Here is a 1115235-nt window from a genome sequence, read left to right as displayed (position 1 = left end):
AAGAACTATAGCAGCACGTTATTTTTGCAGCAGTAAAATTGATGGAAATTGATGATGCCTGAAAAACACACAATTATAGTGTCTTGATTAAAAATGGAGCACATTTCAATGAACTTTTTCCCTTCTTCGCATGATTATGATACACAAGTACTAACATTAATGGTATTTTTTTATATAATGAACCATAAAATTACAGTTGGCAGTCAAGAGCACTCTAGCAGATAAGTAAGGCAATTTTCCTCATCATTTTTCCCTTTGTTGTCAATCTTGTTGCATAGCCCATTGCCTTTTCAATGAGCTGTAATGTGAATATTCAAGATCTTGCTTTTCCCCGGTGTATATATTCCAGTTGAAATAATTCAGTTTCATGCCACCAATTTTAATAGGTTTTATTAAGTAAAGTTAATATTTTTAGGTTTTCCACTAGTACTAGAATTTGCTTGCACACTGACAAAAAGAATAATGGCATTTGAATTGTACAGGTTTCGTGCAGATCAGCAGAAGTGCTTATTGAGCTAGCTGTGCAAACATGCTTAAAAGTTTGTTTTTGATTTTCCTCTAATACTGTCTTTCTTTCTGTACAGGAGGTTTTTTGAGGTTTAGACATGTTTGAATACTTACCCACGTAAGTATGACAATCCAATTAACTATCAGTTTAGACTGAACTAAGTTACAAGAAACATACATTACAGCTATTAGCTCTCATATGAAAGCATTTTAGGAGGCATTTGCTTCGTTATATCTCCAATTGCCTGTACATTTACAGCTCTTGACACAAATGACAGTTACTGTAGTGTAAGACATAAGTAAAACACCCCATGGCCTTGTCTGTGTCTTACATGGAATAAAATGGCAATAAAGATCAATACATTATGTAGTTTAGAGTAGGAGAAACAAAGAGAGAGATTATGTGCTCTTGAGGGGAATTATCATTCTCACTTCCAACCACAAGTAAACAAGTGGCCATCGCATAACCACAGCTTTCTCCTGCGCCAGCAGTAAAATCAGGTCTGTGCAGCGCTGAAGATGAAAAGGTCATAAGCGTGGCCTCTTCCATGGCTTGCAGAGCTGGGGGAGAAGGATCTTTCTGAAAACAGTTTGGAAAATGTTACATTTCTGTCCCCTTAGCTGAAGGATTTGTTCAGAGAGCTTAGCAGTCAGGGAAGGAGATTATGTAGATAGCTCAGGCTTGATAAAGATCGACACTTCATCGTCACAGTAAGTGCAGAGTCATGAGAAACTCATCTTCTGGAAATGCCCAGAGCTTGTGCTATCTGAAAGTCAGCCTGATTTTAGGCTGTCATAAACTGCCAATTGTTTCCTGATTCCCACTGAAATCTTTCCCAACCATCTTACTGACCTTCCTTTATCATTCGCCAGTCGCCAAGGACAAATGTTCCTCCTTCTTTATCTGCACAAGACATCAAGACGTCGATGGGTTTTTATGTGGCATCTGGTGATCCCTAAAAAGAGCAAACAGACAAGAAAATGTGAAAACTCGCTTTGTAAATAAGAACCATGATTGCAAAAGCTGGCCCTAAAAGCAAGCGGCAGTCACTGCTTGTCACAGTCCATGGCTCAGCCCCTCTGCCAAGCACAAGGTCCTGGCTCCGTTCTGAGGGTTATTTCTGTCTTCACACATACTCACACCAATTCCAACAAAATGTTATGATCTTTTTCCCCACTGACTATGAAGCAAGTAATAATAGTCACTGCCACTCAAGAAAAGCAGAATTGACGACTGTAACTTGGATGTTGGGTAACACCACTGAAATCCCCACATTTGCAGAATAATTGTGGCTTATTTCATGGCATTTGCTTGCAGAAGCCTAGGAATTTGAAGACTCTGCAGGCTGAGTGTGTTGTTAAAAAAGTTTAAAAAATTCAAGTGTTTCATTAAAGGCAGATCGTTTTATTTTTGTAACTTTTAGTGAGGAAGAGTTATCATTTATGTCTTATTATTATATTTTGTCAGGTCAGCCCACACTAAAAGATGAAGTACCGTAAGGGTAAATAATCTATGAGACAGTATTCCAGGTTAAAGGTGACCCTTGTTTTCATTTTGGATGTCTATCACTATATAAAACAAAATGCTTATCCTAGGGGAACAAAACCCTGCCTCCTAAGACCTCCTACATGGCTGATTTAAGTTTCTTGCAATCCACAATTAAATTTAGGGCTACATTCTGTGGTATTTAAACATACTACATTCTCCTTGACTTCAATGGGAGTGTTATTCAGTTAAAGACTGCATTACTTGAACTATTTTATTGAGCTTTCCTTGACTAATCACACATACGACCACTAGCTCACAAAGGTCTCTACAAACACAGGGCAAAAAAAGAAAGGACCAACTTAAAACATTCTAAAGAACTGAAAAGAGGAATAATCTGTAAACTGAAAAGACGACATCAGGTCTTAACATCATAGATTTGAGTCTTATGTACTGCAATTTCAGCGATGCAGCTGTGACTTACCCATTAAAACCGGAGCATCTGGCAGCCAAGCAGCTGCACATGGGTTCAGTGATGAGCAAAGGGTGGCGCAGACCTCCCTCTCCTCCAAGAGCTCCTCTTCATCCAGGAGCTGAGCCCACAACGCTGATAAACCTCCCTGATGGGATGAGCTTCGCCTCCTTTCTCTCACCACTTGCAATCAGCACCTTTGTTTTCCTGCTCCCTCAGCAGCTGATTCCCAAATGCTTTGGGTTTGCACAAGCTACCTGAGCCCTTCTTTTCCAGCAGTGGCATTTTTAAAGATTTTTGAGCTTACATTAGGTGATGCAAACGAATTGGTCTGGGAGAGCACTCTCCCTGCCTGTGAGTGCTGTCGTCGTGGATTTTGTTTGCTAGCCCTGCAATGGTGGGTTTTCCCCATGGGCGCCTCCCTGCAAGGACACTGGAGAGGCAGCTTTTGGTGAGTCACACCACGCTCCTTGGAAAGGGACAACTGCTGTGAGCATTCCCCAGTGGTGTTAATTCCCATCAGGACCAAAGATGAGGTCCAACATCTGAACATGCAAAGTTTGCAACAAATTGTCATAAAGAAGTGAGGCCAGCTTGCTGGTGAAAAGAAGGTGATGAGACCACACTGGTTGCCTCTCCAGGTGGCTTTGAAACGGTGGTTAGTTTTATCCAATTTAAAGTGAACATAGGATCACCTTCCAGCACTCATAGAAGTACTTACACGCTTGAATTAGCTGCAGACTTGCAAGACTGGTTCCTCAGATTTCAGCTGCAACAACTGCAATCCTTTCTTAAAATGAAGCTTAAATATAAAGTTGACCAAAGCCAATTTTTAGAAGAAACCACCAGTATATCCAACACAGATACTTCTGATCACTAAGTAGCAAGAACTCACTGCTCATTTCAATGGCCTATATTTCAAGCATGGGCTGGTCTGTTGTGTAAAAGCTTTTATTAAGCCAGACCAAGTCTATAAAAATAAACCAGAATTAAGATGAAGAGCAATTAAATTTGGTTACGAGCTATGGATGATGAGATACGTGTTTCTGGTATAGAATACACATTGGTGAATAGGGATCCAACGTGAAAAAGAAAACACCGCACGATGGCCTTTGATATGTGTCCATGTAACTTTCACATAAACAGTGGTAGGTAATCTTGGCTCAGAGAGCTCGGAAAAAAAAATATATAGCTGAGAAATGAAGAGTGTCAGGTTTGCAACGAGCTAATGTGGCAGAAGGTCAAGGTTGACAAATCAGCACCAACCTAATGCCTCGAATACATCCGCTGCAGCATTAGTCTACAAAAGATAAATGAAGAAACTGTCAGCAAGCTCTAGTCTAAACAATGGAACAATTTAAAGTGGAGGGAATCATAATCTGAAGCAATTTGTTCCATACTGTACAATCATGATAAGGAAAATCTCAATTTTTCTCTATCAAATTGGGGTGTAAATAGAAGTTTCAACCAAAATTCTTTCATCAGAATTAAAGTCACGTTTCAAGGTATCCTTAAGGATAAGAGCCAAGTTTTAACCTCTGTGGTAGAGCAGACAGGAGCAAATCATTTTGGCTTGGTTGTGTAGCAGTAAATGAGATGCTGCCAGTTGTACTGTCCATTTGGAGGGAGACAAGAATGGGTAGTTGAAATAGGATTTCATGGGAAGCAGTGCTTACCTGCAAGTCAGAAGAGCTTTCTGAAAAACAAATTAATGCACTTCCTTTGATGAGGGTAAATTGCATTTGTGATTTCTAGAAGGAGGACATGGCCATTTAGCTCATAAGGGATTCCTCCAAATCAGAGTACTCTCCTCTTTTGGACACCAAGGTAATGTATTGGAAGGAGCATGCAAGAATAGTCATTTCTCACGGGTTTACTGACGTTGGGTCTTCTGTCAAAGACGTCACAGGGATCTTCAACACAAGTTACACAAGTAGAATGGCAGAAGGAAGATGCTGCAAAAAGAAATTGAAATAAAGAGGTTGTAACATCTATGTTCCACTTCATAAAAACGGTGAAGTAACAGTTAGTACGTGATAAACCCACAAAATGAAAGAAATTGGAACTTAAAATTCTCACTGATCCACTCTGTAACTTCACACTCCAGTTACAGATTTTTATATCTGCTCTTTCATGAGTCTCTGATCTTATGATTTTCTCTCCCATTTTCCAGATTTTAATGAGTCTATCAAGACATTTGTATAGCACTGAAGAGAAGGTTATGCAAAGTCTGAAGCAAATTCAAATTGACTTTGAGCGCAAGGCACTTTAACTACCTCTCCCTCTACTCAGAACGGCTTGTTACTGCCGCCTCACGCTTCCACTCTCACATCGGTTATATTTAAATAAAACAGGTTCCTATTATCCGGTGTGGTTAATAATTCAAGACCCAATCCTGTTCCCATTAAAGTCAGTGGGAGCTATTTGCTATTGACTCCAAAGGGAAGAGGTGTGAATGTGAAACATGTGTCACCAGATTCCCTCCATTAGATGGCTGTAGCATTCTGAGAGGCCAAAGTTTTCAGAGACCCATTAGTTTGTGGAGAACTTACTATCTGGGAAGTCCAAGAATAAACCATAGAGTTGTAATTTCGTGGATGTAGTTTTGTCAACCAGAGTTATTCCTCATATGATACTTAGTCCTGGTGCTGCTGAAAAGACAATCTGTTGGGTACACCAGAGACACAAACAGCTCTGCAGTGGCAGCGCTCACCTGCCACGTGCCTGATGCTTCCACTGGAGACCCAGCTCAGGGCTTTGCCTTCTGCTACCTCTAACACTAGTCCCGAGTGTACAGGTTGCTGTCAGAGGCATTCCCGAGTACAGCAGCCACACTCCGACAGGTACCAGTGGTACAGCCATTGAGGTCATCCCAGTCTTTTACATCCAGCCACATTTTGCCAGGATCACTTTCCTTGGAGAAAGGGCTGTCCTGGAGTTGCCTCTGGAGCTTCCCTGCCATTGCTTCACTGGCCAAAACGGCACCTCGAAGACAGGGTGAGTGCAGGGGCAGATGCTGAGGCACTTGCATCCTCCACTGACTTTTCATACTTCCATAAGCTATTACTGCCTCTTATTCTAACAGGGACCTTGCAGTTAGATTTTAATCCCCCAGCTCACATACTTTGAGTAACTTTGTTAACTCCTTACACACAAGATTCTTATTTCTAAATGAAAAAGTTTACTACTTATTTTTAAAAATAAGAATCCAAGCTTTCCATAATAGCCTCCTGGGTGTTATAATCTAAAACATAGTTACAATACCTTCAATAATAACACAATCTTAAGGATATTTTTTAATAAATGTTTGGGGTTTTACCTCTCAGGTACTCAAAGTTCCGGAGAGCATATCAGCAATGTCAGTAAGAGTATAGATTTGTACGATAACAAAATCTGAAGCAACAAATTTTTATATATTTTTAGCATCAGCTTCAACAGCAGATTGGAGAATGGCAAAAATCGTCCTCGAAATACCTGTAGATGATAATCAAAGTTTATGGTAAAGTAGTATTTAGTAGTACTAATGAAATCTATGCAATTACCTACATGCTTAATGAGATGCCTATAGTTATACTGTTTCTTGGACTGGGGGAGCCCAGGTATGATGGAGGGAAGTACCACAGGCGGTTTTAAAACACTTGAGATCCTAAAACTAAAGGAACTTCCTATCCCCATCTCACAAAGCCCATTCATCCTTAGGCTCTGCCTCTTATAGCTTAACTGACATGTTTTCAGGTGCAATATCCATGCAAATTTTATAATTAATTGTATTTTCCAATACTGTTTCAGGGGAGTTGCACAAAGGGAAAAACATCACTAGCAAATCAGTATGACCTGAAGGAAGAACAACAACAACAAAAAAGCAAAACAAAAAGAGGAAGACAAAGGAGACTACTCTAAAATTAGTCTGTGTTTTTAAGATGTGTCTCACAAAACGATTTTTTAGGCTGCGGTGGTGTAAACCAACCAATGCTATTGACAGAACGATGACAGGCTATTGACTTAGGTGGGGAAGGATCCAGCCCACATACATCACACCTCTCTCACTGGAATTTGAGCCCTCTAAGGTTACAGAGAATGGATTCTATAAAACAAAAACTAAAAAGTGTATTATTTCTCAGAGGACACAATTGTAACAAGCTTTTCCTGATGGCAAAAATCCAATTATTGTAGTAAAGGTTGTGCTCAGTTATTTCTCACTACATGTCAAAGCAAATTGTAAAATGAGGTGCATGGGAACTCTGCTGCTCTACCTTTACTGATACATAAGCTCACACTCTATCTTTTTTGGTTTTGTTAGTAGGACAACAGAGGGAAAAACTGAAGGCTAATGTCATCAAGTACTGCCCAAGAGTGTGATATATAGATTTTTTTTTGGTATTTCTCAAGAACTGCAAAGAAAAGTTTAGCATAGATTGGATCAAGTATATATTTTTCTTTGGTGACAGAAACAGTTATCTTCATCTCTATTGAATTTTTCTTCTTCTAAGATAGTAGTGTATGTTAAAGTAGTACAAGTGCTTTTTATATTTGCTTGGCGGAGGAAAAGAAAAAACTCCACTCAGAACTAAAGGCTAAAGCAATTATTCCTAACTGTATCTTTGCTTTCTGCAAAATGGCAGTACGGTGTGCTAGGAAGGCTAACATTATTTTAAGAAAACCAAGCACAGTAAGAACAAAGACCTTGATGCATTTTCTTCACTGGCCCCTGCAGACAATTGATGCCATACTCCTCCCCTTGAACTCATAGCAATTTTAAAATCAGAGTAAGGACCTCTTTGAATATCTCCTCCAAACATCTGCGACTTAGAGTTATTAGTACAATAGCTGTAATAGTATTTTTTTTTTCTTTCTTTCCATTTTTTTTTTTTTAAATATTTTAGCTTTTGTTTCAGATGTTACTAGCATATGGAAGAAGGGCACTTCAAACAATGCTCGCCTGGGCATGCTCTCCCTCCCATCTGGTCTGTCCACAGCAGAAACACCCAGTTCTTCTCTCCTCTTTGGATCATGGGTAAAGTTACGCATTTCATTTGCTGTAGCGATGAGACTCAGACATACAGAACTTTTTCACTTTCCACAGTAGCTGATATATCTGTTAAATATCACCCACACACCTCTCTCCTGCAGGATTATACGTGCAGCTGTAGGTACATTCATTTTTCTGCTCAAGCCTTATAAAGATGGACTTACTGCTTCTCTCATGTTAATATAACATGTAAATATGAGATGACTCACATACACTTTTGGCAAGTTCAGCATGGATTAGATCGTGCAGTAGGACCTCAACTGGGCAGAGATTTGTGGACAGAACCGGAGCCCAACAGCTGCTGTATACAGCAGAAAATCTGGGCTGCATCCCTTTGCCACAAATAAGCCAAAAGACAGCTTAAATCAGGGATTTTTCTGGCCAGCCCACTTTGCCTGACCTCACTTGAGGTGACCTAGTTCAGTTTATGAAATTCTTTTTAGGCATTTGCTAAACAAGACTAAATCAAGCAAACAAAACAGAAAGCCGCCACAGATGAAGTCTGACCTGTTGCATCCCAGCTTGACGTGAGGCCAGATCCTGCTTAACATTCACAGTTATGAGCAAGCTTTCTCTGTCAAATGGGTGCTGTTAAGTCACATGCAACACAATGAAGCACAAAATCCAGCCTTCCTCATATTGATGGGATAAAGCAGCCCCCAGCGAGGAAAAGCACAGTAGAGTTGTACCCAAAAAAGTTTAAATAGGTTTACATTAAAAAGATATTTGAAAGAATGACGATGCATTATGAACATTGTATTTTAGACAAGTGTTAGTGCTCACAAAAGTGCACTACCCATCAGTGAGGAAAATGCTACATCCATGTTTGAAAATAATGTTTATTGGACAGATCAGTTTGAACATATTAATTGGGCATCTGTATCAGTTGAGATAACACTAAAGTGATATTGTTCTGTTGAAGCTGACTCCAAAGTTAGATGAGCCCTTAATTGACAACTATTTGCTAACTCCTAAGAGTATGATCTGTATTTAGACAGGAATTCCCCAAAACAAATGCTAAAAATGCTGCTTTTAGCATGTACTGGGGGGATAAGCCCTTTTTGACTATTCAAGAGATTTATCTATTTTAATTGTTATATGGCAGTGATGAGGAAAGCACGAGAAATGCTGTCATTAGTGGTCCCACTTAAGTGTCTTCATTTGGGTTTGATTTTGGGGTTTAATCCCAAATAGCTAAGACTGAGATCCCTTTTCTGCTTTGAGCCACAATGTTCAATAAGCTTCCAAATTGCACCTTCAGTAATAAGGTTTTTTTCATTCAAAACTCCTCCAAAAACAATGAATGAGCCAAATCTCAGAAAATTCTTCAGGACACAGTTACATTTGCTGTAATGCTCTTAGTAAGACTAATACATAAAAGGCAGTAGAAACACCATTTGTAGGAGACCAGCACTTCTGAGACTAACTTTACAAAACTGCCCTTTGCTCAACCTGAAAGGCTTTTAATAATGCCGTGTCACTCACGACACGCTTCCACCAAACTGATATTTATTTATTGATCCCAATCTTGGGACACAGGTCAGGGCTACAAAGGGTTATTTGCCAGACACAAGACAGGGACTTGCCCACCAGCTACTGTCAGAGTCCTTAAGTCTATTTTCATTTACCTTAGCAAAAATCTTGCTCAAGTAAAAGCTGCAGGGCTTGACTCTCAAAGTTTACAACAGGTTCATTTCTCAAATTAAAATTTTATAGGGCCCTGGCTGTCAGAGCAATTTCCAGACATGCCAGCCTCCATCACTTCTGCTCACACCGATTGCCTACAACCCTATCTGCAGCCACCGTGATGCCTTGCCATTGCTCGGGAGGTTTGCTCTGCCCTGGCATCTGGGGAAACACCACCAGTAGCTTATGCCCCTGTTTGCCTTCTCCTTCATCCCAGCGCAAGCGTGCTGGCCTTTTGCTTTCAATCTCACTCAGTTTACAAGGGGTGCTTTCTGCGGCCAGGTTTATGACTGCCATTTCTGCCAAGTCTCCGTCATGCCTGCATTTATCAGCCCAGCTGACAACAGGTATAAAGCATTTCTTAAATACAGTTGTGAATGCATAGTTTAAAACCCCACTATAATCCTGAGAAGAATGCATCTTTTGGAGGGAAATAAAACCAAAGAAAGTGGACAAGTTTATTTGAAAGTAAACTATGATAAATAAAACTATTGCTGTGGAATACTCCAATAATCTGGTTTTAATATTTAGGCTGCTTTAAATAGCATGGAGATTAGACTTGATCTAGGTGAAATTGCAGCCTCTATTTATTTGTATTCATGCATACAGAAGCAACATAAAAACCTCTCCAGTTTGCGGAGGAGTCTGTAGCGAATTTGCAAATAACCGTGTCTACAGCAGCAGCGTATAATGTACCAGTATAACATACCGGAGAAAGTTGTCACTTGTTTGGCAATTAACGCTGATATAGGAGGGAAAAGGAATGAGAGGATATTAACAGATTAATCTTGGATCCTTTCAGACTGTGCTGAAGCCGAGTGACAGCCCAGCCTGCTCCGACTGCTGTTAGCTCAGTGCCCTCTGCCGCTCGCCGCCTGCACCAGCCCAGCCGCGGCGCGCCCGCAGCCAGCGCAGGGCTCTGCGTGGACGGCAGGAACATACAGGAATTTAACCGCCAACACCACTTTTTTAAGCAAAGTGACAGACAACAGGGAAATTTAGCAACAGCAACCTGTGCTGACAATATTGCCTAAAAAGAAAAGCGTCTTTACGTATCTTAAGCCCTGCTGTTCAGCCCAGAAACAAAAGCTCTGCCTGTTGCACTGCTGCTAAACTCTGTTTTTCCCCCCTTTCTGATCAAATGAAATGGCTTTAATGTGTTGTGGGGAAAAAAGTGGTTGACAGTTTTATATTGCAGCTGTATGTTAAGATAAAAGTGTCTCACTGCAAACAGCCCATGCCACAACACTTGGCTACTCGAAGAGTAAAGAAATTCTTAAATGAGTAAAACTGGTACAGCCGAACCCATGGATGCATAAGTAAATAATCCCAAACTTGCTTGCAGCCCTTCTTATGCTGAACGAAATAAAACAGAAAACACCAAGCACCTTCCTTCATATCTAGAACTTGTTACGCACATATTACCAGCTTGATATCCTTGTGGAGTTAATAAGGAAAGTGCTAACGTGGGGCAAACCCAGAGATTTGCCAACTGTCACTGCACCCAGCAGATCCAGGTGGAAGGGAAATCCCGTCTCAGCTAGAAATGGCATTACACTTGGGGATGCTCACGCTATAAGGGTCTTGCTTGCAGTTGAATGAAAGTCAAAAATGCATTAAGCCACAGAAAAGTATAAAGACTCTATTAGTTTAAAAACCTAAAAGATAACTACAAGAAAGCAGAAGAGGTACAAAAAGAGAAAAAAATCCAATAGTGAGCTGGAAAACTTGACAGCAGCCTGTTTAAACACTGCCTGGAGGAAGGAACACATTGCTCCATGAAGAACAGAAAGAAATGAACATAGCAATTTTTGGAATCTGTTGATAATCTTTTACATTTAATTCCTCGTCTTTTTTTTTTGACTGAACTTCCAGCTTATATGCAGCAGTAGGATTCAGCCAAATTTGAAAAAAGCACTAATAACCTTTTTCTTCTGGGAGTCCATTTCCCAGAGAAGTGTTGCAGGTTGCTCTACCAATCTATAACCTTAGTTCTAGCATTCACTATTCATATTTTTCACATAAATTAGAATAGAAAAATTATTTTGGTTATGGTTCTGCATCCACATATTCCCTGTATGAGTACCTGCCTCTGCATGTGTGCAATGTCTTCAACAATCGGTGAATTCGGAAGATGATTTTGTGTTTGAGATGAGCGTATCTTTCCCTCCGACATGATACATCACTTCAGCAGTTTTGCAGAGCACAGAGCTACACAGCACCCTGCTCCCCAGTATCAGTAACATGTTACAATGGCCAAAGCCAAGTCCATTATATCCTGGCTGCTGAATGTCCCTGGCTATCCCCCGAGGTATTTCATCTCAGAACATCGCTAGAAGATAGAGAGGGTCAGCGTTCATGTCATTCACGAGCATTGCTGCCCCCCAGCTCATCACCCCTGAGCAGCGAGTTTAGCAGTTAGCCACTGTTTTTCTTTCTGTGCCATGAAAAAGTGTTGCCCATGTCACAACAGGGAGATTACATTGCTCAGGAAGCAATCAGAAAAAAAAAAAAAACCCAAAACAAAACAGTAACCATTAGTGAGAAGTGGAAATGAATAGTTGACAACCTCTTCATCTATTGGTACCCATTTTAAATAGAGTGAAAAACACGTGGAAAGGATGCTGGAGGCAAGGACTTCATCTCCGTGCGCTATCGTGCACCACTTGGCACAGCCCCGACCCACCTGGAGCATCTGACCACGTCATCAGCGCTATAATGACAGCTCGCAAAAATGCAGCTGAATGGACAAAAGGAACACGAGGAGATTTTGTACATCTGGTAGGAACTAGGACACCCACGCTGGGGCTCTGCGTGTCCTGGTTTGTCACCAGCAGGTAGGGACTTCAGTGCAGGACCGCAGCCTGGAACCAAGCCACAGGTTCCCAAATAACATATCCAGAACAGATGTTGGGAAATCTCAGGAAAACACAGGAAATAACCTCTTACCATGCTCTTTTGTAGGACACTAATTTTTTTTCTGCACTTCCATGCTAATTAAGCTCCTGGAGATGCTGCTTCCTCACAAATCCTTCCCTAAGTGAAATGTCAGTATTAGTGCTGATTCAGTGGCACTAATGTCTGCAAGCATTGCTTTCGGGAGCTAACATTTAAGCACAACGGTATTGCTGGCAAGGTAGCACTTGGCAGAAAGAAAGCGAAAAGTTTGGCAACTATGGGCCAGCATGGGTAGCAGCTGTTTTTAATGCCAGCTTCTCTCTAATTGTAAAGCAGCGGTAACAGCACAGCATGAAAGGAGAATACCATAAATCTCCAATGTAGGGACTAGTCCACGAGCACATAAATTCTGCCACTTGTTAACAGAATTTGCTGACAATCTCTATGCTCTATTTAAAATTGCTTGGTGTGCAGTCCCATTTGGCTTCCTAATAATAGGCACAGCGAGCTCAGGCTGGGCTCTCAGACACAGGTTGCCATGATACAGTTCCCTGAGCCACAAAAAAAAAAAAAAAAAAAAAAAAAAAAAAATCACAGGGGCCAATTTGGAGTACATAGATGAATCTTGTGTACAGTGAAACCTTGGTGTCAGGCATCTTTACTCAACAGTGGAGGATTAGCACGTATAATGAAAGCGTTTCTGGTTTTGAGGATGCAGCAGCAGTAAGAGACTTTCCCCTCACCTGTAGGTAAAGCACCGAGCGCTTCAACAAGCTGCGAGGATGGAGTATTTGGAAAAGTGTTCACCCAATAAATGTAATTTTTGTTTTGTGCTCTGACTTCCTCAATGTAGGCATCCACCATCCACTTTTCCTCTATCACACTGTAAAAATACACGCTTTCTTGTGCAGAGGGAGGTGGACAGGACCCCTCTGAGGGCTGGGCTGGCTCCCGGAGGAACAGCCACAGCTGTGTCAGCAGTTGTTACTGGCTGCTGCTGCCCCAGAGTGCTAAACCTGCTATGATGTACTCTCGTGGGGTTTGGAAAATATTTGCTCAGATTTCTTTACAAAGAAAACCCATCTGATATTATTCCTTATCCTCGAGGCTGGGGTATCAGGCAAGCACAGTTTTTTCCTGGCTGGAGGCATTAGCGATGTGACTACTCCCAGCAGCAGGGATGTCCAGGAACATGCCCGTGCTCCTTGTCCAATCTCACCATGCTACTTTTGCTAAATGGTAAGGGTTAAACCACAAACATAAAATCACGGTTTGGAGCTGACCTGGAAAGCAAAGTTTATGAAACATTTATTCACTGTTCTGACATCTGGAGGGAGATACTTCATTTAGGTCATGAATTTTTCTGTTTGGATCCAAGCTGATCGCTCATGCTGCCATACCCCACCCTCTGTTCCCCGGCACCTTCTTAGCCTACAGCTGATTTTCAAAACAGAGGAGGCTGACCCGTTAGGAGGCTTGGGAAGTAGACCATTGCTTTTTCTTTTATAAGCAGTAGGAAACAAGGCCATTCACAAGAAAAAAAAATGTAAGAAAGAAATGTTTGAAAAGAGAGGAGATAATATGAAGGAAAGAAAAGCTCGTGTATTTATAAGTAAAATAAGAATGTGTCCTCTTGAATCTTGCAGTCAGAGGAATCTGAACTTAATTAACCAATTACCAGACTACTGGGGGGAGGGGGGGGGGGGGGGGGGGAGGGCAGGGGACATGGGACGCGACATTTGTCAGCAAGCAGCTTGCGAAAGATGCAGATGGGAGCTAGACATACCAGTACGCTTTCTTTAAACAATTAAGGACACAGCTAATTTAAATCCGCATAGCAACCTCCTAATCAATACAGCTAAGCTGAGTTTCTCAGGTTAAAGATATTGTTTGTTCAACTTTTATTATCCTTAGTGGTAAAATCAGAGAATATGGACTCGACATGCTGTGGTCAATGTCATTCCAAGAAGTTTGCTCTATCATCTTCAGTAAGAGATGCACTTCTCAGCCCCCATAAATGTTATCAGAAAACTGGAAGGGTATTTGCAAGCGAAAGGGTGAAAACTGCCAAAGAAGTCAAAACCCATAGACTTCTCCCTATTATAGTACTTCCCAAGACAGAATACCCTGAAGGAAGAGACTGTGTGAAAATGGGAGCTGTTTCTCTCTCTGACAGAGAGCGGATTGACAGATTCTGTATTTATTTTTTACAAAAATGCCTAACTAAGCATCATTAGTCACCCATCATCCATATTTCTCTCCGTAAATGAGAGTGCATGAAACTATAGAGTCTCCAGAGAAAGCAATTACAATATTAATTTCAACTAAATGACAACTAGGAAAAAAAATAATAATCAGCAAGCTGAAGGAGTTCAGTTCTCTTAGATTCTGATTATGAAAACTTCTTCACCAACACTGAAAACCACCAATCACCAATATCATCTTTAAATGAGCTCCCTGGAAGGCACTACAGAGAGCAATATCTGTGTAGGAATACATTTCAGCAGTAATGAACGCGCAAGTCCTGGAACCTGGCAAACTCGCGGCTTGACCATGAAGCAGGCTGGATGCTGGAGGTGGGGGAAGGAGACACGCGTGCCCAGGCAGGCTGTTGATCCAGCAGCTTTTCTGGCATCTTTGCACTGGGATTCGAGGAGCGACACTCCGTGACCCCACTCCATGGGCCACGATCTGTCCCACACACCTGGGTGTTGTCCGATGCCTCACTGAAGCCCTAAGTGACTCTTGCCTTGCAGATTTCATAGGCTCATAAAAGTCTTGGTTGGAGGGGACCATGAGAGAACCTAATTTCCCCGCTCAATGTGGAGCTCTTCATGCTGGATCAAGTCAGTTAAGGCTTTTTTTTCCTAGTTCAGTCTTGAAAATCTCCAAGAAGAGAGGTTGTGCAGCTCCCTGGGTAGCCGGCTCCAGGGCTGCTGGGGGAAAATTTGGAGAAAGGGCTCCCCACTCTTGAACTGGAAAGCTGAAAAATCTTGTAACTCACTCCAGCTTTGAAATAGCGTAGAGGGCAAAGTCACAGCATGAAAGTCAGCATGCCCCAAAGTGCTCTGGCTGTCTCCTCATCTTTACTCACTGCTGACAAGGTCAGACCCATAATCTTGACACTCGGCTCGAGTGTGCTGCGCCACCACTAACACCAGTGAGAGTCTCTGCCCTGATTTAGATCTGAGGCCAAATTCTTCTGATGAAATGCCTTGAAATGACAACATTATAACGCTTGCCTAGTTAATTCACTTAATGAGAACCAATTACATACCAAAGACATTCCTCTTGTGAATTATTTTCCTTCTCAACAGACATGGAAACACAATGGTCTCCCATCCTCAGAGCAACCCTAAATACTTTATCCCAATTGTATAGCTGCCAAATACACTCTGAAAGGTGCTCCTGCAACCACTGATGAGCTTGATGTGGCGTTGTATTCTAACTACACCAGCCGACTCTTGATTTGGTTTTTGCTTTTATTTTTTTCTGGTAAAATATTGCTGGTTAAAAACTGTAATAATGTTAAAATAGCATAAACAAAATGAAAAAGTGGATGGGGTTCTTTTGAAAAGTTTCAAGGAACTTCCCATTTCAAATCAGCCTCTTACATCACCAAAGCCCAATTAAAAGTATTCTACGAAAGGAAAAACATACAAAGCAAAAATACCCTCCATTCTAATAGGCTTCATTAACTTCTAAATACCCGTAATTTGTCACGGAACTCACTCTTCAGAGGACTACAAGCACCTCAGTGCCTCTACCTGATGGGCTAAATGACACCTTGTTGAACAAAACGTCCGGGACACCGTGCAGCTGGGAACCTTTCAGAGTGACAGCATTTTGCAGGAGCCGTGTGATATTTCCTGTTGGTTTGGAAAAATAAGCAGAAGGGCTGCCTGGTTCTCCGGTTTTGTTGTATAGCATCACCCCAATGAAGATATAAATATAAGGAGCCAAAAAGGAGTCGTATCCTATTTCTTGAACTTTTGCCTATGTCTTCAGATCTGACAGATTCAAGTTTCTGACCCCAATTAAGCAGCTTCATCTCCATACTTCAGCCTAGGAAACAAATAGGTAGAAGCCACTACCATATGTTTTGGTTTTCAGTTCATTAAATCGTTGATTGTGCAAAACCTTTTAAGAGCTACTACGCCACAAAATTCATACAAAGCTATATTTTGTGTTGTTTGGAAGAATCTTATTAAACGCTTTCTCCAAAGAAATATTCCAGCCTTTTGAGAATCAGCATGACACTTAAATGAATTATTCATGCAAGGCTCTGCAAGATGGGCAAGTTTCCTGCCAAGTCTTGCACAGTGAGGGGTGTTATAAAACTGAAATTGGAATGTGGAGAGAACTGATGGAAAAGATTTCAAAGATCATCTCTTGAAAAAGAAAAAAAAACAACCAACAAAACCCACAACAAAACAAAACCACAACTTCAGACCCTTAAACTTGCCTCTTCACAGGAGAGAGCCTTCTAAATGTCCCGCTTCACATCCAGCTCCCAACTTCTTCAATTTTAAAACATGCTCACAAACAAATATGTGCTTTTAAATGAAGCCTGTGTGACATAGGTGCAATTTGTGAGAACACTGACACACAATTCATTTCAGTGATCCTTAAACGAGGCTTCATCTCAGGAAACTCTGGTAAGTTCTCCCTTGCCCCCTCTCCCTGGAAGGGCTACCCGCTGACAGCACCGGCTCTTCCTACATCACCCAGCGCAGGACAACCCAAAAGCTGCCCCATACATACAGAAGACCACCCTGAAAAAGCAATCAGGCCTGAGAACAAGATTTAGGAAAACTTGTTGAGTCTAACTCAAAAGGTGACATCTGGCAACAACCAAATGGAAACTGAGTCGGAAAATTAAAGCGCTTCACACCCACCCACACACACACACCCCCCGGCCCCTTATTCATATTTGCAAGTTTAGATGCTGATGAAAATGACTAAGGTTTACTCTGTCCCACACAAATGCACTGCACTGAATAACTAACAAAAGCCACATTTTAAATAATACAACAGACACAAGAAGGGAATGCTATCATTAATGCAAAGCAACTCAGTATCACCTAACATTGTTTTGTTGGCATTTACGCGAGGGAAAAAAACCTCCTGGAAGCATAGAGGGTTGACATGAGTGATTGCTGAGCACATTTTAATAATTAATTCCACAAATAAGTGAAGTCTATTTTAATTTCACCTTAGACAGCATTGCTCTCTCAGTGAAGTAAATTGCAGGCTCTCTTCTGTTACTGTACCCATCACTGACACTTCGGAAACATTACAAAAGCAGCAGGAATGTAATGAAAAATATATACAGTGCTGAGACTTCTGAGCTATCCAAAGCGCTCTTTAAGATCCTGCAGATTATCTTAAGGAAATAATCCAAACAGCTCTGTTGTATGAAGTTACATTAAATGACTGTACATTACACTGATTGAAAAGTCATACCCAAAAATGCTGATCAGTTTGATTGGACGTGGATTCAGTTCCAGCTCTCTAAAAAGCCTGTAAAGAACAGCTTAGTAAAGAAAAATAACTAAAACCACCAAAGTGATCATGTTTGCATGTTTCAAAACCAGAAATGTAACAGAATTATTTATCTGCGAAGGAACTGCTAAGAGGATCAGGGGGAAAAAAGTGTTTGGAAACCTCTGGTTTTCTTGAGCTAAGACAAAAAGTTTTTTATCCTGTATTTTGATTCCTCAAAAGTTTTGATAAAGCCCTTTTACATCAGCATCCCCATGGATAATACCACAACACCACTTTGCAAAGCCCTAACACTTCTCCAGACTTTGGCCAAGAAGAATTTCATACACAGAGAGTGGATGAGGTGGATACTTCTTCCGACAAAGCAATGTTTTTATGTTTCCCCAGCTGCACTCACTAATTCCAAATACAGGCATTTGTAGGCGGTATCTCTTCCCACCCCCCCACCCCCCACCCCCCTTCCTTCCAAAGGGAGTGGTTTTCTTTGCAAACATTCCAAGGAGCAGCTTCTTTACCTTAACGCTTTACCAGAGGAGGTCCTGCTTCCAGAGTAGAAGAAATGCACTCTTGGAAGGAAGTAAAGACTTCTCATCAGTATTAAGTCTCTAATGTATTTCTCTGGTACCTAAAAATTCATGGCCTTATTCCAATTTCAAAAGAAGAGTCCCCGTGGATGCAGCATCCATGATATATGTATATTTTCTCTTATAAGAAAAGCTACATTTCCTTACAATGTCTTTGCATTTTGAGCACAAAGGACTTGGAAACAACACAGCCTAAGAGACTGACTTATTATATTTCACCAGGTACGCATTTTGTCCCTGCCATCTGAAGCATTGCCATTTAAAGTTATACACAGTTTGTACCGGGGACCCGCATACTTTTTCTGAGATAAAACCTTTGGGATTTTTTTTGAGATCAAGTCATGTAAGAAGAAGAGATTATAAACACATGTTACAGAGTTGCCCCAGCCTAAAATATATTCTGCAAATATATCTTAAGGTTCTGTAAATAAGGTTACTACACATAATCCCGCAGGTACCAGTATTATATGTACATAATAAAGCTTAAGATCTTATTCAATTTTCAGGTATTTTATGAGGAAAGATACTGCCAGATTCTCAAGGGCCAAATATTTCATTCAAAGGCAAGGAGATATTATCATACTCTGAACAGATATAGTAGTTCGTTTGTACAGCATCTCATAAAAGTGTAATTTGCAGACTCCAGGAGAAAAAGAAATGCTTTAAGGAACACAGGGAATATTTATGTAGCTACACAAATTACTTGGTTGAGTGGGGTTGCCTTTTCAAAATGATTTTAGAAACCAAAATTACTCCTTACAGTATAACTTTTGCCATTATTATTATCTCTTGCACTTATAGATATTAAATCCTTGCCTTGAAATTTGGCTCATGAACATGCAATTATGATTAAAGCACTTCATTTTCTTGGCCTATTAATTCATCACAGTAACTAGCCAAATTGCACTGCACACAAAGTCTAGAATAAATGAAGCTGGCCCCGGCAACCTCCGTGCAACACAGCAAAGACAAGCATAGGGCGAGCCCATCCTTGTTCTCTTGCAGTGACAATGTCACCCCTGTTTCAGTGTGCATTTTTGGATCTCGAGCAATACACAGCAAACAGCAGATGGATCAGGTTATACGGAAAGCGAAGCAATGCTCACATTTTCAAACCAATTGTGAAAATAATAATGGATTACAAATGGGAAAGAAACAGGTTTTTCTCATGCTTAGTCAAAGTTGCTTGGGCAGGTAGCTTCATTCTTTTTCTGCTCCAGGTTTCCCTGAATGAGCTGTCTCTCAGAAGAGCATGAAACATGTTATACTGAAGATTATATTGTCGGAAAACTTGAGTTAGGTATCAGTAAGTGGTAAGATTCAAATTCTGATCACACAGGTATGCAGAAGGGCTCTAGGACTTCAGTATTAATATGCTCACTTTAATAATAAAGTTAATGAAAGCCATTGCTCCAGACAAGAAGATATGCCTATCACAGGTGTATCTTATCTGTCTTTAAAACATTTAGTCAATATACAATGATGCTGAACATATCTGAGCAGACAATTTTTTACCCTGAAAGCTAATCAATAATATTTCTGTTAGCATACTTCAGCTTAACTGTTGGAAACAAGTAGCTGGAAACACATGACTGGTATTTCCTCCTTGTCCTGTATTCGTGGGCACTAAATCCACATTAAGATGACTGCTGAGCCTTGTAACGGCACCTCTATGCCATGAAAAAAACCCCAAGAGTTATTTTGAAAGTGATATTGCTGTGAAGAGATTTTCTCTGCACTAGGTATGTTAGAAGACTGAGGATAACCAACCCAAAAAGTTTTGGATCAGCTTCAAGCATCTCATGACCCAGTAGACAAGACCACAGGGTCAGTCCAACCACACACATGTGTGGGCAGCAAAGACCCACGAGCACCTCAGCCTCCCTGCTCGGGCAGCACCAGGTTCTCCACAAAATATCCGTCCTTTTCACAGGAGCATGGATTGAACACCTGATCCCACGCGTCCTGTGCTGTAACGTCTCTCATCACACACGGGTGGAACATGGCCACACACACCCCAAAAAAATCAGGATGGCCATTATTTTATCTCTGCAACAGTAGTGACAAAATGCTGGAGAATGACTGAGCTAAGTCAGAGGACAGTAAACTAAAAAACTGAACGCATGTCTGCACACGATACCTCTCACGGCAGTAGCATCGGCCACAGACAAGTACTGCACAACAGAGCCATCCCAGCTGGAAATCTGCTGTAGCATTCAAAGCTACAGAGCATGAAATGATCACATCAATTGATAATGACTGAAGCATGAATATAAAATAATTACCACCTTCAAGGGAAAATAGGAACGATAAAAATAATAACTAGTAGAGAATAAAATATAAGGAATATATTAATATATAAAGGAGAGACAGGGCTACAGCCTTTGAACCTGAGCTGCACCCCCTCTGCGCGTGCTTTGATCAGCAGCCCAGCGCTCGCCAGGAGCCAGCGCCTGCACAAGGAGAGAGATGAACGCGGCAGCGACCCGGCACAGCTCGGCCGGATCTGGGAGGGATCCCAGGGCTGGAACCCTGCTCTTTGCTCTTTCTATTCTTAATGATGGGCCTTTTTCCCAGCTGCTTCTTCACTGAAGGAGACCATGAGTGCCATCATTTTCTCATGACAGAGACCCTCCAGTTCACCCTAGTAAGCAGCATAGGACCCCATGGTGGTACATGCTGGTGGTGCCAAGTAACAGACAACCCCTCCCCTCCACTCAGATTCTCCTGATCTTCCATTTATAGCTCCAAAACATCCCAGTTTCACAGGCCACAACTCCAGGATGCTGCAGGGGTTCTCTGTGACTGACACTCCTTGGAAAATCGTTTCCTGGTGGTCAGTATACTCTGGGATGTAATCTCCATTTTAGTTGTTTCCCTTGCCTATAGCTGCCCAGAACATTAAAAAACCCCAACCAGACAAACAACAAGACCCAAATGAAACAAAATTTCATATTAAGTTTCTGATAATTCACTCCCAAGTGATTCAAGTAGGAACCAGAACTCTGAACTAAATTACAACTCCATGTAATCCACAGTCATTTGCCAATTAATGTATTTTAGCATTAACACCAATTAAAAACAGCCTAACAACACTCAAAATATGTACATATTACAATAATGAAGACTTCATTAGGAACCCTATAAAAAGCGACTTCCATATGTTTCACCGAAATTGGATGTTAGCTGCTCATTGATTCTGGTTTTGCTCAATTCTGGAAAGCAAATTTGTAAACATTAAAATACTTAAAGAGTATATTTAATCTTTTCTAGGACTTGGAAGCTGAGGATAATATGTCAGCTGACCAGAGAACAAATTTTGTCCACAATAATTCGAATTGACTGTTATTTGACAAAGATTCATCCACCAATAATAGTCTGGATATTGTTGGTCTCATTGGACAATGCTGCCGTTGCAAAGATCCTACCTTCCGCCAGTAGTTTCTTTAGTGATTAGAAACAAGCAAGCACTCATTAAAAAAATCAAACCAACAAATCAACCACTGGTAGAGAATTAAAAGAATGCTTATTTTTAACACTAAAGAGATACAGAGCACAAAGAAAACCATTACCTTCTGTGGAATGGTGAGTACTCAAGAGGAAAAAAAAAGTATTTGTTAATTGTTTAGGGTTGAAAGTGATGTTATCCTACCAGTTATATTTCACTGAGCTGGATTTTGTTGATTAAAAGTTAACTTATACATCTGAGATGGTTCCACCCAAATCAATAGAATTTCATTTCCTTGCCAGAGGAACATTGATAATCAGGTTCATCAGCTTTAAATGAGCAGAAATTGATTTACCAGTCACGAGGATGAGCCAAATCAGACTCCCAAATACATGCTAATTCTAGTAGCCCTCCTCATAGACTTGTTGAAGATGAAAGTATCCAGTAAATATTTTAATAATCTTACAAATAGGATGAATAGACAGAGAAAGCTTCAAAGGCTTAATTCCCTAAAGAAAGAGGAGAACTGGAAATTTGAGGAAAGAGAAAGAGAAAGTCAAAGGAGAGTCTGTGAAAGTGAATTTCTGGAAACAGATATTCTAGAGGCTGCAGGAATATGTAACCTCAGCACAGCAGGCACAAGACGAATGGGTTGTCAAAGGCATTCGGAGCCCCCCATACTTCCAGAGCAGCCTTGTACCAATATCATTGTCTGTTGCACCGAGGGACTTCAGCATCCTCAAGTGTTTTTCACTAGGAGCTAGGTCTAGGAAACAAATATTGGCCTACTTTGTGAGAAATATCAATATGAAGTTTTACCTACCTAGAAATTAAATGAAAGGTAAGAAATTTAACCTGGGGGAGAATGGTTAAATCGAGAGCGGAAGTGTACTACAAAAGTCGAAACCTGGAATTTTCCCTAGTGAATGATGTACCTTGTTTAGGTTTAATCTTCCAAAATACGTAGTATCGACTTGAATTCCAAACCTAAATGTCATTCAAATTCTGAAAGGCAACACTTCACTTAAAGTTCAAACAATACTTTTTTATTTTTATATATATATATAACACACACAGATTTATAAAATATAAATTAATCAGGAAATTTCTCAAAAGCTTGTTTATCCCTACACCATCTTATTTCCACATCTCCTTAACTCCCAGTGGAAAATCAGGGTAGGAGAAACCAAGACAAGCTAACTGCTGTGCAGCCTCCAAAAGCCCTTCCCTACTAAATTCCTCCAGGACTCCAGGACCCAGCCCCAAAGGCAGAGACAGTTTCTTTTTATAATACAAACAACTTACAAACCCAACATAAATGTGCAAATTGTGTGGGTAATGCACAATCCAAGTTCCAAAAACACAATAGTATTTTCATACAGAAGATCCAACTACTCATTAAACGGGAAAACCAGGGCAGATAACTGACAAAATTAGCAACAGTAAGAGATGAAAGGGAGTTAGAAAAGCACCACCAGATTTCAATGTCTGCTTTAAAATCAGAAAGATCATGAATTTCTGAAGAGAATTAAAAAAATCCACTATAACTGGAAAATATTTTTAGATTTTGCAGAGTCCATAGAGACCTGTACACATCCTGACCTCCAGGAGAGGTGCTAAAAATAGGCTTCAATTTAGGTTTACACTGCACCTTCAAAAAATAGCATTGTAGCCTGTGTGGTGATTTAGCCAGCTATAAATAATAAAATAAGAGCTTATGCAGGAATCACCTCTGAGTTCAGTGGTCAAACACATTTTGGCCACCTGAAGGGTGGATTATCAATTTTACATTTTATTGCAGACCTCCATTTCTCATTCCTCTGGGGTGGCTGCTCCAACTCCAGAGGTCCTGCCGAAAGCTGTGCCGGTGCAGATATACCGCCCCCCCCCCCGGCTCTGCACATCCTCAGCTGTGGCCGACAGCAGCACCCTGACCCGCACCAGCTGCAGCCCTGCATGCCAGCAAAGCCTGCCTGGTAGGAAGAGCAGCCAGGGTCCCTTCCCATTTAGAGGCCAACAACGGTTGGGCAAATCAAGATTATTGCGAAGAACTCCAGCAGTGGAAATTTGCCACAATCCTAATTCACCTGGACAGTAATTAACGAGCACTACACATGTTGTTCGTAGCCTGAGTTTTCTGGATTCAAGCTGCAGCCGCTCTATTTTCTGCCAGTATTGTCCCAGCATGGATCATTAAAGACCGATTGGGGAAGTCCTTCGCTTTTCCTCTGCGGCTCCGACAGACTCCAGTTTTCTATGGCTGGATTGCAAAATCTTTAATCATTCTGGTGAATTTTCCCTGAACTCCCTCTGAATTTCCAAGCGGCTGCATGAATCACAGACACCCAAGCAGGACAGCCGAGTTGCCGCCTGGAGCTCCCCTGTGACAGAGAGTTTCTCCCTAGACCTGCTCGGTATTCTTCTCCCATACACCGCTTCATGGGATAAAATCTCCTATCCTGCAAGTATCAGCTACATTCATTATTCTTAGATATATGACCTTACATTTGGTGGTATGAAACACATATTGATTGAACGCTCATCTGACAGGCTTGTAATTACCAGGTCATCCCATTTACCCTTTTTAAATAATGGCAGAACACGAGCTTTCTTCCAGCCTACTGAAGCTTCCCTCACGATCCAGGACTTATTAAAAATAAACATTAATGATCCAAAGAGTAGCTCAGACGGCTCTTAAAAATTTTAGGTGCCAGTTACCCAGACTTACTGATTTAACAGAGCCTGATGATAGTAGCTGCTGTTTAACTGCCTCTTAATCACTAGTGGGATCAAAACTGTTCCCCCCTGCGAGGCAGCATTGCCCTCCTCCCTCCCCGCCAGCGAGAGGAGAGGCATCCTGACAGCCCCTTGGCCATCTGCAAATGGACTGGCACAACTGTTAAACTTCTTTTTCACTCCTGTCATATTTAAAGGGCATTATGAAATAGGGTTAAACTTGCTGGCCACACATTTCCTCATGCTTTTTTGCTTGTCAATCTTACCATGTTCAATTCGTCATTTATATTCCCTGCTGTACGCTCCTCATCACCCCATTCACCATTTGTTATTCTACCAAGAGCAGGGAGGAGAGGGGAGGAATTAGGGGAGTTTTATTGTTTTTATCTTTGTGAAACTGGATCTTTTGGACAACAGTAAATAAGCCACAGAGACTCCCCCCCCCCCCCCCCCCCCCCCCATTAGTACCTACTAGACACAATCAAACCATGCTTCCCTGCACCAAGCAACCACTAGTTTTTTATTCAGTGATCAATCACTCTCTTGCCGTGGAGGTGGGATCCACTACAGAGCTCTCTTCAGTTGGTTGCAATGCATCTTGAGTTAGGGAAAGGTCAGCTACTGTTCTTAAGAAACACCAAGGGCAGTCTCATAGCAGCTGCCTGAGAACTTCCGCATCAGTTTCTCAGAGGAAAGGACCCCGGCGATGTCGTTTCTCCTCCCGCTCCACCCCTAAGCCCACCTCCTCCTACCCTGCAAACACACATTGCAAAACAGACAGTGGAAAAGATCCTGCGGGATTTGTTTTCCTAGCAGACATGACCAAGTGCCCCGTGTTGTATTTTAGCTATTAGAAAACTGAACTCCAACACTGATGGCTCATTTGTATTAATTGTGTGTGACTGACAGGGGTAATGCACTCCTTTCTAAGTGTCATTTCCCTGTGCCTTCTGCCTACTTGCTTCTTCCAAAAAAGCTACTAATTATTATATTTAATACTCTCTATTTCCTGCAAGCAATACCAATTCAATTAAATTTACATGGTTATAACTGACCAGCTACAACTCCTCTCCTCTGTTTATACAGGTCACTAGATTTGATACATGTCCATTTCGTTACCGACATCTTCATTTTAAGTGCTCCCTCGGTCCCCCACTGGGTTTTTTTGTTTGTTTGGTTGGTTTTTTAAGCTGTTTTCTACCCTTCCTGCTCAGCTACTCAAGCTGAGCTGGTGGGGGGTGGTTGAAATAGAGGTCCTCCCAGAGGTGGCAAGACAGCAACCCATAAACCCCAAACCCCATCACATGCTGTGACTGCCAGGATGTTTCCCTTCATGCTTAGAGTGCAAAGGGTCTTAGAGAAGAAAATTTGGGCATTTCTTATCTTTCAGCCGTTTAAATCCTTAGAGCCATTCACAGGTGAAACCAGAGGCTACAATACTATTACCCTCAACAGCGACCATCATCACCACCACCGTGGTGGGTATCTGAACCCTGCTGAGACAGGCACAGCAAAGGCACTGCAACCAGCTCCAAGGCATTAAAAAATAGCAAACCATCCTGCTACTTTAAGACCAAAACCAGAGAGGGTTGACCCGCGAGTGGCTGCTCCTCCCTGTGCCACCCAGAGCCCCCCAGCTCTGTGCCTCCGGCACCGCGGTTACAGCTCAGCCCATTCCCCTGTGCTTTCCCAGGGCAGCCAGGGCCACGTTTCCATCGCAATTCAGAAACATGAAAAAACTGAATAAAGCAGCCTAAACCCCCTCCCCCATGCTCCTCTTCTGCAGCGTCTCAGTAGCTCAGTCAGGTTAGCTCAGCGCTCTGCCCAAGCACTTTGTCCCTATCCCAGCTCCCATTCCCTCCTGAACCTGTCTCTGGGTCAGGCAGGAGAGCTCCCACAGCACCCACACCCCCCAGTTAGTGCCGCCAGCATGGGTACGCTGATGCAGGCAAGGTCACTGCTTCCAGCTGCAATTGCTTCAAAGTGATGGAGGTTGCCTTTGAAGGGTTGGAAGGAATAAAAATGAACCCTATTTTCAACGGCATGAGAATGAAGGAGGAAAGAAGGAACAAGCCACCAGGGTCGAGCATCACAGGTCCATCCTCAGAGCTCATGCTCAGAAACCAGTCAGCGCTTGCCATGCCCCTGGCTGGCTCCGGAACAGGCACGGGGCAGGAAGACAGCGGCTTGGCCGCCTCAGAAGAGCGGAGAGTTGCCTCGGAGTTCCCACGCACCAAGATGCTCCTTCCTGTCTCACCACGTGCTACCTTTGCTGTGCAATGCTCCCTGGGGAGGAGAGCAGCCACCACCTGGGACTTAAACAGCTGGTTCTCTTGCAATTAATGGGAACAAAATTTCCTTGGGTTGTTTTGACATATTTTTCATAATACTATGTTCTAATTTCTTTTCTGGAATGAGGGAAAAAAACTAATAGCAGCAGCAGTTCTTATAAATCACTTTTATCTGTAGGTTTCAAAGCAGTTAGCAAAGGCAAAGACTGCAAAAAAAACAGGTTTTATGTACAAGTGAAGTAGGCAGTAACTGCAAAGCACCACTGGCTACGGATCTCAACTCCAGCAACCCTACCAGCAGCAGCTCTACCTGCAGGCAGCAGAGGGGCACGCTGGGGATAAGGCGACATGCAGAAAGCAAGCTGGATTTCCCAGCTCATCTGCCCTTCTCCCCTAGTAAGAGCTCAACACCAGGAAATTCACTTTGTCAGGGAAACATGTGCAATGTCATCCACGCAAAACTTCTGCTTGATGTATCGTGGCAAATTTCCGAGTATGACAGTCAAGAAAGAAATGTAAACACTAGAATTTGTACATGTATTGGAGTATGAATGCAGTCTGACTGGACTTCTATCTCTAGGGAGGAGATGGGGAGAGAAAATCCTTTCTGAAGAAACAATAGTAAACTTACTGAAAAAAAAAAAAAAAAAATAAATCCATGCTCCCAAGTTAAGAGATACACAAGCTGACAATGAACGTGCAGCTCAAATTAAGAATATTGCAGGCACCGCTTTAGAGTTTGTGCCATGTCTAATTCACCTTAGAACTGAAGTAATACTTCTCATTAAAAGTAAAAAATGATAAGAAAAATAAAAGAAGTTTTGCTCCCTAGGAAAATAGGGCAAATTTTAGCACAAGGGTAAATTATTTCTAATTCATTGCAAGGGAGTCATAAAATAAATTACATGGAGCTGTCAAGTAAAATTCATCTAAATAGCTCTAAAATCTCACAGGGAAACTTCCTTCTGCAAAATATGGTTACAAGGAAGTGGGTCAACTGTATAAATCTAAATGTAAATTCCTCAGTACAGCATGACAAAATGAAACCACCAGGAAATCTCAGTTTAAAAATCTGAATTGATTTGCCATTAATGCAGACAGTATACTTGCAAGATTTGCACTAGAAGCAAACAGCTTCCATGTAAGAACTTCTCCACAGCAAGTGAGGGCCTGATTCCAGACTGCCACAGAAATCCGACATGCTTGCATCTACGTTGACCACAACTTCAGGCCAGCAGCAGATCCAGGCTCTTTGACTCTCTCCAAATGTGACAGATTCCCGGTGCTCAGTCCTGCACCCTTACCTGCTGCAGGTATGGCTGCAACACACAAAACCCAGATGGAGGAAGCTATATACATTTTATTTTTATTTTTAAATCTCCTCCTTTTAACTGCCTTGGTCTTGTTGCAGCTCTGTGCCTGCCTGACCCCTGTTAGAGCATCCCCCAGGCTATTCTCGCTGGTACCTGCTGCAGCTGCCGCGGGAGGACTGCAAAGGTAAAGCACTGCGGGGGCTCTGGCCACTTTCTTCTCATCAGACAGTACCTGTAGTGGGAAGATTGTCTTCAGAGCCCTCCATTAGCTGTGAAGATTCATTTGATATGGAGCCGAAGCTGAGCAGACCAATTATACCACTGTGGCAGTGTGTGTTAGAGTCAGAGACAGCTCAAAGCAGCCAAAAGGCAAATCTGGCCCAGTTTCTCCTCTTTCCCTCTGGGGAGAATTCAATCAAGAATTGATTAATGCTTGAATTCTCATCAAGAATTAATAAGTTCCTGATGTGGTGAAAATGAATAGTCTCAGAGAAGCAGCTAAGCTTGTTGTTTTGTACGAGGGGTAAAGAGAAAAAAAAAAGATATATATTTGGCAAGTCTGATGCGACAGCTAAGTTAGAGAGAGGAGGAATTCTGAACTCCCTACCTGTTTATGCTTTTTTAATAAAGTAATGAATGAGTTGACTGAAGGCCTGTTCTCAGAGATGACTTGGACTGCTTCCACCACTGTTTTCTCAAGCTTAGGTACAGTACTTGGACTCCTCACAAATGCATTGGGAGAGATCCGGGCACATCCCTCCACAGCCTCAGTAGGAGCCAAGTCCCAGCAAACAAGGAATTCTGAAGCTCAAGGTGCCTTTCAATTGTATTAATTTTTGTACCTTTTTGGCGCTTTTGCATGTTACCGCTAGAGAAGAGTGGCAGCTAATGCTGAAATAAGACTAAAAGATGTTGCTTTGCTGTGGGATGTACATATTTCTTTAAGCAACCCACCTTCACTGGCAGGAGCATCCAATTGGAAAGGCATGCTCCAGCCTCAGGTGGGTCAGGTCTCCCTGTCACAGGGTCCCTGCTCCCAGAATCCCAGTCCCACCAGTACAGGTATGCTGGAGGAGAATTATAGACCAACATCCATCTCCCTTGCTATCTGGTTAGGTCTGCTCTGCTCGTACCTGCAGAAGCAAAGCCAGGATGAGGCAGGCAAACCTCCACTGGAAATCTTTTCCTCAGCTCATGCACAAGGTGCTTTGCATCGTTACGAGAGAGCTTTGGAGTGCACTCACTCAGCGAGAGGGTAAAAGTTTAGTGTTAAAGTATAGCTGTATCTACACACCAACTGATGTCCAGCACTTGCAGGTTAGGCAGCAGCTAAGCACTGGACTCAGGTGCTTTACGTATTCTGAAGTTCTTAAATCCACAAGCAGGAAAAGTTCCAAAAAGAAAAAACAGATACTGAAATATAGTTAAAGCTCACAAACTGGAGGCGAGAGAGGGCAGACATTATTGAGGTGCAAGGAAGGCTGTCATTCAGTCTGGGAGGGAGAAGACACGGGGAAATAATAATCTCAGGTGATTTCTTACAATCACTATGTCCTCAAATCCTTCCAGAGGACACAGCCAAGGCGGTTATAAAAGTTATTATCTGAAGAGACACAGGAACAAGCAATATCCCTGGCACAATCGCTACTCATAATTATCTTGAAGCATTTCCTGGAAGAGTCATCATGCATGTTGCAGCATCTGCCTATTTCTCCAGTGTAACCACAGCAACACTTGCTTCTCTGCTCAGACTGGCAAAGAACAGAAGGGATTTGGGATAATAGCAGGGAGCTGAAACGCCAGGTGAATACTGCAGAACATGAAAATCCTGACTGCATTTGTTTATATTTAGCAGTCATTTTCTCTTATGAAAAGAGTTATCAAATGGTGATCATCTGGAATTAAAAAGCCAAGCGTGACTTTTGTTTGCATCACCAGCAGATGTTTTGGTCTACAGAAGACGGCTGCATGAAAGATAGCTGTGCTACACTGCTCTCATTACCAGCCTGCAGGGATGTGGATTGTGAAATGTAACTTCGGGATGCCTCACAATGATGATTAAAATTAAGGTAGAACTGAATAAAATATCATTGTAAAGAAATAATTAAAAAGCCTAGATCACATATCTGCTACATACAGGAGAAGGATTTATGTTTTATTTTACTGCTTATCTTAGGGCGGAAACCAGAGAACATGTTTCTATTTCATTCATTTTCTTCCACTGCTGCATGAACATTCATTTGTGTACATGCAACAACAACAGAAAAGTATATTCCCCAAAAACCTTATGGAATATGCTGAATTTCCCATGGGGAAAACATGTAGGGGAAGAAAAAAAAACACACCTGCGCAAACCTGGGGAAAATAAGCTTGAGGAAGGGAGGGAAGGACAGGTTTAAGACCACTGAAGTGGGTTTTCTTTCTGCCCCCATGACAAGGTCAGGTGCAATACTGACTGAATTCCACCTGAAACCTCTTCGTCCTTTCAGCTGCTTATCAGGCATGGCTTTGTCTAAAATCCACCTTTACACATACAACTTAAAGCAAAGGCAGTGATTAGTTTGGCTGGAGAATCTAATCTGGGCTTGCACAGTGTTTGCATAGACACTTCACCTGGACCAGAGTTTTATTCTCCATATTCTTCTCCCTCCTCATTTCCCAGCTACAAAATCAGCACACTTGCTGGTTCAGGGAATCCATAAAGGACTTCAATTCCTTTTTATAAAGGAAAAAAAGGCACCTAAATAATTACTAAATTACAAGAGAGAAAAAACCCCAAACTTATTTTTGGCCCTATGCTGTTGATGTACATTTTCTTTCATTTAGATGAGTAAAACCAGACCAGAAACTGCTGCTTAAATCCACAGCATTATTTGTTTTACACAAAGCAAGGCACAAGTCAAGCTACACATGTTTCTCCATCTCCACGTGTGGTGGACATCAAGAACACAGTATTTCTTTCCTTCCATTCTCCCAAACCAAGCCCTGTCACTTTGCATGGTAAGCCTCTCTTATAGTAACAGTCCTTGAAAATATGTATTCTTCTCTCTGCCTTCCTCATATTTGAAAGCACGCATACAGCAGAACCTATGGTAGTTATATCTGACTTTTTTGGTTGTTTTCCCCCTCTCCCCACCGGAAGGAATGCAGAAGCTTGTTGGGAGCAGTGCCCCAGCCCCGATGGGAACCGCTCTGGGGATGCCGCAGCCCAACCCACCACCAGAGAACAGCAGCGAAACCCATTCCCTCACCTAAGAGAGGTGTCACTAAAGGTTGAAACTAAGTAAAAGTACAAAGTCAGTCAATACTTTCTCATCAAAAACCTCATCAACGTATCTATACATACCGGCTAAAATGGAACAGAACAAATACCGACAGCAAGTGATAAAGATAAGAAATATTTAGTGACATTCTTGGTACCTTCTTTAACTGGCTGGAAGACTAAAATACCTGGGGAAAAAAAAAAAGAAAAAAAAAAAAGAGAAGAGGCATGATGCTTTAAGACTAATTGAACCAATAATCAAAGGCTGTCTCTAATTCCTGGACTGGGAGGTCAATTACTGAAATAAATTTGACAGCAGATAGATGGTAACAGTGTGCAATTACCATTTAAAGACTTGATAATTATGGCAAGAATTAGTTTGCATTTTCAACTGCAGCAAAATCCATCAATTTTTAGTAGTTATTATCTTGATTATAAGGAGAAACGGATTCAGCTATGTCTTGTCAAACTGACAGAAACCTGAAAATACAATGGGCCCTGATAACAGGCTGATGAAACCAGCCAGAGTTTAAAGTTTCCTTTCCTTAACTGGAAACTTAAATTGCAGATGTGAGAAAATTTTAATGTTCAGAACATTTGGTAAGGAGAGATGTAGACAAATTTATACTCCTAAATAATAGGACTGAGAAATGCATATTTTTATGAGGTTTGCCAAAATTAGTCAAAATATGGGCTTCTCAGACATTTAAGCTCTTGATTTTTAAAGTCAGAGTCAGCTACAGAGACACATTCCTGCATATTTAAAGAATTAGCATGCTCTTCTTCCATCCCCCATGGCTTTATGAAACTTAGGGTTCATGGGTTCAGTCTTTCAAAGCTCCACAGCATTGGTGAAGGGGGTTTTATTGTAACCATTTCATTTAAAAAAAATACATCTGAAATGTAAAAATTCTCAGTAAATCACAGACTGAGCTTGTTGACCTTTCTTCCTTGAGGTAGACTTTAATTTCCCACCACACTCCCCCCACCACCCTTTCTCCTTATTTGAAACCATCTGCAAACAGAACTGTTACGGTGTCCCTGTCTGGGACATCCAGAAAAGTCAGACCCAGGTAGAGCTGCTGAAACCCTGGTGCCCTGGGAGGACAAACCCCCGCGCAGGGGAGCAGCAGCCCTACCAAGCACAGCACAGCGCAGCGCTAACACATGCAGAAAAAGTCAGAAAAAAAAATATGTATAAAACATGACAGCTAAGAGGCTCTGTAAGAGCAACCATCACACCTCTAAGAACTAGATAATCTACATACTTGAAGTTGTTAAAAAATGCAGTCAAAAAAACCTAACAGTTTTTGGTTGGATTTTGTGGGTTGGTTTGGTGTTGGGGTTTTTTTGTCTTTTATTCTTTTTTTTGTGAAAATTTTTCAAGAAGAAATAAAATCTTCAACAACTGATGGATATGGAAAATGAAACAAAGCAAATATTTTTCAGCAAATAATCTCCTCCCAAGAAAAGATTTGTGACAAAAATCACTCGCATTACTCCTGACAAAGAAACAATGAAAACAAGTGGCTTTAACGGCTACCATGATGATTTCCTCCCCATCTCGAAATGCTCAAGACCTGTGTTCCAGAGCTATTCCCCTAGTGCTCGTTGCCACTTTCAGGTCCCTTTGCAACAATTATTTTTCCTCAAGAACTTTTTTTTTTAAAAAAAGTTTTTTTGCATTAGGCAAATTAATGTGTCAAATGATCTGATTTCATTGTACTTTCTGTGAATCTTTTTACTTAGTGGCCTCTCAGCTCCATGCTGAGTTTGGAAAAGTGTACTTTTAAAAAAAGTTATAAATTACAAACTCCTGCTTTGTTTGAAGTTGCTACTCCACTATCAGTCTAAATAACAGTTATTTTTAATTATTATTATTATTATTATTGTTAACATCTCTTCTAAATTGCACTTAGAAGAAAATAAATGCTCAGAACAATGACTGCCTGAAGTCGTAAAGGATAACACCCCTCTTACATGGTAACCTGTTCTTCTATTAGAAGCTGTGTTTGGGCTTTTAATTATTTAATAAATAATCATAAAAAGAAAACATCAGCAATCTCCACCACCATGTGCGCAGCCACCACAGAAGCAAGCACACAGCAGAGAGCCACACGAGTCATTCCCAGCTTGAATCCTGCACTGGGACTGGGCTCAGGAAGGTCCCCACACCAGTAACACACTGGTGAGTACCTCAGTGCCTGCTTAGATCTTCCTTACATCACCCCGAGGAGCAAGCAGGAACCATATTGGACAAACTGCTGTATCTCCAGCCAGACACTGAGCACCAGCCCAGCGCTTTCCCACGAGAAGCCTGTTTCCCTGGGGTGCCTGGCCAAGCGCGCCCTGGGCTCACGTGCCCTGCGTGATGGAACTGGGGGATGTGGCCCAGGTCATGCTCTCCTCACCCAAAAAACAAGCATTTATTACACAGAGTCTTAAAACCTGAAGATTCATCTCTCTCTCTCTTTTTTTTTAACTTAAAAAAGTTTTACGTTTAAAATAACCCATGAAACAAAAAACCAGAAATGTTCTAGACATCTTGACCCACAGCAGTTTAAAACTCCCAGGTATATCTGTAAGCAGTACACGTATTCATCCCTGAAGAGATGAGGGACATTACAGGCAGCGAGGAAAATGCATGGTGAGGAGGACACGCTGATGCAGCACCAACACGAACAGGCTGGAAGTTTTCCATGTGCAGGGACCAGGAAGATGAGGGATCGATACAGAGAGATCCCGACAGGGAGTTGGGAGGAAGAAGAAAAAAGAAGTTTGTGCAGGAGAGGCAGCCCTGCTGGATGAAGGATAACAGCAAACCTATCTCAGAATAAACAGAGAAGAGCAGCCACATTGCCCAGAGGGGGAGAGGGGAAAAGCCCCCAGCGCACACCACAAACCAGTGCGAGCACAGCAAAGCTCTCCGATAGGGATCACAGCCCCATCAACCTCCCCAGCAAAGTCTCCCAACCTTCCCACATCGCTTTTACCTCTTTGCACAGGTAAAAGCACTAACAAAGCCATGCTCCCAGCGCTGGTATGCTCTCACCCAGGTGTCTAGGTCACCTTCCCACGGACACAGGGCTTCCTGCAGCTCCAGCTCTGTCCCCAGTCTGGCAAACATAGGAGACCGCCTCACCTCCCAGCCCTGCTCGCAGGCAGGGAGCTGTGACACCCCCGCAGTGCCTCCCCATCCATCAAGGGGTGATGGAAACACTTTGCAGTCATAAAGATAACTGCATCCCAGATGAGGAGGAAAGGCTACTGATTTGTTACTGGGATAATTAGTAAAGAAGTACCACCTGTATGTCGTTTCCTTCAGGAACAGCAGTTGAAAATGAGCCAGTTCTTACTCTGGCTAAATGCTGCTGTCTGCAGGAGTGTGCACGGCACGTAACCCCAGCAGGTGCTGAGCAGAGGCAGCAGCTCCCTGCTCACCCTGTGCCAGCTGCGGCTGCCTGCTGCTTTGCACCCTCCCACTCCTCTTCACACCAGCCACTTCTCACCTCTACCCCAGATGAAGAGCAGCTGTTAACGCCACCAGCTTTTAAAGGCTTCTGTCAAGGAGTACCGCAAGCATGCTGAAAAAGCATAGTGATACAAAGTCATAGAGCTCTAAAACAAGACCAGGGTGTCAAAGCAAAAAAAAAAAAAAAAAACAAAACAAAAAAAAAAAAATTAACAATGACCAAAATGTATGGCTGCATGTATTCTGTTCCGAAATATTCCTGCTCTGATGTCGCAAGCAAATGGGAAGGACTGTGCTGCAAATATTAGGCAGGACTGCATCTGTAGCACAGGAGTACAAACTCTGCAGGCAATTCTGTTTTATTTTTTTTAAAATCAAAGAGCCCTGCAGTCAGGTAGGAAGGTCTCCTGTGCCTGCACAGATGCTCTGCAAAAGGAAGAAGCCAGCAGGCGTTGCCAGCTGGGTGCTGTGTGGCCAGGCAGTGGGACAGGGTGTTTTTTTACAGAAATACCCTTACCTCCAGGCAGTGACACCTCTTCTGGGCAGGTTCAGCTAGATCAAATGGGGATGTGGTTCTTGCTGAGATTGAGGCCATCAAGGCCTCCAGCATGGCAAAAACACCATACAGGTCTTGTTAAATAAGGTTTATAACTCTACAGAGCCTACACATTTCCAAGGAGTGATGCTGCTGGTATTTCCCACTAGGTGACTGGCTCACTTCTCTGCATTTCAGGCTTATTAACATATGGCATAAGTCCAAAAGCGATGACAATTCACTGGAATACTGAAGAACGGAATGAAATGTTTGAACATTAGAAACAATGCTTTGCCCCCAGAACCATGCCAATAATGCCAACTTGGTATTAAAAGCAAAATATTAAACAAATATATTGGTCCCATACTTCCTCCTCAAACTTTCGCCGGGGGATTTGTGGGCTGGGTGTCAGCAGAGGTGGTGGGATGCGGTGAGCTGGGATCTGCAGCCTGTGCTCCCGATGGCGGCAGCAGCATCTTTATTCTCACTCCAGTGAAGCACGTGATTGTAAGACTTTTCCCTCTCCATTATGTTATTGAGAAAAGAGCCAATCTCATTATTCCAGAATATGAATAATGATCAAAAAAACCCCTTGGGATGCCCTTGGTGCCACCCTGAAAGGTGGATACTAGTTAGCACAGTCCTACTTTCTGCATTTGCACCAAATGTATTAAATTCAATTTGTGGTGAAGAATGCATTACGAAGTTCTGAAACCTTCCTGCTAACATGAAGTAGCTAAAAACATGAGGAAGAAGAAAATGTACAAGAGCATTTCTTTCACCGAGTGAAATACTCTTACAATAGTACAGGAACCACGTGGGTGTTGGAAGGCACGGATTATTCTCTCTGTGAGCAATTTGTACCACACTTGAGCACTGCCTCTATCTTTCAAATTTCTGTTAAATACCTTTAAAAAAAATAAATAATGGATTTGGCAGCAATATCAGCTGCCACGGATTCATCCACTGGCTTTTAATGAGTCCTCAGCAGCGGCAGTATTGCTGTTCCAGGCGCCAGCCGGGTGTCCCACCTGGCTGGCCTCTCTCCCTGGGCAGGCAGCGCAGAATTGAAGAAAGCATCTAACACTGAATATTACAGGTGTGGAAGAGGGGAAGACAAGATGACCATTTCAATACTCAGTAACAAAAGAACTAAGGTATTTTGCTCTTTTCCTGTTTTCCTTGGCAAATAAAGAACATCTGTTGTATTTCTGTATAATGAATACATATAGATTTCAGACTTTTAGCATAAAGTGGAATTTTCCCTAACTAAGGGATAAGAAAAGAATGAGCATTACTGGTTTTCTAGGTGCCTGGTTACTTATAAAATAAAATCACCATTATTCTGGTGATCTTCCATGAAGAGCAGAAATTCACCCTGCTAATCTTTATAGCTATATTCTACCACGTGTAACTGGATCAGTTCCTTTCACCTCTGTCCATGCCTGATATGTTGAGCTTTTGTCTTCCATTTCATGGCTAAGTGTATTTTAATACTAGATAATGTTATTTTTGCAGGTATTTCAAATGCCACTTAGCTTAAAGCTCCGTGTGCTTGGGAGGTTATGCGATGTTAAACCGACAGAGAGTACATAAAGCATGTTATAGAAGCGAACATTATATAGGATGGTAGTTTGATCCAGGAGATGATCATACCGTGGAATAAATGAGGCGTTTGAATTCAGGGTGTTTGCAGTTGAGGTTCGTCCCTGCTTTGGCGTAGATCACAGCGAGATGGCTGGTGGTCTGCGCGGCCCGACAGCCCCAGCCCGGGCAAACCCACCGCGGACCCCCAGCAGGAGGGGGCTACAGGCGACACTTAAACCCCAGCCCCAGCAAAGAGGTGGTAGCAGGAGAAAAAAACCCAAAGCAAAATGAAAGAGAAATTTGCTGATTACAAGTAAAGCTTTTGAAGATTACATCAAGTCAAACTTTTATTAGCAAAGTTGTATTTCATGTAAAATGGAAATCTCTTTTAAAACCATACGTGCACATATGCATGATACAAACAGCCACTACAGTACAACACGTTTCTCTAAACTTTAATAAATGCACACTAACGTTTTGCTCAAAAAAGCAACATTGTAACGGTGACACCACATTTGCTTTGATCTTTTCTCATGAAGTTACAAAGTATCTCGTTTAAAGTAACAATAATACAAACGAAACAGACAGAGTGCTTTGGCTCAAACCCACCCGCTGGTGCCTGCCTGGAACCCAACACATCAGTCGGACCACTCAAGACTTTTACATGAAAGATCCAGAGCTGCAATGTAAACATGTACTGGTACTCCGACATGGTTTATACGCCTTATTTTGAAATACTAAATGTTAACAGAGATGCAGCTGAGGGCTTGATCCATTGTCAAACAAAGGAAATGCTCTTGCCATGAAGAATTTCCTTTCTTTATATCCGTGCTTACAGCTACGTAATCTAGATTTACCACTCATCTGCAAAATAATGACTATAAAAACTTATGATATTTCCTTTCAGAAGCATGCAAGGATCAGTGAATCTTATTCTAACTTCAGTTTACAAAACTGCATGTGGAATTACTGTTACAAATCCCCACCCCTTTTACATAGAAAGATTGTGCTACTATTTGTTTTCATCTCAAAAATAATCTCGGCCTGAACACTTTCATTAAAACCTCTCAGTGCATTGGCTCTGACCCATTCAGTCAATGGAAGCAGTTATCAGGAAAAGAGCTACTCGTTAAAATTGGTGTAAGAAGAACAGAACACAACAAGTATCACAAATCATTACATGATATGCTAATTAGATACATTTAAAACTTGAGTTGCAAAGGTTTTAAAATTTATTATACATACACACATATTTTTATCCAGAGGGGAAATTCATCTTCTGATTTGGTTCCTAATTCTGCCCTTCCTAAAGATCCAGCCCCAGGAGGGCTCTGATACCCAGCCCTGTGCTGTTACGTTATATATATATATAAAAAAAATGTAATTGCACAATCAAGAACTTGTAGGAATGGCCCCAGATTCATTTTCTGGCAAAATCTGGGGACCTGGTCTCAAGAACCCCCCAGATTTCGCCAGAAAATGAATCTGGGGCCACTCCTACAAGTCTTGATTGTGCAATTACATTTTATATATACATATATATATTTAAAAACACTTAGGTCTGAGATTGCAGTCCATACCAAACCAATGGTATGCTGCTCTGTGAACACAAATGGCTCACTTGCACAGGACCTATCACGTAGGGTTTTTTTTTTCCCATTAGTTAGAAGATTTAATTTTATTTGTTTCATTTTTTGCACAGATAAAACTGCACAACTTTTTGAGAAACATCCACCCCTCTCTTGTTCCAGAGGAGGCTGCTTAAATCTGCAAGCCAGGATTTCTGGAGCCAGGGGAACGCCTCCTCCTTGGTGGATGAAATTGCATCCTGGGCTGACTAAGATACCAAATCTGCAAGTGTCATTTCCCCTCTCACACTTGTAACTGCCAGCAAAACGTAATGGCACAGCGTAACCAAATGTAACCAAGCTAACAGCCATGGCATCGGTAATTAATAATTCCCTGCCCAGCACGCCTGCAGGCTCACACGGCTGGCCACCCCTGACTCCCTCCTCCCAGCAGGCAGCCTGCAATTCCCTGCTAGGCATTCATTAATGAAACCAGCACAGATTTCCAGCAACTAATTTCAATAAACACTTCTGGCCAGAGTGGGGAGAAAAAAAATAAGTTACTTGACATAACATACTATTTCAGAACTGTGGTACAGTTGGTGATACTTTTTATTCAGCCTACATGGCCATGCTCCCTCTCACCTGTAACAGACTGCCCTAGAAAAAATGCAGCCCATCTCCTGGCAATGACAGAAAACTGCTCAGGAAAACCTAAGCTTGCTCAGTTAGTTTACTTTTGAAAGCAAACCTCTAGAAAACCATTAGTGTCCTGCACTTTCCAAAGTACACTGTATGAGTGGTACCCTTACAATAGAAAATAAAACCCCAGCAGAGGGGGGGGGGGGGGGGGGGAGGGGAAAGCGAAATAAATTATTGGGAAAGAGAAAAAAGCTCAGCTGAGTGAGATTCCCCAGGAGTTTTAGCCGTTTGCTTAATATTCATTGGGCATATTCCTCAAAAGTCAGCGCATGCTGTAGAAATTCCACTGCACATCTTTTTGTCACTGCATGATTTTTAGGCCCTAAGGCATCATGAAACACCAACATTAAGATTTAAGGATCTGAATTAAAATTTTAATAGAAAAAGCACTCATACCGGCACAGATGAGTAGCACATCACAGGAATGTCATAAACATCTCTTAGCAGCAACAGAGCAAGTGATAGCACAGGGGATTTATATTCATTATTCGATAATTTGACACTCAATAATATGATTTGAAATTTGTGTCTGTTAGCATAGGCATTTTCTGGGACAAGGAGTCTAGTTGATCTGCAGTGACCCGAAGGAAAAGCAATCGGCTGACTGGGACTGCGGATGGGTTGCATCCTGCCCCCTCCGGGTGCCTGCCTACAGCTCTGCCCGTGCCGGTTCCCCGCGGCCGGTGCGCTCTGCTGGCACAGCCACCACCAGGAGAGCCCTCCCCGGCCCTCCGCACCGCCCACGAGCTGGGATCCAGGGAATCCCACCCCAGTTTGGCTCCCTAACGTCATTCCTATTTTCAAAGACCCTTGCCTATGCGCTAGTGCGAATGATTCCTGAAGGAATTACACCACAAACAGCCCCAAGCTTGCAGCAAAGGCTGTCACCGCTGTAATCAGTCCCAAGGATTTACCTGGTCTGGGCTGCAGCAGGCAAGAGCCAGCAGGGAAAGATCCTGGTGTGAAATGTCTCTGTTGGCCAGATGCCAGTTCTCACATTTCTCCAATTATACACTCCCCTCTTTTTAAAATGAGGATTTTTTTCAAAAATGAAAATTACTTTGGACTTTTCCAGCATTTGGATTGAGTGAATGACAGAAAAAAACCCTTTATAAGTAATAAAAAAAGTGAATGATTTGTGTCACCGGCATGGAGTGGGGCGATTTGTGACTCAGGGCAGATTTCCACTCATCCTTTTATACTCATACACACGGCATCACTGGCGGTTTTGGGCTGGCTGTTTGGGGTTTGCTTTTCCCAACTGAAGGCTATATGAAAGGCCCTTAGAAGCTAAAATAAAATAAAATAAATATTTTTTTTTTAAAAAAAGAGGAACAGATAAGCAGAAGCATCGAGCTTCTCAAGGCCACTGCTTTGGGAAGGCACTGGGCACTGGGGAGGAGCCCAAGCCCCAGGGGTCTGTGTGCGAACCACAGCGTTTCTGCTGGGAACAACCCCCACCTCTGCGGGCAAATAACCAGTCTGAAGTGTAGCTGTTCCTGGAAACTCGTCACCATGTCAGTAATTCCTGCTTTCTCTCTTTCTTCCATTGAAGTAATGGAGGCCATGAAGGAGCCATTGGGGATAGTTGCCTAATTACTCTCCCGATGCAAAATGGCTTTTAGGATCTATTCCTCCTGCAGTAACTATTTTAAAAAAACGTTACAACTGAAGCGCCAGCCATTTGTAAGTGCAAGAAGTGAAGCCATATCGATGCTCTACTCAAATAAGCGTATTCAAAGATACAAATGCTTTTAAAGAAATTCAGGAGATTCCAATACAAAAAGACCAAAAAAATGTGCCGTACAGCTTTGCTGGGTTAGTGTTGGAGAGGCAAAGAAAAGAATGAGATTTAAACCAGCATTCAGTAAACAAAATATAAAAGAAACTATACCATAATATTTTCTCTTTGCTTTTGCTTCTGTTTATTTAACAATGAGTAGCTTGAAAATAAATGATCTCTTGAAAGTCAGGTAGGTCTATTTGATGTGACACTAGAAAGAGGTGAGATTTCTATGACTTGTATACACACAACTCCTTCTGAAAACTAGTTTTGTTGGTCCAAACTCATAACGAGAAGCAATTCTACTCATTCCTACACAGCTATACAGACTCATGCTAGCAACGTGTCTCATTTCAAAATAATAGAAGGTTGATTTTTACTTGTGTCAATATTAATATCATATGTACAACGTCTCCATGAAATGTATGCTAGCGCACAAATATACAGATATGAGACAGACAACAAGCGTTTTGCTTAGAAATGCAGCTTGCAGAGACTCGGGAAAACAAATTAAAATACTTTCTAATGATGGTGGATGGGAACCCTGTTTTGCCTTGCCACAGGAAAGATACTGCAGCTTAACTTATTTAAGGAAATAGTGCCAGCTACTGGACAGAAGATTCATCCACAAGGCCAGAGTTTTGTCTTTTAAGAGCAATTTTTCTGTGGATAAAGTTGCATCTCTAAGTATTGGTAATTGCAGTCAGCTGAAACCACTAAAGTAATTCTAGAGTACCACAAGCAGTTTATTTCTTTATGAAACATTATACAATATATAGAATATATTTCTCCAGTATTTTAAATTATTGTTTTTCTCAGTAGGATGCATTGTGTCACTTTGCAGAGTTACTTGGTTTTGTTTGATTTTCTTGTTGTGTTATAACCTCTACAATGCTGAGGCCACAGTACAAGAGAGAATACTACATATACATGTATGTACAAAGTGACCACAGGCATACAGGAAAAAAAAATAAAATACTATACAGAGAAACATATTCCAAACCTTAGAAATACACGGAGTAGCAGTTAAGTATACAGATGTAACACTGAGAAATTCTGTTTTGGTAAGATTAAGACATTTTGTATAGTAAAGAATTATTTGTTTTGTTTTAATTAGAAGTAAACACCTAGAAATTAGGATGGAAAATCATCTTTTAGTGGCAGTGACTTGTTTTTGTATTACCTGGATGACAGGTTCCTGACTGGCTCAATTGGCAACCTGCTTCCAATCACATGGGGTAACTGCGGAGTACTAATCAAGATAAATATCACAATTAAACACGAATCATTCTTGCTAATATTTTAGGCGTGGAGAGGAAAAGTTGCTGTTGAACTCCCAGTGCTTTCCACTGATCCTTTTTCCTTAGATCCAGAATAAGCTCCAATAAATGAACCATCTTCATTGAACATCCCATGCTCCCCTTCGCCATAATCTACCAGACTATCAGCACTTTCAGTGGCTTTAATGTCCCCGTTAATTGACTGGAGGCTGCCTTTCAGCGGCTTTTCATCGCTGTCACTACAAAACAAAGAAATGCCTTTCCAAAAATCTAGCTTTTAATTGCAAGCGCGGAAACTGCTCTTTTTATTGTGAAAGCAAGCAGCAGGAGGGAAGAGCGAGGGAAACAGCTCTGGGTGGTACCTGGGGAGTGATGTGACCCCTCGAGTCCTGCTGCGTCTGGGGCACCTCTGCCAGGTCACACACCCCTGAGTGCCCCACGTACCTGATTCTGTCATTATTACCACAATGGATTCGGTTAAAAAGGCAAACATAAATTTGGGTTTTTTTTCCCCCTTTTTGCCTCGGGCAGAGAGCAGAACAGGCAAAAAGCAAAGGGGAAAGAAAAGGGAATGCTGGAAAGGATCTGAGGGATCCACTGCAGTGCCAGTGCTGATATCAAGCTTCGGCACCTTACAGAAAGAGATGTTTTCACTTTACAAAACAGCAGGCAATATTCAGGGCCTATTTATTTCATTTTTCTTTCAAGGTGTGTGAGTGAACCCATACAAAGTTGTGGCATGGGGCATCAGGTGTAGGTCGTATCTCACTGCTTTGTGAGCAGCTGTTTGATTTGAGATGAACGAAAAAGGGTATTTTTTCCCCTTTTTTAATTTGTCCTGTTGTTATCTGACTGTAACTGATGGAGTTTCTCTCTGCTAAAGGGGAAACACAAGGAAAAAGGAAAGCAGAATCAGAGTGTCTGTATCTGCTCATATGCACTCAGTGTTCAATGGCAATTTCATGGACAAGCCCAGACGCACCAAAATTCAGGGAAAAAGGAAACTCCACTGGCCACTCCTGCCTGAACACAACGTTTGGGGTGATTTGGAACACAGATTAAAAGACTACAAAAAAAAAACCCAAATCAGGCCTCTGAACTAAGTACATAATTACTCAATTATGGCCCTTGCTGATGCCAACTAAGTGTCAGAGCTTTGGTAATGTTATCTAAGGAAGGCCAGAGAAATACACCTGAACTTTACCTCTTCAGCATCTACTTAATAATGTGTTTAATCAATACACTAAAAATATTTGCTACCTTTATTCACATGGCACTTCTATTGATAAAAAAGACAAGTTTGGAGTTTGAGGGAAAAGGAGGGGGTCAAAGTTATTAACCTCAGGACTTTCTTACCTTTCTAAATATTTGTCCCATTAGAAAGCATTAAAAATTAAATAAAGATGAAATTATGCAGAAAAAAACCCCTATTTCAGTACAAATAATGTAGGATATATAAGTGGGATTTGAATAGAAATTTTACGTCCTTAAGGCCAGTGACACCAGTTTTCCACCACAGTTCTTATAATGATGTACTTTTTTTCACACCACAGTTAGGTAACATTGTAAGCTTTAGTTATTTTAAAGCAGCCAAAGTGATTATTTTCAGTTCTCCTACAGAAACTTCTGTAGTTAGGTTTGTTTGGGTTTTTGCCATCTCTTACTGTATTTTAAACTTTTTAAAATTCTCTTCCACTAAATGAACATTCCCCATATTACACGATTTAGGCCTGACTGGGTGTCAGATACCCACTGAAGACATAAAAGTCTTCCTATTGACTTCAGTGGACATTACAGTAGGAACCCAAATTATCATATATATGTACATTATTCATAAATGCTAATTAAAAAAAAAAAAGGCAAGTGAAAACCACTGATACATCAACATTTACTTATATCCCGACTTGGATGGATTTAAGTATACTGCATATACCCTTATATTCCTACTATTACCCACGCCTATGAGGTTTGCTTTGAAAATGAAAAATAGCATTAATTGCATGCTATAAAAATGTCCTAAATAACGATGACATCTGGAAACAAACAAATCCCCAACAAATAAAAATGCTTGTTAAAGCAGGTCCTATTTACCTATATTCCCCAAAGATTTCATCTTTTATTGATTGAGCTTCGGGATCTGGATGCAGATCTTCTTTCTCTTTCACTGTACAAATAAAATAAAGCACAGATCTGTATGCCATGTTCTCCATGGACTTTTCTTTCCGTAGGTGCAATGGGCAAGCTGCCTGTTGCCTAATGCAGGGGGCAGTGGCTTGCACTGCATCTGTGGCTGGGCACAACAGCATGCTGCCGTCTAGGGTCTGCAGCCATTCCCTGCTTTGTAAGAAAGCTTGCAAGTGTCTATGGAATCAGAATGGTTTGGATTGGAAGGGACCTTTAACGGTCATCTAGTCCACCACCCTGCCGCGGGCAGGGACACCTTCCACCAGACCAGGCTGCTCCAAGCCCCGTCCAGCCTGGCCTTGGACACCTCCAGGGATGGGGCATCTGCCATCACTCCAGGCAACCAGATTTATACTTAAATAGTTAGGCTTGAATCCTTACTCACTGCTTTGAAAATTAAAGAATGACTTTTAGCAAAATTTTCTATTGTTAAGCAGTTTGGCTACCCATGAAAGTGATGTTGGCATGCCAAGCAGCAGCTGCCAGGTGGGAAGCGAGCCGGCAGCCCCCGTGCGGCTCAGGGTGCAGCTGGTGAAGGACCTTGACTCTACGGCTGGATTAAATGCTGGAAGATTCAAGGAGGCCTCTGCAAGATCTCTGACCAGCACACAGCAGTATCTTGCCCAGAGAGCACAGTTTCACTTCTGTTCATTAGATTCCATTTTGTGGATATTTATCAAAAGCTACAAATCCTAATTGGATGTTTCTGCTTGCGGCTTTGCAGCCTCCAGAGATAAAAGTCTGAAGGATGCTCTTTATTAACATGTGAACATAGCGAAAGGACAATAAATCCATTTACCTGAGTATTTTCCTCCTTTATTTCTTCTGACAAAGCAAACAGTTAGCAGCAGCAGGGTGAGCAAAGCGATGGCACACATCAGTCCAATAAACCACCCCTGGGTGGAAATTCCATCGTAAATGCCAGCATAGGCTTTGCAAAACAGAAGAGGAGTAAAAAAGATGAAAATTAATCAGAGGAAAAGGGCATCATCCTCCTATAACATGAAAACAGAACATGATCTTCGCTGGATCCTAATTAAATCAGTCTATCACTACTTTTTGTGTTCAACTTAAAGAACAGCAAGACAGAAATATGTCCGGAGAGTGACATTTTTAGATTTATGGGGAACGTGCAGCATACAAGGCACAATACAGACATTTTGGAAAGGTAATTCTGAGAGAGCCGTCGACTCAAAGGATTAATGCCAAATAGGAAAGCTGAGCAGAGAATTGTTAAGCCTCTCATGCAAAAGCAGTTTTGCGAAAGAAATAGAATTAAAAGTGCACCCGCTACATGCAAACCGCTGGAGTGGCACACTTAAAATGGATTGTACCACAGTACTACACTTTCCAAATCACATAGGAGGGAAAACTGGTTTGTAAAGGTTTGTAATTGTTCCAGGCTATCGTGCATCAAGTACAAGCACAGGGCTCTGCCGGGAACCACTGATGCATTTATGCTCCCGTGGGATTCAGCCGCAAAGGTCAACTTAAAAATCACCGAACAAAATTAAGATTTTGGTACACTTTCACTGCACAATGGAAGATGAAACCTCAGCATTTATTTACATTCAAAATAAATCTTTATCACCTTGAAGGGTTTCGTGTCTCACCTCTCCCCCTTGTCTCAATAACATCTTCAAAAATGCTATTGTTATCAACCCAATTCTTAGTCACTAGACGAACTGTATATTCAGTTCCAGGCTCAAGTGCCTCAATGGGGTGAAACTTTTGGGTGGGTTTTACTGCTTCTGAAATCTTGCCGATCCCTTTACCTATGGAATGTACATATTTAAGTCATATCGATTAATGGTATTCATTGAACAAAAAGCCTGTGAAATGCAGTTACAAATAACGTAAATAACACGCAAAAACGACACACAAGGATTTTTAACATTTGTCATCAGGTAAGCTGATTTTCCAAAGCAGGCAGTAAAGTAAAAAACATTCCCCTTATTTGATTTTTAATATTCTATCAGATAAAATAAACAGCAGACTGAAGTAATCCTGATGTTTATGAAGGGGTTTGTACATTTCCCAGGATGGAAGTTAATATTGATGGGGGATTACGGATCTGCTTTAACTAATGCGTGCTTAAAAAATTACAACTTGAAAGTGGGCTTGCTTTGTATAGATAATCTGGGGTTTGACGCTTCTCCCATTGAACTGAACTCAGCAGGGAAGCACGGACAGCTTGTTATCTGGAAATAGATTCTTATGCGTCTCACAGAAAAAAAAATTAACATTGGGATTTGTACTCATTTCTCTGCTGACACTGATTTTCCATGTCCTTTTAAATTCCACAATGCCTGCACAAAGCGCTGTTTTCGATATAGCTGAAGTTTCCTTTTAAATTGGCGTTTAGGCATTTACACGTTGCAGATGAGTTTAATATTTGGTTAGGAGGTAGAAGGGAAATTCCAGTAGCCCTACTTTTAGAGCCTTTTTACTTGCAAAATGCCTATTGTGATTTCTGTCTGCATTAAGATGGCAGGGTATTAAATAAGCTTTGTTAAAACAGCATTTGCGGATAACAGAAAAAAGGACATCTACAGAGGTTAAGCAACCACCGCCTGAACATGAAAAGCCTGTTCATCCAAGCCAACTCAGAACTGCATGTCGACACGGGAGACCTCTGCAGTCAACCCATGGGTCCAACATGGGGGTGCGCCTGCCCTCCACGGCAGGAGAGAATTGGGAGGGGCTGCACTTAATAAACATCAATTTTTAATTGTGTTCAGTTGCCTAATTTGCCTGCTTTACCCAAAGTTGTCTGAGCTAAGGGTTGAGCACACAGTATAATTTGAAAACTACTTGACCGATTAGCACTGACAGTAAAACAACGCTTGATAATACTTAAACTAGTAAACAAGCAAAGCAAGAAGCTTTCAGAGATTAAGGCTTAGTTGACAGCTGAAGGGGAAAAAACCAAAAAGATTAAGATGAATCCAAGCACAATCAAAGCAGCAGTTCAAGATAAGTTTTCCAAGGCAACTATACATGTATTACAATAAGCAGTTAAATTAGTAGACCATTGGGACTCAGAGAGAACACAAACGGCTGAAATACTGCTGATACTGAAGCACAGCTTATTAGCATAAATTAATCCATCTATCGGTAATTTTTGCTAAATGAAGCATAATGAGCCATAATTTTTAATCAAACTGCAAATTAAACAACAGGATACCACAGGTATATTTTAATTACATGTTCTAAAATCAAGACATCAGAAAACCATATTTAAATGGAAACACTATCCATAAAGTAACAAGAGTGAATGTGAACCTTCAACCCACTGCACATTAAACACCGTACAACACTCAGGCATGACACATCAACCGCAGGGTCCGCGCTGCACCCGACACACGTCTCCTTAGGAAGCATTTCTCCTGAATTCCTGGTAAGCAAAATGCTTAACCCTGAGCTCAGCGGCAGCCCACGGCGGGGGGTCATCGTGCGCTTACTTAAACCAACTTAACCAGTCTGTATCCTTCACCTATTTATTTCCAGCTTGGGCCAGCCTCTTCTTTTTGAACAGTCAGCTCTTTACAGAAGCAAAACGGGGGAACTGATACGGCTGAAAAAGAACCCTTTTCTGGCAGGTTATTGCTCAGCTGTATCAGCCCCTCCGGCCATGCTGCTGCCCTGGCACACCGAGCAGCGCTGGGCTGAGATGCTCCTATGGGAATGAGGGTTTGAGCCCAGCCTGGCCCAGGACCGGGGATCTACCATTGCCTCTCCAGGCTGGTTTAACGTCACCTAGCCCAAAACACTAAACAAAATATTTTATTTTTTTTTAAAAAAACTCGGTACAGGTGTACACTGCTGGGTGATTATGAAGTTTCTTTCCATGCAATTTCTTTCTGGTATGTGTTACACACCCAATATAGTACCTACAGAGGAGAAAGCATTGCTAATTGGGGCAAGTTTGATGGCTGGAATAGAAAAAGCAGTGTAGCATCCTGAAAAATAAAAGCAAAGATATACAGATAAGGAAAAGCCCAACATACTGAAAGGTCAGTGAGCTGCAGAAATTAGCTTCAGAAAATTGAAAGCAGTTGGGTTAGGTTTTTAATCTACAATAAGGGAGAAGCAGCATTAGTAATAAAGGCATATCACCAGCACTTCTCATCTTCCCCCACTATTTATCAGCCATACCATGGGACTCGCATGAACATTAAACACTGAACTGCAATTTTACAATATTCCTACCGGGCCTCAAGATTTATGAGAGCAACAGAACACACATTTTTTATAGAAGCTTACGGTATAAAGGGAAAAACAATATAAACTGCCCCCAAAGACTTACAAGAGCGCTAGTTCTCAAAAAGTTAGCACATCTGTTATAAAACACACTTACATAAAAAAAAAAAAAAACAACCTGGCAGTCTAATAGCTAAATACTAATTGTGGGCAACATCTTAATTTATAACCATACCTGTCTAAATACATCTGCTGCAATAAATGGAAAGTTGAACTTTCATTAATTTTCCCCTACTGCCTGGCTATTAAAAGCGTATAAATATGCATCGCAAGTATCCTTAAGCTTCTGGGCTTTTTTAGTGCTGGAGGTAACTCGTGCTAAATTGGGAATCTTTTAAGCTATAGAGATTAGTAAACCTGTTGTACGTGAAGTCTATTGAGAAGAATTTATAGGTGAGTTAGTGGTCATCTATTGGTACTGATTGCCATTTGTAGGAGAAATCTGAGCTCGGACAAGACAACAGCTTATAGCTTGTTCATCTCTTCCTGCTTCTCTTTACCCCTCTGTGTTGGCTGCACTGGGGCAGACTGATACAAGAGGACAAAGTGCGTGTGTGTAAAAGACAAAGACAAACAGTTAATCACAAATTTGCTTCAAGTACTCCAAGACCGATATATTTTGCACATTATATTTAACATGCCTATTTTTCTTGCTCAAAACGATAGGAGTTTGAAACAGCGATGCACCACAGATCCCATTGCCCAGCCCAGCCGGTGGGCAGCAGCCAGGCTGGCAGGCTGGTTTGTTGCCTGCAATTAGCAACAGTGTTTGATATTTGATGGGCTACAGTTCCCCCAGCCAAAGAGGAAGCAGAGTGGAGTGTCATAAATGACAGAAAAAGAAACTTTTCCCCAAGATTTCACCAGGTTCTCCCGATTCCCAGCACATAGGGTCTGCTCTGGGGGTTTGCTGGGAATAATACCAGTGGTTACATATGGCTAAGGCAGTTGTATTTTTCCTTTTTCACTCTGCCTGACAGAAGAGAACTAAACCCATACAAAGTTTTGTTACAAATGGTTACTCTCCTCATCTTATGGTGTGTCACAAAGGTTAGTACCCTCCGGCTAGGATTTTCAAGGAGCCTCTGGGATTTACGTGCCAATTGCCACTGAAATATAATGAAACTGGTGAACTTCTATTCTCTGGCCTCTCTGGAAAATAAAACTACAGCTGTACGGCTTCCTCTGGATGAACTTTTCATTAAGGCTTGAATTTCTGGTCACACAGTAATAATTCTCAACATGTAATACGCGTTTAGTAATCCTCAAGAAATGCTGGTAACCAGATGAAAAGAAGCTTTATGTTGAAGAAGGGCTGCTATATTTAATTATTTTCACTTATGTCAAAACATTATTATGTGTTACGGTTCTGAGGGCTAATGATCATTGGGAAATCAACATTTTCAAGGGGAAAATTAATTAGTTTGTAGGTCATTTAAGAAATACTGCCCAAAAATGAAAAAGTTAGAGATAAAACTCATTTTCTAAAGGCAGCATACCTTCATCTATGGAATGAAACCAAGGCAAAGCCACAAAATTTAAACTAGGATTTGTTTTGCAATGCAAATATCCTTTTGCACAGGTTCTTCATGATTGTCCACAGTATTTTATCAACAAATGATACAACTCTTTGGTTGTCTATCAGTGTTTCACATCTGAGTCATTACGGCTCTGTTTATGATCTTTCATAAGACAGACACCTTTTATTTCATTGCCTTCGTATTAGCCGACAATGCTGGTCGTGTCGGGTCATGCAACAAGGATGCTATCAATGAAAGCTTTTGTATTGCCTACTCCTATTTCTCACTAATTCCAGTGGGCCTGCATTTAATCCTAGAGACAAACACCAAAGTGTAGTTTTCCTCAGTGAAGTAATTACACAGAAACAGCCCCTTCTGAGAGAGGCAGTGCTGCCGAGCAAAGGGCTTGCTCCCCACTGCCGTCAGGCAGGCACAGAGCGTGGCACTGCTCTGCTGGACAAGGAAGAAATAGAAATGTGAGCATGAGATGGTCTTTTCCCATCAGTATCCACTCACTGACCTTTTGGTAAAGTGTTGCTGATGTGAAGCAATGTGTTACTCCTTACAAAATCTGAATTTGAATGGTTCATTCTCAGAGGAAGATGCTGCAGCTGTAGAGGAAGGGTATGATCTACCCATTTATCTATACTGGGAGTTATATTTATTTAATTGAGAGATATATTTTTTTTACTAAATTCAGTCATTCATGCCATTTCAAACTCATCAGGAAATGGGTTGCACATAAATTACAGGCTGGTAAAATTATCATTTAGAGCACAACAATTTTCCCTAAACAGACTTGATTTTAGTGGTGATACATGCATACTCGCATATCCCAACCTATAGTGGCAGGGGTAACTGCAAGTAAGTGAAAGCGACAGCGGTGATGCAGATCATGTACATCGATGATAAAATGTGAATGAATCTGTAGCTTCCACCTCAACATCCCCACTTTCCTGGCAGAACCCATTGTGAAATGCTGAAATACACACGGCACAGCCTGCAAAGCTGTATTACAGCAGTGGAAGCTACTCAAAGTCTTACAATGAACAATGAGAACTTCAGGGTTTTATTACTAAAACCAGAACACAGTGGATATAGAATCACTGAATCAAAACCCAAAGAAACTTGGAGTGCTCTGTCATGGAGTTTCATTTCAGAAGGCACCACATTTTATATTTGTCATTTATGTGGGTCATTTTTAATGATAAACTTTGACTTTTGAAATCAATTCCTTTCTTCAGAAAGAGAGATTGTTTTAATTTTGAGCAATCGCTTTGCTTCCCACACCACAGCTTAAACCCCAAGAAGGTCACTGAAAAAAAGTGATTTTTTTTTTCAGCTTATCATGTTTAGTTGAAAAAATATTCAAGAAATTTAGCCAGCAAATAACGACACAAAACTCTAATGGCATCTCAGTGACAGATGCAGTGTCCTAATTCAGAGTGGCTTGAGTACCAGCATCTCATTGCAGAACTGGACCCCTGCGGCTTTTATTAACTATACTGCTCTATTCTACAAGCATTTCACAAGAAACAGTTACTTCTACTGCTGCAACGAAGTCTTAGGAAAGAAGGGAATGAGAAACAAATGGTGACATTACCATCCTTTTAAGCATATCAGGCAAGGATGCATTTTACAAAACCTGACAAGGATATTCAAAGTTACTGACTTTTAAGTGACCAGAAAACATCATTCCAGCTGCCCAATGAAGGCCAGAAAAATTAACTAATGAAACTGTATATTTTTAGCTTGAAAAAACCCCTGCATCTTTTACTTTCTTTAATGAAGATCAATTTTAAATCACGCTGATGGATTAATAGTTACTAGCATGTGAGTACCTGTATACTACAGCGAGACTGGAGGCTACAAGACAGTTGAGGAGTTTTGCTACTTGAAAAAACAGATGATAGTTCATGATTGGAGCCTGAAATGGGACGTGATGAGTTTAAAGTAATTTTTACTTCTTTTAACAGTAACTGAAGAGATTCTGTGACTTACAAGTCCAACAGGATGTTGTGCAACATGAAACATTGTTCTATTTTATATTAACATTGTTCCAGACTGTTATCATTGCTAAAAATGATGAAGCCAGGATTCTTTTGCTTATCACAGTCTCTTTCTCCTTCCCTGTGGTAAGCGCACAGCAATGGTTTCTGATTAATAGCAAGGACTTGTTCCTCGGTATTGTAGAGTTTTCAGACTTGCTGAGCACAGTGCGTTTTATTTCATTTCAGCTAAATATGAAAGATGAGCTACCATACAGTGCTTGAAATTTTCCTTTAAATCACTGAACATCAGTAGTTTAGGATAGGGTCTAAGTGGCACACAAACGACACTTCCAGTCTCTGATAAAATAATAGTAATATAACGGGTCAAATGCACTGCAGTCAACTTTATTCCACGTCACATACCTGCCCCCAATGTTGCTGGAAGTCCCCCATCTCCATGCAAGGGAGGAATTTATTTTTATAATATTCCTGAGATTAGATTATCTAGATCTTCAATTTTCTGTTCACGACCAAATGCAATTCACTTATTCTAGTATGGCTTAAAAGTGTTGGTCATTGGGAACAGAAACACAGCCCTGTACAGCAAAATGAAACAGATAAGCTCTACTTTTCTGAAGAGCTGCATGGCTACATTAAAAAGTTCATTGATTGTTCTCATGGAAAGGAAAACAAATTTATTTCATCTAATTACAAAGGAAATGTCAAGCCTGGAATATTCTCAATAGATTTTCCCATTATTGTTAGAGCTTCTCCACATAAAAACATATTGCCTATTAACTTACTCCCTTGAGCCATCGTTAGTCCTTCTTCTGTGACCGGCTTCCCACAGCCTTTCACTGTACAAGCCTTTACATAGAATTTGTACTTGGTACTGGAGCTGAGACCTGAAAGCCTCCAGCTGAGCGTGGAGCGGTTTGCCACGCTGATGTCGTTCAGAGGTCCGATTTCGTGTGTTTCGTTTACTGAAAGGGAAAAGGCAGGCAAGTCAGATCCAGCAGCTAACGGCTACGGACATGAAACAGGCACGGATGCTCCTGCAGGGGAGGCACTCGGCAGTAAGTGGGAGGATGAAGCCTGAATAAGCATACCTCACCTGCCTGCCAAGCACTTCAATGGGGTTTATCTCATTTGGTGAGCTATTACCGTTCTTAGAAAGCTCTCCGATTCTAGATATGCACAGACTGAGTGGGAGGTAAAAATTACTGTCTCCTAGACCATGAAATATATATGAATCGCTTCCTGCTTGGCTTCCTGCTTGGCTTCCAAACATCTGCAAACTTTTACAAGCAAGTTAACAGATGGCTGTTTGCTTTGCTCGGCTCTGCCTTGGCACAGTTGGCAGCCAAAGGAGGGGTTGCCGCTCCCAACCCGCCTACATAGATGGATCCACTCTCTGCTTATAGTCATCAAAACAACAGGAAGATCCAGCCTCTAGCCACTGCTTGCCAAGGCAACTGGGCAGTTCTGCTATCAGCAGAGGTAAGTGAAAAGTACATTTTTTAATTTTTATTTTTTTGTAAATAGGGGACAGTCTAACCCTGGTCCATCCTCAAAAAACCTATAAAACACCCTGAACTGTCACCACACCTCACAGCTGGTGGTGTGGCAGTGTGGGACCAACACTGGACCTTGCCTGCGGTTGTCTATTCAGTCTCTTCCCAGATACTCAGGTCTTTCGCAGGCAAGAAAGAAAGAAATACCCCTGGTATTTAGTCGTTTCTCAATGTGATGACTCAACAACATGACTCAGGTGGTACCTGTCTGCGGTTCTGCTGAGGCATTTTACAGGGAGGAGGTGCACACTGATATAATGTGAAGATCTGAATAAACATGGCTAAAGTGCTCTGGTTACAAATTATTTTGCGCTGAATGAGTTTCACTTCAGTAAAATGCACCTACAGTTTATGGGTCTTCTTAACTACTATGTTAGGTACAATTTACAAATATGAAATAATTGAATTAGTCTATAAACATGGAATGGGGCATAGCAGCAATGTGACCTTGTATCAGGAAAGTGCATGGAAAACTTTTTGCTCTGGAAGATGACTCCAGCCTGCCCTCTAGCAGGCTGTGTGCACATCGCAGTCCAAAACGTGCTGTTCTGATCAGGGATCTTTCTGATCAGGAATCTCAGAAAGCGCCCTTCTCATCAGCCTCTGTTTTAAATAACTGTGTGCATATAACACCCCCCACAACCCCCACACCCCCCCGACCCGTCCCCCTCTTTTTTTTGTTGTTTATTTTTCTTTTTTATTTTAACTAACAATGCTTAAATTCTAAAATCAAAGTAAAACACATACTTATCTGGTACTGCAAAATGTAGCCAGTAAGGTGACCATTTGCTCTCTTGGGAAGTCCCCATGACAGTGTGACAGAGTCCTTGTCAAAGTTCAGGATCCTTAGAAACCGTGGCTGCTCAGGGACTGGAAGACAGAGGGAGCAGCATTCAGAGGGGCAGCCTGAACAGCGCCGTCCCTACACACACTTGCTTAGTGAGGCTATAGTTTAGCTCAACACCTGCAGTTCCCCTTCCTAGTGAAGAGTTTTATGAATACTGGAGATTTTACTAACCCTTTAAATAGGAAATCAACTTGCCTTGTTACAAGGGCAACTTCTGCTCATGTCCCTCCGCCCCATATTCTCATTTTGCCTTACCTCCTTCTGGAGTTTCAAACACAACGGGGGAGCTCTCCGGGCCATCTCCTTTGGCGTTGTAAGCCAGAACAGTTAAGCGGAATTCACTGAAGGGCTCTAGACCAGGAATCATCCCATAGTTTCTGTCTCCTACAAATGTTAGGAAGTGTTTCTCTGGGTGATGCCTTTTTCCATCCAGCATGCTTTTCGTTTTCCACCAACTGACCTGCATTGAGATCGGTATTTCTATAAGAAATTATGTTGGATGGGGCTGAACAGGATATTGAATTCACTCATCTTCCCAGTAATGAGAGATCACAATCTACCCTTGATCTGGGATTGATTTAATAGCTTATTCAACTACAGCAAAATAATTAAAGATAAATTTGTAACCTTATAGCCTCTTAAATGTCCACGAACTCTGTCCCTTGGTATTCCGAACCAGAAGACTTTGACCAACGTACTGTTCACAACATCCACCGACACACCGGAAGGAGCGGCATCTGGAACTGTAAAAACAAAATGCTGCCTGTTAAAGACACTTACAAGAGCTCATCTCACACTGTTCACAGCCACGGGGCTTGGCTTTCCAGCTCAAGCTGTGGCAGTTCAAGCAGTCTTACCGCAGGCAAGAAAAAAGCCATTCCACCTGCATCCAGTGGGTAAAACGGGCCAATAAACATTATTTTGCTGTATCGGGGCTTTCTGCTGCGGGCTGGAATACAGGTGCACTGGGACATATGAATTTCTACACCAGTATTTATGATTTCCTGTTTCAAGTAATGCTTACAGCAGTGAGAATAAAAAAAAAAACAACTATTAACACAGCACTCAAGAAGGCAATCATAAAGTTTTTTTATAATCAATTTCATTTTACAACTAACTCATTAAACAGTAGGATTTTAATCACTCTGCAACACAGAGTGCTATTATAGCATCTGAAAAAAGAGGCCTTGATCCATTGACAACTGAATCACAGTGAAGATTTTCCACTGATAGATATAAAATTATATCCATCACAGACACACAAAGAAAATAAACATGCTGTGGGGTTTCTTCCTCTCCGCTGTCACTATTCACCACCTCTTCTGCCATACACTCTATGGGGGAGAGAAGATGCACCCCCAGACCTCCGTGTTGCCCCACTCTGGGTGTGCAGTGGGGACTCTCCTGTCTGCACAGCACCGAAACCTTATGCTGGTGAAACACCAGGAAGCACTCGGCAGGTTGTAAACATCAAACTGGTCCACGCAGGGCTGACATGGCAGACACCGGAGCGCTCGCTCAAAGGGAGGAGCTCTACAGAGAGCCTGCCCTGGGGTTTCTTTCCCTCTGTAAAGCTGGTAACACTTTTTACATCTGTGGCTACCACGGTGACTTTACTGACAGTTTCCTATCAACCTGTTGTGGACCACGATGCTCCACAGTGGCTCCTGTGAGAAGCTGCAGTGAGCGGAGAGGTGGGAACAGCAGCACCCACCACCCACCTACTGCTGCTGGGCAGCAACCGCGGCGGGACACGGGGGGTTACACCGAGGACGTGGCTGTCTCGTCATTTCAATAAGCAGCAAAACACACGCCACATGCTCGCCTTAGCTGGCTACGCCACCGCAGACTTTTCAAAGGCCAGTCAAACCATCAGTTTTTTCATTCTTACAAAAACAACTTGAAGACTTCAGATTCCCCATGGAATGAGCACTGTCTAACGAATAAAACTATTCTGCAGATCTGAAACACAAACCCTTTGCTGCCCACCCTTGCCCCTCTCTGCCAGCCCCCCAGCCCCTCCTGCCGACCACCTGCAAAGGCGACAAGCATTTGTATATCTGGGATGAGGGAAGCCTGGCACCCCACGCCAGCTGGTCACCATGCTGTTTATTCCCTTGCTGATTTAATTCTTTAATTCCTACAAAAAATATTCTTTTTTTTTCTGGTGGTGTTAGTGCTTAACCGAGTTGCTTCCTAAAGGGCAGCTTGGCATTGCCTTACTGCAGCTGGGTAGGTTTTCTAGTCCTCCAAATATCTCCTCTAGACACCAGAGGGGACAGGCTGCTGTTCAGAGGTGTCGGGGTGGCCTCAGCAGTGACTTTATCCAGTTTCCCACAGGTGTAGCAAGGCTGTTGCATCCCGAGTGACACCAGCATTAATCCTATTAGCAGGGCAATCCTCCCGCATGTCCACTTCTCCTACTGCACATGACTATTAAAGCCCACCATGAAGCTGCAGCTCAAAGAGCATGTGCAAAGGGTGGGTATCACAAGACGTTGCTGTGATTTCAGAGCAGCCCTGGGCATCTGTTTTGTGAGAATGGGTGGCAAGAAGAGAAAGCCTCTTTGTTTTATCTGGCCTGGGTGAGGCACTGCAGGCATAGTCCAAAAGCAGAGGTGGCCAGGTGCTGAGAAGACTCGGGGAGGAGGCTTGGAGCAGCAGTAGATCCAAAGCAAAGCCTTACAGCGGAGGCAGACTTCTGCAGAGAGGCGCCTGAGAGGGGGCTGTGCCGCCCAGGAGCCACGGAAAGCTGCTGGACAGAAACCCAGCCGGAGAAGGGGACCTGTTCCTCAAGTCCTCAGCGGACAAGGTAACAGCCAGCCTACATGGGAACACGGCATCATCTATACATCCACTTACAATGCCCAGCGCCTGAGTGTTTCTGCTTAATTGCCAGAGTACTTAACTTCTGACAGTGTTAAACTGTTGAATCAGGCCCCAGACAACTAAAGAATTTTTTCCCATCAAGTAAAACACAATGACTGCTACACTTCATAGGCTTCTTATGGACTGTGGCCTTCAAACAAGTACTCAGATTAAGCCAGCAACTGAGATTAATGAAAGCACAAGTGACCTTTCCGAAAAACCCCTCAAACTCCAGCAAGTTAGCAACCATGGCACTCAGCATCAGTCTTATCTGCATCTCATGTAGCCCATCACGCTGAGCACTGGCATTCAAGCAGTTCTGGCCACGGGCTACACCTAATCCATCACTCTATATCCAATCGTTCTGCATCGCAAGCATCCCCCACGCAGTGTATTTTTACATGAAAGTTTCCGCTACTTACCATCCTCTCCTGAATACCCGATGGTAACGTTTGGTTCAGGACCGGATCCTAAATTATTTACTGCTTGGACTTTGATCTCATAAGGCACGAAGGTGGGAGTGTTTCGCAGGGTCAGAGAATGCTTCTTCACCATCTCCTCGTTCCAGTCCGCCTCGACTCCCCGCTGCCGCCAGCTGACTTTGTACTCCAGCCCCGGCCCGTTCCTCTCCGCAGGCTTCAACGGCTGCGGAAGAAGTTAAAAGAGATCTTGTCTGCCTTTGTTGCAGTAATCATGAAACAGCAGCTGAGGGGAGGGGGGAATAATTTTGGAGAGCACGTTACAACAGTGGGAGAGAAAAGTAGCGGGGGGGAAAGAAAGATTTAAGTTTTCGCTGTTGTGTTAATTTCAAGACGACTGGAAGAAAAATGTCATGACTTCAAGAGAAAGGCGGGTGAAAGGCAGAGAAACTGTTCAATTAAAACCAAATTAATTGATAGTAGATACATTTCTGCATACTACATGCAGCAGTTTTTGTTTTGCCACAGGTTTTCTTTGCTTTCTTGCGTGCTGCAAAACTACACGCCTTTTAGCACAACGAAAATGCATATTTTGGTATAAGGCTGTGTGTGCCTTTTAGTACAGCTAAAATCTGCGTTTTATTTTAGAATTTTATGTAGCACAGCAAGTTGGGTCATTAAAATTCAGATTTGTTCTAAATGCACACCAAATGCTTGAAACTACGCCTGGACATTTAATGTGCAACTGCTGCGCTACTCTTTTTTACCCATCAGCAGAAGAATTCATCACAGCATGGTTCCCATCTAATTAACATTAATTTATAAAATATTAGAAGACGTATAACAGTGGCTTGTCATAAGACATCCTCCAGTTGAGTTTATTTCTCTGAAAATGTACTACTTTAATTAATTAAAGTTAACAGGTCACCTGCACTACTAAAAATAAAAATGAGGAGGGTTATTTCAGTCCACTGAAACAGCTGTGGGTATTTCCCACCATATAGCCTAATTTAAGTAATATTTAATTACATATTGTACATATTAAATATATAATAACTGATATGTTCCCAAGCTGTACACAGAGGTCTGAAATGAAACGCCATCGGCTTGTAAGCACCAGCAGAAAGCGATGCCCCATTGATGCTCCTTGCACAGGGGGACCTAGGTCTGGGGGATCTGCAAAAATTCCCACTTATCTGCTCTGAGGGTACGAGACCTTTGGGATGACTGCGGCGAAGGAGTGAGCAGGCTGGGCAGCCTTCTATCAGGCAATGCTGGGAGAATCACCTCCATGGCAAAGATCCTGGAGAATGGGATTTGCAAGAGAAGCTGAAGAAATAACAAATTCCTACTAAAAAATAACTTCTCATTTAGAGTTAAATTGCAGCACTGTTTGACTCTTATTTTGATCTCCCTGAAGGCTGCAAATCCTTGGCTGAAAAACTAGTTGCTAATGCTCATCTGGTCTCTTAATCCAAAATAGGCAGATTAACATCATTTTCCAGCCTTTGTCTGCCAGGAATAGCGTGCTCAGTGCCTAGCATTTTCTCTGAAAAGCATACAGGAAACACCATAAATAAATGACTATGCTGTTTACGACATTTAAACGATTCAATAGGATTTATCAAAGCCTGTCCATCCCATTCTCTCCCTTCGGTCTCAGTTTCCATTTCTACTTTTGCCCTGCCTCAGCAGCAGATTACAGGCTTCCCAGCAGGCAGCCGCTCGTTCTCTGCTCAACAGAGCGGTGGGCACAGCCCCATCTCCCAGCCACGCTGGCTATTGCCACTCTGCATTTCTTCGGAGAGGCAGGAATATATCCCTGACCCTGGGCTACACTGGAAAGCAAAAATCCCCGTTCACATCCGAGCCCATCGATCTAGAGGGCCATCTCCTTCTGGCGTACTTATAGCCTGGACCACCAGTTCACAATGGGGAAACATTTATTGTTCTTTGCTCTGAGTGGCAGATTGAGAAGTAAATCTCATGTAAATTGTGTTTAATTCCAGCCACAGAAAAATATGCTTCCTTCCACAGTTGTTGAAATTTGTCTTAAATGAAGCAATACACAGCTCTCTAAACTGTTGGCACAGAAGCTGTAAGCTTACAAGCCAGGGAATTTGAAGACTTGAAACCATCCTCAAGAACTCTACGCAATTCCTTTGACACACATGCTCAGGAGCTTTATCTACATTCCTTCAGTCCTTGATGTAAAAATTCAAGCTCACATTCTCTCGGTGAAGCGATCTGCATCATTTTGAAGCCTCCAGGCTGGAAGGGCAGAGCGATGCACAGAGCACCCCTCCCCGGCCCGGCTGCTCCTCCTGCGAGCACGGTAAAGCCGCAGTCATTTTAAGCACTTCCCTGTATGCAAGATGCACACAAGAAGAGCACACTGGGGAATTCTCACTGTGCTTCCACAGTTCTTAATAACCCGCAAAGTTAGATGTAAAAAATTGTCTTTTGAAGCAAAAATGATACTAGGGGGAAACCCAGTACACACATTAAAGTCAATAACACCTTTACCTTTGACTCAGGAGCATCGAGGGTCCTACCTATGGAATTTGCTAATTCCCAAAACACAGAGGTAGGGGAAGGGGAGATAACGTCAAGGGATCTGTTATTTCTTTTTTTAAATGTAATTACATTAAAACAACATCCTGATAAATTCCATGCTGCTTTAGAAACTGCTGCTTGAAGGGAGAACCTGTTTCCCATATTGTAGCATTGAGGGATGTGTTCGCCTTACCTCCCATTTCATCACCATTTCATTTGGTTCAGAAGCTTCAACTCGGATGTTTTCTGGGTTCTTGTCTGGAGCTGGAACCACACAGGTGATAAGGTTAGTTTGCATAGCCTGCATTTTAATTGCATTTATATCTCAAATGCAAACAAACAAAAAAAGATGTAAAAAACCTTATTTTTGTCTTACTGAGAGTGAAAGACACCTTAACAAAAGTTCATGGGATTAATTACTTGGATCAGCAAAGCTGCTGTGACCAAAACACATTGTTTATGCTGTTTTGATTCCTAAGTGCCCTTGTTGGTTGGAGCTACCAGCTAACATGAAACTGTGACTTTTGAATTCCAAAGCACCAGATGTAGGGAGATTATGAGGAAGAGATTTTTCTCCCTATGGGGATAGTAAACAGAAGGTATGTCATTAGTGGGATGCACACAGCTGAAAGGACCTGAAATTGAAGTAAAGGGGAAAAAAATAAATTAAAAAAAAAAATGCCAAGGAATGCAAATGCTGAACAGTTGGCCTCTAAAATGACTTTCAGAGACACATTTTCTGTCACGATGCAAAATGCCCTGTGAATGGAGATTTTTGGCAATTCTGTGCTGCTGCAAGGCTTCCCATAAACCCTGATCTTCGGCTTGTCCATCCCGGGCCACAACGGGCTTTAACGGTGTGAAATCAGCAGAGCTCAGGAAAGCAGTAGAGGGACCCAGGTAGGAAACACCCCGCTAACCACAGCAGCGTATTCCTCACCGCAGCATCCCTGGGCTGCCACTGAGCAGCGAAAGCAGCACAAGCCACCCTGACTTCTTGGCACCCCTCTAAGGCACAGGAGGACACCTTTATTCCCAGCAAAACACTAAAAATATTAACGTTCAGAAAACTAGATGGCAGTGTTTACCAGCTGGAGGTGTTGCGTAGCGCAGCGATGGTTTGCTAGGCTGGCTTCTTCCCACAGCGTTCACCGACGTGACACGGAACTGATAATTCATATACGGGGCCAGTGACAAAAGGGCTGTGGTGTCATTCCCCGGGGCTCGCGTGAGCTCCTGCCACCTCCCCGGCTCCCACCGGTTCTCCTCAAACTCTATAATCGACTCTGGGGAGGAAAAAAACCCCACACCAAAACAAAACAAAAGAAAAAAAGGCAGAGCCTGTATAAATGGCTTATACATAGCAAGAATGGGAACAAATTTACACCAAATTAACTGTCATAGTAAAACTGATTAAGTATGGCTGTGAGCACGGTTTGTTTCTCTTAACAGTCGTGACATGCCACAATGTTGAACAGCACAAGGTGATGCTACTGAAATCCTTCATACCATTAACAGGGCTGTTATGGCTGGCCCCAGCTTTCCAGGACAGTCGAACACTCCGGTTCTGATTTTCAGAGAGCTGAAGGTCTTCTGGTGGATCAGGAACATCTGAGAAACAATGAAGAAGCATCAGGAGCACAGCAAGCTCTTGCCGTTTGTGTTGGCATTTCCCAAGGGATGAGAACAGCAAGTTTAGTGACGCTGGTGGTAAAACATCTTTTCATTTCCAACGGAAAAGATTAGGAAAGTGTTTTAAAAAAGCTTTTAAAGATCCTTTTTATTAGAGAACACCTGACTGTATCTCCTGGTCCTGCTTTCTCCCTTCTAAATGCAATATCCCTTCTGAAGCTCATTTCCACCTACTGTCATTACTGTGCTTGCAGCAACTGGTTTTTCCTTTCAAATCAACACTAAGATCTATTTAATCATTAATAGACATTGATGTTGCTCTTAGCAGAAAGTTGTATTAGCATCACTTGGATTTACCCTGGTGCAAACCAGAGCAGTAGAAGGTGTCTCGGCTCCAACCATTACCGAACTTGGCCCTTTAGAGTATGAGTGAAGGGGTAACATTCATTATCCCAGCCATCAGCACCTATGTTTAAAGGAAACCAGAAAATTCTTTGCCTGCCAACTCAATTCACACTGTCCAGAGGATCCAGAGCCAGAGGTGTTGGCGGTTGGTATGATAACTGCCCTGCACCTCGCGGGGACAAGCAAGCCCCGAGCACAGGACCACCCTGGTGCCACCAGAGCTCCCTTTCCAGGGACGTGGTCTGAACAGGGCTGAGGTTACCAGCACCACCAAAACAGGCTGCTCCCCCTCACAGTCCTGCGACACACACACCTGCACCACCACCTTGTTCCTCTATGGCAGCAGGGGGGCTCTGTGCATCGGGTCGTCTGCCAAATCGCCGGTATTTGCACTTGCGAACTCAGCGGTTTCAGACCGACAGCTGTACAGCCTCCTTACGGCTGGCATTCACCACCGGCAGTCTGGCTGGGTTAGCTCGGTAACTGAAACGGGGAAGTTTTACATTTTATGGTTTTGTGTCAGGGCCTGATGTAAAAGGGTAACTTCTCGCTGAGGGGGCTGATGGCAACCCCACATCCTTCCAAAGTCACACACGCTCCCTCCCTCTCCTCAGCCACAGGGCTGAGGTTTCAAGACCTAAGAAACGTACAGACCAAGGCAACCAGACTGCACAACTTCAGGTCTTTGATCTCCTCCTGCTCCAATGTCCCAAGCACATTTTTCGCTGGCAATGTCATTCATTATAAGAAAAGCAGCCACCTTCACCACCGAGCTGTCTCTGTCATTGTGAGAAAAATTAATTGTGTTTGTACTGATTTTTTTTTCAAATAACAATATTGAGTTTTCTTGTTTTATCTCAGGGTACATCAGAAAGTTAAAAAGGTTATATTTTGGTTGGACTCCTTGTTTCAGTTTTCTTTGCATTCCACCCGCCTATTTCTATTGTACCTGGGAAAAATCATGAAAGCACCATTTAATCTACAGGCATTTTGCTGTTCTATTCTTGTTAAATATATTGAGTTAAAACTCAGCATATTTTAAAGATGACAATAGTGCATCTTAAAGATACCCACTCCTCTATCTGTTCATGTATCATAGAACAAATACTTAGCACCACTCTAACTGAATATTTCTTTTGCTCTTAGTTGTCCATACTCTGATGTCTCCATCTGCACCATAATTAGTTCTTTAGCCATTTCACAAACCTTTCATTGCAAAAGAAGCCTGATTTTTTCATTTTGAAAATAACAGGTATTGTTAAACCACCAAGACCTTCCTTACATACGACAAACAAGGGGGAAAGAGCAGAAGACTGGTTTTCCTCTTCCGCAAATCACCTTTCTAAGAGGGAATAAAATGCTTCATGAAATTTTCATAAGTAATGTAACGAATAGTCTACAAACATTTTGAATTATACAGCACTAAAGAACACAGTACCATAAATAATGTGTATAGCATCTTCTTAATTTACTGAAAAATACCATTCATTTAAAGCGTGAAACATCTTGAAAGACAGATTGTCTTAGTTCTTGTTGCTGTCACAGCCAGAAATAAATTAAAATGTAAAATGAAGCAAAATTTAATGAAATTTAAATGATGCAAAACTGTCCACCAAACAAAATTTTAGCTATTGGCTGATGCCCTTAGGTACATGTGGAGAGGACTGCATATCACTCCGAAGTTCACCCCTGTAATTCCAAGTGGTTCTTCAGAAAGGGAGGCAGGTTGTAAGGTCAAGCTTCAGACTGTGCAGGTCAAGGCTTTTCTCTGCTGTGGAGTTGCTCTTTGCCACCGGACAATAATTTATGCTCAGGTTCACTAAGACAATTAATCCTTTTAGGTGCTTAACTTCCACTGATCTTCAGAGGACTTAGACATCTAAATACTGGCCTTGCGTCTTTCTTCAAAAAAAATAGTCCAAGCAGTAATTAGTGTGCAAATGGCTAGTGAAGTGGGGTGAAGGACTGACCAAGGACTTCAAAGTAGAAGCAGAGCTATTCTCAATATGCTATTGCACCTTCCAGCCTGGACAAACTCTTACAGCCACTGTGGGTGACTCCTGAACCAAGAAGAAAAGCTGCCTCCTCCTAGGTCCCCCAAAGATTGAATACAGATGGAAAGCGTGCATTGGTGGCCCTGTTCCAGGTGGCACAAGGACAGCACAACTGAGGTTAACAAGCGAGAGGTACCTCACACCTCTGTGAAACTGGGTGATTGAGGCTCTGTAACTGAACTGGGCAAAAGAAGCAAGGAAGGGGCAGCAGGGCGATGGCTTTCTGTACCGCACGGAGCTGCCTGCACAGCAGGGAAACATTATCTTACCAAGAACTACCAGCTGCGATGTGGCGGTGACGCTGTCCAGAGATGTGCTAGCCACACACGTGTAAACACCTTGATCCTCCAGCGTCACGCTTGATATGAACAGTGTATCCCTGTCCAGAATTACCCTGTGGGGTACAAAACCAAAAAAAAAGGTACGTACAAATAAGGTAGAGAAAAATCTGTAAGATAAGCATACGACAGACAGACACTGCTGTTCTCCAAAAAACGGTGCATAAAAAAACTTGGTAACTGGACGTTTTGAATAACATAATTGCACATCAGGCCTATTGCTTTAAAATGTAATTGTAGTTGTATTATACCGTGCTGTAAACTATTATTTGTATTTTGTAGCAATTCAGCCTCCGTGGCTGGAAGCTGGCAAGCCTCTCTGGGGCTCAAAAGAGCCACATTGATACGCATCGGCTGAGTGTCTGGGACATAGGATTTTGGCACATCATTAAGGAGGCAAATACATGGGCTTTATGTCCAAATTTTTCAAAGGGTTGAGTAAAACTGAGCATTCCCGATCCACTTGTGTGATGTCCAATGCACCAGGGGAAGCTGGCATTAACCCACACACAAGGGCTCTGTTGCAGACATGGCATTTGCTTGGCACTATCTCCCCACACTACGTGGCCTCAGCAGGATCTTCAGCCTCTCCAGCACTGCGGTATTTAGGAAACCATCTCTCTTCTGTGGTAATTAATAAAGATGTCTGATTGCCCACTGTGGGACACTTCATATGGAATAAAGGCTGAGCTCCATCCCCTTGAGGTCAATGGAAACACAAGAGTAGGGCAAAATTCAGCCCGGACCTGTAAGTCCTAAACTCATACATAGGAAAAACTAATTGTTTTTAATGTGTACGATCTTAAGGCAGAATTCCAGAAACCTGTTTTTCATTCACTTAAATATCACAAGGACTTCATTTTGTCCAAACAGGTGTAAACCACAGGAAAATACTAGTTCCACTGAAGTGGAGAAACAAAACCCAATGGACTGCACTGGGGCTAGGGCTGTATCTTTGGTCTGAATCAACATTTATGCAATGTTGATGATGCTGTGATGGTGAGGGAGTGAATAAAAACCAGTATCATTTGCCAGCCATGGCTCAAAACTCACAGAGATGCATTTATATTTATACATATATAAAATGCAGATCTATTCACACATTGCATGAAGAATTCTTGCAGACATAAATTTGCATTTCAGGCTATTAAGTCTCATGTTTATTGAAACTCATATTCCAGCACCATATAGCATTAATTCAGCTTAGAAGAAGAAAACTCTTGCTTCTTCCCTGCTTACCTGCCATACTCCGTGCTGTTGAATGGCAGCTCATCTCCATCTTTCCTCCAGGATAATTTAAAACTGTGTTTCAAGTGTGAATCATACTCAGACTGACATTTCAATAAAATTGAATGTGATTTCAACACTCGGGGGTTCTTTGGAGTAACAACAAGTTTTGTAGCATCTGATTGATCACAGAAAAAATACTTTGATTAGGAAGAGAGACTATTACATCAAATTTTCACCAAGCACTTCATATATAAAACACAATCTTAGGAGCAACAATCATGTCTTTTTTGTTACATATACAAACATTTCAAGTGAAGGATGGCTGTTTTCGAAACAGATATTTGCCAGGATTTAATTTTCTATCCTGAAAAATTGTTTTTTAGTTCACTCTAAATGGAAGAGCTCCAGGGGAAAAAAAAAACCAACTCAAAAAACCTACAAAAAAAGTCACAGGTGAAAATCCTTGTTAGCAGACTGTCATGAAATGGATGATAAAAAAAAGGCTTGAATATGACTTTTATGTCCAATTGCCATTTGAGATAGGCTTTGGCAATGATCCAAGAAAAATTACAAGCTTATTAAAGTCAAGTGAGAAAAAATTATTGCAATCAAGTTTGTTCTTTTAATTGACTCTAATCTGAATGCAGAAACAGATGAATAAGTAAGAAGAAAGCACTTGGCTGAATTTATTTTTACAGTGAAATGTTGCTCTGTAAGAGTTTCATTGTACATTTTCATGTTTATTATCACTGTAAAATTTACAAAGCAAAGGGTGGGTGGAAATTGAACACAAAAAGAGTGGGCTTTGTTTCTCATGTTTGTCATAGCAAATCTGCATTAGAGAGTTCTTCTGAGGACTTTGCTAATAGAGTATTTAAGTCTGGGGTGTTTTTTTTGGCAAGTCCTAAATCCTCAGTGAATTTAGATACAGCCCATTAAATTTAAACCTGTGTACTCAACTGTCCACTGCCATCACACCCTTCAGTGGAAAACCCCTCCTGCCCAACCACGTACATAAATCCCTTAAAGCAGAATTGGAACACAAGGGATGTATCTGAAATTTAGAAGTAAACACATTTCAGTAATTATTTTCCCTATTTACAAATATTTGCAAAGTTGATAATAAGGCAAAAGCCTAATGCGAATCCCTTACACCAACATCACCACCTAACTCATCTTGCTGCAAGGTTCTTGGGGTTCACTGTAGAAGGTGATTCAGTTTGGGATGTAACTGCTGATCAACAGGAGGGATGGCAGCTATAGGAGGATGCCCAGGGCTGTGGGAGCTTCAGGGACCCTGTCCGGCTCAGCAAGGACCCCCCCAAGCCCACAAGCACAGGGAGGGCTGTGGGCTGCTGAGGATCTGCCAAGAACCTGCTCTGAACGTAACAGAGCTGGTGGTGTGAAGGAGGGGAAATCCTTTTAAGATAATAAAGTTAACAGATCTTTGAAGTAAACTGCAAGTTTTCGGTGGCTTACGCAGCTTCTGCAAGTGTGAAGAAAGTAAATGTCATGTGCGAGCATGGAGAAATCACACAGAAAAATGGAGACAAATACTAATTGCTGCATATACATGAGACCTGTGGCAATTTCAGGTCAACATACAGAGAATTTATAGCCTCACAGAATAAATCTGTACCTTGGAGTGAATATTTACTAATCACTTATTCACTGAAAATTTGTAAATATACAGCCTCAGCAGATGTCAAAAGTCTTTCTGTGCACAACTGATCCATTACCTCTTATATCCAGATTAGCAGTAATTGCTCTTTTTCCAACAGAGTTTGCAGCCCAGCAAGCATACGAGCCCGAGTCTTCTTTCTTTGTTTCTTTGATCTCTAGGGTGCCGTTCTTATTTAACTCATAGCGCAACGCTGAAAGTGGCTCTATGCTGTCATCCTTTGTCCTAAAGATGATAACAAGAGTTACGGTTTGTTTCTAGGGCTGCAGGAACTGTTATTTCATGGTTAGCAGCTATCGCAGGGAACACAGGAATTTGGGGAGCTGGCCTCAGCTCTGCCACCAAGCAACCAAGCCACGATTAGCAAGTCACTTTACACACGTGCAGCACATCAAAGGGACATAAGCTTCCTGCAAACCAAAACCATGCTGACAGCGTCTAGCAAGGTCTTTGAACTAGTCTGGCTGAGTCTTTAATCTATAGCTGTCATCTGCAATTTTATTGCACCTGCCAAGCGCTGTGACAATGCTGTGATTTCCAACGTATGGAACCATTTCCAGGTCAATACAGTCTGTAAGTCATGCCGTTCCCACCTCAATAATGTGTCCAAACTCAAAAAGTTGCCAAGATTTAACTAAGGCCGATGAGGCTATAGCAGGGTTTGGGTCCATACAGCATGGGTTTAATGAATGTCCCAGCGCTTGTCTCATATAGGTGTCGAGGACTTTCACCAGCCTCCCTTTAAAAACCAGTTCTTCAAGGTTCTTGAAAGTGCATTTAAACACAGAATATTTACATTGTATACAGTTTTGTAAAACATTTCTAATTTTAACTGCACAGAAACAATAACTAGCACATTTCTCAGTGTTTGGGGAGCCCGTATGAGCTTGCTTCACATGAAAACATCAGTTCTCAGCGGCTTACCATCTAATATCTGCTGCAGGCGAGGCAAAAATCTCACAGTGCAGGAAGGCACTGTAACCCACAACTGTGGCATAGTTTTCACCATCTGAGGTCAGTATTAAGGGAGCAATATCTGCAGAAGAGAATGCAAAATGAGCAGCACTGCATTTCAGACCTGGAAATATAAATACTGTCCCCACATCATCCCCTTTTCCAACAAAGATCAAAGGCTTAGCCACTTAATGGGAATTTCACTGCCTTTTGGAACTAGTTGCACTGAGCAAATGAGGTCTCATAAGCTTCACTGACACAGATAACAGCAACTGACTGCTGGACATGTCAGAACAAGAAACATCAGTGTGCTCCAGGAGAGAAACCAGACCTGGTTCTGCTTCCTCTAGAGACCTCTTTTATTAAATACATTCCCATCACTCCCTTTCTTTGAAGAACAGGCTGAGCACCACAACTGAAATTAAAGATTAACAATACACTTAATAATTCAATAACAGAGTTGTGGTCACAACTCAGCCCCCAGTGGTTTTAGTACATTTGATTTCAAAAGGTTTTGAGCCCAACCACAACCATGTTTTTTAAAATAAAGAATATATCAAAGCTCATGAGCACTTATACTAAGCATATAATATTACCCTTGACAAGGCTTGTTGCATTCGTTTAGACAACACATTTCTTAAACTCTGGAGCCAATGCAAAGGGACAAAGACGTGGTTACAAACCCCAAGCTGTTCCAGTGATTCAGTCAGCAGAATGGGAGGTAGCCAGATGTTTCTCATGCACAGGGAAGGGTGGGAGGGTACTCACTGAGGACGTTCACATTGGCGCTAGCAAGGATGGTGCCGTGCTTGTTGCTGGCCTCACACTGGTACACAGCACTGTCGTGGAGCTGAAGGTTGGTAAGGCTGATCTCTCTGGCAGAGATTCTCCCTCGGAAGGTCCTACCTGGAAAGACCCAGACTGTCAGGAGCTGGAGGGAACACCATGACTGTGGAGTTCACAGTCTCTCCTCATTCCTTGAAAGTCAAAACATGAAGCACATCTTCAAGATCAACACAGGACCTTGCTCGAGAGCTGGAGATCAAGTTGCAGAGCACTACCTTTGTCAGCGCTCCTGTGGCCTTAAGAAAATGCTTCAGAGCACCAATTTCCAGTAAAATCCCCAAGCAGGCTTTTTTTAAATGGTAGTAATAATACTGCTGCAGCAGGGAGAGGGCCTGTGCTCCCCAGCCACACAGTCACTTGTGCTTACTCAGAAGCACAAAGACCAGGAGCCCTCAACGAACATAAGCTACCCCAGGTCCCCGAAAGACGGGCATGTTACGGGGCAAGGCAGATGCAGCAACTCCTGGGTACCACCCCACACACCCTGCGGCTTCCATCCCTACTCCCTTCCAGATCACATCTGAACGTGAGCTTTACTAGTCAATAAATATACATTCATGTCACATGAGACCTCATTCAGTGCACTGGGATTCATGTGTTCCCTCTAACTGGGCGCAGAAGGGGGACGTCCCACCCTACAGCAGAACTTACTGTCGATGGGCATCCCGTTCAGTTTCCACTGAATGGTCGGCTCGGGGTTGCCAATAGCTTCACACAGCAGCACAAGATTTGTTCCTACGCTGTAAACACCACCTTCGGGCTCCTTTATCCACCGGGGAGGCTCTGCAAAGAGGGGACATGGCAGGTATCAGGGCCCCAGCCAGCCGCGCCCGTCCCTGCTGTCGCTGTGGTCCTCCAGGAGATGGCAAGCGCTGCCCACCGCTCCCAGCCAGCTCCTGGCAGCCTACTGGGTTTTTGCAAACCGATGTTACAAAAGGTAAAACAAGCATCAGCACACATCAGGTTCTGTCCTTCAGACTCTGTGAAATGTGTCAGGGAGAGGGTGTAGGAAATGGGCAGCGTTAATCCAAGTGGAAAACAAATGCAAATGGGAGGTGAGAGGCTAGGGAAGGAGGCAAACCTGAACAGGTCAGCATTTTCACAAGGACCCTCAGACACAAGACTGTGGTCTGTGAAATGAGGTGAGGCTATTTCGGCAGCTCAAACAAGATGCAAATATCCACCCAGCTCAAATCCCCATCACTAGACAAGAGCAAGTGGCTCCCACCCCCTCGCCCAGGAGCAGACGGAGTGCAGCGTGCTGCGCCGCAGCGATGCTCCACGACAGGACACAGCACCTCCATCTGCTCATCGGCATGTGCTGACGAAATGCATTGTGATTTTTCAATATTCTGGTTTTCCGTCATGTATTCATGATGGAAACGTATTTAGGAATGCTGACACATTCTCTTACCACGGGGGGATGACAGAACCTCTATCCTGAGCAGCAGCGCAGAAAGGCTGCCCACAGGGTGGTGGTAGAGGAGCAGCAGTGTGGCAGAGGAGCTGCAGTGTGCTGCTGCATTCCCTGGGCTCGCCTCTTCCCCAGCACCGCCAGCTAAACTGAGGGAGCTCTGGAGAAACCTTCTCTGCAGAGCAGCCCCCGAGCACCAGGTACCCACACCTCATCGGAAAAACACAACCGTAAGGGAGGGAAGGGAACACAGAGGGGAGAAAAAGCATTAATCTGATGAGTGCTTTGCTCTCTACAGACCGAACGCAGGTCCCTGAGCCTGCCTACTTTTCAGTGGGCAGGCTCCATCCAAAACACAGCCCTGAACTCCTCATTATCTCTCCCCAAGAAGCAACAAACTTCCACATTTTAATTCCAGACCCAACGCTACCTCTTCTGCATGTGCTGGGCAGATCCCTGGGCCTCTTTCCCTATTAGAAAATGATGACCTAATGTATGGAAAACATGAGGATTCATTAGTTAATGCTTATAAAACGCTTTGAAGATTAACAGAGCTGTTGCCTGGTAATACATCTCCAGATGTTATCAGTGTGATATGCTAAAACAAAGCATCATTGCTCACGTTCACACAGACATATTGAAAAACCACCTCTGAAGTGTGACACACGAGAGATTCTACACACGCTCCACCGTTTCCACAGTAAAGCACCCACGGAGACATCGTTAAACAACATCTAAAGGCTGAAGTAAAATCCAACACACTGAAGCTTATCTAAAATTATAACATCTTTGCATTTCCTTCACACAGTACAGATTTCTCCTGCTGCCTTCCTCACACTGCTGGTCGCCCTCTCGCAGCACAGCGTGTGACGTGACCATGCTGGCTATGCTTCCTCGTATTTGGCTCCAGGAAAAAACTCTGCAAGCAGCAGAACATTTTGATTTTGCAGATCTTTTGCCTCTTCTCTCTCTTCTATACATTATGCTTTCATCAGGAAAAGTCAGGTCAAAGGCATGGAGGTGAACAGGTTTGTATCAGTGCTGATTATTTTGTTTGGTTTTGTTTTGTTTTTTCCCCTCTAGGTCTGCCACAAACACAGTACTTGAGACAGGATATTTCCTTGTTTTGGAGGAGGTGAGACACCAAACATAGACTGAATACAAACTACCCAATGGATCCCTTCCTATTTCCATCTGTGCATACACTGAAGTGAGCTGCAGATACATTATGCCACTGCTTTCCTTCCTCAGCATGGAAATTGCTGGGGTTGCCCCAAGAAAATGATGCAGCTGAGAAACCATAGGCAACAAGATTTTGCCAAGTATGAAATGTAATTTCACAGAAAGGCTGAAGAACCTCTTTTCTGCATGGCAGATACGCTGCACTCCTAATAAGTATATAAAATATGAGAATAACAAGATACACGTATTTTTTAGCAACTGCAGAAACAAGTGGCTAGATAGTCCACTAGTCTGTGAGCAAAGCGGCGTGGCAAGCAGTTCATTGCATATTGTATTATTCTTGGTAAGAGCTATAAATGGGGGTCCAGGTTAAGAGATTTATGTCTTTATGGGAGTATAATTACAGGTCCAAAAATGGAAGAGATCGAAAATGGGCACCTGGCCCACCCTTCTGCAACACAGCAGGATCATCTACTCCTAAAATGCCCCTGGTGGATAGAAACCTTCACCTCAGCCTCCCATGATGTCTATGGCAGCACTACGCTTTCCCCCCCGACTAGAACAAGCTTTTAAGGTCTAACCACCTTCTGCCTTGCTGCAGTTTCAGTCTATGGTAACGGATGCTATGCCTAGGGAACTCTGTGAAGAAACCTCAGTTCATCTGAAGGCTCTTATGCCTTCCCCAGATCCATTCCTTCCTAAATTAAGTAGATTTATCATTTTTTTTTTTCTTAAATGCCATGTTCTTGAGCTTTGTGATTGCCCTTGCTGCTTTCTCCTTTCTCCTGAACTGTCTTGAGGTAACCCCAGCCCTGATGAAGTGCACGGCATAAAACTGGTCACGTCACATGCAGCCTTACCAGCTCTCAGTAGCCTCTCTTACAACACTTTCCTTTACACTTTCCAGGACAATTTTTGCTTTTTCTGTAAGATTACTATTTCCAAGTTCTGTTCAGCTTGTATCCAGCATAACCTCCAGACTAGTCTAAGCAGACATCTTCCATCCTCTGCTTATGAAGCCAGTTAGCGCTGCCTGATCAGGACTGGTTTGCACTTGTGGTTACTGAAGCCCATCCTTTTTATTCCAGACCATTTTTCCAATTTGTCAAGAACATTTCAAATTCTCACATCTTCCCAAAGGTTGGCAATCCATCCCACTTCAGGGGCATCATCGGCAGCTTCCGTTGCAGCTACACCTTGGTGTCTCTGGCCCTACCGAAGCACTTTCCCAGTGAAGCCCAGAACTACAGTTCGAGCCTGATTAAACCAACCAGCCATGGTTCTGCCTCACATTACTTTCATCTATTTTATTTTTCTCTAGCTGAGTAATGAAAGTATTATGAGACATTACTGCAAAGGCCCTTAGTTATTATATCATTACTATATTTAATCATTATATTGTAATAATTATTTCTATTAAAAACAGTCTGGGAGCCTCAGTCAAGATCAAGGTACTATCAGATCAGGCACTGTGATAGGGACAAGATTTTGAGGTTGTATGTTTATTTTATATTGGGCTTGACAGATTATATACAATAACCAAATACACAAACATGTAAAGTCAAGACAATTTGTAGGCTTGCTTTTCTGCTGCTTGCTTTTTTTTTTTTTTTTTGTTATAATTATCTCTCGTTCTAATAACAACAATGGGGCTTTTGTGCCTGCACCAATGTTCCAGGCCACATCTCTCCTTGCAAAGAGAGATTAAAATGCTCAAACAGTCAAGCAATTTGCTAGCTGAATATTTTTATATGCTTGGTAATAATTGCCTGAATCTTTGCCCTCAGACTCCTGTAGGATTAGTAAGTGGGCTGCATGCAAATATCATTGATTAAGTCTGTTATTTAGAAAGCTGGGGTATTGGTCTGAGATCCTCAAATAGCAGAGAGAGGAACAGAAAATTTGACAGAGTGCAGAAATGATAGCAAAATCCTGATTTACACACCCGCACTATGTTGGCGGTTAATAACTGAGATAATTTTTCTTCCATGTTTAATTTTCTCCTCCCTGCATACATCCTTAGAGAAGAGCCTGTCAGGTGCAAGGAAGCCCTACGTCAGCACAACCTCCCTGAAGCCCACCGAAATTAATGCTCACTTCCACCAACTCAAGATCTGCCCTTGAATGCGCACAGAGGAGTTGCTGCAAGAATGATGAACGTGCCCATCTCTGATTAATGATAGTGACATTTGCTAGTTAGAAAATCTAAAAGACAGTGTTTGGGCTCAATTTTACCTTGATACCCTGCATGTGAGGTGGCTCCTAACAGGAAGAATTCCTGTTGGTGACAGTAGCCATCATTAGCTACACACATGGAAAATGAATGTAATAGCAAAAATAGCAAAAGCATTTTTTTACATTGCAGTGGCTACAGTGGGATTATTTCTTTTTTTTTTTTTTTTTTTTTTTTTTTTTTAAGTACTTGTTTGTTAATGAGCAGGAACAACAACTTGCCAGAAAGCCTTCTTCCCTTTGGAGACTGGGGGAGAAAGGGGTCAGTATTCTGAACTGCTTAATTAATGTTATTTCTCTGGTATTTTAGTTTTTGCAGCTCCTGCAATTTCTTTGAAGGATTCAATTTTTACAGCCCAGAAAATCATAGCCAGATTGTTAAAATATTCAGCTACAGCAGAGATGCTCCAAACCATCTGGAATGATTTCTAGGAGTCAGCACTTCCCCTCCATCGCAGCTGAAAACTTGCCATGCCCTGGTATCCCCCTCTGCCACGCTTCCAGGAAGGGAAAGAAGACTGCAAGACACAAGGTTGTGTCAAGTGAGTGGGGATGATTCATCACCTACTGGGAGAAAAGGCCTTTTCTCAGCTGATGAGTAAACACAGAGCAGGTAGCTGGAAGTGCCCTTCCTCCCATCAGGAATCCTTGTGACCAAGAGGGAGAAGAAGAACAGATTAAAATGAAGCGGTTGGCAGCCTCTGACAGTTTAATACTGCCTGGGATTTTTTTCTTTTACTTTGCAGAGCAGAGGTTGGAGCGTTTTTCATCAGTAAAGAGAAAATGTTTTCAGCAAGTTCTTCAGCTGTGCTTCAGGAGTCTCATTTTGAGGCTATTTATGGGCAGCATTGCTGAAAGAGTTGCAGTGGCACTGATAGTTCTGCAGGGCTCGCTTGTCTCATTTATTTATTTTGCTCCTGGAAAAGAGCATGTGCACCTGCCTCATGTGAAGGGCTCACACCTTCAGGGTTTGGGGAGAAGGGAGAAAAGAGGATGGAGGAAGAGCAGGCGCTGTGCACTTGTACCTGCATGCTGCAAGATGCTGGTTATGAAGGTATCTCAGCTGGCTTCATTAATCTACCTTCTTCTAGCAACAAAATAAATAAATGGTGACCAAATGGATGCACAGACACACCAGGTTCTTTGTTTTGCTAGCCCAGCACGAGCAGCCAGCACTGACCCTGTTCAGCCACCTGCACGCAGGCATGCCCGTGCACAGGGATGTACCACCCTACGCACAAGTGTGTAACACACACAGGTGTAACCCCAAGGCTATTTATGGATGCTGCTAATACAGCACCTTTCCCAGCACACAGACAAGGGTGGGAACGGGCCTTGGATTACTTAGAGGGGTGACAAAAAGGGTCACGTGGGTCAAATTTCAATTTTTTTAAATGGTTAAAAATTGGTTAAAAGTTTGGGGTTTTTTAACTTTGTTTCATATGTTTTTATGATACTTTTCAGGGGTTATAGAAACCAATCCTAGCTCAGGTTGTCCCATACAAAACTGACAGCAAGGGAGCACACGAAGGAGGGAAAGACAGAGAGTGGTGGTACCCTGTTTGCTAACTGTGTTGTTACAATCCTCCCTAGGCATTCAGTTTTGGTGGAAGTCAAAGGGAGGACTGGGCTCAATGTACCTCTGATCTGGCCCAGCATGGCCATTTCCACGTTCTTTATGAACAAGTAGGATAATTAGATCTTTTGGTCTGACATTCAGATTAATACAAGGCATTTATTTCATCAATATCTCTGCTTGACTAACTCACGTGTTTACAGCACTGAATCTGTTCACATATTTGTACTCCCGTTCACCACTGCATAGAGCCTTCATGGTTCAGGAAAAAAAAAGGTATTCTTTTGGGTTTTTTTTCTAAGAAAGGTGCTACTTTCTGCAATCTTCCCAAAACTATAAGGCGGGTCCTTAGCTCACATAAATCGATAGAGTTGGTTGAATTATGCCAAGTGATATTAGCAAAGGTCCTTGTCCACTTCCCTTTGACCACCTCCCTATTCAAAATCAATAAGCTTAGTAAAGTGTACTCAGACCTTCCACGTGAACGTGGAACTCATGCTTCGCCCTCCCCATGGGGTTGCTGGCCGTGCACTGGTATGTTCCTTCATCGGCTGCAGTCACTTGGTCTATCTTCAGTATCTTCCCAAAATTTTCTGTTTCTGGTTCGTCCTTGGGCAGGTTTCCAGTGACCTTGACCCAGCTTAGATGAGGAGTTGGGCTAATAGCAAAGAGAAAAAAAAAAAAAAAAAAAAGAAGATATTTTTGAGTTAAATACTGGGCTGCTGTAATGCTTAACATCAGCAGAGCTGCTGGACTTCATGCACGTGGTCTTCAGAGTCTTTCTGGCCCTTGTAGAACACTGGGGCTATACTAAGGGACTAGAGACCACAACCCATCTACACTGCTTTTTGATTTGAAGGGCTCCTATGAGTAAGTTCTTCACAGCCAACACCAGGCCACGGCATGGGGCTGCATTCCTGGTACACGTGTTGGCACAGACTGCGGGAGAGGGACTCGGCTCATTTCGTCCAAGTCCAAAAGGGCACTTGAGGACAGACAAGGAGGTAAAGACTTTATTACAGTGACTTCACTCAGTGCCCTGCCTGGTTAGAAAGGTGGCCAACTGTCGGAGATGGCTGAAAATGCTCCTTACGTCTTTAGAAAGCAAATGGCAGGGACACAGAAAGGCAGGACAGGCTGTTGTCTGCACATTCCCAGCTGGGCTTCACGACCCTGACACCGTACACGACGCACATACACAGTGTCATATCTGCTTACTCTTTTGTCCATCTGTTATTGTGGCACAATGCCCAGACACAAGCTACTCCAAGCCTCGGGTACCAAGAAAGTAGGGTTTGCCACGAGCAGCGAGCACAACCGTGCAAATATCCTATTATTTCCTGCAAGAGTCCCTGCCCTGCTCTTGCACCACGGTCAGGCTCTGTGTTGCCTTGGTGTTACACTGAGGCAAAGCCCTCCTGATGCTGTCATTTACTCAGAATATCAGTCTTCAAAAATGACAGATTGGAAATGTACTTAATTCCTTATTTTGCAGTTGGCTGCCCCTGATCTTAGTTACTTGAAATCTGGTTCAGTCTATCCGCTTCCGTGGTTTGTGGACATTTGGTGGGATGGATTGGCAGAGATATAGGCAAAGCTGATCATTTTTCTGCTGAAAATGGGAATTTTAGCAAATAAAAATAGCATTATGTTTTGATCTAAACGTTGCAATTTTGAAGGGTTTCAAGGAAAAAATATTTGCTTGGTGATCAAACAAAGAAGTACTTTGTCTTCCTTCAAAAGTGATTGTTTAAAAAAAACTTTCTGTTTGAAAAGTACTTTTTAAAAAAAGTTTCCTGGGAAATTTTGAGTGAAAGAAAATTTTTTATTATTATTTTTTTAAACTTTTTTTCCAAATAAACAGAAAGCCTTTTCTGGCTTTCTCTTCTTATACATGATATTAATTCTCCCACATGAAAATTCATATTTGTGTATTTCCAAGGTGATTTGCCTAGTAAGTACCTTGAAAACACTATAAACTCATAACTGTGGACTTGTGGAGGTTTGTGGGCCTGCAAATTAGCGTGATGGGTAGTGAAGTAGACAAGGAAGTGTTGCAACAGATACTTGGAGTGAATCCCATAGAGACAAGGAATTCACCTTCTCTCAGGAATGACAACCAACTGCAGAGGCATCATCTTGCCAGCTTAAATGAGCAATGCCCTTTCAAGCCCACATGGCAAAACAAAATACCCTAAACATGTTTGTTCAGGCAGATGACTACCCTGATTCTGGAATTTTATAGAGGGGATATAATTGCACAGCCTTTAATACGAATTATTTACCGGCTGCCCACCTGCCTTCACAGCCCCGCAGCTCTGCCGTACAGCACGAGGAGATGATGATTTAAGTTGCCTTTCCACAAACAACTCTACCACGGATAAACCAGAAGTGACTGTGCTTTCATTGTGGGTTTAGTGGTTGGAGAGGTGCTCGCTTTACCTATTTCTCTGGTGGCAACTCTTCTGGGGTGGACTAGGGCACCTACAAGCACACAGTAAAAACTGGAGAACTGGACTTTAGGGAAAAGCGGAGCTCACGGCTGCCCGAGCTACAGCAGCAGGAGCAAGGGCTGAGAGGGGCATTCAGAGCTTCGTCGTGAGGACCGCACTTAACATCTATTCAGCCATTCCCTTTCCTTCCTTACTTTTATTTCATCCTGTGTTATTTACAACAAGGACCAAAATTGTCCTGATTCCCCATCACCCGCCATCTACTTTAACCCTTCCCTATATTCTTACAGCAACCATCTCATCAAGGAGATACTCTGCCGTACTTAGTGCAGCCAGATCCACAACTAGAGCTTGAGTAGTGCTGTAACTAACATAAATGCTGACAGCAATAACCAGCTCGAGCTACCCTGTGCAGCACAAAGCACCGGGGAGGTGCACAGGAATAAGCCCAAGCAAGAAACACTGGAACTAAACCTGAAATTAGCTCATTACCGTTTGTTTTAGGGGTCAAGCCAACACAGCTGACTCCAGTTCACTACTTTTACATAGCTGTGGGCTTTGATCTGTGACATATTGTCATCTGTGGGAACATCATGGAAGGAACATCCTTTCCATGGAAATTCTGGGTGCGGGCAACCGGACCGCAGGAAGCGGCCAGGTTCACATGCGCTCCTGAGCCAGCATCTCCCACCGCAGCTGGGCTAGATGGATCACCGATTTCCCTCCACGGGACTCTTCTTTAATGGATGTCTTATATTACATCACTCAAGAGCTTTGCTTTTAAAAACCCGAGATCTGACACCAAGTAAAGTTCTAAATGATTCTTGAGCATTGAACCAAAACTGAATTGGCAAAACTAGAAAAGAAATATTACAGGTTGTTAGCCAAACCACAAAACCTGAGTTCTGTTGTTATTTAGCTTCTCAACATCTCAAAAGCAGTACTAGTGAAAAAAGTTTGATAACAGGCTTTTTTTAATGTAACAGCAAATATATATATATAAAAAATCAATACTTACCATGCTATGATTTTAGTTACTTGTTTATAGGCTATAGCAGTAACAAATACATAAACTCTGCGTGCCAGCTCTGTACTGCTTTACAAGGAGTCTGCCTGCCTCAAAAAAACTTGGCAGTGAGGATCAACTTCAAACTGCATAAGGCAGTATATTATTATATATATTATAGGTATATTCTTTTGTAGTTGTATAATTGTTAACATAGCTTTTTCTTTGTTCAGTTCTATTTCAAAAGGTGATTAAGTTTGTGCAGTATTGTGCATTACTCACAGCCCTTCGGCAATACATTCCAGGAGCAGGACACCTCCCTTGATGACAGTGACTGATGAGCTACTGCCAGCAGATTCAGGAGGGATCAGCAGTTTGGGTTTTCTTTCCTTGATAAAGTTTGCTAAAAAATAAAATAAAATGAAAGGTAAGAGCCTTTGCTTATTCTTCAATAACGCCACAAACATTACTTCTGTCAGAAGGTTTTTGGATATTGATTTTTAAATTTTCTTTTTTATTTATAAAGTTTGAGACTAATCCAGGACTCTCCTATTTCTCCTGGTAACAGTCAGACCATGGCTACAGCGATAACAACAGGCAGCAGCACTGGTGAAGCCTTTTTTCCTATGGTTTCATGTCCTGCTTTATCAGCACTGGTTCTTTCCATCGCACACCTCAGCCACCCCTGGTACACCAGTCTTCTCAGCTGCTGACCTGCTCCCACACCACCTTTCTTAGCACCGTTCTTCTGCATTGCCTCCATCACCTTTCAGATATCAGATGAAAGCCCATCTTTCCTGACTTGACCATCCTACAGAAATGTCCTTCTTGCTATAATTATTAAATCTACAGTAATGGAGATACAATTTGTAAGGAAGACTGTTAAAATAATAAAACAAGATTGACCTGCATTTGATTTCAACGGACCATTTGTTCCAGCCTGCCAAACAATGGTTTCATGATGAAATACGCATGGAGTTAAATGGCTATCCAGTTATCACTATAATAACAATTAGCACAGTAATGAATAAGTCCCCAAATGGTACTAGTTCTTCAAAAACAGTCAGTTATGGATGATTTGGTAAAAGACTACATGTATCTCTCTGAACCATTTTATAAATTTTTTCTTCTGTCCCCTTGCTTTGTATATCTACAAATCTGTGTCACGAGTGCTCAGAGCTGCAGCAAAACACTTTGGTGCCTCTGGATACGCTCGCACGTGTCCCATCTGCCCTCCGCCTCCCACCGCCAAAGGCAGGCCGTCCCCTTTCCCAACTGGCAACAGGAGTTCAGAACATCTCTTCGAGGGAAAAACTGTTCTGTTGAGTGTCCGTCACTCTGCACAAGCCCTGCTTGTTCTGCTCGCAAGGCTCAGCCTCCTGGGGCTGCAGGGCTGATCCACCCCGACAGACGCCAGGAGAACCCCCTTCCCCAAACCCCCAGCACCTCTCCAGCAAAATGGGGCTGCTCAGGAGATTCAAACCGGGTGTTTCAAAAAATAGAGACTCTCAAAAGCAACTTAACCACATAAATCAGAGTCAAGAGCTAAATACATAACCCAAGACTCCTATTTTCACTTATTTTAAACAAAATTAAATGGATGGAGAGTTGCAGAAAGAGCCGCTAGCTGCCTTCTGGCTTACCCACGCTGCCTGCCTAAACCTCAGCAGAGTGTTTTCAGGACATTGCTCCCCAAAAGGGGCACAGAGCGAGGGCAGATGTGAAGCCCCAGGATGAGCAGTGTCAGACAGGGCGATGCCCAGCCAAGCAGCGCCAGCTCCCACCCACTGCCGGTACAGGGTCCGTGGGGACGGCTAACACACAGTGCCTAAAGCTCTGCAAATCCACACTTCAAGCTCCCCCCGGAGCAGCCCCAGGGTGACCCTTCGGACATGAATTTGCGGTTTCAAACAGTGGGTACCTAATGCCAGCATCTTCATAACCACCAGAGGAAGGTTTGGAGCATCCAGCTCTGGCTCCTGCTCTGAACTGGTAACACCAGAAACCCAGGACGTCAGCCTCCTTACTTACATCACATAATGAAATGTGAATGCTCTTTTCTCAAGTAAGAAAACTAGCTCTTTGTTAAAAAACCTTCAGATTTCTGTCAGAAAGTACAAGATGAGCAAATTGCACTCCATGGACCACTTAAATCCATCCCATCACAATAAAATGGCTTTTGTGATTTTTTCTTTTTCTTTTTCCTGAGCAGCAGCTCACATTTTGTCCCAGCTGGGAGATTCCCAGTTTAAAGGCTAAATAACAGACGCATTCAACTCACCCTTAGTAACTGCAGCGTTAGGTGAGCCTGAGTCATTAGCATGCTTAACTGAAATAAATAAAAGTGACAACCAAACACAAACATGCATAATTGATATAGAATCAAAAGAAATAATAAATCAACCAAAACAAAAACATGCCCCCCCCCTCCCCAATATCTGGCATAAAAGAAAGAAACGAGGAAAAAATATAAAGCAAAGCAATAGATGACCAACACATTTCTGAAAATACAAAGAAAACTCTTCAAAGATACATATTGTTCAGTAAAATACTTCATGAGTAATACAACCATCATTTCATCCTAGATAGCTGGTACAATAACAAAATCACTTGGGCCTAAGCATCCACTGTGCAGAGATTTGATGAAATAATATATCCAGCCTCCTTTTCCTTATTGCTCAACTTTTTTTTTTTTTTTTTTTTTTTTATATATATATGTATTTTATACAGTACCTGTACTAAAGGCACTGCTTTGCCTGCACTCAGACTGGTGGCTGCGATGGGAAGGTGCAGGTGCTGAAGTGTGGTGCTGGGCCACCGCCAGGGCTATCAGAAGCCCCACAGCCCATCCCCACCTCACTCCTGCAGTCCCTGTGTGACTGCCTGTGGGGCTGGACCCATCGGGAAAGCCACAAGGCAGCAACATTCCACTTTGGTATTTTTCTAACCATTGTTATCGCAAGATACAGTTTAAGCAAGTATCAAGATATTGAAAGCCATCATTAAACCTTTATCCTTTTACACCAACAAGAAGACTCTCACAATCATGTATTAAATATCAGGCTTTCGTTCACAAAGAAAAATCTCCTTGGCTTTCTGGGCTGCAGAACCCCAAAAGGTCAGAAGTGTTAGTGACACAAAAGAGTGATATGAAGGGAGCAGGCAGTCTCAGCGAGGGGCACAAGTCACACCAGAAACTATTACAGCCCGAAGAGATTCAGGCAAAGCAGGATGGATCTCCAGCTGGTACCAGCTGCATTCATTCCACTGGCTTCTGCTGGGCTTTGCAGGTTTCATGCAGCTGAGTGTGCCCTAAAAGGATGGTTTTTTGTGTTGGTTTTTTTCCCCTGGGTATTTTTATTCTTTTCCTCCATTTCTAAGACTGATAGTTGTACATCCCATATATTTAGTGGCTTCATGCAGCTTGAATTAGCAGTTTGATACCACAGACGGTGCCCTGGACAAACGACAACAGGACAGCAAACCCCACAGCCCCGGTGAGACTTAGGGGCAGGGAAAGTACCTGCAACCATCTTTTGTATAAGATCCTTGGAGACTACAGGAACATAGCAATGTTAAATTAAATAAGTAAATAAAACCTGATGTTCCCTACACAACATTTCATTAAGGAAATGGAAAATGCCTCATGTCGCTACTGATGCTCCAGGCATCCTGCAGAGACCTGGAAAGCCCCGTATTTCCCAACCATGTTCTGCACCTCGATCAAACCAGGGCTGTGCCCAGGGAGGTGGTGGCCATCCAGGTCCTCCAGACCCGGTGAAGCCCCATTTATCAGTAACCTGCAAGAGAAGCGGATCTCCCCAGTGCATTGTTGGCTTTCACTGGGGGGAGAACAGCAGGAAGACCAGGGAACTTCTGGGACCTGACAGCTGCAAACAGCTTTTATCAGTTGAATTCAGCTCTTAGAGTAAGGTTAATAACGCAGGCATAAGCACAGTAACATGCATTTTCTTCAGAGAGAATCGCATCAGAGACACAGGACCACACATCTGCATTCGCTGATGCCTGGGGAGTTAAAAAGGAAAAAAACAACAGAAATCAAGCAACTGCTCAGCCACAGACTTACAGCGGGAAACCTTCAGCGTCATTGGCATTTTCTGTACAATTGTCCTCAGTCTTGGAAATGCTGCAAAGCAGCAATAATCACTCCGACTGTCATTTTCTTCCACATTTGCGAAGTAGAGATCTCCCTTAAGGCTCATGGAGACCCTTTCATCTTGCGGAATGTGCTGCAAATCTAGCAAGAAAAAATAATTATGATATGGTAATGATACTGAGCTGGCTCACCAATGCGACTACTAATGCTCTCCTGCCATACACTCGTTTCCAGATACAGGATGTAACTTTGAGGCGAGAGAGGGAGAAGACTCAGCACAACCCATGGGTTATTTACCAATATTCAACATACAAATCATAACGGAATTATTTTTCTATAACAATATATATATTTACATATAAAATATGTGGAAAATAATGGTTAATGAAAAACTGATGATAAAAAAAATGCTCAGTACAAAGTTCCTGCTCAGGTGAAATGACATTTCCAGCACCTCTCTCCGATACAAAGGCCTGTAATGGTGACACGCGGTCCCCATTTAGAGATGCCCCCCCACAGCTGGGCTGCCAAGCGCTTTGCTCTTCTGTAACTACAGATTTACAGCAGAGCAGTGTTAGTACGAACTCAGGCTGCTGCACTGTCTCATTGTTGATCCAGCCAAATGCAGGTCTGTGCTAAATACGTATGTCAGGAGTAGAGAGGCTGCCGTGTGAGATCAGAGGTGTAGTCTGGCACCCTGTCTCTGCAAGTACTCGGTCAGCAACAGCAACAAACCCCGTGTGGCACGGAGGCAATCTGAGTTACTCTGCTTCACAAGAGCCAGACATTCCTGCAGAACACCAATGCTGAAGAATAACACAACAGAAACCCACAAGGAACTCATTATCCATACCTGACAGATATTTTTTTCTTAGCATCGTAAATCAACTATTAATTTATGAAGAAAGGAAAACAGAAATGATAGAAATAATATATCGACATATTTTATCCTCCCTCCTGTAAATGCAGTAGTTCTCATTACTGGTAGACTCACTTACCAATACATAAGCTTTCTAATATCTCATATTTAATAATATATTGTGTCAATGCACTCTACAATTTATGCTATGTAAAAACATACCTGCAGCCTCAATTTTTCAATTTTGTTTTTCAATACCCAGATCTTTTTCCTAAGCACTTGCACAATTACCATTCCCATCAATTATGAATCCATAATGAAACTGCTCTGGAAGACAAATGTTTTGAGTCTCCGCATATGAATTGTGTAAGAATTGTTTACTTACCGATATTCATCCAATAGATATGCAAAGGCGGGATGCCTTTTGGGGGGTTACAGTGCAAAATCACAGAATCACCATGCTCCACATCAAGAGGCTCGATTTTTTCTTTGGGGAATTTTGGTACACCTAAAAAAGCAAAGAAGTTCCTCTTTTATCGTTACCTTTTAAAATTTTGCCCTTTGCTTCCCCCTTAATATACTTATTAATAAATACTGACCTTAACATCAGCCTTTGCATTCTCTGCCTCCAGTTACTACCATTATTTACAAAGTGATACAAAGTAATGATGCATTTTACTAAGTGTAAGAAACCTCTGCTGCATTCCTTATTCATACAGCACACAGACTGTAGTATTGAAACCCAGTACTGAACCGGATGGTGATGTTTAACCCTTGTCTGTGATGTCTGTGAGCTTCACTTAGGCTTTATTTTAATACATTTATTTTCAAATGCTTTCTATAGCTCCGTTGTGTGTATGGTGTGGAAGGGACGTCTCAAAGGCACACGGAACCGCAGCCTGAGGACAAGACTGGTGTAAAGGACTGTGCGCTGATGGGTCGCAGGCTGTTCCCAGGAGATCAGAGACCAGTCTGGGAGCGCAGGATGTGCTGGGAAATCTTAGCTAAAAAGCGATTCCCAAGAAGCCACTGCAAGTCAATGCAGGTGGGGACAGACATCAGGCAGCTATTCTGCCCTGTGCCTGGAGTCGTCCCAATTCTTATCCACCTCTAGAATCAGATGAAGCAGAAGTGTGGCTTGGAGACCATATTGCCTCCTCAGCCCCTCAGGTGTAAAACCTGCTGCGCAGACCCACAGAACTCCTCAGCAAGCTGGTCCTCCGGGATGCAGAGACAGGCTTTGCACAGAAGAACACGCAGGGGTGCACAAGGGCTGCACTATTTGGGCATAAATATAGGTTAAATAATTAATGGATCAAGGACTTGTTTAATCACCCAGAGCAGCAGCACTGATGCCAGCAGACTGTCCAAAGCCTGAACCACACTTGGCAAACCTCAGCAACCTGGCCAGTCTCGGCAGCCCAAAATGCAACCAGAGCATATCCAAGAAAGGGGAAGCGGTGCTAGGCTAGAGCCCACGCCAAAGCAAGCACTGGGAGCCTGCAGCTCAGAGATTATTGCAAAGAATTGAGTCTGCAAAACATAACCACTCCTTAAACGACTTTAGCTAAGAGAGTTTCAGGGTTGATGTCACCTGCTTTCGTTTCAGGCAAGTTCAAGCTAGCAAAAGTTTCAGTTCAGGCAACAGCACATTTAACAGCAATTAAACGCAAATAAGTGAAAGCGTCCTGGCTGTGCAGTCAAACTGGCACAGCAAATATTGCCATCCTGGTGTTCAAGTCATGACAGGGAACTCTGATAGTAAACTGAAACATCAGTGGTCCAGCAGCTCCGCAGAGTATCTGCAGCATCACACTGCAGGAGTCGGGCCAAAGGAGGAGGTGAGAAACACAGGGCCAGGACTCCGAGCAGACTTCACACATTGTAGGGTTAGTAAACATAAAAAGAAACAATCACTATAATGCTGATTGCCTGAATGCAGACTGTGCATAGATTTTATCTCCAGGAGGATTATTAATACATTATGAATTCTTAGGAGAGGCAAAATGGAGCTAATAAGAATCGCTCACTCGGTAGGTGACATTTCAGATAACAAAGGCAACTACATATTCAAACCCAGTATGTTCAATAACCTGTAGTCTCCAAGCCCTGGAAAATATATCTGCTGACTTCTAGAGAGATGGAACATTTCCTAGCAGGAAAAAGCCAATTCCTTGATCTTAAGCTTACTTATTCCCAAAAGCACATCACTCGCCCCAAAACTTTAAGAGAGCTGGATCAGGCGAGGGATAAGGGATTTCTGACTAAACCAGAGAAACCAGCAAACAGACTAATATTCAGATCATTCCTCTAGGACATTGGAAACTCTTGTTCAAACCAATTTTTTGCCTCATTTGGCACAACTATATCTGGGTCTCCCATATCCCAGGCGGGTGCCATAACCACTGGTCTTCTCAATCAATTTCTGTAGCGAATAATTACAGAACTGTACAGAAATATAGCAAGTCCCACCAGGAGACAGTGAAAAATCATGGTCTCAGTGCCATCAGCTGCAGCACAGACACTCGTCCCAGCATGGGCCCAGATGTCCCCTTGGGGTCTCACTGGGGGAAGTAGTGACCTGAACCCAACCGTTCCCCCCCTCCAACAAGCACTTGAACCCCCCGGGTGCTCCCACGCTGCTTTGTTTTGCTTAGTTCATTGTGAAAAACATTGGGAAACGTTGATTTTCCCCTTCAGTGCATGACTTTGAGCGTTTTGAACCCTTGAAGTTTTGCAAGAAAGGAAAACTCAACTTTTGTGATAAATTCCTGAGCCCAACCTTCCAACAAGCATATCTTCTTGCTGGGGTCCCATCAGTCTCAAAGGCTAGAAAAAGAACTGCACTGAATTCTGCGTGAGGAGATTTATTAGAACCAAGAAACTACTCCTACATTAGGCTTTGGCTCTTGCGCATTAGTCTTCAGTATGTATATGTAGCCAGAATTTCTATTTGTTTTCCCAGTGTTCCTCTGTTTTAATTAGTGGATATTCCAGAATCAATCACTACTGATTTGTGGCTGATCACAGAAACTATCACAGTTGAATTAAGCTCGAAAGTATCATACAAGATTAATTGTGCCATGAAAGTGTTTAATACTGTATGGAGTTATCAATGCAGCACATGGACACTGTAAAATTTACAGCCAATTGATCTCTTTGCAGCGATACCATTAAAACTGTCATGTCAATCTTTCATGCAATTCCCCACACACGGATATAATGAGAGAGGACAGAGGATCCAGTATAGCTCCAAGTGCTACCTCTCACATATCCATAACACAGGGGAGAACAACATTATTTAATGACTCCGACAAAGGCTCGCTGAACTGCCAGCAGGATGGCTCTCATGACACAAGCAATCAAGTGGCATGGATGAAACTGCCATAGGGAAGATGAAAAACTGCACACCTGACTTCTGTTACGGAGACATCTTCTAAAAGCCCACTGTGACACGTAAAGCTCTCAAAACACTTTTGGGAAGGGCTTCGCTACCCAAGTATTACTTCCTGACACGGCTGCACCGTAAGGCTGTACCACACTCCAGCCCCAGAATTTCAGTGCTTTACCAGCGTGTAAACCCTGGAAATGGAAGATTATCAGTGTCCAGAGTCATTTGTGCATGGAACCAGGCTCTGTTTAATCCCTGGGGTGACTCAAAGTTCAGTGACTGAACTGTGCTTCGGATTAGGCTGAAATACCACTGGCAAATTAGGTTGGCCAAGAGAAATTTCAGGAAGGAGCCTGGGGCACCCCCTCCTCCTTCTGAGCTGTTCAGAAAATGCAGCGTCTCAACAAAAAGCAAACAGGAGGGGGATCAGTACATCGCAATATCAAATCTAAATTTGAGTTGAGCAGTACGGATTCAGAAACACGGCAACAAGTTGGGGTGCTGCGGTCCCCAGCAGGGCTGACAGGTACCGACCAGCACACTTCGTCCTGCAGCTCAGTTTTTGCCCTGCTGCTGGCTACGGTGACTCCACGCAACTGTGGCTGTATCCAGTGTGGCAAATTATACCAGTTTCTATAAGAATGGAGCCCATCCAAACGGCTATTTCACACGTTTCTGGGTGAAGCGTTGAGAAATTTAACTGCAGGAAAAGGGTTTCTCCAGGTAACTGCAGAAGTCCTTGAGAACCCTGTGTCTGGTTTCTACCGGTATCTGGTGTAAAATGGGAGCCAACTCATGGCAAATCAGCAAGTAGGAAATATTTTGGGAAACTCTTGTTGGAAAACATACACCAGGTCTGTTTTTATAACCTTCTCTGCGGATTCTGCTGGAGATGTGTCCTGGGCTAGATGGACATTTAGCCTGACCCACCATGGATATTTTTTACATTCTTCTATGCAAATAAATCCTTAAAGGATGTTAGAGCGAGGGTAAGTGGAAATAGTCAATAAATGTCCATATCCTAGAAATTCCCAGCTCCTCAGACACCCTAATTACTAGCTGACTGATTTGTAATACACGTCTATATCTTGTGTATTCAACACATCATATCAAAGAATCTTAAACGTGACTTGCAGCCACTGACCACATAAGTTGTACTGAATGCAGTTGTGGCAGCTTCCAGTACTCATCTCAGTGCATCAATTGATATTCTGATCCATGTAGCATAAGCAGTAGTTAAATCTGTAATTTTCATTGCAGCCTTTGAACTGTTTATGAGATATGATCCTTCTTATTTATGGATTTTTTTTAATTGCTGCATTACATTGAAAAAGTTAGGAAAGTCTGGCTGTCAGGAAGACTGTGGCTGTCAGTCCACTCGCTCTCGAAGAAGCTTTTATGATGGATGGATGGATGGAATGGATGGGTGGATGGAATAAAGTGATGGTCTTATTTTCTGTATAGATCTCTGTATCGCCTTTTCCAAAACAATGGTTGCTGGCAACAATCAGAGTGATCCCAACAATGCAGATGGCCAGAAAAGCTTTCAAAGGTTTGGGACACTGGTTTAGGAGGCAAGAGGTTTAAACGTAATTCCCATTGTCTGCAAAGTCTCCCTGAGTTCCTCTCTTGTGTTTCCTCTTCCATAAAGGGAAGACTGAACACGTTCACAAAGCGTGTTACTGAGACTTACTATTTTAGTATTAGCACAATGTCTCTTAACGATTTCAATGATTTCACAATATTCAGATCTGTTGGGGGTTTTTTGGCTTTTTTTTTTTTTTAATATTAACACAGGTTTTGCTTTCTTTGGGAATTCTAGAACTAACATCATTGGCATAGCACTGGACAGTTTTATGTTTAGGCTATGTTCCATCCTCAAATCTTCAGTCTTTTGGAGCAGCAGCTTTGGAAATACAAGCATAAATCTTAATGCAGTCTTTTACACTACAGTTAATTAAAGAAGTTTAAACTGTACTACTTCTCTCCTTCCTCTGGCATTGGTCCTACTCAGTAATTCAAGCAACAGATTCCCTAAATACAGGAGGAGGGTAGCTGAAGTCTGTGTTCTCACCATTTAAATTCATTTTCATGCTGCATGTATCTTGTAACAATCTGGACTTTGTAAACCATGGAAACATATAGAGATCCACGGACCCCATTCTTCCCCACTCTCCTTAATGTCATCATATATAGGGGAGGTGTGGCATTTTCATTATGTATGTGAGATTTAATGATCATTTCTGCTGACATTTCTATTGCTTTCCTGGAACGACTACTGTGAGTAAACAATCTTTTGTTCTCCTTTTCAGCAGCAACCTTACAGACCCAGTATTCTACTACTCAGTGTAAATGTAATTTATGAAAAAAACTGGCCTAGTCTGACTTGCTAGGTTTTTCTTCACTTCATTGGCATAGTGACTTGCCAAGTAGCTTACATTTTACTTGAATACAGCTGGCAAAGCACTGCCACCTCTGCATCATTATCATGAATGCATGTAGTGATCTCACATGTACCAGTCTCTGCTTCAAAACCTGTGGGTGAATAGAGGTAATTCATCCCAAACGCTTCTGTGTCAGTGACTGCCTAATTTACATCGGGTCTGTGCACCAGCAGCTCTCTTTCACTTGACCACAGTTGTAGACTATCCAGCACTTTAGAAAACCAAAGGTGTCTCTCTGAATCCTGATTGAATTTGCAGAATCTACATTGCCCCATTAAGTGAAAAACTTGATGGCAGAAGAGTGTGAATAAAAGTAAATGTGCTTTAAAAAGTTGTGGGAGTTGGGTAAATCCCTCTAATGTATTATCTGTACCATTTACTTATTTTCTGGATTTAGGACTTTGCGTGTATTAGCACTGAAATTTCTCATATCTGATATCAACCATGTTTGCAACTTCTCTATTAATTTGTTGCTAACTACCCCTAGTATATTTAATATCTAGTCAAGCTAGTATAGACTATTTTTCTTTAAAAGCAAAAAATATCTGCTCTGAGTACAGATTCAATAATCCCAGACACAGACATCAACTCATCCTGGTTTTACATTTTTAAGCAACTTCTTTAGTTCAGTAGCAATGGAGTATCAGAACATTCTGCTGCTGGAGGTGACATACTTTCACTGAAACATCACACTGAGGTCTTGACTCCTCTGAAAATTAATGAGTCTGAGCCATTTTGCTTAAGAGAAATCGTATTAACCCCCACTGCCCTGGCCAGAATCCAAAATGAATAATTATGTCCTGTCTAAAGCTCTGAGTAACAGCGTCACTCTCCTGTTCCCGCCTGAAACTCCCGTTGACATCAGCAGCACTGTCCTACCTGTGGAGCCAACTTACATCATTAGTTCAATAAACTTCAACTCACTGTCCTAAAACTTTGTGCAGTTCTCCTCTGCTCAGGAATGCTATTCTCCTAAAGCAACTGCAAGTTAGTAGAGACTAAACCATACAGCAATAGCTGTAATCTTGTTAATTCCTCATCAAACGCGAAGCTTCTGCATTAGAGAATACTATGTAATACAGTGCAACATTAAATGAATTTCCCAAGGGGGGAAAGAAAACCCCAACATAAAACTGTCTGGAAGAAAAATAAATCATGTCTTTCATGAGGAGCACTCCTAAAAATACATTCAGATGGCATCCTTAGGAGCCCTCTCCCAGCCCCTGCAATGTGTCTTGTTTTCAACGTGACCACAGCACCACGACTCTCCCACCCCCTGCTATGTCCACAATGCTCCTCAGGATTATTTCCTATGGAGAACACATGACAAAAATGATTATGCATGTTTCTCACAGCCCATTTCATCCGTGTTGACTTGTTAGAAGTAGGTGTTGTAGGTAGCCATCTCCTGTCACTGCAAAGGCTGAGAAGACTGTGGAGACACCCTGTCATGTGGATGTACCAATTCCACATGGGCAAGTGCTTTCAGATCTCCTAACACCAAAATATTGTAGGAACCTGGGAATGCAGGATCTAGTCTGAAAAATAATTCCACTGCACTGCTGATTCTCTGCTTCTTCTATGCCACCCAACTACACCACACAGTCTGCTTCACCTTCTCATCCTGCTCCGTGGTGGAGCCAGGGAAGTTCCTCGTCCTTCCTACTCATGCTAGGAAGGTTCTGTTTCAAGTTTTTCTCTTCTAATTTCATACATTTTGATCCTGAATTTAAGACCAATTGTGTGTTCGCCTTCCCATGTTACTTCCAAACTACAAGTGCCTAAGTGCATTAGTACAAAGCCAGTTGTATCAATGCTGTCCTAATCAAGACCTTGAACTGAGTACCAGTAAGTTTCATCCCACTCCTATAAACCTGGTCCTTGAAATCACCCATTTCCCCCTCTGCCCTCCCTCTGTGCTAAGGATGGAAGAGCAAGTTTCTAGGATCAGTCACTGTCACTACTATGTTTTTGAGCTCGTTTCTCATTCCATTCTACGCCTTTAATATTCTCCCCATAAGTATTTATACCAAACCCTGAATGCTACTGATATCAGCCTAACGAACGCGCAGTTGACTGGATCACTTCCCCTTCAGCTTTCAACCATCTGCATCGGTTTCTATTTTGCAGTAATAAACTGCTATTTCTTCTGTCCTTCCCCACAGCTTCTGATTTCATGTTCCTTGCTCTGAGATGGAGACCAGATTGTCCTCCCAATTTCTGGGCACTCAGTCACGGCTGCCAAGCTGAAATATTACAGTCTTATGATACTTAACAGCATTTGCTTTCCAATAAATGTTTGGAAAGCGAAAGCATCACATTATTCCTAATCCTTTATCAAATAGACTTCTCCAATATTAGACAGATCACTCTAAATTTAACTCCGGAGACCCCCCAAACTCACAAGTGTCTTTTACATCACTTCCCCAAAGTGACCTGACTCAAACCAATTTTGCTTTCTTCCTATTCCTTTATTACCCACTACATTTTTAATATATTTCTAACATTATTTCACGATCTATGCCATCATTGCTACCTTTCATGAACAGCTAATACCTTTCAATAACTGTACTGCTGTTAAGACAGCTACTCTGCCATTTTTTCTGCTATTTGTTTTCTCTCTTCAAATATTTTAATTTCTGTATTGTCAAGATGTGCTGGCATCAGCTCACAAACAAATTGTCTCTGCTCAGATTAAGTAAAGAATTTACCAGACTGCAACTCTCATCAATATTTATGCTTTCTCCTTTATAGAAAGAGAAAAGAATTAGAAGTGGAAGCATCACAAGAGCAAATAGTGTCTCTAAACAAATATGAATCAGAAAAGAATTCTTATGGGTTTTAGGGCAAAGGCAAAGCAAGTGCTTTATAAAGGCATTTAAATAGTAAATCAAAGCAAATAATAATTTTCTGTCATTGAACATTCAGCTCTCCTGAGATGGCTATTAAAAAACTTATACTAATTTACCCACTAACCCACCCTCTTGAGGCAAAGTGGGATAGACGATTCTCAGCAAGGAAAAGTAAATAAATGTTTTCCAAACTAATGTATCTGGGAAAACATATACATAATCTACCCAATTGACTTGTATTAATTAGACTTGGTAAAGGAGTGTCAGTATCAGCGCTTGGAAACCTGTAAGGCATTGATAATCCAGTGGTTCTGTCTGAAATCCTGCATTCAGATTTGGTTTCTGCCCTCAAAACCAGGAACAAAATAACATAATGCCAGGGAGCATACAGACTGTTTCCTTCCAATAGCCACTGAATAACAAACTGTGTGTGTTTTACCATACACCAGCCCAGAAACTAGTTCTTTCCCATTTAATTTGAGGAAACACAGATTTTGTATTAAAAAATCCAAACCAACCAAAGCAAAGTAAAAGCCCTTACTTGGAACAATTAGCTCAATTTCTTCTGACATGGCAGTTCCCAGTACATTGGATGCAAAGCAACGGTATTTCCCTTGAAAACTGGTGATGATTCCACGGTTTTGAATCACAAATGTTCCAGAGTTGTTAGATGCAACTATCCTCGGGTCAGATAATAAATCGAACGGTTTTCCATCCTTTGTCCAGTTAAAGCTGAAAAATAATACAGGTGTTACAAAGGACAGGTCACAGAACAGAGCGCACTGTGGTACAAAACTAGTGGTAAATTGGGTCCAATAGTGTACCACTAAAATGAAAGGGAAAAAATGATGTCAAAGGAGAGAGTTGAGTGATAAAATGACCACTGTGCTCCTATAACTTGTGTAGCTACTGGGCATGTCTCTCCTATCAGACACTTTACATTTGGATAACTGACTGTGACACGAGATCAGAATACAAAGCTTAAGGCAAGGGCAATAAACGAGAGAGACTGTCTGTGAAAGCAAGAGCCACACAGTGAAAGGAACTAAAGGTTTGCAAAAAAAAGCTCCTTCTGTAGGAGAGTTGGTACTTCTGACCGGCAAGAACTGACAGGAGCTCTTCCCACCATCTACAGCAGACACCACGGCTGAACCCGGTGCAAACTGAAATGACTCCAGAGTTTCTCCTGGTCTTGACATAGAATCACTTGTAGCTTTGATGCTACCGGGGTGTGATTCTGATGAATGCTGAAGTACTGGTCATAGTTTATCGATCTGGAAGTCTCAGATGGACTGAGATTGGGCTAAACTGATCCAAAACCCAAGACTGTTGGAAATTACAGTATAACATGCATTTAGTGGAAGACGTACCTTTTTCAACATTTTGCAGTGTTTTAAGAGAATACATTAATGTCAACAGAAACTTATTTTTTAGCACCTCACTAGTATTGGCAAAACTGCCTTGCTACAGTATGGAGGGGAACACGGGTTCCCACCGCCTAACCAGCACTACCACATTTAAATATACCAGAAAACTTCTCATTGATCCGCTGAGAAACAGTGAAACAAAGGAGTTTGTTCCTATGCTACACATCTCTGTTCAGAGCTCAATTAAAATGATAAAATCATCTTGATATAAAGTAACAACTGCCTTTTTAAAGCAAGTTTAAATTATGTCACAGAGAAAGAAGGGAAGGATTAAAGTGTAAAAATGACATGCAAACTAGCTATTAATTTAGCCCATACATCAGCCAGTGCCAAAGTCTCACGAGGATCTTTTACTATGTTATTATTACATTTTTGTTAATCACATTTTCATTACAAATCTTTTTCCTTTTTACAGTGGTGTAAAACACATAAAGCTTTGGCTATTTATTTGAGTAACTCCTTATGTGTATATTTGAAACCACCACAGACATGATGATGTTAGGTACAGACAAGGCATCTGATAAAATGCAAATGTGATCTCTGAATACAGGGTTTCGCTGGGTTGGTGGTTTTAGGGTTGCTGCGGAAAAGGCAGAAGGGCAGCTGGGACCCTTTGACTACCCTTACACACCTCCTATCTTTTGCAGCACAGCCCAGGCAAGCCTTTTTAAATCACGGGGTGAACGTAGCACATGGTAGAGAAACAAAACATCTCCTGACAAGAAAAAGGCATGCTGCTGTCAATTCCCAGAGCAAGCGGAAGAGAAGGAGCAACAAAAGCTGAATGACCTCAATGGAAACTCAAACCTTATTGTCGCCTCACGATGATGAGCAGGTCACTGCACCTCAGCTCTTCCTCCCCTCTTCAGAACCAGAACAATGTTTGGCAAAGGTTAAAATCGAAATTAATTGCTGCTTGGTTCCACAGGTGAAAGCAGTACTCACGTGGGCTGTGGGTTTCCTCTAGCTTCACATTTAATTGTGAAGTCCTCATCAAAAGGGTAGGCAACCTGGGTGTGAGACTGCTCCGTGATTATTGGAAGCTGTGCAACTGAACACAAAGAGGTACCGGGTTACAGCACCATCCCAGCCAAACCGCGCTCTGCTCAGGCCCTTTCTTGGAAAGGGACAATGTCAGGATTGCCAAACTCCTGCAAACGGCTGCTCAAACAGAAACCCCAGAGGACGACAATCATCATCTTCCTGGCATCGGCACTGCTCTCTGCTCCCCCAAGTGACCAATGTCATGGCCTCAGCAGGCAGGGGACAGCTTGGCAACATGCACCGTGCTCTGCCAGCCGCCCACAGGCATCGCCTGCATGCGAGTCCATGCATGGCCAACCCACCCAGGGCACGGGAGGGCTGCAGCCATGCTAAAGCTAAAGCCAAAGCCAACGTGTGGGTGTGTGGGCCGGGGAATCTATTCAGTGGTGGTCAATAACCAGCTTTTTAATCCAGGCACAGCTATACACACATGAAGAAGCAATCTTCTTTCTCCATCCTCGATAAAATTGCCAGGAAATCCATCGACTGCAAAGATGGCTGAAGTCCCCCTCCGGGGTGCAGCGGGGGAAGAGCTGTTTCCAGTCACATGGCCACACAATGATATTTCACTATTTTTTCAAAGGGCATTACAGTGTTGTGAATATCTGTGTAACAGAGCCACACAAGGGTAAATGCCTCCTGCGGTGGAGCTGGCGATAACAGGATCACCACATCAGTATAAACAGCCAGGAAGAAAATTCATCTTTGGTTTCTCTTTCAAGACCAGGAAACTCAAAGCTGGAGCAAAACGTGGTGTCTTGCCATACCATGTGGTCTCAAAGCTGAACACTTCGAAGCCCACCAGCTTCACTGATCAGACATAATTCCTTTTTATTAAAATATAAAATGCTTCATTAAAGCAAATTAAGGGCTAGGTGGCTCCCCTGTGTAGGTATATAAAAGCAGTGGATGCCCAGACACTTTGCCCCACGCTTCACAGTCACAGCTCCACTTTTGCTTTATTTAAACACAAGGAGCCACTGCGGTACCTTCCTCCAGAAAAACCTTCTACTTCCAAATGCTGTTAAACAAGTTTGGATAGCTTTAGAAAAATACCCTAGAAACCTGCTTGGTTGCCTTCTCCTTTGCAGCCAGGGCAGACCCCCAGAGTGCTAACAGCTCATGGCAGGTCCACTTGATGCCCTGAAACTGGCCCGTGTCCTACTCTGAGGCTACAGCACCCAAAGCCCTGCAAAGAACCTACATTTCTTTTTCCTGAGGGTTATTTATTTGTTTTCCCCCACTGTCATTCTTAAAACCCAATATTGCTGCATTTTGCTTTGTTGTGGTTTCCTGCCCCCCAAAAAGCAACCTGTAGTTTGCAGCCCTCCTGATCCATTTACATTGGAAAAAAACCCAAAGCCTGGGAGGTCTGGGCTGTACTCCAGACAGTGGGGTCCACTGGCTTTCATTGCATTGTCCCCCTCGAGCTTCATCCCGTATTTTACGCGTGTCCTGAAACCACACCAACCATGTAAAACAGGCAGTTTGAATGCATCGCAGAGGGATAAAGGAGGCGCTCCCTGGGGCGGTATACAAGGCGTAGGAAATACTTCTCTGGGGACTAATGTACGCCCTGAGACATACACCTGCTCCTTTTTCAGACCGAAATGGTAGGTTGCAAGACAAGTAAGTAAGGGTATCTGTACATCAAACAATCTTCCGGGAGATTCAGAGGCAAAAAGGCAAAATGAGGAATTTATGTGAAGGACAAAACCAAATCCTCAGAGCTAAGCAGTACGTTGGATCACAAACACCAGGTATATGTTATTAGACAAGTTTACTGCTATGCTTAAACAAGTCCATACACAGTAGCTTACATTTTTATCACATCTGAATTTCCCAAAGGCCATGTTCTGGCAGAATTAAATTCAAAATGGAACAATTGTAAAGCAGGATTTAATTTTTTTCTTTGGGGAAAGGTAAAAAAAAAAAAAAATAATAAAAGAAGATACCAAAAGAAAACGGCAAAGTGTTCAGTAAATAGCTACAACTCACCTGATAATGGTATTTCAATAGCTGCTGCCAAACTCAATACAAAGAAAAACAGGCATATGGTGATCCCTTTTGTGCTTAATAGCATCTCCATCACTCTTCTGTAAACAAGGAGTCCAAACAGAATGAGAGATACCTTATGCTTCCTCTCACCGTCACTTCAAATCAGACGTAAGGATGTGAAATGGAAAGTCTAGCAAGGAGAAGAAACAGCCGTATCAGCTTACAATATTAACTTAGTTTTAACAATGTTACTGAATTAAAGCAATACTTCAGGATTCACAGCTAAACTGCAATTTGCAGTAAGTGGTAGAATTTCCTCTCCTCTCTTCCCACCCCCTGGATTCAGGAAGGTCCTCTATTAAATTTTTGATAAAAAATACACGCACAACAGTACAAATCCATTATAGCACACAAGTATAATTATTTTTTGTTTTGCAATTAAAAGTAGGGACAGTTTAAAATATGGTATATTTGTAATCATTCCAGTTCATATATTTTTCTAATGAGAGTTGTGTAAGTTGGAAAGTAATGTAACATCCTAATGAGAGAAATGTGGTAGACTAATGACCTTGTTCGTAAATCCCATACGTCTTTTATCTTTTGTTTATGCTTAAAAAAGGACACAGTCTAGTTCAGTTCATTAATAAGGACCAAAGCACGAAACCTTTGCCTTTCCTCTATAATCTCAAAACTACTATAAGTAGGTTTTAGACAATCCATTATACATCCTTAGGTTCTGCATTACAAGGCAAAAACGTCAGATGGGTGCCAAGAGGAGAGACATACTCAGCTCTAACAAGCACTTAAGTGTAACACGCAGAGGAGTAAAGGAGAGAGAGTTCTACAAATGTGGGTGTACGGAGGATTTCAGTTGTCAGCATCATTCACAGTACCTCAGTGAAATATTAACCAGTGTAAGATGCTCTCTACCTGTGCACCTAACACGTAGCACTTAAGGGACCTCAGTCTCAAGAGATTTTAGGCCTCAGTTGTCAAGATAATTTTGCAAGAGCAAATTTTCAAGACAAGGCTACTGTGCTGGAGGCAAAGACAAACCCGCCAGCAGCCCAGCCCTGCACGGCACCGCGAGCTCCAATTCAAGCGCCCAGCTCGCAGGCAGAGCCGTACGAGCACGGCAATGGATTTCCAGACTAAGCCCGGTTTGCACACAGCTCTTGTATCTTTGCACATCCCACCCAGTTAATCCACGGATCAGAAAAGCAATCCCGGGATCACCGAGAGCAGTTGGCCTGTGGGGGCAGGCAGGAGGTGGGACCTGGGCAGCACGCCGGGGATGCTCGCCCTTCCCCAGCACAGCTGCCTGCAGCTGGAGCAGAGACAGCGCCGAGCCACACAGCCCACATGCTCCAGTCCATGGGTTTTTCTCCTGATGGTTGGTTTGCTGGACCGCTACAAAACACAGGCATAAAGCAGAGATCTCCCGTTTACCCTGCACGCTCCCTCTTGCATCAGCTCTCGGAGACGAGCGACAGGTTGTGCTGTGTCCCCTTCTTCAGAGTCTTTAGCAGGATAATTTCTGTCCATGTGGTCTCCAGTTCACGTGGTCACTAATTCACAAAAACTTTCTTGAAGTCAAGGTCTTTGAGACCAAAATTACTGGGTGAAGATTGAAATTGGCCGACAAGAGGACGTGAGACAGATGCAATAATCGCATAAGCTTCATTTGTTTAGAAATGAGGCTAAAAAACAGATGTCTTGTAAGTATCTCGGGCACCGAGGGCTCGCTGATGGAAGAAGCTGACTAATCTGCTTAGTGCCTTGCTCCGCATACGGGGCTGGCACAGAAGGGCACCAGCAGGGACGAGAGACCTGCTGGCTGAGCTGCCACCCCCAGCCTGTGTCTGGGTTCAAATCAGGCAGAATTGGGCAACATCAGTAAGCGCTGGTTTGTGGCAGTCGATACTTCCCTCATTTTGATTTCTCCTAGCTCTAACTTGCAAGCAAGAGACCTTTCCAAACCCCAGACCAATAAAACCTGGAGGGCATCATAGCACAGGGGGGTGCCCACGACCCACAGCCACCCCAGCTACCTGAGTGCTGCACTTTTGTAACCGCAGCACTGGGCTCTCCTACCCTGCCTTACCTGGTCTTGGCAGATGCTTAGCTCCAGATCTGTGTCATCCATGGTAACACAGCTGCTCTGACAGAAAACCCTCTAGCCACACAGCTGCAATTTAGGCTCATCAAAATCTGACCAGTGCTGCTGCTTGCAGATGGTGCATCAGTGGTGGTGAAGCCCTCTTCTCCCCCCATCTGCTGACAGCTCTGGGGACTGGAGCAGCCCGTGTCAGGATGCCAACCAGAGAAAGGGGAGCTAAGACAAGAGGAGGTGTGCAGCTTGCTAAGGTTGCAGACTGAGGAGTAGGAAGTTTCTTTTTATATGACTGATATAAAGCATTGTATAGATCCAGATTAAAATCAAGAAAAAACACCAAAACAGCTTGATTCCTTAACCAAACCCATTAGCTCAGACTTTTTTTTTTTTTTTTTTAATAAAGCAACAGAGAGCAAAGAAGAAATGTACTAAATGAAAAGGATATCCTTTATCACGTGGTACGACTTGCCTCTGCAGGCTGCTGTAATTAGTTGTTCTGTCTAGCGCCTCACTCTTTTTCCCTGTGTTGAATACTAATGCAGGGACCGACAGCACCAGCATTTGGAAGCAGCGAGCACTTGGGGACTGATGGCGCTGGACTTGTGCACGGCAGTCGGATACTTCCAAAGGCCACTTGGAAATCTCCCTGCAGCTGCATTTAACCTCTGCCACTTTATTCTGTGGCAGTTTCCATGAGGTACAGTCCTGGGGTGATGTGAATTAAGCAGTAGTATCTCTGCAGAAGTATTTACCTAGTGATAACTATCCAGCAAGACAAGCCTCCCATTCACGCGTTATATAAATATTACCCTTAATAGAGTGGCGGAGGCGTTATCCTGGCTGTGCCGGTTGTGACAGCAGTTGTTGGGGAAGGCTAACACTTAATGCACATCTCCATCGGTTGTTCCTCTGTGCCCTGTTCTGGGCAGCGATGGTCCTCAGCAGACGGACAGCTGAGACATACGTCCTCCCTGCAAGGAGACCTGCGTCAAGCGATTAACCTTATTTAAGGTGATGTATAGACAGGGCTGCCAAGCGTCAGGCGTTTAGTATGGCTGTCACGTGTTTAGCTGTCCTACCAAGCCTCAGGCCCACAGCTCAGCTGAAACTGCAGAGTCCCTGATTAAATCACTGACATTTCCTCCCACCCCCAGCACCCAAACAACCTCCAGCCCCTTCCTAAACGAGCAATATCAGACATGCCCCAAACCCTCACCCATCCCGGCACTGAACACAGCCGCCTACCCAAACTTCAGGCAGCGCGATCTTTCACTCTTACGATGATTAAAGTCCAAACCAAAATTTCTCATCTTGTGCCAGTTCCTAGAAAATGAGCAATTTAACTGCTTAAGTAATTTGGAGAAATAAATGAGGGAGCTGCGCAAGCACTTGGCAGCTACGGGCAGGTTTCGGTCTCGCCGGTGCCAAAGCACGGCACTGTCCTGGGGTCCTGTGAGCACCAGCAAGCAACTTGCAAAACCCTGGACCTTGGTAAAAACACCAGCCCTGCTCTCCGAGGCAGTGTGCTGGACCAGGCCCAAAGCTTGCTGTGGACCCCTGTTTTCTCCCAGGAATTCCACATCCTCCTTTGTTCTCACCGGGAGATGGCTGCAGCACCCCTTGCACCAGGGAGGGGGGCAGAAGATTCCTGATGAGAACCTTTCCTCGGCACAACGGATGAGCATGTATCGCTACAGCAAATTTTACAATAAGATCCCTTCTCTCCCTTTTTCTTTTCCCCCTCCTCCCTCCTTTCCTATCTTTATGTTAGCTTTTCTCCGCCTCAGGCTTAAGTCAAGTAATTTGAATTCACTGCAAATACTTATCTGTAGTTCCTTACCTGCAATTCATTATTTACTGTGCTGTTCAGTTAATAGTAAATACTGATTGCTCTAAGGACAGCTCATTTGTTTATTTAATGAGCTGCCTTTAACTTACAGTGAGCAAATCTTTCAAAATATCAGTATTTCTAAGGAGTGATGCAGTTCCAAGATTCTTTTATTGTATACCATTGCTTCCAGAAGCGTGTAATACAAACATTGGACTACTAAACAAGAAAAAAAATTCCATTTATCTCATCAACCTAGTGAACAATTTTCCCTACATGTAATTACTACATTAAAATTGCTCATAAATAGTAGCAGGATGACAGCCAAAATTCCCAGATTACTAGTCTACTGCTTCCAAGAGAAATTGTACTGCACTACTAAATATGGCACCAATCTCAGCTACTCAGTTCCCCCTTAAAATATACAAGATTTGGACCTTGTGTAAGTCCTGTACAGCACAAATATTCATGAAAGTACTGGATTCCCACAGCTTAATACTGGTACATTTCTGGGCTGACCTTTTCATTAGCTAGAATCAGATTTGTCAGTAACATACATGTTTACAGAATTGTTAAATAAAAGCCAGCAGTAATTAGAAATTATAACCTTCAGTATGGCCTGAATTACAGAATAACAGAACAAAACTCTGGAAAAAAACAATTGTTCCCTGGTATAAGAAATAAAAATCTGGTTGTTTAATTATACTGTATGTTACAAGTTAAGTGACTCTATAGAACAGGAGCTTAATTAAATACTCTCACTCTTTCTCAGTTACAATCACAGAAGAAGAAAAAAAAAATCCCAGACACAGTCACAATGGTCCCCCATCCCCAAAGAAAATCAGTCCCTGCCCAGAAGTGATGCCTTTGCCTCCATCCCTGCACCATGCACAGCTCCAGCTCAGCCTGGACCTGGCAGCTGGGGGGGCTCCCACCCATGCCCCCATCCGAAGGCAAGTCTCCTGAAGCCCTGCCACCTCTGAGGGCCTCTTTGATGAGGCTGGTGGTATGAAACCCAGAGCAGATGAGACTTGATCAAAGATCTCAGCGAGCAACCTCATGTGCTGAGGTATTTGAGAGTGGGGGGCAGCAGGGATGCTCCACCTGCCTGCTCCACCATTGCTGCTCCAAGCTGCACAACCCTGCTCAGGGGACACTGCAGGTGACACCTATAATGACAAGGACTTCAACTCAGAAAGTGTTCATCTCCACCCCAGTGATCCATTACGCCCCTTTCTCCCCTCTGCTGCAGAGCCTTCCAGCAAACGGCTGACAAACAACTCAGGAGGAATGAAAATGTGTCCAGCGTGGGACATGCAGTCCCACAGCAGCTCCCAAAGAGGGGCCATGGTCCCCTGGGATACAGGCAGAGCCCCAGGAACATGAAGAATTGATCATCTCTCTGTTTTTCCATGCCACAAGTGGGAATACCTCCCTACTTCTCTAATTAGCTAAGAAAGGTTGAGATTTATGCTAGTGAAACCTTGACCATAATGCTACAGCAACAATATCTATGCAGCTACAGTTCTTCCCCCCTGCCCCCCAACCCTGACATCACCCCACCAACCTCCCAGGCAGAGTTTAGAAAAGATGAGAAGCAATATTCATAAGGATCCTTCGTTTTACTTCAGGTGTCAATGTTAGACACAGTTTTTCCCCTAAAAGCTTTCGGACGCCCCTGTGTTAGTAACAGGGAGAAGATAACCTTCACTTGACTCTATCCCAATCACCTATTTTTGGTTGTTGTCAGTTCCCAGAAAAGCAGCCCATGATGCATATGCTGGAGGTGATTAAAATAATCATCCGAATCAGAAAGATATTCTTCCTTCCGTGGTAAAATACTTCCAAATAGACTGTAGCACATAGGCAGGAAGATTCTTTTTTTAGATGCAGTTCTACTCTCAGGAGGTTTGGCGGTAGAAGTCTATGTATTATTTATCTTGCCAAGGACTTTATAAATATTATTGGACAGCACATGTGAAATAAAAGTTCTCAGTGCAGTTAAACAACTTTGACATTATTTCACAAAATTTATGTGTTTCAAATACGATTGTAACTATTATGCCTTCACAGTTTTGTAATACATCAGTCTTTCAGCTTCTCAAACCACAAAAAATCTCTTAAAAATGTAAGAGAATGAATATAAATAATCAAGAAATATGTACACAAAACTGTGAAATATTTTCCTGTAGCACAAGCAGCAGTAAAACTTTCAATTCAATTCTGATACTTACATTGTTTATTAAGTTCCCTGGGATGAGGTTTTAAGAAATGAATAGGGATTCTGGGAGCCCGGCTTGTCGGATCCTGGTTTTCTGGAAGAGGAGCCAGACACGGGCCAGGCAGAGTTTCTCCCCGGCCGGGCAGGCACAGCAGGGTGACGGCTGGTGCCTGTCCCCGCGCTGGGGGTCTGCTGTCACCTGCCTGTGACCAACATCTCTGACGTTTGTGCTGATTGTCTGGAAACTCAATTTATGCTGTTTCTGCCTGAGATCTACCCTGAGCTGAGTGAAAGCTGAAAAGGTGTACGAGCATCTTCCCTTCCGAGTGCCTGACCCCCGGAAAGGCAGCTGGCACCAGCTATCCATTTTTGCAAATACTCCTCATCTGCTCCCAGCTGTTCCCAACAAAATCCTAACGTGCAGTGCCCCTTGGGTCTCAGCAGATCGCACCTTATGCTCTCAAACCGTTTAAAAGCTAGCTCTAAATGGTTAATGATTTCTTTGACCATCATTCTGCCCATATAATGGCACAGCACCTGACAGATTTGATTTAATTTGTTTCATACATCTAATAGCTGCAGCACTGTACTACTAAATCAGAGAGGAGGACCACATTTCTTAATGCCTTGCGTGTCTTTTACACATGGACAATGACTGAAAACTAAAGAAATGTGCTTTCTAATCAGTACAAATGATCTGCTTGTCGGTAGCTTTCTGCTGACATTTGCCAAAGTGAACCTTCTTCCTAAGATCTAGAGTCATTTGCTGCCAAAGAATGTGTGGTCTTCAGGTTTTCCTGAAAAAATTAATAAATGGATTCCCTATTGTCATTTCACCAATATGATTCATACTAACTAGATTATCCAAATACTACTATTTTTTTTTTCTTTTCTTACACCTTCCAACACACTCCATTGGATGGCTCCTCTCAAGTCAGCAAGAGTTTGGTTTTTAAAAACTGTGGAACTGAGCAACATTTCTGGGAACACATGATATTGAAACAAAAAGTAATTTGTCGTTACTCATTTTACTGTATCTGCTTAACCTACGTAATGTTACCTGGACACGATTTAGCCCAGCAAAGGACAATCTGTAAACTTTAAGTCAAGCAATCTCAAATAAAACTCCCCTCTTTTGTATTTGTTTCCTGTGAAAATTCATGTGAGCAAGCTTAAGACCTGGAACGTTGGACAAACCTATCAACTTAATACAAATTACACAACTGCTGAAAACAAAGTTTGCTTTTGCAGCTGTAGATATTCATAACAGGAACCTACTCAAGAAAGCAGCAGCCCTGCAAGGATGCTCCAGGTGTGCCAGCCCTCAGACCAGCTCTGCCGTATGCTCAGAATGCCTCCCAGCAGCACTTGGAATAAAGACTCAAAAGAAAACCCAGCGTGGAAATCAATACCTGGCTTAGCTTTTTCATAACCAAAGAAATAAATGTTAACAGTGAACAGTACGTTGTTATGATGACTACATCATTAAACGTTGGTCATAGCAATATTGACATGGCACTTACAAGTAAATTGAGATAACCATCGATGTGGTTATTCCTACCATTAGAAGCACATAAACCTGAATACCCTGCAGCCAAATTCCACCGTTACGGATGTTCTTAAATATGTGAATACATACAAGCATGTCTGTTGATTTAAAGAGAACAACAGTGCTCAAGAACAAGCGGGATGCCAGGTCACCCTGAAGCTGCTCCCGTGGAGCCCTCCTGACGAGGCAGGCGGAGGTAAGCAGCAGCAGGAGTGCACGAGAACCCTCTCCTGGTACATGCACCCTCCCCAACTCCTGCAGCTGCTTGGGGACCTTCTGGGACAGATGCTGCATCTAACCTTTTGTCCATAACAGCCACCAATGGGCCCTTCTTCCACAAATTTAAGTACCTTTTTCTTTTTTCTTAATTGATGACACACTTTGACCTCTATCACCTGAGATAATGAGTCCCTCAGTACATACAGTGCCAAACCTGTTGCTGAATTATCTCACTGGCTCCCCCCAGCTCTCTGTGGGTCCGCTTCCCTGCATCATCGAGGTTGTGCAATTCCCTGTATCCCCCTTCACAATCCCGTTGCCAAACTGAACCCTCCCAGAGCACCAGCTCAGACAGCAGTGCATGCGGTGGGGTAACCCAGCTCTCAGCTTGGGTTCCGCTCCTGCTTCTCTGGCTTTCCTCACCTGCATGTACAATTTTTCTTTCCCCAGTTCACTTTTGGACTGGGTCAACTGGGCAGCAACTTTGAGAAGTGAGAGTGCTGGGCCACCACACCAGCTCCTGTACCAGATGAGTTTAGGTCTGCAGAGACAAACTCAAGTCTTTCCTTGAGCAGGAACCAATCCATATCTTTACAGTCATCGTCTAGACTGCTTTCAGTCCTACTGGGGCACTAACCTCTCTTTCAGGGGAAAAACTGGATTTAAGAAAGTGTACTAGAGACGTACGTACCACATCCTGCAGCATAAATCCCTTGTGTAATTGTTTTGCAGACTTCTCAGAAATCTACGATTTGCTAAGGTATTTAAAGCTGAATTAAAAATACCATGATGAAATTTCAGTTTCTATTTCTTCACCACACTATAAAGTGTACTTTGCATAACATTTGTACAAGTCACCACAAAATAAGGTTCCTGGCTTTGTATATACACACACTTATAGATGTAAGAGCAGTCTAATCCCCCGACGTGTATCTGTTGTAACCTCCCTTACTTAAAGGTATGGCCATACATTCACTCGGTTCTTAACCAATGAAATCAGAGGCACTATTCTGGCACAAGGAGGTAATGCTGTAGAGTAGAGGAATGCTGTGAGCATGGCTTTTTCACAGACCTACAAACACACAATGATGATCACTCCCCCTTGCTAGTAACAAAACAGCACAGACTTGAGCTTTGCAGATACATCTGAAAGCACACCAGCTGGTTAAAAATTAAACTATTGTCTGAGGCTTTTCCTATTATACATTTTCTTGAGACACTACAACTCCTAAATGAGCTTACCACATTTCTGGCTGAAACTAGTTTTGTATTAATTGAAATTTTCATCAGCGATTAGCATTTCAGCTCATAGGTCAAGCATGAAGCATAAAACAAAGTACAGTAGCAACTGGGCTGGATGACTGGGAATGACGGCGTGTCAGCCACGCACAAAAGAAATAAAAGCAGGTTGCAGTTTGTTTTCAGATGAGACTGCTAATGACAGCCCCCTCCAATGGAGGCAATGGAAATTCTCCTGAATTTCAAAATGAATTTGCGGCAAAGGCGCTTTCTTCTTTTGTATGCTCATTCTCCCTCTTTCAAAGCACAAAATAATAGCAAAGCCATGAGACTTCTCACGTTAATAAAAAAAACCATGCATTATAGTAAAGCAACACCTCCTCGGAGAAATCCTGCCTCACCTTGCAACCCCTTTCTGAAACCCAGCTCATGCCACAGTTAGTTTTAGCCATTGCAGCTCCTGCTCGGCGACACATCGACACATCACTCAGCAGACACAAAGCCAGGCAGAGCCCTATTGAATTGGAAATGTGGGCAGGGGATCTGCCAGGCAGAGCTCCTTCCAGGCCTGGAGTCTAATGAGATTGCTCATTCAGCATAAAGCTCAGCGAACACAGCATACCCCCCTCCCAAATGCATCCACACCGGCTCCTCGAAAGCCTGCCATGGGAGAAACTCTGCACTTTATCAGGTACTAAAGAGGGGGAAAATTCACAGCACCCAGCACCTAATGGGCTCCATTCGAGAGCATGGTGTGCTCGTGGTATGGGAACAATCCCCGTGCCAGGAAAATCATCTGACAACCGAAACCACTGCAGAGCAATGAGGGTTCCACTTGGTGTTAGTGATTTTCACAGCATGGGCTTGTGTTTACTTGAGAGCTCTCTGTGCAAGCAGCAAGGTGACAATATGAACAGGAGGGGGGAAAAAAAAAAGGGGGTATTTAATTGCAAATGAATTACCTCTATAAACAGCAGAAAACAGCTGGTATTTCCACTTGACCCACTAGGGATCATCTTTTCCTGATGCATCCCAGACAGGTGAACTCATTCACTATGTGCACCACCAGCGAATACTGTCAAATATCAACAATCCCAAATCTGAGCCCACTGCTTCATTCGTGCCATGCAAAATGCACACTCACAGCCCTTCTCTGCCTCACGGACTCAGGGGAGGCTCAGCATGTTCCCAAGATCCCGAGAGGAAAATCCTGGCAGGCTTCACACACGAAATCTTAAAACCAAAAAAACCCTAACGTCAAACCTGAAGCAAATCTCCTTCGAGATCAATTTTATTCTTGTATCTCAGCACAATAGCACTACAAGATAGTGAAAGCCATTGGAACACTGTGTGTTTCTAATTTAAATTGCAGTCAGTGACTCATGACAAGGAAGAGTTTCACGGCAAGCAATCTCCTGTACATTCTGCCTTCCTCTGGTTTTCCCTCCTTCTGTGTAATAAGAGAGATTAGCTCTTCCAGCTTCGTGGAGGATCTCACAACGTTTGCTTTTCCTGATAAGTCAAGGCCATTAAGCTTCCAACATTTTCCACATTACTAGAGATACAAGGGATTACTTAAAAAAAAAAAAAATATTAAGTGAAATGTAATGATTTAACTACAGACACTGCCATGAAAAAGCATTTAAGGATGGAAGTTAAACACCAGCCATGTCTCTGCAGGACAAATTCCCAAATCCTGGCATGCCCTGCCTGGGGAGGGAGCACCTCCTCGCAGCCTGACATTGCGCTTTGCTTTTACGGGGGATCCACATTTACCAGTGGGATATGCAGCCTCCCAAGGAAGAAGTACCAGAGGAATTCACTTAGGGCAGTAACAGCAGTGTTTGGCCCCATTTATGCGTTAGGAAGTCTAAGCACTAGAGCAAACACGAGAACATAAGACAGGAATGGATATTTCATCCTTATCCTGCATTTCCTATTTTCCTAGTGTTTACCTTAGATGCTGGAGTCTACAGTAATTTCCTTTTTCCATTAACAACTTTACAGCTAAAACAACACCAATAAGCTTAAAGGGAAACACACATGCAGAAACCCACATCCATGAGATGCTCTTGTTCCACCTGCATTCTTAAGAGCCATTATGATCCCAGCAGAGGCATGAGAAATAGATGGGACAAGTTTTTGGCTGGTATCTCCAGGGAGGAAAGAGTTTATAATCTTAATAGAAATTCCGGACACGTTCTTCTAAGTAGCATAATGCTACAATTTATCTGGTCATCATTTTGTTTCAATAGCTTCTGTTAATGGAAACATTTTGTACTTTCAGGGGAACCAAGCTGTTGATAAGGTGAAGATGATTTCTGAGCACAAGCAGCAGTTTTCTGCACATGCTCATGTAGTTTTACATGAGTAAGAGAAAGGCATCATTCAGAACACATCACAATGATTTTTCAGCTGCAACATTTGCTTCTCTCCATTAATGCCTTTTTTTCAGGGTACTGAATCAAAACTTCAGTCAACTGCACTGAAGACAGTTGACTGACAATATATTGAATGTATCTTCTGTAGCTGTGAAAGAAAGGGGAAAGACTTTGGAACTGTTCTTCTCTGTCCTGGTTCCACCCTCACCATCCCTTTCACTACCAGCAAGATGCAGAAAAGCAGTCAGTGACTGCAGGATTTCCAGGTGATCACACAGAAGATCTTTCATTATACAGATCACATAAACATGATATATTTTAAGGCACAGTTGATGTTTAGAGATACAATTTTACTTGAGCTAGTTGCCTAAGCAGAGAATAACAAGAAAGCAAACATGCAGCAAAATACACTATCCAAACAGTCTAAAAGTCTCAAAACCCATAAGATAACTCACCTATTTATTAAGTACCTGGAGCAAAATGTATTGAAGGACACTGGGCAAAACTAAGCCCATTCCCTCAGCTAGCCAGTGAGAATTTGGGAAAGTGTCTCCTGAGACCAGACAAGTAGGGTTAGAGACAACCTGGAGGTAGTGCCCACCAACTACATGGATGTAATTACATCATTACTTTTCCTTTCTCTTTACTTCTGGTGTTTTGCTTTCGCCCACTACAGTACAACACGTGCACCCAAACCACACCACTAAATAGGCAGTCCTGTTCCAAAAGCTGGAGCTGCTCCCAGCTCCCCATGATGGGACTCATGAATGCTGAGCACAAACACACCGTATTTTCCCCCATCCCAGTTTTGGAAAAACCTGAACTCCACCTTGCTAGAAATCGAAGTAAATAAAATTAAATTATAAGTAAAATAAACATACAGCAGGAGGGAAAAATCTGCTTGAATGACTAAAATCTGTTGAAGTTATGCAAAACGTTAAGGAGAATCTTAATGCTGAATGTCAAACACACAGAACCATGGTCTGGTCTGCATTACCCATTCCGTCTGTAACACAATGTTCTTCAGAACAAGTGTGACTTTTGCTCACCAGCCCGTCTGCAGATGTATCATACTAATCAATTACATGCACACTTGGAAAAAGCGCTCTTCATGTCATACACAAGAAAACTGTATTACACACTTCATACAGTGCTTCTATAGCATCACACATGTTCTATCTTTTTCTTAAAAAAAAAAAAAAAAGAACAAATGTAGAAATCATAAATGCTGTTGGTCATATTATTTTCTACTTCATTTGTATTGCATTATGTGAACAGAATCACTTTATTGCCCTCTAACTGTTCTCTTACACCACTGATTATGCACCTTCAAAAGGCTAACCAGAAAAATGGCTAAGAAAATCATGGAGAGGAGTCAGTTATGAAAAAGACAAGAACTGCACAATAGCTTTCATTCACTTCACTCCCAAATACCTCTGACTTCTGCTTCTTCATGCTTCTCCGCAGCCAGCTGTCAGCGTACAAAGGTCCCCAGAGCACAGGAAAGACTAGTTGCATGGCTTCACTCCTTACAGATCTGAGCATTTCAAACAGCTCTCCCCAGCACACACAAACGCAGGGACACCTCACGCTCTTCGGGCTTGTCCAACCCAATTGCCACGTCCATTAGGTTCATCCCCTTGGGGCAAACAACATCATTTATTATACAGCTGAACTGCTTCTGGAAGCCTGATGGATTACCCAGAAAATGTGCCTATATTATTATAAACATTTCTCGTTAAATGAATAGCATGAACCCTTCAGAGGTCCGGGGCACAGCGTCACAGATCAAGAAGGGGCAAAAGGAACTCACAGAGAGTCTGATACTAAATGCAGAGACCTGCCCACAGCCAGGGCAGCTCCCTGGCACGAGGGCACAAGGCTGAACCTGCTGCACTGAGGAGCCACGGGATTACGTAGAATTTAGGCACTGAATGCTAGAATAGAACTGATCCTGTACCTACCAAATACTGGTTTAGTCTACATGGCAGAAAAACCAATGGGAGTTTGTACATCATTAGACCTTGTACATCCAAAATAGAGGTAACAGGAGCTGGCAGGTGATGCGCTGACTCTCTTGACACTCTCCTCTCAACTTCTTGGCAACTGTGTAAAACTCCCCAAGCCTGAAGCATCCTGATTTTCCACAGTGGCAGAGAAGAAGCTAACAGCTACTGAAGACGTTGCAATGTAAAAATGAAAACCACTTCTGCAATTACAGTACATGCCCTCTGAGCTTCTCCCTCCACTCTCCTTTTTCTCCCTTTATTTAGCTGAAGTTATTTAAAGGACAGAGCTCTGTTTAAGCAGCTGCTGCCACAAGTAGCTGGCCCAAGCAGCTCTTCTAATTAAATATTTGCTGCTGTGCAAGTTTTATCTCCCCTTCTTGCTATCCTTGCGGACAACATTTTTTCTTGCAAAGATAACAGGTCTGCTGAGCAGCCTCTGCCTGCAAGCCCTCCTGCGCCCCAAGCCCCTACAACGAGGCAAAGGCTCCACAAAAATTAATTCTATGATATGCACCGTGACATTTGCTATCATGGGCATTATCAACAATAAGAAAAAGCAACAAAACTTATTGGGATAATTAATAATAATTATTAAATTATGTCATTTACATAATCAGACTTTAGTAATAACTACGGCATATCTCTCACAGCACGGTAAATTGGCAGGACACTTTATAAAGGGATATTTTTTTTCACCATCTCTCCCACCAATGACACAAAAGTAGATCAGGTGAACGATACCACAACACATACCAAGCAGGTTTGCAGAGGGGATAGAAATAGAGATGAGTATCACAATAGGAATAAGAGAATTCTTGAGAAATATGGATTTTAATCAGGTTCCTTTCTCTTAAAATTTCTTCCTAGCCAGCAGCCAGGCACAGCAATGCCTCGTGATGCTTCATGGTATTTCCCAGCCCCTGGGATCAGCGAGGCACTGGGTTTACCCTACCATATGTGTTAACAGAATTGTTCCCTCTGTTCCTCCCAGCAGGTGACCCTGGGAATGGCATTAAAGGCAAATGGGTTGAACAAATACCAGTAAAGGGCTGACGTGCTTGGGGAGAATTTGCTTTCCTTCTGCCAGCTCACAAAGCAGATGCGCGTCTCAGTGTCTTGGCTCTTCCTTACCTGGTTTAAGCAAAACTCAAAGATTCTCACCCATTTCCATACTGGAAACGACAGAGCCAACTCAGTGTGGAAAAAAAAAACCACTATCCATTAGACCCAGTTTGACACTGGAGGTAGAAAAGGTAAATGGAAGAAAAAAAAATTAAATGCTTTTTGAGCCAAGATGTTTCAGCGTTGGGCACTGACACCCATGGTACTGCGCCATGCAGAAATGAGAGCAGCAAGGGATGAGGCTGAAGGGGCAAGGTGCTGTGAAGCCACACAGAGGAGCACAGGACTTGGAGTGCGAGAAGGAGATGGAGAGAGAAAGTCTTCAGGAAAACAAGAGTCAGCAAGAGGAGTACATGAAGAAATTAGACCAGACACCAACAAGCCTGGAACAGCTATGTGGGGCCTCAAAACAGCTGCCGTTAGATGTAGATGAGTGAGTGAGCAGATCCTGGGAGAGGGCTGATTCTGTCAAAATAGCAGGGAATGTAGACGAGCAAGGGATCGGTGCTGTGCGGAGACAGGCAGGGCAGGGGCTTGGGAGATTTTGTGAGTCTGGAGCAGTAACTCACTGGGGAAGAAATGAAAGAGAGACTGGGTCTCAAAGCACTGAGCAGGGAACTGCAGATCCCCCGACGGCGATGGCACTCACTGGGGATGGGAGAGAAGCAGCTCACCGCGGCACAGCACAGCAATGAATCCTTCATCCAACAGAGTATTTCAAACCTGCCTGAACACTCCAAGCTGTGAAACACAGTGGGCATTTATTTCAAAAAGAAAGACTAATAGCACCAAGCACATCTTCCTTTTTTATATATAAATGAGATATATTAAGACAGACAAGATCATATGAGTTATTCAGTTGCATCAGTACACCGGCACAAGAGGACTCAGCACTCACTCTGATCTACACCAGACCGTATCCTTTGAAGTTGGAATAGATGCTCCTGACTGACGTCGCCTTCGCTGGCAAAAAACACCCTGATCTTCTGTTTCTATGGGAAACCTATCAGATTCCATTCATGTGCCAGATCTCTTCCCTGTCTTTCCAGCTCACAGAAGCAACTAGCAAAGCAAAGCAAAGCAGGGCTGGGGGCACTCGCTGTTATCCATCTCAGGAAAACCCTTCTTGGGGGGATTAATTCATGTGATTTATATGGTTCATAAACATCACCAGGTAACTGCAATTCAGTGTTTCCTGAGAGGAACAGGAAAGGGCAGTATCCCAATAGTTCTGCTTTCCTCACATCCACTCGTCAGGCAAGGCAAGTTCGTTAGCATCCTCCTGGGCACCAGGCGGGTAAGTGCACACTGGCTCATTCCTCAAATCAGTGCAGAAATCAGGGAGTCTGAGAGCCACTATAAAACACCCTTTACATTTGGGAGTAGCCAGGGAAAAGAAAAGAAAAGGAAAAAAAACCAAAACCAAAAAAAAGAGTGGAGTGATATCTCCAGGGAGACTCCCACCTCTAACAGACTTCACCAAAATCTGAGTGCTATCAGGCTGGAAGCACCCAAGTAAAGACAAGTTTCCTCGTTCAGAGGTAACGCCTTTGGCAGCTGTTGATTCAGGTATATGTTAAGTTTCTGTTCCCTAATTTTGTCTCCTTTTCTTTTGTAGCCGTGTTTCTAATTTTGCAATTTTTGCTTTATGAGAGTGAAAGCTGTTTTCATTCCCAACTCGTCTAATGTTTCAACCGGCTCACACGCACTCGCTGGGTGTCAGGAATGCTGCTTTCACACTCAAAGGAATCACTGTTTTCAACAAATACTTTAAACCTCTATAATCCAGGACAAGTTTGGGCATCCCGAGCGTTCGGGAGTGGCTCTCACTGCAACGTCAGCTACCAGCAAGCTGCAGGTGCGGAGAAACCCTCCCAGGAGCTGGTGGTTCTCCGCAGCACCACTTCTCCCTCTCAGAAGGGACAATCCAAAAAACACCCAGGCTGCAGCACAGCGTGGCTCACCCACCTTCGCACCTCATGGACTGCTGTGTAGATGGGACCAGCGTGGCAGACCGTGTCCAGGTGTGAAGCAGGCTGAGCCTAACCTGACACCTGTCTGACGTGACAGGTCAGCAGCCTGTGGAAGAGCCGAGGGGGAGGCATACCACCCTGGAGGACTCAGCCCAGACACAGCCTCTGCTCCGGGGCTAACCGCCACTGCTGCAAAGCCTCTCGGCAGCGATTCAGCAATGCACAGTCAGGAGGGAGGCTTCACCTCTCACCAGCAAGCTGGCACTACCTGTGCCCCAGACTTCGCCGAGACCAAGGGCCAAACGTGACCTGCCGGGAGGAACGAACCGCCCTGATCCCCAAGTCATTTCCCTACAGGTGACGGAGCCTCCCGTGGGTGCCAGGCTCCCAGCGTGGCCGCCAGCCCACGCATTACCCACTCCAGCAGGTCTGCCTATAAATGTTTCACTAATCCTGAACCACAGAAAGGCTTAAAATACCTGTCAGTCACCCTGCCTCCCTGCTGGCCTCCCCGCCGCCCTCGCAGCCTTGCTGGGAGGATTGCTATTGAGATTGCAGTGCTGCCAGTGTGCTGCAGAAAATTAAACCCCAGCCGTGGAAACAATAGCTATTACAAAGTGTGTAATCAGCAGGAGATGGGATGAATGTTCGTAATTCCAGGCCGCAGAAAGTGTTTTTAAAATGCCTTTAGTCTCATCCATACTTCTTTAATATTTTTCTGCCTAATAGCTGCATTTTACAGCTAGGCCATAATTTTATCGAGGTACAAACTTTTACAATACAATGTCAAGCTAAGTACAAATTTCTGCAGTATAATGTCAAGCTATGTGGTAAAGTCAAGTAAACATTTGTAGTAATTATATGCCCAGGAGATTTCATAACATCATAGAATTAAGCAGCAGCTCAGTAAATTATATATCACTTGATCTGCAATTGCCACATCTCCAGCACAGAACCTGGCTTCATCTACACCAACCCTGACACGGCACATCAGCACGCCGTGCAAACCTGTCAGGCCCTTATTGTGCACTAATATTAGTTACCACCTTATATTGTAATGTTTCTTTTCAAAGAATTAAAGTGCAGGTTTATTGTGCTTTCTTTTAAAGAGCAAACACAACCCCAGCTAGTAAAAAGAGGCAGTTTTCTTGCACCGTGGGATTTGCACTAGAAATTGTTTCCACATTTCCTTCCCTACAAAGCAACTGTTCGAAGGGCCTGGCACGATGCAAAGGTGATGGTAAGTCCTAATTCCAACAGGGTGTCTGCAAACATGCAAATGCTGCAAGGAGGTGCAGCCTCACGGCGTGCCCGGCCAGCGGCGGCAAGGCTCTTGCTGCAGACATACATTGCTAAAGCAGTTGGTCTGGCACAAAGCTCATTAAGTGCCCTGACAATCATTTTCATAAAGCATAAGCCAAAAGCTAGTGCCTTTCCTGTTGAAAACTTAAGGAATGAGAATGGTTCAAAAGATTTCCAATAAAGAAAATGCTGATTTATTTTTTTTAAAAAATATCTCTTTATAGACTACTTCAGCGATGCCAAGGTTACCAGTCAAAGTGATTACAAACAATTGACTCTATTAGGTATTTGAGCACAGCGATAAATTGCCAAAGCAGCTGCTGTATTTCGGCTCAGAGATGAGTGCCCTTTAGTGTTTGCTAAAGTGATTTCCTACAAAATCCATGTCATTTGTCAGGCCACTCCCTGCAAAGTGTAACATACTTGAAATCGTCGCAGATGCAACACCAGCTAATTCTGTTTTCTGAACAGAACCAAAAAAAGAGACGATGCTCAGACATGAACTCCTTTCCTATTTTACACCAGTTTTAAGGCAGACTATTTGCTGCCTCATGCATGCCCAAGTTGAGCAGCCCTTGGTGCCCAAACGGCACTGCCATGGGGCTCCTTGCTGCAGATGTGACTCCAGCCCTTCCAGGGGCGAGCTGAGCCGCAGCCTCGGCTTTGTACCATCTGACCTCTAAAAGGACGGGAGCAAAGAGATGGAGACACAGCCGGGGATGTGGACAAGCTGTAACAACAGTAAGCTCTGGTCTGACATGGGAATTTATCTATCAATTTATTAAATTTTGCTAGTAAATTTGATCCTGCTTCTAATCCTTTTGGTCGCAGAAGCGATGCACTGGAACCACATCTCTGAACAGAATTGACCTTAACACTCATGTACTGTTTTCTTTTACTAAATGACTAATTTATACTGTGCAGACTCCAATGCCACAGCCATCTGCCAAAAGGTGTACAAACCGTCTATATTGTAAGAGAGTCTATTAATATGTATTAAAAGTCATTAGAGTTGACATAAGCCATTTCTGTACATGAATATGAAAAATATTACTATTATATTTAAAACTTTCAACTAATCATGCATCACGGATTTTCTCACTCTGAGTTTATAATTTAAACCTTTAAATGTTTCATAGCAGCTTCATCAAACCAAGATTTCTTTTGCATGTAGAGCCGAGACAGCCCATTACAGTAACAAGAAAAAGAAAAAAGAAAACAATTAGGAACCTGTTCTTGGGAGAGGAAGGAAAAAAATAAAAAAGAAAGAGTAAAACTGGAATTATTTTTACATCAAAATAAAATAAATAAAAAAAGAAATAGCGTGCACCTGCTTCCTTCATTGTTTCATATTGGTCATAGTGCAAGCATAATGTATAACAACTTAACAACTATCCGAAAGGGCACTGATGCCCAGCAGACAGAGCAGCTCTGACAGATGACGAGCACCGAAAAGACAGACCAGAGGTGACGGCTACGTCCATAACAGGGCCAGTCCCGGTAAAAGCTGTCTAGGTATCAGATCCAATCCAGTTCACTAGTACAGCTTTGCTTCCTGCAGAGTGCAGGAAACATTCCCTAATTCTTATTGCACTCACAGTTTTAGGATTTTTACTCAGCACAGCTTATTTAAAACCTTGGGACTCAACAGCCTGAAGCCTCGGAGCCGCTGAAGCCCAGAGCAGGAGCACAAAGTCCCAGCTCTCTGCAGCAATGGTCCCCTCCAGGCTACCCACTCCTCCCAGCATTTGACATGATTGAGACCAATATTTCAAGGGATTTGGATACTCTGTTCACATTAACATAAGCAACCCGAGTGCCCAATCTCCAAGGGTAATTTGAAAACCCTGGAGTGGGCTTTTGGTTTTCTCTTTCTGTTTTGTGTATTTTCCCCAAGCACTGAGGAACCAGATCCGCTTATGAAAGCATTTATTAGGCTTGCTGAGCTGTCTTTTTCCCATCCCTGAGTTACCTTGTGTGAATGTTAATCACAGTCATTATACAGTTTATCGTCTATTAAATGCTTACTTTCATTCCCACACACACCCCCTGAAAAAAAACAGAACTAAAAAATTAAGGTCAGAAGAGAAAATGAAGAACATGAAGCCCCAAAACTGGAAGCCATTTCATAAGGAATCATTTCCAGAAATTCAGCTCCCTGCCCCACTTGGCGACATTCCTCATTTCCAAACTATTCCAACCACCTCTTCATATAATTGTCTTCAAAAGCAGCGCTAAGAGAGTGCGGTGATCTTCCCCATCAGGCAGATGGAAAGCTGAAAGACAGGGCAGATATTTTTGCGAGCAAATGCACAGCTTGGTAAGGGCAGGAGGGTTTCAGGTAGGTGTAATATCTGAAGTTGTTCTGTGTTCTTCCTAAGGGCGTGTGCAGGCTCCTGGAGCTCTCCACTGCATTGGACACGCATGCGTGGGAATATATGGATGAATGGATGTGGGTATGTATGCATGCACGTGAGAGAGAGACTGAGGTGGGCAGCAACAAAATCCTTCACTTTCACTTGTCCTGACCAGGCAGATTTGATTTCAGCTGTCAGAAGCAGGGAGGCAGGAGCACTGCCGTTCTCGCTGCCCAGCCGCCTCCCTCTCACACTCAGCCGCTCTAGGTAAGGTGACAACACCTAAACCACAGGAAGTCCGTATATTCAAGCTGGAGCAGCTGCCACAAGCATCTCTCCTGACACACACAGCATGCCCCAACGGGAGTGGGGCTCTTGCAGCAATCACGCCTTTCCCTGCAGCATCCCTCTCTAAAGGAAGATTTCCCAGAAAAGCAATGTGCAGGAGAGTTTCTGCTTTGCCTGAGTTTCCCTTCTTGCCTCTTCCAAGCCCTTCCCTGCTTAGCAATGCCCTCTGCAGCGCAAGCACAGACCTTCTGAACTGCTTGTCCCGCTAAAAGAATATTCCACTGATCTCATCTCAACAGATCAACAGGATGCCAGGGATTTTGGTAAAACTAGAACGAATCAAGTGTATATAACATATACATACAAGTGTATATAACTTGAAGTGTTTTGCCACCCTGGGTGCTAGCAGAGCCCAGGGCTGGGGCTCCCCCGTGCCCCCCCATCAGAGCCAGCACATGCTGGAATACAGATCTGAGCCAGTCTCATCCAAAATCCACTAATAAAAAGGCTTCCACATTTGCATTTTGCAGCATGCACAAAACCAGCCCTTGGGGGCCTCAAACTGCTCTCCATTCAAGTAGCAGGATCATCTCAGAGCAGGAGAGAAGCACCTCGACCTCAACAGGAACATGCTTTGTTTCTCTCCTTTTTGTAACACGGACTGTGATAAATCTGTCTCCTGTTTTAATTATTTCAACAAGATCTTTGAGGAGGACCTGCTTCCCAGTCTAGAGGTGCTTCTAAATCTAAGGTAGATGATTAACTAAACGATATAATTAATTAAAAGGTTCTATTAATCTCATTGCCATTTAAATCTTATTCTTCATATTATATATCCAATTCTTGGTATACCACTAAACTAATATTTCTAGCATGTAAGCCCTTGACAAATTAAAGATATGAAAAAAAACACCAAAACTCTTACCTTTGTCTGATGGTGACATATTTGCAAGCCTGTAATTTTTTAATAAATCAGCTCGAACAACAGCCACTTACACTGCTGCATCAGGAGAAATCTGCCACCCATAGGGTTTACTCCTCTCAAGACCTGAACCTTCTTCTAACACTGACTTGATGTGAGGATGACCTTAACTCCAGATGATGGAGCTTTAGAGGTCAAAGCATTTAAAGAGAGAGTGACCTTGCATTTTACAAACAATATACAGTTGGGATGTGAGTTGCAGCAAACAACGAACCTGTCACAGAAGCAAAACCTCAGATGACATAAAACACAGAGTCTGGTGCCTCAAAGCAGAAGAATTTGAATGAACGCAAAAACCTGTGAGGAACTGTGAGGATCCCTGGGATTCTTTCACGAGTCCAGATTTTTACCCTGGCCTTTCTTCCAGAGTCAGTGAATAACGCACGAACTATTGGGCTCTAAAATGCTGCTCATAAATTATTACATTTAAAGTTGCAAGGTGAACTGAGAGAGGGGACAGGGACAACAGAAACAAGTTTTTCTAAGGATCCGAAGAACTGCCATGTTTCAAGACTGAAATATATTCGTTGCTATGAATTGATGAGGTGAAAAATACTGCAAAATTAATGCATGCGTAAGAGCCCAGGCTATAAAATAAAGATGCTTCCTTCTTTGTTCTTTATTCCAAAATAATCTGGCGTAGTTTGTGCCCTGCTTCTTTTGGTGACCTGGTACCTACTCAATTTTCCAAAGTGGCTCATTGCCCTTAGCAAAAAAAATGCAGTTGAGTAAGGAATTCAAACATCCTATTACTGCATTCAGGATTTATGAATAAAGTACATGACAAAATTGTAATCATCCAGCTTTTTGCAGTGTTAGTTAAAGCAATTTACAGGACTGAAATACTGCAAGAAAACTAATTTAAAATGGACATGTGCTGAAGGACCTTTGGAGAAATACCTGGAGTAACCAAGAGACATCATTTTATAAATTCAGCATGGTAGCAAAATATTTGATCGTACAGAAAGCAAAATGTGCAGTTTCTTTCAGGGGCAATCGTGTATTGGATAAAGAATTATTTTTAACCTGGATGTGAGGAACTTATTACATGAAAACGCCCAGATGCAATACAGCATAAAACCATAACATCACCCTGTATGTGTCATTGTAGCTTCAGTGCAGTGAACTGCATTTAGATTATTAAATAGTTATTTTCCTCAGGATCTCGTGATCATTACATTCAGAAATCCAAAGGGGATGAACAAAAAAGGGCAATAAGAAAATTCATGGTATTAAGGACAGTGATGGCAGGCCTGCTCGCTCAGCACCGAGGACTGCGCTGATCCAGGAAGACCAGGACCCATACACAGGACCTGCACTGAGCCCTCACAGGTATCTCTAGTTTAGGAGGACAGCAAAGGTGTCACTGTGCTCTAGACTGCACATTCAGTCCCCAGATCCACAGGATGCAACTCGTACAACAAGACTGAACTACAGGCCCACTTATCCCATTATTCATAATTACTGGTTATTCATAATAAATTAAATCAAATTTTTTCCATCTGAAACCCCCCTGTCTCCAATATCCATTTCCCTATTACTTCTTATCTTCATCGGCAGAAATAAGACCAAACTTACAGGGACATACAATGACTTACACAACTAATGGTTATGGTACTTTGGTGTTAACTAGCAGGGTTTGGTTATGACTAGGTTCTGAGTAAAACCAAGACACAAAGAAGGTTTCATATATATGTATGAAGATTCTGCTCCTATTCTGTGGAAACAGGCCACAAAAATGCATACAGCATTCAAATGCAATTTTTATGTAAAATACTTGGTATTAAAGGACAATGGACAGTCAATGTTTTCAGCACACCCGCTCAGAAATAAATATGAACACATCTACCAAACAGAATAAAATCTGTAGGGGAGGAATTATGATAGAAAGTTGCATGGAAACTGGCTGGGAAGGATAAAGGAATAAGACAACTATCCAGACACAAAAAGGGGCTGTAAAGGTGGAAGAGAGGACACAAAGGGCTCTAAGAAAGAAATTGCAAAGCTGGTCCCTCCCACCTCAGCTACTGTTGTTGTATTATGACACACATATATATTATATATGTGAAACATATTTAAAAATGCATACATTCACCATATATAAATGCATATATTCACTATATATTCTGAACAACAAGCATCCCTCCTTAGCTCCCCACACGGCAAACCCCTCTGGCACACCAAGTGCACACAGATGGCCCAGGGCTTCTAACGCAGCCGTTCTTCTATACATCACACGTTTGAAACGTACTGAAAAAGCAGTTACCGAGGATTGGCCCAGCTTTAGGAAGAAGTTAGCCCAAAGCCAAAGCACCCACCAGAAGCCCGGTAACATTCTTGGTGCATAGGAGCAGCCACCCGCCAGGACAGGGGATGACAGGTCCCACCGCCGGGAGCTGCTGAGGGACAAACGGGCCAGGAGCAGCGCTGCTTGAGCAACCCGTACGCTCGTAAATTAAAGTGGTACAAGTAGAGAGCAGAGAGAAGACTTTTTGAGTTACAGCATATTAAAGGCTTACTGACATTGAAGTAATAAGAAATAATGAATATTTAACTTCCAGTTCATATTAAAAAACCTATTAATGTTTTATTTTATCATCCATAATGAAACAAGAAATTAGGCTCATGATTCCTAATGATATATATAGGGTGCACCAGCAAAATTGCTGGACCTAAACAAAGTGAGGACAGGCAGAAGCGGGCAGCTGAGCTCCGTGTCAGTCTGTGTTTCGACTCTGCCAGCGCTTCTCCTGCACTCGATGAAACGTTTGTGAGGGCAGAAGGTGAGCTCAGGAAAGAAGGAGGTGGATTACAAACCTCACGTCTGACCTTGTCACTGCAGTCCTTTGCTTTCCCAAACCATTGCAGTGATTTTAATTAAGGAGATGATCTTGGACAGGAGGCAGAAATTCAGATCCCAACCCTGACAGACTTTACAGGTCATCTTACTGAATCTTTTCATGGCCAGCCATGATGTAGCGTCTTCTTCCACCTTTTGGACACCTTCTCCATTCATATCATGAGTTCCTCAGGATGGAACCTGTGTGAAACGAGTACGCACCCTGAACTTGCCAGGGGATAGACAGGTCTGGTCTAATAACAATACATTTAATCATGGCTGGAAAGTACTATTTAAGCCTTATTTTGAACTGCACTTGTTAAAAATTTGCCAGAGGATCCAGGCTTTTAATTACAAAAGGCTGCTTGAATCAGCCCTGTACCAGTTCCTAAATGTTACATGAAGGTTTAACAGAAGAACGTCTGTGATCCTAGAAAAACAATGAATTAAAGTGCACAAAACCCAAGTAATATGAGTAAGTACCCAGGATACCCAGCAAGGTGAAATTACTGGAGTTCAGCGCCCTAAGAGGTGAGCGGGGCACACGCCTGCTGTGGCACAGCGCTGTGGGCACGCAGCTCCCGAGCCCCGTGGGCTACCCAGCACAGATGAAATGACACCAGAAAGCAGGAGGCAAGTGCAAGTGACTGCCACTCAGGTTCCTGACACTCCCTGCTGCTATAAAACCAGGGAGCTGGAGTGACTTGGGACATACAGAGGAGCTCCAGTCACGGCTCTAGTCTGGAGGCAATCAGCAGGAGCTGCAAGGGACGTACAGTAAAACACAACTGAGAGAAAAACTAGGATTTTCCTTTCTGGAGAAACCGGTGATAATAAGAAAAAAGCACTTCTCCAGCGTTTCCTTCCTCTTACTTCCCCACATGGTCTAACAGACGTGATAAGGTCACATCAATAGCATCGAAGCCCGACGCAGTGCAGCGTCCCAGCACAACGCACGCCTCCACCTCCTCGCTGAGTTCCCCCTGCCACAAGGAGCAAAACGGTTGTTATTTCTTACTCTGGTGCTTTTCCCTCTTTGAGTCCCATCAGGACCCCCAAGCAGCAAAACTGACACGTCACTGAAGAATGATCCTGACCTGCTGAAAATCCGGGGCAGTGCAGATAAACCAGCCTGGGGGACATGTCTGAATTCCAGATTATTGCAATGTTACTAACTGGGGTTCGGCTAATAGGGGTTTTACTGCAGTGCACTTCCCTGCTATACTTCAATCATTCAGCACATGACAGGGCCTACGAGTGCAGATCTACTTTGCATATACTATTACTTATCAAGAGCATTTAGTAATAAGACCCTCTGGAGAGCACATTATGAAAGATTATGGACTAATTTGACCCAAGATGTCTCTGGAGAATACTAGTGCTTCAGTGCAGAAGGCACGCATGACTGCTGCTACGTCTGAAGCCGAATCAATGACAGCTACTGAAAGGGTTAAAGCTTTCTGCTGTGGATCCTCTACAGACTAAACCAGTCGCTAATCCTTAATAATGTAATTTCTTTGCATTAATGTACAAGCGAGTCAATATTTGCTTTAGCCTATTGCACAAAATAGTTTGACGTGTTTCTTCTAAATCTGGTTGCATTTCATTTCTTAATGCTGAAACATCTTTACTTCATAATATACTAGTAGCCTAATTAATAGTTCATGCTTATTACTCAGGCTCAGTCTCACAATAACCAATTCCAAAAAACAACTTCCACAGGACTCTGGTTAGGGTGCTTGATCTTCCCTTTTGATACATGTAGTGCACCTCTGGTTTGCAACAGATTTACATCAAGCTGATTTGTTTCTATTATCATACATGGACCTTTATTGTAAATTTAAAAAGAAAAACAAGTGTATCATTGTCTCTACAAATGGGGTGTTTGAGTTCCCCTCCGACATCTCATGTTTTCCCTCTGACTTTATGCCTACAAGGCACAAAGGACAGAGCAATTTCCAAACAGAAAGTTTCTGAATTCAATCTAAATTAAGCCCCACATCCAATCTGATAAGAAATCATTGGAATGTAAGTATTCACATCTGGTAAATACTGCATGATTGTAATTACATGCCTAAAAATCATAATGTGATAGAGTTAACTTATGCTTCATAACAGATTTTTCTACCATTTTATACACAGAATACATCCGATACGTCTACACATGATTGCTCGGTTTGGCCTTAGGCTAGAAATTAAAGGCTAATCTTTTAACCTATTTCTTCCTGTTATAAATGTTTCTACTGGGAAAATTGAACACTTTCTCATTTGAAGATTTTTGAATTCAGGCCACAGTGCTAATAAATATGTCTTGAATTCACTTATTTTCTGGAAATACCAACTTGGGTTTGTCCTGCAACACACATCACCCCTGAATGGCTTGTAACTTCGGGAAGCTACTAAACTTCAAAGGAATCTTCTATAGCAGGAATCATCAAACAGCCCATTTTTTTCCTAGTCTTTTTCCATAGTCTTTCCAGCTGCAATTGAGGAAGAGAACAATGGCTGGAAATGTGCCATTCATATTCCTAAGCACTCTGATAGAGCTGGATAAACCAAAAAAATATATTCAGATTTATTTCCAAGTCTAAGACAGAACAAAACCACCTTTCTGGAGTCCAGCAGCGTCCTTCAAACCTTCCCTTCTGGGAAAGAGTTGGCCATCACCATGTTCTCTGTTTACAGGAAGAAATAATGAAAATTAAGCTAAGCTCTCCATACTGCCCGAGCAAATCTGGGACATCTTTCCCACTAGGACACACTCCCAGGGCCTGTGGAAGCCAAGGGAAACCGTGCATGCCCACAGAGAGCCTGCAGCCTGCCGGGAGCATGCGGCAAGGGGCACGTCGGCCGCTCCGCCGGCAGCGCTCTGGTGAGGGGCTGGGGAGCCCTGCACTGCCGGCACCAACCACCCAGCTCTGCTCGGCAGCCGGAGCATCCCTGCTGACTCTACTACCAAAGGATGCAGTATTTTTAATATTAATCAGCCACGGGGGGGAGCAGAGAAATGAGGAAGGGGAGGAGGAAAAAAAAATAATAAAAGAACTGTTAAATTCATAAGTTTTTGTGCTTGTGAGGGATCAGCCTCACTCTAAAAATATCCCAGTTTGGACACATTAAGGACAGAGCTCTCATAACTCAGGCCTCAGCTCAGACAGCCAAGCCGAATACACAAAAATTCCTCACCCAATACACATAACTGCCGTTTCCCTAGCAAGGCAGCCAGCAGCTCTGCTGGCCTACTGTGGAAAAAAGATCCCACCTAACCATAGCTTTTTCTGCACAGCTACATATTCAATTGACTCTGCGCACAGTTTACAGTGAGGGGGTGAGCAGCCTGTGGTTTCAGTCACTGCTTGCATCAAATATGCTTTTTTGCAAATGCAAAAGCCTGTACAAGGAGGCTTAAAGCTTGCTTTCTGAGAGCAGTAGTGCAAAAAATCCTAATAGCACCAACGCTCATGGAAAATAAGATGAATTCTTTCAGAAAAATCAAATTCACAGTCACTCAAATCCCCCCCTCACCTTGTTCTGTCATTTGCTTAGCAATAGGCCTGAGCTGGCCTCCCACAAATACATGGAAAAAAGTCACTGATCTAATGGCACAAAAATATCTCCATTAACATGAAAATCTAAATATGCCAGTGTGGGGCATTTTCAAGATAGTTTCAGCCTACTACATGTTGTTAGCCAAATGGGGAAACGTCAGCAGTGTATTAAGCAGACAGGAAAGCTGGAAAGAGACTCATTAAGCCACATTTAAACTATGAGAACATGCAAAATTGAGTATTTTCCATGATTGTTAAAATAAAACTTAATTGCAGAATTCAGGTTTATCTGTGTCATCCAATGTCACAATACTTCAAGACAGATGATGAGGGTAAAAGGCAAAAAATCCCCAACAACTGCATTCAGCACCACAGCAGTATCTGCATTATTCATCATCAGTTGTGTGATGACAGATCCAAAATAATTAGTATTACTCACATTGAGTTATGCAATTCCCCCACCTAAAAGAGAAGCTGTAAAGAAATGCAAACTAACTCTGAGGCAGTCGTATGCCCTGCTGCTGCGGCACAGCCAGCTCAGCCGCCAGTGCCATCCTCTGCCTGCGCCCACTGGAAAGCTACAGCAGACCAAGGCTCCAGCTTTGAGTAAAGACGATCAAACCTCATTAGTACCATACAGTGACAAAAAACAGCTATCAAAACAGTAAAGGAATTAAGAATTCAGGTGTCCACCTTACAGCTTCATCAAACATCTGACCTTACATTTAACAATAAATAAATAAATAAATTAGAATGTCTGTCTTCTTTTAACAGTCAGACCTCACAAATACAGCGTCTATGTTACAATGAGACAATTCATCACCATAAATGTCCTTTTTCTTTCTAAAGATAACCAGTTCGCACCCATTCCCACTGCTTAATGTATATATCCAACAGCAGAACAACACTGTTCAGCAACGCGAGCAGCACTGGATGCATGGGACTCCTGCATCGCTCCAGGGAAAACCCAGGGCAGGCAAAACCCTCCACTAAACCCGCAGATCACCCCCATTTAGCACAGCCAGCCTCAGAGCCCAGAGCAAGGGGGACAGCCTTGCCATCACCCTGCCGTTTCACAAAGGAGGAGAGGAGAGGAAGAAATCCAGTATGGGTTTGGGTGGTTTATCCAGCAGGCAGACAGGGAAAGGCTCCACACGGGTCCATGATTGCTGCGTAGTACAGGAGGCAGAAATTCGTATCGAGCTAAAACAGTATATATGTGTGTGTATATATATATATATACACATATACATATTCTGACGTTTGGTTGCTTTCCCTCTGCCTTACAGAGTGTAATTTTTTGTTCCTGCTAATTTTCCTTCAGGTGTCATATGCATGAAAATTTACTCACATCTTACAAGCAAGATGGGTATCTGTTTCATCTTGAGATAGAAGTCCTAAAGCATTACTGAATGGGTTTTCCCAGAGAAAGAATTTACCTGAGGCAAAATTGCTCTGCTTGTACATTGTAAAGGAAAATACTGGTTTGCCACTGCAAAACACACCTGTGGAGCATACACAGGCATGCTCCCCATAAAGACCTAGATTTCAGGGTGGAGATAGACAAGAACACTTTAACAGAGAGAAATAAATTAATACCTAAAATTAAAATGGATTCTGTAATTGGTAAACAGAATATTCCTCCTCTTCTCTAAACTCAGGGCAAATAAATGAATTGTACAAACTGTAAAAATAGATCACAGATTTTCTTCCATTCAACCACACCTAAGAGCAGACAGAAAGAAACCTGTTTTCCATACAGTTTCAAACATGAGTAGTATGTATTGATGCTCACGGCAATACATATAATATTCCCTGACATACATGTCCATTTTCCCCAGCACATTTTTCACTTCAAAAGTGTGCTGGGATGTACTCAAAGATTTTGTCCCTCAGCCTCAGATAAGATGCTGACTCTGTTTGCACTGGCTGCCATAGAACATGCTAGAGAAGAAGAGAGTTCATCCAAATTTGTTGGTATTTAGATGATGGCATGTCAACCTGAATTCCAATTCTGATGTTTTTGAGAGAAGAACTGCTCCTTTTTTCAAGTGCATTTTTCTGCCCTCCCCAGTTTCAACCAGCATTAGGCAATGAATTACTTTCCACCCTCATCCTTCCTTCCTCCTCCTCCCTACCTGCTGTCCCACAGAAACTCCTTAACATGAGATTTTTTTCCAGTAATATGAATAAAATATGCATATTTCATTTAAGTTCTTTTATTCTGAGCTTTCATGAAAACCTAGGACAGAGCCCCATTAGGTGTGGTATCTCTACAGGCACCTCTGTTTGAAAAGGTAACTGGCATCTACTACTACTTACTGTCCAAGGTAACATGGAAGCTGGCAAGAGATTCACTTTGACTTCAGCAGAGTTTGGATCCCTCCTCCATAAGGATCGCAAGAGACTACAGCACGGTTTTGATGAATCTTCAAAATCTGGAAACACAAACAACTGGATTCTCCCTGATTTATTTTTCTCTTGGCGTTCAAAGAAGAAAAATAAATAATTGAACACAGGAAGCAAAAATGTATCGGTGCACCCAGCTGAACAGAAAAATTCAGTAAAGGTTCCCCAGATATGGATCAGAAACTGTGAGAAAGAGCCACGAAAGGCACTGCCTCCACATGCAGCTCTCTCCGTTTATTGAAAAGACAGAAAGAAGCTGCTTCCACTCAGGACGAGGCAAAAAAAGGCTGTCAGCCAAAACCTGGCACGTACCACAACAGCGAAACGTGGAGCTCATTAGGTGTGAGCACCTGCACATTCCTGGTGGCTTCACCTCCTCGTGCCAGCTGAGGCTGCTCGAGGTTGCAAACGGTTGTGGTAGGATACTCCCAACATCTGGTGAACGCTTAGGAGGATCTGCTTTCCAGCAGATTAAGTTAGTGTCAGGCTCCTGCAGAGCACCTGAATTTAGCTTCTTCAAAACTGAAGCGCTCCATGTCAGAAATATATTTTGTAAAGAAATCTGCTATATTAGGTCAGCAAACTGGCAAAAATCAAATTCCTGTATGCCCCAAAGGACAGACCTATTAAAAGGAGTTGTTCCAGTAAAGGTTATTTTAGATGTGTTTTAACAAGGAAGGAGCACCGGTCACTTGTGAATAAACTCCGATGTCTCAGCTTTGCAGTAGCTCAGCGTTTGTCACTCCAACTCTGCCCCATCGGCATGTTGAGCTACGAAGGGACGTCAGGCACAGCTGTGCCCCAGGAGCTCACTGCTGGCAGAGAAACAGCAGCAAGACATTGAGGAAGCACGTTTTCTTGAGAAAGAAGAAACAAACAAACAACCCCAATAACCCCAACCCACAACCCAAACCCACACAAAATATCTGGGCTAAGATAGGAAACCAGAAACACTGACTTAACAGAAAAAAAAAAAAATGCTGATCATTTACCAAGATGTGCAGTAAATAAGGTTCTGGGCTACAAACCAGCAGAGAGACCTAAGGAAGATGAAGAGGCAGACACAGGTATGAAATACCAACTACAGTCCGTGCGTCAACAGGTCACAAACATCTCACCAGGTGCTCTGCTCTGTCACCGCGATGCCCAAGCCCTGCCTTGCACACCCCAAGCAGCACACTGGGACCAGGCGACAATATTTCACATATGCTCCTTTCTGGTGACCCCAGCTGTTAACCAGCCATTTGAGCCCCAAAACTTGCTTTAGATCAGCTTTTAGTCAACTCAGAAATGTCAAACCTTCTTAAGGGTAGCCTCAGTGCTGCTCCTCCTCCTCCTCACTGCTCAGGATGGCTGTAGGTGCCTCTCTTGGCATCCCTGTCCTTCTTCCAGGTTGATGCCGCCTCCCTCCTGCCTCACCAGGACCGCAGCAGCGGGCTGCAGCTGCAGCACTGGCTCTGCAACACACAGGAGCTTCTACAAGAAATCATGACTATTTCAGAGAATTTAACCTGAAATGCTCTGCCGAAGCAATGAATGGCCATTTAAGTAGTGAGTCATCTTTTCTCAGATCCTTTTAAGGAACTTAGCTGGCACATTTTCAAGGCATATTTCTTAATACTTAGTTTTGCAATTTGCAGGGTGATGCATCCTGGAGCTGAAAATATGGATCATATGGTAGTAGAACCCCATTTGTCAAGTGGAAAGCGTTTAGCACCGTATTTTCCTACATGTGGTATTTGCAAAGCCTGATCTTAAAATATCTGGGTTTGCCCTTCTGCCCTTTATTCGATTAACTCCTCTATTAAAAGAAGCCAGCTGAATGTGGCCAAGAAAGATTTTAAATTCAACCTTCTGTTACAGCTGAGCAAATTATATTTTAAATATTTTAAAAATGAATTCCCAAACTCAGCTTATTTCTGCCTTTGACTGCCATTGCAATCTCAAGCTTGACCAGCACTTTTTTGTTTGTCTAAGTTACCAGCATCCCATCACCTACATCTTCACTCACTTTCTAGGAGGGTTTCAGTTAAGATCAGCTTCAAACTGGGACAGCTGGTCTATCGACAAATTTTATACAGTGAAACTACTCAAAGTACCACGATGCTCCACATAGCATGTAAGTAACTAAAACTACTCAAGTATGATCACTTCCAACGAGTCCGTACCAGGCTGACTGGCCTCTGACAGGTTTCTCTTAGATCAACATGAAAGGACATTCTACACCGAACGGATCCAGGCTGCAAATCGGTATTACAGAGACCACAAGGTTCCTTTCAGAGAAATCTCAGGATTCACCAGAAGACCCTCTACCAATTTATGAGATACGGCACCTTTAATTAAATTGTCAGTTGGAAAATTACTTTTTATTATTCCAAACTATCTGGTGGATGTCTGTGTGCCCCTGCCTTTGACACACCAGCAGACTGCTGTGTCTCTGCAACTGACTGTGGAGATAGCGCCTGTGAGTATTTTTAACCTTCCTTTCAAACAGGCAGCGGGTTGCAGATGGGGGAAAGTGTCAGGCTTCAAGACAAAAAACCCGGCTGAGCCAGAGAAATCTGACCATTCATCTAAACCCAAGAATTTTATGACTGGAAATAAGAAGAAAAGAGATTTGGTCTCACATCTTGCTCTAAAACAAGTAAGTGATGTTATCTAATGCAGATCCATATCACTAATTTGTGCAACTCAGCAGGGAACTGAAAAACCAACTCTACACAGAAACAGTTAAAAATAACAATTCATAATCATTTATTAAGCTCTACCCTTGTGTTACAATTACTTGTCAATGAAATGAGGTATGATGACTAGTCCTGGAAGTCTGAAGAGATTAATAACAAAATAATATTCCTATCTACACACACAGCAACGGTGCGAGGATTAACACCTCCTGAGTCCATAATGAGCAGGGTGCTAACCTGTGCTTCGGATGTCAGAGCTCACTACCTCGTAATATAGAATAAAATACTTTTTCTTTTTATATATAGATATACATGTATGACCTGCAAAGGACATTTAATTCACATCAAAAAGATGAAACAATGGCATTGGTTAGATATGTTATGACTGAAAATCTCTATTCTTTACAGGTCTACAGTAAAACACACTGTTACCCTTTCACACATACACAGAAAAAATCCCAAATAAATCCAATTCCTTTAGCCTTTCATCTAAAATCTTATTCTCTGCTTCTTACTATTTTCACAGAAACATGTTTTTATATATATATATATATATATATATATTTCTCATCAAGTGACGGCACAACATTCATTTGCCGCCTTGTGGCACACTCATCCTCCCATCACCAGCACCTGGACGATGGCTATTAACTTCTATGGGATCCAGTGCGGCACTTTTCCATCAGGCACAACGCTAAATGACAGGTCACTTGTTTTGCAAGTGTGAGAATGACTTTGAACAGAAAATGGAGTGAAGAGAAACTGAAGCTCTAGTTAATCCTAATACCAGGCAACCTTTTCTTAATGATTTTCAATACTTGCTACAAGAAGGAAAAATAAAATTTCAGGTCTGGACATTGCCAGCAAACCACAGGGAGTCCAAAGGCTTCAGCTCACGATGGGAACTTCAAAAAATATGTCAAAAGCATTAGCAGTTCAGAGGGAGACAAATGACTACGTTTGTATTCAAGCCCATTTGCTAAAGAAAGCATTTAATAATGAGTGGCATCAAGAGCTGGCCTCAGCTCTTCTGTGCTTCTACTAGTGCCTTCACAACACTAAACCACCAAATTCTTTCATAAAGCCGCCACCTCCCAAAATGCTCTTTTAAAAAGGAAAACCACCTTGATTATCATCTTGAGAACATCAGGGTGAAACTATCATTTATTCAGTGGATGCCAGGCTGGGCTTTCAGAGTTCTACTGAAAAATGCTCAAGTACCCAAACTCCCCCCGCAGTAGCCCCCAGCTCTCCTTCAGCTCCCCCCAAGGCAGGTGCATTGCCCCCCATCAGTGGGGGCTGACTCCACCCTCGCCCACCAGCCCTGGGGACAGCACAAGAGCACCCCAGGGATGTCGGGGGACACTGCATACACGCCCCTTCCAGCAATTCACCCACCGTACCTGCATATAAAACCTCAAGCATAAACCCTTCATAGAGAAATGAAAAACCTGTGTAACGAGCTGGGTTTTTGCAAAAACTGTGCATCTTTATTCCAGGAATAAAGGTTATAATGTTGAAATAGATTGGTTTGATGAGAACTTCTTTTTTTTTTCTTGGCAAAGGAAAAAAATGCTATTTTCTGGGACAGCTTGTTGAGAAATCAGGCTTTTTACACTTGTGCAGCCTCCCCCATCTACCCAAACCCCTCAGTCACTGGTGAACAGGGGAGTTTCAAAGGAAAGAAACACAAACTAGCGCCTCCACTAAGAAAAAGTACATTGTAAATTCTGTTTGAGAGCAGCTGACCAGCAAATCTCAATATATTTACTGGCAAGCCAGTCAGCCTGTACATAACGTAGGCTGTGAGTAACCTAGTATTATCTCCTGCCTGCTGGGGAAGACAGAAAATGCACAAGCACTGCCCCGTGCAGACCGATTGGAAATGCAAGTCCGTAGGAAACCAAGGCAGGCTTTTAGCTTCACAGGTTAAAGAATACCTCATTTTGTAAGAAAGGCTCAATTTTTAATTACTTGGAGAGAATTACCTTCCCCGTTATTTTGTGCTGTATGGGAATTATTAACTTTTTACAGAAATCTCAATTGTAGAAATATAAGCCAAAAGTTGGTTAACGAAAACAACCACCCTGTAAGGACACAGCAGTTCAACCGACGATCAAAAAGACCTTTTGCATCATTAATCTGCAAGATTTCACAATACTGCCTTTGAAAGAACTAAAAAAATGAGTATTTCTCAAATGTAAGCATAAAGCATCCTTCAAAAGGTCTATCTATCCCTCCTCCAAAACTAGTTTACTCAGTACCACTGCACAGCAACAAAGACTTACTCAAATTTGAAACTAAATCATTAACCAGAAAGCACTCAGTGGGAAAGCACTTCTTGCCCAATATAAGAGGTTTCATAGCCATCACGTCTGTAGCCTGCCATTTGTTCATTAATTTTCAGATGAGGGATTACGAACATGGACAGTGCCCCTTTGTCTCTCAGCGTGGGCACACTGAGGATATAATGCCGAGTCCCTTATTAGTGGGTGTCCTCCTCACCCCTCACTCAGAGACAGAACTTCTCCTATGACGACAGAAACCACGCAGTGACCTCCAGCCAACGCAAGCTGTCGGGTAACGGGCTAACAAAAAATGTTTATTTCACAGCAGCCTCTTCCCAGTGCTCAGCACACACAAAATCTGCTGCGGTAGCATCCCTGCACCCTCACACCTCGGGCCCTTCCAACAGCCATTCTCCTACATTTATCAAAGCCCCAGCCCTCATCAGATGCAGAAATCTACTGAGCATCTGTCAGGTGTCTGCATGCTATGCAGCAGATTATAGGAAAGCAACCCTTTGGAAAAAGCATGCCTATTAAACCTGGAAGAGCGATAACAGCATCCAAATTCCTGAATTTAATGAGGCAACATCACCTAGGATTGACTCTTACTAAATGTATATACGGAAATAATTCCCTTGTAATGAACTCATGCGGCAACCGGCTCTGCTCTTTCTGCATGCCAACGATAATAAATTCTGTCCAAATTATTTCAGGCACTGAATAGCTGGTACGCCGTGCTCACCATTAGACCTGTACGCAAGGGCAAAACAGTAACTGCACTGAAGGGAAAAAGATGCATTTATATATTTATATATATATATATTTATATATATATATATATAAAGCACTTACCACCATATTGATAAACATTCTTTGGAACCACTCTTGACGCACTTAGGCATAACTCTTTTCCCTCTTTTGCCATATTCAGACACGATCAGCGAATTTTTTGGCAGGATATAAAATGCTAAGCTTGGCAGGGAAGTGCTTAGAAGCAAATGACTTTTTTCAAAGGTAGTAGAGAGGAAATATGCAAAGTGAGATATCTGCAAGAGATACCTGCCCACTTGGTAATCCCACTACTACACAGCCAAGCAAGATGGTGCAGCCAAACAAACAGATTACTAACCACGAGTTGTAAGTGCAACTGAACAACAATCTGCCTTATTGCTACACAGGAATAACTCCTACTGCAACACTTTTTGATCTAGCATGACAGGATGGGTTTTGGGGAAATATGTCAACAGTGCAGCAGAATCTAAAGAAAATCCCTAAGTAATGTGTCACATCTCTGTCAAACCAGATTGAGGCATGCAAGTCATTCTGTGATGAGACATCAGCTTTTAGAAACTGGAGTTGCAATGACTTTCAGAGCCTAAGTTTCTAACGGGCAGTCGATTTGGTGAGCCAAGGTATAATTTTGTAAGTCTACTCCGTGCGCACGGGTGGCACGGAAAACAGGAACGCATACAGGCACAGACCGTGCATCCATACCGCATGGTAAAATGACGGAGCAGAAAGCAGCGGTCCTTTCAGGCAAACATTAACTTCTGCAAACATTTTCCCCGTTACCACCCTAAGCACTTGTCATACATGGGAGACATGAGCACTTTGCAAAGCATATGTGGTTTGGGAAGAGAAACGGAGGGCTGATACTAATGAGAGCTGGCATGGCGCCATGGCTCGGGCTGACGAGGAGGGAATTTGTGAACACTGCCTCTGTCAAGTCGTCACCGGATGGATGCCGTGTGTTTTGTTTGTTCTTTTCTGGAAAAATGTCGGTTCAGTTAATCCAATCCAGGATGGATCAGGGTGTAAGAATCAGTTTTCAGGCTGTCAGAAAATAAAGCAATTTCCATCACTTAAAGACAAAGCTACTGTTGCCTTAAGATAAAATATTGGTAATATTAATAATTTGGTTCACAAATCATACCTCTTTATGCAATCTCTTTTCTTTCCAAAATCTTCCTAGTTACCACAAACTACATTTAGAGAAAATTTTAATTCCAATTCCTAATCTGATCATTACAGTTTTTATTAATTTAGTATTCTACCTGCTAACAAAAAAAAATACAGATTTTTTTTCCCCTATTCTTCTTCTTCAACTGACTCTTTTGGATTTGCCCCATTGACTTCGTTAGGGCCCTTGCACATCAGGAGCATTATTTATGTGAACTGACCTCAGGACTTTTCCAAAATAAATGCCAGTGGTAAATTAATTCTTTAATCCTCTTTATGCCATAGGATTCAAATCTGTACACATAACATTTGCTTATTTAATTTTTGCTATTAATTCTTACATTTTTAATCATTTTCCACTCTCTAGCATCTCCTTATGCTAGTCTCTCAAAGAATGACTTCAGAAAAGGAATTCAATAGCCCAATCACTTTCAGAAAATTAATTTATCTTTTCATTTCATGGAGGCTACTGTGTTAGGTTTGGATGGTTTGGGATTTTTGGTTTTGTTTTTTCTTTTTAAAGAATTTCTTTTGTTCCAAAGTACAGAACTGTAGGCACCCTGTTATCAAACCTGCCTCTTAAATAGTAACTGGGAAGTGGCATTGCAGAAAAGGTGAGTATTCTTCACAGCAAAATGAAATACATTCATGTTCAAATCTATGGGGACAGGACTTGGAAAGAGAATAAACTACTGAAACATACTAAAAAATAGGCTGTACTTTTTCAAGAGGGTGTTATAATTCATGGTTTACCACACCTTTTAAATGCATTTATTATATTTAACATCTGTTTATTATTCCAATACTCTTTACTATCCTGTGTTACAGTGGACATCAGAGAAGAGCACTATGCTACACACTGTCCAAATCTATAACCAATATTGCAAGCAATGCGTTAATTTATTGCATCCATATTTACATATAATGTTGTGGTAAGGCCTCAAGATTGTACACATTTTTTCCCACGTGTAAAAAAAACCTCACAAAACAAACCATGCACTTTAAGAGCTCGTTTTAGTAACAACTTTCCCTTTCAGAAGTTGGCCCAAATCTAATTTTTATTACTTCATCAAGCCAGAGTGCTGGAAAGGACTTCAAGAAGCCAGCTTGTCTGCTGGCAGGCTCAGCCACAGCTGGATGTCCCTGCCGTGGGACTGCTCCCTCCAGCAGCTGGAGCCTTGGCAGCGCGTGCTGGCTCCGTCACCACGTTGTGTCTCTCCAACGTCCATCCTCACTCATTCAAACCACAGTTCTGGCCTTCCTCCCTATCCACAATTAACATTTACATTTCTACACCTGAGGACTTGCTCCTCCCCCACCAAACACCTCTCTTTTTTAGTATTTATTTTCTTTAAAGAGTGAACGGTCTCTCAAAGTTTTGTTTTTTACGGCAGATTTTTTCGACTAATTTAAACTAAAATAGTTCTGGATTTTCCCCAGGGTGAAGACTAGCAAAAATACACTGGTTTCTTGTGCACGTATTACAAATCCTTAAGCTGTTTCCCTGGAAGTGCTCCATCTCCCCTGCCCTCCAAAGTCAGCCCAGGATGCCCCTGCCCTTTGCCTTCACCATGAAAAGCCATCGCAGCGTTACCAAGCTATAAGCCTCTACAAATCCCAGTGTACACCAACTTGGGAGACATTTCCCAGCTTAACCCTCCCCACTTCTCAAACCCCACATGTCGGATGCTCAGGCAAAAGAGCAAGGCCTCCCTGTCCCTCTCCGCCCCACAGCTGTCAGACCTGAGATGCTCCAGCTCTGACCCCCATGTCCTAAGCAAGGTTGCTGGAGCGGGACATCCCTGCAGTGCTCCGGCCAGAACAAGGATCAGACACCAGGGCTGCAAAAAAGATCCTGAAAACATAGCTGGGAGGGGAATACAACAGGAGAACACAACCACAGCTGTGGTGCACTTACAGGAGCAGCATTAATGCTGTACAGTTCGCATGGGCTTGGCAAGCCACGCCAAAATACTAATCTTCAAGTCTTCTGGTTCAACTAATGAAGACTAATCTAGCAAGAAGAAATACTCCATATAAATATTAATGAGTTTTTCTAACCCTTCAGTAGTTGAATTAACTGTAATTAATAAAAAAAAAAATTTTAAAAGGTCATTTGCTAAAGAACCTTTCACTTTTGACGAGAAGACCTCCTATTCCAAACTTGCCTGCAAAGGAGATTTAAAAGATAAAGGGAAATATTAGTCCATTACCTGATAGGGAAAGAATAGCAAATCATGCTTCACATAGGAAAGGCTGGCATATTCAATGACTTTTTTTCCTTACGTCTTCACAAAAAGATGTTTTACAGTGACTAGTCTCAATATAATTAATTTTAACTAGGAGCCTGGAACACAAGCTGAGCAGAGCACTGAAGACTGTGTTAGGTACAGCTGGGTAAGTCATTAAGGGTTAAATTTATTTTGAAATACTTCAGGTATCAGCTGAAGTTCCCTTTAAACTATTAATAATTACTTTTTAGTACTCTCAGGGAACGGCTGAGGTCCCAGCAGGTAAGCGATGGGCAAACATTGCAGCTATTTTTAGAAATGGGAAAAAGGAAGCCTACAGTGTCTGGATTTTCAATATGCTGGAAGACCCAAGACAAATGACTAAACAATGAAATAACAAACACCCAGAGGAATATAAAGTGAGAAGAAACTGCCAAAATGTATTTGTAAAGAACTAATCATGTCAACCCTGTCTTTTTTTTTTTTTTTTAATCAGGATAATTACCTTACCATAAGAAGGAATTAGATATAATGTATTTTGAATACACACATATTCCTCTATCACAGCAAGGTAGATTTACCAACCTTTTCATTTAGACTAACAATAAACACATTCAAAGAGCAGTTTTCAACTGTCTGCTTCCAGACCGAGGGAACACACCAGTGTTTGCGCTCACCCTCTGCAGGTGTCTGCACTTGGTCCCGTATTTCCATGAGTGACTCAGGTCACACGGAACGCGGAGGATCTGCAAGCCCTCTGGAGGACAGCACTAGCACACCAAATTATCCCAACATGTTGGAAAAAAACCCATTTGAAATCATGAAGGTGATTTAATAAAGAGATATGCAGAGTCTTACCTATTTTGGAAATAATCAAGTGCGAACTTTAAAACTTGTTTATCTGGCAGGCAGCGATACAGAGAGAACACAGTGGTTAGAAAGGATAAAAACTAAACGTGAGTCAGCAACACAAGTCTGCTGCCAGAGACAAGTGGTGTTTTGGGAAACATTAACAGATGTTAACCACAGGACACAGGAGGTAATTATTCATATGAGATTTAGAAATCATGACCTAGAAAGAAGGGTATTTGTTTGCTCCATAAAGACAGAGGACTAAAGAGTAGACATAGCAATATTCCAATACATAGCAGGTTTTAAATGAGAATACTACAATTGGTTGTACTTTGTGAGCATGAGTAGTGACTGCTTTAATTCACAGAAAAGAAAATTAAGGACAGATACTAGGACAAGCTTTCTAAGCTATAGAAAGACTCGATCATTTTGATATGTTATCTCCAAGAAGGCTGCTGGGACCCATCACTGGAAGCTTCTAACAAGACCTTGACAGAACCGTCTCTCCTGGAGGCAGGCTATGTAGTGTGGGCCAGCAGGCTGAGCTGCATGACCCCTGCAGATAGTGTGCCAGATTTGCGTTCTAACACTTCTAGTGTCAAAAGCCAAGAAATAACATCTTATGGAAATGTCATCTCCTCTGGAATAAAATAAGGGCAAAAAAAAATTTCATTTGGCACAAGTGACTACTGCTGCCCAGTACAGCACCAGCTTCTCTTATCATTCTTTAAAAAGTCATATTACACGCTTGCAAGTCAGACAAATATGTACAATTAGCTATCCATACTTGAGAGTCTGCAAAGAACCTGTTCACAAACGTGCCTCTATCCCAGTGCTGCCGGTTTTGTCTTTTCCTGAGAAACACAATCACGTAAAACTGAAATAGCCAAAAGTGACCTTGTTACACTTCTGTTTAACCCTCCTGTATACACTAGTTTCTTAACATGGTCTACTCTATTATATTTAGGGAAAAGCCATTCAGGAGGAAAAGGCTGGTGTGCAATATACTTCCTTCACTGTTATGGCTTGTATTACATATTCTTACTCATTTTTCCTAATTTACTATGCATTTGGTAGTCACATACAGTATTTTGCAGGAAAGATTATTTCAGCATCAAAACAGAATTTTATATTTCAATTTACTCAAGCAATACAGGAGCTTTGCTGAGGTTGAATTTATTTTAACTTTGTATTTTTATGTGATTTTCTTAACTCATTTATATAAGCCTAGATTATAGTCTATTACCAATCTATTTCCTCTGTGTCTACAAGTATGTAGTAATAGAGCAGATATATTTGAAATAATAGGAATAACAAAAAGTAGTATTATGTACAATTATAGCTAGTAGCACTCAAAATCAGACATTGTTAATAATAAATGACAATTTTATATAAAAGAAATACCATCTGAAAACTGATTTTACACGGCATATTAAAGACTTGATGGCTCAGCAGATGGATAATAGAATAAAAAGCCTTTCATCTCAAGGTCATCAATTCAAATACAATTCAGACTGATAGTAACTGAAAGCCATTTGATGAGAGCTCTAATGAACCTAGTCTCGTTACTAAAAATTTAAGAATAGCCATAGTATTTAGCCCTTTCTCCTGCCTCACAGCAGTCAATACAGAAATCGCTGAGAGTACGGGGCAGCAGATCCAATTTGGCAGGTCGAGCTGTATTCCCCCTGTTACATGCTGCCAGCCCCAGGCTCTCGCTATTTTAGCTGCTTCCTAGCAGGTACCTGTTTGTTCTGTTCCAAAATTCAGCATCCTCAGCACTGTTGTGTCTTTTATTGCTTGGAGGGCTGAAAAACAGAATTGAGCTTTCAGCTCCCTGAGCGACCACTTCTGGTGATGCACCGGCACCACTCTGGTTGTTGGTCTCAGCCCTAACCATTAGGTCCCTAAATGCACTACCTTTATTTGATACCTTACTGTTTTTCTGGTATCTATCAAATAATGTACCAAAGTCAACCAATGCACTGGGAAAGAGAAGAAACCCTGTGCAGATCAAGGCAACTGCTCAGCTAGCCTCACATTAGCCAGCAAATAAAGCAAACCACATACTGCATGGCTTGACAAGCAAACTCAAAATCTTCTCAAACAAAACCCCTGGTAGAGCTTCCTTTGTTCCAGTATAATGCCTACCTAATTTACTGTTGGCTGTAGTATAAATGTGATGCAAAGCACTGATAAGAAACCCACTGATATTGTCCTTTTGCTTGCCTTTTCATGCTGAATCAGATTTTTATTATAAAAAAAATACCAAAAAACCCCCACAAAAAAAAACAAACCACCCCCAAAGATGATTCAATGGTACCCAAAAACAAGCACCCCACAATGAATTTTGCTTTCTTATCCTTCATAGGCAAAGCTCAGTGTTTGCACATGCAAACTAACACCTACAAATACCTCTTTGCAGGTATAAACAGGGACACACACAAGCATCAGTGTGACATACAGTAAAGGGACAAGCATTCTATAATCCCATTTGGAACCCAAAGATTCCATTTCGAACTGAGGCACCCAGACAACCTCTCCAGGTCCCTTCCAGCCTCAATTATTTTAAAGTTCTAAAAATTAACCACCTCACGACTCACATAAATGGCATTTTCAGCAGTACCTGCGTTTAGGGGAGCCATTTTAGTTTTCAGAAGCTACTAATGGATTCACTTTAAGTACCTAGGTTCATTCATTTAGGTACCTAGGTGCCTAAAGATGCAGTTTACAAGCAGCAGGAGCTTACAGCGTCTGGATAATCAATTTCCTTAATGCAGTTTTTCCTCAGTGTAGCACAGGTGCCTAATAATAATTATAAACCTGGCCCTTACCCAGGGGAGACGGCAGAAATCCCAATACTCACTTTTCCGCTGTGTCTAGAGAGATGCCTCAATACCTACACTTCCACTACTCAGCCCTGTTGATGCCTGTATCTCAGCGCTGAACTTGATCACTTATTCCTAAATCCTGACAATAGCATATTCATAACCCAACACTCCAGGGGCTTTTCAGCTACGCTGCTATTTCAGGGGATCTCCCATCGAGTACCTGCGCAGGCACTTGTGGAGCACGGCTGCCTTCCCAGCTCAGCCCTTCAGAGGCAGGCGGGAGGATGCCAGACGGAGCTCCCCTTGGACCTCATCGCTCCCTGTGGAGCGAGGGAACAGCCCCATCGTACCACACCCTCCGGCAGCAGCTCATCTGTGGCTTTGGGAGGGAGAATCGGCTGGTGATCCACCCAAACATGAGCTCCCCCCAAAAGCTTGGGCTGCATGGAAGCTCTTTACACGATGGAGGCTGCACATGCTTCTGAGCCCCCATGACCCCGCGGCGTGCGTGCCTCTGGCATGGCTGTGCAGCCTGCAGCACCGCGCTGCTCACCTGACCTTCGCTTGCAAGCCATCAGGATTTAACCCGCTCTGGTTACCTGAGGTTAAAACTAGAGATTGCTTATTTTTGGCAAAGAGCTACTCCCTGGCTTGCAACACCGAACGGTCCTAATTGCTTCATGTCTGTCCAGAAGACTATCTGTCAAAAGTACAGAAATAGGGATTTAAGTCGATTTTGGAGTGCGGAAAAATCCCAAATCCATCAGTTAAGGTCATTAGCTCATGTGACACACCTCACTGAAGTCAATTTTCAAGGATAAGCGTGTGACAATCTGACTGGAGGAACTCTCCTGTAATGCATTATTAATTAATTTATTATTACAGTTATTATAATCTTTACGCAGGGCACTGCATCTCAATTTGTTCTCTATCAACTTTTTAATGAGCTCTTTCTTCTTCTTGGGATGGGAGCTACCTCAACCAGTTACCTAGCTTTTAAGCAAGTAGAAAATGACATGATGGTGCATCCTCTTATAAATACAGCTTCACATATCAAGCCCTGAATTTTAAATGAAAACAATTAAGTACTAACTTTTGCATTGCCAAATATCTTTTAAAGGGTAATAGACTCACAAACTCTAAATACAGGAACTTTATCACACAATTAAATGCAATGAAATCTTAATCACAATTCTTCTATCTGACAAAGAGGAGAAAGACATTTAAATACGAAGATCCTGTGCAAATGCAGTTATTCGTGGGGGAGCCGGTGGAGCACACATTAGCTGAAGTCTGAAGCCCCATCTGAATGGCTCTGGGTTCATTCTCTGGTCACGCAGGGCAAAGAGGTCGCAAGGCTGATCCCTGCACTGAGAAACCGGATCAGTTGGAGAGGAAACAGCGTATTAACTAGAAAAGTGCGTGTATGTAAAGTTGTGAACCAAAGGGAAGAAAACAGCACATTTCCAAACGCACTGAGAGCCAAGCATCCAGCTGGTTGCAAAGGCTGCATCACTTGGCAACCTTTCTTGCTAAGGGAGAAGGTCAGGGCATTTAAAAGACACACAGAGGTGGCCTTTAGGGACATGGTGGGCTTGGCAGCGTCAGTTTTACAGTTACACTTGATGATCCAAAGGGTCTTTTCCAACCTAAATGATTCTATGGCTCTATATAGAAATCTGTTCAAATCTGCACTCAGAACGTTACGCCTACGTTTCCAGGATTCCTCCCTTGAAATGGAATAGCTCAGCCCATGGGATACTTTCACAGAGAATGCAGGAGAAGGTTGGTTTTGGATTTTTGGGGGGTTTGGGGGTTGTTTTGTGTTTTTTTTTTTTGGGGGGGTGTTGTTGTTTGTTTTTTGTTGGTTTGTTGTTTTTTTTTTGGGGGGGGGGGGGGAACACAACCACAAAACAAACAAACGAAAGAGAATAGTTTATGCATGTTTTGGTGGTGTGTAAGAAGAAACAAGACAGATTGTCCCTCAAGAAAAGCAGAGTCAATCTTTATTCTCTTTGCTCATGCATACCCAAAAACCAGCCAGTCTTCACATGGTGACCTTTCCAGATGGCTTGTCTTGAAAGAGGGAAAGTTTATAAGCTAACTTACAAACTCACAAGAAAGTAAGCTTTTCAGTTCAGAGCGGCTTCTATGAAGAGATTAATCAAAATATAACAAGATTTTATGGAGATCTAGTTTCCCACAGCATCTGAATTCCAGTGTCTGATTAGTTGGGGTACATCAGAAATTATTAAGTTATTTTCTACTTGAAACAATCACTGGCTTTAAGGAAAAAAAAAATCTGTCTGTGGATATGATACAAGATTTTTTTTTAATTACTAGAAAAAATTAAAGCAACGTCCAGACAGATTAAATTTTATCAATAGCTTGTCATTCTGAATTTTACAGACAAAAATATGCAATATGAAATTCAGCAGCAGATAGATAAGAGCAATGTTCTCAGCCCCACTCTCTGCAGTAGCCAAAGCCAGTAAAGCAGAATACACAAAATCCTAATAAATGGTATGTCTAGAGAAAGTTATGGTGCAAATAATTCCCATTATACACAAAGCTTTAGCCTTAGAGCTCCTATTAAAAAAAGCTAATAGGAAATGCATATTTAAATGTCACATATCGGTTGCACAGCCTCCCTTTTCTTCAGCCACAAATGAGAAACAGAATACAAAATTATAGGAAGGGTTTTTGATGAATAGGATTTAAAAAAAAAAAAAAAAAAAAAAAAAAAAAAAGAAAATAAAATAGATAGAAATCCCTTGCCAGTGTGATTATTTCCTCCAAGCACATCTCACTAGAGGAAGGGTCCACAGGCACTAAAACTCCCTGGTAACCAGCTACCTTAGAGAAGCCCAAGACATAAATAACTGCACAGCTCCAAAACCTTTATTCACTGATGAACAGTTGTTTGCAATACTACCACTAAGGCCCTGCTCTTCCACTATTTCTCTTTAGCATGCCCCAGGGGTACTTTAAAGAAAGGCCAGGTCCATCCACCGCTTTGGAACCAGCCCCTCCAGTGCCGGGGGTAAGTCACTATCCCAATGGCCACCATCACCCGCTGTTGGAAAGCAGAATGGGAGACTTCCTTTGAAATAATCAGAATAGAATAATTACAGCATCTTCTCCTACAGGCTGAAGGACCAAACAGATTTGAGGTCAATTTTTTTGTACATGTTCAATCACAAGCTCCTTCCCAATTAGATGCTCCAACAGGATAAATTCTAGCTGAGGGCTCTGTTACACATATAATAATGAGTAACTGTTTGCTTAACTTGTAAAAAGAGAAGACAAACAAGTTCCATCTGCCATTAGAGAGCTTTCAGACTTCGAAAGCATGTCTGCATACTTCAAGTAATTAAAATCGTATGGAATTATTCCAGAACACACATACATGCACAAACAAATACACACATTTATGCTTTTATAGAAAGCATATTTAAGATGGAAATGGTATCAAATGGGTCTAAAATGGTTACAATGACTAACTGCTATGATTCAGAAATAAAGGTGAATAAAATTTACATCGAAAACACAAATACTTAATAAAATAAAATAAAAAAAAAGGCATTTCTAACCAGCACATGCAGCTGTTTCTTCATCAATGCATGGTCAATTTGCAGTTTTACAGCTGAATTTTTCTCCCCACTTTACCACATCTAGAGAGAAAGACAAATTTGTGATTTGAGTAATGGTATGTCATATGTTGAATTTGTCTAAAAGGAGCATCGTTATCAGTATAATTCCTTTGTTTTCTTTTAATTCCTCCCCCCGCCCTGCCCCCCGCCCCATATCACTGGGTTTATGTCTGATCTCATTCTCTTTGCCCTCCATTTGACTTGAAAAGGACAGGTTTTTCCGCATTTGAATAACAGAAGCAACATACCCCCACGGAATAGAAAAATGGGCTGAAGTGAGAAGATCTGATTCTTGTTCTAAATCTGGTTTGTGACCTTGAAAGGAATCATTTCACTGCACCTCTATTTCCCCTCTCTTTCTTTGCCTTTCTTGTCTACTTGGATTACAAGCTTTCTAAAGCCTGTGAAGTGTTTATATAATACCAAACAGGTAAGGTTTGGCTTTCATAGGAATCACTAGATAATACAAAACCAGAAACAATAAATCTTATTGATCACCACTTACATTATTGCTCTCCTATAGTCCACCAATGTGAAACACAATTTCAAAATTATTTTCAATAGTTACTTTCATTTAAAATAAAAAAGGACCATGAAAGAAGTGTATTCAAGAGGAAAGAGGTCCCTTAGCTCTTTTTCTCCAATAAAATTCCCCTCCAGTTTAAACACATGGAACAAGCGTTGCATTTCTGTACCAATCCTCACACCCACGGACACGACACGCCTCTGCGATTGAACCAACCCCGCGATATTCACTCCTGGCTGAGCCAGGTCACACCACAGGCTTCGCTCGCTGCTCAGCATCCTGCTCCGTACCTATGGGATGCTCTGCTATGTGCTGGGAGCTGCAAAGGCAACGGGAAATGCTTTGGTGCTTTAAGACCCCTATTCTTGCCCTCCCAGAAGAGAGTAGACACACATAGTGTAAATGCCAGGCCATGTTCCTATGCCACCAAGGAGCAAAAGAAGCACACAATCACTGTTATTTCTTTCTTTTTTTTTTTCCTTTGTGGGTCACCTTTAAAAGCCATTTTCTTTCCAGACTCTCTGTATGAATGACAAGATATTCACTGAGATGTCTTAAGGGAAAAGAAGTGATAAAGAGAAATTCAGCTAACCTATTTTCTTTCTTGTCACTACTTGATAATCTCTTTATACGGTCTTATTTCACCAGTTGCAGACAGACTTATTTCCCCATGGAAAGACCCAATCCTTCTCCCAAAGTGCACATGTGCACAAGCACCATCTTACCCACAGCATTTCAAACTCACATTGTAATGTCTGTCTGCTGTGTTGGTGTTTGTATAGCCAAATTCTGCATATGTGTACATCTATAAGGTGTACACACTTACTGCTACACACATCTCTATTCTTTCACATAAGTTTCTGTGGGTTTGGGCACACCCAACATTTATACAAACCTCCTCATCAAAAGAAGTATGGAATTTCACTGAAACACAATTCACTAGCACATGTATTTTTAAGTTAAACCCCTCTGTCAATAAATTATGGTTTCCAATGTGAACAGAAAACATTTTTTAAAGTTCTGCAGTGATGGAGGAACCTCAATTCTACTTTCAGCTGCACCTTAATCCTTCTTGACTTCTATTCAGGCATTAGCTTAGAAATGCTTACTTTCCTGCTGGCAACACACTCAGCCTTTTATAGCGTCTTTACCTTCACAAAGTAATGTAACTACAATTCCTAATGCCAAATGCAAATTGCCTGATCTACAGCTCGTGCCAGCTGGGTACAACCCAACAAAGCTGTGGCACCCTGGTCCAAGGCTTGCAAGACATGCCTCAGCGAGAAAGCACAGCAAACCCAGACCCAGTCCCACACATGATCACCAGGGCTTGCAAAGCAATGCCATGAACAAGTGTAAAACAGAGGCCGTTTTCAGGATTTCAGGACTGGATTTAGGGGAGTGCAAGACCAGAGATGCTGCTATTACATCAGGTCCAGACTTCCTGCCATTGCACTTCCTCCAGCCATCTCTATATTAAGCCAATTCACTTGTAATTGATTAGGACATCTACTCCAAAGAAAAACACCCCACTTTTTATTTAGAAACATGAAAAAAGAGGAAATTCACACTATTCTAATCAGAGACTCTGAGGGAGGAGGGAGTTATGATTTGTATGTCCCCCTCCCCCTATTTTTTAATCTAAATAAAAAAAAAAATCACAGCAGAGAATAGTAACTCAAATGCTTTATAGCTGCATTCTTTTCAATCAGCTGTTTCCTATCTTTACCAGCTGTTTGTCTGCTTCTCCCATTTATGCTGTGCATCTTGGTCTTATCGATCTAGTAAGCTTTAAATTACAGCTATCCATGAAGAAACAACAAAAAAAAAAGAAAAAGCAGAGGCAAACCATAACGGGAAAGAACAGACCTGATAAAGGATTTCTGAAGGGCTACCCACTTTTGCTAAAAGCAAATCTTAATAGAATTTCCTGGAGGGAAGGTCTGTAGGACTGAAGTTATCAGTGTACTGTACGGACAGAGGAAGGGTAAACAGAGCTCACAGATTGAAGGAAAAGATTTATATCAAAAACAGTTCCTGTGAGAAGTATAGGAAAGCTTGGCAAAAACCCCACAAGACACAGTATTAGTAACCTAGTCTGTATCACTGGGTGTTTTTATTGGGTTTATTAGACGCAGCCAATTTATAGCAGTTCTTGTTGTTTCAGGTGGAGTATAAACCTTCAGTAAGAATCCACCACTCTCCAAAACCACTAGAAATGTTTAACATTAAAGAGGCAGAGCAGGAGCAGAGCTGATTTCGGTGCTCAGGTATGCCTACTGCAGCTTCAGCTCAGAGAGGGCCAAAAGGTACAGCTTTAGGCTCCCACCAGTGAGCCACCGGGACTGTCCTACTGAAGGAGCTAAGCTGACCATTAATCTCCACAATCCTCCTCCACCCCAAACCCAATATTCCATGCGGTGATACCGCAGTTCCCCAGGGAAGGTGATCTGAGCTCCTGGCAATGTGCATCCCCTGGTGAAGGTTATCTATCACTTTTGCCCAAGTCCCTTCGGTAACATGAAGGAAGTACTATGCCTCGGTGGTCTGTGTCCCAGGTGTTCCCCATCACCTGGGGTGATGCTGGCACCAGGAAAGCACCATCATTCCTCCTGCGTAACAGCTACGCAACAGACACAGACGGCTCTTGCTCCCCTTGCTCAGGTGAAGGGCTCTCCGTTCGAACCAAGCTACTAAACTTTAGAAATGAACCATGAGGCTTATTTGACAGAGGGGTAAGGAGATGATCTGCGGCACTCTGGGCTGTGTGCCATTACTGCTGCCGTTATCCACTTGGCCATTTCCAGGCTGCAGAAAATTTGCACCTGCAAAAAAATCTCTAGAAAGATTGCATCTAGCACTGCACTGGAAGAAGAAGAATTACTGGAACAGTGTATGTCTTGCCAAGAAAGCCTGTCTCCCAGTTAACATGGAAAACTTAACCTGCTGTTTGGTTCTTCATGCCTTGCATACTGCAAGGGAAAAAATGTGCAGCCTTACAAATTGGGATTTATGACTACTATCCCAGAGACCTCACAGGCAGAATCAAATTGGTCAGGTGCCCTGGTCTCATGAATCTGTTGGGATTTGTAAAGATGAAAAATAAAAACAGAATCTTTTCCCTCTGTGGGTATGGGCAAAGTGTCTGCATGCCTGGATTCCTAGAAGACGACAATGTTTTATCATTACAAGTGCAAGTACAGTCACTTGGTCTTTCAATTTTCCAAAAGGTTAGAGGGAGCTGACAGATTTCTAAGTGAGGGAATGCAGTTCACACTTTTATTCACTCAGCTCGTCGTTCATCGGATTTGATGCTGTATTTGAGCAGTTAGGCGCGGTGCAGAGAAGGGGAGAAGCAGCAGGGCACAAAGATGGCTTTAAGACACATCTCTGATCCCCATGCCAAGCTACCCGGGAGCTGCCTGGTCTCTGAACAGAACCTGGAGCAAATGCCGCAGCCAGGATTAGGGCTGGCATCGCCCGCTGCCTCTGGCAATGCCACAGATGGCCCGGGTGGCTTCCCAGGCTTCTCCATCCACTGACTGCGGAGGAAGAGCAGACTGGAGCAGGGACGAGTGGTCCCTGCTGCAATGTGACCTTCACGTCTATCCAACCATCTCTCTCTGAAAGCTACGTGAACTGATAAGCACAAGCCTCCAAGTCAGGCTTAGGTAACGTTCTGAAAATGAGAAACTAAATATTTAAACATTACTTGAACTGTGCCTGCTGCAGATCCCCACAACGCTAAGGGAAAAAATGAACAGATCTGGCCCAGAGGGCTTGACAAAGCAGAAGGGGGTCGGAGGAGGGGAGTGCTGCCCGGGACGAAGCTGTGATGCTGCTTTGGCCACTGTCCCACAGCAGAGCCAGGCGGCTCCTGCAGCACTGTGCTCTGCACATCCAGGCTTCTGAGACCCAGCTCTGCCTTGCAGCACGGACCATGACAGTTTATCCTATTGCACAGAGCATCGTGTGACACGTGGGTGGCAAAGGGATGAAAGAACCCCAAATCCCAGCACGCCGGCCTGGGCAGTGTTCCCATCAGCTCCAGCACCATTGCGAATTAAGGATAAGCTTCACTTGTCTTCACTTGTGCGTATTAATAGCAGAAGGTTATTCTAGGAGGAAGTTTTCTCAAACAATAAAAAGATGCATTAATCAGCTTAGAAAATAGCACAGGGTGAAATGGATAAACTGTAGCCACAGCAGAAAGGTTGCTTATGGATCCCACCTAAGTGCAAATGTGCTAAGGGGAGTATTTGCAATGACATCCTCAAACTAATACCAAGTAATATTAATAGGAGTTGGGGGGGGGGGGGGGGGGGGGAGAGATAAAAGCAGTTCTTAGTTATTAAAAAAATAAACATTTTTAGACGTCATTTTACCCCTGTGCATTATGAATACAACCCAACAAAGATGCAGTGCTGTTGAGAAAAGTCAGTACAACAGTTTTTCTACTTCTTAAACAATACGATTATTTTCATTTTAGATGGAGTAGGAAAGTACTAATTTAACAGGCATAAAATTAGGACATCCAGTTTAGCAGACATGCTTTGCCACTACTTCAGTTTTACCATCAGGCTGTTGGGGGTGGGGGGGAAGTGTTTTGGATCCGTCTCACATTTAGAAGAAGATGGCTCATCATTACTGCAAGCATGATGTTGCAAATTGCTCAAATATCTGTTTATCTTTTACTAAAAGGACTATCAGAACATAAAGAGAGCCTTGAAATACTAATCACAGCTGCCTAAGACCATCACTTGATGTCAGCCAACAATTCCTGTGATTTACTGTACCAAAAAAAGAAGAGGCGCCATGAACAAGTTTTTGTAAATCAAGTATATGGGGCCAGATTCTGGTCCACGATTACTCAGGTATAAGGAATGCTGTAGTACTCTGCTGGTACATAATTCAAGCCTGCAGTGAACTTTGCAATATGGATGTATGGCATTAAAAGCTGTTACACCAGTTATCAGAAGAAAATCACCTTGGCTTTAACATATATACAAAGGCTAATGCAAATACATGCACTCAGGCTCGCTCCCTAAGGTTTGTCACCATCCAGGCACAGCACAGAGATTTTTCCCTAAGGAAAACGTTGAGGTCTGTGCAAAAGCACTCAGGTCTCACGGACAGCATGGGCATACGATCATGGAAGGTAAATGTTCAGCGGTTAAACCCCATGCCATGACACACATGCACACATTGAGTTTAAATTTACAGTGAACACCAGGTGTTATTGTCCCTTAAGGGAAACTGTGACTGGTAGAGAATCACGTCTGTCAATATTTCCCTCCTGGGTCAATAAATCCTGATAGTCAATAAAAGTCAGCGAACAAAACCGACACCACCACAGGAGCCCACGCGTACCTTGGGGTAAAATTTGGCACACTTAGTAGCTGCTGATTAGTTAGAATGATTCTGCATTTAAGGTCCCCACGGCATAGAGCACACTTGCACTTGATTTTAATAACCTAACGTGCAGCGCAGCTCTGCATTACAACCTTTCCCCAAGCTCTTCCACATGGAGCATGTGCAAACTGAATGGCACGTGGGCTGAGAAAAGGGTTTCTCCTGCACTGGAAAGGCAGCAGCATCAGTATCTACAAGGCAGCTGAAAAATATCCACCAGTCTTCACGAGACCCATGCAACCCTACCTCAGTACTGCGGTTTCAGGAAAGAACACCGCCAGAAAAGTTGGTGCTGGGCTCACCAGATACAAATTAGATTTCAACTATTCACACCCTCGTGGCAAAACACACAGCCATTCTCAGATATTCTGGAGCAAATCTTCAAGCAGAGTGAATCAGCGTGGGTTTTTTGAAGTTATTTTTATTTACACCACCTGACAAACTACTTCCCTGATGTTTCCTTGTTACAAATTTTATGCAGACAGTATATGAGTTTAACTGAGGATGCTTTTTTCTACTCTACGACACAAAAGTCAATCATACACAAACTGCAATGATACATGAACTCTGAAAGATCTGAAGGAGCTAACCCATGACACCAAGTGCAAATAACGTAGAAAGGTTTTTCACACTATTTTTAAAACAATCAATTTTGCTGCTGCCCTGTTTGCAACAGATTTAAGTACAGCTTTAACAAAGAAATACTTTTTTTTCTGTTCTGAAGATTAAACTGTAATTTTCTGAGTTTATTTTCCTGGAAATGCCTTTTAAATGCACTTGAAAAATGTCAAACACTGAAATTGGAAACTTACCCTTACAATATGCCATTCTATGTGCAGATTGCTAATGATCATGCAAACTAACATGTAACTTCTTTGCCTTCTAAAATTATAAAACAAGCAAACATAAAAGATTTCTAAACCCAACTGGCAAATGATTTACAGACTAAAAATTTTTCTAGAGATTGATTTATAAAAGTTAATGACTTTCAAACAGCAGGGGAAAAAAATCAACTCAATAGACTGAAATTGTTCATTATAACTCATTTGTTCAATTCTAATCTTGATTTTGCCATCAGCTCTCTGCTTGCTTATAAGATGGTCAAGCCATGCAAACAAAGTGATATTTGTTCACATAACAATATGTAACCCTTATATAGCACTTTTCATCATCAAATCTCAAAGCATCCTGCAAAGAAGGAGAGCTTTGTTATCCTCAATTCAGATAGGGAAATTGCAGCAGTGGGATAATTGCAGAACCAGAAATAACACTTCCGAGTCCCAGACTAATGGCCTAAGTAACAGCACAGGGCATTTTATTAACGCAGAAGACGACTAAGGTCAAGACGGGCGATTTCAGTATCGCAACTTTTGAACTGCTGAAAGTGCAACGACAAAAATGCAATTGAACAAATACATTAATTCAGTGAGTGCTTCACATTGGCACTTAAGACCTGAAGCATGCTATTATCTCCTGTCCCCAGATATGCATAAAGACTTTATACCAACAATCCCACATCAAGAAAAGTTATGAAGCATATGCTGAAGTTATTACAGTACCCCAAATGTTTTGAGTCCAATAGGTTTTCAGGACTCCTTTTTTTGTCTATCAGAAAAACAAAACAAAACATGTTTCTGCTGGAAAAGAAACTATAGGATTAAAAGCTGTTAAAACGTATGCTCAAAAAATCAGAATTTTCCTCAGAAGAGACTAATGAGTCAAAATTATTTCTCAAGGCTTTTCGCATGGAGCTGCGCTGTAAACAGTTGGGTCAGACTCAAAGAGGCCATCAAGGAGGACCCTGCGGTGGGTGTTTGCTGCCCACCACCCAGACAAGAACTGGAAGCAGATAAAGCTTTATTCAGCCCTCATAACCAAAGGCCCTGGTCATCCTGGTACCCCCTTAGCACCCTGATGTCCACTAAGATGGCAACTGGTGGTGCACAAGCAACCGAGATTTCATGAGAGCATCAAAGACAATATTGATGCTGAACTCCAGGGGAGCAGTTTGGCTTGCTCAGGGAACTAATAGATGCAATGCCACGGATGACTGCCCTGGGGTGCAGAAGGGAACAGGGGAGCTCCTTGATCTTCAAGAAGAACCTCCTCAAAGCATGAGAGCAATCCACCCTGATGAGTGGGAAGTGGAGCAGACGTGGCAGAAGGTGGATTTGGCTGAATGTGGAAACTCTGACTGAGCTCAAACACAAAAAGAAAGCGAACAGAAGGTGGAAGTGGAGACGGGCTACCCAGGAGGACTATACAAACCTTGCCCAGACTGCAGGGACAAAGTTAGGAAAGCCAAAGCCCAGGTGGAGTTGCAACTGGCAAGGGATGGTATGGCCAATGAGAAAGGCTTCACCCATAGGTACGCCTGCAGCAAAAGACCAAGGGAAACGTGAGTTTCTCCTGAATATGTCAACAAAACTACTGAGAAAGGGTAAAAAGGAGGAGGCATTCAGTGACTTTTTCTGGCTCAGTCTTTACTGGCAAGGCCTACTCTCAGCCTGCCCAGGTCCATGTTCCTAATGCCTTTGTCTGGCGGAGGGAAGTCCTATCTACAGCAGAGGAAGATTTTGTTAGGGACCACTTAATCAAACCGGACCCACACAGGTCTATGAATGCCCAGGAAGCAGGCTGACATCATTTTGAGGCTGCTCTTTGTGCTTTTGAAATATTGTGGCAACTGGGGAATCCTTCTGATGGCTGGAAAAGGCAACTGTCATGGCCACCCTCCAGAAGGGTAAGGAGGAACAAATCTTCCTGAAGGCAACCAGTTTAACCATTTAATGTCTTGTTAACAAACAAAAACAGTGAAAGGGAATGCAGTCACGGGAGGTTTCCAGATGACACCGGAGCTGGGGAGCAGCCGATGTGCTAGAGGGGGACTGCCATGCCACAGCACCCCAGCAGGCTGGGGAAGGGAGCTTGCGACGTTCAGCCAACGCAGGCATGAAGTTCTGGGAATGGAAACCCACCATGCGGAAAGCAGCTCGGGGGAAGGCAGCCCGGGGGTTGAACAGGGATCGGCAGCGACAGTGATGAACGCCAGCCACACGCTGGGTTGCATTCGCAGGAGCACAGCCAGCATGTCAAGGAAAGCAATTATTACTCTCTATTCAGCACTTGTGAGGCTGCCTCTGGAACAGAGCGTCCAGTTTTGGTTTCCCTGTTCCAAAACAGACACTGAAAAACTGGCAGAAATTCAGCAGAGAGGACCAAGATGATGAAGGGGCTGCAGCATGTAACTTGGGAGAAGAAGCTGGGAGAACTGTTTGCCTAGCCTGAAGAAGAGAAGGCCAATTACCGTTTTCAACTGGACAAAGCCCTGAGCAACCTCATCTAACATCAAAGTCATGTCTACATTCAGCAGGAGGTTGGACCAGATGACCTCTGAAGGTCCCTTCCAGCTTAAATTATTCTACGATTTTAATGGTGCCTCCTTCACTTGTATTTATCATAGGGCATTCACTTGAAAAGTATCATTTGGAAATAATTATTCTGACTTTGTGCAACATTTTTAAATGCAATAAAAAATTCCATACATATTTGAGAAGTATCCAACTGCAGGTGAAGAATATCATGGGCTAAAAGCCAGTCAGCTGGAGCCAATTAAAGCACAATCAGCCTCCCATGACACCAAAATGCCTAATTGAACTTCCACCCTCTGCACAAGATGGAGATTTTCACCTCCTCCACAGAAGCCCAAAATGAGGAGTTCACTGCTCTGTGTCTCAGTAAACCAAGATCATCAACAAAACGTAACGATGAAAACAGGAGATGCCTGCATTGATTAAAATAATGGTATTCCATCCCCTAAGAAGAAAGAATGCTTCCCTTGTAAAAAAGATGACCTCAGATGTTTTGTCACAGACACACGTTTTTACCCTCCTGGCAAATGGAGAATGTGAGCAGGAGCAAGTGACACACATGCATATTTAGAATCAAACTTCAAAAGCAAGCGGTTCATTAGTATAACTTGAGAAAAACTAAGGCATGTTTGCATGAACAGCTACGGTCTAATAAAACCTGAGCTTGGTTTTAAAACGAAAAGAAAAATGAAAATGTGTGTCAACTGAAATGTATAAACTTACAATGAAAATCAATTGGCATGTATAGATACTGAATAATGCACTCATTACTATTCATTCTCATTACTGTTCATTTTGCAACTGTCACAAAAAATATGGTGACTGACTGACAGCTTTTAAAATATTTTTATGCCTGGAGAACCAAAATAGCTGAAAGATCTCGAATTTTGATTTCAAAAAAACTGGACAAACTGCCAACAGTATAGTAATCTAATCTTCTTTTAATCCCTTCCCCCCTTTAAAAAAAACCCAAACGTTCAAATCTCCCAGTGTTTTGAGTTCATTTGAGTAATCCTTTTGCTCTTTTTTTTTTTTTTTTTTTTTTTTGGGGGGGGAGGGGAGGGGAGCGGATTGGAGGGTGCATGGTAGAAATCATGTTTCACTTCTATTTGGCTTTCCTAAGCTGTGAAAATACCTGTATCTCACAATCAGTACAAGCAACATTTTCCCCTAATTAGTCCATAAAAATGCTAATTTTTCTAATGAATCAGATTGAAATATCACAGGAGTAGGTAATAGCGCAAATACAGAGTTTGCTTATGGGGTAGGCTTTTGGATTCATTCTGCTAATCACTACCACAGCACTGGGCAACTTACAAAGCCAATATTATAAAGAGGTTAGAGAGGCGAAACATGCTCATCTTAATTTTTGTGCAAAAGACAATTACACGCATATACGTTCACAGCATTCATTTCTATATGTGAAGAAAACCAGACCCCCAGTATTTACAGCCCAGCTCCTCAGCTGCAGCGAGCCCTTCCATCCCCATTACAAGCAGAGGTCCTCTGCCTGTTTACTCAAGCTGAGGATGTGACCATAAATCTTTATTCTGCCCAATTTCACTGTTAATATAATCCATTTCTGAAACCGATAAAATAAGACTTTCTTTTTTCATGGACCAGCAGCTAATAACGTCGCCGGTTTGAATTGTACAAGCGAGAGACTGAAATCATTGTCCGTCTGCCCCACAGCATCTTTCTCTATTTTTTCCCTGCACTTACGCTTTTGCTCCTGCCTTCTATGCAGGCACATACTAAGGCACTTGTATCCCAGCCGCAGATCTAGGAAGGAGCGGTCTTTTTTCAAGTCAAAAATCTAGTAGAATCAATGAGCTCTTAGAGGAAATCTCTTAGGGCTTGACCTTCAGGGTGGCCTTTTACTCTTTAAACCCCATGTAAAACAGTGATTCTGCCAGTCAATCCCTAGTAAAAGATTTAAAGAAAGGGACTGTTGCCTATTGGTGGCCCCAGAAATCTAAGCAGGAATTAAGCAGCTTGAAGAAGCCTTTAAATTCAACTTCTTATTCTCCCAGAGCTCTCCATATATTCTTTATGGCCCTGTGTTCCCTTACCCCTTTGATCATTTTATATTGAAGTAGTCTCTTGTTTAATACGTAGCAAAGACGACTGCACGATAACATCAAAACAGAAGAGAACATAAAGAACATGAAAGAATATGAAGTCAATAGCTTCGCCAACGACAATACATAAACAGGCCTAGTTAAAAGCCACGGCATCACAGTGCCGTCTTTATGCTCCCACAAAGCTGCACGCAGCGTTAAGACCAACTACAAACTGAAACTAATGATTAAAACTACATTGGCCTTGCCTTCCTCTGCTTTAATTGCCATCCGCTTTGCTCAAAGGGTACAGATCCGCGAAGGCAGTGCCCACCTCCGCGCCTCGCCCCCGATGCCCACCGCACCAGCTGGTCTGACCATCCTTGTCAGAAATCAGGGTTTCCAAGCCAGGGTCTTCTCAACATGTGGAAGCTGCACATGTCCATAAAACATGGTTCTTCACCCTTGTAACATCATCCTTACAGCAGAGCTCCAACCATGCTCCAACCAGTTCCAGAGGTATTTTTGACAAGACGTAAAAATGGAGAAGAGGTTTCATCAAAATCTCTCTCATGTTCTTTTAAGAGCATCAACCCAACCCAATAAAAAAAGAAACAAAACCTAGTAACACAAGATTTTGTCTTCCCGATCCCAAACATCTTCCTGGTTTAGCGTTTACACACAACTACATGTTAACTTGTGGAGGCCAGACAGACGGAAAAGTTGATGTCTGTCTAGAACTCCTCACACTTGGTGTTCATACCGTACTTCTTGGCTGCCTACACTTATGCTAATCTGTTAAAATCACTTTACCCGCTTGGAAGACAATGTATCACTTGTACTCAGTTCTATTATTCATCAGACAACCAAACGGCAGCTCCATGACTGACTGCTAATTATCCTTTCCCACTGGATGTCAGAGACAGTTGCATTTCCAGCAGCAATTTATTCTTCTTCCCATGGAGCCACGAGGTGGATGCTAAGGCCTATTGAAGTCAGTGACAAAAGCCCCATTGACTTCAATTGTGTCGGGAATTCATCTTTTAATGGAAAGAGACCCGCTTAAGTGTTATTTAGTGTATGATGTCAACACTGAGATAACAACTGAGACGAGCACAACATATACATCACCAGTGGTGCCAGGATCGGACGCAGCACTCAAAGGCTCTGTGTGCCATCTAACCCCCGTCACAGGACCAGGCAGGATGGTGGCACATTCACATTCCAGGTGCCTCACGGCTGGTCAAGCCCCCTGCACATGACATGGTCTGTAATACCTGGGGACAGCAGGACTTGGCCAGTGTGGTGGAGACATCTCATTTGCTTGGTGGGCTGGATCCATACCGCAGCCTGCGGGCTAGCTTCTTCATACCTAGTGTCTAACAGGGAGATACGAACGCTATCTAGAAACAGCTCTAGAACACCACTTTGGAAATATTTTGAAATAGCTCTAGAACAGTTTGGAATGCTATGACATTATAAATTCACTGCATACACCACATCTTAACTTCTTTAATAGAAGCAAGAGCTAAAAAGACATCAAACAAGAAGGCAAAGGAATCACACATTTCACTGACCTCCCTTCTATTTCCCCTCCCAGACATGGTGGCAAGAAGGATGGCAGCATTGTCCAAAACATTCCCTTCTTACAGGGAAAGTCATAGCTTCTCCCTGGAGAACGTTTCACGTATGTAAATGAGAAACGAATGACAAAATTTGACGAGACAATCCTTGACAAACACACTTTCTGAGGTTTTAACGAAGGTTTTGCTGCTTTGGTCCGTCCTGTCCCCATTCTCTTCCCCACACTCCACCCCCCAAATAAGCTTTTTCCTGACTCATCCCTTACCCTCCCCCACTGACATTAACCAAAGCGCTTCACTTTTGCATACTTTCACTTTCATCTGAAGGACCCCCTTTGCCTGAACTCCCAACCGGAACAATGGGGATCTGCTCCTCCACCCTCCACCCCTCCTCAGCCCTCTCTCCCTCCTCCACCCAGCTCTTCAACCTACAGAAAAGCAGATGCTCCAAGAACCCATCAGCACACCGAGACAACAGGTACCCCAGCACGCACCAGCCACAGTCTCAGGGCAGGTCATTCTGTTCCTTCATTTCTGTACAACCTCTTGGAACCCTCAGACTGCCTGTCTCTGGAATCCCGTGTTTCTTCCAGATGACACCCAGCCTGTGCTCACTCCCTGCCTCCTATATTGCTTCCAGACCATGCAGAAAGCTCTTTCATCTGCTCATATAACTCCTGTGGTTTACAGTAGCTGAGGACACAGTCACCAGTTCCTCCAACCAACATGTTGATCGCAAGCCAATCTTCAGCAGAGGTGTTTGCATTTTGCGATGGTCTTCGTAGAGCAAAGCCATTCCTTGAGATAAAAGTTTCAGGAGTCTGCAGGAACACAGCCAGGTCCAGGGGCAAGGAATCTGAAGTCCATCACCTTTTCCCTACCTGCACGAGCCTGAGCAGGTAAGGGAAGGATGGTCATCTCCCCAGCGCAGCAGCGATGCCGAGTCAAGCTGGAAGGCAGCTTTCAGCAGTTGGTTGAGACCAGCAGTTGTTGCAGCAGCCATCCTGCCCAAACCAAGCCGGAGAATACTCTGCGTAACATCCCTCTCATGCAGCTAAACAACAGGTAGTAAAACAGCCCTTGGTGTGCAAATTGTCTCAAGAGCTTCAATTGAAAAAGGAATCCTCCAAATACATTTAAAATCCTGCTCAAGCCCAACTCTCAGCACAGCCTGCGAGATTTTATCCAAATATATTTTTCCACTGACTGCAACTTGCTGGCCCTTTGTTCTGTGTCAGGCTCACCACTGCTGCGGCTGTACCACCCAAACCAGCAAGGCACCTCTGAGGACACGGGAAACCTGCTCTCCACATTGGCCTCTGGAGCATCTAAACCACAGAAGCCTTCTAAAGTCTGAATTTGCTTGTCTGATGCATTCTTTTATTCCTGTTGTTTAAAAACATTTTTGCATAAGCAAAAATGTATTGCTTGAATTAACAGTAATTCTTACATATGGAAGGAGAGACAGAAAAATTATAAAACCAAGTCATGATTCCTATGTAGTAAGTGCTGTGATGAAGTGGCATTAAGATGGATTGTAAAAACTATCTTAAAATATGACGCAGAATCCACAAGAGCAACACATCGGACTAAAAATAAATAAATAAATAACAATGTGCACTGTACTGGTTGCTTGCAAAATTAGACAATTAATTCTGTGTAAACTAACCTATCAGGAAACCACACTGTGGGGATTCTGATAGCTGTTATTGCAGCACACTATATTAAGAAAAGAATGCTTTAATGAGATCCCTGGAGAGCCTCCATGGACTTGGATCTTCCTCTTGAAAAGACCGTTTTTACCCCGTTTAACTGCCAGTATGTTGCATCTCTGATACACGTATGAACCAAAAAAAAAACCCCAAAACAAAAAAACAACCAATCAAAAAAAAGCTATTAACACAATTATCAGTACCAATAAGCACTGTGCTTTTCAGGATCAAAAAAGACATTATGCCATTTCTGAAAGTGTAAGAACCATCAGAAATAACATCTGTATATTAAAACCCACTGCACTTAAAACCACTTACAGCCAGAACAGCAGCAGCACAAAGAAAGCTTTTACACAGAGGGGTGTAAAAAACCGTAATAATATAAAAAAAATAAAAATCACAGTGCTTACTATAGCAATCTGCAACCTGGCTTTTATTAATATTTTATTTTTCTGTAAGTAAAGATCTAGAGTAGAGCTTGCCAAATACAATAAATGCCCCAGTTTAACGTTTGATTTTTGAAATAAGTACTAGATAAAACCACCTTCAGCACCAAACTCAAAATGGCTGTATTTCAGATTGATTGCTTACTGTAAAATAACAGCTGTAAAATAGCAAGGAAGAATATTTTGATCACAAGCTTAGTAGTAGGGTTAGAAGCTGTTCTTCTATTTACAAGCTCTCCATAAAAACATGTATAACAACATTTGTGTTGTAAATATGAGGGGGAAAAAAAAAATCAATATTCTCAGGTTTCACAAGGCTTTTCCAGTGATGCCTGTGGATTTTTCTCATTGTCTTACCTATTTAACAGAAGTGGCTCTGCCAAGCAATACCTTAGAGGGGAAAACACCTGAAAAATTATTATTTAACATAAAGTGTAAATAAACAAACAAGCCAACAAAGAAACTCTTATAAATGTTTAATCCATCCTGCAAATGTAGATGAATTACTGTATTTCTTCTCCAACTGCCTATTATACCTTGTGTAAGTACCAGCTCTCTGCATCACTTGTATGATGGCTGGGCTTTACCAATAAACGGACCAGACTGCAACACTAATGTTGAATAGTTTCATACCCCAGCAAGTTAGTACGTAAAGATTTAAGGAGTTAATAGGAATACTCAAGAGCTTTAGCAGTTAACAAATGCAAGACAACATGCTAGTATGTGCTGAATTATTGTGCTGCTGCCGTTTTACCTGGGCCAGCTCATACGACATCCCTCTGCCATCATGGAAATTGGGCTCCTACCTGGAGCATCTGAAAGCCACCAAAAGCAACGCTGGAGGCAGCCAAGCTGCAGGAGACCACCTATGGACAGCCACCGCGGAGGCAAGCCCTCCACAGGGAAGTAGTTTCTAGCATGTTTTAAGCACCTCTAATTGTTTTTACAATGTTAGAAAACCACAAAAGAGTTCAAATACAATCTTTGAGTCCTAATATTTACATGGGCAAACATTTGTTTGTCTGTCAGCTGGGTAATCTCAGGGCCTCTGTAGAGCCTGGGACAGCCTCTTAAGTAGTTTTCTCCAGTTTTGATTAGCTGGCTCCATCGCCAGCCCTATAAATATTCCTAACATTTGCACCCAATGGACCAAGTATTTTGTTGAGCAGACTAATTGGTTCACAACCCCTGCTAAGTATCAGCCGTATCATCCCTGACTGCCACAGGCAACTATCATCATTAGCCAAGCGACAATCTCCTAGAGAATTTTGGCTCTTTAATCTCCATTCTCCCTGAGGAACATCAGGCTTATTACAGGTTAAGGCTATCAGAGTTCGCTCTCACGCCTTTCCTACGCTGCGTTCTCCGCACAGAAGGGAAAACCTTGCGAACACAGCAACATAAAGGGTGCCCAGGTCCACGTCTCCCTAAAGGGACCGTCCATCGGATGCTACAGACCTTGGGGCAGCACAGCCAAGGCAGAGGGACAGACCCTGCCTGCACACAAATCTCCACAATTCCATCGACTTCCAAGAGAAGTGTAGATTACCAGATCCCACCTGAAGTCAGACACTGCTGAAAGCAGCCCTTGATCAGCATCGTTCCTTCTACTGACACCACACTAACACCAGAATGCCGTGGTTGAGGTTGTCCCCGTGTGCCAAGGATGCCTGCCCTGAGACGCAGCAGTGGTGGGGTGAGGAAAACTGAGGAGGGGGAGGCACAGAGAAAGATTAAACACAGGTCAAAAACTGGAACAAAAGGTGGAAAAGTGAATAAAGGTGGGAAGAATGAAAGATACGAGAAGATACAACAGCCTCAGAAAGCCAGAACCCATGCAGAGTACCAGCCTCAAACAAGGCAAATCTGACCTTTGTTACGGCTGTGCCATAAATTTGAGAGATATAGGTGGGTTCTCTTTGCTTTGTTTCATCAGGAACAAAGAGTTCTCCTCATAAACTCAGGAAAAAACTTTAAAACTTTGGCAATCTGGGGTATTAAGCTCCCTTACTACAAATGACATACAGATCACAGGCCCCAGCAGTAGCTCATGGGATGATATTCAGAACTACAGATGTTCCCTCCATCTTTTTTCCTGAAATAATTAAAAAAAACCAAAACAACAAAACAACAGAAAACACCACAATTAAGAAGAAATTCCTCTCCTCGCTGCACCTCTCCCCATTCAGAAGGGAAAAGCAGTCACCCTGGCACAGAGACCTTCATGGTCCTCTGGCAGTCTTCAGCAGGAAGCATCCTCTGGATTGCCTGCTTCCAATATCTTCTGCTCACTGATGCTAGAGATCCACCTGACCAGTTAAACCAAGTAGGGGAAATTAGATTTTATACCACTAGTCACCATCCCAGCCTACCTGAAGGCAGCAGGGAAAAAGCAGCTCTGCCGTGCGAGCCTTTGTGTAGTTTTCAGAGGAAAATGGTTCTTAAAGGAACAAAGTCAAAGCAGCTCACTCACGGACACAGCCTCTCCTGTGTCCAAATTTCTTACAGGGCAATAAACTATGGGTTTCAGTACCAGAGCTACGCCACAGCAGTTCCCTCCCGCCACAGCAAGCGATCAGCATGCACAACACTTTTTTTTCTTTGAGTCATGCTGAGAAATCTCTGCAATTTGTAGCTTTGGAAAGCCTGCACATTTAATTTGAAATGATATCCTCCCTGTCAAAACATGCCTGGGGGCAAGACACTTATGAAAAAAAAAAAAAAAAAAAGGGGGAAAAAAATAAAATCTGAACCTTCTTGTCTGCTCTGAGTCATAACATCTGCCACAGCGAATGTATGCAGCCAAATATAGGAAGATGTTTTTCTGTAGTGAGGAGCACCCAGAGGAAGACAACACCTCAAACCAGAAGGAACCTGAATCATTTCTCCATAGCTGTAGTAAGATCTAACTGTTAAATATCAGGAACCAATAAACATTAGCATACAACCTTTCCAGCACTTCTCATGTGCCTGCACAAGTCAAAGATCTGAATTACATACATATATATTTATAAACAGAAGGTGTATGTGCACTTGTATGTGTATACACATGCAAGCACACATTATAGGTGTGTCATTTTAAAGTTTTGAAATTCAGGTCTCTGGAATAAATCTGAACGTTGGATATGTTCCATACTGAGCTGCTTCACTTTTGTTTGTTTCCCTTTCACTCACATCAGATGTTGCTGGTACTCTGGTTCAAGGAAGACAAAGTAGTATCAGATTCAAAAGCCAAAGGTAAAAGCTAATGGCCCTTGCACAGAATGATTTAGGGAAAAAAAAAATTATATCTATGTATATACACACACACATACCAAATTATCTTTTTTTTTTTTTTTTTTAAAAAAAAAGAATGCCATGATGGTTAAACAAATCTATACAAAAATGTATCTATATAGTAAGCAATTGTGTGTGTATATATATATCTCTCACAGCGTATCATCTTAACACTTTCTCCACTCAAAGTACTATCTCTTAAGAAATGGCCAGGACACTCAGTTCAAAGGAAACTGTGAAAAACCTTGCAGGAGGCAGTTACAGAATCATCTATCCAGGGAGATATTAGTTTCCGATCCCTATATTTAGAAACAGCCTATGATCTAAAACATGAGACTTTCTCAGAGGGTCATAATAGATCTGTTTCATTTTATTTAACTGAAGCTAAATTCCCCAAATAGCCCCTGGCCTTTGGAAGGCTGAAGGAGAACAGTGTTTCTATTGGATTGTTTTCTTTCTACAAAAAAAAAGAAAAATTACTTCAATAGAAAGCATCTGCTCTGCAGGCCAAGGTGGTCAAGATGCAACCGAGACGGGAGGTTCTGTGCAGAATACATTAGAAAGGACTAAAAATAATTATGGTGAGAGATTAGCAATTTAGATGTGCTGCTAATATAGTCTTACCTTTGGCACTAAGCATAACTCCATTCAAAGGGCTTTCAAAAATTATAGAAACAGAAAGGATTAAACAAGTCAAAAATAAGGAAAATATTAAAAGTCCCTTTAAGAAAGGAATGAAAAGAATTATCAGTATTTCACATACAGATGAAGTGTTTCAAGGAATGAACATGACAGACACAAGTATTTATGAAAACAGGTGAAACAAGGTCAAACAGTCACTCTAATGATCACATTGCAATTAAGAGACAGCAAATTTAAAACGGGAAAGAAAAATCACAATCATTAACGTTATGAACTGACAAAAAATGTTATTGATACAAAGGGCATAATGATTAGGAGAATGATTAGATGTTTAAAGTGCTAATAGTAATACTTGCCCAAGCCAGCATAAGAATTTATAAGGGCTATTGATCTCATGTTCCAGGATGGAAGCCAAGCAGTAAGTGCTTGGTAAGAAGAAGTGGGGAAAAACAAAAGAAAAAAAGTAGTAAGTCTTTCAGGGACACTTTATTCCTTAATTGTGATAATGAGAGTTCAGGGGAGGAGGGAGGAAGATTTGGGGCTGGTTTTCCAGGTGGCTTTTGGGGTTTTTTCCCAGGGTGTTGAGTCATCTAGTATTAGTTACTAACAGAGATAGGATTCCAAGTTAATTGGATCTTTAATCGGATTGAATAGGCTAATTCCTACCTCTCTGCGTTCCTAATGGATGTCACAATGTCATGAGTTAAATGCTGAAGTGCTGCTCTAATTTGAGAGCAGCTTCTAGGGAATCCTTAGGCAAAGACAATTATTCAGATGTCTATTGAGAAAGAAAACGATCATCAAGGTCAATATACTTTCAACAGTATTTTGGAATAATTACTGTCCAGTTAGTCAATTATTACAGGTAGTACAGACATTCTCACGTAGTTTTTTTTCTCCGCAAGAAAATAGATTATTAGAATTTATCAGTCTTCCTCGTTCCAAGGAGGATGTCACCCTAAGGAGCCCAGGTTCTGGTGCAGCCCTGGAAAAGCCGCACTCTGGCCCAGAAGTCAGAAACCTGCTATTCGGTACTGCTGGCAACGTAAAATGTTTATGGCCATATGAGGCAGAAAGAGCTGACCCATGCAGAGCTGCAGGTTAATTGGGTGCTCTAATTGATCACAAAGAGTTTATATTTCTGTTGAACACACCAAAGGAAACACGTTGCCAATTTCCATTGAAAACATCCTGAAAAAACTATTCTCTTCAAATCCAAAACAGAAAATGCTGCTAAATAAGCACCATAGCTTTGTGATGGAGTTGTAAACAATAACATACGTGAGTTATTTCCCTCCACATAACAATTACAGTGGTATTCCCTACTGTGGGCATAAGACAGCACTTTTGCAAATTTTTTTCTGGAAAAGTGATTTTCAGTCCTGGCTAAAGAGCTTCCATGACAGCAAAATGACTTACAGTCCTTAAGGCATCTGTTTCACTTCCATTATAACCAGAGATCCACAGAGAAAAGCAGCAAATTCACCTGGACCGTGATCTTGACTGAACCACTGTGCTTCCCCACAGAAGAAACACAATATTACATTCTAATTAATGATCACCTGGTTATTAGGCACTGTGAGCACTTGAAATACAGTATGTTGTTTCTCTGAAAAAAATAAGACCATCACAGATCTGGTGAAACTATTTCAAGAGGACAAACATACGCACAGACAGTACTATCAAAACCATCCACGACCACAGAGGTGTCCCTGCTGCATTTCCCCAAAATTTGGTTTTGATGCTATAAAGATAGGGATCATGATTTCTTTTAAAATGTGTATGTGTAACAGTGATGTCAATGAAGTGAAGGGCACAGAAGAGGCCACGGTGACCACTCGCTGCTGCAAAGGTGAATTGTGCTGTGCCCTTCACTCCTGGGGAGAGCGGCATGGCTCTCGCGGTGGGATACAGCCCTCGGCTCCAGCACATCCAGGCAAAGTTGACTGCAAGGTCTTCTCTCACAGCAGCAGAACGGCCAGTGGTGCCAGAAGTCCAAACCGAAAAGAGGTTTCTTCATCACCGTTAACAAAGCACAGATTCCAAAACTGCTGCTTTGACTACAAAACAGATGACTTCAGCTCTGCCAACACTCAAGGTGTTTCCATCGCCAAAACTCACTTTGCTGAGACATATGCTCCCATACTTGGAAACAGAAGCTCCTTCTCCAGATGAAATTCCTTTCTTTGCCCTTTTGGTACTTCTGTTTCTCCGTTCTGTGCTTCCTATGTATGTTCCTCCTTTTTCTTATCTTCTTCCTTCAATTGCCCTTTCAGTGCTCACTGATTTTAAGACCCTCCCATATGACACAGGCTGCTGTGCTTTCCCTGTCACCTGCAAATCGTACCCAATAACTTGGGTTTGACCGATCATACCACGCAAGGCACCCAGTCTCGATTCAAACACATCATAGTTCATTCTAGTGGTTAAGCACAGATAAAAAAAATCGTGTTTAATGTCTAATTTAAAATTGTCTGCCTCCAGCTTCCAGCTATTGGATCTTATTTGTCTTTTCTCTTCTTGATTAAAACGCTGGGTATGCTTTCCCCATGAAAATACTTGTCCCTGTAATCAAGTCCCCTCTCAATCCTCTTTTTGATGAGCTAAGCAGATTGAGCTCTAAATCTCTCACTGCAGGGAATTTTCTCCACTCTTAAAATCAATAGTGTAGTTATTTCCTTGACTCTTCAGTTTTGTAAACTCTTTTTTTCACCTGTGGACACCAAAACTGGCCATAGCTTTCCAGCATTCTCATGCACTCAGATAGAACCCCTGTGTCAAAGGACCCCACTAGTCTTTCAGTCTCAGCATCCCACTGGGAAGCCGTGTCCCTTTCCCTGTCTGCTCCACACCCTTTCACCCTCTTCTCAAGGCTGTTCCTCTTCCAGGGCACTGGTTAAGGCACAGGCGGACAGGAGGACAGAAGAAGAGGCAACATCTTGCCAGCCGGTCAGTCTGCTCCATACAACATCCCATTTCCACACTACCAATACTGTCTCAGCCACGAGATTGGCAGCAGTCATTCCATTTTTGTCTCCAGATTATTGAGGGAGACGTTAAACAGCTTCAGGACTAGTGCTCATTCTCATGAAACTGTGCTAAACGCACACATCTTTCAATCCCCATGGGCAAGGGCCTTTTCAGCTCTGTTCTCTAAATCTTAATCCATTAAACACGACGGCTGCTAATTCTACACACTAACTTTGCTAGCTTCCTTTGTTTGTTCGTAACTGAGATTTCATGAGATACCAAATCTGACACCTAGAAAACTCTGCCACAACGCTTCGTTACCCGTAACCCCATCAGGAGCAGGCTCCCTTTTCAGAAAGCCATGGTGACTGGCCTTAATTATCACTCTATTCGTTAACTCTATATTAATTCAGTCCTCTATCAACTTATCCATTATTTTTCTGGGATTGGTGCCAAGATCTCTGGACAATCACCCTCTACCTCCCTCTCCTTTCCCTCTTTGTACATGGGCTCCTCCAGTACTCCCACAGAACACCAAGATAGATAAGGATAATGGATATTTTGTCCCCCTTGTGTATCACCCTATCTTTTCCAAAGAACTAAACAAGACTTTTTCCAATAGCCATTTTATCCCTTTGACGAGCCTTGCCTCTCCCTCCCACCACCATTTCTGTCCACCCACCCCAGTTTATCTGTTGCACAGGTACAGAGATCCCAAACCCAGCCGCTGAGAATACGGACCACAATGGCTAGCACCCCAGCCTGCTCATGAAAGCTATTTCAGGGACCTCAGTGTCATGTTTTTACTGTAAAATTTCATTTTTAGGAGAATTAAGCTTTGGCCTATCCCTATGATACTAACTCGGTATCAAGGTTTTTTCCAGGGATGCCTGTTTCATCACCCCAGAGCATCCTTTTGAGTCCCTGTTTGAGAAGCACAGTTAGCACCACATGTTAATTGAATGTTCAAGTGCCAGCCCAGCGCTCGGTGATCCTAAGTGGGCTGGACACTGTCCCCTCTCAAAGGTGCGCTGCAAACCGCCGCATTGGCACCACGCAACCCTAATGCGGGTGAGCATTTGGAATATAAGCTGTCTGCCATTATTTACCTGTAGCAAAGTTACAGTTCAATTACTGAAGGAATATCTCATTCAGGCAGAACAAAGGGGGGGGGGGGGGGGGGAATATGTATGCAAATGATTGAATTTAAATTCACTTAATTTAAAGGCCTAAAATTTTTAAGGGCACATTCCTTCTCTAGGGACACTTGGGTTTGGGGATTATAAAATACATAAAGCTAGAAACAGTTAAGTGGATTGCCATTGCCTGAGCTACAAAAGTTTGAATACATTATTCTTTTCAGTGAGCGTATTATATAATTAACACTGCAGATCTATAGTGCTCCTGCCTATATCCTATCCTATGCAAGGATAAAAAATTTGGTCTAACCACCACCCGTTACAAGGAGCTTTGCACACAGACAAGCTTAGAATACATTTGGGAGGATGACAGTGGAAGAGGTTTGTACAGAGAATGCTGCTTATCTGCTGAATACAAAGATTATTCCTTTTTTATTTTGTGATGCATATGATAAGATTTGTGAATAGCTCTTGATGTTTGTTGTCTGTTGGGTTTCTTGGTGTGGTGGTTTGTTGGTTTTTTTTGTTGTTTTTTTTTTTTTTTTTAAATAAACAGCGAGGCATATTTCTTAAGCACCAAAGATGAAATTTTCATCTTCCTATGCAATGGGAATGACGCAAGGTTTCACTGCAGAGTGATGCCTGACAGGAAGAATGGCTGCCAGGGAAAATTTGCTGCACTGGCAGGTTAGGTACAATGCTCTGAAAGGTAGGATCCTGCACATGTGGAAGTAAATGGGAGAAACTTACTTCTCTGTAAGGGCTGCATAACCAGACCAGCTGTATTACTTTCTGGTACTACCACACTTACTGCACTTTACCTTTAATATATATATAGTGTGTGTATATATGCTATAGTACAACTCCAACAGCTCAATTTTCAGCAGTTCCTCGGGATGTAACGTGAAGCTGGAAAGGCAAGCCCAAGTGTTTCCCAGCATGTAGGCACCATCTGGGCAGGTATTAGGAAATCTTAAAAGCAGGGTGGGCAAAATCACCAGTTGAGTGCTGCACAGACATAGACAGCAGGGATGCTGCAATTCAACACGATAATCAGAGATAATAAAAATCCCAGATTTAGGTGAAAGCCTAAGTCAAACCTCATACAGTCAATAATAGAAAGGTGCATTTGTCACGCGGGTAGTAAACCCTGAGCAATTACTGTGGATTTACACGGTAACCCTGTAAATTTAATGAAGTAGGTATGCCTTAGCTTTGTACAGCTGGGACAGTTCTTTAATCACTGCTACTCAATAGCTTAGAGTACCACATTTGTAATTTGCATGGCTCGGAAAACAGGAATATTCATTACTGTTTCCTGGTCATTTGCTTCCAGTTAAAACGCAAGACCAGATTATGCTGCTTGATAGCGGACACCATCACAAAGCTGCTAAGGCGCCTGCCCGCGCACAGCCTGTTCCAGCACCCTCACCAGCGGGCGCCCACGCCGGGCGCTGGATGCGGCTCTCCAGAAGCCCAGATGGCCCAAGTCGGTCTAACTCAATCATCCTCAGCTGAACCACAGTAATTTGTATCAGTCAAGGAGCTGAGCCATTATGCCTACTTCTCAAACTGGTTAGGTTGTAAATTAGATTTTCATCACTCTTGGGACAAAAACCTGACTCTGCTGAGGTCAGTGGGAGTTTGACCATCTATTTCAGCGGCGCCATGACTTCACCAGTCGTTTTCTTGTGCAATATTAATCCTGAAAGTCACCACAGTCTATCGGGTTTATTACTTTCCTAAAAATATATTTAATAAAAACTTTCATTAGTACTTGCGGATACCAGTAGTTCAGTTTCACCTTATTTCCTTCTGCTCAAACATAAGAAAAGGAACATTTATCTCAAAGGACTTTGGATTTTAATTACCAAAAAATAGCTATGGTTTTGATCGATGCTTCAGCAGAACTCATACTAAGTAAGCACTGAATACAGTGTACTGTCTCGTGACCAAGATGATCAGCTGGGACCTTCTCTGACTCATATCAGGTCAAAATAGAAATCCTCTAAAACCTATTCCCTACATTGAAATTTTACTCAAACAAAGTCCTTGCTGGAGTAATATGAAAAATAACCTGTGAAAAATAAAGCACAGGGCCTTATCCAGTAAAATACCCAAGCAGTATCCCAAATTTCAGTTAATATGCTCACTGAAATCAGCAAACAAAGTGGTTTGGGGTATTTTGCCTATGAAGAAGAAAACCCAACCCCATTAGGGGAACAGGCATGGTGCAAGCACGCACACAGACCCGTGCCAACCAACAGACACCGCCCCAGTGCCGCAGAGGGAAGGGTCTTAGTGATGTGACAGACAGACCACACTGGCCTATGAGGTCACTCCGGGGGGGGGGGGAAGTAGATGCTTCAAAACCTGCAGACAATCCTTTATTATTAACAATTCTCTGATTTCAGTAAACTGGGGGGAAAAAAAGAAAAGGTGTATTCCATATGTCTAAATAAAAAAGTCATTTAGTTAATCACTGCTGTTAGGTGAAAGCATTGTTAGGGTATTTTCTACCAGAAAAAAAATCTGCCCTGGAATAATAATTTTACTTTTCCTATAAGAGCAGCAATCTTTCATCAAGACTAATTTTATTTCAAGCGCTGGGGATACAGCAATGGCACCAGCCATTTTTTATTGAAACATTGTTCCAGGTTTCCATCAGTTTTAATACTGTAATACACATGACATAACTGAACGATGCATTTTTCAAATATACTTTAAAGCTGTGGGAATACACCCCTTAAAGGCAAGTCCTCTCTTCTTTTCAAGTGCCATACAAGCACAGCAGGCAGCATTCAAAGCTACCTCTTCCATGTCAGCCAGCGGGAAAGGCTGACAGGGAATTGGTTGTGTCACACTTGAAAAGTCACCAAAGGCAAAACAGACTGAAAGGTGGATGGGCCCAATTCTGCAATATTTTTTTTTTTGTCTTAGTCCTCTTAAGAGATTACTGCCTAACCAATTAATTTCAGCTGGGAGGCTGTCCTAAATATCAACTTGCCAACCTTTCAGAGGCATCTCTAGGGTCTCCCCAAAAATGGAGACACTTGAAATGAGATTTTTAAAAGCACTAAAGTCATCTGACTTCTATATTGAGAAGCAGAATGACTTTGGCTCATTTAAATGTTTTGATATACTTCTTTGGAACTGGAGCCCTGTGTTTTCACTACTTGCTTGTTTAAAGTTTCTGTTCCCAAGGGCAGTGAGGCATCCCAGCTGTTATAGACCCCCTTCACATGGGTTTGTCCCACCTTTAAAGGTACAGCCCTGTCTACCTCTAAGAAAAGACCAGCAGCCACAAGGGCTCATGATGCACCACCCATGTGCTGCCTTCGGTGCTGGCAGCAGGTGCAGCAGGAGCATCGTTGGGCAGGCAACAGCAGCATAGGAGGGGTCCCAGCTGAGGACCAAGAGCATTTGCAGAGCTATGCGGAGGCCACCGGTGCCCGCCTTGCTGCTGCACTGGGGCAGCCCAGGGGGGAAAAAGCCCAGGGCAAGCATTCACCTTTCCCTGCCTTGGTTGCAAACGTGGGGAAGATGAAATGGGGATGCTACAAGAAGCAACATTTTTGTTACAGCAAAAGCAGCTGTTTGGAGGTTACCTGTCAGGAGCTCAGCGTGGGGCTGGCCCTGAGGCAGCTCAGCCTGGCTGACAGACTGGCTATTACGGCCAGACCAGGAACCATCTGTTAAAAATATCCTCGAAAGCTGCACTCTTACACAAACAGCCCTGGCCAGGCACAAGCATTGGCTCCTTCTGCCCCAGCTGCTCAGGCTTGGATCCAGACATCTCTATTTCTTCTGTGCGGGAGGACAGGAGCAAAGATGAGGATGAATCCAAGCAGGCTCATCCCTGCCCTTCCCAACCTCCCCTTCACCCTCCCTAACCTGAACCATATCCCCACCACACCTCTAATTTAATTCCATGTTGTGGCTGAGTCAGCAAAAGGAGAAAAACACCTGAAAAGAGAAATCGGCAATTTTCTTGATAAATGGAGAAAAGAGAGGACTAGTGAGGGTCAAAAAAAATTATGAAGACTTAAAAGCTTTAATGAAGAAAGCAACATAAATCCTGTTCTTCTTACATGGAACAGGATCCGCAGCTGGAGGTCATGCTCAAAACAACCAACACTAGTTCAGCTTTAAAAATAACCACTAATTTTAATGATAAACTGTTTTCCATCTGCATTTTTTTTTTAATTTTATATATTCAGGTGTAATGAAGGAAGGAGGAAACATCTGCTAGGGAATGCTGCAACCTCAGAAAATAACACATCGGCCATCACAGCTCCACGCTGTGCACTTCATACAGGGTGCCTGGACACGCTGGGAGGAGAAACACAGTAATATTTGGTGTCTGGGGTTTCTTCATCAATTTATAATGCAGAGGCAATCACTACAATGGCAAGCACTGATCCACATTTGAGTAGGCAAAGGGACTTACAGAAATCAACTTCATAAAACAGATGCAAAGAGAGCAGCCACACAAAAAAACCCCAAACACAACAACCTTGAGTGCTGGGAATTAGCTTTGTTACATAGAAACAACAGAAACAAACACACACCACAACAAATTCAAACTTGCATGTATCCAACTCTTTACCTAAGTCTGTTTAAGCCTAGCAAGGCAATTATAAGTACACAGATTACAAACTATAATAATCTTAGCCTAGGAATACTGACAATGAGTTGAGGTTTTGTTCACTGCGGTCCGAACACGGCAGCATTATTATGGGCACTGCTATAACATCCTCTTCTAGTCCAATACGCCAGCAAATCAGGCAATACCCAAGCTTTTTGCCTAGGAAAGAAGAGAAATACCTGGATTCCATCTTATCATCAAGAGGGAGGAAGAAATCTTCCAGGACACCAACTACTAACTAAGCAAAATAAATGCCACGACAGCCTGCTGTTCTCCTAGCCCTAGTACGCTTTTTCTTCATCACAATTTTAGAAGGAAAAGGATATATCTATATTAGCCAGCAGCAGAGCTTCAAAGGGCATAGGTAAGTAGAGCAAAACGGTGCTGGGAACCCCAGACCCACTCACCCACCCACCCACCCACCCTGCAAGGGCCCAGCTCCAGCTTTAGCCAGGAGGCCATGGATGGAAAGCCCATTAGCAGCTGAAGTGCACAAAGTAAACTGAAACATATTCTGTCTTAGGTTCACCCAAAATTAATCCGGTTTGTGCAGTCCCCCGTCACACAAACAAAAGCAGCGTAAGTGGGGATGGGACCACTGCAAGGTTCCTTTCCAAGGTGCACTCCAGAACTAAGACGCCAGCACACATGGACCCAAGGGTCCTTATGCAGGGTCCTTATCCTTATAAACCTTATGCAGGATGCCACAACCTAGTAGGAGCCAATATTGGTACTTAGCATATATATAACCACCACAACATTTATTTTCCTTCTGCCCTTTGACTACTAAATCTGTTATTTCCTTACACAAAATGGATCTGTTAGGAAACCAGTGTCTTCTGCAAGGACAAGCTAGCAGAGGTCCCCAGCCATATGGGCTATAGGATGGGCCAGACTGCCTGGACATAATTTGGCCAATGATCAAACCGCATGTTCCATCTTGCATTTAATTTACTCATAACGGAGCACAGGGCAACACCACAAGACCTTGCAGGATCTCACAACTCAAGATGGCATGAGGGGAACTGTTCAAAAAGCATTTGGTAGATGATTGTCTTAATTTCTTAAGTTACTTGTCCCACTCATGATTTTGTTTTTTGAACAGAAGTCTAACTGAGAAAGGACAATTGAAACTTGTTAAAGAACACCGAGCACATCACCACCAGAATACACTTCACAAGTTAGATTCCTGCTCTTTTTTCTGTACCCATGCTGCTCCCCAGACTCAGCACTGAGGTATCAATTTTAATTTATGTATAATCTAAGGCTGTTATAGGGTGGGCTTTGTACTAGCGGGGAAAAAAAATAAAAATCTCTAACAAAACAGAATTTCTACTTTACTGGATAAATATACCAAAAGAAATTGTGGCATCTTGGTGGGTTGCTAAGCAACCAAGAGCTCCAGTGTCACTTGTTTGTGATCAATTCAAGTCATTCATCAGGCTCTGAAGCACCAGCTCAGGCATTCCAGCAAATCTGCGCCTTGGGAAAGCCACCGGGACTTCCTGCCTCACAATAACACTTTCTTTCCTCCAAGATAAACTTTGTAGATGTTCTTTTGATCTGTGTGATATGTTAATTCATTATTCTTAGCATACTGCTAATGGGAAAAGCTATAATTAACTAGCTACAGCATTGTAATGCATGCAAGATAAACTGAACTAATTAGTAGTGTTTAAAGTAGTGGCTTGTCCTCTCCCACTGGGGAAAGGAGTGGATCCTTTCTTATCACAGAAGCAACTGTCCACTACATCATTTTATGTAATTTATGGGTAGCTTTCTTTTTTCTTTTCATTTTTCCTTCCAAACATAAGTGATAAAGCATATTTTTATTAGCAAACAAGATGGCTACAATCCAAGCCACCCAAGGTACACACACATGTTGTGAATCATGTAATCCTTCATTTAAGCTTATCTGCTGGGTTTCTTGGGATAAAAGAGTGGACTCATAATTTCATTCACTAAGTTTAATTACTGAAGTAACACATGCTAAATGTCCATAACAATTGCATTCGTTCACACGGAGAGCGAGTTAAATGCAATCAAAGTGCGTATAGCTATAGTACAGTCTCTTTATTTCAGCCTCATATTCAGAATTCATTTTATTCCTATTTTGATAAAAATCAGTAATAAACTGCAAGGGTTTAGAGAATGAACTGGTTTAAAACCTGTGTGTTGCATACAGCAAAATTTCTACAACTCTTGGATTGCTGAGAGGTATTTTTACTGAAGATATTTAATGATACTTTCACATATATTATGCGATACTCCTGAAGGAACTCCATTACCCCCTGCAAACCTAAGTATCTTATCTTTTGCATCTTATTTTAATGTAACAAAGTGTAGTCTTGTAGCTCTGCTGTAAGCCAGACTCCACTGCCAGCAGATGCTTGGCCTAAGGAAAGATGACAGAGCCTGGCTAGTAAGAATGTTCTGATTTTTTACTGACTCATTGTTTTTTGGGTTGGTTTTAGGGTTTTTGGAAAGACAAAGAAAATTCCTCACTTTTAAGCAACAGAAAAAGGCTAACATAGCAGTAGTCATGCACTCTTAATGCTTCACATCAGTAGAAGCCAAGCAGAGGATCTCGGGAAGCAATGGGCAAAGACCCACGTGCACAGCTCCAACAAGGCAACGCTGCACGTGTGTTCACGAGTGGGCAAAAATCACACATTCATTTGAAGGTGCAAGTCTTCCCCCTTCTCCTTTCCTCAGGCCCCAAGTAAACTCACAATATTTGTTATTTTTTGCTTATGGAATAGTATTTGGGAGAGCTAAAGAACACATATTTAACTCGGCCACATCAAACGAACCCTTGACAAACAAAAATACCACCTGTCAAGTCTCTGGAGAAATATTCCAAAACATGTTGCAAGCAAAACTGTTCCTAGGTAGCACCGAGAATGAACTTACTTTCAATCTGCTGTGTTATGGTTAAATACCCGCGTGTTATCCAACATAGCATAAGCTTACCTCTTTTCCACCCAAAAATAAGCAGCGAAGTAATGTTAGTCATAGAAGTGACCGGTGAAAGTCTGGTTGCATTTGCTGTGTCGGACTATTAGCAAACAGAATCTCCTTGCGTTACAGAAACCTAAACCTAGCTGAGCGCACTGATGCGGCGATCGTGCAACACGGATTAGTAACACACAGCACACGACACCCAGGTGTAAAGATTCTCACAGCTCTCCCGGAACGCGGCGCACACACTGTCGCTTCCCCAGCAAAAACCTGGGACGTTCACAGTTATTTAGATGGTGCAGAAAAAAAAAATATACTCTCCGGAACCATGAGGAAGAAAAGAAACAAGTGTTTGCCACAGACGCGCGGCACCCGGGCTTGCAAACTTGAACCCACCGAAAACAGCACGAGACGACGCGCGCCAGCCCCCCCCCGCCCCCGAGCCCCCCCGCGATCGTGCCTTTGCCTGCCCGGACCCCCGCCCGCCCCCGCAAACTTTCCCCGGGCAGCGGCTCCTCCGCCCGCAGCGCCGGGACCCCCTCCCCAGCCCCGGGGAAGCCGAGCCCCGGGGGCGGCCCCCAGCCCCGGGGAGCCCCAGCGCCAGCGGCGGAGGAGGTAGCGGCGGGGGGGGGGGCACACAGCGGGACCTGCGGGCCGGGGACCCCCGGGCTGCCCCCGGCGCTGCGCCCCCAGCCGCGGGCACCTGCTCGCCCCTTGGCCGCGCTGGGTCCGGGCTCGGTTTCCTCATTGCTTTGCAGGGCGAAGCCCAGCGCTTGGGGCGCGGGACCAGGTGCGGTGCAAGGAGGAGGAGGAAGAGATTTAAAATAAAATAAAAAAGATAATTTAAAAGGCTTTCGGTAGAAATGCAGAGCGAGCGGAGGTGGCGACCGGGGCAGCCCCCGGGTCCCAGCGCCCTGCGCACCCCGAAGGGCCCCCCCGCCCCGGTCCCCCGGCGGTACCTGGAGCAGGGCAGAGCCGGCGGCTGGCGGGGTCGGCGAGGGGGCGGCCGGACCGGCGAGTCGCGGCTGCTCCGCAGCCCTGTCCCGGCTCTCCAAATTAATCGCTCCACCCCGGGAAAAAAAAAAAAAAAAAAAAAAAAAGAGAGAGAGAAAAAAAAAAGGGGGGGTGGGGAATCCCCACCACCCCAAACCCAGCCCCGCTACACACCCACGAGAAGGAAGAGGGGTCCCTCCGTGACTGGCATCACTATCTCCTCCGGCAGCGCTTGCAGGGAGCCATGGCAACGAGCCCCCGCACCTCCCCAAACCGCTGCCCGCCTCCCCGGGGGGCCGAGCCCCCCCGCCCCGGCCCGCTCCGACCCCTCGGCGGCTCCCACCTGCCCGCTCCGGCGCCCCCTCGGCGAGAGCCGGCAGCCCGCGGCGCCTCCGCCCCGCCGCGCGTCTCCGGGCGGCACCTGGGGATGGCGGGGAGGGACGGGAGCCCCGGCCCGCCCGCACCTCCCCTGCCCGCCTCCCGCCCGGGGGGGCCGCGCCGCCGCCCCCCGCCCAGCCCCGGCCCCGGTAGCGGCCCCGCACGGCGCGGCGGGGCGGCAGGTGCGGGCCGGGGGGCCCGGCGAGCTGCGGGCAGCCGAGCGGCGATGCGGAGAGGACAAGGAAATGGCCGAAATGGGGCCGAGGGGTTAGGGAAGACCCGCTGCCCCTCGCCCTTCCTCGTGGTGGTCGGCGCACGCATGAGTTGGGCAAGGAGAGAACCGGCGCCGTCGGGGGCCCGAGCGAGCCCCCCGCCCCCTGTACCCACCTCTCGGGGTGCACAAGTGCCCTTTCTTTCCAGGGGAGAGGCTGAGGAATCACAGAATCCCAGATGGGAATGGGCCTCCCTGCCCCATCCGCCTCTGTGCCCCCCTTGCCGAAAGCCCCACGCATCCCCCATCCCAACACCAGTGCTTTACATAGGCAAACCTCCCCAAACCCTTTTCCTCCTTTCCCCAGTGCCCTCCGGATCTTCGCAAACCCTGACCAGGGTTAGGTGTGGGCTCGGGCACTCGGGCTTTCTGCCCGTGAGGTTTTCCCTCTGTCACCCCTTTGTGGAACGGGCTAAATTTGTCAGTGAAGACAGTCGTCACAAACCTGCCAGTCATTTTCTTAAGCGGTCTGCCCAGGGCCCACATGCGGAGGTGGCCAAGGTCAGACATAATCATTTTCATGGGGACTCGGACTTCTCCGATGGTTTTCTGTCTCACTGCTGACCTTTGGGTGTTTCTCTTTTCTCTGAGCCTTGTCTAATGCAATGAACAATAATCATCAAGTAACATTCACAGACATTAAACCATAAAACCACCCTTCCGAGTCACAGTTAGCACTCGTGGGGACAGTTATCATTTGGGTTAAAGATTTTTCAGACAGTAGCGATCAGAATTTGTTGATGTACTGGCCAATTCGTGTTCATCATCCAGCAGCTTTAGGCAGGTGAGCTTACTTTTTGGTCAGGAAGTAAATAATTACATTTAAGGAAAGGTATTATAAGCTAAAAGGGGTAATAAAAAAAAATGAGAGCTAGTAGGGAAAAGGATAGAATAATTTAATATACTTGTTCTGTGTAAAGAAAGCAAATGTAAAACTGGTAAAGCAATGTATGCTTGATATTTTAGTCATGCAAAGTCAGGCAATTCATAGATATAATTTTCATCTTAAACTACATTTGAGTCAACTTGTGCCAATATAAATGCCGAAGCTCTCACCAAACGCGTGGAGCAGAGCTCCTGTTCTGCAAGGGAAGTGTGCTGTGGTTGTGTGGGCAGGCGGACTGCTGTGCAGCCCAGAGCACACACGAGGGAACGGGAGTTCTCCCTTTGAATCCCGCTCTCATAGCCAAATCCTGAATTGACTTACTGTTTCTTCCAGAGACAGTAAAATGCTGTATTTACAGCACATTGCTTTCCAAAGCAACCAACAGCTAAGCAACAGGCCTGTGCCCCCGTGCAGCGGAAACCTCTGAAAATAAATGGAAAAGGAGACAGCTGTAGAGGAATGTCTGACCGTGTTGGGGCTGCCGATGTATTCAAAAGCCAGTTGACCCAGTATAAACGTGGCCATCGAAGATCATGTCGAAAACCAGCAATGACTGAGGATTTACTGAAGCGCTGGCAAAAAGTGAAGACACCAAGGGTGGGAACCCATGTCCTGCTCGTCTGGGAGCACAGATAACAGCTGGCTGGAGAGCTGGGGAGGGCTGGCATCGCTCGTCCTGCCACTGCCAAGAGGATGAAAAACAGGGACAATGACTCTTACCCATTTCTGGCCAACACTACCCTCCTCCTGGGATGCCTCAGCAGTACTAGAAGTTTCCAGGTTGACGTAAAGAAGAGAGACAACAATTTAGTTACCTCCAGTGACTACTTAAGGCAGGACTGCTGCCAAAGTCAACTTCCTAGGCTGCCTGTAGCTACGCTGCCGCATCTACTACCCAGACACGTCGTGCCACAAACAGAAGGAAACTGGTCTTGCAAAATGCCCAAACCACTTGGACTTTCATTCCCCTGCCTAGCCGGCCCAACTTTTAGATCCTCTCTGGCAACATGATTTCCCCAGGAAATTCTCACATTTTCAGGTTTCAGCCCCTAATATGGAAACCATTAAATGGTTTTCGTTTTTGACACGGAATCATGCAGGAGGTGTTCCTTCCACTAGGAAGGATGGAAGCTGATGGAAAAGTCAAAGTACATCAGCTTACCAAAAACTGCTCCATGCTTCCAAAATAGAATGTGTTCACGTTCCTAATAAGACACGGCACTAATCACATCTATTTCCGAGGCTCGGGTTTGCCTTAAGTAAAGTGTAAATAGACATAATCCATTGTGCTTCAGATTTCACCGGGTAATGAAACAGGGCAAATGTCACAGCACTTAAGTCTGCACAGAACAAAAATAAAGAGAGAGAAGCACAGTTCGGTCCTCTCCGTGTCTCCACAGAACTGCTCTTTATTTTGGGATTTCCTGCTGAAAATCAAGGAGCCTTTTCATCAAACCCACTACTTGATGTGAGAATGAGAGTGCAACACTGCTAGAAACACTGGGAAAATTCATTACATCTCTCTAGGCTAGTAGCAATCACATATTTAAAATGCATGTTAAATGCGTAATATTGTCTCAAATCAAGTGTGAGAAAAAAACCAGAAGATTTATCTCAGGTATTGTCTAAAGAAATCAGAAGGAATAGAGGGTGTGTTTGTGCCTATTGCAACTCCAACTCGTTACCTGATTCACTGCATGTACTCCCTCAAAACCCACTATTTTAAAATCAGTTCCAGAGTCCAATGGGAGACTCAGAAGATTTCCAATCTTACTTTAATGCCATTTAAGAAACATGAAATACTCGGGACAAAAGAACAGATTGGCCAGATTTTCTTAAGAGAAAATTCATTTTGCTTGTAATTGCCAGCGCAGATCCCACCACCACAGCTTGGTAATAAAGATGACGCCATTTTTTGAACGGGTAGATATGCAAAAGTGTGAATATACTTGAATATCAAGAACCACAATTTCATATTGTCTTTTTTCAACAAGGATAAGTTTCTGGGGATCTGGTTTGGTCCTGGACAAATTAAATGGCTAAACTAACTGACATCATGCCAACTAGCATTTTTTACATGTCAAAATTTGTTTTGGAAATTATTTTCTGCTGTAACATTTCAGAGTATTTTCATTAACTGTGGAATGTTTCAAATGTTTCAGTTATAACATCTGAGATGTATACTGAGAAGCCCAAAGCTTCATTAGAAACTTTGAGCTCGTAGGGGGAAGATTTTAACTGTAAAGGAAAAAAACATAGATGAGATAGTGAGTGATGCATATCCCTCTAATGGTTTATTAAACATGTATCTGAGCACACACCATCAGTGCTTAGCTTTGAAATGCTGAAAGTTAGATGGGTCTTGGCCAGAGCAGAGAAACTACAGACATGCTAGAAAATGCTCATCTACCCCTTCAGAATAATACAGGAAAAATCCACGTGATCACAGGACAGCAAATTTAAAATTAATTAAAGGAACTACCACTTTTCGCAGTTTGAATCAATCCCAGGAATTTAGGCTTTGAAAAACCTGGAGTGAAATGTTGGTATTTTTTTCTTAATATGATTTTTTAAAGGCTGGATAATTTTATGACTGCTAATAACATTTGTAACTGTGCAAGCTAAGATAATAACAATGGTAATCAAATCTCATGCTTCAGGGCATAAATTGATTGCTTCGAGGGGCTATGGAGGTTTTTCTTTTTTTCCCCACTACTGAGTACATGATTTCACAACTGACTAAGTGCGTTACAAGGGGAGGGTTTGCTACTGTAGCTACTGTAGCTACACAATTGATCTAATCCCTCATAACAAATATGATGCCAAAATACAGTAAGCTGCCTATCTGCTTTGCAAACACTAATAGATTTAGGATCAAATTCAGTGAAATATTTGCTTCTTATTTTCCCATTTTTTCCTACAGTTCCTCTGAAAGAAAGTAGTAAGGTCTACATTAAAAACCAACTAACCAAACCAAACCAATAACAACAACAACAACAACAAAAAATCAACCAAAACCCCAAAACCAAACAACCCCAAAAAACTTAAAAGCAAGAATCTCACAGTGAATCTTAAAACACCTGAGTTAGGCAAGTGGGTTCTTCCACAGCTAGGTTCAGATCCAAAGATCAGGAGGAAAAGCAACCAATTCATCGAGTATCGTCACCACGCAGGTGGGCCCATGCATCTCCTACGGCCAGCTTGTAAAAAACTTGCTTTCGAAGACAACCACATCTCCATCAACAAAGAGGCTGTGGTCTCTTTTCTTTGAAAAACAGACACAGTAAAATGGGAGAGCTTAGCCTGTGAGATGGGGATTTAGGTTTAATTCCCAGCTGTACCAGAAAGCTCCACACAACTTTGGACTTTGCTCCAGGGCAGATAGGCTGAGCTCTACAGAACATATTTAATCAAGCAGAAAACAACTGAAGATTGACTGGAACCAACCTGAAGCAAAACAGCCTCATTTTTGTTACGGCGTTGGTGGAAGGAAGGCTGGAGCTCCAGTGGTGCCACAACAGACTGTTCATGCTTTTTCCTTCAAGCATTCACCATAGGTCCTAGAACCTGTGTGGAAAGTTTCTTCTGAATGAATATACAATATATATTCTATATAAGAACTATATATAGTGTGTATATATACAAAATATAGTACTATATAAGAACAACTTTGTAACTTGTCATCTTTGATGTCATTGCTAGTTAATTGAGACCTCTATCATTCCAGGTTTTAGGTTTGGGTTCGTTTGGTTTGGGTTTTGATTTTTTGTTGGTTTTTTGGGTTTTTTTGGGGGGTGGGTGGGGGGTGGGTGTACCGTGCAGTAGTGACATTTCCATTTACAATCATTCAAAGCAGAACTCACAGCCCAGGTTTCAAGTACACATGTGTATTGAAAGTAGAGATCTGTCTGCCACGTCAGTCTGGTTGGCCACCCCACCACAGGACACCTTCTCTTTGGTAGCTGTCCCAGTTCCCTAGCTGGCACGTACCAGTTTCTGGGATGAAGCTACCAAACTGTAGGTCAAACAGAAATGCTGTGCCTGCATGGAGACCAATGCATGCCCAGTCATTCACTGCACAATGAGACAAGGTCATTTATAAGGAAAAGCAAGTACCCTTCTCACAAAAAATGCTATCTGAAAATGTATCTTTGGTCTCCACACGGAACTGGCACGAAGCCCAGAAAGAGCAAGCCACAGTATTTAGAGAAATGGAATCGTGACTCATGTCGGGGCAATGGCATAGCTCTCATTCATTTGTGGAAGAGATTAAAGACGCCTAGGAATAAAGATTTTCTATTTCCTGAACAAGAATGGCTAGTCACTGGACAAAACATCAGCAACAAGGTCCCCTTGGTTGTTCTTACTCTTGCCTAGTGTGGAGGTGGGATATGTAGAACGAAGCCTTTGCCTGGACAACCCATGAACACAGTCCCAGCTTTTTCAGGGATGTAGATGAAACCTATTGTTCACCAACTACTGAATAAAATGCTTTCTCTTTGCTTTCTGTCAAGGTCAACTGGCGTAATTTGCACAACATGTCTACTGCCAAACCCCCATACTGGTATAACACAACATGATTATCTGTAGTCCCCTACACAAAAATAAGAACAAGTATTTTAAAGAAATGGTTTGTGCACATTTTTCCACCAAGACTCAAACCTGTTTGTATTATAATAACAACTATCATCTACAAAATTATTGTAGCTACCCTTGAAAGCAAGCAGTCACAGTTGTGACCATAAACAGCTAATTCAGAATTACCAGGGACCCCCCTCCCGAGTTCTGCAGGCACGTGAACAAGACAATTACTGAGGGGTTCGTTTGGCTTTCATGCGAAAAAGAAGAAATGACACTGATCTCCTAAGACAGGGACAAACAGTGGTCATAGCTAATGCTATCATTTGTATTCTTCCATTTTTTATGTCCATATAGTGAACCAATTTTATTCAAATGACCTACATTAAAGTCCAAATCAAAAACAAAACACTAGACGGGTTGTTGCTGAACCGTTTGGTGCTCCCTGTGTTCCTTTACCAATTTAATCTGACTGGTGGGTTGCAGGGTGTTCAATAGGTCACCTGCATCAGCAATTTCAGTCCAGACAATTTGCTGTAAATACTACATGGTATGATACACATTTTTCAATTACATTTCAGGCTGCTTTTAAATTCTACCAGACGGACAAAGTTATATGAGGAATACAAGGCTTAGGAAACAACAGCATACAAATAACTGTATATTAAAACAATTTTTTGTTGTTGCACAGTCAAGCTATCAGCAGTTATACAAAGTTATTAATGCAAGCAGGGAAGCAATAGTTTGATCAACAACATAAGACTTCTTTTAAATATACTGACAATGTAATAGTGCATTAATGATTTAACCCTCTTCCATACCCTTCAGAAAAGACATTCAAGGTTAAAAAAAATAGTACTGTGAATATCAGATATAATAAATGGGAAAACACTCTGTAAAAACAAGCATACTTCTGTGTTACTTCAACCTGTTATATATATATTATATACATATGTGTGTATATGTATATGTATATGTGTATATATATATATGTATATATATATGTATATATATGTGTGTGTATATATATATATGTATATGTATATGTATATATATGTATATATATATATATATATAAATATAATAAAAATTGATGTTATGGAAACCCAGGAAGTTTTATTAAAAATAAGCATCACTCAGTAGATACTGGAAATGCTATCACTAGGCTAATGTGATGAGTGTGAGTCAAAAATTCCATTCTTACAAGTATGAAACTAAGGACTCCCTTTAAAGTCTAGGGATTACCAAAATGGTCAGAATTATACTGGTAAGGTATGATAATACACCCTAATAGTTTTAGTAGACTGTGCAGGCGATACTTAGCTTCCACTCCCCCCAGTATCTGAATTAAATGATAAATGCTTCCTAAACTTTCAAGTCCAAATTACTTGTAAATGGAGGTCCGCAGTGCAGGGTGGCTGCAACCATTTGGTTAGTGGCCCTAAACCATTTGGTTGGTGACTGTAACCATTTGGTTGGTAACCGTAACCATTTGGTTAGCTGACTAAGCAAGCAGTACACCTTTTTAGAACAGCCAGAAAATGCAACATGATGGAGGAAAGAACAAGGAATGCAAGTCACAGCGTTAGGATCTCTATGGAGAGCCTACACTCTGAGTGGGATGTAAGTCTAGGAGGGATTTAGGAACCAGAGGTTGAACCTTATCTATTTGGTGGTCTACAAAATCGTAGCTGTATAAGCAGAGGATATTAAGTAGATATAAAAACTCTCTATTTCTTTTATATTTTGTGCTGGTATGTATTTTGGAATTAAAGTGTCTAGTTCTGCCATCTGCAGCTCAGGATGGATAGCAAACAACTTGTTAGGATTCAGAAAGCAGTCAGGCAAACAACTGCAGCATTGCAAAGTACATCTTACAGTGAGCAACGAGAATTCGTCAAGTAGCATGTTAAGAGGTGATTAGATCCCAGTCTGCGGTACCAGAGGGAATAGGTATTTTGTAATGGAGGGCTTCTCTATCCAGCTGACAAAGTTTAACAAGTTCTAATGACTGGCAAATGAGAAAATAGTTTATTAAATTATTTCTTTTTCTAAAAAGAGAGCTTAATTAACCCTTTAGCAAAATTTTCCTAGCTGTAGTACATTATTCATGATGTGCCACTGTAACACCAAGACCATACAGTTTTCTTAAAAATACTTTTTAGCTCAAGAAAAAAGATTAAATCGGGAATGTATAATATAAGAAATGCATGCTAGCTGATCACAGAGGTTATACTGCAGCCCTCGCTGATGCCCAGCAGTGACAAAACCACAGCAAAGCACAAGGTCCAGACCAACAGGACCCTGGAACAAACCAAGGATGTGCTGTTGCAAAGGTGACCTCAAAAGAAACCCATTAATTCAAGTCCTGTCAGCAAAAAGAAACTGTTTTTGAGACCTGTCTAGCTGTGGAGTGCTTGTGTAGCAAACCACACAGCTTATCCTGCTCTGCCACCCTCCCGTGCCCGTCCATGTAGTCCAGCTCTTGGATGGAGCAGAACAAATCCTCAGTTACAACAGCTCCATCTTGCTTGAGGGCTTGAAAAAGTTCCTCAAAGAGGTAATATGCTTCCTCAGAATTCAACATCAGAAACAGGTGTACGTCACCTTAAACATGTATACTACTTTGGCTAGATGTTAAATCCCAGCACCGAGGGGAAACAATATCAGAGAAAAACTGCTGTCAAATTCACCTGTATTTAGAGTCATGTGGATGTGTTATGTTACATACTGATTTAATGATATAGAATTATCATGAAGTTCAAGCTGAGCTGACTTCCAGCTCCTTGACGTTAATATAGCTGTGACACTTCCCATCAGCTGAAAATTTATCCTGTATACTTTTCTAGATATATCTATCATCTCTAACAGCTCCCAGATTTGAACTTCATTGAAAGTGCTTTCTCAGTCCTTCTGCCATCTGCTTTCTTTGCTGGGCTCACACGTGTTTCTCTGGCAGTGACTCTGCAGAACATACCAAAGCAGTGAAAAGCACAACAGAAAGTGTATTTTTAAAGTGTCTTGCCTCATTTGGGAGTTAAACGCACTTATATCACAAATGCATAATGATTAAAAAATAGCAGAAGCCAATACATCTCCATTTGGGTACAAATTTCTCTGCAGACTATTCACTGACTGCTGGCAAAACCAACCTCTTGCAAGGTCCGTGAGCACAGCCTAGCATATATTCCACACTTGAAGAGTCGCACACATCCCTTATAGAACCACCAAAGAAAGGAATCCCCATGCCAACATTCAAACTCCGGACAGGAATGCAAGTCAGACATCATTTTGCCATGATGACAGTAATCACCAATGTACAAAAGGAACTTTTTTCTAAAAGGAATTGTTTCCAGAAAGCTATATTCAGTCCTCTGTCCAAGTTGTGAACACTCAAACTGTTTATAAGTCTCTTACCTTTGCTAGAATGAGTATCCTTCCCCAGTGCCATCCACGATGCACTGAAATAACATTAACAGTCTTACACACTGTCTTGACAGAGGGAGCAGGAAGGGGGAAGAGGTTACCCTTTTCTTTCAAACTACAAATAAAACAAAAAACTGTTTCAAATTTTACTTCTTTCTACGTGATGTCCCATTCCAACCTATATAGTTATCTTCTGGATTCATTGGTTAATTTATCCCCTAGTTTGTCAAAGGGGCTGTATTTTCTTTTCTTGCAATACTCAGTTGATATAATCGTATGTATTTGTCAAAAATGGATGATTACATTCTCCACCCTTATTGCCAAGAGATCGGACAGACTGAAAATAAAGACGGGGATGTTAAATGATGCAACTGCAACAAAAGCAAAGCCAAAAAACCTAACACAAACCATTAAAAAAGGAAATCCTGGTAAGATAACCTGTCTATCCAAAGCGGGAGTAAGCATGGTGAAAAGACAAAAGAAGCCTTCAGTGTAGGCTTGGCTTCCTCTGATCTGAGCTTTTGCACTCATAAAAGTTTTAATTCTACATGAAGATGCATTTCTTCAGCCACAGCGGTCGAAATATAATGGTGCCCCTAGGTGGAAAATTAGAATATAAAGGCTATCAACTGCCAATTAATCTTGTGAGGTCAATGGGAAACAGCCAGAATTGCTGTTTCCAGATGGGTGAAAGGACGCTGTGGAATTTAATTTGCCCTGTTACCAATGCACTCTGGCAGATCTCCGAGCCCATGCTTTCAAAAAAGGAACTGAAAGACCAATGAGTCGGCAAGATTTGGGGCCCTGTGTGTCAGCTTCTTATACTGGCTGGTAATGTAAATTCACAGGCTAAGGGGAGGGATGGGGCATGTTGCTGTGACACCCTTATCCCACAATTTAGAATGGCCCCTGCAATGGGTGTCGTCGTCTCTCCGAAGGCGATGTGTTGGCTGTGTGTATTGCATATAGCCCAGGAGATGCGCAAGAGAATGATTTACTGTTTAATATTATTTGAATGTTAATTTGCATATTAGTAGTGCTGCTTAAAAATCTCTAAACATTTAAAAAGCTAGTCACGTTTTAAGTTGGGTTATATATTTAAAGAGAAGACAGTATTGACTTACCATAAACAGTTGAGCACTTTAAATGTTAAGCGTTGAAATGTAAAATGGGCTAGCAAGTTGTGTTTGTCAAAAGCAGCTAAGGGAGATGAAAATTAAAAAACTGATCATGTCTTCAAATAAAATCACTGAAATCTTGAAAGCAATGGCTGAAGGTGCGAGTGCTGTCACCGACACAGCTTTGTGCTTTACTTGAGAAAAACCCAAGAAACAAAACAGTGAGAAATGTTTGCATTACTGTGAGTTTTGACTCATTTTCTCATCAAAAGGTGCTATTTGAACTTAAATTACTGAGCAAGCTGCAGCATATTTATGGCTGTGGATCTCCAGAGAGAGTTTTGAGTGCTGTGACCAGCCCTGTGCTGACAAAGCCTCTTTTAAACCACAGCTGATCTAGATGTGGTCACAGACCACTCAGCCAAGGCTGATTTTAAATACATCTGTAATAAGGGCAAGTGTACCAGATAACCCCTGTGGGCATCTATTATGGTTACTAATATATTAATTGACTCATGCAGTTAAAATATGGAAGAGTCTTAAATATGAAATGCTGTCTCTTTCAGATATGTTTGATGTGTATTAGCTCATCACAAATCTTATTAGCATAATACTGGGAACAGACAATGGTACAGATGAAATAACATATTTTCCTTATAGTATCAGTTTATAACGAGTATTTACCCTTCAAGATAGATGGTTAATCTTTATCCTAAGCATAAGTTACTCATCATGGCAAGGGAAACTTTTCTTACATGTTTCCCAGAAAAGGCTGCTTTGGTCTGCCAGAGAAGGCAAGGGTATTAGGTAGAAAAGCCAGGGGCCGTAGATTTCCACCAGCTCTGTATGTTGACAGAAGTATTTCTCAGCTGGGAAGTTCATGTGATAAGTTGTACAAGGCAATAGAGAAATTCATGTTGCACATTCAGCATGCAAAAGGCGAGGGAAAGTAAAATATGGCTTAAATCGTGATGAAGAGGATAAGGAAGGCTTATGGCTGTTTACGCTGATGAGGTTAGTGGCTTGGAGCGTGACCCAAGGAGTGGATAAAATGGATTGCTCTGGCAGTGTTGTCTCTGTCTGGTGTAGGAATGACAGTGAATAATGGAGCTTTAATTGGCAGCTGCCTTTTCACCTGTACTGAGTAAGTACTCTCACTTGTGTCTGCTGGAGTTATGGATCCCAAAAAGGGCAAAGACAAGCTGGAATTAATAGAAAAAGACGACAGAGTAAGAGGCAAGCACATTTTGACTGCTGGTATAAATCAGGAGTAATGTCAATGAGCAACAGAGTGGTACCTCTGTGAAACAGGAGCAACTGTGATCAGAATGAGACCCCTTCTAATTAAAGGAACAAGTCACTTCTGAATCAGGACAGAAACATAATACGGTCTTGAATAAAAGCTGCTTGAGACACAAGTTTTGTTTTCCAATTTGCACAGGATTTGTTTTGCTCACAGAATAATTTATCATTATTCCTGTTGCATTAATGACTGTGAGTTCAGTGCTATATTAGGCTGCATGCAGACTTCTGAGATAACATTCAAAAATAGAGAAATTGGGCAACGAATGGCACAAACAATGGCAATGTAATGGGGAATTTTGGCAATCAGGCTGTATAGACTAATGGTCTTTTTGCATTTCTTTTTTATATAACATGAAGTTGTTTCATCCTTTCATCCTATAACATCATAATGACTGTTTTGGGCTTTTTTTGCTACTGGAGAGGAACTTGAGGAAGAGCTCTTGGGAAGTGAAAGTAATGAAGAGGTTAAAAATGAAGAGGTGTGTGGAGAGAAAGAGGGTAAAGCAGGAGCAGGGCAGGGGTGAATGATAAGTAGGGGGAACACCACCTGGGCCACCATCATGCTATCCCACTACAGCCAAGCAAGCCTAGGGGTAGGGACAGCCCCAGGGTGAGACGGAGGGGTCAGGCCTGGGGCATCCAGAAGGTCCAGTCAGGACCAGCAGGAAATGGGTGAGGGATAAGACTGGACAAGGCTACCCAGAGGGTGACCCTGAGGTCCATCCTCAGGATGCCTGTAGGTCCAGGACTCACCCAGTGAGGCAGGTCCACGGGAGACACAGAAGAGCACAATCACACCAGGGACATGTCCCAGACACCACCTAGGTGCCTGGGACAGATGAAATGCAGTTCCTGGGTCTTTAGGGAGAAGGTGTTTGAGTGGAGCTCCTGGTCTGCTCAGGGCAATTAAACCTATTAGTGCCCTTGGGAGATGGGGTGAAAGAGGATGCACAGCAAAAGGATAATGGATAAAAATTAATTGACTGATAGAGCTGAAAGGCATTAGCCTCCTGTGTGATGGTGCATGCGGATCTGCACAGCAGAGCTGAGTTTCTCACTTCAGTTTAGGTAATGACAGAATTTCAGTTTCCTTCATGGGAGCTGGCAGGGCTGATTTTTGTCTTCAGAGGACATTTCAGTCTGGGGGAGAGGTCCCTGGGGTCTCCCCCAAGCCTGGGGGAAGCTGTGGGGTTCAGGAGACCTGAGGGACCTCCAGAGGCCACACTGAGCAGCCTCACACTCAGCGATGGACTACTACTCAGGCTTTTTTCCTCTTCTGTTGTTATGGAAACAGCCTGTCGAAGGGCTGCTGAGCTTCTGAATCCTGGATGTGCAATGAGGGCAGGTAGATAGTGTAGTTTCAAAGCTGAATAAAGATGTGGGTATTATTTTACATATATATTAAATAAAAACAGATAGTCAAAGCCCTATCAGAGAGGCATTTCTAGGATGGCAATGCTCATAAGAAAGCCTGCTGATGTGAATTTTTCTATAACCACCTGTAGGCATGTACAGTATCACCGTGCTGAATGCCAAAGGTTTTGGTTAAGGAGACACATGATTATACCCAAAGACAATTGTACATGGTGCAGACCTCATTAAGAGATCTCTTATGATTCTCCAGCTAATTTCAAAGATGTATCTGACCTGAAGTTGCAGGAGCAAAGACCTCCACATATAAAACTGCACCAGGATAACAGTGGTGACTTGGAGAAAGCAAAGAGTCTGACACCAGAGATTATTCTGCAACTCTCTATGCTCTGAGGCTGGCGATAATTCCAGGTGTGTTATTTCATCTGGGATAACATGCATCATCCAAGCCACTGCTTCTAATTCCTTGCTTGGCAAACCAGACTGGCTTTTTAGACTTCCAGTCCTTTGTATAGTCAATCTGATGCTTTCAGCCTGTGAGCCAAGACGGTTTTCTCCAAAAGACTCATTTAGTTCCTGCAAGAATGAACTTGCAAGAGGCAGCTGTTAGATGCATGCACTCGTGTGAACGTGCCAGGGAAATGTGTCTGATTGCAAAAAGGTCAAAAGAGACAACTAGTCCCTCTGTGGGCTTTCTATCCCACCTTCTCTGCAGGCCATCAATGGAATAAAGCTCCTTTCTGCTTCCCCCCTCGAGCATGCTTGGTTCACTCGCAGATCCCTCCCTATTTATTCAGCTGTGCAATCTGCCTAAGACTATTCAAAGTCTGTAAATCAGACAGCAATATTTAAGCACAGAACAAAACCATCACAAGCCAATTCACACAGTCTCCACAGGATGAAAAAGGAAAGACAAATTCTCCAACACTGTTTCACTAATGAACCTCACACCTTTGTAGTAAAAGTGAGATTATCTGCAGTTCACTTTCTTCCAAGTATATCCTCAGCTCTTTGCTAAAGCTGCTAATCAATGCACCAGATAATGCCAGCTCTGAATGTCATTTTCTATATGAATATTTGTCCATTCGGTATTGCCTGTAGAAAAAATTAACTCACACAGAGTGCTGCAAGCACTCGTAGGTAAAAAGCCCCCAGTCTTTCCAAGCTGGACTGAGAGATATCTCTGAACCTGGGGTCAAAGGAGTATGTCCAGACTAGAAACAGTTGCCTTGTAGGAAACTTCCTCCCCTGCACTTCCCATCCTGGGGCACTCTGGAACAGTCAGGGCTCCTGGTGCCCTCTCCTGGTGCCATAGCATCACGATCTCCTCCACAGCTCCGGAACCACCAGTATGGTCTACTGGTGGTAGGCTGGTACTAGATAGTGGGATTTATTTGCTGGCGTCTATGATAAACTCCACATTCAAATCAGTAAACCTCAAGCACTGGGAGAGAGGGGACTTGAGCAAACCCGTGAGATGTATCACCGTGCCAAGGCTGTCCCGATAAATGGACTATGGTGCAGTGACACACAGGCATATCCCTCGCTTTGGGAAGTACCGTAGCCATATGTTCAGGTCCATGAAATGATCCCAGCTTTCTAGCTAACACAGACTCTTTGGGTGTGAAGCTGGTTTCTTCAGGGCTCTGCGCTGCTCTGCGCTGCCTGGTGTAGGTAAAAACAAACCCTTGTCCTGCTCGTAGGTCTTGTGGAAGGGACTGCTTGTGCAAGGAGTCTCACAAATGAGACACAGGCTTGTGGTCTGGGCTACTGTTGCTTGGGGGGGCTTCCCAAACAAATCAACCCACACATGTTAAACCTTTAGCGTAGATATCAGTGACAGAGGGGTCTTTTGAGCACAAAGCAAAATGTAGAAAGACCTTTCCTTCACAAAGTATAGAAGCTGCCAACTTCTTCTGTCCTTACCTGCTGGATGTGTGAGCTCTTTCCTCCTGGCAATGTACCTCCTCATTCCTGAGAAGACACAAAGATTTGGTGTGATCAGCTAAGAACATTGCTGTAACTACTGATTTCACAGGAAAAGCATCATGATAGCATGGTACAGACAACAGAACAAAACCCTGTGATGAACAGACAGCGCTTTATTACCTAGCAGGATATCAGATCTTGACTTTTAGAACAGAAAAGGTGAAACCTGATATTCTACAGTCTGTTCCTACCTTATTGCCTCCATCTGAAAAGCAAATCCCATAGTATTTTTCCATCAGTATTTGCCCATGAAAGCTACATTGCCTTCAGTTAGCCTGACTAAACTGAAGGACCAGTTCTCTACAAAGTACACTTCTTGGAGTAGGCAGCAGCCCAGAGAAAAGATTATCATGCAGGACCAAGACTGTACTAATTGGAAAAATTGGTGTTTCAGCTGCTGCTGTTTTGGAGTATTGAAGTGAATTAAAACAGATGAAGCTGACATTAAATAAGTATTGAGAAAAAGTACCGAAGACCGGGAGAGCAGAGCTGTGTGCAAGACAAGGAGGTGTTTTATTAATGTGCAGTGTTTCATAATTTCATAGCTGTTTGTTTCACTGATTACACAGAGTGACCTGAGTCTTTCCAACAGCCTGTCTGCAGGACACAGCAGCAGCGTCCCGCTGGCAATCTGCAGCAGATTCCAGGGGACACGCAGCCACTCGGCGGGTCAGCAGGACATCTGGGCGAGACTAGAGCATCATCCCCTCCCCACAGGTCATGCTGCCTCCTGAGGTCTTCCTCACACAAACTCACCCCTCGATTTCCATGAGGATTCTCTTCAACTTGACCATGTATCATGTATTTGCTGGGTTTTCTTACTTCGGGGCAGTACCTCGCTCTCCAGCACACACAGCCTCACGTGCACCCGCCAGTAGATGCAGATGCAGATGCAGAGACAGTCTCTAGTTTACAGCTGCCTAACAAAAGCTATTTGAATGCAGGAAGGAAATAAATTGGCAAAGGAGAAAGTCAGGATACAAGGCATTTTCCCCTTCCGCAGGGCTCTACAAGGCCATGAGGACTAGGCAGTATATTCCAACAAATATCCATTTTTGCCTTCATTAATCAGACTTAAACCAAAACAGATACAGACTAGTGTTGCATATAAACCCCTTTCTCTATTTAAAGTCAGTGTAAGCATTTTCCAGAAAATACTGATAAAATAAAAACATCCTCAGGGAACCACATACCTTTTCTTCAGTGGCTCATTATATAGCATGCTCTAGCAGTTCATTATACTGAATTCCATATCGCAGATGCTGATGAGGACAGAAGCATTTACCAAAAAACAACTGTTTTGAAAATTTTCTGGGCACTGATTTTATCAGTGTGCAACATTTGGGGGACTTAGTGAGGTAAAGGCGCAACTAAATCCAAGCAGGTTGAAAGGTGTTACATGAAAATATTCAGAGGATAAATTGTTAATTGGATAGGTGAAAGGTGGCATCCTCAGGCATTCTTGCTTATAATCTTTCATTTACATAGTGGAATAGCCTTCAAAATAGGGCTTATTATAATGTATGAATGGCTAATTGAAAGAAGGTGCTGCAGTTAACTCAGGAACCGCTTAATTTTCAACCCTTTTATCGTCCCTAAATGTGAATCCAAATTTAAACATGGAGGAAAAATACATGGTGTATTCAGGAACAAAGGTATTGTCTGACATAAGGAGCTTATGTAAATGTGGGATGGCAGAGCTCCTTTTACAGTAAACCTTTCAAATACCTCAATAAATCATGAAGAACAAAAAAAATCTTTCTTTTAAGGAGGTTTGCAATGGGATTTCACCTATCTGGGACTGCTGAGGGACAGCACTGTTCAGGGGGAAAAAAGGAGCTTTGCTAGCATCTTCCTCAGCAGTAAATTGCAAATAAATACCCATTTTTGTGTGCATGTGCAAGAAAGCTTCCATCCTGTATCCATGTACAATTTGCTAATGTTAAAACAGAGGTGACATCATGCAGGGATGGATACACCTGCAGGAGTGTTTTACATCCTTACAGTCCCCCTTTACAAGCCAGTAGATTTATTTTTGCTTTTAAAGGCACAGAGCCCATTTAAATAATAATAATAAATAAATAAAAATTAAAAGGTGTCTGTACTACAGTGGCTTGAAAAGACATGGGGTGTGATCCAGTGGATAAAATGCAGCATCAGACACTCTGGACATTTCCATTCTACCCAGTGCAGTTACTGTCCTGCCATATAATGTCAGCAAACTACTTTGTCTCCTCCTTTCTCTCCTGCTATTCTTTCCTTTTAATTTCCCATTCAGACTGGAACTACTTTGGGGAAGGAACTATCTCCTACTATGTATATAGACTCGTATATATATGACTCTATTATAGAGTCCTTTAGTTCACAGTATTTTGCTCTCAGTTGTTCTTGGAAGACCAACAATTATAATTACATGAAGGCAGGATGCATGTGGATGCAACATTACTTTGTTCAGGCTAATCAGCTCAATTCTACCAGTGAAATCTCTCTCAATTATAGGAGAATCCATGTGTGCAACTGAGACAGCAGAAATCAATCCTAATTACTCCCCACCGCCTGCCCAATTCTCCTGTGCAAATAGAGGAGAAGGGGCATGAGGTGTTCCCAGCGCGGGTGGTGGTCGGTGCAAATTCCTTCTTGTAGGAACCTGTTACTGCCCTATTAGGAAACACTTCAGCCGTGCCAAGCAAGAATATCAGCAGTATTTATGTCAGCAAAGTTAACAAAATGGCCACTTCAAGCAGAAAAAGTTATAAAACTCGTAACAGGCCCTTTCTAGAGAGAGCAGCGTATGACCTGCCTCCCTTCCACCGGGATGTTCCAAGCAAGGAATTCAGTAGCCTGTCCAAGGAAAAATACAGAGACCCCTATGTTTTATGCCAGGTGAGAACATCATATAATCATTTCCTTGTCCCAACAGAAAAAGCTAATTTTTCCATTCTTAGTAAATCCCCTTCCTTCAGATGCAGGCTCACACATCTCTTAAACCAAACCCCGTCCGTGGCTGGACTCTGGGTCCACCAACACCACTGCCCAGGCACGCAGCGGGAGCCAGCTGGGTGACCTCGGCGGCTGCAGGGGCAGGGGTAGAAGCAGACACCAAAACTGACCCACACCCAGCAGGATCTCCTGGCTCTTATCGTAGCCAACTTCAGACTGCCTGGAGATGAACTGGGAGCTGGTTTGATCCTGATAGCATCAATGACACGCACAGGCAATTTTACAGCTGCTCTAAGTACCTCTTGAGCATCCCTGACAATCAAGCTTCACATCTATGTGTACTATTACAAAATGAAGGAGTGAGTGGGTTGCAGTGTTTCATTTAATCATCTTTATTTTATTAGATTCCTGAATATGCTCCTTCACACACATAAGTCAATTTGACTTACGAAAGATACTGAGCGCTGTCTACCCAAAACAGTTACAAAAAGGGAGCGGGCGCAGACAGCCCGCGCTCGTGGCTGCGGTGCCATTCCACTCAGGCTGCTCCCCTCAGCGTAGAAACCTTCTTTTATTTTTATTCCTCAAGACCTGCATGCCTGTATTTTGAAATGTTTGCTATAAAATTACACAGCACCCACACAGGAACGAGAAAGCTGCCAAGTCTCAGAAAATAATTTTTGTCCACAATGTTTACACAAATCAAATGAATGAAATGATTCTGCAGAGTTGAAAAGTCAGGACAAGAGTGTAAGGAACCAAAGCAGAGCAATATCCAAACCCCTCCTGCAGTACAACATTCTCCCTTTATTTGATGCAAAGACAGAATGCTGCTTCTTCTTGGCATGAATTGCAGCTCCAGAGGTTATACCTATACATAGGAGAATACAGAAAGAAATATAAAACAAAATTGAAGGAGACAATCAGAAAGATTTTTTTTTTTTTAAAACTTACAGCCTGAAAATCAAGAAGGTCAGCTTCAAGTTTCCAGCTCTCCTTGTAGTAACGGCAGGCTGAGTTATGCCACTCTTCTCCAGGGCCAGATTTGGATATTATATGCATTCTTTGTTATCATCTGACCTTGCAATGATCTGCCACAATAGGGATTATGGTGTTGTCAGAAGATTATTCTGCACCTGTTTCCGTGACATTTGTCCCTCGCAGTGGAAGTGTAAATACTGGTGGCATCTACCCACAGTGATGCCTTGTCACTCCTGTTGAGACACAGCTGGGAAGCAAAGGGAAGAAGAGAAAAAGTAATGAAGAAATAAAAATAGAAGCAGAAATTGGAAAGGAGTCTAACTTTCCCCCCATCTACCACTTCTACCAACAAAGCAAGACAAAAAAATGATGCACATGAACATTCAATACATGTCAGTAAAGAGAAAAATGTTGGAAACATACACAGAGAGATGCAGGAACGCCCTGGAGTTTATACTAAAGTCATATTAAAACCCGTCTCTCTCTCAAATATTGTGAAACCCCGGATAAAACATGTCTGCTATAAAGGATTGCTGAGATTGAACTGACAATATCCATGGGGAAAAAAAGACAGATGAAAACCAGGCTGTTGCAGCTGGATGCTCTTAGCAGAAAAGAAATACAACAACTTTGGAAAGAAAATTGAATAAATTTAGAAAATGTGCTCTACAGAATGAGTGAAAGACTGATATCACAAGCACTGAAAGCAAAGCTTGAAATGCCAGTTTTCAAGCAGTGCAGAGCTCTCCCTCTAGTTCCTGTTAACTTTCCACTAACTGCAAAAGGGATAAAAGGGCTTAATAAAGTTATTAGCTTTTACTATTTTTATTACCTGTATTTTCATACAGAGAAGCTGTTCCCGGCTCACAGTCCCATGATATTAAGTTCCCTCATCGCTTGACTGTTGATGGGAAGTGGCAAACTAACTTTGCAGGGCTGTTACAAAAGTCTCCTTCTGTCTCAGTAGCACTGATACATACTGCCTCTGGTATGGATCACATCTGAAACTCTCAGAAAGTGACATTTCCTATGGGAAAAAAAAAAAAAAGTGGCTTTATTTACTGAACAACATAGTCTGCCACAAACAAATTTCTAGCTTAAAAAGCTCAGATGGACACCTTTCTTTTAAATAACCTGGAATGATTTAATCCCATTTTACTTAACAGCAATATGAAAATAAATAAATCTGAATTTTGTAGCTACGTGACACCAAAATCTCATTGATTTGAGCTAGGACATAAACACATCAGTGCCCCAAATTCCCCTTTCTATAAAGACGGGTTGAGATTTAATTTACACAAACATATGCTATTTTTAAAATATTCACCAGTTTTTCACCTTCATTCATTCTGATGCATGCATTTAAACAGTTTCCAGTATTTCAGTTTTCTTGGCCAAGCAGAAATATTTATTATACTTGTTATAGTTTATATTACCCTGTAGCAAAGCAATTTATCATTACTCTACACGGGTGACTTTCCTGATTATTAAAATACTGTTAAAGTGAAAACTGCTCAGATCACCACACTTCTCTCTGGTGTATTAATGTTGTTTGACTTCAGTTGGTATATAACTGCAAAATAACACATCCGATCTAGAAATTGAGACGCAGGATGGATAGACAGAAAGGTGAGGAGAAGTGTCCTTTTGACAAGGCTGAGTGTATCCTGATATTTTGTACAGATGTGGTCTTGGGTCCCAGACTGTCATCGGGGCCACACAGCCATGGAAGGTTGATTTTGCCTCTGGACAGTAGGTCTGTCTTAGAGAGGTGTTAGCAGTGCCATACCCCCTTGACCTGAGGGTAGCACATGCCGAGGAATTCCCAGCAGGGAATCCACCTCCAGCAAATATGCTTGAGACAGACTTTTCCTTTGCTACCTGCCCTCACACCCAACTGCTAGGATGACATTGCCTGCTGGCAAGTTGGTTACATCCTTGGGAAACTACACTGGTCTGGTAGGGAAAACATACATGTAACCAGTTTAAGTGCTAAAATTACTGCAGGGAGCACCTCCTATGCTTTACTGAAGCCGTTGTTGTGTGAATCCTTATGGAAAGGCATACATACTGCCACCTGCATTGGTGCTCAGCCTACTCTCGTGTCTGTGGAAGTGCAGACCTTTATTGAGGAAAAGGGTTAGCACTGCTCATAGCCAGTCATGGTGCTAAGAGCACTACCTTGATAAGTAGCAGCACCTCGGAAACGTTCTGGAAGCTCATCAGAGAAGCAGAAATATAAGCTTAAAAAAGTAAGGGTTAGATAAGACACACAGCAGGAAGGCCAGCAAACAGGAAAAGGGATGAGGCTGGAAGGCTACACTGGAGCCACTGGAGTTCAACTGGTGTTGGACTACCTGAGGGTCTGCACCAGGCTCCAGGGACCGAACCTATTTCCCAATATTAGAGCTTGACTATCAGTTGGTATCATGTTCCACAGGCATAATGGAAAAGGTAAGCATCACCCATCCTGAGCTGGACACAGCTAATGGAAAAGACGAAAAAAGCATCTTTCTTAACTATCACCACCTCTCTTGATCTGACAGGCAATCACAGCTTGAAAATATTATTTCTGAATTCAGCTCAGAATGGAATGAGATTTGGGAACTGAGTGAACTTCTGCTCATGGCCCTGAGGACAAGAATGATGGACTTTCTGTCCCAGTCAAACCAACTGATATTTTATAGTGTCCACTCCTGTCGGTGCTGCAGAAAACCTTCCATAACAAATGTGTGCATACAGTTTGCAACTAGAGATAATGTGCAGCTCTTATGGTAAGAGCTGGTTCCTATCTACATGCCTAGTACCTACAAATCCTGGCTTTTGCACGGTATTCCTCACTGGAGACACTGCCAAAGTAAGTAAATATTATCCATGTTTTACAAACATTTACTTTGGGCTACGGTGAAGGAAAACAATTTGCTCTAAGTTAGGTGGTTACTATGCAGGTGGGAGAACTCATATTAGTGAAACAGAAAAACAGTGAGAGAGCTGGGAACGGAGAACAAATTACCCCAGATCCAACCTGCTATCCATTGGACCATGTGAGATCTTCACAGACGAATGCCAAGGTCAAGCTCAGCCCCAGCTCACGGCTAAGGCACATGAACACAGGGCTGCCTGCACAGCCGGTGGCACGCTCAAGCCAGGTGTCTGCTCAGCCAACTCCAAAATCTGCAGGGAAAAGGACCTGGAGCCTGTTATTAGCAAGCACAAAATTACTTCACTATGCAATAAATTTTGGGTTTCCCCCTTTCCCTTTTGGTTAAGGATATATTCAGGTCCAGAAGTGTCGTGGTCCAAAAAGCCCTGATCCCTCTTGTTGAGGACATTGGGAATTTATGATGATATTAAGTTGTTCTGACAGTGTTTGGGGTCGGTCAGAAATAGCCCATGGGAAAAGTTAAGCAGGGAGTAGGGAGCCAGTAAGGACTGCTGCGCTTCCCACGGCTGCGCTGCCAGCACTGCGACCACAAAGGGTGCTCAGAGGTGGTGTACCCGGCGTGCCTTTGTTTTTTCCCCACTGAAGCTGGAGAAGGTGTTGGAGAAAGCAGAGTCATTTTTAACAATCCCATGGGAGGGACTTCAAGTTCCAAGTGTGAAAAGAGAAAAAGTAGATAAATGTTCTAGATCTTTTTTCAAATCCAGTAGAAGTATTTTGTTAGGTTCAGGTATTCCCATTGAACGTAGTATAAGCGGCAAACTCTTGTTGCTGTTTAAAATATCTCCTTTATGTATCTTTTTTATGGACTCTATGACTATATTCTAGCTAGAATTTTGCATACTAGTTTTCCAGCTAGCAGTAATTATTTATGGCTGAATTTTCAACTTCTGTACCAAGGAACCACAATGGCAATGCTGACAGAGAACAGCCCATAAAAGCTGCACAGGATTCTGCTAAAAGTTTTGTGGGGTTTTGGGGTTTTTTTGGGGGTTTTTTTAAGCATAACATTTCCTTCGGGTTTTATGGGAATCTTGTAAAATTAAAGCATAACAAAATTCAAATGCTCGTAAGCAGATAAGAGCCCTGAGCTCATTATGTCTGTGCTTTTCATTCACTAGCAGTTACATTTTTCTCTATCATTTGCTGTCTTTGTAATGATAACTCACATCATTTTAGAGCTGTCATGAAATGAGATTTTCAACAAAACATTTATTTTTCAATCTGAATTCACCATGTTTTAGGTAATATTTCCACATCCTTTTTTCTGAAACCAAAACTCAGGTCAAGTTGTAGGCTGTTCTTTGCTGACAACAAATAACTGTGCCAATCAGAGTATATGCTTTACTTCTTAATGAGCTGATTTTTTCTATTTTTTTCCCTCTGTGTTATCTTAAAATGCAGGAGATGGTAATTTAGTTTGCTGTACAGAAAATCCCCTCTAGTAAAAAATACATTCTTCTGAAGCTGTAGTGGCCAATAGCAAATAAAGTTCAGTTCTTTGGGTGATGTCAGAACAATGCCTGATAGTAACAAAGCCAACTGCTTTGATTTATATTGCCTTCCTCTAGCAATACAAGCCAGCATTCTGCTTGCCCTTTTCACTGCAGTTGCACATTAAGCTGAATGCTTTAGAGATTTTCTACAACAACTCCCAGATCTCTTTCCTAATCAGTATTCGACACATCTTTCCTTTTAGCAGATGCGCTATTTTTTCCCTTTGTTCCAAGATTCATTGTTCTTCATTAACTGCAGTTGCCATTTATTAGTCCAGATGCAGAAATGATCCAACGACCCCTTATGAGTTGATGCGTTTACACCCACCCACACGTCTGTGCACCAGCATGCAATAGGCCCTTGGATCACCATATATTTAAATAAATGCACTGAAACTATAGGCTGTTTACGTGAGATTTATGATGTTTCTCAAATGTGCATATGATAACGAAATGCAATTTCGAACTGTTAAAAGTGAGCCAGCATCAAAGATAGTTTCTGAAGATGTGCTCTTCTGGGCTTTGAGAGTAGCATAAAAATACATAGAAGCAGATCCTCAGCTGGTGAAAAATCTTGTTAGAATTAATGTCGCTATGTTGATTTACACCAGGTAAGAGTGTGATCAATTAAATCTGTGCTGTGAACTATATAATTTTTTAATGAAAATTTAAATGTAATCATGCTAGGCTACAATATTCATTTTGGAGAGAAAAAGGGAGAAAAAATTAAGTATGGAAACACTAGGAGTAACCATTCTTGAAATACAGACAAATTGGTAGGAAATGGAGTGTGTAATGCTTAAATATTCAAACTACTGATAATATAAACAGGTGGCAACCATATAATATAAAGTACATTAACTTGGAATTCTGTAGACACTTGGAAGATAGGAAAATAGGATTTCACATCGTATTAGTTCACTGGTCCATGAAATCCTATATCCTTCTTTCAACATTGGCTAGTAGATAATTCTTCAGTAGAAGACAAACCTGCCCCTTATAATGCATCTCAGAAATACAAAATGCTGTAAGACAGAAGCAGGAAAATAAACGGCAAGGCCGTCATCAAAAAACTCAGAAAAAGATAAAAATAAGAGCTTATAGCTTTAATAGAGAGAAAAGATTCATGGTCTTAAAACCAAGCTCAGTTGGGTATTGGATAGCTAGAAGTATGCTGTGCTTTCTACCCTCAGGTTACTAACTCAGCTCATCTCCCCCATCAGCACTGCCTAAGATTTATGATCAGAGTGCCCTTTGTGAATAAAGATGCTTCCACTTCATAAAAATCAATGGTATTACTAGCAGTCACTCTTCCCCCGCTCCTACTGGGGGCAGCAAGGGTGGCAGCTCGGTGAACCTCCCTCCAAAACAGCTCACCCCCCAAAAAAAAACAGCTTTCCCAAAAAAAGGGAAAGGTTGGGAAACTAATGTCAAACTCAGTGAATATTGTCTTAGCTACCATGTAAGTAAGTCTGAGTCTAAATTAATTTAAATATTGTGGCATATTCTGGCAGATAATACTTGCAGTTGCCAGTGGGTCGTGAAAAAAATATTCTGCAGCCTTGTTTTCACACTAGAAACTCTACTGTTTAAACAGTTAGGACAGCCACAACTACTGTGGCATTAACTTTTATGCTGGCGACAGCAATATCCAGCTCAGAAGCCCTGGCTTCAGGTATCAGTACATCCAAGCACGGGCCAGTAGCAATGTCGCTCAGCTAAGTATTACCAAAGGGGGTTACGGGGACAAGCAGGAGCTAATGCAACTGGCCCTGAATCAGCCCATCAATTAAACCCACACCCAGCATCAGAGACCACTGGCAGAGAAAAATCTTGTGAAGTCAATTGTGATGAACAACCCAAATGAAGCGTTACCCACTAGAAAACTTTTTCCATCCCTCATTTGTAAAACCTACCTACCCATTTTCTGTCCCGAGCAGGTTCCCTTTGCACCAGCTCTCCCTGGGCTCCAGCAGCCCCCTTGCCAACCCCCTTCCAGGCGACGGTGAATTACTGCAAGAGCATCAGCTCCTGCTTCACTAACTGAAGTGCCTTCCTAGGGGGTCAGCCATGGGGGACCCTGCAAGGAGCAGCCAGGGTAGAGATCTGAACCCTGCAAGGAATCAACACAAGCCTTTACAAAACCCATCAGCTTGTTTCTGTAAGAACCAGGAAAGAATGAGGAGAAGGAAAAAGGAAGAAGGGGCTGTTTTGGAGCTATGATGTTAACGGGAGACATTCTGCTTTCCAGTGAATGTGGAGTCAGGCCCATGAAGACATTTCTGTAGCATTTTTCTTCCTTACAAAACTCCTTGAAGTAATTATATTTCAACTTCCTTGCAATTGTTAGACGGTAAAAGACATAGCACTGACCACATTGCTAAGCTTGAAATATGCATAGTGTGGGGTGTGAGTGCGTGTCTCTAGAGACAGAGTACCGGGGGGTAACAGTGAGCAGTGTCAAGGACTGCACTGGTGGCAGAAGGCTGTATACCATACATACAAAAGGAGTTACTATTACACCTGAATTTATGACTTCCAAGGGTTTGTATTACTTCAAACTTTTCTGAAAATTTTATTTTTCTTTTCTTAGAATTTCAGCCAAGTTCTCAAACCTCCCAACTTCTTATTTCTTCTCAATACCCTGGGCTGCAGCTGCCACCTGAGACATCCCCAGGCGTTCAGCTTGTCTTCTCCCCTCCTCTTGGCTTCCTTCCCACCTGGCAGGCGTGCTCAGCCATCACCCAGCTCAGTGAGAAGGCTCTGTCTCATCTCCATACGTACGGGAATGAAAAGGTATAGGTCACCCTGGGAGTCGCTGCCTTGCAGTGCGCACATGTGCTTGTCAGGACGCATCAGGGACGCATTGATTCAGCTGCAAATGAGCAACAGTACTCACCGACCCAGTGCAACCTTGGCTGGTCTCGAAGGGGCTCTGCTGGCCTTCAGAAATGCCCCTGAGCTGTGCAGGAATATTCCCTCTCTGTTTGGTTCCAGTCTTTTTTCTACTTCGGTTCTGTGAAAACAATACACCCTAAGGTGTCCTTAAGTTTAAAGCAGACACTTAATTGTCTCTGATCCTGGTTTGAGTTGTGCAGAGGAAGAAAACGGAGAACTTAATTTTGCACGCTTTCAAAAGATCTGGAACAACCTGCTTGTTCCATTTCAGCCCAGGGAAGACAAAAATATGGATGAATACCTTTATATGTTGCAAAGACTTAAAGTTGCTTTTTACTGCCATGGGACAATGAGGAAAGAGAACATATTGCAAGGCAGAGCACATTAATCTCCAGGTTGCTGCTCTAAAGGGCATGGTCAGAAACATTCAGATAATGCCATTTACTCTGCTGAGCCCGGACAGCCCACACCCAGCCCCCTGAGTTACCGACAGGGCTGTGCTGGCTTATCGCAAGCAACTGGGTATAAGCAGAGTATTGTGCCCCATCTTCATCGCTTTTAAAAATGTGTTTACACCAAGAAATAAGCAGGGAGCATGGTCAGAGGCTGACAGAAGGGACTGCCCATCCTCCGGCTGGGGCAGGTCCTGGCACAGGGCAGACCCCACTGCAGCGCTGCCACATGGTGCCACCACCCTGCCCCACACACAGAAGGGGTCTTTTCCCCTCTTCCAGAGGTGACAGAGAGAAAATCCGCACAGCAGTCAGGGGAAGCACCTCGATAACCAGCACAAAATTACATCTTCATACATAAACTGAAATGATGCTGTTTTCCTGCTAGATCCAGGTACAGATCCTATTAAGCAGCATGGTCATTTCTTTCCTTTGTTCCCAAATGATTATTCCACTAACAGACACCAATAAAATGACAATTTACACTGAAATGGTTTCAGAACTGTAAACCATTCTAAAAGCTGAATTCAGGCAGAAGCTAATGATGCAGTAGATTTACTAAGCCAGATCTAAGCATGCGAGGGTGATTGGAAAAAATATACTGTCTGATACTTCTTTTAATATACTTTGGATAACAACAGTACACAAAACAGCATCATTTAATATAGTAAATGATCCATCTTGTCATGTTATGGCTTCATCTGATATGATCTATTACTTTACAGCATGCTATTATGTATATAGAAAAAAACCCTAGCTTGTAATAAATTATCACAGCATCTATTTACTTTGCAGCATATATTTACTGTCACACTTAACCTGTGCCACTGTAAGTCCATTTACAAAAACACAGGTCCATTTCCTAATCTTTGTGAACCCTTTATAAGCAGGGACCATAAGATCTTGTGCTACCTCTTCTGCATAGCAAATGTTCAGTATATGACCACTAGAACTGAAGTCTTTCTTACTGATGCACACTAGCTTTAGGAAGAATCTTAATCCATCTTTGGAGATGATGAGCAAGTCAAGTCCTACAGCTACTAGGAAAGGAACAAAATCCCTGGGAGATGAAGGCCCAATTCCCTCTTGTGTTTTGCAAAGTTTCTTCCATAATACTTGCTCTACCCTTGAAACATTTACATGATGAAGAGCTCAAACCTGGACTCTACTTGTGGTCTTTGTGCCATTCCTGTAATTTGATGTTGCTCAGAGCAGATGGGTTTTCCAAGATGCCCAAGTATTCCAAGTATATTCCAAGTATTACTCTTCCACATGTCCTGAAGTTGTGTAGTGAAGGGGTTGATCCTGGGAATCACAGCTGGACAGACATGGTTTAAAGGAGATCTGGAGATGCTCTGAAAATGATAGATCCCACAGATTAACAGGGCAGGCACCAAGTGCTTCCTAATGTACGTAGCAGCAAGCTGTTCTGCAATTCAGGTGCAGATATGAGCATAGCTCCAGATCAAGACTAAATTCGCTTGCATTTGTCACACTGGAATTCCTAAACAGCTTTCCCCCTTCCATTCTAAATGACATCTTTTGATATGTGTTATCTCATTTTTTCACATAAATTCCATTGAAACAGTAGAACAGTATAACAAAATATCAGATTATTCCTGCTAGATCCAGCAACTAAAATTAAAGACTTTTTTTCCACTTGATCACAATTGTAATATTTCAGATTCCTTCTACAAAGAGTAGAATTTAATGGCTGTTATGGATTTTTTCACCCCCTTAGAGAATTTCTGCAAAATTCAATTATTTTTGGAGACTGCTTGAGTTTGTATCTCACAGTGATGATGAATTACCCATTGTACTGGCTGACTTAAAAACAATACACAAAAATCAATTTTTTGACAAAAGGAAAGACACAGAGAATCCAGGATTGGCACACACCGCCTTTGCCCAGAGTTTAAAAATGAGCTGATTTCAATTACTTTGCCTTTTTAAACCACTTTCTGTAGCAGCATCTGATTACATTTCAGCTGTTTAGGTCTCCTATAGAGATTGACTTTGCCAACAAGACAATTTGCCATCAAGAAATTGTAATCAACTTAATGAACTTTGTCTTTCAAACAGTTGGAGGTTTTAGAGCTAAGAGTAATGATTATCACAAGTATCAGCGTGTTTTGTTTTAAGCATACACATGCCAGATATAAGCAATTTGCATGTTAACATTGTCATGCTCAGATGTCACAGTGGTATTTAGGATTGCTGGCTGACTAAAGTAAGAATAAAGTTACACACCAAATAATAGCATTTGAAATAATAATAAGTAACACTGAAAATGGAATTTAAATAATGCTTCTTATAACCAAGAGTTTTACAGCTCAAATCTGCTAATAAAAGCAAAGCATTGCTTTTGACCAGAGCAAGCATCCTTCTGTGAAGTCCTGAGATGTAGTTCGAAGCCAAGATTTCATTCTGTTCATGAATCTATAAACAGATTATGTCATGTACTTTGGGTTGAGTAGCATATAAATTGTTAAGAAAAAAGTATAGTTAGCCTGAATCTACCAATAAAAATTATGGTACTGCCAAATGCTAGTGCTTTTGGACCAGCTGATCTTCCCCCTCTAAAAGTATTTTCATATTAATCTCATGCTAAACAAATCAAAAACCATCGCACTGGTAAAACCCGACTTTGTGTAGTGCTGTGATTTTACACAGCCAACACTCAACCTGTCCTCATCCCTAGATGATCAGATGTTACGGTTTGGGATTTATTGCCATAAACTCAGTAACCTTGAAAAAGCTCAGGCATTTCATGGGGACCGATACTGAGCAGCGACCGCGGCAATGCTGCTGTAAGACAGACGTGCATCATGCCCTCCCTCTGAGAAAGGCTGATAATATCGCCCACAGGAGACCCAGATCTTTGTCTCTTAACTTCATTATGAGCAACACTAGCTCTGAACACTATTTCCTATACAATATCGCCAATGTAAAAGGAAGAGCATAAATATTTAACATCCATCTTCTTGAGAAAGTGCCTACTTTACTTTTTTCCCGTTGGTAGGCAGCCACAACCCTATTAGCTAGACATGTAATTTGTCTTGCCTTAGAAAAGTAGTGTACAGACCATCCCAGCAGTATAGCCCACATACCTCCATGCTGCTGGGAGGCAGGTATGACCCTCATCACCTGCTTGGGGGTTGCTTTTCCACTGAGAAAAAATAAAATAAAATACTGAGAAAGAGTGAGTGATACATCTCTGAGAAGTAAGGCATGCATGGCACGCATTGAAATTACGACGCCAGCTTGCCAGTTTTAATGGGTGACCTCATCTTGGGCACTTGGAAAAGATAGTTTTCAAAAGGCAATCAACATTTCCTGAGAAAAAGCAGTTTCCTGACAAGGGGTTCATGCTGAGTATCTCTCAAGAAAGAGCTACCTTGCACGGCTTGGGTGAAGAGATTTGTCAAAAAGTGTATGTTTTTTCTAACTTGAGGATGTCAGCATTTATTACTTTTCCTGGTTTTTTTTTTGTTGGTTTATTGTCGTTGTTGTTGTTTGTTTGTTTTAATTAATATTGCCAAGATATTTTCAGTGCAGGAAAAATGTTCCTGCTTTGAATGTCACTCCACGGATCTCCAGCCAAAACACGCATACAATTATATTGTTGCTGAAAATCTTGAAGGTCTTACTCACTTGAGTAACCTCACTGAATCAAAGCAGTGGGATCGAGCTCCTAACTATATAAGCCTGAAGGGCATTTTGTTATAACACTCCTGAATTTCTTCTCTGAGGACCCTCGGTGACCCCTCACGTCACAAGAGCGCTGCAGTAGCTCCCGAGGATGCTGCAGCTCTGCAGACGAGTGGTGTGGGGCGCGGGGTCTGGCTTGCAGCCCATGCAGCCACTGTGGTGCTCTCCAGCTGTTTACAGGCAAATCTTCCTCAGTGGTTTTCACACTACTGAGTTATGACGGGGAAGCACTGAATTCCTAAACTTGCCAAAGGTAGAAAGAAAAGTTTTCTCGCTGTCTGTAGCCGCTGCAGGATTGGGCTCAGGCCATAAGCTGTAGATTAAATCGCGTGCACGAATGCATGATGTTTTGGTGATTGCATTAATGCATCATTTCTGTGTGCGGGCTGTTTAACCTACAAACCCAGCCCCAAACACCTTCCTTGCACAGACATGGCTCATCTCAGCAAATAACATTAGTTTAGGCAGCTTTAGCTGCCCAGATTAAGTTGTACTGAAGAATAACTGCATCCATGTGAAGGCTTTTGCCAGCACAACCATGCAGATTTACATGTGTCCACACGTATGTATGACATACCCAACCTCCTCCTTCCTCAGGACTGCCATGGTACGCAGAACGAAAGTTCATGTAAACTCCTGCAAGACTATGACTGCAGCGAGTCTGTTCCACACCTTTGGGACTGCAGAAGTGGTAATGCTAAAATAAAACCACAAATTGTCCACACACAAAACCCTACAGCCTAATGGCATAGGCAAATCCTACAGCCTAATGGTATAGGCAACCCTACAGCCTAATGGTATAGGCAACCCTACAGCCTAATGGTATAGGTGAATCCTACAGCCTAATGGTATAGGTGAACCCTACAGCCTAATGGTATAGGTGAATCCTACAGCCTAATGGTATAGGCAGTGTGCTTCAATCCCTGCTTAAGCAAGAGTGGCAGCAGAGCCACCACCATACACAACGACAGCAAGGGGAAAGGCACGGCCAGGGGTAGGAAAGGCAAAGGCAAAGAACCAGAGTCAGTGAGTCAGCTGTCAGAGACCAGGGGAGGAAGAAGGCAGAAAATAGCAAATATTCTCAAAAGAAAGCCACCCTGGAATAAAAGCACCACCACTTGTGAACAGCTTTGTCTTGGCAGCAGAGCGAATGAACAGCTAATGGTACTGCAGGACATTAAGAGATTCCCTGGTTCAGCTGGTTCGTTCGAACCTGAACTTGGCTGCTGCGCATCACAGCTCAGCTCCAACACACCTGGCACTTGGGGGCTTAGGCTGGACTTGGGCAACACCACTTTTGTTGCAATCTTCCAAAAAAAACCAACCAACCCCAAATACGAAACCCAAAATAAATGAACCCCAAACCATGAACCAAATTATCATTTGTGAGACAAAATAAAATATTCTTTACCCCATTTTAAAACAGAGGCACGTGCGCGTGCCCACACACAGGCACGTTATTTGGGGGAATGAAGACAAATCCTGTCATTGCAAAGTGCAACCAGCTGACAATATTTTCTGACAAGTACCTCGAGGGCAGAAATCAGTTACAGCAGCTGGGCATGCTATTACTCACCTATGCTGATAAGCCATCCTGCCAGCAGCACTATACAGCTAGCCCTGGACTCGTTACTACGTATTTCAACGCTTTCATTTCTATGAAACTCTAACCGTGAATGGCACGGCTCACTTACTTTCCGTAAGGCTCTCTAAAAATCAGGACACCTTTGATGATCACCGTGCTTCTGGTCTAGAGCCATTATTAAGTGCATGTACTTCTTTGCCTTTTCCTGAAAAACAAGTGCTGAGAAAATGATTGATACAGATATAATTTATGTGGGCAAGCAAATGTGTTGCAATGTAGCTACATTACAAGACAGGCTCAGCACCTCCATGTGCTGAAAGAGGAAAGATCAAGAGTTGTTACGCTCAAGAGGAGGACAACTTGTCACCATTCAGCATCATTCCCCTACATTGCCAGGGGCAGGCACATTTCCATACAGCTGGTAACATTAATTAAGGTTTCCTTTTAGGGAAATCCTTAAGGGATCCATACCATCCCCTAAGTTAAGTGCTGCATAAACAGAAACATGCAAACAGAGCAGTTTTTAAATCAGTGATGCAAAACACCATCCCACCTACACCAAAATAATAGAGATGAAAATGAAGAAAAAAAGCCACAGAGAGAAGAAATATGAAGGTCTTGTTCTTTTAGTACCATAGGTACAGTGCACAGAAATGTTCCAGTGCCAACCTACCTACTGGTTTCAGTTGAATCCTTGATTTTTCCATTAAGTGAACCAGAGAATAATTCTGAAAAAAAACAGTAAAAGACTGTTAAAAAAACAAAATACAGTAAAAAAAAACTGAGGTCAGGGATTGCCCTGCAAGCAGCATCTGCCCAAGCCAGGTGATGGCTTGGGACATCGCCACGTTTCAGCCTGTGACCCTCCACATTTTTTCCTTCTTTCTGTTTCTCATAGAGGTTTTGGCATTTCCTTACTTTTCATTTTCTCACTGCTCTCAATCAACCAATTTTCAGTAAAAGTTGCAGCCCAAGCCTGTCGCTGAGGCTGCTCTCCTGACCTGCCATTTTCTACTTCCATAATAACAGGGGGAGGAAAAGGATACATGCAAAAGCAGGGCTGATAAAATCAAAGGCCTCCATTAGGGGTCTTCTTCTAGTTCTCTAAAGCCTTCACCAAATTTTAGTAAAGCAAGTGTTACAGATGGGTCACGGGTAGGTGACAGGCCTGGTAGGGTGTAGACATCTGCATAACCTCAGGGCTAACTTCTGTGCACCAAGGCACAAAAGCATGCTCTGAACTTAAAGACAGCGCTATGGTCTACTGGGCTTTGCTCAAGTGTGTCCCAATTTCTTCCCATTGTGGGAAGCTTGAATTTTCCGCTGGCTTTGTACACACAAACAAACTCACCAACTTCAGGAAGCGCCTGCAGAGACTCATAAACAGTTAGCTGCAGCTGTCATTTTACACAAATGTTTCTCGCTGTGATGAACTGGAAATGCAATGTGTTCCTCATCAAAATCATACTTAATTGCAGCTAATTCCAGTGCTATCAGAGGAAGTCTTTGCACATTTGCTTATCGCAGCCCCACTGGCAGACACTTACACTGGTTTCCCATTTATTTCGTACCCCGTTCAAAGCTGCCTGCCTTAAAATTCTCCACGGACCATTTCCAGTCATCTTCACAGATCTTGTGCCCATGCTAGGTTTCATTGAAGTCACTGGGAAAATTTCCATTGATTTTAATTGAACAGGCTGTTTAGCTTTTTTTTTTTCCCCCTCTGGCAATGAAACATTCCAACCAAAAAATTCAAGACCATGCGAGTCTCTTATTTTATGGCAAAACTGAAAATCAGCTCATGTCAACCCCAGGTTTTATAAAGATTTACAAATAGGAACCATTTTGTGTGTTTTCCTCTTGAAATGCACACCAGTTGTGTAATTGGTCTGGATGTGACACTGCTCCCAATTATGCATTAAGATTTGCTTGAGCAGGACTTTTGAAAACAAAAAATATTTTGCATTGTATGTTACACTGTCAGTTTTCTCAATTTGTTTATCTTCCGTTTTCTTTTTCCCCAGGGAAAAAAAACCAACCAAACCACCGTAATTTCCACATAATTACTAAAACAGTAAATCATTTCACATTTTGAAATAAGATTTCAGGCAGGGCAAATTTATTCCTATCTATTGCATTCCTGTTTTCCAAAGTACCAGAACATCTGAGCCCCCACATTGCTCGCTCTGCAAAGGAGAACTATGGAAAGATGAAAAAGTGGACAGTTTCCATGGTTCTCACCCTTTATGAACTGAATGGAAAGAAAAGAACAGGATTGGGAGACAGCTGGAGGAGACCTGTTGGGTGGCAGCGGCGGAGGAGGCTTGCTCACTCCCTGGATAACTGTGCCCCAGCGCTAGGCACATCCTGGGGCTGGTGCTCCCCTCCTGCCCTCCCTTCACTCTTAGCAAGGAAGATTCCTTATCCTTGTCAAATTCTATGAATATTTTGCTTACAGTGTTAACAAAGGTTTGATTCCACTCAAGTGCTGTGACGGAGCCTATTCAGGGTGGTTATTATGACTGCAGAAGCATACGCCAACAGTAAGATGCCTTCCATGGTAATGAAAAGAAATCTGCAACAAAAGAAGTCCAGAAAGTTCAAGTCCACCTCAGGTTCACTGGTTTCTATGCTGTTCTTTCATGCTATTCATTTACTCACAATGAAGTACTGCGGAATTCAAACACATTTTCTCTATGCTTCTTTTGCTACACAAAACAAGGTTGATTCAATGAAAAAATAAGAAATAAAAAAAAGAAAACCAAAAATCAAAAAGCCAAAAAAATACCCACCAAACCAAAAAAAACCCCAAAACACAAGAACAACCACCCTCCCCCAAAAAAACCCCAAAGCCAAGCTGTCTCTTTTGGACTCAAGAATCCTAACACAGAGCCTATCTACACCAACAGCTAGGTGAAGTTCATTAATTACCTGCATTTCTCACAAAATTAAGTGCTAACATAATCAAATTTCAAAATTATTGTCTCTGACAGAGCAAAGAGCAACACCCCTTCCATGTTTGGCCAGGGCAAATAGGCTCTATGTAATGACTGATACTCCCCTCCACCCAACACAACATTCATTGAATGGATTTCATTACAACATGAATAGGAAGGATCAGATTAAAAAAAAAAACCAAACCAAAAAAAAAAATCAAAACAAACCCTGTCAAGTAAGCCAATGATTTTAATGGGAAGAAAATAAAGGTTAGTGGCTGTGTGGTGAAGTGCATCAAAAAGTTAATTGCTTATAGTCACATCCTTCTGAACTAGTGGAGAGGATGATGAAGATAAGGTTTAATAAAACATCTTTTCAGATAGCAGAAGTTCTGGTCCTTGGTTATTCTGCAGTGGAAACAAATGTGTAAAATAAGGAATATTTGCAACTTCATGGACTTAGTGTTTAGAATGAGTTCCAAAATAGTGAGTCTGTTTTGCCTTTCATTTTTATCATCATTTACATCTATGCGAAGTGAGGACAGAGCAGATATAAACATTTCTATTCCAACTTGGAAGCTATTCTGTAGGCAAGAGACTTCAGCTCAGCCAAGCAGGCCCAACCTAACTGCCAAACACGCCTTGATGCCACTTGGCTGTTCTCGGGACTGATTTCTGCATATAACAACGTTTCCAGCAGTCACAGGACCACTCCTGGTTGCGTGCTGCAGCAGACACCTCAAAACACACTCACAGACGAACCTCAGAGCGGTGGTGTCATCCCTCTCCTTGTATGCTGCATTTCGGGATACACCCTCAGAAAACCAATTGTGCAAATTTATGACCTCAGCCTTAGAGTGAGGCCAAGAAACTAACGTATAGCCAAGGTCCTCGCCTACCTACACACCAGATGTAGGATATGGGAAGTCGATATTAACAATACAAAAGGATTCTTTTTTGCATGTGAGTAAAGACACTTCAGGAGGTGATTTTGGAGGCACTCATTTTTAGAAAGGCTCCATCCCCACCAAACTCCTGCAAAACCCACGCTTTCTATGATACGTACGGAAGAGCACAGTAGCCAACAGTCATCTAAGGCAGAAGAAACTGAGGAAAATCTGGCCTCAAATACAAGTCCCAAGTTCTGAAAATTTTCACCCTGCGCTCTCCAGACAGTGCTATCCAGGCATTTCATAAACAGCTGAGCATAGCTACAGTCTGATCCTGACTTGTCTGCATCTTCACAACTCCAAACCACATCAGCCACCTAAGGAAAGACACGAGGGTCTGCCCACTTTGATGCCTCAGCGCCTCTAAGAAGAGAGGGATCATTACTTTCTCGCTTGTGTGTCGCTGGTAGGGCTGGTAATTAAACTCCCATGGTAAAACATTGACAACGGGTAATGATATCCAAATCTGAAAGAACTATGTTTGTCTTTCTGGTTTTAGGAATGGGCTGCAGAAGAAATGTCCTTTTCACAGGTGAAGTGAATCAGGACATAGAGAATGAGTAGAGAAAATACTGTTGTATTCCTGATGGAATAACGGTGCATCTAGTCTCCCGTAATATTAAGGGAAGAAGTACTGGTTTTAATTTGATGAATCCCAAATTACATGAGGTTTTCAAAGTCACATGGAGCAGCCTAGATGAGATCCTTCTAGCTTTCATTTCGCACTCGTAACTACAAGATGTCCTTCACAAGTGTGGTAATGGGAACTTGGAGGAATGAGAGTCTGGGGAATTTTAAAATGTCAGAAACATGCAAATATTGCGGCTTAGTATTCCACACAGAGCCATAATTTTCAGTGTTTGCACTCATTTTAGCATTCCTTTTAAATTAAAGGCACAATAGGTAAGCTGGCAGCGTGCAGATGGTTTAAAGAGTTTAAAACATCCTTATTCCATTTTAATTTTTTTATAACACAGTTTTTTTAGAACCCAATTTTTGTGCTCTTTCAAAGGTAACGGGATTTGTTCTGAAAACTAAATTCAGCAGGAAACCAGCAGGTAATTTGGGTTAATAAGTTTGCATATTTTAAATACAAATAATATGAGTTAATAATATCCTTCCCCATATTTAAACATACCTTGAGATGCGGACACCTAGCTGTGGAGGAAAGATTACAATGGAACAAAACTGTAATCACTGGGGAACAGGCACAGGAGAAACGTGCCACTTAGGAGAGTCCTGAAGTAGATGCCGAGAGCACTGCTACACTCGGATGGATGCAGCTGGGGGTAGATGAAGGATGGAGACACTTTCACTGCAGTGCCAGCTGCCAGAGGGAGACTTTAGAAGGGAAAGTGCATAAAGGTAACCAGGCATTTGACATAATACATAAGAAACATCCGCAGACGGATCAAGGGGTGGTTTTTGAATCAGCCACCAGCAAACACTAAACACGAACTGAACCCTCACTGCGCTCTGACTCAGACAGAGGTCCCTTGTATTTGCAGTTGTGGGTCCCATTTCAGCTTCAGAGGTTGCCAGAGATGCAGAGAAATTGGTACGGGTCTGATCTATTTTACAGTCTCCTGGTCTTTAGAAGCTGAAGATCCGTGTTCCCTTTCCCCCTCTGTCTGGCGAGGACCGGGCATGCATCAGAGGAGAGCGTATGACCAGCCAGCAATGGGTTGCGAACTGTGAACCCAGTCAGTGATGCTGGAGCTGGCTATCCTGATTCCCCACACCCCAGCGAGCACCCTGAGCTGTGCGTTACTCTCTCTCCAACTTTCTCCCTTTTCCCAGCCCCAGGACTTGCTGACTTTGCTGTGACAACCGTGAGCAGTGAGTGCTGCTTGCTCTGACCAAGCTGTGAACTGACCATAGCTATGGGATAAAAAGGGGATGGATGCTCATCTTCATCCCTGAGCTCTCAGAATACTGAGCTTATGCTTCTCAGAAAAGGGGAATGGTTAGGGCGTCTCATCTTGTGTCACCATTTTGTCATCATACAGAAGACAGCCACTGCTGTGGCCACCTTGAAAGGAAACACCGTAGCTAGGGCTTGTTGAGCTGGCACTGAGAAGACCTGTTGCCCATCTCAGCCCATCCGGCTCAGGTGGAGGACATATGGCTGCCTGCTCCTATGGGAGCAGCTCCAGGCATGTGCAGCACTATGGCAGCGAGAGGTTTGGGAATTCTAATGTCAAAGATAAGATGAAAGACATTTATTTCCTCCTCTGTCCTGGCTCCTTAAAAATGCTGTCCTTGTCAGGTTGCTTAAAGCACTGTCCTTTTGTGTCCATGAGCATGTTCCTGATGGAGCCTCACAGGCTGATAGACTTCTCCTTGCTAAGCAGGGGGAAACCACAGAAAAAACGCCCAAACAAACAAAAGCTTATCCTATTAGCTAGTTGTCAATTATCCTTGATGGGTAATTGTACCAGTGGCCAGAGGGAACTGCTGGCAGGTGTAATTACTGGCTTCTTTTTCCAGGGTTATAACCTCTGACTTGCCAGGCCTGTCTTCAGGTACAAGAAAAGAAATCACTGAATAAATTATGGTAAGCTTCTGCCCTTCATGAATGAGGAAGATTTCAACTGAAACTGGATTTTAATTGCAAAAGCATTTTACTTCCAGTGCTTTTCCACTCCTGATGGGTAATGTGAGCAAATATCCTTGCAAAACATGGTCTCTTGTTCAAACTTACAGGTACCAGTAGAGAATATTATAAGGAAAAACATGTAGAAAAATATTGCATGCTGAGTTGACAAGAATCTACTTATGCTTATTACAAAAAGATACAGTGCAGTTTAAACCTGACAATCCATTATAGAAATTCATCTTTTGCTTAGCATGATAAACCAAGATTGAATTATAGATTTCACAGCAGCAACTCCTACATTCTGCATTTAAATCTACACTTTTGCTTTCTTAAAGCTTTTTTAATGCATTCATTTGAAATAAATGGTCATGCTCAAAAATTTCCTTAGTTCGTAAGCATTTTCATTGCAGAGAATGTACCAACACAATACCCAAAATTGGCTGCAGACCGTGTTAAAGGGAGCCCTCTCATAAAACTCTAACTTTTAACATTTATTTATTTATGTATTAGTTTGAATTGTAAACAAGTATATGCACCTAGTGAGTGGGTGCATTTCCTACTTAATTCAAATTTGCAGAGAGTGTTCAGATGTAGTTATGTCTAGGGCAGGATTCTGAGTTCAGGCCATTGCCATTCACACAGGAGTGTTCAGCCACACATGCAGTCTGTCTAACCCACAGGCCGCAAGGCAAGCGAACAGGGCAAGTTTGTTACCCGCATTATCCCGCTAAATTAAACCTTCCTGTCTTGTAAGAAGACATTAAAAATGGAGATTTCTGTTCACTGTACCCTGTTCAGTGATGTACCCCACAGCTCAACAGCTGTAAATGCGGACCCATTCCTTCCAACTGATTTTGCCCCAGAAAGGGATACCAGCTAGCGCCCAAATCCAGATTGCTGGTGCTTTCTGCTCCTTTCACTTCGCTAATTCATTTACAAATAAAAGCAGTTAAAACAGTCAAAGGCTCACTGGACTGAGCAGTCCGGGCCAAATCTCGTGTCACTCTTCCTAAATAGCCATCCCCAGCCTGTAAACAGATGTGTGTGGGGGGAGAGAGAAAGGCTTCCTAACTCACCCCCATACATCTGAAAAAAGTTCAACATTCAAACTCCACCAAATGTTAATCAGTCTGCCGCCTTTTGTTATTCTTATGAATGACTGTAGTCAGGCTATTTAAAGCAACTGATGCGTTCAGTTGTTAATTGTAAGTGCCCATTGAGGGCACCTCAAATGAACCACAGTCTCCCTCAGTTCTCATCCCCCCTCCCCAGCAAAGAGCTGGAAAGGCTTTAAGAAAGAACAAGGAGTTCATCTGCTAAGCCAACAGTGTCCTTCAGAAATTGTTATGGAAAGGGAAGGGCAGTCCTGGGGGAAAGGGAACACCAGCATTTTAGTAGCTTTTTATTCACCAGCCAAACCTGCCGTAGCTCTGCACTTACTTGTTCTCAGACCTCCTGAAGGGAAAACTGCCCGGGCTCTGTTCCATTTCCACATGTCCCATGTCCCATTTCCATGTGTCCCCTGTCCAAGTCAGCGTAGAAGGGTCCTGTGCAAGAAGGTGCAATTACACTGTTATTGCCACGGTCAGCATCGTTCTTACAAAGTCAGAAGAGCTATTCGGTGTCATAGGCTTTTGCCTTCCTCTTCAACCTGTCTGCTCAAGCGGGGGCAGAGGTTGTGTGCCATCATTCCATAAGTGTTATTTTACAGGGTAGAAAACCTCTGTTTCAGCCCACTACATAAATTCTGAAGTGCCAGTCTTGCAGTGATTAATGCATGATTTTGAATTAAATGACCAGTCCCAGTATTTAAATGGTTTTATTAGCAGAGTGTAAAAATAAATACAGTACAGTCACGTATATTTGCTGTGTAGGGCAATAACTGGCTCAGTGCATATGCTTTGCATGAAGGTGAGGGAACACCTGTACTACCCTCTTGAAAGCCCATGTGACCATCTGCCGGATATGATAAAAAATTAAAAAGTACCTTCAGGGAAAAGACATGCATCACTAGAAAGAGTCACGGAATCGCTTCCTTTAACCCGAGCAACATCACATGAAAATAAAACAGTGTTGGTGCTCCTAGATACGGCAATTTCTACACCCCTTGCCTGCAAGGCTTCCTGCCATGCATTCAAAGCCGGAGGATGCAGATGGGTACCGCTGCCCCAGGGATGCGGGCAGTGCCACTGAGCTCAGGGAGGGAGCGCTGAGCAGCCCGGGCTGAGCGAGGTGAGCGCGGGTGGTGTGGAGCTGATCAGCACCAGCATGACCATGCTCATCCAGCCCACCATGCTGAGGAGAGGGAGGGAGTTTACATATGCGTAGAACAGAAGGCTGAGGCCTTGGGGATCCATAACAGATATTTATCCCAAGAATAAACACCCCAAATCCAAATTTACACAACCTGCATGCGCACAGTCCCGAAGCTTCAGGCACGTCGATAGCAAGCACACCAAGCAGCATTTCTGCCAGGCATCAGGCACACAAAGTGGCTCAACACCACCATGAATCTACCATGACCCTGTCCAGGGGTGTCCCACAACTGTTTCATCTCTATAATGTTTCAAACCCTGTCACATTCAGCTTTTGGTTTGGTTTTTTGTTGGTTTTTTTTTGTTTGTTTGTTTGTTTGTTTTCCTGCAAGAGGTGACTAAACTCCACCTCCCTGAAAGTGGTAGAAAGAAACATTTTCTTGGTCAAATTTTCTTTCTCTCTTTCTAACTGGACCCACACTCTGGATCTCCATCTAATCACTCCATCCTCAGCACATGCACGAACACCCTGGGCTCCTCATTCGCAAGCACTGCAAAATTTCCTTTTTAAAGGAAAAAATCCTAAGGCTTGAGATTTTTTGGCAGTTGTTTTCATAACAGCTTGCATTTACTTTTAATCAACATGTAACCAAAAATAAGAATGAAAAATTGTAATGATCTCACTACTCTTTCAGTAGAAGTGCTATTAACTTCACTGGGGAGAAAAATCCTAGAAAAAAAAAAAATGAAATCAGCTCCACATTTGTAGACTTGCCAAGTTTTAAAAAAAATTCAATTGAAGTGAAATATTTTTAGTGCCAAAATGGAACTTATTGTAAAGCACCCAAACACTGTCTTAAAATTTGCTTTTATAAAAGGCCCACAGAAGATCAGTCAGAGAAGGTTACATTGGTATTAGTGAAGCTGATTTTCAATAGGAGCTCACAAGGAAAGCAAGAGTAGTTGCCAGTTTTTCCTCCTGATGATCCACATGTGAGTGAAAGGTCTTATCTTGCTGCTTATAGATGTTTTAAATACTGGAAAACCAGATTTTATTTCTAAGGTATTTTTCCTCCACTGGTGTTCTGTCCTACACCTTTGTAGCCTGTGAGACACTTCTAGGCAGCAACACTACCTTTAACACCATGTTTTAAGCTTCTCATTGAAGTGTCACAATTACAAGACTTAAAACCTGGCTTTTCATGCAGCCTGATTTAGCAGCCACTGTCCTTCGTAAAATCCGAATTCCATTACCAAAGAAACCCTGCCAATGACATGATAATACACAGCGTGAAATCACTCCGACATCTATCTTCTAAGGGACTTACATGACAAAAAGAATCAGGAAATCTACACAGTCATCATTTCTCAAAATTTTTCCCGTTTCCAAGCTTAAACCAGATACAAGTCTGTTTTCTGAACCCTGCATGCATTTCAGCATCATTCGGCATAAGGAACAATTTGCTATTTCAACAAAAACGACATTGGGATTGTAAATGACTGTTAAAACCAATCCCCACACTGTCACTGTCTCCCCAAAGAAACAGAGGTCTGAGGCTGAACCTGAAAGGTGGTGGGTTACAGCAGACAGTTTTTTCGTAGTATGTTGTTTTGAGGAAAACAGAATAACAATAAAGCCCTGAGGTATTATCCATTTTCTACCTGAAAAGACAGGAAAGTGGTTCACTCTGCGTTCTCTTCGTAGCATTTTCTTACCATCTGCAGTGACACCAGACCATCACCTCTGGCACTCACGCTTCTGAGGCTGCACCACAGGGACACACATGTGACACAGGCAGTGATCTATGGTCCCAGCTCTACGGGTACCCCAGTGACAGCACAGGTACCGTTTTTCTGTTAAAAAATGTAGAAAGAAGGAAAATTCTGCTGTGGAAAAGTGAACCACAGAGAAAGGCAAAGGAAGATTTCACCCTCCCTCAACATACCACACAACAGCGTGCAGGGCCAGGATGCTGGACACAGTATCTGCATTTCAGACTAGCCAGAGCAGAGGTTTCAGGAGTGAAAAAGGGACTAAAAAGCAACTGCTTGTGCCAGTGTGATGTGAGCAGATACCTGGCCGCGTGCCTTGTAGTCAAGCTGAATCCTTCTCACTTGAGTTATCCAGGGATCCAAGCAGCCCAGTCCCAACTGCTGGAACCAGAGACCCCCATGCTAATTTTAGGAGAGCTCAACCATCCTTCAGAGACAAGGAAATACAGCTGTCCACCATCACAGAAACCAATGAGAAACGGGGAGTCTGTAGAACAAGTTAAATCTGAGCCTGGCAGTTCTCAGCTCTTTTTTACCAAAAGCAATGACCTTCCTCATAGCAGGAACAGCCTGAAAGGGTCCAGCCCTTCATCTCCTCCTTCCTGTAACCCTTTGTGGGAACTCAGCCAATGTGCTGGCAACTCAGAAACATTTGGGGAAACAGTCACCAATTGCTTACTTAAAAAAAAGAAAGATACTTGAAATACCTGCAAAAGCAAACGCTGTCAGTTCTCCAAGACATTCTTCAGAGGTAAACAGTCCCAGTGCCAAGATTTTAAGGAAAGAACCTGCAGAACTTCAAGTGAAAACAAACCAGGAGAAGGAAAACTGAGGCAAATGGGTCACAGATGGGTTAAACTCACTCACTTTCTCCTAGACTCATTAAGGTTTTTAACTCCAAGCCAAGGACTCCAAACATGAAGAAAGAGGAGTTAATTAGCATGGATTCCTAAGGAAGAGCACTGATATCCACAGGAATTATACTGGGGAATATTATACTCGGGAATATTTTTGAAAGTTACTCTTAAAATTTTATTTGCACTATTGCGATCTATACCAAGGAGACAAATAAACAAGCAGCGTAACTAAAAAAAAGAAAAAAAAAAAAAAAAAAAGACTGGGTGCATGTGCTAAGGTGATATAAGGTGATACTGTCACTGGGTGACACCTCTGTGCTACACAAGCCCACTGTCAGAGGTGTTATTGCCTGACTCAGCTCTTGAGAGAATATCTAAACCCCGGTAATCTCGACATGACGCCAGCCTACACCCACCTGCAACCAAGCGCTGGCAAAACAGTAAGAGACATACAGCGTCTGCCAGACTGGAGCCTTGAATCTCAAAGTAAACACGACATCATTTTGATCTGCTAATAAATAAGCTCTTCCCTGCCTAGTCTGGAGTGTGTTTCGCCGGGGAGGTGATGGCAGAGGCAAGGCCAGCCTGCGAGGGCAGGGGCACGGGCAAGGACCCCTTTCCCAACAGCTGCCCTTTGGCCCAGGGAAACGGGATTTAAAGCATAGGTGCAGATACCTCAGGGCTTCCACTGTCCCTTCTTACAGAAACACAGAGACACAGACATAACCGGTATTTAATGAACAATAATATAAACCAGGAGAAATTCCATTGGCAGATTGCGACTATAGCCCTTAATCTTCATTACGGATTCAAACACAAGCATCTGAAGTAAGATTCAAGTGGGATGATGAAATTCTTTTTGTTTAATGGATAACAATCAAGTAACATATAATCCCTTGTAGCAATGATTCTGCAACTACTCCGTCCCTTTTATGTGCAAAATATATCTTAATGGGTTTCACAGCAATTTAGGCCACAAGACAAAGCATCTGGCAAAGACTAATTTACAAGAATGTCACTCGTGAGTAACATATACCATCCACAGAACTGAAATATTTGATGGTATAGGCACTTAATCTTACTGCTGTCCCAAAGTCCTGTAAATACACTTCAAAAAGATAAGAATTTCTAGAGAAAATGAAAACCTCCCCAAAGCTGCTACACTTCCATACGACACTACTTGTCTTTTAATTGTTATCTTCTGAACAACATACTTCTTGCTTTTTCACTCATTAATAAGATTATCTCACATTAATGGAGATAATTGCCTGCGCCTTTCCTAGACATCCTGGTAGGATATCAACACTGCACAGCTCATAGGAAAACCAAGCAGTCACCACATAAAGAGAATTTTTTGGATTTTGAATTATAAGCGATTTCAAAGATAAATATAATATACAATGTGGACTAAAACAGCCATTAGGAGGGAAATACAAAATCTATAGAGTTCAGTCATTTCAAGGAGGAGATATTGAGGAAAATCATGATCTCAGGGTATGTGGGCAGGCAAGGCAGGCTAGGAAATGATGAACATATAGAAAAATGGGATTAGCATTCCTTTGTATTTTAAATACATACAAAGACATGAGATGGAGATACATTTGTTTTAGAAGATCCTTACTGATGATGGCTTTATTCTGTCAAGCAAAACCCACATGTGCTGTAAACACACGTACAGGCAATTCCTCTTACCACAGTATTATTCAGATACTATTGAATCTAAAGAACATCTTTTCAGATGAACCTGAACTATATTCATGAGTACTGTTAAATTCTATAGGACTAAAAACTTATAGAAACCTTGATGATATCTAGTCATCAATTTTACCTTATGGGCTAATACTGGCCCTGGAAGCCTTTTGACTGCATCCGTGCTTGAGTTAAAGCAGACCTTGCAGGAGGTGGAATAATTTTATTTAAAAAAATTGCTGTTGAGAGAAAATCCACAATAAATATTCAGTTGTTGGAAGTGGTTAATTGCCATGTCTGCTGCGACTATGATTTTTTTTTTTTCTTCCTGACAAGCAGCTTATGGTAAGTTTTGAAAGTAGCTGATTATCCAGATTTGGGTTCTCATAGGAAAAAACAGAAACTGATTTGGTGGCTTGTTAACATTCACTTTGCACCTGCAGTCTCCCACTGACAGATTTTCTAAGCACTTTACCATTCACTGAGTCTTCTCTGTACTCCCTGAAATTTCTAAATTGCATAAATTGTGCGAGTACTACCCTGTTCATAAATGCTGGGACGTGGGTGACTTTTAAACAGTCGTTTTCAGGTAATTTTGTGGCTATTTTGCAGGTATTCACCAACTGTGTATTACTCACATTGATCCACAAAGACCTGATAGGAAACAAATGAAAACTCAAAATGTTGTTTAAGGGATATGGAATTTCCCAAGCAGATTCAGATGTTGAAGTTGTCTCTCAATTGAGAGCTGTCTTGATGCGAAGAAGCTAATCCAAAAGCACAAACGCTATGTGAAAGGACAAGCTTAGATTTTCCTGCTTGTGGTTCAGGGATACACGCTGGGAAAAGTGGTACCAACAGTTTCAATGATTTTATCTCAACATTTCACAGCTGCTGTATTAGAACTGTGGCTGTGGTTAGAACGTGTACCAGTACTCCTCTCTCTTTAATGTCTGTCCTGCCTTCAAAGGAATTAGAAAGGTGAAGGTTGAACACAATTACATTTTTTTCCTATATTCTGGTCAGGAGAGCTGAGAAATGAAACAGGAATTACAAGGTTTGCCACTCTGTCAGTGGGGAACAGGCACTAAGATCTTATTCCCTTAGATCCTCCTGGATCCAAGCCGCGGCATCGCACCAAAGGCGACTCTTCTGGGCCAGAGTCTATCGCTTTGCGTTGTTTGCAATGTGATCTTGTAGCAGGATTTTCATGGTTAATTTCAGTTTGAGGGTGGTTTTGATTAATTTTTTTAATGACTGTGTGACCAAGCCATCTCCCACTTCATCTGCTCAATAGATTTATTTTGTGTTGGGCTACATCTGTTTCAGTGCCTTAACTGTTCCAATCTGAGGACTATTGACATTTTCATTATGTGCGAGTTGACAGTACATGGCTATATTAAGGGATTTCCAAGGGGGGGGGGGGGTGGGGGGGGTGTGTGGGGGGTGGCGGGGCACGGAGATGGAGGGGCTGTGATCTCTCTTTGCACAGATTTCTAGTAGATGATGCTTTTCAGTATGGCAAGATTATAATGCAAAAAGAATTGTGACATATTAGTCAGTGTAAGAGGATGAAATCACAGCATCCTTGTGAAATGTGCTGGCTGAAGAGCAAGGTACGTGTTATTAATATATATCAGTATCTATATTCCAGAAGGAGATAGCCAAAGACTATAATTAGCTCTGAAGCTAAAGTATGAGCAGCATAATAATAACTATTAGACTAAAAAGGAATGTAATGAATAAAAGCTCAATTCACAAAGGAATACAATGTTAATATTGAAATTTGGACATGTTAAAATGGTAAGTTGTAAGAGGAGCATTTAATGACACTTTGTGTCTGTGCAATTTATTCAGGATGGATAAAAAAAAAGGAAACAATTATAATTTACAAGAATAAGGAGTGTTTAAGATATGTTTTGTGTTACAGCCTATCAAATTGCTCATGGCCTACAATGCTGTCCTCAGTGTACACATACACAAGGTCTGTGCTGCACAGATACACACACATACATACACATATATATATATAAAATTAGGTCTGCCATTTTCCTACAGTACTAAAAAAAACCCAAACAAATCAGTAGAGAGAACATCGTGGAAACAGATAGATACCAAACTTCACAGGAGATCTATCTGGTTGTTCTGCAGATCTGACCTTGACAGACAGCTCAGGGGTGATTGCCAGTAAGTGCCTGCTCCCTTTCATTGACCAATTGTTTGTACATCTCTATTCAAACCTAAGGCTTGAGAAAATGGGGAAAGGGAGGAAAGATAATGCTGAGGCTTTGCCCTCTAAAAGCTAGCTGTTGTTCTGTATCAAGGTAAAGCTAAGTTGTTTAAACACAACACAAACTATAAAAAGGCTGTTCCCTGCATTCATATTTACTCAGTGATCTGAGTTTTTTTATGAGAAGGCAAGATCAAAGTATAGGCATTTTACAATCAAAGCTACCATCCCAAAGGGTATTGAGATAATATTGCAATATTTCAAGTTAAACCAGAGATTTCTATTCTTTTCTACAAGATTTTTAGTATAATCATTTGATCCATCCTTTTTAATATAACAAAATACTTCTCTTACTTCAGAATTAAATTCCTTGCTGATGAGATGTCAACCAGTGGGAAAGGGGAGAGATTTAGATAAAAAGAAGAGAATTAATCAAAAACCGTGAGCTGACAAACTAGTCACATTCTTATCCTATGGTTCTATCACCTCTTTGATTTCACCAGTGACTTACTATTCAAGACATTAAAAAAAATAAATATCTGGCACTACACGCAAAAGCTGCCATGCTCTTGACCTGTTCTATGTATCTGTTGTTCTTCCTCCAGACTCTCCATTCAACTTTTCCTACTCTTTTCCCTGCATCTGCATTAATAATAACACAACTTTCTCTAAACCATCCGTCATCCTGTCACCTGTACCTAAAACAATCTGCTATTTTTCTCTACCAAATATTCTCTCACCACATAAAAATCTATCTTTATAAAATAATAAATAAATAAAATAATCTATCTTTTTCATAAATTTATGTTCCTTACCAGTGGTAACAGTGAACTTTCATTATTTACATGGCAGCTGACTGGAAACTTTATGAACAATCTTCCTCCTTCGCCTTACCTGAACTATATTTAAGATATACTTAAAAAATAAACATAATTCATGCAGGAAGGTTCTAATATTTTAGTTTAAATCAGGTAAGTTCCTACCTATTTATTAAAATAAGTCACTCTTAAACCCAGAGTAAGACAATTTACATAGCCATCAAGAATGATTTAACTGCATTGGCCCTACAAAAACAATTTTGTGAAACCCATATAAATGGAGTGGGCAGAACTACAGAGCACAAGATAGATCACCTGCTTCTCGATACAACACTGCCAATGCTTCAGTACCACAGCATGCAAGACAGCACCAGATCAAGTCTGTTACTTACATCAGAAAAGAGCCCAGAAATTGCAGATTTTCTCCAAAACCCAAGGGGTTGTCTCTGTTAAGGCTAAATCTCACGTGTATAATACACATCACCAGAGTGAATTAAAATATGCAGCATGTTTTGAGACTCTATCAAAAGTTCATGCTGCAGTGGCGTGCAAGGTTAGCAAGGATGACTAAAAGTTAAAATAGCTGTAGACAAAACAATTAGCATCTCTATTATGTGGTTATTGATCCAGCTGATCTCTCTGTTAAAAAACCTTCCAAAATGAGATAAGGCAGCACTTGCTAATAATGCTAGATGAAACAGATAACAGCAAAATAATCAATTAAATGGAATCATGTGATGCCTACTTTGAGGATCAAGGAGGAGTGGAGAGATCAAATAAAGAAAAAAATATAATTTACAGTCGGGAAAACTCTGTAAGATGTTTATTTGAAGTCAGAACTGATAACGGAATCCCATGAAACAGGAACAATCAGCATCCTGGAGGGATAAGAACGATCCTCTCCTGCTTGAGTACCTTCCAGTGCCTCTCTGGAGGCACAGAACTGGCTGCCATCCCCAGCCACCACGGTTCTGTAGGGGCAGGAGGTACTGCCCAGCGCCTACACGGACAGAGCGCGCCACATGCTCCACTGTGCATAACTACACGCGGTCCCATTAAATAAGAGGGCTGGGGCTGACAGCCACGATGTCCCAATTAGCTCTTTTTAACTCTTCTCAGACTGCTGATGCTATTTATCTCTCTTTCCCCTGCCCGCCACCCAGTTATACGTTGCTTTCATCAGACCTTGTCCCGCACTGGGTCCAATTTGCCAGACAAGGTGCAACGATACTCCATGGTGTGGCTGGGATGCGCTGCCGGGGGTTTAACGGGACTAAAGAGACAGACAGGCATGTGCCTGGCTTACGCCAGGACTGTTACAGGCAGGAACAGCATCCGCACCCTACCCCACAGAGTCCAGCGTAACCGCTACGAGGTCCCACCGCCCCCATTCCATACATCTCTTCATCTCTGCTTCACACAGCCTCAGAAAAGCAGTTTCACTTGTTCGAGGCATTTCTCATAGTCAAAAAGCGTTTTGTCAAAAAGCCTTTTGCCATAAACCCATGTTCACAAAGAACACTGCTGAAATCACAAATAGAAAACACTTGGAGCAACTCTGTGAACGAACACAATGCGAACTGCAGAAGGAATAGGTAAATCTGTCCTAGGTAGATGTAAAATAAAGTATTTGTTAGAACCACAGTCTGGAAACAAAAAATTCATAATGCATGGTAGATTTATTATAATTAAAACCATAAATATTTTATTATGAAGAGTCTATCCCTTTTTATTCTGAGAAGCTTTAGCTCAAGGTATTTTTTCATGAACCTTCCTAAAAATGTGAAATACTATTTTATATATTCTATCTATAGTGCTATTAAATTTCTTGTAGTTGGAATTCTTTCACAAGAACTCATTTTTGTTCTTTTGTTCATCCATCCCATGAGTACACAACTCCATTTCAGTATATAAAAAGAAATATGTCATTTCTATTCCAGAACCAAGAAACTACTGAGGTCTGTTTTCCAAAGTTTTAAAAAAACACATTACCATTTGCCTGGGATAAAGCATAAATTTAGTGTGAAAGGGTGTCTTTCTCTGGTTTTAGTAAGCTGGGAAAATGAAAAAAAAAAAAGGGGGTTATATAGAAAAAACCCCCACAATATAGCATTCCTTTTCTCTGTGAAAAATGCAATGAATCATGATGCTGTAAAACAAGGTTACGTTAGCAGCTGAGGAAGAAAAGAATTAAAGTAGCCTCATTTTTACTTCATCTTGTAAGCTCAAGAAGGTCTTATTTTGTCCAGACCATGGAAACCAGCTACACAGAAATAAATGTTATTAATCCATTTCACTTTATAGCTATGGCTTGTGTGTGTTGGGATACCCTGGTTTTTTTTCTAAATAGGTGAGAGAAATTTTTTGTGTATGTTTTAATAGTAAATAGAGTAATTAGCCATTAAAACAGTTTAATCAACATACACAGAATTATGGAAAACTGCACCAAAAAAAGTCTTGTTGGCTGTGCATGTATTTTGTGTTGTAATCATCAGCACGAGACTAGGTAAAGAACTAGAATGAAGACATCCAGATCTTTTTTCTGTCCTTCTCTTTCCTGCTTGGTTCCCAAAACATCTTAAATCCTATGTTTTCGTTTATCTGGGACTTGCAATAGTTGTAACCCAATAGGAGATAACTCACTAGATACACAACAAACAGACCTAACAGGAGCCCACCAAGGCTTTTTGGCCAACAGTCTTTAAAAGTTCTAAACCACCTCATTCAGGGACCTGGGTACTTCAGGTGAGTTGTATGAGAACTATATTTTTCCACAAAAATATACATATATATATATATATATATATATAAAACAACCACCAAACAAAACAAATCAATTTTGAGTAACTTACAGAGTAAAACTAACACACTCTGTATCATGCAGACTATCATTGCCATATAAATGGCCAGGGGGAAAAAATGTTTTGAAGAGTTAAAGTATCCCATCTGAAAATATGATGCTGAATATTTCTTCTTTATAAAATATTTAAATATTAGCAATTATTTGAATCTCTACTGCAAATTCTAGAATGGCATAAAACTAAAGTAGTCCTATTTACTTAAATACAGGGTCAGCAACTTTAACAGATTGGACACCAAGTCTGAAGAGTAAAATATGAATCAGAGTTTACCCAGAATATTTCAGGGATTTTTTTAAACACCCCCACCCCCCACCCTGGTGAACATTCAGTCATTGCAACCAGAACCATGGTTCACTGCAATCCAAACACCTTGGGCAAACGTAGCCCTGCCAAAACACAGGTATGGGCAGGATTTCAGCCCTCCAGGGCTGGCGCCCTGGAGGGTAATCGGGTCCTGCAGCAGGACCGGAGGGTTTGTACAAGGCAAGAATTGAAGATGGTGGAGTATGATGGTGACGTGTCACTTGGAGCACAAGAGAAGTGGTGTCACCAATGACCAGAAAGACCAAACTGCAGGAACAGGGTCAAAAAAAAAAAAAAAAAAAGCTACTGTGATGAACGAGGGACAGGAATGCTTCGATGTTCGATGAGGCAGCATTCACCAAGTTTTGCCAGTTCAGCCCCTGAGAGCAAAAACTAAGAGTAGACACCCCTGTCTGTAAATACACCATGTGAACAACGAGGAGGAGGAAAAGGATTTGTAAGCTAAATGAAGGGGGGGGTGTAGAAATTAATATAAATTAACCAGGAATAAATTTAGTCTGAAATTAGATGAAGGTCTCTACCCATTATTGGAGAAAGGTTACAGAGCAGACTCCCGAGAGAAGAAAAATTCTAATTAGTTTTAAAATGGTGCTTGATCACTTTATGGAAGGTATTACATGGCGCGGATATCTCCTACTGCAGAGAACTGAACTCACGACCCAGCAGATCCCTCTTACTCCTAGGAGTTACTTCACATTAATGTGCATGTACAATCAAAACCTGACCCTTTTTCACGCTTTTAATGCTTTAGGTCCATTTTAATGCCAGATTTTGTGCTTTGAGGAGTTTCATGTATATTTTTAATGTTTTATATGCTTTTATGCTATATTGTTTGAAAGAACCAAACCAAACAAAACCTGACACACTGCTGCAGCCGTTGCTTCTACATGTACTGTTATGGTCCCTTTATCTGAATGTTATTTAATGAGTGTCCCTGAAGGGATTAGCATGTCAATGTGTGTATATTGATTTCCTAATCCAGTCCATCAAAGCTGTTATGATCTGGCGACAGCACAAGAAACAGGAGTTCAAGGTTCTTCACACAGCTCCGACAGTATGTTCTCAAGCCTCTTGATGTGAGAATTAGCTCAGTCCTGAAGTCCAATTAATCTGATGAGACTGTCAACAAAGATGTCATTTCTAGTCACATTTTTGGGGATGTGGACACCTGTCTAAAAAACAGAATGAGATCACCAGCTCATTAACATTTTCCAACAGATGGTAAAAGCTGCATTTTATATCATTTTTGACTGCTCCACATTTTATACCCAGACCTCTAAGCTACCCGTACTGTAGGGCTGCACACCAAATCTAGTTTTAGAAATCAAAATATCTGGTAGATGTGTATTTAGACACTAGTGTCACTATGTTACAGCAGAAATAGAAAAACTTTCAGTCCCTTCCCAGACATCAAAATAAAATAAACAAATAAACAAAAAATAATGAGAACAACTAGAGGAAGGAAATTGATTAAACAAAGTCTTTTTCTAAGTAACTTAAAATTTCATCCAATATGCCTCTCCCCAAAATATTCCAAAGTGGAATATTTCAATTGCCCATGGTGCCCTGACACCATCCTTTCCCAAGGTCTACAACCAAGACCTCTGCCTGGCCCCACACCAGACACACTCCCATGGCACACAGTCCTCCAGCTATTCCCTAATGCCATAAAGCCTGGAGGAATGGGAGCCTCAGCGTGAAACCATGTGCCATTAAGCAGAGTAAGAACCAGTTTGACAGTTCTTGTACAGACACAGCACAAGCTGCTTCTCCTCAGCAGCGGTGCTGAGGTCTCAATCCTGTTACTACTGCGTTCAACAGGGAAACTACTTAACGTAACTGGAGGAAAATCAGATTCTAACAAGTTCCCCACTGAGCTAAATACTGCAAAAAGAGAACATGTAAGTGCACATCCTAGTTAATATTATTGCAACAATACACAATAACGGAGGTTTATCAGCTAACATCTAGCGAAACTGCTGTCAAATGAACAGAAAGGTTTTGAATACTTTATAAGGAACGCCCCTTTTTTTCTAAACCACTATACATTCAAATAAACTCTTCTTATACTGTCCTCATATTGCTCTTGCTGCTCAGATGTGTCACAGCGCAAATTGGCATGCTTCCTATTTTTGATATTATCTAATTCCCTGGGTCATTAGTTATGTAATCATAATCATTTTTCTGCTGGGCAGATTGGTGTTATCTATCTCATCTCCTTTTCTCATCTTACCTCTTTAGTGGTGTTAGAGCATAGATGGGAACATCAAAGTCCCTCAGGGCACCATCTGGTACTACCCTGTACAGAGAAGGCTAAATGAATGACATACTGTACGGTACTTCCTACTCATTAGTTACTGATTCCTTATGTTGCTGGTTTTTTTTTAAAAAAATCATTCCATTACATATTATTCAGTTATTTTGTTCATCTCAATCTCCTTTCTGTTATACCCATATCTAAAAGCTTCATGGAGTGGGGAAAATAGCCAACGGGTAGGAGAGCAACGTACTGGAAGGTTTAGTGTATCAGGAGCAATATGGTGAGGATGGGAACAAAGGAGATTGTACGGGTTCAGTGTTTAAACTATGTGCAGGAAATTATATAGAAAATACTCAAAGGCTTCATAAAGCATGGAGAAAGAATATACGTTTATACGTGTGCGCAGCCTATATGAGTCACCTGCCCACATCTAAGCAATGCTACACAGCCCGTTAACACGAACAGATGAATCTTTTATATGTAAATAACACCAAGTCTAAAACCTATTGCCTCCTTTCCCAGAAGGATTAAAATCCAGTCTGTACTGATGCAGAAACAATTAGAAGATGCCTTCTGAAGTTCTGATTAACGTGTGTGTACCCGCCGTCGCCTACCTGCACTGCTTGGCGAGAAAGCACTGCCCGCGGGTAAAAGGAGCCCAACATTTGCATTTGTTACCACTTTATGTTCATCTCAGTAAAACAGATTGCTATCTTTTATTGTACTATGTAGCATCATAAATATAGATGGCCTCTTAAAGCCAAAAATCACTCTTGCTAAGTAATTGTCAATTAAATTTTGTATTAATTGTTCTTAATAGCCCCATCTCACGTACCGTTTTCCATGTGTCCCATTTTTGCATGGATCTGATGTCAGAGCAGATGAATTTCAGTTTGGAGGTTTTCTTAAACCCTGCATTTAATGAAGTAGCTGTGTTGTTGGGTAAACACGTAAATCTCTGAAGTGAAATTGCAAGAACCAGTTACAAAAACCCTGGCCAGCACAGACCAGCCACATGTCCAGCTCTTGTAAGTAAACATCAAAGCACAATCTGACAAAAAATGCAATAACTTAATAATCAAATCAGGCTATCATTATATAGACAGTCAAAGCCTTTGTTTTTAAGATTTAGTGTGAGAAGACATGTTTTCCAATCCTCCTTAAGACGGAAGAAAATACCAAGGACTCCATTTCTAACCGAATTCCCAGCCTCCACAGGACAACCTGCCTGGAAGGATGGAGAAGCGGTTCAAGTGGCGCAGGACGCCCTAAAGCCACGGGCCGTGACCCACCAGCACAGCAGGGCCAAGGAGCCAGGGTTACCCACGACAGGCTGAGGCAGCGGATCTGGCAGAGGCTCGCTCCATCATTTCATGGACCGTTAAACGGTTCCTCTCCGCCATGCCCGCAGGGCGAGAGCCTCATCTGGCAGCGCTCGGCTGATGGGAACAGAGGCTGCAAACCCCTGCAGAGCTAAATGAAGCCTCAGGTGTTTCCCCCCTTGATGTTGAATCTAGCAAAGCTCAGGGTTTATTTCTAATGGGTTAGTTTTACCCTGGCCTGCAGGATGGATGTGCTGGCATTCCTCTGTAGCCTTTTCCACGCCCTACCGACAATTGCTATGTACGAGAGACCGATCTGCAGCCGACTTCCAGCTCTGCCTCAGCAGTTCAGTGCTTGCAAATAGCTGGTGCCTCATTAGGCAAGAGGCAGCAAGAACTGGGAAGGAAAAAACAAAGGTGATAGCCCACCTCTGCTGCCAGTCCTGTTTCCAGCAAGACGGGACCAGCTGCTGTGCTGGGTTTGTGCTGGGACAGGGTAACTGCTCATCTTGGTCTTTACACAAACACCTGATTTTTTTCAAAATGTGCTTATACATTTTGGAGTTTGCACTTGCTATACCACAGAGACCTCATGCACAAACAGGGGGTCAACGATGCCCACAATCAATTTGTCACCTTCTCAGTGAAATGAAAGGAAACATTAGGCAGTGTTACAGTTCCATGAAATTCAAGGGAAAAATGTCAGCTCCCTGAAATGGGGGTTGTATTTTCCACATAATAGCCTCGTATCAAACAGCGAAACAGAATGTAGGATAAAATTCATAACAAACAAATTTATAAAGATCCTCAGTTCAGAGGCTGTAACATGCATTCCTGAGATGCCTCACAGGCATTCATTCTTCCTTATATCCATTTGAATGTTACCCCTTGGCCTTTTGTTTTCATTTTAGCTTTCTAAGCCTCTGTGCCATTCCAGAAGCCTTTCCCCCCTCTCTGCTGCCCCTTCCCTCCCAGCCCTATGCATTCTGCCTCTGCGAGACCCTTTCTCCTGCGTTGATTACTCTCACTTTTTGGCACGCATGTTCTTTCCAAATTCTGTTTTGCTTCTTAAACCTTTTTATTTCCCCTCCCTGGACTGATTCCCCCTTTTCATTAAGCCAGATTTTTTCATCCCCCACCTCCCACCCTTAAAAAGAGAATTTTATTCTGGCCAAACTGAGGGGCTCTCCATGTTCTCATTTACAAATGTCACTGCAGCATGGCTAAAATCCTGCTTCGGCTCCAAAATCTGCACTGGCACAGAACAAAAGCATTGCAGTGCCTTGCACACCACTGCGTTGTTTCCCCTTGTTCCTCCTCCAGGCTTGCTTAATAGTAACAGCTTGCAATGACATTTTAGCAAAAGCCACACTCTTTACAGCTCCTCCCCCTGCTTACAGCAGAAATTAATAGAGTCCATTTAAGAGAAGCCATGAAAGGCTGGCCCCAAGCAAGAGAAAAGCAGATAGACAGCCCCTCAGTTCCTAGCTGGCCTTTTTTATTTCAGTCCATCCCAATTTTTGAGATTCCCCTCCCCCCATCCAATATTCAATTGTAATTTGCAGTCCTGCAGTTCAGCACATTAACTTTGGCAGGGTTCAGCACGCACACAAAGATAGGGAGGACCAGAGGTAACGTTGATGCCACCCGGACCAATGTGCTAAGTGCAGATTTCTAGCATAAGCAGCGTAAGACCATATTCAGCAAAAGCTGACATGAAGCAGCCCATGATCTAACGTGCAAGACACGACCAGCTAAACCCAGCTCGAGCCCCATTGCCAGACCCCTCCTGCCCCAGCAGCATCCCTCCCCTGCCAGCGGGGTCTCCTCGGTGCCCTCTGGAAGGAGGCTTACAAAGCCTAAAGGGTTCTTGGTAGCATTGCCTATGTGCATATCTTTTCATCTTTATCCACTTTAAAAAATATATATATAAAACAATAGGAAATCAACCTTTAGGGACTTAGTAGCCACTCTGACAGCTCCCTGCTGAAGGTCAGGGTTTGCTTTCCCTGGGCTGCCCGTGGAGGAGCTCAGTAGGCAGATACCCTGCCAACAGCTAAGGACAGGCAGGGAGGGTGGAGGCAAAGCCCATCTCCCACGGCGTGTAACAGCGCGGGACAGCACAGCAATGCCGCCGTGGTTCACCCGAGTCCACCGCACAAAAACAAAGGGAGCTGGGGCTGCTGGAGGCGGCTGGCACCGGCTGTATGGAGATATCAGGGAGCCATCAGGAAATCCTTGGCGAATGGGCGAGAGTCTCCTAGGCCAGCTCCAACAGCGAATTAAGGCAGTGGAAAGCCTCCTACTGGCTCTGCTGGCATCTGGGTTAGCCCCCTAAAAACAAACAACCCCCCCCCAAAACGCCAGGAGAATTACATAATATCTGCTGGTTTCAAAGGGGATTTCAGCAGCACCAGTGCAGATTTGGGGTGGAACAGTCTCACTCGGCAGTTACTCCTCTTTTCCTTCTAAAAAACCAGAAAGGGGACAGAATAACTGAATGCCCAGCGCCCGGAGCGGTGGGGTGAAGGCTGGGCAGGCAAGGGTAGCAAAACACTGCAAAGATGACTCGGTGTTGTTATAATGAGGTAGTGTTCTGCAGCAAGTGGAGCATCCCAAGCTGCCTCTGGCTCCTTTCCACATGAGCTGCTAGCACGGCCACCAGCCATATTTAATCTCATTTACTATTTAGGCAGTACAAAAAAAAGAGAAAAAAAAGAAAAAAAAAACCAGCACCGATGTTTGGTTTACACTGTTGTTGTAAACCTCTGTCATTCCTCTGAACTTTTCTACAAGTTCTTGCAAGGTGGAGGTTAGCAGAAAAAAGTAGTGAAATTAAACAGGCAGGCAGTTTTCCCAAAGATGAATGCAGAAATGGGAAGGAGGGAGGATTTTCTATCTCCAACACAGGCAGGTCCTCCCCAGAGAAGAGCCAAACCTGCCGCCAGTGCTGCACTGCTCAGACGATCAAAGCGATTTCTAGCAGGAAGGAAAAAAAAAAACACCCAAACAAAAAACCTGTTTGTTTTGGGGCTTTGGGTATGAAATAGTATTTCTGGGCTAAAACTGATTAGTCTACTGGTTCCAGTGCAAGGATTCTCAGTCTACAGAAGAAGAATATTAGAGAAATATTTTCAAATGCATACCTGGGTGGCCAAACTGCAACTGATTTAGTTGCACTTGCAGGAGAGCTGCTGTGGGGCACCGATGCAGCTCCCCAGGGACACCCTTCCCCACAGCCCCTCCACGGGCACAGCATGCATTTATCCAGCTCCTCATTTGGGTGTTTTTGCATAATCCTGCTCTGTGTGCAGAGAAATAGGAAGTTTAGGATTCCCTTGAAACTAACAGCCAAACAGGATGGTAAGTTCTGTGTAAAACCTGAAACTTCTACCCTCCAAAAAGCCAAATCTGCCCTGATTTAACCGCCAACATTGCTCATACAGGACCTATGAGGCTGTGGCTATAATAACTTTCTGCTGCCCATTCAAGTTAATGTTTTGATGGCTTTAGTTTATAGGATGGCACAACAACAAACAGTCATTTAAATGACCATAATTAAATGTCGTATGTATGAAAGAGCTGAAATGATTTATCAGCTAAAAGCCACTAAGTGCTTGATCACTTCCTCAGATCATTAATCTGCCTTTCAGAAATGTGCTTGGCACTTATATAGTCCATTATATGCATTTTAAGTGACTGGAAATCAGTATATATTCACAAGATTAGATCAATACTGAGCATAATTCAGTTTATATATCCCATCACATATTTAGTGAAGTTTTAAGATGACAATTATTTTTTTTATTAAGGCAAATTAATAAATACTCCAATGCACATATAGTTCAGAGAATGACCAATGTGGAACAGAAAACACTCACGTTGACAGATGCCAAGTTCTCTCAACTCTTAGTACTTTAAAACGTTAAAAGAAACCTGGCTTATCTCCAAATTTTTTCTGCCCTATAACGAAGGTGCCTCCTGAACACATTGGGTTGGATTGCTACCACCTTGCTGCTTTGTAGCATCTCCTTTGCCTTCCTTTCTGCCTGGGGTTGGTGCCAGGGTGCCTGCAGATGACTGCTACAGCCAAAGTATTTCTGATAAAAATATGGTACTAAAAATATGTGTGTACACTTGGAGAATGTCAAAGTAATCTTGAGTGTTAAGTACAAGGAAACATCCTCAAGGAACAGCAGCTTGTAATCTAAATTAAGAAACAAAATAAGTATGAGCTCTTTTAGTTTTGAGGTTTTTTCTGTAAAAACCGCCTTGTTGTAGAGACTCTCTTGGATCATTTTTGCTTCCTAGAGGCTTTGTCTTGTCAGCTCCTCTCTCACAGCTAAGGCAAGTATTGCAGAAAGTTGGGCACATCACAGATCTAGGGCTTCCAGCTGTCTTTTATCCTTTTAAATCCCATATGCCTTATAACAACTGAGCTAGTGAGAAGCCAGCAGATGTTTGGGATACTATATCAGAAAAAACAGTTCAGGGAGGAATCAAACCAAGAGGCTGAGTTTCTTTCCGTGAAATCATCTAATTATCTTTTCAATGTTGCATCTTGGACAAGAAGTCCTCCCTCAGCCTGGGGTCTTTAATTTACCATGTCAGAGGACTAGAATCCTTTAATTTACAAACTCTGGCCATGCAACAAGGCCATTTATCTTTATTAGCACCTCTTGAAGTGGCCAGTTCACTCTTTTGCTTGGCATACCTAATAACTTCTCCAGCTCCAGGCACTGGCCTGAGTCAGCCTAAGATTTCCCCTCATCACATAGCTCAAGCATCCCTGGTCTGCTCCCAAGGGCTTCGCTTGCTGGCCAGCTTGCCTGGATCTCTTTAAGATGTCCCTCTCTTTGACTAGCAACGCTTCACCTTTTTTCATGACCTTGTTAGCAGCCCCACAGTAAACGGGGAGCAGTTCTGCAGAGAGCTGCCTGGTCAGAGACCCTTTCCTCTCTGTTCTCCTTCAACAGGCTTGCAACAGAAAAATACAACAAAGAGCGAATAGTCAAGACTGGACCGAGAAGACTTTTTTGGGCAGTCTGGAATGACTCGGTTCACCTTCCTGTTACTGCTAGTAAGAAAACACACAGGTTGTTCATTACACCTCTGAAGGCAGTGTGCTCTCCCAATGCCGCCTGCCTCACCCTCCTCCACTTGAGAGAAAAAAACTGCTCTACCACAAGTGACCCAGCCGTCCCAACCTCTTTGGAGTGCTTTGTAGCCCATAAACAAACGCAACTGCATCCACAAAGAATGTTTTAAGTAAGCAAATAGAAAAATATAGGCACTAATAAAATAAAACGTGCATACCATAGTATTATTTGCCTATGCCATTTGCATACAAATTGTAGCAATGTATTAGTTACATATTTCTGAAAGGCTCAGTTTCATGAAAATCATTGCCGGTCTTCAATGGCTGGTGAACCGGCTTTTGACTCTTGGCAAAGAACATAAATTAATTACCTGTTTAGTATTCTGGGTTTGCCTTAGTAAAATGAGCAGCCAACTTCGCAGTGGGCCAAAATTCAAACAGAAACTCAATTCATGGAAAAGCGATCAGCCTCACTTTCCAGCCTTAACACTTGGATCTGCACCATGCTGTCACAGAGGCTTCTGCCAGCCAGGAGGGCGATGGCTGTGCAATGCAAAGCAACACCCTTGTCAGCAGAAAAGGAGAGCATGTTTGCTGCGATACACTGTGCGGTGAAGTACATCGAGACCTGTCTTACAACATCGACAAAAATTTCTTCTGCTAAAGCACCCAGCTTCCTACGTACCTCACGAAATACATTATAAATGCCATGTGCCAAAGACCAGATTACTGGCAGTCGTATAGTGGCTGGCAGGGAAACGAAATCGTTTTGTGATAGAGCTGGAAAATCCTAGGAGAAGGCTCCAGGAAATATTTAGGTTATCACACAGGACGCAGGGGCTGTTCCCCATTCAGTGCAACGCTCACCCCATTCCAGCCCAACACTGATCTTAGAGGGTTTTCTATAAATTTAAAGCATTGCTCATTTCTTTGGTGAAGATGTTTCACTGCCCTACATGCTAGACAGAATACAAGGAACCTTTGCAATATTTTATAGTTCTGATTTTGTATTGTTTTGAGAGAATGACTTGAGCCTCTGGTAGCCACAGACCCTGGTTTGGCTGGCAGTGGCTGCGCTTCGACGGGCTGTTGGCAAGTGCCAAAGGGAAGGCAGCGGCAGGAGCCCGCCTGGAACTGCTCCTCAGGCCTGTCTCCTCGCTCAAACAACTGAGCAAGAGGAAAGAATTAAGAAATGGGTGAACCCAAAGCTGCCCAGTTCCCCAGGGGACGCAATGGCATGTAACCACCAAGGTGCCACTGGGGTTTCACACTCACTCACGACAATGCTGGTTTGATACATGTCACGATAGACGCACAGAAACACAGGGTCCCCTCCCCATGCTCATGCTCTGAAAGGCAACTTCTCCAGCTCGTTACTGACAAGTTCTTCACCATCACGTCATGGCACTACAAGGCCTTTCTGTTTTAATGGTGTAGCATAAAAACGTGCCACTTGGAAAGCCCATCTCATCTCCCAATTAGTTTACTTGCCAAGCCTCAATGATGATATGGTAAGGCATACAAAAGTCCCCAAAAGTTTGCAACACTACAACCTTTCCCCCCCCCCCACCTGACTTCTCCACATTAGCTAATATTAAGTAAACAATATATTTGTACAGCGATAACTGCTTTGCATATTGATTAAAGAACAGCTTTAGCCTTGGCTGGGCAAGATCTTTCCTTTCTCAGAGAGGACAGCTGTAACACTCCTCACAGTTTATCCACAAGAAAATCAGATAATTCTTCTGTTCTGGAAGTGGAGATGGAAGTCAAAAACCCAAACAAAACAACCACCACCAACAACAACCCTACACCACCCCCTAAAAAACCCCCAAACCAAACCAGCATATGAAAAGATGACTATGTGAGGAATTATAAAACATGGCTATGTTGCTGGGGATAATTTGCTCACAGCCTATTAGGCAACTGAAAAGGGTGGAACTAAAATATTGAATTAAAATGCTGTTACTGAAATAAGTAACTGGAAACCTGTGAACTTGCATTGGTTTCCATGAATGCTTGTTCCCATTCTTGAAATCCCAGGGGTGTAAAGAGTAGGGCAATACAGAAAGAGTTAGAAAAGCTGACTTGGGATCTCAAATAATTTGTTTATGCTGTACTTAAAAATCACTTTTAATGGAAATAAATTCTAAAATACATAATACATTAGTTGTAGCATTTAATTAACCATCTTAATTAACTTGAATAATGAAATAATCTGGTTTCTATTTAAATACAGCACTTTACGTACTGAAAAACGTAACACAATTAAAGAGGAAGGCTGTTTGAACCTCAGAACTAAAAAGACTAATCCTGAAACATGCTTTTGTAGATGCTGGAACTGCAATTAAAACTTATTGATTAGATTTGATTTCTATGCAGAGAAAGTACTATGAATTTTCAAATCATGCCAAGATGCAGAAAGAATAAGAAGTAATTCTCTTCTTCATTTCTCTGTTCTTTATTCGGGGGTATTATCATGAACTAGTTCATTGCTGTTAGCACTACAGTCACACTGGAATTTCTTGCTGTGGCAATGGAGAATACAATATAACAAAAGGATTACAGCAATTGAATCATTCCTCTAAATTATCCACCGTTACTCATCTGGAACTGCCAAAGTCTTGAAACCTGCATACCCGAGGGCAAGTTCCTAAACCTACGTAAAGGCACCAGAGTAAAAACTATCTGATTACTGAAGACATCACACACTTCCAGGTTGTATCTCAAGCAACAGGATGGTCAAGTTTTCAGCAGCAGTTATTAAAACAACGTAACACTGTTTGTCCACATTTGGAGCAGGGAAGTCTACCTTTTGGGCATCTACCTCGTACAGGCAGAGGTGGGCTGGCAGGGACCCTCTCCATGAGCTCCCATGGCTGGGTCCAAAGTTGTCAAATAGCATCAGCAGGCACCCAGACAGTACCCAACCTCACAACTCGTAAGTGTTGTGATCAAAGCTGTTAAGAGACCTAAACCTGTAATTATGTCAATGGAAGCCAAATGTGAAAATATATCACTCCCTGGGTGAGATACCTAGGAAAGCTGAAGAAAACTTCATTACAGCATTAGTTCTCTATCTTGTTATTTTTAGCAGCTACAGCCCACGTAGAAGAGACAGGCACAAGATCCCTAAATAAGATTTTTCCATAAGCCATTTTCCCAAATCAAATTATTTGTCTTCTTTTATTGATTATTAGCTATAGCAGGCTGGAAAACCAGCTCTTGACAAGGTATAACTAGAGACAGTTGAAAGCTTGATGTATTACTGCATGCAACTGGAGAGGGAAATCCCCTCCTGGAGATTTACAGAGCACGGGCGAAATGCAACAATCCAAATTTTAAGGATTTTGCATGCCAAACACATACGATCTCTCTTCTGTTGAGAGATGCCAAGGGATGTGAGCTTGGGGACAAACCTTCAAAACATTTTTTTTTTTCTTTTTACTTACTCTCCCACCTTCAAATTCGTGTCAGACTCTCACAGGAAAACCACAATGGTCTGAATTAATCTCCTCCACCCATCATTTTAGGTTTCTCCAGTGCTTGTCACTGTTACAAAAAGAAATCTCCTTTAAACCCACCTACAACAGGCCCTCATTCAAGCCCTCTTATGCTATACTCCACTGGCCAATTGAAACATTTGGCTTTTATTTCACATTATGTGCAGTTAAAAATCACAGCAAATCTCTGTCATAGAAATGTGGTTTTAAAAGGATGAGATGTTCCTTGGCAGCTCACCACCTGATTTCTTTACCTTTGTGTTTTCATCAGTTCTGTCCTTTGGTGCATGTTTGATGTCCTGCTACAAAACCAGCAAAGAATGCCTTTGCTCTCAGAAGTAATACAAAATAACTAAACACTTTGAATTCTGTTTCTCTGAACACTTGACTTGCCTTTTGTTCTGTTCCAGAACAGCACAACACATCCTCCATCAGTATAAAGTGACCTCATTTGGATAAACTCATTACAGCAGTGGCATTTCCTAGCTGTAGCCACAATGATTTTTGATCTGAAGAGGAACCACCGTTATGCATGTTCTTGTCGAGCAAGTTTTTTTGTTCGTGAACTTATATACTTTCAACATCTTTTGTATATTCATCCATCTGTGGCGTCGCAGCTGTGCAAAACATCAAAGTTCAAAGTTCTGTGGTTTTTAGGGTGGCACAAGATGAAGCAGCAGCATTGTAACAGAAGTTCGAGACCTCAAACAGTACTGCAGCCCTTTACAAACTCAGATTTAGAATACTTTACATCATTTAAGGACGTAAAATACTCTGTGTCATAAACAGGGTTCAATACAAATGAGCTTCAAGCTCCTCTTTCTTTCCTGAGAAGAGAAACCACTTCTTTTTACTACAGTTGAGAGCAAAAGGAACAGCATAGCAAGGAAAACAGCAACACTAATTTTTGAGGTCAGGGCATATATTTAGTACCTTCTGAAGATTTTACAGAATATCTGCCTTTTTGTAATGCTTTCATCTGGAGAATGTGTTTCTCTTCAAATAGGCTGCCTGTGAAAAAAAATTAGAATCCATTTTGACGGCGGCCAAATGATGGACTTTTAACAAAAGAAAAAGATGTCCCCATAGGTATGAAAACATTGGGTTTATGCTTTAAAGCACTGTGGCTCAACCAGCTGTCACCATAAGCATCCTAAACCAAGTTCTGAGGCAGATGTAGAGATGTGCTGGATCTGGCTTTTGGTCTTTGCCACAGGCTTGAATAGCTGAGACAATTTCAGCGCCCTATGCCTGTTAAGTATACTGTGTTTCCTGATGGCAGCAGAGGGAAGGACCGCTTGGATCACATCTAATTGCTCAGGACTTCCCTTCTGATGAGGATGCCAGAGGGTGCCAGGACAGTCGTTTCACACTGGGAAAACCTTTTATGAAAACAGAGGGGTTTGGTTCAAACACCAGAGCTCACCGCTCACCTACAGCCCATGGAAACAGGGATGAGGAGCCCCAAACAGCCTCAATTTCTTAGCCAGAAAAAAAGATGTGGACTTATGAAAAACCTGCACGCAGACTTTCTCTGAAGTCCTGCTGAACATTGAGAGCTACGAGGACATCTGTGCTCAGGACAAGGCTGTAGCTCAGCCTGCATTTGGAATAATTAGTTTAGCTGTAAACAAACAAACAACAACAAAAAAAAGCCACCTGGAAAGGCAATCTCAACAAGATTAATTTATTCATCCAAACAATTTAATGATTAGTCTAGGCCAAGCACTGCCACAATACTTCTGCTTTGGCAGCTGCTTCAGCAGCGTGATGCTCCGCTGTCCTACAGGTGCCTCTGTAGTGTTCCTTATTAAATTCCCTGTGTTCCCCGGGAGATGCTGCCAGGGCTGCGGCTGTCCAGCAGGACAACTCTGTGTGCCTCAGAAAATGTTACTGCATGTTACACACAACTTCAGCCGTACAAAGCAAACCAAGCCTTTGTCCAGGCAACTTTGGTCTCATCTTTCCTGGGTTTAGGGGAAAACAATCACAACATATCGCTGGTGCTTGCAAGTTAGTCTTGCACTGATTGTCCAGAGCTATTTGTATTTTACTGGTTTGTATCTGAAGATGAAGGGCTGGTTCAGGAGCTGCTGTCTAGGGGCAGTGCTCCCTGGCGCACAGCTCCACGCTGCAGCTGTGCCACCCTGCCACCTGCCCCTTCTCTAGCCTTATTTTTCCTTGACACATTCCCAGTGCTAATGCAGGTGGGAAACCTCTTTTCTAGCAGCAGATTCCTGCTCAGAGTGCTTTCCTGCCCTGCTCAGCTGTAAGAGTGTTTGGAAGGAGACATCATGCAAAGATGACTCAAGAGCATCCCGTCTCTCGTCAGACATAAATAAATACCTGTTATTTAGAATTAAAACTTCCTTCACTCCCCAAAGTGCTGTATTATAGCACTATTTATATACAACATTTATTTTACATTTCTACTGAGAATTATTTATCAGCGATAAATCCTGTTGTGATGCCTGAGAAACCTTTGCATTTAATACACGTGTTGTCTTTTATTTAAAGGAGAGGAACATGCAACATCTCCGAAATGGGAGACAAAATAGCAAAATGCAATTGCCCAGCGCCCTCTAGTGATGCCAGCAGAGAATCGCTGCCCGCGTTCCTGGCAGAGGGGCTGCAGAACTGGTAGTCACATATTGTTGATAAAAAAGAACCCCTTTTTGTCACAGATCTTATCTTATGTTGCATTACATCCCTGTATTTACCGAGAATTTAAATGTATAGCATTTAGAACAAGCTCACTAGAGCCACTCCAGCAACACAAATCGAAAGGAAGATACAGCTTTCTTCTATCTTTACTAGACTTGGGAAATCAAATATGTTAAACTGCATTTTACCTTTATCCTCCATTGTTTTACCAGCCCTGCCCTTCCTGAGCCAGGCAAACAGATGTATCTCTCCTATCACTATTTCCAGTTCTTTATTTACACCACAGCAGCATCTAGAGGTCCCACTGCACTACACAGCAAAAGAACCCCCCCAACACACCTGTAGGTTCATTTAAAATAGAAAGAAAGCAAGTGAATTAAACTTTTTTTGTTTGAGCATAGGCTCCTCTCTAGGGCTATGGTTTGGGTTAGGATCAGCAAAACCGCACATCCATCGTAAAGTCTGCATATTTGCAACTGTGCAATTCATCACTATCAAGCTATTCTCTCTTCCTAACAACACTGCTTTCTCTGTTAAGGATTATTCATCAATACTGAGGAATATTCCTATGCTTTTGTTGTATTTTTGGCAGCCATGTAGGTCCATACCAGTGCAGGTCTCATGGTCAGGCTGGGGTTTGGGGCCGTGAAAGCCAGAGGCTGCAGATGCAGAAGGATGGCAGCACTTTACATGTCCCATTAGTAGCTTTGGAGTAATTATTCTGTCTTTCTGGTTACAAATGTATTCCCCAGAAGGAGGGAGGTTCATGTCTGTGATGGGGGCATGCAACAGTTGGAAAAGGAGCATTAGGCTGGCTGGCATTTAGCAGTTTCCAGGAGCTGGGTTGGGGTGGGCACTGGCACATTCTCAGCAACCACCCTGTTTCTTCCAGCACCACTGAGCCCCTCTGCTGTGATAAAATCTGAGTTAAGAGTCAAGGCTGAAGCCTGAGAAAAGGTCACAGGTCTGCATGCTCCAGAGGAGAACAGGGAACCCCCAGGAGACTCCTGCTGAATAGTCCTGCCTGTTGCATAGGCAATATTCTCAATAGGTCTGTCCACGTGCTATCAGGAGATTCCTCCTTTCTGGCCATTAGTTTATTCCCATTATGGAATGGCCAGGCTAAAAGCAAAGAGGGAAAAAGTAGAGGAGAGCTGCTGTGTCCGAATGGCAGCAAGGAAAAGCCTGCAAGGTCTGAGCGAGGGCACGGGAGGACCAGGGACTCATCACCAGTGTCCCAGGAGAGCAGCGACCGACTACCAGCGATGTAGGGCTGTTGCCTGGGAACCTCTGCATCAACAGCCTTCCCCAGCAAAAGGGGCTGAAGGTATTTTTCAATTCCAATCTATTTTAACAGCAACAAAGTGGAAATGATATTAAAAAAAAAAAATCCAAACTTTTTTTCCATTCTGGTTCCAACTCTAGCCCTGCCTTTTCCTCAAACACTCTGCCCTACAACACAACGATACACCCATCATAACCTCCCTTCTACCTTTCTCTCTCTTAGTCCACAGTCCTTGGAATGTGGCAGGATCGATCCAAAAGCTACATCATAACCCATCAGCTACAATCAGGATAAATTACAAGCATAAATTATCACTTTTAATCTGTAAGTGCATATTGCTGGCTCATAAATATTTAAAAGAAGGTTCTTCTCGGCCTACTCTCAGCATTCTGCTTCCTGCAGGTTGTTTGTTGTGCAAAATGTCCGTGATCTTCCCCAGGCTTTTTATCAGGCCCAGTAATGCAGGCTCTCAGCCAAGTTTGAGACTACTTCTGACATACCAAGAAATCACTGGATTTTAAGACAGTTTATGAATCTGTGAACCGCATTAAAAAACAAACAATTCACAGAACACATGTCTTGAGGTATGAATAATTCAGATATCTTGCACTGCTTCTGAACTGATTCTCTTTCCCCTCTGAAGTTCCAGCCCATTTGTGTCGGCACCACAAAATACACTGTGAGGGAGATATGCTGACCTTGGGAGCATGATATAAAATGATTCATAAGGGGTTGATAAGGATTAATTAATTTACCTGCATTTTTATTCTGATAACTTCCCTGTTATTTCTGGGAGGTGGAGGAGACATTTTCTTCTGATGATGGAACATCATGTGAGCATCATATTCTATAATTATGACTGCTGCATGCAACTGATTTCAGTACCATTGACTTCCAGACTATAATTACAAGGTTTCTTTATGGATGAGTCAGTCATCTAACTGTATGGTTTAATTTGATTGACCACCATGCTGTAACGTTTGCAAATCCAGCACTGTAGGACAGACATTTTATGGTTATATACCCACATTTGAGTTATTTTTAGAGTACTTTTTTTTTTTAAAAAAAAAACTGCTTTAATGGCAATGTTGGCATATATACATCTGAAGAACCTACAGAAGCTGCCAGTGAAGATGCTGGGGGAAAAAATAAATAAAAAAAAGTAGAAGCATTCTTGATTTTATTTCAATCCTTTTTTTAGATCAATGATAATTTCCCTGTGTTCCTGAATCCACATAAACTTCAATACTGTAATAAAGGTGCAGAAAAAAACAACAGGCTTGTCTCCAAAATTGTTATTCTACTTCACTCACCGAAATATGAAACTATTTGCTACCCCTGGGATTGACAGCAGGCTCCACGGGATTTGCAGGGCTTTCCTGGCATCTAACTCACAACACAGCAAAGCAGGAAGACAACACTTCATTTCCAGCCCCAGGTAGTCTCCACTTATCCAAGACTGAGGAATATACATTGCAAATGTTCCCTCTCCCTGGGATGATACCAGACTGTCATCCCACCCACCCAGCCCAAGAAATTTTTAACTGTCTCTGCAGCAGCAGCACTGCAGTGCACATGCCTGACTCAGCACAAAGTGACAGCCTTGAGAAATAGCGAGCAAAAAACTGATGGCAAGTCTAAACCATCATTTTACTAGAGGAATTACTTTTGTAAATGTAAGGGGGTTGCTTCCCTTATGACAAGGGAATGCTTGAATAACTGATTTTTTTATTATTATTTTTTCTAAATTTATAAGCGTATCTTTATAGCCTCTTGCTCTGTCACTAACTTTTCTGTGTGAGATAGTTGTAATGATCTTCATTACAGTGTATATTTGCTTTCCAAAGAAGCTTGTTTTCCTTTTACTGCAATGCTGACAAAAAAAAGTCTTTTAATAATAAACAGTATTTCCTAGAGGGAAAGGCAAAACAATTGTGTCAGTCTTTGAACAGCCCGTTTCATCCTTGCTCAGCAGAAGTAGGATTTGGGTAGTAATTTGTATATTGAAGAGTAATTTACAGATTTCCTTCTGATGTTTTGTTTATTCATTTTCTTTAAACACGATGCAAGTTAACAAGTTAAAAGGCTCTCACTTATTATCCTGACTGTTACCTGCAGGTAACCTAAAGAAATACACTATACCTTTTCAGCGCTATCATTGATTACTGCTTAATTCAGCTCTACCCTTACCCTTCCACCAAATATTCACTGTTTTAAATGGAAAAGCAAGAAAGAATTAAAATATCTGTTTTTTAGTTATCATACTGTTTTGCTATCGCTAGTACTGGCCAAAGCTTTTCAAAGTACCAACACCAGAATTTTGACCACAATAAAAACTTACACCATCAAGGAGAAAGCTAATGAAGAAAAGAGATAATTAGTAGTAATGAGAAACTGAGATAAAGTTACTGTGAAAAAAATATGGAAAAGCGTAACATTAATTTTCTGAAGAGGTGCTGGCCTGTTTGAGGTATTAGCAAAGCTCCCAGGCTAAACTTCACGCAGTAGCCACCCTGCCAAACACAAGTTGCAGATAAATAACGCACTAGGCGTGGGGGCTGACTGGAAATCCAATCTGATAAAAAACCCCACCACAAACCTTTCAAAAGAAACAATGAGCTGGTAAAATGATTTTTGAGAACTGCAGCACACTCGACATTACCTGTATTTTGCACACTTTTCTCATGTATTCCATCAATAACGCGTGACGGTGCAATTATGAGGACCTCTTCCATAACCAGAGCTGTCCTGGGGAGAGAAAACCCTCCCCGGGTCATCCAGCACCAGAGGTGATTCCCGGTGGAGGGGACACAGCAGCAGAAATGGTCTTTAAGAAGCAACAGCCAGAGACAGGCTGCAGACAAGGGATTTGCCAGTGGGCGTCTCATTTTAAACCCTTTAAAGTTAATGGAAATACCCTCAGTATCGAAAATTAACTTTGGATTTCAGTCTTAATATGACATGTGTACACAAGGACAGTTTGAGAACGTGCTTATAATTTACCAAAATATTTTGAAAACAAATTTTTAACAGTTCTATAAAAGGAAGTTTGCTTTCTATGCCACACTAAGTTTCATCATCTCTATTATACCACAATGTAATGTTTCTTAAGGTGCATACGCTTATCAAATAAATAAGGAAATATTACTAACATTAAAGACAAATTTCCAGTGCCAATAACTTTTTTCTTCCATGAAAAATTAATCAAAATATCTTCTGGCAGCAGGAACACGATATTAATTTTGTGGGTTTCTTCATTGCATCTTTCCCTCTCCAGTCTATAAGTAAGTGAAACCGGAGCTCAAAACAGAATGGAGAAAAAAAATCAAAGAAAGTGAAGCTACCACACTTAGCCTATTCAATTGGAATTTTATGGAAGCACATAACTGAAATTTCTGTGTTAACAGATAGACTTATCTCAGAGAAATGTAGCAGTAACTAGCCCTCCAGAAGCGAAGTGAGAGAAAGAAATTAAAACCTGTTGAAGTACATGCCTCCGCTGGACCCACATCTTTTGCTTTATTTTCTGGTAACACTTCCCTACCTATAAGCTAAGATGTATGCGGTGATTTATAAAATGTATAGGAGTGGTTTTGTTTGTGGTGTGGCGCAGGGCTGGTGTGGGGCAGCACTGAGCCGGCACACCGCAGAGCGGCTGCGGGCGATAAGCCTCTTGAGTTCCACCGACTCAACTTCACTGGTGATACATTCTATTCAAAACCTCTTTTAGATGATGATTAAAACAATTAGCAATGCTTAATGCTTCCATAACAATTCTTATTTTATTTTTAAAAAATCTTCATGCCACCTCACCCAGTTAACAAAATCCCTGGTTCTTTTCCCCTCCCCTTGCTGCGTTTCTCCATTTTCTGCTTTCAGTTCAGAAGCCTTGAAGCATATTGAAAATTTAGTGTCATCACACTGATTTCTAAAAGAGAAACATAGAATTACTTTGTTTGGCCTTTTTGTTATGTCTCCTCAGCCCAGTTAACATTTTGGCAATCATTTTGATCAAGAAGACCCTAAACACAGCACACTGAACAGACATCTGCTCCTGTAGACCTACAAAGTCTGCAAAGGGCCAGAAAAACCTCTGTTCAGATGGAGATGCAGGAACAGTGGGCTGAAGAAGTATAAAGAGACCAAATAAATCCCTATTTCTCCATACCACAGAAATTAAAGCAGAAAATTACACATTCAAGTGGCAGGAAGTTCCTGCCTTTGAGAGATGATGGTACGGTCTTTCCAATTACTGTTATTACAGAGAACCAGAGAGAAATTACCCTGTACCATTACAACTACTACTTGTAAAGGTAAAAATAACAAGATAGTAACAAATGGTAAACCTTAAGCTACAATGATGTTCTTTCCATCATTATTAGATTCCTTATTATGTATCCAAAGACAGATTTCAAGTAATTACCAAATGCACACATTTTACCAAGTAGATTACATTCATATACAATTACAAAACTAAAATATAATGGCTATATGGTAGTGAGAAAGTTAAACCTATGAATAATGCACTGAATATATTATTTAGAAGCAGTAATAATCAAACCTGATTTTATTCCATTTGAAATACTGCGTTCCTATATTATACCTTTAACTGGAATAGAATAAACCACTAATTCTGAGACGAATAATGTCTTTATGTGTCACTGCTTAATACCTTATTGGAATGTAGGTTTTCTACAGTTGTTATTTGTAGCTCAGAAAATTATTAGTAAACCTTAACGATACCAGAGATCTGATGTAAATCTGATCTATCCGCACATAGAGGGTCTGAAAGAGAATAGCTCAGTTCTTCATGTATCTCCTCTAATGAGTCTGTCCAGACAGCAAAAGCTGAATGAATATGCCAAATATTAATTCCCTACTGAGCCTTTAAAAATTAAAAAATCAGTACTTTATACTCAACTGGCCAAATTAACCTTCCTTCTAGGAAACTGCACCCAACAAGATTTAACCTTATCTTAGAAGTTATAAACCAACAACTAATTTTACATAAATCAGTCTAAAACCGCATATCTATTTGCTACTCTATTACTCAAGACTGTAATCACAAAATACTTGAATGCTATAGCTGACTGGTTCAGAGTTGCACTACACGGAGTTGTACAGCCTAATCTGAGCATTAATAAAGCAGGAATAATAATAATAATAAAAACAAAACAAAAACAAATCCCCAAAACAGCAAAGAACTCTGTGGCAGCCTCGCTGTGTTTGTATTCACACAAGGCAGAATCTAAGCCTCTCACCATGCAATGCAGCTGGTGACGATTCCTGCAGGGAATGCCTGATGCCCGGGATAGCAGGGAATTGCAGTGCATAACAGCAGTTCTCCAGCTACACCTTCATTATACAGAGCTCAGTAATGAAATGATTGCATCGGTCAGAAGTACAAGGAGAACATACCTCAATCAAAACTAAGTTGGCCACAACCTTCAACTTAAACAACCTCAAATAAGAGACGCCTTGCAAGCAGCAGAGACCTTGCATGGCCCCCCTCCCTGCGCCCCCTCCCGCTGCAAGCGCAGTTCCTGCTGCCCTGGGACCACCCGAGGCCTGAGCCACGCTCATCTCACCAAGCTTTGCCACCAGCCTGTAACCAACCAGCCTTCTTCTCATCCTAACCCTTTTCTCCCTTTCAGCTCACATGGGTTTACCATCTTCCTCAAGCCTTGACAAAGGCCAGCAGGTCCCTGGGGCTCACCCCAAGCTTACACTGGCGTAACTTTTTCCCCTTACATGAGCGGATCTCTGCCTTCGATGCACCGAGAATCATACAGATATTTACCAGAAGTAAAGGTTTACAATCCCTCAGTAAACATCTATTCTGGGGCTGTTTTGAGGGGAATCTAGCTAAAGAACTCCCATCGTATCTCAACTAAACCCAAACAAATGTCAGAAAAATATAGAAATTGTTAATAAGATATTTAAATGTTCATAGTTTTCTGGCCTCAAGGATAGGTACGTTGCCACAAACACTTTCAGGAACCATTCCTGTGTCCACAATACAACGTTAAGTCTGTGATCAGGAAACCGTGCTAGCTCTCCTGCATGACACACGTAGCAGCTGAAGCACATCTGAAGCACATGCAATGGTGGTGAAAGTTAAAATTCAAATAGCTTGGCAGTATTACACCGAATATAATTACTGGCTACGTATAGCAGTGCCATCAGAGAAAATGAAAAAGCATATAAACAGCTTTGTTCTAGACCACATGTACAGTTATTATCTAATTATAAAAATTCTGCTGCTCACAAGATCTTTATAATAACTCTCCAGAAAACACATCCACTTCTCAATAAAGGCCTATGCTTCATTATAGAAGTGTTCTCACTGCCTTAAGAAAGATGTCATCTTCCTTTTCCACCTTCCACCATGAGAGGTAGTATCCAAGGATGGCTTACAGTCTAATAAAGACTGTGCAAATCTGGAAACTGGTTGCTTTCACTATTCAGGTAATCTAGAGAATGAATAAATTAAGCGGCTGTGAATCTACCACAAAGCAAAACTCAATAAAATTACACTTTCAAACACTTTTCTTCTAAACCAAGTTGTTAATATCCAGCACAAAATAAATTCTCAAGGAAAATTTGAAACAATTTGTGTTCTACTTTTACATATCGTAATAAACCCAAACAGAATAGTATTGCTTGGGTCTCATCAGCAGCCTGTGGTAAGAGCTGGAAGAAGGTAAAGTAACAAATCCTTAGTCCTGGGGAAGATCTATATTCAAGTAACAACACCCAGCTGTACAATCACAGCATAAAAATCCTTCTAGTTTTAACTTCTTTACAAGCAGCAGATCAAAGGACAATTGTTCATCACACTGACACACAAGAAGGGATTCATACCTCCCAGACTCCAGCCACAGCGTGGTGCAGGAGACAAGGCACCCCGTTCCCTCCAAGTTCACGGGAAAGGGAGGGAGTCATCCCCTCCCCCCCCAAAAAAAGCAATTCAAAATGCAAATCTGACAGGTGCTGTAAATTCCTCCTGGAATAAATCCCCCTCATTCCACCAATTATAAAGGATTATTTTCTCTAATGACCCTTTGCGAGCTTTAGATGTGACTGTAAGGCCAGCCTACAAATGGAAGGTGCAGGTACCCCCCTTACCTAGGCTGGTCGCACTGGCACTTTCAGATGTAACAGATTAGCAGAGACAGAACTGCCAAACCAGTTAAGCAGCCAGCTGAAAACAATGGGGATTGAAAGATTAAGCAGCAAAGAATAGACCCCTTAGCATCATATGGGATGGACAAAGGCAAGAAAAAGGGCTATTGCACATACGCCTCCGGCTCCAATCTGGTTAGAATAAACCTCATTTCTAATCAGTAGAAATTAGGCTTTTCCAGTTTTATCAGTGCACACTGAGATTACCCAACAGACTGTTATACAGATCCCTGAAACACAGAACGACAGGAATCTGGTGCAGGAGATACTGAGATCCCACCTAGTCACAGCAGGGAAAGGAGGTGACTGGGAGGCAGGTCACAGCTGTATCACGTCCCTTTCCAGGGCGGATGCTCTGAAACCGCGCACAGTGCCGGGTTCTGCTCCCCTTCTGCTTCCCTTCCCCAGGCACCATGGGCTCGCCAAAAGCCCTTCTCAAATGCTCATCATGTAATTAAGCAATGTAGCCAAACCAAGGACCACAGTAATACGGGTTTTAAGGGCGTTTCAGGGATCTTTTAAAATCAAAATTTGTAATTTTTGTATTTTGTATACAAAAAAAATTGTAAAAAATACATAACCAATTCAATTCTCATAACAAAAGCTTCCTGAAAATGTCCTCGGTATTAAAGAAATAAGTTTATCCTATTTTTACGCACCCCTTTAGGCTGCAGGCAGTTCAAAACAATCAGCTCTGGTTTTAAATACTATAGGAAGTGAGATGTTTGTTACCAAGTTGCGTTAACGTAAGTCATAAAAAAAACCCACAAAGCTTTGACAGATTTACTACAAAGAAAAATTTACATTACAAAGTCACAGAGCCATGCATTGCTCAATGTCTATTAAGAGAACTCATCAAAAATATAGATATAAAACATACACCTTACTTTTGTCTCAGTACGTTGCACGATTTTTATCTCCTATCCATAAATAATGGAAGCATCAGCACATTTGTCTGTGCACAATAACAAATCCCATCCTCTTGGTAATTGTAAACACACTGAAGCTTGTTATTGACCTTGTATAAAATACTGACACGGGAAAATGGGAAAAAAAAGAGAAAGAAAGTTTACCTCCCCCCAACCATTACATCCAAAGCCTACCATGAACTAGAATACAGTTGAATTTATAATCTATGATGTGGAAGGAATGAACGGTCATAAAAAATGAGCTGCAAAATAAAGTGTGGAGCAAATATAAAATCCAAATTTAATAAAGTAAGGTGTATCCATCCACATAATGACAATTTACATACATATTTTACTTGATTTAATCAGTCTTAGTTTTAAATCCTAAAATACCGGTCACTGTAATGAAACAGAATTTATTACCAATCTGTACAACTAGCACCGCTGATTTTCATAAGTAATCCATTTATATACTTTTGGACATTTGAATGGCTAAATTCATTAGGCACTCAGCTCTCATTGACTGCTTGCCTACCTCCTTCATGCCCCTTTGAAATTCCCTATGTTAATGCAGCACTGCCAGTACAAAATAAATTATTCATCTGATTGAGTAAGTACATTTCCTGAAATGTTCTTCAACTTGAATGAATGTTGGAAAATATATTTTTCTATAACGATAATACAGCCATAACATTTTGACATAAAGTATCCTTTCCCACATTATCAGTTCTCAAGGACCGTAAAGGATTGTACTTACGTACTCTATTCAAAATGCTCTGAATGAAACAATTCTTCCAACATGACTCTAAGAGGTAACAAAGTGCTATATCAGATCCAAGGACGTATCGGTTTAAAAGGACCACAAAACTTTGTGTACAGAAATACTGTGTTTGATGGGCCATAAGGGATAAATGGAGGGGTCTGAACCATCATAGATCATAGCAGGAGATATACAACTTTCACTGGCGGCAGACGCGCGTGAAGCACAGTTTAGTGTCTAATACAACACTTTCTTTTTCATGCTCATAACTTTCCAGAGAAATTTTCCATGTCTGGTGTTACTGCAAAGGCAAATCCATTTATGAAAGATCTATATCAGAATCTATTCATCCATTGAAGATATTGTTCTGTAGAGCTTGGTATTATGAGATAGACATATATTTGTCATGGTTTAACCCCAGCCGGCGACTGACCCCTTACTCACTCCCCTGGGCAGGGTGGGGGAGAGAATTGGAAAGGTAAAAGTGAGAAAACTTGTGGGTCGACACAAAGACAATTTAACAGGCAAAGCAAAAGCTGGGCATGCAAGCGAAGCAAAGCAAAGCAGAGCAGGGCAGGGCAGGGCAGGGCAGGGCAGGGCTTCATCCCCACTCCCCACGGGCAGGCCGGTGCCCAGCCACCGCCAGGACCGCAGGGCTCTGTCACGCGTGACGGGCACTTGGGAAGACAAACGCCATCACTCCCCCATCCCCCTCCTATGGCTGAGCATGGTGCCATATGGATGGGCTGTCCCTTGGGTCAGCTGGGGTCAGCTGTCCGAGCTGGGTCCCCCCAGCCCCCTGTGCCCCCCAGGCTGCTGCTGCTGGGGGTGGGGGGGGGAGCAGAAGAGCCCTCGGCTCTGGGTCAGCGCTGTTCAGCTGTGACGGAAACATCCCAGTGTCACCAATATTATTCTCATCCTAAATCCAAAATACAGCACTATACCAGCTACAAACAAGAAAATCAACTCTATCCCAGCCGAAACCAGTACACACACGCACACACGTGCACACACACACAGATGCATATCCCCTTTTTCCAACATACTAGAAACTAAACATTTGGAATTTAAAATGTGCAATTTTTATCCAATCCATAAAATGTAGTTTTGTGTGCAAAGCCACATTACAGAGTTGTCATTAAGAAGCTGGAACATGGCAGAGCAAAATAAAACCACAGTATTCCCAAATCAGAAAAAACACCATTGAAGGAACTAGCCTGTAGAAATGCTCATGCAAAACATCTGCCAAATTGCTTTTAAAAAGATCATACCTCATCTACATGCAGTTTATGACTGTCCAACTGCTTCTGTCAAGAAGATCGGGTTTGTGTTCCAGTGGCAAGGCTGAGAGCATCCAGGCAACATGGAGGGGAGGCATCTAAGTCCTGGCTGAGTCAAGTGAGGATGCAGGACTTAAATGGGAGAATTTTTTGTTATACCAGATGACTTCTCTCTTTTTCTGTCCTGAAAATAGTAATGCTGTTGATCTTGTTCCATATCACAGTACAACCATATGTGAAATATTCAATAATGTCAGTAAAAATCTTGTTTTCCAGCCAGAAAATGATTAGTAGAGATTGAATTATCGTTAATGCTATTCTATTTTATAGACTGTTAAAACTTAGAAAGTGTACTTATGTGCTCAGCAACTTGTAAAATTGCTAATAAGTGGCAATTACAGTTATTAATACTTCCCCTGTAACTGGGAAAGCATATCCTTTTCATTAGACAGAGTATTTTCTCAGAGAAAATTAGAGAAATAGCAAGCCAATTTCGTATTATATTAAGGCAGTTTCAAAGGAGCTGTCTTCAGATAATTCAGGGCTGGATTTGCCCACCAGCCCAGGCTGCCCAGGCCATCGGCAGGCTCTGCCGCTGTCACACACTGCACTGCTCAGGGGTCGTCAGCTGGCCCCAGCTTCAGTACCACCTCACTCGAACATCTGCGTGCCACTTTGCTCCTCTTCGATAGCAAGTAGAATATTTGGCTTCAGATTTTATTTTGGTTTTTTTTGACAATCACTACCTGTTGCACTGACTATTGCGTTTTATTTTCCCCAGTATTTCCCCGTGAAGTGGATAAATCCTAATTTCCCCAGTATCAGAGGTCTTCAAGGGGGATTAAATGAAAACACGTACATTTCTTCTAATCACTGCTTGAAACTTGTGTGTTGTTTTTGAGCAATCATTAACGAGCACTCTGAGCCAGAATGATGATTTTTTAATGAAACAGGTAGACTAGCCAACACTACAAAGAAAAACCCTTCTAAGGCCGGCAGATAGGTGTGAGTGTCCCGGAGGCAGCCAGGCTGCTAACGCCAGAGTTACAGTTGCAGCAAATGGGGAAGAAACAATAAACATCTACAACAGGTTTTGAGCAGCATCTTCCAAGGGTCCTTACACCAAATTTCCATAACAACCACTTCTCTTTGCAGATGAATATTCCTGAACCTTGGCACCCAGAAAAAGCAAAAACCCATGTCAGTATACTACAGATGAGAAAATCAGCTTTGTAAACTTACTCTCGTACATGGGTTTGCACTGAAATAGTTTATTTATATTTGTGGGGTTTTGGTTTTTTTCTTGTAACATTTTCTACATTAGTAACAGTCATGTATTTAAGACTCAGTCAACAACTTTCACTTTAAAATAACAGCTTGGCTTTAACGAAGTCTAAAGGGTACTGTAAATTTGTGCCTGGGATGCGTGAACTCATAAGACAGAAGTGCAAAAGTTTTTCTAGGAAGCCAGGAAAAGTGAGACAACCATGGCTTTGACAGCTCTAGCTACTACCATAGAACATTCTAGGGTTTTAATATGTCTTTTTATGCTGAAATGACCGAGGAATCAAGTTCAGACCGTGGAGTTCATCTTTCCTTCAAAATGTACACCTAACCTTAACATTATTCCCCATCTGGGATATCATCATGGAAACTAAGTATCATAAATGGGGATCAGGTTTTCAGGTAGAAAATTGAACTATATAATAAAACAAAAGAAAACCTGTATTTCTCCACACACCATGAAACTGATAGCACAGATGACGAGAATAAATTTTACAGAGATATTTACAGATGTGTTTTTAAATGTAAGTTTTTGAAATTTCCTAGGAGATACCAGCTCCTATTTAGATAACCAGCTGAAAAGAAATAGTCTAGCTTTACTTTTATGCATCCATAAAGTTCCTTCCACTAAATGTTCAGTGAAGTGTCAAACAGTAAACTGTGACAAACAGAACCATAAAGCTAAAAGGTAAACATGGGAAGAATATACAAGCTTTTAAAAGAGATCTATTTTTATCTGTTTAATAACTGTATTTATTTTTGTACAGTACAGGATGCAAGAACCATCCAAGCCACTCATGCAAAATACCGGGACATTAAGAAAAAATGCAGAGTCCAGTCTCCAATATTGTTTAATGAATGTTAAGTAACAAGTTGCAGAGTCTCTTAGATATAAAAAGAGGTTGGTTAACTTCGTAAAAAGTTCACCAAATTTACGCATTTATAAATTCATCCTTGTGTGGTTTTTTTTTCCTTTCTATACTCATAACACCAGCACTATTAGAAAATTTTCTTCATAGATAGTACATTGGTTAGAGTCAAATCAGGTTGAATCAAGTTAAGAAAAAAAGACAAATGTGAAATGATAAAAACAAGTAAGTATTTTGCTATTATAAAACAAAGGATGAACATAAGAATACCTCTGGCAAAAAATATAATTTGCTATCTCTTACTTGCTTGTTTGTATCTTCAATGCAAATATGTCAGTGCTAAGAAAAGAAAAATCACCTACTGCATTTCAGTGGGTTATCCAGAAGCTTTAGATTTGCCCACAGCCGGGTCATGTTGGGAAACGGGGACGCTGCCCCTCTTGCCAAGCCTGTGCGGCAGCCTGAATCCCATGAAATCTGTTTGAGGTTGTTTGCAGGAACCACAGAATTCAGAGCAATTCAGGTCTGAACTACCACAGAAGTGGTACAAAATCCTCCATGCATGCACAGCAAATCCATTTTGACAGAGTTGCTGTACGTGGTCTTGTCCACCACACCAGCCTTGTCCTGGCAGCGAAACACAGGGTCTCCGCTGGAGCGGGGATGCGGCCAGTGGAGCAGGAGGCTGGGACCAGGAGCCGGGCACCGTGTCTCGGGCAGGTCTGACCCAACATTGCACAGCAATCCAACCTACACGGAGAGCCTGGAGCCTGACCCCCCACAGACAGCAGAGAAAGTGGTTCTTAACCTTGGGAAACCCTCAGACATGATTACAGAAAGATGCTGCAACCATGACAATATGAAGACACATATTATGTATATACACAAGGCATAAACATGATGTATGTGCCGTGTAAGTATGTGTACTGCTGCTAACAGTGTGTGCAAAGTCCTAACGACTCCTTAGGCATTGTTTTTTTTTAAATACATTAATACAACTCTAAAAAGCAAGCCCTCAGTTTTGATATTAAGGATGTGTAAGTACTTGCTGTCCTCGTGAAAGGCATCACTTAATATCAATGGCAGAAACATGGCAGAATTCATGGGCAACTCTAGAATTCTACTTAGTTTAATTTGGGGATTCCTTCCCCTGAATTGCTCAGCAGGAGAAACAGTAATTATGTGAGCTGCTATATACAGGGTACAAAAAAAGCAATGCAAATTGGTCACACCAATGAAAAGGCTAAGAAAAACATATTATTTAAAAAATTAATTAAATCTAAGCACTAAAAGATATAGCAATTTCTTTCTGGCATAACTTTACAACAACTACAGCAAAAAAGTAAAGGTTTCCAGTAAGTACATATACAAAAATAGTATTGTTTACGGTTTTATTTTCATTAATTTAAGTTTCTAGACAACCACAATTCCAATACAACTTTCCTTTTGCTAAAACAAAGAGGGCAAAAAATTCCTATACCTTTTCAATGAAAAGCTGCTTCTGAGTCTAACGCTACAGGGTTATTTTCTTCTTTTCTTTTTCTGGACATTCCCATAGTAAACTGCTTGAACAGCCCTTAATAGTAAAAAGTATCATTAGCAAATACCACTCATATTAAAATCCAGCGGGACATAAACTCAAACATTATTCTAGACCCTCCCAGTGTTATCAATGTGCAGCACTGACCAGCTGTTACGCACATAGGAGGCATGGATAAATTGGTCTAATATGCTTATTTCATTTTTTTGTAATTGATCGAAAAGCAGCATAGATATTAAATTTGCAAGATGACAGCAAGATCACGGCCTTTTCATGTAAGACTGATAAAACCCAGTGCTTAGAAAGAAGGATTAACTTCAGACAGGTAGCCTGAAGTGCAGATGTTCATCAGAGCCTTTGAACTGTTTTCTACTATCTGAAGTGGCCAGGTCTCATTCACAGCAGGAGCGATTACAGTGCCATGTAGAACAGATGAGCAACACCAAAATTTCTTTTAGACAGTTTATCACCCTTTCCTGTGGGCCCAGGTCTTCCTTCCTCCAAAAATTAAGTGAGGACAAAATAGATATGGCGGTTCTCAGTTTGAGATGCCTGGATTTTACCAGATACTCAGGCTGAGGCTGATGAGTCCATAAAATTGGATTTAGGCTTTAGTCCTGAACCTAAATCATCAAAACAAGATGATATAAAGTGCTGATCTTTATGTTCAATCCTGTGCCAAAAAAAAAAAAAAAAAAAAAAAACAAACAACTTTTTAAAAGTAGGTTTTATACTGGATCAGTCCTTAACAGTCATGCTGCAGCTCATTTTTGTCCGTTCATATAGGTGTAAAGGCTGTGTTGTGTCCTGTGCTAGCCTGGAAGGAGTACAGTCGCACAGCCCTGCCTGATCCAGCTCAAAGGTGGATTTCTCTGCCATCCAGAGGAGCATGTGTCCAGAAACGTCTGTAAAACGACAGTCCACAGGACTGTGGACGATGTCCTTTAGGACAGTGCAATGATAATTGGAGAACTTCAGTGATGGCAGCTGTCACATTTGTGGAGACAAAGTCAAACCTAGAGTCGAAACAGAAATATTTTTGTCACTGAAGAGTTCTATAAGAGAAACACACACTTTTTAAAGTAGTTCCATATTTTTTAAGCAAGTGTTTTCCCTCAGGGAAGCAATGAGTCCAAAATCACGTATTTTTTTTCTCCATTCTTTAATGTTTTCACAGCTAAAAAAAGGTAGGAAATGCTTAGATGAACCGCTGCCACCTGTGCCATAATCTTACCTCTACATATTTCTGAGTGAATGAGCAGGTGAAGAGGACAGTGAGACAAAAAAGACAAATACTTCTTTATAGAAAAGGCACTAGAATATTTAAGAAATGTCATCTTCAACAGGCCGATTCTAGTGTCCTTTTACCTTGTATGAATGGAAGCAATTATATTGAGGATTGTTGTATTGGTTGATGTTTCTAAGTGCTTTTTGGATGGAGGAAAAAACCCTGGCTGGCCACTCAGGTACGATTTGGGGCTATAGTGCTGGAAATGCAAGTGGCATGCATTGGCATCCCGAGCATTCGCATGAGCTATATCCATGCCTGTCGTAGCACCCCTAGACCTTATGTGAGTGGTTGTAGCTCGCAAGAACACTTGGGAAATGGCCCTGCTTCCCAAAAGGCACAGCTTAATGTAGAAATAGAAATTCACTTCCAGACAAACACATTCATTATTTTTAAGAGCTGCATACTATTATTCCTCAGTTTAGTGCTTTAAAGAGGCTGTTACCCAATCTGACAGCCAAAGCTGTGCTCATGTGACCTAAAAAATGTATTAGACAGAGAAATAGTCACAGTGAGTGGTACGCTCCTTTTCTAACAGTGTAACACCACTTCTTTCACAAAAACAGATGGCTGTTTACCAATGCACCAGCAAGCCACGCAGGCTTAAAAATACAAAATGACAGAAATGCACAGAGAACTGGAGGCTAACAGCCATCTCCACACACCCCCCATGATTTCCATGTGTGTCTGCGACCCCACAGCAGACAGTCTCCCTGTAACTTCAGGGACAGTCCTAGGCTGGTTGTGAAAACTGTGGACAGTTGGATTTACAGTTTTCCAAAAATCTTCTAACCACAGCGTTCCAGTTATGGGTGAACTTGTGAACTTGTGAATCCAAGAAGGTGGGATCAGCAGCGCAGCTGCAGTCCCTGTCTCGAAGCGCTGGCCAGGGCATCAAGCGATGTCACTCAGACAGCAGATTTTCCCGCAATACAAATAGGCTTACACTTTGCTTAATAAGTGGGAAAATCGCGTGGCTTTTGGTGCCTGTTTGTAGAATAAAGCTGAAATTTCTTTCAGGCTTTCCCACCAAGCTGAACTTTTTGCAGTAAGACAATTTACGATGCAGTTTTGCCAGGTGGATTCAATGGTGCGATAGTGCCCAGCAGCTAGGCGGCACGCTGGCGGACCGCGGCGCTCGGGGGTCACATCCTGCTCCCGAGCTCCGCATGGTTCCCATTTGCTATCCTGCCACTGTTCTGTAGTTTTCTGCTTTCAGCTTAATAGAAATTCCTTTGCGTATTCAGGTTTCTAATCAACATGGTGGAAACGTTGTACAATTACTCAATTTATGGGGCTTTTTGTAATTTGAAAAGAAAATTGCACCATTTAATTAAATTTTAGTGCTGTCAACCCTGACCTATAGCACTGATTTATTTCCAGGTACTCTAAGCCAAAGCCAAACACCCAGCCATAGAAACGCTTTTTCCCTGCAAAACCTCATCAAGCTTTGAGTTCTGCTATAAAGTTCAAAATGATTAGTCTTGTTTTTATTTATCATGAAAGTAATAGCTGATCCAAGTATGGATCATCTTCAAATGTTTCTGTTTAGGGAAATATTTTAATGACATTTCAATAAATTATTTTAAAATTAAAATGTTATTAAACTTTTATTTCACCTTAAACATCTTTGTCAGAAAAGACGCTCAAGTATCCGAGATATTCATAGAGAGGAAAATTCTGAGTGCTGAATGTTTTTGCAATAGAGCCCAATCAAACAACCTTTTGCAAATAACTGATTCTAGTCTTTCGTCTTACTAAGACTGAAATCCTACCTCTCTTGATTTTTCTAACTGTTTCATAATTAAATGCTAACTCCACAGCTTTTGGAGCTGACTTTTGACTCCAACATGAAATGTAAATTTAACAACCCATACTAGCATGAGTCTAAATAGAAATGCATAAAAGACAGCTGAGAGGAGGAGTAGGTGTTGATCACCAGCCTAGCTTTTTTAATGCTGCACAGCTCCTTTTTCAGCAGAATTTTTATTTTCTAAAAATTTAGTGCTATATCATAAAGCCTTTTCTCTCGGTCTTTTTTTTTTCTTTTTTTTTTTTTTTATTGCTGATACATAATGTATGACTATGCATAAATCTAGTCTGAGTCTAGCTTTGGACATTCACAGCCACCACTGTAGAATAAATTTATAACACAGACTGACTTTAACAGCCTTCTTTTACAGAAGTTCAAAGCATTCTGTATCTGTCTGCGTAATTCCTAAAGTTTTCAGTACCTGGAAGATTTTTAACCTTTCTTTCCTTAAAAAAAAAAACACAAAACAAACAAACAAACAAAAACCCCCAACAAAAACACAACCAAAAAACCCTGAAAGAAATACAAAGCAAAGAGGAACTGTTACGCTGACTCCTTGTAGCTCTTACCAGTCACGCTATTCTGCATTAATGGCAATTTGCAGAGTAACGCTGATGCAACATTATTTAATGATATTTTCAAGGAAGGCTTCCAAAATCACAGTGAGCAGCAATCATTTTCTTTGGAGGCAAAGAAAGGTGTGTGAGCCTCCTTTTGGTCCTTTTTGAAGATCTGATGGTGGGTGCTTTGGCAAAAAACTTTTGTGGTAGCTTGCCTTGTGGGTCAGCTCTACAAACCTCCACAAATACCAGTGTGAGCTCTTCCAAGGCTGCCAAAGCAAGCAGATCTCCCTCCCTAACCTCTGTGGATCAGTCTTGGGAGTGCATTCCCACATGCTTGTATTTTCTTATTCTTTAATGGGTTAAGACATCATCCCAAAAATACAAACCATAGCACAAGCATGTGGAATGGTACCCGCAATACCCATTTCGCAAAAGCGCTGCACCAGGAAGGCAGCACCAGGGTTGGTACAGGCAGATGTAGGCATGTTGACTCTGCATCATTTATAAGGAATAACTGAATTTGCAGACCAAAACGCTGAGCTCACTTGACATTTGTTCTGCCAGGGTCTCTTTCTGCTCCTAGTGACATGGCCACAGGTCCCATTAAGTGGCAGTAGCATTTTTTTAACAGAGGGCAGGACCTTTTTAGAGTTAATCCATTAATAGACTACGTGCTGTCAGCTTTGCAGCCACTCAAAGTCAATCAATTCTTTTAATGAATCAGGAACGGGAAGGACAGAAGGCAATTATCTTTACTTTAACATAATTTTAGAGACTTTTTTTAGACAGAGAAGATGAATCAGAATCAGTTCTCAAGTTAACTTTTTTAATTAAATCACTTAAATGCACCAAAATTAAAACTTTTCCCACAAGCCCCAGAACAGGGCTAGAAACAGCAACTAAGTCATCCTCCTGCAAATGGAAGCACTTCTTTCTCTGAAATAGGGGTAGATCTGAAGATTTTGGTTAAAAATAAACTACTCAGCTGTAGAATTTTGGATTAAATCTTGACCAAAAGAAATCAAGGGAAACTTCTCAAGAGATTTACTGGAACCTGTTTCACACTTGAACCTCTTTTTAGCTGACTGTAGAATACAAATGACAGATTAGATATTTTGGTTCTTGGTTACTTCAAGGACAATTTATGCCATTGCTACAGCGGTGGTGGAAGCTTCCCTTCAGCTTCGTCTCACCGAAAGGGCATTTCTGGCTGCCACAAACACTGCCCAGGCGGGCACAACCAGCTGCCTGTGTTTCACGTGGGAGGTCAGAACGTACATGAGAGCAAATAATATTGTACACCTGACACCAGGAAACATGCATCAAAATAATCTTCTTCCTCTCCTTGCTCCTATTTCCAGGACAGAGAAAGAATGACTAGGAATTAGGCCTTAATTTTCCGGTTTTCAGATATTACAAGGAAGTGGCTAAAGAAAAATTATTCTGAAGAATTTTAAAAAATAGTAAATATCAAAAAAAGTGCCTAGACAAACCTTAATTGAAATGATGCAGTGTCCTGTAGAAACATAGAATTTGCTGATGGACAGAGGACAGCATCTTGTCCCTGGTGAGGGCTTTTCTCTCGCTGAGGAGCGCTGCAGGAGCAGCCCGCTGGGGCACAGAGCACTGGTAGCCGCAGAGATGCAGGAGAAAGGAGCTTCTTGCAGCTTCTGTTGTGGGGAGTTTGTGTCCCCTGAATCTTGCTAGGAGCAAAATAAAATAAAATAAAATACAATTTAATAACAACAATAACAACAATAAAAATTCCATACTATCAAAATGTTCAAGTCTGGCTTGGCTTTAAGTAAAAAGTGTAATGACCAAAGAGCAGAGTATGCTCCCCAGGTGGAACCAACAGGCCAGCTAGAACTGACTCAGCACCTGATGCTCAGCAGATGTTACACCCCAGTCCATCAATCACCTTCAGATACATAAATACATGCTGAGAGAAGAGCTGATAATGAATAACCAGTGGTCAGTGCTCAGGAAACCTTGTGTGAGAATTTGTGCATGCGTGCGTGTTTCTGAAATACAGGGAGCCTGAACACCAAAGGGAAGAGCGTGGTTATCACCTCCAGCCCCAGCCGTAACACAAGCCACTGAGTCACTGAATTCAAACACACCCTCAGACTGTCTCTGTCCGAAAGACACCGACTCTTGCTCTATGGTTCACCCATGGTCCTATGGACTCGTTTGAATTTTGTGTCTCACTATTTTTGTCAGTAATATTTGGTTTCTTAGACATGCCTGGAAAACAAACATTTAAAATATGAATATGACCAAAGCAAATTAACTCATATATAGAAAAGAAATACTCAGTTTTCCTGTGCTATATTTACCAATGTGATGAATTACAAAACCAGGAAAGTTCAATCACTCCCTGAGAAGTTTTCCTTAAAATGTTCATACACACACACAGACACACATAAATGTGTATATGAGAGGATATATTATATATCAATGTATCTCCTCACCTACCATAGCTCAGAAACAGGGAAAGAGCTTTTCATAAAACACGATAGTGGAGAAGGTTTACCCTGTTCTAAGATGATGATTAATTTGTATGGGCAACATTCAGGGATTTGTAGTTCTATAGGGAAAATATTCAGGTATTTCATCTTTCTGGACGGATAGGATAACTCTACAGTATCCTTCAGACACTGGCTGGCAGAAGCCCAAGGTTTCAAGGCACATTTATCTTGGCCATACAGTTTAATTTTAAAGCTTGTCTCACCATTTTTCCATTAGTATTACCCTATTGATTTCAGCAAGTTCACAATTGATTTATACCAGCAGATAAGATGACATGGGGCATTTTTCTCTAGCTGTGACTGATTCCATAGGATATAGTCCACAGGGACCCTGTGCATGGGGTCCCACAGCACACCTGTGGTGGGAGCCACTTCCCTGGACCAAGGGAGAGGTCCTGGTACACATCCAACGGAGCCAGTAACAGCAGCTTCAATGATTTCAGCAGTGCAAGGACAGATCCATGTTGTGCCTGTTAAGCAGCCAAAGAAGTAGCTATTTGAGAGCAATGTTGGGCAAGTACATTTCATTTTTAAAAAGAAAACTCATGAAGCCTACATATTCTGGGAAACATACTAGTTGTTCTAAGCAGCTGTGCAGCTACGATACGGAGTCTTTACACAGCGCAGCTGGTGCTTCTCAGCAGTACCTTTTCTTTGAAATATTCTGAGATTGTTACCAGTGTATTTCCTACCAAATTTCAACAGCATCAGTACTTTGTTTTGGGTATATTTATTTCTCTGTTTTAAATTAGGCTTCTTAATTTAGATAATTTGTCTGTCCTCCTTTTTGTCAAATTTGTTCCCAATTAATAGGGCACTTCAGACTTTCAAAATGCAATCATATGCTAATAAACCTGGGCCTTTCTGTAGAAGAACCAATTAGAGAAAATATTTCTCTTTCAAAAGTAAATCTGTATGTTTGTCAGTTCTTTTTGCAAAGCAATCTGATGAAATTTGCTAGGAGTTTGAAGAGAAAAGTACATTGAATGTTTGAGAACAATGAAGAACAGATAATTACATGGAAACTGTAGGAAAAATGGGACAGAGTGCCTTATTTTGAAGTTGGACTCTGCTAAAACTCTGAAGTCCACTTGCCTTAAAGACAGTATTTGAGATCCTTCACTAAAACTTCATAGCGTGATATTTTAGCAGGAGAACAGAAGTCACCAGTCTGGAAATTAGTTGTAAAAAAATCACTTTTTTACATGAGAAATGACTAATCTGTCAAAACCAAATCTGCCTGCAGGAAGAGACCAGTTTCAACAAATTCTACAGCTTTGAGTTTTTCTTAAGGTAGCAAAATTATCAGGATACCTTTGTTTGATTTTTTTTTTAAATTAAAATGTGGCTTCCCATTTCACAGCAACTTTCCCCTTCAAAATCTGAGCTAATTAGGAAAATGACAGATCAAGGATAATAGCAAAAGAAAATTAAATGCTTCAAAATTATCCAATCTATTTTTTCTCAATTAAAGCAAAGAAAACAGTTCATCAGTTTGCAAAAAAAAAAACCAAAACCAAAACCAAAAACAAAACACGTCAAAACAACAAAATGTGATAGGCTTTATTCTCATGTGGGCTTTAAAATAGGGGGAAATATCAGAAAAATAATTTCCCCATTTGCATGGGTTTTGCATGTTTTCGTGACCCAGTGCAGCGCAGCGCTGCTTGAAGGCTGCGCTAAATTGCACCTCTCAGCTTGTGCAATGAGCTGACACAGCTGTCAGGAACCAGTGGATATAAAAAATGCCCTCCTGCGGCTTCTTTCTCAATATACTGGCAGCAAAGAGGAGGTGTATATTCTTGATCACAGCAGCTGGAATCAAGAGAAACATAGGAACTGCCTTTTTCGTTGACATCCATGACACACATGGTGACACACATGGTCCAGCCTATGACAGCAACCTCTGACAACCACAGGGGAAGAAAGCACACAAAATCAGGAGATAATTTACCTATATCCACATAAAAAAAAAAAAAAAAAAAAAAAAAAAAAAGCAGCTGGGTTGATATTTACAGCTACAACCTCTTCTCTCTCTGGGGTACCAACCCTTCACTGCCAGCTCCACTAGAACTGGTTGTCATCATGGCTGTTACTGAAGGGGAACTGCAGGCATGTCCGTCAGGTGTGGAACTCCTGGCCGTAGGGATGTGCACCCCAACATAAGCACACACGCGTGGACGGACGGCCACACACATTACCCTGAGATCTTTCCCTTTTTGTATAATTACACACTGACGTGAACATACAGGGCAGGGAGGGGGTGTATGTGCACACAGCCCGGGATAATTCTCACCCACTCCTTGTCAGCAGCAAGGCTAACATCGCTTATTCTTTTAAAACGAGTGGGTTTTATCTTAGAGACACATAAAGTGCAGAACTGACTAAGAACGTGTCATCTAAGAATAATATTGTTGTGATGTCTGGAAATGGTATGGAATTGTTTGCAGTAATAATGGGGGCTTCTTTATAACCTTACAAAAAAATATTACTCTCCTTGGTGATACTTTCTTTTGAATACAAGACACAAGGGGGAAAAAAAACCCCTGAATATGAGAGGGTAGAAAAAGAGATGATAAGAAGAAAAGAAGCAACATTACATAATAAGAATATTTAAATCTAATTTATTTGCTTGGGCCTGAGGGCTTTATACAAATACACAGATTCAAAATGTTACCAATGACTTCAATGCAGCTCTCAAGTCTGTATCTGTGCTCACTGGAATTAAAATTCCCATTGACGTGAATGATTATACTACTCATTGTAGTCTTAGTGTCTCCATCCTCCCTCATTCTGCTATAAGATCAGTGGCTAGGAAAACACACGTTTGTGTTAGACCTACAGATCTAAAACAGTGCCAGTTCCTCAAGTTATTCTGTTCATCAGGAAAAGCTCATCTTCGTCTAGTCCTCTACCAAACCAGGGAGAAAACCTGTGAGGATGCATAGTCATTAATTACCCACCTATGCAGCGTGCAAGAGTCAGAATAATATCACACATGCAGACTATGCTACTTTTATCGAATATTTCAGGAGGGCAAATCTTTCCTGAAAAAAAATAATTAACAAAAACTTGATTAATTGACTGGTTTTATAAATATTCCTCTTTGCCCTTCTGTGGCTTTCACTGCTGGATTCTACCATTGTTTCCGTACAATTTACTATGGACTAGATTTTCAAAATATTTAAGTGCAGAAGGAATGCAGATAAGCATCTGATGGGACTTTTTACAGCTTTCTAGAAGTTCACCTCTGCATCCTAAGGTCCAATTATCTGTTGAAAATATGACTGCTTTAGGTATCTGCAGTATAAAATACAGCATTGAGAGATACAAGATATAAGAATAAGCACATATACTACTGAATGAGGCATTGGTAGTTACAGGGTAAAACTCGCTCACTCTTCCAATAGGATTAGTGTTATTAAAAAAAATGTTCATCTTTCAAGACTTGTAAAAGCAGTACGCACATGGCTTCATATCTGCAGAAATTCACATACTGACATAAGGAAAGAGCACAGGGCAACCAGCTGATAGCCTAAATGACTCTTAATAGTATTTTATAGGCTGAAGTCAATAGACTGTAGAACAAGACACTGCTGGGTTTGAGTTATATCTCACCCCTGAAATCTATTCTCTTCTGGACCACATTCAGAAATTCAGAAATTTTAACTTTCTTACAATCTTTGGGTTTCTTTTCCATTTTTCTCCATCTATCTCCCGCCTTCTCTGACAGAAACCATTTCCAAGAAAACCTGGAAACACTGAGCAGCTACTTTTCGCATGTATACAAAGCAGAGACCTGCTGATGTCTGTGGGACTGGCATATAGGAACTGGCAGTTGTCTATTAAAAACCTCTCCTCTTCTTTTAAACTGTTAAGCAAACTATTTTGTACCAACAGGAAACTTACAACTTTTTGACCAGCAGTTTACACAGTGAACTAAACCCTTTTAAATATTTACAGATAAATCTTTACAGTCATAGCTGCAATTTTCCTCTGATTTTATTACCATGTCCATTGTCATGTTACAGGACAACTGGAAACGTTACTGTTACCAGTTCCTTGCACCCCTTCCCAGTTTCCATACCACTGAAATGATGTATGGAAAATATCTTTCCTGAAGTTTTCTCATCTCCTTTGAGATTTGGATGATGAATAGAATACCTGCTCAAAACAGGGTACCTTTTTAATACTGTTTCTTGTCACATACAATTTACTTCTACATGTTGACATTGTTCAGATAAAAATCTTTTGAAACAATGTTATGTATAATTTTAGTCTGGAGTCTGAATATGCGAAAGTGGCAAAAGAAACAGGAATATCAGGAAGACCACCCTGTTTCATTCTGAGCTAGCCAAAATCTGTATGGCAATATTTATTCTGGGCAGAACAAACAAAGTATGGAAATGGGAGGATGCAGGGTGATCAGCCTCCTTCGGTATCTGTTGCTCAGTAAGTAATGCCCCTCCGCTGCCAGAGACATTTTCATTGTGGCTTATGAAAATCAGTATCATTTTAACAATACAAAGCTTTAAGAAATATGGGTTTCAGGTGCAGGAACACAGATGCCTAGTGCTGTTTTAGACATTGCAGCATCACTTTCAGTTATCTAGATTCCACCTACTGAAGAAAGGGCTGTAAGAACATACGGACAATACAATACTTCTATGAATCAGTATTAATCAGTAGTTCTAAATAAACTGTCATATTTTAAATGTAAACTAGAGCTCCACCTTAAGCATAATATTTAATATCTCTAAAATAGCTAGTATTTAAAACGAAATAAATGAAATAAATATGAAATATTAGTAAGTAATGCAATGTAAGCCTATGACACCTACAATTTATTTCTATGTCTGCCTACAGTGGTACCTGAACAGTAATCTTACTGATTCCCAATGGTTTTATAGCCAAAGTGCAAATCATAACATTTCCTAAGACACTTAAAATTACAGATTAGAGCCCTACAATTTTAAACCGCATTTCAAAAGTAGTAATGCTATTTGTCTGTACTGTCATATGAACTCCAGAGAAAGGAGGAACAAATTGGAAAGCCCTAAGCACTATGATCATGTATTCAAAAGGCAGTTAAGGCTGATTTTGTGCCATAGGCACTAGGGGCATTTGGAGAAGCTGGTGCTGTTTCCTAACCAACATTTCAGCAGGCACAGAGCAGACCCTACACCTGACACACGGTGAAGGGCCTGAGGCCACACACACAGTGCAATGGGCTGTCTGCGCTCAGCGAGCCAAATATATGGGAAAAGAATGATTTTAGCTCAATAGGTTGGCTCACCAGAGATTGGTCAGTATCCGGTTTTTGGTCTTTATTGATGATTCTATGCAGCAATGAAAACACAGCTTGAATTAACAGAACCCACAGTATCAATAATGGTATTCCCCACGTCACTGCCACTCTGAGACAGGCGGATCATTTTCCATCAACATTTCAGGTGCCCTCCTGCTTATCCGAATTTTAAATTGTCATTCATCATTCAGCAAGTACCACCTTCAACGTTAATATCTGTCTTGTTCAAGAATGTGAAAAATTCTCTCAGGGAAAAACTAAGGACGTTCAGTCTTGTTCATTCATCACAAAAGGAATTTGATGACTTGGCCACGGTTCCTAAATACCTTCATGATGTGAAAATGGCAGGAGCTATGGCGGGGAGAGTCTTTGCTGCAGAAAATAAATGAAGGCTGGAAGTTAAAAGTCAGAGAAAATCAAAGCAGGAATTAGACACACAACTTTAAAAGCATGGTTGATCTGTCACTGGAACAAACCACTGGGGTAATCAAGAGGTCCTCCATCTCCTAAAGCTCTCCATGCCACACGCCACGTCTGTCCAGAACCTCCCAAGACCTTGGTCATACAGGGCAGGCTGGATGAACTGACATCTCCATAGCCCAGCATGTAGAGTGGAATGAGATGAATACTAATTGACGAATGACTGGATTTTTAACCCTAAAGCCTAGGTGAAGTTCTGTAGGGAAGATAACAACAGGTTTTATTTCATTCCCATTTCTGGAACGTTGCCCCTCAAGCTGGGGGATGGCTTCTGGAGTGTTCCCCCTGAAATTGTAACTTTGAAGGCTCTGGCAAGCCGAGAATGAGACAAAAATGTTAAAATGAAACTGCTTTATCTCAAAATGTTCTTGTTCCAGACACAAATTGAGCAATAATTGTTATACTAATTATTCTCCAAAGATGACCTTCACAATTCTTGATGATTCTCTCCCTTAACTCCACTGTATTCACCAGAGTCTAACAAATACACAGAAATGCATAGAAAGGGTGGCAAAAAAGGAAATAAGAAATATCTCCTTAACACATGATCCCCCAAAGCTGAAGAGGAAAATCAGTGACCTTAGAAAACTTTCACAGAAAGTTTTGAAAGATATTTCTTCTAAACTTGCGATTTAGTCTCATCAGCTAACACCTGGCAAATAAAACCAGTTTCCACCCAAAATATTTGTTGTTCTATTTCTACACTGCCATTTACACAGACCACATTTTCAGAGGCTTTAGCTGAAGAATGATTTGCCCCGCTTTTTTTTTACCTTTCAAATGCATATTGTGTTTGCAGTGACATTTACGTAACTCTGGAAGAACACATCCAGTCCACGAATGCAGCATAAAATACAGCTATGGAAAGCAGGTGGCATCCTGAGACGGATTCTGCTTTTAAATCCCATTTACATTTCAGACTTTCTACACTATTCAGACAGTAACACTGATCTTACGAGTTGTATGCAAATATGTCTAGGCTAAGGTCTGAAGCGGTTATATAAAAGTAAGAACTCTACCAAGCGCATTTGCTTTGGGCCTGTGTTGCCACATGTAGGACACGGTGTGTCCAGATAAGACATTTTCCTGAAACCTCATCCTCATTCATGGCTTGGTAATAAAACATGTCATGTAGCTGAACGAGGTTGCATCCTTTCATGGTCCTTTCTGCAGGAGATATCCTGCTTACAATGGAATAAAATAATACCCAGGGAGCAACACCATTGCTGTGGATGCCAGCTTTGTTGTACAATCATGAAAAAGATTTATAACCTGTGCTTGATCTTTTTTTGGAGGGTGGAAGTTTTATGTGCTAACCTATAAACCTCTTCTTTATACCTCTTTTTCAGATAAAATGTCTTTTGCCTGAGTGATCACATTAACACACGTAATGAAAGTAAACATCCAGATTTATCAGTCGTGCTAGGGAAATACTCGAAACAAAGGATTTAACAAGCCTAAAAATGAAACAGACCTAAACCCCACTTAGCACTAGTAGATACAATCTTAAGCAGGCTGAAATGAGCAGCCATAGCACAGAATTATTGGAAGTGATTCAGCATTTTATATCACTGATCCAAGACACCAAATTTCAGCCTTTTCATTACAGCCTCTGCACAACACACACTTTCTCATTCATGTGCCCTGTGGTTTATGCTTCTCATCTGAGCAGATGTTTTGCAAATCATAAATTAAAGCATAGCTTTATTGCCTCTCATTTCTCTGGTATTATTGGCCTTGTCATGGGTCCCAGATACAGGATTTTATGGCATACTAAATCCCTCTTAGTCATTTGTTACTTATAACTTCAGGTTAATAGCTTTGTCACCAACAACTTTTTTTTTTTTAATTTTTTAAACAAATAACTAAATTTCTCAGGGTTTACACCTGGAAAGCTACTTTATTTCCTATTACGGGTAACAGCAAAATTCTCATTTGAATGTTTCTTACTCATGCTTATGTTACTTTTAGAATTTCATTTGATCCAGCCACCAATCAATCAACACAAAAATAATTTGACTGTATTTTTTCACTTAATCAATTGGACTGATTTATATTTTTTATAACTTTTAAAAGTTACTTTTCCAATTAAGGAATATGCAATATATTAGGTAGACATTGTTTCTCTTGAGAAAATGTTCCAAACATTAAAACCACTCTTTTTTTTTTTTCTCTCCATTTTTTAATCACAATTATTCAGGACAGTGCCAGGTTTTGTGAAAGAAAAACGTGAGGTTAAAGGAATGCTCTCATGGAGCCCAAATGATTAATGAAAACTTGAAATAATGCAGATTATTCTATCTGGGAAAATTCTACCCATCAAGAATGCTTAACATCTAACACCTTACTCAATAGACCATTTCAGTTGTTACACAGTGAGCTGGATGCCTCCTAGGATGGCCACGCAGAGACTGGAAGCAAAGAGAAAGCAGAGAAAGTAAATCGTGTCTCAAAACAAGCTAGCTAAAAGGCATATGCCATAAATGACATGGGGAAAAGGAAAATTTTTCTTAGCTACATACTTACAGAGAACAAGCAAAACCAAATTGTCAACTTTGTGCTGCAGGTAGAGTGTAAATTCTCACTTCCATAAGCTTTTATTTGGCAGGAACAAAGTGAAAAACACAAGGATGGACAGAAAGTGGTTTTGAGAACAGATTCTTAATATGAGAGAGGCTTTCTTTCCTCTGCTTTCTTCTTTATACTATTTTCCGTCAGCAGAGAAATAATTTAATATCAAAAACTGCTGAAGTTTTCTACATCCTGTTTTGGAAACTTTATTTAATGTAAATAACTCACCAAGAATTTGATACTATTTTTCTCATGCATGTCAACAGGAATTTGGAAATTGATTACAGTTGGAATAGCACTTCAGCATCAAAAAATTAGCTTGCTTGATCTAACTAGCATAACAGGTTGTGAGTGAACACAAGAGGGAGAACAAACCACACATTTGCAACATTTGCAGCATCACGAATCTGTACCAAGTTGATTTAATTCATGAAGCCCAGTATGAAGAACAAGGTTGAGACTGTTTAAATGAGGATGATCAGAGCCAAATAGCAGCATTTTGGTGCATGACCTCCACTTCCTATCTGATTCTGAAAACAGGAGTGACTGATTCCTATCCTTCTCTCACTTACAGCAAACATAAACCTCTAAACCAAATATTTTATTCAGAACTTCCTCAGCCAGCTAAAATAGAAAAAATAAATGGTGGTCCACAAATGTATCTTAAATCACAACACATGTTATTATTTATTAAAACATGTCGAGACTATGACTTGGAGTAAACCAGGTATAAATCTGTTGAGTAGTCATGTCTTCAAATGTCAGGGAGGCTTAGCTAATATAAATGAAATTTCAAATTGCTATGAGCTAATTTGAACTAAAACTGCACAAGCAGAACCTCTCAAAGGCACGATCTCTACTAACAGTAGGTTCCTACTAACTGTAGTTTCTCTTCATATGCAATACATTTCCACATACCCATGAAAAAGCACCTCCTATTAATTCCAACCTTCCCAAAGAGTAAAAATTTAGATGAAAACTATTCGATCAGAATGAAAGTAGTGGCACTAAGGTACCCGCACTCATTTGCAAAGTGTCTGGACAGTACAGCTGGACTCACAAGCACTCTACTATTCCTAGGTCCATTAGTTTATTCTAGCAATGCTTTATAACTACATGCATTATTACATTTTAAAAATTATACCATTTTCAGAACCAGAAGTGAATTGAAATGAAAAATTACATGCAAAACCAGAAGATAGCATCAGCTGTGCAGCCGTTATTTTAATATGATTGCAATTCAAGACAGTTCTGCCATAGCATCAATACTGCTAGGTCTCTCTGTTTCTGGTGTGATTAGTCTCTGACCATGAAAGACTTTTATAATGAAAGCTTTAATTATGGAACAAAATAAATATAAGAGAGCTTATCCTAAGCTATTCAATGACCACCATATTTCACTGTTTAGGTGTAAGATAAAGACTTATTTGTTTGACCTAGCTTACTCCTACTTAGCCAAGCTACTAATTTTATTATCTTCTAAAGTGCTTTGGGATACATTGCATGAAGGGCATAACGGAAGTTTGATTTCGATTATATATTAATTTGCATAATCCCCATAATGCAAATCAGTAAAATTTTCATTGGAGATAATAGATGTTAAGCACATTATGCAAGGTTTATATTTTTTTAAATTGCTTGTAAAAATTATTTATGGCATAATAAAACAGGACAAATAAAATTGGCACCTTGCAGTAGCAAAAATGTGAGCCTATTTGTAGCTTTCGAGAGCAGACTATGCAATAATGCATGAAACATGCACAGGACTAAAATTAAATATGCACTGCAGGAATTTTTACTTCTTTGCAATTTGATTTATGGCCAAATTTCCTCTCAGGCTGAAGGCCTGTATATTCTGCACTTAAAGTATAGGCTTCCACAGAGCCCAGTTTTGAAAAAGGTGTGGATTTTAAGGTAGGTGTTGTACATGTGTTCTGCACTCTCCCTTTACGATGCCATAACATACACACAAACACACTGGGAAGACTGATGGCCAGAGAACAACAGCTCCACAAATGCAGTGCTGTCAGTTTTTCACTCTGTAGCAGAACAAGTCAAGATTTAAAAATGTTTTTGTGAAAAATCCAATTCTGGCAGGCTGCTGGCCTGCTCTGCCATTCGTTCTTGACCAGTAACCCAACTATCTGAAGATGCATGTCTCTGTCACTCTGTACTTTTCCCTGGCAATCAAAATCTGTAACCCTGTCCATAATATCTACGCCAATCGCTGATAACGAATGTTAGGTAAATACTCAGCCATGCTAAGAAATACATTTCTAGACCAAGAATCCAAAGTGGAGAGTTGGATCAAAAATCCTTAAAGACCATCTTTTGTTGCAATATGCATCAACTGAGTTCAGTAATTGCATGCATTTAAACGCTCATATTTAGAATTAATATCAGGTTTGCAAGCTGAAGGCTTTAGACTACAACCTCTGACAACAGGAATATTTTTTTGCATACATCTAATCAATGAAAACCCAGCAAGAAATTGTACAAATACTCCTGAGTTAACAAGGAAACAATATGTACAGCAAAATGTTCTCCTTTTTCTTCAAAATTAGTGTGAATGACACACATAATCATGGTTATATCAAGAAAAAAAATAATAAAACCAACCATGACTCATTCAGAAGCAGTTAATAAATACACACTTGAAATTCATACTGGTATCTCAGAAAAAATGTGAAAATATTGACAGAAAAAAAGATCCAAACTTTAAGCCAGTTCAAACATTTACATTTTGCTTCTATCTCCATACATTATAAAACACCCAGCTCAAATCTCCTCCTTTTGATTTTTTGCAGAGCTGAAATCCATACTAAACCTACTTTGACTACTTATTTTTATAAGACACTCTTCCTTAGATTCAGTTTTGTACTACACAGTATTATTTCACCGCTGGGAACAATACTGCAACTTGAATTAACACCACAGAATTACAGAAAAGTCCTCACTAACTGGTCTTGTTATACGTTCATTTGCATTTTGCTGCAGTTGAATCTCAAAGTATATAATTCAGCTGAAGTACATAAAAATTACTCTCCTGATTATCAGCTTTCAAGGAAGACAGGTGCACAAGTAGTAGTTCTGAGTATCGTAGGAAAGTAAGTAAATATAAGGGAAATAAATCCATATTTAGCATTTGCATACTATAGCTTGTTTCAGCTCAACTTTTACAAATGCAAATTATTTGAATAACTACCTTTCAAATTTCCATCATACCATTTGTCTCGAGAAAGCATGTTTAGAAGGGTCATATTTTATTTTTTGCACTTGTCATTTTATATATTTCATATATTTACATTATTTTATATCATTGTATATTTTCTATACTGTTTTTATTTACATTTTAAATGCATAAATAATAGCCACCTACTTTACCTCAGCGTGGTCTCCCACTCTGAACTGTCAGGCTGTTGGCTGTTCATAGATGACTCCATCAGATCTTCTGCCTTCAGCTGTCTTCTTGGGCTTCACAAGAAATGCTTGTGAACTCTTTAAAGTGAAAAATCAAAGTGTTATATAGTCTTTATGGTACCTTACTCTTAAGGCCAAAATTGCAGAAGTAGGAATTTATTGTATTTCCATTTTTCAGTGCTTCTACTGGGAAAATAAATAAATAAACAGCAGTTTCAATACTTTAAGAAATACAGAGGATCTGCCCTGTTAGTAATCAAGTTTTCCTTTTCCTGATATTCTGAAACCCTGATTTTTTTGCTGACAGAGAGTCTAAGATTCCAACTTGCAAAAAAATGAACAGTATTTGGTTTACCCTTGGGAGGAGTTACAAACCTGGCCAGCAATTCACAAGCATTGAAAAATGAACTTGTTTGCAATTTTCTTTTTGCAGAACGTCTAGTTGAGGTCTCACCAAAATATCATCAAGAAACACAGCAGAGGTTCAGACTGCTCTCCAGCTTCAGTGCCAGTTCCCCCCTGTCCTGGAGCATGCCCTTACACATCAGTTTTCATAATTAATACTATAAACTATTAAATTCTATAGTTGATAATGAAATGCACCAACATGCTAAATATAATTTTTATATATGTACACACTTACACACACAATTACTTGGCACACAGGGGTTAAAATTTTATTCTTACTTGCATGAGTTTTGGAGCATTTTCATAATATTACTGAACTTGAAATCTGGTTTCTAATATTGAAATTTCCTCCGTTCTACCTTAAATGCTAAAAAAGGTATATACAGACATTTCCTTCCAACAATATCAGCTATATATTAAAATTGATGATAACATTTCCAGGTCTTTACTGTTATATGAATAATGAACAGGAGTCATAAAAATGCCATCAACATTGCAAAACTAAAAAGGAAGAGGATGTACACAAAAAATGCAGTTCTGGAAAGATTGTCATTGTTTACTTTTGAAGGCAATATTTAATGGATTTGTGTTTCTGTTTGTGTGGATTTGTCAAAGTTACCTTGCAATTAATTATAATTAAATAACTTATTCTAGGTAGACCCACCCTCCCTTTTTTAAGAAAAAGAATATGAAAGGGACTCAGTAAGTGAAACCTGCAATATTTTACATATCCTGCAAGTTTAATAAGCTATGGAAAAAGGTCTAACTTGATAATAGCAAAATCTCTGATTTTATTTAGGAAGCTCATTATGTAAAGCATTCAACTTGTTCTCTAAACTCAACTGAAGTTTTTGCTGGCTTTCTGCACTTGTTAAATCTTTTTGGTACAAACTAAAGAGCTAGCTGTCTAATCAGATATTAATAAGGTTATTCTCAGCTTATTTGGGAACTATACATAGCAGCAGCATGAAGACAAAAAGGACTTCAGCTAAAAAATTACCTCACGGTTTCAGAGAAATAAATATGGTACACAAAGTTTGTCAGCTTCATTTGCAAAAGTTAAGACTTATTACATTAAATTGAGCTTAAATACAATTCCACAGAAAAATGTTTTCAAGCAAAACATCACTGAACAAGGTTCAGAGCACTCTAAAGCTTGTTACAACTATTTTCTTTGTGTCATTGGATTTTGAATTAACTCATCTGTGTCTATCTGGGAGTCATTAGTAAAAGGAATTGCATCTGCATAAATGACTCCCAGCCAAAGCATTACTACTTGCTACCTAGTTCACACCTGAAAAGACAGAGAGGCTAATTCACAAAGACCAACCACAAAGTTCTCTTTGGTGAATTACACCTGCCTTGGGCTCTTAGGGGAAAATCTTCAAAACCATAGCACTGCTCTGTCACTTCTGTTGAAGTCAGGGGGATTTGCCATTGACATCCTAAAGGACAGGAGTGAAAAAGCATTAAAGAAGCCATTTCTAAGTGTTTTCCACAATCCCACCTGTATTGCCTTAGATCCATTGTAAGTTTGTTTTCAAACTACTGTGTGGATAAAAGCATCCCAAAAGACATGATCCTTCAATTTAAAAAAAAAAAAAATTAAAAAAAAAAAATCTCCCATTTGTAGAAATTCCCCTTAATTGACAACTCTACTGCCAGGCTCTGTGGGAGTCTTGTACCACTCTCCAGATCTTCTCTCTGCCAGATTCACCATTCCCTGATGTCAAAAGCAGTGCTGTCTCCCCCCCAAGCAAGGTCTCGGAATACCCTCAGCTGAAGGCGCATTTGCCATCACAGTTGTCCTCCTTTGCTGGTATGTAAAAAAGCAAGTTCTCAGGATGCTGTGACTCTACTACATCCCTCTGCCACAACAGCAAGTAACGGTCCTACGTGTTACTTAAACCAAACTCTGTTCAAATGATCTCTTTCCAGAGATTTCCTTATTCTGTATATGGAACCTTATTCTTACCCCCTGGGGACAAAAGAAGCATAGTAATGACTATACAAATGCCATCTAGTGAGAATATGGGAATCCATGCCATGCAAATGTACCTTAAATTATGCCACCTTTCTCTCTGCTCCCATATCCAAGGTACTAAAACTATCACTCTGAGCTCACACAAACAGATGTGACACCAAATATACTTCCATTCCTGCCTGCAGAAATGGCACTTTGTTATGGAAGTCTCTCTGGAGCATTCCCAATAGCAAATGACAGAGAAAAGATTTTATAATGCCAATCAGGAGACAAGCATTGACCAGTAAAAGTGGCAAGCTAGAGGAGAAGATGGAGGAAACATTGTCTTTTTACCTCAATGGCACAAAAATGTAGCTCAGAAATATATTCTGACAAGTGCAATGAGAGCAGGCAGTCAGAGCAGAAACACTATTTTGAATGTTATATTTAATGTAAGGACACTTTAAAAATGCATTAAAGCCACTTCAGCAAAAAAAAAGAAAAAGTGAGACACTTCAATCTCAACTTTTCTTGCAGCTACGGCTTGGAAACAAACTCAGAATTGTTTTAGCACTCCTATTGCTTTGGATCAACAGGTACAGACCTAAGGTAAAGCATACAAGTAAATCCACAGGGGACACTACACTAAAACTGTGCGACTCACAGCCAGGTTTTCAGCTCTGACTTAGCTCCCCTGACTCCCAAGGAAAGTTGCTGGCAAAATACTCACCAGAGTAAGAATGAGAAAATCATGCTCAGTTTGCACTGTGAGCTTGCTGCTTCTTCAGCAGCCCTAAGCAGAGCTCGTGCCGCTGTCACCTCTGCGGCACCTCGGCCACGCAGCAGGATGCCTTGGGGCTTGGTGCTGTTCAAATTTAGAAATCTCCTGTTCCTGCGAGTGTACAATTGTACTATGATGAACTTAGGTAAAACAGATACCGTAAGAGAAACCGCATTGAACAGCCCTCATTTTTAAAGGTTCCCGAGAATAACTTTTCAGGAATCGATGCTTATGACTCTTGTAATTCTTCCTGCTGAAATAAGCATGGTATTTCGGGCACCAATATGGCATCGGCTTGGCTTGGGCATTACTGTACTGAAAAGGACTTAATATCAATTACTCTTTTATAACCATTGTTAGACTAGTTAGTTTTCTTAAATGAAAACTAAACATTTCAGAATTTAAATATTAAAATTTATTATAAATTTTTAAAAGGCTCAATGCAGGAGCAGAGGTCAAGCTTCATTTGTCTTCTGGCTGAAATTCTTGAAAAGGGCAGAGTGCCTTCTTTTTTAGAAATAAATTAGAGAATTTCAATATAGATATTACAACACTAAATGGATTTTGCCATAATACATTACAGCCATTAAATAAATCACTGTTAAACAGCGAAAAAGAGGAGACTTTGGAAAGTAATGTAATTCCATACAACTTCATGACAGAATCAATTAATCAACTAACTATAATTTCAGACACTTGTTATAGAGCTTATATAGGAGGAAGAAGATACAGATCCATGGAATATTTCATCATTATGTGAGAGAATGGAAAATAAATTTTGCAAAGAAAGATCATTAACTTGGGAATTGTCCATATCAAGTATCCAATTAGACATGGCAAAAGTGCAGCAGAGGAGGGGGCACTCTCTGCAATTCACTGCAATCCCCATTATGCACAAACATAATCACCTTGAGTTATAGAAAAAGGAGAATGAGGAGAACTGCACAGAAGGTCTTATTTCTGATGGGAAATCAAGAATGCTCATTGTGCTGGTGAAGAGTTGATCTCATCCCATATCTCAGTCTCCAAGGTAGCTTATATTGTGCTGGCTTCCCTGCTAAAATATCTTTAATGCTTATACACATAAAAAAGAATTAGACAACTTTATGAAGATTCATAGGAGATTGAGTCAAAGGTGGAAACACAGCAATAGTCACCCTTTAGAGATATTAATATACATTTTGCCTTTGAACAGACACTGGCCACTGTAACAAAGAGTTTAGAAACTAACTGTAAAAAGTAAGACGGTATAAAATGTATATGTGTGCTTGTGTGTGTATGTGTAAAAATACAGATATGTTCTCACATGGCTCAAAAAACTGTCAATGCACAGCAAAGCACAGCAAAGAGATTCTGAAATTCTCAAGTAAAAAGATATCATGTAAGCCTCCTCCTAAAGCATGGGATGAGACAAAACTTGCTGGACCTGAAAGAAAATTTTCTTTTTAGTGTTGCCTGAGTCAGGACTTGCCAAATATTTTGCCTTTTTTTCTACAAAGAAGAATCAAATTCATATTTAATCACAGACGTGGTCTTGGATAAATCACAACCCTATGATTTTGCTTCCTCTGCCTTCCTTAATTCTGTCTAGGTTATTTATACTTTTCCTTCTTGTTCAATAACATCTTCTAAAAAGTGAGCAAGGAAAAAAACCATTGCAATTCAAAAAGCATTGATAATCAAAAAAGAACTGACTTTTCACAGAAGCTGAGTAGGAGAGAAGGTACTTCTTTTCCATACTTGCTTAGGCTCTCTGTAATTCCTCTTCAACATGATCTAACTGATATACTTCCTTAGACAATTAATGTCTCCCCTACCAAATGGCGAAATATATTAAATTCCTAAAGCATCAACAAGCAAGTGCAAGAAATAAAAAGAAAAACCAAACACCAAGTTAAAAAAAAATATATATCAGATTACTTCTCACCAAATTCATCTTCAGTGTTCTAATGAAAATTTTCTTTGACCTGTGTTCTAAAAATAAGGGCCTGCATAGGACCAATACTTTAATTAGTCATGGCATTAAAAAAATTATAATTCTAAATCCTAGGAAGTTTTTAAAGTATTTTCCTAAGATGAAGTCAGATGTTAGTAATGAAGGAGCAAACGTATCCATTTGGCTAGGAGATCAGCTCTTATTTTGGCTGTCTGCCTTGTGCTGCTTTCTAAACACTGGAAGCTGGAGCATGAAGAAGAGACTGGAAAAGATAAATAGGGTAGAAACTCCTTAAGGTCTTTGTAAAGTTTAATGAAAGATTTATCTCTTGAGGGTAATGTTCCTCTTTCTTTTACTGAAACAAGAGTTTGATAACCTCTCATTGTGCATTTGATAAATTACATCTTACAGTCATAACTGAGTAAGTGGAAAATATAAAAGGCCAAAGCAAGGTCTAGTTATCCAAGTCTTCCAAAATGAAATACCTGAAAGAAACTAGGTAGCATCTGAAGTACTTTTAATTACAGAAAAAAGGATGAACTGTGATACAGTGATGTTATAACAGCAGAAGAGAAAGATTCCTCTGCCTTTGTGAATGGAAAGTTTCCTATACCGTTCATATGCGTAACACCACTAATTACAGCAGAGTGTTAGATGAATGTTTATCACAGAAGTAGCAGAGGCTGAAACCGTCGTGTTGCACTTGCTTGTAAACTAGCTGAAAGACTATCTGTAGAGTAACTACAGTCCACTGTTTTCTACTTAGTTTCAGAACTCTTGCTGCATATCTATATACTCAAGCCACATAAATGTCAAGCCCAACCATGAAACTCCATGGTTCTCAAAGCCATAAGTAAGAGATATGCTTTTGTACTTTGGCTTTTTCTTTTAATGGTCCATATACCAGAAGTGATCCAACTGCAAGGAAACCCCCATATTTTTTATTGAAAACAGAGCTATGAAGAGAGACACTGATTCCATTATATGTGCGCATCAATCTTTGGATTACTTTTTTCTTTAAAAACAAAAAAAACCCACAACACAACAACACCACAGACACATTTTTCATTTGTTTTGTTTTTTACTTCTCTTAAGAAGTAGAAAAACTACTGCAACATCTGAAGGGAGCTAACTTGCCTTCTCAGTAAACAGCAGGCCACCTAAAAGCTTTTAGAACTTGGGTCCAAAGAGCAAGGTGTAAGAAATCAGCATGGTCCAAGGAATCAGGGTTCCTATATTTCTGCTCAATTCATGGATAATCCAGAATATGCTCATTCATACCTCTGTAGTCTCCCTGTAAAATCTAACCACTTAGAAGAGGTGAAAGGAAACTTTTTTTCTTAAAGTATATTATTATTAATTTTATTCCAAGTAACATGTAGTTTATTTTATAATAAATGTGAGGGTATGAATTATTAAAGCTGCAGGTCTACAGCCTAATTCCTTTCCAGGACAATTTATCCCTCATTCGGTACTTAACACCATTACAGGTAATAAAAGCAATTTAAATTTCTCAAATTAAAGAGAACAGAAATTCTCGATGGGTCACTTATAGATATGTTCAAAGTAGAGAGCTCTTTATGAGGCACATAGAGACCTCTGGGATTCCATGAAATTGATCCCATATCACAAACACTTTAATTTAATGTACCTCTTGCTACTCACTTTTAATGAAGTGATTATAAAAAGGGCATTCTACTTTATTAAGCATTAACCTTGCTCACTGTTAGGTAAATCATGAGATCAAAGAACTTGAATATATCCAAATAAAAATGAATAATTTTAAGAAAGGACATGTGTGATCAATATTATTATTTTTACCTGAAGTCTCATCTTTGCAAGAAACAGGTATGAATTTTGTGTCTTCCTAGTAGGTATTTAAAGAAAGCACACAAGACATAGTGTCTGGAGCTATTTTGTAACAGGTTCTACAGAAAAAAAAGTCAGTGTTACTCCATGGAATATGGTTTCTGAAGATCAAGGATACTGCAGGTCAGGATCTACAACATTTATGTCACAATCATACTGTCACTGAACCAAAAAAATATCCACTTACTGGGTTTTAACTTTGGATATATCTGGGTAAAGTATAAGCATAATAAAAGAAAGGAGCATTAAAAATGTATTCCTTTAAATAGTACATGAGATGTATAGTAAATATGAAGAAACAGCAAAAGAGGAAACAACAGATCCTGAACAAAAATACAAAATCCAATATAATAGCATTAGAACTAGGAGAGAAACAAACACAAAACAAGCCTTTGACTCAGAATTCCTTGAGTATTAAAGAAAACCAACCCAAAGTACAAATTTATTTTTTTACTTAGGATTTTGATCAGAAGAGGATCCATGGTATAGATTCCTAGAAGCACTGGAGAATGGCTCCTTTGACTATGAACTCAAACACCTGTCAGTCCTTGTACATCAATACACTTAAAGCTGGAAAATTAATTGGGAGATGGTGATCAGGCAGCTAAGGCAGAGCTGCTGTGTTCTTCACCAGCTCCAGAGCAGATTTTCCAAGAGCCCTGTAGAAGGATAACACTGGCTTCATGTCCTCATGTGCCACAACATGTCCCTTAAAATAAGAAAATCTGAAAGATCACCCTTGAGAAAAGTCCTCAACTTTATAAATAGCAGAACTCAAGGTTCAGCCATTAACTCCCCATTCTGACTACTGTATTGATATAAGGTAGACAGATGGATATAGATATTCACTTTGTGTTATATTTGCAGTGTTGGTTCCTTTCTTGATGACTGTGGCACCCAGTAGAATGGGCTTCGATCTCTAACTCAACGATTCAAATGAATACTGCCACTAATTTAATGAAAGTATTATTTACTACTTGTAATTTCTGTGTGTTTAAAGGAAAGATCAGAATCACTGCAAAAAACCAAAGCCACCACCCCACTCCCCGCCCCATCCCCAAAAACAAAACCAAAAAAAACCAACGAAGAAAAAGGATACCTTTGCTGAAGGTAATTTGTCAGATGTATCAAAATAGATGTTCTTTAAATGATTCATATGAATGCTGGAACAAAGCTAAAGGCAATGGCTCTAGATATCTTGCCTGTCTTGAACAGAGAGGCTGATGATCAGTTTTGTCATTGCATAGTTACTTCACCATTTCTTTATCTGAATTCTTTTACATATGAGGTCAGTGTCACTTCTATTATGCATCCCACTTCAGCCACCACTTGTTGATGGATCTCCATGAATGCAAATAATCTGTGTAAAATGCAGAAAGAGAAATAAGATATTAAATGTTAATGTATTCAGGACAAAGCTGTCATATAATTTATGAGTATTATTTTTTTTTTCCTGTGTGCTCAAATTTGTATTTAATAATAGTATCAGGAAACATTAATTCTGGAGAAACAAAAGGAGAAACAAAAGAGGAAGCAAAGGGAAAATAGGAAAAGTGACAATCTCATTATTATTTTAAACAGATTTTTTTTTGACAAGGGGAAAAAAACTTCACCCCTATCAGTACTAACCATAAATTAACATATAAACGTTTCAAGCAACAGATCATTTTGATTAAGAAGAAGACAAAAAAACCACAAACCCTTTGCAAAATAATTATATATTTTTTATTCTATTATAAAACAGTTAACATTATGTATTACTTAAAATACACTGGGTCTAATGAGTATATTTCAAAGAATCTTTTATGTCAGGCATCAAGTTAATTTCTATGCATCTATATATTCATGACTTACACCTCCCCCCCCAAAAAAAATGTTGTAAGAATAATATGAAAGTAATTTAGCTTCCTTTGTGAGCAAAGAGCTAAGTAATAACGTAAGGTAATGGTTGCTCTGCAGCGCACAGGAGCTCACCCATGCAGGCAGCAGGTGAGAGCTTTGACTCTTCCCATGTCGGTGGAGAACCTTGCTCAGCACTTTCCCTCCCAGGCACCTCGCGTGCCCCAAGGCTTTAACACAAGGTGCTGTCACGGTGTTCCCTTTTCATTTCCTAAGTTTTCTTCCTTGGCATTACAGAAAGCCATGCAGCCATTTAGAGAGACACACTTAATAGATGGACATATATTTCAGACAATGTGTGCAATGCTGATTAATTTGTTTCCTTTTCACTTAACGTTCATTAAGTCCAGCTAAAAGCAACGTCTAGTCCCTCAGAGAGTGACTGTAGTACAGCAGACCTTTAGGACCATTTATATGCAAAAATAGCAAATCTAATAGTTCAGATGTTTGCAAAACATAAACAGAGAGGGTTTCATGTGAGCACAACTCAAGTTTCCCAATCTTTCTATTACAGTACAGCTTTGCAGTGGGTTTCTCTTTCACAGAAAGGTTATTATTGACTCATAGGACAAAGCTACCACAACACACTCCACCATTCTTATTAGCATTATGAGAAGGAAAAGTATATTTTCTTAGCATAGACTGTGTTTTTGGAATAGCTATTGATTTCTTCATTGCCTGTCTGCTTATTACTAAGCAATGATTCTCGTATAATGGGATTATGGAACCCACTGAACCTTGATAAGATTTCTAAATATTTTTGACGGATTATTTATAAATAACAATCAAAAGAAAATAGGTTGTCACAATGCAGAATGATATCCGCAGAAGCGATGTAATAAAGGACAAATGTTTCTGATCCTCCATCCTCCCACCCAGGGTTCAGCTGCCAGCGATCAGAGGCCAGATTCTCATACAGCATTGCTGCACAACCCTGGCTCAGGTTTCCAAGGAAATTACTAACTTGTGAGAAAGAGACATGGAAAAATACAGAGCAGAGCCAAGAAGACAGGAGAGAGAACACTGCTGGCAGAGGTAATATCATTGAGATGGGAACAGTGAGCAGCTCAAGGACTCAAAGGGAAAAACACTGAGATGAAAAGATACAGGATCCTGAAAAAAAAATACAGGAGGCAGAAAACAGCAAGGCACCAACACTGAGAAAGAGCCTGCTCCAACAAAAATCTCACCGTGTCCCGTCCCCACTTGTCTCACCCCTGCCTGGCCAGCAGTGATCCTCCGGGTGCCTTGTTGGAGGTGGTGAGCACACAATTAGCAGCTTGTAAGTCCAGCTCTTCCGTGGGAATTAATGAAGAAATTCCTGTGTCAGACTCTCAGGTTGTGTACAGCCTGATCACAGTCTCTGGGCACAGCAAGTGGTGCTCAAATGGACCTAGGGAAGGAGGGTTACAATTTTTTTAGCCCTCCTGAAAGAAGTTGTTTCCCTATTTATTCTCTCTTCCTCCTTATATACAGATATGCTGAAAAAAGGTTTAAGAAGTTACATGCTCGAACATATACTTGAATATTTTTTAGAGATGAGTGGTATCTAAGAGGATAATTACTTGTTAATGATGACAGTGAGGAGAAAAAAGGAGTTTTTGGAAACAGCTACAATCCTAGAAGTGGCACTGGGAAGGATGGAGATCAATCATCTGGATGCACAGTAGTTCAGTGTAACCTACTGAGCTATCTGTGGTTTGGATCAAGTAATGTATGTTCTGTTTCTGAAAGTCTCTGAAAAGGACTACCTAATGAGAGGAGAGCAGGGATGGAGCAAACCAGCCACATGGGGTAGTGTGTGTAAAAACAGACCTCTCAGCAGTGACTCACTCAGAGTGACGGTAGTAACTTCCCCACTTCTCTTTCAACATTTTAGCCTTAAAACTCAAAATGACAGATTATTAAAATTCAAACTGAAACTTTTACTCTAAATAAGGAGCAATGAGGGAAACCCTCATTAAAGATGCCTGGAAAATATCTTCCTAGCCCCTTTTAAATCTGAAATAGTGAAGAGCAGATCTGATAAAAACTTCCAGATCAGCATCTTGCTCTGTTAATGTGTGATTTGGGAGCCAAGCAGTCCTGGCAGAACTGGGAGGCTGATGCTCAGTCATGTAACTTGTGAGCGGCACGCACAAAAGTCCTTCTTAGCATCAGGGACATCTCTACAGGAGGGAGTGAACTGAGAGGCACAACTGTCCCCACTTATGCACATAACCCCCATGTGCAAACAAGAGAGGGAATTACAATCCGCAAGAAGAAATGTTAAGATATTTTAAAATTATTTTTGAAAGAGCTACAACCTTCTTAAAAGTTTGTAAGTCAGATGCAAACATTTATAAAAACATTTAGAACTTCCTTCTGTAATTGCAATATCCAAATGCCAGATTTGTTTCACTTTTTCAGTCCACTAGTGCATGAATTTTGCTCATTAATCATCTGTCTGAGAGCTTTATTACTGTTTGTTAGGTGGGAATTGATACTATAAAGATGCTATAAATTAGAATAGAGCAATGGTTAAGAATTGTAGCTTGTACTGGGTCTGAGACTAAGTCATATTTGACACCAAAGCATCTGTGGAAGCTCTGTGTTAATCTGCCTGTACCATTCTTTATCATATATATATTAAACCTGGAGTATTTCATATAATATATTAATGTCTGAAATGTGGGACAGTGTTTTCCCACTTGAAGTGACAAGCAAATAATGTTCTATCCATATTTGATAACAATGAGGTTACTCAAAACAAATATATCTGGAAAAATATCTGTAACTACTTCTCAGCTGAAGTCAGCAAGAGAAGACAGTACATTTGTGTTTCAACAATTTTACTCACAGGAGTGTTTTCAAGAACTGTTCTCAGACGCAGATATGCATATAGAAACCATCAAGCCTGGCATTTTTCCTTGTGCTGCAGATATTCAATACAATGAAATACAAGTCTCTTAACTTGACATTTCAGTGCTAAAAGATCAGAGTATAAGTAAAGAGCTGTAAATTAAATCCTTGTCAAAACTGACAAGTACTTTTTTTTTTTTTGTTTTGGAAACATCTCTTATCTAGAAAGAGTTTTAGGCTACACAATTGCAAAAATTAAGTATACTCTAGCCTTTAAAAACGACTGATCTGTGCCTGTAATTTTACCAAGAAAAAAACCTATAATTGGTTCTTTTCTGACGACAAGGCTAAATCCAGTCATCCCTAGAGCACTACTTAATGACGGTAGTAGTAGAATTTCATAAATGTCCCTTCTTTGTATGTAAGATACAGTTATTTATATTTATATTTATATTTATATTTATATTTACAATTATCATTGTGGTCTCCTGGCATGATACTAGTTTTTCCATCATGAAGAACAGGTTAACTTTCGTATTTCCTACTTTGTGTTCTAATTTAGTAACGCAAGCTTAGTAAGAATTCATTATATGAATTTTCCTCTCCAGAGTTTTTTCTGTTGCATATTTTTTCACTGATCATTATAATTCCTCTGAACATGACATTTAACTGAAATCTGTTTGTATTGGAAGAATGATTTATACACATGCTGAAAAAGCTTAGTATATTGAGAAGCAACGGTTAAAAAAACTGATTAACTGAGACTTGCAAGGAAGGGTCTATTCCTTAGACTAATTTATGGGATGGCAATGGTAACATGATCTTTATCCCTTTCACACTGTTGCAGTACCAGCTTCTAATATGCTTGAAGCTTCAGGGATTTTATTCTCCAATAAATCTTAAGTTTTTTGAAAGATTATGTCCTGAGTTCTAATCATTAGATTTGATAGCTAGTTTGATTACTCTGCCTGGCTGAGGTGATCGCATGAAAGGTCTGGTGATGAGGCTGGTACATCTTTAGGTAGGTGTTACTGAAAGTGCTACACCTATTTATGCCTTCTCCTTGAAAAATGTGAACTGGACACATTTATTCAAGGAAAAGGCATAAATGGGCAATAAAATCAAAAGAAATATTGTTTCAGTAACTACAGAAGAAGATCAGCTTTTTAAAGTAATGTGTAACAGAAAGAAATACCGTTTTCTGCTGGCAACCTTGCTCTTGCAGTTTTCAAGGACAAAATTCAAACAATTCATCTACAGATTTTAGTCGTTAATCAAGAAAGACATGATTTTGTGGATGTACTCTAGACATTGACAATCTTCTTCCTGTTCACACAATGAAACAGCAGATCTAAAGATATGTAAACTGCATCTTTCAAAAATGTAACTTGTCTAAACCAACCATTTGGTATTTCAAGCCAGATAATCTTTATGTTGTACATACCAGAAATATGTACACTCTGCTTACCTGTATTTACCCTCAACTCCCAAACAGGACTTCCCCCTCATGCTGACTGAGTATACCTGATGATCACACCACCAGCCATAACAATTTCGATTTTGGGGTCTGATAGACTGTAAAACACAAAGAGATTTGTCATCCATTTATTTTGAAAACACTTGTTTTGTATCTGTTCTGCAGAATACTTGTTCAGTTAAAACTAATTTCTCTTTCTCATTTGAAGAGTAAAAAAAACTGGCTTTCTTGTATTGCTGATTTAACTACAAACTTAGTGCTATGACTTACAAAAAACCAGCAACATTTCACACTACCATCAGAAAATTAAGCAGAAGATGATGGATAAGTGCCATGTAATTTGGCATGGTTAAAGTATGAATGTCTTAGTCATCCTATCTAGAAATACTGAGCCAATACGTAACCTGCATAACTAGCACCAATATCCAACACAATTTTATAAATTATGAATGATTAGTTATGGTCATCTTAAAACCATGTGAAATAGAATCTCAGTGACAGTTGAGTAGGTCATTATTACTACATAGTGCTTTACAACCTGTATAAAACACTCTCTTCCAATTCCAGATAAAAGAGCTGTGAACATTTTCAGCACTGAAGCAAACTCGTGTTGTACAGAGGAACAGAGAGATGGCACAGACCTGGGAATGGCTCAGAGCAGCAAGGCTCAGTGGGCCTGTCCTTCACCCTGACCCATCCCTCAGGCTGGAGAACTGATGTTGCTTACTTGGGTCACAAGTGCAGGAAATGTGTTTACCCACAGCTGCAGACATAAAGCTTCTCCGGAGATGTTACTATCCCATGAAAAGGTCATTATGTTTGCTGGCTTGATAAGGTCTGAAGAACATCAAGAATGAGTGAGGTAGCAGGAGAAAATTAAATCAGATATAGAAGGAAAAGGATTACATAAATTTTATCAGCTAAAAAAAAATCAATCAATGTATAAGCATCAATATATAAATCAATATATAAAATAAAACCTACTTGATAAGTTCTTAAGAACTAGATCTTGGGTCAGGGCTCCAGCAGAGAAAGACGAGAGTAAATGATTCTGGAAGAAAAGTTGAGAAAAGGGAAGTCTAGAAAGTTACACCGAGGTGAAGGATGACAAAATCACAGACTTTTTACCAGGCCTCTGGTGAGGAAAGGACAGCACCTGATTACATCCAAATTGAAATTAAGGCCAGAAAAACCTTCTGCATTGCCGTTCTGAAAAAGCAGATCGTTAATAGCTGTAATGTAATATTACTACTCCATTGCTTTTCACAAGCCAAATATGTTCCTCAGTTACATAGATGAGTCCATGACAGATTTTAAACTGTAGTTTTTATATATTTAACATATATTTAGCTATTTAAATATAACTGTGTGATGCCAAAGATGTGTTCTCATTCTTTTATATCTTCTTTTGAAACTGACAGTAGATTTCAAAATAGCACTTTATGAAATATGATACTAAATATGCTACCTGAATACGTGATTACCATACACTTAATTTGTTTTCAGACTGAAACATTTCACACATTTCAGAATGACATCTAGTTATATCTGTTAACCAGAGAACACTTTCTGACAGAGTTGATTTCCTGGAATAGTTTTGATCAGTTGAAAATGAGTTTAGTACATACGTAATTACAAAGTAAGAATTCATCTTGTCAAATCATGTTGATAAAAAAACCCACCAGAAAACAACAAAACAAAACTAAAAAAACACCAGCCTTAGAAAAAAGCCAGCCGCTCACCCAAAACTGCCTGCTGAATCCAGCTATTTACAAAGACTTTAAACCATCTTCTACAGACATTGTGCCCTCCTTCAGTTATGGTATGACAAGTGATTAGCAGATCTTCTGAAAAGGACAAATATAGTAGGTGTCAAAACCGACTCCAATAGAGCTATATTAATGTAAATCAACAACTTTAATTTTCTACTTTTATGCATGGCCAGGAGAACATAAGTAACCCATACCTTGACTAAAGTCTACTCCTTGAATGACCAGGACCAAAAAAATACCCAAATAGGTATGAATAGGTGAAAACCATTGTCATAACTACTTGTTAGCAACCTTGTCAACAATTTTTTTACCAAGACTGCAAGCATTAGTAGGAATTGTACAGTTAGGATGTCAACAAAGAACATCATGGTCTGTAACCCCAGTAAATAAAACCTCTCACTATGTTTTTTACCGCAGGCTTATAGAGCTGCTTTAGTCGCTAACAAAGATGTTTAGGACAATTTCCCTTCATAAAGCATACATTAGTTAATATTTTATAAAAGCTGTTATATTTTCTTGAACTACAGGAAGAGCCTCTTGCGAATCATGTTCACTATGATGAGAGAATTTTCTAGCCAACATTATGTCATGTTCTGTTATCTGATCAGGTCTGGCAGTGCAAGATTTGGTTTTCCATCAGCTCATCTTCAGCAGATGCATATAATTTCAATTATTCTTTTGATTTTCTAATAAAGGAAAATATAACCAACACACAAAACCAGGTCCATAGGACTTCTATTTTTCTTCCTACCTTTAAGTAACTCCCTGGCTTTTTTTCTACCTTGCAAAAAGTTAGATTAATATTCACTAAACCCAAAAGAAATCCAAAACTCAAATGAAAAACATCTTTGAACCAAAACCCCTATTGGTAGGTATTACGATTAAAAAAAAAATAATTTAAAAAATCCATGTTTCCACTTAAGTCTGAGTTGAAATAGCATTATTAAAATAAGAAATGTGCTGCTCACTTGCAATAAATTTTGTTTACACACAGGGAGACATTTCCAATTTCAGAACAAAATTAAACCCCTCAGTAGAAATAGGCTGATTTTTGAGCTTGCTAATGAAATACCAAAAAAATCCCAAACATTAGAAAACTTTTTTTAAAAAAAGTACAGAAGTTCTTTACAGTAATAAGTAGGGCTTGCTGAACATTATGGACAGTGAAAGAATATAAATTTGTACTTAGGTTCAAATATTATGTAATACACTAAAAATTCATCTTCAAGATGAGATTATCCTTGAAATAGATAGTTGAAGCTATGGCTTAATTCAAAGTTGAAGCTATGGCTTAATTCAAAGTAGAACGTTATGGCAGGCATCACCTAGTGCAGACCTGTCCTCTCTAATGTCTTCTAGTTGGAAAGCACCCATTCTGCCTGTCCTTCCCATGAAGGGAATGTTGAGAGAATTTTCAAATGTTTCAAGTCTGAGCTTCACAATGTCAAATATTTGTTACTTTAATGCAGTTTATTTATATTTAATGTTATTACCTTTAGAGCCTGATCAAAGTTAAAGAAAAAAATAAACAAGTGGTGCATAGCATCCAATTACTGCTCTTCAAAGACCTGTTAAAGCTCTGCAGCACTTTTACTTTTTGCAGGGCAATCAGAGTTACCATAACATTTCAGAGTTGTTCATAATTTTGAGTGGCTTAAACAGGATAGATTATAATAGTAGCACCTTATACCAAAGAATAGCAGGCAGGTGCTGCTAAGGGTAGTTGCTGACAACCCCGAATACCATGGAATATAGATGTTTGCCAGTGAAAACCATTAATTTGATTCTTGTCCTAGCATGATTAAAAATAAATTTGCATTGCAGAAATTAATTAATATAGGGAACTCCAGAGGCACAAACTAAAGACCCCACACATCACTGAAATAATAAATGAAGACCTGAGTAGATAATATAGATTGCCATTACTAAACTAACAATCTAACAGCTGTCTAAATATGCAGGAGAAAAAAATTTACAGGGTGATGTGGGGTAGAATGTGATCACACTATACAAAATCATAGATCATAAAAAAAAAAGAATCACAGAATCATAAAGGCAGCAGTTAAGTTATATGTAGAACCACTATTCCTTATTCCTGCGGTATTAGAAAGGTTGTAATTGGTGAATCAAGTGAAAATAATGTAGCACAATGTAACTATCCATTTCAGAAAACACCTGCTTCAACAGAATTACAGTATTATCTGGCAGATGCTTTGTCATAAGATTCCTATTGTATGCATAGTACCATTACAGTTATTTCCTTTAGTTTTCAAAATTACATTACTTTTTAAAAAGTGGATTATATCCTGAAGTCCTTATAAATAACATTTCTTTCTTCCAAATAAATACTAAATCTTAGACCAACAGAATCTTACCTAGATGCTTCCAGAATAAACTACAATTTTGTTCACAGTCTCCTTAGAAATAGAGAACGATACATCTATAACATAAAATTTATATTATTTTTTTAAACTTTTTTGGTGGTAAAAAAAGAGAATTGATAATGTAGTGTTGCTGTGACAGGCACACCTTCAAATTTCTTTGCTTTGTATAAAATGAAATTAAGATGGTCTTCTTGTTAATTATATATATACACCATAAAATGACATATTGCAGGCATTTATCTCTACTGAGTCTTGTCTACTATAGGCATAAAGAGATTACCTCTACTACTCTGAGATGGTGATAGAATATAACTTTGGATTTCAGAAGGTCAACTCATTCTGCTTTTGTCAACCTGAAGAACTAAATTTTAATTGCAAGGAGTTTGGATGAGAGTGTATCAGCCTTCTTAATAGCAAACTGACCCACAGCATTTGCTTGTTAGTATTAGATTTTGCATGGGAATAAAAAAACCCCTAAAATATTTTATTATCCAATGATAAATACTAAAGTAATAGCCCAATTTACTACTCAAACATAACTCTATTTTATCTTCCAGTCTGCTATCAAAGTCTAATGGGTATCAATTTTGATACGATATAAAGCTAGAAAACCTGCAAAGTGTTTTCACAATAAAAAACATATTGCAGATTCTTAGAATAAATTTAACAGGCTTAAAATAATCCACATATACTTGAGGGTTGTTTTTGTTTTTTTTTTTAATGGAATGTAAATCTCTAATCATTGCAATACTAACATTTGTGAAATAAACTCTGCAATTATGTTACTAGGTATGCATTTATTTGCAACATATCCACCATAAGAACTGGCACCTACCAATTTTTTGCCTCATGTTTTTGCAGCGTGAAATGTTTAACATCACCTTATTGTCATGGCTGTATTTTTTTTTAAGGAGTCTTTCATCAGGAAAACCAACCATAATAACTACAGAAGAACCTGAAAACAATGCAATGCTATTGACAACCAGCTGTTACGGATTATGTGACTTCCTATCGTGCAAAAGCTGGATATTACAGTATCATCTACAGCAGCACCTCCATGAAATCGAATTCTGAAAGGCAGGCTGTGAGTTTACACAGATTCCTGATAAAAGCAGCAGCGAGCAAAGTGAGCCAGGTCAAAAGTAGCCATCAACTGAATCCCTCCAACTCCTAACAAGCTTTGCACAGATTTCTATCAAGCTTTTTCTTGCTCCAAATACAGGAGGGCATTTTCCTCTTGATCAAACTGTGCTTGCCAGAAGGTAAATGTATCTCAGTTACTTCAACACTATGCCCACATGGCCCACAGGGGCAGTAAAACACAAGCAGTCTTGTTAACCTCTATGCCAAGGTCTTTGACCATCTGGGTTTCAGGGAGAGACACAGCACCTTCCCAGCTCATAGTGGAAAAAACACAGAGTAAATTGACATCGCTTACTTCTGGTGCACACGTGGAAAGGGTTCCTGTTAGAGGGAATTCACTTCCTTGCCAGTATCCCATACCAAAGACACAGCAGTGATAGGCAATATCTGTCTTGCCTGAAGTCTTCCTTAGCTAATTATTATTATTATTATTTCTAGTTGTTTCAAGAAATTATCTAGCTATAAACTTAACAAAAATCAAATGTTATGGGTTACAGTTAGAGGGCAATTATTAACTGCTCAGCACCAGCTAACAGGACTGTGGCCTTTATTTTTAATATCTTCCCTTCTCATTTCAAAAACGAATATATTAATGAGAGGAACACCTTCCTTTTTTTCATTAAAAGCAACTTCCAATACCATTCTATTATTTCTCCTATAACACAACTTGTATACAAAACGTCATAAAAATTACATCCTTTCCCCATTTACTAGATGCTGATGTAAAGATTTACAGCAGTGATTCCCTACTAGAGATATTAGCAAAGAGCTGCAAAGGCATCATTACAGTAACTGAACGATTCATGCCTTACATACCTTTTTGAACAGAAAAAGGTTGTGTTTTTTACATATTTCCATCAGAGTATTTACTTTAGTAAAGAAAGTGCCATAAACCATATACTGTATGTTCATAAATCAAAATGTAAACACCACAATAGTGTCAGAAATTCAACCATGTTTACACATTTGGAGAGAAATATTTCTAATAAACAGTAAAAAAACTTTGGTATGTTTTAAATGATCCCATTTCTACTGAAATTAAAATTCTAAAACATTCTTCAAGAAAGAACAACAACTAATGTTGGGTTATAGAAAAATATTCCAGCTGTTCCAAGGATTTTCTTTAATATATAATATATTATTAAGGGTTTACATTTTAAATACAAAGAGTTCCAGAACATACTTGGATTGTTTTCATTTGGAAAAGGCTAGAAACACTTATTTTGACACTTCCAAAATGTTTCTAGTTTTTGCATTATATATTTGTCAAAATCAATGCTTCTTTTCAAAAATTCCATTTCTTTTTTTATGAAACACCTTGTTGAAACATCTCTTACCAGGTTTACACCACACCAAACTATCACACCAAAGTATTTGGAATCTTCTTTCAAACGGGTTTCTAACAACCACATCAGAAAGAATGCTGTTGAGGGAAGAATAATACCTAGGGGAATATTTTCTATAATTTTTTTATACAATGCAACAATCTGAAAGTAGGTTACTTTTTTTCTTTCAGTACTTGCGCAATGATCAATCATAGGAAGCCCAAAGGAGCCTAGTTTTATTCTTTTAATAACAGCGAACAGCATTTTGTGTCACGTAAGGAGATCCGCTGATAACAGCTAGATGATTTGTGGGGTAAAGGACCACAACACAAATACAAGGTAGAAGAATTTGATCCACTGGAATAACTGAAATACAGCTCTAACCGCTAAATAAGAAAAACGAATATATTCTGAAGATCAATAGAATTACAGAGGCTGTCAGGTGCTGCTGTGAGGAGGCTGGGGTTTGGTATCATCTCTGCCATATCAGAGAACCAACCTTGCTCGCTTACACTGCATCTAGTAAATGGTAGAATCATATAACTTTAAAGATGCATAGAAAACTTCCTCTTTAGATAAACAGCACCTCAAACAAACTGAACAAAATGGTTGAAAAAGACATAGCATGGGTTTAAGGGGCAAGTTTAGGAAGTTTCAGAAGCCAATATCTTGCAAGGCTTTTGCCTTGAAACAGCTTTTAAGAACAGTATATTAAAATGCCTTTTCAGTCTTGCTAACATGCATGATTTTAACATGCTTTCTACATTGTCCTTCTGTATTCATTGTAGATCACACTCCTTTTACATATCAGTTGGGCAGATTTACAACTAGAAAAAATCAGCATCATGCTATTGAGTGTAAGGACAGTGTGGAGATTTACACCAGCTACAAAACTAGCACTGGCTCTTCAAAACAGCTGGATTTTCTTCGCTATCATTCTCTTCCCATTTCATGTGATTTTTCATATGTTATTCTATTATCTGGTGAACAAGAAACTTAGAATGGATCCTAACCAGAATAATTTATACTTCTGGGTGTATTCTTCTTTTTTGGCCTAAAATAATATTTGCATGGAAATGCCCTAGCTTTCTTGAAGTCTTTGCTGGAGCGTTCTGTGAAACAGAGAGAGAAACCCACTAGTATTCAAAAATCCAGTGATGTTGCACATTAAAAAATTATATGTGCTGATCAATAAAGTGTGAAAGGGCTGATGAAACAGACTGCATTTTTCTGGGACAGTAATTTTGCTCCATGAATTATTTATAAGGACTATGAAGCAGAAGCAAAAAAGTAGAAAGCATACAGCTTACCTTATCACTCATAATCTTGCAAACAGCCACAATGAAACTATAATCATTTGCTACATGCTGGGACATCAAAGAACAATGTAATACTGTGGCATGTAAAAATGTATTATAATATATTAAAGAAATTAGTCCCTGGTGAGTTTCTAAGTATCTGTTTCTCTCCTAAGAGAGTGCTACCATTTCTGCTGACAAAATGAGACTTTCTTCAGAGCTGTCTTGCCAAAGCATCAAGGATAAAGTTTAAAGTAAAATGTAAAAGGTTGACTTTGCAGATGATTTCAGACTTGTGGTAGGCAGAGAAAGGTGAGCTAGAAAATTACTTCCCAGAAGTTGTGAAGCAAATGTCTATAGCTTTTAGGCTTATTATTTATATAGGGTGGAAACTGTTGCAGAGAACAAAATTAAACCAGTTTATCAGTATTTGGACTTGCCTTATACTTTTTTGTAATAATTTGCTTATGTCTTTCATGCAATAGGAAGGAAAGCTGGTGACAGTACACAGACTGTACTTTGTTAATGCATTTCTGTCTTTGTTTTGGCATGTCTGGCATTTACAATCTGCCAAACCCTAAAGACATATCTGAAGTGCTTGGGTTGATTACATTTTTGTACCAATGTTGCCTGTGGTGTCGTCCCCCCAGTTCTCAGGTCACATCTTCCTAGATATATTTCTTTTTATTCTTGACTTCAGGCTAAAGGGACTGTGGGGTATCCTAAATATAAACACAAACAGTATATGTAAATACTTATTTCCATACAAACATACACATGGCTAGATGAACAAAAAATCTGATTATGCTACTGTGTCTGCTTTACAGCTGAAAAGATTTTTCTATTGATTATTTCCAAATCAGGAAATGTAAATTTGGTAATACCAAAATACCTCACATACATGCATTGATTTTGACAAATCTGTTGCTTTAGAAACCCTGAAAGTGTCAAAAATATTGAAACACTGAGACTTACCATTTTCTAAATAAAATGCTTGAACTAACTAAAATGTCTCCTGGTTTGTACGGATACCTCTTTTATTTTATTAAATAAGCTGGCATAGGAGAAAAAAAAAAAAAAAAGCTTTCATACTCCATGCCAATGCTTCAGTTTGGATCAAGTATATATTTAGACTGCGTGTTTCCCTGCTTTAAGTTCAATTAAGTATTTATAAAATTTATTACATTTTGTTTTCTATTCTACTACATGCCTAGATTAAAGGTACAAAAAAAAAAAGGGGGGGGGGGGGAAGGGATGATATAAAGATGACATAGCTCCATATTTTGACAGACATACTTATCACTTATTTGGATCCATACTTTAAATTCAAGCGAATGTATACACGATAAAATATCAGAGCAAAGTTTGCTGCGACAGCATTACCTCTATGCACTGTTCGAGATTTGTCATTGTCATATATACTTCCATGCAACTTACTGCAATAATCTCACTAGACTCAATAAATGAACTTAACCATAAAGAAAAGACAAATAAAAGCTTTTAAAAAGTTTTTAAAGACTTAAAAGCCAGGTAGACTGAAATAACATATTTTAGTTCCCTCACGTTGCAGCATCACACACAGATGAGAAAAAAAAAAATCACTTGTCTTTGGTTCAAAATGGGTGAAAGGAAAAAGGAAAAACACTATTTGAAAGTCCATCCTGGATGAAGGAAGCCAGAGTTGCAATACAGTCAGCTGGAGAAGTGGACTTGGCCTTAGTCTGAACATTCCAGCAGGAAAGACATAAAATACAGGGTTTTTAAGAACAGGCTTAAACTCCTCTGGCACATGCAACAAGTCATTTCATCTCTCCACATTTCATTTTTTTAATGGGATGTATCTAAGGAAAAATATATTTTAAATACCAAGATAAAAAGCTGCCCAAACACCTAAGGTTCTCCTGTTTGTATCATGGGACACACTGTACAGCAGTCATACCTGCTGTGTTTCCAGTTACTGGATCACAGTAGCCGCAGAGACAGATGCCCACATCTTGCCTGGATATCCAATTCAGAGACACTTGGGCTTCAAATATGAGTGTGAGCCTATGTCAGAAATACTCATAGAAAAAAAAAAAAAAAAAAAAAAAAAAAGCAACACTTGTTTTATTCTCTTTCATTTTAGCTTTGTCTCTTGCCTCATAACGCTGCCAGTGAACTGCCTGCAATCAGCAGAGACTAATTAAGATCACCTTGGAAATACTAAATACAAGTGTACTACCCTACCCTGCTGAGCTGTAAAGTCAAGACAAAGCTACCTAAGGTACTTTTTTGGCATAATGGTACATTTTTTCTTATTATCTTTAGAAAGTTAAGGGTTTTTTTACTATCAGTTTTCACAACGACCTTTTATTTTTCTGGATGCCTAAATTTTCATTGAAGTTACCTCTCCCTATTGGCAAGGGCATAGTTTTTAATCACACCTCAATGGAAATATAGCACTCAACAGTTGATTATAGCAACTGCAATAGAAAACTCCAACATATTTTTCAAGCTCATCAATCAAATCTGAGACTAGAGTAAAATCATGCTTAACCTTTCCATTTCATTTTTTGCCATTCAGGCAATGTTGTTTACAGAAATCCTGGTGTCATTTCAATAGGGGCTGTCAGCCTGGAAACCAGACAGATTTCTGCCAAAATGTACATGCTGATGCTGCCTTCTTTCTCCAAGATCCCTCTTGAAAGTTGCTAAGAGTTGCTAATGAAGTTGCTAAAGGCTTTCATTATGCATTGATATGCATGACAACAAAATTGGTCTCATGACAACTCAATGTCACAGCACATGAACATGCCATAAATATTTCCAGTACACTGAATAAGAAAAAAAGGATCTCATGAGAAATACATTTCCAAAGACAGAGGAAGTAATTTTAAAGTAATCCCTATTTAAGTTTCAGAAATAATCACAATATTATAAATAGCCACTGAAAAATGTTGCTACATTCATGAGAAACATAGGTTTTATATATTTTCACTGGCAAAACAATCCTTATCATCTGCTAATAATCTGACATACTGTATAAACAAAGCCAAACAGTTAATTTCATTATGTGATGAATCCAATAACTTTTAGATGAATTAAGATAAAACTGTAAGAAAAACCCCTAAATGCTCCTCTAAACATTTTTTAGTACATACACCCACCAGTTACTTAGTTAAAATTTTTAAATGCCCTATTACTTTCTTGCCTGCTACTGGGTTACCCCTATTTTTTGTTGGTTTGTTTGTTTGTTTGGGGTTTTTTGCACTTATTCTTTAATTCTAAACAGATATCTAATATCCATAGAAGAGTTTGTGGGAAGTGTCTCTACAACTTTCTTATTCCCCATAAGAATTCACTGTTGATGAGAAGGCAGGACTACAAATATATGTTTTTTAACAGTGCTCTAACGTTTGCTTTTCCTTCTAAATCAGTTGAACTTTGTTAGTATTATGCCCTGGTTGGTGTTTTGATTTCTGTCCTGTATTTTTCACCAAGGATTGTGAACCAGTTATTTCTAAAAAATGAACAACATTTCCCACTGGGTACCGATAAAATGCACAGAGACATATTTTAATTGCCTATGAATATTCAAAACCTCATTATTGTTACTAGTTTATAATTATCATATTCCCCTGACAAAAACATGCAGCACACAATAAAAAAGGCAATCCATTAAAAATGTTGACATTCGTGTTCAACAGTTTTCCAAGTTTTTTTATTAACTAGTAGGCTCTTTATCTTGGCTATTAAAACAATTTCTGGAAGGCACTTTGTTCCAAATTTGGTACAGTGTATTCCCCCTGTAAAAAGAGTTACAACGGTCTTGCATAGCATCCCTTACAGATCATGCAATGTCATAAAAACACAGGCAATTGTATGGAAGTCTACTGTCAGGTACAGGGTTTCTCCTCTGGAGCCAATACCCATCCCTTCAGAGTTCATTGTGCCACCAGAGTTCAGATTCTGCAGACTTGTCCTAAAGTCTAAAATTATACAGTAAGAGAGAAAAATAATTTACACATGAGGCTGTGTTTCAGGTCTCCTTGTGCATCTGAGATGCAGAAGATATGACTGTCAAAGTCATAACCTGACCTTTAACCTAGGCTTTAACACATGGGCTGTAATTGCTGAAGCTGTCAGCCTGTGGGTCAATGCCGGGTGGGGGGTGGGGGTGGTGCATCAGTATTTAAAGCGGTTCATTCCTCCAGCCTTTACTCAGCATTGCTGCAGTTCATAGGGAGGAGCAGAGGGAATGACTGATCTGTGGTAAACTTGGAAAACGAGGATCAAATCTCATATTTTAGAACTTCATCCAGGAATCATTGGATATCTTGCATATTACACTGCAGCATGGCAAGCCAGGAAGCTTTTGTAGCCTGTGTTTTTTTAGTTTAATTTACTTAGGTCAGGCGACCAAAGATGGAGCTGCTGAAAGCATGCAGCTGTACGGCTATCTAACAAAAATTGGAAAACTAATGTCACAGACAATTCCCTGTGGTTGCATCTAAACACATGAAAGTGAAAAGAAAACTTCTAAACCTCAGAAGTTTGCTCTTTAAAGCAACTTGATCTCCTAGGATAGCAGTCATAAGGAAAAAAATACAGGACTTCTTAGCAGTCTGCAGGATACAGTGGGAGCTGCAGGTATGTACCGCATTTCTAAGGTAAAGATACAGAGCATTATTACTGCTCAGGGCATTGAGCAGAGATTTCAGTGAAGCCAGATAATGGTTTTACCTACAGTTCAGGAAATTAGGTTTTCTGGAAAAGGTTTATCTGGTTTCTTATGCACAGACATTTTGTAGTTGTCATCGCTCGAGAAGTGTATCATAGCCCAGTTACCTGAAACATTTGGGTAAAAATCTCATCTCAGAACACTTCTGTAAAGGATGAGCAATGTCAGGACCATGGTATCTCATTGTCAAATCCATTTTACACTCTTTTTACACTTTACCTTGAAATAATCTTATCTATACTACAAGCCAAGAATATATTCATTCTTTCTTTTGTGGACTCTATTTGTGGTGTCTGCTTGGAATCACCTAAAGAGACAAGAAACATAAAGCATAAAAGAATACAGCAAAAAATGCAGAACCAACCTAACAAAGCCGAATCAAGAGAAGGATGCACTTCTGTACAGAGACAACTAATGGCATTTTTTTCTAACACTGAGTTTGGTCTTAATAAGGACTTGACTCACACAGCAGTTGATATGCGACCCATTTACTTCTAAATTATTCTTTCAGCTGCAAGTGTACACAGCACGAAGACATCTTTTTCAGCTGGTTCTCAAAAGCTATTACTTGTCCAAAGAAATTAACAGAGAGCATGAACACATCAGCCACAGTACAAAAAGCAGTCATCAAAGCACCTGGAAAGATGACACTTTCTCAGTGGTCTCAAATTTGTTGACTGACACTATGCCCAGTAGGCAAATGTATGTAAGCTAATTATAGCCTGGAACTATGATATAGGGGATTGACTGCTGCTTAAAAATAAAAAAAGGAACGAAAAGGCTTGTTGTAGTAGATATTCAGAACATCCTGCAGTGCAGCATGCTCTGGATTTACATTTCAACAGGATTATTACAAACCCCATATTTATCAATAAGTGTAATGGTGTTATCGTAGAGGTACCTGTTAATGATTACCACTAAATACCAATAATGATCATGCAAAAATAATCCAATACCCTTCATAAACAGAAACATGAACTCTGGGGGCTCCTTATCTACCACAAGGGGTGCCGGGTATTCCATACTATCTCCTTTACATCACTGCAGGGATTATTGCCATGAAGTCACCAGTCACTCCTGGAAATGCTACCTCAGACCCTGTATTGTTTTTTCAAAAGTGCCACCTCTGCCTTCCAGGACAGAGATATCACAGCACTTTCAGTTGCAGATATGGGATGGAAGAAGGCAGAGTTGTGAGAAAACTTGAGCATTTTCAAAAAAGTGAATATTTACATGGTGCCCTGTATTTTGACAGATAGCCAGGTTCCTACATGTCCTCAAATTTCAAGACTATATTGAAAAAGGTTATTACCATGAATGCCCCTACTAAAAACCTGTCTGTTTTTTTCTAAAACTGATGTATTCTTCCACTTTAGCTGTTGAAGTAAATATCTTTATGCCCATGCCCTTCTGATCATTTCATCACTCGCCTTATTCCTTGATAACTTTTTATAGAGGTCCTTGTTCTCAAAAAACATTCAGGGAAAAGTATGTTTTGTTTATATTTTCCAGCAGAAAAACTTGTTTAAAAGCAAAAAAAAAAAAAAAAAAAAAAAAAAGGTGGTGAAGAAAAAATTGCTGGAAATATTGTAATTTACATATAAAACAACCTATATGCCTCTACTGAAAATTTTAAAGAGTTCAAAAATAAAATTTCCACCAATATTGTTTTGCATTAGCCTTTCAAAAGCTTTACTTGTCAGAAAGAGCTTTTCAGTTTAGGTTTTCAGAGAAGCTGAAGTCAACATTTTGATTTACTCCAGGCTAACAACAGTCCAGTACCCAGGGCAAGGAAGGAACTGAAAGCGTTTCTTTTCCCCAGTGAAAACCAAGGATATGTGAATTTAATTTCTGAACAGAAATCTCCAACTTTTCCTGAAGTTCTCACTGGAAAAGACATCCTTGGTTATGGACCAGGTGTGTCCATATGTGTGTGATAAGGGAAGAAGACAAGGTGACTGATAGAAAAGCTGTTGGATAGAGATTAAATCGTTTTTTATAGAGTGACTGAGTGGAGGAGCAATTGACCATTCGGACAGGGAACTTACAGCTCTCAGCTGAGAGGTACAGACCAATGTCTCCTCCTGTAGCTGGATTTTCCAAAGAGCTAAGTACACCCAGCTTTCTGCATTCTACAATACAAACATTTCTTTTGATGCTAAATGGGGCAAGGATTTTAAAAATCAACCCCAAAAAAACCCACAAAAAACCTCACCCAAGAAAAATACCACCACCAAACCCCCCTGCAAATCCCCAAGCAAAACCAACTGTACTTGGGGAAAAAAATAATAAAAATACCCAATTCAGTAATGCATCCTGTGTTTAAGCCACACACATCTGTCTTTTCTCCTAATACCTCCACTTACTATATGCTGCTATAAAAGTGCATACCTTGGGAGTGAATTGTTAGGCAATATTACAAAAGATTTCCATGGTTTCTGTAAGAGGATGTTCTGAATATGTGTGGAACAAATAACTCTTTACTTTAGGGAGAGGAAGAGTCAAAACAAGTGCAACTCCCTAATGCTGTACTATAACAGCCGCTTACAAAGGCTGTCATTTCCCACATCATCTTATCTGAAATACTTGAAGAGTTTAGAATAATAAGCAACTCTGCTATGATACCACTGTGCAGCAACCGCTGTGAAACACAGGTTTTAATAGGAACCACTAATTTGAAGCCAGAACTATGAAAAGACCTTCTTTTCCACCTTGTGGTATATTTGCTTCCTAGGGACAGACTAGCTTGGTGTGTCCTCCCTCCAGAGCCACCCTGTACAGGTGAACACCGTGAATAAAAAATAGGTAGAACAAGTCATCCCTTAACTACAGCATCAGGACAAGACTGCAGCAAAGTCACTGATACACTCACAAACTCTCCTACCTCACCTCTTTCCCTATGTAAATAACACAGGGGAAGAAAACCATTCTCATCTGAAGTAACTGGAAGACACTGTTGTAGTAAAAACTAGAGTTACAACCCAGCTGTGTACGTGTGGCTGCAACACTCTTCCAGCTGGAGAGCTCACCCCTCCTGAGCTGCATCAAAGTCCTGCAGCCAAACACCAGAGGAGCATGTCAGGTGCCAGAAGAGATGGACTTGATGACAAAGGAATGTGGAAAAATCTAAAAGAGCCTTTGGCACTGTACAAGGGCAGGTAAAACAGTTTAAAGTAGTCCAGAAGCTGTATTGTTCTTGAACTGCTCCAGAACTGTGAAGACATGATAATGCAGTAAAATGTATTTTTGGCTGAATTCTCAGCCGTACAATTCTGATAATTCCATAATATTTGTATGTATGTGTGTGAGTGTACACATATATCTACATACACACACATTTCTACCCTGAGACGTAGAGCTTGATGAGCACTTTTGAGGGCCATTTCTCCTGACATCAGAGGAAATATTAGTCATGGTTCATTTCTATGTAACAAATACTAATTCTGTAGTAAAGATGTTATAATGCAGTAGTGGGCCAAAGCTGAAATGTCAGTTTTGTCTGTGGCACTTCAGTAATTGCTAAGGACTGAGAAATAAGAAAACTGGTGTTTGAAGATGGGGGATCACAGGCAATTCCCAGTAACTTCAGAACTTATCTCTGAATAAAACCATTGATTCTGCTTGAACATTTCCAGTATCAGAGGTAAAACCAGAAAAAAAGACTAGATAACCATAGTATTGAGCTGTGAGAAAAACTTAATTTCAGCTCCCAGACAAATAGGTTTCCTAAAAACACATTTATTTTGTTTTCAGATTTTATTTTCAAAAAAGATATATTAAGGAAACGTCTTGATTATTATGTTGGCAAGTTTCTATCACTTCCCTTAAATAAATAAAAGTACTGTACCTCTACAGGACCTATGCATGCTTACTTACCCATAACACATACTGTAGCAACACAAGGTGTAAAATAATTGCAGTACAATGTACAATATAACCTAAGGTGCACCAAAGCATATAACATTAAAATAAAATACTATTGGGGCAGACCATAGCAGTCACTCAATAAAAGGAGTTAGTTCTGCGACATAAGAAACAGAATAAAATGTGTATATTATTCCACTGCAGAACTTGGAATTTCAGCTGCAAAACATAAGATAGGAGTAATGAGTAGAAATGGTATTTCTATTCCACTGAAAATGAACTGTTCCAAAATGAAATTAAGTTCACAATTTGGAAGTGCTAGACATGGTTAAAGTAATATTTCTAGGAGCCAAATTAGGATGCATAAGTTCAAGCAGTTTTCCCTGTAGTCTAGGTTTAGACATAAATCAGACTGTGGTCATTATTTCCAGTCCAATAAGGTGGATCAAATCATGCCAGAATAATAAACTGTCTAATGAAAAAGGATGCAGAGTCAGACAATGATGCATATTTAGCACTGATAAACCAGGGGAGGATACCAGTGAAGCATGAATTAACACCTGAGGCATTTTACTTAACAGAAAATTGAAAATTATAATCTTTGTATTGTTAAAAACAGATGGTAGAAAAAGAGAAAACAGAAATACAAAGCAGCAGATGTTGCAAAAGGAGCAAGAAAGCCCCTGCATTTTAGGCAGAACTAAAATACTAATCTATTGTGTCATTTCAGCTGAGTTATACTAAAGAAGAGTAAGGCAAACTGCCTCATAATTCCTGAAGGAAAACAAAGGAAACTCAGAGAGCAGTTTTCCCAAAAAGATTTCTGGGAGGCAGCAATTGCAGTAGAGGATGAGGCACAGCTGAGCTCCTCTTTTAGTCTTAGCAACATTCAAAGGGAATTCTGAAATTATAAAGTATGAGAGAGTTTAAAAAGCAAGAGGCAGAATGTTTAATAAGTTACTTAGCAGACCTTGAAAAGAATTCACTTTTATTTTTAAACATGGATAGGAAAAACCAACAAACTGCTTTTAAGAGGCAACGCAATCATATGGGGAGAAGGAACTGGAATACAGAGCAAAACTCTCTATAAAGCAGTTTATCAAAGAAATTACTGGACATTTGTTTAAGTGTTGCGCAACTTATAAGCCTTTTGTAGTCCTTTTTGCGTTTCTTTTTGCCGAGATTAGAATGAAGTTTTAGAGTAGCTTTGCAGATGCTGTGCAGAAAGTTCTCATCCACTTACCACTTTAGGACCAAATTGAATCCAAATCCATGGTGAAACAAAATCTCTTTTTTTCTGGGGACCATCAGATGAATACTCCAGTCAGACATTTGTGTTTGCTATGATTTTCTCTACATACACTTTTCTTGCAGCTCAGCAGCTTTATTTAAAGAGGTTCCTGCCAATATTCATCCATCAACCAGCACCATGCCACTTGCCCTCTCCATAAGCCATTTCTGAGTTGGTACAAATATAATGACACTTGTAGTGACAATTACATTCTCCGTTATTTAGCTGCTAACTTTCTCTTTTATAAGCAATAAATCTCATTAAGTGCTCCTTGAGCAATCAATTGATTCATTAACTGGTAATAAATGCATTTTAAATGCAAATTAAATACTAATCTAAAACACCTTTTTAAAATGATACCAATGTTTTACATGTACCAAAGTACATGATTTGTATTTCTGCACTATATGGAAGCCTAGCTTTAAAATAAAAGTTTGTCACAGAAACATATTGAGGGGTTATTGTCCACCATGTCTTCATTATTGGTCTTGGAGGTAAAAAACATGGCTGGATAAAGCCCCTGCTCCTTTCCTAAGCGAATAAAATAAGACAGTGCTCTAACTGAAGCACTGTGGACATTGGAAACTAAAGTATAACCAGATTTTCATGTTTTCTGCAAGTCATGTTGCATGGACTACTGCTTCCATTTATTAGTGTCAGTTTTGGGAGCTGCTATTTCCTGGCCTGGGGGCAGGATCCTTTTATTTAAAACTTGAAGGCTTGAGTGTCAGCAGGAATCTACAAAGCGAGAATGCCTACCACCGGAGAGACCATGCCTCCCCTGCAAACAGGGCAGCATGGTTCACGACAGTGGGCTTCATATGGGTTTTTGGGGAGGATTCCCCCCATCCCAACCACAACAAATGCTATGCAGAGAACAGCTGTGCAGATGTATCATCTGCTTCCCTATGAAATTATCCTTCCCTACGAGACTTTTTATAAAACAGCCTTAAATCATGTGAAAATCTGTCACATGAGAAATTCTGGCCAAAAAGATAGATCCAACAGAGAGGCATAGCTGTATGGTAGTATATAGGGTGAATACAAATAAAGACTAAGCAGCATATATTAATATCAGGATTTAACCTATGAGCATGAAAAATACTTCATGCATTTCTAGACATTGTCAAGATATTGGTCATCTAATACCATCTGAAACCTCCCAAAAGTAAAGCCCATGAAAATAAACAAAGAAACCCAACCAGTCTCAGAATAACAAGTGAGAAGAATAAATGCAAGATAGATCCCTATTGCAGTGGCACAAGTTTAGATGTCTATTGTCCGATTCCCTCCAGCTCCCAGGTGTGGGGTGTAAGATCAGGGTTCTGTTAAAACTGATTCCAGCACTGACACAATGTGAAGTCTAATGTACTATGTTCATTTTTTGTGACACTGATTTTATTAACATCCCCTTGTTTTATTTTAGCTTTTGCCTAAAGCAGAGCCAAAATCTCTAGACCTTTCATAGGATTCTCCATCTTCTAAGAATGGAAATCTATGAAAAGATCAGACCTAAGGGATTTCTGTGCATTCATTTCTGTCTTTCAGAACCCCTGGAACTAACAGAAAACAAGGCCAATGAACCATAAATGTTAAGTACTGCAGCTCAACTGTGTCCCACCACAATGGAGCTGCACATTTCCTGGCCTGAGTTAAGCGGTTATCAAAGGTTAATCAATTAGTGTAACCATTTTAAAAGCTTAGAAAGACTTGAATTAGAACTCTTGAAATGAATCATATAGGTTTATATGAATAATTTCTTCCCCACTAGTGATCTCATAAAATTTTTGACAACAATGTTTTCATGCTACTTTGCTACTGCTTAGATTTTCAAATAGTACACACTGAGTAAATTATTTACATTTTTTCAGCAGCTAGTGAATAATTTTGTTTTGAATAACAGTTTGCATGAATTGGCTTGCTCTGTTTTGAAAGAAGGCTATCCATGGTCTGTGCCTGAAGATGACCTCTTCAGCCATTTCAGGGGGACTCACTGGGAGAATGACACCTCCTTTATGCAACTCATACAGATAATTATCTGCCTTGGAGGCCTGTGATTTCCTAATTTTCTTTAAACAGATTACTGGCTGGCTTGCCCTGACATTGTAAAAACCCAGACAGACTGTTAATGCAGAAAAAAAAAACCCAAAACAAAGGCATCTGACATGTCACTCCATGAACAAAGTAGTGGCTTCAGCAGCAGCACCACTGAATCATTTCCTGACTTTAAAGGCAAAGGCAAACAAGAAATGGGTGACTTGAATTCTTCTTTTGTCACTTTCAAGTACAAAAGATAGCATCTCTAGAACTCTATAGCCCACTGCTTAATATGGATGTGTTGTGCCTATGAATATACAGGAAATAATTTATTCAGCACCAAAAAGAAGAAAAAAAAAAAAGTCACAGGACTTCCTAATAAATTTGTTGTTACTTCCCAGCAGCAGGTGCAAAGCATTGCTACATAACACTGATGCAGATAAACGCTGGCAGACTCCCAGTTCATAAATTATCTGAATTAGTCTGGACAGTTTTAGCACATCTGGAGCATTTGGAATTTACTCTGGAAGTAACACTTTTATACCCAGATCATGTTAGTGTGCTTATTAGGTGTACCTAACATGCCTCAATAAGAGTCAGGTACTACAGTACAGTATTTAAAGGTGAACTTGAAAGAAAAAAACAAGGACCACCCATTCAGAACAACACAAGTGAATTGTATATTCACTGTTAGCACAACATCACTACTTTATGTTGTGCTAATGCTTATCAATAAATAAAATTAGATAGGTTAAAACAGCTTTAGAATATGAAGGCTGACAGTGTCCCCTGGATATCTGTCCTTTAAAATAAGGCTGATATCACTGACAGCAGCAGATGGAAGAAGCAGCAGCTCTTTGAACTTGATGCTTTCATTTGTCTGTTTTTTCTTTTCAACTGCTCTGTATCTACTGTGTGGCACCATGCACAGAACCTGTCTTTCCTCACACGTTATAAAGAAAGAAACGTCAACCCATAACTACCCAAACCTTAACTATCAGTGACTTCACACTACATTAAATAACATAATTAAAATAACCCTATAAAACTGAAGCAGTACCCTCCCAGTATCAACGGGAGTTCAGTGCTCCGGTGTCTCTTTCCCTTTTTCGCCCCTTATACTTTGAAAAGAAAGCATTACCCACGGCAATGGCAACTGATACAAGGACTTCAGCTACTGTGGTTTTCCATGAGGGTACACTGGCCACAGCCTGGGAATTTCAAGGGATATGTTAAAACAATACTGAACTCATCACAGGAATACGGGAACATTAACTATGTAAGATGAAATGCCAGATGGTTCTCTAGGTCCACACAGGAAGAAAACCCGGATTATAAACTGCAAGGGAATAAGAAGAGAGTATAAATATTGGTAGATGTGAGAATACTATTAATTTCAAAGTTCACCGTTTTCCTAAGCCATCACTATTATCTCTACCATTATTATTTCACTTGTTCTATCGTTCCTGCAGCATCAGACATAGGACAGACACCATCACCTTCACAGACATTTCTAGCCCACTCCCCTATATCTCCACATCCCCAAAATAAAGATGGTTTTTAGGATAGTGTCTAAATTCTGGTCTGCTTTCACTACATACTTCTTAAGCCCTTAAGTGTTAGAGTATAGCAAAAATAAATTGCAGATAACAATCAGATAAATTATGGAAACATGACATTGTATTTATTACTCCAATTATGAAAACATGAAGGTGTATTTATTACTCTAATTATATTGTTTTCATGACTTAAGTGGCCATTAGAACTAAACATAATTTTTGTACTTACAGGAGAAAACTGCTGATATTAGTCAAACAAGAAGAGGATGATTTCATAAAATGCCTTAAATTATCATCCTTAAACTTTGAATTAGCTTTGTTCTTCACTATGATCACATCGCTCTAGATGTTTCTGCATGCAAATGTTTTTACATTTACCTATAGCACCAATTGTTTTGCCATTGTCAGTTTAATACATACTACATTGTTCAGTATATTAGTTTCTTATATCATCTGTGTTTTCCTCCATTTCAATAATTTTGCTAACATCACATAATCAGTTTCTAGTCTGGAGATCAAAGACATTACCTTCCATCCGGGACAAATTAGCCAAAAATAAAATAACCCAAGAAGGAGAAGCAGATTTCCAAGAGCTACAAATGTTCTTTGCCACAAAGCTCACACGTACCAGCACATTATTTCGTTTAGCTTTTCTGGAATAAATTTCTTTGCAGAAGCTAGTGAATGTGTTTGCCATTACTCATATAAAACAACTGATTTTATTTGCCAAGACAAATTAATGTTGATCTCTGCTGCAGGACTAAAGAGGGAGCTATTGACTAAGAATGGCTTGAATATGTCAGCAAGGATAAAGATATTCTCAGAAACCATTTTTATCTGTTAACTCGGTCTGTGATAATATTGATACACAATGAAATACTTAATGATCCTGTGGTTCTATTAGATGTAGGACTAGCATTCATTGAATCAGATGCCTTACCCTATTTGTAAAGATCATTGTTAAAGCCATGTTCAAACTGGTAAAAATTTTATTTTATGATTGGTTTAAGCTATTCAGTCTTGTTCAGCACACATAATGGTGAATGTAATTTGTGCAAAAACTTGAGCAAAGTAAAAGTCCTTCCTAAACTTTAAGGCATATCTAAAACACATACTTTGAGAAGACAATGCTCCTCTTAGCATTTACTAAGCAACAACAAATCCTAGAACAGTTGTTTGTTGCACTTCAGACTTGTGCAGGTTTTGATATGCAGCGTGGGAAGATCTGGTTGTTGCCATTTTAGTGATTCATCAGTATCTGTAGCATCTGTGAAGTGTTTTCATTATGGCTCATCATCAGGCAAGGGTTATTTGAGAGATAATTTTACATGCTGCGGAGTGGTGAGATGCAGTAACAGTAAACAGCAACCAGCTCTGGAACTGCTGGTATCACTGCACAGGATCATACCTGAGTTACAGTTTTGCCTGGAATATGGAATTTAGAAGAAAAGGGAAAATTAGCTCATTTTATTTGCCAGTCTAACAGATGATCTTCCTAACAGGATTCCTGTCATATCTTTTCATTGGTATCCACAAGACTTAGCAGACATTTTCTCCGCTAGAATTTTTTTAACTGCTCATATGAAATCTTTCACATAAATTGTAGGTTTTGCTCCTTCTCCTGTTTCAGAAATATGTTGTAAAGCAATAAAATTGTGGACTATTACAAGCACTAGTTATAATTTGTATCAATACCGTCATAGTAGAAAGCAACTATTTTTGGACTCTTTGGATTGTGTAAGAAATATTTGCATGTCATCCAATTCCCTGGTCTGTCTTGTCATGTTTTTCCTTAATGTGTATTCCTCCTGCTGAACACCTGAGTTTAACTGTCTCCCTCTTCTCTGTCATAGACTTCCATTAAGGATTCAGGCTGGCTGCAAGTGTGGTCCATTAGCAGCATGTTCTCAGAAAGCAGGAGAAAGCAGAGACAGAGGGTGAGCTGACTAATATTAATTGGTTGTGGCAGCAAAGGACAAGGAGTGTGGGACTAGGCCAGGAGCATCCTTCGCTGCAACTGGAATGGTATGGGAAAATGCACCTCGGTAGCTGAGAGATAAAGCAAGAGAAGAGAAATAAAGCTTCCCAATCTTTAAACAACTAGTTCAGGAAACATTTGCACTTTTAATAGTTTGCTTTAAGCAACAGCAGTCATTTGAAGGGAGAGTGCACAGGGAACGTAGGTGTTTTAAGGGACTGTACTTTTGCAATGGTTAATGGCAAAGCACTTCTTGTTTATAGAAATGTATGTGAGAACTGGAAAATCTTACAGAGGTTTTCCCCCCACCCTCAGAAGGGATTTCTTTATAGATGAGTGGCGTTATGAATTTTAATAGAAATTTTGGAAGCCAATTAATTTCTGTTTACAGTGATTCAGCTATTTTTTTCCGTATATGAAATTTGTAAATGCCACATGTATCACAGGACTAGAAGAAAGAAACCATAAAAAGCACAGCTAGATATATAACCAGTGATACAACCACCCTTTCTTGGAAAAACACTGTAATGTTGGTTTAAGACATAAAAGACTTCAACGGTACTGTATGGCCACCAGAGGGAGTTTATATTGTTCCAATTTGGGAAAGCTAATTAAATTGAAAAACTAATTACAAAAATAAATAACTAAAAAAAAGAAAATCAGTGTGAAAAGTTCCTTATATCCGGAAATTACATTTCGGAAGAGAAAAGACAGGAAAATTAGATAAATCAATTACACTTTCAATTTTGAATCTGGGATTATCAAGTTCTCTACCAATTTATGGGTATATACCATTTCTTTGTATATAAACCATATATTTATCTGAAATTTGTTGCAAGTTTACATTGTGGTCTTGATCCTACCTGCTGCTTATCATTCCAGGCCTTACCTTTAGCAGTATATGCTGGTATCAACATGCTGGTTTCAATAAAATTTAAATTTTCTTCTTCTAAGCTTCTGGATTTATCCTTGGGGGTTGGTCCCTGACAGCCTTTAATGTACTTTATTTATGCAGGAGTCCCAGTGGATGCAAAGGCATACTCTTTGAACACAGAGTTCATGTATTTCACATGACTGAAGACCAAACATTGGAGGGACATGAGAAAGCAGAGAGCTGTGTAGGGAACATTCGGTAGAAGTTAATTCCTACTTTTCTTACAGCAAGAGCAAAAGCTATTTTCTTTCATTGGGTGCAGGAGCGGCATGTTACCATTTCTTTAAGAGAGAGGACTCAGAGGAATATAGGAACACAGTTCTGTTGAAAATTATGCCTTAAAGAGTAAGTAACCCAGATGATCCAAACTAAAAAACCAATTAAAATCTTTATAGCACAGTACACTATCATGTATTATGTATATGCCATATATTTAACTGAAAAGCTATTTCAGAAATGGTTTTAAAAGTTTAAGAAATATCAGCAATATGAACAATTCAATACACACACTTTTATGGGTGTATTAATAAAAGATAATTCCTTTATACACAGAAAGATCAAGCCTTCTGAAAAATTATATTAAAGAAACTAGAATTAAGATATGGGAATTTCCTGAAGTATCTCAAGGGAGGAAGTTTTCTGATTTAATATCTCTCTCTTTTTTTTTTAAGTTTCATGCCTGTTTTTGAGCTCCCTCTCCAAGTGTTAATGATCTTTAGGATACCAAATAAATATTCACTAACACCTAAACCACCAATAAGAAAATAATTTAATCTTCTAACACTTTTTGTAGTTTGTAATTCAGTGTTAAGAGTGGAAAGTAATTATGGAAAATAAAGAACTCATTTGTTATACTGAGAAGATAGATGCATTTCTACAATCACAAAAGGCAGAACAGAAGGAGCACTATGATTCAAGATGGAATTTCAGATGTTATCTACAATTTCTCTGTTCCAAAAAACCCTAATCTTCAGTAAAGACAGCTAACAATGTTTTTGTTTAAGTAGACTCAGGATACTTTCTTAATGTAGGTTCACATGACAGTTTCTTTGAAGTCCAATTATTATATTTTGCAATGTTTATCTATTTCCATAATCACTTTCATGTAGAATAAAACAAAAATTGTGATAAATTTACGATTGTTCATTTATTCTGTTTTATCTGTTTTCTGACCTGCACCTGTAGGAATGTTTTCCTTTACGATTACAGTTTTAGGTCTGGGAGTTTCCTGTTTGGTTTTAGATTGCAAGCATTTTACAGACCATCTCTGACATCTGGTCAGATCTCAGCTCTGCAAATATTGTCACAGACTGTGTTTTCTCAATAGGAATGGTGGTGGAGAGCATTAAATCCTTATGAAGCTATTTCAAGCCTTCACAAGAAAATGTTTCTATGTCCTGAGTTTAACCTATTCTACTGTACAGGCAAATGTCGGGTTTTTTTAGAAAAAAACCACCCAACCCCCAAAAAACAAATTATGGTACAATTTCTATGCTTGCCCTTGCCCCTACAACACTGCTAGCAGTGTCAAGGTGGTGCAGAATAACCCATGGTGTCAGACTGCCTTTTATGGACTCATGACCCAGAAGGTTCCTTCATGTTTTTTATATCTCCCTTCTAGCTACACAAGTCATGAAATGTTAGATCTGGACTATAACTCACAATCACAACACTATCAGTGCTTAGAGTTGGAGGCTGTACAATTTCAAATTTTCTGTTTGGTGGTGAAAGAAGAAAATACTGTAAGCCTTGCAAAATATTAGTGCTAGCTGAAGCTTCCCAGAGATTTGAAATGATAGCAGAGATGGCTGAGTCAGTGGGTGAACTGTCAGTACTTTGAGTGCCACTTCAAACTCAGAGAGGACATCCATAACACATCAGAATATTATTTATCTCTAGCTGCATATATATCCTGTAATGTCTTACATGCTTGTATAAAACATTGGTGTGCACTTGCCAGTTTACCGAAAATATAGGTTCCCTTAGTCCCAAAGTCTATGTTCTTAATAGAAATCTTTAAGAACAGGTTTTGGTAAAGAATTTCTAACAAATTATTAGTTTCAGCCCTAAGTGGCTTATGGTATTCTAATAGTAGCCTTTCTTTCAAATCTTAATCAAAATGTGTTTTGCTAAACTATCAAAATACAATAGGAAGGAATTTGCACAGCAATATGTTGAAGTCATGCCTCGTTTGAAACTTGAATCATAATTGTGACAATGGGATGGTAGCATACTGCTACTGTATTTCATGACACAGATGCTGACCACATGCAGAAAAAAGAAAAAAATCAATGCAAGCCATGACTCATTTCCAGATTGCCAATTGATTCAGAAATTGCTGATTACTTTTGCTGCAATTAGTTCTTCTACAACAAGAACAACAAATTTATGAACTATTAGTAAGAATATTTCAGACAGGTTTATCAGGCTTCAAGACAGCTTATATCACATAGTATTACTGCTCTGTAAAGAGCTCACCAGCTTTTCCTTTTCCCCTAGAATTCCAAGACTATTTGAATTATGTCTCCTTCTGCACTTGTTATGCGTCTTTCCATTGCTGACATATTCTGAAGACATTAAAGCCAAGTCTAATGAGCAAAAGGGAGTCTAGCTTTGCACTGCTACACAACACAGCACTTGTACCAGACTGATCTCAGAGGGTCAGCCTAAAGTATTGTTCATCCTTCCAGGCCACTAACACAGAGGTGTATGTGCAGAAGAGATTTTGGTGAATGAATAAATAGCAGTTTTAATCATACAGTCACAAGGGAAGCATGTCAAGGTACCACTTTTTATGATGTTTTAATGAGATGGAATATAAAGTGGAACAGTGCATAGATGTGAAAATATTTGTGCCAGGAGCATTTTAGTAAACTGTAGCTAATTACAGATTACAATAGATAGATATATGTGAATGAGTTGCTAAGCTGAACGCTGCCTTGGCGGCTTTTGCTGTTCCCATTGAAAGCTCGATCACTCCTGTGATACAGAATAACCTGCAGAGTAGAAATACGTTAGGAAGACTTGAAGAACATGCATCCTACATGGACAACGCTTTGGTTGGTGGACATCCCCATATGGCAATAAATGCTACAGAAAGATCTCTCAATTATTCTGTAACTGCACAGCACACTAATAAACACAGGCAAGAATACTGCCCTGCTGTAACCAAAGTTAGCTATCAACATTGGTGCTAGCATTTGCACACCCTAGAAAAAACCACAACCCTCTCTTGCTTCAGGACAAATTTTTCCTCAAGCACAATGACAAAAAGATCTAACAAATATTTAAGTTATAAAATATGACAATAATTCTCATATTATGAAATATTAATAATGTATCATTTAAGCAGTTAATATTCATAGGAATTAATTCAGTGAACTTTTCATGTGATAAAACTGCCATAAGATTTGATCATGGCCAGCAAGAGGAATACCAGTTTGTTGCACAGGGAAGGACACACAGTACAAACTTGGCTTTGTATCCACTGACAGAGAAGTCATGGATGCCCCATCCCTGGAAGTGTTCAAGGCCAGACTGGATGAGGCTCTGAGCAACCTGGTCTAGCAGAAGGCATTCCAGCCCATGGCAAGAAGGTTGAAACTAGACGATCTTTAAGGTCCCCTCCAACCCACACCATTCTATGATTCTATGGCAGGATACTCTGCCCTAAGAAAGCTCCTGACATAGAAATGCTGACGTGTTGCTGGATGTGGGGGGACCCAGACAATACTTGGAACAAGGTGGTTTATCATACTGCATATGCTGGAAGACGTGGTTCTTGTTTCAGCACTGCAAGGGCACAGTGGGTAAGAATACAAGCTTTTATGAAGTTGGTGACTGCTGAATCAGGGACCACCTCAAAGACATCACGCGAGTAACTGTGTTACTCAAACGAGTGCCCATGTATTATTCCTCTGGGCTCTACATTAACAACAGCTAGAACATAGTTCCATACTTTTATTTTCTATGGTGGCTATACAGCACAGCCCAAAAAGCCTGCATGTAAACACAAAACCTCTGTACAGTTACATGTATTCCGTCATAGGAGTGCTTTATGAAATTTTAAATCACAGAGATAAAAACTGGCAAAAATAACTGATGAATTGCTTGTCTCCCAAATACAAAGATTCCTAAAATGTCTTATCTTGCAATATGAATGGAGACATCTGGTCATCAGATGTTCGTATTTAAATTTTTGCTGATAAATACATGTTAGCATGACTGGCTGTTACCAGCTGTTATTTTTTTAGCATTGTTGGACGAATTTTTGGTAAACAGGTGATTGAGTATCATCTCAAGACTAAAAACGGTGACTTATTCTTTTCCCCGAGAAATACTATTTTAGCAAAATTGCATTTCTAATTAAATAAAACTGTGTATTTATGTGTTGAATTTTCTAGGTTTATTTTCACCCAACAAACAGGGAGAAAATAGAGAGACATGTTTTCTTTATTTTGGATAGAGTGAATCATTTCAGCTTATTGTTGAAGTGTTATTAGATTTAAATATTTAATATGTTAAACCAAAAAAAAAAACCATATAGGACTACATTTCTGGTTAATCCAGTATGAAATTTTCTTGTTCAAATTTCTAATATTCTTAGGAAAAGGAACAGAGATGATATGCATTTTGGAGAGAGAAAGGAGGCCAAAATTGCTCAATGAACCATTTAAAGGAGGATAATATTCAAGCACCCTTTGGATACAGAACATCACATCATCAATAAAGAGATTATGCCTGCTCCCTACAGAAGGAACCATTTGGCTAAAAACACAGCCACACAGCCATCAAGATCCTTAATTACTATTTCCAGGAGTTTATTATGGTTGACTAGATTTGGCAAAAAGTTTTCAATCAAGCACAGAAGGACTGTGAAGAAAATCATCTAGGGAGAGCCCTATACGCCAAGTTCCAACACAGAGCAGATTTTTATAGCTAAGTAGATCTAACTTACAAATAAATCTATTAAAGACAGAATTTATACTGGAAAGAGTGACAAGCTCATCAACTATAACTGAGCTAGTGGACAAAGCTGTTATAAGGTGATGACGTTAATTTAGAAAGAGGATATTGCCTCAAATCTAAAGTGTGATGAATGGAGCTTCTGTAATGCAGCATCTCCTTATGATGCCAGTGCTGGGCATATATACAGCTGCTGGTAAATGCATTTATAGAGCTTTTTCTTGCTACAAGATACAATTTCAACTAATCAAAGGTAATAAAATAATAATAGTGCTATTCCACTATACAGCATGACAGCTGCAGTTAATGTTCACATTTTAAATACCATATCTGAGTGCTTCAGACCCCAACTACTTTAATATCCATTAGACAGAAACCTTGCAATCAGACCCTGCTCCCTCTTCTCCACACTCTCTTATGATGACCATGCAGACTATCTCATCTGTCCTTCTCCATCCATACCCACCTTTCACTCACTTTGAACCAACATAGAGGAAACAAGTTTTTCTGAGTATTCCGGTGCCTAAATACATCTCAGCATTAGCCTTGCCTCTCCTTCAACACAAAAGTGTAGTTATCACCATCTGCATAACTTTCAACAAGCCAAAGTTTATCTGAAGGACCTAATTTCAACATGGATTCATGCAAATTCATACATTTACAGGTATTTTTCTTCTTTCTGTCGCATATTATTTTCTTTAGATGACCTAACCCTAACTTTCAGTATGCCACTCTACAATTAAACTTCAAGCATTGGTCCTCCTTCACACTTACCATTTCCCTAAGTCTAGAGAAACTATAGGAACCAGCAAAAAACTGGAATTTGGGATCAGTTTAAAACTCAAGAATCTTTCAACACCCAAACCTTAAACCAACATAGTCCTTATATCCCAGGCATTGATACCTTCAGTAAAAAATAAATATACTTGGTTTGCCTTGCTTGTTCCCAAGCACCTCAAAGTCATTCAGGCACACTTGCACAATCGTGAGCTCACACCCAGGCTCTTCAGGGAAAACACATCTTGTTCCTTCTACGATCAAGTCAGATCCTCCAATATGCATCCCTGGCAAACAGCATCAACCCGGGCAGTGCCAGGCTGGGCTCCCTGCACCTGTGATGCAATGGAACTGCTGAATCCTGTATGCTGATGGACATTTAGCATGCAGGCTGGGAACAGAACTAGATACCAGCAGCCTGCAGTGCAATTTCCTTGTTATTGTCAGGAAAAGCACACAAAAATAATTAGATTGCCTCACTGCCATCACCTGGTACATAGAGGGAGCCTGCTGCAAGTGGAGGGAGCCAGACCACTGCTCAGGGCAGTCTCTGTGGGGAGTGCTGGCAGCTGCCAGGCTGACTTGGGCCACACTTCTCTACCTTGGCTGCCAACAAAAACTATATAGACTAACCTCATTATCTAATGCTGTAAACATCCTCAAACCACTGGTCAGTAACTTCTTGAATCCATAAAGGTACCTATGATTTTATTTGTAGATGTGTGCAAAACAGCTCAAATATTAACATGATCTAAAGGTCACTCTACCGTGACCCTAGATGAAACCAAAGCTCAGGATATTCTGGTGCAGATCTAAAGAGGAACATATTCAACCAGAAGTATTCCATGTGAACGGAAATATTTACTAAGTCAGATATTTGCAATTAACTTAGGCTAGCCAGCTGATAAAGCAGCCAGTGCTGCATTTCATTCCCACCCAGCTTAACTCCTCTACTCATTCCTGGAAATCATTCCTTTAGCCTTACATCTCTTTTCCATGTAAGTCTAGGTCCATGCAAGTCTGAGGGCCAACGTCATTGGCAGAAAATACAGACCTAAGCTCTTGCCTCAGCTGACAATTTTTTAACTCCATAGTTCAGATTTTGAGATTACTCTTTGATATAACTGCCCCAAGGCAGGAAAAGCATATGCAAGAGTCTAAAGTCCGTGTGTCCCTTCTGGGTAGGATTGAAAAAGTTTACATTTAGCTAGAATATATCCATGTTATTATCTATCCTCATTAAGGTTTGTTCGAAAAGTTCTCACTCAACCATTTATAAAGCTTTTTTTTAAAAATATTAATATGCATGCATTTCCTTTCATCCATTTAAGAATGTGATAAACAAGCTATGCTTCTCACTGATGAGGAACTGAACACTGGTTTGAAACATCAATTATTTGAAATTCATAGATCACGCTTAGCATAAGTCATTCTCCCCTTCCAACCCCTTACCCCCACCTCTGCTGTCAGTCAGAAGGCAGCAACCAGCCAGCAGCGTACCAAGTGGCACGTCGAGCTCGTTCAGCTACCGGCCCACAGGAGTTTGGGGAGCTGACTTTTGTTAAGTCAACATTGCGTCACTCAGTAAGATCTACCACGATGTTAAACATGCAAATCAGTGTTCCCATTTAATATCACTGTTAATTCCTTATTTTATAACTGTCAATTTGAACATTAACGTGTTCTCAAAGTAGGTAATGATCTTGTTTTCTAATTCTATTGCATTTGTTTAAAAGAATAATGTTTCTTCACCTTTATGTTCATATTTGAAAGGGAATGGAAACAAGACCAGGAACTGTACATTTTTCTATCAACAAAACAGTTACATCAGTGATACAACTGGGATTCTTTTCAGTTTGAGTAGGCTATTAATTCTGAGGTTCTAGCCCCCATAGCATCTGTATCTAATATAGTCTATACACCACACTAGTAGAGAATACTACCAGGATTCACATCACATTTCAAATCCAGGTCCCCTGCCAGACCAGCCAGACACACAACGGCTCCAGAACACCTCTTCCTCCTTTTCTTCATACACCTAGTTAGCTTTGTGGTTGAATTTTCCACAGCACAAATCCTCACAATAACATCAACATACCCACAGACTTGGCAGCAAAGCCATTATCTAATCGTACACAAGTAAAACTTGATCAGAAATGTCTTTAAGTCACAAGTATCACTAACCTGTGCTTTTGGCTTGGTGCTTATGCCAGACAAAGGAACATTTTTCAGGTTCCTGAAATTTACTTTAACTCAGACAACGTGAAATGCATTCAGTTTCTACTGACCTTCTATCTAAAATAAGCAGTACACTTGCAGAGAACACAGTTAAGGCCAACTAATGTTCTCAGTTCACTTTTGCTCAGCCAACTAGCTGTATACCCTGCTGCTGTGGAGAGATCTTGCTATTCATAACCTCTGACACAGAACTAATCATTTCACCCACAGATGAAGCCATGGCTTGGCTGGGAGCATAAAAAAGCTCAGAAAACAAATTTCATATAAAACAGATCTAAAATGAAACAGCTGCAGCTGATCCAGACAAAATCCTTTAAAGTTCTTTATATGTGCACACTACAGCTTTTAACTACTTTCAAGATGTACTTTGATGGAAAGGCTTTCAGACTCATTTCTAAAGCAGATGTGGAATCATGGCAGCATCAAAATTGGATTACAACAAATCTGTCATTTGCAGATTGAACAAAATACAATATTTTTGGCCTCTTGGTGTGTCTTTTTATAACCTAACTTCTTCCCCAATCCACTCACCATTCCAGTACATGGAAGAATTAACTTATTTCACATTAACATAAAACAGACTGGCTCACTCAATGCTGCTTTGAGAAATCGATCTCAAAATTGTACTTTTATTTCCACAGGTCCTTACAGAGCAGGACTGAGGCACTATGCTTCTCCCACAACACACGCATAACTCCAAGTTTCCAGTTATTAATACTTCCTTGTCTGGAGGAATCAAAAATAAGGATCAGTATGATAAAGAAACCAAATTAACCTCTCACATCATCCTAATAGCATGCAATAAGGGCCAGTGAATATAGAGCAACAAGAATAATTTCATTTAGTCTAAATTAAAGTTTAAAAATCATTCAGCCTATACATATTTTTCATGATACCTAAAGCACTAGAATAAAGAAAAATATCCAGCAAGGTAAATTAACAAAAAAATATCTCCTACACATAGCATACATCTCAGGTTTGTATGGGGGATCTTTGCTTCTAGTTTAGTTTTTTTTATAGCATTTTCTGAAGTTGTCTTAAACCTACAAAATAAAAACCAAGAAAATGCCACCACCCAAACCATAATGAGTACAGCTGAGACACTATTTTTCTTGCCATTTATCTCTAGCCCTTCATTTATTCTGGCCAACCTGTTAAAAGTCCTTAAGCAGTTCCTGGTACTTCACTGGTACTTCAGCAGAAGTTCAACTACAACAGTAGCCCTAACATTAACCCCTCCTAGACAGGGAAGCCATGAAATGGGTACAGATATGTCAAGACAACTTTGGCAAAACACACACATCCCGTCATGTAACATACTCTTCAAAATACCCATCACTATTACTGCTATAAAAGTTGCTGTTGTACAACCAGAAGACTCATTAGATTTTTATCTGCTTTATATTAGGGCCCTCAGGGCACTCATAGGGCTTAATTTCCCTGACCAGGCTCACCTGGAACCTTCACCATCCCATTTCAGCTCAGACTTGGGTTCCTCAGTCACTGCTGACCTGTCTGTTGATCACTGGGCTGTGTGTGCTCCTGGTTGTCACCACTGGACCTGACCCTGACTTGAATCCTTTCTGATTTGCTTCATCACTACAGACCCACACAAGGATCAGGCTCCTGACTGCCCCCCAGGAGGGCCATGGGGCTGGGCCCTGCCCTACCTGCCTCGGTACCGCCTGGGCTCAGCATGTAGTTCCTGGTGCCCAAGGAGCAGCCAGCCTGCCCTGCTCCCTGACGCTTCAGCTGTAAATTTTCATTTCCTTTCAAGCTCCCAGAAATAACAACGAACGCAAACCTTGGAAGAGCTGTACAAAAATTACATGTCTAGATGCACATCTCTTTTTCAGCCCCTCCACCTGCTGTGGCACTGTAATATATGGCTCTCACAGACGTCTTTGCTCTTTCACCATGTACAAGTAAATGAATTCTTTGCTAGTCTTATGTCAATGTTTCCTAATGAAAGCTTTGTTTGAGTTTCTCTTTTCAAGTATGTGCAGAATAATGGACAGACCACAGTGAAATATGTCCCTTGTGCTCTTTGATGGAAATCATAAACTCTGACTACATAGCTCCAATGATTTACAGCCCTTCCAAAATGCAAAGTAGAATTCATTCAGTGCAAGACTGCTGCAGCTCTCATTTGTTTTTTCCTTTAAAATGTAATATATAGATTCATACACATTTTATATAAATGAAATACATATATATATATATAAAAGCATTTCACCTGGCCATACAATTATGCAAGAGGCAATGTTAATAATTTATCTATGGCATTCATACAAGCTTAATGAAAACTATTCCCCTAAGTTGGAGGATTAGTTTTGGATCTGAAGAGTGCTGGTTTAAGTCTTTAAAAGGATGTATTTCTTATAACATAATGAAAGTCTGTTCATCTAAACTAAACATGGACAAAAGCTAAGCTTCATGAATAATGTTTATATTTTTTTATAAACATCTAATAGACATACATAAAATAGTTTTTCTAAATTACCAAGTAGAATCATGATTTGCTATTGAGTAGACACAGAAAACTACTGTAGGAATATTCACACTATAACAGCTGGACACTCAAGAAATAAAAGATAGTCAAGAGAGCCATTAGCAACTGAAAGCCTAGAAGTTTTTCAATATTGTCAGCCTACCCAAACTTTCCAAGTTCCTATTTCATATAAAAATTAGTTCCTTGGTAGACCTTGTTATGTAATTTATCTTGTAAAGCAGCTAGGACAGGTGAAGGCATCAGGAGTCCGTAAAAGCATACCATTAAAAATCAAGCCCATATAATGTGTTCTTGCGTTTACTTATGCTTATTTATCTTGCTCTACCAAGCACACACTATGGAATTTATATTCAGATGAGAGCACTTCTCATCCCTAAATATTTTCTACTCTAATTTCACACAAGGTTCAAGAGGGAAGGAGCTGAAGAATTAAAAGGGACAGATGGAAAAAGCAAAAAGCATATAAGGAAACTGAAGGGAGAAGACATAAGCTAACTAAATGAAACATTTGAATACACTTCATCCAAGTCTCTGGAAATGAAGGATAGTTTTCCAATTTTGGTAGGCCATGGACAGGCTCTTACCAAAAACTAATGTGCAGATGTCATCAGAACAGGGCATTTTGTTGACATTTGAGCAGCTAAGACAAACAGAAATTATCTGGAAGTATTGCATGCATTCCACAATAAGAGGTCTTACACAAAATGTGAACCAGAAACAATGATAATGAGAAAAACCTTTACATGAATACATATAACATTAACAAATTACTCTTCAGACTTAAATTTTATACAGGTAATAATAAAGACCAAGTACACTACAAAATGGACATACATGTTATGTCATACTTTACTTCTAAATACACCATTTTGCACAGGTATGCAATGTAAAGTCACATTTATGCAGCAACTTTAAGTTTGCATGCCATACCCAGACCTGTAACTGTGTGTATGAATATGTAACTATGCAAGCAAAAAACCTCAGGTATGAAAGTAATGGAAATTACATAGAACAAATGAGATAAAATTGCATTCCTAGCTCCTCCACTAGTCAGTTTGTTACTGCATTTGATGAAGTTTCTCCATATTTGTTTACCAGATATAATATATATAATAAATATATATAATAAGGGTTCAAGACATGTTATGTCTTAAAATTATTACAGTGCTATATGTGTACATGCAGAGAAGATGAATCTTACTTAATTGCAACCCTTTTTTAACTATTAAAGTGAAAGGAAATTTTGGATAGTTGTATTTTATTCCAAGCACTCTTGGAAGCCTACACCAAATGCATGTCCAACATCATTAGAAAGATAGAAAACATCAAGAAACACATTTCTATTCAAACATAAAAGTATAACTTCAAAAGCATACTTCCGCTACAAAAGTGTTTATTTAATGTAGCAAACAGGGCTCAATGGGTTATCTTTTACTCCAGAACAATCTTTCTCCTTATCCAAACACTTCTGAAGAAATTTTTGAAGCATTTCATCATACCCCCTTTACTAGTTACACTCTCCTCTCCTCTCCTACTAGCATTATGCAGATCTAAACACAGTGTTTTCCTGAAAGCTATAGCTGTCAAAACTTGCAAAGAAACACCCTTATTTTTGCTTCCTTTCTGACAATTTATATCCTGTTTCAAAGTTTATGACTTCCAATATTTGTCAACCTTTTTTCATTCTTGACAATGTGTCATACATTGTCTTCATGCATGGATCACTCAGTGACCTGCTTGTGCTGTGGTAAATTATACTGATCATACAAATAAGAATTAATGTGTAGAAAATAGAGAATTCTGCTTTAAATTCAGCAAGTCAGTTCTTAAGATCAGTGCTACTCTTCTTGCTTGCTCTACTCTTTATTTCTTTTCATTAATAAAAAAAATCTGTGTTCATGGTAATGCACACACGTCTCCCCCAAAATTATGTGCTAGGACTTTAAAAATAATAAATATTGTAAATATCCAGAGCAGATTTTGGTTTACGTATGGTATTTTTGACTGTGTAGCAGCAGAATGTGATATAAAGTGACTTATGACTCAGATACTATTTCTTTATTTGTATTTCTTCTTGGCTTTCTCCAAAAGAAACAAATAATTTATGACTATTAACAAAGGGTGGATAATACAATCAGATTGAGCTTTTAGGCCTCTTAAAACTGTTTAGTTTTACAGTTTGAATGCAGACAGCTGCTTCTGTTGATCTGTTGAGAAACCACAGGAGCTGAAAAAAACAGAGACCTAGCACTGAAAATAAGATCCCATTTTGGTTATCATTTTGCTAGATAAATGTTGCTTGTGGCATTTCTGTCTCTTCTACACTTTATAGATTTATGAAATCTTGTTTCTTATGGCAACCACAGCTGATGACTGTTGACTCATTATTCACACTTCACTGGAATCCAATGGAGGTTTTTAGCTTATTTTTAAATGGACTATAATTTACTTGATTTTATGCAGAACAACAGTTCAGACCGTATGGGGTAAATTTTCAGGGTGGTGAGTGGGAGGTACAGTGCAAGCACAAATCCTGTTATTTGTTAATAGGATTTGTCTGCATCCCTCTGTTTATTGCTTTGAAAATGCATTGCTGTATCTCATTTACAGAGTAATCCTATTGGCAGTACCATCAACTCCAAACAGACCTGGTCATGTGTATGGCTCCACATATGGCACCACGTTGTAAAGGCTCCTGAGACGGACATGACCTTGGGATTAAACTTACAAGCAGCTAATATATTCCCTGATTCCCTCTTTACTCTGATGACCCTACCCTTACTGATTTTTATCAGTGAATTTATCAGCATTAGTGGCAAAGAGGTGGCTAAAAAAAGTCTCCCTCCAGAGGATAATTTTCTCTTGCTATTGTCCTAAATACGTCCTTACTAGTTTGGGTATGTGTGAAAAAATGTTAAATGCTACACTAATACAAACGTGTTTTCCACAATATATCATCTAAATAAGTGCCAAAGAGAACACCTGAAAATGTACATATGGGACACAGGCAAAATGAGCTTTGCTCCCACGAACTGCACTTCCACTAACCACTAAAGCTCAGTAAGTTCTCTCTACCATTTTCATCCCCATCAGCAGGTCTTACAGATCCTGGGCTGGAAGGAAATACTTCTGTCTTCCTGCTTCTGTGGGCAGGACCACGCCCCTCAAAGGCAGGCAGATAATGGTTTAGCTGCTTTCTAGCATTCTTACCTCCCTAAAAGCTAAGACTTGATGGAGGAGGGAACGAGTTCACAAAGGTGACATTCATATGGGCAGAGAAAAAGAGGTACAAAAGAGACAAAGACTATAACACAAGGAAAACCTTTATAGTTTAAGCAACTTTAAAAAAACACCATTAAAGCAATCACCTTGAAAGTTTCATGACTTCATGCTAATTTCATAAGGAACATCAGTGTTAACTACTTGTGGATGAGATTAATTAATACACTACCATGAAACAAATGTCCCAGCAATAATCTGTAAAAATGACTAGGATTAGGTACCTGGAAGCTCTTTTATTTTTGTTATGGATTAGTTTTTGAACCATTTAGCAACTGAAACATAAGGAAAACAAGAAGAGACCTTTAATATTTCCTGATATAATCTTTACTCACTTGTCAGCTCCGCTAAACTCACTTCGCTATAGCAGCAATGAAAGTCAATGTTGCAAAGAGGTATATAGCATACCCTGAGATTCAAGACTGCCACCAATGTACCAATGTCCATCAAATATTTTTCAGTGTATTTCTGTGAAAGTGTTCATACACCTACAAAGCAAAGTTTTTCCCTGGAGGGCATAGTGTGTTAATGTGAAGGACCTGACATCTTGTCTTCAAATAGCAATTACTTTTTTTTTTTCTTTCAACAATATGATATTATTTGTAATAAGAGCATCACCATCCTTAAATCAAGATAATAGTGAGGTTCTGTAAGTCACATGCCAGTGGTGTGGTCTTTGAGTGGGAAGCATGCAGTAATATGTGCAATACATATTTTTGGCTAGCTCTGAATTCTTCAGATTCTGAGTAAAGGATCTTTTTTCTCTTTCCTATCTTTTCAGATAATTAAATATTATAGATCAAAAACAAGCTTTTTTTTTCCTTAAAGGTCATAGAAAAGGGTGACTTTATATTAAACTGAGATTCACAGGTATATATGTTTTCTGATATTTTTCTCCTGCCCAGTATGACATTGTTCACTTTTCTAATTAAACAAGTATATAACTTTTCAGTGTTTTGTTCTGATTCTTTTCTCATCTTGCTGCATTTTTCAAAAGGAAAATCATGTCAGACCTTGGTGCCTTACTGCCAAAAAATAAAAAATCATATTTAAATCAAGTTAATGACTCACTCTTCCCATTTTGTGCATTTTCTTCCATTACTCTTGGTCCACTGGTTCATCCATTTTTAAAAGGTTTAATTTCCTGTTGGATCATTGACTGAATTTGTAACAGGTTCTCTTTCCATTGTGAGCTTATGAGGCAAATAGTATTATGTTTGCAAGCACAGATGAGTGTGTTCACTAAAGGCAAGAGCTTTTTTTATTATTATTGAAGATGTGCTAGTAAATCATTTCCACATACAAGTAAAGTGAAATAATTATTACTTTGTATGTTGAAGTTATATCAAAGTTTTTCATTACATGTCTCCCTCCCTGCTGATATGCGCTACTCCTGAGGTATCACAGTATTTCCGATGGAGCTAGGTATACAGAAGGGAAAGCTAATTTCATATGTAAAGTGCTGGAAGTGTTTCTTTTGGTTGTTTATAGCCCCTACTACATGCTACTTTGTAGTGACTAATTTAAAACTGCTACCACAGTGTGAGGTGGACATTCAAGGGAAATCAGTGCTGATTTCTCTTTTCAATTCTGTTATCACAGGCTTTCACTTTACTTCATCTTAAGTTGAATAATATTTCAGAGATGATGTTATAACTAAGCTTCTTTTGGTTTTAAACAGACTAAAATCTTTAAACATTCTGGGGGACAAGTTCTGATTTTCAAGGCCACTGAAATAAGAGTCAGAAGTGATTATGAGACATTCTTTGTAATGCCTATAGATAGGAGAATATTAAGTAACTCAGAAAGCAATGTGCCAAGTGAAGAAAAGGCAATAAAGAATTGCTTTAGACCACAGATATAATTTGAATGATGTTCCTTACTTATGGGAAATAAAGCCAGAGCTTCTACTGAGAAGGTGTGAGGATTCACCAACCGCATTTTAGAAGCAAGTCTAAGGCTGAGATGGACTGCCATTTTCTCTGCATGGACTGGAAACAAGCTAAGCAGGGCAGTTTGTACAAACTACCTACAAGACATCTTGCAAAGCTGGGCTGTGGAGCTCGTACTACAACAGCATCTTCTATCTGTTTTCAAGTGATTCACCTGGGACAATGAATTGGTCACGACCTAAAGGACTTCTCTTACAAAAAGCACAAGCAAATGATGGGACATAACTTGTTAAAAAGAGACAAGGGCTCCTAGTAGAAAAAGGACATTTCCAAAGCAGTTTTTCCAGGTGCTGAATTTCGGAGAGGGCACAGTTGAGATAAAGCAAGGTAGCCATGTCAGAGTTTTAAATGTACATTACCAGTTCACTGATGAGAGTCACACAGGCTTATACCTTGAGAAAGGCAGGAAAGTTAATCCAAGATGACATATCATGTCAAAGTTATGCATTTATGTTTGTAGCAATACAGTAAACAATGTAAACTTAAAGCACAGAAGAAGCAAATTTATCTATCTATCTATCTATCTATCTATCTAAACTAGGGTAACACAACACCAATATCTGTGGGTTTTAAACACATTAAAGTGTCTAGATCATTTAGGCAGCTCACAGGCTATTCTTGACCAAGGTAACTCTGGAATGCAAGAAATCCAAATGAAATGATCTGCAACTTTTCAGAGCACCATTTAATGTAAGAGTAAAGACACAAAAAGATTCATAAGATACCTCTTTATTCTACAATAATCAGAAATACAGTTCTGGTAATAACAGCTTTCACCACAGAACTGCAGTACTTGTCAGACACTGTGCATTGAACTTTGAGAAGAAGGAGGTAAATGACATATGGATGCTTAATAACATCTCAGAGAAGTCACATTCGCAGTCACAGTCACCAGATTAAGACTTTCAGAAGAAACCATTCCCAGTAGGATCACCTCCACATGATGACTGCAAAAACACTTCAAGCTGTGACAAAGAGGATGAAAATGAAGAATAGAAAAGTTGGTATGCTAGAACCATTGGACTTTATCTGTCAGTAGTGTTTGTTTTAGGCACAGAAAAGACACAACCCTACACCTGCAGAAGTGTAAATTTTACATACAACTGAATCCTTCCACCTGCCATTCTGATCTTTGGGATAACCTCTGGGACCTATGGATCTGCAGCTCGTGATTACTTGTCTTCTGCAAGATCTCAGATATGCCTCTTATTTCATACCCCTCATATGTTATTCGAGTAACCAGCAGCAAAAAGATGAAGATGCCAAGGCTGCTGAATATTCAGAATCCTTATCTGTGGCAGGAAGTAAGCCAACTAAAACTTACTGATACTGACATTAACAGTTTTACCTGAAAGCCAGCTGCAAGGCCCACTGATTCCATAACACAGATGGAATAACACTGTCATTTCTCACAGTCTGTCCTGAGCTCCTTTCCTGGTAGCCCAGTAAGTGTCCTCTGGCTCCAGCAATATGAAGGTTTAGGATTTTGCAAAAGGAGACTGCGTGCTTCAACAGCATTCAGAGTATGCCAGGCACTATCGCCTGCATCTAGCCTCCTGAGCAAAGGCCACCACTTCCTGCAGCAGAAGTAGCAATCTAACAGGAAAGTCTGCATTGACAACCGCCCTTATTTTAAGGACAAAATGAATCATATAAAATGACAATAATTATTTGTAATTCAGATACAGAAAGTAAAAGGAAGAGGTAGGTTTTACTGTTGGATCACTTTATCATAGTAGTTTTTAAATAAATGAAGACAGCCAAGATTACAGACAGGCTGTATTTCTTCCCTCAGTGGCTAAAATCACAAGCATCAGAACTGAAAGCACTATAGAAGATTCATATTTATGCATGCATTTGCATAATATTTTTCATACTCTTTTTCCTGATAGGATAGGCGCTCTTGAAATCTGAATTATTTTTCAGGGCACTTGGGAAAGGGAATTAATTCTGAAGACTCTTACAAATATTTTTTTAATTTAACATAGGATCAAACATCTATGCATTTAGTTGAACACTGCAAAATGGTGATAAAGGCATTTGTTTATGTTCTCATATTATTACAATGTGAGAATCTTGACTCCATGTTCTTTATTAGATGACTTTAAAACACTAGAGGAACTGCAGAGGAAAGATACTTTGAGCAAAAACAGGGTAAAATGAATAACAAATTTTGAAAACATACTTTTAAAGTATAAATACATATTTTACATTGGGGAGAAAAATATATGCCAGTGACTCCCTGTATTAATCACAAATCCTTAGAGCTACTCAAAATCATGTACACAAAAGGCAAAAATCATGAGTGACTCACGTATAAGAAAAATGAAAGTGCACAGAGTAATAATTTTTTAAAACTGTCAATATTTAAAGTATTTTGATCATTTAACTTAACACTAGTGCCAAAGTCCAGCTAAAAATACTATTTTAATGTAAAGATCCTTCTTCTCTAAAATTATAAACTATCTGCTTTCTTTCATGAGCAATATTTGGCTTTCAAAGAACTGGAACACCATTCACATTCAGTCTTTCTTCTTGCCCTTAAAATACTATTTCAAAATCTGCATATTTTAAAATTTTTTTTTGCCACCAACAGGTGCTTTTATCACGTTGCAAACAGAAAAGCTGCTTTTAAGAAATGCTTCAATTGTTCTTTTGCACCCTATACAAGATTTCTTTTAGGGTTTGTTTTGGTTTGACTTACATCAACCATACTTTCCCTGAAATTACAATTTAATATATGCAACTATAACAAGCATCTTGATAAAAATCTGGGGGTTTATCCAACCTCAGTCAGAGAATATATGGTAAATTTTCTGCCTTTTTAAGGAGATGTTAAGACTTGCACTGCTGTCATGACACATGCAATATTGGATTGTGCTGTTACATACAATTAATATCAGCCTCTCACCTTATTTGAAGCTTCAAGCCATGCGTTGTGCAATGTTCAAAAAGTTAGTTAACATTTGCAATATATGTGCACTGCAATTAAAGTCAGTCATCCATTCACCTGTTATGCTCTGGGGAGGGTTGTTGCTAGAGCATGAGCTTGGCTGAGGAGAGCCGGGACCAGCCACACCTCCTCCCATCAGCCGCCATATCGCCATCAGACACCAATACTGCTTCGTATTCTCCTTTCTGTCAGCTTTCTGTTAATGGGCACACTTGCTGAAACAAGCAGGCTGTACATCCAGTGCCCCTGAGCCCACTGACGGCCATTTCCAGATGCACCGTGGTGCAGGCTACGCCAGGCCTGGCAGCACCTCAGGCAGCAGCCCCGCCACGGAGGCCTGGAGCCCGCAGCACCCGGGTGAAGGCCCACACGGCCCTGGCGCTGGGCTCAGCAAGGCTGCCCTCGCACCAGCACCCCACATAGGACTTCAGCAGCAGCCATGTTGGGCCTTTCCCCTGGCAGCACCCTGTGGCCATGGCGGGGTGGCAACTCTGCACGGGCAGCAGCAGGGGCCAAGGCCTTGGGTCAGTCTGCCTGCAAGTTTTACCACAAGACAGACTTTTAAATGTGGAGGATTTATTGAAAAAATAAGTCAAAACTGCAAAAATACCTCAGAACTTGACAAGAAGAAAATAAGGGGGCAGGGAGTGTAAGGGGAGTAAAAGTTTCCACTCTACCCTGATACCAGAGGAATTTTACCAGTGTGCTTAACTGCAAACGTTGCAATGACATATCCATAATACTGCTGAGCTGTACAGCACTGCATTACTTAGTTTAGCTACTGGTAGAACGCTGCATTGTACAGTTTAGCTATTAAGTAGATAAGAACCAGTCCAAAACAAAGACAAGAGCCAAGAGTGCTGAAACAGGGCCAGGAGAAGAGAAGGTCATGAAAAGGACGAGAAGAAGAAGATGAAGATGATGAAGAAGAGAATGAAGAAAGGATGAAGATATCCCGAACAACGACCAGAGGACCCCTGACCCATTAGGCCACACATGCACAGTAAAAGCATAGATATGGTAAGTAGTTCATGGAACGGTAATTAATATGCTAATAGTTTCTCAGAAATGTCATTAATATGTATAGATCGGCCATATAAAGATAAACAGTGAACAAAGTCGGTATGCCCATTGGGCAGAACTTATCCCCCACGTATCTGGTGCTGAAAATAAAGCACGCCTGCTTTTTAACACTCCACACCAGGTACTAGAGCGTTTGGTCTCTGGTTTTTCAGTACCAGCCCTGCCCTCACAAGGCAGCTCTGCCCTGCCAGCCAGCCCCCCATGGCCGCAGCGGCTGCACGCGAGCCCCAAACAGCCCGTTTCAGGCTGTGCCCTGGTGCTGATCCCGCTGGCCAGGCCTGACCGCCCTGCCCTCCCGCCGCCATCATCAGACCGCTGGCTGCCGGACCAGGCAGCCCCCCTCAGGCCTGCAGAAGGCCCCCAGAGCTTGTTCCCATTTCACCAGGGAAAAACACATATACCTATGGCACCATAGGCATTTTCCACAGCATAAGCTGTGGAAAAAAACCATAAGCTGTTTTGTTAAACATTACAAACGTTTCTATTTTACCAGCTGTTGGTGGTGGCTCTTTTTAGAGGATATCCTCTTCACAAGGCTGGGCCCAGTCCTTGTGTAGTGCCCAGGTTAAAATCACCCACGCTCCAGGTACCTTTTCTTTTTCATGGCTGATGGTAAAGCTGTCATTCACCTATCGTTCTTTTTCTCAGGTAGCACTGCTATTCAGGGTTTATACTATATTCGTCTCCACATTGATACGTAATAGTTGAGAAACATCATGTTCCCACAACTGGTGAAATTCACTTTTATGTAGGAGCCGTAGAAGCTCTATGCATTAAGTCCCACTATAGCTACATTTTGAGGACTTTAAATGGATTTAAGACAAGGGATGTTTCTTGCACGTCTTTACATAGGCTTGAATTTAACCTTAGGTGGCTACTTAATTTAATCCTTTTTATCCTTATTTTCAGAACTCTGTGGGTCCCTAAACTAGAAGCTTTGTAGACAGAGCAGATGGTGCTGTCTTTTCCTTCAAGGACAAAAAAAAATTGCAGTCAAATCTGGGCTCCTTAAGTTAACTGAAATGTGCGGGGCCTCCCTGTACAGCGGCATGCCAGAACTGCTCTCTGACTAGCTGTCGGAAATGCACTCAGTTTTGAATTCTGATGATAATGAAGAATTATACTGCTTACTCTTGCAGCTTGCTGCAAAAAAAACCCTCAGAGAATATTAGAGGAAAAAAAATATATTTCATTTTGAGTACAAAGCAGAGGAAGACAAGTGAAAAAAAGATTTCAGAAAGGGATAGAAAAATTGTCTTCATTTGCAGTCAAGTTAAAACTGTTGCACAAAAACCTGTAGTAGTCTAAAAATAAGAGGAAACTTACACCAAAAGTGGATTAAACAAATATAACTTAGTGGATTTATTTGTATGTATAAATGGGTGCCTATGAGGCTTTACTGAGATTAATACAGGAATCTAATTATATATAGGAATCAGGACTTGTAGAATATCCCTGCTTTTTTTTTTTTCTCTGCTTCCCTCACTGCTGCAGTGAAGTTATGTGGCAGTTGTCTTTTTGGTTTCCAGAACACAAAACCCAAGGCTTTTTTCAATAGATATTTTTCTAAAGTTCTACATGGTTTTGGCACATCTTTTTTCACTGAAGTTCAGTAATTCCTCTTTTTTGATTACATCAATCACACATTAAAATAATCATCTAAGCAAAATACTTCAAAAAATAAACTCATGACTTTTAATATGAAAACAATATGACACTCATTTTATAGATGAGCACAAGCAGTAATGTTCAGCTTTGAAATCTGTGTTTGGAGGAAGTTATTGTCTTAGCCAAAAATGTTCAGTCTCAGAGTTGCAGTGTAACTTCATATCTAACTGCCAGAGCATTTTTTCGTAGCCAAAGCATGTGTTAAAAAAAAAAAAAAAAATCCAAAATACTAATTTACATGCAATATCTTCAGCGAGGCATGAATACTGTGCACAGTGCAAGTTTTGTAGGGTTTCTCGTAGGACAGTGTTTCCACGGTTGAATATTTGGCACATATTTTGAAAATAACAGCCCCAGTTACTTGTCAGAAGTAAACTTTTAAAGTATTGTTCCTCAAAGAGATTTTAATATGATGGTGAAAAAAAGAAAAGATTGTATGAATATCTCAGAGCCATCATTAGCTTTACATTCCTTTTTTTTTTTTTTTTTTAAATACACTTAATTTCTAATTTGATTGATAAATATTGGAACACATCAAAATTTCATGAATGGATGGCATTAAAATCCAATGAGACTTTAAAAATTTGGACCAAATACTGTTATATGGAATAACAATTATAGAATTGGCAATTTTCTATTATCCAGCATTCATGCTGGCAGACATTTAGTAGAATGGATATCTTAATACCTAACTCACCCTGAGTTAATATATCTTTAGGTAGTTTTAAACCCCAATGATTCACTGTTCCCACTTTTCTCACTGATTCATCCTTACTATGCTCCAATGAAAAGCATACATCTTTTGGGGAAAAATAGAGCTACACATTTACGTAAAGAGAGTAAAAAAATATTTTGAAATCTTGAAACGTATTTTTTGTTTGAAAAGTTAAATACTATAAATAACATTCAATAAAAGGGATGATTTTTTTCCAGATAAAAGATTGTGTAAAAGATTTCACAATTACCCAGCTGCAAAAATTACTGAGTTAAATGAAGCAGATCTTTCAGAATTTATAAGATTTTTATGAAAAGCAGATGTAAATAAACTCCCCCATTATCTGCCTCAATTTGAAATGTTTCATGTGGATTTGAGCTTTGCAAATATAGAAAGAGCAGAAATTGTAGGAATAGCCTGGAATTTAAATAGCAGTTAAATCCAAAACCAGCTTCTGGATACCTTTATGATTCCTGACAAGAAAAGGGCTACTTGAAAAGTTTCCAGTTTTTGGTTATTAAATCACAAAAAACTAATAGCATCATTGAAAAAAAGCACTAAAACCTTAATCCAGATTTTAAATAAATCAAAAATCTATATTAACTTTTAAATAAATAACAGTGAATTAAAAAATTTTGAAAACATTTGTCAGATTTTCCAGGCAAAGTTCAAAAATTGCCTTTTGCAGATGAGAAAAATAGTATGGTATTTCTCATCAATAAAAAATTCTGCTTTAAATGAAGTAACTAAAATTTTTGGTATTAGTGAGTACAGGATACAATTCCAGTGCTGGGAAAGTTAATTGATTAAGCTGAAGGTTCTAACAAATGCAAGCAAAAATTACATAGAACGCACTTCAGTATGTTTCAGTTTGTTGCAATGATAACTATTTCACAATATCTGACCTAAGACATTACTGAAGGTGAAAGCTTCATTCCAACAATTAAAAAAAAAAAAAAAAAAAGAGGATGTAATTCTATTTTAAATGTGTTTCTGTGCATACATGCTCGTGGCTTGGAAAGCTTTTAAGTAGTACAAAGTACATTGATGCAGTCTGATCTGTTTGTAAAAATTGAAAGGAAGAATACTATTTGTTTTCGTGAGGTAAGGGCAAGTGTTTTTTTCTTTTTCCTTGAGTCTTGTTGAAATCAAAGGAAAAGAGGAAGAACTTTTTGAAGTATTTGTAGTCTTGACAGAAAAGTTTGCTTAGTTTTGCTTCTGTTGGGATAGCCTATTGAATGATGTTATCAGCAGTGTGTGAGATGAGCACTGAGAGGTGAGAAACAAATTTGGAGAAGGAAAAATCCCTGGTCTAAGGTTAGTGGGTGGAAAGGGAGGTGCATGGCACAGTTCAAATGAAAGCTTAGAAGACTGAACAAGAGCATTGAGCATGATAAATTGAAACTCTTTAATCTGAGGATGAGAATGGCAATATCTTTCAGTCCAGAATTTCTATCATAACGTTTTGCCTAAAGGATTTTTGTAAGATTAAATCCTGATATGCTATTTTACCAATGCTACCTAATCAAATTGGTTTAACATTGCAATCTTTTAAAAGTTTTGTTCCCTATATTATCATCAACTATTCAGTATGATCTATATTAAATATTCTAAATAGATGGTATTTTGCTCCTTTTATAAACTCAATCTGGGTCAAAAGTTTTCCAGGTGAGCAAAGATTCTTTTTGTCATCAGTCCAAATCTCTGTAGATGTCAAACATGACAGAGCTGCTGACGGCTTTCCATTGCATAATTCCTGAGTCCTGCATAATTTACCCTAAGTTAATTTTTGCTGGGGACCAATATATCCCAGAGGGAAACCAGACAAGGGGAAGGCGGTGCAGGCAATTGTGAAATAAATAAATAAATAAATAAATTCAATTTTCAACTAACTGTTGTTAGTAGGTTTATATTCTCTTCACAGAAATGACTGCATCAATTAGAAAATTATTAGGCAATTTTAAAATTTTAATCATTTAGACAAATGAAGGCATTTTTTCAGAACAACATTATGCTAGATTTAAAATAATCACTGGAGAAGACTACCACAGAGTTTGTGCCCATGCATCTTCACCCTTTGGTAAGGACCACATCTGATTCTTGTGAATCCAGCATCTGCCAAAGCACACAAGAAACTCCACATCCATAAATAATCCCACTGAGATTCTTGACATGCATACAGTTCCTTATAGTTGTGCATCATCCATAACAAGGGGACTGTGGTTTTGATTAAGGCTGCTGATGCTGCTGTAATACTAATCTGAAATACAATAATATGCATTTTTTGTGCATGTGTTCGCAAATGACAGATTATCATGTAGAACTTTTCAATACATTAGATCTTTATGAATATCTCACAAACTTATGATATTAATTCAGTTTCCTTTAAATTGGTAACTTGCTTTTTTTTCCCTTCAGTTCCAGTTTTAGTTTTATGGGGGGAGACTGAAGATGGTTTTGTTTGGTTATTTTTTTGTAGTTCAAAACTTTTTCATGTGAAATTCAATTTTAAAATAAAACTTATCTCTAAACATTTTTTTTAATTGAAAAATGTAAGTCTATGATTAAATAGTTATTTCATTCTAACCATACCAAAAGCTCCACCCTTCAGTTCTGTGTGACATTTATATTTGCTTTAAACCTACCTCTTTGTTTAGGGTTTGACCTGTTGGGCTGCTCACAAATAGTCAGACAATTCCTCAGCATCAGTTTAGCCCACGGACATTTCAGAACATCAGCTCAGTTTCCACTTTCAGCATTTCCTCTGCTTACATCAGTGGAACTTTCTTAAAGGACATAGGGAGCCCTCAGGTCACAAAGGACAAGAGTCTTTTGAAGTCCAGGGAGGCCTCACAGTGTCTGCTTCTGTCTGAGACTCTTCCTCATAGGTATGGAGCTTATAGTATACATAAAGTGGCCTACAATGGCACTTATAGCAAAATCTCATTGCTAGAAGTGGCAGAAGGGAACAGAACCATGCAAGGCTCTAGGTCCCAAAGAGCTTCTTGATTCTACCTCTTTCACCAATAGCTTCCTGAGTGTGAGTGTCTTCCATACCACCCAATGCTGATCTGTGCCTGTTTTCACCTTCCATCTTTGCTAAATTTGAGGACAGCAGATGGGCTATGTTTATTTTAGGGATAACCTCATCTGCTGTTTATATTGGGGGAAGAAAAAAAGTGCTCACTGATGACTTCCTCCTGAAACCTCCAGCTGAGGCTGACATTTGTTTTCTAGCTGTTATTGGTTTCTAATTAGGCCTGGATATTCAGAGGATCGGCTAATTTGCTCCATAATTTTTGGAGGCAATTTTTAATTCCCTTTCCTCCCTTTCAAACTCTATGCTAATTTCATGGAATTATTAGATATGCAAATATGGTGGGACTAAAACCTTTGGGACTCCCTGGTGATTCAGCTCAGGTGCCTTTGTAGAACTTCCCTTCTGCATAACAAATACAGACTACCAAGCCTGCAGGCAGTTAGGTGGCATGGCCAGGAAACACAAGGAGCTTTTGCTTCCTCTCTGTTCTCCCACTCACTGCAGTGAATCAGCATGGGCCCATTCTTGCTGCTGGGCAAGGTAGCTCTGGGCCTGGACAGAGCAGTATGGAGCCTTGAGCAGAAGGCAGATATTGTAAATTGGAGTGTGTGGAGAAATAGAGGCTATTTTGAACTAATGAGATAGTGTAAAACACCAGTGTTAGCAGCAGGGAAGGAATGGGGGTGCAGTGCTCCAATTTATGTTTTATTTTCCTCTGCATTCTGTTCTTAGAGCTTAGCCTAGAATCAAAAATCTTATCATTAAAATTCAAAATTTATTGGAGTATCAGGGATGATTTCAAAGGAATGGAGGAAAAGAATTAACTGATTTTGCACTGCTTACTGAAAACACTTCCAACATTGCTCCCAGAATATTTCAAATAAATGCATTCAGAAGTATCCCACAGGGGTATCACTGTATAGAAATATTCTAGTTATAGATTTTATCCATTGTTATTGCATGCATCAGCAAGAATTCAGGAACATTTCAAGTTGTTTGTAACATTTAATCTTCTGTATATTCTCTTTTGTAAAGCTGTTCCATTTTAAACATCCAGGCATGTTTGAAATAATTGAGGCTGTTTAACAGAGTGGAGTTAAGACCTATGCACATTACCTAAGGCACTATTATCTTCTTTGCAACTTTCCTTATAGGACTGCTAAAATATATACATATATTCATGTAACTCACAGAAATCACTTGATTTACTTTATCATTTCAGACCACGTGTTACATTCATTCTGTTCTAATTTGTTTAAAGGGTGGTATTAGCTTTTATAGTTTGCAAAAGACAGTCTTCTCCTGACCACCCTAATCACAGCAAGACTCTACAAGTGAAAAATAAGTCCAAATAGATCATTCACTGTTATTAAAAAATAAAATAAAAAAGATAAAACTTCTACATTCACAAAATGTAAGTCAAATGATAGCAACCAGCACTCTGAATCCATCACCCCAATTATTTACTCTTCTTTCTCCACCCCTTCCCTAATGATCTGCCTTCATTAGGTAGGCTGGTTTTGTATGGAGATTTTCACTTCTTTTGTTCACATTTTGTATAATATTTATATTTGTACCAGAAATACTGGTTTTTAATAAATACAGAATATCATATCAGAGCATTAAAAAAAAATAATCATATCAGAGCATTAAAAAAAATAAAATAATCTAGTTCCAGCTGAGTTCCTAACTCCCTTTTTTTGAAATCTGAATGTTATTCTAACTTCCTCACATTTTGGAGTTAGCATATCCAGCAGTATTTTCTAGAGGCAGATATTTTTTTTTGCCTGGCCTTGTTGGTCAGTACTTTCCAGACTGCTAAGGTAACTGCTAATTTTGCACTACACGAATATTTGAGTTTTTCTGTTTCCTTCTCTTGGCATTGTTGCAGTCATAGAGCTTCAAAAGCACCAGAAACTCTACAGATAAATGTATCAACAGTCCCAAAACAGAAATGATCAATTAAAATGAAATTCAATTGTCCATGAGTGAAAACACTAGTCTGATAACACAGATGTCACAAGTTTGACAAAAATAATTTGGACACTTATTTGGGTAAAATACAAAACTTGAATAGAACCTTCCTACTTGGGTTATACTTGTGAGAAGTTACCCATACTCTCACAAAACCCCATGGGAAGATCATTATCTAAACCTTGTAACTCTGGAAATAGAGTAGGGAAGTCACTGGCAGGTATACACTACACAACCTCTTCTGAGCCACAGACAACCTTAAGCCTCACCAGTTCAGATTGTAGAAATTCATTATTTTAGACCTATGCTGGGCCTAGCAGCCCTTTGAAACCTCAGCTGCACCAGGTGGTGTGTACAAAAGCAGTGGCTACCAGCTCTTACGAGACTTACAGTTGACACTGAAAAAGCAGACAGAAGTACAGGAGGCACTGAAGTCTGATGGCTTTCCTGAGACTTGGAAGAAATAACTACATAAAGTTTTTGTAATACAGATTCTTTTATGGAGCTGCAGCAAAGAAGTTTTTCTCTCCATCATCCCAAGCTCTGTCATTGGTGATCAGCTTTTAATGTATAAATGATCCTTGATTTTAAGAAATTACTGTGAGAATGTCCATATTCCATTTACAACGACCCTCCCAGAGATGATAATTGCTTGTAAAGCAAGCAGGTTATGACAGCAATATAGTACATCACTTCTTCCACCTCCCCTTCTCTCCTCTCAAGCAAACAGAAATCCTAGAAATTTTCTTATTCCCATATACCAAATGACAAAGACACAGAAAGGGTAACTTGCCCCAGGTCAAGTCCCTATACCCTGAAGTGGTCTCAAGTGTTGGGGATTTAGGTGAAATTTAATATGTTTAAGAGAGGATTTGCTGGATTATATCTGTATTTACAAAAAAACCCACCACACACACAGAGACAGAGTTTTTTAATTGTGCATAGCTATCTCTTTGTTGGCTTAGTAAGAAAAAGGCTCAGGGATCTCTTTAAAGTATACCTGGCTCCCATCAGGAATAGCAAAGAATTTTATTTTTTTTTTAACCTCTCCAGGGACAGCTCAAAAGAGTCTCAGTATCACACGAATGATAGGTAATACCAGAGTACTCAGAAATCAGATTTTATTTCCTCAAGTCAAAAACTTTCCTCTCTGGCAATGCTGCAATGCACATGATGGGATGTCAGACAGCAGGTGTGATTAAAGTAATAGTATAATTAAAAAGACCTAGATGTGGGCCTAAAAAGTGATATTTTTTTTTCAGACTGGTTTAACTCACTAGTGAACAGCCTGCTGCATATCTTCTTTTGCTGCTTTCATGATGGAGTCATTTTTGTTTTCTTTAGCTGTCTCTTTTTTTAAGGGGATTTTCATCATGAAAGAAAAAAAAATTATTCTCGCAGACAACACGGGAGATATTCAGCGGCTAGCAGAACTCTGTGCTGTGTCCCTGTGACACATGGAGAATGAGTGTCAATTTTTGAAACCAGAGGAGCGAACCTCGACCTGGCTGATTTCAGAAACTATTCCCACTTATCTCTAAGCACTGTAAGAATAATACCTGAGCTGTTGTGCAGTATTTCAATAGTAGCACAGACAGAAAACTGGTTAAGCCAATGGATTTATTTTTTTTGAAAAATATTTTCAAATGATACAATTTATTTTAAAATATTAAATGAATTGCTGAAAAAGACATATTTTAAAGTTGTATAGACTACTTCAGGTGACTTCTACTATAAGTATGATATCTACAATAAGATAAGATTGTTGTCACGATAAACTGGTTTTTAAGAAATGTTTTTGAATAAAACTTCTCTCCTGAGATCCAACACCAAATCTGTATAAGAAATTTACTCCAGAATATTTTTATTTCCTGTTTCTTTATATGACTTTTTTGCAAGCATACTAATAGATTTTTGGATTTGATTTTGCATTATTGCATTCTTTTATGCCTAGCAGAGGTGTTATGTATTTGTGCCTAGATGGTTTATTTTGCTCAAATAGCAGCAGTAGCTATTTATATGGGGACGTTTTGTTGACGAAAAGTATTTAAGATGGACCTCTTGTGGATTTATTTTTTTCCCTGAGAAACTTGGCATTAATCTTATGGTTTAAGGCTAGTTATATCTCTGCCTACCCACCTTATTGTCTTTAGGTGGCTTCTAGGACATGTCATGCCTCTTGGCCAGAATGCTCCTCATGTACTTCTAAAATGGCATACTGCCAATCTGTGCATTTAGTGCATTTATAGGCAGATCAGATAGAAATCAATAACTGATTTATTCCTTTGTGAGTCTGTGGCCACTGGGAAATATAATAGGTAAAATACCACCTTTAAACCAGTGAGTTATTTGTTTCTACCAGGGGAATAAAGCATTTAAGTGCAAGTTATCTTAAAACTAAGAAAGTCTATTTGCATTACCGTATCAGTTAAACCCTTCCATTCTGCAGCGACTGCCTTAGCAGAGTCAACTTTCTCACATACTTCAACATGCAGTAGCTCCTCAACTCTTATTTAATTTAGAAAGATGAAAAAATAGTAGGCATAGGCTTCAAGATATTTCTGCAATGCCCTGCCTTGAATGGCATATTTTTCTTTTTCATTCTTGTTACGGTTCTTGACTGAGAAACTGCCCAGCGTGTTCATACAGAAAACGTTCACATTGTCACATCACTGTACACCACCACAAACTGCCTGTTTTATTGACAAAGAGACTGCATTCTGTCACATCCAGCTTAACTGAAGAAAACTAACCACAGTGTATATAAAAGAAAAACATTCCCAAGTACAGTATGACATTAGTGAAGATTTGAGCCACTGATAACCACACCATATGTATAACAGCCACACTGCCTCCAGCAGGCTACATGAAAGATCAGAATTATGTTTCTTTTTAAGGTTAAAGACTGTTTAGAAAGAAACAATGGAGATTATCTTGCTTCCTATACCACATTGTAATGATATTTTACAAATTTATAAGATAAAAACCTTTACTAGAAATGGCAAAAGAAGATTTTTCTATTTGAAGTCAGGAAAGAAAAGGACAGAAGCAAACAGCAATTGGAGGAGTGTGAGAGACTGAAGACTGCACAAAATCAAAGGAAAAAATTGCAGGGAGGGCGGTGTGGGGCGGGGAACAACGACACACACAACACAGGGACGACACAAGTAACATTGCAGATAACTGTGTGTAACTAAAATGTTCTCTTCCCTGTTCTGATTTCCCTTCCACTCCTTCTAACAAAAGTAGTTCTGTTCCAAAAGTCAGTTTGTTGAGATAATTAGGATACTTGCAAACAAAGATTATTAAAATGGTATCCAGCATTTTCTACTGACAGAAAACAAACACTGAATAGAAATACAGTACATTGTTTCAGTGGCTTTGAATTTTCCTGCTTAATGCACAGAGACTATTCATTGTTAAATATTTATGTAACTAGGGTATTATTACAAGTGATACAAATGATGGTGTACATAGAATAATAAGGAAAGTATATATTTTAGTAGTTACATTATATTCTCTAGTACATCAAATTTGGTGTGCAAAATGCATCTTAAATATTTACATCAAGCAAGAAGCAGAAACTGGAAGCAGTATTCAAGCATAAATTCTATTGGACTTAATTCCAGAACTCATCTCTCTAATAGTCAATCCAAGGAGATGGCATTTCCTCATCGTTTATTTAGTGTACAAGTGTAAAAAGCTAAACCCATGCAATCTCCCTTCCCTACTAAGGGGGAATCGTGTTCCTGAGTTTGCACAGTTAACTGGGCTTTAGAGAAAATTTTGGTGCTGCAGTGATATTCTTTCCCAGCTTCAGGAAAGCTCATTGCCAAGCAGCTCATAGCCAAAGCAAAAAAGCAGATTGGGAAGCTGGTTTGGGGGTTTTTTTTGTTGTTTTTTTGGGGGTTGTTTTTTGGTGTTTTTTGTTTTTTGTTTTTTGTTTTTTTTTTTTTTTTTTTTTGCTTTATTGTTTGCTCCCAGCAAACTTCTTATTCCAGAATCTGGATATCCCTGTAAGCTTCTGCAGTCACTGCATTGAAAGGGAATACGCTGTTTGGAACAGAGTATAAAATACCAGAAAGACCTGGAAGCTTGCATAAGGACTGAGGAGCAAATAGAATTACCTCCCATTCTCATATTCAAAAGCATTACAGAGAAAAACCCAGCAAAGACAAACTTGGAAGCTTGTTTCAGAGCTGATGAGCAAGCGGTACATAATCGTCCCATACAGAAGGCCTACAGAACTTTGCCAGTCTTTTGGGATGGCAAACAGATGGTGGGAAGAATGCAGTGACAGCTTGAGAAGGCTGCGCAGCTATCTATAGATGGAGTTCTGGTGTTAACATTAACCCAAAGGTTGTTAGGAAGACAAGAAGAGTGATCTCTCTTGCAAACTCTGAAAAGCAACATTAGAAAAGCAAAATGCACACATATGTATATGAGATGAAAGAGCAGTGTTATTTCTTATCTGCTACAGGCAGATTTAATTATTTTCTGCAGAGGATACTAGAGGAAAGGCAATACAAAAAAAGCTCAGATTTTTCCTGAGAACTTTATTAGTTGCTCTTTTATTTTATGTAAGCTGTTGTAAATTGGACCAAAGGAAAGTGAGTAATTACTTTTGCCTTATCCAGTGTGTTTCTCCATTACTAATATTTTTGACAGATGGTACTGTTAAAGCCTAAGACAGAAACAAAAACACAATATTGTAGTAAATAGTACAGTAAATACAATAAGGTACCATTTTCAGGATCTCTAACCACTCTTCCAAAGTAAGAGAATTTAGATTCCTTCATTGATAAAGCCTTCTTAAAAAAAAAAAAAAAGTCTGTTTCTATTCAGTTTCCCTTCTCTCCCACCTTGCAAAAGGTCACTGCATATCTATATGCATAGAGGTGAATTGCTGCAAATTTAGGGCTTAGCATCTTCCCCTTCTTCCCCCCAGCCCCTGACAACCAGGAGCTTAGCAACTGAATTCTTCAAGGACAGGATTTTGCCAAACTGAAAAAGTAGGGGTTACTGTTTCAATGTGGATCCCTTGACAATGACACAGAAAAGGGATCTTTAAGCCTTTTGGAGCTAATGATTACTAGTAGAAAGCCTGCATTTTAGCATAATATAAGCTTAGTCATAGCAAGTTGAACGTGCTTCCTCTCAGTGAAAGAGCAGTCTAGAGCCTGTCCAGGTCTTAGCCTGGTACTTGAGAGTCCAGGCAAATGATGGATGTTGAAAATCAACCACAACAAAAGACTAAACTTTCTTACTTTTGATTGGTGGTGGAAGAGCTCTACTACCATGGCACTATCGTCCCAGCAGACAATGGTATTGCCTTTTGTAGTACTGCTATAGCATAGAGAGCAATTTGCCACAAATTCATTCAGTGCTCCCTCAGAAGTCATGCTGACAAAGGCAACCCTGTTTTTTCCCATGGGCAAATGTGGCTTGAGTATATATTGTTTATTTTGGGAATCAAGATGAGAGGGCCAGTGAGAGTTCAGAACACATGTATTATCCTCTGTACAAACAACAGGGAAGAAAAAAAAAAAAAAAAGAGTAAAATAGGAAAGAAATAACAAGTATTTTATTAATTGTTATCAAGTCTTGAATACAAGACAGAGCAGAGGATACTGCCTTCCCCACTAAATAAAACAGCTAAATGCAAAAGATGAAACAAATAGCCTTCTCTAGACAGGTAGGTAGGAGCTGACAGTAGGGCATAACTTAGAAATATAATTACAGTCATGAAGATACAATCAGAAAAGAGAGAGATTTAGACTCTCTTCACTGTGGCTCTAAGCCACATGCTTAATGCAGCTTTCAGTGCTCAGCTGAAGCTGCCACAGAAGGTGATGAGAAATCTGTACCAAAAATTCTGCACAACTATTATCATACAGAGCTCTAACATACATCTTGCAATAAAAGTGGAATCACAGGCAAATGGAGTTAACAACCTGGTGCCAGCTCAACTCTGGGCTGTTAGGCTTGCCAGCATAAACACAGCGGAAGCCTGCACGGAAACAATAGGAACAACCTAAAGGCAGGCCAGCCTACCTGTGGCCTTGATGCCAGTTCCAATACCATTTGCTACTAATATTTGAAGACAAAAAGAATGCAATATTGGGTGTGATTTCCTGGAATAAGGTGCTGGATACACTGCTCTATACACAAATGCACGGCACTCCAGGGGCATTCACTGCCTGTTCCTCTACATAAAACAGCCTGCTGAGAGCTGTCACAAGGTTCTGCTGTCTCAGCCAACATTTCCTCCTGTATAAACTTTATTACTTTTCTTGGCCCTTAATTGCCTAAAGAAAATGCTGCTATCATGCTTTCCTTTCTTTCTACTTTTAATTCAACTTTTAACACTACCATTGGAGTTAGAACACCAATGGTGAGCCTATATTCAAGTCAGGGAGGTGTAAGTAAACTGAGGTTCTGTGGTGTCAGAGATGATCCTCTGTATGCGTGCCATGCTCATGGATATAGCCATCTTACTTTCCCTGATGTGAAATAAGTATATTAATATATTGCCTCTGAATTTAGACTCACAGTTACAAGTTGCCCTGCACACAGACTTGGATATTACTATTTCCAAATACCACACTAACAAGGCTGAGCAAGCACAAAAACCTTAGATTGACAGCTAAGATGAGCAAATGCTCAGGCATTCAGGAATACATGACAGGCTAATTAATAACCTGGAAACATCAATACTAACAATAGGATTTCCTGTGAAAAAACATTTTGATAAAAAACATGTAGGGTTTGGCCAATATAGCTATACCATGCAGTGTAGTGAAGTGGAGGAATTTATTCTACCAAAACTCTTCAAATATGCAGAGCCTACACTGCAAACCACATGCAACATTCAGAAATTCATTATTTCCAGAACTTGTCTTGCTGATATAATTTCTGACAGTAGTTCTCTCTTATCACTCTCTAGTAGTCTGGTCCTGGCTGTAGCATGAGTCTTCTTTGCCACCCAGTTAGCTTAGTTTGCCTCACACTGAGGATGTGAAAAATTGCAAGGCAGAATGGATTATGAAGGATCAGGCTGTCAGTATTCTCTGCTTGTAGATTCCAGTACCAGGCTGGTTTTGTCCCAGAGCCTCTGGCCCATACTGATGGGGAGGACAAGCTCAAGCCATACTACCACACGCACTCAGAGGCCACAACAAAAACTGCAGATGCGAAGCAAGTTTGGATGAATCAAGGGCTCACATTCTGCATGTACTATAGCTGTAGCCTTAAGGTCTATTGAAGAAGTAACCTGCTGCTTCTTAAATGAAAAGCCATCTCGGTCACAGAAGGCTCTTTGTCAGCAAGGACAGGAAAATCTCAATCTTCCTGAAGACTGGCCTATCTCTGGGATAGGAAAAAAAATATTTTAAACATAGTTCATTTAAGGCAGAAGATTTAAAATGTCCATGGGCTCCTTATTAGATTTGCCCTAGTTCAATTCTTGTTTTCATTGCAAGAAGGTGAGTGAAAACTTCATCTGCTTGTTCGAACATACTTTTCCCAACTGTATTAGCTCTTTTTTAACTAACACATAATCAGAAATTAAGTTCTCACTACCAGCTGTAGAAATGCAGCTCAGGGAAAACTGAGAAGTTTTAATTTCCCAGTGCCCCTATTATGCTGCAGCTGTAACAGCCCAGTGTTTCTGTCAAGATCCACGATTTTCTTGTACTTTCTTTTTCACATTTGATTCCAGGATGTTGTCACAGCAGTGCATCCAGGAGAACTTGGAGGCAACCATTGCAAGAAATGCTCACACTTATTGGTATCAACTCTAAAATCTTTCCAGAGGAAAAGAAAAAAAAATTATATATCTATGGGCTTCTCTTTCCGCTAATATCATGTATTACTCTGGAATTACAAAAAAGGACAAAAACTGTTTTGCACTTATACTCAAAATAGTTTCAATAAACATAAAAAATATAGCCATTTAAAATGACAGCAGTTTTAAAAATCCATAATTTATAAAGGTATCTTTGTAATTTTCGTATCTGCAGGAAAAGCTGTTTGGGCAGTTTTAAAAGCTCACTGTAACTGCAATTGTAAACATCCAGTTGAAAAGCATAAAGATAAGTTGTTCATTTGCATTTTTATCTGTGTTGTCTTACAACCATTAATTGTGGAAATGAAACAGAGAAATGTGTATTAAACCCCAGGCTACTAGAAATTAATATACACAGAGAATAGAAATATCTGGAAGTTAGAGATGACCTCCGTCTTTCAGAGAAAGAGATTAATCAAAGCACAAGTTATAGTTTCCAATTTACTGCAAAACAACAGATCCTATTTCATAATAACTATAAAAGCAATATAACAGTTTTAGCAGAACTCTTACATTATTTGATGGTAACAAATAACTAAAAGCCAATGCTCCAGTTTTTGGGGCATGAATCACTGCACATGAAAGCTAGGAGTATGTATGTTTGTTTAATTGCAATGAGTTTTAATCATAGGATATTGAGTGGCATATATACATTTAAATACCCACCTTCAGCAAAGCTGTCATTTGCATTCATTTCCAAGCCATTCAGAACTCAATGAGGCAGATCCAAGCTGATGTAAATTGTCATAGCTGCATGAAAGGCAACGAGGCCAATGCAAATTTACACCAGCTGACAATGGGTCTAAGTATTTGGCTATTTAAAGAATCACCCATAGAAGGCTTACTCAGGTGATTTCTCAGGCTCACAGCCAACAAGGGTTAGGTATGTTTGCAAGGGCCACAAAGAATTCTGCAGAGCTGTGTCAGAGCATCTCAGAGCAAAATCTGCAGCTGGCCTTGTCTGAGTGTGGTACCCCTGGAAAGAATGTATTAACTGTAAATGTAATCAGGTTAAACTCTTTGAGTCTCATTGAATAAGCAGGTGAACTCTCCCAAGCCATACGAAGCTACAGTCCCCATGGAACATCATTTTAATTTAATGTTCTTATGTTAATACCTAGGAAATGTCATGGCATTTAAACTGCAGGACTGCATTGTAGCCAACTTCTTTATCAAATTTAAGGGATGAACCTCAGATGGGGCAAGCAGAAGGTAGAGCACCACATGCTTCTCAGTTAAAGACTACACTTCTGTGCTGACAGGGGAACTCAGGGCTACAAGTTTCACTGTGGGCAGCAGTCAAATTGGAAAAAAAACATGCAACATGCAGAACACCTACCTAAATTAATGTGATGAAGACTTATATAAATAAATATTGAGACTTCTCAAGTGAAGAGCTAGGATATCTTTCAAGATCCCTGACATTTTACCTATCATTCGAGAGTCCAAAAATGCTTCCCAAACTCCCATGTAACACTCCAACCACTGCTAAAACCCATAATTAGGAGCACAGTGATCTGTAAAGCAAATACAGAAGCTCATCTGAGCATCCTCATTGCTCATGAGCTCCAGTGAGGACTCAACAATTATTTTGTATTAATCATGCAATTATTGTTGTTATTGTTATTTATTCTTCTGTGGCAGGTACATCCTGAGTTTTACATTTCAGGACATATGAACACTTCCAACACAGCAAATTGACATTTATTAAGAAGTAGAGAGGAAAGTGCAAAGTAATCTCCTCTTCCCTACTTAAGAAGTGGGCAAAGGAAATTTAAGAAACTTGCCCAGTAAACCTAGTTCTAGCAGTTTCTCAAGCCCCCTCCATGTTACATTCTTAGCTGTATTCTCACAGATGCCCTCAGACAAAACTGTATATGTAAAGGCACAAAGTCAATGAAATAGCCAAAATCCAAGTCAGCTTTGCAGATCACAGTCTTATCCCTGAATTTCATTCACCCACTTTAAAAATGAAGGACTGCACATTCTTCTTTGCTTTTGATCAGAATTGCGCAGACCCATATATAACCAGGTTCCTAATTTTCATCAATTTTCAGTGAGGCTAGTCTCTTACATTCCGGACACAGCTGATTTCACATTTTTTCTTGAATCTCTAACTCTACCCTCTCTAAAAACATTGATTCTCAGCTTCTTGCAGGCAATTGAAACCTTCTTACATGTTAAGGCCACTTGCAATGACTTCTTATGCCCTAGATGTTGGTTTCAGAATGGTCAGAAGTGTTCTGTGTGGTTTTGATTAGAAATACAAATTCTAGTAAAAATAACATACTGCTACAGCTGCAGTGAAACTTCATAAGTGTTGAAAATAAATATTTTGTTCACAGTTCATTACCTGCCAAGCTGAAATTCCCATATCCCTTTCTACATTGGGAATTCGGATCCCAATTCACCCTAATGGATCTGAAAGATTTTCCCTCTTCTGCATACGTTACTATGTAAGCAAACATCAGAGACTTGTGCCACCCAGCGCGCAAGTTAACCAATGAGCCTTCAGGCAGGGGTTGATAATGGCTGGAAACAGAAAACAGATGCTTTTCAGTTACTTTTCTTTATATCAAAGACCTAATCCCTAATTTAATTTACACAGTGTTTCACATAGATGTTGAACAATGTGAGGAAGATGACAGCTTTGTCAGAATGTGCAGGATAGCCCTTTCCACAGAAAGGGCAGCTACCCTTGGAGACCTTCTGGGAAAGAAAGATCAGAGGATTTTGATGGCACTGCATTTAGCAAACACTCTGTTCCTGCTAAACCCATTTCATTCGGTGCATGTACAGAGCCTAGCACATCAGCTATTTAGTCTATGACTGGAACACCTGTGTGATACTGCAGAGGAAATGAGCAATAAGCATATTAATGACACCATTATTAACCAATTAATTAGTTCCTGCCTTCTGCAATGGAATACTTGTGCTTTCCCTGTATAAAGAGCAAAACAGTCAAAATACTTCTGTCCATACAAGCTAATATCACAGCTCACCTTGCTGCCAGAGAAAGTTAGCAAACATTGCTCTCTATTTGAAAATACTTTTGGTTGGATAGTTGGTTTTATTTATCAGCCCTTGGATATTCCCCGAACCCCCACCCCATTTTTCCTGAAAGGAACATAAAGGAAAACATTGGTCAGATTCTGAGCTGTGTGCATCTCTGAGCCTGCCTTCCAAAGAAATACAGTCCTCCTTTCCACTCCTCGAGATTTCTCGTAAGATGAGAAGTACAAAAAGGACTATATAATGATTGATTATATCTGCTGATGAATGGCATGTTCTTTTTATATAATTACAGCTTTCAAAGCAGCAACATTAGGATAGTCTCTGCCTTCAGAAACAAATTGTCAACTGTTGGCTCCCACATTAGCAACATCATTAGCCAATTCACTGTTGGATAAAAACCTTCTCATCTTAAACACTCCTACTTATATTGAACTTCACCCACCCATGCTAGTCATTTAATTTTAATGTTTCATTTCACCCAATGTATTTATCTAACTTTTTTTTTATTTCAGAATTTTAATCTAAGTCTCATTTTCCTTTTTAGTGCAAAAGCTGTGTTTAACCTTGCTGTACTTCAGATCCTTGACTGAATACAATGGCTAATGCCATTTTCTACTGAGCTTTAGAAACATGAAAAAAATACAGTGTTGATGAGGACTGTATTGAATAGCTAACTTCTCATTATACCAGAGAAGTTCCATTATAATAGAGAGATTACCTTTGGGCTAATAAGATGAATGAGAAAGGGATCTAAAGCTGGACTCTTGCTCACATTATAAAGATTAAATTTACTGCGCGTTTCACCTTCGGCTCTCTGCTCATGTTTACCGTGACTTAAATATCATAATCCCTATGAGAAGGCTAAAGCATAAGGAAATTAAATAACATTTATTAGTTAGAACATTTAGTACCATTGTTTAGAAATAACAGTTTCCTGATCAATCAGATGCTACTCTAACCCAAGCCCAGATGAAGGGGCTGGAATTGTATTGCACTCTTATCTCACGGGACACAGCTGCAAAGCTGAAATTCTTTTCTTTTTTCTATCTCCTCCCATCTTAGATGAGTCCTGTGTTCACTATCATGTCCTCCTACTACTACTACAGCGTCGGAATTTCTAACCAAAAATTCTCAGGCAAGGACACAGGTGAAAATGTGTACTGCATTATCATCAGTGTGCCTCAGCAAATATTTATTGTTAATATGTATTATCTATACTGGGATAAGCAAGCTATCCCCAGCCAAAACCTAGCATCCTGTTGTGCTAGACTCAGTAAACTCACAGCATCATAAAAGTCCCTTCTCTGAAGATATGGTATTTCTTCCTGGTTCCAGTGGAATTTTCTGTGCAAAGCACCACAGTGAATCTTGTGGTGCTTCAGCAATAACTTGTCATCACTGTGCTTTTGACAATTTGGGATAAAAGCTCCTCTTAGGTCTGTAATTTCTATAGCTTCATATAAAAAGAAAATGGAAGTAAAGGAACAGTGTTGCCAGCTGAAAAATAAGTATTGCAAGGCTGTGTGCCTTACATTCTTCTCTCAGTGACCTCTAAGATCTAAAGGAGAAGGTAAAGATCCAGGACTAGGAGTAAGGAGCCAATGTGACCTTTTCTCTAAGCCAGACAATAAACAGTAAAGGGTATTGTTAATGCAGTGCACAGGCATTTAGCCACATGTCTCATTAACTTTAATGGGAGTCTCACCTAAATATCTGAACATCACTCCTAAAGTATACCCTGAAGTGTGATGTCTGGGGAAAAAAATTGCCCAGAGAGAACATATGAAAAAAGAAGAGAAATATGAAAGAGCAAGCCAGATACAAAAGTACACGTGTGGGTGGGAATACATAAGGGTTATTTGCGTGTTCACTGTGAAAAGAGGCAGCTAACCTCCCAACCAGACATGAAGGTGCTTCGAAGCAGTCAATAGAGAGGTAGAATGTAACTAGAAGGGAAAAGGTATCAAAGGACTGGTTCCATTAGCAGCAGCAGGGATAGCTATAGAAAAACATAAGGGGAATCCATAGGGAATATCAATCTACAAACCCCAGTGTGACAGTTTTATGTTTCACCATAATTTAATATAAGAGAGATGTAGGCACTAAAGCATTCAGGTTAAAGTATTCATGAATAATAAAATCATATTCATTTTATCTGGTCACATTCTATTAAAAATTATTTTACTACCTTCCAAAGGGTAAATCTAGCAAGGTTTTTGAACATGTTAAGATAATTTAAAAGTAACTGCTTAAGTTGTTTAAACCTTTAATGACTTCTTCCATTTCAGTCTTTTTGAAAGCAATGAATGGAAGGAGGAGAGAAAAAAATATAATGTGCATATAGAACAGAAGGGAACGAATTGTACACAAGAGGACCTGGAAAATAAATTTGCTTACAAAGAATTTCACATGTAAACATTAAAATGTTTTGTTCAAAATTAGCTTTGAAACTAAAAATGGCACCGTGAACAGGGCTGCTCTTTCACATATACAGAATTATCACAGCTGGGTTTACTGTTCAATGTGAGCACTAAGATCCCTATGGGTAAGGGCATTTAGCATAACAGTCCCAAACATTTTATCATTCTTTCTGAGCTTTCTGAGTAAACCATCAGCATGCTGATGGCACTGTCCTGTCATTAGAGCACATTCTCCCTCTCAGCTGGGGCTGCTGCTGCAGGTAACCCAGAAATGCTGCCACTTCTTTACTCCACCCCACAGCTGCTGGCTTTGATGCTGTTAGCTCTGCAGCTGCTCTGGCAAAGGCTGCAGCCAGGATGACACTGCTTTGTGCCCTTCAGTGCCTCCTGGTCTCATTGCATGGAGCAGAAACAATCACGTTGCTCTCACAAGCCAGCACAGGTTTGCAAAAAATTATTAACTTGGTCCCCATGTCATGCCTCTGGGTAAAGCACAGAGGTCCATTTCGTTGTCCAGAGACTGCTGCCATGCTGCAGCAGCACAGGCTATACTAGCCTGGAAGGAGCCCTGGTGCTGCTTCCACGAACTAGCAGGGCTGTCTGAAGAAGGCACTGGATTGTGCCGTGTCCACATACCCTCATAGTTCTTTTAAGCTTTTGAGCCCTAAATCAGAATATGAATAAGACCTTTTTTTTTTCTTTCTAGTATCTCATGAGCTTTATTCTCTTGCAAGCTCAGGCCTGTTCCAGAAGAGCTTTTGGGCATGTGCTGAAAACACATGAATAACCCAATGACTTCAAGCTGCTTAGTTCCACCCTTTCACCAGGGGGGTTGGCATGCTTTTCCTAGAGCCAGGCAGAGGAAACCGCAAATCATTAACTGAATAATCTTTGGCCATGACAAAGACATTAATCAAGATGTCGGTATTCATGTTCCAGAGGGGCATTTAAACCATCATCTATTCATTCACTCCAATATAACCCAATGTCACTTCTACTGAACAGCATTCAGATTTTCTTCCAAAAGTATGACAGTATCTAAACTCATTTTAGCTTTATGTAACAACTTCCATTAAAAAAATGCAGCATTTATGGTATTGAGCAAAAGAAAGAAATCAGTTGTGAAAGTCAGTATCGTGTCAAGCAAACAGAAGGAAATATTCAGTATTTGAAGACATGCAGCCTGCCACCTGGACAAACATTTTAAATAAAAAAATAGCCAGTCTTTTCTTCTCAAGAGTGCAAACCGGACTGTTAAATTCCCATGTGCACTAGTACCACCACTCTCATTTCTCAAAAATTCAAATACTTCAATTTTAAATCCTTCAAGAGTAAATCTTCAACTGTGCACAAAATGTAAATTCAGCAAGCAAAAAGATCCCCCAAACAACCCACATCCCTTTCAAGTCTGTATCACCATGCATTTACTTCTCCTTACAAAAAAAAATTTTGTCATGAGCTGAACAAAATGCAAGACAATAAATCTAGAAATCCTGTTATATTACACAAATTATCCCACAATTGGAAACAGGGCTGGTTTACCTCTCCAGAGAAAGCAAGAAATAAATGTTAAACCATAAATTTCCAGGAAATATTCGGTTTCCTGATTATTTTCCTTTTCATTAGGAAACAAAGAAGAAACAAATGGAGCTGATGCTTTAATGTGAATTCCTGCTACAGAGTATAATTGTGGTACTGAACAAGCCTTTCTTGCTGGAAAAGACAATAATCTGTAATTCTGAAGACACCAGAAAAAAAAAAGATTAAAAGTAGTTTTATGCAGTAAATGATCTAATAATCATAGGTTTTAATGCAAGTCCTATTGGCTTTAATGAAGCTTTTTATCATCTTGAAGTATGCCTGCAGAGAGAAAGTAAAATGACTGACAGCACGTCCTGACAGGGGTTTGAGCTGCATATGTCAAGTCATCTTAATATAGTGATTTCAGCCAACAAGAAAGGAGTCTCTGAAAGTCACAACTCTGCATGTAGCAAAGTAAAAGCTTTGTCATTAAGCCATAAGACTGATGTAATTTAACCAGCTTCACTGCATTTCTTATCACCTGGGTTGGGAACCTGGAGGTGTTGCTAGCACGGACACGTGTGCTTGTCTCCAATGTATCGGCTTCTCGCACAGCAAGTCTTCTGCAGACTTCTTATTACTTACATAGGTGATAATTTCTAATGCTTTTGTGTCTTCATTAACAAGACCAGTGGGGAAAAGATTTACCTAAATGGCATGATCAGGTAAATATGAAGAATTTTTAATTATTTGTATTTGAAAAATTGATGCATAACTATCTTATGAGATACATCCAGGCAATTCTTATCCCAGTTTCTTCAGTCCTAATAAAGACCTTTGCTTGTCTACTTGTTCATCACACAGCATTCCCATAGTAGAGGGTGACCAAAACATTTGTACTGACCTCATTTACAGCTTCTGCTGCTTGATTGGCAATAACTGCAAAGTACTTGATTCTCCATTTATGGGCTGCTGGAGGATAAAAACGTTGAGAGGAAAACCTTCCAAGTATCTAGGTTGATGTTTGGCCTCCCAGCTATGTCACACAGCCTTTGAAAGTCCCAGGTCTGGACAAGATCTCTCAACATTCAGAGAAATTAACCTATTTCTCAAAAGAGTTCATTAACCTGCATGCTGCACTACCCTCCCACGGCTGCATTGACTGCTTCCTGGCCTAGAGCTCATTCCTGGGTCTGGAATTAGCTTATGGTTGTTCAAATTCCCACACATCATCCTTCATGACTTAAAGCCGCCGACTCCTGCACTGATGCCTCTTCTTTGGCCCAATCCACTTCCTGCAGCAAATAGATGGAATAAATATAGATAAGCAGGTGCGTGCAGAAAATTAATAATTACAGAATGCAGTTTGGGATTGCTGTAAATTCAAGCACAGAACCAGTGAGCATGGCGAGAAAGCAGCTCCCTAACTCTTCTGAAAGTAGGTACAGCTAGAAACAACATCTAAGGTCAAATAAATTTGTTTCCATACATCACTCTCTGCTCCTCTAAAATCACCTGTGACCAGCTGTATTCTTTCCCTCATAACAAGCACAGTGACACATGATGGGACAACAGAACATGGATTGTCTTTATGGCCTGAAGACCCAATTCTATTAGTGATTTAAACCTTCTGTATCACATGCTAAGGTCACAACCACAGATTGCAGAAGCTTACCTAGCAACTGCCTCAAACACCACCTCTACAGTTTATTTCACCCACTAGCTTCAACATAGAGATCTACTTAAAGCTGGAACATTTACACTACATCTTCAGGCCATTCCGTTCCTGTGCTGATCTCAGTGTGAATCCAAACTTCAGCCTAAAAAAAAGGCCCTTGAAAGGGCCAGGTGGAAGTAACACCTTTTCCTACCATTCTGTATTCTTTGTGACTTAACCTTTGTTAATGTGTATTCACATTATTCAATGTAACACCTTGAATTAATGTGATAAAGCGCTGATTGCAAACATTGATAGTCAACATCTGTGCACAGTACCTTGTTTTAGCATAGAATTCTGTGATTTGGGGCACAAAATAATGCATATATAATATATTGTTCTGTAACAGATAGTTCCGGTCTCAACCATGGTCAATTAATAGTGAATGAAATACAGCAGGAAGAGGGAAGACTGGAAAGGAGAAAAAAAAAAAAAAAAAAAAAAAGGTACTGGTAACCTTTTAGCAAAGGTATTTCACCAATGCAGCTTGAAGTGCAGCATCGTGAATGTACCAGAATAACTGACAGTGCTGTGAACACACTAAAGGGGACGGAAAAAACAGACAGCAATGGGATCTTTCAGACTGATTGTTTGACTGGTAAAAGGTCTAAGGACAGAGTCATCTGAGAACTAAGAGTTGTTTGTACTTTTGTTTTGTTTTGTTTTGTTTTACACAACAGGGTTCGGTGTTATTGTTTCAAAAGTGAAGGCTGTGGACTTTTGGGGTGTTTTGGGTTTGGATTTTTTTTGCTGAAGAGCTTGCGTACTAAAAAATACAGTTTAAGGGGGAAAAAATGAAGTATTTGTCAGATGGGTCATGTCTGAGTAACAGTAATTTGACTAAAATAAAAAAATACCACAAAAGTTTTATTCTTGGTTTTTCAATTTAGGATATTTCCAGAACTCACACTGCAGAGTTTAAAGTGGGGTTAGAAACTGAAAAATGAGCTACGCATTTTGATTTTCTGCAAGGAAAAATATTTAAGTTTAAAAAAAATCTTCACTGTGGTCAGAAAACTAATAAATCATTTCTGCATTCTATTCTAATTTCTCTGTCAACTTCTCTTTAATTATACACCCAGGAGCACGATGAGGACTAAGCTATAGGCTACCTCATCTGCAGTGTGTAGTAATTCCCTGCTGGAGATGTTCATTATGTCTACAGGCACTAGTCCAGTGGAACAGGTCTGCTAGATACCTATTGCTAGGTTTCAAACATAAAAAAATAAAAATCCCACAGTAATCACAACCACCTAGGCTGTACCACAATAGCAACAAGAATAATGAGGTCTGGCTGGGCAAGGGCAGCCTGACTGGGTCACTGCTGGTGAAGACAATAGAGCAGAGTAGCAGTTAAATTGCAGGGCTGGGAGTACAAAGCCATGGGTTTGTAGATTGAGCTCAGAGTTTAGGGAATTTGCTGGATGCTCCGTTGGCAACAAAACCAAAGAGAAGACTTTCATATGTATTTGCTGGGCCAGGCAGTTTTGGATATGAAACATGGTATAATTCTTCCTGACTGCCACTTGAGAGTACAGCAGCAAGCCCCACTCAAGACCACCCTCAGAGGCCATTTGGAAGGCGAGACAGCAGCCACCTGCCTGGTAGGCAGAACTTTGTTCAGAGCATGTCCCATTGCTGTTCAGCCAGATGAGCTGGCTGCCTTTGGGCTTCCAGGTGGGACTCAAGCTGTTGGCCTTTGAAGCTTTTCATGCTAGGCCTGGTTCTCACCAGAGAGGCTGTCTCCTTTCATCCCTCCTCCTGCCATCCTGCAGCAAGTATTGCCAGCAGAGATATTCAGACAAAAAGTCCTTAAAAGTGCACGTGACTGAATTTAGGGCAAGACAAGGACCTTGGAATGAGCACAGATGGATACAGACATTGTGGGGAATGGACAAGAAAGGGTAGAGAGACATTCTCTGTCAGGTGCTCCATGCCGCTCTGCTATGGAACAACCTTGCAACCGCTTCTCCACATCCCCAGTCAATTATTTTCTGGAATGTGTTTCCCTATTGGTCTGTCACATATTTTAATTATTAAGCTTAGCAACAGACAGGGGCAGGGGGAGGAGGGGAAGAATATGAATCGCAAAAGCCACAGTAAAGAGATAAAACAAATACTGCTCAGGTTCTAACAGCAAAACACATTGAGGCATGCTGGCAGTGGGAGCTAACAGTTGTATTAGAAAGGAGTTTTTAACTTGATGAATGTTCCTGCTGCATATAGACATTCTTAAATTAAAATGAAGCTAAGCCAAAAATATTTATCAAAGGTCATCAACTTATTATTAGCTGTGTAATAGCATTGTCATCATTCTGGCTTGCAGCTCACTGGAATTCTACTCATTGGTTTGAACAAGGTTGTGTCAGGTAATGTTCCAATAAAACAAAAGGACACTTCTTGCCCTAAACAGTTTACCTATACAATAGCATATATTGCCTTTGCTACTGCCTCTCTATTTTTACTTGTCATAACACAATGAGAACATCACTGATGTTACTGCAGAATGAACCGGGATCTCTTCTATTAGATCTTAAATTCTTACTTTCCTATCTCTTTGACTTCCATGGGAAGGTTACAGACACTTCTCTTTTAGCTTCCTTCCCTCCCCCACACCCTCCCAGCCCCAGATCAGGTTCTTCGTGCAGAGTATTGGGAAAAATGAAGTTGGGTTTATGCTAGGACAAGGATGTTCTACTTCAGTTATTTATTGCAGTAATCACCCCATGGAACTGTGCTTTCCTCAAATTGCACATATAAATTATCAGCTATTACTCCCTCCTGCAAAGGTTGATGCAACCTCTTGTTTTACAGGTATAGTGAAATTTAGAGGTTAAAACATGCTTATGACTTGATTTTTCTCCCTGCTTCACCAGCTACAAGGAAACAGCAAAGGAAGCCAACATATTACCATATGAGCAGCTTATATGCTAACTGGAATTATATATAAGCTTTGTGAAGCATTCTGAAACACTATACATGAGCTTTGAGAGATCTAGCTTCTCACTGCTATTCATTTTTCAATTTTCAGCTTCAAAGATCTTGGACATTCTCCTCTAGGCTCTTCTACAAGCAGGAATCCAAGGTCTAGTCACATTGGGTGATTTTCTCAGATACACGATTTGTTGCAACAATCTTGAGACAAACCAGCAGAAGAAAAAAAAAAGGGAAGAAAGTTTATGTAATACTAGAGTTGCTTTTATTTTCCCCATATGCCATGATAATCCTATTGTCCTTCAGAGATGAAAACAAATTTACCTTGTGGAATATGACGAAGATTATTATGGGTTTTGTACTTTATAATCTGCTTTTCACCAAGTCTTTTGTGCACTTTCATGAAAAACTGTGTTCGCCATGGATCCACGTCAGCTATTGTTGGAGATACAAGAGCCCCACTGACTGCTAACAAATAGCACTACTGGAACTAGGTCATATGCCAACAAGGGATTTACTAAGAGAAGCATAGGAGATGCCATGCCACCTGGTAAAGCCAGTCACAGGTAGAATAAGAAGATGCCAAGGAAAGCTAATGTTAAATGCTTTATGTCAAGCGGAAAAGCCTTTCAGAGATAAAGGTGCTGTCAACAGGAAGATGAGTGGTGCATAATCACCATTTGAGCAACCTACAAAAGAACCTAAAACCCTGGGAGTTTCTAAAAGCTGTGGTGTACTAGTGAAAGAAGATAAAAACAATTAGTAGCACCATGTCATGTCATATGTATCTTTTTAGAACTAGGTATAAGAATTTTAAAATATAACATAGGTACCCTAGGGAGTTGGACATTTGTCCGTGAGTTGTGAACATTGCACTCTAACAATTGCTCCCTACTTCTTTCTGTTGCTCGGAGAAGTGCTTCTCAAGCCTTTTTTTTTTTTTTTTTTTTTTAAATTTTCCTCCCCAGAGGACATATATTGTGCTCTCTGAAGTCAGTTTCTCAGGCTTCCAATGAGCTTTTTCCTTACAGCCCTATAAGCAACACATATACATCAGCAAAAAAGAAGGGCTTTCAAGTCTGTTGCTAGCTAAGATCTTGCATTCTCCCACACTTTTTTTTTTTTTTTTCTCCAGTGAGCAATTGATCTGTGTATGTTCCTTTCCTCCACTGAGTCAGTACAGGGATTTCACCCAAGCCTGTGCCACAAGCGTCACAGCTTCCAGTAGTACATAGGGTGGGATGGACAGTACAGAGGTGACACAATCTTTCTCTGCTAGAGATGTTTCTGTCTCAGAGAAGGTCTGTCTGCCCTGCAAGAGGCCATTCAGAGGCCATTGACACCAGGTTTCTCCACAACACCCCATACACCTTAGCAGCCTATCTCAATACACCTCTGCGTTCTTCCCTGCATGCTGCTGGTGGGAACACTTGCCAGGGAGCCAAGGACAGGCTAGAGCTCACCATCTAGCCCACAGTACCTGAGCACAAGGAGCAGGACAGGTCCAGGCCAACAGACACCTTCAAGAACTGAGATCATCAAATAAACTTGTGGTGACAATGCAGGTCCAAGGTTCAGGCAGGAAGGCCAGTTGCAAGTCAAGACCCAGATGAACTCAGGTTCTAGCCAAGTTAGAGACCAACACTCTCCTTCAGCACAGTCCAAACCAGATTAAAGACCCAGGGCTGAGCTTAAATAGATGCCCTGGCCCGTGGGTTGGGGGTGGAAGCCCCAGGGGAGGCTGGTCAGGAGCCATCAATGCTTCTGAGACCCCTTGGGGCCCCACTGTCTCCTACTATCTCCTGTTCCCAATTCATAGTATTCAAAACTCAATACTCAATATTTAACAATCATCCACCGAGGACACACTATTGATATACGAAGGGGTTTTTTCCATACCTTTGTATTCAATTACAAAAGGCTGTGGGGCTGGACCCTCAGCTGCTGTGGATCACCGCGAGCTGTATCAGTTAGCAGTGGAGGATTTAGCTCATGATTTTGTGCATATACCCCATCACATTGACCAGTCCTTTTATTAATCTGAGCATTTAAATGAGTTCTTACTAGAAAAAAGTAACTAGAGCTGCAAAAAAGGAACAAGGTAAGGCAAGGACAAATACATAATTATCTTGAATGTGAAAAAAATGGTGCAGCAGAAGTTCATGTTCCTTTGTGTGGAACACAGCCCAGTTAATGTACAATTTAGATGCAATAGTTTTCTCTGGCTGGGAAATCAGTTTGGGTTGTGTGTTAGTTTTTTTCCCCCCTCAGTTTATGCTTTTAACATTTTCCTGGAGAACAGAATGATGATAGAACTGAACTGCTGCAGCAGGCTGTACAAATTCATTAATGACATTACCAAAATAATGATTTCAAACATGTGTGTCAGCACAGGCAGCAGCACTACACTTTTATTGAGAGTCTTCCAGCATTCCACTTCTGCCATAATGTGAACACACAGCTTTGTCACCCCCACTGCAAGAAATATAAGGTCTTAAAAAAGCTATATTTGCCACGTTCCTGCACATGCTCTCCTCGTAATTTCAGGTATTGAGGTTCGAATTGGCAATCAACCAGTTTTCATTGCCCTCCAGAAGTAGTTTTAAATAGGAAAAATCTTCTGAGGTTACTGATTGGTCTTTCTTTTAGAAATCAGCCATAGACATGAGTAAGCCAGATGTTTCTTTGTCCACGAATTAGACAGCCTGAGTCAGACTCACAGCTCCTCCAAAGCACGATGTAGGGTGCAAGAAGGCTTTGGGTCATTTGTGCTTCCCTGCTAGTATCTGGTGTGTCTGATGTGCAGGGTGGTCTGGCACATGCTGCTGCCTTCCTCCTTACTGCCCTCTTCTGATCATTTAGCTTCACAAGTGGTTCAATCCTTCTAGAGTCATTCCCTGCAACCCACTGAAAGGACTAAAATTGCAAAAAAACCCTCAAGAACAATGGGTTGTCTCCAGGATCACATTTCTCCCTCTGTATGTCTTTCCCTGTCCCAGCCTTGAGGTTGTCCACTCAGTTGATATTTAGACCTTTCTGCCATCACCTCTTTTTGGCTTGCTGCTGTGATTCAGGTCTCTTTTTCAGAGTTTTACAGCGCCTAATGCAACCAGTTCTATTCTCAGCCAGAACTACTGTTATACATGATTTATTTATTATAATGAAGTTAATGATGCAGGGTTACAATAGAGGAGATATTGGGGAAGTCCAGTGAAGGAACCAAACCATGTAACAATATCAACCTGCCCACTAACCCTTCAGACAAGACCACAAAAATGAGACTTCCAGGGTGATGAAGCTAACAGAACAATGAATAATGTTGAAACATTGAATATATAAATAATAATAATGAACAAACCTTTGTTTTTAGGGCTTTCTTCACAAGTTCTGCTGATGCATTGAGAAAGTTTATAAAGCTCAATGGGAAATTTCAATAAGAAGTAATAACAACACTCTCATCCAGTAAAAGAACTTGTTTCTGACCTATTTTATAATACGGTTATCCAAAATAACTCCACTGACATCACAACACACTAGGGCAAGAAAAAATAGATTCGGTCCCTTGGTATTCATGAAATAATCTGACTGGGGTACACAAAAGAAGCATTAGGGGAAACCTGAATAAGTATGCTAGTAATTAAAAAAATGCTTGAGCAAGGATAATTTTTTTTTTTCTAAATTGGAAGCTGTTTTGATAAGATACAAAAAGTTCATAACTGAAAGATCCATAGCAGCTGGAAGCAGGATTTTTGTTACAGGGTCATACTGTCACAAGTTACACCCAGGTAAAGGATTTAAGGAGAGGAAGAATGCATAAATAGAGGCTGGGGGGTAGTGGGAGGTCTACACCTGTGCTATGAGACCGGCTTATGTGGCTTTCGCTAATTTGCTGCCTTTGGACTTCTTAGCACAAGGCTGAGGGAGACCCTGGGATGCTTCATAGATATGAAGAAGCTGGTACTGGGCTTGGATGCTATCTCATGTATTCCTCACAGAGTTAAGGCTTCTTCTATTAAATACGTAGGCTATGTTCACTTTAGGTACATCAGAGTCCTGTGGGGGGAGTTTTCTCTGAAAAATACCTAGGTACAGAAAGGGGAAATAAAACTGCTGTCTTGGGGCAAAGTGTCTACATCCTTTGGGTGGATGAAAAAAGAGAGATGAATGAGGCCTGCAGGCTACCAGGGCATTGACAACAGAAAGTTATAAAAAGCTGAGAATGTTCCCACTTAATTCACTTCATCTTTGCTGGGTACCTGTGCTTACAAGGCAATGGGAGCAGAGGCAGAGATGTCTAACCCTGCTGTGGAGAAATCTTACATTAGACCAGACGTTAAAGGTTGTGCTGGCACAACCGACACATAGGTACACCTGAGCCAAGGTTAGCTAAAATACCTGAAAGTGAGGGGCAAAGGCTACAGCTTGTTGGCTTTATATGGCTTTTCTGCGCTGCTGCCAGCAGCAGTGGCCAGACAAGCCTTGCCCTGCCAGACCTGTATCTTCTGCTTGTAGCAGGGAAGGTACCTGCATGGAGGTTGACTTTGGAGTACTGAAATGAGGAGAATCGTTAGCTGGAAATCCATTTTTCTACGGAGAACTGGGACTGGGGCAGTTGTGTTGTTGTCTCTCAGGAGGCAAGTCCTGATACCAAGAATCTCTTTCTCTTGCTTTTCTTCCTCACACATCCCACCGAACATTACTGTGGTGAAGCAGCTGACAGCTGACACCTCTTTCCCTTCAAACCTTTCTTCCTCCTTAGAGCTGAGTGCTTTTGTCAACAAACATGAATAGATCCAGCCCTTGCTTTCTGTTAAAAAGCAAAACAAAAATTCATTTCAGGTTCATAAGAAGGGGGGTGGGGGGTGGGGGGGTGGGGGGGGGTGGGGGCTGGAACCCTTTTAAAAATAAACTCTCACTTTTGTATTATTATTTGAATTGCCTTAATTCTTCTTTCATGTAATACTCTTCAGACTTCCCTAAATTGTGAGCTTCGCTTTATTTGTTAAGGTTTTTAAATCTTTAGTTATTTGTTTCAAGTTGTGTTGTTTTGGGTTTTTTAACAAGACATTCTTCTCATATGTTCACTGCTTTGGCTATAATAAATTCATGAGAACAATTTCATTTCTCATGCTTATAGCAAAAAATTCTATTAGCTGGTCTAAAAACAAAATATATATAAAAAAAATAAAAAAAAACAAAACAAAACACCAAAAACCCCACAACCCACCCTTTGAGGCATGTTTCAGCAAGTGCTCAGGTCCAGACTGATCTAATAAAGGTTTAAATTGAGGTCTGAAGTTGTAGGAGGTGGTAAAAATGAACGACCTGTTCACAAGGATTTACTTCTGCTCTCTCCTCCAAAAGGAATTTGCTTAAAATTCCCCTCTCGCAACTGTGACTGTGAGGGTCCCACTCTCTGACCTCTGCATTATTAGTTATCCACACTTTTTGCTGTCTCAGTGCCTTCAACCTTTCCACCCCTCCTCCTTTCTGATGCATCTCAGAGGTTGAGAGATCTTTATTCTCCTCTTCCCCCCACTATTCCTCTCTCTTTGTATGCGAATCCCCAAAGACTCCGTAGGCAAACCTTCCTGTGGGCTGACCTCCCGTTTTGTGGAGTAAAGCTGTAATATGTCTTTGTCAGCTCCTACCTGAGCATATGGTGGTATTCTAGTCGTGAATAATTTCCTCAATTTCCGTAAGGAGGTAGGGAAGAACTACACATAGAGAAACTTTTTTTTTAATCCTTTATACCTAGTCCAAACCTTCTTGGAGTTGTTTGGTGTTTCATAAATGACTTAGTGTAGTGTCTTAGCATAAACACATCTGTACTGCTCATTCGTTGCAATCATCCTTCACTGCGTGACCTGTTGTGGGTTTTTTCTCCTCTCAGTGTAGAGACTGAGGGTCCAAATGACCCCTTGCAGATCTGTGTGGCCCTGTGACTCCTGGTTTGTGGGTCTTTCCCCATCCAATAGTGACGTCCTTTGCAAAACCAGCTGTACAAGGCTGCATTTTCCATGTTTTCTTCAGACCACTTTGGCAGAGGGACTGCGGTCATCAACATTTATGCAGACATGATCCAGTGGTGGGAAAAGAGAGAAGGTGCAATAGTGGAGGGGCATTCCTTTATGCTTAGTACTTGCATAGAGTTATGCTTAATGCATATGGATGTTTTTAGTATTTAAAATTGATTTTAAAAAAATGGAAAGTACACACATCAAAGGTTATTCCATTATGCATCTCTTGTGCTTCATGCTATTCTGTGTCCCTTATCAGCCAAAGTGAAACAGCAACTATCTAGGTGAAACCTAGGAAAACCTATAGAACAGGGTTTTCCTGCAAAACCTGGGTTTTTTTCAAATAAGGGAAATATCTAAGTATTTACTGTTCTTTTTTACAGTAGAAGTTACAAGAAGGACATTAGATTTCTCTGATACGAAGGGAGTGCAAACCAAATCAGAAACACTTCCCTCCACTGTTTTTCCATCATTAATGCCTGTACTAAGGAATCAGCCCCTAGAAAAATTCCTGTAGAAGATAACAGATGTTTTCTGCTGAGTAACCTGGACTGGAGTGGGTTTAACCCACAGATCCCAAAGTCCTTACTCAGGCAAAACCACCAGAATATGCATTAATAATGTCAGAAGGACATGATATAGGTATCAAAATGCAAACCAAAATCTATTCAGTAATATAGTGTGAAACAACTCAAGTCTAGCCTAAAATGGTGTGTTGGCTTCAGAGCTGATGTGTTTTGTCAAAGTGATGGTCTGCTTTGAAGTGTTTTGCTAGCAGGGGGAGAGGCTAGGGCATGGGCTGTGAAGTATTGGATGAATGATAGGAAAAGAAAGAATCCTAGTCCTCTGAACATCTCTGCTTTAATCCAAGGCAAATTAGACATCAGGAAAACATTGAATGAAAACTTTCTTTCCAACAAACACTTAGAAAAATGTATCTGCAAAGATGATTTAAGAGAATAATGGCACAGAAGTGTATAATGAATCTGGACCTGTGCTGCTGCATTTATATGGCCTTTCCAGCAATAAAGTAGGTTAAAAGACAAATTAATTGTATGCTTCCTCTTCAAGAGAAAGAGACCAATGGTAGTTACTATGGCAACTACTTGCAATTCATCCTATTAACTTTCTTATTGCAGGAACAATCAATAATGATACAGATCGCTTTAGGATAAAATATACATGAAGGCTTTTAAAAAATATATATTGTTTGCTCTACTTTCAAATAAAATCTGATACGCTCTTGAAAAAGCAAAGACAATGTTAGACAGAAGCAAAATGTGGATTTGCCAGAAGGGATGAAAAAAGGTGAGTCAAATTGTACTGAAATCTATCTTTTCCTCTTAGCAACATCAGCAAACATTTCAAATTAATTTCTTCTGATATGTTTTGACATTTGTGTTCTCTCTGATTGTGAAGGTTATACTTTTTTCTTTTTTCTTTTTTTTTTTTTTTTAGCAACCTGGTGTAGGGGAAGGTGTCCCTGCCTATGGTGGCAGGGGGTTGGAATTAGATGATCTTGCAGGTCCTTTCCAACCTAAACCATTCTACAATTCTATGATCATTTGAAGGTATAATACTGTGTGCTGATATCTCTGTTCAAACTACCCAGGTATATTCACACTCTTTAGAAGGACTATGTAACTACTCCAAAAAACTTTTGGGAACACAGTGCTATCAGCAAGCAGTATGACTGTTCTGGAGACCCCACTGGCTTTAGCTGTATTCAGCCACTAGCAGAAAGCTGCTCTGTATGTGAATGACTCTAATTTATGAATGTGCTGAAGAAGTAGGAAACTTAAAGAACAGTTTTAGGCTGTGTGATTTGTCAGCGGAAGCTGGCTATGTAGGGCTGTCTGGATGGGCAGCAGATATGAAGAACAGTGGTGAGGACACTAGGCTGGGTCTTGACAAATGTTTATTTTTTAACTCAGCTGAGACTTTCCCGTGATGTTTTACCTAAGAACTTACCTTGTGTATTTTTCCTTGCCTCACACATGGATGATCCTTGTGCTCCCTTGCAAATATTGAGAAAATGGAGTAGTCATGACTCTAAGGTACTTGGATATCAGATAGATGCAGGCATATAATCTGAAAACTGTGCCTTCTCAAGAACATCCCACAGCACTGCAAATACTAGACTTAGATTGCTTGAAGAGTTTCCTAAATCTGGGGGAGTCTTTACATCTCTTTCACTGATATTTGAATCAAATTAACTGCCTGCAAACTGTATGAACAGAGAAGATCTATTCCAGCCCCCAATATTTTTCCATCTAAGTCACCGTTCCAAGTCCCTTGTCATTGAATATGGTCCTGTTATATCAGCAGTTGATGACTCAAGCTCTGTTTATGTGCATATGATTGTAAATATGTAAGACACTAATATTTTCTAGTTTATAATGCTTGAAAAGCCAGGTATGGTTTACTGCTATTTCACTTACAGGTGTGAATCACAATATATTATAGCAAATTTAATGCAGCAGCTCTGTGTGGATTGCTGAGGACATTGTCTCATGAATGTGTCAGTCTTCTAATACTGCAGAATTTTCTGAAGATGCATTTCACTAGATCGAACACATAAATCTGAGCTGCCTGGGAAGGAGGGATGCTGGGGCAGGAATATTTCTCTGTGTTACAGAGAAGTTTGCACACCCTAACTTTACACATCTGTTGCCATTTCTTAAGCCACAATTCTGCTTATTTCTTCTGACTTACAGAAGTTGGTCCTTTCTGTAGCAATTCTAAACTCAGTTCATCTTCAAAGGAAAAATACAAAATACTTTTAAATAGAAAAGTGGAAGATACTGCACAAGTTAATTTACTTCAAACTGAAGCTTTTGATCGGCTGTTCTTAGATCATTTCATTAATACAAACATGACCAAAACAATAGTATCTTAAACTTCTTTTCCAAATCTCCCCTACTAAGTAATTTAATTTTTTCCCTGTGTCACTTCAATTCTTGATCTGCAAGTCACTTTTGCCTTTTCTCTCTATTCCTTCAAACTGTAATATTAGGTTTTATATTTTTAGTCTATTTAGTATTATGTATTTCTCTCTTACCAAATCTCTTGAAAAACCTTTCCCTTGCAGCAGCCCATCTAACCACAACAAAACAAAACAAAAAAACAACCAACCCTTTTTACATCTTATCTCATAAGTATTTCTTTTTTGCCTTCCTGTAGTCTTTCTTCAGGCCATACAAAAGCTATTTCTGGATCATGGAGCTTTTCAAAGGACCATCTCAATTGTGGTTGCAGACTTCGAAAAGTCTCACCAAACTTGTATATTCTTCTGCTTATTGCTCTCTCTCAAAGTCAAGCTCTGCATAAGCATACCTTTATTTACCTGATTGGTCTCTCTTTTTCCCCTCTGCTCCAACCTTTATTTTAAAAAAAGTATAAAATCAACAAACATCAATATCATTAACCAGCTTCCCATTTTGCCTTCATTTTAAGAAAGTGTTAGTGAGAAGAGAATGTGGCTTACTATGCTTACCAAAAAAATGCAAAAAAAATGTATTTCTGCCTGTTCTTCTACCAGCCCAATAAAAAAAGATTTGACAATCAATGTGTAAGTTTGGGTGTTTTATAGAAAAAGATGAGCAGCAATTCCCAGAGGGTGCAACCGATCTCTACTTTGAGACTTAGTTTCTCCTCTTCTTTTAGTTTTTTCCCCTACTCTTAACTTTAAAAATATGAAGGGGAAATTGTCACAGTATATTTGTAAAGTACACAGTGAAATATGAAAGCTCTTCCAATACCAATAATGTTGTGCATACTGGGCGCCTTCATCCAAAATGTTTAGTTACACAATACACCAAATCAAGATGTTGTGGATCAAAATAGTATCATCATAAATTTGAATTAGGGACTGCTTGGAGTATGAAAGCAACAGAGACTTCACAAGGAGGATTTCTCTGTTGTTAGAGAAACCTGTACAATAGATCTGGGAAATGGTTCAGTGGGGATCCTTGTAGCAGGTGGCACTTGGAGCTGAGAGTACAGTGCCAGCAGAGAACAAAAAAGAAAACAAGACCTGGCAAGAAAAGCCAAAGCAACGTGAGGCCATCAGTTTGGGCTTTTGCTGCCTCAGCTGCCATAGCCTGCGTTCATGGGTGAGAGTTGTGACTGAATAACATGAAAGAAAAGACAGGAGACTGACCAGTCACTTGGAAAATAACTGAACATGCTTCAATGGTCATTGCAAATAGCTTTTCTTTTTTTAAGAAGAACGTAGCCCTGGACCCCTAACTATCTGAGTAATGGTGCAAGATTTGGTAAACTTGCTCTATTTGACATCACAAACATAAAAAGTCTCACTTAAAATCCGTGTAGGCATTTTATCTGGCAGGAACCGCTGGTTGCAATTGTCATCTTGGAATGAAACACCATGGACTAGTGCAATGCAAAGCAGTGTGCGTGTGCACATGCATGAGAAAGGCTTTTGCACGACAGGAGCTAGGGCTGTGAGCCTGGCCCTCTGCGGTGCTGCCTGGTGCTGTTAGCTCCTCTCTGAGCATGCTGGCTCTTGGAAATACCATCTGGGGACTTGCAATTCTCACCATGCTGTAGAGGTGAGATGCTGAATTTAAGATTGTATGTTCCCTTTTGGAAGGCAGGACTGTGAAAACTGGAGCTTGACGTTGTAGAGCCTCTTGTGGATTTACCTGTGGATGGATAAATCTACAGTCCTAGTGCTGCTTTTCAGTGTTATTAGCTCCTAAAAATATTCCTGGTTTGTGCCCTTCCCATGAGATATTACAAGAAAACCACTTGATCATAGCAAAGACAAAATACTGTTAATGCATGGTTATTAGCTTTTAAGTGATCACTGAATATCTAAATTGGGGTTATCTAAAGCCAATACTTACTTATAATATACTGCTACTGTAGCACACGCATTGAGGATTTCAGATGATGGCTGCTTTCAAGGTTTTCTCTTCAGTGTTCACTGTGCAAATACTCTGTAGTTACTCAAGTCTAGGTAAATGACAAACCTTTTTACCTTATTCTTTTCCTCGTGTATTTCCATAGCTTTATTAAGACAAAATAGAAAAACAAAGTACAGATGAAAACTATACAAATACATTGGTAATTTTTGGTAGCAGGGTTCCGTTGATCAATAGCCCAGAGATAAATAAAAATATAACAGAAGCTTCTAGAAAGTTTGCTTATTTACCAAGAACTGTATAACGACCCACTAATTCTTAGACTTCTTAAAGGTAGTAATAGGCTGTGAATGATGAGGCATAAAGCCAGCTTTAACCAAATGTAGATTTGAACAGTATACATTATAGGATAGTATAATAGTACAGCATTTCTTATGGCTTATAAAAGTGTTTCTTACTCAGTGTTACTAGAAATCTGGCACTTCTAATGATGTCAAAGGAATCAAAGTTGGGATAGTAAAGGATGCATCACTTGAGACCAGTTGTATGGGATTCCCCATGAGAAGACATCCAGACATGTGGTGAAGGATGATGAAGTTAAGCCAGGCTTAAAAACCAAAACTGTAATAGCAAGGGGACAATAAAAAGCCTTCTCCTTTCTATTTAAGATTTGCATTTCAGAATTTTTTCCCTCTTGAAGTATGGCTGCTCTCTCTATATAAATCTGATGACCTCTGACCATAAGAAATTAAGTTCAACGATTTTCTGATTTCTTTTGAACATTAGCCTCATAGTGAACTGAATGTCATATAAGGCTGCAGGTTTTGGAATAGTAAGTTACACCTACTCAAAGCAGGAGAATTTCCACATGACCGTATCTTAAATTGTTTTTGAAAAAAGCATTATATATCTAACAAATTAAATAGGCATTCAGAACTCTTTTACTGAAGGTCATGCCTTGCCTGTTATTTATTCAGCTGGAATATGTATTTTGCCTTTTGATCAATAGTTGTTGTACCAAACCCTCTGTTATCTTCAATTCTGTGTCAGCATTTCTTCCATTTAAATATGTGAAGAAACTATTAAAAAAAAAGCCCAAATTGGATATCCATGTGCTGATTCCAGCTTTGTAATCTCAGTGGCAATACAGCTCATGATTTCAGTGGACTTTGAGTTAGACCCACACTTTGTGATGCTATATGTCTCTGTACTATGCACCTTATATTTTCTGCTTCATCTGAGTTAAGGTTTGGTGCCCTTCTTGCTGCTCCTACAGAAGAATTATGCAGTCACTACAACATCCAAGATGCAGGCAATCTCTCCTTTATTTCCTTGAAGTTACTTCTGTGTTTAAATAATGTCAACTTTAATTGTGTTTGAAACGAAAGTAGAGGAAAATGGAGGGATTGACTCTTTGGTCTCATGGTTAATGCACTCTGATTTGGGATGAGGAAAAGTGTCAAGTTCAATTCTCTGCTTCAAATAAGGAGGATGGATTTGAAGTTAAATCTCCTGTATTCCCGTGATTAACCCTGGGCAGCTGAACGAAGGGCTCTGTTTCTCCCTTCTCCCTCCTGGTTTTGCTTTGATCTGGTCAGGAAAACATTCAGGTCTATATGTGATGAATGGCATAAGGTCCCCTTCAGTCAGGGGACAAGCACGTCCTCACCCAAAAAGCAAGACTGAAGCCATCATATAGTGCTCAGCATTTCCTTCTGGCAGATGTAGATGGTGTCACTGCAAGCAGGCTGGCTTTTATTCAGGACTGCATGATCACTGCATCCCACTAAGACCATGGTGGACTTGAGAATGCCACCAAGAGGCTGGTTCCAGAGGTGGGAAAGGAGAGCTGAGCTAGCATCCATTTTGTGGATCTACACCAATAGCCCTTAGCTGAGTTACCTGTGATGGGGATTATTTCATTCCCTATTATACTAAAGATGTGTGTCTCAGCTACAGCATTAGATGTAAAGCATGGCAAAAACTTCAAAGGAACATGACATTAACAGTCTGTAGTTTTCTCTTCCTTGACAGTATCAAGAGCAGGACTCCCACTGATATCAGTTAGTAGCATCCAGCCTGCTGCCAATGCAATTAGTCTATTTTTCAAGAGGCTAACAACTCTGTGGGACGGTCGGAGAGTGCCTTATTATGAGAGCAGTCAGCATCCATCAAGAGCATGCCACAAATTCTGCAGGTGGTGTAGTTTGCATGCTCAAGTACTACCCAATGTCTGTTCCTGAAACATGTGACCTTAATTTGCTGTGAATTATTTTGAAAGGGAGCTTGACTTCTTTCCAGCTAAAATGTTTTGACTAAAGAAAGAAAACAAAACACACAAGGGTTAAAAATGAGGTGGGATAAATAAAAAAGTACATTTGATAAGATAATGATCTGAGACCAGCTGTTGCTGAACAAACATTTATTATTATAAAACATCAGAGGTGTAATAAAATATAGGCTTACTAGAACAATACAAACAAAAATGCTTATGTAATAATTAAATATGCAAAATTCACAGCTCTCTAGAAAATTAATTTTTTCAGGGACAGGTCCAAATCTCTTTCACTTGCATGCAAATCACTCATAGACAGCCGTGCAGAAAATCCTATGTCTTTGCTAAGATTTATTTAATCATTTAAAGCATGATTTGTGTTGAGACAATGAAGACATAATTGTAAAATAACCCTGGTTATAACATTGCAGTGGTAGAGAATTCTAAACAAATGCTCACGTTCTGGCCTTTCTACTGAGGAAAAAAAGTAGGATGTATTAAAAATGCTAGACATGACAAGCTGTATTAACAGTTGTTTGGGGTAACCTTAGATTTCCTCCCATGATTTATTTCTACCAGCTAATATGCAATATTGCTGGAATTCAGCACAAAGTAGCAAAATTTGGAAGAACCAAAAAGCTACACAGAAGGAACAACGCTGGCTGGGAAGCTGGGCAATAAGAAGAAGACAGAGGTTATGAAATGTCTTCCCTAGTGAAGTGTGTGAACATGTGTGTTCACATATGGTAACAGAGAGGAGCTGAGTTCTGTTTTTACAGAGCTACAACCAGAGTGTATTAGCTCTCCTGGTGTGAGATCCTATAAAACTCTAAGGAATAAATAGGTCTTGCAAAGTTAAGCAGTATCAACGCACTCTCCCCAGGCAGAACTGAAATAAAAATAAAGTGGATTTTGTAAAAACAGAAGTAAGCTAATAAAAATGTTTTAAAAAAACAAACCAAACAATCTCCTTAGATGCTGATGATGGTTGAACAAGCTGAGGTTGATGGTGAGTGAGATCATGAACATTTCATCCTTCCCAGAACAGGCGCCTAAGCCTTCCCACTGAAAGTCCATTTGTTGCAATGCCAATGGAAGCATTTCACTTTTGCAGCTCCCAGGTACTCTAAATGAAATTGAAGCTGCCTTGACCCCATTCTTTTACACCTGAGCCTGAACAAGAGAGCAAATATTTAAAGACGCTGTCAGGAAGCTGAAGGGTGAGGGAGCTGTGAGCTGTAAGCAGTGCTGGTGTAGCTCAGGGGGTGGGATTATTTGCTTGCACACCTAACACACCATCACTTGTATTTACATTATCTTCCATCTCTTTCCTTCAAACCTCTCCCGAGTACCTGTGCAGATAAGACTGCCTGAGCACTCTCAGCCTTGTCAGCGCTCTGTGGCACTGCAGTGTCACTCCCCAAAGGGATGCTTTTCCAAGGCATGGCTTTTGACAGTGGCATCCAAAATGACAACCCCTGTTCTGCTTGGAAGTTTCAGCAGCCTTTTGATACTTCTTCCTGCCACTCTGGGTACTCACCATCTGTGTTGGCTGGAAGGCAGAAGATGCTGTCAAGCTGCAGAGTAAAATAATAATTTCCCTTTACTTGGTGATAAGATCCTTGACTGGCATGGGGTTAAGCTAGGCAGGTAATAAGTGGCTTTAGAAAAGGAGCTGAAGATACCACAGATCCATAAAATGACATATTAATCAAGCCTTGAGCAATTTGTTAATTACATTCAACTGCACTTAAAGTAAAAACAAGAGTTGTCAGGATTTTGTAGAGACAAGCAGAAAATTAGTTAGGGTACACCACTGACTATTACAAATACCTTGGTGTCATATTATCCAGAAATTACACAGTGGCAAATCCTAGCAGGACTCACATTTGCAGTTCTCTTTCCAACTTCACTTTGGAGTAAATTTGGCCACCAGTTTATTCTTTTTTTTTTCCCCTTGTAGTACGTCTTTTCTATATTTAAGTATGTATAATGGATCTGCTAAAAAAACATCAGAGACCATTAAGGCAGAGAACCATGAAATCAAGTAGAAATTATTATTTTAATTCTATGCACTTGTGCATAACAGTATGAACATGGTGCCAAATAAACATTCATTAGAACTCCAGCTAGCACTCAAGACAGTAATCTGATTTTCAGTTTGGAAGCAGGAAATACAGGCCTGATACATTTCAAGAGAAATTTAGCTCCAAAGCCCAGGTTCTATATATTCTGACAGGCAAAAGAAAATGTCAGTTACTCAATAGTAATTTATTGTTAAAAAGCTCTTCAAGTGGGAGCACTGGGGCTTGACATACAAGTACCAAATTTGTAAACTTTGTTTATCATGTGTGCAATACAGAAACACAAGCTCAATGTTCATTAACTTTGTATGATCCTGCCTCATCATGAGAGGTTCAGAGCCTCAATCTCACATATCATTTCTAAAGCAAATCTCCTGTTAGACTTGGTCAAGTGTTGACAGAGGTTGTTGGTGTGTTACAGGCACAAGAATATGAATGTCCTGACAGGAACCGTGTTCAGTACAGATGTTCTGCCTTGCACTGAACCTGTGGGCACTGCAACGGTGGATAAAGTACAAGAAAATTTAACCAGTGAAGGACAGGTGGCTAAAGAGGAAGAGTCTTTCACACTGGAACAGATCAAAACTTGATATTTCTGTTTTGGGATAACACCGATATTATGAGACACGGATGTTATCTAACTAGGAAATACAATGTTGTTTCTCTTCTGTATCAGAGCTAATTCTAAACTGCAGTGTTAAACTTGCTTTAAGTGCACATTACAGTAGAGTTTGGTCAAAACTTCTGAATATTTTTTTCAGTCAGCAGTTCTGATTTGCCATTCATTGATTCTCCTGTTAATTAAGGTGTCATGATCAGGGCTTAGGCACACAATGAAGTTTCCTTGTACCATCTACCTCCCAGTAGCATTGGTGGGCAGGCTCTGAGTCTTGCCGTAACGCAAAGTAATACAAGTTCATGTAACCTTTCTGTATAAAAGGCTAAGCTAATTTAAAATACCAACACAGTACAAGGTACCAATTTGTTTAAGATTCAGAGATGTGCCCGACTTCTTGCACCATGTGCATCCTGATCAACCCCAGTGACTTTGCTCTGTGTGTAAAGCAAAGTGTGTTCACAAATATGTTTACAGCAGTGATCATGTGATGGGGAAGAAGCAAAAAATGCTTGCTCTGTAATGATGCAAAGACTTGAGATCTTGTCTTCAGTGTCATAGGGAGACAGGAACTGAAACATAATAAACCCTCTCCCATTTCCATCACCATAAAACTGGTCTCTTGGCAATACCAAGCAACATCTAAGCCAGTACTCGTGAAACTTATACCAAGGTAAGAAGTGAAGTGGTTTCTCCTTTCTGCTTCACCAAGTGCCCAGGAACAGCAGTTTACTTACAGTACGACATTCAAGTGATTTTCAAGCTACAGCAGTTTTTTACCAACAACTGCCTCAATCCGAAAAATGTTCAAATGTGATCTGTAAAATGAGTCCTTCCCTCAAAACAGAAGCTTGTTGTACGCTGAGCTAAGAATAGGTGAACATGCCTGCGTGCTTTCTTAGCCCTGTCACATTGTGTTTGCAAGACATATTCATGAGTAATAATTCTCACAGTAGAAATGGAATATATTAATCACAATTAGTCTTTTTTAAATGCTGCCTCCTTGTCTCCATGGCCCACCTGCCACTCTTGATTTCTTTTAGGGACCAGCTTGCAGAGCAACATGAGATTCCTTGTGAAAATTCCTGGACTGTAAACGTAGCTGATTTTAGCATTTAGGTGGCACCAAGGCTGAAGTGCTGATGGAGCTGGATGTGCCAAGCTGTGCCTGCACGGCTCACGCTGCATAGTCTGCCTATGCAAAAGAGGAGTTCCCTCTGCAGGGTTTAAGGGAGATGACCTCCAGTGGTAACGAATACAGGGCTGCTGCTCCCTAGCTTATACTCAATTAATTCATTTTAAATGAAGACCTCTTTCACAGGAAGAGAATTGCGGTACTTTTAGAAAGAAGTAGAGCAATGCTCTATTACAAGCCAATATAGCTTTTTCCTATCTGTCACAGTGTTTGAATGCCATCACTGCAATACAGCTGAGGGAGAAGGAAAGGGACCCATGCCTTCTGAAAAGGGTTTGAAACCCTGGAGAAAAGGACATACCCCAAGTGTCTTAAGAGAACCTGCTGAGGAGAGTCTAATCTGGCCTCCCTGAATCCCAGCTTCGTATTTAAGGCGCTTGGCAATCTTTCTTCACTAGTCTCACAGCATCTTAAAAGGGCTCCGAGCACATGGGTTATTCCTGGGTATGTCAGCAACCCACTTACAGCTATTAATAACTTCAGTAGACAAAAGGTGGGGGAAGGTGGGAAAACAGAGTAGGCCATCAAAGCTCAGGTTTATAGACTAAGAAAGTAAATAGCGGAAGCAATTGAAAGGAGAAAGTCCTCTCATGTCACTTAAGTGTGATCTTGATGAGCATCCTTGAAGAGCAGAAGCTGGTCTAACAAGAAGAAAGCTACAGCCCCTTCCTTCTCAGATAAAATAATCTGTTGCAGTAGATGACACACTATAATTGAAAGCTGAATATTTCAACAGCTCCTCTCCTCACTTTCCAGTAGTACGTTAGTTTAATGGTCATAGTTTAATACCATTAGACTAGAACTGCACTGGGCCGTTCCCCTTCAATGATAAGCAGAGAATAGTTCCCATAGTTTTAGTGTAAAACGCACAGCAAAGCATCTCAGCCCACATGCTGCCTTTCAGCACAGAAATAAGTGGCTGTAAGAAGAGGATGAAACAATACTTCCCTGCTTTACTTGCTTTTCTGCCTTCTTGATGTTGTCTGTGCTGCCCTTTGCTCTGTCATCTCTCTCCCTGGCTCTCAGAAGAAGGAGGATACAGTGGCATACTAAAGAGCTGGAGGCAGTTAATGAATAACAAAACGGAGAGAGCACTTTCACAGACTCCGTAATTTCAGAAAATGCCTTATGGAAAGGTAAAGCATCTGAAATCCCTGGAGTTTCAATGGGGGAAAAGAGCTCTTCTCAGTTTGCACGGCATGAGAAGGAGCTATGAACTCAGGAGTGTCTCCCGCTGACATTACAGTGGCAACATCTTCCATAGCCCTTGGAGTAACATCTTTCACCCCTGCTCTTTCACTTGTAAGGGTACTTGGGTCCTTTGTGACAGTTCTAGCCTGGGCCCTGCAGTCCCTATGGTTTAGGTTCCTGACCCCAAGAGGAAGCCATAGCCCAGATGTGTGCATCCAAACTCTTCACACTGCACATGGGAAGGCCAAAATATGTCAGCAAAGGAAGCCAGAATCCCCACAGCTGTGAGGAAAATCACCTGGAGCAGCTTCCTAATGCTTCAGACCCCAAAGTCACTCAGGCCCTTCCTGCATCTCCATGCCAGACACCTGCTCTGCCTGTGACTGCTTATGCCAGCAGAGCAGCCAGCCTCCCACCTCACCTCCTGCTACATTAGCTGACCTACAAGAACTCTGTTCTGTAAACTAATAAAAGAGAATACTATAAATGCACCCTACACTATTGTCCTCCCTGCGGAAATTTGCTGATCCTGGATCGGTTTCGGTGATTGCCATCAATCAAATATGCTTCATAACAGTGAATCTGCAAAATACACAACCCAAGCTCATATTCTAAGTTAAATGCAAGTCATGTAAGAGATAATTGTATATGTGATTACCATCAAAAACACTCACTAGGAAAGGGAATATGGGCTACTAGTAGTATCTTTAAAAAATGTTGTGTAATTTGAAGCATAATAAGGAAAAACTATGTGGAAAGCTTATTTGGAACAAGATAAGGAAATAAATGTACAATATTGCTTTTTATTAATTTTTGGTAAGGCTCCGGATTTTTTTCTCGGTGCCATTCTCCTAAATAACAAGGTATATCACCCATTTGATGTGTACTGTACTCCCAGTGCTGTGTGGAAATCTTTCCACTCAGACAGACAAGGCTTCCTGCTGCAGATGCTTTTTGAGATCCCCTTGCCCCTGTCCATGGAGTGGGGTGGGTAGGACAGCCTACCCTTTTCGCTCACCAGTACCTCAACCTAACAGAGGCGGTTTGTTGCAAAAGCATTTGGCTGGTCACATAAAACCACACAAATATTAGAAGAACCCGTGCTTCAACCAGAGGGGCACATTTCTGCAGAAAGCAACCACATGGATTTAGTGCCTTTCACGTGGGAGCAGACCTCTCCCAGTTAAAGCACCTGCAAGTCAGTCCTTGCAGGCAACAGGTGTGCAGCAAGGCTGTAGCCCCTTGCGTTGCTGCAACATGGAAGTGGAAAAGAAGAATATTCTGCAATTGTGGAAGTCTCTTCCCTAGCAGGGAGCTGGCTCGGGAGCAAACCGCGCTCAGCTTCACTGTTTCTCCTCTTGCAACACGTTTCTTAGCCACTGAAATACCCTGTGATACGTGGCCTGTACACCTCGCACATCTGCACACACACGGTACAAAATTTTCGTTTAATCTATCAGGTAAGGAGCTTTAGCCTGGTCACAGGACAGCAGTGCAGCGAACCATTCCATCCTTTAACTCCAGCAGCTTTTTCCATGTAATATTAGCATAGGTTTGGAAAAGAACTGACTGTGCATGAATTAGTGTCTTTGTATTCATGTGCCTGGAATGTATTATCTTCCCGGCATGGTTTGCTGTCTCTTACAGAAGAGGATGGCAGAGACGAAAGGAAAAGTAAAGCAATAGAGAATTTCAAAGTGTCTAATTTATTTGGAGCTTTTCATACACTTAACAACAATGAGTAGCCTCTAGTTCCTCCTGGGTTGCCATGGATTAGGAGTGTTTCGGTACTACCTCCTTAATCCTGGTGCTTATTAACGCCTACCTAGCCAGGGAAAAACAACAGAAGAGATGTTTCAGGGGTGATGGCTAGGATTTAAGATCTTTTGAGCAGACTGTGAACTTCATTTTAGTCCTAATGTAACAGAGCTATCAAAGTGAAGTATTGATTAAACTGCATCACCAGGCGGGCTGGAAAACTCTGTTTCAAGGTAAACCTCTGAGTATTTTTCACAGCAAACGAGCCCTCCCTGGCAGCACGCTGCCTGCCATCAAGGGGCTGGTGACATGCCCAACCTCTGCTGCAGAAAGCTCATGGGCTGGCAGCAGTGGGAGAGCGGATGGCAGCTAGAGACCAGGCTGCATGCTATCTGCCGACTGTTATCAGCTTAATTACAGTATGTCTGGTTTTGTTTATATGCAATGACTTTTTTTTGCTTTCTGCTCCGCTGCTTTTCTTTTCTCTTCCACATCACTGGCACCAGCTCCACTTCACTTCTAAATGGCTTTCCCCTGTACAGTCCAGATTGCAATCTCTTTTGCTGATTGTTTTTATTGTGACCTCTTAATTTCCTGAATTTCTGACACATTATTTATTTATTGTTGACATGTTGGAAAGAACAAAGCAATAGAGAAAACAACAGAGAATAATGCTGAAACCACATTTGTCTGTTGGTCTTCCTCTTCAGCCCCTAGTGCTCTTTGCAAGGGAAAACAGTATTATTCCCACTTGATGCCTTCCCCCCACTCCAGTTTTTCTATTTGTATTTCCTTTCTGCGACCTTGGAATTACTCAGCAGGCAGTACTGCAAACAATAGCTAAAGCAACAAAACCCTCTTCTGCCTAACAACGTATAAGAAGAGGGCTAAAAACCTCTGCAAAATAACATTGTAGATTTCAAGTATTTATTTGGTTTTAACAGTTTTTATAATCATATTATATTAAAATACAGGAGGAAGCTGAGAGGTTCTGAAGTTTTTCTTCATAAAAAGGATTTTTCAATTTCTTCTTTCTTCTTTCTTCTTCTTGAGCAAAGCCCAATTTAATTTTTCTAAATACAGAAGGAGTAGCTTATGTGAATCTCCAGTGAGGAGTTGGGCACTGAAGTGATGAATTCCACCGTGGTCCTTTGAAAAACCCAGCTGCAGTGCTCAGCTCAGCACTATATGATTTGTCTTCACTAGGGCTTTTTAAAAGATATAATCTAAAGACATATGAGTAGATAAGAAGGGTGATTGATTGCAATGTTATTACTAATAATACTTTATGTGGAATTGCACTTTTTTTTTAATCTGCCCTATGTCATTGTATGCTCCTGTTCATAAATTTTAAATCCATCTTTACATTTCATGGAGAATTTTAAATAGTCTGGTTCAGTAGTAAAATCTATTGAACAAAATTTAATCTGTTGTGATCTTTCAGGTATAACACACTAAAAATTGTTTAACGTGATAACAAGGCTGTGTTGCAAGAAAACTTATTTAGAATATACAGAAGTAGCACAATGTCTGTGAATACTGGCTACTTTAATATATAATTAAATTAGTTTTTCCTAATTTAAACATATTTCTGACTTTACTTTTTTCCCTACTGGTATTACAAATGCTATATTCTTATCTTACCTAGTTTTTCTAATTTGATATGTATTTATTCTTAAGCAGTTCTTACACGATAACTGATCAACTAATTTCAAATTCTGCTTGAGAAAGGCACAGAAATAGACATTAAAAAACACAGCTAACATTGTGAGATGTCAGTGAAAATTCTAATGGTGGAAACATAAATTCACCCTAATTTTATTGTAATTCTACAGAAATACTTTTTTCAAAACATTGCATCAATTTCCAAATCCATTTGTTATTCATTATATCAGAGGATAATGAAACCATTTAATATACTATGGCCTGTCATATGTACTTCTCTTGGTGTTTCATTTTCATTTAGCTGTGCTCAGTAGACACTTAACTGATTGTCATTCTTAAATTTAATAGGCAAAATCTATCTTTATCTTGTTCTTTTCTATAGATTAATATTAATCTTATCCTAAGATAAGTTTCCACCATTAAAACAAAAAGGATTTCTTGAAAAAAAAATCTTGTCTATCACAATTATCTAGACTGCGCGCTTGCTTGTTGGAAAGGGGCTGAAAATTTAATAAATCCTCCAGCCTTCTGGAGTGGTATAGCTTGACAGAAGACAAAATGAGATAGTCAAAATTAGTGCAAAGAAATGGGGTTATCCAGACCACCCTAAGACTGAGTTAACATGGTACAAAAGACAAGATGGTTGGAAAGGAATGGAATAAAATTGGTAGGTTGGACACCAGGACTGACTAGGTGACAAAATAAAGGTAATTTTGACATTTCCACTCATTGCATCCTTGGAACTTCCTTAGAAGCAAGGCTTTTGATTGAGGATTAGAAAGGCAAACTGAAAGAAAAAAAAAGGAGACTTGGAGACCACTAACTTCTACACTTGGTGTTAAACATGGAGGTGGTCACTAGGCTGCCTTCTGCAGTGCATGGGAGACGTGGGCACATAAGCCCCCCTCCAGAGCAGCCACAGCTGCCCACCAGGAAACACCAGCTGCAGAACTGCACCTCAAACCCAGCTTTCTGCTCTGGGTATTTCCGTCAAAACAGAATTTGTAAGCCTTTTACTCTGAGTGCCTAACGGATATCACCAGAGAAAACCAGCTTCGTGTTTAGGGGCCTTTGACAATACAGGTGCCAGTGCCCACCCCACACCCCTCACCACCCCCACCCTCCCACCCCCCCCCATCCCACCCCCCACCCCCAATATCAGAGGGAGAGCTTTGGCCAGTGGATAATGCATAAAGAGGGAAAATGCCACTATCACCCCTATCCTATCCCACCTCTTTTGGTGGGAAAGGGATAGAAGGACCATCCAGAACTGCACTTCGAAGATGTCAACTTCAAGATATTTTTAAAAGCTTCAGGAAAGTCAGCTGAAGATTTCCATGGAAGAACTTGCTTCCAGACTCTGGTTGTCAAGATTAAAGCAGTTCTTGGTGAAAGCCAAAGTAAAATTCTCAACCCTTCAGCAAGATTTTGGGATCACAGGATGAGAACCAGGGATGAGTGGATTGTCACCAGGCCTTGGTGTGGCCATATGGTTCCTCACCTGGGCTGGAGAGGGGACCTGCAGAGAGAGCTCAGGAGGGCACCTTATGCAGGACATGGTGTATGAAACATGGGGTTTGCTGTTCACTCAGCATTACATGTCCTTTTCTTTTTTGTCTTCTTCCTTTCTTATCTCTTTCTCTTTACCTTCTGTTTAGTAAGAGCCTGGCTTAATTGACCAAAATGGCATCTTTTGCAACATCTTGGAACCTGTCACCAATGAGACAGCTAAAAGCAATGCCCTGAACAGCACGATGCTACTGCAAGTTTGCCAAACCTTGCAGTGGCTGATAAAGAGTGTGCACTGCGCTTGAGTTCCTCCAGCTGCTCTTGTGAATTTTTAAATGAGTTTTGGAACAGTGGGGGAGTTCCAGAAGGCTGGGAAAAGCAAATGTTGTTCCAGTATTTAAAAGAGTAAAATGAGATGACCCTGGTAATTACAGGTTTGTCAGATTGGTACCAGTCCTGGAACGGCTGATGTAGAATTCGATTAATAAAGGATTAACGGTAGAAATCTAATTAATGCCAATCAGCGTGGGCTTAGGGAAAGCAGATCCTGTCAAAATTACTTTTTTTCTGAATGAGATTACAAATTTTGTTGATAACCATAATAATGTTCATGTAATAGACTTCTATAAAGCATTTGACTTGATACTGCATGACAGTGGTTAAAAAAATAGAGATACAAAATAAATAGTTCACATAAAATGGATTAAAAATTGGCTGACAGAGCTCAAACTAACTCTAAGAAGTGATCTTTACAAGCCATGTATTTCTTTGTCTAATGGACTCGATGGATTTATTCTTTTTTTAATTTTAGGCATTTTATTTATGATTTCAAAGGAAAAAGAGTTGTTACTGAGCAAGCCTGCAAATTACTGTGGGTTTGAAAGAATGTTTAGAAAGAGAGGGACAAATCACTGGTACAAAACTATAAGGACCACCTGTTTGCATCCAGATGAAGAAATAGGCATTTTATTACAACCATATGTAAAGTCATACCTAGGAACAATGGATCTTCAGTGATGTTTCGCTCAGCTCTGGGAAACAGTTATTCTAGGAAAGCCCTTAGGGGCCATGGTGGCTAACCATGCTGATCATGAACTTCCAACATAGCAATGGGGTAAGATTATGCTCCCTACACTTTTTTTTTTTTTTTTTTTTTTAGTTTAATATAGATGACCACGTCATATTACTAATATAAATTACATTAATAGATTAGCAAACCCCATGAGCATTTCATTCCACCCTGGCTAATAAATGTCAGACCTTTGGCAGGGCTCCAGCCTGGGTTACATGTTCATGGCACGCTTGCTCTGATCTAACTCGGGGCTCTGCCTCCACCTCTGCTCACATGGCTCTGCTGAATCCTTTGTGTCAGAGGGCATGACTGCCTGACCACTGGGGGAATGGTATGGACTGATATTCTGGGGAGAAGAGACAAGTTTGTACTATGAGATCAGTCATTTATGGACCAGTAAAACTGAGACGGGAATTAAAGGGTTGGTCTGCCTGTGGAGCACTAAAGCAGCTAGTGGTGTCATACCTGGTTCTAGAATTCACGTATGGGAAGGATGGGGGTAGTGAAAGGACCTCAAGGATGGCTTGTTAAAAGATTTGGGATAACTTGTCTTAATTAGATTAAACTCCTATAACCTCTTAGAATTGGAGAGGTTAAGCTGTTAGCCAAAACCCAGCATGTCCATCAGTCTCATCTTGTCTATGCTTTACTGTGGCTGTAAATCCCTTAGTCTGTTCTGCAGGTTGATGGTAGCCCTTGTACAACGAGTGGGTTGCGAGCATTTTTACTTCATACTTGGCTAGTGGAAGCTCTGTAAAAAGAAATATGTAGTCCTTAAGATGGAAAAGTTTGGACCATCATGCAAGGAATCATTAAAGTTTTAATCACTCACTGTGAACAGGGAACGCAGATATAAGAAGTATATTCTTCTAGTTCAGTAGTGGTTAGGAGTTTAAATCACTCTAGAAATATCGTCAGTGCTTGTAGTTAAGGTGATTAACTGTTAGAGAATAAGTCGTGGCTGATTCTGTCAAACTCGAGCCTGCAAGTTTTCCTGGATGATCTGCTCTGGTTCTCTCAAGAATTAATTCAGGCGAGTCTCCTGGTCTCTGTTAGGCAAAGCACAGTAAATGCCCTCCAGCCTTTCAATCTGGGTCTGAAGTCAGGTTGCCAAAGAAAATCCATACCAATTAGAGAAGCTATATTTGTGATGTGTCCTGTTTATTGGTTTCAGTGGGGTTTTAGGATGTTGGGATTTTATTTCCTATGTTTATATTTACTGTTCTCATCTGTAGGCTTGAATTCTTTACCTCCAAGATTTAGTTTCAGTAGCAAACAGTTCCAGATCATCTTCTCTTTCTCTCCAACAGAGTAATTATTAAACTGTATATATAAAAAAAAAAAAAAAGAAAAAGGCATCAAATGGCAAGTTGGCTTATAAATATCTCTTGAGCCTGAGATAAAGGAGATAAGGCTGATGTGTAGAACAATTAGCCGATGCTTTTATATTCACATGTTCTAATACAGCATTTCTTCAGTATTTTAATAATCCTTAGGCATTATGTTTGAGGTGGTTATTGCAATGAGATTAAGGCTGAGGTCGGTGAAACCCCCAACGATCTTTTACTTTTTATTTTACAGTATTGTGTTCTAATAATGTTAAAACCTTTTAATTCAGTGAAATAAATTTACTCAGAAATTAATACAACAGAACTGTCACTTATCCTTTGCCTGCAAGAGAGAAAATTAAAGCTGACTTTCCAGAGTATCTTGCAGTAATGCTGGAGCTCTTTTGAAACTTTCATAGAATCACAGAATCATTTAGGTTGGAAAAGATCTTTCAGATCAAGCCAAATGGTTAACCCAGTGCTGCCAAGGCCACCACTCACCTGTGCCCCCAGGTGCCTCATCTGCGTGTCTTTTAAACACCCCCAGGGACGGTGACCCCCCCACCTCCCCGGGCAGCCTGGGCCAGGCCTTGGCCACCCTTTCCGCGAAGGGATTTTTCCCGATATCCCACCTAAACCTCCCAGTGCAACTTGAGGCCGTTCCCTCCTGTCCTGTCGCATGTCACCTTGGAGAAGAGACCGATACCCCCCCCCCCGCCCCATCAGGCATCTGCAGAGAGCGATCAGCCCCCCCAGCCCCTCCTCTCCAGGCTGACCCCCCCCCAGCTCCCCCCGCCCCCCCTCAGCCTTGTGCCCCAGCCCCTGCCCGGCTCTGGACACGCTCCAGCCCCTCAGGGTCTGGCTGGGGCTGAGGGGCCCAAACCTGAGCCCTGGCTCCGAGGGGCGGCTGCACCAGTGCCCAGCGCAGGGGGGCAGAGGCAGCTTAACTTTCTATCAAGGATTTCAATCTCAGATGATACTGAATTATTCCATAGCAAAATATAAATAAATGAAAGTATAGGATGAAAATCTGGCCTGGTTAAGGTAATAGGAGCTTCAGTGTGTCCAGTAGTATTTTACTCCCCATCCAGTGGTGGGGGCATGTGTGAGGTGCACCTAGAAAACCTTGGAGCTTGCAGAAGTGTTAGATGTCTGGTTTTTGCAGAAATCTTATAGCTGCTGGCATTCCTTCAACAATGTCCTCTGCCTCCTGGCTATGTGATAGCCAGCTCTCAAGCACTTCATCAACCTCAAGGTTCCTGATAAAGGAATTGATTCCAAATTACTTTATATTAACGTTGCAATTAAAGTTTAGCAGACCAGAATTATTAGAATAAAAAGCCAACTTTTGATGTTGTTTAAGAGTTTGAGGGATCAAGCAGAAAAGCTCTAGCATAAGGTCAGTGAGACATTATATAGGAAATGGAAGTTTGGGTGTTGCACAATAGCTTTGAAAACACTATATCTCTCCTGAGGGCAGCTGACACTGAAGGAAAATAATTTAAAAGAATATGGTTCAAGTGATAAAATTCACATACCAAACTACAAATTATTGCCTTTTTTCATTATTCATATTATGATTCCCAAAACACCATTTTTCTTGGTGCTTTAGTTATTTTCTCCATCAACTCTTCTAAAGGTTCATTTGAGGCTTGTGAATCTAAGATATTTTTTTTTAATTAAAAAAAAAAAAATAATCAGAGTGCAAGATTGTTTTGCAGGACTGATTCTCTCAGGTATTTCAAACACCAGTGATAAAACTCTACAAGTCCATCTGCAGCAGATGTGAATTTTGCTGGAGTCCAGGATAAGCACTAAGCTCACCTGGAATTTGCTACAGAAACTGACAATTGACCAAAACTAAGGTTGAACTCTCCTTTTCAAAGATCCTGTGTGTGAGAATCCACATACCTGCATGGCACATAAGCAATGCTTCCTACCGCAAGAGCCGTGCTTGGAACCAGCCAGCACTTGTACAGCTGTAGATCAGAGTGGCCATCGTCCCCTCCTGCAAACACATTCAGATTGTGTTGCCACAGAACCATGCAATCCCCCTTGATTTCAATAGAAGTTGTGTGGCTGAAATTAATGTCAATAGGGTATATGCACAGGCATCAACGGGAGAATAGACTTCATAGTGTGCTAATTAAAAAATACTCCCCTATTGTACCTTTCCCTAGAACCCCACTCTTATAACCAATTTAATCTGCAGAACTGATTAGCATACTAATAGCATTCCCTCCAGTTCACAAATAGGACTCCAGTTGAGAATATCCATTAAATGTAAAGTTATATAACCTGTGAGGTGCAATACAGAAAGTAAAACTTGTTAAAGGCTTCCTTTAGTATGAGTTTACTTTGTTACAGCTTTCTGCTTTTCAGTTTTATTTTTGAATACTTGCATAATAGTAATTTCCAGGTGTAGAGTACTCAGTCCAGAAACTGAGGAGGCATGCCAAAGGGATCTTCCACTACACACTTACTTCCAGAATTCAAGTTTCTTTTAGACTTTTGTAGACTCTCTCTTTATCTGATTCCCCTTTACCCTTTCTTGCTTTTGTTTTCAAGTTTTCCCCTTCCCTCTGTGTTATCTTTACTTTTCCTATCAAGATGCAGAAGTGTCTATATCATTCTTCATCCCTTGCAAGCAACCATACTCTTTTGGTTCAGCGGGTTTCAGCACGGACTCTGGATTTCAACAGAGCGCTGAGAAATAAACTTAAAAACCAGCAGGGCTGTGTGAAATTCCACTATCAGTGCTGCTTCCCAGGGAACCTCTATATCTTCTAATTGTTTTTCACACAAAACAAGTACCATTCACGAGACATATATTTCCATTTAAAAGAAAAGAACTGTGACATAATTTGGCTTCAAACAATAAATACTTCAATACACATGTTCTCCAATAACTTTCAAGCTACAGTTTTCCTGGATCCTAGTTTTATTCTCTATGGCTCAACTGGGGTACCAGTAGCATCAAGATTTCACTCTATGTTTCTCATGGAATTCTCCTCTTAGGATCAGGACTGAGAAAAGAGGTTGTGCTACAAGAATGGGCATCTCTCTTGGAGGCTGTAGATGAGCCACTTGGTCATGTCCCCCTCTTTAAGCCACTGGGCTGATCACAAGGAGTTGAAATACTCAACACACTCATCTCTCTAGTATGACAAGCTGTCCTGCTGTTGACAGCATACCTCCAAGGCTCCAGACATCTCCAAGGCCTTGGCACACACAAGTGGAAAGGCAAAAATTGTTTGTACAAAATCAAAAACGTATCTCTTGAGGGAGCACCACACTCTGTGAGAGCAAAAGAGAATGAGACCATGTGAATAATGTCTCTTTGTGATAAGCTTCTAATATCCTTGCTGGAGAAAGATCTGATCCTTTTCCATAAGCAACTATGATAGTTCTCCCTGGGCAAGCCATGGCTGTGAAAGTGGTTAAACAGGAGTTGGACATGACAAAGCAAGGCTCTGTACAAACACCACTTCTGCTTGTTCACGTGTAAGCTAGCTAGATAAGACAGGACTGTCCCAGGAAGTATGACAAGGTAAGGGATTATTTTCAGGTAAAACAATGAAGAATAAATCAGGGATGATTAAAAAGCCCAACATTCAGAAAGTAAGACATTTCCTTCCTTCAGGCATAAGGCAAAGGGAATCTATATTTAAAAATGTTTATGCAAAGAGGTATTTTGGTTAAATGGGTGTAAGCTGTTCTAACTGATGGGAAAGATGCAGCTTCCTTTGACAAGGACAGTGGAGACATGTCAGACTAAGGCAGAAATGTTGGTAGGAACCATCTAATAACCAGCACGCTGATGTGATGCCAATATCTTATTACTTGTAGTGAATAACAGTGTCAAAATACCTCCTTGCTGAATAACATAAATAGCATGAACTTACAGAACTCAAAATAGACTTAAATTTGAAAAGCTTTTTTTCCTGTCAATGTGCCAAACTCTTATAATCCCTTCCTGTTGATGCAGCACTGCTTTGAGAAACCTGTGCGGCACTGCCTTTTGCCGTGGGGGCTAATATAGAAATAATCTACCTGTAATTAAAAAAGATAGATATCTTGCAGCTCAAAGATTACAGCTCATTACTTTCCTTAGTCTCATGTGAAAAGTAGTCTCATCTATCTTGTCAAAAAATGTAATCCAGGAGTCTTGCCCATTTGTGAAGCATAAAGGTTTTACAGAAGGACACTCAACAGGAAAAAGAGCTCGTGTTTGAGAGAGAGGGAGAGAAAGTGGTGATGGCTTTCAATGCGCCGTAGCATTGTGAGCGACCGGCAGCAGCTCAGACGGATTGTGAAGAAGCAGACGACTGCGGCTGCTTTGTCATTAGTTCAATCCATGTTGTTTTGCAGAATATTTTAATAGCTGATGTGATTTGTTATGACTTTAAAGCAAGCAAAAGTAGCAGCTGAAGAGAATTCAGAATTATGTGTCTGAAAGGCTGCTGCGTCCTTTGCTATGCTAACTCCTTGATTGAAAGAGCCATATGGAGAGAGCGAGGGATGGGGAGGATCCTTCTCCATGGAAAACGGGTGGCACAACAGCAGTTGTTTAATGCAATGTAAATGGAGAGTAGGAACAACATGTCATTTTGCTGAGATAGCCTGGAAGACCTATTTTGTGTTTAAAGGGGTGTTATGGTCAGTAACCCAAATTGCTTTAGTGGCTTATGAAATTGCATGTTGTTGCAATTGCTAGCAAGACATGCAGGCAGCTTGTTCTGAAAGTTACCTAATGCTTCCAGTTACCTAACACTTCCCAAAAGTGTAGGACTGTCATTGATGGATTATTGAAAAGTTTAAAATATGAAAATCCAAGCCAGAGATCGCTAATGAACATTTCAGTGCACACTGTATTTTACAATCTGTGGGTTATCTGTGGTTTCTAAACCAAACATCCATAAACTACTTGACAGATGCTTCATCCATTGTGCATAGCCCCATTTAAAACAAACAAACAAAAAAAACCACACGTGAAATGTTAGATGGAAAAGTGATTGTAGGGGGAAAACTCATCTTGGTCCGGTTCCCATGAAACAGTTCATGTACAGGCAGTCTACCTATTATAAGCAAACCCTTACACACTGGAAGTTTTTATGAAGGGCAGGGCAAAAATGACAGATCCTTTGACAGCTAAGGACTGGACTCAAAACTTCAAAATGGTGATGATAAACTAAAACAGTCAAATGAAAAAAAGAGAGTCAGACCTCAGTTGATCAGTTAATGGGAAAGGTGTCTCCCTGGGGCAATCTGGGGAGTGGAAATAAGACTATGTTACTAGAATGTAGCAGAAGAGAGTAAAAAAAATAAATTAAGAAAACTCATCTATTGTTTTATATGTTGAAGCAACTATAAAAAAAATTTTGGGTTAGCTTGTAAAACTCTGATCTGCTACTCCTATGTGACAGCCTTCTGCTCCCCTTGCTGTGCTATACTGACATATCACATTGTGCTTTGCATAATTGGAGCTATTTGAGCCTATTTTGAGCATCTTTAGCAAAGCAGAATATATGGGAAAATAAAGCAAGTAGTGCTAAGGGAAGAACAGTTTCACATGAGATGCTCAAGAATGATGTCCCTGTTAAGGTCTTGTGTAAGCTAGGGCAAAAGGTTGCAGTAGAATATGTGAAGCAAACCTACTGGAAACTTCTCCTGGGCACGTACTTCAATGTGAACAGCTTAACACACATAAGAAGCTGTGTGCTCTTTAAACTGTTACCAGTCTTTAAATCTTGGGCTAGATAGTTCCCGAGCGATCAATTTTTAAGCATACAGCTCGCTAGCCTCTAATGGGGGAGTGCAGAAAGTGTGTGAAAATGCAGATCCTCCAGCTTTGAGGGAAGGCTGTGGCAAGGTGTCTTTTAATTTCTGACCTCAGCAGTACCTGTTCTCCATTCGGCAGAACACTTAGGGATGTGATTTAAATGGAATTAGAAAAATGAAAGACTTATTAGGGAAACAGATCTGTTATTAAGGTCTGGGTTTAAGTAATGAGAAGCGATAAAGTGACCAGACACTGAGTGAGCACCACACCTGAACTAAGGACATTAAATGAATTTCCAAAAATTCCTGGTGAGTCTCCTTGAAATACACTACATTTAAATATATATAAGTAACTGTTGCTTATTAACCATATAAAGAAATGTTCTACGAGATGATGAAGTAAAAATTCTAAATCTCCCATAATTTTAACCCAATTTTTAATAATTGCTTGCATCTTCAAAGATGGTGTTTTGGACTTGAGCTTCTTGCTAAGTTGAAGTTGAAAACATGTTAAAAACATTATTTGTGGTGGAAGATACAGGCATAGACTATATTATGAAATGCAACAATAAAATACAACATAAATGATGTTGCTAAAATCATAAACCCCAAAGTTTTTATGGTACATAATGAGAAACAAGAGTGGAAACTCTTCTTGTTATTTCACCTAATGATAAAATCATTGCTGTGGAGCTGTAAAGTCATACTGAGATCAGTGTTCTGAACATCCTAATTCCTAAGCAATTACCTGACCCAAAATGGTTTCATTCAGTAAAAGGTTTTCCATCGACATCAACTTTCAATCTAGAATGAAAAGGCCCAAGATGTGAGTTTGAACCGCAGCCAGTCAGGCCTCTGAATTTGTTGTTATGCCAAGTGGAAACATATTTTACAGGAGAAAAAAGTCTCAAATGCTGCTTTCAAACCTATTTTTACCCTTTCTACTTCAGATTCAATTACATATCCATCATGGTAGCAAACAATATGCCATTTTATCTGGGAAGTTGACATATTCCATATGTTACCTTTTGCCAATAATCAAAAGAATTCCATGTATTTATTTGTTGCTTAGTTTTCCTTTTAGAAATTAACATAAAATAATTAGTACTGCTCCCTTCTACCAAGTGAAGCATTTTATGTGCCAAGGTAGTTCTGCTTTGTACTCTAATTAGGGAAATTTTGACTTGAACAAGAAGATAAGCAATCAATGTACTAAGTAGAAGAGCAGCTGTTATCAATATCCTAAGTTTCCAAATAGAAGGGGAAGCACAAGATACCAGTGAGGTGATTACAGTAAATGGCTGCAAAAGTGCACAGACTTTTGAGTTTTGTTGATAGGATGGGAAAGGTGAACTTTCTGGAAGATTCAATGCAGTTTTGTGGGTATTTGTAAGCAGATCCTTCTGGGCTTAGCAAAGATCACTGGAGAAGGTATATGATGTTGGCTGGGAAACACTGCCCTGGCAACTGCTCTCCTCCCTGCTCCTTGTTTATGAATTAACAGTGGAAGGTCTTTTAGCAGGGGTAAGGATTGTGAAATAATGATTGAAATAATGTGAAAGAGCCCTCACTGTTGCATAAAACATTTGTATTAAGTTTGGAATACGAGTGACTTGCTTGGCAGCGAGCACGGCAACACAGGACATGGCTCTTTCCAAATCTGTTGGTGAGTCTCAGCTGTGGGTAGGAAATTAAATGATTTCTTGAGGTACTCTAAGTAAAAGCAAATTTTTCTACCCATTACAAATATTCTGCCTTAAAGCATACGTTATGAATCTTGTGTAACAGTTTACATAAACTCTTTAAACACTGGTAGCCTGTGAATCTATGGAAATAATGAAGTATTGCACAGATATTCTTGCCTGCTTTTCCATAAAAGCAGTGATAGACGTGCTCTGGAAAACACTATGGCTGAGCAAAGCTTATTCATAGACAGTCTTTTCTAAGCCAGGGTTTATCTAGTAAAAAAAGGTAAATCATTTAAAATAATCTAGCACAGTGATTTGCTAATTCACATGAGAAGAGTTTCTACACCTCCCATAACACTGTGAAACAAACCTAAGGGGAATTTAAACTGTCCTTATTATGTCTTTAAAGATATTTAAAGGTTTTGATTAAACGTGAAAATAATCAGCCACAAATTACTACATTCATGAAGGTTACGCCCTGCACCCACAGAGTACAATGACTTGTCTGCCCTACTATAAACTCTTATTTTCTCTTATTTTCTTTACCTAGTGATATTTTTTCACCATTCAGAACCCCTGACAGTTCATTTTTTCCTCTCACTTTTATGTTTGAAAGTAAGATTTATACATATTTGAACCAACTTATTTTTAGTTTCCTTCATGTATCACATCTTCCCTCTGTCTTTTTCCATTGTGAATTTGATTATTACTGATCAGATAGGTACAATGCAGATGGAGAAATAAAATGTTGAGGGTTTTTTCTTTCTTTTGAGGATTGCTTTAGGAAGGTCATAATCTTTGAAATGTTTTTATTTGCTTTTCAGGGGATAAATAAGTGAGTTATCTGGGTAGCTGCTATGGATGTGACTTGCTTCCATTTTTTTGCATTTTCAAAATGGGCAAATTATTTCTAAAATCTATGAAAGTGAGAGGAAGTGATGATTATTTCAATAGTGCAGAGTCCATACCTTACCAGATAAAACATACTTGTGACTATAACCAAACAGAGCTGAAGCTTTGCAAGGAAATACGTCACATAGTCCATCCTACTGATGATGATTTCAGGTGGTATTCTCATTAGAGAAGTTAGTGTATGAACCTGTGGGAATATGTAATCTGGCCTAGACTAATACATACTTTTTACATAATTATAGATTAAAAAGACATATATTTTTTTCTTAAAAGACCATTGAGCTATGCTAGCATAGGTACATAGCACTCCTAGCAGGATGTTAGGTATGAAAGACAAAATTCCACCAACTGAAAAATGTCAAAATTCTATTAACAACATCCGACACTAATATATTTGAGACGATCATCTGTATTAGAGGAGAAGGCATTATTTTTCAAGATGCAATTAATATTTCACTATTTTTTAGTATAGGCTTAAAAGAGAAGGCTGTATTCTCTCTCTAATATTTACTTAATTTCATTTTCCTCTTGTGTCTGTTTTCTTGGATTTAGCTTCTTTCATATTTCAGTGTACAATTCTGAGGCAAATAGAGTCTATAAATCGCATATGGAAGTAGTGATAAAAAATAAGCATGCTGTTTGCAGAGAATAATCCCTGCTGAATTATCACTATATACCTTTGATTAGAAAGGCAGACTCTTGCTGGGATGAAATATGTGGAAAGCTCTGTAATATTGCATGGACGGATGGGGCTACGTGTGACACTTTTCAGACTTCTTTCCCAATTAAATATGCTTAAGTGCAAGATTGTATCACTGCACGTGAAAATAGCAAGTCTTTAAATGAAGAACACAAACCCGACGATTAGTGATTATTTTGGGCCAGGCTGTGGATGGGTGACAGAGCAGTGATGACTTAAGCACCTTCTGCTCTTCCACCCTACACCCTCCTCCTCCTACTCCCGACTCCTGCCTAGGTTCTATTTCTAACTTAACAAGAATAATTAACATCCCCTGTACTTTTTACAGTAGCCAACAATTTGCAAGGCATTTCTTTTGGGTTGGCTTGATCCTGTTTTAATATAGCTGCCAGAATGGAGGGGGAAAAAAATGAAAGGTCATTTTGCATGCTGTCAGCTGGAGAGTTTAGCCATAACCAGGCACCACTTCAGTAAGGCAAGGAGGATTGTTATTTGTTTGGGTTTTGTTATTTTTTAGTAATTCATGATTCGTCTTTCCCACTGCATAAGCCCTGAATATATATTAATTTTTTTTGGCCATTTCACAGCTGTTGATTAAAATAGTTCATTACAAAACTGAGAATGTGCTTATTTGAAGGAGTTTTACTCAAAAGAATAGTCCAGTTCTCCCCCAAGTCAAATTCTGACAATAGATAAGGAATTAAATGACTTGGTGGTCAATTAAAATAATACATATGCAAAGTTTTTTCCAATGTAAAGACAGGGGAAGGAAGCAAATGAAAAGAGTGGTTGAAAGGTTAATTAAAGGTTAAGTCATGTCTCATAAAGCATCAGGCACAGAGGAAAAAAAGCAACAGAAAGCTTACAGACAAAAAAAATAGCATAAAATTGATGATAAAAAGAAAAGTAGAAAAAGAAAGGAAGCTTGCAGTAGATATTAATATGAATAATAAAACATGTTTCAAGTGCATGTGGAAGAAGAACCTAATAAAGTAGAAAGCCAGGCCTCCAGGAGACAGCAGAACAAATTTATTGACTAAGGAAGCAGCCCTTGATAAATAATTAAAGAAATTATTTGCTTCATTGTTCTCTGGGGAGCTCAAGGGACAGATGGTGGCAGCTGCTATAGATCTTCATGGATGCTGAAGGCAGTGTGTCACAGAGGGCTTACAGTATCCATAGGGTGGAAGCCACAGAGTTGCAGCCAGGCACAACTCCTTGCACTACTTGTGCAGGAACGGAAAGATGTGTGAAGAGAAAAAGGAATGGGAGATACGTATGTGTGTAAACTGAGGCTTTTTCGCTAGGCTGGTGGCTGTGGTACTTGGACATGGATATTTTCTAAGTAATACGGTCCAAGCCATTAAGTTAGACAAGTAAATTCAAACTTTCATCTCAGAGAAAAAAAATCCTTTCTTCATTTGTTTGAGCTAACAAGCAGAAACATGAAAAATAAAATCCTTAAGGACTGAAGCAGCTAGTAGTTTTTATCTGAATTAATAGCTTGGAGTAAATGTGAGGTTCCTTCATAGCCCTTCTTGACCTGCTAACTTTGAAATAAACTACATTTTGCTGTCACTGCAATACAACTTTCTGTTCGTTGCCTCATGATTTAAGAACACAGCTTTTCCCTGCTGAAAATACAGCTCGTGAGAGGAACTTGGGTTTCAGCTCAGTTGCTTAACATGTTGATAGCAAAGACTACACTATACTGACTTTTCTTACTTTTTTAGGAGTACTTGTTAAAAGGCAATCTATTATATTCTGCTCTAAAAAGTCTTTGAAAGACAGGAAATAATGTACTGCTCGCAGAACTGGGTTTTTGAGATGTATTGGACTTGCTGTGTAAATGCACAGCCTTATTAGCTCCAAAAGAGAAAAAGAAGGGGAGAGATTTTCATTGACAAATGATATCTTGGGTCATGAGCCAAGGATGTCTTTAAGAACATATCTAACTTGAAGTGCATGAGTCATTCTCAGGAAGAAATATTATACTTTCCTGAAAAGAAACCTCATTGTCTACATGTCAGTCTGCAGAAAGACATGGAACTGGCACGGGAGGAAGAGATAAATGTAAGGAAAGGGTAAAGTTTTTGTTCTGCCCTTGTATGAAAATCTTTGACTCTTCCTTTGCTATTCAACCGTGTCTCCTCCTCGATCTCCTCTCCCTCAAAATCCATTTGCATTACTGCAGTTATGCCTGATGGGGAAAACCATGGTATTAGATCAGTCAGTCAAGATCAGCCATGCTAAAACATGAACAGAGAAGACACATAATGCTTTGCGTGTCTTCAAGCATCTCTTCTTGTCTGTCCACACTTGTACACAGGCAGAATGCATCAACTCAGTGTGGACCAAATAAATAGCTTTTGCTACTGAGGGGTGAGCATGCAACTCATGAGTGGTGGAGTGCAGCACCGAGATGAGCCAGGCATGTGTGATGGTCTTCAGCAGTGGAAAATAAATTGATTCTGAACCTTTCACTGTGTCTGCTGTATTTTCCGCTTCGTCTATCTGACTGTTTGTATTTCATCTAACAATGGGGACGTTCACCTCTCTGGGACTGTGCAACAGGCCAGGAGCTCTGGATCATGTAAAAATCACCCGTAAGCAGACTGGTTTGCTGCCTCAGGTATCCCTCCAACCCCAGGAAACCCCCAGAAGACTTTTGTTCTCCGCCTCACCTGCAAAGTCTGCACTTTGTGTTAAGTCTTCTGGCCTGCATCCTTGTCACCTGGCCAAGTGGGGAAGCTGGTGACCCAGGGCTGGGAGGCACAAGCGAAAAGGGAGCTGGTGCAATCCCAAGCTTGATGGGCTGACATGGGGGCTGTTTATGGCTGGTGACATACTTTGCAGCCCTGGCAATCTACCGGGTTAGGGCATCAGCTGTACCAGAAATATAATATGTAGTGTAAAAGAACCTGCCTGGATGGTGCTATAATATCGATGATACTGAAAATACACTATAAATCTCACTGAAGGCCAGCCAGAACATGAGCTGTCATTTTGTTTTTCAAAGACGCAGTGTTTCACTCGTTGCTTTAGTTTCTTTCTGAGATGAATGAAAAACAAATCCAGCTTCCTTGGGAATGTCCTTTGTCACAGGAAGCTGAAGATGCCAAGGCAGAGGAGAGAGCTGAGTCCTGGATGTTTTGCCTGGAGCAAACAAGGCTGAACAGGACAAAACTCCGCCAGGGACATGCCAACAAAATGCCTTGAGAGGATAAAAAATGAAAAATATCAGTGTTATTTTTGGGGAAAAAAAAAAACAAAACCCAAACGTGTAATGGGAATCCTTGGGGCCTTGTAGAAGTTGCCAGCCTCGGGAGCCCCCTGAGGTGGTGAAACTTCCATTCCACTTCCACACCTGTCTTCACATCCCCCTACAAGCACGGCAACAGAAACTCTCCAGGAAACCAATGATCCCTGGGAAGCCTTTCTCCTTCTCATTGACTTCTCACCAATGAAGCTGAGTGAGTTCAACATCCCTCCTCCCTATGCTGTTCCATTTCAATTTCTTCTCTTTCATGTCTAATCCAACTCAATATCTATTTAATTTTAACAAGACTGTACCATGTTTCCTTTAGAAAAAGTTGTTTTCTTCCATAGCACCTCATTACGAGATCTGAATTACTCGATCCCTTCCTTTTGCCTCTTTTGCTTGTTTTAGCCTCCTCCTTCCTCTCCTGTATTGATACTGGACAATGGAAAAAATATAAAGCAAACAAATACTTCTAAAAACACCCACTTTTTCTCTTGTGACTCATCCAGGGCACTGCAGATTTTCACTTTGGCTCCTGTGAAGTGTCCAGATTATCACCTGAAAAATCAAAAATATGAAGAGGAAACTCTAGAGCTATGTCAGAGGTGGTTTTTAAACTGGTGAGCTGAAAAGCTGTAAACATCTGTACTGAAACTTGTAATTCACCATTCTGCTGTTGCTGACTTTCCTTAAAACTTATGAAAGTCAGGGAGGAGGATTTTAATCATTATTTTTTTCCCCCTGTAAATATTTGGGAGAATTTTCCCCTTTGTCACTGAGCTGTCCAGCTACTCCAGTGATGAGCTCCGTAGGAAAAAACTCTGCAGCTAGATACATGAGATGGAAATGTTGGCATCATTGCACTGTATTAAACAAGCTCTATGATTACCCTCACCAGAGTTCCTGTTTGAATTTAATGGAAAAGTTTATATTGATGGAATGCCGGATTAATAGGGATTTATAATAGAAGCTCTGTTAATGTGGAGAGTGTATAAATCTCATGTATCTGCATCTATTGCCCATCTCTACTATATAATTTTCACTTGATTCAGGATTTAACTCCAGTAGGAAACAACCTTTGTGAACAAAGATCCAATGGCCGTACCGAGAATGCAGCCCCACAGTTTAAAAGTTGGTTAAATAGTTACTTAAAAAGCCCTTCAGATTACTTGCAGCTGCAGAAAAAAAATCAGATTAAAACAAACGTTTATTCTTGGCTTTAGGTGGCTTCAGATTTAGCAGCTTCACTAATAGGTTACAGTGATAAAGGGTTCTTCCTGTCATTAATGCAGTACCCTGTCTCAACCTGAATCACTAAAGCCAGCTCAGGACGTGACACATTATAAATTGTTCAAATCCTAAGTCTTTTTCACACTTCCCACCCCCACCCCCACCCCCCCACACACACTGCCCCCAGCTTTTGCTATTGTAGAGCCGTCCACAGATTTACACTGGCGTAAAACTGCTGTAAGAGGGTAGGAAATCAGGCTGTTGTTTTGTGGCTGGATCCCTTCGGTTTTGCATTTCCTCGGCTCCTCCTGGTCCCGGGAGCAGTGCTGGGATAGACCTGGGACCTGCTTGGATGGTTCCTGCTGTGAATAGACCTCCCCAGTCCTCAGTGTCCAAGCAAGCCAAGGTCACATGGTACCATCACTTTTTCACTTGGAGTGGATACTTGTTAGAGGCTTCTGATTTAATTAACATGCTTACCTAGTACTTGTGCCAGAGGTACTTGACATGTAGAAAGTAAATTCACCAGCCAGTATGCATGAGCTATATCATTTTCCAGCAATTTCTGTCTTCTGGATCTTGGGTTCAATCGGGTTTTGTAAGGCTTACTAGAGCTTCCCTGCTTCATGCTAGATGAGGGCCAGATCCATATGTATCTGAAAATATGGCTGATAGAATTTGAATGAAAAAAAAAAATCAAACCCAAATTAATCAAGTTTCCAATTTTCAATTAATTACATATTTTATTGATAGGAACAGAAGGAATCCACATTCTTGTTAAAGCTTTTCAGTCTGGCATATTGGGGTATTGATCAAAGTTGCTGAGAGAAATGGTTGCCTTTGTGGGAGACTGCCTGAATAAAGATTTCAGTGCTGGGCTCTCCAGTGCTTAAAATGTTTCATTACTCAAGATCCTGGAGTATGAAGATTCTTGCAGCGGATGTGTTCTGCACTGAAATGTAATTGAAACATATATCCTGGGCAAGAGATGCCTTAGAGTATGCTGAAATAAATACATTACATGGTAGACAGAGTTCATATTGAAATAGGTAAATGGCTTGCCTATTAAAACATGACATATTAAATCAGGTACATCACTGTGAAGCCAGAGTTCTAGGCAGTGTATTGCCATAAATTTCTTCAAAAAAAAGACAATTCTGCACTGTAAAATGTAAAGCCAAAGCCTTATTTACATCAGATACAGCGTTTGAGGTGTACTAAGACAGCATTGTCAAAGTGGAATCCTTCTGAATTAACATATTCCTTGATTAGCATTTGGTCTTCTGTCACTTGTTTAGTCAGACTGTTTTGCATGTGAAGCTCTTAAGCATTGTTGCAGCATAAGAGGGAAAAGTTGTGACATGGAAAAGAAGGAAAAAATAAATTCTTGGACAAGAACCTGAGTTTCATTCATGAAAATATCTATCTATTGTATTTTGGCATTTAGGCTAGTTCTTAGAAACCTCTGTTTATTCTGCTTTTCTTTTTTCTGCAGATTTGTGCATAGCAAGAAAAAAAAAGCACAGGGCAACTATTCCAAATACAAAATGCTTTTGCAATTATAGGCACAAAAGAGAAGGTGCTATTTTTAAAATTCAGCTCTTCTCTTTATCTCAAATGCTGATGTCTTAAATTCTTCCAGTACAAATCTACAGTCACTTTTTTTTTTAGCTTTAATTTTAAAGAATATATATAAGTGTCTCAATTAATGCCCATTATTTCTTTTACGTACTACTTAAGTGAGGTTGAGAGCAGTCTGAGGCAAACACCTGAGTAAAATGGGTGTCTCCATGTCAGTCAAAGTTAGTGTGTTTGCAAAGAGATGAAGCAGCATGCTGATTTATTCACATATATCACAACAATCTCTTTTTCTTTTCTTTTTCCATTACTAGATAGTGGTGCAATGCAATATTTTGTATGTCAAAATAAGAAAATGTTCTATCCACATTCCTTTCCCCAGGGTTTGAGTTTGCCTGTCAACCGACCAGAAGACAGAGCTGATAATGGTAAAGACACAGCAGAACTCCCTTCCCTGAAAAAAAGCTGCATATGAATTCTTCATAGGAACAGTCCTCAAAATACCTGCAGGCTGGGACCACGGTCCACAACAGTACTTAGCAGTGTGTCTTTGACTTAAAGTTCCACCTTGGTTTCACTAGTCTCACCCATTTAAAAGGAAAAAAAAAAAAAAAAAAAAAAAAAAAAAGTAGTTTTCTTTCCTTTCTAAAATGCATTGAAATGCAGCCCCTGAAATTTCAAGCACAGATGATTTTTTATCTGTACTACTGGAGAAAAAAAAAAAAAAAGAAAAAAAAAAAGAGGTGTTGTTTTCCTTTATAGCTGTTTTTTTCCCCCTCCCTTTTGGCTTTGGAATGCAAATTATGTCCCAGCTGGATGAGCAAGCCAGTAAGGTCAGTTGGACCAGTGATCCCTTCTCACCCCAGCTGCAACTCCTGCATCACCACCTCAGTTCCTTCCTTTCACGCCTTGCAGGGTAAGACTTAATGCTATAGGGTTATTATTACTTCTCTGCCATCACAGACAGTAATATTTTATTTTAATTTAAGACGTTATTTGAAAAAGTGTATTACGATTTCTTTGGCTGGAACAATAGCAAAGCCACCGTAAATCCTGGGATAGGTGGTAGGCTGATGTAGAGAAGTGTCTGGAGAGCCTCACGGGGAAAGACGGTGCAGCGCTTTTCTGTGTCTACCCTTATGACCAGTGAATTGCAGCAACTGGGATCTGGATCTGTGAGTAAAGCATTGCATGTCTGACCCAAAGTTGCCTGGTTGGCTTCTCCCAGCTGTTTGCTTGGGTCCTGCATGATAAGACAGATGCTAGTTGTGGAGAAAAATTCATGATACTTGAAGAGAGACTATGAATCTTGAAAGCCAGCATTTAGATCTGTTATTTATGTCCCTCAGTGGGAGCGATTTCCCTCAGAGTTCTGCAGATGGGACTCAACAGCAAGGTGAATTTGGGATCGTGTGACAAGAGGAGCATCTTCTGTCACCTCTTATGCGTTTGGACAGCCCTTCTTTACCACGTAAAGAAGTACACTAGCAGAGTTAAAAGGCAAGGGGGATTAAATGAGGAGAGATGGGCTGCTGATGGCAGCCCTGCAACAGATATCATGACTAAGGGCTGCAGACTTCATCCAAGTAATCGCAAGTTCCCAAAGAGCTGTAATTAATAAAGATGATGAGTCAACGTGGATCCTTTATATTTTGTCTTTCCACATGACATAATGAACCATTAAGTAATATCCATATCCCAGGACAGATTTGCTATTGGGGCATATTATCATAGCTCCACCATAAATACTGGTTCTTTGTCAGTAGGAGCTTCTCATGCTATTTTACAGGCTCACACTTCTCACACCTAAGAATGGGCTCTATTTCAGTGATGAAAGAGGAAATTGTGATGGTAAACAAGCCTTTGATCTAGCAGAAAATAAAGATATTAAAAAGATTTTGCTGAAGTGAGGCTAATTCAAATTTGAAATGAACATTTCTATCCATTAAAAAAACTTATCTTGGAATTAAATGGACTTTCTGCTCTGAGATACCCTTGAATCAAAAGTAGTTGGCTTTAGGAAAGTACAGCCAAAGAGTATGGGCTTGATGAACAAATTACAAATTACTGAGTAAAGCTGTTCAGCCCAATGTGACCGACAGTGACTGTAGTGGTTTGATTTAAAAGTCGAGGGTGGGTGGGGTGGGGCGGGGCAAGTGGGTGTTATTCTCATACATATTCCATAGTTTAGAACTCAGTTCTGGAGATGTTCAAATATTGTGTTCTGAATAAGCACCAACTGGTTATTCCTATGCCGACAACATTCAGGAGAACGTAAGAACTGTTTTTATCCCATTTTCAGTATCCAGAGAGAATATGTGTGACAGTTAAGAAGAAAATGTAGATCTAAGTAAGAGAAATGATGGAAGCTTTCTCCTGGGAAGGAGAATGGAAGAAAAATATGAAAAGAAAATGGAAAAGAAACAGTAATAGCTAGCCCAATAGCATGAGAGAATATTTTGCTGGTTTTAATGATTTTAAATTTTACTGTCGTTTCATGCCTGAAAAGTCTTGAATGTTTTGTTGCTGAACTCAATTTCGCATTTCATCATTAACGTTGAAGGATAATTCCACTGTCTTTACTTTGTAAAGGGGATGAAGAAAAACTCTCTAGCTCCTGCTGGCTGGAAATCAATGACAGTTTTACCACGGATTTCACTGGAAGCAGGATCAAAGTTTATAATAATTTTTGTTGCTTTTATGGTTAATAAATATTTTTTATTGCTGCAGTAGTGCTGCAGTAAGATCCCTAAAATAAGCTGTGACTTAGAAAAGGTAACGTTGCCCTGCTCCCCCTAAGAAGTTGTAATAACAAGAGACAGGAGAGACAGAAGGTAAAGTGGGATTTTGATGCAGCTAACCATAATGATGATGATTACGGACACAGAAACCCCAAAGACAGCCCTCGCTTGCCTGTTGCTTCCAGTGCTAAATACCTCAGAGATATCATTCAAAAAGAACAGTCCACCAGTATAAAATATATAGATGTTGTAATATAGTGTCGGGATTGCACGAGTAAGACTGAGTAATCTGCTGTCTGTCTGGTTCTAGCCCCTAAGTTAAAACTTACTGTCTGCTTTAACTTGCACATCGAATTTTTTCTTTCCCTAGGCTTGCTGGAAGCATTATACATGCAACTCATGTCACCGGTCTGGCTCTGGGTTTTCTTTTCCTTCTACTGCATCATCCCTCATATTCTAGGGAAGATTATTCTGAGGTCCAAAACACATGACAGAAATCATCTTATGTTTCCTCCAGTCAGAATAAGTGCTATCCTCTAGCACTAACATGTATTCAGTGTTTAAGCTTCTGTTTTTTCCTCTACAAACTGGTAGAAATACCTGGGGGAGGTAAAGCGGTTCTGTAATAATCAGGGTTGCTGGGGGACGTAGTGGTGGACCAGCCAGTGCTCCCTTCTGGGATCTGTCTCTACCACTCCTAATGTCCCCAGACAGAAACATCGCTTTCCGTCTCTTTCTTTTTATTATTCAGTGGGCATCTTTTCAGGTACAAAACACAAAGGGAATGCAGTGTTAGGTTATAACTCATTTTCAGGCCCAAATATCTGGTTTTAACCACATATCTGCAAGATCTGTACACTTTTGTGCATATGTGCTATGCAGATGTTAGATGTTTTACTGTCCACAATGCATATTTAAAACCCTGTTAAGTCTTCAGCCAGAAGGACAGGCTGTCAACAGTTGAACTAATCGAAGTTTCAGCTTTCACTGGAATTTTTCTCAAGTTTGGGTCACCTTCATTTCAGATCAGGATTTAACAGTACTCTCCTGTCCTGAATATAGCTCTGTTTAATTGCAAGGCGTGGCTGTTTGAAGTAGTTGGGAAACTATTTATGCCTTATAGCTGGGATTTCCTAGGATGCCTAAAAAATGTAAGCATTAAAACCTAATCAGAGTTTAATCAAAACCAGGTTCTTCAGCACAATGAATAGCTCAAACTTACCGAAAATCCTGCAGACTACAAACCAGGCTAACAGCTACAAAATGTGTGCACAGAGAGTTCTGCATCCTTCTGCAGATGCCATTGAAAAGATTGAGGTTGTTTTCCAAAATGCACAGTGGAGGAAAACAAGCATATAAACATAATAATGGCAGTCTATGAAAAATATAGCAAGGGAAATTTCTTTTTCACTTTATTCCCGGCAAATGGGGAGACTGTCACTAGCTTTTTCCTCAACCTTCTAAGATCAAATTTTGCAGGGCTTTTTTCAAAATGTTCTGGTCTTTGGTCCTAAAGGAATTCTTAATCAAGCAAAAATGACGCCTGGATTTACAGCTTCTGCACAAGCCCCCACCCCCCCCGCTTGCTCTTCTTCCTCTTTTTAGATAATGCTGAATTTCGTCTGAGAAGCCTCAGAGAAAGAGCTATGCCTGGTGGTGTGATTCTGGTGGGTTTTCATACAGCATCCATTTTCTGAGAGTCTTAAGGAAGCACTGGCAAGTTTGCTGGCATCCACAGGCAAGACTTATATAAAAATTACTCAAAATGGATATGCTGATGTTGATGGCAATCATTTTTAATAGCAAAACTAAGGTCAGTGAAATAACTCAGTAGAACAGCTGTAATTCTTTTATTACCCTCACAGTAAGGTATAATGTTAATTTCAAATGTGAAAGAACATGGTTAATGGAAAGAGTCTAATTCTTGCTCCATTAATTTTACCTCACTGAGTTAACAGAAATCAGCTGATAATTTACTTTGGGATTCAGAGGGAGATTTTCACAATCTATATTAATGTAAATGAGAGGAAAATCAAGCTAAAAGGCTGGGGGTTTTCTGTAAATTGTTTCTACAACTATTATATACCTCTTTATTAATTGTGCTTGGAAGAAGAGCTTGTGTGATAAAATATTCCTAGGGAGCCTTACCTACCTGTTCATCTTTTCAGGGTTTGAAAAATAGTCTCCTTCTATTTTCAAACAATATGCAGTAGTTCAATGTCACAGACAAATGTGTGCTGCGATATTTAGACTTAAATTATAACATCCCGGAGCCCTAAATGGGGAGGAACACGCAGTGTGTCTCTGATTCATTTGAGGTATGCTCTCAGTGCATCTATGCAGAATTTCTGATGAGGCTGTACCCCTTCCCACCATAAACGTTTTCACAGGAGGTTGGATTAAGACTTCAAACTAATTGTGTCTAAATCTTTGACTGGGTATTTTGATATCCACTTAGGTGTTCCTGAAGGAAGAGCTGCTGCTTTGGAGTAATGTAGTCTGAAACCAAAGAGAACTTATGGTACCAGATCTCCATCTGGTATAAATCAGTTGGGCTGCACGTAGTTGCTGTGATTTGTGCCAGCTCAAGAGCCGGCATTTGAGTTTGAAATATGAAGAACAAGAGCCTGGTGCGGTCGCAGGGCTGCAGACCCTGACTGCATAAATACACAGAGCAGTTTGACATCCATGGCCCGTGGCATCCCATCTGCTGAGCCTGCAGTGGGGCACCATCCTGCTAATCTGAGGGAACTAGCCTAAAGGAGTCCTCGAGATTGTGCTGTCACCATTGGACTGGCAGAGAGCACTTGGAATTGAGCACCAGGTGCTGGGAACTGTGCTCTTGCTGCTTCTGCCCTGGATCCACTCGCTGTCTCCGCTGCCCTTTCCATACCTCTGCCACTGCCTTCTCTGCTCTGATGACCCTCCCTTGCACCCTCTTCAGATCTCTCATTCCTTGGTTGTTTCTTTTTCTGCTTTTAAACTGATGGCTCATCTTGACTTGCTTCCAAAAGGCAGGGGAAATATTCTTTTCCTTATGTACAAACCACTGGGTACTCCCTTAAATTCCTTTCTAGAGCATGCTCTCAGAGCCTGCGCTTCGGAAGGCAGCATGGGACTGTGAGAGGAGGAAAACATGTAAAGAAAAGTACTGAAAAGGATGAGCCTGCATTTGGGCAGACCTTGCCAGTACACACCCTTGTTTCTTCTCCTCTATTACTGTTTTGTTCCCTCTATTACAGTTGAGTCTAATGTTGCTGTTGCTGAATATAACTTAACTTGGCATCCACTAATTGCTCTCCAAAATAACCCATGACTCTTTTGAAAGACAACAGCAACTTGTACAGACTTTGTAACTGCTCAACCTGAATGCACTGACTCATCAGAAAAATTGGAATTATATATGTTCATTGCAGAGGCCTTAAGTGCATGCTTCCAGTTTAACTCCAAATGTGCATCTTCAAGTGCTATACTTGGCTTACACAGTACAAATATACAATATTGCAAAGTGATGTTTATTTCCATAGTCCCCAGTCTGCAAACACTTACAAATACGTTCAAGTTCAGATCTATGACTACTCCCACTGGTTTGTAAAATTAAGCACGCACATAAACACTACCAACATCAGAGCCTTAATTTGTGTTCCTTTGAACTGGCAAGGGGCCCATCTTCTGCATAGCTTTAATTCCACTAGACAGTCTCTGTGCTCAGAGAAACACATTTTAAAAATGGAGTGTCTGTATTAACAAGCACTTCCATGAGCAATGAAACTAATGAAGCTTGCTTTCTTATGGTTTTGTCTCTCGTAGTTGGATTCTCTAGTGCCTAATAAAGTGAACTCCATCAGAAGTTTTTCACACAAAGGAGGCATTCATAACATCTCCTTCCTGTGTAGGAGGGAACGGACAGGACAAATTAAGGTATTTTGCCTCTTTTTTTCTCTGTTTTCAATACAAACTTTTCGTTTCAGTTTTTGTGGAACTTGGAGAGATATCTTTGGAACGGATACACCATCACTGAATGTCGGTTAAAGCTGATCTTGGAACTCAAAAACTGTATGAGGAAGGACAGGACAGCAAGATGAGGAAAAGTCTGTAGGTTTTAGGCAAACAGGATTAGAGGTTTTAAATTCTTCCCCAATTTCAAGGTGTATTAGGATGACAAAGGCATACGGGGGGAGCAATTTTCATTACAGTATCAGTAGTCTACACTTCTCTCCTAAGACAGGTATGAGCAAAGCAAATAATTAACAGCACCCAGTCAGTATCATATGCAGGTGTTCCATAGCTAGCAAGTATTCTTTGGGTCACACAAAACTAAACTCTGATGCCTGTTTTGTGGACACCCTGGATTTCTCGGTCCCTTTCTCTGGTTAGCCTGATGGGGAGAGCTGTATATTATGAAAACACGTAGCTACAGGAAAGCTGGGTAGGCATTTTCTAATGCAGAATGCCCACATCAGTTGAGATTTCTGTTTCAAAATGCTCAGCAATAAGCTAGGACTGTTTGAGTTTGAAAAATGCTATTAGGCATATTCAATATTAACATCTCAGGCTCCAGCAGGAAACCTACAATTGATAAATAGACACTTCATTTGAACTTGGCACAACCTTCAGTCAGCTTTGCATAACTCTGGATGGTATTACAGATTGCAGACAGAGTAGAATACATTAAAGACAGACCAGGTGACACCAATTCAGTAACTTGCTAATTTCAACATAAAATTTCCCCCCATATTTATGGGAGTGTGTTTACTTCAGGGGTAAGTACAACACTTGGATGTTCTGTTATATTTGAGGAGGCAATCAAAATGTAACCAAAAATCTCCCAAGAAAACATATGGGGCCTACTTCCCCCCTTTCTGTAATATACATTATATATATATATATATATATATATATATATATAAATAACACATTTCAAAATCTTCCACCATTTCTTAGCTGCTTCTATACTTGCAGGGATTCACATGTCCCAGAAAAGCCCTCTCCTTGTATGATTGAAAATATATTAAGTATTTCATTGGTATAAATCAATTAGAGCTTAACCGAAAGGCCACAGAAATCTTCCAGGGTATATTTTAAAATTTATATTATCATGTAATATGCATATTTTAATACTAGTGCAAAAACATCTGAGAAAAACTAATAGGAATTAATAGCTTAGATATAACTTCAAAACCCTGGATTGTGGTACTTTATTAAATCAGATTCTTAACACTAAATTGTAATTTTGTATCAAACCCAGGGCTGTTGGTTATAGCGTACTGTGGCCAGTATTCTTTCTGTATCATGAAAACCTCGGTCTCAGCCCAGCAGCTTTTCTTCTTTGTGAAAAATGTTTATATCTGTATTTCACCTGTCTATTATCAAGATATTACCCATTTGAAAAATTAGATTCGTATCAAGTTATAGCATATGGGAAAAGTGAAGAGGAAGAAGAGGAATACACATGCCAGTTCAGAGATGCAGAGAAGAAAGGTTATAAGAGGTGATGTTATCTATTAGAAGAACAAAGGAGGAGTGATATCCCTGAAAAGTCTGATGTAAAATCAATTCCATAACATGCCATTAGTCTGTTAATATCAAACAACTTAAGCCTGGAATCCTTGCTGTGGACATAATGCAATATACAACATTTGGAAAATGCCTTATACAGAAAGGAAAGCAACAGACTGACTCTTTTTTTTCATGATTTTTTTTTCTTACCCTCAAAGAGAACAGCTGTAGGGAACAGGTACTTTCGAGCCCACATAGTCCACGTTTCAGACAAGCAAGGAAGTGGCAAAGGAAAGATTTCATAGCAGAACGATCTGACAGATCTGTTGATCTGTCAACAGATATTCAAATAAACTGGGAGCAGACTTTTTCCTGATATGGGGGGTTATAAATCTTCGAGTGTTATTGAAAAAAAATTCCTGGGTGGAAGAAATAAATCCTTCTAGACCTCCATAAACCATGCAAAAGAGGCTTCTACCACTACACACTTGCTGTTAAATTTACAGTTTTAACAGAGCTTAATATAATCTATGGATGATGGTGGCTATAACCACAAAATAAGTCAGCACTTGTAGCAGACGGGCACCGCTGCACCTTGGTCGCACAGAAGCAGGATGCTGCACCCTCCAGCATGCTGAGCAGGTAGCGATGGAGAAGACTCCAAACCACCACCACAGAGTGCCAACTGCTACTACAAATTGACCCCAGAACCCCAAAATCAGAAACTGCCTGTAAGTCCAAGTTTAAATCACGCCATTTACAGCAATGTCCCAACAGACCAGCTGAAAGACCTGGCTCCTTCCTGATGGTCTTTCCAGCAAGCACATTTTTAACACAACCTGTGATTTTCAAACCCAGGACGCCTTGATTTCATCTCTCACTGCCACCCCCACATCTCTCTGTGTATTGCAGTAACTTTCATTTCTCGATCCTTCCCCGCATCTCTCTGGAAAGGCAATTCATTTCCTAAGGACGAGTAATGGCTCTCAGAGTCCCAGCACATACCAGCTGCTTGCAAAAATAGTCAAAATCTTGACAAGTGCTCACCAAAACGGGTGAAAGGTGATGCATCTTCTTTACGACAGAGATTAACATTCAACGTACCCCGCATACGCATATTTTCAAAAAGTTTAATGTATGCAGGATCTCTATATGACCCTTTCAAATGCTTTTGCATGGAGCTGGACAGTATGCATGGCTTTTCCTTGTGGTAAGCAAGTTCTACGGATTTCCCAGCAGAGTAGCAAATTCTTCTTAACATAGCTTGCTGAGTCTCTGGAAAAATGTGAGTAGTTTCTTAAGCTTCTCATATTTTAGCTAGAATTGTAACTTCTTCATCCAGTGGTTACAGTATCAGATAGGGCCTTACCTGCAGGCTTCTGTCTTTTTTTTTTTTTTTCTCCCCCCACTCCAAACATATCCCCCCCACCCCCAGGGGGAAGGGAAAAATAATTATGTTTTAATGGCTGAAAAGTGTATTTTTTTCATACATATTATAAGTTCACAGAGGCTCTCTGGCAGGAGCAGGGATAGAGTGCATGGGAAAGGTCTGCCACAATTCCAAGGGGAGTCCATCAGGGTCTGTTTTTATTAAGTTTAACACCAACTATATTTCTTACAGAGTTATTTTCCTCTCCAAGGATAATTTGTCAGAATCAGACAGGCTATTCATTTCTCCCTGCTTGTAAATACCCAGTGTGTGCTCCATCACCAGCACACTCTTCTGAAGTACAGGGGGATTCATAAAAACAAGCAAAGTTCTTATTAATAACTAAAGAATATGGAGCTATTTTTCCTTTCCATACCAATATTCAGAAATAAAATTATTGACTCCCTCTTTATTTGCCATGCAATGCATTTCAATGCTCAGACATCCACTTTGTACAACTTAATACCCCAATTCTGGATTACAGAACTGGAATATTAGGCAGTATATGCTCTTTCCAGCAGTCTTCAGCTTCTGGATCCTCAGTGATGCTCTCAAAAAGCCCAGCATTTGGCTTTAATTTTCTATATCTGAATGAGTTTTACTTCCCAAGTGGTTTAGGCAACAGATTCTGGGGATGCCAAATGTTCCCTGCCCTCCAAGCAGGAATTAATTTGCTCTTTAATTAAACAGATAAATAACATACACATCTACTGCTGTGGCATTTTACTGCTCATAGTTGTGGCTGTCAGCTTTCTGTCAGCATCTCACATTTAAAAGCAACGCACTTTCTCTGCTGACACGAGGCAGCTGAGCTCCACTCTTTAATGGACTTACGTTATAGTCCAGACTGGCTGAACAAATTAATTGGTCCTTAGTTTGATGCAATACACGAGGTAAAATGCTGGGTTTGGATGAGTAAGGAACAACAATAGTGAATGGTGGATTTTTAAAAGGTCTTTATCATTCAACATAATTTGTTTTCACTGTTAATAAAAGGATAGGTTAGTTGTTGTTCAAAGTCAAAGCTTAACAGAATTCTTTTTCCTCAGAATTCACTGAAAACAAACAACTAAACCTCCATAATTCAGCTTGCACTGTAGAGCAGACTTTTCCAAGGCTTCATCCTGCAAAAATTTTGCCCCTTCCTAGCTTTATATAATGAAATGTTTTCACCAGAAATGCAGTGCTTGTCTCCATCAAAATCAAAAATTCCCTTCGCTTTCACTGAGACTCATATTCACCCCATTCTGCCAAGAGACGGTGAAGTGTGTTTACCTGTGTATGTCTTCAAGGTACCAGTTGAAACAGAGTGAGGACATAATCTAGATCTGCAGATCAATGCTGTTAAGATTAAAACTCCAGGTCAACAAGATTTTTTAGGACCAAGGTGATTGTTAATTTGGACTATATCTGTATGAACATAAGCTTAAATGTATGAGGTGAAATAACTCCATTTTTATCCAAGACTGGCTCTTAATTTTCCACGATCTCAATCCAAACAACTGTGGGTATTGCAGTGTGAGCCCTTAACCACCCACTCTGTTCCCACTGCAAATGGGGAATAAGTCTTCCAGACAACACTTGGTAATTAAAAAATAATTTAAAATCCTCTGTATACAATATATCCTTCAAAAATACTGCTGAGTACAGGACTGTCAGACAGTTTGGAAGCCAGGAGGTTAATCTGGTTTGTAGACATAGTCTTGCGCTGGGATGGCAGGAATAAAGCTGATTAGAGAACCTTAATTGGCTACTATCTTAATTATGAGAGATATTTGCCATTGACTTGAGTGTCCTTTGAATGCTGCACTCAATTTATAGTACAACATAGGCTATAAATGATACAAAACTAAAACATCAGAATGTAAGTTTGTTTTGAATACTCTGATCCTTTTGTTTGCCTATAAAGCTGTAGGTAAACTGTATTCTGAGGAAATAAATAATAAATTATGAAAATTAATAATTTATCATGTTTCTCAATCTTACTATTTCACATTCAGTGACCTACCTGGCCTCCTGTAAGACTTCAAAGATTACCCACCAGCAAATGTCTTCTAATGGTTGCTTTTACCTCTTGTTTACTAGTATTTGTGACCCCATTCACATCCTATAATGTAATTTTAATGGTGACTTTGTAATCAAGGAGTGTGTCTCTGAGGGAACCGTAGCTAAGATTCAGAGCAACTCCAAACAAGTCTACAAAGCAGGCTTGCCTGAATGCATCCCTTTGCTCTTACATGAGGGATACAAGTGGATTTAATATTAGCTAAAGCTAAGCATCCAGAGCCTACTGGTTACAGCGGAATTCAGAGAGACAAATGCACCCTGACAAATTTACCTATAACGTGCCCCAAAAATGGTTTGCAGGAGGAGACACATTCTGCGGCTGTGACAGGCACAAGGAATGTAATGGAGCAGGCACCTGGGTTTTACAGCCACTAAGCCTGTATCTGCCACAGACCGAACAACCACCGCACAAGGGATTGAGTTTACGGTGCTTTTTCGAGGCTGGCTGGGCACAGATGATGCCTGATGTCACCAGCTCTTCGCTGCGAAGTCAGGCCTAAATATTTTCTAGGCAAACCTGAAGCCATAGGCTGTGCTATACGCCAAGTCAGTGCTTGGTGTCCAGCCATGGGGATTTTCATCCGAACATACACACCCTAAAGCTGAATCAAAAGCTATCTTTCTGCCTTTTGAACTATGTGTGTTCAACTAAAGGTGTACTTTCAAAGCACAGGTAAAAAGGTTATTGCTTGGAGATTTCCCCACCCCACCCCCATGCACATGCCCTGCATGTTGCCATTACCTACAGCAGTGAAAAACAAAGAAAAATTAGGACTCCAAGTAGTAATCTAAACATCAAGGTTTGTGTCATTCACAAATTGATAAGAATAGGAACAACAGTCTCACCTACAAATTGATTTATTTCTGTTGTATCAATAGTTACTGTTATATACACCTAGGACAGGCAATGTTATCTATACAGGAATTTCAGGAAGAAAGTTGATAACTAGTGAAGATTTGAACAAGAAAACCCATTTTCTTTTAAATAGTTTACAAAATTATCTCCAAAGTCAGTGCACAGCAGCAATAAGCTATTCTGAAATTAAATGATAGTCACTAAGAGAGAAATCTGGAATAAACACTACTCAGAAAGTAATTGATTCAGTATTTGAAAGGAAATTACATTTGTGAATTCATTTTTACTGATAAAAATGATTATGCTTGACATTTTTCTGTGGTTCTTATAAAATTACAGTTAAGGGACAATTTATGAGAATACAAATACTGTACACATTAGCAAAGCAAACTTTCTTTTGGAAGGACACATGTATTCACGTTTATGTATATGCACACATATGCATTGCTCATGTGATCTATATGCACCCATGCATTTCTAATGATGATTACTTATACATCCATATCCTGAACTTCTGCAGAGTTGGCAACAATCCCCTACGAATGTGAAAGCCCATAGATTTTAGCAACTTTCAGTGCTGCTTATTGGATTTCTCTGGTCAGAGCAAAATGAGAAATCCAGAGGAGGAGGCACCAGGGAGAAAATTACCCAAAGCTATGCAGTAGCAGTGAGGAAAACATTAACAAAGCTGGCAAAAATTAGCACAATCCATTTCTAAATTCAACTGGCATCACAGGCCTTGCAGCACGAGGCTCAAGTTGATGTATACAGGTGTTTCCAGACTATTATCTCAATATAACCTTCAACAACGTCCATTTCGACAATTGTCTGACAAACGGTATTGGTATTTTGGGAAGTGAGAAAATATCCCTGGTATTTCACCCCAGGGATGGAGCAGCAGGGGTGAAACAGCAGGATGCTGAAATCAGGAAGCTCAGCCTTCTCTTAGCACAGGACTGTCTGAAATACGGCCGTAGCTCCCAGGGCACACTGACAGCAGCATCCACTCCTGCAATGCCTCGGAGGCTTCGCTGCAGAACTTCTAACATGAACTTTTGTGATTTAAAATATCGAACTGCTGGCAATTAAAGTGAGCCAAAGTGAAAAACGGACATTTCCTTCTGCTGCTTATGCTGACCATTACGGTCTCATGCTTCCTTGGTAAATGTGTCTGAATCCATCCCTGTGTCTGCCTGCCTTGAACGTTTTTCCATTTCGTAGTGCACTGCAAATGAACATTAACGAAGCAACCTGAGCAATGGGAACATCACCATCCCTGGGCAGAAGGGAACAAGGAACCATACCCCTTAAAAATGCTTGGCAGTTAGCAGGGTGAAGCTGTCTCATTCTCTTGGGAGTTCAGCCACCAGTAATGACTAGAGTTTTCTAGCTCAGCCTGCTCAAACTGGATAAAACAAACAGTTTTCCCTCAGTAGGAGAGCTCCAGGAGGCCCTGAAATTCTTGGGGACCATAGTCTGATCTTGGAGATCTGCTCTGGTCCTTCAGCAATGTGATCTAGCACACTGGGACAAGCAGTTGGGAATGCTGTGCACACAATCTCAGCAATTTAACTACAATCGAATTAGCTATTTAATCAGGATATCAGCTTGAAACAGAAAAAAAAATGCATCTGGTTTTTCCTCTTCCTCCCCACACCTCAAGAATCAACTGATGAATGCATAAAGTAACAAGGTGATAATAGCTGTTAGTTCCTGCTGTGCAAAAGCTTCATTAAGTTTTTTCTGAACTCTGTTGGTACATCCCTTCATGCCATCCATCAACAGATGGCTTGAATCTGGTCTAGCCACTGATCAGCCTGTTATTCCAATAACCAAGCTAGTCAACATCTCATATATTCATCCTCACCATATCCTGGCAAAGCAGGACTTTTCCACCTTTTTCAGAGACTAGTTCTTCTGAATCTAAACTAGTTATCCAAATAGCATTGGAGATGCAGGTAAAAACAATCTTCTAAAGCCACATTGGAAGAAACAAGATCTGCCTGATCCCAAACCTGCATCCTAACAATGAACTGTTCTTCCCTCTGACACAGAAAGACAGAGTTTTAGCAGAAAGACAAAGCAAATTATTTTTTTTTTTTTTTTTTTCAGTCATAGGGTCATAAATCACTGAAGCATTTGGGAATGAACCACTAACCCAAACAAAATTCAACATTGTATTTTTGATAGCTTTATGGCTAAAGAAGCTGAGCTGCAGTTCAGATACAGAACAAACTCCCCCTGACTCACACTGCTCAGCTCACACTTGTCCTCTACTTGCCTTCAGAGTCCCCAAAGGAAAGTCTTCTTCCCTTTTTCGCTAATCAGCTCTGACGTGTAGTTGGCCAAGTGATCTGTGCAACCATGTCAGGGGTATACTGAATTAGCTTCCTCACACACAGAGGAAAACAGATGGAGAAGCAAATACCTTGCTGCCCTAAGCTGTGGGTTGTCCTTCGTGTCGGAGCTCGGTACATACAAAACGCTGCCCTTCCGAGGCCACTGTATTATTAAACATGGCTTTCACAGGTGCAAACAATTTTACAAGGTGCAAAGCAGGGGCTGCGTGAGCAGCTGAATCTGCTCCTGCTTGCTGTCACACAAAGGTGTTTTCTGCTTGACTTTATTACCTAAATTGCTTTATCATATGAACTAAAACACAAAGGGGAGGAAACAAATAGGACAGGTCAAGTTGGTATTTTTTTTTTTCCTTTACCTTTTCTCTGTAGAGTGAAGAATTCAGTTGTATGATGTGCTCTGGGGGGATAACATGCACCACCCTGCTCCAGGAAAAATAACTGCTCTTCTTTCTTCTCCTGGGTCTCTGCTTAAGCAACAGTTCAATAGCTGCTTATGCAGAACCAAGAGAAAAAAAAAAAATAATGTCTTTTTCTCTCTGAAGAAATTTAAGCCCAACCTAATCTTTGAGAAGATTGCTCTAATCACCATCATCTGTGTGTCTCCAGTACCCCACACCCTGGTCCTGACCTTGATTAGGTAATTGTAAACCACAAGGGCAATAAGATCTAGGTTTTCGCTCTTGGTGGGGAAACCAGTTGTATTCAGAGATTAAGAGAGACTGGTCTGGCTGCTCAGCCTGCTGGGTACTTCCACCCAGCTACCATTTTATAGCTAGGTAAGAGAGTACTTTTGGGTTTTTTAAATAGCATTTAAGTGAGTTGTTGCAACTGTATCTTGTTTTATGGAAGTAACCACCGATTGTTTCTTTACTGACAGTACTCGTGACCTGTCTTTCTTGTCCCGTTCACATACTCTCCATCCTCACCTTCCTGAGCCTTAGCTTGACACAGAGGCTGTATGTGTTCAGGTGGAGACTGCAGGCAGCAGGAGCTGATAAGGAGTTGCTCAAGTGCCCTGGAATTGGAGACCTGAGAAACAATGAAATAGAAATAAGGTTATGAGCTCAACCAAAGAAGGCTGGAGATGGCTGGTTTTAAGGTGAGTGATGGCATTGCTGAGCGCTGGGGCAGATGAGCAGGGTCTTCCAGCTTCTTGGTGTGTCAGTCATTGAGGCAGGACCAGGGGCTGGGTTGAAGAGCCTGATTTACCTCCTCTGCCTTTGAAGAAGTGGTCACAGATGCACCTGCATAAACTTTTGTGCCCAGCAAAATGCGAAGCCCTTTCTGCAGCTGTGAGTCTGCGGCAGTGCCGGTCTTGGGTTTCTTTGTAGATTTGGCCTTGTTTCGACAGTGAGCTGCACTGTGTGCTCCATTGATCTCAGGAACAATTTGCAACCAGATTAAATCTCTGCTAATGTAATTGGTGTAAATGCAAGCTTGGCCTAGCGTGCGCTGAAGGAGATGTGCTTGGTAGCGCTGTGCGCGGGCAGTTTGAGAGCACCCGCAGCAAGAAACATCTGTGCAGCTGTGAGCTGCCTCAGGGCACGTGGAGGTGGCACCCAAGGCTGTCTGACTCCTTCCCTTGCCCATTGGAAGGTGAAGGATGCTCTATAACCTTCTGCTTGTTTTTTTTTTCTTTTAATACATCTTAGACTTTTATGCCTTTTCATTTTGTGCCCCCTTTGACCATGGTGAAACGCACTGAGCAATGACAGTGCACAGAGGGCTTCCAGAAGCACAGGTGGATGACTTCTGTGGAGCTGAGGAGAATTTTAATTAGTATTTCTTTTTGATATTTCTGGTGCTATGTAAATCTCGGTCTGTTGAATCACACTGAGGTCTCTCTATGGCAATGGTGAACTCTGATCTTACGAGCTCAAGATGTAAAGAGAGACACAGCAAAGCAAAAATCAGTTGTTTAGTATCAGCTTTTTTTCCCCAGCTCTCTGGTAAGAGAAAGATAAGCCCTACTTTGCCATGTGATGGTGGGGTAGGAAGGAGTACTCACAGAGAACAGAAGTAGTTGTGCCATTTCTGTCTGGCAGGAATGCTTTCCACGTGTCCCCTGGAAGGTGCCACAGGGAAAAAGAGCTAATCACATCCTGAAAAGTAGCCCAAGTTGCACTATCTGATCTTAAAAAAAAAAAAATAAACTTTTTTTTAGTGTGGTCCTGTGGTAATCAGCTACTCAGTAAATTCTGTTGTCTTACCCGTTTTTATGTATCATGTAGGCTTACAAAAAAGAAGTTATTATACTGCTGCTACAGCCATTCCAGGCAGCCCGACAGCAGAAAGCACGCAGGCACTTTGTCTCGTAGAAATTAGTTGCAATACTTGGAAGATGCGAGTGAGGCATCTACACGTGCAGAGCCACACTATTCCCCCTCTCTTTTTTCTCCTTCTGTTCACTCCTGAATTCCCTTTTGCTTGGGCAGGAGACCCCCACATTCGTGGGGTGGGGGTGAGGTGGCTGTGCAAAGCTGTGAAGCTGTGGGATGAGCCCTTGCTGGGGATCTGCGAGGGGTCAGCGTGTTTCTAATGACAAATCCAGTTCTCTGTTGTGATCCTCTGGGGTTTTAACCTGCTTTCATTTAAAATTTTACTTTCAAAGTCAGCTCATATTTTTGTTTGTTACTAAGGTGATTATGGCTGTCTCTTAATCTATGTCTGTCCTTTGAAGTGGTCTTCCAGCATAGTTTACAATGAAGAAAAGCTTTGTTCGTTATAATCTCCAGCACAAATAGCACATTTCCAGTGCGGGGATGTCCAGCCCAGCTCTCCAGCTCAGTGGTCCTGTGCACTACCAGAAGGGTAGCTATGAAACACCAACATCTGGCTTAAATGACAAGATTAAGCCTCTGCTTCTACCTACCATTGTATTTCATTTGAAAATTATCATCCAGGTTTCCATACTATGAAAAATCCCTCTGCTTGCAGAAACTGAACTGTACGTACGAGTATTTTTCTAAATACAGTGATTATTTTATAACAACTACTAGTAACTCCATCAAACAGTTTTTTGATGATAATCTGTAGCAAAGGTGTCTTGCTTGAGTAGCAATGTAAGTAAGGTAGTGACGGATGAAATCAAAGCATCATCAACCATTTATGAAGTTATTTGGAAAACCTTTGTTGTGGGGATGGGACAATGAGGACGGGCATCTCTGTTATATATGTCACACCGTGGGGCCCTACAGGATGAGGCTTTATGGGCTGGTATGAGGCAAATAACCCAGTTACTGATTGAGGATTCAAGGCCAGTTGACCCAATGTTACTAGATCTGTATGGGATCTTCTTGTTGTTATTTCAAAGGCACTGTTAGGATATCTTCTCCTTGTCCAGACCCAGGAAATATTACCTGGGGGTCAAAGGCTGTTTTGGGTCATAATACCTGGCCATACCACAGAGACTCAAGTTCTCCCACTGGAAAAATCTTTCACAGCAGATTTGCAAGCACATGTGGATGTTCTCCCCACGCTGATCACCTGGATGGCAGCCGCCATACCCAGGCCTTATTCTTCTCCATTACCTTACATAGTACGTTAAATATTTGCTGCAGTATATTTGGCATTTGTTGTGAATTTCCTCATGTATCTTACAATTCAGCATTTCCATTGGCTGGATGTTCACTGTAAACACATTAATCATCCTGCATTCTTCTTGGGTCCAGTTGCAGTAGGTACAGGATTCCCCAGAATTAACGTGTATTCAGATACAGAAGTGAAAAAATGTAAGAACATTTAACATTGATTAATTAAACTGTATTAATGTAACAGATGGTGTGTTCTGACACCCACCAGGCTTAGGTTTAGATTTGTGATGCTTTAAAGAGGGATCACTGCTTCCATTTTGATATAAATTTTGAATCTCTGTGCAGTCCACAGATGTTCAACTCCACTTCCCCATTTTGTTTTGTCTTCATCTCATGGTTTGTAAGGACTGATTCAGTCCTGGGACTTGCAGAGGTTTGACACTACTGCCTTAAATCTGAATCCTGGGTAAGGAGCTACTATTTCATTGTATGCAAACAAACCTTAATCTTCAAGAAACAATACAGAATGATTTAGTAGTGAACCTCTTTTCTAATATTAAATTATTAATTATTGTATGGAACCCTTGCTACACTTTGGCCATCTAAAGAGGAGCCCTCTAAGAGTTAAAACAGATTTCTTATTACAAAAATAATTTAGAAGGAAGCAAAACTTTACCTTTACAGTCTTTCTAGAGGGACTCTCATCACAAATGTTATCTTCTTGTTGCCCACTTTGACCAACACCTATGCTTATGTACTGAAATATTGTGAGGTAAATCATCTCTTGCATTTAGATATATGCTTTTGATTGTCTGATATAGAAACAGCTGGCATTGGACTTCTCTAGGGTGCACTAATACCCCTTGTTTCTGATGAGCTGTGCAACACTATCAAGACTGAGCAGACTTTATTTATTTATTTAAGTCTACATCTCTTACTTTCCCTACTGCTGTAACAGCCTATAATTACAAGCTATTAGATTATGTTTATGCAGCCTGAAACTGGCCAAAACACTTATGATCTCCCGGAAGCAGAGTCTCCTCTCTGTTATTATTTCTGATCATAATGACTTGCATGGAGTAGATTTCATTGATGAGATTTCTCCTCCCCCCACCCCGTTCCATCAGTTGCCAAAGGATTTTTAGTATTTCTGTTTTAGCCGGAATTGGGACTAACACTAGCTTGTGAGCATGTGTGTTAGGTTACTTCGTCGGTCACCCAGTCTCACACTCTTCCACCAGAAGTTTTCTGCTTGTCAAAAAAGATGTCTCCAAAACCGGCAGCTTATGTTACTCATCTGTAATTGCTGTTACCCCGGGCACTGTTGGGAATCCAAGGCACGTAAGACGGCAGGTCCCTTACACATTTACCCTCTACCTTTGAATAATGGGTTCATCAACCACTTAGGTATATTTGATAGAAAAACAAAGTAATGAAATAATGGTATCACTAGGGAGAATGTAAGGATAAAGTAATAAGTTTGCTTAAAACCATGGATTTGCAGTGGAGAACAATGTTATTGAAAGCAAAAATGCATCAGGGGCCTTTATGAGCAAGCACTTGTAAGCCTGTAAAACTTGCCCAGGCTTTGCTTTGCGTGATCTTGTGGGTCCTTCTTGCACTGCTGCTCGAGGAGCCGGTGTGACCTGCTCCTCCAGTTGCCCAGGATGACACGTTTTGGCCATGGTCACTTGCCCTTTGCCTCTTACCTTGCTCATCCCACCTGCCTGGGGCACCTGCTGACAGTCTGTGAACACCCTCTGCTCATGGAGAAACATCTATCACCCCCTTTAATATGTCCATGTCTAGTTTTAGGCTCCAGGCTTCTTCCCCTTTCTTTTCAGCCTCTTAAGGCTCAGTGGCACGACTCAATACCTCTCATGATATATATATGTTATAAGCAATACTAGCTTCTTTCAAGATTTATGACATTTAGCTTGCTTTGAGCTCTTCACAGAATTTACAAATGACATAGAAACACAACAAAAAACTGATTTGTGAGCTGGTTTGTGCGATGCTCTACATGTGTTTTTTTTTACTTAGGTGAACCCTTCAGGGCCCCCTTCCGTAAGCTGGTCTTACATTCATTTCTCCCCCTTGCAGTGCCTTCATAGCATCCCTGTCAGTCGATGGTAAACAACTAACAGTTGTGTCATTTCTTAACTAACATAGATCCTCTTACAAGCAGGAAAGCTGCTGAAATTTTGACTAACCCTGGCCCCCAGAGTTGCTTAGTAACTATGAGTGGTTTCCCAGGTGCAGCTTCCAAACACCAACCTTGAAGTCAAGAACAGCCAAACTGCACCTCTAAAGCAACACACAGCTTGCAAATTGCTTCAGCACAGTGCCAGGCAATAAAGTAGCAAATGTCACTTCTGAATTCCAACCAATACTTATTTTGCAACTTATTTCCTGGAATGAAAATAAATAGATAAATATATGTAAAATCTCCCACAGAAAGGGTATTTACTTGTTTTAGTTTATGCTACTTTGGGAAGCATTTGTGGGACATATATAATAAAAAAATTACTCTTATAAGCTGGAATTACTGTAGGCCAATGGGACTAGAGTATATTAACATAGGCTGAATTCCTAGAATAGGATAGAAAAAAAAATTAAATATTTAAATATTCACTTTAGAGTTTGGTTTCTTCTTGGTACCATCAAAGTTTTTTTATCCTAAGACTTCAATCTCTCTAGTCTTTCTGTACTTAAACTCCGTTAAGGAAAAAAGGGCAAATCCCCAGTGTGGCACAACTGGTGGGAAAAGAGGAAAAAGCTACAATGGAGGAGAGGCAGGAAAGAGAATTGGCAGGGCTTAGCTTTTGTCAGAACTGGAATTAGCATCCAAGGCAGGTCTTATGTAAGTGAGAAATGGATCTCTCCATAGGATTACTTAAAATTATTAGGGTTAATTATCTGAAATGAGTAATAAATTGTTGTGTAATGAAAACTCAGTTATGTACTTAATGGCTTAAAATTTTAGGCAGGTGATGCAAGAATGCTGCTGAAGGTAGTTATTCAGGAAGACCATAATAGAAATAATTCCAATTGTTTTAATATGTTTTTCTCTAAATAAAGACAGAAAACAGGAGCTAATAATTCAGATAACTCTGTTAGATAAGCTTGGGAATTGTGTCATTTCTTAACTAAACTCCTCCCATGCAGACAGCTAAATCATTCTGCACTGGTGCCAAAATCTGACAGCACCACTCTGCTGTTCCTGCTCTAAAATGTATCCCTCACAGGATGATTGACTGACAGGGATGCTATGAAGGCACTGCAAGGGGGAGAAATGAAACTATAAACACAAAATACAACTCTTTAAATATGCTATCTTGCATTATATATGTGTTTGAGCTAAAAAAAGCCCACATTTGAACCACATCAGTGTGTTTCTATTATTTTACGCGGAGACCTCTAAGAATTTTTTTTTTTTTTTGAGGATCCAAACCACTGATTCAGTAGGTGTCCTTTGTGCCAAAAGTGACCACTCACCACCAGGTAATGTGGGACATGACTAAGCAGCCTTAGTCATGTGTAGGTAATTCTCTCATCAGCATTCTCTGGTGATCCTGTTTCCAGCAGCGCTGGGGAAAGCAAGGAGCTCCCTGAGGCAGCTGAACCTTGGGCCTCTGCAGAAGGTTGTGATGCAGTGCTACAGCTTGTTAGGTTGCTTTGGATTTATAAGGAACACGTACTGTGTCCCCCAGATACGTGCACTGATCTATAACAAGGACTGTGCTAAGGGTCTGAAGTTATATATCAGTTTATCAATATTAGTTAGAACCTCACGTCTTGATGAATGGGAGCTGTCAGTGCATTCTGTTGTTGGGTTGCAGTTCTGTTGTTGTTTTGGTTTTGTTTGGTGTTTTTTTTTAATCTGCAAAAAGCACGTTGAACACATCAGGCTCTGTGCTATGGCAGCACAGCTTTAAACTGGGGAGATCTCATCGTCGCACCCCTACACAAAAAGCACAGTCTGAGCAGCTCTCTTAGTACAGCTATTATTTTGTTTCTGATATTTACATGGTATGGCTATGTAAGCCCATAAAACTTCCAAAATACAGATATAAAACCCTCAATAGCTTGGAGCCCAAGCCAAGTTCTGATCTGGGTAATTGCATTCTGTCTATTTAAAATTCACATGTCAATTTTCAGTTTGATATTGATTGGACTCTTCTTCACTTTCTTGTACTAAACCATCTGCACGCTTTTAGACAGCAACTGCAGTTTATCTTCCAGGTAGTTGCATTTCAGACCCTGATGCAGGGGTTGGACGAGAGAAGTCCAGGCTGCTTCAGTGCCATCAGCAGTTAGAGTGGCTCCTCAACTGCCTGATGAAGATTGCCTCCAGCCAGCTCTGCTCCTGCTGCTTCCCTGTCCGGGTACCACAGCTGCCTCTCTTCCTCAGCCGGGGAGGTCACCTCTGCCTCCACAAAGGGACCTCAGCTCTGCCACTTCCACTCCAGGAAATGGCTGAGATTTACTTATTTTCAATTTTTTTTGGCACCAAGTCCCTGTAGAAATATGGCCTGGAAGGAACCTTGTGCATTAAACTCTGCGCACTGCTATGCTGGCAGCCCTAGCTTATAAAATTATGCTGTCCCATCCTGATCCATGCTAGGTTGTATTGCTCCCATCACTCCTATTGAAAAGCTGTTCCAGGCTCTCACTATTTTAGTGGTGCAAACTGATCTCAGAAGGCCTAGAACAGCAATCAGGCTTCTTGCTTTTGGACTCTCTCCACCTCTGTATTTCAATAGTCCAAGAGAATTTGCCTAACACGAATGTGAACATTGCTGCAAAAGTAATGCAGAGCTGAAAGGTCCCAGAAAGCCTGGAAGAAAGGTCTCCGAATACTTGATTGGGGAGGGTAAAAGAAAAGATGTATTTTTCCCTTTTATCCTGAACTTTCCATGAAGCAGCCCAGTAAATGCTTCCCACCAGCTCCAGATAATTCATTACATGAAGGAGAAAAATAAGATATAACATCTATTTCTTGCTGAATATACTGCTGATGAACAGTTGCTGAAAAGCTCCTATGCACAATTACAGGGAGAGTGTCCTGGAGCCAAATGTAATTAAAGTTCTTTTGACATTATGGTAAATCCTTAGCAGTAGTGTTTTATGCCAGCTTTCTCCTACTTGCATGCCCATAATGCCCACTGGGTGTGGGGGAGGAGCCCTCCCGTGTAAACTCTCTTGAATACTCACCCTTTTTTGTGATTAGCGTGTGTCAATAACCCTTGCAGGAATCTGCTCGAGCTGCTCAAAGTATGCTTAACTTTGTGCTGTCGTCACTTGGAGTCCTTTTTTAAATAGAAGATGATAATCAAAAAAAACTAAATAGAGCTACATCTCAGCATGCCGTGCCTGGTGAGAGCCGTACCCTTTGGTCTAACTGGGGCAGCCGTTGCTGTCTGACCATCGAGGTTTCCACTGTGAAGCATGGGCACCTGCCTGTCCTGCCCCACCACCACCTCCCCTGCGCTGGGCAAGATGCCCTCAGTAGAGATCCTTCTCCTTGAGCTACGGGGTAACCAGGCCCATATTCTTTACTTAAAACTTGCTGAGATGTACAACATAGTTAATAAGACGTAATTCCCCATATGTAAGCCTCACGTTTAAAATTTGCTGTGAGTCTTCTCTATTAGCGGACTGTGTCTAGCAATACAAGTGCTGTAGTGTTTAAAGCTTTTGGTGCATGTAATTTACCGGGGTTTAAGCTGCTTTTTCTTTTTCTTTTTTCTTTTTTAAGGTGTAAACTGAGGAGAGACAACCACACACCCCGTTCACTCAGATAAGAAATTTAGAAACGCGGTCCAAAACAGAGGACCACGTATAATATTTTAATAATAACAGGTATGACATTTTCAGTGTTATCTTCTCTATGATACTCTATGATACCTATTTATCTTGCAATAAATCTTGGTTCTTAAATATTAATGGTGGGTGTAAATACCGAAGATTTGCAGGCACTGAAATACCTGCAAAAGCAAGATATCTAGCAACGTTCAGAGCAAACTGTCAACTCCTTGATTTGTTTCCCACTTTTATAGCATTTGCAAAAATAAACAAGTAAATATATATGAAAGAAACATGTAGTAAGGTGGCGGGGGGGGGGGGGGGGGCGGGCGAAGAGACAATTCAAAAGCAGAAAGGGAAGTAGGAATAGGAAGCAGCTCAGATAAAACTGCCAGTAACAGACCTAGCAACCTGATTTACTCCTGAAGGAAGCTCTTAACGTGTGCTCTCAGCAGAGTGCAAAGGAGGCGTCACACCTCGGGACGTACGGCAAAGCCTGTGACCAGCGTGAGCTGCTAGGGCCAATGCTCTCTGTTCAAGCAATCTAGATAGCATTTATTTGTATTTCTTTAATTCTTGGATTACCCTGATATATGCAACATACTAATGCTTCTACAGAATTAAAAATTTATTCAAAGGTCGCCTGTAATGTGTTGAAGAGGTGGCCCCAATGGAGCAGCTGCGCTGTGCTGGAACAGACTCTGTCCTGTTGTGAACAAACTAGAACTGGATAGAAAAACATCACAAGCCTTGTTTTTCCTGAAATAAAACAATATTGTGAAATTGTCCCTGAACTTTTGCTTTCTATAGTAGCAGTCCATTAAAAAAAAACAACCAAACAAAAAGAAACCACCAAAACCAAAATAAACAAACAAAAACAAAGCACAGGCCAATTAATGCCTATAGAATAGCTCATTTAAGCCCTGGCAAGCCAAGAAATATACTGATGAAGAGAAAATAAAGGTTGGATTATTGTATGAACATTGATTTACAGCAATGTAGAAGTGTAGTTAACAATGTTATTGCTGAATATCTGAAGGCTCATTTTTGTGCCTTTTGCTATGAACAAAACCCTCAAAAGGCAATTCAAAAGCCTGATATAGGAGACAATCATAACATAATTTCATCCGTAGGCTCAGTTAATGGCTTGCGATGATTGTATGCATTTCCACGGTGATGAGGATGTTTGTGTAGCATATACAGCCATCATAAACCCCAGGCTGGAAGTGGATTGGCTTCCAGTTCCAAAACTGTAACTTTTATTTGCTGAGTTGGCAAGAGGGACACCATTTACAAAAACTGACCTGTCATCAAAAGCAATCTCATGGCTGCTGTGCACCGTGGGGAGCCTGAGTACAGCTCAGGAAAAGAAAGAAAAGAAGGTATTAGGTGTCACTGGCACACTGGATGAAATTCTGTAAGATTTAAATGCTGTTGCCACTCGTTAATGAGATTGTCCTCTTTATTTTATTTCTCTAGAGAAATCATCTGAAATATTTAGTCTGCCAAGGAGCTAAGAAAAAGAGGAATGACTTGTTAAATAACTAATTTTGGTTATTTCTGAACATTTTTAAAACATGCCAAAAAATTCTTAAAAATGAAAGCATCAACAAGACTTTGAAAACATATGTTTTCAATATGTTGTATCTGAAAACTTTTTGGAGAGTGGATGCTTTTAGGTAGGTTAAAATGCTGTGAAAGATGTTTATTCTGAGCTCCCCCATAAAAATTGAAATGGAAATGGATCACCAGTATCGAACAGTGATTTTCCAGACGGATTTGGATTGGAGCAAAAAATGGTGCAAATACCTAAACTACACCAGATGTTTCTGAACAACCCTAACCTAATGACCATGAATAACTGCACTGACAGGTAAGCACAAACAAACTTTGAAAAATTTCACTCTAGTTTGCTTATTTTGGTGAGTAAAATGTTCTAATGAAATAAGTGTGTGCTCATCCCTTACTTAAAAGTTAGCATTTATTTTATTAAAATATGGCATCTTATCTTCACAAACCCGTCAGCTCTTTTCCTCCCATCTCATTTTTTATGAAGCTGCTCTTTCATATATAGCTTTGAATTATTTCCCCTTTCACCCTCAGAGTGAAGGCAATGAAATATGTCAAAAAGATGACTGGAGCCCAACAGGTCTTAACGTAAGTTCTTTTGCTCCACTATAGCAATATAATTTAAATTGTGAAGGAACTTCCTTTTTTTTTAGGGAAAATCTTTATTTTATCAAGAGAAGGAGTGGCGGATCAGAAATCCCTTGATATTGTCAGTGCTCAATCCCATTGAATAGACCCTACAGACTTCTCTAATTATTCAGAAAACATTCTGAGCAGATGTCCACAAAATGAATTATCTGCTGTCTGCCAAAAACTACTTCTGGCAGGCAGTGTATCAGGTAAATAAAATGAGGTTGAAAGCATGAATAAAACATGAATAGAACAGCTTAGGGCATTTTGATCCTCATAAATTCAGAAGCACCAATTGAATCTATAGAGGTGCAGAAGGTAGGGTAGGGCTACCATATGAAAATATCTTGAATGGAGTCAACTTTGGAGGAAACACTCTGAACAAGCACTTCCTCATGTTAATGGTGGTATCGCTGTGCCAAGTAACTGAAAACACTTTGGGGTATGGGATGCCAGCGGTTTTCAGCATCTACCACAGGAGGCAGAGAATCTGGACTTCCAGATTCTCTTCTGAGCCCTGGAAGTCATACGGGCCAGCATCCTGGATTCCTACATGTGGCAGAAGTTGCAGATAACTCTGTAACTCTTGCTTACTCTGCCATTGGCAAGGACGTCCTTGTATCATTGAGCCTCAATTTGAGAATCCAATGAAAAATATTTAATCTCTTGCCCTTCCTACTAGGAATGTGCATGATGCTTCCCTAATTAAGGCAGGCTGTTCTACACCATTAGATCATGAAAACATAGCCCCTACAAAAAGGCTGAACATTGCAATTAGTAAATTTGCAAACAGAAATGCTATCCAGAAAGCGGACTCTAGGTTTTAAAACCTTTACAGCCTTATGTTAGCACAGGTCGTTCCGAGATCACATTTTTAAAAGCTATCTATATAGCATCATTTCAGGCAGATTGCTACAGAATCAAACCAAAGAAAATATCAATCCTTCCAGAGGAAGGAGGTTCCCAAGGACTTTGTATCAAGCTAGTGTACTATGTTCTGGATGCTTTCACTGAATAATAAAAACTTTATAGTACTTTAGGAACAGGTACTGTCCTACATCCATAACAAAATTTTATCATGTTGGAATGCACTAGCTGGCTGTTTTGAAGAGAGAGAACCCATAAAGTGGGGACATTAGTAAGGATGGCAGATCTAAACATCAAGAAATACAAATGAATGATTTTGGCACATGGAAGAGGTTGACAGAGGAGGAGTAGAGGAAAAGATGGGAGGACAGAATGACTTGAAAATTGTGATTAAAAGAAATGAATGGGTAGGTAGGTAACTTCATAAATAATGGACCAGATTTATTCATGGTGGTTTCATTAAAAGCAGTGATAAATTAATGCCAAGCAGAAGTCTGTTTTGACCTATTCAGTGGAACCATTGTAGTTACTAATTCATACAGGATTATACATAATTGGGATGCCCAATTATAACAGTTGAGTTTCAGAAATGACAATGTTCTTTTTCCTTCAGGGATCTGTAATTTATTCCATTACCTTGAACTTGCGTTATGCAATATGCCAAAATAAAATCTGCAAATGTTCTCTTAAATCCTGCTATCTTTGGTTCATACTGTATATGTGAAGGGAACATGTTGAGAGGATTAAAAATATGGAAAAGAATTACCATTTTAATACCTTTGACTCGTCCATGAGGAGACAATAGGAGGTTTTCAGCCTCAGTAAATCCACTTTAATATATGTAACGAGTTAAGAAAAAAGTCATTCCATCCCATTGTTTTCATGAAAGCAATAGCAGCATGGTCTCTGTTAGAAAGGCCAAGATTAGTTTATTTACCAAAGAAATCTGATAGTCTATTTTGTTTTGCAGGGAGAGCTTTCCTTACTGTGTTTTCCTCCACCAACATATTCCCTTACTGCATTAATTTGTGTGAAGTCTTATGCCTCAACTGCTAACAGAAGTGTCTACACTGTCAGAAGCGTGGCTGATGCCATGTTTCCCTGTGCTTTGAAATTTCCAGCATAGAAGCCAACTTTAAGTTTGCCCAATGGTTGGGGTCTTTTTTATGTGCTCACTCTTAAAGCTGATGAGATATTAGGATAATAAGTGTTTGAAGGAAAGAATAATCTATTTGTACAGAACCGATAAAGCTTTGCTATGGGAAACCTTAAGCTCTGAAAAGAAACCTTCCTAGAATAGAGGGTTTTCCAGGGAAGAGAATGTCTGATACATGCCTGGTTCTTTCTGACTCTTACTATCTCATTCCCTTCGTTCACGTGTTGCTCAACCCTGCCTGCTTCAAGGGAGGAATTCTCTTCACGTAGATCATTGAGCAGCAGAAGCTGGAAAAGTTACTTGCTAGGATGTCCTGTGAATGTTGCAGAGGTGGGATAAAAGAGCTATGTGAGCAGAAACGCAACAACCCAACTTATAAAAAATGACCTGTAGAGGGGTTGCCTCTGGAGGACCTCCAAGTATGCTGGAGAATTTTGCATGGGGGTATGCTAGCTGCAGGGTTACACTGCTGGCTTAAAGAGCAGAAAAGAGTATGACAATACGGCTAGCTGGCTGGAACTCAGAGGAGAAAGATTGTTTTTTCTTATAGCTTTGTTTTCGGTATAACATTGCACACATCATTTTGTTTGTGCTTGGACAGTCTCAAATACAGAATGTGCATGACAGTACGTTTATACATTTTCCTGGGTTTGGGGATGATATTAATATCTGTAATAAGTGACAGCGTTGTCTTCTGTTGCTACAGTGAACAGTTTGCCATCAGCCTCTAAAAAAATGACTGATGATAAACCGGAGTGCTTTCCTATGGAATCATGCAGGATTTTTCATATGGGGTCAGCAAGCCTTTAGGCACCTAAGCGGTACAGTAAGTGGTTTTGTTCTAACCCTTTCTGCCTTCGTACAAAGGCAGCATGGGTAGATTGTAAGCCCGGCACAAGGACATGGTTTGTGCTACTGTGCATTTTGTGTAATATGAACTGAAGGTGTCAGTCGTGATGTCACTGGCTCACTCCTCTTGCTGCCTCTGAGTTCAGTTTACAATGAAATGAATTGGAACAAAGCCAAAGATAACCCTGAATGTCAGAAATGGTATCTTTAAAGTGATTCTGGATGCACAGGCAGCCAAAGAAGTTCAGTCCCTCTTAAAAGTCATGATGCAAGTATTGTAATGCAGATTACATCGATTTGCCACCAGTTACTGACAGCTAGCAGGAATCTTTTAAAGATTCTCCACAGTACCCATAGAATAAAAAGCATTCTGCTGGAAAAGGAAGCTGTATTTTCATGCAGATGATCCGTCGTAAAAATAGTATCAATGTTACCATATATGTAAGGCAAAATTCAATTTCGTATAATATATTTTATGACTGTGACAGGATTCGGCTTACAGCATAAACAGTACATGCATTTAAGAACATAAGTAATGCCACCACTAATGCATGCTTAAGTACTTGCTGGTTATTTTTGAGTAATTAATTTATTGCAGAGAGGCAATAAAAATGCTGACTTGCAATATACTGACAGCAAGTTTGCCGTGGTTCTGAACTATCCTTGTGCAGGACTGGTATGCAGGTGTATGATGAATGAGAGTTGACAGGATTCTACAATAAATACTTGAAATACCAAAGCAACGACTACTGAAGCGTAAAAGAAGTACTGTACCAGGCTATAATTCAAAGCAGCATTCCATTTACAAATATAATAAGAGTAATAGAAAAGATTAACTTTCATAGGAAATTACAGTTTGTGTGCCTAAGTGCATGTTTTTATGAAGTTCACTTTCCTACAGGCTTTATGTTTCTGCATCCAAGTTACCAGAACAATTTTAGATTGCAGCTCCACTCAGTAACGTTATGGCACTCTGTACGCAGTGCTCACAAGGACTGCTTCCCACCGGGGACTTGGTTCTTGCAAAGATCTCCGTGTGTTTCAAGCCTAACTATAATCTGAGCACTGTGAAGTGCAGAGTGTGCTCAAACCTTTTATTTGGATGTAAAGGCGCCCACAAGCCTTTGGGTCTGCGCCTGAACAACTGTCATAGCCTTATACACAGATCTGCACACAGGAGGAACGTTCTTCAAAATATGGTTCTGTATGGTGGAGATGGAAGTGGTTTAGATACAATTCAACATTCATCTAATGTCATAAAATGTGCTCTGTCCTCTCCAGCTCCTCATTATTTGAGGACCAAGGAATGCAAAGTGCAGCCTTCCCTCACACAGCGCGATGCACTGCTGGAAAGAATTGCCTGAGTGGCGAAAGCTGCTTCACTTTCTGAAGCGACAGACACAAGCTCAATGAGTGGCCACCACTAGGATCGGTTTCTTTCCTGTTACAGTGGGTACAAATGGATATGAGTTTAAGGGATTTGCTAGCAATCACAGCAGAGACTAAAGTGTTTGTCTTCTGAGTCCCTGGACAATACTGCAGCCCTTCTTCTGTGGTTTTCTTCCTTCTTGATGAAGCCTCACAGCCTAATAACCCTATCTAAAAAAACAAAAAACAAAAAACAAACCCAAACCCACACACAATAAAACCCCAAAACCTCTGAAACAAACAAACAAAAAACAACACAAAAGGCAGTAAGGAAACCACATTATTCAAGTGACATTTAATAAAATAAATAATAAAAAAAAGTTATTATAATGGGAGAAGGAAGAAAACTACATCATAGTTCTGCTTCTTCCTCCTTCCTCTTCAGGAACTTCTGCTCAGTGTCGGAGTTCCACACAGTTGTTTAAAATAACCATCATTAAAAAGTTGCTATCGCATCTCCAACAGCTTTATTTGTGTGTGTGTGTGCTCATAGCCTACCGAAGTCAGAGCAAAACACTGTGAGAAATCTCCTTTGTTTCTGCTTGCAGCTCCAGGAGCAGAAAGCACAGCCTGCTACAGCTGTAATTGCTGCCTTGGATTCCAACTGGCCACTTTCTGGCACTACTCACAAAACAGCTTTATTGCATTTTGAGATCTGATTATTAACTGTCACAAAAGGCTTGGTACCAAAAAGGAGTGACATCCCCAAAGCTAAACATGGGGAAGCTGTCATCTAGAAGATGACACAGTTCTCGTGCTCAAGTATCACAGCTATTTATAATGCCACCGCCATGGTCCCCAGTCGCAGGAACACTGAGATGTCAGAGGCTTGACTGGTGCCGAAGTGGAGGGTGGTGGCACCAAGGGGCACATAACAGCAGGGTGGGAGCACATGTTTTTTTTTCTCCAGGTAGGTTTAACTAGCTGTTGGCAGAATCATAGAAATGTTAAGTTTGGAAAAGAAACGCTATGGTTGGGGTTTACATCCGATTCGAGAATGTGGAACGAAAGGAAGCCACAGGGGGAAAGGGCTCTGCTCCTCAGGCAACAGGTAGCAATGTGCACTGTTGCCCTCGGTCAGCGACGAGGGCTGCCTTGCCTTACACTGTGTAGTCCAGTTAGCACCGCAAAAATTACCACTGCTACTTGTTGAAATAGATGGGTATTTCCTCAGATTTTCAAATAATTTTGTACAAATCTTCCATTTTACACTTTTTCATCTTGCAAGATGTCTTGGACTATCCAAAGTCTTCTATTTTTTGTTTAAAATAAGCAAATAATCTTTTTTAATGCATCTACTTTTAAAAATTTTATATAAAGCTGGTAATTGTGATTTGACTTAACTCCATTGAAAAGAGTGGGCACAAAAAAATAATAATTTGAGGAACTTAAGGTTCCCTATTCTGCATGGAAGACTTTCTTTCATGTTTTTTCATTGTACCGTTTATAGTAAGTATTCCCTTTTTCCCCCAAATAACTACTGAGATAATGACTCTGAGAACAATTTTAAACTTTCTGTGTGACAAAGACATTACAACAAGATTGGGTTCTCTAGCTTAATTGAAAGAAAAAATTAGCTTCCCCTACATTTTGCTGTCATTTTGCTCCATTGTAAATTTTTGCATGTACTCCAGGTAAGCTCCATACAGTTAATCTGTTTTTCAGAATACATAGGTCTGAGCCTGTATGGCTTCTGACTCTGGAACACTGCAGGCTCCAGATGTGCTTCCACATGCTGAGCACCTGCATGACTTCAAATCCAGACTGGAGGTCCTTAATGTGATGGACCACATCTACAACTCTAATAGAGCTGTTCACTGCAATAGATTGGGGCAAATGAGGTAAAACATTATCACTAATTTTTGGACTAACTGCATTAACTCTCAGGATATATTTATAAAGGCTAGAGAGGATATTACCAAAAGACTTATCCAATAGTGAAGGCTTTTTTCCCATCAACTAACTTCTAAGTTTCAAAGTTTGTGCAGTTTAATTGGGGATAGTGGAATCTAGGAGAAATAATTATAAACATGACTACACAGGCAATATGCTGCTATTTAGCACAAAACACAACTGTTTTAGGCTACCCATTTCAACAACACAGAGAGAGAAAATTCAAATAAAATTAACTTTCATTGGCAATTGTGAAAAAGAAGGAAATTTTGAACAAGCTATCAAAGCTTTAATCTAAATACTATTGAGAAGAGCATAAATAAATGAAGCAAGAACAGATCGCCAGCTAAAACCAAATAGCATTATAGAAGGTTAGGGGTTGTTTTTTTCAAGGAAAAGAATTTAATGTCTGAAGTCAAAGTTAGACTCAATCAATACATTCAGGGCTCTTGAGAAATTTTGAAAATAGTTTCCTACTTGTAGTGATTTAGGGCAGTCAGGCATGTAAAAAGATTGAATCGGTTGTGAGAAATCAATGACCTTCCCTCCCAAAGATTCCCACTGAAATGAAAACTTGCCAATTACAAGGGGAGTTTTGATAAGGCCAGCAGGAGAAGGGTGTTCCAGACTCGAAGAAACGGCATGTGAAATGTAATATCTATTATTTTTTGTGCCATTAGGGTGTGAGGCAGAGGCCTGCTGAACATCTTATCTTAAAACGCCAGAATACCTCTCCTGTGGCAGATTAGCAGTGGCGATACAAAGCAAATAAGCAGAGCTTACGCATGCATGTGATAATCACCCTCCATCTACGGGCGACTCTGCTCAGCAGGTAACCGCAATGCTACTTCATTGCAGCCTTTCAAACCTCTTGTCAGACCTCCCTTTGGACGTAATGTTACAAAAAATATGACAATGGGTAAGTTTGTGTTCAACGGGGGGGGGGGGGGGGGGTCAGAACATAAGCAAAGAGCGCTATTTTTCTTAACTTTTCACCATGATGCTCCATCTTTTGTCATGCTACATGTACGGGTCCTGGTCCTTGGGGCTGTGTCTCTGCCAGCAGGTTGGGCATATCTGTGGCCAGTGGGGGGTCCTGATGTCTGCTCCACACCTTCCTGGGGCTTTCACTACAAGAGGGCTAATCCCGTCCCATGGGCTGAATGCCTGTTTCCTGAAGATGTGCTCCTGTGGGGATGTTTTCTGGTATATTTTCATCTGAGAGGAACCAATTTGTGTGATGTGAGAGTGCTCCACAAAGTGAAATGAGGTGTGATATTCGGGGCAAGGGGGGGATTCGGTCAGCGCAAAAGGCGAGTACTGGCTTACAGGGTGGGAAGCACCAGGGTGGTCAGGTCAAAACAAGGAAAACAGGCTGCCTTAACGCTGCGCAGCCCTTTCCCAGCCCTCTCCTCCTCTGCCACTCCCCTCTCCTTCCACTTTAGAAATTTCAATTTGGGGCAGCGTCCTTCCCTGTCTTGCTGCTATGAGCCAAGGTATCTCTTTTACAGTTCTAAAGCACAACCAAGCTGTTGCAAGGCTGGGGACAAAGCTATGGGACCTCAACGTAACCAGAGGTACAGTGGACCCCTGACAAAAACTGCATGCTGTGGCCCTGTGCAAGGACTCAATGATTCCTCCTAAAGGGAAAGCGCATTCTGTCTTCCCCTTGCCTTCCAAGAGCAGTGTTTCAGAGAAAAGCCAAACAGCTGCGCTCACAGGATCTCACAGAGATTCCTAAAAGCTGATAATAAGGTTTGACAGTCATGTCATAATTGTTAACAATGGTATTGGAGATGTGCCAGCAGCCTCACACTCTCACTGCTTCTCTGGGTGAGAGGAATTGCTCTTTGACTGCAAGTCTGCAAACCAAATTTGACATAAAGGGACATTTCGTACAAGAGGAAATACAAAGCAACATATTATATTGTGCCAGATTACACAATAGCCTCTAAAGATGAAGGATGAAGAATGAAAGAGAAGAGACTACAGTGACACCACATTAATATTTGCTATTTCTGCTCTCCATGCGTTCGAACTCATTATGTAGTTAAAGGTTTTAGTAGCCCGACAGAACAGCCTGCTGTAAAGGTTTGGCAGTGGGCAGTTAGGAATGGTCCGCTTACCTACCGCTGGCAAAACCAGGAGGGATTGATTCTGGTCTGCTGATGAAATCTCACCCTGTGAAAAGCCATTGCTTGTTTTCTGTTACCAGCATACTGTACTGAGAAAAGTTTCTGAAAGTGTAATTTCGAGCTCCTTGTACTCCTCTCCTGTACAGCTATTTTTCCTGGTTAACATGCACCCAATAATGTAACTGTCAGAATAAATCACAGCAAATGATACTTTTCCATATGGGTGTCACAAATTTCAAAGCTCAAGGTTCTGGGATTTTTTCAGGCCAATGGAGAGGGCTAGTTCCTTCTGAAATTTGTTGACCCTCAGACAGCCATAACTCTTAGCAACCTTCACTGCAAAAGGAATCAAAATACAGATCAACACTATAAAAAGTGACATATAAGAACTATGCCCTTTTTGCCTGTATTTGTAATTCCTTTTCAATGGCTCTATTAGAACTCCTATAAGCAAGCCCATGCAGATTTCTGCACATTCTGTTAATGACTATAAACTGTTGTTTACCTTATCATGGAAGCTGTCAATAGACCTAGTTAATGAATTTTTTTTTTATTGTCATGAAAATTTTAATTAACAGTTTATTTAACTCACAATCTAATTCCCTAGAGGTCTCAGTAGAACTCAAGAAGATAGATTATGCATATGCTTGTGCTTTCTCCTAAATTTAGATAATTTCTGATCCAGAATTATTACATCAATTTCACAGCACCGTAGATACAACTCTGACCACTCCAGTTATCTGTCTGCTCCAGAATAGAGCAGCCATAACTTCAAGCCATCATAAAAAAGTTTATTAATTTAGCTCCACTCAGTGCTAACCATTTTACTGCAGTGCAACAGAAAGCTAGCTGCCACGTGAAGAAACCTTTAGCTGTTTTTCTCTCGGCTTTCTAAAATTTGCAAGGATGAATAACAGGTCCAATTCAGAATCTGCATGGAAGCTTCCCTAAATCCCTGCAAGAACATACAAGTATTTAAGGCAATAAGCTTCTATTTTCTGAGCCTCAGGAAAGCGAGGGTTGGCTGGGGACCGCCGCAGCACTGTAGCCCTCTTTTTCTCATAATTTCTAAGGGCTGCAAGTTTGTTTGTTTGTTTACACACTCGTTGGTGTGTGCCGTTTCCCCTTGGGCAAGTTTTCATTGACAGCAGTAGCTGAACATAAACTTCCAAATTCACTCTTAAACCACACTCTTCCCAAGATTTCTCACAGTCTGAACATTGGATCCACCTGACTTTCAGGCAAAATCCAGCTGAACGTCAACTGACCGTTGTGCCCTGGGTCCGTACAGCTGCCTGGGATGCTCGACAGCCTGGTAGGAAGGATCAGAGGTGCAGTAAAAAGAGATGCCCCAGGATAGATACATGCTGGTATTTAATGACTGGCGTACCGTGGAGGAGTCCTCTGTGGAGGAGCTGGGGACACCGACCTGAGATGCTGCAGGTCCGAGCCCAAGGAGGGGGAGGGAAGGGGAGAGGAAGCCCCTCACCTGGGCAGAATGAGGGACCCACCCAGGTGAGCAGGCGCCAGAGGCAGGGAGAGGTCTCATCTGGGACTGCCTGGGATTTATCACCCGGTTGCATGTAGCCAGCCCTATATGCCTCCAGCCCGGTTCTCATCCTGCAGCGTTCATGTGACAGAAAATCTCACAGGATTTCCTCTGGCAGAAAGGCTTGGGTTTGGAATGCAAATATCCTCTTTTAATAGGATTGCTTTGTCTGCAGCAAGAATGTTGGTTTTCTATGTTTGGGATAGATTCTGTACTTACCAAAGTGCTGAAGTAAAACAAAATTCCCTGAGATCACAGTAAGTCTGGCTGCTGCAGCAAAACCAGCTATTAAAACTAAGCACGCTTTGCAACTCTGATGCCCACGAGTTCTTTCAGATGTGAAGGTTCTGATGTGCTCTTTGAAAATGTTAGTTGTCATGAGTATTATGATACAATTATACCGATCACTTGTCATTTTATATTACTGCTGGTCAAATATCTAAAACCCCACATTCAAAAGCCTGTCTTTGAATTACAGAAGACAGCTGCCAAAACTGGCAGCTTAAATATCGTAACTTCATCAGCTGTGCATCAGTGTACAGCCGATGCCAAGACTGGAGGCAGCGCTCCCGCAGCCAGGCAGGAATGCCGCCACCAGGGTGGTGCTCTGGGGACCAGTGGGTGCCCCGAATATGTCCCATTGAGGGTGCACTCACTCATATACGGGGAGCAGGTTGGGTTTTCTGTACTGCTTTGAGAAGTCACGTACAACGCCCAACAGTCAGAGGAACAGATGACAAAAATCACTGACCTAGATCATCTGCCGAACGGGTGGAGGAGGGGTAAAAAGGCAACTCCTGTGAATCGCTCCCACCATGGCCAAATCTGGCTTTCGAGAGACACGTACGTTGCCCGGGGTAAAGGCCACACTCCATTTCATAGGAATAGCAAATGTATTTTCCGAAGTCAGAAGGTCCTTTTCTGCACTGAAAATGAACTGTTGCAGTTGACGGGCTGTTACTAGCACAGATGCTTGAGGTTATGAAAGTGTAAAAATAGACTCCTGATCTTTAGGCAAAATACTGGTGACAAAGCAAAATAGAAATGGGAAAAATAATACAGCTTTTCTCAAGTGTAATAAGGAACCAGTGCGGAGCAAATATTTGAAAACTGCTTCAAAGCCGCATAATTCAATGAGCGTTTGCATATTCCAGTCAACTCAGTAGCTTTTAATCAGGCCAATAAGGAAAAGGCAAAAATAGACTGATGGAAATTAGTGAGGTGTAATCAAAATGTATGTACCCGTTTGGACATGGGACACAAAATGGACTTTTTACTTTACACAATGTTTAATGTTCAGACTTTGGAAAATACACATTTAGAACAACAATAAGACTTTCATTGGCAGAGAACATAATAATCTAATAGATTTTGCAGACTTCTGTGGAATGCTAACTATAAAATACATCATCTATAAATTAAGGTTCAAAAGGTGACAGAGAATCAGAATATTAAATACCAGCATCTTTCCCTAAGTTGAGTTAACTGTTACAGCAAAATTTATTGCCAATCTGGCTACAACATCTGCACAACTAAAGGACTTGTTAAAGAAAAATTAAACTTGTCTTTCTGCCAAATTTTGGAGAGGCTTAAACAGCAATTAATATCCGTAAGAAATCCTGGAACATTTTTTAAAAACTATCTGGCTGGCAATATCTGCTGCTTTTCAGAGAAAGTAAGTGTTTTAAAAGGCGTATTTCACAGTGCAGCTAAAGCTTGCTCCACAGAAATGATGCTGCTTTGATACAATTACTTTCAAATTTTGTTACTGTTGTTAAGGTAAATTTATGCTAATCACACTTCCTTCTAACAAAACAAATTGATACATTCTCTATGGCACCAGACAATAGGCTGTTGTATTCCTACAAAACATCTCACATGTTGATGCTAAATATAAGGGATGATAATGCAAAACCGTGTTCTTACGTGCAAGGTAAGAATTCAAGATAGCGCTCCCCTTTGGATGATGAATTCTCTCTCCAGTATGTGTTCTGGAGGAATACTGCCAGAGTGGGAATACTGCAGATGGGACGGTCTGCAAATGCACATGTGGTGCCTAAACACTAATAATTTGAAAAACCCACCATGAAAATGTAGCAAGAGATACTGGATTACAGTACGTGCTCTTCTCTCTTGCTGTCCATGAGGAAAAAAAGAGTTTGTGTGTCTACATGGCAAATTTGTAATAGTGATTTCTTTGTAGCTATTTGTTTCTCACAGTGTCCTTTTCCACATTCCATCTAAAGACAAAAAACTTTGCTGCAAGTCTCAAAGACAAAGGCATAGTCTTTATGAATTTTTTGAAATTATTTTAATTTCAAAAGTGACATAGAGAAAAAATCTAAATTGCACATCATTCACAGTGGAAGGACAAAACTAATTGTCCTTAATTCTCAAACCAAAGTGAATTTATTTCCTTTATTTATTTATTTCCTCAATTTATTAATTTCCTCATTCTAAAATAATAATAATAATTTTAAAAAAAAACATTTTTCTGATTTAGAGATTGATACTTGTTGACTACACAAAGTGAAGAGCCAAATCCAAAAGTCATTCAAGTAGTTGTAAGATTAAGTTGGCTAAAAATCTGGGTATATACGACATCTTCATTTTCACTTCCTAAATTTTCAGTGAAATCACAAAGCAATTGCTCTTTAACCAGCCTGGTACCTGTTCAAGATGACACCTGGGCTAGATATGCTTAAAGTATTTAAAGCCCTATCTTGGCATTTAACAACTTGCCCATTATTTTTTTTTCAATAAAATATCCAGCTGCTTATAGTTAAACAAGTTAATGGCTCTTTTCAAATTCTGGACTCCTCCAGTTCCTTTTAATTACTAGATTATAAGAGATTAATAGTACCAGGACATTCAGTCACTTGATAGCATACTGCTTCTCTTTTATATCACTGAAATTTAGTGCCTACAGTTTCTACTATTTGTGATAACAGGCCATGGAAAAGAAAATAATCTATACTGTTAAATTTTTAAATCTGCATTTGCTGTTCTTTTCTCAAGGCACCTCACAGAGAACTGGGGTCTTCGGGCTGGTTTTCATTAGCCGGCTGGAGGCATGCCTTCCATTCCCAAGTGACCTTAGCATTGGTGAGGGAGACGCCAGGACTCCCGGCTCAGGGTACAATGACAGCTCTACTTTCATTGCTTGAAAACTTTAGCTTAAAATTGCAAGGTGTGGAGAAGAGAACATCAGTTATAATGGAGCAGCCAACGGTGCGAACTTAGATCCCAGCTGACAGTACCAGAGATGGTTGGGTGCTGAGATGCTGAATTCATGACCTAGAAAAATAAACTTCGGTTAGCCAGTAGTTGGTGGAGATCCAGAATCCAGGAAGCTAAGCATCCTGTTATTCAATCGAATCATTTCATAGATTGTAAAAGATACAGTGAATAGATGGCATGAACTTCTCCCACAACATGCAGAGCACTTTTCATTCCTGTTCAATCGAACTGTGATTCGCAGCACTTAAGGATCATCGGGATTGTGAACAATGATTTCTGTTCATAATGCTTTGGTTGTTATGACACCTTCTGGTTGTGGATTTCAGCTAATTAACAATAATTATTTTATCCAGGCCATCTTTAGCTCTGGAGTGACTTCACATCTTTGAGGCCGGGTGGTTCAGCAGTAAAGGTACCACCACCCTACCATCCCATAAGCACTTCTGCATCCGGCAAGATCCAGTTCCACTGTGCTCAAACAGACAGATGTCTCTGGGATCTTTTCTGCCCGCCGTGCTGACACGGACAGAACTGAGGTGATTTGTGGCTCTGGGATTTCAAACTTGCACATCCTCCAAGTGCCAGTAATGTAAGTCCCTCATGCATATTTGATTGCTGCCTTGGGTGGTAATATCCCCGCCTTTAATATATGTGCACATTGTGCAGTTGCTGTGGGAACCATAACTTTGAGGTTTCACGATTTTAAAAAAGAAAGAATGTATTTATAGACTTTATTTATTTTGCTTATGAATCAACATGTTAATATTGATGCAATGGAAGAAGAAAGGAAAACAAACTTCTAGACAGAAAGCACAACATCAAACACTGATCTGTTTATTTTTCTCTTCTGCAAAGTTGTCATAACAGGCAAAATCGTAGCAACTGAAAGGGAAAAAATTATAAAACAGGAACCAGACAAAAGAGGAAGAAAGCAAGCTTCAGATAGCTGAATAGTTGAGTTAGGTTGTTGAGAGATCAAGTTTTACCAGTCATAGATTACAATGTGGTGGTGGAAGATGCTGAGGCACTGCAGGCTCTTGCTGGAGGCTCCCAGGTAGCTGCCCCAGGCACTCTGAAGCTCACCCAAGGCACTAGGTCAATGCAACAGGCTGCTCAGGTAATGGCAATGGTGGTTTCTAGGTTCATCATGGGTGCTCACAAAATGGGGGGTCTGGGTTTTCTTGTAGGTTTTAGGCTCATCTGAGCTCCCTTGAGGCATATATGCCCTGAGGAGCTGGCCCAGCACCCCTGCTTTAGAGCCCAGCACTGCCCTCACCGACGGTGAGTGGGGCTGCCGTGGGACGTGGTGCAAGTACAGCTTCATCACAGTGCAAGATAAAATACAGATATACTATTAAGGAAATAAGAAAAGAAGAATCATCTCCTAGGTGCCCCTATGCAGGGATTCTGTCACTGGAAGTGAGGTGCTTCTGTGGCCAAGCTGCTGATTAAGCACTGTGGTTAATTTACTGAGCCAGGTGACTGCAGCGAAGGATGCAGCATGGTCTCTCTACCTCTGAGAGCACGAGCAAGGTTTGGCCAGGCCGGTTCAGTGCTTCCCTCTCAGATGTGCCTTTTCTGCATTTCCACTGCATGAATGACAGCCACAGCCAATGTTTAATTTCAATGAAATGTGAAAGGAAAGGCAAGCTTTCCCTCGACGGTTGGCTGTGGGCTGGGTGGGCACTGGAGGGAAGGTGCTGAGCAGAGGGCTGGGGAAGCAGCTCTTGGTGTGTGGTTGAAGTGGCATGAATATGTATGAGACTGTAATTGGCTCACCTACGTAACCAAGGTGCCTAAAGACCTAGGCATCCTGGCTAATTGTTGTAACTGATTAATAAATCGGAGACCACTAGCGAAGTCCATACTGTCCTGTACAGCTCACTACAGGAGCAAGGAGTGAACCTGTCCGCAAAAGCTGCCTGGAGATGGGGAGTGCTTGGGGTTCCCAGGCTCTAGGGTGGAGAGGGTCACAGCCAGGCTGGTATCGTCCCCAGCTCTGCTTAGGGCAGGACAGACCCGTGCTGAGGCAGGCAGGGCTTCCCTGGTGCCCTGGGGCTGGTTGGCTTTGCTCTTGGTCTCCATGATTTCATGCAGCAGTCCGAGCACCAGCGGACCCTGGTTCTCAGTCTAATCCACTTTTCTCGTGTTTAATGTGCGTGTCACTTGTCACAGCAGCGTTCACCGGGAGTGCCCAGGAGATGACTGGTGGTCCAAGCTGCCACTTCGCAGGCAGCACAAAGCACATTAGACATGGCAGCTGCCCATTTTTTGTGGCATTTGAACAGATGTCCCTTTTTACCACCTTTCCCTCTTCTCCACCTTTCTAAAAGTGGGCTTGCCTTGTTTTTAACTGCATAGCCACACTGGTTTTCCCTGCCTCCTGTTCCTGTTTTAACCCCAAGTCCTTTTGTTGACCTCGGTAACACTTTTCTGTATAGTTTCATGCACAACATAATAAAGTTGTCCACCTACAGCATTTCTATCCATCTCGCATGAGTTTTCTGGCAGAGTCTGTGGGTACCGGTGGCACATTGTAGTTTTCCCTTCATTCCCCCTCCCATTTAAAATCCTTTTATCTGCCTCTGATTTTGCTTCCTTCTGCCCAGTCCTCCCGGTGTTCCCTCTGGGCCGTTCTCCTTTGAGTTACCCACTCATATTGCTGTGTCTTTCCCTTTGAGCACTTCTGAACTCCATGGCAATGGAAGTGGGTTTTGCCTCTGAGATAATCATGTGACGCATAAAAACAATTCTCTGCTTTCCACAAATTCAGCAAAGCTCCACTGCAGATTTTTAACCTGCGATACAAAAGGGGTATTTTCTTGGTCCAAAAAAGAATTTCCTGTAAAGCTAAATACGTTTGAAACACATAGCAATTCAAAGCAATAGTCATGCCCGAGATACTAATATTTACTTTTATTATAACACAGTTCTGTGCAGAGAAGTTGGCAGAAAGAATTGTGTTGCAAGCAGAAGAGAGTATCCTCTGCTTTCATGTACGATTACAGCTCATTTTGGCAGTGTAGTTTTCTCTGGCAATGAAGCACTTAACAGTGGACTGGGATTTCTGAAAGGCTGACCCTGCGCAATTTCTACCTACCTCATTTCCAGAGTTCCTTATGAATAAAGCCAGTTATAGGGTACATTAAAACCTAATTTTGTGATTAATGATTTTGCTTTCACTGGTAAATAAACTCCCTTTCCACTACAGAGGGACAATGTTGGAGCCAAAGGAAGGGGCAAGAGTACGTTGGCCTCTTCATCTGCTGATTATTGAGTTTTCTGGAAGGTAATTATTTCTCTTCTTCTCTGATCAATGTACTCTGGTATCCATTTAATCTGTAGTCCGTAGCTACCACATTTTATAAAAGGTGAAAAATGAGGAACATGAAATGTTCCTACTAGGCTCTTAGAAAAGTGTGGAGCTGCCTTTCAGTCTGTTGCTATTCTCCACATGGATACTACAGCAATTTCAGATGAGAACGCTATTGCCACTGTAGTGAATGGATTTTATGTGATGGTATAAATATGTCAATTAGTATTTCAATTAGCATCCGTGACTAATCCTGCCCACACTGGGAAGCTGCAGAATGCAAGTTTCTTACCAAAGGGTATGTTTTTATTTCTTTGTTATTCAAGTGTAATGCCAGTTGACAACTTCAATAGTAGGGGATAGGACAGAAAATTATAAGCTTTCTCTTTAATGGAAGGTGAAGGATTGGCTAGAAGCATTTCAGCAGAGGGTAAGGTCTTAATTCTCCTGTATTATATGAAATTCTATATTCTACTTCACATTACGCATCAACTCCTACAGACTTTCTTTTAAATAGTTGAATGTTTTGAAGTTTCTATGAACTTTGTGAGGGATTTTGTCACACAGCTTTGTTCTCATATGCTCTAGCTGATAGTATAGCTCCTTAAAAGTCTCATAAAATTATTCTGTAAACTGTGTTAACACACCATCATGTTCATCTATGGCAAGCCCATTCTGTACTGCCTTAACAGTGTAAATGGTCCTTTTTACAAAAAAAAAAAAAAAAAAAAAGAAAGAAAGAAAGAAATCTGTAAGCCATTAATGTGCTAAAATTTAATGTTGAAAATAATCTAGCCTATGTGACTAAAGCATACCACCAAAAAAAAAAAAAAACAAAAAGAAAAAAACAAGACAAAACAACAAAAAGTTGATTACGGCACTCTGTTTTGATACAACATCTGGAAATAAGGTATTTCTCTTTTTTTCATTATTTCCTTTATACCAGTAGAGGGCACAACTGTTTAAATCACATTCATTTCATACACAGCATGCCATAATAAGGGCAATTTAAAAATTCACAGGAAAAAAATAATATACATCTATTTCCAGTAATGAACATTTTGTCGAATTTGACTGCATTATCCAGGAACCACTAATAGCAAAGACAAGGCTGTTTAAAAGATTTTTGCACTCCAGAACTACAAGAGTGTTTGAGTGTTTCTGTAGAGTTAACTGTCAGAAAGCAGTATCTTGTGCAATGGGATTAAGGGAACAAAAGATAAAGAGATGGTAGTGCATGATTCGAAAAAACCCTCAATATTAATGTAAAGCAAACACAAAAAACAAAAAAACCAACCATTAATTAGCTGCTTTTAAATAACAAGGATTCGAAGGTTTGAGATTTTTTAATTCAGATTTTATATACAAACTTGGTAAACTGTATGTAAAAAAAACCCTCTGCAATGGCAAACCAAATCTTGGGGTAATTTTTCCGTGTATTATTCCATCTGACATCCATGTAACGGGAATGAGAAAGGACTCAGTATAAACCATGGCCTTGAAAATGACAGAAAAACAGTTCTACTTTTCATGCATATCTTATGATAGCTTCATTCCATTGCTGATTTCTGGAAAGGCTTTGAAAAATCCTCATTTCAATAGATTAATAGCTTATCTGAAATTGTAAAGGAAAAATTAATTAACAGAAAGAGCATCCAGTAGGACTAAGTTTAACAAAATACAGAAAAAAACAGTAACTTATCTTCTCCCACTTTCTGACCAACATCTGTAAATTTCTGAAGATAGCTATGTGCCAGATTTCAGTGAGTAGAAAACCTAATATTGGATTTATTCTAACCCTGAAGTTGGAGATGTTATCTTCTAGCCAGCCAGCACGGTGCTGTCAAAAAAACTTTGACAAAATTATTGAAGAATGTGGGAAACAGCCAGCCATGGATAGAAACATCGTGATAAGGTCACAAGAAGGATCAACATGGCTCAAAGCATCAAGACCCCACCAACCCATCCTAAGGAAGGTTCTGGCTGAATCATTCAGCGTGATGCCAGGAACTGAGCCAGAGACCCTTGGCTCTGCAGTGAGCTTAGAAGGGATAATCAGAATAATACATAGACAGAAAGTGAGTAATGCATGTAGTGGAAAAGAGCTAGCTTTAGCAGGGACTGCCCAAACTTTTCAAAGTAATTTTGGAGTCTGTGAACCTTTTCCCTTCACAGTTTAAGAGTGATTCCTTTTATCTTGTCACTCACTTTTACTGATGCATTGCAGACTAAGAGCAGATTTCCAGGCATGCAGTTACTTTTACAATAGGCTGTGTAGCTAATTAAGCAGCAAGGTAAATTAGAGTTAGCATAGCCTCCTTAATAACTGCAAGTTCCAGCATCTCCAAATTCCCTCAATCTTCAGATGTCTCTACAAGATGGAGCCACGATGACTTTCCAAATGTTAACTTGAAAACAGTAAGAAACCGCTGCCTGGGCATCTCTCGTCTCCTGGAAATGCTTTTTATCAGTACAAAGACTGGCTTAAGCAGCAGGGTAGTCAGCGTCCTCCAGCCCCCCCAGGATCAGCAGAGCATCCTCCTCTACCAGCTCCTTACAGACCTTGGGAATTGGGGGCCAGCTGGGAAGACGAAAACAGTTAAGAAATGGCTGTATTCAGAGTCATGGACTATGGGAATGGTCCCCCTGTATCTCTGCTTACAGAGAGGATCTTGTCCCATTTCATAAGAATCATTCCTTTAGATTCAAGCCATTAAATCCCATGTGCTTTTCAGGACTGGCAGGACTTTCTCTTAAACAAACATAATGGCTTACATCCAAGCCACGGCCCTTTTTACTATTCCTGAACATCCTCATTATAGAACTTTTTATTTGAAACTAATAAAATTGCAAAGCGTTGAAGGTAAATCAACTGGCAATTTGTAAAAAAGATATAATTGTGTACTGATGAAAGAGTGTGACTTCCATTTGTATTTGGAGACATGTTAGCTGGATGGCAATGTCATCCTTAAGGATTTCCAGCACAGTTTCTATGACCTGGAAGGGGGCATTGGGATTGGTAGCAACTCGAATGATCTCGGGCTCCTTTTTATTTTAGGATTCTCTAAAGGTTTTAAAACTTGCTTTCAATACGTTAAGGTTGACAACTGCCCTCATGCTGAGATGCAATACCATTTTGGTCGGAGGTCACTGACATACTGTTTTCCTTGTTTATGTTCAAAGTGCATTTGCACAGGGTCATTTGTATTCATTACAGATGCAGAGTTTTCCCACTAGGGTATTTATAGATCTCAGAATTATTAGTACTTGATTTAGGAAAGTATTCTTAACCTAGAGAGGAATTAAAGCATATGTTTTCATAGGGACAAGCATAAATACTGGCTGAGATACTTCACCAAATTGAAGCTCTTGGGGCACTTTTTTGTCTTGTTTATCTTTCAGGTATGCTGTTTTTCATTTTGTTTCTTCATAGGTCAGTGTTATTTATGCTCATTGTTTTATCTCGCTGCATCTGATCCTGCTGACAAAGCTTAAGATTAAATGCACTTAGCCTTTTTTTTCCCCTCAGACATGTTTGCAGTGCCTGAGCTAACTCATGAATGAAAGTGCACGATATTAAAACTTGAACCTACTTCATCATATTAAAATTTAAAATGTCACGTGATTTTTAAAGTCCTACTTATAGAGCTACATTGCTGGAGCACCGCTCCATGGACGCTTGGAGGGTGCTGCATCAGAAATACTAGCTGATGGCTCATATGATGAGGGTGGTTCCTAATATTTGTGTGCCATGACTGCCATGAATTGCCCAGCTAGAAGTGAATGCTTTGGAGATGACTAAAATTCAGCACCACATTTGGCAACAATTATTCTACCGTTACATTACACTACATTAAAATATGGATTCTTTTAAGTTCTTTTGAGTGGAAGAAAAATCACTCTGACACTAAGAAGGGAAGGAGGAGTAGCCTGCTGTTTTCTCCACTCCCCCTTGGCACGATAATGACCATGATCACATTTCAGAGTGCTTTTAAGGAGTGTTCCTTTGCTGGTCAAAAATATACTAACCTCACCCTTGCTGTGAAAGGCTGCCTACACTTTGGTTTCTGTCTTCTAACCCTTAATAACAAACTCACAGTCATGCTTTGGACGCATTTATCCTCTGGGTGTTCACCTCTTCAAAAGTCAGTTTGAGCCCAGGAGAGAAGTCATTTCTCATCCTGAGAGAGCCCTCACACCGTGTGAGAGCTCCTCGGTGCTCTGAACAAAGTATCTCATTTCTCTAATAAAATAAGCCATTTTTTTGGTAGAATTAAAACCTCTAATCAAGAAAATGTTCCATATTTAGCAAAATGTTGAACAGTGCATCAAGCAATTTGTTTGAACAAAGTATGACAGGGGTGGTGGGAATATAATTTTGTAGTTAATTCTATTTGATTAGGAAAGTTACACAGCCTGTCATTTAGCTTTCAGGACAGCCATAAAATGTCTTTGCCTTCTGCTGAATTGCTAGCCAGCCCTCCAGGCATCAGGGTTGTTTCTGCTTAACACTTCAGCTCAAGGTTGCCAGTTAATAGGTAATGATAAGAACCGATCCATTGCATTTTAATAGATATGACAAAATCAGGCAGACGTACTGCAAAAATAACTTGAAATATGGGGAAGTAATCGTATTTTAATGCCTAGCAGATGCAGATATTTAGATTACTGTAATGCTGTTAAAATGAGCATTTATTAATACACAAGTATTTCAATGACACACAAAAGCAGAGACAAACAAAAACCCCAAATAAAAACAAAACTAGAATTGCCTGCTTATTTGAATTAGCCTTCAATTACTTATTCATTTATAATAGGTGAAAGGCTGCACATCTGAAAACATCATGCTCTCACTCTGTTCTCCCTCCCATAGTCCATGGATTGCTTTTATGCCTCCATCTACCTATATGCGAAATCATTTCACCATTTTAATTTTCTCTCTGTGATTTCAAGATATTGTATATCAGTTTGCACTCACTGGGCACTTAACCTTCCTATTATAATTTTCTTTCTGTATCATGCTCCCCAGTACAATTGCATATAATTCACTTTCTTTTATCGGTTTTGTATTAGTCAGTGTGGTCTGATCTAGGTCCTGCCTGCATTAAGGAAATTTGCATCCATATAACAACACCGCTGTGGTTATTACAGCGGCGTAAACCTTTAATGCATATAGTCTGTGTCAGGGCAAAGTGAGGCTTTCAGTGCTGCTGTTTAATCCAGTCACATAATTAATTTCCTTAATACAGACAGGGCCTCTCATTAGCCTCCCCCTCCCGGTCCCTCCTTCCTGCTGCTCCAAACACCAGTTACACTCTCCATTTATTAGCAGGAGCAGGAGCTCATGGAGACAATGAAATGGAAATCTGAAGATGCTGGTGATTTAATCAATTGCATTTGGTGCCAAAAGAAGTGTTGCCATCGACTTCAGTGAAATTGGACGAGACCATTGCTGGATGCCTCTAAAAATGCTATCCTTTTTTAACATAATGCATCCTCAGCCTACTGAGAGAAGGATTATACAAAATGGTGACAAAATACAGATGGCCATGGGCATGATAAGCACGTCTGATACTGGCGTCAGCATTTGGAACATCAGTGAAGTGAGATGCCTGCGGACCTAGCACAAGAGTGAACGCAGTTTATCCCCAACACTGGCGCAATAGGGGAGTCTCCCTGTGCTTTGAAGAACTGGCATGCTATCTGGTGAAACACATATTCAAAATACCATCCAGTTACTAGAGCTGACCTCAGTCTTGAAAGAAATGCATACTCTATTATACTGTGCCTGCACATCAAGGCCTGAGAGAAGTTGATATCAGCATTGGCTTAAGGAGAGAAGCTTTTCTTAAAAATCAGAAAGATTAAATTTACATTAAATGCTTACCTTAAAATAAGGGTCCCATAAGCATAACTGGAAAAAATAGATTTACCACTCATTTAACTGCAACCAATGCCTCCTATATTTTGCCCATATTTTCATCATTGACATTATTATGCCTGAAAGTGTGATTGGAAAAGGTGGGCTGCAATAAGCCTTACACAAAGAAAGACAGAAAACAAAATTTTCACCTTTTTTTTTTATTATTATTCTTTTTAATATTCTCCTGTCCAGTGGCTGTTTCAGATTAATTCATTTATCTACCTCCAAAGAAACTGATAGCAATGATTGTCAGTGGTAAAACCAGACTAATGGTCCATCGAGTACAATTGACTATGTCCCATTTTGACAATGTCCTAGAGGTCTTTTGCAAAACAAGTTCCATTTAAGCTTGAGGTAAGTTAGTTGGTATTTCTGCCAGTGGTAAGAGAAATTCTTCAATAGCTAAAGCATCTAGGAGACAAGCAATGATTGATTTTTCTGCAGGAAATGATGGTGGATCTGAAACTACTTGTTACTGGTGGCTAAATTCCTATCTAAAATTTGAAAAATCAAGGTTTCTCAAAGCAGACTGTGAACAACAGCAGTGCACAAAACAGTTATATAGGAAATCCATGTGCTGAAAATGTGAACTATTACTTGAAAGCAGATAGAGTAACTATGGCAGTTGGTGGAGGCCAGTGAGGGGCGTGTAGTTAATGGGAACAAGCACTCAGTTGATAGTTTAGGTCTAGCCAGCTGGCGTCAGGATGGACGGGGTTAAGGTGGGTCTTCCCATCAAATTATTTGTTAATTGGGAAGTTTAAATATCATATTCATTTACCTGCTTACACCCATGCTCAAAAATTACAGTGGAGCTTTTTTCCACTTTAATCCTGAGGAAGCATTAATTAGGCAACACTAGAGTAGAAGCATCCCTGTTCTTCTCATATAATTTCTCAGACATGTCGACAGTGATGTTTGAATGACAAGTGGAAATGAAAAAAATCATTAAGTTGGAAGAAGCGTGAGACTTGCAATTAAGTTGATATTATTGAACATGTGTATTACGGTTGGTCTAGAAGCCCCAGATGGCAGAAGGGCATCATAGTATCAAGTACTGTGTGAAAACATGTCATCTAGCCTCAGAGAATTTACTCTCTGCAAATTGATTATCTTCAGTAAGTATACAGTGATACTGCATATTTGCTGTGTTTTTGAAATGAATACAGGAAAAGCACTTTTCAAAACCACTATTTCTACATCCCTGGGTTGCTATAAAATAAGTGAGTGAAAGAGTGCTTTTTGTTCCTTTTTACTTGTCATCTCAAAGATTAGAGTCATCTTTTTGACCTCACAATCTTAAAAAGTGCTTCTCTGACAAACTTTTTTTTTAAAAAAAGCATCTTCTACATGGTGTGGCTTGATACCTATGATAGAAATTTGAAGTCCTTGACTTAACTGAAACTGAAAAAATATAGTAGTTGGCCAAAGTAGTCACAATGTGGGGCTGGGCTGGAGGTGACAAAGGACATCAGGGAAGGAAAACTGCAGAATGCATTTTCAAAATTTTAACAGCTCCTGTGATCGGTCAAGCATAAAAATACAGGCTATCCTTCTCAGGCTGGTCTTGCAGAGCTGAAGCTAATATTTCCAACTGGAGAACTATGCCATAGGTCCATGACCTTGTCAGCTCTCATAAGCCCCAGTGAGTCGGGTGTAGCGAATACGTGAACGGCAGACCTATGAGGAAGCCGAATCTGCATTTGGGGCTTTTCTCCTGGGTCTGTGCTCAGTCAATGCCCCGGCAGAGGTGCCCACAGCCACCGTGCTCCACCCTCCGCTACAGCTGCCTGTAAAACTAAGGCTTGACCCAAGTCCTGCTGTGAGACTTTGTATAACAACAACAAAAATATTATCTTTCAGGCTCCAAAGTGGAGTTTTAGAGATGTGACGGAGTCACCACACTAATACATCACCTGAGCTAGTGTCACACGCTGAGTGCATGCTCCTGCTCCGTGCCAAGGTTCAGCTCAACCGTATTAGTACGAATCTCAGTGCTCAGCTCATGTGCAGGTAACTTGTTAAATTGAAGTTATTTTATCATCTCTGTGAGCTCTATGTGCTCGCACTCCGGCAATTAAAAATGCATCTTGTTTTTCTAATTTTGTTTTTGACATCCCTTCCTCAGACCAGTGCCACATTTTATTACTGAAGTGACTACACTTCAGTGCTGGACATACCTTAATTATAGACTCGCATATGCATAGAAAAGTAAACATGTCCTTTCAAGTCAGGGCTCCTACGGTAAGACTGGGTTAACAGATGCCGTGTCGAGTTTCTCCTGGTCGCCTTGAAAAGATGCCACCGTTCCCCAGCCAGCGCATCTCAGTAATTCACCACAAAAACAGGCAGTACGGGAAACAGAGGTGGCAGCAACTTAAATCTTATTCATTGAAGAAGCAAACTGTTTTCCTCTTGTCCTTCATGCCGATGCCCGGAGCGCCACGCACCACCGCCCCGGCCCGAGTCCCCTGTGCAGCAGGAGCCGGCGGCGGGCCCGGCCCCTCCCGCGACCCCCGGGCCTGCAGGGCCCAGCCCGCCCCGCGCACCGCCCGCCTCCCGCTGGGGCGCCGCGCCTGAGGTGCGCTGTCACCGCGGGCACTCCGCCGCGCTCGGGGATCCCGAGAGGTAATAGAGGTTTCAGGAAATGTATTACTATTTGATATATATTTCCTTCTAAAAAGGAGGGGGTGGGGTGGGGGGTGCGACTTACGGGAATTCTGCTCAGCCTTAATTACAGCCACACAGCTATAATACCGTGATCAGCTGGAGCCAGGGTCAATAAAACCTCGATCCGGCTCCAGCACAGACCTACGTGAACCTGACTCTTTTCCTGGGCTCCCAGCCCAGAAATCAGATGGAGTTTTTATTTAAGCTGTCATGTGTCAACTTTCTCCGCCGGCACCCAGCTCGCCCAGCCCGGCTGGAGGGGCAGCCCCCCCGCTGCGGGGCGCGTTTTACGCGCTTCCCCCTGCCGCCCCCGGGTGGAGTCCAGCGGCGCCTCCCCGGGCCCTGAGGGACGGTGGCGGCTGCCCGCCCCGCTCCACTCCGCTCCGCTCCCGCCGCCACCGCGGCCCCTCGGCGGCGCTGGGCCGGGCGCAGCCCCCGGAGCAGGGGAGCGGGTGGGCGGGCAGCCGGGCCCGCCCCGCCCCGCCGCCTGAAGCGCGCCGCTCGCCGCTCCAGAAGAGGCGGCGGACGCCGCAGGATTACGGCGGGTGGCTCCGCGCCGAGGGCTCCGGCGGGGCTCGGCGGCGGCTCGGCTTGAGGTGGGCAACTTCGGGGAACAAAGTTGGGCTGGCCGCCCGGGCGGCGGCTGCCCGCGGGGCCGCGGCTGAGGGGAGCGGTGTGGCGGAGGGCTCCCCTCAGCCCGCCCGCGCCGTGGGTTGCTGAGGGAGGGAAGGAGCCACGGCCTCGCGTGGGGCCGCTCCGTGGGCGCCCGAGTTGGCGGCCGGCGCGGGGGAAGCGGCTCCGGCCGGGAGCGGGGCCGCGCAGCTGCCGGGCGCTGTTCGGAAGGCGGCGGGAGGGAAGCCTGCCTGGCGTGGGGGGAGCAGCGGGGGTTGCCCTGCTGCCTCGCTGAACGCACCTGCAAGCCCAGCGCGGAAAACAAGGCTCCTGCAGGTAAGGTGCTCGGTACGTGCTTCTGCAGCACCGGGGCGAGCGCACGGCAGCTCTTCGCCTGATGGATGTCTCCTAATTGCCTTAGCGAGGCACTTCTCCCCCCTGCGTGCGCGGCGGGGGGCCGCTGCGCGACTGTCCCCCTCCTAATGCGTCTCTTCCTCGGCTGCCGGCGCCCAGCAGAACCGCCCTCGACCCCTGCGACAGCTCTGCCCCCCCCAAACGGCCCTGCCCCCCCCGCAGAGCCCCCCAGACGGCCCTGCCCCCCGCCGCGTCCCCAGGGCAGGGCCCGGGGGCTGCGCTCGGCGGGACCCGGCGGGCACGGCTGCTGCCAAGATGAATGTTTGCATGCTATGATTATTTTTTTTCCCCTCCCCCCCCCCCCCCCCCCCCCCCGCCCCCCGAAAATTGTTTTAAGTGCGTTTGGAGTTACTCAAGTTCTAAAGCTGTGCTTCTCTGGCTTTGCGTTTAATTACTTACTAGTAATTGTGTCAAATTCAAGAATGTGAGTCTGTGAGCTTTTCCCCCTCTCTCTGATCTCGGTGCTGGCATGCTGGTTTAAAAATAAATAACAACCCAACCCCACACCGCTCCAGTGAAGGTTTTGGGAAAAGCTTTTTCTTCTTTCTCTTGAGTAATAGTTTTGCTCTTTCTGTGCATCATTCGGGACTGTTGAGTTTCGACTAAATTCTGACAAAACCAGAACTTTCCTGTCAGACGTGGGGGGAAAAGGAGCCAGGCACGAAGTTTCGGTGGCTCGGGGTGGCTCGGCACAGCTGCTGGCTCCCTGCTCCCTCTGTGCCTGTAGCGTCTCTGCAACAGCATCTCTGCAGGGTTTGTCTGCCCTGGTGTGCACTCTGTAACTAGTGGTTTGCCTTCTCTTTTGCAACTTCTTGATTTTTATTTATGGTTCATACCATATGGGGTCAGAGCTGTTGATGTCCCCAGTATCGCTGTGTGACCTTGTTGCCAGTTAAGTATGGTGCCTGGCTGTGATTAACCTAAATCCAAGCACCATTTTGTTGGACTGATCTCTCTGTCGCATACATTTCTGATGTGAAATGATCCAGCAATAGCCTTGGGTGCTAACTGGTTAGTCATGATTACTTTCCTGATGACATTGACACACACACAAAATCACTAGCATACTGATTTTTAGCTGTCCTCAAAGTGCTTGTTTTACATAAGGGGACATAATGTCAGTATTTTGGGTTTTTTTTATTTATTGTGAATGCAAAAAAGTGAAAATAAAAATCAAGACCTTATGAAGGACAGGCAGACTCTCCAAAGTCTTGACTGTGGTATTTTGCAAGAGTAACTTGAACTATAGCTTAAGCAGCATGCCAAGTTTGTCCAGTGATATAATTTTTAATGTATATGGAAAGTTATGAACAAATATTAAAATCACGTCATGAAAATGCTGAACTAAGTTTTAAGCATTGAAATTGTATTGCTGCTCCATCTGAAACTATTCCAGAAATCTGTTTATTATGCAAGAGACTTCCATACTAATCTAGCAAAAGAATTTGTGAAAGCATTTGAGGGAAGTGATTTAGTGAAGGTGTATAATTCTTGCTAAAAATGCTGCTGACTTGATGTTGGGGGGCGGCAATTTAAAGGCATGTTGATGCTCAGGGATTCTTCCCTGTGGTGTGAGCTCTCTAGCCTGCTACCCAGGCACTTCCCTCGCTCATCAGGGCTCCTACAGGCTTTATGGTATTTTTACTTCTGTGTTACTCTTGGCGTCGCCTTGCACTGGGAATGAGCTGCAGGCTTTGAGCTGAAAGCATTGATGTTTTCTGCGTATGTAAAGTAGAAGGAGGTGCAGCTCGGGTCTGTGCTGTCAGAGCAGAGGATCTGTAAGTTGGCACTGGCATTTGCTATCGGATTTTTCCCAAGTTGGTTTTGTGAACAGTTGCTTAATGAAAAGAACATCAGGTAGGGGTTTTCTAATTAATCTGCGACTTGGTACCTTTTAAGGGAAGTAAAAATACTAGATTTCATGAGAAAGCTGCTGCAGAGTGGTGGCAAGCTCTGGCCCTGCACGTAACTCCTGTAGTTCTGGTGCTGGTGGCCTTAGGTAGGGTCTTGCACGGAAATCTGCATCTATATCCAGCTGGCTGCACGCTTTGCAAATCGTTGGGCTGGCAGGCTTAGAGATGTGTGAGTTACAGAGCCACCAAAACAACTTGTTCCTCAAATTCTTAAAGAGTAAGTCACTGTAGATACATAGGGATGCCATATGTTCGTGTTACTTTTCTGTAATGTTTATATTGAAGTTTTCCTCCACAAATAAACATTTGCAATCTCTCAGGCAGGGGGTGGTGGTTTTGATGGGGTTGTTTGTTTTTGTTGTTGGTTGGTTTGTTTTTTGAGCAAAACTTGCTGGGTTTTGTTTTTGGTTTGGTTTTTGGGTTTTTGTTTTTTTGGTGGGTTTTTTTTGTGCCCCATCTTGATGTTCTTAAGGCATTCTAATGGGAAATTCCTGCAAGTAGGTTCAGTCTTCTTATTCTCTTTTCTGGAAAAGACAGATTCTTAAAAGTGACATAAGCCAGTGGTTTTATGAGTGTGACTGTCAGGGTTTACTCTGATACAGGAAGACGCAGATTAACTGCAGTCTGCAAACAAGATTTTTCACACATTTGAAACTGTGACAGGCATGGTGGCGTGGTGCGGCTGTCTGGGGAGCCAGCAAGCCTACGGAGAGAGGGAGGAAGTTATTGGTGGTGAGGGATGACTGTGGCTGGTGGCGAGTATCCGTCTTGAGTATAAAGATGACTTTAGGTGGCTTGAGAAATAATTACAAGATGGAGCTTGATTTACTAGTAAACAGGAAATCTGCTCATCTGTAAAGTTGCTTTTTGTGTGTATTAGTTTTCATCCTTCTTGGTGCTATCTTTGGCAGCCAGGTCTGTCTTGTTCTCATATCAGATATGTAACCTTCTAGTTCATATTAGGAAACTAAGGAACACTAGGTTATAGTCACCTGAGCTGGATGCATATATGCATTGAAGTTGAATGCTGCTAAAGTTACAAGTGATGGGAAATGACTTACTGAAGGGACTTCTGTGATGAGTATGTTGATTAAGTTCATGTTGTGGTGTCATGTGTTGACATGGGTGATGCCAAGATGGATTAAATGGCAAGATGCTTTGAAATCAGCTTTTGTTTAAAGATGTTTATAAACTTACTGTCTTCGTTGTTCAAAACTGAATGTGTAACAGAAGCTGTGTCTGGAAATGGAGGAGCAGAAGACTTGCTTTGGTGTTCAAGCTCTGAAATGGTTGCTCTGTTGCTGCTGTCCTTAACAAAACATAGCTGCAGTCACAGTAAGTCCTTTCCCAGGTCTTTTTTTGTTTTGTTTTGCAGCTCTACAGCTTAAGTTTCCCTCAGAGACAGACTGTTTCAGCCAAACCAGGGAAAGATCAGTCAGTGATTATCCCAATTAAAAACAATTAAAATGCAGAAACATGAAGTTAATAGAGCTGCAGTCTTCTGTTACGCTAATGTCTCCACCTTTCATTTAGTTAAGCTATTTAGAGTTGTAGCCCTAACTTCTCCATGTAGATTTTAATAGCCACATTTTATAGCACGTGGTGAATGAGAATGCATTAATAGGAGGGGAAAAAAAAGCAAAACACCTAAAGAATCATCGGTGGTACCTTGTAATGTGCCTTAATGTAGGAAGGGATTAGGTGAAGGCTGCAGGTTTGCATAAACCGAGGAGTCCTTTCCTATTTACAGGTACTGATTCAGTGCTCAAAAGGCCACGTTGGTCTTGTGTCCATTGAGACAGATGAAAAACAGATCGAAGTTGATGGCCTTTTAAATGAAAGTGTATCCAGGAAGGTACTATTTGGATAACAAAAATGGGTTGGGGGGGGAAGCTTTGATTGCAGTCAACTTAAACTTACTATACCTAGGTGGTTTTGGTGTGCTGTCTGATACAAAGAAAACAGGGGCTAATACAGAATGAAGGGAAAGTGGCAGGAATTAAAAAAAATTATGGATTCTCAGTCTAATACTTGCTTGAATGAAGAGAGAAGGTGGTGGGCAGTTGTAAAATAATAAAAATACTTTGTTTTTTTTGTGTCAAGCTAAAATAGGCATGTTTAAATTTGGTCTGAGAAAAGATCAATTAAAATACGGCTTATAATGTATATAGCATTGGTTTTATTTGAAAGAGCGGTTTTATACTTTCTAAAGTTTCACTTTTTAAATGCACTAAAGTATAATAATATTCCTTAAAATCAATGACACTTTCATTTTGTGTAGCTGATGTGGGTTTTATTTTTTTTTCCCCAAAACTATGACTCAGGTATTTTTAGTCTTGAAAAAGCTATCTGTTGATCAATGTAAAGAATAATTAACTGGCAAAGTAGCTGCATTTCCAGCTGAGCAAAACAGCAGGCAGAGCTACTGAGTTGTACTCAGCCCTGAAGTGTTGTCTGCAGCCTGGTTGTGCTCTCCTGGAAAACTTAGTGAGAATGGACGGTATTTGAAACCAGGACGTGTATTTTGTTAATCCTGATGGCACATGGGGGAAACTGCCTGTGTTTGTCTGTGACTCATGAAGAATTTAAAATACATACTGCAAAGCTACTAATATGCGTGAGCCCCCAGAAAATGAGGCACAGCAGCGTGGGCTATAAAAGGCTTTTGACCAAGTGCTTCAGGTAATAGGAAGAGAAAACCAGAGATGACCGGGCTTGTCTGGGGAGTTCTTATTGATCAGTCGGTTATTGGGTGCTGGAAAATACAAGAATAAACCTCAGGGTTTTTCCATGAGAGAGTTATACTGCTAACTCACCTCAATGCACCAAACTCAGGCAAGTACTTCTTTTAACTGGTTTGCTCTGAGGTACTTTTCACAGCAATAAGTTAGACTTTATTTATTTATTTATTTTTGTTATTTAAGAGCTTGCTGATTTCCATTATTTATCTGAGAGACTAATTCCAGACAGTCAGGCTAACACTTGTGGATATGAAGAGCATACTTTTGAAATCTGACCAAACTGTTTCTTTCTAAGCTGTTATCTGCTTTATTTCTTGTGTCTGGAGGTCTTGTAGCTGGATCCAAACATTGGGGGGGGGGGGGGGGGGGAGGGAGAACCACCCCGAGCATGATGCATATAACTCCTGCCCCCCCCCCCCCCCCCCCCCCCCGCAAAAAAAACACCCAAAAAACCAACCAAAGCCAAACCAACACACCCCCCCAAAAAAAAAACCAAACACCAACCAAAAATGAAACACACCCCAACCAAAACACAGATCAAACCAAAACCAACCATAAAAACAGTTGCTCAACATCAGATTGCTTATTGTGCAGTGCTAATATGCCTCTAGATGTATTTGTATACAGGTGAGTGAAGCAACAATGCAAAGATACAGTGGAAGTTGTTTGCATTTAAAGGCTTGTTCCTTCTGCTGCGCTGCTGTGACGGGCAGAGGGCAGGCATGAGGGTCTCTGTAATACACTGCATATTATTTAAATTCCTGACCTGCAGTTTGAGGGGGAAACACGTATTATGATGACAAGGAGTTAATAAGCATGAGCATGAAAGAGCTTATAAAATCTTTGTGCAAGGGACATCTGATTTACAGGACAGTGCTAATGACTTCCCTGTCATGCTGGGGGCCTGTGCACCACCTGATGCAGTGCAATTCACTCAGCTAAGGGTGGAGCAAGGCATCTAGGCTGCACCTCTACCCAGGTGTGTGTCTGGTGGTGGCAGGTGTATGTCTGCTTTTGTGATTGCAGCTTATTTGCAGCAACAGTCTGTAATGATTAAACCGGTTCAGCAGTTACAAATTAGTTCCTCCATACTGTGTTTAAATGAAGAAAACCAAATAAAGCATTGTTTTTACCCCAGTAAGTCACTTGTGTAGCACAGTGCCAGGGAAGCTGTGGACTCAAGACCTACTTTGGTGGTGAGGTGTGGTGAACACAGCGCAGGAAGCACCAGAGGCGTTGGATATAGGTACGTTTTGTATCCATTACTATAGAAGTATGGCTGTGTGCTGTTTCTTTGGTTTTGAATGCATAGTTGAGGAACAACACACTTGTACGCTCAATTATAAGAGAGGTCAGAAATCTTGAATTTTACTTAGTACTTTTAAAACAGTAGTTTAAGCGTAACGGAAAATTTGTTGTTAAATCCAGATTACTTTGCCATTTACATTTTAATCCAAGCAGTAATGGGCCACACTGGCATGAATTGTTTTTAAAAATGCTCTTCTCCCTATTCCTTTTTGTGTGTGTACTGGCTCATTTTTTTAAAAAAATAGCGTACTATCTCTGTAGTACTGCTGAAATCACAGTGCCACATTTGTAGTTTGGGGAGTGTGTTTCAGTTCAATAGGCCTTGACAATTCTGAAGAGTATTATGGCTCAACATGTTTAGGTCTTTTATGAAATTTAAAATAAAATAAATTACAGCTCTTTGTAGCTGTAAAGCTCTCTTTGGAGTAAATTGGTGGGGAAAATCAACTGGTTTTCCACAGTCTGACTTAATGTAAAGCATGGCCAGCATCCCTTTTGCTTCTACTGAGGTCAGAACAGTCATTTTCAGCATATTGTGCTACTTGACTACATAAGGAGCAATCCTGTCTAATCCAATCCAGAGCGGGTCAGTAAGTGATAAATTTTGTTTAGCTTGCAAGCATACTGATTTTCATAGTTCATTTACAGAAGAATTGTGTGTTTCTGCATTTGAAGCTGCTTTGGTTTTTGGTTGGTGTCTCTTGGCATTCCCAGTAAAATGTGCAAGATGAAAAGTACAGTTTTAATGGTGTATTACTGTGAAGATATTTTATATGGAGAAACTGGGAAATGCAACTTGTATGGTTGATGAAGAAACCATTGTTTTCTTTTCCTGAATATAATCAAATGTGTTGATTTTATCCTGGCTTTTTAAGGCTTATTGAATGTCACCTGGGTGTGTGTCTGTCTTGCTTATTGTAGTCACTTGGATGTGTGTCCGTCGTGCCTATTCTTCTGTCCTGCTGTTTGAAGACAGTCTGTTTCTAAAGCCATGAGAACTGGGTCTGCCTTTGCTACTGCCCAGCCACTTCGTGGTGCCCTCACCAGGGGCGGGGGGGTGAGCATCAGGGTGAGCCTGGTGCTTATTAGATGCTGGAGCAGGTGGTAACCCTTGGTGATCCTGATCTTGTAGGTGCAGGACAGTAACGCTCTTCTGGGTGGTGGGACTGTGTGTTGACAGAACATATATGTGCAGGATCGTGAGCAGGTTTTATATCAAAACCTCATGATTAAACTGTCAGCATTTACTGTGGTGACTTTTAATTTAATTCATAATTGATGCTTGCTGCTACAAGTGTAGTACAGGTCGTTGTGTGTGCAAAGCTGAGGTTATGAGTGGGAGGAAAGCTCTTCGGCACTGATTATTTAACGTCTCAGCCAAGTGTGTGATGTAAGCTGTAAATGACAGTAAAAAGAAAAGGCTGTATATGTATGTATGTTTTACTAGGGTAATTTATAAAGCTGAGTATAGGTTGATAGCGCTTCTGCTAGCTCATCACATGACTGTCAGTACCTCTTTCCCATCGAAGTGTGTTGTGCTCAGGGATTATGTTGCTGAAGAATTCAATAATAACAGTAAAATGTTTGTTGCACTATTAAGAACAACTGCTCTAAAGAAACCTAGCACAGTGATCAAGAGCCGTTGGCACGTGCACTGTCATATATGCGTGTGCACTTTGAGTCTTTCTCTTTCGTTCTAGATTAGTAGAAGAAGACCCTAAGTTCCTAAAGTTTGTAGTCCTTCATGTGACCTTTTCAACTGCACAGTCCCTGGCATCTGTTTAAGCATTTAAGTATATGTCTTTAGCAACATGTACCTCCTCTGGATAAAGATTTATTGATTCTACAGAGGTGCTACAAATACTTGTTAGGTTCGTGCACGTATCCTTAGCAGTGTATGGAAAGCCTTTATTTGTATACCAGACTTCCACCAGAGAGAATACATGTTTTCTTGTAGATTAAAGATCTTTCCATTCATACCAAAAGGAGAAAGATGTACGTACATTTACTTGACCAAGCAGCTCCCCGTTAAAACTGGTGGAAGGTGGCTGGCTAAAATCATGCTGGAAGCTTCTTTCTTCCATTAGGGTTCAGCTTGGTGGCAGTTCACCTGAACCTTTACTTAAACCAGTGCCGAAGCCAGCAGAATGTCTTTTTAAATGTCTTTTTCTTCTTGACAAGATAAAGGGCAGCAGCTGCTCATGTGTAACACATCCCTTTTTTTTGGACATTTGTCTGTTTTCTACTCTTGACTAAACAAGAGTTAGCCTTTGTCCCAGAAGTAGCTAAATTTATGTAAACTGGAGTTATTTTCCTCTTCTCCCCTCACTTTTGAGCGCCTGCCTTCTTGCATAGCGCTATTCTCTTGCTGCTTGTCTCACATGTTTCCTGTTCTAAAAAATCTGTTGAAATTATAGTGGAAAAAGTGATGAAGCCTCACCGAGAACTGGCAAATGATTTGTGGAATCAAATACAATTACTGGAGTAGTTGCATATATACACTGGTTTTCCTTTTATATGTTTAGCTTTAATCCGTTTATAGATCTTGGTTCCTCACTATAATTGTTTTAAGTATTGGATTTTGAATCTTGTGTTGACTGTCTGATATTGTACTGCTAAGGAAAATAAAAGTCTGTATGGCTCTGGTGAAGAGCGGTTTCTAATGCTTTAAAAGCTGTAGTTAGTCTACTTGAGCATCCTTTTCCCTTGATAAGCTGAAAATGTAAATGTAAGAGGTTTTGTGTCTAACAGTGCTATTCTTCTGTGACTGTCACATGAAGAAGTAGTAGGGTTTTCTCCCCTCTTCTCCTTGGGAGAATAAAAAAAGACTGTGTTTTGCGTGGCATGTGTTTTTTGTAGTAGGTTCTTCCCTGCCATGTGACTATGGTTCGCACTCCAAAATCCAGGTACTAGAAAGTTCCAGTATTTCGTCAGGTGCACTCATAGACTGGAAAGCTGTTCTGCAGATCTGTTCTTCTACAAAACAGCTGAAATAAGTGAATTTTCATCAAGAAACGCACCATCCTTTTCAAAAGCACAGCCCCCAGGGGTCCCTGGTTGGAGAGGTGAGCGGTCCCAGCCTTGCTGAGAACTGGCTTCTGTGCACCTGCCATCGTTAGTGCTGTACCCTGACCTGGCATTTGGCACCGCTGCTGTGCTTCCTCTGGAAGTGGTGATGGTGCCATTCGGTGTCTCTCTGCGAGGCACTGGGGTCCAGAAAAGGATCATGGACTCTTCTCAGTTTTTTCCACATTTTCTTCAACAACTTCCAAGAGGAGCATGGTGTCTTTTTGATGTTTGTTATTCCCAGCTTTGATGCATAGCTTAATCAAGATTGTTGTGAGATTTCAAGGTTTTGACCTTGTCGTTACTCTGTCCCAAGAATATTCTGGACTAGCTCAGTTGTGGGTTGATTGGTTTATTTTCAGGTGAAAAATCTGAACAATTTACTGTAAGTCTGTTTTTCATACTAGAGTAACTATGGTACGTGGAGAAATACGTATAAATATCTCTAGATGACTGCAAAGCAGCTTCTATGTAGTTTGTTTCAGGGTTTCTGAGAGGAACCTATCTCTTGCTCATACTGCCAAAGCTCAGGAGCTGGGCTTACTGTGCAGATGTCCTGTGTCATGCAAGGGAAACATCAAGGAATACAAGTATGGCACTTACCTCCTCTACTAAACTATACCTAGCTCTTCCTGGGCAGGTGGGCTGTTTGTTTGGGTGGGAGGGGGGGCTTGGGTGTTTGGGTTTTTTTGCTGCTTTCATTGATAGGAGGACAGAATGACAGTACTTAAGAGGCATCTGTCCCAAGTGTAACTTAACTTGAAAGCTGTTTTAGTATCACTTGCTGAATGTACTCTAGAGTTAAGAAAGTTGCATAAGCTCCTTATCTGAAGCTAAGCAGCTTAAAGAAGTTGCAAAGCTCCAGCACCTTGTGCTTCGTGCTGTTGAACTGTTTTAATATACAATCTTCTCTTCTCCCAGCATCTGAGCATCCTAATGTTACAGATTTCAATAACTTGCATAGTTAACTGCTCATGCCTGTTTGTTATCCTGAAAGAACAGAAAGCTCCCAGATGTTTCACATAGTCGTGATTTAAAAAAAAAAAATTAAAAAAATCAGTAAAACGTGAAACTAGTAGAAAACAGTAGTAAGGCTTGTTGAAACTAAACCTGAAATTTTCTCCAGTCTGCTTTCATTCTTAGATAGACTCTAGATGGCTTAATGCAGAGTAGGCATGAGTTCTGGTCTGGGCCATTTGATCCCGTTAAGACCTCATCAGGTGTCTGCTGCATTTCTGGGAACCTCAGATACTGCTGTGGTAGAAGTTTCCAGGTGTACCCTGAAGCTCTTTACACTATAGTGTGAAAAGAATTACATGTAAGCCACAAACATATGAATTGCTGATAACATAGGTGTACTTTCCCTTTTGTGTCCAAGGATGCTCTCTTTCCAGCAGGTAATAGTCTACAGTGCTACTTCTAAGAGAACCAGGCTTGGAATTTGTAATTCATGCATACAACATCATCTGGAAGGGGAAAATCATACGTTGTTTTTTTTTTTCTCTGCAGGTATCTTAGTAAAATAAGCAGAAAAAATTATCTCCTTTATCTGTATGACCCTTTACAGTACTGTAACAAAGGTGGTCTTCTCCCAGCCCTTGGTTCCCCGCAGCAGGGAGGGAAGAATCGGTATGTTCACCACATCTTCAGAAAAAAATTAAAGTGCATCAGTTAGGGGAATAAGAACTGCAGACAGTTAACTGTCTGCAATTCTAATTCAAAATTCCTCAAATTCTGAATGTATAAGGACCTACATTTTTCCTTTCCAGAGGACTCGGCAACTGTCCAATAAACCTAGTAAAGGTTGTAATGAGCATAATGTTCTTGGATTAATTTATCCCTGTACTTACTGGGAAGTAGCTTTATATAGCGATTTGAACTAGCTGAATGGCACTGTGAAAATAAGTTGTTTGAGATACAATCGGGTGTTGCAGCAGAGAGCTGACTTTTTCCTTTTTTTATTTGCACAAAAGAAATGTTAATGCTGCAGTGATGCAACACACTTAGACTTCAGATACATTAAATTTAACCTGTAATGAACTTACGGAAGTATGCCCAGTTACTCTTATGAACTGGGGGGTGGAAAAGTGCTAGTGTGTATTTTACTTCTCTTGTCCCTAACCAGGTCAGGTTTTGCTTCTGCAACAAAAGCAACAATGAATTTTTTTGCAGTCATCTTAGAACCACCTTTTGCCATTACTTACTGTCAAAGTCTTAGAGTTATGCAAAGTCACACTCAGTATTTGGGTGGATGTTTTAAGCAAACAGCCAACTCCAGTTACCCCGAGGAGGGTGCAACAAGCCCAGTGGGGTCTGTGTCTCTATGGCTGCTGCTCTGTGGAGCTGGTTCCTCTCCCTGCCTCTGGCAGCTACAAGCAGTGTCCTGAGTGCTGGCTTCAGCCCCTGTTTACTTTACAGATGCAGGCAACTGTAATTCTGGGCACACTTGTTATTTGTGTTATTTATCTGGTTCCTTTGTGAATCCTCCTGAGCCCTGAGTGATCTATTATTCTGATAAATTCCACAAATGCTCTGCATTGTGTGAGGACTTCTAAAAAATACAACCCTTCTTTGTTTCACCGGGATATATTTTACATACCTTAGACTTTTCTGACTAAAAGATGCTGGTACTTCTAGAAACAAAATCCCAGCAAGGCTTTATCATCAGTTGACAAACTTGTGTTTAAGGTTTCCTGCCCCTCCACTGTGTGAAATATATGTGGATCCAATTAATATTTTAGGAATGTGAAAGAAGTCTTGAAAACCCCCTTTGACACTGGGCTTTGAAAAATCTTGCTTCCTGGATTGTATGAGTGGTCAGGTGAATTTAACGGTCTTGTTAGTCAAAAAAGGCTCCCAGGAACCTTTGTAGAATTAAAATTACTTTTTATGACTTAAAACCAGGCATTGTAGGCACAGCTTTAAGTACTCTTGTACAAGGGTTTTTTTGTAGATTAATTTCTACTTTTTGTTCCTGCTTTAATGATACCACTTAAAGCCAGGCATAATATGTGCTTTAAGGCTCTGTTTCAGCATAAGTTCCAATTTCCACCTTCCCTCTCCTGTACAATGATGGATGCAGAGTTGTCACAAATATTTTAGTAATTGCTGCATCTTTCATGCCATGTGTCATAGGTCTGACTATTCAAATTTCACATTCAACTTAGAATAACCTCTCCCTGTGAGGAAGAGTAAGAACACATCTAATATATGTGTTGAAACACACATGTACTCATTGTTTGCGGAGGATCTTTTCCCTTGATGAGGGTAACTCCAGAAAAAGGTAGTGCAAAAGACCTTGATTTCTGTAGGAACATTTGGAAAGTGCTAAGGGGTGCTCCCCTAGGTCTAGGATGATTAGCAAAAATTATTGGGTAGAGCTGTCCAGGAGGAGCTTTTGCTCTCTTGGCTATAGCACAGGAAAATACAAATTCAGTGATAGACTGAAGTTAGGCAGCATGTCTCTAGTGTAACTGTTCATAAAGGATTTCTGTTGTCTCCTGGCCTCTTTCTTCCTTTCCTGGCTCAAAACACAGGTATGTTGTTAAATTAAATAAACAGTTTCCATTCAGTGCTTTCAATAAAAGGTGGTAGTGAATCTTGCTAAAGGGAGTAGAGAGCTTGGCGGCTTATAGCCCACTGCAGAAGGGCTAAGCTTTCTAGTTCAGTGGGTTTATTGGTTCTTAAAGAATTATGAATTTAGTTTGTGGTCATTTCTGGGAAAGTGCTTTCTCTTGGTCTGCAGGAGACTATTAACAGTGAGAGCAATGCCAAGTGCATTAAGAGAACCTTGGACGTCCAAAAGAAAAACAGCATCTTTTGGGATCTGGGACTTGTTGCTACCTTCCTGTTAGACACAGTGGGAAAGAATTTTTCTTTTTTGAAGAAAAAGTGACATGATGGGTTGGGAAGTGGAGCTCTGAGTGTAGATTTTCTGAATCTGTATTTCAAACTTGATTTAGCACCGTGGATGACTTCAGAACAATATTGTCATAATTTTTGTTAGGATGAATTAAAACTTTTGAACCTCAAAAATTAAATTTGGGTTTCTTTCTGCACCCTCCCTCACTGGTGCACGCTCTCTGTGTGACTTCCCTGCAGGTTTGTTTTCCAGCCAGTGTTTTGTACCAAGGTACTCTTAATACTTTACAAACCAATTAACCTCCCTCCCTGTTGTCTTTTCCTTTGGTGGGTTTTGAACCTCTGTCAGACAGAGATTACCTGATTTGAATTTAGTTTCCAAGTCAAGAAATTGATTTTTCAGTATTCCAGATATTCTGGGGTTCATTGCTGCCAAATGTTATCTCAGTGTAGCGCTCTGCTCCTCCCAGTTTTGTTTAGTTTTTTAAACCAAAGCTGTCAAACTTACTCAGCAAAGCCAATGGTAGTCTTTATCACATCTAACCTTGTACTGATATGTAAAGAGATCTTGCAAAGTAATTTAAACGCTGCTTTTTCTCAAGCTTTTTATTTTCCCTTGGAAGTGAGGCCTCCTTACATGGGAAGGATAAACAAATTTTTTTTGCAGTTCTCAGACTAACAAGTCTAGTACACTTTTGTTTGGGGTTTTTTTTGTGGCCATAGGCTAAGAAGTCTATACTTTTTTTTTTGGTGGCCATAGATCAGCTATGGTCACATGCATTAATTTTGAGACAAACCCTAACATTCCTCCTTTAGTATCAATGGAAGAAAATGGTTGAAATTTAACCTCTAGTTTTCTTTTTTTTTTTTTTTTTTTTCCAAATTACCATCTTAGAGTGACTGTCTCCAGGCAGGAAACATAGGTAACATGGATACCCAAATAGTTATGTCTGAATTATGCAAAACTGAGATTACCTGCCCATTGTTCGTCATATTTTCTTGTTCCCCTTTCCATCATGGGGTTTTGGGTACTGTCCCCTTCCAGTGGTGAGTTAAGGTGTATCTGAACTAATGCTGGAATTCATTTTGCAGTCGTAAAGGGGAGTAGAGGTGTGTGGGGCAAAACAGAGTAAGTGAGGAATGGGAAGAGTTGGGGAAGTGTTCTATTAAAACAAAAATGATAATTAAAATTTACCATATTCTGTAGTCTTAATAGTAACCATAAAATCGTTTGACACTGTTAAACAGTGCACTGTCATGTGCAAGTTAATCAGCCGTGCTAATCAACTGACATCTGTAATGGCTTTAGCATATTCTCCAATGGGTATTATTCTGCCTGCTAGTTCAGTTTAAGTGTTTTTTCTGTTATCATGTCACTCTGGGGTCAGTATTTCTGCTACTAGTTTGAAATTTGGCTGAAATGCAGTATTCAAGTTTTCAGGCAATATCTCAGTTTCTTTTTTTTAAAAAAAAACAACTTAAAAATATTTGAGCATTTTATTTCTATTCGTAAGAGAGGAAAGTCTCTCGGGCTGAGTAACTTTTAAAGTGAAACTTCACAGGCATCAATGCAGATTAAGCTGCCTTGGTCTCAAGTAAGGAGAAGGGGAAAAAAGTATTGAAATGGGTTCAGCTATAACCATTCAGCTGTGACTTTGAGCTTTTCTTTACTTTCACATCAGTGCTCTGTGCTGCGGCGGATTATTTTCTTGCATGTGACTTTGAGTGAGATAATCATAGACAGGATAGATTAAGGGTACCTGTGGCCATATCTCCTGAAGCTCAGTTCCTTGCTGAAATTGGTGAATTTTTCTATCTAGCTCCTCCATTCCCAGGCTATAGATATTTCAAAAGAATAGGAAAAGGCTGGTAAGACTGTATATAAAATGTAAATTGCACGTGTCTTACCTTCCACACCCCTCCCCATGTTTACTTATATTCTTGAAGCATTTATGCCATTTTGCCTGCCTTTTTTTTTTTTTTTTTTGTCTGTTCAACCATGTAAGACTGATGTGATTTACTCCTTGTGAGTAGTTGCCTTGATGTAGACCACTGTGCACGGCCTGGCGTTACACTTGGCTTCTCCATCACTGGAGGCAGTTTGAAAGATGCACAGAGCTTTGGAGCAGAAGACTCTCCAGAGGAGCTTGGTGCTGTTGGCTTCCCCAGCCAAACTCCTCTGCGTCTGAACACTGAAAACTTGTGTTTTCAAAAAATATCTATCCAGTGTGTATATACTGGTTTAGAGAGTAATGTACTCAAAGATGTGTGCTAGCGGTAAATCCTTGGGTGTTTTTTTTTTTTTTTAAGGTCAGTTCATATATATATATATAGAGATATATGACGCCTCACCCTTGCCTACCATGGCAAAACGAGTAGATGTCTAACAGCTAAAGAAGAAGCAACAAAGCATCTGCTGTGTTCACCTGCTGGCCTTTTTCTCTGTTTATCTGGCCGTGAGGCAGAAAACGAGCCTGTGCAGTCTGTCCTCAGGTCAGCTTGCCTGTGGGTCATCTCTTGCTCTTGGCTTGCTCCTGCTCGGAGGGAGGAGGAAGAAACCAGTGCCTGAGGCTTATGGAAAGAAGAGAAACTTTCCATTACTGCTCATGTGGAGCAGTGTGTCTCACCAACAAGTTTACATCAGGTTTATGCCAGTTTTGGTCTAGGAAGTTTCTCTCATAGATGTTGGTCTAGAAGAAACAAATATACATTTAGTATAATATTAAAATATTGAGTTCACACCTATGGTTAAGTGTATACATGTGCCAGAGGACCCATGGAGGGGACAGTCATCAGCCTTAGTCATGTCATACAGTTGTTTGGTTTTTTCTGTATTAACTTAGTAAGGTAACCTCACAAAGGATATGTAGAAAGCTGAATTAGTGGTTAAGAAAAAAAAAAAACAATGCAGAAAACCTTGCCATCAGACCTCTGAAATGTAATGCGGAAAAGGCTGTCGTTCTTGCTCTGAGTAAATTGGCCGGGAAAGTCTGCATTAAAATGTATTATTAAAGATTTTGAAATATGAAATCTTGGAGACTTTTTCCATTTAAAAGTAGAGTCCAGAACTTTGTGGGAAGCCACAAGGCTCACGGTGGTGTTCGGGCAAGAGAGGTGCTGGTGGAGCCCAGGCACCTAGAGGCTCTCATCCTCAAACCTCTGTTAGAAATTTTTTTGCTTTTCCATTAGAAACAAATAACTGTATTGCTGCTTTTTTTCTGCAAAATGCCTGGCTAATTCAAGACAGAGGTCATTCTTTAAGTAACTGAAGAGATGGTCATGTGCTGAGATTTTCTTTCGGTATTGAGCTATGCATGTGGCAAAATGATGTTACAGTTGAATAAATTTTCTGGTAGGTGCTTGAGCATTAATGAGACCCTTGGAAGGAAGAAAGGGTGGGAAGGAAGGGATTTTCCTGCAGTTTTCTGTTTAATATATACTGTTAGATTGCTACATACTTCTTTACATATACAGCTAGCTGTAAATATGGTGTATACATATACATAGCTAGCAACACGTTTTACTGTTTAACCTACAAAATCTCAAGTTTTTTTCAAGACCAAAGTGTACTGACTGTTTAATTTTTCAGCTGTTTTTTAGACAGAATGATTTTTCTCATATGTTGGAGTTCAGATTTCAGTTTACGGAAAAGTTTAACGGGACAGAAATAATAAGTTTGTGTGGTCTCCTGCAGTGAGAGGGACAGAAAGGCTCGAGTGTACGTTTTGATGAGTATATTTGGGACTAAGAGCAGCAATATTTTTTATAGGGAGCTTTGTAAATTAATTCCCTTCTTTGGAAAAGTTAGTTGGATACAGTGTGGGGTGTGTTGGCGTAAATTTTGGTGCAGTCTGGTGCTGAGAGTATTTGTGTTGTGTTGTATGCTTTTGAGTTGCAGTGTCCTGACAGGGTAATATATTGTCAAAACTTTTTTTTTTTTTTTTGAAAGTAGAGTGACTACATTGCTGTTCTATCTGGTGGCATTTAGTGGTCTGTCTGCGGTTAGGTTTTTTTATTTTGTTGTTTGTTTGGCTGCTTTTAATTTTTCTGTGTTGGGAGGGAGTTTAGGAAATGCTTTGGGTTTGTGTTGGATTTTTTTGTTTTTTGCAAGTGCTTGAAGACAGTCTGTTTTTACTCTGTGGCATTTCTTAGTTCCCTTGATGCCTCAGTTCATGTATATGGAACTGCCTGAATTTCAGTTACCAGGATGTGAAGCCCATCTCAAGGGTAGGATGGGTCTTGCTTGTCCTATATCTTGATTTTATGTAGATTCCCTACTTCTGAATGAGAGAAACATAAGGGAGAGCAGCATGTTCTGTTTTAAAAAAAATAATATATATATATTTGAACTAAACTGTAGTACTGTGGGCAAATAAGAATATTGGAAATTCAGCAGTCTTTAAATTTTTGATGAAGAGGGAAGTACTGACAAATTGCTGTAGGTGACCCTCAGAGCTGGGTCAGCACGTGTGGGGCTCCCCAGCTGGGTGAGGCCATGCCCTGTGGGAGGTGGGTGTTAATATCAGCTGGGACAAGGTGAGATGTACAGACTGACTTTGTTCTGGCCAAGGAGTATCAAAGTGAAATTATGTATGCAATGGAAAGTAATGAGTTGTATTTGAGCAACCATGCAGGATAAAAGAACCTTTTGAAGTTATGATTTGTAGGAGGTGGAACCAGAGTTGTTTTGACAGAAATACTGTATTATTGGTACCTCACTAGAGACCACTCTCTCTCTGTTAATACAAAGGCCCATTACGTGGGAATGAGGAATGGCTAATAAAAGCAATCCCAACTGCCAAAGGTCAGTCTTATTTTCAGAGACTAAGTATTGGCTCATCAGCAACATCTCCTGCCATCCAAAGGCTTACCGTGCTACTGGTCAGCAAGTATTCTGGCAGCCCTGGAGAGCTGATAATGCAAATGCAGACATTGCAGTCATCAGAGTTATGGAAATAGAAATCAGGTAGTCGGGTTCCTCCCCCCGGCCTGCTGCAGCTACACAGGGCATGGCATGTCCAACTACCTATTTGACCTTTTTTTTTTTTTTTTTTTTTTTTTTAACAATAGTTTTGATTTATTTATCATATTTCTAGAGGCTTAGATTGTTTTGAGGTGATCTGTGACATCTTGTCATCTGTGTTCAAAGAATTTGTGACCTCAGCAAGTACCTTTCTTGGAACATCTGGTTGAAGGTGATGGCCCGTGTGTTATGAGAAGAGTGTGTGAAACGGGTAAGTTAGAGGGGGAAGGCCTCAGGCGTACAAATTACAGGAATAGGGGCCTGAAAATAAGAGAGGAAATGCTTTATTTGTGACAGGTCACTCTTCTGGAGGGAAAGAAAAATAAATTTTGAAGTTCATTGTTGGTTTGAAATACTGTTCCAAGAAAAGAGGTCTTCAGGGACAGAGCGCAGGTTGTGTCATCAAGGGTGCATTGCAATTTTAACATTATGGTACGTTAACCGTAGGGTGTTGAAATGCAAGAGGCTGCTGCACTGATGCTGTGTAGCATGTTTTGGGAAGGCATTTAATGATCTGCTGAAGTACAGAGAAATGCATCTGTGTAACGGTAATAGGGGTATCTAAAATAGCAGAAACTAGCTTTTGGTGATGACTGGTGATTACTAATATATATTTTTAAATTTCAATGGCACTTGTAGGAATTTCAAACCTTTCTTTGTGATAAATAGACAGTATTCTGATCGCTGTAAGTAAAGAATTTTTACCAGTGAGTTACAGCCTGAAAGCTTTGGTACACTGTAAAAACTCCTTTTCCTTCTGAATAATTTTAAAGTACAATTTTGGAACCAAAGATGAGAATTTACTTGAAGACTAGAAGGGCGCTTGGTGGTATCTGGGGCACGCCAAGTCTGTATGCAGATGAACACCATGGCAAACCTAAAAACCTGCTGCTTGGGGCTTGAGAGCCATCCCTTGGCAGCCAGGACCCGATCTTGGACCTGCATCGCGGCTATGCTCTTGCTATTTGAAATAAAATGTCTTGGCTGATGCCTGTGAAGTTACTATTGTTATAGCAGGTGTTTTGTCTAACAGGTGTCTTAAGTTCGTTTCTCCTGTGAGTAGAGATCTTGTTTGTTTGGTTTTCTAATACTATCAGCTTTTGTAACTAAAACTCTTCAAAATATTACAGAAAGAAAACACAAAGTATCTTTTTTGTTGTTTATTTCTTATAAACTGGTTAATTGCAAGCTGGGACCTGGTTGGACAGGAAAAGCAAATAGGATGAAGTTAAGTTTTAAGGTCTGAAGAGTAAACTTTTGTGTGAATCTGCTTTGTCTCGTGGACTTTGTCTATTTACCAATGTGTGGATGTTTCATGAAGTAATGTGGAAAAAGGCATATAATTCTGTTTCAATATCTATGTTTTGAATTAGAGTAGGTTAATTACTCATCAGTGTAACACCTTCACTGTACCAACATCAAACCCAGGCATAATTTAGCTTTAAATGACAGTAAACATATCAAACTTGATTCACTACCTTCAGAATGGGTCTTCCATGTACGTGGCGTCTGGAGTTGCTGTTGCTTAAGACTTACTAATGTTAAATCGTATCATGTAATTGCTTAAATTGAAGAACTTAAAAGAGATTCCAATAAACATTCCCCTGTGAACTTGGGGAAAAATGTGAAGCTGGTTCTTTTGTGGAGTGTTCCCATGGATGTCTCAAAGCTGATTGATGTGGGCTGTCTCTGCGGGTAGTGCAAAGTGAGGACCTCTGGCTAGATATAAAGAGGCTCTCAAATTGTTGATACACAGAGTTGGGGAAAGCGGTGGTCTTAAAAATAAGCAGGATTTTGGAGGACTTTAAATGTAATTCCTTATTTTTTTTTGTCTTGCGACTTCACTGCTTTTGTTGATGTGGAATGACTCTCCATGGGAAGAGGCTTGGCAGAGTTAAAGGAGTTAAAGCTTTCTTCAGTAGTAGTTACAGCTCTTAAATAGAAGAACTTCAGGGTACCAAGTTCAGAAACTCTGTTGGTTTTATGTTCAGAGATGGTCTTAACATGGTGAGAGTAAGAGATACAAAGGAGAGATGCTTTGCGACACTGTTCGTGGAAAGATTAGTACACAAGGAGAGTGGCTATTCAATTACTACAGATGCTTTTTGTTCCAGTGAGAAAAGGGGGGACTGAAATAAGTGTAGGGCTAGGGAAGATGCTCTGTAAACCAGAACCAGTCGTGTGGTCTGTGTGCCGGGGAGATTTAGGTCAAGCGCAAGGGATGGATGGGCAGGGAATCGAAGCTGAAAGAGTCAATAAATGCAGTGAGACAAGAGAATTTGTAATAAAACTCTCCACAGAACAGTTGCTGGTTCTTCTATTTTAAGCTTTTAGAAATTAATTTTGTTTCAAATGATGCTTTTAACTAAGCCTCTGCGAAGGACACACAAGAGATGACTTTAATCCTACTTAGTGCTGGTTAATGAAGTTTCTCTAAAACTTTCTTCCTCCTTTTTGCGCTCACAGTTCAACTTCATCAGGGTGATTTGTCTGCCGTTGCTACCCCTGTAGGGATGGGGGGGCTGAGGAAGAGCCACAGGCAGCCTCACAACTACTACCTGCAAAGGCTGCTTCCTAATGAGCGGTGCTACCATGCAGCTGTGGAACAAAGATCTAATGAGACCCCAAAGGAGTCAGAGCAACCACAGTTTTCCTTAGAGCAACATTTTAAACTTTTCTTTGGAATAATCCACAGTATTGCCTCATGGGTTTTTGCCTCTGTTCTTTGTCATACTTCTTTAACTGGTCAATTCTTATTTATTTACAGTCTTCAGGTGTGTTAGATGCATTTGCATTTCTTTCAGAAGTGTGCTTCTAGTGCTGGCTCTGTAATATTTCCTGAGTTTTGTTTTATTCAGAGCCTTTCCAATCTCTAGTATTAAATTGCTCAGGTTTGTTTGTTGGATGATGTCACTTGAAGGAAATTAATAATTGAATTCTGACAAAATCTATTCTGAGCTCTCATGTTGAGCTGGCACTATGTTTGTGTCAGTGGAACAAATATATATGTTGGATTTTTTTTTAAAAAAAAAACAACCCACAACAGAAAAACCAAAAAAAAAACCCAAAAAACACATGGTGGTCAAATCTGGCAAAAGTAAGTCTGCCCTTGACTTGATACTTCCATATACCTTCAGCACTTTTGAGTTGGAGTCATCTCAACAGAGAGAGATCCAGGTGAACTGGGCTGTCTTGGTATTGGACCAAAGTCTGGAGATGAGCTGATGTTGGAGAAAGAATATCTTGTGAGAAAGTAGCACTTCTGAAGTGGGTTTGTTGTGTTTCTTTTGGATTTTCAAAAGCCTATGATTGTGGCATTTTTCAACTGAAATGTTTGTTTTGGGTTTTTCTATGAGCATGGCAGAGTGAGTGTGTAGTTGCTATATGAAGTGAAAATATTGTAAGAGGCAGTGGCTTGATTCAGCCCACTAGGTCAGTATTCCTTACTGAAACAAAGCATATTGGGTAGTTTTTCACAGCTAGTAACTTTGTTTTGAAGGAAATGACAAATGGATATTCCACGCCTGCCCCCCAACAACAACAAAAAAAAAAACAACCCAAAAAAACCCCACACAAACAAACCAAAACAAAAAAACTGGGCTACTTGAAGCTGCTGAGGGGCATTCCATGCTCATCAGTGCATTTTCTTTTTATGATGCCCTGTGGAGATGACTTTATCATTAACTAAAGTGTAGATCTTGTAATTTATCAAGATGAGATTCTGTTATTTCTTTTCCTTTGCAAAGATATGCTGACCTCTAGTGTCAGTACATCAATTTTCTGTTTTGTGGGTTGTGATCAATACAGAAAAATAAGTTCTAGGTCTCTGTAGCTCTCTGAAGTTCCAGGACTTTCTGATTAGCTTAGACTCAGTGACACTATGAATTCCTCTAGCTCAGATTCAAAAGTTGAACTTGTCAGCCAGATCTGACAAGTTCCATTTCTATATATAGAAATAAAAATTCCACCTTTGGGGAACTACTGCTTTTTACACTTGACTCTGGGTAGTAAAAATTAAGGTCACTGAATAAAATTACTGACTTTTGAACCTTTCCCAAACTTTCTGTTTCTTTCAGATATTCGTGTCCATCACTTGCTATGTTATATGATTTGAAAGTACATAGGTTTTGGAAAGCAAATTTTGAAGCAAGAAAAATCAAGTTGAGTTTTTTTGTATGTGCTTTCATCCTATGTAACTTGTTTGGCTGGTGTTGTTTTATTCTCACTGTCCCTTGGCTGTCTTCAACAGACTTCTCAGAGGAACTCATGAGAATTTGGTTATCTCTGAAAGTCAAAGAAATGTATAATAAATAAATTAAATCCATTGTTTTTTCCTGGTGTGTTTGTACCACTTCACAGGTTTGCTTTCTTACTGTTCTGAAATATCTCTGGCTTCTCCTGAAACAAGAGCACTGTCAAGTACTAGGAAGCTTTCTAATTAAAAAAAAAAAAATAAATTATATTTCCTTTTAAATATTCTGTGGGTATTACTCTTTTTGTTTCTTTACCATCTTTTCCCACCACAGCAGGTGCTGCTTGTTGTTATTCTTTCTGGCCTTTACATACAAAGTGCTCAATTACTGTGGAGGTAATTTAAGTCCATTTATTTCCAAAAGCACCGCAATGATGTTGTGGATTTGCCCCTTTGCTTCTGCAAAACGAGGGGAGGTAAAATTATTCTTTGCTTTTAATACTGCATTACTCTCAGTTTGTAAGTTGTGACATATTTCAAACATTACAATGAAATGGCAAGGAGCTGGGACCTTCTCTGTGTACTCTTCCTTGCTTCTTTCTGAATGTGGATGATCTGAAAAACAGCCAGGGTTATCCAGGAGCTTTGAAGGTGACAGAGATGCAACATGGTCATCTGATTTTTGAATCCCTGCATTGGCAGTGAATAGCTTTACAGATTCTTTCAGTCTGCTAGATGATTGGAGTAAGTGTGAAATGAAAAGTAACTCACTGCAGCCTTTCTAATATAATAGACACTTATCTGTTACCTCTGATGGGGATCTAATTTTTAGATTGATGAAACCCTTTTTTTTCCTCTAAGGGGTAAAGGTGAGCTGTAGTGGTACTCATACTTTTTTTTTTTTTTTTTTTAATCAGTTTCAAGCAACAAGCATATTCCAGTGCCAAATATTCACTGAGCGTCTATTAACAGTCTAGTACCATCGTCCGATTTGTCAGAGGTGCCGAAGGGGGAGGGCAAGGGAGCCTGTGGTGGGTCTCGTGTTTAGCAGCCCTTCGTGTGCCTGTTGGTGGCACACTGGGATGGCGTTGACAGAGGAAACCTCCTTTTTAGCTTCCCTCCTTTAATAGGAAGGTTGTAGCTCAAGAATGAACTGGGGAGAAACTTCAAGAATTGTTATTCTTTGGTGTCTGCTTGGTGTTAAATGCGTGTGCATATGAACTCACATCTTCCTTTGTAAAGAACTGACGTTATTGAGCATAAGGCAGTGTTTATCTGGTTTAAAGCTATAAATGTGAACGCTAAGTGTTGTGTTTTAAAAGTGAAATTTGGGATATTCAGCAATAGGTCCTAGATTAGCAAAATATGGCAGAACAGAGAGAAAATGAAGCGTTTAAAGTAATTAAAATCTTACGAGGTTAGCCAGCTGGTAACTACCATTCTTTAGATATTAAAATTCATTAAAATATAACACAGGCAGTGGTTGGGACGTATTTTTATGATTATATTCCCACATATAAGACTTCTCAATTTATTTAGCTTCAAAGCACTTTTTTTCTGGCCTGAAATGGAGCTGTCATGTTCTGCTTTGCCCAGAAAACTTGAAGAACAAAATCAAATTAATTTAGCTTTTCCATCGGGGCTTGGGTGTTTTTTTCCTTTCTTTTTTCCTTTCCTTGTAAGACTGCAAGAAAGCTGACATAGAGATATACTTTAGTATTCCTACTCCATCTCCTCCCTGTCTGGCTACCCTCACTGCTCAGGGCAGACACTGGAGCTATGAAATAGCTATTTTCCATGGGCTAGGCTGGTGATGCTCAGGTAGGATTTGGTGCTGCAGCCCAAACCTGGGGGTGTCCTGAGATGCTGCCATGCCTGGATGGTGTGGTGCTGGCACAGCCGTGGCTTCAGCTGGCAGTGGGAGCAGCGCGGCCGGGGCTGTGTGCTGGCCAGGTCTTTTGTTGTCCTGTCCAGGGATAACCACCCTTAGAGAAAGGCTTTGCAGATGGCCCTTGGAATCAAAGGGTCGAGGATGACCAAGCCCAGGTTTGCAGTTTCAACAAAAAGTATTTTTTCTTTTCTGTTTAGGTTGGGTTTGTTTGTATGTTTTGAGGGTTTGTTTGTTTTAAGTTCTGAACTGCAGGTTGGACAGAAAATGGTTTTTTTCCCTTATGTGATGTCCTCAGTATGTGTGTCTGATGTCAGGCTTTCTGGCTTCTGGAAGGGAAGAAATATTATGTTGCCAAAGTACTGTTGTACTTTTGTTGTTTGCTTTTTTTAACACACAAACTTACCAGAATTTATTGTACTTAACAAGACTCCTTTTGGAAACCAGTAACGTTTTAGTTGCATGTGATAAACTTCAGATCTTAAGTCTATGAGAACTGGGTATGGTTTCTCAAACTGTTTGGGGAATATTCTCCCCTGCCTTGTCATCTTTTAGGTAGTTGGGAGTTGCTGTACCCCTACAGTAAGCTTTCCTCTTGCACCAGCTTTGCTGGCAGCAGGTGCCTGCTGAGAGATCGATACCTGTTACTTGAGAGAAATCCGAAGTTTTGGTTTTGTTTATTTTCTGGTTTAGAAAAGCATGGGAAAAGTCAGAAAGCAATACCTCTAACAGAATGGAGGAGAGGGTGCTGCTGTTGGCGCATTGTGCCTTGCTGTGGAAGTTGATAGCGTACCCTGCGTGAGCCAGGGATCGTAAGATGAGGAAAGATAGGCTTCTTGTGGCAAAGGGCTGTGCAACCTCCATGGGTTTTTTGAGGAGATTAAATTCTCCTAGTGGATAGTGGGGTGGGGATGTATCAGAGGGGACACTGTATGATCTATCTTTCTGGGATGCTTAGCCTGAAATTCAGACACTCGGTTTACGGAAGTGCTGAAATCTTTTTAACTGTCTTGTGAAATAACAGTTCACATGGAAAAATCAAGTTCAAATGTCACAAATTCGGGTCTTCAGAATTCATGCCTGCTTTCTGGACCTTAATATTTCTGTGCATTTGTCTGTGGAGTACTTTAGAAGGAACGGTTTGGTCTGGTCTGTGTGTGCAGAACCTCAAATTTTACCCAGCTGCTCTGCCTCTGAAGAAAGAGGATGCTGTGGAAGTGACACACACAAAATATAAAGGCCACAGTTGTCATGCAACTTGAGAAAATGTACTGTAAAGCTTTATTTGGGGGTGGGGGCTGGGAATTGAAATGTTATACTTGGGCTAGTAGGGCTTGACAAACCCTTTATCACCTAGCCAGTGACAAAGGTAGAAATGGAAGCCAGCAAGTAAGTTCATAGGGTGTCATTACACCTGATGCTGAGTGTGACAAGCTTATGGGATGATTTTTCCGTTTTTCTGCATCATCAGGCTTCTACAGTGCTGTTACACATGCCAAGTACAAATTCAGAATGGGGGGGAAAAAAAAGAATAGATTAGACATGGCTTTAATTAAATCGGGTTTTGCACATGTTCATATTGTTGCTAGCATGGTTGCAAGTCAAGTGCAATGTGAGCTGTCTTGTAGCAAATGCATTAAGCTTCTCTGCTTTCTGTATGATTGCACCTCGTGTACTCCCTTTCTTTAGAAGTACTGTATCTTACAAATAAATGAATGCTGGAGATTGGTGGGAAGTAGGAACTACAAAATCAGTTTACCCATCAGCTCTGCTCCTACTGGAGTATGTAACTTCCAACACCTCATACATGTACCTAAATGTGATACATGTATATACCCTCCTGTTGAAGGTCATAGGAAAAAAGAGGAACGTTGGAGAATCTTTCAACTTTTTCATTAACAAGGAAGTCAGTTCTTAGGGATCGTAGAGGGATTCAGTTTTATGTTTGTTCTTTTTGACAGGTTAAACCTGGCTGCTGGAAAGACTGAACATTCAGTTCATCTGGGACTGAACGAGAATTACTGAATTTAGGTGACTGAAGATGCTGCTGCTCTGGAAACAGTTGTTCCTGGTCTCACTTGTTGGCTGTCTTGGAGGTAACAAAATACAATCATCTCTAACTTCCAGTTTAGAGCTATGTATAAATCTCAAGATCCCAGATTTGAACTGTGCTTGAGGAATAGAACAGGAAGGCTTTGAAATGTGAATGTCATGTAGAGTTTAAAACCCAAACATGTAATAGATTAAATAATACAAAATATTAACAATGAATGAATTAAAATAACTTTTTTCTCCAAAGTTATCACATGGGAATATGTTTTCAAAGCCAGGAGAAGATATTTGAATGCATTAAAGATTATTAGTTATTAGTAATGTTATATATAGTTATTAGTAATGCATTCTTTGTAGGTGTGCTGATTGAATAGCTACTATACGTGGTTTTATTTAATTGGTAACTTTAAATTCTTGCTGTAACTGGGGATGGTTGCTACAGCCTTTGTCAAAACTTTGTTTACTTTAAAATGGGTTTATTCATGAGGACTAGTGATATGTTATTGCTGCACTAGTTCAGCAGTTTGGAGCTTTGCTTTTCCTGCTATGCCAGACAATTCTCAGTGTTTGGAACTTTTACTGCTTTTCAGGTCATCTCTCTCCTGCCACGTTAGCTCTTCTGAATTGTTTTTCTCTATCGAGGTCAATGCTCATAGCAGCAGTAGAAGTCCCTTGCTTTCCTTGTCAATCTCCTCATTCAGCATGTGTTCTGGTTGAGCATCCCTAGTAATACCAAGATGCGTGTGAGGGGGAGAGGCGAGGCGAGGCTCCTGTTCTGTTCTCAGGGGTTGGACTCTTGGCAATTTTGGTGCATGTTGGTGTTGCCAGGGTTGCAAAGGGCAGGCGTAGCTGATGGAGCCCAAATTATCTACACGCATCCTCTTCAGAACAGTCCATGCTACTTCGGGGAGGAGGATAGTACATGTGCATGTACTTTAATTGAAACATGTAAATGAAATGGTTTATAGCCTGGGTCTATTGCAAATAGATGTGTTTTCTTTACAAGAACTCTAATGCAGAGATAGATAGCAGATGCTGTGGTTGGCCTGTGCAGTCACCCAGCTGTGATTACTTACGGATACTGCAGCCTCTTCTCTCATCCCTCTTGCTCCTGTAACCTGTTGTTATGTTCTGGCTGCCCTCAGGAGGATTGAATTGCCGCGTGAGGTGCACAGAAACATAAATGAGTAAGGTATATGGATTTAGCTTTCTACAGAGGCTCAGAAGGCCAGGATTTGTTTTTGGCTTAATCAAAAACTTCGAATAAAGGGAAGCCTTATTATCTGTATAGTGAAAGGTCCTCATATTGCCTCTATCAGATCCAAATATTTTTCTACTGAAAAAGAAGATCCCAAGAAACTTAAAAATATAAATTATTTTTCCTGCAGGAGTACTTTACAGGTTTCTGGCTGAAAGGGGTCTTGGGCATTTCTTACGCTGCAGCAGTCACACAGGACTTGCACAGAATTACAGGTTGAAGTGAGGGGAGTTGCTTTTCTCTCGTTTAAACTGCTGGGAGCAAAGCTACCTTTTTAGTACGACACTTGAGTAAATACTGTCTTGCTTCTGGGTCCATCCAAAATCCAGGGACTAAAAATCATTAGCTTCCTAAAGACTTTTTTCAAAGTGTAGTCTTGCTGGTTTTGATCGCTTGGATATTGTTGTCATATTTATGTTGCAATACTTAGCTAAAAAGTATGAATAATTTTCATGCAGGAAATCACTTCTATTGGTGATAGGCACTGTGTGTGTGATTTGTAGTAGAATTAATGATTGTTATGTTCATGATTGTTAGATCAGTATTGATGCTAAAAAAAGGCTTAGTTTTTCATCTGCTAAATTTCTTTCTGTAGGTTTTTTGGTTGATAAAAGGTAAGGAAGATAAGGACTAAGAACTTAATCTTGCTGTATTTTTTAGTTACATTTGTACAATTTAATAGTTACCCTTTGAATCATAACAAACATCTAAGATACAGGTAGTCGAAGAGGGGAAGGCTAAAAAAACCCTAGTATTTCATTCATAGATAACATACAGTAAAACTTTCTTTTGAAAAATGACAATCACTGTACCCTTATTGAAGTTGTATCTTTTTAAATTACAAAGCATGCAAATCTTCTGGCTTGATGTATTGAATTGAAATATGCTCTTTCTTTTAAATGGAAAAAAAAATATCTTTGAGTTAATACAGGAGGAAACATCCAGACCAAGGAGGGTAGGCTAACTCTTAAATAGCACAGGGTTCCCCTTGGCTCCCAGGCGCTGCTGATGTGTTGTGGGCAGTAATATGAACAATCTGTAACCACCACTGGTTAGAGAGTGTGAGCGACAATGTCTGCAGAACTATTTGTGTGACACCCTTAAAGCTTTGCTCAGGTCACTTTGACCTTTGTAGTAGTTTGTGTGGAGAAGTACATAACCTCCTACAAGGATGAAAGATTTTTCACCCATCTGTTGAAGGACTGGTTTTATCCTTTAATCTTTCTTAGGTTTTTATTTCATGTCATCTTGGTTCTTTTGGGTCGTATTTAAAAGCAACTGAGATGAAAGCAAGTTTTGTTTTTGCTGCCTCTGAAGAAGGTCGCCTGAAGGATCTAGGGTGAATTGGGAGGTTTCCTATGTTAAACTGTATTAACACCAAGTGTAGCAACTGACTTCCTGGAAAAACAAACAAACAACATAGTCATAAATGTGTGGTTCTATGCAAATGTAGCTGTAGAAAGAGACATGGTATGAAAGGGATAACGTTAGCTGCAAATTCACCAAGTCCCAACTCTCAAAGTTCAGCATTTTCAGCAGCAAAGTTGGCATTGACAATCATTGAATTTGCTAATAGAAATGCTTGTTATTTAGGTAGCTACTCTACTAGTTGAACATTTAATTTCCAATCACCATTGCAGTACTAAAGAAAATGTTGCTAATACTTTGAGGTACAAGTGATTCTGGTCTTGTGTAATTCTTGTCCCCTTTTCAGCGTTCCTCCTGCTAGCCTTTCTTTGCATCTATTTCAGGTCATCTCCCTTCAATTAGTGTACTTCCCAAATGTCAGCTTAGTAGCCGTGGGGAGTTGGTAGATTGGAGGACCAGCAGGAAGTCAAGCAAAAAGATGTTTTTCGTATTGTCAAAAGCCAGATGTGTTGATGGGACAGGGCTGCTTGGAAGGCTTGAGCACCCATAATTGATATAAAATGTTGAGTCAGGGTTATATATATTGCCATCATTGACAGTGTTGCTTGGAGTTACAGTCAGCACTTGCAGAGACAAGTCTGAGCTACATGTAATTTGCTGAACAGCCTGAACATTTCCAGCTGCTTAACCCATCTCGCTCAGAACTCGCCAAAAGGTCTCAATCCTGACATATAGATATTCTGCTCTTTGGGGCCTGGGCATGTGCTATATGTGAACGTTACTTGTTTGCTTCAAGTGCTTAGTAGTGTTAGTGGACCTTTGGAACAACAAGCTTCTAAAAATCCACTTGGGAATTCTGCAGTCGAATTTATTTCAAGATGGATTTCAGTAAGAGCACACTGTAAATGTAAAACAAGTTGTTTAACAGTTTTGAGAAAATTACTTCTAACGTGTCATTAAGATAGATTAGCAGGTATTCTGACTCTTTATAGAAAACAATTTTTCCTAATCTCTGCTCGTAAGCAAAGAGACAGTTCTTTTAAGACCTGTCTGCAGTTCAGTGTTACAAAATAACATCATAGCTACAGAGATGGAGATGCTGATGTTGGCTTATAAACCTTGACATTCTCTGTCCTTGCAGATAATGTATTTCGAACTAGTTCCCTTATTGCAGTGTCCTAAATTGAATTGCTTTTCGTTTATCCGATGTGAATCTTCGTAGTTCATCAAAGTGGGGATGTGAGAGTATCTAGTGGGAAAAAAAACAAAAAAACAAAACACCAGCCCAAACAAAACCCCAAGGGTTTTGTTTATTGATGCATGCTTATATCTGTATGACTAATGATCCTGCATGTTTTTTGTCTGTTTACCTTGGGGAGCAAAAAGGTGATTACTTAACATTAAATATATATGGAGTTTCAAAACTGCTACCTTGTTAGGAAGGGAATTTCAGAACACATGCTTTAGTAGTATTATGTTTAAATTACTCTGAAGAACAACTTCAAAGATAAAAATGAATAAGATATGCAAAACAGCATGAATAGTTAAAAGTGCAAAACTAAACTGTGGTCTGTGGTGAAGTCACAGATTGATTCCAGGTGTGTTACAACTTCTAGACTCTTGTATAGACTTCACCCTTCCTGGGTGACCCAGCTGATGTCCCTTCCTGTGGTGGGGAGCTGGCCAGCAGCTCCCCCATTTCTAGCATGGGGGGAGGGTGTGCGCTGCTCTGCTATTGCAGTGGCTGGTGAATATGGTGATCATCTAAGGTAATTAAGGTAAACATCTATTGCATAAGTGTGTAAACTGCTTCTCTGCAGTTTGCATGACAGCTGGCTTTTCTTGCCGCTCTTGCTAATTTTGGCTTTGTTTTCCTGCAGTTTATTGCACTGCTCAACCGGAGAGGAGTAGTAAGCTCCTCCATCGGCCCCAGCTGGCACAAGAGCTGTACATTTTCTCACCCAGCCTTTCACAGCAGCACCTGTGCCAGCACAGGCATTGTTTTTTTCAGCTTTCTCATAATTTTCTATTGTTTTGGGCAGTTTTATACTGCTAAAATGGAATGTTCTGTTCTCCCTGGAAAAGTATCTTATAAAAGTTTCCCTGAGAATTAAAAGGAAGAACAACTTCCGAAGGATGTTCGAGGGGAAAAGAAGAATCTTCTGTGAATCAAGAGAAGGTTCAAAGAAGTGAAACAAGGAGAACTGTGTGTGTAAACGCATAAAATTTTTGTTCTTCAGGAGATGAAAGGGCACGTTTCAAACAGCGTGTCCAGCACGAGGGCTAACTTACTTGGCTAAACTTCTAACTTGGCACCACAAATAGTATATCCTAATGCTGTCTTGATTGCACTTTATCCAAATAGGCCAAAACAAAGAGTTACCATCAAACTTCATCTTCTAGCCATTACAGGTCTTGGCAAAACAGAAACAAAGAAACCCCAAGAAACAAACAAAACCCCAAACCAGCCAAAAATCTATCTTAACATGCAGAAACTATTTGTATGTTGAAGCCTCGTTCCTGTTCTGTCCTTTTACACTGAAATTTCCCATCGGGGTGTGTGTGTGTGTCTTTCTAATTCCTTATTTAATGGTCCATTTGAGTTAAAAACTAGATGATGATGTATGCATTTATTGTATGTCAGTTCAGATGTTACATTGTTTTCATTTTTGCAGTTTTTCTTCTCAGTCTAATAAGGGAAAAAGCCCTGTTAAACCCTCGGGCTCAGGAATGTCATGTATCAGATCCACAGCTCTCCTCTTTATTAAGTTTAGGAGACTTAACAGAATTGGAAAGTGTGATTCTTCCCTTTCTTAGTTTTTTCCAAAAAGCATGATAACAAACCTTCCATGTTCTTACTGATTTATTGTTGCTATTAAATTGTGCCACGAGGAAAGCAGAAGTACCCGTTTCAGAGGAAGAGCCTGGCTCTCCAGACATGGAATGCTGTTTTTTTGACGTGGTGGGTGACTTGGGTGTGTGTAAAGGATCTCAGCCAGGTTTCTGTTTTGACCCTACATCTTCTGTCGCGTATTGATTTGGAGAGGCAAAAAGGGGATCCTACTGAGAAGAGTGATAAGGATCTCCTTGTTAATATCATTGTACTTGCCCTGGATCTCAAATGTCAGGAATCCTGTAAAATCAATGAGGTCAATGTTAGTGTTCATTGTTCATTCTAGTATCCAGTATAATCAGAGACAGACTTGAATTTTTGTGAAATTCTTACTAGCCAGCTGATTTGGAAAGCCAGTGCTTTGTCTTTTGTGCCAGGTTTACTGGTGCACTGGTATAGGTTTCCCATCGGTCTGTGGTGTGTGTGTGCTTTTTTGGAGTGCTGCTGTAGGATCTGACTACATAACGAATGTGGTCTCAAACTGTGCTACCTTGTGTTTATACGTGCAGTCTCTTATTCAGTATCTGTGGTTGTGTCTTATCTTCCTTTTGATACGTGCTTATGTGGCAAGATGCTCTTTCCTGGTTGCTAAACGTCTTTTGAAGGCATGAGTGCTTTTATTTTTCTTCAGTATTTCTTGAAAACAAGGGATGTACCAAACATAAACATGTGGTTGGTTTAATGTAGATGAGGAAATAACTCATGTGTTTCTGGTGACATCTTGTATTGAAACTAATCCCATGTAGGAGTATATTTGCAGTCCTAAATGTGTAATGCTTAGTGCAGGCTTCTTGGACGCTGGCAAAATCCCAGCAATACCTTCCCCTGTGCAAAACAGAGACAGCTTTTAAACTTGAAATAATCTTGATTTAGTTTTTGGTGAGGGGTTTCTGTATGTGTGAGAATTTATTTGGGGGGGGGAAACTACTATGACACCACTCTTGTTAAAATTCAGTTTTCATTAAGTTACAGCACTCAGACAGGACCAGTCTGTATCTTAATGCATAATGATTTTGCATATTAATAGCAGTCTCCTTTTTGTACATTATACATTAATAGTCATAATGTTAAAATGCATCTTTGCCTATAGTGACTGTCAGAATTGTTTAGCTTGAATTGCTCACATATTGTTAACAAGATTCATTACACTGATAGAAAATTTTGTTTACTGATTGACTCAGTTACAAAATAAGGACTTGGTCTTAAGAGTTCTGCTTTTTCTATGAATTGTTTGATGTCATGGGTGCTTCATACAGATCTCATAACAGAAAACAAAATTGCTGCTGTTAATCTGAAAAGGCACTCGCTGTAGATATCCCTTTGTCCTTACACCCAACATACCATCAAGCTTCACTACTCCTCTGTTTTTGTGAACAAAGGATACAGCAAATAACCTCCCAGAGCTTATGTACCAGGCAAGAAATATGCCCTCCTGCAGGCACCTTTTGTCTATGAACCAGCAGATGGTGGTACCTTACTGGAGACCCAGTTTCACCTCTTGCTATGAAACAGTTTAAAACTTGCCTCTGTCTTCCTGCTGCTACTTCTGCTTTTAATACAACTGTAGTACACATGCACCTTAGCACTGTGAATTTTTCTGTTCTCAGCCTGCCAGTAGAGCACACTCCAAGAATGGCTTTTTAGGGTTTGTTTTCATTCTTTGCCAATACTGTAATAAGATGTTGAGCAGCGTTGGAGAACAGTGCTAATCCATGCACTTGGAATTAAGCGAGGGAATCAATATAGACTCCTTCATCAGGATCTTTTGTTTTTTCTTGTTACCTATGTGTAAACCTGGGGTGGTCCAAGTAAGAGAGACTGTCACTGATGTAATGGACTTTCCAAGCTCAGTGGATTTACTAGAGTCTATTCTAATGGTGGGTATGCTCCTATCAGTTACAATATTTAATGCAATGAGTGTGGAAAATGCTGTGACATAAAGTCTCTCTTCAAAAAGAGTTTTAAAATACCTCTTAAGGGTCTCCTCAGTTTCTGCTTCATCTTCCAAGCTGAAGAAAACCTTCTGTTGAAAAGCAGCTACTTCTTGCTGCAGATACTGTTTAACCTTTAAGTGAAATCTTTACCTCCAGACAATTAATGCTTCATTTCAACAGGACAAATGTAATCTTTGTCTTCATTAATCAAGCTTCTTGCAGATTTTATGACATTTGAATGGAGAAATTCTGGCTAGTGGCAATTCTAACTTGCATAAATTACCAAGAAGAAATTTTGAAGTGCTTGATCCTGCAATAAAATTTTGTTTTTGCAAATACTACTGGGCATGAAGGTACATTTGTGCTTACGTGGTTCTTCTGCCTAGTGCAGTTTAAAGTGCAATACAATATAGCAAATAATCTCAATATTTATTTTTTTTTTATAAAAGGTTACGGAGCCTGGGTGCATTGAATAGTAACCCATAACAGCATACTTACTGAAATCCACAGCCTAAATATTTATTTAACAAAAATGGTGATAAATCCCAGTGCCTCCAGGACTTCTGTTTGCTGAGTTACTTGGTAGAAGGATCATTGCCTGGTATTCAGTATGTGGCTACTTATTTGTGGTATGACTTCAGCCTACTTTTTCACGTGTCTGGGGTGGGAGCTTTTGAAGGTACATAGCCTTCCCCTAGCATGTGCCGTGCCTGCTGTGTAATGAGGGTAGGATGGGAGCCTCTCCACAGATGCTTTTTGGGTTAGCGCGGTCCAGCATTGGCAGCTCAGAGTTTCAGAAGCAGCAAGGTCTTGAAAGTTGTTGCAGGACAGCTGGCTTCCCCCATTGCAGGCAACCCTCCTGTCCCAAGGTGGCACAGCGGGACACTAGGGGCTGCCTCTAGGAGCAGCTGTCATCCACTCTCTGCAAGCTGGGATCCTCTTCTGTCTTAAAGCATCAGCTTATCTCTTTTTCCTCTGTCCCTCAGCTGCAGCTATTAAAGTCATTCTTCTTTACTTGCCAGGCTGTCTCTACTGAAGAGATAAAAGCTTAAGTTTGGCTGCTTTGCCTGTCTTCTGGTGGTTTGGGTAATGAAATAAGATAAAGCTTTCACTCATTACCTGAACAGCCATGCTATTGTTTCTTCTGCCTGTCTTTTGATAGCAAACTAGACAACAGCATCCCAGGCTTGCTGTACAGCCATCTTCATTGATTAAACTACCTGCTGAAGTATCTATCGCTGGCTATTGCTAAAGAATAAATTATGACCAAGATGGATGAGTAATCTCATCTAGTGTGATAATTCCTAGAGTTTTGGGTACTATCTTTAATCTTTCATTTCTTTACTACAAAAGAGATTCAGTGGAGCTCGTTAGTTTATGAAGTTACTGCTTTATGAAGGCTGGGGATCTGCGGGTGAGTCATGCTATACAAATACCAAGGTGGGCAAGGGAAACCCTTTTCTTTCCAAGCAGAAAGGGAAAAGATGTTGGTGAGGGAGCACAAGGGGAGAGGACCTTGGGGAAAAGTTTGCTGTGCAGAACATAAGCTCTATCAGCCTCTTACTTCGGAAGCTCAGGACTCTGCAGGGGAAAAAAACCATGTTAAAGTGGTTGTGAATGACAGTTGAAAAACAGGGAAGGTATACTGTGGTTGAAATCTAAAGCTGAATGAAATGGCAGATGTTGAGGAAAATAAAAGAAGTGAAAATAAATACTTAGTTTTGTATTTTAAAAAGCCTTCTAGAAGAAACTGTTCTGATTTTGTTTTGTTTTTTTTTTTTTTCTCCATGATCACATTCAAAAGAAATGCTGTGAATTTTAAATTTTGGTCACTTTAAATACAGTGCTGGTAGCCTCTTGGACAAAAGCTTTATTTTTGCCGTAATTAGCCTCTCAGTTTTTTGTTTAATAACAAATGGGACAATGTTAGTCTTTAACTTTTCCAATACAGGATGTACATATCAGTGATGAGATTTCAGGGGTCAGTATTTATCAGGGATCAGAACACAATTTTCAAGCTGGGTTTTCAGTAAAAAATAACACGAGGTTGTAAATCAATACTTAACCTCAACCATATTACTATACGTGTTTGAAAACCTAAGTAAATAAAGGCTCATTTATATTCTTGACTGATTAGCACAATCAGAACTTATTGATGCTAAAATGAAGCAGATTTGCATAACTGTAAACAGAATACTAAAATATAGCTGTCTAATGTAGCATGGTGGTTTTTTCCTTCTTGGATGGAACAAATAGTTACAACTTTCTTCTTGACTTTTTTGGAGTCTTTAACAAAGACAAAAGCATTTCAAACACATACCTTTTGGCAGAAGAGATGACCTTTTTCTAAACAAGTGCTGCTTGCTCTCTTGGAAGAGAAAGCAGAAGATGACACGTAGGTAGATGTGTTTGTGCTTTGCATAGTCAAGGGTCAGACATTCACAAACTGAGAGTGTGGTGGAGAAACATTTGAACATAAAAACCACTTTAATGGAACCAGCTATTCCAATTATTTGTTGTATTTTAATTCAACAGAGGGGAACAGACATCTGGGAGAACAAGGGGCGGTATGGGGCAATGTTATGCAGCGATACAAAGTAAGGAGCTCTGTGTCCTGAAACCAACTGGATGTTTTCCTGGGGTGTAAAATGAGAAAGCTGGCCTAGCCTGATGCACCAGGGCTGTGGGTTTTAAGGAAACCTGTGTTTCAATTTTGATGGCTGTGAGCTTGTGCAAGTGACGAGTTTTCATTCAAATTGCCAGGAAGACATGTAATGGCACTTGCAAGTTTTTGCACCGTTCAAGTGTCTATGTGAACAGAGACTTACTGCATTTTTTTCTAATACACATCGAGGGTTGTTCCCATCTCAAAAGTGTCATTATGTTAAGAAGTACCAAGTGTGAGCAATTGGTGGATTAGTGTAACTTCTGTTTAGTAGAGGCAACAGGCTGTGTCAGGGGGGTTATTTTAAATAAGCAGAAAATTTTGCAACTCCTGTGCTGCTCCTCCACCATTGCATACTGGAGAGGTCTGAAATGTCACCTCGTCCCCACTGAACTGCGAGTCATGCCTTGCAGGAGGCATGTACTTTGCAAAATAATTCAGTGCATCTTTGGGTACTTTGCAGCAGAGGCAAAGGACTATGAAGAGGAATGTAGCATTCATTTGCCTTTGGCAGTTGTACATTGAGAACTTCAAGATGTTTTAAACCTGAATTAAAAACAGTTTAATTTGCATAGTCAAGGGTAATTAGTGTATATTTTATCCTGGTTCCCATACAACTATTTATAACTCTGGAAGCAACACAGAAAATCCCAGAATAGTTCAGTGTTGGATTCAGTTAAGGATTCTCCTGTACCTCAGAGGTGACAGGCAAAGGTATTGCTATTGGTAAATAATGGAATGGCAGATGTTATGATCTTGAAGATAAGGCTGTTGGTGTCAAAATTTGCCTATTAAAACCAGACATGGGATTTGATTCACACTGATGTTGGTGTACCCCAACATAAAACTTGCGGTGGCATCCTTGGTCACTTTTAGGTGACCTCTGCGTAGCTTGGAAGAGCTAAAGTGGAAATAAGAACCGGTCTTTTAAAGCTCTGCTGTATGTTCCAAGGAAATTATTTAGCTGGCTCATTCCAGATTACTTTCTGGTCTTTGTGTTGCCGGAGCTCATCTGTCGGTAGAGACTTTATGAATTAGGTCTTTTAAGGTTTGATCACACTTCACATTTTTAAGGTTTGCTGTGTAGGGAGATCATCTGGCACGTTATTTAATGAGTCAAGGCAGCTATGGGGATGTGTAATGGAAGGATATAAGTTTTCCTCACATCTTTCAAAATGTGAAGAAACGTTTATCCTGTATCAACAGCTTAAAAATGGTACAGATTCATTCCTTCCTGTGATGTTTTGTGCTAGCTGGGAAGCGATTCCAGCAAGCTCTGATAAGAGACAGTGTTTTTTGAGATAAACTACTGACATTAATGGTGCCTTGACTTTTTAGGGAGAGGGGGTGGTGTGACAGTTTTTTCTGCCTTCAAAATTTGTAAGAATTGCCTTTGATTGCAGCTGTGGAAAAACCTCAAACTGAATTTACTTTCTAGCCTATGTAAAACTTTATTGCAGACCTGGACTGTAGTTTAAAGAAAGACAATGGTATGGCTGAATTTGTTTTTATATATATATATATATATATATATATATATATATTTGTATATAAAATCTAATGATTCATGTAAAATTCTGGATCTGTATTCACAGCACTGATGCAGAGTGGGCATATTTTAGCTTATACAAGAGTTCACAAGTGAGTGACAGCAGTGAGCAACATATTGGAAAATATTACTACTTTTTTTAAATTTTTTTGGATCTTAACATGAATTGTGGTAATCCGTAGTGTATGAAGACAAAATGAAATCGCATAAAAGCACAGAGTCAATGGGGGAGAAAAAGCAGTTGTTGCAGATCATAACCTCATTGGTTGGGGTGACAGTTTCAATTCCATTTGAGTTTTCTCCAGTTCTCATCCTTTTTATGTTGGATTAAGTAACAGTGTTTGTCTTCTTATTCCCATAGCAACCTTATCTTTTTTTCTTTTTTTTTGATGCAAATCTGCTTGTCTCTTACTGCCTTTCAAAGCAACTAACTTGGGAAGGAAGGGAGCATGGTGAGAAGGAATCAGAGACTTTCTGGCATAGGAAGTAAGAGAAAATATTTTGGTGATAGGTGTGTATATACCATCTTCCCCCCTCCCCCAAGCTATTGATTACATGAGTTTTCGGTGTAGTTTTTTCATGAAGACTAAAACTTTCATGCTGTTTTGCTAGGTTGTCTGGGCAAAACTTTCAAAAAGTCAAAGGCCACTCAAAGGCCAGCCAAAAAGACAGACTTAGTGACCTGTAATGTTATGGCTTGTATAACTTAAGTGCCACTTGCAGTCAAGGAAAGCCTTAACTCACCATGATTTTGCTCCTTGTGTAACTTGGAATGTCTTAAGAGAAAGTTGGGTGCAAGCAGAGGTTTAGCTGAATGCTGTGACCCCCAGCTTAGGGTCCAGCCCTTCTGCCTGCCCATGCCCAGTGGCCCGCAGCTGGGAATATCCTGACCTGGGGAGAGTCTCTGAATCCTCCGTATCACAGGGATGAGGCCCCAAGTCAGAGTGTAAAAACCAGTTTGTACAAAAGGGTTCAAAACCTTAGTTGCATCACTTGCCATTTTAAGGCATGAAATCAGGATGAAAAAAGCAACTGTTGCTTTGTCTCTGTACATCTTTTTCTCTTATTAAATATTTCACTTGATTGGACTTGCTTAATATAATAAGTGTCTGAGCTGAAGTGCAATGGGAAGATCATTATGTAAATTGATCCAAAGCCAAATTTTTCTTCCATAGCTGTAATGGAGAGACTTTTAACTGTCTGCACTCCTGACAGCAGCAGCTTGCTGTGAACCAGAGATGCAACACGGTTGCAGCAGTGTTAGTAATGACACTAAGAAAAAAGGCTCTTCTGGAACTGTAGTTCTGCATGCACCTTGTCATTTACCTGCTTTTGGTTGTCCACCAGTTCTTTTTTTTTTTTTTTAGGAGTTTCTGCCAGAGTCCTGCTGAGACCAGCTCTTCTGCCAAACTTTCTGCATGCATTCCAAGCACATTTAGTGTCAGTGGGTGAGGAATGGGCACTTAGATATTAACCCATTACATTTCATCCTCATAATCTCTTGTGTTTGTTTCTGTAATAGCTATCCAGATTTTGACTATAATTATTCTTGACTTGAACATTAATTTTGCTACCTTAGAAATTCTTTGAAGGGCAGTAATTTGCTGAAAGTAGGTAGGCCATGTGGTGTCTAGTTCTTAAGTTTTAAGGCTTCCTAATGATGTTGGTTGTGGGGTTTGGGGGGAAGGTTTTTTGGGTTGGGAGGGGTTGTTTGTTTGTGGGGCTTATTAAGGTTTTTAAAAACTAATAATTTTATTTCAATCACAGAGTATACATAAATATTAAATCAATATGATCCGTTACATTTTTAGCTATTTAGACTTTATGCCTAAATTCTGAAATAGTTTTTAACAGGAGCCTTTTGAAATGCTAGTTTTACTTCTGTAGGTGTATTTTTATAAATAATAATTTTGATACTTCCTGTTGTCCAGCACTGTCTACGTGTGTGTGTGTGTCTGTCCCTGGGTAAAGCTCTAAACTAATAAATATTCTTATATTAATTCTTGCAGATTTTTATTTTCTTTAACAAGATTGATTACTTTCTTAAACCTCTGGAATATGGCTTATTTGTGAAAGAGCTTATATTCACTGAAAAATCAAAGCAAGTCATTACTAGTGGAAGAATTTTAGCCCTTGTGTCTTTTTGTCAGAATTACCCTAATATTCTTGTTTAGCCCACTTAGCATGCTACAGATAATACTTTAAAAACATCTAGATTGCATTAATACCACATTAAAGGCCTGATCTAAAGCCCATTGAGGTTGATAGGGATGTTCAGTAGGAATGTAACGCTTTGATCTTTCAACTGTAGTTTTACAGTTTACAAAATCAAACATAAAAAATGTTTCAGTCAACATAAACACATCTGTGTCATGCTTCACCCTTCATGGCTAATAAAAATATTGGATTTGGAACCTCCTCAAAGTGAAATAAATACTTCATAATTCTGAATGCATTTTACAGCAACAAGTTCTGAAATTAAAAAAAAATTGTGTCACTAAAAGGCATGTAACAAGCGCAGTTGTCTTGTGACTGACACTCAGTCAATATATTTTAACTGTAAGAAACCCGTGGCTGCAGCACAGTAAATGTCAGATTTAGGAGGGATTGGGAATAACTGTTTAAATATCTTCACTTCTTACTTCAAATGTAGTTTTTCAAGGCTCTGATTTGCTGCCAGCCTGCCTACTCTGCTTCCTTATGTTTGTTTGCAGTACAGATACTTGCTAAGCAAAGTAGGTATCTTAATACCAAAGCAATGGAACTTGCAGAACCATTCCTATTATGCTGCATTGATTCTGTCTTTATTTTTGTATCAATAATGTATTTACATAAGTGTTTCCAGTAGAATATGGTAGTGAGCAGTGACGGAGAGTGCAGGCTGTGACTTGTGGGGAGTCTCATTTAATAACCAAGGAAATTCACAGTACTTATGAGTAGAGATGCAGTACCTGCTTTTTATTTTCCTGTTACTACCTCTCTCAGCCTTATGCAGTGAGATCTTCTTTCTATTTTTATGAAGCTATTTTTTTTCAGCCCATGCTTTTTTATTAAATTGGAGTTAACGATATACTTTCGAGGATTACATCATCCTATGCAGAGCAATTTGGCTTAGGCTGGAGATCAATCTGCACATGGAGCATCTGTCGCTTAACAACTCTGCTTAGATACCAACAAAAAGATTTGAGGTCTCAATGTGTTTTGGGGTTTTTCTCCTTATGTACATGTCTCAATCTGTTAAATTTTCTGCAGTGACACTGGGATTGTATTATTTATTTTTTTAAAAAATAAATGGAGTCACAGAAGAACAGATAGGGATTTCTGGGCCGTTGTTTTTTTCCACTCCCACAGCTTCTGTTGTTGAATGGTCTGATGCTGGATTTATTAATCTATGTAGTTGCTTGCTCAGGTGTAATCCCTTGTTCAGCCACATCTATTCATCCACTGAAGGATGTGCACATTGGTACATCATGGCATATTAAAGGTTTACCGCTGCCTGCCACAGCTGTCATCTCTTTGACCCTTCGGTAAACTAACAGTCTTCCACGTAATTTTGCTTTCATTCAAGTGTAATGCCATTACTGTGGAGGCAGACAGAATGCAATTCTCTAAAGATCTTGTTTCATTCCCTTCTCTTTCAAGGAGGTTAATGTGCTCAAATGATCCCTGCATTTTCTTTCTTAACTCTCCTGCTGCAAGAAGAGCAAAGAAGAAAGTGCTCTGGGTGATGTTTGCACTAGTTTTCGGGGGATGGAGCGAACTGGAAAGATTAACTCACCAGTTAGGTAGAAGTCCTCTTTACACTTGAATTTCAAATGACTTCATTTTTTTCCATAGCACTTCTATTTTTGTAACCTTTCAGTAAAAGGTTATACAATTTTTTTTCTAATATCACTTACTATAGAAATGAGCAAGTAAAAACTTATTTATCCCAAACTATCTAAACTATATTTAAATGTTAGTGAAATATAGGAATAATTTAGACTTTAAGCCTAATCAGTGTTTTGTCATTTACAAGCTGTACAGTTTCACACACACATGTGCCCCCCCCAGTTTCATATTAATGTTTGCATTATATTAGTACTTTGCAGATAGTGTGGATAGCCTTGCGATCTTGCGGAGCTGATGGGGAGAATGAGAGCTTGGAGATGATGGGCTGAAACTGGCGTCTGGGGACACCTATTCAAAACCCCAGCATGTAAGGCAGCAGCTGTCATGTCACTGAGTGCAGTTTCTCTTTATGAATTTATCACCATTGTAATGTCTAATGATTTGTATTTTCCTAGTGCTTTTATATTGATTGCTTCTACTGTATGTACTGCTATTTTATGCAGTAATGAAGTTAAACAATCAAATGAGTTGGTGATTAATCGGGTTTCTTGGTTTAGAGGCTGGTTCTACGCTGCCACGGCTTCGCATCTGCTCTCTGAACTCTTGTTTGAGATTTGCCCGTAGGCTTCCTCGCTGCCTTCCCAAGTACCGAATAAGTGTGTGATATGATGCTTTTGATTCCTAATAACCTGCTATTAACAGTTGTCTTGCATTTCCTTATCGATTGTTCACACTTCCTTGCACTGGGCTATTTTTAATTTTGATTTCTTAATACATAGCCCTTTCTCATTTTATTTGGTTTTTTTTTCAAAATAACTTTTTTGAATGCTTAGCTTCTTTGGTTAACGAAGTTTAGCATTTTTCTCTGCAGTATTTCATCACTTTAGCTTTTGATAACAACATGCTATTCTTACACACAAAGATGAAAGGGTAAGTAACTCTTGTCTGGTTCCATTTAAAAGTAACTGTAGCCTGTCTTTAAGCCAGTTCTGTCTTACCTGTCCTGTGTCTGTCTTTCTCCTGGCTTGTCTCATGGGGATTCAGTGGGATTACTTGTTTTTTAGAAACCTTTTTACCTCATAACAAATCTTTCCTTACAGAAAAAATTTGTCAGAGCTTCCAGGTCTGAGCTCTGTGTCTGAACTGTGGGACCTAAACTACTCCGGACTCCAGTATTTACTGACCCTATGGCAAGGGTAAAATCAATTTCTCACATCCCAGTGTCTGTGAGAAGATGATGTTGGTCTAGAGGCTGGAAAAGGGCTGCTATGCATCGCAGCTGTTCTCAGCTGAAACAAGACACTTAGCCACCCAGTGGTATGGCTGCCACGTGCCCTGAATGACATTGATTTGGCACTGTGTAAGGTGTCCAAGTAGATCAAGTTAGAGTAAGTTTTTAGGACAGATCATTGCTTTGTGTAATGAATTTAATTTATTCCAAGTCATGTTTGCAGGGGTCTACTTTTCTTCCTCCAGACAACACTGTGTCAGATACCAGTTCATTCTGAGCAAGACCAAATGCATTTTTATCATTTATTTACCTCTCAGTTTAATTGCGTAACAATTACTATTCCTGCTTTTGTAAACCAAAACATGGGGTTTGCTATCTGCATGGGGATTCTATTGCTTGTTTTTTTAAAATTTGTCTCTGTTCCATCTGGGTCACAGCAGTGATTAAGATTGGAAGAGAGGTTTCGTAACCAGACTGGGCACAGATACTTAAAAGGCCGTTCTGATTTTATAGAGACTATGGGGGGCAGAAGTAGATGTGAGACACAACAAATGAAACTTTGGCTTAATTGCAGTGGGTAGACTCAGTCTATAGTTCTGGTCAGGCTGATCAGCATGTGTTTGATATCTGGTATGAACAGAGGAGTTCTTTTGGTAAGATAAAAGATAGTGTTTACAGTACTTCAGATTTGAGAAAATAAGCTATGCCATAGGTTATCTGTGTCTTTCTAAGATGAAAGATCAGAAGGAACTGCTAGATCGGTTTTGATCTCCTGGATATCTCAATACAATTTTACTCAGTAACTCTTTTATTAAACCCTTATCCAGTATGCAGCAGCCTTACTGCTTCTTGTGAGCTGTCTGGAGTTCTAATTCTAATTTGAGCTTATCTGGCTCCAGCTTTTGGGTTTGTCCTACCTAAGAAACGATACCAGGAGGAACTCCTGTGACGATGCGATAGGCAGGCGAGTGGGCAGCGTGCTGCTGAGAGCCGCTGCAAAGCTAGCACCCGCATTGAGGGTCACAGTGGTGTTTATGCCTTCACTCCACTCTAAATGATTTCTTTTATTGACTGCTGGGAGCCTGTTGATGGGAAGGTACAAGCTTAAGAAAGTTGCTTGCAGTGACAACCTATTTCAGTGTAGATAAGTAGAACTGCTCCAGTGAGTCCTGCTGTGCGTGTTGGAGCAACTGCAAGTTGCAACTGCTCATCGAGTTTTCTTAAACATCCTACCAGGAGCACAAAGTCCATGCTCAGCAAGAGCTGCCGTGCACTCGATGCCTGCTGCAGCTCGCCATGAGTGCAAAATAATTTGACGCCTTCCATTGAACATTCAGAATCTCAACAACTAATTAAATATACTCAGCAGCACTTGAGGAAAGGAGAGGTTTCCAGGTAAGACAAGAAACAGGCTGCGTTAATAGTAGGGAGCTCTGGGACAAATCATCAGCTCACCATACTGAGCAGCTCCAAAATGAGCCCAGAGGGCATTTAGGCTGTTTTGGTTGGTTGAATTGACTCTTCGCTTTTTTAAGAGACACCTCCATCAAATTCTGTTCCCTGAGACTTCCCAGCTTCAGTACAGCATCTCCTTCTCCTTGTACCTTAGATACAGGCAATAAAATACCTTTCTAGGTCTTCCCCTACATGTGAAGTCTTAGCATGGGGGTATGCCCAAAGTCTTGATTGCTCCCCTTTCTTGCTGTTTGTTGCTGTTTCTCTGTAGTGCTCACCTAATAGTCTGGCATTGCAGTTGAGAGAAGATGGTCTTTCTTGTCTTCAGATGCCAGCAGCAAAAGCTGTGAAATTCATCTGGATTAAAAGGGAGGAGCTGGAGGAGTTTATCTGATTGTAGTTCATATTGTGATCTTAATTGAGGGGTAAGGGATTGGCGGGATGCGTTTTATGAGACTGGGGATAAAGGGATTTTAAGAGAAGTTGAGGAACATGCTGAGTCTGAGTGTTGGTAAGAGTTGAGGAGGCCGGAGCTGGTGGGGAAGCAAAGACTGCAGGGAATCTTCAGGGGAGAGGGGCAGGATGGAGGTGGTGTGAGGGATGACAGAAACATGTAGGAACTGCATCTCAAGCTAAAGCATTCCAGACCCCATGGGAAACCATGGTGTGGGGCCTGAAGCTCTCAGGATCTGGGGGTTTCAGTCTGGGTGGCTGTTTCACGGGACCAGTGTTTGAAACCTTCCTGATGGCTAGGCAGATGCCTCTCAGTCTTTCCCAGCTGCAACATGTCCCCAGCCAACAGGGACCAACACACGTTCCCATTCAAGCCGTTGGTGCTGAAATCTGACTGCTTGGGGTTTCATTTTTCCTCTTGGCCAGTATTTGGGATTTTGGGCAGCCTCAATTCTGGCATTTTCTAACTCCAAATAATTGAGTTGGTAACCTCAGTATGTTCTTATAATTTTATGAGGTACTACAGAGTAATGTGTTTGCACAAGAATGCTGAATTAGATTATACAGTGCTTTCTCGCTTTCGATTAAATAATTTTAAGAACTTGTGCTTGTGCACAGGCTGGAGATGCAGCTTCATGGGAAACTTCTTGTCATTTGGCTTTCATCTTCATTCAAGAAATGATTCATCCACTTGGAACGTACAATGTCCAGTCTCCTAGAGTTGAAGTTATATTTTGCATTTTTGTTTCTATGTGAACTCAGCAGATTTTTATTGTTTTAAACATCTCTGCTGTCAGCATCACAATGATGCTGGATTTTTTTATTGCTTCTGCCTTACCTGCAGCAGAAAATGCCAGTTTTGCTTGTCACCTGCAGGTGATATCATGGTAAGAAATGCAGTTCACTGCTTTCCTGTTCCCTGAAGCCTGTAAGGAAAGTAACTACAGACCATCTGCTTTAGCCACTTTTGGCTACTGTAAAGTAAACAAAATATATTCTGGTTTGCTTTGATGTGCTCCTGAACATTCATTAAGCTACAACTTTGGTGTTGCTGCATGGTGTCTGGATAGAAATAGATCATTTTTCTTACCTGTCCTGTCCTGAGCCTGTTAATGTAATCTAATCCTAGCTAGTAACCTAAGAGATTTATAGTCATAAATGTTTGCAGCATTTTTCCAGAATCTATTTTATGCTGTGGCGACGTCTTTGTGCTCGGGTAGGTGCTGCCGCAGTTGTAGCGGAGTACCCAAGGAAGAGTAGGAAGAGTACATTACATCCTTGTTTCAGAAATGTTAGATTTGAAGATCACAGAAGCAATTAATGTCAGTACCATATGCTATATTCACAACACTAAGTCTGAGTTTTGTCAAATGTGAAAATTCACTTACCTCTTTCTTAAAATCATGATGTAAATAGTTAATACAGTTAAATAACTGTTAAATAACTGTTCTTCCCCTATGCAAACCAGGCAAATGTGCTACCATGAAAATATATTGCTTCTATTTCTGCTTCTACATTTTTTTACCTACCAGTAACTGCTAATAAAACTAAAAGCTTGAATTTCCTCTGAAAATATTATTCTTGATACAGTATTAATTCTTGTCCTTGCACCCTATCCCCTCTGTGGCTGACTTCAAGTCGGTTACTGAAATAATTTACATAGTAATGGTCACCTTCTCTTAAGTTCCCTTGTACTTTTTGTATTAAAGAGTTGAGGCGAACATACCTGACAAACCTGTCTGGTTTTAGGTTGAGAAACAGTGTACTGGAGAATTATTAAAATAAAAACCTGGTTTAGCTCTTCAGGATCCCCAACATGTCAAGTTTAAAAATACTGAGCAGCAGCTGGAGCTAGAGGTAAAACCAACCAGTTCTGAAAAAGGAAATGGCACAGGTGACTGGCAGAGTGGGTCATGGGATAAGGTTTACTCTCTCCTCCTTGGCAAATTACTCTGGCGTAGATCATGGATGGGGAGATGGCTTGTTTCATTGCACGTGCCTGCTGGTTGCAAAGCTGGCCTTGGAGGGACAAACGTCAACAGACAAAGCTCCTTCAGAGTTTCAAACACAGCAAGAAATGTGTTCTTGAGGTTGCAGAGCTTTGGACAACCTGATCCTCAGAGAGGTGGTCCACAGGCTGTGGAGGGCTGAAGCAGCTCCCAAAGATTTTCTTGGGGGGCTGTGTTTTTTAATTAGCTGTGTTGGAGTTCAGGGCATTCCCTGTTATGTTTGCAGCTCTATATAAACCTTAGCGTTTTATATTATTTTGCTTAACCCAGGTAGGACACATTTTGATGAGAATTACAAATATTTTGAAGGTCTGTGGATACTGGATTTTTATGCTGACTAACAAGTTGCTGTGTTTTTATGTGTGAAGCAGCAGCTGTGCTAAGACATCTGTTGAAAGGACACTTACTCATCTGCTATATCTGTTATTTGTCATCGTTACATCTGTTACAGTCCACATGGCCCTAATCAAAGCAGTGGGGCATTCTGCCAGGTGCTCTGTACCAAGTGAGATGGGGAAATGACAGATTTTGGTTACCCGTATCCTGGCAATACTCTCTGGTGATAACCTACCTGTATTCTGTAATATTTGTGGGAGAGTCCATCCATTTCTTTAAGGAAGGTGGCTGTTTTGAGGAAGATAAAGGAGTGAAGTCTGCGGAAGGGAGAAAAATAATCCCATTGTCATCTGCATGTTCCCACTGCTTCAAAAATGAACTGTTGTGGGATGGTTTTCATTGATTTATTTAGTAATGTAATTCTTCTTGGAAACACTGCTGTTTATTAAATAAACCTTCAGGTAATTAGGTTTAGGTCTGGTAAAGCATTTACCTGTCTGTTTAGCTATTAAAATGTGAGTAGCCTTGTGTTCTTCAACAGGAAACTTGCTTTGTGGTCATGAGTGGTTAGCAATGGAGTTGCTTTGTAGACTGTCAGGATATGCTTAGATTTTGTTTTAGGAAAGTGTTTGGCGGCAGACAAAATCTGTGTTACATCTGAGAACGTGGCTGTAGGATAATTTCCTTGAGCAAACATCCTTCTCTCCTGAGATATTTCCCAAATTGCTTGAATTGTGTTATTCGGTGCTGTGTTTGCCTTGAGTTGAGTGGTAATTCCGAGATAATAGAAACTGATGGAAGACATATTTTTTGGAAATACCTACTGGAGAAAGTTTTTCTCTCAAAACACACGTTTCCCTTGTAACGCTGTCTTTTCCAGTTCTTTCAGTGCATTTTTGCCACTGCAAAGCATGTTTAAAACAGTAATTCCCTGCTCATCAGATGTTGACTCAGCTTTTATGCTACTAGTGTTCCTTTGCTGCTTTTTTCCCCCCCTCTGCTGTTACTGCTGTCTTCCTGCAGTTCCACACAGCCCACAAAAACATCTCATCTCTCAGTCCCTCTTTCTCCCTCATGACTGAAGACTCCTCTACTTCTTTCCATGCTGGCATCTCATGTTCACTGTGCTCTGTGCCAATTTCTTTTTAGCTTTTCCTAGTTGTGTTATGTAAAGACACAGACTTTGTTGTCTGACTTTTAAATGATTCTCATTTAATTGGGCTGAGAGTGTTTTAATTTTATCTTGGGGGTTTTTTTTTGGTTGGTTTTTTTTTTTTTTTTTTGCTGCACCCCAAGAGATTTAAGGGGAGATGAAGGGTTTTTAAATTTCTGTAAGGAAGTTTTTGGTGGTATTGGTTGGTACTGTTCGCTGCAACTGGCTCCAGCAGCCTGTTAATCCCTGCACAACTTGCTTGTCAGGCATTCTGCTTTTCATGTGGTGGTCTCTTCCCCCCCCCCCCCCCCTTTTTGCTCTATGTAGAAGTTTGCTATATCTTACTAGCAGTGTTGCTGTGGATGTGAGAACAAGGTTGGATGGGCTTTGCTGAATGAGACCGATGTCATGTGAGCAGAGGTGGGAGCAGCATTTCAAATGAAAAACTCAGTTGTCTAAGCAGTGCTTTGGGCTGTGAACAAAAACTGCCTTGAGGGTGGGAGGCTGTTTCTGCTTGCCCTGTCGTGGAGCCTTTAGGGCATAAAATGGCTGGGGCCTGGGTGGCTGTAGGCAGCAGGGCTGGATATCAGCCGAGAAGCTGTGCTGGTGCTCCTGGACTGCCCAAGTACGCTCGCAGGGCTGGAGCTGCTCCTCTTTCTGAAACGGGGTTTTCAAAACGCTCTGTCGTGTGTGTGTGTGTGTAAGCTGCTGTACTGTGTTAGCTTTGTACAGATAAATGTCGTGCTATAAAATGAAAGTTCAGCAGTGTATGACAGCATTAAGAGACTTTGTAGAGGTTGCTGTGAAATTATATGCTTTCCCTGTAACACCAGCCTGACAAAAATGAAACTGTAGAGGTGGTTCCCCAGTAGCCAGTGAATCTCTTCACTGTGACAAATCACCAGGGTTCTTTGCATGCTTTGAGTAATGCTCACTTGTGCACTGTTAATATTTTTCTTCTCTCTCTATCTCCAAAAGTAATTGATTACGGAGATAATTTTTGGTCTCATCCCTCCCTCCCACTCCAGCACGATTCTCCCAGGCTTGATCCCAGGGAAGGCAGCATGCAGTCTCGCTTGCTCCATGTCCGGCTCCGTTGTGCTGTATCACAGGCCTGTCTGTCTGCAGGCGGTGTGGTGGGGTTAACAGGCCGTGTATCCCAACTGTTCTGTTGAGCAGATACCAATATTTTTAAGAAACTAAAATTATGACAAGTATATGTTCAGTTCCTGGTATCTGTCTAAAGTAGCATAAAGTCCAGGGTCATGGAAACGCCTTGCTATAGCCAGTTTCGGGGTATAGAGCTGGGGGGAAGATGGTTGTGTATGCACATAATTTAGTGATTTAATTGCTAGTTAAGAGGTTGGTTTGGTATGTTTTTTTTTAAAGAAACAATTTTTGTCATCTTTCATGTCCTCCAGAAGCTGTCATTACCAGCATAGCTGTTACAGCATGCTGAGGCTTTTATTTTTTTCTTAGGAGCCGAGAGACTGGTGTTTCATTTATTCTTAATAATGTGACTTTTACCAGGGCAAGCGAGTTGTGAGTTAGTACTTCATTATGTGCTGACATAGTACAAAATTCCCGCTTCAGAATTACCTGTTCAGAAAAACAGTTAAGATTTGGTTGTCTGACTTTAGGTACTTGAGCATCTTACCAGTACAGAATTATACATAAAGTATATTTAACAAGTTCTGCTGCTCTGAACAATAATGAGTCTAATGAAGTAATGGAGTAAGTGTTTTTGTGGCTCTTAAGGGACAGTTAAGTTTGTAGAATATGAACCCTTGTTCTGCAGTGTTCTTACCGAAACATGGTAGAATTGCTAATAAATGTCTGTTGACAATAAATACCAGTAGAGGTAAGTGTAATAAGATACTTGGGCGTCACTGGACTTGCAGTTGGAGACCTGCTAAATCCTGCTTCTCTGCAGGGAGTGAATAAGTCCTGTGCATTACTAAAAAAAAAAAAAAAAAAAAAAAAAAAAAAAACCCCAAAAACTAAACAAAAAAAACCCAAAACCCAAAAAAACCAAAAAATCCCACCACCAACCAAAACAAAACAAAAAAAACCCACAAAAAAACACCAAGCAAACTTCTAGGAGCCTCTGCTAATCTCATGAAAATCCTATGTACAGATCTGTGTGACCAGGGGTGAAACATCACACAAGTTTCTTGGCAAAATATAACTCGGTACTGCCACAAGCCAGGAGTTGTGTGTGGGGGGCAGCTTTATCATCCAAAATTCTTGGGATTTTTCATAAAGTGGTCTTCTGTGTCTTTTCAAAGTGTAGGCATAATATTTGATCTGATGTTGCATGATCCATTTGCTTACCTTCCTTGATTACACAAGATTTTAGAAACTGGAAACATTTTGGAAGGTACTTGCAGTGAACTACAATGAATGCAGTCAACAGGCATGTGTTCTGCAGGTGAAGATCAATTTTTTTTCTCGCATGTTGACATCAGGTGAGAACAAGTTCTGTTCTGCCTCTACATGGATGCTTCAGGTAGCTTATTCTTTTCCCCTCATGAATTCACAAACGTGTCTTTTAGCTGTCAGGGTTATCACACGAACTGTTAAATACTTCTGTTCCAAATGCATAAAACAGTTAATACAGGGTATTATACTCATGCTACTGTTACTTCATATTTTGAAATCTCTCTTAGCAATGTGCTTGAGACCTAAAACTTAGCTTGTAAAATGCAAGGAGAGAACCCAATGGAATAGGCGGTTTTCGTATCTTTCTTGTTTGTATGTGCAAGAACATGTTTCATTGTTCTCCTTTTTGGGCAGAATAAAAGACTTTTCAATAAAGCTGAATTACATTTTCTTGTTCCATTTTATTGCAATGGCATATGTATTTCAGTTGATGTAACTTTATGTACTTGGTACTAAAGCAGTGAGTATTAGCAGGGTAAAGGGGAAGAAAATGCTGTTTCAGGAGTCGGGAAGTCTCAGTTGCTACTTTTAAACTTTTTTCTATATGGCAAACTATAAACAGGCAATAAAAACATTTAATTTGCAAATTACAAAGGTCTAGATTGGGTTTACGCTGCAATTTTTTTTTCCTTTTGTAGTCAGGTTTTGTAACATTTTTATCAAAATATTTTCAGTGTTAGAATTGGAGACGTAGCCTAGTTGCTCGTTTCCTGCTGGAATGGTAGTATTTCAGATGAAAGGAGATCAAAGTGGGGCATAACAAACAATAAATGCAAGTAAGAAGTAAAAAAAAATGTAGGCAAGAGAAACTTAACTAAAACATCATTTTGCTTACCAGTTTGAGAAAGTAGATAAGTTTTAAAAGTCAGATGATGAATAAGATGATCCATAGATCAATAGATAAAATGCAGAAATACTTCATATATGTTCTGCCCTTTTATTTCAAAGAAAATGGTGGGATATTGTCATCCCATGGGGTGCTAAAAAGCGAGTCCTGTTGACTCATTGCTTCTCAAAACCTTCTTCTGCCCTGTTCTTACCTTCATACTTTGTTTCCAGTTATATTTTATCTATTAAGACATTTCAGCAGGGTAAGTGCCCCTGATTTCAGAGATACAAATCGATCTGTAAAAGTAAACAATCTTTTCCATTATTTGGCCACTTGTTAGAGTATTTTATTTACTCTGTCAGTTTTCTGAGAACTTAATGTTCCTTCCCAATGATTTCATGTAGTAGCAAGTTTTTTTAGAAGATGCAGCACTACTCCATAGTGTTATTAGCTGTTATAATACTGGCTTTATTAAAAAAAAAAGGGGGGGGGGGGGGGGGAGGAACCCCAACAAAAAAAAAAAACCCTAACAGCAACAAAAAAAACCAACACAAACCAGCCCACACATACACAAAAAGAAACACACTCTCTCACTATTCCACCAACCACGACTGTCTTTGACCTTTAATACTCTGAATATGCTACAGAGATATCTGAAAATCAGACCAGAATCTCATATATAAGCAGCGAGTACTGTCAGAGGTTTGGGTTTCATTGTATAATGCTAATAGAGAATTCTATTACTCTTTTGCATGGTGGTATTTAGTTATTTTTCAAAGTGGTGCCAGACAATGTGTAAAGAGAAAATGCAAGTATATAAATGAATTAAGTGATGATATTTCTGCAGCTGTGTGATTAGTCTGGTACTTCAGCCACCCTAGAAGGTAGAATGGAGAGCTTCCTGCCAATTAGTGGAAAATTACTCTTTTATTGTAGTATCGCTCATTCTTCATTTTCTGATGCATTCTGCATTACTTCTTGTTTCCCAAAAAACTATTCTCCTGTGACAGCAGTCTTCATCTGCAATCAGGGATTAATAACTTCTGCAGTACAATATTGCAACGCATCAAAGTGCAGAGCTGCGGTGGGTCGCTGCGGACTACCTGCAGGATAATGAGGAGGTGCCTTTGTGAATGCCTCGGCACGTCCCGCAGGTCCTGTCCCTTCCCAAGGTGCTGCCAGCCCAAATCCCAGCCTACTCATATGGCCCAATGGACAGTGCAAAGACAACCAAGTTTCTGAATGTCTCTGTTTGCAGGAAATGAGTGCATATGCTTAGAAAGCAGTGATGAACCATTTCATTTTAATTACAGAAATTCTGCGTATTACATAAGATTTATGACTTGCAGTGGTTATGATCTAAGAGTGCAAACCTTGGTCTAAATTCATTCTATATGTAAAAATATATAATTTTTTTTGGTAAATTCTTAAATCTGAATTGCATAGCTGTTTTCATCTTAATGTGGAGCAGTGTATGTGCTTTGGGGTGCTGTCAGCTCTTGGTTATTCCTTTCATGACTTGGGAGTTGTTGGATCCCAATGTAATCTGTGCCTGAGAACATCCCTGAGATGCACCTGCACAGAAATTCAGTTGGAAAGCTGAAACCAGCACTTTTAAGAAGCCCTCCTGTGAGCTTTACGTGCAGTAACAAAGAATAATACAACAATATCTTACTGGAGCATGAAATGTTTTTTTCTTTTAAATGAAGCATTGAAATTCTAATCACTCTTGTTCAGTGTTCTAATTGTAACAGCTGTTGCTTTTCAATATTAAAAAATACTGTATTTTTGGGAAGTAGCTACTGTTGGTCAGCTCTACTCCTTGGTTATAAAATAGCCTTATTTTAAAGACTGTGCATTAGTACCTTTACAAGGTTATAAACAAATAGATTTTTGTTTTCTGTTTGGCTTTATTATGGAAAAATATATGGTTTATTCATGGAAAGAATCTTTCTTAGTGTAGAACCTCAATCTTAGTTTCTAATGAATGTTATATCTAGCTTAATTCAAGGATATAATGAGGCCATACTTTCTTGGATCTTGAGTCACTAGTTTGAGGGAAGGTTAATATAAATTTAGGATTAAATACTTGTGTTTATGTATACTCAGTGGCATTTGCATCCCCTGTTACACAGCTTCAAATGATCACAGAAGACTTGAAGCCACGCGGAGTGCTGGGTCAGTGCACTGAGGTGCAGAGTTCTTGCCTTCGCCAGAGCTTAGTGATGTTACAAGGGGTTCTGCTGCAGGGAGAAGGCTGAGGGATTTCTTTTCTATTTGAAAAGATGTATAACAGTTTTCTGAATAGCTGTGTTATTAGCGCTATTTTGTGGTTGGTTAGAGGAGCTCAGTAGGATCTTGATGCTATTTTCATCAGAGCCTTCATTTTAGAAGAAACCAGGGCTTAAAGACCTATTTTTAAGTTTTGCTTATGATTCCTTTTTGGTTATCAAAATTAGGGTAGAATAAGCCTAGAATAAGAACAAAATTAGCCATAGGATCTGTTTAATTACATTCTAGTACACTTCAGTCCTGATTCTGTCATCCTCCCTCGTGTTGAACAGCTATTTCTTTTGCAACTGGTCCACCGAAATAGCTGAATCTAGTTATGTAGCAGGAGATGTGATATCAGGGTTTAAGAACTTGAAACTCCTGTACTTTTTAGGGTTTTTTCTGTTTCCTAATATACAGCTCACCTCTCTTTTTAAAACAGATCTTGAAAACTCCAGGACAAAAATGAGGAGCGCGGTGTCCGTTCGCGAGGGGCAGGGAGTCGTGCTGCTCTGTGGACTGCCCCCCCGGGCCGGAGGTAAGGGACCTTCCAGGCTTTGTGTTCAACTGGAGCTGATTGACGGTAAAGGGGAATCTCACCCTGGGAATCCAGAAGTATTCTTCAGAGAGAAAGCGAGAATGAAATCTAGTTTCTGAAATAAATAGAGAGAGAAAGAAAACAAAAGCAAAATAGGGAGGGGGATATAATTTAGAGGATTTACTTTTATCTTGAAATGCCTTTCTCGTAATTTCTTTGCACTTAACATGTCTGATTTTTATGATATTTCCAGTAATTAATTTAGTATCTTCTAGAGTTAAATTCTGCCCAATTTCACAATTGCCAAGCCTCGATGAATCTCGTTTTCACTATGACTAGACAATTGCAAAGAGTAGACAGTTGTCTTTAATTATGCTAGTATCTGCCTGCTTTCTTGCAGTCAAGGCATTTGATAGTGCAATGTAATGATACAGGCATAATTTAAAACACTCCTGTCTTGGGGATGGGGGGGAGAGAACTGGATATGTGGATTCTTGGTGGACAAAAGTTGCAAGAGCATTTTAGCGTTCATTCTGCATCTTCAGTCTTTGACTAATGGTATTGAGCTTCAAGTACTATTTGAAAGGAACTGGGTTTATTTGTTTTTAATTGATGCGAAGTCTCAGTATTGAAGGGCTGTGATGTTAAACATTAGATTTGATTGTAAAGACAAGGTAATATAAACTAAACATTGAATACAATAATGTAGGTGTTGTGGCCTCTTAAATTTGGTAGAGTCCAAGCAGACACAACCATAAAGTGGCAATTTTACAACTGTCTGAGCTTGCAGAATTTTTCTCTCTCTAAACTGATACATACTCTTAAATCATTTTTATAGCCCTACAACAGCTTTGTCTTTTCAGCTGCTGAGAAAATGGGTCATTCACTCAGCTATCTATAAGAATTAGAATGATTAAATTTTGCTGCTGTATGCAGTCCAAACTCTGAATTACCCCAGCCATCCTTGTACTCTTATCCCTTGCATGAATATACACCCAGAGGTGACGGTCAAATTACAGCTCTGCCTGACTCTTGCAACATTTAAGTTTGAGGTGTTGAACAGTACGTGATACAAAACATGCTTATGTTACTAGGAACAGTGGTTGAAATCAGCATGTGGAATGGGTGAGAATTTTTTTTGCAGTCAGCAGATGGGATATGATAGAGAACTCCCATGCTAATTTCATGCTATAACATGAAAAAAAAGAGAGAACAGAGGGCTCCCTGAATTATCGAATGGAACTGAGAATTGGTAGCAGAACTACTTAAAATCCTTGGATTTGTCTGAGAGTTGGAGGATTAATCAGTAATGTTTTCAGGAGACATGGAGTAAGGCGGAAAGAAATCCTTCCTCTTCTTTCTTCACCAAAACAAACCTATAGCACAGTGACATCAAGCATACAGTAGTGCCTCTAGATCTGCCACAATAGGATGCAGGTCAGTAAGTCTTAGGTAAAATATCCATCTGCTAAGCAGAAGTAGTTTGTTAGGAGTAGCGGAGGCAGTTTAGGAAAACCTGACCTGGCTCTGAGGGGCTACTCAGCCCTTCCCAGATAGATGATCTGGTTTGTTTTTTTTCCCCATCGATTCTGTATTTGTTGCACTCAGCTATCAAATAATTGCAGACAATACCAATTCTAAAAACCTTCTCATAATACCTTGTTTGCTTTTCTCATTTAGTGCCCAAAATGTTTTTCTTTTGTATTCAGTCATGTCATGCAATTTTTGAGTTCTGGCTAGCTTAATTGCACAGATTTCTTATATTCTCTGTAAGAAGTCTTCAAGAAGAGACTTGATTAAATTGTGATTATTTTTCTGTATACTGTATTCCAGTTACAATAGCAACTATTGTTCATCCCAAAAGAAGTGTAGTAGTATGGGAAAAGGAAACTGCTTTTTTTCCCCTATTTGGCATATTTTTCTTTGCTTGTCTTAGCCATGGATATTTATGTCAGTAATAGGAATATCTCCTTTCAGTGGGGAGCGAATTATTCATGAGGTTAACGGTACTTCTGTCCTTAGGAAGTCTGCAGTTCGGTTCCATCGGGGCATGGACATCTACGATTTAAACCAACAGTGAAACTCCATTTAACTTCATAGCCTGAGCTTAGATTTTAGCTTTGTTTCTGTGATGGCTGTTGGTGTATGGGGGAGGAAGATGGTACTCAGTGTTTTCAGTTAAGGGTGCACAGATCAGTTTTATAATTCTGTCATTAAACATGAGCTGTATCACAAAGCACTCCAATATTTTCTTCAGTTACTGCATTTTCCCTCTTTTGGCATTCCCTTTTTTAGCAGTCTTGTTTGAGATTTAGTGAGTGGGAGATTCAATAAATGACTGGCTGTGTGTGAAGGCTTCCCCCCAGATATTTTACTAATTCAATTGGTTTTTATGTTAGCTAATGTAAGTTCTATTATAATTGAGCAGTGATTTTTTGGATACTTAAGATGGTCATCTGTCATTGTTCTGCATGACCATACTTCTGTATGTAATTTTAATTCTGTTACAGGAAACCTGTTCAAATACCCTGTTTTTTTCCACAAACCAGTAAATCATCTCGCCCACATACTCAAAAGATAAAATGGCATCTAAAATTGATTTAGTTAGATCTCTCTATCTTTTTTTAGTTGTTAGAACCATTAAATTCTACTGAACTCTGTACAACTGTGTTGACTTTTTAATGCATTACTGTTGTGTGTTTGGTTTTAAAGGACTGTCAATATAACAAACATCTCAACATACAGAATGTAATATTGGACACACTTAACATGCAGCTGGTTAAAAAACATTCGTGCAATGCTGATTTTTTCCATTCTGCCAAGAATTGAAAAGGCTAGACATATGATGATCTAAAAATGATTTTTCACTGCTATTGATTTTGTTCCAAAACCGGTATCTAAGGAGTGACAAAGGCTTGAGTAAAGCAAATCTGCAAGTTCCTTTTGGGTTTTACCTACTGTCACTACTGTATGTGTATTTTGATTACCATGTGGCTTGTCTTAAGCTATTATTTCTGTTACGGTGAATGTTGTAATTTGCATTTTTTTAGTACAGTCAGTTTTACTAATCTGATACTGATTTTGGATTTAAGAGTTTTATTCTGCTTGTCAGGAGAGGAAGAAGAAAGGAGGCATAGTCCTTCTGATGTCTGTGGTGGTTTCAGGGCCACTTTATACACAGAGAAAAAAGTGATTTTTAATGGTGGAAGTGAAGATTTGCCTGATGGTTATTCAGGCTTGCCGTGTTACCTCCTGAAATATGACCATAACGCATGAGAACTTCAGTAAATGGCAAGAATGTTGTGGAGCTGACAAGCTGTTGCTTGGAAATGACAAGGAAATTCTACTTGTCTTATATTCCTGTTTAGCCTTGTGTGATACATGTTCCTATTTCCTGTGCTATGGCAAGGGTATTTCTACATATACAAAGCATCAGGAATATGTCCTCCCTCTTCCTATCATGCCTTGATAAATGCAGACTTAATTGATAAATGGAACATATTGGAAGGGTAGGGATCGATTTAGCTTCTAGCATATTATTTTCAAGTTGTGACATGCTAATATGTAATGGTATTAGATCATGGAAAAATAGATCCCAATTTTTCTCACTGTTTGGTATGACGAATCATTCAGTGAATAATGTCATGTCTGTTGTAAATTAGTATTTAGACTTGCAAATTTTTGCTCGTCTCTTGTATTGCTATTTGGAGACCTGCAAGTTCCAGCAAGACTACTTCATGAATAACAGAGCATGGAAAATATCTCATATGCCCAAAATGTTTTGATGCTTTGATTGTTTCTTTTCTGCAGCTCTTGGATCATCAACATGCTATATTTCAGGGAGCTATAAATTGAATTAATTTTACTTATTTGGCTTTGGAGACATTTCATACCCTTAAAACAAAGCAAAACCAAACTGACAGAACTCCAGAATATGGGCTTTTTTTTCTACTGACCATCAGTGTGTTTGCAGGAGGTGGAAAGCATCCTGGGTTTGCACCTTTACTTTTTGCTTTTGTTGCGGATTGTGGATGACAATCATCTGGGCTTGAGCAATAAATCATACTTGCAGTAGGCACATTATGAGGCTTTTGCACAAAAATGCATTCTAAGGAGAATAGTACGTTGAATATTGTAAAAGCAATGGCCTTAAAAATGGTTCCATAGTATTCTCGAGCTGTTCTCAACCTGCCAAGGAGAAATGGTATTTTTATTTAAAAATGTATTTTGCAATAGTCCTACCAGTGTCCTCGTCATCATCTGCACAAATTTCAGCTGACAGTTTGAAATCAAATGGTACTCAAGGGACACTTACATTTGTCTGGATGAGGGACAATAATGCATGTTCACAGCTGGATTTTACAATGATTTCTATCTGTCAGAGCATTATTTTCACCACCAGTAACAAACCAATGCTACAGAGCTGCTTTCTCTGTTCTGCCCTTTAGCAAATCAGTCTTTCTAAAGCACTTGTTTTGATAAACCTGTATTCCAGGCTGAAGTAAACAGACAAAAATTAGGATATCCTCATCTATGGATTTGTGCAACATCTGCAGCTACTTGACAGTACGTGGTTTTAAGCTAGTGTGGAGGTGTGTAGTGGCCTAAGAAACGTTCAGCAAAAGATGTGTGAGTCCAGGTGGGGAAAGGGCAGACTGGAGAAGCACAGCACCACTCCAGATTCTTACAGAAGTCTAACTCCATGTTTCACTATGCACAGCAATGGCACTGAACGTAGGAATATATTAGTGTTTCTGACTTATTTTTTAGATATTTGGTCTTTTGTCCCTTTTGTAAGTCTTAATTTAAGAGACGTATCTAAATCGTGAGGGATAACTTCATAGCCAGGTAGTGAGTAGAGCATAAAGCCTGGAAACATCTATGATCAGTAATACTAGCTCTCGTAAATTTTGCACTGCATCTTGAAAAACCATTGCAAAATGATTATGGGAATATTGCAGTTTTTTATCACTTTGTTTTAAGGATTCTAGCCTTCAGTCATTCATTTAAAGTAGCATTCCCAAGTATACAAATTGGAAAAAAAATATTTTTGTATATCACTATTAAAGCTAGATTATTCTTTTCACTGGCAGGGTGAGAGGGCATGCCAGAACCTATAGTCTGTATAGTAAGGGGTACAATTTCTCACCTATAGCCCAAGGTGGAACTTGGCATAAGATAGGACCAGCTCCTGCTGGCTGCAGTACACTTGATTTTCACTAAAGGTTCACTGAAGCGTTGTGGGAGAGAGCCAAGAGCAGGGCGGGCTTTTGTGGAAGTAATACTGCAGAAGTTTCATCAGCAAAATGTGGGCACTCCAGAAGACTTTGCAAGACTATGGGATGTGCCCATTATTGCTGATATCTGCTCTCATTTCCTGAACTGGAATAAACTGAAAGAGGCAGCAATATGTGCTGTCTTTTAATGGGAAACTATGCCTCTTGGTGATGGGGTATTTTTTGGAAGAGGGGGATGCAAAGAAAGAGGGAGAGGTAGACTAGGAAGAACCAATTTGCAAGAAAAAAGTTCACGTCAAGGCTTTTCACTTTGCTAGTCCCAGGTATCTCAGGTATGCCTTGGGAAAAAGAGAGAAAATTGGAGAAAATAACTTGATTTGGCCCTCATACTAAGATTGTTTTTATCCCCAAGTTGTAACTGTAGGGTTTTTTTTCCTCCAGCTCTTCATCTTCTCTACTAAAATATTTGAGGTTTTCTTTGGAAGCAAGGTAATTGATTGGGAAGAGGCAGGAGGGAGATGGCTGCAGTCTCAGCACACAGTCATAGCTGATCATTACAATCTTAACAAGAGTACTGCAAGTAATTTCTGTTTTTCACAGGGGTTTACCAAGTACCTTCTCCTAAATGAGTGCAAGACTACCAAATGAAACTTGTCACTAATTACTACTTCCACCTATAAACGTTGGTATGTTCCTTTGAAAATTTACTCTTGGGTATTTCCATTAGCTTCCCTTAGTTTATCTCCCTAATATTTAACATTCAGAAGAAATCAGATGTGTTTTAGTTGAGCAATAAACTAAAATATCATCTTTTTGTCCTCAAAATTATTACAGGCAGAAGCAATTTCCAATACTTTCAACTATTGAAAAAGCACAACAGAGTTGTTTAGAAATGCTCTGAGCTATTAAATGTAAAGTTCTAGGGAGGTGATTAAAAGAACAATTTGTCACTTGAAATGGATATGGCTAATGGGTATGTATTTAAATATTGCTTCCCAAAGCAGTTTCCTACTTTTCTGCATACTTCCAGAGTGCAAACAATTTGATTGGAGCCAGTACGCTTTGAATGACAGCTAGTCTGAAGCAATTAGTTCTGAAATGTGATAAAGAGAAACTAATCCATCATCATCCAGCACAGCTATAAGGGAAGCAAAATTGGGGTTTTATTCTACACTGGAACCCAAATGTAGAAAAGCATTTTCTTAGACTTTTCCATTAGCATCTGGACTTCCTTCGGAGCACCAAGGAACATTTAACCTGCCAATTAAGGGACCACTTTTATATTACAGAGTCATGTTTGGTTTGAAACTTAACACTAGCTAATGGTCAAATCCCATGTGTGGCAGCAGAGAGGGAGAAAAGGCAGAGAGCAGGCAAGGCCATATGGCAGAGCTGCTTTTCCAGTGGATGTGCTGTTTGGAAATGCACGTACTGTAAGGGTTTTTTTTGGTTTGGGGGAAGTTGGGTTTTGGGTTTTTTTGTGTATGATAGTAATAAAGAAATTATGCCTCCAGTCTTGGAACATATGTGTTTCCTAAGGATGAGTTTAGATATGCTTATGTTTTTAAACTACAATGGTGTGTTTTGCTTTTGATGCTGCTTTGAAAGACTTAACTCTAAAAATTGTTCAGTATAGAGAAAGGCAGACCTTCAGAGTACTATCCTGCGTCACTGGAGCTGTGTCACCTGGGCAGCTGTGACTGCTGGGCTGGTTCTATGGTTGTGATGTGGGAGCAGTAAAGAAAAACACAATTTATGCTGCAACTGTGTTTAAAGAACTGTATCACTTTTTTTTTTTTTTTTTTTTTTTTACATCACACTAGCTCATTTCAAATCCAGAAAACAAGTGAACTCTTACCATATTCCATATAAAAATGGAAATCAGGTGTTAGCCTGAATTAGGAACCTTGCAATTTCAGCTAAAATGTTTCAATATTCTCATTAAATGCGTAGATTGAAATTGCAAGATATTACGTTGGTGTCTCTCACTTCTGTCATTGTTTTGGGTTATTCCATACACAGAAGTTGTATGCCTTATTACCTGCACAGTGTGCTGAAAATTGATCTTTTATATTTTATCTATAAAATAATTCACCTTTTATGCCAAAACAGTTAATGGTATACATTAGTTTCAAATTGGAGTGTTTCCATTATACTCAGGAATAAAATCAGTTTCTCAGGATATGTTCTTTGGTTTTTGTAGCTGGACTGAGATTCCCGTCATGCAGTTTACATTTTGTATAAACAGAAATATCTTCAGCCAAAAGAAGAAAGTTCTTCTAAAGAGTTTGGTGGGAATTCTAAATCTCTAAACTTTGGTCCCCAAGTTGGGAAAATGTTGTGGCGATCTTAAGCAGATACTCGCTGTCTCACTCCTGGTGGCCACAATTCAAGCCCTACAATAGAGGTTTGTTTTGTGTTTGTCATTATTTTTACATGGAAGACATTAACACCTGCCAACGTACAGTTTGTAGGTAGACTGTAGTCTGAAGAGTGGCTGCAGCTAAAGGCATTTGCATTACTAGTGGATTAACTACTGGCACGCACACAGGTTCCCCTTGGAAATGCACATTCTGAGTTTTGTTTTTCTTTTTCCCAGCTGAACATACTTAAGGCAGTCTTTCAGTTTCTGGGCACTTAATGTGCTCAAGAATTAGCACATTAACACAAAATCCATAAAACCATGTACAATTTATTTCCAATAAAATGTTAAAGAGTTTTTTCATTGTCAAAACAATACAATTTTTGACAGTGGCACCTAAAGACTTTACCCAGTTGACACGTATGTTAGGTGATCACTAACACCTATGTTAGGTGTGTAAGATTTTTATTTGTAAAATAACCTTTAATGTTTTCCAAAGGAATAAGGAAGATGTGATTCATTTTATTCCAGAGATAAAAGTATTACCTTTTTTCCCCCTTTTTAGCTGAAGTCCAGGCACCAAGAATAGCCATGCATGGGTGCACTGGCCTGCTGAAGGATTGATGGACTACTTGAGGCAGTGAACTAAGTGGAGCAAAGTAGCTGCAGTTTGCCCAAGTAAGAAGAGTAGAGTAGTTAATGAGACACTTGAAGGGGGTATATGTAAGGTAAAATGCATTATAACCCCTGGGGGCATTCGCATCCATGAGTACAGCGACCTAAATCCGTAGCAGTGTAATCCTCTAAGGACTAGGCTGCAGCAAACCAAGGACCATTTATGTCTAGGTTAAGAGCATCCTCTGGGAGTTTAGTGCACTTTTACCTCATGCAGATTAATTTCCCACTTTGAAACAATTTCTTTGCACTTTCATCAAGGTTCCTGTGCAGACAGACATGCAGAGCTGTCCTCAGCAGTGGATGTTTCTGTGTGTGACTGCTCCACAAAACTGTACCTTGTTGCTCCGTGTCTGTGCCTGGAGCCCTTACTCCTTCCTGAGCGATGCTCATCCACAAAGCGAGAGGCTTTTCTCCATTTTTCATTCCCTCGTGGTTTGAGCTGAAACTGGGCCAAATGATGATCTCATTGGTTTCTTCCTTAATTATGGAATCTGTCATTACTCTTTCAAAACTAGCATTGCTTTTTCATTACTTTTAAGGTAGATAAGTCAAAATAGCTGGTTGTTATAGATTTCCATGTCTTGAATTGCAGTTTCTGCCATTGCTAAATTTTGCCTGATTACTCTTCTGCAGTTTTTTAAAAGCCATATACCATCCTGTGGGTTAGGCAGAGTGCCAGTTGAGACAGAAAATACCAGGATACTTCAGCTTCCCCTTCAATCTCTATTACAGAATACTGTAAAATCTGAATTTGAGAACTATATGAAATAACACAGATTTGGATATCAATGATTGACATGAAACTTCTTTTCTTTAAAAAATAAAACTCTCTGTCAGCTTGATGCACTCAAAATCAAGTATTTTAATTTCTTTTCAGGGTTATTTATGGAAACATCTGCTTCACCGTTTGAAATCTAATTGGTTTTGAACATAAGTTTAAATCTGTTTCAGAAAAATATTGTTGACGTCGTTTATTTTTGGCTATTTTAGAAATCTCATTCAGATGTCAATTACGGAGCTAACAGATATTGAGCAGATGTGTAGGAGTGATGGTCTAGAGCAAAAGGAGCAAGAGATGAATTTCAGAATTTGTGCATTTAGTGGATAAAATAAACTTTATGAATTGCCCTTCTCCTTTTGGTCGCAGGTCTATATGCCTTCCCTCCCCCGACTTTTGCTTTGACAACTTCCTGAATTCTTTTATAGCTTTGGATTTCTACAACTACAGCTGCCTCATAAATTCTGAAAGAAATAAAATTGCCCTGGTTCCATTCAAGTGGTCTTCCACTATGTTGGAAGAAATGTGTAATGTAATTAAAAGCAAGCTTTTCAAAAGCATGTACATGAGCTTAAAGCCTAACTTTGAGCTCCGTTTAAAAACTACTATGTGTGGGTCTCGACCCCTTATGTTCCTTTAGCAGCATTTGGGTTTTGGGTTTGTTTTTTTGGGTTGTTCTTTTTTTAGGGCTTGTAGATGGCAGGAAATTACCATGGTAGACCTCAAAGGCCATGCTGATTTAATTACTGAATTTTGTAAAAAAATTGGCTTTAAAAATGACAGGCAATTTTATAAGCAATTCTTAATTGAACACTTAGGTGCACAAAACACCTAGAACAGTATGAGCATGCTGAGTGTGTTGTGACTTGTAGACTGCACAGTAAATAATAATCACATAATGCAAAATAAATGGAAGAAGCCAACCAAGATGCAGTAAACAAATAAAAATTGAGTAATAACTGTAATTTGCAATACCTTATCCATGTATGGTAGCCAAATAAGGAAAAAATGCCTTGGAAAGCAAAGGCTTAGATCTCCAAGGAAGCCCAGGAGAGACATATTACTTCCATTTATAACAGAAAATCAACTGAAAACTTGTAATTGACAGAGAGGAAGTGAGTTTATGTCCCTTGAGGTGCCCTAGGATCAGTAACAGGCAAATGGTGTAAACATAATAAATCACAGAACAAGTTGTTCAATATGAATTCTTTTTGGAAAATAAGAATACAATTTTGTAAAGTACAATAAATATAAAATGAGGTATTGGCTGTGGGGCACTGGTAAAGAAACGCTCTGCTCCTTTTTTAAGATAGCCGATGAAAATATATGTTGAATAGGAAATTAGGTTTCCAGGAGTGCTAATTCATAGGCTGTTGAAGGATCCAATTAAGCTGGAATACACTTTGCGTGGCTTTCACAATCATAATGACTGATTTCAATGAGTTTACTCTTCGCTTAACTCAATATAATCGGAATGAAATCAAGCTGCTTATTTTCCTGCTGCGTATTCAGATCTGTCCGTCCCCTTTCAATGTTTTGAATGATGTCCTTTTTTTTTTTTTCTTCTTTTTTGAGTTTTTTTTAGAATAAAATAATATTTTGAGTTAAGGAAAACAAGTAGCTCAATAAATACTGGAACCAATAAAACCTGGCTTCCCTGTCTTGTGAATGTCTGAGTTTGATGTAGAGCTGAAAATGTATTTTTTTTTTTCTTATAGTTCCCGAATTGATACCTAGTTTGGTCTACAACCTCTCCCTCACCCTTGTGATCACTTCATCCAGCTGCTCTGTAGAAATGGAATTTTGCTTTATTTTCTGGTCTTTCCCATTTACCAAGACCATACAATCTTTGTTCTTGAAGATGTCTTAGTCCCATTCAGACTCTTCAGATGTACTTTCTTGTTTTTAATTTTATTTTTTTCATTTGAAATGGTTGATAGATATGGAATAGTGCCAGCCCACAGCCAGAATGACGTACAGATGCCATCGCTCTGCTGCACACTGCTTACACAACCAGCCCTCTCAATTCAACAGCAAACCCTTGACCCCTACACCTTGGCATTTGTGTGGAAGATGGGAGAATAGCTATACGGATTTTTTTTTTTTTTTTTTTTTTTTGGTGGACTGTATGAATATTCTTTGGCTTGTGTATAAGACTCCTGTGGCGCATCTGAGAAGTCTTACTCAAGTCAAGTTAGATCATAGGGTTTTGCTTCCCACTGCACTACGTACCGTATCTTTCCTTGGCAAATCCTTGGTGGCCTGCCTTATGATAAAATAATTACACCTCTTATGTTATATAGGAAGGAACTTTTAGTGAAAGCCATTGGTTCACCTGAGGACGCAACGCTGTAAGTCCAGAAAGGTACATGGCTGTTTTCAGCAATAAGTGTTTCCAAATATGACAGAATTTTAACTCTTGAGAAAATTCTTGAGACTGTTAATTGTTCATATATGCTGCTGTTATTTACGTTAATGGAAGGATTTTAAAAAATTACATTAATGGAAGGAGTTTAAATATTGATTAAAAAAAACTTGCAATTATGATAAGCTATTTCATTAGCCTTTTCGCATTAGCCAGTCCATAAATATTTTAATAATTTCATTTATTGAGTGTTTTTTCATCTGCACAATCTTATCTTGCGTTAAATTGTCCTGTCGGCTTAGCGCTTTCCTGGGTGCATATTCATACTGAACTGTGAGGGTTATGAAAATGCCTACTCCCTATTTTGTGACTGCATCCAAATTCATGCACTTTTAAATTAAACCGGTGCAAAAAGGGGTGATCTCCCATTTTGTAGGGGCAGCGCGAATGCTACAAGATATTTTAACACGAAGGCAAGTCAATCAAGCTATAATAGTTTCTGATTAGCACTTGCAGAAGCTGTAATCTTTTTATAAACTTTCAGCTGAGTGGCACTTGGGTGAAAAATTATTTCTTGCATGGAAAACCATTAAAAATCAATTTCCTTTGATTCTGTAGGATTTAAACGAGACAAGCCCACAGCCTTGCACAGGAAGGGGCTTTTGCCAATTAACATTGGACACACAGAGCTCAGAGTGGTGGTCAGAAAAAAACAAAGTGCAGTGCCTTTTTTGCTAAATCTCTTAGTTTATATTTTGAAGTGTGGTTTTCCTTTCAAATGACCATAACGAACAGTAGTGAGGACTACGTTGCCATATCAGACAGAGATTTTTTTCAAATGGAATTTTTATGGATTTTTCTATGGAAAAAAAAAAACCAGTTTTACTGTTTGGTGAGCCCTACTGGGAATTTATGCCTCTTCTGACATTCATGCGTGCACCTGTGCTGTTTCTGTCTGCTAAGTTTCTAGCCAAGTTGTTCAGTAGCTACTTGAATGAATAATGTTTCTATTTTAGCAAACTTATGTCTTGGTTTTGCTGTCTGCACCTATTTCTGTGCATATTAAGCATTAAAAAAAGTAAAGCATTTTGAATTCCTTTCACCTTTTTGTTCTGTTGGAGGAGATACAGCGCTGGTGAAAAAAATGGTTTCTTTTGCTTTTTTGGTTTTGCTAGTTTCTGGTGCTTTTTTAAATTTATTTTTCTCAGTCCTTGGCTTTCTGGTCCTGTTTGTTACATAATGCAGTATGGTATGTAACACGTTACTGTAAAATACCGTAATAAGATAAACTGATCTTCGAAAAAAAAAAAGTGAAAACCCATATCAAACATCATTTTTTTTTTTATTGCCAACTAGAATTGTCATTTGCTTGGATCTTCAATGAATATCCATCATTTGTACAAGAGGACAGTCGGCGTTTTGTGTCTCAAGAGACAGGTCACCTCTACATAGCCAAAGTCGAGCCATCAGATGTAGGAAATTACACCTGCGTTGTAACCAGCACTGTGACCAACAGCCAGGTTCTCGGGTCGCCAACTCCTCTGGTGCTGCGCACGGATGGTATGGCTTCCCTTTACACCATGAATAAATAATGCATCTAGTCGTCAGTGAGCGTTTTTGTCTCTTACAGTGTAACCTGTCATGCGTTCTCAGAATATTGATTGCTTTATAAAAAGATAAACTATTTTGTGTTACGTGCTCTTCTTCCTCTCCTAAGTCTGACTGATTTCACTGGCAGGTGCTTACGCTTCTCTTTGTAAATGGAACGTGTGAGAAATAACCTCAATTTTTAATTTAATGTGATGTAATGCTAAAGAGAGAAAAAGGACTTTAAAAACTCAATATTACCTCCTTCAATTCTCATATAGGTGTGATGGGAGAATATGAACCCAAAATAGAAGTTCAGTTTCCTGAGACGCTTCCTGCAGCTAAAGGGTCAACTGTGAAACTGGAATGCTTTGCACTAGGAAAGTAAGTTTTTGTCTTTAGCGATGCTGAAAGTTGAAGCACATTGGGGTTCATCTGCACAAGAAATGTGAGTTTCAGCAGTTGTTTTGGTGGTGTTTTCTGGAGACTCTATTTTGATCATCACAATTATTGCCTTAGAATTGAAGGGCAAAGAGTCTTGGAGTAAATTTCTGTTTTGTTTAGAATTAAAATGTATGCGTTGGCAACACAGGAATTTACATTTCATTTCAAATTATCTTGAATAAGAACAGTGCAGTTTTGCATATGTCCTTTGACCGACCTCTGCTCTCCCTGTGAGGAAGGAAATGTTGTTGAAGTCTGCAAGAATTTTGTCTGAATTTTACTGTTAAATGTACTTGATGCTTTCATAATATTGTTCTTCTTTTATAGCTGAAATAAAGATTAAAATGTATTCCTCTTCTGAATGGTATTTCACATACAATTGATGCCTTTTCTCTTTCACAGATGATCTGAGAATGCATTTACTTTCTGTAAATGTATTTACTTACCACTTTGCGGTTTATTTGCAGACAGCTTTGTCAGGTCTTCATAATTTTAAGTGCCAGATTGATAACTTAATCATATCCTATTGCTTTGGTTCCCCAGCTAGGTGAGTGAAAGTTTTACAATTGGAGAATGAATGACTATTTTAGGATGGGATTTTCAAAAGAGTTGCCTTGGTTCTCCTTCCATGGAGGCTCTAGTGGATCTCACCCATCTTCGGGGGGACGGGCAATGCTGATTTACAAGTAATGTTTCAATTGTTGGATATTTGCACAAATATTCATGAAAAATTTGGTATCTGACATAACAGTGTATGAAACGGAACGGTGTATGCTTATCAGTTGCCATAGTGTCTGACCATCTGTCATGTACAGCATGAACCGCTTTGAACACACGCTTTTAGTCACTTCTGAGTTTAGTTTAGTTTCGGTATCTAGTTTTGACAATCGAATACTTGAAGCAAAGCTGTTTAAAATTCCATTATTTTCTCTTTAGCCCTGTGCCTCAGATTAACTGGAGAAGAACCGATGGTCTGCCATTTCCAAGTAAAATAAAGCTGAAGAAATCCAATGGCATGATTGAAATACCTAATTTCCAGCAGGAGGATGCAGGACTGTATGAATGTATTACTGAAAACTCCAGAGGAAAAAACATTGCAAGAGGGCGTCTCACTTACTATGGTAGGAAACTTTCTCCTCTCTCCCTCCCTCCCACCCTTCTTCACACATGAAATACAAACCGCTCTAGGGTACTTCAGGGTTTACAGCTTCTGCAGTACCATCAGGTATTTGTGCTTTAAAATCCATGGCATCTTAACTACTCGCAGAGAATGAGAACTTACGCACCAGGTTTTTGCATAGCATATCTAATAAATGTCCAGGCTCAAAAGGGTAGCTAAGAATAATGTAGAAAATGCTTGTGCTCATTTTTCTATGGTGGAAAGACTTTTTTTAAAAATCTTTTTTATTGGTCCATTGGTGAAACCTTAGACTTTCAGTCAATCGGATTTATTTGGGGGATCATTTAGGCCTCACATTTACAGGAAATACACATTTTATCTTGCTTTAGGAAAAGATTACTGATGGATATTGACAATCCTTTGCATTTGAAACATCCAATTTTATTTTAAAATGAGTAAATAAATGAGAGAATGTAATCCAGCATAGGAAATGAAATAATACGAAATTTAATAGCTGGAAAAAAGACAGAGTCTCTTGTGCATTTAAGGCTATAGAGTGAAATGAGTATCAGCAAAGCACATTGGTGGTGTTTTAAAGCTAGAGTGATTTGCAACAAAGTGGTAATTGACAATTTTTGTTAAAGCTAGATCTCAGCAAATACAATTTTCTTTAGGTAAATGGCAATTTAAAGAGTGTTTCAGACTGTGCTTTGGAATGTTTTCCTCATGTAGGAATATTTGAGCAAAGAGATGTGGTTTTAAGTTGTATAAAAAAACCCACAGAGCATAGGTACTGTGCAACTTTGAGCAAATGTTCTTTCTGTTTACTACTTCGGTATGGGAAGCTGCTGTTTAGTAGAACACACAGAGTGTTGCTATGTATATTGTAGTCAATGAAGATTGTAGTTTAAGGCACAACAGATCTTATGAGGAGTAAGGAAGAGATTTCTTCACACATACACCCCCCGCCCCCCAGCTTCCAAAATAATAGTTGCCCTGAATCGATGCCCCATCGTTGGAAATATTGAAGGTTAGGTTGGACGCAGGACTTTGAGCAACCTGATTTTTCCATATACTAATTGTAATTATGACTTTTTGAGAAATCCTGTGAGTAACATAGGGCACAAGATGTAAGAGGCTTCATCTGCCAGTGGCATCTGTCATTTCAAACTTGGCATTATGCATTTGATTTTTATAAAGCTACTTTTATTCGCTACTTCAAAATTTCAAACAAGCTGTGGTTTGTAATCAGGTTGGCTCAGTATTCCTACCCCAGTTTTAAAGCAGGGCAGTTGTAAGACACATCAGTGTAGCTACATATAAAATAGAGTAGACTTGTTCATTAGTCTTTGTAATGTAATTACGACAGTGGGCAATCTTGAGATGTTTGACCTGTTTCCCAAGTTCTGTTTGCTCATTAAAGGACGCAGAGCTGAAATAAAGGATGTTGCTAATCAATAAAAGCAAGCAAGGTGCAATTTTGTGACAAGTAAATCAGTGTGAACATTTTTATCACAAATCCAGAAGGGGATTTGAACCCTCAAATAGAGTTCATATTTCAATATAAATGGCTGCCCATGTTAGATTCATCCCTAGTATGGATGTTTATCCTAAAAAAATAATGAGACCTGTAATGGCATTAATGGCACACCAACTGTTTAATTTCATTTGTTCTGCTTAATGAAACCCGTTCTGCGGAATTAAGAAAATTTAAGTAATATTTCTTACTTTGCTACTTGCTTTGTTGTTGCAGATAGAATGCCAAAAAGTCTGTATTCAGGATAGGATCATTTTAACACTTTTTGGTAATGTGGAGGATATAAATTCTGTTTGTAGATTAATGATGTTCTGTAACTCAGTATCTTCTGATGGCACACCACTGTGCCTCGTATCAAAGCTCAGAAATCTGTCTGGTAAAGAAATCTAACCATATGCCACTTGGTCTTCCAGTAAAAGATCAATATTTAAGGAATTTGTTTTAAAAGCATATGAGGATTTGAGGGAAACTAATGCAATATGCTGAAGACTTAGACTAAAAACTATCTGTCTGCCAGGAAGTGTCAGTGCTGGCAAAGACGACACAAATCTGTGTGGTGATGTTAGTGGATGTTGGCTGCTGTTACAACACTTTTTTAGTAGCGTAAGATGTGTCTACTAATCATATATAGAAAATACAACTATTACAAATGGACAAATACCTTTTTATTTCAACAGTGACAATGTTTATTTTCCTCTCTGCAGCAGAACAAAGCTTCTGTTTCTTACTCAAAAAAAAAGAGTGCAAGAAGAATCGGGGTTAACATTTTCAAAGTTGTAGTGAAACAACGTGAAGAAAATCTTCAGGGGGAAAAAAATGGCAAAAATTTTCAATGTGACTGAAAATTAGAAGGTTTTTCTTTCTTTGCAGACTTTAAAGATTCTCTGTAAATGAAACATAAAAGCTAGTCCTAAACAAAAGCTTGAAGCCTTTCCTTGCTCTGCTGTGGAGCGAAAACACTCTTATTCTCCTGATTTGTTTTATGAGCTCAAACTGTAAAATCTTAATCTGAAAGTTGGGTTTTTCAGTGCAAATTGTTTGATTTAAAAAAAAAAAAAAGGCACCACATTTTCTGTGCTCTCCTCCCTCTTCTTCCCGTAATGAATTATAGTCTTGCAACCGCAAAGCACTTGAATATAGGCTCAGCTTTAATCATGGCCATAGTAATTTTCTCAAGAATGCTTGTAAATATGTTTGGGTTAGAAATTCTGTGCACATCTGTAACTCTCTTCATAGAAAATAAAATGGGTTTGGTTTTTTCACTTTATTGTGGGTTTTAAATATAACTCTAAACCCATAGTTGAAGGCAATAATTAAAATAGATAATCTAAACAGATATTCTGGGTTCTTTTATAAAATTACTAACAGACTATTAATTTTCCCTTCTTTCTCTTGAAGGATTTTATCAAGAAAAGCCCAACATCAAATGTTTAGGTTTTTGTCCTTTGTACAGTCTCAACATTTGCTTAATGCCAGTTTCCTCCTCAGGGGAGTTCAGAATGTGCTAAAAATAGGACAAGATTGTCTGACTTTGATTTAATACAAAACCTGAATATATAAATAATTTTCTTTCACTTTGCTAGTATATTCATTTATCATTGCTATTAGTCCTTTCCATAAAGAGGTAATAGAAGAAAAAAGAATCCATGGAGACATTTCATGGCGTGGAAAAATGAGAAGAGATGGAACAATTACACTTTTGTATTTTAAGATGCAATTAAACATGTAACATGGTAGAGATATATAAATCAATTAATTTAAAGTATAATTGAAAAAATTCATTCTTAATTAGCACATGCTGATTTAATGGAACTCATGCTTTACAGTACCAAAGTAAAATGTTTAACAGTGAGAAAAATTCTGCCACTGTTCTTCTTTTGCTCCGCAGTGGTGGTCTGTGATAGCAGAGGCAAACCCCCAGTAATACATGGACTCTGCATAATTTTGTAGTACATCAAAAAATACTTGTGTATTTTGTTAATTATTTTGGTAATAATGTACCACCAAAATTGTACTGAAAATTAGTAATGTGTGTGGAAGAGCCTTCAGGTTTTGTCTGATAGCCTGACTGTCTTGTTTGTGGACGTGGCTTCAAAACAACTACAAAACTATAAATGACTAAATACCAAGGTGTTGCTGAGTTTGATCAACCTAGAGTTTAATTTTTGATGCTGTCTAATAATTTAATTGCCTTGCTACAGAGACAAATTATTACTCTTTTTTACATACTGAAACTTTCTTCAATGTTGTAGCAATTACCTGTTGCTTGAGAGCATTTTTATTTTTGAATGGAATGCAAATAACGGGACATCTTCAGGGATGTGGTAGATGCTTCTCTACTCCAGTTGTTCTATCAGAACAAAGTTACTCGTGCTTAAAGTCACTTGGAGTTTTGAGATAAAGTCATCAGGTTCATCACTGCTGTAGGTATCAGTATGGGATGTCATAGCCTGACTTTCAGATATACTGCCTAGAAAAATGAAGGTTACATTTTCTGCTTGGGTTTTTTCCCCGTTATGCTTCAGAGTTGCTTTCTCTTGAACTATGGAAAGTTCTGTTTGACTCTGATTTATTGCCCAACTGCTGAGCTATCCATAGGTATTTTCAAAGATTTCCAGCCCAGCTTTCATACTGTAAATTTCAAAGTAAAGGTATGTGTATAAGCAGAATGCGTCTTACGTGCAAGCCCCAATTAGTGACTCTTCTGGAAGAGCTTCCCATAGTCTTCTGCCTCCCTGCCGAGGCATGGCAGAGCTCAGTACTCTCTGGGAGAGCACAGTGCCTGGGCAAGCTACAGGCGTGAACCTCTGCCTTTTTCCTTCATGCTATTCCTTTGGCTTACAGAATTAAAAGGAGATTTTTATTGGAGAAGTCTTTTCTGAAGGAGATCATGTATAAAAATACATGTTGACATGCATTGTGCGTGGTACCCCACAAATTATTTACCAATTAGCTCCCAGTGCAGCTTCTGGGAAACGTCAGCTTCTTCGGCCGTTGCTTCCAAGAGCTTCGTCGCAGTTGTTCATTGCAGCTGGTCCTCATTTGTAGCATCCCTCAGAACAGTCATTGCAAATGTTTCTTAAAAGTCCAAAAAAATGGTTCTTCCTTTCCTTATGGCCTACAGGGATGCCCTAGAGGGCAATGAAGGAACAGTTTTTTTCTTCAGGAAGACCTGCCTGGCCTAATTAGCTGGAAAAAAAGAGTGATTATAGTCACCAAAAAAAAAGATGACCGAGTCTTCTCACTGGGATAAATTTTATGAAGTTACACACGTGTATCACTTCTTGCCTGTGAGACCATGAGTACTGCAAGGAACATTTTAGGCAGAAGCAACTGAAGCAAAATACAGCCTGGTGCTTTTCCAGGTGACTGACCATGAGGCTGACAGCTAACCTTCTTTAGAAAATCAGTTACCTACATGTATTTTCATCCTAAGGGAACTTTTTATATGAATCTTTCATGAAGATTGCACATCAAGTTCCTAAGAATTCTTAATACTATCACACAATACGGGTTCCTATCACAGTCTTAAACCCTGCACTACAAACTGTATTAAAATCAACTTGCAACCTATCAATTTACAGGGCATCATCCTTTTTTCATCTCAATGAAATTCTGTTGCCTGCTGGCCTGTCCCTTGCTGAAGGAGGAAGGAGTGGTATCTCCTTAGGAAGATAAAAGTTACACACCAAGTTCCGTGAGAGAACAAGGCTTTGTTGTAAGGCATCAGCCCTCCTTCGGAGCACACCTGTGGCAGCAGTGGGTGGAACCAAACGTTGTAAGCAGGTGGAATTTGCCGAACAGTGACTAGAGCTCAGGAGGAATAAAGCTGAATGTTCAGAATCATTTGGGTACAGTCAGGCAGAGCTCAATAAAGAGGGCAGTGCTGGGCTTAGAAAGTTGGGCTTCTCTTTTGGGAGGGTGTGTGGATCTACTGATACACGACCTTCTGTCTGCACTTCCCTCAGCTGCTGCAATGGGGACCATCTCTACCGTGGCCAAGATTGTGGGTTTTGAGCGGCATATTCCCAGCTGGAGTGGCCCCTGTTTAGCTGCCTTTTCAATTTTGAATGGCTCAGTTGAATTGTTCTTTTCCAAAGTTTCTAATACTTTTACAGCCTTCTTTAAAGACTTTGAGAGGTGGCGGATTAAAATGGGTATCTTTCTTTCTGCTGAATTCTTTCATCAGTGATTCAAAGAGAAAAAGCCTTCCTCAAGAAAATCACCGAGGTCCACATCAACACTCTTGTGGATGAACAAGCACCACAGATTTCTCACATTGTGGCTTAGGAAGCTGTTCTGTTCATTTCTGGTTTGAGTTGGTTATCTTGCTCCCACACTTTCCAAGAAGACCCAGTTTATCATATCTGCCTTGGAGGTTTGGGAAACCCTCCTATGGAGACTGTCTGACACAAAGGGTCCTAAACTGAAGATTTATAATGTGGACAAATGTTTTTCTTATTAATCAAACTGAATCCAAGGTCTTCAACTTGCAAATAGACTATATTTAACCTACTTTCAAGTGGGCAGCAGATGTGAAATACTGCACGTGTACGGATCCATCAATAATTCAGGCACTGTTGCTTGTTGCATAAATATTTAGGTATGCAAAGTGCAGGAAGCACACGGACATGGAGTTCTGAGCTTTCATCCCCTTGACACAGGCGGGGCAAATATGCCAAATGACAAGGTCAGGTAAAGCAGTGGCTCTGTCTTGAACTCCACTGTTGTAAAGTTAACTTTCAAGATTTAACCAAAATCAGTATCAGTAAGATGGTACATTTGTCTGCCACAAAGATCGTTATCCTGTCTCTTAGACCTGTCCTTGATAAAGAAAGTGTAAAAAATTAGATCATCCCCAAGTCAGTGAAAGGCATTAATCCTCATGGGGTATTAGAAGGTTTCACTGTCGGTAAATAGTGGTTAAATTCCAAAGCCTTCTAGTTTAGTATCTCAGTGAATATGTTTTAGTAAGTTTTCTGTGAAAAGTTGATGCTAAGTATGTATGCATAAATTATAAACAGTATTAATCTTTGTTTTAAAAGTATGGTACTGTACATGTTCATGTTGAGATCTTATCACTGCATTGCAGAATGTATGATGGAGATAAAATTTGTATGCTAGAAAAGAATGAATCTTTTTTCATGAAATTAATACCAACCTTCATCCAAACGTTGGTCTGCTGGTCTTGTGCCTATGGCAATGGAACAGGTTCAGCTCTCAGCTGTGCTGCAGACTTCCCTTGTGGCCATAGACAAGTCATTAATTTCCCTGGTCTGAATTAATTGCTGGTATAAATCCATTGTAGTAGGAAGTTCAACGGGAATTAATCTGACCTTCTGTGCTTCCAAAACTCATTATGAAATAATAATATTTTCCTGTATCGCCAAGGACTTTTTTTTTTTTCTTTCTAGTTGTTTTGATACCAGAGTGTTAGGAAATTTTCTTGAATTGCCACTTGCAGATAATCTGTAAGGTAATCAAATTGACTCTGGGAAATTCTTTTGCCTTTAGCTGTGTATTTGCAACCAAGTTTCATCCTACTTTTCATCTGTTTTCTCCATATGCAACATCCAGAATTTATCTTTTCTTGGAGAAATAGCATATATTGAGTTTATAAACTTTCTAGTCAATTGAATAAATTCAAAGAGAATTCATACAAATTTGCTATAAAACAGTGTTGTGCTGTTCTGTGAAATAGCCCTAAAGGAATAAACTACTGCTGTCTTTCATGCAGCGATGTTTATTTGCCAAGTGAAGGGGTTTTTAGCCTATGAAATCTGTTACAGATGTTTTAAACTCTATCTTTACAGTTTTAATGTATTTTAGGTAAATGTGGAGGATGTATGGTATTAATACATCAAAATTTTGTTTAAAAATCAGCAAATTTGTACAATTTTCTTAAGGCCATATTCTGGTTTGCATCACCCAAATGTTGTGCTAAGACTAATGCTTTTCAGAAACAGTCTCATATATCCATGTATTCATCCAGTTAAGTACTGACTAGCATTAGAAAACAATTTGAATGGTATTTAGAACTAAGGCTGACATACCATTACGGGTTTTTTAGGACTTAAAGGATCCTCTTCAGCATTAATTTGATGATTTAGTTGTATCAATTATTTAATTTCAATATCACCACTAATTTCTTTATCTTACATTTACCTCAATTTCAAAGTTGTGTTGTTTAATCATTAGTGATTTTAATACTGCTTTCACTAGCTCAGCTTTAGTGATCTGTAATCTCAGTTTTGTTTTGGTTTACTGCTTGTAATAAGAATGTCTAAAATGAACAGTGAGTTAATTTGTTTCATTAGCTGACTCGCTGCAGAACCAGTGAGAACCTCTGTTGGCTCAGACCAGCCTACACAGAAAACTGTTAAGTGCTGTGCAGATTAACCCTTTGATTCTCATATGGAACAATAACTTCTTGGGGACTTTGTTGTTGATGTGTGTTTCATCTGCAGCAAAACCTCACTGGATCCAGACGATAAAAGATACCGAAGTTGCTGTAGAGGACACTTTATACTGGGATTGCAGAGCAAGTGGGAAGCCCAAACCATCATATAGGTGGCTGAAGAATGGAGACCAGCTGTCAATAGAGGTAATGTTCTGTTTTGAAAACATGATGCTATGTAAAATCAACAATACTTCATATGAGAATTCCCAAAAGTCCATGTAATTAGTCAAAAGAAATATTTGAAACTGGTTTTCATGCATTTGTCAGGAGCATCCGGATGGAAACTTCAAAAGCTGCAACACCAGAAACACAAAACCAAATTATGTTGTACAGAAATATCCCAGCTAAAAGCAGATTCAAAAGTAACAATAGAACCATAGAAATAAGTATGTAAGGAAAGACTGGAGAAGGAAGTTTAAAGTTATATGTTAAGAACCATAAATTAGGGATAGAGGACTTAAATGATTTTGTTGTACTTGCTATTAGCATTTTATTAAATGTAGTAAGAAAACATATTCAAACTTCTCAACAAAAAAAAGACAAAAATCCTAAAAGCTCATAGGGTCACCATTACTTGATGCAAAGAGTGAAATGCAAACAGCAGTGTAACATAGGTATTTGCTTTAATACAGTTGTTAAATTGAATTAATGTAAAGTAATATATTTGGTGACAGGGAAAAGAGGTTGTACTTAGAAGGTGAGATACTTGGTCTCCCAGATTAGAAACACAGAAGTGTTCTGATGCCCACATTGATTTTTAAACCTCACTGCTTCATTGAGAAAGCCGCCCAGTTTGGGTTATCAGGAATATAAACTATGAGCACTAGTCCATCGCAGGAAGGCATTTTGCCCTTGGCCAGTGCTCTGTGCTCAGTCTTAGCACTCACAGTTGAAGAAGGAGCGACTGCTCAAGTAAATTCAGTGGATGGCCATGAAAAATTATCTAAGTACTGAAAAACATTTTTTATCCTTCAGAGTGTTATAGTTACATGCTCACTAAAAGGAATGGTAGTGTGTTGTGGACAGGTTAAATGAGGGAGTACAAAAATCTCATCTCAGTGATTTAAGGGCATTGTTACTGCATCATACAAAGTCACTGAGTTAATATGCTTTCTTACCTCGTTAAGTACAGAAGTATCTTCTCTCATTCAGTCTTGCTATTTCTTCACTTCTGCGTATTGGTGGCCAGCCTTACAGCATGGTGTCAGTGCATAAGCATGACTTACTCTGGAGGTATTTAAGGATTGTAAACTATAGGACTAAGTCTTTACAAGCCAGCACTGAGGAGACCTCACAAAAAGAGTTCTCTGTGTATAGCAGTCAGTTGTCTTTAGCTCCTTGACTGCAGTAATCCTTCTTCGTTCTGGGTCTCCTTGATGAAAATCTACTGGGCTTATTCTGCTTAGGTCCCCTTGTTCATGAACAAATCTTTTGTAAGGAAGAGTAAGAAGAGAAGCCTGGGATGCTAGAGAGAGGATCGAGAGATGGAGACACTTCCTCTTTGTGATTTTGTCCTCTAAGTGGCAGAGCCTGTTGCACTAAACTGGGAAGGGGACCTGTCAAAGAAGGAGCTGAACTGGGCTGCCCTGCTGCCCATAGATAGCTGGAGTCACCTTGCAGTGGGGCCAGCGCTAAGTACGTGCCTGCAGGGAGTGAGTACCATTGCATTAGGCCTCGTAAGCCATGTCTCAATTAAAAAAAAAAAAATTAATCAGAAAATGGTTTTGAGCAAATAGTTTGTTCTTTTGTCCATTATTGTTTCTCTGGTTTTCCCCAAAAGAGAAGATCCTTTGTTTTTGCCTTTGTCACTGGTTCCTTTTCTCATCAGTTTCTGCCACTCCATCCTTAGTCACTACTTAGAGCAATTCATATAGCTTTCCAAGAATAAGCAAGCTGAGAAGATCCCTATACTTTAGTAGCTTTGTCGGCTCTGAGGCACTTACATATGTGTCTTCCTTCTAATGACTGTTGGAATGTTTTCTAGATAGTATTACAGAGAGCTCACTAGCAAATAGCACGTGTAAATCGTATGAAATGCCAGTGCCATCTGTATAGTTTGGATGCTCAGGTCTGTCATGAGGAGCCTAGTATGATTTTGTCCACATTTCTGGGGAAATGCAAAGGTATTTGAGATTGCAAAGCCTCTGTGAAATGAGCAGGTTTGAAGAACTGATTTCATACACTGTGTTGCCAGGTCTCTCTATTTGGTCACTGTTGCCATACCATGATGCAGTCATGTCATTTATTTTAGAACAGCTTTCATGCTTATGCTGTTTCATTTACCCCATTTATTGTATTTATGCTGTCCTATTTATATTTCTTACTTATTTTAAAAATTTCACAGTAAATGTATCATCAATAAAGATATTTTTCTTAATATTCAGGGAAGGATCCAAATTGAAAATGGTGCACTTACAATATCAAATCTAAATCTGACAGATTCTGGCAGATACCAATGCATAGCTGAAAATAAACATGGTGTCATCTATTCAAGTGCAGAGCTCAGGGTTGTAGGTAAGATTTTCTTTTTTTCACTAAAACACAAACTTCATGCTCCCTCTCCACACCTCCTCCACCTGTCTCATATTCCACCCGGTCATGATCTCAAGTTTAGCCCACTCAGATGCTATCAGTGAAATAAACATTTTTGTCGACTTAGTATCTTTATTTGCAGTGCCGAGGAGTTGACTCATCTGCTTCCAGAGGATTTGCAGTCCAATCATTCATTGCTTTAAAACAGAACACAGCTAAATTATTCATTAGGGGAAGAGCAGAGATGGGGGCTTGGACTCGGGCCCGAAGATTGAAATGGCTCACGTGGTGCGGAGGCAGCACTGGCTCCGCACATCACTCAGCTGCACTCACCTTCTGCACAGCAGCTCCAGTGCTCCCCGGGGAGTCCTGCCACTTAAAAGCAATAGGCAGCTCTTGTATGCAGCCTTTCTTGATCAAGGGGACATGGAGTTGTCATTCAGTCATTCAAATGGCATGTGCTTGAGTGTAAAATAGTGGCAACTGTTTGTCTGAGGGAAATGCTGCACTTGTGACTGCCTTATGCACTCATTTGCTTGTGCAATTTCCACCTCCAGCGCAGGCTGATTGCAAAACTAAGCCTGGAAGTGCAGTGTGATTTGGGACAGGAGTTACTTTCTGTTGCTGAGGTTACAGTCCATCAGCAGACTGCTCCTTCAGCCTTGGTCTCCTGAATTGCCTTCTGAAGTTTGCTGTTGGTATAGGTAGAAGCCATGTTCCTTTTCTTAACTATGAGTTAATGAAAACTATACCCACTCGGAATGAGCTGCGCTGTAATTTTATGTCATCTAACATATTTGATCTGACATGCATTCTCACACAAAACTAGAAGCCAAGCAGTTCCTTAAGTTTTTATGAGACTGCTGGTGTTGACTGCCCTCCCTGGACTTAAACAAATCATGCACACTCACCCTCAGCAAAGCGTAGTCAGGCATGTGCTTACTGCTCCTGGGGTTCACTGAGTTTCAGCTCAGGTGAAGTCAGTGTGATCTGTGCACGCTTCGTTAGGTGACATACTCTGCACAGCTGAGACCTTTGTGCTAGTGTAAGGAGAGAAATGCCCATTTGTCCAGTAGACCTGTTTGAACTAACTAATCCATGTTTTTAATTACGTTTGGAATCTGAGAAGTGTTGTGTAAGTGCTAAATAGTATCATTAACATAATTAAAGGTGCTTTATTTCACTATTACTCTCCCCTCTCTTTTAGCTTCTGCTCCAGATTTTTCCAAGAATCCAATGAAGAAACTGACCCAGGTACAAATAGGCAGCACAGTTGATTTTGAATGCAAACCCAAAGCTTCCCCTAAGGCCAGATGCTCCTGGAAGAAGGGAGGTGAGCAGCTACAGGAAAATGAAAGGTATTGAGTTACATTGGTTTATTTGCTTTGATCATACATAAAGCTTCTTTATGTCTTTTTATGCAATAGTGTCATCTGTAGATCCAAATAGTTGTGAAGTCTTTCTGAAGTCTGTCTAGCTGGGGGGGTGGTTTGATGGCTTTTGAATTGTCGTCGTATCTGAGCACCGAGAGTGCACGTATATTGCTTTCTTTAAGTTCAAGGGCTAGATTTTATTTTCAGCTTAATGCAGAGTTTGGTCTGAGTTAGGCAACCAGGTACTGACAGAAAACTGGAAAGGCAAAGCCTATTACTAAAATTAGCCTTCACTAAAATACTCTGAAAATTCTGGCAAGGAGGCAGGTGAGGAATATTACAGCCATGGTGATAATGTGGCTGGGAGGGGAGGGGGGAAAGAAAAAGAAAGTTAGTAATTAGGAGGTCCAGAACTGCAGATGAAAACAGGAAAAGAAAATGAAAATACACTTTCTGGTTCTTTTCAAGGAACCACGAACTTTATCTACCAATGGTAACATATGTCACCACTGCTTTGCTGTTTACGTGATAGTGAATGTGTTTTGGTGTTAGTAATTCTCAGTGGAGAATTTGTGATTCACCTATATCCCAAGCTATTGATTTCTGCCAACGCATAAGTGTTTTTTTCCAGCAGCAACCATTAAAGCATTATTGAATTAGTCATAAGGTAAAATTGCACAAGTCTGCTGATTAAACTGTATAATCAAACTATACAGAAGTGTACCTCTCCGTGCTCTGAGCAGCCATCTCTCCAGCATTGGGGATTACTGCCTTTGCAAGCTTTCGGGTTTACATTTCAATATTAGCATATGCTGAGAGTTTCAGGTAGTGAACTGGGACAGGAAGAAAACTCCTTGGATGAAAGGTGTAATTAAGATAGTTACATATCTGATTTAGCATGAAACTAAGCAGTTTGATACTTGGGACATTCCAGCTGCACCACTTCAGCAGTTTGTACAAGCTGTAAAAATTCAGAGGAGCAGAATAACTGTTTGGGAGTTTAGTCTGCCCTGAGGCCAGCCTTTCTGCAGTGAGTTGCTGGAGAATCTTTGCTAGACACAGGAACAGCCACAGAAAGCCACAGGGTTTCCCTGGGAGCAGTGAGGACAGGATGACTGTGAGTGTGCCTCTTGCAATGCTCTGGTACACCCTGTACTTAGCAGGATAATTCAGGAGCAGTGGTAGCACCTAAGTGTGCAAAAATCCAGACATGAGACTGGGGTAGGTGAATACTTCGTTTTTGAAGGATTGCCATGGCAGCCTGTTGTGATTTCGTAAATGTATCCCTACTCCTGTAGGACTTCGTGTCAGGTTGTAAAAAGCTTCACTTACCATCGGGAAGCTATTTCTGAACCAGGTGAAATTCTTCTAGTTCACTTCCTGTAAAACATGATGTCATGGGGTGGGTTTTTTTGAAACTTATAAATGCAGAAGACGGTAGGAGATAGATCAGAACTTTTGGAGGCTGCAGCTGGGACCGTTGTGTGCTCCATCGTAAGGTTAGAGCTCTCCCCTTGTACCCAGAAAGGTTTGGGCACTTGCTGTCATCTTGATCTGTGCAGCCTTGGCTCTTTTCTTTTCAGGGACCACAATAGTTTTCACGTGTTCTCATGTTCAGTGTTGTCAATGTGCCAGTCTGTCAGGCGATTTGGTATCTATCGTTCTGGAGCTTGACACGGTACCACGGACTCGCTAGCTGGCTGCATTCCTACAAGCCAGCAAGCAAAAAGCTCCTTCAAAATAACACTAGTTGGTTTTTCTTCCTATGTGAAGCCTCCCATCATCTTACAACAATATAATACCATATTGATGTCAGTCTGTAACACAGGGCCACAATGATCTCTAAAACTGATGTGAAACCTGTTGCTTTTTACTGATTCTCAGTTGTCCTTATTCGCTTTTGTAAAGCATGTGCATAAATGCAGAGCACCTTATTTTCTCCATTTAGGAAAAATCCTAATTTTTGTCCCCACACCTTTTCCATAAGAAGGCGGGCAGGACGAATGGTATCCTTCCCATTCCTGCCTGTCTCGTCTCTTATTGGAGCTGCCGATCCTCAGCCTTCAGCTAACGTATAGGTTCAGACTGTGGTAGCCAAAGCTGCCAGACATGCCTGGACCTTGCAAGGCTCCACACATGTCCAGGGGAAGAGCTTTTCAGCCACAGCTTGTCCCTTGCTTTGTGAGCTTTCTGTCTGGACGGGCATCGGATCTGGTTTTAGTGGTTGCTTTGGATCGCCCTCCAAAGCAGTACCTACCGATTGTGTTTGTGGTGATAGTGCCAGGCTAAAGAAAGTAATTTCAGTTTCTGAAAATGTATTGAGCATACACGATGCTGCCTGTTTAGATTTACGAACGTAAATTACGGCTTTTAGTTCAGCAAAGTGCAGGTATTTCCAAAATACGGCCCAGGTCTCTCCTAGTGTATTTTTGACAGCACGCTGAACATGGCTTACAGGAGAAAAGTAGTAACAACCCAATAATCCTGAATTAATCTAAATGAAGTACAGTCACCTTCAGAGAAAAGCAGAAATGCAACTCTTTGCAGAAGGCAGTGGACTTCATTACTGCCTTCTATGAATAATTGCAATTCATGAATTTCTTGCAGTTCTACAATTCTTGCAATTCAGGAAAGGGTTTCCAATTAGCAGTGCATTTTTCAACCATTAACGACCTTTCTAATGGTGAAGTCTGTTGGGGAGGGTGTCTTTTTTAATTGCAGGAAAAGGGAGGAATTGGTTCCTAAAAGGGGTAATGCTGGCCACAGGGGTCCAGCCTGCAGTTTACCTAGGAGAGGTAGGGGAGGCAGAATGAGCTTAATTACATTTGAGGCTCAGATGTACAGCAGGGTTCAGGCTCGCAGAGCACTCCTCAGGAGAGACAAGGGTGTGAGAACGGGGACAGAGACGGAGACTCCCCTCTCTTAATTTCCATGTGCTTGTAAAGAGCAAGCAGGGTCTTCGCACAGTGCAGCACGTCAGCTCCTGCAAGGGAGCAGCTCTTGCACTGCATCCCACTGGAGCACCTCTGGCTGTGAGAGAGTTGGGGTTGCTCAGCCTGAAGAAGAGGTCTCCAGAGAGACTTTATAGCACCTCCCAGTACGTAAAGGGGGCACAAGAAGGCTGGAGAGGGACTTTGTAAAAAGGCAGATAGTGACAGGACAAGGGGGAATGGCTTTAAACTGAAAGAGGGTGGACTTAGATTAGGGACTAGGAAGAAATTCTTTATCGTGGGGGTGGCACAGGTATCCCCGAGAAGCTGTGAGTGCCCCATCCCTGGAGGTGTTCAAGGCCAGGTTGGATGGGGCTTGGAGCAGCCTGGGCTGGTGGAAGGTGTCCCTGCCCAGGGCAGGGGGGTGGAACTGGAGGATCTTGCAGGTCCCTTCCAACCCACACCATTCTAGGACTTTGTGTATAGTTTTCCAAATTCATTTGTCCTTAAATAATTAAAACCATATTATTGTTGGGTTTGGTAGGTGTGCTTGTGGCGTAATGGAGTCATGCAGCGTTGTTCGAGAACGGCAGCACTGCAGTGTTTCGTTTGTCATGTAAACATACACAGCTGTGATAGCGTGTTCTCTTCTGAGGATGTGCCAGCCCGTTCCTCCAGCACTCCGGTGGAGGCACCATGGTTAGACCATGGTAGTTTGGGCTGTACCTGAGCTGGGAAGGCTTTCTGTCATAAGAAGACTTCAGTTTTTTTGGAGGTACTGACCACGTTACTTTAGTAAAGCCCGAAAGAGTTTCATTTTGATGGCACTGTTGCTTGTACTCTTAATTTTTTTTTAAATGGTGCTGCATTTTCAGTATGTGGAAGATTTGGATAATGACTCAGTAAATTTTAATTAAATGAGCTGAATATGATATGTCTTGTGGAGGGAAGAAAATATAATTCAAAATGGATTCATGAGCTCTGGGCTGAGAAATTGCTCAACGTTGTATAGTTTTGCTTCTTGTTAGTTTTGCAAAATATGTGGGGTTTTAATTTTTTTATTTTAAGAATATCTTGAATAAAGAGAGCTAGACAGTAGACAGCACTGGAATGCAGAGAGAAGTGAAAGCGTAGGATTCACTGCAGAACATGCGGAAGTAAAGACAGAAAATGGGAATTAAATTAATTGGGTGCTGAAGGAAGAAATTCTTCCCACCAGAATGCAGTTTTGGACCTTTGAAATAAATAATTTTGGTTGACGTAGGGAGAATAATAATCAAGAATTAGCAAGAATTCTTGGGTCTTTAATGACTGCCAGATCAGGTACTGAGGGTATCTGATGGTGGCATGGGTCAGTTTTCACCCCATATGATGTTCATAGTGCGCACCACCACACTGGGAGCAAGCAGCTTGTGCTTACTCAGGCTGTTCTTTGCCAACCATCTCATATTATAAGGCCTTTAAAAATTTTCACTAAAGTATATTTTGTCTGCAGTCATTAAGCCACAACTAGGTTTTGTTTATTCAAAATTAATCTGCAGCAGCTTTTGCTGATAGCAGACCATAGCCCCCAGGGTCTCCAGGTAGAGAGCGCAGAGGGTGCGAACCATAGTTGCCTTCCTGTACGTTCTTCTGTGTTGAGGAGCTGGCCTAGGCCACCTCTGTCTCCACGTGGATGAACTTTTGGTTTTATCTTCCGGAAAAGGAAGATTAGATGTTTAACCAAGGTTACATGCACTTAATGCTAGTTTAACTCATCAAAAACAGAACACATACTAAAATATGCTGCAACCTAGATAACCCCTTTAAAGATTTCATTGAACGTTTTATGTATGTATATGATTTTTAATTGATATATAGCACTAGACAGTTGCTGCTTGTTGGCTGTAGTGGGTCCTGTGCTTCTGGCTCAAATGCCTGCCTGGAAACAGTTTAATACAAAGGATTTGGAGCTCATGCGGAGAGCATTTCACCTGTAAACAAATCTGCTTTTATTTACCAAGACTAGAAAAAGATGAAAAGATGCTGCAAACTTTACCTTCCCTAAAAGTAATTTCAGTGCAATTCTCTTAAAAACCCTCCAGTTTAGCATCTTTAATTGGGGCAAAGTGATGTCAAATCAAGGGGGAAAGAAAAGAGGAGAAATATTTCCTGATAAAACGTTCCATGATTCTTAGAAGTATCAGTAACTAGTTTTATCTTTGCTCCAGTTTGAAGTAAGTATTTTTATTTCATTTTGCATTACGGTTTGAAATGCTGTGATGTGGAAAGGAATGCATTTACTTACCAGTACTTCAGTAGAAGTTGGGTTGTTGGTTTGTTTTTTTCTCCTGGCTTTCTTGTTAATTAATCTGGTTTGATTTAGTTGGAATTTGATTGATATATAAAAAGGCAGTTTTGACCTACTTTTCCACTGTTGCTTTGCACAGAAGTGTTATGAACTGGAAAGCAGCGTGTTTGTGTTTATTATCATACCAATGAGGATCTAAAAGAGTTGGCTTTTGTGCTGAATAATCCGACAAATAAAAAAGGCAGTGATTATTTAGTTTGATTATGTCTGTTATTTTAGTAATAAAGCATTGTCACAGAAAGATGAACAAATTTGCATTCATTAACAGTTTCATTAATGACACCAAGTTTCAAGTGGCAGCCTTGTGGTCTTGGGTCCTGAGGCTTATTTGTCCGTTCATTGTATATGTGGTTGCACAGCACCAACAATTCAGTTTAACAGGAATTTGGTGAGTAAGGTAATAGTATATAAATCTACAGATAATACTGTCCCAGTTCTGTAAGGAAGTAGGTATGGGGACAGTAAATGCAGAATAGCTTGAATAGTCTTACATTGCAGATACTGAACTTGGCAGATCTTGGACTGGCATCCTGGAGCACCACTTGCCCTCTAGTCCCAAATAATGTTTGTCTCAATATCTGTAAATGTGAAAATTTGTTGCAGTTTGTAACAGTAGTAATTATAATTTATCAGTATGAGAAGTACATGCGCTCATTTCACAGTTGGATTTCTCCATGGTCACTTATGACTAAGGTAACTAATACCAAATTATAATGTCATGAATAAAACCTGGCATACTGGGCAGAATGAATGGAAACTATAGTGGCAAATATATCTGCAAGATCTGTAATGGCAAATACATGCTGCCAGTTTGGGTGGGAGAGGAAGACTCTCCATAGATTTACCAGCATCGTAAAGTCTCTTAAGTCAGGACCCCTGAAGTCCTGAAGTTGGTTAATCCTCTACCCCATTCTGTTGACCTCAGCCAAAGAGCCATGGGCATGAGTTAAGACATTCGGCTGTTGTAGGTTGGTTTAGTCATCCATTTGACTGCTGGAAATAAAAGGTGGGTTGGTTTTTTCCTCAGGAGTTAGTGAGAAATGATGATTTTGTCAATGAGGTTTCGACGGGTCCTATATCAATCTCTAGTTGTGCAAATGAATACGTGCCAAAGCATTGCTCCACCAGTTATCTCTGCTTTACAGGGCTAAAAGTTTGTGCCATTTGCCAGTGCGTCAAAAGTGTGCAGACTGTTGAAAATGGAAATCACTTTGAAAATTGCTGGCCTTCAGCAAAATGTATTGCAAAAACACTGGTAGATAAAGGGTAAGCCAAAGGATGTGTTGGGGTTTTTTTGTTAGAGATTTAGATTGCTTACTGGCAGCGGGCCAGCTGTAGTACATTTGTTTTATCACAGTGTGAGAATATCTAATAATTTTAAGTATACTAAAAGCTTCAGTTTGTCTAATGTTTCACCATTTCAGGGTAGAGCTATTTATGGGTTTAGTGTTTTCATAGGCTCTGCGCTGCATTTACTGTTTTGTAATTGAAAAAGTAAAGCGTTTCTCTTTTTAATTTACCAGTAAAGATTTTATTTTGACAATAATTTTTTTTTAGACTCAGTTTGTTGGTTTTGGTTTTTTTTAATTCTGGGAAAAAATCTTCATTCTTAATTATATCTTGGTTTTAATAAGCCTATTGCTTGATTATTTTAGGCAAGCTAGACTTCCAGATAGCTCAGAGCACTGTAAATGTGATTTGTTTTAATTAAACAATAGACATTTTCTAGTTTATACCCTGATCCTACTTTTTCCTTTGTTTGATCTCAGGCTTTGTCAACACTGTTGAGTTTTTAGTTGGTTTTGCATTTTTTCTACCAGAAAGTGCTTTAAAGCAGATGATACAATACAAACCTTTGCAAAATACACAGATAGCTAGAAAATCCAACAACTCAATAGCTTGCTTGCAACCATAATTGATATGTTTTAACACCTTTTATTGATGTCATTATAATTACCTATAAAATGTATTAATCATGTCTGTAACACATTTAAAATATCTTTAAATCATATGGTAAGATTTAATTGCTTATACTTGCTCCACCTAATATAAAAGTGCAGCCAAGTATTTGGAATTTTCCAAAACAAGTTAATAAGCCTCAGGGAGGTCAGCTCTACTGACATTGATGAAGCACATCCTCCTTATGAGTATGCTTCAAACATCACCATGTTGGCTTAGGTACCTCAGTATTCTTTGGAAGATTCCAGAGATGGTTACTTCCAAATGTAAACTGATTAAACTGTCAATCTATTTATAACTTTTTCTCCCCAAATAAGGTGCTTTTGTCTGTCATTCTAACAGGGTGGCTCGTTATCTGTTGTAATTTGCATCTGTTCATTTCATTATGGTGTCCTCTTTGCCCAAAGAAAAAGTATCTCAGCTACAGCACTGAGTGTTGCAACACCTTTTTTTAAGGAAAAAGAAAATGCAATTCAAAATAATTAAGAAACTAGAAGTTGTGCTTGTTTCTTGAATATGCTTCATTGTAAAGAGCAGTGCAGTTGTGGAAGGAATCTAGTGCCTCCAGACATTTAAAATGCAGTCTCCGCGTGGCCTCGAGGATTAGGTGAACTTGCTTTTAAGGGGAAGGAGCAGCATAACCTCAGAGCCATTGCAGAGTCCCACCGCCACAGTCTGCGGTTAGTGCACATGGTTTTGGAGCATCAGAGGAGTTAAGGGTAAAGGACAAGATCAGTGAACACATCAAACTCCAGTCGTGTTCTGCTGCCCTGATTTACCAGCTTAATTATTCACAGACTCAGCTGATATTTTTTTTTTAAATACCATTGTAACACTGTATTATTTATAATATAAATCACTGTAAGTAATTAATGACAGTGCAGTTGACTGACGCATATACCTTTTAGGAGCCAACTTTTTTTTTTTCAGCATTGTGATTGAATCGAAGGGGGTGTGTTCCCCAGGTGCTTTTGCCCTGCCTGCTTTCAATCCTAGAGGTCTCCACAGGCTTGTCCTGCAGCCAGCGCTGCACTCGAGCTTGCATTGTCCTTCATCAGCTATGGTAGTGTGTGGGGAACGTCACATGGAGAAGTGGTCACACTGAGCTGTTGTTACAATGTGTGAATGCCAGAAGAAGAAGGAACCTGTTTGTTTTTTTAAGTGAGCATCCTGCTTGCTTCGTGCCTGGGAGAAGTTCTGGGAAGAGAGGCAGTGATTCCAGTCCCACCTGACCACAGCAGGCTTCCCCATCTCCTTTTTGTAATGTGTATTCAGCGGTACAGAACTGAATCTCAGTTGGGACAAATGATGGAGATCCGTTGATGCTAATTTGCCTCAAGGATGTTGAAGAGAGCAGCAGGGGTGCGTATTTAATTAAATTTTTGCTGAATAATGAAGCAGGTTAATAATTAAGTACATGCAAGTGAGAAGACCAAATCCTCATGACTCTTCTGAGAAAGGGAAGATATAGCAATGTTAAGTTTCATGAGATTTGCTGCCTTCTCAGCTGATACTTGCTGTCAGAACTGTGTAAGACTCCAACTAATATGGTTAGAGGTTTGCCTGGAGTGTTAATGTTGTTCTGTTGATTCTGTGTAGCTAGATGTGGGTGTTTGAGGCATTGCTAAAATACCTTCTCGGTAAGGTGCCTAGGGAACCAACAGAACAGCCTTGCTGCGATTCCTTCGGTGCCTTTGAAATAGATCGATGGGATCTGAGAGAGAAGCTCTGCAGTTCTTTTGACATAGGTGTATCAGGAAATGTTTACTATTTTGTTAATTATTCTGGACTTTCTTATATATATGTTAGTTATATAGCTGCTCGAGGTTATCTGAGGAAGACTTGGTAGAAGGCCCTGCATATAAGGGTGTGACAGGTGGGAGGACTAGAAACAGGGAAGGAGGGAGTCAAATTAGCCTTACCTTTACATCCCTCCAGTGCTTTTGTCTAGGATGTCATCTCTGCTATTGGGATGCTGGTGCTCTTCTGTCTGTATCAGTACAGCAGGTCTTCCGTCCACGGCTTTCACAAGCATCTTTCTGGTTTGTTCCATGCTGCCTGTCCGTTAGGCGTGACTCTCACTAGTGGAGTTTGTGTGAAGTGGAGGGAATTTTCTTTCCTTCAGGTCCTTCCATAAAGCATGCCTCTGCCACGTCTGCAGGCCACCTGCTCAGCATAGGTGATAAACTGAGACAGAAGTCTGCAACAGTGGGAAGTCACAGTTTGCTTTCTAAACAAGTACTGGGGTTATACTTGTGTGGGCTGAATCCTGCTCCAGAGAGTCAGTTGTGCAAGTGAGCTCCCGACTTCACCACAGGCGGTGGTAGGCTTGTGTCTGCGAATCCTGAAAAGTGCCAAATGCAGATTGTTGATGAAAAGTCATATTGCATCATCCTAATAATGACATACAGCTATTTCAGAGTTACCGTGCAAGACTGCATGAGGTAAGCAACATAATACAGTTGAAAACTATTCTAATTTCAATTGGTGCAGCTGAAAAAGATGGAGTTAACATGGGATTTCTCTGTCACACACACAAAATACGTATCTTAAACATTGGTTCTACTGGTATCCAAAATGGTGAGTGATACACAGATGGGTTCAAATTTGTTGCATATTTTCAGTGTATGGCCACAAAATTTTCAGGCAGTGCGTTGGTGCAGTTTGATATATTACGGTAACAGTATGAGTATTAAAGCATTTTGTCTACAATGCTGCAACTTGTAAAATCAAAAATTTATGTTTTGTTAGAGTCACGTTATTAAAGGATGGAGGACTAAGAATAGCCAATGTGACTAAAGCTGATGCTGGAAGCTACACGTGCCTGGCAACAAACCAGTTTGGAACAGCCAGCGGCTCAACAAACTTAATAGTTACAGGTAGGTGCGCTGGAACGGTGGATCAGCTGTGGGGTGGTGTAAACTGAATTTCAAACTCTGCAACAGAGGTCTGCCGTGATGTGGGAGTCCGAGTTTGCTTATTGAAAAAATATTTAATGTGGTAGAAAGTAAAGAGTGTGAGAAGTTACATAGTTCACAACATATAAAGATAAAAGTGTATTTGTTATAAATCTATTGAGACTAAAGAGACTGAGGGATTTTGTCTTTGACAAAGAAATTTCTTAGATGTGAGGGACTTCTGACTACTTTCCTCCCTTCTCTCGCTTACCTAAATACTAAATAGTGCAATTATGCATTTGAGTTCAGGGTGTTTTTTTTTAATTTCTTGAGGAAAATAACCCATGGCAATCAAAATATTTCAAGTAGTTGTATATTCCAGTCCAAAATCTGTTTAGCCCTAAGGAACTGTGTGCTGTTTGCTTATGGAAAAAGATGTGGTAGAAACTTCAGCTGCAGGAGTGTGCAGGGACTCCGTGGTCAGTAAAATACAGTCTTTCAGAAGCGAGCTGCATGCATAATGGTTGTTAAGAGGGGCTTGTGCCCCCTCCCAGAAGTCATCTATTACTACTTGCTATCCAAGACGCTGGATTAAAAGGACCAGTAGACTGTGAAGTTTTATCTGAAGAACATCTTCTTTCATTGTACTTTTTTTTAAAGATTGGACTATATATATGAAAGATTTTCCAAACTCAGAGTTATCTAATATCCTACTGCATTACATATCCTGTATATCTCAGAGATCCAAACAGAATTATTTTTTTCAGTGAATTAACAGCTTCACATTTTCCGTCTGTGCTTCTAAATGATTCATGTCCCTTTATTTCCAAATAACAGAATTACATACAAAGGATTTCTAGAATTATTTTAAATTTACAGTATCTGGAGTACTTGAAATTTTTCTCCTTTAATGTGATTCTGGAATAACAAGCAGCTGTTCTTAATGACGTTATTTATGTTCCATATGATATATGGACCCAAATATCCAATGTGGATTTCCTCTAGTTTCCAGATTTTATTAGCTCCTTCTCTGACTCCTAATCTTCCAGTGGCTGCTGCTATAGCTGCCTGCCTCAGAACACGAGTGTTATTGCTGAGACCCACACACACTTTTTAATGGTAATTTCATTGCTGTGGGTTGCAGTGCATTTAGCTTTGTAAAGTATATTGGCCTGTACACAGCAGGTTAAAATTTCTCTTTCCAGTGTTGAGTAGCTCCTGCTGGTAAATGTGCAAGAGGACACGATGCTCCAACGAGAGGGGTTGAGCAGCAGCATTTACAGTCCAGATGCATAATTTGAAGTGACTGTCATGAATCAGATTTGAAGAACGTGGTAGAATATTAGTAGCAAGCAAAGCTCAGCAATACAGGAATCCAATAACTGATATTTCTGCTCTCAACAGAGCCAACAAGGATTACTTTGGCACCTTCCAACATGGATGTCACGGTGGGAGAAAGTGTCGTCTTGCCATGCCAGGTTCAGCATGATCCTATCCTGGACATCAGCTTCACCTGGTATTTCAATGGAACACTCACCGATTTCAAGAAGGATGCTTCTCATTTTGAGAAGGTTGGAGGGGTAAGTTGCAAACACCTTCTCTTTGCCTTATAGATACAGACAGGATTACTTGTTTCTTTCTTCAACGTGGTAAAACATAGGATGCTGCTTCTCTTTGGGGCCTGTAGAATTTTCTTTACGTTGGAGGGAAATCATTCATTGAGGTAGCTACCTGCCCATAGCTCCTTGTTCAGACACCTTGTATTTTAGACCTGAAGTATTTTAAGTTCTGTTTCTGCATCTGGCCGCACGTGATTTTCCCCAAGATCACATGAAACACAGCAATGACAGATTAACGAACTTGACGCAGACCTTGTGAGCTTCAGCCTAAAGCTGAACAAAACCACCACATCTTTCCTTATTTTTCCTGCACTTGCATCTCTAGTGTATCCCTCAACGTTCTGCCTGAGCATCCTTGGGTGAGAAGCTGTTTTATCTCATTAAATAGTTCCGATGCAGGATGCAGAAATACTGCCAGGTTGGAAGAGGGGGCAGGCATGGTGACATTAATGGTTTTTACAGTATAACCTAAGCAAAATGTGAAAAATAAAGCATTAAGACAGATGAAGGAAGTATCGAGAGAATTAAATCAATTACAGCCAAAGGTCTTATTACAGTGCAGGCCGTGGCCAAGTGATAACAAAAGCAGCAGCTGAGCGTCGGCATGGAGCTGGCCATTATAAGCCTTCATAAAGTTTCCTTTCACATATTCTTGCCTGGTCTCCTGCTCTAGAGCAATAGCTGTGGGTTAGACACTACTACCTGTGAAACTGAAATTTCAGCACCTAACTTTCTTCTTTTGGCCTGTAAAAGCTCGAAAGATTTAGCATTTAATCAGTAGGCACCAAACACACAGAGCATTCTGCAGTTTGCAATTGATTAAATATAAGTGCATGTGGAGATTATGAGATTTCCTTGTAGGAGCCATGAGATATTCATATATCATGTACATTTTCACAGAAATGTTTTGAGAATTACAAACTGCCCATCTGTCATGCTGTAATGGGAATGCTCCGATTTCATAGCCTGTTACCTTCCAGTATTGCTACATGGACTTTATTTATTTAGTCATATTTCCCCCCAGCTGTACTTTGGCTGTATATACAAATACATACAAATAATATTAGAAAGGAAAGGTTAAAAACATACCAAAACCTGAAACTGACAGTTTTACTGGTTCAATTAAGGCTTCATAAACTGATTGGAAAATGCAGCATTTTTTCTCACTAAAAATTCCAGGTTTTTGCTAAAACAAACACAGGCATGATTACAAATCAAAGCCTTGTCTATGAGTCTTATTTTTTTTTTCTTTGAGGAAAAAACATTAACAAGCAGTTGTTCACAAAAAATTCTCAGTCGGTGCTGAAGAAAAATCCAGGGTGAATATTGCGTAACTTGGAACTCTGAATCTAGAACATTTTCCTGTGAAATTTATCATAAGGGACAGAATTAGGGGGTTTTATGGAATATAGACATTTAGGGTTTGGGGTTTTTTAAACTCTTAATTGCGTAAAGAGGGATTGTGAAGCTTGTTAGTAGAAAACTTCATAGGTTGCCAAGAGATGCATGAAAATATTTTATGCACTTGTATCGCATTAAGGTCAGTGGAGTAATTTCATCTGGAGTTACGTGCGGGTCATGGCACGTAAATAAGCATAAATACGCTCTAAGCCTTCCAGTAGTTGCAGTGTGTATTTGTCAAACGAAAATATCTGTGCAAAAATAACTTCAGCTTTCTTGGTCGTAAACATGGCAAAAGGAAAATAATGTTTCACTGGATAGATTTCTGTGTAGTGATGTCTTGGAAGTTCCTGTCATGCATGCCTGAGGTCTCCAACGTGTGGTAGTTAGTGGGAATGTTATGGGATCACCACCTGGTCTTCCAGATGGTTAGAAAAATACAGGATGTAACACTGTGTTACTGCTCCATTTTTTTTTATTTTTTTTTTGCTTTTTTTTGTGATTTATACAAAGAGTATGGCAAACCAAGCAGATTCCAAAATTTTGAACAGACTGTCTCTAAACTGTTCGGGGTGTCACCTTGTAGAGCCCAGCAATGGCTGAGGTTGTTAGGAAAAGCAATTTCAGCAGCTGTTCGTACTGCGTGGCCTGCCCTTTATTTTATTCTGTGTAGTGTGGAGAAAGGACGGTGATCTTGCTGTCACCTGGACTTGTCCATGCTGACAAAGATTTAATCTGACAAGGCGAGAATGTGGATGCTTCTGATGGTCTGTGGAGCCATGGGAGGTGAGGGTGCCCTCCTACACTGGAGCTTTTTGCTGCTGCAGGTTTCTGTGTTTTCCCTAGTGCTCTGGGATTCTTCCCCAGATATCCACAAATAATTTAAATCCAGTGTTAATATTTTGGTGGATTTCATTTCAAGTAAAATTCTGTTTGACAGTCCCCTTTGTCGAGATGTTTTAAATTTAGTTTGCTAAAACAAGTTTTGTTTAGAACATGATTTGCTTGTGAGCATGCATTGCTGTTGTCGGTCATTGCCTGAATATCCTACTTCCAATCATGTAGGTTGAGTTTTAGATTGTCTTCAACTCAACTTTTAATGTACTGTAGGCAATCAGCACTGAATTGTCCTGCAAATGCTTACATCTGTGCTCTCACAGAAGAGTAGGCATTGTGTTTTACACACAGGGATGGGAATCAGGCAGAATTGTTTTCAGCTTGTGTTGAACAAAGAAGCAGGACATTGTAATGCTGAAATAATGGGTGTGACTGTGAAACAAAGAAAAATAATGGAACTGTTGGAAAGGTTGGTAATTTTTTTTCCTAAGACTAAAATAAACTCCAGAATCATCTCTTCCCCTTTCTCCCAAACTGCTGCACACCCAAGAATTAGTCATGTGGCCAGAGTAGCTGAAAATACCCACAAAATAGTGTTCGGTCCTCAAATGGAATGCTGCTGCTTCAGATTTTTTTTTTAAATAAAAACTTTTAAAAATGGAAATCTGACAAACATTTTTCACCTCAAAAATATGATGTGAACAGGGTTAAAGCCATAATTCAGCTGACACAAAGAGAATTTTTCAAGTGTTGCTGGCTACCAAAGGTTTAGTATCAAGTTCTCTACTCAGTAATGTAGAAAACAAATAGTATACAGGAGCCCTAAGGTGATAACGAAGTTCGAGTTATCACTCAAGTTTTAGGTATGTTTCCCTTGATCCAGGTGGTCAACTACTTGCTATGATGTTAGCAAGACCAGTGGGGAAATAAAATGACCAAAGATTAGATACTCAGTGAAGAACAAAGAATAGAACGTAGACTTGTAAAATGGGGAGTTTAGCAGAAATGTACAACCTTGCAATAACCTGCAGAATAGACCAAATCCAGCTTCGTCATTTAGACATTTGTCCTCCTTAAAACCCTGCGATAACTAGACTTACAAATTTTGTCTAGAAGTCGAATTGGTTAATGGCCATAGAAAGCTGGGTTTTTTCTTCCTTAGGGCTTTGAGACAAATGGTTGGTCACAGGGCACGGACTTTCTCCATGGTTCCTAATAGCAGTCAGGAGGTACGTTCCCAGCACGAGCTAACCATGTTGCAGTTCCTTCTCCTGTAGAAGAGGGACACTACCTCGTGTTTATTAGGAAAATGCTTACAGACAATTACTATGGAGCAGCTGATGGGTAATAACTTGCTACCCTGCAGGCTGTCTGCCAATGCAATTTTTGAGCCACTTTTTATCTCCCAACAGTTTTGGGTGATTTCTTTTCCATTTAAAAATACAATCTTGATAGTAAATTACAAGGTGGTACATTTATGTTAATAAGAACTTCATATTTCAACAGAGTGCATCAGGAGATTTAATGATCAGAAACATCCAGCTGAAACATAGTGGAAAATATGTTTGTATGGTGAAAACAGAAGTGGATAGCGTAGCATCTGCAGCGGACCTTATCGTACGAGGTAAATTTCAGCTTCAGTTACCATGAATCATATTTTCTAACTTTTTTATATTGTAGATGACAGAAACAACTGATGTTGTAGATTACAAAACCAATTTGTTATTGCAGTATGTGGTGAATGACTGTGACTTGAATTATGTCATTCTGCCTTGCAGTTAGGGAGAATTACAGCTCAGTTTTTGGATGAAGCCTAATTTTTCCCAGAGGAATTAAGAGCTGGGGGATATAATATTGACTGCACATCTTTTCTCACTGACAGTCCTTCAAGTCACTGATGAGAGGGAACTCTGAACTGGCAGCTGTGAGCGAGTCAGAGCCTAGGAGAGGCTTTGTCCTAGGGACATGCTGGAAGTTTAAAGCATGTAAGGCAGGCTTACTCCTTTTAATTCGAAGCAGGGATGCTCACAGTTAAGCCAGAACTGCAGCTCTCTTTGCTGGTGATACAGCTACATTTATATCGAGAGAAAAGCTTTCATTTAAGAAAGCACGTGATGTGAGCAATACTCAATCAATGTATTTTAAAATACGCCAGATACTTTATAATTGTCAATGTAATGTTACTAATTTCACCCCCCTTTGCTGGTGCAGATGAGACGAAGCCCAGCATTTTTGCCAGGTGCCCAGGACCAGGATTTTCCAACACGCAACAGCAAGCTCGCCTGACTGAGTTGCTGTTCAGATGTTGTGCTGAAAAATTGCTACAGTGCATTGTACAGTAAAACAGCTGTAGGTAACAAATTGGCAGGCTAGTGAGATGTGTTAGTAGATTAAAGAGGACATTGACGACTAAAGTAAAAGGCATTGGAAAGATAGAGGATCATGCTGAATAAAAATTTCTTGGAAAAAAAACCAAAACCCTGTCGTCTGTGCTGCAGTTCAGAGTATTTCAGAATCAGATTATCAGAGTTAAGTTTAGTGAATGTAAAACAGTAATTACAAGTGTTCTTATTCCAGGCTGAATTGTTTCCTTCCTCCCACAGCGCTGATAAAATGGGAATCCATACTGCTATGTTAGTGGTTTCCAGAGCACTGGCTTTACAAAACACAGTGTATTTTTCAATCTGATTCTAGGCTCACCTGGGCCCCCTGAACATGTGAAAGTGGATGAAATAACCGATACCACAGCTCAGATCTCCTGGCAAGAAGGCACGGATAATCACAGCCCAGTAACCACTTACACCATACAAGCAAGAACACCTTTTTCAGTTGGCTGGCAGCGAGTTACAACAGGTAAACCACAATTCTTGGTACAGATTCTGTTGAAACGTTTTTGGCCAGGGACACCATGTTCTAAGTTTCCTTTTTTTTTTTTTCCCCCTTTATTTCTAATAGTTCCAGATGTGATTGATGGAAAAACATTCACAACCACAGTAGTGGATTTAAATCCTTGGGTTGAATATGAATTTCGTGTAGTTGCCAGTAACAAAATAGGAGGTGGAGAACCTAGTTTACCCTCAGAAAAAGTAAGAACTGAAGAGGCAGGTTAGTGGGTTCTTCTATTTGTTTCTAATTCAAGAATCTTGAACTGAAAAAGGAGCGTTCTTATCCTTGGCTCTTTGCAAACAAGCTTGGAATTGCCATTGAATGTAAAAGCTTATAACTAGTCTGTTTACGATTTTTCTGCTTAGCCGTGGGACAGTTTGTATTGCTTCTGTGCTGTTCAGCAATGCATAACATCTAAATATGTTTAAACTGTATTTAGTATGCCAGAGCCTGTCAGTTCCGGCAGTGCTGCAAAGTCTGAAGGTATTAACAGATGGAAATAAGTTAATTTTGACAGGGTGTTTTCATTCCTAGCGTTTGATCCGTGTACACCTTCCGTGTAACAAGCATGTGGCTCAGAACGCATCAGTTAAAACCCCAGGAGTTTACTTGGAGTAAGGCCATTGCCCACTACATCTGCATAAGTTAACCCTATTAAAAAACTGAAGCATGCTTCCCATTTTTAGAAGTTCATAGGCAGTAGCATACACGTCGTAGGCTGCGAGCTAGTGAGGTTCTTGAAGCGCTCAGAAAAACCTCAGCCTGCCCCAATGATGGAAAGCAGCAAGGTGACTGCAGGACAGGGCTGGGGCTTTGCAGGACTGCCCACCCTGCCTTGAAAGCATGTACGTTGATTTGCAAAAGCAATATGAATGCAGCCAGGTCAGCTTCGGAGGATGAGGTTAAGGTTAGGTGATTGTCATCTCTTGTATCTTCACGGTGTAGACAGCTCTACATTTCCTTTTCACAGTTCCCGAAATTCCCCCATCTGAAGTCAGTGGGGGAGGAGGCAGCAGGTCTGAACTGGTCATAACATGGGATGTAAGTTTTCTGGCAGTTTTCTTCACAGAATGATCATTTTCATTCAAACGCATAAAAGATGAATTTCCCTGGCTCCAGCAGCTTCTCTTCTAGGATGTCTGTGTGCTTGGTCACATGCTGTCACGTGAGCTGTGCATATTTGCCTTCCCTTTCATGTGTAGCTGTGCTAGATGGCAATCAGTGGGCAGTGCAGTTAGTTGGTCTGAGATTATTTCTGCATTCGAACAAATGTTAACGCTAAAAGGGGGCAGGAGGGCGGGGGAAGGGGTATCACTTAAAGGTTGAGCTGAAGAATTATGCTTTTCAGTGCAAATTTGCAGTTCTTGCTTTCCTATCATTAACTCTGGATGCATGTGCTAGCCAAAAGAAACAATCAGATAATGCATTATATATCCCCTTTTTAATGAGGTAAAAAATGTTAATGTTCTATTGACTACTCTGTGTGGTTATCTAATGGTAATCACATCAGAGGAAGGTGTAAGCCACTGCACAAAGGCAGTATTGTGCTCTATAATTTTATAATTAGATTTTATGAACCGTGGATTGTGAAATCAAAAAAAAAAAGTATTTACTGAAGTATCTTAAAACAGTATACTTAGCGGAAAACAAGGAATATATCTGAAAGTTGTTCTTTTCTTGAAGTGCAAACCTTAAAGTAGGTTCAAAGGAACACACTTTGTTCTGCTGTGCCAGAGTTAATTTGCTGATGGAAAGATCCCAAGTACAGTACCAGAATCGTGTACATTAGGCTGTCAGTACCTCCTCCCTGCAAAACGTGTCCAGTGCTGCATGTAGCATCACGGACTTTGTCGTCTGCTGCTTTTCTCACAGCCCATCCCTGAAGAATTACAAAACGGAGAAGGATTCGGCTATGTTGTTGCTTTCCGCCCCTTTGGCACCACAACATGGATACAGACTGTGGTCACCTCTCCTGACACACCAAGATACGTCTTCAGGAATGAAAGCATCTTGCCCTTTTCACCATATGAAGTCAAAGTTGGTGTCTATAACAATAAAGGAGAAGGGCCATTTAGTTCAGTAACCACAGTTTTTTCAGCTGAAGAAGGTATGTGATTGAGTTACCTCCAGATAGTTAACATGAGATGTTTCATCAGAGAATATTGCAACACCTACTAGAAAGGAGATCGCTGTGAATGTGGACATGCTTATTTCCACAGTCGGCAGTGCTGCTGATCATCTCTCATTTATTGCTTTCCGAATACAGAGCCTAGTATAGCACCCTCCGGCGTGTCTGCGACAAGTCTGTCGTCCTCGGTCATTGAGGTCTCCTGGATGGCCATTCCATGGAAGATGAGTAGTGGAAGGTTACTGGGCTACGAGGTAAGCTCATTTAAAATACACTGCCATTTGTAAAGGGCCATGAGCCAGAAGGGTCATGCAGGCTGCAGGACAGCAGCGTGGAATTACCATGTATCTTGCTTTTTTTCTGCCCCACCTACACCCAGAAGAAGAATATTATCTTCTAAGCTTCTCTGAAAACAAAGAGCACAGAATGAAATTGTGGTTTGCTTCCTGTGCTGATAGTCATGTGTCTGTCTGACAGTATTTTCAAACTGACATTTTCTCAGAATTACATTTACTTCCAAAGAAACTATTTTATAAGGTACATTTGTCTGAGTTTAACTTCTTTACTTTTTACGTGAAGTAATGGTTTTCCTCTTGTCATTTTTTAATTCAAGCAAGATCTAGTATTTCAGTTTCCTTTTTCCTACAATCACATTAAAAAGAGCAGCAAGCCTGAAAAGCAGATGGGTAAGAATTATTTATTATTTTTAACACAGTAAACATATTTTTGAAACTTTAACGTATTTCTACCTTTTTCAGCTGAGGGAAAAACTGCGCTTCAAGGAGTCAGATGCAGTGCCTTGGGTGAACAGTCCTTTTCATGCAAGATTTTAAATGGTTGTGGTTTATATTTACTAGGTTAGGTACTGGAACAACGGTGAAAAAGAAGAATCTTCAAACAGAGTAAAAGCTGCAGGGAATGAGACATCAGTAAGAATAACAGGTTTGAAGAGCAACTTGGCATACTACACAGCTGTCCGTGCTTACAACAGTGCTGGAGCAGGTCCCTTCAGTGCCACAGTAAATGCTACCACGAAAAAGACACGTAAGTATCTTGAATTTAAAGTGGGGAGAGACATAATGGTCTGTTAGCACTTGCAGGGAAGTGAAAACTAGGCGCGTTACTGGGAATCGCAGTATGCACGAGTGACCCAGATTTTCCTACAGGACTGGAGGAGTGAGTTACACAGGTAGACTGAGTGCAGGTCTGCCCTTCCTACCCTCTGCTGCCTCAGTAAAACACAGCTATGCCGGTGCAGCTGAAGATAGGTATCTAATTTCTGCACAAAACCTTTATTATTCTTCTAGTGACAGGAAGAACTTCAGAAGAAAAATTTCTGTTATTTGGAAGGAAAAAAACAGAGACTTGTTGAGTATTTTCAGGGTTTTATAACGTATTTGTAAGTTCTGTAGAGCATGGCTTTTGAAGTGCGGTGATCCTCATACAGTTCATGCAAAACAATCCTTCATGTCCATTGTTTTCTCTTGAAAAAATTGCACAAGAGGCCACTTTACTATTAAGGAGAAATTAAGCTGGATAACAGATTGTCAAAGGCCACACTAATTTTTCTACTAACAGAAATATTTTTAGTGTGCTCTTGCATTGTAACACAACTCAGAACCGGGGTCATCAGTCTTGAAGTATTTCTTTCACACTTGCAAGAATGTACAATTAAATCTGTCTGAAAGGTCAGATTCCCTGGCATAGTTGATAACATCCTTTACCAAAAGCAGTCACATCATCAATATTACAAAATAAGCTAGTTTATCAGAAATGATTGTATGCAAAAATTAGTGTCACCGTCACTGACTGAACCAACTCGGATAAAATTTGCTGGAGTTCAGCTACTTGGATGCGTAGTTGCCATGCATCAACTGCTCTGAAGTAACTCCCTGTCTGTAACCTGTACCTGACGTGATAAATAGTTTTCTCTAATTAACCATCTTTGCAACTACTGGTTGCTGACTAGAGCTTGTGGCAGCCTGGCCAGCTCAGTGATTTTTCAGTCTTGTTCTAGTGACCACCTGCCTTTGGGATGTGAGTGAGAACTGGGCAAGGACCTCATCCCACTGATTTGAACCGGATCTGCATCAGAGCCTTAGTCAGGGTCACTGCTATTTCAAATAACTATAAAAAGAAAAATTAATTGCATTATGTCCATGTGTCTTGCTGGTGAATAAAGAGAGCAAAAACACTGCAGTACAGCATAAAGTCAATCTGAAGGATTTTGCGAACTACTAGTTGAATTGACCAAGACACATAATTCTCTGTACTGCTGCACTAGAAACTGATTTTTCATTCAAATGTGTAAATTTTAATCAAACCCTATTTCTACCTTAGCTCAAATATTTTTGATTGGTGTGTCTTTTCACTGCAAAGGATTTCTGTGCACATCGCATTTACATTCACCCACATGACCTACAAGAGACTTCTTAGTAACTACTAGCTGTAACAAGAAATACAAATACTTAAGTTCAGTTGGCAGTATATTTCAAGACTGAAAATTCTTTGCCTTTGACTATTAAAGTATCTTTGGCTTTATATTTTAAACTATTCATGTTCAGACCAAAATAACAAGTGTAATTTTGTTTTATAAAATACTGCTATATAAAATGGCGAATAACTGGGGAAGTTATATAAGTTTAATAAGGCAAGTTGTTACAATTATTTCCTATCTTGAACGTCTTAAAATACAACCAAATGTCCTGTCCATTGGTTCTAATTCAGAGAAGTACCAGTATGTCTCTGCGAAATCAGTGTAGCTCTTTGCACACTTAGCACTGGACATGTGCTTATGTGATGTGGCGGTTCAGGATCTGACCTATTACAAATCAAGTTTTGCAGTTCTGAACATGGAAGATTACTGGAGGTTTTGGTATCTGAAGTGATTGGGAGCTGAATCACTTCTATATCTCAACTGATAGATAAAGGCTTACAGTTTTTGTATATAATTACTCCTTTTTTTAGATGTCATATTAATATTTTGTGGATTTAAAAGAATGACTCATTTCTTTTGAAATTTAGCTTTAATATCTCAGTGTGAAAACTATTCATGTATGCTGGAATACTTAATTCTCAGGAGTAAAATAATCTCTTACATTTACAAAAAGTAGCTATTAGCGCATCAGGTTAAATCCTATTTAGTATATACAACCAGGCAAACACTGCCAAAGAAATACCTGTGAGTGGTTGTTTGACTCGAGAATAATTCTTTTAAGTCTCGCTCCTACATTTTTGTGTCTGCTTTAAGAAGTATAATCAGGTGGGGTTTGATCTGACTGCTCATGGAAAGAAGGTAGGGAGCTACCTGCATGAAAGAGTTTAAAAATAAGAGGAGAAAAAAACCACATCAACATTCCTGTGCGTGTGCTTAAAACCACTGTCAGTGTTCAGTACTGGAACCTTCAGCTTCAAAGCATAGCATGGTCCACCTAAGCAGCAGTTGCCTCCACTAGGTGACAGCAGCAGTAAATTGTTTTCCTTAACACATTTAGAAAAGATTTTAATCATTGATTGTGTCACTGCATGACCCATTTCTGGGAAACCAATTTGAGGCATCTTAAGAGGTTTGTACATACCTTTGCCTTCCCTGGAACCTTGGCAGTTTCAAGGTATATTAAAGCATACAGCTCCTTTTGAAAAAAAAAAAAAAAAACAGTCTGAGATTGTTAAGGAGCAAAACCACCCAATGATTTACTTGTCCAAAGCCCCCGCTGTTGTTCCAGCTGCAGATACAGAAATGGCACAAACTGCATTTCAAAGTCACCATTCGAGTTAAAAGAACAACAAAAAACCACCATCAAATATTTTTACATTACAGAGATGTTAAAGTAAATCAGCATACATAGATTTGGATATTCACTAAGGCTGTATCTAAAAAACAATCTATTAGAAACTATTTGCTTATTCTTGGCAATATACTAAAACCAGAAATTGTTAACGTCATTGCTTTCATTAAGGTTTGTTCTAATTGATCACCCACGTCCTAAGACGTAAGCTCATGCCTGGCTGTATTTGATGAAGGTCCATCAACAGATAATGCAACTTCAGAAATACCATTTATGTGCCATCTATTTTTCCTTCCTTCTGTTTTTCAAGTTTAGTCTCTGAGCCATGCAGTGTACAAACAACAAGGCTGCATTTGAGTTGCTTTTGCATCTGACATGTAATGACAGTCAGTTACCTGAATTTCCTACTGTAGAATTAATTTAACTGGCATTAGTGATTTAATTTGTGCTTTTATTATTTATTTGAAGCACCCAGTCAACCACCAGGAAATGTTGTGTGGAATGTCACTGACTCTAGACTAATCCTCAGCTGGGAGGAAGTAAGAGCTATGGAGAATGAGTCCGAGGTGATTGGGTATAAGGTAAGTGAAAACAGACCAGAAAAGTATCTGAAAACAATCCACAGTTCGCTTTTTGCTGTCTTATCTGCAAGGCAGCAAGTTCAGAGGATGCACAGTACCACATCTAAAGCATTTCAGTAGTGTCTCCTTTGTCAAAAGATGTTAAATCATATTCTGACAACGTCTCATAAACCATGGTCCTTTTACCATCAGTGGTACACTAAACGCCTTGTCCTCCTCATGCAAACACAGCTGGGGAGCTGCGCTGCCAGCTCTTGGGCTCTCACCCAGATGTACGTAACACTTACTGTATAGAAACGTGTAACTCTAACCCAAATGTATAACATTTTGAAAGAAACCAAACAACCCAAGATTTAATCAATGGGTGGTTTCATTTGCTGGCCAGGTGTATTTATTAGTACCACATATATCAAACTGATACTCTTTAACCTTTTTCTTCTTACCTACTGTAGGACATGCTCATTGTCTCGATAGAAGTCACACTGCTACATCTAAAGTTAGAAATCACATTGCTACTCTAAATCTGATTGGCACAAAAATGTACAAGTATTTAAGTATGTCATATGTCTGAAGTGTGTTTAAGAGCACAGCTGAGGGTGTTCCTGATGAGCTGCGTACAGCCGGATCCCACACGATATGTTCCTGCATAAAAGATACGCACTGAAGGTCTGACTGTGCCGTGTTCTGAGTTGTATTGGCAAGAAATACCTGTGGACGTAGGATAAGCCACCTAGTTCCATAGAGGGGAGCTGCCCTGAAAGCATACTGTGTGGTGCGTCGGACTGTACGCTCCCATCTCCCGCAACAATTCCAGGTTCCCCTGTGAAGAGCAGACATTGTTAAGTACACAAGGATAAGCAGAACTTTGATAAAGCTGGTTAATTTTACAGAAGGAAAGCACTTAGGGGTCAGGTTGGCCCCAGAAGGCAAGCGCAGTACAGTTAACAAAGTCAGCTTGCCGGGAATGGAAGAGCCAACAGCTGATGCTGGATGCCAAGGAGCCCTAGGGCAGGTGCTGTGGACCCGAGCCACGCGGCTGCAGCCCTCCAAGAGCATTGGGGAGCGTGTCTCCAGGGCACCAGTGTGTGTAATTCCCGTGGCTTTGCATTTTATTTTTTTTTTTCATTATTATTGCTATTATTCTGGGGGAGTTGCTGTTATTTGCAGTGGGAAACTCCCCTGCTTGTCAAATTTGTGGAACTCTGCCAGGTGAATACATTGGATCCATGTTTTTTTTAAACTCTGCCAGGACATACCTCTCTCTGCGCCTAGCCTCGCCACTGGTGCTGGGGAAGCCATTGGGCTCATCAAGCCTTCAGGACAGGAGAGAGCCTGATGTTGCTCTTAAATCCCTTCTCTTGTCCGATGGTATTGAGCAGAGGGCTCTGGCGTTCAGATGTAGCTCCCGTTCTTAAAACCTAGGACACCATTGCAGTTAAGTTTCATGACAGAACAATCGTTCAGCACTTGCAGAATATCTTCCAACATTGTCTGTAATGTTGATTAGTTCTTTACTTCCCAAACTACATGTTGGCATAAGAAGCTGATCTAGATAATGAGGCATTCCAATCGGTGGGGTAATTTATCAAACAACACATTGTTAAGATAACAGAATATATTATTCATCTGTTATCATTATACATTGTGCCATATTAGATTAAAGGTGGAATAAAAGAGCTTGATTGATTCTACCTTCTTTCTTTAAATGTAATTCTGCCCTAGAATATTCACCAAAAATCAGATTTTTTCTGTTGTCCCATCTTTTTAAAGACTGAAACCTTGTTTCTGAGAAACACAAATAAAAATTGCAGGGCAGGTCCTAGTGGAAGAAATGACACTCTTCAGCTGTTTACTGGTGTTGCAGGTTTTGTACAGGACCAGCAGTCAGACCAGCATGAATGTGCTGAACACGGACAAGACAACAGCTGAACTTCTGCTCCAGTTTAACGAAGATTACATTATACAAGTAAAAGCAACAACTGATGGTGGAGATGGCACTAGCAGCGATCAGATCCTGATTCCCAGACTAGCTAGTAAGTTGAAGCTGAATCACTATGATTTTGTCACGTGCTTACGTAGGGTCCCCAACCCATACTAGAACCTTCTTTATACCGACCATGGTACAGGGATACACGTCTCGGCCTTGGTGTGGTGAATCATCACTAAGTTTGCAGTTGACACCCGGCAGTTGTCACAGCTTGTCTTTGCAGGAGTTGAGTCTTTATTGACGGGGAGAAAAAAAGAATTAATACTTGTATGTTGTATGGTAATAAGGTAGTAAAAGGAAAAGCAATTAACAGTTTTCATGCCGTTATGCACGACAAACTTCATTCTATTGAACTGGTAAATTACCATGTAAATTGGCATTAAAAACAGGAGATTTTTTTTTTTAACTTTTTCTCCTTTTTTTTTTTTTTTTTTTTTTTTGTATTATTGCCTTGAAAGGAACGACCATTTGTACCGTTTCAGCATTTTGCAAGGCAGTTCTCTAGTTTTAAAATATTTACTCTATTTTTGTATGTTTTCGTTGCTTCTCAGAAATAAAAATTTATAGTAATTTTTGTTCAGCATCTAGGAAGGGTAATAACTTGGTGCAGCAGACACTCATGCTTTCATTTAATCCTGACCTTTTTCATTTGTCACAGGTATGGATGCCAGAGGTTCTGGTCCATCAGCCTTTAATATCTTCAGTGTATCCAGCTTCTTACCAACAGTATTTTCCTTGGCCCTTAATTCAGTGTTGTGATGATACATTCTCATTTGCTGGGGGAAAAAAAAAGATAGAATCGGTTATTACAGAAAAGTGCTTTTTTTAAAAAAATGGTTAATGCATGTTTTTCTTCTATCCTGACGTGTTTTTAAATTCTTTGTATTTCACTGTAGGTTGAAGTAAAAATACCGTGTAAAGTTTAGCAAATCCTTTAAAAAGGAATCTAAAATGCCTTAATACTTGAACCAAAGGAGTTTACATACTACATACTTCAGATGCAATGTAAGGAAGAGGGAGAGCAATGGCACTAGGATCAGAGTTACAAGGAAGAGCTTAGTCCAGTGAGAAAGTCCAGGTTTGCAGTGAGACTGAAGTGTCTGGGGTATGTTCTGCATTGTTGTGGTAACATCATTGTACATACAGGATGAAATTGGAGACATGGCGTTTCAATCAGACGATAACATGTTGGCCAAGCGGCCGTTCTTTAAACAATGTCATAATCCAGTAGGTTTGGATCAGTTTTTCTGATGCCCTTCACAGAGGTTACTCTAAATCTAACCAGAAATCAAAGCTGGGGAAAAGTCACAGTATGGACGTTAGTTTTGCACAGTCCACACTGTGGTGTCCAAGAGGCACAGCTTCCACTGCTACTCTTAAGAAATAATTTCACAGCTGTGTCTTGAAGGCTCTCTGTTTTATCACAGCCTAGGTTTACGTACCTTTTCAAGTACCTAACCTTCCTCTCCATCAATAGATTTTGAAGTTAATTTCCTTATATCCCCACCTTATATTAACCACGTTCTTTATTCATAACCAGATTCTCCCACCATCATTTTTATTGCCCTTCTCTGAACTCCTGTCAGTGTGGTTCACTAAAAAAGGGCCCAGTTGTAAGCATTATTGAAATGCAGTTGCACCACGGCCTTATGAAAAGGGACTACTACCCCCTCCTGACCTGGTGACGTGGTGCTTCCAAATATGCAGCCCCAAATTAACTCGCCCTTTTGTCTGCCACACTGCACACTGTAAACTCACCTTTAATTCAGTGTTAACTCTCCTTCCTGCTGCTTTTCAGCCAATTCAAAACTATTTCACCTGGTCTGTCACTCCAGTGTACCCCATTACTGTCATATGATTCTGGTAAGTTTATGGCAATACTATAGGTTATAATAAGAATTACACAAAGACACTTTGGGCTTGCTATTATAGAGAAACCTATGCTTTCTGTCAGAGCAATATATTAAAGATACATTAAACCTGGTACATTTGACTTCTATATTGTGAATTGAGTCAATCCAGCCTTTTAGACACCTTTTAGAGAGCTACCTACATACATGGTAGAGCAAGTGTTCATGTGACATAAAGCATATCCTTTTAAAGATTTTTTTTTTCTTTTTTAATCTCACAGTATTACTACAACACACAGAACTATTAAGGGAGAGAACCAGGATTAATGAAATTAAGGTAGCACTGTAGAAAAAATACCTTGATATGCATTCAAATATCAAAATACCTTATTAGTATCACATCCAGATGGAAATACGTGCTAACTGTTGAAGTAAGCAAGATCTGTATATACTGTACATATATAGTTATAAATGGCTAGTTGCTTTTCAATGTGGCTAACCAGTGATGTTTTCAGACACTGCAAATGGGGGGGGGGGGGGGGGGCGCGGGTGGGAGATGGAGAAACAGGTGTTACTAGTAAGTATATAGTTATGTTTCATGCAACAAAGGGTGACTCTTTCTATTCTTGTTTCACAGAATTCTAGTTCATGTTCCTGTATTGCCATTTTCATGCGATTACATTGTATTATTTAATTTCTAGTTATATATCTCCATGAGATATGTACAGAGTACCTTGTTTCATATTGAAAAGTTTGAAATTTATCCTTAAACTTTCAGTTGTGTGTGTATCCTATGGTTATCTGTATGCATCTTTTTCTATTACTCTAATAAAATATTTATTACATTGAGGGATACTAGAATATTTCAAAGTATTATTGCTTCTTCGTATTTTGTATTTGCACATATGAGGATTTACTGCACCTTCAAGAGACTTCTGCTAACTGGCACTTCTTGGCAGGGTAGGTAGATGTTTCCTTTGCAGTAGCTTTGCTGCCAAAAGAATAAAATCCCAACCTATATACCAGGCCTGCTTCTACAGATAGCAGGGCAGGAGGGAAGAGAGGAGTAAGGACATAAATACGTCCCAGTTTTGCCCCAGAGGAGTCAACATGCGTGGGGCAGGGACCCACAGTTGTGCTTGAGCTTCCGAGCTCTACCTCTGCCCACAGGTTTGCAGCACGATGGACAAAAAGCCATGTGCCTTTCCCCATCTGTCTAATTAGGCTGTTTCCTCTCCTCTGAAATTTAAAATAAATAAATAAATCGTGTAATTATATTGAAGAAGAGTTACTTCTTTATGATAATTTATTTAGTATATCGCCACTTAGCATTAAATTTCATGGCCTGTTTTCCCCTGCAAATTGCCTGTTCCTTACACGCTGCAGCTTTCCAGCACTAAACCCTTCTCCCTGCAAACACAAGCAAATCAGAACTATGTATTTTAAGTTTTTAAAGCATGGCTTCTACCTATGTAATGGTGCTGCAGTAAGGGTTAACAGTAATCCCAACACGCTTACAGTTTTCCTTGAGTAAATCAGGTTTTCCCTTTCAGATAGTTGTAGGTGGCACCTGCTCTGTTTCCCCCAGTGCTCAGATTCACCTTCCTTTAAATGTTCTTCTGTTTGTTCCTCATCTCAGTATTAGTGTGTGTTTGGGGTAATAAAACTGACCTGATTCTCCAGGAAGAGTTCGAAAAAAGTAAGTTGCTGTTGGGAAAGCGTAGGAAGAAAACGTGAAGAGCCAGTACTGGGGAGGGTGAGGGGTCCCTGAGCCAGCCCACCTCCTGTAGGCTTTTCCGGAGCAGCTCCTGTGGTTAGCAGTTCAGTCCTGGGGAGAAAAAAAAAACAACAAGAAAGAACAAAATCAGTGATAATGAAAAACTTGAATAACATTATTTGGGTGACGGGAACTGTGGATGAGGGGGAAAGTATTTCTGCCATTCTACCTTCACCTGTACTTGCACCAAAAATAGGCAGCGCTTTTATCACTTACAATTGCTGTTATTTAAAGTCCAGTAAGAATAGTAGGCTTTAGTCATCGTTTTTAGGAAAACACTATTGTATACTATATTTTCAATACCCTATCCAAAACCAGCTGTATTCCTCCAAGCTATTCCGTAACGCTGAAGGCTGCCAGAGCAAAGCCAAAAGCTGGGCAGAGGCAGAGGAGGGGCAGGCGGGAGCGGGGAAGGTGAGCACCTCGGCCCGGCTCCCCACGGCAGGTAGGCATTGTCCCACGGGAGCGTCCAGGGGGCTTCTCTGGGAGCTGTCGATGCGACTCAGTGGGGCTTTTTGGACACTTAATTCAAACTGTCACTGTGCAAAGGAGAAAGGCGACGCGAGTCCTGCCACCGGCTGGGTCCACACGCCAAGGGAAAAGGAATTTGATACAACTTGAAAAAAAAAATGTTTGCAACTGTGTGTGCCGCCTCTGGAGCCTGGAACAGCATTCGCTGGAAGGCGATACGGGAGTGCTGTGGTGTGGGATTTGGAAGTCTGGAGGGTGAGGGCTGGTTTTGGGGTTAGTTTAGGGACAGGTGTAATGCTGCACTGCTCTGCCCCCAAGGTCTGCATTCTAAAGGATTTCTTCTGCCACCTGAGTAGTGTGGGGTTTTCATTCTTTCCTGACAAATCTGTATGAGGGGTCTTGATGATTCCTCCTGTGCTTCTGAAGTTTGAATTTCTCAGAGGTAACTGGTTATAAGAATTAAAAAAAAAAAAAAAAAAACAAACCCACACACAACCTTTTTCCTTGGACGGTTTACTCTGTTGAATATGTTGCAAACATACAGGATCCTCCATGAATACAAAATGAGTTAAAAACTAATATCACTTTAGCCCTAAGAAATACTGGAGATCTCCATTTTCTACTTAATTTGCCTTTCAGTGGTGGAATGCAGACGTGGGCAGTGCCTGTCAGGTTATATATGTTATGTCTTAATAACAGGCAATAAAGCAAGCTGTCCTGCGTGAGGGAGCGCATTAATCTGACAGCTTTCTGTCTGAAATAAATAACAATGGAATATTGTGAAAATAAAATGAGTTTGTAAACAGGCACTCGCTCTCTTAGGAAAAACAACCTGCTCGATTGTTTTATGCTAATGCTTTGAACTCGTGAAAAGCAATAAAAAAGGATATGTTTAGCAGAGATATAACTGAATGTCTGTTATTGTTGTTCTGTCGAGCCTGCTGGATAAAAAGAGGCACTACTTTTTGTCAGATCTGATGCACACATAGCACAAGCCGCAACATGACGTGGGGGAGGATGGTGCACCTCTTAACTGTATCTTTAGCTATCAGTCTTACCCTCTTAGGAAAGAGCTTTTCTGCGAAGACCTCTCACAGGTTGTAGCTGCCTCCCCGGCGTGCGTACGGCTCGGGTCTCACCAGGAAGAGGGACGTACAGCCCACAGAAAGGGAAGACGTTTGTCTTTTTCCAAGCTGAACACCTATTTCAACAGCCTTAGCAAGCGCAGGCTGCCTGCACCCTCCTCCTTCTCCAAGGTGCTATCAGTGTCCCACCTTCGACTCGTTAGCCCTTTCCAAGGCCAGCCAAGGATGCGGACACCTCGTCGGCATCGGTGGGACCGGTCACTGCCACACCAGAACGCTGGCCGCGGGGTGCAAGGTGCAGACAATCCCAGCAGGGACCTGCCCTGCCACCGCACACTTCCAGCATCCGCGGCCAGCGCGGTGGGTGCCACCCGAGTAGCTGAGGGCATCTCACCTTTGCCAGGGGAATACAGCGATGGCTGGGAGTTATCCTGGGACTACACCTGTATGTCTGTGCATAAGTACACTTCCTGCAAATACAGAAAGTTGACAGTCTAAAAATAACCCTAGCCTGTCACCAATTTTGAGTCTGTTTTGATGTTTTCCTTTTGCCGACAATGGCTGCATGTTGCCAGTCCCCTGGATCTGTCCTGCCTCTCGTGAGGTGCATCAGAAATTTCCCCTTCCCAACAGGCTGATGTTTCGATGAACAAACATTGGCCTTCCCTTCCATGGGTCCTCTCCATCCGCTTCACCTGCCATGTTGCAGTGTCTGAGGGCACTGACTGTAATTCGTGCCATGCTCTTCGTTTGCTTTGGTTTCAAACTCTGTTTTGAGACTTGCTTGTGCATGAGAATGTTTTAGTATTAGAATTTCACAAGACCTTCATGTGCATCTTTCCTTTGTTTTTTCCCCATTGTTAAGGGTCAAGAATCCTTGATAAACCCATTCAGTATTAAAATTTCTTTTCTTGAGCTCCTTGCTGATTTTTTGAGGTCAAGAAATAGCTTTGAAAGTCTCTTTTTTTTTTTTTTTTTTTTTTTTTTTTAAATGCACAAATACGGGAGACATGCCAGTAACTCTATGTAGCATTACTAAGACACTTTCTTCCCAATGTACCCAAGATTATTTTCTTACCCTTTAAAAGCATAATTAGTCCTGTGAGGTCTGGACCATGCCTGCTCTCTGTGCTGTGCTCTTCATTCCATCTTGGCAATTAATTCCCTTTGGGTGGGAGAACATCAAGGCATTGGCAAATCCTGAAAAAAGAAGAATCAAAAGCATCCCGTTAGGAGCTGATAGAAAGGATGCAACTTCAAGATATTAATTAATTCGTCCCATAATAATTTAAACTAAAAGCAACTTCTAAGACAGGGGGACATCCCAGAACTACCCACTAGAAAAGAGCAACTTTTGAGAGACACCATCTCCTTGCTGCCCACTCAGCCTCCAGTCTCCCAAATCCCGCGCTCCCCGGGATGCAGTGACCCGGGATGCAGTGACCTAGCTGCAAGAGGAGAAGAGGCAGAGTCACTGCTCCCCCTCCACCGCCAGCTGCGGGTGCAGGACTGGGATCCTCCAGCAGCACACACGGAGGGGTTGCGCGCTCTTGGGTCAAAGGTGGGACCTAGAACCTGCTACCAAACGACCTGGCCATCAATAAAACCGCAAACATTAAAATGCTGCCTTTGAACGAAGGTGACCGGCCGCTGCACTACCACAGCAACTCCCTGAGCACTACCACAGCATCCTCCTGCCCCGGGACGCAGGGGCCTCCCCACCAGCCACAGAGCTCCAGCACACCCAGGCAGCCCCTCCGAGCCCACCTGGGGACTGCCAGGTGCTCTGAACTCTGCTCTGCAGCCCGAAATAGAAGTGTGGATTGATTTTTTTTTTATTTTTTTTTTTTTGGGGGGGGTCGCCTCAAGGGAAGGTGCTGCAAACATTCCCCTGAGGTTTGAGCACCTACACACGCTCTCCGTGCCCGTTAACTTAGCAGGAATACTGACAGGAAAGCCATTCATCGGGATTGCTCTCCCCAGTGAGTTTGTTTTGGAGGATCTTTCCATTTTATGCTGGAACACAAGCAATGACCTGTTATATCAGCTAAAGACATAAAAAGAAACTAATCAGAGAAAAAAAGGGAAAGCCCTCTCTTTCATGCCCTTTATGATACAAATAATATTTTTTCCGAACTGAGGACCTGTAAACAAGTCTTATGTATTTAACAAGAATTTCTCTCATTAGCAATCCAAGGAGGGCCATGGTTAAAGCAGACAAATAATTCAATTTTTGTCACACTTTCTAACATTGCCACCAAACTGAGGCATTTAAAGTTACACTTGTCACAACACTAATTATCTATCTGAACAACAGAGTTCTCGGCTGATTGAGTTCGTCTGCAGTGAGATCATTTCATCAGCTGCATCTGATCATCATTACTTTTTGGATACAGGATGTAAATCGAAAATATGGCTTTGGTACCTTTACAGCAGCTTCATATGAGACAGAGGGGAACTCTTCTGCAGCATCCAAAAGCTTCTGCTCATGTACCGGAAAACAATGTCTTGGGGGGTTGTGTTGCCTTGGAAACATGAAAAATAAAGCACCATTAATTGCCTATTTTCAAGCAACCAGACTATCCAGTGCTGAGGGCCTGATCCAAGGCTAATGAAACCCTTACCCCAATTTCAGCAGACGCTGACTGATCGATCAGCCCTTCCAAACAAGGAGAGAGCCCAGGCAGAGCAAAGCTCAGCCAAGTTTTACTTCTGACCATGTTTCCTAAGAGTTACCAGAAGGCTTCAGGCAGACACTCAGAGTGCTGCTTTGCATCCTTGCCTTCATATCCATTACTTTAAGTCATGTTTACTTTTTAAAATATATGCTCTCTTTTTTCAGTGAGATACTGGCAGCTGACCTGAAAAATATCCCTACAAACATGTATACAAGATCTATATAAATCCCACGTATGCATCCTCTCCAGATAGGAAATTGTGCTAATAGTCCCAGTCGCTGGCACAGAAGCATGAGTTCAGCCAGACCTTCTGCTATCGTTCTTTCTGCCCAAAATGCTGCCAAATAGCAGTCTTTACTATTATATTTTCTGTATAATCATTTTTAACTGTTAATTAAACGGTTTTTTAACTACAGGCTGCTTGCTTCTTTTCCTGCCATTAGTAGTGGTGCTTTGGTCCTAATTGTAAAACTCTGTAAAATAGGTGAAGACTAAAACCAAACTTTTCTTGTGGGAGTTTGAAGTTGTCCTAAAATTTTCTTTTGTAAAGACTGTTCGGCCCCCCTGCCAGCACAGCCCAAAGCAATCGGCTAAACCTCCCACCACAAAGGTATGGAAGGATAAAATAATTCCAGTAAAATCTTTTTAATTTTCTGCAGGAATCCTTCTCATTCGTGAACTATGCAAAATATCTCTTTCATTTACAATGAATATTAATCCTTGCCTATCAACCAAAGCACAATTTTAGAGTATTTTGCACTCGTTCATATTCACAAGGTTGACCACCATCACTAAAGACCTTCGATGATGGATGGTCGTTTCAGACTTGGGCCAGGGTTTAACCCAGCAGTACCCGACACCACCGGAATCATTTCATTAAAGAGGTGCCGGAGCGGGGCGAGGTCCCGTGTGCCACACAGCCCCTGCAGAGGGGTGGCGGTGGGACCCCAGCGCCCGCAGCTGGGGGGTTACCCCGTGCAGAGCACAAGCCAGGGCACAGCCTGGGCCAGCGCGGAGCCCCCCAGGGGACCCTGCCACTGCTCCCGTGGGGCGTAGCAGGGGACACAGCGAGGCCACATCGGCACCTGCGACTGCGTGATGGGCACGCTCGTCCCCTCCAGCCCAGAGCCCTTCTTGCCCCCACGGCCATGACCCAGCTTTGGCCTCGCCGTCACAGCAGCTGGTACGAGAACGGGCACAGTTCAGCCACAGCCCCCAGCTGGCTTCACCACCCAGCCCCAGGAGCCCAACATGCCCATCCCAGCCATACCTACAGCTTTTCCATCACATGCGTATGCTCCTACAGAATCATAGCATCTTTTAGGTTAGAGAAGACCTTTAAGATCACCGAGTCCAACTGTTAACCCAGCGCTGCGAAGCCCACCCCTGAGCTGTGTCCCTGTAAAGGGCTCTGCCCCACCACCACTGGCACCAGCACACACCAATTCCAGACCCGTTCCAGTGCTTCCAGGCAAAGCGCACCAGCAGCATTGAGGTTAATGAGCCAAATAAGCCAAAACTGCGGCTCTCCAAGGTCTCTCCCTGCCTCCTCCCCACCTGAGCTGCTTCACCTCTTAGCATTCTTCTAAAGAAGCATACTTAACAATTTTAAAAAGGTAACCCACCAGGAACATCCATTTGTTGAAAAATCATCTAAAGCCAGACTAAAACTGTTTTCTCCATTGGCACCGGTCAACAGCTACAGCTGGAGGGCTCGTGTCAGACACTGGTGCTGGTCCCCAGCGCTCGGCGTGTGCGTGCTGGCGGAAAGCCACGGGGCCACCCTGCAGCACCCGTGCCGGGCGTGCCCCGACCCTCCAGCACAGCCAGGGGACGGGGTCTGGAGATCCTGCCCACAGCACGGGGATGGGGCACAGCCACCTCCCAGGGAAAGCATCGCTTTTGTCTTGTAACACTATGCAAACACAACAAATGCTATTTTTACATTTGGCCTCAGCTATTTTAAGCAAAAATTTGCTTTAAAAGACACCAAAAGACAACCTTTTCCTTTAGTTAGCCATCCATTTCTAAATGAGCTGTTTATATCGGTAATTTCGAGTTTTCTTTTCTCTCTCCAATTTTCCTCAGGAATAATGCCACTGGCAAACTCCATGAATCTCTTTGGAGTCTTTCTGAAGGTTAAACTAACTACAAGAAAGCGGGATCAAAGGGAAAAAAAAACTTTATTCTAGAAGCACAGAAATATTTACATAACACAAGATAAGCTAGAACTCATTTCTACGATGTAGACACACTTGTAAAAAAAGTGTATAAAACCAGGCCATTTTTAGTTTGCTTGGGGAGGGGAGGAGAAGAGATATTTCTGTAGCTCATGTAACAGAAGAGAGACAAGGCTGGCAATCAGCACAGTACGTAATGCATCTAATTGAACAGATCCAGAGTTTCAGGGTTTCCTGCCTGAAGGAAAAGAATCTCTCGGAGCCATTTTGATGCAGAAGAGGAGAAGAGAATAAAGCATCCCGCCGCAGCCCGGGGCTGACGCCTCCTCCGGGCAGCAAACCAAGGACCAGGAGGAGCCCAGCTAAAGGTTAAACGTCAGATGACAAAGCTGAATATTGATTGGGAAGTCACTGCCAGAAACAATGGGATTGACGCAGGCAGCCCTCGGAAAGCAAGACGGGAGTTTTAGTTCGACCTCTTCTAAGCTGCTCTCTGAGATCCTCAGCTGTGACTGCAAATTTTTGCAGCCATCTACTGATAGCAGTGATGAGGAAGAATTCGAATTGATTTAGGGCTGGTCATTGCAGAACAATAATAAAAATTAGATGAAAGACATTTTTTTCACAACACATTTCTCAAGAACTGGCCTCTTTTTGGCCAGCTTTAGTAAATTCAGAATAATGGGAAGTTCAGTACGCTTATCAATATTTATTCTAACGAGTTCATCATCTCTCCTCACTGATGCACTGGAACCAAACCCATCAACATTTCGATATCAAACACCCACTTCTGCCTGCCCTCAGAGAAGCAGAGCCATCCGTTCTGCCGTTAATTAGCTATTCGCTAGGAAGAAACGTGAAAGGCCGTGCTTTAAATTAGACCCATCTGGTAAAGGCTTTCTTGAAAAGATGAGACTTATGTCATGTTTTGGAGCTATCAAGAGGCAGAGGTTTCCCAGCAGAGGCCATCTGTCCCAGATAACTGCTGCCAGCCCTCAGGATTACAAATTAGTCCATAATAATTGTTTATATGAAAGGACGACTGAAGGGTCAGGAGGCTGACCTCTGAATATGAACATCACGGTGGAATCTAATAAAAGCCCAGGTACTGAGATGAGGAGCGGGGCATCGCTTCCCAGCACCTCCCTCTCCTTCCAGGAAATTGCAGGACTCTTGCTCCTCTTTGGGTTCAAGCAAGAATTGAGATGTTGATGCTTGTGGCCATTTTCCTACTTAACTGAGTATGTGCTAGAAAGCGTGGGACAGGTTCAGGTCCCTCCCTTGCCCAAGCAGTTTTAACTCAGTATCTGATTTTCTTGAAGTCTCGTAGATTAGAACCCTCCCTTGCACCTACCTGAACTCCTGGCTGCACATCTGGGATGAAAGCCCAGCTTTTGGAGATGAAGCTAACGCAATTTCTAGACCTGGATAACGTGCTAACTAGGTTCCATTACACACAGCCCACGGCATAGTCACATTCAAGACTAAATCGCCACAAACCACACTTCCCAAACCACAGAGGAGTCTCAGACCACAGCCAGGCTTGGATCTGGTTTCCCCGCCCCCCCCCCCCCCCCCCCCCCCCGGTTCTACGTAGTTTCAATTAATTTCCAACGTGCCATGTGCTGTATTCTCTGGTCACAGTGCAGCTGAAGTGCAATCACACGAGTCCTGCTGTTACTAAAACAGCTTCTGTCTCGCTGCTCTTATCGGGGCAGCACAGGTCTGGGACCAGCTTGTAAGGAGAGAAATTGCTTACATAATTTATGATGTCTCTTGTTGTCAAAATAACCCGACAAGCTTAAAAATATAAGCAGACACTGTGAGGAACAATATGCTTAAAATGTTGTGTTATATGGTAGTGGCACAGAATGGGAAACATTTGAAATTAGAAGAGAATAAAAATGAAAGGTATTAGAGAAACATCAAACACTTTCTGTATTTCACCCATCAATAATGCATCATACTTTGTTTTAAAGACAGAAGATGATGATGCCCAGGTGGCTCAAGGAAGATATTTGAAGCTCCAAATAAACATTACTGCAAGTGGACTGTGCTGGTGGCATGTCACCCCTGGAACCGCCAGGGAAGGACCTGGCAGACAGCTGCAGCACACGGGCTCTACAGGCATCTCTCCTTCGTGAAAAGAACAAAGTGCTTGGACATCTACTTCTCCGTACGGACAGAACACCCACGTTACTTGAGCACAGTAACTTGTACACAGAAAAGATGCGCGAACGAACATGCCAAAAGGCACCAGAGCATTGTGTTTGCAGAGGAAAAATCTTCCCTGCACAGCTACAGCAGGACAGGACCCCAGGCTCCTGACTTCAGGATCTACTTACAGAGATGAGGAAAAATATATAAAGTATATAGACAGACAACTGAAGGAGCGGGGGGCTGTTTTCTGAACGCAGAGATGCTGCTGATTGCCAGGCTGCAGATGGACACCACGCGTTTTAGAAATGAGTAAGTTGTTGGGTTTGGAGGTTTTTTTACCACATCAGTTGGATTTCTGACTGTGGGAATCTTTTCCTCAGAGAGGCTCTTTTCATAGGAACAGCAGGGCATGGAACGGTAACAGCATGAAACGAGAGATCTTGAAAAGCAGCGCTGTTCTGCAGGAAGCCGTGCATTTGCATGTTAAGCTACATCTATTCCCTGAATGCTCAGACACATGAAAGCAACCCCAGATTTTTAGTTAGCAGCAGATCTTTTAGCTTCAGCCTGAATTTAAAGGTCATGCTTGTTTAGAGCTTTCTTTGCACTTAGCTGGAGCAGCGCTGCACAGCTCTCCTTGGGAGGAACGGTGAGAAAAGCGCCGGCACAGCCCGGGGTCACAATCCTGTCTGTAGCACATGCTGTCTGACACTGGCCCCCGTTCCCAGCGACGGTGGCCCCGATACACTGGGATGTTGTACGAGAGACACTTCTCTGATATCGGTGACCTTAACAAGAGCTTTTTAGCACTTGTCAGGGCTATGACAGCTGAATCTTTTTAGGCATGTAAATGCAGCGCAAGTGGAAAGCAACTGAACAAAACCCACTGTCCTTTTCACAAAACACAGCCCTAAGGGGAGTTCAAGACATTTAAACTCAATTTTAACCTTTCTCATCTTCAGAAATCAAACTTATTTTTGACCAAGCTGAAAGTTTCCTACCTGGCATGGAAAATTCTGCCCTTCGGCTTTGTGCCGCGTCTCCCTCCCACCACCACTGGCACGACCAGCCCATCGGCCAGCCAGGGCTGCAGGGCAGGGATGCTCCGCTGTGCTTCTTGCTCCTCCTCATCCTCCCATGACGCCCTGATGAACAGTCCAGCATTGCAAGGTTGTCATCAACACCACCGAGCTCCTCGGTGTGCCGTTTCCTCCCTTACTTCGGCACTCGGAAGCAGGTGAAGTGGGAGATAAAGAATAAAATTATGACCCTTGTCAGCATCCAAATGAGCAGTGCTGATGTGGCCGCATGTTTGAATATTCAGGAAAGGAGCAGATCTACACACTGGGTTTACTGACATAAATGTTGGTCTTGGCTATCGAATTCCTGGTGTTGAAGGGTGCAGAAAAATGATATGTATGCAGAATGGAGAAGAGGCAAGGTCTTGCTTTGCCTGCCAATATATAAAGGACTCGAGTGATTGTTAGTTTGTTTGCCTTTGTGACTGGATTGATATGGCTTATGGCAAAGTACCCTGCTGATAGAGATGAGCAATTAAATATCAATAGAAGCTAAGATCTTTGGATCTTCACCTGAAACGCACTGGGGAGCCGGTGGGGAAGGCCCCCTTGAGAGACTGATCCAACCCAGAAGGAGCAGACACCCTCCAGAGGGTTATTATTTCAGTTCATCTGGACTGTTCATTTCTCTCACATATGCTGCCGACACAGCACATGGTCCCATCTCCTCTGGAGGTGGAACACAACTTCTGAAGCCACAAGGTGACAGGGGTGGGGACAGCTCTGGTCTCACACAGGCCCGTCAGTGACACACACCCCAACGCTGAGAGCTGAGACAAAAACCCCTCAGGCTTCCCAGCACAACTGCACGTGGTGGGACTTAAAAAGTCCCGTTCCAAGATGCCTGCCTGCCTTCCCCTCCCTCAGCTTCCCCTCGTGGTACTGAGAGATGATTTCTCACATAAGCGAAGGAAAGTGCCTAACCTCAGAAGAATATTATTTTAAAGATGAGCATGCCTTACTCGGAAATCCTAGGTGTACCTGTTCAGCGCTTCACTGAAGGGTGAGTTCAGGTCTGACAGCAGCTGCTCCCAGGGGTACCGCCGGCGTTACGCAGGGGCAGTGGGTAGATGCAGATGGCGTCACCAAGCCAGCAGGCTTGCTTAGCAAGGCAGAACATCGACCTGGGGCTTTGGAAGACTCAGGTTCTGGCCTCCCAATTCCCTTGCACGAACGCATTTATGCTTTGGTCTGTTGCCTCCACAAGCACTGACGGTGCTGAGGCACCTGGTGTGCTGAGACCACTACTTATCCTGATGATGAGCGTGACAAAATTGCTTGGGGTTTGGATTTGTTTTTTTTAGCTGCTTGCTGTATCTAGGTAAGTCACTTGTCTTACACTTAGAGTAAGATTTCTTTTGCTTCCTGCCTCTACACCTCCCACCCAAAGGCATCTTCTTCCATTATTGCCGTCCCTGGGCCACCCGTTCACGATAATGTTTGACACTACAAAGTCTCGGAGGTTTGCTGTGTCACCCAGCACCGGAGCACCCTCCCAGCCCCAAAGCACCCTGAAAGATTCCATGTGCCTGCCTCCAAGTGTCCTGCTATACATCTGCCATATAGCACAGGACTATGGTCCGGACCAGACCACACGCTGAGGGGGGAAGAAGAGGAAAAGAGATTCTTCTTTTCCCTCTCTCACTTCAACAAATGCACACCGGGTCATCATGCTGGCTTATGGCAGCTGGTGCTGCCTTGCACCCCTTTGCAGCCACCTCTTCCCTCTCCCCTTGGGCAGGCCATCAATCTGTCACCATTCTGGGTCTCAAATGCTACCAGTGCGTGCCCCTGAACTTCCCTGGAACTCTTCTCCTTTCCAACTGCATCCTCTCCGTGTGTGCTGCATTAAGCTACCCAAGCTTTACTGCTACATTTAGGGTACAGAGCAGAAGTTACATAAAGCAGCAGTGTCCCTGTGCGTAAGGCAAAACTGATCTTACGTACAGGATGGAAACACTTGTAGCTCACAATGGCCACCTGAAATGGGGCTATACAAAATTGCAGAGCACACCAAAATAGAGAAAACATATCTGACACACCTATAAAATGCAAATATTGCCTATTAACTTTAAATGCATTATTTTATGAGAAATGTGGTCATACTGCATTTAAGTGTGTAACTATCTCAGAATTTAGTGCATCAGTTGAAAATTTTCATGGTCAAGATAAAAAAAAATAAAAAAGCTTTGAATCACAGTTACTCACTTTTAGCATGCTCATTTGGGGTCTGCTCAGGCTCTCGGGCACAAATAGCTCCGTATCACACAACATGTGAATGCTGTGGTCAGGAAGGATTGCCTTGGGAAAGAATTGAGAGAGAAAAAGAAGCTGAATCACTGCAGAGTCAGTATTTGGGGAATGCCGAGGAGTCCCTGTCAGTATGGCAGGCTCTAACGTGGGCAGCGCAAGCATGGACAGAGGCTGCAAAGTACAGAAGCCAAGGTTTACATCTTCATATAGAATATAAACGACTTTTTTACAACCCATGGCCAGCTTGGATACAGGGTAACTTAGGAGGCATGCTTAAGTTAGGAAGTCTACTTTCTGCTTCTGATTTTGGGCAAGTCCCCTTCTCCTCCTTTGTGTTTCCCAGCACAATTTATCACGTTCACCCTCGTGGGCTACTGCAAAACAAATCACTCCATATTTTGCACAGTACTCTGTAGATTCAACCTTACTAGTAACACTTTCTCAGATAGTCTCATAGGAGCAGCATGTAATTCTGAATAATCTCTCCCATTCACAAAAGATAGAAAAGTCATTAGTGGGCCTACACAAACAGGATTTTATCAAGTTATCAATTTTGGCAGAAAAATGCCAATTCCTTAAAACAGAACCTTTCAGAAGCGAAAGTGCTCCTGATTAAAACAGGGTGAGAGAGAACTGGCAAAACCATTTAATTCTGGTATTCACTATGGAAAATCTGTAATTAAGTTCCTGCCCCACATCTCTTATTCACATTTTCATTTTTAAAAATGTTTACTTTTTTATTCTGCAAGGGGATGATAGGCACTTCCACCAAACCCACCGATTTTCCTTTCAGCCTGGCATTCCTTTTGCCATCTGTGCTGTCGTGTTTCCCTTGGTGCGCCGGTCCCCACATAACGAAGATGCTTCGATCTACTGGTACAGCAGCACGTTGTTACCTATCGCTATAAGCACTGAGGCAGTGCCCAGCGCCGTACAGCCAGCAAACCAGACTTCACCGGGAGTGGTGTTCATCTATTAATCTATTACATTAGCATTATATATACTAATCTATACGTTATATAGGAGGGAGAACAAGCATTATATACAATACGCATTACAGTATCATTAATCTATTACAGAAGCTTAAAAAAAAAAAAATCACAAACTGAAACAGTGCTCTTACACATTAGTCCAAGACCACTAAAATACTTACACATCCTTGATTTTCTGTAGTGATTTTGTATCATCACTTGAAAACAACGTTCATCATTTGGAATAAAACCACCAAAATTCAACAGCCTTTAACAAAGGACCCCCTAAGCCTTAGGTTGGTGTATATATGCAGTCCTGCTGTTCGAAAGGCAGGGACCCTCCAAACCTTAGCCAATGTGCTCCAGCCTAAACAAACGAAGTTGTCCCACACAAACATTTCCCGAGAGTGGGCTTCATTCTGAAAAGGAAAAAAAATCCCCTGTGGCCACATCCCTAAGCTGGGACATAAGGTACCGCCATGCACATGAAGTTTAAAGTTATATGGTACAAAACGTGCATAACTATGAATGTTCTAACCCGGGAGTTTTCACCACAGAGCACTGTAATATGGGAGCAGCTTAGAAATGTTTTCTGTATGAAAACGCAAAGCAAGCACGCTGTCCCGATGTTCTTATGAACAAGTAAGTTATTGACAATATCTGGTTCTTCTAGTGCAAGTTCAAAGCCCACAAATGCAGCCTTGGACCATCACAGAAATATGGAAACTGCTTTTATAATAAAGATTTTTTTATGATTCTCATTGTAGGCTATTAGGCTGAGGGTCCACATTTGTAATTCATGTTTATAATTCAATTATTTACATAATGGACAAAAATGCAAAAGCAAGTAAGATACAGAGTAGAAATATTCACAGCTTCTTATTATGGTAAAAAAAGATGACTTCAAAACATAGCTTTAAAAATGAAGGCCAACATTATTTCTAGACGCACAGCTTTTAACGGTCTCGAAAACACACTCAAAACTAAACCAACGATAAGCAAATGTTAAAGATGCAATACATAACATTCCAGGCTAATACACATGCAAGATAACATTGGGAAAGAACGGGGAATTCTTGCCCTGAAACCACAACGCCTTAGTACAGTCACAAAGAAGTTAGAAAGCAACATACCTGACACTTTTCCCTACACCTGCAATGGGCAAGAGAAAGCCCAGCCCGTGAAAAGGGCTATTCAGTGGCCAGCCACGTTATCCTTTGCTTGAACATATGTAAATCTGGATAAACAAAAGACAAAAATGAAGGCTGATATGTACGTTTCCGTCTTCTCATCATGCTTGCATTGTTAAATGGAGGAACACATAGGGCTGAAAATTACCATGCAGGTGTTTAAAAGACATCCGCAAGCAGTTCTGCTATGGTCTAATTAGTGTTCTAATACATATTACAGTGCAGAGTCATCATTATTTCCTCTTCATTAGCTGCTGATATATAATGCATCTTAAAAAAATGTCTAACCCTTTTTTTAAATAAAAAAGAGCTTGTTTCTTCCATTAACATAAAAAAAAGGCAACAGGAATATGATAAATGCATGCCATCTAAACTACATGCATTAAACATTAAAAACCAATGCACCATCTCAGCCTAATGTGCATTTGCAAATTATAAGATATGCTTGTCAATATTAACACTTGCACCAAATGCAAGGTTGTTTAGAAAGAAAACAGCAAAAAAAAAAAAAAATCCTGCTGTCTTTTTGTAAATGCTGATCCCTGTTCCTACTCTTTGGAAAGAAAGAGACCACCAAGTCCACCAGAATGCATCCAAATTATTCAAGGCGTGGTCTGACCTGGTGGGTAGAGAGCTACAGATGTATCTGTCTTGTAGTCACTCTGCGAGAGCTCTACGCCAACTTTAAATTAATTTTGGCTAGCGACAGCACTCCCCCTGCCCAAGCATACAGCTGTAGGATGGAGAAACTGCTACAACGCTGCCACTCCTCTCAGCTTCTGGGATGGACTTTGCAAGCGGACTGAGCTTGGCCGTGCTGCAGCTGACCTGCCCGCAGGACCCCAACCAGCTAGGGCAGAGCTAACGCACACCTGAACTACAGTGTCACAGCAGCAGAGCCCGGGTCTGCCAGAGGCTGAGAACACCTCTGTCCGTCAGACACACCTGAAACATCTCCCCATGGGATAACCTGTGCCAGGGACAAGGTCGTCTCCCAGCTTGTTGGCCAAGTTTCCGTTGGTGGTACAGCGTCTTTGGTTGTTCCAGTCAAACTGGGGGTACAGTCACTTACCCAGCCCACCCTCTCCTGCTGTCCGCACATCCCCTAGAGAAACCTGATGATATTTTGGGAGATTGAGTGATGTGTCAAAGACCCAGCTCCTTCCCCTCCCCTGCCTGTGCAGGCTGGATACCCACAGAAGAGCACTAACAGACACCAAGGTATCGCTAAAATAAGACATTCCCTTTTCCATCTAAAAATTTCAATTCTCCATCAAATGTTGAAAATTAAGATGAACTTACCAGAGGGGACAGCAGCTGAGGAAGGTACATTTTTATGCCTGCTTGGCCTTTGATGACAGCCCTTTAATTACAGCACATGGCAAGTCCTCAGCAACGTGCTAATTATGCCTGATCCCCCAAACTCAACTTAAAGCTTCTCTGCAGTTCTGCTCTCCCCCTTCTCTGACAAAGCAATAACAGATGCTCCACAAACTGATCCCTTATGAAATGTAACACCAAGTCTATAATGAGGTTTAACTGCAACAACAACAGATTTTACTCTTCCTCTAGAGATCTACAGAAATCTGGTCCATTTTTAGAAGAATTCAAGCTATGGGGAGCAAAAAACCCTAAAGTTGATGCCAGTCACAAAGCTGATACAAGTAATAGAGACGTCCGGGCTGCAGGGCCATGCCCCCTCGTCTGCTCTGCACCCAGCAGCCACTCAAACATGGATTTAGACCTTGAACTAAAAAACTGTGGGTGAATTCGCACCCTGCTGAAGCTCACTGGTATCTCACCAGTGATTTTGCACTGCAGTGTCACTCTGTCCTCGTCGAGAATGAGCCAGGTTCGTATCAATACCATTAAGCAGCTGGAAGCAGCTCCAGGATTTGCCAGGCACATTTCTGTCCCTGGCACAAGAAGACTTTTTTTTTTTTTCCTTGGGTTGAGTGAACACATCACCTTCAGTCAAAATGAGAGGAGGTGCTCACCTGGGGCTGTCCCCTCGCTGAGGGACATGGCAGCTCACACCACGTTATACTGCTACGGGCGCACACCGACGTGGGGTCCAAGTCCCCTGGTCTCATGATGGGGTGAGAAGAGCGACCTGCCAGCAAAATCCACAAAGCCAAAGCCAGGACCAGTTCGCTAGCTCCCTGCTGGATACTCTCACGTCTTGGCAGGGCCATGCTTCATCGCGAAGCCTCAGAGCGCTGCGATTCAAGAGCACCCCACAAACAGAAGCAACAAGAGCTGTGACTGATGCTGCGGGTAAGGCTCACTATGCCTTCATGTTAAAGACGGAATCAGCAGCAAACAGGTTAAACAATTTAGCACAGGTCGTTCAATAAATCAGTTGCAGAGTCTGGGTTGGAATCCAGAGATCGTCTCCTGCTACCGTCTTGATTTAACTTTGCTAGAATCACCTTAATTATTTTGTTTTCTTGTTGCAGGCAAAAAGTTGAGCGTAGGAAACAGCACAAAGCCCTGTGCAATGCTGAGAAGAAACCATGATGGGATTTTGTCTCCTTTGCTGAGAATACCCAGGATAAAGAGCAAAAGGCTGAAAGCAGATAGGCCACTCAGTTTTCTTGGTTTGTTTTTACAGAGGTTTCTTCCTTTATCTTTAGTATTAGCCAAGAACACTCCAAAGTTTCCCAAGGGAAAGGATAATGGTGTCAAGAAAATTTAACATGTATTTGAGATGAATTCAATGCAGCTCTATTAGCTTTAGGTCGGGTTTTGGTGGGTTTTTTTAAAGACCTGTTTACGTCTCAGCTTAAAGAAACTATTGAACTGCATATAACTGCAGTGGTGTGCTATACCTCGAGCCATATTAAAGTAGCCTAGAAGCACAGCAGTTTGATAATGTCTTAATGTACCATGGACATAGCATTTGATTTCATATATTGATCACTCTGCACACAATTAGTTGAGTAAGTGCAGATTTACAGTCAGCGCTGCTCCTTACTCTTGTTTTCTGTAGTGAATAAAACTGGCTGAAGCGTAAGTGTGGGAAAGCAATCATGGTTCCTGACCTCAGGAGTGACATCCATCCTCAGTAATGAAGCACAAAGGCTTTTTAAAATCATGCAGAAGAGCAGTCTGTTGGAGTTACGCTGACTGGTCTCTCACTTATGATTTAAAATTATTATGAATGGACGCTTAAAGAAACATGATTTTAAAGTATTTTTTAAATTGAGGTTAACCTCCAGCTTTAAAAAAGTCAGAGAAAGAGTGACTACTTAATTTCAGTTCCAGACACTTCTATATTCGACACATAAAAATTGAAAAAAAAAAAATATATATATATATTTAAAGGCAATAATAATGGTTTTCCTCCTCCGTTTGTCTGAATAAAGGTTGCAGGTATTTGTATTGTGTTCTAGTTGTTGATTACTCAACAGATACAGGTAAATGTCTTTTATCACCAAGACTTCTGAAGATGTTATTTTGACGCATCCACTTGGACCAAACCCCACTTATAGCACATCAGGAAGGAACTGTAAAATCAATTAATTCAACAGCTATTTCTGCAGCCTAAAGTGTAATTACCCATGAAATGTTGATGTTTTTCAGGATAGCAGAAATTCATCATTTACACTTAACCTGGACTATATTTTCCCTCCACGCATCCTAGAAGCGGTGCTCGGATGTGCAGACAGAAAAGGGCCGGTGAGTCAGTTCTCACCTATTCTGGACCAGTTAAAACACTGTTTTAATGCTTAGGAAGGTGTGGGGGGGCACGGGCAGATCTTCCAACCACCAACCGAAGCGTTAACCAGATGCCTACCAGTAAAGACACTTGTCCCCTTGGTAATGCCTTCTTTTTTTCCCTCTCCCACCTTTCCTCTGCTTCTTGTCCCACTACCAGAGGATGTGTCTGTAGATGAGGAGGTTTCTGAGTAACTTCTGTGCAGACTCGTAGGGAGCCATCTCCTACCTCAGAGCACATGCCTGCACATCAGCAGCTCCATGACAGCAGCAGCAAGGTACCACCTGCCAGGCTTCAAGGGCATGCGACGGGGCTGGATTTCCAAAAGCGCTGCATCCCCTGCACAGAGCTATGTTGATAAGTTTGCTCCAGTTATGGATGCTGGATATTAACAACAACTCTGAACATAATGATTAGTTCATCTGCCTCAGACTTACAGTAGCCTTTGCGTGAAAGTATTTTACAGTTGAATAACTTTAATATTTTTTTTAGCTCTATGTAAAAGAGGCAACATCAGTATAATCCTTAGAATCTAATAACGATTCCATCAGTGTAAAATCATTATCCTTAGGCAACAAGGAAACCAATTCAATTATGATGTTGGTTGAAAAATCGAGGGTGAAAAGTTGTAGTACATATTAAACTTGAGGCTGGAAAAGTTGTAGTACATATTAAAACGGTTACTACAGAATTTGTGTACCCAGGCTAACAAATGCTAATATGTTCTTTTGTTACCTTCTAATTTATGTGATACATGTAAGCCTGCAGCAAAAGAAACTTGTTTTAAAATTCATCTACATTAAAAAATAGCAATGCAATGAATTGTAAAGTTATTAGCATTCATGTCTGGTTGTGTTATTAAGCCGTACACATCAAATCTGGTAGTACAAGTACAGAAATGTCATAATGAAGTAGAACAGCATTTAATCAGAAGAATTTCTAAAGGTCATCAGAGCACCATATAAATTCATCCATGCATGACAGCAATATGAAATAAATAACTGAAAGAGCACAATAAGAATAAGCTTCAGTCTTTGAGCTGTTTCCAACAGCAGAAGAATTAGCCAAATTTTATGCTGAGAGAATAGCTAACAAAAAATACTGAATTCTGTAGCTTTAATTAATGGAAGACTAATAAGACGCAGATAAGGATTTTTACACAAGGGAGCTAACGAGGTATGTACACTGATAGCTTCCTACGAACAGCTGATCTCATACGTCTCTGTAAAACTGAAAAGAAGTCTTCAGTTCCGTTTTTTCTTCCTCATTAGCCAGATGAGCCCTAAATGATTCCGTTTAAATAACCAATGATTTGTTAATATTTTTGCACTCCTTACAAACAACAGTTTGACTGCTTTAGGACATGTATTATGGGCCCAGTTCTTATTCTTGGCAGCTCCAAACATTGGAGCCGTTTTAATATTTCACGTTAATGTACCGATGGCTCCATTTTACATGCTGAGCACTGTGATGCTCCGGTACGGTCAGGGCAGATGCAATGGGCACCCAAAGCATAGCTCTGGTACCCGGAGTTGTGTTCAGCAGCACCTTGCTCTGCACAAAACCAAATTGATTTCACTGGGACACTTCCCAGAATAAAGATCAGTTCACAGTGATCAAAGGCAGCAGGATCTGGCTCGGCAGGTGCAGTCACACGGTCTGGGAAGGTGATGCACTGCGGTGCTGCACCCGTGCAAGGAGACTGGCTAAATAACTAATTCCTCAAAGACTCTTTCTGAAGCCGTGTAGGTACCACCTATGGCTTTCACCTAATTAGTTTTCTTGGACAGAAAAGGAGGGAAGCCCTGTGTTTTGAGCTGCTCTCCAGCCCCGGGCACTGCTGGCACAGAGGCTGGAGGGGCACAGGGGACGATGAGCCTCGCGCTTCCCTTCTCCAAGTGGCCACTTCTAGGCAGGACCAGGACCAGGAGCACAGCACAGGGGACCTAATCCTTTATTCTATTTGAACAGGATCACTGTTACATTTTCATTATAAGGATTTTTTATTATTATTTTTTAATGGTAGCGCTTTGTCAGAATTCAAACCAACCATATTCCTGGTGCTGCAGTAACTGCAGCCGTGCTGGCAAAGGGAAGGGAAAGCAGATAAAGTGCTCTACTAATCCTGTGGATTTCAGCTGGCCAAACCTCCAAGCACCATGTCTGTAAAATGGATCTCTGGGTTTTCCTAGCCTAACTGCAAATGGGAATTTCTTACAAAGCAACCACTTGTCTCCTGCTGGACTCTTAAATCTTCTGAGTTCATGTGCGTGCCCGTATCCGTGTTGGCCCTTTCCCTTTGAAAGGGGCACCGACAGTCATGGAGAACACTTGGGATTTGGCACTATAGCAGAGACAAAATACAGATACTATATATTTCTACAGTGGCAAGCCAGCTGAATTACCTGCGTGATTTTGTGCATCACCGAGAGGGAAAATAGAACACGCTACTCTACATTTCAAACTAATTTGGAGAATCCACCACCATCCCCAGAGAAGTGCTTGCTTGTTTCTGAAATTATACCGAATCAGGTTTTTCAGCCCAGCTTCCAGCACCCCCTGCCCTCCATCCTTATTCCCCAGTGCCTGTGCTGGTGCCCTCAGCACAGAGTAGTGGGGACTGAACCTACAGCCCCAGACTTCAATTTCCTTCACCAGAGCAATTCCTACACTGAAAAATAATGCCAGTCTCACACGCTGAGTCATAACAGTAAAATCTTAATCTGCACATCATCCATCTTCTAATGGCCATGGACATGACACACACAAAGGGGACGTTACACTATTATTTTCCATCTCTTTATTTCATATGTTCCCTCTAGGCCCCATCGAGTGAATAATTATTATTTTTTTTTAATTCTAATAAATGACTGCAAAAAGAAACAGACAACTCCAGAGGCTGAGTACAGTCTCATGCATCATTTTCATATTTTTTTGTAATTCATTAGTGTCTGCAGTAAATGAAAAAATTTATAACCACACTCAGGTTTCCCAAGAAATCATCCTAGCAGCATGTTTACTGAATCAGCAGGAAAACAAAATGAAATCAGAAAAGAAAAAGCAGTATCTAAATGAAAGCTAGAAGAGCTGAAAAGAACCATGAGATTATAATCTTAAATTAAAACCGCAGTGAGGGTAATATAAAAAATATTCTAATCACTACATCCAATTAAATGAAGTAAATCACTAAAGCATGTTAAGTGCCTTAACTATTACAATAATTAAGAATCAAACAGAAATCAAGCATGTTTGAAAGAGTGATGCTGCACATTAGGAACAGGGAATGCTGTTTCCCATTCAAACGCAGAGACAAAGCAGAAACACCGGAGATTCCCAGGGGCCTATCACCAGGGGTGCCCGGTGTGGAAATCCTCGCTGGGAGAGCGGGTGGTCTCTTCCCCACAGTGCCAAGGATGTCCCGCTGCCCAGGTGACCGGCATCTCAGCCTCTGCCCTGCTCCCATGCAGGGAAAACAGCACGGCGCTCCCCAGAGAGGACTCCCACGGATGGCTGCAACCCTCCTGCTGCCCACGCCTGGCAGCCCCTCCGCTCCTCTCCCTCCTCCCCGAGGAGATACGCAAAGAGAAACCTGATGAGGAGCTCCATGAGAAACACTACGCAAACTGCCGTGCTGTAGGCAAACACAGCTTCGGACATTTTACGGTCTCGCTGTCTGATGCTCCAAAGCAAACATACGAATTAGAACCACAGCAACAGTCTGGGCTGGAAGGGACCTTTAAAGGCCACCTAGTCCACCCCCTGCCATAAGCAGCGACATCCCAGCTAGATCAGGTTGCTCAGAGCCCCGTCCAACCTGGTCTTGCATGTTTGCAGGGATGGGCACCTACCAGTGCCCTGGGCAGCCTGTGCCAGGGTTCCACCACCCTCATCGTAAAAAATTTTGTCCTTATACGTAGTCTGAATCTGCCCTCTTCTAGTTTAGAGCCATTACCCCGGCTCAGCAACAGCGTTACCAACACTTCTGTTAGAACACGAATGACTGCCCAAACCCGCACGGTGCAGACCAGACACCTGCCCAGCGCAGGAGCCTTCTGCCCCACCGCAGCCATCAATCACAGCACAGCCACTCGATGGGAATCTGTGGTTCACGTACAACTCCTTATTAAAGACAGTCGTCTTCCTAAATCCGTCTGAGGCCATGCATAGGTGATAGATATTTTAATTAGTAAGATTAGCAACCAAGAAGTACAATTTAGACACAAGATTTATTTGCAAATGATAATCCCAAACTTTTCTGCAAAAGCTGGAGCTGAGCTTTCCGAATACAAAACATTGCTACTGTGCTAGGCTAAAATAGTGGCACACACAGAGACCTCACTGATGACTCCCACACTTCCAGAGAGGCTTTAATAATTTTTGTTTGGTTGGTTTTGGTTTTGTTTCTTAAGTCATAGCGTCCCTGCTTATAGAGAACCCATTTTTACTAAATTCCACATGGCTGACATTTACTTGCTTTCAGAAAGCTATGCTAAATATTGCAGGATAGTTGAACTTAGGTGCACTCTAAAACTGGAGTCAAAAGCATGCTTTGTCTAGACAAAATGTACTTCTATTTTGAAAGAATAGCTACATATAGAGTCAAGGCAGGGAAACTTGTCCTGCTGGAGTCCTCTGCTGCATGAAGACACCCTGAAGTGTGGTAGGACACTTTCACAAGATGCAGTGAGTGCAGGAAAGGAGGAATCATTTGCACCATGCTCTTCCCTTGTTTCGCTAACACGGTAGCTCTGATGATTGTAAATAATCCAGATCATTTATTTAGCCACATTACCCTGCACTTGGGGAAGGAGGAATAGTATTTGAAGGGCTAACACATACTGGATTTTAAGGACATGTAAGTAATTGCTTTTAACAGTTCTCCCTCCATTTGCACTTTGCACGTCCCTTTTGCTTGGCAAACGTTTGTACATGAAAAACACAGTGAGAAAAACTGAATAAAGGCAACAAGGAGTTTTGTTCCCATTCTTCTTCGTATTTGTTTTCCCTGTAAGGAAAACGCATTCAAGTGCTCAGTGTGGGATTTCATATGTTGCAATTTTATCTCAGGAAAGTAATCTCTCCCACACCGCACTGTATGAAAAGGAAGAGAATACAGAGTAATGCGGGGGTTTTCATTCCTACAACTTCTTTATTGCCAGCAAGTAAATACAATTATAGATTGTGCACAACAATACATGCTAAAACTATAAAATATCTGCAGTATATCTAAGTCTATTTGAGAACTGTCAAGCCTACATTCAGGTAAAGAAGAAGAAAAGAGCAAACTATTTACAGAATGATGAGCTCCCGGGGTCTTTTGGCAGCAGGAAAGCGCTCAGAAAGGAATGTGAGCAATCTGCACCCTGCAAGGGCCAGTGCATCACCTCACCAGCACTGAGTTTTATTAACAGGCTGAAACACTTCCTACTCTGCAACTACATTTGCAATATTACTTTTAAGAAGCTCATTTTCACCAAGCCCAGCTCATAATCACTTCTGCGTCTTCAACCATAGAACTGTTAAAATTTTACAGTATTAGACTAAGTATAGATATTTCATTGGCAAGATTGATTCTTGAATTCTTCCTTTACTATGTTCCCAAAGTATAACCTGCTCCGATCCCAGTGCTGAGAGGTCCTGGCAGCCTTCAGTCTGCTCTGAAATCAGCAGATTCCTCCCGCGAAATGGTACTTACGTCCTGAGTACAAACTGCTGGCACTCTCACCCACTGCCCCCCAGCAACCATACCCCCAAAACAAGCGCTCCCAGCCCAGCCAGCGGTGCTGAGCCCTTCCCCGCTCGGGGGCTGTTGTTTCTGGGCCCCTGCACAAATACCAGATCAAATGCAAAAGGGTGTTCAAGAACACAGCCTTGCAAAACTCGGGTGAGTACTAACGTGATCTGATCTGAGCCATGAGAGAGGACGAACCCACTATGATGGTGTGGAAATCCAGCACTAGAGCTTGCTTCAGACACACACACCTCGTGGTGAAGGGTTTAGCTAAGGCCTGACCGCTAAACCCGGTGAGCACTAGGCTCCTAGGAGATAGACGTGTCGACACGTTATCAAACTATGTGCTGTTCTCAGCTTTCAGACCAGGCTCACGCCAAAAATACAGTCCCCCGGGAGGATTTTCAGTATGATTTAAAAACCCACAAGATAAAAAAAAAGCAACAACAAAGTACCAACATTAATCCAAAATGTCTCAGTAGAGGAATCCCTTCAAAATAATACTTTTATCCACAATCCAGTTCAAATTTTCTCCATTTTAGCACAAAATATTGCAAACTACATTGGAAAAAAAACCAAAACCCAGACACAGCCTCGTCCTTCAGTGCTTGTGCCACACCACGACAGCATCTCTACTTTAATAGGAGGCTTTATTTTTTTATTTTTTTTTTAGGGTTACCCTTGGGGAACTTCCCAGTTACCTGCCACTCCTCCACTTGGCTGAAGTGATGCTGTGGTCCCTCCTGCCCCTTCAGAACCTACAACCACTGCAGCAGGTGATTCAGCTTCAGACCCGCTCCCGCAGGTGACTTTTCACCTCTGATGGGCCCCCCCTCTCACAACCCGCCTCTTCCATTATCTGTATCATGTAAGTCTTCAAACTTTCATCCCCAAAGATTTAACCAGCCTCCCAGCTCTTCCAAACAGTTCCTCACTCGAGAGCCTCCACTTATCTGTGAAGATATTTTACCTTTCACCATTTAAAGCTTAGGTTTTTCTCTGTTTGAACTTCAGTCTGCTTTATTTTATCTTCTAATATATCTCAGTGTCTTTTACAGTTCCTGGTTATATTATTATGCATTTGAGCAAGTCTCCCCTAAGGAATGACCTTATCTATAGGTATTAAAGCCTGACATCTTTCAGCTGCTCTTTTAATGCTGAATTTGTTCTTTGGGCTGGGAAGGGGAAGGCCAGGTTCAGTGGATAACCAATAAATATCTGCTTTGATCTCCCTGCCCAGATTTAACCCTTTTCACAGGCTCTGTCTATAAAGTCTCAAATAATTGCTCTGTCTAGAAAAACTTGCATCTCTAGCAATATTTTGGAGGTCTGGCATTTCAGAAATGAGGATCACTTCCCCAAATACAGAACAGGAGGATCTGATCGGAGCAGCAGTCTGCATGTGTGATTACTCCCCCATGTCAGACACGCTGACCGACCACTTCAAATGAAGATGCCAACAATGTAGAAGGCAGTAATTGCCCCCCAAAATGTGCTTTCGTTAAGAGTTAAGTTACAAAATGTTGTTTCCCATCAAGTTTTTCAGCTCATCAAGAATATATCCTTATTAACGGAATCCTAAACATTCCCATTATATATTCTGCTTTTTAAACACTGTAAATTGCAATCCTGAATGCTGCCTAGTGACAGTAAGTTCTTTAGGGTTCTTGTATACAGCACTGCTCTTGCCATTAAATTTCCAATAAAGTACTTCCATTTTTATATCTGAAATCCCAGAAATGGCACTAGAGAAACCTAGTATTTAACTCTTAAATTTAATACAAAGTATTTCACTCAGCATGAAAGCATTTTAAAATTGCTCCAGTGCAGGCTGTGGTTCACTGCTGTACTTGGTGAGCTTAGTATGTCCATGGCAACTGATGAATATTACTGTTGCTGCTGCTATAAATAACAAACCTATTTGGCAAAGTCTGAGATGTAAATATTAAATCCAGCACAAAGGTAATTTTCTGTTCCTTCTTTTGCTCCCTTCTGAGTTAGGAACCTATACTTGCACATCAGTAGCTTATTTCCAAATAGAGCTGCAGGTGTCACAATATTGCAGAAACCAGCAATTTTGATTGACATTGCTTTCAACCACAATCACACGTGTGGGGTCAGGTACCGGTGCAATGCTGTGTAATGCCGAGCTGGTTGTAGCAGCAACTCCCCCTCTGAGCCATGAGTGCTCCCCAGTCCCAGCACTGAAACGGTACAGAGGCACATCTTCTGGGGAACCATCAAAACCTGTGACTTCATTTTCAGAAAGATAAAGGCAGACTCTCACCTGCGAGTACCATATGTACAACTGGTTCACTATTTTGCATGTGCAAATTAGGCATGAGGGCATGCAAATGGAGCTAATGCCCTTTTCAACAGATGGTACCGCTGACCGTGAGCCCCCGTTTGGTAGCACACTGCTTTGGTGGGAGTGCCAGCAACTATACACGTGGTCAGGAGAACCGCGCGCGGATCTGGGAAGTCACGTACTGTCAAATCTCTACACATTTCCCTGCTCCTCCTGGCCACTTTCCCACTCCCAGCAAGGAAGAGGGGGACACCCCTACTGTCTGCCCGTGCAATGATGCTGGGCTCAAGCAGGGCAGAAGCACCTGTAACTGGGCTCTGGTTAGCTGGGGACGGCAGCAGTGTGTGATGGTTCCTCCCCACAAGCCTGGTGACTGCTTGGTGGGGCACGGACCCAGAGCAGACCTGTCCCCTCCCTGGTGGGGCCCTCTGCACCGCTGCAGCCAAGCTCTGGCAGAGATGCTAATTGCTTGTGACCTGCCACTTCCTAAGAAGAATTCAGATGAACTGCAGAAGCACTTTGCCTCGGCTGCCTTCCCGGGCTCTGCCAGGAAAGCTGCTGGCTGTTGGCTGTTGCATCCCTCAAGTAGTTAGATGGTTGTCTCGACTGCGAAGTGGCAACTCTCCGCTAAGGGGTGGCCAGAAGCAGCTTGCTAAATCATCTCACAGTTGCCGTTCTGCCCTGCTGCCCATCAGGCTGGCCTGCCTCCCACCCCTGGGACCTGAGGCTCTGCAGAGGTGGCCTACAGACCTGCCTGTGTTCATGTTTAATGGGCATGGCAAGTGAGGAGCTGGGGAGCAAGCCTGAGCCCAGATCCAGGTCAGACGTGAGCTGTAAATGCAGCAAATGCAACGTTCTCCTTCCCGATCCCACTTTCCACACGCATCCACTCTCAACAGCACCTAAAAGGGGATCGGTGTGCTTCATCCTACCCAGATCTCACCTTCCTGCCATTCCACCAACACACCACCAGTTCACTGGGACACTGCAGCTCCACAGCTCTGCCACACTAAGTTACTCCAGGGTCCGTTCCAAGATACCAGCCAGCTACACCTTATCCAAAGGCATATGGAAACATCCTTTGACACAGCACCAGAAACCTCGGTGTTGAAACCACTTGATTTGAGAATCAACTTGAGAAGAGAAATAGTAGCATCAGCACAGACCTCCCCTCAGCCCAGGAATTTGCTTTTAGCCATATTATCCAAATCTCACCTTGTCAGGCACGGCAGCCTGCACTGAGGTGTACCACTTTTGACATTCCAGGATGTGGGTAAACAAGGTAAACACAAGTGTGGGAGAAATAAATGGGAATGTTAGAGAATTGCTGCTTAGACGCAGCACTAAACCCTCTGGCACTGACTGCTACAATTCTTTGTCATAAACACATCAATTACAATGTTTACATCAAAGCTTTCAATAGGTTGCACTATTAATACAAAAATGACAGCTGTCATGCAAGCAATGGCACACTTTTGAAGCCTACAACAAAAATATGGGGTTTGATTCTGCAAAACTAAGGTTCATGCTCAGGCAAACAGTTGATTAAATTCAAGGAAACTACCCAGCTACATAAATAAAGACCTCGGAATCAGTGCCAAAGCCACGCTTGTAATGCAATTTAAGTACATTATTCTCAAGCAACTTAACTAATTCTTAACATAATAATAACAAGTAATTAAATTGTAAATGTGCACAACTATGGATTTTTCAATGTAGGCAATAAAACATTTACCACAGCAGAATTGCTGTGAAGTTCACTGGACCTACCTGCAACCTGGACTGGTTAAACCATTTGCAATGTAGGGATCAAATCCCTTTGACTTCAGCTGGTCTCAGAGCCAGGCACCCAGAGTGCAGTCCCTTACTCTTGAAAGTGAAGCCTTAGAAATTCATACTTTTAGACTTTTGTACCTGTAGGTGAAGAATGCTCTTAAGGAAACACTCAGACACACATGTGCTGGCTGGAGACCACAGGGATCACCACAGCCATGACGTTACAGGAACACCCCTCGAAGCAAAGGCAAGCAGGCAATGCTTAACCTCCTTGCCATGTGCTCAAGGGCTCATACAACATGCTCATGAAAGTCCTCTTTAAGCATGCTGCTGTCTGGAGATGTGGAGGGTGAAGCTTGAGGAGCCTTGAAAGGGGCTCCAGGCATCAGCACGAATTCAGAGAAAGGGCTGGATTTAGAGCTAATGCTCTGCAGTTTGGTGTAAATCAGAAGTAAACATGTTGAAGTAAAGATGAATGAAGGCAAAGAGAGGATCAGCCTTGATGTCCAGCACCCAAGAGCAGTCTGCTCATGCTGCAAGCACCTATACAAATGCATAGCAATCCTTGTTAGGCTTCCCCTGATGCAACTGCAATACACATATGGCTGTGTAACCATGCAAATAATTTTAAACAATTGAGCCATTATACTCTGCATTTACCCCCTACAGTCAGTCAATGAGACCATGTACATGATTTCTTGGAGGATAATTCATTATGGGCTGTAACTGCTGGTTTGTCACTGGGACAGTTTGTTGGAAAAGAATAAACTCTGCATTTCATTATAAATCCTAAAGCTGACAACTTTAAAAAACAAAAAACCACAAAGTATTACACTAATTTATTTTTAAAACTTTAGGAAAAAAAAGCTATTTTCTTCATAAAGATAATTGGATGGATGGGAAAATACAGAGATTTATTGGAATGATTCCTGTATCAACTGCCCAATGGAATGGATGGGATGGTTCGGGGATTCAGACTCCGTTCTGCGTGACTGGGGGTAGCAAGGTCTGGGGTATGGCGTGGGCAGCTGGCCCCGGGAAATCAAATACAAATGCAGATATTGGGGTGGAGAGAGGTGGAAGCATTCATTTTAGAATAAGAAACAGCAACTAAAGCCCAAAGTGAAAAATATATATGAAAGGGATTTTAATTTGCATATTTGGGTGGTAGCCTCTTCCTTACACAACATAGGCGGGATAAAAAAAAAAAAAAAAAAAAAAAAATTGATCTGTATTGAACACCAACTTAATTTCTTTTAGAAATCTTTACTAAAATAATTTATTCTCATTGAAAAATCTGCACATGGGAACCTAATTACTGCCAAAAGTTGAAAGAAGCTGTTCTTTAGCTTCTGCAAGGTAAATCCTTGCAATAATGCAATGTTCTGAGAAAAAAAAACTCTGAGCTGAAATTTCACTGAAGCAAAGCTCCTGCTGGGCTGGCTGTCACCTACAGGTGCTGTGTTGAAGGCAAGGTAAAGCTGAACAATAAATGCAATATTTCATGGTTCCACACTCTGAGTGTGGAAGGCTGGAGGTGGCCTATAGCACAGCCATGGAAAACATGAGATCTGCTCATTCATTTAATTACATATAATAAATCTAGAGGAAACTCACCCACCACATACAGCGGGCAGTTCCAAGCTCAGGGAAAGTTTTGTACAAAGGCTTAAATTCTGTTGCACTCAGCTAAGCTGTAATGCTTAAATCCTCCTCTGTATCTTGCCCTGGGCCATTTTAAATGCACAAACAGCTGCAGAATGAGTCTTTCCACAGTGGAAACACCTCTCAAGAGCCTAACCACCTTCCAAACTGCTTTGCGTTTTGTTTACTGAATTTTATTGTCCCTGCTTCCCAAGTGCCTGCTTTTAAATCTCTGCTGCTTCCTCTACTGTTGCTAATTTTACCGTTTTGGGCTATTTTAAGTTTCTTTCCACCAACAACTGTCTTTGAATTCTCTATTAATGCCAAAACGTTCACACCATAACCCCACGGACATTCCCAAACCAGTAGTTTTGTAAATCTTTTCCATCCTGCCGCATACACGCTGCTGGTTTCACCCTTCCTCCTCGCCCCACCAGGGCCCATTCCCATCTGCTGGGGTCTGGGGTACAGTAAGGACTCCGCTGAGTTATTTTGCAAGCCTTCTTTCATCCCCAAGTTTCAGAGAGTGTAAGAAAGTCTTGCAGGGAAAGGTAGTTTTACTGCCACAGACACTAAGAAAAACCAATTTATCTTTGTTCTTATCTGTAGCCTTATCTGCAAGAAAATACCAGCCCAATATTTCAATATACTGCTGCCAGTTCTCAATGTCTGGATTAAACACTGCCATTTTTCCACAAATTGCCATACTTCAAATATTTTATTACCAATTTTGGAAATGGAAAGCTCTCGTCGTTTAAAAAAAAAGATCACCTATGCAGTACTAGAGGGAATCATTATCAACTGAACCAAAAGAAGCGCAAGAGAGAAATTCCCACTGCCAGGAGCACCTGCAGCAGAGACCTCATCCCCCAAACGCCAAACTCAAACCATCTCCATCAGTTTGTTTTTCTCACTCAATTACAGGGACAAGGCCAGCAAGGAATCTGAAAAGGCAGAGGTGACTGAATGGGAGTTAAAACTAGCCATGGCAGCCAGCTGGATGTGACCCTGACACATGGTGTCTTGGTGTCCAGGCTCAGCCCCACCAGCACGCCTTGCCCCAGGACCTCTCGGGTGCCCTCAAAGGGCAACCCCCTCCCCATCCTCCAAGCAATCAGCAGCAGAGAGGAGACAACCAGCTCTCCCAGGGCTACAAACTTCACTTTTCCAGCATTTGTGTCCAGAATAGGTCCATGGGAGTCTAACGGAGGAATACCAACCCCAATGCTGGCTTCGCAAGGAGGAGAACTTGATGAGGAAGGAGGACCTGGGAAGAGATGAAGCTGCAGATACCCTGACCCATGAGATGAGCAAATCCTCCAAGCCGGGTGTGAACTCACTAACCCAGCGCTCAGGCAATTACTTGTTTTGACGTAAATGCGATCTAATCATAGCTGCTGCCTCCGATTATTGGACATTGTTTCTGTTTACACGGTATTTACATAAGTGTATAGGGCTATTAGGCACTTGCACCCAACTAAAAGCCGAATCATTCACTGGCTAACTCACAGGCACTGACCAAGCTGCTCCAGTGGCAAGTTGGCAGGGCACCAGGGCTATCACATTGTCGTTTGCCGCAACAATTCTGCTTTCCCTTACAGCTGGGGAAGGAGCCGGCAGCACCCCTCCCAGCACAGCACTCACACGTTGCTTTGCATTTCCAAATGACAACATTCTCGGAGCTCTGCACTGTCGATCCTGAAATTGTTTTACACCCCATAAATTCCATAATGTGCCAAAGTAAAGATCTACAAACCGTCATCATTTAGGATGATATACATTTAATTTCATCCAATAAAGCTGCTAGCACTTACTACAGCACCTTTCCTAGAAAACAACTCTGTGTCATCTAAACAGCATGTCTCCTGCCTGCAGCTTTCATACAGCACGGAGCTGGGGGAGCTGGGGTCAGATCTGATCACAGGAAAACACAAACTCTGTCAAGGCAGTAGAGGCACAGCTGCTCACGCTGAGCCTGAACCAGCACAGGCGGTGCTGGATCCATGCAGCTCTGGACAGGCTGCCCTGCGGAATAAAGCAAAGTCAGAAAGGTCTGAGGCAAACGTCCAAGCCAGACTTTTTTTTTTATATTTTTATCTGAGCGAATTAACATGCTGACAGCTCATGGTGTCTTCTGAGCTCATGCTGTCAGCCTGCTCGCTACCTTGTCTAAAGCAGGTAGAAAAACTTGGGTACAAGTGGTATTCGGACCTTTCATCTTTCAAGCCTGAAAGGTGTTCCCATTTTCCATTTCCCCTAGATGCCTTGTTATCATGTCTAGCTGCTGTCCTCACAATCGGTGGTCTCTGCATGGCAAGGGCATCGTGTTTCTGTTCCAGCCAGCGATGCGGAGGCTGCAAAACCCATGCCCTGTGCCAGGACACAGCAGCACAGACTCAGGCTGCAGAAAAGCCAGACACACTCCAGCCCTGTGGGCTCAACAGACCCTAAAAGCCTCCCACATCCAGGACCTACACAGGAGGCAGATCCCCTTGCCATATAAACAACACAGCAGGAGGGAGGCAGGACCACAGGGCATGCAAGCATACTCCAGCCTACGGGTAAAGGCACCAGGAGCAGTGAAGAGCCAAGCTGCATGGGCCACCAGCAAACACTGCTATAGCTCTTATAAAGGAGGAAAAAAAAAAAAAAAAAAAAAAGCCCAGACCCTGACATATGAACGAATGGCACCAAGGTATGAATGTACAATGAAATAAAGCACAAAATCCATGTCACGTGTCCTTGTGCCCCACTACGTTGCTCTCTTCCTTCTTCCAGTAGCCATTTTATGCAGTTTTCCTCTGGCAAATCCCTCCCTCCAGCACACTTTTATACCTTTCAGGCCTAACCTGCAGTCAAATTTATTTCCATAAATTCATTGAACTGTAGATTACTTTAAGTAAAACATTTCCTTTGCTAGCTAATGTCTCCCATGTGTTTGAGCATTTTAAAGACACTTTCAAGCAGCTTTGCTATCTCTCCTTAGCATGCACAGCGAAGTCCCTACGCAGGGCTTTCAGTATGGAAGAGCCTAGCATGGAAAGAAGCTAAACAGAGAAATACTGTCACCAAAGAGGAGGAAAAAAAAGAAAGAAAAAGAGAAAAGCTGACAGGAAGAAAAACTGACACTGGAAAAATGCCAGCGCTGTACAGTCAATCTTTGGGTTAGCAGCAGAAATGCCATTAAGTGCAAAAGGAAGAGGGTCTCTGATGATAGATGTATGCACAGGCTTAAAACAGAGTTGATTAAAAAATAAACAACAATAAAAAAGTCACATTTCTCTCTACTCAGTATTAGTAACAATCTATTGCAATTCACAGACACGACTGTGCAGAAGTTTATAGCATGCAGTCAGAGAGCCAACCCTATGGACCAGAAAAGACATGTAAAACCATCCAGCCTGAAACATTTGGTTTTCTTCACCTTTAGCTTTTTTCCCCTCTCTGGGGCAAATCCTTCTCTTGGCACTAAACTCAAAGAAACTTTTTTGCAAGAGCAGGTCCAGCCTTGGCAATTTTGGTAGCTCTGGGCAGTGCCAGAGTGCAGCGGTGCTCCTCCACCACGAGCATCCCATGGGGTGCACCACCTTCATCCCAGTTCTGCTCATGGCAACTCTCCAGCAATGGATCCTTTGGCACTGGAGAGTCCTAAGAGAGCACTCAAGCTCGTACCTCTCTGCCCAGGCTCTTTACCTCTAAGGAAAAAGCAGACCTTGTTCGTTTTGCCACACAGCTGGCGGAAACATTCTTTATTTATCAGCATCACTCTATGCAGCTGTACTTTTAAAAACATCTCTGCTACAGAAAGAGGAACTGCTTTCAAAAAGCTCATTTGAATAAATTCAATTTTAGGGTCTTTCCCTGGTGATTATGATACGTAACCTTTTTTTCAGAAATACCTGTATAATCTAAGATCTTCGGTTGTTAAAAGCAATGTGGGCTCATGAAATCATTTCAAACAAATGGGACTGGAAAATCAAACTTTTAAATGCTAGATATATAAAAATATTTAGAAGTCCAAGGATTGCTAGTAGGAAACCTACCTAGTAGGATTTTTATTGTGAGTGCATCTGTCAGTATTTAATATCTATGAAAACTGGCCCACTGCCACATTTTAGAAATAGGAATATGCTGCAAGAGTTTAGATACCCAACTCCATACATTTTGCCCAAGGCTCCTAAATCATTGTGTGGTTCGGAAATGTTTATCTTCCAGCTAAACAATATCAGTTGTCTGAAAACCCTAAATGCAACAGATACCTGCCATGGTAAATTACCCAACCAGTACAGCTGGTGTCCAGACACATGATTAAATTGCCACGGATTAACAAGCAACTACATTTCACTTAGCTGACTTTTAGTGTTTTACCAACACTTTTAGCCCAATGCAAATTAAGAAAAATGGGTTCGCATAAATGTATTTCACTGGGGTATGAGCCTGTATTTGTCATGGGCAGAGGACACAGGTAATCAGTTATTGCGGCTCAGCGGAGCCACAGTAACTCTCCAGGACACAGTAACTCCAGGACTTTGCTTGGGAGCTCTAACAACTACATCAGTGGGATCCACAGACCAGAAAGCTATACCCACAAGTGGGAAAATTCTTTCCAGACACCAAGGAATGGTGATCACTGGTGCCTAATACCAGGTTTGGTGGAAGGCTGAGGAGAGATTAGTGATGCTCTTGCCATTTGGCAGCAGCCCGGAGCAGGCAGCTCCTCCCCAGCAAAGCCCTGCAAGTTTCACAGCTGGATGGGGAAGGATTCAGTATCATACATTAAATAAACCAAAGCAGCCTGGTGATAATGTGCTAAAAATAATTGAGTAAGCACATTGCTTATAAAACTCCGAACTCCCTGCCAAGTCTTCCCGGAGTAGGATATGCATTCCTCCTCCTGCCCAGGCATCTAAATAGATATCGCAGAGGATTTAAAAAAACAAAACAAAACACAACACAACAGGTGACACACAAATTTCCATGTGGGATGAGAAAAAAATAAGCCCCTGTAGATTCCCCTGGTTTTCTCAGAGGCAGCTGGTGCTGGCCACTGCAAGAGAAAGGAGGTCTTACATGGTACTGCAATGTTTTTGTTCCTATTCCAGTATGTCGTTATTATGCCTTTTATTCAACTGTTGCACCAGGTTTGGAAGTCCAGCTTCTGACCTTAGCAGAAAAGGGTGGCCACATTATTCTCACATTGTTTTCTGCACAGACCTTTCTAAATGAGGGACACAAAAACTTGAGGAGGTGATTCCTTTTCTTGCTTTGTTTTTCTTTTCATCTAAAATAAAAGACGCTCTTGACAAAATGTATTTGTACAATTTTTGTCAACAGAGAGCTATACTTAGAGCTTGCTAGGAGACAAAAAATTGGAATCTTGAAAAAATGCTCATATTTTAATGACTACCTGATTCTGCTTGAGGATGGGGAGAGGCTGAAGGAGCTCAATGCCTGGCAGGAAGATGAAGGCAGAGATTCGTGTCCCCAGCCTGAAGAGAAGGCACATGCAGAGCTCCATGAAACGGGTCCCCCCACCAGGGCACGGATCCAGAATTGGGTCCTGCACGGGGTCACAGCAACCCCAGGCAGCGCTGCAGGCGGGGAGGAGCGGCTGGGAAGGTGCCCGGAGGAAAAGGGCCTGGGGGAGCTGGTGGGCGGCCGGCTGACCGTGAGCCGGCAGTGTGCCCGGGTGGCCAAGGCGGCCAGCGGCACCTGGCTGGTGTCCGAAGCAGCGTGGCCAGCAGGAGAGGGCAGCGCCCGTCCCCCTGCGCTGGGCGCTGGTGCGGCCGCCCCTCGGAGCCGGGGCTCAGGTTTGGGCCCCTCAGCCCCAGCCAGACCCTGAGGGGCTGGAGCGTGTCCAGAGCCGGGCAGGGGCTGGGGCACAAGGCTGAGGGGGGGCGGGGGGAGCTGGGGGGGGTCAGCCTGGAGAGGAGGGGCTGGGGGGGCTGATCGCTCTCTGCAGATGCCTGACGGGGCAGTGGGGGGGGGTATCGGTCTCTTCTCCCAGGTGACAAGCGACAGGACAGGAGGGAACGACCTCAAGTTGCGCTGGGAGGTTTAGGTGGGATATCGGGAAAAATCCCTTCACGGAAAGGGTGGCCAAGGCCTGGCCCAGGCTGCCCGGGGAGGTGAAAGGCATTCAAAAGACATGCAGATGTGGCATTTCAGGACAGTCTAGTGGTGGCCTTGGCAGTGCTCGGTTAACAGTTGGACTCCATGACCTTGAAAGTCTTTTCCAACCTAAACGATTGCATGATTCTACCACATAATTACCCCCCTGTGCCCCCAACTCATCCATTTCTCACAATCAGTTACTGACACAAAGCAGGACCACCCCACTGGCGCAGACACCAGCCTGCAAGTGCGGCAGGTGGGAGCATGACTCTCCTTTCCACCCAAAATCTTTGTAAAAAATTATTTTGACTCTTGAGCTTCCCTTTACCTTACTCTTTTCCCTTCAGATCTCATCAAAGCATTTCAGAGCACCTATGGCTGCAGTAGAGATCCCAAAACATGAAGAAACCGTCAACTTGACGAACTGGTAGAAGAACTAACAACACATGTTCCAAGGGGAAGCATATCTCATCACATTATCCAAGTAGTGAGAGGCAAAGCTGAAGTTTTATGTAAAGCTTCAGCTTGGAAGTAACTCCAAATATAGTTTGGGCAACATAGAATTAAGGAGAAATTACAAAAAAAAAAAAAAAAAGAACCCAAGAAATTACAAAAAAAAAAAAAAGAACCCAAAACAACAAAACCCAAACCCCACCAAATAAAAACCCCAACAAAAACAAACAAGAGAAGAAAGCTTTTGTTTTGGGAAGGAGGGATTTTAAACCAAGAGACAGTCGGCTAGTGTCCATTCTGGAAACGTCTCAAAATTGCCCAGAGGCAAAACAAACAAAACCAGTTCTGCTGGCTTTTGGGACACTTGGATGCTACTTGCCCTGGGTACTGTACTTAATATAAAACAAATCACCCTGGAGCAACAAACAGGAAATTTGCTAGTAAACAAGACAGCTCTAATTATTTAACAGTGGAATCCAGAATAATTAACCCACAGTATCCAGAGCAGCTAAAAGCTAATTATATAAGCAAGTATCCAAAATATTTCAGCCATCTTCCGAAAAAACAGGCTGTTTAATTTCAAGACCAGAGAGTAGCCAAGATTGCCAAAGACAAGCCTTCGGGGTGCTGAATCTCAGCCTTTCCTGGTGGCTGTCTGGGACTTGGACTCCTTCCTCGGAGGTGCTGGCAGGTGGTTGCCCACAGGAGCAGCTGGTCTCCCTTCCAGGCACATTGCTAGCAACTGTGGGGGCTCTGCTCCCAATTCCCTGCCCTCACTTTCTCCCTAGGATGCTGCCAGGCCTGCCCCACTACACCAGCAATGCCCTCCCCTGCCCAAATGCCTCCCCCTCTGCTCGTGTTGGTTTTCAGCTCAGAGACCAAGGACTCAGCCTGCAAAAAGCTTTTCCTGCATGGGGATGAAGGAAGCTGCAGGGGTTTTAGACTTCAGAGGTATGGGATGGAGAAGATGGCACCAGGAGGGACAGGACAGCCTTTAGGCAGGCACCTGGGAGGCAGGCAAGTCATCTGCATGGCAGAGAGCTTGGAGGCAGCATCATGTCATCAGGCAATTCTGGGAGCTCAAGGACGAGATACAAAAAACGCCAGGAACACGTTAGATGCCAGGAAAGGTCAAGGTGCCTTCCTGCGGTCCTGGATAAAGCAGTCATTTCTCTTGTGTGGGAGTGTGGCACACAACAACATAAAGCTCCCAAAGATGCCAGAATCAAGGGCTGGTTTATGAGATTGAGCTCCGTTTGGTACCTTAGTGCCTCACTACCATGCCACACAGGTAATGCTAAATGCCATCTGCTCATGAGAAATTTGCAGGCAGAGCACCGAGGGGTAAGGCTTTGCTCCTACAGGGGCGCCGGGACCTACCCGTGCATCAGCTGGGGCCGGGTGCCCGCACCTCCATGGGGGCTTCAGACTCAGTTCCTCAACTTCCTACTGTAACACCACACACACACTGCCTCCCATTTCAATTTCTGCAGTAATCCCCACTCCAATCAGCTAATGACGCCGGTTTGGTGTTAATGGCACCCCTAGGACACCCTCGGAGCTGCGGGTGGGAACAGCAGGGCTCTCAAACACAGCCACGCGGGGGCAAAGCGGCTGCTAACCAGTGCATCTGGCTCCAGACCTCCGCCTATTCCTGCATCCCACCGATCGGCAGCGATCACAGCAGCTTTGCAGATGTTTTGAGGTATCTGGGCCCTGTGCCAAATCCACGTACTGACCTTTGAACAACAGCTATTTTTCCGTGACCATGCTCAGAGTATCAGCCTCCGCTGAAGCCATCAGTTTCAGAAGTGATGATTCAGTCTCTGTTTCCCTTCAGACTTCATCATTACAAGGTCATCAAGCACAGCATGGTTTGAAACACACATAAAGCAGCCACCAGAGTTCTTACAAATATCAAACAGTTTCGGTATCTTTCTGCAATACTTCAATCTGGCTGCTGATTAACTCTCGCTTTATATTTAAAATTCCCCTTGCCAAAAGAATGTCTGAGGGGGTGTATGAAAGCTGAACGACATGACTATAATTACAGTCAAATGGATGTTGCTTGGATAAAACAGGATGGTTGCAGAAAGACTGAGGAGTGAAATTAAATACTTGAGAGAAGTGTTAAAAAAAAAGAACAAAACCAAAAAAACCCGACGAATGAAGCCCCCATATCATGAGGATTTTAGCTAAATGCTTTTCAATTACTTTCAATTGGCCTACTTTACTTGGGTTTTCACCTATTAGGAGAGTTAGAAACACGCTTAAAAATAATACCAAGCTCGTCACCCAATCGCATGAGTCAGAAAACATGGGCATTAAGGAAGCACAAGGTACTGCATGGCTCCAGCTTACATTATGGAAGTTGGCAGCGCAACTGTGCAGCACATTTCACAGGCTCCCCTGCACCGAAGGAAAGTCACCAAAGGCTATGGCCACCTCTCCTCTGCTCGCTTCTGGTATCACACTAACAAACCCCACAGACTTTCTGCCAAAAGCCATCCCCTTCTACCCTCTCCTCTTTTTTAAACTCTTGCTTTAGATCTCTGCAACCTCTTTCTGCCAAACCTCCAGACTTTTCATCTCCCCTTGCAGGAGCACGTGCCAAGCAGAGCAGCCAAAATACCTTTTGTTCTCTTGAATTTCAGCCCTTTTTTGAACAGTTTTTAAACTGTCTTCATGACACGCAGCACAGAGAAACCTGCTGATGTGGCAGATCCTACATGCCTATTGCTTTCCCCATAACACACTGAGTGTTCTCCCATCCTTGCCCTGCATCCCACTTCGACACAGGACTGGGACCACACCTGCACCACCCAATGCACTGCAAAGACGTGGCTGTCCACCTCTTGGCTTTGCTCTTGGTGTGCCCAGGGACAAGCAGCCCTTCCCTTGAGCCCTTCCTTACAGCTCACACCATTTCCACAGCTGCTTCCCCTGCTGAGCCCACAAAACTTACGCCCACGGTCTGTAAGGCTCTGTGCAGACCAGTATCATTGCCAGTTCCCAGCAGCTCAAGGGTTAGAGGCATCATTGCTGGGTTGTTCACAGCTGCAATAAGTTGTTGTGCTAAAAACCCACTTGTTCAAGCTGACTTACTTATTATTTGAGTTGTTAATTTTACGGTTTTGTTAAGTGACTCTGAATGAATGGCAGTAAAGCACATGGTAGTTTGGTTGATTGAATGATTGATTTTACACAGTTGTCTTCTTCCTGCTCTTCTAAGTACTTTTATTTGTGATTAACAAACCTCACCATTTTGCTACTCCACTTCATAGCTCCCTGGCTCATTTTCATCTTCTCTTTTTTACACATTTTTAATGGGGCAAAGATCCTGCTTAGCCATCTCTAAATAAAAACCAAAAAGAAAAAAAAAATAGCAACCTCTAAGAGATCAGAAGTGTACACACACTTTTATGAGTTGGTGAAGATGCAAGCTCTGATGGCTCCTTAATCAAACTTAGCATCTAGAAATTGTGTGAGATTTATCTGCTTTTCTCAGGTTTGGACAGAGAAAAGAAGGCTGAAGGTCAAGATTTCATTATTTTTGTTTGTTTGTTTTGAGTGGTACCCATTTGGGGTTATTTTTTATTTCAGTTTTTAGGGGGCTTCCTGGGGTCTCCAGACCCGGTGGGAGAGGTGGGGACAGTAACCACTGCTCCAGCTTCATGCCCTATCAGTCTGGAGTTTTGTATTTTCACACAGTATAAGCCAGGGGAAAATGAAGAAACAAGCCACAAACAAAACCTTGAGGCATGATAACCCAAACTGTTTGTTTCATTTTTAATAAGAAGGCAATTTACTTTGGTAAATATAATAAAGCTGTTATTATGGAGCAGCAAAGATCCAAAGAGAGATAGCTATACAGATATATATGATTTAATGTATCTTGCTAAAACTAAATGCAACTAGAAGACAGAATTCAAGAACAAACAAAAATATCACAGGATTTTGCAACATATTGCTGATATAAACAGAAGATCAAGGAAAGTAAAACATACAAGTAATTAGTAAAGTGTTTTTCAGAAACAAATATCCAAAAGCTTTTCTCATTCCATGAGAATCTGACATTTCAGATTCTTCCTGAAATGGGACCAAAATTCCAAATCTTGACATTCAGCATAACCCTGCTGCAATGTTCCATCTGGATTATTCCTGGGATTACCATTTTTAAGTTGCCTTAATAAAACAAATTCAGTACCTATTCCATTTTAAAGACAAAGTTGCTTTGATCCAAAAAAGGTATCACAGAAAAACAAGGTATGCCGAGTCCTGAGGCATACAAAAGATGGAGCAAGCTTTTGGGAAGATGAAAGTAGCACAGAGAAGGAGCACTTGTTTTAAAAAAATCCTTAAAATAGAAGAGGCACAAGATGATATCCCATTAAAAAAGTGAAATATGGAGGGCTGCATGATCACCCATTTGGAGAGTGCAGAAAGCAATCAGAAGTTTTAAATACATTAGAAAACTTTATGCTGCTCACCCAAAGAAAAGGGGTATTGTGAAAAAAATTGCCCTTAAGTCCTCAGAGAATTCAAGGGTAGAACAAGCTGGTACTCTTGTTCTAAGACAAATAAGACCATTTATATTGCTTTTCAATTATTTTAGGCTGAGGATCACAATGGGGCAAAGGGAAAATGTCAAGCAGAGATGAAAGCAGAGGACAGAGGACAGTGGAAGGTGGATTTGGATTTTCAAAACACCACACGTAGCTCCAGCCGCAAGCCCCTCTGCCTTAACACCCAGACCCCACAGCTGAAATCGTCCTTACCCCCCTGGAGATGTACAGTATTAAGAGGGTTTCATCCCAGGAAGGTAAAGGGAAACTAGGCAAAGATCTCACAGCTACTGACACGAGGCTGTGTTTGCAAGGAGAGGCAGTATTGTCATTGCTGCGCAGAAGTTACGGCCGGAGACATTAGATAATGTGGAGCGCACAGAGTCAACTGCTTCGTTCGAGATATGCAGATCTGAGCCAACTTCTCATATCAGGGAGCAAAGACTTTTTTTTTTCAAAACGTGAGAAGAGGGAGAGGGATCAGCAGTGTGTTACAGCAGAGGCGAGACTGGACAGCAGAGCTGCCTTCATCTAATAGCCCAGCAATTTGGGCTCTATCCTCTCTTCTCTGCTGCTGATTCAAAACCCCTCCCATTTCCCAGGAGAGCTCCAGCTGCCAGCCTACAGGCTGTGCTGAAGCTGTTCGGCTTTGTACAGGGTAACTGAAGATTTGTTGTGCCATTCAGAGTGAACAATTTTATTTTTTTATCATCAGCATCAGGCCCCTCTTCAGAGCATTCATCTAGGAAAGGGGGGCATGGGGTCCCAATCCATGCTCCAGTGATTATTTAAGTACATCAAATGCTCATTAGATAAGGTAAAATCAACAAACATTCACCAGAGCATGGACTAGAGAGGGGGAAGGAAATCAAACTATTAATTCAAAGAGCAAGAGGAGCATCTCTGAGCAACGTATGAAGTCTTCTATGGCAGAAAAGCAGCAGCACTTGAAGAGGAAGAAAAGGGAGGCAGGAGATGTGATAATTTATAAGATTAAAACAGGAAAGAGAAGAGTTTTGTAGAGAAATGAAAGGGAGAATAAGGAGTCTGAGTGCGTTGGAGTGGAAAAAGGGAGTAAGTAGAGACAAGGTGATAAGGTCAGCTGGAGTGAAAAGCACCTTGGCAGCTCCACTGAGTGGGACAGGGAGGCTGACACACGGCGGTTTCTGCAGAGGGATCACTGTCATCCAAACGTAAGGGGAGCAGCAGGTCACACAGATACGAGCAGAAAGGAAAGACCAGAATTGCTGAGAAACAGTACCATTTGCATGGACAAACAAAGCCTGGAAACTAAAAGATGCCAAGTTTGAAAGCCCGGATAAAGGAAAGCAACGCTCATGGATAAAGCAGCACCGGAGGCTGCAGTGGGATGGTGGGATGTGACTGCCTCCTCCCTCATCCAGCCTCAAACCCAAAACATACAGTGATGCCAGTGTGTATCTTCTGACCCTCAACAGCTCCAGAGAGAGTCTGTGTGTGTTATGTTAAATTTATGACAGTCTTAAGACAGCAAGAGGGAGGATATATATGGGATTAGGTTGATCCAGTTTACCAAGGTCCTCGCGTCTGACAGACTGATGGTTTGAAGGCAAGTGTGCTTTTCTGGCAAACCTTTTTTTTGGTCTAATCCTACTCTGACAGAATCCCCTTCTCCTATCTTCTGATTATACTCCTTACCCCATAAAGACTATGCACAAGTACCGTCCTACTACTAAGGCATAATATTAACAGCATGCATAACCCAGCAGTATAGAACTGCTCCATCACAGTAATTACTGCAACAATAACGCTTGATCTAGTTGAACAAAATCTATGTACATTCACCAGGAACAGAAGTTACAGCTGCTAGAAGTCAGATGCATAAAAGCAGCATCAGAAAAAAATGCAGATTTGTGGAGGGAAAAAAAAAAAAACAACCACAAAACCTATTGTTGCAGACTTAGCCATGTACCAATCTATTTTTGCCTCTAAACTGAACAAGGTTTTTGTTTGGTGACTGACACATATTTGAGTCACAGCTGAGGGGAGAGAATAATACCCACCTGCTGTCATATTGTTCTCCAGCTGATTGTCCTCTTGATCTGTAGTGCTCACATTCCCAACAGGGAGTACACAGAGACAGAGAGAGGAAAAGGGGTTGGACAGACAGGAGAGATGTACTGGAGAGAATAGTAAAAAATGCACAAAATAGCCTAATCAGCAAAGTGAAAATCAGGGTGTTGGGGGGTGGGGGGTGGGGGGTGGACAAGAAAGAAGAAAGCAGCAAATGTTATTGGGTGGGATCTTTCTTTTACAATAAGCAGTATGAAATTAAGCCTCATATATCACACAAATAAACAGCGCTGACAATCTTGCTATCGGAGGGTGCTTTTTCCTCCACAATCCAACAGCTCTGCTGACTTTTTATGTTTTAGTACACCTTTGGTAATGCTTCTGAGTTGCTCTTCAAAGACCAGCACACAGGGACACACACGGCCCCACACACGTGAACATGAGACCAACGGATGCATTACCTGCCCAGTACCTGCAGCCACACATCTGTCTGTAAACGGAAAGGACGTGATGTGAACAGCAACATCTGCAGCATTTTTCCAGCTATGGACTGTTGGTGGAGATCGATCCTGGGTGACCAAGTGCGATGGGCACATTCTGACCTCCCCAGCTCCCACCCAATGCCATAGGAACACGTATTCATAAGCACACATGGTTGACTAACAGCTGTATGTTGCACTTGACAGCAAGGCCGAGTGCAGAAACTCAGATAATTAATGCAATAGTCTCTTCCTCTAATAAGAGCCTCCAGGTGAGCTCAGCACAGCCAGGGGGTCCCACGCTCAAGGATGCAGCACAGGTACCTGTGTGCAGCTGGGGCTTGTGTCCCCCCTACAACCCATACACCTGATTTTCTTTGAAGAGAACCATTCCCTGCCAAAGCCCGTGATAGCTCTACAGTGTAAGACAGATAGCCCAAAATATCACATACAATCTACCGTTCCAGCCTGCCCCGCAGCACAGCACAAGGCAACATCTTCCCAACGCGGTTTTGCCATGTACATAATAATACAATAATAAATATCCTGTCATTGCAAATGCCAAATCCTCAGCAGTTAGCAAAATGGAAACAAAAATCATTCCACTTCTATCACTTCAACTTGCATAGTATATTAAAAAAAATGGCTTATGTACATTTTAACTCAGTATTTTAATAGCAATTCCAACACAAATAGTTTTAGTAACCAGGCAAGCATATTATTTCACAGCATTTTTAAAAGCTCATGAGGTGTGATTCTTTGGCAGGTACCCTGCCAGAGCTAGTTTTCCTTTCACTGGCCTGTAGTATCTTTCTGTAGAACTCAGATTACTTTGCTGCTATCTATTCTGGATAGCAAAACAAAATATATAGTTTACAGAAACCATCTGAAACAAAGCACTGAACAAAAATCACATGGAATCAGACTGTGACTATGCAGAAAGCAGGCAACCAAGCAGTTCTCGCTCAGAATGAGCACTCTTTTTTTTTCTTCCCCCCACCACCATGAAGTATTTTTACAGACTTGCTCAGGCCAACCTTCCTACTACCTGCATGCAGAAATATTCATACAACTGAGAGCTGAAAGACACGTCCGCACAGGCCCTGTGGAAGGAGAGCTGCAGGCTCAGCTCAGAGCAGGAGATGCTCAGGACTCCCCGTCATTGTCGCTGCAGGACGGTGATGGGATGAGGGTGCAGCATGTTCTTAGAGCTACTCTCTGATGCTGGTTTACAGCTCCCCATAGCTGCTGTACATCAGCAGCCCTAATACCACGAGAGCCCTTCTGCCAGTCACATGATATAGCCCTAACGTGGGAAGGCACCTAAATGCTCACGAACTAATTGGGAACCAAGGGCCAACCGGTTACCCGTGGCCAAGCACCAAGATTAGAGCTTATCTACTGAAGGGAGACGCAGCTCCTACACTAAAGAGCTTTTTTTTAAAATTTGCAAGATAAATCAAAGTGTGACAAATGGAAAAAAAAAAAATTAAGCCAGATTTTTCAAGTGTGATCAAGCTCTTAATCCTGCTGTTTGGACAGTCCTGCCATATTCCCAGCACCGGGAGTTTGCAGTTGCCCCAGCACTCATGGGTGCACATTGTAACTGCCTTCATCTTCAAAGTAAGTGATGCCTTCAAGCTATGTTTTTACAGTTTAGTTGTTTGTACAAATGAATTGCTTTTTAAAACGCCCATGATCCCTCTGGGATCCATGCCAATGATCCACTCACTCACACGGAGCCTTGTCTGAGTGCGAGTACAGGTTCATTCCAAGGCTGCACTGCAGCCCTGCTGCAGCCCAGTACCCCGCATCCCCACCGACATCGTGCCCAGAGACCCCCCCGCGGAGTGTCAAAACAATACGAGTTAAAAAAAAAATTAAAAGCAAAATTAATGTTATAAGTGACAGACCAGGGCCACTTTGACTAAAGTCCAGGCTTAATTCTGATGTTGCAATTCCTCCTGTTCTCTTTAATGAGGAAGACTCATTAATATATACAGTCAAACTCAGGTTTCCCTGCCTTGTAGCACATCGCAATCTTACACTGATCCCTTACCTGCTGCATAGATCCTCATTAAGTATGCCATAGATCTGTTACACTGCTGAGCTGGCTGTAAATTGAACTTGTCATAGTGAAGTGCATGTTTTCCAGTTCTTCATCTCTTTGGTTCCTGTTGCTATAGTGACCATCAGAAATCAGAGAAAAAAAGGCAAAGAGAAAGAAGATTCTTTCTCTGTTTAAATAGTACCTTCCGTCTAAAACACTGGCAGTAGTCTTTCGTTTCAGCTTTACTTGTTACGATAACTATACAAAAGAACTTAGTTCTTCCAGATTTCAGGGTCTCATCCAAATCTGCTGAAGTCTAAGGCAGTCTTTTCAACAGCTTCAAGGAGCTCTAGATCAGGCCTATACCACCTAAAAGACAAATTCAATACAGATTTGCAGCACCTTACAGTTCATGTTAGCTTAAAATCCCTGGTACAGGTATATGCCTGATGTCCTGCTTAGAGCAGTGACTGATGCTATGAGCAGAACAGGACACAGATACATACATATACACATACATCAGCCTCATGGGTAAAGCCAATGCTGAACCTCACTTGTTATCACATGTACTTTTCATCTCTTGGATTTATGTAACAGTTCTTTGTTTAAAAGATAGAATAAGTGCTCCTTGATACTGGGCATCAGTGCTAAAAGACAAAAGTAAGCCAAGCTTTAAATGACAGGCCTTGGGCGCTGTCTGACCAGAGATGCGTGAATACTAAAACATACATTACAGCCCCAACACAGTATACGCGTGTGACTGACGAACTCAACCTATTCAGCTCCTGAAGAGTGTAAGGCTAGCTGTTTGGTGCAGGGATCTGCTGCTACTGTTGAAGATGGGGAAGACACTAGGACCCATATACTGCTTTCACTGAGATGTAAGCCTGAAGCAGCTTAAGCAAACTCAAGTGTGCCAGTTACCTACAGGTGTGCAATTCCTGAACAGGAGCGGGTGACCATTTAACAGTGATAACTACTCATTAGCAGTAATACTGTATTAAATTTAAATACTGCCTGTACTCAGGATTCTCCTGTCTACCCAGCAGGGATCTGCACAGATTACGTACCCACTGTAAGCCACCACACTCAGCTAAGCCTCAGTTTATTTTAGCTATGCCACTTCTACCTTTAGATATCTCATCATGTGAAAACATATGGCTAAATACATTGAGGAAGTGTAATTAGTACTATCCTTCTAGAGCAGTGGTACCCAAACAGCTGCACATCTCATTTATGGTAAATGAGCTATTTTTAAGCAGTACATGAAGACAGGCTGTTCCCGCACACGAGCTGGTACAGAAGCTGCACTCCCATCACCACTGGAGGTGGTGCCGCAGCAAAGGGCAGGGGAACCTACATCAGAAGGCAACAAGGGCTACGGCAGGAGATTTCTGTATTGAATAAAAGGTAACTAGTGCACACTTGAAATTAATAGCCTTAACTCCTGCTGCTCTCTGGATCACTGTTACTGCAGTTTTGCTCCTGCGTGTAAGAACCACAGTCAGCCCTACAGGCAGGTGGACACTGTTCAGAGTGAACACTGAAGAGAGGAGTTCTGAGGATGCAGTTTGCTGGATATCACAGCTACCTTTGTATCTCTCCATAAAGACCCACAGCCCTTTAAGTAAGAAAAAGCCCCTTGGTGTCCTTATTAGCAAACAGAAGCTGGTGGCAGTGTCAGCAGTGCCATTAGCAGGAGCACAGCACCCACAACAGCACGGCAGGACAGCTGCAATGTCATTCCGAAAACAATGATTAACAACAACATTAGAGAGAAGAAATTTGACCAAACGCTGCTAATGCATCATACAAAAGAAAGGATAAAAAAAATCCTCACCCAGCAGGCAGCTGCCAGCTGCTGATGAGCAGCTCATCAAGAAGAGCCGTCTGGTGGGCACTGCTGACGGACGATGACCCAGCAGCACGGCTCTTTGCTGCGCAGCAGGCAGTGCCAGCCAGGAGCATCAGCCATGGCCAGGGATGGAAACCCTTCAGCCTGAGGGATGAAACACACCCCAACTCTAGCAAGAGACCCCACAGGATTTATGGAAAGGTTTCAAGAACAGACATCAGGAAGGCAATTTACAGTGGACCAAATGTGACTACAGTCTGTCAGGCTTCCACCAGCTTTGGCATCTCTCTAAAAATGCTCTAGAGTTGTCAAGCTTTGAGCATCCCTCTTCTGTTGGATAACTAAACATAGGCCTCATCAGCGATGCCAAGGAGCTTTTCATGATATTTAGACCTAAAAAAATTACCTACAGGTTATCTAAACGTCTTCCCCCTCCTAAGAAACTGCAGAGCTTTCTTGTGCTATTTCTCACTGTTTTGTCAGGATCATGTTTCAAAGTGGAACTTAGACGTTATATTAGCACTGTCTATAGTGGGGCAACTCAGGCTCTCTCAGCTACCTATGCACGGATTCCTATTCACACCTGAAATAAAAGGTACCAGAGTTACCCTTTGGCTCATGTATCAACTACGTGCTTCTGAAAACTTGACACTACGCACCACTCATTGCAACACTGGCTCATAGTTCTACCCCAGAGGCTCCCGCACTCGCTCTGCCAATGCTCCAGCCCACAACATAACTGCAGACGGAAACACTTCTGAGTCATGTTCAAAGTACTCCATCTATATCAACATCTGTCTGTTTTAAAGTCCATGTTTAAATGCTTTGGGATACAAAATCATATACTCAATTTCACTTGCTGATGAGCCTTCCACTTCCCCGAATCCCGCCTACAATAAATGCAAGCCATCAACATAACACCCTGCAATTTACCCACACTTGCATTTTATGAAAATATTAAAAATGGAATGCCAAACAGATGTTCAACAGGCCTGTTATGATAAGAGGACAAATTAGAAAGAAAAGTTATGAAACTAATGTCTTCTTAAGGGAGAAAATGCAAGAGCTTGAAATTTAATGGTTAGTGTAAGTAAAAACTAGGAAATTATAAGTTTTAACTTTTTAAAGATAGGTCAGGATCACAATTTTGCTTGAGCTGCAAAGAGGAACCACCGATTTCTCATCTGACAGCAGGTGGCAGCAGGATTCCCACCACAATTCCAGATTTAGCATGGCATCCCCACATCCTATTTGAATACTCTCATCTATGCCCTAAGGTTGTGTGACGAGTGGGCTGACAGAAACAAAACTGGGTTGAATACATCTTCATTTACACCACTGAAGTCCACTTAACTGCCAATAAATTTGTAACACAAGAGCTGAAAATACTTGGGTGTTTAACGTTTATGAGTAACATGACTTTTGTCCATTACAAGCCCAGAGTTTGCATCATACATTCAAAACTATATGTTGCTGTTACATTACAGCCCTCCTTGTACACGGCCCTTGGAAACACAGGCTGGGCATCGAGTGATGAAATATTTTCAGGGATTATAAAGAAAACATTGATAAGAATTTCTAGAAAATATGTGAAGCTAAATTCTGTAAACCGCAACCCAAACAATTTCAGTTAAACCAGGAAATAGTTTGGAAAAGGAATGCACAGACAACAACTGAAATGTGTCTGATACAGAATCACATGCTGGTCAGACTGGCTCCCATAGAAGCCTAATAGAATTTATGACTGATCAGAAAAAGCAGGAAAAAATTATTATTGATGATGCAAGGGTTTGAAACATTTAAAGGACACCGTATCACTAACATTTTTCTTCTTTATTATGGCATGCTACTCACTGCAGAAGACATAGACATCAAGCTGCTGAGTGAGCTGACTACAATAAGGCAGTCTGCTAAGATCCAGTTGTATGCCCCAAGGAGGGGTTTAATGCTACAAATTTCAAAAGCTCAGAGGCTGAACTCAGCTCTGCTCCCCCAGAACACACTGCTAACGCTTCCTCTGCTGCTAGCATGGGAAGCAAGCAAACAAAAGCTAATGTGCAGTTTCTGACTATTCCAGCCTACATGCAGGTATTCCAGTTTAGTTTTGTTCAGATAACCTGAAACTGCGGTTAAAGAAAAACAAGATCAAAATGCTTTAAAAATATTGGGGTTCCTTTTTTATTATTATTGTAGTTAGCTTGTTCCTGAAGCTTATCCTTCAAAGCTTATCCTCCTTTGAAGCAGGGAAGAACTGTAGCGCTGGTGGGAATGAATGGTGCTGGCTGGCAGGAGCAGGAGAAATTAAAGGACAATAAACACAGAAAAAGAGGGTTGGCAGTCATGGCCAAGACAGCCGACTGTGGCAAAGCTGACAAAAGCTGCTGGCTGAACGCAAAGGTTGTGAAAGACCCCGAACAATGACCCAAAGCCCACTGTGGCCAGGAGTAACCACAGGGTTTGCATAAAGCTCACACAGAATAGAAAATCCAGGGAGCAGAAGGCTAGAGGGGACTAGCTCTCACCATGGAGTCACTTGGGAGACTCCTCGGCCAAAGCACTCATGAACTCAGCCCTGACAGGCTCTTCGCAGCTTACAGAGCTAGAAGGGCAAAGCCTCCTGCTCCCCCCTGCCCGCAGCACCACCCCCACTGCCACAGAAAAGGGGGGCTTTCCACCCAAACCCCGGGCGCCTGCAGAGCCCGGCGTGCTGGGCAAGCAAGGCTGGGCGCTTTATTCAACTCCTGGGTTTTTCCCCATGTGGTTCCTCCTTCCCACCTCTCTGAAATTCAGAAATATTCACTGTGAGACAGACCCCGCTCCAGACCAGCCACAGATATCTTACCACACCAACAGCAGAGCCAAAACAAGAGCTTTTCCAAAGCCCAGCTGAGGCTTCACTCTGCCAGCCCAACTCTTGACGTACACCCCCACACCCCCCAGTCAAACACAAACTGTTCAGAAGAGGCAGCTATCCCAGTCTGAGTTAATTTCTGGCTCCATCCACCATGGTGACTCCCACAGTGGGAACAGCCTGGCTACTCCGGTTTGCTTTTTTGGCAGGTTTTAGCCCAATGGACAACGGCGGTGAGCTTAGCTCGAGGAGTCGCGTTTGCTGCTGCATCTGCGCCTCCCCCGGCTCCACTGGGAGCCCAATCCATATGTATCTTACAACAAGGAAAGAGACAGATCCCAGGTGCAAATGCTTTCCCCCAATTCATACTGCTTCCTCACATTTAGCAAAAAAATTTCACAGAATATATTTGAAATTATTAAATCCTATGTAGGATACTTTTTTGAAAAATACTTGTTTGTAGGCTTAAACAAAAAAAAGAAAATTCCACCAAGGTGAGAGGCAATTCTTTCCTCTGTCCCCCTGTCATCCTGCTTTTAAAGGATGAGATAGAAGTCATTAATATTACAGTGATTTAGCAATTCATTTACACAGTTTTACAGCTTTGGACAAAACGCAGCCGAGATCCAAGCCTGATGAAATATTGTTATCCACATAATTCATTTTGTGCAGCTTCAGCAAGGTATTTGGATTTGTGGCTGTTCCCATTTGAGGCTGAAATTGAATTGAAAATTCATGTGTAAGCCACATGGATGAGGCAAGTCTGAGTATCAGGAAAGTGTCAATTAAATTCACCTTCCAGACGGAAAAAAAAGCCTGATGCAAAGGCCTTGAAGTGAGTCCCCATTGTCATATCAATTGAAGAAAACAGAAATAACTCAAGCCAGAGGTGAATACAAGCTTATTTCAAGACATGATAATAAAATTTCAATCTATTTTATTAACACTGTGAATGTTGATTGCTGTGCATAGTAATGGGATATAGCATAGCAATTTATGGTTTTTCCTTTGATAATGTACTTATTAAGGATGTTATTGATTAAACGTAAATTAGCAGCTCACTGGATTAACTCATTCCTCATCTTTACATTTCTATCATAGCAAAGACCACATAAGCAATTTGGGAATTTAGATACTGCTATGCAGTGTTATCAAACTGACAACCAGACACACTCTCTTGGGGAAACAGATACAAGGCACTCAGGGGAGCAGCAGTCCTGCTGCGGAACACGGGCAAATGTGTGGGGTCGGGGGTTTTCCCATGGGCAGCACTTTTGGGGTTATGTATTTTATCAAGCCAATATGAAAAATCGCTATGTACAAGCAGAAACTGCTTTTCTAGGGACAAGTGAGTATTACAGTGCTGGAGTTTCAGTTTGTTCAGCACTCCCAACGGTTTTGACGCTTCTCTCAATCTTTTCAGCGTGCACAATATGACCACTCTCCACCCCCTTGTAAGATTTCTGGTGTCCGCCGCTACCAGCTAGTTCTGGACCCTACCTAGACGCAGGGCACCCTGCCACATGAGTGTATAGAGATGCAGGACAGAAATATAACCCTTCAAAAAAAAAGTTCTGAAATGTCATCTTTTTAAAAGCCATTTGCTTCATAAATGGATGAGGACTATTACCAACCCTCTACACAACTGTCTGAAAGAACGTTAAATCTTCATCTTACGCCAGTTGTCCAAATGAACAAAAATTTTGCGTACAATACATGTAGGCGAGCATCCTCCACACAGGCAGACGTTTGGCTTTACTGTTTAACACTCCCGCAGCAGCACCAAGTCCTCCCTCCATGAGATGCAAAGCCAGCCCACGGCTCCGCAATTGCATCCCCACAGGTGCATTCACAAGAGGCTGGGACTCGAGGGAAACAACCGGACGTTAACCAAAAAGATCTGCCTGCCTTCAACGAGCCGTTTTGGGGGAAGAGAGTCAAAATTACGACATACAATGCTAGATTGTAATTAACAGCCAACTATAGTATTATCTCCTTAATTCAGTGTTTCTGACCCTTCAACAAATTTTCTTTAAAAGTATTACTAAAAAGATACCAGGAAAAGTTGATAAAAAGATACCCAGGTGGCTGCTGGGTTGTTGTTGTGGGTTTTTTTGTTCCTGAACAGCTTCACTAGCTAACCTCACAAAACCCATGAAGAAAACCATCTCGACCTGACGGTGGTCGTTGGAAGTAACTACTTAGCAATAAGCAAGGGTTTCTCTTGCTAACACCTGGCTACAGCAGCAGTGTGGGAAGTGCCAGGCTGAGGCTACGTGGGGAGCGTAACGAAAGGTCATTCGTTAGGAAACTGCAGTTTCCTGCTTTGCTGTTGCCAAGATCTTTCAATTCTCTGTATATACCTGGTCTGCAAAAAAAGTCTGCAGCAGTTTGCCCTTAAGTAGGAGCCAGGTGAAGGGGTGCAAAACGTCTTTATGGAGTTAATTGAGCGCTCTCTCAGTATAATTTTAATTTAACAATTTATAACAATTTATTTACACATTTTTAATGTAAGTCTGGAGGGGCCTTGCAAAGATGACGAGGAAGGCATCACCTGAAGGAGGAAGCTACAAAACCAATTCATCTCATAACCAGGCAATTGCCTCAGGTGCTGGCTGCAAGGGCAGGTGTGGCTGGGGAAGCCCCAGCAGCCTGCCCTGCTGTCTCGGGGTGAATCACTGACTACTCACTGTTTTGTGAGTCCAAAGAAGCTGGCAAACCATTTCCACTCCACATTCCTACCTGGTGATCCCTTCTTAGCTCCAACAGGACTACTGGAGATGCTAAGTACTTCCTAGAGACACGGCACATGTGACAGCTAATGAGGTTTTGGACAAGATCTGCTGGGGAAAAAATAAAGACAGGCAATATTATTTGATTTCCACCTTATGGGAAAGGATGGACTAGAAATACAGACTGCTGGAAAAGGATCCTGACTGCTGGAGTTGTGGTGCTAGATTTTCCCAGGTAGAATGAGACATGGAATGTGTCCGTCCCAGTTGGCTGCAGATGAAAATTACCTGCTAATGCACCATCTAAAACGACACGTCACGTACCTTCTTTTGGCACAGACCTCTCAGGGCAAACTAGAGGCTGGGAAAATGCTTCTAGCCCTAATTCCACCTGGGGTTTTTTTTGCAAAGGAGCAACCCTACACCTCCATCACCAGGATCAACAGACCGCCTGCAAAATGCAGAGCTTCCTTCATTATTTCTTATGTGCCATTTTAAATGTAACGTACCAGGCTTCTGATCAGAGAAAGAAGGGGCACAGAGTGGCCCAGAGTTACAGCAGCTCAGCCGATGGGCGAGAATTTGTTTGTCTGCTCATGGGTCCATTCTCCGCAGCCACAGGCCAAAAGACTTTTTCTCTCTAGCAAGCATATGTAAATGAGAGTTCCTATACTAGAAAAAACCCCATATACTATGTCTACCTAGAAGCTGTACAATCAGGTCAGCAGTCATAAACTTTCATCAAAGCCGAGAAGACTATAAGCATGCAGATGACCAACATTTGGACCCAGAAAGCCACTTTAGCTATTTCTGGATAAGTAACAAGCTACAGAAGACCACTATTTCAGGGATCAACAAAGCCTTTAACTGTACATGCTACATATTTCCTATCAACTTAGGTACGTTCCAGAAATTCACAGCTACAAAATAAAAATAAAAATTTTATCATCCCTTACAGTCTCTGAGCATCCCCTAACAGCATCTGTTGCTCAGTTCTGACACTGACTTTCAATACATCTGGGGTTTTGTACATTTTCAGAAGCTTTTGTTCTGTTTGCACAAACATCCAAGTCCGTATATTTTTTTCTGGAACATGCTATTCCATATACCCCTTGCACAAGTACACCTTCTAAAGCACTCTTTGAGCACACTGGAAACTGGAAGGCAATAATTAGAAAAAAAAAAAAAAAAACCCAAAGGAATACTGTGAACTGTTCTACATAAAAATGTGAGTCAAGTGGGCACATCATATTTAAAGTCACAAATCTTTTTCAGATGAGTTATTTCATCCCCATTCCAGAGCTAACTATCTGTAGCAATGGTAAGAAGGTACCTAGAGAAACAATTCAAAATATAACTAAGATACAAACCTTGAAAATACCATATCAGATTAGGCTCCCTTGGATAAGGAATCCGACAATCTGGGGATCAGGTTGTGAGCAAAATTTCAATACCTTGGCTATAGTGAGGGCTTGACTTGCTCTCAGGATTCACCCAGCCATAAAGGATATTCCACAGTGGGACAGAGCTGCTGAAACCACCGTGACCATCCCCTCATGAGCGTTTTGAAAGAAACAGAGGAAGGATGAAGTGTGTTGGAGACTGGAGTCAACATATATTCAGGGTTATTCCAACTTTCAGTCAGGAAAGTAGTTCTGGAAGCCTAAGAAATAGTTTAAAACCACATTCCCTCTCTCCCTAGTCCTGGGGCTATTCTGAGAGATGCACCTATAGGTCAGAAATCACATTTCTCACCAATTGACCTAGGAACGGCAGGACAGCAGGGCTGACATCCTATCTGAAAATAAAACCACTTCAAAGTCAGCTACTCTGACATGAGATTCACAAATGTGAAGATTAGGCTGCAGGGCTAGCAGGAGTCAGATGAATGAAAAATTATACTTAAGGAACTGCAGAACAGGGCAACGAAAAGCTTCCTTGCAGAATATTTTTTGTTGGATAATTCTGATGAATCAAAACAGAAGTACCATAGAAACATGTCAGAATTCACATCTTGTTTAAAAACTGCAAAGAGCTATTTACTAGTGTTGTAATACAACATTTCAACACATCTGAAACTGAATGCTGCAATTTCCAATTCTGAAGACACATTATCAAGATGTTTAAACTCTGGGATAATATCAACTAAAAAGGCAACACTTGGAAAAATGTTTGTTGCATCTTCAATGACCTGAAATAAAGCAAGAATTTGAAGATAATTGTTTCTCAGGAGCCAAACAGGATCACTGTATGGGAAAACCACACAAAATTATAGCTTTTCCCATATTCTGGGAAGTCCAATTTCCATCCAGAACTTCCCAGGTACAGGTAGGAACATAAATGTGTTCATCAACAGGTTAGGAAGTAGATACCATGAGCAAGAACACAATATGTTGCTACAATTTCCTTTTCTGACCTGACTTACATGAAATCCTTGACTAAGCAAAGCAATTTTTGCATGTGTGTAACTAACATGCAAAACCATCAGACACTACTAAAGCATTTGCATGCCTTCAAATTATTTCCTGGCTGGAACCCAAACTCGATTTGCTTTACAAAACCAACTGTAGCCATTGCAATACAGCCTTCACTACAACTACAAACATCACTTTGAAAGAAACCCTGCTGGAAACATGGTGATCAAACCACAGGCAGCCCAGACCGCATGCCCTGACAGCCTGCAGAAGGCTCTGCTAAAGGTCTGACTGCACAAACATTTGTCTTAACGGCAACAGAACACCCAGCCGGGTAAGTGAGGTGCTGCTAGAGCCTCTCAGCCTCGCCATAGTTCATCAAGCTACGTACATGGTTATGTTACTGAGAAAGGTGCACTCGACAGCGGAGTTCATTTAACGCCTTGCACACCCCATTGGGGTTGTTCAGCAAAGGGAACTCAACACCAGCCCCTTCACCCTGAAACTCACACCTCATTCACTTCCCCTTTGCACGTAAACACAGCTCTGATCTGCTGCCCTTCCTCCTCCTACGGAGGGACTGAAGCAGCAGAGGCACAAGGGTTCAACTCCCACTTGTAGGACACGTGGAGTATCTTCAGATTCCCTGACACTGAGCTCTCTCAATGAGGAAGATAAAGGACGACTACAGAATGGTGCCAATAAACACAACACACAGGATGGAAATGCATGAAACAGAATATGCTGAAATTAAAGACTGTATCGTATGAGGGAACAGACTCATGGTTGCACAGGGGAACCCAAACAGCAGATATAAGCATCAGTCTGCTGCTCAAAAAAGGACTGAAATCCTCGCATTAAAGGAATTTGAGTAATTTGGAGTTACATCCACATCTATAGCTATGTATTTTTGTCTTAAAAGCATGGGCTTGTTCACAGTAAGGAACTTTCTGTCAAATTTTCATTTTGTTGCTTTAACTTGACCTTCCTGGTGCCCACGGAGTTAGACAACATGTATTACATACCCTGTTTTGCAGCTTCTTTTCCTTTATTTTATTACAAGCACCTGAATTCAAAATACTGAAGTGTTTTGCTCTTCAGATCAGCTATGTACCTGAACGATGCCTGCCCAGGAGTAAAATTTCAGCTTTTCATCCCAATAACCTCCTAGTAATATCAATCCCATAACATAATTTTGAGGTAAGTTAATTGCAGACTTGAATTTAAAATGTCCACTTCACATTCTTATCTTTCGAGTCAATAATTCCTTTGGATTGCATATCATCTTGTCATTCAGCTTGGCTGGTGGATTGATACATGACAGAGCCCACATTTTATGTAAACCTTTTCCCTTTCACTGGGAGTGATTCAATACTTTAATATTCGTGTTAATTTGCACATTCTGACCTGCAGCAATGGAGATGTTTGATCACTCCAGCAGTAGCTGCTTATGTAAAGAATATTTTTTTTTCCTCTGGTTTAACATATGCTAATAATGATATCTATGCCAGCACTTCCCCAAGAGTTTTGAAGAAAAACTCAGATTCATCATCTTTTCCACAACTGGGATATGCAGACATAGATACAGGACTTTTTCAACAATATTTACACTCAAACCAGGCCTCTAGAAGGATCAGGAATGTATTTTTTAATTCTAATTCTCTCCACAAAGTGTGCTGAATTTTGCAATAAGAGAATAAAGATGTTAACATGCTGCATTTCCCATTTTTAAAGGACCTGGAAATGTCAATCTGTACTGTACTGTGCAGCCGGTGGAGGAAAAAACTTCCTGTTTTTCTCCATGACCATTCACAATTATTAACTGCCACGCAAAAGCAAAAAAAAATCCTTAAAACGTTGCAAAAACTGTGACCATACAGCCAAAGGAGGAGCAACTGAAATGTGTATTCATTACAAACATAAGATGACCTCGTTAAGGCAGACCCTCTAAGGGTCTGGGGGTAATAAGCTCCAGTTCCCTGGCTGGATGTGTTGACTTTCCTTCTTCTCAGGGCTTTTGCTCTTGTATGCAGTTGGTATTTATTCAGTGAAATATTGTTTTTCAGAAAATGCAAAGCTTTTTTTTAATTTTATATGCAACACTTCCAGCTTCTCTCCAATCCCTAATACACTTCTACATAGTACGCATAGCCCAAAAAACCACTTTTAGTTAGGTTGTATAGAAAGGAATTACACAACAGGAATATTTTCTGTTTCTGTAACTCATCACATATGGACACTTCACCAAGTGACAGAGGAAAAGCTAAATACTCCTGAGAGAAACCTGGAGGCTGACATGGACTCAAGTTAACATGGAAGGCAATGCAAGTCAAGTAGCAGAAAAGTTTTTCTTGAAAGCTGCCATGAAAATAGGTAGGCAATTTAGATATATATACTTATATAATATTTTTATTATTATTATTTAAAAAAAGAAAAAAGACAACAAAGCCAGGGGAACATGGCCAGAACACCACAGACAATACTATATCAGAAAATGACAGAAAGATAAAAAGTATCTGGTAGAAAACTGTGTCACAGTTAAGGACCTTGCGCTTGATCCCCACCACAATGTCACATTAGACATTCCTCTAAAGACCTCGCTTTGTCTACAAACTAGATTTCCCTAGATGATCCCATCTGTAAATGTCTGTGTGGGTACAGAACGGGAAGGGAAACTGAATTACGTTACCAGCGTCATTGTCCTCTCACTGAGAGCGGTCCCCAAAACAGCAGATTTCCTAAGAAAATTCCATCACAACCTGCACAATTTAATGAAGGAATTCTCTATCAGGACGCCTTTCATCTATGACCTGCCTGAAGTGATTCATATACAATAACAATATATTCTATTTAAAACTCTAATATCCCTACGTGCCATGTAGGACTTAGTTTTCTCCCTCACAAACAGCTGAACTGTGTAGCTCCACAGAATCGCGTTTGCCAGGAAGTAAACACAAGTTTATCTGTGACACCGACCTATAATTTTAGGGATGCAAATAGAAAAGATTAATTTTGGCACATTAACTGATGAGTGCAGAGTTTTTGTCACTAAAATGAGTTGAGTTTATGCTAGTCTTCCATCCTAATTATAAACTGCCAAGAGACTAAGTGAATTACATTGCCATGATCAACAGCATCGACCTTTTTTCCTTTCCAGTACTCCTGTTAAGCCAGTTAACTAGGAGAGCAAAATTAGAACGAAGAGTGAATCTGAAGTAAACACCAGGAAAGCAGCACAAACGGTGGGAAGTTACTGTTCTCCTCCCCTTTGCTGCATTAAGAGCAGAGTCTTATTCTCAGCTGAAACCTTAGTCTGCTAAATTAGGTAGAGGTTTGGAAAAGAATGTTCTGATTGTTAATCATGAAATGTGCTGTAATCTTCTGCAAGGCAGCTCTAACCTCCTCAATCAGCAGCCTTTTCTTACTTAATTACACAACTTTAAGTACCACTAAGGAATTGCTGTCAGATTTGCATTGGGAGTTCTCTCAGACATCACCACTGTAGTCATGGTGATGATATATAGAAATGGACAAAATGCCAGAGACCGGAGAAAATGTCAGAGTTACGGTACACCCACACTTGCTCCTTACCTAGAATTTACTCAGGATTTTCAGTTAGCTTGAAAGATTATCTTAGTATATTAATATACCAAAATAACAAGATTAATAGTACATGTGTAACCTTATTGCTAAACACATACACCAGGGGGGTAATTCTCACCTCTAAGCATAACTCGTAACTGTTTGGGGGAGCCACGACACGAGACGCACGTGGGAAAAGGGCAGTGGTGTGTGCAGGACAGAGGGTGAGACCCGGTGCAGTTGGTGTCTTGTTCTCCCTGCAAACACAGCAAGCTTAGGGCCACAGCTTTGCTTTGCAGAAACAAATCATTTCCATGCTGGCAGTTGGCTATTCTGGCCTGGGAGCCAGGTCCCATCACTCTGAGCCCTGAAAGCTGCCTTCAGGCTGCTAATTATTCCATCCTCAGATGCAGAAAATTATTACCTGCATATTTATAACCAGGGGAAGGAAAATTCAGTGGCAGCAGGGAAAGCATTTATGAAAATATTTGTTAACATATAAAGCTCTCGCCAAACCTTCATTTTCTCCAAATATTCTGACTACCAGCATCCATTTTACAAGTCACTTACTACTGGTGAGTGGTACGCTTTGACACCGTTAAACTCACCATCATTTACATAAATTCCTACCAGAATGGCTACGGCATCACGTTCCGTATTTGTTCCCCCCGGAGGTTGCTCAGCTCTTGGTGGCATTGTGGAACACATGCCATTTAGCCAATTTCCTCCCAGAGACGCCTCCTTCATTCAGACCAAAACATGCAGGTTTTAAGATGAGGCTACATGACAGCAACCAGCAACAGAACCAAGCTCCTGATTTACAGTTGCCAGCTAAGGTAGGAGTAAAATTTCCTTGATTAGCTCCACAGTTAGTGTAAACACTCTCCAAAGACAATGGGTTCTTAATGCATGCCAGATGTAGACCTCATCTTCAGCTACTAGAATTATCCACGTTGAATAAAAGGATGATTAACTACCATCTTGGGTTTATTTCCCTTGCATTACTAGTTCCCACAAAGTTTGCCTTCTAGTTCTGTAGCACCTGCACAGTTCACAGGTGTAAAAAGGGCGGCTTGTGCTACGATAGTGCCCAAGTGCTCCGAGAGAGGGAGAGGGCTCCGCTGCAGCAGGCTGAGCCTGAACTGCGTGCTCCCTATTACAGGGATACAGTTATGAGCACATCATTCCTCACCATACGTGAATACAGCTGAAATTCTTATCTTTATAGAGTAAGGAGGTCAGCGTTTACTAGTGCACGCACAGGCAGCACACAGTACTACAGACGTAGCTCACCTGTTCATAATTTTTATAGTCTGCAGTACATTTCAGATTGAAACATTGCCATCTTTACAGAGGTCATGTGGACAATTTTTCTTATGCTGTTCCAAATAGATTTTTGTTGTGTTTTCTTTCCTCATTTTGCAATGAACAAAGGTACAGAACACCCCAAGGAAACATGAAACCGGAGGCAATCAGTTCTCAGATTCAAGGGGTAACAACTCTTCCGTGTTCTCAGAAAAAAAAAATTAGAGGATATAAATCAAGAACAGAGCCAGGAATTAGAAAAGGCCACATCAGCTAGAAAAAGAGATCCTATAAGAGGCATAGGAGCGGTTACCAAGGTTGTAGATAATAATGTCCTATCCATCTACATTTATCACTGTACAGAGGTATTCTGGAATAGCAAGTAACTACCTGTGCTCAAGCTACAGAGTTCACAGTACATAATATGTGACACGTTCCCATAATGGACCTTATGGGAATAGGGGCTGAAATCCCATTTCCTGGCTGGGGCATGGTTGTTGCTCCTGATGTCTCTTTCCTTCATCCTGCTGATCACTGATAAGTATTTGCTTATTACAACTATCTTGTCAGTCACAAAGGCCATCACTGCAAGTTAATAATGTACCATTCTGCTGGATCGATATCTTTACAGATTCTCCTGTCCCTGATACAGAAAAGTTATTAGAAAGATTAGACTGCTTGAGCTCAATTCATTCATTTTGCAATGCAGGTGTCTTCCACGGGCTCACTCCTGGGACAATCTAGTCTGTCGTGAATAGACACAATGAGAAACAGCTTGAGAATATGATCATGGCACAAATAAAAGACGAGAGTGGCTTTTTGTATGTGTGTGGGTGCTATAAGATTAACAATTAAATCAAAGCAACAATTACAAAGGTAACTGTTAACTTCCGGCAAGTTGCATCCATAAACTCAATTTTCATTACAAAGTACTTTGTGTATGTGGGAGTCATGGCTACATTCTTGCTTTTGTCTGCCTGTTAACTAGCACGGCTGTTGCAACCAAGATGCTTCAGCTGAAGCACCTGATGTACTGAGAAATAGGAAAGTGTCCTTTGTAGAAAAATCCTGAGTCTACCATTTGTTCCTACATCAAGTCAAAATCAGGACATGCTAATTGTTATTTATATATATTATTCATATATTTATTTATCCTAATGCGTCTGGGTTGGTGCTGGCGTATGGATGAAACCCCTGCTAGCAGCCTTCCTCTAGCTAAACAGCCAGCTATCATCTTTTACATTACATGACACTATGGGGATCAGAAAGACAGCAACTTTGCTTTTCTTTTAAGAAAGCATTATATGAGAAAAGTGAAATAACATTTACATACATTATACACTTCCTCAAATATTTACCAGTAATATTGCAAATGCTGAGGAGCTGTCCCCAGTGTCGTGCCGGGTTTAAAGACCCATCTCCTCAGCATTATCCCCTGCTCCGTGTGGAACGTTTATCTGCTATTGACATGACTGGATTTCATTACAGAAGGCCAAGAGGTATTAAAGACCTCCAGAGGGTTTCCTGCTCCCTGCCTAGGACTGCTGCGCTCTTTTTTTCAATGAAGTCATTACTGCATATCATTCCTCATCCATAATCATTTTCTAGCAACCACAACACACCATTGTATCGGGTTGATAAACAACTCTCTGAAATTTCAGAGCATCGTTAGGTTTTCAAAATTAGGAGCAATTCCCCTGAAATACAAGAAACGTTGCTGGCAAGTTAAAAGTTTGAACAGTCACCAGATAGAGGATTTAGTCATGACATCTCAAAAATGACTGGATCCATCTACAGTTAAATTTCTCCATTACTGAATTCCTGTGTTGGATTTTGGATAACTAAACAACTTGTCTTTACAACTGATGAAATCCTAATTAGATGTTCTAGGTAAGATCAGAAATAGGTGGTCACTGAGAAACAAAAAATGAAGCTTACTACTTTGCTTCTGTGTAATGTATTAAAATATCATTAAAGAATGTATTTATAATTTGATGGGTTTAATCTTAGAACAGCATTAAGGCTTTTAAATTCCATCTTTGCTACTTTTCCTAGAGTACTTGTTGGAAGACTAGAGATCTTTTTACAAGTGATTTTTTTCATCTTCTTAATAAATAGAAAATAAATTACTGAACCTTTCAGAGAAAGCAAATTCTTATTTATCCAAATCAGCTATTTAGAAAAGCACAAAATATCTTTTCCTCTCTCATCTGTTTAGGATTAATACTAATTTGTGATCACAATACTAAAACTTCCATTGTCTAGGGAAAGAAAAGACAAGACATGATTTCTCTGGACAAAATGGTAACACCTTTCAAAAAGCAAGTTATTTTATATAGAGAGAAGAAAACCAGACATAATTTCCTTTTTTTTTTTTCTCTTTTGCAAAGCACCTCAAGCTTAGTAACATATTACCCTCTAATTTCTTCTGGTTTACATACTAATAGTGAAAGTATTCCTTGCTTTCTTGACAGTTCTACCTATTGAAATTGTGCTCTGATGACAAAAATAGAAATCTGACTTCTGTGGGTGGGGAGGGGGACCTGGGAAAATGTTCTAATGTTTTAAGTCAAAATTAAATTAAATCCTGGAAGATAAAAAAACATCCACATTCCAGTAATCTGCAGCAGTGGCAACAGATTATCTCTTATTCTATAAAATGGCATTACATTAAAAAGCAGAACTACTACAATGAACTCTTTAAAATTTCATGTTAAATAAATTTATTATACAGTGTCTTTAATGTATAGTTATAAACAGTAGCCCAGCATTCACAAGACCACAGGAAAGATGCTTCTGAAGGAAAGGGTTTGAAACATCCTCCAATTTAAGTACCAGAAAACCTGAGTAATAAAGGGGAAAACTGCAACTGCTGCTGTAAAGTTGAAAGTATTAGAAGTCTTATGTCAAATCATCTATAAATTTAAAATAAAACCAGGGCTGATGGCCTATCAGCCACTAGTCTACACACTCCAAGTTAGAAATATTTCCATTGAGCTCATTTTGTCAGCAAGAACAGAAAAGAAATGATAGTCTATTTGAAGAATTCTTCAACTAAATTACAGCCTTCCAGTGCTTTATATTCAATAGGCCACAATAAGTTAACAATGTGGGATCAATATTCTGTTAAATTATCTCATTTAAGAGATTATAATGCAAGACCACTCTAAGTGGTCTGTTACCACCTGCTTCTGGAAACTAGTCTTTACTAGATAGGCACCAAACCAACATAAAACAGACTGCCTGTGGTGAGAGAGATTTTAATAACTAATGCAAAGGACTATGGAAAAATAATTTATAACACACACAGACCAATGCAATGCTCGTTAAGTTAATAGAAATCTCAGGTCCTGCAACTGCCCTGATCTATATGGCAGGTCTATGTCGAATGGTTTAGCTTTTCTCCTGCCATCTCCTCTTGTTGCATCTCTTTGATAATTCATCAGCCCTCTTCAATTCTCAACCCCTTCCACTTATGCTAAAGTTTTGTTTAGCAGGAATATGAAAGTAGTTTTAAACAGAGTAACATAAAACATTTATTTAAAAAAAAAAAACAAAAAACAAACAAAAAAAAAAAACCAAAAAAAACCCCCAAAAAAACCAAAAAACCCCATAGGTCCATGCATGAGAAAATTTTGCAGGAAATCTTGGCATAAGCCATATTTGGCATATTGTTAATTGAATACGATCAATACTCAACAACGCACATTAACCATGCTTTCCAAGAAAAAGACAGAGGCCAGTAGGAGGGAACTCAAATCTGAAATTCACTGCTGTTCTCTCACAAACTGTGATGAGACTGACATCACAGTCCATCCTGTATTTCTTGCTTTAAGCTCCCCTGACTTTACTTATGCCCATCTTACTGATGCCGTGCCCTGTTCTCTGTAGACCCACAGCATAACAAACATTCAGTGCAAAAGGGTGTACAAAACACCTCCCACTGTGCTCCTGGTGGCACAGATCACAACGTATTCTCCAATGCTATCCATACTATGAAGACTGTAATGTGCCACTGGAAGAAAGGTGATGCTTTTGCTCTGACCTTTGCAACAGCAGAGAATTGAGTAAGTGGAAAATCGGTAATGCTTGGCGCTTCTGCCGGAACATGCTTACAGGTTTACCACACGGAAGACAAACAAAGAAAACACTTTCCCTATGGTGCAGAAGGCCAGGAAGTTTACAGAGGTCTTCACTCCTAGGACAGTTCATTCACACTTCATCCTGCTCAATCAATGCTCCCACATCCAAGGGAAGCTCTCCAATGCCATGGGAGAGCAGAGCTCTGCTGCTTCCCCTTCCTACACCTTTGCCTGAGCTACGTAAACATTCTGTATTTCAGACATAATTGCTATGGACACCAGACAGCAGGTGGTACACACGACCTTAAACCTACACACATGCACAGAGCAGTACTTAACCCAGACATGGACAGTTTTTCTCTCTTTGGGTATATGCTTCTTGTTTAAAAGACTGTAAATAACCCCACAGTTAACTCAGAAATTGCTGAATGTAAAAGTAGCTGCGTACCCATGAAAAAAATTGGGAGTAATTTGCTAGCGCCATCATTCATTCCCATGGTGGAAAGCACATATTCCTTGGGAGGCAATAAAAATCCCACCAAAACCACTTTCTCAGCATCTTTGCTCTGAGATTGTCGATTTATGAGCAATGAAGTGTCATCCGTACTTTAGTAAGTGGTTTTAGGTCCACTCACATTAGACCACAAGTTTTTGGGGCCAAGGGGTGATCATTTTGCTGTCTGTACAACACTGAGAGCAAAGAAACTGCCTGTATCAGCCTGCTTGGTCAACTCTGACCGATGACACAGAAGGATAAAGTAGCAAATAACTGCTGCCAAATGCTAAACCCCATTTTATAATTTGCTTGTTTTCATAAAATACTTCTATTCACTTTCAAGGATACTTTTATCCACTTCTAAGAATGTCCACATGAGCATCAACAAACATAGAAAGGGAGTTCAATGCATGTCAAGTCTTTTCGTTCTCATCAGCGGGTGCACACAGCGCTGGCCATCAGCGCAGCAGGGCGACATCACAGCCGGGCACGGGGCACATTCGCCAAGTGAGACTTCTAAAAGAGAGTATCTTCTGTATAAATGCTCGTGTTCATGCCAAAATGTCAATAAATAAAGGTAGAATAAGAAAAAAGAGAAAAAAGCTTCCCTATCTGTGCACAAAAGTTTGAAATAAAAATCCAGCCAGCCTCTTTCCCTGGTTTATGGGTTTCAGCTTTCCTCCCTTGTTCAAAATGGAAGCTGTACCGTGAGACTTGTGATCTGTGAACATGAGTTAACACAATGCTCCAGCTGGGGGGGGAAGAAACAAATCAGTTTAGCATTTTTATATTTTTAAATCTCTTGCCTGCTGATGTTCTCTTCCCTCTCTGCTCATTTTGTATAAAGCTTTATTGTTGTTCAGCTCCTGCTTTTATTTGTTAATACTACAGTAATCCGATTACAAAACAGGAAAAAATAGCATGCAATTTAGGTGGCTAATCACGCAGCCTGAATGTCAACTTGTCATAGTGGAACACCTGTAAAAAGGCAGTTTGTGGCTGATGCAAAGACAGATAATGTTAACAAAAATACCAGTGGTAAGTCAAGCCCACGCTGAGCAACCAGAATCCTCGTAACTAAATGGTTATTATGTGAATGTGGAAATAGACATGTTAATGGGTAATTTTAGTCACTTGCCCAGCAACAAAGAGTTAAGTTCAGCTACAAAATTATTTACTTCTCCCCTTATTTAAACTAGCAAGTCACACTGACTGGCTAAGGAGCCAATTTCTTAGCTGATATAAACACAAGCCCCTCTGCAATTTTCAAAGCAGTAGTTCAATTTACACTAGCAGGGAGTTGGGAGTTTGTCTCAGTTTTAAGTGGGTCAGGCTGATGTGCTTCCCTACGTCTGATCAGAACTGAGCATCTGCTGTACATGCATGAGACAAAAAGACGCTACCTTAAACAGGCAGGACATCCACCATAGCACAGACATCACAGCTGGAACACACCAAAGCATGAAACCCATTAGCTGTGTGAAGTACTTTGCCTTGCACTAAGCTTTAGCAGACAAACATCTGGAAAACTGAAAAGGAAAATCATAGTGGGAAGAGCTTCAAGCTGTTTCAAGGATCTCAATTTACTTGCCCAGGTTCACACACGGAGCTGATGGGTGGACCTAAATCAGGGCTTGTTTGGACCACAGTCACGTGAAATTAGCTGAGAAACCTGCACGATGCCCCATTATACGGCTTAAGCACATCCTTATTCTCTTTATGCATCAGCTCTCCTAGCCCTGAGACGGGGACAATCATGTCTGAGCTTTTCATCATAAAGAGGGCTGGAGCACCTCTCCGATGAAGACAGGCTGAGGGAGTTGGGATGGTTCAGCCTGGAGAAGAGAAGGCTCCAAGGAGACCTTATAGCACCTTCGAGCACCTAAAGGGGGCTTATAAAAAAGATGGGGAAAGACTTTCTAGTAGGGCCTGTAGTGATACGACAAAGGGTGATGGATTTAAAACTGAAAGAGGGTAGATTTAGATTAGATATAAGGAAGAAATTATTCCCTGTGAGGGCAGCGAGGCACTGGCACAGGCTGCCCAGAGCAGCAGTGGGTGCCCCATCCCTGGAGGTGTTCAAGGCCAGGTTGGACGTGGCTTGGAGCAGCCTGGTCAAGTGGAAGGTGTCCCTGCCCATGGCAGGGGTTTGGAAATAGATGATCTTGAAGGTCCCTTCCAACCCAAACCATTCTAGGATCCTGTGTTCTGGTGTCCCTTTTGTCTATTTAGATGGCATTTTCTTTGGGACAGGATAGGACAGTAGCTTGGGTTTGTAGAGCACCCAGTACAGTGACATGAGTGGTGTGACAACACAAATAGCTAAATAGAAAACAAAATGTACCAGGCAAGTCCTATAGGCTGATCATATCTTTTTCCTAAGCCTTTACTTGTCCTGTATATTAAAAATGAAAAGCCAGAGGATATTATTAAAACTGCAGAAAGTACAAGTATAGGTGAAATTCCAATAAATCTTTTAATTGCCCTGCCATTTAGTTTTTAGTAAATAGATGCAACAATCCTTCTTTCATCATCTGTTGATTCATAGTACCCAAAGCAGATGTGATTTGGTTTGCAAATAGCTCTGGCAGAACTGAAAGAACTACATAAACAGTGAGCACTGCAGTGAAGCAAAGGAGGTCATTCTTTCCTTTAAGAATGATCAAGAATTTTGAGCCGTTTAAGTGCTGACATACGAAAAGCTGATGCACTGAAGACCTGCATGGAAGCAAACTGCTTCAGAATTTTCTGAAGAAGTTTTATATTACTGGAGCTAATCACCAAAGAACCAAAAGCACTGGGGGGGGGTGGGGGGGGGTGGGGTATGAGATTTAGAAACATCTATGAGCAAAACTGGCAGGCTATCCAGTCAGATGCGCCTCAAGCTTTGAAGTTGTTCAGTCCATTTGGAATTCCATTACCAGGTGTAGAAATATTGAAGATACCCTTTTAAAAGCTATTTTAAAAGATCTATACTTGCTGGATACCCCCAAATCATGTTTCCATTAATAAAAATTTCTGATATTGTATGCTCAGGAAAACTATAAAAGTCTTTTAGAACCTGCAGAGGGAAGTAGCATAGGCCTGAAGCAAAGAGTCTCTTTTTAGCCCAAATACGCTCCTCAGAAAAAAAATTCCACAGTAAGCAAGAGTATAAAGAGGGACCTACATTTAGAGAATGAGTATGCAGCTCCCCTCCTTCTTTAAAGGAAAAAAGTTATTCTCACTTTCTCTCCCTCATCTTTTTTATTATTTTTTTTTTAAATTAACTACTTGTACATCATTCTGTAACCCCTTCTGGTTCCTGGGCAGTAACAGTGAACAGCCACATGGTGTGGGTAACATACTTTGTTCTGTTTGCCACAGATTTACTTCATTTTATATTTCTAAAAGCTGCAGGCACCTTTGGAAGACATCACAGGCAAGAAGCTGCCTATAGACAGGATGGGCTGGGCACTGTCAAGCAAGAAGCTACCCTTCTCCAACAAAAGAAGAGCCAAACACAACTCCAAGCCATTGATCAAAGATACTAACTGGTCGCTCAAGAGTCTTCTTCATTAGGTACAAACCGCAATACACTTTTCAAATGCAAGGTTCCCTGTCTACTGCTACCCACTTCCATGCACATGCAAATAAACACCAGGGTGCTGGATTGCAATTTTTTTTAAGGAGTTAGTGGGAAGAGGTAAGAAATTAGTTCTAATTCCAAATTTCATTAGCAGTTATATCTCGATTCAACACAGCAACTAGGCATCCCGTATTCAAGCTAAGGACTTGCACATACACATTAGGAATGTGTTTCAATTCCCATTGGTTTCAGGAGCACATTGCAAAATGTGGAGCTGAACGGGTGGATGCCTGAATTTCACCTGGATTCCATATTTACACGACCCTTGTGCAAAGTCAGTCCCTCGTTCACACCACAAGACACGGTACACTGCTACAGAGAAAGCGATCGCCTTTCAGTCGGCGAAGATGCATCTCAAAGGGAACAGAATTTCTACCAGCTCTACAGACCACTAACACCACAAATAATTTCATATATCTGCTCAATCGAATACAGGGATTGTTTCACACCACCGCTTAAGCCACCCACACAGCCGCTTTAAAACTTCCCCTCTCATTCATGCAAAAAGAAGCCCTTAACAGCTTTCCACTGAATCAGGGGTCTCTGCTCTTCGCTGTAGTTTTTTCTTTGTGTTTCTAAGCGATTCCTTGTTATCAATCAGTATGTTTGTTCTTCAGCTAAACTTTACTTTCTCGTGCCTGGTTCACTCTTTTTGATCTGTCAGCTTGATTTCCATAGTCCAACACAGCATCTCACTCCCCCTGCTTCCCACCCATTTGCATTTTAGCTGCCTTTACCATTTGTAATGTCACCTTCCTGACACACGGAGCTCCTCTCTGGGCTTCTGTCTGTTGTACACAATTTCTACAAAGAACATAACACAGGGCCAGTATTTGTGTTAGCCTAAAAAGCAATTCCTTCTGTACCCAAAGCCTTCACATCCAGACAAGTAATCTACAGCTTTCTAAAGCCCTGAGACAGATATAAAAATCTTAGTTTAAAAAAAAAACAAAAAAACCAAAAAAAAACAACCAAAAAACATCAACCTTCCAGCAGGGATGGAAAAGGGAGGAACAAGAGATATGTTTTTTAAATGCCCCAAATGCAGCAGTAATCTTAACGGTCACACAGGGATGATTTAACTTCAATATTTTTCACCAATTCCAGTGAATGTATTTTGAATACAGGACAGATGCACAAAAGGCAGCTCCACTGTGGATTTATTAATCTATTTTGTAAAGAAAAAGCATCTAGAAAATAGTCCTGCAGGACAAGATTAGAGAGCAAATCCCAGACTCTTTAGGGAAGCAAGGCAGCCTGTCTGGTGATACATTGTCTGCTGCAGCTTTATCTAGAGAACAATCTTGCAGAAAATGCTGCACTATGCATTGCTCACCACTATACATCGTGGTAATTTAAGACACTTTTCCAAGTAGGGGCCATCATTTTTCTCCTGGAGAACTATTTATAAATAAAGCTGATGTTTGTCAAACCTCTGACTCCTGTTACAGAACTCACAACTATGGTTTTCTTCCATTAAACATCCAGAGACTTACTGCAGAATAAAACTTCACGATACATTTGAAATGCAGTTCTATAAACGTCAACATAATGGAATACAGGATAGGAGTCAATTCACCGTGAGATTCTCAGGTTCAGGTGGGTTTCTGGCTGCACAGTCCCCCTTCCCTCCCACCAAGCACAATGTCAGTGAGTTTGCTCTGTATGAGAAATAGCCTACATATTTATTTATATGGTTATTATTAAATATTTCTGAACAGTGTTTTTTTCCAGAAGGTCCTAAATTGTTACCCATGACTTCACTTTCTTTTCTCCATTAAAATTTAATCCTATGATCAAAAAATGACATTTTTTTCCTTCAATAACTCCTGTGTGACAGACAGCCAATCTTAATGATACCATACCCTTGCAGTACATACTGGGGACCAGGAGGAAAAAAAACGATTATGAGAAAAATCATGTATTATAGAATCAATATGACATGCTGTATCCAGCCTTTTTTTTTTTTTTTCCTGAAGACAAGAAAGCCCTCCATCAATTTTATTCTGCAAAAGAAGAAATCTGCAGTAGGACTGTCTGAATAATCACAGCCTTAATCACACTGAGCAAATATAACATGGGTAACCACGACACATTAAGAAAAAATCCCTAAAATGCTAATGCATCTTCATGTTTTAATTTTAGCAAGACCATTTGCAGGACAAGTCATGAGGTCACAAGAACTTTTGTACTGTCAAGCCAAGCTGGGTCCTCCTAGGAGTGCGCTCGTGCAACTTCCACTGTTTTGTCAAAATAACATAGTGACAAACGAAGATGTTTGCTCATCAGCTAGAGTACCATGAGATGCTACTACTTTGCTTTCTGAGAGTTCATGGTAACACATACGCCACACAATATACACAGAGATGGGCAAGCAGACAGCGAAGGGCAAGGGATGATACAAGCAAACAACTCAAGAATATCCAGAATCAAAGCAGCTCTGTCGTACCAGCAACCTGCCTTGCCCCCTCAGTGTTACACGCTGAGACTTGAACATGTCCATTGAGCACAAATGAACGAGAGCTGCATGCGCACGCACTTTGGAAGGATGGACTCAAAGGCTCCCCGGTCTCACTTGGATGATCGCCACCACCAGCCTGCATGCCCTACTCTGAGTGAAACAAGGGTTCAGGCAGATGTTTCCTCTTTTGGAGGAAAGTAATCACTGCATTAGCTTCTTTTCTACTTCATTTTGAATGAGGACAAATAAATGATTGGCATCTGTCAGATAACAGGCCAAGATGATTCATGCTGAACATTTATATTCGTTTTCCAATAACAGGAAATACCCAGATGCATTTTGCGTATGAAATAAATCTTCTTGCTAGAAGAAAAATGATCCCTTAAAAATATGTACCCTGCATCTTTCATATTGTTTCAACTCGCTGATGAGCTGCAGAGGAATGTAAGGTGCTGTCAGTGTGTGCCACTGCTCTGTCTCCAGGACCTGAGGCCAAACTTGCAGCTTGCTGCAAGGTGTTGCTATCACGCATACTTTATATAATACGTACATGTCTACTTTGCAGACATCATCTACCCCATATGGCACAGAGGACAGACTCTTCTTTCATGTTCAATGAACTTATAGCACAGAATTTAATTTGTTCTTAGAGCATCCTAAGCTGCTCTGTTTCCATTGCCTTGAGGGACAGTCTGCCATGTCCCCCCAGAACCAAGGGGCTCTCAGGAGAGCCTCAGGGCTGTACCCATCTTGGCAAGCAGTGTGGCACAACAGGAGCACATCTACAGGGCAATGCGGTTGATGGTACGGTCCATCCAAGTACGCATGAAGTACCTGTTTCAGGGTATTTACATGTATTACACTATATATTTATATATTACACTTTCTAGCATAATTCCACAGCCCAAATGCTTGTTAGTAGTTAAAGATCTTCTGGCTTTGTTTCATTCAAAAGGAGTAAGGAGCTTTTCCATGGAAACAGCTGTGCAATGTGAGCCAAAGCACAGTCAATGGAAACTATCCAAAGATCTTCAAGAGTGGACTCCTGCTCCCTTCTGGACTAGAGCAAAACTTGAACAAAAAACCACCCCTCGGACACAGCTGGGTATAGTACTGCTTGCGTTCAGGTGGTGATTGCCAGTGTTGAGTCAGAAAACCAGGCTCCTCATCCACTGCAAAGGTCCGAATTAGGAGCCGTAGAATAAAGTCCAGTAAATCAATACACAATCACTGGGAGGGACCAGAGTGCAAATCACAGCAATGCTAATTTAGATCAAATTAGGAAAGACATGGAGCTGTCCCCTCAACACTGACCAGTTCAGCCTTGTCAAGATGGAAGCACTTCCAACAAGTGCAAAGGCTGATCTTCAAGTATTACAGGAGTTTAAAAATCAAAACCAGGGCACCTGTGCAACGTGGCTGCCCCTGTGCACAGAGGGCTGGCATACCAACGCTCACCAGATAAATGCCACTGCTGGTACACAAGTGACTCTTTCACCCACTACTCCAAAGCTGGCCTCTTCTGCCATCCTCTGGGGGAAATCTACCGATTCCAAACCCAGGCTGAGGATACTGTTTATCTCCCAGCACAGCTAATTTTGTTGTTTGTTGAGTTTTTTTAATATACGTTATCGTGAAGTAGCTTATGCATAGGGGTTCCCAAAGGTAAAAACCAACCAGCATTAGCCCCCTTCCCTTCTAGCTTTTTTGCTGTGAGTGCAACTGTAGCATCTACTAAATAACACACTGAGTCAGTCTCAAGGGTGAAGTTACTTGAGAAGCAGAGAAACATTAGGCCCAAATGAATACCTTCACAGCTACCTGAAACTCTGATAAAATAGATTGGATGAAATGTTTCTGCAATCCAGCACGGTGCCAAGTGCAGGGCACAGCCCCATTTTGTGCTGAGGCTTCCATGGAGGATAAGGATGCACCCTCAGCAGCATCAGGGGAACGGGGCAGGAGTGATGCTGCTCAGGGCAGCTGTAGAACAGAAATACCAGCATCACTCCTGGTTTTCCCCATCTCCCATTTCTGCATTATTTTTTTTTTAAGCTAGAGCATTATTTTTTTTCCAAGAGGACTGAACAGACAAAAAGAAAAAAAAAACACAACCATCACACAAAAACCTTTGAAACAAGTTCTGAGCTACTGGATCTTAGTTCTTCCTCATCTGAAAGACAAAAATTGTATTCAAAGGATCTCTAATGGCCTGTGGAGGCTTGGCTGACAAAAAGTGCTGCCATTACTTACTTTAAAAGAAATTCAGGTTTGTTAGTATGGTGAATACAATTAAAATGCACAGCAGTCCTTCTCTAATAGCATGTAAGAAACTTCAGTAGGATTGACTGATTGTGAACTCTGCATTTTCCCTAAAACCCCCTCTCTATTCACTTCATTAAAATGTTTTTAGAAACTCTGAATAAAACACACAAAGCGCTTTTTTTATTGCATGTAAGTGAAATACAGGACAAACAAACAAAATATCTGAATTTGAACAGGTAAAGCATCTCCAGATTTCCATAACAGATGATACAGATAATAGAGGCATTCATAAGCCTTTTTTCATCCGAGGCTGAAGAAATGGTGGCAGCACCTTGTTTATGGGGTTGATGAATCAGATGGAGCACTTCTCTGCTTTTGTCTCTCTGCTAATTGCCCTTTAATGGACACTACTTACTTTATTGGTGTAAAAAATGCCTTGAAGTATGTTTTCTAGGCAAAAAGCCCAGTGCTCTAAGTAATACCTTGAAACAATCGCTGATTAATGATACCAGTTTGGGGCTGTTGCACAAAGGGTTTTTGCTTGACTTTTCCTAAAATCAGGAAGATTAACAACGTTATCATTAGTACAGGAAGCTCCACCCCTGAAAAGATTTTGTGATGGAGAACACACAACACTTGACAGAGTGGAGATTGTGAAGAAGGAAAGGGGATACCACACAGGGTGCCTTCAGGAAGAACAACCTCATTATTAATGCTGTGAGTCTTTCCTGCAGACTTGGAGAACGCTTTTTTTTCCCCCTCCATCTTCTACTAGCTATATTTTGCGAGAAACTGTCTTTCCCCCCTGTCCTCCTCCTCAATAGGGGAGGCTGGAGAACAGATACATTTTAAAAGTCTCCAACCCCTGATTTATGTTAGTCAATACACTTGCTTCTTGATGTGTGGAAGGAAGCTAATAAAACTAAAATCTACGTTAAGCACCAATTTGTTTCTGTGTTTTAATGCTGTAGGAAATCACAAACTGCTAAACCCTTCAGGTACTTCAGAATCCACTCTGCAGAGCACAATTCATTATCTGGTTACAAAAATTATGCAAAACCCAGGGTATAAGGGTTGTAAAGATGTTATGGGCAGATCAGCTGATAATTACTGGTCCACTGAGCTGCTGTAGGTGCTGTCACTGCACCTGTGTTGAACATAAGAGGCTTTAGACCCCTAATCTTTAGTGGAGACAGTTTAAGCCACTGGTTCGTACCAGCGAGACAGCTCTCACCGCGCACGCTGCAGCGAGGCATGGGTCAGCCTGTATGAAATGTTCCTTTTCTTGAACCGCCTTCTTCCACATCTGTGTCTTTGTTCTTCTATCACTTCCGTTGTTATACCCATCTGTTCGGCACAGCTCGATATAAAAGCAGCATAAAACCACTCCGAAAATCTCTTCCTTTGCCAAATGCACCGGGACCAAGGGGGTCCCAGGATGATGATCTCGCGCACTCTCCCAAGCGCTGCCCACAGGGACAGGCTGTGCTCATGCTCTGCCATGAGCAAATGCACTCACACAGCACGGGCACACCGGCTGCCAGCGGCACAGCCTGTTCTGCACACGGTGAGCTGTCTCAGAGCCAGAGGTAGCCCTGAGAAGCCTGGAAGCAGACCTTCCAAGCGTATGCAGCTGGACTCCACCAGGACAGCCTGTACCAAATACAGCTGCGCTCTCCCCACACCACCAGTTTCAATCCCAGCTTGGGGAACTTTGGCATTTCACAGGATGGGGGCGGGATTTGAAGTGCTCCGGTGTCCTCGAGCTACCATAAAAGCTTATTCAATTATTAATAAACAAAATTAAAACATGCAGGGGCAACTATTGTGCCTTTGGGTGCTGGGACCAGAGGCATCTGCAGCTTTTACAGATTGCCCTCGGGTCCAGGATGACTGGATGCTGCAGTCCCTACACAGGCAAAGCTCCCACTGTACAAAAAGCATTTCGCTTAGTAAGGACAAAGCAGCAGCATGTGGTTGCCCAGCATCAGCGCCTGCTCCAGCCAAACAGCTCCCTTCCAATTTTCTATCCCTTTGATAACATGCGAGGGTTTATTCAGGAGCTGAATACGTTCAGCAGAGTTATTGGCCAATGTTGTTACTCTATGCTATACATGGCTGCATTGTTGCTTGAAAACACTGCTCATTTTCAACACAAAGAGCACACAAGGAGAAAAGCAGATCCTGTGCTACGGAAAAGACTGTTGCTATGTAATAGGAAGATGCAGGCTGGAAAGAACATATAACTCATAATTTAATTAATACGATGAAGATTGCCTTTAGACCTGTGCCCCCTCTCTAGCCCCGTTTAACTCTTTGAAACGAGAAGAATAAGCAGTACAATAAACCCAGGACCTTCTCCCCCTTCAGCCTCTTAGCCCTGGCAGTATTCTCTTCATCTTCATCAGAGCCGCAACCATATGGTGCACAAGGAAGGATCTCCCCGTTAAATCTCTTGATACCAGTCATCAGTTGTAGAAAAACATTCTCCCATAGCACCAGCAGTTTGTCCTGACAGTCGGAGCAGCTCTGCCTGCCAAAAGCACACACACTAGCTGTTTCTACCAGAAGAAGAGTATCAGTTAAGGCACTTCCTCTAATGACATTTAAATAAACAAAAGCATAAAAAGTAAATGTAAAATTAATCACTCCTTGTTCTTTATTTGCCTTGAAAAATTAAGAAAGGCCAGTGTGAGTGTAACTGAAATAAAATCACTCCTGAAGGACTTCTCTGCAGTTAGAAGCTGTACCTGCAAACCAGGCCAGTACAGAGACATTTATGCCATGGAGGATTGTTTGCTGTTCTGACCCACGACACTTATCCAAGCAAGATAAGCAACATCACGAAATTATTTCTGTGCCCGAGTAAATACGAGCATTACAGGGACTTCGGCGGTCCACTGTGCCAAAAAGCAATTGGCAATACTTAAGACACAGGCTACGTTTTCCTCTATATAAAACGCTACATGCTCTGTGTCTCTCTCCACAGTATATTATATTATTGCACCTTGAGAAACCTTCATGATTTACAAGTTTCAGTAACTGTCTATTAGTTCTTATCTAAATTTTCTTTCTACTAGTAACTGTCTAATAATTCTTATCTGAATTTTCTTTCTACTATAGGCCCTGATAGTGGCATCATCTTGCATCTTAATCACAAGAGAGAGCCGCCTACTCTATTTGTGCAGTGGTCCAATATTGCAACATATGAATAGTGTATTCAGACACTTGAATAATCATGCTCATGGTAGGCGTAGTACAGTTCTTAGAGAGAAAAATAGCTGTGAATTCTTCCCTTTCATTCTGTAAAAAGAAAGCAACAGATGGCAGTGCAAGGAGGGCAATAACAAATCAGTCCTTTGGCCTCCCTGCAGTTCTTGTATCCTCCTTGGAGACAGCCTCACAAGATACACATAATGAATGAATAGCAGGGTGCTATCATCATCCTTCTGTTTTCCCTTTTTCCCAGCTACTTGTTATACTGCAAAGAGCTTCTGCACCTGGAACCACAGACATCCCACCATCTTTTTATCCTCAACAGATCTTGGAGCATCTATGCTTTTACTGTAGCTTTGCAGAAATGTACTTCCCTAGAAAAAGAAGAGCTGCAAACCCGTACGCGTAGGTAAGGACTTCATTAGCTCCAAAGCTCTTCAGAATTTGTTCTAGCCCCTGAGCCCGGAGAACCTGCCTTTGGGACAGGCAGGGTGCCCATCCTGGTTTGGGTGCTGCGACTGCCAGGTTCCACGACCCAGGAAACAAGCCAGCTAAGCACATGCTTCCAGCTAGATGCACAATAAAGATCTTCAGAGATATTTCCTATTTTCACTGCAGTGTGGCATCGCATCTGTACCGTGGGGTTCAACTTTGTAGTTGTTCTCAGGAGTTTAAATTGCTCCTCACAAGAGCATTAGTTTCCCATTGGGATATCTCATCAAAAACCATGAATGTTTGAAGATAAGTGCTGTGAATAAATAATATCACAATTTTCCTAGGCACCAAAATGACAAAACGAACATGGAAAGTTGTAAGATTACTTTTTTTTTTTTTTTTTTCCATTTAACTCTTTTCTTCTTAGAAATAATCCAGAAAAAGAGATTTTGGACCCCCTCTCATTAGTTTAACTGCAATGACAATATGCATAGCCCTTTTCCTCCCACTAGCATTACATACTTCAGTAAGCATCATAATATCAAATGTGTTTCTTGAGCAATTAATGTCAACATTTTAGCTTTGGAGTCTAACTTATTTGAGCAAAACTTTGAACAATTTGGCTTTGATCCTAAGAATCTGCTGAGCAACTACAAATCCCACAGAAATAAACAAATGTAGGCTGGGTACCACCTCGATAGCAGATGCTCTCAATAAAAGGAAATGTCACAATTTTGGCTAGTGTCTCAAAACAGTTCTGTCCTCCCAGAAGAATCACTTACATGTTATGATATCCTGCCAACAAGTACAACTTCACTCAAGTCTCCTTTTGTCTCTGCAAAACAGCAGCTGCAAAGACAGTGCCTGCAGCATGTACAGGAGAGATGTATACTTAGTTTTCTTTTCTTTACATTGGGTTCATTTGGCTTATAGGCTTGGTGGAAGCATTCACAATGCATTACAATTGGTCTCTTTACAGTTGTACAGCTACTGCTGACAAAACATTTGGACATTCAATTACTTCTTGTGTAGTACGAAGAACATGATTTCAAGTTAAGGGAGTTTGCTCTGGGCGAGGTGGAGAATATCATTATTTGCGCAAATCACTGCAATGATGTGATTATAGGTGGTGCTGGTGTGTTGCTATCATTAAGTTAAAGCTTTTGCTTTTTCATTTCTGCTATTGGCGGCTAAGTAGATTGATTATGTATGAGATGAAAGAGCATGTAGGAGTATGCTAATGCTGATGTTGAGTACACTTTTATCTTGCAGCATTAGTGAATGGAGGAAAGAGTGACAGAATTGGCTGCTGTAGGCTTAGGAAAGGTTCCTTTTCTTGTCAGACACGAAAATTTGTAACTCACCTCAAACATTCACAACAGGCAACTCAAACTCAGCTCCAGTGTCCAGGGTACAGCAGCTGGGAGCACTGAGGACTCACAGCAGCTGTACCATAGCACCTACAGTCAAAAGCTCCCTTTTTTGCCTTGCTTTTATCTTTACAGATGGGATCGTATAAATAAGCCACAGTAAAAATGAAAGTCAAGCCCTATTGCTGAGACTGGAAACATAAATTTATTTGATTCCAGCTGAGACACCACTTCTCCATATGCTTCCTCACTTACCTCACTGGAGCTAATGGAACTAATTCTAACACAAAAAGCCAAATAAATGCATAGAACATCGATACGTTTCTCTGCATTGACCTTTACAACAGACCTGGGCAATATATTTGCAATGAATTCTTGAAGATTTTCACATACTATACAATCCCTCCAATTAAAACGAGGTCTTGGCTTCATGGAAAAAACCATTTTCCATATTCTGAAATAGCAACAGAATTTCTACTCATAATTTCTAATTAGAAGGTCTGTGCGCAGAAGTGCAGAAGAAAAAAAAAAAGAAATCAAACATATTGTTACCTGAGTTTTCCACTACCACCCAGAGGCTCTGCAGTTCCCACCCACACCAAGCAGCTACATACCACAGCAAAACTGAAGGGCAGTCATTTGGACAAGGTCTGCTGGAATCCTCCCACCACTTTGTTCTCCTCCAGTAACTCAGTCATCATAAAATTAGGTACAAGGTCATTTATCACAGAAATGTAGTTTCTTACATCTTTTTTAAAAGTTCAAAGCAGTAAGAACTAACAAGGAACACAGAGCTTTGCTTTTTCAACAAGGTGTTAGAAATGTTATACGGCACTCTAGCAGTTTATTTCTAATGGCAGAGGGAGGAGAACCTCACTGGAGCATGCAGCAGCTCTCCGCAGTTATTCCGAGTACTGTGTGAGGTGTAGCTGAGACTGCTGCAGGACTGCAGCCTCCACCACCTTTTGGTTACACTTCAGCAGCAGGTTTGTGCTTTTATCCCAAGAAAAGTATCATAAAAATCATTTGCTGATACTCAGAAGCGTGAGCAGCATTTGTAATCACATAAAATAGATAACTGATAAAGCACAATACAATAAAGATACTATCTCTTGGCAATAAGTAGAGAAATTTTAGGCTCAACCATAATAAATGAGCTTTTCTTTCAACCTAAGATACCCAAAAAAAATCATGTGATTTTTTTTTTTTTTAGGTACCACTTCCCCAAGGAAATGAGTCTGCTTTAAGTTGCAAAGAAACAAAAGCCATTATCTCCAAGCAAAAAATATCGGTATCCAACTAAAGCTTTTTAAAAAATACTTGACAGCTGTGAAACTGCTGAGATCCTGCTGACCGATATTACATTATGGTTTTTGTTGTGCATTATAATCTGTATGCTCTCATCTTCTGATAAAACCTTAAACTTTCTGAAGCAAGAACTACTTTTTTGCCCTGTCTTTGAAGCTCCTTTGAATGTAAGGTCTGTGACTGTAACTCAAAATACAACACTAATATAAATTAAAACACCTTGTCTGAACTGTTAAGCTGCTGATGTAAACCTCTTGTTTTCAGGCATCTCCCAGATGCTGCAAATGAGCTGAATCAGCTGATTCTCGACATATTAATGTTCTGCTGGTGGTGGGATCCCTTCCTTGGCTTTCAACCAGCAGAGAGGGCACAAGAGATGCAAAGCAGATGCTCTCACTGATGGAAATGCATGAGTTATACTGGAGGACATGAAAGTTCAAGGGTATAAGAAACCTGCAGAAAGCCATTTGATAAAGGACATAAAGTAAGCAAACAACAGGAATATGAAATAAGGGATTAAATTTTAGGATGCAAAACAATTTATTTGGAAAAGCATTCTCTAGTGATGAGATGAATCACTGGAGAATAGTCTAGCTGCAAATAAATAGAGAGGTAATAAATTTGCAAATACTGGTCTCTGCAGACACACTGACAGTGGAGCTTACAGCAGGGAATCTAATCAGCTGGTGTAAACAAAGATACTGGAATTCATTCATTAAAACTTGGGAAGTTACTATGTAGTGTTGGGTGCGGAAAAAAAACCAGAAAGCTGGAATCATTTCATTGGCTGCATTTGGGCTTGGATTCATAAACATGCATACTGAAGTGCAATAAGCATTTCTCATTTTGTTATTTGGATTGCATATCACTAGAGGGAACACTTGGAAGCATTTTTTCCTTTGATTGCAGAACACATCCCTCACACCCATTTGAAAGCCAGCCCCAAGTCCTACAAGATGCTAAGATGACCATGAGACCCTGAAGGCTCTGTTGCTTCTCTCTAGTGTTTGTCATGTTAAATTCCTCTAACTTGTTCCACTTCCCCAGCTAGGAGACCATTAATGACACAAGATTTTAATTAAGAAACAAAAAACTGGCCCCTCATGCCATTTCTGCAGTGACACCAATTCCCCTGTATTTACACAATGCTCTGCCCAAGCGGGACTTACGAGGCTGACTCCTCACCCCTGCTGCCAGCACAGAATTATTGTGCATCATATTTTATTTCTAAATGTGAACTGCGATGTTCCCATAATTCAGGAGCTGAAGCTTTAAAATAAAATAAATATAAATATAAGACAGTGACTGAAAATCACAGGGATTTGTATTCTTGGCTTGCAGGAGGGGCAGCGAGGTTAGCATCAGCTCCTGATACGGCCTCTTGGTGCACCACAGGGTGCGTGCTTTGAACTTGGGGTTAATACCCCGCCTTTCAGGATACTTTAGCTTTCAAGGCCAGCAGCATGGGCAGACTCTGCATGTCCTTTCTGGAGGCTTGCTGGTTGTTATTCTTCCCCTCTGCATTAGGTTTCATGTACAGTCATTCACTGGGTGTCCGTTTCCCTTCAACACCTCTCAGCAAGGGCATCCAAGCTTCTCACCTATTGACCAGCGCTTGTCAGCAAATTACATGCTGCGCACACAGCCCCGAGGAACCAAGAACTGTGAGACAGGGCTTGCAGACACAGCATGACAAGCTTGGAAAGAGGCTTCCCGACCGCCTGTTCCTTCCCCAGAGGGTTTTGCTTCTGACAGTGGGGCTGGCGAGATGCCCACAGGAATTACCGAGCTCAGATGTGTCAGAAAAAAGCAATGCTAATGAGCATTTTACCATCTTGGAAATTAACAAAGCAATGAACAGAGCTAAAAACTAAGCGAAGTCCTATGTAATTAGAGCAGGGCAAAATACCCTGCTTGATATGGGGGATGCCACAAGAGCCTACGAATCTCTCACACACGAGCCTTGCAATCCTGGAAAGCACAGCTGACTGGGCTCAGCTCACAGCCCAGCATCCCAAGGCTGTTCCGTCAGCAGCGTGGGTTACTTCTGGGGGGGCTGCAGCATTTTTAGGGACAACTAGGTCCCCTGCACTGCACCAGGCAGACAGCCGATTTAGACTTCGGCCAACTCAGCCCACCTCTGTGGGAAACCACTACTTACGAGCTCCTCCTCCTCACCCTGATACAAACCCCACCAGCTCCTGGGGCTGTGCCGATACCCCCCACCCCGCACACGACAGGCTGAAGGCTGCAGTGCAGCCGAGGCACGGGCACGCAGGAGACAGGGCCCGGAGCTCTGCTCCCTGGCACTCCGGATGGTGTGGGGCCATAAACCCATCACCCGGCAAGGGTTAGTCCCCTCCAGCCTCCACTTCTTGCTGTAACTTATTCCACAGGATTGTAAAGTGTTTCATTAGCTGAAGCACCACGGGGTTTGCTGATCTTCCTTGCTGTACGTTCTCTCCCCTCCGTGGTGTGCTGCAAAGCTGAATTAGTGAAGGTGGGTGCAGTAGCACCTGAGACTTAAAGTGTTATCACTTAGCAGTTTGCAAGTAGCATTATGAATAATACAAGTTTCAGAAGTAAATATCTAAAGCCAACAATTCAGAGAACTGTAAAACTGCTCAGACGAAAAAGGAGCCCTGTGGATTTCTAGAAGAGGGCAGATTCAGACTACGTATAAGGACAAAATTTTTTACGATGAGGGTGGTGGAACCCTGGCACAGGCTGCCCAGGGCACTGGTAGGTGCCCATCCCTGCAAACATGCAAGGCCAGGTTGGATGGGGCTCTGAGCAACCTGATCTAGCTGGGATGTTGCTGCTCATGGCAGGGGGTGGACTAGGTGGCCTTTAAAGGTCCCTTCCAGCCCAAACCATCCTATGGTTTGCACCAGCCAAATAGCTGTCCCTTTCCTTCTGCTTGCTGGCTTGCCCTCACCCTGCTCAGGATCCCAGCCTGAATCTCCCCAGTGCTGAAATTTAACCAGGCAATCACTCTTAATGCACGGATTTATGTTCTTTAATTATAGGGCAATAGCATAACAGAAGCCAGTTTTTTGCTACAAACATATCTCTTCTAGAGTTGTGCCTGATTTATATCAGGTGTCCCACTGACCACCTGACAAAGGAACTCCTTCAGAGTACTGCCGCAACAGCACAGAAAGCTGAGAGAAAACAACAACAAAATGTTATTACCTCTGTAAAAAAAAAAAAATAAAATCAGATCACATTCAAATATTGGTCATGAAATGTGAAGCAGTAATACTGCATGGAGATCAAGAAAATATACAGAATAAATGAAAAAATAATTCTCGTGTATCCCAAACACTGCTACAGCATCAAGGTTGTGTCCATAGAGAATATAATCCAATTCACCTGCTTTCATTTGTGTGATCTTTCACATTTCAAAAGAAAACAACAGATGAAAAATTCAATACTGCATTTACTTTATAAAAGTGAAGAAAAGGTCATTTATTGGCCTTTTTCATTATTAATATCTGTCTAGGCTTATATTCTAAATACAAGGAATCTTTGCAACAGTCATTTACATTCAAGGCTTCTAAGTAGTTTTACAAGTGGTCTCAAATACAACTGCAAAGTTGAAACAAATCTCCTTCCAAATTAATCATGCTTGTTTCAGCTTTTTGCAAGGGAGAAGAAAAAAAAAAAAAAAGGCAAAACACTCTCATAACACAAGACAGCTTTTCCAGAACTCTACACAGTAAAAAGAGTAGAACTGAAGCAGATGAGACTGCAAAGGCAATACCGAATCCAACAGAAAGAGCAATTCAGGACTGAGCTCATAAAGCCTTTGAAAACCTTCACTATCAATTATGTCAGCGGGCATTTATTGAATTAAGACTTTTTAATGCAATCCAAATCTTACTCCAGTTAACAAAAATGGACCTCACTACCAAAAAAAGAGTTTGGATCAAATTGAGGGGGGACACGGGGATGGACGGGACACCACAAAACACTGATTTTGAAACCTAAATGTTTGCCTCATCGCTCCTTCCAGGTCCAGCCACAGTAAGTTTGAACCTTTACCCTATTTTTACCTTATTTTATTGCCCAGGTCACACAATCCTGCAATGATGTTATTTTAGTTTCTCAGTGTTTCCTTCCTGCTCCTAGTATTGAAGTCAACACCACAGCTGAGCAAAACAGTACACGCAACAGGGAGTCTTCTTAGATGTTAGCACATCCTATGACCTTACTAGTCAGAAAATCTTACAAAACTGTTTAAAATCCATGAGTGTTATGGGAAAGCCCTCTCCCTCCAAGGGTGTTTGCTCAGTACCATAAAATGTGTCGTAGAGCTCAGGTCCTTGTGATAAACTCAAATTGCAGAGGTAACACCATGCCGTGGGAAATGGGAAGGCAATCACCCTTCCCACAAATAGTCGTGATTAAATGACGACAGTAGCACAGGGCCAATTTAGAGGGGAAAAGGGGGACATGAAAGAGGGGACAAAAAGTTGGAATGGTCAGCAGCAGCAGAAATAAAAGTCCCCCATCCTATATGAATAATTCAGCAGTAAGATTTGATTTCTAAAATACTTATTTACATGAACGCATTGAAAGACAGACACATGCTCCACGTCAGATCTAGCTTTCATTTAAAAGACATTGCCCAGGAAGGTTACACAAATATGATTTATCACAACACACATACCACTGAAATAATTCCTTGTATAATTCTGCCAAGCACAACCATAAATCTACAAACTGCAGAAGTCATGCATGCATATCTTCCAAAATAAAGTAATATAAAAAGTAAACAATAAAGTAATACAGAAATCAAAAAAAACTGTGGACTTCTAGGAGCTGGTTCATATAAAATACTCCTTCTTTTTGAAACAATGCAGCCATGCAGCAACCAGTTCAGTATCTGTAAAGATTTTTTTTTTTTTTTTGCATGGGATTCACGTTCATATCCTTGATTTCCAAAGACACTCCCATTAAGCAGTGTGCAAAAAGAATGATGCCACCTTGAGATATATAAAACTTCTGAGTATTAGAACAGCATATATAAACATTGTACATACTGATGCTTTAATATGGAACCAGTGTTTGCTCATGGAAGTTCACTCATTCCTGTTATATTAGATCAGTTCATAAAGTAAGGGAAAAATACACTTCAAGTTATACATACTATTATAATGATACAAGCCAAAGTTCTTATAAGAAATTTGGAATTGGATAGGAGTTAGCAGTTTTCATTTTGCAGAACTCCTGAAGACAGGCAGACTAAGGCAAAGCCTTCCTAAAACACCATTAGCACCCATTAAAGAAACGCAGCGTGTAATCTGAAAGACATGCCCTGTTGCTGTAATTTTGTTTGCATCAAAATAAGCGGGCGTTTTCTTTTACCTTTGCAAATTCCAAGTGCAGAGACTAGTTAATTCTCACTCAGCTCTTCTTTAGCAAATTTGTGGATAATGAAGGACAAACATGAAAGAAAAACATTAATAAAACTTCGCCAAAGTCAAGTTAAAGGCAACAACGCCATTTTTTCCCTGACTCTGTAATAAACAAAAAAAATACCAGGGAAATTTATGCTCACTCTGTTAAGAAGTTGAAGAAAGTGAAAGCTGATCAGTAATGATTTAGTGGGTCACCTACACCCAAATAAACTTTTACCTCTAAAATATATGCATTATGATAATACTGCTTACTAAATGAAAGATTTCCTGGGGTTATAAATTAAGGCCCACAAGGATTTACCATCAGTGAAAATTCTGCCTTTGACTTTCATGAGCATAAGATTACATTAAAAAAAAAAAAAAGCAGCAAAGTTATTACAAGACCATTGCCAGAAATGTGGCTACTGAGCATATGAGAAGACATACAAGTCTCTTTAGCTGGACACTGAAGGTTCTCAGATATTTTCGTGGAAATTAATATTATCTTCCTCTTTAAAACAATTAATCAAAACAAATGGAGCAATTCATAAGATAAAATACACATTATGTTTGATAAAGAATCAAAATCTTGTCCTTTCAGAAAAATAAAAGTCTGGTTTGGATCTGCATACATCTGGTTTATCTTGTCAGGTAATTTGCTCAGCCAGATAAAATCTTCTATAGATATGGGGTTTTTGCTCATTGCCTTTCTAGTAAATCAATCCTTGTAATAGTACATAAAACCTAATCATTATCCAGATGAGTCCCTACTTATCAGGTCACTTGATGACATGCTGCCTAAACGAATCTCATTTATAAAGTCTTCTCTTATCCTTTCAACGCCAAGATTCATGGCTAACATGCCTGAATGCACAGCATTCATAATTAGCAGAAGTCCATGTACCAAAACAATTCCTAGGTAAACTGAAGAACAGGGAAATGTACCTTGCACCATTGACGCACACATCATGAATGAAATCGTTATTGTTTGTGCTGCTACTATCTAGTCAATGGCAATAAACTTAAGTACAAGACTCCTCTGTTACATCAGATATTTTCATGATGCAAGGACAGTAACGGCAGAAAGTCACGGCCTCTCATCATCGGCTCTTTCAGACAGGACCTTCCTCAAGGACAATAACAGCAAAACACAATCAGGGAAGAACTCCCAACCAGTAATTTACTGAACCATTTCTTGCCTTTTCCTGTTCATGAATTGCCAGTGCACAGGTCACCATGCTCTCACTGGGATTCATCATTCAAAATATCTTACCTGTTTCAGCAACAATGAATTTTGATCCATCGATAATTTTCAAGTGTCAAGTATGCACAGTCAAGGTCTGTTCTACATAAGAGATCTAAGCCACATGAGCCAGGACTCACCTCATCTACCTTCAGTCATCTAAAAAACATGGTATAGCGTGCAAAGTAGTGCTTAGATTCTTTAGTTCATAAATGGCCTCAGCAGTTTTCTCCAGCAGTGATTCATCACACCGTGATGACAGACAGCGAAGGCACGTGGGGAATTCTCCCCCTGCGGAGGTTCCTCTTTCTCCTTTACTCACAGAGGAAGCATAGATGGCCAACTTCGCCCAGATGCCTACATTTTGGATAGCTAAAGTGAAGCAAGATATATTCCAACAATACCGATCTCCTCCTCACTAATAATCTTGCTTAACAAACAGATACAGTGAAAAATAGCGTAGTCAAATGTAAAAATTATTCCTTACTCAAAGTCCAGAAGTGTAACAATTACACCTGCCCGGCAGGAGCAGAGCTCAAACTGCTTCCAGACTTTACAGTAAGAGCTATGACTATATTCTACCAATCTTTCTTCCTTTAAATCTCACTTTTCCAGAATACAACGAGCATAAAGATTTCTGTTGCTGATGATAACAAAAATGGTAACACGCACGTGTGAGCCTTTGATTGCAATTGGGGCAGAATCTTCAAACGTTCCCACAACCTGAATCTGCTGCAAGCATTACTGATTAGAGCATAATTCCTTGCACATCCTCACTTACACAAACCCTATTTGTATGCTTTTCCAGAAACACTTTAGGTACAATTTTTTACCAAGGAAAAGGCATTAACAGAACTCTAACCTAAAATGGTTTATTTAGCAGATGGTGCTGTTCCTTTCCTTGTCCAGTTGTGTAGAACTAATCTACAATATAGCCTTTCATTTATATTCTTTGTCCTGAGAGTAAACTATCACTTTTAGAAAACCTGACCTGTTATTAAGAAACTCTTCACATCAACAGATATTGCCATGCATGTCTTGTCTTAGATTTGCCACCAAGATGAAGCACCTCTGATAAATATTCCCAAGGGAAGTCTTTCCATCCTTATTTTAATGCCTTTTTAACATTGCCTTTAGAGATACAGAGATGATGATATTTACTCAGCCATTTCACCCTTCCCCTCTACTTCTGTGAGTGACTCTGATAAATACTGGTAATTTCAAGGTTTAATTTTGAGCCACTCCTCCCCTAACAAAAATGTTAATGTCATCATCTACCCCAGGGAGAAGAATTTTGCAACAATTTTATCTTTTTCTGAGACAGAAAGGCTGTTCGCACATTGATAGCAAATTCTGTTTAATGTTTTATTATGCACAATGGAAAAATATTAAATAGATCAATAGGAAAATGAAGCTGTTGCAAGTTGATCTCCACGGAATAAGAAAAAATGCTGGGGAAGTAAGAATTATTAGGAAAAAAGAAAATTAAATTTACACATTTGAGATAATAAGGCATGTCGCTTATCCTCAGTGGTTTCTCTAATCTAGCTTTACTTAATTGCATTCTTTGTAAAGACATATTGTTTCATTTCTTTCCCCGACGGATTTTTTATTTTTTTTTTGTTGGGGGAGTATATAGTGTAATTACTAGCTCCCAGCATTATCTCTACTTCTATTATAAAATGTCATGATTCTGAAAAGAAAAATTTCATGCACTATATAACGTCAATCATCTGTCTTTATGAGATGGAACAGCATTCACTTTGTTCAAAATGGTTTTTAAGGGGAGGAAACAGTCTTTCATGTACGGTCATTTTTTAAAAGCTATATTCAGATCTGCTTAGCATAAGAGCATAGTCACAGTTATGATCACTCACTTTAAAGGGGATTTGTGTGTGTCAATAACAGCTTTTAAGTCTGGATGTACAGCCAAAGTCATGGTGGTGAAGAAACAGGAGTGAAAATTTTAATATTTCCCCAAACTTCAAAGCTCTGTTTTCATTTTAGAATCTTTGTGATTAAAATCAAAGCCACTGCTGCCATGCAGCATCTGAATTTTGCTTTGGAAAATCTGACACTTCCATCATTATTTCACTTACTAAAGAAATTTCAAAGAGAAAGCTAGCACCTGTTAATAGCTCTTCAACCTTTAACCCCCCAGAACAGCAAAGACTTATATGTTTATAGGTTGTTCTGAGCATACGTGGCATCACCCATTACATGACACAAGGGAAAGGAGGCAACACAGAAATGAAGGAGCAGCTTTTATTTAGCCAAGGAGCACTGCCAACATCCACACGCAGTGGTTGGCTACTCTCCAAAACGCTCTATTGTTTGGTAAATATTTCTAGAAATGCTGCTTGTCTTTAGATAGCTTGATCCTGTAATCTACACTCAGCTAAAACTCCCACTGAAGCCATGACATTTTGTAACAAAAACCGCATCAATCATTGGGAGTTCTGCGTTTACACATCAACTAATACGGGCCCTGAAATGTCACTGAAAAGACAGAAGCCTCCCAAACCAAACCAAGAGAGCAAAAAGATAATAGATCATACCAAGTGATATCGCAGCAGTGAAAATATTTTGGTCCTGACTCTCTACAGCCTTTTAAACTGGATAAAATCACCACAATTTAATGAAGCTGAAGTTAATGGAATAGCCATGACTTCATTAGAATACCTGTGTGGGGTTTGTTGGTTGTTTTTTTTAAATATTCAAAAATAAGAGAAATATATACATTCAGAGCAGCTTTAATTATTTATATCGTAAGTCTATGCTTTTCACATACTTCTAAATGCATACTTATGCATAGTTCATGTTATTTATTGTAAATTTATTGAATTTGTTATAATTCATTTACTCATTTATTGAATTTGTTATAATTCATTTACTCATATTATGTATTGAATTTGTTATAATTCATTTACTCATATTATTTAAATATCTTTCTGAACGTGTTTGCTGGGGACTATGCAGAGCCCAGAACAACACCCACTGCACACTGAAGCCGACTGACTTAACGATTCTGCTGCAGTTGTCGTTACCTTCCTGTAACAAATGCAACACTCTGATAAGTTTTTCTACATACAAGTTCTTCCAGACCTGCATTATCACATTCTTAAGACATGAATTTCACATTTTTAACCACATATTACTACGGGAAACAGTTTCGTTTTAAGAGCTCTCTGGGATTTTCTACATGCCTCAGAAATTTTAATGCCATTCCAGGTCCCGGAAAATTATTTACATGTTCTTGTATTTATTGCTCTGTAAACCTGGCTGTTAAATGCATTGCAGACCTGAATCTTTAAGGTTCTTAGAGTGAGCTTATCCAGTGAACACTGACCGTATTGCAACGCATTTTATGCAAGATCACACCTGTGCTCCAATTAGCACCGACCCCTCCTTACAACAGGTTCTGAAAATGAAGATGACAATCAGGACATAAGCAGCTCTGAAACAGCCAGCCAACAGTTAATAGCTTTCACCTATTATCCCATTGTTTGAAAGGTTGGGATTATTATTTTATGGAGCACCCATACCATACAGTTAGGAAAAAAAAATAATAAAAAAAACCATCATGCCTTTGGATACAAGACACTTATTGAAACTCTCCAATGATCAAATTCAAATCTGATGCGAAGCTTATCATTTGTAAATTAGCATTTGAAACTTTATCCTAAGTCTCATAATATTGCAGCACCAGTTGCTGAAGACAAATGATTAACTGAAAAAAACTATGTGAAAGAAAGATTGCAGTCATTTCCCACACATCTGAGTGGAAAAGATTAGTGTAAGATGAATATTGGAAAAAATTAGAAAGCATCTAGAATGGCAATATAAAGGTATTCTTCAGATGAGGTATTTCAGGGGCTCACTGTGCTGGAGAACATTATCTGACAGCATACGCCTGCAGCGATCACACCCCAGACAAGTCACATTCCTGGAAACAAGACATCCGCTTGCTCTCGCTACCGAGGTTATGCCATCTTGCAAAAAGTATTACAGTCAGGTCTGCACGGCAGTGTGCCCCCAACTTCTGACCCCACTGAACCTGCCAAGAGATCACAAGTGTCTCCCCTTTTAGGGGACAGCACAAGTTTGGGGGTCACTGAACACAAACATTTTTCAGTAAATCACAATTAAAGACCCAGAGCTATACTGAGCATCTCACAGGAATTTGCCAAGAAAGAGCCTAATCTTTCTTATTTCATTTTTTTTCTCAACAAAGGCATATACATGTTATTTAATAACATGTCTGTAAGAGTAACATAAGCAGTAGTTCATTTACCTAAATGTTTCTGCTTATCCACAGCAACGTTCAACGAGTTTTAGAATAATGGCCAGTATAGTTTTTACATACAAGCGTGCAAACGGCAGACACGGGGAGTCACTCCAACCTGTAAGCCCATCTGTTTGAGCCTGGGAACCGACATTCATGCCCACATGTCCGAAGAGGCAGTCGTCGTCCTGCTGCTGGAGGGGAGGGGGAGGAGGAGGAGGAGGAGGAGGAGCACCCAACTGCGGGATGAGGGCAGTATTTTGTTTTCAGACATTTAAGAAAAGCCTCGCTGCAGGCACAAGATACACAGACAGCGTACCTCACCTCAGTAATAAATCAGTCCTAGATCAGTATTAAAGGAGTCTCTGGCCTACTGGAGTACAGTCCTGGCAACTGGCAGCCATTAAGTATCAGACAGTTTATTCCCCTGAAGATCCTTCCCTCTGTCTGGGGAGGGACAAGGCATTTTACTTGCCAGCTATAATTTCAAAAGAGCAGGCTTAATCTTCTGTCAGCAGTGCCTCCTTCTAGGGAGGAAGCAAAATTCCTGCCCACCTCAATTAATTGTGCGAGGAGAGGCAGGATGGGCAATGGCGCATCATTATTTTCCTGCAAAGATCGCACTAGTCATCATGAGACATGACAGCACCCGCAGGCTTTTAAGGCAGAAAAATCCTGTTGGGTCCAGGCCAGGGTAAATTCTTAGCTGGTGTAAAACGGGTAGCGCCCCTGAAGTCAGCACGGTGGGCTGATAAGCACGACCAGGCCAGCTCATATCTTCTTAGGAGGGGTTTGGGCGCTATGAAACTGGTGAGCTGCACAGACCCCAGAGGTAGGAGCTCACACCAGCCACGGGGAACCTTGGCTTTAGGTGGTCTTCAACACCACGGAGGCACCTGCTCCTCTGCTCTGCACCGGCGAGTTCCTCCGGCCACATTCTGCTATTTTTCTGCCCCCACTGAGTTATCGTTGGAAAGCGAGCTGGCCAGCTCATGGCTTGCCAGTGCACATCTGTTTTGTATTTAACCCCTCTGCTACCTCCACAACTGTTTGTTCGTTTTTTAGCTACCTCCAGCAAAGCATGACCTAGCGTCTTCTCCAGTAACATGAGTGCCAGTGGAACTAGTTTGATTTTCCCAAAACACTAGAAAAGTGGTATCCCAAGGTACACAATGTGTTAGCGCGGTTACTTATTTTCCTTTGGCTGTTTATAAGTAGCATCCACTGGACTTTTGACCTCTGAATTCTTGTGCAATCTCCATAGCTCGGTATACATCACCGCACAGTAGTTTACACAGTTCTGCAAGTATTAAAATACTTTCAAACTATGATTCAATCAGTTGTGCTTAGAATATGATTTTTTTAAAGAGAGTTTCTTATTACATAAAAAGGAATTTTTTCGCTTGAAGTACTCATTCCCTTGCAGACTTTTGGCATATTTAATTAGTCATTTGGAGTGCAGATCGCTACGTTCACTAAGATCAATACTACTAAGATCAACACATAGTAACTGACTGCAAGCTGGTAAGAAAATAAAGTTGAGTTTGCAAGGATAGCTGTAGCTCAAATCTGAACTGAGAGGGTGCAGACAGGAGCCAGGGAACACAATCTGCCCCCAGGCATCTGCTGTTGATGGCTGTAAGTGAAGCAACCAGTTCAGCCCAGCAGCAGGAAGGCTGGGTGATGCTGGCCAGCTGGGCCAAGCAGAAACCACATGTTCTCACCGAGCAATTTGGCTCTGCTCTCGCTTTCTGTTCCCTCAAAAAATGGTAAGCAGCTCTATGAAAGTGCCCACCTGTACCAAGAGGATTGCAAGCCTCCATTTCTCTTCCTCTTTAGTAACATACGTATTTGGATTGCTATTTGGATTCGGTCTGCTGCACTTAATGTGACACCTGGCACAGTGGAGCAGTGATGACTTAGAACTCACAGCCACCAATATCATCATAAAAACAAACAAACTATGTTATAAAATACCTTGGGTTTTATTTTGATTATTAGCATGGATTATCCAGTATAGGAAATATGACTAGTAAAAAATTCTCTCAGCAAAATATTCTCCTTCCAACTGCCTCTAATTCCTTATGGTACACAAGAAACAAAAGCAAAGTTTAACACAAAATAAACTTGTCTTTATTAATGTATCTCTGGGAAGAGTTTTATTAAGGGGCCAGAAGTTAAATTGCCTTCTAATGGGTAATAATAAAGGCTATATACCGCAGTTTCTGCTAATATTGGCTTAGATTTAGACACACAGCTAAGGTAACCTTCTATTTCTCTGCTTTCATATGAAAGGCTACTAAAAACACCAGAGAATAAAAGAGACTGTTGTTAGTTGTCATACTGTGTCTATAATTACTTACTTTGTTCCTGAAGCCATCACCATGATAAATTTGCAGTTTTTCCCCATCTGCCAGGAGTAGTAATGTGCAATACATTTAACAACTGAATTTGCATATAGAAAGTATCATTGACCTTTGAGTTTAAAAGGACAAAGATTTACAAGGACACCCTTTTGAAGCAAAGCGCTTAGTTTAGGGAAAATGAAGCCGCACAAGAGGAATAAAACACACAATCTCCTCCACATACAAAAAATTGCTGTTTTTACAAGACATTTGAATTCCCTATGAAATAGCTCCCTCATGAGTGGCCACATAACGAAGGAAATGACTGTCACCCATAAGGAAAATACCAAGGCAGTATTTAGAACATGTTTAGTATCGACTAAATCGGATGCTGCAGCGCACGTGACTTCACTGGAAGGCAACCTCTAGCCCTGTGACTTAGGTAAACGCAGGGTGACAGTCTGGGCTCTGCCTTTACGGGTTTATTTACAGGGCTGCCTGGTGACAGAGGCTTGCTCCGCTCCCACGCCGAGCTGCATGGGACCTGCCGAGATGCAGTTAGCACAGGGAAAGGCAGCGCTTCCCCCGCCAGCTCGGCATGCCCCTACCGGAGCTGCATGCTCTAGGGTCTGAGATGTGCTGATTTGCAGCCAGACGGCACAGAGCAAGCCCTGACAGCCAGCAGCAGGCTTTCAAAAGAGAATGCAAAATTGCATTCTGACAGATGGACACAAGACTGAATGTCTGGGAAAGCCCCTTCCCCAGTTGAATCAGCTACGCCATGCCAGACTGTTACAGCCTTTGCTGACTTGCTGAACTGCCTCCCGGGCAGCAGCCGAGCTGTGGGCAGCTCTCCCAGTGCCAGGTTAGCTGGGACACAGGCTGCACATCCATCCCCTTCATCTGTCCATCCCAATACTTCCCGAAAGTTTTCAAGTGTCTGGTTTCCTTATGGTCTACATAGGGAACTCTCCCTGGACTCCCTCTCTAGTCACCTGTAGTAACACAGAAGACAGAAGCCAGATTCGAAACCCACTCATGAATCAGCACGAGTCCAGCAAGAACTGTAAACTCTGACTCAGAAAGTAGGTCTGAGCAAAGTGAATTTAAATGGACACTGAAACAAGGCTTTAGCATGGAATCTGGCTCCCACTTGCTCTGGAAACATGGTATGAAGAAAAAGTGTCTCTGTGTCCACTAACACCCAGTTGCTTATGCAGTGACACAAGGGGAAACTGAATCTGAATTGAAACAGACCCAAAGTATCTCAAAGTTAGCCTTGCCACCTCAACTGAGGTGCAACATGTAATGCAACCAACGCCCCTGATCTCTGGCATTGCCTAACGTAGCAGAAAACTCCCTAGATTAAAAACCTGCTCTCCATCACACCCAGGCAACTCCCCTGGTTTCTGTTTCAGATGGGTGAGCTGCCTGCCAGAGCCGTGTCCCCACGCAGAGTTACAACCACACAGAGAATGGACTCCAAGCGACACAGCTCAGACCCCTTTTGTCTAACCATATAATCCCTCTTTGACACAGAAATGTGATGATAAAAACAGAGGGAAAATACTGATTAATAAAAACTGCCTTTAGTAGATCCTTAGAAAAGCAAACAGTAGAACTACAGCTTGGCATGTGCTCGTTAGAACAGAGAGAGGAATAAACAAATGCTTTCAGGTCTTTGGTGCTAACTGGTCTTCCAATTTCATCAACAATATTTATATAAAAACATAGCAGTTGCAGCAAAAGTCCATTTAACAGTATTTTTATTGTGCCTATGAGCAAACTCCTAGGAAAAAGGATGGCTATAATAACTTTATATGATACTTACCTTAATAGTCCCCCAGCCAACAGCCTGGATCACAGGATATTCAGTGTGTGGCGTCTGTGTATTCAGGAACACTCAATGGATTTTTCTCCTCCATATGGTTTTCCACTCCTCAACTAAAACCACGTTAACTCAGCACAGTGCCCACAATAGTCTTGAACAAGGTCAACAGCCTTAACTATTAACTGAAAAGCTGCCTCCATTTATTTTGACCCTGGACCTCAGTACTGTCATTTCAAGGCCTCTACTCTTCCACTGGAATAGACACTCAATATTTAATTACCACCCACTCTGTCCATGTAGAGGGAAAAAATAAATAGTATTTGTGAACATCCTACTTGTTACGTATACAGAAGCTATCTTGTACCTTTGAACTTCATTGCCCTTCCCTGAACCTTCTGAAGTCTGAATTCTTTTCCAGAAGAAAGGACCAGCACTTCACACCACGTACAAGATACAGAAAAAATACCTAACCATTATTATGTCACTGAGTAAAGTCTCTTTTGTTGTTAATTGTCCTAAAACTTCATAGGATTTGATTTGCTTTTTTGACTGCTGCTGCCATTGAATCGACGTGTTTGGGGAACTACATTTCATCACCAAATCTTGCTCCCAAGTGCTAATTTTGAATTTAGACAGAGAGATTCCAAGTAATTTCCACTTTCAGCAACTCAGTCCTTTTGTGAACCTGCTACAGGCAACCTGTTGAGAAGCTGACACGTCTGGGATACAGTACCACATTCAAATTTCAGAATGTATTTAAGGGGTGGGGTTTTGGGGGGAATATAAAGCACATTTCATATGCTGGACAATATTCAAACTAATGAAAGAAAAAAACTATAAATCCCAAGATATTCCCAAGAGACTATATGCAGACTTCCTCTCCAACCTATCTCTACTGAAGTCCTTTCGTTAACATTAATTTTCATATTGTCAATAGATCTTCCAAACAACTCTTGGGATGAAATTACTATAGTTCAGCTTCCCATGTCATGAATGAATTATTCATAAATGCCACTTTATCTCAGAAAAACTTAAGAAATTAGTTCAGAACATAATCATAAATACAACTTTAATACAGACTGCACATCCCTTAACTCCTACACTACGCTACTTTCCCAGTAAGCTATGATGATTCACGATAAAACCGACACTTGCGAAAGCAATTTAAGAGTTTTAGAGATGAAAAACTTGAATTCTGAATTCCTTCAGGCATTTTTTTTTTTGGTCATTCTTAAAAGGCTTTGACCAGACTTGTTATTGCATCCCCTTTCCATTCTCCCTGGAGTACAGCATGACTTCAATGTACCCAGCTATATTTCCTGAGCACCACCAAAGAAGAGAATCAATGCACTATTTTCTTACAATATACTCCCTTGTGACTCAAGCTGTGTATGTGTGTGTTTGCATATACTTTAATGGTGCCTCAGGAGGCTGGAGAGAGGCATTAGCTGCACTTTACATCAGTCGTGGATTCGAGACAAGAGCAGAAAGTGGCGACTACCATGGACACTGAAACGGTTTGTTCCGCAGCAATGTAAGACACACTGCAGATGCAGGGTATTTGCACTATTTCATTTCCAGTTGTGACACACTGACCAAGAAAGAGCTCTTTCTACAAATGTCCAAAGAACTAGAAGAAAAAAGAAAAATAAAAAAGGAAAAGATTTTTTTTTTTTTAAAGAAAAGACAACCTGAGAAGGAGAACAGGGTGAATAACAAGAAGGGCTTGCTGTCTTCCCTCCAGCACTAAATAAGCTGCTATTAGAAAACAATTCCTGTAAAGAGAACATGTAATTGAGAACTTCCTGGAAGTATTACACTTGGAAAAAACATTCAGCGCTGTTGCGTTGCCTACAATTATTTTAAAGTCTACCCGCAAGCATCAGTAGATACAGGATAGAATAGACAGCCTACCTACTAATTTAGCATTATGTTTTTCATACTTGCTTTTTATAAACTGACCTCAAAAGGCACATGAGTTTTTACTAATATCCCCTCCATTAATGTTTCATGAATAGTTTCAGCAAAGAATTTGTAGTTGATATATTCTTAATTCAGTGGAGTACACACATGTTGCAGCACTTTGTTATCCTCTCCACCACCCATCAAGATATTTCCTTGCATTAGCACCTATGTTAGGGTTTTCTGGCACACATTGCATTGATTTGTTCTTACAGAAAATCTACAGTTAATATCTGAGCAGCATTTAATTTTAAACAGACCTGAAGGCTTTCCCAAATCTAGCAACTTCTTTGCTTAATCCTCATTTTCAATAACAGCACCTGGTATTTCAAAAAAAACCCAACTAACTATTGAAATCTATTTTTCACAACTATTTCTCTAACCCTTTCTGCATTAGCAAACATCTGCTGTGAAGACTCTTTTCTGGAAAGCATACAAGCGTCAACAAAAGGGACAGCAGTTTGTGACAGGACGAATAATCAGGGAGAATTGTCAAAGGTGTTTGCTTAACTTGACAAAGCAAAACAGGACTGTGAAGCGAGGCATCAGGTTGAGTAGCATTGGTAGGTGTAGTTCCACTCTTGTCTTTCACCAGATGTGATTTTGGCCCACTGACTGGAAGATGTGTCACAGCCTGGGCTCATACGCTGAACATATGGTGGAGTTAGATTACAAGCAGTGAGAGAAACTCTGTCTCTACACAGAAACTGTAGTCCATTTTCCCTAAATCTGCCTGCTATTGGCTTGTTAACAAAAACAAAATCAAACACCTGTGTACCAGATATAGAGTTGTTTAAGTGCCAGCACTGATCCATCTGCAAAGCACATCATCAGCCAACTTCTTTTCTTTGGGTGAGATGCAAGACAGATTCATCAGAGCAAACCCACAGCACCACTAAAGGGACATTATGTGTTCCCAGCCTACCACTCTCCACTTCCTTCTTTGCCTTTTCATGCTGCCATAATGGTGAACAGCAGCAATAAAATATTCATTTATCTCCTCTTCCTCAGGTAATTCTCCAGGCCCTGTACCAGCACACTGTGAGCCTCATCCCCTTTTCTTTATTGCCCCACCTGCCACTGGCCATTCCCTCATCTGACTTCTCCTCCTGCGCTCCAGAGAAGTAAGATTTTTAAAAGCTATTAAATGCTGCTGTATTGGGTCTGGCTGGGTTGCAGGGGTGGCTTCTGTGAGAAGATGCCAGAAGCATCCATTCCTTCTCATCCCTTTGATTTACTCTGGGAGCACAACGTCATCTGAGTCGCCATATCTTACAGTTCATGATATGATCTATTTAGGCTGGGATTTGTTTAGGTTTCTTGACCGTCTTTCCTCACAAGTACACAGGCATGTCCTGTCTTTACTATTCTTTCAGAAGCTGCTGTAATGATATATCATCATCACGTAAGAAAAGGTTTATTAGAAGATGGTGTTCTGTTCACTCCGACAAAGCTGAAGGGGAATATTTCTCTCAGTTATGCTTCTTAACATGAATATAAAGAGAAGTGAACAACTTGTGCAGTGCTGATTAGACAGTATCACCCTTTAATTTGCTGAAGCTGAGAGTATTCAAAAGCTTGGAAAGGTCTTGTTCATTGCAGGTGCACACAAAACAACTTAGGCAAGAAGCAGCAGGCATGAACTGACAGAGGAGACTGTTAGCTGTGGAAATGCAGATGTACAACAGCAACACACATTCAGGCTGTCAACTGCTTTCTAAAATAGCTGTCATTGTGCACGCTCTCAAGGACCAGAGCCAGAAAGCTCCTTGCTGTTGAGCACCACATTTCACTGATATTTCAGTTAGCCCCTGAGCTTGAGTTACAAATCCCATCAAAAAAAAAAAAAAAAAGCAAACCCTCCCAAAGCCAGCCTCACCCACAACTAATAAAAACTCCATCAATCATATGCGGGGGGTGTGCTGCCTTGAAGCTGCGACCCCGATTCAACATCTGTTAGTCGTCACATCAGCCTCTGGCACGAGGTATAAAAAGTCCAGACGTGTTGGCCACTGCTTTCCAGGAGCCCAAAGATGTCCTCTGCTTGCTCTACCCTTTCCCATGTCTTCCTTGCATCCCTTTACATGACAGAGGGCTTCTCATCCTATGGGAAGCAAGTACGTATGCCAGGAAATGTGTGCGCTCAGGCACCAGTACATACAGTACTCCAGGGTACAACCAGGCATAAACTGGTTTTAGCAGCCTTCATTCCCAATGAACAGACCCAAATTCAGATGTCTTTATTTCACATTTGTTTAGCTTTCTCCTAAACCTGTTGTGATCTTGCAAATACTGGCCCTACATTAGCATGGGTTTTCTTTCATTGGTTTCAAATTTATGTGCAGTAGCTTTCATTTGGTGAAATTCCTATCATCATCCTAGCCAAGAAAGCGTAAAAAAGGAAGGCTAAGCAATTCCTATTGCACCTTTCACAGTCTTAAATGCTTGTTATCTTTCCGAATGCTAGATCAAGTATTTAAGTAAATAAGCTGCATGCTGAGTTATTTGCCAGGAATTCACTCCGCCTCTCTGAAAGTTGAGTAACATTCTCACACACTTAACACAGAGCATCTTCACCCAAAGAATATTATCCAAACTGAAGTAGATATGCAGAGTACTCTGTACGTATGTAAGAGAAAAAGAAATATCAGCCCAGGTTTCCTGAAAACAAAAATATAAGTAGAGATTCTCCTGGAGATGCTCTTTGTTCATCTCTCTGTTAAAGATTACAGTTGGGTTTATTTTCTATCCCCCACTCCTAACCTTCTGAAAAGATCAGAAGTATCAGAACTATCAGGCTGGGATTGCTTTTATATTTATCCTAGGATAAGAGAGGCAGTTCCTTTGACCAGTTTATGAATTGGTTGGTAGTTTCCTTATGTGCTTACTCCTGTTTACAATTATTCAGTTGTTATAGCTACATGTAAATACCAACAACTCATATCTGGGGAAGGGTGCTGTTATGGAAATGAGAGGCTTTCTCATCTCTGTGAGCAGCGATGAATCCTGAGGCTGAAGAAGGTCACAGTTAAATGTGAAAGGCAGAAAGAATTAAAGTACCTACAATCATCTATTTGCTTGATAGACCATCCAAGGAAGTCAACAGAATTTCTTTCCAGAGGGCTAGGGACCAGGTGCAGATCATGCCCCCATCTCTCACAAGGGCCTAATACACCTTCCAGTGCAGAAATACAAGGTACAATTTGCAGATAAAATTCAGAGTGAACATACTGGAGAGAGAGAAAGAGAGAGAGAGAAGGAACAGCAGAGTTTTAAAGATGCAAATTCATCATAGCCATTTCCTTGGATTAAGCTAAACTAAGATGACATTAGCGCTAAAAAGGGCAGTCTCTGTGTCACACTCCCTGCTCCAGCAATCCCCATCACCTCTCCTTTGTCAGAGCATACTTACCACACAACTTTATACAACACTGACCTGGTAGCAAACTAACAAAAAAAAAAAAAAAAAAAAACACACACACAACTTTTTGTTTTATTGCTTAATTTAAAACATCAACCCTTTCTCAATGGGAACACAGCAGCTAAACGTGATTAACTGTGCAGCCACAGTCGCTAGTGCAGAGGATGCAGAAGACTGAGGGGCCACCCTTGCTGGCATCATGATGAACTTAGGTCTGTTCCACTATTAAAATTCATTCTTATTTGTAGAAGTCCTTTACTGTAGCACACCAGATGTGTATGGGATGGAATAGCTTGCTGGAAAAGAGGCGGAAAAAGAGTAAAGGAATCTACTGCCCAAAATATCCATCCTTCTACTTCTCCCAATCCCTGTGTTCAAATGAGCCATTATACAGCACCTGCTTTAGCGACAGAGTAGCCATCAGGATTTCATTCTACAGAACCTACTTGGATGATGCCCTGAAAAAGGCTTTCATTGACTCACTCTACTTAATTGGTAGAAGAGCAAACACAGAAGAGCCTGGGGTTTTGAGATAGCAAAAGACATTTTGTTCAAAACCAGGATTACTTGATAATAAATCCATTTGCAAGCAGATAAATGCCAGCAAAGAAACTAGAAATAGGAAGTGTCTGTTAAATAAAGGAGGTTACTGACCAAAAAAAAAAAAAAAAAAAAAAAGAGATTTGGATTTATTTTGAACAAATAAGCAGGGTTTAAAGGTTACTGTAGTAAAGCAAAGTAGAAGACAAAGCAGACTGCTATCCTATTCAATGTAATATGCGGTAAATTAAAGACTTGGTATTCCTACAGTACATATTGATTATTGCATTATTGTGTACTATGTTTGGTGCTGGTAAATATTTAAGCGCATTAGTACTCTTCACAGGATACAGAACATAGCACTCAGATTAATTTCAGACTTCATATTTAAATTCTTCTGCCAGACTGAGAGCTCTGGGTATACAAAGAAGCAGCTTCACAGTAAGCTGGTTTATCCAGAGAAGCAGAGCTACTATGCTATCTAAACAACTTAACTCTGCCAGTACTATGACTGCTCACTCAAAGTAAACTGTAACGAACTCCAAAGGAGTAAGCCCATGGACCAACCCCAACATTTATAAAAGATTAAGGTGTTTTTATTTCTACGTTACAACTTGGGAAATTAAGATAAAACACAAAGAATCATTGTTACTAAAACGTAACTTCCTACTGATGATGTTCAGATCTGTCATATGTTGAATTTTTGCTTTGCACTGGGCACCCTTTTCAGTTCCACAGCTGTTCCCACCACTTCACCATCTTTTCCCTGTGACCACATTTCATTCAGAGAAGCTATCCAACATATATTCTTCAAACAGAGAACTCTGCTTTATTCTAGCCCTGCCGTTTACTGCCTCTATTTTGCCCTGCATAGATGGAAAAAGAAATACATAATCAAATATGTATGTGCATTTCTGCTGGGTATTTCCAGGCAGTAGCCAACTTCTGCATCATGTTCCCCATCAAAGGGATACATATGATTCATATCAGAAAAATAATACACGAACTGATTAACAGAATTGTTCAACTTCCATCTAAAATAAAAGCAGGTAGGAAAAAGAAAGCTTCCATACACCCAGTTCTGCAAATGGTAAAGGGAAGAGATAAAAAAAAAAAAAAAAAAAAGCCTTTCTTACCTTCCTATTCCTAAGTGCTTTTCAACAATGTGTATTAATTTCTTCTGAAATAAGGATGGAATAATTGCATGCAGTGTTAAATATTAATTGCCATGTAAACTGTTATAAAAGGGTTTGCTATCTCAACTCCCAGACAGAGAAGCCTAGCTGAAGCCACCTTGGTGGCCAAAGTAACACTCCAAAGTAAAAAAAAAATGTATTAAATCAATAGGCCGGCAGTAAGCCTACTATTCAGAAATCCCTGCTCGTTGCATGTGATCTGAATACAATGAACTAACACTGCTACCTACAATCGAAGGAGATTTGAAAAACTGTGGGATAGCACTCAATGCATCAACCACATGAATTTCTTTAGCAACCTATATCTGGATAATTCTCCATAAATTCTAGAAGACAGAAAAAGGTACTATAGGTGAAAAAAAAAAAAAAACAGTTTCCAAGTTACATTTTATAATCAATAAGAACTTAGAACAATAATTCTGGAAGAACAGAATTCAGTAGATTAAAGCACGTATGTCAAAATATTACTTTCCATAAAGATATTTGACCTGTCCAGAGCATAAAGAAGTTCTTGGGACTTTCACTCAGAAAGAATGAGGACATATATTTAAATTTTTGTCTTTTTTATCTTAATTGATGCTAACTACCACATCGTCTTAGTAATTGTCTCTCTCAAAAGCATTTCATCGGATAGTATAGATGTAACTGGGGCCAGGATTCAGTAGATGAAATGAACCACCTACAGAGCCCTTGCACATGAGGAGAGCATAGAAGGTTGGCTTTTGTCCTAATTAAATGGAAACAAACAGGTATTCCCTTTAGCAACAGATATACTTTTTAGGAGAAGAACTATAGGACAAAATTGAAGTGAAGATGTTTTATCAAACAGAGATTCAGAGCTGATTCCTTAGGTGGGAGCTGAAGAAACAGCACTGGTGAGACAACAGGTAAAGAGGAGTTAAAGAAAGGCACAGGAAAGAAAACAAGTAAAATCAGAAGAATTCACCAACACCTATAGCTCATGGTTGGATGCACAAATACTGTGCCGCAATCATTTTGCACATGCAGACCTGCATTTTCCAGGCACTCTGGTTTCAGCTCCATTTTTCTGTTCTCCATGCTCTTCCCCATCCCAGCACCTCTTTGCAGAAATCGCTCTGATGGAGCGTAATTACAATGGACAAATGACTTTTGATTCAGCAGACAAAGGACTGTTTCAAAGCACTTGATCAGGTAGGAAGATGCCTGTAATTTTGAGTCATCCAGCTGACCCTAATTTGCAATCAATAGTCTTGTGAATTTTTAATTGCAGACTATACTAAAGCTGTCAGATGTGTTACAACCCCCAGGACACAGCTTTCCAGGTGCACAGCATGCCAGGGGGCTTTCAGCACACAGAACTGAAAGAGACTGCTCCAGAGTGCATGGTACGACACAGTATGGTTCACGGGGGGGGGGGGGGGGGGGGGGGGGGGGGAGGCACCAAGAAACACAAAACGGGAAAAACCCACCTCACCCACCTTTTCTCACCATTCAAAAAGGGGTAAATAGCCCTGCAGCCTGGCACGGCCAACTGATACAATCTTTCCTGTGCTGCTAGAGAGGAATAAACCTGACCCAGATGTTAGACTGGAAGACAGCAGAGCACTTGACCTGCACAGCCAAGACTAGCTAACGGCGATTCAGAAAGGAGTATGGAAAAGTACCAAGCTGCCCCACTGTTCAGCTACGATCATCCTCCCAGCCTTCCACCTGGTCTCCTACCTGCCCAGGATCCCTTTTTACAACCCTGTGACTGCCACATCTAAGGCCATTTCTTGCTTATTGTGTCCAATGTAACACCCAATGCCATATTTCCAGTACTGCCTGGAAACCACTTGAAATACACCACCGTGTATCTTTGTCTATGGGTTTCATCAAACCCCCTGGACCCACCTCTCCTCCTCTTACCACCTTTACATGGATAATTGCCTGTTTCTCTATCTGCAGGTGGCAATACAGGAGTGACCCCTTGGGTGTGAAGGACATCGCCTGATCTATCACTCCACAGTGCAGTTTGTTTATCTTTTTCCATTGCAAAGATTTCCACTTTTGCTACAACACTTCACTAACTACTGTTTAAAGAAAATGTTTTAAGCAATGCTCGCTAATACCAAATACAATGCACTTAAGCTGTCACCATAACGTTCAGTATTCATTTGAATTAGATCCCATTGTACAGTTTCACTATTTAAATGCAAGTCACTTTTAGATTGCAAAGTAAGTGGTTGCCAGCACAGTTCTCTGAAATGCATTTCCATTTTATCTCATTACATATGTTTCCATTTTCCTAGGGCCCTCTCCTCATCATTCCTCCTCTCGTTATGTGATCAAATCTTTCCCTTTTGTCAGAAAAAGCATATTAATCACCTGTCATGAGAAAATTGGGAATTCTAGAGATGTTATCTCTTCATCAAACTACTGACCACTAGCTTTCAGTCATGATGAATAACGCCTAAGAACTATCCTAAAATCCTCCCTGCCCACTCCTTTGAAATTCTTGGCTGGATTATAATATCTCCCACAGATTTATCTATCAGTTTTCTATAAATCAATTGCTGTTAACAAATGCTATTCATCAACAAAAAGGATTACAATAACCATTAAGTTTCTGTTAGCGCTTCTTGAGAAACAGCAAAGAATCTGAAGGCTTTTTTCCCTAAACAGGCAGCATTGATGTTTTGTTAAAATGAATTTTTTGGAAAAAGTGCTAAAAGTTTGTCAGAAATAAACTTTGTAAAAAAAATAAAATCAAAGCTTTCAAAATCCGATTTAAACTGCATTTTAATAATTTCTTGGTTCCAATTCTGAAACAAAATAAAACTGTGCAAGGGAAATCCAAGATCTTTTAAAATTGCATTAAAATGTCATGTGAGGATATTACTCATGAGAATATTGGAGACTTACAGAGAAGACTAACATTTTACACTCCCTCTCAAGCCAATTTCAAAATGGAACATTAACTATGATAGGACAAGTATCTCTGTAATTATTGAATAAAACAGTCATTAAGAACCTAATTTCTTGTGTAGCCTGTTAAGATTTTAAATTTTTAACTAAATGCAGAATCAATGTTAAGCTAAATTGCGAGAAAAATGATTTGATGTACAGTACTAAACTCAGTAAAAGATAAACTCACTAATTTCAGTTCATGAGCTAACAGGCTCACAAATACATCCTCACCCACAAGGTAAGTAAAAACATCAGCTGAGTCAGTACTCATGAAGTAAACCAACCGTTCAACAAGCATCAGGCACCCGTCTCTTCAAGGCAGGGGATGGATACCCAGCACTCCGTGTCACGTTACCTTTTTATTTGGGTGCAGCTCAGAACCCTTTCCAGCCACCGCCACTGCCCAGCATAGCCTGACACAGGGACAAGTAATTCTGAGAATATTTGCAACTCATCTACAGGCGCTCGGGCCATGATGCCAATATGCTCAAAAACCCACTCAAAATCCTACGGGTCACCACTGATGCTCCTGGTCACTAAACCAAGCTTTTGTACCCCAGGTGGGGCAAGGCTGGCTCTGCCAGGGACTAATGCTGCTCGTAGTCACACCAACGAACCCTGGTGAAGGCTGTCACGTGGATACGATGACCATACATGTTGAAATACTAATTTTACAGAATTATTTAAATTATTAATTAACTTTTAAATTTTTTTTAATTAATTAATTTAAGAGCCAGAGTAGGAGGCTGCAGCAAGATGCCCTGTGTTGGGGTACGTTTATGAGAAGCCAGTAGCAAACTGTGGGTAACACATTGGGACCCATGATCAGCAACAAATTCTAGTAACCAGCAAGGGCTTCATGACTGCTTAGCCTAGTTTCAGGCAGGAAAATGCTCATATCCTAGGATTGCATGTTGAGTCAGTTATAAATAATTCAAAGATACTTCCTGTGAGACACACTGTATGCAGCCACCGGCTGCACTCTCAGAAACAAGAAACTGTGGCACTGATAAGCCAAATACAACTTAATTCGCCTAAAAACTCTTTTGCTGCAAAACCCTGGTGTTAGCAGTCTCTGGTTTACTGTAGTCAACAGCACTACCACACTAAGACTGAATCTGGCTCTTTGATCTTAGAGCTGACTTAGCTGACAATTTGGGGACCTTGTTTGTAAGCTGAGCTCACACGGCTGCGCGCTCCGGCTATCCGCACCACACTGCCAGCAGCCTCATGGGAATTGGGGCGGCCAAATCCAATGCACACTGATTTCTGCTTCTTTTCCAGTTGCTACTCATTGATCTACTAATCCAATCTGGGATAATGAGAAAACAGCGAGACAGCCTGCAACAGGTCAAAGACAACATGTAAATAGCCAGCGACACCTCCCTCCAGTGCCCAGCTAGGGTATAAACAGATGCAGTCACTAACAGAAGAATTTCTTGTGTTCCTCGAGTCAAAAAATGGTCAGTACTGATCAATTTGTTCACTGCATTACTGTCCAAACAATGAAATGCAACATGATACAAAAAAAAAAAAAAAAAAGCAAAACACCACACTTGAAAGTTTATCCCTAATCTCTACTCATGCAGGCAACTGAATAGAGCAAGTATGATTTGGCCCTGAAGCTACCAGTGAGCATCCTCTCCCATTGCTGTAAGCCCACCTGAAAGCAGGGCACGCCAGTCCGCTGGGAAATGCACACGCCAAATGTATACATAAACTGATGCATATGTAAGCATGGAAAAAGGAGGTGGCAAAGGTACTCGTGCTTTTACACAACCGTTCTGTTGCTGAACTGCTCTTCCAGGGCAAGGATGATAAGAGGTTTGACACCTTCCCTCCATCTCTGTCACATACCTGGAGTCATGTCCAAATCATGGCTGCAGACTCTAGTACAGAAATCATCTTCATAACAAGTAACTTAAATATTTTTGACATGTGCAGCGAGTTAATTGCATCTAAACTCGTTTTAGCAGCAAGAGACTGCCCAAGATGATATGGGAAGCATCTGGTAGTGCAAGAAATACAGCTTGTGGTTTCCAAATCCAGCAAAGAGCATTTAATTTGTGCTTTCACCACCAGCACATGCGACTATGGCCACTCACAGCTAGAAGATACAGATTATTATCCAAGGAGTTCCAGGGTACAAATGAGTAATAGAGCTATTCCAATTTAAAGTCCCAGATGGAGAATTGCTTACAAGCGCCTGATAGTATAAAAGTTTTACCCTCCCATCATGCTCCCTAAGGGAAGCAACATAAATGCTTCTAACTGGAAGTTCTGCTACCAATAGCTAGTTTTCCCTCATGCCTTCAGAAAGCCCATGCATCACACCGCTTTTAACCATCGGTTTATATCACATCCACTTCTAATGGTTCTGTAAGAAAATACCACATTACAACAGCAAAACACCAACCGCTTCCAGTGATTATAGCTACAATTAACTCGCTGTACGTATCAAAAATACTAATTAAGCAATGAATGGGGACACTCCCAAGAGCAAGAAGTGAAGAGTACAAGGTGCTCAGGCAAACAATGAAAAGATAAAAATCAGAGAGACTACAGAAAAAGAGAAATACTCTTTTTCTGAGTTTCTTGTTACTTGAATACTGAACAGGGTAGAAACATCAGCCTGCTGCCATTACTTACAAAAGGCTATTCTCAGCAGAACTTAAACATTTCCCATGCACAGGCTTCACCAGGAAAAAGAAAGAAGTACTAGAGATTCTATTCCTGATTATAATATGCACCAGTGATTTCTGAAACAGCAGGCAAAGCAGATGCTGTACTAACTTCCATGCAATGGCATGTGACAGCCACCTTGACTGTCCTTTTCCAGCCATTTAATTCAGTTACTGAGGGAGGCAGTGACACAGATACATCTGCAAGTTCCATGCGTTCCCATAAATCAAGCATTTATATACCCTTCCACACCCCCCCACACCCCCCCCCCCCCCCCAGGAAAAACAAACCCAGTTTGAAAGATACTTAATGGAACATCGCAGTACCAGAAGCGCAAGCAGGTGTGATGTAATGTGGTTCCAACACCTCCAGGGTAAATGAACTGTCCGATAACGCTGAGCTTTTGAACACACCTGTGGATTCACATTGTTGTGGGGGACACAACAAATCTAGCCCTATCTAGTTGCAGCATGGGAAGATTCACGCGGGTCACCCAAATTTGTCAGCTGCAATAAGCTGTCAGTGGTTCTGCCAAGCTACAGATCTGCACAAAGACCATCTTCGCTTCCTAAAGCCCAGCAGCAGTCATAGGTCACAAAGAAGAATTAACAACATTTTTTCAGCAATGCTTTTGTGTTCATATGGGATACCTAAAATGCAAGAATATAACAACTTACTTTTAACCAAAACACAAACCATAAGACTGTACCAGTTCCAAAGATACGGAAGAGTCCTAGACAAAGGCTTTGAGGTAACATTCTCAGATAGAAAGGGAATCACAGTTAATGGGCCAAAACAAAATGACATAAAGAACAAAAGAAAGAAGTCAGCTTCACAAAGGCAATAGTCTTGCTTTCCACAGCTAAGAGTAAGTAGCAAAATTTTCAGTCCAAAACATTCTCTTTTCCTTTTCTCAAAAGTCCTTCCAGTCTTCCCCTCATTGTAATCTTTCTTAGGGTGAAAAATGCATAAGAAAAAAATATCTGTGCTTTTAACTAAGCAGAAATAAATGTATTGTGCAGTATTTGCTGTTGAAGTTCAAGAGTAGGGGAATCCACTTTGTCACAGTCACTTTCAATGAACACTCCAGTTTATGATAAGTTTCATAAAAACTGCTTAATTCAACATTTATGAAAGTACTGAAGATAGATGAAAGGTGTAGAAACAGGAATCTTGCCAATCAATCATGTGTTGAAAACAAGCACCTGGAATATGATAAGAATGAAGATAGGCTTTTCATGTACATATGGTCTGCTAGATAGAATGATTGAATATTCTTGCATTTTTAATCAAAATGTTCCTACCATTGCACATTCAAATTATTTTCTTCCACCACTGAATATTAGCAGTCTCTTCCCCTTGGGGATTAAGTTGCTTGCAATGTTCCCAATGAGAAAAGGAAACATCCATTGTGAAAAGGTGCTTAATAAAAGATTGACTGAAGGAAAAACTTTTTTTGTAAAAAATCTTTTAGAAATAAGTGATCGGAACTGAACACAGATGACCAGCTTTCAAATAACATAACAAAGGGAGAACAAAATGGTAGTAGGCCACAGCAGACAATCTGGATCTCAAACTACTTATGCTAGAAAAGTTTTGGGGCAGAGACACCTTTGAATATTAATTTTTATAGCTTTTTGTACAAGAAAATTTTGCCAGAAATTATGCTCCTAAGTATAATCATGCTACAAAGACTACTGATAACAACCCAAGCATTTGGGTGAAACCATGCTAAAAATACCCAGCCAGGGCAGGTTGTGCCCTTTTCCTTCTAACGGTCAGGTTTTTCATGGGCTAGGAGCCCAGCCCAACCTGTAATGAAGCTGGTAATCTGACTTCGCCAGCTCTTCTCTCAGGGCTCCAATCTATGAGCAATGGAGATAAAAGCCTTATTTATTGTTCCAAATGAAAAAAAACAAAAACAAACCCCACATCATCAAAAAAAAAAAAAAAAAAACAAAACCACACTCAGACCCAAAACCACCACCTTTACTTTTTCTGTCCTTTACAAAGGAACCATGTGAGATCAGCCCAACTTGGTGCAAAAGGTAGCTGATAGGAAACTTCCTATTCCTTTTAGGTTTTTGGAGACTCCAAGAAATAGGTTCAAGTTTCTAAAATAAAGAGAACCCATGCTCTGCTGATCTTAATATTAACCTAGTTCCCCTTCAATGAAATCATAAAAGTTACAGTTCGAGATGTAAGCGATAACATATGGTGCAATAAACACTACTACCAGCTTCAGTTACTGCAAGTAACCACCCAGATTACCACACTAGTTCCATGGCACTGAGCAAGCTGGAACTGAATGCAGATTCACCGTAATTTCACAAGTGGGAACATTTATCACAGTGAAGTTTTGAATTATTTTTGCTAGTTAATACCCTCTAAGTATCAATATTGTCTTTCTACACTTGAAATATCTAGTTGAAAGATAATGATTCCCTTAAAATTTTGATTGTTCCCATCTGACCAATAAAACAAGTTCATAGTTTGTAAATAGTACGAGACAGAAGGCGCAGGTACAGTACTACCGCTTCAAATAATGTGCTTTGGATTCTTAAGTACTTCTTGCTCCACTGCTTCAGTTATGCATGCAGAGCAAGAAAATTAAAACACTAAAGCAAAACTACTAATAAATTATTACTAGAGATATCTAAGGTCTTTCATAAATAACTCTACAGAATGGCAACTACATCTGTTCAAACAAACCCCTCTTGCCCAATTCCTCTTTTGGCGCAACAGAACGGATCGACACTATTAGTTTCAAAAGCTTCAAATCTCTAACTGAACAGTATTCACACTAGGACATCCTGTAAGATACATTTAACTTCCAACTAATTAAAAAATATCACATTTTTGTTCTCACCAATTCCAGCATCAAACTCCATTGCACAGAAGAAGGGGGAGTGGGAAAGAAAGATGAACATTCATGAGAATAAAAGAAGGAAAATATTCTTCCCATTTCTGGCACTTGAATTTTCCAAAATAACAGAGAAGAGGCTACCTATTCATGAAACCTGCAGTTGTCTTTCCATGAATTGGCCTTGCCAAGATAGATGAGGCAATCTATCACCTCAGAGGCAGTTGTTTCTCCCCTGAATTTGTATCACAAAAATCACAGAACAATTACAGCCCCATGGATTTGTGATGCTGTGTTGGATGTTCTAAGACCTAATGAGTTTTGTGTTCAGGTTGGGTTGCAACACTTATAGCATCACCTTCAGCCATAGACTATCTGTTGTCTAATAGGCTGAGCCTGTGTTTTAGGTTTCTGCCGGACTAGGAGTACACATGGAAAAGAGCAAAGAAATCCTAGACATTTACATTCATAAAAACTGTAGGAGTTTAAATTGTCTGAAGGCTCTGCCTCCTGCTGCGTTTAGCCAAAACCAACCTGCAGATTCAGTGCTGGTCAGAAGCAGAGCACACCACAACGCAGACCGGTGGACACGCACTTGGTCACACATTCTCCATCTCCCTAGGAAACGGTGCTAAAACCCCCAAGCAGTTAACCTGGTCACCTGCCATCACCGTCCTGCAAACAAGACACACGGACAGCACAGAGCTCTGTGACCCACAGCAGAGGGACAGGGGACGCCATGGGCTTCATCCCCACCTCTCCTGGGGCACTTCACATCCAGTGGTGAGACACAACAGGGCTGGAAGTCAGCAGCAGGGACAACTTTTGGGTTTCTTTCACTTTAAGCAAGAGGCTATGCATACTCCTCATACCCCAAAATACCACAAAACGACACACTGCTTTTGCAGCTTGCCATATCTTCTGAAAATCATTTCTGTGTTATGGGGCGGGGCGGGGGTGGGGGGGGGTGGAAATAACCAATAAAATAAATCCAGTCTGATTATTTTGAAAAGGACAAAAACAGCAGAGGTGACAGAGGTGTAATTGTTAGTCAACCTTACAGCACTTTCCAGTAGAGCTATTTAACATTTGATTCCACTGATAAGAAAAATAATAAACAAAGTTATTATGAAACTGTTCTATCTGCCAGCCAAAAGTCCAGTGAATCATTTATGAACATGTACCTAGGGCTTCTCTCCCTTCTATTCTTTTTTCCCATCAGAAACTGAAGCTAGTTACTTTTTTTTCTCTCTAAACCGTCACTTTTATTTCTTAAATTAACCTGAAAGGAATAAAATACTGCAATGAGCAAAAATACAAAATAAACGTTTGTAGTTCTGTAATTCTTCGAAATGTCAAAGAAAAACATAAAAATGTATGCTCTGTAAGTTTTCAGCTGAACTTGGCATGACAGCGTATCTATTATTTAAAAGATGTTGAAGCTCAATTCATGAATTATTAAATTCTTGTTACATTTAGTTTCCAAGGGAAAAAATTATTTCATTCAATAAAGGAAATTCAACTTGCTGTACAGTACTTTCCTAAAAAACATGGGATTTAAACTCCTGAAGTTACTCTAAAAACCAAAAGAAATTACAAATTCAAACTTCCTAACTAATGTTACTGCCTCATGGAAAGCCTGTCCTGTATATTCAGTGACCACCAACAACCCTTCAGTTTTCCCATATCCACTGCACAAACATCCTGCACATGAAATAACCTGCAATGCAGGAGAGGGGTTGGCAATAGCTGCTGCTCCACATGAAACTCCTGAACCTCTAATTCATCCGAGCTGCAGCAGCCAAGCATCCTCCGGATCCTCCAACCTGCTTCCTTCCCACATTTCTCAGGGCCGACCTCAAAGAGTGCTCACACCATGTTAAAGCACAGGCAGGTCCGACAACCAAAAAGTTCTTTGCTACACTACATCACACCTTGAGCTGGCTCATTTTGATTACAAATCACATCCAAGAGCACTCAGAAGGTTTCTCAGAGGTGAGCAGCCACCCACCAGAGAGGCTCCTGGCTGTTAGCCTGACAAAGTGCAGTGAGCCCTTGGAATTTAAAAGGATGTATCACTCTTCTGAGAGGGATTCCCGTTCATTATTTACCAGGTTAAGTTCAGAAGTCTCTCACTGGCTGCTTCAACCAATGCAAACTGCCAGCAGTTTCAGTGGTCACTTCTACAGCCAGCGATTGATGGGACATGAGTGTTGGTCACCTTGCTAGGGCCACTCACAAGGAGGGTCACAGCTGTAAGAGGAGTTCCCTACATCAGCCCAGGACAGAAAGCCAGGCTTGATACACGGCAGCCTTCACCCACAAAAAAAAACTAACTGCACCTTAGTTCACCCAACAGCATCTGTGCTTTAGACTTTTGAGACTTCATTTGTACAGTCTTGCTAACACAAGACTGGTTCTGCTCCAGAACGAGGACTTCATTAACTATAGGGATTCAAAACAAACAGCTAACTGAACTGATTTAATGAGAGACACAAAACAAACTCAATGGCACTACTTATATTGCCTAATAAAGTTATTTCACTGTACTCTGGAGGTTAGCTATTCAATTGGCTTCTAAAAATCTATGCCAATATTCTTAAAAGCTCTGAACGACAAACTGACACAGGTGCGGTGGTTAATCCGGATGACAAGTATTTCCAAGACAGCTATGATCCCACAGATAGAAAACATAATAAAAGTATATTATTATGAAGCTGCCATAACCATCAACCAAAATAAGCGCAATGACTAACTGATTAGCTTATACAGATAAATATTCCAAAACCCACCAGGGTATTTTTCCCAGTAAGAAGATAACTCTGAGTTACTTTGCTGCATTTTTCAAATAAATGGTTTAAAGTACCAGCATTTCAAGAACAATCCAAAAGAAATGTTGCGACTCAACAACAACAAATCCTTCCATAAAAAACAGTTAAATGCAACCTTGTAAAATATTCATTCCTTTAGCCATAAGTTCATAAGTTTTCATTAAAGCAGATTTTTCCATGATGTCATCATAAATGCAAACCACCACTGAAGCGCTAGAATTATTTTCTTGAAGTGCTTTAACTACTTTAAGAGTGTTGGCCTCCCGACACTTCTTTGGCGCTCAAGCTTTAAACATTACTCATTTCTGCACCCAGGCACAAGGATGCTGTGTACCAGCCCCATCGATCCCCAGGATGCACTGCCAGAATGGGTTCAGGGAGAAAGTTCAGAGTGCTTTGCCTTTTCTACCGATTTGTTCACTTCTCAACAATACTCATAAACAAAACAAAGTATTCAATGCAATATTCCCAAGTCCTGGACCTTGACTGGAAGCAGGGAAGTCACCCTGCCCAGTTAACTACTAGATGAAAGGATTTAGATCATTCCCAAGGGGCCAAGGATCTTGTAAATATGAGAGTAACTGGCTTACCTTCTCATTCAACATATGAAGTTTGTTATCTGTGTATGAACAATGTGTCTTGTTAACATTAACCAGCCTAAGAGACAGACTCCCACAGCTCCTGAAGGAAAAAAATCTTCTGACCTTTTCAATGCAAAGGATGAGCAACGCTTAAAGCTTCTCAGATTATATCAGCTGTCAAGGAAAGGGCTACCTGTTTGACTTGTTCTTTTTATCGTGATACATGACATAACTCTCAAAGAACAGTGATATTTAGTCTTCTTTGTAAATAGCATTATGGACTGGAATGCATCTTGCCCTGCACTGCCATTTGCCTTTAATAGCACTTGTAACACCCTTGCTGCAGTCAGGCTCTCTAAAACAACGAGCCATTTCTGCTCTAAGGTCTTTGCCAAGATTCCTGATCCAGCCCTATCTTCCAGCTCAGCAGCATATTGAAAAAAGAAATAAAAATGCCTCTTGAATGTGAAGTATAGTTGTTTCTCTTTAGGCATTCTGCATCTCAGGTCCAAACCCAGGAGCAAATACCAGACACACCTGTAGCAGTAGGAATAACCCATCTCCAACACGTGATTTGGACACATCGGTGCCCCCACTCCCTGCACTTAGCAGAGGACATCTCTCACGCAATGAGCTGGTACGAGCCCGCCGCATCCTCCCACAACACCAACAGCATCCTCTCTGCTGACACCACCACAGCAGTGGGCAGAACCCCATTTCTTTTCCAGGGACACTGTTTGTGTGGACTCTGAAGCAATATTAGTCATATTATAGCAATACAATACTGGGCACAGTATAAAAACCTAAACTGCTTGCAAAGCTCTCCATGCTTTCTGGTGTAGCTTGGGACATATTTTTCCCCTTTAACTGAGGCATTTTGTAGGTTCCTGATGGGGAGTTGCATAAATCAAGGTTCACTGCATATTCACCTCTCTCTTACTAGAACTACACAGAAGTATTTTTGGTAGCTCTGAAGAGTCCTGAAATACAAAAATAACTTCCCACTGAAACAGTAATGGCACAAGCAGTAAGCATTCCTGATACACAGATTTTAAGTAACTGAACCAAACAACTAGCCAGTGCAGTTTGAAAGCTGAGACTTACAAAGAAATTGCATGCGTGCCCCCTGAGGGGAGTCAGATATCTGGAACTGAACTCTCAAAACAAGCAAAAAAGGTTTATTTTACAAGAATATTATATTGCAAAGTTCCCACAAAAGTTGCCTACAAAATGCTAGGCTAGCATGTCAGTGTTTATTACAGAAATCCAACTTTTCCTGTAACGCAGATAAGAGGATATAGTGGAGAGCAGCAGCAATCACATTCTCTCCTTGTTGTTAAAGATGTTAAAGACAACCACTTGAAAGTTGGAAATGCCAGAATTAAGATTGACTGTGCAACCTTAATTTGCCCCCTTGTGCCTGTGCATAATGATATGATCTTTAATTACATTAACACAAACTCCAACTTTAAAGAGCCTACCTTATTCAGCACAACGGATGGATGAAGAGTAATGTCCATGGGACTAACTTGTATTATAGAAATGAGAAATCCTTAAAGATGACAGGAAGAATGTGAGGGAAGTAAAAAAGTTAGTCTCATGAATAAGGTAGTTCAGCATCAGTGAAGTGAATCTGTCTTCATGGAAATCAATAGAGCAATTCCACTTTAACCAAAAAAGAGAGAGTGCGCGCGCAAACTCTTGAAGTAAAACATTTCAAACCAAATAATTTGAAAGTTGCATTTTTTGCACATTTGGGAAAAACTGTAGAGGAAAGTTGGACAGGCACTGCTATCCCTCCAAGCATATCTAATTCATGTCTGATCTCCTAATAGGAAGCTACGACCTGACCTGCTAGCTCCTAGCTCAACACACGCTTAAACCTCAGCCACTGCAAAGGGACCCGATGTGAACAGTGCTACGTCCAGAAGATTGGCCAGTACAAACCATTTTCCTACTTAAACGTAGATTATCTACTGGGATTTCACTCCAAAAACATCTAACAGACTGTAACTGGATGGTGCACAGTATGAAGAACTCCACCGCATACCATGCAACACTCCGCTCATGGAGACCAGGGAAAAAGCTTATCTGTTTGTGCTAAAGGTGCCCCACATCCCGAGATGGGCATTAAGGGAAGAACCCCAGCCTTTTTTGCCTCCTTTGCTCCTCCATAGTTGTGAGGCTTACACTCGATAGACATTTATCTGTATTCCTGATAAAAGCACATGCCTATATTTCCCGAACTTGCTACAGCTAAGTTTAATGCCAACAAACTCCAACAAAGCCCCAAATCTGATGGTCATCTGGCTCCACCATTTGGAAAATTATTACATTTTAACACAGGTGAAGTTTTCATTGAAACTGTTGAAGGTTTTACTCTCATGCCAGGACTCGGAAAGAAACCTCTGGTCTCAAAAATAATGCAAACTGCTTCCAAAATTGTTTTCTCCTTACTGTTCCTTACACAACTGCTAAGACAGACAAAGCTTCCACTAAACCAGCGCCCTGCGGCACTGGGAGGGCACACCAGTCTGTAATCCAGCCCAGCTCTAACCACTCCCCACCTCAAGATGGGGCTCCCTTTGCTTTAGTTTCTCTATTTGAGAAACAGAACAGACAAAACACTTTTTGGTTGAGATGTGAGATAACTGATTGAAAAGTGATAAACAAAATAGCTAATGTTATTTAACACACAACAGGCTGGTTTCCAGTTAGTGTTCCAGTTCAAAAGGCAATCTCCACAGCCCTCTAGCATCAGTTTTGGGCTCCTACAAATGGGGTTGTGCTCTGAAATTTGCTGCAAAATAAAACCATTTAATTCTTAACACCCTGTGCTTCTCCCCCATTTATTAAAGGAATTTCAGTACTACTGTTCGGTTTTTAATTCAAAATCTCAAAGAAGGAAAGTAAGAAATGCTCTGTATTATCAAGCTTGAAGTACCACTGAAGTATTTATGAATAAACGGAAAGAGCCACTCAACAGGACACAGCTGGTACATCAACCTTGTGCTTGTGAAAGTTTCTGAAGTTCGTCTGATTAAAGAAGAATCACCACTTCTCTACCCACTCCTGGCCAGAGACCACACATTCCCACGTTGTTCCTCCTTTCATCTCACACTTTGGGAAATAGAGAGCACACAGCATCCATCCCACAAGGAGTGAAATCCATCCTGGTGTAAGCCTGATGAAACTGAGGAGCTCTGCCCTTACCGTTCTCCAGCACCAAAATGGGCTGCAGCTTCAGAGTAATTATGCGCGCGCGCACACACACGTAGATCTTACAAAAGCCACAAATCCCTGGTTACTTTTGATTTACAATAGAGGCAAGGTCATCCTTATAATGAAAAAAACAAGGTCTATATTTTCAGACACCAAGATACAATTTATCATAGAGATCAATGACACTTTTATTCTCTATAGAGATGAAGTATCCATTTTGCAGTAAAATTATCAGAGGGGTTTTTCTCCTCTTTTCTCTCTTTTTTTTTTTAAAGACCCGTTGCAGGTGCTGGACCATTTGAAAACCAACGTGTAAAGGAACATTTTGGCATTAGTATCCAGTTCTCCCAGCTCCTCTCTAAAATATAGTTCACTTTTCCTGTATTAGTGGCTGGAAGAAAAGGGAATGGTGAAATCCATGAAAAAAAGACCTGGTTCTATGGTGAAAGGTAACACTGAGGTATTTCTAAGCCCTCTCAATTAAAATAATTGTCCCTTCCCTGCTTTCAGTCCATGCACCAATGTACTCAGCTCTGAGATCCACACCAGACTGTGCCAGACTGAAGCGGATTATCCGCATGGTTACCCACCGTGGCCTTTTTTCTAATAGGACTTTTTTTATTATTCTTTTTAATGTCCTATTTGAAATTCTCCCCAAGCCTGGTGAAGCATGTCTTGCACCTCACCTTCAGCAGCGCTTCCGAGCATCCAAAAACCATTGCAGGCATTTTCATGTACAAAGACTGGCTACTTGACACAAACTTTTGAGTTTGTTTAGGAACTGCTCAGTTCTCTAGCCTTGCAGGAATAACAGCAATAATACGTAGGTATCTTCTGCAAGATATCACAGATATGCTTCTTGCAGCTGACCCAAATACCATATGCCAGTGGTAACTATGTCTTAGCCTTTGCTACAGAGCTCCACCAGGTAGCTGCACCCTCTACTGTCTCATGGAGAAAAACCAGATACCCATAAACACCAGCTAACACACTGTATTGTCGAGACCACTGATACAGTTATAACTGTATGAAAATAAAATTTCTTTGTCATCTTTTCAAACAACATGGACTAAGCTATGAAGGATGTGATAAACAGGTAACATTGGGTAGCATACATCATACCTGCACCAGAGAGCTGCATCAGCAGAAGCTCTACAGTAGAGACAGCCTAAATCTTTTGAAAGGCAATAGTGTGCATTCCTACACTGTTTGAGTTACAGCCTTTGTCTCCTCTTCCCACTGTATCCCACAGTAAGATAAGTCTATTAAGAGGATTACTTTTTCAGTTACTCCTTTAAAGCACGTGAAACTCCCAATTTTATTGATGGGTGTCCAGGATTAAAACCTTATTCAGATGAACTTCCCTTAAACTATATGCTTTCCTGAAGCTAGCATCATTATTTTCAGGAAAGGAAGGTATTTCAGAGTTTTTCTAGTTATTCAGTTCCATTGGTACTGATTTACATGTTCAATATTTTCACCTTACCTGTACTACCCAAAATATTATTTTCTGTTTACTGATCTTAGGGCTGCCGAAGGCAAAGTAACTTTTTGCACCTACATGTATCCAGTTCTCTACTGCTTCTGCATACGTTAATAGCTACAGACAATATCATGTTTGGAGATATTGACATAGACGGGACAACACTTGTTCATACAGATTTCCTTCCTTTGATGATTTACAGTTAATGAGAGTTGAGAGATTAAAGGGAACCTCTTTATTCTCTGGCTAATCCCATCAATTAACCATAATTAATTCAAAATTAAAGAAAAAAAAAAAAGACCACCTGACTTCTCCGTAACTTTTATGGCCTTGCCCTAAGCTATTTTCAACTACAGTTTTCAAAACACCATCTCCAGGCAGCAAGAAAACAATCCATGTGTTTATGATGTTGTACTATATTTTTCTTCGAGGTATTCATTCACCTCTTCCACACACATCAAGCAGAATATTCAAGAGAAAAATTACTTCCCTCATTTTTTTTTTTCATTGGTATTGAGTTCTATTCACATTTGCCCAGGCTTTAGGTCAGTGCCTAGCACGGACCTTTTGCATGTACTTATGTGTGGCATCTTAAGGAGAAAAGATGCTATGGGACAACAAAGGGGATGTCTTAAATATCTTGAACCTTGCTGAATAAGTCACTGTTCACTGTATTACAGCAAATTTCAGCTATATTATACAAAAATATTATTTTTCTTTTGCTACGCACAAAAAACTTTTTTTAATAAAAGACATGTTTGAGCCCTGATTCAGCTCTGTTTTGTGTTCTGTGTTCATTTGCAGCTACAAGAAGAGAGTTTAAAATAAGTGCAAAAGTACCATCAAAACCACCTGCTTTTTCTGTTTTGCAATCACTTTCCAATCAGCCTACAAGGTATTAAATGACTGCAAAAGTGCATGACAATGGAGAAGCAAGGAAATAGAGACACAATGAAATCATATGCTTCATCCAGCTGTGTCCTGAGCACCGTCATTTTCAATCCATAAGCACGTTTGTAGGAGTGAAATGCTCAGCTTTTAGAAATGAGAACTATCAGTGGATTTTCTCTGCCATTATAGATCATCAGAGACATTTCAGGACAGTTGCTGCTCTAGGCTGAAGTATTGCCCAGAATGGAAGCACCAATCTCCCCAGAACACTCCACATCCCGATGACAGAAATACTGGAGCTGCTCCTATACCATCAGCAAAATACTTGATTTTTTTTATTTCATAATTTTGGCCAAACCAAAGCCCAAAGCAGCAGCTATTTAATGTTCCAGAACTAGAGTGAGATTTGACTTCTATAGAAATCCTACGGAATTATTCCAAATTTTGTAAGACAAAATTACCTTAAAATGAAGATGGCAATGGAGCTGTTGCAAACTGAGACTAGACTAAAGAAATCAAATAATCTAACATTTGTAAGGAGGAGGGATAAGGAAAAAACCTACCAAGCTTCAAAGCTGTATATTCAAAATAATAATTGTTTCAGTTTAATTACATTGTATTTTATTCTGTACTAGGAACTATGTTGCATGACAGAAATGGCAAGCAGAAATAAGGCTCTATTTGTCTCCAGATAAATAGAACTCAGCCCTGCGCGCAACCAATCCCAAACTGCCTCCAGCTATTGATGCAGGAACCCAGCAGGATGGAGCATTCCCATGCCCACAACCTTGCCGCTCAGCCAGGTCCCACCACCCTTGACCCAAGGTGGCCAGCCCCAAGGTGTCTCCTACGGGCTGGGTTATGCACCAGCATCACAGTGCTTCCCCAGATGTGGGGCTACTGCCAGCACACTTCTACACTGGTTCCAGTCTGCTCTCCAGGGACTTCACAGTTCATCCCTCCATCCTTCTCAGCCAGGAGTTGGACTAGACACCCAAAAAAACAGTGAGGAGCAGATTACCCTTATCAGTTGGATTTTGCACTCGTAGTGATAGCTCTGCAGTGATTTAACAGCAAATGGAAAAGCAAGGTCTCTTCGCTAGGTACAAACTTTATTATCCACCTACCTACGGGATGGATGGGGCTCCGAGAAACCTGGGCTAGGGGACGGTGTCCCTGCCCACAACAGGGGGGGGGTGGAACTAGACCATCTTGAGCATCCCTTCCAACCAAAATCATTCTAGGATTTTATCAGGCTTCTAAAAGATTAGCTTTAAAATAAATTAATACAAGGAGACATTGTTGCACAGGTTGGCAGAAAAAGGTGGGGGATTTTGTGGCTTTACGTTTTTAAACTACAAATAAACCATGTTTCCTTCTTGTTTGACTTCACCAAACCTCCAATTGTTTACATATTTCATCAGTACTGTCTCATAGGCTCTCCTGGGGATGACAAGATCCGCTTGTCAAGTACATGCCAGAGTAACGCATCTTAGTGCTTCAGTATTCAGGAGCCAGCATTAAATTTATCAGAAGTAGCAGCAGATGGGTGATCATCACGGAAAGTATACTTTTTAATTCACAAAACATATGTGCTGATGCAGTGCAGTGGAGTTGTATGATTTTAATGCAAGTTAGAAAAAAATTCCCGTACAAAGGATACTGATATTTTTTTCCCATGTTTCACAGTAAAATCCTTGTTAGGTATTGTATGTAAAAATAATTTCAAAATGTGTACCTTAAAGTGCACTGAATGGAATAGAAAGTAGCATCTTGCGCATATACCTTTAACGTTTGCTTTTAGATATAACCAAGACCAATGCTGAAAGGAAAGCTTGAAGACAGAGTTAAAAAAGCTACCAGAAGAAGAGAGACCCACAAACAAGATAAGCCTCAGCAAAACCAAGTATGACATGTCTGCTGTTTTAGAATACACAATACAAGCTTGCAGATGGCATTTCACAACTCCTTTAACTCAGTACCTACAGCTAAGCCATATGTACTCCTAAAACTCCCAGCAGCAATATAGAATAGCTCACGTCACTAGGGACTTATATTTCCAGGTGTTAGATATTAAAAGCAGAAAGTAGGTATTAAGCCTATTCATTCATTATGCTGGGAATGCCATATTCTGGAAATTCAAGCCCTCTGATGCTTACTTACAGCTACAGTATCTCCTAAAAGAGAGTGAAGAGCAAGGAGTTGGCTGCCTGATCCTAGCCTACACCCTGAGGTAAAAACATCCTAACAAGCATGCATTCAGGCGATACAGGCATCCACCAGACCAGAACACCCTGAGCAGGAATCTCCACACTTGCTTCCCCACCTTCTCCTTTGCTATAAGGAACTGAGAGATTAATTAGTGCAAAGCTACTTACACAGACCCCCATGTTAGTTGACCCTGGTGGAGCTCTCTCGTGCAAGCTGGAGAAGTGGACCAGAACTCAACTCAGCCTCTACTAAGAACTGGCTTGAGCGGCTACTATCCTGGATGGAGCTGGCAACCCAGCCCACTTCGTATCTCAGGCTGTCAGAGGGGCCTCGGTGCCTTTTTTTGCATGCTGTACGTGTTTTATAGACTCCTTAAAACCTTCAGCAGAAGTTTTGGATTAAAATCTATTGATTCCACCAATGATTCATAGTCTACAGATTTAAAAAAAAACACACAACAAAAAAGAAAAACAACAAACTCCTTCCCCCATTGCCTGGCTCAAACAAGAGCAGCAAAGCCCCTCAGAGAGGAGATTTGAGGTAGCAATAATCAGGCAGCAAAACTCACCTAATCTTGTTTTACAAAGATGCCCTAGAAAGGGGAAATCACCTGCTGTGAAACAACTGAAAAGTAAATATATTTCTAAAGTAGCACATCATATAGGGTAGAGGAGCCCACTACCACTACTAAATAATCATCTCACCATGATCTCTGCAATGTAGTAACACATAAGACAACTGAAACAGCCAGCTGGGAGCACACTGAACTAATAAAAGCAAGTGGCAGGCCTTCCGAGTGAGATTTTTCCGGTTGGGTTGGGGGGGGTGTGTGTGTGTGTGTGTGTTCTGGTTTTGTTTGCTTGCTTGCTTGTTTTGTTGGTGGTTTTGGGGGGAGGTGTACTTTTGACAGTCCTAAAGGAAGCAGAAGAACAAGCATAGATAACTGTAGGTCTGGAACATTGGCAGTACTGTAGGAACAAGAAGGCTGGTCTCGGAGCAGTACCAGGTGAGCCCTGGGTCTGGCAGCAACCCCGGCACCAAAACCCAACCCAGCTCACACGGCACCACATGCAGTGCTGCCCATCAGTATCTTCTAGAAAGATGGCACACCAGCTCCCCCTCTCCAGCAGTCTTCCTGGCAGGTACACGATCCAGCAATGCCCAGGCTGACAGCCAGTGCCAACAAATACGCTGAACTGGCCTCTCCTTTGCCCTTCCATGGGAAAACAGCCCTGGAAGAGGCCAACATTGCCACTTGCTTTCCCGTAGCACAATCTGCTTTCAGCTCTGGTTCATGGTTTACCTTACATGCATCACATTTAAATAGGTTCTTGGCTCCTTTTCACATTGGAAACAGTTGCCACCATTTCCTCGTGCTCTGTGATGCATCAGTCTTATGCCTTTCTCCTCTTTTACTTCTTTAAATGCTCAGATTGTGTTTTGTGAACAGACGAGTAAAAGAAAGAATTAAAGTCATCGTTCTATGCAGTGAAAGTTTTCATTTGTCTTTCTATTCCTCATCTTTCATTAATGATGCACAGTCTTATCTTTTCCTTTCTTAATCCTTTACCCTTCTCTACCCTTTACACTTTGTGATATACATGAACTTGTGCATTACAAACTCTTGAAAGACATCATTGCTCTTTACATTTATGTGCACTGAAATAATCTTTGTAATCTATGATCAAAGACTTGCTACACCTGGCCACATTCATTTTCTGTATTTACTCTTCCTAGTTGGCCATTTTTACTCATATTAATTTTTGCTACAATGTTGTGCTTTCTGAGCCATCAAATCAGAAAGCCAAGGCAATTCCAAGTTGTATTAGTATAGAAAGGCAGAGGTTAGTAGATTTAAAACAAACACCGCCCTGATTTTCACCGATTAATACAACCAATCATCACTCAACCTCAGTAATCAGTAGGCCTTGCTCCCCCTAATTGATAAGAATTACGGTAAAGTCGTTCCTTGCTAAACTCAAGGGTTTATCAGTTTGCTCATGCATGCATTGCTCAATTAAAACGTGCTATTCAGATAACAGTTCCCCCTCTTTCAAAAGCAGGTAAACCTAAGCTGAAACAAACCCTCTTCTGAAAGGGTCTGCCAACAGAGACAATTTTTGAGGTCTTTGATGGTCAGTCCCTAACTTACAAGTCTTCAGCCAGTAGTCAGTTTGTCTTTGACCTATGAATCTATCCACCAACACCACCTAATTAACAGATTTTTAAAGTGCCACCTTTATTTGGACTTCCTTCCATACTACCTTTAATACTTGGGCTTCCCCCAGAATTCAAATCCCTCTTCGAAACTCTTCTGTCAGAAAAGGTGACGTTTAGGATGTTGAAATTTCATTGTTACACCCAGTACTGCACCATTGTTGCTTTTCCTCTCCCAACTCCATACCTTTTCTTACACTTGTGTGGCACGTGATATTTTTGAGTCTCAGCCCACAAGATAATTAAAATAATCCAAATGATCAACTCTGAGAAGTAACAGACTGGTGAAAATTGAGGTTTTGCTGCACAGAAAAGTCTTCATTATCTTTGAGATATTTCACACCTAACTGACTTTGAAGAAATGTTTTTCTTACCCTCAACCCCAAATATTTTACTAACTTCGTGTTCCTTTACCTAGAAGTATTAAGCAGTACCAACAAGATGGGCACAAACCTAAGAGAAGAGGTGGGCATGTCGTTTTGAAGCTGCTAAATTCATACCACATTAGCGACCTTAAAGAAAACAGGAACTAACTGATGTCCTCAAATCACTACCCGCATCACTTTGACCTTTCCCCAAAGCCCATTAGGTTGAACAAAGCGATTGTACTAACCAACACCAACTTATAGATGTGCTCCCTGTAGTACATTCATTAAAACACAGATGCATATCCTTACATAACAAATAAAGCTATTTATGCCCCCAGTATGCTCCCAGTGCAGCACCATGTGAATTATGGCATCATTCTGAGGGAGGACCAAATTTTTAATCATGGAATTTTTTTCCATGTTTGTTTTTTTGGGTTGGTTTTTTTTCCATTTTGGGTAATAATCTGAATGAAGGCAGAGCACAAACTAACACTTGGTCTGATACAGTACATGGACGATCACTATTATTCCAAAGCTAGACAGTGAGGTCCAAGACATGCAGAAAATAATTCTGTTTTCCGGGGTTTTTTCCCAGTAAAACACTAATTCCCTTTGTAGCTTTAATCCACACACATTCTTCTTGATTTTTAAAATATTTATGTTCTTCTGTCATACGTTTCTGAGCAGTTCCCCTTTCTTCTTTATTTCCTTAGCTTTCTGGTTCACAAAGCTGAAATTTTCACTTACCCCACAATTGCCTCAACTTTCATGAATTAACCTTGGATGCTGAACTTTGTCATAACTGCTGTCTGAACCAAATTTTTCATTCGGAACTGTGCATCTGTGTTCCAAAATACTTTTCAGCTCTTCAAGGTTATATTATCTAGCTATTTAATTTCAGAGTGGAGGTTACCATAGTACTTAGAGACCTTCTACATCGATATGCCTGCTTTAAACAGGGGCTTTGGGATTTCTTTTTGGTTTGGGGGCTTTGGTAGGCTGTTTGGGCAGCAGGTGACCAAAATACAATTTTACAGATAAGCAGCACTGTAACAAATGTACCAAAACAAACTGTTATTCCATAAAGAAGGTGAAAGTGCTAAATAAACGTCATTCATTTACAACCATTTATAAAAGACTATATAAAAAGAGCACATATTTAACAAACATCAGGACTGCGATATTAAGTCTCAGTAACACCAGAACAAAATATGCTTAAAGAATGAACCAGGAACATCAATGAAAATACGTATCCATATGCTTTCAACCCAAAAACAGGAGCTACAAAACTGGATGACCATATTCAAAACACCATGAAACACAGGTCTTTTGAAGATTTTCCTATCGCTAACTGGCAGGTTGAACAGCTGCTAATTTTAGCAGCATTTTTTCTGCTTTGTTTATAATTCTGTTGGTTTTAATCCAATTCCATGCATTCAGCAACAGAACAAAGTGAATATTAGCTATACATTGCATTGCTCTATCAGGCACCTGAACCTGCCCCTTACATGCCAGCAAAATGGTATTTCATCCCTGACGATGAGCAAAAAACAGCTATAGTACTTATTTACGCTCTGATATAGTGGAAGCCATTCAATAGAAAATGTAGCAAAACACCTTGATAAATTCAACCACTGCAAGTAGTTAAGTGTGCAGATTTTATTGGTGTTCCCTACCTGCAAGTCTGCAAACACATTGCAAATAAAATACATTAAGTCTGGCAACATGTTCTTGATGTGCTGTCCCTGTTTTAGAGGGTCAGGAGCTTGCTAGAGACACCACAGAGATGCTTCCCCTGGAGGGAAGGAAACACTGATCAATTTTGAGCTGCTGCTGTGAGTCAGCACCTTCTATCAAAATCAGTCCCAGGATCAATATCCCTGGCTATAACCCTGATGCTCATTCAGCAATTTGGAAGCAAAGAAGAATGACATATAATAGGCAGATAAAATTTTGCCCCATAAATAACACCACGGATGATCATGAGATCATCTGCTTGAGTAAGGCAAAACATTAACAACCTCTATAAATAGCAATACTAAGCTTTAAAACTTTAGCATAACACAAAAGCCATTTTACGTCCTGAAGTGCATTAAAAAAACAAGAGTAAATAACCCTTGCAGAGGGGTTGGAAACATACACTCTAGGATTAGATCACTGAAAGGACTAATTACAGAGTGCAATATTATTTAAAATATAAGCCTTTGGAGTCAACAGCCCACAAGCCAAATTGCGCCCTTGGCCAAGCAAGCGAACTGCAGTGGGAGCTCTACATACTTTTTATGGCAAAAAGTTAGCTCCAAAGACAGACAAAAGCAAGCAGTTGTCACTGATGTTGAGCCAGAAAAGATTTCTGGCTTTAGTGCTCTTCTCTGCAAGGTCAGAGGTGACCACGGGACCTTTATTATTGCTCATAGTTCATTTTATTTGAATCATACATGAATACAATCCAAGAAGCTAATTAAAGACATAAACCTTCTCTTGGATTGGATTAAGGGTTGTCATTTTTTTCTTTCCTGTAGGAGGGTAATTTTTTACAGCTTGAAGTAAAGTTACATATTTTCACAAGACAATACAAAATGAAAAAGGGAAACAAAGAAATACATGCGTTACCAAAAGCCAATAAAAAGGAGACAGATTAGCTTTCAATCACACTGAAACAGGTCAAAGAAGTAAATCTAACTTTGCAGAACTATAAAGGTAAGATCCATCTATGTCTCTGTGGTTTAAATAAAAGTTTGACAAGAAAGTTAATAATATGAAAGAGAAAGGAGGATTTATAAAAATCTTTTTGTGGAAGTAAATAATTGAAACAAGCCACAGACCTCAGAAATTATTGCAGCTCCACTTCAACATGAAAAAAAACCCTGCTGAATTTAGCACAGTATGCAGAATGTCACGGAACGCCAACGCTTCAGAAAGCCAGCTTGCATAAAGATGAAGCAATTTTGGAAGCTTCACTGTTACAAAAATTAGCCAAAATTTTACTGACTTCAGCACCTTCATGCCAATGCACACACTCAAAGCAGGGGTAATAAACACAGAAGACTGGGAGCCCAATGTCTCACTACGAATTGTCTCTCCCTTGCCCGACTGGAGCACGTAAAAACCTTTTCTAGAAGCCCCCCCGCATGCAACCTGAAGAATAAAGTTTCTGGGAAAATAACCATGGCTTCAGCAATAAAGTAAATTTCCTTCAGCTCTAACTCAGATGGTCATTTCCTTCTGCAGCACAGTGTGGAAAGTTTTATCTCTGGCCCTGTTACAGAAGCAATTTCCATAAAACCCTTACAAAATGGTATTCTCTCACCCTAAGCCCAAACTGCTCAATATTTTTTGCAAGACAAAAAAATAAAAAAATCTATCAGGATCTTGCTTAGCCCACCTCACTCATGCACTCAGGAGTTAAATGGACTGTTCATAGAAGGTGTTATTCTTCCTGGCCACCCTGGTGGAGGCTTTGAAGTTGGGAAAGCAATCCATTTCCTAGCACCAGCTGGACTTTTTTTTGCTAGCAAATTTGCTGCTAATTCAGTAGTTCAAGACATCAGCAAGAGCTTACTATTTCTTGCTTTCCCTCTGGCACATCACATTTTTTTTCCACTTTTACGCTAAAGGTCTGGAGTTTGTTACTGTGCCCACACTGGGCACATGGTGAGGCTTTCTAAGTGAGAGCCAGAGGGTTTGTGGAGCCTTCTGGTCTGGTTTTAAGGAATCAAATTATCTCTTTTAATCCCAGATTTCTCCCTACATTTTATCATTGCCATTTCTATCTCTGCACACCCCTAATTTTCTAGCAGGATGAAGAGTATATGCACTCCTTGGCTGCAAGTGACTAGTAAATCGCTTCAGCTTCTGCTGTTGTAGCTTTATGCTCCCACCTTGATTAACGGAGCATTATTTCCTCCAAGCTGATTAGTGTGATATCCGATTCCCCAGAATCCTAAACTGTTGCTCAGAAATGAGTGCAGATTATTTGGCCTGTCTACTTATCAGCTTTGGAATGCTAATCTAAGGTGATGACTACTTCACAATTTATGTTTTCTCTTAGCCAAGATTGTAATTTCAAATATTACCTGATTATATTCTTCCCCTGATGAGTTCAAAAGAAACAAAAGGCACTGAGTAAAATGCAGGCTTTAATTGCAGGAGGGAAACAAAACAATAATAATAATAATTAAAAAAAGACTCTGCAGAAGTTTCATGCATCAAAATCAGCAACAAACATCATTTTTCATTAAATAAATTGTCACATCAGAGTGCGTGCAAATGAGAATATCTTCCACGACAGGAAAATCCTTGCACACTGGCTGTGAGATTTGGAACTTGCTATAAAGAATTGGAACGCACAAAAATAGCAATTGCGACAGAAACACTGGGTATTCACAGAAAAGCAAACAGGTAAAGGGGTAACAAAATGTCAGTTTAAAAAGGTCAAAGGCTGAAGCTGTTTGGGTCCAACTCACTGGGGAAAAATACTAAGACTGGATATTGCTAAAGCCTGCTTTAGACCCCCAATTTAGTTTTAAAAATGCACATTCATTCCCAAACTAGTATTTAATATTTGGTTTCATTTTATCCAGGACTTGTGTTACTATGGAGGACAAATCTACCGGTTAGAGGAAATAGTATTTAAGTAATAGTACTCGTTTACTTTAAGCTTGATAGCAAATATATTTCAAACATTGTTACTGAATCAAAAATGGGTGATGGATGCTATTTTAGACAGTTGAGAAAGATATTCTAAATCAAGAGGTACAGACTGACTGGAGAGAGTAACAGGAGTGCCGTGAGGCTAATCAGAAATTTGCAAAGCATGATGTGAAGGAAGATTAAAAACATCAAGGGTTGTGTATCCTAAAGAAAAGACAACTGATGGGGGTACCTTGAAGTCTTCGTATACATAGAGTAGAATATAATCTTTTTTCCATACCTGGGACAGATACAACAAGTTACTCAATTTTCTTGACTAATTACATGAAGATAGATTCAGGGTAAACTTCAACAAAACCTTTTAATAGCAGGGATGAGGAGACAGAATAGATTAGCTGAGCATCTCTCTAACATTGAAGATCTTTCAGAACACATTGAATAAATATCTGTCAGGATTAATAAATAGTTGATCCTGCCTTGAGGCTGATGGGTGAGTTGCATGACCTCTCTAACATCCTTCCAGATTATTTTACCATGATTCTGTTATACAGTTGCTCACAAAATCAGGAACTGGATTTGGTAACTAACAACACTGTTCCCAAGATTCTTTAGGAACTCGCGACAGGTACAAGATAAATCTCATTTTCAGGTACCAGAGGTATTGGTTTCCCTGCTGTTGCAATCACCATCTTCAAGTAGCTGGGAGCATACACAGAAGTTGGGGTAATTTCCATTATTCAGTTTGGAAGCCAGTTCTGAAGGGTGATAGATTAACTACAATGCAATTGTGCTAAGGAGCATTTCAGCAAAGACATATCCACCCTGCAATGCAGAGATCTTTAAATCTTTAAAGTTGTCCCCTTGAAAGACTTAATTTTTGCAGAAGTGATAAAGGTTTAACTAACACAGCTTGATACCCAACCTGGGAGATATTGGGGAAACAAATAAAGAGTTTAAACACCATTTTGGAGAATTTAACTGCAAGATCTCCTCCAAGTCGTTCATTGGCAAGGCTCCCAAATCATTCTTGTTTAATATAGAATCATAGAATATCTCAAGCTGGAAAGGACCCATAAGGATCAATTAACTTACTGGCTGAGCAAGTTAATTCTCACCTTTAATGCCGCCAGAAGGCTCCCATGAACCAGATTACTGAAAAATGGAATCTTCAGCCTTTCTGAGATCTAGTTCACAGTGATAAGAAGATTTAATATCTTTCAAATAAAGATTATCTCTGCCCGCAGGAGTCATTTGTCCAAGAAAAGTATCTAGAAAGTGCTGGCAATGACTTTAAAGTATCCATCCTTCTAATGATTCTTGTCCTGTGTACATACTCTCTACCTGTGTTTCTGAACACTTGCAATCTGAATTCTCTTAATAAATCTTTCAGACACTGGGAAGAGCTGGAGCGTGGAGTTTCCTAAATCAATGGCCTCTGTGACTCTTAATATATTCCATTTTGGACATCCTCAAGGTGATGGAGTTTTGTTTGTTAACCAGGGATAAAACTGACTTGCATTACAATAGTCCATAAGAGCACTTCAGGTACAGCCAAATCAAAGGAGTCATCCTGCTCCAGAGGTGTATATGGCACCACATGAGTTTTCTGTATCTTACATAGCATGCCTCTTCCCTCAAGCAAAAATCTAACAGAGCTGAACTGTCTACAGGCTTTCAAAGCTCATTATTGAGAATCAGAAGATGAAAAGCTGTCTGCATCATGCCCAGCACACTCCTGCTCCAGGTTAGGATTAGGTCCCGTCTCTGAGCCCATGAACTGATCTCCAGTCATTTGGCATCACTCAGTTTCTCTGTGAAACCATTTACAACACAATCTCTTTTGATCGCACAGACCATTCATCTAGATCCCATACAAATAAAATGAAAGCCTCAGCTTTCAAAGCAATCCTGATTTGTGTTGTAAGATGTGTATTTTGATATCATAGCCCAAGCCTTGAATCCTTACTACCACTCTGCCATGAGTGGTACCTGGTGCTGTTCACAGCTAATTCTGAAGTATGCTCTTGAGCATCAGAGAAGACAACTCCGATTTTTTTCTTTTTCTTGGTTGCTACTCCTTGAATCATGTAAAACAGAGAGAGTGGGAGATCCCCTGCACCCTGGGAATTTCTGGGCATACTTCTTTGGAAAAAGAGGTTGGGAGATGCACACGGAGCACCAGGTTGAGCAGCCAGGGAGCAAGAGCAGCAGCACGAGACTGCAGCACAGCAGAGATAGGCAAACAAGCAGAGACTTTCTACCACATCTGCAAAAGACTCTTCCAGAAACCAAGGACACCTCTGAATCTGAAAGCACATTTCTAGAGGAAAACAAACCTAAAGGCTTTTCCCTTCCCTGACACAGTAAGAGGCAAAAAGCAGATTTGTCAAAAAAAACCCCACCATACCCAAAACAAACCCAACTAAACTAAAACCAAACCCACATGCACACACAACCACAAAAAAGCAGGAGGAAACTGTCTGTTGGGGATGCTCACATTAGGACTCCACACTCTGTCATTTACTCTCACCATGTCAACAGCCTGTGATGCTGAGGAACAACCACCATGAATGAACGAAAAAACAACCTGGCTTTTCACAATAATTTGGTCTTTCCACTAATGAATTTTTCTTCCCCCCCCCCAGTACATATAAGCATTACAACAAGGTGTCAGCAGCCTTTACAAGACTCAGCTGAAGTGACAATGGCAGAAGTTCAGAAAACTCTGTTCTTACCCTGCTGAAAACAAAAAGCATTGGCTAGTGTTGTACAGTTACAGCAGTAGATAAAAATCCCCTCCCAAATCCTAGTTTTACACTTTATTTTACTCTGCATTCCTCAACAGCAGAGAATGTTCAATATAAGCTGCTTTGCAGAGCAGCTTGTTGACTAACAGCTGGTTGAGGATGAGGTGATGCTGGGTAGCGGCTTTACAACTTCACCTCACCGCTACAGGTTTCATCTTAGTTCCAAATCCCTTTCAGAAAAGAACGAAGGAGGTTTGTTTACCTCCACTAGTTCACTTAGCTCACTAAGCTACTGCACTTTATATTTTCCATCCTTTCTCTCCAAGGGGGCGGGGGGGGGGAGGTGAGCCATGACAAGTTAAATGTAAAACAATCCAACTACTTTATAAGCATAATCCAAACTCACACATCCAAAGTTTTGTTCCAGTTAGGATTTTCAGAGTAACAGCACTGTATTATGCAGCTCATGGACTGAAATTTAACTTTTGAGGCTACTCTAGCTTATCAGTTAAGTATACATTGGTTTATTTTTATTTTTTTTAAAAAAAAGAGATGTATTATTAATTAGTCAACAGAACAGAGCAGCTTCCCTGGAATTACTCCAGTCTGTGACTGAAAACATTACTGTGCTGTGGAACTTGTGTGGCGATGTTGATGTCCAAGACACAGATTTCCCTCGACAGAGTCATGACCCTCAGTGCAGATCCAGAAGAACCAGCAAGTCCCACCCAACATCGCCACACGAGTTCCACAGCACAGTAATGTTACTACTTGAAATATCACATCCAGGGTCCAATTTAAGATGCTAGATGGACAAAGAACAACTTACATGAATTTAATGACTTTTTATAAATTTGCTCACACCTACCTCGTAGGCCCAGCTCTGACCCTGCTGGCCAAGTATGTACATGCGCTGCAGAGCTGGAAATCGGGAGCACTCAGCTCAGTAGAGGCAGGAGTATTTAAAGATGCTTTCTTATTCATACAGTTGAAAACAGTCCCCAGCACAAATTAAAACAATCTGCATGCCATCCTGGCTTTTGCTTGCTGACATTGCAGCAGACATGGATGCACAGATAACCCAGTCCAGACCTGTAAATGAATGACAGGGAGGACAATTAGCATAGCAGCCAACAGAGAACTATTTTACCCTTCTTTAGAGTGTTACATTGCATTGGTGTTTATATTTAAACATGTGTAAAATTGAATATTCACTTTTTGCACAAGAATAAATGAGAACACAAGTTTCAGTTGATGGAGCATAAGCCATAATCACTTGATAGAGCACAATGCAGAAGCCTATTAGAAAAACTGCCTCTTGCCTGTTCGTACAAGCCAGACCCAGTTCAGAAGTTGTGACAGTGCAACCCAAACACGCACCTACAACCCCACCTCTGGGTATCCCTGTGCGGCTGTTGCTCCCAGTGCTCTAACAACTAGTTATTAACAACACTTATTTTGAAGGGTGCCCTCTTTATGCGACCTCACGCTCATACACAGATCAAGTAAGCACAACTTAAGCAGTTACTGTGCGCCAGCTGCCTACATGCAGTCTTAGACTATTGCAAACACAAGGAAATGCAACTTAGCCTCACCAGCAGTGAAAGAGCATCAGCTCTTGCAGATTACAGGCACACAGAGAGCATAAGCCCACTGCAAGCTGTACTACTTTGAGTGTCAACTATTCCTGCCGACAACCTTTTCACATCCTGCCACTCCCAGAAATAACAAGCCAAAAAATCTCCTGCAGTTTCTCACATTCTGCAAAGGCCCTTACCAGCTGAACCACTGTACGAGTTGTCTCTTCCCTGCAGCAGCCTGCAGCGAGAACCAGGGTGCCCATCTACCCGCCGTGCCTCCTAGCTATTGGGCAAACAACTAGAGAAGTTTTCAGCATCAGAAAACCCAGTCCCACATGAGGTGGTGGGCAAAGAGCTGCAGGGGAGCCTGTTCAGCACCTTCTCACAGAAAGGCAGTGCAGCAGGACAGTGTCTGCCTTCAAGCCTGTCTGACACGACCTTGTGCAACTTTCCTTCCATATCAATGCATTTTAAAAATATCACATTCTTTGCATTGATCTGCATAACATAGGGCAGATTGGCTTTCCCATAATCCATCTTGGAACTAGAGCTGAGCTTTCAGAAAGGTACCAGATCTCCATTTGGACACTGTTAGTCATGGAGAAACCACCAAAGCCTGTGATCAGCTGCTGCCTTGCTTAGTTCTCTGCAGATTTGTTGGACATCTTTTGACATTCAGCCACTGGACCCTGTACTAGTGAGACCAAAAAGCCTTCTACTACCAGAACTTGACCATTTCTGTGGGTCCAGTTTAAACCTCCTGAACTTCAGGAGCTCTGCCTCATTACACAACCTGTGAATAGAAGTTGGTCCAAGACACTCCAAAGACCAAGTCAGTCCACATATCAGGTGCCTGAGCTTAGGATGATACCAAGCAAATTATCCATTGGGCTTCTCTTAATAGAGCTGTACTCTTAAAACCCATCCACTGCTTTTTCACAGAATTACGGGTTTTTACCACCCAATTTACCCACCACGTCAGATGACTGTGATGCAGAGCAGGGTATGCTCCAGATAAACGTTTCCACATGCAGACCTCAAACTTGTGTTTCCAGCTGACTGGCCAACACAAAATACAGACATACAGATGTGCTCCACAAATGCACTTGGATGTCATGGCTCTTTTTAACAGGTGCTGGCAGTAATTTAGTGAAGTTACATTAATGCAACTTTAAAGCAAGAGGACTCCAGGCTAAATGAAAAAAAAAAATAATCCAGAGGGAAGTATACACAATCTGACATGGCTTTTATGTTGGGCTACTCATTTTGCCTTTCTCCCCTTCTTTTTTACTTTTCCTTTCCAGAGGGACTCAGGCATTACACTGAGTGTTGAACTGTAGGTTCAGATTTTCAGCCTTAAGAGATGAATTTCCCTTATGACTTGAGTCATGCCCATACTAACCTTTTGCAATTGTGCATGTGCAGTTAATCATATGCAGCTACACTGAAGCTGATTGTTAAAAGGTTGAGTAAATATAACTACACCCTCGTTATCTTGTTTAAAGGTAGCAAGATTAATTTGAATTCTAACTGGAAATACTGATTCAATGAATAAGCCTGAAATGTAGCGGTTTTCAATTACACTAAGAAATTGGTCTTTTGGATTTCCAAATTATGTAAGGCAAAGCAAGTTCACTTTAATCTATACATGGGGATATATTTGCCATCTTCATAGCGCTGTATGTCAATGGGTAATAACTAAGAGGAAAGTGAAAAAAAATATAACGTTGGCTGTTGGTGCCCTCCAGGGGCCAGGCTGAGAACAGCTTTCAAGCAAAACAATGTTTGAGCACTCAAGCAAATATAATAAATATTGCTTATTATTACCCTGCTTTAAAAGCGTGCGAGTGCCATTATTCATGCTACCCTTAGCAGACAGTTTCTCTCCACAGTCCCACAGACATTGGGATGCTTGATCAAACAGGAGCAAGGCAAGGGAGATTTGACCACTTCCACTTTCCCTGCCTGGATTCCTAAGGAAACAAGGTTTATATTCGATCACACTGTGCATCTGTCTGCCCTCTTCCATTAGCAGCGAAGCCTCTGCCTGGATTCCAGTAAACCTGAAGGACAAGTAGAGGTGGCAAATACACTACATGCTGACAGCATTCATGAAAATGGGCATAGAGAAGTGAAAGCTACTGAAGCTGATGCCCCACGTGCCAGGGCGGCTGAAGCGCTGACTCAGTCCTTACACCCATTACAGACTGAACCACAAAGTAAAAAAAAAAAAAAAAAAAAAACAAAAAAAAAAAACAAAAAAACACTCAATCTTCTAACTTCCATCCACAGCATGAGTTCTACTTATGTCCATTTTTTGCTACAGGCTTACTCTATCTTTACATCAAACAACCGATATCCTCTAACGGGCTTTACACCCTCTGGAACAAGATAGAAAGCAACCTTTTGCCTCAGATATTACAGGTTAGCTCCTTAGTGCAGGGACTACTAATTCTCATTTTCCCTTGCTGTCCCATAACACAGCTGCCACAAAACTAGACATCAGAGAGGTCAAGGGAAAGAAAAAAAAATAAAGAAAAAAAAAATCAGGATTGTCTGAGTATAGGAACAGCCCACGCAAGCCCAGAAGATAAACTGCATCCTATGCATAACATAGCTCTCTGCTGGAGGTGTCCGAGCCAGGACTTTTTCTGGAATTAGTGGAACACTTCACTGCCTCCCAGCACACACAACTCTGTAACTGCAGACAGTGTGGCTGAGAGAAGGTGTATTGTCAGGGCACAGTTACGTTAGAATCTCTCTTCCTTAACATTCTCATATATTACAAAAGCATGCTGTGAAAATAAGGTTTTCAATATTGTCCAGTCTCACCTGCAAGAGTAACTAATAACTTTATAAGTATGTTTTCTGCAAAATCAGAACTCAAAGTTTTTGGTATATTACAGAAGTCCATATCATACCAAAACTACATCTCCCTTCTTACCCTCACAGCATAAATTACCCAAAAGAAGTAGTTGCGAAGCGCTCCTCTTTCATGGAGGTGGGTATGGCAGAACTACTTTGTTTCAGGGGTTGAATTTTCAGCACCTGCTAATCATTTTCAGCTCACTATGCATAAATACTTAAATGAGGAGATTAGATTTTCCTAAAGGCATAAGCAGGCAGGACTGCACTGGGTTCTGTGAATGCTTAGCAGGGCCCCACACACTCAGCTCTGAGCTTTCTTCTCCAGAAAGTCCCGCATCAAGCTCCAGGCCCAGATGCTGCTGACCTAATACACCAACATGGTATTTGGGCATTATGAGGCTTCAAGAGCTAAAGCTGCTGAAGGATGTTCGATGATGCCAGGTGCACATAGCAGCTTCTGACTACAGCTCCTTAAAAAGTTGCCTTCTCCATCGCCCTCTCCCTGCACAAAGCTCTCTGGTCATGTCAAGAATTGAGACTTTAATGACGAGGAGAATCCAAAAAGTCTTTGACATAATTAATATCAGATAATTGTTCCGAGTCTTCTTTCATCTGCCAATTACAACTAGAAATTGAGTCTGGGGAGTTTCTGCAGATCATCTTTATGCAATTACAATTTATGATGAACTACCCAGCTCCAGCAGCACTCCCCAAGCTCAGCACAACGATTCTAAATGGAAGACCTGCAGCAGCAATGACATAACATCAATTCCCAGTATTTAACATGCCCACGAGCTAGAATGTACACTGCTGGTTTGCTGCTGGATTTGACCGCATAGCTCACGGATGAAAAATTACTTCAGAAATCAGAATGGCAGGCAATTAGCAACACATGCTGTCTTCCATTACTTTGTTTTGTTCTCCTTAAATCATTTCCCATCCATGTTCTTTCTCACTGTTTTCAAGGTTTGTTTGCAGGCAGCTTCAAACTTGCAAAGCAGCTTGGCTTTCAGCAACACTACTACATTGTTTTTATAACCTGACATGTTCGGGGTTCAGACCGAGCGTAGCCCCAAACAGCTGAACATCTGACAGCGAGCAGCCAGAAATCCAGCCAGCCTCGCTGAGCTGTGTACCGCTTCACCCTTCGCAGAAACACAGCTCCACCTTTTCACCTCCCAGACAGACTGTAACACAAAGACACAGAAGACTTATGAAGGAACATCAGTTAATACATAAGCCAACACACCAAAGCATCAGGGTTCTGCCCCACGGGGGACCTCAGACCTAGAGGGGCACGTGCTGCTTGCCACAAAGACAACAAAAAGGAAAACTGCACTCCACCAACCCTGCCTCATCTGAGCTCTTTTCACTTACATTTATTCAAGGCTGACTAACAGGTGGATTCTGGAAGAACAGCCTCTATTATATTCATGCCTTCCACTTGCTGAAGTACCGAGGAAAACTGAGCATGTTTGTTCTGATCACCTGAAGCCAGCGGGAGAGGCTGCTTTGCCAGCAGGTTTGCCAGCACGAACCGCTGAGAAACGCACCCTCTCCTCAGCACCTGCAGGTGGCACGGTCTTCTTGCGTATCTCATCGTGCTCTAATCACAATCCGGGGGGCGGAAAGAAAGAATTCCAGAGTAAAAGAGGTTTCAAAGATTACGTATTGATTTCTGATTTTTTCCCAAAACCATCAATTTAAACACTTGCTTTATTTTGCAGAGCTTGTGCTGGATTAGATTTAGAAAACTATCGTGAAAAAACTAATGCTGGAGATACAGGCGATTGACAGTAACAGACCCAGCATCACACTCAGAACTGCAGAATATGAGACTCACGAAAAGCACGGCTCATATTGATCACAACAGTAGCAACCATCTTCAAATAACAAAGGAGTCCCCATCTTTGGGCTTAAAGTTCAGCTAGCATTTTTAGCTAGGTAGCATTTCACTGCAAAGTTTCTGCCAAGTGACTAAACTTGTACCTTTTAACGAGGTATTTTACCTCTGCTGCCAGGTTGTCCAAGCAGTGCAGGTCTAGAGTCACTCACGTGCCACCCCTCCAGGTGGCTTAAATTGCATATGTTTATCTTGAAGCACCTTTTAAAATTATGTATCCACCTTCAAGAAAGCAGAAATTGTATCATTTATTTCTGCAGGCACGGGTCACTTCAGAAAATTCAGTCCAACATGCAGCGAGGTCTCCAACGTCAGCATGATGACAGTACTGTGGACTTCTTCACACTAAGCCATTCAGCTTAGTCTTAATTTTATACACAGGACACAACCATTTAGCAGATGTCCATTTTGCATCTTCAGGCTGACTGTGTTGTACATACATAAAAACAGAACAAAATGGAAAGGAGAAATTTTCTCAGTAAGAATTTTGAAAAGTTACAGATAACTCTGAAGAATTTCTGCTGGTAATTAAGTTTATCAGCAGGTTTTTCAAGGCACGGTACAACCCCTGGAACATCTATGTCCAGTGGCAGATTTCTGGGGCAGGTTACACAGGTTTGCTTGAGAGAATTACCAAAGAAGGTGCCCCAGTGCACTTCTCATTGAGACAGAGACTGCTCAATAGGTTTCCCCACAAAATATATTATACAGATCCTGGGAAGATTTGTCCTGTGTGAATTCTTGCAGGCTCATGACAAACAGGATCTCCAAAGTGATCCAATCATGAAAAAAAGAGAAAAAAAAAAGTTTTTTTGAGGTCTGGTCTTCAGACTGTTCAGCTGCAGGGACACATCAGCCAGTACAGCTAATGGGGATGGACAACAGGATGGCATGGAGGCAGGACCACCAACCCCAGTCCCAGCACCCACATAACGATGTGCCTTGGCCTCCTCAGTGCATCCCCTTTCCCAGTCCTATAGCCACTATCAAATATAAGATCTCATGGTCTTTACACTGAAGCTACCAGGACACTGGTTCCAGCAGGAAGATACACATCAACATATTACACTTGGTTCAGCTGCCAAACTGCCATAAAATGGGAAAGAAATTTTGAGACTTAACCACTAAAATTAATGGCTTTGTAGAAAGCCTGCAATACCTTGGCCACAGAACTGAGCAATTCATGACACACGACAACATTTTCGTAATCATAACTGCTTTTGAAAATAAAACTACAGCTAATCAGGGTGGTCTTGTTTCCCTTAAATACATTAAAAAGTCATTACCTCAATAACTCCTTACATCAACACAGCACTTCTTAAAGGACAGCATGAGACAACACTGAAGGCTTTCAAGACACTGATACTCGTCCTTCAGTCATTTCCATAATGGCCCAATTCTTTCATTCAACAGCTAGAAACATTAAGCTTCTAGTTTCTCTGTTCAAAGCTTCTCGCTGCCCTTCACTGGCAAAGAGTCTTGCCAAGCCTGGGAAGGAAATCACACTACTTGTATGTATCAGCACATTTTCTCCCCTGGGCCTAAATTTAAAGCAGACAACATGTTTCAGAAATATTAATTTACATGAGATATTTTCAGTGTAGCATAGGAGTTTCCCAGAGTTTTCCCTCTCATGCTTCTAGCTTCATTAATCAACCAGCCCTGCCAAAATATATTATAGGAAGATGTCTGTAGCCTGTGGTCTAAGGCATAATCATACCTCAGAGATTAATATTTACAAGCCAATGTCTCCTCTTTAACAAGGACACAAGAAACCCAACTGCCTGGCAGTTGCACAACACTGCAGTTAACTCCTCCTGCACCGGGAGGATTCTTGCGTGAGCAAAGCAAAAGAAAAGCTGTGCACAAGCTGGGAAAGAGTCAGCACCCTGAAGCGCTAGGAAAACAGCAGACCTAGAAAAGAGCACACCAGAGGTGGGAGAAGTCTAGAGGAAAAGCCATGGCTTGCACAGGAGCTGCCAGGGAGCCAGCGTAGCTCAAGTGCTCTTGAATTATCCAATACAGGAAGGGGAAAACTTCTCTCCACCTTTAACAAGCTTTCTAGAACTCCTTACTACACTACATAGTGCATTTTTGAGACACTGCAGTCAAACAGCAAAATCCCGCCGTGGTAGCACTGTGCACATCCCTCCGTAACTCTAGACGAGGAGATGGTTCCCACCCTGAAGAGCTGGATGACAGAAGTTTGCTGTCACAGACCCACAGGGAGGAAATAACAGAGCAACAGCAACAACGCCAAGCAGCTCTTCAGATCAGCAATATTTGAGCCAGAATAACACAGTTGTCACTGCTCTGTTCTCACAGCGCAGAGCACCCGTAACAGCATGTCACAACAAGCTGTAAACACAAGCCAGAAATCCTGTCCCCAACTTCATGCTCCTCCAGAGCCCTGACACCCACAACGTGCCATCCATGCTCAGCTGCTCTCAGCTGGGATGCCATCAACATTGTGCACCTCCCTCCAGCCCTCTTCCTCTGCTTGCTTGTGCCTGTGGCACACCTGAGCTCTAACCACCTTGACAATCCCAGTCTCACTAATTAGGCTGAAAATAGGCATGACTCTCTTCTCATTAGCTGCACACAGAGCATAGCCAGCCAGCAAAAGTCTTGTGATGTTTCAGTTTGAAAAGGTTTCTTGGTACCTTACTTCCTTATTGTTTACACCCCACATGTTTACATTGATGTTGGCCACCAGAAGTTGCAGCAGAGTGTTTTTCTGTTTATAACACCATTAGTTTCTGCTACAGCAGCAGCAGGGTCTCATCTCCATGCTCAAACTTTAAGTGACAGAGTAGCTTCTGTGGTCAGGCTAAGGCATGTAAAAAATGGCTAAATGCAGCCAAATGCTTCTTCAGATCTGGATAGAAGTATCTTTCCCATTTCACTACACTTTGCATGCTCTAATCTTTCACATGCCACAGCTCTTGCTTCTCAGCCCAGAGCAGTGGAAGTAGTTTTTACACTGCTTGTTCTTCTTTGCAACTATCACATCTGAGAAATACCAGCAAACCAAAGAAAAAGTTTTCCACCACGGATGGATACACATCCTGTAGGTTTTCGGACATGGTTCTTCAGGTTTCTCCTAAACAAGACATACTCAATACCATGAAGAGCTCTGCATGTCATTCCAAGAAATCCATTTGACTGTGTGTTAGATAAAGAGCTTCCATCAGCCTAGCAACATTTTCTCAAGGTTAAAGCTTAATTAGTTTGAGATTGACAAGTGATAATTATAACTTCTGTCTTAAGTTTTAGGGCCAAAGAAAAAAAAAAAAAAAAAGGAAAAAAACAAAGGCTGTGGTCCGCCCTTCTGACATTCTCCCACACTCTCCCACAGTTAAATACTTGCACCTCCATAACCCCTTTGGTCCTAAACCCAAGCACTGCATCCAAGAAGTGAATCGCTTCTTGCTGAATTCTGCTCCCTCCCAACAGAACACGGTTCAAGTTCACACGTAAGTTCACCTTACCAAGTGACACGGGTTATCACAACAGACAACGTACTCTAATACCGCTCCTTGCAAACACAACTCCAATCCCATGAATCAGGAGCTGACACATTCCCTTAATCAACTGCAGTAACATCGATCGAAACTCTCCTCAGGGAGAAAGAGCCCCCGGGGCCCTTTGGCTCAGGACCCACCACCCAGAGGAATTACTGCTCCCTCCCCTGGCAGGGTCTTCTGCAGCCGTACAGAAAACATACCAAGGGAGGGAAGGAGACACAGCAAGAGACAAGAGAAGCCTGCAGATTTTATGTCAAGTATTTGTGTCCCATGGGGCTGGGGGGATTGAGGGAAGAAGGGCTTTTGGGGGGATTGCACACCCCAGCATGCCTCCTGGGGGGATGAGAGGGGTCACAGAACCCAGATGGGCTGAGACAGGGTGAGAAAGCCCTTGGTCTGAAACAAGCTATTCTGTACTTCCCTGTTGCATCATCTACAGCCACACAATTTAATTTTCCAGAAAAATCACAGCAAGTTATGGCTCCACTTTTTACTCTCCAGTTATCTAGGGTCCGCATCTATGGCAGGAGATCTTTCAAGAGCAATCGCAAGACCTTCTTGTCCATACTGCTCGCAGTCCCCAAACGAGCCGGGTGCGAGCACACCTGAGCACCACAGGGGAACAAAGGAGCCATATGTAGTCGCACTAAGTCTAAAACTATCTTAAATAAACCCCCATTCCTCCTGGGCCATCCTTTCCATTTACATTACCATCCACCTGGGTAGTGAGAAGTACTACTATAAAGCTGATAATTATGTTTTTACAGAGATTAGACGTTAAATATTTCCTGATGGTATTTAGAGTTCAAACACTGCAGTTCAGCATAGAAGGGAAATAATTCCTATCCCCCCCCCCCCTAAAAAAAAAGAGCAGTCTCCATTGAATAGAAAAAGTATTTCCTCCCCCCCCCCAAAAAAAAAAATGCATTAACTTATGAGCAAGAACAGCCAGATTTCAAGCCTATACCAATAACAGATTCTCAACCCTAAACCCAGAAATTTCCCCTTTAAACACCTCTGAAATAAAGGAAAGAGCTCCTGTTGGTATTACTCCTAGAGCTGAAAGACCTTCATATATCAAATCCTGAAATTATTCAGTTACTCTGTGCTGAAAGAGCAGTTTCAGAGTACTTATGGAGGTGGGTATTTAAACATTAATTAGCAAGATTCTCACTCCCAGATCTGCAAAAATATATTCTGCACAACTGCAATCAAAGCTAGGCTTACATAAGAACTAATACTTGAAGCCCTTTGAGAACATTTCCTTTTCCCTATTAAAACAGAGACAGTGTTTGTTCTCACGCCAGCACCTAGGTGCCATCCCAAGGCAGCCTGCTCACACAGCACACAAAAACCTTGTACTCACCCAGCCACAAGGACAAGACCAACATCCAAGAAGAAAAAAAAAAAATCATCCTGCCATACTGGAGACAAAAACAAATATCAACTTTCACAGTGCTCTCCAACAGGACACAGCAACCTCTGAGCAGCTCAGCCCCACTGCCACCCAGCCCCAAAAAGCCCTGGGTGGGGGCCAGGCCAGCTCCTCATTATCCTCTGCAGCTGTGGGAGTCCCAGCACCTACCAGTGAGCAGTTCACCTGTGCCCGGCCGGGCTGCTGCAGCTGACGTGCATCACGGTCTGGATGCTCCCCAGCATGTCTCCCCACACAGGTGCATCCACAGACCCGACCATGTGTCGCGTCTCCCTTCAGGGAGTATCTCATGGAAATCCCAGCACACCTGAGAAGCTCGGTGCACACATACAGGGGCCACACAGCACTGGGGATTCAGCTCTTCTAAGGTATCGCGCTCACAACTTTCCATTCTGTGACAAACATTAACATTTCAAGGTTTTTTCCCAACTCAGAATCAATTGCTGAAATGTTGTATTCTTAACATGTTGAAGTGTTTAGGATTTAAAGCACACTAACTTTTTCCTTTATACCAGGAAGATCACGCAGTACTTGAACATACACAACAACAAAAAGGTTTAAGAAGTCTATCACTTGCAAAGACTTGTCTATGCACATTTGCAAATTCCAAGTGTTTGCTCAGATTGCTAAACACACTAAAACTTTTGCCACTGATGTAATTTTAAAAGTGCAACCAAATGCTCAGCTGTAACTCAGTCAGCAGCACAGCTCAATGCATGCCACTACTTCTGAAGCAAAAAATTCCAAGTACCCATTCTGTCTCACGATACAGCAGCTTCCTATTCTTGTTACTCCCACCCAATACTCCCATTTTCAACTGCTTCAGGAGAAACCATTTGCAAGGCAGGCTGTGATGCTCATCAGTTATTTCTAAGAATTAGTCTAGAATCTTAGTATTTTCCATCTTCTCTACAGGACAGAAGGCCTGTATTAATTAATATTATTTATTCCCTCTTAAACAATTGTCTTTAAATCTTTCCAGGTGGCAGTGAATCTCCACATTCAGTAAATGGAAGACTATGATGCACATGGAAAAAATATGATAAGGATCTGCTAGAATCTAACGTTTTTAGCACTGCCAGTTTAGTACAAAAATGTATAAAGCATACAATGTAATTTACATCAGATGGCAAGTGTGCTGACTCTGAAGAAAAATAAAGCTAAAGTGGCACTGAGTCCTTCCCTTACATTTCCCTATCTGCTTTTCAGTCACCTGTAGACAACAGTTCATTTGTGAGAAACACAAGTACATTAATACTGTATACCGTATTAATTATTAATTATATTTTATATAATATATAAGAAATATATTAATTATATTATATAAGAAATAAATATAATTAATTATTAAAATTCTGAATAAAATTCAGACAATAACAGTACAAGCACGGTCAGTTTTTATCTGAAAAGTAGTAATAAATGAAGTCTTTAAGACGACATGTTTTTTTTGAGGACAAAACAATTAAGCATCATTTGTCTGGGAATCTCTTCCTTTGGAAATACCACGACCAGTGCAAACTCTTTTTACACTGGTGCCCACTTCCTGACCTAGATCTAAGTGAAGATCCTGGGTGGTACCTGAGACGCTCGTCCCTTCCTTATGCTACAAAACCAAAAGGAACGGAGATACTGAAAGCATCCAACCATGTTTGCTAACAGGCTGTTTCCCAGCTTTCAACCAGGGAATGCTATTACGTTCCCTAATCCACCTGCAAATCGATGATGATTTTAACTTACTTTCAGCAACAACATATGTGTGCATGGACTCTGCTATCTGATGAGCCAGCCACCTGTACATGATTGATCAGCATTCTACCTCAGCTATGTCAGAAGCACAATAATATGACAAATTCTCTTCGTCATGCTTCAGCATTTGCTGGCTGTTAACACAAAACAGGTGTAAAGCAAAGGAATAAAAAATACCAGCCATCACGGCAGATATTGGAGAAGAGGACTGTGAACAAAGAGCTAACAGAAAGGATCCCTAGAGACTGGCCTTCAGCAGAGGAGACTGCCTGAGCCACCCTTCCCTGTCTCCAGCACACTGTCAATCACAGGATAATTCCCTCCACTTGTTTCACATTAAACTCAGTTATACTTACAGCTGTGTTTCATTAGTCTTTAACGAGTTACAAGAAAACTGCCCAAGATAAACTTTGGAACCTGTCTGGTACCAAGGTAGGATGTGTACTTTTGAACACATTTTGAAGGTTCCTGCCTTCATTTTTGGGCTCCTTACTAACTTCTGAAAACTTGATCTGCAGAGAGACCAACCAAAATCAGGGCTTCGTGTTAGGGTACGTACAACCCATCCAGCTTACACCATCTATGCAGACCAGTAAGACCAAGTTTTGTATCTCCGCTTGATCTGGCAATCGACACTCAGGAGGTTTAACTGACCATGTCCCTACTGCAACCAGAAAATGTTGCTGAAGTACCTTTTGCTGACAGTCAGCCCTGGAATTTCCAATGTCCTCTGAATTCTGAGTCTGAGAATTATAACCACCTCTCCCATGAATCGTGTTCAGTGTAGTCCTGAAACAAAGTCCACCAAGGCTGACAGCAGCCCTTCCTTCACCAAGTTTGGGAACAAACAGTTTGTGAATTCCGAGAAACCTACCGAAGTCTATCGTACACTCGATCCTGCCTTTAGTTTGCCTTTTTCATGCCTGACCCATGTTCTCTGCTCTGTTCTGAACATGAGAACTTATCTGCAGTCACATCATTCCCATTTTGGCTCTCAGGCTTTTGTATACAATGTTCTCAAATACAGTCCACATGTTTTTTAATAGATTGAAGTTGAATTTCATTTTATGGAACACAAGCAACTGTGTTTGGTAATTTCTTTTCCCTTAGATCTACCCATCTGATTATTTTTATATTTTTTTTAATACCAGCCATGTACTTACTGTACTTCAATTTTCTGATGTGGCCTCGCTTCAAGTTTTGACATTTTGCTGAAAAGTTTCAACAGCAATTAGTCAAAACATGATGACGTTTTGGGTTTTAGTTTAATCCATACCAGAGTGTAGACCAAAGCCATTTCCTTCCAGTGAACACAGACTTTCTAATTACACTTACTAATCACAGGAGTAGTAAGAGCTTTTTTGGTGGAGGAGTGCCTCTCTGAGTTGATGCTCCAGCCTCATGAACATGATTTGATGCTCCTCCATGCTAAGTGACAGTTTGCACGTCAGCAGCTGGGCGCAAGGCAGGGCTCCTGCCAGAAGCCTTAGCTCCACCTGACAGTCCTCAGCGACTCTCCCTCTGATGCATTTAGACTCCTCTGTTTCCCTCAGAATCAGCTTTGATGATCTCCCAACACTGATTTAACCTTTTTCTACTTTTAAAAAATCTGCTGACTGTAACCAATTGAATTAACTTACCCAGAGTTAGGCGGCACTGTTTCCAGTGATTATGGCACAAAACTGGAGACCAGAAACTGAGAGCAGTGCTGTAGGGCTGCAACTCAAATCTCATGGCTGAAGAAAAAGTAGGATATTTAACCCTACCCTTAAACGGTTTTGAGTTAACTCTGGGTCCTGAGCTATTCCAGCCCTCCCAGTGCAAACAGAGGGTACCTCTTTGTTTGCTCCTCTTGCTCCTCCAAACTGGAATGTAAATACTGTCCCTAGGGGACAATTGCTCTTAGTGGACTAAGGGAATCCAGATCTTTATCACGAAGCACTTTTACGTCCAAAGTATGTCATACATTCAAAGTTTCCAACAGCAAAATCGATCCATGTTGTCACTCCAGAAACAACTGCATTAATGCACAGGTGATAAGTGGGCTGGTACCTGCATCTCCAGAGCTGTGCAGGAACACCTGCTGTCTGAGACGCTGACCAGGACCCATGCAGTATTTTGTATAAAGTGATATGCATGGACAAACAATTCTGACTACATGTTTAGAGAAAAAAGATTTTGAATACAGAAAAAAAATCCCAAAGTTTCCATAGAGAAAAAGAAATGTTATGAAGCCTATTGGACGATTTACCCCATAATATTATTAGAATTTTTACAAACACTATCACCATGGCAGCAAATAATTACTTGACATTCCTTAGCTCAACAAAAAAAAAATGTGTCAAATGTTATCAATAAAAGTAAAACAGTACAACTTACCTGCTTTAACATCTGGAACAAACGTTTCCAGAGCATGACATTTTTCTTGTCAATCTGCTAGGCTAATAAATCATTAAATACTAAATATTAGAGAGCAGGGAAATGTCTCTCACACTTATACGCAGCGATAGCACCCCTGAAGAAGGATGGTTGTTTCACACTGACTGCATCACTGAACGCAATGTGAGTACATGGCACATGCCACAAGCCAGCACCCTAGAAACAGCCCCAGTGACTACCATGACACCACCTTGTCTCCAAAGTCACTTAGGAGCTTATTAAAATTTTAGCCCAGTAACAAGCTTGTCTGAATCATAAGAAAGTTCTATGCTAAAACCAAATTGAACATCCCAAACCTCTTTCACAACTTCTTGTCAAAAAACATCTTTCCCGACAAGCAGGAAATGGAGGCGAGGGGAACAACGTTTAAAACCGCGTAAAATGCACCACCGAGAGGCACGCAAAAGCACTGGCATTACCGAGAAGCCACCTCAGACTTGCTCTCTACCTCAATCCCACTATCATAAAAGGCCTCTAAGTTTAAAAACCTCTGCAGCTGCAATCTGACTCCTAAACACAGGAAATACTGTTTCTGTAACGGTGTTCATATTCCTCTGTTTTGCAAATGCTGCATCTGCACTGGACATAGACAAACACCCCAGGCGCAACTGCAGCTACCCACACAAAACCTGGAGCAGGCCAGATTTCCAGGAATGGGGATACCAGCCCAGCCGAGCCCCTGCAGGCTCCGTTCATGGTGCTCCTCACACTGGGGGAAGGCAGCAGGAGATGGCAGCCCGCAGTGCCAGCATCGTGTCACCCAGGGGTGGCGGAGATTGCAAATACCCTGACGAGACAGTTTTCCAGATGCTCTGTGCTATCAGCCAGCAGCAGGAATGATGCCTGGGCTGAATATCTAATAAAAGGCAATGTGAACCATGACAACTGCAAGAAATGGCCATGTCAGAAAGTCAGCTCACTCGTTTAACTAACAACGATACAAATCAAGAGCAATTCCATAAAACTACAGATCTTCTCTCCCCTCTCCATTTACACATAAAGGGTAACTAACTGACTTTAAAAATAAGCAGCTGATATGGCTTTGCATCCCTCAGGCTGCAGCAAGTTTACCCATGCCAATGTTGACCAGAAAGCATCCCTAAGAGAAAGAAGCCTGTAAATGATGGATAATGAGGTGAGCTAAAGTTTGTGTCTTTCAAAAAGATTGGAAGTAGGAAAAGGATTAATCTGGAATTCTGGCTCTGTAACCTAATCACCCATCTGAAAATGAAGATGCATAAATATACACACACACACACACATGCGTGTATACTTTTTACCCAGTTATGAAGTGTAAGAGCTAACTCAGCTCTCACTGAATCCAAGAATTATGCTAAGGTGACTACAACAGGATGTATGGAGCACATGTTGCAGCAGCAAAACTCCTTGAGGGCATGGATGGGACTGGAAAGTTCTGCTAGAGAAACTTAACACTCATGAAATGCAGTTCCAGGCTCTGATTAGCTGGCAGGGAAGAGCTGAATTAAAAGAAAAGAATGCAGGACAAATACTTATTATCAGAAAACAACTAGGTGATTGCATCCCAGTCCCAGGATTTTATTCACTGATCTCATCATTTGGCTGCTCAAACTATTCCAGCATCTCTGGGTATCATTGTCATAACATTGTGTAACCATGAAAAAACTTACGAATGCAATGCACGAGGTAAGTGCTGCCTGTGTATGAGCAGACAAGCATTAAAGCAGCAGTTTAAGTGGATGTGACACATGAATTACAAGTCCTAAGCATGTCTTTTAACCATAATACTGACCAAGTGGCTCCCCTTCATGTACTTACTGTTGTTATATAGAGTCAGCAGCTGATTAATAGTTAAACGATTCAGATCTTTTCATAAATACCGATTTTTATGCTTTTACAGTATGCCTCACAAAACCGAATTACCCAAAAAACAGCAGAATAAGGGAAATAGCCCTGAAAATGGAGAAGAAAAAAAAAAAGAAAAGGAAATCCATGTCTTGAAATCCTGTTTATTACTCACCTAAAATATTTTTATTTGACTTTTCATACTTGCCATAAAATTAAAATCTCCTGAAGTTTCTACACAGCTTTTAATAATTAAAAAAAAAAAAAAAAAAAAAAAGAATAGGTCGTATATGTGCTATTAGACAACATTTGCTGCAGATCATTCAGAACTTGGCCACCTCTAAGAAAATGAAAGGTCTGGGCATAGTCTCACTGATGTCCACACAAGATTTATTCCAGCTTTTAAGATGAGTACAGCAGGATATTTCACAGATGCAACTGTCAAGTGCAGCGGCACTTTACCCAATATATCTATGCAGATGAAGCAAAAACCAGCAGATTAAAGGACTCATTCAGAAAATCCCAGAGGGTTTATCAAAATTCAAATACTAATATTTTTTTTATTTTGACTTTTTGGGGAGCAGAGATGCAGGAGGAAGTCTGAAGGTTTCTGGTTTTTTTTTCCTTTTTCTGAAAAGCAAGAATTTTTTGTAAAAGATAATTGGTAAAAACTTTTTTTAATGGGAAAAAAAATCTTTTTCTTCAAAAGGCATGTCAATAGAGAAGTTTTGTTCAAGCTGAATAGGTACATTTTAGAATCTACTGCAACAGTTTTGGATTTTGACGTATCCTGACTGCCTCAGTTATTTGCTAATGCAAGCATAGCAAATTATCTGCTATCATCTAGCTGAAGCTATTAGACTGCAGTTAATAATTTACTGCTCAACTCACCTTTATTCTGAACATGCAAATTATTAATTGATTACAGGTTTTCTGTAGTCATCTGTGCAAATGACTGCTCTTGCCATTCATTACTGCCACCTTTTCCACCTGCCTGTCAATCAGCTCTTCTTGCTGATGCCAAAGTAACATTTCAGTCTTGTGCTGTCTGTGGAGCGATGGAGCTCAAATGGAAGCACAAGCAGAGGAGCCACACACAGCTATGCAGCCTCTCAGGTGTGTGATGCTGACATGTGGGATGCCTGATGTTCATGGGGGGGTTGGCACTTTTGAAAGATGTTATGGAAAGCATGTAAGACAACACACTGCTCCTGTGCAGGATAAATAGAAACTGTAAGCAAGAAGTCAGAAACTAGAACAAATCTCAAGCATTTTGCACATCCAATGTCATATTTGCAGGTACATAAGGTAAAAAGGACGGTTGGCTCTATGGAGATACAGGTTTATTAAACATGATGCTTTTCACGTACGCTTGGCACTGAACCACGTCCTTCTTTTTGAGACAAGACTCTTGCTGACTCAAGGGTATTTTGGCAGCCTTATACATACAACACAGGCCCACGCTTTACAAAGTACAGCTGTAGTATATCAGCTTGTTATGTGACTCTGGCGCGCTTTATTCACAAGATCCCATACACCAATTATTTCCCTGTCCATGCACAGAAGGCAATGGGTGACATGTGGCTGTCTGGACCGCCAGCTCCCGATGGCAAATATTTTCTGTTGTAACCCCTACCCTGTGTCGCAAGTAAGGCAAAGATCTTTATGAAAAAAGACCACAGAAATGTCTCACTAGATTAATTTGAAATGGTCACTTCAAATAGATCTGTTTGTATTCAAAAAAATCTTATTGGTGATAGAGGAAAAAAGAAGAAAAAGAAAGTATTGATAAAACACAGAGCCACCCTGACGATTTGGAAAGAAACGGAGCAGTAGCAGATGCCGCCTCTGGCAAGGTAGATAATAACATACAAATCCAGGTGAGCTTCCAGAGTTAGATCTACAGCAGCCTTACCCACTTTTCCACCAGGCACTGAGAATGGGTTACTAACACTTTCCTGCTATCTGCTGAAACAACAGTCGCTTAGGTCATGGTAAAAAGCCAGGATATCTGGCTGTATTTATTCTATTACAAGCTATGTTTTCGATCGTGTAAGAAATCATGTGATGGCTTTATCTCTAGCTTTAAAAAGACCTACCTCCAGGCCCCTGTGCTTGGAGCGACTGTGTTAGAGGAGGTGAAGCAGGAAAAGCCTGGCTAATTTCAGAGCTCTGCCAACAAGATCTCACCAACACATCCCAGCCACAGGGCGAGCCTAGAGCACCCTCGGGCTCGGCAGGAAAGATCATTTATACAAGCCCTTCCTGCAACATGATGAAGACACAGGAAACACATAGCATTTGCGTCCTGTTCTGAAGTCACAGAATAAACCCCCTCTCAAAAGAATGACCATAAATCAGAAAAAATTGTTTAAGATAATGAATTTGGGGGTTTTGGGGTTGTGGTGTGGGGTTTTTTTTCATTACATCTTCAATATTTTTTTTCCACCCTGAAGATCAGAAAAATAAAATTTTCCCTTGCTGAGTCTTATATAATACCTTCATCCCAGAAACACAGACCAGAGACTTTAGGAAAACACAGTGAGGCTCAGATACTCAAAAGGTATTTGAATGACTAACTTCCTTTGGTTTCAACGTGTGTGAAAAGCCTAAATATTTTTTGAGACCTGGGTGCCAAATATAAGACTTGCTAAAAATATGTACTCATTTGCAAAAACGCCTGTAAGTTACTCCTCTTTCCAGCTATCAGTGGTACTTGCTTCAGCTCTCAAACCTCAGTTTGAGGTAGCAACGTATCATCTTTTTTTTTTTTCCAAAATGCTATTCACTTCTGCCAAGCAGAAAAGAGGTTGTTTTTATGCTGGCTGCCTCCTGGTCTTCTCCTCCTGAAGCTCTGCATCTTTTCCAAGCCACCTCCCTGATTTTAGTAAGGAAAGGAGATGAGGAGAAAGATGCTCACATCTGTGCAGTCACATCTGTAGCCAGCCCTCCTGTATTCAATCCTCTCGTTTGGCTGTAGGGAAGAAGCAGATCTTGATTGCACAGAGCTTTGAAGTTTAATGGTGATTGGAACATGTGCTGAAAGACAGTGTCACTACCACATTTATATCAAAAGTTGATTATCTATTGAAAGGAAGTCTGTTTATATGTTTACTTCCACTTCTGCTAATATACGGGGAAAGGAGAGGGAAATTAGCATATGAAAATGCCAGATGTGACTAATAGCTATCAAAGTAAGATAGGGCTGGGCTCAGATCAAAGGGGTCTGCTAATCTGAAATAAGTCTGATATTGTCTTTTCTGACTTAGAGTTACTTTAGACCCTCATGGTAAAAAGATTTATTGGGAACCAGAAAAACACATCTGAGTTTCTCATTTTACAGACTTTACATTCATATTACACAGTTGCAGGATAGCACCAAAAGAACAACATAAATTCTCCCTGGTACCCTTCAGTCCATGTTCAAAGACGTGAAGTATTTGGCATAGAAGATTTATGCACCAAGGTGATACTCTTAACAAATTATGTCAAGACATCTGAAAGTCATCATTTCTGTGCACATGCATGCATTTTAAAAGAAAATCTACAAGAGGATCAAAAACAAGATTAAACCACATCTGTTTGGGTTTAAACTACATTGTCTGCAGAGTTCAAAGTTGTTTCCTTTCGTCTAAAAAAACTTACCCAGCTGTTTTTTATCTTAAATTCCTACCACTATCAAAGAAGTGTTTTCATTGGCCAACCAGTGTTATTTCTAGAAGTTGAGCTAGTTAGGAATGGAGCTAAGTAAGAAAATATGCTTTATTCATCAAAGGTCTACCCTCTGTGACTTGACTTGGCATACTGAGAAAATTAATAGAGAGGTTTCATCAGGTTCTAATGGGAGCAGTGTATCTACTGTATGTCATCATGCCATAAATTAGGTCCTCAATCTTTTTACGCAAGTAATTGACTACAACTGACACCGATAAGGAAAACATGAGACAGAATGAATTGGAAGAGGCACAAATTATATAATAAATAAGTAAACACAGCACAAATTCAATACATGGGAAAGAGAAATGTTTTGAAAACTGTCATCAACCAGTAAACATTCTGCATAAATGCAGGTGGTGTGCAGTACTGTTGGAATAGCAGGACTCCTTCAGCTACCAGTGACAAATGTGCATCCACACGTACATGTGGATGTATATGTATACATGCACACACAACAATAACACTAGACCACGAACCCCCGACGTTCAATGTTAACAAAGAGAATAACAGGTGGTACAACAAGACTGCCTCATCACAGTGACGGTGGGTTTTGTTAAAATATAAAAGAAATATGAAGATAAACTAGAAGTTAGATGATGTGACAGCTGCATACAGAACAATGAATTTCATTTTTCTATATACCCTCCGCCTTTTTGAATGGCTTCAAGTAGCACGTGAAGATCTGTTTCACACAGCAGAGCCCCAGTTTCACTCCAGTGGGAACTGGCTGAAGCCTCCCACGAACAAGGCTACATCCGAACTCCTAGAGGCAAAGTTCCCTACGTCTGAAGCCCAGTCTGGATTCACAAACCAAGCAGCAAAATGCTTATCTTGGCCAAGCTGCCCTCAGAGCTTCCCTCTCTCCCCTTCCCAACACAGCCTGGAAAGGGAACTAGCGTCGATTGCCCTTTGTACCAGGAGCCCAGGGCAGGAGAAGATGCAAAAGCTTGGGTTCTTCAGGTGGGCAGGAGGGTTTGCAGGTGGAGACCTGAGGGTCCCACTCTGGATTTTGGTACCTAACCCCCAAACAAAGTTTTCACTGCTTTGCAGCTCTGGCCCTATTCTTTCTGAAGTCAGGAATATAACTTGCTTTTATTATGCAGCAAACAGGAAAACTGAGCAGTTGGGCACCCTACAGCTGGTCTACTAATGTCACAATCTTTTCAATATGTTCATTATTCAGTTGTCACAGATACATACATTTGATAGCTCTCAATCTGCAGATCATTCATATCACTGCCTAACAGCTGGCATTTTATGCCATAACACTGTAACTATGTACCCGTAATGTATAGAACATATGGGGCTAACTTTGCTTACCAACTGAGTACATATTGTGTGCTCTGCAGTCAAATGTAATTTTACACATCTCCAATTTACATTTAACATTGTGTGGGATAAACCAATAAATCATTTGGCCTGGAAAGAGGAACAATACCAGCTAATTTATGTAACCAATCAGAAGCACATAATTTTTGTTGTGTTTGTTTTCACTGGAATCTTGAACTTGAAAATATTTTAGGTGGTCTTTGTTCTAAATTTGTTCCCCTCCTCTTCCCAAAATCTAGTGTTTCAGTTTATTTGTCTTATCTGTTCTACAGAAACTGAAAAAAACAGTGATTCAATATGTTGACATATGTTTAGAGACCACTCATACAAGGCTGGCTCTCTGCGTACAGCTCAAGAGGAAAAAAATTACAACTGGATTCTCCAAAGGGGGAAAGTTCAAGAATGGAAATAAATCAAGATGAAGAAAAGTAAGAAAATATGCTGTCAATTTATTCAAACACCTTCTGGCATACAGCAAGAAAAATAGCCCCAGTGCCCCCATCATTACTCAATGCAATTCTCTTTTTCCAGGTCACGGTAATACATGTTCCAACCACCATCTGAAAACTAAATACAAAGCTGGCCAGAAACAGAATTCATACAGCTCCAAGGGAATATGTTCAATAATGCCCAAGTGCCTTCGAAATGTAAGCCAAATTTTCAAAGTCCCAAAGCAACATTTAGGCCCAATTTCAGCGCTCAAGTCTCATGCCTTTAAATATCTTTTTGCATCTGGCTTAGGCCAGCAAGTGCATCCAGCTGTTGCTACACAAACCTCTTAGCTTTTTATAGGAGAACCGTGCCTCTCCATAGCAGATCATCCAATACACAATGGTAACGAGGCCTAGGAATGGCAATGCAGCAAACCCCAATAATTTCCAAAATATGCTGCCATTGCCTGTCACTGATGCTCCAGAGCCCTCCACAGGAGGTGAGCTGAGGACAGAGAATGAGCAGCAAATCCTGGCTCTACCCGCTGCACGTAGCAACTCCCTTCAGTGCCATTTCACGGTATTTCTTTCCCCTTCCCAAACCAATACAGCCTTCATAATTTCAAAGATGGATAGAAGCGGATTGGGGGTTTTGAGGTTTTTGGATGAATAACAGCAGTAAGGGTCATCCAAGTGATTTGAATTTCAAATCCGCGGAGGAGCTGGAGGGCAGCCCTCGGCGGATGGTTGGCCATAACTGCCTGTGCAGCAAATATTATGGTGTATTCACTTTCTAACTGCATCCTACCCAGTAGCAGACAAGTCTTACTTAGCAAAACAGATTACAGGAACCTGTACCTTCACTTCAGTCCTCGAAAATTCTGTGTGAAAAGAACAAATTATTTGCTTAGAAAAAGTGTAAGTATTGTGTAAATATTGAATAATTATTTATAAGGGTTGCATGTATCCGAGCCACAGAAACATGTTCAGAGACATATAATGTCCTAGGAGCTTTTCACAGCACTGATGCCATTAGAAAGAGACACGCACACACTACATCAGCAACGCTCTTTCACTGACCAGTTCCCTTGTGATATGACTGAATCTCAATAGCCAAAAGCAACAGACTTCTCCAGTCGTGGACAGTCTTTCTGAGATCATTGCCTAATGGGCAGAGATCAGAGTACTCCCTTGTGCTTGGGCAATTCATGTCAGAGACACCATCAAATAGTCAGCTTAGCATAAAGATTTCATCCTCTCAGCCCCACAGTCATCCTAACACTCCCACAGAGACATTAAGTGCCTATTTTCAAGCATCAGAGTACCAGAAAATATGAAAATTTGAAACCCAACAAGATTATAGTGTTGCCATCCCCTTGGCTTTGCTAATATTGCTTCATATTATGTAAACCTTGAAGGCTATAGTTACGGGAAGGCGTTGCAGCCTTCCTTTCCAGAGTGGTAAAAACCATAGCTGAGTCCTTTATAACTACAAGGATGAACCATCTCTTGTCTTTTAAACCACACACCCAAGAGCCAGCTATTCAGCTCCATGCTCACCTGCAGAGAAGTTCAGGAAGGAGGTGCAACGTTTAACTGCTCTGCTTGGTTAGTCGAGCTCAGCGCTGCCTTCCTCAACAGCAACGTCTGGCCTTGCACAAGCAGCTTTAATAACACAGTGTTCTGGAGGGAAAACCAGACTCAAGCAAAATCCTTTTGTTTAATCACTTCAAAATACAGTAAATACTTTGAAATAACTTAATGATATAAAAGCAAACATGAGACACAAAATCCTGCTGTTCTGAAAACAATTTTAGAGATGTTTTTTTGTCCAAGGAGACCTCCAGAATGTTCTCCTTAGTCATACTACCACAGGACCTGGGAGCTCTGGTCAAGTGCTTTGACCTACTGTACAAAGACACAACCCACCCCAAGGCAGTTTGCAATTAAAACAAGACAAGAGACAATCTAGGGACACAGGGAAGCCAGCAGGGCATTCAAGGTAACCATGATCATCCAGCCAAGCTATGTATAGTATAATTTTTAGATTTTTGATGAGTGTCAAACAACCACAGGGAGTTTTATGGAAGTTTTGAAGGAACATACACACTTCGTGAATGTGCAAGAGAAGTTCCTCCCATAAGCATAAAGAAAAATGCCAAGTGTAAACCTAATCAGCATGGGATGGAGGTGGGCATCATGGGCCATCCACGTTTGGCAGTCGGCCTTTCGGTAATCACAGGGAAATGACCAACTGGACAGGCTACAACGGGCATCAGTAGCACCTTGTACACAAAGCCGGTATGTTTATAGGTGATATGACAGAGAAAGGGACATCAGTGAATGGACATCAATAGGACAAGATGGAGAGTGGTGCAGATACCAGAGGGTCAGGAAAACATAAACAAAATGTGATACTGTGAAGAAAACCTGCCACGGGTGCTGTTTCATTTCAGGTTTATAAATGAAGAAAAAGCATATTTTGCCTGAAAAGGGAGGGTCCTGCTGTCACTTGTCTTTTTCTCTTCCTCCCCACGTCCATCCAGCATGGACAGACCATCACTACCCATCAAAAAGAGTGAAAAGACTGAACCAATTCATGGTGCAGTCAGACCAGGTCTGAAGCTGATACAGAGCAGGAAGGTTAAGGGAGGAACTGAAGAGGGGTCTGAATGGAAAGGGACTCTTTTCAGGAGGAAAGGGAGTTACAGTAAGGAGAAGCCTGGAAGACAGCAATGCAACACAAAGGTAACCACTCCACCCTTCTCCCTCTTTCACACACTGTTCTCATCTTGCCTGTAGTCTTAAGCAGACTACTTAACACTGCACTAGCTCTGCTCTTCCCAGAAGCCTGACGTTAACAGCAGATATCACATGAATTCCTGTTCTACCAACGGAAAAGAGACGTTCTAGTGGCTTGAATTTTCATTGTGAAGTGTAAAGAAAATATGCTTATTTTCTTTTCTGTATACCAGGAAACATACGAAAGCTGCATTATATTTGTCCCAGCCTGCCAATATCCTTAATTTATAGAACCCAAATCCTTTGGGGAATGTCATAAATTTATATACACTGTCAAGTGCTGATGCTTGCATAGGGATCTTGAGATCAGCGGATCCATGTGCAGAAGCACACAGGCACAACCACCTCTTCAGAGGCCTCGCACTGGAACTCGGTGCAGGTTACCACTCCTCCAGGCAGCGTTACTCGGGCCAGCATCAAATCAGAAGCTCCTCACTCCACACCATCACAGTTCCTCAGAGGTCATCTTGTTCAAGGACCTAGCAGCACTAACCGTACAGAGTTCTTCAGTTCATCAATGTACATCACCTAGGATGCAGCAAGAATGCTTTCCAGGGTGTAATACCTATTAAGGCCCAAATATTTCTCAGTTAGCCTTTTTATGTGATGCTGAAATTTAGCTCTAACAAATATCAGCCACTGCCCAATATGTCCTAGAACAACAGAGCAGTTTATCTCAACAGTGTGTGATGAAAATTTCCCACTTCAGTCTGCATTTTCATTACAATTGTTTTGCTTTATTCAGTGACTTCCCGATGCAAGGAAAACTGATTTGTACATGGAAATAGATTTTGTGTATTGGCAATATCCCCCAACACAGTTCTTTGACAGGAACATTTGAAAAGTATGTCTATTCCTTAAAGGCTTAAAACTAGTATTTCTTCCTCACAAATTAGCACCAAATGTTTGCGCATGCTGACACGCTGCAGAACACAAGATTTAAGAAAGGTAATGTCTGATCTGGGGAACTGGAGGAACACTGAAGCCCCATGAGGGCAGGCAGAGATGCTCCCCTGAAGTGTGGCAGAACTTGCAGGATGCCCTTGTGTGTCTCCGGGCACAATCCACAGGGTCGGGCACCTCCAGAAGACTTGGGCTCCCCACACCTTTCCGCTGGGTTATCAGAAGGTGGCAGTGTTTGATCCACCATCGCCTTCAGCCTCAGCCGAGCCTTCACAAACAGCAGCTGCCAGCACAAATGCAGCCTTAATAACGACAAATTGCACATCCGCCGCTCAATTAGTCATCATTCATGTTGTGAGCCCATCCTCCATCAGGTGGCTGCAGTCAAAATCCTTAATACTGAATTAGCCGTTTTGTTAAAAAAACCCTAAATCACTGACATGGTACTGGGGAGATGAGGACCCACAAGCTCGTGCCGACACACATGCCCTGGGCAAAGTCACTGACATCGGGCTCTCTGCTTCTCCGGGCTGAAGTTTTTCAGAATAAAGCAGCTGAATCACAGGACAGAAACCTCAGACCATGCCCAACAGAACCACTTACGACTTCGGTCATGTCCCAGCAAACACGAGGGGCAGTAAGCAGTGTTATACAGCAACTGAGCCTGCACGTGCTGAACACCAAGCAAAAGGCTGATGTGCTCAAAGTAACGAAGGAGTTTAATCACAGCAAAAGCACTGCAGCCTCCCAAAGGCCTAGAGGCTCAGACCCAGCCCAAAGACATTCTGACCACACTGCAGGATGCACATCCTCTGCCCATACCCCAGCCTAGCCAGGGAGGCCAGCTCCGGCCTGGGAAGCCTGTGACTACACTGAAGGCTGCCTCACCACAGGTAATTAGCCCTGCGTAGGGCAAAAAATTCATTATTTTGGCCACAACCACCCAGCTACCCCAGCCACGTCAGGATGTGCAGGGAGCTGATGGAGGTGCCTGTCTGGGCAGACGCCTTCGCAAGGATGAAGGGTGCAACATCTTAGGCTGCCAGACTCGGGAACGCCTTTTAAAAATTAGGTGCATGCTCCTAAGTCAAATAAGGCTTATAACTGCAAATAGAGCTGTGTGTAGGTATTCTTGAAAACCTGAGCCATAGTACAAGCCCAGAGACTTCACCATCTGGCACAACCAGTCCCAAAATCAACACTGGATTCAGGGTTTGCACAGAAGCACTAGCATTCTCCTTCCTACCATATGACACCACATCCAGGTGGTGAATTTCTGCCTCATGTCACATCTGAAAGACCAAATCACTGAGGACCAGCTTGTAAGCGCTCACTCACCCACTCATATTTACCCCAGTGGAAATACTGGAAGAAGTATCTGCTACTCAGTGAGAGTAAGAGGCAATCTGGCTCAGAAGGGAAACATAACACCAGCTGATTCAGAGCTTTTTAGCATATGAATGTGTAAATTTGCTGTGACAGGTGGGATGTTTCGATGACTTTCAATAGAAAGCCAACTGCTACTCAGTTATCATTAGACATTTCTCACTGAAATGCCAATGACTGGTGCCCCATGCTGGGTAACGGAGCTCTGAATTGGTTTTTAGAAAGAGTGAGAGCAACTAAAAACAATATCCCTGCTGGGTGATTTCCTGATCGGAACACAACTAGCAAAATATTTGTTCATGCAAATGTTTCGTGCCATGAGCAGCTTAACAATTTCATGCAGGAAAATAAACAACAAATAATGAAAAGCACATGAGGCAAATAGAAATATTTGGAATCATCCTCATTACAGAAATCTTCACTTTATGGAAAGAGCCAGAGAGTCCAGCAGCCCAGCACTGACCTCAGTCTGTAACAGAGCCAGGGCAGGAAGTGTCTCAGGAGGAGATTTCCAAGACTGCTTGGCTCCTACAACTCTTTGTCAGATATTCAAGGGTATTCAGAATGCGGCAAGTTTCTCAGCAGCAGCTGCTAGATGCTGAGCCTGAGTTAGCAGAGCTTGGGTGATCGCTTCCCATGCACCCTGGTCACGCTGCCTCCCCACCTGGACTGCACCCACACCGGCTCCCCTTCTGCCTCAGCCAGGGTGAGGCACCCAGTCACGCGGGGAGGGGAGCCCAGGCTGCCGCCCACCCCGCAGTCAGGCATCTCCGGGCTGTAGCCAGCTGGCTCTGCAAACCCGGGCGCAGCTACCAAAGCCCACGTGGAGACGTAACTTTAGCATTTCCCCGGTGGTGCAAGGTAGCTTGCACATGGAGCAGCCCTGCTCCCAGTAGAACCCTCTGCTGCAGGCCACTCTGTTCCGTAGTTTGCAGGATGAGTGAGTGACAAAGGATAATTTCCCTAGATAGGTCTCCTGGAAAATATCATTAAGACGGGGGACACATTTTAGGAACTTGTTAAGGCTTTTTGGTGGCTCCTGTCCAACAGCCAGCACACAGGAAAAGAGCCTGTATATTTTTACTCCCCCGGAATAATACCTGAGTTCCCATCCGTCTCCTCCAGCTCCATTCCCCTTCCAAGATGAGTAACCGCAGATCACCACCTGATTTTGCCCAGCCACAAGAAGAGACAAAACAGTCCAGCAGCCCTATCAGCAGCAGTTCAGACCAGGATTTAAACCCTCAGTGGGTCACATACATACCTCCTGCAGCATCCCCCTCCACCTCAGTCCCCCCACCTTGCCTACTTCAGTGTTTCAGATATGCTTCAATCTGGTTTTATTAAAATAAACACAGAGGCGCTCAGAAACAACAATAACCAATTCACCCAACTGCAGACATACGTACTAACGTCTAGGGGACTTGCAACAACACAAGCTAGAAGGAGAGGGGTGTTTTTCCTTCTTCACTGGGCAGAACCTATATTCCAGGGACAGATGGGATTTTTCTTAAAGCTAGAAAAACAGTTTGCTATGACCCAACAGAGTCATGCTCACTGAACCAACTGTCATGCTCTAAATACACTAAGAAGTGCTACACTAAGTGAAACCAAACAAATGAATTCAAAAAGATTAACAACTCTAAAGCTAAAAGACATGGAGCCTTTTATGTTTTTCTCTCCAGGATATCTGGGACATTTGGTGTGAACACAAGTATACTGCACATGATTACAATTTATTGAATTAGACCCAGAATAGTTTCTGTTGTATAAAGTAGCACTTTCTTCCCTTATCTAATGCAGATGAAATCTTGAACTTCAATGCCCATCTGCAATACCGTGTTCCATTACAAATATATTGAGCAAATTAAACTAAGTTCATCTGGATATTTTTCTTTCTAGTTTGGTTTTTGAGGTTATGAGCAGGGCTTCAGGCAGCTGCTGCAATCAGTCTGTGAGTTAAATGTTGGTTTCATGATGGCTGATGACCTAAGAAAAACAGCAAATGTCGAACACTAGGGGGAAATAGCCGAATCCTGTTTAATCATCTTACATTTCCTCTTTTTTTTTTTTTTTCCCCTTTTTTGTATGTTTGGTCTAAAAAAGTTACTTTTCTAAAAAGGGATTAAAAACTTCAGCCATTTTTCTCCAAGAGCCTTTGGTTTCAACCCACAAAGAGACACAGTGGGGGGATTAATTTTGCTTAACGATCAACTTGAAAAGTTTCCTTTAAACAAGACACACTGGGTTTAGCTTTGAAGTTCAGATGTTGGCTCCAGTTTGAATCTAAAGAGTTTCGAGGAGCACATTCGCACCTCGGCTTTGCCTGTGGAAGAGGATTTACAGCAGAGGACCTTTAGCCACAAATCGCTGTGTGTACCATGGCCCGTAAGCAAAATCACAACGAATGTACACAAGCTACCGACATGCACCAAAGCTGCTCTTCATGTTTATATGACCCTCGATGCTGCATTTGCAGGCTAACGGCTTGGCACACGGCAGCGCATTAATTTGCAGGGGAGCACTCGCTGGCGTGGACAGCGCTGTGGAGCCAAAGGGCATTCGACAACCAGCACTGAGGATGCTGCTGCGTGTCCACCCCAAAGATGTGCTCGTCTGAAACCTATAAGGGCTTGGATACAGCCTGTGCTCACATCGACACATTGGAGATTATATTTTATATCTAGCAGTTTAGTCACGCAAGGTCTATTCTTCCTGCTTGGTCCTGCTCACCTAAAGGCCTCCAAAATGTACCAGCTATCAAAAACATGACTTCAAAGCTGAAGAAAAAACAGAAAGCAAACATCTAAAAGCCCAAATGGAGGCAGACAACTACACCCAGTGCTCCAGGAAGTGTCACTTTACAATACGCAAAGTCTGTGGAGGTGATGACATTAACACTCACAGCAGAATTTCACTCCCAGTTCTGCTAAGAAGCAGCTGAGAAGCTCACAGCTCTGCTCCAAGGTGTCTCTTGAAGTCTCCTGTATTTCTTTGCACTTCCCTGACAACATCTCTCTGTGGCTCTCTCATAACACTGTGCATTGTGAAAACAAAAGTTATTAGCTATGTTACCCAAAGCAGGGTGGCAAAATAATCCTAAGCCCTCTTTCTTAGATCTTGGAAAAGTATTTGACTCAGCTTTATTTCCTTACCATGAGTACAAAAAAAAACAGGCACTGAAAGAGTTTACAAACTCTTTTCATGTGGAGAGGAGGAACGTGAGTTCTCTTTAATCTTTCATAGCTTGTGTGTGTTAACGGCATGCTTAAAGAGTGCCAGCTGATTTGAATTTTGCAAGGGATATGCAGGGACCACCAAAGTCAAAGGCCTGTCCCTGTGATGAGAGAGCGACTGCAGGAGCCAGGGCAGAGGGGACGTGGGGAAGGAGACAGTGTGCTGAGATCATCACACTAGCGGGATGGTCTCTTCTGCAGACTGAAGTCCATGCACAAGCTGGGTTTACCCTAGACCAGGGAAAGGCAGACTTTCACCTCTGCTCATTCCACAGCTCCAACTTGCCAGGAAGGAGGAGAAAGGCTTTCTTGCTTAAGCATAGGCATCTTTGCAGACAGTGTAGTCTTCACTGCAACAATAGGGATCAACTTTAGTTTATGATGGGTGGCTCACTATGAAGGCAAAAGATTAATTGTTATGTAAGACAGAAGACAGATAAAAGATGAGAAAAAAACCACAGGTGAAGAGCAGAACCAACAGATTACATCCCAAGAGCACTACGGCGGCTGCTGTTACAGGGTGACTAGCCCTAGATTTTAGTCACTGGTCTATCACCTCCCTGAGCTGAAGTACCCATATTACTGAAACATTTTCTAAGAGCTTCTCAGAGTTTGATGATATTTTTTGTCTTACAAACCTCCTTGCAAGGACACATTTGAAAGAACTACTTGCGCAATGAGCAGCACTCAGAATGTAACGGGGCACATCGTGTTGTGCCGTAACTTGAGTGTGTTGGGGGACATGATGCAAAGACCCTTCAGCTACCTGAATACAGGGCTCCAATCTTCCAGCTGTGACTTGCTACAGACAAACTGACTGCATTCATGAGGTTTTTATTGAGCAGTATTGATGTGAATTTCATCATATGTTACACTTCTTTGCATTTGGGTTGAAAAATTGGCACTATTTCCAAGAAAAGTATTAAATAAGGCTAGGGAAACAAGCAATGTCTCATGTGAAATCTGCCAAGTAATGCGAGATGGAGATGGTGAGAAGTTTTCCAGCAGGACATTCTTCCAGGAGGAAATTTGGTTTCCTTGAAACCAAAATGTTTGCAGAAATGTGTCAGTTTCAGTGACACCATGTTTTGAAAAATGCTGGAAACAGGGCTTACGCTGAGATTGAACATTCAAGTTTCCTTTGAGTGGAACTTTTCTGTTTTGAAATGTGTTTTTTCAATCCTTTTAATCTTACGTTACACAATATAGAACAGAAAAATAAATTTCAGATCAAAATTATATTAAACCAAAAAGTTTCTGTTGCTTAAAAAAAAATTCTTTCTCATACACCCACACCCCCACACCCTGAAGCTCATGCCACAAGAATCCAAAACTGTGTTATGTCCTGATTTTGGAATAGAAGGTGATTTGAAATCACAGCAAATTCCCATGAAATGAAACTGCCAGTTCCAGCACAGCTTCATGGCTTTCAGTTAAATTCACAACTGGAGCAAAATGTGCAGTGCAGAACAGGCCAGCTGGTCTGAAATACTTATAAAACTACAGATTTATGGATAAGATATCTATATGAGAATGCTAGAGGGTTAATTACAGCAGATATTCTAAAACAATGGCTAACAGTATATGACCCTAGAAGTCTGAAAGGATCCTGAGGTATTTCTGCCCCAGTTCTGCTCCTCACTCTGTTTGCTCTGACCCAAGAGAACTGGTGAGCACCAGCCACACTTGCAAACAAATGGCTGTGTCCTTGCTATTACCCAGTGACTCCCCGATATCAAAGCCAGAAGGGATCATATAGACCCCATACTTGTGTAACACAGTACCAGCCTTCATTCTTTTAACACTTGTGTCCCATTACTCAGGTTGCCAAGTCACAGATTTTTGGCAAGTGGTAGATTTTGGCCAGTGTAAAAGCTGCTCTTCCAATCACATGAGAACCTCAAACTTTCTCAGAAATTTTAGCCAAGCTAAGGGAAACTTCAGCCAACCTTTCTGACAAGCTGTTTATCCTAGTGTCTGCTTCCAAGGATCGAAGTGATTGCAAGGTTCCCAAAAGCAGGCAATGAGCATTTCACTCCCATCAGTAACCTAATACCAGCCTGACAAGGAAGGAGGGGGAATGGAGATGGAGAAAGATCTGCAGATAAATAGGATCACATTTCAAGCACAGGGAGTAGCTCCTCTGGACTCCCACTCCACCCCCAGCTCCCTGTTTCCTTCATCTCTCCATCCTGGCTGGTTTGAAAGAATCAGCCAGGAACCAGGCTGCAGCTGTATAACCCTCTGCTGACCTTGGGTGGGGAGAGAGAGAGTTCTTCCTGCTCCTGTAGCCCAAGACCATCCCAGAATCAGCACAGCTGATGCTACAGGGACAGGGTGGATGGTGATGAAGTCTATAGTGGAAACACGAATATGCAAAACTGGTGGGAATTGAGAAAGCTGAGAGAACACAACTGATTTTAAGGAGTCATCATCAAACAGGCCAATCTGAGGATGAAAAGTACCCACCTAAACAGACCAAATATTTTTTTCTTGATAAACCTGATAGATACTCATAGTGAAAAGGGAGGGAACATGGGGAAGCAGATATTTTTTTTAAGTTATCCAGAAAACAGACCCCCAAAAAACTTTGTCTTCACATTTGCATAATTGAAGCTGGAAAAGGGAATTGTAAAATCTCTCTCAGTTTCAGTCCAGTCAGGTTAAAACTACCACATTCTGACACAAGTTTATCAAATAGCCTACATGCCAATCAGTTTGCAGAGGAGGAATCAGAGACACCAGAGCAGCTGCTGAACATAAGCTGGGTTATCCACACACATTCTCTCCCTGAAATACGGTCAAACAGACAAGAGATGCCTCCTCCTGCAGAAATATCACCCAGTCCGCAGCTCCTGTTGAGCAGCACTACCTGAAAAGCTGAGCCTGACCAAAGCCCCCAGGCTGGGAACATGATCCAAACAAAATTGCTTCAATGAACCGGTTCCCAATAGCAAGACAACACGTCTTCCCTGGATTCAGCCTCAGCTCCCCCAGTAAACAAGCACCTGGCAGACTGGGGCTTAGACAGCTGAATACAAACTGGAAGACCTTTTCCAAGATGTTTCAGGGCTGGTGGAGCATTCTGCAAGTAACTGAAAGACAACATACAGCTTCCTAACCTGAACTACCAGTAGTAAAAGGAGATGGATGAAAAATCACAAAGACAAGCTGTACAAAGCAGCCAAGAAGCTGAAGGGCCTTTCAATTTCAGAGGGTGAGCAAGACTATATGAAATAACAGCAGCAACTGAGCTGAAATGCCGATCATAGGTAATCACATCCGTTCTTCTTCCCTAATAATTTACAGCTGAATAGAAGGCTCTGTGGAAGTATTGGATAAGCAAGTATTTCATGCAGTGCCCACTTTTAACAACTGCCTGGGAGTTATTATTTATGTGCAACTGCCAAAGAATTTGACATGATGGATTAGAAAGTAAAACCAAATTCTGCTCTCAAGGAAATCACCAGAAATGTGATGGAATGTATGGATTTCAATGGAGCAACTGTGCATTTACATTATTTTTTCACAGGCACTGACCTTTGACGTTTGGTCTGTTTAGAAGTGCTCAAAGTAAGAAAATGGGGGGGGAGCACCCACTGAAACCATAAATGATCAACAAATGAAGGAGTGAAAATGCCCATGTTCTGCTATCCAAGCTCTTTTATCCTTGTTGGAAGAATCTTCCCCCATCAAGCCCAACTTCTACGTATTTGGAGATCCTGATGTTCATCCAAGGCCCAGTCTAGCTATCAAGAAATGAGCTTCAAAGAAAATTAGCCCTTTTTAAGTGGTTGGGTTTTTTCCTGCCAGTAGCTTTCATGGAATTTTCACTTCCTTCAGCTTTTTAGATTTCAAACTTAAATAAGCATGAAATCCTTGCTCTGTTGGAGCTAATGGCAAAATTCCCACTTGTTTTGGATCATCCCATAACTTCATGCTATATATTTTGCCTAAGCTTTACTGCAATCAAGGGTTCTTTGTTGCTCCAGTTAACAGTAGACCATTTCCACATTCTGGCATTTCTAATATGAAAAGAGCGAGATACAAAGTTGGAATAATACTGGAAAGAAAGGTACTGCTCGAGCACAGGCAATCTCTTTGGAGGATTAAGAGAAAGAAAAGTGATATGGTTGCAAGAGTGGAACATATACAGCCCTACTACAACTCAGGTGCATGCTACCCATACTGCAGTCTGCTCAAAAAGACCCCAACAGAAAGGAATCGCTATCTGCTCACTCTGTGGATGCAGACGTATGTGCCAACATCATAGATTATGATAAAAGCTGAAAGAGCTGGAAAATGGCATCAAATATTTTTAAAAATACTAAAAGATAATTCATAGGAAATGCTCTCCATTTGGTGACCTCTCCCCTATAAAAGGGTGAAACAAGCAAAAGAGCAGACAGGGAAAGCCAGACACAGAGCAACACAGCATTTTGCTCAGACTGCAGGAGAGTGGCAAGGTAAGGCACTCTGTAGTTCAGTGTCTCGTACTGATTTGCCTTCACGTGGAACTAAGAAATCTCCCAGCAGACAAGAGATGCAGGCCAGGCACCAAAAGAAGCCTGCTGATTTGCTTATTCCACAAAGGACTTTGGGATCACAGCTAAATACAAAGGGTTTCTTCTTGGAAACATGGGAGAGCCTGCATGGCCTTTTCAGTTACTCGGGGACAGTCTAGTCTCACCACTTCTGCATATAGAACCTCATTCCGGCCTGCTGTATAATTAAGATTAGTCCCTTTGTCCTCAGAAATGGAAAAGGTTAAATTAAAGACTCCAAGTATCAAAGCATTTATAGACAGCATAAAGTCAACAATGTTTTCTCATCTACAGATAATATACGAGTTAAAGAAAAACCTCAAATTACCATGACTCTGTACATACTGTCTGTGTTTGCTACATCATTAAGCTAAAAACTCCAACAGTTAGCTAATAGCATAATGAAAAAAAGGAAGTGGACTATGCAGTATTCAGACCAGTTGCTAGTTAAAGGTAAGTCTGCACCTCTTACCCTGGCTCCATGTAAACGCGCTCTAGAAGCCTAGGAAGAACTCTTTAATTCAGGAAGATATAACTACCAAAAGATACTGAGGATGATAAATAGGATTTCTTCCTTAAGTTTCTGTCTTTGTATTTGCAGAGCATTTTAGCAGGAACTGTAGCCCTAGCTCCACCTGCCATTTTCTAGCATGAACACAAACTCTACATGCACACACAGAACAGAGAAGCATGCATCACATGGAACACTTCAACATTGCTCTTCTTTCTAGATTTTTAAGCATTTAGTTGTGAAGTTGGAATACACTCTTAGTGGGGCTGTTTGGATGGGATTCATGATAGCGAGCACTCAGGGAGCCTAGAAAAAAACAGACTTGCTATTTAATATTAGCATTCCAGCTGATCTTTAAAGTCATCTACCTAGGAAGACATTCCCATCAGGTTTCTGTAACTCATAATGCAACTTTTTCAACAAAAACTACCTTTTTCAACAGCTCTTCAGTTCTAGAGGTCAAAACACCTCCGGTTTCACTCAGGTGATGCAGTTACGCACAGCTTTCTTACAGTCATATAAAATATACAGGGGAGAGCGGCTTCTCTGAGAGCTCACACACGACGCATTCAGAGAAAAAAGGGAAGGTCGCAGCAGCAGCATGACGGGCATGGCAGATGGGCACTGCCCAGCCTGAGCACTGCATGGAGCGAGCAACAGAACTAAGGAGCAGGGAATACCTAGGGCTGTGAAGCAGCAGGTTTTGAGGGGGCATTTCCTAATATTTAAGGAGTCAAATGCAGCAAGGGAGGGGAAGGTGAAGAGTGTGTGTTGCCCACTCCTAAAACAGCAGAAGCACCCTCGAACTAGGGAAAATTGGACAAAGCTTGTGATTGAGAGCCACAGCCTGATTCCCAGTTTGCTCATGGGGGAGCAGAGTCCCCATACAGTGAGCTCTTGGCAAAGCCATGAGTAAGTCCTGCGAGAACATATCATCACCTGAATTATGTAGGTCATGTCTAGACACAACTGCTTACATTCCACATAATCAAATAACCTTAATAAGAAGTTGTCTAAATAATGGACCCAGTTCTGGCACCTGAATTCAGATAAAATAATCATGGACTCCAGAAGTCACCGCTTGATTTCAGTTACAATAAGACACAGTCCAACAGCACAAGGCTGGCAGGGTTCGGTCCAATATGGTTTCAATTACTTGTTTAAAGTCAAGCATATTCTCATGACCAAAGTACATTTTAATAAATATATTCCCTTAAATGTCCAGTAAGGCTCATGGTAATCTACTTAAGCATTATTTTCTGGAAGGTTTAAGATTCCTGTAAGCTGAATTACATGTGGAAAGTTACATTAATATGTCTTCATATAAACTGAAAGTTTATTGTTTTATTATTATAGAAAAACCATAAAAAGATTTGTCTGAAGCTATTGGCTATTGTGCTGCACATCTGGTGGAATGTTAGTTATTACAATAACTCCTTCAGCACCCTCAAATGAAGCCCTAGGCTAAAAATGAAAATAAGTAATACGATAATACTGTAAAAAGATGTTATGGAATCATACGGAAATACTGAGCCAAATCCAGCTGTCAAGGGAAAAACTCCTGGCTGAGTTTTAAAAATAGCATTAAGCTAGGCAGGAAAAAAGGTCAAAAGCCTCATGACCAAGCCACATCCTCAGCCAAATCCGGGGTGCTCTTGTAGCATGCTGGCAAGGCGAGCAGTGCTAGAGCCAGCTGCAGAAGGAGCCTCGGCTAGTCTGAGGTCGACACTTGTTTCTGTTCCCAGAGCTAATTAAAGACTTCCCAGAAATATTGGCTAAGTTTAATTTTGTGCTGGTCACAGATCATGTCTGGGGACAGCGGAAGCAAGAAGCAGAGACAGGCAAGAAGCAGAGGCAGTAAAGAAGCAAGGATTGAAAGCGGTGAAGATGGGCAGAGGCAGCTGAGAGGTGGGAAGTGTCAGGAGGTTGTGAGTGAAGATGGGCTGTGCAGGCAACGGGCTTCTGAGCAGAGAAGTAGTGCTGAGGCTGCTCGGCAGTACAGGCAGCGTTCAGAGCAAATTCTGGGGCAAGAGGTGGGTATAGAGGGCTGGAGGGAAGGGAACGCAGAATCTGGCTGACACTGTGGTTTTCCTGGGGAAGGTGAAAGGGGTGAGAAAGACTGGCAAAGGCCAGTGAGATCTGAAGTAGATGGGAGGGGCTGGGGATGTAGTTAAGGAAAGGCATTGAGGAGGAAAGGATGGGTGCTAAAGGCAGGCAACAAGACCATGAAGAGTCAGAGGCATTTCGGGAAGTGTGAGCACGGGAAGGACATGCCTATCCCATTTGCTCTTCTTTCCATCCTCCACTTCTGTCCCCAAAACCATCCCTCCAATGTAGCAACAGCACTTCCCACTGCCCAGGAACCACAGCCGTCCTGGGGCCCTGCAAGAGCCTCCCAGCAGAGGGGAGGGCTGCCCAGCAGGACAGCAGAGGCAGTGACACAGATTTAAGTCTGCAACAGCTGATCCTCATCTCCTCAAGCAAAGGCAAAGTATGCAGTCTGTCATTCCTCCGTCTGCTGCCTTAATCTCTTGTACCCTCTGTTGGAAGCAACATCCATTTTCTGGTGGAAAAGAAATGTAGACAGAACTGTACCCAGTTGCCTAAAAAAAAAGGTGGCATAATTGGAAGCAATCTTGAGCACTTTTACTTCTGCAAGTGGACCAGATTGGTTCCAGTAACCAATGTCTATATTTATATTTATTGCTCTCCTGATCCAGAGCATATTTACCATGAGAGCTAATGAAGCAATATTTCTTCTCCTATCAGCGCTGGCTGCTGCAGAGTCTGGGTCCTGTGGCAGAGCAGTGTCGTGCTGCTACATGCTTTCCTTGCCCTCATCTGAAGCATCATTGCTGTTACATCCAACCCTGAGCTTGCCTCCTCTGAGAAACTAATCTGTGTACAATATATTTGGGGTTATGGCAGGGAATGAACCAAAAATAGCTCACAGAGACAAAATTCTTCATATATATTAATCTTGTTGCGTTATCTAAGTCTTAAAGCTCGCTCCTTTGTACCACTTACCTGAACATCCATCTTCTCCAGATGTTTGATTTTTCATACTAGTGGCACATTGCATCTGTATCTAATAATGTTACTGATAATTGTTGTTATGAAAGAGGCTTTTTTCCCTCTGGATCAAGCACAGTAATATTGTTGGCTTATCTAAATACCACATACTAATTTAATTAATAATGATACTAGGTAGAAGAAATAAAATTGATAGTCTTATTCTGGAAACTGTTAAATAAACAACTGATCAGTTAAAACCCACACTTTAGAAATGTGCTCTGTCTAGTCTAGACTTATCTCTCTCAAAAAAAAAAAATCAGGAAGAGTGGTTAGGGATAAATAAGCTAACCAGAAACATCTGCAGTTAATATTCCATTTTGACGTCAGTGAATCTTTATTGGCCTCCCAAAATAGGCTGTTTTGTGAAACAAGCAGCAAACAAAACATACTGTTGTCCAGTTTTTAAAAGATTTTTCCACTGATGATAGAAGTAGAAATCATCACTACTATATTTCAAAAAATGTGCTTTTACTGCACTCACAGCAAAACTCAGGCCAATGCATGACTTCAAGGGTTATCCTGTTTCACATGATCTGAATCTTGTGTGCACCTTCCATTAAACCTACTCACAGCCTTTACAGCATAAATATTATTTTTGCTTTGGCTGTTTATCTGCATCCAGTGGAGCACCAGCAGCCTCTAGCTCCTCTATCAACAGGAGACTCTCTAGCTCACCTATGAGCCAGAATTCCTCCATAACTGGAGAAGCAGTCTTGTAAAGTGGTTTTTTTGAGAAGAAAGAAGCAAAAGCCACCAACGTTGCTGCTGTGAAATCTGTACAGAGCAAGCACATTAGGCAGTCCTGCAGCCTCGGCAGCATTTTTGCTCGACCAGTTTGGTCTTTGGAACAAACTGCACAGGGCAAAACTGATCCAAAGTCTTCCTACTGCTCGAGTCCAGCAAAGCTTCACACCAATTGAAGGCTCCCGCATCATGCAGCTGGGACTCCAGGCTCCTGAGTAGGCTGGCACAAACTGCCAGTATGTACTCGAGACAGCAAAGCCACAGGCAGGCCAAAGACTGTGGTTATGCAGATACAGCCAGTCCAACTCCCTGTGCAAGCTGCATACCACTCCTGTGACTAATGGTCTGGAGCCAGGGCAGAAGAGGAGGGCTACACAGTTAGTATTTCCTTCAGGATTTCTCTAACACCTCTGCAAAAGAAAGCGCTTGTACCTCAGTTAGGTAGGATAAAATTCACGCAGCTGTAAGATTTGCCCTATTTCAGGGAAATTTAAAGCTTCTAACACCTAAGACAGACAGAAAGAAGCCACTCTGAGTATGCTTTTTACTTCTACACAAACATTTCATTTTGAAAACCTCCTTGTATCATTTCAAGTGCATTTTTAATGGATTCAGAAAAAATCCCCCTCCCCTGCACACAGGGCAGAAAGCAGAATACATTTTTGCAAGCCACAACACAAAGTTTAATGACATTCCAAGCCTGATGTACTTCTAGGAGTGATGATGTGGCAACAACAGCCCTGCAACAACCAGAAGTGATGTGAAGAAATATAACTGCTCTCTAAACAAAACCCCTTTGATCCATTTCCCCTTGGACAGAAGCGTGATGTTGCTGTTCTCCTTGGGAATTATGAAATCACTTTCTAATACTTAAGTTTTCTGTAAACATGGGAAGTGTATCTCCAAAACCACACAAAGGAAACCTCCCTTGAAAATACATGGATTTTCATAACTCTTTCACTTTGCAAATACTGGTAACTGTGGTAGGTAAATCAAGCCTTTTTATAATGAGACTACGGCAACCTGAATCTTCTGTGATAAATATTTCTCATAACCCAATTCCACAAATGTAAATGATAGAAACAGGTTAAGATCACGGAATTTGAACGGACCCTTTCCTGCAGCCAGCCCAGGATGCTGACAGCAGCCTTAGCTGTGGTTCAGTCTGCTGGAACAAAGAGGACTCCACTGTTGACAGATACTTGCACGGAGCTGACAATCAGTTTTGGACTCCTACACATGACCAAACTGTGAATTGGCCCTTGTATCAATTCTACACCACCCCACAGTTTCTCTCTTCTTTTACCCATACGCTAAGCTTTCTCTGTCAAATCTATTTACTACCATAGTTAGTTCTTTGCTTTCTCAACCAATTATGCTGTTGAGCATTCAGGGATCAGAGCTATGCCATCACCATGGACTTTGAATTTGGATGCTCAGCTTGAGAGATGCCAGCCACCTGCATCTGCCATGGCTTCAACTCACATTGTGCCTCAGTTTCTCTTCTTCAACAACAGCTGGAAGCAAATTTTTGAGACCAAAACATGTGGCTGTCTTTTGTCTTTGAAAATGAAAAACGGACTCCCTGAAGTTCTTTCCTCCCTTATATTAGAGTTACTAAGATCTGAAATCACCCTTTTGTAGGACGTGTGCTGAGCATGGGTTCAGCGGGATTCCAGAAGACCTCCCAGAAGACAGGTCTCTTTAAAACCAAATTTTATGTCTCTGTTGACAGCTGCCATTCTGACATGGCTTGGATGTCACACACAGGTATTTACAATCACTTCTGGCCCAGAAGAGAAGGCTGTACTAGAAACCCAAGAGGTTTTCTAACAAGTCTTCCACATTTCAGTTGTTTCTGTCTTAAAGCAAAGCTCCCTCCCCAACTCTCTCAACATATTCATGATGTATTGGCCTCAAGAAGACAGTGGCGGGTACCAAAGATTTTGTTTGCCAGGTGGTTCCTATATACAGAACCAAACGGCAACCTCAGGTGGAGCAGCAGGGAGTGGCAATAGGAAAGTGAAGATGTGCACTAAACCCGACCCTGCTAACCTCACCAGCCCATGAGGACATGTAGAGTTACCACCATGTTCCCCTGCGAGGTCTGCACGTCCTACAGTCTGTGTGCTCATATTTAACTGAGAAATGGATAAAAGCTAAAAATACCATTTTTTGCGAAGAGCCTGGGATTTCTGCCCAGAAGACCTTGTGTATGGGTGAAGGATAAAATCCGTAATTAGTTGTGTCAGCCCTGAACCGACCATCCTCACCAAACATGGTGAGCACTAGCTACAAAACAGTTGCTGTGATACTTAGAAGATCCTTTGTTCTGGACCACTGGGTGTCCTACAGTCCTTGAGCAGTCTGAAGCCTTTGCTCTGACTTTCTGACTTCTCCCCAGTTTTTCCCTTTGCTTTTTGAGCAATGCCAGCCCTGACCATCCATTTATACCAAGTCCTTGGGCAACAAATTACACGAATGACCTTTCTTTCGTACAGTCTAATTTATCTGTTATTTACTGCACCTTATCTAGCGCATTCTCTATGAAAACCACACCATAAATATAACCCAGATCTGCCAGCAAGCCTCCTGCTACTTTAATAACCCATCAGTACCTATTATATATAGCATAACACATAATAAAATCCAATAGCACATTAACATAATTGGCAACCATGCACACCCTTATCTTCCACCTTCTTATACTGGAAACCTTCCCATTTCACACATCTTATACTTCTTAGACCAATGCTTCCTTTCCCCTAACTGCAGTTTTATTGCTTTGTCCAGAAAGAAAAAGATATTCCCTTAACAAATCAGTTATGTGTTTGTTTAAAGCCTACAAGGCCTATGAATCTCCTTTATCTCACTTAGTCTTTATCTCCCTCAGTCTTTCCTAATGAAAAACATAATAATCATTGCCTTTCAGATGACCTAGTACGTGAAGTCAGGAACACATTACTTATTTTATGAACCTGAAGATTAAAGGGCCACCGTAGCTTAGGTTACATTCTCCAGTTGGGAGTGCATACCCTTCTCCAATTCATTACAAGTTAATTCCATAATTCAGCTCTTCCTATTGATGAAGAACATTTACAACAATTCCACATATGAACAGTTGAGTCAGACAATATAAATCCTCTGATCTGGAGCTTCTTCTTTTCTGTGGAATATTCCAGATCTTTCCTATCATCCAGATATTACCTGGGTTATGGTCTTCTTGATTTTTTAAATTTGAATTCTTTCCAAGGAAATTATGATCCTTTTGAACTGACAGTTTATTTAGGTTTTGATGATTGCTGCATATCCTGTGCAAGAGTTCAAAGAGCTTAGTTCTCACCAAAGCCAAGGGGAGCAACAGCAAAAATAGGGCACCAGTGTACAGATTGCACCATAAAGAACAAAATTTATCCCTCAAAGTTTCTTTAGATTTTTCAGATAAGCAGAGGCTGTAAGACAGTGATAGATTATGATTAAAGAAAGTTTAAAATGTATATGAAAAAGCAGCAGCAGCAAGAATAATTTCTGAGAATTAAGATGATTCCCTGAAGTGCTGTGCAAAGGTCTGTGATGATACAAGGATCAAAGGACAAATGGTTAAAGCAGCAAGAAGTGTAATTTTAGTTACACTACACTAAAATGCCCTTTAATCCTTGAAAAAAAAGAGCATCTGCAATTAACAACACTGTGAGACAGGAATACACTTTCAGCGTGTAACTACTACTGATAGCAAATAATTTTATGGACATTGGTTTAATTAGCTGACCATGTAATTGGTCAAAATTTCACTAATTCAAAGAAGCTTCTCATGTTTAAAACAGTAAAGACTGATCAGCTACTCTGTTTATCAAGTTGTCTTTAAATCAAAAGAGCCTATATATTATTTTTTCACCTACAAACAGACACAGTAGTTAAAAATGAGTTGGCATGCTTTTTTCCTCGGCAAGCCTTTACATTCATTTCAAGAGAGGCTGGATATGATTTTGTCTTCATTCTAAACATGTCCAAAAAAACCCAAAACAATTAACCTGGTGTAACTGCCTGTAGCTAAAGAAGAAGAGGGCACTTTTATATGCACACACCTATTACCAGATCCAAAGGTGATGTAATATCAGCTTATTTCGGGTTCCTAAGACAGAAACCATTACAGTTTGGCAGAACCATCATCTGAATAGCTGAGGAAAGAGTTCATAGGGGGGCAAGTGGTTAGGGAAGAGAAGAGAGGAAAAAAGGAGGGAGGGAAGAAATTTGTATTTTTAAATTTCAGCAGGTTTTGTTTTTACAGGTTGCATTCCCTGCAAACTCAGGATATTTATAAATTAAGTTCCTAGTGTTTTAACTTCTAGTTAGGCTCTGCCTGCTTCTTCATGCCACCAACCAGAGCATAGCTCCTGGCATTTTTCTCTCCTGACACAGGCAAATTTGTATCCAGAGATCTCAATTATAGCTCCGATCCTGATGGATTTTCTATCTTACAGCCCCAGCCATGGAAGTGCTGCAATTGTGCCAGGACTCACCATTTTCAGGAAAGTTACTCCTAGCCCTCCTAGTGGTGGGAAAAAGCTTGTAAACATTAAAAACAAACAAACAAACAAAAACAAACAAACAAAACAAACCGACCCCAAAAAACCACCACCTGAAAACTAGAAGGTAAACAAGCATAAGGGCTTTAGGACTTCACAGTGTATTCCTGCAGCAATAGCAATACCTCTTATCTTCATAGTCCTCTACACACTAGTTATCCCACTGCCTAAAACCCCACCCTAGCATCTCCATACCCAAGGATCCAGAAGAAGAAAGAAGGTGCAGAACAAGCATAATATGAGACAAAAAGCATTCAGTCTAGGAATTAACTTTTCCACCCTTTGTTTAGGTTTTTTAGACTGCGATTATTTTAGAATACGCACAGCTTCTCTAATGTGAACATAGGTACCTAAGGCCTCTTTTCACTCAGGATGTCTAGAAGCTCTTCTAACAAAAATACGCAATACATATTAAAATTATTAGAGAAAATACTGAGGCAAATGTTTATACTTCACAAGCACAAGGAATAATTGGTGAAATACGCTTACTCTGCATGAGTGGCCAAACTCATACTACCATTTAGTCTCAAAGAGAAAAATAGCAATAAGAATTCCAAATCAAAATGTGTTAAGCTAGGCAGGACACTCATGGTTAGAATTTTGGTATGTGCTACTCCAGGAATAAATAAGCATTTTTTTAGCAATGCTAAATCCTTAATTATAACATCTAGGAATTTAAAACCATGAAGCTTAAAAGCTAGGCTTTGAAAACTTAGAGAAACTGAAACTTCTAAACATTGTCTGGCACCACAGGTAACCCTTTCATTCTTTCTCTTTTTTTATTTTTTTCTTGAACTAGGTAGTACCTTCCATCATTAAACTAAAGAATTTCTCACTGAATCATCTAAAGCATAACACTGATGAGACACTGTTAACCTGTACTCTTGTCTGCTGTGGAGCAAGGAATAAAAGCTTTCTGGTATGTAAGTTCAAAGAAATGGACCTTTTACCAGATTTGAACAGTTGTCTTGGGAATGCAGATTTATGAAAATTGATACCCTGTCTTTGTCTACTGGAACAATGTGCCTTTCTTCTCCACATTTGCCCCCTGTCTATTCTACTGAGTCAGAACTTCTTCAGAAAACTTTTTTTAATTAATAGAGGATAGCCTTGCAGCCACAAGGTTATAAGATGTCTCTGACAAACCTCTCTTTGGATACAGTCAAATAGGAAGATATTTAGACTTCACATTCAATTTAAAGTAGAGGTCAGAGTTCAAAAGTGTAGTTTGCCCTTGTCATGTTCTGTTTGGAATTCAAATAGTCAGAAAAACAAAAGGCAAAATGGACACATCTCCATACTGGTATTCTCCAGTCTGCTCCAAAACAGGAATAAGGGTAAAAGAAAGGATAAAAGAAAGGACATTTCTGGTGGTATTTACTGAGATATACTATACGTAATCTCTGTATTCCAAATACACAAAATAATTGGACTAAAAGAAAGTAGGTATATACAGGTACTGACTGTAACTGACTTCAAAACTACTGGGGATAAACTTAGATAAGTTTATTCTTACTCTTCCTTAAATTACATTTATCAAAACAAAATAATGTCAAATCAGAATTTAGGGAAGACAGATTTTTAAATGCCCTTACACTATATATATATATGTGTATATGTATATGATATTTTCTTGCTGATACCACTTTGTTTGATTATTCTCTGGGAGGTAATAACAATGCCTTCACTGATCTCTGCTATTTACCTGAAATAAAACAGTGAAAAAAAAGGAAAGAGGCAGATGTACCCATTCCCAAAATGTGAAATGTTTTAGGATGATAGATTTTTTCCAAATATTTTATCATGCTCATTTTGCTTAAAATAATAGCACTTTTGGCAAGCACTCCAAAAAGTTTCCTCCTTATAACGTACTGGCTGCATCCCACCTTTGTCTTTGAATATCAAAGTCAGAAAAAAAGATGAGCTACAGAGTGCAGCAGCAGCAGCTATAGAAGCCAAAAAAGCAGCTGACATAATACAAAGTAGACAAGTCTCACTCCTTTTCGAGTATTCTTACCATATGGAAGCTTCTATTTACACAAGTGCAAGACTCCTTCAACCATAAATATTTTCTTATAAAACTATAAGGCTACATAGAATCTGTAAGGACTTATCATTCATTCATTTATTGTTCTTCTCATGGTCATGTACCTTCAGATCTATTTTTGATTATATTCTTACTCAGAGCTCCTGTAGGTAAAATTTATTTTTTTTCTAACCATGCCAACTTCTGCTAAGCATTTTCCTAAATTCTCCAATCCTTGTCACAGAAGCTCCTTGTAATCTCTCCTGTCTCACAGTTTGAAGTCTAAAGTCTGAAACATGCTCCAGCCTGTGTTTTTGTTCATTCCCACATCTGTCTCAAGCCTACACCTTGCACCCACCACCTTGCCACTTGCCTGCCTTGCGAAGCGCTAACCACATACCTGCAGATCTCATGCAGCCTCCAGTTCTGCCTGTTCTCTGTATACAGTATGCTCCAATATTATTGTTGGTTGATGACTTGACTGATCAGGTTTGTTTAAGACTATGCAACCCTAGGGCTGTCCATATAAATAGTAAGGATGGCATGGAGAAGTAACATTTTTCACTAAACTAGTATCTTTGAAACAGATAACCGATGAGGAAGTCAAGGCAGGTTATCTGTTTCTGATTCTTCTGTCTCAGTTGTGTCTGTGCTAGAATCAGGAAATAGTTTGAAGAATACTTAGACCCAACCTACTTAATCCCAGCAGTCACCTAGCAGGCACATGGCAAAGCTGGGAATATAGCCAAGTCCTGGGTCCCTGGCTTTTTTCTTTTTTCTTTTTTTTTAATGAGTCGCTAGTCCATACTCTAAGCCAAGTATTTGCCTGGTTGGCATGTTTTGAGCAGGAGATTCTCTACACTATGGATTGCTGCACAACATACAGGCTGTGGATGGATATGGCCATGCACCAAATATCCTTCCATGCATAAAGAACCAGAAAAATGGTTATATTTTTTCTCAATTTATCCTCATTAGATGTTTAATTATAACTGGCCTTCAGGGGGGATCTCAGTTTGCTTCCCCAGTAGGATGGCTCCACTCCAGCAGAAGGTTTGACTGCAGACGAGTACAGGCAAACCTGTGCTAGTGCTGACAGACAGCTAGGACATGTCATCTGAAGGCATGAGTGGACCTGGATGCATATCAGCTCTCCAAGCCTACCAACAGATCCACAGCATCCGTACTGGAATTCCCACCATCCTGCCTTCGGTGCTGCTGCGATGCACAGGAATTGTATTAACTGTCATTTAACCTATGAAATCATATGTTTGGTAAAAGATACCCCAAGGTATGAATTAAATAGAAGAAGTGTTGCAATCTTGTCAGATTATTGTAAATATTCCTTCATACCTAATCATCTTCCTATCTTTCCTAGATTCATTTAAAACAACTTTAAACCACAAATATTATTCTCAATACACAGCACTGTCCAGGACTACTTCATGTTTCAGTGCTTAGAAAATAAAGAAATGTAAAAATATTTGGCTCTGCAAAACTAATTGTGACCTCTGCCTGACAACATACCCCAGTTCTTAAACTACATTCAACTTCAGACATGTATAGGCCTTCTCATCTTCATTTCCCAGTGCTGTATTACTGAGATCCTCCACAAAAAAACCCTAATAATAACATACAGTGTGATGGGCTGCTGGCTTATACTGAAAAAAGAAATTCTACTGACAAAAAGTCAGCCTCTCTCTAGACTAGTCTGTGAGACGGCTAATGATTTATTGGACCAATACAACATTTTTAACATAAAGAACCCTGAAAAGTGCTTGCTTTTTCTCTATTGTAATCAGATTCCAGGCAGTGATTCTGCTCAGAGGCATGTTGTACTGTTAGTGTCAGGAAGACGGATGAAAACCTGAAGTTCATCACAACAGTCAGACAGGACCGGAGAAAAATGTCACTTTCCTGACATCAAAGAATCAATAAGCAGCACTTACGTTTTAAGTCCAGAGTGATAAAAGTAGATAGATGGCATTTTAATGTTTGTTTATCTTTTTATAGCATATTTCTGATGCGGGTCTGGTTGGTTTTGTTGGTTTTTTGTGCAAGACAAAGAAAGTTGGAGATATTTTCTCACAGCGTAAGCTAATGTTCTCAATCTGTTTTTCCTTTCCAGGGTCTGCGTAGACAAATTCCACAGCAACATCTGATGATAAGATCAGACAGTAGTAGCAGAGACATGTTTAAATCATATTTACAATATGTCCCCTCTGGGCCAACCAAAGAGCAATCTTTCTTAGAACAATACATATTGGCAGGTTTTTTGCTCCATTTAGAGATAATTTTAGCTCTTCAGTGTCATGCAAATACACAGGGCTTTACTCAGATAAAACTGCTATGAAGGCATTGGGAGCTCTGCCAGGAGAAAAGCGAACAAGCCTCTTCAGAGGAGTTCAGCTTGAGAAAGGCTTCAGGATTTACTCTGCCAGGCATAAACCAGTGCCTTTTAAAACGCATATTTAAAAGACAATGAAAATGCATTTTTAAAAGAAAAAAAGGCACCAAAATCATTAGTTTCTGAAGTCTAAATTTACTTACCACCAAAATTTACATACATTTACATGTAAAATGAAGCATTTTTCAGCTCTGCTGTCTGGCAGCCCTGCAGGGAGCCTGGACCCTCAGCCGCCCCCTCCCCACGGCCCAAGGACCTTCCTCCCTCTCCTTCCCCTTGCTGGCGCTGCCAGACCCTGCTGCTTCCAGGGGAAAGGACAGTTGTCCAAATCTCCACTCTCTCCTTAAAAAAGGGTTTGGTTCATAGGAGGAGGAATCTACATACGCTTGTTAAACCTTGACCAACAAAATGAAGTACTGGACACCAAACACCAAGCTCTTTGCTTGCAAAATAGAGCAGAATTAGAGATATTAACACTATTTTTTGCAAATCAGCAACTGGATATAGGTCTAAACAATGAGACCATCTGCCGCTACATTAGATAAGCTTAATGTAATCATGTTATAAATGCTCCTGCTTTCTGGTACGTGCTGCACAATCAAAGTTAGGTAATCTTCTGCCTCGGAAACACACGGTATCATTGCCAGCTGGTGGGTTTCCTTCTCTGTAGAGGCCAGTGACACTTGGCACTGTGGAGGAAGGATATTGGACGCAACGGTCCATGAAGCAGAGAAAGAAACCGGTGCAGCAAAAAGTTTGAAAGGAGGGAGGGGGAAACTTTTGCTATGGAAGTAACGAGAAGAACTGGTAACCTGTTCTTGAAACATTTCATGCTGAAAATGCACACACCCCATGCACCCGTATTGGAGAAGGTTCTTTGCTGACCCGGATAAACTGCTCTTAAGCTTCCAGCTGAGACCAAACAGTTGCCCAGCCCTGCCCAGGACCCACCAGACACAGTGATCTCTGCACAAAACCACCACATCAACTTCTTAAATACACCACAGCTTGTGGGGATCTTGGCAGATGAAAGTGATCTAAATATGAGATTAAATTATCTAGTACTGTTATTATAATTTTACGGTCCTGTCTGCATACAGTGTCTTAAAACTTTGTAAGCTCTTTTCTTGTTTGGCTTTCAGTGTCTTTAAGCATCCCGGTAAATTTATAATCCCTTTTCGTTAGCTTCTTGTTCTATCTCTTTACTTGAAGACCTGGCATGCAATGAATCAAAAAAAGGGATATTTATACCCATACTGTGAGAATGTTTACAATGTACAGAAAATTCTGTCTGTGGTTTGGTCTTTGTATATTTTCAGAATAAATGACAGTTTTCCAAACGTACTATATTACTGTTGAGTCCACAGAGTCTGTATTTATGTAACTAAAATGCTTTTATTTAGAACTTTTCAACATGCCAAAATTAAAAATATTTTAATGAATGAATCAAAGTAGTACAGCAAAGAAATCTGTAACATATTACCATTTCAAAATAAAGATTTCTGTGAAAAGCCTCTCAGATACAAAGAATCTGTTTGTTTTACAAAAAGTAATTTTGTTATTTTTATGCCCATTGTTTTAATAACAGAACTTTGATCTTGAAAATATTTTAGCATGAAACATGAATATGGTAATAGCCAAAGTTTCCATTTAGCTGCTCCTTCGTGTTCCAAGAATATTGGGTTCCATTACATGTAGTATTTAATAATTTACATATGGGCTCCAGGCGACCTCCTTGAGGTCTTAATGCAGACACTGTTTATGTTTTCCAAAATTTTCCTCAGGTACGTGGATTTTCAAACTCAAGAATATCAATAGCATCACTAAGGGCCTGACTAATTTTCCCAATGCCAAGATCTGGTTTGTAGAACATGAATGTTACGGGAGAATGTTCCAATCAATCATGCAGACATTAAGCACTCCATGAGTTCCCCACATTTTCTTTACGGAGTTCCTTAACAGACCTAAGAAGTCACTACACTTAATGCAAGCATCTTGTATCAACTTCAGTCCTCTACAGTTTTGGAAACAAAGGAAGCAGCTCCTAATACTCCATTTCCTTAATTCCCTTCAAAGGAATTTCCCTTTCTGAAATACTTCAGAAATTGTAGCTAAAATCTGTCTCATTCTAACACATCTGCCTCCTTAGCTTACTTACAAGAGTAGGTACGTATGAATGAATGAGGCAACATCTCACCTTCCCACCCACAAATGTCGCTGGGGAAAAAAAATGGAGGATTTTGTAAATTTGTCTGGCACTTCCAGATGTCAGGCAGCCCTGTCTGACCACATATGGATCGACTCTAACATGCACCTGTAACGAGTGCAGTGCCGCTGGGACTGCCAGGCTGTGATGCATGCGTGGGTAAACCGATACTGATGGATTTATCGAGCATGTGCAAATCATCTTTGTAGCACACTGTATATCATAAGTCTAACATTTACAGAAGCATCAGTTCTGGTATATGTTCACTACCAAAATGAACCAGAGATGCTTCCGGGATTCTGCATCTGCTCCTGGGGTGAAAGCTAGTCAGGTCAGGTAGACAGTGGATTAAGTTTTGAGAAGAGATTCATCACAGAGAAGTTAAAGATGTTGTGCTAGCAGCACTGAGGGTATTCTAAGCATCCTGGTGGCAACCAAATTTGATTTAAAAGCAGTTGTATAAACACAGCTATATCTGGACCAGATAGCATCTGCCTTAGAGGGAGGCTGATGTTAGGCAGAATGGTACTCTGGGCGGATATTTATTCTTCATTAAGCAATGTTTCTGATACGCTGAAGCCTTCATCCCAGCCCGAATCAAGTTATGTGTGCAATCCTTGAGCTTGCACACCTTTCCAGGTTCCTTGAGGTGAATGAATAAATCTTACAAATGTTTATATGCCTCTAACGACACCGCTCGAAAGGAAGCTGAATATAATAAATTCTAGTTAATCTTGATGAATGGGTTAGAAAGCATGCAAGAGAGAGCTGGCAAAAGCACTACTATTAGACATTTCCATTATCATTAAACATGTCACCTTGCCCTTGAAAGCAGATTAACATCAACACCTCAGAAAAAACACTGGAAAATCTCCAGCATCACATGTGACCTTGCAGTACTTGCAAGGTCCATGGCAACTGCAGAAGGCAGCGAGTCCTCCAAGCATGGTCTTTACCCTCCAGTTATCAGCACCATTAACGTTTTAGGGGGCTCCAAAATTAGGAAGCTACTTTCTTTTCTCCCACTCCCCATCAGCAAAGGGGACATACACTTGGATTTAACGTGTGTCTGAAAACAGTGATATATTTATTTCCCAATTAGAAGAGAAGTGTAGTTTGCCACTAAGGATCAAGAAATTCGTATGTGCAGCACACTCTGGTCACTCTGCCCACGCTCTGGGCAGAACCCGCCCATCCATCCTTTGAAGTCAGTGATTCTAACAAGGAGATTCTGCGCTTGGAGTGATGCTGGCTTAGCATGGACCAAAGTAAACGATGTAATTATAATCCAGTTACTGATCCTGAAGAAGTCTGAATCATCTTTTAGATGTTATGTCCAAGTAAGCTGAATCATCCTGGCAACATAGGAAAGCTTAAATTGCTACTGAATAGAAATAGTCTTTTGCAGAGCCCAGGACATTTCCACCTATTAAATATCTGGAATAGTTCAGTGCAGCTACTTTTACATGTAAAACACAGTTTCTAGGGCACACACTGTAATGTGCTGTCCTCACGGGCCAAAGCACAGCTGCAGCATCACACCTCCTCCTCCTCCTCCCTGCCAGCCGAGCTGGGCACCACAACTCCTACGTGCTGCTGAAAGCGCCGGGGCTGCAGGCACAGCCGGCACCGCATCTGTAGCGGCCCGGCAGTACGGATATGGGACAGAGCCACCCTCTAGCAGGGTCTGGCGTGGGGACGCAGGTATAAGTGCTGGCGAGCTGTGGCCTAGCCAGGCTGCGCCAGCGCTCCCTGTTCAAGGAGGAAAACCATCTGGATTTCACAGTTCACAACTGGGGCAGGCATTCCAGGGCAGCCAGGCTCCCACTGACTTTCACTTTGTTTTCTTTAAAACAGACTGAATTGCCGTCAGCTTCCCTATGACTTTCTCCTGTTTTAATTTATGTCCCATGCAAACGTCGCAAACATTTTCCACTGGAATAAGCCAGGGACAGAGTTTTTCCCCTACAGCATTTGGGGGAAACTGATGACGTCATGCAAAGAAGTTTGGATTATTTCTAGTCTCAAGTTTTTTATTTTCTGTTAAATAAAAAAATAATTTACTTTCATTTTCAAGTTTTATTTTGGCTAAAACTATTGTTACCAAGCAACAAAGAAGGATAAAATTAGAAGCTTTTTGAAATTACTGCTACATTTTTCAGATCTCAGTTAGGCTTATAGTATTAGACATAGCTCAAGAGGAAATCAGCAGAACATACATAATCACTGGTTTACTGGTACATTAAATACCAGGATGCAAACTATCCTGACTACATGGTTTTGCACACATCTGTGTCCATGTATGTTTGATTTTCTGATATGAGGAGAGTTCTCCAAGAGTTTAGTGAGTTACTGCAGCAGATCAATTCCACTCAGGGTCTTACTATTGTTAAAAGCAATGTCCTTAAATATCCCTGCAATTCTAGCTTTTTTTCTAGTATTAATGGCTTGGGAAATGGATGGCAATTTTCTGTGATTTGAGTGGTCACAGCAGTATGGCATATATATTTGTCTCAGTTTAAAAAAGGAAAAAAAAAAAACCAAACAGCCACAAGAATATTTTAATGTGGCAAAGTGTCACACAGCCAACAGAAAATGTAATAAACTTCCACGCAACATATCACGTTCTTTGCAACTGTACAATCTATCTCCATATTTACCTATTGCATGGGTTTTTCAAAGGGAAAATTTCTGAGCATAATTACTTTGTCCACTTTAATATAACCAGGGTGCACTTAACAGAAAATTGATTTTTACTCAACCATTTAACTGCCTCCTTTTAAGATAAACTACATGGTGAGATGGATCTGTGGATATAGCCTTGCTATGACTTTATCTAAAGGTAGATTGTGAAACTAGAGAAAATAATACACTTAATTGTTTCTAAATATCCAGAACACAATCACATGCAGACCTCATCATTACTGAGTTCTCACAAGTGAATGTGACCTTTGTGGCTGTTCCCCTTCTGACACAGCAGTGGGTATAAATTGTTTTCTTGGATACCCTGAAGGGAAACCAGAACGTGACCATTCTTTTCTGTTCCACTGCTGTCTAGTGTCATGATTTCAGAGAAGTAGCCAGAGACTTCCACCAGCAGACAAGGAACAGAATTCCTCCAGGGAACCCTGAGATTTGCAGGACACTGACTTTTCCATTTCTGGGCTGCTTGACAGTTTCTGGTCTTTTTCTACTTACAGAGTTAAATAACAAAATGTCAGTGTTTTCAGAGAAAAAAAAAATCATAAAAATATGTTTGGGATTCAGATGTTATGTTTCAGGTTTTATTTTTTAAAAATCTTGAACTGCGAAAAGAATTTCTCACAAAGCCAAGCAATTTTGTCCTAAAATTTCATTTTTAAATATCTAAATATTTTATTTCAATAATTACATTACTGAAACTTTTTTTTTTCTCCCTCAAATGAAAGTGCAACTTGATTTTGGTTGAAATGCTGTTTCATATAGGGGAGAGGGATGTCTTCCGCAAACTAATCAATTTTTCAAATTAATCAGGTTCACATTTGGGTTTAACCCATAAGCATGGACCTGTGTTATCCCAGACACCTTCAGAGTAACTCTGAGTCCAAAAAAGTTTCAAATTAGTGAGAAAGACTTGAGAAGATTTAAAAAAAAAAAAAAAAAAAAAAAAAAAGAAGTGATTCCAAGACAAATTTTTAAGCATCAGACAGGGAATTCAAAAAATGACTGGAAAATCAAATTTATTTTTTATGCTATCTCTAATCATCACAGTCAGTAAACACCAGCTGAGAAACTTGTTACCAGAGTCAGCTGAAGGCCAACCACAATTTTCTGTCTTTCTTATGAGTAAGTAAAGCAACTTCCATGATATATTTAAAGTTAAATCCCCAGATCCTCTCTCCACCCAGTTTAAAACTCTTTCAATTAAGCTCTGAAGAATTTTACCACAAATCACATTTAAACATTACAAAAATATGGCAAGTAGGATTCCTTTAAAATTCTGCAATGAATAAGATACGTAATGTGAGGTTTTGTAATTCTCAGGTGAAGGTTTGTGAGTTCAAATTGCAAAGTTTCCAAGAACAGAAGGGGAGCAAGGTCTGGAGGATGTAATCATGTTTAGTAGATTAAATGATACTGCAAAAGAATATACAAATTAAGAGCAAATAATTCATTATTCGTATCACTGAAGAACTCCTCAAGAACCCCACAAAATCTTTTAAAAAAATGTCTTGAGCACCAGAAAACTTCGTGTTCTAACTAAATTGGTAGGTCTAATAATAGATGGAACATAACCTTGTCACTCCAAATGAATTGCTTATTTGGACAATGATACAACATTTAACGCAATTATAAATAACTCCCTACCACACCACAAACAGTTCAGGAAGCAATATATGTGTATTTAAACAAAGCTTATATATCACCACCGGGTAAGATAACCAGAACACACGTGGTTTCTAAGTGTTTTGCAAATCACAGGATGCTTCCCTAAGTGCACTCAGAAGTTGCAATTAGGTGGACCATTACCTTTGATAAACGACAACACATTTGTTTCCTTTGACAAAAGAAGGACCTGAACAGCACTACAATCACCTCAGCGCCACTGGTGAATTCATTAGCAGCCACAAGCAAGTCCACTTGAAAATTATTTCTTGGAAGAGTTTTAATGAGTTTCTACAGAATTACTTAGGAGGTGTCTATCATGGCTTGCTATCCAGTTGCATGAACAACAGGGTTTCTGGGTCCAAATGAAAATATGCTGCAGTTGTCACAGAAAATTCTTATTTGACTAGTATTAAGAACAAGACATAATATACAAAGTCCTGCCCTGCTTCGGCCTTATGCCAAAAGCCCTGAAATTGCACATGATTAGAACGGTTCCTTCAGCCTTTGGAGGCAAGCATTACACAGGACTAACCACTTGCAGACTTCTGCGCTGATTCTGAAATAATGTAATTTGTACACTGTGAACTGTTCTAACTTACTTTTCTTTACCCTCCTACCTGCCTCCTGTTTTTCAATACACCTGAAACGCATCAGTTAAGGGTAACCCCCAACAAATAATGCTATTGTTTCCTGGCAACTGTACTTTTTCCATTAAAAAAAAAAAAATCAGTCATACAGTTTTTTCCTTAGGGCAAGTCTAGCCAGTTAATAATTAAGTAACTGCATTGCTTAACTAGTTAGAGGAACTCTGATCCATCATCAGTCATCATCTGGTTTCCAATGTATTCAGTGAAAAGATATGGCTACCTGCTACCTGCAAGGGCAAGTAGCCCCACACAGCTCATTTCCAAAGCCACGGCAGGGGACGGGGCTGTGCTGCAGTACACCAAGCCCCATTCCTACCACCTGCCGCTAACAAGACAGCAGGATCTGCAGTGTTCTGCAGCCAGCTCTCCACCACCCTGAAGGTATTTCCAGATGGGAGTCTTCCTAGGAGTAGCAGGGACTCCTCAACCACTTTTCGAGAAGTCCTGGCACTGAAACTTTTCAGGTGTTGTGGCAGCAGCATGACAGTAAAGCTGTAGTGCTGCAGGCAAGGAAAGCAGAGCTATATGGGGATGTAGGTTCTTCACATGGATGGTTCAGACTTCTGTGGATTTTGTAAGATGCCTGCTGAGGCTGGGATAGGAGCCTATTCTGGGCACGGAAGGCCTTGTTTACACAAGGATGCCAAAAAGCTCCCTAAGGAAGGATCTAAATGTAAACTCGTTTATGTGAAATGTGAAAACTAACTGTGAACTCACATAGTTGCCATCGCCCTGTGGCAGTACAGAACAGTCTGTCTTCTTATTTAGGCATCCCAAAGTCATCTGCAACCTGGATCTTTTTCTCAGCTGTATGTTCACAATGACTAAATTAAAAAGTCAAAACACGCAAAGAGCAAACTACACTGGACTAAATCAACCTTGAGCAAGAAACGCACAGTGACTGCTGCAGAACACATTGTGCTTCTTAAAGCCCAGGGACATTCAAATATTGTCAGTAGCACAAAAAGGTGCTTCTTTCCTTGCCTTGTGCACAGCAGGAGACAAATGAACTCTGACGTCTCATTTCAGATCATCACGGAACAAAGACAACAAAGGTGCTCCATGTGCCGGCACAGGTTACTCATGCAACAACTACTTAGTCTAGCGAGAACAAGGGTGCCCCTCTCTATGAACCCTAAGTCTGGTTTATATAAAGTCTGATGTTTTCTTTCATAAGACTGCTGTTTCCAGAGACTGGTTTATTCTTGCTAGGATTAAGTAGATAGCAAGAATAACATGCTGCAGCGTATGTTGCCAGCCAATTAAAGTAAAGCGGATCGTGGCCTGACACTGATAATAGGGATTCTGCAGAATATTGTTCAGATTCCTAGACAATAAATCTTAGAAGTAATGTCTGGGATATTGTTCCAGTCCAATAGCATCTCTCAAATGTTTGTGCAACGGTATATTTATACAGCTAGTTTTCTTTGGAGCATGGTCTCTCTAGACTGATCTAAGGAACTCAAAGGTTGAGCTTTGAAGCCTGTCTTATTATGGTTCCTCTCTAATTAATCAGTACTGAAAACAAATAAGCAAATCACTAAAAAAAAATAAAAAAGACTGCAAAAACACAGCATAAATTTGTGAGTCGTTTTTAAAGTCAACAGTAATTCTTCTTCATAAGGATTTTGTATGAATCCACATATACTACTTACAGCCAGGGATTCCATCCTGACCTCATTTTATTTAATTAATGCATTACAGTTACAATAGTTTGTAATATTTAAGTCTCTATTTATTAACTGTTTTCTCTGCCTTTCTCTTATATGTTCTTGTTCTACAAGCATAAACCTTTCATAGTATGAACTTTTCTTCAAACTTCTATACACATAATCTTACTAGTACAGAAACATGTATCTGTATCACTGTTACCCAGAATGACCACAAAGGCCTGTTCTAGAGATACAGGATGCACCTAAGGAATAACAGATTAACTCAACATCCATTTTTCACTCATGCTACTGTCGCTGAAAATAGCAATGGCAGGTTTTAGTGCTAGTCCCTGAAAGTGGGTGTTTCCAAGTGTAGGTTGCAGAAGATAACAAGACAAGTGCTGTCTACACTACCATTTCTGCCTTTAATGGGTTTTGTTTACTAGGTCTATATTTTCTCAATAAGGTTAGGTGTAACATTGAAAAATGGCTGAAAGTACAAGACTACGTGTGAGCAACCTGGGGCTTAACTGAGCTGTTCCACTCAACTGCCATATGATTCTAGAAGTCATTTCAATCACCTTGCACGAAAACCTGCTTTCTAGATAAAAGCTTGGCATTGCAGTTGAAATCTGAGGGCTAACACCCAACATCTGATCATTTTAAAAACAGATAACAATAATTATGCCTTTTTCTGTATTTTCCATTATTTTGAATTTCTTAGAATATGAAATATTTTCAGATTAAATATGAAACTAATAGTTATATCTTAAAATTTCAGACATCCCTCTGTTATAACTCTGAATAGGACTGTCAGTTGTAGAAGGACGTGTAGCTGAAAAGAAATTCCTGTGATGACGTCTTTTGATGTGTTCTGGGCCAGTGATGTGTCTTCCAATGCAATATTTTTTTCATCCTAAAAATGACTCAAGAAAAATCTCGCAACTCAAGGTTATAGGAACAAAGGCTGACTTATTTACCTTGATTTTTCTCCAGCAGAAGTGCAATACCATATATGCTGCATAGACTGAAGCTGACTCATCTTCTAAGCAGACATCTATGCTGCTGAATGAATCAAGTACTCGTTTATTAGCCTTTTGCAAGGGGAACCTTTTCACAAATCATGTAACTCTGCTAGTGAAGAGGGTCTTATTTTCAGGACAGATAAAGCAGATATATTGGTGGTTGGAAGCAAAGTTAAATGCAGCAAATCAAGCACCCTACCTGAACCAGTGACACGACAAACCCAGAGGCAACAATCAAGTCTGCCCAGGAGCTTGATTTTATCAGTGGGTTCCCAGGTAAAAGAAATACTCTAAATGGTTATGAAAGCACTTCCACAATACATGTCTTAGAGGACGACAAGATTCTTACTAAAACATAATTTGGATTTACAAAACATCCATCATCTGGATGTTTTGACTGATAAAGAGGTAGTAGAGGTTTCTCCTCAGAAACAGCTAGCAGACATCTGGATAAGCAACATCAATGTATTTATGCCTGTACGACTCAGCCCTAATGTCAGCTCAAGTTCACATAATACTCCTCTGAATACCCATAAACATGATAACTTGGCTACAGTCAAAAGCAACAGCAGTGGAAGTACCATGAAAGAGGGTCAAGAGCAGCAGCTGCTTTCCAGTAACACCAGCAAAAGTACAAGAGTTTTTATTTGCTAAATCTTGGTCAGTCAATAAAATGTCCTCTGTTTATATCTTCATCATTTAAAATACTCGTGAAACCTAAAATGTGCCTTCTGTATTGCACAAGCAAGAACATATTACTGTATTTATATGCATTTCCATCAAAAACCTGCAATAAGCATCAATACATCAGATCTCCCTTCTTCCCTCCCCCACCTCAGAATTGTTGAAAATGAGATAGAAAATAGTTCACTAGTTGTCTGAAGGGAAACCCGCTAATTTTGGTGTAAATGATTGCTTGAGCACAGTTGTCTGACACTGAGCACTTACCCAGGCCTTTGGAAATCATGAATGAATTTCAATTGGGTATGCGTAGAGAAACTACTGCACGGTGTGACGTACTAATATATATTTGCCTAGAAATCTAACACAGAGCTTAATAATGTAAATCTAATGTAGAAATTACTGGTGGAATACAATGTTCCTAATGAGCTATGTATTAAATATATGAAATAATGTGATGAATTTTAACTCTTGTAGTTAAAATGTTTTATGAAAAGTGGCTGTTGAGTAGAAACCAGTGCTGAACCATGGATGACTTCATCTAGTTTCACATCTGCGTAGATCAAATCTGAGTGACATTTTTGAGTGAAGTAGGAGTATTCTAGCAGGAAGAGCTCATTATATCTGGTAAGAAACAGTTCCTTTCAGTGTTGCATTAAGACCATATTGAGATCTACCCGGAACATTTTTATGACATCCACTTGCTCTATGAAAATGGTGCAAGTTGATTTCTACTAATTATGTTCACAGGGAAATGGATTTCAAGAGCCTGCAATACTTTCCAGAAATGTTTTTTGCCTTCAAAAGACGACAAGCTTTGCAAATTGCACCACAGGTTTTGCCTACCCTGCTAAAGCCACTATGCATTATTGAGATTTTATCAGTCTAATCAGAGGCCTGATTCTGCATAATGATTTTTGTGCTTCCCAAAGTCACAGGTTTCAAATAAACAGGTGATGACCTCCATGACTGCAATGCTACAATTCTGGATTGGACCCATAATGAAACAATTAGCATTAAAAAAAACAGCATAAAACTTGTGCTTATTAGGCTTCACCAGCCTTTCTCTGGGCTGTGTTGTTTAGAAACGATTTATAGGGAAGAAAAGAGGAAAGAACTGTTGGTGAAGTGAATGCAAACCGTTTCATGAGACAGGTAAGATTTGCGTGAGTGTACATCTATACAATCTAAATTCCTCGTGCTGCAGACAGCTGCCGTAGATATCTCTTATTTGGCACACAGGTGTATAAAAAAACACTTCAGGTAATCGAAATATTATGTAGACTATTAAGAGCCCGATCCAAAGCCTATCGATGCCAGCAGAAAAACCAAAGTGTCACATGCTATGTACGTTGAGTAGTCTGAACTGTAATACTAGAAGTACCTTATTTCCTTTGGAGAAGCCACAGACAACCCCAAAAGGCCATAAGAAACAAAATCCTTAAGAAACACTCAGGAGCAGCAATTTTTGGTGAAGAACACCACCAAACACTTATTTTCTTCTGAAAAATCAGAGCAGTCACTTTATTCATATGTGGAAACACAACCTCCCCACTCTGTTTAATGTCACAAAAATGCTAACTGCTTATGGGGGAAATATTAGATCAATGCTAAAAAACAGCTGGGAAAGACCAGGGGAAACATTGCACAAGATCTGCAAGTACTTTGTGGAATATTTAGTTGGCACTTTCCTGGAGTGTTTGTGAGCATTTTCTGATATTTCTGAAAGCATGCTGGGAAAAAGTTATGGGAAAATAACAGTCAAGTAGTAGAGCCATATGAAAAAAATCAACAACAAATAGTAATGAAAGAAGTTAATTTATCCCCTAGATAAATCAATGCTAAAGTAGAAATCGACTGTGTGCAATAGGATTTCTTCCTAGGAAAGCACAAGGCTAAGTTGCGTGTTGTTTCTATAATCAGTTCCCTTCACTACTACTCCCACCAAGTTGCTAGCTTCCAGCAGCAGATGAGAGAGGCATCAATGTGTCTACTTGTTTCAAGAAATCTGCCAGTCTCCTACCTTCCTCCCTCTTGGCCTATCATTAACTTAAATCAGCTTTTGTGGATTTTCAAGAATGCATGCACTGTTTTAATGAAAACAGCTGGTATTCTGTTGTGCAGAACCGAGTGGCATTTAAGCAATCTATATTCACTAGAGTTGTAGTTCTCTCCTCAGATCTTATCACTTGAGATATATTTCTTCACAATTTTAAGTAGGATTAAACACCCCTCTTGCCACGTCCTGCCTCATGTGGGACAGTCTTTCCAAAGAGGAGAAGCAGCTTCCCCCAACACAGCAGCTTCCCTAACACTGCACAACACAGCCTCCACACCTCTCCACTTTATACTCTTTTGAAGTTTTCTCCATAGGTTCATGACTTTTAAAGGTATGTCGACCATATCTTGCAGCCTCCTCTGCTCTACTTTTTCCGTGTCACTTCAACGTTGCCCTCCTGTGCAGAAACCTCAGTGTTTGAGAATAGACATAGTCTTTGTCATCATGACAGAATTGACTCTAGAGACCAAATTCTGCAAAACGCCACCAACAGTGTGCAGACACAGTTTGAGCATTAACATTTACCAGCCAAGGCCCCAGAAGGGTGTATATTCCAGTAAGAAGCCAACCCCTTGAGCAATATAAAAGGCCTGCCAAGGACAGCCAAGTAAAACCAGATGCTGTGAGTTGGAAAGACACAGAATGGTAGTCACACTGGTAGGCAGTGTGAGATGAGAAAATAAGGACAGGACAAGGAAATGAGTGGAGAAGTGAAAGAAGAAACAAAAGAAGAGCATCAGGGAGAGCACTGACACGGGCAGTATGAAAAAACATACGACTGGCTATGTAGGAAAGTAAAGTAAGGAAGACGTCAGTGCAAAAAAGAGAAAAATGGGGTTTAGGCATATATGACCAAACTACTGCTAACTGTAATACAGTTGGCTGCATCACAGGTACTTTAGTAACTGGGATCTGTTAGACAAGAATGAATGATCTCCAAATGTTTGGAAAAATACGGCAGTATGAATCACAGTATTTGACTATATTAAAAAAATAAACCTATGACCTTACCATTATTACCTAGTTTTACTTTTGCCATTAGCCTAAATGGTGCCATCCTATTTCAATCTGTTTGCCTTCAATAAATTCCTGATAACTGCATATGTGCTAATTTTACACAGTAGAGGTCAATACTGTACTTTTATATGATAACTGAGGCTAATACTGAGGGAATGGCAAATGTACAACTTAAACAAATTTCAGCAAATTGAAAGAGCTTTGCACACCTCCTGAAATAATTCCTAACAGCAGTTCAGCACACTAACCTTTGCCTTTAGAATTGCTATAGTCAGATAAATCATTTAACTCTACCATCAAGGCTGTTACCTTTGGCTTTTTCCATTACTTTCTGTCTTGTTATTCAATGACTTAAATCAGTCACTAGAGCCTACTTCATCAAGCTTCAATAATCTATAAAACAACAATCTATACAATGTTTTTCTCATGATTTTTCACCAGTCAGTGCAGTTTTCTTTACCAACATTACTGAATTTCTCTTTACATTGCAGGGGAAAAAAAAAGTAAACTTCCACAGTGGCTAATGAAAAAAGTATTGGAAGGCATAAAGCTATTGCAGAATAAACCCACATCTTTAGGCAATACCTGCCTTCAGAACCAAATAAATCAGTATTCAGAGACTGGGCTAAAGGGACAGGCTTTGGAGCTTGAGTTACTTGGAGCGGTAGCAGTACACATCCACTCTGACTGTATATAGCCAGAAACACAGTGCGGAGCCACCAGTGCCTCACATCTCAGGGTGACACAACCAGCCTGCTCTTCGCTACAGGTTTTATGACCAAAAAACAGACGGAATAGGAAAAGCACCTCCCATCCCCAACATACAGCTGTTTAAGTAGGAAGTGTCAGGAAGGTCCTTGCAGCAAATTTTTGAAGATGCAGGATGCTAGGTGCAGTTACAAGCCATAGCTCACAAATGGTAAGCAGGTTTTTGCATTGGCCTTAAGTACCCTAGGTGAAGTCTCCCTGACTTTATGGCACAAGGTCCTTTTACACAGAGCAGTTATTCTAACTGGAGCATGGAAAAATCTTGTAGTAATCTCTATAAATGCTGTCTAATGGAATATGAATTAGCAGAAGATGTAGGGTAGGTATGGGACCAAACTCACAATGTCTTCACTGTTAGAAAGCAATGTATGAGCACAGAGTGTAAGCCATCATATTGAAAACAATAATCTTCCTAAAATAGCCTGCAGGAGCAAACAGCTACAGAAAGGGATTTGTTACCAATAATAAAACACTCCGTATTAGTTACTAGTCAGATCTTCTCCTGATGTTTAGCAGGATTCTCAGCTTTGCAGTTTGGGAGAAAGCCTTGATCCTAAATTAATTACTAAGCTTTCAGCCTCCTAGTTTAGCTACACGGTGAAAAACATGAGATGCAGTGAAAGAGAAGGGAGAAGTGGAACTGCTATTCAAACCATTTTCACAATTTTACTGCCATTGCAATATCAACAGCAAATTTCACTGAGAAGTATAAAAGTGGTGCAACTTGATTAATTCTGGAGCTAGCCATGTCAACATATTTTTTGGAAAAGTCAGGGATATAACATTAAAGATTCCTGCACACCCCACCCCCCCAGCTCTTTTCCTGGAGGAAGGCTTGGTCCAAAGGAGCCACGCAGTGGCAGACCGGCATGCTTACTGCATGAACCTCAGCTCTGCTTCTGACACGTGTCTGGCGAGGCTGTCGCTAGCTGTTAGTTATCTTATCCTACTTCAGGCCCTGCAAATGTCTCTACTCCTTTATCTATACGCTAGGGTTTGGAACAAACTGTGAAGGACACTAACTAGTAAAAGTATGAAAAGCAAGTGAGAAACAGTGACCATAAATAGCGGAATTTGTGACCTTGTAGGTGTCCCCAACACCACTTAACCCAGATACAAATACAGCTCTCTGAGGACACAAACACATCACAGCTCCCACACAGGACCCGCATTGCTCTCCACAGAGGTCTCCTCACCTCCTAGAGGACGCAACCCGCTCCCTCTGGAGCCTCCGTTTGTTTCCTTCTCTTTTCTTTATGACACCCACAGCATTTCCTAGGACAGAAACCTCCACCCCCATCTCCATCCCCCTCTCTACCAAAGCAGCCAATCCTACTCACAGACATATGCCCTGGAGAGAGAAAACTAGCCATATGCTGAATATGGAGGGTGGTCCTCATTTCAAACTTGACTTACTTGGATTTCCACGCTGGTCCTCTGCTCTAAACCATCTTCTCTTCTCCAAAATCAGAAGCTGCAGCCTCATTAGTAAGTTCTCCTAAAAACCCAAACAAATAAAAACCAGTCACCTTCATGCTCTTGGTGACATGTCCTTTATATTATTAGACCTCATTGAAAAAGCTAAGATCAAAGACTGTCTTTGACAACAGTCCTTGTTTTGCTTTTAATTAAAATACAGCAAAGTGATGATAACAATACAGCTAATGCTAATTTTTCAGATAACATATTTTCCTTGTGTTTTTATGTGGCATCCTGGTTAACAAAATGTTTTCTTCTTCCAAACTTTCAGAATCAAAAATTTTATAAATTTCAATACAATGTTGAGAAACAAATTGTACAGAAAATTTACCCTTGCATTTAGAAAATGTAAAAAAACTGTGGATAATATTTCCTCATGATGAGCTGTTTCTAACTTTTTACAGTGACAACAAATTTGACATTTCAAGGACTTTTCCGAAAATCCTGCTTTTATTTTTTCAGTCGGATCTAGTATTTATATTAAAACCTGTTTTGCCAAGAGGCTCACATTCTGTCACTGACAAACATAGCAGAGACTGCCAAAATAAAAAGATACTACTTTTCTTCATTTTAGAACATTTGTCAAGGTTCAGAAGAGATCTTAGAAACACCAACTATACTTTTAAACTAAATGTCTAAAATATTAAGTACGTCCTGAAATTTCATCAATATTGCAAAACCACAAAGGGGGTGGTGGTGGTGGTGGTGGTGGTGAAAGCTGCCTAGATCAAGGCGTTTGAAAAACAAAAATAAGGCTAAAACTGAAACAGTTATGAACACTACACAAAATGTTTTTCATTAGAGCAAGATAGCCATGAATATTAATATTTAACTATGTAAACTGAATGGATCTGATGCAGCATCTTGTGCAGCAGGACTGCACTCAAGTTCTGTGGTGTTAAAAGCACAAATATGGATTTTAAAAGCTCCTGACACTCCACATCATTGCACAATTAGAAAGTTACATAAAACAGCCACAGCAGAGAGGCCTTGGAGGTCTCTGTACCTACTCAGCCATCACTCCTCAAGAAATTTAAAGCTCCTGAAGGACTCTGCTCATGCAAAGCTGATAAGTCTTCATAACTTCAAGTGTGTTCTTCTCTTTAAAGAGAAAAAAGCCCCAAACCTCTTCATGTTTAAAAAAAGGTACCTTTTGCTTCTTAACGTCAAAACTGGGTTTGTTCAATAGCTAGGATGTACCTTCTTTATTTTTCTAAACTGAGTGACCTGTCTCTATTTGGAATTGAGAGTAAATATTGATGCATATTAATGAGAAAAATAAAGGCTTGACCTAGTATAAACTTAGCATATGACTTATTAATCCACTGCCTTAATTCAACAGGGACTAAATTCTTAAGATCTTTGATCGTTAATATTAATCAAAACTTTAACTTGCATCAAGAGGTTTTCACACTGACTTAACAGTTCCCCGACTCTAGCACTTTCCTGGCAAACATGTCACTGATTTAAGATCCCTGAATACAAACATTAGGCTTTCAGGAATAGATCTGTAGCTGTATGCATACTTTGGATTTTCTGATGTGGGAAGTTTCCTACAGGCATCTTCACTTTCCATCCAATGTATATCTATCTGCTCTTTCAAGTTCATCATTTCTCTAAAATGTCACTATGACGTTATTGCACATCTCTGCACAGGCTGGGATAAACAGTTGCAATACACCAAGCAGAACACTGATGCAAAATCTTCCCACATGAAATGTTTCAGCACTTAAAGGATATAACTCTGGTAAGCTCTCGTTGAGCTCCCAGAGTGAAACGAAGAGCACACATACCAAAAAGCAATTCTCAACCTTTCCTATCAAAAGTCCAGACCACACGAGACGTTTTCAACCTGCATACCCAGTTTGATGCCCATCCTAGCCTGATCAAAGTAGGTTTTTTAAAAAAGGATTAAACTTATTTTTGTTACAGTATTTATAATCACCTACTTCAATTATTAAAGCTTTCCTAAAATTGCACACAACTTTTTTTTTTTTCAATTGGCACATTCCACACACTCATCGTATTTGCTTCTTCTCACCAGGCAAATTTTGTCACATCTCTGCTTTAAATTCACGAAGGCTTGTTACACCTCTCTACACACAGCTTCATTTTATCCCAACTCTCTTCCCAACAAGAAATAAGGAAACAACTCTGAAATCACTGCTTACTGTTTTAAGCACTGGGACCTTCTTTTAAAAAACTGGTGTTTTAGAACAATATAAATTCCACAAAAAAGCCAAGAGCACTGAAATGAAAAGGCTTTCTTAAGGCACCACCATTTCCCAACATACCTTGATTATTATTAAAAAAAAACAAAACAAAACAAAACAAAACCTCAATTGGGATCAAATTAAAGGTCATCAAGTTCAGAATCCTGTCTCTAAGAGAAATCAGCTGGGGATACTCATCTTGCAGAGATAATGGCACAGTTTGTTTGCAGTGATTCTCTCCCAGCTTCAGGCAATGAGTAATTTAGAAACTTCTAGAGACAGAGGTCAGTAGCAACAGCTGGACTTATCATCCAAAGATGCTCTGTGCCCTCCCTGAACCCATATATAGCTGTGGTCTCTACAACATCCTGCTGTAGTGCTCAGCAGGCAAAACAGGATTCTCTAAGTGTTTTGTTTCTATCTTGGAGTTCACCTGAGCCAGAATTTAAGTATTTTATTTTTTTTTACTTAATAGTCTGGGCTTTCCACTAGGCTTCTGTTTTTGAACAAAGGCATATGTTTTAAAAGGGATTTTTTTCCTTGGTTTATAAAAATGTGAACAGTGCTGTAAATACATAAGCAAGGCAACTGCTTACCTAACGAAACAGTAGATGATGACAAAAGCCTGCTTGTCAAATACACCTTGTACAAGTATTAAAAACTGTTTATTTTGGAAACAGTACAAAAGCATCCTGAGATAAAGCAGTGTTGCTGATGTGGAAAAAAACAGTAACATTCCACATCATTCACAATCATCCTGACAGTATGAAAGGTGAATTACTTTCCATTCCTGTTCTTGAAAACAGTATTATTTTTCACATTTTAAAAGAAAAGAGTTGGACTTCAAGGCTTTCAGAAATGCTTCTATGTGAATGCACAGTCACAGGTAAAGTTTCACCTCTTCTTTTATGGTGCCATATAGCCAATTAAGGGCAATCCAAAGACTCAGATTTGTCAGCTAAATACAATCCCAAACACCTACCCGTGCAAAATGCCACATTTGTGAGTACTGTCTGACAGGTCTGCAACATCCATGTGCGTGGAGAATGGGGAAAAGATGCTCAGTAATTTGTGTTCACTGAGCATTCTCCATTCTCTGAAACATGGGCTGACCTCCACTATTACTAAATTCATCGAACACGCTCCTACAGAATATGCCTCTAAATTATGGCTTGCATTTTATGTCCCACCCATTACCATTGAGTTAATTACAGTCTGGATTTAAACATTATCATTAGTTACAACATGTAAGATGTGTGAAAGGGAATTAGGCATATATAATGTCAGTTCTCTCTCTCTAAATTGTTTAACTAAGGGAGGAAATGACAAAGAAATTATATAGTACAGAATGTGGTGTCTGCATCATAATTTGATACCTACTGCATGTTTTTATATTGCTGAGAAAATTTAAAGATGCAGTGTTTGTGGCCATAGGACTGGATACTGAATGCTTGCTGGGACACAGCCTCCACCGACGTTTGGAATCCTTGTGCAGTTTCAGGCAAGCAGTGGTCAGGTCTGGGCCTCAGTCTCGTAACGCACATCACAGACTTACAGCAACTGCTCACTAAAACCGGCTCCAGTACCAACTAAAGAACAGCCCAGGAAAAGCAGAAATCAATTTCTAGCACTCAGCTGAAGACTTACTGAATTACAACGGGCACTTCTATTAGCCCGCCTTTCATTAAGCCCCGTCTGAAAACACGGCTAATTCTCCTTTACCACAAAGAGGATTGTTCATAATAAAATGTGTAATAAACAACTTCAAGACTCTCAAACATTGTGGTGGTAAACTAATGTAACTATTCAGACAAAGAGCACTCAACACAGTTGACTAATCACATTTCCTAAAAAGCCCCAGAAATAAGAACATTATTTTATATTTTCTCTATCCATATTGATACAGGAATGTATACTTACAGCCAAAACTCTTGTGAACCTTGCCTCTCAATTATTTGTAAGTAGAACATAAGCTTTACTATGCGTTACATGAAGAGATGAGGAGAACAAAGCCCGTTACGAAATAGGCTCAAATGATGACACTCCTTCAAGTACGTGTCTGAAAAGAGCTAGATTTCTGGGGCAGTGAAATAACTCTTAAGCAACTACATAAAAATATGTATGGAACGTCAAGAAAGGATGTTCATGTGCTATCTTTTATTTCTTGCTTAAATGTTTCTACTGAAACAGAGGGATTTGATTTGGATTTTTGATGCAGCTTGTCCTGTTGCTAATACACAATTTACTTAAAGCATCCATTTTAATATTTTATCGACCTTCTACTCATACATGTAAACCCCTGAAATCCTAGCTCAACTGCCAAGCCAGAGCCTAATCTTTTGCAAAATATTTAATATAAATGTCATATAAACCATTATCATTATGGACTGTCTACTGTGGTTGATACGGACTATGCTCCACCATTACAAGACTGACATTTTATTTGGTCCATGTTGGCCAGCTCTTTGGTGTGTCTTCTATTAACGCAAACTTCTGTCTCTATCAGCAGTAAAAACAAGGGATTGAGGCAAATGTAATTGAATTTTAATGACAGGAGCTACACATATAGATAAAGAAAAACATGTAGAACATACATAGTATGAGAAAGGTTATAAAATGTCATAGAACACAGAATCTTTCCAATGTATAACTCTACAGCGCTTCAGTGCTTGGCAATGAATAAAATGTTGATAAGATCTTGACATTTTAGATACATTTTAAATATACTGCATGTATCCTAAATACACTAAACATACTTTAAATATTCTCAGAACCACTGTTTCAGTTTCCAAAAAGCTCCAATTCATGAACTAAGTGCATGAGGAAGACAATGTTACATTGGACGTGTCCTATTAACCTTAGAGGGTTTCCCAGAATCAAGTAAGGCAGAAGAATGACACAGATGATTGCCATAGAGAGGGCTTCGACTCTTTCTCTGCGTTACCTAATGGTTTCTATGTTTTTAAAAGCTAACTGATAAAAAAAAAAAGAAATAAAAAGAACCAGAATCTTCTTGCAAAGATCTCATAATCGTAAAATAATGCTAAACTTTATGAACAAAAGGCAAATGAAGAAGTACTTCAAATCAAACTGCATTTGATTTTATGTGAGTTTGGAAACTTCACAGCAGCAGAAAAACCTCAGCAGACTGAATGAAACATACTGCAAAAACCTGTGAGAGTTGCCACTGTGTCTGTGCTACATCCCAAAGTACAAACGGACATGCCCTCACCCTTCTTATGACAGGATAAGGAAAGTTAAATGACAGAGCTCTTAATAGTCCAGTAAGGGTCCCAACCCAGTACACTACCTCTGATGATGAGAGAACTGACTAAATAAAAATTACCTTCCTCAGCTGTGGCAATGTAATTTCAGCCCTGGTGGCAATACGCTGGAAACCAAACCTCTTTTCAGTTTCAGACCTCAGGCTTCGAAAATAACATTAAAGGCTCATGTTGAGAGGCTGCTTTTTAAACATTTTTTTCAAGGGAGAACTGAAATAGAAGTATCTCCAGTAGAGAAAGCTCCATTTGTGCCTTCTTGTGTAGATAATAGCAGCAGGGAGAGGGGAACTTCAATTCCCTGTCAGCACTCTGAACTGTAGTCTCAATCCAAGACCACAGTGGCCTTCAAACGTTTTAATGTAGAAATAAAGCATCTATTCCTACATAAATGTCACGTTAAAGTATATCACAGAATTCTGCACACCATCTGCCCAGCCATGACTCCAAATGAAAATGTTATTCAAGTTCTTGCCTATATTTTCCATCCAAATATTTGTATAGTTTCAAATAGCCTAAGGAACCTGGTACTGACGTCATTCTTGCTGAAATCCATAAAAGCTCTGCCTCTGGCTTTGACAGGAATGGCCTTGAGCATCCTGTAGCGACAACTTTGAAATACTAAACCAGAACTTCCACTTCTATCGTTGAAGGAAGTAATGTATTTCTATTGCTGTTTACAACCATCCTGAATTCATGAGGCACTTCATAAACTCATGTAAAGAAGGTCGTAAGGCGGTGGTCACATGGGGCACTAATTTAGAGCAATTATCTTAAAACAGACTATTCAGAAATAGTTGCATGTATGGATTTCCCCATCAGACAAGGTCCGATACAGCAGCTGCCACAATGAACACCAATTCTCAAGTCACTCATTTGTACTACCTGCATCCCCAGACCACGTACTCTAAAGTTTTATTTCAGATAAAATGCCCACAGAAAAGACTAGATGCCGTGATTAGTAACAGCTATCCAAGCTTTTGTGACAAACTGCAAAACAACGGTGTCCTACTAGCAAAGTCTACCAACATTACAGGCGAAGCATGGAGAATCAGCAGCTTGCACAGCGGGCGGTCCAGGTGGTTGGAGGAAGGAGAGAGATGTGGCATTGCAGCAAGAGCGGTAAGAGAGAGGAGGAGAGGAACCCTGAGGAGGCAGAGATGAGAAAGAGGAGGAAGAGGAAAAAGGCAGTGAAGCACAAGAAGAATGGGATTCTCTACTACAGATCAAATAGAATAATCAGAAAGTCGGTAATACACATTAGTTAAACTTTATCTCCATGGCCCTGGACTGCACAAGACCTTCAGATGGAGCTAACAGAAAACCTGCATGCACAGTCCTATATTGCTTACTTATTTTTAAACAGAACAAATCTGTAAAAAATTCCTTTAGCTAGGTATATAACCCTAAATATGTGATGCACACTTTCTTTAGTAGGGCAGCGTATACAGCCAAAAGCAACCTTAAGCTTTATGGAATGTTAATAATCAGAATGAAATGAGTGCTACAGATGGAATTCATATTTGAAAAGTGAAAACCCTTCATAGTAAAAACTACTTGCCTGAGACTGCATTGGGAACATAGTTGTGTAACCGCTAGTCCGTTACTTTCTAAAGGTCACTTACAGACAAATCATCATCCCAGACATTCAGAAAATCATTTTACTATGATACAATAGGCATATACTAAATAAAGGTCATTTCAAACTGAAGTTTCTAGTTGGGCTTCTACTTCGCCATAAAGCAAAACACATTAAAAGAACAATTGAGCTGGTATGTGGCTTTAGCGCATGTGAGAATTCTGCTCCACCATCCACAATGAACAAAGCTGTTCTCTTTTATTGCTTTTTTCAGTGCTTGAATATCTGCCTTGTAAGAGAAATTGGTTTTGCCTAATGCTGTGTCTGGTACTTCAGGTGTGGTCTGGCTAGCTTTTTATAGCATATTCTGGAGTGCTTTTAAATCATCGCCAGGCAGAAACAGATATCAAAAGCGGTAACCTTTTCTGATCCCCCCCACTTACATCCAAGTGGCATTAATGGGACATTAATAGGCTATGCAAACACAGAAAAAATGTATCCCTTTTCCGTAAGGCTTGGAGCAGCACTGCCAGGCTGCTCTGCACTTTTCCTCACCGTTCGTGTAAGGCCGTCCCACCGAAGCACTGCTCAGTCCAAGCCCGAAGCAGCTCGACTAGAGCTGACCCTGGCGGCTGCTTCGCACCGCACCCTCTCCCAGCGTCCCCGACTGCTGCCAACAGCCCCGCCACCCTGCGCTGGGCCAGCCGCCCGCTCGGCACCAGCAGCACCTAAAACTGATGGATTCACACTCCTCCTCCCTCGCCTAGTCCTACCTTGTCACACCGCACCGGGCCCCAGCCTCTGCCCGCACCACCTCCCGCCCCCCACCCTCACCTCCTGCTCCCCTCCTCTCCCACCGCTTCCCCACGGCCGCCCCCTCTGTCCTGCCCTCCTGTCCCGCACCGCGCCTCCTGTCGTGCAGCACACCGCGCCTGTCCCGCACCTCTCCCGTCCCGCACCCCTCCCGTCCCTAACCGCACCCTCCCGTCCCTAACCTCACCCTCCCGTCCCGCACCCCTCCCGTCCCTAACCGCACCCTCCCGTCCCGCACCCCTCCTGTCCCGCACCCCTCCCGTCCCGCACCCCTCCCGTCCCTAACCTCACCCTCCCGTCCCGCACCCCGCGCCCTGCACCCCTCCCCGTCCTGCCCCTCACGGCACCCCCTGTCTGTCACCGCCCCCCGTCCCCCCCGCCCGGGCCCCCCCCCTCACACCTCGCCCGCCGCCCCGCTCCCGCCCCTCGCCCCATCCCGAGGCTCCCGGTTACCTGCCACCGCCCGCTGCGTGCGTGGGTGTGTGCCCGGCCGGAGCCCACGGCCACCCCCCCACCCCACCCCCCGCACAGAGCCCCCCCCTTGTCCCCGGGCCGCGGACCCGCGGGGGGACCCCCGGGGCGGGGCGGGCCGGGGCGGGGCGGGCCGCGCGCGGCGGCGCTGTGCGCAGGCGGCGGCGGGAGAGCGGCCCCGGCGGCGCGCGGGGCGGCGGGGCCGGCGGCAGCGGCGGGACCGGGCCGGGCGCCCCGGGACACAGCGGCCGCGGCGGCTTCCCGGCGCCCTGCGGCTCGCGCGGGGGCCGCGGTCCCTCCCGGGCGGCGGCGACGGCAGCTCCCGAGACTTATTTATTACCGGGTTTTGCCTCCCCGTCCCGTCCCCGCGCTTCGGTTGCGTTGGCTGGGCTTTTGCTATTATTTTTGTAATCATTTCTACCCACGCCCGCCTTTTTTTTTTTTTTTTTTTCTTTTTCCTTTGCTTCTGGCAAAGCGGCGGGAGGATGGGGTTCGAGCTGGACCGCTTCAGCGGGGACGTGGATCCCGACTTCAAATGCAATCTCTGCAACAAAGTTCTGGAGGACCCGCTGACCACCCCCTGCGGCCACGTCTTCTGCGCCGGCTGCGTGCTGCCCTGGGTGGTGCAGCAGGGCAGCTGCCCCGTCAACTGCCAGCGCATCTCCACCAAGGAGCTCAACCACGTCCTGCCCCTCAAGAGCCTCATCCTCAAGCTGGACATCAAGTGCGACAACCACGCGCGGGGCTGCGAGGCGGTGGTGCCGCTGCAGCACCTGGGCGAGCACGCCGAGACCTGCGACTTCTCCCCCGCCAAGTGCCGCAACCGCGGCTGCCGCCAGGTGCTCAACCTGCGCGACGTGGAGGCGCACATGCGGGAGCGCTGCGAGGCGCGGCCCGCCGGGCTCTGCGAGCAGGGCTGCGGCCTGATGCTGACCCACGGCGAGCGGCGGGCCGGCGGGCACGGCTGCCTGCGCGCCCTGCGGGCCCACGGAGCCGCGCTGCAGGCGCGGGCGGCGGCGCTGGAGAAGGCGCTGAAGAAGGAGGCGCTGCGCGCCGGCAAGCGGGAGCAGTCACTGCTGTCGCGACTGGCGGCGGCGCAGCTGGAGCTGCAGGTGACGGCGCTGCGGTACCAGAAGCGCTTCACGCAGTACAGCGCCCGCCTCGACGCCCTGGCCCGCGCCCGCGCCGCCTCCCCCGGCAAGGTAAGGGGGGCCCGGCGGCGGCCCTGCGCGCTGCCCGCCCGCGGAGAGGGAGGGGGGTGCCCCGGGCAGCGGGGGGACGGCGGGGGCCGCTCGGGGGCCGCGTTCCCGCGTGGGGCTGGGGGGGCCCCGCGGGGGAGGGGAGCCCCGCCCGGCCCTGTGCGCGGGTCCGGCCCGCGGAGCCCCCCCCGCCCCCTGTGAAAGAGCTGAGCTGTGGGCTCTCATAGCCGCGACGTACCGGCTTCCATATGGATGTGTTTTCTGATGTGACCATCGCTGATATCTGGACCCCATATGGCAATTCGCACATCAAAATACCAAGGTCACAGTAGTATTATGCTTTTCTTCATTCTCTTCCCGAAGAAAACTCTAAACAGCAAAACTGGAATTTCCAGGGCTGCGAATGGTATTAAACCACCAGAAATCGACTCCCAGGAGTAACACAAAGCGGAGTGAATTGGAAGAGGCTGTTGCGACCCAATGCTTTCCAGACCCTTAGCTCACCTAGCATCCCAGAATATGGCTTCCTACAAAACACAGCCTTGAGGATTAACTATTACGGAATTCGGACACCTTGCCAGCTATTTCATGATCTGAAGCCCTAACATCCATGTCCAAATACAAGACAGCCGCTGTGCACTTGTGTTTCTTTTTTCACAGGGTCACGCAGAGTTCTTTAAAAGCTGAGTTTAGGAGGAGAGAAATTAACTTGACTTTAGCCTTTCAGAATTAGACCGTTTATAAAATGACCAGAATCAAAAGCCAGAGCTACAACAATCCCTAAGTTTTAATTAGAATGAGGCTCCCCAGTGAGGGATGCCAGAAAAGCCAATTATCTTTTAAATGAAGATATTCAGAGTCCTCCCTATGACCTGGAATGTGCTACCACAGACACAGCAGTATTAAACTGTTCAGAACTGTCAAACATCTGTATTCACACCTTTGGTAATGTTGAGGCTCTAAAAGCTGTGTAAAGGAAACAAAACTTCATGGTAGAGTCTCTTTTTCTCCCTCCCCCGCCTTGATTTTTTCTTTCTCTTTAGACATCCAGGGCAGAACAACCCAGCATGTTTTGCTAACTCAAACCAGAAATAATATTGTAATGCTAAATGTACTGTTTTAACTTCTGGCAATACTAGGTGGGTGCTGGTTAAAATCTTAGTAAAACTGTTAAAAATAAATCAGGGGTTCACATTCATGTCAAGATTGGGGACAGTTCTCCCCTGTCTCCTCCCTTTCTTACAGCCGCTGGACTTTGCAGTGGCACGCTACAGAGCTTTCTGCTCCCACAGCTTAGCGCACAGCTGCCCCCGCTCCCTCCTGCACTGCTGACTCCGTACGGTCCTGCTGTCGGAAATCATGGCACTGAATCTCTGCCTCCACGTCTCTGATCTGAACCTGAAAGCACACCTTTATTCTCTTGCTGCCCCTCCTTCATTTCTTTGTGGCTAGTGTGGATAATGTCACTTTTGCATTATTTAGCTCCGTAACATCTCGCAAGGTGCTATTAGTGTGAAAGGTGCTACCTCAGATAGATGTAAATGTCCATGGTACATAGTTTCCAGCAATACTTTTTATCAAATTTATGGATACAGCTGGCTGAGACAACTGTGCTCGTTTTCAGCCGTATTACAAAAGGCTGTTATACAATTTTCTGAAGCAGCGCCTAATCTGAAGAAAGCTGGAAGGTGTCGTGTCACCACAGACTTGTGGTCTAGCGGTCAATCAATTACATGTCTTTCACAGCATTTTGGGCAGCTTTCCAATACTAACAGCTTTAGTCTGCCCAGCTCCCAAAGAAGTACAATCAGGAAACTTGCATCTTTGTGCACTAGAGAGTTTTTTAAAAGACCCATGGTAATCACCTAGTGCAGGGGATGCTTTACCAATTTTGGGCTATGGCATGCTTCCAGGTTTTTACTCTGGGGTTATTTTCTCAGAGACGCTAGCGTAGCCTGTGCAGTGCACGATGCAGATTGTAACACTCAGCAGGGCACGCATACTTGCCTAAGGATTAGGTCCCTGAACACAGGGATTACGTGCACGATAATGTGGAATAACTGATTTCAATTTCAGAAGCAATTGCGTATTCAAAGCATGCAGCGCCTTTGCTATAGTTATTTAATTATGATCATTATTCATATTTCATGTATTTTTTATAAGATGCAATTGTTTGGTCTGTGTTAAAACACCAGCAGGCCTGGCACTAACAAACCGGGTTCATAGGTTAGATGTGGCAATTGCAAAACTTACAGTAAGATGTTCTGACTCCTCAGTAGATGAAGAAGAAGGATCTTCTGATGGATCTCCCTGCCTGATGGTTGCTTGTTGCTACAGATGTAGGACCAATCTAGAATAAATCAGATGATGTATCCTCTAGTCAAAAGAGAAGAAATGCCCACGTACAGTTCTGTTTAAATGCTTAATTAAAGGAGAGGTACAATGTTGAGGGACATTAGGCCATTCATGAAGGACTCAAATCTGTGGTCTTTTGGCAGGGTCAGGCTTTTTCAGCAGCTGTGGAGACCCAGGTCTGGGTTTGCCTTAGCATAGACTTCCTTTGTGATACTGCATGAATAGCACAGCTTTCCTGCACTTCAATCTCCCAGTTCTGAAGTGAATTTTATAACACTGCCATAACTATCTTTAGAGAAGACATACACAAAATACATATTTTACACACACACTCATCTGTAAATGTCTCACCATTTAGTAAGTCCCTTAAAGAGATAGATGTGCCTTAAGTGACTCCAGTTGTGTTTTCCATGTGTATTCCCTGCCACTGAGGGAGCATTTTAATTTTACTGTGTATTTACTGGATGTCTGATCTGTGCTCATTCCAAAAGGCAAATCTGAAGGTTTATTCGGAAAACAACTATTCCTTGGTGGGAAGAGGTGAGGCTTATTGTGGACGAGCTTGAAGAGGGAGTGGTAGGGAAGATGGTGTGTCTTACTCAAAATTAGTATTTCCTTTGATCAGACATGTCAGTCCTGAAACAGCGAAGCCTAAATAATCAAGAAAAACCTCATACTGTTCAAGTAGTGCTTAATTCTTGCTGAAACGTACCGCTGTTCACAACTATTGATAAGCGGAACTGGTCATTCCTTTGTGTACACAACCATCAAAGTCCTTTGGGAAGAACTGAGCGGCGAGAATCGGCAGCAGCCCGCAGCGGGTGCCCTTCTGCTGTCCTGATGACTGAAGGCACGGGCGGGCTTTCAGTAAATGCATGAGACATACAGGAACCAGTTGATGATCTGGTATTTAGGACCTCAAGTTTAATACCTCTTTGGAGGCGGTAACACAAGTTTTAATTCTATAAAATCCAGATGAAGTCCTTTAAAACAAGATGATATTTTTTTCTCAGACCGTCCCCAAGCAGGATCCACTGGGCTGGTCCTGGCAGCCCTCTCACTCGTAAACGAGGAGCTGAAGTGCCTCCTGTAATGAAGACAGACCTTCGTAGCCACAGCACTACCAAAGAAATTAGAGTCTTCCAATATCTAAAGGGAAAGGCAGTCTATTAGCTCCACATTACTCAGCTGGGAAGTACAGTAATTTCAAGAATTACGTTTAAGAGTTCTGTTCAGCTGTGGGAATACAACATGCCAGGAACCATCAGGTCTGCTGCCGAACCAGATGACGGGGCAGAGCTGGATGCTGGCCACCGCATTTCCAGTTACCTCACTGTTTAATGATTGTTTCGCTGGAACGTGAGACATGTTTGAGGGGAAGAGAAAGGCAGAGCCCTGGAAAAATCATTTGCATTGTGGCTTCCTCATGAAGCGAAGAAGATTGTTAAAGAAATTAAGGTTTGAGATGGGAATCTGCAGAAGTAGCCAAGTGTTAAGGCAAGGCGCTGGTGCCGGGGCGGTTCAGCACAGGTGGGAGGATTAGCGCTCTGCAGTGGCATGTGGGTTGTGCTCTGTAACATGACTCTGCTGCCGCAGAGGAGATGGAGACAGGATACAAATCCATCAGAACTGGCTGGAAAGCTTCTTCAAAACCCCCGTGGACAGTTTTCAGGGGTACCTACAGAAACTGCATTGAGTTTTTTTTCACCCCACAACTTTTGACTCATTCAAACCCACCCGCTGCAGTACTTGCTCTGCTGAGTATAAAAGCATCAAATCGTAGCCACATAAGGAGGCTTTAATGAAAACATTCAACTTTAATTAGTGAAAGTGTCTTGAGAGCAATGTCGTAATTGTTTCTTGATTGTTCTAATTGATTTGCCTTCTTAAAAAGGCATAACGGGGGAAGTAAACAGTGGCGCTAGCATGTCCTTGTCTTTCAAATCCTGAGTCATCAGTCCCTGAAAGTGGTCTCACAGGACGGGAAATGTGTTCCTTGAAATCCTGCATGAGGTCTGGGTCTGAAGACTTGCAGGGAAATAGCCTTTACTTCATTTATCAATCCTCTTCTGGGTACCTGATGCTTGCTGATGCTGGGTGTAGTCAACCTCAAAATCAGTCAGAGCTTACTCATGTTTCTCTGTATCAAGACCAAGTCTATTTATTATTTGACCTGCAGGAAAGACAACGATTGCAAACTGACATGAAAACTGTAAACCAAATTTTCAGGTGCAGTACATTGGTGCAGCTCCCCTGCGGCAGTGGAGATCTGAGCATGTGGTCAGTGGAGCTCTGCCAATTTACGCTGGCAGGGAATTGGGTTTTGTTATCATCCTCCAATCTGTAGGAGTAATTCAGTAATCCAGGATTACTTTGACATTTTTTATGAGTTTAATAGACATTAATATTTGATTGACAACTTCAAATTGACATGTTGGAAGAAAAATGCACAAACAGAAACCAGCTGCCCTGAATTATAATGTAACTGTTGTAATTTTTGTCATTAATTGGTTATGAAAACCAGACTTGTAAGACAACTTCCTCAAATTTTGGTGTTCGTAACTTTTTCACCCTGTACTTGAAACAAAGGAAAAGATCTTGGAGGTAGCAAGGTTCCTATATATCTGTAGATGCACAACATACCGACCCTATTCTGATTTCTAAACCAAAAAATAGTTATTCAAATGGGTTCTGTGGCTGCTGTGGTCTGTTGTGTAGTATTGTAGCATTGTGCTGTTAACAACAGCCACTTGATTGAGACTGAAGTTAGTACATTGCGAGGATTCAGTAGTCTTCAACGGTACATGCACTTACATTTTGTCTTAATGAAAGTTAGTGGACATAAGTAGCATCACTGTGTCGTGAAGGACATTTCACATGAGCTTGTATCTGTAGTTAGGAGCAAGCTGGGGCAAGAGGGCAGGGTAATAGATCATGTTTACACAGCCCCCTAAATACTACGGGTCGATCCAGTCTATTTTTGTTACACATTTTTTGTCAAATCAGAGAACTGTTCACTGCAGGATGTCATATTTTAGGGAATTAACGTAATGATTTTCAACGATGGAAGATTTCTGTTTTGCTAGTGTTAAAATTCCAAAGAAAAAAATTATTCATGGCAGGCGCTGTGAATAGCAATTGGCATCCCAGGCCTTTCGCAGAATTTGTAGCAGTTTTGTTTAATGCTGTTTTCTAAAACTGACCAGGGAATTTCTGTTGTATAACTCCTTCTGTTTGATACTGTTTAAAACAAGGTCCTGTAGCTAGCACTCGAGAGAAACAACATAAAAATGCAGTCCTAAGATTCAGTCACCCTCAAGTACTGGGAAAGTCAAGAATTTGACTACTGGAAACACCAAGTATTTTACATAACACATCACGTATGACTGGGTCAAGTAGTTGCAGGAACCAGTATTACACATAAATCTTCTGTTGCTGTTAAAGTGTCTCACTGTAGATCTCAATAAAAAATATGGATAAATCTTGCAGGGTGGGTTTCGCAGAGAAGTGCTGCTGGAGAAGCATGGGGTGGCTGGAGTGCGGCGGCTGGGAGCTGCTGACTTTGCTCCTACAAGGTTGTTCTAAACATTTCTCTCTACACAGGGTGGGGAAAGATAAGAAATCAACCCAACAGCCCCGGGTAGAAGTATTACCTTCCCTCCTTACCAATACATGCAAATGTTTTGAACATGTTTATCTGTTCTTTGTAGGGTGAAGAAACGAAAGCACTGACTCTCATCCTTCATCGTGACTCTGGCTCTCTTGGATTTAATATTATTGGTGGCCGACCGTGCGTGGTATGTTAATTGTTAAAATATGTTTGCCCTTTCCAGTTGGGAAAAGCATGTAGGTCAACACTTGGAGGAAGAATGCTGCTGACAAGCATTTGGTTCTCTTGGGATTCTTTCAGAGCAAATCTTATAGCCCGATTTGCATTGGATGTCTATTAACTACACTGTTTTTTCCCTCACAACACATTTATTCTTGCATATTGTCACAGCTAGCAACACTAATACTGTGCAGCGTCACTCCCAAAATGGTGAAACCTACCGTATCTCTTTCTCCGACCACACTGCTTTGAAGATGTTGTATGAGTTTAGGGCGCACAGCTTTAGGCCCTTTACAGTTCATTAAGAAAACATTATTTACTCTCCTTTCCACCAGAGATTAAGCAACCCTCTGTGCAGGTGAAGGGATGTAACTTAAACAACCTACTTTGAATTCTATGATTTCAGCAGATGTTTCCTGCACCGTACACACACTAATGTATTCTTTCTGGATGGTTGTTGGCTGGAGCTGCTGCATGTGACTTTAATTAGATCAAGGAGTGGATTATACCTTGTCCTAGTAATTTAGAAAGTATTCAGAACTACTTTTTGGCCGCTCTGAAATCTGACATTAATCACAATTTATTCCTATTAAATTCACTTGAAAGTTTTTCTTTCTTCATAGTTAGTTTTTCAATTTTCTGAGGCACTGTTCTGCACTGGTAGAAGCTGGTGACACAACACACAGGAATATGAAAACACCTTGTTAGGTACAAGTTATTTTTCATGGTTTTATTTTTAAGCCTCCAGAGGAAGAGCTGTGCAATTAACAATAAAAATTCACTGTTGTCTTACGTTTGATGTGCAAGCAGGCTGCAGTCTCACTGGATTTTACATTAAGGATAATTATAATGACAATTACTACTGAGCTGGCCTAAGTCAGAGAAAATATATGATCGTGCAACTAATGTACATAATGGAATTCCATTCCTGGCTGTTTAATTTTTATAAATGGGAATACCAGGTGTTCTCATTAGCACAAAGTAATTCCATACTAAGATATCTGTAAGAATATTTCTTTCAAATTACGTGCACTGTTGTGGCATGGACAAGTTTTTGGCTGAGGGCAAATTAGAGTTAGTTCAAGGTACAATAATGTATTTTTCTTTTCATCCTCTAAAGGACAATCAAGATAGTTCATCTAGTGAAGGAATTTTTGTATCGAAAATAGTTGACACGGGGCCTGCTGCTAAGGAAGGAGGGTTACAAATTCATGACAGGATTATTGAGGTATGTGAATACACTATCTTTTAATACTGCGTGTTCCATCTCAGGTCTTCAAATGGCATGATATTTAGGAGAAATGTGCCGCGGCAAACGCTGTCTAGAAGACATGTCTATTAAAATATGCTTGACTTGGTTCAGTGCTGACCTTCATGGCTTTAGGTATAGTTCTTACCTAAATATAGAAACCAGATTATGGATGGTATGTGCATGTCCTGACTTTCTGAGGAGCTAGCATCTATTTGGTATGCCGTAGATATTTCTTCTTCAAGCTATTGGAAACTTGAAAGTTATTTAGTTAAAACCATATGTGAAATACCTGTGGTGTAAACCATGATTTTATTTTCCTTGGTATGTAAGACCAAGTTTTGAACAGTTAGAAAAAATTCTGCTCTGCAATTTCTGTATGGTTTATTATAAACCTAAGTCACTCCCTTAATGTTGTTTGTAAGTTCTTGTATTACTCAGATTGCAGTCTGAATTTCTTCTCATTTTGCCAAAGTCTTGACCTCAATAAAAAGTCCTTCCTGTGAAGGAGATGGTTGCTTAAAATGTTTCTCGCAATTTGCAGTGAGCAGATTTCTTTTTGGGGGGAAGAGAAGGAGAAAAAGATTAGTTTTCATGAAACAAAATGCAGCTGATTGTGAGTCAGTTCCCATTGTTTAGAATTTTACAGTTAAGAAAAAGTATTCTTCACTGTCTTATTTTTGTAAGCTGGAGCAACTTTGAGAGTCTATTGTTCAAAAAGATAAGTGTGGTGTTTGTTGCCAAGGATATCATGGAACAGCCAGTTTCTCTAAGTAATGGAATTCCATTGCTCTTATGTTTTGCAAATGAGCAATAAACAGCTGTTAAGGATTTTCTGTTGGCAGGGGACAATGTGTATTTGCTATTTTCTGTACTGTTATGGTAAATTGTATTCACAATTTAGTAAGGATATAAAATATTAATTAAGTTTCTTCATATGAGAAAGAATGGAGCCACAGTAGCAGAACTATAAAAAGATAAGAGGCTGAGCTGTGAAATGATCTAGAGTTGCTTAAGCTATATATATGATGTAACGTAATTGCAAAAAGGTCTGGACAATTTTTTGAGAACTATGCAATTTTGTTTGAACTGAAAATTTTCCCATAAGCTTGTACTTCCCCAAAGCATATTTGAAAAGCTGACATCCGTTTCTGAAGTAGTATGTAGCCACATAAACCAAACAACTGTATGAAAACCAAAACTTGGGAAAATGAAGTACTCGTTAGGAAATGTCCTTGTGTCTCCATGCAAGCCTGGTTCAGGCTCCTCGAGTGTAAGCACTGGATCTTCGCCTGTAATTGCAGTCACGTGGCATTTGTCTGTACAAGTCACCCTCGCTCACGGCACAGGGGACAAGGACAGCTAACCTCCATGGGCTCTGCAGCATCTGCTGTCTTACAAGGGACCTCCTTCCTTACTGCTTTTTTTTTCCTCCTCCTTTCACTTTTGTGTGCTCCCTCCTTGCTACTTCATTTCTCCACCAGTTTAGCAGTTGGCAAGGTTAGCGCAGGCCAGGCTGAACAGCTAAACGCTGTTATGCTGGATGCACAAGGAACCTGAGAAGAACCCGGCGGGAGGACAGGCTGGCTGAGCTTTCCTGCTGTGCTTCTTGGCTGTGTCCCCTCCCTGTGTGAAGTCATGCCTATGGGAGCAGCGTTTGTGCAGGGTCTTTTCCACAGTTCAAGTTACATTTTCACACAAGAGACAACCCCGGAATAAAGACATTAACGCCATTTGTTGTATTTATAATGCACCAAGGGTAGCAGGAACCCATGTGTTGACAACTCTTGTTGTGCTGACCACAAACTCATATTCACTCTTCTCACCTCTAAATATATACAAAATGCCGATGAAAATTTAGCACATTGTTTCCCCAGAGTTGTCTTTGGGCGCCTCCACATCAGCATCTGAGTTTGCATTAGGAGTGTCCTGTTGAAGCGAGTCTCTGAATGGTGCCCAGCTGATGCGGTTTGATTCCCACTGTGGAGTAGTCTCCGAGTGTGCTAACTGGATTTTTTTTTGTTTGTTTAAAATTAATTCATTTAATGCACCCCAGACACTACAGGAATCCATCCACTGAACTAGAGTCGAATATTCTGATACAGATCCTCAAAATACATGTAGTGTGGACATTACCTCCTGAAAGCAAATGTCTCATTCTGCATTCTGTGCAATTTATATTTAGTGTGCTATACCTAACCCTAGTCTGAGTTGAGGGAAAAATGGGATACCTCCTGTATCAAGGCATCTAAATGAGCTTTATCATACTAATATCCAGTTGTCTTAGATAATTGAAATATCCTATAAATTATCTAGATAAAAATTAGGAAATGTCTAGTGATAATGTCCTTCTAAGAGGCAAATTTTTTTATAAGCTTCACACTGCCAAAGTTGTGATTTGGTAGTTTGGCCGAAAAGTCATTTACAGACTTAGCTGTAAGTGGCAGGACACAGCTGGAACTTGGAATAGAGAGTAGGGCATCCTAGTGGGCCACGTTTGCCTTCAAAAGTGTGAGAGATAGTAAGTTAACTATCTAGAACTGTATTTAGCTGTCTAGAACTCTGACTCGTTCATTCAGTATTAAGGTTTTATGTGTCACCAGCGTGATTTTAAATAGACTCTTTCACAAAGAACTCTTTATTCCAATATAAACTGCTGAGCATAAATCTCCAAAATTAATTCTAGCATCCATCACAGAGAATTTACAATGAAATAAAACATGAATTATTTGATTTCCTTTTGGAAGATGGTCCTTTGCTTGGATCTTCAGGTGGATGCATTCTGAAGCACACATAAGAGTGTAATTTCTCATTTTCAGAACTGTCACATTTCTAATTACTCAGCAGGGATTAGGCAGTGTAAGATACAGATACATACATAATACTGTTTATAGCTGATAGCAAGTGCATTATTGTATTGACATTTGCTTGCAAGTTCTATCCCCTGACAAACTGATACGGACATAAACTTCGAATTATGTCAGAGATAATTTTTAAACATATTTTCCAAATGTAATTTGGACTTTGAATTCCTGTTCTATATGTTAAATGCAAAGTAGTTAGGTTTAAGAATTGTCTTGAATTTTCTGTAAAACCAGTTTTTTGGCCCTTTGTATATCATTGACATAAGTAATGCCACTGTAAACTACATGTTTCCACTGCTAAATGACATCCATCAAGATGAATGTTGCATGGTCTGTGCTACTCAGTCTCAAAGCAGCGTGTAACAGAAATACAGAGAAATACCCTTTTTCCCTTGTGTTTTGTTTTACAGAATCTGTTAAATAAGAATGATATTTAGTGTTTACATAGGACTGTGAAGATCGTGTTGTGGCTATTAATTGCTTAATAATTTCCCCTCGCTGTTTAATAATATTATCCTTACTTTGCAAACGCGTAATCTGAGGTATACAGGGAAATAACTTCTACAAGTTCTTGTCAGATTAGGTTTGAGGACTTGCATCGTGGTCTATTTGTAACTGCTGTTTGTAAACCAATGCTTCTTACTTACATCTGGTGCCAGATCTTTCACAATTACTTAGAAGTAAGGAAGTAGTGATACTGTGAGATTTTTTCTGGTTTGACTACATGTTTTTCATGCAGTTCTGTACTTAACACATTCAAAGCAAACAGCTGATTTAATGTAATATTAGTGATTTACTGAATTATTGTTAGGATGTTTCATAGCAAATTGCCATGTTAAAAACATGCTGAAACTATTGATTTTTATGCAAAGGAATTACTGTGTTCATAGATTTTATTTTTGTCGGGGTAACAAAATGGTCCTAATTTCCTCTCTTAACAGAAGTTGGTTCAAGTCCCAGCCATGAATGCCTCCTCTACGCAGCTGCCTGGCATTTCTTAAGACAAAATTAGATTTTCAGAGTTTTTATTTTTAAGCACATCAGCTCTGAAAGATTATAAATTAAATACGGCATTCTCTTCTCACTAACTAGTAAACTTGTTTGTTTAGCTTTGGGACTGCTTAGAAAGAAGGAGGCTTTTGAAACACTGACTGCTTGCCACCTTAAAAAGTTTTAAGCACAATTAGAGTACTGTTGAGGTAGTATAAACTGTCACAGCTCCACTGAAACCTTGAGGATTTATGCCACCTGGGACTTGCCCGGTGTTTCATGCTGCTCACAGGAAGGATCATTAGTTTAGGAGTTGAGAACACGTCTTAGTGCATTTGATTGATTTTCCCCAAAGCACACTCATGTGCTACAAATTATAGACTGCTTTTCTATTACGTAGATTTCTTCACAGATTACATGTAGGAACAATGAAGCTTTTTAGCAAATCTTCTACTGTATATGTACAAACAAAATCTGCGATTTGCTGCGGGTTCCCTGTTCACCTTGTGGTAAGTTTTGGCAGAGCCATTTTCTGCTCACATGAGGTGGCTAGGTGGCTTTCAGCAAAATTAATTTGGTCGCTGTGTTAACAGCATAGCCTCTGAAAAGCCAAATCAGCACAGAGCAAGTACATCAGCCACGGAGGAAGGGCAAGGAAGGATGCTGTGGCAGGCGCATGGTGTACCTTTTCCTGTCAGTGACACATACGTGCTAAGAAAGATCTGCTGCTGAGGCAAGGACGGCTTTAAAATTGAGTGAATGAATAAATGAAGAAACATTTCATGTGATCTGCTGGTGCGTGATGGGGTCTAGTTTTTCCACAAGACTGAGTCTCTGGGCTGAAAGGGCTCAGTGTATTGCCAGTCTGGCTTTCTTGTCAGTATGCCGCTGTCCCTACCCCGTGTGCCCTGTTCACTTATCACCACTCACAGACAGCTCACAGGAAACTTCCACAAATAATCAGCAAATAAAATTATTAACTGAACATGGCCTTCAATTTCTAATTTGCTAGTGAGCGCTTTTCAAAATCATGCCAGCTTTAGTAGGATAAACCTAAGGCTGTAGCTACTTGCAGGAAACGTACTGCAGGCAGTATAGGTTAAACAGAACTTTTTCGTTGTCATGAATGGAAGAGTTCAGCTCTGCAAACAAGATTTACTGTGCAGCTACATACAGTTAGGAATTAATTTTCTAGAAGAAAACATTTTCAGACAGTGACTTCAAATTGGCTGTTCAAGTTCCTGCCAGGACACGCAAGCACATTAGAGTATTTGTGGAGAGTGAACACAACGGGGCAGTGAATGCAGCTATAGCAGAGTCAGCTTTTTTTTTTTTTTAAGAGTTTATGCTCCCAGAAAGCTTTCCAAGCCCTTTGTCCATATCTGTTAATGGTATCTTACAAAGCAGCATCGTGCCTATGCTAAAACATAGATTCTGCAGCTTGGTCAAGAGGGAATAATAACAACTTTAAGAGGAAAACATAAAACAGGCAGCCTTGGTTATCACTGCATATTTTCCTCTCATAAATTTATTTGCCTGATTTCATACCAGCACTGCAGTCAGAGCTGTGGCGGGGAGGTGAGGAAGCAAAGGGATAAGCCAGACAGTGAAAAGAAGGAACCAGAGAGGTGCAACAGGATTTTTTACACTCAATACTGCACTACTGCCCTTCCCACAAACAACAAAGACAAAGAAATGGGATGGGATGAAAACGTAAGTGTTGCTAACAAAGCAAGCAACGTTGTTCCTAATGCTGTGGACCTATGGTCTCTGCCTCTGCAGTGGCAAGTAGGCTGCAGAGCTCAAGTTCTAAGCACATTTCATGCTGCAACTTTTGACAAGGTCCTGCGTGAGTGCCCCTCAAACTCCTGCTCCACCTTATTCTTTCTTCTCCTTAATAGAAGTCCCCAGCATGTTGACCCTAAGCATAATGTGGGCATTTTGAACCTGCGGAAGCTTATAATATTGCTCTCATGGGCATGTTGAATGAAAAAGAGGTAATTAAATTATCCAAAAAAGCTTTCTAAACTCAGGAATGGATCCCTTATGTGTAACACTTCTTAAATTAATGGGATTATAGTCCCGAGTCCCTCCTCCCCCTGCGCACAGTCCTCTACCCTGCACCTCCCTCTGCTCTTGCTTTCCTTGTTAACACAGCCTGCTTGAAAACAACCCAGTATCTGTCTTTAGCTAATGTGAAACCTGTCCTAGAAAACCGTTAGTGCTCTTGAGATGGGGGCCATGACAACTCGGCACAAATCAGAGAAAATAATTGCCACTGCTGGAATTTGGAGGAGTACCATTTTTCTTGAAAGGTGCTGCAGTTACATTTGTGAAGGAGCCACCTCTTTCCAGTGCAAATCTTGAGCTCAACCCAGAAGACAAGTGCTGTTGGAGCATCCGAGGCATGCCGGACATCACTCAGGGACCCTTCGTGCAGCTCTGCCCTGCTCACACTGAGGTTGGGGAGGGAAACAGGTTAATTGTAGGATTTTGTCCTTGATCCCCTGCACATACATGTGGAGTGGCTGCAGCCTTTCCAGTTTTACGCAAACTACTCATAAGTTAATTGGACATGGGGGATACACCTAGAGCCCGTTGTTGGAATTGGTCTCATTCAGAGACTTCCAGCGGTGGCTCTTCTCTGAGCCCCAGGAGACCACAGCGGTGCCTACCTGCGGGTGGCTCCCGGAGCTGCTGGGCTTTCTACAACACTCGTTTCACCTGCAGCTTTGCTGCTGTACTTTGGCACTTCCTCAGCACTTTCTCCTGGCAGCCCCATTCTCCTCTTTCCTCTGGGAGTAACCTACAATCCCTAGTCGTCTCACATGCTGCTCTCTACAGACAGCTGTACCCTGTGGAAACCCTTTGACATCCCTGCTGTGGGGAACTGGCTGCGGAGGGTGAAACTCCAGGCCGCTCTGCAGTTGGGGCGAGCTGGGATGTAGCATCCCCAGTCCTTGCAGAGAAGTTAAGTAATGTTGTGCGTGTTTGTGTTGGAATTGCACAGTTAAACAGGAAATTGCTCTTGAGAAAAAGGAGAAGTGATTATGAGAAATATACTTTCCAGATCAAATTCTCTCACATCAAACTTTTCATAACTATTGGGAGGGGAAAAGCAGGAGAAAAATTCTGATGGGATAGCACCTTATAATGCTTTAAAAAAAACCAGGAAAGTCACAGATTATGTAGTTTATGCCCTGCCCAGAAAGTTTTTTTCTTTGCTGTGGTTGTTTAACTTGTTTGGTACCACAAGGAAACAGGACTTGGAAAGGAAATGCAAACCGCCTTGATAATTTCCAGACCTGTCAAATCTCACATTAAGCAAGGCACTCACTCAGTTGACTCACGTATTGCCTGATCACATAGCTCATGCATTATCTCATCCGTTCTCCCTCAGCTGTGTTTACCATTTTCTGGTAAACCAATCCATGCTAATTACCTTGATAGGACAGCCATGGGTCAGTGCCTAGCCTACCTTTCACCAGGCTGCCCAGTGCCGAAGCAAAAGGAGGTCGGTCCCTCCTTTGACTGGCACAGTGGCCTGTCCCGCACTTAAGGGCAAGCCTGATGTGTCACCTCCTGGGCTACAGGAGCAGTCACAGAATCATAGAAATAGTTGAGGTTGGAAAAGACCTTCAAGATCATCGAGTCCAACCATTAACCCAGGACTGCCAAGTCCACTGCTAACCCATGTCCCTGAATGCCACATCTACACATGATGCTGCAGGTCAGCCCACGGCTGTAATGCTTGTGATGAAGAGAAAATGCAAACCACTTGGGAAATCTAGATTCTGATTTTATGATTAGTCTTCCAAGGAAGTGAAAAATAGCTGTTTCCTATTCTCTGTAGCTAATCAGAGAGAAACGTGTCAGACTCCAACAAACAAATACTTTTTTTAAAAGGATGCATATAGACCATATAACAATGGGACAATTTAATCTTCTTTTCACATGTGGTACAATTCCTTGCGTTTTAAATCATCTCCTGTTCAGTTTTCCATATTTGAAGCCAAACCATTATGATTAACTGTTAGATTTTATTTTTAGATTTTTGAATGCACTGTCTTTTTAGAGAAGACACACAGAATGTCCTATCAACTATTTTCGCACATTTTGTTTGTATCATAATAATTGCGCAATCAGGCACAATCATACTTAATTTAGTACATATGCGGTACATTACCATGTCAATTGTACTAAAAGATATGCATAAAGTGCAAATCAACTGACAAAAAACCCCAAGCTCAGACTATTGCTATTCAAAATGCAGTCAGATAAAATTTGCATAACTTTTCATTTGGAATTAAAAATGGAATGGAATTTGCTCAGCAAATGTGAAAAATACTGAATGTGTGAAAGTGACCAAATCTTCCTGGGGATCCCAAATCCTGATGCTGCAGCTGAAACCTCGTTTATAGTGGTGGTGGGATTTTTCTTCAAAACAAGAGTGTGGCGCGCAGACCTGCTTGCCACGGGTGCCTTCCTTCTGCTTGCTTCACAGCAGCATGTGTCTTTTTTTTCACAAACAAAATATGGAAACTGAAATGAAATCCTGCTGTTTGTTCTAGTAAGAAGTATAATACAAAGCCACCTCTGGTTAGTGGTATTTGTAGTTTTTAAGACAAATAAGGTCTTGCTGCTTGGTAGTAAACAAAATATGTCCCAATATTGGGTATGGGGGTTTTTTGTTTGTTTTTTTTCAAAATTGACAAATGTTTAGTTTACAGTAAGACATGAAACATTACCAACAGGAAAACAGGGAAAATGGAGTGCTCAATTAGAAATTGATCAAGTTGACTGTATGAAATTATGTGGCAATAATGGCTTTAGATTCATATTCTCATACATAAGGCTTTTTCCTTTGCCTAATTAATTCATTCTCTACACTATGAATAACTGGAAGCTGTTCACAATTAACTGCCATTCTGTGCTTTAAACACTTAAGAGGTGACAACCTACTAGCATTGTGAAGTTAATTCCAATGTTGTTGACGGCTTCTTTACTTTATGCATGACGTTTTGATAAATTTTTAAACAATGTAACTTTACTATTTTATGTTCCACTACAAAGTACAACTACAGGACTTGTAAAGTTTTTAGACTCTCATAAATACAAATGGTACTGGGCTGACAATAGTAGTTGAGAATTTTTTGCTTCAGCATTGGGGCTTTTAAATGAGAATAGTGTTTTAAGTTGTTCCTTTTAAGACTTTATTATGCATTTTAGTGTCCAAAGTAAATTTGTATTATGTTAGCTTTCCTGTAGTGGTGTAACATTTTTACAGAAGTGTCTATCTGTAAAGTCTTACATCTCTAAAGAGAATTTACCTCTGAAAGTGGAGTTTGGATTTTAAAGACTGAGTGGGGGAATAATGTGTGAAAAAAAAGGGAAGTTCAGAATTTGTTACAAGTGGAAGGAGGAGTGGTACAAATGGGCTGTGTGGGGTGATCACTAGTGGCAGAGACGCACATCCCATCCCTGTGTACATGACAGGAGACATTCCTTTTGTGAAGGACTAGATGATTGCTGTGCTCTGGGCCACGCACTTCCCAAACAGTGTAAGTGGTGCAGGCATCTTACCTGCAATTTAAGTGATGCATTAAATGTACCTCAGTTGTGTGAAGCAGGTGGAAGAGTCAGAAAACATTATCTTTTGTTGGTGCGAGCCCCTTTTTAATAGTCTACCGAAGCCTGGTGTTAAAATAATCTTTTAAAGAATTCATTAATTTATATCATATATATATAAAAATTTATATTTAATACAAATAAAATTTATATTGATTTCTATTGTAGGACTTGACCTGTGGATCTCAGGAATAGTGTACCCTGCAGCAGGCTCTTGTTATATACCCCTTTACACTGACACAGTTATCATCCATAACCCTGGTATCGTATCCACAGCTTAATTATATGCTCCATTTAACAGCAGTACAGAATTATTCCTCTTTAAACTGAGATTAGATGACATACGAAGACTCATGACTGGTCTCTTTAGTGTAGTAAATTTTATCTGGAAGTACTTGCCTCTGTTCGTTATTTTTTGCCATCACGCACATAACCTTGAAGCACACAAAAGTGTGCAATGATGAAAGTAAGTAACAGCTTTGGTGACAAAGCTTGGCTCAGGATCTAATTTTAATTTATGCACAGATTTTCAAAGACATGAGCCACAGGTGCTTGGTCCTGTAAACTATCACAAGGTTATTGGTAATTTTGAAATACCGTCTTCAAGTTTAACAAATAGAGTAAAATGATTAAATGTTTCGCAGAATCACCAAATGGTGGAGGCTGCAGAGGACCTCTGGAGATCATCCAGTCCAACCCCCTCGCTCACAGCAGGGCCAGCTAACGCCTGTGCCCGGGGCCACGTTCCTTCTGTCGGTGAATAAGAGCACCTACATGTTGTGCATGTGAATAGTCCTTTTGGGCCATGGGGCTAAGCAGGAATTTGAGCTGAAAACTAGTAAATATCATACATATGTTTGATTGATTGGATGAATATGAGAAAGAAACCAGCAACAGGAAGGGAGAATGAAAATGTTTCCTGAATCCATTGAGGGGGAGGGGAAAAAAAGAGAACTTTTTAGTGCTATTTTTTCTTCTTCTCTCAGTTCTGCAGGCCTCCCAGCTCAGGAAGATTTAGTTTATTTCTTAAAAGGTCTTGCTTATAAAGCAGACCTTTTTCTGGCTCTGGCTAGCTCTAATAAAAATTAGCAGTAACTTTAGCAGCTGCCATACCACATGACTGCTTGGAATTGCATAACCTCTTTTTCCTCCTAAAGAAACACACACAAGGATCATCTGATCTCCACCCTTGCAATGTTCTCCAAAGTGCTTTTCGCTAACTTGATTTCTAAACTAAAATCTTTTTCTTCTTTCTTTTAACAATCCTCTCTTCTTAAGACCAAAATCTGACCATAAATAGTAACAGGCCCTAGGCAGAGCTTCAAGAGTTAAGTGAATAGGGTGATTATTTTTGCTACTTCAAACCCCATTACTGTTTTGTCAATAAGAAGCCATGTGACAGGCAGAAGATAGTTTTTAACATAAAGAAATATTTTGTTGTGAAATTTGGGGGGTTTAGGGCTTTAAGTATTTCTGAGATTGCTCTTTTGGATGGAGGGCTATTGTGGTTTGACAAGAAGGTCACAGTGAGAAAGAAAAGGCTCCTGTGGCCACAGCAACGTGTGACCTGAACACAGGCTGTTGGCTCAGACCAGGGCCCATTTAATTCACCTGAAATCCCGGAGTATCTAACCTGATCTGCAAATGCAGAACAGATGGAAGTTTAAATTATTCTTCCTGTGTGGCATGTGGAGATGCACCATTATTTTCTGGCTAATTCTTTTTCCCTCTAGCAAAAAAGGCTATTTTTTTTTTCTTCCCTAAATGTCTGTGCAGCAGGATAATACTGCTGATGCAGAGTAAGTACAACTGAGTGTAAAAGGAAAAGGTGGGATTGATCTGTAAGCAGATGGCATGTTGTTCTACATGAAGATGCAGTCTAACCTGTTGAATTAAATATGGCTAAGGGCATGGCTTCAAACCAGAGCCAGCCGGAGCCCTGCGCAGAACAGCCTGCCTTGCTGACCAGAGCGGCGGCTGCGCCAGGCACACCAGTGCAGTTATGTTACATTTTTACAATTACTTCCTTTTACCACGGTTCTCACACTAGCTTTTAAGCACATTACTTCTTTTTCGGAAGAAGTGTTTGATGAACTTATATAGGTGTCTAAATCTGTACTATGTGTGCAAGTTTATAATCATTTGCCAAAACCTAAGAACAAATAACCCCCTTTCTGTACAGTGCTTTTTTCTGATGCAAATTTCTTGCAAAGAAAAAAATAAAATCTTTATTTAATGAGGACACCCCACTGACTGCATATTTATGTCTCCCTTGCTGTTCATTCAGAATCAAGACTAACTCGTGTCTATAGCTAGGAAGAATTCTCAAATCGGTGTTCTTTGAAAAACTGTGTATCAAACTGTTTAAAGCTTAGTTCATCCCAAATCCAAACAAACAAAAGCCAGGTGATGATAACGTAGAATATGACATGTTGCTAAAATAAGAAGTACACTGGCACACAAGAAAGCCCTGGGACCTGCACTTCTTGGGGGCAGCGTCACTGGCTTACACCCAGTTAGTTTGCCTTGCTTGAGTTGGGGCAGTTGTCTTAACCACGGGCTTGCAAGAAAATTTGAATTTATGTAATTTTCACTTTTGCATTTTCCCATTTTCTCCACTAGTAATACTTTCCTTTTCCTGCTGGTTTGTCAAGAATCCCTAGCTCTCATCTCAGAGTGAAAGTTTCGGCACCTTTTATGCCATAGACTGAAAAAAAGGCGGCCTCTCACAGCCTGCCTTTAGCAGTGGTAAGTGTGAAACAATTTAGAACATAAAGCAATGAGCTGCCTTCAGATGCAGTTACAGTTTGTAAGTGCCCTGCTAGCAACTCTTGTTTGAATTTAAAAGTTCACACAGCCAGCTCCGATTCCTTCCTGTATTTCAAGGAGCCAGTACGTACCGATGCTCTTTTTTTGAGGTTTTTTTTTTTCATAATATAACCTTTCATTGTTTTCCCTTCATTTTGGCCTCCCTTTTTCCTCTTAAAAGCTTTGTAGGCAGTCTCCTCTGCAGCAGGGGAATTACTGTTTCTATTGCAAACCTTTCTTTAGCAACTAGAGCCTTTTCCTTCAGTTTTAGCCAGTTTTACCTCCTGCTGCTAATTAAAATATTCTCTCTCTTTCTCTCCTTCTCTCCAAGCTTACCAAAAAGTGAGTTTGTTTGCTCGCTTCAGGGATTTCTCATTGCAGAAGGCATTTGCAGACTTGCAGAGCAGCTGACTTTAGAAGCAAGTAATAAACACAGGAATGAACAAGGGTGTCGGAGAGCAATAGATAATATATTAGCCTCTTGCCGCGTCTAGCAAATCTCCAAGCTTTATAGACTATTAAAGGCTACTTTCAGTGGGCTGACACTGTGCATTTCAGTTTTCCCAGCTTGCCTTCCCCAGACACTCTGCTTCGGTTCTTTGTTAGTTACCCAAACTCATTAGATTATCGAGAAATAGGGAGGACTTAGGGAGCTGAGGAGATGCTGTGAATTTTTCCTTCTTTTGGGATGAAATGGATTTCATGCATAATCTGAGGGGAAAAGCAGTGTGCCTGCCAGTCCTCCAGATCGGAGTGATGCACTTTTAGTCTCTTGCTTAGACTTTATGCTTGCTTTGGAATACTGTGTGATTTGAATAGATTTATAGAACAAAGGAACCAAAACCCCCCCGACAGAACCAAGATGATACACTTGTCACTAACTCTGTGCCTTTTATCCTGAATAATAACTTACCCTAAAAATAATTTGCTTTTCATTGGTTTATTCCATAGCCCGAGGTTCAGTTCAGTATGAACAAGAATTGCAGAGTCTGGCCCATACTACTTTTTTGTGTCTGATTGCAGCCACTTAATTCCCCTCCTTTAGAAAACCATTGGAAAAAAACTAAGCCCAAAAGCTTTTAACTGCTTAGAAAGTGTTTTCCTGCAGTTTCAGGAAGAAACGCAATTATCATGGCTGCTTAATTAAAATGGCTTGTCAATGAAGCGATAAACCATGGTAGAATTTACTTATCCTTGTAGAAGAATGCAAATTAAGGCTATAAATGAAGGTCTTGGGAAAGGTCTTGACCGCTTTTTGCCACCAGACTAATAATCCCACTAAGTCATTCATATTCTCAGGCAATCAGATGGTGTACATCGTCTTTTGCAGGGGAAAAAGGACTATGGAAATAAGTAAGTCAAACATGCTAAAAGAATAGATGTCTTTGTTTGTATCTATCCTTGATGTGTTAATCAAGGAGTTGTTAACTGCAAACCACAACATTTCAAATCATGCGAGCCCTGTGTGAAAGGAAGTTGTCTTTGAGTAAGCAAGTAGCCAAGGATAGTACGACAGTATTTTAAGAACTGCTAGAAATGGAAAGACAAATCCTGACCTGATGTAATGAGCATAGTGTCCAATTAACATGATATCTGCTAGGGCAGAAATCTTGTCTAGCTAATGTCAGCCATGAAGATTCACTAAGTGAGTTTATGAGGCCTGATGGCCACAGATGGAAAATATTTTCTAATCTTAAAGATAAAAAGTAAATTTGGAACTATTTATTCTAAGTATGACTTTAAGTTCCATGGAAGCCTATAGTATGATCTGTAGGTGAGCAGGAATCCCTAGGGATAAAGCTGCCCCTCATGAAAGTAGTGTTACTGTAAGCTATCTATTACAGGGGGGGGAAAGCCTGAACACGTAAAACATGTATGATAATGCTTAAGTATGGACTTTGTTTAACTAAAGCCAAAGGAACTACTCGGCTGCTTAATGTATATGCTTTAGAATAAGAAAAACTGGAGTCTTGAGTACGGTGAGTGTCAAGAGTCTATAAGCATGTGAAAATAATCTACAGAAGGCACATCCGCTGATCCAAGACAGACACATTCATTTTACATTTCCTTTGACTATGTAAAACCTTGACTAGTCATTGAAGAATCCAAATTGTATTTGACACCTGAGAAGAATTTTATGAAAACAATGACAGATTTTTAGTTCAGTCTCCCACTTCATAACAACTCAATTGCTGTGAACTGCTCAACTTCTACTTTCTTCAATTTGTAATGTCCGGATTACTAGCTGCTTTTATTCTCCTGAAACTACATTTTTGACATGAGGTAGTGAACCACCATATATTATGTTGTTACAAATTACTACATGTGTTCTTTTTAATAAAATGAAATGCAGCATTAGCTTTCTATTTGAAAATGGAAAAATGTTTTGGTTTGTTGGGGTTTTTTTCCATTTCAGGATATTCCCATTATTTTTCCCATTCCCAATACAGTGCACTCATTTTTAATTCCTTATTTAAGTTTCAGTTTCTACCATTAATTGCAGAGTTGATACAGGCTTGGAACCTGGAACAATGAGTTTGCAACTGTAACACGTTGACTTTTACCACTGCTTGTGATTTAGAGAGAGACATCATATGTTACATCATTGTTATTTAAAATTACTTTTCTTCTCTGCATGTAAATTTTTTGTGTGTGTCAAAATTACTAGATTTGTTCTGTAGAAGTTTACAGTTCAGCTACACAGTTAAAAATTTCCTTTGGGTTGGATGTACAAATTCAACAAATTCTAGATCAAGGTCAATCCTAAAGCTACAGTTTATTATCATTGCTCTCTCCCAGCCATTACTTTGTCTATCATTTAAATAGCCTCTGGATTAAAGCATACTATTATATCAAAACATGTAGCATGTTAGGCATTAAGAGCACTAAGGGTATCTCTGAATCACAAACGGGCCTGATTTTTGTTTTGCTTTATCCTTTACTATGTCAGACAGAGGATTTCCTACTGTTGTTTGTGAAAAGAAAGCTGGGGCTGGAGCTCGAAAGGAAAGCATAAAACTGATTGCTTGATGGTTTAATGTTACAGACCACCTACTCAGAGAAAGCTGAGGGTTTGAGTCAAATTGAAATTCTGAAGAAGGAAAAAGCTATAGACCAGCAGCAAACAAATAGGTAAAACCCAGTGGAAAATTAGAGGAATAGTAAAATACAATTCCATTTTGTTAGCAGTTTGGTACTTGGAATAGCTTTACATGTAAGAAAATACAAAGCAAAAGGAGCCACTTGGGGGAAAGACATTAGACAGACATTTAAAGACTTCCTAGACAGACCTAATATAATTTTATACACTTAAACACCTTGTTATAAAACCTATGTATATTCAGATGTTGTTTTATATAATCCCTTTATTGTACAGTTAAAAGAGGAGAAAGTTACAAGTAAACATATAAGGAAGGGAAAGAAAAACATGCATATCTCCAGAAGAGGCTTTTCTAGAAAAGAAAGCACAAGGCAAGATATTTTTACTTCTTTTGGAACTTCAACAAGCAATTTATCCAGAAAGTATTTTGAAAAGCATCTGGAAGTTAGTGACAAAGAATAGATGTATTTTTCACTCCATGCAATTTTTTAAAAAATTATTTCTAGTCCTACCTGTAAAGCCTGAAAACACATCCAAGTCTCGATGTATGTTAAATAAGTTACTTAAAGGAAGTTCTATAATAGTATTAAACAAGTATGGAGAGATCAACAGAAATTGAAGAAATTAATGCAAAGGGGTAAGAATTGGGATTTTTAAACGGAAGACATCAGTACAAACATGTAAGAAGGTATGCTAATACACATAAAGACAAGCACTGCAAGTAAGTCAGTGGCCAAGTATCTAATAAGTGAACATTTTCACAGGCACTGTTGTTACAGACAAATTAATAAAGGGCAGCTGATATGCTGTTGAAAGGAACAAAGCTGAATTTAAAATTCTATTTCGGCTGAAATATTTACCATCACCTTTAAATAAATCAGTTTACTTTGGAGCATCAGGCAGTACATTATATACATATCTGATTAAGTCCTCTGTATGATCATCCTCTGAATTAACTTTTTTGTTGTCTATGGGGATTTTGAACAGTAACAGGAATTTTCTCAAAATAGGAGACTGACTGCAAAACTACAGATTGCTATGGACTACTTATATGCAAAGCAGACCATTACCACAAATTAGTTCAGGGCATTTAGTTTAGTAAGTGAAAAACTTTATAAAGAAATTAAAAAGCTGCCAACTGAACTTTTAAGTTTACTCAGAATATTTTCCAGAGACAATCGCTACACATCACTGCTATTTGGGCTTTCAGCTTCCATGATGACAACATTGTATAGGAATTTACATAGAGGGGACTAAAATCTTTTATTCCCAAACACATTTCTCTTAGTCATTTGGGAATCCAACAGCACAAGTGCACAAGGCCAAGCAGACACATCCTCGTTTGTGTAAAAACCAGTTCCTATGTGCTGCAAGTCAGCAAGAAGCGAGGTCTCCTTGCTTTGGTAACCCTGAGAGGGTTGTAATTTTTGGTTGTGATCTCTCCTTTTGGGGTAAGCCTGAATCGATCTATTGTTCATGGGAGAACAGCTGCAGGGGACGCGAGGGAAGTTTGAAGCAGAAAGGAAAAGCCGATTCTTCTTCAAGATGGAACTGGAAGTTTTCTTGGTAAATGTTGTAGTGGCTGTTTTCTACTGACATAATTGGTTATTAGCCTGTAAAGGGCGATAGGTTCAGTGAAGCAAAGTGATGCCTGATATATTTTAACAGGTGCCAGGGCAAGCTTTCACTTCACGCACTTAAACCAAAGTAAGATTTCAGTTATAAATTGAAATGGCCATTTCCCCCCACATCAGTAGAAGAAGAATTTCACATCAGCAGCTGCCAGGCTGCTGCAAAGGCTGACACTGACTTTCCTCTCCAGGTGGGGACTGTTATTGTTTCGAATGCCCCTTTTAGAGACCTCTTTCACAGAGCCCTGGGATGTGGAAAGACACTGGAAACTATTTTGAATCTTTGCAACAGGTGGTTAGAGTCAAACTGCAGTACATAAAAGTTGTAGTCTTTCCAAGGTTTTCATTTTAGCTGCATGAATTATTTCTTATTTAGCTAGATAGGAGTTTCGGTAAGCTGTGCTCATGACTTTTTGTGCTTCTTATAAGCAGTCAGGGCAAGTGAGTGTTATTTCTGTTTCTGCTTCAAAATGCATGTGAGCAAACAAACATCTAATCTAACAGGCAGTAGCAGTACAATAACCAGATGTCTTGTTGATGCTTGAAAGTATTTTTGTTGAAGCCCATAGGCAAAAGTTCTTTCCACTTAAAAGATGTTCAGCTTGCACTTAGGCAGTTATTGGATTCCTAACGATAAGAGCTGGATGAGCCATCGTCATACAGCTAGGTACCAACTCCATTATCAAGGTCTTACATGAGCTTTCTTATACTTGCACTGAACCAGGATTAATTTCTTTTATGGCCTGATGTGATACTATATGATTTTAAGGTCTGCTCCCATGTCTGTTGTCTTTACCATTCCCCTGGACGGGACCAGAGTTGGACCTCAAGACCCAGTAAGACCACAACAATTGCCTAAAATCTGAAGTAAGGATGCCTCTCAGCTCTGCAGCAGCAGAATAGTCTGAAGCATTTCCTTTCCTATTTCTAAGTATAACAAACAAGCATCAGAAATTGTCACAACAGATTTCGTGGCTTTCACATGTCCACTAACAGTTCTAAAACCCATAGAGCCCAAGTCTGAAATCCTTATCAAAAAAGGATTGTGCTTATTTATGTAAGTAAGAGTTCATAGAAATGCCTTCATGGAATATTTTCAGCTGCTGCAAACCTTCCTTGCTGCAGTCAGCATGGGGTCACATAGACACTATTTTTTCCAGTGGTAGGAGGTAGAAGGCCTAAGGAAAATGATCAAATACTGGTAATAATGGGAACCTACTAAAATTAATTTTGTGTTACTACTAGCAGTACTAGAAATTAGCTGAGTCGCACAAATGGAACAGAACAGACTTTAGCAACAGAAGGTAAATAACACAGTGTTTCACATAAGCATCAAATATTTGACAGTTTTACAACTGGCTTGTTATTTCTGACAACTGTTGCATTAGGATAAAGAGCATTTGCTCTTTCCATTTCTGGCTTTCTCACATCCTCAGAACAGCTCATGCCTGGAGGACGTGCTAAGAAACTATGGCTTTGCATTAATGCCACATGGGCATCTGAAAGGTTATTTACTTGTTCAGCTCTCACAGTGGAACCTAAAGGTTTATTTAAGCAGCTCACCAGAAACAAAATGAGGCTGTCCATTAAGGCAGGGGCTCATGCTGTTTTCAGTGGGCGCATTTCACACATCATAATCAGACAGGACTAATTTTTTGTGCTTGCACTGGAGAGGGGAGGTACCTTCTACCCTACTTAACCTCTAACCCACAGCATTAAAGCTATATGAGATCCAAGGCTGTAGGTCTTCGATACTACTACTCTAGTAATGCTTCGGGACCCTCCCAGAACTTGAATTCCCATTGACAAAAGTGCCTGTCTCAAAAAATGTGCAGTATAAATATTAAAAAATGTACAGAAGGACAAATTCAATTGTTATTAGGGAACCAAGGCACAGAGGCTTAATTTACCCAACTTCATGGCTAAGCCAGGTGTGGAACCCTGACCTTTTAGTCCATCAAGTTACTTAAGCACAAAGGCAGTCTGCTTCCCTGGAGGGCTGAATAAACCCAGACAATTATAATCCTCAGCTCTGGGCTGCTTTAGCGCTACTCCTCACTCTTGTGTAAGGATGGAAGTTTGTGGTAGCTTCACAGTGCTTTGTCTAGACTAAGACTTAGATAGGTAATACTAAAAATTTAATGTGTAACACATTTTAAAGAGGGGTCAACAAGGCACTGCATATATTAATATATGCTGAACTAGTAAAGATTAGGGAAGCGACACTTTTAATATAACCAACTGAGCCTATATTAAAGGACATACCACACCTACACTATATTTTTTGGTCATGCTAGAGCAGACTAGCTAACCAGTTCTAACAGAGCTGAAGTCAGTGGAGTTACAGCAGCAGCATAAAGTGACAGAAAAATGGTTGGATAGAAAATGAGGCAAAACATTACTTTATTAATAACAAAATGTCTCTCTGGGATTTTACTAATCCTTAAAACATAAATCAGTTACCTTGAGACTAAGAAAATCATGAAAGGTCTGGGACAAAATAGGAATCTTTTCAGAAAAGTCCTGAAAACAAATACTTGAAAGTTAAAATGCTTCCCATAGTGGCAACACCTGCAGTTATATACACTATTAAGTGTAGGCTATACCTACATTTTCGTGATGAATAGTAAGCATCCATAATAGTGATAACAGCTGCTTAAAGTTCCAGATTTAATAAAATTCTTTTTATCCATGAATTCTGCGTTCAACTACAGCTTGCTATATTTGACTGTTTCTAAGAGCAATTAATAACACATCTTTTTAAAAAGAGTGAAATGCCAATCAGTTAACAGATAGAGAAAGCATTTATTCTTTGTATACCTAAGACTCCCAGAGGGAGATTGGGGTGTTCAAGGAATGTAGGGTGGGGTGGACTGCAGCTTCCCTTCTGCCCATGATATTAGATTAGCCCTGAATTACTGTTTCTGCTGCCATTTTTAGTGATTTGGTATCAGCAGCTACAGACTCTTCCGAGATAAGACAAGGGCATGTAAGCTCTGAAGTGTTCTCATTCTGGGGCAGGACTATATCAGTCTGGCAGCTGTTGCTTTGATTGAAAAGGTATGCTGACAGTTCAGGGCAAGCTCCAACAAATGGCACCCACTTCTGAAAAACATCCTTTAACAGAACTGCCCCCAAAAGACTGTTTATTTAAGGATTTCAGTGTTGTTATGCCTGACATTTGTGTTGAGACCTGGGTTTTTACAGTGTGAAATGAAATAACATTGAAATGTTTTCAGAATATGTATTTGGGGATATATAATAAACACTAAACCATTACCCAGTAAGGATCTGTTGACATATGTAATCTATAGCACTGACACATTATTGCTGGGTTTAACCAAAGATAGTACAGTTGCTGGGTATGTATTATTTATACTGGAGAAGATGGCTTGCAGAAGAGTGATAAAATGATAACTAAAACGCAGATGACTGGGACCTGAGGCTTATAACTAGTCCCCGCATTCTGGGACACTAATGCAAGTTCTGAAGAGTAGAATTGAGATCCAGACCAGACACTCCTAACAAATCTGGGAGCCTTGAAATCAAAGTGTAACTCTTAGACCATATCAGTACTATACACATAATATTGATTTTCAAACTCAGAAGAAAGCATTATTTCATATAAATTTTCCCATGGGCCGTATTCTCTAGCTCATCCCTTGTGTTGTCATTTTATTTAACATGAAAAGCCTGTAAAACGCTGTTGTTCTCACTGCTAGTTTTTCACATCAGTGTACTTTAAATATGACTGCACAAGGTATGGGGTAGGAGCAGAAGAGACCTAGCGTTCCTGGAGTTTGGTGCAGAGAAAAGATGCTCATCGATTTCCTACTTTCTGCCCCAGATGCGCTGCTTACTTCACACTCTTGTCTCCCAACCACAGGCCTGTGATTCACACTCATGCTGTTTTGCAACACAGGAAAAACCATTTTTAAACAGTATTTTGACTTGTTTCACTACCTAGAAAGCCTGCGGGCTGACTCAGTACCCCCAGCTGCCTACTCATAATAGCACTGCTGGAGCCAGACATCGTATCTTCAAAGACCGGTGTGTATAGAGCAGTGTTAACTGTAAGGTTTTACTACCATTCCTTCATGACAGCGGGAAGCGCCATCCTAATCAGGGGCAGATAGCTGTGTCTTTCGTTTCATTTCAACTTTTTAAAAATGGTAGAGGCACCACGTATGCTTTCTGTTGGGCTGGTTACAGGTGGCAACCTTAGAGCAACCTGTAGGCAGGCGTCCCTGTTGCATGGCCGGCTGCTGGCAGAGCCCCGGGGCTGGGTTTGCAGCAACCTTGTAGAATCCGCAGGGGAAGACCCTACACACAGGCAATCCTTAAAGCACCCCCTCCCCCACTCTAGCGGGCAGGGCCAGCCTGCAGCGATGCCAGCTGCATTTGCAGTACAACAGTGGGCAGGGAGGGTGACCCAGGGTGCTTTTTTATGGGGTGACAAACCCCATCATCACCAGAGGATGCAGAAGCCATCTGCCACAGGCAGACTTTGCAGGCTGGTTTCAGGGGGAGAGGGGATGGCTGCTGCAGGGTCGAGGAAGGAACCTGGGGGTAAGAGCATTCCCAGAAACGGTGGTACCAAACAGAGGGTCGGGATCCAAGCAGCTGAGGGTGGGTTTCTCCAAATCACAAAGGCAACCCCCAGAAATGAGGGTGGAAACGAAACTGAGTTCTGGAATCCCCAGATACTTTGCTTTCTGATTAAAAAAAAAAAAAAAAAAAGATATTTCCTGTTTCAAGTAATGCAGTTCCTGAAGTACTATCATTATGTTGAGAACTTTCAAATTCATTTCACCCAAGACTATAAGGTATTCATTGACTAGGCAGTTGAGGTAGCAAATTCAGATTAAAACTTTGGGTTTTATTTCACCAATGCACTGAAATCATCACTTCCAGGATGATTTTTGCCTCAACAGACTTCCAACATGGTACTTGGTGAATGCAGAAAGTACGCATGTGGAAAGTTACAGTGGCTTTGCTGAGATATGACTATTTGTTAATTAATTTATGGTAACATAACTGGTTTTAATTCTATCTCCAGATCCTAACTTCCAGTGAGGAGTTTTACAGTCTGGTGGTACTAGCCCCACCTTCAGCCCTTCATGCTAGGCTTAGCAAAGACTGTGCCACTTGGTCTTCTGGTGCATGGAAAGGCAAAACAAGGCAACGGTTCACAAGCTTGAAATAACATGTTTCACCTTAGGGAGTTAACTTATGTCAGGTGTAACTTTGTGGAGAATATGTGAATTGTGAGTAATAGGCTAAGATATATGGAAAATATGTTTGTGGTTTATGTTAGGAAGTATTAATTTGCATATATATGATTGAAGGACATTTACTCTAAAACTGATGCAATTATGTAGCTGAAATAACCTGTTACTAATTAGGATTTTGAGTAGGATAAGTATAAAAGAACATGAAAATGGGACTTGATTAACACCAGAAAATTCCCAGAGCGTACCACATGTCCTTAAATGCAGTGATTCACCCTGGAATCCACAGTGCCGGAAGAGAACAGTCTGTAGGTACTGCCACCGCGAGGGACAGACAGACTATCCTGTTCGCTCATCACAGGAACATTCCTTCATTCCCTTCACACACACTATTCCCAAAGTCACTGGGAAGCTAAAAATATCTCACACTGTAGATGTGAGTCTTACAAGTGTGACTGAACATTTGTTTTTTAGGACAATGTTTGAAATACATGGAAGAATCAGTTAAACATTTGGTTTCAGCCAAGTGTAAATGAATGTGAGTGAAGAGTTAGTGTGCCTGAATTAAATATTGTTTTATATTAAATCTACTGATGAGTATTTGTATTCCTTTAAATACTATCTGCAAAGCATATTTTTTTCTGAAAAAAATTGATATGACAAGCTTAGCTGTCCCTGTTGCTGAAGCATGGCAAAAGTCATGAGGTTGACTCAAGATCAGAAGTGTTCTAAAAAGAATGGGAGAATTTCTCTTTGAAATTCTGTTTCACATTTTCAAGCCTTTCTCCAAGGGCTAAAACTTTTGTGATGAAAGCTCATGTTCCCACTTAAGACCACGGTTCCTAGATGTGAGGCTTTATAGGAGAAGGATGAACTAGAAGGGGGCTGGTGAGTGCAGCAGCCTGAGCCAGTCTCATGGGGCAAGATTGAGAGTCTGCTTTGGTAAGTGGGAGATGGAAACTTAACGCACCAGAGGCCCTCAGAGCAAGTCAGAAAGTTTGCTCTGAGTCCCACCTGAGCATCAGCTCCCACCAGTGCCTCCAGGGAATTGTGTAATGTTAGAGAACCCTGCTCATGCACAGGGTTTACACATGACGCAGATCAGTGCCTGTATCAGTGCCCAGCTGGATCTCATCTTTGTACCCAAAGCCTGCCTAACGGGCCCAGATGCCAGAGAGTTTGATAGGCAGAAACTGGTATTTTTCCGTCAACGGTTTCACTGTCATCAACAGTATAGATTTACCGAAAATATGGTGAAGAAACTTAAGAGGTTTCTTTATCCAGAGGGTGGAAGATAGGCGAGGGTCGCCCATCTGTATGATGGCTCAGGTGACGCTCCTGCTGACTAGAGCGAGTGCTAGCTCCTTCCCTTGGAAACAAGGGACTGCCGCAGGAACACACATGGCAAGTCCAAAGGAAGAAGAGGAAGGACTAATTCTGCTGCCTAACTACTAGGTGCGTAGTCCATTGAAAGAGGAGGGTGTTGTGGTCTGAATCTGCCCTTCACATTTCTGTGCCCCGGTTCCCTGAGCTAAGTAATGTCAGGCAGATCAGTTTGCTGTGAGACTTGTGTGTGTTTTGGGATTATGTACATCCACATTTGTAGTTTTTACCCATAACATTTGTCACCTTGGGACCCTAATCTTCTTGAAGTCTCTCAGATGTTTTAATAAATATAGTGAACTTTTTTCCACTCTAAACACATAAACTGCTCTTGAGCCATCACTGCTTTGCTGCTGAGTGTCAATATGAACTGCTAAGCATAAAATACTGTCCACAGCTTGAAGACTTACAGAATTTTCTCATGAAACTATCATTTTTCAGAGATATAGCGGATAAAAACAAAGCTGTTTTGCTGATTTTTTTTAAAAAATGTAATCAATTTTCAGTGCAGACATCCAAACATATAATGAAAAGCTGCTGTAACAACAATTCTCCCCGCGTAACTGCTGTTACAGGTTTGAATATGCCATTTGTAAGGTTTAAATTGCTTTTGCAGTCAAGTGTTGTAATCCATTAGTGATAAGAAAAGGTATTTGTCTATCGGTTGTGGTTAACTACATTCCTTGTATTAGAAACAATTTAGTCTCTTACATGAACCCAGTGCAGGAAATTGTTTAGAGAGTCTGGCTGCAGAGCTGGAAAAATAGAGTAGTTAGTGCTCCCTTCCCCCAGCAGCAACGTGATGTATTACCGAACACTGACAGCTAACAACTTAACCTTTAAGCGTGTTGCACAGAACAGCATTACATACTTTTACTCAAAGGATTTCAATGGCTTCAGTCAATAACTCCTTCTAAGTAAATTTGTGTAGAAAAAGTCATACTTTTCAATTCTTCCTGGCATTTTTCTTTTTAAGTAGTGATGTTCCCTTTTCTGTCTGTTAGATCATGTTAATTGATTATTTGTTTTTTAGATAGTATCGTTACTCTTTCAACAAATAAATCCTAAATCTCTGGACAACTGGAAGAAAACTTTAAGATTTGATTCCTGTAAATGGCAATTGCAGTTTCTCTGTGTAAGCAAGCTAACAGATCAGGTTTGCTACCAGCCACATCGCTTCGCTTTGGGTTTTGGAACAGCGCTTGCTAAATGTTATCAGCTTTGCATGTTTGGCTAAACATTAGTAGTAAATCAGTACATTTCCTAGGGTTTCTTTTCTCTACAAAGACGCTGACAAATGTTGCAACAGACCTCTAACATATGATGTAACACAGTAAAGCATGATGCATATTGCATATCACAGACTCATCAAAATCAGAGACAGGAAAGACATATCAGATGGTAACTCAACCCCCATACTGGCACTGAACTGGTATATTAATAACCTTGGCCACTACCTGCTATCTGCCTTATTAACATCTCATAGCAGAATGCACAATTATAAATCATTTTAGGATCCATAATAAACTGCACATGTACAAAGCAAAATTTTTTCCCTAAATATTTTAAAGTAATAATACAAGAGCACTGCAACCATAAGTCTTTCTGATTGTAATGCAGTTGTGTCCTTACATGTTTATTATTACAAATAAGTTTCATTTTGTGAAGGAGTTGGAAAGCAGGGTTAGCAGCCTGCTGGAGGCTGGTTGCAACCCATCCCAAAACCCCAGAGCAGCCTTCCTTGGGCATTTAAAAGCTGCGGCTGTTCCAGCAAATTCAAGATGTGTCTAGAAAGCTTAGCACTTAGACAAAAGCTGCATTCATTGGTTTGGACAACACCTGATATTATACATTGGATCCCTGTATTCTACTGTTTAAAATAATCCTTGCAGAGTATGAATTTTTTTAGCTTTCCAGAGGCTTGCTGTTTGCTGGCAGTCTTTACTTTGTCCTGTAAAACACCTGAATTCCATTTTTGGCAGAGGAATGGGAATATGAATATTGCAGAAGAGTCAGCTTTCCTACCTAATGGCTTTGGCAGGAGGAGCTCTGAACTACGGCAAGGCCGGCTAAACTCCCGGAGAGGGACAGTTTACAGTCTTGGGAAAGCAGGCAGTGAAGAGGAGACTCAAACTGCATTACGTAGGGGTTCACTTGTTTATCAGGAGTGTTGCAGAACTTAAGCTACTGATTTCTGAAAAAAAGAGTACAGGGTCTGTGCCAGGACCATGTCTTCCTTACAAAACCTAGGCATCTAGCCATGCAGTGATAGCATATTCTTCACAGCAAATAATCACATTAATACCAAATTCTTTCTTGTGGAAAGTGTTTGGAAATCATACATCATCATTAACGTGAATATTTCCTGCTATCATGCTGCCAGAGTGCTTCCAGCAAAGCCTGCAAGAAGGAATTAGGCATCTAGTGAGGTGGTGCTTGCAGCTGGGTGGGAGGGCACTAATGCCCCAGCATCTGAGCGGGTCAGATTTCTCTCATGGTTTTAATCTGTGTTCATCTGACAGTGATTCTGACTTGTTTTCATTGAGCATAACCATATGTTCGCTTTTCAACAACACATGAAAAAGTAAGGGCACTGTTCACAAGCTGAAATGCCTCAACAGAGAGGGAAAGGATAATGCTGCATCTGCACCAGCATTCGTTATTTATCTTCAAAGACTGGGTTAGATTTACTGCATCTGTCAATCATCTCCAAGCACTTATTCCATTCCCCCCCCTCCTTTTATACATCACATCTATCAAATCTACTGCTGTTGAGGAGATAGTAAAAGGTATCTCCCCTCTAAAGGGCCTCTCCAGCTGAAAGCAAAACAAGCACCTGATAATCCACTGGAAGCCCTGCGGGATATAAATATACCTGCAGTGTATCGAGTCAAAAGAACCAGAGGGAGTCTAAAAGTTGGAACACCAGGGTGCTCTGTCCAGCCAAATCTAGTTCACATGAGCATCCCTTCTCGTTGTCCTAAGTTCTCCTCAAAAGGGAACAGTTTATCCAGTCTCTTAAACTTAATCCGCCCCCTCCTTGCCCAGCTCCCCTGACATTTACTTTGCCTTCTTGCTTCAGGTAACGCAGTAAAATACTTACCCAGCATCTGCTCTACACACAGCTGAGATTTCTGCTCTGGTTTCAGGCAGTCTCTGCCTCCACAGCCATAAAAGAAGGCAACACGAGAATAAACATAGCTTTGTCATAAAGTCATTTAGATTGGAAAAGACCTTTAAGGTCATTGAGTCCAACTGTAAACCATAAACCTCGCTTTAAGTGCAAGCCCAATTACTTAAACCTTGTAGTTTCTTCCGGGGAGGGAAAACGCGTCATCCTTGCATAGGTGGTCTGAATCCTGTGGGACAGTCCTCACTGCCTGCTAAGCCCGATAAAAGTTCACAAGTGTTTGACAATTTACATTCTACTTCAGATTACATTTTTTCTGGCATTCTGTTTCACACAGGAGAGGTGACTTGAATTAGATACTTGGTGCTCACCTGACAAATACCCTCCAAGCTGTAAATAGGAAGCCAGTTCAGCTTTTGGCCATAAAGTTGTATGAAATAATAACTATAGGAGGGCAGACTTCAGGCTCCATGTTGTAAACATTGTCAGATGCAGAAAATAGTTTCTGGATTTTATACAAGGTATTAGACTATCAAGATGTGATTACAAGGCATACGTTTTTCTGGAAGCCTATTTATATGCACTGAGCACTGCTTTTGATTCATGAAGCTCCTTTTTTATATAAAATGTAGTTTGGCAAGTTTTAGCACTTAGTTAACTAATTTCCACCAGAAATACTGAAAGCATGGTTTCCATTTATAGCAAAATGGATTAAGCTGATTTAGAAATACAGTATGTTGACAGTACTATTTAAAAGCATATGGACAATTTGCTCCTTTCTTCATGACAAAAATGAGTGGTAACCATCAAATGCTGTGCATCAGAATATTAGCCTCTCCTTTTTGTGAAGATCAGCATAATCTCTTCCAGTTGTAAACTCGAATTCAGAGTAGCATGATTTAGTGTTCTTTGCTAGCCTCAAAAGGCACTGAGGCATCTACACAGCCCTTTCTAGGCAAAGTTAGTGTAAATCGCTGCATGAGGTTTTACAGAACATGGCTTTGATTGGTACAATAGTTCACAGCACTAGATATTACTTAATTGCAAGTATTCGGTGATGATTTTCTATTAATTGCAGAAGTTTATGCTAGTATAACTCCAAGCTTCAAGTAATCTATGACACCATAAAACTAATGCAAAAGGAGAAGAATTATGTTTTGTTTGTTATTAGCATATGTCTTGTTGGAGCCTCTATAAATATTCTATTTGTGCTTTATGGCAAGAAGCATCTCTTGGAGAATTCTACAGTAGAATAGAAATAATCCCAGCACAAAAGATGCATGTCTGTACTTAAATATATGTGTACAAGCCCAGTGTGCCCTTATAGAAAAATAAAAATATTCATAGTCAATATATGAAATAGGTTTTGTTTTTAAATCCTCATATAAGGCATGACCCTGTAAAAAAGCACTATTTCATGGCTACCTAGGCCACATCTTCTGCTTTTCTTACTGGTGTCAAGCAGCTTCTGACTCTCATTATTCCCACTGACTCACTGACTTCTATTAGGTTGGAAATAGATACATCTACTGAAGTCAGTGATAGAGGTTTTGTTAATAATCCTGGGCAATAGCCTAGCTTATGAAAAGTCCTGATCACCCAGAAAGTATATAAAGGTTCTCGCTAGACACAGGAATTTTTTTTTTTTTTTTTTTTAAATACTGAAAGAATAACTGACTGGCATCATCCAGCAAAGTAACAAACCACAGGGCAAAACCACACCACTCAGGCAAAGATGATCATCAGTTCTTCTTTGACTCCGCTCCAAGAACATCACGGTAACTCCTAGTTCTAATAGCAGAATTGCACCGTTGTCTCTGCCAGCCTCACCTGCTAACCCTGCAGGTCAGAGGTGTGTGAGCAAAGTGTAATACATGCCACGTGCTGCTTGAACACAGCTATAGTAACATTACAGGGAAGACTGCCACTGTCCCGGTGATGAGTGTGCATTTGTTGTGTTCATCCTCTTGGGCTGCCATCTACCAAAGGACGCAGGCTATAATGAAGCTCAGGATTTTCATACAGCTACCAAAAAGAAGGTATTGGAGCAAGAAACAATGCTGTATTTCTTGCCCTGGAGACATTTGGATTTGACTCAAATATCTGCACAGTTCTGTATTCACTGAGCCCAAGAAAAATATATATACACAGTGGTACAGGAGAGAACAGGGAAGAGGTGGGAAGATCCATAAGCAAATCCATGTAGCAAGTTCTGCCCTCAAGTACAGGGGATTCTTTTGAATCCTGTGTGAACAGTAATATTTCTTATTTACAGTAAGTGCACTGAACTGGAAAGTGCAAACCCTCAACAAGCAGGGACTGAAATCATTTTCAGCTGAAGTCAGTGAGACTGCGCCCACACAATCTGATATTCAAGTCAATCTGCAGTCACTTTTGCTATCCATTTGCTGACTGCAGTATATTATAGTGAATGAATAACACAATGATATTTTCTTACAAATACGGTAGACTAATGCCATGAATACTTTTGTTAATGATCCGGAACATTCACAGTCTGTGTTAATTATATCTTCTCCTTTTTACATCTCAATTATTATTAAAATAAGCAGAAGTTACCAAGAAGTGTTAGGAACAAAGTTGAAGTGTGAAAGAGCGATATATTACAAAGGATTGTGAACAGCAGCAGCAGTCTTTTCTGACCAGCTGTTCGCTCTCAGCAACACAGTCCAAAAAAAATTCGGTTCACAACAGCATAATGATTTATGAAAATTACACTTGCATCTGAAACCTGTATTTGGCCCAGGTACTTACATCCTGAGAGTTACCAGGCAGGTGGTACCAAGCTGTCGGACTTAACACACAGAAGGATTACAGAGCATTTCAGGAAAGCTACGTTTTAAATTGAACAGTCCAGTGTGGTCTTTGTGGATCCTCAGGTGTAGAAGATTTTATTGCTGTAAACACCAAAAAATACACCCTTTTTTTAGCTGCAGCTCTGATAGGGAGACCTAACAATAAGTATTTTGGGACAGAAGAAATGTAACACAAGAAAATCCCCATGTTTCTGTGTTGTTATATGCTGCAAAATCTGGTAGTATTTTTTGAGTGTCAAAACCTAGAAATACTGAATGATTAAGTCAATAAAGAAAACATGTCAGAAAAACATTACTCCAGACAGGTGTATGGCAAGATTATGCAAATCCTCCCCTGTTAACAAATGTCAAATGAAGATAATTTACATTCCCTTTAAGCAAAGCCATTAGATGTTTCACTCTTAAGAGTGGCCAGTTGGAGAAATATCCCCAAGACAGAAATACTGTGCACCCAGAGTGCTCCATGGAGGTACCACCTGCAATAAGCTTTCTAATGTTTACACTCCCTGCTTCTCATGGAAGACCACAGCATGAGGCAAGTTTAGGTCTGTATTATTAAAGATTAGTCTGGTTACTATCAAGGTCTAGAGTCCCTCAAATATTTGAATGACTGTCCCTAGATAAGCCAGCTATTGACCACCAAATGTATTATATTAACTTTCAAATATATACACACATACAAAAAAACCCCCGTGTGTGTGTATATACAACTTGAACATGATTTTCAGAACAATGTTCTTATGATTTACTACTTTCCCAAAATAGATGCATACATCTGCAGACTTGAAATATCTTGCCCTTAGGAAACACATATAATCATGCCACATTTTTGAGAAATAGTCCTTCCTATTCTGGGATCTTATTCCACTCAACTTTGTTATGGATACATCAGTGTCTCCAGGGCTAAGCGCACTGAAATAATTGTAATCCAATTGTGCTGAAATATTTAAGGGAGTTTGTTGCTGCAAGAACATTCCATTTGGCTCAATCAAGACACACAGAATGTTTTCAGAAATAAAAGTTATGGCTTTTATCCAACTTCTGTGAAAGTAAATGGCCAGTCTGTCATGTGTTTAGGTTGCACTACCTGGTTTGTGCAACAATTGGTTATTTGTGTTAAATAAAAGGAGTTACCAATTGTAACAGCAATTTACACAAGGTATATGGCAAGGTATAATTCAAACTTGTTTTACTTTGCCAGGTAGATATCCGAGAATAGCAAGGAATGCCATATTTCACTCTTACCTTTCATTAACTGCCCAGCATACTGTGCTTTGAGCCTAGCTCTTCCCACCCATATAGCATTCCATCCTCCTGTTGGCTAAATGTACTTGCCTATGTGTGTTATTATTTATTACTATTTTGAAACAAACTTGTGAACGCAATTTGTACAATTTTATGCAAGTCATTTCAGGTTTTCAAAATGCTGAGATTTGGAGACGTTCTGATTTAACTTTTCTAATACATGAAGCTCTCAGTCACGTAATGCAAATCAGGACTCCTCTCATTTTAGGTTATTCACACACATAGCAAATATACAGCCTAAGTCTGAGAAAACAGCTACAAAGTTTCTAAACATTATTGATGATAATCACTGCAACCATCTCTGAGGCCTTTGAGAATAGGAACCTTTCTGAGATACTTTTTATTCGTCCCCTTGGTTTCTTATGCCAGTAGAAAATCATCTAGTGGGCAGGGGTCTGGCATTTGCAGTTTATCTACCTTAAGACACTTTTGCAGCATACTTGCTCTATCAGAACCTTCAAAACTTAAGTTTGAGGAGTGGGTTTGCTAAATCTCACAGGTAAACACACCAGTTCTAGCATGTGAGATGGTGTTTACACTGCTGTCAGTATTTATTGATCATGATAGCCTATTAAAGTCCTGATACTTCACACCTTTTCTACCAAGGCATAATTGTACATGCTTAAGTAGTTCCAGAGAGCTTTTAGAAGAGCCCAGGTTGACTGGTTAGTTTATGCAACCACTGCATTAAAATCATCATTTTAACGGGACCATTGACAAAGTTAAGCATGGGCATCAGCATAACCTTCAATGTCATAAACTATATTTTGGCCTTGATGAAGTCACTGTGAGGTGTTTATATTGACTAACATGCTAGGGGTTTGCACAAAACTAATGTGAAGAACACAGACCCTGATTTGTATTTGTCACATCTCCCTGTAAATGTTTTTGCGTCCAGTATTCAGAAGCCTATAGAAAGCTAACCGCTGTGACTTGCACAAGGTCACAGTCAAGAATGGAGTCCTGTTTTTATACAAAAGCCCTCTCAGTCCATGGCTCAAAAGCAGAGGCCACACTTACATTGATATAGCAATGACATACAACTGTACAGTTTTAGCCTTTTAACTATTCTCTTGATTTTGGGTTATTCCATTTTACAAGAGGTTGGGTTGATTATTTTTTTGTTGTTGTGTTCTTTTGGTTTCTTTTTGGCCTGATGGCAAGCTAAGAAAAAGATGTACAGAAAAAGCACATTTACCCATTGCAACTGTTAAATCTTTCTGCAAAGCCTGCTGGTTGTATATCTCATGGGACCAGTTATCTTCAGATAAACAGAGTTGCTTGGATTTCAGTGGAAGTCCATGGCTGATTTACAGTAGATGAAGATGTGGCCCAACAATTCCAGCCGGATGAGATCAGTGTATTTTCTTTGGTAACAACTGGTATTTCCAATTAGTAATCTCTGTCAATGGACAAATGAACAGGGCAACTAGGATTTGATTCATGACTTCATAATAGGAATTAAGAGGGAAAAGAGACCCTATTAGCAGAATTTTATGCAGTTAAAATTGTGAACAAGGGAAAAAACCTACAGCAAAATCACAAGTGAATAAGGAAATGCTAATCCTTTTGTCCTATGACAATTAAGTGTTTTCTAAGTAGGGATACAAGGCACCTAAGGTGATTTGAACACTTCTACGGTAATTAATATTTGAGAACTACATCCTGAAACTTTTCAGATGAAGTCCTGCTTTGAGTATTCACCTCTGCTAATGGAAATCAAGGATAAATTGTGACCACATGGTCAATCTTATTCCTGAAGTCAGAGCAAGGAAACATGCTGACGGAAATCAGCTCAAAAATATTCAGTGAAATATTTCCAGATTTTCTAACCCAGGGCTGATGTTCCTGTTCCAAGAAAAGATAATGCAAATTTTATAAATGCAAACCAGCTGCTTTCTTTAAATCAGCATAATGTTTTCTTTCAGAAACGGGCCAGAAAGCTGAGCATAATGAAGAATGAATTTACATTGCTAGTTTTGAAACAACTGTCATTTATCTGTAGTGAACTTGTTACCGAAAACTCATTGCAGCTTAAGGGTTAAATTAAAATCTTTTTAAATTACACTTTTAAAGCTCCATTAAATGGTACTATGTGCTGTCCTGAATACTACATCTGTAGTTGTGTATGTTCTAACAAAACCCACTAACACTTCCTTGACATGTCAATTATTTTTCTTTCAGTATTTAAACCATACAAGATAGACCTGTTAGAAAATTTAACTGTGATTATTAAGCATAACGTGCTTTTTCAACTTCCTCTTCTCATTTCTGGCATACAGATTGCGTAAGTGAAAGTGCACATTTTCCACTGCTAGTGTGCCCCATATCTCCTGCATTGGTTTCTCTTAGAAATTCTTTACTTATGTGGCCAGCTTCACAGCCTAAAGATGCTTTCTAGTCCACCCTCAGACTCACAGCAGCAGGGAAACTTTGAACCGCTCGGCTGCTCTGCATGAGCTGAACTCCATCCAGCTCTCTGTTCAGAACTCCATTCAACTCTTGGCTTTTCCACTGCTGGCACGGGGTGACATTTTCTGATGCAAGATACTGTTTGTAATCATAGCATCATTTAGGTTGGAAAAGACCTTTAAGATCATCAAGTCCAACCGTTAACCTAACACTGCCAAGTCCACCACTAAACCATGTCCCCAGGTGCCACATCGGTATGTCTTCTACCTCCCTCCAGGGATGTGTAGGTATGCCCCAGTTCCTTGCACTTCCCTTATGGTAGACACCGTACATGTATTCTAGCCAGACCTCTTTCTGGTTTTGTATTGGTCCATGATGGGAGAAAGATATATTGCAACCTTCTTTAGAAAGATTTAAAACCAAGAAATACAGACTTGTGCAGAACAATGGAAGCGATCTGTGGTCGACATGGAAAGTAAACCCAGACCTCTCAAACCCTATCACAGCATAGTAAGCTTATGAACGCAGAGTATTTGCAATGTAGCTTGTTCTGAAAATAGTTTTCATCTACATTTCTTGCATTCCTGTGATTTATGAGAGCTGTTGCCTCTCATAACTGTTGTCATAAACAGTTGGCTTGGTCAGTATGAAAGTCTGTTGACCACCCTAATGCAGAGGTCATAAGAAGTGTGAATGAGCCCCAGAAATTTAACTCTGGGTTTGAGTGAACAAAGTGAAGTTCACTTGGAAACATCTGACTTTTGTGAGACTGTTAGAACACCAAAAAGCACAGTGTTAATGCACACTGTATCAAGGCTGTTCAAAGCTAGAGTTTTAACAACTGGAGAAATTGTTTCACCATTAGATGATTGAAATGCAGCTCCTTTTCATACCAGTGGAAGAGCTTCACCCATCCTGTCTTTCCACCTTTTTAGGAAAATAGTTGAATTGATGGTATTTTGAAGCAAAAATACAATAAAAATGAGTAATTCTTAAAGCCTTTATTACTGCCTTTCTCCTCACCTCTACGAGCTGTTGTAGTGAGTTATTTATAAGGGGTTATTTTACATTTCCTGACCTAAATGGCTGCATAGTTTTAGTGTTACTGCACTGTAATTTGTTACATGGTCACAAACTATGTTTTTGTGGTATGAGAAGTGTCATCTGAATGTATGAAAGCACAGCTGGCACTGGCTGAATGTAAGGAATGAAAGTAGAAGTAGCACTGGTATTATTTTTAATGATAAAGAAATAAATTTTCAGGCACTTAATAGGTATAGCAAGCCTTGTTTTTTTCTGTGTGCAAGCATGTTTACTTCTACTTAGCTTAGTAATTTATTGAGGATTCTGAAAAATACAGGTGATGTTTCCAACCGTAGATCATTCAAATTTCAAAATTACTTCACTGAACAACATATAGGCTAAAATCTACCACAGTGATTCAGAGGCAAACCCAGCACAAGGCAATGTTTCACTATGGAAAACAATCAACACCTTGAATTGTTGTTTAAGAAACAGGATGAAAAATCCAATACAGGCAGGGACATCAGTACAAAATTAAGAAAAATAGAGATTGACCACCAAGTTATGTTTATACACACAAAATATTTTTTCATTATATTATATTCAAAGAACCTAAGAGTCTTCATAGGTGATCATTTAAAATATTGGGAAGTAGAGATTTACTACAACTGTATCCATTGCTGTAGAGCAGAAGATATCCCTTAAGCGCTAATAACACTAGTGAAAATGAAAATCTGATTTCAACAAGTCTTTGCTTTCCTAGAACAGTACACAGCACTGGAAAGTGTATACCTCATTAACAAACCACAGTCTGTTCCAATTTAGGCACATGTAAATAGCACTGGAGTTGTTCCAGATTTGTATCATGTAATTGATAGCAGGATTTGGACAGTATATACACACACACACAATAAGCTTTCCTCACACTACTGTATACAAGGTTTTTAAAATAAGAAAAGCTCTTTAAAAAAAAAAGCATCTTGTATTTTGGATAACAGATTTTTGTCAGAACAGTCTTTCACTTATGTGATCCTAAAGTGTATTAACTTCTGTAATTCCAAATAACTGACTTTCCCTTTATAATCCGAGTTCAGATTTAGGTTTCTGGACTTTTTTTCTTGCAGCATTTTGTACGTTGTCTTGGGAAATACTATGTGAGAAGTCCAGCAGTGAACAATTACAGTTTACTGTATTTCTGGCTGGATCACAGCATAGGCTGGATACTTGGCTGATGTCTTTTACTCTCTATGCAATTGTATTAATGACTTTCACATGTTAAGAACCCTTTTCATCAGAACATCTCAGCCATTTATAAAGGTGGCTGAGTGCTGTTGGCCATGATGTATGGAGATCTGTAGGTCCAGAGGGGTGATGCAAGGGGCAAAAGGCAGCACTAGAATCCAGTTTATTGGATCTTATTTCTGCACTCCAACCACTGGATTCTGCTGTCTCCATATAGATTTAAAGGATTAGTTGTAAACTAAGTCAGCTTTACAAAATGCATTCAAGTTGCACTGCCTGTTTTTGCTGTATTCAGAAATAAGTAGCAACATCTCACAACGTAATGGCAGGGAAACCACAATAAAGATCCTTGTGCATTCAGACTGGGATGTGCTGGTTAGATACTCCAGGGTGTATTTGGCAATGCTGTCAGTAATTTTATCATCCACAAAGCGGTTCATCTGTAAACTCGTGGCAAGGGCCACATAATGGTTCCCCTTGTTCAAGTGGAAGAGAGGAAGAGGATGATTTTAGCAGTTTCAAAGGGGCAGCTGGTAGACTGAAACCTTATGGAAATGCCTTAAGCAAATTATCACTCATTCTTCCACAATAATCTCTAGCAACTTGAACAGCCCCTTGGGACTGGTGGGCAGCTAGGCACAAATTAGAGCAAGGCTGAATCGCTCCAAGTTTTTGTCAAGAGCTTAAACAGTCTTCCCAACCAAAGAATGTGAAAGGGCTGGTTTAGCCTCCGCCTCCAGGAGGAACCTTCAGCTTAACAGACCTAAGAAGCAACGTCTACCAGAAGGACTTTGATGAGGACTCAACTTCAGACCTTGAACCGTATCAAAGAAATAAGCCTTTCCATCCACAATGAAATATCACCTTTCCCAGTTTAGTTTTATGCCCGTTGCTTGTCTTTCTTAGCCGAGAGGCTCACTAGGTTGCAACCATCATAACAGGTGAAGTGCCAAACCCCGGAAATATCCAACAAGTAACAGACAATTCTTGCCCTAACACAACTCAAATGTGGTTTTGACAGGAACATGAAACACCCCCTTAAAAATAAAAACACTTCTGATAACGCAAGGCAGCGATAGCAACATGTCGTACTAACAGTTCAGTGATTGCCAGGCAGAGCCAGGACAGCAAGTGAGGTCCATGGTCAAACCAGGAAGCCCAAACACCTCAGGAACAGGGCTGGAGAGTGGTATACCTCCAGCACAGCTCAGAAAGAGAGTGAAGCTGTAGGGCTGGGATTAAGTTGACTTCTGGGCCTGTAGGTGGGGTGGGCAGAGACCCCAGGTGAGGCTGGTCAGGGCTGTCAGGGCCTCTGAGTGCCCTAGGCAGCCCCTCTTTCTCCCAGGGCAGGACAAAGATTTCCTTCTTTTGGCTGGGCAGGGTGACCTGAGGGTCCCAGAGCCATATTCTGCTCTCACGTGTATCACAGTCTAAATCTGGAGTGAATTTGTTGTGGCTGTAAGACCCTTACAGTACGACATCTCTCCTCTGCTGTCAAGAAACAGGACAGCTTTACCTCCCTTGTTCTCCCTCTTTTTTACAGACTCCTTGAAAGTGCCAGTCTTCCTGCAAGTGGTCTGTGCCATCGCTGGTATTCATAGCCTGTGCAGAGTCCCTGTCACCAGGAAACTGGCAGTTCGCCCTTCAAGAAAAGAAGGATGGGAATAGCAGGGTTGCTGCAGGTCACTGCCCCACTGTGAAAGTTCACACACCACCTGCCATAGCCCTGACAGGTTATCCATAATAAAATAATGTTACTTCAAAAACATGTGAGGTCTAGTCCAGCTACTTGGGCTCACCGGCAGGCAGCTCTGCCCCATGTCAGTGGCAGCAGGTGGCAACAGCAGGTTCAGTGTGACTGGTTCTAAGTGTCACAGGCTTTGCTTCTTAAGTTGACTCATTCTGCTATTGTAGCTGAAAAACAGAGGCTTCATGTGTCACTTGAGTAAGGTGGGGGACAGTGGCATTGACCCATAGCAGTAAGAGGTGTCGTCTTTATGCTGATTCATTCAGTGCCCCGTCCATTTTTCCCATTCCCTCTTCACCTGTCCAGAAGGACTACTACCCCTGCTTTCTTCTTAATGGGTGATAAATGGGAGCTCTGTTGGCTTGTCCCAATTCCCTGCACAAATGTATAGGATGAGGAGTAAGTTGCTGACTCGTCCTTAGTAATTTGCTACCATCAATTCCCTAACTGTAGATAAAAATACCTGCTTTCTCAAATACAACAAAAATACACCCAGAAGAGAAAATACACATATATGCTGAGGAGGGGGTGGTTTTGTTTTTCCTTCTATTACTGTAAGCTCATTGCTAAAGCTCTAAAAACCAGTGCTGGCCACACTGGTTGTGTAGCAGTTTGTAGTCCCGTATGTATGCTCACTTAACTTCTCCCAGTTTTGCTTATTATTCTGATCATAATAAGCCCTCTCCCTTTCCCCTTTTAACCATTTCTTGAAGCTTTTCTCCAGCCAGGGCCAGATTTTGCTTGTCCTGCTCACGTGAATGACCCACTGATCTCCCATCATGCAAGGGCAAGGCTGCGGAATGGGGTCCCTGTCATTAACCCACCCAAGAAGGCAGCTGCTGGGGTGCACAGGCGGCCGGGTCCCTGTTTCTCCCCTTTTTTCCCTTCCCCCTGCCAGAGGCAGCCCCGTCTCCTGAGGTGCTGGGCTGCTGTAACAGGATCTCCCCGCTGCTCCCTGCTCTGGACTTTGTTTTTCTTGGCACACCGCTCACTGAGACACTTTAAAACAGAAAGCAACTCAAAGCGCTTTTGGCTTACTTCCTCGCCTCTTCTCCCCCCTTTCCTTGCTTGAAACAGTTTATGAATAAAATAGCAATATTCTCTCTTAAAAGCATTCAGCTACAATGTTAAAATTTGGATTGCAAGGACTCTTTTCAGTGTTTAGAAGTGGCAGATGTTTGCAACAGGCACAGTGGGAAAAACCCGTCCCTGGTTCCTGCAGCAGGAAGTTAAGGTGCAGGCTTGATTTTTGGTAGAAATATGAATCCCCGTAGATCACTTGCTGCATATTTTAATGACATTTAAACATAACCAGATACAATTAATACTTGAGAAGCAGGGAGCTATTCTAAGCAGCAGGATCTGAAAGCGCTGTGTTCAACTGAAGACTTATTCACCATTCACTTAGAAACGGGCTGAAAACAGTCTGTAGGAAATTAACTAAAACAACATTTTGCCCAAATGGAATATTTTAATGCATGCTAATATGAAATGCTAAGAAAATATATGTATCAGGAAAGGATTCTTGTAAGTGTAAAACAAACGGTACTTCCATGCTTCTCTCTCATCACGGCTGATATTTCTAGAAAATCTGCAGGAATTTTAATCTCTCATGACTGTGTAGTACAGTGCTTCAGTCTATATGGGGGATGGAAAATTTACATGCACCTGGAAGCAAACATAAATCACAGTCAGGCCAAGCACTTTGCAGACTCCACAGCCTCCTCCAGCCAGCCATCTACACATTGCAACTCATTCCAGACACTTTCAAGACCAGAATATCTGCTGCGTGTTTTTTACACAGCGGCACTACATCGTTTACACTCACACAACAACTTCCAGGGAGATAAGCTGTTAGAGTGTGTAAGCTGGCACAGTCACGGTTTGGCCCAGTCTTCCGTGATTTTACCCTAGTTGAGGATCTGGTCCATGAAACAGGAAAGTGAGAGCAGCTGGGACTAAATAGAAAATCTGTCACAGCTATAGAACCATAAAGAAACAGCATGTGATCCGAATATGCTCGAGTTTGCAATTCTTCAGCACAGATCTGCTGACATCAAGGGCTGCGGGACTGACACCAGCTGGGAATTCACCCCAGCATCTCCCTGAGTTCACACTAGCCATGTGAAGACACTAACCCGTTTCTTCTTGTACCATTCCCTCCGTGGCAAAAGGAAATCAAGTGCAAGAGGTACTGTCTCAGAACAAGCCTGCACTGTGGGACCTTTGCAAAGGCATAAGGCAGGACGCTCAGGGCTGTTTCTCTGCAGGGACTGCAGCCTGACAGCTCTGCTCGTACATACCTGGAGGCGTGTGTGTGCAGTCATGAGAATGCCACATCCTCTAAGAGAACCCAGTGACTCTTGCCATAGAACTACCATTTCTAGTACATAAACATCTTGCATCAAATGTAAATGTAGATCTGAAACTTCATATCACGTCAGAGTTTAGGGAGAAAATAAACCCACGTTTTGTAAGTTCTTCTAGCAGAATAATAAAACCATCCATATCTCTCTGTGTTACTGCAATGCCAGAGATTTGTTTGCCAGGCTTTACATTTAATCTTACCTACATTACTGCCCAAAATTAAAGACATCTGAGAAATCAGAAGGAATTCCAGATACACTGTATAAAATGTTGATACTGTACTGCAGTTGTACAAGTACCTACAGATAGATCTTAGGTTTTGATGACTTCAGTAAGTACATAGTATGACTGTATACATAGATAGATCTGTAGTATGATAGAGATACTAACCTGATACCATGTTGTCCAAAAGAAACAAACAGAAAACTAGGAAAAAAAAATGCAGTAGGAGGTACTAAAATGCCTCACACCATCTCCCATACTGCAGCAGCATCCACACCGTGACCAGGTGCTAGGTATTTGACGTGTTTTGAATGATGATGTATATCATGGCTCAGAGCACAGGGCTGTTTCATGGCATGAAGGTATTGGGATGTGCCAGTGAGAACTCATGGTATATTTTATAAATTCTTATGCAGTGATACTCGAGTGTCAGGGGGGTTTTGTCAGTGATGCTGGGAGGTCTGCTGGCTCACGTTCTTTTCCCATTTTTGGCTGGTTGTTCAGAAACCTTACAAGGAGGTAGAGAAGGGGGAGGAAAAAGGGAAGAATTAGATATGATTGTTGGTAGGATTATTGATCAGAGATCAATTCCAAAATGCTGGTATTTGCAGATACTGAGATTTGTTTTGCTTGAAACTGTTCCAAAGTGCCCTACTATCAGGGTTCAAGTAAGCATAGTTCTAAGAATTCCTACTTATTCTGCCTACTCTTAAATACCAAAATACACCAGTCAAAATTTGATATTTTTGGAAATGGTCTGTCTTTAACAACAGTGATTTCTAAATATTACATGGTGCATTTCATACAACATGTTATTGTTTTTATATTAAGTATTCAGGTAGCAAGAATACTTTCCTGGCTAGTTCTTTGGAAGAGATTCTTCTGCTGGAAAATATGCAATAGCTGATGATACTAATGTCCATGTAAAGCAGATACAGTTGTTATTCCAGCATGCAGTGAATAGTGAATAATAATAACCTATTTTTCCATTTTTCTCTGAGCTCCTATAAAAGAACAAAATTATAACTGAGTTGCATTATGCATCTTGAAGACTGTAAGCTGTTCGTGTTGCAGTTGTAATGCCATGAAGAAAATTTAATAGCCAAGGGCCTAGATCGATTTTTCATCATCATTTAGATCCACTTTTAGGTCACCTGCACAGATTTACACAGCCCAGACAATTAAGGCAGCTGTCAGTATGGTTGTGTTAGTCTAATACACTAACCTACTGCACTAAAACTAACCCAGTTAAAAAGCAGTTAAACCCAGCAGCTGGCCTCCTCCTGGCTGATGGTCGCAGAAGAGGAGCAAGAGATTGTCCACAGAAATTAGATCAGTCTGGGGACAAGTCATGGGTACTTCTTCTTTGGTGGGTCAGAGAACCAGCCCCAAGTGGTGAGGATCAGCTGCAGGGCACAGCTTGTGCTGGCTCGCTTCTTGTTGACAGTTAATTTCAGTCATCAAACTGATAAATTGGATTACCAGAAAGACAGAATCAGGAGTAGTCCAGGTGACAGAGCAGCTTGAGCCCACGGTGCTACTGAGTGTGTACGGCAGCGAGCCCAGCCCCTGCGCTGCAGCAGAGGACTGGTGAGGGGTGGTGGTGACGCACCATCTCACGCCAGAGCAGGAGTGGTGCTGGCACAAGGGATGTAAAATGGGCAGCTGCTGCTGGTGCTGCATCTCATTAGGACAACGCAGTTAGGAACAATCAGAATGTTGGAAAATGCTATGTTTGGTAAGAAAATGCTGTCTTTTAAACTCCAATTCTAAAAACTCATAAAAACTGGTGTAGGAGGTATTGCCAAATAGCCTCTCTATCATTTATACATTTGAACTCAATATAGCATTAATAAATGTAAACATTTGCCTTTTTTTACTAAGAAAATAATTCTAATGGTTTGTGCCTCTGCTTAATTTAATAAAACTGTTGTACATCTCTGGTATGTGTGCTTAGTGGATGGTACTTATTAAAGAAGTAAGTGTATGCCAGTGGATGGTAGTTATTAAAAAATCATTGTATGCCAAAAGCTGTCAGACAAGCTTACTGTTGAATAACGGGTGGCAAAAAAATATGTGTTTAACAAACAGAAGAGAATTAAGACAAAAGCAGTGATGTTAGACTAACATACAATGTATATTTTTTCTATGAAGTCGGTCTTCAAGAACACAATATTGACTGTTGCTTAAGCACACGTTTTCTCCAGAGTCTTTTGGGAGCGTACGAGCTAGGACTGCCCAGGAGCAGCACTCTCATACATGGTACTGTGCAGTTCCTCTCGTAAATAAGGGTAGCACGCAGCGTGTGGTGCGTACCCATACATGCCCCAGTGTGCACTGCTGTGCTAGAAAGCATTTTAACTGCTTACATAAACTGAGAGACGCCTTCACTCAGTGAAATCTTAGCAGTGGCTGCAAAATACACAGTAAAGGTGACAGCTCAAAATGAATTCCCGACAAAGAGAAACATTTTGAGGAACGCTTTACTCCAGTATTTATTTCGCTGGTGACTGTGCTGCCTTTGTTTGCGTGGACCTTTTTCTGCTCCTTTGAAATTCTTAGCAGCATCTCATACCACTACAGCTAGTGTAGTGCAGTGAGCTACACCATACCTATACCTAAAAGGAGGGAACCCGCTCACTCCCAGATGTGAAGATACAGTACCTCTGGCTCAGAATATTATCAAATACCATGATGACAACTCATTTTATGGCTCCAGTTGCTGTCGGAAGACACAGATGTGAAACAGGAATCTGACTGCTTTGTATAATCTTGGCTACTTAACAGAGACGTGGGAGAGCTCATAGGAGAATGGGGCCCAGGAGAATGCAATTGTGCACAAAAAACTGGAGGAGGGTCACACCCTGCACTGTCCTTTTGCCAATTTAGAAGACAATTACAGAGAAGAGGCTTTGCTCAAGCCACACACATTGAAAAAAGTGGAATTAGAGGGAAGTGATTAAGAGAAGGGTTAAGAGAGGGAAGATGTAAATCCAGTCTCCTGGGCTTTATTTAGAAATGTCTGGCAAGCAAGACTTCCATAACAAGTCAAAAAGCACATTTGCATTTTGAAGTCATGACAATATATATGTTATGCTCAGTAATGTTACACTTCAGCAGTTACAATTGTTTTTAATTAAGTTTGTACATCACATGTATACATACAGATGCTGAAATGGATGGCCTAAGTTAACTGTTTGTTGCCTGGCTTCCAGGAATACCACTAAGAACTGACGTTACAACATGGGATATTTTACCACCAGAACACCAATAACCACATTTGGGCCTCTCCATTTTGTCTCAAGAAAATCTTAGATCATGTAGTACATGGTATAAGAGGCAGGGAGAGTCATTTAAGAACAGAAACTATCCTTCATCTTGGGATGATCAAAGAGGCAATCAAAATTGCAAGTCCTATAGCATTTATTCAGACCACTATATAGAATGAGATCAATGAAAGATTTTGGGCAGCGAAAAGTAGGAATAGGATGGAGAAATAACAAGGGCTTAACTTGCACTGAAGTAAGTGTGTATCTCACAAATCCCAAGATAGCTATTTATTTTTTTTTTAGAAATAGGCAGTGTAAAGTTGCAAGATGAATACATTTTTTAGAGGCACCAGTGATAGTTTTAGATGTTCACTTACCTTTCAGGTATTTCTGAATTTGGCTTGCCTGTTTCCTTTCTCCGTGTAGGTTGAGTGCAGGCTCACTGTCCTCTAATACTTCCCTCCTCCTTAGAGTGTCTGAAGAACAAGGAAAAAGTCCATAGGTGATCTGTTCTTGGAGAGCATTTTCTGTTGAGGAATTCATTTCTGATGCAAGGCTACGAGGCTTAACCAGCCCCAGCAGCACGAATGTTTCCCGTGGGAGACAATCCTGGACAGCAGCTGCATTATCCGGGCAGGGGGAGCCCACCTGCCTCCAGGTGCCAGATGTGCTGAGGGGACACAAGTGCTACTGAGCAATGGACCATCACAGGCTCATTTTTAGGGAGTGAGTAGTGAACAGTAAATGTGTATTGTGGCCTGTCAGAATTTACTTGCCTGTAGCTACACAGCAGTGATTATTTACATTTAGGATTAATTTTCTCACCGGTTTTTAAACATCGATAACGCAGCCACAGGAAGAGAAACAAACATTTTTTGAGGAGAATGTTGTGGTTTGGTTTGGTAGGTGCATTTACCAAAATGAACTACACAGACCACAATATGTTACTGTCAAGCCCGGTGATGTGGACTCCTGGAGTTCAGTCATACAGAAAGGAAAATAGCAGTTACATAAGGAGTTGCTGAGAAGAGCCTCATTTTCTCAACTAGGAAATTAAGCTAAATGCTTCAAAACAGAAAAACTTGAAATACAGTCAAAGTGAAAATATGTCCTCAAGTTAAAGTGAGCCACTTTGGCTTAGGTCTCTGAGTACTAATTCCTGCCAGCAATACTCAGAAAAAAATATAAACTTAATTAGGAGAGAAGGACTGGTGTGGGTATTGGCCTTATTTTTATAAATCCTTCAATGGTGCTCCATTTAACCCTGCCAGTGAATCTTTTTCTTTGATCTTAAACTAACAGGATTAAATCCAGCTTGTTAAAATTGAATCCTGAGGTCACAGTGAAGATGTGTTAAGGCAGAACTTTGTTAAAGTTGCTATGCTTTCTTTTATAAAAACAAAAGCATGGAGTTTATTATTCCAAAAAAATATTATTTCAGAGTTCCTTAATTATGATGGTAGATAACAACTACATTTTTATAGTTACATATTTTTTTAGTTATAACAAGAAGCTCTTTGTCATCCATTCAGTCTAGGGCTAGAGACTGTTGTGTTCTGTGAATGGGCTGTCCCCAGTGAGTCACAGCATCTCGGTGTTCAGGAGGACCGACAGCCCCTCCAGCATCTTTTTCTGTTACTCCTGTACTGTCTTTAATGGAAATAAGTAGAAATTTAAAATAAATCTTCAAAATCATACTTCCTTGCTTTCCATGCATACTCAAAAGATAAACATGAATTGCTTAACTGAGTTATCCCAGAAACAAATGGCAACATAACATGTCTCTCTGTGTGCTGAAAACCCACAGGAGAGGCACCTGAGATGATTTCGCAGGTGGGCTCAACCTTCTGTCCTTTGCTCTGTTCCAATGCAGTCCATAATGTTACTGGGAATGTCATATAACTAATGGGCATCTTACCCTGATTTTGTAATGAGTAAGTTGCAAAGCATTGTATCATTTGATTCCAACTTCTTTACAGAAATGCTATGTTTAAGGTGTTGGCAGCAATCTTGAGGTTACGCACGTTAATAACAAACTCTATAACAACGTTTACTGCTACACAGAATTTAATAGGTAAATTAAACATAGTAGTGGTTTCATTATTTAGTAGTGGCCTGACGTAACAACTTTATTTTTATTAGCAGGGGTGTTATATTGTAAAAATTACCTATATTACGAACTACAAAACTACACTATAAACCTTAGCAAAGAGGCCAGTCAACCACGTGTAACTGCTGCATTCCAGAGTCAACATACTAACTTAGTCTCATGTCTAACATCATTTAGTATATAGCTAATGAGAGTAAGTCATGAGAGACAGAGAGAGTATGTATTTATGTAGAAAATGTGAACCTGATTCCTTTACAAGTAGTCATGGAATATTATGTGCATGTATGTAAGTAATGGTAAATCAGTAGAGCACAGCCATAAAATTAATTCACAGAAATAAATTCTTACGGATGAAACACTGTAACAGTTCAGCACTGTGTTAGTAAAATGCTGAAGAATGTCATTTATGGGAAAGCCTTGAGAAGCTGTCATCATCTCATCAGTTTACTGGAACAGAATATGGTCAGTTAAAAAAATGATGGGTTAGGTTTTAGTTAATATAAATCATTGCTTGTTGTGTTCAACACAAAAAGAACACTTAACACCAAAAGATTTGTCCTATTCTTTTGTTTACATGTCATCTTTTCCTTGTTGTTGTAACTAAATTAAAATAGATTTCTCATTTCTCACATTACTTAGTTGGATTTGTTTGCGAGCTGCTTGACTATGATACTGGGCTTGCATGGCCAGGAGCTGCAGCCCATGGCATGGACCCATGCTGGAGAAGTTCGTGGAGGACTGTCTCCCGTGGGAAGGACCCCAGGCTGGAACAGAGGAAGAGTGTGAGGAGGAAGGAGCAGCAGAGACCGTAGCCCCATCTCCATCCCCCTCGGTGGGAAGAGCTAGAGAAACTGGGAGCGAAGCTGAGCTGGGAAGAAGGGAGGGGTCAGGGAAAGGTGTTTCAAGATTCAGTTTTTACTTCTCACTATCCTACCCTGAATTGTCTGGTAACAAACTGAACTGATGTCCCCAAGCTGAGCCTTTGCTGCCCGTGCTGGTCCCTGGTGAGCGCTCCCCTGCCCGCACCGCGGCCCACCGGCCTTTTCTGTCCCCTGCCTGGCTGGGGGGCAGTGACACAGTGGCTGGGGGGGACACCTGGCCGCCAGCCAGGGGCAGCCCACCACAACTGTTTACTTTCTTATTCCAGTTAAAGGTCTGTGGAGTTACGGGTACTGTTTATTTGCCTAGCCAATTGGCTAGAGTTTTGATCTGCTTTATTATTGTATACTAAATTCCTCTGAAGTCATATAATATTTACTTGTAGCCTTGCCTATGTGCAAAAGAAAATATAAATTCACGTCTTTGACTTATTGAAGACTAATCATATACCATAAACAATTCTGAACAGGCAAGACATGGATCAGATTGCCTTCCCATATGATTTTGTTGGAACTAGTTAGAGGTGAAAGTACGAAAAGTAGCATTATTTTATCTTCTAATTGCAATAATGTGTTCTGCATACTTTCAGAATTCATTACTAGTTATTTATACCATTAGTTAATATATTAGTGGAGTATAAAGTGAGAAAAGCAGTTGACTGGTAGTGAGAAAATTTCCTTAGAACTAAAAAAAAATGCTGTTCATAATCAGCACAATTTATAAATACTTCAAGTCGCACTTAGAAGAAGAAAAAAGCTGCTAGTGTAGAAAATGAGGAGTGCATTTCATTAACAAATATTTACATTGTGAAAGACATTTTCTACTAAGATGGAAAAAAATGCTGTCATCTTTTCACAGTTTCAGAAGAATGGCCAATGTGTTGGTAAGAAGTTGGCTTATTTCTCTGGACCACTTACAAATAAGTATGAATAAGCAAATTGTAAAATTTCCAAGCTCACATCAAAATGCCAGTAACAGTGCAGGGCGTAGATTCCAAGGGAGTTTCCAGTGCCCCATGTCACGGAGCCAGCCATTCATTGCAATGCAGAAAAGCACAGCAGCATTCAGAGGTTGCACTCTCACGTCTTAGAAAGGGCGTTGGGATTAAAACATGGGTATACATAAGTGTTCTGTTAAAACCCTAAGAAAGCATATGCCTAAAATAACAAAGAGTACAGTAACCCTGAAGAGAACCCCTCTATAATAACAGTTATAACAGTTAGTTGTCTGCAGTTTAGATCAGTGGTAGTGCTTTACCGCTAAATCTTAAAATGCTGTTGCAAAGCAGTAAGATGAAAGCATAAACTACCAGAAAAATTCATAGTAAGCAGTTCTGTGAGGAGGATAATTGCAGGCTGTATCACTTCAAAATACATGTTTTTCTGATGTTCTGCATCAGATCTGCCTGAAGACCCCTACAGCAGAAGACAGACTGTGTAAGAAGTAAGAAACCACAGACGAAAAATATAGAGACCATTATTTTGAAGTATATTAAGCAGGTAATTGCACATCTTGATTTGTATTACTTAATTTACTCTGTGTGCTGTCCCACTGACTGAAGTAAGCAAGCAGAGAGAGGATTTCAACAAACGGAAAGTTCAACAACCTGTTTTTCATGTAGTTACTTTTAATTTCAAGTTTAGTGGCAAAAATTGTTCTGATTATTTAGAGAACAGAAATATGAGAGTAAGGTATGCTGGTTCTGGTCATCATTAGAAATTGTGACACAAAGAACATGCTTATCTGTGCAGAAAAAAAGATTATCCAAAATTACATATGTTTAAAGCAGAAAAACCCCAGTTCACATGGAATACAGCCACAGAGGAGGAGACATAGCAGAGAAAACCTTGGAATACTTTTCAGATGAGAAGGAATGTCATCACGGCCATAGTCAAATTCCATTTTACATCCAAAACCAGACCTAAAATGATGCAAAACTGAGTTCTGTAGCCCCTAATGAAGGTCCTTGCTGCCTAATGAAATCCAGATCCCCAAGTTAGGCACCCAACTACCTTTTCAAAAAAGTAAGAAGAGATAAGCACCTAAACATTCAGAAGAACCAAACACCGATTGACACACTGCCTTCCAGCTCCTTATGATTTTACCCTTTAATATATGTGTGCGTGACTTTCGCTGCTAAGGTTAGAATTATAAATGTCACAGTTAACATTACGTTTCTTTAAGTTTGAAGGGGAAAGTGTTGTTTCATGTTGAATATTAGCGTCTTCCTGAAAAAGCAATAATAAAAGTGTCAGATATTCCCCTATAATCTGTTTAGGCATGCCAGCTTTCCACAGGGAACATAAAAGTTTGACGAAGAAGAAGAAAAGCTTTGAATATCAGACTAGCCTTTTCCCCCCAGCTTTGTAACATTACCTCAACTATAATAGAGATATAATCTATATTGTCCTAATGCTTTGTACAATTTGTGTTAAATAATCACTTGAAGTTTGTCTGGAAACCATGAAACTCTAATGTCCATGTCCTTCATATGTCTGCTTCTATTTCAAATGCACTTTTGGGTGCTCTTACAGGCTTTTAAAATTATGCTGGCAGTTTCTCGTGAACTTCAGCGGGAAAAAAAAAAAAAAGAAAAAAGAAAACAGGCAGTTTTAATCTTCCCAGAATACTTCATGAAAGCAGTCACTGGGCCGTTTGAGGGATTAACCAACAGGAGCTTTAGACTACCCACTCATGTAAGCAAGTGTCCCAGCCAGCTTCCAGCGAAGCATGAACAAGCGCAGCCTTTAATGGCAGCTGGCATTAAAGAGCACTCCTGCATCACATGCTGCTTTGGGCTTTAGTGGAAGGCCCTTGACATCAGAAAGAGCTGAACTCTGACCTTGGCCCTTGCCACCTTGATTATCAGCGAGAGCAATTTGTTAGGGGTTATTGTGTGTGCAGGTCTGCATCAGTTGGGCAGTTAGGAATTTCTAAAGCAAACAGCGAGAAGCTACATAATGCGCTACATACAAAGGGCTTTCGCATTTGAGTTCATATATCACACGTTACACACACAAATTGCATTAAAAGATTGTTAAAGCATACATTGAATGGCTCAACAGCCAGGGCAGCTGTATGTTCTTCCCTTCAGTCCTGCGATCACACAGTGTTCCCGAAACCTCCCCTCAGCGCACATAACTGATGGTGCTGGCTGGGATGAGCAGCTTCTCAGTACTTTTGTGTTACCCTTATTGTTCGGTGGGTGTTTCACATGGCTGACTTCCTGACACGGTCTGAACTTCGCTTCAAGGACAGAATTGCTAATTTTGCCACAGTTGTGCCTTTTTGTGGCTTTCACAAACTTTAATTAATCTTCCCAACTGCAAAGTGAGATGATATTAAGAGGTGGGAACCTGAAGTACACCGAAAAAAGCCATCCCATGGTGGGTGACAGTTAGTAAGCCTTAGACCTGATCTGTCAGAGTATTTAGAGTCACATCATCACTTTGAATGTTTAGAGCAGGGACGCTACTGTAGCGTGAGGCTGTGGGGTGGCAGCACTCCAGCAGATGAGCCAGCTGAGGTGCCTCACGCCAGGCACCAACACACTGGGGAATGTTCAGCTTGTGGCCACCTACAGAAAGCTCATTTTGAGTGATCTGCAGCATGCCAGCACAGCAATGCTCACCTGTTTTAAAAAACAGACCGTATTTCCCCCCAAAACTCTCCCATCATCATCCCCTGTCTTTCTGGCTTCCCATGCAGTACGTCTCCCTCTGGCTGCTTCCCTGCTGCTAGAGCACGTATTTCTGATCTCCTGCCCCAGCCAGGCACAGCTTCCCACTGCTTACTGCAGACCCCAGGCTACGGCGTTGCCCTGTGGTTTTAGCCAGGTCGTTTCTGGCTTTTTTATCCAGTCACTTGCCTCCCATCTCGAGGGCGGGAGCTGGAGCTGGGAGCTCCTGGCTGCAGCAGCACTGGTGCAGGGCATGCCAGCACAGCCGCAGGCTCCGGTGCCCCCACCTGCCAAAGCAGTGTGCCACCACAGCCCGCCTGTGAAACAAGAGGTGTGATGCCCTAATAAGGTGTGAAAAACAGTGTGTTTTCCCCTATATTCATTCTCAGAAACAGATGAGCAGGTTTTTTGCTTGAAAAATTTTCCACAAACTAAATGGGAAACAGATAGCCAGCATGGATAATTCCCTGGATAAAACTGGTAAAGTGTAAGTAACTGAAAAATGGTCTGAAAATTGCCAAGGATGACTAACTACAGGTATTTTTACCAATCTCAACTAAAATACATGATGTACAAAAAGGTGCTGTGAAATGCTATTCTCTTGGAAGTCTCCCTAGTTATCCCATATTACATGTAAAAAAGGATGGAAGTTAGGATCACAGAATCGTTTAGGTTGGAAAAGACCTTTAAGATCAAGTCCAACCATTAACCCAGTGCGGCCAAGCCCACTGCTAACCCATGTCCCCGAGCACCACATCTGCCCATCTTTTAAATACTTCCAGGGATGGTGATTCCACAACATCTGTGCAGCCTGTTCCAGTGCTTGGCCACCCTTTCCGCGAAGGAATTTTTCCTAATCCCCAACCTACACCTCCCCTGGTGCAACTTGAGGCCGTTCCCTCCTGTCCTGTCGCTTGTCACCTGGGAGAAGAGACCGATACCCCCCACCGCCCTGTCAGGCATCTGCAGAGAGCGATCAGCCCCCCCAGCCCCTCCTCTCCAGGCTGACCCCCCCCAGCTTCCCCCGCCCCCCCTCAGCCTTGTGCCCCAGCCCCTGCCCGGCTGTGGACACGCTCCAGCCCCTCAGGGTCTGGCTGGGGCTGAGGGGCCCAAACCTGAGCCCCGGCTCCGAGGGGCGGCCGCACCAGCGCCCAGCGCAGAGGGACGGGCGCTGCCCTCTCCTGCTGGCCACGCTGCTTCGGACACCAGCCAGGGTGCTACTTACTAAGTACACATAGCAGTACATGTTCCGCAGCTGGGCATCAACCAAAGCATAGGGAAGTTGATAAATGTTTCGAAGGGCTGTATTTCAGTGATCCAGAAAGTGGTAGAGGTGAAGTAAGGTGGCTATCAAACTCATTTATTACAGCAGTCAACTGAGACTGGAGGCCACCAGTAGAAAGATAAATATCCAGGTAAAAATGGGAATTGGGACATGATACAGAACAGCAAACCAACAGACTCTGATGCTGAAGCTAGACCTAAGATGAAGACTGAGCAGCTATCCGCTGCAGCTAGGTTTGGAAACCTGCTCCTTGGGTGCCTCCTTCGGTCTTCTGCCCTGCTGGGGCAGAGGTCTGACTCACAGAAAATTAAGATTCCCACAGGTAATTTCAGTAGCTGGTAAAAATATATAGGTCTGCAATAATTTTTGTGTTGTTTAATTCCGATATTTTTTTATATACATGCTGACCATTTCCATTTATGAACTGATGCACTGAGGATTTTCATTTAACAGGACAGGTTTCTTTAAATAATCCACTCACAACAGAAATGCATACTTTGGCATGAGAAATTAGTTCTGTTCCCCAGCGTCTCTGGAACACCACAGACTTGAAAGCAAAAGTTTTTGTTGTATAAGCAAAAAAAATGTGCATGTCAAAGCTGAATTTTCTTTATTGTTTTCCTTGAAAATATCAGCTAAACTTTCCAAGGGACTACATTTTAAAAATCCACATTGGTTGATTAGAAACAAATCAAACCAGATGCACTAACAGTCTTCATATGAAAATTCCCAAGCTAGACTAGATCATACTTTGGAACTGAAATTCTGTAGCAGTTTGAAACCTGGAGACTGAGAAAATACGTTCTGGACTTTTGTCTCTAAGCGGTACCCCTGAATAAACTCACAGCCCACCATAGGGTACGGTCTGTAATATGTGGGGTACAGAGTGAACTCTGGATGTGTTTGTCCACTTTAAGACCGGTAGCTCTGTCAGAGGTCACCCTTCCCTAGTTAAGATGTTTAGTGACAAACCACTCTCCAATTCTTGGAGGAAGGCATTCTGGGTTTCCAGAGCTATATGTGCAAAACATTTGTTTATATATGTCTAAAGTTATTCATGCAAAAGTACCTGCAAGGTCAGGACCTACATTTTCTCGAAGCAGCAAACATGAGCTGCATGTTAATACTGAAAACACTTTCATTACTTAATGTTACAGCATATGATAGTATAGCTTCCTAAGAGGAGTGCTATTTCAATAGGGAATCTATAATGAATGAGATATAATGAACACAAGCCACTGCAACAACTGTAAATTTAGTATATGGTATTGTTTGCTGTACTGACTCACTCTGTGCTAAAAATGAATTTTTCATATATAGTCATCAAAATGGTTTGTTAGATGCTTTATTTATTAATGCTGAACTGTGAGGCAATGCACTGACCCAGTTTGTGAGATCCCACCTAATTTATACATGTTCAAAGGCATGTAGTAGAACACTTAGTAGTACACTATCTTTGAGCAAGTAAATTCAGTAGACAGGTCCTCAACTATACTGATTTACACCAGCAGAGAAATCTTTTCTCTTTCTGACAAACAGCAGATCTAAAGACTGAACAGAAGCTGAAGTATTCAGCATTTTAAAATCTAAGAAAATACCTTGAAGAAACCACAGAGCTAAAAGGAAAGATCTTAGTTTTTCAGGGTGTCTTTTCCCAACTCGGCACCCATTGGAGTCCAGGAAAATGCCCCTATTCATTTCACTTTGGTGCTGTACAGCAGTTGGCAAAAACTTTCAAAAGGGGTCTCCCCCAATATGAAAAATGAATTATTCAGCTTTCCACATTATATTCTCTGATGTGCTCACCTTTAAAATACTGTCCCCTTTCTATACATTTCATTTTATTACAAACTCTTCTTTTAATTTTGTATTTCGTGCTACAAATGCAGCTAACATATATCATCTATTTGCAAATCTGAGTTAATTAAATTGGAGTATGCTAGTGTAAGCAATCTCTTTTTAAATACAGACTCTTTGGGTCCTGAAAATCCCTCTTACCAGAAATAACTGCTGTTACTTCAAAGCAACTGGTGAAAACTGAGTGCTCTTTCATTTTTTAATAAAGAGATTTTCGGGTCCGAGGGGGCACACCTGATATTATTTGCATCCAAAGCAAGTGGTCTGTAATAAGTGGCCCAATGAAAGTTTAAGCCTGCTTTCAAGGGTCATCAGCTTTTCTGACTGTTAACTTGATCTGTTTAGAACTGGCTAATTTGTTAATCAGAGAAAAGCTTCAAACCTACTGTGATCACCTCCTTAATGCTGTTTTCACACACTAATAATTAAAGCAAAAATTCCATGCAAAAGTGTCAAACGCTTTTCTAAAAACACGAAATACATCAACATCTGGTGTAGTATTAAATCATGCTTCAGATGTCAGAAGTTTGTTCTGTTTGTACAGCTATTTAAAACTGATTTTCTCTAATACTTTGCATCATAGATTTTCCTTTTCCTCTTACATACCACCTATCAGTTTGAGTTGATTTTCATCTCTCACTGGTTTATGTCTACATGTTTTAGAAGGATTACTCCCTATTCAGGTGGTGAATAATGCAAAACAGACTTACCATCCTCTCAGTATCCTAAAGCTGGTCATTTTGGTTGCAGGAAGCATAGGACCACAAAATTATAGAGGATGTAAGGGTTTCTCTGCATGGAAAAGTCACCATGATATAATTCAAATCTGTTTTATTTAAAAAAAAAAAACAGTTAATTGGTGCCAAACTCTAACTTTCAAATTAAAGTTTCTCATTTAGTTTAGTTGAATCCTTTCCTTATAGCTTTACATTAAATAAAAAATATTAATACTCCAAATTTCCAATCTAAAGAGTGTCCATGCAGGTTTTTACTCAGGTTTTGCTCAAAGAGTTTAAGTTGTGCCAGGTCAATTTTCTCATATAAACTGCTTTCCCTATAACAATATGGATTCTGCGGGTAGGGAAAATAGAGTGAAAATAGCAGAATGCAAAATGCATGTCAGCTGGAAAATAAGTGACCTGCTTGTAAGAATATTTATGTGTTTTCTCCTGACTTGGCTTGGGCAGGAAAACAGCTTGACAAAACATCAGCTGTGAGCAGGATGTTTCTGCCATCGAAAATCCACATGGTTGCACTTGAGAGGCTTCTGGAAAAATGAAATGCTGTAGTTCAGAATCTGGAGAGTTTATTGGAAAGGTATCTACCCTAACATCCGCCAGGCAGAGGTGTGTTCTGCCTGTGTGAACTGGTCACTTAGGAGTTATCATAATAATGTCTGCTTTTAGCTCTTCGGTGCATATTTACTTAGCCAGAGAAATACACAGTGAAATCTTTCATTAAAAATACCTTCATAGTTATACGTAATTGCTATTTTTTTTAGACCCAGCAGAGTGTTTTCTCTGCCAGTACAGTGTTGGAAAAGGAAGATGTATTCACATCTGAGCTTGCTAAAGCCCAAAGTCCTCCTCTTCCTTACTCTGTGTGTATATAAGTCACTGAAAAAAATGCAGTGGAGTTCAAAATCATTGTGTCTTTATAGTCTTTCCAGTCTGGAAGTCAGATACATGACTGTAGGCCAGTCGCATTGCATGAAATAAAATATATCTCCGGAACACCACAGTTAGTCTTTAACTGATTTACTATAGTTAAACAGTAACAGTGAGTGTGTTCATAGTACCAAGCCTGGTGGCAAAACCACCCATACAAACAAGCCATTCATGAGAGCAGGAGAGGTTGTGAATAGTCTGAGCTTTTTCTCAGCGTTGCAGTTTAAGGCAAGGCTATCAAGGAAATCTCAGTCCAGCTCTGCAGTCCACCTGGAATAAATTGTGAAATGAAAGGTCTCTAGATACCAAGTGAGACCATTAGTGTTTTGAACATTGCAGGGAAAAAGATCAGTCTCTGCATGAACATCTGCGGTGCAGTGAAGTCACCTCAGTGCCCTGGCAGCCTCTCTGGACAGTAGATGAAAAACATGAGATTACCCAGCAGTGTGGATAGTCAGCATTGCTGGACTGGGGAGTTAGGTGGTCTGTTAGTAATGGGAGCTTCTCCTTTCCTAGTTACAGGAAGGAGCTAACAAAAAAAGATGATGAGGATTATTAAATCTGTTCAACATGGATGAGCTAATCTTCTTCCATTCCATCTACTTCATTTCAATCACGCTGGCCGTGATCAGGGGAAAAAAAAAAAAAAAAAAAAAGGCAAGCTACTGAATGCTTTGCTTAGCTGCCACTTAGCAAAAACAATCTTCATGTCAGATGATCTATGATCTATTTATTACATGCTTCATATACAATTCTATACAATTGCTTCAGTTTAAATGGCTTGGGGAATAGAATCTCATCCATTTAAGAAGCCTTTCTACCTTTCTCTATCCATCTTTAAGCTGAGTGGTATCAGATTTTGCTACTCTACCCTACTATTTTATAGGCAATGTTTCTAAACAGAATTCTAAAAACTTCCAGAGAATGTTTTGCATGTACCTTTTCTAGCTCTTGAACCATTCATTATAATAAGAATTTATTTGAACAATTTGGGTGTCTCATGCAGTGTTTGCATTCTATGTCATTTAAATACCAGACAGCCTGATTACTTATGGAAATGCTAATATCTGTTGAACACAATGGCCTTTCAGAATGTCTGCAATTTCGCAAGATTATTTGTGTCAACAGAAAACAGGAAATTGAATGTGGCAATAGCTGGGGGGGTGCACGGCGGTGAGGAGCTGCATGCGGAGCAGCTCCATGGCTTTCCTTGGGCAATGCTGGCTGACGGAGCGGGACAGGAGGGGATTATAGCATTATTTAACCAGAGCACTGTAAAGATGTAGTTCAAAAAAATCACTACTGTGTATGTCATGAAAAAAGAAGATGGTTCAGAGAGCGTTTGCAGAGCAGATGTTGTACCAAGTACGGTTCCATTTATTATTGCTTTTACATCCAAGTTATCACATCACTGTGACTGCCACAGCATACAGGGAATGCTCCATAGGGTGACTGACTAGTATTTGAAGGGAGTAGGAGTCTGTGAGCAGTGCCTAGGTGTCCCCAAGGTGCTGTATATTCCAGGTGTCCTTCCTCCCTTCTAGAAGCAAATACAAGTGAAGGAAGCTGCGCTGGTTACCTGCGCCAGGCAAAGAACCTGAGGCGTCCAGCCAAAGGGCCAGCTCCAGGAATACGTGATTCTTAGCGATGGGCCGTACCGCACGCTCTGCCCACCCAACGCCAGGGTTTGCACAGAACTTGTCGTTCAGGGGACGGGTCCCCTGGGCAGCTGCCATCAGCTGCGGGAGGAGGTCCAGCACTCCTGCTGCTGTCCCCATAGGATAGCAGTAACGACAGAGGCTGAAATTTCTGTTCTACCTACATCATGCATCTCACTATAAAAGAATACTCTTTACAGCAGTGGTGACAGCACAAATAAATAACCTCCCTGGGGTAGAAGGGACAAAGCAATAGATATTTAATAAATAATGCAGTGCTGTGCATATAGGAAAATTTCAGCTAGAACCCACTTCCTTTTAGGGTCTCATAAATATTCTCCAACACTTTCCCTTCAGAGAGGCATCTTCCACAGCTGAAGTCTGCTCAAAACAGGTGGTCACGGTTGTTTTGGTGTTTGTTTGGGGGAGCTTTACAGCAGAATTACAGCTGCCATGTTCTAGTTTTCAACACATTCAGAAAATAGAAACAAGTAGTCTTCTTTGTACAGCTACAGACAGACACAGTAAGCCAAGTTTTAAGGCTGCTTCAGTGTTTGTGGAGTTCTCACCAAGGGAAATTTTTTTTGTATGAGCAGTGCAATTTTTCTGATTGCTTTTTGTGCTCAGATTGCAGCTTTGAAAGCTGTTGACACACATGCACAACAGACTTCGCATTTTTACTGCTCAATTGAAAGCAGCTTTTCTTTCCTTAGATTTATGATATCTTGTTTTCCTGAGTATTAAAATTCTTTGAGAAAAGACAAAAAATATATTAATTTTCCATAGGCAATATATTTTAGTAGAAAATTGGTGAATGCTTATGTTAAAACTAAACAATGCAAGCTGTTAGGACACAGAAATACAGTATTAGCAAGCATGCTTTAAAAAAGATAGTCAGGCAAGAGAAACATAGAACCAACCCCCAAACCCGAGAAAATTATCTATAAAAGATTAGCCTTACATATAAGCATATGCAGCAGGATGCATGCAAGATTTGTTTATCATGACCTCTAATGAATCTATGTTATGATTTAGAACTGAGTCCAAACTAGATCTTCTGTCAGCTGCGTCTCCTTCAGCCACATCACGGGCACTTTCAGGAGGTAGCACACTATAGCAGAAAGTTCAGGTCTTCCTTCAGTTCAGGGCTGATTTGCACAACTAAATGATTATTCCTAAAATTAGGAAATTCTTCTCAATTGAGGGCATAATTCTGGAGCCCTTTATCACAAACATATGAACACAGAGAAACAGATATTCAGGTTTTCTTGAGGAAGGGCCTGAGGATTTGTATACAATTTGCATTTTGCCCTTTGGCTTTCACATAATTAGGGACATCTCTAGATTTGTTTTTCAAATTGAGACCATTAGGAGAGCACAGTGAATTCCTGTATGAGCCTACAGGGCTGTGTTTGCCGAGGTGCAGGGCTTTTCCCAGGAAAGGAAACAAAGACTTCATTTTAGTTAGCTTTATAATGAGCCATTTAGCAAAGATGGGAGAACGTGTTACCAAAGAATATATATAACAGAAACAGAGATATTTAAAATGTATATCCGATAGAATTATCTTCTAGGTTTTTAAGGTTTTAAATCTTCAGATGTTCTTGGAGGGGAAGTCAAGTATTCATTTTAGGGAAAAAAAGTCAAGATGACTAACATTGCACATATTTAATTTAGCTCCACCAGTGTTTATAGCACTGGACACAGTGTGTTTTACTGCAATAAGATGAATATTTATTAACAATTCAGAATGATCTGTTCCAAAATGTACAGTGCTCTCGCAGTGATGTTTTACCACAGAAGTCCAGGTGTTTCCTGTCTAAGTTTGGAAAGGCTGCTAGCTTAAGATAGGTTTACTGAGCAATGCTTTATAAGTTTAACGTGCAGCAAAATAACACTTCACTCTGCCTTATCCCTCAAAATGCAAATGGTTAAAATTTTTAAATGTTAGTGTTGCCCAATCTATTGTGGAGTACAGACTTGAGGAAATGTATTTAATATGCACAAGGAATTGCCATTGTTCTTTATTCCAGTGCCTCTGCCATAGTTCTGTAAAGTGTTTCACTAACATTGAATGGGAAAGTGAAGAATCTGATAGAAATTAATATTTCCTACATCATACCTCCACATGACATTTATGTTGATGGTAATTCCACAGATGATGGCAGGTAATGTTCCCAGTTTGGTGCTTTGTTGTGTTTTGAATAGTCCAGCTGGGCATACTGGACTGTTCAGTAGGTTGCATCTCAGCGAAGGGTTTCAAGACTATTAAGGCAACTTGCCTGAGCTGGAGAGTAGACCCTTTCCACATATCCAGAAAGAATTTTAGTTATGATTGTACTTGTACTGCTTCTGCTATTGATCCATCCCTGGCCCCGCTCTGCCCACACGTGCAGCTTTCCTTCCAGGAGAAACAGGGGAGCAGGAGTAGACAAATAGGCGCTCGTATAACACCCATGCTGCCCTGAGGTTCAGCAGCGGGAGCAGCTGTACTCCAGGAGCAGAAAAGCTCCCAGTGCCAACCGATGTCCTACAGCCGCCGTTAAATGGGCTAGGAACTTCAGTGTTCCCAGTGATGGTAAGCTTCCTAAAACTTCACTTAGACCCGAAACCCATCATTATAGAACTTGAACTCTAGAGTATATTGCGCCGTTTCCACGTTAATAGTGTCTGTGTCCAAGCTACTGAATACATATCCAGTGTCTGGCAAACTGGCCTACTTTTCCGTGACATATTCCCCAGGTGGAAAGCTTTACCTTAGGATTGTACGTGCGTGCCATGTTTAGAAAGTATGCTGCTCTATCTGTTTTCACAGAGAGGAAATTAGGTTTCTGTTTATTTCTGTTTACTGGAGATAGGCTACTAAATGTCAGTCTGAAGATTTTCTGAGGAACTCTGAGCTGTGCTGCTGTCATCAGTTGTACTTTTGTGTGATCACCACATCACAACAGGGAGAAGATTTCAAGAGCATTCAGTTGCTTACAAAGCCCATTTATTTTAAAAATCTAAGTTTGATGGTAGCTGTTTCCCTTCTGAAATGGTAAGATCGCTGTCACTTTCTCAGAAGGACCAGATATAAGTGCTCCTCTGTGAAAAGTAACATGAAAATCACATCCAAAGAGACATGACCAGCCAAGGGAAACCAATTAGTGCCAGTTAAGCTGGCTCCCAGCTAAGCTAACTCAGTTCTGCAAGCCTCCATGAATGCTTTGGTGGAAGTTTGGAAATGCTTCCTTCTTCCACAGCTATGTCTTGTGATGGCCACGCTGGCAGTTCCAGCCCGTTCCTCCTGAGCCCTATGCCAGGAGCACAGCAGAGCCCCGTTTTCTCCTGTCTGCTTCAAGAAACAACAAACTGCATGGTGCCTGTGAAGGTAAAGCTGAATTGTAAAAAACACACAATGAGTAGGAAAGAACAGAAATTTTGGACAAAGTTCTAAGCCAGGAAGTGAAGATATTATTAGAAAGTTCCATTTCTAAAAAAACCCAAGCCTGTCACTCGGGAGCCATCTAGTGCCTGCCTGGTCTCTGCACGGGGAGCGTGACCGGCCCGGGTGTCACTGCATCAGCTCAGACCTAGCTAAAAAGTAAAGAACTAAACCCAAAACTAAATAAATGGACCTGTAACGTGTCAGGTCAACTATCACAAGAGTTGGTGTCCAGTCCTGGAAGCCTATATACATATAAATGTTTTGGTTCTTCTGATATTTGCATGCTAGTGCTCACAGGATTTGACCTTTATTTCAAATGGCAATTAATGCATTGGCTATAGATATTAATCAACAGCAAAGGGTGGAGAAACAGAATATGCTTCCTGCATTGGTTTGTGCAATGTTTAAATACCCCTGGAGGTAGGGGCTGGGCATAGCGAACTCTGTAAACTCCTTCCACACTTACTGTCATCATTCATTGTGTGCAAGGGATGTTCAAATCAAAAGATGTGCTCTGAGGATGGGAAGCAACATGTTTGAAGTTTGAACATGCTGGAATTTTCCTAACTTCCACCAGCCCCCACCTCTCACTACTTCATTTTCAGTCTCACCTTATAAGCTTTAATTTGTTGCTCTTTCTTCACTTGGGACTAGTGTGTATCGGGAGCAAAATTATGTAAAGCATACTCCTTTTATCAAGAACTTTATATTCTGTTTTTGTCCTAATGAAGTCTCAGTAGGGTGTGACTTGTATTTATGTACTGTTAGGGAAACAAGAAAAGCCTTTCTAAACGTCTTTTAGCTGAAAGTTTAGGAAAAAGGAACAGAGCTTACACAGGCTATCTTCAGAGATTGTTTTCAAAAAAATGTATGTTTTAAAAGATGTTTGATACAGCTGCCCATTTTCACTCACAACACAACAATCTACCTTTGAATTACAGACTTGAAGGTGATTATTACACTTTATTTTACAAAGCGACCATAAAATACTGTTAAGCATCTTCACGCTGTTCCAGCCCAGCCCAGCCCCTCCAGAACTATGGCTGTAGTCCAGTCCCTGCTGTCCCGCCCACTGCTGCTGCATGAATTCTCCTTTGTGCTAACTCATCCTTAGATTCAGCTTGTAAAATGTAGGAAAAGATCCTGTGAGTCATTTTACACAAAGAACTGCAACTAGAAATCAGCTGGCCCTGCCATATGTACACTAGAGATGCTCTTCCCAGCTCCGGACCAAGGCTGGACTGCAGCACCTCTCTCTGTCTTACCCCTTTGTTGAACATAGCTCAGGCTAAAACAAAAGAAAACCCTTCTGAAAGAAATACTGTTTTCAAAATGCGGTCTCTGGCTATGGATGCCAGTAATGTCACTATGAGCACACTAGGTAGAACTCAAGTGTTCGACTGTGTAGCCTGGGCTGATGACATTAAATAAAAAAAGTTTTTCTGTGGTCATAAAAGCCAATCAAACCATTTTTCTGTAGGATTTCCTAAAGGATTTTCCTAAATCCTTTGTTTCCTTTTCCCGCATGATCCTCAGCCTTCCCTCGTGTCCCTGTGCCCCATCCACTGAGCAATCCTGGAACGTGCTGTGGCGTGCCCAGAGTAGCACACATGCTCCTCAACCACCTGGCTCCTGCCCTCTCGTGCCCCCCGCCAGCCTTCACAGCAGCTGATCTATCTTCTAGGCTTCCCACCATCTGTCAAGGCTGGCAGAAATCAGCCAAGAAGTTCAAAAGTTACTGGGAGGAGACTGGAGAGAGAGCACCTTCTGCATTTTTTGTGAAGTCAGGCTAAGAGGGACCTGGAAACATTTGTTGGACACTGAGGTGGCTCCTTCTCCGCCTCTCCGTGCAGCAAGCTGAGCGTTTCCAGGAGAAGGGGAGTATTTTATGTACTAGTGCTTGTAAGGCAAAATGTCACACCTAATGCAGATGTATGCTCCAGGATGTGGCGTGTCCCTTGGCTCTTGTGCTAAAGTGCTTTCCCGTGCTCTGCTCCTGGGCTGCCGTGCCTGTTCGGGAGCAGCAAGGAGCTGCCAGGCAAGTCCTCCAGGAAACAACCATGGCTGCAAGCCCTTGCAAACTCACGGCTTGCACAGAGTTGGCCAGAATCAAAAGAAACCAGCCCAGAAGTCAGGGAGACGGTGGCACATTTGTCAAGGTCTTGTCATGTCAACACAGAGTTGGCCATCTTGGGCTTGGGTCAGCATCCTGCTACAGAGGTGCCCTGCAGTGGGGCTGTGGTACAACCGCTGAGTTGTTTCTCTGGCTGGGATGTAATTCCATCGGGTCTTGGGCAAGTGGTCAGAGCTCGAGTTTCGAGCTGCTTCCAGGCAGCTCTGGTGAATAAAACCCCTCATTATTTCAGAGATTTACTAATTGTTTTTTTGATTCGGAACACTGGAAATGAGAACACCTATTTTTCTATTTTCGCTGACTCCAGTGCTTTTTGGTGTAGGCACCCTGGGGAAGCAGTGATTTAGTCATCCAGCCACGTAACAACGTGGGGCTTAATGAGTAACACATTTGTACTTTCCATTCTCGGTCTGAGAAAGGACCTATAAATAAAGCATATTTGCCCTCAGATCAAGAAAACCTTTTTCTTAAATAATGTCATTAAATTTTAAATTAGAGGTACAGGCAATTACTGGTGAAAATGTTAAATACTGGATAACCTATGAATATGACCTAATTTAATATAATTTTATAAATGCTTGAATTCAATTAAATAAAAACTTTTGTATAACATTTAAACTGTTTTCTTAGTTCTCCCCAGAGCTCACAGTAGGTTACTGTGAGCCAAACAGCATTACGGCATTTGTTTAAAATGCCAAGAAGCTTAGGATAGATCCCATACACTTCTAGCTGAATCCCTAGTCACTGGACAGCAATTTCTGGGCAGAAGCTGCTGCATTAAATAATTGCTAGCTAATAAATATATTTTAGACACATTATAAACCTGGATGTTAAACCCGTTAGAGTAAATGAAATGTTTATTGCAGAAAAAATATACAATTTGCTGTTTTGACCTAGGTGCGTTGTCATGGAAACCGAAATCTTTCTTGTGCAATAAAAAATCTGCTTGTCATCTGATTTGAGCCAGTTATTTGCACAGGTGGTTTTCTTAGCAGACAAGTATTAGTGAAAACAAATCTATTCTTTCTCAATAGTTCCATTATGTGTTCCCACAACAATGTGTTTCATTTCACTAGCTTTGTAATTAATGATCCATTATCAACTAATTAAATCACATTTAGATTTTATATGAGTTCATCTGTTACACAATGCTTGCTCCCCAGTCCTCCTTCCTGGGTGTGTTAACCTTGTAAGAGTTTTAATTAATGGTGAGAATGAAGTATTGTAAGTTTGCACGGTACTTCAGACAGGCTAAAGTAGTAACAAATGTGGACATGTAAATATATCCAACAATTTAATACCAATTTCCTTAAATGAAATAAAGCAGCAGTAGGAATAACTGAAATCAGATTTACAATCTGTACGTAAAACTGTTGTAAAATATTAAGTTCATATGGTTGCAGACAATGGAAACTGAAATGTGAACTATGCTAACAGTTCCAAAATGTCATCCAAAAGAAAATTCAGCTTAATAGACAACATCTTTGCTGTTAGGCCTGCTCCAGACCTCACTGAGATCAGTGAAAAGACATTCATTAACTAGTTTTGGATCCAGTCCTTGATTTGCAATCCTTCAGGCAGAGGCTGTCTCCATCTGTGAAAGCCCATCCCACAGTATAGCTGGTTTGTAAGCCTGGGTTGACTTTTTCACAGTATCATAAAAAGCAGTAATAGTAAGGTGAGCTGGAAACAGGTGAGACAAAAGAAAGCATTTTTGATTGTGTGGTATTTTCTACAGGAGTTTTAAGACAGGCTAAGATGAGACGATGATGGCAATGCCTATATGATTTCACTGACATCTCATAAACTGTACTTGAGAGTAATGATACGCGTAATCAAATGGGACCAAGTGGACAGGGTTTTTTAATTTCTCTCTTAAACTGGTTAATGGATAGCAATGTCACTTACACACAGATTTATCCAGACTGGCAGATTATTCCCAAGACTCACACAACATCCCCACTGGGGTGCACGCCCCTCACGCATGCTCTACAGCTGTCCACATTGCGCCTCGTCTTGCGCCGGTCTCCCACATGGCAATGGCAGCTCGCATGCCACATCTGTCATCTGCTGCCTACGATGCCCCTGGATGTGCAGTACCATAGCGGGGGAGAAGGTCAGGTTAGTGGGGAGCTGGACATGGAGCAGCCCGGCTCCAAGGGGTGCTCGGTGCCTGCAGCATAACGTCAAAAGCTCCTCACCCTCTTGCCCACCCCTGGCCCAGGCACACGTCCCGGGGTCCCACCATGGAGTGGGCTGGGCAGTCCTGGGCACCACCGAGTGACTTGCCCCTGCTCTGCTAAGCCCTGACTCAGAGTGCCATTCGCCTGAAGGAGGTGAAGCCAGAAAGAAAGTCATACTGTGGCCCACTGGAGGGACGGGGAGGAGTTAAATATGAAACTTCCCATTTGAAGCCACTGGCTCTTGAGCTGCTTCTCTAGGCAGTTTTGAGCATCTGATACAAGTGAGAAGCTCTACAGGATTTAAGATTCCAAGAAAACACTCCAGGTAAATAACAGGGCCTTACACATTCCTTTGCAAATATGGCAAATAGTGTAAACAACTTTCTTAGACTGATTATACAAGTTATATGTTTAGTCTACAAATGGGGTACCATTAACTAAAGCTCCTTTGTTTCTACTTGGAATGGCTTTATCAAAGATTTAAGAATCAAGTTTTATACATGCAGTGGAATGTTAAGTCACGTGCAACCTGAGTGCCTTGGAAATGCCATGCTTTGGGGCACTTTTAAGAAACTACATTAGTTAAAAGGTTTATTTTATCTGATCACTATGGAGTTCTGCACACTCACAGAGAACAGCAGTATATATACTCGGTATTATATTTAAAAATAAGTTTGTTTTAATAATGCAAAAATGGACTACTCACATACTAGACTATTTACTGTAGGTGTTTCACTAGATGGCAGTACAGTACTATAAACCTTGGAAGAACATTAGTTCAGTTCCTGCGTCTGAGTTTATCAATAATCTAATTTACTTTTATAATAAATATTAGGTATGATGGTGATGGCTGTTACCATGAATGAAGCAAACAGCGTTGAGATCTTGACTTATACCCGTTGGTTTGCTCTGTCCCACACATGGACACAAACACGTACGCATTGCACTGAGAAGTTCAAAAGCTGAGGCACAATGGAGAGACTCAAGGGGAACTCTAACTAGAGCAAGTATTTCCTTTCACGAAAGAAAAGAGGGGAAGAAACTTCTCTGAAGAATGAAAGGAGCAGAAAAAGAACAGGTTTCACGTTTTTGAGAGGAATTGGAAAAAAGAGAGATCTGTGGCCAAAAATTGAACAACACGTTTAACATTAAAAATGCCAATAAACTTGGAAAGGCTGCATTTATAGAACAAAAATTCTACGAAAAGCTTAGAAAAGAGGAAAGACTTTCCAGATTGAATTTGAGGGTAGATAAGAGGTACTCTAGGGATATTACATTTCCTTATCTTGGAGAAAGAAAGTATTCTGTCCATAATCTTACGATTTCCCTGAAGATTAGCGAATAGCAAACTAAGACCAGCTCTTCATCTGCTGCTGACTTTCATGGCTCCTCTGACTTAAATGAAGTCACCCTGAGTTAAAACAGATGAAGATCAGACCTCTGTAAGTTTGAAGCATTTATCAAGCAAGCAGATAACATCTTTTTTTCTTTTCTCCTGAAGAATGTTATTAAATTATATCCAAAGTTTAGGCATCCTGTATTTTCTTTAAATTGTGTTAACAATGTGTTTTTTATTGAAGCACTCAGATGGTCCAGTTGTTACTTGAATTTTTCTTTAATTGATCTCATCCTGGCTAATGCATTGTATTTAAAGTAGTAATTTGGTAATCCTAAGGTTCCATACACATGAAGCTAAATGCTGTGACAGATGAGATTTGGCAGATTTAGCTGCAGTGGCTTAAGACATGAACACCTCCAGCTGTTCAATTAATACCTCTCTGCCTTCCAGCATCAGCGTCCTCTAGAAAGGGTGACAGAATGGGACACGTGTCAGCACTTCAAGTGCCCCAGTTCACAGCCTGGCATTTCAGCCTAAAGCACTGATGAGAGGAGTGTGAAATACAAGAGCGAGCTAGAATGATGTACAGACACATACTCCCTGCCTCAATGGCAGCGATCAGCGTCAAGACAAAGCAGACAGCTGGGGGTAGGAACAACTGCCACAGCTAAATCTGTCAGAGTTTGATAATGACAGCCAAAGGCATCAGCAGACTACAAAAGTACATGTTTCAATCCAGCCCTGATAACAAAACACTTAAGCACCTTCTCAATCTCATTGACTTCACAGGTCTTAATGCCTAAACCAAAGCCTGTAAAACCTCACCCACTAACTTTTGATCTGTTCGGAATGAGGAGTTAAAGTAAGGGTATTCCATTTCGTTATTAAAATTATCTGCAATTTTGCAGCTTCTGACATTATTGCAGTATGTCACATTCCTTAGTGCAATACTACTACTTTCCATAAGTGTAAATATATATCTTGTGAAGGCTGTCCTTGTGCAGCGACAGCAAGGAGTCAGTAGGGTCGGCTGTAGATGGGTCTGTAGCACAACATTGCTCTTTTTAGAAAAAATATTATTTACCTAATATTTCCAAGCCTGATAATCATGTTTTTCCTGTTGATTCAGTGAAAAAGAGTGTTAATCTTTTCCCTGAGGTGTAAGTTTCATTGTGCAATACATGCTTTTAGCATTGGAACTGGTATTATTGGTGACTGTAAGTCTCCAAGTAAAAAAGAAAAAAAAATCAAAATTGTAAGTGCTGAATACATGTACTAGATTTACATCACATGGCTGTCACAAAAATCTTGATTTTAGCTCTAGAGGATTTAGAGGCAAGTGAAACTGAAAGTTTTCCCAAAATTCCACAAATCTGAGCCCAAGAATGTCAGTTTGTCTGTCTCCAGTCACAACTCCCAGCAGGTCCTGAAACGTGATGCATCAGAGCCATCAAACACCATCAACTCAGGAGAAAACGCAACGTGAATTCTGTAGTGTCAAAATTGTTCTTTTTAATCTGGCCTTCCTTCGACTGTTGGTGCAAAGCAATTGAAAGCTGCTGCCTGGCTGGCAGAGAGCACGTGTGATATTAGTTCATCTCCAGTGAAGTTTCCAATTAGTTCATGTCCAATTCATACTGCTGAGACATGCATCCAGCCTTCCCCAGACAACTTGTCTTTTTACAACCAGAAGCATTGACAAGTGGAGGAAGAGTGATTTAGCCATTTGGCCAGGATTTAAAGACTGTTTTGCAAACAGAATGCCTGGCTTGCAGAAGTGCCAGATAAATGGGCCCTGCTCCCACACACATCGACTGGGCTCACGGTTCTAGCACTGCAGGTTCCTCATCATGGCAAAATTAGAGGTGATGAAATTTTTATCTTTGTTTCAAGCCTAAGGTGAGTACTGACACATTTTGGACAAAAGGCCAATGTAACTTTTGCTCAGGAGAACAAAGCGATCATTGCAAACGTGACTGGAGCAGCTCAGCAGTTTGGGCAGCCTTGGGAGCTGGTTAGTGAGCAAAAGAAATACAGAAGCGCATCAGTGGCTTGGTGCCGTGGTTTATTCCAGGTGGGAACTTCCACAGCACTTTTCATTTGGCCTAATTGGGATCCTCTGGAAGTCAAAAGGAGCTTGATCTTTGCTGTCACCAGCAACGGGGTTAGTTAAACAGAAGGCACTTTTGTACCAGTATCACCTTCATACATATAAGTATGACATATACAATTACTTTAAATTGACAAAGAGCTTGTATAATGGAGGTATTTGAATAATAAGCCTCATTTACTTGGAAATGTTAACAGGGCTATAACCCCGTGCAGTGTGGCACATGCTTCATGGCATATGAGGCTCGAGTACCTGTTTCCCCTTCATGCTGATACATACAGCGTTATTTAAAAAAAAAAAAATAAAAAATCACATAAATATAAAAAATGGCTGGGGCAGTTGTGTTTCTTTAAAAATACTGTAATATAATTTGTTATTAAAGTTTGTTACTGTGCACCCATAAATATTTACATATTTTTATAAGCATATTCACAGGCCATGGTGGATTCAAAAGCAGTCTGATCCTTGAAAGTGCCAGTAAATAGCAACAGTTATGTAGTTTCTGTGGTTTAATAACAGTGTGTTTATTTAAATGTTCTCTCAGTAGTCAGCTGCATACTTCCAAATGATCATTCTGGAGGTTGTCTCTCCAGACAGAGATATAAAAATATATTTGACCCACTTGTAATATATTGGATTTTTCTTTATAATCTCATTTAAAAGTGTGCAGTGAACACAAACCCATAATTTACCTGGTGTTGTAGTTTCATTAAACATCAAAAGGGTGCTTGATGGAGTAGAATAATCCTATTCTGCATCCTTCATTGAACATCTTTCAGAATAAGTTCATTCATTTAATTAGAAGGTTTCTCTAAGTGAAGATTGCACTGGTTTTACTAGTCTGACCAAATTTGCATTTGTTATCCAAAGCACCCTCTATTTCACTGTACTTATAAGCGCGTTAGAACACATGCTGCAAAGTATCTCCACAAATTGGTACTTATTTTGCAGAATTGTGTTAGTACTAATTCAAAAGTTAAGGAACAGAGAAGCTCCATTACATTTTAAAGTGGAATTTTCCCTTCAAATCTGTGGATTAGTCATGGCAAAACAATGAAATGTTTAACTCAAGATTAAATGGGATTATTAAATATCTTTTCAAAGTAGAAAATCACATGCATTATTCTATTCCAAATACAAAAGGACAGTGAATGAGTTTCTCCCTTCATTCAGTATAAAACAATGAATAATACCATGGGCATATTTCAGCCTCAGAGGACTCTGCTGAATCACATACACTGAAAACTATCTGGATCATTTTAATATGAAGGTGACATTCTCTGTTATTAAAACATGGTATTGTTGTGATGATGGTGAGGCTTGTAAAAGCTGGGATGTTGCAAACTGGGCTATAGTAAACTGGGCTATTGTAGCTAAGGCAAATTTTAACTCCCCATCTCAGTCCTATACGCAGACAAACAGTTTTGGGAAGATGCTGTGCAGCACAGCAGCCATAGCGCACAGTTGGAAGAGTAAAGCTGTTACGTTTCCATTTTTCTCTTTAATATGTCTGGCTTTTGGGATTGTGACCTTTCTCACATCTAGATCAATATGTCTGTAACCATTAATTCTAGGAAAACCAGGACCTGTTTGTAATGCTAGAGGTTAGGGTGTAACACATGGTCATGTCTCTCCCTGCCAAAGAATGTATAGGTGGCTAACTAGGCAGTTCTCTTCTTAATCAATGATGTACTCGGGCTACAGAGGGACAGAGATGGATAGCTCTTCAGCACCCAAAACAGCAAGGCACCAATGGAGCTGGAATACCTAGCCCAAAAAGTTCTGCCTTACCTTATAGCAGATTTTTTTTCTTCCATGGTATCTGACTCCCTCTTATGCCTGTATTGGGTTAAGTGTAAGCTTATTTCATACACAGTATCAAAAAAAAATCATTTATTTTCTAGAAGTAGGTATCTTTTCTCATGTGAGTAATAGTCCTAATAAACATCAATAGGTAGCAAAAGCATTGCTAAGCCCTGAATTTATGGTACGCAGGATTCTTACCACCAGGTAAGCACGAAAAGCTTTCAGCCAGCTGTGCAAAATTATTTTTAAGGAAAAAAATATCAGATGGAAATTATGCCAGCCTAATAAAAATTGTCTTTATAGGGCCACCTGAAAGGATCTTTGGAAATAGAGTTGTTCGTTAATGAGATCATTTGAGTAGTCTCTCTAAGTGGTTGGCAATCCCACAGGGACAGAAGAAGTACGAGTCCTTCACCTTTTGGCCCATCTCACATTCAGCAATGACAAGGTTGCCTGAAATGTATTCTTTGGAGACTGCTTTAGAGAAAACGAAGTGAAGGGCACTTACTAGATTTTCATACTACATCTCATTTGCTAAGGGATACCTCTCAGGAATACCTTTCCTTTGCCTACAGCTGAAGTCACTGCAGTCTGCACAGGACAGTACTTTCTTTGACTGCAAGAAGTCTGTTTACTTGGCTTCAGAATGTTTTCAAGACTCTAGGCTTTTTGTGCTGAACTATTCCTGGATAGGCAAGTATGGAGAAGCCTTCACTGTGGTTCACCAAGTCTGGTGTGAGTGGGTTAAAAGATTTATTACGAGTTGAACCAGCAGCATGCTTAGAAATAATTAGGGACTTGGCTTGTGGTTTATTTCAGGCCATAGGGGTGAACAGTAAGAGATAACAGATACCCAGTTGCGTTCAGGGGTTTGCTGCTTTTGTTACTGCAATTACTACTTGGAGGCAGGTTAGTATTTAAAATAATCTGATCCTTTTGTTACACAAACCCATATTAACTCAACAGAATGACTGCTTAACTTAAGAGGATAACTTACGCATTAGTGAGACATAGGACAGTGACCAAGTCATATCGTGTTTTGAGGAACTCTTAAGACTCAGTACAATAAAACTGTATTTATCCCCACCCAGATATTTCTGCCTACCAGAACATACAGGTGAGTGACATAATTGCTTCTGTAGAAAATAACTAGATGGAGAAAAATCACCGAGTCTGCATACAAAATATGTTGAACACAGGAGATGCATTTCAAAACTGTTATCTTTTCATGGGATGCAATAAAGTTTAATCAATTGATTTTGTTCTGAGTATTTCAGGGCAGGAAATAAATCTTTATTTCCTTTAGCAGCTGCTTCCAGTCATTTCTTGTCCTGCCACTATTCATTGTCCTGGCTATTCTGTGACCCTGTGATCTCCATTTCACGTTAGAAGATTTTGCTTACTTAGCTTTGTGCCATCCCTACATGAGGCTGTGGCAAATAAAACAAGAACAGGTAGAAGTCATGCCAAAAAGTCAGTCCTTGAGCTAAGAACAAGTTTTGGATTGAGTCAGCATATGTCATGGTTCAGCAAGCCGGTGTTTTTCTGGGGTGGCTGCCATCCTGCACTTCAGCAGCTAAGCATTCACTTTTAAGACAGTGTGGGTGTAAACCCGTCTCCACTCAGTCAGTGCCAAAATTCCCATCAAGTTCAAGGAGATGAGGGTGTCTTCTCAAGTCTCTGGGCTCAGTGTGATATTTCTTCTGTGTGGCAGGCTATGTCAATGCTTTGCTTTTACCATGTTTCCTGTGGATTCTTTGATGTGACAACTACTGTTCTGTATTAAACCTTATTTTTCTTTAATTTCATTTTCATGCTTCCATCCAACCCTTCACTAAGAAAATAAAACATTTACCATGAAGAAAAAGTCTGTAGTCCCTTTGGATTTGAAGTAAATCTTCAACATATAAATTAAAGGGCAGGTGCTTGAAGCTGTATGTAAAAGATGCTGAGGTGAAATGAGCTTTCAGAAAAGTGAGAAATGGCAGAATTCCTTTGAATGGCATGTTAACTCTGAGGCATAGTGGTAGTTCAAAGGGCGTTAACACTCAGTATCACTATTACTCTTACACTGCTGTGCAGGTAAAAACAAGACAAGCTGCACGCATTTCTGTGAGTGGTCATGCATGAAGACTGAATCGCTAACGTGACTTTGAAAGTACTGATAGAAAGAACCTTTATTTGAAGTTATTTCTCTATGTTATTTCCTATATATTTATCAGCTCTATTTCTTAACCAAATTACACCTTCATTTTGTTTGTCTCTGCATGCTTGAGGTAAGATGCTGATGACACATGAAGAGTAAATGTAGAACCTGATTTAATTAATGATTACTTATATTCTTTTTCTGCATTCAGCATTTTATCTTGCCCTGCTCATCATCCACTTGATAAAAAATACCTAAATATTTGTCATATGTAACACATATCAATCACAACTGAGTAGGTGCTGAGCTAAGATACTCAGCTTCATAGTCTTGTCTTGTGCTGTGAATTTCCATCTCTATAGGGTGAGGACTGGATTAGGTGGGGCTGTTGGAGGGACTAAGCCTGAAGTAGCTGTGTTGAACCTGTCCCAGAGTTATCTACATACAGCTACTGAGAGAAACAAATCTAAGTTTGTTTTCAATGGATTAGTCAAACTTCACTAAATGCTTGTGTCGACATTCTCATTTGGAATTAAAGCGGCCTTAATTCAGTTTCATTCACTTAGAAAATTGATTAACTGTATGGACACAGCATTGCAAGCAATAATATTACCATGGCTTAATGAGTTACCATTCATCAGCTGACCATCAATAACTTCTTGTCTATAAGCTCCTACTCCACCACAGTTGCAGGGGTTGCTTTGTAATTGTGAGGGGCTGACAGCCTACGCATGGTCAGGGCAAGCAGCTAAACCGACAGGCAGTAATCTTTTCATCTCAATTGCCTTGAAGTCATACCCCATCCTTCTGAAGTTTAGACAAAATTTGTTGAGCACTTAGTGTGGACTTCTCTGCAAACAGCCTTACTTTCAGGACCACCACCAAGAAGCACTACATTTCAGGCAGACAGCATCCCTTACGAGAGGGACAAAAAGCCGTATCTGTGCCCATTTATGGGTGAAGCCTACACAAGCTGTGTCGCAGGACAGGGGTGCAGGGGGTACTCCCGTAGTAGCAGCAGTATTACACGGAAAGCCAACATATTCTCCTGCCATTTTTGGACAGTATATACTGTCCCAAGGTAGTTGATATAGAGGTACACCCATACAGGTAGCAATCTAGCTTTGCCAAAGGTACCTGCTGCAGGCTAATTTACCCTACTGAGCATCACAGTGAGCCCAGGCTGTGCGTTGTGTTGCAGTCAGCAGTTTGCTGCCCTGGATGCAAGGGAGCTAGCAAAAAGCTCACCAAGCAATTGCTCACTTCCTTGAGTGCAGAACAGACACACCTTGATCAATGCTATATTCAATGCAAGCGACCAAGGTAGATACAATTGTAATTTCAGTTTTTCTATAACTATTTCCAGTAAGTGTTCCTGTAATACAAAAAATCTACAGTTGACTATACAATGAAACAACTGTTCTTAAATTATACAGTTTAAATTAGTCATGAGCCCCAGTGAAGAACGAAAGATGAAGAAGTGAAAAGCAAGCACTCTGCAGGGCTTTTCAAATTAGTGTAAAGTTTGGAAAATTGGGCCCACTGTGTCTATTACCCACTTTATAACAGTCATAACTAGATTGTTTTGTTTGTTGCACTGCTGGATACTGTCATGGATCTTAAAGCCTTGCCAATTGTTTTATTTATTGGTAACTTTGTTGAATGCCATAGTAGAATGAAATAATTGGACTTTGTTTATAGTGCCAAAATACGTTTTCCTGAATGGCTGTTTTCAGCAGTCAGTGCAGTTAGGTAAACACAGGGTCCATATACCACAGAGACTTAAGACTGGTATTGGTTATTTGCTTCCTGCATTATCTTCAGACTTAAATCAAGTAAACCACAACCAGTTTTCAAATTCTGAAGCCGCTTTTCACTACTTTCTATAGTACTTAGATTGAGATAGACTCCTTGTGTGAGGTTTTCTCCTCCTCATGGTCATCCAAACTCGCTCAAACAACAACCTGTTCTTGGCACAGGCTGTCTAACAGAAGCACCGGCGAGGTCTTTGGGGAAGGCAGCGTGGAGTTTGGGAATACATGTTTGAACTACACTAGACTGCACAATTAAAAGATGCTTGGTCAGTCTCTGTAGGGATTGACCTCTCTTTTCACTTCATGTGGCAACATCCAGTTTCAGATATCTGAAGGGATCTGATATCTAATGTACATGAACAAGTCCCCCTGAAGTCACTTCAGTGCTGTATTTGAGCACAAGCACTCTGACTCCTTTTGTCACTCCCAGACTTTTTGGAAACATCATGAATAAACTAATTCAGGAAATGTATAATCTGGAGAAAAAAGGGTATTCTTTGATCAGCAAGAAGGCAGCATACAAAATATATTCATACACACAAAAGGCACTCAATACAGAGAAAGACCTAAAACCCAAGAATGATGTGGTTTGGAGTAGCTGGCGTGGCAGAGCCTTAAGAGATGTGAAAAGCACATGAGGAAAGCAGGGAGATTATAAGCAGAGAAGAAATGCTGCAAGAAGAAGCAAGAAGCAAGGACAGTGGTGTTTTACTTAGATAAAAATGACAGAATTAGATGCTGCTTATGAAAGCCACCGCAGGCTTTTTTCTTTTTTAAAAAAAATTCATTCAGCTGTCCTTTCATCAAGTAAAAAACTGTTTCTGGTTAGGCTGTATGAAATTTATCATTTTAAATGAAAACATTCCAGTAAATAACCTCATTTCCTCTCTTCTCTCTTCCCCAGAACTCACCAAACATCAAAACACAACCAAAGGGGGAAAAATTAATCTAAAAATTGCTATTCTGTTCATTTAAGTATTGCTTTAAAATAGCCATTGTGGGGTCTTTGCCATTATCTGTGGCAGGCATATAATTGTGGAAAATTTTAAAGGTCCCATCTGGCTCCCTGGTACATTTATTCTAATTGTGAAAAAGCCGGGATATTCTTGCCTCTCATTAGTATAAGCTTACTTGCTGTAGTTTCTGTCTCATAACAACGTGGGTCAAAGATGAGACACCTTAATGAGAATCTTCATAACATAAACAGGAAATACGGTCCATTTTCTTATCTTCATTTGCAACTCAAAACTTCATGCCCAAAATGAAAACACCAATTTTCCTTAATTCTTTTTTTTGCTTTGTCTTTCTCTTGGGCCTTTATCTATTAAGCAGGGCAATTATAGGATGTGTTTTCATCATAAGTATTAATATTCCCATTTATGAATTAATTTACTAGCATAGGAGCAAGGAACTAAAGGACAATATAATTTTAATTCCTTGGGTTTATCTCTGGAAACAGTTGTTTTTACTTCTTCAACCCGCAAATTAAACAGAAAGGAAGAATTACATAGAGTCAAAGCTATTTAAAGTTGAGATGATCAAAAAGAAAAGAGCAGGGCACTTCAGCTTTCTGTCAACACATATTTTATATGCATCGCTTTCATATAGTCATACGGAGGCCAAAGATAGCAATTAGCCGTATTTTCCCTATACGCTGGGGAAGCAGAAAAGGTGACACTGTTCCAGGCTTGTCGTTTTACTTCTTGCATACAGAAAAGCACATACATTTAGGGGGTGCTTATTCGTTGCACTGTACAATTGCTGAGCTATGAATTCAGGAGCAACAGAAATAAAATCAAATAAGCCCTGTTTTATTTTCCTTATGACGCAATTCAACATGCATTTCTCGGCTAGTGAAAACTGGCACTGGAAACAGAGTGATCTATTGTATCAGCTGAGAACTGGGTAAGCGTGTTCCAGTTGAAGCTGGAAGACCTGGCCCCAGTCAGCTGCGTTAGGTGCATTGCTCCTAACCCCACATGCCATGTCTTTTGGAGCTTGGCTGCACACTATTAACTGGAGCTTAAATGAAGGGCTGCCCTGTCTCAAGTTCATCCACATGCTAATTCCCAAAGCACAGCATTGTTTTTAATTGCATGTTGTCATAAGCAGCAGCTTGAGCTAGTGAAGCTCACAAGCTGCTGGCACAATCCTTTTCTTCAGCTAAGGTGTTATTTCCGTAGGAGGGCTGCGCTCCTTCAAACTAAGCAAACACAAGACGAGTCCTTTAACTGTCCTGTGAGGATATGCCAGAATATGTTGCCTATTGTGCAGAAAGGTTTAATGCATCTATATGCTTGTGTTTCTTACGCTCTTGTTGATTGTGGAATGTGAAACAAACTAGTATACAACAAGTTGTTGCATATTTATTACTCAATGTAGACTCTTTTTTTTGTTTAAATACTGAAGGTGGAAGAATTTAATCCACTAGCATCTGGGAAATCAGAATTTTCACAAACAGGACTGCACACATGTTCCCTCATTGTGTTGCATTTCTGTTTAATTGATTGAGAATACTTTAAACACAGCATGTTAGTTCCAGAAAGCTTATTTGCAGAAGATCAGGCGTGCTATTTAAGCCACTTTCTAAGCAAGCAACTCAAGTGAAAGGTTAGCAAATGGTCAGTGTGCACAGCAGCGCAGCTGTGAACACCCCAGCTTCAGATCAGATCTGGATCCAAAAGCTGCAGTTAAAGCTGATCACAACAGATACGTTTACAGATACATCTATTTCAGTTTGTAGAATACAAAGCACCTAACTGTATAAAGCTGTCTTTTCCTCATTATATACATTGGCTTGGGAATAACTACAGAACTGAGTAGGTCTATGTGTACTACATTTCTTTCAGTTTGTCAGGATCAAACCAAGTTGTGTTTTTAAACATATTTTGTGCATATCTCATATACATCTGGCCTATGGTTAGATATGGAAGAATGCAACATTTTGCATGAAAAGTATTCGGTTTTCTTCCTTTGTGATGAAAGAATTGTCTTTGAATGGTTTTATTTGGATATTTAAAATAAATGTCTTCCCAATCAAATTGCAATTTAATTGAGTTGAAATTAAATGCTAAGTACAACTACTATGGATTTTTAAGACAGTCTTTCAAATCACTGCCCTTTAGCATAAAAGTAGGTTACTATCACTTTTGGGAATGGCATCACCCCATGAAATCAAGTGGCAAAACCATACCAAAGTCACTTTTTCTCGAGCATTTAATTGAAGCGCTAAGTACGCAATCTCTACATGCATTTTCATAAAGCTACGTGAGGGATAATATGTAAAAATAATTTATGTCTGCTTTATGCAATGTCATTAGTGCTCATACAGAACACCAACAATGCCATTAAACCGTCTCATATAATTATCATGTTTGCATAATACAGTATTTTTGGTTAAAAAAAGAATTTAATGTCAAATGCTGTGTCTTTCAAAACAGTATTTAAGGGTTGCTGATGTTTTGATGGAATTATCTTTTGTGTGATTTTTAGTTTGCATGTGGATTGCACTAAAATAGAGTCATAAGTGAAGTTTCTGTACCATTTTAGGCAAATTTTAGCTTTAGAAACAAAACAGCTGTAGCCATTAAGTGAAACAGCTGTGTACTGTACGAGTTAGTTTTGCTCCATGAGGAGGACTTTTGTGTTTGTGTGATGTGTGTGTGTTCTTTGCTTTTGGACTGCTACATTCTTTATGGGTGATTAGAGCATGCAGCTGAAACACAGGCTTTACCATGTGTACCTTTACAGGCAGAGAATAAGAACCAGACTTTGCCCAGAAAGATTACACACTAGGCAGATAAATAGGATGGAATCTTAAAATAAAGGCGGAATAATGTCGTCCTAAAACATGTTGAAGAAGTAGAACTTATACAGGACTTGGTACAAAAATATTAATTTGGTCAAATACAAATGGTTAATTTATTTAGTTCAATTTTAAAAATCCCCAGGAGCTTTAATTTTTTTTTTTTTTTTTGCACCTAGCCAGCACTGCCCCAAGCAATTCAGAAGTTTCCTTCTACCTAAGCCAAGTTACAAAAGGAAAATGCTCCTTGCTTGAGTCACCTAACCTGAGCAGTTCAGTCTTAGGTAGGCTCATCCCATCACTATCCCTACTGATAGCGTTGGGTGCTTTAATAAGATAGTTGTATAAGTAATATATCTAATACTTTCATAATAATCTAGCCTTTAAGGTAGTCAGTAAGAAACCTATGTGCAGTACTCTTCTCAAATCCACACTATCCACAAACTAGAGTAATATCTTTTTGCATAGGAAAAGGGAATGAAAATACATTTTCTCTTTGTCCCACTGAACTTCTCTCATTGCATCAGATTCTTCCTAGTCTGGGTCCTCTTGGATATGCCTCATGGTTACACTCATCATCATTTGTATTTATTTTTTTTAACAAAAAAAGGTAGTGTAATGCCACGAGTGTTACACTGAAACTCTTAGGGGAGCAAGCACTGCTTGTGTGTGGAGCAGTTTCTTCAATTAAATCCCCCTTAGGCCGTTTTTCTCAGGCTGGTATACATGGTGGAACATCCTTCTCCTACATCATCCTGTGTTTGCATGTAAGAAATGCCAGTTACAGAGTGTTTGTGACAGACATTCACTGGCACCGTCTTACCCATGTTGTACTGGCCATAAAAAGACATATTCTACTATTTAGATCCGTACAATGCAGGTAATAGTAACGCTGTTAACACACAAGGCTCTGTATCTTCTCATCCATTATTTCAGCCTTTTTCTTACAAGCATGCACATCCTTCACTACCTGGCAGCTGTATCCGCTCATCTACTCTTCCTCAAAACTATCCATATTCCTGATTAAGAAAAATTTTGTGGACAAAAGCAGCAAAGCAGTATCTCATGCTGTTTATTGTTAAGGGGATATTTAATAGTTTTCAAATTCATTTAAGAAAATGGGAGCAGTGAGTCACATGTAATTATTCCCAGATAGATCATTAATTATTTGATAAAGTTTCTACATAATGCTGCCTTTTGCTTTTTTGCCATAATGATGGGTTATTTCTCATTTATCTCAGTTTGCTTGTCAGTTACTCCAGTTCCCTTTCATCCCCTATCTGCGATATGTATGTAAATATTACAGATTGAGATTGATAAAGGTTTAAAAAAAAAGAAGGCTGTTACTTTATTGGATTACAGAAGAGTTTATGAGAAACTCATTTGATTATTGTGTTAGAATGGCATCATTTGCACCAATACAAGTATGGCTGGTTTGGTACCTAAACCATAACTGCGTTTTTCTTAGGTTTGCAATTGAGCTTTAGAAATTCATTTGAGAATGCCAAACAAAGAGACCAATACAAGTTACATTTGAAGCTAAAACTGCTTGTAAAAAACAGCTCACCTGGTTACACTAGGCTTTTCTTCATTTAATCACACCTTCAGATGAAGCTCTTAGAACTTCAAACAAGCTTTAAAAATAAAGAGTGAGGTTGCAGGTGTATTTGAGCTATGTGTCCTTTAAGAACAATCAGTATATAGACTCTACCAAATTAATGAGATGGATGTGCCCACTTCAATGGACATCTAGATTGTTGTCCTTCTCTCCATTGTCTCTTCTGAGACCCAGCCTTAAGAGTGCAGAAAGAAGAAATATGACAGACTGAAATCCAAGGAAAAGTCATTATTTCTTTCCCATTTTTATCAGTTTGTTAATTTACCTGTTGAACTGATTGGGATATCCCATGGCAATATCTCTCTTTGGTGCTGCTTAACCTACTACCTGCTGTACCTTGAAACATTCCTCCCAATCTGAGTTAGAGAATCACAGCAGTGCTGCACATCGCAGTACCAGTTTCTCAGAGGTTACGTTTGATTACAGGTATCCCCTGGCTGTATTGCCTTTGGAATTCAAACATAAGTTTGAATAAGAGTATCTATGCTAACGTCTTCCAAACACCAGACTGGCACAAGTAGGTGTGTGCATTTTATACAAAGTAAAATTAGCATCAGGTAGTGAGACGGCAGACAATTTGACGGTTCTTTGCAACCACATGTAGCATCTTACTGCCAGCGCTCTGATATGCCCTGATGATTTAAGTGTCTGACTAGGCATGGCTCCCCAGCAACACCTATAGAAAATCTGAAACAGAATAGTGATAACTTGCTCAGTAGCAAGCTGGTGAACTCTGGGAATAAATTTATCCTCCTCCATAAACACTTTGACATTTATGAGTGCAGACTGTATTTGTTCTCCAATATACCCAATGCTGTTGTAAGGTTATTACTAAGTTGTTATTATCCTGCCAACTAAAACACATCTAGCTGAAATGTTTTAGATTAGCTTTACTGTTCCACATTATACTCTTTATTTCTCTGTAAATAAACAAAAATAGAAGAACTACCATGGGGAGTGTGGAGAGCTGGACTCAAACATCTTTACTATGCTTGGGTCCTAACTGTTCCCAAACTGATCCCAAAAATCGTGTACTTCACCCTATGGCAGTTGATTGCTATAGCCATACCATGAGGGATACATGGCTGTTTTAGTAATCATTTCAAAGCGCCTTTCTTCCAAGAAGACAGGAAGGTTCTGTCCTGTGAACTGATAACATGACAGTCATGCTTGCAGTACTGCCCTACATCTGCCATCAATTACTCTGCAGTTAGCTTAGTGGGATGTGCGTCAGTAGCAAGTCTTAAAACTGTCTGCAAAAGCTAAACAAAGCTTAACAAAGTTAAACATTTGAAAAGATGCCCAGTCACTGTCACCGATAACCAAGCTCAGCTGTGTGTCCGAGCATGAGGCATCTTGAAACAGAACTGAAAGTCCGAGCAGACACAACTGAGTGTTACAGCTCCTTCAGGTCGGAGGGCCTGAGTAATGCACACAAGTACAGGCTTTGGGACTGGGCTCTACTATTAGTTCTTTAGCCTTGGTTGTTGCACCTTTGCAATCTTCGTTTAAAAGTAGCTATCTGCTTCTCACTGGTTGTTTTCAGTGCCTGAATTACTGAGTAAATGCCACGATATTGTGGGATTTGTAACATCTTGCAAATATTTTGGCCAAAATGAAGATTCAGTAATTCAGATACAAAGTCTGTTCTCCCTGCAGCACAGGTGTATGGCGTAAATGGTTTATTTATAGTCCATATAAAATGGGATGCAGGATCAACCTTAGATAATGAACCTAGAAATACTTGTTTGCATCACCAGTGTTCAAAACCTGAGGACCATAGACAGTGAAGTGGGAATTAGTTCAGACCACCAACCGAATCCTAAATTTTTATTCTAGCCTAGGGAGTTAATGCAAATAGACCTCAATAGGCTATCAAGGACTAAGGCATATTTCACATTTTCTGGTCAAGATAGTATTATTTTGAAAAATAATGAAAACAGAATCTCTCTCACCAGGGTTTGATGAAGGAAGATGCCAGCTCTGGGAAGCAGTTTGCTAAGGCTGTGGCATTGATGACGTTAGCCCTGCCCTGCACAAATTACATTTATATCAGTCACAGAGATAATCTCTGATAGAGTGTGGTGTGGTCATAATATAAACTAAGCAGAAGCATCTGAATTTCTAAACTCTTTGATACTTTCTTCAGGTTCTCATGGGACACGTGTGCTCCCCAGAGCCTGACGTGAAGGCGTTTGAAGTCTACAGAAATCTTTCTGTTGACTTCATACAGCTTTGGACTTGGCTTCTAAGGCTGTGGGTGTAGAAATGTGCTTGATCTCTGGATCAATGTCATCAGCTTTCCTTGCCTTTTAAGGACAAGTTTTCTTTTTAGAGAAACACGGTACGATATGAAACAGCCAGGGACAGAATAAACTTCCTCCCCCGTTACTTCAATACAGCTTGGAAACCTGTTGCTTTGAAGCAATACTTTGTTTTTTGGCATCTTTGCTATGTTTTAAGGATCCTGATTGCTCCAAGATTTTAATGATGTTCCCCAGATCCTGATCCAGGCCCACCCAGCCCGGTCCCACAGGACAGTGATGCTCAGTCAGCTGGAACGAATTTCCGCAGCCACTGACCTGAGATAAATCAAACCAGTAGCCTTGAGATAAAACACCTTTTTCAGTTCCCAGCCCACAATCAATACATGGTTTTAATTCTGTTATATTTAACATGTGAGACTTCCCGGGTGGTTAGCAGAACTCGCTTGTATGAGAAGCAGAACTCCTCAAAATGATATTTGTGGAATCAGCCCTCTTGCGCACTAAATGATAGGTGGCACACACATTCCTATGTATGGGAAAAATAGTTTATGTATCTCATGTTCATGGCTGCAATATAGTTAGTAAAAAAATATACCAAATTTCACTTTAAATGTCCTAAATATGCTATTTTTTTAAACATAATTTAAAAATGTGCTTAGGTATAAACATTTTATTGTAATAATGTATCAGTCAGTTTACAAAACAAGCTGGTTGAGGGCTAATCCAGTACACACAGAAGTTAATGTAAATACTTGATTTCAATAAAGCAAATATTTGACTTTGAGATGTGCTGTATTAACATGCAAGTTTTAGAACATCAAATATATTTTTAGATTAAATCTATTTAAAATGCATACATTAAAATATTTTAATGCTAAACTTAAAATTCTAATTCTGAGGAGCTAGAGGTAATTGCTACATTACACTTTATTAATTACAGTACCTTGATTTGCATTACTGGTGTTTTTTATAACAATGCCATTATTCCAGATCTGATTTTATGTGGGTACCAGCTTGCCTCTGGAGCAGCACAGGTGTGTGTATTGACAAGGCTGTTACTTCCTTGAAGATTCAGGTTGCTTTCTGCCTTCTTCAGCTTTCCATTCTACCCATTGTTCATAATTTTAATCTTCATAATAAAGGTATTTTTTATGGGATGGGATAAGGAGGACAGAAAATAACCTTTTATTGACCAGTAGCAGTAAAATTTGAAGTGGATGCTTTCACTTTAAAAAGGAATTACTCCTTTCCTTTGTGGCAAAGCAGTAACAGCTCACATAAAGCTGCTCCCTCCTGATGGCGAGAACTCTAATTGCATATATTTGCATGGAGTTGAGCATGTACATGTGCAAGGTTTGATGGAGGTAAACAAGAACTCTAATCAAGTGGTGTACAAGTATAAATCAATTAATCAGTTCAAAACTGTGATTTTAACCTTATGGTCTTTGGTTTAGTAATGCTAAATTTTGAATTCAAGCCTTAGATGTACATCTTCATTTATCCTCCTGGAGCAGTAGGCATGTGTGCTGCAGCTTTATAGAGGATTAAGAGCCATCTTGTTTATCTTATAGCTCGTTTCACAGCTTGCTGCCTTTGTACCTGAAGATTCATTTTTGAGGGTTTTTTTGCCCTTTCCATTCACTTAAGAAAAATTTCTTTATATAATTAAAAAAAAAAAAGAGGGGTGGGGGGCTTGGAATGGTTATACCCCATGCTGATTGCTTTTGCTTAATGGCCTGTTTTCTGAGCTTTAAAAAAACACAACTTTGAGCAAAATAGCAGCATTTGCTATATGCTTAGGACTGGAAGAAAATTATAGGCCTGAGCCAATTTAATGTAGCCATCTTTTCTTTTGATTCATTTCTGAAAAAGAAGCAGGGGACTATATTTACCACTGCCAATAACATTTGATTTATTATTTATTATATGTCATGGTATGTGGCGACTTAAATTTTCATTCCAGCTTTAACAGGAGAAGAGTTATGATATATTTTTTTTTTCATTGCAATAATAATGGTTGATGTGTTGGAAAACCTCCCTGTGTTGTATAACACTTTCTAAATAGCTGAATACTTTTTGATAAATATTTGTTAAATCATTTTATTTCTTTTTTTGTTTTTACTTCATTAGTCATTCAGGATCAAGTTCATTGCCTATCTCTCTTTTAATGCCAATTAAAAGGTGGTGGTAATATGAAATGAAAGAAAAGGCTGCTTTATTTTTGGAACCTACATGTAGAGGTAGAGGTTATATTTTCTTTCTGGAAATTTCTGGCCCACGTTCTCCAATACCAGGCAAACTGAGCTTGGCAGAAGTCCAAAGAGGAAAGGGCAAATACGGGTTACAGCTACCTGGAAAGTCCTCTCGGATCTCACTGACAGTACAGAACAGGGCAGTACAAACAAGCTGCTTCCACACCACTCGAACGCACCCTCAGACTCATTTTTCTGTCTAGATTAGCTCAAATTAATTTTCCATTTCAGCACTTTATAAATAAGTAGATATCTGTAGTGATCCACAGACCAAATGTATTTATTTAATAGCTATCCAGGGTAATTTTTAAAGAAATGCTGGATTTCATTTAGCAGTAAGTGAAGCTTTCAAAACAGGTGTCTTACACACATAGTGGTTTGCCCAGTTTGGATGTTCTTGGGAAGCTCAGGCTTTGAACAAAGATGGTAGGAAAACAGGTGGATGAATTTGACTGAATTTTCAACATTATTTCAAAAATTAACTTACGTTAAATGCTTAATGTTTTGGTCCTGAATGAGGAAAAGAGGCAGCTCTCCTGGGTGTCTGAGGAAGCAGGTGGAACTAGAAAATCACAGAACCTCAGGCAGAGGACGAGTGTGGAGCCCATGAGGAGAACCTGGGATTTAGACTGACTATAAAGGAAGCGTTTCTCCTATTTGAAAGGAGGATGCAGGGGGTGACCTGTTACTCATCTCTAGCCCTCAGGCTGCTGGCTCTACCACTAAATTAGACCTCTTAAAGTAAATGTGTTTAATGTTAGATACTAGCTAGGGTGTTGGTTTTGTTGTTGGTTGGTTTGGCGGGGGGGTGGGAGCTTTTTAAAATTTTCAGTCTTGAAACTCCTCTAAACCTCAGTACTTACAACCTACCAATCATGCCACAATATATGTATTTTTATTAGACTTGCTATTGAACGCTAGTCTAATACCTTTGCTGTCTTTATGATGAGATTGTTTCCAGCTACTGTTAATTTATTTTACACAGCCCATGATGTAATCGTTAAGCAGTTGTAATGAAGATTGAAGGTTTAATAATGCCAAGTGTTACAAATTTCTATTTAATCATTCCTAAATCGATTAGTTACTTTCACCCAAATGCCGCACCATTGAAACAGAGAGAGCTAAAGATACAAACCACTGTGGCCAGTGTTTGATAAATGTTATTTTGGTGCAGTGGTAATTGAGTTATTGAATTTACTCATCTTCCAAATGATGTTTGCATTGTCTCAGCCATATGTGTTTAGGGCCAGGGGAAGGTCATTAGGAGCTTCAGACCGGGGGCATGTTTGGGTTAAAGTGATTTTGAACAGTCAGTGTTGAGGTTAGTCAATTAAAAGAAATAGTGCAGAGAGATTGCTACAGAAGGGCATGTTATAGGCTGGTCAGTAGGGAGGTCCCAAAGGCCTGTTTAAAATAAAGATTCTGTAAGTAAATGTCTACTCCTAGCTCCAGGCTCTTTAGCCACTGACAGATTGCTGTGTAAGATGTGCTTCACTTAAAACAGGTTTCAGCTATAAACAAATTTCACGCTTTTTGGCTACATATAAGACAGGTAAAACATTACATGATAATAGCTTTTGTATATATAAACGCACCTTTAAATGAGCTTTCTTAAGGGAAGATCAGAGCTGCAGGTGAGACGTACCCAGGCTGCTTAGGGCACAGCAGACTCCGCAGCTCTGTGCTTGGTGGCAGGGGACACCCTGGGCTGCTTTGGCAGCTCATCCTTAGCACACGTGTCTCGGCACTGCTGAGCCCTGCACAAAGATCAGCTCCATATTCAGGGGATTATTAATCTGAGATGATTAAGATGTTGCAGAGACACATTTCAATAGATAATATTATATCTATATCCTGGGCACAGAGCTTGCAAGTGCTCTATTTTGCTAAGGAGTGTCATTTCTGTTTAAGATGGCGTGGTGATGACTGCATCTCTGTGGTGATCAGCTTCCCCTGAAATGGGTGGGAAGATTTCCCTCATAATTAAAAGAGCACATCTACATGATGAAGTACTGGTTCCAGCAGAGTTCAAATACCCAACCCATGATTGCTGTCTGCATTTCAAATTAAAACCAAAAGATGTTTGTCATTTTTCAGGTATTTATTGATAATTAGACTGCTAGAACCAGGTAAGGGTAAGAAGCAGCCCTCCATGTTTCTGTGTTCTCACATTAATTGTAAAGATTTCCAGGGGACCTGATATCCTCACCTACTCTGAACAGAGTTACAGGGAAGAGCAAAGTCTCTCATGATATGAAAAATGGGCCCACTTTATTTTTAATACTTGACTAGTTGCTGTATATAGAGAGCATTTTTTAGTTCCAAAGCACTGGAGAGAGCCTCATGTTCTCTAATATTTCTATTGTGCAATTCCTTAAAAAGCTGTTCTTTTATAAATACACTGTTTTGTATTTGATTTCTGTCCTCTAAACGCTATTTAAATCAAAAGCAATAATTTCTAATCCTGCAAAATGCCCAAAGCTTAAATCAATAAACTTTTGATGAATACATAACCTGAGGACATTCTGTTTGGCTGATAAATGATAATAGTGGGAGTGCCTGGCAGCTTTTGTGGTTAAACCTTTGCTTTTATACAATTAAATGGCCAACTCATTCAAACATTGGACACAGTCTTAATGATAATTGCACAAGGAGTCGGAGAGCTTACTGGGGACAAGTGAAACAAAGACCTTTCTCTTGATGCCTGTAAACAATCAGCTGGAAAGCCAGGGTGGTCGGGCTCTGCGTGCCGGTTCCCTGGGGGCCTCAGGACACTGTGCCCAGGTCCTGAGAAACTTTTTGGGTCACCACACACGTTGTGTCTGAAGTATCCCCTCTGCTTGCCTGCCCCGCAGCCATCCTCTGCCACCTCACCACTTTTGCTGCTGCCAGAGCCTCTGCCCTGGGCCGTGATGTCTCCAGCTGACCTGCGGCCAGGCAAGCGTTCCTGTGGCACAGCAGCACTCCTGTCTCAGGGGGACACACAAAACAGGCCAGGACACATCTGTACCCAGCAGTACCGTAATGATAGTGGAACCCTCCACAGTCATTCGTGGTCAGTTTACATCATTTTATGAGATTTGAGCCCAGTAAAAGGACTATATGATCCCTGTAATAATATACAGACCGTAGAATTGCCAAGTGAAAGCATTACGCATTACCCATGAACGTATCTCAGTCATGCATTAATACAAAACCCCCATCCCTCCACTGTCCATTCCCTCCAGCCCTCCCTATAATTTTCTTCATCTCCAACAAAGCCACCCCAAAGTATTTGCAGTTTCTGTCTCCCCAGTCTACCCTGTTCTAGAAACTGCACCTCTAATAAATCAAACCTGTTTTATAGATTGCACAGTTGGAAAAGGAGAGGTGTCACTGCAGGCAGAATGGTATTCTGTCCTGTAGTTTGTAGCTTAGTCATTTGTAGCCTCCGCAGTTGCTCTACCATATGCCAAATTTGTAAAATCTTGTTCACATTTTTTCTCCCTTCACCAGAGAACAGCTCTTTAGGGGAGAAACATGGAGCTGACAATTACATTGCTTCCCGCTGTGAATAAACTGTAGGACATCCCTAGCCATCAGGCTTTACAGGGAGACTTAAGAAGTATCTTTAGCCTTTCTTCCCTGTGTTGATGAAGTTACAAAGTGAGGCGCAAGCAGTTTGACTGTAAGATTAGAAATAGGCGAGGAAAAATGATCCTGTTCTAATATACTGTGGCTCCTTTATGTTGACTACTGCATCACTCAGCCAGAAAGTATGGGGAAAAAAGGGGGGGGGGGAGAAAATCAAACGCTATTTATTTTTATCTTTAATGATCACTGGCAAAATAAACTGAGCATTTACAGATTCTGGCACATATGAGATTGTGTGTTTATTTTCTGTATTATTCTAGCCACAGTGTCACCCAGGACCACATCTCACATGACAAAGAGCAACTAAAGGAAAATGTGTCCAGGCTATGCCCCTGCCAAACTGAATCATGACCCATCTTTTGGCAGCCTCATGCATGAATCCCTCCCCTTGGGGAACACCAGGCAGTAGCTGATTTGCCAGCTGACATGATACATACATTTTTTCGTGCATGTGTGTCATGTTAGTGACATTACGCACTCGTTGAAAACAGAGCTTGTATCTCAGTATAATGCACTATTTTTAATGTTGCTTAGACATTGAGAGATTATCAGTAAGGTCCAAGGAGAGAGGCAGCATCTCTCATAGGGTGTTTGCTTTGTTCCAAGTCAAAATTCATAGCCATTTGATTTTAAAAGACACTGTACAATATATACAGATATAAGTGTATTAAATTGCCTAGTTTGAATATAAACAGCTGTGGGTATAGCAGCTGAGAGCACCTGGGGAGTTATATACTACAGACATAGGATTTTCCATGCAATTTATTCAATTAAAGTGTGAAAAGTGTCTAAAAGAGTTATTTGAAGGGCTTTTGTTCTGCACAGTTTCTGCCTCCCACTCCTTTCTTTTGTACCAAAGTCCCAGAACACAACTCAGAAAGGGAATAATGAAGTAAGAAGGATCTAGCAAGGACACGCAGCTACACAGCAAAGCAAGCTTGGCAACATCACTTCCAGTATTTCTGGTTCATAGAGGAGATTTGACTCACTGTCCTGTATATTTAGCATAAAGCTGTTCATGAGAATTAAACTTCTTTATACTTCCTCCATAGGAAATATTTTCTTTATTTCAAATAAAGTCATATCATTAGCTAAAGGAACATTGCAATGACTTAGAGACCAAAGCACAATACACATAGTGAAGAACTTTATGCAGAATCACATCTAATCTATGTAAATATGCATTTAATTCATCTGGATGTAGCTACAGCTCAGCTTGTTCCAGCTGCCTGATCAGCTTGGCAATTGCATTCATACAATGCCTGAACTGTGATCTTGCTGCCTCAATACTCAAATTTTCTGGCATTTTAGGCACTGTGGGACTGACCTCCAGATACTGCTTCAGAGGGCTGTGTGTCCTCCTATCCTGCATCCTGTCTGCCAGGTGTGTGGATGTCTTAAGGCGTCTTAGATGACACTGAGTATCTCTGTCTACAGTTCTGCAAATGAACCCTACCCTTACAGACTGACACTGAAATTGCTGACTACTTCCACTCTGGAGAAAACACAGAACATGGCATTTACTTGAGAAAGTCATACGGCATGGAAATGAAGGCAAGGGAACAGACCCTCCACATTTTCATCTTGAGAACGTAGCTCAGTTGACACTGTAAGTCCTTTCTTTCTGCAGACCATGTCTGTTTTATCCACTGAAGATCATACTGTGAACTTTTCCCTTATTTAAAGGCCATCTCAGATCACCATTCTGTTCCACCTTTACACAACAGTACTTGCAGAAACCAGACCTGTTGTACAGTATTCTTCTAGGTGTCCTATTTCTCTCCTTGCTAAAGAATAACTGTAGCACAGAATTACACAAGTACCACAATTAAATACATATTCAGAGAATGATAATATATTCTCAAAGTTATAATTGGCCGTTGCAGTCATTAAAGTCCAGTATAATTCCTTAACATAATCCACCCCTTTTTAAATTAAACGTAGTTGGTATTAAATAGTAAGAAAGATTCAGTAACTAGCTGGGATCATCCTGTGAACATGAAAACTCCTACTGGTGATTAAGGATAATGTTTACCATTAAAAATCCCAAGCCACAGTACTTCAGTACTCAAAAGTATTATTATTTGAAAATTGTGCAATTGTTCCAGAGTAACCTTTTGTCCCACTAATACAGTGTCTGGGTCTATGCCTCCTGTGGTTACACCGTGAGATGTTAATTTTACCAGAATCCTAATACCCAAAGTGAAAGTACAGAGTAGATACAATGGATAAATACCAGAAGGTAAAACATGAGTGTGCCAGGTACTATATTCATGAAACCCACCATCCTTGCAATGTCCAGAAAATAATCAGAAAAAAATGCTAGAATTGCAGACAAGACTGCTTTGCTGGAATGGTATTTTTCATTTGCATCAAGTCTGTAACTGCTTGGTGCTATATATTCTATACAGCTAGAGAGATAAAGAACTGCTCTGTACTCCCTAGCAGGCTGCTAGTGCTTTCAAGAGGCAGGAATACCTATGCTGTGCGTTCATTCCTCCAGCTGCTCTTTATATGAGGAAAGATTTCCCATGCTTGCTGTTTTGCTTTGATGATGTGTATTTTCCATGTCTCAACAAATACTTCTATAACGGCTCATAGCCTTTCTGCAGTGTAGCTGCCTCAACAGTGACATGATTCCTGATCATTTAACAAAGTTACAAGCAGCAGTGTGAGTACTCGCGATAGTCAGCAGACTCAGGGAGGGGCACTGGGTTATTTCAGAGTTGTGACACGTGATAGAAGGGGTAGAAATGTTTCTTTTTGTCAAGAGAAGTTCATTTCTACAGTTGCTGATGGTATAGATCAGGACTTCCCAGGATAAACTTCTCAAAGTTGAACAATTTTTCAGAGCCAACACGTAATTCAAAGACATTTAGTACAAGCAGTTGTTCAATTTATCATATATTGGAGTGCCAACATTTTTAATAAAATTAACAAATAGGCACTTCCTAGCAAGCAGGGTGAAATTACTTTTTTTTTTTTGTAATTAGACTTCAGACAATGTTATATTATGTAGCTGAGGAAAAGGAACTTTGCCTTAAATTTCAAAGTGGTGAATCTCAGTTTAATTCTGCTAATGGCAGTTAACACAGATGGCTAAAAAGAGTAATTATCTTCTTTAGCTTTCTGCCACCTGCCACAAATGAACTGTTTTCTTTAATTGCTCAGAATTACTCTTAATCACACAAAACAGATACTTAAATCCTAGTCACATACTGCAACTCAAGAGCAAGTTTTTTACCCTAAGCCTGCAACTTAAGAAATTACCGCCCTGACCAAGATCACAATGCCAGCTGTGTGCTGTGATGGTTAAAAAGATTAATCCTTTCTCTTCCAGGTAGGAGCAAAGTTTGCAGGCTATCATAAAAGTCCTGTAGTCTGATCCAAGTAATTACCAGAGCAACCAAAAGGCTACATCCGCAGTAGCAGGAAAAAAATTCACGCAATTTCTTCCTGCTGATACACTTTCTCCAACAAATGGTCATTTTTAAAAGCCACAGAATCAGATAGAGTTATCTTAAAAATTACTTACTGAGGAACTTCAAGATGTAATGTTAACTACACCTGAACTGATGAGTCAAAGCTTTTTTGATTCTTGGAGATATGTTAACAGATACAATAATTCCATTTCCTTTGGGGCATAATTTTGAATTTAAATCAACGTTAGGCATTTAAAAATCCCAACATGACACCCTTTGGATGTTTCTAGCTACATTATATTTTATAACAGCAATTCTTGCCTCCCACCATTCAGAGATGGAAGACCAGTAAGTCTTCTCTTTCTTCCTTTACTGTTCTTAATGTCTGAACTAAAACCCAACAAATTCCAGTTCTGCAGAAGAACTCAGAAGCCATCTCTAATTCTTCCTACTGAATTGCTACATTAAAATGAAAAAGCACTAATAAAAATCCTGAGTTTTACATAGATCTCTGTGCTTAAGAAAAAAGAAAAGGCACCAAACTCACTGTTCCAAATCACAAAGTTGGTAATTCTCCATCACCATTTCCCCCAGATTTGTTAGAGAAAGTTCCCAACAGAATTTATACACAAGGTGGTAAGAGGATAATTAAGGTGGACACCTCTTAATAAGAACTCTTTAAATGGAAACCAAAACCAAGCAGTTTCACTTGTCAGTATAAAATGATCTACAGTGGAATTGATCGGTACTGTATGTATCACACCTTTCCAAGAACACACATTGCGTTTAAAGAACTATTCCATTATTTTGAAATTAGATAAAGTCATGCATAATACAGTTTAACATCTTCTTGTTGTTAGAGCTTTGTATTTTTAAATGTGTGTGGCAGAGGGGAAGGAAATCACCTAGAAGCACAGATCTGGAAAACCACTTTAAGCAGCTTGTATGTATTGACCAATCTAAGGATAAACAGAAACCTAAAATATGAAATTAGCACTGACTTGAGAAACTCCACAGAAAAATATTTCTGAACTTGATTGTTGCAGAAATTCATTAGCTCTGACACTGTTGTTGTATATACAGGACTTTGTGCTGTGCTCCAACTTAGGGAGAGTTTCTATTTCATAAATTCCTTTAACTAGTCTGACTGCCGCTTCTAAGGGAGCCTCAGCTGTACAAAATGTCTGTGAGTAGGTGTGAGAAAGAAAGGGTCTGATTGCATCATTGCCCCTGTGTATTTATAACCACAGCAGGGAAACTTAGTCTAATAATAGTGTTTACCTTTGTTACTTGGTAAATAACAAACTGTTATTGGATAATTACAGTAAAGGTCAAGATCCACTTGCTTTTTTTTTTTTCCTCTTTAAGAAACATGCGTACTCTGTGTGTAGCTTCAGTGAAAAAGTACTTTTCATAAAGTAATGTAGTGCAGCAAACATTTGAATGTATCAGAGCTTATGACATTGACTTAATTTAATGGTAAAAGATAAGAATTTTTCAGCGGCGCTTGCTCAGGTATCCATATTACCATCCGGCTCCAGCTTTCATATGGGACTTAGAGCAATAATAATAAGGATTCATAAAATGTAACTATTTTCATATAAATATTGTCCAAGTGACAATAGATTTTTATAATCGGCTCCAGCAGTGGCCAGCGAATACTCTCTGCTGGCGTGTTGTTGCTGGGAGTGCACACTGCGGCAGGAAATGAAAACAACTTTCAGGAGGAGGAAAGATTAAATGCAATCAATCCATCACTGTATGATAAGTAACGGGCTTTCAGAGTTTTAATGGACTAAATAGTGTAATGTGTTTGGTTTGGTAACCACAGAGTTTAATCAAGTATTTTTAAATTTTTAAACAGGAAATGGCCTTTTCTCCAAAGGATATACACATTTGCAGTGCATAAATCAGATACTGAGTCCCAGGATCCTGATCCCATGGTCTTTACCATGCAATTAACTTTAACTCTTTTTCTGAAGTAACTCCCGGTCATTCTGGTAGTGTAACATGATGTGATGAGTTGTTACTGTTGTTTTTCCATCATTCTGGTCCATTCCAGCTCTTGCTTAATGCTGTTCCTCTAACCCAATTTTCAGGCTGTGGATTAGCCACACAGCCCATCCCGGGGTGAGCTGCAGGTAACGGAGTGCTAGCTGAGCCAGTTGCCACCCAGACCTCCTGCACAGTGTTCCCTGGCAGATGGAACACCACCATCTCAGCTGGCACTGCAAACAGCACTCTGCAGTCTCAGCTGGCCTCACCTCTCATTTCTAACCCTTTCCCCAAGTACAACCATGTTTAGTTTAAGCCCAGCCTGCACGGTGCTGCACCCCACCGCTCTGCATGGGTATCCCCAGCCACGGCTGCTGGTCAGAGGAGTGGGAAGGCTCACGATTAGAGTACTGAGCACAGTATGGGGTTTATTTAACACTGTACAAATGTCAGATTTTAGACAGGATAGCATGTAGCTATGACAGCTGTCTTTTAAATTATGCAGAAGAACAAGCTGAAGACAAATACAACCGAGCAGTGGCTTGTTAAAGGCATCTACTGAATACAGCAATGTTTATTCCTTCAGAAAACCCACAGTGTCATTTCACAATAAAATCAGGTAAAATCATAGGTGCGTGTATTTTCTAATGTGCTTGCTAGATATCATGATATAAATACGTATTACCGACGTAAAATATGCACAAGCACTCACACACACATCTCTGTCTTCTGAGATTAGTGATAACTTAGCCTTTGCCAAAATGAGACGGAAAATTTACAGAATATATATAGCTAATATACCCACTCACAGACTACTTTTGAAAAATCTAATTCATAAATTATACATCAAGTTAGCAACTATACATGCATGCATCGACAGGATATTATTATGATGAAGGCGGCTATCTTTTCAAAACATAGGGGACACATTAAAACACTACTGAATGACAAGCAGAACTGGGAGCCTTTCAGCAGAGCTTAATCAGAGACTCTTCTTGGAAACTAAAAAGAGGAGTGCAGGGAATCCCATTCTCTCCAAAGAATCAGATGCCTCTGAATGTGTGTACAAATCCCCTAGTTCACGAGCAGAGAATACCCACAGACTATTGGCCCTGCTACCCCCTGGCAAAAGAAATATTTTCAGTATTAAAGCTTGAATTTAGGAAAGTCTTGTTATCCAAAGTCAGGGGTTTTCCCCTTTCTAATTCAAAACAAATTTAAATTAAAGTTACAGTAAGGAAGAAAATAGGAGTGCAGAGATAGCAGGTTTGAAACGCTTTCAGTAAACACTGAAACTAAATGGAAAATGTCTGAAACATCAATGTTCCCATGTAAGTTATGGGAAAGGTTCTCTGAAGCATGCATTAATTCCGGAAGACATACTAGATTCAAGGAAGTGTTCATGAATGTACCTGTGATACTGTATGGAAAAATACTGGAAAATGCTAAAAAAGGTGAAGTTGTCTTCATCTCCTTTAAAGCAGATTTCAAGTAGAGGTTGTTCCACTTTAACATTCTCAGATGAAGAATTGCTGTAAAACTGTACACAAACAAGATACTACTCTACTAAAATGCTTGACTGAAATGCAAAATAAGCCAGGAAACTACTGGAGAAGAAGTCTAGCTCTGAATGCAGCAGTCAGTACTGTGATTCCAGATTCTTGTTTTGCTAATGATATACCAACATACGTAGAGACACGTAGACAGCTTTCACAATAAAAATTATAAACCGCTTGAATAGATTTAATGTAAATGATAGCAGGGAAACAGATGCACATTAATATCCCAAAAAAATCTTGAGAATTAAATGCTTTTTTAAAGAACAGGATATGCATTAAAAAACTGTACCCATCAATGGAAGTGTTTGAGCTAATAAAACTGTATTTTAGATTGGAACCTTCTTTCATAGCTTTTGGGTGTTTTTTTTCATTCTTACTGGCATTTGTTTTCTATTCATCTGCTTTCTTAGTACTGTCTTGTGTGGTATCATACCATCATGACCAAAGTGACAGACTTTTGTCTCTGCTGGATTAATCACTGTGTTCTTTGATCCATAACATATGCTCCTAGTAGACATTTAGCGTCAACATATTCAAGATTTGTGGTCTGGCAGTTCGATGCCTGATATTAACCTAGCTGATAGGCAGTTTAGAGTATTTAATTTTTTAATTTTTTTCCTTGAGCCTGCCTTTCATCCGTAATAGAGCTTAAACAACAGAATAAATTATGTGATGTTAAATATTTGGGTTGATATCTTTGCTTGGAGATTAATTTTCTTTACTGGGTGAGAAAGCACCGAGAGGCTCACGCAGACAAATACCAGATCTCTATAGGCACAGTGTGTACATTTTTGCACACACCTTAGGCACAGGGTTTGTGTATTCATGGTCAGGGAAGCCTGTCCACACGGAAGAGGACATGAGCTCCACACGACCACTTCGGAGGTCTAGGGGGCTTGCCCAGGACCTTGCTCCACTGACACTGCTCTAGGGCCATGGACAGGCACTACGGCCAATGGAAAAGCCCCCGGGGCAGTTAGTTAAGGTACCAAAAACTGACCTGCTGTGACTTAGGCTTGAGAGGACTTTGTGGTAAGAACCCAAACCCAGTCTGCTGGGGTGGTCCCGGCAGCCGGTGGGGGATGCAGGAGAGCTGTGGTAGTCCAGAGCATCAGGAGGAGCCAGGCTCCTCCTTGCAGCACTTCCCAGCGAGCACCCGCTCCTTGCCCTACCTGTTCCCAGGGGACAAGGACCTACGAGGGGCTGTGGAAGCAGGTGGTTGATATAGAGCTTTATTTCCTCTGGGTGCTGTGTGAAATTGTTCAAAAGTTAGATCAAAGGAACTGGTAAAGGGCAGGGTAAAGAACAGGAGGATTAGGGTGGTAACCCAAGACATTTTTCCTTTCGCGTATCAATTAATGAGATTCAAAGTATTTAATTATTTTTTCATTGAGAGGTATAGCACACGATTTATGGCTCAGCTACTCCTTTACTGATTGTACTGCTATAAAGTGCTGCATAATATATTGCTTTCTACTATGTCATGCACAGATAGAAACAGCAAGTGTAAAGTGGGATTAACTGCCCTCAAAATAGTCTGGGCTTGAAATTACTTATACAAGACTGATGTCAAAACTTCCTTTGACTTCTGAGGGTACTGAATTACCTCCTCATCCCATCTTCTACCACACACAGGCACATCCCTGTCCATGGCAGGCCTGCACTGGGCCCCAAAATAGTATGTGTAATACAGAGGAGAGAGGATTTTTTTTTTCCAGGCGTTGTCCTGCCATAAAGAATTAAACAGAAAATGAATGGAGAAACCAAATGTCAGCTGCTCCCTTAGACTTCAAGGTTCAGGAAACTGCTTAGTGGGAGTGGGAAAAGACTGGCACGCTGAAATATTAAGAGAATAATTGTATTACGAGAAGATTATGGAAGATTATTTTCCTTGCGGGCCCCAGATTTCTGCAAAAACAATCTGAATTGCATCCTACAAGGCAAAATGAATTCACCTATTCCTCTAAATGACAAGGGTTTATTAACTGCATATTCATTTGGTGTGCGCAAAATTAAACATGGGCTCATATTACAAAACGTTACACGCATCTTTCTTTCGACAACATGGAGTTCAATGTGATTAACAATGTAGTAGCTCGTAGTAAGAAGAAAAATAATTGTTTTTTCAATATACAACCCCCATAATAATTCAGAAATCAATATGCATCCTCAGAGAATTTCCCCAGCAGAGGTTTGTAGGAAGCAGGGTGGCCTGCCTTCATTTCCCTATGAATGTGAAGCTGTTGCAGCCCTGGCTAGCCTGGCGCTTTTTTTTTTTTTTTTTTTTTTTTTTAATGTTTAACTATAACCACTGGGACTGGAATCATAGCTTCTGGTGGCCTAGTATGAATATTAATAAGACACTGGGCCATGGAGTTCCTTGCTGATTTTGACAGTTTAAAGGATCAGTTAGTTAATTAGAAGATGACATGGCACATCGCATCCCTTGGCTCCATCCTGCCTTCTGTCTCCTCTTTTCATTTTCTTTTTTGACATGTTAGATTACATCATTACTTGTAGTTTCACTTGTTAGCCACACCATGAAATGAGAATATTTTAAGCTGTAATTATTGTGATTTCTCTCCTAAGAACAGGAAACTCAAAGAAAGCATACAGAAACTTGAACTTCAAAGACTTAGGAATACATGGTTGGTTGTTTATAACCTTCTAACTACCGCCAATAAACAGAAAAAGATTTTAAGTAGCACAGAAAATGGTGTTGATCATCATACTGGCAACCCATCTAGTATTTTAAGTAGGCACCCCCATCATCTGTGTTTTATCTGTGAGTTACTTAATATTTTCATAGGTGTATTTCTTAGAAATCTAGAGTCTCTTCCCTTCAGCCATGAACTGATTGTGCCTCTAGACATGTACACACAATCCAGTACATTCACTGCATTGTACTAGCCTAAAAAAAGTATGTGTTTTCTATTATCATCATAGTCAGAACAGACAAAAATAATTTGAACAGAAAGCATGGTAGTATGCAGCAGCCCTCTCATTTGAGGGGACAGCAAAGGATAACAAAGGACAGCAGATAAGAGATTTCACGGAAACATTAACTCATTTCTCAGCTACACTAGATATCCTAAAATAAGACAAGCCACAACCCAAAATATAAATTTTTTTAAAAAAATAACCTGCAAAGCTACAGTCATACTATAAATCATAAAAACTTCCAAGTTTTGCATCCCAATGTCATACTTCAGTTAGCCACTGGGACAAAAATTCTGGACACGTAATAAGACTTTAGAAGAACCACAACCACTTATTTTGTGTATTACGAGATAATCTCATTAATTAATATTTGTCTTCTAATTTACATTCTGTCTGTAAAATTCTTATCAAGGACATTGGTCTATTTCTGCAGAGAAATGCAGAGAAACACGTGCGTCTGTCTTTGTCAATAGGCTTGCCAGCCTGCAAACAGAAGAGTCTGCGGGAAAATCGGAATGCAGTTTATGCATTGTGGAAAGCCTGCAGCTCTAGGGCTTCCTTGGAAATGACAAGATTAGTGGGCGAATGTATCTTCCAATAGGACCAATCATTTCTGGGTTATTATTAGTATTCATCACTGTGTCTGATTGCCTGTGTACTTTCATATTTATTTTATCAAATGTTTATATTCGTGTATTCATTTCAATACTGCTTAATCAATACTGGTTATCAGAATACGTATTTTGAGAGAAGAAATTGCAGAGGAAGTGTTATCTACACAATAACTCTATGCAGTTAGCCGATACAATAACCTATGTAGATAATTTATTTTTTTTCATTAAGGTAAACATGTAACGTCCCATTGATTCACAGGGCTTCACAGAAATACAGGGCTAATAACAGGTGGAAATTGCTTCTATTGCCATTGAAGATAAAGCTCGGTAATGTTACCTATAGAAGGAACAAAGTTGGGAGTTGTGTGCCCTCCAACAGCAGACTTTACTCTTTGAGCTAGACTGAACCATGTTAAGCATGAAAAGTCTCCTTGTTGTATCAGAGAAGGGATTAACGCCTTAAGAGTGTCTTTTATCAAATCAATGTTATTGTAACAGTATTGATTTCATAATGAAACAAGAAATGAACCAGCATCTCTGCGATTTCATAGGCTGGTCAGATAATATTGTAAAGAGGATAAATGGAAACCAAGTACAATGCTATATTGTTGGTGTATGTCATACACTAAATAGAAAACCGTGCACTAGAGCACTCAGTAGGACCTTAGCTGTCTTCTGTATACTTCTGTAGTTTCAAGATTCTGTCTTGGTTGGCACTGGGAAAGCACAGGCACAGCCTGTCTCGGGGATTGGAAACCAGTCGGAGTCCCCACTTGCCTCTGTTACTTTTTTCTCTTACCCCATATGTCTAATCTATTTTGACTGTACTTTTGCTGAAGCAAAGATGACTGCTGCTTCACATAACTGGCAGAGTCCTGTCCGCAGTGGAATTAATCACACAGACCAGTTCTGGAGCTAATGCCAATCTCCTTCAGTGGAAATGCATCTTTCTCAATTTCAAAGACAGAAATGGACTTACCTTTCCTTTGTTCCTACAAGACTTAAATCCTGTTTCATTCAAGGTCTGCCAGTCTTCTGCGTCTTTTCTGCATAGAAGCTCTAGCCAAGGATTAGCAATCAGATTCCCCATTGTCCACCTGAACCTAGAAACAGACACAAAGGCAAACATATAAGCAATTTTTTTTTTCATTGTGACTGCCATTTACCATTAATACTTAACATTCCCACATATCCTTTTCACCAGATGGTTAATATAAAACCTAATGAACCATAGATGGCATTCCTGTTTTGCTTTGTTTCAAATTAAGTGTGGAGCAGTAAAAACTGAGAATATCTTTTCAAATACAAATGGCTTACAATTCATAATATGAATACAGAAGCTAAAATACAAAAGTAAGTGAAGACTGTGATCCTTAGCAGGTCTTGGCAGTTTCTGGCCATATATTATTAAGCATTATTCAGCTGACCCTAAGGGGAGTTCATCTGGAGACATTAAGGTCAAAGAGTAGAAGCATTTGGACACAGTCAAATGGATTTTACACATTTGTATCTTTCTGACATTACTGTTTTGCTTCAGCAAACTGCCTAATATCAGATATATCCTACTGGGTACCGTTCTAAATCACTTCAATTTTCTTTGTCCCTGGGCTACAGTTATATGATCAGGATCCAAAGCTATCACAGTATATGATATACTATTTTACTTGCTCGTTTGTATTAGAATGAACTTTATTAGCTTTTGGGCACATGTCTATCGGTTTTAAAGATTAAGTATTATGTCAATAGTTTTTATGCAGCATTCAAGTACACTGAATCATTTTGCTTGCTCTGAGATTATTAAAGGTGTATTAACACTTTTACAGAAAACATTTTTATTTTAAAATGAATCATCACTCAGTGCAGTCTGTGCTTACCAATGCTATCCTTCTGAAGTGATATTTCACAGCAAAATCAAAATGGGGATAGATGTTCTGTAAGTAATTTTAGATTTGAGAGCACGTGAACCTTAGAAACACAACTATATAATGTAACATTTGAGTCCACACACTTTCATTATCCACTTTCTTCCTTTAAATAGTCTTAATTTTCTATTTTATATTCTTGTAACTGCTAACAATAACCACAGCACTTTTACCATGTAAAAACTGACAATTTGTGCAAGCTTAGATTTGTCATTCTTCTTAAACAGAAACTATCTAGTTAAATAACCCGTAAAAAATTAGAGATGAGCTTGACTGTTCCAGTATCGAAACCGGGAAATCAAAGATGCTTTTTTGCGAGGAAACTGAGGTTTCAGCTAACATGCAAGAAGCTTTTAGAGCACAAATCCAGCCTGTAATCAGATTTCCTCGTTTCCTTGCCAGTCTTCTGTACTTCTGGTTTTGTGGTTTATAGTGGCTGACTATATTGTGTCACAAATGGGAAAACGGACAAGGATAGCATGTCAGGGGTTTGAGCTAAAGAACAACTATTTAAAGTCGCTTGGGCATTGCTAGGCTTGAAGTATCACGGCTGGCTGATGTTGATTTTGGAGCTGGTTTATGATTAGGTGAAAGAGCACTCCCTTCTTGATTAGTTCATTCTCTGTCCTCGGTAGCTAAATCCCTGTTTCACCCGCCTTCATCACAGTGTCACCACTGTAAATCCAGTGTGTACATCCTCTGGTTCAGGGATCGCCTTTTGTCTTAATCTTTGACCAAGACCTCTTGGCACTGCTGTAATAGACACCCAAAGGGGCAGCTCATAGTAGGAGGAGTTTCATAGTCCATAGGTCAGCTCTTAGCATCCTAATTCTCCCCATCAGAAGGTCTCAGTGGCATATTAAACAGTTATTTACCCTATTCTGACCTCATCATTTCTGCTTCATGAAAGACTGAGTTAACACAATAGAGTTCTCGTATCTACTGGCCTTGTAGTGCTTACAGTGATGTAGCTTTAATGTTCCTCTAATATGACTGTCTTTCTCAAGCGGCATATATTAAAGAGATATTAGACTCCTTAAAGAGCTTAGAGGACAAAACCGTTCCTTCAATGATTTAACAATAAGTATCATTTCATTTAAGTTACTTCTGAGAATTGGAACTCTTTCAGAGATGCTAAGTGGAGCAAATAAGGATCTTAAGACTTCAAGATTAACTGATGGGAATAGAGCCAACGTTCTACATTTGCTTTCACATCCTCTCTTGTGGTATGTTTTAGTTTAAATATTTTGGCTCCAGTCTTGAAGCTTCCAAGGCATAGGCAGATTGCTATGCCCACATGCAAAAAAAAAAAAAAAAAAAAAGGCCCAGAACTGAGAACATTTTGCTGTTATATTTAGAGTATGTATTTAATTGTTATGCCTGCACAATGCCATGGAAAATCCTGGTTTGCTTTCACATATTCAACAAAGGACTTTTTAGAAGGGTATTTTTAAAGTAGATCCACACTAATTAAATGTATTACTAAGAATCCAACACTTCACAGCTATCAGTGGATTGTAGTATTGAAAATTTGCAAATAAACACAGGGAAACAAAACTCAGATCTGAACACATACTCAACAGAGGCACTCAAGCTTTAACAGAGGTAACCCAATGCCTATAATTAAAAAACACCCAAACATGCTTTGAAAAATTCTAGATGCATAAAGTACAGTTGGGTAGCACAGTTTTCTTTTACACTGCTCTATGCAATAATGTGTACAGTTTCCTGATTTATGTTTATATAACACACAAATGCAAGAATTATTTATAAAGTCACAGCTGTTCTCTTTCCTAGCCTTTGTTTCTCCCAAATCTTAAATATTTGTAAAAACAAGAACAGTAATTAAAGTATTGATACATTAAGCAAACATTTCCCTAATCACACTGCTTAAATACGAATCATTTGTTTAAACAGAACTTGCTAAGTATATGTACAAAAATATAATGTTAAATAGTTACTACATACTGGGAAAGCCAACTTGCATTTAAAGAAACAAAATAAACAATGCCAAACCATTACTAATGTTGCAGTCAGCCACTCAAACATTAGGAACTCCCAGAACCAAGCGCAACGGTTTGGTGTTTGCCCAGATCTGTGAAGTAGCTATGTGCCATCTGCTCCTCACACAAAGGACATGAGTTTATTCTTGCTGGTGGGAACTGCTGTCTAAGAGCCAACACTTGGCAGCATAAGTCCTTACCCTTGAAAAGCTGGCAAAGAGCACTTTTTAGCCTTTGAGTTCCCTAATAATGTTCCCCTCCAGGGTGCAGGTCCCTCATGAGTGCTTTATTTCCCTCTTTATTCTGATTCACCATCCCATGCAGACAGGCAGGACACCCCAAGTGCATTGGTCTCTTGCGGATTCCCCTTACCTGCCAACACCTGACATGCTTAATTGTAAAATAAATCAAACATTTAAATAGTGAAATTTATACTAGGCTTGTAGTTACAGGCTGAGAGATTGTAGCTGCAACTAAGACAAATACAAAAAGCAAAACCTGCCTGTGATCTGTGGCAGGATTCCCTCCTTACCATCACCCACCGTCTGCCCAGGACATCCAGCTTCCCGGAGACGAGAGCAGCACCCTGTCCTTTGTGGTGGCCCATGCAGTATGGCTGCTTTCCACCTTCTGTTCCTCGGGAACTAGCTTTTGGACACAAAAGCGAATGCCTGATAGTCGAGCCAGGTATCTTGGTAAAAGGGATTTTGCAGACTTGGTCACATATAATCAGTTAGGGAGCAAGTAATCTAGATAAATGCTAATGAAAGCTCTTGCTGGCACCTTGTGTATTCAAAGGCTATTTACTATTGTTCCTAGTCAGTTGGCTCACTAGCTTCCCATTCAGTCTGGATTGCTCAGATTCAGCTGGGACCACTATAATATTCACATTACACGTGATATAAGCCATCCACTACGCATACGTTTTGTTAAGCTCATTATCTGTGGCGCACTGGTGAGACCACACATGACACACTGTTAATGCAGATGACAGATCCCATAACAAGCTGCCTGACCTGGACAAACCAAAGGAAGCCAGTTTACCTCCACCACGACAAGTATTCCTGTAACACCCCGGGCTTACCTTGGTACATATGTTATAAAGCAAGCATAATCAGGCAATTAGCATCCATCCCGTCCCAGACAGCTCAGGTGGCTTTTTCTGGCTGCCTGAGTCCAGCAGTGAGGAGCACTGAGAAGATCTCTTTGTTCTTGAACCTCACAAAGAACAATTAGGAAACGGAACTGGCCTCACCAGACCTTCTGGTGTCACCCACCAAACTCATTAATTATGGAAGCAGTCTCATAAGAATTAAACTGAAAACTTGCTGAGAACATGCAAACTGCAACAGCTCTAAAAGCTGACCAAATTTAGCAGATTTCACAAGAACAACGCAAACTGTCCCTGTGCCAAACTTCAAATTCTTGTTTCAAATTATGTTGATACTAAAATCTCCTCAAAGAAAACATATCCAGAATTTCTTAACATGGGCAAGCAATGTATTTTTTTTTCTGTAATCTTACTTTAGAAGTTACTGAAACACTTCAGCTCAAGTATACCATTAAAAGCAAAAATCAGCATTGGACAATGCCTAGAACACAAGTTTACAGCCCAGAAGTTTAAAGCTTGGCAAAGTACTGTAAAAGCTAGTCTATATGAACATGAGGCAGTGCTACCATTTCTGTCTATGAGATGAATAGAAAAATATAAATTAGATCTCAATAATGGAAAACATCTCCGTTGAGATAAGCGCTGGCCTGACTATCAGGCTAGCTTATTTACCAGAGCAACAGTGCAACAAAGCCAACTGCACCACTAAGCCACACTGTTTGCTGCTGAGCAACGTGCTTCGGCTTTGTTAGCTGAAGAATCTGAAGCATCACATTTATGGGATCCCTCCATGCTCAGATCAAAACAACAGTCTTCTGCAGGACTTACTCTCCTGGCCCAATTTACAGATTATCTTTTTGAATCAGATGAAACATTATCTCACATAATCTATCATGTAGGAAAATAACAAATAGGTGCATTTCCGTTGAAACTGGAAATGATATATCCCACATGTTTCTGTTTTATTTCTAATCAGATCCAGCTGTGTGCTATTTCTAGAAAAACAATTCCTGAGTGAACTCAGCCACCTGAACTGAACAATAACCTTTAAATAGCAACCAGTATTTAAGAAGAAACTTAATTGCATGAAAAAAGCAAAACATAGGCAGCATTTCTAAAAGTTTTACCTTAAGTCGCTTAAGCTGTAATTATTTTTTTTACAATTTCACTATGGGGTTTTGTTGTTGTTGTTTTGGTTTGGTTTTTTACTTTATTCAGTATCATCATCATCTTTTCCGCTTTTAGAGAACACTAGTTCCCTCATGCAAGGACTTTCCAGTTGTTCAATATCCACAGCCCCTGGCTGTCAACCAGCTTTGGAAAAGCCCGTATAATGTGGTTGGCATATCTAACCAGGGATAGCCTGAATTGTTCTTCAGCTTAGAGGGCCACCAGTAAGATCTGGGGTACCTCTGTCTTGCTCTAACCTTCCAAGTTTTACCACCATTGTAGCAGTAATCTTATCGAGGAAACATCACAGTCACAGCGCAGGGATGGAGCCCCTACCTGCTTTCAGATATTTGGCAAGAATTTGAAGAGGTCTCCTTCCTTTCTTTTCCTGTAGGTAGGTAGGTTGGTTTTGCTGGCAAAACTCAGTCTCAGAGTTAAGGAACCCCTTCTTGTCATAGTCTCTATTTACTAAAGTTTAGTACTAAAAAGTAAGGACAGCAGTAGCTGATGATCTTAATGCAAATTGTGAGTTGGCACAGTTGTAGCGGCAGCTGGGTATGTACGAGATACCTATGTACAGCGTTTGGACATAAAAGCTGTAGATGATCCTTGCACAACATTTCCACTGTCATCCACAGAAACTCACTAAGCAAATAGTCAGGAACCAGTTAGGTAACCACAGCACAAGATCCAGGCCCTCTGCCATGCAATGCCTAGATTGGAATTGTACCCTTGGTCTCATTCCTAGCTGTTCTCTTCTTTAAAGCAGGATGAATTGAAATAATGATTATAAAAATACACACCTTCTGAATGCTTAAACAATTGGAAAAGATATGGTTAATTCAAACTCATAACAAGGTAGTGTTTCCTACAGACTAGAAAATATCCATAAAGCTTATGACTTATAAGTACTTTTCTACTTCATTGGGCAGTTCGCTGATATTTTATCTCTACATCTGTGGCACAGGTTCAGTGTGGATCTAGGCACTCCAATACTGAATAGTCATAAATGCCATATTTATTTTATTGTATACCTTCTTATAATCTGGTAAAGTTTATATTTTTAATATAACAAATAATATGTGAACCTGTTGTTTACACTCTTCAAATACAATGAGAGTCAGTAACGTAGAGACCCATTATTCACTTGGTGTAAATACTAGTTTAAAGGTAATCTATTAATACTAATCCAAGGCACTCTTTTTTTGTAGCTCCCTAAATCCACATACATTCATATATATCTCTTTTGCTTTGTAGCCAGGTCCTCAGGCTGCACGTAGGCTTTCAGGGACAGAGATTGCCTTTCTCTGTTGTGTTTGTTAAATGCCCAGTGCAGTCATCTTCTGCTGTAAAAGGTGGCTTTCAGATGCCACCTCAGTACGAGGGGAAAATAAATGCTGCTAAGCATATTCAACTTCGCCACAGCCACCACCGAGTTTTGTGCCATCCCATTCATTTCATTGTGACTTACATTTAAACTGTACTTGTAGCCTGCTTAAATATGCTAAGAATTATCCTGAGGGACCGTAGTAAAATGTAGTCATGTTTATTTGTAATTGCTACAAAATGGTTTACAAAATTGTTAGTGTCTTTTATTATGCTTGCTACTGAAGCACTTGCCTGTTAATTAGAGAAATTTCAGCTGTCATAGCTGGCAATTATAGCTTCTGTATCACTGTCTGGTATGAATAGTCAATGAGAGCTGATTAATATGCATGAGTAGCAGTATATAGCGTGTGCATTGGAGCACAGTGCCGCAGCCAGAGCGGCAGAGGGAGTGCTGTGTACTGCCAGGGAAGGAGGGAGAGCTCAAAAGAAAAAAGCACAGTTGCTCTGCAGCACCCTGTGCGATACCACCGCGAGCTGTTCAGCCGACTCACCTAGGGGTTTCAAGGATATCTGCATGCATGCATGCTCGGTAACAGAGATTTCTGTGGCTGCTCTGGTGAATAAGGAAGATTATTTCTGCCACTTATTTAAACATGGGATGCAGTTTGTGCACTCTACAGAAGCAAGAAGAACAGTACAAGTTACTGTATGAAGTTTGTCAGGTAAAGAATTAGATTTCATTTCTAAAACCAAATATTCTCTTTTGGGCTTGTGACCACTATTAATGATGGGAAGAACATAAGCCAAAAATGGCTTATACAAGCGGAAATGAAAGGGGGTTTGCCTTATTTGATGTGTTAATGATTATGGTTTTATGATGTACCTTCCCATTCTCACGTGCAGAACATCAGATATTTAAATGTATGCTATTATACATCAAACTTCTTACAAAACTTTACATCACAAAATAGGACTCTGTTGGTAATTTCTCCAGTATGAATTAGGTAAAATTTCTTGACAAGGATCATGCTTGGCCACACACTCCTTGATCAAGTTAGGAAAGATGTGCAGGAAGGTTTTGTATCTGTTTATGAGTACATGCAGACACTTCTTTCTGTGCAATGCATTCAGTGCTCAGTCTGGTATTTAAGTGCCTGTTCCTGCCAGAGTAAGTTTATGTCTAGTTGTAGTTTGTGCACCTCGGTGTGCAGAAATACCAGCTAACAAATAGTTAATTTGACAGCAGATTAAAATTACTGCTTTACAGATCTTTCTACATCAAATTACTGATATTAAGCACCTGAAAAGTTTTCTAAAACTCTGGTAATATGTTAACTTCTGTTACAAAAATGTTATTGCCTGCTTCTGCTTTTCCTTCTGTCTGTCTGAAATTTCTTACTCTGTCACATCTGAAGTGTGATTTGTAGCAAACCAGCACGATGGAACCATGCAGCGTGATGGCCAGGTGTTAGGGACGCACTCCTACAGATCTCTTTTGAAATAATGATAGGCAGGTAGCTTACAGTTAACCTCTGAAAACGTGAAGTGGGCTGTCTGTAGAAACAACCCGGATAAACAGAAACTACGCGGCTCCTTCAAGCTGTACTCTACCACCTTGCGGTTCGTAAGGCAGTTTAGAGTGAGTGAGTTATCGCGGCCAGAGGAGCGCCGAGCTGACATCCCAGCGCTGCCGACATCCCAGCGCTGCCGTGCCCTGCGCCCGCCGGCAGAGGGGATTGCTCAGCGGGGCGGGGGGGGAGAGACATCCCATCTCCTCGCTGCGTTACCACCTGCATCTGGTCTGAGATATGGATGTCACCGACAGCAAAGGGAATAAAATATGTGGTTTGTATGTTATCCTGGTAGGGAAGCGATTAAATTTTAAACACAGTTTTGATCTAATTCTTGCTTATTCGCCCAAAGGGCACTGGCGCTTTGTGGAACTAAAAAAACTTGGGAGAGCAAATAGGAAGACATGTTTACTGTCATTTCTATTTATACTAACTCACTTCCACTTGCTAAGCTGCTATGCACGTGATGGTGGGAAGAATTTTAGAGAACGGTAATCAGATTTCTCAGACGTTATTCTGTACAGAGAAGTAGTTTCAGGTGCTGCCTGCGACAGCAGACCTGGTGCCAGTATTGTTTGTGTGAATCCTCCATTCAGGTCAAGCAGCGGCTGTGGTAACAGTTACTTATCCCCCAAGGTTGCCAAGTTCTCATACAGTCTGGGTTTGATGACTGTCAGTGAATCACATTCAGAAGTGCAACAACCAGAACAAACTGAGGCAACAACAAATTATTAATATTTTGATTGCTTAGGAAGCTTGGCACAATTTCTGTTGTGAAATGAAGGTGCAAGAGAACCTTTGCAAGTTACTGACATCTCCCAACAGATGCAGGACAACATTCTTTAAATACATGTCCTTAAAATCACTCACAGGAACAGTCCCACTGATATCTGAGATGGGTGAACTATCCAGTGCTGGCTGCAGGTGCAGAGCCCTGGTGGTAGTTTGGATTTAGAAATCAACCTGCCAGTGCTGCAACCTTGTTTCAGCAATGTGTGGAACAGAGTGCACAGCACTCGTGATTAACTTTAAGCATGGAAGTCCTTGGGGAAACATTGCTGGAATACCCTCAGCTTCCACAAAAGTGAGAGATGCATGTAAGCCTATAAAACTGGGATTTCTAACATAGTGAAGCCTGAATTATTTAAGACTATAATCCCTGATTATTCCAGAACATAAATTCTTGTGCAAAACTATTTTAACAGGGTACTACTATGATTTCTCTGTTTCACAAGATAGGAGGGAGGGAATTCTGTAGCTTATGGAGTACATCCAGATAATTAAATGTCACAGTAACTATAAAAGTGCATCCTCGTGGAACCTACACATAAGAGCAATCACGTAAAATTTAATGGTGGGGGAGATGAAGAATCATTGTAATTTAAAGTAACAGAATATAAAAGACAAAAGTTTCAAAATATGTTAGCAGTAACAAATACCTCTTACAGTGGTTCTATTTTGTATCATCCATAGGTAACCCTAGTATGTGGTAAGATAACATTGCCATTCCAGAGAAAAGTAAAAGAAGCTTTTTTAAAAGTCTGAATTAGACAAAATTTGCGTAACTTGGCTTTAGGAAATACTGAGCATTGTTACAAATAAATCCCCTTAGCCTTATTTTTTAAAAGTTCATGACTGAGATGTAGGAATTCAGAAAACACTTGCAAGAATTAATAATAGTACATAACTGCACTTTCTCTATTAGGCCAAGAGCTTTAGTGTGGCTGGGAAATTAATGCTTCAATAAATTACAATTCCAGAAGGTCCAGTACGTCTGGCTTTGTAAGTCCTCATAACAGAGAGCACAAAGAGGATCAAATATACCAGGGCTCAGGCTTTATCCCTTCCTCATCCATAGATAATTCAAAGAGATCCTCTTCATTAAGGGCTTTGGCACATTGCCTACAATTTCTTTTTGGGCCGCTGTGAGCTTAATGATGCAGAACAATGGTCTTCCCTCTTGTTGCACACATACCTTATTGTACCTTTAATCACATAATAAAAACCAAATTAAGACACCTCGTCATTAAAGTCTATTGTAGCTGTGCATATCAATGCTTTGTATTACAAATACAAAGGGGGCTGCGGCAGCTTGAAATCTTGATGCAGAACACTGTCACCAACAATAAGCGTGCCTGTGGCAGCAACGTAAGGCATATAATACCTTAGCTGTATCCTGAGGCCGACTTCCCAGTTACATCCAGCATATGAAATGAAGTTATTAAATGAGATTAGATTTTGGGTTTCTGGTTAAATGGAAATTTTCTTCAGAAGATTTTAAAGGTTGTGAAAATGGAGGGAGAAGGGGGAAGAAAGAAAACAAGAAAACTGGGAAGGTGTTTTAGACTAGTTTTGCAGTTTCTTTTTCTCAATGTCATCAGCTCATATACAAACAATAACAGAAACAAGGGCTTTTCCCTTTGTAGAAAAATTCGTGGGGCACCGAAAAGTAATCTCCATTGAAGGAAACACAGAGATGAATGAGTCATCTGAGACAGAACTTCTGAGTTTGTGAAATAAAAAAGATGAAGTCTTCAATTTTAGTAACTTTCTCAGTACCTATTTCACACTAAGCACATGTTTACACGCAGTTTGGGAGGAAATGGTTTCACCGTGTGTGCTTACCTAAATGGACACATAGTATTTCCTAGGATAAGAACATAGAATTTTAAGTCACAGATGACTATAAACTGCATGGGCAGTGCTCAGAACTGCTCACTGGGATTCAAGATGATGGAGTTCATCCAGTTCTCATGGTGAGAAAATATCATAAAAACAACCCATCAAAACTGGCACTTCCAGCTGAGAAACGATGTGATGAATATGGAGACTAACCCCTTCCTCCAGGCTGTCCCTCCAGATTAAGGATAGAAACGCTGGCAGGAAACAAGCTCACATTGCCACTGCCCTTGCTTCAGATGATCCGAGGTCAGAGGATTTCAGCCTCTATGATTGTTGAGCTGGCATGTTTCACAAATACTAAAGTTCATATATAAATAAACAGTTGTTGTAATGACCTTTTAGTGTTTTAGTAACTTGAAAGCCCCGTTCACATGCTCTTGGCCTGGCACGTCAATGAGACAAGTGAAAATGACAGCGCTGGTAAAAACAATAGCGGGCAAACTAGATTTGTCTTTTGAACTAGACTAAGATGTGATGCAACCAAGGTTATATAAGCACCAAGGTCAGCATACAAATTATTGCTGTGCTAATGAGAAGATGGTAGTGACGAGGAACTAACTGACACTGTATTTCGTTGGCAACGTCCAGCAGCATCATTTTTGAGGAGACTACTCCTTCAGCAGAACTCACACACAAACCAGTTGCACTGAGCTGATCACCAGTACAGTTGCCTTTGCTTTTACAATTCCATTCACATATTTAGACTTGAAAAAATTGGACTAAAATAATCAGTCATTAAGAAAGCCTGATTCAAGGAAGCAGTCTAACTAGACTTAAACCTACTAAGCAATGTTGTTATCCTAAATCAGGGCCAAAATGAAGCTTGCCAAAATAAATGTTCAGCTCAAAAAAATTTCTAATCCAAACTGTAAGATTTGGGAAACAAGAATAATTGCCTCTGTACATATGCTTTTCACACCCTCAAATTTAATTGGGCAGCCAAAGAATTAGATATACATTTTAGTAGTTTTCCATGTTAAGACCAAACTGGTTGTGCCAATTATAGAAAACTGGTCTACTTGAAATACACTGTATGGCTTCAAATACTCCGTATGTACAGTCTGTGCTGCAGCTGAAATTAAGAACAGCATTGAAGTTATATTCTGTCACTTCACTACCATTAAACTTGACCTCAATAACAGTTGTGAACCTATCACACTTACTTCAAAGTAGGCATGTGTTTGCTTAAACAAGATGTTAATTCCAAGGGCTTTGTTCTAGACAGGGTTTTCTACTGCTGAATTAGTTCAGCTGTAGAAAAACTCTGCTTGACAGACTGGAGACTCATAATCTTCAGAAAACTGCCCTTTAATGATTGTGGCGCCTGTCTGTGGCTCAGAAGTCCCCTTTCTTAATTAGACATTTACCAGAAACTGGCAATTGAAATTTTCCTCTTCACTTGATGATGAATAATGCAATGCCTCTGTTAGGATTTCTCTGGAAGATACTCTTCACTGCAGGTTAGAGGAAAATTTTGGCCATTAAAGGAACATAAACAAGACGTGATACAAAATAAACAAAATTCCTAATGGTCACCTGTGATATAAATGGATGATTTGACCTACTGTGGACATAAAATATCTTACTCCTTCATAATCTTCCTGAAATCCACGGTGCCTTTCTTCTTTACATAGAGCAGATAAAATGCTTAACCACAGCACAGATTTATTTGGAATTTTTTTAAAGTGATAAATGATTGAAAAGATGAGTTTTGTAATGCTTTACACTTATACATCTGTTTAATGCTATGAAGCAGGTGGCAAGAAGTCACGAGGGAGAAGGCACTAGGGACAATCACTCTGTGCTTTACCGTCACATGTCAGACATGGGCTGGGAAAAAAGGAAACATATGGAGTAATGAAAAAGTGCAGATCTAATACATGTGTTTTGTTGTGTTCATTAATAATGAAACAAAAGGTCAGGCTTCATTTTCACTAGGACAGCACAACTCTACATTTATACATGCATTGGGATCGTTCCTTTCAGAGACTCAGTGGGCACATGGAAGCAGATCCAGCTAGCCCTCCTAAACTCTGTAGCGAGTTAGGGATTTGACGGAAGGGTGGCAAAATAAATAATATAAAATATACATAAACTTTAAACAAGACTGTAATATTCACTACTTTAAACAATTACTACTGAAGGAAGCCTTCCTACTAACATAGTTTATCTTAAGGCAAAAAACAGAGGCCACCATCTAAAAGAAAAAAATCACAAGCATCACAGCAGTGTTTTTATACTTGTGTCAATGCAATGATAATTCTGGACATGGACACGTTGTAGGTGATCAGCCACATTGTTCACTGGCACAGAAACTGGGTGCTTCCTCGTTTCATTTCTAATTGTTGAAACTTCCAGCTTTATACTGAGACAGTACATTAGCTGTGTTCAGTAGCACTCCATTTCTCAAACACCACCATCAGACTCCTTGGGAACACTTGAGAAGTAAGTGTTCAGCTTCATAGAAAGAGTAATTGTACAAGCAGCCTAAAACCATATTTGGTTTATGTATTCTCATGGATCATGTGCATTTACACTAAGGTAGCTCCTACAGCATCATTTTAGAGAAAGCGATCATTCGTACATTGAAAGATGACAGCTGGTAAGAAAGCCTTTTTAGATTAGGCAGAGTTGCTTGCAGAGTGCAACAGAAGCTCTTGTATCTGACCTGACAGAATCTGTGTAACTGCCATCAATTTTAGCCAAAAAAGAAAAATAAAGGGTTTTAATCAGTAGCATGACTATGAGAATTCTAGGCCATAGTCAAGCAGCATGGACTGGAAGAGTACAGTGGAGTGGTGGTGGGATCCTACCTACACAACACCTCTGAGGTTAGTTTTCTTCAGCCAAAAACACTGCTGTATTTCTGGAAGGAGGTGGCCCAAGATGACGAAGCCTACTCTGCAGATACCAGGTAGCTACTAAAGCAGCAGGCTCTCTTGTTAACGAACCCACTTGGATCTGTCACTGCTGCTAGGTTCCCATATAGCAGCACTGGATGGTTTTTTTCCATCTTTTTTTGGTACCAACTTCAATAACCCTCTTCAACACAGATAATCTTCAGAGCTATCCACAATTGTTCTTTCCCTGCCTTATATCACTGAGACATTTGTGGAAGAAGGGAGGGAGTAAGAGAATGGACTCAAAAACCACAGTGACCAGCTGCAGAAATGGGAATGTCATGAATTAGAATGGCCTTACACACGGTGTCTTGGAGATCAGTGCTCAGCTCTCATTGTGGTGTGCTCTCATGGGACATCAGGTAGATCACTAACTTGTTTTAGGTTTCATCACCTCATCTGTACAATACTCCTCCTGTCTTTTTGCTTGGAGCAGGCTCTCCAGAGAACGCGCTCTCTGTGTTTGTGTAGTTTGATGTGCTGCTAAAATAATAATAGTAGTATTTGAAGGCCTGGTCTATACACCAACTTGTACTACTCTGATTTTAATTGAGGTATGGTGTAAAATACTGCTAGACTGTCAACTATTTGAGCTGTAGGTGCTGGTAGGGCATTAGCAGGGGAAAGCTCCCTTCAGGTAAGTCTTACTCTTACACCATTCTCAGAGCACCCTCAGCATGCCACTCTTGGAGAAAGGCGAATCATCTACAAGGACTTTTGGCCTGATTCGGTACAAGAACGTGTTTCTTACATTACTCCAATTTAGATTAAATCCATGTAACTTTACACCCTCAACTAAACAGATTAATCTTTTAATGCTATTTACTATCATTGTGTATTATTTTACACATAGAGATAGACAGCTTTTTAAAAAGCACTCATTCATAAAAAAAGGCTGTAACTTGCTGTACTAGATGAATACATAGAGGTAGTTTTTTTCTCTTCGGAGGGGCACATTTGAGAAGGGCAAGAGCATTTCGATGTAACGTGACAGCAGAAGCAGCCCAAGGTGCCACAGTGGAGGCACAGCGCTATACATGGGCAAATCTAAAGAATGGAAGTGGGTGATTAGACTTGCTGAATTCCGGTCATTAGTAATTCATGATTATTTATGGCTGTCGTTTGTACCTTGCTGAGAAATATAATTGATTGGCTCCCTCTGGGCCATGCTACTGAAATGGCAGACGGAGTCATTAAAAAGGGAGGGTCTGTAAACTTCGTTCTGTTTTACATGGACCAGAGTTAAGCCATGAGCAGATACATAAAAGAATACCTTTTTAAATGCAGACAAAATATGAAAAAGTATTTCTGCCCTGATACAAAATCATTTAAACTGATGAATGCATATTTAAGAAAAAAGGGCTCCAAATAAACTTCACTAAGTACAGTAGTCTCAGAAACCCCAGCATTGGTCTAAATCTGGTTTCATTGAGGCAAATGATAAAATTCCCTATGGTTTTGAGTCATGATACATAGGAGCAGAGACTGAGGATCCAGTGAAAAGCAGGCACATTTTCATATGCTATATAGAGTACTAGCATTGCCTTGTTAAATAAGTAAATGTGCTAATTACTAGCAGAATAAAAATTCCTTTATTTCAAGGGTCTTTCTCCCAAGATTTTCCGTTTGGAAGTTAATGGTTTAGAGAACAAATTTATTTTTTACTCTTAAGTAAAGAATTTTTCTTTGGTCTTAACTATTTTGTCATGGGTGGCTCACAAGGCAGAAGGGAAATGCACACACATGGAAACAGTCTATTACTAAACAATATAATTCTGGGTTTTTTGAAAAAGAGAGAGACTGTCCATATGAGGGAAATAAAAGAAGGATTAGATGGAGCTGCAAGAAGAATTAACCTATATTTTGAACCTTCTTTCTCCAATTCCTGAGGAAAAGGGGGTTTAGAAAATAGGCTTTTTGCTGCTCTGGTTTCTATAAAAATCTTTAAAGTTCTGCTGCTTTTTCTTAATATGCAGACTTCTTAAGAACTCGCTAAAGAAGTGAATCAGACCATAAAGAGCGTTTTAAATGGAGCACAGACGTCTGTAGTCTAACAGAACTAGCATTTTGATAGTGCATTTCCCAAGGATTTGCATGAATTTCTACAAAGAAAAGCTGCTTACTCATTCTTAAGCAAAAAAGTTTTTTTCTCTGTGACATCTGTGAAGCATAGAAGAACCAACAAGCTGTACAATGCATACAAATGTTTACCATTCATGACATTAAATCCACATAAATCAGTCTAACTTGATGGATGGAAAAATAATTTTCTTTTACTGAAACCTTTTTTGGTTTCTAGTTTCTGTTGCGTACTACCAACGTGAAGCAAACTTTTTTTTTTTACACAGTATTTAAGCAAAAATAACGTACAAAGTAATTGTAACTACACACAGTAAACTCTTATCCACAGGAATTTTCTGGCTTTCTCAACCTTTCCGTTAAATATTTCTGCCAGAGTTTCTTCATCTATACTATTGCAAACGATGCTTGCACACGCTTAAATGCAAAACTCTACACCTACATTCATCGAATGTCCTGCCTTATTCTCTTCTGCAAACCTCTTTCTAGCACAGCCCTGTCCCGTTGCCCTTGTATCGCCTCTGCAGGGCTCCCAGGGGCTCAGCTGCATGCCCCCCTTGTGACTGCAAGTGGGAAACAGAATCAGTTCAAGGAACATCTTTCTTTTGTGAATAACCCAGCTGCGTAAATTTGCTATCACAGGAAAACAGAAAAAAAAAAATACTGGGTATTCCGTAAACATTTTATCAGAAGGAAAAGAACACAAGATTGGTGGTAACCAGGAGGAAATTCTGTCTGTGTAAACAAGTTCATATTTTTATATACCTGAACACCCCCAATTTACGTTTGCCGTCAGCAAAGTGGCAGTCTTCTCTTCCCACCCAGAAAAATAAAACATGTAAATCCCTTACCTTGCTAAACAATTAAACAGCATCTATTGATAAAATGACATTTATGTAATAGCACAACTGTGTACTATCTCATGAAAATACCTTCCTCATACCTCAAAAATAAGAATGTGTTTTCTAGTAACAGAGTACAATTCTGTCATCTTAGTCATGGCCACAGACTCCACTGACTTGCACAGGAGGTCCAGCAGCGTGAAGGCTGGAGGGCTCCCAGCCTCCAGACCACATGCCAGTTTTGACCTCAGGAAGATTTGGCCTGAAATTAGCTTCTAAACAGTGGCAGTTGGCTCTGAAATTGCTGGAGGATACCAAACCTCTCAGCAGAATAATTGTTAAAGTAAAAGCACGTACATATGGTGTTAAACATGAAAAAAAATCTATCTTCACAAAAGGTATTTCACTGTGAGGGAAGAGATTTCAACAGGAGGGATGCCAAACACCTCGCACAGCTCTGACAGAGAGAGACAAGCTGTTGTATATCCAATACCACACACACTTGCAGCACCATAGAATTATATGGAAAACCATGTCCCAGCTAGGAAGTGCAAATTCTTCACAAGCCTAAAGACCTAAGGTTTTCTCCTGTTTTCCTTGCTTTACTCCTTGTTGATTTGCCCATCACAGATTTGTTCTTTCTTCCTCTCCAGTGGCCACGTGTACTGCAGCATCCTATACTCTTATTATCTGCATCCAACATTAGATGATGCAGGTTTATAATATGTTGCATCTGACAAGCTACTTAATGAGTAGCTACTAATGCAAGAGAGATTTGAAAACAGACTCAGAAATGCACTTGAGTCTTACAAACACTACACCCAGCAAGATCCTACTGCACATTTTTACTCTTTTATCTCCAAGGTAGCACTAACTTTTCCAGCCTTTTTCACAGCACTAGGAAGTTTGATCTTACAATCACATTGCATTTGTTGCTTTCACATCTCCTAACTGTCACAGGCTATTCTTCAGCAGTTTCACCTTATGTTTAGGGTTCAACAGTGAAATTCATCTGGTGCTTCCATTTTTGGCCAGATACAGTATTTTGTCTTTTTTTTTTCCTTTTTTTTTTCCTTTTTATTAATTCCTGTTTATTTTTCTCACCATTTACTTCTTGGAAGTGGGAATTAATGAAAGCCCCATGGCTGAAATGAGTTTAAGACATCATTTCCATTTATTTGTTTGCTGGGACTCTCCACTTGGATTTGTGTCATGGCCTCCCCTATTACACCTTGTTGCATCATCTCTCTTTTTCTCCGTTACAAATACGTATCATGTTTTACCTTCATTGTCCATGACAGCATTTTCCTTTCCATTATCACAGTTTGGCCGTGCCAATTGAATGCTGATGGCACACTCAGCTTCATAACATCTTGCTTTGCTATTAGACTTAGCTCTGTTTCAGTCAGAGCCCAAACCAAGGCATTGCAAAGGCAAAACTCTCAGAGACTTTAGTGAGCATCAAATCAAGCTCAAGTGACTATTTTATTTTTGTTCCAAGTATTAAAAGAAAACTTCTAGGAGACACTCCCCAGACAGGATTATGCTGCCTTTATCTATAGATATCTTGCTGACTTACAACACAGATTTTAGGTAGTGTGCACTCTGCAGCCTACTTCTGTGCAAAAGAATATAACAAACAGTATATACTATAAATTACTATAAATACTATTCTATTTCATAATCATTACATAAATTCTTTTTTAAAAAAAATCAAACATCTCTTCCATATTTACTGTATGGTCTTAATTCCAAGTATTTATCTCTGCATCTCATACAGTTGCTAACCCTACTGTCTGGCTCCACCACAAATGTCATCAAGGTCCATTCAGTTCATTTCAGCTACATGCACTTCAGTTTAACTACAGCTTTCTCCATATTCAATATATTTCCAATGCAAAGAAGGTCCAAAAGCTAAGCATTTCAACATTTCAGACAAGTTAATTTATCTATCTTTTGTGCCATGAAAGATCCCATTGTCTCTGTCACATGGCATGTTCTTAAGAAATTATGCATATTTTTAGGGTTTGGCAGTCTTCTCAAGCATTCATATGCATGGATATTTTTTTTCTTTTGTGGTATTTCAAATGTAACTATTTAAAAGGAAGAATTTTACTGAGCACAATTCAGCAGCATTAGGAATAAAGTGTCTATGATTATAGAGACACTTTTTTTTTTTTTTTTTTTTTACAAAGTGCAACTGTACTAATGTATTTATTGGCTGGGAATAATTGTTAATTGTGAAAAAATTTCCAGACAGAAACTAAACATCTTAATATCATCTATTTGCTAAAGTTTTGGAAGGACTCAGAATTAGCCACAAGCACTGATTCTACACAGACACCAGAAATCAGGCCATTGAAATCATCCCAGTATTCCCAGTATATTTTTCTTCTGCATCATTTGCGTGCTACGAAAAATAAAATACCAATACTTGCTTTTTCATCTAGAAAAAGTAGCAGTTTGGCTCTGATGTACATGAACAGAGAATTACTAGGTTTCATTATCCAAATATTTTAGCATAGCCATCCTCATGTCCCATCAGCAGAAGATTATATTATTGATGTGCTGGGATGGGGAAAAAAAGAAGTAAATACAAACTATTCACTGCTTGATATTTAAAACGTATTGTGGCAGTTACCGCAGGATTTTAAGGGGCTAGGTTCAGACAGTGTAATTACCCTGCTGTAAATCACTTTAAAGCGTATTTTTGCATCATTGCATATTCTTCCATCATTCTACATTCAGAAATTAAGTGGTTAATAGCGATAGCTTGGTGCAGCCCATTACCTCTTATTTTGTTAGTGCAGTTCTGAACACATCTAATCAGTCAGCAGTCCACCACATTGCCGAAGACTGCTGATCAAAACAGAAATGTGCCGAGCTAAAAGGGTTCCACTCAGTTTGAATTTACAAATCAGTCCCTTGCAAGAGATCCACAGACTGACCCTGAAACCATTCACTGTGTGAACGGCTAGCGTCCAGAGAATTGCTTGCCTAATACGATGTGGGTGCTGCCATATTTCATAGCATTACTCACTTCCAAAGACAAAATCCCCAAGCATATTTTAGCAGTAGGTTAAGAAACACATAATAACAGTACAGTGTGTTATGCTTTCATTTCACTATAGTCAGTGACATCTTATCAAACCCGTAACACAAAATTGTATATACGTCAAATATAAATCCCCTTTTAGACTTATTTATTTACCATGCTCTGCAGAGTCCTAGTATTCCAAAATGCCCAAGTAGACATTGTTGAATACAAATTAACCAACAAAATGCTCAGTTCCAACTTGAAGCCAGCAATACAAGATGAAATGTTTTAGCAGAGCAGTCCTGCTGCCATTACTTACAGCACTTAACGTCCCTGCCCCCAGGTTTTCTCCAGCCCCTCCACTGGGGCTATCCTTGCAGCCAGTGAAGCAGAACAAGACGAGCACATGCTCCTCAACAATCCCACTGACTGTCCAGTATCTACAGTTAAGCCTCTGATGAGTAGGCATTTGTGAAAACCTGCATGTAGCAGTCCTGCTGCCAACGGCTGCCAGAGAGGGAATGCGGCAGCAGGCAGGCCTACAAAATGCTGAATCTCAACCAAAAGCCAGAAAGTCACAAACCTTTTCTGCATGAGGTCCCCTTGGCAGTAGGAGAGGTTTTAGATTAAAATTTAGCTGGCTCTTCTCCCTGATTCTAAAATCTGGTCTTGCATCCTTCTGCCTGGCTGCGCAGCACTTCTCTTTTTCACTGCATTATCAGCTTGTAGAAAACAGTCAGGATACTACTTGGAAATAACTCCTGTAATAACAGTTTACAATATAGTGCAACAACTGCCTGTTCCTTACATGATATCAACCTGACTTTGAAGTTATGTTTATTTAAATATAACAATTACATATGAAAGCACAAAGCATGCCAGTCCACAGATCTGCGGAAATTAAGTGTCCTAAGGAACCTAAACTAAAATGCAGGCCTGTACTAAACTGTGTGTAACCCAAATTCATTACAATATTGAGGAATAAACTGGAAGACTATCCTACACATTATTTTACCAGTTTTTAGCATAAAGATGTAGAAAACATCTCACACTGAAAGTTTCCTGCTCAAGGGTTGTACTGAGCATATTTCTGAAAAACACTACCCTTGCTGCAATTTAGATTCTTCCTTTTTGATTGCTTGTTGGATTTAGTTATACCAAAAAAAAAAAAAATAGGATGCACACAGTAAAATGTGCAACATTTAATTTGCAGCAAATAATAAAACTCAAACCATAATCAGCTTTCCTTTTTCCAGAGAAAACATTACACTGAACTTAATTTTACAGCTCTGCAAATTGTTTTAAAGTAATCTGCTCAATTGAGCGAGTTAATGATATTTAATTTGACCAGGCCAAACTTTACAGGGTATACATTACTGAGAGCAATTGAGTTCAATACAAGTGTTGGTGTAATATAAATGTAATGCTAACACCTTCCATACTCAGCTGGCTTAAAAACCCTGGTGTCATCGCCTCTCTCAGATAAAGCAAAGATGACAGTGTAGAAGCGTTACGTGCACAGGGTAATTCAGCAGGAAGTCAGCCTTTCCAATCTGTTCTGCACTTGAGTTAACCCTCTTTACTATTACCCAGTTCTTTGCTGTGGGCAATCCGTTAAGTATGGGCTACATTCAGTTACTGCACTGAGTAACGTTACTCGTTCAGTTGCCCCACTTAGTTTAATGGGACTAGATTTGTGAACTAAGTGCAATCTGACACAAGCCAAGATAGCAGAATCTCGAGATATATTTTAGCATTTTCAATCATATTTAAGAAGCTAATGTGGCAGAGTCACCACCTCAGTGCACATTTCAGGCATGTACAACAATGAGTAAATTACAGAGCAATAGCCACCACTGATACCTGAGGCTAGGCATGATTCCATCTGTGTCCAATCAAGGCAATTCATTATTTTTGTGCCTTGGAAAAAATAAGCTATTCTTCCCTGCAGAAGGCAAGAGTTTCTGCTGTGCAACTCATACCTCTGATTACAAATACAGTAATGTGGTTTATCAAGTGAACAGCTGTCTAACTGGAAAGAGTTAAGATGTAAGACATCATTCATAAAGAAAATATATAAACCAAGTATGATTCTTAATGAGAAGGACTGCTATGACAGGGGCCCTCACTGTCAGTGGTCATATAGCATCTTCAAATCTCCAATTTCAGTTTATCTCTGTGTCAGCCAACATTTGCCCCACTCCAAAGAACGTGGTAACAATTATATGATAGCATGAGGCTTTAGATTGTAATTTCACTGGGAAGCTTCTCATCAATTGTTTCTTGTCATCTGTACTAAAATGCAAACAGTTTGCAGGTTAAAAGAGGATAAAAACTTACTGGAATTACTAGTGGTTCCCACTATTTCTGTAACATCACTTCTTGCATATGAGCGCACAGAGCTTTCAGATTTGCCAACGTCTTGACAAACAGGCCAAATTTCAAAAGAAATCTCTGTGTTGGGCTGGAAACAGCAAGAAGTAGGCACAGATGCAGTCTTTTTACCATAGTTGCCTTTTTTCAGTTTGTTCCAAACTGTTCATTGTGTTTAGCTTCCTTAAAATTACAATCCGTACAGTCAGAGACAGACAGAAACATTACAATTTCTCAAGAACCAAAACTTGAAATGAGAGTTACTGTTCTGCAGCTTTATAAAAATTCTGACGAATATGACCTCATCTCTTTCACAGCCTCTGGTTAGACTTAGATACTTATGAAGAATTCATTAGAAAATGTGTGAGGAAAGAAGCTAAGCAAGAGTGATATGCAAAGCCACAGTGGTCTGGAAATTCTCAAGACCCCTCTCTGGATCAGGAAGGACACCTCTGCTTGCCAAAGATTTGAAACTGTGTATAGAATTGATTGCCTCATTTCAATTTTGCTGTTGTGAACAGAATCTTCACTACTCCTTTGAGACAGGAGGGATCTGTTTTAAGATTCCTTTCTCAGACACCACCACCCCCTGCCCCCTTCTTGGCCTGGCACGTCTAGTACTGGTAGTTCTTGGTGGAGTCTCTCAGTCATGTTTAGTAAAGGTTCTGTTACGTTATTCGTTCAACCACGAGATAACGGTGGTGAGATCTGGAGATGGGGAATGGCCAAGCTACACAGCCAAAAAAGTTCTTTCAAAGAAAAGCCCATGATTGTTTTTCCCTTATTATTTCTATTCACTACCCCAGTCTGATGTCCATGCCCATCCATAAAATGCAGGTTTTTACTGCAGGGACTGCGTACTATTGTCATGTCTCATCTGAAAAGTTGTTCATCAGACACAAATACATGGTTTTGTAGTTTCAGATCTTGTCTCGGTAGTTCTGTTCAGCAAAAAGGTTAAAAGATTAAAAAACAAACAAAACCAGAAAAATTATAGGAGAATCAATAACTTTTTCGGTTTGAACAAGGGCTGAGGGATTTCTAATCTGCAAGAAACAAATGGGATGCTGGTTTGTGCTTTAGTTCAGTGAGCCCAGTAAAATCTAACTACCAAAATAAAAAGCAGAGCACAGGATTTGTAAAGTTGCTGTAGTAAAATGGGAAGATGAGAGAAGCGTAACATTACATAAATAGTTCCTAGTACATGTATATATACCTTTAGATGGAAGTTGAGACTTAACAGCCAAAACCAACAATACCCTCCACTTTCTGACTGTTTCTCTCATTGCTTTGCTTGCTTTCTTCCCACAGGTCAATGGGAAGGATTTATCTAAAGCAACACACGAGCAGGCAGTGGAAGCATTCAAAACAGCCAAGGAGCCCATTGTGGTGCAAGTCCTGAGAAGAACACCACGCACCAAGGTCTTCACTCCTCCTCATGACTCTCAGCTGGTAGACGTGGGCACACAGACAGATATCACTTTTGAACACATCATGGCTCTAAGCAAGATGGGCTCACCTACTCCACCCGTCTCTGTGCTAGACCCATATCTCCTACCTGAAGAGTAAGTAACAGTTTACAAAGCCCTTGAAAATTCTTGCATTCCTTAACATGGCATGTTAGGAGTAGTTCACAATCTCACCTTTACTTGCTGGTAAATGTGTACTCCCAGAAGCAGCCAGGATTCATATGCTATTCAGCCATAACTCAAAATGTTTTAATTTTTTTCTACACATTAGCAAGCCATTACTCACATGAGTAATGCTACTCAGTCACAACATGGCCTCAATAAAGCTCATTTTTTGCTGGCATTTGATGGATAAAGTTATTGCTTCTTGTAATTCCTCTCACTGCCTCTTTGGGTTGCTTATGCTTTAACTTTATTTTTTACGGCTGCCATAAATTGTGTAATGCTAAGAGCTGCTACGTTCTGTTCCAGTGTATTAATTACTTTATTATAACCCTGCAGTGATGTTACTCAAATAAGTTATTTTCTAGGACTAAAATCACTTACCAGTGCTGTCATGGATGTTTTAGAATCAAATTTTAATTATTGTTAATGGTAGTTTGATGCTTTTATACTTACAAATAAAAATGACAATTATCTCCTGGCACACACACACCACGCCCTCACACACTGTTCAACAGGAAAACAGCTCCCCAAGGAACCCATGCAAATTGCCTGTCATCTTGCCACACATCTCCACAAGAGAAAAAGGAACAGAAAGGATTCTGAACATCTCAGCTGCTGTGTATGAGACCATGATCTGGTCAATCCACAGCAATACCTGGGTTTGCGGTGACCCTGGACACTGTGAGAGGCACTGCTAGTGTGCACGTGTCCTGGCTGCACAGTACGGCTCTGAAAGGAACCCGCAGGCAGCCTGAGCTGCAATCGTCCATCGGCACACCAACACACCCCATCATGCCTCTCGGACACCCCTCTCAATGCTCCAAGAAATAGGGTTTGACTACAAACAGGCACTGATCCTGTACTGCTCCTGAGTGACTTTCACGGCGTGTTAACATTCACACACTCAGCCAGCAACTGGGCGCCTGTGTGAATGTCTGTTCTGTTCATGACTCTCAGTGCTGATTACTTGAAAGACTTCCATCGGATATTACTGCATGGCCACCTATTCCCAGCCCATTGAAAATTCAAGCACAGCTGCATGTTTTAGCAGAAACATTTGACAAAAGGCTACAGCTTTGGGCTTGTTTGCAGTGAACAAGCAGCAGGGCTTAGAGCACTGTGGAGAGGACACACTTATTCTTAGAGCACCTACACACTGCGTACCCCCAAACACATTTGCAAGAGGGGTTTTCAATACCTGCAACTTTCCAATTGCAAAACAGATTACATTAGAAAAATGGAAAAGATTAATTCATGATGATTTTTTTATGTTGCAACATGCCTGCATAATACCAGCTCAGTCCTAGCAAGTAACTTCATATTGCCCCTTAAGTGTTAGGCATAGATTCAAACTGCTAGCATCATCAGTGGCCTTGCTTTAATGTAGATGCTGGTCTTGACCACATAGCCTGCCTCACGTCTATCCCTTCATACAAAGGCAGTCAGTTAGCTATTTGGGTACGCTGTCACCCAGCATGCACAAGCAAACAGAGATGGTTTTTCTTAATGCTTCCTGTAACTTCTAAAAATCCCATTCAGCTTAATTTAGCCTGTGTATAGCAACTTGGGTATCTTAGCCAATTAGGAAATGCCGGTACATAAATAGCCTCACACTTACAAAGAAGCATGTATCTAGTTAACAGAGAATTAAAGGGAGTTTACTTTTATTGCAAAAAAAAAAAAAACACGCAGCCTAGAAAAAGTGATCACAGGAGCATTACGCTGGTTACAACTTCCGAAGTACAGACAGTGAAAGTGTCAGAGGGCTGAAGTTGTAAAAAGCAGCATGCCAACAGTGAATGGCAATATGAAGTAGTGCATATTTAAATAGTATTTAAATCATTATGTACAGCCTATTGCATTCAAATCAATCAACAGAATACTGTTGATCCAACTAGTTGGGTGGCATATTATTTTGATAGTACTTAGAAATTTGATAAAATTTTGTGTCTTTAAGGCAAAGTAAAAACACCAAGCAGCTCAGCAAGAATGATTCTACTTTCATGTCTGCACATAACCTGAACTCACAAGTAAATAATCTCGTATTCCCTCTCATCTTGAACCCCAGCAAATATTTACTGACTTAGTTGTCACTTGGTACCCGTTACCCTACTTGCTGCTCTCTTCTCTGTATATTTTCCCCCCAAGTCAGCTTTACATTCAGAGAAAAATCATTAATAAACACTAAGACTCTTTACAAGTCTCTTATTCATTGTAAGGTGCCAGATGTTTTAGACTCCTCTTACAATAGCTGAATTTTTTCATGCACTTATTGGTGTAAATGGTATAGTATATATAATTAACCACATGCAAATTTTTGGCATGGGTGTTAGTCCATCGTGTTTGTGATGACTTGCTATAAGCTTGGAATGTATTCATATGCTAACGAGAGTGCTGAGTGCTGTCCTAAAACATAAGGTTTTTTTCAGCCATCCATCAGTGCATGAATACTATGACCCAAATGACTACATGGGAGGAATTCATCAAGAAATGGACCGAGATGAGCTGGAATTAGAGGTACTTAGTCTTTAGTAGCTAGTTACTAACAGTTAAACATGTGCATGTCACAGTCTTTATATTGTATATAAAGTGAAAAGACATTTCAAAGCAGATATTTGTAATAACATTGCTCACTAGTTACTTTGCAGCTTGCAAACCTTAACGGCAGCATATTTAACTATGCACCGTGGACCGATGAGCCAACTCTTCAGCTAACAAATTAACATAAATAATGAAGTCATTGATTCTGTTAATTAAATTCGGTATAATATGCTGACATAGACTTTCTGAAAATCTGAAATACTTTTCAGCTTTGGTGAGTGGCAGGACAGGCCTGTTCCACAAAGTCACAGTAAAAATGTGTGAGTTTCACTTAAATATTCTCCAGCTGACTAACAGATGTTCTTGATCATCATATAATTTAGAAGTATTTTAAGTTTACAAGACAAGACCAGAACATATTTCACTCCCTTAATACTAAGCTGTTCCTCCCTTTTTCATAACTGAAAAGTTATATGTGTATATATATAAAATTACAGATAATAAAAGTTGAACCAGTCACAGAGGCACACAAGGCCTTTCCCTGCCAAATACTTAAAAAACGCTTTTGGCTTTAACACTTGTATATCCCATCAAAAGTTCATCCTTAGCTTTCTCAATTTTAATAACCTGCTCCCAACAATACAGAGCACAGCACAGAAATTTTGAGTGTTAGTTCTGCAAGATAGTTAAGCAGTACCGACACACTGAAGTGCTTTTAATCATTTGTAATAAATAACAGCGAAGTATCTCAGTACTTCTAAATACTACCAGCAATGTGTGACCCAGATAATCCATTCAAGATTATCCGTAAGTGAATACCTCTTAGCTTGCTTGCAACTCTTGATTTCTTAGATCCTTGTCTAGCTAACGCTTATTTGTCAAAGCAAGCAATGCTGACCTGTCTGTAGGTCTGTTTAAATCAGCGATAGATTTATCAAGAGCTTCAATAGGAGCAGTGTTCAGTCATTCTATGAGCATGAAGTTGTTCCCTCCTATAAAAGTGTTTGCAGGATCAAGGACTAAAACCTCATAAAAAAATTGTTTTCAAATTCTGCAGATCTGGTAGCAATTCATCTCTGTATACAAACACAAATCAAAGGCAGGATAAAATCAAAGTGCCAGTAAAACAAATGCTGTTTAGCAGACTTCAAGGCCTTACTTCTCAAACAAGTGCCCTTTTTTTTTTTTCTTAAAAAAAATATAATATAGATTTCAGTCTTAAGGGAAAATGTAGAACAAATTAGTATTATCTGCCAGTGTCTTTCCAAAAATCTATATTTTAGGAAATTTAATATTGTGGATAAATTATATTGCTTCCATTAAAATGTCAACCAGCTGAGCTAAAAACAGTTTAAACCCATGCACTTCAGTAGTCAGACGTTAATATGCCTTAAACCCCAACATTAATAATTTTGACATTGATATAGTACTTCAAGGCAAAAGGTGATCAGCTTAGTAACACAGGGAGATGAACATTAGAAAAGTCTCTGTAGCCTAATAGTATTTCTTAAAAAACACTAAAGATTCTTGTTCAAATTGTAGAGACTATGATCAATGGTAAGGTCAAAGTGCTAACAGGGACTCAACTGGCTAGTTGCTTTTTTGTTTGTCTTTTGATAGATATGTTTTAAAAGACCACAAAGGCACCATTTCATTGACTGCAGCGGGAATGTCTAAAGTGAGAAAGCCATCAAGTCAGCCTTCTGGGTTTCTGTGTCCATAAAATGTGCTTTGAATTTAAATCAGAAGCTCCTCATCTAAACTTTTATGGTCTATAACTGACTGGTTAGTGATTTCTAACAAGTAAAAAGGAAAAAAAAACAGCGAAATACCCAAGTTCACAAGCAGCTTCTAATGTAAATATCCACAGGCAGGAATTTATGCTGGCAGTATTGCAGAGATGCCAAAATTGTGTTCTTAGTTCTATCTCTCCACATTTATCTTAAAATTGATGACTCAGAGGTAACTGACATGTATTCCCTACAACAAAAAATAAATAAATACCATTTCTTTTCTTTTGAAGTTTACATGCCACAAGGAAAGAAAGACTATACACTGAACTACTATTTTATTATAAATTAAAAGTACATTCATTCTTCAGAGGCCCAGCCAGAAGTCGTTTCAGGCTCATAAACGAAGAATAATGTCACTCCAGGATTCCCCAGAAACGTTACGCATTAATATGTTTATTCAAACAAGTCTGTCCAGCTGTCAGACACACAGCCCAAGTAAGGGCTTTCTCAGCGTGTTAACTTTCTCACATTACAAAGGAGAACATTCTACATCAAAAAGAGGACTTGTTCTCTCATTTGACTTTCTGTCTTTACCCTTTCCTATATGCAACTTGTATGTAGGTCTTGCTTTCTTCCCGAGTAGAGAACTGAACCCAGCTGAATAGCTAGTTGAGACTAAGCTTGGAGGTGAAAAACTACATTAAATGCTTGCTAACTGCTAAGAAATCTCCCTTCTGATACTCTCACTCAGTCTTGGACAGAAGTGAAGCCTTCACGTCAAAAGACTGAAGGAGAACAGATTCACTCAAACAGCTTTTTGCCCTCCCAGTGCACAGCTCGCACACTGTTCCCGGCATGAAACCACAGCATCTGATCAGCAAAAAATGAACACACAGAGCACCAAAATCTGTCCTCAAAATTTTGAAATTAATGCTTCACTGCTTTTAGGAAACCATAAATAAAAGCTGAGTACCAGGGTTTCAAGCTCTCCCCATTTGCTGTAGTTTGCTACTTTGGTTGAAAGTTTTCTTTTATTTCTCCAATAATCTATTTGCAAGGGAGAGGAGGAGGCAAGAGATAACTACCTGAACATGGGAATCAGTACGCTCCATCAGAGGCACTCTGCAATTTTTATTCCATCCTGGTTGTAAAGCATTTGAAAGCATCTTTTATGTGAATATATTTCTTCTCAGTAAAAACTCCCGCTCTGCAGGGAGTTGCACTGATCAGGAGCTTCTCAAGGCATTACTGTGTCTCTGAATACAAAGGACCTCAGCCCTAGCAGTCCTGCCCAGGCAGCAACTGAATACGTAAAGGTTTAAAAAGCAGTACCTTCCTTCAGCTTGACAACTGTACTTGCTGAGACAAGTATTTCTGTGCTGTTCAGAACAAACCTAAGAGATGGTACAACATTTCCACTTGCTGGCAAGCTAATACTGAAAGATTGTCCTCCCTTAGCTGTCTGGAGAACTTCAACATGATCTTAACACCTCTTACTGCATGAGAAAGGTCTTAATCATGGACCATTGGCCATCTGCTTGGCAAAGAGCCTGAGAATCCTTCAAGTTACCTTACTTAGGCATCCTAAACCTCTTTTCATCAGGGTGAGAAGCACTTTTCTTCAGTCTTCCCCAGCACCACTGATGATTTAAGCTAGTCCAAGCTCTCCGGTCCATCAGAGAGTTCCCATCGTAGAGCTGGGATGGCACAGAAACCTCAAGGTCAATTCTTCTCTAGGACGAAGAATTTTGGAAAGGAAACACATTTTATAAAATGTTCTTGTCTGAAAAGTGGAGAGGTGGTGTTTTTGCTTTTTACCTATGTTGAAAACCACAGTTACATGAAAAGATAAACAGAAAGATCATTTTCTTTAGCGTCAAGACAAGAAGAACAAGATTTTTCCTCCTGCTGTGCCAGGGTCAGTCACCAAAAAGTAGCAAAAAAAGCCTCACACAGTATAAAAGTAAGTAGTTCTTTGTATTTATTTCCCTGACATTCTTGTCTGGGTGAAACCTATTAATGAAATAGCCAAAAAGTAGGCCCTGCTGGTCAGGTGTGTCACAAGTCAGCACAGAAAAAAGCCCCACCACTTTTTACAGAGAGAGACAAGATGACAGCGTACGTATCATGCAACATTTGGATAATGCTTTGTAAATGTTTGAACTTTTTTTTACCCATCGTTGTCCTCTCATTTCAGATTTCTACTGTTCATTCCTGTCTTGTTAGAGAAAGGACTTTGATTTTTCTTTTTTTATATAAGTTTGCAGGCAGGCCATAATTTTAAATCAGAAGTGCAATAATTCAATAATCTCTTGCAAATGAAAGATCTTCTGAGCTTTCAGAGGTTCATTTACTATTATCACTTACTCCTCATTCATTATTATGAGCAGTTGCAGGTATAATACCATATTGCATGTTCATTTCTCCTTGTCTCGCTACAAATGCCATACGGATTTCAGCAACTAGCTCTTTGAGCCCTCCTTGGCTCTACATTTGATATGGAGCCAATAATCTTTCAGACAGTTCTCTTGTGCAGACTGTTTTGAAATAGCATACAAATACTTCTCTTGAACAGCTCTCGAAGTGTCACTTTTACCTGATCTAAAGAAGCAGATTTTAATTATCTGTGTGTGTGAAAGTTGTATCTTATATGAAACTTTTACATTTATCATACTAACGCAGCCCCAACATCACCACACTTTGTGGATAGCACCATCATCTGCTAGTTTCTGCGGATATAGAGCAGGTGTTGAATAACTTCAGCGTCTCCCTTCTGCAATGTAAGTGGGCTGATACGTTTCATATTATTCTATCTGAGACCCAGCTAAGCACTAAATATACTTTCATCCTAAGACTGTACAGTACACCAGACTCATCTGAAAGAGCATGCATCTAGCAGACTCACTGGAAGGAGCCCAGCTGGTGCTGTGCATGCAGCAGCTGCTCTCTGCAGCAGGAGTACAGAATGCTGCAGGCTAGCAGGATCAGACCCTTGGGCTGTCCAGAGGTGCAACACTGAAGACAGGAGTAAGAAATAGCAAGTCCTGTGACACTGCAGACTCGTGAACTTATGCCTTCAAAGTTCTCTAGACTGATATTAATTCCTAGTCTTTAATTAATCCCTGGTATAATTACACAAGCAACCATAATACCTGTACTTGCAGGTGCCATTCTTCTGTTTCCCCTTTCATTTATCTGTGCATTATAGAGACTCAACTCTGAATATGGAAAATAACTTTTGCTTTGAAGACTCTGGCATTGATCCTTCAACTCCAACTGGAATTGCACACTTTTATCTCTCAAATATCTCAAAAAATTATGATTGTATTAAAACTTCATTGATGCAAAGACCCACGGAAAGCAGCTGTTCCTATCTTTAAGTTCACAAAATTATCATGTTTGGGTAGCATCAAACACACTTACTCTATTCCTACCAAGACTAAAGGGATTGTACCCAAGGGTAACTCTGTCAACTAATTACTCATAAAAATTCAGGTTCTAAACACCTGCTCTAAAATATTTTTCCTTTAGCTTTTTACTGCTTTATTTGTGAGTGTTTTTAAACAATGTGTATCTGTTTTCCTTTTAAAATATATATTATTTAATTTACCAGATGATTTATTACCTTCTGCTATATCACAGGTGATGTCTTGGATGGTGTGTTTAAAATATAAAGCCATACTTTTTTTAATTATAATAACACCTTTTATAGTTGTGTACTGTTGGAAAAACATCTATTGTTATTCAAAACATGCAGCAGGTAAGAATGAAACTAACAGATTGATCCCTCCTCTCCTTCCACTCCCAAAAATTGCTGGCAAGTGTTCACGGTTACATAGGATGTATTTAAATAATGGCCAAAGTCACCATGCTTTTTTGTTTGTTTTTTTGTGGGGCTCTTCTTAACATTTTATTTATATATATATATATACACACACACACACATATATATTGGGGGGTTTTCCCCACTACTAGTATGATAAACAGTAGAACGAGCTACAGCATTAATTTCTTGCCACTATGCCATTGACATGTTTTTAAATAAGTAAACTGTATAAAAACTTTCCTAAAGACATGAAATCATTATGTTAAAGCATGCGGGAAGTAAAGGAATCATTCCAGGCCTGAATTAGACCCAATTCACAAATTCCCACCTCACCCCCAGTTGGCATCATTATTAAATGCAGAATAAAGGCATTGACTACAGTGGCATTCCCAAGCATCAACTGAGATTAGAATAAAATCCACTTTGTCTCATCTTTTCTTCTGAAGAATTTCCACCTTCTCTCTAGAAAGCCCCCAAAGCTTTAGAAATCTGGAAAAAAAATCCCATTATTAAAGCATTGTGTTCAAACCTTTAAGTAACAAAAGAGGGAGAAAAAGAGCAGCAGTTCACCATGGATACTATTGATTGAAACCATTTAAACACCATCTGAAATGTCACTGACATTTACAGCTATATTTCTCTTTTTTTTTTTTTTTTTAATTATGCATGTTGACAAGTAAATAACATGAGAATGCTGATCTTGGCAGCTGTCATCTAGACATGCCAATAAATTATTCATTCAGCTTCTTTCATTGTCTTGCCCCTTACAAATGGCACAACACAGGTCAAAACAGAGAGAAGTTCAGAAATAATGAGTCGTGTTATCAGGACTTTTCCACTGGAATGGACAGGTCCAAGCACAAGCACGCGGTTCAGGGTCTGCCCTGGGGCTGGGACAGTCCTCGGATCCTGCACAGGCTGTGCCCTCTTTCTCAGCCTGTGTCCTTTTTGCCCCCTCTGCCTGGTCCCAACTCTTTCCTTCGCAGCAGTGGGGCTTGAGCCCCACAGCTGCCTCCTCCATCCTACCTGGCATTAGCTGCAGAGGCGTGGGACCTGGCAAAGCGTCGCTCACTGCCAAGCACTCTGCTAAGGGAAGTAAAAAAATGCAACTACGGTTGCTATTACACCTCTATCTATGAGGAAGCATCCTTCCTCCCTGTGGCAGCAGTTAGAGTAAGCTGGTCAAGTGCATTGCATTAGGCTCCCATTATGCCCCTTGGAAGCAAGAAGGCAGAGCTGAAAGATGCTACATGGATGGCCACACCGACTGCACCAGCCAGAAGCATTGCACAGCTTGTGGTTATCTCCACGGATTTTACAACCCTATATACAGACCAGCATCACAGAGCAGCAGCAAATGTAGGAGTAAAACAACCCACATGAAATCCTCATTGCAAAAAAGCATAGAGAAAGCACATTTATTTTTAAGATAGCTTAAATGTCTCCAAGACTAACAAGACCACCGAAGAGCACTAGAATGATAAACCATGACCTGCTGAAACCAAACCCTTGCAAGATACTGAAGTGCTGCTTATATTTCTATTACAAATACCAAATTCTTTGCTGACAATATATTGATCTTCAGTCACGCTTTTGAGAAATTTATTGAATTATTTCATGAAAATTACACAAGTTAAGGTAATAGAGTATTATATTTTTCTCTGAAAAGCCAGAAAATTTCCCTGCTTATAAGGAAACATATATCAGCTGTGGCAAATATTGAAATCATACTTTATAAGTATTTTAGTGTTTGAAGTCTTACCACTACATGAAATATAGGTCATTTTTCTTCTTTAAGATCAATAAAAGGTCTGTTTTCAAAATGACTTCATATTGATTGAAGGGTCAAAAATGCCCCAGGTATTGATTGTCTGCATATAATCACGTTTTGCTCAGTAAGTTAACCTCGTCTACAAGTGAAATGAAAAGAGATCCACTATATCACTTAAGCAAAATATTTTCATTGTATTTGAAAAATTGCTTCCATCAGTCACCCATGTCTCACTGACAATGTCTTTTCTTTTTATTTTTTTAAACCTCAGGAAGTAGATTTACATAGAGTGAACAGCCAGGACAAACTTGGCCTTACTGTATGTTACAGAACAGATGATGAAGATGACATGGGTATTTACGTGAGTGAGGTAAGATTGAGCTGATTTCCATAAGATACAATTTGTCTTTTGAACTGCAGTGTTGGGCATTTAAGACATTTGTCTTCTGTTTGTACCGTGTTTGAAAAACAGCCAGAATGCAGCAATTGGCAGCAATACAATTCTTTTTCCTTTTCTCCAGACTGAGTGAAATCCTGCATCCAATGAAGCCAAGCTTTGGTATATTATCATTCAGTGTTCATTTTCCCCCAACACAGTCTTAGCATCCAATTTCGTGTATGTTTTCAAAGTATTTTTAATATGTTCCTCCTTTAGTTTTTGTTCACATTTTTATTTGCAAAGATTTGGGGCCTGTTTGTCTGTCTTTGCCCCCTTTCATGAAATAAGTAGTATTTTATACATAATCTTTTTGTCATGCAGATTCATTTCAAATTAGTAGCAGCAGTTTGGGGAAAAGAAACTCATAACTAAATCTAAAACTCTTCCATTAAAATGCATCCTTCCTGTTCTGCATGCAAAACCCGGTTCTAATCAGAGCACTGTGTTGTAAAGCAAAATGTTAAATTATGAGGTAACTTGGCATCATGCAAACGTGATAAACCTACTTTCTCTGAAGACACATCTCAGAAAGAAGCGTTTTGGTTTTGACTTGATGATTTTAATATGTATTTCACTGTGACATAAGCAAGGAGGAGTCCTGTAATCACAGAGTGAGATGTACCCAACCACAGATTTGGCAGCAATGGCAGACACACCAGCTTACAGTATCAGTCACGTTACCAGTACTGGCTTTACAACGGGAAGTAAATACTGAGCTCTCAAACCTCCAAAGCACTCACAGTTCTCTTATTTTCTAGATTGATCCTAACAGTATTGCTGCAAAAGACGGTCGACTCCGAGAAGGGGACCGCATTATTCAGGTACGTGTGTGAACAGTTTATAGTGCGTTAGCAGACTTTAGTCTGCTACAATGTCTTTAGTCTTTATTTCACTATAATTTTTACAAATCATTCTCTTCAGACTAGTATACATATGCTTCCTTTTAACTTTCTGAGGATATTTCCCTTTCACCCATCATATCTCAGTCAGATTTTGATATTCCTGGCTGCATAAAGCCCTACATTGGCCCTACTCTACAGGATAAGTGTTTTGTCAGCAGATATCATCCATTTCCAGTACATATTGTGATACACTTCCACTTTTAAGCCTTCCTTCTACCACACAAGGCCTCCTTTTTGGCCCAAGTAACTACTCCTCTCTGCAGAATCTCTCCAGGCAGCCCTGTTTATTCACAGGGACGTTAGTACTTGTGCAGCAGGCTGAACACCCCAGTGCCGTGTGCCAGAATGAGCTGTCTTCCAAGTGCAACAATCCTACACCATAAGGGCTTTGTTAGAAGCCTGAGCAGACACTGACACGAGCAGAGGTCCACATCCTGTTCAGTCTCTGGGAGCAGCATCCTCAGCCTCACCTGTCCCACACAAGGATGTTCCTGTTCCTTTCCACCCACCAGACCTGATGTTATGATTCTGCTCCTGCCTAGCTCTCCTTCTCCAGTTTCTGTCCTCATAACAAGGCTGTGCACATCACATGCAGAGGTATGGAATAGCTTCACGTGTCCAAACCAACACACTTGCCCAACGCTTACATGAACACCATGGCTGGAGACAGGAACACGGACCGTGCCTGGCCTGTGCTGCACTGTGATGTATCCAGCTACGCAGTTCCGAAGAGCTCATCACAGCAGCTTTTAAGTATCCCTATGAAAAGATCTCATTGTGTTGCTCTTTTCTTTAAAGATCAATGGCATAGAGGTACAGAACCGAGAAGAAGCTGTGGCACTTCTCACCAGTGAAGAGAGCAAGAATATCTCCTTACTTGTTGCAAGACCAGAAATTCAGGTACCGTAGCAACAACAAAAGCAGCCTCTGAAGTCTTTTAAAAGAATTGCTGTTTTGTAGAAAGCTGTTCTTTTGAAGAATTTTAACCTACCTAAATCTACCTAAAACCATATTATACAGTTTGACTAGGGACATATATATGGTCTAAAATAATGAAATTCAGCAGTCATGGTACTTTATATATATTTTATATTAAAGTTCAATTTATGAGATGTTCAGTGATTTATATATGCTGCACTGCTATTACAAACATCAGTGTGAGATATGGATGGTTTCAAGCCCTAGCTTTGAAGAACATACTGAACTCTAATTCCTATAGCTATTGATTATTCATTCATCAAAACACCTATTATTTAGCCCTTTATACACCATCTCTTAATGCAGTTAAATACCATCAAGAAGCATCCTCAGCTGTAATAAATGGTTGAACCAGATCTCTTTGTAGAGCAGGATTAGCACAACTAAGATATTGAACAAACAGCCACGAGCACTATTGTTTGATCTGTCTCTGCTCCCTGTGCTTTGAAAGCAACCCTTGCCAATGCACCTGGAGACATAGGGTCAGGCTTATGACTATCCTGTTAGCCTAGATGTTTCTGATCTTTCCCTTGCGGGTAATTGAGGCTGGGAGAAACAAAAAAAACCCCAGGTTTACAGACCCCTAGCCAGCATTTTTCCTCCTGGGCCTTGATGCTGCCTTGCAAGTGGTATGTTCAAGCTTTGGGAGTATTTTTAAACATCCTAATCAAGTCACGCACAAACCAAAGCAGCCCCAATTCTTAGAAGTATTTCCATGGATGAAAAGGCTGGTTTCATTTCATATATAAAGGACTGATGAAGATAAAACCACACTGCTGGAGATGGAGGCAGCTGTGAGGGGAGGTAGAACAGTCAATACCCCCACTTAGCAACAAGGAGATGTGTGCTCCTTCCCAGGACACAGCAACACTGTCACAGGAAGGAATCTCCTAAGATTTCCCAGTTTACACAAAGAAGGAACATAATTTATGTCAGTCTTCATACTTTTTTCAACATTTGGTTTGGTTTTTCCCTTCCTTTTCATATAGCTGGATGAAGGATGGATGGATGATGACAGAAATGATTTTCTGGATGACTTGCACATGGACATGTTAGAGGAACAGCACCACCAGGCAATGCAATTTACTGCCAGCATGCTTCAGCAGGTACTGCTGTTCTGTTGTACAGTCGTGTCAAAACTTCACATTGCGCTCGATATTCCAATATTGAGCTTGACTGAATACACTTATTGTCTCAAACGACGATCAAGGCAAAAAACTTTCAGTAAATTCAAGATATTCCATGACTATCCACAAACTTCATCTCAGGAACCAAAATGTTTTAAGATGTTACCTTTTTTACTTTGCCCCTTACAACAACATGATCACAGTTCTTAGAAATCCACCATTCTGGCTGTGGTCACTGAGAGAAGTACAAGCTAGGTGGGTAGTACATATAGCAGGCAGAGAGCTAACTTATACAATTTCCTGTTTGATATACACACACAAAAACTGAAAACAGCCTACCTCACGAAACCTTAAAATCCAGATATAGAACTTGGGCAAATGACTGAAATAAGGTCTATATATGGGGAGAAAGGCAAAAAAGTTTTTATGTAGCAAAGTTTATGCAAAACCACAGATTTGGGCCTGTATTCCCCATTATTCTGCCATGATTAATACATCATACTAGTTCATGAATAGTTTTTCAGGTTTTGTCTAGAGGTTTTTTCTAGAGTTCTCTAAAACTCTACATTCTCTGTAGCATCCACATCTTTTGAAGAAACATATTCTCACTTTGCCCCCACAGTAGAAATAGATACTATTGTGCACCTAAGTGAGAGAAGAAACATTTTGAAAATGTGACTTCTACCATTGCTGCTTATACAACCAAAAAGCAGACCTCAGGTTCTTCTGAAAAGGACATCCACAGCAGGCTGTGGTTTTGGTCACCAGTTCCGAGTTCTTAATAATATTCTTTCCATATAAGTAAAAGACAAAGATTTATAAAGCGTAACAAGTGACAGATTAAGAAAACTATTAAGAAATAAAAACCGTGAAATATTTTATGTCCTTGCAATAATTTCTCTTTCTGACTTTTTTTTTTTTTTTTGCTGTTAGAAGAAGCATGAGGAGGATGGAGGTACCACAGATACAGCCACTATTTTATCTAACCAGCATGAGAAGGACAGTGGCGTGGGGCGCACAGACGACAGCACTCGCAACGATGAGAGCTCCGAGCAGGAGAACAACGCAGATGATCACACCACCTCCTCCAACACTTTAGGGAGCCAGAAGAAGCTGACGTACAGCCATGACACCCTAGGGAGTGGCGATATGCAGTTCAGCAATGAGTCGTTTATCTCAGCCGACTGCACAGACGTTGACTTCCTTGGCATCCCCGTAGACGAATGTGAACGATTCCGGGAACTGCTGGAACTGAAGTGCCAGGTGAAGTCTGCCAACCCTTACAGTCTGTATTATCATAACAGCACTCTGGATATGAGCAAAAGTGATCAAGAAAGTGTTGACAGAGAGCTGGAGATGCTGAACGAGGAGCTGCGCAATATTGAGCTAGAGTGCCTGAATATTGTGAGAGCTCACAAAATGCAGCAGCTGAAAGATCAGTACCGGGAGCCTTGGATGCTACATAACAGCGGGTTCCGCAACTATAACACAAGCATTGATGTTCGTAGGCACGAGCTCTCAGACATTACAGAGCTCCCCGAGAAGTCTGACAAGGATAGCTCAAGCGCATATAACACAGGCGAAAGCTGCCGAAGCACACCACTCACGTTGGAGATTTCCCCTGACAATTCACTGCGCAGAACTGCAGAAGGCATTAACTGTCAAGGTAATGAGGGGGCAGTGGCATATAATGTCTCCCAAAAGAATTTATTTGCTGGCTCAGAAAGTCATGAATCCAGCACTGGTAAATGCCATGCCTCTGCTAAAGATCCCGAACTTGGCAAGCAGCTGGAAAGCAAGGAGAGAAAAGCCAGTGATGGAAGCAAAAGCCCTACGCATGGTCAAAAACCTTCTGGTTCCTACGTCTCCCCGTACCATCACTCTCCATATAAGCATGCTCATATTCCTGCCCATGCACAGCACTATCAGAGCTACATGCAGCTGATCCAACAGAAATCAGCAGTGGAGTATGCACAGAGCCAAATGAGTCTGGTGAGTATGTGCAAAGACTTTAATTCAAGCCAGAGTGAAGCAAGGATGGAGTGGAAAGTCAAGGTCAGAAGCGATGGGACCCGCTACATTACAAAGAGGCCAGTCAGGGACAGGCTGCTGAGAGAACGTGCCATAAAGATTAAGGAGGAGCGCAGTGGTATGACTACCGATGATGATGCCATAAGTGAAATGAAGATGGGCCGTTACTGGAGCAAGGAAGAGCGGAAGCAGCATTTAGTGAAAGCAAAGGAACAGAGGAGGCGGCGTGAGTTTATGATGCAGAGCAGGTTAGATTGCTTAAAGGAACAGCAAGGTGCAGAAGAAAAGAAAGAGATGAATATCATTGAACTGAGTCACAAAAAAATGATGAAGAAGAGAAATAAAAAAATATTTGACAATTGGATGACAATCCAAGAACTGCTAACCCATGGAACAAAGTCACCAGATGGCACACGGGTGTACAATTCCTTCCTGTCAGTGACTACTGTATAATCACCACTGCAAAATTATGTACATAAAACGCTACCATTGGGGTAGAAATCAATGCCTCGTTCAATGTGGCAAGATCTTTGTATATAAGATACAGTCATCAAGTTTATAGTTCAAATACTGAACTCTACAACTGTGGGTGCCAGGATCTCCATTATGAAGCGGAGAGGAAGCTTGCCCATCTCCTTCAAAGGCAATATTAGCAGTGCTTTTTGGAATACTGATTGTACTTTTTTACTTCTTACCTTTTACATGAAATGTTTAAATATCAGAATTGTATTAACCATACTTACACAGGTAATTTGCTTACACTATATTCATATCAAAAGGTACCCATGCTTTTCTTTACCTAAAAAAAATGCAAAAAAAACACAAGAGCAACTGCACATAGGTATTTTTTGTGAAACCGTATTTTGTGATATTATTTTGCTGTTGTTCACTTCTACACAGAGTGCTGTTTATCAATATTTAGCTCAAGGTTTGAACTCAGATTTAGAGACATTCTCTTGTAATATTTAACATTTATCAAACAGCAGTTTTTAGAGTTATGCTCAACATATAAACATTTTTCTTTTTAAGGTGTCTGAAGAAAGTATATAGGGTTCATCTGAAAAGCCTGAAGCAAAGTACACTATACTGCGGCTTTAAAGGATTTTAAAGCATGTTTGCAAATGTTGCAATCTATTGAAAAAAGTGCATGTACAGCTGAGTTGTTTATATAAGACAGTTTGTGGAATTTGAAAAACCCATGGTAGTAACTGTTTGCTTTATAGATATGAATGTATTGAATTATAAAAGCAGTTCCATGAAATCATCATTAGCTACAAACATTAACAAGTAAAATGAAGTAAAATAAATTATTGTTTTATATTTCAAACTATTTAAAATTCTTTTGATTCCCTTCTGGTTTCACCACGTAGAGTATTCTTTCCTCGAGCGTAGTGTGCTGCAGAAATGCCTGGAGAGCCTACCAGAGTCAAACCTAACAGAATAATCCACATCCTCACTTTGGGGGGAATTTGGATTGAGGTTTTCTTGAGGGAAGGAGAGAAGGAAGAGGCAAGACAGAAGCACAAGGAAAATCAAGAGCAGAATCAAGCAATACATATCCTCAACTCACAAAGCATTTAGGGTGACCTGTAAGTGAAAAAGAAATACGATTCTACCCTGCTGTTTCGCTTTGCTTTGTGGTTTCTTAGTGGTACATAAAACCCACCTACAAACTTCTGTGTGTGAGTTTGCACTAAAAACAGACAATACATAAATTAAAGCATATATAAATTAAATAAAAGAGATGGCGAAAGAGACAAAAGCTAAATGTCAAAGAGGTGTCACACTTCTTTTCTAGTTTTGCACTTCTAATTAAGGATTCAGATATAAATTGGAATATTCTGCCTGATTAAATAATTTAGACTCATTGTGAATAGCCCTCAGATTCTCCACATCCCCTCCCTTTCTGCCTGCGCCGCCCTCCCCACCCCCCAAAAAAACTTGCTCCCCAAACCCTTCTAAGTTTCCGTTCTAGAATCTCTTGTCATAACTGTACAGAGCAAAAATTATAATCTTAATGGTAAAAGTGATAAGTATGAAGCAGAAGGATTAACAGCTTCTCAGTGTCTATTCTGTCTATTATAAAGAAGCAAACGAGATTTGTTCAGGGTTTTTTCCACCCCTTTTGTGAACTAGCACTGAATTGGCATCGAATGTACATCTACCATATTCCACAGTAACTCTTTTACATACCAAAAAATGCATCTTCAGCCCATGTAAATCATCACTGCCCCTTGAAATCTAGCACTCATGTCAATACGCCTCTGTAAATTTATCTTCAAACAGCATTTTCCTCTTGGATAAAGCACTAGTACTAATGTGGTCTCTGGAAAAATTTTGATTGACTTTCTTAGAGCCAGGATTTCACCTGACGCATTACCAGCCATTATCATCACAAGTAGTACAGTAGGGAAAACATGATTTTCCCAACACACTGCCTTCAATATAAGACACTTGATATCTCTGTCTCAAATCCGCTTTACTCTGAGTTCATGTTCTGTTCATCCCAATTGCAGTTGTGAGAGCCATAGCAAAATACTGGCTTCTCCTGAAGTCCAGAAATTCAGATGCACAGGCAGAGCTAAGATCAGTGCAAAATCACAATCCTTATCCAGGCATGAAGACAGCTAAGTCATCTTTAGTCTACCTGGAGATACTAGAGTAAGATTTGAAATGCTCTAGTGAGGCAGAATTATGAAGACATTCCTCAAAAATAGGCTCCTTTGGAGTAACTTCACACGTAATGAATGGTTTCTTTAGGCATCAGTTATATAAATGCTGAGCATTGTATGCATGTGTGTAACAGCAGAAACATTTGGGAATTTAAGTGTGATGTGTAGAAATTACACCAAAGCATCAACAGTATAAATTTTACAGTCTTTAAGATGTTGAAATAAAATTATTGGCCAAGAATTATTCTCACACCTTTGAGTTTTTCCTCACTAAACATTTGTTGTTGTGGTCACTTAAAAATCATCTCTCTCCTTTAATATTATGATTTATTAACTAGCATCAGTTCACAGAACCCATCAGTTATCCTGGAAATCCAGGCAAAAGCTTTGCAAACCGCAGGTTTTCCTTTTTCAGTTATCACACACCCCTTCTCATTGCCTTATCAAAGTACTTAATGTACTGTTGAATAGGGAGATTTGGGGTCTTTTTATTGCTTGCAAGGAAATATTGGAAATTACCATCATGTTAGTCCAAGCCTGACATCATTCCAGTGAAATGAATCAGACTAGAAAGCAGCTTTTGATGCCTAAGGAAATATTTAATCCAACAGCTTTTCTAAAAATTGCATTATAGTATATACCCCGGTGCTTAGAAGATAACAACTGAAATTGTTCTAGTTGCCTACAGGACACCTCATGCAAGAAGTCTCCACACAACCGTGGAAATTGCGTCTCCTGTCTTACTACAGGCTTTACCTGAAACTCGGTGCTCTCCACCAGCCACTGCACACACCTGCAGAGCAACAGAGCCATGCTCACAGCCTTGGCACGGTGTCCCGTCCCACAGCAAGATGCTGACTCAGTGTGGTGGGTTGGCCCTCACTGGACACTCAAATTCAACCCCAACTCAACTCCTGCAGGGATCAACACTGGGAGATGCACTCCTTCCATTGGGAAGGCTCTTTCTAAGTGTTTCTTGAAGTGTTTACTGTAGAGCATAATCTCAGGCTTGGGTGACACCTGAACCCAGAATAGCACATACGCAGGGAGAGATGCTAAACACACAAAGAGGAACAAGCAATTCTCAAGCAGCCCAAGAGGTTTTACCAGAGCCTCTTGCAGAGCCCTTGTGCGCAGCTCCCCAGAGGGTCTCACACAACCATTACTCATTCCTACTGCCCCACACCCCATTCTCCACTTTTGCCATGGTAGCAGTACGATGCTGTTACAGACCAACACCTCAGTCCCCATCCTTTGCCAACACATCCCCCTTCAGCAAACCAGAGATGTCAATGGGACACCCTGGATACAGGCTGGTGCAGAATTTGGCCTTATTCTTTGCAATGAAAATACATTCTGTGTCAAACTGGGGTCACTTTCCCTAAATTGCATAATGTCTCCCAGACATAAGATCTATAAAAATGTAAGATACTTATTTGTGAATAGGGTTTAAATCAGCATGGAATCACCCAGTTTAGATGTGCACTGAAATGGGAAAGCCCTGAACCAAACCTAACAGCATTTTTTTGTAAATTGAAAGACAAGAACTAGCACAGTAGGGATGGCAAATAAAATGAGGTAAGACTACATATTGCCTAGGGACTACTGGTTGGAGAACTAATTAGGATTATAAACTGAAAGTATGTAAATTAACCAAATATAATTATCTGCTAGTGGCCTTTGGAAATAGGTTACAGGATACTTGTTAGCAAAATTGCTCAAATGCCTGGAAGCCGTACAAAGCAAGCCATAAGCAATCTAAACTCCTCTTTTTGTTTTATTTTCAATTGTTTTTAAAGGAGTTGTTGTATTAAGGATTTATTGGGACATAAACTCATTAGAGACAAAACTCAAAAGTAAGACAGAAACTGTCACAGCAGATGCTGTACCTCCATCCCAAGGCCCCTGGGTTTATTAAATATGACAAAATAGCAAAGATTCTGCTTGGGTTTCATCCCAGCAGCTTCATTTCTCCATCAGAACAGCTTCTGTGAGCTTCCAGCCAGAGTTAATTTGGAAGACTCATGGCTTTCTTGCACGAGTACAGCTCCTCAGCTATACAGGGTTTATGAAGATGCGTTCACTGTTCAAATGCAGACATGCAGAATTAATGTCCCTTTTTTCTTACTGTCTATCATGACACAAAGTAGTACTAGATTCAGGGACTTCTGTGGAGAAACCTTCTTCCTCCCAGTTCATGTCATCTAATACACAAGACTGACCCCTGGAGAAACTGATGGTAGTTAAGACAGGGTTGTATATTATACATAGAAAAAAATGAGGGGGTCACAAATAAAGTTTAGCTGGTCTGATTTCACGCTTAAGTATGAGAGCTTTAATAAACAGGCCTGACACAAAGCACACTTATGGATCTGGAAGACTCCAGGCACTTTCAGAAAATTTGAAAACAGACTATTAACTTACATAATTAATTATCCTAAACGCTAGTGAAGGATATGAAGAGAAGGGCCATCACAGCTTTGTGTATCAGAGCTCAACTTGATTTTCTGCTGCTAACCACACCTCCCATATACCTTCTAATGGTCACTGCTTAAAAAATATCAACCAAACAAAAAAAACACCACCACCCTGACATTAATCATCCTGCAGCCCTACTAATATACTGACACCACCACTCCCCTCCAGATGATCTGTGTTGGAGCTCATATTGCAAAATAAATTATGCAACTACTTCTGTTGCAGGGCTGATCATAAACTAGGTTCACAAGTTAGCACACACTGCTCAGAAGTGTTTTCACGTCAACTCCTCCTCTCAGTTGGGTCCTAAACCTTCTTGCTGGAATCCTAAAATGCCCAAAACACTAGAAACATCATCATTTCTGTAGCATAAAAAGATGCAGTTGCCTACTCTGAAAACTGGGTAAAAATTAAAACCAAAATGAATTCAAAAACTCCATTTCTACTCTGCTGGATTCAATCTACCAGTTTTGAATACTGGGAATTAAAGCTTCATCTGAGTTCTGCATTACCTAAATCAGCACATCAACATCAGGAATCTAAAAGCATAATTGCAATGCTTCTTTACTGATTAAGTCCAAAATGGAAACAAAGTTCTACCGGTTTCTTCGGAAAACCTGTGTCATCTTCTGAGACACAGAATGTTTCTTAGGGGAGATTTAATCAAATCAATTAACACTGAAAATAACAATAACAATGGTCCAATTAGTGTTTTAATTTACAAAAATATAATGCCAATATTATAAAATTCAGTGTGGCTCCACTGGAGCCAAATCCCAGATAAAAATCTGGACTGATATTCTTACCTTTTCCTTCTATGCCAAATCAAAATAGTTTTTTAAAAATAAATTTCTCCAAAATGTTCTTCAAACACCTCTATGAAAAATCAAGTTAAAGCAAGCCCAAACAGCCCATACCTATTTCTCCCAGCAGATGATGTTGGCCTTGGGTCATGCGCTTCTCGCAGTTACTCTCTCATCTCTTCCCTTTCTGGGAAAAATGAGTCAGCTAAGTCAGAAAAGGACCAGAAAGAATAATCCCCACAGTTTTTCTGTTGGGTCTCAGCCCAGCTATGACTAGAGATCAATTACATAAGCAGGAAATTAATGTGCACAAAACAAAGCCAAGTCTGGCTCTGCTTATATGTTTTGATTTTGTGTTTAGTTCCTAAGGTCCAAAAAAGGACCTAGTCCATTTCACATATGATAAATACATACCATTGCATGTTGAATTATATATCTGCTGTGTTAAGGCTAGAAAAATCCCTAAAGGAATGCAAGTATCTTCATTTCCAGAGTATAAAGGGATTAAATGGCTTGCTCTGAAACCCAGGTAAGGGATTCTATTATAAAATACAACCCTAAAGCATAGCACTTGCCAAGAAACAATGGGTTGAAATCAGAATGCTGACAAATTCTAAACTGCAAACGGGCACTGCAGCTTAGGTGGCTGGGTCATGGACTGCTCAGTCTGGCCAGGAGAGAACACTTGGTCTGTCCTTTCAGATAAGTTTGCCAGGGAGGAACTTTAAAGGTAATTTCTTTGACAATCTACTCTTTTTATGTTAAGCAACTGCAGGACCATGCAACAGGGAGCCCCATTAACAGAGAATAAGAACTCCTCTTTAAAAGTGAACTTCTGCTGACCCTCTCTCAAAGAAAATACTTTATCATACTGGAGTGCAGGCCTCCCAGGTGCCATGGCGAGGCTTGGACCGGGTGAGATTCCATTGTCCCTATTAGGAGAGCTAGCTTTGATTTTCGATAATCCATCCTTCAGCTGAGCTGGGCTTTGTTAGCTTAGAATGCCATGAACAAAGGCTCCCCAAAAGGCAAATCCAGCTATAATTGTTAAATAAAAGTAAATCAAAAGGCTGCAAATTGAAGGCACCCAAGGTTTGTCAAATTTCTGCTTAGCTCCAGTTAAATGCAAGCATACAATATTTACTAATCCTTGGGGCTCAAGGTAGCAGCCAAAATAAAAGCACTAAGGTCACATCTAAATAATTTCCACAAGAAACACGACTCAGTTATGCCATGAAGTCCAGAAAGCACAGACGCCAAGAGTAACAAAAAACAAAGCCAATTTTACAAAGCTGTTCCAGAAAACGTTTCTCTGCTCTACTGCTTTTGAATTCTTGTTCAAAGAAACTCCACAGACTTCTCTTCACAAATTGAACTCGAGGCAGAGGCAAACACTACATGATTGTTTGGTAACGAACTGATGAGCCTTTTTCAGTATTTCCCTTCCAAAGTCATCAAAAACTATCTAGTAAAGAAAGACTGACTCTTTCTATATACACAACCACACAGCTTTCTCCTGTGGCAGTGCTTTGCAATGAAGCTAAAAGTTTTTGCTTCATTTACTCTTTCCAGTCTTTGTAGGCATCTCTCTGTGCATCTCTATTAAAGAAAATTGAGGCTGGAAGGGACCTCTGGAGATCATCTAGCCCCATCCACTGCTCAAATACAAAACCTTATTAAGGATTGCTAAACATAATATAAACAAACAAGCAAGGTGCTACAGAATGCAGCTTTAAGGCAAAGCCCAAAAGTACAATGAAACAGACACTAAAGGGGGGTGGGGGGGGGTGGGGCAGTGGTGTTTAATGGTTTCAACATAGGCTCTACCTCTCTTCTCCGGAAGTATTTTTCTGCCAGACATTACAGCATGCCCTTCATGTCCTAGAATTGCAAAGCTTTTCATTAAGCACCCTAAGTACCAGCTTTCCTAACGCAAACAATGACAGGGTCTTAACTTTTAGAAAGGCGATGTGAGTAGCCCTTGGGGTGTGGGACAGGGCAGCGCCTGTTAACAGAGTCCTTTGGGTCCCAGGGCTCTGGTAAGCAGCACAATGGCACAGTCCCTGTCCCCATTGGTGACCCCAAGCACAGCTGGTTCATGAAGTCGAGGAGTAGTAACAAGACTCTAACATCACACTGTCAAACTTTTGTACAGCCCTAAATGCAGTCAAGAATGAGAAGAGAAGCAGTTGTGCAAGGCTTGCACTTGACACAAGGCTTGGCAGAAGGTTTTTTGTTTGTCCCCTTAAATGCCTGCACTGGAAGCAGCACACACACCATGCCCAGACAAGAGAGGAGGAGACATGCCTTCAAGTGTGCGCACAACAGTATCGCTCCTTTCAATTATTCAGGCTGGGGAAAGTGTCACATTATTAAGAAAAAGTAGTAACACTGCATAACACACCCGAGTGTATTTGTGTGTCACACGTGCACCAACTCTTCTCCTTCCTGAGTCTCTGTATGGTTTTTAAGTCCTTTGCCTAAAAATAAATGGCACCAGTCCCACTGCGGAAGCTTCACTTGACTATATGGGAGAAAGGGCAGACCTTGCTGAAGAAAAGTAGCTTCACTCATCAGCATTAATAGCCTATATATCAAACAGTCATGCACAAATGAGAAACAAAACCAAAGCTAGAAAACCCTTTCACCATGTTTTACAGTAATGTAGCATCTGTCGCTTTCAAAACTAACTCAGAATAAATATGGCAATTTCAGTTGCCTGCATGTGGCTGCTGATGAGTGCAGAGAAATATTTCCAAATTAAATGGATGAACATCCATGTGGCTAAAGTAGTACAAATAGGACCAGGCACAGCTGGTACTTTGACTCCTAACATGGAGATTAGTGCTGTCAGCAGGGGCACATGAGCCCAAAATGCAGTAATTCTGCTAAATAACAAGTGCCTGCCAAGGGCTTGTAGATTCCCAGCGCAGCTTTAAACCTCAAGTCATCACCAACATCTGAGGCAATAAGGTTGCCTTAAAAATGCAGTTCAGATTTTTGTACTCCTCACTGCAGGAGGAAAGGACCCGCTTCCGACTCAGGTTACTCATGTGCCAACCCACAAACAGTTGCAAAGGATCCCAGCAAAGTACCTGATAATACTCCCCTTTTTACTTTAACTATGCCAGCAACCTATCAAACATCTCTCATCCCTCTCTTGCTTTCCTGGTTGATCAGTGCAGGTAACAACAATCTTTTGTTAAAAACAAACAGGAAGACAGCTTACATTTACAAGGTCAGTGACCAAGTGTATCATTCATCTGAAAAAGTACTAAAAATTTCTTTTTTAATTCCATTTGGACCAAATTAAGTGTCTTCAACAATGCTCACAAATGCAACCAGCACTTTCATATGTAAGGTAAGTCAATACTCTTTGAAGATTGATACATCAGGTAGACCTTGTGCTTGTGGTCCTCAGATACATAAATGATCTGTTCCCAGGCAGAGGTACCCTGTGCTTCTCCTTTGCAAAGGCAGAAGAACTGCTTGAAAGCAATTTATGCCCCATGATGCTATACCACACAGTAGGGCTAAAAGGGATTAGAAATGAGCACCCACAGTGAAAAGAGAACATCACAAGAGGCAGCAACTGCAAGCCTTTCACAAGCTTTATGCTTTAGCTTGTGAATCTTCCATTTTTTGGGTGAATCTGAAGTTTGTCCTCTCTCAGGAGCAGCAGTCTTGCGGGAGGTCTCACTGCAGAAGGGCAAATCTTCAGAACTATTAGCTAGTGGTCAAATATCAAGAGGAATTCAGCTAGCACAGGAGACTATCAGCTAAAAAAACCACTGGCACTGAGTAAAGCATCTGTAGTCTTCTCATTCAGCCAACGATCACAGTGCTCTTGTTGCTGTCTGTTTGCTCCTCCCTGAACAACCAAACTTCTCCTTCACACACAGCCACAAAAGTATACTTGTCTAAACATTGACACAAAGGCCCTTACTCATAACCACCACCACGCAAATGGCAACAGTACAGCACGTTGCTCACAAGGCCACAACAGGTTCCACCCTTTCATTGACTTCTTAGGAATTGAGGGGAACAAGAAGAGAACTGCTGACACATCAGACCCCCACACTTGTCACCACACGTGCCAGGACACACAGTGAGGTGTTTCATCTCTCCTCCAAAATGTTTCCAGCCTTTTTCAAAGTAAATGTCCTCCATGTGGTACTGAAATACAAATTTAGTAGCAACACCATTAGTGAGAACAGGGAAAAAGAGCTGAACACCCATGTGCAGGTGCAGGAAGAGCCTCACTCCAGCTGTGTATCATCACCACCATCCTGAGGACCCTTCAGAACAGGTGAATCCAGTTACAGCTCTGGTCTTGCTCAGTGTTAAGCTCCCATCTTAATGGGATGAAAAAATGGGCTGAGGTTAAGAAAGGGGATAGAAGACAAACTCAGCCAGTGCCACTGAAGCTGGGAAGGGTACCTGAATGGAAGCGTGCACATCTGTGCACATGCAGAGGAGTGGCCACAAGCAGAACATCCTTCCTGCCTCAAAGAGTGGCTGCAGACTTTAGGGCAATCTAGGAACAGTTAGTTTCATACGCACACGTACTCCAAAGCCCTGATACAGTGGAACTTGCTTTGCTCAACAAGACACAGCCCAGACACCCCAGGACAAAATTTGGCTGAGCAAGGATTTAAGTCAGATCCATATCCTAAGAAAGCCCACTCCCCCTAGGACTACTGTACTCTCTCTCTCCACCCAAACATTTAACTTTTTGTACAAAAGGAGCCTAACTGCACAGAGCACTGACTGCAGCATGCGCCTGGGGTGCCTCAATCACAACCTGAGTTTCCAATCTCAGCCTTGCCGGGCTGTTTACAGGTAGTTCACACCATCTCCCTTCTGCTAGGCAGTCCTTCCTGAATCTTAAAACAATCAGATTGAGTGCTAAAGGCAGCTGTACCACATCCCCGCCCCTCCCCCCCGCCCCAAGTTTCAGTTTTGAACTCTTTTTTTGAAGAGTTTCTGAATTTTACAACAGAAGAATATTTTGCTGAAAAATGCTATTGGCTTCAGTACACATGATAGAGATCCATAGAAATACCCTTCCACAGATCTGAACTAAGATTGTCCTTTCTCACCTACCACAGCACCCTAACAACTTTCAGAAGGCAGTTACCAGAAAATAAGGTGAAGCATTCAGCCTCTACCCTCACATCTTTCTGGGGTCACGGCCACACTGCATCACAGCAGTTTCTGTTTGCTTACAGTACACATTTGATAAAGTCTAAGGAAAGGCAATAGCAAAAGAGTTCGGTAATGAGATGATAAAAAACAGCAAGAGGGTTGTTTGGCTACCAAGACAGTGAGAAAAAACATTGTCATTTAAAAGAAAAAGGAAAGAAAAAGGAAAAAAAAAAAAAAAAAAGGAAAAAAAGAGAAAGGTTTTGACAAAGAAAACACTGAATAATGCAGAACAGTTGATGCACCCAGATGATAACAATCCCTTTGGAATTATAGTGCAAGTCTAAATGAACGGAAGTCTGTGAGAAGACGACAGACCTGCCAGCTGAGGAACTTCCCAAACTATTCATTGCCAGAACCTCTGATGGCTAACCCAGATGACAGCACTGGGTTTTATATGCTTTGCAGAAGCACCTGCTAAAAAGCATGGTTACAGAGAAAAGGGTGGGTTATATGGACTGTGGGTTTGACCCAGGATTGAGCCATTGCACCATGATGATATATGCAAATAGGACAAATACAAGAAGAATTCCATAGTCAGAGAGAGTCTTAAGGTATCAGTTCAGATGACTAAACGGCAAGTGCAGTACTAGAACGGGAGATGGGAAATGCATTCACTTCTGGTTCCTCTCTGCAATATAGAGTTACTACAAGCACTTAGCAGCTACAAATAACACCACCTTACTTGAAGTACAAATCAAACTTGTTCTGAAGCTGATAAATGTGCTGCTACTTTGGACAGGAATACAATTAGATTAATATAAAGGCTTTTTTTAAAGGATGATTCATTTTGTTTGATGGTCACAGGAAATAATAGAAATATTAGAGACTAAAATAAATCCTAAAATGCTCTGACACAGAATCAGGCTATTTAAAGGATAAGCCTGGATTAGTTGCAAAAAGCTGGGAAAACCCAGCAAAAGTAAGTCTCTGGCAACAGCTGACTGACCAGTTCTGAAGGGGGATAGATGAAAGAGCGTAGGTACCGTTTGTAAATTTGTATTCTGAAATACAACGGGTAAACAGAAATTTAAACTGATATAGAGTATGAAATGGATAGGAATCCTTGCAAATTAGTTCAAAACTCACTAAAGGTAGTGGATTCTTGATCAGGCCCATATGAATAAGGATTCTTCCCACTATGGTAGAAAGATTAGGACGTATCCTGTCGGAGCCTGACACCAGAAGAATCAGCATAGTTAAAGTCAGGCCAATATTAGACCTAAAATTTCTTGTTAGTAATTTCAAGCCACAGCTGAAGGAAACCAGACATCTTCTGCCAGAAGCTGAATGATTCATACCCATGAAGTCACCATCTCAGATCATTCTTATCCTGACAAGTCTCAACTAGGTTTTATTTTCTCATTGGCCAGCTTTAATTAGTAAACCGGTTCTAATAGTTCATTGTCTTTCTACCCACGCACTTGCAAATAGGCCAAAGTATTGACAGCAAGGAGTCTTCCCAATAAAGCCAAAAAATTTGTGGGTAGGGCTCCACTGGAGGAATTTCTCAGGTAGAGCTGAACATAGAGACACAGAAATCTTCTCTGCAAAGATTTTTCCAGTGGACAATATCCTTCTGAGTGATCCAGGGGAGCCTTACCATCACAGCTCAGAAATGGGGTGGGCACCACAGTGGCCAGTTGTAAGCATAGCTTGACAAGAAGTCATCTCTTCTTCAAGCCCTAATCAAGTTGCTTCTATTGTTCAGTGGACAGACTTTCTTTGCTTAGTAGCATTTGTCTGTAATAAAGCCAAACACCATCCTGCACTTGCAATGGCAAACATGACTTTAAGTTGAAGAGGAAAAATTTTACAGGAGGTGAGGAGTGGGGTTATGGGAGCAAGGTTAAAAATACTATCTACCAAGATTAGAGTTGCTGTTATATGAATAGGAAGAAAACAGCCAATACTGCCTAATAGTTGAATCTCAATCTATGAGGCTTTTTTGCTTTTATGGCTGTCTGCTTCATGCTAGTGTAAGCTACAAACCATAACTTTAATAGCTTCAACCAAAGAGTTATGATAATATCAGATACTGTGGATGATGAGCAAATAACAGCAAAAATGTAATGAAAAGTATGTATTTATGTCCTTGGTATTAAACCCAAAGCTATAAACATTGACAGCCCTAAGAGTAGCAGTTTCTATTGTCATTGATTAATGCCTTGTTTTGAAGAACAAGGAGAAGGTTAAAAGAAGAAACAAACAAAGAGATTTTATTTTGCTTCTCTCAATCTGAAAAATTACATTGGCTATTTTAGGTGAAACCTGCATTTCTGGAACATTTTCATATACGGCAAAATTCCTAGCAGTGGAAATGCAAACAGAAAGATCTTTTAGGGCTGTTTGATCATACCACAATGCACATGTTAAAACACTAATTAACCAATGACCACACTCACTAATGTGCACACTTCAAATTTGTTTCTTACATCCTTTCCATTAGCATAATTCTCAGCTGACAGTGCAGCCATACCCACCATGTATTCACTGCAAAATAAGGTTTCTTTTAACTCTTCAATGACTATTGCCTCAAAGACTTTGAGGAGAGAAAGTCAACCCAGCCAAATCAATGCAAAAAACTTTGCAATTAATGCAATTCACCATGATAACTACTGATGCAAAAATATCTTCTGCCTGTGGTGGCATCAGGGATGAAGATGATGGCTTAAAACTTAGAAGAACCTACTATGTCTGCCACAGCCTAGAAGGTAATGGCTCTGCACCTGGCTCCATCCACTGTAATACCATGTTTTCCCTCCCTTCCCACCTATCTACACATTCAGAGGATTAAGTTTTTCCAGTCCAAGCCTTATCCCCACATCTGGTTCTGAATGGAAAAAATAAGGTCACACACTCTTAACATTTCTGTAATGCTACCACCCTCTTTTCCAGCCCGATACGAAAGAAGTTTCATTTCTGCTCTGATGAAATGTTCATACAAACATATGCTGAGAGCACACAAAAGACTTGCACAATCCTTCCCTTCAGTACCACTCCCCTTCTCCCGAACTCCTCTTTTAACCTCCTCTTTTTGGCACCATACAAACAACACCTGATCACCATCCAGGAAATCCAAAATTGTGTCCTCTAGAGATTTCCAGCACAAAAGAGCCTAGAGGTTCTATCTGTAAACATTTTAGTTTAAAAAATAAATGCAGAAAGGAAAGAAAAGAGCTAAATAAAGCTATATAAAGCTATGCCAAGTCAGAAACTTACTCAGCAAAAGGTAAATCTGTGCCATTTCCTGGGGACAGACACTGTGCTTTTAAAATACAGTACATGGCATTGCCTCAGTGTTACACGCAGCATATTATACTGGCAGTTCATCAATTCTCCTGCCAACCCACTGACCTTTCTCCCATTAAAAAGGCATCAGCTCTTCCCTCTATTGACATTTGCCATTCCTCTTTCTCAAGCGGCTGAGCCCATCACTTCAGGTTAGACTAAGTCCCCATGGCATACCCTCTGCTTTTTTCCAGGTAACACCCTGGGCATTAGCCTGACTCACCGTAATTCCACAAGTTCTCTCAATGCTTTTTCTAATGAGCTCAGGAAAAAATGAGTTTTCCTACACAGGCAAAGGTTGAGATGACATTTTTGGTGAAAAGCCTAATTTTTTCCTCAACAAAAGAAAACCTATTCCTCCTGATCAGAAATGCCCATTGTGCAACACTGTTGTATATTACTTATTTGCACTATTCTCACACTGGGAGCAAAGATACCCAGTCCCATGGACCTTCACCATGGCTTTGTGCTACTCCTTAAGGGAATTGGTGTGATGTTTTCTTCTTTCTTTTCTTTTTTTAATAACCTGGATTGTTGTTATCATTATTGCTGCTGTTGTTGCTAAAGAGCTCTAGGGGGAGATATGAAAATAGTCTGCTCCCTTGTGTAATGCCTGAAATCAAACCAGAATACATCAGGCTGACACTGCCTGCCTGTTATTGCCTTAAAGCTTGTTATTAAAAACAAACAAAAACAAATGCTGCACCACAGCATGTTCCACCTCCCCCAGAATGGAAGGGCAATTTAATCTAGTGGTGAAAGATTCAGGACTCCTGTACAGTGACTCAGGCCAGCCAAGATCACCATATGCATTCGTATCCCAGCCTCTTTGGGGCATAAGAAATGTAGAGAGTACTCAGCCGAAGAGAATCCCCCTCACTTATGCAGTTCTGTATGCATACTGTTTGCACTGGAGAATGGCATATCACTGAATAGCTGAAGAATTAATACAAAACAACCTCAGGAAACATGCATATAAATTCTTTCACTGGAATAGTTATAGAATAATAAATTCTGAGCTTTGAAATGTGCTTTCAAAAGCCTGTCAAAGTAAAACTCTCCTGTAGCATCACAACAACAGCTGAACCAGCTTTGTATAATGCATTGTAATCATCTGAGGATACATATCTACAGAACATGGGGTACAAATGTAAAATCCAATATTGCAGTTATTTGTGTGCTATTTAGAAAGTGGCAGGCTCACCACCCACAACATGCAGGTTTTCAACAAAACTCAAGAAGAAACATCACTCACACTGCTCGCTGTCCTCACAGGCTTCTCAGAGCACCTGGGAAAACCCAGCAGAGCAGCGATGCAGCTATTTTGATCAAAAAGAACTCCACAATTTGGCCTCCTAAAAGAAAAATTTTAATTATTTCTCTTTGGATCTGACAAAGTCTAGTGTTTGCATGAATGTGATAGAAGTTCAATACTTTCCCTGGCGTTTATGTAAAGCATTTCTTCTCCTCCCCGCCTCACTCTCTGGTGTATTAATCTCTGTGAATCACTATCTCAGCTGCATCTACTATTCAATAGTCTTCAAACTGCCCGGCACCAAAAATACAGGTTTTTCTCCACAATCAACACTTCTTAAAATACCAGGAAGGCCACACTAGGGAGAACTTATCATGAAATAATTATGCCCTTTTGGGATATGAACACATGGCTGTGATTTATGGATTACAGCAACATCACACACGAATTACAGCAGAACATCTCCTGTTGTGCTTTTCTCTTAAAGACAGGAGGTTTCCTGACCTCCCCCCTCCCATATTTTAGAAGGTAGTTCAGGCACTTTATCTAAAATATGTCCATAAGAATTATAAGAGAATAAACAGCTGTGACTTTCTTACTCTACAGCCATCTGTGTTCATGTATTTTTAATGAATAATTTTGGCTATTTATTCACACAAAAGTTGTACCTGATTTGGTATTTGTAGTGTATCATCAGATAACCCTTTCACTGCTGAGAGAGAAGCTAACATGACAAAAGGTTTACTACATCAGGTTTGAACTGCATGTCACAGGTGAAGAAAAGCACCGGGACCATCTCCTGTAGGAAGAGGGACAAGCCTCCCACAGCTGCACTGTCCTTAAAGTCTCACCATTTCTTTTCACAGAGGCAAGTAATTCAAACTCCCAAGAGACTATCAAAATAGACTCAGAGACATTGTCAGCTGTATGTGACAAAGTAACATTCCAAATCCTCATCACTTGCACATGTCTTTACCCTATTAATCATTTCTAGGAGTACACATACACAATAATGCTTTATATATCTTATGTGTGCATATACAATTTAGTGCACCATCTATTGTTCATAATAAATCAAGGCTAGATACTATAGCACTTAAAGAACCATAGGAAAACTTACCTAAAGATTAGAAATGCTATACATTATTTAAAGATATTAAAACAGTCTCAGAGACAAGAGCTGTAAGGGTACTACTGTACATTTTCAATGGTACAATGAAAGAGTCTGGGTGAGACAGGGTCAGATTTAGGGACTGAGGCCAATTCAAACTGGAGATTCAGTCACCAGTGCTGACACCCCTTGTGTGTGTGGAAGAGCAGCAAGACCACAGCTAATACTGAAGCACAGAAATTAAAGCCTTTCTCTCGGGGCCTGCTTTCTTAACACATACCCAGGGAGCTTCAACAGGGTGGCAGGAAGTCACCCCACCTCCAGAGAGAGCCACAAGGAAAAGGCTCCCACTGCAAAGGGCTGCCTGCTGGCTGTCTCAGTCCCTTCTCAGGAGGTCCCACTCAAAGTGCTGAGCTGTGGCAGAGCTGGGTACACCGACAAGCCCCCACGCAGCTCATCCCAGCCAGCTGAGGTCACCTACACCAGTCTCTGCACTTCAGTGCCAATAATACCACAAAGGATGTGACTCTTTCAAGGTTGGGTTTTTTTTCCCCCAATCAAAATGAGAAAAGGTTGCAGTGTCTGTAAGATTTTGGACACCCTCCCAAAATAACAGTCATCACCTGGTTTGGAAAACAGCCTAAACTGCAATACTGGGGACTTATTTACACATAAAGAAATAAATAAATTCAGGACAGAACCCACACCCATTGAACGAAGCAGACTAGCAGACCAAGCAGATGGATGGATGAGGGACGAGGGACTATTCACCCAGGAATTTACACTTCAGTCCGCATGCCAGATAGAGGCTTTTGTGTCACAAATGCTCACTTTGGATCATTTTACACATGAGTAGGGTCCTAAAGGAGTGGTAAGCACAGACTGGAGACTGAAAGAGTGAAAGACCGAAAACAGGAGAAGACTGAAACACAGTAGGAGACCCACACCAGACTGAAGGATGAAAACACATGCAAACCAGAAGAGCAGGAAGGAAACCAAATGAAAAGGGGTGGGAGGCAAAGAGAGGAGTTGAGGCTGAAAAGGGCTGGGAAGCCACAAAAGGGGCAGGAGCTCAGAAAAAAGGGGGGCAGAAGTTAAAGCAGGGAGTTGAGACTTAAAATAGGTAGAAGGCTGGAAAAGGATGGTAGACCAAAAAAGCGTGCAAGGCCAAAAAGGTAGTGGGAGGCTGGAAACTAGTGAGTCAAAAGGAGGAGTTCAGGATGAAATGGGCCTGAAAGTGTTGGGAGGGGAAAAATGAGGGGACTTGAGGCCAAAAAAGGATGGAAGACCAAAAAAGTAAGAGGCATACAAGGCAGCCGAGGCCAAAATGGGAGTGGGAGGTCCAGGGAGAAGCTGAGGTCAGAATAAGGTGGTAGTGATTGAAGAGAGACTGAAAAGGGAACTGAATTGTGGTGAGAAGCCGAAGAAGAGGGAGTAGAGGGCAAAAAAGGAGTGGGGGCGCAAAGGGATGAGTTGACACTGAAACAGGGCACAAAGCCCAGGAGGAAGTTGAGGCCAAAATAGGCTGGGGGGCCAAGAAAGCGTGCAAAGCCCATGGTAAAGGGAGGCTAAATAAGGGGTAGCAGACCAAAGAGCCAGTCAAGGCAGAGAAAGGATGTGATGCTGAAATGGGACAGGGCGCTGAAAAGGGTTGAAGTGAGGTCAAAAGCATGGGGAGGCAGAAGCAGGGTGGGAGATGAAACCAAAACATGATAGGAGACAAGAGGGGAAGCTGAGGATGAAAAATAAGGTGCTAGACCTAGGGGAGAGTTGAGACTGAAAGAAGAGTGGGAGATTGAAAAAGAGAGAAGCTGCGGACAAGGTAGGGTTAGAAGGCCCAGTGGAGAGTTCAGGCCAAAAGAGGGGAGGGAAGCTGACACAGGAATGAGACCTGATGGAGATTCGAGACCAAAAGAGGGATGGCGGGCATAGAAGAGAGTTGAAGCTGAAAGGGGGGGAAGCCGGGGATGGGCAGACACACAGGAGGTGACATCAACACATGGAAGGACACAACAAAGGACAGGGAGGGAGACTGGACATGACACCCAGGACGGAGTGGAGGCTGAAAACAAAGGACAATCATACCTGCTTTAATCAAGCCAGCTTTTGTAGTCCATTATGAATTTTAAGTTTATGAACAACCCCCCATCTTAATCATGACTTCTGCTAAGAAAGGAGAGAAGAAAATGACAAATGCATCAATATGATATAACAAAACTTATCTTTGCTAGTGATATAACAGCCATGGGTTTATGAACCATTGGATAAAACAACCGGCAGAAAAATTAGATCATTTGGCTGTGGCTACTGGAATGTAATAGATGGCTCTTCGGCTGGGATAACTGAGCACATACTGCAGTGATTAATGTGAAAAACCGGGTGGTATATAAACTGTTTAACAGAAGAGAGCAATATGGCATGCAAACCAAACTAAAACAACCATAAATAATTTAGGCACCCTTGAAAAGATTTACAAAGATTTATTTCACATATAAATCCTCTTTGGTGTAATATCAGAAAGACAATGAGCATTTCTATGCTTATTTATATGGAAGAGAATGGAAATATCACTTCAGAGAGAAGAATGTTCCACTTCTTCCCCCCCCCCCCCCCCCCCATCCCCCCCAAGACATAATCTAGCAGCATCTTGGCTAAAGGTCTCCTGAAAAATTCAACAGTAAAATCATGTTCATCAGCACTACATAATTATGTAGCAAATATTTATTTACAGAGTTGAAATTAATACAATAGTGGAGGATGAAGAACACAAAACTGGGTGTCACTCATCACTTCTCAGGGCAGTATTCTCTGGACACCGTCAACACCTAAAACCATGCCTACATTGCAGGTTAGCATGGGTTCATGTGTGCCAAGCCCTGAGCAGTACAAGGATTCTCACAGTCAAAAGAATACAGTCTAGCACATACAAGAGATGAATACAGAGACTTCCATGTCCCAACAAGCCCAATTTCAGGAACAGTCTTTGGTCAAGCAAGGAATCATTATTTCTTCATTATTCAGACTGTATGCCAGAGCAGAACTTGCTTTGGGGTGTCTTTCACTAACATGACAATACCTGCTGTGGGCTATTCCCATCTAGTAACCAAATGGCACAGCTAAATGGGGAAGCACTGGGCCAAATCTTCCTGTCAATACTCCAGTGATTAAATCAAAGGCTGTGGAAATTCATCTAGCAGTTAAACACAATTGGATTTATCTTTCCAGCCTTACGTACCACTGCCAAACACCACGTATTCCTTAATGCAAGCTCAAATTGCAGTCTTTGGAATCCTAACATACACAAATCATTCTATAAGATCAAAAGCAGCAAGCATGTCATTGTTTTCCCTGGGTGCTCTGAGGTTGCTCTGTAAAAGTCAGGCCAAGTCTAAAATGAATCATCACAAAACAGAATGACTGGAGCTGAACCTTATGCCACCACATCTCCTGCAACACAGGGAGCCTACAGCTCTGGTGTAAGCAGGGGAATCGGGATGCTGTACATCACAAGATACAAAGCACAGCCCTCTCCCAGTTCAGTTGCACACTGAGGGCACATCCTCTGCACTGGGTTATACAAAAGCACTGGCGGCTCTAGACAAAGACATGTTCTTTAGCTGCTGCACATCAGAGTGCTGTAGTTAAAAACCACAAAGCAGCATTAAGACCATAGTTGGCCAGTGTCATAAGAGTTTGGAAGACAGATTAATAATTTTTTTTGATGTAATGATTTTAGACATTTGCCTCTATTCATCCACGTTGGGCATGTTCTGTATGGAGCTCATCAGAAACAGATAATCCCTTCAGCCTGAAGGCAGTGGTGTCCCAACGCTTACATATATTTATAAGACTTCCCAGTTGCTTCTGAAAAGCAGGAGATGCCCAAGTCTCATTTGAAGTCTGAAGGGTTGGTTCACAAGCAGAACAAAGCCTCAGGATTCTATCCTTTTTATTGCTTCAAATGCCAAGAAAAGTTTAAAATTAATAGCAACCAGCATAAAGAGGAATAAGAAATAAAAGAAACATTTACTGCCTTAGATACAGGCCTGTGCCCCTGACATTTCCATATCAGGGCAGTATTCTCCCTGCTTTAGCAGCAGGCAAGCATAAAACTTGCTCTTACTGCAAACACCATGAATTTTTCCACCCTTTTAAACTTAGCTGTGGAAGGCTGCATACTATAAAAATAGAGAAAGAGAACGGAAGACTTTCATTGTACATAAGGCAATTACCAGGGCTGTCAGCAACAGCAAGATTTACTACATGGAAAGGGTAAAGAGAAAGGAATGTGCCAAGCAGTTCAGAAAAAATTGAAAGAGACATTTTGCCAATTTTTCAGAAAAAAATTGAAAGAGACAAGATATTTTGCCAATGCCAAATCTGGTGGAGGCCATATACCTGTAGAGCAACCTCCAAAACCCCAAATACCCCACAGGTCTTTATCTGTACAGGTGATCCAATCAAAAACAGAACAGCTACCTGTGGGGTGAGCAGCTCTTTAGAGGCTGCTTCTCTAACAGAAGAGACATGGGACCACAAAACCAGATTCCTGTGCAGTTTGGAGGTTATCCCAAATACTCTTCTGCAAAAGTGTAAGCTATGATGGGAAGCTTTGCCAAGAAACACCTGACTTCTCAGTAAATTGTATTAACCCTCTAGATTTCCAGGAGATGAACCACAAGTTTCATGCAGCTGCTGCCACCACTGGAAGCTTTACCAGACGGTCCAGGCAAAGCAGATCATGAGCAGGAGGGAGGCCATTGCTCAAACTCAGCCTGAGCATCCTTGGGTTTGGGTGGTTGGAAAGAGACTGCAACATCACAGCTCTACGATCTTAAAATAACCATCGACTACAATTGGTCAGTAACATTACTTACAAGCTAAGCTCTTTCTCTAAATACACATTACTCTGCATCACAGGTCTCCATTTTTACCAGAGCGCTACTTAACCATCATCTCACCGAAATCTTGTTGTACTTGAAAACTCAGTTACTGATAATAGTGATATGAAATAATGGTCATAGTCTGAAAGATTCTTTATGCTTGTCAGACACATGGCTGGAGAAGGCATCTTCAACGGAGCTCCTTTGTTGGGTTACAGTGAGATAACCATACTGGAGAACAGCTGAGGTTCTATGCAATTAATAGTCTTTGACAATGTAAGACTCTCTAAGGATTGATGGCTGCCATTTTCTTCAAAATGGCAAGAGATAAAAAAAAGAGATTTTTTTTCTAAAAAAATACTGGAACCGTACTACAGTTTTGACAGAAAAAAGACACCAAACCAGCATTACAACTTGGAGAATGTGATACAAACTAAAGAATAAGCACAGAAAACTTTGCCAAACTCCCAAAGAAAGTAAATGTATTGTAAGTCTCAGACAAACAAACTTCTCACTGGATTAAAAAAGGGAATAGCAAGGGATTTATTCCATGTAGCATGTGTTGGTGGTTTTCACTACCCACCCCACCCCCTGAGGATCCTCACTCAGCCACAGTCAGGAGATACTGCGATGATTAAAGCTGTAAGACATTTTAACACTGAATTGTTAGTTACTGCTGTGTTTGCTGGTATCCATAACTGGATTCTCAGCCGACTACTGTCCCCTGTAGACACGTTTCATCCTTAGCACAAAACATACCTGGTACCCATAGAGCCAAGTAAGAAAAGCAACCTTCTGAAGTGCAGTCGGAGAAAAAATATAAGCTGAAATAACTTTTAAATTGCTAAGCCATTGTTATGAAAGATTGTGCATAAATATTAACACCACTACTAAGCACTTGTATTTCATACTCCTGCTTGAAGCAAGTTTTTATTGCTGAGTTGTAACTGCCTGAAATTAACACCTTTTCCTGAAAAATGCTGACATATTCATTGTAGTAGTGCTACAAGGCACAGAACACAGCTATAACACTAATACCAGTCTATTTAAACCAGAAAGTAAAGCAAAATAGAGCTTGGGATGTTAACATTAGCCATCCAGCCCTAGAGCAACCCATCCTGCCTTCACAGTCCTGCAAACCTCCCCAGGAGGACCAGCTGCCAGTGGTTGAAAAATACCTGCCATGGCTTGGTATTGTTCCTTGGTGCCTGACCTGAAACACCGATCATGATGCTGGAGAAGGAGGGACAGTAGAAGGCCAGTATTCAACGGGATGCCAGAGATGAATCCATCTGCCAAGGACAATCTCACTTTGACTGTTTTTGTTTTTCAGGAAAGATATCAACATGAAGTGACAAGATCATCCTGACCTGGCACTGACTGATTAATTTGTAGGTGTTAATTTCTTTCTCTTGATTTCATTCCACAAAAGCAGTTGACATAAGGCATCTCCCACCCCAAAATAAATGGAAGAATTGAAGGAGCTAAGGAGAAGAGATGGTATTGGATGCTGAAGCAGTTTCACTCTCCTTATATCTTTCACCTTCCCTTTCTACAAAAGCACACTTGCAAGGAAATATTTACTCCTTCTAATTTCAAAACTTTATAACATTTCTTTTCAAAAAATATGATAGCAGAAATGCTTGAAAAAACTGCAACTCCAAACACTACTTTGTATATATAAAACAATATACTTTAATATTTATTTTTCCCCACAAGATATTTCAAGCAAACAACTTTGTTGAAGTTACAGACACAGCTTTTACTTCCTCTGCAGCAAAATAACCCCAAAGCAATCCAAACCTTTCATATTGATCCCAAGTGAAACCCTCCTGCTGGTACACTCTGTTGCCAACCCCAAATTAAGTTAAGATTTGTGCATAAGAACCCTGGCCACACTTTTGACAAACTATGTTTATGTCTCACTTTAGCCCATTTGGATGTGGCCCAAGCTGCAGTCCCAGGAGGATAACCCTTCTGCTCCATCCTTGACACCTCCCAGGCAGAGTTCCAATAGCTTTCACCTCACTGATCAGCGGGGAAAGAAGCTCACTCTTTCTCCTCATTTGCAGCAACAAAAGCAGCTCATAAAGCAGTTGGCTGCCTGATTCCTTGCCATGAACAACTCACAACCTCACAGAAAACCACGACAGTGCACAGTGCTGCAGTGGTTTCCCCTGTTATAATATTGCTGGAGTTTCATTCTGTACTCCCAAGCTGACATTGGTTATTCGCTTCATTTTGGGGCTTAGAAGAGTCAGAATATAGGATGAAGCCCAGCTTTTCCACAATTTCTGGCCTTCTTTCCTTCAGCAGGTAAATTAGTCAAAAGGCCTGATAGCATATTTGCTCTGCTGCTTCCAGAGTCAGTTAAAATAACTTGCAAGTTACCTTGAAAACTTTGATGCATGCCTAAACTGGAACATTTTGTCTGCTCTGATGACTGAAGAGAACCTACCATCTCTTCTCATCAATGCTATTCCTTTACACATTATTGTGCCATACATTTCCAAGTAACCTGCCTCTCATACAGCACAATTCTTCTCTTTTCACGGGTTGGATAGAGACATGAAGAGTCCAGCAGCAAGGTTTTCAAAAGCCACTTAGCTTTGGCCTAACCCCAACCCCTTTCCATTTCAGCAGGAGCAGAGTTAAGTCAGTGCTGCGAGCTACTCTGATAATCGAGGCCTAAATTAACTCAGCAAGTAGTGGCAAACTCAGAATGGTCTTTAATTCCATTAACCTGTGCAGCTTCTTTTAGTCACAAACTATTAGCATGCAGAAGAGCTCTTCTATTCTGCACAGGTCATTCTGTATCAGATTTTGGAAAATGCTTGGATTACCCGTCCTCAGTTGCTCTAGTCTAATTGCATCCCAAAACACTGGGTCTTTATGTAACAAACAATCCTCTGTACACACTCATTTGTTTTACAAAGAAAAGATTTCCTCATCAGCAATCAAAGTTGAATTTGTAGTTTTAACATAGTCCTTTGTAAAATACCTGAAGGAAAGAAGAAGGGGAAAAAAAAAAAAAAAAAGAGGGAAAAAAAAAGCACATTGCTGAGCTGAGGTAGAGATTTTCAGCCTTACACTTCAAGATTTTAGTTTTAGGATTCATCTGATCTTTCCAGCTTCTGAAAGAAGAGAAGGGAGGAAGAGCTTAAAATTTCAATGAAATACATAATCCATCCTTTGCCTAAAATCCTCCAAGTCACAGCATGCTCACCACCTGCTTTACTTTTATGCATGCAGCCTGGGCTCAGCAGGGAACAGTCTGTTGCAGTGAGGATTTCAATACAATTGCAAGGGCAAATGCTACAACTCAATTTTAAAGTGAAGAGGGAGAATTATAAACAGAAATCTACTGAGAGTCAGGCTTGCAACAATTAACAGTGTGTTGCTTGTACATGTACCTATGCACTTAGACAGCAAGAGCACAGGGACTTGCCTTGTGACACTGGTTATAACAGAGGGGAACAAGCCTACTAGACACTGACACTTCAGCATATTTCTGCAACCAAAGTTAAAGAAGATTAAATATAATATATATATATAATCAGAGGATACTCATTAGAGAGCTCAGAATAGCCTTTATCACAAAGGCTCAAATATATGGATAAATTATCCATTTATGCAGCTCAGCAGTTTTGTGTATTTAGAAAATCTAAACAAAAAAACACCTTTCCCTCCCTTCAAAGTTAAGAAAGTTTTTCTTTGCCTACTCATCTTTTAAGCTGCCTTGCTGTTAGAGGTATGCAACACTGCCAAGCTGCCCAACATTTTGATAATATCCTGATGAAAAACTGTGTAATCACAAAACCAAAAAAGTAATCCATGAGGATCTGCAAAAGCCATTATTTACAGAGGAAAGGCTTGCCAGATGATGACCTTCCCTTGTGTTCTTTCCTAACCCAATGGCAGATAATCCACACTGTAGTTATTAACAAAGACAGTCCTATGAGTCTGATACAGTTAAATGATTTAGCACCTTCAGGTAAAACTTTCATACTGCATCTTAATTTACTACCCACCAGCGACCCTTCTTTTTTATCAGTCAGAACAGGATAGATTAGATCTTCCATGTAGATTTTATGTTTTGTCATCTAGGAGATTTACGATCTTAGTTGCACCTACTGCATTCAATGAGGCAAAGCTATGTAATAGCTGTCCCCTTGCAACACATGGAACTGTAGAGCATTACATTTCTGAAAAGCACCAGCCAGGATACAGTTCAGGTTTGTACAAATTCAAAAGTCAAACCAGAGGCACATTGCAACAGGAAGGCTAACACACACCCTACCACTACCCTGAGAAGAGCTGGTCAGGAATTTTACCCAAAAACGTGCTGTGCTGGACAAGCAGAGAGTAAAAGGACAGTCTGCTTCCTAATAGCTTCTAGTTTATGTCTGAGTGACAGCACAATTGCAGATGGGTCTGAGATACGGAAACTGCAATGTAGGATTGCCTAGAACTAGAAAAATTATTTTCTTGCCACGTGACAGTTTCTGCAGCTTAGCTGGGAATAGTGGAAATAGGTTTTGGTTTGGTTTTTCTGTTTGAGTTTTACTTTGGGTGGCGGTTTGGTTTTGGTTTTGGTTTTGTTTTTAATGTGGGTGGTATTTTTGTTTGTCTGTTTTTTTTTAAAAAATAGTAATAAAAACCTCATGACACCCAACTCTATTACTGCTAGTTTGAGGCGAAGATTGAACCCGTTTCCTATGTCAGATAACTGCCTTAACCATAAGGCATACTTTTTCTTTAGCAGTCACTTTTGCTGAAGCTGGTTTTGTATGTGCAAATAATCAGCTTGGTCACTGCAGAATGGTCTTAGCAGAGCTCCCCATACTCCTGTTCGGGTTTACCTACCCAGACACATACACACAAGACCTATATAGCACACACGGAACAATTGAGACACGCTGCCCAGGACCTGCAGGCATCTGCAAGAATACTGACAGAGCTTACAAATATCCACAAATCCCAGTCAATATAAAAATACAAATTTTCCAATTCCATCCAGAGAAAACTTCTAGATAGAGAAGGAGGATGCATCTGAGGAAGACTTGGTGTATTAGCTTTAGTCATAGCGCTTGTTTGGAAGAGAACACCTTATTAAGAATGGTCTTTGTGTTTCAAGCTGGCATGACTCAAAACATCTTTCAGTAAGAAAAAAAAATTAATTTTGAGTTTAAATACCATTTGTATAAAAATCAATCATAGTACTCAGCCTTTCAACTGCAACAGGAACATTAGGTGCTGAAGTACCTCACATGTTTTGGTCCACAACAGCACTGGAAATGAAATGTTGCAGAAACATTCTACTTGCAGGGACAAACCCCCAGATTTGTATATGAAAACCTCTATTGCCAACAATAAAAATGGTTGGGTTAAGGGGATACACTATGTGATTTTAAGTAGAAAACTGGAAAAAAAACCCACCAAAACAAAAAACCAACAAACCCAAAAACAGGCTAATACAGACAATGATCTATTTCTATATAGTGACCATAACAACTTTATTAAACAATAAAGGACAAACCACATTAACTGTAATTTCCAGAGATAAGTTACACACGCAAATGTATTATTTCCTCTGCGGCCTTATGTTCGTGACAATTTCCAGAGCTTAGTAGATCAGCTAGCTAGCACACCTTCCCCAAAAGGGTTAATGAAAGCACTAGAGCATGTGGGGGAGTGGGGAGGGTGGGGTGTCTGCATTGCAGTGCCAACATTTTCTCCATAAGGGATGAAAAACATGACAGCAGACAGTTGTAATGGGATGGACAGGTGTCTGATTACAGATAATACCCTCATTGTTTACTAAGTCACATCTGAGCTTCCTACAAAGAGGTAAAGAAAACAGCTAAGCAAGTTCTAATTCATAAAGACAGAACTTTGCTTAATGAGAAATCTTGACTCCACATTTCATCAAAATGAACTAGATTATGAGTAGGGCACTCTAGTATGGAATATGTGATATACATCAAATAAGTTCTGGGAAGTTACTACTTAAAAAAAAAAAAAAAGAAAGAAAAAGAAACAACCCAAAAATCATTATTCACCAGCATGTGTATCAGAAATTTAACCAAAATGAAGAGCAAGTATATAGCTTAGAAATGTGTTACATGAAACATTAAGGTTAAGTACAGTATCTGAAGCATCAGCTATTGTATCATATTTTATGTATGTGTATATTAACAGCACATCTGTCAAGGACATAGATATAGCAAAGTGAAATTTTACACCTGCAAAGCAAAGGTAAATGAAACAAACCTCTTCTCTCACCCAGGTAAAACAGAGTACCTGAAGAGTCACCTCACTTACTACACAATTACTTTAAATCAGAAGCATAGCATTTCTATTTTATTTGGAAGTCCAGTACCATTCTAAGCAGGACCTCATCATAATCTGATTTTAGAGATCTACTCTTGTTTTGATGGATATACTTCTTGAAATCATTATCAGCACCCCCAAATGCTGTAGAGAAGTAATGATTTTTACTTGGTTTCAGTCAGAAGTGAGACTTGTGTGTATCATTCCCCTGACTAGACAGAAATAAATTAACCTATTACAGTACTTGGGAGTCCATAAAACTAGCTTCTGTAAAACTGCTGATTCCTGATATAAACATTGGGTACGTCTATCCCAAAGAAAAGTGCATTATGGAAGCACCTGAGTCAGCTAGCTCTGCAACTAGCAGCAGTGCAATCGCATCAGAAAGTGCTGAAGCCAGAGGGGAGCACACAAAATGCAGATGTGCTGCTGCCAAGACTGTGCCACTCCAAGTCCACCCTTGGGCTTCTTGGATCATCATTGCCAGTCCCTGCAGCCCACTCCAACCCACAGTACTGACAACACTCACCTCTCCATCAGTATCTCACACACGAGAGCTACAGTCACAGCAAAAAAAAATTAATTGTTCTTAACTCATTATAAATACTGCTGCTTTGTGGCTGTTTTGTTTTATTGTGTCTTTTAAGTTAAATTTGCTTGTTCAAAAGCAAGTATCTTCATACCTTGCCATCTCAAATCACTTTAAACCTTCAACCTGTAGCCTCAGACCATAGAATTTCTGCAGAAACTGATTCTCTGAGGAGGGAGAGGAGCTCTAACTCTAGAAGCATGAATTTCTTTGAAAAACAGAGGCCCTGGAAGACCTACATTTTCAAAATTCCACCTTATTAAACTGCTTCCTCTGCTTTAATCCCTGCAACTGATCAAAACTCCCTTTATCCTCAGTTTTCATACAAGCTCTTGACTGCCAAGGAACCTTCTTGGTTCTTTCCACATAACTGAGGACTTGGGCTGTTAATGTGGACTAGAGCACATGCATCATCTTATCCATACAATTCCTCAAATAAGGCTAACTGTAATTCCCATTGATGGAAGACACACACACATATATATATATATATGTAGATGCAGACATAACTGCTAACAGTACTGCTCAAACCAGTGTCTTGTTATAACTGAGGGATCATTTTCAATAATGGTTCTAAGTCATAAAAACAGAAGCCTATCATATGAATTAAGTACAACCCTTGGAATCTATCCACCCCCTTTTGCTGTTTTCCATTATATTATCATAGTATAACACTGTACCTCACCACAAGCAACAGGTAGCAAACTATCCCTCAATAGTATCCCCAGTTACTCTAGTCTAGCTTTATTCTATTATTACATAGCTACTTGCTTATTAAAACCTAGTTCTGAAGAGAACTTAGTGATTGAATAAGATAAGCACCTTTTAAAAATTGAAATCCTTACAGCAATTCTGTATCTGTCCAATTGTAGTAACACATAAGATGCCAGTGGACGCACATCATCCTGTGGCACCTACCTGCTGAACCAGAAGGGCCATGTCTGAAGTGTGAGAAACAGCTTAATATATCTTCATCGATTTTTTTGGCCTCCTCACAGAGACTCTCAGCTCTGATGCTAGAGGTTATGCTGCTTTTTCTTCCATGATTATCTATTAAGGACCAAACTAAAGTCATTGGTTTATTGTATAAATATCATGGCAATGGTGCATTTTGGTTATTATTCACAAGGATCAGATCTCAAGTGAGGGAAAAAGCTCTAAATTTCTTTGCCAATTGCCAGAGATATCAAGGACCCTTTTCACACATTGATTTTTTGGTGTTATTTACTTTAGAGTAGTAGAAATATCCCTTTGCATGTTCCAGATATAAAAAAGCTAAAGAAGTAATCTATATGAGTGTAAGATAGGATATTGAACTAGATTCCCTGAAGCGGAAGTCACTGGCATAGAGGTAATATTTCAGAAGGATAGAATTGATTTCTAACCCAGTACTTCAGCATCCTGCATTCATGAAAGCTCATATTGGATGAAAACAAGTCGATACAAGAGGCATATGAGATTTAAAAGGCTATGAAGTACAGTAGGATAACAATGGATAATTTACACATGATGCTTAATAAGCAACTGCAGAAAAGCTAGCTTTTTTTTTTTTTTTTTTTGCCTATGCCTAGTGTAATTTTTCTTTTTCTTTACAGTTACAAAGCAAACTTTATAGGCTGATCTTGTTAAAGCTAAGCCAGGCCAGTAGCTCGTATTCATGCAAACCCTTCTGGTTTTAATGTGACAGTAGGCTACGCAGCAGGACAGTATTTCTTCTTGCAAGTGCATCTGATGAGCCAGTAACGGTAGCAACTAACAGATACCCAAGTGAAAATTTGTAAAGCTTGCTTTTGCCCATTCACGCAGCACGGGTTAGTCTGACAGCTTCTTTCTCTGGGAGGAGCTGTATGTCCTTCGTTTGAAACAATCCCATTTACAGAGCGGACAACTTCCCCCTTGCTCAGCTGGAAAAATGGTTGGGATGCTCTGCACCGAACTGATGTTTTCTTGAACTGAACAATGTGTTTTAGCATTAAAGAATACACACTGAAGAGGAACGTTGCTATAAGACCATTTTGTTACTTTCTGTGGTACTCAAGCCTGCTTCTATTTCTGGTTCTCCCTCAGTAAATCTTGCGCAATGGCAATCTTTTAAATTTTATCTCAGTCTCTCAGGATTTATATCCAAGGAAGGGAGCAGAATTTGGCCTTGCTCCAGTTTGTCAAAATAATCAAAACGTCTTTTCTCTCATAAAAATCTAAGTAATAGGGATGTTCTGAATAACTTTACTTAATATTCAGCACTAAAAGATTACTAGAAATCAAATACCCAGTCTTACATAAGAAAACCTTCATTTTACCTCTTTAAGTAAACCTATATACTAACAATGCCAAGTATTGTCAGGTTAAAATATGAGACAAATTAACCCTCATTAACAAAATGCACCTGCAACACAGCCTACCAACTGTGAAAAAGCAACTGTTCACTAGATTTGCATTTGTATTGTCTTCATCCCTCATTAAACAACCCTGCTGAATTTTGCTGATCAGTCACTGGCTGTTGTATGTTCAGCAAGAGGCATCTCTTTAGAATTATGACAATTTTACAAAATCAAATTATTTACTCAAAAAGAAGTTAACAACCCTCTTAAAAATCATCACTCCTTCCCCACTCCCCCCAAAAAAAGAAAGCCTTGTAAGAAGTCTTGTTAGCTACAATGAATATTTTAAGTTATAAGAATATCTCTTTAGATTTTTGTTAGGGTTTATTTTTGAGTCAGGAGAACTGAAAATACATAAGGTACTAGATGAAAGTACAATTATTACTTGACAGAAAGGGCTGTAAAAGTAAACAAGTCCAAAACCCCAAGACTTAATCCCAACAGAAGTATTTTCAAGCAACTTTCAAAGACCAATACAAAAGTTTTTGTTGAATTAAACATTGCTCTGTACAGCATTAATTTTCATCAGTTCCTAAGAGCACGAAAGTACAAATAAATTTAAAAAAACAAAGGTGAAATAGTCTAGGCTTTGCTTCTTATTTAAACTGTGCAGTAAGCAGCATAACTAAGAGGATATTAGACCATTTAAATAACTATATAATATAAATGATATTAAGTTACCTGTAATACATTTAAACAAAACTAACTTGAAGAGATGTAGTATTTGGGTTTACTACATTTTTTGTAAATGTGGACCACTAAGTTTTAACTAACAGTTCAATAAACATAGAATCAGGACCAGACCTAGTAACCAACAAAAGGTATAAGATAACATGGCAACAGGAACCAAGATAAATTAGTTTTAAAAGCTCTATCAGTTTGTGACGCACCATTCCTTTTACAGGGGCTTTTCCCACAGAAAAATAAATAAATATTTATCTCACAAAAGAGCCTCATCTTATTACATAAAGCTCTGGTCACACAGACGTACATGTTGCATGGTCAACTTGAAGCACAGGGCAGTTCCACAGACTTCAGTGAATGTAACAAAAAAAAAGCATTTCACTTGGCTGTTCTTGGTTTCTGCACTTTAGCTTTTCAACTTGTATTTAATTCAGAACTTTTAAACCACCATTTTTTGTGCATTCCTTCTCACCTCCAGCATGCTTTTCAACATGTGCTTCCAACTAAAATGTTTTCATCTGTTGAAGGGACTTCCCTGCGTTACTCTTAAGTTTACACTCTTACAGCACAAAAAATGCTATTATTTGTTGAACAAATGGTCACCAATATTTGAAACACCAACAAAATCTTGCAGCTAGGCCTGGAGTTCTGAAGCCATACAGAGAATCCATTTCAGAACAGGTGAAAGAGATGAGAGGAAGTAAATGGAAGCTTAGCTATGATGACCACTCCTCCAACAACCCAGTCTAAGTCAAAAAACTGGCACACAAAGTTCTGCAGATGGACAGCTATGCAGACCTGGCTCATAGCACTTCCATTCCATCTTTGCCAAATACTCGACCAAAAATCAGCATCCTTCAGCCAAATTCACGCAGAGTGTACTGTCCAGTTGTACTAATTCTTCACAAGAGGCTCATCACATAAATCAAATCCATCTCAGGCTCATCACATAAATCAAAGCCATCCCGCTTAGCATATCAACCAAATCAGAGTCACTCAGCTTTTGTTTTTCTGGTCTTCTGTGTAACTGGCATTAGGCTATTAGCTGGAATGATTCTGGCACAGACCCTTAAAGAGGCATGGCTTGTAATCATCTCCATCACGTTCTTTGTTGGCTGCCCATCACAGAGGTTGCAGCTTCATATAACCTGACTTCTGAAGCCACCTCTGGATCTAACACCTCTCCTAACATTGTCTAAGGTCTAATCTTGTGATTGAGTGAAGACCTTCCAAAAGTTTGATTTAGGAAGAACGGAAGATTATCAGTTTTACAGAAGACGACAACAGTGTGTCAGGCAAGAATCCATTGAGACCAATGCCCTCTCTATCCATTAACAGACATTGAGGAAAATGAAAAATGTATGTCTGTGTAGTAACATTTCTGTTTGCCACTCACAGCTCAGATACACCTGACTCAAACTCTTTGTACTTCACAGCCTACAACAGATTATTATTCTATCCTTTCTACACATTATATGAAACACAAAGCTGGCTTTTATACAGACTGCTAAACATCTACACTCACTACGTGCATCTTCAACAGACACAACATAGGAGCCTCCTTCACTGACTACTACAGGAAAAATAATGCTGCACAGACCTCATCTGTTTTCTTTGTGTGCATCTTCCCCCCTCAACTGATAACATAATTGAACTGAAAGATTTAATACTCATGGATCATTGTTTAGAAGCTGGGTGCACGCACACATATGTGCGTGCATAGAATCATTGCTCTTTGATTTTCAACATACTCAACAACCCTGCTCACCATAAGTTCATCCATCAATTGAATGGTTAAGTTATATATTATCCAAGACAAAGGAAAATTCTTATGTAATTCTCCTTCAAGACGTGCTATGCTATGTCTCCTGTAGTCTTTAGGTATATCATTTACATACATCTCATACAGCAGAGCCACAAAGATAATGTACCAGCATGAAAAATATACCACTACATCTATGGTATACCCGTGCTGGAATCAGACGTGAACTGCTTTTATTTAAACACAGCATACTATACATAAATGCTTTATACCTCTCTAACTATATTGAGGTATTACATTCACATGGCCAAAAACTGATAGAACTGCTGTTACCACGTGTTAGTCCACTCCAAAGATCTTCCAACTGATCAACAGAACATAGTTTGGAAAAACTTCAGTCTTGATCTAAAAGCAACCACATCACCCCATTGTTTCAGTGTTTTAATTATCTGCACTAGTATAAACATATGTTTCCCCACTACTGACCATTTTACAAACATACCAGTATGGACTAAAGAGAAGCCACCACATTTTTCCCAAAAGAAATGCACTCTTTTGGATGGGATGCAAAAGCATTTTCATGCTTCTAGGAGGCTGTAATTCACATCATACATGTTTGCAGCTCTGTACTTAGCATTGCCAAGACACTGCCCTTTTTAGACCAGCAATCATCATATAATTTGCTCTCCACTTTGCTGTGGAACAGGTATTTGCAAAATCAGGTGCCACCATGAATCTTAGCAGCTTGCACTTCAGACGTGAGGTGAACTACCTTGGTACTTCTTACAACAGAAATACAGACTAGACCATACCTATGAAAGAGAAGAATGAGACTCATACTTTGCTTTAGTTCAGCCAGCTGTGCCACTCACCTTTATCAGTTCTCCTTAGACAAGGTCACATACTAATTCTACAAATACATTGATGTTGTTCATGTTACTTCAGGGCCTACCTGAGTCCTTTTGATCACTGTGCCTCCAGGGATAGCATCAGACTATGTCTATCTATCTAAGCTGTATGAATGTAAAGATTGTAAAAATGAAAATAATGTGCCAAAGAACAGAGTAACCTGTTTCCTTGAATTTGAGGCTGGATGTTTTTCTAAAATGTTGGGTTTTTTTTTTTTTCAGAACCCAAACAGAAGTTATTGGCTTAATGTAAAGATTAACAGGCAAGGGTCCATTGGCTGTATTGCATAGGAAGCCAGAATAAGTGATTAGCAGTTCTTTCTAGTCTTCATAAAAACTCTGATTGAGGTATACCATTAAGACCTCACTGTTATATGAGGCAGAGAGGCTGTGGATAGCATGTGCCATCCATGCTAAAAATACTGCAGTTAAAAAGCTATTATTTATAAAAAAAAAAAAAAAACACAAACTTTCCCTACCAATCCATGAAGAAAAACTAACAGCAGAAGTCATACATATAGTTCTCTGCCAAAATTAAGGTCCTGTGGAGGATCCTAAAGAACAAAAAGGTAAGAAACAAGACATTCAAAGACAGTGACAAAGACATGATCAGGTAAATGCATAGATCTGTGAATCGACACAAAAAGGCATCTATACAAGTTCTTAAAAAAAAAAAAATAAATTGAACTATCAAGAAAATTAAATCAAAGGTCAACCAAGTACCTTGGTACAGAGAAATCTACAGCTAATGGAGGATAAGTACTGTGATGTTATGTCTCAAAGGACACCGATTAGTTGAAGAAGTCTGACTTCTGTACAAGATCCTGAGGAGCTGTGTAAGCAGTGAAACACAAGCTAAAGCTAGGTACCTGCTGATGGGCAAGTAGACATGTCTCACTCCGCACATTCTCTTTACAAAATGCTGTACTGAACATTTCATCTTTACTCTGTTTGGCAGCATCTTTGGCGAGCAGCGCAGCAAAAAGCGAGAAAGAACCGGGGAAAAAGTATTAACATAACAGAAAAACAGAACTATAAAACCATTCATCTCATTCTCCCAACTGATGTGGTGACCTGCGCTGCACAGTTTGCATGTTTCCATTTCCCAACTGGAAAACCCCAACAGAGAAAAGCTGTTCTTTTGCAGGAGCCCAAGTGTCTGGTGTAGTTTCTGTTTATTCTGAAACTAACATCCATGTTTGTTTTTCTAGTTGCTCTCCTTCTCCAGAGCTCCATGTGAACTTTTTTGCAATTCCACCTTTCTGGAACATCTCTGGATGCCACAAATTGAATAATTGTATTGTGTGATGCATGATCCCACAGAATTGGATTCACAGCACAAAACTATTCCGTAAGGAACACAAATTCTCCATTCTCCTGTTGAGATCGCAGATCAGCAGTTCACCTTGCATTTTCAGTAGTGCCAGAAATGGAACAGTATGCAGGTACCTAGTATGAAACCCAGTTCCAGAGCTGCCTACAGAAGCCAGCTGTTCCAGCCTCTCATGTACTGCTAGAACCCTAATTCCTGATAAATATCACCCTTTAGTCTACTAAGCCTAACACAACTAGAAGGTTTCTCACTGTAACCTCAATCCAAATTATGTGCAGCATACTTCAGCACTCTTCGGTCCATGCATGGTCCTTTGAAGGAAGAGGATGAAGGTCTGCCAGTGCCATTTTAAGCAAGCAGAATCTTTGTTTCGTTTTCTTTTTCTTCATTTCACTTTTAAAGTTGCCACAGATTTCATTGTTTCTTTATTTTTATTGACACAGTATGGGTCATTCTCTTATTCATTATTCTTATTTCTTTTTCTACTTTTTTCATATCATAACAATTTTGATAGAGAGAAAAATGCAAATTACTTTTTTACACAGCTCTTTGTTTTGCCCCATCATGGCCTTTTCTAAACTAATCCACTGTTTATGCTGACTAAGAGTTTAAAAATCCTGTTACAAAATACAGCACTGCCAAAGGAATGATAGAACTTATCATTTTACCACTGCCAAGAACTAACCCTACTTGAGATTATATCGACAGTCTGGGAAGCTGTGCAAACACTGCAGTTTAAAAGTTAATAGCTTTTACATACGAAATGCATGCACGTGCGATCATCTGGACACAAACTTAGCATCAAATAATTTGTTTCCCCACACAAACTGTTCCTTCCTGACATCCAAGAAAGATTCATAGGTTGGGGGTTTGGTTTTTTTGGTTTATTTTAAGGTCTAGTTTCTTTTCTCTGAAGTGCTCCATCAGGCAAGAATCCTCCTCTAGAACCACAACCTAAATAGTCACCTCCCTGGTGCTGTGATCCACAAGGCCTTATCACAGCACTGTAATGAGCACTGCTAGGGGTGACCTAATAAGGCCATAATTATGAGTGCGTTGCACCTATAGACAAACCAGGTTTTAGATACCACTTATTCCAGAAATTAAGGCCATCAGTAGAACCACAATATGAATTTTTGTGATGCCTCAATTTTTGCACCTCTCAGAAAGACACCGACAATAATTTGTACATGAAGTTCTTAACATCTTTCCCCCACCCACCTTTGAATTTCACACTTCCAAAATTATTTTTTGATGGAGGAAATTACTTCAAATGTCATTGTATTTGTACGTAGTGTAATTAATGGGGCAAATGATGAAGAACTGGTTTGTTGAGCAATCTGTCTGAATGAATGTGTAACCTCAGAACAGATTGTGGCTAGAATCTGGAAAACCAACAAAAAGATTAAGTGTTTGTTTATTCTTTTTAACTTGAAAAAGTAAAACTATGAAGAAGAGAGCTGGATAGCGTAGTTCATGCTATCATTCCCAATGAAAACACCCAAACATCTACAATTTCTTTCTGTACACAAGCACAGAAGCTCCGCTGAGCTTGGTGTGAAGGTGCAGAGTTAGATGTTAGTGCCTTTTGGACCTTTGTGCCGTTTGAGGTACTGCCAACAAAGCAATCATCCATGGCATTCATCCTATAGCAACCACATCCAAAATAATAGACAAAGAGTTGATGCAGTTGTGAGAGACTTCCCAAGCTTTACCGATTAGCTTTTTGCAGAGAGCACAACAGAATTCTTCATTTCAAAGAGAAGCCACAATGATGAAGTAAAGCTTGTAGGTTATAAGAGCTCTGAAGCAACTGTAGAGTCAGATTATTATTTAAGAAATATAACATTGGAGATGCTTAATTACATTGGCTTCATTCCTACAGCCTACATTGCCAAAAGGCGAGTAAGTCACCTGAAAGGTATAAAACCACTATTAAAGACACAGAACCACTACTCCATAACTGAAACACAGACTTTTTTTTTTTAATCTCACCTCATTGTCAGTGACATTTCTACAGACAGGGACAATGTGACTAACTGAGGCAGTTTCTTCCACACCAATGTGTACTCAATGTGGCTGAATTTGTTAAATAACAACTGTGTTATCAATAGCATCACAGTAATTAGCTATAGATCATGTTTTCCCCAATACCTTACTGCTTACAGTACCCCTGAAATACAGTAGAGTGGAGATTTGATTATCTCAAGCACTTTTAAGAATATCAGTCTTCCTTCTGCCTGTATTCTTAACATGATCACAGAAGGGAAGAGGTCTTCCCTGACAATGCTGTCCAGATTTCAAGTGTTCTACAGTATTTAATGAAGAGGTTTGAGTTTACATTCTTAAAATAACAAAATTACTTCAAAAATCTTCTCAGTAGCTTGGGAGTTTAAACTTTTTTTCAGAAGTCATTTGGCAATTAAAAGCCTAAATCTAATCAGTATAATGTAAGCACTATTGAATATTTCTTCCGTAGGGTGGTAACATCCAAGTTTGTATTTGGAATGCAGTGAACTTTAGCTTTATACATGAAGACTTAAGATATTAAATAAGTAGATCTTCACTCAATGCATTACTGAAATTATCAAAAATATACTGAAACATGGATTTAGATAAGGTGATCAGAAATAAAACTGGGCAAGTCTACAGGCACCATCCCAAAATAAAATTTCAGCATTCACATGAGCTTGTGCATTGCTCGTATGCTAATTGCCCTAGATCTCAGTATAAAGATTGCTTATAGTAATAGACGCTTTTAGCAAATTCCAAGGTACAATTTGCAGGAGTAATTGCATGACAGTAAATTGATAACAAAGAACAAATTAAGTAAAACATGCTAATAAGAAGTCTCTTGCAGAGTAAAGCTCTCCCCAGCATTAAATAATAGCAGCAAGAACTGTTATCACAAATGCCTATAGGACGCCTTTATGTGTAATTACACATTCAGCAGCAGCGTGGCCAACGGAAAGCAGGCCCTCAAAGCCTGCAAGTGCCACACAAAGTGTAGATGAAGCATTACCAATCTGCATAAGTCTGCCACATATGACAGTCTGTCTCCCCCTATTTCCTCCTTTTTTTGTTCTTTTGTTTGGTTGGTTTTACCCACTACTAGTATTATGGCTCCCTATCATGCCTGACAGACCCTTAACAAACTCTCTTTATCTGATCTTAAGGAACGATTAACAGAATAATCATAAGAACGTAAAGCACTAAAAGAGTAGCAAATGCAGCCAGTGACAGCAACAGCAAAAAGGACAAGTACAGCCTGCTAAATGCAGACATGCTGTCACATCTGTGCATTTAGGGGTTGGCAGAGCAAAGCTACATGGCAAGGAATGCTCTCTGACTTTTGCTGTGGTGGATTTTTTTGTTGTTGTTCCTTCTTGCCCAAAACATTACACTGCTGCTCTAGCAGCCTTTGATGATAATAATTGACACAAATATCCAAATCTGTTTTCTCCTAGTTCCTACCCTTAGCATTACTTCGGTGCACAGGAGGTCTTTGTTCTGACCCAGGGTTTTCACTAAGCACAACCCCACATACGAAAGGCAGCAGAGAACCGCTGTGCATACCCTGCAAAACCCACGCCGTTTATAGTGCAAGTTAGGAGTCAACACACGCTCAGGGGATACAGTCTGTCACAGAAACCCACAGCCTGGTAACACTAAATCTGACCGCAGTTTTCTGAACCTATTATCTGTACAGTGAATGGCAAGTATGCTTGCAGCATGAATGAGCATACCCGAGCTAGGCAGCTAGCTCACAGGCTGACAAACCCAGCACGGGTGCAGGCTCCAGCTGATCAAGCGTCCAGGGTGCTGAAAAGGCTTGTGAGGGGAAAGGAGAGACATTATCAGCGGCTCTGTAGAATGTTAAATGAAATAGATCTAGAAAGAAAATATTTTTAATTGTGAATGAAAATTTGGATTGCATCACTTATGATTTTCTGTCAGTACTTTCCACTCCTCTTGGATACCCTTCCTCAACTATGATTTTATAGGTAAAAGCACAAGAAGAATCAAATACAACTGCTCTTTAGAAGCAGGAATAACACCACCAACATACATGAAAAAAAGTATTGAAGGTAGAACTCTATGTAAATAACCATTAAACTAAAACTGGGGAAGCTTCTAAATGGAGGAAAAATTTGTTTCAAGTCACGAAAATTTCTTCTTAGCAACATCATTACCATTTTCTTTACAGACTCAGATAAGAGTTTTCCAGCTAAACAGTTTCTGGTGTTTGGCCAGAAAAACACAGTTTGGCTGAGACATTTCTACTGAAAGCCTAATGATTTCAGTGGTACAAATCTTATCAGAAACACGATAAAACTTCTGATGCAAGGGTCATGCAAATGTGTGAAAAATTTTCATTAGTCCAGGAGGACTAACTTCAGATGTAGAATACTTCAGTTGTTAACCAACAGCCAAATGACTATTCTTTTATGTCCCACTCAAACACTTCAAGGTTTCTCCCTCCTCAGCCCTGTTTTCTGAAAACTCATATTAAATACTAATCTGAGTAGGGACATGGAATTGGGGTCTTTCACTTAGTATGCAAGTGCTGTAATTCCTAGGCAAGTGCCTGTTAAGACCTGTCCTCTAGTTATCACTCTTCCATTCCAACACTAGAAGCCCACAATCATGCCATAGCAATGTGGTTATTAAAATCTCAAAGTTTACAGTTGCAAAGTAATACTTTCCTACTCACTGCGATCTGTAAAGGAGGAGTGAAAGTACTAAATTCTCTTTGCTTCCTGACAGACAGCTCCACAGATAGCTGGAAATTTCACATTCCAGCTTCCTCATAACAAGATCAAACGCTGGGCTCATCAGCACCTCCTAAGGCACACATTGCCAAGCAGCAGCAGACGCTCCAGAACCTCAGGCACTGCCACTGTTAGCTTTGCCAGGTACATCATTACACAGAATGGCACGTGAAATTCTCCACAGGTTTCTAAAGCATTAGAATAATTCAAATGGGTATTCTGTGGTACAATTTATATTATTATAGCTCCAACTAGATGCAGAATATTATTTGTTCTGGTAATTCACAACCCAAGTGTAGCAATTATGTCATTTAAGAGGGGCGGGGGGGCGGGGGAATAAACTATTCACACACCAGTTTATTCTAGCTTGCAGCAAAGCAGGTGGGTTTTGTTTTAATATGTTTCCACAAATCTGCAACCTCTTCAGAAAATTCTTAAAAGCAGTTTATTTATCTACTCTACTCAAGCAGTATCAGTGCCCAAGGTAGAGCTGAAATTTTTAGGACAACTATGCCTGATGAGGATTACAGAGTGCCATACAGACTACAGGGCTACACAGGTGCACATACACTCCTTATAAAAAGGGCCCTATAAGAAGTTAACAATATGAAAGTATCCAAATACACATCAAGATAGATATTAACACTAGTCAAAGAACACTAGCTATTATTCAATATCCCCACAGTTAAGTAGCTCTTAACAGAAATAACCATAATCGATTTTCAATTGTGATGCCTCTTTTTTTTTTTTTTACAAGTTCACACTTGTGCACAAGCTTAAACTCATTGCTTCTTGACAAAACATTTAAATATTAATCAGAGCTTGATGCGGCTTGTTATCCAAGTTGTCTCAATAGATAATTAACATTCTGGAATCTCGTTCACAACCCTGTCCCAATTCCGCAAAATTTTTCAAAGTCCAAATTAATTTTCTAAGTCATCCCTATTTTAACTTACTGCCATTCAGAGAAAGAGATACAGTATACTATATAGTATATATTCATGTCCAAATGACAAGTAATTCCACTCATTGTATGTTTTTCAAAACCAGAGATCCAGCACAATCTCCCTACAGAAGAATCCAAATAACTGTATTTATGTACCTTTGGGAAAAAAAAAAAAAAAAAAAAAAACACACACACACACACACACCCAGTTTGAGCTTCATTAGAAAAGGACTACAGCAATTTTATCTGCAAATCCCTGCCCTTCTTCGGACAGTCTCCATTCTTCCCTTCCAAAATACAGCATTTAGTCAGCAATTTAATTAACATCAGATAAGGCTGATAAAAGAATCTAGTGTCTACCTAATACTGTAAGCAAGAAAAATAACCCTACCATTAAGAAAAAAATTAAAAAAAAAAAAAGACCCTTTGGAAAATGACATGACATCATGAGATTGGCATTCTCTGTCTCGGGGGAGTTCAGGCAGACCATCCTGATGCATCTAGTCTTTATTTACTCCTGCCAGCAGTGCATTTGGGGAACATCGAGATGCTACCTGCCCATTTGCCCAGTGGAAGGCTATGTACTGCTGAAGCAGTTGCTATGGGACAGAACTGGTTTCCACTACAGGAGCATGGGGGAAAGGAAGGTCTGGGCAATGGGTGAAATGCTTCCTACCAGATCTGCTACAGTTCATTTGCAACTCTCTGTATCAAGAGTTTGAAGAGTGGTTAAGAGGCATCTCAGTTTTTGCAGGTGGTACTGAAGAAGCACCCATCCTACTTCTCTTGTTCTTCAACAGCTTCTTTAGAAGACCCAATTGCTCTCCTTTTGCCATTTTTAAGGAAAGTCTGTCACATACAAGGCTGTCACAAGAGGTGTGTGGATTTTGTAACTTGGTGGGGAAAAAAACTCCCAGGGCAAGATTTAAGAAATGTTGCAACGTGACACGGTGGCTGCTGGGCATTACAAAAGTGAACCTATGTTCTTTTGTATCCAATGAAACATACAGGTTATTTTCATTGTTTTACACGCAGGGAAATAAGCGTCATCCATTGTTTACTTTCAAAAACAAACATTTTTAGACTTTGGAATGGGTGAAACAACAGTTTTCTTTAGACTTAAGTAATTGCTCTTTAAAAAGAAATTCAATACAAGCACAGATACCCAATTACTTGTGAATCAGTCCTATATAAGTATTAGAACATAAATTAGACTGTTTGAAAGTAATTTCTCTGCTTCCTGAGGTCTACTGAAAAATAAATTATAATAAAATAGCACTGTGCCACAGCATAAAAACCTTCATATTTTACCAGAGCTGAGATAATGAAAGATTCAAATGCTTTAAATTCTCCTTGAGATTCAAAATCTTGGGAAATCCATATATAGACCCACATACAAAACTCCTTTATGTACTGGTAACAGTCCTGCTGCCTTCAGAGCACTATTTCACTGAGCTGAGTTTAGTACTCAAACGTTCCTAGAAGAGAACAGACCCTTATTCCCCAACTACTATTATTTTCAGGTGGATCCTAAACTTAGAAGCCAGAAGAGTTTTGATAAGTTCTTAAATGGTCAGAAGAGATCCAAGCCCCTATTATTTCAGATATGTCACTTAAGTGCTGAAGCATCAGTGACAGATGGAACAAGCTGCATCAAGAGAGTAGCAACCGAACTGCCAGTCTCCAGAGGGATATTTAGCTGCAGACAGGCACATATGTAGCAGAAGACTTCAAGTACCATTTGCACCACAGCATGAATCTTCATCTTGTAATGGATCTTAACAGAACTGACACTTGGCATCATACCGTTCTCCAAAGACCTAGCTGTTCTCTCACACAACGTGCTATAAATCTCCAGTAAGGAAAAGAACATACTTAATAATTAATCTCCACTGGGATTTTAACATTGGCCACTAGCAAACTCTGCAAAGCATTAGAGATTGATCAACGAAGCGCCTTGTTGACAGGTGGATTTGCCCTAGCGATAGCTCAAGTAAAGATGCCTGTGTAATTTGGCCTAAGATTCTTTAACAGCGAAACTTACTTCAGGCTTGGATGAGTTCTGCAGTGGTAACAGTCAAAAATATGCGGTTGTGCCTTTACCTCACCACCACTATCAATGAAACTGAAACAACCTGTTTCATTCCTTTTCCAGCACATATATGCAACTGTTCTGCCTTTCTTAAATGTAACCAGTACTTCATAGATACATCTATCACGTGTAGCGAGACCAAATGATGACTCAGCTCTGACCTCCAATATTGTCAAATGTTTCTCCGTAGCCTGGCACAAAGTGATACGACATTCTAAATAAAGCTCCTTCAGGGACAGCTTCTATGGCACTCATGACATCCAGCTGGTAGAAAGGTGCAAGTCTAGTCGCTACTGAACTTGTATATCCAGTATTCATACTGTTTGCATATGCTTATATCCTGAGTTTCCCTATAAGAACTGGGCAAGACCAGATGTTGAATCATCTGTGTTATAAGTTACAGATCATCACAGATCAATATGTAGGATTATCCCCCCCATCAACTGTGCAGAGTTCCACTCATCTCAAATGCATTTCCTTTCTCTACACAAGAAAATAATCCTGTTCAAAGTTTAAAGATTCCTATGATGTCTTCTAACACCTCTTCATGAATATAAGGGGTGATCATCCTTCTTTAATTATACCTGAAGACTGCATACTTAATTTATACTGATACTGAATTTGATCTAACAGTGTCCTGATAAAAGAACTAAAGGTTGAGAAGGTAGTTAAAATCACCCCTTTATAGCTCCTCATCAAACCACTGCCAGTTACTTTAATCACAGTTAATGATGTCTGATATCAGGAAATATTTTTTATAGCATGCTGTCACCAAGATTAGAAGCGTAGCAGCAATTTTATGTTTTTGTTTAGGCTATAGGGCAGAACAATATGAAAAAAAATTGTTAAAAAGGCCAGTTCAAATAATGCCCAGCTTCAGAGAAAAGCATATCCATAACAAATACCCAAGAAAATTACTTTGTCCATCTCAATGAAAAATACCATTTCTAAATTAATTTAAATGTGTTCGGTACAAACAGCCTGGATGCTTCAATCCAATCATCTTGTTTTGGTATCATGGACATAACAGTTAGTCAGATGCAGCAGCATCTGTGTGCCTGCATTCCTAGTAAAACCATTGTCTTAGAGGAGAGAGAAGCTTTAATGCATTTTAGTACTTCATCCACACATTCTTAAAAAAACCTGCAGGCTGATGCATGTGAGAATTCCTGTATATTAAAAAGCTAAATATTCTCCCCTTTTTATTTATTTTTTTTTAAAAGACCCCTTCCACCAGGCTACTGTCAGAAAACTACTGAATTGCCAATCAAGATTCCTCGGCAATAATCACTTCCACTGTGTTACCAAGTGCCAGTCACATCCTGCCGTGCCACATTAAGACTAAAACTCAAAGCGACTAGGATACCTAGATGTGAAGGGAATACAGAGCATAACTTCTCAGATTCTGCTGTGACAAGGTATGTTATATGCTAACAACTGAACATGTTTACTAACAATCTGCCTTGCTTAAACAGCAGCAGCATTGGCCTTACAGCAACACCACCATGGCACAGGAGTACTCTTCAATCTGCTTGGTTCATGATTATGTTGAAATTGTATTTTATGACAATCTCACTAATTTTGAGCAAAATTACTCTCATTAATGAAGGTGAGAAGATGCAGGTATTTGCAGAATCTGGACAGTAGACTAAACTGATTTTTTTTAATTAAGTGTATGAACAGTGCAATGAAACCTCAATTAAGATCTCTAGAGGTTACAAACATCCAAGTAATAAAGTCACAATGGTGATGTAGCTTGCCATGTGCAGTTGGCACATCAGATCCCAGCACACCACTTAATAATTTTGATTTACAAGAATACACATGCTCACTATTAGGAAGGGTCTTCAACTGCTCTTACTGCATGAATGCTAGTCTGTGCACTCTACAGACTGTGGCAATATTCAAATCAAACTTCAGGTGAATTATCATACAGTAGCATTTTGGTCTGTTGTCCCCACCCCACCTTCTTCCACACTCTATTCTCCATTTATTAGAAGTTAACAAAGCTCTGTCTCTGGAGCAGACCTCTACTGTTCAGGCCTGAAATATGACCAGGCAAAATTTGCAATAAATTCTAGACAAGCATAATACATTTTCAATAGTCACAAACCTCACACACAAGCCATAATCTCTCTGGCTTACGAATTTTTGAGTAAACTATGGTCAAGTATCAAAGAAACCCAGACTAAAGCTGTCCTGAAATTGCAGTGCTAGGTAAGACTTCCAAGTGTTTTGGGTAGAAGGCACAGATCTAAACTGGAAACCATGCACTTTTTTGATCTAGCAATTTTCAGCAAGTTTTTGTTCATATAAAATCTTAAACACAAAAATGGAAGTCTAGAACTATCTCACTGAAACCACAGATCATGCAGACATCTGACAACCCGCTTCCACAAAGCCCCATTAACCATATTAGGGTAGAAAATAACAGACCCTCACTGGGTAAATTGCTGCTGACAGTTGGAGCTTTTTCCAATGAAAATGTCTTATAAGCAACAGGGACATCTCAAATGAGAGGGATATTGGAAATCCTGCTCTGAAACAGCTGCTATTTCTCATGTTATCACCCCCTTGGGAACTCATGTCCTTGCACAAAACAGATTTTGCATGAGTAAGCCATGTAGCTGGGTCTGGAGCACTCAGAACTGCTTAAAGTGGCTCACAATCTAGGCTCAGATGTGCCCCATTTGGCTCCCCCCAGAAGAACTCATGCCAGCCAAGGCTTTGGCATAAAACTGTCTACAGCCTGGCATCAAATACATGGTAATGATTTATGATGAACCTGTAAAGGCCTAAGTTCCTCTGTTCCATCCCTCACTGTTGCTTTTGTGCACAATGGAATCACTAACAGGACAAATCACAGCAGCCTTCAGGAAGCAGACAGGATTTTATCCTTCCTCAGGAAGTAATCGCTATGAATACTGGCATGTTCTTACTTCCATCATCCTGTAACCAGCTTTCCAACTGAAGTATGAAGTTTCCTCTAGCTGCTTACATATTTTATATTTTGTCCTTTCTGTGACTGAGGTACTTTTTTCTCCTGCTTTCCTGGGTTAGTGACCTAGGAAGCTGTATATTTGGCTTTTCTTATTACAGAGGCACAACAGAATGGAAGTCTCAATTATGTTTCCCTCTCACCCACAGCTTAAACACAATTAACTTTTCATTTGATGCATTCTTCCTGTCTGCACTCATAATGCTCCCCCAGGAAACGAGAGCCAATAAGTCCCACACAAGAGTAGAAGAGCAGGGTACTGACCAAATATTGTATAAAGCTATATTATAGGCCTATGGGAAAAAAAGTTAATTAAAGACCACAGATATCCTTTGGGAAAGTGTTTAATATATTAGCTCTTGCAGCAGAGCAACACAATATAAACAAACACCTCCTCTTTGGAAACTGAATATATCACACATTTGGGGGGAAAAAAAAACCAGCAAAATCCAACATTGTTTTTATTGGTCATTGGCTACAAATATATCTAATCAGATACACAAAGAACACACTTAAAGAATATTAACTTCAATGAATGTGATCTCTGCTGCGGCCTATATATCACCTTCCTGAATTGGGAAAGACCTTTGTCTAGTTCAGGCACTGTCACAAGTTTTATAACAGCAATAACAATTGATAAGCATTTCTACATAGTTCCCAATGCTCAGCAAGCACCAGAAAAGGCTTAAAGACAGACCAAGGCTTCTGAACTCTCCCAGAGTAAGAGCCTTGGAAGCCTGAACAGTTGTATCCAGAGACTAATTTCAGAGGGTCTCTCTCTCTGCCTAAATCTCTCCAAAGGGATGTACAAGATTAATACTCTGCAAGGTATTAATCCAGAAGGTCAAAACTGAAATGCTCCAATAGCCACACATTTTATGCAGAAGAAAAGTGGAAGATTATTGAATAGCTTACTCATTTGCATACATTTTCAAAGGAACCAACCCAGTCTCTAAGGTAATATTAAGCAAGCCTCCTGGCTAGGTTTACTTTACTTGTGTTAACAATTCCAGTGGAGCAGATACCAAATTTAAGCACCTGCAACAAGTTTACAAAATGCTAGTATATGCATTTGAGTAGGATGTTTGTTTATGTATTTTCTCTCTAACAAGCTCCAACAAAAGCCAAACTAAACTAATCCCATCTCTCAACTTCCACTGGCTTTGAGGCATAGGCACATTTGTATCCAGTCTCCTTGGATCTGTCCTACTACCATCAGCAGGAAGATGTGTTCAGGATTGCTCAGGAAGAGCCTGTGCTTGCTTTGCTCTGAACTGATGGATCACATGAGAGGAAGTCCCTAAGAATGTAGGCTGTGGCCAGCATATTTGATGACACAAGGGAAATTACTTAACCCAAACCACAAAACAAGGATAACGTGACTTGCAGCAGGGTCTGAGACTCTGCCTAATGAGATGCCGTCCCTCACTTGTCTCTGGAACCCTGCACAGTTCCAGAGAATCCCAGGTACCACTGCCCACTGGGCCGGTGGCTACGTCCAACACAGAGGCCCCAGTCTGGGGGGGGGAAGATGCCTACACGATCAGAAGCTGGCAGCACAGCAGAGACCTGCAAGACTGGGATCTACAGCTACATGCTTAGGCTCCTAGCCTTGAGAAGGCCATATGACACATATAAGAGTTCACAGTGTTTGCGTTTCACCTTAGCTTTCCAAATTCAAGGCAGAAACATTTATCTGGAAGCTGAACCCTGAAGCTGTTGTGTTCAGTGTAAGTGAAGAATGAGTACAGTCGGAAAATGGCTACGTATACGCAGCTGAACCATAGGCTTTATTTTCAATTGACACTAACATTTTAAATCTATTAACATGCAGCTTGCTGTTGTTCTTGCTTAACTAGGACACTGGCACATCTTGGGTCTTGCCCTAAAAGTTATGTGTACAGCTTCCCACTCCACCCACCCACTCCCATGCTTGTTTTTATGAATATATCTTATCATACTTTATTTGAATAGGTATTCTAGAGGAGGAAGAAGGATGACATGGCCCATCAGGCTACTCCCAAAGCTGTCACGCCTGTCTAAATCTTAAGTCTAGACTGTATCCTGCAGGTAATCTTGCCAGCTGCAACAAAGAGGTCAGCTCTCTGAATGAGATACTCATGGGATTAACAGCAGCAATAGCCAGGTCAGCTCAAAGGAACGTCCTCCCTGCTGTTTTGGGACTTCTTTTAAAAAGCAAAACTACTCACACACAAATTCTTTATCATACATATGTTCTTTTTCTGGTTCTTAAAAAAAGTATACAACTGCAATCAGGCCACCCACAAACTGGAACAAGAGGCATTTGTCTAGCAGGGTTTCTTGATGGAATATGCAACAGGAAAGATACAGCCTCTGTGCTAAAAGTAAGTGTGCATGTTCACTATGTTTAAAATTTTAACTATAGGCTCCTCTCTGAATAGAGCTATTGTACCTATGATTTATCAGGTAACAAACAGCTATTTACTTTTGTAATTACAAGCACCTTTTCCAACAACACTTAAGTTCTTGTTTTTTAAAAAATAACCTCACATGAAAGGAGTAATAAACACAAAATGATGTTTCATTAAGATCAAGAATTTTTATTAGCTGTTCCATCAGATTTAAGTAGCATCTTTAGTATATGCATGTGCATATGTATAATCTGTCAGATTCGTCAGGTTTTGATGGATGTTTTCACTCTCACTGTTATTATTACTCTTATATAGTAATGGTGGCAACAGGGACCTAGTTTATTATACCTTATGTTGCATCTGCCACAATGCCCCAAGGCTAGAGTATAGTCATCTATTCCAAACACTATTCCTTGCAATTACACTTGATTGTTAACTGTATATGTTCAGTACCACTCACATTTAACTGTTGTTGTTCCAAGGTTTTCTTCTGATCGGCCATGCTTGAGCTCCCAGTTAGTTAGTGGGGTTATATGCATCATTAGAACTGAAACACAAAGTAAAAATTACACTGATATAGCTAATAGTGGATTAAAATATCAGTCATAACTGAAAACAGTATGGCTTTGAAATCTTTTGGTCATATATTTTACAAGCAGCAGGTTAAAAACGAATTGGTACTGAAGATAGGGTCATAGAATCATTTAGGTTGCAAAAGACCTTTAAGATCATCAAGTCTAACTGTAAACATAACACTGCCAAGTCCCTGGCAGTCTGTTTCAATGCTTGACAACCCTTTTGGTGAAGAAATTTTTCCTAATGCCCAATCTAACCCTTCCCTGGTGCAACCTAAGGTCATTTCCTCTTGTTCTATCACTTGTTACCTGGGACAAGAGACTGACAGCCACCACTCTGCAACCTCCTTTCACTTGTAGAGAGCAGTAAGGTCTCTCCTGAACCTCCTTTTCTCCAGGATAAACAGTCCCAGTTGCCTCAGCTGCTCCTCATAAGACTCATTTTTGATGTGCCAATACCACCCCAGTATGATACTGCCAGGCTAGCAGTCAAGCCACCCTCTGCCATCCAGCTCCTTAGTGCGTTCAGGCTGCACATACTACACCATCCTTCCTGCAGCCAGAAGCATCCCCCTTCACCCTAAAAATTATCAAGTACCAGAGAAAAGCCTAATGAAACAAAGCCTGAGGTTTCCAGTAACATCACACATGGTGAATGCACATGTGCTGAAATGCACGCACTTGATGAGCACAAACTGAAAAAGGAGGGAAGGGTTCACGTCTGCCATTCACCCCTGAAGTGACAAACCTCCAAGAGCATACCAGCTAAGAAAGAATACGTTGACTTTCTTGGCTGCTGCATCACTGTTTGAGCATATAAATGATAAAAAAAACTTCTTCCAAGAGGAAACTTACCTGAGGTATCCTTGGGACTCAAGAACAAGGAGCACAAAACTAGCTAAACATCAGCACAAGGCACAGCATGAAAGCTACACACCGACTGGTCCCACCAGAAATAAAGCAAGGCAAGAGCACCCACAGCTCCACAGAGCAGTTAACTTCAAACTGCAGCGTAAAGGTAACGGCCAAGAAGGGAAGTCAGCCCATCTGCAGTGTTTGAATGGAGGCTGTTGAGCTGCTTTGCAGCAGCAGTCAGAATGTGCCCACTCATCACCAAAGCTGGCAGCTCAGCCTGAAAAGGTGAGATTAAGAACAGAGCTTTATATGAAAACCACTACTCTGAAATACTATGTATGTTTCTTTTACTTGTAGCAAAGTTCCTGCAAACTAAATGGCAAGAACAAGGAGGAGTGGAACTAAATTACAATATTTGCTTTCATCATGTCAAAAAGCTCTTCACCGTAAGCTAGGTAAGCCTATACCTCAGGTACAGCCATCAGCATAAGCCAGAGACATGAAAACAAGCATCTGCCACTATCAAATTATTTTGTCAAGTTATGCTTGAGGGTTGATTGATGCACTTTTAACATCAAATAACATTAAGCTTGGAAGCTCCGAAATACAGTCATTCATCAGTCAAACTTAAAATTTCAAATCAGCCAGTGTAAGATTAATTAATATAGAAGCTGTCAAGATGTCTTTGTGTAATTATTGTTCTGTAGTGATTAGGAAGTAAGTTTATGTTATTTGCTAAAAGACAGACAATTGCTAAGCCTGTTACCAATAATAAATCAATTTCTCTCTTTAACTAATTGTTAATCTTTAATTGACACTAGCACAGGCATTTTTATTCACATTTCTTTAAATACGCTTGCCTTACTGAACACAATGAGTTTGTATATATTGAACACAATGAGTTTGAGTTACTTCATACTCAGAAAAACAAAAAATATACTTTGTAGTAGTATCAGAAGGATCACAGTGGCCTCCTAAAATAAATAGAATAATTAAATAATCATACCAACAGACAAGCAAAGATGGTCTAAAAAATATCAAGAGACTGAAAGCATAAATCATGATTACAATCCATATAATCTTTGACCTACACACAAGCTACAAGGTTCAAAGGTGGCATTGCATTATGTATTTATTGCTTGCCTAAGCCATTATTCACTAGTCTTCCTTTTAAGAGGTAGGTATGATGGCAGCCTTGTACAGGGAAGAATACATCATAAAATCTTCCATGTGAAGGATGGTACAGCTAATTTATCTTGTGTTGCCTTCTTCTCAATTTATGGCATGGCAGCTTTCCACTAAATGAAGATTCACAACGCATTGCAAGAACAGAACAAAGTGCAACCATTCCCAGAGCAGCCTCTGCATGCTCCGTAGTCCTCAGAAGATCTGCTCATCCTATTGACAAATGAAGTGAGACACACTATACCTTGAAGACTGCAGAGACATGAGCAACAAAGCACAAAGCTATTCCAGTGCCAGTACGACACCAACAACTGGCATCTACAGTGTCATTAATACAAGACTGGAGCAACCAGCCTGCCCCTTTGGACATCAGGATCAGGTTGCCTACCACTGCCATTAGCACCTGCTGCTACATCAGAGAAAATACACCCCGAAACCACATCCCAGTTTTTAACCACAAGCATCTGCTTTATTTTGCCTTTTTTTTTTATTTTGCCTTTTTCTATTTATATTTAAATATAAATATTTATATTGCCTTTCCCCAGTGCATTTCTGACAGTACCCTGCTTTCAGTGAACAGAGACTCCAGCAAGGTTGATATTTCCTATATATTGACAGGGAATCCATCAGTACTACAGTGATTTTGACAGCCCTGTACTGGTTTTGCTGTTTGTTCTACAGCTCCAAAGTTCTCAAAGACCTGTATAGGCCATCTCTGGGACATGATGGAGAGGATACACCTTTGGAAGGCATAGAGAGAGCAATGCGAGGCCAAGAGTAGTTCACCGCACACATACGGATCTAGAAATACAGGAACTCTATTAGATCAAATGGACTCCAATAGGGAATCCTATTCTTGATTCATTTAAAAAAATTAAATCCCTAATCAAAGGGTCACATTTGCTAAATGAAACTTGTCATGATGTTCCCCAAACAGAATTGCTTGCATTCTTGGAAACCAACAGCAGCGTGATGTTCAGCGCTTGCTAACTCATTGCAACGGCTGGCATCTTGTCTGGTGACACACTCACCCAGCCAAGAAGGGGTACAGCGTCTTAAGGAGCCTCTGAAATGCAAAAGCCAACTTTCCTCTTCTCTATTGATTACAAGAAACTTAAAAGCTGCTTCATATAGGAAGAACAAGGCAACTTGTTGGATTTTTTTTTTTTTTTTTTTTACTGTATCCCATGGAACACAGGGTTGGTTTAGCTGCCTAAAGCCAAGGAGTTGTGTATAACTAGGAAAAACTGGATCTTAACCCACTCCTTTGCCAATATTCAGCTCTTTCCAGTAACACAAGAAAACTCTATACCAGACACCTTATTGCAAAATGTTCACAAAGAGCGTAAAAAGATATTGCAACTTATGCATGGATGTGCATTTTGTTTCTTCTGCGTTCAACTACAGAGGAAGCAATTTCTGTAAAAATGAGTTTTGCTGCATGGTTCCTGGCATAGTTATCTAACACGCCCTCAGGCGGTTATTTGTAGTATTTACATTTTTTACCAACTTATCAAGAGAAAATCCAATTGTTCCTTAATGACAGTCACACTGTGTGTCTCCCATTCTCATACATATAAGGAAGTGTTTATTATCCATTTGTAGTAATTAAGGCACTGATGTTATATGGATCCATAAACCAAACTTCATTAAGCCAACAAAAGCTTTTTTTTTTCCCTCCAAATTTACAACTGCAAAAATATTTACAAAAAAGCTTGGTTAGGACATGTATAGTTTGAAGAACAAAGCACTACAGACAAATCTAAAATATTCTTAGAAGGAGGGGGGCACATAAAACCACAGTCTGAAAACTACTTATTTTTCCAGCATTAACTGGAAAGAAGCAAAATCATTACCTAGCTGTAAACATCCCAGAGACAGTGTTGGACAATACCTATCTTTATTTCAGCTCTTATAAAATAGTTCAGCAAACTGCTTTTTACAAGTTTGAGGCTAAATATTACTTGGGGAGGGGAATCTTCCATACCCTTTCAAAGACTTCACATCATTTGTTTCTGATACATGAAACACAACATTGGACAACTGACCAGGAGCTGCTACCAAACGCCACTGCTTTTACCAGGGACCTACTGAACAGTAATTCTATTGAACAAACATCAGGTTAGCAACCAAATGACTCAACCAAGTTAAGCAATTTCTTTTAAAACCAGTAGAGGAACACACTAAACCAAAAAACCTGATGTGAAATACACGTGGGCTAGGTTTCATTACTGAGCTTCCAGTTTCTTTACCTCCAAAAAAAGAAATTCCATTGGTCATACAGCAATACATATTTCATGACGATTCTTGAACAATTTTGCTGTGCTTATACAACACTGCCTGTTGTTTTATTTTGGGACATGCAATGCTCTAGGAGCCTCATCAGCAAAATTTTTCACCAGTTCAGCCTATGGCAACAGAGCTCCAGTTGTCGTCCTCTCTAATTACAGCACTAGGTAAATTATCAGATTAAGGTGGAGAACAAGAACCAGGATGGGAATCAAGTACCTGCATAATTAAATCCACTGCAGCCAGCAAGACCAATCGAAAGCCAACATAGACACATCTAAGTTAACTATCAAGTCAGGAACTTAAACCCCCACAAACGGGATACACACATCTGCCACAACACGTCTGTCAGTACTTCAGAGGACTAACAGGATTCTAGCACAAGATCCCCAGAGAGGCTAGGCAAAATCCCAAAGCCAGCAAAGTCCATGGGAACACTTGCATTAAACTTTGGGTTCATTCTACATCTTCCTGATTCTCTGTAGAAGTACTGCACAACCACAGAACATGCAAACATCAACTCCTGTGGAGAACCTCCAAAAGAAACACCACTCTTCATTCCCTGAAATGCTATCTTGCTTTACGTCAAGTCCTACTGTATTTTCTCTCTTGGCAGTGCTAGTTATCCACTGCAACACATGTGAAATCAGGGCTGAAATACTTTACAAGCCATGCAGTAAAACGAACTTTGTTCCTCTGCAAATCTCTCCTGTACGTGCACATACAGTTCCAAACACAGCAGTCACATTGATTTATTTTTTTTCCTGAAGAGCTGGAGAAAGGGGGAGATCAAGTCATCTCTCAGTTTAATTGAGATTTTTGAAAGAGCTGGACCTGTACAAAGCTTTTGTTAAGGTGACCAAATCCTAGCAAGTTCAGATTTCAGTTAATATGTAAAACTTGGACTGCGTTTTCTGAAGTTTGCAAGCCTTGCAGGCAGGTTTGGGCTTTAGTTCAAACAGATCTGGACTGATTTATATTTTGTTTGAAATTATGCCCAAAACTACAATTAAGTAAGGCTTTCTCAAAAACTCTACTTTCAATTTAACTCAATGAAGTGGTCTCATTTTTTCTCGCAAGCAAGTCCTAATGCATTCGCTCTACAACAAGCGGCAGGCGTGAAGACTGCCTCTTCACAGTATGTTGAGATAGCCAAAAAAACAGGGGATCCAAAAACAATGAAGTACAACACAGCACTCAAACCAAGTGTCAAGAAGTGACACAGTAGAACAGCTTTGCATACATTTCTCCTGATTAATATTCCAATTTAAGAGCAGCTCAAACTTCATCCTTCACATTTAAACAAAGTACAGCAGGAGAAAGAAGTCTGGTACTGGGGAAGGCAATTTCACAGAAACATTCCTATTTTATTTTTCCCCTTTGGCATTTGAGGGTGCGAGGCACAGAAAACCGGTGCTCTGTTGGAACAAGTCAATACAGCACTGAAGTGAACACTAACCTAACCCAACAAAGAACTATTGGGCAGGGGTTTACTCCTACTACAGAGGTGGTCTTGCATCTTATAATAGACTCCTAAGCCCTCAGTTAATGCCAGTCAATCAAACCTTAAGGAAAAGGAATATTGACGTTTCCATGTGAGGAATGTAAACAGTCTGGGACCCTGCAGGCTGAGAGGAACAGGGTAAGCATTAACATCTCCTGTGCAGATATTACTTTAGCAGCTTTGTAATACCTTATCTGTTAACCCCACCTTCAGCCTCATGAATCCAGATATCACATGGTACAGGGACAGAAATATAAGTGTCATCCTGTTTTCATGTTTGAATTCGGCATGCAAGTTACAGCTGATCACATGTAAGAGCCTTCCAGTATATATATCAAAAGAGTTTGTTAAGACCAGGCAGTAAACTTTAGGAGTGATGGTATAATATAACTTAGTTTTTAGGACTCACTCCAATCTTTATTAAAAAAAATTCTTCAGTATGAATGGGACTTTATGTTTTGGACTTGCTGTTTCTTCACTGTACTGCTTCATAATATGCTGCCTAAAGTCATAGTCCGCAGTGGGTTTTAAAATTCAAAATCTATTTAGCACTTTAATGTCATAATGCATGTTACACAGCAGAAGTTGAATTACTAACTATTTAATGTATATAACATTTTACTTCTATGAGAAAGGTTATTTGCATATATATCAAATACAATTTACACTTAAAATTGCATTAAAAGTTCTGTATTAACATTCTCTAACAAAGTTGAATTTTATATTTTCAATACATTGTGGAAAAAGAACCAAACCTAAGTTTCTGCAATAACTAAAATAACAGGCTCTTCAATCCTGACTGAAGTTGTAAACATATATTAAATGCAGGTGAAATACAGTTACAAGACATTATTACTGTATTTCAGCTTCATATTTTCAAGTACTATGTCACATTAAGACTCTGCAGTAGACTAGGGATTAATTAGTTTAAGGCTTGTTCACAGAAGACAGTCACTCCAAAGCAAGATGGACTATATAGAGGACAACTCTGTACTGACTCCCACTATGAATAATCAGACTCAATGTACATAACCATCAAACACCTGTAGGCATTGTACCAATAAGGCATACATCACTTCCCCAAGCACAGACAAATGACATACATTACTCTCGCACAAGAAACTAGGGAAGTTAGCCTCAGCAACCAAACTGACAGACAACAATGCACTTAAATACTCATGTGATCCATTTGATCCTGGACAAAGAGATGCACTTGCAGGAGACAGCCACACAGTGCAGAACTGCAACGAGATCAGCCTCCACAAAAAAGTTTCTACATTCCTCTCTCTACAATAGAAGGACTAAACCCATGGGGTACATGCTAGGAACTAAGTACCCAACAAAGTCATTTTCTGGATAGGAAGGTGGCTCAGGACTAACACCACCTCTAATTGCATCTCAAATTCAATACTAGAAGGAGTTGCAATTCCAGACAAGAATTTCTGCAGCACTTAGAATCATAAAATTTGGTCCCTCAGAAAAACTTAGCATCTCCGCAGGTAAGCAAGGCTTACAGTACAAAAATGGAACATGTCAGAACCAATATATTATCAAAGTCGTCTTGCTTCTACCCCCTCACATTTCTCAGCATGGACATCCCCCTTTGCAAAAGCCTTAAAAGTTAGCATTCATATGAACAGCATACTACCTCATAGTTATTACCTGTACCACCCACCTTGCTGACACCCTGGGCTGGGTGCACAGACCTGCTTCTCACAGGAAGAGAGAGGAGCTTCATATGTCACGTTCTTTCTCCCTTTACAAACAGGCAGGTGATTTTTATTATTTTTTTTTAATCAACCTTCACTTATATTTATGTACTAGGTCCTGATCAAGCCACATATTTAAGAATAAAAGTGTTTCTTTTCCTATTTATAAACCAAAGATAAAAATGACACCTGATTTGCCTCAGATGCTTAGCACAGTATCACCAGTAACAGTACTTAGGAACTTAACTGCTCAAATTATTTGCTATAATGGGGCCACACTATAGTTCCCGGTGGAATTGGAATTGCTGAATGCTACAGTCTCCACAAGGAAGGAAATGCTAGCATGGTGCTTATGTGAAAATTCACTAGGTTTCTGCTCTCAAGGGAATAGTTTCCTCCTGTGATAATGCTAAACATAAAACACACTGAGTTTTAAGACTGATGAAAATAAAATTGCTGTGAATAAATGATTATTTATATAAAAATGCACAGTCAGGGCATCTACTACATATGGAAGACCATAAAATTTAACTATCACACTTTGTTGCTATAGCATACTCATGAAAGCTATTGTCCATTTGTGGTCACACATATTTGTCCTAATCATCTACAAGGATCACTGCCTGAGCAGTGTATTTCATTATTTAATGGAAAATGAGATAGAACTACTTTAGGAGTAAGCTGTCACTTGTACTGCATGCAGCAAGAAGATCCACTTAGTTCATAGGAATGCTGTTTGTTTTCCCTTTGCATCTGAAGACTAAGTTTCCCAGTCATCATTTTGCACTGTTACCAAGAATTTAGAACAAAGGAAACACGCTCTACCAGAAAAGGGCTTTAGCTTAGTTTGCACTGAGCAGCTTCCCATGCAAGTCATTGCCCCTCCTCTTCCTCACAATTGCTGCTCTAGCTGGAAATTCTTCAGAGGTAACAGTCATGCTAGAGATGATACAGATGTTATGAGGCAATTTACTTTGGAGACACAAGGTGATGCTTTTATAAGCATGCTAATGACACAAGCTGTTGCATTGATGTGATACAAGCGCTTAATATTTTTAATAAAGGTTCTGGTTTCTCATTATTTTCTAGGAAAACAGTATCAATTTAAAAGGCAGAAATGTAAAAACTAGTATGGCTTAACTTGTAGTCTACAACTGAAATACATTATAAGATCTTCCTTCAAATTGAGTCACTATTAGAAAAATATACTTTACACAGAAGTTTCTGGAAGGCTTAAGATTAGCATGACAGTTGCACGGATAGAGGTAAAATGCCTCTGACAAGTTTCTCTGCTAGAACTTGATTCAGCAAAGCACTTCAGCATATGCTCATGAGCTTTGCTGAATCAGAGCCCAGAAGTGACACCCCTTTTGACAGCTTCCTTATAACTGTTAGAAGTTAACCTTCCTGTGGGGACCTCCCCCCTCCCTCAGCCACTCACACATGTGATGGAACAGACATATGGCATGACGTACCCCTGCAGTGCTGTGGGACTGGCATCTTACTGGAGGGCAGCATCCATTTGCAAATGGCACAGAGCAGCAGATGCACACAGCTCTTCCCCTGTATTTCAAACAGCACATTCTGATCCAGCACAAACAGCTGAAAACTAACACAACTGTTACTGCTAAACAAGGACTATGGAGCTACTGTTAAAAAAACCACTAAACAACTGCCTTGGAAGTAAAAGCTGTCTAATTCTTTCTTGATGGCATTTCAGTAACGCCATTATTGATGTGCCTATTCCACCGCACGTTGGCAGAACTAGTTATTTTGACAAGCATAAAGAGACACTTCAGCTAGCTGTGTAGTGGGTGCAAGTTATTTGTATTCTCCATTGTGTTATCTACTGCAAGTATAAACTGAAAGAGTTCATCTGGTGGAAGACTCCCAAGAATTTGTGGTGTACCACAGCCTTCAAATGAATCAGCCCTAGTATTGGAACTTTTCATTTAAAAATCCCTTATTGAGACAAACGTTGCCTGTGAACCCTGTGCTGCTCATGCATGTAGAAAGAATGAAACTTTTCCCCATCTCTCCTCCCTCACTTCCACCATCCCAATAGTGAACTCACCCCAGTAGGTTACTACCACAAAGGAAAACGGTTTGGTGCAACAAACACTCGCCTACAACACCCTGCTGTGCGCACAAGATGCAGTTCTTTGCTCCAAGCTGCATGCCACCCTCCTTCTTTCAGCTCAGCAGACTGGAAGGAAGACAGGGCCAGTTCAGTAGCTGATGTTCAGGTCAATAACATACACGTGACTGCTGACAGCTGCTTTGATCCTAGGCACCCAGCTCCACAAACATCCCATAACTGAATTTGCAGTTGTCCTGAAGGTATATCAAACAATATGCCCCAGATCAGCTACTCTGCCTTTCAGCCAGGAGTTCACAGCTCCTCTGTACGAGTTTCCACCCCCGACAGACCCAGAGTCAGTGTGTATGACCAAATCACTGCTGCTCTGCACCCTTCCATGCAAGACACCCAATGTTCCCCACCACGGCCCTGTTAAGGCTGTAGCAGCTTGGCTCCCAGCACCCTTCGCCTGCAGTCATGATCCTAGGGTTGGGAATTTTTAGTCTAGACTCATTCAGCATTTCTAAGTCACAGAATTTATCTTAGAATCTGCTTCCTACAGAGAAAAAAATAAGGCTGTTGGAAGATGTTCTTTACAGTCCCCAAAGCAAGATTTAAAAAAAAAATCTATTGATCAATAGTTAACCATCAAGTAATACATTTTACTGTCTAAAGGGGTGATTTATACAGAGATCTACAGAAACTATAAGAGGAAATAATACTATGACCTATTGTTTAACATTGGCAAGTCAACACACATAATACTTGTTTAAAGCCCCGTCTCATTCGATTCATGACAGTAGCCCTTATTGAGGGGCTGAAGCCCTCATGCACAGACCGGAGTCTCATTCCCCACCACTATCCCTTAATACCTGTCCAGATATAGCACTCTTTTTGTACTATCATTTTAATTGAATACTAAAAAATAATAGTTCACTGAATGCAAGATTTACTACAACACATAAAAATAAAATGACAATAAAGTCATACACATAAATTAAGCAAGAAGCCCTGTTATCTAGTCTGTATCAATGCTGTATTTTCTCTTATGTCAATGTTTCATTCTTCACCTTCTTTGAAGTACAATAAGTTACCATTATCGGTAAATATTTATATTCAGTTCTGCAGTGTCAAGATACTGATAGTTAATATAAGTCTTCCAAAAAATGTTCCCGTCTTTCCAAGACAACACAAATATTTATTATATATGTCCTTCTCAAGGCTTATGCCTTTTGGGGATTGAGTTTTAGGATTATCTTTGTTCTTGTCTCAGCAACTTTTAGCTAAGAAAACTAGAACAAATTAGGACTCTGGTAGCCACATACACACTAGCTAAAATCAATAGCTTTAATTTTCACATTTAAACCTACAATTTTCATCTGACAGGCTCAGCAGGTTTTAATGCACACAACAATTTACTTTTACTGTTTTAATTGTTTTTAGTCAATCACTTTTATTGCTTCTCTGCATCTGACTAAACAAATTAATAGACCTATGTTCATAAATGATTACTTTGTGAAATGGCTTGATACATACATTTGCCAGTTTCACCTTCAATTACTGCCAGCATTAGTAATATTTATACCAAAAGGTACGTTTACCCAGCTTTTATAATTAAGTGAGCAACAGGAACAGAAATAGAACAAGGGGAAAAAGAAAACAAACCACCCACAAACTTATTTCATGAGCACCATAGCATCAAATATCATCTTTCTAACAGCGTTCTCCCTAGGCCAAATGGAAACCAGCAAGACCTGCCTGCATAGTTGGCTGAAAAAAACCTTTCTAGATCACAGAGACAGCCTATTCCTGCCTAGGTTCTTACACAGTCTTTTGGTTGAGGAAAAAACATACAAAAAATATAACTAAATGGTCAGAATGACATTGTCACAGGGCATGAGATACTGGGATCAAATTTCTTGTTTTGCCCCTTAGACAAGGGCAGTGAGAGGTGAGAGTCCAAACTCCAGAAGAGACTTCAGGCTCCCTCCTTGTCCCCACACAACTCTGCTTCTTGGCCAGGTCAGAGGTGGCCGAGGTACAGGAATTCTAGCTTGGACACAATAGCAGCACCTGTTCCCTTCAGCAGAGGTATACATGGCCAGAGTTGGAAAGTATACTGATTTACCAATCAAAACACGATATAGTCACCACAGAACTGGAAATACCAGGAAAACTGACCTCTGTGAAAGCCATTAAGGGTCAGCCTTCACTGACACAGCCTTTCCCATATTACGCGCAGATCCTAGGATCCAAAATAAGAGATTATGAGCTTTTGTGATAGTTACTTCAGCTGTTGCTAAATCTAAACATAGGAATGCAGCTCTGCAGTTTGGCTTTTCCCCAGTTAAGGCATCAGGTGAGCTAAGACTACTGTGGAAACAGAATTAATTATGAGCAGAAGTTGCCTTCAGATACTGCTTCCACATACATCATTTAGGAGGCTTGACCTAAGAAGCGTTTTCCAAACAAACCAGACACATAACAGCAAGGCTCTTCTGCACAACATGAGGTGCACATACTCACCGAAGTAAGAAATCCCAATTCACTGAGTGAAACTCAGGGTTAATCCGATGGATCTTCAGCTCTTCTGTCCAAATTACTAAAGAGAACACAGACTTCCCACAAACAGGACACAAGTTGCCCTAGATACTTAGCTACAAGGACCTTTGCCCAAGGTGCTCCAAACCCTGGACTCTAGATCTTCTTACATTCCTATTTTATCCTTTTATCTAATGGGAGAAAACACCGTAAAAACAGAAGCTAAAATCAAAGCCTCTGTCATTACAGGCTTCAGAGTCAAGCTCCCTCTGGCAAGAAACACTTGAGCCTGCCGCTTAAAACACACTGGAAAAAAGCATTCAAGACTACCACAGAGAAAGGCCTCCAACCAGTGCTCAAGTCTTTCACTAGCATTAAGACCAGTATTTGGACACCTTTACAGCTGAGAAGAGAATTTTTCTTCTACTTTCTGGACATCTTATTTAATCTAACCATTAGAATAGCTCAAGTCTCACATGAGAAACACCCTCCCTAGAAAGGGGGAGGCTTTGCTTTTGATCCAGTCAGGCAGAGGAAGCCCATACCCAGTTCTTCCACCTCCTGGATAGAACCATCATTTTCACTCTTTCCTTCTCCCATTACACAGTCACATTAAAGATCTCTCTCCTTCCACTGCACCGTGCTATAAGATATTTGACAACAAAGAGGAACAAGGTGCCCACCTTGGAGTAAGATGCTAGGCCACCAACACCAAGTGGTAGAGGATGCTTTCTCCTTCCTGAGTGCAAGACCTAGGGAAGAGGGGTACCATAGACTCCCTGGCCTCCATGTGGGTTATGTCACAACAGGGTGCTGCAGGGGCCACCACATTCAGCCTAATTCAACGTGCTTGGCTCTCCAGCCATACCCAGACACAATCTTCCAGTAGATCAGTAAGTGCTTCATCAACAGCTCCACCATGTTAGCATGCCAATGCTTCTTCCTACACCCCACCTATTTTATGTTTCATACATTATATTTCAAACATTATGTTTCTTAAATATCTTGCCTTGCAAGCGAGTAAGTAGCTCTCCTCCTCCCCACCTTTACAGAGCATGTTCTTTTTTTCCAAGTAGTCACCGGAGTACTAAACCAGCTGCTGCTTTTGTACAAAAGCTAAAAATGATTCTACGCTGGTCAAAACTGCTGACATCAAACTAGTTTTTCATTTGAAATTCCTACATAATATCACTCACATTCGATTTAAACCTTCATTGAACACACACACTCAGATGCAGTCTGGGTCTTAAGCTGTTAGAAACTGATAAACTGCATAATGTGGTAGAAGGGCTTTTTACTATTCTTTTAGAAACCTGCATAATATCTTATATGAAAGAGTCTTGATCTCTGGCTGAAGCTGCTAGGTACTTCATGAATATAGACTGAATATATTAATCCTTTTGGTCCTTAAGCTACCTAGGCTACACTCTACTGCAACAAGAAAAATCATGAAAAGCTTGTATTAAAAAAAAAAAGTGTCTTATTACATATGTAAACTACAAAGCCAAATCTGTTTACTTCCTGTAGTTCATCTAAAAATATAATTTGAATTTTTTTTATTATTTCCATATTCCTTGAATCAGTTCCCTAGTCTAAATACATATCATTTGTATTTTCAGTCACTTGGTATTAAACAGATACTTGATCCACCAGCAGTTCTCACAAAACAACCCCTTGCTCCCCTCCCTGGGGTGAGGGAACACAGCTGTTCAATAATCCTCTTTTTATCTTCAGGCAGGACAGCACTCACCGACATGTCAAACTGAGAACAGCCACCTTGCTTGGATGACATACCCCAGAGCATGCCTGTTGTTCAGGACTCTTCAATGAAGAGCTAAATCTAAAAAAAAAATAAAAAAATAATTTTAAAAAAAGGCTAAATCAACAAATTATCTATCACAGATTACCCGAGTTGCTGCTACTCAGGGCAGAGATTAGCAGGAAGAACAGTTGAAGCCAGAGGTGGCAACAGCATCCCCAGCCACCCACCCACCCACCAATACATTCATTTCAATCAAACAAAGCCAGTCCCCTCCCACCACTATCTTAAAACAGAGAGAAGCCACCAACCGAACTACAGGCACAACAAAGCCTGGCCACATCTGTATTCCAGTGGAAAAGGACTATCAAGATCATCTTAGCTCTGCGCCCTGTGGCAGCTCAGCAAGGCAGCAGCCTCAGCTCATTCTTGAACTTGCCTTGAAATGGTAACAAGCTGCAAACAAAGTCATTTTCCTGCAGGCCAACACCCTGGGATGCTGGCGCACAGAACCCTTTGCAGAATGATTAAAATGGCATCCAAGAATGACCCTGAATTACTTTGTACAAAGACATACACGTATACTTGAACCGACTCAGAATCTTTCACGTGGCCCAGCTACAGCGTATTTCATATTTCTATCAACTATTGACATAATCTCATGAACACTGGTGAAGAATTAGTGGTACAGTACGATCTCAAAGGCCAATTTGCAAATATGGGCAAGACAGCCCTTATTGGATTGAAATAGACAACATGAGACAGCTGATCAAGACAAGCTGGAAGTATTAAGTGACAGTATTTTGCTACACACACCCCAGAACATGCTGCTTTTAACTTTTGGAAAAGGTCTTTCACAAATCGGATTCTGCTTCACATGTACAGATAAGACCTGTTGAAAGACTGTACAAGATCACTTGTTCTACAATATCCAAAGAACACAAAGTCGAGGTGTTATTGTGTGAGCCACACCATGCAGAAAAAGCCAGTAAGTCCCAGTCTAAACAAACAGGACAAGCAGGAAGTGGGCAAATGAAAAAAAAAAAAAAAAAAAAACCACACCAAACAAACCAGCTTGCCCCAGGTCACGTAGAAAGTCTGCATCAGAACCAAGAAGCACACATAGCTCTCTTGATTCCCAGCATCTCACCTTCAAGACCATGCTTTTTCACTAAAAAAAAAAAAAACAAACACAAACCACACACAAAAATAAACAGACACAAACATCAAAACAAAACCTTAAAAAAGCACAAGGCATCAGCCTACAGCATTACTATCAAGAGTTATTCTACTTGTCCTTTCAGGAAGTAGAGCTACACCAAGGATCAACCTGACCCATGTGCTTAAGGTGAGGCCAGAAATCAACACTAGAACTTGGTGAAGTTTATGAGAAGTTCACCATTTGGCAAGATCCTCCCTTCCATCTCATCGGCCTAGAATGGAAAAGACTCAATACCAGCAGCATGCCAAGAGACCATGCCACCACAAACATTCATAACACTTTTACAGAGATGCTACAGGGTGTATTCCCAACACATACATTAAAAAAAATGTTAGGAACACACTGTTTAATTCCCTTCACTGAACTCTCTAGCATCACAACTCATACGCATCACACAGTTCACTTTATAGCAGCCAAAAACAGATGAAAGAATCACATCCAAGCTATAAATCGTATCAGCCCATTGCAATTAAACACATTCAAATTCTAAATCCCAGAAAACAGACTTCATAATGATACAACTGCTGACTCATCTAACATACTCTATTGCTGCCCTTCAAATGTACTTCCCATTTACAAGCACACAGAAGCTACTTTAGTGCCAGTTCCTCCACTGATGGCACATTTTATTGACAAAATACAATTGAGCCACCCAAAGCAAGTTCAGCTACAGAATAACCTCTCACACAAGAAGTTAACCAGCTCCTCCATCCATTTGCAGTAGATTTAGATTAGCAAACACCACACAGACACATTCAGATCCTCTGAACAGCCTTCACACCAGTTGACAGCCAAGGACAGGGTAATGTTACAGCAGCATTTCATGCTTTGAGTTAGAAGCAAAGCCTTCCTTACTCAGGAGAGGTCTGGATTCCCACTCTGCCACACTCTGATCTACCTATACCTTTTCTCCCCCATCTTCAGTTTCTCCTTTCCCTTGTCCCACCCCTCTCCTGCATTACAATTAAATTACAAAAAAAAAAGATTGTCTCAGTTTAAATAATGCTGTTTGAAAAAAAATAGCTGCCCAGTCTCCCCACAAACTTAAGTGCCACTATATGCATACAAATCTAGATAGAGTGCAACCGCTGGCTCTGGAGTGGCCACTTATAACAACCAGGCAGCCAAAGGAAGGATGTGCAGCCACAATCCGACAAGTTCACCATCAAATACATACTTCCATTTGTAAAAACAGAAAACTCCAACATAAAATTACACTTCTTTTTTAAATGCAGATGTATAAAACCTTTACTCTGTATTTCTTATGGAAGAAATCACAATCGTAAAACATGCCAAGATTTGGAACTCCCCATTAAAGAAACTTGCTAGGAATAGAAAGTTTTATAAACTACTGTTATTGTCAGGCTTAATTCCACAATTCTGCATTCCTGACAAGTAAGTTTGCCTAATCAAAGATCTTACAGTTGACCCCTCAGATTTTGTCCACAGATGTTTCAAAGTGCTAGTTTACTACCAGATGCTCCACACATCTGTCCAGCGCTAGCTGTCATACTCTCTTCAGTTTAGTCTGTCCTAAACTGTTCCAGGCACGGGTACTGTTCCAGAGGGAGAACATTCTCCCACAGACTCACATATAAAGCACACACCGTATCAGGCAGTCTGATAGAAGACGATAAATTCACCAACATATCTGTACCATTCTAAGTCCCAGGCAGAGACTACTACAGCCAAGGTGCAGCCAAGTAGTGTTTGGAGTCAGATTGCAAGTTTCCAGAGAAACATTAGGCATCCACAAGTGCAAATACCTACCACATGAAAACAGACAAGGCTTTGCATTATCAGATCACACGGTTCAGCTCCATTCTCAGAGTGAGAGCACGCACAGAAGAGGAGTGCCAGACACCGCAGCCACTAATTGCAGAAGAACGACACAGCTGCAACAGAGATTTATCCCTGCAGAAGGTGCTACATAGGGAAATTATTTTAGCCATGGGAGGTTGGCTGACTTTTCTCAGAGTTTTTAATTAACCCCATGCATAAGAATTCAGCACTCCCATCTAAGACCCTTTTACGGTTCATAGATCAAATCCAGTTTGTCAGGGTGCACACACAAGTTGAAGTTACTACCACCCCAGATGAACTTTTTCTACAGCTCAGTTGGAAAGATCAAAATCTGGTCATTTATTCCTGCAGGCTGGGAACTGACCAGAGTTGCAGTTAAAAAGAACACTCAAAAGAAATCAAAGCCAGATACCACGTTAAAAAGTAAGAATGAATACATAACTTTCCCTGGCCAGAAAACCACAGAGCAAAAGAGGTCCCTGTGCTCACAGGGTAGCCTGCACCATCACAGCTGATAGCTGGGAGGCTTGTTCCCCCTCACCATGCAGCTATCCTAGTTCACTTACAGCAAGCTCCGTTATTCCTTGCACTGCTGGTTTGGAAAGCACAGATATGTCAGATGGCCTGGAAAAGAACTCATCTGTCCATCCCACCTATGACTTTTAGTTCACCTGCACAAAATCAAATTTTGGGGGGATTTTTTTTACACTCTGTGGTAGCCATATGGTTTATACTTTTTTTTTTTTTTTGTGCTTCACCTCCTCAACAAGATCACCTAATTAACAGCACAGTTCTGTGTTAGACCTGAGAAACCACTACAAAACTGCTTGCTAGTGTCTCATAAGAAAAAGATACTTCTGTTGGAAGAAGAGCGTATTATTAGTTGCTTTGCTCATTAACAAAAGATGATCAAAGCCATACTGATCCCTGAAGATATTGTACTCTATAAGCTACTACAGCTTTCTAAAAGATAGGGACTTAAGTCCAAACAGCTAATGCACAACAGACACCACAGGGCAGGGGAATGTGGTCAGCCTCTGATCAGCCCAGAATTACTTAGCTCAAATTTAGCTGAATTCATTTTGGAGCTGAACTTCCTACCTCCTTCCCCTTTAAAGGATACACCTCCTCCACCACTATGGAGTGGACACTCTGTTACACAGCACTTCCATTCCCCCAGGGCACCACAATGCCAAGGACAGGTGGCCTAGGTTAAAAGTACGTGCACGCACACAGACACACACACAAAAAAAAAAAGCCTCTTTCCTTCCAACACTACATCTTTCACGTGATGGGTCGGTGCTCCAGACATTTTATTAACACATCAGATCTCACCACATTACATAGCTTTCCTTTTGGTTAAAACAAACTTCATTGAATGAAAAACAGTTGCTTCAATTCTACTAAGAAAGATAGAGTCAAAGTTATCAGCCATCACCATCCTCACCTGCAGAAAAACAGCAAAAGAACTAGCACCCACCAACCAAACCTGCAAGAAGCCCAGCCCCTTTTTAACCTACCCTGCTACTGTTAGACTGATGAGTTTGTATTGCTACCAGCTGACAGACATGCTGCCGGCTGAAATAAATTAGATGTTAATAGCAAAGATCCCTCTGGCATACTCATGTGAAACACTGTTTTCTAAGTCCTCAATTTTTCATTGAGGAGCTGTTTTCCAGCTTTGAATTTTATTTGTTACTATAGAAAACTGTGACTAGCCTATTTTATAAATATCTGAGAGTTTATTGCTGTTCTGACACTCTTATGAAGATTTCTTACAAAAATGCAAAGATTTGGTTAACGTTTTTCATTAACTTCCTAAACAGGAAGTTCACTTTATTATTTAAAAATTATTTAAGAATATATACAGGTGAAATTCCCACTGCAAACATTTTAAATGGTTGGGAAGAAAATATTTATGTTTAACAGATGGTTATTTAGCAACTGCAGAGTAACTTGGCTCTAAAAGATCATACCTCTCCATGTTCATATACAGGATATGTGCCTATGGAGAGTATTCACCCTGACTGAGAAAGCCTGCCTAAGTGTTCTGTGAGCCAACAGAGTTCTGCAACAATGCCTTAGTATCCTGTGTTCAGAGAACAACCCCCTTTAAGATGATACAATCAAGACTTCTGTATCCTGTGGAGTATTTAGCAGCAGTACTGCCAGATGTCTCAGCAGTGGCTCTGCACCTAGTTCTAGTCTTTGCCACACACAGGCCCCTTTGAAAACATATATTTAAACGAGATAGTCAAGACCTGCAGTCAGAAAGAGAGATCTGAAGAGGAAGGCCTTTGGTGCATGGAGCACAGCTCTGTGACTGAGTTGAAAGTCAAAGAGAATGCAGAAAGGAATAAATAATCAAAAGAACCAAAGCAGAAAGAAGCTGGTATGACTCCAAGAGGCAGGCACCTATTCTGATATTCCTAGAGCATCAAGAAAACCAGCCATTTATCTTGTTGTTTAAAGTTGATTTTGTTCTAAATTACACTTTTACATAGAACGAAGTGCCTCATAATAACAGAAGTTTTTTATTGTCCCTGTGACTTTGATTTATCCCTTGTACAAGAGAAGAGTCAAAGTTGTATGGGTCCAGAGGAAAAAAACACCACAAAAACAGAGTAAGTTTGGGCATCACCTGATAGCTCAGTAATCAGAGCAGTCACCTGGGCATGGAAAAGCAAGTGTCAACATCCTGCCCCCAGGGCTGTTCAGGAATTTACATTAATCCCTCCCCCAATAAAATGTGGAGTGCAGACAGTCATTGACAAGAGACTGTTGTATAAGGATACCCCAGCATCCTAACATCCAAAGGCAAGATCCTGGGTGCAATAACTGCATGGAGAGAGGCCTGAGTAAACAGGGACAGTCGCTCCTTGCTAAGATTCCCAGAGAGGTAAGTGATGCCAATGGAAAGTAAGAGTCTCTCTTTATCTCACACATAAACAGTCATTTACCTGATGGACAACCCAGCATGTCTCCTTAGCTTCTTTACGAGTTGTTAATAAAATGCCACACAGGCCCAAAGAGTTCAGAAAGGAGCACCTGAAGTCACAGGGACTCATTTGTAGGTAAAGAATGAAATGCTCCAGAGGAGTGGCCCCAAGGGGAAAGGCTTGGCACTCAAAACTAAATGTATGATAGAAGAATTAGGATATCTTTTAAGTATATCTTGGGGAAAGGGGATGGAATAAAGAAAGTGTATGAGGAATATCAGGGAAAAAAAACCCCAATGCTGAAAGGCAAGTGCACTGGAGAGTAGAATTATCTTCAACACCTTAGGCAACTGAGCCTCATCACATCTTTTCTGAAACTAGTCTGTAAAAGTCTTTAGGTACTGAAAATAAGAAATAAAAAAGAAACTACCTGGAGAAGGAAAGAGAATACCAATTAATCTCTCATTTGCCATGTAATTCCTTGCAGGCGGCATCCTCAGCTTCCCAGATACTGCATCTGAGCCTCAGATCTGAGGTTCTGAATTTGATGTATTTTGTTTCCAAGGGCAGGGCAAATGGATAATTGCACACTTTTCTGCCACCAATGGGACTGAAACGGTTCAGTGAAACTTTAGCCCAATAAAACAGGAACCTTCCAGAAATGTTGAATTATAAGGAGGAAGGGATGAGATTAGAGGCAGGAATTGTCTGAAGAAGTCATCTAGTCCACCCCAAACCATAGGGCTGGGCTCCATCAGAGGGAAGAAGGTGGGGAGGAGGGCTTTGAGAAAGCCGGGTGAGCTATTCCAGTGCATCGCTTACCTTTACAGCTACCCCAACACCTGGCCTCTTTCCCAATGGTCATCTAAATCCATGACTCCTTTTCCTAAGCACTACAAGCGAAGAGAACAGTCATGCCTCTCCTCAGCACAGCACCTAGTGCCAGAAAGCTGTTACTCACACTGATTTCATGAGATCTCTTCCACTTCCACCGCCTTGCTGCAATGGTTTGTGACATCTGGGGGACTGCAGCGAGGAAGATCACGGTGGGGTTAGAGCCTGGGAAGTCAGGCAGTGTGGTGCCCTGCATCCCTCTCCTCCATTCCCTGACAAGCTGGGCTAGCAGCACACTTGCCATGGAATCTGTGACAGGATCAGTCCTGCTCAAGGGAACAGGTATTTAACCTTCAGCCTGTTGTAACCTGCCGATACCGTAACTTTGTTATTGTACTTTCCAACTCTGGACAGGGAAGGAGCAATAATTTTTGCAAGACTCATCTCTTAGGCTAATACTCTTACGGCAACTCCCGAGCCCGTTTTACTGTATTGTAGCATTTGTTTGTTCTAAAGCTCCATCTCCTGGAGCCATGAAACTGACACAGAAAGGACCCGGCTTTCACTTGAAATACGGGTGCAAGTTAAGAGGAAAGTTTGCAAACATGTGAATCTTAAAGGGGCAAGATTTAAAATTATTAAAGCGTCCCTGATTTGTTAGTTTAAAAAAAGAAATCTGCTTTAATGTGGAAAGTTATCTCCTGATCTAGGGGAAGCCAATTTAATGTCTCAGTACTGAAAAGCAGGGTTTTTTTAACGGGGTTGCTGCAGCACCTCTGTTTAATGTCTCATCAAAGCCCACTGAAGTGAAGATTTAGGGCTACTTCACATGCAAATACAGAAACGCAATTAGGACAGTTTTCCCCCCTGTAACTCATCTCGCCTTTTCACGTCTTTGACCTTCCCACCACCGGCGCTTCACAGCGCGTCCGCAGCGGTGCCCCGCTGGCTCCCCGCCGGCCAGCCTCGCACCGAGGGGGTACTCTCCTTCTCCTTCTTCCTCTCCTCCTTCCTCTCCTCCTTCCTCTCTTCTTCTTCCTCCTCCTCCTCCTCCTCCTCCTCCTCCTCACGGGGCGGAGCTGCCGACCGCCACTGCCTCACCCGAGCGCCCGCGCACCCCCCGCCTCCGCCCGCCCTCAAAATGGCGCCGGCGCTGCCGCCGCGCGTTACCGAGGCTGGAGCGCCCCCTGCCGCCCGCGCCTCGCGCCCGCCCCCGTTCCCGCCGCCGCGCGGGAGCGGCCCGTTCCCCCCGGCAGGGCAGGGCCCGGCCCGGCGGCCCGCGGGGCGCAGCACCCACCCACCCACCCACGCACACACACCCCCACGCACACACACACCCGCGGCCCCCTCCGCGCCGGGAGCGCCCGCCGGGGGCTCCTGGGCTTGCTCCTCGCTGTGGCCGTGCCGCTCGGGAGGAGCGCGGAGCCCTCCGGGCCCCCGGCACTGCGCGGGGGGCGCTGCCGCCGCCACTGGCACCCCCGCAGCTGGCCGGCCGGGGTGCGCTGCTGCCGGGTGCCGAGCCGCCTGCCCAGCGCCTGCCGAGGGCCACGTTCTGTCCCGGGCTTCGCCCCGTGTTCCAGCTCCGCCGCCCGCAGGTTTCTCCCTGTGGGAGCCAGCCCGCACCGAGTGCTCTCTCTCTCCCGTGGCAGGACCCCGTCCCCCCGCCGCCGAGCCGAAGCGGGGCCGGGGTGAGGTGGGAGGCGGTGCAGGCTGGGCCGGGGTCCTCAGCGCAGGCGGCCCCCCGGTGCCTGGCGGAGACCCGCTCGCCCCTCAGCCCGCCTCTATGCACCTGATTTTGCTTCCCACCAGATTATAAAGCAGCTTGCAGAAGGGCAGCCTGCCAGCCCGCAGCAGAAAATGAGTTGCTCAGCTGCGCCGGAGCAGACAGTCAAGAAACAAACGCTGGGGGAAAGGCCTGTGCCCCGTCCTGCTGGGGAGCTCCGCTGCCTCCGTCCGCCTGTGACCTGTTCAGAGGGGTACGAACGCTGGGGAGTGGACCAGGAAGACCCTATGGGACAGCCATGGAGCCCACGGCAAGACAGGCAGCTACTGAGAGCCAGGTGGCTTTCCCAGTTCATTTCCCAGCTCTATCACCAGTGCATTGCGAAGGCCGGTTTCACAGGTGTTCACAGAGCTCCTGCAAGACAGCCCAGGGCGTCCGTCTACCGGATTGTTGCAAGAGACTGTAGTGACAGTGAGAGGTGAATGGTGCTGAGCCTGTCTGAGAACACGAGTATCACAGGGAGGGATGGGAGCAGGCTCAGCAGCAGGAGCTGAGCAGCTGCGGTTTGGAGCTGTTGCCTGCTACATGTCACAAGAAACCCACAACGACGAGCTGTTTCTGTTACACTGGTACCAACATCCCTCGCTGAAGGCCCTTACACACGGCTATTGCACTTTTTGAGTAAATACATACTAACAAAGCAAAGCTAGAACTGCATTGTCTTAAAGGTTGGGCCTTCTGCTTTCACTGGCCCAGCTCACTGTCCTCATCCCCAGCACAGTTTAAGTACGAGTATCTGCTCTGGGTCCGGTTCTGTTCCGGACTGTTATTAACAAGACAGCACTGCAACATAAAGTGCCCCCAAGAGTACAGGCAGAGCACAGCAAAGCGAGAAGCGCTTTTAAAGGCCTTATGAAACAAGATGAACATTCAAAGAAATCTAAAGAAAAAAAAACAGTATGGGTACAAAAGCTTGTGCGACATAGCTGGAAGGAGACAAGAGTGGAGCAGTACTCTTCAGGCAAAATTAAATATATGCCACAGGACATCATGGTTCAGAAACAACTTGGGCAGAAAACAACTTGGAGATTACGGTGGACCACAAATTGGATGCAGTCAAACATCACTTTGAGACACACACACAGCACAGGGGAGGCATTACTCACCCTGCTCGGGAGGCCCCAGCTGGCATGCCGAGTCCTGATTTGGATACAGCAAGTTGGGGGTGAGGGACACAAACGGGAGCAGAGCGATGGCTCAGAGCAACACATGCTGTTGGGGAAGGTTGGGAGAACGGGGTTTATTAAGTTTTGCAGGCAGAAAACTGGAGTGGCAGGAGAAACTAACTGGGTTTCCAACGCACTAGAGCATTGCTAGTGGGAAGTCAGTCACCAGGCACATTCTTGATAGGATGGAAGGGGAGAAGGTCAAGATGAGGAATGACAGCTTAATTTGCTGCTAAGATGATTAATCTTAAATATTTGGTGACACCCTCACTGACCTGTAGTCTGTCCCAGCCGTGGTCTCCCTGCGGGGCTGCAGGGGGCCTGTCGGTAGGAGCGTGTCCCCAGAGCCAGTGGGTGAGGGCAGGCAGCGCTCCTCCCGCGGCCCAGCCTCCCCGCGGGGACCCCCCGCCGCCTCCCCCCGTTCTCTCCCTCGGTGAACTCCTCGTTTCCCACCCGCGGGGCTCGGGCACGGCCCCGCACGGGGGCTCGGGGCGCCCTCCCGCCGGTGCCGCTGCCGGCCGCCAGGTGGCGCCATGGTGCCGGCGGGCGCAGCCCCGCGCCGCAGCCGGGCCGAGCGGGCATTGCCGGGACGCGGCCCCGTTACCGGGGGCACCGATCGCTCCGCAGCGGGGCTGAAGAGGCGGCCGGTGTTTACGCTGCTTCTCTGGCAAGCTGCAGCGAGCCGCCGGCGGGAACACGGGTTAAGGGCCATTAAACACGCGAAGTTCCCTGTTGTACCGCAGCGGCCGAAAACGCGGACATCCCCTGCATCAAGTACTGCTCGCCCGAGCAGCTCTTACATTTGCGGTGTTCAGAACCCCGCAAAATTTTTCATCTCTTCACATGGTGACACGATCCAGCAATTACAAACTGGACCACAGAACGAGACAAGCCAGTCGGGAGTCGCTTACTCACGGTAACAATTTCCAAAGGCCAGAAGTAGTTCACAGTTTGTCTATGGCTTATCGCAATACACGTGGATGGAGGAAATCAGCTTTCCCGAGTGACCACGAGGACAGAGGATCAACTTACAAATGAAAGGATGCAACAGCTTGCAGCAAACCTTGCAGATGAGTTGGTAAATAACATCCCGAAACTTGGGGAATGACTGCAAGTGCCTTTTTTACAGGCATCGAAAGATCATTCAGAACCTAAACATAATTGCCATTTCTCTCCACAGAAAACAGAACATTCCCTTTCAGCTAAAAAACAGGATTATTTCTTAACCTAAAATTTTAAGTCTGCAGGAGATCAGTTGTTGGCATGAATATTTTTTGACAGGCTTCGGGAATGCTGGAAATAAGGTGCCATGTGTCCCAGAAGCTGTTTACAAATACAGCAACCAAGACAAATACACCATAAACTCGTGATAACCATCAGCCTGTGGGAGAGGCCCAGCGGCAGAATGAGTCACTGTACAGAGGCACAGAGCACAAATCCATGGGCATGTGATACAGCCTATATATGCAAATTTCAGAGCTAACCCCTTTCAATTAAACCATGCAGAGACTAAAAGAATATTATACACATAAAGAATTTGCTGGTGTGAATGTCCTTGAGGCAAACGAGGACGAAGAGCTCTGATTTACAGCTTACTAGTTACAGGAGAATGTGTCGCTCATTGGAAATGGCAGGGCTATAACTGGGATGCCTCTGGTAACCCTGACCCCTTACACACTTGTCTGACTGAAAAACATCAACCTCAGACACGTTGAGATGCAAGTAACCTTTAAACTCTTCCTAGAAATGCACTATATGAATAAAAAAATGCCAACGGATTGCAGAAGGGTGCTTTATACAATTGTAGTCAATAGGAGGCATTCCTTTGAGGAAAAAAAAAAGTTTTTAATTGATCACTGAGTTGCCATTTAATGATTGCAACGGAAAACTCATATAACTAAGATTCTATCAGGCTTCAGCTCTGTTGTTTTTTTTCTCCCACATACAATTAACAAAGAAGCTAAAAATAAAAGCTTAATTCTTTTGTACCAGACTCAGGACAATCTTGCTGGAGTCGTGATACAGCTTTTCAGTGAACTGGAGTAAAGAACAAGACACATACAAAATTTCTCACAGACTGAAGCAGCAGCAAAAGTATTTTTCAGCCCATTTCTCCATCCCCTAGGCTAAGCATAAACTGAAATGCAATTCCAATTTACTTCTCCAGGAACGAGTATTTCCTGCTGATTTTTTTTTTTAAAAAAAAAAAAAAAAAAAAAGCAATACTCAGTGCTGCAGCCAGAGGTGCCTTAGCCATGAAAACCCTCAGAAGATGATTTAAAAAAAAAAAGTTTACTTTGTTCAAGCCAGTAATAGATCCAAGAGGATTTTTAAAAATAAATCGGTTTGTTCTGGACCTGTTTAGCAACAAAAAAGAAGTGATGATCCTTGGCCCAGAACTTCATGCAGTCTCAGACAACTGTAGCAAGGGCACAAAGGAGAGGAGGTGTTACAGGGAGGTGGCTTTTGCTTGTTCTGAGCTCCGTTTGCGAGACAAGGGGACGCACACCTTTCCTACAGTGTGCCCCTTGCACTGGGAGCTCAGCCAAAGCGCCTCCGCGCTCACTGGGCAGCACCCAGCCAAAGCCTCCATAACCCCAAGTACACGCCGTGCTGGAAGGGCACCCCTGCAGCAAGCATTAAAGTAGTTCCAAAGGTTTTAAAAAAAAAAAAAAAAAAAAAAAAAAAAAAATCAAGGCTGACAAAGCATCTCAGATCCTACAAGGGAAGCAACTTTTCTAACTATTTTTTCAAGTATCAAGAGCACAATTAAGGGCTGACCTTCACCTTGTGCTCTGGAAAGTGAATGCCATTACATTTTCTATTTATATTCTGGCCCCACGTTAACAGCATTTTTTAATAGGAAATACACCCAAGAGCACTACAAAGCACGTGCTGCAGGTTTCCCGGGGTTTAACCACCCCCTTCCTTCGTGGATGCAAGCAAAACAACCGATTCTGTCTGAGCGGCTGTATGCAGAAATGTGCTCTGGGGTGTAAGTCACAGAATTTCAAGCATCCAGATTTAGAAAAGTACGAGGACAGATTCAACACTACACCTCCAGGCACTCAGAAAAGCAGCTGCCTGTGTCTCTGGGGGTGTGCAGGGCCACCAACAGGACACAGCTGCTTAGAAATGCAGTACTTTGGGTTTGTTCTTTTTAAATTCACCTTAAAAAAAAACAGGAGGGGGGATCTTCTCTCATTTATAGTAAATGCAATCTTTAAATGTAGGCACGTTTAGTATTATGACACTCACTGTGACGTTAAAGCATGATTTCAATTTCCATTAGCCATTTCAAAAAAAAAAAAAAAATAGTGCAGATATATAAATGAATCCATACCTCAAAGTTCTTCTGCAAGTCCCTGCAACAGTAGCACTACCGCTGCCAAAACAAACATATCCAAAGGTCACAGGTGCTTAAAGAACAAGTTTATTGACAATATCTTCACAAATAAACAGTCTAAAGAAAATTTCAGAAATCTCTAAACTTAGAAATTTTAAAATTTTCTCATTGGCAAAACATTTTAAAAAAACCCAAGAAGTGTTAAGATGTCACTATATTTTTAAGCTTTCCTAATTTCAACATTTTGCTTCAGTCCTTTAATTTCATAATACATATCCAACCCTCAAGCACAATGAAAATGAGTAAAGGTACAATTTTCCTTCTGCAAGGGGATCTCTATCAATAAGATTATTTTTTTTGGCAAGCATCTCCCTGAATCCTGTCTGCTTAGAACTTGGTAAGTAACATGAGCAAGAAGTAACTTTATAAATATTCCAACTGAGCCAAATTATTCTGGTATTAATCAAAACCTAGATTTCCCCAAAACAATATAAAGCATACCATGTAGTACGAGAAACTATTAGCATGCACTTTAGAGGTCAGTTTTGTACTTCAGGTATGAGAACTTAAAACCGAAGAGGGACAATTCTGATAAAAATGTACTCCGATATTTCATAATATTAATATTTATTGCTTTATATGAATACTGTATTGAAAGCCCAAGCATTCAGTTTACACACAGAAATTATACAATTATATACCGTTTCACAATGGCAGTGAGCACTCATTACAATCTACAAAAATCTACTTTACAGAAATTTAAAAATTCTAAATATCAAAAAGGTACAGTTGAAGAAACAGGTATAAATTTGGCAGCCAGTAATTGTGACTGGGAGGTTGCAGCTTGCATGTCTTTAAATATGGGAACTGGAAAATATCAAGAGTTTAAAGCAGTAGTTTGTGCTTTGAGCTGGTTTGAAAAAAATGTAACACTGGCTGTCAAAGTAGCATGTTCAAAAATATTTAGTTCACTTCCAAAATGTTATACAAATCATGGTGATTTCTATGCACCCCTAAACCTTTCAGGTGTTTAGCTCGGGTACATAACTACGGTCACGTAGTAATTCTTCCAATACAGTGGTGTGATCATACCGATGCCATCTGCATACCTTAGAATAAATTTGAGACTTCTCTACAATATTCACAATGCTCCAAGAAGCACTCAAAAAGGCAAAGTACCTGCTCATTTCTTCCAAGATATTTTCTTATCTCACTTTCAAACATTTCCTCTACAAAAGTTTAAGCTAATGTTTTGATTACAACGTTCTCAACATAAAGCACATTTTCTCATAAATAAATGAAATCCTTTCACTCAGGCACCTCAGAGGTATACAAAAGAGTTGTAATCCGAACAGTTCTCTTGGAATGTGTTTACTCTGGTGTTTTCAACAATGTTAATATTTCCAGGGTTTCATATGGGCCAGATTTCATTTGCTTTGTTTTCCAAAACAAAGTGCCTTGAGAGGTGAACTCAGTCTTTTCCTATAGAAAAAAGTATTTGCTGCATTTATCTTTTATAGAAACAGAAAAATTTACCATTTCCCCCTTAGAACAGTGAGGGTACACATACGTGTGCATGCGTACATATATGTGTGTGTGAAATGTAACACATTTTAAACACACAACATAAGGTTTCATAGTGTGTATTCAAATAAAAATCTGGAAACCAGCATGAAACCCCATTATTTCACATGTCAAATGTTGAAACTGTAACCAAAATATGAAGTAACTGCTATAGCCGTCAGAAAAAGACAAGACAAAAAGCTTTCTTGCTTACATACAACTAGGTGTGGTAATCTCCAAAAAAGTTGTCAAAATTATAATTACCTTCCAGTTTAAAAACTTTTATTCTAAATAAAAAAAACTATACACAAACCACTGATTTGACCAAACGAAAGTTCAGCGGTAAGCAGGACCTGAAGGAGCTGGTATTCACAGTTCTTATCATGTACAACTCTTTCAAGGTTCAATCCATGGAGAAGTTTATTTTACAACCTGCTTCTTTTTGTAAAACTAAAGGTCCACTTTATTACATAAAATTATTTATACAGTGTAAAACCGGAGCCTTATGGAAAATACTGCATCTAAGTATTTAAATTAGTCTTGCTCCATAGGTTCATCTGCAACTTCTGTGGCTTCGTCACTGTTTTCCATAGGGGTCTCTGATGAAATTTCTGGAGTTTCACTAGCATAGGACCCTAACTCTTCAGTTTCACTGCAGTCAGCTCCACTACTGGCAGATCCACTAATTTCACTGTCATCTGAGTGTAAATCCTTCTCTGCTTGTGACTGATCAGACTCCTCCATCTGATTGTTCTCCTCAGAGGTCTCTTCATTCACAGTTGAGGATTCAGTGTCTTTTTCTTGATCTTTTCTGTCTGGACCAACATTTCTGGGAGACATGAAGGACTCTAGAAACAGTGAAAGCACAGTATTACTAAGACTTTTTTAAACATATCTTGATCCTGCTATCAATTCCCAGCTATGCTGAGCCATACTTCCCAACACAGCCAAAACCAGGAAAAACTGACAACCCTCGATTTTATTAGAAGATGGCCCAACTCATAAATCATTTATTAGCCAGCTCCATCAGGACAGCCAAACTACCCTAATATACCATGAAGTCCAGTATTTTTATTAAATAGGTAGCTTCACTTAATTAAGCTTCAGTGGATAAAGACACAGTCTAAAAAGTAACTTTTCCTTGCTTCCTCACATGCCTTCATTTGCCTTCAGGACCAGTCTTTTGGAAATGTTGCAAACATTACTGTTTCAAGTATACATCCACCATCATCTAGAGGAACATTTTACAAATACCCAAGCCACTAAAAAATTGGTATTAAAAGGCAACTTTGGAGAATACTTAAAAAATAACTGCAGTTAAGAGACTGATCTATCTTTTTTTTTAATTAGGTACAGGGCCTGCCTTGGAGACAGGCAATTTTCACTGTTCTAATAGGATCTAGAGAGACTGTTGTTCAGCCTCAGTGGAAGAACATAACTATATCCACATTTCAGTAATTTATATTATTAACAAAGACAGTCAAATGTAGATATGACATATCCACCTTCTGGAGAAGAGACAAGAACATCTGGTGATACCCTAAAGCTGGGATTCTCAAACTCTTGATACATCATTACCACCCCTGCATAATTTACAGTCTAGGAAGAATTTAAGTACCAGTTTATGTTTTTTTGAATAGCGATGTAGGACTAAAAAGAAGGAAGCAATAACAGAATTGCTAAATTACGCAAAACCCAAGTATGAACAAGCAGCTCATCTTTAAGTACAACTGGAGACATTCAATAATCCCAACGTCATTGGCCTCTGGCAAAGTAAATCTTAACTCCTTGGAAAAGGCACAGAGCAAAGACAGTAAAATCTGAAATACCTTCCTCCTCTTCCTCTGTACAGTGCTGTCTGGCACAAGTAGCATCTTTTTCTTTATCCTGAGGTGCAGAGGATGTTTCTGACTCTTCCCCCATGCCTAAAGAAACTTCACTGGAGGCAGTTTGGTTAGATGCATCTCTGGCTTCCCCTTCCTTGTCAAATTTAAGTCTTTTTACCTCATGTCCTTCTGCCTCTGCAGGATCATCTTCAGAATGCTTATTTTTTACTGGGCTGCTCTGAGCACCTTCTGATTCAGATGCTGGTGATTCACTATAAACAACAAAAGCAGCTGTAGTTTTTATTGAAGAAAGACATTCTGTATCTTGACACACTTAAAGTAGCAGCTACTTGAAGTTAAATGCTCTACCAGATGTAACAGTACACTTATTACATAACAAAACATCAAAGCTATCACTCCTGATTGTCAGTGAAAACAACATGGTCAGGCTACTCTGGTGGGTCCAAATTACAGACAGGTCCTACTGTCAGAAGTGGTGGCAAATGTTTATGAAATATCGTATCTGGTTATAGCTTAACATCCTGACACAAATATGGCAACTGTGGATTTCTGAACTCCTTTGTTGGCTCTTCATTTTTACTGTACATCCCCTATGCTTACAAGATGTGTTACTGCAACTGTGGAAACTTGAGCTAAAAAGTTAGCTAGACAGCCCAAACAGTAGTAAATACACCTATCAAATCCTGCTGCAGATATTCGTACATTAAGACTTAATTTTGCACACCTTAGTCATTATGTTTTAAAAATATTTGTAAAGTGAAAAAACTGAGAATAATAAAACCTCAAAATACATCACTCCTCACAAACCTGTGTTTTTTGTCTTCTGTTTGCTGCAAGCTTGATTCTTTATGTTCCGTGCTGTCTGGCAAACCGTTTGTTGTCATAGGAGTTGACAAAGAAACCTTCGGTCGATTTACTGATCTGGGAGTTCCAGGACCATTTACATTAGATCTTTAAAAATAACAATAAAAAGGTAACCCACCGTTTTAGTAAAGCAATTTGTTACTAATAGGCAGAAAAAGGCTACAACCTTGTTCTACAAGGTAACAGAACAAGAAGATCAGGTAATTTGCTGTTTCATATTGAATAAAAAAATCCTTGCCTACATGTTTGTAGCATGCAAACTATGATAAAAACCTGAATTAAAAAATCCTGAACAATGAGGTTACAAAAAGATCAAAAAACCCCAGAGTACATAGTGCATATATTTGTGCCTCCTCTACCTTCCTTCCCCAATATCCCATGTCACACGCCATTTTTAAGGCTACCCATTTAGTACCAGAATAGGTAATGATACAGGATCTGAAGCAGCTATTTTCAGAGCTACCTTGCTTTTATCCAGAAAAAGTTAACTCCCGAAACTCAACTTACCTGTCAGAGTACCCTGGTGAATTTCCTGGGAACATAACGCCATTCATCCGATTTAAACTATTGGAATTATTTTTCCTAACAAAAAAACAATGTTATGAATAAAGGAACTTTACTGTAAGCTTGTTTACACAGAATCCCTCCCCACAACTTAAATAGGCCCCCAGTGCCTGTCCTCGAGGAGTGACACACATTACACTAGGGAAACAGGCTACAATATGAATTTACAGCACACCTGTTATCAAGGGGTATCCATTTTTTTCCACCAGCAGCTATGGTACAAAGTAACGGCTTAGCGTTCAGAGATAACACTGAACTGTACCATATATCTGATTCCAAAGCTGTGTGTTCATTTCCAAACTGTTACCTGTAACACTTGCAGACTACCACTAGTATTGACCTAGCTATTGATAAGGGAAACCTGAACTCTGCAGGAATAACAGACACGCACGCACACATTCTCCCCTCTACTAACAGAAATGTGAAGTTTCAAGAAAACAAAAGGTGATACTTACTCTGAAGATGGATATACACAGCTGACAACCATGACATTCTGTAATAAACAACATATTAAGAGCTCAGAAACAGAAGCTTCAGCTCTTGACAAAACCCCAAAAATTAGAATTACAGGATTGTGGTTGTATCTGTTAAAAGTATCTCTACAGAAAATTGGGTGGAACACTACAAACGCATGACAGATACAGAAGAAGTATCTCTGCTCCCTCTTTACAAAGTCAGGCCATTAATTATAACAAAATATCAGTATTTTCTTAAGTGGGTTACTGTCATGACAAGACCAGCACATTAAGCCTCAGGCCCAAATGTTTCTAATTTCTAACTGAAATATCTCTGGAAAGCAAAGTACTCAGAAATGCTGAAAAACTTCTCAAATGCTTAAGAATGCTCTATTTGTACACGAGCCCTGCAACTGAAAGTGTACAAGCATTATTAAACATTTTTGGCACAGCTGTATTTCAAATATTAAATTATTTTTGCCCCACATGAACAAGGGGCAGAAACATTAATTAATTCAGCACATTTTGCTTAGCTGCCTCTCCCTCTTCAATCCCATAGCAAACTACATCAGTTTTAACAACTAGAAACCTAGCTTAAAAATTAAGTTTCTCTCTTCAAATCAATACTCAGCCCAATTATACAGGGGGGCTTTTATCAGAGTGCCAGCTCAATTAACCCAGATGAACTTGAGTGAGGGCTCTCCATAAAACCTGAGCTGTGGTTTCACAGATCTCATTGTTGGCTAAGAAATGGCATTGTGAAATCCCTCTGTCCATTTTATTCCTACCTTAACTTGCAAGAATACACCTGACTGCATCCGCTACAGCAGTGAAAACCAATCTGTTTACAAGTTAACCTTTCTTCCACCAAACTGTCTAAATAGGAACCTCCAGCCAATTTTGCCATCAAGAAAATCCTACGTGAACTACATCTTGATAGTCTTATCTGTTTTTGAAAGATCCCATATTCTGACATAAGCTGTAAAATATCATTAAATGACATTTGTATGCTTTTACAAAAGCACAGTCCTCTACACAAAATTATTCAAATACTGAAATAAAAGACACTAGTGGGGGTGGGACGGGTGGGGCCAGGGGAAGGGCCCTCCCTTCACCTATGGGATCTAATCTGAAGCCAAACATGGAATGACATACCTGACTAAAAAATTCAAATTATTTCAACTGATTATTTACTTCTAGTTTAGATTCAATCTACATAATGACATTAGACCCTCCACAAACTACAGTTTCAGTACTGCACAGTAATTAGGAAACACAACAGTTACAGCCCTGAGATTTATTTTTGTGTCTTAGGTTATTTTAAAACTGCTTTTTGATGTTAAAAGGCATGAAACCAATTCATACGCTTAGAGTAGCTATTAGCTATACTATGGCTATGAGCCACAAAGAAACCATCAGACCTCTGGGAGTAATTCAGAGGTTATTTAAGTGGTAGTTGTGACTGTTTAGCCATGTTCTCGCTTGGAAAAATACATACCTTTTCCACACCTCTTAGAAATTTGTCTGTTCCTGTGTAATTCCTCCTAGGATCTGTCAGCAACTCACAGAGTCGCTGAATAGTGAAGGGGATGCTGCAATGAAATAGATATATGGCAATTTAATTTTATTTTAATTGGTATGACTGTTAGGAAGCAACAACTTTATTTGTTTCTCCCCCTTATCGAGAAGGCAGAAAGAAAACAGTACTGAAATTTGTTATCATTAGCAATATAGGGTAGTAACTCACGCCTTTATTTTCCCCCACATCTCATACACTGAAGTAACAAAAGCACTATCTTTTGTGCTCACCGCCACAAAATTCTTGAAGTAGAATCCCAAATACATCATCTCACAACAATTAAAACAATAGGAAATCAGATCAACAGTAAAATAGTTTAGTAATGTATTTATTATTCAAATAACATAGAACAGAGATGGTAAGTGATTTAAAGCAAGTTTGAGTCATACACACTACAGCTAAAAAAATTCAACTTGTGGTTTATTTCCTGTTTTACAAAATACATTTACAGAAAAAGCATTAAATGTTGGAAATAGTAGAGCCATTACATTTCAGGTGTTACAAATACTCTATTTTGCCACAACTGGACAGAATACTTAGCTATCACTGAACAGCTCAGTAAAAATAATTAAAATTCAGAGGAAGATACATGAATCCATAAGCACCACATTCACACATTGTTTTCTGACAATTCTACACTCAGTTTCATCCCTGCTTAAATGAGAAACTGACCTTTCAGACAAGCAATGCTTTACATACATTTACCAGTTACCTGAGATGTCACACTTTCGTTGCAAATTCAGTGACACATTTTAACAAACTTCTGACAAAACAGTAAAATACTGTAAAAGTCACTTCAAAAAAGTAATAAAGAATCATGCATTTTTAAAGTTAACTATTTGAAGTTGAAGCCACATAAACACATCAAAAATTCATCCAAGAAGAGTATTTGATACAATACTTAGGGCCATTTCTTGACTGGAAATACAACTGAAACCAAATCATATCATAAAATCATAGAATGGCTTGGGCTGAAAGGGATCTTCCACAGCAAAATCAATACACACTTACATGCATGTGTGTGTGCCCATATGCCTATACCGTAAATCTTGGTAAAAATTCAACTTCTATTATTTTCTGAGGAACTCTGTACACAGTATCATCAGCCTATTTCAGCAGCTAATACAGTATCTATCTCAAGCTCAGTTCATTGCTAAAAAGCCACATCTTAAAGATGCACAGATCTGCCACTGTTTCAGTGCGCAGGTCAGCATAGCTATGATGACTCATACTACATGACACTTCAACTAAAAGCAAGCAGTAATCAGAAAGAGTGACCAAGCAGAAACAATTTAATTACGTTTTTCAGAACTGACTGTATATTATGTTATAGAGGAAGTTTTAATCCTCAACTGGAGAGCTCCACAGAGGTAGGCCACAATGCAGCCACCCTTGGCCCTAGTTCCAACACAGCTACCTTATAAAAAAAAAAAACCACACACAGGTTTATCACATTTACCCTGCTAGTTAATGCCTTCCCTTGCTATTCACCCTGAATTACACCACTCCAACTTATATTTACTTGACTTCTAAGAACAAAAAGATTGTGAAGATGATCTCCATCAATCAGCTGTGCAGAGTTATAATACAGCTGATGAAGTATTAAATATATTAAACACTTAGAAAAAGTAACACTTTAAGATGATGGTATTTCTAAGAGATTTGTTTTCACAGGTTATTGCTTAAAAGCAAGTAAAACGGCAGGGAGAGAGTGATTCAGTATCCAGGCAAAATACATTTCACCTCCCTATTTTGACCCAGAAGCATCTCCTCCCCCATCCCCAAAATTTACTAAGTACAAACCAGCACAAACCAGGAACAAGTTTTCCTTAAAATTCTGTTTATTACACATAGAGTCTTAATAATGATGGCACCACTGTCCAGCTTAATTTCCCTAAAGCTTCCTTCACATCAATCACATAGTGCTGCTATTCAGCAGGTTTTGGTCAATCTGTAATCTTCCATGACACCCAAATTCTTCATGACGTTCAGCTCCTGTGTAGTGCCCTCTTTTAATGAGATTTCCAGCCCTAACTCACAAAGAATTTACTTGACCCATTAACTTTTCCACATAGGTACAGTACTAATTGTATCTGCTGTTTCCCATTGATGGCCATTTTGGTTTTGGGTTGAAAAGTGCATAATTAAAGAGACTTTGTAATTTTTTAATAGACTGTACATTCAAAACCAATTTATTTCTCAGAAACAAAACCAGGCAGAATGTAAATTATTTTTCATCAGCCAGATCTGTAAAACGTGCTGGAGAATCACTGCCTGGCTACTTTGTATTCAGCTGTACCTAACTGCACACCTGGAATACTAATACATGAAGTACTTTGTGAACATCAACACTGTTCTAGTTACTTGGGAAATCAGTACACTCAAGAAAGTGTGTAGCCTGCAAGTAGCTCCAGAAGTACAAGCTGTCTTCCTATTTGACTTTCAGCTATGAGGCTCAAACAAAAACCAAACCTAGCCCATTTCCCTCCAAAATTTTCCACAGTAAACTTCATTTACTGAGCAGCAGATGGCACCAAGTGTCACACTATCACCCTTTGCATGTAATTCGTTCAACATTTGCAAGTGTTTTTACTTGACAAAACCCGAAGTTCACTTCACCCTACAAATTCCTTTCCATAAAACTATTATTTTAAAATAGTTTAACAATGCGATTTTAAAATCGAAGTACTTTGAATTGGTGTAAATCTATACATGAACACCAATGTAAAACTTTGTGAGCAGTATGAGAATAGATCTTATATGCTTAGAAATTTAATTAGTTCAGTACATGAGCTGCATGAATAGTCCTAATCTGCCTACTTAACCTAACCACTTAAAATTCTATACAAACACACTCAAAACTGCACTTCCTAGCACTACAGTTCAGAAAGAATTACAAACTAAAAATTCATCACATGGACAAGATTCAAGAAGGCTATGGGAAAGTTGCATATAAAAGCTATATTAAATTATGGCAAAAAAATATGCATGAATGAAAATCTGGATGATGATTATGTTTAGTTTATTCATGCTGTCAAGACTCCTGTCATCAGACATTCCCAGTAACTTACCTTGGAACTTTCTGCTTCACTAGCAAAGTATAAAGAAAATAGAAAGTCTTTTAGAAAGTCCCTACTCCAAAGCAATTCTAAAGTACAGCATGAGAATCTGGCTCTGCAACGTCAAGTAAGATACAATAACATTAAAACAGCCAGTTTGTGCTTTCATTAAAAGGCACATCATCTATACAGATCCCAGAACAGAGGTCATTCTCCCAGAACAGAGGTCATTCTTAATTCATTACTTTGACTTTTAAGTTTAAAAAAATGAGCTAGTTTTCATGAACTCTTTCCCTCACTCTTTTGAGCAAACACCAGTAAAAACATCCTATTAATGAAGTCACACTGACACCTACAACTCTAAATAAGAAGCCTTAATATACCAAATTGCACGAAATAAAACCTGCTGTTGTTACTTTTTGGACCATCTCCACACGTTTCAGCTTTCACAACCGTATCATCTCTGTAGGGGTTGTAGGATGTATTAAATAAACTCTTCTACAGTCCTAGATTCTGAAACATCCTGATGTATTACTTTAAGGTAACTAACGCATGCAGTTTGCTTCCTCAAAAACTGGGTGGTTCACTTGGAAGTATGAGGAAGTTGAGCACTCTGAAGTGTTACAGCAATAGATGAAAACAGCGTGGCCACAGAGTAACCTCCAGACTTGGTCACCCATGGGTTTGTTCAGTACACTTCGTTACAACAGAAGGTAACAGCAGCCCATTCATGAGCTGTCTCTGTGTGAGCACATTACAAATTTTGTGGGCAGTGAAGCATTAACAAAAAGCTGGGGGAGGCAGGAGAGAGGCAGACTTGGGCATAAAGGATAGGTTTGTTTTTAAGTTCCCTTAGTGAAGTAGCCCAATATAAATACTGGGAAGCTGAGAACAAGCTGAATTTCACATTCTTAGAAGTATCCTACATAAGAGGAATTGCGGCGAGTGGGGGAGGAAGCGAGACCTGACTTATGAGATTTAAACTGCAAATAGATTAAGCTGTATGGAACAATGACAATAAAAATTATTAATTTAGCATCAAAATATGATACTAAGAATGTGTTAGTAGCACCTGTAAATCTGAAAAAAACAAGGAGGTAAGCTTTGCAGTATGCCCATTTATTGACAAACTGAGAAAAATGCTGAAAGTCTCTCAAGCAAGCATTGAGACCCACAGGCAGGATGACTCAGCTTACGGTATGTAATCTAGTTTAAAAACAAGAAAAATACTATATAAGCTAATAAGAAAGGCACACCCAACAGAAGACCAACAAAAGTGTCAGGAGCTTTATTTTAAAGGAAACAAAACTTCCACAATTACAAATCCAGCGAAGGGCATACACTTTAGTCTAAGACACTGTCAGCAACAGATCAAATACCCCAAGTCTCAGTTAGTAATTAACACTGGAACTATGAAGTTTCATCTGGCCCAATTTAACAATTCAAACCCAGGAACACCTTGCCTCCTAGTCACACCATGTTTATCACGGCATTACTTCCCAAAAAGCTACTGAACTGCCCCCAAAGCAATTAAGAACCAAACACCAAAAGACTTCCTTCAGTTAGGTATTTCAAAATACATCGAAAGAAATCTGACTTTACTATTTCACCTGCTAAATGCAGATTGTAATGCCATGCTTCATTGAACTGTATTACTTAAAAACTAAATACATATTGAAAAAACTGAAGTGCCTGACATGTCACAGGATGTCATAATTCTCATTCAAAGACAGAATAATAAAGTTCTGAAACTACTGTAGAGAGTATTTCCAAGGTATACATTTGCTTCTGCTTTTCTATTTCAGGAAGCAAAATGAACAGTCACAGATAGAGAGGACAAAATACTAAGTTAAAATTTGAGAAAGTATTTTTGTTATCCTGATTTCAGAGAAAAAATGATACATACCCATTAAATCCAGTGACAATTTTCAGGATTCTTTCTTTCATCTCTTCAAAGGGAATATATTCCACATTTGGATTGGGGGGCCCTCTTGGTTCAGGAGCTGAGGTTCTGAAATCATCCATTACTTTCTCCAGTTTGAAAATAAAATAGCCTTTAAACTGAGACCACTGAACCCTGCATAAAACACAAGAATTAAGACATATGCAAGTCAGCCCTAAAACCACAGAAAAACAGCATAACTTCGTGTTTGCGAAACAACATTCATGCTGGCTTGCCAGCCCTAAGATAAATGAGGCAAGTAATGCAGTATTATTTTTCTTCCTGAACTTAAAAACATGGCAATAATTTAAATAATTACAGTAAAACAGTATTACACAAGTCAATTGCCATTAACAACAGGGTAAGCCATTTCCTTAATTACAATTCAAACCTAAATGCGAAACATGCACGCATTCTATACAATTTACCAGCGAGCCTACACGCCACCTGAACTTTTCACTGAGCTCACAAGAGAAGCAGGGAAAAAATAAAAAGAAGAAAATGTGTTTCAAGTCTGGAAATCATACAGCAATTGTACACAGCATTACCTGTTTCCATTACAAAAAGCATTTCAGTAAGATTTTGAAACTAACTGCTCAGTATCCACGCACCTTAAAAGCATTTAATAGTACCTCTTTTTCTCAGAAAGACAAATACATTTTGTATCACTGATAAAACCCGATGATGAGTATTTGAGCAAAACAACTTTGACTCCTGAAAAATATTCCCACAACAGTAAGTAATGCGTTAAGATCTTTTCAAACAACCTTCTTGCCTTACAACTTAAAAGCTTTATCATTTATGGAATTCTTCATACTGGTGCTTTCAAGAAAACACGTCTTTCACTGCATACAACAGACAAGGTGGGAAACTGCTGAGAAAGCCCTTTTACACCAATCACCCCAGGCAGCAGTCACAGAAGTAGTTCTGGGCCTCCCCTGGCTAGTGCATTTCTTAGCAGAATAAGGAGCCACTTGAAAGCAATCGATTTAGTTCAGTTACTATCAATTTTATTCTATTAACGTTGGCACAGGAGCTTTCACAGCTACAAGATGGAGATGCTAGCAAATAAAAAGAAGAAACAGGAAGAATAACAAACCAGCAATAGAGAAAATTATCTTTGACATTATCTATAACATAGGTAATCTGGAATTAACGGGCTCAAATCAAACAAACATAAAATCGAAACCCCTGGACAGCCCTTCAGCTCCTGCTGAATGAAATATTATTTAGCCACAGGTTGTATTTCTGCAGGCTGTGCTTGGTAGCAGTGCTAGTTTGAACAGCCCCTGACTATTTTCAACCCCATGTAACATCTGACCTTCTGTCAGGCTGATACAAACGTCATCTGGGGAGTCACTGCAGGTAGCTCACAGCAGCAGGAGTTGTATCCCACATGCTATTCTTGAGCAGCAATACTACCAAATATAAAACCACAAGCCAATGAAGCCATATGAGCCTGCTTCCACCAGAAACACAGTGCCATGTTATCTTTGCCTTAGTTTTGTCCTTGGTCTTAAGACAATAGTTACAAGATGTAAAAGGGGAAAACCAGCTCAAGCTTATTTACAGAAATTCAAATACAAAACCCCATCTTATTAGGAGTGATAAATTGGCAAGAATGGGGGGAAATCCAAAGAGGAAAGCAAACCTCCCTTTTCCTTCACAGGAAAGCATTAGGCTCCTCACAACAGAGCAGAATGCAGGACTTGGTGAATAATAATAACAAAACCAGAAACAAAAATAGAAAGAAAGAAGAAACAAGATTCCAAAAGGGAATGGCATAGATAGACTGAACAGTGTCATTGAGTCTTCACTGGATTATTGCTCCAATTAGCATTATACAGCCAAAGCAGAACACTATAATGTTTCAAATGTACAATGTTAGGCATTACTACTATAAAAGTTAAATTAAAAAGCTATCCAACTCTGCAGCGCTACCACCATGAGACCAAAGCTTTCAGAACAGATCACAGATTTAACACATAAGCACATCACAATACACAAACAGAAAAGACCCAGTAAACAGCCCCATGCCAGAATAGGATTACTCCCTACAGAGCATCCCAAGAGCTTTCCTTGCCTCATGACAGGGGATTCCACTATTATTCTAAACATTCTTTGACAACCCCATTTAATATTTTTTCCACACTTTAGAACTTGAGCTGTTCTTTTGTTTTCATTGTTATTTACTTCTTGCTAAATATTAACACTTATCTTTTCGTAGACTATTAAACCAGTGCTGTGTTGCTGAAATAAAGCAACATACGAAGTTTAAAATGGCAATATACTGCCTGAAAGCAGTACCCACCAGCTCCTCTTTACAATGCTGAAGCTACAGAAAACAATGTAACATTTGGCCCCTATATAGAAGTCCAGAAAACTGTCACTTAAACCATATTATTTTTCATTAGTATTTCTTCTATTATAAAAAGGCTAGGAACTTGCATCTGCAATACACTGCACTACTGACATAAAAAGCATCTTTCATCCTGTATTTCAAAACACTTGATAAATGACTGCCAAGCAGGTGACACAGTCCAGCCTACAAACAGAAGCAGAGTTTAAGGGTAAACACAAGCCTGACTACAGATAACACAGATATAGCAACACCAGCACCAAATAAACTAAACAAGCTGTTGCTAAAAGCAGCGTAACCACAGCAGCAGGAGCTCAGGACAGGCTTGCCATTTAGGCATTTTTTCTGTTTCTCAAGCAGGTTTTTTTCAATATTGCCGAATTCTCTGCTGCTGTGGCTGCAGTACTAGCAGCATGAAAGCAAGTTAAAAACAACTTTGCTTCTACAACTAGATGTAACTGCAGTATCTACCGTAAACAACTGCTTCAAAGTCAGAGATGTCTTGTGCCTCTCGAACATTATCTCCTGATCTCAGTGTTGTAATTTAGACATTAAAACATGCTACCATTTAGACAATGGTCTTGAAGCACTTGCAATCTATGTAACTGGTTTCTGATTAACAGTTTTATCCTGCTACCAGTAAGTTACATGGGAACTCCAGCCACTCAACAGCAAATATTTTTTTTTGCACCACAAAAGACTGAGTCAGTTCCCAACTCTTCAACTGTGTAAGCAAAATTCAGTCCTGCAGTAGCACCACAGTGGATTCCTGGAAGGCAGGAAGGAGGAGGAAGGTTTCTGGCGGCTACAACTCAGGTCACTTGTTTCTTTTAGGCCCGACGCTTCTATCATTACCCCAAGATGAAGAATTCTAGCTTCTGCAGACCATCCATCCTTCAGTTACCTTCTTCCTGCTCTTCCTACCAACCTCGTAAGCAGCAGTTCCTCTTCCCCTCTTTCTTACTTCATCTACTTACATCCTGTGCCTACCAGGATGCTAGGAAGGGAGCAGACCTACACACTATTCCTATAGGAGAAGGAAAATGCTTCAAAAAGCAAGGGGGAGAGCTCTGGAAAGCTAGTTTCTGCTCTTTCTGCTTTCATCCAGAACTGCAGTTGCCTCCTTTTCCCTCAAAGCCAGTCTCTTCAGCACCAGCATCCACCACCCTGTAATCAGACACTGACAGTCTACCTCCTAGCCAGCTGTGTACTATGCCTCCAGTTTAAGCTACTTCTGAATGAGTCCTCTGAAAACAAAAATAATACACAAGGTGGACTAATAAAAGGATTTATATAAAATAATTTTACTTCTAGCAACCTTAATTATGTGTATTTGTTAGAGAAACCTCTCTACATTTGTGACAATATACTGCAAAGTCTGAACACTTTTTAAACTGTTTATAAAAAATTGCACTCAAAGCAATCTACAAAACTGAAAATAATCTGGCTGTGTATTTCAAAGAAGAAATCATTAATATAATGAACTCACTTCTGCCAAAAAAAAAATTCTTTCCTGCAAGGACAGTAAGATTTTCTTAGTTTTCATTTACTTCAGTGGAAGTGATCAAAAGTGAGTATCAAAAGAGGAAAGTTACCTTTCCTGTTTTACCAGCCTATGAAAATGACATGTAGAAATAAGTCTGTATCAGCTTGAAACTCACTTGCAAATCTATAGAGTAAACCGATTAGTTCATAAACAGATTAAAAATGGCATTTTTTCCTAATTATCAAAGCAAACAATATCCACCATTCAGAAATTTTAAGTTACCAACATGCACTGAAAGAATGGTCACTTCAAAAGCCAAACAGTAGTAGTGAGAAGAGATAAACAAATGGCAAATACCTGTTTTTGAGAAATGAAAACATGTATCTACACGTATCACAAGCTCCCCAAGAACAAACTAGCGTTAGGATGCAAGCCCTTTATTAGCTGCTTGGTTACAAAATGGGAGATAGTGAAAAAGAGCGAAGTTTAGTCAATACCTTCTGTAGTTAAGCCAAGAGCCTAAATGAAGCAAAAGAAAATTCTACACAGCTTTATGTACAAGCTCATTAAGTTTTTACACACTAGATAATAACTGACAAACACTTTAAGCTCTGCAAAGAAACTAAATTGAAGAAATTCCATGGAGAAAATACTATTCATGCTTTCTTCTGAGCAGGCCTGTTTATAAATACTTGCTCTTCCCACTCCACATTGTACATGATCAGCCTTTTCTAAATGCATGTTATGTCCTCCAAACATGCTTTTCCTGGCCGCTACACTAACTTGTGAATTTGTACCAGCAACTTTGAGCGCTCTTTAATAGCCACTCAAAGAAAAAAAATTCCTGCGAACATTGTACAATCGATAAAAATATCTTCAAAACGAGTACTTCAAAACATTAGCTAATCCTAAAATGTTTTGGTTCAGCGTACTTTTTGTTCTAGAGAATGACAACTCCAAAATTATATACATTTTATATATATCTAAAGCATGTCTCACTACAATATCTGGGTCAACCTGTGTAAATATACCTGTACAGAGACAGCTCCCCTGGGCTAATGAGCCTGTAGTTTAACAGATACTCCAAATCATCATCAGCTGGCCTTTTTTTCCTCTACTTCCACCAGCTCATCCACCATCTTTCAATTATATCAACCTAAAAGGTTTTGCTCTAATATACAGAAAATTAGACAAAGAAACTGATTTGGGGGCAGGGGAAAGCAGCTAGCAAGGGAAAACTCACCAGAGGCAGTAATGACTGGCTAAAAAGGAGCAACCATAGCATGCTTCAGCACTACAGCTTGTAAAGATACATATGTCATAGCAGAACCACACACCTCAACCTCTCCCAGTACCAATGTGTATGTTAACAGTTTAACAATTTACTTTAAAAAAAAAAATATATATACCTTTAACAGACAGATGAAAGCATGGAAGCCAACAGGGTCAAACAGTTCAGTCTTTGTACGTTACTTCGTATCATATACTTATGTCCTAGATTTAATATATGCTGATAATTGTGCTTTAAGGTATAGAAAGATGTTTAACAGCATAATATTGTAACAGAATGCTGTCCCTGACCTTGAATTAGAATCGTAACAGAGAAACATGGATGGAAGAGACCTCAGTGTTTGAAAATACTCAGTTGTGTTTTACAGAGTCAAACAGAAAAGCAGACAGCACCTGACCGAACAGCCAGTAACATGAGAAATGTAAGCAAGTTTTGAGAATATTTACATCTAATTAGAGAAGCAGCATGAGAAAAGGCTAAAAAAAGGTGGGGGAAGACATAAGACACAGAATGAGCAAGCAGAGACTAAGTAACAGGCTAAGCAAGAAAACATCAATAAAAAAAATTAATCCCCCATACAAATACACAAAACCCCAGGACAGGGTCAGAATTACTAAGTGAAAACAAGAAAGCCCTATGAAGAAAGATACAAAGGCGAGCAAGAAAACTCTACAGTCACAACAGTACTACAACAACGTACTTATTCACTCAAAGTTGATGAGGCAGCAAAAATCTCCATTGCACGGGGAAGGAAGAATTAAAACAAAGATTAATTTAGACAAGGGACATAACCTAGCATTACCAGAGCTGAAACAAGGAAGAACACAATCTTCACTAACTTTGTTCTCTAACAGAAGTAAACTAATTCACAGCTGTACTTGAACTACATGATTTTCTGTTGGAACTAATCCGTTACTACAGATCAAAGTTTGCCAAGCAACATTAACCAAGTTTGGCAATCCACCAATTCTAGTTGATAAACAGCACTCTTCAACACAGGACAGAGGTCACCTTAGAAAGCAGTTCAAGTAATCTGATGCTACGCTTTGATTTAAAATAATTACTACCACAAAGTTGCTTGCAAGCTACGACTGCTTCTCTCCTAATACAATTGGCACAGAACTCATCTTTCCCAACACGCACATCAAAAACAAAATTGCATTCTATATGGAAATAATCTAGCCCTATCACTCCCAGAGTACAAAAGACTTCCCCCCATTCCCTTACCTCCTGCTTACTCAAAATGTTTGTACCGACAAATGTGAGAAAGCAGCTTTCTCCCTTACCACACTGCTTATTGTAAGAGAGAACCTTCTGTCAATAGCTTGCACTATCGAGATGGTTTCTGAATATCAGAGAATTAACTGGCATTTTCTTCCAACCATTGGACAAGGTTTTGTATAGAGTCTTTTGCCACCCGGTATATTCACTTTGGGAGACCCAAAATTTCACTAAAAAAAAGAAAAACGCTAGAAACGTTTAACAAAGTTGTTTGGGCAAGATTTGACAAACATTAAAAAACAGAATTAAAAGTAACAGAATAATGAAAGGCAACTCAAGAACCTGAAATGAAGAGGGAAGTCTTGCAATCTGGAGAACAGAAAAACATTAACTTCCAGAGAACTAGAACAAGGCAAGGAGAAAATTTGTAATACCAATATTCCGACCTCCTTCATACACACACCGTGCTTCCCCTGCTATTTTTAAGAAAAATGATCCACGTTGAATATGTGATACAATCCTCTCTCACACATTTAGTACTACACTGGAAGCCTTTACTACAACACAGGGATCCCCAACATTATTACTACCCAACCTGGACATCAAATGTCAACTGGACCACAAGTCTCCACAGGTGAAAGAGACAGTTAATTAGGGCAAGTTACCTAGCTCCCTTTTTAGCAACTCTATTAAAATACGAAACGTAACACTTAACCATACAGTTTAGACAAACTCTACAGGATTTTAAGTCTCAAACTTCAATATAACACATGGAAGGTAAGCAGGACAAAACCTAAAATTAACTGAAGAACAGGAGAAAGAATTCAGAGTGCCCAAAATAAGGCTACCTCCTGAAATTAAGGTACTGTAATTATTTCTTAAATCTTTCTGGAATTGCTTCACAGATTACAGGTTTAATTAAGAAAAACATTATATTGAAGGGATGTTAAGCTTCTCAAGACCTAGCTATGTACTTAAAACATGAAGAGTCCCAGGAGTCCTAGTGGGATGTCTGTCTTCAGATTTCACAGTGTTTAAGTTCATTACAAAATTACTCTGTTTAAATTTAAAGAGGATGCCATCTGTTTTGGAGAGATGCTCTATACCACAGAGAACATAAAATGAAAAGGAAAACAAAGTAGATCTATTGATTCAGTTCACTGAACAGGCCATAAAAGAAGCATCAGAACTTGGTGAAAAAAAGGACCGCTTCCCTCTCCACTCTTCTCTACTCTGACAAGCAGAAACAACAGAAAAAAGAAGTACAAAATAGCATGTTTAGGATGCAAACACTTAACATTCCGCTAAACCAATTTTAAGGCAAAGTCCTCAGAACACAGGAGTACAGAACCAGAGGACAATCTCTGAGGGATTCGATTAAGGTGTAACAAGAGACAGAATCGCTTATATTAGCTCCCCCTTTCCCCCAATTATTGTTGGCTTAGATTACACTCCCACAGAGACTTCCTAGTAGGGAACAGGTGTTTTAAAGTGAAACAAGTTGCCAACTTTAATAACCATTTCTTCTCTTTTATGCCTTGCTCTAACACTCGTGGAGATACACTCTTAGACACAGTAATTTCCCCAGGCTGTCAGAAGCAACATGGATTCATTCATAACAAGTTAATTCCTTTTCTATTCTGGTCTATCAATGGGATCCCCAGAACTACCAGAAAAGTAAAAAGGCACAGAAAACGAAGTGTGCCCAGCAATCAAATGTCCAATTCAAAGCCCCGTGCAAGGCGGCAAGCTTTCCAGCATGCTCCTCTGCAGCCTTGATGCGAGATGCATCCAAACAAGCATATTGTAGAGAGAACACGCCACTTCTCAAACCAAAGGCCCACCTCTGCCAGCAGAATGCACAGCACTTGTCCCTAGGTACAAGAAGCCCCAGGGCAGTTCCATTCCCCCAGGCTATGGAAAGGGCAGCACCTGGGAGCCTGTGTCAGAAGCCTGCCCAGGACTGAGGGCCCCACTGCGACAGCAGCACAGCAACCAGAGCATGCATCGAAGAGGTCCTCTTCAGCAGAATCGGCAGCTAAAGCTGTGCAGAGGAATAGATGGATTGCAGTCCTCTGGAGGGAAAGAGACCAAGGCCACCCTTTTCTTCTCACTCATCTCCTTCCTCAGTTATCTCCGTGCTTTGGGATGGAAAGGCAGTAAATAGAGTCTACAAAATTTTTTTGGTTGTTTGGTTTTGGGGTTTTTTTTTTAATCTTCACCCTACTTAGCGCATCCCAATTTCAGATGCATTGATTGGGCATAAACAAGAATACCTGGAAGTACAGTCACATAAAAGGGGTTGTACAAGCTAAAAAACTTGTTAAGAACCACCTGTAAAACAGTCAACAGCATTTCTGTACAAAAAAAACCCAAACCCGTTGCCATTTGACATTTTCGGTTTTGTACAGGACTCACCATTTCGTTATTTATTATACAAATAATAAAGACTGCTTCTTAATGAGGAGTGCTCAATGGTAGAGAAATGGCTTTCGTTTTTTTCCTGAGAAAGTCTGGGGCTGAACGCTGGCAACACTGAACTCTCATTAATGGGGAGATGAGCTATGCTGTAGCTCAGCAGGGATTTCATCACAGTGCAGAGGAGGAGGGTGCTGTCCCACCAGGTGCTTCACCTTGTACCTGGTCTACACCAAAAGAGGCAAGCCTGCTCTGCTGCTCCCACACATCCCTGTGATCCCACACACAGGGAGGTGAAGCAGATAACTAATATAACCACAAAATTAATGTTCCAGATAAGGAAGAATAAGATGTATGATGTGACTAGTAGAGAGCAGAGCCATCCCTTTAAGCAGCTGTGTTCTGTACCAGACAAAAGAACACACCTTACTTCATTCCACCCTTGCTTCAAATATTCTTGAAATTTTAAACCTATTTCTACTTCCTGTGCTTTATTTTAATACTATTTTCAATGCAATTAGTGTCCTCATTTTGCACACTTGTTACTTTCAACATCCACGTGCTGCAGATTACAAGGGGAAATTTCAAACAATGACAACATTTACACAGTAAAAACCCCCATGCATCAAAGCAGACTAGTTTCTTAAACGCTTCTGGCAAGCAGACAAACCCTTCAACTTCACATTAAATTAAAAACATAAGCAAATGCTAGATTCTTTATCAGTGTTTCTGAATGAGCAATAAATTTTAAACTTTAGGCAACACAGCACAGCGAATTTACTGGAACGGTGTGTTTTGCTGTATACTCCTGTTAGGAAAACATGCTGGCAAGTGCTCTTCCTGGGGGAGCATCCTGTTCACTTTCACCTGATAACTCATGTAAAATTAAAAAGCTCTCACATTTTATCTTCAGTAGGATTTGACCTCATGTTACCTTTCACTTTAATTAAAAATATATTGAAGAGCTCAAAAGAGGAGAAACTGGTATTTCCCACAAGCACAGAAGGTATTTTTCCATTTTCACTCGCTGATTCTTGTCAGCCTAAATTAAGTCTTTGCTCGCCTTCTTGTGAGCGTGAGGAGCTCATTCCAGAACCACAGAAACTGTAATACATTAGAAGTAAATCTACTTTAGTAGTAGAAGTGTTCACCTCTCTACTACTTGCAAATTACTGCTGCTGTTGCCAGGAACAACAAAGATTAAGACTTAGTTATGGAAACAGACAGCTGATGAAGACATTAAAGTAGTATCTGTAATCATCAAGGGACTAATTCTGATCTCTGCTGATAAATACACAGCTGACCCCAACAGAATACAGCTGTTCTGTGGAACAGAAAAAAAAAAAAAATCTGTACTAGGACTCAGAACTTTTCAAGAAAGTACATTTTTTAATACAGCTATCTAAAAAACTCAAGTACCTTTATTTTTCTTTTAAAGGCAAAAAATGACCACAGACAAAAAAAAAAAGTTCAAGATTACAACAGGTTCTTCATTCAAGAATTAAATTCCTTACAACAAAGTGAAAAGCAACACGCACAGAGTAACTGAAAGCCTTCAAAACTTCCACAAACTACCAGCAGTGGCTTATCTACAAAGGCGGAAGTAAAAGTAGATGATATTTTTATTGAATTTCCCTATCCCACTTGAAAATTCACCTGAAATTCCCTTTGGCTGATAAAAAATAAACTGGTGTATTCACCGAACTATTCCACTTACTGTGCTGCTTCTACACGGTGTGCCAATACATAAATTCTTACCTTACTCTGATTTCTTATTCTTCACATAATTTCATTTATACACATATTCAAATAACATCTCCTATAAATTTCAAGCTTTATCACAAGTAGAATGATCACACAAGATGCTGACTTTCCTGTAAAGTGCACACCAACTACAATGGTCTCCAAGCCTTAACAACACTCTTAGATATGCATCAAACATCAACTAAGCCCACCCATCTGAGCAATATCAACGATACTTGTTTACAGTTTAGTTACCTTTCTTTTATCGTTATTATTATGCAGAAAAATCACTAGTTCAGGGAACCACACTAAACTTATGCTACAATGTATGCAGACCTAGTATCCTCCTGCTGTCATATTATACGGGATACTTATTGCTCTAGTTATGGATTATTTTTTTTAACAATGTTCTGTGTAATTATTAATTTACCTTCATTAAATCTAGTAAAAAGGGTGCTAACTTTTATCTTAAAATCACTTGAGTTTTGTGCACTTTTTAATCTGATTGGCAATCTGTATTTCCTGCATAACTTAATTATAAACACACAAAATTGTTCAGAACTCTCAGCAACCACTTTGTGTACAGCAACTGTTTTCTCAGCCCACATTTGCCTCATCTCTGTAGAATGTATCTTCAAGACAAGGAGTAGATTACTACACATTTCTACAATGCTTAATGCAAAACTTTGATCCAGTTATTACTACATCAAACTATACTGGGAATAGTTATTTAAAAGAGGCACAATTTTAGTGACTATATTCTTTAAATTACATTTTTAGTCTTTAAACATCAGTTAAAAGACATTCCCATTAACCTCAGAATTATAAACAGTATCACTTAAGTAACTAGCACACAAAGTTCAGGAGTGGGGAAGGTATCAGACTTCTCTCACAAGTTACAATCACACCAGCCCTAGGAACATTTACATTAGTCTGCTCTCCCAAAGATAAATGTAGCTGCATTTGAACTAGCCACACAGATCAATAGTAGACAGGCATTATCTTGTCAAAATACCTCCCAAAAACCACTTACACAGTTCAGATGTGCCTTCAACATGATTGGACATTTTGTTGAAATTTAGACAACCATGTTAATTTCAACTCTAAGAATCCTGTGGATTATTCTTAGATTTTACTTATTTCCAATGCAGATACAAATCTGACTGAACAGATCAGCGTTCACTAGGGCACGTTTCAAGAGTGCTACTGTGCACTCTTGTTACAGATTCTGCAGGAATTTTGTAGCACAATTCAGAGTGCATCCCATTCAGTAGATACTGCACAGAAAAATAATCCATCAGGCACAGGCACAATATAATTCTATAGTACTCTCGAGCTGATGCAGGCAGAATACAGAAACATCAAACAGATGACACTTTCTCAATGAACCTGTATAGCAGAAGCCCAGGAGTCAAAATTTAAGAAAAACATTTACTATCTCTATAGTAACTACCTATAGAAAAATCACGCTGAGTGATATAAAACTAATGTTTAGATAATTGCATATATAAATATATCACTTCCATATGCAAACTAAATTACACCTATCTATTAATACAGGACACTGAAGTAGTTTCAATTATCAGCAGTTTGCACAGAATAACTAAATAAAAGAAATTATGTAACTTACCTGGTAAGTGGAGTTATCACTGTTAACTGACAAGTGCACAGATACCCACTAGTTACCTCAGAAGAGCAGTAGACCATACTGAGATAATACTATTAAAACTTTACTATATTAAGCAATAAAACTGGGAAACCAGATTAAGGAAAATGCACCCTGTGCAAGTACTTCTGGATCTGCATTTACTTTGCACTGTATTGTCACACTTGCCAGGATTCATGCATTATCCCACAAACACACAGGCTGCACTCAGGTCTGAAAGCAGTACTACTAGGATCAAGTAAATCACACCTCTATTACTAACTCCTTCCAAAACCAGAAACAAAAGCCACCTAGTTGGCTTCTACACAAGGCAGTTAAGCTGACATACACTAAGCTTGGGCTGACAAGGTGTACCCCGCCTCAGCGACCTAATACACAGGCATTAGGTGCTCCAGTGTCATCGCAGTTTCTGAGCAAAGCCTCATCAGATGTAGCCATCACGGAAGTATTGTAACTGTCTTCAAGTAGTATGATTTCCATAACTGAGACCTGGCAGAGACATACCAGCTTGGCAGAAAAGCAGCAGCATCTGGTTTATTCACAAACTGGATAAACCACTGCTCCCCAAGACAACCAGACTGCGTTGTAACCTCCCTTCCACATGCACCACTGCCTTGTTCCTTCCCCCAAAAACATGTGTCATCAAGCACAAACCTTCCCAAAACCTGTGGGCACAAAAAAGGAGCAAGGCTCACCGATTACTAGGTCAAAACAGAAAAACATCCTTGCTACTGTGAAGTGTAATATTGAGCAGAACAACACCCAAATGTCTGGGAAAGTACTTCAAATGAAATAGTAACAATCAAGAGGCCACCATAGAACAGGAGACTTGACATCCACTGGAAAAGAGAAGAAGTAATACTGAGGCAGCCACTGCAGTCATGAAGAAACATTACTAAGAGGTAAAGCTAAGAACTGATAGAAGCTGAAGATGAGAACGAATCCCATTAAACAGTGCAGGAGAAGGGAGCTCAGAGAGTAGAAGGATGCCAACAGAATACTGCTGAAGGTGATCATCAGAAGCACCCACAACTGTATCAACTGCTACAGAATAAATAGTCAGGTGGTTGTCTGGGGAAAGTAAATGACCTGTCTACATGACGACTATCAGGGAGCATGCTTACAAGAACAGACTGTATACAGCAACAGGGAAGAAAAATGCACTTACAGATCAAAGTCCACACACAGTTACATTTGCAGTTAAAATAGTCCGATTACTGCAAAGTTAGCATTACTATGAGGAGCTTGACTTTCGTCTTCCCTTACATGCATATTCTAGAGAGACTCAAGTTTATTAGGATCAGTTCCTCATGCACATTTTATAATGGTAGTTTAAAGTTTGACCTTTACACCATAAATCCCACTCCCAACAGATACTAAGTGGCACCATTTAAACTAACATACTACAATAGCATGCAATTCCTGCAGGAGCAAGTAATTTCAGAGGAATCAACTGTGATACAGATGAAGAACTACAACTGTACATTTAATACATACATAATTTTTTATAATACAGGTAAAAGACCAAGGAAGCTAAACTATCTTTGACAAAAATAAATCAGCAGGCTTTTCAACCAAGATTCCTGTCCTTCGGAGGCGTGCAGGGATTACGAGACAGAAAACAGCGTCAGTGGAATGGGAATTAGTGGGGAATAATTCCAGCCACTTAACTGGAATGGAGTTAGTGAAGAATAATAGTAGGAAACAACGCAAGGAAGTTTACTCACATCTCTTGCTTCACTATGAGCATGGAAATGGAAGAGGCCTATACAAACAAACGCGCGCACACACTTCTTCCAGAAAGTATTTTTCTATTTATCATGGCGGCAACTTGAGAATTGTTTTATGATTATTTAATTAAACAAATTACATTCCCCCAATAGTTCTCAAGATATTCAGATAAATATTCGCCTCCAAATCAGAACAAAATTTTCAAGCTAGTCAAAAAATACTAGCATACAGGTGTCAAGCAGCAAAACTCCTAGTTGAATAAAACCAGAGAACACACTTTATAGAAAGAGGTAGACTTAAATTTAAGCATGTGAAATAATATAAAGGACGTATGGCTACAAAAATATACGTATCTGTAACATCAGATATACATACTTGTATACATATATACTATACAACATACTTGTATAGTAATTACTTATACAAGAGTTCAGAATACATCATTAGAACACTGAAACTAGGAAGGGGAACTTACTCTTACACATGTTCACTGCTACTGTATCTCCACTCACATCTTTTCTACAGCTGACAAACTGTTTTATTGCTGTAACAAAATAATATAAAAGCTAAAGTGCTCCAAAAAAGTGTTTGAAAAACATATTAAGAAAAAAGTTTCCTGCTACACAGAACACACAAAACAGTATCAAAGGGTCAAAAATACTTCTTGTCATTATCTTTGGTAGAATTACAGTTATGTAACTTACATTTACAGTTATGTAATTTACCAACAGCACATCATCTCTGCGCTACCTGACCGTCAATGAGGGATGATCAGCGGGCACTGTTAATTCAGCCTCAGCAGTCTCCCACAGCACCTCTGTGGCTAAGCCGGATAGCTACAGACTCAGCGGACCATCAGGCCTACCCAGTTAGTGGTTGTGATTAACAGGGTCCAAAGTCTATCCGCAACCAGTTACAAATGATGTTGCTCAGTCAATACTGGCACTAATACCTGTGCTAGTAGACGGAGCTGAACGCCTGCCAGCCTGCCCTTGCTGTGGCAAAGGCCGACTGCAAACCAGGTTATATCGGCAATATCACAGAAAGTGATTACACCCCTCTCCCTGGCACTTGTGACTCCACAACCACAATACTGTGTCCTGTTTGGGGACATGCTTGACCAGAAGGCTACCAAGCTGGTTAAAGAGCTGCAGCGCACAACCTAGGCAGGCAGGTAGGGCAGCGTGTCTTCTGAAAAAAGAAGAGACAGCTATGGCGGCAGAATCCAAGTGCTGCCTTTCACCACAGAAGGGGTAGCAAGACAGAAACAGATTCCCTTCAGGGGTGCACAAATGAGGGGCAAGTCAGAGGTCCCAGGTTGTTCCATGGGTAACTCCAAGTTGCTGCAAGGGGAACATTCTCCCCAGTGCACATGGTTAAGCAGTGAAACGGAGACAGAGGCTGTGGAATTGCCATCACCAGAGATTTTCAGACGTGCTGCACAATGCCCTACGCAACCTAAACTATTTTTGCAATTAGCTCCCTTTGAGTACAGGATCTGACTGGATGACCTCCAGAAGTCCCTTCCAACTTAGGCTATGCTATGATGATACTACAGATGCTCCTATTTGCTCTACAACCATAGGTTTTAAACTTGACTTGAGAAACTTTGCAGAAAAGCATTTTTGTTGGTCCTCAAGGTACGGGGGGGCGGTGGGGAAGAGGTTCTGTCTTCAGGCTTAGATGAGGTGCAAATTACTATTTCAGATCTTGCAGGGAAACTCTAAGGAAAGAACATGACTACACAAAGAAATAAAAACAGAACATATTTTAATGGCTGTTTATACTGCATTCAGGGCAAGAACTGGTATAACTACATTACATCCTGGCCAAGCCAGTGTTCTCTGCTTAAGCCTAGAACTATTTTACAGTTAATCACTTCTGCCTAAATACCGTATTTCTCTGGATTTTGGTACTTCACTACTTATTTCTGGATTCCTTCATAGTCAGTAAACATCTGTATTATACTTTCCACTATAGTAAGCCATTAAAACTGCACTTTATAGGTTGCTTGCCCCAGGGCAGGATCAGGGGAAATGCAGAGAAAACTGACATGAAGTTTTTGACTGCTTTTGGTTTTTTATGTTTTACTTCACCCTTTAGAACAAAGAAAAACTCTAGTTTTCCTTTCCAGTCCGACAAATTGGGATTTTCTTGTTGAAGTACCTAAATAAATGGTTTAGAAACATTTTTGCTATTGAAGGGGCAGAGTGATTTTTAAATCCAGGAGAATTTCCTAAGTAGTAAGAGAAAACATGTTTTAAATACAAGACACAAGATCACAATTGATAAATGATCTTTGTATCTACTCTCAAAGAATCCTTCAGGAGAACAAAAACCATTTAACTTCTAATATTGCAGTGCTGTGATTTCTGTACCGTCTCTTAAAGCCATTTCTACTTCAGGAAAAATAGGCAAGTGGATTATTTAAGCAAAAGACAAGCACAAAAACATATCCTGTTTTTAATGAGGTCTTTCAGATAAAAAAATTTATCTTATACTTTATTGTATCTCTTCACTTTACTCCATGTTGCAAGCCACAATGATCTTTCACAAACTAGAAGAGGAGGTTATAATTATCTTCCCTGACTATACTTGGTCTCACTAAGGAAATCCCACGTTACTAACTTAGTAAAAAGTCAAGTCAATAAGGAGTACATCACTCCTCTGGAAAAATGGGGTTGGTGTGAGTGGCTGAGGCTGGGGAGAGTCCTAAGACTCAACACAGATTAAAAAAGGTTGAACCATAAACTTCCTATTTCACATAAGGATAAGTCTTACCATAGCAACCATTACAAAACAAAAATATTTCAAAGTAGCCAAACAAACTCTTGCTTCTGTTCACCTATAATAAAGGAAGTTTAGACTGGCTTTTGTAAATGCAGGCTATAATCTTGCAAACAACTAAGTGAATGGTTAACTTTGCACAAGAAGATAGCTTAAACTTCAAATAGATGAAGTTAACACACATGATTGCATGATCAGGCTTTTACTGCAAGGTACTGATAACACAACTATATCTAAGCTGGTAACACAACCAAATTTAGCAACATTTTTATTCCAGACCTTCCATGTAAATAAAAAAGGCGCTGAACTACAGAAAAGACACACTCTGAGGAGCCTTATCATAGTTGCACTGCTGGCTTATACAACTCTCACCCTTTGTTCCTCCCCACACCACCACCTCTGCAGTTGTGCTGGAATTTGACATACCAGTTAACAGGGACAAAACCTGGATCAACAAACTGAACCTTGTTAGAAACAATGCTCCCAAAAAGAAAGGTAGTTACAACTGCGAGCAGTTTTCTGCTCTAGGATACCATGCAGCTACGTAAACAGTTCAACAAGCACACAAACACAAGTGAAACAGTACCATGAGGGCTGCGTTAGCCCAGGTTACTGCCAAGAGAAATAGTAGTAAAATTACAGACTAACATAAACTTGCATCTACCTGTTCATAATTCACCCAGATGAACTAGCACATTGAAACAGGGGCAGGGAGATACCCGACAGCCTTACATAAGCCCATGTTTTCAGTCTGTTAAGCAAGCTATGGATGCCACCACCATGCTTTGATAAGAACCTTAAAAGTCATTTTAACCTACTTCATTAGCACCCTTTCAAACTAAGTTTACTAATTGTTTACAAGATCTGCTGCAACTATGTCCTGAAGAGGTATTGGGTGTGGGCAGTGAGAACACCCTACATTTAACCCAGGATGTAGACTGCAGTGTATCATCTGAAAAATCAGCATTCATCACAGAGTAAGTTAAAAAGCTGAGAGAATCCCCATGAACACTATATAATGCTCCTACAAACAACAATAACTGAAGGCAAAGATACTTCACATTTCACTTATCCTTATTTGTCTTGGTCCTCACTTACATGGTTACTTCTTGTTTGTTACTTTAGGAACAGGCTGTGACTGAGTAAGATCCATTGTTTTTCAATAATTAAGTCTGCAAACCATTTGTCTGATTACCCTAACTTAACCATTTATTTTTTTTTTGAACTGAGCTTCCAAACTTCAAAAAATCTTAATAAATGTCACTACAAGCTATTATTTTAGATTTCATCATCTCATTCCCAGGCAATCTATTTATTACTGCTTTGGATTTCTATTCAATAAAGCTACTTGGGTGTAACTGGAAATAGAGAAGATTCAGCTCACTTTGAATTAACAGGTATTTGATAGGTTTGTGTATTCCAGAACACTTTTACAGTGGTAAAGCTGTGCTAGATTAAAAATACATTAAGTTCTTATAATGCATATTACCAATCTTCACAAGAATGTTTACCATGAGATTTTAATTTTTGCTATTTCTTCCCTTTACTTTGATATATAACACATCAGTAAAAATAGAAGTATACCCGATGAAGAAATACAGACTTCAGTAGATAAGGGGAAGCAAATTAGACATTATGGAACAGTATTTTTATGTCTGTCTCCAGATTGTATTAGATATCTCAGATGTTCACATCAGAAGTTTCTAAAAAAAAAAAGGAAAAAGTAATGCAACAGAAAGGTTCAAGAATGCTGAAGAGAGCTACAGACCCAAAAAGCCTGAGAAAACCCTGGAAAAATAAAAGGCTGCATGAAGTTCCAGATGATAGATTTAAGCAATAGTTTGTAATAATCGAATAATAATTTAAAGAAATCTAGAATTCCCAAATGGAAATAAAAGTCAGGAGTTTATTCATTCTCCAAGTTTCAGATAGGAAAGAATTTTCCCAAGAGTTTGCCCCTATACAATCACTCTTTTAAAGTTACTTTGGAATATATATAATAGTGTCAGAAACAATAAAAACAGCCTGAAGAAATATTTCCTAACAGGGAAAATATTTTAAACATAATCGCTACAGCTGTGTATTTCTGCTAAGCCAAAACCTCCTATTCAAGGAGCAAATTACATTTCAGAACTTGTTTTTCTTTCAAAATGATTAATTCAAGCAGTACTAGCAAGCTACCAAAAAAAGAAAAACCCGAACAAAACACACAAACATGAAAACCTCCACACCCCTTACAAGTCAGAGGGATTCTAGAAATCCTAACAAAGCCCCTGCGATCACTGCTTGCTGACAAAACACTGGTAAAAGGACCTATCTCTTGCTGAAGCCTGTAGTCTGGCACTAGGCCTCAAAAACAAGGAGACAGCCTGGGAGCCAGAAAGTGAGCAAGTCTATAGCAACGCACCCAGGGAAGCCTTTCCCCTTCCTGCCAAATAGTGATCCAGCAAGGAAGTCACCCAGCACAGCACCAGCGCTCATCCTTGACGAGGAGCGCGTAGCTCGGCTCCTTCCAGCTACATCCCCCGTTCGGATGGAGACCCGCGACGGGGAGCTGTGGAAGGGAGCGCAGGAAAAGCGAAACTCCTGCGCGAGCTGAAAAACAAGCGACTACAGAAATTCAGAGTAGTTCCCATACGTCTCCTCTGCAGAAAGCACCTACTGTTCCCATACGTCTCCTCTGCAGAAAGCACCTACCGATTCTCCCCTCTCCATCAAAAGCACTTAGCCGCAATCAGCACACAGCACCGTATACAAAGCCTAGAAAAAAAAACCCTGAGCCATTCATCTCTTTATGTGAATAATACTATCAGATACTGTGTACAACAGACACTACAGCACTATACAACAGACATTACAACAGTGAGCTAAACTTTCCATTTAACAAAAATGAATGTCACGGGAAATGTAGAAAGAGCAACAGGTTTACTGCACTGAGCAGGAACAGTGAGACCCGACAGATAGCCCTGAGCAAACCCTAAGAAGTCTCCCCGTTAGATAAAACTAATGACCAACAAACAAAACTTAACGAATCCAAAATTAAATGGGAGGCAAGGGAAGCTTATTTAGCTCACAGAAGCAATCTACAGAGAAAGAGAGCCAGGTAGCACCTCATTAACTTAAAATGCAGAAATGTTGTAAACCACAACTGCAGATCACCAAAAAAGTCCCACTTACATCGTCTCTCCAGTCTTAGCAACATGACAAAGAAACTGATCCAGTATTGGACACACTTCCTTCTTCCCTCTCTTCTCAAAATCTGTTGGTATGAGAATGACACAGAAAAAATGGTAAAAGAAAATAGGACAGAACAAAAATTCATAATAATTAGCTATCTGTTTGCTTTAACGATCAGCACAGCTCCCACAAAAACATGTTCACGCTTCCACAATGCTTCAGCTGTTCCCAAGAGCTCCACCAGCTTCCCAGCCCTGTAAAACACTTAATATTTTCGTGCGGAGAAACTACACGCATCCGAGTAACAAAAGTTGATTTGCAACTTCTTCTGAGCAGCTGCTACAGCAGAGGCGGCGGCAGATCCCCGGGCTGCGGCCGGCCAGGCAGGGCAGCACCGCGGCGTGCCGGGCCGGGGGCAGGGGGCGCGGGGAGCCCCGGCCTGCGGGAGGAGGGGAGCCGGGGGGGGCACCAGCTTTCCCCCCCGCCCCCCCCCCCGCTCCGCCTCACGCTGCCCGCCGCCAGCCGGGGGTGGCCGGGGCGGCGGGGACTCGAGGCTCCCCCTGCCCCGTGGGGAGCCCCCGGGCCTCGGCCCCCTCGGCGGGACCCCCCTCCCCACCCACGCGGGCAGCCCCGTCCCCGCAGCGCGGCCCCCCGACCCTCGTCCCCGGCGGAGGGAGCCGCTGCCCTCAGCCAAGGGCGCTCCCCCCCCCCGGGAGGGTCTCGGCTCCGGGGGACACCCCTGTCTCCCCCTCAGCGCGGGGACACGGCTGCCCCCACCCCACCGCTCCCCGCCGCAAGCCCCGGCACCACCTTTCAGAGCCTCCTGCAGCCTCTCGACATCCATGATCCGCCTGGGCGTCGCCCCCCCCCCCGCTCCGCGCTGCTCCCCTCCTCCAGCCCCCCCGCCCCGCGCAGGAAACGGGCTGCAGCCGCCGCGCACACACGGAGACCCCGGGCTCAGCAAGCCTCCAACATGGCGCCCGGGCCGTCCCCGTGCGCGGCCCCGACAGCCCGCCCTCCTCCTCCTCCCCCCTCCCGCCGGGGGGCGGTGGCGCGCGGGGGGCGGGGCGGCGCAGCCCTGAGGGAGGCGGTGGGCGGGGCGGCGAGGGGCGGCGGGCAGGGCGGCGAGGGGCGCTCCCCGCTCCCCTCGGGCCGGGCCGGGCGCTGCCGCCGTCCTCGCCACGCAGAGCCTCGGGGGAGGGAAGCGGGCGGCTCACAGGATCGTCCAGGTCGGAAAAGACCTATAAGATCAGAGGTGGGAACGCCGAACTCCCGCCTGACTGGCGGGGCCTGCCCGCCCCGCAGGGGGCCTGTGCGCCTTCCTCCCTTAAGCTGAGGCCGCTGCTCGTCCCCCGCCCTCAGCCTGATAGCTGTGCCTGCGGAGATACGCCCGTCTCCCTTTTATTCTCGAGAAGATGCTATCTTCTCTCCTTTTTATTCTCAAGAAGGAGCTATCTTGTCTCCCTTTTGCACTCTGTCCGCCTCTCACACCCTCCTGTGTGGGCCTTCGTGCCCAACGGTGGCCCTCACCCCCGCACGCAGCAGACGCTCCCTTGCCTTCCTGGGGATGATGCCTTTTCTCCCACCCTGCGCTGTGGCTGCAGCTCTGACAAGAGGAGGGGAAGTGCAGGCAGCCCCTCGTCACTACTTCCCGGACAAGGTCCCTGGGTGCGGCGGGAGGGGAGCCTGGCACAGGGCAGGTGAGCCCGGAGCAGAGGCTGGGGCTCCAGCCCCACAGCCAGCACGTACAGCCTCACCCGCCCCAACACCTCGGTAGGACTGAGGGACATGCAGTGGCTGTTCCTGGAAGGCGAATGATAATTTCACACACACACACAAGTTGTAAATAAAGCATTTAAAGAATGATGTTGACTGTTATTCTAGGCCAGAGTGGCACATCTGCAGTTGTTTACTATTAGGTAAAATCCTGATACAGACCTGGATCGCATCCCAGTCTCCTCCTGAGGCCTGTACTTGTGGGCAGCTATGTGCCCAGAGGCGTCCATCCTCCCCTGCCAGCCCATCCCTGGCTGCTCTCATGGCCAGGGCTGGCCCGACACAGCATGAGACTGATGGCAAGTAACTGATCAGCTGTCTACAGAGGAAACACAGACTCTGCAGTACCATTTTGGAGTCCCTAAATAGAACGTAATGCCAGTGGCTGTCCTAGCTTATCCACTCTCCCAGATGCCAGCCTGACAACAAAAAAAAGTCTCTGGCATGGCTACATTTCTTAGAAATGCTGCTTGATGTCACAGCAAAGTGACACGTTTTGTGGACCATCACAAACAGCTAAGAGATGAACTTGGCACCCACAGCAAGCGTTCCCATGCTGCAAGCTGCCTTCTCTGACCCCTTGTGTTGATTTTCTCATGCAGGAAACGATCCACAGGGTGTACAAATAATGGTCTCTGCCAGCAACTGCATCATACAGAAACCCCAACTTTTATTTTAAAAAATAAATAAATGGCTTATAAAGTCAAAAGCCTTTCAAGCCTTTCTCTGTTGGAGGACTACATGATACTAGTAGGGATATTCAAAGTTTCACACTTACAGATGTGGCGTACAAAATCCTTGTTTCACTAAGCAGACCTGAGAAATTTCTGGGTTTTTGTGAAGGCTGTGGTCAGGCAGAGGGGAGCTAATGAACCTCTGTGAGCCTCTCCACCTAGTCAACAGAAGGAAGAAAAAGTGGCAGCATGACTTAAACTGACCTTACGGGACAGGCCTTGTTGTTCAAGGCACCTGGCAGTGCCAAACACTGATTTTAATGGTCGGAATCCTGCAACTCGCATGTGGGACGGGGGGGCTGAGTCACCTCGCTAGCCTGAGCGGAGAGCTGAGCCGTGGTTGTGGCTATGAGCGTGAGGAGAGCGGAGCTGCTGCACTCCTATGCCATGGCATGACAGGGAGCTTGGGAAAAGAATCTCTCTTACAAACTGCAAAAATGGTTTAGAACAGGTAAAGATACCTCAAGATTTAGTATTTTGGGACTCTTGCTGACCAAATTAGAGTAGCTGGAAGCTTTCTCAAGTGCAGCTTTAAAGTGCTGCTGCTTCTAAGCGTTTTACAGGGGAATTGTCTGAGTTTTGTGCCACCAACTGATTCTCAGCTTCTTAAAAGGAAAATGGTATTCCCCACTGGATATCAGTTACATAAAAAAATCTCAACAATACCTAGGACTGGACACTTCTTTACATGTCTCCTGCATTACATGTTCCCTTGCAGCCAGCCAGCATCATTAACCAAACAAATGACCAGAGAGACAAAACAGAGCTTGCCCAAACCTCTAAGGAAAAAAAAGGTTAAATAAATCAAACCCAACAAACGCCAATGCATGAGATTGCATTAAAGCCATGGTGAATTTACCTCTTCATTTTCTTCTGACCACTTTGCTCATCATGAAGACAGGAACACCGCTAACAATTTTCATTATTGGCCATCTTGCCCTTGCAGCTCTGCTGCCACAACCCTCCCTGCCTGAAGACCCCTGTAGCACGTGCACCTTCCTAGCACTAGACGTCTCTATCAACTGAAACTGTTAGTTTGCTTTTATAATTAGACAATAACACACTTTCTACAGCATTCGTGATATCCTCCCCCAAAACATCAGTGGGAACTCCACATAGGGAGCAAGTGAAGAATCTCTGCAACACAGGAAGAACTGTGTTGTGAAAAGAGTTGGCAAAGGACAGGGGAAAGTCTCAAAGCAAGCGGTGGCTGCCGGGCTGAAGCCAGCCCCAGCAAAGCCTGCACGCAGGCTCACCAATAATAGAAAAGGGCAACACAATTCAGACTACAGACTAACCTATGTCCTTTTCTTCAAGGGTCACTTTATAATTTCAAAAGAGGTATCAAAGTTCAGTTAAAGCTACAAAAATACTAACTTACCTTCAGCAAAACAGGGAAGTGGAGACCAGACCTTAACTAGAGCATAGCTTCTCTTTAACTTCTATACCCCAGATGATTGCGTTTCCCCTCCAGACACCCCATTAGCTCACATCCCCAGCACAGCTTGCTCTTTGTAGTAATTCTCAGAGCTGGTCAGATGCTCTCAATTTTCAGCTTTTCCTGAGGATTTCAGCATTTCCCAGCATGATTGCTCTTAAAGAATCCCACCAGCCAAAACAAGCCTAGAAGGTGTAAACATGCATATTGAAGTCTAGCGCAGCTACACGACCTACTTTAAAAACCCTAGGAGGGCAAATTCATTTATCTTAACATCCCATTCCCTTTACAGGTATCACCAAACCCAGCAAAATAAAGCCCATAATTGCTGATTTGAAAAGCTGAGATGCTAACCTGTTCTTTTAAAACTGAAAAAAAAAAAAAGTTATTCCTAAAATACCTAGAATTACTATTCAAAACTTTTGAACAGAGCTTTTCTTCACTAAAAAAGCAAGTTGCAGGAAAAAAAATTGCTTTTTGTAAATTCTTGGACTAGATTCTGTACGGAAATATAAACTAGCAGTTTGTTGTAGACTAAAACAAATTCAGCCATTTTATTAAGCACTTTAACGCCACTTCTTTGCACTCAGAAAGCAACAGGTGAGGTTTGATTGCAATGCTGCATGATGCAGTTGGTGAGCCTGCAGCCCTGCAACCTTCTGCCCCTTTGCTATTTGCAAGTTACAAGTTTCTTTGGCACTGCTCAGTAACACAGACCCTGCTCTGAGGATGGGTGAAGCCACTGGGGCTGCTGCTTTCATGTCTTGCCTCTAAAAGTGTGATACAAGCTAAGAGGATAGTTTCTGCAGGATTTACCTGATAGGGAAAACAGCCTCTGGTTTCATACTGATCCTTGTCTTTCTTATTTTGAAAAAAGGTGGTATTTTATTTTCTGAAGTGTAGCATTTATCACATACCTGTAGTATATTAAATGATCGCTGCAGCACGTTGGGGATGACACTGAAGGAAGATTTTTGTTTCATATTGTAGCATCCACAAGTGAACCAGCTGTATGTTAACATCGAATTTTCATTGTTGAACAGCTTTTCTAATTCTTTCCATTTGGTCAGACTAGATGGCAAATCTGTTCTAAATCTAAAAAATGACAGCACTGTGTAGTTTACACAGGTATATAGGTGGTGCATGACAAACAGCACAATGGTGTTAAGTCTGCCACTTAGCCAGTAAGGCATCCAGTGAGCCTAATGGGGTCACTGCCCTTGGTGGGCTCATGCCTGCTTCCCTATCGTTAGCCAGACAAAACCAAAATGTTGGGAAGAGAGACAGAATGTTTTCAGAATGAGACAGAATGCTGGGTACAAATATCTTTGCACTGAAAGAGGTTTTAATTCAAATGACAAAATACAGCCAATCATAGAAAAGAAGACAATATGACTCTGTTTTGAAGATAGTAGTAGACTGTGGATGCTTATGATCTGGAAAAACTCACATCTAATTCATGGAGAAGTTTCAGTGTTACAGTTTGGTGTGTCTTCAAATCCCGGCATGCCCTGCCACACCTGAAATTGTCTAACTTCTTTCTCTTTCTTGAAGTCCTTTTTTTGATACCGTTCATTGATAGAGAATGTGTACATAAATCTACCAGCCCAACTATAAAAACTCTCTATGTGTGCTGAAAAAGTCTTTCAGAGAGACAGAAATCTTTAATTTTTCAAGATGTCATCCCCCAGCTTACAAGAAATAAATAATAAAGTCACATTCCCTCTCTTTCCTCCTCCTCCTGCCCTCCTACCACAGGAGGAGTGGTAAGAGAAAACGCTTCCCATTTTTCAGCCCCCACCTCTCTCTCCCTCCCCCTGTAAGAGGAAAAAAGACCAGATTTTCAACTACTGTACTCCCAAACCCCTTTGGGTTTCTACAGGAAAGATATTTTAAATTGAATTAGTGGGGCGGGGGGACACACAAACATTGAACATCAAGAGGTCCTGGAAATTCAATGACATGTAGGTGTAATGAAAACTCGTGTTGTGTTTTGGTTTGGTTTGGTTTGGTTTGTTTAAGGGAGAATGTTTAAAGATATGCAAATAATATCTACCTGTTTCTGAGGCAACTAGAACCATATCCCCTGGAACAGGAATAAAATAAAAACCACAATTATTTCTATGGAAATAAGGCAAAGAAAGTGCACAAATGACTTGTATGTTTGTGTGGTAACAAAGATTATTTCAAATCTACCTTTAGGATGAAGCTCAGTGTTGGGGAGGTTTGCATATTTTGAAACCCACATCCCCTCAATTAACTGAAAAATATTTCAATTCACAGCAAATCCTATTTTCCTTTCATTTTCAAAGGAGAAACGTTTAAATATAAGCCTAGAATACAAAAAAGCCTGTAGGTAGTTTCATCATTGATTTGTTGTGCGATGCCAAGCAAATGAGTTAGGCTGTCATACCTGCGTTTCTTCATTAATGAAACAAATTATAATTAGTCTTCTTTGTAAGGTGTTTGGCACACCTTGTAATACGAACATACAGAGTGAGTATGATTTCATTTTGTGTCATTTCCCAATGCTGCTTGTAGAGTATTTACTGAGAATCAACAATGAAAAAAAATCACCTTGTTAGGAAAGGAGATGTGGTGGTTTTAAAAATTTAACTAAGGAATTATGAGAAATTGTTTTACAATCCAGGTTGTTTGGTTTTTTTTCTTACACTAAACTTACACAAAGCCTTGTTCAGATTGGCATTTTAGGTTTCTTTTAGGCTTCTGCAAATCATATTTTTTGAGAGTTTCCAAAGACAGCAAACCAGGTCCTGCCTACAATCTGAGTCCAGTTCAGCATGATGCAATTGGACAAATCTCTATTTTCTTACTTGATCTTATACTTGAGGAACTCAGATCAAGCACTGTTTGGATAAGACTTAGGCTCACATTCGTCAGTACTGAAGGAAGATACAGAAGTAACTCTAGGTTGCATGGCATAATTATGTACTTCCACATTCTCCTGTTCCTGAAATACCAACAGAAATTAGAACAAACTAGAAACCAAGTGACAGCACCGTAATCATGTCATATTCTTCGCAAAAAAAACCCCACAAAACAAACCAAAAAAGAGGGCAGAAAATACATTGCTGATTCTGATGGCTCTTTAAGAGATTGATGTGCGCTACCCCAAAAAATGCAGTTCTGCGTTTCCTGTTCCTTCCTGCGGATCCAGTTGACAGCTATTGTTTTTGTAAAGGTAGTTCTCAACACCATCAGTGGCTCTCCTGCGACAGCACGGCCAGGACAGCTAATACCAGGCAAAAAGCAGCAGCACATGGGGAAAGCAGAGGAACGGAGGGTGCCCGTCTCGGCCAGCGGCGGGGGCTCAGCTGGGCGAGTTAATCTCACTGCCCTGGGAGGTCTTTAACTCCACAACAAACTACCAAACCTGATTCTCGACGTTTAGGACTGTAAGACTTGTGGAAGTTTCTGCAGAATTATAGACTGCCCAACACCCGGGCACGGATCAATAGGCCCAATGCTGATTAAAATGATGTAGGGCCTAGGAGCAGCTTTCAGTAATGAAGCTTAGATTAGGTATCTAGAGATCCCTGACCTAACCTGACTTAATTTCATTCATTGATGTGTGACAGCAATTCAGTTTGAACCAAAATTGATTAGCGTGCTTTGAAAGAATCTACAATATCAAGCAAGAGAAGAGAGATGCAGCAGAATCTGAATAGTGAGAACAATAAGAAAATAAGAACAATCCTGTGTTTCAAGACCCACTTAGGTCTTCATATAATATTGTACATCGATACACATGGAAGGATTTACAAAAGGAGGTTAGGGCTTTTCTTTGTGTGGTTTGTTTTTTAGTTTATTGCTGCAGAAACTCAAGTATGGTACAATAAAACAAAGCTAAAAATTGTGTGTCCCTGAACCGTTTGGAAAGGAAGGTTTTTGTTTTTTCTTTGAAGCATGTCATAGCCACTTGGACACAAATTCTCTCCCTCCTCTGAGAGAATGACTAAAAATCTTTAATAGGCTTTTAATAGATCTGGGAGACTTGGGCATAACAAAAGATCAGAATAGCTCTCGTGTGGTGCCTTAAATCCAGAAAAGGCTTGAAAACAGAAAGATAGGAGTTGGTTTTTATTTTGAAAAAGTACTCACACTGAGATTTAAAAAAAAAAAAAAAACAAGAATGCTTAGATGTGATAAATATTCTAGGCTTTACCTAGGTTAGCCACTAACCCCTACTCTGTCTGACACACATCACATCCCCACATATTTTCTTGTATTAACCCAAGAGCCCACGGCAAACCAGTGCCGGTGCAGTTTTCTTTCCAAGCCGCTTTCTCACACCTTCCTCCCAGTATATTCCTAGGACAGAAAGCTTCTTGTAGACTGCCCTACAAACTACAAAATCATTCAGATTAAAACCAGACTTGTTTTTCACCTGGAGCCTCAGGTGTGAGGAAGGCAGTATTCAAAACAAGTTGCCCTTTAGAAGCACTGAGCAGAAGAAGAAGGAGACATTTCTGCAAAGGTGTGTGCCCTGAGAAGGCACCTGCTTTGCACAGTTCTGATCACCACAGCAGGGAATTAACCAGTTTCAGAAGGATTCAGGAAAGACGTTTCTGCCGGAACAGGTCAACTGATGCCACTTTTTTCTTTAAAATAAGAGGCATGTCATTTCAGCATCATTATTTCAGTGTGACGAAAATGTTTTAGTTCTAAGACACTGTTATACTTTTTGGGGCTATACTGTAGTTTTTGCAAAATGACATGAGCAGTTATGGCACATCTATAGAAATGGAAAAGTCAAACCAAAATATTTTACCTTAAAAGAAAACATTAACAAAGCGCTTTGTTAATCTTAAATGCTGATACTCATTTTGCTGTTTTGTCTCAATTTTCATTTCAAAGGAAGTGTTGACAGATTGTTTTTAATTTTGATCTAAAATGAAAGCAAAATTTCCAAATGTTGCTATTTCTTTTGAAGCACAAATAGCAACTCCTTATCTCATGCCAGCAGGAGGCTGCAGCCTGCGTGGATCCTGGCATCGATAGCCCTTGCCTTGAGAGCACAGTGGGGGCATGTGTCCAGCCTCTGTGGGAGACAACCCACGTACCTGTGCCATCCCCTCTCTGGGTGGGTACTTAATGTCTCTTTAGTAGCATCGTATTTGACTATATCTCATGGAGCAAAACATTCTCTGAAAGGTGGCCCCTTTGTGGTTACAGGTACCTGATTTTTAGGAGAGGAATCTCTTCTTGAAGCAGTGGGAAGGAAATAATTTGAAGTTAAATCATAGAATCCAAGAATGGTGTGGGTTGGAAAGAACCTTCAAAATCCTCTAGTTCCAACCCCCCTGCCCTGAGCAGGGACACCTTCCACCAGCCCAGGCTGCTCCCAGCCCCATCCTTGGGCACTGCCGGGGATGGGACACCCACAGCTGCTCTGGGCAGCCTGTGCCAGCGCCTCGCCGTCCTCACAGGGAATTTCTTCCTAGTCTCTAATCTAAGTCCACCCTCTTCCAGTATAAAGCCATTCCCCCTTGTCCTATCACTATCTGCCCTCATAAAAAGTCCCTCTCCAGCCTTCTTGTGCCCCCTTTAGGTACTGGTTAATCATCAACAGTTCGTGCTAAAGTTGATAACATGTCAAGATTTATCCTGGTATTAGTGTCACTTTTTTCTTTTCAATTCGTTGTTCTTAATTCCCAGCTCTAGATGTCACAGAACAGGCAGAGAAGGCTCTACTAGGACCGTACGTATGAGGACGAGAGAGAAACGATAGCTGAGCTCCAGTGAGACAGTGCTCCATGACAGCCTCCGCAGCCCGAGCCCTGCGTACTGATGTGTGCGCAGCGGGGAGGGCAGGGGAGCGCGAGGTCACTGCAGTACCCCGGCCCCTCAGCTGCGGGTAACCGAGTGCCAAGGCCTCGCTTCAGTCAACCGAGAGTTTATTTTCCCAAACAGGAGAGCTGCAGCTGAGGCTCAGACAGATGTCACGGGTCCAGCAGCAGGGACATGGGAAATGAAGGTCAGGTCCCTTCCTGTGATTCACCAGCAAGTGGTAAATGCCCACCAGTGCCCGTCCCGTTTGCTATTGTGCCCGCATTACCTCTGCCTACCCTGCACCTTGGGAAAAACACTGTCTTCTCCCCACAGCAATACTGACCAAAGCCGCGTTTGGGAGTGAAAAATCTTGGATCGGGACATTGCCAACCAGTTTGATTATGGAGCACGTAACCGAACACCACGCAGGCCAGAGCTGAAGCAGCGCCGTACAGAGCACTATTGTTTTACAACTGGCCATACTTTTTCTCATGAATATCAATGGGAGTTTTATTCTTGACTTCAAAGAGAGCGTGACTGAGCCCAACATACCATACAGTTGAGCAAGCGAGAAAACAATTTCATCACCAGGCAGACAACTGGTTTGGCTGAACAGACGACTCACAAGCTTCTGTCACACAGGGATGTCACAGCACAACCAAGGATGTTGCAGCAGCAACTGTACAAGAGTGTCAATAAAATAAAATTAAATACAAGAAGGAAAAGGAAATTATGCTAAGTGACCAAATCCTCTAAGGAGCAAAAGCTAACGGAGAAACAGAAGTAAGAGTAGAAGTTCAGTTTCCTTAGTTGACAGGTTCTGATCTATGGTCACTGTAACACAGCTGGGGTTGCTCCATAACATGGGAGCACTTTGAGTAAAGTTAAGTATATATATTTGTCACTTTCAGAAACATATCCCATATAATACTGTCTCACTACGGTGCACGTAAAATTGTTAAAGAGGGACATTTTTCTCTGCTTGATGCAGAGATACATGTATACATACACTGTAACATCACTAATACAAAACTCCATCCCAGCCAGATCCAGTACACACACACAGAATCTTGTATTTAAAAGAAATCTATCATAACACAGAGCGTGCTTAAAACTTCATTTATTTGTACTGTAAGCCAAAGGATCTTAACACAGAAATGCACTGCTAGGCCTCCTTGGGAGCTATAAACAATTGGTGCACTTGTCAAGTAAAAATACACAAGCAATTAAATGATTGAGAAAAGGTACAGAATTCTTTACACACACGCGCTCTTGTTGTGTACACACACACACACACAGACACACAGAGCAGTTTCCAGTTTCCACCTGTAAGCGAAATGATAGCAGGGCTATCTAAGCCTGCTTTGTAATAGGCAGGCAAATAGCCTAGAAAAACTCTCACATTATATAAATGATGCAACAAAATGCTTCCCACTCGGGCAGTTCTTTGTTGTACAACGCGCACTGGTAGCCTGACACTTTATTAAATGGCTTTGGGCTAAATGGAGGTGCTCAGCAGCTCTTAATATAAAGCCCCTATTTATCTATCTTCAGCAAGTTCAAGTATAATGTAGCAAATTTAAAACCTGAATATTTGACGCTGGTACAGCAAGGACTTGGTTACATGCTGAACTTTATGCATTGCATAGAAGCTTACTGACTACACAGGCAAAATTCAGAGTATCAAACGTTTGCTGGGTTAGGGCTTGTGTTCAGACAACCCCCGCGCAGTTGTCTGGGCCATACCCTGCTGTTCCTTTCTCAGTGTGAAAGGTGATTCTTTCCCTTTGTTATCCATACATTCCGCATGCTGGAGCTTCTGTTCATTTAAAGAAAACTATTTTCGTTTCCCCCCTGTGTTGTGCTGCTGCTGCTCAAGGTGTTACGTTAGCAAAGGTGTTTTGGTTACATAATACCATTGGAAGTAACTAAAATACATGACAGGAAGGGGAAATGAGGGTATAAAGTCTATATAAATATTTACACATCCCATTATTAAAATAAATGAAGGCTAATTAGCAAGGAATTAGCCACAAGTATAAAATACAAAATGAATTAGAACTGATTCCTAAATAAGACTAATATTAGAATCAACTACTGTTAAAACCAAAATATAACATGGTTTTGGAAGCTGGAATATAAATTAATAATTCTAACAGCAACAACAAAAAAAAGAAGTTACATAATTGTTTTAAAACACTTTGGAGTACTTACATTATAGCTTTTTTCCTCAGAAAAAAAAGCACAGCAGGGGGGAACCTCCCCCATTCTTCCTGCAAGTTGATATTACGTTAACAAAAATGTTCATGTTAAAGCATATACTTCATATATTTTAATAGCTGTTGAGAACATAACACAGTTCTTTCTAAGCATAATTTAGCACCTCTTGTAAACATAAAAAGCACTGTTTTAATCTCTAATCATTTTATATGCAGTAATGCCTTTGTTTTGTAATGAATTCCATTCCTTCATTTTAATGTGCCCATAGTTGCAGGGTTCTGCTGAATCATAGCTTACACAATCGCAGCCTCCTAAACTTCAGAGACTCAGCAGCAGAGTTGCAACTGTCTGGGCAACAAGACTTTTGCTCTGCAACTCTGTGTGGCTTGTAGATACCACAGAAATGAGGAATTTGAGTGCCCAGCATGCATCTCATTGAGCCTCATTTGACCTACAATCAAGCTTCACCCTGATATTTGAAAATACAGACCAAAAGCAAGCTAATATTTTTTCTAAGTTCTCAGCATTGCTAGTCTAAAAGGTCTACCTATCACATGTTAGGCTTACATTATCTTAATCTTTTTAAAAGAACATGCTTAATTTTCCTTCATTGCCTTCTGAAGTCTTCAATGTTCATTTGGGTTACATTTTCAAACTTTTCTCTGTAGCTAGAAGCATACTGTTCTTTTTAAGTGGCAACTAAAACTTCAGCTGAAATAGAAAATACTTAGGCAAGTTGGAGAGGCAGCAAGATCTACACTGAAGTTTAAACGCCTTTCTGGGTCTTGGGCTTTCAATCAAAATAAACACAGAGCTGCCTCTATCCTTTGCATGTCAATTTATGCTTATGTGGCAAACACTGTCAGATAACCAAGCTGAGTCACAAACACGAACGAATTAGAATTTGCAGCACGCAGAGGCGCAAACAACAGACATTTCTGTCTGTCCTGCCTGTGAGGACTGGCACAGACCAGCAGTGAAGTTGCTAGGACCAGGATGACATGGCCTGTGTTCCAAGCCTCTATCTCTTCACACCTCCTCTGCTCAGATGACTCTGTAGCAATGCTGTTTGCCACGCTGTGTCGTTCACCCAGCACGCTTACGGATGCGTCACAGACATTTTCACACTTCAGTGTTTGGGAAAAGTTTGTCAGCACCTCATCCTGTGTACAGGCTGTTTATCTGGCAGCCTGAGACGCCAGCAAGGCCTGCGTTTTCCCTCCTCTCATGAGCTGCCACACAAGGAGAGAGGAAAGTTCAAGCTAAAAGGACTTCTTTTTGGAGTCTGTTTTCTTATGAAGCTGTGTACTGGTCCTGACTGGAGAGAGTAGAAACCCCCAAAACTGCAATTCTTCAGAATTCCTACTTTTTAACTTAGGAAATACATGCTTTCCCTCATCCACACACCCCAAATATTTCTCTCTCATAAACATACAGGATATATGATCTGTATCGGTTTTCCTTCCATTAATCATGTATCTCACCCTCCGCACCCCTCTCCTACTTTGCCTATTAAACGTAAAAGTGATTAGTTCCAAGTAATGGCTGATTTTTTTTGCTGAACAGACTTGAAATGCAAGATCATTTTCTCTGCTGTTTTCCTCAAGCGCTCACCTACACACACCCCTCAGGGCTCACACTTAGAAAATGCCCTCTGGGAGTCCGCTCAGGTATCACTGCTCTTTAAGAGGGTCCTCACCTTCAGTTCCCCAGTGACTTGTCCCAAGACCTTTCAGCTTCTGCAAGTTTTAGTAAGCTCTTGTCTGTGCATATCATAAGATGATCATCATACTTGCGAAATCTAAACTAAATGAAGTATTTTAAATAAACATCAAAGCCATCTTGTATCCTCTTTCACTTTGAGGTTATTCATTATGATCCTAGCATAAAACTCAGCTTCCAGGAACAAAAGAGCCAGGCAGAAATAGATTTCTGTGCCGCCGGCTTCTGGTGAAGCAGAAAAGAGGAGTCAGAGGCAGCATTTGCAGTCTCCCAACACAGGGATGGAAGAATGGTTGTCAGTGGCATATCACTGTTACTGTGGTGTAAATAGCAATTAAAGAGACTTAATTAAAGAGGAAAACAGATCAACAGTACCTGTTTTCGTACTCTTCATTCACAACCTTCTTGGACTGTGTCTGATGTAATTAGCATTTCCAAGATAGGGAATACTTTCTTAAAACTGTAAGAGACTGGAGGGGAAGACCACAACTGTATTTCACGGAAGAAAGGATCCTTTTGCTCCATTAGCTGTGCGGGTGCCACAGCTTCCACTGCATCCCCCTCCCATTACTTGTACATAGTTTTGCTATTTATGCTGTAATTGTTTTCCTTCTAATTCCTGCATGAGAAGCCCTCATAAAACTACTGAGGAGCAAACGGGAAAAATGACAGTCACTAGGCAAAAAGTGCTGTAAAATACAAAGTGAAGAGGCACTTCTATTCCCCTAATCTTTTTAAGTAAGAGAAATCTTCGGTCCTACATGTGAAGAATAGCAGGTAATAAACCTTCAGACAGAAGTGCAAGTTTAAGGAAGTCCTTTCCCTTTGCTTTAGTAGATTTTAACTCATCCTATCGCGAGTGATCTTTTCTGTAATTCAGCATTCTCATGGTAGTCAAGAATTTATGCCCTACCATCTCAAGTTACATACCCCACATTACGTAGCTCAAACCATAACTTCTCTGTCAAGCCTAAGGTCAGTACAAGCTTTTGCAGAACTTCAAAAATAGTTACAGTGAATACAGCTGTACTTAAACAAATAAACTAAAGTCATCAAATAAAGTGAGACTCATCACCTCTCCCTGCTGCAACTAAGAGTAAACAAACACAGGAAGAGAACAGAAGACCTAATAAAGGACAGTTCAGGTAGACTTTGAGAATTTCCTCTGGTTTGGCAATTTCAGGGGTTATTAGGAAATCAGATAAGGAAAATACTTTAATTCTGAGTTTCAGTAAAGGAGTTCATACTCTTCCTTTATATGCTTCACAAGATGGGATGCAAGAATTAAAAACTCTGTAAAAATATAGCTACATTTAGTATCTGTGGTTGGCCCCCAAGTAGACAATGACACGATTTTCATACACCTTCTTCATAGTTTTCTCAATTTGCTTCAAAAATACTTGTGGAATTCTCCCACATAAAGTGTGCACTGTATCCAGAAATTTAGACTGCAGAGGGTAGTACAAAGACTGGAAGAGATTGTCTTCAAATGGGAACTAAAGAAAAGAAAAAAAAAGATTAATTTTCACTAGCTATAAAATGGCATTTCAAAAGTTTCTGTAAGATAAAACCTTATATAGGTTGGCAATGACTTGGCCCTCACCTTCCCAAAGCATCATCAAAGCCTATCAACTTAAAACACTGGTCTGCTTGACAGTGCTTGCTTTCAGAAAAGTGTGTCAGAGTGTATTACCCAAAACAGCCAACCTCTCAGAAACCGTACTTCTAGAGTCTGTATTTAAAGAAGGATTACTAACACAGGGGTACTGTTATGAAACGGATATTATTAGAGCGTGGACTTGTACATGTACAACATTCAAAGTGGATATATGGATTGTGCCTGTACACAGGCTTCTGCCTTCCACATGCCCAGAGGCTCCAGGTGCTCAGGGAGGACAAGCTTTCATTGGGTATTTATGGACCGGAGTTGCAGTACCACCAGGAAGAACTCCATTCAGACACTTTTCTTCTGCCTCCAGCACCACAGAAAAGCAATTTATCAGCTTTTTGATTAGAAGTTTACTATAAAGTGAAGGAAGATCATTTAAACTACCTCAAATACACACATGCAGTCAAACAGGAGAGGTGAAAGCAACCTTGTCATTTTGTGTCTGATGGATATACATAAAGCGCAACTATGCTCAGCCTGATCTGCTGGAAGAGCAATCTGAGTGACCCAGTTAAAGTGGTAATCTACATTGAAATAAAACAACTGCCTCTGTTGAGCTAGAAGACTTACATCACGTATCACTTCATAGAGTGCCTTGAATGTAGGCTGTTTTTCATCGTGGAAGACACCTCTATTGCCATGCAGAATAGAGACACCTTCTTCTTCTGCACCTTTACAGTTGCTTCCGTACATACAGTGATCAGGCCGGTAGTTCCACTGACATGGGAACACATAGAGACACTCTGACAATGTTGGTCAGGGAAGAGAAAAAAAAGACACATCAAACAAGAGTTACAACAAATTAAACTGTGTTTCTATAAAAAAGCTGGGACTGATGATCAGAAAAAATTCGGTTACTTCTTTTGCAAATATCCCAGCTAGATGGAGAAACTTCTTTTCCTCAGAGGATGACTATACAAAGCTTGGCACTGACCTGAACTAACAGAAAGAGAGGGCAACACAACTGGGTTCAAACATAAACCAAGCAAGGATTTTACAAAGCTAAAAATGCCAGAATTAAACCCAGAGAGTATGCACCAGGTGGCACTATCTAGGGTCCTCTGCCCTAGCAAGAAGTTTCTGGAGCTACAGAAATGAGAAGGGAAGCACACATAGTGGTGAGGGTTATGCAAAACCCTGAATCCTGCTGGAGACAGCATGAGAAAATTTGCAAAGTATACACAGTGCTTGCTGCTGGAGCTTTCACTGAGGTTATGATAATCTGTTATACTGACAGCAGAACATAAGAGGTTGTGTATTTTATCCACAGTCCTTCTAAGGGTTGTCATCCATTAATTTCACAGGTCTACGTTATTTAAAGATGAGCCTAATTTCTCAAATGGGCTTGTAACTTCCTGTCTCCTACTGATATTTTTTTTAAAACTTTCTCTGTGCACCCACAGCATTTGCAATATGCTTAAAATAAATCATGCCAGTCCCTGTGACCTTTTTGCTTCAGAAATGGAGTACAGTGAATCATTGCACAGTGCTGGCAGGTCACATCAGGAGCACTGAAGACTGAATTCTTCACTTGGCCTTTCCTAGCTTCCCAGGAAGTCTGCAGCTGGTCCTGTGTGGTTCTTGAAGAAGTAGGAGAAAAAGTTTCTGAAATTTTTCCTCCCTTAAGGCCTCTCTATCAGGAGACTTCTCCAGAAAGGATAGATTTTTAAGGGGTTTCCATTCAGTCTGACCTGTCACACACCTGGAATTGCTCCCCAGTGTTGCTAAAAGGACAGGAAGAGCAGTAATGCCTGATCCAAACCCTGTTACAGTTAATGAGGATCCTTTCCGTAACCCTGAATAGATGTTTGCAGGTACAGCTCATCAGCAGGTCACCGTGGGGCGAGGATGTCATCAGGTGCTTACTGGGTTTCATACATGTCACCTGAGTATTCTTGGTTGTCTCCCCACTGTGATGTTTCTGTGCATTTTTGCTGTCACAGCTGGAGTCAAACCCTAGCTGCTCTGTGAGCCTTCAGATCCATTAATCATCAGAACAGTCTTCAGAGATGGGAGGAAAGGGGGCCTCTCTTGAGGCCCCAGGTAACACAGTTCCATGTATTTTTAAGCCAACACACTGCATCTATAAAAAGCCACCTGCAGCAGTCTTGACTGATTCCTTCCCAGGCCAGTCTCAACAACCCAGCAGTTTAAAACCTCGGGAAAGACTAGTTTTGTGTTTTAATTGTATCCAGTTCTTTTGTTGCCTTTTCTTGTGCAGTCTGATGTTACGTAATTTGTAAACAATTATTTACCAGTTACAAGCAAGAGACAGACTATGGTGCAGAAAGAAAGTCTCAATATGTGGATTTCATAGAGAATACTCTCATCACAGAATTAAATTATTTTTGCAATCTTTGGGTTTTTTCCTCTGCACTGAAGTTAGCAGCTTGAGTTTGACTTCACAACTAATCTGATTTCATCATTTTCTTCCTTTGGTAGACCCTATTCCCATAATATTAATTTTGTTTTGGTAATTAATTTATCATTTCATAATGAAGATTTCTTCCACTTTATTTTCCCTAGGCTCGAGGGCAATACATGGTGTACCAGGGACACTGATGTCTGACATCTGTCTGCAGTAAACAGATGTTAGCTTATTGCTTTGCTTTTGCTCTCTCCTTTCATTTGCCTGGATTTGGGTATATCCAATTACGTACCCTATGACTCCTTAGAGAAAAAGAAAAGGGAACAGAATAAATAAAGATAAATCCAAACTTATTCCGTTAAGATCACTTGAGGGAATACAAGGTCACATAGGAAACAAAGTAAAGCAAATAAGAATGAATACTTAACATCCATTTAGAAGCATGAATAAGGTTCTCATCTTCTTTGGGAAGCACATACTATGCTACAACTTTGAAATCCTCGCATTTCTCAGATGTTACTGTTTTCAGAAGTGCCTGAAGTCATTTCTCTGTGATCAGTGCAAAATACTTACAAGGGGCTGAATTTCCAGAAACTGTCTCAGCACTTGTGGAAAAAGGCACACCCTTTTAAAATAAAGATACCTAAACTTGCCAGTTCCTTGGAAACACACACTTAGGAGAATACAACTCCAATTCAAGAAGAAACAAAGGACAAGTCAAGAATATTACAAGTTGTTTACAGAGGCATTGTGCAAGAGTGATAGACAGGAATCAAATACGACGTTTTGCTGGGCTGACAAGGTCATACAACATTGGTCATATCCTGGTCCATGCTAGGATGGGTGGGTTATGCCATCTCTTCCTTGAGAACAAGGTTTTGAGAGACTTGAAGTCCTCCACAGCTCCTCACACAGAATACAGAAGAGTAGAAAACACACAAATCTAAGCAGCAGAATAGATGACATTATCCTATTGCCTGCTGAGGCTGGATCGTTCAGCTGAGAGGCTGGATCATTCAGCTGAGAGGCTGGATCATTCAGCTGAGAGGCTGGATCATTCAGCTGAGAGGCTGGATGCATCCTTCTCAAAAAGTAACATTGAGTAAAGGAGAAAAAGTAGGAAGGGAAACAGTTTTAGCAGAGATATTCCAATGGCTGTGTCTATTTTCTATTAGCTTTGTTACTCATTTGCATCAATTCAGCTGAATTTCCGAAAAATAGAGCATAGGTTTTCAGAAAGTTTTCCAATTTCACATTCCTATAAATACCTGAAACAAAAACATTTTTTCAGCTAGGCCGTGGTGCAGTGGCACTCTTAAGCACGTACACACCTTAAACTTCATTCCTGCATTTCATCATTGATGTTATTCCGCCTTATTTTCCCAGAATCTCCAGAAAAAAGATTTACTTATTCAATGGAACCAAGTCTGAGTTCCACTACCTGCACCATTTTCAGAAGTATTTTCATAGGTTGTAAATCCTAGGTGTACTTACATTAATATCATGCCAGAGTACATTATGCATATTATAAATAACTAATAGCACTTTTAAAAAAATTCAAGTTCAAGAAATTTTCTTAACACAGATAATCATGACTCAAGAATCATTACTTACCTGGGTTAAAGTAAAAAATTATATTTAGTAAATCCTGGTCTCCCCATGTAATATAGTTTTTGTACTTTTGATATAATGGATATAACATTTCCTCCCAAGTCAAACCACTTGGTATCATGCTGTTCTGCAGAGCAGAAAAACAGAAGCAATGGGTTAATACTGTGAACAGTGATGTCATAAACGACTCAGAGTGCGACACCCACATATTAGGAAGTCTGCTAAGCTATGTCAGATACCTAAGTGAAAAACGAAAAACTTCCAGGAAATGTTAGACCTGGACAGGACTGGAACGGCAGAGCTGACTGTGCTCCTGTTTATCTAAACAGGAAAGGACGGTCTCCTGGGTCTAGCTCTGATGTCAGCTCCTGCTATTCACAATCTTCCTATTCTGAGCAACAGGAGGGAGAAAAACTGGAAAAGTGGAAAAATGCAGTGACAAGGTGAAAACTGAGATACAGAAGTGAGGAAAAAAGCAGACTAAAAATTACCTTCCGTGTGAATTATGATATTAAGAGCAAGGGCTTTTGTTACTCAAATCATTCCTATAGCAGTATAGGAAACCCCTGGCCTTGACTAAGGAACAAGACCACTTGGGGTAAATGAAGTTTTTAAAGAGATTAGAGAATATGTGCTCAATGAAACAAATAAAGATTTTACAAGTCATGCCTTTCACAAAAGAGGGGAGATGTCAGATGTCAATGAAAATGTTTCCTTCTGATTTATATCAATTCATGGAATCACTTGATCTGCAGCAGGATACAAATTTCTCTAGTTAATTAGATCAAGCTTTCCAATTTTAAAAACAACACAGTGACTGCACCGAAGATCCCCGAGTTTATTCTTTCATGTATCTTTCAAGGGAAGATGAAACGTGGAAAGAGCCATTTTCATTACTGCTAACAGAGTGCTTCATCTGGCAAGTTCTTAGTCCTCCAGCCTCCTGAGGAAGTTTTACTTGTTTTAATAATAATTTTCACTGTAAATGCATTTAGTACCCAATTACATATATTTTAAATTTTTCATATTCTTTATACTAAAACTTTATGTAATTTTATACTAAGATGTGAAAAACACATAAAACATTAGTTTCTGCAACAGCTGTATTTCTTCTCACCTTGAACTGAGTGTTGCGTATCCGTGTTAAATTCATTAGCATCACTCCAGAATTGACTCCAGTTGTCCCATAATAAGGGTGACGCGCAAATCGACTATACCAGCCAATCTTTGGTATTTCGTGTTCTGGGGCCATAGCAGCTAGCTGTGTTGAGTTGAACTCTTTCAGGATGTGCCAGATGTCATCGATGGGCCTCAGAAAGAGAACATCAGTGTCCACATAAAGGAGAGAATCCACATCCTTTAAAATGACCTTTTGGGTTTGCACAGTAAGAGAAAGAGATGAAAAAGAAATAACAAACAGGAAGATTATTGGCAAAATTTTAAACTGATAGATTGAAAGAGGTTATTGATTTATCAGCTAAATGTAATTACACATAAGAAGAGCAGTTATCAGGTTATTGGCTTGTTGTTTGTTTTGTTTGGGTTGGTTTGTTGTTGTTGTTTGGTTATTGTTTGGGTTTTTTCCAAACTACACAGCAAAACAGCTACCAAATTACAGAAGCTGGATTCTAAACTTCATACAACAGTAATCCACTGAGCTCTCAAAAATACCTGCAAGGGCTATTCAGTATCAGTTCAGAAATAGAATGCAAAGAATATATATTTACAAAGCTTTGTCAGTTCTTTTCAAGATGCCTAAGTGGTGAAACATATAGCTTCTTCCATAGTCAGCAAGGGTAAGTTAGTATAACAGAATACTTTTCATCTCCATTTAGTATCATGTTTCCTTATAAGTTTCTAATGACTGGTTTTCCTATTACAACCTTGTGGTCCTAGGAGACTTATATTCAGTATTAATATATACAGATATTTCACATTAATTAAGAAAACTATTGATCACAAAAATGTATATGCATCCTGCTGAAGACCAAAATTTACTTGGTAAATACAAATGTCATATTAAAACTTATCAGGTCAGATTCTGATCTCTGTTATCAGACTCTGTATCAAGAATAACCACAGTAAAGTTAGTCAAGTCAGAATGGTGTAAACTGTTAAGTTAGATCCAAGATATTTAATCTGTTCTTGTGGACAATGTTCCCCCTTGTGGCTATCCAAATCCTTACATGCTCATTCATTAATTTTTGTAGGGCAAATTATATATATTATACCAACAGTCCAAGAAAACTCCCTTGATGTTTGCACCAGCTATTTCTAAGGCTGTTTTTTAAGGAATAAATATCATTAGCTAAAGCTGACCATCAGTTTCAACTGTGGTTTTATTGCTGCTCTTCATTATTTCCTAGAACTGTCCAAAAATTCCTGATGGACTAGAATTTTCTTACTTTGGTCTCAGCCAAAAGCCCTATTTCTCTCCTTTCTCTGAAAAGCAAATCCAAAAGGCTATTGATTTTCACCATGTTACAGAACAGAACAATCACTCTGTTATCCATTTGCAATGATACTAATGACAAACTCTCCTATTTATGCGGGTAACAACAAATTCCAATAAAGAACTTGAATTTTACATAAATTGAAATGTATTGTGACTGAAGATTACCTATGAAATAGATTGAACAACATTAAGATTTTGAACAAGGTGGTGGTAGTGAAATTACATTTAAGCACGTTCAACAGGCAACACAGAGATACTAAATCCATGAGTACTGACTTAAATGAGATTTTTCACCTGAATGAACACTTTGGGATTCAGACTGACATTTAACCAAGTTTAACAAATCCCTGAGCTATATTTCTGACATGATAATTACATGTTCTTCCTAACAGCAATACAAGCAGGAGAAGGCAAGTGCCTCTGTATTTTAAACAAAAGTTCTGTTTACAAGAAACTAAGTAAACAAGTCCAACACAATCCAGATCACGCTGCTGGATGGAAGGTTATAACAATACCTCATTTTTCCACAAAAAGTACAAAACAGCATGTGGAGATATCAATAAATCAGTGACACAAATAATTCAATAACACATAAAGAGCTCAGAGGTAAATATTTGCACGTATTAGATATCCTAGAGTCCAGTACTTAAAAACAAACAAACAAACAACAAACCAACCACAAAAAAAACCACAACCAAGTAAAAAAGACAGCTACTTTAAGAGTAAAACAGCAAAAGACAGAGAGCTGAAAAGAAGAAAGGGGCTTTCAGCTTAAGGATATCCTGGATATTGTATATTATTCTGCAGCACCTAGGAGCCCTAATTCATACAGACCTACTATATGACATCATATAAAATCAAAATATATTGGGAGGGAGAAAATATTCACCCCAAAATTTAGTTGGAGACAGGAGATGACACATGACTACAAAGAGAGCAGAAGCTGCTAGACTTTGCCCGAGGCATCCACAGCACACTGTACACCACATAATATTTTTTCTAAGGGTGCCCTGTTCAGGCGTTTGCCAATAGAGAGTTAAGGGGGAGGTTTAATGGGCTCATACAGGCACTCCTCCCAAGCGTAAGTGACAGCCTGGGCACTGCTTCTTCCAGCAGAAAACTGTTCTTTCAGCAAACTTAAATATACACAATTTACTGTAACGTTATTTTTGCATTTTTATTTTAATTGTAATCCACTTACAATGGACGGTAATAATTTCCCTATATATAACAGGATTCAGGCAGGTATTTCAGTTCTTTGTGAAGTGGGTGCCTACCAGCATTTGACCCCACACTTTCCATCTTGTATTCCTCCACTCAGGCTTCACATGCTCTTCCTTTCTGGTTTGTCGTAAGATTCTCCCCTCTCCTGTGTCTGAGGTGTTGCCCCACAGTGACACTTAACAGGCTAAAAGAAGAGCTCTGGTACTTCCTTTAAGCCCTTTCACACTTTCCTCTTTCACATGTGAAGAGTTAAGACTTATTTTAAGCCTACACAGGCCAGTTTGAATTGATCACATCCCCTTCTGGCAATGCATTTCACTTCACCTTGGGTAGGAGAATTTAATTTCAGAAACTGTGTCTGCAAGAGTTCTGTGCATAACTCCCAGGATTTCAGTGGAGTTACACACTGGGGATAAACTTCATTTAAATAACTCTGGCATTCCCAGTGTCCCATAGCTTTCAGGTAGCTCTGTTCCCAAACTAAATAAAAGTTTTCAAAATAATACATTCGACTTTACACAGCCCTTAAAACAATATTTAGCTTTTACTTATTCAAAAGCATACAAGAAGAGACAATGAATTTTTGACTCTGCTGATTTTCAATGTCAAAACCAGGTGAGCATGGGCGCAAGGCAAGCTTGTGGTCCAAGGGACCTTGCTCCAGCTTGCTCTGCCTGAACCAGATGCTGCACAGCTCAGGCTGGGAGTGCACCGAGCCTGCCAGCAGGGCTAACCATAGGGACATGACTGCAGGTTAAAAATGACATGCATCTGACCTGGAGCATAAGCAATGCAAGACTGTGTCTGGTAGTCCGAGTTCATGCTTACTAGCACAAACCATGTAGACATACCTGACAGACTGTGATTTTTGAAAAGAATGGTCAGGAATATGGCTTGTCTGCACTTGTGTTCCTCCTCCCTCAACAGGCGCTTACAGCTAGAAGTGTGATCTTTTTTTTGCAGCTACATAAAGTATTCTTAGCAAATCTGTCAAAAAGTTCTGCACAGAACTGACTATATTTAGCCTGACACTTCACTTAAATACTCAATTATCTATAATTTGATTTCACAACTTCTGTCTCCATAGATTCTCCCTGTGTTAGCAAGGTTGGCAAGTAATAACACACTATTGTGTAAACACATATTGGTGTATTGTGAAGCTGTGCTACCTAATGGTTTGTACCGGCTAGCGTGGCAGTTTATCAGAGCTTTATCCAAAATCAGTGACAAATCACAAATCTTGATGCTAACGTAGCAGTACCAAGAAGTCAAATTACTAAAGTCAATTGTAGCAAGCAATTAACTCAATTTACAACAGAGATGGAGACTTTTATCTAGATAAGGTCCTGGCATCTATTCCCAGTGCTGCCACTAATCCACTGGGTTGGATACTTCAGTGTACTCCAGAGGACAGCTATAATACAGGGATATTGCTAATCTACCTTAAAAGCTCTTCAGTAGATTAAGTGTTTTGAGAAGGGCTCTAAATGTTAGTTACTATTAGAACTGAAATAATCCAAAAATCCCTTAAGCATTTCATATAGCTCCAAAACAGCAATATAGAGACAGCTGCAAGCCAGCTCTCTGGTATGCAACATTCGTGAGAACAGAAGAGTTTTTCACCTGGTGTCTTAACAACCATGTTAGTGTTACAGAACAGTTTCAAGGGATTGCTGAGAGCATTACCTTCCTAGTTTATTTTTAAAGTTTCATTTTGTGCTCATGTTAAGATCCACATCTCTCTTATTCTGTCTTTGCAAATCCCATTGATGGTTTTATCATAGTAGACTGCAGCAAGAGGTTTAGACTTGTGAGATTACATGGAGGCTCAATGTACTTTCCCTGCATATAAGTGGCAAACACGATCAGATGTCACTGAATGCCTCTACAAAATGCAGGATGCCACATGATCTGTCCTTAATATTTTAGCAACCCAAGTAGATTGATCAAACTGGGAATGTGTACATCAACCTGTTACCCAGGACAAAACAGAACCCTACTACAAGCTGCAGGATCACATCCCAGAGCTAAGCTTTATCAGTGAGTAAAACCATCAAAAGATTCTTCAATTTTCCCTTAACACATTCCTCATACCCTCCTGTCCACTTTCACATGCCTGCTGGTGCTGCAGAAGACAGATTTCTTTGGCAGGAGAGGCACTTGTGAATCAAAGACTTGCATTCCACTCAGGCTTAGCATTATCAGGAGCAAGACAATTTGCACAACTGAGAGCTAAACAGCTGATAAACTCAACTACTGCTCTCCTGGGTCCTCCCCATATCCAGTCACACTTTATGCCACGGTAAGGGAAAATGCTTAGTACAGGGAAGGATAAGAAAAAAAGGATAGATATCCTGCTGGCATTTATTTAAAATAAAAGTCAAAATAGTTCTCTAAACAGTTAACACTAGAAATCCTCTGCTCCCACTGTGTGTGGACCAGATTTCTACAGCATTGTCTCATTCAAATGGAATATCAAAACCTAGTTATTAAGCACTGAGAAAAATAATGGTGGCTGAAATCACCCAGAAACAGCCCATGGTTCTGTCAGCCTTCAAACCTGAGTACCAAAGTCCAACTGGACACTTGCCACTTCAGCCATTACTACAACTTGTTTACTTATCCACATCAACTTAGTGTCAGCTGCAACTACTCTCAGACAACCCCTCCTACTCGAAGCCATAAACCTCAGCCTGACCACACACAACATTTTGCAACTGCCCCAAGAGAAACAAACATTTACAGTTCAGGCTGCCTCCTAGTTTTGCTAAGACAACATGCAACAGTCTAATATTCTTTACAAGAAGTAACTGGAGAACTGTCATGGCAACGTGCAAGTGACAAAAAAGGAAGCAAAAAAGCACTGCCCAGCCTAAAGGAATCAGCATGAATACATAACCATTTTCTGTCATCAGAAGGGTGCTGACAAATAAAAGTGAAACTGTTTCTGTGAATGACAGTCTACCAAAATGACAAAAAATACTACCGAAATATGAACAGAGAATTGTGTTTACCCAGTGAAAACAAGCCCATCTGAGTACATACTTACAAACAATCTGTACTGAACAAGCTAATGCTTAGAGATTATTTTCCAGGTGATACAAATATTTACTCAGGGAAGAGAGGATCCCTGCTGAAGCTGGAGTTACTTTCAGCCCATCTGGCCTTTGTGCATTTGATAGTCTAACCCTAAAAGGCAGATAAACAGAACTGCTGACAGCACATATTTTCTCACATATGTATTCATAGTCTATGTATCTGGATGTGCAGCTGTCTCCTGATTGTTTCCATCTGAGAAAGTAAAGATTTCTTTGTGTGTCCCCCCATTTCTCATAAGACAGCAATGAAGAAATCTGGATCATGTGAATAGCATGTCACTTTATTGGAGCCACCCCCAATCAACAGCAACACACAAGATATTTTTGATAGATGATCTCAATTCCACAGGAATCGCTTTATGCAAAAGTTCATTCAATTTCTGATATTTCTGCATATGCAACATTGTTATCAACACCTTCCTTCTCTCCAGCAACCTTAAATATCTTCCAAGTTTATGACACTAAGTATTATACAGCAAAGAATACAACTTTTCAGTGAATCTGAAGATCCCATCACACACGGGGCTCTTGTATGAAATCTGACTTGGAGCACATTGGAATTCTCTCCTTAAGGGCAGATCTGACAGTGTTGGAGAAAGAAATAAAACTCAAGGAAAAGGGACTGCTGAAAGCATCAGTCTAAGGGCTAACATATGGAAAGGGAGATACCAGGTACAGATAATATGATGACTGCACACCAAGAGGAATGTTATTTATGGAAGGCATGCAACATCTACCCTGAAAAGAGTTCTCGCATCGACTCTTAGGAGTCCAAGAGGCTAATGGAACTAGAGACAAATAAGAAACACACATCCTTTGTTAGCAGGAGAAAAAAGCAGGGCTGGATTTCTGTTTTTGTTTGGTTGGGGTTTTTTTAAGTGGCTAAAGCACAGACTAAAATATCTTTAAGCAGATGTTTCAGCCTGAAAATAATTTTAATGTTATACCAGTAAAGTTTCCTTTCTGTGGAATTAACCTTTTCTTGAAGCAACGTACTCAGAAATCCAGGTGCCTTACCGGAAGAAAAAGGCGCTGGGCAGCACATGGTTTGAATAACTTTTTCCATTCCTGAGCATTTCCTACAGAGAAGGTTATTGGGTAAATGTTGTGTTGAAACTTCTTTGTATATGAGGAAGGCCATTCCTTTAACTGAAAGACATGGGGGAAGGAATTAGACACTACACATTATATAGCTTTTTCTAGGGAAAAAAAACATGCATAAGGAATTTACAAACAATATGCAGCAGAAAAAGTGCTTAAGTTGCTACTTGTTGACATCAATGTAATTTTTCTCAGAGATTTGTGACTTACAACTCATTCATTTAGCAAATGACAATGAAACTCACCTTCTTCTCAAATTCAGGCTTAAGGGAGTCCTCAGAAAAAATGTGAAAACAGAGCCTCCTGTTGCTAAAGAGAACTGCTGATTTCAGCATGATTAGCGTCTCTTCCAGCCGGTCCCCACATGCCACCACTGCCAGATGCATGCATTGCAAAGATGAAGGCTCTTTTGAATGTTTCTGGTCTCCAGGCTTCCTGAAAATTCATGAACAGGCATATAAAAAATACTGAGGTAGACATTAAGAGAATCCTGCATTAGCAGATTCCATGGCTTTTTTCTTCCCCTTCATTTTCTAAGGGTTCAAAAGTTTTTTTCTGACTAGGTATCCACAGAACATGCAAGTGGCATGCCAATTTTTGTCAATGATACAAATCAGGAGCGTTAAAATTACAACACAATGAAATATGCCATTTTCAGAAATTTTCTGGTTACTCCTATGGTTTTGGATTTGCATAAATCACTGCACTACATACACAGATGAAACTAATTCAATAGCACCTCAAACCAGACAGCAGCTTTCTCTGTGCAAATGACAAGCTTTTTTTCCCAGCTTAGAGGTTATGAAGCCAGAACGGACTTATTACAACCTAGCCAACTTTCTAACACAATGCAGATCACAGAACTTCATTACTAGGCTCCTAATGGTTAGACGGGAAGAAGACATCCATACCTTAAAAAAATATCTATTCCATCCATATGTAAATTATTCTAACAGTTAATTAATTTTGCTATTAAAAGTGCATGCCTTAATCCTGGCCTGAAGGTGTTGGCATAGTTTCAAAGGACTGCTCTCCATTTCACTTGATGGAATCCCTGAGATTTTTCTAAAACAGAGATTTTTAAAACCAAACATATTCACATGTCCCAGGCGGATCAGACTGGCCCTTGTCTGCTTGTGGAATATAAACTATAAATTTTTCACTTAGCACCCATCTGTGCGGGCTTTAAATAAATTCCAGCTAGACTACAAGGGAATCTGCATGTAAAAGGCACACTGAAGCTACTTGCTTGCCAGAAAAATCAGGGTTCTTTTGGGGAGTTGAAAACATTTTGAAAATATGGCCTTTTGGGTTTGTGTGTGTGTCCCCATCAGTATGGAGGTAAAAATCACAACCTCCAGGAATGCTTCCTCCGTATTGCATTGACATTCCAACACAAATAACATTTCTACTCCATTACATGGATGTGTGCTGTCAAAGCGACTAAAAGTACAAGCATCATAATCAGTATTGGAGAGTTCAAAGGGCTAATCATAGATCACTACCAGTTCTTGACATATCACTGAACAGAGGACATCAATCCTTGCCTCTTTTCAATTCACAGTGCACACAATTACATACATACAATTACTCAGTAAAGTTAATACTAGAAACAAAAGTTCTAAATAGAGAGAAAAATGAGTTATAAAGCTGCCATCTTTTTTCCAGACATTAAAATGCTGCTCTGTGTAACAGCAGCATTCTATACTATGGAGTAGCCCACCTCTGTATTAAGGAATACCAGCCAATGATACTTTACTAACTATAAAAAGCAACATGTTTCATTAAGGGTTTAAAGTCTTAGGCTTTAGCCTTAATTAAACTCCAATTTCATCGGTGTATAAATAATGGAATACTACATCTATGTGAAATGGTATTTACTTTCCAACCTATTAGTGTAAAAACCACTGAATTATTGAAGTGAATAATTAGCTGCTCACACAGATCCCCTTTCCCCCCTTCTCCCTATCTGTTTAATGTTTCCTCTTAATTGAGTCTCTAAATCAAGCCATATGCAGGATGAGAACTGCTTTGATACAGCTTGTGGCAATGGAATTCACTGGGAGAGGGACTAAACTCTAAGCTTTTATTGAAACATTTCAAAACTCAACACCAAAGCACTAAGCTTTTCTTTGCAATTTTAGCTACAGTGAACTCTCCATTATGCAGCTATTTTGTAGTGAAAAATCCAGTATATGCAGACAACCGCTACCAACGAACAGCCTCGGCGGAAGCAACTCTCCATGAAAGCAGAATGCCCTGCAAGCCCATGACAGCTACAGATGAACAAGAGACATGCTGTCTGCCAACACAGACACACACACACGCCCAGCCCCAGAGTGTGGAGAAGAAAGCTGAGCCTTGGAGATAAAGAATTATGAGTTGTGAAGGCCTAGGCTGAAACGAGTTCAGGAGCCTGCAATGCCCTAAGTAGGAATAAGAATTTCCGAGGAAAGGAGCATGAGGTAGTATTTGAACTACCTCAGTAGTAGTCCAGGACACTGAAGGCAAGTTAGTGAGGGAAGCAGCAACGAGGTACAGAAGAATGTTGGGACACAATATTTTGCATTTTTTTGTAAGTAGGAAAACTAAAGGGCTATGAAAACAAAGGCAAGCTGGAAAGGGAGATAAAAGTGTGCCACAGCAGGATACATTTCACAGCAATTTCAGTTAGCTTTTACAAGATCACTACTATTATCCAGAAGTCTGAAAAGTGGTAGGTGTAAAGGCAATGGCAAACTGCTAGGAAGGCAAATGAGCAGATTACAGCAAAGAGCATCACAACTCCCCTTCCCTCCTCTGCTAATACATGCTGGTACATACATGCAAAGAAGAATGGAAGGGACTGGGAGAAATAACATTGGGATGAAAGGTTATTCCTTAAAGATCTGCAGCATCCAACCAAAACAGTTCCAATTTGACCAACACCATCTAGGATGCTTCATCCTCACATAGAATACATGGCTATGCTGGCTTATCCGGACCCCCTCTTGAAAATAAGAGGGCCTCCACCATGTGTCATCAGAGACAAAGTGGAGGTTAGAACTTGGCTTATACCTGTGAAGCAGCTACTTCATTTCTACCGGAGTAGGTCGGGCTGGGCACCAAGACCCTCCTCATTCAAGCAAACTTGCAGCTTAATGAAAGGCCTTCTTTAACCTGAGGTTTCAGATAAAGTTAAGGTACACACTGAACTATGCATCGATACAATGTATCTCCTCTAATAGTAAATGTTTGTTTATCCTGCAGTTACCAGTGGCTGAGCAAGCATACTGGGAAACTAGGACTTCTCTGAAACACTGCCTGCTCAGATGTTCCTAGACAATACAAAAGGAAGATGAAAGGTGTGTACTTTGTTTTTAAAGGTTCATACTTTGTTTTAAAGGCTGGAGTACATTAATAACTGGTAAACTGTACAAAGGATACAATTTGTAACATAGAATAAAAAACAGCTGGCAAGCGAGAAAGAACATACTGCTAGGTTATCAACCTAAGATATCGATAGGCTTTTGACATAGTAAAGATTTCAGGCAGTAGTTGAAAGGTGGGTGAGCACCATTTTTGGCTCTATTTCAGCAAGTCAGCTGCTGAAAAGCTTTGGGTGAGTCAGTAATTCTTTATGCTTTAGTTGTCCTACCTGTAAAATGGAAACAGCTGTTACAGTAGTAATAGTTACCTACCTCAAGAGACTTCCAAGCACATTAAAAAGTACATAGGTCCACACAGTGTACTACAATCATTAATAGTAACCTGTTCTTGCTAACATTCATATGTGCATTCATTCATTTATAGTTCAACTTATTGGTTATGGATCGAGTCTATAATTGGATTTCATAACCTAAATTAAATGTTCAAATGCATGTAAAACAATAGTGACCTGGGCTTTAAAGTTTAATGTGTTTGACAAGAACAAATAAAGAAACTATATACACAAGGTCTTTGTTGCCTTGTTATCTGTCTTCTAATTTCAGTACAGAAATGTAGCTTGTTGGTATATTATACATCTATCTTACTTAACATGTCCAACTCTGTGCTCTGTTCCCTGTTTTACCTATTTGTTCAGAGAAAATTGCTTCCTGCTGTCCCTTACCTGCTGTTGTCCTATTATTATGTGTCTTTAAAATTAAGCACTGTTGCCTAAGATTAAGAGCTACAGAAAGCATCAGGAAATCCTTGCAGAATACATCCTTATTAAACAGCTGAAGGCAGACTTGATAATACGTAGCACATTAAAATGTTTATAGCAAAGGCCTTCCAACAATACAGACCAACTCCCACCCAGTTGCCCAATGGTATTTTGTTTACTCCATACACTTTTTTCCTGACAGGCATGGGTATTGACACAGCAGAAGAAGCCTGAGTGCTCAAGCACAATAGTGTACATTTCTAGGTCTTAAAGTTTAGATTACATGCAATTTTCTTATTAGTCACAGCCAAAGTGTCTCAAACGTAATTAACCCAAAACCTGTCTACATCAATCTGGATCCATTCAAAATAATGCATTCCCATCTCATTACAGCGCCTGCTAATCTATTCAAGTGTTCAAATTTATTCCTGAGAGAAAGGTAATGCATGCAGATTCTTACAAAATGCAATATAGTTGTTAGTTTTTAAAACCTTCTTCATATTATGATCTCATTTACTCTTGCAGCCTAAACAAGGTTAGATTTAGACATTGTATCAGAACTGGTGATTCACTAAATAGGCTCCTTTCCCAACAGTCAACACTGAGTCAATGTCCCAACAGTCACTCAATTATATGAAACACATTATCTCACACACTTTAAAATATAAATTACATGTTTCTAAACAAAGTTTTCTCACTTCAATGCAGTTGCACAAAACTGACTGTGGCTGCTGACCATCAAAAACTTGTTCAAGTTTCAGCCTCCTTCTACTGCTCAGTGAAAGGGGAGAAAACCACTGAAAACTAGAATGAATGTTTGTATCTTTTCCTTTCCTTTATCCTTTTATTCCTTTTCCTTTTATCAAGTGAGTTCTTTGTTAGACAAGTTATGAGCTCTTCGGGCCTTCAGCATGTTATTATAGGCCATCAAACTCAAGCCAAACTCATGTGCACACAGGCTGCAAAGAAAGAAGTATCTTGACAGGTTGCCATATAAGACATGTTTTGCTTTGGAAAAGTTACTTCCAGGGAACTAAATGTGCTGGCAAAGGTTCACTTCCCGAGCCTTGCCACGCTGGTTTAATAGAAAGTGTGGCCACATCTGCCCTTCAAATGTAAAATAACCCTTTTGCTTTTTGATACTCTGTACACATTGGTTTGGCATGTACTTAGAATTCTTCATATAAAAAAAATCTTACTGAAGGCATAGGACTCGCCACTTCCAAGAGGAAGGATCAGTAAAACCACCGTCAAAAATCAGTTTTCACTGCTAACCAGAAACTCAAATGCAATGCTCATCTATGTTTGTCAAAATTATCTAATGACCAAAGCAGGACACATGAATGTATTTACTAATAATTGCTAGGTACCAGCCAGCTGAATTGCAACTAAATTAAGGTTTTATCATGTATTAATACTCACATTAAAAGAAACCTGCACTTCTTAAAACTTAAAAACTAATGTCTTCTATCATTATCATGTGACTACAAAAAGTGGTATTGCAAAATCCCACTTAAAATACCATTCACCTTGCCTCCAACATGACTAATTCTTATAAAGCGAATACATATCCTAGATAATGCTTCTGATTACTTCTGAGTTCAGCCCAAAGTCTGCATCCTTCTGACAAGACTACACAAATCAACTTGGCAAAACTGAAAACTTTTTACATTCACATAGAGAAAATTTTACTGAGGTTATCTGAATCAATTGTGCAGTCTACATATAAGTACATATACCATGATCGGTTCACAAGTTCTTACACAGTCATAATCAGATTTTTTATTATCCTGAAGGAATATGAAAAGATCATATATGATCTCTCACATCAAATAAAGAAAATAATCTTCCTTTGCTCATGAGGAGTAACTAAAATAATCATTATTTGTATTATAGGAATGAATAGGCAGTAACAACCCTGATTCAGCATGTTACGTTGAATGTGCTTTACTGTGAGCATATGCATACACAAAGCCTATCAAATCAATGGGAACACTCACTCCTTGAGTTAATAACTTGTTAAATCATTGTTTCTTCCACTCCAGATTCCAGCCCCACAGAAACAGCCTCACACTGCTTTCAGTGTATCTTGGATTAGGCTTTTTAAGCAGATTCCACCACCTGATGCCTTCACTGTGCGAGTGTGGATGCAATTCATTCCAGAATGGCACACGTTGGTGGGTATTTCTGCCCTTCCAAGAAGACTGGCATCTGTTTGACTTTGACCACATTATGTCACACTGCCACCCCCCCACTCCCCCCCAATTTTTTTTTTATGGATGCCCTCACCTACATAAATTTTATTTTACTAGAATCTTTCAGCAAGGGACAGAACTGGACCCACAGAATCGTGCTTCTCAGTTATACAAACTCCTGCTAGTGCCAACAGTGCGGGATCATGCCGTGCCAGCAGATGTGAGGGGGGGGGGGGGGGGGGGAACCAACCACCAAACCTCACAAAAACAAACAAAAAAATTTGAAGAAAAGGCATGGTTTAAATACAGCATTCCTCTCTTTTGGGTTTTTTGTTGTTGTTGTTGTTGTGTTGTAGACCTTGTAAAAAGTACTTGCAAAGTCAACAAATAATAGAAAAGTTAGATAACGTCAAATTTTGGAACATGAAGATGCTCATTGAAATGGAACAGTTGTTTACACTCTAGCAATTTCATACTTTCTGGGCTCGTTCCTTCAGTGTTCTTCTTGATTTCCATGATACTCGCAGAGATATGCCTTAAAGAAAAATGACTTCAGGAGGTACAGTTGCTAGTGGAAATAATCCTGCTTTAATACATGCATTTGAATTCTGTCCATGATCCATTCTCAGCCACAGTAAACATCTCTTGCATTCAGTAGGGTAACAATGCTCATAAGAAACCAACTGCTTTAATAAGTTAAGGAATAAGAGCTCAAAACCCAGGAATAGTCTTTCATTCAGAACATCTCTGTGAAATCATGAACCAAAGACACAAAGACATACCAAGTTAATTAGATATATGAGGTCACACTGACCATAATATAGTTGGAATGCAAAGGGGAAAACAGCCCTCCACCCACCAAAAGCACCCTGCCCTATCTTTTTCTGAAGCAATTAGTTTTTAAAAAATATTCTGCCCGTAAGGCACTGAAAGAGGAAACACACCACACCACGATTTTAAACTCTTTTTTAAAGTTCTGCTATATTAATTTACATATAAAAAGCATTCAAAACAAAAAGATCAAGAGCTTTAAATCCACTGGTGCCTTGCAGTTCGGAACATGGTAGTTCCGCACAGAAATACCCAGGCACCTTCCCTGCAACATTAATGAAAAATTCGCAGAAGCACAGCTCCCGAGGCTGACAGCAGCTCCTCACGGACTCCAGCCAGCGAGTACCACAGTCCCCACGTCAGCCTCCAAAACAAGGCCAAAACTAATGGAAATGCAGCTATTTCAGAGGCCGCCCTCACACAGGCACGCAGAGGAGGTATCATCCTGCTCGGACGTGGGGACCAGAAGCGGAGGTAAGACCTCCACGCACTTTCATGGCATCTCTGGCAACCATGCTCCAAGTGAAAACACACAGGAAAGTTTGTCCTTCTCAAGCCAGAGCAGTTGGCACGAAGGTTTCTGATCACCAGCCACACGCGGAGACGAGGGGAAGGAGATCTGGGAAAGGGAAGGACGAGGTGGCAAAGGGACACAGGGGAGCGGCCACAGCCGAGGGGACCCACGGGGCGGGAGGGCCCGGGCACGCGTGGGGCTGGGGCACGCCTGACAGCCGGCAGGCTCCAGCGGCCGGGCCGGAGGTTGGCAGGAGGGACCCGTCGGGCTCCCCCGCCGAGGGCAAAGACCGGGGGGGCGGTCGCGCGTGGGGCGCCGGACGGTCACGCGTGGGCCGGGCGAACTTCCGCGTCCCGCAGCCGGCACCGTTACCTGGCGCTGGCGAGTTTCCCCCGGGCAGGGCTCCTCCGCGGCGGGCTGCGGCTGGGCCGCGGCTGGCGGCGGGCGAGCGGCGCGGCGGGGCGGGCGGGCGCGGAGGGCGCGGGCGGCGGGCGCGGGGGCGCGGCGGCGCTGCCCGCCAGCAGATAGAGCAGCAGCAGGCTGCCGAGGCACAGTAGCGCCGCGGCCACCTTGCAGGAGAGCCGCATAGTGCGGGAGGTTAGGGCGCGGGGCGCGCCGCCCGCCCGCCGCTCAGCCCGCCCGCCGCCGACATCGCCCGCGGCCCGGCGCGGGGACGTGGCCGCCGAGCCCCGGCCCGGCTCCCGGCAGCGGGGGCGGGGCGCGCCCTACCGTACTCTCTGGACTAGCGGCCCCCGCCAGGGGGGGCCAGCCTGCCGCCGCACGGGCCCGGGGCGCCGCGCCGGGACGCCCAGCTCGCCGCAGCGCTCGCCCGCTGGCCGCAGAACCTCTGGGAGACGGCCCGCAGGCAGAGGTTACGGGGCCGCGGAGGCTCAGAACGAGTCTCGCTGCTAAATAACGCCGGTCAAGCAGCGTTTCCGCGTTGCAGGAAGGAACGCTGCCGGCAGGCTGCGCGACTCACGGGTACCCTCCCTTTCCGCGCCCCGCGGAGACCCCGGCCTGATGCGATGTGCGGGGCTGGGAGAGCGCAAGTGTGTGCGGAGGGGTGCTCAGGGAGCGGTGAGCCAAAAGGCTGGTCTCCGCAGCGTGTTTCACCTGAGGTGCCACAGGCACACGGCTGTGCATCCCTCCACCTCGCAGCCTCCGGCCATCACCTGCCTACACACCAGCCCGGTCACACCTGCTACTGCACCGCGGTAAACAGCATCACTTGTAAGAGCAGTGAGGGAACAGAGCCGCTCACTTACCTTGGGGGGCTTTGAACTTGTCCTCAAATGACTGGCCTTAGCCCGTCTTCTGTGCCGCATCAACAGAGATTGCAACGCTGTGAATTTCACAGAAATAAGTCCTGCTTAGATCCATAACCTGATTTATGACCTTTAAACGTACAGCATGACAGAAATACAAGCTATATTGCTGCTCCATGGAGCTGGAGCAGAAACGGTGAGAAGAATGGAGATACCAACCTGGGAATGGGGAAAGCAGAGCCCCCCACGTCCCTCATGGTGTCAGTACTGGAAGCGAGCTAGACTGCGTGGTGGTCTCAGCCCCAAGGACAGCCCTGCAGCGCGGTGACCTCACACCGCTGGCCCACACTGGAGAAAGGCCATGGAGCTGATGCCCAGCGTAGCTCTCAGCATGTCCCTCACCTCTGTGGAAGTGTGCTCTCCGCAGGGCTATTTCATCTGTTTTAAACAAATAAATGCTCAGTTCTACAACTGTCCTGTGAAGGCTGAAGTCACAGTGCTGAGAGAAAGTGTTACATTTCAGACAAGTAACTACACAGGCTGCGAGGACAAAGTCTCCTGAACAAGAGATCGACATACTGATGTGTGGAATCGAACGCTACAACTCGAGGAGAGTTATAATGCGGGTATGTTTGTTTATTACGGCGCCGCGTGCAAGGGGGATCGCTCCTCCTAACTTGCACACCGCTTCAACAAGCAGTCCGATATTTATTACACAAACTTATGCATATACATAAGGTTTTCGAACAGTCAGCATCTCCTCCGTCTGACGCCTCTACAAGATGTACTTTTCATCTCCTTGGTCAGTTACCTGAAGTTTTTATCTTTGCACACATTAGCAGTCTTTGTTATTTAGTTTCTGTTATCTTAAAACATCTGCTAACTAACGATTAGTCCTTCCTTATTGTCCACTCTAAACAATCAAGCTAATCTGGTTTTTATCTGTATCAGCATGATCCCCAGGCGGGGGGGATCCATCTTCATTGGGGTGGGGGCCTTTTGAGTAGGAAGTTGCTGATCTCCTACTACCTCCATTATTTTACCTTGTTTTATTTTCTTTTAGCAGTTAGCACGTCCTCGTCAGAAGGCTCCTTATTGACATTCTTGTTGAGCTCATCTACATCGGTACTAATTGTCCCTTCTCGAAATGCGAAGTGCTAAGCTTCGCTCTTTCTCGGGTGTTAATGTTTCTGTTATCTATGTAGCTTCAGTCTGCAACAGAGTTCTAGGTTTTTCACTATATCAATACTGTAAATGATGGATGTCCTGCAAAAGGGGTGAACCTCCAGCTGCACAGCTTACTCTGTAAGGGCAGGTTTACTTTTAGGATAAATCTTCCTCGAGCTGGTCCTTTGCTACTTAAATGGCATTCACTTGGCAGTGAAACTATGCAGCCTGGCCATTTTATGCTGCTGTCACCACATGCCTTCAATAGTGGTGTCCCAAAAAGTCCTTTGCCTTAGTATCAGTGAAAATGCAATGAATGATTACTGTTTCAGGATTTCATCCAACTCAGATTCTGAGCAGATGCAAAAATATAAATTACTTCATGGTATGAGAAAATAGCAATACCAAATGAGAAACTACAGAAAAACCACAATGCATGAACATATGCTCTTTTCTGAGAATATACATACTACAATAAAACCCTACCAAACATTAAAAAAAAGAGTACCAGTAGCAACTCCCTAAAATCCTCAACCTGTACAAATGTGTGATTTTATACTGTCAATAAAACCTATTTCATATGCAGGAGATGTGTCAGCAGTGTCTGCATAAAAATACTAAGGTAAACATTATGAAATCTGAAAAACATTCTAAGATATTTTTAGAGACTTTTCCCCTTGTTTCTGTGACATGCTGTAGTATACTGCTTACCTGCCTCCTTGCACCATTTTCTTTCAAACTGAGTTGTGCAAATATCCACTCTTCCATGCCACCAGCATGCACACTCACCCAGAATCAGTTCCACTGCTGGACTGAAACAGAATTCCATTGCACAGCTTCAGACCAGCATTGCTGAATACACTGTTCAACTTTGGCAGCAAAGCAGTGGACTGGCCACGATGTCAGTGTCTATACGTGATAGTGGCTACAGAGATATTCAGTTAAACTCGTGGCTTAGATCTAAAACAATAGTGACAACCAGCTTAAGTAAAACTTCACATATTTTAGACTTAAATAAATTTATCAATATCAAGCGTGTTTGGCATATTTTGTATTGCAAACACAGTAATGTGGCATTGTTGTTTGTATCAAAAGGCAAATCATTCAGAGGCCTGTACTATAATGTAACTCTGTAAGGAACCAATTTAAAGTATAGTTGTATTTTGAGAAAATCTTAAAAATGAAGCTTTCTTAGTAATTTTTTTTATGACAATTTCTAAGGTTGTGTCAGAGGTGCTATTTTCTGCAGCAGCCAAAGATTCAAGCATTAGAAGAGCCAGGTTCCTGGGAACAGGGCTGTAATGGAAGTACACTCTCTACAGATTAGACACAGTAAGAAAATTATACGCATGCTATCTAGTGAGTAATAAATTTTTAAAATTCACTGTCCTACAGCTGATCTAAAAACCCAGATGAAGGTTTTTATATGCTACTTCTGGAGTGTAAATTGAACAACTCCAAGGGCTCTTAACCCCGGCAGATCCCTAGGAAGCTGTTCAAAAACCTGAAAGCAGCTTCAGCACAAAAAACCCCACGTTTGCCACACATATAGCCATATGCAATGTGCCTGCCTCTGGACTACTCCATGGGCCACTGATCTAAGAACTCTCCTGCTTAGCAGTGGCAGGTCAGGCTCTTAGGTACTGATATTACACTCAATGTCCTTCAGTCACTAAGAAGCTAAACTGTGAATTGATCTCTCCCATGCAAGTTTTACATATACCTCCTGCAAAGCAAGTTGAACATCTGCCAAGCAGGTAACACCACAAAAGGTAACATCAAGAAACACATTACATATTTACATCCCTGCCTGTTACAATCTTATTCTTGTAAAGACTATTGCAAGTTTGATCCTGAATTTATAAAGACCACCATCCTGCCTCTAGAGACCCATGCTGTTATCCTCATCTGAAAAAGGACAGAAGGTCTTCATGATCTAGGATCCTTACCTCCTCTGGAGAAATAAAATGAGAAGCTTCATTATCTTTGTAGAATGGAAACTGCAAGAGGAAAGAGGGACAATAAAACTATGAAGATAACATTGTATTATGAACACAGTACTTCTGTAAGTGAAATTGCTAAGGATTATAAACTCCTGGAAAATCAAATCTATGGGGAAAGAAAACTCAGATTAAAATGCATTAGATTTGGAGGAATGCTTCAGTCCACTTAGACAAAAGAAGCCAAAATACTTGTTTTTCACTTCTTTTCAAATTTAAAGGGAAGAATAATATGCATTTTACTCAAGTGTACAATGATATTTTCTATTTCCATCTCGGGAAAGGCCCTCAATTATAATTGACATTGTTCATCTACACTGATTTTTTGCCAAGTGTAAGTCTGATAATTAAAGAACTACTTCTAGTTGTTTATAACATTTATAGCACTGGCAATTCAGACAATGGAAATAGTTATGTATTATATTGTATTTTATAATGCATTTAATGGAGGAATATATTTCTGATTGAAACATACACCTACTGCATTTCCATTTGTTTCCTGGGTAGAGAAACACTTTTATTCCTCTTTTTACTTATTAAACTAAATGCACATTTTGTATCTGATTACCATTTTTATGTACATGCCAATTATATATCTAGAATATAGCATGTATTGTGTCTGTGGGATTATGCGAGATTTACTTGTTATTATTAGCCATGTAGAGTCAATCGCGCTTGTAAATTGCAAAGCTTTATGTTTCTTTTTTTCAAAGGGATAGCAAGTCTTGCTAATTACTTGCCCAAAACATTGTAAGTAATTGTAGATACTTGCATTTTCATTCTTCAGTGTTCCATTAAACATATAGCAGCCAAATTCACTTCTTCATTAGAAAGATGCGCCAGAAGAGGTAGTCTTTTTACATTTCTAGATAAGACTTTTTCATTATAGTTCTAAAAACCTCAGTATGCTTTCTATGGAAGAAAGCAATGCAAATTTCTTAGAGATGCTTCTTCATACTTAATTTGGGATGGAAAAGCCGGGTGGCTGATGCACCAGCTTTGTCGCTTAAATCAGCATATAAGTATTCCTCTTACAAGGAAAGTATTACCAGACAAAAAAGGCTGGGAGTTCTTAGACTCTAAAAATATAATTCTGAGGCAGTCTTGGAAAGTGTCAGGCAAGAATAAACTCTCTGATGAAACATCATCTTTATCTTTCATAGACTTGTCATGCAAATTTAAATATACCCAGAGAAGATGGCGCCTACTGGTTCATAACTCAGCTTCCTGCCCAATATTCTTACTATAGATTGCATTGGCAAGGTCCAGAGGTTAAATAGCACTGTTCTCTGGAAATGCCTCAAAAGTTTCTGAGGACTTGATCAAGGCCTTGGTCCAAGTCAAACCAGCATCTGAAATTAGATGTCATTAACTTCTTAATATAAAAAAATGCATTTTATATGCCATACATCTTCCATTTCTGCATGTAAAAAACTGGGACATAAGAAAATTTAGGCTGAATATTAAAAACATCCATTAGTTTTAGATCAATGGGGAGAATGATCTATTTTGAAGCAACTATTTAATTTTTGTGCAGTATTTAAACTGCTGGTTCAGTTCTTTACAAGAGTGAAGATGTTTTCTCATGAAAAGATGGTATATTCAGTGGATTTCCCCCAAGAAGAATCAATCTTTATTAGCTTGAAAGATTGTTTGTCTTTTTTTTTAATAAAAAAACTTCATTAGCAGAGGTTACATAATTATGTTTTTTTCCCGTCAGGAAAAACGTTTGAATGCATTTCAGAGGAGGCTGGGAGAGGAAGAGTCAGAAGAATTTAAAAATGTAGAAGATTATCTGGAACCAGAATACCTTTCATGGTCTAATGACAGAAAAATCAGATTAATCCTACATTAGGTGCTATATTTAAAGATAAGTAAATTATGGCTTTTAAACCAATTTTTCTGCTTTTAGCAATTTTTTGAGCTGACTGTTGTATTTTCTCCTTAATGCTGCTGTATTTCTTTTGATTCATCAGGATTGACTTTTATTTACATTGTCTGTCTTGTTTGCATTTATCCGCTGTCTTAGAAGAGACTTATGTAACTGGGAATTCCTATTCTGATGTGCTGGCGAGGTCACTCTTCCATTTATTTCTGCAGTCCTCCACTTTGATGCATTTTGGTTCTTGAAATCATTTTATCCTTACCACCTCACCTTACATTAGGTCCAAACCTTCTATTCCTATTTACTCAGTTCTTAACTTCATTCTGTCCTCTCCAGAGGTATTTGTTCTCACTGCACGCTTTACTTACGCACATACAGATATTTTTTATATACTGAGTTGTGAGACAATTTACTTTCAGCCACGTTAGAAACCAGTTTTAAATATGGCTGCAGCTATCATGAAGGAGAGAAGAGCTGAGGTTAGGCAGGCAATCCTCACACTGCAGCACCTCGTTCTCTGACTAGCATTCCATAGATGTATCAGAATGACAGTAATTTGGGAGTTAGGATCTGCTCAAATAGTGCTTTTCTCTCTGGAGACCCTTTGACCTCCCTTAAACCAGGACATCAGGCCCACCAAATCATCACTTTTGCTTTAACGTAAAGCCTGCCGGGAAGGGCTCTGCTCGCTGGCGCCCGTGAGGGAGCGTAAGGGAAGGCCAGGCCTGGTGGGTGGTAAGGGACCCTCCCCAGGCCTTACATCGCTCACTTATCGCCGCCACTCTACCCCGTCCCTTCCATTTTTGTTTTCTTCCAAAGGCGGGGAGCGGCGAGAAGGGCGGCCCCTCAGGGAGGCGGGAGGACCGGGGCGGGGCAGCCCGGCGGGGCGGCGCCGTTTCCCGCGCTCCGGAGCCGCCTGACGCATGCGCGTCCCCTGTCTCAAAGCCACGCGCGCGCGGTGAGGGCGGGCAGCGGCGGGAGCCGCGCGGGCGCGGTGAGTGGCGGCGGCGGAGCGGCGGCGGGTGGGCCTGGCCTGAGCGCAGCGGCGCGGCGCTGTCCTGACCCGCCGGCAGCCGCAACTTCGGAGGGCTCCGTCACCTCAGCAGGTCTTGGGGCGGGCGGCAGCGGTTCGCGGCCCTCAGCCAGGGTGCGGGTCTGTTGCGGGGAGTCCGTGCGTGCCTGCCTGCCTGCCTTCCTTCCTTCCTTCGTCGCGTCCCCGCTGTCTTAGCGGCTTCTCCACCTGTCCCGGGGCCGACGGGAGTACGGCCGAGGGTCTTCCCTCTTGTGTGCCCCGCGGCGCGGCTTGAGAGTCCGGTTTGAGCCGGTTTAACGGGCAGCGGGGGGGAATTGTGCCCTACTGTAGTGACTCTAAGGGAAAGCAGGGCAAAGCGTTCGTCCCTTTTCCCGCCAGCTCCTGCTGCAAGGGAAACGGTTCAGTTCTACTTGCTGTTTAGTTTTTGTGTGTGTGTGTGTTTTTCTTTAATTTTGATGTTTTGTTCTCTGTGGTGCATAGCTGTCTCTTTTACAGAAAAGGCAGGGAAGGTTAATTATTTTGGAGTACCTGACTATAGCTTGTGGCAAGCGCTGCTGGGGACTGGAAACTCGGTGGTTCTGAGATTGTGGTCTGGGAAATACCAGGGATTTGTGTGCGAGCTTCCAGGTTGTTTTGGGGTTATTTGTGTTAGGGCTGCCACAAGTGCAGCAGCGCTGAGACGCTCAGAGCAGGAACAGCTGGGCCTGGCTTTGGGGCTACTGTTAAAATTGAAAAAAAACAACCCCAAAACAAAAACAGACCTCTGATTTGAGAGGATAAAAATACAGGTTGGCATATTGTTTTGAAGGGTCTAAATGAGCTAGTGGGTTTTTGTTACCTTCTATCCTCTGTTGCACAGCGTGTGGTGCTTAAATGGAGAAAGCCCGCAGCAATGTAAATCACTGTGCAGGTGTTCTTTAAGCCAGGTATTTCCTATCTAGTTTGAACTCAATAAACACGTGGCAGGTTCTCAGCTTGGAATGGATGGGAATGTTGCCCTGGAATCAAGTGATGCGGTGAAATGGGGAGTTTCATTTTTTTTTCATACCTGTTGAATGAGGTAGATCATCTGTATTTTAAAAAAAGGGTAATTGGTTTGTCGAAGAAATATTTAGGTTGGAAAAGACTTTCAAGATGAAGAGATAAAGGGCAACTGTTAACTCAGGACTGCCAAGTCACCTCTATGGTTGATTTCCTGTGTATGTTCATGAAATTTTTAGAATAGGTATATGTTTAATAAAGATAACTGTGGAAGTCAAAAGTAGCTCTTTTCCAGATAATAGTTCTGTTTTGCAGGTTTTGGTAAAAATATCTTTGTCTTGCCCCACCCCCCCACCCACCCCCAGCTATATTCTAAGTTAAACTTGAGAAATTATCTTGCATTTAGAAGCTATTGAAGAGGCAGACAAGTTATATATAAGGTGAATGGTACTGTATAAATTCCTTCTTTCATGCTAAATATATACACATGCCCATGTACATATGGCTCTGATGGATGTTTATCTAAATTGCCCTTAAAAACACCTGGTGAAGGAGATGCCAGATATCCTCTAATCCTCTAGGTAATTTAATTCAGTTACAACTACTGTATTAGTTATGTTTTCTCTGACTGAATCTTCAGAAGGAATGTGAGGTTCTTAGGATACTTCAAGATTTGTGAAAAGCCTGCAAACTGATCAAAACAGTAAGCATGCTTGCATTGGACATCCTGAATGTGTCAGCTGCTCATGTTTAAACGGTTCAGACAGCTCTTGTGTCACAAGCCCACCACAAAGGAGCATCTTTCTCTTACTGTGATTGTACTATTCCGGTGGCTTGTGTATTAAATTTGAAGTGAAGAGCGGTATGCTTAGTGTGTATGCTCAGATAATCTAGGGTATACTGAATCTATTGCTTGTTTTCTGACTAATATGCGTATGAATTATAAAATACAGCTCTTAATTTTTTTGAAATATTACTGTTTGTCAGTAGGGTCAGGACAAACTTCTAGTAGTGGTTTGTGATCAGGTCAGTAATGAACTGTAAAGATCTAACATCCACTATGTATGAAACTGTAAACAACAGTTGCAAAAAGGTGCCACATTCTAGGACTGAATTTAGTGTGTTGTTTGTATGGAATTTAATAGGCACTTTCCTGTGCTCCAGACGTTTTGCCTTCATGCGTGTTCAACTGTTTCATTAAGGTGCAGAGAGGTGGTACCTTCAAATTATTGGTAACGCTTTTTTGTTTAATTGCTGTTGTCATGAGCGTTTTCTTCTTGAGCATGTGGAAGATAATTCTGTGAGAATCTGATACATTGTTCTTAAAGAATTTTGAAGAGCCTCTATTTGCTGTCATACATTGGAAACTACAATAATCTTCTCTTGTTTTCCTGTTTTGATAGGGCCACACAGCCAGTGGTTGCTTCTCCTGGCTGGACTCATCATGATAACTCCAGCTTTTGAACTTACCCAGGATCCGGATTTTCTTACAATAATAATCAAAGTACCTTATGCCAGACCTTCAGAGTTTGATGTGTATGTTGAAGGGGAAGATTTTAAATTTTATGTTAAGCCATACTTTCTCAGGTAAGTAGTGGAAGAGTTAAAAAAAAATAAAATAAGTCAGTAGAGAATGAACTTCATTTTGGTCTCTTCAGAATGCTCCTCATCTGCAGCTTTTATACTGTGGTCTGCAGACAGCCTGTTTCATGCAAAGAGTTGTTTTTATGGATCTGGCCTCTTTGTTTCTAGTCATTAAATAACATTTAAGGGAGTTTAAAGAAAGAATTTTATAAATTTACAATAGATTGTTAATTGTAAAATGGCAAGACAATTCTCTGGATATATGTGTGCCTCTTCCCTGTTGAGAGCCAGATACAGTATATTTGGTAAAGAATGGATTTTGATACACTTGTAATAATATAAAGGGAGCAAAGTCATGTGGGTGGAGGCAGTAGGAAGTGAGGTTCTGTGCTGTCTCTTCTTTTTCTACAGAGTAGTAGGAAACTTGCTAATCTCAGTGTTAAAAGTGTTAAGGGAACCTAAGGTGTGCAAGAGCTGATGAGCTATTAACTTTGTCCTGTATTCTTGCACATGCTTCCATAATATGCATTAGTAGACCAGCCGCAAGGGGTTTTAGTGGACTGATAGAATGCAGTGACTTAGGTGTTCTGAATAAGAAATACAAGAACTTTGGATGACTTCTCATATTCTGTCACTGTGGGTTAGCTTACAGTTCTTAAATTGCAGTATTTTCAAAGTGTTGCATGTAGTGCTGAGAGTGTCATGTCTGTGGTGGCTGTGACCTCATCCAACCGGGGAAACCAGGAGTCACAACTTCTATCTTACTTCGGGTGCTGATCTCTTCTGCCAAGTTAGGGGAAAAAGATTTTGAAGTACATGGGAATTCAGCTGTATGTCTCCCATTACTATTGGAAGGAGTCATGTGGTTAAGTCCTTTGTGCTGCTCTTGGAATGTGCCATACATTTTTATAGGCTGAGATGTAAAGTTATGGAATTAGTCAGACATTCAATGAGGTGCCTCATTTTTTTACCCACAGATTGACACTTCCTGGAAGAGTTGTAGAAGATGGCAGAGAAAAAGCATCTTACAATACAGACAAAGGTATTAGTTAATGTTGTTAGTATGTGTATAATTTATAAATTACTAGAAAGTTAGTAGCATTTTTCTTTGCTGCACTAGAATTGCATAGAACTTCAGCGAAGTGTATGATACCATAAATGTCCAAGTTTCTCCTATGTCATGTAGTATAAAAAAAAATCTTGCGCAGGATTTATTGTATGTACTTAGGCCATCCTTAAGCACCAAGGATGTGTTCAGAGCTGTCCTAATAATGAAAACAAAAAGTACAAGTCCTCTTCGAGCCCTGTGGGGGCTAGATATGTTACTGTACCAAGATTGTTAGTCTAGTAAATCTATAAAGAAGTCAGGTAGTGCTGAGTAGAAATCAGAGAATTCTAAGGCAGTCTCTTGGCTACCTCTTAGGAGAGAAGACATTAGCGTTTCTCAACACCTTAGTGGAAGATATTTCTGGAATTAATGTATTCATTATTTATAAAATAACACGATGATAAAGGCTTTGCAAATACCAATTATAGGGTTTATTATGTGCTTGACTTAAGACAATCAGATTGTTGAATGTAGTTAGGTTCCTATGAACTTCTGCTGATTGCTTGATTGGTGGAAGGATTAGAAATGAAATAGCTTGTATTTTGTTGGTTTGTGTTTATGCAATGTGAGTCAAGAGACTACAACTAGTTAAGTATTTAATGCTTTATTACCAGAATCTTTTATTTCTGAGAAGTTTGTGAAGTAAGGTTAAAAACATGCACAGAGATTGATGCTTAACAACATGCTACCTGCATGTGACCCAGTTTCTGTGAGCTTTTCATCAGAGGGAAAATGCACTTTTTTTTTTTCTGGGATATTTTAATGTAATAATTGTATTTTGATTTTCCTTTTAAGGAACTTTTACACTTCGGTTACCTAAGGAGATTCCTGGTCAATATTTCGAGGGACTGGACATGCTGACATCTCTTTTAGCACCAAAGAAATTAAGAACAGCAAAACATTTAGTGGAGGAGATAGGTATGACAAAAAAAATCTTGTCTATCCTAGTGGTACATGTACATAGTGAAATAATTATAGATCTTCATAGTGAGATATGTGAAAAAATACATTACTTCAGTTATTGTCTAGTCCAAGGTACAGGAATGGTGTGAATGAATCTGAAAGTATGGATGAGCGTAGAACTAATGTGTTGTATGTTATATACACATCATCTTTCCAGGCATAGTTATGTTTACATTTTTCAGAAATGTGCCCAAGATGCTAATCCTCTGTAGATCTCTGTGCCCCTCTAGCGGTTGCATAACGCACACACATTTGACTTCTGTGCTTTCTACAAGCTAGTACAACTGGACTTTCAGCTCGAATGGTAGAAGCTAATTAAAACCGCAGGTTCCAGTGGATGACTTGCTTAACATCAGTATTTAACAGACAAAAATGTTTGACTACCTGTGTTAAATTTTTTAATATCTGTCTTAAATAATTGATAATGTCACTTCTGTCAGGGTTCTCTTAGTAGAAATTGTGATCTTGTTGAAATCAGTGGAACAATTATTTCAGTCTTTGAGGGAGTATGCTTAAAAAATTTGGTGTTCCTGGTCTTCATTTTTGAAAGCAGAACTGGGAGCAGGACTGATGAATTACTGATGGAAGCATTTGCCTGTATGACCCAGTGTTGTCTAAGACTTCTTAAAAGATACACTAAAAAGAGAAAGGCTTATTGTCTTATTAGTGTTTTCCTTTCTATTAGATCATATATATTTTCTATGTAATAATTATCTTTCTCTGACCGTGTGATTTTATTAAGGTGCCTCTGCCGAGTTGTCTGAGGAGGAGGAAGAAGAATTTGACTGGGAAATGGAGCAGACCCCTTACAAAGCAAGCACAGAAAACACTCTACTAGTACAGTACTGTTACGGATTTGGGAATATGCGGTCAGGGGTGTTCCAGCGTCTGCAGGTAGATGCATATTTGTCCTATCATAAAAGTTCTGGGTAACTTTCTCATTAGGTGGGCTTCCTGGCTCACTTCATAGTTGAGAGAGGATCATGAGGTGACTGTTTTCCATTAGCGCGTTCTGTGACTGAGAATATTCTGCTTTTGCCTGTGGTAGTAAAGACAAATCCTTGTTCTTGCAGAGGTAGCAGGTGGTTGAGACAGAGTTAATCTTGTAGCAGAGTCAACAGGCTGATCTGTTTCTAAAGCGATTGCAGTGTTGGAGGAAAGGGTTGAGTGGGGTCCTTATTACAAATGGCCTCAGGAAGTGGGCTGCTGTCACCAACATCGTTCAGCTAGCCTGTGAAGACACAGAGAAAAAGGCCTGTATGAAGTAGGCCACGTGCCAGGTGAATAGTTCTGGCAAGCTGCAAACAGTCTACAGGCTGTTAACAATGTGCTGTTAACACTTCTGCTTTATATTTGTTATTGTCTTCTATTCAGACTTCAAACATACTTAACATTGGTGTAGAGTATATTTCAATATACTTTTGAATTACAAAGAAATTACACAATGAAAAAAACCCACATAAAGCTGGCTAATCTATAGGTCCTGTTATTGTTGTGGCACACCATGAATTTCACAGTGAAAAAAATGTAAATTATATGATGTACTTTTTAATTTAGACTTGATTTTTCTCGCAAGGCAATAACTTTTGAAGTGTGTACTTTTCAAGATGTCTGCCCACCTGTTATCTGTGAGATTTACTAGGGTTATGCTGATGCGCTGAAATTGCTTTTGTGGATTACTTGGTAGGATAGGAGCTTTAAAATGAAGTTACTTTGGTTTTCTGCATTCAGCAGCTTCTTTAATTCACAAATAGATTGAAGCTAATCTGCAAGGTGCAGCATGCTAGGTAGTACAGTAATAAGTATACACAACTTCTAATTGCAGATGGTAACTTAATTTTTTGTGGTGTTCTTACTTAGAGCAATTGAAGTTGTAGCTGTTACACAGTTACATAATTGCTTGTAACTCATAATTGCATGGATTGTCTTTTTGGAGTTTGGAGCGGAAGGGTTGCTATTCAGGAGAAAGTATTTACATTCTGTTAGGGTATATACACTGTTTTATTACTGTGAAATTAATGAAGTTTCCCATCAGCATTAATGTACTGCTGCTTAATGATGCGTAAAATGACAATGCAGTTGCCCATTAATGAATGTATGGCCACTTCAGAGTGCAAGAATCTCAAGTCACAAGAACCATAGCTATGATTTTTACCTTGTTGTTGTGGTTGTTCGCTTTTGTTAAAGACTGCAAATTTTATCATAATGCAAAATAATGGGCCTGTCGTATGATAAAACAACCTGAATAGACTTCATAATATCATGGAATTCTAAGGACCTTCAAATAATTGAATTTCCTTGGAATTCTTATGCTTTATTTGTACAATGGAGCCTGAATTTGGAAGATTTAAAAGGGAGACTGAAGAGCATCTAGGGATTTCAGTGTAATGCTGATGAGCATTCTTCCTAAACTCTTACTAAATAAATGTTGCTTGTTATACCTGTGGCTGGGTCCTATACTTTTCATTGCATTTACAGGATGAATTCAGTGATGTTGTTGACGTTAAACATCCAGACCAGACTCCTGTAGATGAACGCAGGAAGAAACGCCTGGCAGCTGAGGCTGCCAAGTTTGACTCTGATCATTACTTGTGAGTATTGAATACATTCACTTTTTCTTTTCATAAATGATTGGTTTGAAGATCACTTTCAGAAGTAACAACTTTACTTTTTATTTGCCTGTTTCTTTGTCTCATCACAGCAGGCCATAAAAGGGTATTCTTAAGTATGACACTGACACAAGATACTGCTCATCTGTTTGGGGGTAACTCGACTGTTTAATTACTGCTTAAGGCTGTGTTCAAGCAGGGGCTGCTATGAACTGTTGAACGCTGTTTTGTAGTTATCTGTTCAGCAGCTGAGTAGCCAGTCTCTGCCAGCATATTGGCTTGTAGATGTCAGGACTGTTTTTTTTGCTCTGTGAAACAAGGATTACTGAACTGGCCTGGCCTGAGGATGAAAAACTTGTTTTGAAGTTATGAAGACTGTCTAGGCCACCATGGTTTTTGCCTCCCATCACATGAAACCTGTTTGACAGCAGAACAAGGAAAAGCTTCAAACCAAGACTTTGTGTTTTTGTGCCTTCTACATGCTATGTAATGAAGGTGTAAATGATTCTTTGTACCTTTCAAGTTGGAGTATTTCAGGTCTAGTTAGGTTCAGAAACTTCAAAAAAGTAAATTGAAGCCATGAGATCTGTTAATTATACGGTGATTGCTGCAAGATTGATTTGGTGGGACAAGAGTCTAGTCCCCAGTAGGGACAAGTAGTATTTGTGGTATGTTTTGTTCAGGGAGACGTAGGCTTGATCCATTTCAAGTTGTTTCAGAAGATATCTTTGCAAACTTGGCCTTTTTCCCCAGGCAGGTGTTTCAGAGGCAGCTGTATGTCTTTCTGTAGCACGTAAAAATTAGAAACACTTTCTTGAAACTTCAGTTGGAAGCACATTTCACTGGAATTGAGGTAGTTCCTAACCTATGATGTGATGCAAATTACGGTAATTGGAAATTTCCATCTTAGACCCTGTATTCTGGCCTGGTAGGTGAGCTACAAACAGTTTAGTTTAATGGCTGTGTTTTAGTTGCTTCAGAACAGATGATACCAGCCTTTCTTCCAGAAAAATTGTTTTCCTCTGTACCCTGGTAAGGACATCTCTGGGGGAAATGGTGGCAAACAAGTGTTCTGTTGCTTTTGAGAGAAATGTATGCTGGCTGATATCTAAGTTACTTGATAAAGGCACTGAAGGCAGGCAACAAAAAATCTGTCAGTGTGAGAGTAAAGCTAATTACATTCTGTGTTCAGTAGATTTGGCAGTTTTTATTGTGATTAAGAATGTATTACATATCTGTGTTTGTTTTTTCAATTCTCACTATTTATACTATTGTTCGGTGTGAAGAAAAAGCTGAAATGGTAAGAGGAGGCTTAGAAATCGAATCCTTTAGTATAAATCCTCCCAGAATTACTATATTGAGATTTTTACCACAGCAGCTGAGATGTGCTGAGATGGAGGTAATTTCTCTTCCAGAATTTATGTACAACTCTTCATTCTTCCACCTTGCTACAGCATGCCCTTGTTGACCTAAAATAGGCATGGGGATTGACTTTTATTGTTGTCCTTTAGCTACGTTCCCTTCCTTCCCAAAGTATACAGACTTAAAGTGAGAGAAGTTCACAGTAAAATCAAGTTTGCTGCTACTGATATTGTGTGAGAAGTATTCTCTTTAGAATGGTTTCTTTCAGATATATCTAGAACAATTCGGGTTTCTTCACCTTCATGTCATGCTGCAAGGTCAATGATTTCCTAGGCTTCTTATGTGGCTCAGGAAAGCTGGAAAAATAAAGGAAGGGGTACTGTAAGAAAGAGAATACTGTTTATGCTTTCATTAGTTTCTGGTTTTTAAGTCAAAGAACTTATTTCTAATGTATGGAAAATGTCCTGGAGCTAGGTCGTGTATACTAAATGTATGGCTTAAAATATACCCACATACACTATAAACTGAAATAAATAGCATGTGACTCTTTTTTTCATTTTTTTTCAGAGCTGATTTGTTTGAAGATGAAGCTATTCAGCATGTTTTAAAGTACAAACCATGGTGGGTTGATGCTCATAAAAAAATGACAGCCTTGCAGGGAGAAAGTCATCAGGAGCATAACACACATAAATTTGGTGAGAACATACATATATTTATATATACACACACAAAACCACTTGTTGCTTGAATGGTACTTGTTGTGATGCCTGTTATGTTCTAGGTGGCTGTTCTTACAGAAATAAGGATGGTTTTATCCTACAATCTGCAGTCTTAACCATTCTTAATAGAGGAATATTCTGTTACATCTCCTGTCTGCAAAGAAGTTATTTTTTTTCTGGGGACGGTTATATACTGAAGTCTTTGAGGCAGTTGTCTGGAGCAGTTGACAGTATATTGTAAAGTGGTCATTTAATCTTAAGCATTTCTGTTAATTATGTAGTGTGTGATTTCTTAATACTTCGTCTGCATAACAAATTTTGGAGTTAACTGGTCATTAAGGCCATTCTAGAATTTCAGGTATCAATGAAGAAAAAGTTTACTTTCAAGGACATGTTGTAATCCTTAGGATTTCAAAGGAGCTGGTAGTGTCAGTAAGTCGTGGCATCTGAAATCAAATCAAACTTATCTTCGTGCATTGGTTGTAGTAGCTAGAAAAGGGGTCCTTTGGTGCATCTCTTTCTCTTTTTTTCTCCCCTCCAGATTTTTTGAGTAACTGTTCTCCCTTTCCTAATTGTACTTTCAATGGAAAAAATAGTTACAGCTGTTTTTATGCCCACTTCCAAATACGGTGCTGACAATTCATAGCAGCTTTTCCAAGGATCAGCTGTGGAAGATTGTGCTATTTCTGATGAGCATGTCTTCTGCAGGATGTTTTATTTCATTTACACAGTACCACAGAATTTCATAGTATTTATTACTCTACTGTTACTTTTATGGGTCTTGGACTTCTTTCAAAGGAAAATCTTTGTGTCCTTTTAGAAACTAAAAGGGATGGGTTTAGGTTGAGTAGATGACTTTGTGATTGTATTGGTAAGAGAGAACTTGCTGTACACATCTGTATGCAGTGGTTGCAGAGAGCATTACAAGTTACTATTATGTATATACTTTTATTGTTCTTTGTTCATTTCCTACATAGTATGAAAATCCAATATTACTAAAATAGATAATGATAATCACTTCACCAGAGGTTCTTAACAAATGTTAGTGCACTCATAATACCTGCACTTTCAAATCTCCTACAGGAGAACAATGGAATTGGGGTAAATGTTGCATATTTTACTGTGAATATAATCTGATCTTCATTATTGGTCTCTTTTCAGCCTCTGAAGTCAGAAATTGTTAATTACATCTATCATAAGCATTTGATTTAAAAAGCATTGGACAAAGGTGCAAGAGGCTTGAAAATAGAATAATGAGGGGTTCCTTTGTTTGTTTTTATCCATTCACTCCTTAGTAAATGAAACAAGCTAATGTTTGCCTGTGTTAAGGAATATAATGAAAATGAATAGCTGCTGGATGATTTCATTTGATAAAGAATGTTTGTACACCAAATGGAAATTCTGAAGAAAACACAAATATATGTTGCTGGGTTTTAGCGGCAACAACAGACAAACTCCTTGAAAGCCTGGCAGGCCTGCTGCAAACCAAGTTATACAGAAAGTGGGGCTACGTAAATGATTTTTTTCCAAACCATTTGTTATAAAACATATATTTAATAAGAATGAGCAAAAAATTCAGCCTGACCTTCATATGGCTGAGTGAGGAGGCTCATGTAGTTTTCTCGATCTTGAGGAAATGTAAGTAATGTAAGAGGGCAAATGGTGTTTGGGTGAAGTTAATGACAACGCCTCCCCCTTTCCCCTAGAAAGGCCGTTGTTCTGGTAGCATTGTTAGTGCTGTTTGACTGGCAACAGGGACTAGGGATGGCAAGTGGCTGAAGATCTGAAACCATTGGAGGTTCTTTAACCTGTGTGAGTTGTGGTGAAAGAAACCACCATGAGAGGGAGTACAGGTTCTACTTGAAGATCTTTTATGAATGGAAGTGCAAAAGGGCAGGAGATGGGTCCAGGCTGTTGGACTTGGAATCTGATCATCAGTAGGATGAGTTCCCTGTGGTTTTCCATTGCTTTTGTGCTTTATCCAATCAAAGGGGATGGTGCAGCTAATCTCAGTTACAGATCGAGGAATTTTTACAAGCTGAATGAAATTTGACTGCATTATCTGCATTAATATATATTCCAGTATGCACGCTTAGTAAATCGAAGTGACATAGAAAAGGCACATAAAAGAAAGATGGACTGTGCTAGGTGAAGGACCTTCTTTACTACTTGAGAATTTTTATGTTATTTTCACTAGAACTGGGTAGAATTCTGACTGCATTAAGCCAAGATGTGCTATACAGCTAGAAGGATAAGTAGGCTGTTGTTGGTACTAGAGTGTGCTTGTAGTAAAAAGCCTTTGAACATTAGTGTTTAGCTATAAAAAGCCGAAGTGTACTTGAGCACAGAAGCTTTAGGGGCACAGAAGTTACATGTGTTGCAGTATGTTTCAGGGTGTTTTATGATGTGCAGTGATTCTTTGAGCCTGTATGTGCATGTATCCTGCTGCAGGTAGGTGTAAAGCCAAACCATTTCATTATAAAAATCAAAAATTTCCCCTGTGCACTTTTGAACCTGTTTAAGGGCATAAAGGAGGAGGGGTTGAAACCTTCATGCAGTTTCTTTTCATTGCTTATGGAAAAAAGGCATAAAAAAACCAGTACCCAGATTTTGTACTCTTCCCGAGTTCCAAATTCATGTCCTGTGCTAAGGAAAGCATCAGAAATAAGGTCATTTCCATAATCGTCCATGATGAGGACTTCCAAGTATACATCTTGTAAAGAGACTTCAAATATTGGGGTGTCTAAAATGTGGACAACTAGTGGTAGGTGGACTGCCATGACCAGTTTGCAGAAACACTTTTCTGTCCTGTTTGAAGAAAAGTGATATTCTTGATCAAAGCTGTGCTGTTCAAAGCTGTTACACAAGAACATAGAAACAGAGAGACAGAATGGAAGTTGCAAGATGCCCAATGTGCAGCAGCTTGTACTGGAGAAGTCTGCAATCCTCAAACATGACATGTTGTATCCTTTGAGGGTTGTTTATGGAAGGTAGATGACTGGTAAGACAAGAAGGTAGGAATGGTAATGTTAAAGCTGATGGTACATTACAGTACAGGCTACCACAGTATTGGAGAATTTGACACCTGGTACCTTTGTTAGAGTCCCTGTATTTTGTGCTCTGTTACTGCTCTTGTTAGGGAAGTTCCCACCTACATGCTGTCTGTGGAATCAGGAATGTCACTGGGAACTGACTCCTCAAGTTACCATGCGGGAAGGAGAGTACTTCACTGTGTATTGTCTCTTCTTGCCCTTTGTGGTTTTTTTTTTGTTTATTTTCTTCGTAGGCTGGTCAATCACCAGGCAGCTAAGATGATTGCTTTTGCAGTATGGCTGAGGAACAGAAGAAATACTAGAGAGCAGGTTTCACTGTCATGTTTGTATCAAAATACCATTTTTGGAGTGGTCATTTTATAAAGCTGAAAGGCCCAGTTTTTGTTCACACTTAAAATATCTAATGGAAGTCAAGTAATACTCCATGAAGCCTAACTAATTACACAGACTTTCCCATGAGGGAATAAAGCTTTTGGAAAGCTCGGTTGCTGCTGCTGAAGTTTACGTTAGAGTCTTGCTTCTGCAGATTCCAGACAAAAGGTTTCGTATTTTGTAACCATCACATTCAACTTAGTTAAAAAATTCATTTTTATTCTACTTCAAATTGCTCTCTGCTGGCTGATGTCCTCCTTTATCTGGTGTTGCCAATGCCTTAATTTACAGGGATAGAATGACACATTTAAAAATTTAGTATTATAGCAGAATATTTTAGTTAACATTTAAAAAGCAGGGTGGGGTGGTGGGGGGTGGACAGGCAGGGGGATCAGCTCTGCTCAGTTACTTTAATTCCACAGCCATCTCGAAGGAAAGACTTGGCTTGATGGACCATAAGCCAGGGCTCTGCTTTCACTGGAAGGCCAGACTATCTTGATTATCAGAGGCCCTTCCTTTCTTTCTGTATATACTTTCTGTAATTTTCTGAGTCTGACCACTGAGTCAGGGATATATCTAGATAGCATGTTTTATCTAAGTTCTAAAACATGTAGAATTGTTAAGTGTCATAGTAGTCTTGAGATATAGATCTTACACTGGCTTGATTTAAGTGATATGGTCAGCAGCATAAAGTATCGGTAAGACCATAACAAAACAATCTCTAGCTGTCAGACCTCACTCTCCCCTTTAGAGGTTAAGCTGTACTTCATTGACTGAAGGCAATTTGAAATAAGCATTTTAATGTGATTAACAAGTAAGGGTAGTCATTGTAGTCTCATCTATCAGTAATTTTGTATGTCGTTAGTTTCTCTGGATCCTTTAGACATATGTTAATACACAGTTATACTGTGGCTAGAAGAAACATGATTTTGGCGCTAACAAATATAGAAAACATTTTAAAATCAAACTTCAGGAAAAATTGCGAAGTTAATATTGATAAGTAGCAGATATTGCATTGCATTAGATTAATTGTTGTGCAGATTTTTAGATAGAACACTGGTAATGCAATGGTGCAAAAGTGTACTGGCAATATAACAGAAAATGTAATTACAATTTCACTTGTTCTGTTAATCTTATACTATGTACTTTTGAATTGGGAAAACAAAGTAGGTGGTGGTTTTGACATGTTAATAATGAGTTTCAGGCCTGGATAATTTATTAATCAAAAACTTTAAGGAATGCGTAGATATTTATGTGTAAAATAAATATTCTCTCCAGAGGGAGAAATTTTATTTAGAACACCTGGCACTTTGCAGTGAGTTAATGAACATCTTGTAACACTTACCTTTGCGAACTATCTGGTCTGTCTTGTTTGCTGTTGTCTAGTAGACTTGCAGTTTCTGTGTTTATGGTCCAGTTGTATGTGTTATGATGCTTCAGAAAGTTTGAATTTTAGCAGAAGAAAACTATCTCTTATATTTCATGAACTTCATCAAGCGTTTCTTTGCTTGCTGCTTAGAAGTATGGCACACACTTACATATTCCTCTGGAATGTGGATTTTAGAGAATCTAACAAATACTTGTTAGTAAAACTATAAAGTGAATTTTTTGTTGTGTTGGACTGCATCTTCTCTCTGAAGAAAGTTATTTTATTTTGATCAGCTATGAGGCAGAAGCAAACTTCAGGTTGTGGTTGCTGATTAAGAAGAGTGCATTCCCAGAGGTGGGCCCAGTACTGAATATACTGAGTTTCTGAAGGAGGGCAGTTGTATTCTTGATGCATGTGCATCTTGACTGCAAACTGTAGCAAGCACATTGAGGTAGGCTTAGAAATACAAGAGTGCTGGCATAACTATTTAACAGGTACTGTCTGTGATAATTCCTTCAAAGCACATGAGACTATTTAGCCTCTTTTTTAATAAATCTTTATTACTGTAATCATCAGAAGTGATCTTAACATTTATAAATGTGATCTGCTGTAGTGGTCTTCGCTAACAAACTTTTGGCTGTTTGCTGTTCAGAATTGCTTTTCCATCTTTAGCTTTAGTTTCAGCTCTCCTCTTTTGTGCTTCTCTTCAGAGTGAAGCTGCTATTTGTGTATTACTTTATAAGAAATTTTATTGTACTCCAGGAGAGGGTTTTCTAGTGGAAGCTAGCTGAAATTGGAAATACCTTTAATTCCAGCTGGACCGTCTAACTGTAAACACCCTGTTGTGATACCTCATTAAACCCACCCTACTGTAGCAACTTACAAAGTGGTTTTATGTTTTTCAGAAGCTATTTCTTTCAAATGTGTTACAAGGTTGCACGTATGGGTTTCTGGTTAATTTTAATATGAATGATAGAAGTGACTCGCTGAAGAATCAATGCAATTTAAGAGCTTCGTAAAGAAATTTGCTGTATACTGTAGATAGATCATCTGTATTTGTGATTTAAGGGGTGATGCTAAACTGCATTGTATTAACAGAAAACCAGAGTTAAACTGCCTTGGTCTGGCTAAATTGTCACTTTGTTATGAGATCATAGCAAGTGGAAGACATTTGCTTTCTCCAGAGGTTATAAAAGCAGGAGTTGCTTCTTGTGAGAGCTTGTAAATAAAGGGAGACTTGCTTGACTTCAGAGCAATATTCAAGGATCTGTGTCGGGGAGCTACAAAGGCTGACTCTACCCAGCTGCCTGTCAGACAGCAAGGACTCTTTGGGTACTAAGTCAGGGGTTATGAACATAGTAATGCTTAGCCAGTATCACATCCTCATCTTAGTGTTAACTGTTTTACATTTTAAAGTTTGTTAATCTTGCCTACAGCTTTTCTCTGCCCCCAGGTAAGTATGCCAGAACATAGTGACTCGAAAATGGGGTGATAAAAGAATAAATGATGAGAGATTCTGATACTTGTAGCATTTTGGTTTTTGTTCCCCCTCCCCTTCCCCTACAAAAAAATAATTGAAATTCAATGAGTTAAGGGGTACATCGTGTATCTACCCTGGCACTTCGGGTTTATTTTGAAAGAGTAACAAGAGTGCTGCATTAGGCTTGTTCCTGTCCTCAGAGAAATCTCTTTCAATGAGTGGTATTTTAAACTCTGTTCCAGTGTAATTGGTGCTTGAACAAATCATGGGGTTGGACTTCGTCAGCGTAGCAAAGCATTAGCTGTCAAGCTAGTAGTATTACCTTCTGTGGTGTGACCAAAATGTGCGCGCTACATCTATCCTATCCAGTAAACTGGAGCCTGTTGACATGAAATGCCTGTGCTCTGGGCAGCCTGGATGAAAGTCTCTTAGCTCTGGTTTCTGGCTGTTTTAATTGTACTAAATGGCTTCTTGATTTACTTTTGAATTTGTTCAGAGATGGGTTCCAGTTGGCTATCTTCTTAATCTCTACTGTTACTTCAAGGCAATTCTGCCATGCTTTCTGAAATGTTTTAAGTGCCCTTCAGAAGGATTAGTATTCAATATTCAGTCTTAGCTATCCATGTCTGTATCACTGTTTCTTCGAGAAATACTTTGATGGATTGTCACAGTATGCCTGCAGTGTTGTTGTCTTCATTATGCATCCCAAAGAGAAAGTACTGGGTAAGAAGATTCCTTGGGTTGGCTCAGTGTAACCATTCTTAACTAAATGAGGTACACTGAAGATAAAAAGAGCAAAATATGACAGGCACTGATGGTAGATAGCATAGCTCTTTGGAAGGAGATGCAGTTTTCATACCAGCGTTGGTGGGGTAAGGTTTTGATGTTTGATCTTCCTCAAACACTGGAAGGCTGTTATCAGACAGCACAAGAAAAGCTCCTAAATCACACCTAGGTCATGAGTTGAAACTGGTGAAGCTTGGAAATACAGAACTGTATCTTTTTTTTTTCCTTCCCTATTTCTTTAGTTCTTACCCTTTTCTACAATGAGAAAATATGTTTTTGTTATCCTCTTTTTTAGTTTTGTCTCATACAATGTGGACTTAAACTTCAGTTTACTCAGAATCTGATTGTGCATTTATCTTTAAGATACTCAGGCATCCACAGAAATCCTTGGCACGTTCAGAGCAGTTCAGAATTGCTAGTGTGTACGTGCAGTACATTGCACGGCTGGAACTTGACTTTGAAATCAAGAGTTTAATGAAAGTAAAAAATGAAAGTAAGAATGATTTAGGCTTTTTCTTGAGTGATGAGTGATATGTGATTAGTTACATGCTTCTTTTTAAAGTGACTATTGACGTAGTATTACCACCTATTAAAATGAATGTGCCAGCTTTAAGTTTATCAATTATTCTTTTACTTCTATAGTTGTCTTCTCTGAGGAAGAGAGAGAGCAGCTGAGAAGATTGACAAATAAATCTTATGTTCTGGATAAAAGAAGTCGTTATCTTGTATATCTTGGTTTAATCGATATCCTTCTGGCGTATTGCTATGAAGTCTATGTCAATGAAGGAGAAAAGAATGTAAGTTTAAAAAACCCCTGTGTTTTAGGGACCTAGTATTGGACCCTGTACTGTCATTTAGCAAACTTACCTTTTAAAATGAACTTGCTTCCGTGCATTAAAAATACATAATTGAGTCATTTAAAATTAAAGGCTTTATATGTCTAGATTGAGCTGTTAGGATGCATGTGGGAATTAATAAGACTAAGTATTGCTGCTCTTCTGGAGCAGCTTTTTAGCTGTAGGTGAGAACTGGAGTTGCAAGAGACTCCAGACAATTCTGTTTGTTTGTGATTTGTTCTGTGTTGTGATGTGTCTTGATTCTTGTAAATGCAGAATTCACAAATAATTATTATTTTATGTTGATGGAACTGTACAAAACCACCATGTTTGACTATGATAATACCACTACTTTTTTGGATTCTGAGAAAGCATGGGAAATAATTTAATCTATAGGACTGAAACTGTAGTGTTTTATATAGGCTACCATTACATGCTTTTTAAAAAAGTGATTTTTTGGGGGTTTTGTTGTGGATTTGGGTTTTTGGGTGTTTTTCTTGGGTTTTAGGGGTGTTTTTAAGCTTATGCACTGAGTAGGGAAGGTGTATTCTGAAGCATGCTAGAACCTAAAGTGAGGCATTTAAAATTTTAACAATTAATACGTATTTAAAACCAAAAAATCCTAATGCAGAGGTTTCTCTAGTAGTCAGTCACTGAATGGAAGTAGGAAGGCATGTGTCAGTTTTCAAGATTCTGGTGTTTGTCCATGTCTTACACAAGCGGCAGCTACCTTTTTATTTTGTGTTCTGTATCCTAGTTTTTTCACAGGATATAAAGAATTAAGAAAATAGCAGAAGTTTAGAATGGATGCCATGCTGTTCTGTGGTTAGGTTGCTATTTTGAAATAGGCACAGAGCTGTATCTGGGAAGCATGTCTAGCATCTCCTTGGCTGGTGTTAACCAATTAGATGTTTTCTCAAGGCTTTTAATCAAACTATTGGATCATATAATTGAAAGCATTCTGACCATAGACTAAAATGAGGGCATGGGTTTGAGAATGGTAGGCAGAAATGTCGAGACCCACTTATTTGACAGAATAATCTAGGATGGTTGTTGTATCATGAGTTAGAGTTGCACAAAATTGCAAATAGCCGATGAACACAGTTGTACAGTTTGTTACGGATATTCACAATAACCATATGGTACATGTGGAAAACACACTGTGGGTTTTTTCTCCTTTTTAATAGAAAAACCAAGATTTTCAGGCCATGCAGATCTTTAGTAGAGCCAGGATTATATATCAATGCTTCCTGGCTTTTTACCCTAATCACCTCACTAGACCACACTACCACACAAATAGTCTGAATCTGTCACATGTTAAAAACAATGATATTTCACGTGTACTACTGGCTTTAGGACCCTCTCTGAAAGCCAAAAGTCTTGAGCCATTTTCACAAAACAAAGCATTTTAGCTTGAGCTTTGTTGACTCGAGATTCTGTTGCTTGGTGAAAAGGGACAGAATTCCACTAAGATACTGGTTTTCTGTGATTGCTGTTGTATTTTGAAGCCTCTGTGCATGGGCTACATAATCCCAATATGGAAAACAATTCAGTTATTTAACATCTGCATTGCAATATAATTTTTAATGCTGTCCTGTGGCCATTTCTATGCACATAATATAATTACTGCTTCATATTCACAAAGATTCTTAAATTACTGCCAGAATGTTATCTTAAATAGCTTGCCGGCAGTCTTGAATGTTGAATTGGATAATACTTGTTTTACGGTCTTGTCTTAAAACCAGGTTGAATCAGCTTGGAATGTCAGGAAGCTGAGTGCAACACTGTGCTGGCTGGAGGTAAGTTAAAACTTAAATTTTGCATCATGTGTTTGCTGTATTATTTGGTTTTGGTATTGTGCATTGCTTTTGTGGAAAGCTTGCGCTTCAGAAGATACATTAAGTGTATGTCCTCTGTGTAGTTATAAGAAATTGATTGTGACTTCTGGGCTCCCAGCTACTAGTAGCTTCAAGAGGCTGGAGTATGACCTTTTATGTGTCTGGGTGCCAGGCCTTCTAGCTCATTCTGGAAAAGCTGAGGATAGGCACTACAAAAAAAGCTGCTTGTCTACACATTGTTCCTAGCTCTCCTGGGTTTGATTATCAAGTCATGATCTTTATTTAGGAAGTAACTGTAATTGTTCCTTACATCTATCCACAGCGTGTGTGCAACTCCATGCTTAGGGCAAGAAAATACAGCCTTCTGGCTCCTTGATCAGAAGTCATAGATACCTTCCCATTTAACTGGCTGAAGTATATCAAAATAAGAAGAGCATGAAAAGTAGGGAATGTAATTTCTTAGTCTTCTTGTGTCCTTTAAGTCCTACCTTGGATATATATTTTAATAACTTATGAAGATGGAAGCTTATTGCTCACTTCTGGGGGTTTTGATTGCTGAGCCTTTCTTCAGCCTTCCTAGTTCATGAATGCACTTCTAGCTTGCTCTTTTTCTAGGCTGCAAATCAAGTGGCTTCTGGCTTCTCCTCCATTCTGCTGTGTGGCTTCAAAATGCATTGGAGAGTGGAACTGGGAAGCCCAGAAGTAAATGCAAACCCAATGATAGGAAAAGCTCTTAGAACTCAATCAAAAGGTGGTTTGGTTTTGTGTGGCGTTATCTGTCCCCATATCCCCCCTCGATCATGGAAAAGTTGAATTCCATGTTCTTGTAGCAAAAAGACCTCAGTTAGGTAGTTGTAGAACTGTTGTCTCATTAAGGCTGTAATGTGTTGTGTGACATTTCAGACATAGACTGAATACTTTTGTTTCAGGCTTTATGGAGGGTTAGAGTACATGTGTTGCTTTGCCCCCTCACTGCTTTTCAGGGTTATTGTCACATCCCTGTTTGTTTAGTTGCTACTAGCCCTTTGAAACCAACATAGATAGAGGAAGGAAACTTAATTTCTATTCTTTCCACTTCCAGATGGTTTACTGAAAGCACACAGGCCTATGTATGTAATTCAGTTAATACAGAGCTTCAAGTGGGAAGGGACTTAATCTGGTCTGTAATCCATGATTTCTTATGATTGCAGTAAGCTAGAAAGGACTGCTTTTCCTCATTCCGGAAATTACTGAGCCAAGTATCTGTTTACAGGATCAAAAATGCTATTTGACAGGATTTTTGGGTTCAGTCCTTCAAAGATTTCTAGTAGTGGTGAATTTTATGTTCGGTAAGAACTTATGTTATGACAACTGGTTTTCTAGACCTGTCAGTTTTAACTTGTGTCCAATTGAATGTTCTGCAGTAGCAAGTTACAAAGGAGTGAAGTTACAATTCAGTGATTGCCTTGTCTCAAATTTTTTTCAGATCCATGTCCTAACATAGTGAAGGAGTTTTCTATGTGTGCTTATCCTATAATATAGCAGATCCTGGTGCAGCCTGTGCCAACAGTATATTTCACACCCAGAAAATTCAGTCTCCTGGCACCAAGCTGTTAATAACTATATCTGTTCTACAAACCATGTAGAGGCGGGTGTTTTCATCAATCTGTAAACAAAATTGCCTCAGCTATGGTTTGTTTGAACTGACTGCCATTTTGCTGTGCATGACATGTACACACCTTAGACTCTAAATATTAAATAACAAAACATAAATTATTTAAATGCTTAATGTCGATCCATTAAAATGAAAAATAGGTTGAGGTAGTCACATAATGCAAAAAAGTGCTGGCTGTCAGCAAAGCATTTTTATTAATTTTAATAAATTGAGAGTTCAAGATGGAATAGGTATTTCTTTTTGGATTCATAAATGGAATTTTTTGTCTTGAAAAGTGAAAGCTGGAAAGGAAATCAGTTGTAAAGTCTTTAAGTCATTAATGCCTCTGGCCTAGGTAAATTAGAGGTCTTTCTCACTTGTAAAGGAGGTCAATGACCTGCTTTCCCTAGGCAGATATATTTATCCCTGTCTTGAATATCTAACTTTCATGAAAGGCAGTCATGGATCACTTTTAGAGATCTTCTATGTACACATGTATCTTGTTAATATCTGGTTTTACATTTTCTTTATTCTTAAAATGCTTTTTATAGCTTCCCCTTAAGTTACATCTGTCCCACATAGTTATATATATTATTGCTTTAATCTAAAGGATGGCTAAGCCTTGAGTTAGGTATTTTATTCTAATGTTCTCTATGTTCTTTTGTTTTAATTCAAAACCAATAAAATGTATAGGACTTCCATTATCCTGCCATGTAAACGATTATATGATTTTTCAATTAAAGGAAAAAAAATAATTCCTAGTATCCAAAATCATACAGACTAATTAAGATTTTTCACTGGTATACACAGAGTTTCACTAGTGTTCATGATGTCCTGGTATCTTTTGGAAGAAGAGTGCTGTGCTATCCCCTATACAGACATTTTGGATTAGTGACACGTGCCTTCAATGATACAGTCATGATACTGCAACTAGGTAAGTTTTTTGGGGATAGGAAGTAATGCCTATATAGCCACATTGTCTGTGTGTCTTATTTTTTTTTTTAAATAAATTTTGAATCCTTTGGCCAGTTTCACCAAAACTTGATAGTTCTGAAAATGGGGCTGGGGAGAGATGAGAACAAAATTAGTCTCCTTAGCAGGAAAAAGCCCCTGAAGCAACTCATTTATTAGGCAACAGTTGTAGTGTAAATTCAGCTGTATTATTCACAACAGAAAATCTACTCAGAAGAAATGTTTTGAATGACTCATTCTTAGAAAAGTCTTTGATCAGATCTTGTTTCTGGATAAATCAGGATAGTCCAGCCACGATGTGTAAAGCTTTAGGGGAAAAGCCTTTAAAGTATTTTTTTCTACACTGTTGTTTATCTGTAAAGAGATTTTTCTGTTGGACAAGAACATTTTAATGAGGCTTATGTTAAAGTAGGTTATATACTATGTTTTTTCAGACCCTATTCTTAAGGTGTCTTAAGTTTTTATTTCAAAGCAGAGTTTCTTACTGTATAACAACAGTCCTGTTTTCTGTTGTTCTTTGTGTTCTTTAACAACCTGACTGAAACCCTGTGAAAAAAAGATTGGAAGGATTTTTGACAACTTCCATGATTTGTCTGTACCTAAGGGAAGTTTTTAAAGCATCGTTGTCTGCAGTTGTTCCAACTGTTTAACTTCTGCTCATCATGGTTTTGAAGTTGCAAATCTGGACAGCCTTCATGCATGTTCTACTGTTTGGAAGAATTACTGTTTTAATTCGGCCCTTGTCGGTGATGTCAGAAAGGAAATGTATCCTAATGTTGGAGTCCTGTTCTCCTTGACAGTTTTATTTTCTAGAATTAGATTTTTTTGTTGGTTTTTGGTTTTGTAACTGAGCCAGTCCATTAATTTTGTTTTTTTCTTGTTCAAAATAACTATTTGACATCTAGCCATTTTAATTTGTGAACTGTCTCATTGTGTGTGCCAGTTTGGTATTGCCATACAGAATCACAAATTTGAGGACAAGGAGGGTTTTGTGTTTCATAGTCAGTGTTACAGTTTTCCATAGGATTAAGGCAAAATGGTTGAGATGACTCTTTGGTAAGTCCAGTGGTAGTCTGGGAAGAACAGAAATCCTGAATTTGTGTCAGCATTAAAACTTGTTTTGCATCATTGTTCTTTTAGTACTTCCTATATAATTTTTCTCTCTTGGGAGCAGAGGCCAAAATCTCTGACTAGTGTATGTTATCTTAGTTCTCTGCTTGTTATTAGGAAGTAAGGTAGTCCTAAATAACAGCCAAGTAAGGCTGTTCATAAAAAAACCAAGCAGTGAATATCATTAAAACTATTTTGTCGAAAAATAAATGACAATTTAAAAAATACTTTCTTTTAAAACTGGAGAAAAAACGGACTACGCACTACATATGTGTAGCTTTTTTGTTTCACATTCAGGAGTGGAGCTGTCATTATCTTAATGCTTGTGCATTATTCTTTCAGCAGTGACATTCTTATTAGAGTTTGGTAAGGGAAGTGACATCTACAATAACTGTGTGCCAGGTTTCTTGCTCCATCCTCCTGTGTTGGTGAGAGGCAACAGCAGCCACATGTCCCTCTGGTTCTAGAACACAATGGCCCCAGTAGGGCTTATCATTGTGGTCTCCTGAAGTCACCCACGATGGTCTTGCTTCAACAGCAAAGTCCCTGTCATCTCTGGAGGAGTAGTTTGGGTATGCTAACTCATTCTCTACTGGACCAGGAGACATGCTAGGCTTGTATTTTCTGACCTCAGTGCTTTGCATAAAAATTACTGCCATAAGCTTTAAAAGAAATTCAACTTCATTTAGGTGATAACTTCTGTGGCTGCTTCTAAACCATTCTAGCTAAGAAATGCAGCAGGCCTGGCTTCATTCTGTGCATGTCTGTGCTGTGCTGGTTGCCTGGGAAACGGTGCAGTATGGGGTGACTGGCTGCCTCCACAGAGCTGGCCGTGGATCAGCAAGATGCTGAAAAGGCACAAGCAAGCCTCAAGAAAAGAGAATGTGTGCCCATTTCAACTGGTAGTAGAGAAGACAACACTATCCTGAGTATGAGCTGTGACATTCTCCAAGTGCTGCCTGGGAAGCAGACACAAGTGCACTGCTTCCTTCATGTGGTTATAAATCCGTTGGGAGGGACTTAGCAAGTTAGTAGTTTGGTGATAAAAGTAATTGTGATTAATGTTAACTTCTGAAAGTTCTGGGGTTTGTGTATCAAACTAGTATTTACTATTATGGTGCATGTATAGTGTGAAAAATACTAAGCTTTTTAAGTAGCCAACTACCAAAGAACTAAGATACAGAGTGGATGTATTGGCTGTTTATAATCGGAATTGGGTGGGGGGAAGTGTGTGTGTATATATAGTCTTAAAAGAAGTAATTTTTAGATTTCTTAGATAATCTTTGTACTGCCAAGGCACACCTGTTCAGTCAAAATGTTTCCTCGTTCAAACTTCAATGGAAGTTGAGCCATGCTTTTGAGGAATTTTTTTTACAGAATACTTAGCAAACTATTCAATGTGCAAAGCAAGTAGTTATAGATAGCATTAAATACTGTTACCGTCTTTGTTTACTGGAAATGATGCCTCACCAGTTTGGCACTGTATTGTGATATGTGTGATGAACATAGGTAAAAATGACTGTGAAGTAACATACAATAATTCAATTAAGTAGTAACACAACTTCCTTTTCAGGTAGACGCAACAGGAATGGTGTTTAACTTAAGGGATCAGTTTGAGTTGACCTTATCCTGACTTGAGGTTTCTTTCAAGATGCTGGTAGCAGAGGCTGGGATATATTATAATAAAAAGTTTTGATGATAATAATAAGCAAAGTAAACTAAAAATAGAAAAGAATTCTGATGGGACTGAGGTGTTATGCCTCAAGTTGTGTGACTTGACTTTTAAAATACTAGTGTTATGTTGGTGGATCATTTCCAAGGTAGAGGATAGTGCATTCTTAAGCTATTAAGGATCCTTGCATGTGATTTAAACACTTTTTATTTTGAATTAAGATTTCCTGCCAAAGCATTAAGCTGATTAAGGTTGAGGTCCTCAGCAGATATTTTTTTTCTGATGCTGTTTTAGTGATCTATAATACTTAACTATGCTGAATTGTGAACTATTTTATCTGCTGTATTTATCTGTTCTTGGATAGGATTAAAAAAGGGAATAAAATGCATTGGTGCATCCAGCTACAATGCTATCTCCAACATAATGTGTATACTGCATGTGACAGTTGACTAACAAATATCTGAGGTGTGTTTATGTGAATACGTGGAGCCCTTTTTCTTTTCAGTAGACCGTTAATATGCCAGTGGTGTGGGCTGGTTCTGTCAGTATTTACTCAAAACTGTTTTACCTTTGCATAATACTGATTTGAAAGTTACTGTCTATGAGCTAATAACAAATAGAATTTATTTGTGCTGTTTGCTGCAACATAAAACTTACTTCTGTACGGAAAGAACCAAAGTTAACAGTAACAGATTTAGGATTATATTATTACCCATTAAAACCAGATAGTACTGTTGCCTAGCTGTGTAAGTTGTTACCAGGGTGTTTTCATTTAAAAGTCCGCAAGAGCTCTTTTCTTGTTTTTAAGAATGCTACTTTTTTCTTTTTTTTTTTTTTTTTTTTTAATGGGGCAGTAAAGTTTGTCCTTTTAGTTGAATGTTCCTCCTTCTTGAAAATGTGGAAGAATGTGCTGAAGTCTGCAGGAAAAATACCTTTATGTGAAATAAAATGATCGGACGGTTAACTTCCTTTGCTTCCAAATACTCAGTACGAAAGCTGGTAGAATTTCATGATGGGTGTATCAGTAGGTTCTTGTATCAAATGGCAGATCCAGAACTGGGGTCAAATTACATGTTTGAACTAATCCGTAGAAGGAGGACTGGCTGTGTGAAACTGGAATTGAAGTTGCAGGCTCTCCTCTACCAGCTGTCATAGCAATGAACTCCAGAAGAATCCAATGTTCTGTGGACATACGTATTACTCTTCTGTGATACTTGCCTTCTTTGCTTGGTTTCTCTGCTGCTTTTCCTCTGAAGTTACAACTCATCCTCTCCCCAACAACAGTGTAATCACTTTTTAATGGCAGGAAAAGAAATTCACATTTTTCTCAGAAAAACAATGAGTTAGTACATAGGCTTGATATCCCATTTTGCAGTATATCTAGATTTCAAGTTGGTTATTATCCTCCTTTACCGCTAACACAGATCTTCAAGCCAAAAAAATAGAGGAAGCTGGAGTCCGTTTTAAGTCATATACTTTTAAGTTCCACATCTTTAAAATTTAATGGCTTAGAAGATTATCAAACAGTTTTGATTCTATTACAGAAGTTGGAATCTTTTTAAATATAACTAGTGGGTTTTTTTTGAGTAATCAGGAAATAGTATCTGTATGTAAAAAAAGCAGTGTGTTTATTGATCGGTGTAGTGCAGAGCTGTAACTTTACACGAAGATAATGCAAAAATGGGTTTAAAAATACATCATTAATTTGCCTGATATTATCAAAGTTTCTTGTACCAGCTCTTGAACATTTACTGCTGTTCTTCTAAATAGACAATTTTTCTTCCTCACCCTTGAACTTAAAAGTGCTTGCCTCTTTAAGCTATGTAAAGAAAATGAAATCAGTTGCCCTTGGCATGTCTTAATCTTCTCTTTCATGGCTTTCTTAATTCCAGTATACAGTGAATTTCAAAAAATGATTGTTCTAGGGCTACAAAAGAAGGAAGACTTTTAAAACTAGTACGTTTTAGGTTTGCTTTAATAGACAACATTTCAGTGAGTTGGACTGACATAGCTGCCAAAAAAGCCTCTAGCCTGTTCATCTTTGGGCTTCATCAGTTCTCTGATCTAGTACACTGTATGGTTTCGCAGATACTTGCAGTGGCACATCACAAAGAGCTGTGGGAAAGAGGGAGGCTAAGGAGTGTAACAAAGAGAGTACTTAAGCCAGTGTAAGTAATAATACTATTGAATACATAACTACAGCGTTAAGACCAGATGTCTGCTGAAGACTGGAGTAGATATCCAAAGACAGAACCTGTGGTGTGGAACTTCACATAAATAGGCCAAGAATCATCTGTGTAGTATGGAATATCCTACATTAAGGCTAAAATACTGTTTGCTTTTAAGCTGTTATTTTTTGTTCCTGTAGTAAGATATTAAATGCAGTTTCACATAAGGACTTCTTGTTTATAAGGTGCATGTATGAGATGCATTTTCTGAAAGCCAAAGTTTAGTAATTTGCAATGCTCCATGTGTTTGTAGGTAGGGTTCCCTGTTGAATTAAAGCCTGGTTAGATTTGCAACCTCTGATTAGAAGCCCATTAAGCTACCATAATCCAAAACTTTATGAAGAAAGACTACTTTTTATTGAGAATTGGTATTATAGTTGCTAATTTACATTGTTACTTGGCAGATGAGTAACAGTGGTGAATGTTATAAATGGTTTGGGTTGGCAGCTTGACAGCTAGAATCTTAAAATTTTGCTCTTTTTAATTTTACATATAACTTTTTTTAAAAGAGCCCATTTATTTTTAGTCAAAATAGTTAAGTTTGACAAGCTTGGCTTGACATGCATTGATGGTGATACAGTCTAAAAGTTCGTCAGTTATAATTGGGATTCTATATTTTATTTCCTGACCTTTTTCAGTTGATCTTTTCCAAACCAATGAGATTGTCACTTCTGTTTCTATTGCATTTTACTCTCCAGGTCCTTCCTTATTTCCACCTACCACATCCTTTAACTTTCTTTCTCTGTCAACATTTTTTCAGCAAGGTATTACTTAAAAACAAACAAATTTCATGCTTGAACAGCAGGGGGAGTTCGGATCTCTCTCTTTTTAGTGTGTGCTTGTTTTTAAATCTTTAAAATGTAATTTCATCCATGTTCAGGTTTCATAGCCTAGGAGGAGCCAGCCTCTTGGGAGAGGGTTATTAGATTCCATTTGCAGTAGTGGCTGTTTTTATTTGAACATTGGGGTTTTTGGTGTGGTGTCCCCCCTGCCATTGAACACAAATATTTATTATTTTTTTTTAGTGTTCTAGCATTTAACTCTTTAGCAATTTTCATCAGAAAACTGAGGGAGGGTATTCCAGCTAGTTGGTGGGGTTACATTAATCAGCCTTCCTCTTAGAAACTATGGCTGCATGTGAAGAAAATCAAGCTGACTACAGAAAGTTTTCTGGTTGCGGTATGAAAAAACATTCAAGTTCTTAATCTTTACTGCCTTTATCAACTGTGTGTCAAAGGGCATCTTTTTGAGCCTCAAGTGATTTTTACTTTTTCTTTCTTGGGGCTCGATTTGCCAAATCATTCTGTAACTAACAGAAGCAGGAAAAGTTCCGCTTAATTTAAGGCGATGGTTAGATGTTAGGCAATGGTATTACTTATATTGGCTTACACAATGGTTGTGGCTCCTGCCTGCTTGACCCTGCTGTGGGCTGTGTGTTTCCAGCCTTACTATTTTCCAACACAGGTATTTCTGTAGGCATACAGGGAAATAGGGTTTCTTCAGAGAAATGATAGGGCATAAGTTTTGGTTATTTGCGAGATAATTTTTAGCTTGCTGCTTTATTATTGTTTGGTGCACTACATAACTCTGCTAAAGTTTGGGCTAGCACAGCTCTGGGAAGTGCAGAAGCTGGGGGAGGGGGCTGCTTCAGCTGTAGAGAATTACATGCATGAGTTACCATGCCTTGAGGCTTCACTCTTGCAGAGAGGTTCCTACTGATTTCAGAGGCTCCACATCCATATAGATGCAGATACTGAAGGGCATAGTCATATTACTGCTGTTCTGAGACTGTGAATCAACTTGAAGTTACAAGATGGTTGTAGATAGCATGATTATTAAAGCCTGAAAGGTGAGAAGATGGTGAAGATTATCTGTTACCATTTCTAGTGAATTACAAAACTAAATATTTGTTTCCAGGAAAAGCTGCTGTTTTGAAGTGTCTGTTGGATGTTCACCAGATTTTTAAGGAGAATGACCCTGCCTACCTCCTTAATGATCTCTTCATTACAGACTATTGCATCTGGATTCAAAAAGTCAAGTAAGTTCTTAAGTAGTTATTGATGTGGTAATGTTTTTAGTGTACTTCATCTACAAACAAGTATTGGTAAAATCAAAAGAAATGGTATTTCCTATAAACGGAAATGTGATCAGTCTCTTCCATTTATTAACCTTGGCTATCCAGCTATTTTTACTATGTAAGCGAAGACATTCGGTGCATTTTTTTATGCAGTGACATCATTGGAGAAGGGAGAGAGGAATTGCGTTTTAAAGAAAAATGTGAGTTTTCAGTAATACACACTTTTTGTGTGTGTGGGAAACAGGTTCTGGGGGATTTTCATTATGATTTTTCTTAGGAAGAAAATGTTTATATAGCACTTTCGTAACAATAGGAAAAAGGTTGGAAACGACTCATAGTTAAGGATAGAATTTATAACTTCAGATAGAATTGACAACTTCAAATCTGGTCAGATGCACATGCAAACCATGTACACTTCTGTGAAATGGTTGATGTAGGGACTGTAGCAGTTGTACCAGTTGATGATTAACACCAGAGTAAGTGTCACAAATTTCTGTGTGCTGTGTACTCTTGCCTCTGTAGGCACTTGCCAGCTCACTCTGCTTGGCAATACACTCTGGCCTCTACTTCACTTGAAACAGTGACTCTGCCACTTCCAGGCAAAGTTTTTGCCCTTCAGTGCTTCTGTGTCTCATGTTTGTTCTTTGAATGGCATCAGCATGGCTTTACTTACTTTCAGAGTCTTGGGAGCTTCGTAACCAGACTGGTTAGAAGTATCAGCATGCTTAAATGCAGGGCTCATCAAACTTTTTAAACAGGGGGCTGGCATGCAGATGAAGTGGCAGGCAGTCATCTGGGCCTGCTTGGTCGTCCCCCCCCCCCCCCCCCCGCCCAACCCCTAGTGGGGGATGGGCAGGGGGGGTTCTGTAAATACAGGGGGCCGGATTGAGGACCCTGGGGGGCCCTATCTGGCCCGTGGGCCGTAGTTTGAGGACCCCTGCGTCAGTGCTTCAAAAACAGAAGTGTTGGTAGGAAAACAGTTAGGAATGGATTAAATGAATGAAGCAAGCTGCATGTTCAAAACTTACTGAGCTTTGTATTGTTGTCAGATTTACTCTTTCATACAGCTTTTGTGTTTTTCTTCCCTTCCTTTTTATGTCTTCACAGCCTTCTCTGAAGGCCCACAAAAGTATGTGAATGAGTTGAAAGTAATATTTCTTTGAAAAGGAAGGCATTACTAATATAAACACAAAAAATGCTGTTGTCATATTTGTTAATACAGCAACATACATATAAAAGAGTGGTTAAAAATAGGCTTTGCGTTCCAGCTCACAATTTAACAAGAGACTGTGGGACAAAACAATAATCTCTTAAGTGCACAACACGCAAGAAGCAGTGAGGCGATACAGAAGGAACTAGGTAATAATAATGATCAGAAAGGGGAATATGAGGGAGAGTTGAGCCAGCTTGCGTAGGCTATTACGTTTAGGTGTGATCTTACCCCAGTATTTGGAGAATTAAAGGCCTTCAGTTCAGAGCTGCAGCATTCATATGTGTTGTACATATTGCTGATTCTTACTTTTTTCTGTATGCATTGAATGACGCTGTAACAATGCCCAAAATATTATAAAGCAACTAGAAATGTTTCCTAAAATTTTGATTCATCAGTCCTGATTAGTTACAGGAACATCCAGTTCATTTTACACTGTCTTTTTGAGGAGGCCTTTTTTGACTGCACCTGAACTAAAATAAAAGTATGGGGGAATTCATGTTGAGGTTTAAGTTCAGTTGAAAAGGTGTAGTAAATGAAGGAGAAAGTTATTTTGTGCATCTGTCACAAATAAATGAGTCATAAGACAGTAATATTACTGCTGCCCATATCAATGAATATAATGTCTAGCAAGTCAATCATAAAAACCAAGGCTTTCTTTAAATAGAGCAGAGGAAAATGTATGGTAGGTATAAGCGACTGATATATTAACACATTTACTCCTAGACGCATACATTATGTACAAGTTAAGCAGAACTGACAGCTTCTGGAAAGAGGGCAATTAAGCTATCTTATTGGCATAATGACATGGCACAATAGTTGTCTGTCATTAGGAGAACAGGAGAAAGAGGAACTGCAGAAACTAGTCCTATTTCTAGGGTCTGAATTGGGCAAGCATTTAAGTATATGCTTAAGTCATTCCAGTTTAGCAGCGAAGCATGTGCTTGAAGTTAAGCATGTGCGAAGTGAACAGGAACACTTCTCATTTTTCCCCTGTGTGGAAGGGAACAGCGAAGTTCACTTGTCATTCAGAAAATACCTTAACGTACAGAAATGAGTGGAGACTTATCTGTTAAAAGACAAGGGTTTGCAGCTCCCCAGGGGTGAGCAAAGCATTTGGAGAGGAGGGTAGTACAACTTCCATTGCAGGGGAAGAAGGTTATGACATCCCTCTGGTAATTGGCTTTGTGGTGAAAGAGTTTTGGGAGGGGGAAGTATTCATAAGTATTTTTGTGGTGGTCTTTCAGTGAAGTTATTTGCATGTCTGATCAGTCTGGATGCTTTCTCTGTTTTGTTTTGTATCTATTCTTTGCTGTGTGCAAGCTTCATTAACTTTCTTTGTCTCCGTTTTCTCCTGTCTTTTCATAGCTGTAGTCCCAGGGCGCTCTCAAAATCTGTGGAGGGTTTTTCTTTTCTTCCCTTCTTTTGCTGGTATGTAACAGAGCCTTAGTGGAGGTTGGGGCCCCGTTGTTTCAACTGTTTAAACAGGCTGTAGTTTCTTTTTAGTGAAGAATCTGGGCACTTCAAAAACAGCTGGAAGTGAGATTTTTTAGCTCACCTGTACTGACAGAGAAAAGTCTGGGAGCTATAGGTTTAGAAAAAAAGGTTGGCACAGGCAAAAATGTAATAGCGGTATTAAATGGTAGCAAGCATACAGTCGTATTCCAGGTTAAGCCTCCAGGAGAGGAACACCACTGGTAGGTACTACCTTTTAAATGTACAGTGCGGAAGCAAAAACCTTATAGCCAACAGTGTGTTAATAGCTGATCCCAGATTTGGTTTGAGATCCTAGTTTGGCTGTGGCTAAATTAGATGAATAAGCGAATGTGTCACTGGGCTGGCAAAAGATGATTTATTTTAAGCACAATGTATCTGGAATTGGAAGTAATTAAGCTGCTGAATAAAACACATGCAGGTGGCTAATGGTCCATTGGGTATGGTGAGTACAAGCTAGTTCTAATTCTAAGGTATTTTTAATTTTTTTCTCCAGAAAAAGGATTTCATTCAGGTACCTATTAGTAAGATAAAAGTAGATCCCTAGAAGTCTTAAGACAATGCAAGACAGTAACAAGTGTAGCTAAAGTTTTGTCTTCCTGTTTGCAGTCTTAAAGCTAACTTTACCGGCTTTATAGCTATCTAGTATCTCTCTTTGAGCTGTTTGTGAAGTTATTAATAATTTGATCTATTGTATAAAGTGGTATGTAAATCCTTTAACTCTTCATGAGGTTTTGAAGAAAGGGAGCACATTGGGAGAACTTACAGAAAAGAGGGAAAAAGTAAATGTTAACCTGGGTAACAAAAGCTAGACAAAGACCTATGGAGGCAGCTTGTAGTAAATCTCGGCAGGTGGTGTCAATATTTATGTTGAAAAGCCAGATGCAGCCAGATGGAAAATTGCCTCTTTAACCCCTGAGGTCATAATGACATGTCATCACTTCATTTGATCCCCCTGCTAAGTGAGCTTATCATCCACCCTGCTGTCACTTCTGTTATTGCTTTCATTTCCATAATAAAATTAAATTTAATTTGTCTGGTTTGCATGCTTTTTTCTTTAGGTCAGAGCTTTTACAAACCACTATGATACATATGGCAGCCTCTCCAAGGTGAAGTTATAACTGAATTTGTATTCTAAGTCTAAGCTTTACTCCCATCTTTCATGCCTGCCTTTGAGCAGAAGGAAATGAGGGAGAGGAGAAGGAGCTTTGGGGAAACCACTGATTGTCTGGTTGCTACAATATGAGCTACTGAAACCAGGGGAATCTAGGTGTGGGTTTGTTGCAGGAGAGCTTTTTCCCTTCTGCTGGAGGGATTTACGTGTCTGTGACCCCATAGGAGTTGTGTCCTTTACCGAAGTTGGAGTAGTTCTCCCCACTGACTCTTGCTGTGCTGAGGTTCTTTTGTGTAGCCTGATGTCTTTCTTCAGTGTTTTGTATTCCCCTTTGTGCCAGTCTCTATTCATGTTGCTTTTTATTGTCCGCTGTTGTACATATGTGCCTTCTGGTAGCTTGGCTGCATGATGCCTGCTGGCCATAACATGAGTGGCTAGGTGGAAGGCTGAACTGCTTCCTACGAGTCCTTGTCCAGGCAGGCAACTAAGTGCATACTGTTCTGTATGCTTGCGTAAGGGAACAATTGAGCCCGTATGGATTTAAAATGTTTTTAATTAACATTTAAATACATGTTTAGTTTTAAACATGTACCACTTTAGTATCAGTTAATGTGTATTCTCTGTGTTGATGAATTGGAAGTGAAGCTGTTAGTAGTCCTGGCAGTTTTCCAGGGATTAGTACACTTAGTTATGTACTGTTGCATGGTTGTATACTTCTCAAAGTTTTATGGGTGTGAGGAATGCAGGAGAATAAGCTAGGGATCAAGCAAATACAAATATAATTTTTACTATTTTTCATTATTACTATTCTAATTTTTAAAAATTTTGAACTTACTGTTTCAGCTTTTATTCAGGATCTGTTCTACTACAAAAAATTACAAAATCATTGTGTTGTGTATTGTAGTAGCTTCAGCTGGTGCGGTAAAGGAGGTCTGTATGTTGAGAGATGAGCTGTTAAAATGCTTCAGTGTGTCCTGTGGAACCAGAACTGCAACTTGGTTTGTTAAATTGGTATATAGGCCACTTTAACGTATGTGTGCTCTGTAGTTGCACCTTCATGTGTATGTGCTCTGCAATGTAAGACAAATGTAATCTTGCTAATTTTGGTGACTGTAGGTGTAATGTGTCAGTTCAAGCATGGGCTATTTGCTTTAAAGTAAAAACCAGGATTCCTGGTGGCACTTATACAGTCTCTGTAGAAGAGGCTATCTTTATTGGAACTAAGTAAATTAAAGCTAAGTCAGATATTCCTTAGTATGTTACATGTGCTTCTCTTCATTTGCAGGTAAGACATACCCTAAAAGATAGGATAGCTTCATAGGTCTGTCTTTCTTTTCATCTCTTTGTTATAATCGAAACCTCATCCTTGTTACAACATAATTAGCTAGTCTGAAGCCAGCAGGGAGTTGCTGCTTTATGTGTAGGGTGTGAAGTTCTCTAAATAAATGTAGGATTAATTACATTCACAGCATGTCATTGAGGTGATGAGATTGACTGTGATTGTTCAGTCCCCCTTTTCTTCTCCCTGGGTTTCTGAATTACTGTTTTAATCAATATAGTGTAATGTGGGCCTGAAATGTTAAGGACTCGGTTGCAAAGGCATTATGGAGCCCAAATCTTTCAGACCAAAAATAAGATCTGTGAGGTTTGGGATTTTTGCTGTCTGTGTCACATTGGATCATAAAGAGCACAAGGGAGTGGGGAACTCTGCATCATAGTTTCGTCCATTGCAATGGTTAAATTTTGGTAGAGATAAGGTTTCTTAATGATCATTCTGCCCTCTTTATTGGCTTTAACAGACTTCAAAATTTTATTTTACAAGTTATCATCTGTTCACATTGAAACCCAGCCTATTCTGCAAATATATAGGACAGGCTACTGATATTTTTTCATTTGGCAATCAAATAGTGCTGATAGTTTGTTGTGCCCAATTTAAACACACTGCACTACAATGAATCATCAAAAGCGTTTCTTTACTTCATACAAGCGTTTGTTAGCTGTATAGATCTGTTAATAATTTACAGTGTTTTCTCTATAGAGAATCTCATATATTTTCCTTGTATCTTGTTACACATACCAGCTCACCCATATCCTATGCTGTGCTTGCTTGTAGGGCAAAAAGCATTAGAGAACAGGTCATGTATTACAGCCTTCCTGAAAGAATTACCTTTAAGCTTTTGCTAGATTTGGGGAAATATTTGTTAAAATAAAACATATTTAAGCTTCTATAGTCAAGTATTACGATCTTTAGATGAATGTAAAGAGGATTTTAACATATATTCCAATTGTAAGTTAGATGATCAGTTTCACAAATAATTTTATCTGCAAACTTAGGAAATTTGACCTGGTTATTATTTGTTAGGATCTGGAAAACTTCGAAAAGTGTATCAAAGTATGTGGAAGTAGTTTTCATTGTGCTATTTCTTGCAGCTGTTGCTTCTTGGTATTTTTTGTTTAGCGGTTTAGGGTTTTGTAAATCTGAAAATAATGACTAGAGGAAAAACAGGCTTTTTAAAGATCTTCTGGTCTTTGCTGTTATGCTGCTTGCAGGGTTGATACTTATGAAGTCCTGTTCACTCCTTGTGGCATTGCCATGGTCCTAAGAATGCCTCATCTGTAATGTCTGGAACTCAGGGCTGTAGCTTTTGTTGACTGCACCTCTACTGTGAAGACAACAAGTTCAGATAGGAGGATTCAGGAACAAAACTATCCTAAAAGGTTTTCAAATGGTGTACTACTAACAAGTTCATTAAATTTTTGATTTGTAATGGGGGGAGGAGCATATTAACAAATAAAGAAAAAGTAATCGGTGTTTTAAAGCATTCTTGAATGTTAGAGGAATATTTTCAGCTGTTAACCTCTTGGATTCAGCAGCCATGATTCAGAAGAACAAAGGCATAAGGAGTAGTACATTCTGGATGAAAATCCTGTTTCTTGGCTCTGTGAGATTGAACTGATTTGTAGAGCATGTTTAAAGCACTTCATACAGTTAAGACCTTAGGAAGAATACACCTCATAGTACTGTATTTTATGTGCATTACCATTTCATGGTCAACTATACTCTACTTTGGCAGTACTTTAGGTTTTACTTTACCTTCATTGGTGCCCATGTTAACCTTAGCTTAGAGAAGGCTGCAGTAATTCCAGGTTTGATAAAAACTCCAAGTAGGTGCTACATGGAAGAGCCACGTTGCTTTCACATTGCTGCTTAGAAAGTGGCCTTGCCATTAGCATATGCTTTTAGCTTATGTTCTGATGATATTATTTATCAGGTAGTGTAACAACCCCACTGCCACTATCACAAAATCCCATATTTTGATCTAGTTTGCAGTTAGAGGATTATTTTTTCTCTGTTATACTACTTCAATGGTATTGTCATTCTGGATACCCTGAAGCCACTTAATTACCTGCCCCTCACCCTCTGCAAAATAAAACAACTTGTTGGATTTTTGAGATTCTTAATTTGAAGGCTATTTTTTTGTTTGCTGTTTGGCTTAGTAAGAGCCATACAGGTACAAGGGATAAATGAAAAAATGTTGGTGCTGCTTGTGGGTCACACCTTTTCCGTGAACAGAGTAAGAAGTCTGTTGTTTACCTGGTTACATAGGCTTCACCCTTAGTGTCCTGTGATGACTTGCGACAGTAGCTCATGACTACAATCCCTAATTATTGTAATTCCTTCTTAGCAGGCTTTACAATCTGGCATTACTACTGTTGGCAGCTAGTTCAGCATGCAGCACTACTTTTGCTTACTGCTTTGAGTAATCATGCTGCATTAGGTTTGCTTCTCATTCACTTCTTGGTGGCCTGTAGTGGTGTATTAACTTTCAGATGTCCCAGCTGGTTTTCAAGCTTTAGCCAATAATGGGAGTGGCCACTTCAAATAGTCTCTTTGCAGGCTTTTTGAGGTTCGTTTTATGCATATCTCGGTTTACATACCACTAACAATAGGAGTTACTAATAATCTCAGTGGTTTAGGAAACATTGGAAAAGGGTGGGGGGTGGGGGGGTGGGAAAACAACCTGGGACAAGACAGAGGTTTTTTTATTGCTTTATGAAGTTAGTATCATCCATTGTTTTCAGTTTGTTTTAAGTACAGCCCAGTATCTTTCACAATCTGTAAGAAAATACACTATATGTCTTTTTAGACAAAAACTCTTTTGTGACTTTACATGTTATTAATTTTCTACCTTTATATAAATATGTATGTAGAGTATATATATATAAAAATATATATAAATATGTCAGTAGAGACTGACCCAGATTGGCAGTACTTGCTTACTTGAGCAACATGCACTTCATACAGTCAAGTATAAGACGGCATATGAACAATAAAAAATTGTAGATCATAGTTATAGATTGGAGAACATAAGACAATTGAGGGCAGCAGCTCCAGAAAAATACATTGGGTCATGTTTGAGGGCAGTTTGAACCTGAGCACCTATTTATCTCTGAGGAGGTAAGAGGGTGAGTACAACCTTCAGCTGAAGCAGCAGAGCAGTATCATTTAGAAAGAAGTGGCATGACCTTAAATGCATTTGTGAGGCACTGCCAAAACAGACTAATTGTAGTGTCTATTCAAAAATGTTGAGAAATGGAGAGAACTAGGAGGGGTAAAAAAACGTTCCATGAACGTGTATGTCTTAAGGACCTATGTTATGGCAAGAGACTGAATAAACTCAGTAGTTCATTGGTAAGAAAGTTAAAGGTTGATTTGGACTTACCTGCAAGTATGGTGGAACAGACATTTCATTTTTTAGCCATGGTGTAGTATAACAAAGAATGGCGAATAAAATTGATCTAGTTTGAACAGGGAACAGGAAAAATTCTGACAGCAGTAAGTTTTCACGTTTTCCTAGTGAAGAATAATTGAGTTGGCTCATTTGCTCTAGGTTCTTGAGTAGTTCTGTACTGTCTTATTTGTTTCCATCAAGATAGCATAGCTCAAAGAAGTACCTAGTGGTTCAAACACTAGTTATGGGTCTAGTGCAGAAAGTATTTGAGATTCTGTGCCATTTATTATGCTATAATTTTCCTTAAAACTTAGATAAGGGTTTGCCAATTTATCAAACAGGATGTTGACTGTTGGTGTCTGAGTTCTGTAGAGAACAGAGATTTATTTTTCACCCCAAGTCATCTGCTCTTGATCCTTAGATCACAGTTCTTTGCTTTAAAAATAGTAACTAATAATTTGCAAGCACATTGTCTCCTCTTTCACTGTTTTGATACATGTTTTTAATAGAATTTCTTTTTGTTTACTGTCATCTTGAGCTGCCATGCCTCTCATTAAATGTTGCATCTTATTTAAGGCCTAAGCTGTCACTTCAATTGTCTGTAAAGCAGTAGGTGTCCATAGAGCACTTTGTAAATAACAATACCTGAGTAGTGTAGTATATGGAGTTAAGAGGCTTAAAGCAAAACATTGCCCTGAAGGCTGAAAAAGGTGATAGACAGGTGGATATAATACCAGAAATTCCCCTTTATGTGTTTTAGCAAGCCTTGTAGAACATGGATTTTTAACAAGGGATTTAATCTCTCTTCCCAGCTGCTAGCTGCAGTTTCCTTTGTTTTTTCCTCTCCTTTTCTCAGTTGTTTTTTCTATTTATTCCATCACTTTTCTATAGCTCATATTCCTTCAGGCTGTGTCTGAATGCACCTTGCTGTGGGTAGAGAAGGCAAAGAAGAAAGCCATTTTTTTTCCCCTTCAGGCTACTGCTTTGATTTTCAAAACTTGTTGGGAGGCAGTTCCTATCTGCCTACAGAAGGGTCAGTGATCTGTGTCATGTCTTTTCAGTCAGCACATCTCAGCTGACTCGTCTTCTGTTTTGACTAGGGGAAGGATGAGCTTGTGTAGTTGTTGGCTTTCTAAGCAGGTGGAGTGTGCAGCTATGATCAAAGTGGGAAGCTGATCGGCAGGCTGATAATGTCTTTGTGTTTTGTTTCCAGCCTTGTCAGTAACTAGCTTGGTCTCTTCCACCTGCCCCTTGCAGTGATACCCTGTAAATCTTAAGACAGAACAGAGGTAGAATGAGACAAAAAAAGTAATACTGAGAGATGGTAATTTAGTCTGTGGCCTAACACCCACTCCCCACTATTCTCTGGGGGCTCTTTCTTGCAAGAACTGGGTAGTGTGGGCCAGCTACATGATGCTGCATGCATGGCCTGCAAGTTTTCTTGTCAGGGTCGGGGAGCCAGATCTGTAGCCAATTCAGTTGCATGTGATTGTGGTATTATTAACTTTTATTCATAAGAGGCATGATTGTGCTCTAGAGCATTTGATAATAGGTGCCCTACAAACACAGCAGGGTGTGTGTGGGAGAAGGTGGAAGCAGGTGCTTGAGTTTAGGTCCTTGCAAAAATTCTGCTTTTTGCAAGGAATTCACAATATACTCATATTGTGTGTCTTTTGATCTTTAGATGGTGTGAATTGAGAATGGACTGTGAATGGGAAGGCTACCAGCTGGTGGCTTCCCTCCCAAGTGTTAAGGGTGTTGGTCAGAAGCAACAGAGCAGTCAGAGTTAAAATTTTGTTGGACCTCACTAGGACTTAACCTTGTAAGGGATAGGATTAGGTTGCAGTACTGTGTTTGTAATTGTGCCTTTAAGCCTGCTCGTTGTCATTGTTCTTGTTACTTTTGTAATACATGACTTCACTAACATTATTATGACACTAAAATTCACATCTTCTGCACTGTATTCATTCTCATATTGTAACACAAATTATACAATTTGCAGTGTTAGGAGTGCTGTCTCCTGGATCACCAGCAGTGATGGTGAAAACCAGGTTCTAGGTAATGGCAATTAAGAAACTTGAGGGAAATGAGGCTAATGTAGAACAGTTGTCAGTGTTCCATTTCTGTAGTGTAGCTGATACTTCCTGTCACATCATAAAATCTGTTCCTTTCTTTGTATCTGTCTTGTGGTGTTATCTGTTCATCTTTCATTGTATTAATCATATATAACTTTGGAAGCTGTGCCATTGTTAGATGCGTGGACTGGTGGCAACTTAGTGAGCTATTTTGGCAACACTGAGCTGCTTCTAAGCTCAGCTAAAGTATTCTTAAAACATATAAATACTGCTCAGTTACTTTTTATAGTCCAATATTCTGTTTTCTCTTACAAATATTTTCATGGTATCATCTACATAAGTAAGCTGTACTTCATTTCTTTTATAATCCATTATATCTTTGGTGCCAACTTACAAAAAAGACCAAGTAATGAAAGTAAGATGTTACATTGGGAAGCTTCTTTTTTTAAAAAAAAAATTTTAAATGTGAAGTTCAGCTCATGCAGTGTTTAGATACATTATGAAAGAAGCACCGTGGAATTTCAGAACAAATATGGAGGGAAAGTCACTTGAAATACTCAGACTTATTAACATAAAAGAAATCACTTCAAGTGAAACTTGCTACATTTTATATTTGATTTATGGTTAACAAACATGAGTACCTGAAGCTATGTAGATAGCAATTAATGTTTACAAAACTACAAGTTGAATTGCAGTGTAAGTATGTCTGTCTTTGTTTCAGGTCATTACATGACCTTTGAAAGCCAGAATTTCAAGATGAAAGCATTTTATGTTCTCTTTACTCATTGGAGTCTTCCACATCACCCATTGTTCTATGCTGCAGGACTGCTTTGTCACCTGAAGTTAAGTGGTGGGTTCCTCATGTCAATAGCAGTCTCTTAGCACTGGATTTCTGCTCTTCTAATCCTGTTGATTGAAAGTTGCTTACAGGGAGATGTGTTTTCCAGGGGGGTCTTTTTGAACCCAGTGCTCCCTTTTTTTTAATAGCGTGATTTTCTTAAGTTAACATAAAGATTTGGTGTGCAGTGAATGCTTTTCCAGTCTCTGCTTTGTCCACAAGGGGCGGGGGTGGGGAAGATTCTGTAATCTTCCTACAAACCCAAGCCTTGTGCCCTAATGTCTTCATCATATCCTTTGACACCTCCACCAGGTAAGAAAGAGGCAGCATGTGCAGTAGCTGGTCCTAGCACTGATAACCTGGTTGATATGTGCATGCTGTGGCCTTCTACCAAGAGAATACATGATAGCTGTGTTCTGTTGGCTTTGAGGGTCATTATTTATATTTCTGCTTATTTTCATGAATGGCTCTTCAGTTTGATTGAAGCTGCCTGGGGTTTCCAGGAGTTGTTAGAACGGAAATAATTGGCAGTATGGACATGGACAGTGTAACTGTGTTAACCCAAGTTATTTAGGCTAAATATCAGAATCCATCCTCTTGAGAAATGGAATGAATTCTTACCTACAGTTGCATAAAATACCTTGAATAGACTGAGCACATTTTATTTTAGCAGCTGACTTTTCATAAGAAAGGGTAGAAATTAAACAGCCTTTAGTGCTGTGTTGTGGAGATGGCTTGTTCATTTCGTATGGAGACTGTTTAATCTAGGACTAAATTGTGTGAATAAATGTTGCACTATTTTTGTTGTTTGCACTCACCTGTCTGTCTTTTGCTGCAGATAATGTAGAAGATTAGTTTAGACCATTTTTTACCTGAGTCTTGAATAAAATGAACCCATTTCTCCTTCACTAACACATTAAATTCTTCTTTGTTCTTATATTATCTTCCTTAATCATTGATCAGAGCTAATGAGATTTTAATGGAGTTACTTGTTGGTTCTGCCTTTTACTATAAAAATGTATACTAAACTAAGCACCTGAAACTGTTGAATGGTGCTGTTTGTTTATCTCGCTGGCTGTTAATTGTACTATCTATTCTGTGATTCTTTCAGATCTCATAAGCTAGGTGGGGTTATGATGAGCTAACGGGTCATACAGGCTGAAAAGTGATTTAGTAAATGTTGCATATTCATCTTTCTGTTTAACTGATGCAGTAAGGAATTTTGTGCATTGAGGTGCCATTTTTGAAAAGCAATGTAAAATAGGTTTTGGACTTCTATGTTCATTAGAAACCTATGGTATTTTGTGTGCATGGCACAAAGATTATCTGTGATTTTCTGTGCCTTTTCTTTCTGTGAAAGTGTTGCCCTGTAATTTGGGTGCTGTGTGTATTTTCTATCCCACTTCATGCCTTAAATTTCACGGCAGTATTGTAATGCTTTGTTAAGTGTTAGCCATATTTCACTGTGGAGGATAGTTGTGTTCCCAGAGCTGGATGAAATAAAATCTATGTATAGTTTTCCCAAGCTTGTGGGGAATTAGGGTAAAGGCGTGTGTAAGGTACTTTGCAATAAAACCAGTGTAAAATTAGGTTTATTGTCATAGTCTGTAATACTACAACAGTGTGTACAGATAGCCAAAGTGGTTGTCACTACTTTTTAACTTTTATCAAGACTACGGCCTTTCTGCTATGAACTTCTTTCAGAACTTAATTTGGAGTATTTTTGTTCACTGATTCTGAGCTTGCTTTTTCAATACTACTTCACTATGGTTGGATATTATTGACTAGTGTATAACCTGAAGCACTCATTAGGAATAACTTTGAAAGTGAAATAAATAGTGAAATATGGCTTATTGTATAAAATGCATGCTGAAAGGTGTAACTGAGCCTTAGTCTTTTATCTCCACGCATATTCAGAGGCTCATATTCTTTTGTGACCCATGACTTTTAAAGAGTATTTTCAGCATATGGATGGTGTGCTTAGTGTGATGAGTTTCTTATTGCAGCTAAATGTCCATTTGTAAGTATTCTTTTCCTGAACTGGAAGACTTTTTTTTTTATCTAAGCTTATTGTTTGACCATTATGCTTTTTTGTGCATGCTGACTTTAGATGTTTCTACATCAATGAAGTCTGCTTTTACATTCAACACAATCACCATTATTGCATCTGTTTTACCAGTTGGGGTTGATCAAATTGAGACTTTCATGTCTCTATTAAAATCAAATTCTTTCAGTTCTGTATAGCAAGAATTCAATCATTATATTTTCTTTCTAGCTATATGAAGCTGTATGTCAAGTGTGAAGGGATGTTTGACTTTGTTAGTTGCCTTTCTGAAAGAAGCATGTTATGTTGTTTTAAAGCCCTGAAGTTTGTTACAGTAATTCAGGAGTATGTGTGTCTCCCTCACTTTGTCCTCTACCCCGGGTGTCAGAACATGCTGTTCCAGTGACTTACGGTGTGTTGCCTAGCAGGGTGAGTTCCATTATAAGTTTCAAGAGACTTTCCCTAAAGCCACCAGTTCGGTTATTCGGGCAGCTGTGCAGGACTAGATAGAAGCTGACATCTGAATTTTAGATTGAAGAACAATTTATTTTCTTAAGTATCTTTAAGAATAGTTGGATGCTTCATCAGTTGTGTCAGTCTTGTATGAGCTTACTTTCTTAGCTTTTGATACTATGTTTGGCTGTAACTTCTTGAGCCTTCTATTGCAAGAGAGCTTAAGCAGTAGACTTATTGCCATAGGGTTATTAACTGTCATCAAGATTGTGACAGAGTTCTTGTGGAAAGTAAATGTTGGCATTATTGAGGGCCTGAATATTGAAAAGTGTCTCTTCATACCCCTTCTGTCTGGACAGATAAGGCTTGGGCTGGAAGGCAGCAATATATGGAATCCAGCAAGAACCACTCTGGGCATGGGGAAAAAATAGGATGATCTGGAGAATCTGGCTCTTTTGCAGGTGCCCCTTTGTTCACCAGTGATAACCATGCTGAAATGTCAGTTACATCCTATTGCAGACTGTCCTCAAGCAGTCTTGTGGCAAGACGGGCAATGTCATTATCCCTTATAGTTTAACTGACATTTCAATGTCTTGCAGATAGTACACTTCCACATCCTCTGTATCTGAACTGCTGAGTCTGTACTTTGGGATGATATCTGGTGATGTCTGAGGTCATACTAACTCTAGAGTTGTCTTAATACTTGAAATTCCTCTGGCTAAAAGAGTAATTGTGGGAAATTGCAAGCAATGCTGCCAGGTATGTAACTTGGAGCACGTTTAAAGTGGTTATACTTTGGCTGGTTGTATTGCTTGTTGTCTCTTTTATCTAAGAAAGAGGGTGTCTATGAAGCTTTCAGAAGTCTGAGTTTTGCCAGGCCTTGCTGAGAAAGGTACTTTAAGGAGAAAGTGTCACTCTATATTTAAACTTGGTAGTTTCTCATACAATAAATGTATAAAATTAAGGCAGTTGGGAAATAACTTGTGATCCAGCAGACGGAAAGCCTTTTGCTTAATGCACCAGCTCTACTGTTAGATGGATCCTCTGTGTGCAGAGCTCCAGCTGAGTGGAGGTAAACTGAATAACTGACCTTTTTATATTTGTCAGCCCTGCTGACAGGCAGAGCATGCTGCTAGTTTGTATTTGAATGCATCTCAAGGAACTGTAGGCCTACCAGGGGATGGCTGCTTGGCAATGAGACAGGCACATTTTCATATTTGGTGGAACCTACAACACTGCAAAGGCACGTCTGCACTTGAAATATCTATTCTCTTTGAGACTTGTTTATCGTGCCTGTAAGGCTTAAAGATAATTAATGTAAAGTGTTTTACACTTAAAACAGGGCTTGTCAGCCCTGTAGAGCCACTGCTAGGCGTGGAGGACTGATTCCCACTGTAACTCAGTGCACAGGCCCTAACCACACTTGAACAATGTAATATAATGAGACTTTAGTTGGTTCCAAGATTGATTAGGTTCCAGCTTGGTTCCAAGACTAGCTAGGTCATTTTCAGACCTAAGGCTGGGAACTAAAGCTGTTGTCAATGCTTTTGATACGTGGGTTCCCATGCTTTGTTGCTTTTGTGTTGTACTGGGGCAAGAATAGCTCAGTCTGCCATGCCAGCATTTGGGCAATGTACACAGACTTGCTTGTCATGAAGCTAGGGGTAGATAAAATTCTGTAGCGTTTTGCCATGTTTTACACCCAGTTTACATTGCGTACTTCAGAAAAGTGGATGTTCGTATGCATCTGTGAAATGCAAAGCCAAACTTATGAGGCAGTAGAAATAATCCTTCAATTGTTTACAAAAGCTAAAGCAAGCTAAAGCGAAAGCTAAAGCTTGTGTCTGTACAAGAAAAGTCCCTTTTCTTTCCATAGTGAAATATTACTGACTCCTGTTCTGAAAGGTGGTGCTGCCGATTTGGCTATTTACTCCCTTGTTTACAAGTACTCTGCAGTTTTAGATAGGTAACTCCCATGCTGTGATGGAGTATGTGCTGTCACCCAGCCTACAGAATGAGGAGCAGAATGCTGATTTTCATATTTTCAAATTCCGAGTTAGTTGTTTGGGGTTTTTTTTAACATAACTAAGCTACTAAAGCAAGGGAATTAGATGTAAGACAAGTAAGTACCAGGCAGACAGAAAGGCTTGGCCCATTAACACTTTTTCTTTAAACCTCTTCCTTTTGTACTGCTATTTCTGACTGATGGGCATAATATACAGAGGCATAATTACTTAATTTTTTTTTTACATTGGGGAAGAATTAGATGATTTTGTGGTGGGATGTATCCCCTAAACCCTGCATTTATTTTTTTACTTTCTGCGACTACGCAGACTTTGGTTGTTCCTTCCAGCTTATGTTAAATCTTCCTTGGAAACAATAAAATCCCTAACGCCAGCCTTCTGTGATACCTTTTTCTCATAGCTCTGTGTTCTGGAGGCAACAGCTATTTTGATTCATCAGATCCTAGTGTTGTCTCCTTACTCCTTGGAACATAAGGTAGAACTGGAGTTTGTAGGAGCATTAGTCTAACTGGAGTAGTTGTGTCCTATTCTCCCACCCTGGCTGCTGCTTGTCAGCTCTGCAGTCAGTTCCCATCACAATAGCTTGTCTTCAGGCTGTCACAGGTGGGCTTTGCTGTAAACTTTTCCTGTTGCCATAATCCTCTCCTCTTCTCCTTGTTTCATCCATCTCTATTTGTTACATGTCCTTTGATTCTTTCTTCCTTTCACCTCAGTTTTACTGTCTCATAATCTGAGACCTATGGAACAAGTGGTTTTTTCTTTTTTCTAGCACATGGAGAAACTCCTGTGGCTAGACAAGGATTACAGTAGTTCTGTCTTGAAATTTTAATTCTAGACTATGTGGACAAGCCCTGAGATGCCTCTGTTGATATCTGTTCCTCAAAGCTATACATTAAACAAAACATGCATCTGATCAGTTTAACCTGTAATTAAACATTTTCCTTAAGCAACTGACATCTTGATAACTAATAATTATCGTGTGTAGCACCTTTAAAGCTTATTATGCATGTTTATGTAAGAACACTATTACCATAATAATAAGATATCATTACTGCAAATGTGCATACTGAATGAGCATGTCTTAAAGTAATCATGCGATTCCATTAATCGTACTTGAAAAATTAAAGTATTTGCTGTCTAATCTCTAAAACAGTACTCAAAAGATTTTGGAAACAGCAGGACCTGTTTACTGCAAGTCTCTAATACGTGATAGTTCATTTCTGGTGTCTCATTTTTGTTTCCTGAATTGTTTCTTACTTTTCAGCTTGGGAAATAATTTGCTCAGAGACCCATGGTATCCTGTTGAAAGCGTTTCCATGCTCTAAGATTTATGGTGTGTGCCTTTTTTCTTATCCAGGGAGTGCTGCCACCTTTTCTTAAGGCTGATGTGAAATGTGCTCCTGAAACTTGGTTCTCTCTGAAGTTAGGTAGTGGCCTTAAACAAGATGGACTGATAGCTAATTGCAGTTCTGTTAGTCTCTGGAAGAGACTAGATGACCAGAGTGAAAGTTAGGAAGAAACTCTTAGCCTACTAAGAACTCCTGAGTAACTGAAAAGAGACTTTTCCCACACTGTTTCAATAAAATACCTGATGTGACCAAGAACTTAAAAAAAAGTGAAATAATCTAGTTCTGTAATGATTTATTAGCTTCCTGTTGTGGTTGGCCTAAATAGGGCCTTTGGAGTATTGATAAAGCAGAGAGAAAGAAGGTTGTGCAGGTCTGCATGAAGCCTGTATCCCTTCCCCTTTCCTGAAACACGCCAAAACGTTCATGGGCTGTGTCCCTGTGTGTGGTGGTGGCAGTCACACTGCTCCATGGGACTGCTATGTGAGAGATGAAGGCAGGCAGTTGTAGAGGTTAAGAGGCTAGATGGGAATCCTTGGCCTCCTGCAGGCATTTACTTATCCAAGCAGTGTATCCATTTGTGCCATTACTGTTAGAAGGGAAGAGCAGGCTGTTCCATTCAATGGCTTTTTTCTGTAATCCTTTGTAATAATAAAAAGCCTGTCGTGTCTCAGTAGTTCTGTCAGAACTTTGGGGAAGAAGGGCTACATGTGAAACTTGAAGCCACGGTTGTTTTATGAAATCTGTTATTGTTATTATTTGGTAGGGTATTTTGATACCTCGGAAGGCATTGATCTGAATTTCAGATTAAGAATACCTTTTGCAGTTTTACAGTTGTCCAGTAGGATGGATGTTTGTAGCTGTCAGGCACCAACCTTTTCGTTCATTCCCTTTGAACTCTGATAAAAATGCATTTGTGTATAGAGTGATTGAACACTTGCTGCTTTAGAGGGGCCATTCTTTTATCTGTCAGTAGGACCACATCTAGCTTTAGAGAGGCCATTCTTTTATCTGTCAGTAGAACCCCATCTAATTTAGTAACGTAATGTGTGTTGAGTCAAATGAGTATATATCACTGTATTTTCTTCCTTAACACTTGGCATTAAGTGATTTAGAGCACAGTGAAATATTTATTAATGCCAACACATACATGATGCCATACATCTCCTTAATACTTGATTATGTGACATGTTTCTGTATCTAATGTGTTAACTGCATTGTAAGAGAAGAGTAAAAGAGGAGGAGAGGATTTTGAGGGAGTGATTTCAAGGACTGAGTATCTAGCAGGATAAACATGCATGAAAAATTGGAACAGCAGAAATGAGGAAAAGCAAAAAAATACATATAAGATTAGGAAACAAAGTAGCAGACGTGATGGAAGAGGTGTGAAGACAAACAGGACTTTCAAAATTGATTTTGCTATCTGTAATGGCAGTAGTAAAACAGGTAGGTGAGACTGAGGTAGCTGGAGCTGAAGATGTATCACTAGAGGAAGTTGTTGTGCCTACAGTTAGTTGCTCATGGCTGTCAATGAAATTAGAAGGACCTACATATAAAATGGCTTCAAAAGTGTTCTCTGTCACAAGGCACATTTAGCTTTGGGAGCTCATATTCTTGTGGACAGTCAGGCAATAGGACAGGAGAAAGTATTGTACCTTCATATTATTAACAGCTCTCACAGTGGAAGAGGGGGTACGTGCACACGTATGCATATGTATTGTTAGAAGGAGGGAAGGAGACTGTTTCAAAACCACTGTAAAATGCTTTCTGAAAGGGGTATAAACTCCTGTTGCTTCAGGTGTAAACTAGGTTCTCGCCAGTGTGTTCAGGAAGCAGATTTCCCTGCAAGCCAGTTCTTCTGTTACCACCTACCTGCAAGGCTTTGTGAACCTTTAGATATATCACTGAGCTTCTTTTTCTTTCTTTTTACCTATGGTGCCTGGAGAATGCTTTCTTTGTTCCCAGTTAGGTTGGCAATTTCTCAAATTCTCCATAACTTTACAAGAAAAAGTCAAGTTCTTGACAAAAAATAAAATGGAAATGCATCATCAAAAAGGAAAAAAGGGTAGTGTTAAGTAAGCAGCTTTTTAAAAATTGGTACCTGTGTTTATATTGGAGGCTGGCAGGATAACATGATTTAATTCTTCACTGTAGATTTAAAAATCCTGGAAATAGAAATTGTTCTCTGCTGCTTCAGTTACTTATGGGAAACTCTTATTTCTTAGTTAACCCATAGACTAAAAATCTAAGGAAGTTCAGTATGTTTTATTCCAAATTCAGCTTTTAAATGTTGTGCTGTCTCTGTAAAATGTGTAAGAAGCTGCATTGGATTTCCCTTCCCCCACTTTTAAATACAATTCCTTTAGGAGGAAAAAAAAATGGAAGCTTCTATGTTATACTGAGTAATTATGCCCCCTGGGAAATAGAATATAAAGATCTTTAAAATCATTCAACTGAGAGAACAAGCACTTTAACTTCTGCCTCGCAGGAGTCATGTATTACATTATCAGCTACTTGCTCCAGTGTCAGTGTGTCATGCCTTGCAGGTTAGCAGGTTTGGCAGAGGAAATGAAACCCAGTCAGTTTCTGCAGGATTTATATAGACCTGCTGTTGCAGGAAGTGGTGAAAAGTTGATTGATAGTCTGAGGCAAAACTCTAACAAACATACATCCTGTTTCTTGTTGTATTTTATACCCGTTTTCCCCTCTGCCCTCCCACCTCCATTTTAAGGTACTCTTACTTTCTGTTCTCTCTATTTATAAATCCATGATGCACTTTTTCTGGTAAAGCATGTGCTGACTTCAAAACGCTTGAGGAAATGGATATGGCTGTACCAACGATTTGAAGCTGACATATTGTGCTTGCTTTATTAGAGGCGTTTATCTAAATGGTCCTGATATTTCTGTTGAATTATATTTCAGCTGATTTACAAGTGAAAGGTAAAGCACATCTGCAGATGGGGCATTGAGTATCTCCTGCTGTCATGGGTGCACCAAGCTAGCTGTGAAAGGAGGAGAATGTATCACTGAGACAGACCTGATCAGCTATGTTCTGTTGGTTCATCTGCATTTAACACGCGTATCTGGAAGGGTAGTAAAACAGAATTATTTTGCTGCATTTAAACTTAATCTAGCAAGCCACATAGTGCAGAGTTCTCTGCTAGAGGCAGCAATCCTGAAAAGGTTTGTTCTGAAATCCATTTTCCCTTACTATGCACTGCTGAAACATCAAAGAAGCGGTATCTTTTCTGAAAGTGTCACCAAAGAGTTTCAGTGGGTTATTGTCTAGCCTTGTGGGATAAGTCACCCAAGATAATAGTAATTATGAATATTTGTGGGTGTCTTTCCCCCTGTAGCATCCACTTTTATAGTCATAACTGAAGAAGTTGTTTGCAAACCAAGTGAATAGTGGAAATGTTTAAGGTTTGTGTTCACATTATCAAATGGGAAAGTTCTATTTGGAAAGTTTAATAATATGTCTTGTTTTTTGTTGAAGGTCAAAAAAGTTGGCTATGCTCTCTGAATCCTTGCAGAAAACCACACTCACTAAGTCTCACATAGGATTTGAACTGGAAGAGCTGGAAGCAGCAGCAATACTAGTACAAGAAGAAGAGAATGCTTTAAAAGCTGCTGGCACAGTTTCCAAGCAACAGCTGCCTTCCTCTGAGTGGGAGACAAGTGACTCTGAAGAATCAAGCAGTACTTCATCATCTGAGACAGAAGGCTCTGATTCAGAGGAGCAAGAGTCCTCAACCAGTGGAGATGGGAAAATAAATTCTTTACAAGGCACGCTTCAAGAGGAGAGGACAGCTCCACTTATTGACTGTAATGGATTAAGGCAGGGCACAGACACTTCGATGTTTGAGGTTAGTGATGAAAAATCAAAGGTTTCTTTGCAATCTACATCTCTTCCTGGAAAACTGATAGGAGAATTAGAAAAGCAAATGCACACTGCAATTAGACTTTCAGAACAGCCTGAAGAATTGGCTAATGCAGGTTGCATTTTGCAGGAACAAGGAGAAAACTGTGTATCTGAACGTGACACATAATCAGGAGATGCTACTGGGGAGATTTCTTGGCGGTATTGTTAAAGACAAACCCGTTACTTTTTTGTTCATAGCATAACTGAAGATGAAGACTAAAGGACTATGTTAGAACATAGTATGACCCACTAGCAACACAGGTGATTGCTATAATGAGGTGTTCCCAAGGCTATCCTGAGCTGCAGAAAGAAGTTGATGGTTTTTCTTCTTTGGTGTGTTGACAGTTGGGAGGAAGAGATCCTGGAAAGATTTGAAATGACTATGATAGACATCTTCATAGTTAGATTTTTGTTTTTCTTCTCTGATCCGACAGTTTCAGGTTTAATCCCTGCATGTTGGGAATGTGTAATTTCAGTAAACTTCTGGAAACGGTTTTCATTAAGCTTAATAAGTTATAGCATTATTTTAGTTACCTTAAGCTTTTGGGATTTACTTGAAAAATATCCTCATTATGTCTGTGTAAACTGGTTTATGACATTTTGCTGCGTTTTTTCACATTTCAAAATGCTTTACTACAAAAAATGGTTATAGCTTAAAGTCTAAATAGTGCTGACAAATTATTTTTACTTTTTTTTACAAAATAAAGGAAATCTTTGTCTTCAGTACAAGATGGAAAGGTTATAGCTTATATTTCTAGAAGATAGAATGGCTATAATATATTTTTGCAGTTCTTATGTAAGTTTCACTAATTTTGTTCATTCTTTTGTGCTGTTTTTGAAATGTTTCCACACGTGGACACTGCTGTTGCTCTTTAAAGAACAGAAATCCTAATTAACTCTCATTTCTTTCTCCGTGGCTCTTAATGTTGCCACAGTAATGTTAACCAAAATGAAGAAACAACATGGTACAGCAGTCTCAAGTATAGGACTGAAAGCAAACCTGTGCTGTCTAGACCTGGCTTTATTACTAGTCTGTGACATAGCTTTGGCCAACTTGTTTGCTCCTTTTTGTCTTTATAAGGTTAAAATAATCCAGTTGGTATGTTTTGTGCTAATTTGTTACCTATAGATTTTTGAAACCAGCTGGCTACTGCAAGTTATTTGCTGCTATTCAATCTCTGCAAAAGGATTTGGGAGGGAGACAAGATGGGACATGGACCACCAGGTTTGGTTCAACAGTCTGGCAAAACAGGAACACCTAATTCATGCCTCTGGAGGAACAAGCTGTTGATTACTGTTAAACGTGTTTACTATTAAAAAGTGTATAAAAATCCTGACCTTAAAGACTTATTCTTCACTGACATTACACCCTGCTGGAAACCAGCAGGCTATCTCTGTTCCTGCACCGACTCCTGGTCGGTGAGAACCACAACCCTGATCTGCCAATATTTTTTATGTTCTTAAATACCTACCCGTTGCTTAATCAGTCTCTGTTCCATTCCCCAGGGGAGGAACCTTTCCTATCTTGTGTGTCAGTAAGCACTTATTCTTCTAAATGCTAGCAATAAAACCTACACTGTAGCTGCAACTACGCAGCACATGTCAGAGAGGGGGGGAAAATGCACTTAAACCAAACCAACCAATCAAAAAAACGCACACAAACCTAACACTTCTCCCACTCTCCCCAAATTACAGGTATGAACTCTGAAACTTCCTTCAGCTGAACATGAGCTGGAGAAAGCTGTATGAGTACAAGTTAGGAAATACAAACTGTGAAAATTGATGGGTATTTTTAATATGCCAGGTCTTTAGCATGCTCTTCCCCCTCACCTT

At 40.6% G+C, this 1115235-nt stretch overlaps 6 protein-coding genes and 3 long non-coding RNA genes across 40 annotated transcripts; 4 read left to right on the top strand and 5 right to left on the bottom strand.

Moving 5' to 3' along the window:
- Positions 1–33705: 33705 nt before the first annotated feature.
- Positions 33706–183218, bottom strand: CHL1 (cell adhesion molecule L1 like). 15 transcript variants are annotated; one of them, XM_080385331.1, is made up of 28 exons: positions 176464–183218; positions 144322–144402; positions 97502–100588; positions 95405–95510; positions 93574–93764; positions 84731–84853; positions 83457–83627; positions 81651–81698; positions 79652–79772; positions 76384–76568; positions 70158–70289; positions 69429–69566; positions 68631–68742; positions 67765–67931; positions 66035–66200; positions 64727–64851; positions 61876–61977; positions 61455–61652; positions 60560–60630; positions 57814–58036; positions 55151–55266; positions 54779–54983; positions 54424–54546; positions 52906–53085; positions 45942–46103; positions 45128–45259; positions 44236–44308; positions 33706–42383 (listed from the first exon to the last, which is right to left on the bottom strand). In XM_080385331.1, the coding sequence occupies exons 3-28, from the start codon at positions 97590–97592 to the stop codon at positions 42167–42169; spliced, it is 3678 nt and encodes a 1225-aa protein (XP_080241457.1). In that variant the 5' UTR covers positions 97593–100588; positions 144322–144402; positions 176464–183218; the 3' UTR covers positions 33706–42166. The 15 variants fall into 15 exon arrangements, 14 of the variants coding, with proteins under 14 accessions (XP_080241457.1, XP_080241463.1, XP_080241464.1 ...); XM_080385337.1 differs by having other exon boundaries at positions 97502–97691; XM_080385338.1 differs by lacking the exon at positions 176464–183218 and adding an exon at positions 176295–176432.
- Positions 183219–183315: 97 nt separating this feature from the next.
- LOC308063060 lies at positions 183316–227351 on the top strand. The gene is made up of 2 exons (XR_013927838.1): positions 183316–207715; positions 207768–227351. It is a non-coding gene; the product is annotated as an uncharacterized lncRNA (long non-coding RNA).
- Positions 227352–421112: 193761 nt separating this feature from the next.
- LOC308063057 (contactin-3-like) lies at positions 421113–559939 on the top strand. Of its 6 annotated transcripts, none has more exons than XM_080385502.1 (22): positions 421113–434028; positions 440474–452622; positions 479006–479140; positions 492131–492211; positions 507216–507311; positions 520088–520291; positions 520600–520702; positions 521699–521883; positions 529887–530023; positions 532264–532393; positions 533619–533769; positions 543775–543902; positions 545325–545500; positions 549284–549401; positions 550472–550882; positions 551634–551704; positions 552536–552770; positions 552930–553045; positions 553649–553835; positions 557048–557160; positions 559025–559193; positions 559806–559939. In XM_080385502.1, exons 3-22 carry the CDS (start codon positions 479086–479088, stop codon positions 559904–559906), a joined length of 2967 nt encoding a protein of 988 aa, XP_080241628.1. In that variant the 5' UTR covers positions 421113–434028; positions 440474–452622; positions 479006–479085; the 3' UTR covers positions 559907–559939. The 6 variants fall into 6 exon arrangements, with proteins under 6 accessions (XP_080241628.1, XP_080241630.1, XP_080241632.1 ...); XM_080385504.1 differs by having other exon boundaries at positions 421113–452622; positions 550472–550630; positions 550733–550882; XM_080385506.1 differs by having other exon boundaries at positions 421113–452622; positions 550472–550630.
- On the bottom strand, positions 524472–529863 carry LOC308063059. Its single transcript, XR_013927837.1, has 2 exons — positions 528581–529863; positions 524472–526608 (listed from the first exon to the last, which is right to left on the bottom strand). It is a non-coding gene; the product is annotated as an uncharacterized lncRNA (long non-coding RNA).
- On the bottom strand, positions 530034–766985 carry LOC308063058. 10 transcript variants are annotated; one of them, XR_013927828.1, is made up of 16 exons: positions 762157–766534; positions 758501–758582; positions 694511–694734; positions 572350–574728; positions 565409–566855; positions 562669–562825; positions 559788–559923; positions 559277–559379; positions 558417–558578; positions 557869–557980; positions 556370–556423; positions 553541–553700; positions 542946–543367; positions 533355–533451; positions 530998–531522; positions 530034–530172 (listed from the first exon to the last, which is right to left on the bottom strand). It is a non-coding gene; the product is annotated as an uncharacterized lncRNA (long non-coding RNA). The 10 variants fall into 10 exon arrangements; XR_013927834.1 differs by lacking the exons at positions 530034–530172; positions 530998–531522; positions 533355–533451 and adding an exon at positions 576785–576888 and having other exon boundaries at positions 539031–543367; positions 565409–565530; positions 566756–566855; positions 574636–574728; positions 762157–766533; XR_013927830.1 differs by lacking the exons at positions 530034–530172; positions 530998–531522; positions 533355–533451 and adding an exon at positions 539031–542408.
- Positions 766986–767120: 135 nt separating this feature from the next.
- Positions 767121–914703, top strand: PDZRN3 (PDZ domain containing ring finger 3). 2 transcript variants are annotated; one of them, XM_080385499.1, is made up of 10 exons: positions 767121–768122; positions 774185–774271; positions 775424–775531; positions 897271–897524; positions 900023–900110; positions 907736–907834; positions 908662–908724; positions 909604–909705; positions 910773–910889; positions 911844–914703. In XM_080385499.1, exons 1-10 carry the CDS (start codon positions 767406–767408, stop codon positions 913392–913394), a joined length of 3186 nt encoding a protein of 1061 aa, XP_080241625.1. In that variant the 5' UTR covers positions 767121–767405; the 3' UTR covers positions 913395–914703. The 2 variants fall into 2 exon arrangements, with proteins under 2 accessions (XP_080241625.1, XP_080241626.1); XM_080385500.1 differs by lacking the exons at positions 767121–768122; positions 774185–774271; positions 775424–775531 and adding an exon at positions 821659–881197.
- Positions 914704–989491: 74788 nt separating this feature from the next.
- PPP4R2 (protein phosphatase 4 regulatory subunit 2) lies at positions 989492–1022120 on the bottom strand. The gene is made up of 9 exons (XM_080384376.1): positions 1021983–1022120; positions 1021173–1021254; positions 1001258–1001428; positions 996212–996305; positions 994714–994751; positions 994202–994276; positions 993638–993781; positions 992813–993081; positions 989492–991831 (listed from the first exon to the last, which is right to left on the bottom strand). Exons 1-9 carry the CDS (start codon positions 1022014–1022016, stop codon positions 991518–991520), a joined length of 1221 nt encoding a protein of 406 aa, XP_080240502.1. The 5' UTR covers positions 1022017–1022120; the 3' UTR covers positions 989492–991517.
- A 9897-nt stretch (positions 1022121–1032017) lies between these two features.
- Positions 1032018–1058225, bottom strand: GXYLT2 (glucoside xylosyltransferase 2). Its single transcript, XM_080382616.1, has 7 exons — positions 1056420–1058225; positions 1048627–1048816; positions 1048298–1048429; positions 1041621–1041872; positions 1040507–1040630; positions 1037095–1037267; positions 1032018–1036351 (listed from the first exon to the last, which is right to left on the bottom strand). Exons 1-7 carry the CDS (start codon positions 1056632–1056634, stop codon positions 1036169–1036171), a joined length of 1269 nt encoding a protein of 422 aa, XP_080238742.1. The 5' UTR covers positions 1056635–1058225; the 3' UTR covers positions 1032018–1036168.
- A 5032-nt stretch (positions 1058226–1063257) lies between these two features.
- Positions 1063258–1114739, top strand: SHQ1 (SHQ1, H/ACA ribonucleoprotein assembly factor). 3 transcript variants are annotated; one of them, XM_080382613.1, is made up of 12 exons: positions 1063258–1063358; positions 1065782–1065965; positions 1066940–1067004; positions 1067866–1067988; positions 1068776–1068927; positions 1070512–1070624; positions 1072572–1072699; positions 1080426–1080580; positions 1082365–1082418; positions 1084901–1085024; positions 1091990–1092110; positions 1112977–1114739. In XM_080382613.1, exons 2-12 carry the CDS (start codon positions 1065823–1065825, stop codon positions 1113527–1113529), a joined length of 1731 nt encoding a protein of 576 aa, XP_080238739.1. In that variant the 5' UTR covers positions 1063258–1063358; positions 1065782–1065822; the 3' UTR covers positions 1113530–1114739. The 3 variants fall into 3 exon arrangements, with proteins under 3 accessions (XP_080238739.1, XP_080238741.1, XP_080238740.1); XM_080382615.1 differs by having other exon boundaries at positions 1063357–1063470; XM_080382614.1 differs by lacking the exon at positions 1063258–1063358 and adding an exon at positions 1063561–1064622.
- Positions 1114740–1115235: the final 496 nt, after the last annotated feature.

The sequence above is a fragment of the Falco punctatus genome (assembly GCF_963210335.1).
Source record: "Falco punctatus genome assembly, chromosome: 4".
Lineage (NCBI taxonomy): Eukaryota > Metazoa > Chordata > Aves > Falconiformes > Falconidae > Falco > Falco punctatus.
This window is presented reverse-complemented; position numbering and strand designations above follow the sequence as displayed.

What these genes read in the sequence shown, in the direction of transcription:
- PDZRN3 (XM_080385499.1), top strand. Translation starts at nt 767,406, where the DNA reads ATGGGGTTCGAGCTGGACCGCTTCAGCGGGGACGTGGATCCCGACTTC. An exon ending in TTGGTGGCCGACCGTGCGTG is followed by an intron (nt 774,272 to 775,423) that starts GTATGTTAATTG and finishes CATCCTCTAAAG; the next exon opens with GACAATCAAGATAGTTCATC. An exon ending in AAGGGGACCGCATTATTCAG is followed by an intron (nt 908,725 to 909,603) that starts GTACGTGTGTGA and finishes TTTTCTTTAAAG; the next exon opens with ATCAATGGCATAGAGGTACA.
- CHL1 (XM_080385331.1), bottom strand. Translation starts at nt 97,592, where the DNA reads ATGGAGATGCTATTAAGCACAAAAGGGATCACCATATGCCTGTTTTTC. An exon ending in CGCCAATGTGAACGTCCTCA is followed by an intron (nt 68,743 to 69,428) that starts GTGAGTACCCTC and finishes TCTCTTCTGCAG; the next exon opens with ATATTGCTCCCTTAATACTG. An exon ending in CGGGTATTCAGGAGAGGATG is followed by an intron (nt 55,267 to 57,813) that starts GTAAGTAGCGGA and finishes TTGTTTTTACAG; the next exon opens with TTCCAGATGCCGCTCCTTCC.
- GXYLT2 (XM_080382616.1), bottom strand. Translation starts at nt 1,056,634, where the DNA reads ATGCGGCTCTCCTGCAAGGTGGCCGCGGCGCTACTGTGCCTCGGCAGC. An exon ending in AGCCTGAATTTGAGAAGAAG is followed by an intron (nt 1,048,430 to 1,048,626) that starts GTGAGTTTCATT and finishes CATGTCTTTCAG; the next exon opens with TTAAAGGAATGGCCTTCCTC. An exon ending in TCTATGAAGTGATACGTGAT is followed by an intron (nt 1,036,352 to 1,037,094) that starts GTAAGTCTTCTA and finishes TCTTTTCTTTAG; the next exon opens with TTCCCATTTGAAGACAATCT.
- SHQ1 (XM_080382613.1), top strand. Translation starts at nt 1,065,823, where the DNA reads ATGATAACTCCAGCTTTTGAACTTACCCAGGATCCGGATTTTCTTACA. An exon ending in TTTGACTCTGATCATTACTT is followed by an intron (nt 1,070,625 to 1,072,571) that starts GTGAGTATTGAA and finishes ATTTTTTTTCAG; the next exon opens with AGCTGATTTGTTTGAAGATG. An exon ending in AGTCATGATACTGCAACTAG is followed by an intron (nt 1,085,025 to 1,091,989) that starts GTAAGTTTTTTG and finishes ATTTGTTTCCAG; the next exon opens with GAAAAGCTGCTGTTTTGAAG.
- PPP4R2 (XM_080384376.1), bottom strand. Translation starts at nt 1,022,016, where the DNA reads ATGGATGTCGAGAGGCTGCAGGAGGCTCTGAAAG. An exon ending in ATTGTCACTGGATTTAATGG is followed by an intron (nt 996,306 to 1,001,257) that starts GTATGTATCATT and finishes ATTTCATTGCAG; the next exon opens with CATCCCCTTCACTATTCAGC. An exon ending in TGTGTATATCCATCTTCAGA is followed by an intron (nt 994,277 to 994,713) that starts GTAAGTATCACC and finishes TTTTTTTGTTAG; the next exon opens with GAAAAATAATTCCAATAGTT.
- LOC308063057 (XM_080385502.1), top strand. Translation starts at nt 479,086, where the DNA reads ATGCTGCTGCTCTGGAAACAGTTGTTCCTGGTCTCACTTGTTGGCTGT. An exon ending in GAGACCAGCTGTCAATAGAG is followed by an intron (nt 530,024 to 532,263) that starts GTAATGTTCTGT and finishes CTTAATATTCAG; the next exon opens with GGAAGGATCCAAATTGAAAA. An exon ending in AGTTTTTTCAGCTGAAGAAG is followed by an intron (nt 552,771 to 552,929) that starts GTATGTGATTGA and finishes TTCCGAATACAG; the next exon opens with AGCCTAGTATAGCACCCTCC.